General features: G+C 38.5%; 13 protein-coding genes and 1 long non-coding RNA gene across 70 annotated transcripts; 7 read left to right on the plus strand and 7 right to left on the minus strand.

The window, feature by feature from the left end:
* The first annotated feature begins 4821 nt into the window (after positions 1-4821).
* ADGRL4 (adhesion G protein-coupled receptor L4) lies at positions 4822-81599 on the plus strand. Of its 3 annotated transcripts, none has more exons than XM_052801620.1 (17): positions 4822-5318; positions 5474-5534; positions 7043-7192; positions 45190-45342; positions 51660-51815; positions 52341-52411; positions 54039-54212; positions 54305-54488; positions 56733-56849; positions 57965-58158; positions 59346-59516; positions 61033-61236; positions 62275-62495; positions 62590-62656; positions 77756-77847; positions 79419-79587; positions 80111-81599. In XM_052801620.1, exons 2-17 carry the CDS (start codon positions 5513-5515, stop codon positions 80171-80173), a joined length of 2208 nt encoding a protein of 735 aa, XP_052657580.1. In that variant the 5' UTR covers positions 4822-5318; positions 5474-5512; the 3' UTR covers positions 80174-81599. The 3 variants fall into 3 exon arrangements, with proteins under 3 accessions (XP_052657580.1, XP_052657581.1, XP_052657579.1); XM_052801619.1 differs by having other exon boundaries at positions 4851-4952; XM_052801621.1 differs by lacking the exon at positions 51660-51815 and having other exon boundaries at positions 4850-4952.
* A 46924-nt stretch (positions 81600-128523) lies between these two features.
* LOC128148046 (vitellogenin-1-like) lies at positions 128524-171866 on the plus strand. The gene is made up of 37 exons (XM_052801441.1): positions 128524-128563; positions 128874-128894; positions 129119-129270; positions 131678-131929; positions 134115-134276; positions 134965-135116; positions 137886-138036; positions 138152-138309; positions 138423-138588; positions 139675-139797; positions 141367-141585; positions 143685-143902; positions 143984-144081; positions 148203-148327; positions 148414-148515; positions 148602-148721; positions 148981-149170; positions 149260-149353; positions 149463-149648; positions 154778-154922; positions 156499-156718; positions 157607-157776; positions 158415-158673; positions 158716-158880; positions 158932-159230; positions 159313-159369; positions 160227-160469; positions 161543-161749; positions 162803-162945; positions 163458-163596; positions 164805-164940; positions 165657-165843; positions 166270-166367; positions 166970-167064; positions 167170-167329; positions 168530-168691; positions 171674-171866. The coding sequence occupies exons 1-37, from the start codon at positions 128524-128526 to the stop codon at positions 171790-171792; spliced, it is 5733 nt and encodes a 1910-aa protein (XP_052657401.1). The 3' UTR covers positions 171793-171866.
* Positions 171867-246105: 74239 nt separating this feature from the next.
* PTGFR (prostaglandin F receptor) lies at positions 246106-268317 on the minus strand. 4 transcript variants are annotated; one of them, XM_052802330.1, is made up of 4 exons: positions 267563-267933; positions 266187-267034; positions 248084-248338; positions 246106-246520 (listed from the first exon to the last, which is right to left on the minus strand). In XM_052802330.1, exons 2-4 carry the CDS (start codon positions 266973-266975, stop codon positions 246509-246511), a joined length of 1056 nt encoding a protein of 351 aa, XP_052658290.1. In that variant the 5' UTR covers positions 266976-267034; positions 267563-267933; the 3' UTR covers positions 246106-246508. The 4 variants fall into 4 exon arrangements, with proteins under 4 accessions (XP_052658290.1, XP_052658289.1, XP_052658291.1 ...); XM_052802329.1 differs by lacking the exon at positions 267563-267933 and adding an exon at positions 268234-268317 and having other exon boundaries at positions 246106-248338; XM_052802331.1 differs by having other exon boundaries at positions 246106-248338; positions 266508-267034.
* A 103191-nt stretch (positions 268318-371508) lies between these two features.
* On the minus strand, positions 371509-399735 carry GIPC2 (GIPC PDZ domain containing family member 2). Of its 3 annotated transcripts, none has more exons than XM_052801738.1 (6): positions 399382-399735; positions 391006-391191; positions 387256-387436; positions 383802-383911; positions 383003-383084; positions 371509-374585 (listed from the first exon to the last, which is right to left on the minus strand). In XM_052801738.1, exons 1-6 carry the CDS (start codon positions 399616-399618, stop codon positions 374431-374433), a joined length of 951 nt encoding a protein of 316 aa, XP_052657698.1. In that variant the 5' UTR covers positions 399619-399735; the 3' UTR covers positions 371509-374430. The 3 variants fall into 3 exon arrangements, with proteins under 3 accessions (XP_052657698.1, XP_052657700.1, XP_052657699.1); XM_052801740.1 differs by lacking the exon at positions 399382-399735 and adding an exon at positions 399151-399216; XM_052801739.1 differs by lacking the exon at positions 399382-399735 and adding an exon at positions 395857-399064.
* A 6385-nt stretch (positions 399736-406120) lies between these two features.
* On the minus strand, positions 406121-435813 carry DNAJB4 (DnaJ heat shock protein family (Hsp40) member B4). 2 transcript variants are annotated; one of them, XM_052800395.1, is made up of 4 exons: positions 435678-435813; positions 416369-416654; positions 412312-412886; positions 406121-410682 (listed from the first exon to the last, which is right to left on the minus strand). In XM_052800395.1, the coding sequence occupies exons 2-4, from the start codon at positions 416577-416579 to the stop codon at positions 410449-410451; spliced, it is 1020 nt and encodes a 339-aa protein (XP_052656355.1). In that variant the 5' UTR covers positions 416580-416654; positions 435678-435813; the 3' UTR covers positions 406121-410448. The 2 variants fall into 2 exon arrangements, with proteins under 2 accessions (XP_052656355.1, XP_052656356.1); XM_052800396.1 differs by lacking the exon at positions 435678-435813 and adding an exon at positions 416732-416749.
* A 249-nt stretch (positions 435814-436062) lies between these two features.
* Positions 436063-473083, plus strand: FUBP1 (far upstream element binding protein 1). 16 transcript variants are annotated; one of them, XR_008237068.1, is made up of 24 exons: positions 436063-436308; positions 437503-437593; positions 438580-438642; positions 439487-439525; positions 439872-439911; positions 440726-440775; positions 440868-440939; positions 441223-441280; positions 442946-443108; positions 443188-443286; positions 443370-443471; positions 444136-444238; positions 444323-444423; positions 445055-445196; positions 446361-446521; positions 447364-447518; positions 447606-447685; positions 450590-450718; positions 451401-451475; positions 456814-456959; positions 458484-458581; positions 459453-459500; positions 460437-460576; positions 461873-462090. XR_008237068.1 is itself a non-coding variant. In XM_052800471.1 (22 exons), the coding sequence occupies exons 1-21, from the start codon at positions 436195-436197 to the stop codon at positions 459462-459464; spliced, it is 1995 nt and encodes a 664-aa protein (XP_052656431.1). In that variant the 5' UTR covers positions 436063-436194; the 3' UTR covers positions 459465-459500; positions 472251-473083. The 16 variants fall into 16 exon arrangements, 6 of the variants coding, with proteins under 6 accessions (XP_052656431.1, XP_052656430.1, XP_052656428.1 ...); XR_008237069.1 differs by lacking the exon at positions 461873-462090 and adding an exon at positions 472251-473083 and having other exon boundaries at positions 459453-460576; XR_008237070.1 differs by lacking the exons at positions 460437-460576; positions 461873-462090 and adding an exon at positions 472251-473083.
* On the minus strand, positions 462934-486793 carry NEXN (nexilin F-actin binding protein). 15 transcript variants are annotated; one of them, XM_052800452.1, is made up of 14 exons: positions 486684-486792; positions 478824-478901; positions 477471-477662; positions 477248-477329; positions 477013-477161; positions 475625-475666; positions 474306-474500; positions 474054-474227; positions 471527-471712; positions 467246-467443; positions 465648-465869; positions 464346-464531; positions 463534-463894; positions 462934-463428 (listed from the first exon to the last, which is right to left on the minus strand). In XM_052800452.1, the coding sequence occupies exons 1-14, from the start codon at positions 486786-486788 to the stop codon at positions 463415-463417; spliced, it is 2184 nt and encodes a 727-aa protein (XP_052656412.1). In that variant the 5' UTR covers positions 486789-486792; the 3' UTR covers positions 462934-463414. The 15 variants fall into 15 exon arrangements, with proteins under 15 accessions (XP_052656412.1, XP_052656410.1, XP_052656418.1 ...); XM_052800450.1 differs by having other exon boundaries at positions 467246-467446; XM_052800458.1 differs by having other exon boundaries at positions 467246-467446; positions 486680-486777.
* Positions 486794-488126: 1333 nt separating this feature from the next.
* Positions 488127-532571, minus strand: MIGA1 (mitoguardin 1). 2 transcript variants are annotated; one of them, XM_052800487.1, is made up of 16 exons: positions 532459-532571; positions 530238-530408; positions 527212-527389; positions 526529-526665; positions 526154-526280; positions 525543-525679; positions 524655-524778; positions 506450-506550; positions 496611-496729; positions 496356-496428; positions 495930-496016; positions 495708-495806; positions 495254-495388; positions 493752-493805; positions 491804-491920; positions 488127-491475 (listed from the first exon to the last, which is right to left on the minus strand). In XM_052800487.1, the coding sequence occupies exons 2-16, from the start codon at positions 530334-530336 to the stop codon at positions 491257-491259; spliced, it is 1806 nt and encodes a 601-aa protein (XP_052656447.1). In that variant the 5' UTR covers positions 530337-530408; positions 532459-532571; the 3' UTR covers positions 488127-491256. The 2 variants fall into 2 exon arrangements, with proteins under 2 accessions (XP_052656447.1, XP_052656446.1); XM_052800486.1 differs by lacking the exon at positions 532459-532571 and adding an exon at positions 531406-531570.
* USP33 (ubiquitin specific peptidase 33) lies at positions 531714-575289 on the plus strand. 11 transcript variants are annotated; one of them, XM_052800481.1, is made up of 25 exons: positions 531714-532007; positions 537296-537356; positions 537892-538006; positions 539073-539126; positions 541213-541275; positions 543755-543907; positions 546214-546313; positions 548829-548898; positions 550238-550351; positions 551117-551195; positions 553298-553718; positions 554134-554274; positions 557123-557235; positions 558519-558691; positions 558803-558897; positions 559482-559515; positions 560355-560400; positions 561138-561318; positions 562585-562711; positions 564740-564909; positions 566275-566356; positions 568946-569054; positions 570965-571067; positions 571829-571897; positions 574298-575289. In XM_052800481.1, exons 3-25 carry the CDS (start codon positions 537926-537928, stop codon positions 574453-574455), a joined length of 2736 nt encoding a protein of 911 aa, XP_052656441.1. In that variant the 5' UTR covers positions 531714-532007; positions 537296-537356; positions 537892-537925; the 3' UTR covers positions 574456-575289. The 11 variants fall into 11 exon arrangements, 10 of the variants coding, with proteins under 10 accessions (XP_052656441.1, XP_052656442.1, XP_052656440.1 ...); XM_052800482.1 differs by having other exon boundaries at positions 558827-558897; XM_052800480.1 differs by having other exon boundaries at positions 558519-558690; positions 558793-558897.
* A 12855-nt stretch (positions 575290-588144) lies between these two features.
* ZZZ3 (zinc finger ZZ-type containing 3) lies at positions 588145-650475 on the plus strand. 7 transcript variants are annotated; one of them, XM_052800333.1, is made up of 13 exons: positions 588146-588352; positions 614639-614795; positions 617265-618826; positions 633838-633976; positions 635419-635566; positions 635652-635767; positions 636082-636153; positions 636322-636423; positions 637852-637947; positions 642152-642304; positions 645817-645951; positions 648656-648756; positions 649122-650475. In XM_052800333.1, exons 3-13 carry the CDS (start codon positions 617316-617318, stop codon positions 649264-649266), a joined length of 2718 nt encoding a protein of 905 aa, XP_052656293.1. In that variant the 5' UTR covers positions 588146-588352; positions 614639-614795; positions 617265-617315; the 3' UTR covers positions 649267-650475. The 7 variants fall into 7 exon arrangements, with proteins under 7 accessions (XP_052656294.1, XP_052656293.1, XP_052656287.1 ...); XM_052800327.1 differs by having other exon boundaries at positions 588147-588352; positions 635649-635767; XM_052800331.1 differs by lacking the exon at positions 588146-588352 and adding an exon at positions 588691-588708 and having other exon boundaries at positions 635649-635767.
* A 2126-nt stretch (positions 650476-652601) lies between these two features.
* AK5 (adenylate kinase 5) lies at positions 652602-751565 on the minus strand. The gene is made up of 14 exons (XM_052800335.1): positions 751091-751565; positions 749015-749201; positions 747860-748027; positions 741556-741725; positions 741335-741448; positions 727813-728004; positions 700049-700139; positions 693295-693371; positions 679183-679225; positions 678040-678084; positions 669738-669901; positions 668595-668711; positions 664384-664572; positions 652602-653993 (listed from the first exon to the last, which is right to left on the minus strand). Exons 1-14 carry the CDS (start codon positions 751148-751150, stop codon positions 653883-653885), a joined length of 1728 nt encoding a protein of 575 aa, XP_052656295.1. The 5' UTR covers positions 751151-751565; the 3' UTR covers positions 652602-653882.
* A 16240-nt stretch (positions 751566-767805) lies between these two features.
* PIGK (phosphatidylinositol glycan anchor biosynthesis class K) lies at positions 767806-841335 on the plus strand. Of its 2 annotated transcripts, XM_052800518.1 has the most exons (11): positions 767915-768091; positions 769810-769863; positions 772120-772211; positions 775853-775988; positions 778240-778351; positions 778696-778792; positions 779132-779249; positions 780008-780118; positions 785033-785205; positions 819291-819366; positions 841053-841335. In XM_052800518.1, exons 1-11 carry the CDS (start codon positions 767930-767932, stop codon positions 841167-841169), a joined length of 1248 nt encoding a protein of 415 aa, XP_052656478.1. In that variant the 5' UTR covers positions 767915-767929; the 3' UTR covers positions 841170-841335. The 2 variants fall into 2 exon arrangements, with proteins under 2 accessions (XP_052656479.1, XP_052656478.1); XM_052800519.1 differs by lacking the exon at positions 819291-819366 and having other exon boundaries at positions 767806-768091.
* Positions 841336-848796: 7461 nt separating this feature from the next.
* LOC128147685 (uncharacterized) lies at positions 848797-866924 on the plus strand. Its single transcript, XR_008237079.1, has 3 exons — positions 848797-851116; positions 860284-860427; positions 865184-866924. It is a non-coding gene; the product is annotated as an uncharacterized LOC128147685 (long non-coding RNA).
* ST6GALNAC5 (ST6 N-acetylgalactosaminide alpha-2,6-sialyltransferase 5) lies at positions 852058-927317 on the minus strand. Of its 2 annotated transcripts, XM_052800520.1 has the most exons (5): positions 927021-927314; positions 926116-926340; positions 867287-867696; positions 861842-861949; positions 852058-854424 (listed from the first exon to the last, which is right to left on the minus strand). In XM_052800520.1, exons 1-5 carry the CDS (start codon positions 927084-927086, stop codon positions 854193-854195), a joined length of 1041 nt encoding a protein of 346 aa, XP_052656480.1. In that variant the 5' UTR covers positions 927087-927314; the 3' UTR covers positions 852058-854192. The 2 variants fall into 2 exon arrangements, with proteins under 2 accessions (XP_052656480.1, XP_052656481.1); XM_052800521.1 differs by lacking the exon at positions 861842-861949 and having other exon boundaries at positions 927021-927317.
* Between the last annotated feature and the right edge of the window lie 54383 nt (positions 927318-981700).

Consider the following 981700-nt stretch of genomic DNA (forward strand, 5'->3'; position numbering starts at 1 on the left):
TAAGACTGTATGACAGACGAATGAGAAGTGTCAGAACTCTTCTCTCATGAAAGTAAAAAAAAGAAAAGGCAATTGCAGTCTTCTAGGAGCTAGTCTGGTTATCTGGTGGTTAACATGTTAGCACTGCACTGTAAGAGCCCTTCACTTCTAATGTTCTGGTATAAAATGAATGTGGATTAAAAGCAACTGGTAATCTGGCATTTCATTGGTGTAATTATTCATGGGGTTCACTCTATCCCTCCTGCAGAGATGTGACTATCATTACAACTACCGTAGCATGACCAGTCCCAGGAGAACATAAACAGACATGGAAACTGAATTACTTTATCCCTTTTAGCTGTGAGGCTCTTTATACTCAGTCTCTACATCTCTTCTGTATTATAGCAGATGTGGAAACAGAGCCCAATTTCAGGGCAGTTAATCCAGCTTTCAGAAACATTGCATTCACTTTAAATTCCCTCATTTCATTACTTCATCCAAGGTAAAGCAAAGAGCAGAAAGAAACTGGCTCTGAACACTGAAATGTGCAATTTCTTTCAGATGGACATAGCTACGCAGATTTAGTAGGATGTGTGCATGCATATGTTAATGTGTGTTTGTGTGTTTATTGCTTCAGAATTGCCTAGAGTTACATCTTCCCAAGAGATATATTCAGCCCTGTATGCTCAGATGGAATATGATGTTTGCACATAAAATGATAAGGATTCATGAGGCACTCAGACAGGAAGGTGAGGTGAGGCCGTTATAAAACAGATGCTAACACTACTTTGGGGCTGAGTCCTCTGAGGAAGGCTGCTCTATGATAGACTAGTCTGTGTTCGAAAAATGTTTTCCCTGGATTTTTTTTTTGAAAATAATTTTAACCAAGCATGGAAATTCATTATTTTGATCTGACATTTAAGTACATTTTCAATTGTATCCAGATTTTATTGACTAGGAAAAAAAGCTATAATTGCTCTAGTGACTAGGATAAATGAAACATTTCTGAAGTAGTATAAAGATCATCTAAATTCTTGAAGTGATAAGATTTGGCTTGAAACCAATAAATTAATTTGATATTTAGAAAATAAAAAAAGCCAGCAAACATCAGACAAAAAGCTTTATCCAAGGTATTTGTGCATCCTCAGTCTGTTTTACATCCCATTTTCCATTTGGCAGCAAACCTGGCAATTCAAGTGAACACTCATTTGTCAAAAAAAGCAAAGGCTGAAAGGAAAGATCATGATGATCTTTTTATTATTGGCATTAAATATTTACCAGCCCAATTCAGGAACAGATACATATATGTGCTCATGTGATAGAGATAAATGTGTGAGTATGTGCATGTACATGCATGTGGCTGTTCTGCACATACAGAGTGGATTATATTGGAGCACACTGTTGAAGGGTTAGATACCGGAGTCTGAGGGTGCTGAATATATGTGGAACTCAACAGGAAGGAAGCTGAAGATGTGTGAACCCTACCTGGAGTGTTCAGGATCTCTCAGTCTGATACACACTTTCACCATCCCCTCTCACGATGATCCACAGTGGTCTGAAAGTGGGGTCCACAACCTATGGCAGATACATTTGTAAGATGCCCATCAGATGATATCTTTTGGCTCTTACTAAGTATCTACTAGCATACTTAACTTGTAATTTGAGAAAGAAATATATATCCTGATTTACCACACTTGTTTTTCCCCACTGTAATGTAAAACTGCAAATGTGGTGAGACTCTTTGGTATATATCCAGCTAGCAGTCCAGATTTGATCACACCAAAGCAATAAATATCTTTAATACAGTAGATCATGCCTATGTTCATTTAAAAGAAACACACCTAATATCAGCTCTGTTCAGTTTTTGCTCCTTTGTTGGTACTATAAGCAGTTTCTGGAATGAAAGCAGTCCCTCTATATTTATCTGTATTTATCTTTTGAAAGCTACATAAGACTGAGCTCTAGGAAGTGTTAACTTCCCTCCTTCATCAGCTGTGGGTGTTAGTTTCATAGCATTGTCAGCACAATCAGCACCCCAATTACCTTTAAAACCACTGTGAATAAATACATTTCTTCATGATGCAAAGCTTGGAAAATATCCAGTAATTTCTAAAAGCAAGCTGATGTCTTCCTATCAGTTTACCAGCAAAAAAATCAACTTGAGAATTCTACAGTCACACATAAGATATTGTAATCACAGTGATCAGTAATCAAAAATGTGTGGTTTGAAGTCAAGCATGTTAACCTGTGTATATTCATTTACTTATGCCCTCCTAACTCAGTCTTGCAAAGATAAATGAGCCCATTTATAAAACCAACAACATATTTAAGTATAGAATTGGGGCTTTGCTTCCCATGTGTAAGAATTGAGAGGCTATCTTGTGGAGTGTTTCCACAAACCATTTATTTTTAATGCTTCTTTATTTTGAGGCAAGTAGGGATGGATTCTGCAGTACTGACATTCCACATTCTTGTACCCTTTTTATTTAGTTCAGACACATTCTCTAGTCTTCCAGGAATATGCATGTTTGTGCATGTCCCTCCTCCCTGCCTATAAAGACAGGCACCCATCAATACTTCAGTTTTATGACACCTCAGTATTTTTTTCTCAGCATATTTTGAAAATTTTGACAGCACAAATTTGAAAGTGTCTGCTTTCTCATGTGTTCACCTGCTCATCTCCACTTGTTTAACTCCTTATCCCTATATGCCAATAGATATTATCAGTAAATCCTCCTGGTTTAATCTCCAAAATGTCTCAGAAATCTCCCCTTTCCTCTTCATTCTCCCCATAAAATCTTTGTCAAGTCCATCCTTCTCCACATCCATGCCTACTGCGACCTTGCTGTCTTCAGCCTCTAAATGACACTCACATTAGCCAGTTTTTAAAGTAGTCTAATGCAAAAGTAATCCACTGCTCCCAGTATTGAGATCTCATTAAGATATTCCTAAATCCCTCTTCTTCACTGTCTCCCTATTGCCTTCTAAATCTGATCGAAGCTCCTTTTATCACCCAGAGTTCCTCTTGACCTAACCTTCCTTCTTCTGTCCTTGCTCTGTTCTTCCACATTTTTCTTCTTTATATACTCCCTCCGCACCTACTGCTGCTCACAATGTAAACCATTTGCTAATTAGACCTATGCACTGCCTTTGATGTTGTCCACTATACCTGTGAGTGGAGTAAGCAGTTCAGCAATACTATTCCAGATGGAAAGTATCCTGATGTGATTGGCATAGTCCCCTCGATAAGTTTGAACTATTGACTACTAAAAAGCAAGTCTTCATGTGCTTTTCTAGCAAAAAGGGAAAGAGGCATTAGTCTTCTTATAGTGAGATTATGGGTTTTTTCTGAGTCATCCACAATTTCTCCTGTGTCCTTAGGCCTCCAATCAGAAAAGGAACTAAAGTTTTTACTATAAATTTACTATTACTATGATTCATGAAATTGCTCTCCAAACAGTCTATCTGAACACCCCTTGCAGAAAACTGATGTCTAGAGGAAATTGAAATGTACATGTCCGGCTTTTCCAAAATATGTTTCCAGCTCTTAAGATCTGAATTTTAGGTTGTAACTTCTTGCTCTCTCCACTTGCTTATTATTAAACATCTCTTAGCTTGATTTTGGGGAGTAAAAAGACACAGAGCAATAAGATATAATTTCTGCGTTATAGGCTATCCAGACCCAGCCCTTATTAGTCCACTGAAATTTAGCAGCAGGATCTGTAAGTTAGTTCAGACAAGCCAAGTTTGCAATACAGCGCACGTCAGCATGAAGGACAGGACATGCAGATCAAAACTCCCCTCAGTTCATCTGACTTTCTGTTCCTCTGTGTCTCTGTGCATTAGATTACGGGAAAACTTAGCAAAACAAACTAACTCCTAGTCCCTTCCTCTCTTCCCCTTTAAGTCCTCCCCCCCCTCACAAAATCAAACGGGAGAAAAACAGTCTTCCTACACCTGGACCCTTTGTTCATTATTCTGCAGTTCATCGAAAATTAACATCCGGTTACTGGAGCTTCCTCTCTCTTTGCCAAGGTGCTACAGAAATATTTTATGCCAGCTAGACACCTACGTGCTATTTCTACATGCCTCACACCTCCCTGGCCTGACTAGAGTTTAACCCGTTGAACTCCAGCCAGCAGCAATCATGAAGCTGGAAAGTGATAGTGAGAAAATAGTTCCTAACAAGTTTAGAAAAAATGTTGCTACATCCACATCCACAGGTAATTCCTAAGAGCAGGCTGATGCTTTCCCATCCGTTCCCTACCAAAGTCCCAACCTCAAAACTTTCTAGTCAGACATGAGATATTCAACAGCCTCATGTCCTTTTTATTTTGTTTAGAGAGATTCTCCACTCTTGAGCAGCGTGCCTGTTTGTGCATGTCCCTCTTCTTCCATCTATAAAGACAGGCATACATCATGCTTCAGTTTTACAATGCTTCAGTATGTGAGTCGTCATCTCCAGGAAGCTGGGAAATGATGATATGCACGTCATCCATAACAAGATTAGAGAATACATTGCCATGTTGGTGCATAATACAAGTATATGCTGAAGTCTCATCAATTAGGATACTATAATGAAGATAGAACTGCTCTCATGTTTAACACAAAGACATGCCAAATCCTTTACCAAATTGCCTATATTGAATATGTCCTATTACACAACACCCTGTTTCAGTCCCATGAAATCATAGAAACTTTGGCTCCTTCAGCTCCTGAGATTCCCAACCATACAATTGCCTTCCTGCCTCTTTCCTCCCTGCCTATACGTCTTTGTTTTGCTCACAAAGCAGAGTTCAGTGGATTTCCTGTGCCCCCTCACAGGCCATTGCCCTTAAAGCAACATTGTTTGGCTGCAGTAAGGATCTATCTCAAAACCGAAGAAAGCAGTAGGAAGAACGATTGCAGTCAGCCAAGACTGTCTCCAAAAAATGGGTCTTGGGGCTCACATATACTCGGCTCACCAGGAAAAGGTGGAAGGAAGCATGTAGACTGTTACCTCTGAGCTTATAAACTCTGACCTAGTTACTAATCTCCTTCACTTCTTCCTCACCCTCTCTGATCTGCTCCACCATTCTGCAGTTGCTTCTGTACTCCTCCTGCCAGCAGGCTGCAGCTCACCCCTTCCATCTTCATCTCGCCTTGTCCCAGGCACTCTCCCAAGCAGCTCCTTTAATGCATGCTCCTCTAACCCACTCACCCCCAAATCTTCTCTGATATCCCCTGCAAAACCCAGGCTCCTGCTTCTCTTTTACTTTCTCGTTTATTCCCTTCTCATTGATTGCCTACTTGCCAGAAGACCAGGTCCTCAGCCCCTCCTGACCCTTCCTGCCCTGCCTGTGAGTCTCAAGAGCTTTTGGAAACGTGAAGCTTGGGACAAAGGGCAGTGTCAGGGCTGTGCCTGCGCCAGGACGTTGCTTTTCTGATAGGCATGTGTGCGTATTTTGCACATGGTCATACATTTTAAGGCAGGGAGTTTTTTTCTGTGACACAGGGGATCTGCACCAGGCACCACACAGCAACAGCATCACCAATGAAACTGCTTCCATTCCTAGGTAGGTGAAATCTCCTTCCCCGGGGAGCGAGTGGCAGGTGGGAAGGGAGCGGGGTCTGGCAAGGAGAAATGAGTGGGTTGGAGATGGTGGAGAGCTGCTGGGTACACGGGACTGAAAGTCCCCGTAGCTTTGATCAGTGCTGCTACCAGATTCGGTAATTGCATGGTTAAGATCATCCCAAAAACAAATCCCAAAAATGCCAGTCTTCATATCACTGTGGGTTTTGTTCTGTAAAAAACAGAAATATTGTGGATTTCCATGGGTTTGGTTTGGGTTTTTTTTTTTTTTCTCCATCTGCTTGGGAGATTTTTAGATTTCACATGTTATGAACAGTAAAATGACAACAGAATCCCACAGGTTTCTGTTTTAATCTCTGGAAGATGGTCTCCTCTCTCAAAAACAGAGGGAAAAGATTAAACTTGGTGATACCTAAATTGATTTAGATTATATATAATTGTGGAAAAATTGTGTGTAATTTTTAGTCTTTTGAATTTTTCATGAAATTTTAATTTGTCCAAGAAAACAATGCCTCGGTGAGATTTCCTGAAACAATGTAACCTGTAATTGTAACACTAGGCTAGCAAATATCCAGAATAATATTTGGGTAGGGAAAAGCAGAACTCCAGGGGAAGAGAGCATACAAAACGGTCTTCATGTTCTGTGACTTTTGTTATGTCTTGCTAACAATTTATAAAGTACAAAGTAGAAAACTTACTTTCCCTTCCAAGTTAACTGCCTCATTTCTAACCTATTACAGGGTATGTATAATTATTCAGTGAGCTGTTAGTTTTCTCAAAGGGAGAGATTCCTTTTTTCTTTGTGTTAAAAACCATATGCATTCATATAATGGGAAAGCAGTTAGACCATTTAGGAATCATCCAGTGGATGGAAAAAAGTAGACAATACTTTCCTAACATGGAAGCAGTATTTTAAGAGATTAACTTTAAATAATTTGGATAAGTTTTTAAACCCTAATGTCATAGTGTTGTAAATACTGTGACATGTAATTTTCATCTCTCATACCACGCACATGTGTTAGCTATGCAAGTATGGAAGTGCTTATAAAAATAAAAACTCTGATCAGGGGAACCCTCTTTGGTATTTTTCACTTGATATGTGTAGGGCAGTTTGGATTACACTCAATACATAATTCAGAGTGCAAATTCCAGTCTGTGCCTTACTGGAAGGTACTAGAGAGCTTTGAAAGCCTTTCAAATGTTTTCCCCAGATCACTGAGTAACTTCTATGTTGTTTACCAATTTTATACCAGTTGAGCACACATACAAGTTCTTAATCTACAGTGTGTCCTGTTTCTGGCCCCTGGGTTTACCAAAGAAGTCCCTGTAGTTGGTGGTCCTTGCCCCATCGTGCGATATAGCTGAGACTGTGATGATGTTTAGTTCACTGGGATACAGCAATTTTGTGGATACCTTTTGCCCAAATCTGGTTTTAGAGTTTGGAATGAAGTTTTTGGATAAAGAAACAAGTTTGATTTTCCTTTGTTCCAGTTCTGATTTCCAGTCTGCTGGACTATGGCTGCACTTCTGCAAGCTGCAACATAACATGCCACAAAGATGCCAGGTGTGAAGTTCGGGGTGGGACAACAGGCTGCTATTGCTCCCAAGGATATACAGGAGATGGCATAAGATTCTGTTACGGTAAACAGATTTTACCTGTATGCATTTCTGTTATGTGCTTGCTTGAAAAACTTACTCAAGAGCCCATTAACTCGGGGATTAAACTTTGTGTCACAACACCTAACACTAATGTGTTCTCAAAGCCAAAAACTTCAGCAGTTTCTGAGAAATTCTACAACTTACTCTCAGCCTAGTATTTTAATATAGCATACCGTGCAACTCAGATGAGTATGACCTGTTTTCCAGCTTTCCTTTTCCATGATTGATGCTGATGTATCTTCTCTGATTTACCGTCAGTAATTTCCCTTGTGACTCAGGACTTCCGAAGCTTGGAGTTGGCATGACTGCTGCTTTACAGCCCTCACATCTCATCCACACACATGTAGTGCTAGGCTGCTCTTCCCAGCAGCTGATCATGATCAAATAATACAGCTCCTGGGCTACTCTAGAAGACTGAGGCGGAGGGGTACTCCATAGAGACGTGCCCGTGTGTGAGGCCAATGTTAATTTTTCCACTACAGATGCTTGCAAGGCAAATATGCCAGAAATTCTACAGAGGGGTCTGCCTCTGGATACCTTTATCTTCCATCCAAAGAAAAGGATATTTTCCTTGCCTTCATTTTTGACTTGTCCTCCACTATGAATATCTCTAGTATTTATTTCCACCATTAGATAAAGCGATGCCCAGCTGCAGGCAGGCTGAAATTCATATGAATCTTGTCAGTTTTTCAGTGTCCTGAGAAGTAGTTATGAATATTAACCATCTGTTTGGTCAGTTTTTGTGTTTCATGCAACTTGGGAAATTTAGAAGTAACAGAGGCACTTCAGTTTGGTACGAGCACAGGTAAGCGGCCCACCTTTAGTTTGGATTTTTATAGCTCATTTGCCATGGTGTACTTGGAAGTGTGCTTGTTTTAGGAAAATTTAGAATGCGAAGACCTTTCTCCTAAGGAAGCTGCCTACCCTTTTATAAGCTGGCAATGCTTAGAGAGAAATATAGCTGGCTAAAATAATAAACAATAAGGAATCACAAAAATCATAGAATAATTTAGTTCGGAAGAGACCTCTGGACATCATCTGGTCCAGCTCCCCACTCGGAGAAGGTCCTACTTAGACAAGGTTGCTCAGGGCCTTGTCCAGCCAAGTTTTGAGTATCTCCAAGGATGAAGACTGCACACCTCTCTGGGCCCCTGTTCCAGTGTCTGACTACCATAATTTTGAAAACTTTTTTCTGATATCTAGTTGAGGTTTCTCTTGTTGCAGCTTGTAACTTTTGCCTCTCATGGTGCACTTACCACTGTACATTTCTAATAATAGTTTAGTTTCATCTCCTTTATAAACCCCCGTGACCCCCCATTAGGTAGCTGTAGACAACAGTGTGATTTCCCCTTTGCCTTCTCTTCTTAAGCCTGAACAAACACTGTTCTCTCAGCCTCTTCTTTGCATCGTGTGTCATGTAGTCACTAAACATATTTCTTGAATTTAATGCTAACCTTGCCCTAAATATAGGTCAATCGTTATTTGTCTATTGAGCTGGTCAAAAGAAAATAAGAAGAAATGACCTTCACCGCACTAGTATTGTATTTGCACTAATTCAATTTTACTACCATGAGTAACTGGTTGATTTGAAAGTTAAGTGCACATTACGTTTGCAGAGTCAAGAGCCTATGCTTGTGAATAATGCAGAGAAAGAAGAAAACCAAGTCAATTTTTAGCAATACTACCTGGAACAAATGAAACCGCCACTTACTTATCTACCATGACCAGGTATCCACTATATTGTCTGTACTTTTCTAGAAAGTTATGATTATGAATCATCAATTAAATTTTTGGTAAAGATACCTGTTGTTCTTCACTGACATTACTGATGTTCTTAAATCCATCCATTATATGTGTATCCATTATGGCATCATTAAATCCATTTGTTTGAGGATGGATTTTTCTTACCTTCCATGTTCTTTTTTCTCATACAGTATCTTTTTCTTACTTTCTCTTTTGCCTGTATTTTCTTAGGGAAATCTAAATTCTAAAGTCATAAAAACATTTATTGATCATTTAAAGAACATTCAATACTGTGAAATATACATTCACAAATCTTGTGAATCAATTAATTGTTTATTAAGAATTATACTAAGTGTTTGGAAACTCAATCTTTAAAATAAAATTTCCATTGTCAGTCCAAACAAACCAGCTACTAGATGTATTTGTGGTGCTTTGCAGTTAAGTGGCAATGGTTTGAAGCAAGCCTCATGTCAGGAGACCAATGTTTTCTCTGGTAAAATACCTCAACAACCACCAAAGTCACTCACCCTCCAGCTAAGCAGCAAAGCTTGTATCAGAACTATGTGCCTGTTGCCCCTGAAAGAGAGGCAACGTTTCTCTAGGGCAGCATGTTACAGGGTGCATTATTAATATTGTGTAGTAGTCCTCTAATAGCATAAACAAGTAACCTGAATTTTAGTTGGGTAGGCTCTAAAAAGGATTAGAAATATAGGCTAAACCCCATAATAAAGAGTTTAAAGCTACTAAAATGTAAAGCAAAGCCTCAGTTGTTTAAAGATGTATTAGATCTTGCTCTTCTGTGTGGTGAAAGCGGCAGGTGTTTCTGCTGTTCTGGAGATGGCTACCCATTTTTCTTCAGTTAATAATCAAGCTTTTACAATGATAGTCCAGTCACCTTCAAAGGAGATCATCAATTATGTGCTAATAGAGGCATTTTCTAAAAAGTATATATCGTACGTTTTGTTTACATATTTGCCCTTTTAGTTATTTATCCAGGTTGTGAGAGTCGTAATTACTGTCAACAACATTAGTAATTTCACATAGCGTAGAACCAACTTCTTCATTGTGCTTATCCTGGTAGACTATTAAACCAGAACAGTTGTTTTGAGGGTTTATTCTGGAACAAGAAATTCAAATTCTTTCTCCTTATAAAAATGTTGAACAACAAAAAATGCCAGTTTTCAGGGTAGTCCTCTTAAGCTTGTACAGCTGGAAAACTGTCCCTTTTATTTATAGGTACATTCTCTTTGTTTTTAAAAGGTTTACATTTGTTTCTCTACTTTCACTTGCTTGTAACACCTCTTAAATACTTGTAAAAGTTATTTCTTTGCTAGCTCTGTCTTTTCAATGTGATACACTTAGACATTTTCCCTTGAGTTTACTGTGCTGCAAAAGGCAATAATGCCCTGTTACATTTATTTCCTAGCGCCATTATTGATGAATCATGAATCACTGATGTCAGCATACCTTAGGAATGGGGTTTGTTAGTTTTTACTTTCCTCCCTTTGCCAGCTGGCTAAGTGACTGCAGAGAGCTCAAGATTATTGGATTTGCTGTGTATAGATAAAGACATATAGATATGAATTTAATTTCCTGGTGTCAAAGTCATGGCTTTTAAAATAATTATCCTCTTACAATCTTTCCCACAAGATTTCAACCACTTTAAATTAGGTCATGTTTTGGACTTTCCAAAGGCATACTTTGGCCAGTCTAACAAAAAACTAATCCTCTTCATAATCTCATTGTCTTCAGTAAGAATATGTGCAGGAATGCACATAGTCAGGAGAATAAGTGATTGTGGGATCTGGCCTCTTTTATGTATTGGAATTATAACTTACATAGCAATAAATTCCTTCTGTACAGTATCTTCCAGAAAGCCATAAATGAGTCACCTTGTCAAGCTTTGCACCTCTGAGGTACAAAATACTATCCCATTCTTCTTACTTCTTCTTTTGTATTTATATTCCTTGCTTTATGTAGTATTAGATGAGAGAGAACAGCCTCTGAAAATATAACTATTTGCCTTGTAGGACTCCGTTCTTGGGCAGATGTGTATTCTGAATGTAATGCATGAGGCTTTAGCTTCACATTATCATATACCTAATTGAAGTAGCACAGCTAGAGCTCCTGGCATAAAAATAAAAATATATCCAGATAAGACTGATTTATAGTCAAGTGAACTTCTTCTTGTACAAAATTGCCATGGATTTTTTACAGATAAATAGTGTATATTTGCCACTTTTGTAAATCTATTTCTTTATATAAAAAGAGTCAGCCATATAAATTAGATGTTGCTCATGATCTCAGCTTTCTTCCAAAAGAAAATTAAAGGAAACAAAGAAAATTTCAGATCCTTTAGAGAAGACTGTGGTGGAAGTAAAACTTCATAGAAGCCAATATTTTATTTTTAAAACAGGGAAAAATGAGTTGGCATCATTGATGCTTTCCTAAGCAGCTCTGCTGTTTCAATACTGGCTGCTTCTTGATTGCTGACTGCCAATTTGCTGCTTTGCTGGCACACTGCAGGAAATTAAAGTAAACAGTGTGATCACAGTGTTTACTTTAACTTTGTAAAATACGGAAGGAAAATGAAGCAGTGCTGTTTGTTCCAGGAGGGTAGGGAGGCAAGCAGGAAAAGTCTGAACAAAATATCCCTTCCAGATATCCCCTCACAATATTCCCTTGTAAATGTCACTTGCAAATTATACTGCAAAAATAATCAGTCTTACTTGTAAAATAGTTACAGCTCTTCCAGAAATAGTGAGCAGGGACTTAGGCTATCAGGCAAACTTTGTACTGAAGTAAGGCACTGACTCTTTCTGAAGTGCAGTGTAGGAGGATTTATCATTTTCCAGAGGCAAAAAATACATCAGTGCAAAGTGGTATTTTATATTAAAATACAGAATTCCTGTTAGAACACAAGGCAATTTGTGTAAACTCAGCTGAATCAAATTCAAAGCCTACTCAATATCTGAACATAAACATATTTTCTTGTTTTACTGAGGGTCATACGACCAACTCTCTGGCTTTTGCCAGCTGTAAAAAGGACCTTTCCTGTGAGACATCAGCTCCTTGCTCTAAAGTGATGTCACTGTGTCCCATCATCAACTTTTACTGCAGTCACTGAATTTGTTTTGATTCACTGGTGTCACCATTGCCGTTCTGCAACACCCAACTGGTGTATAGTTTTGAGGGAAATTTTACTTTTCAAATTAACATGACCCTGTAAAACCACTGTGTATAATAATTTCATTCTATCCAGAAGTGTCCTTCAATAGAAAATGATCTAATCCAAATTGCTGATTCACCAGAGGAGAATTTTTTTTTTTTTCTTACCAGCAGGCATACATCACTGGATGTCACTTCTGTGTTTACCAAATAGTCTGAAATCACTGATACGGAAGATCCAATCCACACACTTCCTAAATTCATTTCACTGCTATCAGTTACCACAAGCTATAAAAAGGCAAATTGCAGCTGCTCTAGCATAGCACAGCAGGAGAAAGATATGCCTTAGCCAAACACAAATAACAGGGCTCAACACAGTGGGTGACAGCTTGGAAAACTTGGGATGTGCTACGCAGGAGGCCAAAGCAGACCGCTGATTCTGAGCCCTTTTGACATGCTTCTCATAGCCTCTGGGCTCATCTCTCACTCTTCCTTACCCTTTTTCCTTTCCCCCCCTCCTCCTGTGTCTCCTACTCTCTGCCGCTTTGCCTTGAAATTCTTCTGGATCTTTTGCATGGTTTCAGGGTGGAGCATGGTAAAACCAGAGTGTGGGCTGTGTGAAAGGGCAGAAGTAATCTTTGAATACAGAATTCCTACTCCAAGTTTACGTGTCTGGCTTTTTGGTGATCCTAAGAAGGGTTAGGAGGCACCATCCTGTTTGTTGCATATATAGGTATTATATTTAATTAAGCCCACACCCTCAGGGTTCCTCTCCAGGGGACAGAAAGTTTTCTTCCCTTCCGTGTCTTCATCGGTCATAATATAGCTGAATGTTTTTCACCTTTTCTTGAAGTGCAGAGATGGACCCCTGAGCTGTGCGGTGTTACCCAGCTGAGGTATCTTGATGCCACTCCAAGATCAAACCTGTAGACAGGTCATGGAATTGAAAAGCCTGGACAAATTAGCCAGGAGGATTTGATATTCTGGTGCATGACAGTCCCCTTGCCTGGGAAAGCGTGGGTGTTAAGGTACAGATTAACATAGCAGGGTCCTGGCCATTTGGGGATCGACAGCTTTATGTACAGCTTTTGCTTTTTCATGTGCAAGATGTTACACTATTCTGTGAATTTGGGAAGGGTTTGATGTCTATGATGTGTGTAGACTACTGGGGACTAACCAGCTGTTGCATGGTTGCCTTCCAGTTGCAAAAGACAGAGATATGTTTATGTTCCTGAAAATAGCCATACCCTTGGCTAACATTGTTAGTCGAAACAGTTTTTGTAGAGTTGACTTCACTTTTTATAACTGAAATTGCTTATTGTAACTAGCTACTATTGGAAGTATGTTTTAGTTGAAGCCTTAAGAGTAGATGGGGAACTTGAAAGGGGAGAGTGTGTTATAACAGTGCCTGGTGATATATGAGAACATTAGTCAGATGGAAAGCAGTGCAGGATGTTTGAAGTAACAATACGATCCCGCTGAATAAGACACAGTGGAGGCTGTCTTACTCCAATTGTCTTACCTCTGTAAATGGCTGATCCATAAAATTTTGACGTTTTATGCATTCAAAGTGCCAAATCCAGTTTTCTCACTCATATGAAAAAATCCCTCCTAGTTTCTCACTTGAATGAGACAGAGAGAAATCTTCAGAGGGTTAGCTCTCCTTCCTACTGCCAGAAAATACAGTTTGCCTGGGCCAGAGATACAGCCCACTATAACCATTTGTAGGATTGACCCTGCCTTTGATAAACCTTGGACCAAGCCCATGATAGACTCATTACATTCACAGATTTAACCCCCCCCAAAAAAGCAGCTCTATCTTTTTTTCCATGGTTTTTGTTTACATTTTCTTGAAATGTTACTTTGAGCATGACTAAAATACAGTAATGCATTTTTTGAATGGGCCAGGAAGAAACAAAACTTCCTCTTGTTACATCTTTAATTGTATCCAGTCTCTTTTTTAAGTTAGTCCTGTTTGCATCTAAAAAGAGTTTTAAAAATGCGTGTAGATGATGTGGTAGAAAAGAGTTATTTGTCTCTCTCAAAAATGTACCCAAACGTTCAAGCTGATCAGCTGCACGTGGATGGTTTCTTATATGTTTAATTCAAAATGTGTTTTAACCCTAGCCAAGTAACGCTAATTTCCTTTCTTGAGAAAATACTCTTTTCATCCTGCTTTATGGTACTAAGAATCAATCAACATGTTACATGTTTAGAGGATGTGGGAAAATTTGTTTAAGTAGCTTTAAACTTATTATTTCAGAGTCTGCTTATTTTGTGTTTACTAGAGATATGATTCACTTCCTGTATCTCTAGCATCTGAAGCAGTCCCAAAAGGTCCAACAGTAACAATGCATTCTTCTCAATTGCTGGTTTAAAGTAAAAGGGTGGAACAGATTTCCAGAACAGTTATACTCATACATGTATATTAAACGTACACAATTGTGTACACAGGGACCTATATAAAGTAGGTATGTGAATAAAAAGTAACCTTTTCCATGAAAAAAATGCAAAGCAATCTCAAAATTGTCAGTTTTACTCATTCTGTGGTTGTATAGTTGAAATTAGCTTTTGCTAAGGAAAGACCGGGATTTATTGGAAAGAAATTGCTTCCATAAATTCCATTTCCTTGAGACATCTTCTGTACCTAGGTTTGCACACGCTAGAGCCCGCCATCAGATTCTGCAGCTGCCCTTGGGGCTATGAAGTTAGTGTTACCCACGTAACAAGGAAAGTATCATAAGGCATTACACACATAAGAGACCATGATGTCATTTCTGCACCGCTACATTGATTTACATATAATATCCCACCAATGTGACACATTCATTTTACTTTTGTCTCTGTTCAATAAGTCATAGAGTTGAAGAGTAGAAAAGTGTTCCCTTTAGGATTGTTTTTGCTTTTTTTTGTTTGTTTTCCTCTTCTAGAATAAACTGGCCAGGAGTGGTGAAGTTGTCTGTAACCTCATTTGAAATGTGTAATTTATCTAGGATGATATGGTGGTGCACAATTTTTCTGTGTATGACTGTGAAAAATTGCCAACTGAGCTGTTGGCAGACAGAATATCAAACCTCGCTCAGCCCTGTGTGTATGAAAGACTTTAAGAAGGTAATTGACACTTTGGGCCTCTATTTGCCAAAGAAAGAGATAATGACGTTCTCCAAGAAGATTAGAATCTAACCAAACATTGTGCTCTAAATATAGAGCACAAAGCCAGGTGATGTTTGTGAAAATGCTGCTGAGCTGCAGAAGGAGGAGGAGGGGGCTGAAGGACTGCAGTTTTGCACAGTATATTTTTTAGGTACACAGATTTAATTTAGAGATTATGGCTTGAAAATGAAATTTAGAGTATGTGTGTTTTTTGGCGATAAGAAATTGATTTTGTGACCTTGGTACACACTAATTGAAATATCTGGCACTGTGTTTTGCTGAGGTTAAAGGAAGCCATATACGCCTGGAACCGCATTCTTCTTTCACCTTGAACTGCGCAGTTAATCACAACCACAATCACTGGCAGGAAGGAAGCTGCTGTTTTGCTGTGGTACAAGGAAGCTGAATAATCTCTGTTCATTGTCTAATGGATAGGTGGTTGTGCGATTACTTCGGGCTAAGTTTAAGAGATTCGCGATAACTTCAAAATGGAGACTTCTGGTGGAATTAACGTTTAGTGAGCAGCAGGGGCCGGAGCTTCACTGGCTGCCGTGTAGCGGACAGAGCGAGCAGGCAGGTCTGCATGGCAGAGGCGCGGGGGATCCTCCTTTCATCTATCTGCCCACCGCAAGCGTGGCTGCTCATTTAGGGCTGAGACAGCTCTGTCCTGTGCTCTTTGCCGCTGTGCCAGGAGATGATACAGGGAAAAGGCTCTCTGGTTGTGCTTTCCCGCATGCTGTTCCAGTGGCGGGGAGGAGAGAGCAGCACATGGGCTGCTCTGCCCTTGGACTGTTATTCCTGTGCATCCTCCTGCTCGAAAGGCCAGTTGTAGTGTTTAGAAACAGCAGCTATGCCCCAAGGGACTCTGCTGGTGTCTTTTTGATTTAATAAGTCTGCTTTATTTAACCGGGTTTCTGTCTTAGCTTAGACTTGTACAACTGTGACAGTCTAAAGTTGTCTATAAACTAGTGTGGCAGGGTGTCCCATTATTTTGCTTATTACTTAATGTTGCACATTTGTTACGTTGGCACAGGATCATGTTTTTCAAAAAGGAAAATGAAAGCTCCTGAAAAGCCTTGACAATAAATGGTTATTTGCTCAAAAACAGCTGAGTCCAATATTTGTTTATGTTAGTAGGCTTCATGTAATGGTGTGGCAATAAAGAAAAATAGCTCTTCAGGATATGCATTGGCTTTTATGTTTTATTTGTAATGAAAGCTATGCACATAGGCAGCAATCTACATAAGTTACAGTGAGGGAGAACATAAGCATAGATGGTGACTTGCATGTTTATATATTTAATATTTATTTGTGGCAAAGCGTCTGAATCTCAATTTTAAAGAATGTGAAATTAGGCTGAGGTATTGCAGTTTTCATTCCCAGAAACTTACCAAAGGCAGACTAAGAGAAAAGGTGAATTCGTCCTGCACCTACAGGACACCGCTGCTTCTCTCCCGCCCCATCTGCGCAGAGGAGCTGCAGGTCCATTCCCACGACTGTTGCCCTGTCTTCTCATGTTCAGTCCCACGTTGGGAGAGACGCCAGTGACCCTCACTGCCCTCCTAATGTTGTAATGGCTTTTGGGTATCCCCAAAGTTCAAATGGGCTAAGGGCAACACAGCCCTGGCTCACAGCTTGCATCAGGAGTGTCATGGGGGGCAGGGAGTTATTGCAGCAGTGATCTCTGCGTCACATGAAAGTCTTCATCACTGATCTCTGTAACATCAGAGGCCCTAAAAAAATGCCAGAGAAGCTCTTCAGAATGTTGGCAAGAACTGAAAGAGAAGTTCAGCCGAGCTCTGCAGGCCTAAATAGGAGCTCTGAGCCTTGCATTAGTTCTTTGTGGTGATGGGAATGGAGTAGGTGGAAGTACAGTGGAGTCCTTGCCTTACTTCTTGTCTTGAATAAATCATTTTGGTGGGTAGCATTGATCCTGAGGAAGCTCTACCTTTTCAAAATCAGCCTGTAAGAAGTTCAGAAGGGAGATCAGTGGAAGCTGGAGGCACTCAGTTGAACAGGTTCAGGCCCTTTGTACCTATCCAAAATATTTCATTATTTAGAGCTATGATAAAGCATGCATCAATTCATAAGTATGACCCACTGTGCAATATAAAAATATCAATATTTCTGTCCCATTGTGTAAGGGATATCTGGTGCATAAGAAAGAATTTCATCTGCTTAACTACTACAGAGAAAATGGGAAAAGCAAATAGCCTTCAAAAGTGTATTGACTTGAAAGGAGAGATGGGGAGAAGTTTCTAAAACTTAACACAGCTTTTCGTCTGGGCCAACCAAAATAGAAACTATGCGGGGGAGCAGTTGTAAATGATGCAGAGCTGCGATTTGGCTGCTTTTTTAGGGTTGTCATGAAAATCTTGGTATTTTGATTCCACAAAACTTTCATCATACTCAGCTCCATGGTTAAAATCTAGGAAATTTTTAGTAAAGCTGTCTTTAGAAAATGAGGTCGCTTCAGGGGTACATCATACAGCATCACTGCTCTCACAGGAGAAGCTAGATATTCAGTCCTAGGTGTGTCGGGACACAGTGGTGGGCTACAGAAGTGTTGAGCTCCATTTGTATCATTTTGCACAGGAGGGCTGAGTCTTAGAGGGATGTCAAAGGAGAGCCTGGGATAATATTTACACAGCTGTGGGCTGCAAAGAAAAGAACTGTTAACTGAACTTTTTGTACGTCCTCTTGAATAAACAGGTAGTATGCTAATACCGCCAAATGCTTCTTGTTGGAGGGGAGGGATGTGCTAAAAGGCTTCTGGGCTGTATTCTCTGTTCTCAGAGAAAGCTATTTCAGCTTTTATTAGCTGTAAAGTGCTCTTGAATTATTACTTAAGTTTTGGCCTTAGACTGATGAACAGTCAGAAAACTTTTAACCTGACAATGGCACATTACCTTCAAGGAATGCCATGCAGACAGCAGCATTCAAGTTTGAGCTTGATACTCAAACTAGTAAGGGGTCTGTGCTGCAATAGCAGGTCTGGTTTTGAGTGCTGCAACAAAAATCCAAGTGCAGGGCTCTTGCTGCTTTCACTGGCAGCGTGGTAAAAATAGTCTCTTGATAACCTGTTGCCTCTGTTCTTGTTGCAGTAAGCAATGGCGAGAGCACAGGTGAGTATGGTAATGTATTTTATTATAGTTTCCTGCAGAAGGGGTGATGCTGATGACTTTCCTCTGACAGGGAGGTGACTTGCGATTGACTCTTGCAAGCCACAATGGCTGTAGAACACAAAGCCACAGTTAGGGGTGGATTTTCCAAAGAAATCTATGTTAAGCACTTTTGAACTGTCTGGCTCTATCCTAGGTGCCTAAAGCAGGACTACGTTGTTTCAAAAGAATAATCCCAGTTGTGGGTGCTGAGCGATTGAAAATCTGTCCCTGAAGTGCTTTTTTTTTTCCTATCATCTATTGGCAGTTTGGGCTTTTGATTGATTTATTACTTTATTTTTAACTGCAGAGACCCTCTAATTAGGGAGGGGAACTATGTGAATGAGCTGGAGCTGCTGGTGGTAGCAGCTCCTTGCCATCGGAGATTTGGTAATTAAATAAGTAGATAATATCCTCCTTATTGAGAAGATTTAGAAAATCATAAGGACTTTGCATTATTACAGTGTTTAACATCCGCAAATGGAGGAAAAAAAACCCATAATGGCAATTTTCATTAGCTGCAATGCATGCGTAGGGCTCTTTTTCTTTCTTTGAACAGCCAAACACTAAACAATTCCTAAATCCCTCCTTGTTACTTATGTTTTCTTCTTGGTGGTTAAAAACCCCATAAAGCAGAAATTGAAGACTTGCTATTAAAATACTTGCTGACAGCTCCATTCAAAACATCCTTTCAAATAGTGCTATCACATCATGATTCATCTGCTATTCTGATGTAGTTGCTTTAACAACAAGCACCTTCCTTCTTGGTTAGGGCCCATCTCTTTTCATTGGAAAATTCTTCCTTTAGACGCTTTACTGAATCTCCGCTGTAAACAAGACTTTCTGTGATGTGGTACTGTTTGTGTTACAGAACACCTGTAACCCCCCAAAAAGCACAGTAACAGGCTCACTGGGGATGAAAAACGAGAGACGGTCACAGCACGAGAAAGAAACCCTAGCCTTTTTGACCTCCTCACCTGGAGTGTACAGGTGCGAGCGCCCTGTGCAATTAGCGTAAGGAGTCGGGGTTTCTGGCTCGGTGTAATGACCCCACATCCCTCTGTACCCGCCGTGGGCTGCAGAGCTGGGATGCAGCACTGTGCTTCTGTGCGCTGACTCTGCCAGGGCCAGACCTTCGTCTGGTGTAAAGCAGCACAGCCCTGGCGATTACAGCAGAGTTATGCAGCTCCCACCAGCTGAAGACCAAACCGAGGAACGGCCTGGGGATTAAGTGGTCCCCAGTGAAGCAGGGTGAATTTCACTCTTGAAGCTTGAAGTTAGAATTATTTACAGTCACTTTAACAGGACAACAGCTGCTCTTTAGCTAGAGATGAGCCAACAGCACTGAAAGAATTTGGATCTGAATTGCAGATGGATGGATTTCAATTTGATTCAAGTAGCTGGACTGCACGATTCTGTACTGTAAGCTCTCAAAGTCAGAGCTTGAGAGAAAAATCATTAATTTGGAAGCTGATACTCTGAAAGACTTTTATGAAGCAATATATTTTCATAGCAGACACAGATCAATTTAAAAGTAGTAATCAAGGGCCATGTGCTACGTGTTCACGGACAGAAAATGTAGAGAATCCAGCCAGAGCCAGACACTTAACATTCAGAGCATTCAGACTAGCACTGAGGATATTGCCTCTATGGAAAATAGTATGGTTCAGAATTAAAGTATTGTGAGTTTGTGAGATAATCACAATGCTGTGCAGATAGAAAGATGCTGCCCGACTGCTGCCAGAAACAAGCTCAACATAACTTTTCTAGGCAAATTTGGGTTTAACTTCTGTACAAATTTTCGTGGAAGGAAAAGTCTCTGCAAATATTCCATGGAAAAGATGTGTTCAATTCTTGAGACAAAAGAGAAAATTATAATAGAATAGAACCCATTGAAATGACTTTTTATCATCTTCGAAAGGCATTCTCTAAATTCAAAGTAACTACACCAGTTTTCATCAAAGGAGATTCAGGCCCAGGAATTTTTCCCTTGCCAGTCCTAAGAATTTTATGAGATGTAACATTCCCTTAAAAAATAAAGTATCCACACACTATTGATTTATGTCATGCAAGTAATAGCATTGTACAAAAACAAATTTTATATTTACTTGGATACTACTACAACTAAACTCCTCCTAGAAATTTTTAACCTTGCTCCCTTAGTAGTCTCTTTGGGGATACTTATATGAAAAAACAGTGGCCACTGGCAATGATAGGTATTTCAAAAGGCTGAATCATTTCTTCTCTTACAGCAGTCATTGACGGACTCTGCTCTGTGCCATGCTGGTCTGAAATCAGATCCTCAAGCATTCAGGATTTGTACTTGGAGCCAGACATGGTTCTCACTCCTTTGATGAAGTTGTCCTCCGTCATAAATTGAAGCAACCTGAAGGCACCTCCATGTGCATTACTTATGCCCTCTCAGGTTGATTTTTCTCCAGTTTTCCACAACAATTTTTACCATCCAGGAAGGAAAGTAGGGAATAAAGAAGTCTTTAATGGGTGGCTTTATTTTAGCTGGTGTGTTAAGGTTTTCTGTGGGAGTGACAGTGAAGTGTGGTTAACCTGAGTACCTTTTGAACCCTGTTGTCTTCCACTAAATAAAAGACATAAGAAAAAAAAAAGGTTTTTTGAAGAGTTGAAAGTTTTGCGTAAATAACCTGATGTGAAAAGTTATACTGTAAACTCACATATACTGAAGAATCCACATGGAAGGGTAATTTTACTTTGGATTGAACCATGAAAATAATTTGACCTTGAGCTTGCATTTCCCTAGCCACCAAAGTCAAGCAAACTCAAAAAGAAAAATAATAGGAAGCCAGCTCTCAACAGTTACAGGTCTTGTGGAATGTTTTGTTTGCTGCAACTATTCAAAAGCATTTTTATGTGAGATGTTCCTATTTTGCCTGGCTTCATTTTGAGTAATATAATGCTTTCTTAAGAAGCAAAATTTTATTTGAACTGAAGAGTCTGGTTAGACCTACAGTCTATTTTGATTTTTCTACTCCTTGGGCCATAAAGTAGTAGGGAAAGATTCGTTAAAAATACACACACGTATATAGAGCATATTGTCTATGTACATTTAAAAGACATTGAAACTATCTGAATTCCTTTAAACTATACAAAAGGTCCAAAATCTTAATTCACAAAATTTAGATTCATATCCAATTCATCATACAAATGTGGTCTATAAATGCATAAGAAATAAATAAAAATACGCTGTAGTTAAGCACTCTGCACATAATTTCACTGAAATAGATTACGACAATGGAATACTTTCACAGGTTTTTCCATAGCACGCAGAGTGTAGTGCTTGAAAAAAAATCTTCTTTCTTTCATTCTGTAATGTGGTATCCATTAGGCAGTTGCTGCAGATAGCTAGAGAATTTATTTTTGCTTTTACACCTCTAAGCGGGTTCAACTGGGGGGGGGTTGAGTTGTTCATGGAGAGTTAAATTCCTGAAAGAGCTTATTACCCCTGTGTCAGTTTTTACTACTTCTGTTCTCTTCATGTTAGTAGTATAAGTAAACAAGGTATACAAAGAAAATGGAGAGATTTTTACCACTGATTTCTCCTAAGAAAAGCAACATAATATAGTGATGTGAAGACAGATGACTTTGTATTACATCGCTATATGCTACTCTATAGCATGCAACCAGACAAAATCTTAGAAAATCCCAAATGCTGAAATTTATTGAGACTAGAAAATGAGAGTGAAGCCTTTCCTGGGATCTTTTGGGGAAATGTGATAATTAATAATTATCTCCTAGCTGATATTGTTGTTATTTCTCCACTCCAGCCTTTGACAGACCAGATGTAAACTGCTTTTGGCTGGTCTGTCAGGGGGTTCCCATTATTATCAGTTGGGGCATAAAACCCTCCCTCACATATTTCTATAGGTAAATCCGGTCTCTGACTCTTCCCATTCCCACCCCCTCTGCTTTCCCTCTATATAATATCTCTGTCCTGATTGGTGTTAACAACATCTAGTAATTTAGTATCATCTGTGAATTTAATTCTCAGGCTGTTCATCTCTTTTTCCAGAGCATTAATAAATATGTAAAATAAAACTGGGCTTAACACCAACTCCTGTGGCAACCCAACTGGATACCTCTTCACAGCTCAGTGCAGTGCTGTTTGTCATGACTCATTATCCTTTGTTTACATTCCTTCAGCCAGTTTTCAATCCACATGACAGCACTCTTATCCAAGACATTATAAATTATTTTTCTAATAAGATTTTGTGAGCCACTGTATCAAATGCTATATTACAGCCCAGATATATTGCAGCCACTCTGTTCCTTCTGTATGCTAACCCAGAAAATGGTGAAGAAGAAATTACCTTTGTCTGGCATGATCTGTTGTTTGAAAATACAAACTATTTATTGGGCATCATTGCCATGTTGTTCCAGATTATCTTTACAGTCATAATATTTATTCCATTATTTTAGAAGAGATCGAGAGCAATCATACCAGAAGATAACCACAGGTTCTCTCTGCCTCTCTTCCCCTTTTTCTTGGAAGACTTTCAGCCAGCTATTGCTGAGATTCATACCTAGGGTTTTAAGGCAAAGGGTGCAGTTTATCCCAAACGTATACCCTTCAGCAATGGGGCATCACGTGAGGAGTACTGCCAGAGCACAAGGAACGGCAGAGAGACGGGACTAGCTATAATCTAGGTGATACAGTCAGAGAGAAAGGACAGAAAGGCATGGCATGGCTGTTAGGAGCTGGAGGAGGACTGCCATGATGGTCTGAACAGAAGAAAGGAACAGGGGAAGTCAAAGAGAGTGTCAAAACTGGGAGTCGATTTCATGGGGGAATTCTGGAGCTGCCAGCTCTAGAGGAGGATCCCTAAGCTGTCATTCATTCAGTGATTTTGTCTGGTGCTGTTCAAACCAGGAGCCATGCCTTGCTCTCTTTTATGGTAATTCTTGTGCTGCTTTTTGCATCACATGCCACCTGGGGCTTCGGAAAACAATTTAAAAAATAATCCAGTTGCTCTGTATGAATTCAGATGTGGGCATCAGGTTTGTGCACTGTGCAGTTTGTATCTGTAGCCCATCTCTTCTCGTGCCATCTGGGCCATGTAGATTACTGGGGACAGGAGCTTTTGCTCTCATAACCCCATGTTTGGGTCTTGTGCCTTACTCAAAACAGAAATACACGGACAGACCTCGCACTGGCTTTACCAAGAGCTATTCTTGCCTGAGAACGGCAGGATCACACCAAGGATCAAATCCTCTTTGTGGAGGGATTACATTTCCTGCCAAATATGTGACATGCTCAGTTTCAAGCACATACAGAATAAATCTGTGACAAGACAGACATTTAACAGTGGCTTAGTATCCAGGACTGTCATGGGAGACAGCTCTCAGCATCTGATCTAGCAAGATCTTCTGGTCAATGTCTGCATGACCTTGGGATCCACCTCTCCAAAATAATTTCTGGGGATGGTGTCTAATGAAGTTTTAGTACTAATTTATATATACTGCACAAGTGTGGATTCGTACAGTTAAATTATATTGGGAGGTGACCCCTGAGAAACCACTTCTAAAGAAACTAGTTTTCCTTTCTGCCAGCTCTTGTCACTGCTCTGCAAGTCTTCACTGTCTTCTTTGTGTCGCTTACCCACGCTTATCCTTGGACTTTAAAACACATTCATCAAAGAGATAACAGGTTTCATTTTGTATATCACTAAGGATTATCCTGTGAAAACAATGCTACTGGAAATATGTGATGGCTGACTTGTAAGGAATGTGTGGACGCTTTGTACATATTACAAAAATTTCAGTCCAGCTCCTGGAAAAAAACCAACATAAACTCGCTCAGGAGGTTCCTGTTTCTTGCAGTGCTGCGTGCCTGCTCTGAGAGCTCCCGAAAGCCAAACTTCCTGTGCTGGGGACAATCAGAGAGGCAGATGCTGTCACTTCCACCCTGGAAACTAACTGCCAATGCAGTTAATACCCTGCTCAGACTGCTCTCTTAGGAAAGTATGGGTAATAGTGTAATGAGATATTTCCTTATGCAACTATGCAAAAACACAAGAAGAAAGAAAAAAAAAGGGAAAAAAAATGATAAGGAAGTTTTAAACCAGATATGACAGCCTTAAAGATTTCACACCACCTTCCTCCTCTGGAATTAAAGAATGTTTAAGGCAGACCAACTTGGGGTATGTCAGCATGACTATACGATCCCGGGATCCAACCCATACTTCAAGATTGCACCGATTGGAATAACGCTTTCATGAATAACATAATGCAGGATAAAGTGTTGTTTATGATTTCTTTTCTCAGCACATCAGCTATGTACATCTTGTAACACAGGCTGGCTCTGTGGAATATCAAGCACGGTGAGAGACCTGTTAGAAAATGAATTACATTATCCAGCCAAAGCAATATCAGAAATGTCCTGGAGTCTACACTACCTTAATGTTGATTTAAAATCATATATTCATATTACCTTTTTATGTCTAGTAAAGCAATGTGATGGAGCCTTTCTTTTGCCAAAGTTGTATTATCCCATTTCTCTGAGTTAGGTAAACTGTAATGTGTCTGCTTTACAGATGGGTAAACTTAGCATAAAGAGAGAGAAGCCATTGTTTTCAGTCAAGAATGCCTAAATGTAAGCACTTTCATCTATATTGGCCATCTATAGTGGCAGTGGCTCTGAAAATGAGCCTTTTTCCATTCATTTATATGACAGATTATTTTACTTTAAACGATTCTTGGATAAAATACATTAGGCATCCCTAGGGCAGGAACTTGAAATCAAGACTCCCACATGAAGACACTACCTGCCCGGCTAGAGAGATGCGCTCATGGGCTCAGGGTGATTGAATTGCTTTTGCCAACTGGAGCAGTTCAGCAGGAGGGATGGGGTGTGTTCTGCGCAGGTACTGCCTGCAGCTGGGTCATTAGGGTGTTTTTCAGGACCAGGGGAGAGCAGGTTTGTTTAGGACTGCCTTTAAACTCCTGCATGCTAAAATACTGCTTATGAAGAGGACATTACCACCACCTCCTTCTCCTGCTCCTTTTCTTCTTCCTGTGTTTGAATAAAAGTGACTGCAGCTGCACCGAGCATAGCACAGGTTCCCATAGGTGTGTTAGGCGTATTATGTTTATAGGACCCCATCCCCCGGGCAAAGAGTTCCCAGTGGAATTGAGGCATCGCTAAAAAATAGAGACTGGGCTGATTATTGCTGCCAGGGTCAAGGCAGTCCTGAGCTTATCAAGGAGCACACACAGGCATTTGTCAAAGTCCTGCTTTTGGTGCCAAAATCCTTTTGTCAAGTTGTGACTAAAGAAATAAGTAGCCGCAGAACAAGGAATTAGAGTACCTCAGTCAGTAGCCAGTCTTTTCCAGCCGGTGTTTTGATAAATGTTTTATAAATTATAGTATAGTATAAATTATAGGCATATAAATTACAACTTGTAGCATGGAATATTGGACCTGCTGGGGATTTTAGCCTGCATGTATGGCATAGCCAACATACTGTTTCCATCATTTTAATAACCTTTATAGAGCAGGTGGCTGATGCAGTTAATGCTGCTATCATTTTTCTTTCCTTGTGTGATTTGCTGTGATGACAGTTCCATGGTTTCATTTTGAGTATTTAAGGCTATTAGGAAGCATTTTTAGGCAATCATCTAGTGTAGGTATTTTAAAGCATGCCTAAAGCATATAGGGAGTCACCACCTTTCACACTACATATTTCTAAATAAGTATATGACATGTTCTATGTTAATCTGTGGAAAAACTATGGACAAGATCACCAGCTGTGATAAACTGCCTAGCTTAATATAGTTAGATGGAGTTATGCCCTTATATTCCAGGTGGGGATCAAGCCCAACATCCTGCAACTGCAAAGATTTCAAAGACGTGAAACATTTCTAAGTTAATTGAAATGTATATTTTGCATTTCAAAGATAAAATACAGAAACCAATATGTCATCAAACCATTTAATTTTCTTCCAAGTTTGAGAGTAAATTGACAAGAGATCAGCAATTGGCAGGAGAACAAATGAAACATATTGGAAGAGCCAATTTGCTGGTATCAAGGGAGGCAGATGTGTCAGTTTTACATCTGCTCAAGCAAAGTCCTTGTTGCTGTTTTTTCTCCTCCTTCTTTTAAAAAATATTTCATTATCTAAAGGTTTAATTATTAGATAACTGAATAATCCTTTATAAGTGACCAAGGAGTACTCTGTTCGTTGAAGAGCCCCTTTCATCACCGTTCTGAGATTCTGGCAGTTGCAGTTCATTTGTGGAAGTTTCTGATTTTCTCCCAGAACTCGTCACACCTGACACGCACCAGATTTCAATTGCAGCTGAGAAGTTTCCTGGGCCCTAATACTCCAGATGCCAATTTACTACCTCTTTCTTGAGCTAGCTATTAAAAGGGAAGGAAGTGGAAACAGCACTGAGATTTCCACTGACAGTCTGCTTCAGGATATAGGCAGACATCATGGCAATGAGCAGCAGAAGGAAAAAAAAAGCAGGTGAGGGTAAGTGCTTCCATATTTTTAACTGTAGCCAGCAAGGTGGGACCCTTACATAGTTACTTTGTGAAGCAGGTAGGCAGGCAGGCATGAGCTAAGCCTGTCAATAGGTGTTAGTCAGAGCTGTAAGTCTGAAGTGTGGCAGCAGCTGTTATTTGAAGGAACATGTACAGATAACAAAATAAGTAATTCTCTGCCCTTGACTTTCCCAATAACTATCTGTTAGTCTCCATTCTCTTTATTGTTAGTTTATCATCTATCAAATTCTTGTGAGGAGGATTTTAAAAATGTGTCAGCAAAATGAGGTAGTACAATTATGTAATTCTTCATATTTTATTAATTTTTCAAGAGGTCTGATATGTCGTATACCCAGGGTGTGTATGCAAAACTGGAAAATCAAAGAATTTCATGAGAAGTGTTAGGGCCACTGGATTTGCAGAAGCTTTGTTGCCAAGCTATATATCTGTGAATCAGATCTTCTGTATGCATGTACCCTGCAAACCAGGAAACTGGAAACATGAAAATATGTGGTTTTCTTTTATTTAAAATAGATGTTTTCTGTTGCTAGGAGTTTGATAGTTTTGTTTTGTCTTGTATGAGCTTTGAGTATTGGAGTTGTTCATGTGACTTCAGGAGTTAAAGCTTTAATTAAAAAATACTGAATATTGTAAAATTATTCATTTCATATACTGAAGGCATTTCTAAAGCACTGAGCACGGTAGCCTTGAGGTGCCCACTGATGCTTAAAAATAACAAGCAATTCTGCTCAAAATAGACTATCATGACCCTCTTTTTTTGGCCACAATTTTTATTTTAAATTCCATGCTAGAAAACTTTTTCCACAGGAGAAGAAACTTTGCTTTAGGGAAGGTTTTGGTCTGCTTGAGAGAAAGTGTTGCTCAGTTACTGCAAGGAGGGCACCCGTTGACTGGGCTGGAGTACCTCCCCTCTGTGCCTCCAGACCATCTCCAGTGCTCAGCAATGGGAACAACAGCACAGGGCTTAGAAACAAATACGTGCAATATGTGACTTCTCTGCTATATCAAAAGGGTATTCAAGGTTAAATCTCCCAACTACTTGAATCCATGACAGAGCTTCCTTTTTAGTGTGGTTGTTAGTGGGGAAAAAAGGTACCTTTCTAACTATGCAACTTATTCTTGCACCATCCTTCACTCAAAGTAAAAACATTCTGGAGAGCAGAGCTCGAAAGGAAGTTTCAGTTTGTTTCATTTCTTAGGATTCATTATTTGGTTTACACTTACCCAAACAAGATGAAGGTGCCAAATGAGTTCATATTGTTATTGAAGCACATGTGACCTTTAGGAGTTTGAGTCTGTTTTGTTTAAATCAAAACAGACAAGGTAGAAGAAAGGATTTTGTAGATGGGTAACTGAGACAAAGGCAGGTTAAGTGATTCCCCTGGCTTCCACCCACAGTCTATAGCAAAGTCAATAAATGAAAATGAAACCTGTAAGTCTCTCAAGGTCACATCTTCAAGGGTGCATCAAGCTCACAACCTCCAGTTGTGGAGGTGGCTTCAGGAGTACGGATGGAGATGGAAAATCAGGAAAGGAGACTAATGTGTAAAGGAAGGAGCAGGATCTGCCTTCCAGGAGAAGGAAGAGCAACATAGACCTGGAAAAATGTGGCAAACCCACCTTTCATATCTGGGAATTACTTGGGGGGGGGGGGGGGGTGTCATTATGTCAGGGCTGTTGGATTTGGCACCAGTGAAAATGCCTTTTGACTCTCTAGAGGCATATTGTATCCATAGAACTATGAAACTCAAGAGAGATGCCTGTATTTGCCAGAACAGTTTACTCTTGCCTACTTTGCCCTTTCTTATCAGGGGCAACTTGCCGAGTAGCCACCAAAGATGAGATTTCCTCCTGGGCTGATGACTTCTGATTGTGCTGTTCCCATTATCATCCTAACAACATCCCTCAGCAGAAATTGGTGTGCTAGAGCACTGCTGATATAAAAGATGTGGACAGAATTTGTCATGCAGTCCACTGGAGAGTCCAAAGCCCTTCCCCATGCTTAGTATAGATGGGAAGTCTTCAGTAGCAGCTGGCAAATGTTGAATTATTAAATTGTGTCTGCAGCACTTAATATAATTATTGCCCAAGTGATAGTACAGTGAGATAAGCCTGGTGTCGAGAAGCAGACTTTTCCACCTTCGGAGTTTGGTTAACAGGCTTGCTGTTTTGAAATTCAGGAAAAGTCCACTCTGTCAGGAAGGATTTAAATAGAAAATTAAATGGGTTTGCATATTGCTCTGCATGACAGATTTCTTGTTAGCCTTCAAAGTCTGCATGATCTAAGCAAGTGTGTGGAAGTAAGATACATATTTGAGTGTTATAATAGTTGTAGTTATTGTGGAGAAGTGTTAAATATAAGCAGTTACCCCAAATGCTATTTTAATTCACTAAATATTCTGTGGATTAATAACACTGTATGTGGAGGCAGGAGAACAGGGATGGCTGAAATCATTTTTGGGTGGCTTCTCAATTGGCTGTCCATTCGGAGGGAATTCACTCTCCAGTGATCTTTTCTTCCTCAAGGAAACAAATGTAGACAAGAGATGACTCCACAATTATGTCTTGACTAGAAATAACTGCGGCAGAAACTCCATTTGCTCTTCCCATCCTTTTTCCAATGAAGTGCAATTGGTACACCCTTTGCCTCTTTCTGTGAGATGTTTGTAGGCAGTGTTATTGTGAAGGAACATAAACTGCCACCACAGCTGTTCTTTAAACATGCAGTTGAAAAGGACAGCTCTGCTATGGTGACAGAAAACATCAAAGCAACAAAACACACTATCTGATGGGGGTAACAATATCTCAGCTAATAAAATGGCTGTCATCCCTGCACATTGTATAGATAAGGAAGCTGAGGACGTTTCGATGCTCTTTGTTGGTACGCCAAGTTGCAATTATCCTATGACAGAGCCCTTCTGGGCTTTGATTGATGAAACATTTTGAGGGGGGACACTTCAATAAGTGAATTTCATTGGATTCAATGATGACATCGCTTGCACAATGGTTGGCAAAAATAAAAACATTTTAAGTAGAACTAGGAAAATGTGGCCTTATTTAATCTGCCTGGGATGTCCTTGCCACATTCATTTATTTGTATTGTATGTTGGATGTAAACAAGTCTAATTCTGAAGTTCTTGTGTTGACCTTCTCTGGCATTGAGATCAAAGTACTGTCTGCGGTAAAGATGAGAAAACTTTAAAGACTTCAGTGGCTTGTCAGAGTAGGGTATGTTCAAACATAAAATAACACAACAGTGCAGCCTTTGGCTAAAACAGGCACAAAATGAAGTTGTAAAGAAATTTGTTGCTCCTCAAAACCCCATCATTATCTTTCAGTTTAATGACCTAAAAGTGGACCTCCTTAGAAAACAATTTTTCCTTCTTTCCTGGGCCTTAACTCACAGGGTGAGTCTGCCACTTGCCTTTAACAGATATAACACGGATGTCACCAGTTAAGAGGAAAGGAGTGCCCTTTCCTTACTCAAATTCCTGGGTGGATTTGAGGACTGGTAAAGCCCTCCTCTGAACAACAGTCATCCCTCTGTAAAATGTCAGCCTTTCTAAAGCTTGGCATTATCCTTTCTGCAACAGTGTGTGCTGCTGTCCCACCCCCAACATGTCCTTTTCCCTGGCTCCAGATGTCCCCTATCCCAGATCTTTCACTGGGTCTCTGGAGGAGATCCTCGAGGTTGACTTTACAGTGCCTGATCTGGAGCCAAGGCAGCTGGAATAAGAATTTAACCTCTAATCCAGTATTTTCATATTTAACAGCTTGACCATTTGAAAATAATTGTCTTTTAAACGCTGCTTTTCTCTGTGCATACTCTGTATTTAGATTGGAGATGTAAACCTACTCCACTTGACTGAATAAACAAAAGAAATGTTTAATGCTTACTATAACACAAAGTTTGCAACAAATTCAAGCACAGGGAAGCTTTCCCAACAAGCTATTCTTGGATCTTCAGTATCTTGGCTGAGCTGGGACTTCTGGAGCAAAACCAAGGATATCCTACAGAACTGCCTGTGCTGGTACATCCAGAGACAGGCGCAGAGGACAAAAGGCAATGACTTCTTTTAATGAACAAAACATTTGATATATGATGTAATAGTTTTCCTGAATTAAAAATAAAGTAACAGTCTTTACTGTTGCGTTTTGCTAAATCAGTTTCTTGTCCAACACTTTCAAAAATGAAACTTGCAGCACTTTTCCACATATCTAATAAATGGCCCAATTTTCAGGGATACTTAACATGCTGTAGAAATCTACCCAATGCTGCTGCAAGTTCAGTCTATTTGATAATCAAGAGGTTATCTTGATTATGTTTGCTTGAACTTAGATTTAGTCACTTACTTTGAGAGATTTATTTCAATAAATGAAGGGAAGCTACTATTTTTTTTTTTTTGAGTGATTTGCTTGGGAAACAAGTTTTTAGCATTTCCAACTGAACTCAGCAGCTGAGTAATACTTAGAAAACTACTGGTGAAGGTTTCTGCAGTGCCTCCCTCTCTGACAGATCCCCAGCATGGCAGTCTGTGGAAATCTGTTGTTTTACATGCATTTATTCAGCACCTTATGACAATCTTCCTTTTCTGTGGCTTCTGCCTTCTTAATATGCAAGTTATACCTCTCATTTTAATCAGTGGCAGCAGTGTTTTCTCTGTGTTTTCTAATTGGGACTTTGTCTCAAAGGGTCCGCTGAGCTGACACTGTGCAGTACTGGATAAACCAAGTCAAGCAATAGCAAGCAGTGTGGCTGTGCAGCATGGTGCTATGTCCAGGCTAATAGAGACTGTTTAAAGGGCTAATTGGCCTGGCTAGAGAGCGGCACTAACGTGGTATCGCTGCTTGCAGTATGACCTGCCTCTGAGCTCTGTGCAGCCCTCCGTTGTGGCGTACAGGCATATCTCCGGTTGCTGAAAGATATACAGTGTTTATAAAACATATATACACCCTCCCGCCTGTCAGTACTCCCAGGCATAAAATGCATGTAATAACACTTCACGTGGCAGGTTATATTATGGTAGGCAAACTTGAAAGTGTTTTCAGTTCTGACTTGTGCTACGTTTCAACATTATTCCCTGTTATAAGTATTACTTCTGTCCAAACTGTAGATATGTTTCTAATGGAACTTTTATGTTTTCACGTAAGTGTGTTTCATATCTTTGGGATAATAAAGTCCTTAGCCCCTGTATCTAAGGATAAACATGGTCACTAGAAAATGGCAAAGTTATGTAGACAACAGTGATTATGAATAAGCAGAGTATTTCAACCTAGTGTGTAACAACTATTGAAGATCACAGTTGTTGGTGCAGTCAGCAAGGGAAAAGTCACTTTAGATTGAATTAGGATGCTATATACTACCCTCACATTCAAAATTCATTAAGGGACCTGAGTTGGTCTCATTCTCATTCTGCCATCTGACATGGAGCTAAAGTTTTCCAGATTGTATGCCTTAGAAAGAAAGGTCCAGAAAGAGCTATCAAGACCATTCGGCATGAGGAGACCATGGGCTCCATCACTTGACAGCTGTAGGGTTCAGGAGGGAGAGATAAAAGAGGAAATCTGGCCTTTAGAGCAGTCTGTTTTTTGGAAGAGGTTGCTCCAGAAAGGAGGAGGGCTGTATACTTTTCAAATGAGCAAATTCCACTAAGATGATATTTGGCTATTATATGGGAAAATTACTATGATTACCCAAAAAACTGCAACCCTTTGAGTCTGAGCAGTACCATAGACTTAACTTCTCCTGAGTTTTATAACCTCTAATTCCACTTGCACCATTATATTTAGCTTTAATTCCCATCGGAAAGGCGGGGGGGGGGGGGGGGGGGGCGGGGAATGGGACACCAAACACTATATGTTTTTATAGTGACTTTTGTTACCAGAAATGAACCACTGGGGTCAGTCTCTGCGAATATCACTGTCAGTAGTTAAGAAATTTTCACCATGGAGTTAAATACTTATGCCATTAACAGTAGCTGGAAATACTTCAGTGGTTATTGTTGAAGTCATTAGTCTAATTGAAGTAATGCTGGCATGTTTTCCCTCTGGGTAGAATTCCTCAGACTGATTGTCTCCTCCTTGCCAGACCATATTTGATATCTTCAGGTTTGGAGACTGGATGTTTTCCAGTAATTAATGGCTTTTCTCAGTTAAAGATTGGAATTACTTCCTTTTGTGAATTAGTCTATTATCCAGTAGTGAAGCTATTGAATTCCAGAGCATTTAAATGGGATAACTTACAAATAGAGCTAATATAAAAAAGACACTGTCACCGAGCCACAAGAAAGCTATGTGAGCCACTGTAGAAGATGCTTAGTTCACGTGTAATTTTTGACAAGAATCAAACAGCATTGACTTTAAAAATAAAAAAAAAAGAATGTATTCTTTGCTATTGGTGTTATCTTCTTCTAATAACCTAACCTTAATATTAACTTAGAGCAATATAGGTCCATGCATCTCATAGACAAGCATGAGGTCACCTCATCGAACCTCCTGAATAGTACTGGCAATCAAATTTTATCAAGCTATTCTTGAGTACTATAACTTGGGTTTGACAAAAGTACATCGTGAACTCAATGTCTCTGATGCCCAGACTAGAGTCCTTAAAGTACTTTGTCCACTTAGAGTGTAATTAGCCTGTGGTTTCAGAAATCAATGACTACTGTTCCACAATGGAAAAAAAATAGCTTCTGTAGTCACTGTTTTATGGCCTTCCATGTTATTTGAGCTATTACTTCTCTCAAAGCAATTTTACCACATCTTTTATTGTATTCTGCTTTTTAAATCCAAAATGGAACATAATATAGATCTCAAAGCTAAAAGCAAGAAATGTTTTTAATACTGTTTCAGATATGTTACAGCAGATTATTTTTCAAAGGACAAAATTTATTGAAGATAATGTAGTACAATGACACCTGCACTTCATAACATACCACCTATTTTTAAGTAGCAGGTTCAAAAGCATGAAGAGGGACTTAAACATCAGTTAAACACTGATGAGCCCAGTTGTCCTTTCTACATATGCATCTGTCTCCCTGTTGCCCAAATAAAGACTTCTTACAAAAGCTCTTAAATCATGTTATATCATGATTTAGCAAAAACCTTTTCAGTAGAGTTCAGTTTTTCTTTTCCCTTCCAAAAATGCTGCTACAGTGGTAAATGTAAACCGACAGAGTTTATCTCCCCAGGGCCAGGAAGGTAGTCTGCAAGTGTGAGACGTAGGAACTTGTGTTCATCCTGACTTCCAGCCTTGTGTTTCACTTGCCATTAGATGGGGCATTGCTGAAGAAGCCAGAGAGATCACAACATCTGAGTGATGACCCTTGTGTAACTGGCTGTAGGAGACATCCATCTACTAGCTGTTGGGGATTAGATATGGACGGAGTAATCCTGATATGTTTGTACTGCCTTTCTTTAGATGCATTTAACATCTGTTGGATGTAGTTCAGATGGATCCCAAGATTTGGTGCATGGTAGCATGCAATCTCTTTGCAGCTACTGAGGAACTATTTTCTCTACAAGAAGACAGTTTACGGAATCTGATGTAATATGCAAAAGAAAGTTTGGATTTAGACAAATAACAGAATGTGCCATACTTCAGAAAGTTCTGCAAACAGAGTTTTCAGAACTTAGTGTTGGAAATAAGAACCAGGTGCGCTGGGAATCGAACAAAACTTTGAGTCTTGTTTTCCTGAAGGCTGTTATACAGTGGCTACTGGAGTATTGGGGGGATATGTGTACACAGCATAAATAAATCATCGCATTTGTTTATATAAACTGAAAAAAGGGTTAAACAATGTAATCAAGATGTCAGCCTCACATTCTGATACATCTACTTTTATGGTGCTGATTCTATGCCAGTATTATGGTAAATGGAAAATGCAATGGGAAGTCTGCAAGAAATTACAATGCAAATATTGTCTGGCTATAGGTTGTTTGGTTTTGTGGTTTTTTGTTTTGTTTCTTAAATACAGTTCTATTTGCAGTGCTAAAACAGAACTTCTACTTGGGCTGCCCACTCAGTTCTGCAGGGGGCATAGTTATCCACTGGCAAACCCCTCTCAGTAAGGGACCACTGTGCTGCTCACTTTAAGCAGAAATATTCTGATTGTGCATGTGCTGCTTTACTTTTCAGTTAAAGGATGAGTTTCAGTGAAAACAAGCAAGTTAGCAACAAAAGTGAAAGCTGGATTGGGAATGATGTAATTTAGTAACAGGGAGGTTTCTAAAACCCTTCTGCTGATAGCATTCAGAAAAACATTGCCACCTGCATACTACTGGCAGTTTGAATCCAGCGTATTCCGATTTGGCTGCACTTCACCTTGTTTTAATTCCATGTTTTTGAAGGAGGTAAACCAAGAAACTGATGATGTGTCTTAATTACATTCTGCCTAATTCTTGAGTAGTAAGCTTCACGCAGGGTGTCTGCCAGGATGTTGAGGTTGGGCCTTGGTAATTAGGTCTGTGTGGGGTGAGGAAAGGAAGAGCAATGTGGGCTTCATTCTTGACTTCTGCTCTTGGCAGGTTTTTCCCCTTTGCTTCTATAAAAGCAAAGATGTGGGTTAATGGGAGCCACTCCTTGGACAATAGTGAGTTTGAGGTCAGGCCCTGTTGTGGAAACAGACTTTTCACACACTTAAACCAAACACGAGCATGTTCTGTTCACTTAGAAGTAAACGCAGAAACAGTCCTGCTATTTCGGAGCCTGCCACAAGAAGGAGTGACGGAGTGGGTCAGCTGGGGGAAAGCCTTCTTCAGAATTAGAGATGAACCTGACCTTGCCCTTTAGTTCAAACACACCCATCTGCCCATTCTAGGGAGGAATTCAGCAACTGGATCTTAATTTCTGCCTCCCAAATGTATAATATGAACCACCCCAAACAAAATGACAGTCAATCATTTCCATCAACTCCAATTAAAAGTACCTTTAATGTACAACCAGCTCTGTGCCTGGGTAGTTACTTTATAAATCATTACAGAGCTCCATGGACTTTCTCATTTGTGTCCACCACCACATGCCATCTGTGCAATGAACTCGCATGCCTCACAGTGTCACTGGCATTAAATATTTGAAACCGCCCGTTGTGTTCTGCAGAGGGCTCCCAGAGCAGCACAAAGACGATCCTCTGTGAGCATCTGGGTGCTTCCAGCCCCGGCTCCCCGGCATGGTGAGAACACAGTCCTACTGGTGCCACGTGGTGTTCAAGACCCCAGGACTTAGTCCCGTGTGACTGAAGGACAAGTCCGTATCCTGACAGAGAAGACCGCTATTTCTTATCACAGCCTTTGCTGCAGGCTTGCAGCGAGTTTGATAAAGCTCATCGGATAATGCTTAATGTTCCTCTGCCTCATTTAAGCTGTGTTGTCTCTCACTTACCCCCTTTTTCACATCTCGCTTACCCATACCAGGATGGTACCACAGTGGGTTTCATATATAAGCTGTAAAGTGGTGATGCGTTTCCCAGCTGCATTTTCTGAATAAATAGCTTGTTTGTTTGGCTGGTTTTGAAATTTGGGAAAGTGCTGCCTGGAAGTTTCTCTTCCCCCTTAATCAAACTGTTTGCTAAGCTGTTTTCCTTCTGTTTTATCTCTTGCTTGGGACCAAAATGTTTAGATTTGAGTGGTGACATCTCACTTGTTCACATCCTGTCAGATGGGAGCCTTGGGTTGTTTGAGTTCACACTATGGCTAACCGGGAGCTGCGTGTGACTGGAACTGAAAATGGAATTATTGTTTTAGCCCCTCCTATTTAGTGTCTATAATCCAGTTTTCCAGAGAATTCATCCGGTCGTCACTCCTCACCTCCAAATCCAGTCTGAGAACTCCAGCAGACCATCTTCATCCTGGATTTTTTCCACGTTACTGTCTCTGACATTACTCTGCAACAATCTCCCTCCTTCTTTAGCTTTGCATTTTAACAGCTCATCAGGCCAGGTGCTCAGCTGGTGAATTAATGCCATGTTCCTGGGAGGAAGGCAGAAGGGGAGCCTGGAGTGCTCCAGGTGCAAGGAGGTCATGGTCTGCTTCCCCAAAGAGTGAGCAGCAGCTCCCCGTCCCTTGTGCCTGAGCTGCAGCGTGGGTTGTGCTCTTCACCTGCACCCTGACAGGCACCCTGAGACCCTGCTCACCATATCAACAGGGGAGGCCTGACCAGCTCTGAGTTTTGCCTGTAACAGAAGGGGTGAATCTTCATAGCACTCGTAGGTCTTCCCCTCATGACCTGGTCACGGAAGGGGTGTCAGCCAGACAATAAATAACTAATTTGGGGTTTGGACACCCAAACTGAAGCTCCCCACTTGCAGCTGCACAGGTCTGCAGCTTTCTTGCTGAGTCTCTGCTGGTCAGTGCAGCTCTAAGGTCTCCTCTGGGGGAGTGGGGGGGTGTGTTGCTGCTGTCTCCAGTGCCCATAGACCCCTGCTTTCCAGAGGAGGAGGGGAGGCAGTACTGGGGAGAAGGTGGGACACGGCCACTCAACAGCTATTTATTCCCTCCTTTCCCTCTGTTTCAGTAATTTGAGCACCCTGTTCCTTTTTATTCTCAAATTCCTGCAGACGCTTGTCTGTAAATGGTTTGTTTCCAGTAAAGGACTAGCACTTTTAAGGATTTCCCCCCCCCCCCCCCCCCCCTTATTCTTCACACATGAGTGACCACAAATTATAGATTTTTCCTTTTGCGATACTTCACAAGTGTTGAAAAGGCAGGTTGTTCTGTGTGGCTAAACAAGTGACAATTTTATCACTGGCACTTACCCAATAATAAATGCTTTTCATGTTTAATTTGTAATGTCTGAAAATACCAGCAAGAGATGAGGGAAGCAGTTTAGATAATATATTAACCTCTCCGAACCTTGTCCATTCTCTGAGTGTGTTTTGAATATGTAGGAACATACCTTTCCTTTTTCTTTTAAACTGTTCTGCCCTGTTCCTTAAACTGGGACTAAGGGAATTTTTTGTTGTGAGGCCCTTTAGTGCAGCCAAACATGAAAGAACTGCTGATCTGAAATCATCTCTGCGTACACACGCAGCCTGTGAAGAATGCAAGAGAAAATATTTGTTTGCTGAACTAAGGACTTTTAGGAGTCCAGCAAGCTGCGGAGCCATCAGGTTCAAACCAGTTAAAAACACTGCCAAGCTATAAAAGCATCCTGAGAAGGCATTGTGGAAAGCTCTTGCAAGGAGGTAGAGAGTTACAAAATTTTAGCAAGACAGAGCTTGCAGTGGCAAGATTTCCTATGCAGCAACTGCATGGTCCCGTGCCCCAGTGTAGGACAGGGATGAATCGGGCCCATTATGAAAGCAATTCATATTTAAATGAGATTTCCAGCCCAGTTCTGCAGTCTCAAGTGGTTTTTCTAAGCATCTACTCTTTCATGCTGATTTAGACCAAACTTGAATGCTGAATCTTTGGAGAATCATAAACAAATTGTGTTAAATTACCATTAATGGAAACACATCACAAGGAAGGAAAGGCAAGGTTGTTAATGGTATCGCTGTTCTTAACTCAGGCTGCGATGGCTGTAGACGCACAGTCCTCCAGCACAGAAGTAATGTATGTAAGATCACCCACTGTTCTGAGACCTCCAGACAAGCTAAGCACAGCAGGGTGAGTAGCACTGGAATTTGTTTTACAGGAAGCCTTTCATTTCCTTGCTTTTGAGGGGTTAAGTGAGGCACTTCAAGTACTGTTCTCCCATGAGGGTTACACTAGGGAAGGGTAGTTTTACTTTCCCCCAGGGGCTCCATAGCAGCTTTGGCAGCAGAGGCTGCTGTCGAAAGAGAACAGCCGGATGCAATGAATCAATGTATTCCCCAGCCGCTCTGCCTGTGTTTCCTTCCTTACCCGGTGCTGTCCACTTTTCAGACTACTGTGTCCGATACTGGTCCCCAGCCCTGTGCTGCCACTGCTATTCCTGACAGATGGGTATGCCCCAGAGGCCTCCAACCTTGGTTTCAAAAGGCCTGGATTGGGGCAAAACTAATTGTTGATGTTTTAATGTCATCTGGGCAATGCACCGAATAGAATGTGAATGTGTTGCAGTATACAGTAACGGCCTCAGTATGAGCTGCTTAGGGACCTTAGTAACACTGAGTGTTCATTAAACTTCTGAAAATCACACCATCGTGCCTGTGCTTGTTCAGGTGTGGCTTTGGGAAAACTCAGGGTATCAAACTGAAGCTCTGGTCAGGAGTTCTTAATTCATTAAAATCCTTCTCCAGAATGTCAAGGTGTCAAAAGAGTTCACCTGCAACAGCCAGATTTCTGCTGCCCTGGGAAGCCTGTTGCCTCTCTGGCCAGCCTGGCTGGTTATCCAGGTCAGAGCCTGCAAAGCACCCTGGCCACAGCACAGATTACCCTGCATGGGGAGCCAGGACTGTGGCCCCTGCCAACGAAGCAGAGGAACCAGAGCCTCGAGTGCTCCGCCTGTAGCAAGGCCCCAGCAGAAAGCCTTTGGAGATGTAGGTCTAACTGGCAAGTTTTGATCCAAGACTTTGGGAATTCCAGCTCTTCTGCAGAAGAGCTGGGAGCGTGGAAGTCAAGGGCTGAGCTCACAGGCTGTGCAGCTCCAGGGCAGGCTTTCCATGCGGGGGGCTCCCTGGTGGTAAGCTCCTGCAGCCACAGGTGGCTATCACCAGTGACAAAATTCCAAGTTCACCATTGCTAGTTTTCCGATCGGGTCACTTACCAATTAGTGAAGGCCATCAGCCTGGCTGATCTCAATTTAATTCAGTGCCAGAGAGCCCAGAATATATTCTATAATACAAAGTTTCACTTCTACAAAAAAGCTCATTTTGCATGGATTGGTGAGGACTGAAAAATGCACAAATCATTCTGTTTAACATGGGCGATTTCAACCTTGTTTGTTTGTTACTTGAAGTGAAGGGAGAAACCGTTTACTTCAAAATTTACAAAAAGGAAAAAAAGAAAAAATTCTGTGTGATTGTGAATCAATATGACAAGTTTCACCCCAAAACTAACTCTTCATATTATATGTCATCATATCATTAAAAAGTCTATCATGGACATGCGCCCAGTGCAATGGAAATCCTTCAAAGCTGTTTTGATAAATCTACTGCCATAAGACTTTCCCTCATGACATATTTCATGTAAAATATGTAAACAGCATTACAAAAAACTTACACCTAAAATTGATAATTCAAAGCATTTTCTCATGCTCACAATAATAACAAATTATGTCATTTTGTAGCTGTAGTTGCCCTGGCGTTTTCCTATTGTAGCTTACGATCTTATAACCACACTGTATTAAAACAGGATATATGACAGGATAAAATTTGCACTTTAGAAAGGATATGGAATATGATAGAAGTAATTTCCTCTATTCTTTTTTCCTAAAATCTTACCAGATTCTTCTAGCTTTCAACTGCATCATGGCCCTAACATCCACAAATCATTCTTCCTTTCTGTATTCACATGTTTTAAAGTTTCTAAAAGAATTGAATGCTCTTTATACAAAAATGTATTATATCGCTACTAAACAAAATTCATACATGTTTTACTTAACAATGAACAATGTTACCTGATGTAAAAGAGTGATTGTTCGAACACTGGATTTTATTTATAGCCCTCTGTGATAGGGAAGACTTCCATCAATGCTCAAACTTCTTAGTGGGGCTACTCAATCCTAAACCAATGGTGTTCTCAATTAATGAACACAAGCAGTTTTAATACAGAATTACCATCCTCAATTCAAAATGGAGTTTGAAAGGGGTGTATTGGCTTTTCAAATTTTTTTGGTTTTGAAGATCCTTATACTTTTTCAAGAGACCAGTAGAGAGATATGATTACATGCAGCTAGTAGCTGATTCCATCTAACCATAATTACATTTATGTACAGTAAAATACATAGTAGCTGCATTTTTAAGGTGAAAATGGAGAATGGGTTTTATTTTACACCTGTACCATGTGAGCATCCTACAGATATTCAGGTACACATACATACCCATCCCTATATCCACCCATCTTTGGGTTATTTAACACAAATTTCCCAGGAAACTATTTATAACCTTCCTTATTGTCGTGGTTTAACCCCAGCCAGCAACTAAACACCACGCAGCCGCTCACTCACTCCCCCCCACCCAGTGGGATGGGGGAGAAAATCAGGAAAAGAAGCAAAACCCGTGGGTTGAGATAAGAACGGTTTAATAGAACAGAGAAAGAAGAAACTAATAATGATAATGATAACACTAATAAAATGACAACAGAAATAATGAAAGGATTGGAATGTACAAATGATGCACAGTGCAATTGCTCACCACCCGCCGACCGACACCCCGCCAGTCCCCGAGCGGCGAATCCCCGCCCCCACTTCCCCGTTCCTATACTAGATGGGACGTCCCATGGTATGGAATACACCGTTGGCCAGTTTGGGTCAGCTGCCCTGGCTGTGTTCTGTGCCAACTTCTTGTGCCCCTCCAGCTTTCTCACTGGCTGGGCATGAGAAGCTGAAAAATCCTTGACATTAGTCTAAACACTACTGAGCAACAACTGAAAACATCAGTGTTATCAACATTCTTCACATACTGAACTCAAAACACAGCACTGTACCAGCAACTAGGAAGACAGTTAACTCTATCCCAGCTGAAACCAGGACACTTATATTGTGATTTTTAATAATGAGATATTAGAGCAATCCAAATATTATAGAACTGCCATGTTAAAAAATCAAAACAAAACAACAACCAAAAAACAACCTGCTGCCCCCCGCCCCATCATTTCTCAAGACAGTTCAGCTATTCAGGAAATGTCTTGCGTATCAAACAGACTTGAATGCAGCATTACCATTTAGTCACAATAATTAACCTTTTCATTTGGCCAATCTTGTCTCTAAGAGTCTCCAAATTTTTCATCAGTTACTGGAAAAAAAGAAAAAATCTTTAAAGGGGTGTACGTTCCTGAAATACTGCCTGCAGTGTTCAGTGAGTACCTGTGTCAGCAGTGAATGCACATGCCATAATTAAATTAGGTAGCAACAAAGCAGGTGGATTATACACTTGCTGTCATTTAAAGTATCCTCTTTGTATAGACAGAAAATTTTCTTAAACAGCAACAACAAAAAAACCCAAACACTTTTCCGTCTATAAATCCTGTTGTTTTTTCTTGACTTCCTTTAAATCACAAATCCAATAACATTATAAATCATGTAAAATCTGGAAAATTACTTTAATCCCCTGGGCTTTAATTGAACTGCTGTCTGAAGAAAAAATTCAAGTTGTTTATACAGAGAACTAGAAGATATTTTTGCCATCATTGTTGATCTTGTAAAATATTTTGTGTGAAATTAGGCAGATTAAACACATCTAGTCAAACTGTAGAGGAAACTCCTTTTTTTTTCTTGAAAACTTCTTCCTCACTTGCCTTTCTCATTAACCCAGTAGTTTTCCATAGCGAGCACCACGCTGGGCCTGCTTATGTCAGTGACTTTTATGCCATTAATTTCAATGGAAGCATTACGTGGTCCAGTAAATTATCCCCCAGCATGGTCTGCTCAGTATTACATTAGACCATGGGAATAGTGAAAAGAAATCTCCTTATGAATTTAACTCTTTAAAATATTCATTCTTGTGTTTGCAATGTAAGTTACTGTTATTCTTCGATGTTCTAAAGGTTTCTCAAATTATCCCAAAGGCGCTCCCAATAGGCAAGCCTCCTAAGGCAATACAGTCACCATTAAACCCCTTACAGACATCCTAAATATTCAGGAAAAACACCAATAATCCAGTAAAGTTTATTAGGCATAATTGTAAGGAGTTAATTTATGACCATTGCATGAATCATTTTAATATTGCTTATAAACTTCTTTGACCACCTGAAAAAGGTAATATTGCTGGATTTTGAGGACTATAGTTGAGCTCCTAGAAAACAAATCCAAAACAAAAGTTCTTTCATGTAGGCTGTAGCTCTGTAGCTTTTTTCTCCTTAACTCTGTTATTCCTCTACTTTGAATGAAGTCCTGCAGTCATTGGTGTCCTACTTCTCATCTTCCGTGACTACTCTCCCATGACCTTTCCAAAGTCAACACGTACTGTTTTCTAGGATCTATAATACTTTCCTAAGAGCAAGTTTACTTGGCAGCTACAATAGGATAGTCCACTTCTTTTTGTCATGAAATGCCAGGGTCCAGGAGCAAACTGGGATTGCAAGAGCCAGACACACACAAGTAATATTCAAAGAAGTGGACCTTGTTACCAAGATTTGTAAATTGTCCTGCGGCCTGGTCTCTGCAATGCCACCTGCCAAACTAGGTTTTTCATATTCTCATGCTTTGCTTTTGAACTTGGATCAACACCACATTTTTTTCCTCCCTATCATAATTCCACTTAAACTAATTTGGTTTTGCTTTGGCATTCTTTAAGATCCAAATCATACACCTTCTCTGCTGTATTCTCATGAATACCAAAGCAGTAGAATAAATATTGTTGACGTGCGTTGGCAAAGTGCTTTTATACTTGGATTCCTTATTAAATTACATTCAATTTTAGTTATAATGAGTGTAATCCATTTGATACTGTTGACCCAAATTCCCCCGAGGAGGGCTGCAGTTCCAAATTGATATTTGCATCTCTCAGTCAACTGAGTAACATTCAGAATCATGTCAGACTTCAAATCTGAAGAAAGTCCTGTTCCAGGGTTATGCTGGGGGTTTTGACCAAGTTATATTGCAGAAAGGTATTCCTGCAACACTTTATGGCTCTTGGTGTACTTTAATATTGCCAATGCCCTAGTTTACATAACACTTTACTTATCTGTACACTATCTCTGTAAACACCTTATGAGAACACTGACCATCAGGAGAGAAGCAGCACCTTTCTGAAAGGTCCTTGGGCATGTTTTCTGAAATCATATTTCTTCTCCCTGTCACACTCCTTAATCATTCCTCTTCTGCAATAAGTTGTTACTTCTCTCCCTCTTAGAATTCTTTCCTGTCATTCATCAAGTTATGAGAACATGAGAACATTCTCATGCTTGAGAACAGGAACAAAATCCCAGTAGACTTCAGGAAGCCTTTAACTCTTTTCCTTTCTCATGATGTAGAAAATAGAGAACTCCACTCAGAGTGTCTTCTTCTTTGGAAGAGTTTCACTGATTTGTTTGTTTCAGAGGTTTGGGGTGCTTTGGGAGAAATGGGCTATTTGGAAAGATGGAATTATCAGTATTGTGAGTGTTACTCTCATTTTGATAAATAGAGCATCTGGGTAAGGAAGCTTTGGAAATTTTTCTCAAGTTTGGTCTGAAAGATATTTAACAGAGAACAGGGACCTTGGAAGATTCTGGAGAGGAAACAGTTTTATTGAGTCATTGCACTGATCAACAATACAGTTCAAAGCATGAGCTTATTATTTCGTTTGACCTTTGATCAAGCTAGCTGGATCCCCATGCTCTCAATGATAGCACATGTAGAGGCTCTGTAGAGATGAAGTAGTCTTAAAACTTGTGTATATAGTTCCTTTTTCATGTATCATTGGAGGCATGGGATTAGCCCTGTAAAATAGATCATGTAAATTTGCAGGTACAAAAATGATGACTTGCACAGCAATTGCTAAGAGGTAAAGATCAAGCCATGAATCTTGCTCATCTGTTTGTTAAGATCTTTGCGATAACTAAGAAAAAACAATATACTTGAAGACTCAGGTCAGTCAGTAGGCCAAACTTTCTAAGTTTGTTATCTGGGACTCCTGAGAAATATCACAGAAGGTCTTCAAAAACAGATTGGGGAAAAAACTGTCAGTTTAGCTATATTGATCCTACTTTGGTGTTAGGAAACAAAGCGGGTGACTTCCTGATACCCTTTTGAGCTCTGTTTTCTCTAATTCTAAATTCCCAGATGCATCCTCGGGGTGACTCTCTACCTGTAGATTTTGGGGCAGCAAAAAAATGTTGTCAAATACAACCATGGCAGAACATGTACTTGTCTCAATCCTTTATTCCAAGTGAATATCCAATTCAACCATTCACTTCAGAATCCCGCTGCTTTTCTCATTTGTTGACTCACGCAGGATGAGGGCAGAAGAGTGCTGCTGAACACCTGATTACATCCCTAGCAATGGGAAAACTATATAGACAAACATCAAGAGTGCCAGCTCAGCATTCAAAACTTATATAAATAAAATACCAGAGGCCAAATTAAGCTTTTACTTTACTGTTTTCTTCAATCGGCAAATGCAAATATATTTCTCCATAATTTATGTCTTGACAGATGATAATGAATGTGAAAATGTTACTCAGCCTTGTGGAGAGCATGCCAATTGCACAAACACTGTGGGAAGTTATTTCTGCATGTGTGTGCCTGGTTTCAAATCCAGCAATGGTCAACAAACTTTTGTACCTAATGATGGAACCTCCTGCGTGGGTAAGTTATTAATGTATGCTAGCTAGCTTTACATTGTCACTCTTCTCTTATTGCTTCTGTTAATTATAGAAACCTAGCAAAATGCTTTCAGATTTGTGAAGTTTGGAGTCAGGATATAAAATTCCCACAATTTGAACCAGTACAGACTTAATATTCCAGTTCAGGCCCACACTTCTCACTGATAACACAGCAGCTGCCATTGCTTTCAGTAACATTTCAATCTTGAATCTGCTTGCAATATTTTTAATCCACATGTCATAGTTTTAGACAATGAATATATAGTTACGGTAACACAGAAATCCCCAATCCACCTATTTATGCCACTGTTTCACTGATCTGTGAGCAAAGTGGTCATATTCTTAAGACAAAGAGAGTGACAAAGTATTCTGCATTCAGGTCGCTCCGGACCAACAAAATTCCCTATATGTTTGACCTACTATGCTCCAAATATCTTTTGTTTTGGGGCTTTGGTTGGGATATTTTTGGTAATTTTTCAGGTCTGATCAAAAGCAATGAGCAAGATCAGTAGTTATCCTACCTCCTGTGCCATCCATCAGCCTCTGTTTCTGAGGCAGTTGGATGGAACATGTTCAAGATTAGAGGGGAGGAAAAGTTCTCTGGAAAAATGTTATTTCTGAACAACTATGCAATCCTTTAGGATTTCCTTTGAATGGAAGAACTGTAACTATTTCTCTTTTTTCAAACTCCTGGTAATTTTCTCTGTATGTTGCAACAGACCTCAGGGAATGGGAAAATGAGAAATAAATCTATTGCCCTTTACACCTTTATGCTGACTGTGCCTCATTCTAGATATGTCTCCTGTGAGCTTGTGAGTGCTGACAACCTCTCTTCTTACTGCTCTTAATATCAGCGGAATGACTGCATATTAAGCCAGAAAGTGATCTAATCAACATTTCTTGCCCATTGCTCACATCCATCTAAAAGAGCTCTGCTTTATCCAGCCGCTATGAATGGTTCTTAAATTAGCTGGGATTGAGACTGTTAGCACACTGAGCTGTAAATATTCTCACCGTTTCTGGTCCAGGCTTTGATTCTTACATTATGACGTTTCCTCAGCTTCAGAAGTTTTGTCTTCAAAGTTATTTCCCTGACTGTTCTTGTGTCACTTTAGCTTTTTACCATTAGCTTGCTAATTTCTTTTTTTTTTTTTTTTGCCCTTTTTTTCTTTACTGGGCAGAGATCTTTTTTTATCCTCTACTGGGAGTTAGTTTACCACTTTTCTTCTCCTTTTTGCAAATCCATGTGGGAGGAGCTGAGAGCTTCCAAAACTCACACTGAAATAAAAAATTACCTGTAGGCACCTTTTCTCATTAAACAAGTGTACCAATTACTTTACCAAGCAGTGAGTCCTAAAGACAACCTTTTGATCCACAATTAATTTTCTACTTTATCTGTCAGGGAAACCATAATAGGATATTTTGTACCTAATGCATCTGCTGCTACAGGTAGTAGATATGACTTGCACAAAAGCAGCTGACAGTAGTGTATTGAGGGTGTACTACACACAGCTGAAGCAAACACCGAAGTTGTCACTGTAAATACAGTGCAAGTTAACCAGTACAAATTGGAGAACAGAGCTACCAAGTATCCATCCTACCCAAGTTTTTAGGGCCCCAAAATATTTTCAGGTTCTGCAAAGTCTTAAGTTTTCTCTTTAATATATGTATAATATATATGGCAGTAACTTTAAAAATACAGTGGTTGAATTTTGGAGAGTATGCCCTTATGCAACCTATTTGTTTATGCCATCAAACCTATCTGGAGTTCCCAGTGGTGCAAGTGTGGTACATCACAGTGTGTGTGCGAGTGAGTCCATTTCAAAATCCATGTGCATACGCATGTGTGTTCCTCCCCTCTTTGGATACTATACTAAACTTCCGAATACAAAGTGATTATAACTCTCGAGGTAGTGGATTAAAAGAAAACTTGCGACAACGGCCTTGGGAAATGTCAGTTCACCCTTAATCCAATCAGATTGTTGAGTTTTGAGTTGAGAGTCAGTGGTATTTCATCCATGTTATCAGGCAGGATTAGTGAAGAGATGACAATGAAAAATGCAGATAGAGGAGGAACTGGAGGTTAGGAAGGGAGAGAGAGAAAAAGAGATGGAGAAAGGAAATGGAGAAGAAAAAAAAAGAAGTGCAGAGATGTGATATTTCTGAAGATGATGTTTTTCTGCTGTCCTGAACATGAGCTATTAAAATCTATTTACTGTGTAAAAGCCATGCTTTTTCCTCAGACTTCACATTTTATTGAATGTTTGGCTTCAGATAAAAAGGTGAAATATAAACCTACTTTTTTCACCCTCGTCAACAGAGTAAAAATGTGAAAATGGCCATCTGTAAAATGGAAGTGACATCCATGCCACTCTGCCTTTTCCAGGAACATACTATTAGTTTTCTTCAGGTATTTCTGAGAGCACTGGGAAGGCACCCAGTCTCCATCACATTCTTTTCTGCGACAGGGGAGTTGTACACTGGATGGGATATGGCATTGTGCCACATTGCTAACTTTTCTTTTACCCGTGCCATTTGTAGGCTTTTTCATTTCTACTTTGTGTGCTGCTGCCTTCCACAGTATGGAGACACAGGGAGGGAACATCTAGTCCTTTGCAATTGAACTTTTCAATCACTTGCAAGCTACTAATAAGCAGAAGGTATAATGTAGACATCAAGCTGTCTTGACTGACTGGTGAAGAATCAAAGCGATGTAGGTACAATCCAGTAATTGGCAAGACCGAACATAATAACTGTTCTCAGTACTTTTAATTTAATTGGAATTTCCTTGCCTGCTGCAGTAAATGAGGAGTGACAAAGCACAGAAATAAAATAAAAGGTTATAAATCTATTTTCACACTAGCCTAAGTGGTGTTGGTGATATTATTTTTCTGATCGGAGCTATTACAAAAGCTTCAAAGTTCAGCTCCAGGATTTGTTTTGAATATTTACTAAAAGGCCAGGGCTTTTTGCAGAGCTATGTCAAATGCTCTTCTGTTTAAAAAGCTGCTGTTCTTCAACCTTTGCTCAGGAATGTTGTCTGTGAAGACTGCTCACGCAAGCCTTGGCAGCCCAGTCCCCCTCCCATAGTAGATCAAGGAGGATGGTTTGAGATCCTCACCCCAAAGCTCCAGTAAAATTGGACTGGTGAAAGCACTGACAAGCTGTTGTCCATGTGTGGTCCAACAATTGCATATTTGGTTAACTACAAAACATAAAGAAACAAAAACCTACAGCTACTGCACACAGTATTTCAAAGCAGGAACTTAAAAGTAGCATTCTTGCAACTGTCACAAATTGTTGGCTGCCCCTGACAATGTCATTGATTTAAAAGGGATATGAAGCTGATTAGTACCTTGCAAGATCAGGCATATTGCCTTTTAATTTTGTCATCCAGGAGATTTTTTTCTCCAGCAAACTGTAAATTAGATAGGCGTGATAAGGACTCATTCCATATGGACAACTCAACTGCAGAAAGTCTATTTGCATATACTCGACAGGGTGTCTCTATCAGGCTTTAAATAGCCATCCTGTTGCCAGAGATGTGCCTTGATGCTTGAGTTTCTGCTGTTGTTCTGGATATTCCTGACTTCTCATTAAAATCTCCATTACACTTAATATCTGACATAATTACAAAAGGAAGGGTAATTTGTGTGACTGCCCAATAATGACAAATAAATGACTTACCAAACTAAAGGTTCATGAAAGCAAAATATCATAATAATTTTGAAATATTTGATCAGTAAATCACATGGAAACCTGATACTTAGCAATGATAGTCTAGAAAGTATTCAAATATTTATTTATTTTTACATCATTGTAAGCTTTAACAAAGCTTGTTGTCATTTGCTGGTGTTTTAGCACCGCATTACGTGCCGAATATCTTGTTAAGATGTACACGTCCTCCTCCGTGTAGCTGACAAGGCCAAAGAAATCTTTAGTATAAGGCTGATGTGTGTTCTTGCTGTACAAACAGGTATTGTCACGGTTTTCACCCTTGCTGCTTCAATTCATTCCAAGTTTGTCTGTCTTACACAGTCACACAACAGGGCACTGACAGGCACCCACTTGTTTCAGAAAGAGCTTCATAATTTACTGATGTGAGAGGTTATTTAAATGCCAAGAGTAAGAACTTTAGCCTTATGTCTTTAAATGACAGCATTTAATTATGAGGTAGCCTGTGTGTAGCCCTATATCACGCTTTCCCCCCGCTTTTCTTCACTTGTGCCAGATTCATTGATGTATAACATGGTTAGCTCCATGAGTATGAATACTGAGGTCACAGAAACCATACAAATATGGATAATGCAAAACTTGGCTCATTAAAGAGAAACATTTGCAGTTTGGGGCATTAAATATAGAAACAAACTATTGCCCTAATGCAGATAATTATAATTTAACCTCATACTTTAAACTTCAGTGCTTGTGCCAACCCATTCAAACACGCAGCCTCCTTGGCAGCTCTCCCTGAAGAGCAGAGGTGGTTGTGCTGGGGAGGGCAAACGTGCCTCTAGCCTCACCTCTCCTTCCCGTCTGTGCCATGCGAGAGTCTGGATGGCTTTTCAGTGGGAGCTTCTGAACCTCAGGCTTAAACCACAGCATTTCAGGTACAAATCGGAGCCACTGCTCAGTGAGGAAAATAGGGATATGAAAGTGAGGTGGGACCTCAACCATCTCCTTGAACCCAAGGAAGACCTCTAGGATTACAAACAGAAGAAAGGGAGCTGGGGAATTAAGCACAAAGCAGCAAAAATTGTGTGAATGCAGAAACTGCTGGCATACTCCATTAAATGTTTAAATGCATTTTACAGTTGCCTCGTATAAAAAAAAAAAAAAAGCATTCATCTAATGATTTATGGAGGCTCTCTTGCCATTAGTAAAAAATGTTCTACGAAGTTACCAAAAATGCTGTCGAAATAGGCAGATGGCCCCCAAGTATCCTTCAGACATCTTTCTGCATTCCCTAGATATATCCACAGACAGGCAGTACATTTTTCTGGTTTTCCACAATTTCCGTTTCTCTAGCAACCTTATTTCACATACGTTATTGCTCATTTTTGTTCTACTCCTTTTTGAAAACCACCAACAATCTTGTATCAAAATAAGAGTGCAAAATTAGTTCCTATATGCTAATAGTGCATTTCCAGCCCCCTATATCTGCTTTCTGTCTGTCTGTTCTTAACACCCATCTGGCTGCACAAAGGCCTCCTATCAATTCAGGTAGCTATTCTCCTCCACTAATCAGTTAATCAGTTCCCCTTTTTCACCAATTTCTTTCCCAAATTCAGTGTCATGCCAGTTCTTAACTTAGGTTGTCTTCCTCTCTGGTTCATCTGCTCCCCACCCGCTTTACCTTTACTTTCCTTCAGTTCAGTTCTCAGGCTGTTCCTTTAAAACTGCTCACATATCACTTCTTCATTTTTCAACTCTTTTTGTCAGATATACCTGTCCCAAAGCTGTTCACTTTTTTCTCCTTTCCAGCACAGCACTTCACAGTCCATTACTTCATTCTTCAGAATTATTTGGTGTTGTTCCCAGTTTACTTTCTCCATTGAGTTATTTGATCAGCCAACCAAATAATGCAAAATAATCCCTACTCCGGCCAGAAAGTTAGTACCCAGGTCTCCTAAATTGATCAATTCATGGGTTCCCTTACCGGAATTCATCGGTTTTACTCTTGGACTGTGCCCCACCCAGTCACTGAACCTGTCTGCCTAATGGCAAATTATTTAGATGCACAAAAGCCATTTTAGGCAAATATAATTTAAATGTGGATTAAAAAAAAAGACATGCCAAGCACTTTAAAGGGCACACAGCTTAAATCTTAGATTAACGAGATGGATAGAGTGATCTTTTGTAGCATCTTTTTAAAGCTGTGACTTAAAAGAAAAGGCTGCAGTTTTCTTTCTCTTTTCTAACTGAATCATAAGGCTGAGAAAATCTATTTAGTCTAATCTCTGGAAAATGGATTTCAGATGATTTGCATCATGCCGAGCATTTTGTTATGATAGAATTAATATTTACACTCATGGTTTTAAAACATGAATGATGCAGTATTATATAGTAATAAAGGTGGTGGTATAAAAATATGATCAATTATGACTTATCCTCCTAATCCCTAAGTATTATAATTGGCAGGTGTTTTGCCATTAAGTTTGCCTTTTTAGCTTTTGCTTTTTTTTATTCCATGAAATTTTATTATGAAACTGCTTGCAGTGTGCAGGGCTATTATCAACAAAGCAGCAAGGTGTTAGTCTGTAAATACTTAATAAAAAATTCAATTTCTCACGATATTTGCAGATGTAGATGAGTGCAGCAATGAAGGAACTGTTGCCTGTGGAGATCATGCAAAATGTGAAAACGTGGATGGAGGGTTTAACTGCTCCTGTAAGGAAGGTTATCAACCATCCACAGGAAAATTGCAGTTTAAGCCAAATGATGGCACTTCCTGCCAAGGTACATGATATTATAAAGGTTTATGTGTTATTATAGAGCTACATCTTCTGAGAAACCCACCAGTGCCTCTTTATCTTCAGTTAGATTAATCAGCAAGACATGAAAAAGAGGCAAGGCAGTGGCATCTACATTTCCTGAGAATAGTATCATTTCGTAAATGTATTTTTGCTAAACAGTGTGATGAAATCCATTTGAAATGATGGTTACCTCCTCATAGTTGTCAGATCTGTACTCCTCTCTGTAAATTTAAGCTGTCTCTTAACTTCACCAGTGGAAGTCCCAAGGAAAGGGGCCAAACCTTATACCCGAGTAAAACAAAAGCTCAGAGTCCAATCCAGTGCTGTAACTTTGGCCAAGATAAAGTCTTAGTAGTTGAAGCCTGAGAATGGAGTGCTGCATCCTATATGCACACATTCAGAATGCTGGTGGTTTGGGGAATTACTTAGACAAGAGCTCTTACAATGAGTATATATTGAATATTGAATAAACTGCAATATATAATTAGTTTCTTTTTAATTTCTACAGAAAATCCGAAGGCCAAGTGTGCATTATACAAAGACTGTATAACTGAACATATTAATAGAACTTTAGCTGGAGTAAGTAGCATTGGTTTATAGATTAATTTCCAAATCCTTTAATTGTTTCTGTTTGAAACTGTTATTTCAAATATAATAGTTCTTAAGGAGCTTTTAACAAATGCTTAAAGCACACAATTGAACTTAAGCATGTTTACAGAAGTCTTTTTAATAATTTCAAATTATTTGAACTGGGTTGTATGTTCAAATCATGATAATAACTTGCTGGGAATCTGTGTGTTCTGTTTCCAGCGAAGTGAGTCATGATGCATGAAAAATTCAGAAGTGTGGTAATCACTCAACTGTTTCTGTAATTTCTGAAGTTACACACTGCTGCATTTACTGATGTGCAACTACTTGCTTGTTCAGAGTGAAAGGCAGCAAGATAGCTTACAAAAGTAATGTCAACAAGTGACAGAGTAGAAATTGGAGCAATAACATCCTGGTATACTAGTATATTTGTTCCTCAAAGCATAGTATGCAAACTGGTACAGAATTTATAGACTCAAAGTCTCTGGACTCAAGATTTTTTTTCACTAGAAGCAGAGATTCCTGAAGAAAATTTAAAAAATATTAATGAATTTGCTATTCATTAGTCTACAGCTATAGTATTGTCTAATTTAAAAGGATAAATGAAACATAAGCATAAAGAAATTAAAACCAATTGTATATGTTTGCATTTTATATTAAGCAGTTTGCCAGTTACGAGATTCAGAAAGATAATAATTTAAAGGTTTTTATTAACCTAGTGTGAGATATACATTGTATTAACATGCTTTCTATGTTAACCTGCAATGTAATACATTATATTAAATATAATACATGCTTACCACATTTACGTGCAAAGACATTCTAAATGCCACAGCAGAGTCTTAGAGTGAGATTTTTTTTTAAATATGTAGTCAAACTAAACTTAAATCAAAGTAATAAGTCAAAATACTTCAATTTTCTGTAACTACCAACATGTCAGATTTTAGCCTAGTTTTTAGCCTGTGTTCAAGTTCTGTTCAGCTGCAGTCAAAGATGAAGCAAGCCCCATAAAAGCTGTTCAGCAGTAGAGACTACGGATCTTACAAAATCAGGTGTTGGGGTTTCTTTGATGGATAAAATCTCATTAGATTTCAGTATTGTGAAGTAAGAATTCTTCTCTTGTTCAGCCATGAGACTGAAACTTGCAATCTTAATCTTCATCTCGCCCTCTCTAGCCTATTACTTTTTAAACTGATTGTTTTATGTAGGTGCATTTAGCAGTTCATAAACTGAAGCAGTGAAGGTGAAATAGGCAGTACAGTTTCACTAAACTACATGCTTTATAATCTGCATTTGAAAAAAAACAACCACAAAATGTACAAATACTGCCCATCTGCTCCCACCTCTTCAGCTAAAATTTCATAGGAAAGAATCAACGGAGTAACCATATGACTTTTTTTTTAAACATAGTTGCTTGTTAGGGTTGTACCACACATATGTAACACCATTACTTTATAGGCCAACCTGTTGATTTAAATAGCACCTCTTCTTATGCACAAGCATCTTAAGAGCCAGTATGTTAATTCACAGAAATCAGTCATTTGCACTGGGTTTACTTTCACTTGCAGAAATGTGACTTTACTTGTTTCATTAAGATGTGAGTTCTTGTATTTTTCAGATTAGTTATTTAAAAACACCCCTGGAGATGCTGCAAGACATCAATAAAAATACTTTGGGACCGCTTTTACCTGTAGATGTGATTTCATATGTTGAAGCATTATCTTACTCATCGTTGAATACCATGCATTACTCTGTTTCTGACAATGAAGCACTTTGTAATACAACCATTAACGTGAGTGGATCAAGCCTTAAAGTTGTGGAGGTTTTTCTTATTTTACATATAGCGTATGACTCTTTCGCTTAAACGTATTCTTTTATTTACAGGTTTTGATTAACACTGTGAACAATTTTTTACAAAAAGACAAAATTGCAGTCTGGGAAGCTCTTCCTGTAGATAACCAAAGACGGAGCCTGACTAAGCTGCTGCATACTGCAGAACAAGCGACGCTTCTCATGTCACAGAACTTCAAAAAGACAACACAGCTAGATGTTAACGCAAGTGACATAGGTAAGATAAAGAAAATTAATCTAAGGTATACTTTAGATGTGGATTACACTGAGGAGCTTTTCAGCACAATTATGAAGATTAGAAATGGTGTTATGTGAAACACACAGGTGTTAATTTGTATGAGTTTCATAACTAACACCTGACTTTCAGTGTAGGTATCATAATTTTCAAAGATTGAACATTTGAGCCCAGAGCCCAGAAAAAACTTGAGAGGCTGTGGGAAGTTGTCTTTTCAGATTCTCTTTCAATCTCTCATTATAGTCACACTGTCACAGTGAATCTGGATTCACCTTCCATGCACAAAATTATCCTGTGCATCTTGTATTCATAAAAACCATTAGTGGAATGAAATTTGGATTTGCTCTATACAGATTTTTTACTCTTTTTGGTTCAGTGAAGATATTGTAAATGAACTTGGAATAAGGATTGTACCTAGTGAGTCTGATCTTGAGTGGCTTTATTTTCAGAGAAATCTCTCATTTTAAGAGGAATTTCAGAGGAGGAGAATTGGTTAGTCTCAGCTGCACCATTTTGCTCTCCTACCTTCTCGCTGTGTGCTAGTGTCTTCACACCAACTCCTGCTGATTTTCCTGTGGTAATAATGGTTTTACCATTCCTTCAATGGGAGCAGAGTAAGGCTATACCAGCCACTTTTGAAAATCTTAATAAAGCATTGCTGATTCCTTTGGCAATGGCCACTCTTTCATCTTTATTTTTCTGAATGTACCCAAACCGTATGTGACCTGACTTCTTATTTTAGATTCAGTACAGTCCTTCAGTGCCTCTTACTGGTTTGCCATTTTATAAAATGACTTGACGAGAAAGATTCCTCCTTTGGTCCCGAGGCAGGTGAAACCACCTGTTCTTCCCTCACCATTCTGAACCTAAATCAGCAAGAGTGATGAAAAAATAGGGAGGGATTTGTTCCATGACATAAACTCTGTAGAAGCAGATTTATGTTAGTGCAGAGTACCTCTGGGTCTGCAGCAGATCCAGAGTGGAGCCAGGAGCTGGCCGTGAAGCCCCTGTCCCCCCAGCCACCTTGGCTGAAAGCAGAGGCTCTCGTGGCCACAGAGCTGAAGCCATGCAGGTTGAGAAGAGAGGTTTTGGGTGCAGCCTCCGGTGGCAGTGTAGATGTCAGTCAGACCAAGGTGACAAAAAAAGCTGATAAAGAGAACGGGGAGGAATTGCCATGTTGAAAGGTCGATGATTTTTTACCTTGCTTTTGTTCTAAAATGGGAAACTGTATGAGCTCTTTTCCAGATGGGCCCCAAACACTAAAATTTTTTGTTATTGTTTTTCAGCATGAGTATGTTTCCCACAGGGCTCATGTGTGCCCCACACATCTATTTCGGGACAAGACCTACAACATTACCCCTCTTTCTCCACTGTTTTTTATGGTGCAAACTCTTGAACTACAAGCTTTTCAAAACTCCAGCCACAGAAAAGTATTTCTTACATCCTGACAAACATTTTTCTGACAGCTGGTCTATTGAATAGCTCATATTATTTTTGTGTGCTGTGCTATAAACAATGCAGATGGTCTAGCTTAGTGATATTCCTCCATCAGTCAAGTTTTAGATTTGTTTGTTGTTGTTTTGTTTTGTTTTTTAAAAAAGGCCTGATTGACTTTTTTTTGTTCCCATCCTGGGTGATTGAAACTCAACACTATAATGAAGCAAGTAAAGAGCTCAATGTCCTCTAATGTAGTTTTTGTCCTGAGGGGTGATGCTTGTTTGTTTGCTTTTTGACAAGACACATCATTATTTCATGGTGCAATGTGCATTTGGTAGCATGGATAGATAACTATAAAATATATACTCTTCAAAAATTGGCTTTTATCAAATGTTACTATTCAGTAGAGAATTTTATGCTTTGCTTTTTATAATTGTGATTTGTGGTCCCTTTCAGAAATGCATTTTTAATAAAGCAATAGCTCTTCCTAAAGTAACCTACATTGTTCTTTCCAGTGCCTAATTTAATGCAAGGTAAATAAAAGACTATATTTTTCATGGAAACAGTAAAAAGTATGAGAGCAAAATGTAGGCATGAAAATAACAAAACATAGAGGATTAAGCAAACACGCTATATTAATAGCATTTTTCTTGAAATATTTGGCACAGTGATGTATTCTTAAAATTCGCGGTAATTATGCAATCCAATAGCACATTTATTAACCCAACTGTAAATTATGGTAGACCGTAATGGAACTGTGATTTGTACAGTATTTTTCTTCTTTTGCAGCACTTAAGGTTTTTGCTTTTGATTCACACCACATGAAACACATTCACCCTCATGTATACACAGGGGGAGATTACATAAAGATCTCTCCAAAGAAGAGAGAGGAATCTCATCCTAATGGTAAGAAACAAAGGTTAGAGAGTAGGTGGGCTAATAAACACCTTGGATAGACTTGTTCCCGCTAGTAAATAACTATATGTGCAGTTTACCAAGACTGAGCTTCAGCCCTGCTAACTACAGAGAAGTCAAGGTATTTTTATCACCATCTCTCCTACCCCTTTATTGTCTCAGGACTGATATTTCTAACATCTCTAGTAGCACAGTGAGTATCCGGTGAGTTTTGACACTGGATATTGGTACCAAAGACCTGAGCCTTAGCCTTTTTCTCAGCTATAGATCTGATGTGTGACTTTGGACTGGGCCCTTTAACTCTCTGTGTTGCTCCTCCTCCACAAATTGGTGCATCTTTTCTATTTAGAGAGTAGCTCACTGGGGCGAGAACATGGATTCTTCAGTACCAAAACCAGCAGGGCCCAGATCTTGGCTTGGACCTCAGAGTGCTACAGAAATGGCTTACAAGTACTGTCATCACTAAAAATAAATAAATGTGTTTAAACAGCTCTGGAATTTAACCACCTAACCTAATAAACAGAAAAGATTTTTTAAATCTTAATCTTCCAGCTAATCTGAATCTCACCACCTATCAGTACTTAAAAATGCAGTTTATCTTGGTACCAGGGAGAAAAATCATGACATTTTTTCAGATCAGCATTGCATCCTAAAATGCCTTTTGCTTTCTTTTTTCCTATGTGTCTTCCTTCCTGGCTCCACTGTAATGGAAGTCAAAGCAAGACAGGTACTTCAGAGAGGCCCAGTATTTACCTCAGGCCTGAGCCATTTTAGTTTATGAGACCTGACACCACATGTGTAGCCAAATGCAGAACAGCAGCAAGCATACATTACTCTAGAAAAAATATATATGCATATATCTAATTAGAATTTCCAATGCGAACTCACATTTTTATTTCTAATGGCAGTTCTATTGTTTTAAATAAAGCTATATTTCATTGTCTCTAAAACATTTTTATAAGTATTCCACAAAGATTCCATCTGTTTTGCATATTTTATGCAATAGCAGTAATAATGTCTATTGTTTATTGTTTCCTTAACGTCTTCAATTTTGTTCTTCTATAAGAAACCCACAAACTACTAAACATGGTCTGTTTGATTGATAGGCACCGTTGCAGTTGTCTTTCTGCGGTATAGCAATATTGGTTCTTTGTTTTCATCGCCTAAAAACCGCTCCTCGAAAGATACTTCAGAGCAGAGACAGACAGTAAGCTCATCAGTTATAGCTGTTGCAATTAGCTCAAATCCACCTACACTCTATGAGCTTGAGAAAATAGCATTTACCTTAAAGTATGCCAAGGTAAGGGGTTTTTTTATTATCAACTTCAAATAAAACAAAACAATAGATAATCATTTTATGTGATGCAACCATACCTGTAGTGTATGATATATTGAGACATAATTCTGTTGTTTGCTGATATGAGTTTGTCATCGATTTCTCTAATAAGATTAATCTTAAATGTGACAGCCTAAGTGCAAAATACTAAATATGATACAGCTGAAAATTTCTATGGCACTAAAGCAAGGGCAACAATGCCATCTTTGCTGGGTTGTAGTATGAATAAAATGTAGATGCCTGAACCAGAGAATATTACAGGATCTTGACTATTCTGTATTTGGGGGGGGGGGGGGTGTCTGAAAGCTTATCAGATGGTTAAGCATGTAAATATGAAATATGAGCACATTTATTTAAAACTGGGAGGTTTACTTCCAGTATATACAGATGTTGCTGACTTCACTTGCATGTGAAGAATCACCTTACATGGCACAAAGAATTATCAGAAACATAACAAGAAAGTGACTCTGTAGGGAGGTGGGCAGTAGGACAAGGTGTTAACCTTGGTTATGCAGCTTTTAAATTTGTTACTTGCCTTCTAATATTTGAGCTAGAGATCATCTTTATATAAATTTGCATATATTTATACAGCCTGTAGTACAGCGGGGACCTTATTTTTGACTAGTGTTAGTAAGCACTAACTGCAATAAATAATACTAATGGTCTTATTCATTGCTGTCCTCACACCTGATACAGCAGGTGTGATATGACCCTGGCTTTATCCCAGATTACTTTGTAAAATGCACAGAATAAGTCACAGTTTTTACCTGCTCATTTGGAAGGGACTATAAGCAGGACAAGCAATGTGGCTGTAACCTTGGGGTTTAGTCCATGTTCAGCAGGTGCAGGTGTATATATATCAATGTTTTCAGTAAGTAAAAATTCCAACACCTTTGCAAATGCCAGAAGGATTCAGTAATCTGATTAGCCTACGTGTTTGGTGGGGTGTTAGCTGTGTGGATAAAATACTTCCATCCCCAGCTATGTTTTAATTGCTTGGAATAGGCCATGCAGAATGTGCTTTTTGTTTCCCAACCTTCCAATGGTAACAAGCAATTTTTAATGAATTGCGCTGGCTAACGTAAGAAAGGTCTCTTGATGGGAAATATCCTGCCTTTTGCCGTCAGTAAAACATCTTGTTTCTGTTCCAGACTGCAGATAAAGATATTAAATGTGCGTTTTGGAACTACTCAGCAGACACAATGAATGGCAACTGGGCTACAGAAGGCTGTGAGCTGACACATTCCAACTCCACTCATATCTCATGCAAATGTAATCATCTGACTCATTTTGCTGTTTTGATGTCCTCAGGTGGCTCTGTTGTAAGTGCTATTTTAATTTAGTGTTTTACCTGACACCTTCTCCTGTCTTCATTCCTTATGTTTTTATTTCAGTGCAACTTACGTACTTTTCCCCCTTTAGGTTGTCTCTTGTTTTTGTTCAGCAAACACACAATTTATTGTGCACAGAGCAAACAAAATTCCTCCCATATGTGTTTGAATTTCCTTATGTCCTTTCTGCAGTATTACAGAGCAGTGATGCAGCAAAGTATCTTGTTCCAAATACACAGTCTGTTGTGCTTATTTTTGGTGCATTGCTTTTAATTTTAAATCCCACTTTAAGGCTGCTGTGGGATTTAACTGGCATTCATTGGTGGTCAGTAACCATATGGCCCTGAATTTCTCTCTCACAAAACTTTGCCACCCATTTGTCTAACCTTGGCATCTAAAAATCTGCTTTAAATTCTCTCCTGAGAGTTTGCAACAGCATAATCAATTTGATGGTTATGACTATTAAATACGGACACTCATGACCAGCACAAAAGTGAGAATGACCACTCAATTTATGTCCTTCTTATCTTAAGGAGCCCCATAGATTTCCAGGGTCTATGTGGGGATCTGCAGGAGCTCAGGTCCCGCCTCAGGAGGCAGCCTCATAAGGTATCGGAACCGACAGCAAGCAGAATATTAGCATGAATATACTGTATTGAGACAGTTCTCTCACACTGTGAATTTCATGCTGGTAGAGGCTGTTTCCTGGTTGCTAAATAGCATCCTAAGTCTTCAGTTCAAATTTAAAACCTTTGCAGGTACTTATATAGTTATTTTGAAAAGGAAGGCTGGGAGGAGAATAATCTCTTGTCCTTTATTTAGGAAAAAAAAATACTTAGATATATTTTGTGGTCAGATGAATACTATCCTTATGCTGATGCACAGTCATGTATTTCAGAGATTCTTTGTGCAAATACCAAGCAGCAAATGTAACTGTATTCCTATACAGAGAATATGCACATCCAGTATTAAAATAGCCTGTGTTTCTTTGGAGAATGTTCATGTTACATATCTGGAATAGCGTTTGTTTGAAGTGATTGTTATTTCAGAGTCTTGTTTTGATCATGTTGCAAATTCAGTAAGACGGTTATTCAATTTTGCTTATCTATGTCACTGCTGTGATAAGTCCTTTTATATTAGAAAATGTTCATATCATATTAATATATGTCCTACTGCCAGTGCATTTGTCATTTGCTAAAATGATCTGATTTTTAAAATCATATTAGGAGATACTGATGTTAATAAAAAGTTTTGTTAAGAAATATCAGAAAATGCAAAAGCAGGAATATATACAGTTCATTGCTAATTTCCCCTAGAATTATATCTGTCTCACAAAAAAACCAATACTTTTTAGATTATCCAAAGTGTACATTTGCAGTGAAATTCTACAAACAGTTTTGATTAATATTTTGTAGAAAAGAAGAAAAGAATTGTATTATAGAATGAGGTCTTTCTTGAGGAGGTACAAAGCTATTCTTTTAAATATTATATTATAATTTTCCCCCAGGGTGTTACAAACTATAACATTCTTACAAGAATCACTCAGCTAGGAATAATTATTTCGTTGATTTGCCTCTCCATGTGCATTTTTACATTCTGGTTCTTCAGTGAAATTCAAAGCACTAGAACGACAATTCACAAAAACCTCTGCTGCAGCCTTTTCCTGGCAGAACTTATTTTTCTGATTGGAATTAATATGAACAGTAATAAGGTGGGTAGTTTTCACTTATGTCTCGATTTTGTGTTGCAAAGTAAATATATAGCATAAGATATGATCTTCCATCTACTTCCAGTATTTCCTAGTATTAATATGAACATTCTAGTGATGCTGACTTCCCAGTCTAGTACCAGGAAATATAAAATGATCATTTAAAGAAGTAGGGCCTTCATCTGAGCTGGTCTATATTGACTTTGCTCCATGGGTTTCATTTAAACTTTGTCACCTTAACCAAAACCGTGGTCTCAATGTGTTTAGCATTTTCACTTTTCACTTCTGTTTGAATGTTGTACGAAGCCACATTGGTGGCTCTCTGGGTGACAATTTTCCCTAAAAGCCAGGCCAGAGCTTCAGTCCCAAGCTGGCATTTAAGATACTGTGCTGTTGGCTGGAGGACCCCTTTCCTTTCTACATGTAAGGTCTTGACCTGTCCCTGTTGCTTTTCATACAAGTTGGGCTGTTGATTTTTGCATCTCAGATTAGTTTTAGGAAATTAAATTATGCATAAACTATCAAAAAACATCTACTATAAGTAGCTGAATAAGATATAAAATTACTTCAAAAAATACGAGCTGCTATCCCTGAGGCAGCACTCCAGTATTGATTGATTGAGAAACATCGTTTTACAAACACTTTGTAGTAACAAAAGTTATTTCGGAAATAATTCCTTGTGATGCCTAATTACATCGTATCAAAATCATAAAAATGAACTTTGTCTAGATCAGAAAAGCATATAGACTACTCAGCTGTAACTATGGGATCAACCTTGTCAATTTGTTTATACCGTTTTTCTGGGAAGACGTGGACCAATTTTAAAAGTTGAATGTAGTCTCTTTATTTTACCAGCTGCTACAGAAAACACTAATGAACAAGTGTGCTCGTGGGTGCAGACCAAGTTCTTGTCAGTCAACATTACATCTGGGCTGCTGGACCACCACTTTAGAGTTACTACGTTGCTGTGCATATGCTGTTATGTTAACAGAGATGTATTAATAAAATTATGACTCTTGCTTTCTCTGATTGAATTTCTAGCTCTTCTGTTCGATTACTGCTGGATTACTCCATTATTTCCTTCTAGCTGCTTTTGCGTGGATGTGCATCGAAGGTATTCACCTCTACCTTATAGTTGTGGGAGTCATCTACAACAAGGGTTTCTTGCACAAGAATTTCTATGTCTTTGGCTATGTCAGTCCAGCCGTGGTCGTTGGAATCTCCGCTGCACTGGGATACAAGTACTATGGCACCACAGAGGTGTAAGTCGCTGTTTCTGTGTCCAAACCACTGTACATAAGGATGCAATAGTCACAATAGCACATTTCAAGGCATTTTCTGCTGTTTACTTTTCAGATGTTGGCTCAGCACGAAGAATAACTTTATATGGAGTTTTATAGGACCAGCATGTCTAATAATTCTTGTAAGTATAATTTTCATTTTTTATTGTAGTACATAAAACTGATAATAAAAGGTGTTTAATAATCACCCACCCATTGCCAGCATAGCTGTGAGTGCTAATTATAGGGCAGAATTGGCTAATTTAGATCTTTTTATAGTGTCTCTAAATTATTTATATGCTGTACTTCTAAATACTTTACTAGCCTGAAAAATGAATGTTTGACAAAAAAAGCTCAATATAAGATCAGAGCTTTTTTTCTTACTTTCTTTCTTTTATCCCAATGGTTTGAGAAATTCTGTGAAGCATTTCTGCTTTTTAAGAAGTATGTTGTTGGCATCTCAGCATGGCTCAGCAGGTGGTGTACACAGACACTATCCTAGCAGACAGATAATCTGGTTTTTCAAATGTTGTGTGACTTAATCTCTTATCAGTGATCGGTCATCTTTGTGAGATTAGACTGTCATCTTTATGGTTTTATCACTCGCGTGTACCCTGTCATCATCAAAGCCATTTTAAACTAAATTGCGACGTCAGAGAAAAGAACCCACAATTTCACATGGGCAGACAAGTCAAGTATTGATAGCCCTATTTCAGCTGTGAAGAGGGCCTTTTTAATTCTTATTGGAAGTGGTTTCAAACCTGCAAATTTGGCAGGTATTATAAGTTCAATTCTGAATCAAGACATTTTTGGTGCCTCGGGAGCCTTTCTAAGTGCTATAAAGTTTAACAAACCATTCCAACTGTAATGTAGCATTATGGGGTATGACTGGGTTGACAGTGATCTGGCAATAGCTGGAGCTAACAGGAGGAGGAGGTACAATGGTGAGGCCTTGTGACATCTGTGGTCAAGTCACTTATAACCCTTTGTTGCTTTTTAAGCTATTTGGTGATAAATGTGAGGATTTGTAGAAGAGAAGAAGCGGTAGTGCCTAACACACACGAAATGATAGTAAACCAGTTTTAATGCAATACATTAGCCATTTCAAAGCTGATTAAAGTATCAAGTATAATTCCGGTCAAATTCCACCCCAAATTGCTACTGCAGCCTTGGGAGAGGCTGGGAGCAACCTGCCAGGTGCAGCTGCAGGGTGATGCCTCCCCGTCTCACCCTCCTGGTGAGGACAGCAGACTTTAAGAGAGGCAAGGCACCATAACCTCCCTTGGCTGGTTGCTTCTGGGGTCAGATGGCCCTCATGGCCGACAGGTTACTACGGTAAAATAAAATCATGGGGAGAAACCATCCCTTACTAGGACATTCCTACAATTCTTAGGTTTAAGTTGGCAATTTCCTATTTCCTCTTCGGACCTTATCTCCTTCTTCCAAGAAGGCAGCAGGGTTGGGATTTTTTTGTTGTTGCTGTCATTCCTGTTCCTCATCTGCCTTCAGGTGAAGATTTATGGGCAGTGATGTATCACTGCACTGTTAGCACAGGAAAACCGCATTCTTAAAATACACAAAATGCCCTAAATTTATGCTTCTGTAACCTTGTTTTCAGCTCCAGCTGAGCTGTGCCTGATGCGGGATCCTAGGTACACAGTACAGAGGCAGAGCAGCTCTGCAGTGGCTTTGATATAAGTCTAGCTGGCCGCAGAGGCAAATCCTGCAAGCTGTCTCAGGCCCGTAGCCATTCTTTGAGCACTCCAGATCTTCCAGCAATCCCTGCAAATTAAAAGAAAAAGAGGAGGTGACAGAAGTTGATACAGGCCTAATGCACCAATGCAGTCCTCCTACAGATGAGGATAGCAGCCAGACAGTTTCTTTTTTTCTCCCACTCCTTTGCCTAAGTGAAGTCATACAAAGGAGCTGTAGCTGGACAGAAAATAGCCCTGTGGTTGTTTTGCTATTTTTTGTGTGTTATCGAAGTATTTTGTGACGACTTGTTTTCACAGTATTTGCATACCTCTATTATTGTCTGTTCATAATCATGCACTACTAGACCTGGGAGGAAAGGCAACCCATTTTCAGCAAGCTGCTTCATCTGCTGTGTGATTTTTTTTGAACGTTTGGACAGCTTGTTTTCATGGGGTGATAGCAAATTGAAGCCTGAACTGCAGGAGGGGTGTTTTCAAAGAGTGCAGGAGCTAGGTAATTTGCTCGCACTCTATCCAGGTTATTGTCTAAGGAAAATATGGAAAACCTTATGAAAATAGGCACTGACTCTAGAAGGTGAAGTTGGTGTTGGATGTCTGCGCTATGGAAGGCATGTTGGTGGTGGTAATTCTGCTTCCATTGTCCAGTCTTCCTGTTGAGCATACTGCACGGGCACCACCATAACAAAGATTAAACCCTTCCCAAAGTAGTGCCACTCAGGAAGTCCTTTTAATTACAGGAGCTGATCTCTTTCCAAGATTTCCATTCTACCCACAGCTAATTAAAACAAAAAAAAAAAAGAAAAAAAAAATTACTAATTAAGGACCCTGAAAAGGAAATATAATTTTTGTTCTGGGATAACCAGATAGGGCACCACAACCCTCATATAGAAAGCTGCAAAATCTGGCAGCTTCAGGCTTACCTTTAATCCTGGGCTTCGTCCACTAATAGCATTGAGTTTGCAGGCTTTCCAAGATAGCCTGGAGAGTTTGGATACCAAATCTCTTGAGATCTGCTCACTACAAATCTGATTCTTGCACAAAAACATTAAACTCATTGTCAGCACGAATGCCCATGTACGCAAATGGTGCCTTCAGTTTCTGTGAATGGGGACCCAGGATATTTGTGGTTTGGATTAACCTGTAATATGCCTTTGAGACAGCCTGTAAATGCCAAACAACAGAACTGGTTCTGTACCATTGGATTTTCTGTCTCAGGGAATGTTGTTTCAAACACATCCTTGGACTTTAAATCTGCAGTAATAGTGAAGCATAGGGAGCTCAAGTGTTTATCAGGAGTACAAACTAAGTTCTCCTCTGATTGCCTAAGCAGAAAAACTACTTCTGAAGATGTTTGCTTATTAATATTAAGGTTCTATTAGAATTCCTAGGTGCAAAGCAATGGCCTTATTGATCCCATCTAAAAATTATTATTATTATTATTAGATTGGCGACTGTACATGAAAAGGAGTGGGTCAGAAGCTCTTTAGATGGAGTTAGCAAAGAAAGGGCATTTTAAACCTTTGTAAAGCAAGCTGCAAGCTGAAGATAATTTCTACAACTTATTTCTTCCTCCTAATACTTGTAATCTTTAGAACCACAACCATTTTAGCTAAAACTATGCAGTAGATTAGATCAAAGCATACAAGTATGGAGAAATTTTTTATAACAAGTATTTAAACTTTTTAATAGAAAAGTGAGTTTATCACAAGCTTTAAGGGACAAACATTCACACACACCACAACCCATGCCTGATTGAGGCAAATACAAATATAAGCTCCAGAGATAAAAGGTATGAAAATGAAAAAAAAAAAAAAAATCCCTAGAACATTTTCTTTTCTTTTGTAATACACCCTTACAATAATAATCTCCCTGTAATAAGAAGTGTGTAGAATGGAAATACCCTTTTGTCTGCAGGGTAATGTGGCTGCGGTTTTGATGAGCATGTAATGTCAGCCAATAACAAACTCCTTCCCTTTGTGGAGGACTTCTGCATGGCTTTCCCCACCTCTGGCTTCACAGCTCACTCTGTGTTGAGTGGGAGCAGACCTATGTAAGGGCTTTATTCTGTATCACTGACGTTTTTGGAAACTTCATCTTTTAAACTCTGTGGACACAGGATAAGTCCCTCCACTTGTACCTATCGTGAGGGACAGCTATATATTAGCTGTCCAACTGGCAGTAGAAATGACGTCATTTGGAAGAGCTGGGCAAAGACCATTAACGCTGTACTTATGAAAGTCTACAAGCCATTAAAAGGAAAATTTGGAAGAGAATTGCTGCTACTCCAAGTGCAGCTATAGGCAACCCTTCTAATATACCTCTCTCCCACAACCTTCTCCCATTAAATCTGTTCAGTTGAGCTTCATGCAGCAAGTTCAGAATCACCCATGATAACATGGTTTGCCCCTTTGCAGTATTGACAGAGTCATGCAGGCTTGACTATTGTACCCACTGTCAGTGCAGCAATGAATTGGCATACCTCTGTGAGGAACCAGCACTCAGAAGTGTGACGTGTAACATTAACAGGTGCAATTTGCTGTTTAACAGTATAAATCTCTCAGTATCATTTGCTGAGATCACCTCTGTAATAACAAAATACAGACTTGCTCTTTGAGTTTGGAACATTTCCAAAATTGAACATCATCCAAATAATCCTCTCTGTGGCTTTTATCCAAACATCCTAGCAGTGTTCAGTGAGAAGGTGGCTCCTGTACGCTCTTCCGTGGTTTACTCCTCTAATGTGTGTTTTCAGGGACCTTGAAGGTGTCTGGCTTGGCTTCAAGCTCCAGTTTCTTGAAACAATTGGTAATTGTAGTGTTTGCAACTACAAAAATGGCTTATAAATGGACCCTGCAATTTTCAGAGCATCCTTGTAAACTTGACTTGGAATACATAAGCCAAGAATAGTTCTTGGGAGAGGTGTCCTCAGAAAAGCCAAGTTCTTTTTATTAAGCATTCCTGTATGTAATAAATGTAATGAATAATCAACTGTAAAGCAAATATATTCTAAGAATTGCAGTGATTGATTAACCATACTGTTTTGAACTTCCCCTGTATAAATGAATGGGTAAATGAATAAAATATACAGATTGCAGTTGCAAAATACAAAAAAAGTGACATATGAGTGATGAAAGCAAGCTAACAGTAGAGTAATGTTTTTCATTAAGGAACTGCCTGCATATTCATTAGAGCTAGTCGATTACTTAAAAAATATATTCATCAGATAATTTATTTGATGAATTTTACCATTATTTGTCAAATAATTTATTCAACAAAAAAGGTAAAATTAATGGAATAGCGCATTCATCAGATCTTATTGGACAGCTCTAATACTTGCTCAGTTCTGTACATTTAGGTTGATTCAGGATTAGTTAATACTGCTGCAATCAATGCAGAAGAATTTCCTGGCAAATCCATTACTCTGCTGTTTTCTCATACACTCACAAATTTCATGTACTTAATCTAGGCCATTCAAACTGAACATCTTTCTTGTAGAAAAGTAAATACTCAGAGTTTAAAATTTTACATTTTCCCAGACTTCAATATTGACCATGATCTGACAGTCCATTGCTCCCACTTAAAAAAAAAAAAAAAAAAGGAAAAACGAAAAAAAAAAGCATCCCCTCTGAGGTCAATCACACCACACTGGTGTAATCAAGTACACTGCCTCTTCAGGCTTCTTCACATTATTACTCCTTCAGTGAAGCAGCTCATGTTCATTACTCTTGATATTTCTTGATATTCTAAGGATTACTACCGAAAAAGTTGTCTGACTTCTGACCTCCATCACAACAAACCATACCACCATCTCACATTTTTTTAGTGAATATTTGTGCTTTGGAAATTCTGTGGGGGTTTTTGTCTTTTGTCCAAAGGGTTATTTGTGATAAATGCCTAGTTATACTTTTTATAGATGAGAAAAGTATACTCTGTACCGTTTACTGTACATTTTTCAGAAAATAGCTGTTTTAAACACTTTTTTATCTACTCTTGTTCCTCAGTCTGCCTTTTTAGTGGAAATAAATTTCCTACAGGGACTAGCAATGGCTTTATTATTCTTTATAAAAGAATATAGTCCCCTTTTCATTAGCCCCTCTGTGACTTCAGATAAAGGTGTGTCCATTGCATTTCTTATGCCATTGTGGATAAAGTGGAGATAATTAATTATATAGTGACATTAAAGACCGAGTATGCAACTTTGGTTGAAACAGATTAGTTCAAACCTCAATGTTGTTCAGCAACAACAATACTTGCTGTGCTAAATAATCACTGAGTCGGAAAGTACTTGCCCTGTTCAGTGGACAGGCCCAGCTTTAATCTCCAAGCCACAGCTTCCATAATGCCATACACAATGAGGGCAGTTTCTCAGGAAGACCAGGGCTTTCATGTGAAATTAAGGTTTTTCCTTCCTTCCCTCTGTCATTAAAGCCCCTGTTCTAAAGTCCCTGGAAAGACTTGGAAAAAGAGGCTGTGGCCATTAGTCTACAACATGAAAATTAGTTGCTTTTATGTTGTAACATAGGAACAAATTCATCACAGAAGGCTCTAAGGTCCTTGAAGGATGTTCCGTATAAAAGTTGTTTGGTTTGGTTTGGTTTTTTTGTTTTTTTTTTAATCAACTTAGCTAGTAGTGTTACAAGAAAAAGCATGTGAAGAAGTTCCCCCTCACATTCACTGAAGGACCTTAGACTTGAAAAGTCAAGCGTGTCTGCTGCCGTCAATAGTGAAGCAAGCAGAAACAGCAGGTGAGGGAGTACAGGTGCGTGCCAAAGGGGAGCAGAAGAGCACCCGCAGTTGCCAGCTGGCTGTGCAGATTTCCTGAGATGTCCCACAGCTTGGTGCAGATTAACGTCCCAAGTGTCCCAAGCATCCTTCTTTTCTAGTGAGATAAACTGTGCCCACAGTTTTAAAGGATCCATGTATATTAAGCCTCAGTGGATTTTTTTTTTTTTCAGGAAAGCCACACTGTCTGAATTGGTCTTTTTTTTTTTTCTCCAGTTGCTTAATATTCTCTTTGTGATTCTTTACATTGCCTTGCTATAAGCACAATTACTATAAACACATATGCTTACCCTAATTTGTTCATTGAAAGGACACCATAGGTTGGCTTTAGATGCTTGACATAGACTGATGATGTCTTTTGGACTTTCTTAGTAATTACGTAATGACTACATCCACGCTACATATTTTCTCACTCAAATCATATTTTCTTCCACTATTCTACTGCCCCTTTGATTCATCACTCACAGGCATTCAGAGAAGCAAATTTAAAATCACAGTAGTAATTGCAAGTGAATACTCTGTTCAGAAATCTCATTTGGTCATTGAAAGAGCTTTTTGTGGCTTTGGGTAAGATCGTAAACCACAGCATGGGATTTTGTGAACACATCCACAGCAGAATTGTGAATATTTCTAAAAAGCAAAGGGCCAAATTCTTCAGAGGATTTGGCAAGCTGTAGCAGGCATGGACAGCTTTCTGCCAACTACTGACATCTCCAAAATGGCAAATACAGCCTGTTGTCAGACTCCATCTCAGTCGTGCTCCTGATGCTGCCTCCCTCCTGGTAGCTCATCCATTCACTGAAGCTAGTTGTGCTAAAAGATAATATACAACTATTTCACTCCTCTTTGCCAGGTAAAAATACTCCTATAGGGCTCCTGCATAAGGCTCCAGATGCAGCCTAATGCAGGTTTGCATTTATGCAAAGAAACCATGGGAGGGGTGTAACAGGTAGTCTGAAGTCTTTGATGCATCCAGAATCAGTTCATTAAACAGCCTGATTTATGTCATTACCAACTCCCAAGTAAATGCACCTTCTCAAAAGCTTCTTGGAAAAGGAGAGGAGTAAATTTAGTAACTAATTACACTGCAAGCAGGATAGACCCCAGTCCTACCACTCGATCTAGTTGGGCTAACGTTTATGGCTGAGGTCAGATACAGATCTATTGGTTCATCCCTCCTGCCCTTGGCTGCAGAACTGAGGTTAAAGAAAAATATTTAGGTCAGTATGTGTTTAGCTTTGCAATCCAATAAGAAACAGCATTGAATCCAGAAGTCTGAGAAGCTGTTTACTCTGACGAAAAATATAGAAATCCCATTTATTTATTTATATATTTATTTACAGCTTGCTATAAGTGTTCTAGAAATATAAAGGAAACATTTAATTGAGTCTAAATCTACAGACTGAGGTATGTAAAAGAACCACTTTGAAGTATTCATATATAAAGAGCAACCCTATGTAAAAATTATGTATTTCCTGATACAGGGTTTGAAATAAACTCCTTTAGCTATGTTTTAATTTTTAAAACAAGTGAAATTATTAAAATCTTAGAATCATAAAATTCTAATCCTGCATGATTGAAAATATTTCCCCAAAATATAGACTAAAGGCATTTGTTAATGTTTTTGTTACATTTTCTATTCCCAGATAAGACTGCTGTTGTATACCTAAAGCATTCAAGAAGGTATATTCACTGGGGACGTGATAATGAGATAAATCAGTCAGGAGCGAAACCCAGACTGTTTGACTGCCAGCTTGTGTCCAATTTTATGCAATTAATATGGCATACATTTTCATTTTGAAGCCTAAACTGTTGTATTGTTAATAGCTTAATTCCATTCTCCCCTGACTGAAATAACGATGACCCACTGAATGTTGTCATTTTACCCAGCCATTAGCTATACAGCCAGAAAGACAGAAATGTATTGCTCTCTGTGGCAGAATTCAGACCATCACAAGCTCATTAATTCAAACACTCATAATGAGGGTCATTGTAAAGAATGATACAGATACAGCTGCTCTGAACTTCAGACATTTTTTGAAAGAGCCAAATTCAATATGATATATGTAAAAAATTCAAGTATATGCCTAAGAGAGCAGCAGGAGAAATTTTCTCATTCTTTTTTGTGAGATCTGACATCAGCATATAGATGGTTTCATCAATTATTGAGACAGAGACTAAGAAAGGAAAAGGGAATGATTTGGGGGTTTCGTTTTTGAAGTTTGAATGTAAAGTGCTCAGACTGAATCAGAACTAGTATGTCTGAATCTTTAGAATTAGCTGCCTCTTTCTTATACCTTCTCCTCTTTGTAACACTAGAGAGCCTTAAAAGGCTGGTATTTAAAGTGTTTTAATAAGTTTTGAAAGGCTGGAGTGTATCTTTTACACAAGGATATCATATATGAAATTACCAATTCCTTTTTCATTCTGTAAATACATGTGTATTGGAAATAGCCTCAAAAACTCAGTCTCATATTAAACAATTACTCCACTGTTAAAAAAACAACTGTCTTTAGATAGGCCTGCATGAGGAACTGGGGAGTGAGGGAGATCCAGGTCTCCCTGCTCCAGTGAATATTTAATTATTTATATGGCACGGAATAGACCCAGCAAGGCTGACAGAGCAATAGCAGCGAATAGCTGCTACAGGGGCTGGAGAAACTAAGGGTCATAGCCTAGCCTGAATATTAAGTACAAGAGAAAATTGTGCCCCTGTCTCCAACATCCTGGATAAATGCCCTGTCCACGGGGATTTTCATTGTTCAGGAGTGTCCTTTCTGGTTTTAATCAGAAAAGCTATCCTATTCAGGAAGCCTTTCCTGGTGAAAGTATAGTCTAAAACAGTAAATGTCTTTTAGTGCTAATGAACTGACATTTTTCAACACAAAAATGTCGGACAAAATTTTCTTGAATGCCTCTCATCCTGATCTGTTTCATTTTAGCAGATGTCCAGGTGCTAACTGAGCTGCCGCCATGAAAGATGGGCCATTTCCCTCTGAGCTTTCAAGTGCTCTTTTGCCTCCTTAAAAAGAGGGAGGAGGGGAGGAAGGAAAAAAAGATTTCTTAGTTGCCAAATTTGACAGCTGTCAGCTACCTTGATGGGGCAAAATGATGACATATCACTTCACTCAGTATCTTACAATTTAATTGTAATTAATTATGAAAGAAACTACAACTCTTCAACATGAGTGCAAATATTTTTATTTGCAGGCAGATGTTTTGCATGCTTTATTAAATTGTGTGTATTTCATACCATTCAGTGCTCAACTAAAAATAGCTATCATTCTGTACCTACACAGAGAGGGTTTCATGCAGTGTGAAGCACTAACATCATATTTACTTGAGGATAGAACATTGTGTTACTCTTCTAGTATGTAAAATACGTACATTTAACAGTGGAATTAAGGACCTATTTTAAATATAGCAGTTGCTAAGCAATATGCTATTAGCAGAACTCGAACAGCTTGGAACGTGTAGCATCTTAGGACCTACGTGCTCATTTTTATATTATTACTTAGTTTGCAAAATATGGTTAGTAATCAACAGAGAAGTTTGTAATTTGCTTAGACAATAGATGAGACTGTTTCTCAGTGCTCTTCTGGATCTTCATCTTAGGAAAAAGAACTGAGTAAATATTATTATGTCTTGATATGCATACAACTCTATTATTTTCTTCTACAAACTGCGAATGGGTGAAATTCTGCTGTGGGGGTCCCAGAGCTGCTAGGAGTAGAAGACAAAGCAGCAGTATCTTGCTCTACCCATGCCCACTGTTGGGCAGGTTTCCTTCATTACAGAAGCCTATGCCAGTTAGCCGTGGTAGTATTGAGACAGAGGGAGGGATGCAAATCTGCAAACAGATTTACCAAGCCATCCTAGCTCTAGGTGGAGGTAGGTTAACACCACACACAGTTTTTCCCATCCTATCCTAAAATACATGTGATTGATTGAACAGAGCTCCCCAGGCCAATTCCTTTGGCACAACCTCCTTATTGTTGACAAGATGATTAGGAAAGCACCAGGAAATTTCTCTGAATTTGCAATCGCTTTTTCTCTCCTGTGAATTTCTTTACAAGAGGAAATTATCCAGGCAGCTGCTGCAGCTGTGGGTCAGATCTGATCCTAGGACTTGTACCGCTCCAGACAGCTCTGAACTCTTCCTTGTGTGCCTGCTGTATCTTGCCCACCAGCGTCACAGTTGTGAACATGGGAACTGTACCACGGAGATCCCCAAAACACAGCTGCAGGAAAAATTTCACTATCCTGCTCTATTCCACAGTGTGCGTCCATGATACATGCAAGTGCTAATCTGCAGAGTGAAACCCACAGCAGTATTCACTGTTGCCTGTGAATCCCTTGAGACTGCCACTCTCTATGATGTGTAGAGGTAAAGCCTTGACAACGCTGGAGGCAATGGGAGTTTTACCATTTAACAGGAGTTCTGCCGTCAGTTTAATGGGGCCAGAAGTCACTCCAAAGTCCTAAATCCTTGTGACCCTTCACACAAGTCATCTCCCCAAGGGGGATGCACCAAACACTTACCATCCTCCCTTTAAACTAAGTCATGGGTGTACAATAAAACCTAGCTCATCCAGATTTGTGGCTCCTTGGAGACTATCCTGGGTTATGCAGATACATAAATGTGTTGCCCATATCTACAGAACCCCGATTTCATGGGATCCTAATAATTGCCCTTATTTAATATCTATTTCACATAAATGTATTTTAAGTTTCCTACCATTTGTTCGCAAATATACCACAATGTTTGTAGAATTTAAGAAAGCTAAAAATACTTTTACAAATATCTTTAAGGAGAAATGATTCCCTGAAGATGCTATGAGCAGGGGCTGTTGCTATATCAGCCCTTGTCTTTGATTAACCACTGAAAAAAAAAAAAAAAAAAAAAAAGGAATAGTTTAATTATTAAAATTAGTCTTGTAGTGTACCTGAGCTTGCTGAGTGAAACCTGATTCCCATGGATTCTTGGGGAGGGGGAGGCCTGAGGATGCTCAGCATCTCACAGAATTGGGCTTGCAGGAAGAAAGTCAGAGGTTTCCTTTGTGAAATAGTGAGGACTGAGTGCACTGTTTGCCCAACAGCAGTTTGGGGTCATTTGTTAAAAAAAAAAAAAAAATCAGTTCTGGTCTTGGAATCAATGCAATTCCCCTTTAGCCTATTAGACTTGCCGAGAATCCCCTCTCAGGACACGCAGCAGTTTCTCTGACTGCTCAGCCATGTAATAACACTGAAAACAAAGGCATAAGAACTTGCCGTGTCACACTGTAACGTCGTTATTCACTTGATAGAACTGTGGCCATGCCACAACATTTCATGCCTTGGGTTTGCCCAAAGCCGCAGAGCAGCTCTCCTCATTATACAGGTACCTTCTCCCCAAAGCTGGCACGTGGCAGCAGCAGTCCCCAGGCTGGCGCTTCCCAGGCCCGTGCAAAGCCTGTCCTGAGCTCGGTTTCACAGCTGCCTGCACATCTTGCTCTCTCTGGAGACAGCGTGCCTTATGTTTGCCATTTCATTCTCATTCACCTTGCCTATCACCTTAAGGCAGCCTTAATTATAACGTCATCGAAGGTTTGTTCAACAAGATCTGAAGATTGTGCTTTAATTACAAAAATGAAAACACGCGATTACAACCAAAGTAAGTAAAAAACACAATGTTTGGCTATAAGTAGCAGCTGAAGCAGATGTTTCAGTGTCTGTCATGCAGAAGTTCCTCAGTTTGTCCCAGCTGGAAGATTTGGGGATCCAGGATTCTGCCATTCTATATTTTGGATGACTTTTACAGCCTACTACCTCTGTTTCTGCTCATTTGAAGCTCAGTTTTGGATACAAATTCAAATGTCCTAAGTGGTTGTATCTTTGGCCAGGCATTTTGGGTGATTTGACTTCCCATCCCATTTGTTGAAATACCTATGGCTCTTTGGGGATATCAGTTATATAAAGGCCATTTCCCCTTTAGTCCTACTCAGTCCAACTTCTCAGTATTCCTACTCAGTCCAACCGTCCAACGTGAACTTTTTACTTTACATCTCCCAGAAATAGCTGAGGCTACTGGTATGTCATGGCAAAGAATATGCAGAGCATCAGGTTGAAGCAGAATATGTTAAGTTTAGGATACCTGTTGGATTACCAGTTTTCTCCAAAAGCCACACTGGAACCGTTATTAACATTGGCTAGTTTTTTCTCCTGGATTTACCCTTGAGTTCATGTTATTGTTTTCCCTCAAGTTTTACTGCATTTCTGTGTCTGTCACAGGAAAGTTACAACTATTTTGTTGTTACCTATTTTGTCCCCCAAAGGACAAAACGCAGTTCCAGAGGACTCTAACTTTGGCTGAAAAGAAAAAAAAAAAAATGCAATGCTGCCTAAAAGCTACTGTTTTGAGACACTAGACATTGTGTAAAGGCAGTCTATGTACTTTGCTATAGATATTTTTTAATAATGGAGTGCTTCAAAATGGGGCAAAAAATGACTTAAGACTTTCATAAATCTTGGAAATGACCGGGTATCTCAGAAGTTAAGCTCACCCTCATTACCCTGTAACACTACCTCCTGTGAGGCTACCTGAGACGTATTGTACAATAATTGTGTTCTGGCAGCTGACTCCGAGAAGCCAGTGTTAACCTCTCCCATTCCCCCGATATGTACAGATTATTCCCATTAGAATGGATTGATGAATGAAAAGATCATAGTTAATGGGTATTACTTTAATGCAGAGGGCCAAATCCTATTATCCTGTGCAACAGACAGTGTAAATAGTATTTGTGTAAAGAAGCCCCGCTGGGACAAAGAGAAATGGAGTCCGGTGCCGCGAGGCCCCACATCTGCCTGTTGCCTGCCCCATCCTTGCTCAGCAAAACCTCTCCAGTTCTGCAGCTGGTTTACGTGGCCAAAGGACAAGGGCGGCTGGCCCACAGAGCTTCTTACAGAGCCTATTAATGGCAAAAGGCAGGCTTTCATTGACTTTAGTGATCCTGGTGATGGGCTGGCAGAGAGGAAGGTTGGTCGCGTGGTTTGTGCTGCAATCTTGATAGTTTCTGAAGAAGTAGCGGTGCGTATTCTCCGTGCTCGTGGTACTTTGATCACATTTCACCCGACCTTTTTCAGATTAATAAGTATATTACGTGGGTTATGCAGATTACAGTGTGTGCACTAAGTTATTTGATATATTATTCACCAACAAATATAAGATAAAAAGTAAGTCTGCATATAATTACCCACAACTGCTGACTGACTTATAATTAACTTTGAAAAATTGCTGGTTTAGGAGGTATTATAGATTACAATTTTAAATATAAGGAGCTTCAGAATAGCTCTCACGATCAGTGCAAATACAAGGTATTCAGTGAAGGATTAATTCCCTAAACTGCTAATCAGCTCTATCTCCTGTCTTATCAAATTGTAAATACATTATGCTGTATTAAAGTATGAGCATGCAGCTAATTAAAGCAGAGCCTGCATTTAATATCAGATACTCCCCCCTTGACACAACAAAAATGTTCTGAGGACATACATAACAAGCGTTAACAAATGAAAGTGATTCTTTTTAAAGTGATGCTGTGCTCCTACAGCAGCCTTTTGTTTTCATTTCGGAGGATTTTTTTTTTAAAGAAAAAGAAGGAGGAAGGAAAACCACACAGCCTTTCTGGAGAAACAAGTTGGGGAAGACATTAATTCTATTCGTTCTACAGCTGGAAGCCCACAGGAACCCACCAAGGGATTCCAACCAAGAATCTACAAAGAGTATCTGGATGACATCCAGCTAAAATTTGGTTCATTTACTAACATTTTTAATAGATTCTGATGTTAAATGCTGCAAAGCAAAATAAGAATTTTTTTTAAAAGTGAGAAAGCAAACTCATCCACATTGTTAAAGGAATGCAGTATAAATTTAAATGAAAGATCAGTGAAGCCTAGCCAAGCAAACACAGGTTCAGAACCATAATTGAGCATCATTTGCTAAACTGCTTCTTTTAGTTGCTTTTTTCTGTTTCAAACTCAAAGTGATGCCATTATAAAGAAGGCAAGAAAAAAACATACTGAAATTATTCACCAATGAAACAAACATAAAATATAAGAGAGAATGCGCAGCAAGGAGCCTTTCAACCAAAGTTAGTTTTTTAAAAATTTTTTGTGTAAACCTTGAAGTTTTTTTGTGCCACTTGAAAGTTTTCACACCCCAAAGACCTCAGAACATATGATGTTATTAATGTTATTCAGCAACAAAAGACATACATTTTGTCAAGATCTACACGATACAGTACAATAGGAAATCCATGAGGGGGAGGGGCTTTTTTGGTTTTCTCCATTTCCCTTTTCTCTTCTTTTCTCTTCTTTTCTTTTCTTTTCTTTTCTTGTCGTTTGTTTTCTTTTTTCTTTTCTTCTTCTCTTCTTTTCTTAAACATCTCTACTTAGAGAAATAAAATCTCAGCAGGAAATCGAAGAGATTTACCAATAAAATCAATAAACATTTGCAGACTGTTGGTGGTGATACTGTTGAGATAAGGTAGAGTTACAGCCCTGTTTGATCAATGTTTATTACAGAGCTCATATTTTTTTAATAGAAGTGGATCAGAAAAGGGTGGGGGTTTTCCCCTCCCGGCACTGGGTTCTGTAGGTTTCAAATACACAGAAACTTTATCTGACTTGTTTCATTTAAATGTGTAACGGTTACTGAAATTCAAAAGCATCCTGGTTTGAACTAAAAGTTCCTTTCTTCACTCCCCTCAGGTTAATTTGTTGGCTTTCGGAGTGATTATTTATAAAGTATTTCGACACACTGCAATGTTAAAGCCAGAAGTTAGTTGTTATGAAAATATAAGGTAAGTTTGCCATTTAATACAAATTCTACTTTCTGTAAGTTTAAATACAGCCAGAAATGAAAGTGAGTATTCAAAAATAACAGTTAAATCTTCCGGAAGATTTGTAGAAAAAGATTTTTTTTTCTGTTATCCCATCATATAGATTTGGAGGTAGATTTTGCAGTCTTTATTCCCATTGAGCAATACCTTGTACGGTAACACGGGGGTTGTGTGGGAGGTGTATGAGGAATACAAGTGGCCCATAACGACCAGAGGGTAAAGGCTGATGGCAAGGTTAAAGAAGTAATTGTCCTTTTTTCTTAAGCACTTTCCACAGCCTCTATGCAAGCCAAACCAGATTTCAAAACTTATGCCTGAATTGGGACCAAAATATTTGCCTTGAAGTAACAAGTAATTCAGTGATAAGAAAATCAAGCCATTCATGTTATTTGTAAAAAGTCTACAGTAGGACATTGTGCTTCTGGGGTGTTGGGGGGGATGTGGAGGATTCTCTCCAGGATTTTTACTTTGCATGCTGCTATGATTTTTCCATCAACTCACTCTCTTTAAAACTGATTTATAGGGACCTTGAAAACCGTTTGTGCAGGAAAAGCTGAAGTGTACTACAGGGAACATTGAAAACAACTTACTGTTTGTGTTGCTTAGGAACACTCCTGCAGTTTCAATGCATTGCACTAGATTTATAGTTAGGGTTTAGCAATTGTTTGATTGATTACTTTCTCTTATTCCTCACCCTTCGTAGCTTCATGTGGTGCGCTGGTTTTAATGAAGTTGAAAATTATTCATTTTCAGAGGAGCGGTGCTAAAAACGTCTGTTGTTCAAAGGAAGTCCTGCAATGACTGGGCTGAGAATGAATAAGAAAGTAATCAGTGGCTTCATTTCCAAGACAACACGCTGTAATTTGCTCAAGTCTGTGAGCAGGGCTCTACAGCATGTTGGAAGAAAAAAATCATAGCCAATCAGTTCCTATAATTTTAAAGCATCAATATGCTGACCCAGGAACTATTTAAGACTATTTGTGTTCTAAAAACAATTTCTTTTTTTTTTAAAAGAGAAAGAATGAGAGAAAGAAAGTCTAGTTTTACAACTGGCACCGTCTTCTGCAGTGAACCTGAGAGGCAGCCTGGGCACCCTTTGATGTCACGCACATGTACTGACCTAAGAGCATACTGTACATTTTTCTGGGTTATTTTTAAGGAAGATAAGGGGGAGGAGGAAAAGTGGGGGAATGCTTCATAACAGACATATGTTTTTCCTTGGGAATTACACTAACAGTGGATTTAAATCAAATCATATGGTGCTGCAGTACACCAGAGAAAACATATCTGAAGATTAAAGAAGCCAGTGTTTCAAGGCCCTCCAGTTTTACTCCTTTGCTCTTCTGCAGTGATTAGGTGAGCTTATTCGTGCCACAGTGCTACAGCACACCCTAAAGAGCAGCCCATGCATTTGCACTTCTCAGGGCTTTGCAGCCGTGAAAAAATTGTCTAGGCAGCGTTCACCATCCAAAGCGGTGAAGGAAGGAAAATAGCACGTGCCCGCATGTTGTTCACGTGTCCTTCCTCTCCAGGTCCTGTGCCCGAGGTGCTCTTGCTCTCCTCTTCCTCCTTGGGGCTACCTGGATCTTCGGGGTCCTCCATGTCGTCCAGGGATCTGTGGTTACTGCATATCTTTTTACAGTCTTCAACGCATTCCAGGGGATGTTCATCTTCATATTTCTTTGCGTGTTGTCTAGGAAGGTAAGTGTTCCATTCCTCGTGGGAAGCGACTCAGGCAGCCTTGTGTACCTACACAGGCAGGTCCCCAGCCCTGAAGCAGAGTTGTGGTGCAAATGTTTTGTCAGAGCAAGGGAGGAAATCCTTGTGCCATTGATGGGGGAGAGGAGGGAAGAGGGGAAATTTTACCATTGCCTTCAGCGGAGACAGGACCTCTGTCCAATTTTTACCTTCTCACATATTTCGTCCCCGTTTGAAAACCAATGTATGAAACATGGAAACATGTTTTTTCGAAACTGGTTACAGTGCCATTAACCTGACAAAATAACGCAATGTGTGCAACAAAACTCACTTCCAGTCTTTCCAGTTAGCAGCAGGATTCACTCACACTAGCCTGACATGATACTTTCTTCAGTATTCTGTCCTAAAGTCAAAAGCAGCCCCACCTTAAAACTTCTGGTGACAGCAGCAGTACAAAATGAGTTTAAAGACATATAGACCTATTAATAAATCTATTTCATATTTTAATTCAATATTTTTATTTCAGATTCAGGAAGAGTATTATAGGTTGTTCAAAAATGTTCCTTGCTGTTTCGGCTGCTTGAGATAAATGGAAGGAGAACATGCATGAACATCTCAGTGGAAGAAGGGAGCAACCTAGATGATATTGTCATGGATATTACTTATGGTATGTGAAAGTATTGTGAAAGTATGAAATGACCCAGTGAGGTGGCATATCTCTTAACTGAATTACTGACTCGTTTTGTACATACGTGTGCATTCAAACAGAGCATTTATATTATGCTGTATACAAACAGTACACAAAACAAACCGGATTATTGCAAAACAAATATTAATGAAGACCAGGGAAAGAAGCAAATTTCTAAAGAAGCTCAAGACATTTCATGACTTAGGTTTTGTTTCTAATATTAGAAATGACTGCAGTTCTTGAAAGCAAGATACCAAAAACCAACTGGCACACTAGATTTAATGAATTGCTTTGCTAGTGGAAACATGTTCGCTGTCTTTTTGTAGTAATGAGCTTCTTAATTTAAGTTGTATGTGGCCATCTGCAGGGAATGCGTTCCATTAAAGAGTCAATAGATAAAGATCTGCTTCAGCCCAGACTTTTGAAAACATTTCTTTTAATTTAAAGTAGATTAAAAAAGGAATTTGTTTAATATTTTTCTCTTATCACTCTGAAATATATATTTGTATATTAATCAATTCTTTATTTTTATAACTTTTAAAGAACTGTTTAGAGCTAGAGAGCTGACATCAGATCTGATACAAGAATGGTGGGACAGCCATTTTATAAGTGAAAGATTATTTTGTGAATACTTTGACAAAGATCTGGTTCTTATTTTATTTAATTGCCAAAAACACTGAGATCTGCTAAACTGGCACGATGATTTTGGAGGCTGTGGGAAGAAGATGCTTTCACAAGTTTGTCACTTGGTAGAGATATTTGGAATCCAGACCTTGTAGGATCAGATTAAAAGTAAAGTGGTAGAAATCACCCATGCAGAAGAATATGGATTTAAATTCAAGGTTGTGTGCCTCCATACCACATAAAATTGTAATTACAGCAGTTTTCTCTACTCATAGTATCTTTGAGTCAAGCAGTTGTCTTCCTCTGAGGCTCCTGGTTTTGAAACACTTATCCTGCATTTAAACTTAGGAGCATACATAGATCTACTGAAATCAAAGGGAGTACTTGAGGTGCAGGTTTTGCCAGATCAGGGCATAAACACGATGCATCAGCAGTTCCACCTTTGCCATCTTACTTATTTTAAAAGCATGCTTTAATGTCACCCTTTTAGCACCTAGCTTATGTGAAGTGCTGACCAATCCTCAGCCCACACTGCCTTCTCAGGAAGTGTCTAGGATCTCAGATGAAGCCCGGTATTTTTACCAGTGAGGCACTGTAAATATGTGGTTGTTAATAAATCCCACTGTTGTGTGGTCTGTTAAAATAAAGCACTACTCTGAATTTTATTTATATTAAAGGAAAACTTCTTTTGGTAATGGTCAAATTTGTTTGTTTTTTATCTTTTTCCCATATACACAAGGCTTTCATTGTATGCATTGCAGTGGCGTGCTTCATTAAGTATATTCCATGTCTCTGTAAAAATTTTGGAAAACAGAACAGCAGTCTTTTTTTCTGGGGGAAAAAAAAAAAAATCTGTTGGTCCTTTGAATGTAAAATATGTGAATAAACTGAGGTGCCTAGCTTTCACATTTTGACATTTCCCTTCATTTAAATAAATACAGTGGTAAAAGTTCTCATAGTTATATACTATTTGCCCTGAATTATTTGCTGTATTTCCTTTGCTGTTGTATAGGTTCTTCCAGGTTTGGGAAGATGCAGATACATATTACTTAAAAGAGTATTTTTAGAAGGATATCTACTAATACATCATTTTTAAGCTCCTGCAGAAATGTAACCTGTAGTAGGTCTGTATGGACAAAGAAGCATCTCTAGTAACTATATAATGACTTCAGCATGCTCAGTGAGATTGAAGAAGTTCTTTGGAAAGAAAATATATCATAAAGTGTTTAGGTTACAATAGTCTTTTTAATGAAAGAACATCTTTTATAGGAAAACTGTGTTCTCCAGTCTCTGGGTCAGATCTTCATTGAAACTCTGTTTTCCTTACATGCAAGAATGAGTTTTCATCTTTTAATACAGCACATAAGGAGCAGAAAAAATTTGTTTAGATTCATTGCCTTAGAGCCTGAAGGATATTGAATTGTCCTCCCTAATGCATGCAGAAATACTGACGAGAAATAAAAGGGGGGTTTTTTTGCCGCAGCCCTTAGTAACACGAGCCCCAATCCAGCAGAGAGAGAGGAGGAGAGACAATGGACATAAACTGAAAAAAGAGAGGTTTCAGCAAGATATGAGGAAAAACCTTTTCACCATGAGGATAGTCAAGCATTGGAAACGGTTACCCACAGAGGTTGTGCGGTTTTGTTAAAATCTTGGGAGGTTTTAAAGACTGGATAAAGCCCCCAGCAACCTGATCTCATACCTGACCCTGCTTTGAGCAGGAAGGTGGATATGATGACCCTCTGAGGTCCCTTCCAGCCTGAACTTTTCTATGAGTCTATGATATGAAATATCAAATCAGAAAAATAAGTTGGGCATTAGTTATGATTTTGTTAAGCAAACTTGCACTCAAGTGCCGTGCATCAGCTGAGGAAACTTTTTTCCCAAAGATAAATTTGTGTGACATATTTGTCAGATCAACTGGTGTCGTGGTTTAACCCCAGCCAGCAACTAAACACCACGCAGCCGCTCACTCACTCCCCCCCACCCAGTGGGATGGGGGAGAAAATCGGGAAAAGAAGTAAAACCCGTGGGTTGAGATAAGAACGGTTTAATAGAACAGAAAAGAAAAAACTAATAATGATAATGATAACACTAATAAAATGACAACAGTAATAATGAAAGGATTGGAATGTACAAATGATGCGCAGTGCAATTGCTCACCACCCGCTGACCGACACCCAGCCAGTCCCCCGAGCAGCGATTCCCTGCCCCCCTTTCCCAGTTCCTATACTAGATGGGATGTCACATGGTATGGAATACCCCGTTGGCCAGTTTGGGTCAGCTGCCCTGGCTGTGTCCTGTGCCAACTTCTTGTGCCCCTCCAGCTTTCTCTCTGGCTGGGCATGAGAAGCTGAAAGATCCTTGACTTTAGTCTAAACACTACTGAGCAACAACTGAAAACTTCAGTGTTATCAACATTCTTCGCATACTGAACTCAAAACATAGCACTGTACCAGCAACTAGGAAGACAGTTAACTCTATCCCAGCTGAAACCAGGACAACTGGTAACTAGTTGACTGGTTTGAAAAATAAAAACTTTGTTCTGCATCTTTTCGGATTACATGCTTTTGAGAGGTATATGACATCTCCAGGTGGAGCCAACAGGAAAAAAAAATAATAAATCAATGATTGACAAGACAGATGTCGTGGTTTAACCCCAGCCAGCAACTAAACACCACGCAGCCGCTCACTCACTCCCCCCCACCCAGTGGGATGGGGGAGAAAATCGGGAGAAGAAGCAAAACCCGTGGGTTGAGATAAGAACGGTTTAATAGAACAGAAAAGAAGAAACTAATAATGATAATGATAACACTAATAAAATGACAACAGCAATAATGAAAGGATTGGAATGTACAAATGATACGCAGTGCAATTGCTCACCACCCGCCGACCGACACCCAGCCAGTCCCCCGAGCGGCGAATCCCTGCCCCCCACTTCCCCGTTTCTGTACTGGATGGGACGTCACATGGTATGGAATACACCGTTGGCCAGTTTGGGTCAGGTGCCCTGGCTGTGTCCTGTGCCAACTTCTTGTGCCCCTCCAGCTTTCTCACTGGCTGGGCATGAGAAGCTGAAAAATCCTTGACATTAGTCTAAACACTACTGAGCAACAAATGAAAACATCAGTGTTATCAACATTCTTCGCTCTGAACTCAAAACATAGCACTGTACCAGCTACTAGGAAGACAGTTAACTCTATCCCAGCTGAAACCAGGACAGTATCCACCCCTTATTCTATACCATTGACGTCATGCACAGTTCCCATACCTTTAGTTACATCCTGATCAATCATCACTTTTCCATCCCTTTAAGACATATGAGCAATGATATATATATATATGTATACACACACAGAGATATCATTCCTTTAGTTCATGGGTCATGTTCATAAAATGTTCATTGAGTTCATTTAGTTTCCGACTCTGGGCTCCATCTGTCATACCAGTCTTTCTGGGCAGGAGGGATGGTGCAAAGTCCTCTCAGTCGGTAGAGCAGAATTGGGCTTCAGTGCAGTGTGACAAGCAGGTGACATTTGGCGCAGCAGGAGGATGGTGTGCACCGTTGGATTGTTGCATGCTGGAGTCAGTTCTGGTTCCATCACTACTGCGCTTTGCTCAGTTTTATCACAGTTCTTTTCTTGCTTGATCTAAGTGATTCTTACTATAGTACTATGGATATAGCACATAATTATAGTAAGGATAATATACAGTAGCAGGGTTATATAGCAACTAATATACAGTTTAATTCTGGCTGTTCTCACCTAAAATTAAATCCCCTTGAGGCACACATCGGACTTCCCCATCTTTTCGCATCACCCACCAAGTGCACCCAGGCCCTTGAGCAAAAGCAATCCCACGAATGGGTTTACCTTTGCCTGAGGCAGGAGTAACCCAGACTGTCTTCCCTAACATATTTTTTATGTGCACTACAGGGACTTTATCCCCTTCTACAGTATGTAAAAATTCCGACTGGGCAGGGCCACCCCGATTGGCAGATCCTCTGGTGTTGACTAACCAGGTGGCTTTTGCTAAATGTGTATCCCAATGTTTGAAAGTTCCACCCCCCATTGCTCTCAATGTAGTCTTTAACAGTCCATTGTATCGCTCAATTTTCCCAGAGGCTGGTGCATGATAGGGGATATGATACACCCACTCAATGCCATGCTCTTTGGCCCAGGTGTCTATGAGGTTGTTTCGGAAATGAGTCCCGTTGTCTGACTCAATTCGTTCTGGGGTGCCATGTCGCCACAAGACTTGCTTTTCTAGGCCCAGGATAGTGTTCCGGGCGGTGGCATGGGGCACAGAATATGTTTCCAGCCATCCAGTGGTTGCTTCCACCATCGTGAGCACATAGCGCTTGCCTTGGCGAGTTTGTGGGAGTGTGATATAGTCAATCTGCCAGGCTTCTCCATATTTATATTTTAGCCATCGCCCTCCATACCACAGGGGCTTTAACCGCTTGGCTTGCTTAATTGCAGCACATGTTTCACATTCATGGATAACCTGTGCAATAGTGTCCATGGTCAAGTCCACCCCTCGGTCACGAGCCCATCTATATGTTGCATCTCTTCCCTGATGGCCTGAAGCATCATGGGCCCACCGAGCCATAAATAGCTCACCCTTATGTTGCCAGTCCAGGTCCACCTGAGCCACTTCAATCTTGGCAGCCTGATCCACCTGTTGGTTGTTTTGATGTTCTTCAGTGGCCCGACTCTTGGGTATGTGAGCATCTACGTGACGTACTTTTACAACCAGATTCTCTAGCCGGGATGCAATATCTTGCCACAGTGCGGCAGCCCAGATGGGTTTACCTCTGCGCTGCCAGTTGCTCTGCTTCCATTGCTGTAGCCAGCCCCACAGGGCATTTGCCACCATCCATGAGTCAGTATAGAGATAGAGCACTGGCCACTTTTCTCTTTCAGCAATATCTAATGCTAGCTGGATGGCTTTCACCTCTGCAAACTGACTCGATTCACCTTCTCCTTCAGCAGTTTCTGCAACTTGTCGTGTAGGACTCCATACGGCAGCTTTCCACCTCCGATGCTTTCCCACGATGCGACAGGATCCGTCAGTGAACAGGGCATATTGCCTCTCATTTTCTGGCAGTTTATTATACAGCGGGGCCTCTTCAGCACGTGCCACCTCCTCCTCTGGCGACATTCCAAAATCTTTGCCTTCTGGCCAGTCCGTGATCACTTCCAAAATTCCTGGGCGACTGGGGTTTCCTATGCGAGCCCGTTGTGTGATCAGTGCAATCCACTTACTCCACGTGGCATCAGTCGCGTGATGTGTAGAGGAGACCCTCCCTTTGAACATCCAGCCCAGCACTGGCAGTCGGGGTGCTAAGAGGAGCTGTGTTTCAGTACCAACAACTTCTGAGGCAGCTTGAACTCCTTCATATGCTGCCAATATCTCCTTTTCAGTTGGAGTATAGCGAGCCTCGGATCCTCTGTATCCCCGACTCCAAAACCCCAGGGGTCGGCCTCGGGTCTCCCCAGGTGCTTTCTGCCAGAGGCTCCAGGTAGGGCCATTCTCCCCAGCTGCAGTATAGAGCACATTTTTAACATCTTGTCCTGTCCGGACTGGTCCAAGGGCTACTGCGTGAACAATCTCCCGTTTAATTTGTTCAAAGGCTTGTTGTTGCTCAGGGCCCCATTGAAAATCATTCTTCTTTCGGGTCACTTGATAGAGAGGGCTTACAATCAGACTGTAATTTGGAATATGCATTCTCCAAAACCCCACGACACCTAAGAAGGCCTGTGTTTCCTTTTTATTAGTTGGTGGAGACATAGCTGCTATTTTGTTAATCACATCCATTGGGATCTGACGACGCCCATCTTGCCATTTTATTCCTAAAAACTGGATCTCCCGTGCAGGTCCCTTGACCTTACCTTCTTTTATGGCAAAACCGGCTTTCAGAAGGATTTGGATTATTTTCTTCCCTTTCTCAAAGACTTCTTCTGCCGTGTTGCCCCATACGATGATGTCATCAATGTATTGCAGGTGTTCCGGAGCTTCACCTTTTTCCAGTGCAGTCTGGATTAGTCCATGGCAAATGGTGGGGCTGTGTTTCCACCCCTGGGGCAGTCGATTCCAAGTGTACTGGACACCCCTCCAAGTAAAGGCAAATTGTGGACGACACTCTGCTGCCAGAGGGATTGAGAAAAACGCATTAGCAATGTCAATTGTAGCATACCACTTGGCTGCCTTTGACTCTAGTTCGTATTGAAGTTCTAGCATATCTGGAACGGCAGCACTCAGCGGTGGCGTAACTTCATTCAGGCCGCGATAGTCAACTGTTAGTCTCCACTCCCCATTAGACTTTCGCACGGGCCATATGGGACTATTAAAAGGTGAGCGAGTTTTGCTGATCACTCCTTGGCTCTCCAGTTGGCGAATCAACTTGTGGATGGGAATCAGAGAGTCTCGGTTGGTGCGATATTGCCGCCGGTGCACCGTCGTGGTAGCAATTGGTACTTGTTGTTCTTCAACCCTCAGCAACCCCACAATCGAAGGGTCTTGAGAGAGACCAGGCAGGGTAGACAGCTGTTCCGTGCCCTCCGTCTCCAAGGCAGCTATACCAAAAGCCCATCGATACCCCTTTGGGTCCTTAAAATACCCTCTCCTGAGATAGTCTATGCCAAGGATGCACGGAGCCTCTGGACCAGTCACAATGGGGTGTTTCTGCCATTCATTCCCAGTTAGGCTTACTTCAGCTTCCAATACAGTTAACTCTTGGGATCCCCCTGTCACACCAGAAATAGAAATGGGTTCTGCCCCTTCATAACTTGATGGCATTAAAGTACACTGTGCGCCGGTGTCTACTAGAGCCTTATACTCCTGTGGGTCTAACGTGCCAGGCCATCGAATCCACACAGTCCAATAGACCCGGTTATCCCTTTCCTCCACCTGGCTGGAGGCAGGGCCCCTCTAATTCTGGTCAGAGTATCCAGTATTCACTTCTCGTAAAATTGGCTCAGAAGTCCCTTCAAGAGGATCAGAAATAAGATCAGCCCTTCTACTCTGTTTGGAAACCGGAGCGGCATTTTTCCTGGTAGAATCCCCTTTTGTGGTGTTTTTTCCTCGCAGCTCACGTACCCGTGCATTTAGGACCGAGGTAGGTTTTCCATCCCATTTCCTCATGTCCTCTCCATGATCACATAAGTAAAACCACAGGGCACCTCGCGGTGTGTACCTTCTATATTCTTTCTCTTGGGCAGAGGAGCGCTCACTCCTAATAGCTGAGACATTGGTCCTTACAGGTGGGCAACAGGACATCTCCTCTTTGAATTGCTGGAAATCCTCGGACAGCTTCTCCACAGCCGAAATGCAGGCTTGTAGGGAGGAGGAGAGATTCTCTTCGTATTGACGGAGTTGGCGAGCCACTTCATCCACTGTCGGTGCCTCTTCGTCTTTCCAGGTCATTATTGCCAGTGAGTTGGCATAGGACGATGGTGCGCTCCGTACAAACTTCCGCCACATGGGTCGTGTGCATTGGACTTCGTCTGGATCTTTGGGTAATTGTGGGTTGTCCGGATCATGATGAATTGTCTCTAGCACAGCTAATTCCCTCAGATATTGGATACCTTTTTCCATGGTTGTCCACTTGCTTGATTGACATATAACATCTTCCTTAAAGGGGTACCTTTCCTTCACACTTGACAGGAGTCGCCTCCAGAGGCTGATGGCTTGTGTCCCTTTTCCAATTGCCTTGTCAATGCCACCTTCCCTGGCAAGCGATCCCAGCTGCTTGGCTTCCCTACCTTCTAATTCCAAGCTATTAGCCCCATTGTCCCAGCATCGGAGGAGCCAGGTGATAATATGCTCACCTATACGGCGGCCAAAATCTTTTCGCATATCCCGCAGCTCACTCAAGGATAGGGACCGGGTTATTACCTCTGGTTCTGCCTCTTCCTCCTGTTCCCGTGATGACCCTGGTTCGCCTTCATCCTTCGCTAAGCGAACTGATTTTTTTGTATATTTCTTTTTCTGTACGGGGGCAACTGATACTGGTGCAGGTTGGTCCACTGGTTCAGTTGCAGTACCGCTCGCCGGGTCTTGGATAACCGCAGTGTCTGTTGCCAAGGTTTGGGTAGCTGCTGTGCTCGTTGCTGGGGCTGGAGGGACCTCAGTGCCCGTTGCCGAGGTTTGGGTAGCTGCCGTGCTCATTGCCGAGGCTGGAGGGGCTGCAGTGCCTGTCACTGAGGTTTGGATAGCCACAGTGCTCATCGTTTTGTTGTTAGGTCCAGAGACCTTCTCTTCCCCTTGAGGGTACTGAGTGGTGTCGAACAGGGCTCGATAGGCATGGGCCAGGCCCCAGCACGTTGCAGTAATTTGTATCTCTCTGGAGCTGCCGGGGTGACAGCATACCTTTTCCAAATATTTTACTAGTTCTTCTGGATTCTGCACTTGTTCAGGGGTGAATTTCCAAAACACTGGAGGTGCCCACTTTTCTAGGTACTTGCCCATACTACCCCACACACCCTGCCACTCATAATTATCCAGCCTTGGGGCAGATCTCTGGGTGATTTTCTTAAATAGTTGTTTAACCTTAAATGAGAGCTGAACCACATTCAGAAGCATGCTAATTCCTAGCAGTAGGGCTAGGACCGTGCTGGTCCCAACATCCCAAGAGTATTCAAATTTTTCAAAATTCTCAAACACCATTGTAACTGGACTGAGGGAGAAAGGAGAGGGGAAGAAAGGTATCCCACCCATAGACTGGTTTTCCAAGGAGGAAAGGTAAATGGTATAATTATTAATAGTTTCCCACAGATGGCTTCCACAGTATAAAGGTGACAATGCTGGGTGCAAGTACCGGATTAATCCCACAGCCGACGACTTTATCATACCATAAACCAGTGTTATACAATACATCAAAGCGAAAACCTTAATCCACCTCCCACGGATGATAAGCAGCAGAAGAGGGACTACATACAGCAAGCGAGGTGATACATAACAGAACTTTAAAAACCAGAGCAACAACTCTAAGAACACATAAATCAACATAATGACCAGCAACTATTAGACCGATATAATGAATGCTTATAACAAATTTGTTTTAACAAGCTCTGGTCAGGTTTGTCGTTATCTCAACCCTTCGTGCCCCACGTTGGGCGCCAAAAAGGACTGTCGTGGTTTAACCCCAGCCAGCAACTAAACACCACGCAGCCGCTCACTCACTCCCCCCCACCCAGTGGGATGGGGGAGAAAATCGGGAGAAGAAGCAAAACCCGTGGGTTGAGATAAGAACGGTTTAATAGAACAGAAAAGAAGAAACTAATAATGATAATGATAACACTAATAAAATGACAACAGCAATAATGAAAGGATTGGAATGTACAAATGATACGCAGTGCAATTGCTCACCACCCGCCGACCGACACCCAGCCAGTCCCCCGAGCGGCGAATCCCTGCCCCCCACTTCCCCGTTTCTGTACTGGATGGGACGTCACATGGTATGGAATACACCGTTGGCCAGTTTGGGTCAGGTGCCCTGGCTGTGTCCTGTGCCAACTTCTTGTGCCCCTCCAGCTTTCTCACTGGCTGGGCATGAGAAGCTGAAAAATCCTTGACATTAGTCTAAACACTACTGAGCAACAACTGAAAACATCAGTGTTATCAACATTCTTCGCTCTGAACTCAAAACATAGCACTGTACCAGCTACTAGGAAGACAGTTAACTCTATCCCAGCTGAAACCAGGACAACAGATAAAAAGTAAAATGTTAAGGTTTCACTCTGAAAGCAAGTGCTTGCTGAAGAGAGAAATTGTTTCCATTAAACCAATCAAAGAGAAATTTGTGTTCAGTGTTGCATTTCAAGGTGTGCTTCAGAATATAATAAATAAGGTCTGGATTAAGAAAGACTGGTTTATTCTGAAATAATTATTTCCTCAAAGAATTGGAAGTGTATTTCAAAGAAACCACAACATTTAGGAGTTAATTATCATCACAGCCTTTGGGAGGTTCAGTGTGCCAGAGCTGTGCTGATGAACAGATCGTCTGCGCTCTTTACCTACCGGAATGAAGCAGGTAGGCATTGAAAACACCATAAATACTGTTCAAATTTATTTCAGACTTTCCTCCACTCTCCAATTCTCACAGTCCTTCAACTCAGAACATGGTGGTACCCCAAAGCCAGGCATCTGCAAACTTGTGCATCTTATTGACCAGCCTTATAAAGCAATGTTGCACATGGTGAGGTTAGGCAGAATGAACAAAGATTTGCAGGGCTGATTCTTCCTGCTGCTACATCTCCAGCATCACTTTTCTCATCAATAATACCACCTTTTGTATCTTTGTCATGATAATCCCTTAAAGCCCAGTTCAGAATCACACTCCTGCCAGATGCCAGTTAGTCACAGAAGTCCTACCTCCTTCTTTGAAACCTGTATAGATGAGAGAAAAAAGCCAAAACTTAACCCATGAAGAAAGATAAAACTTTCTTTCCTTTGGGAAAACAGCTAGTGGGAGGAGGGCTCCTGGCCAACAACTTGCTCCAGCCTGTGTTACTCTTTTCACTTTGTTCTCATACATTCAGGACATGCAGCATTACTGTGCTGTAAGATTACAGAAGTGAAGGTGCTACCTCACCGGAGTCATCCCCCAAAGCTATTTTTATATAAAATTCAGCCTTTAAGATGGATGCAGACTTGAAAACAGCTGGCCGTCAATGCACTGATACTCCATTTAACCACAACCAAAATGTCAAGTGCAAATGTGCTAAAGCATTTTCACAAGTTGCCTGGCTCCCTGCCAGCTCAGCTCTTACCGCCATTGCTGTGGGCCGCATGACCATATAGACTGCAGCCTCGTGAAAGACCATACTGCCTTTTTCAGACTCTGTATCTCCATGACAACCCTCCCAAACAAACCCTATGGAGAACCAAGAGCCCTTGCAATATGCGGACTTCGCCAGGAGGCAGATACACAGCCAAGCATGGGACCCGGAGGTCCTGGAACTGCCGCTTTGAAACAAGCTGCAAGATGTGACTAACGAAAAGTATCATAATTCCGTCAACTTTACTGTTACACAGCAAAATTGACAGCAGCAATGCTACTGGGTGAAAAGAACAGAAAGTATGGAAAAAAAACCACCACAAAGTAAAAAGTAGCAGTAAAATTGACTGCTGAGAATGTACTAATTTTTTTTCAAACTAAAAGAAAAAACTTATAAAGCACACAGAAATTATCTTGATACATAAACATGACTTTTGACTGATTCTATTTATGATAACAAGACCTTATTTTTTGCAGAGGCCTTATTTTTACATCTTCCCAATGCAGGGTTGGACTTTTCCCAGAATTCCTTTTCCAGAGCTATCCCTTTAAATTTGGCAGAAGTTTTATTTCTACAGACCTTGTTTTACAGCTCTTTGGTTTTTCTTGTCTTGCTGGTAGGTACTCAAATTTTATTGTATTTACTCTTTTGGATTCCCAAGGAAATAGCATATTTTTGTCAGGTTTCATAACATAAGGGAGCTCTTCTGTTTCCTGAAGCATTGCCGAATACTCTAATTAAAACTAGCTCTAAGACTATCCATCAGTCTTCACTGCGGCGCAATAGGCACCTCCCTCCCATGTAAGCCTTTGTATTTATTGTAACTATTTATATAAACGCTGCAGTCAGCTCTGAATCCACATAAACCTAATACCACTTAAATTAATTTTGTAAGACTTGTGTGAAACACTGCTGAATAACATAGTCAAACCCAAGTTGATTATAAACAGTTCTTCTTTACAATAACTAAGTTTGAAATCTGTGTTTTTAAGAGGCAGTCCAGTTTATCTTGTAAAATGTGATGCGAAATACTACGTCTCCAATATCCATAATCAGTTATATTTTAATCTGGGCAGGGATGTTTTCCTCCTGTGTTTGGCCCACCATTATTGGGCCTAATGGATTGAGTTAAAGGCAGCAATCTTCAAAATCCCACTCCTCTCTCTCTTTGAATGTTTCTACACTAAACAGACTTCTGGCACCACCTTGGCTTCTGATGGGTTTCAGAAATAATTGTTGATGATACAGTAAATTTGTTTTCCATCCCTTGTGTTTAAATCCCAGTCTTACAAACACTCATGCATTTGCTCAGTTTTATGCACGACTAAGTCTTTGGCGTTAATGAGACTGCTCATGTGCATAAAGTTAAGCATATGTGCAAGTGTTGGATCAGGGTCTTAGGATGCCAATTTGCAGTAATAACAGATTTGCATAAACTCATGATCCCAAGCACTGGGTTTCCTGCTCATTATCAACAGTGAAATTTGTTTAGCTGTTTTTCATTCACTGATGTTGTGAGCTTTTTTCTTTTTTTAAAGTGAACTTAAAGTTGCTTTTCTTGCCACTCCTGAGCCATTGTTGATTTCATCTCTGTCTTCCTTAACGTATGTGAGGTTTTTCCCCCCTGTTGCCACACTTACAAATGCCCACCTTAACCATGTTAGTATCAGCTCATTTATGTTAGTGATGAAAGATCAGGTCACACTTCTTAAGCTGAAAATATGTTCCTTGCTGTTTAAGAGAGCTGCAGAAATAGCATGTGCAAATACCCAGCTAGGACTCATCAAACTCCTGTGCAGGAGTCACGGCTTCTGTCATCGAGGGGTTAGGCCCTAAATGAAATTAGTAGCAGCTGTAACCCATTTAGTATAGATGCCAGCTAAGGGAGAGGCAGCTTGTACACTTCTTCAGCAGGTGGGTCGCATGGAAGCAGAGAAAAGCAAAGTATATCCTTGCTGAAATTATAGTGCACGTCCTAGTGAAGGATAATCTTCCTCCTTATGCTCAGCTCTGGTTTGTCTCTGTTACGATCGGCACTTAATGCCTATAATATAACTCCTTTCACTCCTTGTTCTCAGAAGCAGTGGTGCATACAGTCCCTCTCTAATTGGATGGGGCAGAGCCATGTATCCACCCTCCTCTGGCAGGTACTAATGAGGACATACCTATGCAGAGACCCTCCCCTCTGTGGTGTACCCAGCACCCACAGCCTACCTGCAGTTGCCGTCCAGCCCCCAGTCTAACAGCGCAAGTGAGGAGGCTGGAGTGCAACATTTGGCTTTGCAGCGAGTAAGGGATCTCAGCGCTGTAATAGGGAGGCAGAAAGAGAGAGAACTGGGATACAAAGGTAAGAACAGTGATACTTGGTGGGTAACAAAACAAAGGCGTGAGTGTCTCCTAACCCAAATATGTGAAGTTTTCAAAGAGGGGAAAAAAATAACAGATAAATTCTGGGACAAGATGAATAGTTGAGAGCTATCATCTAGAGAACCACGTGCTCCCCTGGCTGAATAACTGAACTTGACAAAAGAAAAGGGGAATAGTGGTGGCGAAGAGGAGGCAGTAGCATTTAAAGGAGGGTGGGGGGAAACGCAACCAGATTTATGGATTATTGGGAAAATGAGAGAAGCATCAAATGGTAACGGTTTGCAAGGATGTCTCCCCTAAAGCTAAACAAAAGTGGAAAAAAAAAAAATCAACTGAATCTTAAAGCAACTCCCAATGATAGCCTATATGCTACCTTTTTAATGAATGACTTGTATGCAACATTTCTAGGCTAAAAATTTTACAGGCTAGTGAATCAGACAGCACAATCCTGCAGAAACAGCAGGGAAAAGTTTACAATAAGAGAGGAAAAGGGTAAGATCCTGTGGTTCTGCTCAGCTTCTATGAAACCACGTAAGCCTATGAGATCTGCTTGTACTGTCACATGGCTTGAATGGTCTTGTTTGTTTGGCTTTTGTCCTTTAAAACTATTGCTTTCTTCAGAAAGATGTTGTGTGCATGGAATACATATGCTGTAAGCTACAAATGAGTAGCATCCTTCTGGATCTGACAACCTTAGGGTGCATACATCTCAGAGATATTCTTCTCCGCACGTGTTGTATGTCTGCGCTGACAAGGATGAACAAAAATATACTCTGTACTTACATATAGTGTACAACAGTTACATAAATGCATTTTTTAAATTAAGCTGTCCTTCCAAGTGGTCAATGTTATCTTAACTACTTGAACGACCAAAAAGTTAGATTGTCTCTGCTACATACCATCTACTTCAAGCCAATTCCGAAATGATCACGTTGCATGGCTATTTTAGGCCTCCTCCCCCAGATCAATGAGCAATACTAATGGAGGATGTTACAAGTGACGGTTGTACCGTGTCTCTTCTGCTACAAGAGCTGCTGGTGAAGGGCTGTATGTAATGACAAGCAATAGTATCTTTTCCAGGCCTTGTACAGTGCCAATGCAGGCTGACCTCAGAGGCTTTACCTGTCAGGTTCTGCAGATGAGTGTTATGGGCTGGTTGCCAAAGCAAACATCCTTTCCAGGAGCGCGGCCACATTTCAGACCTCCCCTTTCTATAGCAGGAAGAAAGGAAGGGAATTTGTAAGGAAAGCGTGCTCTGGATGTGGTTCTCAAGCATGCTGTGTGAAGGTAATGAAAAAATCTGTCTGTTTTCGCGGCAAAAGCAGTGGTTGAGATGGGTTCTGGTTCAGGTTACTTTAGGTGCCGGTTGAAATAAATGTACTGAAATAGCAGGGCCGATGCCAATATACAATTAGCGCGTGGCTCCGGCTGTATGAGGAAGCCAGCATCTGAGGCAGGAGGCATGCACCACTCAGCCCGGGAGAAAGCGCTGCCAGGCCCGTCGCCGGCGTGCCCACCGCGGTGAGCCACCAGGCTGTAGGGCTCTGGGGCTGCTGCTTCGGGGGAGCAGCAAAACGCCGAGCGGGAGGCTCCCAGGGAAGGCTGCACTGGAAGGCTGAGATAAAGCGGAGGGGGGAAAGGAAAGTGATGTTCTTTGGTAATAAAGTCTCTTGTTCAGCATTACGTGAGAGCCTGTTCTCTGTGATCTGTACCACTGGCGCATTTAAGAGTGCATCTGCGGGTTCCTGGGATTTCACAATGCTTTGCTTTAGTGAACCTAAATTTCAAATTATAACTCCCACATCTGTCACTAATGAGGGCAGCAAAACTTTAGAGATATCTGCAAGCCATCTGGAGCCACAGAGAGCAAAATCTCTGGAGGCCAGCCCAGGGGGAAGGTTTTAACCCCCTCAGTGCTGGTAGAAAAGCAGGAAAGCCACTTAAGATTACTAAATAAATGAGTCTGTGTGTATCTCAAAGCCTTACTGCGCTTATTTCCAGTACAGCACGCTTGCTTTACCAGCTTAGGGCCCTCGAAAGCATAATCATAAGGGAAGAACACAAAGAGGCTGCTTTGTCTCTTTGCAGCTGTTGCAGGCCGGAGCGACCTGAGGGTACCAAGTCCAGGTCTGGGAGGGGTGGAAATGGCCAAGGGGAGCGTCCCGCCGTGTCCTGCCTCTTGAAAGGCAGGAACTCCCCTTTCTTCAACAGCTCTCCACTGCTACCAGGGGCTGCTCTCGGAGGCCGCATCTGATTGTAGCTTCCAAGCTCTGGCTTGGCTCTTTCCGATGATATTCCTGTGACAGACAGGCCTGCTCCTCTGCCACTTATTTGTTTAAATGGGTTCAAAAGTTCTCAGCTTCCTGACAACTTTTTTTTTCCCCTTTTGTTTTATACCACTCAGTTAATTTGCTAACATCACCCTCCTTATCTTCTGATCTTAGGCAAGCTGGCTGGGTTTACTGGTGCCTTTATCGCCACATTACAGCCAGCAAAGAGGAATGCAGGTCAGAAGGGAAATAAGGAGGGACGGCTCTTTTGAAATGGGGAGGAACAAGGTCAGGGCCGTGGGGCAGATGGGAGAGGGTGGAAGTGCAGAAAAGGGATGTACTTTAAAAACAAACTCATGCTGCACCAATCCAACTGCTATTCAGCTTTATCCTGCTTTGCTTATACATTGCTAGAAATCTCTTTTTATCTTCCTTTCTTTTTTCTCTTTCTCTATCTTATTCTGCCTGTTATAAAGTCTTCAGGACACAACCCTATTTTTCTTACATGTTTTATAAAGTGCTCTGTGTATTTCACATGACATGCTTCTATTAACTTCTGATCAAGGAGTCCATTTCAAACGGAAACATGAGAACTGATCAGAAATGGGAACATTTTTCACAAAAGATGATGCTGGTTGTTTTGAGACTGCTTTACTTTTTAGTCAGAATTTCCATCCTAACCAACCACAGAGCTTTTTTAGCTCTCTTCCAGTTACTCCAGATTTACGGGAGTGTGAATGAAAGCGGACTGCAACTTTTGTCTTCATCAAAATAGGGACAGAGATTTAGAAGAAAAAGATTCATTGAGCAGTTTTATTAGAATAAAATGTTATTATTTGGCTTTGGTAGTTTTGTGCTTGTTTATATCAGTAGAATGATCAGAGATGCTCATATTTGTTTTTTCCACTGGTCTGTATGTCCTAGGTGAACAGGACAGGCCTGCTTTATCTCTCACAATGTTCTTCCAGATCATGGTTAAGCATAGAGGCATGACCATGAGGAAACTTGCCTTTACTTCTGCCAGCCATATACCAGTCGATAAAGAGAAATCCATTTTCTTTCTACCTAGTACTAAAGTGGAAGAAGAAAGGGTCTCTCTTTCTTTTTTTTTTTTTTCTTTTTGTGTGTGTGTGCATGCAGCAAAGCAAACAAAAGTTTAAAGTAAACTTTTTCAAATAACTCTTTTTCCTGGCAGAACTTTCTCTGCCTTCTGCTGGCTGAAGGGCATTGTAATTCATGCAATAAAAGGGGAAAAGATCTGCTGGTAGAGACTGTTTACTTTAAACTTCTGTTTGTTTTGCCTCTGCTCTAGGAAGGAATGCAATATTTCTATGAAGCTCTGTTAATTTTTTTTTTTTTTTTTTCCTCCCTTTGACTGACTTGAGCACTGGTGAAAGCACCCAATCAACAAACAGGAAGCCAAAGGACTTTCAATCCCTGTAGGACAGAGATAGCATGAACTGTTGTACTGCAGGCTGCTCTTAACTGATCCTCTTTGTGAGTGAATGGCTGTTACCTGGTAATAACCCATGTACTTTGGCCAAAATTTTGAAACCCGTCCCCTAAGCTCAAACACTGGCGCTGAAATCAATGGTGGAGTTACTAAACCACTTCAGACACTAATTTTAAACTAGAACAAGGTATGTAAGTGCCAAACTATGGGTTTAATCAGCTGGTCACCATTCATGGAAATACTGCCACTTTGAAGAGCTGTGTTTCAGATCCAGTTTCCAGACCGATAGATCAGACGTGCTGATCTGGGAGCTGGTCTCCACGTGGGGACGGAGGTCCCTGCGAGGTGAAAGTCCCACAGTTGTTGCAGGCCAGTAGCACCCATTTGTGGTGCCTCATCACCTTGTGGGCAGTGGCTCATGAATTGCCCACCCTAAAGCAGCTGGAAACTGAGTTTCCAATACCGGGTTTCCCTTGTCACCTGCTGTGCATTCTGTGTGTGTCTGAGTGTGTGTGTGCTTTTCTCCTTACTGAAAGAGGCTGAAGATGAGAACATGGAAAGGGTCATACGCATAAAATGCACGGTCCAGAGTGATGTTTTTCAGGGTGGTAAGGTATCTGACCTTTTGTACTGTTCTCTTATATATAAGAACAAGCTTGAAAAAGGAGCAACACGGGGATAGTCTGTCCTCTCAACACAGAGGTGATTGCTAGGAAGGCAACTGCCATCATATGTGCTGGATCCAGAGATTCTGGGAGCTGGTACCTACATCCAGTTGCTTAATAACAGAGCAAGGGTTGGTTTTTCCCCTCAATTCATAGCCAACAGCAATGGTGACGCTGATCCACTTATACCTAAGTGCCTAGTAGCTAGGAGCTGTGGATCTGGGTAGAGCATGCTCCAGCTCTTGTAAGGGATCAGATTTACATCTCTTATTTGTTGGGAGCATTTGCCAAACACCTGCCCATGAGCTGGAACTCAGCAGGGTAGGGGCATGTTTTGCTCACACATCTCAGCTACTGAAAGCAAAAAATTAAGGGGCCAAGAGGGGCCTGAATGTCTCTCCCTTTGGAACTGCACTAAGCCAGGAGGTGGAAGCCTGTGCTCTGACAGCTCCTTCCAAGACTTTTTTTACCCACCCCCATTTATATTGTCCAGCTGCTAGGGATGAGCAGGAAAAGAGCAGGAAGAGCAAGAGAACAGAAATAGCCCTGAAACTAGAGACCAGAAGTCAGGACTCCTCCCTGCCACTGATTCAACTGTCTGGTTTACTGCCAGAGTCAAGTGCTCCAGCTTTCTTATCCACAAAGATGTGTCAGGGAAGGGACAAGCAACTCTTCGCTTTTCCTCTGTCTTTATGTTAGGAGAGTAAAGTTGACACTGTGATGTTTTTGAGGCACTGTGCCCTGATGGTCACAGGTGTTCACCAGCCTCCCCCTTTGAACGATGCCACACGGAGGGCTTGGGTACCACTCGGGCACTGTATCACCGCAGATCCCCGTGTACCTGCTCCACTCTGCGCAAAGGCGCAGGCAGACATGGTGGCACCTGTGCAGCTTGGGGTCAGGCAGGGAGATATCTGGGGTTGCAACAGAGATGCTGAGAGCAGATTCAGGGGTCCTGGGTTGGGTGGCTGGCCTTTAAAGAGCTCCTTGATGTGCCTTGAGCTTCTATAAGATCTGACCCTAAATATTGATCTGGAAAGCGTTAGATTTATTTTGGCAATATGAGCTCCATTCCCAGGATGTTCAGGAACATAGATCTTCAGAGCCAGAAGGGATTAAAAACTTCACCTCTCATGTAACAAAAAACTAAGAACCTTATCCGAAAATGTCTGCCTCAAGCTCGTAGCTTGTGAGGAGATATTGCAAGACTGTTAAAATTCCAGGATCTTGAGAATTCTTGCCCATTCAGCCCCTTTCCCTTTCTCGAGTCTGCCGCAGTTCTTGAATAAAAAGCTCCTGAAAATATGTATGTAAATGCAGGGCATTTTACAACATGCTTGCAAGGCACGCAAATGGGTTAGGCCTTTGAGGAAGCATGAATAGGTTAGGATTATAATTCATTGCAATGTCATGGCATGCTGCAATTTCAAAGGTATAAGTCCTCCATTTTGTAGTCAATAAAAAATTTAAAGGGACAAAAACCTAATTTGCTTTATAATCAATAAAATGTACAACTTCTTTATCTTATTAGAAGAGGCTGTCGGTTGCAGTCAACCATTGTCAACAGGCCGTTTGATCTATCAGTGAAACAAATCATTACAAGGAACACAGCGCTGCTGCTGTGGCTTTTGCGGTGTTTTTAATGAGGACTGGCAATACTTCTATTCCACGACAAGATTCAAAAGTGAATTTGTTGGAGTCACACCCAGGCTTAAAGTAGGAGAGTGGGGTTTAGAAATAATTAACTGTGCTATTCCAAACAACTCAATAGATTAAGGAATCATTCAGAATAAAGCAACTGCCTGTCTCCATGAATGGTGTTTAAATCAGGCGTGGTGTTCTGTGCAGGTCTGCTTCAGCCTAACCTTGGGACAGCACAGGATGAAAGGGCACACATGGCTGCTCTCAAGTGGGCTAATCAAGGCGAGTGAAGAGTCTGGGCGCTGATATGAAAAGAGACAGGAAGAAGGAGAAAATATGACAGAGTAGCAGGGGGTGAGGGGCTGTTTGGGCACGTGTTTCCCACCATGGTTGTGGCAGTCCCTATACACAGTGGCCCTGAGGCTCATGCTGGCACGCAGCTCTATTGCATCCCTGTGGCATGCAAGATGGACACCCCTGGAAAGGGGACACTTCCCTGCCATGCGCGCACTGCTGGCTTAGGCCCTCCGCACCTGTCCTCCGTGCTTTCATGTCCCTTTAGGTGTTGGGCAGTATAATAAGGTGATGAAGGTGACATAGGGAGGGCAGGCTGAAGCCATGGCCTCTTTAGACATGTTTTCCCATTAGGAGCCCACCTCAACCCCATGGCATCACTCCTGCAGTGCTATGACTACTCAGCCAACGCAGCTGCTGACAGATGAGGGTCAGGACAGGGTTTCCTTCCTCCCAGCCCTGAGGGAAAATGCGCAGCCTTGAGAGGAGGGATACCCTGGGATTAAATCTGATCTGAGGTCGAGATGATAAACGTGGGACAAAAGCTCCTGTGAAAGGCATCTTCCTAATTCAAAGGTGATGCTAATGGAAGGCATAGCCTTAGGTCACATAATTCCTGAAATAAACTACAGAGTAGCCCAGTAAGTCAAGGAGAACTGATTTGCAGCTCCTCCTCCACCTCAGACTGTGTCTTAGGCACTTAGCTCATAAGAAAAAAATCTCATCCACCTGGCAAAATACAGGGGGCTGGGAACAGCAGCACCTCTGCTGAGTCTCGCCTATCGTTTGTGCTTTGGAGTGGGGGTACGTTCAGCAGAACGGGTAACTCTGCCCCTGGGACAGGGTTGTCCTGGGAAGCAGCTGTGGATAGTCAGCCTTGCCCTGGCCACGTCTCCCTGAGGAGCTGGGTTTGGGAATCCCCTCTGTGGTGGCCTTTGGAGCTGCTTCAGAAGCTGCTTGAAGCTGGATGGGACCCAGAATTGTCAACAATCTGAGTAGCCTCTTGCAGTCCTGCTGTGAACTGATTATCACATCTAACAAAATAATTTGCTGGAACAAATAACACTTCGGGCTCTGTTGTTTCAGGTGAAACTTAGTCCTAGTAAGTATAAATTTATAATAACAACCGCAGCATTATGAGTTTCCCGACAGTCAGGCTTAATTCAAATGCATATTTCAGACCCTTACGGGGACACTCTCATCTTTGTACACTGGGATTTGGGGATTTACACACATAATTCCCATTAACACTAATAGGAGTTACAGTATGCACATATATTCCCCTCTCGATGCAGAGATTTCCCCCTGAGGATAATAACCACGTTTGAAATTCTCCTTCCCCGACGCTTCGCTCTGATGTTACATATGCTCAGACACAAGCCCCGGCTGCCTCCAGGAGGGGGGCACCTTGCAGCCCCCGGCCGCGGCCGCGCACCCACCCACCTCGGGCCGTCCCCGGCAGCGCGGCGTGACTTCCCCTGCACGACACGAACGGCCTCCCCCCACCGTGCCCTCCCGACAGATGCTGCTAATCACCTAAGCACAGAAAGCGCCCCTTCGCCTCTACCCCAGGGCTGAAGGACGTGTCTGCGAACGCCCCTTCCTCGCTGCCGGCCAGCCCGGCGCCCTGCCGCCTGCCTGCCCGCCCTGCCTGCCTGCCTGCCGGGCCGGGGCGGCGGGGCCGGCGGCGGAGCCCGAGTGCCACCTGCCGGGGGACGCGACCGCAGAGCCGGCCCCGGGGGGGGACACGGGGACGGGGGGCAGCGGCTGGCACAGCTGGAAACAGCTGGACACGGCGAGTCCCGGCGGAAAGGCCCAGCCCAAGGTGAAGGGGGAGGTGGAGGGGGCAGAAGGGTTGAGCCCGGTGCAGCCGGAGGCACCGAAAGCCGTACAGGTCAATGGGGGTGGTGCAGCAGCGGGGGATGTGATGCTGAGTGGGAGAGGGAGAAGAATGTTCCCCTCTAAGTCCACGCAGAATTCATGTGTCTGAAAAAAAATGAGAGTAAGGTTTCTTAGGGTGGTTAGCTGAAACAGGGAAAGAAAATGAGAACTGACTTCATTCTGTTCCCTGACATTTTTTTCGCAGCCATTAAGAGCACTGCTGAAAAACTTCTATAAGGCACTTCACTTAAACAGGGTTTAACCTGATGTTTAAATGAGCTGCCCAATCAAGGCCTGGAGGGTACTAGAATATCCTCTCTGGAAGTGTACTCATTATACTCTGTTGCATTCGTAATGTTATACAAACGCCTGCTTGTCTAACGAGATCTGCTCACATAAAATGCATTTGTAGCATAACTGTAGTGGGGAAAAAAAGGTCATAAATACTGTACCGTGCCTGACCAAAAGCTATTCATTGCGTCCCGTTCCCTTTCTAGTGAGTGTGAAGTTGACCCTTCTTGAAATTAATGGGTTGATGCTTTTACAAAGCGTGTGTGACAGATAAATCAGATTATGTAGGGGTTGACAGGGCAGTTGCTTTTGAGAGAGATTTTTGGGGTTGGTTTTTTGATGCTGATAGCTTCGATGATATTCAATGCAGTAGTAGCTGCAGTGCTCCTCTGACAGACCCACTGTGTCGTTAGGGTTGGAGTAGGCTGGCCCCCAGCTTGCACAGCATAGAAGAGCTGAAGGCAGAGTCTCACTGATCCAGACAGTCCTCTGTTGCGCCTAGAGATGAGATGCTGACATACCCCTCGTATTTCTCTGATTGCTGAACTGGTCTTAGCCACAATTCTTCCACGAACTCAGTACTGTAATTCTGTTGCATGTATGAATTACTAATAAGAATTTGCCGTCACGCTGTATGTAAAATGCAGGACCAAAATTTATCTCACAACAGAAAGTGGAATGTCCAAATCACTTTTTTTTAATAGTTCTGGTTTAGCCTAAACTGGACTGTAAAGCCACAACCATTCTGTTAGGTTTTTCCAGCTCCTTCACAGATCTATCCTCCTAGAACTACCAAGTGGTATATGGAAACGGTGTGTCCCCATGCGTGCACACGCACACCAGAGTTCATCCCTTCTTCATACGTTAAGCTTCACTGCTTCACGCAAGCTAAGAATTTGGCCTTCTGTGTATTTCTGTATCCGCAAACAGAAAATCTTTGTTAATAAATCTCTTCTATATGCTGTGAAATGCTGGAGGATCTCCCAGCTCATTGCAATTATGTGTATTTTAGATCAGAGAGGTGATGGCTTATACTTGGAGGCTCTGCAGAGAGTGTTGCATGTTATGCTAGCGACACAGCTTTGGCTACAGGCCCTGATCCAAAGCCAGTTGCAATCAAATAGTCAAAGGTCATGTCTACACAGCATAAAGAAATTGTAATTGTAGCTTGTCCTAGAACTACCCTTGGTAGTTTAAGCCAGCTAGCATGAGAAATAATAACACAAGCAAATGTATAGTTGAGAGCTACCAGAACACAAAGGTCTCTAGTGTGGGTTGGTGGTGCCTCCTAGAACCCATCTCCATACACACGCAGAAACGGACCGAGTCCATGTCACGTTTGTGGCCAGCACTGGTCCATCGGTGCTCCCTGACACCTCCACTCCCCACGTGGCAGCCCTGGTTGGAGGGGCGGCAGGACCTCCAGCAACCACCCTGCTCCCAAGGCTCTGTGGCCAGGAACCGCCTCTTCCCTGCCCCAGCTCCCACTGCAATCCCCCATGAATCACACGAGGCCATGAGTGCCAGAGCAGGTGTCCCAACTGTCCCTTGTCCCCAGATCAGGATAAGGCTTTCCACATACGAGCTAAAAAGGGCCAGCTGGTGGAAACCGGTGATTGCAGCATGGTGCCAGCTGCCATTAGAGGGGAGAAAAGTCTAATCTTCACAGCTTGGGAGAGGACAAAAGCTTGAGAACATGAATGAATTTTCAGAAAAAGAGACAGGAGGTACTTAAAAAGAATGAAAAAATGTATTATTCATATAAAGATATATATGTAATATATTTAGATGTCTCTATAAATATTTTGCAGTATTTACATGATTTTTTTAAGCTACCCTCCATATTGTAGGGCTCTGAATTATTATTTTAAAGCATGTACCTTGTTTTAACAGCACAGGATCTCTTCTTGCAATAGAGAAGCAGAAAGAAAACTTGGTGAACTGGACTTCCATTCCAGTATCCAAACTTTTTGTCCTAGAGGAAAGTTACTTATTACCATATCTCTAAGAAGTTACTGTTCAGAGTGTAATTTATTATAATTTTTTTATACAATGGCAATGGCTTTTTATATCATTATATAAAAGCAAGAGGATCTCATACTACTACTTAAAAAATACAGAAAAGATCATATATTTCTGCAACACCTGCCTTAGAAATGAGACAGGTTCTTAGAAATGTTCTCTTTTTGCCGTGAGCAAAGACACTGATTATTTTAGCTCAATATCTGTGAATGCTCTTGGGTCATCCTGAAGTTTAGGGTGGAGGGGAAGGAAAGAAAACAAAGAGGTAGAAGAAAAGAAAGGAGAAAGAAGCTTTACATTGCTGACCTTTCTTGAAGGCAGACTTTCAGCAGATCACTTTGACCTGTCTCCTGTCCACCTGTCAAAATGATTATTTGTTCTTTCACAGTGCCTAGAACAATTGCAGGGTAAGGGTTTGTTTACTCTTTTGCATCATATTGAAATCATTTACTTCTATAATTGTGGACAGCTGGAAAAGGAGTTAGGGAATAAGATAGGAGCAAAAATTAAGAGAACTGGAGAGAAGATGAAGGATTTTAAGACAGGGCACCGACCAGTTTTAATGCCTGAGATCACGTAACAATCTCTTACTGAACACCGAAGACTACCATATAACTTCTGTAGCTGGAAAGTAAATTACTGTTTTAATCAAATGTCTTTCTCTCACTAGGACAGTAAAAAACATGAGCAGATATGTTTATCTTTTACCCACACTTTTATCAGAATCGAAAACTTGGAGGAGGGAAAGAGTTACTATAACCTGTCCCTGATGTAAGACATGTATCTATTTAGTAAACATCTGAATAGCTCATTTAAAATGCTCTGGTCTCTGCTCTTAGCCATTTTGTGTGTTCAGTCCCATGTAAACCATTGCAAAGCAAAACATAATACCCTGCCTGATTTTTTAAATTAACAAGAGATCTTTTGCAAAATCTCCTCTCCATTTCCCAGAGGTGGTTTTTTTTTTAAAGCCACTGTTTTTTTCTTCTGAGTATACTACTATTGTTTTTATCTTGTTAAATTGTTTTTTAGCAGAAGAACGTTTTAAGAACAATAGCATAACGTTTAGGAATAATAACCCTACTGCCTCACGTTGGCACTGCTATTCTCAGTCACAAAACCACACATCCTGTCTGTAAGAGTAACTAAAAGACAATACCTAAGAATAAGCTTCAGAAAATAACGAGCATATATGATATTTTCTCAGTGTTGCCACCAGGGGCATTGGGTCTTTTTTAATCCAAGTGCGATAGCTCTGTATTAGCCTGAATGGCTATTTGTTTCAGAAGCTTTCCAATTTGTCACGTAAGTTTTCAATAGCCAGGGCACTTTGTGCTTAACGACACATTTAGTAAAGAAGAATCTCCTTTTGTTTTGAAACTGCTACTTGCATTTCATTTGATTTGCCCCAGTTTTCTTATTAGAATACAAAGTGAGCAATTGTTTCCACTTGCTACCTAATCTTTCCGTAATTAAAAAGTAATTGAACTGGTTTATGGTTTTACTTTTCACAGGAAAAACAAAATTCTCCCATAATATTCTTACAAGTATTTTGCTCGGAGAGCTTTTCTCACAAGTTCCTACGCAAATATAGGTATAGCTGGGATATATACTTATATTTGAACACCTGTCTATAATGCTTCTTTAACTTAATCAGAATTACATGCTCACTAGGGTCCAGCATCAAAGAGTGCAATACTAACATATGCCAGATGAATCTTTCAAGATTTTTTTCTAAGTGTTTATTCATATGTGGGTTGATTTTCCTTTTCCTCTACCCAGAAGAGAGGACTTTGCCATTCATGTGCATGCAATGCTGCTTGTCAGTAGTCCCCTCCTTCTAGCTCCTGACACATTCCAATTTCTGGTCAGGCCCTTCAAAACGAATCACAAAAGTCTGCACAAATATTTCATTTACTTTATTCACAGAGAGGTATTTGAGAACACTAAAGCTATGTGCCCTTATTGATTGGGTTTTAGTGAAATCAGAGTAAAAATTCATGTACCAGATGATTTTCAGACAGCCGTTACCACAGAACATTTCACTGACGGATGTCACCAAACAGGAGGTCACACCACAGCATATGCACTCGATTGTGCTGTGGAGTGACTTCATTTGTATGCAGCAAGGACACAAGCATGGGGCTGCCTCTGGAGGGAACAGTCAATCCTGCAAACATTTATGACACTGCAGACTAGTCTGGGGAAGTTTACCTTGCCCTTGTCCATGTAAAACGTTTTGTCAATCAAGGTTATCTGGTCAGAGCTTTCCTGGAGTCTCAGCACTACCAGTTCATGAAGCAAAGGGGTGGAGGGACATCAGAGAGACTCTTTACAGCATGTCTTGTGGAATACATTTCAGAAAAGTCACTGAACCAGGACCTGGGATTTCTGACCTCAGTTTCCAGGGATTGCTTTGGACAAACAAGGAACCTTTAGCCTTTCTGTGTACTGCCACAGCTTAAGAACAGGATGCAGATCCCTCTCCATTATGTGGAGTAAGGTCATCTCTTTAACGGTGTCTGGTGTACATGGGACCCTGATCTCAGCTGGGGTCTATAGACATTATTTTGTAACATGTTGAATAAGGAACATGTAATCAAAATCTGATTGAATGTTTGTCTGAATAAATTACATGAGGATAGGAAAGGAGAGCTAGATTAATGTCTGTACTGCAGCTTTGGTAGAGGTGAAATATAAGCCTGGGTTTTCCACATCCCAGACCTTGTTCCTGCTCCATTTTGTGAAAGGCACCATCATTACATCTTCTCTTTCTTCCATTTTAGCAGTGCTGCTTAAGTCCCTGTGAATCAAATCCTTTGTTTTCAAGTTCTTCTTATTTTATTTTTTTAAAGTCTCAGAAAATACGTCAAATCAAAGTTAAAAAACAATTCAGATAAAATTAAACATTTTTATTTAACACCAAGCAATTTTTGTTTCAATTGTGGATAATTCTGGAAAAAAAAAAATTAGGTTCAGGTGGACATCAAATTACTTGGGGATTTTTAAGAAATGTCAGTGGTGAATCAGAAAAATCAATTGTTTCCACGGGTCTTTTCTTAGCTCTTTATTCATACAACCTGCACCTCTGTCATTGCTTTCTCTGCCTCTTTCATTTTTTCTTTTCTTGTACCTGTCCCTCTTTTCCCAAGATCATTTGTAAAAAGAGTCATCTCAGGTTTGTATTTTCAGATGTACTGCTTGTTATCTCACAGTCCGCAAACAAATAAAAATCTTTTGTATCATCTCCTCTGTCCCAAGGAGGTCAAATGCTACAGAACTGAAGCCACAGCAGCTTCTCTTAAATATAGTTTCAATGACAAGGGTGGGCTACTTATTTGTGTCTTCATTTGTTGTTTTCCTGAGAAAATAAAGTAACAGTTTGTTAAGTTTTATTGGGTTTTGGTCACCTAAAAAACGTTTTTTCTAATGAAAGACATTCAGATTTTTATTTTTTTGTAAACCAGCAGTATTTTTTTTTGCTGTGCAGACTGGTATAACCAGCCTTACCAAGTGCCATGATGAATCTGTACTAGAAATAAGTGTCTGATGAAAAGAGTTAGCAGCATATATAGGGAAATACAGAAAAATAATGAAAATTATTATAAAAAATCATAAATAGACAGCTTGTGTGTGTATACATGTGTCTCTCTTAAGACACGTGCTAATTCACAGGTTTAAATTAGTACAGATCTAGTAGAAATGAGCTGAAAATCAGCCCCACATTTTAGATGCGACCTCTTATGTGGTGACACTAGTGATGTTTTGCCGACTATGTAAATGTGCTCAGGTGTCCATAAAGTCAAAGGGGTTACTCCTGGTTGCAGCCTGCTCTAGCACAGCCTGGGGTGTGCAGACCAGCAACATTCCAGTTCAGGAGCTGTATGTGGGTGTGTGGGTATGGGTTGCAGCATACAGAGACAACAAATTTGGCTGGAGAGGAGCCACAACAGCAAAAGGGACATGCATGCACATGCATACGCATGTTTACGTGGAGACTCTGAGCCAAAAAATGCTGGTAAAGGAGAAAAACGGAGAGCGTGTAGACCTGCCAGGAGCTGCAGCTTTCACAAGACAGAGCAGCTGATGAGGCATGGGCAGGGCCAGGAGTAACGGCGGCCGCCCCCCACTCCCACCAAGGGCAGCCCACGGGAGCGCTGCGACCAGGGCGGGCAAACGGGGCCTGGCGCGGCAGTTCGCGCGGGAGGGTGCCTCTTCGAAGGAGGGACGTTCCGCTGGCCGAGTGGAGAGGCTGGAAGTCCACATAACCCAGCAGCTGGGCACCGTTCTGTGACCCTCTGCGCAGGCCAAGGGCACTCATCCGACCTGACCCTCAAGGCAGAACGGCGGGCACTCGCCTGAGAGCGAAGGCTGCAGCTCTGGCGGGGGGCCCGTGCCACCTACCCCAGCGGTGGCCGATGCCTCCTCCCAGATGCAGCCGCTGAGGGGAGAGGCTGCAGGGCAGGCCTCAGGCTGCAGGAAGGGCCTGGACCTTTCTCCTGGGGCACGGACAGGCAGCAGAGCTGCCTGCAGAAGGTGTGCCCAGGCGGAGGATCTCCTGCAGCACAGTGGCTGAGCTGCAGGAGGCGGTGAGAAGGCTGCGTAACATCAGGGAGGCTGAGAAGGGTTCAGATGGCTGGTTCCAAACGCCAAAAACTCCCTCACTGGCACACACAGAAGGGGGGGGGGGGGGCAAATAATGCAGAAGAATGGAAACTTACAATGGCAAGGACCTGCAGGAGGAAGAGACGTCCCCTGAAGCCTGAGGTGCTGTCGTGGTTTAACCCCAGCCAGCAACTAAACACCACACAGGTGATTCATCAATCCATCACACAGGACAGGTGCCCTTGCAGAACTGCTTCACCGCTCTGCAGACTGAAGAGCAAAGACCCATCACATCAGGAGAGATGCTGGAGCTGAGTAAGGCAGCCCAATCTGCTCCCTGTATAACAACCAGCGCAACTAAAAGGCGATGGGTGATAGTAGTAGGTGACTCTCTTCTGAGATGTACGGAGGCACCCATTTGCCAACCTGACGCACTCTCTTGCAGAGGTGTGCTGCTTACCGGGGGCATGTATCAGGGATGTCACCGAGAGACTACCAAGCCTCATACAGTCCTCTGACTATTATCTGCTGCTGTTGTTTCATGTGGGCACCCATGATACAGCCAGGAGCAGTCTGAGGAGTATCAAGAAGGATTACAGAGCCCTGGGAGCAGTGGTAAGGGACTCTGGAGTGCAGGTAGTTTTTTCATCAATCCTCCCGGTCAAAGGGAAGGGGCTTGAAAGGGCCAGTCAAATCTGGCGATTCAACAAATGGTTACAGGACTGGTGCCACAACCAGGGGTTTAGCTACTTAGACCAGGGGACTCACTTTGAGAAACCCAGTCTACTGGGAGCTGATGGAGTCCATCTGTTAGAGAAGGGGAAGAGCATCTTCGGTCATAGGCTTGCCAAGCTGGTGAAGAGGGCATTAAACTAATGTTGCCAGGAGAGGGGAACCTCAGTCCATCCCAATCCTACCAGTCTGATGCCATTGCCAGCTATAGATAGATGCCCAGAGCCTGGAGAGGGATCACAGGTCAGCAGGAGAGCACCTGAAGAGCAGCACAAAGGAATTCCAGCCACTCCAGCCAGTAAGTCAGCTTCATCAGGGGCCAAACTTAAATGCCTCTATGCAAATGCATGTAGCATGGTGAATAAACAAGAAGAGTTAGAGACATGCTCACGCCTGCAGGACTATGATCTGATTGGCATCACGGAGACGTGGGTGGGATGGCTCCTATGACTGGAGTGTTGGAATGGAAGGATACAGGCTCTTTAGGAAAGACAGACAGCAGAGATGAGGAGGGGGTGTTGCCCTCTATGGCAATGACCAGCTGGAGTGTATGGAGCTCCACCTGGGCCTGGATGAGGAGCTAGCCAAGAGCTTATGGGTCAGGATTAAAGGGAGGGCAGGGACAGGTGACATTATAGTGGTGGTCTGCTACAGGCTACCCAACCAGGAAGACCGAGTGGATGAGGCCCTCTATAGACAGATATGGACAGCCTCACGTTCACAAGCCCTGGTCCTCACAGGGGACTTCAACCACCCCGGTGTCTGTTGGAGGGACAACACGACACGGCATAAGCAATCCAGGAGGTTCCTGGAATGCATTGATGGTAACTTCTTTCTCCAAGTGATAGAGGAGCCAACGAGGAGAGGTGCTATGCTGGACCTTGTTCTCACCAACAAGGAGGGGCTGGTATGGAATGTGAAGCTCAAGGGCAGCCTTGACTGCAGTGACCATGAAATGGTGGAGTTCAAGATCCTTAGGGCAATGATGAGGGCACACAGCAAGCTCGCTACCCTGGACTTCAGGAAAGCAGACTTTCACCTCTTCAGGGACATGCTTGGTAGAGTACCATGGGATAAAACCCTGGAGGGAAGAGGGGCCCAAGAAAGCTGGTTAATATTCAAGGATCACCTCCTCCAAGCTCAGGAGCGATGCATCCCAGCAAAGAGGAAGTCAGGCAAAAATGCCAGGAGGCCTGCATGGATGAACAAGATGCTCCTGGACAAAGTCAAACACAAAAAGGAAGCCTACAGAGGGTGGAAGCAAGGACAGGTAGCCTGGGAGGAATACAGAGAAATTACCCGAGCAGCCAGGGATCAGGTTAAGAAAGCTAAAGCCCTGATAGAATTAAATCTGGCCAGGGACATCAAGGGCAACAAGAAAAACTTCTATAGGTACGTCACTGTTAAAAGGAAGACTAGGAAAAATGTGGGCCCTCTCTGGAAGTAAACAGGAGACCTGGTTACCCGCGACATGGAGAAGGCTGAGGTATGCAACAACTTTTTTGCCTCAGTCTTCACTGGCAAGTGCTCCAGTCAGACTGCCCAAGTCACAGAAGGCAAAGGCAGGGACCGAGAGAATGAAGAACCTCCCACTGTAGGAGAAGGTCAGGTTCAAGAACATCTAAGGAACCTGAAGGTGCAGAATTCCATGGGACGTGATGAGATGCATCCACAGGTCCTGAGAGAACTGGAGAATGAAGTGGCTAACCCACTATCCATCATATCTGAGAAGTCGTGGCAGTCCGGGGAAGTTCCCACTGACTGGAAAAGGGGAAACATAACCCCTATTTTTAAAAAGAGAAAAAAGGAACACCTGGGGAATACAGGCCAGTCAGTTTCACCTCTGTGCCAGGGAAGATCATGGAGCAGATCCTCCTGGAAACTATGCTAAGGCACACAGGAACTAAGGAAGTGATTGGTGACAGCCGACATGGCTTCACTAAAAGCAAATCGTGCCTGACAAATTTAGTAGCCTTCTATGACGGCGTTGCAATGTTGGTGGATAAGGGAAGAGCAACTGACATCATCTACCTGGACTTGTCCAAAGCATTTGACACTGTCCTGCACAACATCCATGTCACTAATTTGGAGAGATGTGGATTTGACAGATGGGCCATTCAGTGGATAAGGAACTGGCTGGATGGTCACACTCAGAGTTGTGGTCAGTGGCTCGATGTCCAAGTGGAGACCAGTGATGAGTGGCGTTCCTTGGGGGTCAGTATTGGGACTGGCACTATTTAACACCTTTGGCAGCAACATGGACGGTGGCATTGAGCGCACCCTCAGCAAGTTTGCTGATGACACCAAGCTGTGTGGTGCGGTCAACACGCTGGAGGGAAGGGACGCAATCCAGAGGGACAGGCTTGAGAGGTGGGCCCATGCGAACTTCATAAAGTTCAGCATGGCCAAGTGCAAGGTTCTGCACGTGGGTCAGGGCAACCCCAAGCACAAATAGAGGCTGGGCGGTGAGTGGATTGAGAGCAACCCCACAGAGAAGGACTTGGGGGTGTTGGCTGATGAGAGGCTCAACATGAGCTGGCAATGTATGTTTGCAGCCCAGAAAGCCAACCGTACCCTGGGCTGCATCAAAAGAAGCATAATCAGAAGGTCAAGGGAGGTGATTCTCCCCCTTCTACTCTGCTCTCATGAGACCCCACCTGGAGTACTGTGTTCACCTCTGGGGCTCCAAACATAAGAAGGACATGGACCTGTTGGAGCGAGTCAGCTTTGGGGACACCTTATAGCAGCCTTCCAGTACCTAAAGGGGGCCTACAAGAAAGCCAGAGAGGAACTTTTTACAAGGCCATGTAGTGATAGGACAAGGGGTAATGGTTTTAAACTGGAAGAGGGTAGATTTAGATGTAAAGAAGTTCTTCACTGTGAGAGTGGTGAAGCACTGGATCAGGCTGCCCAGAGAGGCTGTGGATGCCCCATCCCTGGAAGTTTTCAAGGCCAGGTTGGATGGTGCTTTGAGCAACCTGGTCTAGTGGAAGGTGTCCCTGTCCATGGCAGGGGGGTTGGAACTAGCTGATCTTTAAGGTCCCTTCCAACCCAAACCATTATATGACTCTAAAATGTGCTTAAGGACAGGTGGCTTTCAAGAGAGGAGTCAGCAGCGGCAAGGAGAGGGACATGCCAGAGATAAGTTTTACCAGTGACTCAAAGCCAGCCATTACACCACACTTTGATTAGTTTACCTCCACAACAGCTCTGGCTTCACAAGTTAGGCTGAAGTCCACATTCACAGCTTCCATTTTCTACGTATGAGTTTTGTAGGCACACAGTTACGCGAAGTCTGGGCATTTGGATGTCTGCCTGCCCAATGTTGTGTGTTTATATCTCGTTTGGGAATAGAAGCACCAGGTTTGCTCATGGAAAGAAGTGAATGAACTCATTTGCAGGTGCAACCTTAATGTATTCTTAAACTGCTGGCTTCTGCCTTTCCCACTTCAGTTTTATACTGGTTTTTTGGGGTCAGTTTTTTTGTGGGGTTTTTCTTTAATAAGTAGTCCAAAATGCCCCTTAAGTGAGATCTCTTTAATCTCCCAGAATCTTTTTAACTGGACTTTCCCAATGCTTAACAATGGCAGGGAAAGGGGGAGAGCAGAGAAGAAAGGTGCACAAGGATCATTTGACCATTGACATTTGGTTCCGAACCTCAGAGTAAATGTCTATATTCTTTGTTCTTTTTAGTAATGTAACTTTCCAATCATGTAAAGTACAGCATGCCAGGAAACTTTGTAACAGTTAATTCATTTTTGTGCAGTTCCCAACTGCCAGAAGTCAAGGGAGCAAACGAGAACATAGTGTAAGCCACAGTTCACATGGCTATGCTACAGACCACGAAGACTGTTGATTGATGCAGTGTGAGTTTACCCTCCAGGATACAGCTGAGGTTATTGGTGGGACAAGGAACTGAAGATTGTGTTGCAGCTATTGGCTTCATTCATGAATTGTTAATGTAGAAGAATAAAAGAATTCACTCAAGGCAATCAATTTCCCTTTAAAAATACAACAATTCACCCCAAAAGAGTGAAAGAAGGCTTAAGTGATAAATTGCAGGAATATTGCTTTCACATTTGACACCCATTAGCCCTGTTTTATATTGGGAAAATAGTATCATTAAGCAAAGTAGACAGTGCTTTACAACTATTAGCTTATGAAAAGATTCAGCTACTACATAAAGATAACTGTTATTAAATAGGAATATTTTGCAAAGCCTTTAAAGAATAAGAAGCAAGAAAAGTTGTCTTTGGGAGTATAGGTCTTTTTCTACACGCTTTCACAAAAAAAAAAGCACGTCTCACATCTTTAAGACAGAACAATCGGAGCTATTTGAGTTGAGAGGCACTTAATGGGAAGCTAGATTCCCTTAGCGATAAATGCATATGCCTGTATAAACTGAAGGAAGTTGCTGTCCTCCTCCAAAAGCACAGGAGTGAAGTAATTACTGTGTGCTGAATTCCTGCATTGAAATGGTAGCAACTATTGTTCTGCCCCAGGAGGAGCCAAGGAGCAGATGTACAGTTGTCAGTGTCCAGTTCTCTACGGTTAAGGGCCAAGCTAAATAGTGCCTCCTTCATCCTTGCCAGCCTTTTCAGACATAAGCTGAAACCACTTTCACCAGCAACTTTCATCTTATAGTCCTTTTCCAACACAGATCATAAACACTCACTCAATCTTATAATAAACTATCTTGTAAGCTGTTAAACAAAAAATATGCGACCAAGTTTCAAAACCCCTGCCAAACAAACCTTCCTCCTAATGTCCAGAAACTGCTGCCCTTTCTTTCTCCATGTCTAATTTGAGGCAGATAAAACCAACTTCTCACCATGCTTTACCCATCTGTAACATGTCTTCCCACCACATTATACCCCAAATGCCCGTTACAGAAGGAAAAGTATAAGGCTGATAGAGAGGGGTCAGTTCATTTTCTAACCTATGCCCTCTCTATTCTGAACAAAAAGCATATATGTCTATTAAAACCATTAGCCCTCATCCCATGTGCTAGGTTATTCCTAAAGCAAGGCGCAACAGTATTGCAGATGCAGGGATTTGTGAAAGGAAAGCATGAGAGATGTAGGATGGTGAGGACTGCATGAAGCATCAAACACAGGAACAAGGAGAAGAGAATTCAGAGCAAGGGTTAGTTTTTTGCGCTGAGTGCTGGCTAGAAAAAAAAGTCTTAGAGCCCTCATCATTGCTGTTTCTTATGCTTTGTACCTGCTTTCTGAACTGTGGATACTTGACTATATAATCAGGGTTTTTTTCCCCTTAATCATTACCCCTATATTTGGTTTATTTTTGAGGTGAAAACAACATTTTCTAGTTCCCTGAGAACTTTCTGTTCTAGCTAGTGCCAGACTATGGAGTGGAAATCGCTTGGGATAAGCACTGATCCTTACAGACACTAAGCAAAAAAGACCTGGAAAGACCTTGTTACTGGCTTGTAAACACATGGACAAAGAAATGCCTTTCATACAGCATGTGTGCCTCACATGAGCCTTTGCCTCTATTTTGCCAGCACCCTGTCTTCTGTTTCAATAGCATTAGTTCAACCATCACTCATCCAAAGGTCTTCCCTGGTCTCAACAGTGGTCTTCAGGAGCAACGGCTCTTCAGCAGCAACTGCTCTTCAGCATCTGCCCACTAGAATATCTTCACCAGCTCATTTTCTTTGATTACCTCCTCCCTCTTTCTGTTTTCCTTCACCTCTCTCGTTCATTTTCTTTTTTGCCAGCTTTCCTGATCTTCAGCAAGCAAGAGCTGTCTTCCCCCAGCATCACAACAAAGCTAAGTGCAGAAGAAAATCTGTGTACCCAATCTCACATCTGAGACAAGCTCCAGCAACCAGGGGAGGCTGGGAAGAGACAGCAATATTTGGTTTTGTTATTGGTTGGTATTTCTAGTATAGGGATACCTCAGCCTCTCAGTCAAGTTAGATATTTCTTCGAGGTAGATGCCGAGTCTTCACCTAGTGAGAGATTTTCCCTGCCTTAAAACTTTTATAGTCCAATAGGCATGACATACTATCCACATTTTGTATGAAGCGTGATTTGCTCCAAGAGCAACATGGAACCATAAATTGAAACCAGTTCTTCTCAGGCTGTATCCACTGCCTCAACCACAAAACCAAGTTTTCTGACTCCTGCAGGCTATTTAGCTATTGGAACTCAGAAATATTTCACAGTCTCTTTTTCTTAGTACCTGTAAATTGGGTCTTACTGAAGCCAAAAGGGTTGTTTCATTCTAGTGATGTTTGTAACTTTGCTGTGTTTTGTCATGTTTGAATTCAAGCTTATATACTACTACAGCTTTTCCGTGCTAGATAAGAATGCCCTTTTTCCTCACTACTAAACTATTAAATATGTTTAAAAAATCAGGTCCAGAAGTGCACTCCTCCTTAAACTGTACTGCACCAAGTAACTCCAACATACTTTGCTTTCCTCCTTTTCATACCTACATCAGAAAAGTTAGTGCATCATACGTTAGGATTACTGACAGGTATTTTGAAGCATGTCACTGTTCTGTATGAAGCTTTGTACTAGAGCTTCTTGGCAATCAGGAAAGGTGCTACTTGGACTTTCAGATGCCTGTCATATGCATATCTAAATGATCCAAATTGTATCACTGTATATTACAATTATGCTTAATGTCACCATTCTACCCCACATACTTCATTCTGGCCACTTATCAAGTGAATGAGCAGCACTTTTTCCCCAGCCAAGCATTCATACAGCTGTGCTGTAAATTCAAACTCATACCCATGTCATTTTCTCCTACACCTTGCCCAAGTTTTATTCAAGTTATCCATAGATCGTTCTATTCTTCCCAGATCAAGGGCATATATTATATTTGCAGTTGCCGTTTGATTGGCAGCAAGGATACTATTAGGTGCTAAGCAATCTGAAAAAGTAGGTCACATAAATTTGCTGAGTGTAGTTTGCTGAATACCTGTGGAGATTTACATATAGCACATCATGTGGATTTCTTCTGAGCATCCTTTGCCCATGTTGTGCTTTAGAATGATGTGGTGGATGGGAATGTTCTTCTAGCAAAACACCCTTCATACTTTCTATAGGACTATCCTAATGCCAGGGCTCATGCTTCTTGAAATTTGAGCATGAGCTGGGAAGTGACTATGAATGGAAGAAAGTGACTTGAGGGCCAAGAATATAATAAAGATCATGGAAACAAGTACCGAAAAAGTACAGAAAAATAAGTGATTTCAGACTTAATTTATGCAACTTTTTGTCAAATATAGTTAAATGGAAGCCAGGAGTAATGCTCATCTTGTCCTCTAAATACTTCCATAGTCCTCACAGCACATCGATGTGAGCAATATAGAGAGCCAAACTAAGCCCCAGCCTAACACCTGTGATGTAACTCCAAATGATCAGGTTAGATAGGGGCAACATTGTGCAAAAATCTATAGCCTATGTTAGTGAGGCCCCTAGTTTAGGTAACATAATGGTCTCTTTTGGCCTGTGAACCTTTGAAATGATCGTTCTACTTTTTAAAGAAGACTCTTAAGCATCTTGAGGTCGTTGCATTGGGATACAATTGCAGCTATAAAATGACCAGTAACAAACCAAACACATTTCTTTTCTCTTTTCTGAAGCATGCTTCTTATGTTGCAGACACTGCTTCTCTCACTCATTATAGTGAGATCCCTTATTGCCCAGTATTGTACTAACGCTGTCTGGTCTATTGTATTGTGATAACACTCCTTTGCCCATTGTATTAGGTTAGCACCTCCTTGGCCATAATAAGTATGAAAAAAAATTCAAGGTTTAACTTGTCAAATGGAACTTTTCAGTGACTTATTAAAAGAACCCCTGCGGTATTACAAAATGCAGGTTTTCTGTCATCTAACTAAAAGATCCCCTTAGAAACCTTCATTTTTTATATGTGCAAAGACAATTTCTTCTAGTGAAACTCTTTGATTCTTCCCTGAATGAAATCAAGTGTTTTAAAACTTTTTGAGGTGCCCCAAAGGCTCACTTCTATACTATGGAACGTGAAAGACTATGAACCTCTCACATAATCGTCATATAGACACTTTGCAGTGTGCTCCTGGCAGCAATCGTTCATTACATACTGCAGGCTTTCATAAAAAAAAAAAAAATAACTGAATAAAATCGGGGAAGAGAAAACTGTGAACTGTGTCTTTCTTGATCATGAGAATTTGGGGGAAGGAAAGCTGGAGAGAAAGCAGTTGTCAGAGATTGTTAATGAGGTTAAGATAAATTGTTGCTGGAGAGTTCTTACCTAATGAAATAGAGTAAGAAACAGAAATGTGGAGAGAGATGGCATCCCTGTTAACATCCTTCAAGCAGATATGCCTTAAGTGTTGTTGTCTCTTGTACTTTACAAGCAAACAGTAACATTTATTTGTACAAGTGGAGCTCATAATTCAGCATTCTTTTGTCTCCCCTTACATCCCTGCTTGGAGCACCTTCCTCCCACCACAGCACGTGAATTACTGCCAGCAAAGTAAGTTGCTGCAAGTGAATCGGGTCCTTGGACTGTCATCTTACATATTTGCTTTCTCTTTATCCCTTGTGCTGTAATACTGAGGTGAAGCTGGGCTTTTTTCCCTTTTAGCATCCCTATGGCAGCCATTAACATACATGGTAGTCAGCATAGTATACACACAAGGAAGACAGAGAACATTTTATACAAATAACTCTGCTTTGGTCTTTGGGGCATTGTCTGCTTGGGTTTGGGGGTGGGGGGTTGCTTATTTGTTTATTAGCAATGCCTATGGTCAAAACAAGACTAGTTTTGTGAGCGGTTTGGGAAGACAGTACCTCCCACATCGCTTTGTGAGTGCACAGAGGGAAGAGAAGGGGCAAGGTCAGTGTCTAACTTTCTGTCTCAGTGGCATAGTCAGGGCACCACAGGAGGAGGCAGCAGCACCTAAAGGATCTCCCCTTCCATTCTCTGGGCAGCTAAGAGGAGTAGTCATCTCCCTCTGGTTTTATTCAGTCTTCTTCGTAGCTAGTACAGTTTAAGTACAGCTGTGAAGCAATGTAAATTAGTGAGAGGTTGAGAGAACTGCAGCATGGGCTGTTTAAGAGATCAGGGAGCCATCTGAGGGGTATTGTTGCACTGTGCTTCTCATTCAGCTTTGAGTTTGGGACAGAGTCACTGTGTCTACAGTACCACAAAGCAAGAGACAGCCTGAAAATGGTGAGAGATGTTAGAATAACTTTTCTGGATAAGAAAGAAAAGCCAACTGGGAAAAATAGAATATATGAAATTCAGGGGTCTTCCAGAAGTGCAAGACTAAGAAAAAGAAAATACCTGAAGCTCTCATATTGTTCTGAAGGATCCAGGGAGGGATCAAAGAGAAAAAAAAAAGTTTATTTTTTTGTTCCTTTTTTTCTGCATTATACACTTGCTCCTGGCTTCAGATAAGAGACTGAAGTAGACACTTTTTTCCAGCCTTCTCATCTAAAGAATTTTAAATGGGCTTCAAAATGCAAAAGTAGAATTTTCTATAAATATCTATCTTTTTTATTGTGTAGCTTCAAATTATTCTCTTTTGTTTCCACAGTAGGTTTTGGTGTGTATTTATTTAAACTGTTTAAAACCTCTCTATCTTCTTTTGTTTACAAGGGCAAATCCAAATCATTTTTCCCCAAGACAGAGAGCCAAAAATAAACTACTTAATGCTGAGGTAATAAAATGGACAAAGTATCACCTGTGTGTTTCAGTTTAAATCCCTTTTTCCCTCATGTTATTTCAATCTGCCTATTGAGGAGACCTAAGAGTCTCTCTGTAAAAACAATAGCTTTCCAATTAAGTATCATTAGTGGGACAAAAACACTGGTTTTGGATCGAAGATCTTCTAAGGCTCCAGAGCAAAATGAGTGACAGTGAGGGCAAAGTGCTATGACAAGAAATTGAACTGCTTCCTCCCTGGGAAGTCCGACACCTCTTCCCTCTCTCCAGATCAATCTGAAGCTGTTGTCGGCTTCTTGTGTGCCTCATGCTCTTTAGCAAAGCACGCTCCCCTTATGTCTCAGGGTCAGGGAATACTCTCGTGACAGTTAAGAAAAAAACCTGGCTGCTTCCCTGAACCTGCCCTTTCATACAGTTGCCGAAAGTCTTCTCACCCCTTGTTCCACCTTTCACGGCAGGCAGCTCAAGACCACTCCAGTGATCGTTCTTCCCACTGTTGCTGAAGAAGCACACAGCCTCGTTTTGCCTTTGGTCGTGGTCTTTGACACCTTATTTCTCACAGCTGGAGGTCCATGGGCTCAGTCCAGGCCCATTTTGAAGATCTGTCCATACGTCTCACCCTTCCTACAAGAGGCAATTTACCCATTAAATGGCAACAAACTCCCATTTGCTATAACTTCAGGATGAAAAGGCTGTCTGTTTCAAGTCCATTGCTAAGCTGCTCTTTGGAGTTGGAGAAATGTCTCTAGAAATACCTTTCATGGTCTTCATTTCAACACACTTTGAACCTGCTGCTTCAGTAATTATCTTCTTCAGTGCTATGGCTCACATACTTGTGGTTCCACATGTAGTGGAGACAGTTCTATATTTTTAGAGCCTATTAACCACTGACTTACAAGTCTATGGTAGTTTTATTTCGTGAATGCTTTGTGAGGCTTGAGCTGATAGCCTATTTGCTTGTTTTACCTTTTTTCTTGTTTCCCAGGTGACTGGCCTGGCTTTTCAAACTGTACTGTGAGATCGGTTTCTTTTCCATGCTTCATTAAGACCAAGCATTTGTTACCCTTTCTTCAGACATTGCCTAAGTCTTGGTACATGCACTGCTGTCACTCCCTTTTATCTTTTTCTATACATTTCCCAACATGTTGGGTGAGTGGAAATTTACAGATGGAGCTGCTGATGTGCTTTCATGTAGAGCATATTTTCTTTTACAGTTGTATGTCTCATATTTTAATTTCCCTTTGTTGTTACCAGCAGTTACTTTTATGCCTGGAAGACGAGCTGTTCCCACAGTCCTCCATAGCTTCTCCTAGCAACATTTCTTTGTAGATTGGTTGGTGAGGAGAACTGAAAGGTTATAGGGCTGCTACCTTTCAGAAAGACACTGAATTATTTAGTATCAACACTTCTACCTGAAATGATAGCATCTTTTGACTCCACATTCAACAATGGCACAGCCATCATCTATTAGAACAATGACTCAAGCACACTGCTGCTACAGAAAGCCCAGGAGCTGTCTGGAGAGCCTAAACAGGGACAGACTTCAAAAAATCTTTAATGTTTATGAGTGCACCATAGCATTCATAATCTTAATGCACCAAGAAAGAGATTTGAGCTTTATAAAGAGAGAAATCTTGTGTTAAGAGTCTTGGCTGTATTAATAGGCAGTTCTGCTGTAACTCTGTGTGAGATGGCAGCCACAGGCACCTGTACTGAAGAGCAGATGCCCGTGGCGGTTAGACCAAGAACGCAAGTGGTATAGAATGTTTGTATAACTAGTTAGGAGTTAAAATAAATATATATGTTTAAATGCATATCTTTATTATACCTTATAGGGTTATATGCTGCATGTATTTATAAGTGCACAAGCACAGAATGGAGTGGTAAAGTTGATGTTCACTTCAGAAAACTCACAGATGTATGAATCCAAACAGTTTTACTGGCTGTAGGAAAGGTCTTAAATCAATCTTTAAATGAAGAAGGTGCCAAATTTCCATTTACTTTTACTTCTTCCACTCTTCATTTTAAGTGTCACAGTGTCCAGAAATTCTGGTAAAATCAATAGGAATGATTGAATTATGTACTAGATAATACTTATGTTTCTTTATGTTTTGCAGCAGAAGTACTCAATTATGGGGTTCATGCACTAATAATCTGTTCAAAGGAATTTGTTGTTAGAAAGCCTCTAGAAGAATAAGGTAGAGCCAACAAATATCTTCCTATGTTAAAAATTGTAAAATATTGGGTTAGATACACAGCTGGGGTAAACTGACTCAATTCCATGTAATTTGACTGAGCTACATCAGTTTATCCCAGAAGAAATTCAGCCTGTGAATGAATCACAACTAAATTGTCAGAGGAGAAAGGAAAGCCAACAAGACAAAACTGTGGAAAATATCCATGGAATCTCTCTGGCTTCATTCCATTGCATTCCCTGAAGAATTAAAAAAAATTATAAGTATGTGTAATTTCAGTTTTGATACCAACATTTTTTGTTGATCAGTGCAGGAATTCCTTGAAAATTAAATTCAGAAGTTGCTTTCCCAGTCATTTGCCTTTGAACACCAAGAAAATAACAATCTTCCTAGTGTTTTCTCCAGAGATGAGCAAAAGGAAACAAATTTAGATATTACTATAAAAAATAAATTAATGAACAGTTAAGAAACCGGATGGTTTCTGAAATAAAGTCTTAAAGAACTTTTTAAAATGTTCTGAGAGGTACTTACAATAATGCAGATTTTCAAGCCCTATTCATATTGAGAACTATTTTATTCCTTAAGTGTTTACACTGAAGTTACAGTGATTAGTCAAAGAGCAAATTAGTGTCAGTATATACTAGATATAGCTCCAGTTAAACTCCATGAACAGACACCATTAACTTCAGTGCAGGGTAGAGAGTGTAGTGAGCCAGAGTTTGCCTTTAACTTTTGCCTATATTCACACTCAAAAGCCTTGAAAATAGAATTTGAGCAGTTAAACATTAAGGCTGCACATACCACACTGGAGAACGTCATTTGTAGTGTTCTGGCCATGTTAAATTCTTCTTGTAGCAAAAGACAGTCTTTATCATAAGACTGTTAGAATTGTTCCCAGTCAAAGGGGTAAGAACTTTTCTGCAAGATGGGAGAAAATGCAGTTGTGTAAGACACCAGTCAGCTGAAAATTGCAGGCCTGGATCTGCATCCAGATCCCACATCTCCTGCATATACAAACTTGTTCAGCCTTCATTTTTTATATTAGGGGGAAGAAATTAATTCTTTATAGTCTTAGCCAAAGGTGTGTTCAAGAGTTAATTTGTCCTCTGACGTTTATGGGCAATGTGCAATCATAGCACTGTAGTGGGTCTACACTTCCTTGATAAACATATATGAACATCAGTGCTCCATTTAATATTTTAAACTGTAATTGTCTTATACAGAAAATGGGATTATGATTAATACATGCTGTAGTGGGAATAATCGTGTAGCAACTTTCTGTCAAAGTAATGAAACATATGGTGCTCAATTTATTACTGAACTAACTTTCACAGTAACTTAAAAATAAAATTGTGTTCTCATTTTTATATGATTAGACCTTTTAATCTTTGGAAGTCATTGCTTAAATACCAGTAGGTGATTTTGCTGCTCTTTTTTTTTTCTTTTTTTTTTTTTTGAGGCTAAAGTCAATGCCTATTGTTTGAACTGGCAGAGTATTATCTGCTCCTACCTTAGGAATAATACACTGCTTATCTTTATCTGACCCATGACCTAATGTCACAGTGACCCAGTGCTGTGAAACTAAGGTATCACACACCTCATATATTCTGTACCGAGAGTAAGTTCATACTGAGCTTCCTCAAAAAGTCAGTGCTTTCCCCTTTGTTCATAAAGAATCTTGCACATTTTGGGTGGAACGACAAAATAAGTAGCAATTCTGAGAATCTATTATATATTTGTACAACTCCACACTTAAAAAAAAAATACTAAGCCCAACTGAAGTTTTGCAGCCCTAAGACTTGGCCTGATGTTAAGAAAAAGAAAGACTTGAGAATTTCTTCTTTCTAAGATTCTACCACCAATGGCTCAGGTCTTGTTCCTCCAAAAATAGAAAAGTATCCTCACACAAGATTACAGAGGATCGTGGGTCTTTTTCTGAAGTGGCAACTTTTTTATGTGCTTACAGCATCTCCTGCAAAAGGGTTGTTGATGCTGAGTCTGCTAAACCAGGTATGCTCCCTCTTCCTGCCATCCATCCTAAGGCACATGGGATGGCCTGGGATCTCCTCACCTCCCTGCAGCAGTGCCCACATTTCATACAGTCAGAGTACATCAGAATAAACATTACACAAGTATTTTTCCCTCTGGATAAGTTTCTAGTCACGATTGCTCTAACCAAGCTTGCAATTACAAGCAGTACCTCAGCCTACAGTAGAACAGCATTTAATGCGGCCCACAGCTCTCCGTTGTCCTATATGTGCAGTCACCATTTCATCCCCAAATTGACTGAGGTAGAGACATGACAAAGCTAAATTTCAGGGCTACCTGACTTCCCATCAGTACCAATGCCACAGCAGCTAATCACTCTGTGACCATGAAGTCTAAGTTAGGGTTAAGATAAACTTGGAGAAGTTATCTTCTAGTGCAATGGAATTACATAGCAAACACCAGTCCTCAAATATGCCATGACTCAAATCTCAGATGGCAAGTTGTCTAACATTTAACCCTACTGAATGACTTGGGAAATAGTATATACTGAAAGGAGGGGAAAATCCTGAAGCCACTTAATCAGTATGCTGAGCCAATCAGTATCATTAGCTAATCATCATCAGTGTGATGAGCCAATGATGATAGCAATGACGGTGGACTGGTAGGCTTCAGAATGTGTTTTCTGTATTTGAATGAAAATAAAACCCTTTGAGCATCTTAGTAAAGCTAAGTTGTACCAAAACAATCTGTTTTCAGATTGAGAATGTCAGAGTTGGATTTCACGCTCTCCTTTTTCTTTATTTCATTCTTTTCTCTGGAAATGACAGGCAAATCCATGCTAGGCATCAGGAACAGTCCCACTGACTACATCATTGAAATGCACAAAGACATGGCTTTGGCTTAACAGCATACATTAATGAAAAACAAATTTATCAAAACAAAATTCTACAGCTATACTATAAATCTAGACCAACAGCGTCTTTCAAACCATGCATACACCAAAAGCTAGATAAAATATAAATAGCATTTCTACCTTTTTCATTTTGCAAACCTTGCAACCAGTTCTCACAGTTATCACTCCATTGGTGGTGTGCCAGCATCAAACTGGGATAACAGCAGGGAACTGGGCCTGTTGGTTTCTTTCTAGTAAAAGGAATGGAAGTCAAAAAAGCAAAAAGCACCTTTTAAAGCAAGCTAATGTAACAAAATCCCTTTGTGAATGTACTAGAATCAGCATATGGCAATTTAGCCCAACCCAGAACACATTCTTATTCATTAGACAATGTCCAGAGTCTCTGGAGAGAATATCAAACATTATCTTGGAGGCTATACTACAATAGCAAATGCTGAATATTCTGAGAAAAAAATTCAAGGAGTGAATGTTAAATATGAAATAAGTGTGAATTTTTTTTACAATTTTTTAAGTAATTTTTTTTCATCTTTAGAAATGAGGAAAACTGAAGGCTAAAAATCACTTAGCTTAGCCAACTGATTATATCTATTTTAACCTGCTATGGTTGCTTGGGAGCTGTTTTGCTAATCCCTGCTTTGTCGTTAGGCTATATATTAGCAGGATGGAAATGGCATCACTGCACCATAATTTAGCAATGTGAATACAGAACAAGGAGAGTGCAGAGCACAGCAGCAGTACAACAGCAGATAATAAGACTCTGTTACTCAAGCAGAATGTGTTATGTAAAGACAATTGCAGTGTAGAAGCAATAGCTCTAATCAGGTTAATTAGGCTGTATTCATGTTTCATTTATGGTGCAAGTGCCCTGTAAATTCAAAGCAGTCTACCTCATCTTACTGCACTCCTTATACAGACATCATGCTCTCTGTAACACTCAACACCATATATTTTCTTCCTTTAAAAAAAAAATCCCAAGATATTTCCCACTGCTTTTTAAGAATTCCTTTTCTTCATTGTTTATGGCTAAAAAAAAGGAAAAAACAGAAACGATACAGGTTGTATATAAAGCCCATGCCCACGTTAAAGTTCCTTCCTCTGTAACAAAATTAGGCACTTGGAAGTTGTTTGTGGAGGGCCTGTTTAATTGTGTTTTATTTCTTTTTCATGTATTTTCTTGCTTACTGACATGATATGTTGAATGTTTAAGAAAAATCCTATTGGCTTTAAAAAGTGTGGCTCTCACCTTTCCTCCTTTTATCCATTTCCTTAAAGTGATAGATTGCCTGTTTATTCCCTCAGAGCTAACTGGAAGGACATGTCTGCTTTGGAGAAAGGATTAGAGCCCAGTGCTGTGACCCTCAAACTCTAGCTGTGTCTCCTCTCCACTTACTGAATTTATCAAGTTGTCCCTTTAAAGTAATAATGGGTACAACAATTCTGTGATCACTTCCTCCTCACCCCCAAGAAAACAAGCCTGGGTAGAGAGGAGCTATTAAAAAGAGAGAGGACATGCTGCAGATGAAGAGAACACGGCAGCCTGCACAATCTTAATTATTTTAGCTAACTGTCTAGCTATCAGGTGTCTGTCTACATACTGATTGTGAGTTTAGACTCAGCATTCCCCATTAAAAAAAGAAATGCAGTATTTTCACTACCCAGTTAGAATAATTCTATTCATGTTACACCTTAATTATAAAGCCTTTTATTAAACCTGAAAAATGTTATAGCTCCATTTTAATGTGTGTCCCTTAGACATTATTTCAATATGCTGTTAATAACAATGCTTTAATTGATAGTCTTGCTTACATAGTTCTGCATATAATATATACATATTTTCTTATACCTTCTGTCCTGCAGAAGTGTGGCCAGTTGAGCACGCTAGCACAATAATACTGCAGAGGTCAAGCTGTGGCACTGATGAGCAGTGCCTTAAAAGCAGGGTGACTGAAGCAGGAGAGTTTTACATGTTACAACTTACAGTATTACACTGCTGTTGTGCATTTACTTCCATTCTGGCTGAAAAAAAAATGTGACTGTTTGTAAGGCATTTCTAACTACATTTGGCAGTGCATACGTGCCAGACAAGGTATGCCGCTGAATTTCACAGGATCCACAAACATGGTGCATCTTGTCATATCTCACACAAGTTAGCACCCTAGAAGAAAACATCAGGGAAAATCCATGTGCACTTAATTTTTCACCATCTGAACCCACACTGAACCAACAACCCAATTATTAATCTCTTGTAACGGTTCATATGTCTATCAGATATTTTTAAATATTTTACTAGACACACATTTCATTTCAAGGAAGGTCTGACTATTCATCCAATTCCGTATCTTTCCCTTTGTGAAAGCAAGCTGCAATATTAAAATTCTCAAGGTTTCTGGAGGTATCGGTAGCGAAGGTGCCCAAACGAGACAGCCTTCATTTGACGTCTGGCTTTCCCCTGTTTGTGGGGCCAGCACGGCTGCGGGGAGCAGCGGCAGAGCGGAGGGGCCACGCGGCTGCATCCCTGACTCCAGCTCAGGTGCACTGGCACAATAATAAACTCCATTATTCTTCAGTCGGGTGGCATCACTCCAGGTAGATGAAGTAATCGTGTAAAGGGACTGTTTGACGGAGCCTGTGGTAAATATATTCTCAGGCCCAGTGGTGGAGGCCTCAGAACCCGTGCTCAGGTTTCACCCTTCTCCTCCCTAATGAGTAGCAACAGCCGAGAAAACCTTGTTCTCCTCCTGGAGGACAGAGTCTAGCTGCCTGACTATGTGCATTACTTGCAAGTATGTTGTACCTTTCACAGCCTCAAGGAAATACCAGATATACATTCCTGAGCTCTCCTTCCTGCCCCCTCAGTAACCCTTGAACCCAGGTGGTTTTTTTACGTGATATTTAATTTACCATTTGACCAGAAGACAAGCTTAAATTCAAAGTAAATGTTAAACACTTGCAAAAAATATGTATAACTGAGGTTAGGGAGCAAACTCCCTCCTGACTTCGTTTTGCTAAGGATTGGTCTAAATGTTAGTACTACAAGTGGGAAATTCTGGATATATTTTCCCAAGAGTGGCAGCAGCCAAAGCTCCATGAGAACCCACTGATGCTCCCAACTCACTGAGGTCCTTCTTGAAAAGTAAGTTGGTTTTTATTAGGTTCTTCTCATAAACAAATAAATTAATTTCCCTCCTGTTTTCATAGTATAAACTTTGACCATTAGCCAGAAGCTAATGTGAAGGTCATGCTGACAAGATTTGTCTTCCCAGGTGTGAGTAACAAGATATGCTAGCAACAGATGGCCAGGGTAGATACCATGGAAAGACAGTTTCTCATTGCATGTCTATGACCTCTAAGGTATCTCAATCCTAAATCTATGAAATCAATCTACAAATTCTCCTCTAAAAGTAGAGTTTCAACGTAACAGAGCAAGGTGTGTCTCCAAAGCTGTGACCCTTAGCAAGAGCAAATTATCAGGAGATTGAAGACATGGAGAAAAGCTAAATAATTTCAGTTATGATTGAGGAACTATTTTTATTTAATTTTAAATTTTAGTTATTGTTTTACTGTATAACTACAATGTGGAGAAATAGGGAAAAAATAGCAAGCAAGATATTTTGAAAATGAAATCTGTATTTCACATAGAAAGTGAGTTAGTTGAAATCATGAGGTGATTTGAAATTGTCAGCATTCATGACCTCAGAAATGTTTACTTTTTGATTGATCAATACACATTCTAAAATACACTTATTTGTCAAACTAACATGCCAAAAGAAACATGTGATAGCACATGCCTTTATAAAAGAGAACCCAGCCTGTTTACCTTTACTTTATCCCCATCATGAGGGGCTTGATGTTAGCCCTGGTTTTAAACCTGGTGGGTAAGTAACTTATCTGCTTTGATGAATTTAAAATAATAGATTCAGGAAAAGGTTTCAAAATCTAAATATAGTTCACTTACAAACATGAACTTTAACATTTTATAGAAACAATTATTTTATGACAATTTTTTTGTTGTTTAGGAAAAAAAGGCTTTTGGCTATGTGCTGAACTAGAAATAAAGTTAATTAGAAAGAGTTATGCCATATGTACAAGATGAGATATAGCCTTTCATACTAAAATACATTAACATTTTGGGGGGGGTTTTTTTGCTTTGTCATTTCATTACTCTCTTTTTTCCCTCTCTTTCAGGGAGCCAGCCTCTTAATTACCGTAAGTAATTTTCCTATCAGCTAATATAATTATAATGAGTGAAATTCAAAATAGAATCTGAAAAGTATATCAATGTTTAATATAATTTTACAACAGCTAATTTTGTTCAGGTGCAATACAAAAATGAACAAATTCATCTTTTTTGTTCCATACATTCTAATACAGGTACTTTAATATGTTCTGTACAGTCTCTATAATGTTTTATGGGAACCATTTCTTTGCAGAACCTGATTTCAGTGAAAACAAGGTTTATACATTTAATTATGAAAGCATGCTTCTCAGTGGACTTCCAGAGAAAGGACTTGCAAGAGCTGGAATAAGAATAAAAAGTAAAGTGGAAATTAGTGGTATTGGGCCAAAACTTTGTCTTATTAGGGTAAGAAAATTTACTCAATTTCAAAGGTAAAATTCTCTTCATACTTGACTTCCTTTTTAAGCTTTTGGGAAGTAATTAAGTTTCATCATGTATTGTGCTTACTCAGGGAGAATGTAACTAACACTATTATTTTTTATGCAGTGCCCTAAATTCTATTTGCACTTTGCCAGGTAATTCTCAGCTCAAGCCAACCTTGGACTTGAAGGATTTCTTCTGCTTTGTGATCAGGGAGACAATGGAATATAATTTGAAATGCACAATAATTTATTACTGGATCAATCCAATTGTTCCAAACTGTACAACCTAGGATTATTTAATCAACTGATTTCGTAACCAGCAAACAAAAAGCAATAAAACATGCTACAGTAGCTGGATGTGATTCAATATTTAGCATAATTAATGTCATCTGGTGGCTCCTTTTTCTGCAGGGTCCCAAATGACATTCTTTGTCATCCTCAATTGTATATTTTTACTGCATGCTGAGTAATTACTAAGAGTTTTGATTATGTGAAAAAACACTTTTACCTTTAACAGAAGCCTATACGTGCTTCTAATGAGTGTATTGAAAAGCACCCCTCGATTGCTTGACACAGACTCCACTTAGTCTTCTGTATATGTGGAAGAAAAACGACCTTTTTAAAAGCTTTTATTTGGCAGATTGAAAACTGCAGATTAAAAAGACTGGTGACTTTCTGATAAATGCTTGTAAATGCTGTGGCCTTCCAGCCTGGATTAGCCTTCTGTTACTAGGTATTTTTGTAAATTCAAATTATAATAGATCTAGACAGGAAACATTGCTTTTCCATGACCTTTGAAAATGGCTGGATTTTTGGTGAGTAGATAGCTTCCCTGGCAGAGAGGAGGCAGAAGCAGTCTTGTCCTCACCCCACATCCTCCCCCATTCCTGCTGAAATCGTTCTTGGTGTTTCAGGATGAGTCTTCACCAAAAACTGACTCCTGTTCCCTAAAACCTTCCAACACCATTTCACCTGCCCTAGTGCATTTGGGGAAAAGTTTCCATTTCAAAAATAAATACAGAAATAATTTCAGGCAAGAAAAGGAAAGGAAAAAAACCATGAGATTTTGGGGCAAGTTCTAAGCTAGAGGTAACGATACATTTATTCCCTTCTGCTCCGGGAAAAGTTTATTTTCCTGCTGTTATATTTAAATTAGAGAGTTCGGAGGCATGGTTCAGGGAATTAATCTTTCATCTGTAGCCTACTAGTTCACATTCAGCCCCAGTAAAAAGCTATGCTCCCTGAGCAGTTTCCAGCTGACAATTTTTTCATCACAAGCCCACAAGTAAGAATTGCCAGCTGTGTTCAAAACCTAGCAGACAGCGTAAGTCCTGACTGGGCCCTGAGGGCTAGGGAAAACTACCTCGCCCTGACCCTGCAGAGCAGTCCCAAGCCTGCCCGTATGCAATATGCCAGAAGCATGTCCAAGAGGCAGCATGAGGGATTTGCTCCGTAACAGCCTTCTCTGCAAGCTTCAGTTACCGGGGTTGGCAGTGATCTCCACCAACAATAACAACAATAAATATGAAAGTGCAGTCTCCAGCGATTTGCTGTATAAGGATTTAGTTTGTGTGGCTTTTTGAGGAATTAATCCGCGTCTTGCATCACATTGCCAGCCTGAGGTGTCAGACAAAAGTCTCTTTAAATTGTCAAAATACATGGAAGGGAAGGGTCCTCTGAGAAACTAAGCTAAACATGCCCCATTCCCATGGGGTAGAAATCTTTCGAGTTATGCATAGTTTAGCACAACTTTCTACTTGCCTGGATGTGCCCCAGGTTGAGGCTGGAGTGTGAAGCGCATAGCGGGGATCGGGCCAGTGCCTGAGCCTTCGGTTCCACAGCAAAACGTGTAGGGAAGGACAATCTTTATAAACTGCTCTCCACTGCTCAAACGAATTATAACCGGCTGGCCCAGCAGCCATGTTGTTATTAGTTTCTGACTGCTGTCTGTGCTTTGTGACCCCAGCGAGGGAGGCGACAGAGTTCACAACAGGAGTTAATGATGCTTTATGCAACATTAACTTTCTCCTGCAATTTCCTGCAGATCTTCCATACTACTTTTGGGTAGCAACCTGCTTCATGCAGCTCTTCTCTGGCTCATTTCTTCATACAAGTCAACCTTTGGCAATATAGATTATCTGTGAAACAGAACAGAGTCCAGTGACTGTGGAAGTATCATCACAGTCATTTGCATTACTCTCTTTTTATATATGGAAGTATATCAATACTAGCTATGTTAAATGACAACTTTTAAGTTTTCCCTTTGAAGAGGCTTTGCGTTATTTAAAAGTGTATTTTTGACATGAGTAAAGCTCTAGATGCTTTTGTGCACTGAAAAAAGTTAACTGAAAAAAAAATGAAAAAGGAATTCTATTCCCCCTTTGTTCTAGATTCACTCAATCGAAGCAGCAGAGTACAATGGTGTCTGGCCTACAAGCTCGTTCTCTCGATCACTCAAACTGACCCAGGTACTAACTGGGCAACTTAGTAATCCCATCAAGTTTGAGTATAGCAATGGCCATGTTGGAAACCTTATGGCTCCTGATTCTGTCTCGGATGATGGTCTGAACATCTACAGAGGGATTCTGAATGTGCTGGAGCTAAGTATAAAGAAGATGCAGCATTCATACAGCTTACAGGAGGTGAGCTTTTTGTTTTGGCCATGGTGGTCGCTTTGTAAATAAATAAACCTTCTCTTCAGATTCTTCTACCGCGTTTTCTGAATTCATCCTTGACATAAACTTCACTAACAAGAAACAGCGAAGCTTTGGAAATCATGACTAAGTTGTTCCTATGGGACAACATTTGATGGAGCTGTAGCTAAACAGGACAACAGAATAACAGATTTTTAGTCTGCCTGATCAAAGTATTTCAGAAAAGGCATTTGCAGTATTAGATCCTCAGAAAATGTGGCTTGTGATTCTAGAGAAAGTAAACTCCTGTGAAAACTGAAGCCTACATAAAATTTGAATACTGTATTAAAACAAACTTAAACATGCAGCACAAGATTAAAGATAAAATATCAGTAATTTGACTTTTTTACCAATCATATATACTTTAATCTCCTCTAGCTCCTCTTTTCAGAGGAAAACAGTATACAAGCCATGACATTACTGTAATAGCTTTGACAGTTGCAGTTGATGCGCTGTTGGAATTTCCACTGTTTTTCAGGTTTTAATATTTTAGTCAAGGTAAATCATCTGATATTACTATTCACCGCGGAAATTGCAATGTGTTTAGTTTTTGTGAAACCATATTTACATTGATTAGACTACATTCAATTCAGAGATCAGCAAAAACCTTGAAATTATTATACTTTCATGTTATTTTTATTGAAAATGCAGACTGGAGTAACTTTAATTTTTTAAAAATTTATTTTTATGTAAGTAGAGTTGTTTCTGGGAAAGGAACTACATGATTTAATATTTTCACGCTGCTTGTTGCACATAAAAACCCAGGTGGTGGTGTCGCATATTCTGCAGCGCTATTTTCTCATATCTAGTTTTACATCTTCATTCTTTCTAATTCAGTTAGCAATATGTCCTACTCTCGCTGCTGAGCAATATATGTGACTTCACCTTCTAGAATCTTTCCAAGTTTTCTTTGCTTTTCTCAGACAGCAACTGATTAGTGAGCATTGGCACCCTTGCTTGACAATCTCAAGTCACTCTGTAAAGGAAGATAAGCGTTATTAGTCCCACAATCTGAGCTGCAGAGAGGTTTAAAGGACTAACCTGGAAAAATCTACATCACATCCTGCAGGGTGTAGGGTAAGGGTATCTGAGCTGGCTGTGAACTGCGCAGAGCTGGAAAGTCCAGCTAGGCAGGAGGCTACTTCATCCCACTGAGCCTGGTGGGCTGGACATTCCCATTTAAAGTCTAGATGTCTCTACCACACCCTGCAGTCTGCAGAGGAGCCCCACACCTGTATTTGCAGAGTATAAGTCTTTCAGAAAGCTTGGGCAGTTCTTATTTCTAGCCCTTACCGAACCACAGTGTCTTCAGGAATACTGTTAAGCTAAAGATGAAGTGGGTATGTCTTGCCTCCTAACCACCACGTGACCATTTTGCTGTTCTGACATAGCCCAGAGCTGCTCTCTGGAGTGGCTCTGCTATCAATAACAATAAAAAAATAATGAAAATAACCCTTCCTCCTAAAATGCAATCAAATATTTTCTTCTCCAAAAATCTCCTCACTGACTGAGGAGATATAAGAGCTCTTATAAATATATATGCTTGAAATATTACTGAAGATCTGAGCTAAAACTGCAAACTCAAGAAAACCCACAATCAAAACTCTGCTATCCTGAAATTCTTTTTAATTCTTGCCATTCGTATCGTGACAGATCATCTGATATTGCAAGGCCTGTTCCATAGGCATTTATAAGCTGTCTATAAAAGCAAATTTTAAGGGCAGAATGTCATCTCCAACCTTAAAATACTTTGCTGTTGAGATTTTATTCCGACTGATCAAATTATTTTGGCACTTTTTATTAATATTCCTCAAACAGTATTTCATAATCGGCAGCTCTGACTGGAAATTGTTACTCACCCTTTCTAAGGCTCCAAATCTCTCAGTGAAACTCTTGAGAATTTTAGTTCTCTCAGTGAAACTCTGATTTGGCTTCCTGGAAACCTGTACATGTAAAAAAGAGATGAAAGTAATGATAATCCCAATTTTGCTTCTGGATAGTACCATGAATAAAAAGGCATTCATTTCTATCAGGAGTGTTGAAAATACAGAATTAAACAGCAAAGTCCATGTGGGGAATTGATGAAGCTTTGCGTAAGAGTGAACTTCTCTGATCACATTCTCATTTTTGCCAGGCTGGGATTGGAGGTATTTGTAACACAACATATGCAATTCAGGAAAACAAGAGAGCAAACCTAGTCTATGTGACCAAATCCAAGGACCTGAACAGTTGTGAAGAGAAAGTTCAAATGGTCACAGGTTCAGCATACACTTACCCGTGCCAGACCTGCCAGCAGGTAAATTAGAGCGGTATTGCATATACGTATTTTATATTCTTATGCAGAGAGCCATTTGGCATCAATGTTATCTCTTGCTTTGTAACACTTAAAATGAGAGAAGAGTCAGATCTGCTGTATCTAGTTATCACCATTTTCTTTCTGTATGAAAATCAGATCCACAGAGCAGCAGAGGTCTGTGCTGCAGACTGTCACGTGCCGCAGACACACTTCAACTAGCTCAAACTAGCTGGCTTGGAAACCATTAATTATCAGCATGAGTTAATTCACCTACTCTGTCAAGTAAAAAAGATAGTCACGATATCCAGTTTCTGCTATTCAAGATAGCTACTGCTGCATCTTGTTATAATCCTGTCTTTGAAATAAGAAATCGTGTGGCTTACACTGCTGCTCTCCTCACAAAATGTGTCTCCTTCTCAAGGGAATAACCAATTACTTATATTTGGGAAAGGGAAAAAACAGCTAACACTTCTTAGCAGTAAAAGTAATGGAGCCAGGCAGCATGCCTGACCTCTCCCATGGAAGTGTGCATGCAGAATTCACATAAACCGCTCAGATGGCCAATGAGCAAAACAGCCCTGGAAAATAAGTGTGTTGAAGTGGGTGATGTAATAGCTTCTAGTCACAGAATTTAGAAGTTTAATGACTTTCTAGTTTCTTTGTTTCTTTGCTTTTTTATATTATAAAGAGAAACAAGAATTCCCGGGCAACTGCTACTTACAATTACAAAATTAAATATACACGTAATGAAGCTGTAATTACACAAGCTGATGTTGAGGAAATCCACCAGTTTGCACCCTTCAACGAGATAACAGGAGGAAATGCTATAGTAGAAGCAAGGTACTGTACATATGCCTTTAATTCAGCAACTAACTCAGCGTCTCAGTAATCTGGACAAACTCCTTAACTGAAATAAATCCTTTACTTCCACAGCCTATTGTTTGCCAGTATGTAATTACATAAAATCCCAAACAGTTCATAAAAACAACCTTCACTGTTAGTTGTAAATCTGAAACATGCACATCACTATCCAAATTTTGTTAGCTAAACTTGGCAGGGTTTGACTATTTTATTTCTCAGGGATATTTGATTTATGTCATAAAAGCCAAAACAAATGTAATTCCATCTGAAAAATTGTGAACTAATATATTTGCAGTAAAATACTTTGAAAGACAGTTACTCACTGAAGGAGAGTTCCCTGGAAAATAATAATGCAGTAAAAGACCCCAGAGACTAGTTCACAAGAAACCTAGATAGGACTTTCGATTCCGATATAGTTCCTAAGTACAGTGGGCTGCTTGCAAATCTCCCATCAAAACTGTTTCTTGATAGGAAATTGGGTTTTATTGCAAAAAGATTGGGCACAAGGCATGTAAAATGTATTTGCTTTTCCACAGCAAATTTTGCATATTTCTTAAACAAGTTTGGGGCAAAATGAGAATATGGTTGTCTAAGAAATTATACCCCTGCTCATTTTTAGCTCAAGCCCCCAAACTTTCAGTGTTTGAAAATTTTTTCATCTGCATCAAAATCATCTATTGAAAAAATTTTTAGTTACCTGCTTTAGTGATGGACTCTGTAGACAGGAGTGCCCTACTGAAGGGGAGGCTTTTTGTGTAAAGGTCACTGTACAGAAGATATACCTCGATCCCACTTTTCAGCTGCTGTAATCTTGCATTGCTCCATTAGCTTCTGCAAGAATCTATTGGTATAATATACAGTTTTGGAAACTGCAACATCAGAAAATTCGTGTCAATAAATCACTGATTAACTTCATTAATATGATGAAGATGTTCAGTTTAGCTAACCAAAAAAAAAGAACAGTAAAGGTGAAAGTGGCTTTACTATCTCATGCAATCAAGGTGAAGATAGATACAACTGTGGTGCTTTTATCAAATTATAGGTTGTTGTGAGTGAGCATTAGTCTGGAGCCAATGGACTCTTGCTGATTTAAACTCTCCTTCTGCAAGCCTGCATAGACTGTCTTCCTTATTGTTCTTCCTCAGGTATTGAACCCCCAGAAAGGGTAGTGCCTTTACTTTTCCCATTTTTTCTGGATCCTTTGCATTGCCCAGCAGAAGGGGCCAAATATAAGACAGCAGGGAAGATGCAGATATGTCACCCAAGTATTCAGAAGTTATTTCTACAATGCACTTTATGTGTTAAAAAAAAAAAAAAAAAAAAAAGAAAGAAAGAAAATCTAACATCAAGGACTTAAAATATTTGGAGCTGAATTTTCAGACCTGTTCAGCATAAGCCTCTTGTATCACCTTTCAAAGCCAAGAGAGGTTTTACTATTGTTTCACCATTTTAATCCTCTCTTTAGTATTCATTTGCTCTTCTCGTCAGTGTATAACATTTTCCTATGTATTCTAGGCAGATATATCTCTTCCCAAAACAATGAAGATGAAGACATAATAGATTCATCATGTTCTGGAAGGGGGAGTTAAATCTGTCCAAGTGTACCCGACGTTATACTTTCTGACCTAAATGCCCATTCAGTAACATTGTATAAAATTTCAAGAGAGAAAAAATCTCTGCTGATTCTGTAGCGATTTCTATTCAAATTCCGGTGGCTTGTCTGCAAAGCAGTTATACACTATTTTCTGCAGCAGTTCTCTGCAATCCATATGGAAGGAGTGGATAGAAATGATACAGAAGATCATCATAGAGATTCCAAAATAAACACGCCAATTTTCTACAGAGATTTTGAGATACTGTGTAGTACAGCAATATTGCTTTTGGAATGTTTTTAGTTGTTCAGTACAAATGCCTAACTTTATTATAGTGTCCTAAATGACCGATTTTAAATATAATTGGTGGGATAGGATGCATCCCTTTAGCTGAAAATGTAGCAAAGATAGCAAATGCTTACAAAGACAGTCTCTCATTGGAATTATTCTTAATAAGAAAGGATGAAGGTTTGGTGCTCCTTGAAAAATTTCCAAAAACTTGAGTAATTTTCCAAAGACTAATCCTGAATTTATCTGGCCCTTTTTGGGGGGAAATCCAATTTGAAACTTCATGAGAACCTTTTATCTTCTGCAGTCCCCAGGACATTCAGCTTGCCAGGCAAAATGGTGAAGGAATTGTAATAGTGCAGGTAAAAAGACTGTAGGATTTCATATTGTATCTAACAATTTTTGATTCTTTTTGAAGCTTCCAGGAGGCACAGACACAGAAGAGCTTTTATGAACTTCTTAAAAGCTTTAAATTAAGTGATAATTTCTGAAAAAATTTCCCATCAGTTATTTTTCTATAATCCTTAATTTACTCCTTAAGACAAAACACACATTTCCTGTGGTTTTCTTCAGGCCACAGCTTCTCACCTCCCAGTTCTTCCTTAAATTCTCAAGCCATATTATTCCCAAAGGAAGGCAAAGTCTGGCTCTGATCTGAGCTGTGCTGTGTAGTGCACACCTTCTCAGAGTACAGTTCTGAGCATCATGTCCAAATGTATCTGTTTGTAAATACCTTTGCCCCTCAGTAACAAAACCCTTTTGAAACAATTGTAGTTGCACCGCAATGCAGGGAGGCAGAATTACTGTTTTGTTTTTAGTTTGTACCCTGCATCTTGTGATGTTATCTCCCTGGGTTTCTCCATTTCAGGCAGAAACTTGCTTTGACTGACGTGGAGAAGCACATGGCAGAGGTCCCACCAAAAGAATTCCAGAATCGTGGGTCACTTCAGTACCAGTTTGGCAGTGAATTGCTTCAGCTTCCTGTCCACTTATTCAGAATAAAAAATGTAGAAAGCCAGGTAAAGTTCAGCCACTGGACAGACTCTTTGTTGGGCGTTGGAATCTGTGCGTGTGGGAAACAATGCACGTGAGCTTCCTGCATTTTAAGCTTCCTGCATTTTAATCTTCCTGCAGATAGAGGAAAGCCTGCAAGACCTAGTAGAGACCACATCTGAACAGCTTCCCAGCGATGCACCAGCAAAAGCCCTCAAGCTTATGCACCTCTTCCGTGCAGCGAATGAGGAGAATTACGAGTCAGTGTGGAAGCAGTTCTCAAGTCGGCCAGCATACAGGTACGAGCAATATAAGTGGTGATTCTTCTGCTGATAAACGCTATTGGAGACCATCTGGAATGACTATGTTCAAATGCAGATCTGGAAAATGGTCCTTGTCTTTCCCATTACAGGCGCTACATTTTGGATATAATTCCTGCAGTTGCCAGTCACCGTGCACTCAGGTTCTTGAGGCATAAAATGGAAAGGCAAGAACTCACCAACTGGGAAGCATCTCAAATGGTGCTTGTGGCTCTGCACTCAAGCACGCCAACTCAGGACGTGATGGACGAAGCAACAGTAGGATTCCCTAAACACTCTCAAATCACTTCTTACTGATTTTAGCATCTGTTGTATTTATTCCTTTGACAAGATGGCAAAGGCTTTGAAAATATAAAGGTTTTATATACTCTAGTGATGTTGAAAGGGGTTTATTTCCTGACTGTCTTAATGGGAGGAGAATGCAAATCAAAAGGGCAAAAATGAATCCAGAATGAAATAGGAAAGCAAAAGTAGAATATCCCTCAGGGACAGAGGTTATTCCTGCAAACACTGGTTTCTAGTCTCCCTTTGTCCAAATGTACTTTATAGTTACATCAGATTAGATGTCTGAGTGTCTACAAAGACTAGGGAGTAAGAAATACATATTTGTTATATCCATGTAGTTGTCCTGATTGACCTAGCAGGATGGGTATAAATCAGAGTTCTATCAAAATCAAGGGCAATATGCCAATGTGGAGCCCATGTAGGAGAAAGTCTAATAATTTTTACAATTTTTTCCTCTTCTGCAGGGTCTAATTCTAGCCTCAAATGCAGGAAGTTATCTCTGCCTACCCTAGGTAGAGACCACGAATCTCAGACTAGAGTTTTGCCCTCTGTAAAAGCCGTGACAGCCCAGCCGTTACTGTGTGGTAATGCTCTGCTTCCCACTCAAGGGAGCAGTGGGCTGGTGCCTCCTGTCAGCTCCTACATTTATAAAAAATATTCCTGTCTGCCCAGAGTACTGAGATCCATTCACAGTGTATCTCACATTTTTTGTACCTATAGCTGAGGCAATTATAAAACAATGATGAATGTTTCTTGAATAATGTGTGTTTTTCCATTCCATAACTGTGTGATTTCCTCCCTTTAGATTATATTCTATGCCAAATTTAAATCTGAAACACTATAAAAGCAACAGATCTGCCTTCCAGATGTTACTTGGAATTACTTTACGACTGCATTGTCAAGTACAGTAATATCTACTGTAAACTATAAACTATAACTATAAATCCATCGGTACAAAAATATCAAAAGCCTGGGTTTGCCTTGCATTTGGCAGAAACATATTTTTTAATATCGTTGCTCTTCATTAATGGTGGTAATGAACAACTGCTTTCTCCCCAGCTCATCACGAAAAAACATTGTCCACGCTCAAGTACTGTACTTGGAAAGGCTTGCCATCTCAGCTATGCGTCACTGTGCCACAAGCAGTGCTCTTCATCAGACTCCTGCTCTGAATGTCTCCAGGTAACCACGTTGTTATTTATCGTTTAAAAGAAAAATTAAGCCTTGAGTTCTTTCTTCGTTATTCAGAAACCTGTATTTCACTTCACTACAGTGTTTCCTTTGGGGAAAGGAACCCCAGTTGGTTAAATACAGCATTTTTATCTTCAGATTAACACACAAAAGAGAGTGAGAGGAAGAAGCACATAATTCATAGCACTTTCTATCTGAGTGTCTCTGAGTGCTTTATTGCCAATTATTAATGAAGTCCCATGGCACTGCTCTGAAATACTTTAAATATAGGTACTTATATATACTTATAAATAAACTAAGTGACACAAAAGCCCAGGTTTTTGCCCAAAGTCATGTAGTCCAGCCATTTCTCAGCCAGAAGCAGAGCCCAGTCATCCACATAGACTCTAAGCTTTTAATAATAGTAATACCCTCCCTGTTCTGCACTGCTTTTAATCAGCAGGCCTGAAAACAATTTAAATAGGCAGTAAATAGCATTTCCTAGTTCTAGAGATGCATGCCATGGTTTACAGAGGTCAGCCACTCAGCCGGTGATAGAGAGGGAAAGAGAAATCGGTGTTTTCAGTCTTTGACACTGGTCAGTCCACCATCCCCAGTAAGAGCAGGGTGTTCCCAGTACATTGTGTGCCTACCATGGTTTTTGTCGTGTAGCGCACAGGCATGGGTGACATTCCTACATGTGTCTCCTGTGTTATGATTGCCACCAATGCTCTTGAGCTAATTAAATCCGAGAAGCCCAATGCCAGGGAATGGAAATTCTTTCCCAAAGCAAATGATTGTATAGGCTTATTCAATGCATTTCAAATGTTCACTCATTTGATTAGTAATATCAAATGGACTGTTTCTGCACCATCAATGGATCTCAAATGCGATATTTTAAAGCACAGGAACTGTATTGAAATTATTCTAAAACAACTCAGTTTCTTTTTCAGAGCCATTTGTTAGCATTGAAAACAGTTATCTATTAGGATTTAGTTCTTTTCTCATATTCAGCCTTCAGACAACTACTTCTAATCTTGCCACATGAATGTAAGTGTGATCCAGTTGCTTATGACAGAGGCTGCAAAATGACCTTATGATCTCACTGCCAGCTATTAATCCACACTAAAAAGTGGCTGTCAGCTGAAGTTAAGGGCACCACCACTAGCCATATCTTCAGGAATCTTATTTAAGGGTCTGAAGGATTTAACTGTATCTGCATTTTTGCACCTGTCTTCAACCATGAGAAAGAGATACTCAGACAGCATTATTGCGGGGTTTCCAACTCTCCCTGAAAGGCAGTGGGAACTAGATCCTAGCCACTATTTTTACCTTTAAAAATCTTACTTGATAACTTTAACGCATAGTGATGAAGAAGCTGTTCATTGCAGCTTCTTTGGCTATGCTTGTTCTATGAATAAAATGTCCTATTCATGAGGACAAAAAGAATTTGAAAATATTTAAAATAAGTGAATTGAACAAACTGAAATTATCAAAGTCAAACCTCAGAACAGGCTGGGGGATGGGATATAGGTAAGAGCTGGAATTGAACTCAACAGAAGATTTGTTTTCTTTTTTCAGCTACTTCATGGCTTTGCGGGAGAGGCATTGAGCAAGTCTAACACAGAAGAAATTTCCCTGGCTTTGAAAGCCCTTGGGAATGTAGGACATCCAGCCAGCATCAAGCACATCAAGAAATTTTTGCCAGGATATGCAGCTGGTGCCTCAGATTTGCCACTCAATGTCCATGCGACTGCTGTGATGGCCCTGAGAAACATAGGCATGAAAGATCCAAAAATGGTAAGGAAACAAAGCTGCCTCCTTTGCACTTATGATAACCCAACACAAGGCTGCTAATTGGTGATGGGTGATGAGGGGATAGCAGACTTTTTTTTTCAAATATATGTGTAATATATTGGGGGTTTTTTTAAATACTTAGCCATTCCTTAGTTGGCATGTCTTATTCCTTTTGGCATTAACCTCTAGTATTTCAGACTGCAACAAAAATCCCATTAAAAGGATACATTCATTATCCTGTTGTTGAAGACAAATCAGTATTTCCATTGCAAACATTTATTTTCCAAGGACATTAGACAGAAAGCTAAATTATTGACCAAAACATGCTTAGTGCTACTTCAACTTTGGTATGTGAGAGAACCACAAAACAAGCTTTTCAGAGAATTGACATTTAATACTGAGTGTCACATCTAATCGTAATTCAAGACCAGATCTTATTGTAAATAGATACTAGAGGTTTGCATCCTAATTACAAATTTACAGACATTGTGTGGGTTTAAGCAATAAACAGAACATTTACTAAATGTGACTTTTGTCCCTGAATGAGATAATGATTAGATATCCCATACAATGGTTACACAGGCATACTGTTATCCACCACAGACATCACTTTACAATCATTTTTGCCTTAAAGCAATCTGCTTCTAAAAGGAAACCTTGCATTTTCAAGATTTTTTTCCTGATATTGAAATTTTTTTGTTTTATATAAGTCTATTCTTAATACAGAAAGTAAAATAAAAGCTTTCACTAACTATTCTCCTACTAATCTGTATCAGTTTTTTCCATTATACTCATTTTTTGCATGTGACTCCCAGTTTGAGTGCACATATTGATCCACAGACAATAGTTTGCCAGGGTATGCTTTCAAGCAAAAGAATAAAGAAACAATTTACTAGAATGCAGGAGCTAGATGGGGAAAAGCAGAGGGGAGGAGCGAATAGCAAGGGTAGGAGTTAGGGTATTTGCTGCAGAAGAAAAAAAGCCAACTTGGTGTTTGAAAACAATGCTGTGTCTCTGATTGCCCTTTGGCCTGGCTTTCCACATGTGACCCAGACCACTGTTTAGTTCCATTTTCTATGCATTTTCTTCAGAGAAAATTGATCTGGAGCAAGTTAATGACTGTGACTGGATTTTTCATTATTCAAAAACCAGTTTAATGCCTGGTTTGCAGCTAGCTGCACACCCATATATGCATTAAACAGACTTAATACATGGTCTGTCTTTTTTATTGTTTAATTTGAAAAGGTAATTACATTTAGAAAGAGGCTACTGCATCCTTGTCACTACTTTTCCCTTGGTATTTGATAATGAACATATTCAAATTAATAAAACCAATCAGGGTGTCTCCAAAGTTTGTTGAAGTTTTCTGGGTCAGACTTTTCATTAGAGAGCATGGACGTGCGCTGTCCCAAGCAGGACAGGACTGTGCAGAGGGGCTGCCAGAACAGTGTTACACCATCCGCATCCATTTTGAAGTTGGGGTCAAAGGCTTCAGCACAGCTTATGCAAAGGCTCCAGTACAAAATTAGTCTTGATACTGAATATTGCTGAGGTCAAACACATTGGTCACAAGTAGTACTGTGGAAATTACATTTGTTGCATAAACTTTCGGTTTTAAGCTGCCTACATGGCATAGAGATTTCTGGTGGTAAACAGAGTTTTATTCATTTCATTTTTATTCTATTATTTAGCAGAAAGGGCCCCAGGAGATCAAATGATTTGAAATAAGGCATACCTTTATGGGTAGGGATAAGTGATCACTGAAACCACTTCTCAGGTATGTAACGGATCCATGAAATCTCTTTTACCTAGAGTGGTTATGCTACAGATATATTTTGCTATAACTCAAAAAGGGATAATAGACTTGATGTAGAAGTTATCCAGCAAAGTTCCTTGGCTTTGATTGTGTAGGAAGCCAGACTACATTACCATAATGCCCCTTCCAGCCCGCAGACCATGAAACCAGGAACACCGTTGCCATAATAATTAAAGAATACAAATTTTTACTGTACTAGTGATGAAGAGATCATTGACCGGTGCCAAATGGTTATTGGCAAAATGCTCAAACATACTGTAAATTTGAGTGTATCTATCATTTTCAGGTCCAGGCTATTACCCTTGAGATTTTCCTGAATCACAAAATTCATCCTCGGGTCCGAATGTTAGCTGCAGTGGTTTTGCTTGAAACCAAACCGGGTCTTCCAATACTGATGACATTAGCTGATGCTGTGCTGAAGGAACCTAGCATGCAAGTAGCAAGTTTCATCTACTCTCACCTGAGGGCCCTGGGTAGAAGCACAGCTCCAGATCTTCAAGTGATGTAAGGCATATCTGGATCCCTTCCCTAGATGAAAAACTTGTTGCAAACTGAGTTGTTAATGTGCTCACCGAATTTTTTCAGGGCTTCTGCCTGCAGAATGGCTATCAGAGTATTAAGTCCCAAATTTGACAGATCTGGATATCAGTTCAGTAAGGTTTTCCGCTTCAGTATGTTTAAAGGTAAGATTCAGAAGATTTTGTAGAGAAATATGTACAGGTCAGTGTGTGAAAAAAAATCGTACAGTATGAGAACCCAGTTCTCCTAGCCAGCTGGTTAGCTGCATGTTGTTCCTCCATATTCTCCTATGTTCAGTGAAAAAAAATATAAAAATCTCAGGCTCTGCATTTGGAGAGTGTTTAGGTCCCTGTGTGTTTTGCATTGTACACTGCCAGCATGAAATTACCAGAGGGCTTGTGGGGCTCTAACCCTCCATTTTCATTAGCCAGTGAGGCACATGCTCCTGTATTAAATGCCGTAGTCTCAGCGGTGCTTAACAATTTCATACCATTGTTCAGCACCAAACAAACAGAAGGGACCTAAATTATGGCTGAAGTGGATTAATTTCTACCGGTGCTGAACACCTACAACTCTTGCTGAATTCAAATGTGATGCTAAATACTCTTCACCCCAACAGTAGTGCCCAGTGAAACAGCAAACTCTGAAAACATTCAGATATGACAATTAATTGCACCCATGAGCAGCGAACTCAGGCTTATTGTCTAAAGATTTTTCTTGCACCTTCCTACCAGGATTCTTTACTAGAATGAGCAGATCCATGTATGGGATCTCAAGGCTGACCAGTTACATCAATGGGAGTTGCACATAAAAATGTAGTCAGAATGGGGAGGGCCAGATTAGAAGACAGCTCTTGCTGGGCCAAATTGTAGCTATTTCTATTTTCCATGTATATTATTTTTCTCAGTAGAGATTTTTTAAGCAACTCCCCTATGTAAATGACCATGACAGCCTCAGTGATTTGGCATATGTGGCTGGCAGACTAGGGAGATTATATCTACAAACACAGTCTTCTTACACATGCTGTTTATCTAGGAGGACTTGGATGTTTTTAGCACTTTTGTTATTCACTGGTAGATGTAAAGATTCTTTTCAAAGTAATCAATAGAAAAAGAGACTCTGAAACGTCTGAAATCCACAAGACTTTTGTAGATCTTATTGTTGCCCTGCCCCTGTTTCATGGTTTTTACATGACCATTTAATTGCTCTACAATAAAAATAAATATAATGCATACCACAACCACCACAGTAATATATGAGACGCATGCTTGCTGCCTCAGAGATGGAGACAGAGAATGCCCAAAGAAATACAGTCACTAATATGCACTGTGTGAACTTTTGTACCATTTAAAATGCATTCAGGGAGATAGATAGAAACTTTCCAGTAATATGCAGATATGTGTTTCTAGTTTTAGGTACTCGTTTTCTTCTCTTATTTTTGCTTTTAAAACGAAGCTGCCTGAGTTTTCACATAGTGAGAAAGAAGGGTGCAGTATGCGTGAGGGTAGCTGGCAGAAGGCTATGTGAAATGGATTACTTTGTTCTGGCTGTAGCCTGGAAATGTGGCACATCAGTGAACTGCTGTAACATCTTGGTGAAGACCAGTGTCAGAAATTTGTTTACCATGCATATGTAATATTTAAACCTCTCATCCTGAAGAATAAGGAACAAGATCCTTTTCTCACACATGCTAATCTTAGACTTGGATAACTCAGTTAGCTAAATGAAGTCAATCTTCTATTACACTGGTGTGGGAGGAGGATGCATCCTCCAGCTTTCTGATTTGGTTTGTCACCACTAGCCACAGGTGAAATGTGTTTCAGCGAGTCCATTCTGGAGGAGTTTCCATAGTGACGGCTGTAACGCAGTACCTATTTCCTTGATAAAAACAAAAATGTGCCCTCAGCATCACAGATCTTTGTGGTGCTAGATGCTGAATTTTTAATGACAGGCAATAATGCCAGCTGAATCTATCTCTAATCTGGAATCCGTCACACATGGCCACCACAAATAGTGCTTCATGCTCTACACGCTGCTACTGAAATCAAAGGGAAGACCCAGGTTCTGCTCAGTGTGAGGACTGACAGAATCTGACTCTCAATAGGCACAGATTCATGTAATTAAATATGTGTCCTAACGTTCATAGGTACCAAAGACTGCTTTCTTTGATCACAGATTTTTCTTTCCCTCTTCCTTGGGGCAAGACATTTAGTCAGATATATGCAGGTGCCATCACACTCTCACAGTGAAGTGGCTAAAGTGCATCATCTGACTATGTCAGTAGGATTTTCCATTGGGAAATATTTTCTTAGAGCATTAGTGCTATGTAATGCCTGAGGTGTGGAAAATACCCCTGCTCCCTTCAAGTCAATGAATTCTGTATAATCATTTAACCATTTAAGAGCAACTCTACTTATTAAGTATCAGTAAGTACCATGGGGTTTTTTAACTAACAGTTTTTGTGGGTTAGAACACAAAAAAGAGCCTTAACAAATTCACTAGAAGTACCATGCCTCATTCTAGTTTCCAGTCCATGCAATCTCAAGTCAGCTTATTAGTAATGTCCCAGTGTGGCATCACTTTGCTTTTTATTTTCTATAGGATCAGCATTAAAATGTGAGCTTTTGTCATCTCTCCTTGCTATCTGCTGAAGGTTCTTCACTGATTCCTCTGCCATCCATTGGCTGGCATAAATACCTGTATTTTGATTGTAGGAGCTTCTACTGAACCATGTATGTTGTAGGTAGATAGTGCCTAGCACTTTGGGTAGCACAGGAGCTTCATACAGCAAAACAGTGAAGGTAATGTAGTGAAATGCCAGTTCATACAGACTTAGACTAAAAGTGGATTGCTTTTCCAACAGACTGTTTCTCAAATACATGAAAAGTTGGAATCTGTCCTGAGGAATTAGAAATCAAAATTAGTCCCAGATACAAAACAACTTAGCGTGAGGAGTAAACGAGGGTGAAGGACCATCCAGCCGTGAGGAGTAAACGAGGGTAAAGGACCATCCAGATCCCTGTCTGCACATATGGATTCAGAAGAGAATGGGAAAGTGTTGACTCGCAAGTGAGATGTTATATGAAACACAGAGTGTGGCACTAGAGAAGTAATATGGGCATGAGTATTCATAACGCCCCACATTTATGAACCAAGCAATAATCTTTTCTTTAACTTTTGGCTAAGTAATTTATGAGAATTTAGGCACTCCTTTTCTGAAAAGAGGTCAAAGACTCACTCCCTCTCATAATGTTTGAAAATATGTTTCCTACAATTCATCAATAATTTCTGTACAGGTACTGATATTATTGGTCTCAATCTTCCAGGGCTCTGCAATTATCCTGGCTGTACTGGACTTCCACAGCTGATTTCTGGTGATGCTGGGATTTAATCAGTATATGGTGCCTATGTCTAACATGAGGATAGCAGAAATTTAACATAGGGACTCCTAAAATAGTTTCCAGTCCTCCAACTGCTGTAGGAAGATAAGAGAGAGGAGGGCTGAAAGAAAGGAAGCACAACAGAGATGCCTACATATCATGTCAGCCTTGTTCCTCTTGAAACCTATGGAAACTTAGAAAAGCTTGGGATTACTTGAACTCAGAAAACAGGACTGTATAGACCTGTGCCAAGACTGGGAAGAATATTTGACTGTGCTCTGTACTGATTATCTGTATCTAAGAACATTATAGATGATAAATCTAAAGCAGAGAAAATAAATAGACACAAATTATGTTTGCTTAAAGTTCACTCAATAGTTAACAATTATTTAACAATTACTGCATTTCATGTAAGGAGTTACAACATTTGGAACTAGATGTATTAAATTGCCTCTGAGTCATTTGAGAGACAAATCTACATCTCACCATCTGTCTTTATAGGACATCTATATCACTTTCACTAAACTATTAGCAAAGGATGGCAAATCTGTTTTCATTTCTCATCCCCTTTGTCAAGTTGCCCTAAACGATGTCTCGGAAAAGCATTTCATAAGCTGACGTTACAGAATCTGACCGGATGTAAACGATATAGCAGAAGCAATTGGAAAAATAGCATAACCACAATGCAATGAGCAGGGGTCTTGTAATTTTGCCCATTAATAGTTCAAAAATGCAGAATATTCTGTTTATGACTGGTTTATAACATCAGTTTTATAGCTGGCTTTTCTGGCCTTTCTCGTATCATGCTGTATCAGTTGAATTATGCAATTAGTAAATTGATACAGTCTGCACACTGTGGCTTTAAAAACTAACTGTGTTGTGTTTTACTGACTATTTCTCTTCAGAGTTCCTTATGAGTGGACTGGCAGCTAAATATTTGGTATTGAATAATGCGGGCAGCTTAATTCCAACGGTGGCAATGTCCCAGCTGCGGACACATTTCCTTGGAAGAGTGGCCGATCCCTTGGAGGTAATTGGGTCTACCCACAGTTTGCCCTCTCATCCCTTCTTACAACCATCATCCAATTGACATTTACACTTTACTTCTTCCCACAGGTGGGAATAACAGTTGAAGGACTGCAGGAGATGTTTGCTAAAGGTTACTCTCCTGACAGGGACTGGGAGACTGACTATAACTTCAAGGAAATCCTAAAAACGGTAAATTCTCAGGGAAAAGAAAATCTCTAACATATTGCTTCCCCAAAAGTTATGAAGAATCAGACTTTCTTGCTCTTCTCACACAGCTCTCTGATTGGAAGGCATTCTCCAGTGACAAACCTTTTGCATCAGGCTACTTGAAGATGTTTGGCCAAGAGTTGTTCTTTGGTGGACTTGATAAAAACGCCATCCAAAATGCTTTGCAGGTATCATTTTGAAAACACCACCACCCAAGCATCAAAAGCTTTAAAATACTGTTTCTTTCACACATTCTCTACCTTTTTTTAACTTTTCAATTCAAGAGGGTCTTTTGTCTTTAGTATTAATCAAGGCAAATAAGGTCAAGCTTTGATCAGGATTAGCTATAATCATTGCTGGCAGACTTTTCCCTGAGGCATAGTTAATGACATAGATCATGATATTCAAGTTCTGCTTATTTAGACAAGTTGAACTCTGTAATTGCAGGCATGGTATGGACCTGACGAAAAAATCCCTTCGATAAGGAGAATAACCAGTAGCCTTCAAAGTGGTGTAGGGAGGCAGTGGACCAAGGCTTTACTGTCCTCTGAGATCCGTCGTATCGTGCCCACCTGCACAGGGTTCCCAACGGAGACCAGCTTCTATTACTCTTCTGTCACAAAAGTGGCAGGAAATGGTAATGTATTTCAAGTCTTGACCAAGACAAACATGCTTGTCGGGATTAGGGGGGGATTTTTAACACTTTTTTTGCTTTCTTTGTAATAGTTCAAGCACAGATTACACCTTCTCCAAAGTCTGATTTCAGATTGACTGAGTTACTAAATGCCAACATTAGGCTGCGATCCAAAATGAGTCTAAGGTAAATATTTACTATAAAATAAAAAAATAATATTTCCAAGTGAGAGAGGCCATAAAAATTCAACAGCTGTTTACTGTCTGAACATTTTACCCTAATTCTACATTTTCAGCATGGCTAAGGAGGTGACCTTTGTAATGGGGATCAACACACACATGATCCAGGCAGGGCTGGAAGCACACACCAAAATGAACGTTCATGTACCTGTCAATGTCGTTGCCACTGTCCTTATGAAGGAAAAAAATATCAAAATTGAAATTCCACCATGTAAAAATGAGACTAACATAATTACTGTAAGGTAAGACATGGCACTTACTATCTTTCTATGTAGCAATACAGAGTCTTTCCAAATAAAACAGAACATTTGCTTAGGGATCTTTTCTTTGACTGACAGCTTGGGTAACTGGCAATTATTGGTGTAGTTTATTTATTTTAAATGAAGTGATACGTACCAAAGCTTTGCTTGAAAATATGCATTACTTCCTGTGGTCTTCACCTGAAAATCCTCTTTAGGACCATCTTTCAGTTGTTGAGACCCATAAGCTGTTTGAAACATAAATGGCATAAAATTTCCATCCCATTACATATATTTGGACTGGAGACACTAGATAAGATATAAGCCAGCTGAATCCTATCAGTTATAACAGATAACCCATATATATTTGCATTTGGTGCCTCAAAGCATAGAGGATTTGGTGTTTCTTGTGTTTTTACCTTGTTTCGCTGTGGCTGCCATTTGTTTTTCTTACCTGTTAGGTCTACTTGATTTATTATCAGTGCATGCAATTACAATACACTCTGGAAAACTGTTGTAGCCAGATGCCAAACAAATGAAAACAGATGGAAATACAAGCACAAGAAGAGGGAGGAAACAGAAAGAGTATTTCCAAGGAATCAAAGCAGTAGACCAAAGCTTAGAAAACCTTCACACACACACATGAAAAAATACTGAGAAAGAAAAGCCGAAAATTCATCACAAAGGAAAAAGCATCACTGACAACAGAAATCAGCTATTATACAATCCACAGAAATGTTAAGTTTCTGCTGTAGGAATACAACCGTAACAAAAGAGCTCAGTTGCTTGATCCAGCTGCAATTAGCATTCATGGCTGCTGGCCCAGAGAAGCTCTGCAGGTCTCCTCAGTTTAGCCACCAGTTAAGCTAATGATTATTCTTTCTTGCCCTTCAATGGTCACAGACCATCCTAGCAGGCATTTGACATCACATCCTGCTCCCTAAGATGATTCCTCCACTCCATCAAATGTGATTGTAATCAGGTTCTCCGTGCAGAGGAGGGAGGGTTTCAGCAGTTCATAGAGTGAAAGTTAGCTACGTGTAAGCTGCTGGGGCACCACAGCCCAGAAGTTTTGTTCAGTTTCTTGTGAAGACCAGGACAGTGTGCTCCCAAGGTCATCAGGGACAGCAGGCACCTGCTCTCACTAGCTCTCACTGTTGGAGAGCGTGAGGCAGATATTAATGAACTCAATAAGGATGCTGAACAGAGAATATTGGACACTGATACAGAGTTTAGAGCCTCAAGCAGAGCTACAAATGCTAGCAGAAGGATCCTCCCTGCAAAGCAAAATAAAAAATATTTTCCTCCTTTGACTTAAGGGGAAATCAAATCAGACACAAAAAGGGTTAAATGCATTGCCAGAAAGCATAAAGCAAGTCTATGAGACGCAAAGGATTACAGCGGAGGAGTCCATGAGTTCCAGCCCAAGCCCTGCTCCAGACCCTGCAGCATTATCATCTATAAAGTGAAGTAGTCGCTCGGAAATAGCTCTATAATGCCAAGTATATGAGAAAGCTAATACTCACTAGCTAACTTTTAGCACCATCAATTTTTCTCCAAAAAGCATTCCTGTTCACTGTTACAAAACAAATGGTCAGTGGAAACCACACAGAGCAATGAAACAGCAATGAGTACAAGTGAAGGCAAAGCAATAACTAGAGAATGTAACACTGAACCACATCACTGAGGAGGTCAAAGACCAAGCAAAGTAAAATCTTAAAGGTATGAAGAGAAACTAGCAGGCATGATAGAGAGAGAAAGGACACATATATATTCTATATAGAATGAGTCAAAAATTTTAGTTTAACATAGACTTCCTCTTCCTTTTGCATAGATGCACCAAAGAATAAAGAACCTATTTATAGGTTCTTATAGAATATAAGAATATAAGAATATAGAATATAGGTTCTTATAGGTTATTATAGAATTCAATATTTTAGAGATATTCTGACACCTTCCCTTGTTAGCTTTAAATTCCCTATTTAAAGAAATGGTTTTAGAAAGCTATTGCTCTTTCATTTGTTTGTGAGCTCTGTTCAAAATATTTTAGTGTTGGGCACTTTGTCTTGATGGTCAGTGGGTTACCTTCTATAGTACCATGTCATTAAAGGTAGTCAGGATGTGATACTATTTTCCCCTTCATCTCTCACATCCAGACGCAGGAAGCAAACAGTCTTCAATAGCATTAAGTTCAGTTATATCCTACACACCACACAGGTTATAACCTGTCACAGCTGTGGGATTTATATAAATTTTCAGGAGCCGAAGAGAAACTCAGGTGAGCAATTGCAGACTGAAGAAAAAAAATAATAAAAACTTTGGTGATAGAGAGATTGCATTCCCAAGACAAATCATAACATTACAGACTCAACTTTCTTTATAGCAAAAATCAGAGCAAAATGATTAATCATACCATGGAGAGAATATATAGCATGTGTTTCAATTCAATCCTATCAAAGTTAAATTTAATTAAAAATAATAGTTATTTTTAAGGCTCTTTTAACATAATTATTTAGTATACGACAGATGGCTACTTAAACATACTTTTAAACAAAATTTACAGGAAGAAGTAAAAATCAAATAAATTTCAGGGAAAATTAGAGCCCTGTGATTAAAGTAGAAATACGGAAATCTGCCAGAGAATGCAAATATATCACATATTCATAATGACAGGCTACTGAAGTATATACATAATCTTGAATAGAGCCTGTATCATGGGGCTTTTCTGCTTGTTTTAACTGTACGATAAGCAGAAATTGCTTCACATGGGCATCTTATTTATAAGATGAATTACGAAATTACAACAGTATGTACAACATGTATACAGCACGTGTAGCAGAAAATGCAGAAGAGCCAACGTACGCTGTGAGCTCGCAAGGCAGCACAGCGTGTTTGGGGACAGAGAAAGGAAATGACTGGTGCTCCAAGTCTCTGTTTTTATAACACCTTTGCACCAAGGTCAGAAGGGCGATACATAGGAAAGGCAGAAATTTTCATTTCACCACACCAGAAAGAGAGCTAAAGATCTGGTTGGAGGATTGTCTCTTGCTTCTCATTTATTTAGATACAATGTCATGCTGTGCTTTAAAACCTGGGAAAATGGTTTTTCATTGAATTTTTTTGTTTTAAACAGACATTGAGCTCTTCTGTCCCCACGTTAGGGCTGTACGTAAGGCCACACTCACTGAAACATCAGTGGGCCCAACACAGCTGAATTGCTTGTCCCTTACCCCTGCAGTGAATTTGGCTTATACTATAGCACAGCTTCTTCTCTCATCCAAAAGTACACTAATACATATTGGAAAATCTCCTTTTTATTTTTTCTCCCTTGTGTGGGATCAGAGAGAACAGATTCTTTCATACCATAGCTTTAGGCCTTCTTTGTGACTGTTTTTCTTGTTAAAGCACCAGAGCTGGCTCTTGTAGCCTATTTTTACTGTGCCGTGTGATTCTGCAGACATTGACATGTGTCACCTGTGATGCAGCTACATTTGTCTGCTCTCTGTGCTCAACAGAGAGGAATCGATTCTCCACTTTCATTAGGTGGCAGGAGTAGACTATTGGCATAAAAAATACTAAAAAAAAATTGGAAAAGAAACCCCAGGGCTTTCTGCTTGGAGACCCAGCCTGCAGTTCAGTGGTCATTTGAATTATTGAATGGGATTAAAATAAAAGCCATTTCCCTTTTTGTCCCTTTACCCAGATGAGCCATCTGAAATGCAAGTTGATTTGTATTTTCTTTTATCCCCTCAGCTTGTTAGGGAGAATATTTTATTTCAGATTCCATTCTTCAAGGTTCTCCTATCACCCAGCGTGGAGCGTTGCTGTCATGTCCTTATCTAAAAAAAGAGAGAGATGGAAAAGAAAACAAAGCCCACAGGTGACACACGTTTTATTGAGGTGTTCCACATGAAGAGCAATTGTGTGCTTTACAGCGCACACAGCACAGTAGGAGCCTTCAAGAGGAAGAGAGGGCTATCAAATGAATACAAATTCATCTTTCAAATAGGTTAGATTGGAATTGCTCAGGCTAGTACAGTGTGGACCGTATTAAAATACAGACCATTTTGCAGACCATCTTTCCATTCACTGTCACAAAGGCCACCTCCATTGGCAGACCACAAAAGCCCTACCTAGGGCAAGCACATCAGCGTCATGCTTGAGAAACAGCACATGGAAATTTTAAGCTGGATGTTAGCACTGATAAACAGCTAATAAGGTAGAGTTAGCACAATGTTAATAGCTAAGGGAAATAGGTTTTCATCTCTCAAAAGTGTTCAGCATTCAAGATGTTTCTCTGACCCAAAACAAAACTCATACTTACCATAGCACTGTAAAAACTCCCATGAAGAACATGGGGTATGGAGCCAGGGGGTCAGGATATTTAGCCATGATAGTCTCAATCTCATGCGGCACCTTATGTGACTCATTCTGCATCCTGACTAATGCTCTTAGAGTCTGCAACACTGGAAACAATGTACTGAACACATTTACGTAAATAAGCTTTTAACCTTCCTACACATCTCTCTGTGATGTCTTGCCAAGCCATGGCCAAGCCATGAGTACCAGTGAATTCAGGTCAAGCTGGATTCACTTACTTTGATGATTTCAGGCTCCTTTCTTTAATTCTGCTTTAACAAAAGTTGCATATGAAACCATTCAGTAGCCACCAGTCCCAGGTTGTTTTCTGAAGTTATGACAGTATTTTCCCAAATCTAATGTCAAAGGAAATGAGAACTAAGTTTAGCAGTGAACACACAGAAGATGAGTTTAAAAATTTAAAACTCGAGAAGATCAAAATAGGAGACTCAAAAATTTAATAATGTAATCCACAGCCAGCCTTCTAAGTACACGGGCTGTTCTTCAAGGTGTAAGGCATTCGGAGATCCCATCAACTGCAACGCTTTTAACCTGTACATGTGATTCTAAAAGCCTAACTGAGCTATCTGCCCCTGAGATTGGTCCATGTCTTTATTCACTCTTAGCAGTCCTTGAAAATACAACTAACAGGAAAGATGCTGTAAATATCTGTAAAGCAATTTGCAAGGTATGATACTTGTTGCTGGGTACGTGCTACAAGGCGTTATTCAGTGCTTTATTGATACAGGTTTCCTCTAATGTTAATTCTGCAGGTCTAAGACATTTGCTGTTACACGAAATATTGGGGATTTGGCTGCCAGTAAGATGACTCCAGTTCTTCTACCTGAAGCAGTGCCTGACATAATGAAGATATCCTTCAATGCAGATTCTGCATCAGGCGAGACTGATAACATCAGGGTAAATTATGTAGTGTCTGACTATTCTTTGGGGTCTTTTAATCAGTGGGACACCATTTCTTTTCTCCATAGGAAAATGTACAATTCATCTCTGACCAATGCTGCTTCACTCAAAATAAGTCAGGTTCAATCTAATAACACAAATAGCCCTATAGTAACATTATTTAAAAATCTAGAGTGTAATACATCAGACTTGCACACTTTTTCAAAAGCAAAAGCATTTTCTTTGGTAATTAATTTTACACTGCCATCTACAGGGTAGGTCCACAATCTTTAAAATACTTTGCAACCATTATGCAAGCATCACATTCCTGGGGCAGCCACAAATGTTCCACGAGACACTCCATTGCTCAACTTGTAGAGTCAAATTTAATGCTTATAAGCATCCTGATTCAAGGATGGATGGCAGTTTGTGTGTCAAGTCGAACGACTTCCTGAGCTACAGTTCTCCGTAAAAGCCAGTACAGGCTTTCTCTGATGGGCAGCATTGTGAAGGCATCATCGTGACAATTCATTCAGTGAAAGACTGACAGAGGTGAGGAATACACTGTCCTGTTCTGGTTTCATTGTTGTCCTGCAACTCTGAAGGGTTTTCAGATAAAATAAGAGGCAAACAGAGGATGAGTACAGCACTTTCCTATGGAGAAGTCAATAGGCAAAAGTACTGGCAGTGAGAGCAGTTTCCAATATCCTGGAACAAGCAAAGTTCTTCTGCTTTGTGCCTCTGTGCTGCCCTTCCTGAAGATTCAGCATTCCACAGCTATTCTTAAATGAACAGCAACTGAAAAATTCCACTCACTGGAGCATTTCCCAATATCGTTAGAATTTCCTTTGGAAAGAAAATACTAGCATTAAAATTCCAGTTTTTCAGTGGGGCTCATACAAGTTTAGAACCTTGTGAGACATGATAAACTGAGTAAAAAATTAATTGCAAACCTGTATTACATGTGAAATGAAAGCTTATGATTATGTGTCTTTAGCTATTTGCTTCATTGCTCCAGGAAATCATAGTTTTCATTTCATGGATTTGATTCTAATTTTAATTAATTTTAATTTGTTCTTCTGCAAGCATTGCTTAGCACATGTAATTCACATAGTTTTGAGGGGAAATTTCTAACATCTGATATGCTTTGACCGTCTAGTTCATACAGTCTCACATTCATGTCAGACCTCAACTGAGACAGAATTTTCATAGACATAGATGAAGGTTCTGTTGTTTGACCCAATCAAAAATCAAAGGAAAGAACTCCAGTCAGTCTAGAGCACACTCAGATTTATCAAAAACCTAAACTGTCTAATACTCCAGGAAAACAAAATTAAATATTTAGTATTAATTTGTGATATAATTTTCCATTCTTATAGCCTGAAGCTCTTTTTACACTAGATAGTCTAATCAAGTCATTCAGCTGATAATTTTGTCCAATTGAAAACCAAGTTGTCCTATGTCACAGCTTTACTATCTCAAATAAACTGGTTAATTCCTCCTGCAGAATACATGTAACTCTTACCGAATCATAACATGCAAGTAATCCTCTTACTGTTGTCCAGTTTAACTTGACATGTGTATTATCTAATAGGGCAGACAGTCTGCAGAAGACGGTTCGTTGGGAAATTCCTTTTCCTTTGGACGCTCTACTTCACGAAAAGAGCCATTTGTTCAGTCCAAGTGCTCCAATGCAAGTACATTTGGGGTTCAAGTGTGCATTGAGAGGAAAAGCATACATGCAGCATTTATCAAAAACATGCCTCTTTATTACCTAGTTGGAGAGCACGCCCTTAGAATAAGCCTCAAGCCGGGTAAATACAACTGTGCACAAAAAAGAAAGTAACAGGTGGGCGGGTGGGTGGGTAGGGGGTGTGTGTATATACACATATATATTTGTATATGTACATACATATCTTTTGTAACTTAAGTACCACTAAAACTACCATTAGACCTACGAGCCCTGCCAGTATTGGCAGCAGACTATGCTTGTAACAGGAATCCCTTTCTCCCCCACTCGTCTGAACAGCAATTTCCTACCTCTCCCAGCAATGCCACTCAGCATGGCCAGCGTCAAGCAGAGCTGATCTGTGCCTGCAGAGTGTGTCTGATGCATCCTGAATCATTGGATTTGGGATGCAAGCACAGAGCGATTGGACATGGGCAACAGATCTGATGCAGTGTCCTGCAGCTACACTCTAAAAACCCAGCCTCTTAAAGTGAATTATGGATTAACCCTGCCAGGATCTAGTCCTTAATGTCTTAATCTATGATCATAAGAAGTAAAAGCACAGCAGGCCACTGAATCTAGGTCTCCTAGTATCAAACTAATGGCCTAACCATTGGGTCATTCTTTACAATTCAAGAGCTGAGCCTCAATTCCTTTCTAATGCCTAATTCGCTATCCCATAGTGTTATCTAGTTACACAATCCAATTCACTTGACTTAAATCTGCTGATCATTCTGTTTATTGGCTTGAAAAGAATCTAGTATCATGCTAATATTTTAAAATTTGGTTATTGCCAGTATGTGCTTTAGCTATTACAGAAATTTTTTAACAAAAAGTTGCTCAATACCAAAAATAATCAATGAGCATATTTTCATTTGGGGAAGAATGGCTAAACAAATTAAAGCAAAAATTGGCTTATTCTATTATTCAGTTGCTAATACTAACAGTAATACTCATTGTTGGGCAATTTCAGTTTACACAGAGGCACCTATTGAAAAAATACAAGTCACAATTCAAGCAGGAGACAAAGCTCCTACAAAAATGGTACGTTTAGTAACATTTGAAGATCCAGAGGCACAAGTATCTTCCAGAAAAGAAGCAATTAAAAGAGTGAAGAAAATCCTTGATGATACTGATGACCAGGTACTGCTGTAAAAATCCACTTCTAGATTTGTGGGAGACATTCCGCAAAGCTTAGTTATTTATATTTCTTTTACTAAGTAGCTTCCTTTGTTTAGATAGTATACAAAAATTGGAAAAGACAGGCTTTTAGGTACACAAGTCTTTCTGCAGGTCTTTTGTTTGCATTCACCTCTTCTGCAGGTGAAGGACATTAGAAAGAGCAGGTTGGTTTTGTAGGTTTTTCTGAAAATCTCTTCTAAGACATAAAATAGCTGTCGTGGGCCCAAAAGGTAGTCTGTTCTTTTCAGCTACTGCAACTGTAGCAAAAAGGTACAACACCTACTTACACAACTTGCCCTGAGATAGTCCCAGCTACAGCACCGTCACTACCAACCTTAGTTACATGTAATTGTGTGATCAACAATTTCTACACATGTTCATTAACACAAAAGGGTTTGGGGTATTGTTTTACTTATGTGTGGGTTTAACACATTATGAATTTGCCTTATTGTGATGTATGGCAAGAATGCTGTCAGGCGTACATCTTCTCTTCTAAGGCAGCAGAGAGATTCATAGCTCTCTCTATCTGATTTTACTTATAGCCTTCTGCAGGAACACAAAAAAAATAATTTTGTTTTTCCAATGGTACCATTGACTAGGAGACAAGAAAATCCAGAAGTTCATCGTCCAGTGCCAGCAGCAGCAGGAGAAGTGCCCAGAGTACCACGAGCAGCCCCTACAGCAGTGACTCTGACAACAGAGCATCACAGGGAGGCACCCAGATAAATCTGAAAACGAGACAGTCCAAAGCCAAAGGAAAGAAATTCTACCCCTTTGGGGACAGCAGTGGTAGCAGCAGCAGCAGTAGTGGTAGCAGCAGCAGTAGCAGCAGCAAAAGCAGTAGCAGTAGCAGTAGTAGTGGTAGTAGTAGCAGCAAAAGCAGCAGTAGTAGCAGCAAAGGCAGTAGTAGCAGTAGTAGTAGTAGCAGCAAAAGCAGCAGTAGTAGCAGCAGTAGTAGCAGCAAAAGCAGTAGTAGTAGCAAAAGCAGTAGCAGTAGTAGCAGCAGCAAGGGCAGCAGCAGCAGTAGCAAAAGCAAGGGCAGCAGTGGTAGTAGCAGTAGTAGCAGCAAAAGCAGGAGTAGCAGCAGCAGCAAGGGCAGCAGCAATAGCAGCGCAGGTAGCAGCAACAGCAGCAGCAGCAGTAGCAAAGCATCTGGTATAAAGCCTAAGGCTAAGAAGCAGTCCAAGACCACACCATTTCCACAAGCCGGCGCTGCTGAAGGAGAGAGGAGTGTCGGTGAACAGAAGCATAAAACACAGAGTAGCAGCAGTAGCAGCAGAAGCACCAGCAGTGGCACCAGCAGTGAAAGTACTGGTGCTTCCCATCGCCACAGCAAATATGACAGACAAGCTGAGAAGAGACGTGTCAAGTCCCAATTTAATGGTCACAGTAGTTACAACATTTCTACAGAATGGGTAAGGTTTTCTAATGCTTTACTTCTGCTAGGAGGTGATCCTTACTGAGTTGTAGTTAATAACTTCTTTTGGAATTTTGCAGGAATATCACCTTCCAAAAGTATATCGGCTCCGCTTCAGGTCTGCTCGCATCCATTGGGTAGGTCCTTTATTCAAGTGCACATTCCCATGGTGGCTATAGTTGATATGATCAAGCATATTACTGAAGGGCTTTGTTTGGTTCATTTCACTTGAGCGTTCCATACTGTCTGATAACATTGACAATGGCCAAAATAAGCAGATTTATTACTAAAATACTATTACACTACATCCTTCTGTTGTTGCAGCACTCTCAATCCTCAAATTTGGGTCAGGACACCTTTGGGCAAGATGCTGTACAATGCAGCCAAGCTAAGTTAACAAAGATGGTGGGGGAAGTATAGAACAGCAGGATCTTATAATGGGAATAGCTGTGTCCACAGTTCTTAGGCAATCATGGCAAAATCATCAGGTATGTGGATTGTATCAGAAACCAGGCTCAGTATCCATTACGGCACAGAGGTATTTAAAGTACGTATTAGAAGTACAATAAAGTAGTGGCTTTTGTAGGTGTTACCTGTAAAGTTATTATGTATCCTGCTTGTGAAAGAGGAAGATGATTTACAGTGTTTTTAATTAAATCGTAATCTCTTTTTCATTTCTAAAAAATATGGATATATTTGACCACTTACTAAGCATCAGCTTTTATTTTCCCTAACGTTAGACCTGGACAATGTGATGTTGCCATTTGCAATCATTGTCTACGCTGCCTTCCTATCAGCAGAGAGGTCCAGGTGGATCCGAGGCACATTCCTACCCAACGTGTTTCATGTCTGCATATGATAATAAAAATAACACTCTAGATATGTTTAAGTCTGTCTGTTTCCTATAGAGGGAGGCTGATAGCTCTGATACTGATGTCTACACTGTAAAACTAGAGGCCACGTCACAGCTTTTTCACCTCTTTTTGTTTCATAGCATCCAGATCGTAAGATATCAAGCAGCTCATCGTCATCTTCCTCTGAGTTGGGAAGCAGCCACAGCAACAGCAGCAGCAGCGGCAGGAGCAGCAGGAGCAGCCGCCCAGGCGGCAGCAGCAGCAGCAGCAGCAGCAGCAGCAGCCACCGCCATGGAGAAAATGCTGGCCACAGCTCAAGGAGGAGCCACCCGAGCAGAGGAGTCAGCATCCACCACAGCTGTGGGTCCAGGCTGACGCGTGAGGTACCACTGACTGCGTGGTACAAACGAGCAGCCGGGCTTTGGTGGCTGCGGAGCAGAAACTGTAGATGTGGTGGCACGCTAACCAGCTGAGGTGGTTAGGCTCAGGAAGTATGCTGCAAGTCAAGTTTGTAAACTGAAAGTTAAAGTCCGCTGAGATATTTTCCCCCCACGAAAACATTTTTTCCAAATTCTCTTGGCTTCGGGGTTTTGTTTGCTGGTTTCTTGGATATGTTTTCCTTCGTTTCTAAAGGTGTTTGCAGTATGTGAAAGCCTGGATTTGGAAATTATAAATATTGAAGGGAATGGGGTTCTAAGTTAAAGGGGAAAGAATTTTCTTCTTCCTATGAAAGCCCAAAATGCAAAATAAATTGCATTAAGGTAAAAATGAGGAGGAAATAAACAGGCTTCATTTAAAGATTTTTTTTAACTTAAGTCCACCTAATTACTTTTAGATGTAGACCTGAAGTCATGAGTGCATGCAGAGTATAACTAAAATCAGACTCTCCATGGTTACTACTGGTTGGTAAATGTAAAGTCCCATTAAGGACAGATCATCTTTATCTTTATTACACACTTACTATTCTATAATTGTACTGAGCAAAGGTATCTACATAATAGAACAAATAGCTCTGCAAATGCAGGCAATGTCTATGGGAACTCTGCTAGTAAGAAGGATTTCAAAATAATCAGTTGGCATGAAGGAGCTGTAGTAGAGTAAAATACATTGTGAATGTGTATCCTGCTATGAAGATATCTAGTACATACTGTAGGCAGCTATTTGAAATATTAAAACAATGAACAAAATCTTACTACATGCATAAAGATAGTTTGGAAGAGTCTTGGATCCCTTATCAAAACAATCATGTCTTTGAAAATTCCTGGTAGTAATGAAATAATCAAGATTCCGACCAAATTTAACCTTAAATATTGGGGATATAGAAATACATACCACAAACTAAACTGATGAAGGACGAGGGCTGCTTCCTGCTATCAGCACACATAAACTGGACTGTAGGGTCTCCAGTGAATAGACAGAAATACTTAAGCACAGATGGTTGGGGCTTGTTTTTCAGCGCAACTTCCTGGGAGACGTAATTCCACCTGGCATTACGATTGTGGCACAGGCAGTAAGGAGTGACAACAGAAATCAAGGTTATCAAGCTACAGCATATGTTCGTTCTGATGCTGCCAAAGTTGATGTGCAACTAGTTGTGGTTCAGCTGGCTGAAACCAATTGGAAAGCATGTGCTGATGCTGTAATACTGCCTCTGAAAGCACAGGTAAGCACACAGGCAGCTTTGCCCAGAAAGACGTCTAAAAAGCCCAGAACACCTGCTGATTAGGAGAACTAAACAGGAAAAACATACATATTTTGAAATGTTTCACAAAGTTCGTGAAATTTCAGAAAATGTTCCCATCTTTTGCCAGTCTTTTGAATTAAAAATAAAATTAAAAAAAATTTTAAAAAAATAAAATAAAAAAAAATCCACTCAAAATCTGCCAAAAAAAGATATTGACTTTCAAGATACATCAAAATATGACCAGTAGGAGTATAAAAAATGTTTGAAAAATTGACTGCTTCTTTACTACCTATTTATTATTTGCTCTACCATGGTTTTCTTGTCTGGAAATCTGGCTGGTTTTTTCTATATAATTAATTTCAAAAGAATCATAACTCAAATGCATTTGAAATGTTGTATTTCTTAGGATTTATATGAAAAGATGGAAAAAGTAAAGTTGGGCAATAGATTGATGCCTGAGAGAGCATCATAAATGAAGGAACAGGTCTTTCCTTTTCTTTTTTTGCATCTCCCTGTGCTGCACTTCCCATGTGCCTTTTAACACGAGATCTTTGCAGAACAATTTACAAACCTCTGCTTTTCACAGCTGCAATTAACAAATTCAGCATGATATTTCAGTATTGAAAAAAGCAGGGTGGGGTTCAAATCAAGAGGTATTGGGGAAGGTTAATAGAAATTAAAGTGCAGTCTTCTTCTAGAAAAAAATACATATTGATTATGAAGTTACCAAGTCTAATGAAATGTCAGGAAATTGTGACAAACCTGATGTTTCAGGGGCTGCTTGGAGGCAGGAACATGCACATGTAGTTCTGCACAGCCTAGCAAAAGTCTTTTTCTATTATTATGCCTCAGATTTTTCCAGACGTAGTAAAACTTTCTCTGTGAGCCTATTTAGAGCAAAAGAAAGACTTGGACACATTAAGGATCAATGTGAAGTTTCAGGAAAGAAGAAAAGCTTGCATTTTGAAATGGTCAAGGGTGATTCTGTGATTCTTTTCTGAAATTCGGGTGACTGTTTCCCTGTTCATAAAGGCCAGACTGAGATGGGGCAAGGAGTGCCGGGACTACAGGATAGCAGCCATGGCTACCACAGGCCAACTGGCAAGGAAGCCGGCCGTGCAGCTGAAGGTGCAATGGGGAAATCTTCCATCCTGGATAAAAAAAACAAGCACAGCGTATGTAATTCGTTCTTTCCTAATTTGTTAATTTGCCTTTCTTACACTAGTTGGCTTCATAAAAACACTGAAAGAATTGGATAAAATTTTTCAACCCAAACATGTCTGGGGGTATTTTTGGATGGAAAACACAAGTTCAATGGCACAAAAGTATTTTGTGAATCTGTTCTACTTTCTCCACGTTTCATATTAAAAGATATCCCCCAAATATTTAAAAACTTGACAGGCTTAATTTCATTTTCCATATTAAATGATTTGATATTTCAGTTCAAAATGCCTTTTTTTTCTGTAACGCTCTTCTATTCCGTCTCAGAAAATACCCAGTTAAAATGAGCAAAATAAAACCAATGTGTTTCCTCTGGATAAAATCAACCATTTAATTTGATCTAAAGTATTATTTCTTTGACTTTTCAGTTCCTCCTGATTTTTCAGAACTGCCACCAGTCCTCATCCTCCCATGACTGCTTTTGCTCACCTACCTGAGTTGTTTGTCACATCTTGTTTATATCTAGATTCATGCAATACGTTCCTGGTGCAGCACTCGTGTTGGGCTTCTCAGAAGCACATCAGAGAAATCCATCTCATGAATTCATAGTAAGGGTAGCTGCAACATCTCCACGAACAATTGATACAGTAATTAAAGCTCCTGGGGTACGTGTCAATTTTTATTTTCCTTTTCCTTACCTTGAATGGATTTTCAACTAATAACATTTTGATACTAAATGTAAAGGGAAAAAAAAGCAAAACATTCCCCTTTAGAGAAGGTGCTATATACCTGACTAAATTACATGGGTCTTGAAATACATACAAGAGTACTCTTGATTTTTTGCTGCTTTGGTGCAATAAGTTGAATATCAGATTGTAGTCAAATACCTTATTTCCATGCTGAGAACAGCACTTAGGCCCAAATTGTCTCAAGTACGACTGCTCTGCACTCACACCTTTATTCATTTTACCCAGTGTGACTAGTTCTGTGGCATGTATAGGGGTCTCAGAGCAGATAATGGAGCCCTTGAGAACACCTCGCCCTCCATTGCAACCATGAACGGCATCTATCTGTGTTGGGCTTCACATGTGGCTGCAAGTGGGACTCAAGTCCCACATCTGCAGCAGCCATGCTTATGAGACAGGTCCATCAGGTTATGACAGCCACAAATACAACTCTGCCTTAACCAAACTGCAGTAGTTAGTTACACTCTCAGAGCAGTTTGCACAGGCTGGATCTGAAGAATCCCACTGATTAATTGGTCCTTGTCCACCAAATCCCTATGCACTGCTTTGAAAAATTTCCCCTGTGGATCTCTGGCAAATTAATAACAGCTAGCTATTCATACACAGAGAAATTAGTGTGTCTTTAACCTTCCATGGTGCTTCAGTTTTGCGGGGTCTTTAATATATGATAATGAAGAAGTAGGCACACTAGGCATTAATTTGATTCTCTTGGTAAATGTAATTTGTGGCTACAGTGAGGCATCTTACCCCAATGTTCATCATGCCAGTTTTCAGCTTGTAATGGATGCTGTTCACTTTTCCAGACACATCCATCAACTTACTCAGTTACTTAACTTGTTACTTTATTTTTTAAGAAGTGACTTAATTATCACTTAAACTTCATCTATGTCAGTTGCTTTCCAATGTCCTTAACAATTTCTCAAAAAGTCAAGTGTGACTAGAAGAGAAGACAGTGATTCCTCACAAAAGCTTAAGGTTTGGGTGCATCCTGGGGAGACTAACACAAATGCAGTTGTATAAATACATCTTCAAGACATTTTTTTCCAAGAGTCTTTTTTTGTTTGCAGTCATATCTTGAGCAATATGGTTCAATTTATCTTAATGTATTTTCATTTCTGCTTTTTCAGGTAACACTTTACTATCAGGCACTCCGAATACCATTCACTCTGCCCTTAGGCCCATCTCCAACTTACAAGACTCGAGATATCACTGCCTGGAATTTATTTCCTGAAATAGCTTCACAAATAGCACAAGAAGATCAATGTAAATATTACTTATATGCTTGTCTCATGAATAAGCAATGCTTGCAGATCCGTCCTCTGCTATGACTGGGCCTTGCCTTTCCTTGTAGTGGTCTTATAGGGAAGTATAGCGTCTCTAACCCCGCTTCCTCAACAGCTCATTCCTTCACTTAGAAGCATGTTTGCTGGCAGGTGAAAGAAGAGACTTCAAACTGATGTAAATATTCAGAGTTCGGGAATCACTCCTATCTGCAAGGACTAGAGATTGTCTTTTGCCCCTTCTAAGAAGGTGCCATCTCTGCATTGAGATGCATCAGATGGTGGGTACGAGACAGATCATGTATTTTCTGGTCTCTATTTTCTTCAAAAAAGAGTCATGTGAGTCTTAGCTGGTTGGTGCCTAGCACTTCTGTGGGCAATGTGAACTACTTTTTATAATGGTTAGTTACTATTTTTAGTTTCTCAAGAATTTGGTACATTTTAGTCCTTGTTAGCTTGAGTTTTGTGTTTAGCGTGTAATCAAAATCAATATTAGTATAGTCTCTAGATAGAGTTATTCTGTAGTTCTAGCCTGTCCTTACAGTCTCTGGCAGCATTGAAAGCTTCTGCCAAGGAGATGATGAAGTTTCTTTCCTGTTTGCTGGGTAGTTTGATCCCATAGAGGTGGCTTTCAATACTTTGCAGCAACACGTATGCTGTTGCCACATCTGCCATTTCTTTTCTGGTTTTGTTTTGCAGCCACATGTGAAGTCAGAGAGGGAGATTTCAAAACATTTGATCACTTGAGCCGTACATATTCTTTCAATAAAAACTGCAACCTGATAGTGGTCCAAGACTGTACTGAACACCCAAAATTCATCATTACTACAAGAAAGGTTGATCCTCAGTCTTCCTCAAGAGAGGTTCACATAAATACAACCTCAGCGTAAGTGTGGTTTATCCTGAGGTTTCAGGAATTAGGTATAAAGTTTCAGGGAGTTAGTTGGGGGATGGGAGATGTCTAGCTCCTAGGTGAAACTGGTTTGCAATCAGATATGTGGGGAAACACAGGATTTCCAGAAGGAATCCTTATCTGAGACTCTTTGGTTTAGTTGCTTTTGTCTTCAAGGCACCATTGTCTGATAACATGCTCATTAAGTCCCCACTCTGTCTTTTCTTTAAATGTTGAATCTCAAAACCTAAAGTCCCAATGAATTTTGGACTTTGGAAAGAAAACAGAATATTCATTCATTCATTCAAAATTCAGATATTCAAATTGGTTCTTTCCTAGCTTTGGTCACAAATATCTCTACTTTTCACATTTTAAATTAACCACTAGTTTCTTCCTTTTTTTTTTTTTCTTTTTCTGAAGGAACATCACAATCTGTCCTGCCGCAAATTCATCTCTCCTTGTGGCATGCAATGAAGAACCAGTTCTATCACACAGTGGAGTTTCTGAGTATGAAAAAGGTAAGCTGTGATACCCACTTTTCCAGGAGTGACCTGGAAATTAAATACCTTCAAGACATTTTTATAAATTCCACAGAAAAATCTCAATGTAAAGAAAACACAAGTGGGATTAATTCAAAGAAAAACTGGAGACTTTACTTTCTCAAGATTTATATTGACTTATGTTCCTCTGTCCTATAGTATATACATTCTTACTTTCCTCCAGCATAACTGACAGGTAAATAAAGCCCTTTCTTATATATCTATGGTATGTACAGGTTGGTGATTGTTTAGAAAAATTTCTTGTTATAGTCACAGTTAGATGCTTTGGTTCAGATATTTAGCTGGAGCACCACCAATGTCCTTATCATTTTGAGACTTAGCAGACTGGATACGAAAGTCAATTCCAAAATAGGGAACAGCAGTAGGGTATTTTTACAAATGAAGAGATAATTTATTCTATTTTTGCTTTCTCTCTCCACAAAAAAAAAAAAAATATTCCAACTGTAGCAGCAAAAGGACCATTGTGAAGGAAAATGCATTATGGTGTATTTTGTGCTACTCAGTTTCTCCATTAATTTGAAATTAAGCAGATCACCTTATGATTCACTATCTTTTTACAGACAATGTTAAAATTTATAAAAATGGAAAAACAGTTAGTGTGGAAGTTCCAACACACGGACTGAAGAATGTGACTTTTGATGGTGTGATCCTTAAGGTATTGGGCTTACTTTCAAGGTTACTACTTTCTTTCTGTTTAGTACCTTGGCAGTGTAACAGACCAACACTTCAGTATTCACTACAAAGATGTGCTATTTTATAGGTTACTGTAGCTTCATGGATGAGAGGAAAGACCTGTGGAGTTTGTGGAAATAATGACAGAGAAAAGCACAATGAACTCCTAATGCCAAATCATAAGCTGGCACACAGCTGTTCTGCTTTTGTTCATTCATGGATATTGCTAGAAGAAACCTGCTCTGGTGGTGAGTAGCTCTGAAAACACTTTATGCTTGGGGAGAATGTGATTTTACTTTTCCTCTGCCAATAGTGAGAAAATATTTTTTTTAAAAGCATCAGATATCTTTTACTTAGAAAAGACAATAACGATATATGTCCATTTTAACTTCATTAACCACTGACTGTTTAAAACACTGCCTGTGAATATAGGGAATATATACTACAGCAAAAGTCTTTGTTTCATGTGCAGTTCAATGTTAAATAATTGATTCTACTATAATTTCTTACACTGAGTAGCTTTTTTCTTGGAGAGACAAAATCAGGCCTAATCTTGCTCCCACTGAAAAAAGTGTGATTTTCACCACTGAATCAAAGCCGTTTCAGCTGTTGTCTGCAGCCTTAATTTACTCAGACAAGTTGCAGACTATGAATGCAGTGTCAGATCTTAAGTTTATGTAAATTTTCAGAGTGCACAACAAAGTTTCATTTTTGTTCTGCACCATCTGAGGGTGCAATCTCAGGGAAATATTTAGAAATACTGCTAAAGTAATAGAGCTTCCTCTCACATGTAGCTGGAAAAATAATGATGGCCTCCCATAACATCAATACAGTTTTGTTTTGTAGGTCTCCATTTACCTTGGACCTGAGATAACTTTATTGAAGTTAATGGTTGTTTTCTCCTTGACTTCAGTGGCAGCAGAATTGTACTTATCTGTGTGTCAGGAAACGGAGTCATAGCTGGGATCCTGTTAAGTTACATTATACCTTTCTAGTGAGATAATTGCAGCATTATAAAAATCATCCAATACAAAAATTATCCTTGATGTTATTATATAAATGCTGCCTTTTTTTTTATCCATTCACTACAGTTGACATTTTTCCTAATGCAATGAAGTAGCCATTGTGCTTGCAGTATCTATTCTTAATAGCTTTCAGACATGAGAGGTTATTTTCTGTGTATTATGTAGTTCTAAAAAACTGGGTATACACGATTCCATTTGGGTTATATTGTGCAATTAGATTTTTAAAATAGCTCCCCTTTCAGACTCTTTCCTCTAACCCCCAACTTATTATCATCCTATCTCGATAACCTCGCTACTGTGAAAATGGTTTGTCAGGCACCTGTGTTTTAATAAAAGCTGAAGAGAAAATACAGACCTTTATTATTGCAAGGATCGATTGGGATTTATTTCTACAATTTTAACTACCTTTCCTTTTCCTCTTAGGGTGCAAGCTGCAGCGCAGTTATGTGAAGCTGAATCGAAAGCCTACTATTGATGGAGAGGAATCTACGTGCTACTCTGTTGACCCAGTACTGAAATGTATGAAAGACTGTACTCCAATCGAAAAAACTTCAGTTAAGGTTGGCTTCCACTGTTTCCCAAGAGGTATGATATTTTTCTCTCTCTGTGTCACGTACTGTAGGAGCTCTGTCAGAGCACTCAAAAGAACAAAACACAGCACAGCCACGCACAGACCTGTATTGCTCTGGCTCCTCTCTGAGCTGCTGTTTTTAATCCCATTAGTATTTGCTATAACCACTGACAGTACTGGCCAGCTAAAAGCTAGTTTAGATGATGGCAGGTAGCATCATCTGAGAAAAACATTTGAGGTGGTAAAAGGGGCAGCAGTGATCGATAAAATTTTTTTCACGTTTTCAGGATCTCCATAAAGTTGAGATAAGCAAGAGTGAGTCCTTTTATGCACATTACAGCCTGCAATTTTGTGAAGACCAGGGCAAGCCGGGCAGTTGAAAGTCAGTCAAGTAGTGTGACATGACTGCTGTGATTAGGCTGCCATGCTATGCCACTGTGCAATACATCAGCAAAAAACACATTGCTGAAATGTTCTCTAGATTGTTGCAAAAAAAGGTTTGTTTTTGAAGGTATTTTATACACACACAATCGTGCCCCAGATTTTTAAAAATACTGTGCCTTTTTCTCCTTTCACTTATACCAATTTGTCATGGATGTGGTGCATTGTCTAACACAGGTTCACACTGAAGTTATGTAAGCATGAGAGGAGAATCCAGCCTGGAACATACAGATATTTCTGGTGCATTCCTTCCTAAATCTTTTAATGAGTTACACAGTACATATATACCTTAGAGGGAAACCTACCATTAGGGAGTATCTACTGAAGTGGTCTGTTCTCCGTGTTAACCATTGTTGGCCAAATCCATTGTTAGCTGGGATAATCCAGTGTAGTTTCACTGAAGCCAATGGACCCATGTTGAATAATACTGGAGAGGAACAGAGTATTTTATGTCTGATTTTAAACAACATCCTATGTAGAACTTTGTACTTTGCTCATGTTATTAATATCTGTAATGAGTATCTGTCTATAACAGTCAACCATCTACAACAGCCTATTCAACAAGTAGCACAGAGAGAGTGCTAATAGTTTTCTGATGGCTCCCTGAGATGTGAATAGATGCATCCTTTTATGAAAAGAAAAACCCACCCTCAACAAAAAAACCTTCCAAAATCTTGTCATATCCATGTTTCACAGATTTCTTTTGTGTGTCCAAGTCTGTATCTCTGAAATGTCACCACCCCAGGCCACTCACAGCCTCAGAATATTAGGCTATAATAAAGCTGTCTCATTCTCTCACAAAAATGTGTGAGAAAAGAGGAAAATCAGAAAAAAAGATATGTTAGTTGTCACAGCCAGTGCTGCTTTTACAGCAACTGCTGGCTTCTCTGGTTCATTTACTGAACCAGAGACTAGGAAGTCTGCTAGCAGCACTCCTAATCAAGGGCTTTTTTATTTATTTTTCCTGAGGAGAAGGAGGAGGAGGGGAAAAAGGAGGAGGAGGGGGAGGAGGAGGAGGAGGAGGAGGAAGGGAAAAGATGCCATTTGTGGTTTTTTAGCAAGGCAATTGCTTTTCCTCAGGCTAAGGATCAATAGGAATACAAGGCCAGCCCTTAAAAACTGTTCTTTTTCTTTCTTTGTTCGATGACTTGGAGAAGAAGCAGAAACAAAATTCTCATCTTTCTCAAGCTGAGAACATGTATTTGCATACACTGAACAAAGAGCCTTTCTCAGCTCTTTATATGAGAAGTCAGACCTGACAGTCTGCTGTTTCAGAAGAGAGGGACCCCATCACTGTCACCAGTGGAGCAAGGATAAAATGAAGTACAAGGATGCACAATTTTCCCTGTTGTCCTCAAATCAGTGAGACTGTAGTCTTAAGATCTTGACTGAGGCAGATGTCACTCCAAGTTTAAGTCCACATATTGGTTCACATTTCAAACAGGCCACAAGCCCTACCCATAGGGGTTGTAGTTACTCAGCCATGATCCAGTTTGCCGAGGGATATACTTCCTACATGGATATGAATGTGATCAGACCCACAGTGTGTCCAAGAGTAAGAGACATAACAAGCATTAATGTATATAAAAAACAGAACTCAGACATTTTATAGCATTTCTCATTTCACAGCTTGAACATATTATATATTTTGAAAAAGCATCTCCAGCACCTTTCTGGGAAATATTTATTATCCAGTTTATTATGCAAAACCTGTGCTTCAGGTTGGACAGTAATTTAGCCAAAGAGAATGTTAGCATTTCAGGAGATAAGTGACTGATACAACCTGAACCCATACAGTGCTCTCCAGATTTCCCCGTGATGAGAGGTGGCATGTTATAAATGTATTGTCCAACTGAGGGATAAAACAAATGGAGGTAAAATTATGAAAGCTTTACCCATTCTCATTACACAAACTTAATCTGAATGGATGTCCTAATATTCTTCCAGATGCAATGATAAACCTCCAACTACCTAAGAATATTTATTGGGAGGATGAATATCATTATTCCATTTAGATTATTTCAGCATTAAGGGATATGGCTTATTCAAGCTGCTGTTGATAAAGCAGTGTGGTAAGGTTAATACTGCAACTGACAATGCTCTGCCAGATTTCACAATATATGGGAAACTTTAATTAGAAGTTTATGAACCTCTGAAAATTCTCCAAAGGGCTTATCCTTCAGAATGAACTTCGACAAATAGTCAGCTGAAATACACAGTGATATGCAGCACTAACATAAAAAGAGATTGCTGATGTGTATTGGTATGTGGTGGTCTTACATAGACAGTGGCTACCTCCAGCACTTTTACAGCTGCCTGCCTGTTGTCTTTGTGCTTCATGAAATGTTATTCATTTTGGTTTTAGGGAAGTACTATAGTAATTATATCATGGATGAAACTCCTGCTCCAAGTCAATGAGTCAGTAAGATGTCAGTTGTGGGGGCAGAATTTCATTCTTTACTTGATGAGGGAGTTGGCAGCCATCAAAACAGTGTTTCCTTGAAATGTGTTAATTTGCTTGATGCTAGTTAACAATGGCTTTGCTCTTCTGACAGATACTGCTGTAAGCCTGCTGGAATGGCAGAGAAGCAGCGACAAGAAATCTGCATCTGAGGATGTTGTGGAGTCTGTGGATGCTGACATTGATTGTACCTGCACTGGCGACTGTAGTTAAGCTAAATGCTTTAGTGTTGTGCTATAGACATACTATACAAATAATTGAATAGCTGGAAAGATAAGAAGGGAATGTAATAGCTGTAGTAAAATATTTAAAAATGTGCTTGAAGAAAATAAGCCTACTGCACTGCAACCAAAGTCAAAAGCATTAAGTACAGTCTGCACTGCTTAATAAATATGTTGTTCATTAAATAAGTATTCATGTGGTCTCTCTATTTTTCCCTATCAACAAAACAATCAGACCAACTATAATATTATCCAGAAATTCTGCTTCCTTTTATCTGAAATATAATTACAGCTGTCCTCTCTTAAAATTATGTTCAGTAGGTGATGAAAGGAAAACATCATTACAGCTACTGCTAACATTCCATTGTGCAAAGAATTTCATATTTAGCATACTAAAGACACAGTAAGCATTTGTTTTCTTTTATGTTTTCTGGTAAAGAGCAAAGTCTGTTCTTGGAACCGTTCTGCAAAAAAAATACATTTTACTCCCAGCAAGACCATTAGCCTTAGTACATTCTACAAAGGAATGAATTGGACTGCTAAACTCCCACTGTAGCTTTCTAGAGAGCTATAGTGTGTGACACAGTCCCCATTTTCATTTAAATTTCAATGGATGTGCTGTTGCTTCGTGAGCTAAAGGTATGAATAGGAACTTTTTTTTGGTTTACCATCTCCTATTGTATATCTATGAAAATGATGCCTTCAAAAACTTCAGGGAACAATAATACATCAGGTAGCATTCCAAATACTCCAAAAAAGTAGTATATAGAAAAATATGGAAGATCAATAGCATCATAAAGCTAAAATAAAGTACAAGCAGGACAGTTAGACTGTGTTTAACCAGTGAAGTGTCAATCTGCTAGCTTTCACTAGGCCTATGCAGAAAGGCAATTCACTCCTACCCCAGGGGACCAGGAATAGGTGGCACCTTCAAACCCCGAGCAACAGTACAATATCTCTTCACCTTGTACATGAATCAGCCGTGCAGTGAGCCGTGATACATTTTCCATAACAGGCAATAGCAGCCAGCATGCCCTTCCAGAGAACCCTTAAGCATGGGCAAGGTACTGCTGAACCCAAATGCTGCCAGGAAACTGTCTTTAAAGAAAATAATTTTCTTTCTAACTAAAAACCGAGCTATCAGAAAGACGATTGAAGACTAAATAGCTGAACAATTACAGAATAACATTTCTCAGTAATTTTCTTTCAAAAGCAGAAACATGAGTAATGTTTAGTACTCCTTTCACTCTCTCTCAAGTTGCAGCTTGCTACCAACTTGAAGTTAGAGAAGACCGGGTTCTTTCTCGGTGTACTGCACTTCATTACTTCCAGAAGAAAGTAAGTCATTATGAGTTTGTTCAAACCAGGGCTCAGTAGGCTGAGCCCTGACGCCTGGTGCATACCCTGTGGCAAGCATGTTTGCCTCTGCCCCTAAGCGTCTCTCCCGAGGATAACCTACAGAGGGCAAAAAGGGGTTACCTGCCTCCTTCCCTTCACCCAGCCTTAATGTAGTCCGTATGGTGTATTTGAGAACCTTCATGTGTAGTGGGTCTATATGCAGATAGCCAGAGCTCTATTCAACAGCTGTTTTTCATGCAAGTATGTTCAAACTAAGACCAGTAACATGAGTTCTTGCACTGTGTTTTTATTCGTAATAAAGCATTCACAAATTCCCTGTACAAAAGCTGTGTTTTGCTAACTCGTCAGAAGTACTACACTGCAAAAAGGGTAGCCCCAAACAAGAAGGGAGATGAAGACTATTGCATTCCATTTTCCTTTAAAAATCACACTAATATTACACCTGGAGAGCCCTTTTTTTCCTGGTATTGTTTTCACTGTGGCTTATGGGAGATTTGCCATTGACTTTTCGTAGGATCAGGCTGTCATCTTTAATCCAACACCTTTATCTTTAATCCGCTTGTTTACAAGAGAGAAACTTTTGCCAGTCAACCACTTCAGATAAGACAAAGGTAGTAGTGAGAGAAGAAAAATGAACTTTCATGCTCAACTACTAGAACAGGAATTTAGTAACAGCAAAGAGCCATTAGTAAGAGAAGTAATTCTGCTCGCAGTAAAACACAGTCATCTACACAGAAGCATGACACTAATTAACAATGATCAAGCTGGGATGTACAGTACAAAAAATACAAGCAGCTCATAAAGGCGAATGCCTTCTCCCAGAAACAATTTACAGATTGTTAAAGTCATTGGAAAAAACTTAAAGGCAGAGATTGATCAGCAGTCCTAAATTAGTTTATTCTACAATGGCGATATATAATAATAATAACAGGTACTGTACAGTGTTAAAAAACAATAAGCGTGCCAGGTCAGGCCTGAGCCTGCTGAAGCCCCGCTTTGGATCCTGCAACAACAAGAAGGCGCATCCAGCGCCCCAATTCAGGGGAGCCACCAGAACAGCTCCACGTCTCTTGCCGCTAAATTGTCATGCCTGGAAAAAGGTATCCTGCCCACGCTAAAACCACACATATATGCCTTTTCCTCAGCAGAAGCTCCTCTGTTAGCACTTTCTACCGCTGTGGTGTTCGCGGGCAATAACGCTCCCAACAGCAAGGAGCTGCATGCGACGGCCTGAGCCCAAAAGTCCTAAAGAAACTCCTAGCTCACGCACTATCCCAGACACAAGGAAAGAAAGGTGAAAATGCCCCACAGTGCGAGAGCACGGCCAGGGAATTCACTCACCATCACCCTACCAATAACACAGCCCGGGCTGGGGTGCAGGCTCAGCCAGAGGGGAAAGCAGTCGCCAGCAAAACCCAGGCACAGTCCTTCCACTACTCCGCGCAGGGCAGGGTGAGACACGGCTCTTCTTATTTCCATTTCCAAGGGGCAGCGTTCCTTTCTGTCCGGTTCCTGTTTGTTAGTGCCCTCTTGCTGAGGCAGCTGAATGCCTTTGACTGACCAAAAGACTCCACTGATGTTGCAGCTGTAGAATCTAAATATAATGAAAGTTAGTAAAGCCTGAGGTTGGCAGCGGGCACGGCAAAGCAAAACACTTAGAACCAGCTCATTTTGCCAAAGAAATTAAGAGCATTAGCAGTACAAGTGTAAAAAAGCTCTTCTGGAGTTTCTAATGCACCACATAGACATTTCCAACCCATCTGGGAGGGTATCTGCAGTCCAGATTTAAACCTCATTTGGAAACCATCCTGTCCTATCTTATAAAACAAACCAAAGTTATATAGCCTACCGAGTATTAAAATGTGTACTTCACAGTCTGAGCTTTTATGCACTCTACTTTTCATTCCTAGTGCTTCTCAATGATATGAATTAATGAACTCTGGGCTTTACTGTAGTAATCAAGGAATATGACCTTGCAATTATAGTACTCCAGTATTGTTTAAAACAATGAGTGTCAGAAAAAAGATGCAGGCCTAAGCATAGGCCAGGCTTGAGTCCTAATCTTGCCTTTGCAGCTCTGTAATGCAGTTTTGCATGAGGCTGGGGATTTCTGTGCTTCATTTTCTGCATCAGAAGGATACGACTACTTACCTACTTGATGGAGTCAGAAATGCTTATGAATTTATAGTCCCGTATGTCTTTTGCAAGTTCTTCAGTGATTCTAGAGATGAAAAGTAAATTTTTCCACTAGATCTCCTAACCACATGAGTATATTTTATTGCTAAGTTGAAGGTTTTCATTTTCAGATTCATCCAACTGTAAAATAACTATACATTTGGAAAAAATCAAAACAATGTACTTAATTTGTTCACGGTCAGCTTTGGTTAAACCTTAGTGGATTATTCATAAAAGCCTAGAATTGGATCCTGCTATTACAGTGGGATAGGCACAAGGCTGTTGGAGACACAGTCTTTTGTATCCTAGGCAAAGACAACAAACCTTTTGTCCATCAGACCTGGCTCTTTCGATTCACTAATTTTAAATGGCACAGTGACTCTCAGGAAAGCATGGTCATTCTGCTCCAAAGAAAGGAGCTGCAGCGTGATAGGAAAGGACAAAACCGTTAATATCAGACCCCTCCTGGAAATGAAATGCCTGCTCCGCAGCATGAGCATTAACAAAAAATAACGTGTACAATTCTAACCCCACTGAAGTCAATGGTTAAACTCAACAGAGATAGGCTTTTACTCAGTATGTTTGAATGAGTTATTAAACGAACTTTAGTTGTCCCTAAAAATAAATGTACTGTGTGGATCTAAGTGCAGCTGATGAATAAGAAACCTCGGGAATCTAACAAATACAGTAGTTAGGGCTAAAACCAGAGACAGCACAGGAGGCTGCAGAAGAGAGTAGCTATTAGTAGCCATCTGAGCTTTATGCTGAATCTCAAGGTCTCTCATGCCATCTACTGGCTTTTTTGTTTACTAACAATGGTTTAAATCTTTTTCCTCCAGGTTTATTTATAGGTCTGATACATTCCAGGCAGTTTTATATAAATTCTAATCAAGGTTTGGGGTGGGTTTTTTTTCCCCTCTAACCTCCACACTTGATTACTACGTGTTTTTTTCCTGTAAGTACATTACAATTCTGTACCTTTCTGAACACCATTTCACATTGTCTCTGGAGGAAAAAGACATTGCCTAAGACATTCTCATTTCTGTTATTGCTGGATAGGCAGTAATTACATTGCAAGCAGGGCTGGAAGAACAGTTTACTAAGAAAATCCAAAGCTGTCTGAAAATAGCACTTACGGTTCTTCCTCAATCAGTTTGAGAAGGTTGTTATTTTGGTACCTGAAAATGCTTTAATGTACAAAAAAATATTGGGTTTTTTCCCTCTTTTTTCCCTTGCAGTTCACTTAGCTGTAATTCACAGTGAGCACTTATATGTCCTAATATTATTAAGTTTACTTTCAGATGGGTTTTGGGAAGCAGGAATTATATAGAGATAGCTCTGATGACAGCACTTCCCTTCATTATCTGTAGCCTGTTTCTCCCTGATGCCCCAGTTTCCCTTCCCTATTTATCTGTGTCCACTGGCCTGTTCAGCTTCTCTCAGCAGGACAAACGCGGGCACCTCAGCACACCTTCACCCAGCTCCCAGGGGAAGCAGGCAGCCCTGCAGCTGTGCACCGGGCCCCATCTAGAAGCTGTTCAGGCAGCTTCAAAATTCACTTTGCACCCCACGTTAGAACATCAGCCTGCTGAAGCTTTTGGAGCTTCACAAACTTGCTCTCTCTCTTCTCACTGTGCTTTTCTTCTGCTGTATCTTTCACTCATCTATGATTATAAACAGGCTAAGGGCCATGAGTGACACAGCAGTTGTTGTAAAGGTGGGTTGTTGATGTTAGGCAAGGTTGGAGTTCAGGGCCCAGAAGGAGTTTGAACAGCCAAGACCTCTATGGATTATCCTGGACTACTCCAATTGCTATCTGGATAATAGAGGCAAAATTAAATCGAAATCTTTACAGTAGCAGCTAACTGGGATTCATCAGGCTGTGCATACTATTAGTCCAAGTAAACGTGGGTCCTCTTACTGCACAGCCACGTTCTCCATCATCTTTAATGCATTTTGCCTTTAGGTAAATTGTGAGTGCTTTGGAGAAAAATACTAATTGGAGACTTGCACCATCAAGTCCCCGAGTCCTGCACGAACTCTGCAAGGGTCACTATAACAAATATAGTGCTAAACTAGGGTGCTGAAATAACAGTCCTCAGGCTTTTGCCACATCTTTGTTTTGTATCACTAGGAAAATGGATCACAGTCTCTTTTCATTCTGAAGCTTCAGGGCACTTTCATGACTCTTGAAACCTTCTCGTAGGTAATGAAATTAATTTCAAAATATAGTAAGTGGTGACAAATGCATGAAATGTTGTGACTAGCTCCCCTCAAACCTATCTCCATTATTTTTTTACATTATTTCCTCCATGCATCGTCTTAACCTTCGCAAGTAGAAATGCAACATTCTTTATAGACATTCTATGAAACAATATTGAAGTGCCTTGTTTAATAGTGGTCATATCTGTCTCTCATGCGGTTGAGAATTTATCTAGCTAGAGCTGCTTTGATGCTTTGTTTTCTTGCCAGCTGATAAAAAGATAATTATAGCAAAAGAAATAGAGCCAAGAATTGGGGCTGAATAAGCTAACATGCTAGAATTCTACTTAGATTCCTGCTTATGATGTGGTCAAAACAAAACTATTAATATTCAAGACCTGTTCATGACCATGAGGCTTGGGGGATGATATACAGATTAGATTCACTATGGGCATAAGAGATTGACGCAGGCTCAGGCTGGGGCTAGAACTGGCAGTCAAATATTTATCTCACCATGACGCTAACTTGCCTACGTTACTTCAGACTCAATGCAGATACATTGGTATCTCTGAACGGTGTTTCACCTTTGTGAAATGTGCCTATACCACTTCCATTTGATACCAACTTGGACATCCCTTCACCCTGAGTCATAGTGCCCCCATTGTCTCTGACACTACAATTTGCTGTATTATAAGACCTGACTTTTTTGACCTCTGTCTGAAGCCAGAGTGCAATCTTCTCCCCAGAGTGATGTACTGAATTCTGTATATTAAGGAGAGTTAAGCACTTCAGGTGGGATCTAAGGCATCTTCCCCCTCCGGCCTGATAGATACCTAGACTATTCAATAGGAAATGCTGAAGAGGTCATCATACACATCCCATTTCCCAGGCCCCTGGGCTCCCTGGGAACAGGTTTCCGTACCTGAAATCATCGTCTAGATTCTGGCAGCTACATTGCCCCTTCTGAAACACAGCTGGGGGTTGGTGGGGGGAGGGAGAAGTCTCACACCTCAGGTGACTGTTCAACCCATTAAATCATTGTATGAAAAGAGGTGGGAACGACAGCTGTATCATTGAATGAACATAATCACAGATACTGTGCTTTTGTGGGGCTCACCGATAGACATTAAGGGGTGTAGAGGGAAGAACATCTTGTGTGAGGCTTTTCGTGTCTTACATGTGAGAAAAGGCTGAGCCCCATGGCTTTTCCAGCACTTCTGAGCGGAGGCAAGGCTGTTCTTCAGGATGCTGGAGAGCTGCACAGATGGTGAAAATTAGGCAACAATAGACTGCTATTTAAAGTATAGAAGGGAGTATTAAAGATTTCAGTCTTGAGTCTGAGCACCTACATTGCATCTAAGTCTGCTACTTTCCTCTGTGAAGCTAGGCATCGGTCTCTACAATGCTACAACTTCACATTGGAAAATCCCGATGCAACCAAACTGAAATGCTCCAGAGGAATTAATTGGTGACCTTGCCTGACAGACCAAAATAAATCTGGCAGGCAGGTTGCCCCGTTTGCCAAGTCCTCAGATCCCCAGCTGCAGCCATACGGATTACACAGCTTCCTGGGCCGGGTGCAGTTGCCAGCTCCGAGTCCAGCAACCAGCCAGCTCCCCGCGCTGCCTCCTGCCTTCGCCTTGGCTCTGCAGGCTCCTAAGCGTGCCCAGGGCCAGCTGGTTAGCACCAGGCAGACAGGGAACCTGGCACTTCCCCCACCTTTTGGCCAGCTGGTGGATCGACAAAATGGATTGCTCCACTCATGAGAAATGCTGGGATGCCGACGTCCCCCTCCTGCGCAGACAGAGACAGAATGTGACAGCCCAAAACTCCCCTGAAATGCAGCTCCTTTTTGCAGCACGTAGGGGCTGCTCTCTGCCCCAATTTCGCCACTCGTGCGGGGGACAGAAGAGCTTTTCAGGTGTGGTGTGATGAGGTTATTTAATTTATATTTGTGAAAGGATCTGGAGCTCAAAGCACTAATTTTTTGTACATCATTTGGCATCCAATTCCAGCTTTTTCTTGGTGGCTAGGCACAGACTACCTGAATTAAAGGTCAAGGTTTAGGTTACCGGCACAGGCAAAGTTCTGTGCTTTGTGTGCCACTCAGTCCTACCAAATCTGCAGCTTTACATGAACAAACATCAACAGAGAGAATCCGGGCCTGGCCAAGGCAGAGTCATAGCTCAGACTATAGTATTGATTTATAACATGTCAATATAAATATAAATATAAATAATGTAAATATAAATGCAAATGCAAATTCAAATGCAAATATAAATATAAATAAGAAGGATTTCTCATTTCTTTCAAAGCCTCCACCACCAATTCTAAGGCTAAATCCTTTATGGTACAAACATTTGAATGCTACCATCACTCACCTGCTGCATGTTTTCAGCATGGCACTGAAGAGTGGCTGAAATGTTTAAGTTTTTGCTCCTCTTGAACTCTTGCCTTATCATTAGCACCCTTTTGGACAACAATTCTTCCTTAAAAGTCTCACATTAAAGGGTTTTTTCAATGATTTATAGATGCAACTGACTTGTTTTGAGATTAGGTGATCAGGACTGTATGCATGAACTGCCTCATATATAATGGCAATATAAATATGTTCTGTAACTGTGTCCACCCCTTCACCATTGTTCCAGACATCAAGTCCCCTTTTAACTGCAGCTCCATATCGAGCATAAGAGACAAGTATTGCACTGCCACAACAGCTTTCAGCTGCATAACCTCTGAAAACCTCTGTGCTGTAGAAAACATTAGATTTTCACCACTGCTAGCTGTAAACGTATGTTTAGCCAAGCTGCCAAAACTCATATTTTAGCTTGGGAAGTCCTTCATCCAATAAGGCTCTCATTACACTTCCACCGTTCTACAAGCACTTCATCCTAAGACAATCAATATGGTAAAAACAGGACTTTTTTAAAATTAACAGCCTCAAGTCAGTGGGTGTTTAGAATACACATGAAGTGGGATCACCCAGGGTCAGTCCCCTCAGGAAGATGCCTGATAATTTCTGCATTACATCATCCTTGAATTTCAGTCATTTCCGCAATAGTTGCACTAACAGCACTGAAATCATTGAACCTCACCATTTTCTCCACATCAACATGCACTCCAGAAAAAAAAAAAAAAAGTTTCTTCTGCTGCAGAAATGTTGGTAGCTCTTTTAAAACAGTATATGAGAAATAAAATACATGGCATAGTCTGCCATACTATTCCAATGACTCAAGTCTGAAAACTGCAATAATTTTTCTGAATGACAGACTGAGAGGTTGCTTACTTGGTTATCACACAGCAATTTCACAGCTACTGAGTTTCATTACCCCCTTCCCTCCCCAGAAGATTTCCTTCATATGAAAAGGCCTTTCCTACTTTAAGTTCTTCTCTTTGCCTGAATTGTTCATTATGCTATTTGTAGGGCTTATTTTTCCCTCGTTAAGCAGAAAGCAGGTTTGTAATGAAGGCGCTACGAAATCAAGTGTGTCTCAACAAGCTGAACAGATTCCTACAGCAAACTCCCAGGAAACCTGACGGCAGCCCCCTCCACTCCTACCAGCTGCTGCTGCCTTTATCTTCTAGATAAGAGACTTGGTGATCTCCTCTACTTGCCTTTGGGGGAATGGAGCAGCGGGAAAGCAGGCTTACTCCAGCTTCACCCTGACCTCTAGGTGGGAAGAAGCCTTCCCTGTACAGTTATATGCTCATATATAGAGAGGCTGATAAACAGACGGAACCGTAAGTCAAACAGCAGCGTTGAATAAAATCCATTAGCTACGTTCTCTGTAGCTCTCTCGCCCTTCCTGCCTGGCTCCTGGGGGTCCGTCCTTCGCAAACTCGCTGCCACTAGAGGGCAAACGTGACCAAGGCATTTAACAAAAGAAAGCTCTCCACGTTAACATACAATCAATTTTAATTATGGCTTATTATGTGAGAAGAAGCCTCTTTGTCTAACTGTACCTTCAGAAAAGATAGGGTAACGGTATCTTTTGCCAGACACACCAAGATCAGACACACTAAAAGTATTCACAGTTCCAACTGTGCCAAAACACATTGCCACTTCATTACATGGGACTCTAAAAATTTTATAAATATGCAAGTCAAACACTCGTCACAAATATTCAGGTAAAAGTCTGGTATACACCTTGATATGATTCAAACCAATACAAGTGAAAACAAACTAGATGTAGTTCACCTTATGGAAAAGAATTATTTTGAAAAATATATTCACAGTAACCAGTCGGAACATTTCTGGAAAACTGTTGAGAGGCCGCTCTGCGAATCTACTATTAAAGGAGGAGGTGATACAATGAAACATCTAGACTGACTCCCTCTGCAAGGCACTTGCCTGGCTTTCATCTCATTCTGAATAAGCACATTGGCAGTTCAAGTCTCGTTCAATAGCTCTTTATAGCAGCTTCAGGGTATGTTTCTGGAGTTAGTCATTATCACATAATATGGGCATTTAGCTATTCAGCGTTACAGAAGGTAACATACAGAAAGGTAAGATACAGAAGGTAGTTTCTAGTGTAACAAAGTGAAAGGAGGAAAGTAAAGAACACACACAATGCTTAGGGAATAACTCAAGGTGCCATTTAATCTACGAGGAGGAAATAATATTTTTTTGATAATTCCCCGAAAGGTTTGTGCAGGTGATTTTCCTAATGGAAAGAAATGATAGGTTTGGAAAGATCCTGCAGTCATACAAGCCTGCAGACTTGGTATCAAGCCTCAGAAGCTGGTGAGTCTGTTCTCCCCTTAACATAAGCAAGGCCATGTTTTTCTTCAAAGGGAGGTCCAGCTTCATAACTGCAATGAGATGCAGTTCCACTATGTCTCTGGAGTTGCATCTGCCTCTGGTAACAGTAAGTGTGACCCCCCAGCGTCAGGATTTTATAAAGATTAGCCTAGCAAGCACATAAAATATCAAAAGCTACGGGAAATTTTCAGCATTTTCCTTCAGCTCCTCAGAAGGGAAGTTGTCAAAGTAGCTGTCTGCTAAACATATCATCTGCCTTACTATAGAAAGAAGGATGTCAACACTGCATGTCAAATCCAACCCTGAGATATATTTTTTAATGGGCAGGATCTGACTTAGACAGATCCCAAATCTCTCTGCAATTACCTGCATCTGTAGGAAAGGCACAAAAGGATTTATCTTAAAGAGCTCTCAAACTATTTTCCAGTCTTGCTTTTTGTGACAGAAGCAAAGTAAAAATCTTAGGAAAATATTTTCAAAGGCATTGTTTGGGAGATTGCAAGTTTTAGTTGTTCCCGTGCCTTCATGCAATAGTGCCACTTAGGTGTAGTTTGGCCAACGACAGTTTGCTCTCAGCCACCACCTCTCCTGTGGGCCTGGTCACCCTTCCCCCATGAGCTCCAGCCCTCTGTCAGCACCCAGACACCATGACAATGGTGGCTTTCAGGAAAGAGACTGCTCAGAAGTGGGCTAATGCCACCAGAACTATTCATCTACTACTACAGCCTATTACCTTCAGAAAAAGTGTTTGGGATGATGCAATGTGAACAGAAATGACTGTCTATCTCTACACCCTTCCTTAGCCAGGGACCCTTCAAACATAGGAAGGGAGGGCACAGAAATACAAGCACATTAAGAGAAAGGTGGACACTTTCAAGGTATTTCAGCTTAACCAGTGAAATGTATTGAGTACGCTGGTGGTCCCCTGACACGGCCATCAAGGGACATGCCATGGCAGTGGGAACAGACACCACTTCCTGGAAGGGATGCCATCCAGGGGGGCCTTGACAGGCTTGAGAGGTGGGCCTGTGCGAACCTCAGGAAGTTCAGCAAGGCCAACTGCAAGCTCCTGCACATGGGTCGGGGCAATCCCAAGCGCAAATACAGGCTGGGCAGTGAGTGGGTTGAGAGCAGCCCCACGGAGAAGGACTTGGGGGTGTTGGTTGATGAGAAGCTCAACATGACCCAGCAATGTGCGCTCGCAGCCCAGAAAGCCAACTGTATCCTGGGCTGCATCCAAAGAAGCGTGACCAGCAGGTCGAGGGAGGTGATTCTCCCCTCTGCTCCGCTCTCATGAGACCCCACCTGGAACACTGCGTTCAGGTCTGGGGGCCCCAACATAAGAAGGACATGGACCTGTTGGAGCAAATTCAGAGGAGGGCCATGAAGATGATCAGAGGACTGGAGCACCTCTCCTGTGAAGACAGGCTGAGAGACTTGGCGTTGTTCAGCCTGGAGAAGAGAAGGCTCCAGGGAGACCTCAGAGCAGCCTTCCAGTACCTAAAGGGGGCCCACAAGAAAGCCGGAGAGAGACTTTTTACAAGGGCATGTAGGGATAGGACAAGTGGTAATGGTTTTAAACTGAAAGAGCGTGGATTTAGATTAGATTTAAGGAAGACATTCTTGACTTTGAGGGTGGTGAGGCAGTGGAACAGGTTGCCCAGAGAGGTTGTGGCTGCCCAGTCCCCGGAAGTGTTCAAGGCCAGGTTGGATGGGGCTTTGAGCAACCTGGTCTAGTGGAAGGTGTCCCTGCCCATGGCAGGGGGATTGGAACTAGATGATCTTTAAGGTCCCTTCCAACCCAAACCATTCTATGATTCTATAAGTCCTGAAGCCAATGTTCACATGGGTGCAAGAGGCAAATTAATTCATTCCTGGCAACATGACTATCATCTTTTCCCTGCTAGTCTTTATTCCTGCTCAAAGCCTATTTCAAACAAAACCAGTAATGTGACCTAAAGCCTAAACTCTGCTACAAGAGCTCTAGCTCCCAGGAGCCCTTCCCACAGCTAAAGGGAAGACGTGTCAGCCAGGTGTGAGAGTCACCATGTTTCATAGCTGGCTTCTCAGGTTCATTTTTCACATCCCACTGCAGATGGTCACTTCAGAGCTGTATCCAGCCAATATAACTAATCAATTACGCTGTACTAGCCTAAGAGCAGGTCTACAGATGCAAATCACTAATGATGGCACTTTAGAATTATGACATCTGTTCCTTTACATCCTTTTTTTTTTGTGTGTCATTTTTACACCTACACAAGGTACATACAGAGCCCTAATGTGTCTTTTTTCAAAAACTTTGTGGATGTTCATAGACTGAAAAAAAAGGAGAACCAAGCCTTTATGGTTAAAGGATTTTTTTTTTTTGCCTTTATGACTAACCTTTGTTCTCTCCTTTCATTAAGCATACAAAAATGTGCTTTGGTGGGCCAGGGAAGTAAAACTCTGGACAGGTTTCACAAGTGCCCCTATGGATCCTTAGGCGACACACCAAGGAACTGTTCATAGTTAAGCCAGCAGTGTGCAAGTATTAGGGGATGAGACAGCACATTGGCTGCTTAGCCAGCACACCTCAGTTCCTTCCTTTCTCCTTCCTTCCCTACTTAGACACAAGAATTTAAACAAACAAACAAAAAAAAGTGAGTGTTGTAGATGGTGATTGTCTGAAACTGTATGAACAAGATTTCCTCCCCTCTAGGGGAATTCTCAGCTGGGTGGGTAAACTCCTGCCATTCTGGATTGGGATGGATGCAGCAAGTCATCCTAGCCCTTACTTTTCCTAAGTCTCTGGTATCTTTCTCTGCTATCATCAGCCAATTTATTCATTAAGGGCTATGTATAATTTCAGCATATCTTAAATTTTTAGAAGGGGAAAAAAGACTTTGGCTTGTCACATGAATTATGTTTTCAGAGTATGGTGGTCCCTAATGGGACAAAAGTGTGACAGAAATGGAGTATTACTGCATTCTGCTTCTCAGCTGATGTGCTTGTGTACATGGCCTGAGCACCTTCCTCAAAAGAAGGAAATGTTTTCTTCGTTCTAGAGGAAAGGATGCTCCGGTGCCAAACAAATGGGCAACCTTCTAGTAACTGCTCCCCAGGCAGCCTCTCTGCAATTGCTTCTGGTTAAAGGCAGCACAAGAATTCAGTTTTTCACAGAGGCATTAGGTAGAAAAGCTTTAATTATTAAAAGAGTGTGAATTAAGCAGATACTGTGCTGCACCTACAGTGCCTTGGTGAGAAGGCACTCTGTAAACAGAATTATTATTTCATCAACACAGTAGACTCCTCACTTAATGGCTCACTAACTGGGCCAGAGATGAGATTCGATGTGAAGAAATCAATGACTCAAAGCAAGAGATTCAGCAAATATGAAACACCTAGTGCTTAGCTCTTAGGATTGCATATTGTCTCCTGTGGAAGCAACTCATATCATGCAGGGAGAAAATAACACTCCTGCTGCTGCGTCCAGCTGTATCCATAGGAGATAAGACTGAACTGGTGCTTGCTAGCACTGGACTCCCATACTTTAGGGGTTTTTTATTTGCTTTTTGGTGTTCTCCTTCTGTGCTATAGCTGCTAAATAAATAAGCATTGCTACTTCATATTTCCAAAATGGCTTTTTTTTTTTTTTTTTTTGTAATTCCTGACATCAAAGTCAGTATTTCTTAGTAGTGGTAGCCTTATTTTGGTGTCCACCAGATGTATACATCAATCAGGATGACTCTGCTGTACCACAGAGCAGAAGCACCAAAGGGTATCCTGCAAAATTAAATGATGAGAATAATGAAGTCCTTCACAATTCCTCTCTGTTCTAACCATTATAACAACTCGAGAGAGCAGAGAAGATATTTTCAACATGTGGCTATAGGTGCATGACTCTTCTTCAGACAGCTGGCTAGAGGGTAAATGGCAAGAGCAGTAAGTATCTATCTCTCCTCCCAGGGAGTGAGCATGATTCATGGATGAAGAATACTTTATTTTCCTACTCACCAGCACACTGAGGTTTTACTGTGAAATTACTTCTTAAGTGTTCCCCTTCTCTTCAGTGCTAATTTAGGGATATAAAATTCACCACACTGGCTCACTTTTCACTGAAGCGATTTCAGCTTCTCTTCCAGATTCTCAGGGAAAATCTCAGCTTTACATTCATCAGCTCCTAATGCAAAACAGCAAATCTGACTCTGCAGAGAAAGGTTCCTGGTGTAGTGGGGAGTATCAACGCGAAGGGGGAGAGGCAAGTTAATTTGCAGAGGAAATCCTTCATTAATAGTGCCAAAGGACTGTACAAAACCTAACTAGTTCTCTGAAAGAAGGAAGGATTAATATCCCATTTTACAGGGAGGAAAGTGAGGTAACAGAGCAAACACCCAGGAAAATTAACAGCCAGGATCACTGCAGCTTCAGTTCCATATACATTCCCACGGGTGGAGAGCCAAATTTGGGCAGAATCTCTTCTACTGGTGTGGTAGTTTGTTTGTTTATTTGTTGCTATAGGAGGAACAGCCCAGCAAAATTTCTCTCAAGCAATTTTCTTCAGAATATCCTGTCACTTCTCATTTGGATTTTTTTCCTATCAACATGCATCTTTACCAAACAGGACAGTTAACAGTTAACGTGACAGAAAACAATTATAAATTACACAGAACTGTGTTGAAACCAGACTGACACCTTTCATGCGCTTTTTCAAGATGATCTGTCTTTCTGACACACCTTTCTGGCTGCTTTCTGTTGGGGGGAATAATACAACACAGAAATACACTGTTGAAAGATGGCAGCTTCCAATGCCTTCCTCAAAAAAAGCAATAACCTTTTTCTACACGTAATTGCGCTAAATTCACCAAGAGCACATAATGGACAGGAACACAAAATGAATCACAGCATTTCTATGTGAAACATCTGTTCCATGAACTGGCCATGATGATTTTTGACTATATGACTGCATCTGTAGTTTGGAAACAATTAGCCAGAAGCAATTATTTATCTTGAGTTGTCACACTTGTTTTATCAGCTCTTTAGGGGGTTCTCGTGTAATCATAGAACTTGCAGAGCTGAAAAAGCAGGATTTTCCTGCTCCAGTTGGACCAGGAAATAAAATGCAAATCAATGACAGCGTGTTTAAATAAAATCTGTACAATCTGATTTCATCCATCATTTTCTTCCTTTCCTTGTTAAGACAAAAATATTACATGCTCTCAAAGACTCAGGAGATCTCAAAATATATTTAGTAGTCACACCAGTATAGTGGAATCAGGAGAATGCAAATAAATCCCATCCTTCATTGCCTCATACTTTCCACTCCTCTAATTTGCAGTGGTAAATTTGAAATCTGAATAGTCTCATTTTTCAGAAAGCACTGAGCACTCCCCAGTGCCTTTTGCAGCCACTGGGACATGCAGCTGTGACATTCAACACCTATGCAAATCTGGGCCGAGTTGTCTGCAGTGAGACAACTAATGCAGCTGAGAAAAAGAGTTGCTTTGCCATCTCACAAGGGAATGAAATCTCTGTAGTGAGCTGCCGGCTCTGTTAGAGGTAACTCAACAACATTACAATAATGTAAGCAGCCTTAGGAATAGGCTAAAAGTCATTAGGAGGTCGGTTTTCAGAGCATATCAGGAGACGATATATGGCACCATCATGCATTCAGGAAATCATGTTCAGGTTTTATAAACCACAAATGCAAATAAGGCTTGGCAAGCTTTATACTGTGAACACATAAATAGATTTAGCATATGTAAGCCATTGTGTAGCTCAACTGGAGAATTAATGCTGTCCAGGAAAAGATATGCCAGTGTAGTAAGAAGTTTCTGAGTAGCGTGATGTGAACAGTACCCAGGACAGTCATGTCAAGCTTTCTAATTTCACATTTCTGAAATAAGAACCAAGACACAAATGTCTCACCTACGCTGTTGACATTAGACATCATTTTCCAGGACACCCTGAGCAGTTAGCCAAGTGCAGCATAGCTGCACAAACCAGCTTGCTGTTGCTTCTTATTAAGTTATCTGGCTGCTTAGGTATGGGCCACAGCCTCTGGACAGCCGCTCTGAGCACTCAGTTTGCAAGCAATACGCATTACTTTTCGGGAAACTAGTAAGGTTCAGACGTTAACTGCTCAAGTACGTATTAAAAGACTTTCCTTTCAGAGCTGAACTCAAACCACCCATTTGTGCTCATACAGGTCTTTTAAAATTAACTTCTTTATTTTATCTATACTCTTTTTTCTCCTTTTCATTCAGAAGCAGCTTTTGAACATGCAAGCAGACTGGAGATCTGTTTGCACTTTCCCTGTTGAAACATTCACCAGCCTCCTGTGCTGAATCCTGATTCACTGGGTCCTGTACGTTGCCAGGCTTGTGTCCTCAAACAGTGCTAGCGCCGCTCCTGCTCTCACTCCCCTCCTGCTTTCTGCACACAAAACCTTGTACAGAAAAGGGGTTCTGGGGTCCAGCTGCTATAGGTGCACAGGACAGGCAAAGAGCTGAAATGCACCTCATCCTGAATGCCGAACACGAATACTCTGCCTCACAGCTCAGGGAGTAATGAAAACTGAAGACACAAAGGGATTTTGCACTAGATTTCTGAAAAATCCAAGCTGAGCTGACAATCTAAGCACTTCTCTGTCAACAAAGGCTGTTTGGGATTTACAAACTAGCTGTCCCTCCTGAAGAGTCTGATTTATTTGGTATGCTTTGAGCAGTCTTAATGCATGCCAAGTTTTTGTTCACAGCCATGGCATTTTGCATAATACCCGAGTAGAGTATTTGCTTAGAAAGTGGTAGACCTGGATTCCAGGCTTTTCCCTGCAGAGGAGGGCTGAAACTATGGCTTCCACCTCCTGCGGGAAAACGCAGGAGGGACTGGGCCAGGCAGAGCCTCCAAAGAAGCACAAACCTGGATCCGAGTGGAAGACACACAGGACCCGGTTTCTGCTCCCTGGGACGTTCAAACATCTAACATTGGATGGCATCTGGATTAAAAAACAAATACAAGCCAGAAATAATCAAGGACATAGAGACTGGGACCAAGAATACATCACTCTTGGCCAAGCTCCATAATCACTAGTTTAGATAATGATGCCAGTCCTCTTGGCAGACCTGATCTGCAATGTGCTGATACAACTATATTATTTCAGTTCTGCAGCAGCTTGAATGCCACAAGGTATGTGTCTCTGTACTGCCCCTCCATGGCACAGTACAGACATACTTTCTTCTCTTTTATTGAAGCAGTTTGGTACAAACTACCTTACCATTCCCTGGGGCAGAGAGAACTTACATGTAATAGTAACATTAATGTAACTACTACTGCTTCACTATTATTATGCATTTCTAAATTGGGACTGTACATATCCTTGGTATCCATGGTACTGCCCGCACCTGGAGCAGGAATCCCTCCCATTTAATTTCAAAGATGTTCCATGATTACAGCAGTCATCCATTTAATTGGGGCATCATCCCACTGTTCCAAGTAATATTTAGTTAGGTTGCAGAAAAAGGAAAGCAAAATTGAGAATCCCCTACCCAGGAATGAATACCCTAAAGGATTTCAGGGTAAATATCCTCAAGGATTTTAGAGTAAAGATGATTTGACAAGGAATAGTAAGATGTTATGATTCATCTGCCCTCATCTTTATTAACACATTTCACCCTCCTTACAATGGGGATGAGATTTGTTGGAAGGCTGCATTTCCAGGTCAGCACCCAAAGATCAGGGAGCATGCAAGAGGCACTGCCTCATTCTTCCTCCCTGGATGGAACCTTTGGTGTACAGAGCCTTCTGCCTACAGTCCAGAGTTAAGTGCCTGTCGGATGGAAAGGACATTTCCCCCTGGCCTGTTGAAGTGGCTGTGAGGATAGCAGCTTTCACAAATCCCACCCTCGAGCCCTACTGATCCTATGGGGTATCAGGGCACCCAAGAGTTAGATACCTCGACTCCAAGAACAAATGTCTTGTATCTCCTTAGAGAATTAGCTCTCACTTTTACTCTGTGCAATTTCCTATCTAACTGAAGCAGTTTGAGCATAGATGCATTTAAACCTGCAAGGCACTTGGATTCATAGGGGTGGAGAAGTACCTAAGATTCAAGTATCAAAAAGACAACCAGATGACCTCCTAGGAGAACATGAGTCTACTTTAGCTAGTTCTCAAGATAAGCCGCTTGCCCAACAATAGTCACGAGTAGTTGTTGCAAGGGTTAACTACCACGCAATTTGTCTCAGTGGAAATGTCAGACACTTGCAAATAACCAGGAGATACAGTAGTGCAACATTAAAAGTAGGTCGCCACAGTTTCCACAATAAACACGCCTTTTTTTGACATTAACCTGCCTTTAACTCATAGTCCACAAAAGTTAGATCATTTCCAAGGAATTCTGCCACATTGAATGTGCAGGTTTTAATACCTGATGTTATGTCTGTGCTATTATTGTGCAGCATGCGTTGCTTGCACAGCAAGATTAGAGATCCACTTCCAAAATTAGGGTCAAATTTATAAACCCGCATACAGTGCATTGTCTCTTATTGTAATAGGATTTTTTCCTTCGTACTCTTTCCTGTTTAATGAAAAGTGAAATTCCATTTCATCTTTAGTAAACCTTCCCGCTGAAATATAATTTTGACTAATAAAACCTCCATAAACACAATCACTTTTATTACGTATGACTGCAACAGTCAGACCTTGATAATAACTCTTGGCATGACTGGCAGCAGCAAGGTAACCATGGACACAGCTCTTATAAAGAAGAGATAAAAAATTACATCCCAGTAATTTGGAGATAATTCTTTTCTCTTGAAAGGGAAAGTGAAAAAAAAAATATTTACAGATATATTCCCTTGTCAGGTGCCGTGCCTATTACTGGTAACATTAATATTGTTATAGTCTTAACTGTGGTGCTTGGAAACACCAGCCTGAGGTCAGGGCTACTGAGGTCAGAAAGCTGCCCAAACAGAAATGATGGTCCTTGTCATCAAGGCCCAGAGTCAGGACAAACAAGACAAACAAGAGTAGAAGAAAATTGTTTTTACCTCCATTTTTCAGATAAAGGAAAAGAAGCACAAGACGACAAATCTTTAACTAGTATAAATCAGTACAGTCTCATGGACTTTGCCATCTTTGGAGTGACTGTTTTTCTGTCTCTATTAAGCGTAGCAAAGCCCATCAAAAAGCATTGCACTAGTCAGTCCTGCACAAGCAAAACTATATCCATGTCCTCACTAATCTTTTGCATTACTTACACATTTTTATAGACATATTTTAAATAACAGTTTCTATAAAGACTGATCATAGAGCAGACTGTTTTGCTGACATTTTTATTGTCTACAAAAACCTCTCAAGTTCTGGAATTCCAGCAAATTGCATCTCTTAATAGACATATCAGTTTCATCTGTGCATTTTCCTAACCAACTTGCCTTCTCCTCTTTTTGCACAGGTGTCATAAACTGGTATTTGGGTTGACCCAACTCAAACCAGCTGTTGGTTTTCTTGTTTGAATTTTTTTTTTTTCACACCCTGCTTGTGCCCTTTGCATTTCTCCACACTGACAGCTTTGCCGGAATAAAACTTTGCTGTTCAGACAGATGCAAAAACAGCCTGCAAACAAGGTTAGTGTCCTTTTTTGGTTAGGTATGCCTAGCCCAGACTGCAAAGTCCTGACTAGTGTGTCAGATTGTTTTCACATTTCTTATTCTGTATTACCAAAAGATGTCTTTGAATCATTAGGTCACTTACCTGTAAATAAGCCAAAATTTTGATAATGATACTAAAAAATAAATCATGTGGCACAATGCGTATACTTTGCCTCAAATACATACATTATCTCCTCTACGTCCCAGATAATTTAAAAGAATCTTTCCAAGATTTCCTGGGTAATCTGAATCCCGAAGATTAAAAATGATACAAAAGATATAAAAGGCAATAAAACTGTAGTTCACCATAGCCCATGGACTGCTCCCTACCACTTGTTGTTTTGAAATTTCTGTTGCAGTGGCGAGCAAGCGTCTGCGCTTTCACTTGGAAACAAAGACTGAATTATTCTCTCTGCTATTGAGGGAATATTTTAACTTCTTGCATTACAGTCACTGGGAAGTTCGTCACCTAGCCTGCAGATGGAGAGAGAGGGCTGTGCTTAACATGTTCTCTGGCGCATAACCCCACCGAGTTATGTGCCTGAACTTTATCTGAAACTCAGCCCTGCGGTTCTCACGGGCAAAGCAGGACACAGACTAACAGCGTGGCATGTGCATAACTGAACAAGTCTTTCCAAAGGCACATTCTCGGCTCAGCCATGCAGTTGTAACTCGGGAATATGTTTTTGAACTTCTGTGTATATTGAGTGGACGAGTGTCAGACCAGGAACTTCTTACCTGGTAAGCAACTTCAGAGTGTTGATGCCACTGAAGGAAGGAATTCAGAAAACAAAGTTATTTTCTCCTGGTTAGTGGCTTATATCACCCCACTGTTTTTATAGTACTGAAAGTCTGCTCAGTATCTCTGACACTTCTGTCATTTCCAAAGCCTGAGTCAGGTGACTAAGACATGCATGTTAAAAAGAGAATCTAATTTTACTTTCCGTTTTCTGATCACTTATAATTTTGAACATAAATATTAATGTAACAAAGCTATCATCAGAAGAAAGGGAAGAGATTTTTAACACAAAATTAGAAAGGATTTATATACTAAACCTTCAAATTATTTTTTCCAAAGAATTCAGTGATAGAATGTGTATTTTATATAGGAAGAGAGATAATGAGCTATAAGTATTGGTATATGTGTGTATATATATATACACATAGAGCACTTTTATAGAGAATGATTATTCTGTAAGAAAGAGAAAAAAAGTGAACTCAATGCATTTACAGACAAATCCAATAGCTAAGTATCATGCCCTGTTTGTTGAAGTTTTCTTTATGTTACACTCAGAGAAAAAAAAAAAAATTGGAAAGCATTGCTCTGAACTGAGGACATAGGCTCCACTGAAGTTAACAGAAGTTCTCATACTGGGAGCAGAAATTCATCCTGCAGCTACCAAGATGACTGCATCTTCACTCCGCCCCTTAGTCTTGTTACCACTAACCACCCCTCAGTGCCTTTGGCATGACACTGAAATGCTCAATTAGGGATGTATGCAAATGAAGAATAAAAATATTCATATCTTAGGGATGCTTTGGCACAACCACCAGACCGTGATCACTGGTGCAGTCCAGCCCCATGCTTAACAAGAGGGACCCACAAGTTCTTTGAACACGGTACGCTATCTGAAATGAGGGGTTTATAACTGTTCCCTGAAAAGCCAAGGAAATTATTCTCAAAGATCTTTAGTCATGTTTGTCATTCAGTCCTTCTCACTAAAAAAATTTATAAAAAGTTTTAGTGATCTCACTGTAGAAGATCAACTGATCAGCAAAACAAAAAAATCATTAAGAAAAAAATTTACAGAAAACAAAAGAATTGTTCCTCGTAAAGAGTTGCAATGCAGAATGAGCAGCTTTCTGTATACTTATGTATTTGGTAGCACTGCTACAATCCTATAGAAATGGGATTTTGAATGAAGGAAAAGGCAGTAACTCTGCTTTGAATGAAATACATCAGGATCATCATAGGTGCTGTAAATACCTTCTACAAACATGATTTCATAAATACAAGCATCCAGTTCAACCACTCATTGATAGGCATCATTGTATGTTTCTTGAAAATGTTCCTTTTGAGGAGTATTTCTTTGGAAAATTATGTTTCTTCATGATATATTTGCATCTGAAGAAGTGTATTTTTCCAGTCTGAGCAGAGTGGGAAATGAAAAAAATCAGCTTAATTATGTCTCATCCCTTCTTAAAATTATCACTGGAGAAAGGATGGGATTTCAGTAAGATTTTAGCTGATCGGAGGATGGGATATAGAGGAAACCCTCCCTGAGATGGTTGAAAGGGCCTAGCAGTAATGCTAAGGATCCAATCACCAATTCTATGCATATACACGCACTCAAAAACACAAGTAGATTTTGAACCAACAGAATTCAAGGATTCAGAGCCCATTCTTGTGTATTTGTAATAGGATTTAACCAGTATGAAATTTAAACCCAACCCTTTCCACATCTATGGAGCGTCTATATAGCCACGTTTCATCCTGTCCTTTTTTAGGGATATTGAGTTTGCTGGGACTCACTTTGGCTTTCCTCTCACACATACCTGACTGTTCCTATTTCATTTAGTATATCCTCTTCAGAAAGAGGTTTGTGAAGTTTCTCTGGATGTCACTTGCTTTCTTCCACCTCTGTGTCAAAAAAAACCCGTACATGTCTAAGGATGCTTCCTTCCCAGTCTGGTCTGCAGCTTTGGACTGTGAAGCAATTGGGTTTTTATATTTCTGTCACAGAGTAGTTTTTCTACTGCAGGGGCTTAGATTTCCCTAAACCCCAAATCCACAGCTTTATAGCACTTACCTCTACCTTTGAATGAGCAGGGGTGAGCTAGCGAGTGCTGGGGTCTGGCATGGACTTCCCTATGTTCTGCAAGTTTCCTTTCAATAGAGAAATGAAACCACCAGCAGCCCTAACGGACAGAAAATAACGGAATTAATAACAGATTGCCAAAATGAGATGGCTTTCAGTGTTGCCAGTTGCAAAGAAAGAACAAAGTTGCATTAACCTGGTTCAGCAGTTTGGTAGCTGGGTGGTAATGCATTTGTTTACATACAGCCCAGTCCAGATGGGTAAAATGATAAATGTTACAGAGGGCAACATCTTGTTTCAGTAGCTCAAACCTAGTAAGAATCTACCTTCACAGTATATGTAGGCTTCACAAACATGAGAGGGTGACTGAATGTTTGTACGGATTCTTTCACTGGCACAATGCTATTGTGTAGCTTGGGTTCTTTAAATAGAGGTGAATATTATTTGTGCAGTCATTTTATAATAAACCATTGTCCTGGTTTTGACTGGGATAGAGTAAGTTGTCATCCTAGTAGCTGGTACAGTGTTATGTTTTGAGTTCTGTATGAGAAGAATGTTGGTAACACTGATGTTTTCAGTTGTTGCTAAGTAATGTTTAGTCTAAAGTCAAGGATTTTTCAGCTTCTCGCGCCCAGCCAGCAAGAAGGCTGGAGGGGCACAAGAAGCTGGGAGGGGACACAGCCAGGACAGCTGACCCAAACTGGCCAAAGGGGTATTCCATACCATGTGATGTCATGCCCAGTATATAAACTGGGGGGAGTTGGCTGGGGGGAATCACTGCTTGGGAACCATCTGGGTGTCAGTCGGCAGGTGGTGAGCAATTGCATTGTGCTTCACTTTGTATATTCCAATCCTATTATTATTATTGTTGTTGTTGTTGTCATCATTTTATTAGTGTTATTATTATTATCATTATTAGTTTCTTTTTTTCTCTTCTATTAAGCTGTTCTTTTCTCAGCCCATGAGTTTTACTTTTTTTCCCGATTCTCTCCCCATCCCACTGGGTTGGGGAGGAGTGAGTGAGCGGCTGTGTGGTGCTTAGTTGCTGGCTGGGGTTAAACCACAACAACCATGTGCCATAGCAAATCTTCTCAGGTTGTATAAGAAAACATTGAATTACATCACTAAGAACAGCCCGTACTAAGAAACATCTTGAGAAATATAACTCAATCGATACAGAATGCAGATATTTCCTTTATGTGTTAATTAACACCTCACTTCCAAGTACCTGTATAAGCATAGGTAGCAAAGTACTAACACCTCAAAAGTCAAGAGGCCCTCAGGAGGATGGCAAGAAAAGCCCCATCCATTCAGATCCCATCTCTCCCACCAAAGAGGACAGCATCTGGACAGTAGCAAATCAGCAAGTGGACAAATTCAACACTGATGTGACATGTTTAGCCTAGAGGAAAGGAGGCTGAGGGGAGACTTTATCACTCTCTACAACTACCTGAAAGGAGGTTGTAGAGATGTGGGTGTTGGTCTCTTCTCCCAAGTAACAAGCAATAGGACAAGAGGAAATGGCCTCAAGTTGTGCCAGGGGAGGTTTAGTTTGGATATTAGGAAAAATTTCTTCACTGAAAGGGTTGTCAGGCATTGGAACAGGCTGCCCAGGGAAGTGGTTGAGTCACCAACCTTGGAGGTATTTAAAAGATGTGTAGATGTGGGACTTAGGGACATAGTTTAGTGTGGACTTGGCAATGCTAGGTTAACAGTTGGACTCGATGATCTTAAAGGTCTTTTCCAACCTAAATGATTCTATGATTCTGTGATTCAAACTGCTCACAGCTCTTGATGTTTTGCTACAGTTGCATGCTCACCAACAAATACATCCTTGTCCTTGTCCTCTGCCAGTGCTTTGCTCCCATAAAACAACAACTCTTGTTGTAACAGAGCTCAGGGAACAGAGATCACTTTCTTTTTTCTTCCCAAGCTAATATTCGAAGTGAGAAATAACAGGAAAGTCAGAAGAAGAAAAAAAAAAAAGGCAACATCCCCACCCCTTCATGCAAACACAGTCTGGAATTCAATGCCACAGGATATCAACCAGTGAAATACTGCAGATAGTTCCACTGCTTACACAATGTGCAAGCAAAAGCTAATCAGAATTCATACCATGCAATGTAAAATCTCAGAGATGAGAAAATGACCTTTCTTTATTTTCTATATTGTGGTGACAGGTGCAGCACTTGGCACAAGATAACTGCTTACCCTAAAGTAAACCTTCCAAAGATGTTACCAGGTTAATGGTTTGAATAGGCACAGTAGTTCCTGCTGCTGTGATACACAGCTCTTCAAGGACACACCATTGATATAAATTGTGAGTTACAAATGTTTGTTCCTAAAAATTTGCTTTAATTTCCACTATATTCCATTCAAGCATTTTCCAGCACATTGAGGATCGTACTGCACTTCTCTAATGCTTTTTTTTTCTTTTTTGGAGTGTCTTTTACCCAAAATACACAAAAGTAACATTGCCATTAATAGATTATGAACCACTAATGCAATTATCAGTTTAAGCAGCAGTAAAAAATAGAATCTTTTTTTTTTAAGTTACAGTAATCCACTCATATGTACCATTAGAAAGAATAACATTGTTTCTTGCATCTTTTAACAAAATGACTTGGAGCTTCACTTTTCTGATTCTTACTAATTTAAAGGAAAAAAACAGATTCAAAATGGGGAAAACTACGGTTTAAAATATTTTTATTGTCTTCAATGCACTAAAATTTTAATTTAGATAATGCTATTCTCCTAGACTTTAAATTGTGCTAATTTTTCTTCTCTCTACTTCCATATTTTTTCCTCAGGTACAGATCATGCATTTCCCCCACCTTTTGCTTCTACTTCAAGATCAATTTTTCCTAGTGACAGCTTTGTTCAGCAGCAAGCAGGCAGTCATTTTAGCTTCTTTATTCCCCTTACCCCCCATTCTCAGTTATATTCAGTATTTTGTGGATATAAAGGATACACCTAAGGTGAGTTGAGACACTATTCATAAGATCTTTCTGCCCACTCCCACCCCAATAACAGTAATCAGAGACAAGGTGTCCTTGTTCTTTCCTCGCTACCAGAACATTCAGGATTGACAACTCTATACTGATTTGCTCACTTAATCGTACATGTTCTGCTGGAAATTATTACCTTTATTACAAAGCTGTGTATAGATAGAATAAATGCTCATCTTTGCAATAAGAATGTGCTCTTGTGTAAAATAATTACTCCATTATCAGGTGTGCTTTAAGTATTGTGAAGTTGCTAGTCATTTTTCCTATTTTGTGAGGATTATAAAAAAGAACTTGAATTTCCAAAGTACAGGATTTAAGACTATCAATTATTTCCTTTTTGGGTCCCTCCCTTTCCAAAAGAAAATAATCTCCTCTGAAGAAGGTGTCATTCTTATGACAACAGAGGGAGTGTGATATCACACATTCAGTGAGAATGTTAGACCTGATTCAAAGTCCAAAAATTTGAAGTACATGGAAAATATCCTATTAACATCAGCGAGCTGATCATCAGCTCCACTGAACAAAAGCTTCCCCCCACTTAAGGTCCTGCTGATAGATGTCGGGCCTTTAAAAGTTTTGACATCCTGGTTCCAGTTACATCAGCTCCCAGAGTAAGATTTATACAGCTTTTACGCTCATCTTTACTGCTTCGGTATATTCAAGTCCTCCTTCCTTGCTTCAGAAGCATGTTTTATATAGCTTAACTTTTAGATATTTACTTCAGCTTGTTAAAATGACAAGAATTGTAGGGACCATGCCTGCAGTTAGAGCCAAAGTCATATCCCTTTTAAGATACATAGATTTTGGAAACCAAAGAGTTTCCCCCATGCCTTGCAATCCATGTGATAATAAAACTTGAAAGAAATGACTGTTGTGTAATTTTCATTTCCTGCAAAAGACGACCACTAAAATAACTTACAACTCTGAATGTTAGATGTAGCTGAACTCATTTACGCCTTCAGAAACATCAGGAAGTTCTTTGATTCAATAAACACTCTTGAGAACTGATGGGCTAAACAAGGCTTCCCTGCCAGGTGTCCTCTTTTATAAAATAAAGCATCACAGAAGAATGTCAAGAAAAAACAAAATTAAGACATTTACGAGCACCAGGTGTAGACAGAAGAGAAATAAATACCCCGGGACAGGAACACAAAACAGGAAATCCAGCCAGGAAAATGACAGTTAGGTAACAGACCTTACAAGTACAGCAGATAAAGGAAAGAAAATAACATATGTACATTGTCAGGGAAGGTGTCTTACATCCAATCCCCCACAATCCAACCCAGCTACTTCCATTTTCTTGCATCCGGAGTCATCATTGTAAAGGTTTTTGATTCAGAAATGGAAGGTAAGTGGAAATCACAGCTGAAAACAGAAGTGCACTGGAAAATATCCCAGTCCAACTGAGTACTGAATATTTATACCCCGGAGCAGAAAAAAGGCCTTAATCAAGACTAGTGCCAAAACCACAAACTTTCAATCCTCTCTGCTGAAAGGCAGCAAACAACAATAATTCAACCTGCATGAACCGAAGCTGAAATATTTTCTCTGCCTGTGCCCACAAAGAAGAATCACAGCAAGAGATACCCAGAATTTTTCACTAGGGATTGATTTTTGGTTTACTACAATCTGTAAGTAATACTGCCACAAGCTTCCCCCCACAACCCTCACACCCGCAGCAGCCCTATGGAAACGCAGTCAGAGTTAGGACTAAATAGGTAATGTCAGCTGAACCCAGGAAAACCAAGCTGTAAAAGCAGCAAGAGCTGTAGCATTCATCCCCCCGTTCCCACTCCCCACACAGGCCTGTTGACCTTGCCAGTGCAATGGATTAGCCCATGCTATCACAGCCGGCCCACTTCCAGCTCTTGTGTTTCTTGTTCTTCCAGCTCTCGTTGGTGCACAGAGGGGCAATGTAATATGTCGGTATGGCATTGCAGTCAGCAGGAAACACTCCTGTGTTTTGGAGCAAGGGGTCTTTCTGGACACGTTGGCTATAGCATTTTCTGGATCGTCACCATTACTTTGAAGGACACACCGATATTTTGATCCCAGATGAATGTGTTCTGCTCCTCCAGCTCATTAATGCCAATCTCTTCTACAATAAATAAGCTCGGTAGCTGGTCTTCACTCGCCTCTCTTGGATGATTTATGTCATCAGCTTGCAATAAGTCATGCTGAAGTTTCCCTGCCCTAGATTCACTCCAACATTGTAACTAGTTTGGTGACTTCTTTCCAGTCTTTCAAATCCATTATTCAGTAAGCCAGTGCTGATGATGCACTTTCAGCCAGGTTGCTTTCATCTTTCATTTTATTAAATGCAAATTGGATTGGAAAATGAAGGCGGACACTGCTGTAATCATACTGGCAGGTAACTGTTATTCAGCTGTCAACAGAATTCAGCCTAAATAGATCATGGCACAAGAACAAAATTGTATCAATGACTTTGCTTTGCTTGTATTTAAATATTACATCAAACTTACACTGTCACAGGGGACAAAATGTGAGCAAAAGTTGCAAATATAGCATTCTTATTCTACATCCTTTCTCTTTTCCCTTTCTCTTGCTCCTTAGTAAATCCAAGGGGAGTTCTTACAGTGCAAAATTTGTGCATTGTTTGCCAAAAAGGTAGCAGGATGATAATAAACCAGACAGCAGCAGTGCCACAGGCTCCTGCTTTATATTACTGGTTTAGATAAACTAATTAATCAAAATGTTAAGAGCATGCTTTACACATGAATAGTCTTAAGTTCCAGAGAGCTAAAAGTAAATCAATAGAAAACACTATATATACACCATTGATACCAATTTGATGGTCTGTATGTTATTTGTAATAGATAACACGATGGTCTGCTTTTATCAAAGTAACTATTAATAATTAATCAATTGTATTAACCATTTCTGAAATATGTGATCATATCCTTATGTAAAATACGAGCCAGCTGTGGCACAGTCAAAAATATCGATGACTATTAACCAGATCTTAACAATTACTTTGATGAGGCCTGGTTCATGAATTGGACAGTGTTAATTTTTCCTATCTTTGCTAACATTTTAATACTAAGGAACATGTCAATGCTCAATGATGTTCTTTGTTAATAATATGAAAATATGCTGAGGCTGTTTTTAGAGACTGGAGTAGATAGATGTTTGACTGTATTTTTTTGCAAAGGGACTATTATTCCCTACAAGGCAGAAGGCAATGCAGCTACAATCCCTCCAAAGAACAGACTAAACCCTCTGAAATGTCTCAGCACAGGACACAGCATTTAGCACAGACACAGATGGAAAAATCTTGTTTTTTCTTTAAGTGGTGACATTTTATTAACAAGTGGCAATGCTGTAAGAAGATGGGAGGGTTAAACATCCAGCCTGAGGTCTGGGAAGACGCACCCAAAACTTTGGGTACAGCATCAGAATCATTCCTGACATGTCTCATTTATTCTGTTCTATGCAAGCACCAAAGTCTGTTTACAAGTATCTAATTGTCTCATTTCGATTGCAGCAAGCAGCCTTCTCACCCACCAAAGAGCTATAATTTGGTGCGCTCACCACTTACTACAAATGCTGTCAGAAATGGAAATGAACAAGTGGGAGAAATACTCAAATTCCGCCACCCTTCCAGTGAAGCGAAAAAAGCAGAAGGGAGTAAATAATCCTGTTGGCCCAGTCAGAAAGGGGACTCAGCCTCTTGCCTTGCCTCTGTCCTAGCCATGAGGAAAACTCAGCAAGCAGTGCAGCCCATTCATACCAGGGTCCCTCCATGCCCAAAGGGTTTCAGAGGTGGTCGCTGCCCTACACCGGGCCACTGATTCCTCCATTGCTCTGCACAGATTCCCTGAGAAAACTGAAATCAGGTTTCCTCCGCCTGCCGAAGAAAAGTCTGACTAGACAGACAAAAGTCAGCATGAAGCCAAGTCCTGCAAATTGACCTTGGACTCAAGTATCTTTACCCCTCCAAAAGCTGCAGAAGTATGTCAAAATGCCCCCTTAATTTCTCACCCGCACCTATGCTGACAGAGTCCCAAGCACGTTTGGACCCAGGTGTTTTGCAGTTCAAGGATCTTGATCGTTTCAGGTGGAAAGCAAGGAATTAATAGCACTTTGCATATATGCATACATATATCAGTATGTGTGTGTGCTTTTGTTTGAAAAATTTCTTCTTGATTTGAACCGATTCTAATCTGAATTTCTTAACTTTTTTTTTATTTATTTCTTACTAGACCATTCAAGATCGTAAGAAAGAGTGCTGTGTACACTAATTATATACCTATATCTGGTATTCTTTCTGCCAGGCTGTGTATTCCATCTCTAATAGGGGCGCCTCAGTGTTTCAATGTCTCAAGAAAACTCACCAATATCTCTAATAAGGATTCTAAAACTTGTATACTCTGACAGATGGCGGTAAGAAATCTTTTTGTCTTTCAAAAATACAAATTCTTAAATACACTTTAACACCACAACTCACTCAGTTCACAATCCCTTTACTGTGTCAAGGATTTCTTTGCACATAGACATATTTCAGTGTTGGGGACTGACCTATTGAGAAATACCTACTTCCCCAACTGATGTATAGCAGACGGAGAGTTCTGCTGTGATTTAAATCATGAGCCTGCAGCAGAGGGCACTGTGAAAGCACCATATGCTACAGTCTTGCAAAGAAAGAGCTGGAAAGGGAGAAGGGACATCCCCCCAGGGGACATGTGTGCCTCCTTTCTTGATGCTTCTCTCATTTCCCCTCCTGGAAAGGTGGCAATTGTTCCCCCTCTGAGCAGGCATCCAGGAGGCAGGCTGTTTTATTACACCATACTCATACCAACAAGGCCAACTGAGTCTTTACGGAATAGCTGCTGTTGATGAAACCTCCTTCCGAGTGAAACCTCTCATGAGCTGGTTCATGACTAGTGCAGAGACCCCATCTCTCAAGACCCTGCAGCTGGTAGCACTGCTGAGAAGATGGATGGAGAGCTATAAAACCGTGACTCTGGGTATCAGTACGCATACTATCAGTGAATGACGCATGCCTGTACAACCGATGGATATGCCTGGTCCATAAAGCCTGCTTGGGACTTTGCTGGCTTAACTTTCAAAAGGTCTGTGAGAGAGACAATGCCATTAAAATACGGGCTTTATAATCAGTCATTTTCATTTGGAAGCTGAAGGCAGCTCTCCTCTGCTCTGCTTTTATATTCTGCACTATCAGATATTCCCAAACACCCTACAAAGAGGCGAAGCCTGCAGAGCTGAGATAGTGAATATTTACAGCAGTGCTCAGCAGCCAGCATCTCTGAATCTATCAACAGCTCCTTCCAGGAGGAATCAACCCTGTCTTTCTCCCTCTGCACAAGTACTTTAAAGAATAATTTTAGAAAGCAAATGAACCATTGCAGAGCCATTAAAAGAATTAAATAATCCATAAGTAGCAGTAAAATGGCACAATAAGGAACACTTGATGTTATTAGAAAAGTCAGTTGTGTGTGGACAAAGGCTGGCTGACAAATGAGAAAAATATTTGTTCACTGTGACTGATCTACAGCAGACCTACAGCCAATGGTACCAGATGGTGGGGCTGGTTTTTTGTAAACACACTTCTTCTAGAACCAAAAAAGCCCGGTTAATCGACCGTGGATCACGGTCCTATAAACTAAGCAAAGCTGTGCGTGCCCAGCACTGTTGGCTGATGGTTCCCATTAGGGAAGCAGTAGAGAAAGGTTCCTGGGTTCTTCGGGAGGCATCTGGATTCACTGGGAACACACAAAAAAAAGGGGAAATGGAGTAATTCTGACTGTGGATCAGGTGATACAGAAAAGATCATATTCAACTTTCCACGTCTGTGATGGAGAATACATTTGATTTGAATGGGCAGGCTTCACTTTTAATTCAATATTTTTAGTCTTTCACCCAGAACACAGGCATATAGAGCTAAAGAGCTGTGTAGCTGAGAAACCTATCTCACACAGAGTGGGTTCATTGGATGATAACCATGAAAAGGATGTTGATTCTTGGTTTGAACTGTTATTTGACAATAGCTGATAGTCTTCTTAACTCTAGCACTGCGATGGTATTTAATCCATGGATTTCAAAGAACTTTTCTACAATATAGAGGATGAAAGAAATTTCCAAAGCAAAAAGGCATAAAATATCAATCAAGGGAAAACTCTGACTCCAGTTACTAGTCTGCAACTGCCTTCCCAACCCGTGGAACACATTATTTTGTTCATTGGCACAGCATCACAGATAACCCTGCTGTCAGTCACATGAGGATTAATGACCCGATTAATGACCAGCAGCAGAGCGGCTCAATTCTGCACAACAGATCAGAACCAATTTCTAAGAGTTACAATCTAGCTGACAGTATCTTCAGGTATAGAATAAATTTATGGGAATTTTTTTTTTTCCTGTGCTCACAGAGAATAAACTTTCTCTGACCACAAGATGGCCCTCATAGTATATTGTCTGTGCTATGGTATACAACATCCTTGCCTTGTTTACGATGCATAGCTTGTAATATTCTGACTTCAATTCTTCTTTATATATATATATATATATAAAGTCTATTTCTCCTCTGTTACTTTTTGTGAGCAGAAGACAAAGCAAAAATCCTGCATCTCTTAGACTAATTCATAGGCTGTGGGGGAGTCATGTTGCCTCAGGCTGTTTGTGGCTCTGCTGTCCCAGGGCACAGAAGCTGGCACGCTGGCCCCAGCACAGCCTCAAGCACACGCTGTCGCTGCCCACTGCAACCTCCGCACGGCCACACATCCCACAGTAGAACGTTTGCACACCTGTGACCACTGTGAAAGAGTCAGTTGCATGTATCTGGAGAAAGGTCTTTTCCTGATCGCAAGGGCTGGCTGCCCCCAGGTCGGACGCCAGGCGAGCAGATCTCCTCCTCGCTCTCCCATCGGAGTGTTTTGCATCTCCTGCCCGTCATTGTTTTTGCAAGGATTCTTGGTATTCCTTCTGCAGGCATATTCAACCTGGCATTGTTTCATTTCCTGTGTTTTCTCCCCAGGAGCCGTACAATCAGGCACAGTGACATCAAGCAAGGAAACTAAATTGTTTCTTTTAGTCTCTGGCTTACACTGGACCCTCTGCAGCCTTTAGGTGTAGTGACAGGGCTCAGGTGTCTCTCTTTTAAGGCTCATGCCAGGTTAGAAATGCAGAATTTCATAAGAGCACTTCCTGCAAGTTTAGCTCAAGATGATTCAAAGCAGACCAAGGAATTAAAGACCTATATAGTCTTCTGACTAGAAATCTTCTAGTTTCCTGCCCAAACGTGTTCAAAATTTTAAAATGGAAGTACTGCAACAAGGAGTGCCAGCAGGAGGAAGGACAACCCCATCTCAGCCCAGCTGAGAGGCTTTCTAAAATCATGAGAGCATGGGATCGTTTCATGACAATGAGATGCTGATTTGGCAAAGCATGGGGCTATCCCAGAACAGGACAGAGTACCAATCACACTTCAAATGTCTCTTGAATAAAAGACCAGCAATAATTTATACTCCAAATATTAGTCAAGTATGCCTGTTTCCCATGGACTTCCCATGTGCTCCAAAATGGTGACAACAAGCACAATTAAAAAAAAGAAAATCATTACAAATTTCAGTTGAGAATGTTTTGTTGTTTCTAATTCCACACTGTGGGGGGCAAACTTTAGGACTTCTCTGTTTCCCATGGCAAGAAAAGAAGCCGGCAGCCTTTCCATCCTTTCTGGATGTGTAGGGCTTAACAGGGGAAATGAACTTGAGTGCTGAAGTTTTGGGGATGCCAAACTTGCCAGCTTCACTCTCTCCAGCTTCAGGCTGTCACTTACCTCTGATCTGTGCTTGCAAACCAAAGAGCAGATAATTCAGCCAGCAATGCTAATCTTAAGCAATATATTTCTTAGCAACATCTGTGTAGCTGATTACTGATCATGTATCATTCAGTACAATGAAAAGCTTATGTGAGGGATTAGAAAAGGCCCAATAATAAGGCAGTTCTTTAAAGGATGAAAGATGCATCCTTGAGCAGTTCCAGAAAACTTAGCAAAAGCGTTGAAGACACACTGAAACAATTATTTCTTGATTATCACCCCAACACATAATTTGAATACAAAAGGAAAGCACTGTATTCCATTAAAGAGCAATAAATTTTGGATCTGTAAAAACAGAAATAATTCTTTGTAGATAGATAACCTGCCAAAACCAGCTGAATAGCACAGTTATCATTTAATGCAACCAGTGTACTTTTATATCCCCTTTAAACTGCTGAAGATGTTGACTGATGCCAGTACTGCAAATTAAGAGTTCTCCATAAGGAATTAAATCTAATTCCTTCCTTCCCTAAGAAAAAAAAAATAAAATTATTTGTACAGCTTTGAGGAACCAATCCATGATATTTTCATGGCATATCAGCTCTTAAATTTCTGTCCTATAAAAGAGTTTGGGGTACCAAAAGAAACACAAGAATTAAACAACAGCCATATATCAGACCAAAGTCACTTTAGCTCCATATTCTTCCCCTGAGTTAGTGACTATCCAGCAAAGGGTAGAAGAAGGGAGGAAGCATCCTCTCCTGCAGTTCTCTCCCGGCACTATTACTGCTGCTACTGGACCTACTGAACTTTTCTGGTACCGAATTCAAAACCGAAGGCTGCGTATTTCTCTTAGCATAATTAGTTAACACACACACACATCAGTAGCAGGCTCCCACAGCCCTAAGCAGAGGGCAGCCATTGATTTATAAAGTGCAAAATCTCCTAGGAAATCTGGATCTAAAAGAAATTTCCCTTGATTTCATGACAAATCTGAAAATCAGCCTTGGGTTTTTCATTGTTTTTCTTTTAAAAAAAAAGTTCTTGAAGCTCTTGCGTGGATTTGTAAGTCACAATGAGTCAAGCTGTGTGAGTGTTTGCATGAACTCAGAGTACACTGAAATGCAGCACCCTCATATGCTTACAATCAGTAACCTGGCTTCATGTCTTCAGTTTGGCAGTGTCTGAGTTTGAGCTTTTAGGTCCATCTGAATGCAAACCACAGAGGGGGCAAAACTCAAAGCAAAAAACAATCAGCAAATCCCTACAGAAGCTGTGTTTCATTCGTTCATTTCAGTGTCAGCAAAATATGTCTGGATCTAGATCTGAGCTGGGCTTATTCACTATTGCAAAGCAAATTTATTGATGACACTTTCCCACTGCTCCCTGTAATCCTCTTTTTTCTATATCCCACACACCATTCTGTTCGTCCACCCTAAATTAATTTTTCTCTAAAATTGGCTCCCCACTTACTCTTCCTTCACCCTCTTGAGGCTGCACCCTCTTGAGCAGGATGAAGTTTTCTTTACTGTGAAGTTCTATGGGCTTTATGTAAGTTGCAGTTATGGATATATAAAATAATATTTTTACCATTGCTCTCTATGTGATTTTTCTAGAACTAACCACTAAGAAAACTCTTTGGTGTTAGACTTCATGTGAGCTTGAAAACAGGTATCACAGGCAAAAAAGCTTCGGGTATGAACAGCAAGAATAGCCCTTGCACAGTAACATATCAAGGAGCTGACAGGCTATGAAGCAGCTGGGCAGAAGTGGCCCTACTGCTTCTGGCAACCCAGGTGGGATAGGAGGAGAAAGGAGGTAAAGGGTGTCCAGCAGTTTTAAGATTCATATTAATTTTTCTTTCTCCTGAGAGAAATGAATACTTAGAAGCTTTTCGAGGGAACCATCCATCATGTTGAAAAATTTGGTTGACAGCTCATTCATGAAAGAAAAAAAAAAAAAAAGAACCTTATATCAGATTGTATATCTTCTGCCCAGAATGGGACCAAAGAAATGAGACTGAAAAGCATGAAGTTCTTCATGGGAAGAGATTTCCACTCTTCAAACCATTGATACACTGGATGCAGAAATCAGTTGGGTTTTGGGGGGTTTTTTTGGTGTCAATGAAGCAACATTGCAGTCTCCCTAATGCAGAAGAGGAGCCTGGATGTCACTGAAAAAAACTTCTGCCTGCTGCACACTTCCCTGCTGCTCTTATGCACAATAAGTCACTGGGAAATATATCCAGACCAATTTATGTCACTGCACTGCCTCTGCTTCTTGGCTGCAGAGGCAGGTGTGTTAAAGACAGAACTTTGGCTTTATCTGCTCTTCATTATTTCCCAGCCACCTGCTAAGAGGCAAAATAAATGAGCTCGGTCTCTGCATGCAAAATTAAGCAATAAGGGTAGGAAGATCATTTTATGTAAAAGTACTTAACAAAAATTAATATAAGCATGAGGCTCGCTCACTATCTCTGTGAACTCTAGTGCCCAAACTGGACAATAAACAAAAGAAGGCCACAGAAAAGTGTAACATTGGCTAAAAATAAAAACTGGTGCCAAATAATTTTTACATGGCTTTAGAAAGAAAAGATGCAATTAAATCACTTCAGGCTTTTTTGAGACTAGTATCCATCAAGGTACCAGTAACAGGAAATAAACACCTGTTCTTTAAAATCCATTACTTTTTTTCTTTAAAAGAAAAAGATACTTTCAAACTTCAGTTTAATCCAAGGTGAGATTCAGTTTTCAATGGGAAAGTGGGATGACCTGAAAGAACAACTTCTTTAGGAAAACTATTATATGATTTTCAACCTAAGACATGAGTTTCAACCATAAATTAAATTCCATTCCCAGGAACTTTGATTAAAAAAAAATAGTCCTAGAAATCTGTAAGACAGCCTCTGCCATTGCCAGCAGCTTTCAGCAACCCAGCTCCCACAGCTTTCTTCTACTGCTGAAATAAGACCATGAGTTATCCAAAATGATTGTCTAATACTGACAGCTAGTGCTAACATTTCCTTGAAGCTACTGAAACTAATTCCTTTTCATGATGACTTGAATGATACAAGACACTGTGTCACACTGCACACATCAATATTTTGCAGATTATTTCTCTTAATGCTGATGTTTTTATCACAGGTCTTCTATTGACAGAAGAATATATACCAATACAGAATGTCTCTATACGAACAGAGAATCACAGTACAAGGGAGAATCAGAGAGGAAGAAGGCTGGAGAATGTCCTGAATGTACGCCCTGCACCAGAGTACAGGTCAATAGGGAGAAACCAGGTCATAGCATAGTACCTTCTCATCCTTGATCAACATTAACCGAAAACACCTCTTGACTAATCCGTTATTCTTAATACACCATCCCTCCTTACTTTTATGATAGTACAAATTGAGAGTAATGCCACTAAAATTAATAAAAGTACAAACAAAAACTAGCATAAGTTGGGTGAAAATCAGAGTGAAAATCAGAGTGAAAATTGAGTAATTTCACTGAAAGTTACTTAAACTTCAGTGAAGTTGAGCCTGTCAAAATATAACATCAATTACTATTGCCTTGTTCTGCTATGATTATTGTATTTTCCTGAGAAAAATATCGCATCTTCTCATAAACACTGAAATGTGTTAAAATTACAGTCTGCCTTTTAAAAATCCACATCATAATTTTACTTGTCCAATTGGCCAGTTTGAAACAATACTTCTTTGTGAACATCTTTAAGTTCAGATCTTGTAAAATGGCTAGCTGTTCAGGGAATTCTCCTTGAAAATTATTTGCACTGCTGTTCCCATATTCAATTCTCCAGAGAAATGGGTTTTTTATCTATATATATATAAGATACACATATACTCACATGTATGTGTATATATATTTATATACACATCCCCATACTCTAGCTTTGTGTCATGGTCCTTTGTGGCTTGTGTCCATGGAAATGAACAGTTGCATTCATTCCTGCAACATCCATGACAGAAATCCTTCTTGATGCTGTGAATAAATAAACCAGCAGCAGCTCTCGGTTACCCTGCCCCTGGCACCGTTGTAGGAAGCAGCTGACAGTAGCAGTTACACAATTTACACCCTTCCTGTACAGGGGCCACGAGAGCCTCCTCTGCACCTGTAGTGCAAGCAAGCAAAGCTTAGGCACTGCTGGGGACCTTAGACTCCCATTTCAGGCTTTTGAACAAAATTGGGGAGAGATTTTGGTGCTTGTTGAAACAATTGGCTCCGCTAAGCCCCGGAAAGGTGGTGCTCAGGGGAGGGCAGGGGGAAACACGCCATGGTAGAACGGGATGAGTCCAGAGCACACAGAGCACCCTCCAGCAGAAATGGCTTTCTCGCTCAGCAGAAACGTCCTTTTGAGACAGCCATCCCTCGGAGCCGCCAGTCGGGATCCCTTGACTATCGTATATTAACAACGATAGTGCAAAAAGCCTGCACCAAGTGTGAGCTTATGGCATGTGAAGAGTCAAAATTAAAACCTTGGAGATATCTGCATCTCTCTATGGAAAAAATCTTCTTTTTCAATATTCCTGCAGCATCTATACTTACCAGTTGTTCCCCTAATCTGTGCCTTAAAATCGTAGCCGTACAACTTCACTGTAGCCCTAACACCATTTTCTGTTTCACTGAGCATCAGCCTTTTGCTGCTCCAGCAAATCTATTATTCTGCAGTGCTATCAGAGATGCTGTCTGGTGACAGACCAGTTTTGCTCCTGCTTTGATGCTACCAGGCCACCAGAACAGATTACGTACTTTTCTGGGAGCATGATTTGACAACTTATTACTGGTAATGAAATAGAAGTAAAGAACATGATTTGACTTCCAGAGCCAAAAATGAATTTGCTAGGCTGGCAGTTACAGGAAAAAATAAATCTTTTCATTTATATACTGAAGATGTTTGTCCTTAGTTCCTGGCATACAATTTGAATAGACCCCTGAAACACATTTGAGATTGAAATTGGTCTTTAATGTAGATCAAGTATGGGAGGAAGGGAACCCTCTGGTTTCAATATATCAAAGATATCCTTCCCAAATTGCAATAAATGTCCTTACTCTCTTTCCAGACTAACCCTCAAGGTTCTCACATTAACCTATTTAGCCTCCCCTTAGACAATGATTAGATAAAAGGCACTATTTTTTTGTGAATTTTTGATTCAACAAACTTCTTGGGCGATTTCCTTTGCCAAGCACTTCAGGAAAGGTGAGAGCAAAACCCTGTAGAGCTGAGTACAAGGACAACACGCTCTACTTCATCACAGCAGGTCTTCCTAGGGCATGCCAAGCATGTCTTCATTGCAGTTGAGGGAATCAAAGTATCCCTGCATATCACCACACAATTTTGATTGCTAGTATTGAGAAGTGAGAAGATGAACCAGCCCAATTTCAGCAGTGAAGAAAACATGCCAAAAGTGGGCTTAGGGTGACTTCTTGGATACTCCGAATTGGTGCGACTAAAAGAGTGAGGCTGCAGCCATGATGCTTGAAACTCATCTCCAGTGTTACATCTGTTTGATGTGGTTGTGTGAGGTCCCAGAGACCTATCTATATAGAAGGGCACTATTTGCTCATCTCCGAAGACTGAAGGCAAAGATTAATTGACAGGAACCAGGGAAAGATTAATGGAGAAATTATTCCCCTTGCCAAACACAAGTTTCAGTCTCAGACTGCTTTTTACTCTGTCCAACAAATTCATAGTCAAGAAGACTGAAAGGAACTGAACTTCAACAAGACATCAGAGAGTCACAGCATACTAAAAATAAAAAAAAAAGGTGGGGGGGATATAGTATTATTAATCATATTAGGAAAGCTTAGTGGAAACCCCAGTACTGCCATGTTTTACTTCGCTGGGATCCAGTATTCATAGTAAAATGCACAGCACTTTACTGCATGATTCCTCCTTAGAAAGGAAGCTTCTTGCTTGTTGAGAAGTATGGCTTAATTACACCAGCAAAACAAAAAGCACTTTGAAGATCCAATAGCTTGAAACATGCAGTTGCTATTTCCAGTTCTGACTTCCTTATAGTTAGAGACCAGAGTTTTAAAGAGAAATATTTGGGGGTCAATATTTGGAGAAGCACATGCCTCTGCTCCTGGCTCACTTTTCAAGCATATTCTGTACCTTTCCTCGCAGCTAAATAGCTGCCCAAGAAGGCTCTTCATTACATCTATTTAATTGCTGCTTTCAAAGACATGTACTTTCCAGATATCTTATGGAATGAAGAATTTCAGAACGTTGTTAAGTTCTCAAAGTCTCTTGTCACTACTTTCATTTATATCACTAAATGCTAATTCCGTAGATTCCTTCCTGAACTTCCCAAACTACCTAATGGCAAACCTTTTATAAAGGGTAGCCTAGATAGACTGCAGCCTTAGACCCAGTTCCTCCTCACCTCCTCAAGGATTTGTGGATTTTCTCGTGACAGAAAACAGATGTCTTCAGAACAGAAGTAGAGGCTTTACGGCATTTCCCTACTGAGAGCTCACGGAAACTTTGGACGAGACTCATTCAACTATCTATTACCTAGAACAAGAGACAACTGTATAGACCTATTTAAACACAGAGGTCTTAAGCCTTTAAACTAAACTGTGTGACCTACACATTTACCCAGAGCAATGCTGGACACCTGAGCAATCTAGCTGGCATCTTGCTTCCAGGGCCAACATTGCTTTTACCACCTGGCACTGCAACTGCATAAGAGGTAGCAACCTGTTTTACAGAAGCTATCTGTTTTCTGGCTGCATGGGCAATTCAACAAAAATTCAAGTTTAATTTATAGCATAAAATCTCAGGGCTTAAAATGCAACTTTGTCTAATTCTGGGTGGATTGTTTTAGTTTTATTCCCTTTTTTAATTATTTCTATAAAACAGTAAGTTGAAATTTTGATGAAGCCACTTGCTTTTGCCCTAACCCCTCATGTAAGGTATCTTTTGGAAGAGTGTTCAAGTAGAGCAGCAGTTCCTCACTTGCATGGGATGTTTCAGGCATTGCTTTTCCTTTGTGCACTGAGCAGTGAGTGTTACAATGCCAGTCTCAGCAAGCTGTTTTTCCTCTTTACCTTCATTTTCCTGGTTGTACTTTTTTGTAGTGAGTTCCCTGATGTCGACCAATATGTTGACCATCACACGTGGGGGGAAATGATCCCTCCTCCCTGCTCAGTATATATTTTAGCACTATATTAAATTCTATTAGTTTCTTGCTCAGAGATAATACAAAGAACCCATTCACCCTTTCTCCTCAAGGTGCAGAGAGGAAGTCCTTCATGAGCACATCTCAGCCCCAAACATTTTCAAGATGACAGGGGAGTTTATGGTTTCTTTTTTCTTTTTTCTCATTTAAACATTTTAAGAAGGGTGATAGGTCACATTCACATTAAGGTCTTTTTCTTTGGAAAAGACTCTGGTTCCTACAGGAAGCACAATGGCTCATATGACTTAATTCTACCTCAAAAACTAACAAGTAAATGATCACAGAATACCTGAATAGCTTTTCAGTGATCAAACTGAGTCTTGTACCAGACAGGCTCTAACTTATGCAGCTTTCTTTTGTGTGTGAAAAATTCCATTTTTCTCTGTTCAGTTAACAGGGAAAGTCACCAGTGCCAGGTTGTTACTGAGGCTGTTATTACATGCTTTAGGTTTAGAGCAGTGCTCTTAATACTGTGAAACTGAACTACCTCAGAAAGCTTTCCCATTTTCCTAGGAAGGGCCAAACAAATTATGGGGGGAAAGGAGAAAAGAAAAAAAAGTACAGCTGGCCAGTGACAAGAATAACATTCACTATGGATTTATTGATATCAAATCCCTATTCCTGAAAGAGAGAGATTCCTTATAAAACAGATTTATATAATCCACCTGGTAATTTGTTCATACAGAGTGGAAGAGATCCACATTTAAGGGCCTGCTCTGCTCTTTAGGACTGGAATCTAATTCTTTCATAAACTACATGGCTGTCCCCATTAGAGGAACTTTGGCATCTCTCTCTGCTCTCTAAAAATTATGGACTATTCCTATCAAGCCTTTCCATGGAAAAATATTCTCAAATATTTTTGTGTGTACACGTAAAGTGAGGCTATATAAATACAAAAATATTCCAAATAGCAAAAACTTACTAAAAAAAGGAGGGGGGGAGCAGAGAGGAGAGGCAGGTTTCTTGGCTTGCTGAACACTTTTAATTGAAAAGTTGGCAAAAACAAGAACAACAAAAAAAAAGTACATTTCCAGATGAATCTGCTCTTCCTAAATCTTGTTTGGGAGTGAGCCAACACGAAAGAGAAATTAGGAAAGCACTATGACTACACATTTCCCACAATACAGGTCACAATAAAATTGAATGAGTTTCCTGATATTAGATGCTTGGTCCCATTCCTCACTGCACCCTCATGATGTAAAGCCCTCCCAGGAGGAAAAACATGGGGAAAGAAGAATGTTTCCACAGAACCCTGCCCACTGTTAAAAGAGCATCTAAAAACAAAAAACTCCAAAACAGATATGAGAAAACTAATTTTACGTGTTTTACCTTTGAAACTCTTATCTTTTTTTTTCCTCAGGTATATTCTGTGAGTTTGAAAGAATAGAGATATCACAAAAAATATATATTATTAACTTTTTTTTAAATTAAGTTCTGTGTCTGAAGTTGTTCTGTCGTCTTTTCCTTCAAGGCGACATAGAAGCAGCGTATGAACATTTCTAAGGTGTAATCATTTGCCTTAGTTCTTTTATAAGCTATATGCGGCTTCTATATACACTAGTACTTGTATAGCTAAAATATGTGTTAAAACAGTTTTAGATGTGTAAATTTAGCCAGCAGAAATAAGCTCTGAATAGACTGCTCAGCTGGGCTAGATTCTTTTTTTCAGGAGGTAAAATAACTGCACTGAAATCTTTACAGACATGTACACAACCAGTATACATTATACAAAAAAAAAGGGAAAAAAATTGCATCCTAGTGGATTTCACTCTTAAAGTATTATATGGCAGTGTCTTACCATTCAACCCATTTAACCTTATTTATGAGGTTAATTTCTGTCAGTGAAAAAGACAGAGACGTTAGGATGCTCTTCAATGAATCAAAGTTATAACAAGATCCCACTGAAACTGAAGTCACCAAAGTTCAAACATGAAATAGAATGTATGGTTGTATTGAGAAGTACTTCAAAACTGGCTTGTCACAATAATCCTGTATTAGCGGACTACACAGCAGCAATACTGGTGAACTATTTATTAGTGATGAATGGATTCAATACTGATTGTTCCTTTACAGGAAAACATCCCTTATTTGGATCCTGAGTACTGCTTTCTGATCCTGCCGTTTGAGGCTATACAGCTATGAAAATCCAACTCTTTTCTGAGGGCTGGCCCAAGCCACAGATTCATCACAGAAATCCCAACTTTGATGACCATCTGAATGTTGAGTATTAAAGTGTTTAGGCTAAAATACATTAGGCCCAAGTCCTGTACCACAGAAATCAAACAGCATTTTACCAGTGACATTAAAATTTCCATCCTCAAGGATAATCAGAATTTGACTGTGCAAGGCCCTGAGCAACCTGATCTAAAGTTAGACCTACTTAGACTGATGGTTTGGATCAAGTGACCTCCTGAGGTCTCTTCATATCTAAATCATTCTGTGATCCCCTGGAAAAAAAAAACAAGTAAAACGAAAAACTGCAGAAGCAGAGCATGAGAGGTTTTCACAGCAACTAGAACAGATTTGTTAAATAATATTGCTAGAAACAAGATTTTGAATTGAAGAGAGAGAAATAACAGCTGAAAAATATTTTGTTGAAGAGTTACTCAAGAGTTACTTGGTCAAGTAAACCTTTCAAGGCACATGATAGCACAGGCTTTATAGACATAAATCCCCTGCCTTCTCCAGCATTTTAAAACAGCTGTTTGAATATTCTACTTTTTTCCTTTCCACAGATATGGAGGAAAGAAATGCTCAGATTATCTGAGTGGGTTAACGTCTTTTTCTTTTTCTTTTTTTTTTGTTTTGTTTTTTTTGTTGTTGTTTTTGTTTTAATCAAACAGCAAAACATTTAAAGGGTACATCACAAACACTTTGAACTCAGGTGGAGTTGAAAGCACCAGGACACACTAAGTACCTCTCACTCTTAGCTGAGCACTAGCGTGTGTGCAACAATTCAAGGGCTGAACTGAAAATTCAAAGTTTACAAGGGAATGGTAAGGAAAGTGCATGGAAATTTCTGGTGCAAATATGTCAGACTTGGCACTTCCACTGACAAGTATACAAACAGCAATACCATAAAATGCACTTCTTCACAGGGCAACACCTGCAAGCCTCAAAGCAGAAAACATTAAAATGGTTACCAGCATGAAATATTGAGCTCTAAAGCACATAGTTAAGGATAACTTTACCTGTCAGCAGAAGAGCAAAATTTCTTCAGGAATTACCAGTGAGAATTTTTACTTAAGGAAAAAAAAAAAATCTATTTAAGACTTAGATGTGAACTGAAAGAAAACAATTGGCAGTAATTGGGAAATTAAATTGTATTGTGGAAGTTCTGATAACAGACACAGGCTGAAAATTGGATTTTTCTACAGAAATGCAGCTCTTCTGGAACAAAAAAGCTTGAACTGAGGATGCAAGACAAAAGAGAGAAGAACTTTACTTTCACCTTTCTTTTTTGGCAAGCTACTTTTGCTCTTTTGTGTCAAAGTAATTTCCTGGCCCATTAGAAGGTTTAAACTGATTTTTTCATGCTCCATTCTGTGTCACTGAGATTTGGTGTTCAGACACTGAGCCTGATGCAGAATCCTATTACCAAGGCAAGGGAAGCAAAGGCTAAAGCACTTGAGATGTATGAAAGTTGGATTCAGCCTTTAAAATTTTCTTTCATTCGCAACTATATGCACAGTTTCCTGAACACTGTGATGGATGTTTACAGTCGAGAAATATTTTCAAACTTTTGATCCCTAGCGAGACTAAGGGCAGCATATCAGTTTGCTTCTACAGTACAGTACAAGGCAAGAGGAAGTTGTGGTGAAAAAGGTGAAAAGCTGGAGATAGCACTGCACCAACTGTCTGAACCTTCTTCTCTACCATCTGACTTGTACCTGGGAAACCGCTATGGTTACACCAGTGAAAAGTATATTACAAACATCTCTCAAAGGCATGTCCGTTAAACACAGCTCTTTTACCTCTCTATTAGCTCAGTCAAAGAAGAGAACTTGAGAGTTGTAACTCCAACACCCTCGTTTTTTCTGTTTGCTGAGAAATAAGTCCTTCCCAGGGCATGTTAGTATATCCAGAGTCACAGCTCCCGATACATTTGAACTAACAGCCCTTTAGCACCACTCCTTCCTGCAAATGCTGTTGGCTCAGCAACAGTATGCAGGAATGGGATTATGAACAGGACTCATGCCCCTTGCAAGACCAAATCCTGCCATCTGTTAGACATACACCAGCAATGCTTGAGAAAGAGGAAAAAAGAATACATCGATTTTAAGAACTCACATTGAAGGACAGGCCAAAGAAAAAAGCCCAACTTGGTTTAGATGTAAACTACAGTCACTGAAAGACAATAAATATGAATGTTTCTTGACCTCTTCTCATTATTTTTCTGTGCTGTACTACATTTCTGAAGTACCAGCCTGAGCCTAAGAACAGTCACAGAATCATTGTTGGACTGGCACTTCTGGGTAAAAAGCAGTTTGGAACAGAATGAATACCAAAACATGAAATAAACCATTAAATAAGGAACTAGGGAGTTGGGAAAATATAACAACAGATGAACACACTTGAAATGTTCTTTGAGACAAATTACTATTCTGGAAAGATCCTTTCTTAACAGTGTGGTTCCAAAGTAGTACAAGCAATTAACATCAGCCATAAAAAAAAAAAAAAAAAAAAGATTGTAAATATTAGTTATAATTCATTGTAAATAAATAGGTACAGCAATAAGGATTCATAGTAACATTATTATTGCAATCAAAGAAAGCAGGTGGTTAATGGGTTCAATAACTGTTTGGAGCATCCTGTGGTTTGGAAATGCTCACAGCTATGTTTAGAAGCTAATCATATAGTGCTGCCAACACAAAATCCGGAAGAGATGTCAGCAGCACCTTGCGCTCTCAGGCTCCAACAAACCAGCACTGAAGTACCTGAGCAGCAGAACCAGAAACAGTAAAAGCCTCAGCTATATGAAGTAGAAGCAATCACAGCCAAAAGGGAGAAAGAGCAACTCCATGACTTTGGTTTTTGGTTACAGTGACAACCGTGACCAGAATGGAAAATGAAACACACAGAAACAAGGACAAGATCTGTGCCCTGGATCTTCCCCACCAGGCAGGACGGAGTCTCACAGCAGATCCATACTCAGGTGTGTGAGGGGGCTGGGTGCTCTCCACTTCTGCAGCCCCCTCGCACGCACCCCTGACTTCAGAGTCAGCCAAATAAATCCCTCTCTCCCTTCACTCCCACCCACCCCTTATTAACTGAAATTCCTGATTAACTTGGATTTGAACTTGGATGCCACATTGTTGCCCAGGGCTCAGACACATTCTCTGTTTGCTCACTTGGAGTGAGGAACTGTAACATCTCAAGTCACGCCAACTATTTGCCCATTGAATATAAAGAAGTCCTTATACCTGCCTAAATATAGCAAGTTACAGTTATCCATTATGACTTTGACATGACTCTAGAGTCCTTCAGAATGAAAAAACAGAATACTGAAGAAAAACCAAAGGGTCTTCTCTTGACCAAGGATAAAAACATCACTATGAAATCAAACGATCATCTGATACTACAATGCTGCCACTTTTAACCGTGCACTTCAAGCAGGTTTCTAAAAACATTTCCAGGTTAAAAGGGAATTCCCTACCCAAGTAACAAAAGAGACTGCACTAGCTTATGAGTTCGCTAGACATTCACCTGTTAGAAAACAGGAAAATTACATATGCCATTTCTAAAGATGAAGTTTGGCGATAATATCACCCAAAAGAGAGCATGTCCTCACCACAAATACAGATCAAACCCACTCCATCAGGATCCTAAGGTCAGAGTTCATGGCAATACATTTATTTACTCTTGGTACCTTACACCTTTTGCCACATCTTGCTATCAGCTCCTGAACACAACATATGAACTACAGCATAGCAACTTCCCTGCTTCCATTGCAGTGAGTATTCCAAACCCTTCAACAGTATAATAGGCAATCCCAGTACCATACTGGTTATTTTTTCCACCTTACTCCTAGGGGATTTTACACAGAGAGATGGAATCTGTAGGCCTTACCTATTGCTGAATCTGTATTTATAGACTGCTGCTCCATGTGAAGTACAGAGAAGAGTCAACTCACTCAAAAATATTGTGTTAGCCATTGGGCCCAGTTACTGAACAGAGGATGTAAAGAAGTCACCAAGAGAGCAGGAGAGAAGTGATCTGTGCCTGTCCATACTGTGTGACTCATAAGTGAGACTATTTTAACAGTCTTTCCTTAAAAAATTGTGCATGCATTCACATGTATTTATAAATAGCAGATTCCCACTCAAATTCATGACACAAACGTCACATACCTTGTTTGAATTAAGTAGTCATTATAAAACAACGCAATTCCTTCGTAAACAGGTTTTTTTCGGAGGACCAGTCACATCAGAGCAGGGGAGAGCTCTCACTGTGTCCTGCCTTCCACAGTGCCTCACACTGACTTCAGAAGAACTGAGAGATGTTGCAACACACAGCCTGTCCTCCAAGGAAGTTTTCCACTTCAGATCCCACGTGGACCATTAAGCCAACTACCACCAAAATTGAAGGTTTAGCGCTCTCCTCCACACTTGTGTGGAAATCCTACCATGTCGCTTGCTGAGTGTGACATGCAAGTATGCCATAGCCGGCATAGCTGGGTAAAAAAAAAAAAAAAAAAAAAATTTAAAAAGACATCTTTGCAGAAATTAAAGTTAGCATTTCCTGACTCTATTGTGTTAATTTTTGACATCATATTTTGATAAGCTGTGTTTGCAGTTGCCCTTACATGTATTTAAGAAAGGATAAGAAAAATACAAATTATCAGATTTACTCTGAGAGGTATGACAGGAGATTTAATAGCTGGTGAAGATGCAAGGGTTGTGGGGGTTATTGGTTTTCTTTTGATTCTGTCAAAATCTTCTTAAGGCTCTGCACAGATGCCTGGAAACCGTTTCCTCTCCATCTTTTTATATAAATGACAGCATAGCAGAGAACTGGGGGATGTTCTGTTATCCTCCTTCCTGAGGATGCACATCAAACAAGATAGCTTTCCTGTTGAAAATCTATTTCTCAGTTTTCAGAATTAAAAACATCTGGGTTTCCCATGTCAACATATGACATCTTGAAACTATTCTGAAATGAATGAAAGATCATTTTCCACTGCTGAATATTCTGACCGAGGCTGAAGAGTAATTTTACAGTAATTGGAAACAAAACATTATTGATTGTAAAAAAAGAATTCAAAATGGAATTTTTTATTAAGTCAAAATGTTTTTCAGCAGTAATACATGACATTAGTTTCAGTAATGTTTCCAGAAAAGGTCAACCATCTCAGTGTAATTGGGCTATTTCTGCCCAGGGCACAGGACTGGGCCCCAGTAGAACCATGTCCTGTTTCCCACTTACTATTACTGACCTTCAGCACATCGGAGTCTCTCTGTGGACCAGGGATGCCGACTTGCAAAGGGCTTTGTGATAAGCAGGTGAAAAGCACTTTATCACCTCTTACTCTAATCCTTACTAATTAATGACAGAATAATTGGTTTGGCCTTATTGCTCATTAGGTTTTGATGTGTTAAACTGGTTTATCCTAATGGCATTATTGAATAGACCACTTCCATGAAATAAATTTCCAGTCAGTGAATAATACAAAAAAGTGTTTTCTTACAGCCACTTAAAGCATGTATGTAAGGCTGTATAACACAGGCTTCATGAATACAGTCTGAAGTACCAGAAAGCCTAATTCCACCTGCATCCAGTTAGTTCTTTCAGAGATGAGATGTGTAAGCCTCGTTACCTCAGTTCATTGACAGAGTGGGTGTGTCTCCAGCCATAATAAATCTTATCTTCCATTTCTCAAGCCAGTAATAAAGCATAGAATTCAGTAAATGAGCCTAGTTTCTTTATTGCAAGTCCTTTGAATCCTTCTTGAAACTCCACTGTTTTTAAATGTTCCTCCTGCATAAATGATCTTAAATCAATGTTATGCAAAGGTATAGGAATTTGCTTCCCAACATGTTATAGAAAAAACCTGTCAGCTACAGAAACTGTTATTTTACTAATAAATTAATAGCTTGTTTTTTCCAAAATTATTTAAAACTACTAACTTTTTCTCCTGCTCTGATCCTGAGGAAGAGCATACAGAAAGTGAAAAACAGTGTCCTCCAGCTGAATGTCCCTTCTGAAACGATTCACTATTCACTAGTGCCCACTTTAAATGGGCATCAGATATGACTCATGGTGTTAAGATACACTGTTTGTCAGAGACTTTAAGGAACGAGAGATATCATTTAATTTCTATTCAGTTTGAGATTATATATACAGGGATTTGTGTATAAGAAATAAGCTGCTCCTTTGGTTCTAAGTAAGCAAGAGCTATTCAAATGATGGTATGGTAGCCAGGGCCAAGAAGAGTCATTTTTCAGTTCCAGATAAATGTTGTGCTTCCTCCTAATGCTTTTGCTTTGTCCACCTCCCCATGTCAGTCAGCACACGGCCACCGCAGAAGCCAGAGCACCAGAGCTCTCTCGATCCTTGCCCTCCCACCACAGCCTTGACACAGCTTTCTTCCCTAGTCCTTTCCCCTGCCTCAACTCATAATTGGTAAGGACGGAACTAGCTGGCAAGGCGAAAGCACACAATTATATTTATACTGGGTCCTTTGATGTCCTGTGATTCTCAGCAATTAATAGGTTTCTCCTCTTCTCACATTTTACTCTATTTTTCATTACTACAGTAGTCAGACACCAGAATGCCCAATACTGTTTTTTGTGTTTGCTCCCTACTTACCTTACTGGCAGTTCAAGTAAACTGCTAGCAGTCCTAGAAATTTTCTCCAAACAATTTTTTTATCTATGTAATTCTGAATTTCTTCCAATTCTTTTTAATTCATAGCAAAGAGAAAAGATCACTCCATGTTCTTGGAGTCGTTTTGAAGCAACTTTTACTCATTTTAGAAGTATCTACTGTAACATATTGAATCACTGCCAGGCCAGAGCATTGAAATAAAAGATTGAAAAGCAAACTAACTCATGCTTTTTTCATAATTAGAAGGAAGCAGGTGTTGCATTGTTTCAGGACGTTATTTCAGCACAGAACCATATTGCCCCATATTATCTATTACAGCATTACCATAAACACTGTAAGTATCCATCACGTCTATTAGAAATAACAAATACTAATACCCAGGGAAATGCATGAACCTGCATCAGAGCAGAGTGAGAGCAAGAACTGATCATCAAGCTCCCACCTTTACAATGAGGAAGACGGTATCTGACCAATGAGTGCGTGTATTAAACACAAACATATGGTATCAAACTACTGAAAGCCCACTCTATCTTCTGTATCTAGGTAACATGTATATTACTTTTTTTTTCCTCCTGCTCTGATCCTGGGAAGAGAATATAAAAAGTGAAAAATTAAAATTTTAATTATATATATGTATATATATATATATAAGAGTTATAGCATCTTTTTCCTCCTTCTTCTGTGGCTGTCCTTTGGTCCCGAAGCACAATACCTTCATACCTTCTACAGTAATACCTAAGAAGAAGGGGAAATGAAAATGAAGCAGGGAAGAAGTGAGAGAGAGAACAGTATGAAAGAGGAGAAAGGAGAGTATAAGAGAAGAGATAAAGTTAAACAGAGAGAAAAAAATAGCTTCTCTTGATGTTTTTGTCACTGCAGTGTCGTTTCATTCTGGTCCCTAGCATAAATGAGAGAGATGCTAGCTGTGGAGAGGAAGAGGGAGGATAGTATGCTCACAGCTGATTGGAAGAAGTAGTAACCAGTTTTAGTTTACAAAGAGGACCAAATATGCTTACAGAACCAGCCACACCGACCATGTGAAATTTGCTATTGAGAAAAGGCACACAGTGGAACTGCTGGCATAGAGAAGCTCTCAAGAGGGATCTATGAAAATACTTGCACAAAATATAAACCCTATCACCATAACAAAACAAGCAAAGGGCAATTGTTCCAAACACCTGCATTCTGCTCATCAGTTTGTTGATCACACCCTCATGATTCAATTTTTTTAGAAACCTGATGATCTCCATGACAGCTTTTCATTAAGCAGTAAAACCTCCACACCCAAATGTGTTAAAGTGTTCTACTCATGCATTAGAAAACATATGGCACAAATTTGTAATTTGAGTTTCGTGCCTTTGCCATTAGAGGCCACCTTTCTCCTCTAACCTCAGAAGGAGACAAGAAGTAAATAGAATCTTGGTAATTTCCTGTTGGGCTTGCCTTGTTATGGTTTTACTAATTTATTTTGTCATGTAAACACTTTCACAGATGTGTCTGATGACCTCCTCTAGTTCCATGATACGCCTTTTCTCAACAGCAGATTACTTGTGCTAAGGATGGCATGCTTAAGGTGAACGTTTGTTCCTTTTTGCAAGGAGCACTCACAGATGTTAAGGTTGGTATAAATTCATATCTTAAAAGCCAAGTTCTTTCCCCATCTGTCAATCCATGTCACCCCATCTCCTCTGCACGCTGAACAAAAACAAAACCAGGTAGAAAACACAGCAAAAGAAGAAAGCAGCAGAAGACTGAAAGAGCAATAATAATTGGTCATCATTCATGGAGCAGCAGAAGTGCAATGAAGTGAAAGGGAAGTTGTAAGTTCACTTCTTAGATAGAACAGTGATTTGGAAACAGATGTAGGACTAAACTCCACCTTCTGCCCCTGCTAGACCACCAGGCAATTGGATTTCATCTTGTCAAGACCTGAGCAAACATGGCAAAAGAGCATTACCTAGTTTCTTACAGTTTAAACTGCTTATTTATTCATAAAAATAAAGGACAGCTTGTGATCCATCTGAACAAGTTACCATACAGTATGCATTGGTTATCAGAGATTGCAACTAGAATGCAATATTTTCTTTAATTCTTTTACATAAAGCTTCTGTGAGAAGGGAAATTGAGAGCTAGCTTTTCCTGCAGAATGACCATTATCATTTATTTAGATAAATATTGGCAAATTAACGTGATCAAAAGACTGTCTCTACATAAGATACCATTCAATAGATTTGAGAACAGCATATGTCATCTTGCTAAAGGGGTGAGCCAGATGTTCAGCTTCTCTGTTTAGAGAACTTACTAAATAAAGATTGATAAGAGAAAGTGGCATGAGGCAGCTGGGACCAGTTATGAAGAAGACTCTGTTGCTCAAGTGACACAAGAACTTAAAGACCTTTTGAAGCAAACTTCTACCAGACCCATGCGAAACTATGGAAAAACATATCGCAGTAGGCAAAAGCAAGCTAAGACTTTTCTTTAAAAAAAAAAAAGAAGTCCCAGCATCATTAATGTACCAGGAAATATGGGGACAGCAAAAGCAGAGATTGTATCAGCAAGCAATGGGAGCAAGCAAGGAGGAAGACAAGCAGAAGATAGTTCTATTTCTGGGTATTGCTACTTCCGAAACAGTTTTCAGTAGGCCTTGGTCTGGTTAGACAGACAAGTTTAACTACAGTACTGTATACTGACATAGGACATCTACCACACTCAAAATTACAAGAGAATTTTAGACAAAGTATAAAAAGAAAATAGAGTCTGTGACTACTTTAAAAGTAAAGAGTTAATTTTGTGAAGCTGAGCTCTTTCAGACTGTATTACCACTTGTGTCTACAATAGGATGTTCAGAAGGACTAGAAAACTTAGGAATTATAGTTGGCAAGCAAAAGTTAGTCAAATTTGAAGGCTAAATGGTATCCTGACACCAAGGACAAGAAAAAAATTCAAAATAATCTGGGAGATAAAGACAGAAATGCAAACTTTGATCTTCAAGACTGTAAAACAAAACAGAAGGGTAAAATATCACTAAACGAACCCCTGTACTTGGGGAAAGATGCAAAAACTTCAAAGGATTCTATCGCTTTGCAAGAATTTGGGAATATCAACAGAGTTTTCACAGCATAAACAGAGAGGATAACAAGAGTAACAGTAATTCCAATTAATTTTTCAGAGAACTGGTGAATAATATTACAGCAGAAGATAAATGGACTACAACTGAAAGGCAGTACAACATTTAAATTTAAAGGCATACATTCTCGGCTTCACATTAAGTGGACTCAGATGCCCAAGCCAAAGGAATATTCCAAAGTGCCAAAAAGTTTCCATATCATGGCTGACCATTGCACATTTCTACCACTTCTGGTTATCTGGAATTCATAATACTGTTCCTGCACAATAAATATAAACAATTAAGTTGTCCACCGATGAATTCTAGCAAACGGTTTTTTAAACCACTTTAAAGCCTCAGTTAAAAACAGATTCAAACCTGGAAGACACTACAATGAAGCACTTGCCAGATCTGATAGCACAACATCACGTAGTGGCGTGAATTGAAGCAGTTTTCAGCAAAGTATGATCTGAGATGTGTTACTCCAGTTCTCTGGCAGAATTAGTTGAACCATCTTTATTAACGTGCTAAAGCACACAGCTTTACAAACTGCAAAAATTACAAAGCTTTGTCCTAAAGCAAACAGTGTCATTGACTAAAGTCTTGTTTAACTGAAAACTTAAAACAGGAATGCACTGTTTGAGAAATCTGGTCACATTACCGAGAAAATGCAAATAGAGAGCAAAAGGAATGCAAAACTAAAATCCAAATGATGGAGGTCCACACTTTAAGCTAATAATACTGTATTGAATATACAATAGCAAACACTGTCAACGCAGATGGTAGCATAAGGTCTAGGTAGACACAAGCAGCTCAAAATTAGTTTTATTCCCAGAACTGAGAAAGAAGGAAGGAATGGATGCTGATTTGGTGATCTCAAATGAGAACAAACATACAGATACTTAAACAACTGAAAAGAAGAATTTGTGGATTTATCTTCTCCTGACAGCTCTGAGGCTGTTTCAGGAACATCACAGTTCCTCCCATGAGGCAAGGCATCATAGACTGTAACAGTACATTAACCGGTAATTTAGGTAATGGAGTGCCTGTAAGAATTTGAAATTGTGCCTTTAACTGTTGCTAGCACTATGCATACCTAGAAAACAAAGATGTGTCAGGAATCACTCCTTTAAAGAACTGCTGGTAGGGAGCTGTGGGGCTGGCTATGGTGGGAGAACAGGCACACTAGCAAAAGCACTAAAACACAGTGCAACTGCGTACTGTTTCTGAGTTACAACTGAACACCATCCACCAGCATTACTCATTAGAAAAGGTGCAAGAGAGGAAAATAAACTAAATCTTTAAAACACTCACTTCTATGAAGAATTTTTACCCATAACATCTGCAAGAAAAATACATACCACTTGAAAAAAGAAACAGAAGTCTGGAACTATTCCTTTGAATGCTGTGGGGCTTCTTCAAATTCACGAATGGTTATGAAGGGTAAAAGTACACTCAGGAGGTCCAAGTGAAATATATTGGCATATGTTTCATATTCTTCAAACCAGAAAATTTGATGTCTCTGCTTATGGCGAACTATTGGCTTTACAAACACATATCGCACATCTTACCTACTGATGGACCTCATTATCCTTAAAAGAGGAAAAAATATTGAAAGTCAGTAACACTGCATGGTCTTTCTTAACTCCTATTGCCAATATGCAGAAATGTCAGACCCCATACCACATGAATTATACAGAAATCCACGGAGATCATCATTCTTTGCTTTGTTTCATATTTACTTTTAATTCTGGTTCTTCATTGTCATTAAGTGAATTAAAGCTACTATATGTGAAACTTGATCATTAGAAGGTATTGGGTTTAAGGTAGAAATTAATCACAGTTTTTATTGTCTTTTCTTTGCTAGTAAAAAATTCAAACTTATTCTCCCTCTTCTCCTCCCTTACAATGTTATGTTAAAAATCCATGATAAAACTGTTTCTTTTAAGAACATCAACAATTAAAGTTGCTTATGTATAGATACTTAATAAGTTAGGAAATTAAAAGCTATTTGTACAGCATTATATGTACTCTGGCAGATCAATGTAATGGACCACATTGGCCCAATATTTTCTAATACATATACTAATATATTCCTTGACCTTTAAACTCAATGCTTAAAAATGTAAACTACCTAGTTTGTGAACAAAATCAGGCAGGTATCTCCCAGATGATAAATTTTCCAGGTGCTGTTGCATGTGCAATTATTAGAGGATACCTGAATATGCTTCAGAGAGGAACCTTTTATACTTTATTTCACAAATTATTATAGAGATTACATTGAAATTCAGCTGCAGAGCATTTCCAAATGCCTAGCTTTTGGACCAACACACCTGTACCTCACACATGACGGAGAACATACACGTTCAAGAAATTAGAGATGGAGACAAAAATAAGAAAAGGCATGTGACATTTCCTGGTCAGATTTGCTCAATAATACTTGTGACTGGAATTATCTTTTAAAATGTCAAACTTGAAGAGGTACACAGTCAGCAAAGTTTTAGGTATTACATGACTACCAACACCCTACCTATTTTGTATTTGTCAGGAACATTATTATACAGATACTATACAAAGACAACATTATATTGGATACATAGCTTCCAGACTGTGCAAAAGAATCCCAAACTAAAATTAGGTCAAAGCAATTTCACATTGGATTTTCCCATTCTCTTTCAAAAAGGAACAAAAAAGTATTTCCTTACAGCTGCCCTGGTACAGCTCTGTTTACATATTATGTCAAGTTTCCAAACCTCCTTTCATTTGATTTGTTGACACAGTGTCCAGTAAAATATTCTGAATCATTAACCAGGCCCAAATATTTTTTTCTGTTTTGTTTTACATAAACATGTGATTGGTTGGTTTTATTTAATTCAGAACTTTTCAGACGTCCTAAAAATGATATGATGTGCTTAAGGCACACTCGAGGATAATTTCATGAAGAGGGATTTTCCTGTTTTACACATTAAACCTGTGGATCAGATGAAAAGTATGACCAACAGCTTGTTTTCTTGTTCTGCTCTAGACCCTTTCAGGACTTTGGAAAAAGAAGCTGATTTTCTCTTTTTAAATATCTGAGACACAGAGCACATCTCCAGCTGTTCCTGGCATCCCCCGGGCAGACTTTGGCTGCTCCTCTCCACATGAGGAATTTTACCACTGAAGCGAAACGAACAAGATGAACTGATGGCCCCACAAGACCGGCGATTCATGATTCCGTCTTTCTTCGTGGGTAACAAGTTTCCACCCCCTCTCTACAGTTATCCGCCAGGCTCTCGCTTCATAAGCCCTTGTGTCTTCCTTGCACAGAGCTGGGCTTTAAGCACCCTGTCATAATTTCAAAATCTAACAGATGTAGTGATTAGTTTGTACTGACTCCATCTGTTCAGCTATGAGTTTCTTCCTGCCGGGATTGTAAATGCAGATGGGAAAGAAAATTACACTCAATTGTTTTGGGTTTTGGGTGGGTTTTTTTTCATCTGTACAATCTCCGGGAAGCTGAAATACAACACAACAAAAAACCCAAAAGACAAAAACCCGAAGCAAAGAGACATAGCAAAATTATTGCCATCTAGGTCAAATAAATCTAAGGAAGTAATCCACTTATGATAGTCTTGTGATGCAGAATTTGAAAGGGAAAATACTGTAAGCCAGTAGCGGATGAAAGCTATAACAAATATATAGTAAGTAAAATAGATCAACCAAAAGATATCATCTCTCATAAACATATGCACTAAGTAATTTTTTCCTGTGCTTCCTCATGTCTTTAGACAAAATCCTTTAGATTTCATAAACAAAGTTCTGACATTGACAAAAGAAAACTAGTTATTAGTATGACAAGTCCATTACTAAGACAGCTCAGTTAATGTCTAGCTCATAGGAATTCCACCCCCACTTTCTCACTCAGCCAGAAGAACTTTAAAATGTGTTAATAAATCTGACTACATCCCTTAAATAACTGATCGAGTCTTATAATTTTAGAAACTTTAATAAGACTACTACTGAAAATCATTAATAATTCTATACCCTTATGAGCATAAGCCAATTTCAGTCACAACATGAAGTACATTTCAGGAATGTACTTTGTAATACATTTTTCAGTGTAACACTAATAAAACTTGCATAGCCTATCATATAAGCAAAAGTGTCTGATGCAAAGCATCCTGTCTGGTGATCTTGATTATACACCAAGCCCCAAAAGCCCCAGGTACATGCAGAGTGAAAGAAGAGCAGCAGCTTAGGTTTAAAGCTCTTCTCCAGAGGGTAAACAGTATGGGAGCAGGGATCATTTTATTGGGGCAGGACAGGAAGGGAAGCCAGCACATAGGCTCTCTGCAGAGTATTTGCATAATTTGGAGAAGCATTTTACTCTGCCCTATGGGCAGAGACTGAATACTGACCTGTGTAGCATCAGTATTGCCCATGAACTTAATGGTGCAGATAGGAAAGAGAGTGGGTTTTGCCAGTAGTTTTATACACCTCTGCTTTCTGTTGCTAGGCAGGGTGCAACCCTGGCCAAGAATTGCATCTGTCTGCTCTCAGAAACTGTCATATTTGTCTTTACAGAGAGGCAAAGACTTTCAGGAGTCTCCTGAAAGACTACATAGAGATCCAAAAATGGATTTCAGTCATACAAATCCAATGTTGCAATCCTGAAACACCCTTCACCTCACAAGCACCTCTTTACTCCAAGGACACCCAGAAGCATCTCAGCTCTGGCAGAAAGATCTCCTTGGCCTCCAGCTGATGGATGAAGCTGATCAAGTTTCAAAGCTCAGGCATTTTTCTACCCATGTCCCCCTCTGATCCCCTATGCAGTTTTATAGTATGCTCAATACAGAGGTACCGGATCAAACACCATGCAAGTATCAGTGGCTGCTTCAACTCTCTTGATAAAACTTGAAGGAAGAGCTGCTTCTTCACTTAGCCCATATTCCATTACACAAACACTTCCATAGTGCAGCCTTCACCTAAGGTGAGGGAAACCCATCTTCATTCCCTTCTCTGCCTGAGCAGACCCAAACATTTTTCCTGGTGATATGGGTAATCTTCAGGAAGGTGGAGGAATAAAGTTAGGAGCCTCTCAAACAAAGCACAGAATGAATTCTAGGTCCTCCATATCCAAAAGAAAGCGCTCTCAGCAATTTAACAGTTACAGTCTAATGCATTAAATACTACCTAGCTTGAAGGCAGCTCCATCTTTTCTCCCACTGCATTTTAGAAGAGTATCTCTGCTCAAAAGTCAGGATAAAGATCGGAAAGTTGATCTTCTAAAGAGTGGCCTGGCAGAAGAAAAGTCCTTTTTCTCTTCTTCCTGCTGTGGAAAGCACCTGTGCTTAAAGGAGAGATGGGCTGAGTACAAGCTCTGACCTTGGCAGGTGAACTCCCTTCAAGGTCCTTCAGGATCCCACAGGGAAGAGCTGGACACACCAGTGCCCTGCTAGTTGATCCTGTTGTCTGAAGCCACCTTTCACAACTGTAATGGCAAACCAGTGCCATCTGATTAGAGGTTCATAGAAATTTATCAAATTAGAAAATACGGATTCAGAAAGAAAAAAAAGCAATAATTTTAATAAAATATTTTCAGGAAAAGAACGGTTGAAATCATGATCCCTCCTATGTCAAAAACAGGCAACACACATTCAAGCACAGCTCCTAGTGCAAGTTATTTGTACATGGCCTTACCTGAAAAAGAACATTTATCTGAAGGAATTACACAATTACACACAATGATTAAAAATTAATCAAAATTCCAATAAGACAAAGGCTTGGTGTTTTCAGCTGCAGCATTTTAAGGTTCTCTTTTTTTTTTTTTTCTGATAGTAAACAGCAAAATGGAAAACAACTTCCTTTAGAAATAACAGTAACAAAATTAATAAAGAACAGAGTGCAGGGAAGAATAAATATGTTATCATGTTTTTCTGTGTTTTTAAACTGACTTGGAACACTGTCATGCCTTGCAACACTATGGGCAATGATATTAGTGCGGTAGTAACAAGTGTAAACTATCACATTTTCCCATGTGGCTTCCTGATTATAGCTGAGTAATATGACGGTCAATATTGCACACAATTAAATGATGAATTAGGTAAATTGAAATCAGTGCAGAGTTAAAACACCCTTCCAAGATGAACTTATAATATAAGTAATAAAAGTATTTCAGATGTGGATAATAATATGTCAGGCTAAAATGATGAAAATAATGATCCTTTTCACAGAGGATAGGAATGCTGCGTTGTTCCCTCTGCACCAATAAAAGTACCAGTGTGACTTTTATATTGAATAGATGTATTTTATTTACACAGATTATTTTCACATAATTAATTGTTGCACATAGAATTTGTTCCTTCTCTTGATATACAAGCCATTCCAATAATTACAAATGGAAGTACAAGGCTTGGAGCTTTTTTCAATTCTTATAAATTAAAATGTTTACACTGTGTTATACATACTTACGTGTGTGTGCACATCTGTTTATGTACAGACGTACTCCTAGCAGAAAAATAATGTTTAAATAATTTGACTCCTCCACTACTTCAATATTGCTGTTATGTTTTCATATTGCATATTCATTATTATTGTTTGGTGTATGATCCCAAACAAACATATATTTCTGTGATAAAAATATGAACAGCTAAAATAGTTAAACAGATAGGATTAGTTTATTGCTAGCAGTTACGAGACTAGGTATCTTATGTGAAAGCAGATAAAGTTACAGGGTTTTTTAGTTTCAAATAATGTTGTTTCTAAAATTAAAGGTTTCTATATATTCTTAAATTTTTCTAAATATATAATCTAACTAAACTTGAATTCTGTAGAAGTAGGAAACAGAGGGATTGGGAAAATGTGTTATTTTTTTAAGAGATAATAAATATTTTCTCTCCAACAAAAAAATGTTATGTTTTATGAGGTTTTCATAGTCTTTTGTGCTCAAAATTAAGTTTTACTTCCAAAAACCAAATTACACTCTTGACTTAAAATTTTTTTCTCCTAAAAGATAGAAACCAGCTTACCTTTTCATCATAACTGCATCAGTAGAGCAATTCAGTGATGGGGGCTCTGCTGTTAGCTACTACTGTTTTTCAGCACTGTAAGAAAAGGTATTTTTACACCACAGTCTGGAAGTTCAGGCTTCCAGCAAGCAGCCCTCCGAGGACCAGAACCTGCATGCAGGTCTTTAACCTGTGCTCCACACCACCTCATTTCCCACACACCACCTTCATGTTGTCTCCCACAGGAACTTCATAGACCGTTCCCTTCACCAAAGGCATGTATGCGTTGCAATTCCAGAGAAATTCAGAATGGATACAGCCCAAAGAAAGGCTATCTACCTCCTGGCTGGTGAACACCTTCTCAATTTATTTCTGATGGGATTTTATGTTAATCAAGGTTTTTATGAAGGCAAGCTTCTCTGTCACATATACAACTAATAAAAATCTTCATTAAAGTTATATAAGTTCCAAAGTTAAGCACTCAGAAGTTAGAAAACACCTAAATTAGTGTTCCCTTTGCAGCCAAAGTTTACACTGCATGTACAAATGCACCACAAAACAATCCTTAGCTATTTTTCCCACTGGCTGTGAGCCAAATAACCTATCATTCCCCAGTCCCATCTCCATAGGCAGCTGAACTGCTTTCAGTTGAATTTTTCCCAAAAAGACTCCCTTCGGGAAGCCATCCAACATGACTTTTTCAAGCAAAAGGTTAGTGTTTCAAACTTCAATAAATGTAATTGGTTGTACTTTGACTTCTCATAGGGTCTCACAGATGGTCTCATAGACAAGGCTGCCACCTCTTTGCAAACATGTATATAGACAATGAACATCCTTCATCAGGATTCAAGGACACAGAATTCATTAGAAGAGAAAAGGATCCAGCTGTTGCCCAACTTGCCTACCCTCCCCTGCCATACAAGGAGCAGGAAAGCGATAAGTGATTATGAACATTATATTTGGGCCACAAAGTTCTTTCAGGACTGAGATTGCATTGCATGAACCTGATCCATGCAATTGCTCATGACACCACCTTGAATGATTAGTACCCTCCCTGCCCATTTTGAGATCTGCCTCAGATGCTATGAATCACCATTCAGTTGTGCTGACCTGTCCCTCAGTGTCCTATTTGTGCCTGATCTCAAGACAGAATACATGTATCTGCTCAGCAAGCCTGGCTGCTGCTATTTTATAACCTGTATTTCTGCTTGCTCTTTCCTTCCAGGTTGAGCATTCAACATTATACTACTGTTTCATATTCATAGCAAACTAATAACCAAAGACAGGCAGGTTTCTTCAGCCATTTGAGCTAGGAACATAATCTAAATTCCTGCCCCACATAACACAGCCTAACAAGAGGTCTGTATTAGATTACATGAAAAGGACTTGCAAGCAAATCTTATCTCTCTTGCAATTATTAAATCTACTACTAAGTAATATGATTGTGTATCATTTGTATGATACAACTTTGATGTGTGATTACATATAACTCCAGCATTTTAATTCCACTAAAATATAGAACCAAACTGGCCAATTTCACTGTATACTTATTTCTTTCCTGTTCATTTGAACCATGTGCATTTATTATGAGCCAGTTTCCTGAATGAATGCAAGACCATCTCTTGAATTCCATTACAACATGTACGCGTGCCTTGCAAAGCTTCATGCTGCACTGAAACTGTTTCTGATGCTCCTGCTACATTATTTGAAGTTAGATAAGGTATCATTCCACTGCACACTGGAGCACGAAGTGTTGGCATATCCTTAAATTGTTTGGGGTGGTTTTCTTTTTCCATTAAATGCTTTTTATTTCCATCACTGTGAGAACAGAATCAAATCCAAGACTGAATCTTTCTGCAGATTTAATCATGCTTCCCTTGTTTTAATTGCAATTTAAAAGCATATTAATGCCTATCTACATACCTATCTTTATTGTACGAGCTCAAACTAAGTAGTTTCTTGCCTTCAACAAATTAATTCAAAGCAGATAAAAAAAGTATCAGTCAATGCTTTAGAAAGCACAGCTGTGGCTCAGGTGTATGTACGCTGCTGGCAGCAGTCAAACAGCATTTTGCTAGTGACATCCAGATAAGGGATTCTCTTCTAGCTCCTTACGGTTTTCACAATTTGGACTCTGAACTTTATAAACTGCTGTTACACAAACTGGGCTCTCCCTCCCAACAAACCACAATTTAAGCAATGGAGATACAGGTCTGAAATATATTCAACAGTTTTACCTTCAAAGCATGAGAAGTATTGCTTTATTCACCAAACATACTTACTGTGTAGCACACAATTGCCACAGCTTGTGATGGTAACAAGAAGGCTAGCTTACTTTGATGGAAGCTGGATGTCAAAGGAGTTATCTGGCCTTCAGAGCCTTAAAAATACAGCCCTCCATTCTCTGAGGGCTTTTGCACTTCAGCCATAAAAGCTCATAGGGCTTTTTGTGGCTGAGTTTGAATCATATTTAAAAAATGAAAACCATGTGAGCCTCTTTGTATATTTTTACTGCTGTACCATTAGACATCTGTAGATTGTCATAAGTGGGTCTACTGACATATAACTGAAAGCAAATCCATTTATCTTCTCACCAAGAATAATGACATTAAGCTGAGGTAATCATCATTAAAAAAGATCTCCATGGCTTCAGTTCCGAAATGTATTCCTGAATGTTCAAGACAATCAAAAGTCTCTGCACATCAAAAAAAAAAAAGGGGGGGGGGGGAGAAGCATGGCATCAACACAGAGGACAGCACTTGAATTTCCACACCAAATAATAAGTGGAAAGATAAAATAAACTGTATTTCAGCCATCTTTGACTTCTGAAGTGTAACAGGAAGTTGGACTTCACATAAATCTTTACCACAACTTTCAGGTTATTTCGAGAAACTTTTTTCTATTAAAAAATAATACAAATAAATGAGAACTAGGTGTTAGTAAAATGAAATAGTTCAAAAGAATTCTCACTAGTGCCTTCTGAACTCTGTGTCTCACCCTACATCTTACTGAGAATCCCAAGATCCCACAGGTTAAAAACAACGTGGATAGTTAGGGAATGTCCTGCACTTGCATTTTACCCTGAGTACTACAGCAATGCAATGAAAAGGTTATATGACTGTTAAAAACAGTAATAAATGAAACTTTTTCAGCTTCTAGTGAACACAGAAACTTATTATGTACTACTCAATTGTGACTCAATAACAATTTACGCCCATTACTAATATTTCAAAAACAACCAGAGTTAGTTTTCAATAAAAAAGTTCATTTTCATCATTTTTCAAATTCTCTTAAGACTGCCTAAAAAAATCTTCATTCTGTCTTGCTTTTTCTAACCACTCCACAATCCCAGCTTTTCCGTTCTGCTCAGAGCACCATAACACTTTTAACTAGAAAGATTGAAGTTAGTTAGTTACGTTTATCTCATAAAGAGTTTTGAATAAATTGGGAAGATGCGCAGTCTGGAGAAATGAAGCTGGCTGGAAGCTTTGGATGTTGGCATAAGAACATCTAGTTTTGACGCTGAAGAATGCATCTGCGTTTCTTTGTTGGGTGAAAGACAATAAAGATTTCTGATGGGCTAATTTATAGCCTTGGGATATTTTTAAAGAACCAAGTAGCTATTTTTACGTTTCGTCATAATGTCTCAAGAAGACATTTGTCAGGTTAGTCCTTTAATACATCAAGGATTTTGTTTACATATTAATTTAGAGCAACTGCAAAGGTTTTGATAAATATTTGTCAGGTCTTTGTGGCTATAGGGACTTTTTTAACATAAAATTCTGTTAAACATAAACTGAGTTCTATCCAGTCAAACAAACTGGGCAAAGTCAAACAAAGGAGCAGAGCTTCAAACTGCAAAGGTACATTTTTAATGGCACATGAAGAAACAGCCAGAAAAGTGTGGAGCCTGTGCACTGTGACTGCATTTTTTCCTGCAACCCCCGCATTGTTTTGGTAAATAGTTTGTTAAATAGTGGCAAGTTGCCTCACACATATTGCCTTACACATACAGAGTTATTAGCTAACAGTGAACGAGTTTTGCATAAGTTAATATATCCGGGGGTAGGGGGAAGGATCTACTTATTCATCTTCCCCAGACAAGTAGAAACTTTCCTCATAACCATAGCTGGAATGGACTCCCAACTAGTAAGGATGAGTCTCTCTCGTGCAAGTTGAAGAAGTCACCCAGACACCCCTTTCCTCTCGATGGCAGAGCTTGAACATACTGTCTTCAGCACAAGTGACACTACTGACAGTTGTTGTTTTAACCATAGTCTCATCTATTTTTACCTTAGGCAGGCCATGTGGCTGTGGACTGTCATGTTTACTTGAGGCATTAGAGTAGGACTAGCAGACACATTGCACTCATGAAAAACTGCAACATGAATCACCACTGCTTAGTAGCAGTGGAATCATTCACCACGGCTCACGGTAAGAATAACTCAACCCCAAACCAGAACAAGCCACTCTAAACTGGTAGCAGAGTTTATGGCAATTTGAAAAGACATTAGAGAATCAACTTTTAGAGAGTGACCACTATCATTTCTCATTTTCTTTACAAGCAGTAAGAAATATTTTTTAATATTGGGAGGGAAGGAAAAGAAAAAAAAAATAATTAGCAAGCACAGCTCATAGATGTCATGAAACCAGTAGCACAGTCCTCAGTTCCCCTCATGTTCTTGCTGCTGTTCCTTGCAGAGAAAACAGGTAAGACGCAGCCAAGCTGGTCTCACTCCCTTGGCCAAGCAGACCCTCCCGGTGAGAGGATGAGGGCTGCAGGTGCTGTTCACGTCCCCCCCAGCAGGGAGCTAATTCTGTTCAGCATGTGCCCTCCAATCAGAAATTTTCTCAAAAAGGTGACAGTTACAATGCCTGTCCTTATACTCATTGATTTGCACAGCAGACAGGCTGCGCGGATGGCCGGCAACTGTGAATTTGCAGCACTAAGAAAACAGTGTATTGTATTATACTCAGTCCTCTGCCTCATGCATTTGACTGATAGCAGTTCTCTGTTTATTCTGTTGGAATTCAGTATTTTTGCATCACTTCTTATTCTGAAAGACATTATACATTGATTTTGCTGCTAACTACTTATTAACAAAACAGTGGAGGAGATAAGCATTTTGTAGTCCCGAAGATAAGCAGTAGAGACGGGCAGCTGGGGGGAGGAACTGTGATATAAAAGCGTACCAGAATTGTAACAGTGTAAGAGCTCATTACTTCTACCATAAATTCCCACCACCGACACAGAAAATACAAAGCAATTAGAAAGGGGAAGAAAGAGGCAGAAAAACTAGAGGAAAGATGAAAAATAGAAATTACAGGAGAGTTGGGCAATAAAAGTGCTGATTAAAGTGCTAGGGGTAGCTTTTCCTCTCTCTATTGGTTTGTTTTCCAAATAGTTTCTTCTGTAGTAGGCTAGGATTACAGATTAAGCTACTTTTCCACGTGAGTAAAAATGATTGATTCAGTCTCAATGTGGACACCATTTTACTTTAATAAATCTGAATTTGACGGGGCACTGTTACTATATTGGGATTTATAGAACCCGAACCTGGGGTCTCCTCAGATACAACTCCCACTTTCATACCACATGAAATGAAAAACAAAGTTTCTCCCATATTAGGTAGCAGAACACAACATCAGAAATACCAGCAAAAATCACCCAGCCCTGCTTTGATTTCTCTTCTGATTCACAAAAGTAGCAATACTGCTTTCCACAGAAAATGCTAATGTCACTTGAATTTATTTAGACTTTTTACTCCTGTGCCCTCACCGCTCTCTGAGACTGCTACGCACTAGGTGAAGCCCTTGACAGGGAATTACTGACCACATCACAGGTTGATTTTATTAAGTTGCCCAGGGCAGGAAACCCAAGTGTCTCAAGCAACTGAGGGATTCCTCTTCTGCTCCTGAGAGCTGTACTTACCTTCCACACAGGCTTATTTGAGAGATTTCCTTGCTCTGACTGCACATAGTCAGTAAGGAAAGTAAGGTAAGTGGGAAAATCTATAATTAGTTATTGCTCTCAGGTGACCTCAATCTCCCTGAGGAATAAGAGTCCCAAGAAGAGTGCCTTATTGGAGCTGTCCTCTGGGTAGCATGTTTTCACAGAACTGTATTTCAGGTGACATGTTTTATTATTAAAAAAAACCATCTACTACAGGACTGATTTTTTTCTCCTTTTTCACAATGAAAAGAATCCATATTCATCTCACCATCCCGGCTTCAGACCAACCTTTCTTGTACTGGCCAGAGTATAAATACCAGATTTCACCTACCTCAGAAGTGGCGTAGTGGATCTGGTGATGCTGGAGGCTTGCAGGGCTTTTGGCCGCTCCACCCAGCCTCCCGAGGATGCCTGCACGTCACAGCAGCTGGGCTCTACAATGTTCCACGCTTCCGAAGGGCTTCCATGGGATGGTCGCTGACACTGCTGAAGCATCACATCCCGACCACAGGAGCATCACCCAGAAGAATGTGGGGAGTGCTGACAAGTGGCATTTATCTGGGGTCTTTCTGGAGTGACCCGCAGCGTAAAACAGATGGGGAAACGTTGCCGCATCCTCTTGTGTCCTGGCGAGAGCACGATCACAAAGAGTGAGTCTTCTGGCTGGGATTCTGCTGGCGTGTGTATGACATTGTCATTTAGCCCACTTTATACACTTTTCCTTGTCTCCAGCCAAGTTTTCTCCTTCTTTGGGGATATGGATTAAGCTATGGAGATGTGGACTAAGCTCATCTGTTCAGGCTATGGTAACTGGACTCTGTCAAAAGCTATTTTGAAATCCAAGAAAGCTACATTTGTAACTTTCCCCATCTGTTCTTTGCATAACTTCCCTGAAAATAAGTATACCAGACAACATCACACTTGAGATTTTTACCTTTTATGAAGTTATACTGGCTTGGTTTTGTCATCCAGGATTTTTCCAGATGTTTTCTGATCTCACATGCAATTAACATATCCAGGATCCAAGCCTTGCACTGAGCTCAGACTCAGACACATACTTACAATAGTCTAACACCATTCTGGATTTGATTTGATTTTATCTACATCTCCCAAGCCTTTTCTATGGAAGAAAATAAAAAATGCACCCAGATAACTTTAAATGTCATCAGCAACTCCTAATAATCTATTTAAAATTACTGCTTTATTATGTTTCACTGCTGAACAGTTACAATGCAAAATGATTGTCATTCTGTATTTCTGTGGAAAACATGCCGTGCACAGACACATACACCCTGGGTTGAGTCCCCTGTTATTCACTCCACAGCTCTGAAATTAAAGTGGCATTTCTAATCTTCATAGCTGAGAAAGCAAAACAATCTAAGGAAAACGTGGCAGTATGTATGACCGTACAACACTAATTACTACAGTGGCAGGAGCTACTGGCACTCACATATAACCTTAACAAGGCTTTGACTCAGAATGTTATTTTTCTACACATTACCACCCTAAACCCAGTCCATTTTCATGAACTACTGACATTTTAGCACTAGCGAACTATACACAGCACAAACTGCTGACCAAAAATGAGTGTGTAGTTTACTGACGTAGTAGGTGATATTCCATTATTGGGATATCAATATTACAGTACTTCATTTTGGCCTTTTTTTTTCCCTTTATCAAAATATCATCCTCTTAAATTAGTTACAGTGAGTTGAATAATTCTTAATAAAGAAGAGGTATGCAAGTTGAAAAAATCATCCCTGCCTAATTACAGCAAAAAGCATAGTTCCTGCTTGATGACCTGAAGTGTTTTAAAAAGGAAAGTAGCTTTTTGTATATGAATGATGCCAACTTTCACTTGACAATTGCTTTTCCTTTGTTTGAAAACAGAAATATTTGAAATAGTCTACAAAAGTTCACAGGAGAATCCCGGTTCTCTTATATATATTTGCAAATCACCTAGTGCATTCTTTTCAGATTACTGAAAGCATATAAACTATTTGTTGGGAAATAAACTACTTCCCAAGAAGACATTCATGTGAGCAGAAATACACCAGCCAAACGTGGTGAAATGCCAACATTTATTTGGGAGCGAAATGAAGCAGTGAGTGATATTTTGTGGGATCAACTTGTGTCAAGTTGCGAGTTTTTTGGTAGAAGGAAGTAATTTAAAAATATACCAGTATTTCTTCAAGCATTGAATGATTTACTATAGCTCTGTCAAATCTTCTAGAACTGAAAACTGTTACATCAAAGTCAATGTGAACTCTGCCAGTGAATTCAAGAGGAACAGGCTTGCAGTAAGCATACCAAAGAAAATGTAGTATTAAACATTGCAAACACTTTAAAAATCATTTTACTGGTTCTGTTGTACTGAATCAACACCACAGCAAGAATTATAGTCTCTCACTAAAGTGGATTAATGATTTCTTGGAAGAGAAGATTACTGAAAAGATATGTACAGACCAACATTTCTGTATAAAAATATAAACTTTTCTTACATATATGAGAACAGTTTATTCAGCTTTGAAGGCTAAATCATCCAAAGCACTATCCTTCCTTCTGGCCATCAGCTCCTACTCACGCACAATAGATGGCTCACCCAAAGAGCAGGAGCAGAGGAGATGTTGGTGTGACACACGAAGCATGCCCCTGAGCTGCAGCTATGATGCTTTGATGAGGCAGTCTTCAAACAGACAGCAGTAGAGAATGATGAGTTGTGCTTTCTCTTATGCAGTTTATTTTAGAATTATTCTTTAATTAAATAATTTTACTTTAAAAGTGATCGCATTTCTTTCTTGGGGATTTTTCTACATTTCCCAAGAATCGTTGCCATTTGCACAATGCGAGGCCTTGCATGATGATTGCGTATAAGCGGGAGGCAGAGGATCACTGTAGCAGTAAGGTGTTATTTATATCTTGTCAGATTCAGACAAAATTTTTTATGGTTATTTTCCAAAGCTGTCAGTAAGAAGAAAATGTTGGGGGGGTTTTATTCCAGCTTTTTCCCAAAAAACTTTTACCATTATCCTTCCATGTACTATTAGTCTGCAAGTTTCTGATTCTATGGACTGTAGTACAGAAATAAAAATTATTTCCTGGTTAAATGTATTTGCAGAGAATCATTAAACACGGGTGCATTTGGAGGAGATAAATCTGAAGCAGGTATTTCATTTTACGTCATGTAAAATTTTATACTGCCATCGTATTCACTTAAAAATCACTCCTCTTCTGGGACATGATGTAAAACCATAAATGAGCAATTTCAATGTGCTCTGTTAAATTTTAAGAGCCAGGATGTGCAATCAAATAGAGTATTTGGTTTAGATTGCTTAAAGCTGAAATTAAAGGGGGTGACTTCTGATCTCCCACAGTAGAAGGCAACATGGGCTGGAAGTAGGGTAACTACAAAGAACTTCAGAAGTAAGGAGTGCACCAAACATTTTGTCAGAAGGCACAAGTCTGTTGACAGAGTAAGCCCAGCAACCAGAAATCCTGTTTCATCAGCCACAAATACAGATGAGAGAATAGGCTCTACTGATGGTAAGCCTGACTTGGGACACATGGCTGGGAATTTGTGCAAGAAACATGAACTAATTTAGGTTGGAAGTGATCCTGGAGGTCATCATGTCCAATCCCCTGTTCAGAGCAAGGCAAGCTTTGAAGGTGGGTATCACCTTGTGCTTCTGAAACTTGATGGTACAGCTTCCTGGAGTTTATCACCACAGAAAGGGAAATCTTGCCTACCACAGAAGGGCTGGTAACAGCCAAGATGGAACAGCCAAGGGTCTTAGATATTGTCACCACTGCAGTAGAAAAATACAGAGAAAGAAAAGGGAAAACAACAGAGAAGGTCACATCACCCACGTACGAGATGAATGCATCAAGTTCAAGGTCTCATACTCACAGAGGGACTTGGTTGTCATGAGTTAAGCAATAATTGGACCCCGGGGCTCAGCACAGTTTTCTGTTGAGGCGTGAACACTCTGAACACGCATTGCAGAGTCATGCTCCTTCCCTGCTGGGGGGTCAGTCACACTGGTTTTTGTAAACACAGACAACAGATGTCAAATTACTGTTTTAGGAAGCGGGGCTTGAATTCCTTCAGGCAGTCATGGATTAAATTCTGCCACCTTCATCTTCTCTCATGACTGTGTTACTTAGACCAGAAGGAGCAGCAGTTAGCATGTAGCGTTTCAGGCATCTGGGGAACTTAATGGGTGAAAATTAAAGCACCCTAGAAATTACTAGAAGTCACTGCTCATCAGGGATTATAAAAATATAAAATTTGAATCCTGAAACGGAGTTTAGGCTTCATCACTTGTCCAAGTGTTATTACAAAAGTTTTGCTCTATGCTACCAGACTGCTTTGGCATGGACTACTGCTATGGCTATGGCTGTGCTGGAGCCCTCACTTCCACACAGCTCTGCTTCTGTTTGAAGCAAAAATAGGACTGAAACGTGTAATCCAATGAAAAAAAATTGTTTCAGATGATTACAAATATCTGAATTTATAACTGATAATGGAATTTAAAGTGTTTTTCTTCTGCTGGCTTCAGAAGAAAGTAAACACACACTCACACAAAGTTTTGCTGGGAATGGTAGCTACTTGGTAGCTATGTTTTACAGATAACAATTTTTTGCCTCAAGTATTTTAACTTGTCAACCTCCTACTGGCAGTAGATTTAAAAAAAAAAAGTGAAATGGATTTATCTTTTCGCAAACTTCTGTAGCAAGTATTTATTTTGCAACCATGGTGCTGAAATTAAACAGCTAGATAGATAAATGTTTATATTTCTGCAACCACAGGACTTTTTTTTAAAGACTCCATTAATGTGTTGCTAAGAAACAAAGTCCTTAGCATATCTATGTCACTCTTTAACTCATCCTAATTATAAACATTTTTTTTAAAATTGCATTTGAAATCATATTTTTAATATTTAACTGTTGTCCAATCACTTCAGACATCATCTTGTTTACAGGAGACAGTAGAAAAAAGGGGCAAGTGAGGTAAACAGATTTGTTCTCAAAGAATCATCATTTGGAGTTGCTGAAATGTTTCCAGGAAGCCTTTTTCCCCATGTAAGGATGGTCACATCTATTATGGCAAATAGCTGTGATTGACTAGATGTTTGGTATTTTTGTGTTACTAAATCTTCCTGTAACTTGCTGCAAATACTGTTTGTTTTCTTGTTTCTTATGAATAAATTGTACTGAGCAAGAGCTAATGTTTTAAGTTTTGCACAATTTTCAGGGGCTCTGATCAAATCCCTAGGTTTCCACTAATAGATATATTCCTTGATTGCACTGCCTACCCCTTCTAAACATAAATCGCCTCAGACTACTACATTTCTCCAGAGCTGGATGGGATTTTTTCCTATGGTATTTCTCTCCTAAAAAAAAAAAAATTTAAAAAAAAAAAGGAGAGAGAGAGTTAGATGGAAAAAGGAAGACCTTTCTTTTGGTACCAGAAGGAGCATGGAGAACAGAGCTGGAAATACTCACACCTATGTTCTCCGTCCTGCTAGGGTTGGATCCTTTCTGCACACTCCCTAGCTCAGATCTCAGAAAGGGAAGCCTGCTAATAAGAATTTGTACTCAGCCATTGGGTTTCAGATACTTGACCCAGCAAGGGTGGGTCACAGATGTATATTGTATCTATCTGTATAAAAGCAGAGCGCCAGCTACATAAGGGTCAGACTGCAAATCTGTTTTGATTTGCCAAACTCTACTGAAGTGAAGTGAAAACGAGAAAAAGTATGGATTACTACTTACCAAAGAAAAAATAACAGATGATGAAGAAAAACCTGCAACAGCCATTGTCTTTTTCTGCCTTCACCAAAAAAAATTGTGACCTAATTAGTTTAAGTAACCAGAAAAGCTTGGAAAAGCCTGAAGAAAGTATGAGTTAATGAATCTATGAGTAACATTTAAGAATCCTATAATGATAAGCAAGTGTAGGTCCTGCTCACCAGCCTGATCTCCTCCCACCAAGGGTTCACAAAACAGCTGAGCAAAATTAACAGCTCCCCTGCGAGGAAGGTCTCATTGCCCTTCCCTCCACTGATGCACTTCCCCCCCATGCTCCCCTTGCTTCACCCTTGCAAAATTCCTGGCACTGCAACATAGAGCAATTTGACTCATTATGCCCGTAAACAGCTACTCCCTTGTTTGCTGCGCGCTTTTTTTTTTTTTTCCATTTTTGCAAGTTCAGTCAACTCACAGTGCATTCAAATGCCAAAACCACTGCAAAGGCAGCAGCAAGAGCACATGGACAGACACCTCGTCCTCCCAGCTGTGGTTCGGGCAGCTCGCTCCAAAAACATCCCAGCAGCCCAAGAAGCTGATGTAACAGCAACCTGGCGAATGTTTTGGTGTAGAGGGGATCCTTTACTTGACAGTCTGAATTGTTGTATTTACAACAGAAAAAGGTCTCCCTCCAAAGCATCCAACGGGATGTACTAATGGTCACAGGAAAGTGAGCTGTGACAGTGGTTGTTCCATGTAGAGAATCAAATACAGTATTTTTCCCATTGTTTACCCAACTCCAGTGTCCGAGATGAGAAGCTGTGAGACACAGAATACCTGTCACTACCACTCCCCACATTGCTGAGTCCACTGGCAAGGAGCAACCCACCTTTGAAAAGCCATTTATATGAAAATAAAAAGCATGTTGTTACTGAACCAATCAACATAGCACTAATGTGCAATATTTTCCATCTGAGATAACATGTTCAATACTATCTTATGGCCAGGGGGTACTAGAACTCATAATGGGACTTTTTCCTTGCAGCTATTCCTCATCACAAAGTAGTAAATTCAGGGTTATCTCAAGAACACGCAACTACTCATCTTAAATAGCCCGTCTTTTATCTCATCTTTGGAACAGCAGTACAGTGTTAGTATTTAAGATTTCCTAGTAAGTATTAAAATTAAACTCACATTTAGCAGGAAAGCATTGTCTGTTAAAGGAGTAAATACTTTCCTCAATATAATGCAGCAAGATTGAATTGAAAGTCATTGTTTGCTGAAGTCAAAGACCAGTTTTGCCATTTTTAATGGTGGCAGATCACAGAAGTTTAAATTGAAAAGCATCTGTTTCTTTTTTAGGAAGTAACAAAAGTCAGGATAGGTGTTGTAAATTCCCTTGGGATTTGAGTGCTTTTCCCAGGAACCAAGTGTTGAGAATTAAATCTCATGCCAATAGATGCAGTCAATCAGCGGTGTGCTGTGTTACCAGTAACCTCCTGGCGGAGTGCATCGGCAGGCAAGATGCAGCTGGAAGGTCCCAACATCTTGTCCTAAAGGATCACCATGGTTACTGAACTGGTACATATTGCTGTTTCTGAAATCATTCCCAACACATCAGACTAAAGTAATAAAAACACTTACATACAAATATCTGAAAATAATCACACAAAGTGGACACTTTGCCTCAAGAATTAGATCAAAAAGACCTTGAACCTTGCTCTCCATCTTTGTATCTAGGTAACAAACTACAGGTGTTTGCCTAATCCCTGTGATGAGCAACTTGTTACTGATGCTTGCTTTGCTTCAGCAGGTTGATTCAGCCCAGGCTAGGAGCTCATTTTAGGATAACTTACTTCCTTATATAGCCTGCCATTGTTTAAGATCCCAATTAGATTAAAATATTCTCCCACCCTGAGCACTTCCTTGGTCATTAGGCAGAAATGAGATTCAGTTTCTTCCTACCAGAACACTTATTGCCCCTGCCTGCTCTGGAGACACTAATCACTGCCTAGCATTACTGCAACTCGCGACTGCTCACATCATTAGCCAGCCTCTAAAGAGATCACCGGCGCATTGCAAAGCAGACTGTCCTTTCCTCCCTGCCTGGGAAATACTTCGATCCTAGTATGAAGCTGCCCCCTTTTTTTTTCCATAATGTCATATTCCATAAAACATATAATTTGCTAATCATACAACACAGCACATTGCTGGCTCTCCTGTGAGATGAAATGCAATGATAAATCACTTTCAGTGGTAAAAGATCCTTGGGTGACTGTATCCTGAGCTACCTCTGCAGGCTACGACATCACTGGACAAGACAAAATACTAAGAGCAAACTCGTTTTTTTTTCAGGATTCATAGTGTATGTGAAAGTAACCAGAGTCTGTGCAACACGTTGGCAGATACTTGGATAAAAACACTTTCGTTCCAAACACCGAAATCCCTCAGCTTCACTTTTATTTGCATTTTCTAAGCACGGATCATCAGAACTTGACTTTGTCTGCCTTAGACCACCAACTGCACTGGGCTACTCACGTGACAATGAAGTGGACGAACGCTGGCACCTCCTATTTGAATTCTCGCTGTCCTCCTCTCCACCTTCACAACTGCTATCGCACACGTGAATGGCAGTGGCTGGCTTGAATCCAGTGTGAGGTTTTTTGTCATAAGGATTAGTTTTAACAACTTCAGATCTCTCTTGTTATGCAAAAATATCATAACTCAAGATACAGTTTGATAACTTTAATGAGGCTTTGCAATTTACATTCAATATGTATTATTACACAAAATATAAGAAATCACATATACATATAAACTTTTGTTTGTTTTACAAGTCAACCAGTATGAACTACACAAGCTACATTTATACACATAACAAAATGGAACATCGACGAGCTTCATTCACCGATCAACTACCTCAACACTTTACGGACCAACATTTTTTTGCAGCTGCTAAAACAACAATCTTCCATAAAGAACAAATAATTTATGTCAACAGATAGACTGATGTCACATTCTATGAAATGAAAAAGCCAAACTGAGCACTGACTGAACACTTCCAGATTTCAGCAGAACCCACGTGAAGCAACAGGGCGGAGCTTATACCAGCATCAAATCTGTCCACGGTTTATCAGCTCTGTGACTGAGAAAATAAATCACATACAGAAATTCTTTAGGGTAAATGAAGCCATTTCATTTTGTTACAGGGTTATTTAACCCACTTATTTTTCAACCTTTTTAAAACAAAAAGGAAATAGCTTTTAAAACAAAAAATTGAAATATTTAAACCTTTTGGGTATTTATTTTCTGCCTTAAACTATTCTCACTTACAACGTGAATTTGTAGTTTGTGAATAGATTTGGTCCCTCAGACTGTCTTCTTGGTGAGTCAGTTTTTAACTTTGTTGTCCAAATATACCAACAATTCACTGATGTAGTTATTTGAAGTTAAGTAGGTAAAAATAACATAGACATATCTATCTTAAAACACTCCCTCTGCTGCAAAGTCTCTGATACTCTCATCTTTGCTTCTGAACAGAATATAGTCACAAAAACCAAAGCTTCTTTTAGCAGTATTAAAGGTGAAGGGCCTCCTGTGTAAAGTCCTGGAAACCTTCTGGCACCTTCAGATATACTGAATGTCCTCAGCTCTTCAGACACAGACCCTGCAAAAACTGAGCATGCAGTTTGCTTTCACAAACAAAACCACACTCCCAGTGCAGCTCCCTGTAGAGGTGCTCATTTGATCACACACATTTTTCATGAGACACGTGTGACCTTTTACAAACAAAGCAGATGTACCTCATGAGCATTTCAGTATATGCATTAGGGGAACATTTCAAGAAACTTCCTTCATTTTGGGAAAAAACTCCAACCTACTCTTTTTACAGACTAACCACAGCTTTATGCCTGTTAGTTTCAACAGAATTTGTTGAAAGGACTAAAAACTCATCAATAGATCTGAAAATGTAACTGTAAGCAAGCTGAGCTGATCTGCTTCTGTGCTCCCAGAGGAAACCTCATGTTTTGTCAGTGATTTGAAAGTAGCACTTACACTGATGAAGTTTGCAGCTCTCCCAAAAAATTCATGGAACAGTAAATAATTAAGAGGTCAAGTCAATGAACCAAGCAAATTGGATCATTTAATACGCTGGGCACAAGCAAAATGTCTTTTATATATCCAATTGGAAAATTCAATGCCTAGAGGCAAAGAATACCCTTATGGAAAGGATGGTGGACCTAGGAAGCAGTGACTTTGCAGAGGATTCCAGGATATCACTGGTAGATAAAATCTACCCCTTCTACAAATCACCTTGGAGATCACTTTCACACTTGCATGTGTTCTTAAGAAGCCTGCTAAGGTAAAGAATTTGGTGGGGAATACTATGAGGAACCCTGTTCACTTTAGTACCTGGAAGGGAGAAATACAGGCTGATTTATCATTCTACTACCAGTTTTGGAAAGGATGTATTCTAAAGGGAATTAAAACATTCAAGTGCATCTTTTGGAGTAGCAATATCAAACTGGTAAGCAATAAGAGCAAACCACTCCCAATTTAAAACAAATGCCAAACCACTGAGCCTTGGAATTAATTTTAAGGTATTGCCTGTGTATGAGCGTTGCGTCCATCATCTCTTCATACACTGTGTTTAACTTTATTGCCCCATAGAGCTGAGCGGCTGTAGGTTTATTTGTTTGGAACTTACTGGTGAGTCAGATATTGCTGCAACCTTCAGAGAATTCTTGATGGAGCTGAGTTCCCACATGTGTAAGTTTATGATGTGCACGCCACAACATCCCCTTGTGATCTTGTATAGGTTTTTAAGAACAGCTTTCCGGAGAAGAATGTACACCCAGGGATCTAAAATCTGATTCCACGTTGCCATTCGGAGAGCGAAAAGTATTGTTTCACAGGTGTCCTTTGAACGACTCTCATTTATCCCAATTCTGGCCATTGTCACCTGAAAATGGAACATTTTAGAATTATACATGAAAAAAAATACACCAAGAGAGCACGTAAATGAGTGAAATCATTTCAACATTATCTCTAATCTTCACACCTTCACAGCATCAATGCATCCCAATTGCAAAGTAAATACCTTCAGGCATGTAACATTTATCATCCTAGAAATCCTCTAATGTTTTACATAGGACATACATGTGTGTCTGCTGAACTACTTCTGTTGAACCTTGAGCAGAAAATGGCCATCAGCTAGAGAATACCCTCCAAAATCAGGGATTGATTTGAGCAAGGACTAAAAACTTATCCAGAATTTGAGCTAACAAAGCATGCCAAGACTGTTCCAGGGATGGATTTTTTTCAAGGATAGAGGCCACTGGTAGATCAGAACATTTTTATGAAAGGTATTTATTTTTTCACATTTTCCAAAATAAAGTTTGCATAAGGAATACGGCACCTTGATTTCAACAAGAAGATTCACGTTTTAAGCTGCAACAGAACACAATTTATTGACACCAAAGGGTTTAGAGGTTTCTGGGAAAATTTAAGCCACGGTGACAAAGGCCACCGATACCCCTCCTCTTGCCAATGGAGACACAGAGGGTTTCATTCACCTGTGGAGGTGCTGGACATGGACAGACCTCCACCAGCAACAACACTGCTGGAGCCAGCAGTTTCACATGGGTGGAGGCATTAGTCTTCCAGCATAGCTCAGCAGGACTGCTTCTGGCAGAGGATACCCAAGAGCTACACCAGCCCCGTAAGTTGTGGCTGGCCTCCCCACTTTGCAGAGCTGCAACCTAGGCTTTGAAGCACCAGCTCTAGCGAACCACATGCCGCTGGGGCTCCTACCCTGCAGAGCCCTCCTTTACAGGCTGTCTGCCACTGAGGTTTTGTAACCTGAGTTCCTGGGTGAAGAAAGCGTGACTCTGCAAAGCCAGGAATCTGCCAGAGGATGGTAAATTATCTCTCTTTATTATTAATGTTAAAAGCACATGAAGACTTTTTTGGTAGAAGGATGAAACACTGTAAGGCTTTCAGTTCCAAAGCCTTTAAAGTGATACAGTTATTTAACTAAGAAACAGGATATTTGACAACTGATGCTATGAGTACACTGATTTATTGGGTGATGAGAGTTAGGGGCAGTCTGTCTGAGTGCAGAGGGTCATATTTTCACAAAGATACATTGTAAAAAAAACCAACCCACCACTAAAAAATAATAATGAATGAAGAGAGAAAACTACCGCTCAAGATTCCAGCAAACCTATTTTACTCCTTTTTCAATGCTTCTCTGTATTCCTAGGCCCTACCTATAGCTTGCAGGTCACCACATCCGAGTATAAACTTGAGTGGAACAGAGTGAACGCATAAAAGGAGAGTTTACTTGCTTGATTATGCATTTAATCAAGCATTTCTGTATGGACATCTATGGCAGCAATGAAAAGAGCCCCTAGGAACATTCCAAAGGAAGCTGGTAAGATTGGCAGAAGCACAGCTGGGAACCGGTGCGAGGAGGAGGAGGAATGTCTGAGCACCAAGCCAACACAAACACTTACAAGTCAGTTCCCTGAATCTGCTTTTCACCCCACAACTGTTGGGCGCATTCCTCTCTGACATCAGCAGCCCACCCAAACTTGGACAAGTCCTTTGGCTGCTGCATGGGATGTTTTCTCAGGACAGTCCTACACTTTATTTATTAGAGGTCCAATACCACAAGCCAAACTCAGACGGAATCCTCCTTACTCATGCAAGTAGGACTGGGCAGCAAATGACAGCACAACAGAGCTCATAGACCAACATCCTTATCCGATATACCGCACACTTGACTTAATACAGACATATAGCTTCCTAATCTGCTTCTTGATGTACTTCAAAATTCCATTTGTTGTTCTTCTCTCGCATTCTGCAAAGTTAATAAATGCCAAATCCAATGCAGTTTCATGCCCAGAAGAGGAAGGAGTAGACGTTGCCATCTAGGAAAAGCAGCTCCTTTCAGATTTTGTAAAACTGTATTATTTTCTCATGTTACCTAGCAAATTTGTGAAATTCCTTTCCATTTAGTAGTAATCACCTCTAAGTAAATCCATTTATTTGCTGTTCAACTTGCTGGCTCAACATAAAGTACCTCTGTTTGGATTATGGACTTACATGAAGTAAATCAGGACAGCAAGGAAATCTGATACATCATTTTATGGATTCTGATACTTGGTGAAGCTTCATCCAGAACATTTAAGTTACCTCTTCAGAATACTGGACATACAAAAAATAATGTATCTGAACTCGCAAGTAGAGCTTATGTACATAATTAAATGCTTAAGGAACTCAGCTGTGAATCCCTGTATTGGAAATAAGATGACGAAATCTACATTATCTACAAATTTTATTTCATAAAATAAGAATCTTCTAGCCATATTACTTATATTATTTGGGAGTGTTGTGCAGATATTAAAAAATGTTTCCTTTCTTGTATCACTAAAACCAACATGATATCCCAACTTTCTGAAGTTGCTGAGAGGCTGAGATTTCCATATAGGCCTGGACTAAGACAGAGAATCTCATTCCAACCCAAAGCATGAGCATTTTTATCCTAAAACACTCGTGGCAGAGCAGCGGGAGTGACAAACATGTTACCATCGCATTGTCTCCGAGTATGAAGTGAGATAGCTTTTCACTCCTCCAAAGAACCTGCGCTGGCTGTACTGGGACCTCTTCCATGTCTTCTGAGAAAACACGTAAGAAAAGTGCAAGCGACTAAAGCCAGCTGCATGCAAAGACAGGGCAAAGAGACCATGTCCTGGCTACTGGAGCCTTTCTAAAGTCATCTGATGCTTTCTAGAACAAGACCCTAAACTGCAGCTGAAGAGGGGTAGAATGGAGTGAGGCAAATATAAATTATTATTTCTGTCACGTTTTCATGGTTAATTTTTATATTTAAATTTAAATTCTTAAAATACTATTCCAAAGTCAGTTTGAAATCATAAATGATAAAAAGGCCTAATACGCTACCAGCTGTTTAATAAAGGATTGCATTGAAGCAAAACACACAGACAGTCTGTATTTGCTCCCTAGGTGCAAGAAAGTCGTGTCACTGAACTGGCACAAGTCACCGGCTCAGAAACTGCAACCAGAGCTTGCCCCAGTGTTAAGCTGACTTCCGAGAGCAGGATCTCCTCTGCAGGCACAGAAAGGACACTTCTTTTCTTCTTATTTGACTAATACTGTTCAATAATTAGTTCACACTCAAGAAACCAGTTCAAAGACTGACTTTTTTTTTCCTTCCCTGTAGGTCCATCAGGTTAGTATGACGAAGCAATTCTGTCCTCTGTAGCCAGCAGTACACAAATGGGGAAGAGGGAAGAGGCAATGCAATTGCATCATATCTAGTTGCCTTTGATCTCCACAACTGAATTTAGTATTCATGCAGATTCAGCAGTATGACTCAAAAAAATTAATCCCCAGCTGGTAAATAATAAACCTAACTCATGACATTTTCTAACATATTTAGAAATGTAAAAATCCAAGTAGCATTTTCTGAGTTATACAATGTTTATATGAATACAGCTGTACTATGTCTCCTTCGTTTGCAAAAAAAATTAAAGTATCATATGATGTAACCAATAGAATTCAAACTTTCTTTAGGAAAGTAACTATGAAAGCATAACTGTAAAAGTGACTTTTTAAACCAAGGCTGCCTGCTTGTAAGATACAAAGTTACTCTGACTCATGTTAGTCCTTGATGGTTTAAGGAAAGACCTGAGAATTCTCTGTCCCTAAAATATATACAGAGAAACCAAATTTGTGTCAAGCAAGGACTTGACACCATACATTAAACTTCTTCATCCTTTTTGTCCAATTTTAGGATTCACTGAAACCAAAACTCACTTTGCAAGATCCAGAAAGTCTGATGGAAAAGTTTTAAAAACATTTTTAAATTGTTGACTTCTACAATTTTGCATCTAGCAGATAGCATCAGAGAATTGCCATTTCCCTTAGGGACAAAGCTCAGTGCAACAAACCGAAAAAAATTGCTCCAGAGCTTCACACCACTCTCCAAATACAAACAGCATGACTTTAATTTCCCTTCCAATTGGATCTCAATTATATGAGAACAACTAATAAGCTAAATGGCAATGCTGCTTAGTCACATTCCTGTTAGTACTCAAGGACAGCCAGTCAAAACAAAAAGCAGACTTTACAGCTAGTTAGGAAATAAGACAAACTGTAATGCTACTTTGATGTATTTCAGCACAGAGGCTCTAAATCCAGGTTCTACCCTTGACTTCAGGAAACTGGATAAAAACCAGTCACCAAGAGATTGACATGGAAAGCAGAGCAGACAAATACCATCGTTTCTCTTCCTCTGTAGCTCAGCCTTCAGGCTCCACTTCCCTGTGGGAACCTTGCAGACCCTCCCAAACCTCTTCCTCTTCCTTTGGATTTCATTACAAGCCGTTCTGAGAATTTCCATTCATGGAAGAAAGTCCATGGTTTTTTCAGTAGTTGCGGAGTACTTCTATTTTATCACTGATGCCTGCATCGAATCCAGAGTTGCATACCCCCTTCTCCTAAACCACATAGGACTCAAGGCGGTATACTACTGATGATGTCCCACTCCATGGAAACAAAAACCACATAATTATTTTGAATTTCCAGAGGTTTTGGAACTTCCATGCTTCATACGTGTTACAAAGAAGCTGCAGTCTGCTATAGGCAAGACCTGATAGATGACGATACTTTGTAGTACTCTATAAACACAACCTTTAAGAAAAGAAATTGCAAAAGAGGGGAGAGAGAAATCAAAATGTATCTATCTTCACGTTTTATGTACCATTTTATATCTCCTAAGAACAGCCGTAAGAAAAGAAACACTGACAGCAAACTGCCTGTATCATTGCTATATAGATATTGCAGTATATAAACCAAGCATTTGTTGCAACAAAGCTGAGTATGCTTCATTTTATTTTTTATGTGATTCTATACAAGTCAGTTTAAAAGCAAAGGCTTCCAAGAAAAATATGTAGCACACCACTTCTGCCATCAAAATGTTAGTACACACACTGTACTACTTATGCCACATAATGCTCTTTATGTTATGGATCTGCAACACATCTTTCCCCTAATGTTTTCCTTACCCTTTTTAAAAGGAAAACACGAGCCATACCTTCAACTTTCATATAGCAGATGACCATTTGGCCTAGCAAGTAAATTTTAACTGAGCATAGTGATTTTATGAAAAAATGTGTATTTCAAAAGGAATTGGAAAAGACAAAAGGCGTTAGCAAGTTTCCCTCCACATTAAAGTCCAGAGGCTAGTTTTAAGGGGATACGTAATACTTCCATGTGTAAAGTTTTGCAGGATCAGCTCTTGACAAGTAGCAGCAAAATAAGGGAGTCCTCTTTTCTCTCATGTACATTTCTGTGAAAAAATAATTATTCCACTAAAACTTAACAATGGATCCACTGGCTCACTATTCAGTTGGGGAAAAATCTGTGTCTACCTCCCAAAATCAAGTTCTAGTCCAAATCAGGTAAATCAAGGATGGTAACTACTACCTGCCTGATATGCATCCTTAAACATGCAAGTTCACTTATTATCCTGTTAAAGGCAGGTAGTCTGAGAAAGACCTTTCCCCTATCAGGGTCGCAGTCTCTCTTGGGAAACACAGAACCCAAATGAGAAACAGACAGAAAAGATTCAGATGACCAGAGATAGCTGAGGTTGCAAAAACATTTTGTAGAAGTTTAATTAGCCTCCATCTGCTCCATATTTACCCCCCTTAAAATGGAGCTGTGTAAACCTTTTGGAGGTATTGTAAAGCTAAAGGCACTCAGAGCTCAGAGGTGTTCCCAAAGCACTACTACTGCAATAAAAGTCAAAAAAGTATAGAGAAAACAGGAAAACACAACATTTTCCACAAAGCAAATGAAAATAGTTTCTAATATTCCTTTCTCAGACACAGTTGATTCTGTGACCAGGCAATTTCTCACCAGTCGATGCTGCTGCTTCATGAACACAGGACCATTCAGGATACATGTGCCTTTTTCTCGTGTTGCCAAGATCAAAGCTTGAACGAGTATGCCCAAGCACCCCTCTGAATTGGTAGGGCAGATGTCCCATCAACTGACTGCCAGAGAAAGGACTGCAGTGTAGCAGCATATATACAACACTGCAGCCATGACATTAAATTAAGGCTCTGGGGGTGTTTGCCACCCAGCAGCTCAGCTCCGTCTGACCTCGCCATATGATCCCTCCTTGCTGACGCCGTTCAGTCCTGAGCTTTCTGCTCTCCTCACGCAGGCTCAGGTCTGCGGAGGACTCACAGTCTATTGCACTCCATTACTGTGCCATTAGAGTCAAGTGTGACTTTTTTTACCATCTGTGTTTTTACAGCTTTATGCAAAATATTTATGGATGGCAATACACTTTCTGAACAAACATTTGGAACTGTCATTTGAAATGAGATTTTTATGTATGCAAGAATTTGTCAAAATTACTGAAAAAAATGTAAAGTGCCACAACATTATACTCGCTACTTATATTTTATTAACTGCCTTTGGCATTATCATGCTCTATATAAGGCAGGAATGCAATTATGAAGTAAGCTTCATAAACAGAAGGATTTTTTTGTGTGTATAAACTCACAAACATTAACTGAAAGTGAAGCTTTTATTTTCTGCCAACTTTCCCCTTAGACACTGCCTATTTGCATCTGTTTTGCAGTAACATAAATTCAGGTTGGGCTTGAATTAAGCATTCCAGGTCCCTTCTCTTTGTTTCTCCAAAAGAATCCAGATACTTCTATCTTGGATTGACAGTCCTTTTTCCTTCTTTCCTTTCCTCCCCCTCAAAATTAGAAATACTTTCGTTCAACTAGCTGGCAATGTAATTACTCTCACAGCTTAACTGATTAACTCATTTGAAAGGAAAGCAGAATGGATATAGATAGAGGCGAATTTAGCACTGAAAACAGTAGACGACTCGCTGCATAATGAAAAGACATAGTGTCCGTACCAAAGTCAAATGAATGACCTGCTTCATGAGCTACGTTTTAAAGTTACAAGAAAGCCTGCTTCCACAGAGCAAGGAATGTATTGCTCCCTAACAACAAGGCCTATAACAAAAACCTCTTGTACAAAAAAATTAATTTGACAGATAAAATTAAAATATTCTTTACACAGCAATGCTGAGAGAAACTTTACAGGACAACTGCTAGACCTCTTGGGACCAGAAAGCAATAGAGTATTTCTAATTCTGCATAATAAGGCCCATTCTGAGAAACATAAATGAATCAAATATATAAGTATTTAGGGATGTAAGGACTATATGTATTCAGGATCCATTTATCCTTCCATTAGGGTCAGTTGGGTAAAGCTTCAAAGCCTGAAAATGGCCTATTACTTCTCTTTTATTGCTTCGCTTTTTCAGGTTTTCACACTCATTTGGAAACCAATCACATTTTTTTGGTTAAATAAATATTCTCATTGATCTAGGAGGAACTGAACTTCTCTCACTAATACCCTACAAACACCCAAAGAATCACAAGTAACACATAATACTGGGGAGAAAGAGAACTGTCTGAATACAGAAAAAAGGAGACAATATACAGAAAACCTGGAGGAAAAAGGAGCTGCAAGGTCCATAATTATAGAATTAATTCAGCATTTAATTACTGTTATGCACAGGATCAAATCTATAGCTTAGAAGTGAACTGTCTTTTCAAACATCACCATGTTCACGCTGTTTCATTACTAAAGTCATCCTCCACTGTATTTACATGGCTGAGGAGAGATATCCTATAGATTCAGCAACCAGAGGCAACTCTTCCACTTACATCTTTGAGAGCAAGAAAATGTTCTTCTATAGGGAATGCAGGATCTACCAGTTTTTACCTGGCCATTTTTTTGTTCTCTCAGATTTGTTATTTTTGTCTAAGAATCCAAGAATTAAGCTGAATTCTTTAAGGGTTCCTTGGACAAGTCACTCCCCGATTTCAGAGGAATGGCACATACATGCAGGCTTTCAGGGCAAATACCACCGAATCCAGAGATATCCATACATATTAGAAGTGTTAAAAGAAGGGAGGAGAATTTCACAGTGAGTCAGTCATGAGATATAGCGGCCTTTTCACCTCTTCTAGAATTCAGGAATGCAGATGGTTTTGATGCGTGACTGAGCCTGCAAGACCTCAAGTAACAACAGGTCTAAAAAGGTAAAGAACCTGCTCTATTGTCTACCAATGGAGTCAGACCTTCAGTTTAATTATCTGAGAAATTATGGTGTTTATTACGTGGGTGTAGGGGGGAACTAAGGAGAAAAAAAACATATTAATTTGTAATTATATTTTATGTATGTTTATGTTTACCCTGTATGCAACATACACAGTGGAGGAAAATAAAACCTTTTTAAAGATGGATTGCAGTCACAGTCACCTAATGACTTGGTGCTATCTGATTTGCAGTATTTACAAATCTGGCTGGAGGCGAAGGAAGATGTGATGTGTTCCTTTCAGGTTATTTTTTTAAAAAATCAACTTTATTAATGTGACTTATTCTATACATTATTCTGGAGAAGTATACTAAGAAGCTATGAACGGAAATATCAATATCAACGTGCAAACACGCACTCCTGGTAAAAAGTGGATTCAATTTTATTTCCAACTCACTAATGAAGTGTAAATCCTAAAACAAATTGCTACCACTTACATGGATCCTCACCTCCCTCCTGCTTCACCTTCTGTTTTAACACCATTCCATGCAGCGAGGCAGATGGGAACGCAGCTAGCCACATCCCCGCCAGCACAAGAGTCTTCCTCCCCACGTCCTCATGTCCTGATGTTGGTCATAACATGGGTGACACGGTTGCTCATGGGCAGACTCACTACATCCATTACATCGCCCCTCACTCCCGTAACTTTGGGGTGGCCATGGAGCCCACGCACAGCCAGCTTATGCCGGGTTTGAGCCACCTGGGGCAGCTGGCAGCACGCAGGCCCGGGTCAGCAAGGAGGGGGCCAGCTGGAGATCAGTCATTAACTTCCACCTCTCCAATGACAAAGTAATCTTTGGTTTCTGTGAGTTTAGTATTGAGGCCTAATTGTCTTAAAAACCTCAGTTCAGGACCTCCCTTACACACAGGCTCATCTTCAGCCTTCTTCGGGAAATCACGCAGAAACACAACTCCAATGCCATTCAAACCCGCCCTTTGGCACGCGTCTCTGAATGAGGTCTTCACATGGTTCATTAAAAAGAGGAGCTAAGAGCAAGCTAATGAGCTGCTCTCCATTCCCTGCTCTGTCTGGAGTAGATAAGAGCAATCCTTCAGCAAGAGACAGTACATTACCTACACACGGCGCAGGTTCGTTCAGGCACTCGGCTATTTCGCCTCAGCCGATAGGAGAATTAATCCAAAAGAATGAGTCGCAATTACTACAAATTTACTGTAACTCCTGGTGTAAACCCTTTCGGCAACATTCTGCTACCTGACCGTTACTATTTCTAAAAGCCGATACGCAGAACCCACGACAGGCTCGTGCTCCCGTCCTGCTGGGCACTACGCACGCACGCAGTAAACAGGCACCCTCCTTCCTCCAGGAGCTTGTAACTCAAATTGCAATTCAGCAATTCCTGAATATTTTAATGTAAAATTTAAGTCTTAAAGGCACACATAATAAGAATTATTGCTCTGTTTTAAACCTAAGCAGCATATTTCCCAGAAGAGAATCCAAATAATGCACTCTCTCAGACATGAACTGATTCTACACTACTACTGAGACAAGTAACTTCTGCCAGAATGCCTCTATAATCACCATGCAAAACTTGAGATCATGAATTAACAACATAATAAATATCTCACAGAATAGATGAATGTATATCACACCCTGATGTCTGTCATGTTAAACTTGGTGAGGATGAAGGACTTTCTGAAGTCATTCCATGTGAGTGTATTTGTCCCACAGACTTTTCAGCAACATGTTTACCATTTAAAGTCTTTAGATAGTCAGGAAAGACAGCTTTCCTAAAATAACCATCCAAAAATGGTTATGCTGTGTATGACATTTTCCAAAAATGGTTATGCAGTGTATGATATTTTCAAGCAAGAAAGGTCTGAATGAGTGTAATATCCAGGAAATAGGAAGAATTTTCCTATATCAAACAAAATTGGAATGTATGTCAAATTGACTTACTTTTTAATATCAAGCACAGAATCCAAAAACTTTACCAACTGAAGAAATAAGGGGAGGTTATGAATGGCAAATTTATTTGGCTGAAGTTTTCTGAATTTGATTTTTTGAGATGGCAACTTCAAAACTGAAAAAAGAAATTTAAAATTTTCTGTGAAAGTCACGTTTGGAATGAAATACTGTATTTCAATTTATAGATCTTTATGGTTTAATTCCATATATATAATATAAATTTAAAAATCAAGCGGCGAGTGATTTTGAAAGAAAAACAGGACCCTGTTGTTTTGAAAATGCAATGTTCTCACATGACTGGAAACCCACCTTCCCTACTTTTTCTCTCCAAAACTAATCTCATTGCATTCTGATGGCACTGCATTTTCAGAAAAAGGCTTTACATTAAGTTTTTCCAAACAGCACAAGTAAACATAAATAACAAAAACTATAATTATGCTTCTCCAAAAGCCTCTGGTAAAGGACATTCTGTCAATCTCAGCTCTTCTTCCTTCCCTGGTTCACATCATTACTGCAGGACAATATGCTGACCACCGTCCATTTCTTCTCCAGAACTTCTTTCCTGTTGAGAGACTATCTCAGCTGCTCAACTCCCTGAATTCTCTGAGAAGGAGGTAAACACCTGAATTACAAATACAGCCACAATTTAATATAGAGTTCCTAAGCACTCTGACAAATTATGCCCTGGCCCACACTGAAAAACATTTTTTTTTTTTAAATGATTCATAGTCCTTAGAAAGGCTAAGGCCCGCAAGATCTCTACAAACTGTAAAAGATGAAAATAGGAACAGACCAATTCTGAACACTGAATCAGTACCTTTGAAATTCAGTATCATTTTAGGTGGGTCTACTCTAAAATGATGCTCATTCCATTTCTCATCTAACCTGGTAGAAATTTGCCGCTGTGTCTCTTAAGAATCCAAAATAAAAGAAAGGTCTCTACAACCAATACTAAAAAAAGGCATGAACATCTTATCCAAGGGTTTCTAGTATCATAGAAACACATCTGAATAGGTGGATTGAATTTTTACATGTATTGTATTAAACTTTGTTATTCTCTCTCTGCAAACACCTAGAATATCTTTTCATGGAGTAGTTTCATGGTGACATACAAAAGCACGCTCGAATGGTCTGAGTTGCTGCTTAAACCTTATTCCACAGGAAACTAAGCTAAAAAGACACTTCTGTCTTGAGACTAACAAAAACTTCAATCAAAATGAGTGTCCTCTTTCCTCTTAACCCCTAAAATCAGCTATTTATTCCAAAATACCTTTTGAGCCATAATATTAGGAACGATGTTAACATTTCAGCGATTTAACCTTGCGTATCAGAAGCTCATTAAGAAGAACTCAAACAAGAATAGTAATTGAATTTGCACAGTGTTAATGGATATACTGAGAAACTCAGAGAGCAATTAAAAGGCCATGATATGAGGGAGAGTGAGACCTCTTTTTCTAGCGTAGCTTGAATGACAAGCAAACTCATATGAGAGAGTTTTTTCTTTCCAGAGGAACTCAGAGAGCATTTTATTCAGTCAAACAGCCACTCCTGATCCTACCTCTTCTGACACAGCAAGGCCTGGAAAAGAAATAACAACCTAGAGTCGACAATAACCATTACTGTATTGATGCTTCGGACTAGAGATAGAGAGGCATATCTAGCAGGCCTTCTGCTAGCAAAAAGCTTTTTTCCTTTCCCTATGAAACTGATTCATTTATTAAAACTATTGTGGCAGAAGGGGGTTCCTGACATGGGCTTGCACCCGGCCCAAGAGATGCAATGACAACATCCAACGGGTATTCCTGTGGAGGTCCTGCAGCAGGTCACTTCTGTGCCCGCCAGCCTGCCGCAGGCAGGGTGCGAAGCATAGCCCAGACCCAACTCGAACCACATCTTCTTTACTCTGGCAACACATCCCGTCTTTGTCTGGTGTCAACAGACAATCGTTCCAGCAAAACATGACAAACAATTCAATGCCAGCACAAACGTAGTCATTATCATTGATTATCTTCTTTAAAATCTGAATCTTGAAAAAGACAAAGTGTGGGTTTTCCCCTGTGAAAGTCACTTTTACAACAGCATTCAAAGCTGCAAGGTTGGCTAAACATGTTTAAGACTCTCTCCTTCAGTCTTCGGAAACAGATGACTGGAAATTGAAAGCCTAATTAATTCTTTTTCAAAAGAAAAGATCACTCTCCTTGTTGACAGTGCCTACGCAGGCACAACAAGCTCTACGGAGGCTGCAGCTTTGACTAGCAACGTGTTTTGCTAGTGTAAGAGAATACACTTCTGCAGAGCAGCCACCCATGAGATGTGGGGTGGCCGTACTGTACGTGGGGACAAGGCCCTCACTGGCAGAGCATGGACCGGCATCTTGGGACATCTTGTGCCTGCTTCTCCTCAGGTGCATTTTCTGATTATGAAAATCACCAGTCACGAGAGCACAAGAGAAGGGACAGATTTTTTAGTAACTATTTTGTTGTAGGGACAATACAACCAGCAATATTTGAAGGCATACAAACAGCATTAATAGAGCAACGAGCTCATATACATGATGCCCATTGCACATATAAGCATAAGGTAGTATAATAGAAATTGAAACTGCCAGCTTATCAAAGAACACAGAAAACAGGAATGGAGGGAGATGCTTCAAGGGTAACACAGGTATGAACTCCTGGCAAAGTGTCACTGTGCATGTACATACATGACTACACATAACAAAAACACTAAAATGAAATGCACAGATTGCCTTGTACAACAAAGTACCTTATACTGTATGCAACTACGTGGCTTAGCATGTAGTGTAAAACCTGCAACCCACTGGCCTCCTTCAGCACATACCGACCGTGAGCCTGCCTCAGCACCCAAAATACCTGGTGGAGCAACCAGGGTGGGGTGGGCTGGGGTAAGGGTATTCCACCAAGAGCCTCCCTGTTAGTGCACCAGTGCCCTTCTCACCTGCTCTGGCAGCATATTCACTGAAAGGACTACTCAGACCAGCTCCGGCGGCTTCTAGGTTGGAGTGATTCAGCACATTGTAAGCTAAATGCAGCCCTAGGTGCACGAAAACCATCAAACCTCGTTGCATGAGACAATCTGAGGACAAGAAGAAGTCAGAGCGAGTTCAGAGAGATGCAATTAGCACAACAAATTGGAAAGGGAAGAGATTACATGAGAAAAGACTGATAGAAATTAATCTAGGCAGTAAAAAAAGCAACTGAGTAAGAGCTGATTTAATCATATGAAATAAGCGGCTGAGATCTTTCAAAAAAAACCAGGAGTGGCTATTTTCTGCAGTAGAGGGGAGGTAAAACTGGAATGGAAGTAATCAGATAACTGCATGGAAAAAGATCTTAACAAGAATAATTGGAATGTAAAAGTATTTTTCTCAGGCTAAGACTATGTTCCACACATTAAAAAGATTAGACATTTCTCCATATCATAATTTGTTCCCAAAGATAAATATGATAAATGTCTGAAATAAACCCCTCCTGTCCATAATTACAGGGAGTTCACTTTGCTACTCCAAAAGCAAAGTTTAAAATATGTTTATCCCATGAGCCCCACAGAATTTGACATACTGAAGTCAGAACTTGCTCATATGAACACAGCTCCAAAAACAAGTTGTTCCTTGACAGGCCAGATGTCAAGTCACAGCCAAAAACCAGCTTTATATAACAATCTATTTCATCAGAGATGCTGATCACAAAATGCTCCAGCCCAACTATTTGCTTTGGGAATCCAACCCCTAGGGACCAAATTTATCCAACAAAATTCACATATCCCTAGCAAAGGGCTAAGACCCTAGCAAGGATGAAAAAAGATGACTTACTACACAGAGAAGTTGATGTTACTATCTTCGGAACATATTTTCCTGGAATTACCCATCACAAAGCAAAATTATTTGGACTGTCAAAACAAATGTGCCTCTGCAAATCATCGCCTACAAAGATTATTGGAAAATTCAGGAATTTCACTTGTTGCTTTTTTTGTTAATTCCCTCCTGCTCTCAAATCCTCAAAAGGAGATAAATGATTCCCCATAAGGGAAGAAGCGCGAGTACCCCTCATTCTGGTACTTCATTAAGGGAAGATTCCCACACAGTGGCAGAAAACTTGAAAAAGCTGCTCATTTTTGAGGAACAGATGAGATGGAGCTTCAGGAAAGAATCAGAAGGAAGAAAAAAAATCAGAAGGAAAACCCTGTCCAACAGCCCCAGGCAGAGCTCCACATGAGCCATGCCATGGGCTCTGCTTCTGAAAAATGCTCCAGATCTCCAGGAGTCTTAAAATAGAGGTGGTAATTGATTATAATATTATATATTATTATATGTAATATTAAATGTTAGATATATATCCATTTACACACATATATAAAGGCACCAAAACAAGTTCACTACCACTGAGCAGGTGCAGAAGTCAAGTTCAGTTCCACATCAGATGCCATAAAGGACGATCCAGGGTCTTGTGCCTCTAATGTCACCCACAGGTGATATTAGCACAGGACAGTGACTGAATATATAACTTCGCTTGGAAAAAAAAATAATTAAAAAAATAATTAAAATCTAATAGTGAAGTAAATCTCCAGTTGTATTACAATATTGGATAGACTTGATTTTGGTAGCCATGCACATATGACAGTTGATGTAGCTTAAAAACAGAAGATAAACAAAGCAAATCCCCCATCAGATGGAGAATCACACCAAATAAATCCAAACTCTTGTATCTGCAAACCACATGTGGCATAAACTGCATCGCCTTCCTCCACTTTCTCTTCCAAATGTTTGTTTGTTTTCTAATCGCTTTGGTTTATACCAAGGCAATTCACTTTCACATAACATTTGTTCTGTATGCTCTTTGGGATAGAGAACATGGGTAAAATTCACAATTCAAAGATTAACACTAACTTCTAGATTTAGCTTTGAAAAAAAATTAAACAAGCAAATGATTGCAAAACAAGCATGTATTTAGCTACTTTGCCAAATAATTTCACCTATGAACACCTACTCACTTTTACCTCAAGAAATACTTATTTTGGTATACGCTGATTATATTACAGAATGTAAACCATTCATTTCGCAAATTAAAAGCCCTGAGAAGTTTTAGATAAATCGGACAAGAAGATTTGGATCAGCAATTCATCGTAAATCATACGCCTTGATAAACCCTGGATCTCTTTATCGTAACACTTTAGCAGTACGCTCCTGGCAAAGCTTTATTCCACTGCATCTGTATGCTCCACTGCAGTCCAATAAAGCTTGCTAAATTAACACTGCCCTTATAATTCTGTTTGCATTCAGTGAACAAAATGCTATCAAAACAAAGATTGGGTAATTCAGAGAATTAACTTTGATGTAAACTCCATGATCCTAACAGCTAAGAAAGGTAATACCTACCAAGGACCCCGTCCCTACTGCATTTCCCAGACTATCGAACTCTCCAGCTAAAACACTAATTGTTCACTTCCTTGAAAGTTTGTTTCAAGAACTAAACCCTACCTTACACTAACTTTTTTTTAACTTCTTGTTTCTAACATAAACTTGTCCACATTGCAAAACTATTTTCCATACTGCCAGGCTAATTTTGGTGATAGTTTGGTAAATCTCATTTCAAAAGAGATCCAGAAGCAAAGCATCATGAGCCCAGAACGCACAGAGAGCACTGGCAGATTTGCCACCTGCTGAACCAGAATTGCTTGTGCATCACCTCCCTCTGCAACACAGTCCCAAAAACTACCAAGTAGAAAATTAAGCAAGAAGTCATTCACTGGTCTGTATCACCAGCTGATGAAAATGCCAAACTCTGAAAAGGCTCTGAAAAAAAATTTGCTGCTGGAATAATAACTCATCGTCGACTACAACTTAGATGAAGTTAAATACTTTCAACAAAAGTAGTGCTGTGATTTCATTAAAGATTGTCAAGATTTTAAAAATTATGTTTTTATAATTAATAAAAATTGAAAGGCATAACAAAATTACCAACACTGAAAAAACAACAACAGTAGTTGCAATTTAGTGTTCCTTCAAATGTTGAATAAATGAAGTCTCTCTTTTGAATTAAAAACCTCTACAGCTCTTTTGACATCCAAGGGCTTTTTAAAAAATCAGATTAATTCCAGCCTTTAAGGACAGTTATTTTATCTGAAAATAAATGTCACTAGAGGATAATATACTGTTTTTTCATGAAAAGTAAAGGCATTATTTGAGTTGCTTTCTTTGAAAACCATTCTGTGGCTTGCCCCAGACAAATTTCATGAGGTGTCTGGAAATAACTGGAAGTAAGTTCACTAGAAAAGCTTGCTATACTGTTCTGACAACTTTGTTTATGCTCTATACACTACATCCACGACACTGACAAAAGCCACCATGAACTTAAACTATGCTGCAGAGCAAGCCTAGAAAAATTTTGTGTGTGTTGAACAAAAGTGAGTTTTTGTGCATTTCAGTGATGCAGAGATTTATATCCAGACTCTGGCCTTAAGTCTGCGACACTGGATTAATTAAATGCTACCAGCCAGATATACCCAACTGCTGCAGCTAGGCTAATATCAGTACCTAATTTAGAACTAGTTTAGGCAATTCCATACTATGCCATAGGCAGTGAGTAGATGAGGCATAGCTGGATCTGATTCAGATCCCAGATTTAAATTTTCTATATTTGTAAGCTCAAACCAAACTTGCTCCTCATTCGTATCAGTGGAAAACTACCAGACCTTGTTTCTAGGAAATAAACTAAAATTTCATATTACTTGTGACTTAGCCTCTCTCACCCTAGTAAAAAAATAAATTTTCTTCAGTCAGGTTTACTACAGTAAAAAGAGTCACAGTTAATATCAGCTTTATAATGCCATCATACAACAGGAGCTGTCAAATTCCTTCCCATATCATAATCCCGCTTGCTTTGACCCTGCTCGCTGACAGAGCACACACGAGCATGAGCAACACTTACCGCTTTGGAAGAGTCAGAGCCGTTACCAGCAAGCGGTCCTAACTTAGAGCCGGGACAGCTGAGAAAGTGCACCAACTGCTCAGAGCAGCTTTGCTAGTCATCTGTCCAGGTTACAAACCCAGCTTAGTTACATCTAAATCAAATTTTTACTTTAACCCACTGCCAACTACTGTTTTTTAACATTACTCTAAAGCAAAGCCCTTAATACCCTGCTAATGGAGTGGAGGATTTTTACGTTCTTCACTGTTATCTTCCATAACACAGTTCACAAGTAGCAGTAAACTGTAATAACAACAACGAACAGACTACCATAAATAAAAAATGATATGAACCACAGTACAGACTAAAAAGACTTGCCACTCGAAGATTTCACTGAATTTTTGGACAAGCTCAATATTTGCTCTGATTTATCCTAGCCACCATTCTGCTACCACTGCCTGCTTCACAGCAAGGGAAAGACAGTCCTCACAGTCCCTATATATTAGCTTACTCAATGTATTTCGCTTATGATCAGAAATGGAGAATAATTACCATTTTTGTTATAGATGCATGCGTACTTACATTATGGGCAATATGCTGTAAAATTAATATATTGAAGAGTGAATGAAGCCGTTATCAGAGCTAAAGCACCTTAAAACCTGGAGATTAAATAATATAACTTTTATACAGTGGTGTGCATTAAAAATTGGCAAACACGTCAGGCTCTTACCAGGAATGGACTCCAGCAAATGCAAGAAACACACATTATAGCCAAGAGCTGTATGACCATTTCAAAATGATGAGATCTGCCTTGTCTTTGTTGACTTTTAAATTTGACTCTTAAGAGGGTAATTCCTGTGACAGCATTGCACAAGAATGAAATAGCAAGGGCCAGTAACCCAAGGCAAGAAAAAAGTAAGAGATAAAATCTGTCTTCCCAGTCCTCAACATGTTCTGTTTTATAGAAGCACCAGGTCCTCGATGCTTGAATTTGATAGGCTCTAAACCTAAGAATAGGCAGCAAAGCTATAAGAACAGCAAACAGACATACCATAGTCAACATCATTTTTACATGTTTAGAAGTCATTTTTGTAGAGTGAAATATTGGCTTAGTGACTCCAATGCACCGTTCAACAGCCATCACACTGCCCAGGAAGAGCGGGCACAAACCAAAGAAAACCATGCAGATGCCAAAAACACTGCAAAGAATGTTGGACTGGTTAAATCGAATCCAGTCTTTATCCGATGCATACACAAACACTGCAATGGCTCCATTGATGAGGTGGCCGAAGAGATCGGTGACGACCAAACCACTAGCAAGAAGCAAAAAGGAGGCTTTCGATTTCTGTCTAAATCTCTGATACGCCTTCAGGAGAATTGCAATTGCAAGGCTGTTGGACAAAATTCCCACCGTCATGAAGATTATCGAAAAGAAAACGGAAATCTTCTTCTCCGTGTGGCAGGTTGTGTTTTTCAAGATTCCAAATCCAGCCAGCCCTGGTGATTTTGAACTGTTCATGGTTAGGAGAGGAGAGGCAGCCCTCAAAACATTTCAGCGGTCTTGCAATCAAAAGGCATCTGCAATATTAAAAACAAATATACACACACTGTAAAAGGCATACCACTGTTCAAACGACATTTGAAGCAGAAATTCCATAATATTAGTCTGTGGTACAAATCTAATTTTCCAGTTTTCTGACTGGTATGATATGGCATGATATTTTAAGCCCATCAGTCGCAGGAGAAAACAATTATCTGCGTGCATTACACAACAACGTACTGCATCTCTATAGTCTCTGCCCATAGAAGATATACAAAATAATATATAAAATATATGATGCTTACGTACATATAAGCAGAGAAGCCATTCAAAACATTCTGGTGGCTAAACTACGTATATAAACAAATGTTTTTGCAACATACTCCTAGAATGAAAGTATTTATCAGACCAACCACAGTCAAAAGTGAAATACTCAAACTGGAATGTTTTGAGATGATAATCACACCCCACTGTTCTTCTCACTGCTAAGCATTTCTTTCCAAAACAACGTCCTAACAACTTCCAAGTAATTCTCCGCTCACAATTCAATGTTTTAAAGCTTTAACCTAACCAACACGGAAGCCTCCAACTCCCCGGTTCCCTCATTGAGGCACAGACTTGTATGTTCAGACGCCCCCTTATTCGGAAGCCGATTCTGCAAGTTACTTTATCTCCCATCTCTACTCCCGGGACATTCCTGCCGGCAGAAACTTCCCGTGCGGACCGGAGAGCAGGCTTCAGTAACGCGCATTACGAAGAGGCGCTGCAGTCCCTCAGTTACGGAGCCGGCTCAGGCACCGGGCGCGCCGGACCCAAACGTCCTTCTACCGTTCGGGACCGCTGAAGGGGAGCGCAGCCGGGGGGCTCCTCGGGCGGAGCGCCGTCCCCGCCGACCTCCCCCCAGCGCGGCCGCCGCCCGGAGAGCCAACCTCCGCGGCCGCGCCAGCACGTGGGCAGCACCGGCTGCACCGGGGGAGCGCGCCCGAGGCAGCGGCGCCCCGCGCGCCGCCCCGCCACCAGCAGCGCCCTTAAGTGCCCGCCGCCGCCGCCGCCGCCAGGGGCGGGGCGAGCCCAGCCCGCCACGCCGGGCACAAGTGCCACCGCCTGCGGCCGCCACCGGCGCCGACCCGCCCGGCTCCGCGGCGCGTCCCCCGTGCCTTCGCACCCCGCACGGCTCCCGCCGCCGCGCACCGCTCCTTCCCGGCCCCGGCCCCGGCCCCGACCCGCCGCCGCTCACCTCCCCTTCTGCTCCGCGGCGCCGGGGGGAGGCGCGGCGCCGCAGCGCGGTGCCCCGCCGGCCGCCGCCGCCGCCGCCGCCCCCCCTCCTCCCACCCCAGCCCGCCCGGCACCGCCCGCCTCCCGCCCTCCCTCCCGCCCCCCCCCGCCCGGGGCCCGGCCACCCGCCAGCGCCGGGGCCGTCGCGCTCGCTGCCCGGCCCCGTCTGCCGGCGAGGGCCGTGCCGTCGCGCCGCGGCGGTCGCTGCTGCCCCCCCCCCCCCGCTGCGCGCCCGGGGACGCGGCACCTGCCCCCCCCCCCCCAGCCCCAGCGTCCCCCCCTTCTGGAGGGGGTTGCGAGGCAATTCGGGCAGCCCCGGGGGCTCCCGGCTCTGTCCCGAGGAGGAGGAGACCCCGCGCCCAGGCCTGCCCGCGCCGCGGGAGCGGGGAGAGGTGCGGGGAGGGGTGCGGGGAGCTCCTTCAGCCCTCGCACAGCGGCGCGGAGCCTCCTGCCTTGCTGTGCCGGCGTGCAGAGAGGTGTCTCCGGCAAGGAGGACCAGGCTGCCTTGTCACATCCCAGCGCCAGACGACGAGGCCGCCCCAGCCAGGCCGGATGAGTTCTTGCCCACGGTGCTGCAGCCACAGCAGGAGCAACTCCTGGGGCAACCAGGAGACCGCATCTGCCCTCAGCCGCAGCCTCATCCCTTCCCTTCCCTTCCCTTCCCACGTGCTTCTGCCCAGCCACCGGCTTCCCCAGCACGCGGGGAGCCCCGGAGTACTGCCACGGGGCGCAGCCGTGCACATCACTAGGCACACGCCCCTCGCAGCTACCGGATCGCGTGGAGCTGACGGTGCTCCTCGGACCGTTTCTCCCCTGGAGCGATACGATGAGAAGGCAGCCGGGCGAGGAGTTAATGATGCTACCTACGGCTAAGGCTGGAGAGCCAAAGGTTCTTCGTCTCCCATCACGTGCGCAGGCTGGTACAACATGAAGTTATAGATAACTTTTAAGTTCTCTCATCCATCAATGTCCAGGACTACCAAGCAGGCTTGAATGGGAATTTTTGTTAAAACCTCTTACTACAGAAACAGGCCAAAAGATAAAATCAAGGTCAAAAGACAAAATCAAACTGTAAAATATCACAGAATTTGTCATGGGCAAGAATGATGGAGAACTTGTATTTGTCTCCATTGAGACACAGCCTTGAGTTGTACTACTCCTAGCTCCACAAGGCAAGTATTTAAAAATAAAAATTCTCAAGCACATTACGGTTTTTGCTTACCTTCATATCTTGAATACTGTGGATACGGTTTGCCCCTCCCAAATCTGCCAGTGAGGTAATACAGGCCAGTCAAATCCCTTCTTTCTAATAGTATCTCAAGTCACAGACATAAACGGTTAAAAGCGCCATGCGATGGCCTTCTTCCTCAAAACGCCTTTCAGATTTTGGCATCTTATCATACGACAAGCAAAAATGGTCAATTTGGTCTGGTTGGGACCTATAAATTCCCAGAAATTCTTTTATTCTTTTTTTAAGACAACAATAAAGTATAAAAACATCTCAAAATACATTACTGCCCATTAAAGTTCAGAGGCAAAGAGTTTATGTTTCCCTGCCCAGAAATAAATGGACATGGACATCTCAAACTACAAATACAGCTTGCACCGTGCCCTTTTTCCCTAGCCAGATTTCTTCACGCATCCCTCCTGAAATGGGGGGCAATTCTGTTTGAAAAGAAGCAATGAAGTTGGTACTTCAAGACCCTGCAGCCTGGGAGGTAGAAGCTAAAACGCCATTATCAGGTAGATCGAGCCAAAGAGAAGAACAGAAAAACCTTAAGACAGAGGTTTCAGTGTGCTTGTAAAAATGTGGTTAGAGTAAGGAAGGAAAACGCAGGCTTGTAGAGTGAGAAAAGCAGTGGTCTGCCAAAAGGAGGGAGAGTGACATTTCAGTTGCTGCAGAGATGGGGAAAGGAGAGCACGAAATAGTGTTAGGAAAGTAAATACGTAAACTTCCATTTCTCTTTTCAGACAACAGGCATAGAATAGTGCTCCTGCACCTGTACAGCTTGAAGAGCACAAAGTGCCACATCACAGTTTTGTACTGTTAGCAAAGCAGCGGGCGTGTTAAGCATCGACATAAGCAGGACAGATATGTCTGCAGCTCAGCCCTGTACACATTTGTGTGCTCCTGATACAAGAATAACTGAAATAATGGCTTGTCTGGAATGGCGTGATTTTGGGGGGTTATGGCTAAGTAGGATGGTGACTTCAGAAGGTGTTGGAGGAGTGAAAACTGGCAATGACACCAGCAGAACTAAGTTTTTCATACTGACTGATGGTCAGCTCTTTTCATCTCCTATTACAAATGAAAACAGAAGGAGTGACCAAAATTGTCCCATCACAGCCTCTGCTGTGGGTCCTGCCCAGGGAGGCACTGCTTTCTCAGGGGGGAGCAGTCTCTTCACAGGTCGTACACCTCAGCCAGAACTGCGGGAAGGGAGAGGAAGGGTTACTGTCCTCTTCATCAGGGCAGTGGCTCTTCCTCTCATCAACGGTTTGCCAATCAACCAATATGAAGCTGGGCTTGCTAGAGTCCCTTATATGACTGAAAACAAAAGCTATAGGTGCAGGAGTCACATGGGAGTGTTTCTTAGAGGCTGGGTTGCTCTGGCTGTTCAAAGGCTGCGACAGACTGAAGAACTGAAGTAGTGCCATTGGCTGGGCTCACTGACTTCAGCATTTCTGAATGTGTTTTGGAACCAGTGTTTGTTGTAAAACCCTGGACTCCTGGATACTCCAAGAATCAATAAGATAACTACTCTTTTTCCCCAAGTTTCAACCTGAATGAAGGTATCGGCATTCCCTGCTCACGTTCAATGGGTTTGAATTCAGAAGCATTGGTATAACATATATGCAGAGATAAAAAGACAGTCTGCATCTCCATGTGCTGTGGTAATTGCAATCCACCCATTGGTTACCGAACTGCAAACAGCAGGAGGAAAATGTAAAAAAACCCTCTTCTGGATGCGGAAGCACGTTGCTGGTTGGCAAATGAAGTGTACGGTAATCAAATCCTCAAAGCCTCCTGCTACAAATCCAGAAGCATACTCAAGTGTTGCACTAATTTTTCGCTAAAGACCAACTCCAGACAACCTTGCTGTAAATAAACAGGTAGCCATTTCGGTAGCAGCATCAAAGGTGGTAGAATGCAAATAAAACCAATATCCCTTCCTCTTTTGTCATCTTCTCTTAAATTTTTGTGCAGCCTTCAATAACAGTTACTGTATACTTTTATTACATTATTCACAGTTCTTGCTGCAAAACATTGGAAACCTTTTTTTCTTTGTACATGACAATAGTAAATGTCAGCTTTCCAACTAATCACATTTAGTGAAATATCAGTGATATAAAAGTCTTTATATTTAGGAGACAAAAGTAGTAAATCAAAATAACTATAGATGGAAATTAATAAAATAGGATCAGATTTGGGGCACCTCAGTCAAATAAAACTGTCAGTGAAAATCCTTCAGTTAAATGCCACATTGTTCAGCCCATAACTGTTTGAGACAGAAAAGACTTCTGAGGTCACAGACATTGGCAACGAGTCCTACAGCACCCATTGCCACAGAGGGTTAGACTTACTGTCTTCCACTTTTTTGACACTAGCAGTCCTTCAGGACTTCCTTCTCCTCTGGAATTAGTGTTATCCCTGCCACCCCCATGGAGCAGCTACTATCAAAGATCCAACTATACAAGATGAATGAGTTATTAAAATGAGAAAGCAGATATTCAGATGAAGTAGATGGGACTTACATCGGGCAATATGGTACAATATGGTACATTTTTTCATGCATAGACACTGTTCTAAATATTGCATGGCTGAGAAAAAAATGAAATTAATGCAAATGATGAGTTTCAAGAGGCCTATAAACAATACTGAGAGATGAGTTGGGCAGAGGCTTGCTCTGTTCTGAAGCTAGCAATAGGCAGACAGCAGAAGCATGGAGACAAAAAATTACAGTCTTGAAAGTCTGAGTCACTCCTTAACACCACCAGGATTACTAATTCTTCTTGTATTTGTATTGGTACTATTTAGTATTCTCATTATTAGAAAATGAGGAATAATTTACATGTCAGTTTGGAGGTTGTTGACTTGGTCTTACAGCAGATTTTCAAAGAGATTGTGATTTTAAATCACATATAAGTGAAGGACAATTTGCAATATCATTTCATGAAACCGTTAAAACTGAGCAAGGCTGGTTTTGCCTTAGAAATTGATTACACTTCATGTCTGGAAAATGCAGGCAGAAAATGAGCTCAGTAATATGGAAGGTGATGATGTACATAGTAAAATGGCAGTAAGTGCACAATAAAGGATGTCATGAATTCTTAAGCATTTGAAGGCTCATATAAACTTAACAAATAAAGCTTTCTTAAAAGCATTATGTGACTGTTCTGTCCCCTTTCAGAATCAGGTATAGTTTCTGATTTAGGTCCTGTCTTGACAGTGTTAAGACAAAACTGTAAGTTTCTGCCCAAGCTAGAAAATACATGTTTTATAAGAACACGTGCACTATCATATTGGTGTGCAGTTAGACAGTGTAGGTACCTGAAGCAAGTAATGGAAGTTGCAGTATGTCTCCTCAAAGATCTGGTCTCAGGGTCCTGGGTTTGCTTGATTCTTGAGGAGGGTGGATAAGATGCATACTTCCAGTATCCTGGCATATTCAAAGTACTCATTTTAAAATACTTTAAAACACTTCTCCGATTAGAAAAAGCATGGTTCAGCAGAATGCGCTGAACAGCTTGTCCATGGCTTTGTCATTCAGATAACTGCCACTCTGACCTTCATGCCTCACCATGAAATAGTTTGTAAAGCAGTTACAAATTCTGGCATAAGTACTGCTTGAATTGGGACACTGGCCACTGCAGTTAAAGTAGGAAATTACTAGGTAGTTACATATAAATTGATGGTGTTTTGTAACAAGCCCCAAATCAGTTCAGGAGGTTAAAAACACCAACATGCCAGCAGGCATTCACTATCAGAGTGGAATAAAAACAAGAAAAGTCATCAGGAATCATAACAACAAATATGCATCCTTCCACTGAGATTTCCACCTGCTGATATCTAAAATGGGACTGTTTGCTCTTACTGGAAGTACAGCTGTGGATAATGGTGCTTTATTTTCTAAATATCCCTATCAGCAAGGAAGTTCAATTCTTTGCTTCTTGATAATGAGACATGCCTCCTGGCAAATGAGGTAAGAGTTGCCATAGACAGAACAAAGGGGAAATATTCACAGTTTCCCTGGTGAAGTGTGAAGGGGGGACACACACACAACACGCAGAGTTTGCTATAATTTGTGACATTCACATTTGCATTGTAGTTCTTTTCACTAGGAAGAGCAAAGACAGATTTTCTGTTTTAATGTAGGTCTTGATCCTGTCACAAGAAGAGTCCAAGAAGTCCATTCAGAGGCACTCCTTTAGCCAAGGAATTTGGCCGTCAAATGGCTGATTGGCCTATTGGTACCAAATAAACAGATTGTTTCTGAGATACCAGCAGACCTGCAAAGCAATTCCTTGACAAGCAGACCAAAAACATCATCTAAACTTCAGAAACAGCTGAATTTGACCTATTCATTGTGGCCAAACTGCGTTAGCAGAGGAGGAGAGAGCTCAAGCATCCATCATCCAGCTATCAAACATGCAGACAAAATTTCAAGTGGAAAAAAATGACTAAACCCAGAAGTTTCCAGTCTAAGCCAGAATATTTGCAATGCACCAGGATATGCAATACAACAACAAATAAATTGATTCTTTACTGTCTTACTCACATTTGTTCTTAGCATAAATGATTGCATAAACATAAAAATGAAGATGCTGCTTATTGGTCAAATGATTCACTAACAGATCATGCCAACCAATGCTAAATATTAGAAGTGGCTACTGAAACTTTTCATTACATCAGTTTATTGATTTGCATTTGTTCCTACTTAGACATACACCTTCATCTTCATCACATACTGTCACTCTAAAATTACTTGTAGAACAGTGCCTAAGTTGGTTTTAACAGAAAGAACTGGAGGACAGTAATTCCCCTTCTTTCTTCTTCATTTGCAAACCTTGTGTATCTGGTACTTTCTTGGTACCTTTTCTTCTATTATGTCACTACAAGGCATACATGGGAGATGGTTAAGGTCCTTCTGTGTGTAGTTTGATTCTTTCTTATATAAAGTTTTATGCATTACTTTGTACAAGTATGCCCCTTAGAAATGAGGGAAGAGGAACAGAATAATAGCAAGGTGATTATACAGCAGGTGTGTCACTGAAACATCTTTTTAACTACTTTTCAAATATTGACTATGAAATAAACTGAGGATGTTCTTCCTATAAATCCACAAATTTGCAAGCATTCCCTTCAAGAATTTCTAGGAATCTTCCTGTAGTAATTCTGTACCCATTTGGCTGGCTTTAATAAACAGTAGATTTAACAGTCAGAAATATATTTTTTAAAGTTCAATGTAACGCTTCAGAATCAAGAGTTGTCTCCTTTCCAATTACATAAAGTATCCATTTTTTGTGCTACCATAGACCCAAATCTCTAAATGGCCAGAGGAGACACGTCACCACTACTGACATGAATCTTGCCTGTTCAGGCTGGGGTAATTTGTAGTGAGTGGGCTTAATCAAGACTGGAAGTACTGTTCTGCCCATAACAATAACACTATAATTTTCTTTTGTGCATTTTAAATATGTGGGACAAAATGTTCTCTCTTATGACTCACCTCTCTAATATTCTGACACAAAAGAACAAACAATCTACAAAGTGATACTAGATGCTGGGCCATATTAACTCCTTTTCTCTTCTTCCATTCTCCAGAATGGAGACACTGCAAAACCAAGTCAGAAGAAACTTTTCATCAAGTATTCTTTTCAATCATTCTGCTCAGGTCAAATTAAATAAAGAAATAATTTCCTTCAAATTGTCCTAACCTATTATATTTATGCCATAATGGCCAAAATAAGTCCATTACACAAATAAATCTCATTAAGGGTATGCCTGCTGTATGCCTTCAAGTTATGTGGTATTATTTATTTGGTTTCTTTGCTCATACATATGTTTAAGGATTTAATATGTGAAGGTTTGATAGATTAAACCCTTCTAAAGGATATTTTGAAACTAAAGGGTCATATTGTTCTATTGGTTGCAAACAGAATTTCCACAGTGACTTCAAAGAAATAATTTACTTAAAATCAATGACCCATAGTTCACTGAGTTCACTACAAGTTCTAGTAGTCATGCCACATTACCTCACCACTTAGTTTCTGGTCTAGCTGACAAGTAGAGAACTATCTCTTCAGACTTTATCAGTTTCACAAACAAAAAAAATCATATTCTCTCAATACTTCAATAAATAGTTACAGAAACAAAACACCAAACAATAAATGCACTAGTTATAATCAGTAGTTTTAAAGAGACATTCTTCATTTCTCTTTTTAATCGTGTGATTTTGAATGCCTTTGTCGGGGACGTGTGGTCTATGCATTACTTTTAATTGTGGCTCAAAAGAAGGGTGAAATGCTGTTGAATGGAACAACTTTTCATTTAAGGAATATGGTAAAGGGTGGTGTTATTGATAAAGGTAACTCATCAAATTAGTTACTAATCCAGGAGACTTCTAATTAAGAAGTTAATTAAGAAGAGAGGCAAATCATATTTAAAATACTATTTACGATTTTATGTATTTTTCTTTAAAAGGGGGAATCTAAATCAGTTTCGTGGCCCATTAACTTTGGCAGGAAGGTGGAAGAAATATCTAATGATTTATCGCTAGGCAGGTTGAGCAGCCTGCAGCACTTTCACAGAGGTTTTAGCAGCCTCAGCCCCACAGGAGGCACAGCTGAAGGTCATAAAAGGCCTGTACTATTCCTGGAGAGCTAGGAACATGCCCCACGCCTACTTGCACGTGAAGTAGTTTACATATTACAGCCTATGTAATACTCCATCTGAAGTTCATTACTCATGGCTACTGCAGAGAAGCTGAAGGGTTTGGGGAAGGAGATAGGGGAGGGATAAAGGTAGCTGGAGAAAGCTTGTCAGCCTTGCAATGATCTTATTTCACAGCCAGGGCATAGTCAGGATGGTGTGAACAGTCACAGGACTGACCCTGCTCCTGAAGGCTTTACAATCTACGTAAATAAATAGATAGAAGAGGCTGAAGCGATCTTCTCCCCAGAAACATAAAAGCAACCCTTGTCGGGTATCATCTTCCAATATGCCGTGCTGGGCCCTGACAAGCATTTTCTTCAGGCGGTTAAGAGGAAACATGATGCTTTCAGTTTCAGATGCACGTATTCCAATTCAAACAAGGATAAAAAGACATTTGAAACTGATAACTCGCCAAAGAAATGAAAAATGTGATCTGTTGTTTCTTGTGAGCAGATACTGATAGGACAATCAAAGCTGTGACCGAGTGAAATTCTTCCTTTCTGTTTAATAACCTGTAATTAATGCTGCTGTTTGCAAAAACGTGCGTGCTTTCCCATACTCCGGTTCCATTACAAAATCACAGTCAGATTAATACTAGTTGCTCATGATTATCCAAAGTATCAGGAAACAGAACACAGCTGCATTTAAGAACAAGAAAAAAAAGTATCTCTTTAACGTAGAACACTTTTGCATTTGCAAATGTGAAGGGGAACAATTGATGGAGTTCTATGGGTTAATCATTTCAACACTTATCATAAGAGCTTTCTAATGATACGTTTTGTAGTCTGGGAAGACTTTCCAACTTTTACATCTGCTATCTGTGATCCTGGAATCCTGCATCCTGTATTCAAAGACTTTACCTTTGAATTTATGCTCTAGAAATATGTTAGCATTTATTCCACATCAAAGAGAAGTCAAAGTTTTGACAGGAATTCCATTTAATCCATCAACTGTCGAAGAGAATTAAAGAATACTTGTAATCATGAATCCATGAATTAATAGGTTTTCATTTCTGAGGCATAATGGAAAGCTGACAGATGCAAATCTAATATTGCCAATTAAATACGCTTTTCATTTATAATTGTTTGGGAGGTAATATAATGAGTTAAAATAAATCGGTATGAAACAAACATTTCTGAAAATGGTCATCCAGTTGTAAAGTCATTTTCCAGATAGAGGAAATAAAACTGTGGTCATAACTGGAAAATTCCTATTAAAGTCAGTGAAAGTGATGGAAGAGATTAATTTGGAATCAGTCAGCATTGTAACCTTTACATTTTTATACCATTAGCTAAATTATTTTATCCTCTTTCTTCCAAAATTCAAATTTAACAAATAGTTGGAATAGTAGAGGAATTATTTATGTTTAAATAACAGGAAAAAAAAGTTCTATCAAAGTAATTATTACCCATCTGTTTTACAGCGCACAACATTGAGCTTTCTGGCCACACATACTTGGCAAAACCCTATAGTTTCTGCAAGCGTTAGTCAAAGAGACTTCAACAACCTTACTTTCCTTAAGAAAACAGAAAGATGTTAACAACCCAAAATATGGCTTCATAACTGATGTATGTTCTCACCAAGACAATTTTCATTGAACTATGCAGTAGTATTTTTGTGGATTTTTATCAAAGATATTAACATAATCCCTTCAATTGGAAAATAAACTCAGTAAACTCAGGATGCTGTTATTTAACGTTAGCCATGTAGTGGCATATTCAGAACCTTTTTGCTCTGTTCTAACAGTGAAGAATGCATTTCACTACAAATGACAAAATCTTTCAAAGGAGCTTCTAAGTACCAATGAAATTTCCCCAAACAAGAATAGGAAGCATTGCTTTTCCCCAAACAAGAATAGGAAGCATTTCTTTACCGAGAGGGTGGTCAACCACTGGAACAGGCTTTCTAGAGAGGTGGTCGATGCCCCAAGCCTGTCAGTGTTCAAGAGGCATTTGGACAATGTCCTTAATACCATGCTTTAACTTGGTCAGCCCTGAAGTGGTCAGGCAGTCAGACTAGATGATCATTGTAGGTCCCTTCCAACTGAAATAGTCTTCTATTCTATTCTATTCTAGCAAGTGGGCAAGTTCATTTTGACTTTCTGGTGGTTTTTTTTCTCTGATTCTCCTCAATATTTTTCATATTTTGAAGTAAAAATACTTCAGTGTTATTTTTCAGTATATCATAAAATATAAATCCAAAGTCCATTAAAAAGCAATAGGAAGATTTCAGTTAACATCAGGGGGCTTTGGGTTACAAATAATATAAATGCCAGCTGATGAGCAGAAAAGGCAGCCCTAGAATAGCCAACTATTACATTTCAGAGATACAGTTCTCCCCTGAGCCATGCGACCACAGCTAGAGATTGACAGAGATGCAGAAATACATGACTGCTGCAGATAAATCATAAAAAGTTATCTCTATATCGTATCACCTAAAAGTGAGTAGAAATTAATTTTGTTTACTATACACCAAAGCTAAATGAAATTAGAATAAGGCAACAGCTTAGGCAAGCAAACCTAATTTTAGAAAAAGCTTCATGTTTTCACAACTTTTTTTTTCCCCAGAATCGCTAGTATCTTAAAGCAAAGTGTGATCTTTAAACGCTAGACTCAACAACAAACCACAACCAGAAGCAGGAACTCAGCCTCAAGGCTTCCAACTAAGTGAAAGTGTTTGCATTTTCTGGCAGAAGGTAATTTTTGATGAAGTAATAAATTGATCTTAATGAAAAGAAAAAGCACTCATTTATGATGTGGAGAGATCTCTCTGTGGAGATATTTAATTAAGAATTATCTAATTTTTTTAATAAGTAATTCTCACAGTGTTGGCTTACCTCAAGTAATATCCGTGCTAAAGAAAGGTGGTATACAAGTTTATATCCTTAATTAGAAGAAATTTCATTTTCAGTGTGATAGGCAGCCATGTAACCATTCAGCTCTTACTAAATTAATACAATCTCTATAGATATAGCCTTAAGCCAAGCAGACAATTTACCTCTGAAGTCTCAATAAACCAGCTGCTCTTGATAAACAGTAGGATTTGATAAACAGTGGGCTAATGAAAGATAATGGTATTTCTACTAATAGCATTAGTGGAGTTTCCCTGGAGAGAAGAGAGAAGAACAAGAAGGTGTTTGGAGAGGAACTAGACCATCAAAGCCTGAGAGCATATTATGAAGGAAGAGAGCAAAGAGGAATTCACATTTAGTACACGTCAACACGCTGATTTTCTTTGGCTTTGTTTTCTGAAGGGTAGAGGGTTGGGTTTCTAGGACAAAAGAAGTGTTCAAGTTTGGTAACAGACTTCTGCATGACCGGATTGACCAAGCAAATCTCAGATGCAAGGATTTAGTAATCAGATGGGCCCATCTGTGTCTAAAGATACAGCGGCAGAGACAAAACATCTGTGAATTACAGGTTTGCAACCACACTCTTCAGGTACTGGTGCTTGATGAGAAAGTTCAGCTTTACATATTCAAAGCAGAAGCATGTCCAGAAGTGTCATAAAGGTTCTTAGTGGCCAGCCACACGCATGCGTATATAGATATTAGATCACGTATATAAGTAAGTGCAAGCACAGAAAGAGTGAGTCTGGCTTCTGATGTTTAAAGAATTGAAAACACTGGGCTTTCTTCAGCAGCTTGTAAGTCCATTAGTAATGCTACAGGTTGTAAAAACATGATAAGGATTTTTTTTTTAAATCTTTAATTAGTAACAAAACAATTAGTAGCATTTTAACATTCTGATTGCCTGAGGTCATAGCTAGTTAATAGTAAACCCAGGAATTATTTATCAATCAGACCTCTACTTTCTAGCTTGGAAAACTGGAGTAGGCACAGAGCTGTTTACTTAGTAGAAGTAAGAGAGATGAAAAATTAAAGAAATGAAAAAAAAGGTACAAAATTAATCTATAATACTAGCACTATGTAGCACTGCAGTGAAAGCAAGACAGCCTTTGAGTAGCCTGATTTGGGTTAGAAAAGTGCTAAACAGGGATGAGTCTGTAAGGCTGCTGGAGAAGTACCATTTCTGTTGAAATTTGACTAACTAATAAAATATCAGGATATTTATGAAGGGACATGTCATCTCATCCTGAGTAGCAGCTTTGATTCTTCTACTTTCATTTTTAATATTAAGTAACTGGCCAGTATGAGGTCAGATTTATTTCCTTCTGAGAATTACTTAGCCCTTAGGATGAAGGCCTAACATGGAGCTCTTACCACTTCACGTCCTTGTGCACTTGAGCTGTATTTAAGGAGTAAAAACTGCCAGTGAATTTCCATGTTTCCATTTTGAATGGCTCCTAGCCCTTTGATTTATTTTTCAAGAGGATCAGTCTTTCCTGCTATTTATTCTTAGCTTTCATAGCTAATTATCCACTCTATTCTGAGGTCCACTGAAGGTCTTTTACAATGTCTGATGAAAGCTGACTGGCAGAGGAATTATCTAGGAAAATATGTTCCTGTTTCCTCACAGCTAGAAAGATTTAGATTGCTCTACCTTGCTACCATAGATGACCAAGAGTTTGGAATGAATTAAATAAGTGGAAGGATTAAGGGGTTGGAATGACAAATGTGAGTTTTGAGGAAATACTGTAAATAAATCAACAGGCTGGCTAAAGAGAAATTAAGTGGGAGATGTGATTATCTTCTATATGAGCATAAGTATCAAAAACAAAAAAGAGGAAAAGGAACTGTTTAGGGTGAAGCCCAAGGAGGCAAAACTAGTGCTAACCGGACTAGATTGGGCAATGGAAAATACCAGAAGAATGTACTAAATGTGAGAGGTGGGTGGTTGTGAAGTGTTCTAGTAGTTGCGCTGGTATAACCCTGAACAGGATAGCCAAACCTGACAGCCTGGTTCAACTGCATAAATGTCATTCAGTGGGGGGTTTATTTATTTATTTATTTATTACATTTAAAGAGGGTTTGGGGGTTTTTTTATTTTGCTTTGTTTTGCCATTATTTAATTATTTTCATCATAAAGGCCAGAAAAAAGACATTGCAGGCAAGAATTGCATGAGTAGATTTTTTTTTCATATGAGAATGGAAAGGTAACATTTATACAAAGACAGTGTGGTTCATGGCGATAACACAGGCCACTGGCTTTTTTGGAAAGATACTGGCAAGCTAGGAAAGACAAGAAGAGAAATTTCAATGCTTGAAAAAAGAAAAGATTTTTAATTAATGTTTCCGACTTTCTAATAATAAACACTATCAGTTTTTTAAAGATCTGCATCTTAAACAGTAACAGCTACACCTTAAATGTAAGATACAGTGTGCACAAACATAGAGCTCAATCAGGAATATAGAAATCACCAATAATGATACTACACTTTTAGACTGATTACAGAACTTGTACTTTTTTCTAAGAGAGTATCGATTTAAAATTGGCTATTTATTGTTTAGTAAGTGTACTATGTGTAATATTTTTTGTTAACAGCTATAGTTTTCAGATGTATTGACTAGTCAGAATGAATGAAATTTATTTTTTTATTTTTACTGCACTATTAAGCCCCGCGTTAATCTGGGACTGTACAACCCATGATAACATCATACTTTATACAGATTAATGTTCAATAATTACTTTTAAAAATTCCATACCTGAATGAAAAAAATAAAAATGAGGAACTTGTGGCTGCATGAAATCACTGTCTCTTTCATGACACCTTCAGAGTCAGAAGGCCAGGAAAAGTTACTGTTTTCAAATCTCATGTTTCCATGTTTCACATTGAAAAATATTTTTTTCATAATGTGAATGTGAAAACAGCATATCGCAGCAACCCTGGTAACTGCAGTAAATGTCACAAGCAGAGGCATACATATCATAAGCAATATACAGTATTAAAAAAGAATAGGTCAAAGTGACTCAGAGGTTTCTAAGAGGACTGAGCACAGATTCCTTTCTTTGCCAGAATCTACTCTTTGATAAAATTCAGTGTGATCTGTATTTTTCATCAGCAGTGTACAGCAAATAATAGTTAATGTTTTGCTTAAGTTCTCTGTCCTTATATTTGCTGAGGTATATTAACAACAGAATAATAAACTGGAGATAGATTGCTGAGGCCCTAATTAGCTATGTAGCAATTCAGCTATATTTGGAGTTACCTGTGGATGGAATGCATCTGTTTCCATGAGCTGATAATATCTCTGTAAGATCCATGCTATCTTTTGGGGGAATATATAAACTGTAGCTGAATCCAAAAAGAGAGAAAAGTTTTTCTAACTGAGCCAACATTTTAGAAAAAAGAAACCCAACAATAAAAAACAAACAAACAAACAAACAAAACAACAACAAAACTAATAGTAACAGGTTATGGGACAATCTTCTTTTTAAAAATTCAGATAGAAAAAAGTTAAACTTTAGAGAAAACCAATGACCCAAAACATAATGCTTATACTATTGCTTCATCATCGTGAGCAAGCAGCAAATTAGTCTGCACTTTCTATAAACAGTGCCCACAACTGGACACAGCATTCGCACTGAGGCCTTTGGAGGACCAGATAGGGACAAGCTTGTTTTGTGCATGGCACAGCCCTCTTGTTCACAAGCTGTCGCACTGTCACGCTGCTGACTCAGGTTTTCAGGTTAACCACAGTGGTTTTAAACATGCTAATAGGAAAAAAACAAGACAAATATTAAAAATATTAAAATCTGGTAAAGAATCATTTTCTGTAGAATTAGTTGCTTTCTGATTCAGGAGGAAAATTAGTTACAGCTTGGAACACGGAATATAACCATGCAACAGCATCACTATTGGTTTAGGTTTTGCTAACTGAGCAGTTAAGTTATTTACTGTTGCACAATTCAGCCCTCACTGAAATAGAAGAAAATCATGGTACGTTTCCCCAGAATGTTTCTGGGGACAAACTGTACCTGAGGGTCTTGCTGGTGCAGAAGGTAAAAGAGAGAAACTGTAGTTAAAACTCGCTTCATTGAAACACTAACAAAGTCAGCCATGCTACTAAATTTCAGGTGCGGTTACAGACAGTAAAATGAGGCCTGCAGAAATAATTTAGTTTAACAATACACGGCATCAACAACAGCTTTCTAACACCAGATAATTTAGATTAAGCAGTAAATCAGTGAAAAAAAATAAATAAAGCTTATGGGTTATATAAAATTCATCTACATGCCCATAACTTCTCATTTAAAAGTTCTATTCCACTTTATTTTTAAAGAAAACAATTGCTTGGCATATTTCTGTGCAAGGTTTAAGAACCTAATCAGCTATCCTCTAGAAAAATCCTACCCCGAGTTAATGAATTTGGGCTAATGAGAACAATTCTGTAGCAGAGCAAATACTTTGTCACAGTTTTTCACACTTTCATGCATAAGCACAATGAGGTAGCTATATTGCAGTGGCCTGATAAATTACAGGATTGCAGCATATAATTTTTTGGCTAGATTTAGGACCAGGGTTTCCCCAAGAAAACTGTTCCAGCTGTGCAGTTCAAATGACCCTTCCCTTGGCTCACATCCAGTCTCAGCCAATACGTCACTCAGCGTCAGGTGGGTTTTACTCACTATTTCAAATGGTGTTAATGCAATACTACCGGTTCCAAAACTAGTTCTGACTCTCATTTATTAATGAGAGCATTAATACACACTCTTAAACACACTCTTTTAGGATCAGAAAAGCATACTCCTTTACCTGCTTTGCAGCATAAGAATACTTAGAAACATTCCTTAAGGCAGCAGAGTGCAGGAATAGAAAATCAGGAGCGATACAAGCATGGGAACCGCACCTTGCAGATTGATTTGACTGCCTGCAGCAAAAACAGGATTCTGTGCAGACTCAGCATATAGATCTTCTTGGTCACATTTAGCTATAAACCAGAACTACCTCTGTTCCTATAGATCTTAAAGTCATGCACTCTTACATACCACGTATATCATTGTCAAGTTCTCCTGGTGACCAGTTAGACCAAGTGGAAGGGCAAGCTACCAAGTCTGGGGACAATTATAATACTAAGAAACAGTTTGGTTTTCTTTTTGTAAGAGAGTACAGGCTTGAAGATCAGAAGGCAAAAAATAATTTAAAAAATCACTTATACCAAGCAATACACCAAAACCCCTCCCCTGGTTAGAAAATTTATCTAAAAAATAGGGGGAGAAAATATATTACCTGCTTTAGTAAACTGTAAGTGGCAATACCTCATGAAATATTATACCTAAATCAACTCATACTATTTGCAGTTGTGCTGAAATATAGTTAACTCGAACTCAAATTCATGCTACTACATATTTGTCCCACGTGTATAATGTTGACAGGAGCATATATGCATCAGAAATTGAATTTCTGGCTTTTTATTTTTTCCAGTGGGCCTGAATTTGACTAAGTAATTCGCTCAGAAAGGAAGGAATTAAAATTCTAATACGGTCTTAATTTTGCTGCAACCAGCCACTGTTACCCCTGACATTTGTATTTCATGCTCCTTGTTTTCTCGTACTTCACACAAAACCTTATCCATAGACTGCAGAGAACCTAAACATTTGAATCACATGCAGTATGTTGTGAATCAGGAGCTCAGCACAGAGTCATTAATTAATTTTGTGGTGGGTTGACCCTGACTGGACACCAGGTGCCTACCAAAGCCGCTCTATCACTCCCCCCCTCAGCTGGATAGGAGAGAGAAAATATAACAAAAGTCTTGTGGGTCGAGGTAAGGACAGGGAGAGACCACTCACCAATTACCGTCACGGGCAAAACAGACTCAACTTGGAGAAAATTAACTTAATTTATTGCCAATCAAATCAGAGTAGGATAAGGAGAAATAAAACCAAATCTTAAAACACCTTCGCCCAACCCCTCCCTTCTTCCCAGGCACAACTTCACTCCCAATTTTCTCGGCCTCCTCCCCCCTCAGCAGTGCAGGGAGACGGGAAATAGGGGTTGTGGTCAGTTCATCACACGTTATTTTCTGCCGCTTCATCATCCTCAGGGCAGGACTCATCACGCTCTTCCTCTGCTCCAGCGTGGGTCCTTTCCACGGTATGCAGTCCTTCAGGAGCACACTGCTCCAGCGTGGGTCCCCCACGGGGTCACAAGTCCTGCCAGAAAACCTGCTCCGTGGGCTCCTCTCTCCACAGATCCGCAGGTCCTGCCAGGAGCCTGCTCCAGCGCGGGGTTCCCACAGGGTCACAGCCTCCTTCGGGCACCCACCTGCTCCGGCGTGTGGTCCTCCCCGGGCTGCAGGTGGATATCTGCTCCACTGTGGACCTCCGTGGGCTGCAGGGGGACAACCTGCCTCACCATGGTCTTCCCCACGGGCTGCAGGGGAATCTCTGCTCCGGCGCCTGGAGCATCTCCTCCCCCTCCTTCTGCACTGACCTTGGGGTCTGCAGGGTTGTTTCTCTCATGCATTCTCAGTCCTCTCTCTGGCTGCAAAAATGCGCAGGTTTTTTTCCCCCTTTTTAAATCTGTTATCCCAGAGGCGCTACTACCATCACTGATGGGCTCGGCCTTAGCCAGTGGCAGGTCCATCTTGGAGCTGGCTGGCATTGGCTCTGTCAGACACAGGGGAAGCTTCAAGCAGCTTCTCACAGAAGCCACCGCTGTAGCCCCCCTGCTACCAAAACCTTGCCACACAACCCAATACAGAAAAGAGTAATTCCAACAGGTTTGAGCAGCAACAGTCTACGTCTCATCCTATTTCCCTAAATTCTGATTAAATGTCATAAAGTACATGATCTTCGGTGTTCTGCATCGATCATACAATTAACATTCATGGGGGTTCACAGCTTGGCAGGCTGTAGGTTTTGCTGTCTCAACCATTTCATCATAACACATGAAAATAGCCAGAATTATTTTTTTTAAAACTGAAGGTCTGCCACATGAGTAACTGACATTTGTGCACCACTGCATTGTAAATATTTGATTTTTCCCAAGTATGGGACAGATTTAGGTCCCCTTCACAAAAACCTAAATGCAAAAATGACTCTGTGTGTGTTCAATCTCACAGTTTTAACCAAGTGTAGTCAAAGCATAAATTTCTCCCAGAAGTGTGAAAGAGATGGTTCCTGTAAGTAGAGAAGTTACAGATGCTCGGTGCTTGCCTTTGGGCTTCTTCAAAACTGGGGTCAGCACCTTTCATCAGTAAACATAAAGAGTGCTCACGTGCTGCTTCTGAACCTTCTACCAAAGGAACTGCAGGTCCTCTGGATCAAAAACAGTTGTCTGGTTCTGTCCCTTCTGCAGGGAAAGAAGTTATGTCCAGTGCTTTGCCTTGCCTGCAGACTAATAGAGCGCAAACTGTTTCCATGGATCATCTGACTCCTGTTAGTCATTTTTTCTGTTTAAATCTCCAGATTGCCTCCTTGTGATAACTTCAGACATATTCATTGAGACAGCCACTGAATAAATACTGTACTTCCCATTCACCAAATTCCTTTACTTGGATTATTTCTTTGTTACAGTCTAGTACCAGGCACAGCATCCATCTCTACCTGATTTATTTTTCTTTCTTTAAAATTTTCTCCACTGGACAGTAGTAACAATCAAATGTTGAGGCATGAAAAGTTTCCCGATCCCGCCTCAATGATTATTTCAATGGATATTAAATGGTTCTCATCATCCCCTGCCTATTGAAGTAATCAGTGTCACCACTGGATCTAGAATGGCTGGTTGAATCTTACAGAAATTAAATTATTGCTTTAAAATAATGGGTGTCTCTTATTGATTGCCCCTCCAAATCTAAAAATGTTCTTTTTAATGAAACCTATATAGTTTCTTGGATGATCAGAGAAATGGTACAGTGTAAGAGCTACTGTAACCTTTCTTACAATTTAGTTCATTCTGCCATTAACTTTTCTGTCTCCATAAGTGGTAACCTAATTCTGCTTGAGTTAATGAGAAGTTTATCTTCTCTGAAATTATTTTCTGTGAAATTATTCCTGATCAGGAAAAGGTCTTTTAAAAAAAAAAAAAAAAAAAAGGAGGAGAGAATAAAGTCTTTAATAACAGCCTCAGTGGAACATCTTTTCCCATGAGGGTTCTTTAAAGTTCAAAAGAATGCACAACTACTGAGACATCACCTTCAAACTGACTGTCTCGTGGTGTGGATTTCTTGTGAGTTTCTTTGGCAATAATTGCAAGATTCCTGATGTATTAATGTAGTTCTTCCAGGAGGAGATAATCCAAATTGACTATTCACTATCTACCTGAAATGGTGCAACAGGAGATTCTGAAAGATTAGCCATGAGCTCGACCTAACTTTTATTATACCTGAGCAGAATCTCCATTTCTCCATCAGCATCATAGGACCAAGGAAACGACACAAAATCTTCAAACCAGTCTTACCAGAAAAATCGAAAGCAGGCTCATTTTCAAAAGTGGTCAAGTAAACCAAGGACATGACTTTCATCATAATTGATAGCAATAAAACAGTGAAATCATTTAAATGCTTGAAAAATAGCTACTATTTTACCAGCCCCATTCTAGGGAGCTCAATCATATCTATTTATCAAAACAGAGTTTGCAACATGTGCCCACAGTCTCCCTATTCCTAATTCTGAGAAGTCAAATTTCAATACATTATATGGGAACCCACTGAGCTAAAGAGCACAAGGGAGATTACTGGTGGGCAGATACTTTGCTATCCAACAAAAATTGCAGCTTTCCAATTCCAGCCCAACCTGTTTGCAGCCAGCGTTGCTTTACAGGTTTACCTGCCGTACAGTAGAACTCTTGTATGAGCTGTGGTTTCCTACCACAACTGCAAACAGAATATGCATTACAACATCAGCATCTGGGTTGATAATTAACCTTTGCAATGAGCACCAGTTTTGCCCTTATCAACAATACAGAGAAAGAGCTGATATAAGAAAAAGGATTGAGACTGGACTTAGTTTAAGTTGTGGGGGTTTTTTTCCACTGACAAAGGCATGCCATTCCCACTCAGCTATTAAAATTACCACCATTAAACACAGCAGAAGACTCATCTTGATAGATGCAGCAGCACTGTAAATTATTGGGAAGATTGATATAGAACAACATGATGGATAAAATTGAGAAATAATAGTCTGGTATTGGAGCCTATTTTAGTCTTGGAGATTGATGTTGCATGTCCAGAATTCTTATTCTTTGTTGATGGGCGCAGAGAGAGAAATTGTGCAAGTACCAAGACTGTTGATAAGGAAACAGGGAAAACAGCTAGTCTGGAATAATCACCACTTACCTGCCAGAAGACAAAACAGTGTATTCCTTGGCCCAATACATCATCCTGCCTTCCCCAAAGGATTTGTGAGAACAGCTTTAGGATACTGTTCCCCTGTGATATGTTCTGTTGAAATAAAAAAAAAAAAAAAAAGCCAAAAGCCTGGCAAAGAAAAGAAAATCATTGCCAAACAAAACAGAAGAGGGAGTTAAGAGAAGAACAAGTGGATGCACTAATAGGATAGGAGGGAAGTGTGTGGTATTTAATCGAAGAGTAACAGAGACCAAGAAGCATACAGAAACATCTTGGTGAGAAGAATGTAAAGGCAGTAACCAAACAGTACAGTCAATACATCATATGCTGTGAGGGCAAAAGTTAAGGAAAGCAAATTGCTTCTTCAGGAAATCCAGGTATCAGCCCATAGTGCTGCAAAACAAGATTGATTAGAAACAGCTGGGCTAATGAGGAGAAAACAAGAGAATTTACACATATATTTACACTAATAACCTTGTATGAGTTACTGAGCAACTGGAAGCAGATGGAAAACTTCAGATAAACTCTGAAAAACACTGCCTACAGAGCAGCTGGGAAGCCATCTACAGTCTGGTTAGTACAGGGACCAACAAGCCACTATTAGGGTGGTCCTGGCTTTGGGGGGGGGGGGGCGACAGTAAAGCAGTCTATTGTGGGGGCTTTACTACAGCTTCACTCTTCATTACTCAAGCTCTCTAGCCCTGAAGATGCTTACAAGCACCGTTCCAGTGTTGGGTAGAAAGGAGTGTGTGCATGTGTAAAAGTTTTATATCTGTATTTTCCTGATGGGCATTAAACAAACATTTAATGTTCTTTTGGGAATCAAGAGAAATTCAGACATTTATTTTACAAAAGACGTATGTTTTTGTGACTATGAGACAGCAGAAAAGGCCTAGGTGAAGTACTTTCACCCATTACTCTATACCTAGATTTTGTCTGCTAAATAATACAAAAAACTGAAGCAGAAAATTTGTAAAATGTTTAAATGAAGAGTATTACCTTCCATTGCAGTCACTTTATGAACAAATGCCATATTTGGACACATGTATATGTGACTGCCATTGGACATCCACAAGACATATTCACCTGTCTCATCACATAAGCAGAGCTGACTGTATTACCAGCGATGCCAGCTTTGCAGATACATTTAGTCAAATCCCTAGGCTTTAGCTGCTGTCACAGGGAACTTTCTGACACTCGTTTGAGGCACAGGCTGGAAGTCAAACCTCATGGAAGTCAAAGACAGAACCCTCATAAACTTCAGCAAGGCCAGGACTGCACTCAGCCAAAGAAATGAATGGCTGTTCACTCACACTCAAAATACAGACCAGACTGCATGTCTGTCACTAGAGCAAGAGCCATGGAAGGAATAATACTGGCAATATGTAGACCTAAATCTAGTGCAGCTAGAAAAACCTTTATCAAAAAATGAGGAAAAAGGCAGAAAACATTTTGAAAGGGATATGATGATAACTGGCGTATATAAGTACCTAGGAAAAAAAGAAGACAGATTGTGTCAGTTACCATACCAAAACCATAACCTGACTTATGGCTAGGAACAGTAATAGACACACAAACCCAGAGCTGTTTGTCCTGGACCCAAGGTGCAGAATGCACTTTCTCCCCAAAAATGAAGAGCATCACTACGGTATATTCAAGGTGTGAAGCGACACTTATAATCTAGTAAGGATGCATAATGCTCAGCATAAACAGTTTTCTTTCTTTGTTTTTAAAGCACAGTTTTTTTCCATTAATGACTTAAGCAACATCCGTTGTGAAGGATAGCATCTAGGCGACAGTTGGCTCTCACAACAGTATGATCTCCGTAAGTTTAAGAGCATTGCACAAAAGGTTTTTTCTTTTTCCTTTTTTTTTTTTTTCTTCTTAAGAAAGAACTGGGAAATGAGGGAAGTGAGTAAAATTTTTAACATTGGCAGATTGTCTTCCTTTATGTAAACAGCCTCAGGGGATTTGTTGAGACACAGTATTCAAACAAGCAGATTTTATTTCATAATAAATGAGCTTTTAAAGTGCTCTGGCGTATTCAATTACACAAACAAGTTTCTCCCAATTCAGAAAAAAATCTGAGTTTTTTCAATTCTTTTTCCTTGCATCTGAAAATAACCTTGCTTTTCTCCTCAAATAACTCTTACTTGCTTTTTTCCTGAATTTCGTGATCTCATTTTCATTCACATCACCAGCCAATCCTATCAGTAGGATTTAGAGATTTATTAAACCTTTCATGGTAATCTTGATAATGTATTTGTGGTGCATTGAATCCAGTCCTAATGAAGGTTTGTTTTAAAGAAATGTAAACAAGAGGGGCTTGTTCTCATCTAATGCAATTTGGCAGCAGAATCTCCCATAGAGAGGAAATGAGCTGTCCCATGGTTAGCGTACTGGTCTGGAACTCAGGAATTCCTGGTTTAGTTCCCTGTTCTGCTCTAGACTTCCTGGATGACCTTAAATAAGTGTCTCTCTGCCTCTGATCCCCATGTGTAAAATGAAATAATACCTGTTTCCTGCTTAACAGATGAAGGAAAATGAAACACAGCTGAAAAGACCTCAATGTCTGTCAGCCCAGTTGAGCCGTTCTTACTCAGGTTGTGGATTTGCTCACACTGCCACCACATTTCTATCTGCAGTTTTCTTGTATGAATAGACCATTAACCATTTAGCAAATGCCTTTCCTGTCCTTTTTTCACCCCAGCAACCTTCTCCTGTCTTTCCTCTATTTTCTATACATCCTTGACTGCCTTATCCCCACCTGTTATGTATGTCTTCTTTCACCCCTGAACCAGCACCTACCATTGACACCTGTTTTCAGATACAAAACCAGGTAATTTTATAGTCTAATCAAGGCAAATGATTCACTCTGTTCTTCATAAGCTTCTGGAAACTGAAACATATATAAGACAAAATTAAACCCTTTAAACCACTCTCATGAATTCTGCCTAACCTAACGCACGTTTCGTACCCGATGCTAGGACGAGGATGTTCTTTCAGAGACAGTCCTGGACAGAGTACTTGGAAATCTGCAGCTCAGAATGTGCCATGATAAAATGTAAACAGCAGAACTTTTGCACTTTAGAGCGATTTCTTTTAAAAACTATTAACCATATATATGCTATTAATAAATATAGGACATTTTACAATATAACATAAAAAGAATTCATATAAAGTATCAACGCCAAGAGAACACAGAAGATATATCTGGAATAATTAGCACTTTCAAAAGCATTCTTTGAGAGAAATCAAAGGAGCTTTGATAATTCAAACTACTGAAAACCAGACTGTTGATTAAAAAAAAAAAAAAAAGAATATTCACATTGTAACCAAATGTAAGGCTACCCTTCATAAATCTGGCTACTTTTATTCTGAGATTACTCAGGAAATAAAACATAGCTTCTCCAACACCTATTTTGTAAAAAACAAATGGAAATCCAGACACCAGAGACACGTATTTTGTTCTATTCTAGACTTTGATCCATGTCCATGTATGACTAGGTTTTGGGGTGTTTTTTACATTCCTAATCCCAGCTTCAAAGTCATGGTATCCATTAGATCTGTTAGCCAAGTATGTACCAAAGACTGTACATATAGTTACTGCCAATGGAGTTCAGAATTATAGTGGAAAGTGATGACTCAGACCAATGGTTAATATTTCTAACAATCCTATCAGATTAATATATTCCAACTCTTTGTCTCAGTATGATAACATTATTTTTACGATATATTCTTGATGAGAAAAATCCAGGGAAAGCTTAAGGGTAATGCCTTCCATAGTCTCAACAGTTACATTTAGAGGTGTGAATACAAATAAACATAGCTTACCAAGAGTTTGTTACAGTACTACCATTCTTATTTGCCTGCATTGTATGTAAGGGCACACTGAGTTTTCATGTTACATTTTCCACAAGAGTTGCATATGTAATAATTCTCTATTTCCATTTTGAAGTCGTAGTTACTAATCTATTGCACATCATCACTCACCCCTTTTTTGGTAAATGTGATTCAGCATGCAATGCCATCCAAAAAAACCGCCAAAGATCCTAAATCAAGATATTTCATTGAATCAATATGAAAAAGAACAATTTCAGCTGCCTTATCTGGAGTGATTAAACACACAAAAAAGTCTCCAGTTATCTCCTCTGCAAAGAGACATCAATTCTATTCTTAATCTCTCTATTTCCTGACCGAAATCCCACTGTGCATATTTTGCACAGCTCACTATAGTAGGCAGGAGGCTTATATTTGGTTCGACATTATTATACTCAAAGCAACATTTATACTCAGTTTCTACTTCTAGTATAGCATTCAAAGTTTGCTGCAGGAGGCAAAGTTTTTAAAGGAAACTATCCAAATTCAATTAAAAGTATTAGGCAATTATTTATATTGCTTGCTCCTTAAGATACTACCTGTTTTGGACAACAGGTAATTAGACAAACTATGAAGCTAGAAGTTTATTCTGTTTTCTGTTCTATGCACTAAGAATAAAACCCACTCACAAGACGGAAAAGCTATGATAGAATAGTCAAATTATTCTCTTTAATTTTTGTGAAAAATAGTATTGGAGCACTTAAAGAAAAGACACTGCAAGTATACTGAAAAAAAAAAATCTGATAATACTGAAAATTTATTCCCACTGCAACATGTTTGGCTTCCTAGTCATGATTTCACTTTTGTTTAGCAGTGAAAATAGGAAATAAAGCAGAGACTGGTAGACTCCATTGAGTTACAGTAGCATGACTGTAGGAAAAAAATATTATAAACTAATCATGTAATTTACTTTGAGGGTAGAAAGTTTGGGAATTAGGGCTGAGTAAATCATAACCAAGTAAAAGGTGATGAGTTGGTATTACCACATTGCCCTGCAAGTGTATTCTATTCCTAATCTGATCACCTGAAGAGAAGGGAACTCAGTCCAATCCTTGCTATCTTTTGTAAAAATAACAATAAGGTATTAGGTACAACTAATACTAGTGAAGATTATTGGCAGCTGAAAACCAGAGTACCATAATCAAATGGAGGCCATTCTATTGCACTCATATCCCAGCTGTTCTTGGCATTACCATTATAGAATCAATTTAACTATTGACAGGAGGGAAAAAACTCCACAACTTCACAAATGACTGACCCAAATTTTTCCCAACCATTTCTTTTCTTTAGTTCTCCTTACACAGTGATATCTCACCTACTAAGAACTAGAGAAAATAATCTATGTAGTACATGTAGAGTGAGCTATGTGACATTTGGTGAGATAGCCTTTCTTTTTTTTTTTTTTTTCTTCAATAAAACTCTTTTCACGGGAGAAGCTAACAGAAAAACTTGGAGAAAATTATCAACTCAAGCTCTTAAGACAACCTTTTCTCTGAAATAAATAGCTTGCAATATAAAGCTTAAGTGGGGATTAGCTGGCAGGCAGCTTCAGAGGAGAAAAAGAAGTTGCAGTTTCCTCTCCCTGTGCCTCCAGCATAATTGTTGCAGCACCATGTTGTAGCAGAAGTATGGGAATGGGAAGGCAGATGGAAAGTGGATAATGCTGTGTCAGGACCTCATATCTCACAGGCTAAAAAGTATATACAAAGCTGGAGTTAATGCTGTGAAACCAATGCTTGCAAAAGAGTTTCAGCTCTGTACCCAGATTAGCAAACCCATCAGCACAGCCAGTGCAGGATGTTAGGACATAGTCCAGCACTGGGAGCAAATATTGGCCACTAGCAGTACCTTCAAACATTTCAATATGATCGTCAAATCAGTACCACAAAGATCCACTCGTTTAGAGGAATTTCATTTCTCTACAGTATAAGATTCTCTTAGCTGACTGATTTCTCCTTTTTTTTTTTTATATGAAAGGTTTCCCAGAAAGCATGGCTACTTCACTCACTGTTTCCCACAGAACTTGTGCATCAGGTTTTGTTTTCTTTCAATTACATTCCAAGCCCTCCTTGCTATTAAAAAAAACCTGAATTTGATCTGACACTCTGGACTTGGAGATGGACATAAGTGGGTCTGATGGGAAGTCTATATTGTATCTTGCAGTGCTTCAAAAGTGTAATTCAGACTGCTAAATTTTTCAGTGTAGCCTTTTCAAAGATGTGCAGCATCCAGTTATGACTTTTGGCTGTAATTCCCATATACTAAAAAAAAAAAAAAAAAAAAAAAGTAAAATCTATAAAAATAATAATACTGATCATTTTGATCATTTATCAGAAGCGATCCCTGGACTGCCCCTCATGACATATCTGGCCTACTCAAAACATCACCTTTTAACTTTACTGCATATTCTTTACCGCATTCTTCATATGATCTGGTCTTGGCAGGTATGTTCCACTTAATCCAGGCTGAATTTACCAGGTAACTACTTTAACACTGTTCCTGTGACTACAGTGCAAAAATAACAGTATTTGTATGCATTTAATTCTGTTGCCAACGTATCAAGTAACAGCTTGAGACAGTGGAGGGCTTCAAGAGGAGAAAGAAGGGGGGGTGAATGCATCCATAACCAGCACTGCAGCAAACTATTTCCATCTCTCCAATGTCACAGCAGATAAAGCAAATTGCAGTAATTTAATTTGTGCTTGGACAAAGAAGAATGGATTTTTTAAATTCCTATTTTCCTTCTGAGAATCAACCACTTCAGAAGTAAACGCACCGTAAGGTGCAAAAGAAACCACAGCCTCTGCTTGGCTCTACAGGAGAGACAGCATGCGTTTTCCATCATGCATCTGACTCCTTTCTGCAACAAGATCCAGCCAAAGCTCTCATTCATCTCCCTAAATCATATTTGTATCGCATAGTTTCTAACAGCGCTATTTCCATTCCTATTCTCTACTACATTATTGTAAGACAAGCATGAAAAATTATGTTTGTCTTGCAGCCTGTCTCCTTCTCCACATTATATTTTACCTTCACTAGAGATGTACCTGATCTGGAAATCCCAGTTGAATGAACACTGAAGCTCACACTGGCTAGAAGTTGTAACTCTGATGCAGACTTGAAATATGAATCCCTGGTCCAAAAAACTGTTGACTTTTAACAAGTTTAAAACCTGTCATAATGTTCTGATCTAAACCTGCTGCTCACATTATTTAATGACAAATGAACGCTATCCTGAACCAGAATGTGTGCATCACCTAAAAACAGACTAGGTGCGATATCCAGAACTGCCCATCAAGCTTTATTTCTATGGACAATCAAAGGAAACCCTGAACTCCAAGTAATACCAACTTTTAAGAGACTCTGATATGAATTCAGATTGAATTTGAGTGTATCAGAAAGAAAGAAATACATCTAAAACAGCAAACTACCCTCTCTTCTCTATCCTGGTTGCTTCTTTGAACTTGCTTTGATTTTGATCCATAGCTTCACATTCCACACTGATTTTCAGGTTCAAACAAAGGCACAACCCTACCAAGTTCCTCTGCAGCTGATGTTAAAACAGAAACCATGTAAATAACTGATTTTTTTTTTGGTTCAGTAGCCAATAGAAAAAAAAAAGTTAGTGGTTATTTTTTGGATCCATCCCAAACTGGAATGTTTCCACATACTCAGCCAATTAAGGCAGACCATTTGAGATTAAACAAAACATTTCATTCAAGCAGAAACAAATCAGACATACTTAATAATGCCAGCAAGCCAAAGTCAGAAAGCAATCACGAAAAAAGAAAACACTTCACGTCCCTGACCCTATGTACCAAAGGTGGTGATCCTCTTGCTCTTAGATTGCAGATGACTTGCAGGTGCTCCAAGGACCGCTCTCATGCCAGGCCTGGGTACGTGAGGGAGCTGGGCTGGCTTTTGCAGGAACGTGCTGGCTGCATCCTCTGAACCCTTCTCAGAGAAGAAAGGAGCCAGCTGTGGCCAGCACTGCTTGCCTAGATCAGTGATGGGTGACACGTTCAGCCTCAGGGAACTCTTGTCAGCTCCTGCCTGTGAACTTCTTTCAGAGTTTCCTCTCCTCAGCTTTTGAGTTACAGTGTTTTGCTAGCTGACTGAGTGAAATAAGTAACATAGCTCACGATGACAAGTTTCACCTTTTTCTGTTGGAAAATCATCCAAAATACGGATTACTTGAGCTGTTAACTCCAAGAAATTTCGCTCTAGGTCTTCACTCCACAAGTAGACCAGAGCAGTAAACCAGGACATCATGAGACCGAACCCTGTTCAGCAGATTTCAGTTTTATGAATGGTATCCAAATCTCTTTGTTAATCAAATTCAGATATCAAAGTTTTTTTGGAAATATTACAATAGTTTCCTGGGACACATTTTTCTTCATCTTGTATTGTCTAAAATAGTACATTTTGAGAAGTAAATTGTTCACCAAAAAAACCCAAAGTTAGTCAAAGCTATTAAAAAAAAATCACATAGATCTTTAATTCTGCTGGGGTTTAATGTAAACTAATGTGATAGTCCAGGTTTTCTCAAATGTTTTGCAGAAGATATTTACATTTCTAAATAATTTCATGCTTTTGCCTTTTTTGAAGAAAATTTGGATGATAGTGTTGAAATTCTTCCTGAAAAAATAAAGTAAAAGAATCTTTAAGCTTAAGTATAACTATGAGACTGATCCTCTTTTTCCTCTTCCTATACAACTTTTTCTTGAAAAGAAAAGCCTTGACTTTTAACATATAAATTAATGACCACACAGACAAAAAGTAAATGCAGTCAGTAAGACCAGTAATGGAACTATCATCCACACGAAGTGTACACATCAAAAAAAGAAAAAGGTTAGTACATCTGTTTTTTCAATACAATAAAAGACACCATTCTTTATTGGTCACTCCTTTTAGAAGTACTTCTGATGGCCAAGTTTTGTCAAACTGTTGAATTTAATAAAAACAGGTGAAATTGCTTTTTCAAATTCGCTTAACGCTCAAAGTGAAATGCAGATGTTTAACTCACCACAAACATCAACATTTTGTTTATTTAACAAAGAGCTTGAGGAGTTCATGTGCCTCTTCTGGAGTCACGCTGTATACTCCTTTCTGAGACTACTCCCGCTGATGTCAAACTCTCCTGGCTTGTAAATTTGGCTTGACGCTAACTGCACTACACTAATTGAGAGGACTGTGAGGCTGCAGGCCTGTGAATAAAACAAGGTATGCCTTCACATCTGCAGATAGCAGTTGCCTAAAAAATAACAGCAGGGAGATGAAGGAAAGAACTAGAATTTCTGCAGGAGGTTAAACCTTCTTTTGCCACTACAAAGAATAAATTCATTTTTCCCTTTCTGAAATAAAATTCAGTTGCAATTCAAAGTTGTATAATTAGAATTATCCAATATCAGGGTAAGTCAGAAGGCACAAAAAAAGGTGATAGCTGTAAAAAAGGCAGGCAAATTTTTCCATCGCATTTCACCTATCAGCGTCTTTGTGACCCTTTTCTCCTGTAGCTTTTCTCTTAAAACCTTATGTAGGAAAAAACAAGTCCTACTCACTCTGCTTCCTTTGGACAAACTGCTTCTGTTCTGAAGCCAAAAGCATATGAATCGCATGTTGTACTTTTTTCTTTTATTTATTCCCCATGTCTATCTTCAGCCTGGAACCTTGAGCTACCAAAAATAAATACTAAGTCAGAGGAAAATGCTAGTGGGATTTTCATCATTTAAAATAAATGAATAAATGGTCCCTGATCAGGACAGCCTTCAGCTACCCAAAGTGTTTCTGCAGCAGTGTACTACACTGGTTGAATATCAGGCATTAGTCCTGCTGAAATATATGAAAAACATTAACAAGGTGATAATGCCACTTCACAACTATGAAGATCAGTTACTAGGATTATGTTCCTAATTCATATTCCCCCTACAAAGGACCTGAGAGTAAAGCAGACTAAGAAGAGACTCTTAGTTACAGCAGCAAGTGAATGAATGCTGGAACACTACAAGCTTTTGGTTTTGCTTTGCACATAATGGAAATGTTGCTTAAGAGTTGTTGAGCAATCTCCTGTAAGGAAATTTGTGATTATGAGAAACCTTCTCCTAAGGGATTTTCTATGTTTTGGAAGATATTATGTGCTTTGATTTGTGAGGTGTTTGAACTTGAAAATGCCTGGGGGTGGGGGCTAAAGGCTTTTTTGTTTGAGTGCTTGGTTATTTTGGTTTTGTTGTTTGGGAATTTTTCTGCACTGTAAGGCAAATAAATAGTTATCTCTCTATTTATTTTTTTTTCCCCCAAAGAGAGGTAGCTTCTCTTTTGTTACAGCCTCCTCGACTGCACTGGTAATCCAAAACCCAGCATAAGGTACATATTTGTACATTGCACAATTTCAGGCACTTTTGGGATGCCACCAGACTGCAGCTGATTTGGAAACAAATGCAATCACTGGGAACCTTTTCCCTGACCTCACAGGGCTTTGGGAAGGCATGTGAAGATCATTTCATTAATCTAGTAATCTCTCTTGTGAACATCACTAGGAAAGTTGAAGCACACAGGTATTAAGATCACACACTAGAAATAATGACAGGTTCATTGTTAAAGGGTTAAGGAAACATGTCTCAGACAGTCTTTCTGGTCCCCTCTCCAGTTCTTCAAGTTTTGGGAAACTAATTCTTTTTTGGGGGTCTGGTTGGGTCCTTTTGTCACTATTTGCTGAAGTCCTATCTGGGAATTGTCCAGCATGAAAGTGTTTAAACACACTTCTACTTGGTCTGACAAGTGCCTTCTCTCAACGTGGTTTATTCTCTGCTTGCCACATCCTACAGGCAGTGTCCAGTTAATAGCAATTTAATAGAAGTAAGTTTGCAGTTATGTTTACACAAAAACTGCAAAGCACTTTTACCTCTCAAATTGTTTTAATCACTTCCTTTCCAATAGGAAATAGCATCCATAGCATTCTTCCTTTCCAATAACACAGTAGAGCTCATAAAACAGTAAATAAACTCAGTCTCTTGTCTACTTGGACAAAAATACTGGACTGCTGCCATCTTTTGGTTACACTCTATGATAATTGCCATCAATTAGAGGTTGTTTTCTAAACCAAACACAGGAATAAAGTATTCTCAAGACATTTTTGAGTTTGTTGTAATAAAGGGAATTCTCTAAATAAATACAAATACAAGAACATTTTCTCTGTAGTCACTAAAGTTTCAGAAGCAACTTCGGTGTATTTGTACAAGGATCTATAGGAGGGCCTGCTTGAGGCAACAGAATTTCAGGACACTTGAAAACAAACAGTAGATTTTAGATTTCTTTTTAATTACAGACTCATCACTAGATAACTTGTGATCCTTGTTTTTGCATTTCATTCTTTGCTTTGTAAAACTACTGTATATTTCACTACTTCCATGAATATATAGCTGTATTTTCTGAAGTCTTTACCAATCTGTCCTAATGATGTTTGGGACTTAATATGCCCTCACAGACCTGAATTATCAGAAGCCTTGGATGCTGACTTCTCTGATCCATATAAGTTAAATGGCAACACGTGGGCAGGGTTAGAGACCAGAGAGACAGTAAGCCCGTGCTGCCCATTGGTTTTGCCTTTATGTCAGCCGATGATCAATGACTGAAACTGCAAGTTTCTATCACTGGTCCAGCTTTCTCGGACTGTAAATACGTCCACAGCTGTTTCATTTAGGAGATCAGAACACAATCGATGCAAGGAATACATTTTACAAACAATTTAGCAGCTGAATGAATATAGCTCACAAATTATCGTGCCAGCTAGAGTGTTTCAGAAAGTGTTTAGGAAGACATACACAAAACTACTTCTCTTAATTTCAGTGAGAAATCAAGATGAGAGCCTCCTACTTCTGGCAGTCCTTTGATAAACAGCAGAAGAGATGAAAAAAGAAATTATTGCAACAAAGCTGTGGTTTCTTGAGATTCTGTGATAATTCCTCTAGTCCACACTATCTGCAGCTGGAATTTCACAATATAGGGGTAGAACATGTCTTTTCATGCTCAAAGTGCAGAATATTTTCCACTTAGCCTTTAGCAATACATAGTCCACCATGCACCCAGCAGGTAGCTCTGATTCACCTAGAAAGATATGTGTATGGGGTACATATATCCTGGTTAGCTAGCTAAGATAGTATTATGTCCATGCCCAGTAGCGACAGCAGCTGCTAGAAAATAACATCTTTACCCTTTTGAACTGGGCAAAATATGTTGTATAATGATCAAGGACATAAAATAAAGATATTTGCAGTGGAGTTTTCAGTGTCACTTCTCAGGGTATAACTGTGCTTTATATAGTTGAAAAGAGTTCTACCAGCAAAAACCCAGAAGTTTGATATAGCACCTTATGACTCTACAAAGGAATAAACAGTCCACACTCGCTGTCAAGCTGTGATATGTTATTACAGTGCACCACATTCAAAGAGCAGAAAGCGGACTTGCTATTAATTTCAAACTTAAAGAAGGACAAGTTGAATTTCTCTCAATAAGGAATGAATGCTTTAATGATGATTTTTCTCTTTAATTTCAAGGTTCCGGGGAAGACTTCTATGAATTTTCATAGAAAAAAGAAGAGGCTTTTTGATATCAAAGTGGCCCTTAATTTAAAGTGTTATTTAATTTAAAGTATTACTCAGCCAGCACTGCAGAGATTACATTTGCTTTAATATAAGAGTGTATGTGAACTTACCAGATTGTGTTGTGGATTTCCTCGTAGTGCACACCTGCAAGGCTCATGCTAGCCACAACTGATGAGATGGACTATGCCTTCAGCGTGGAAATGAGCTTGATGTATGTTGAATGCTAGAAATCAGACAGCTCATAATACAATTTACACTACTTCAGACTGTTCAAGTGTTGCCTACAACATCTCTTCACCATAGGTCTATAATCAGTCACTGAGCCAACAAAAGAAAATGGCTTTGTGGTACATCTCCGAACATGGCAGGCTTAACCACTTTGTTTCAAGTAGCCACAGCTGATGTTGATGAACTGGCATTACCGCTGAGGAAAAGCCACCCAGATGCACAGCTGCAGGAAATGCTGAACACAGCTTAGGATAAAAATGGGGAAAACAAAAGAGCCATTTGCAGTGCTCAAATCTTTAATGTGGTCTGCAGCCTGATTTGAAGTAGTGGCCACATTCCTCTCCCTTACCCACAGACCCCAACCTGAGATGAGGAAAAACATGGTTTAGGGCAAATTATTCTTGTTATTGTTGTGTTAATGACCTGTTACCCCAGCTGAGCGGACCTGTCAACTTTCCAGACATCAGTGGTACAAAAGGACTGACTGGGGCTCCTAAGCACATCTCAGGACTTTATAAAACAAACAAATGAACGCAAAGAAAAACATACAAATACACAACATTATCCTTCTCAATATCTCCCATATTCATATCAGCTTGACCAAAAATAAAGACCTAGACACACGCACACTGCTGCAAGTACCGAGTGCTTTTTGGTCTACTACTACTCATGTTTTTTCCGCCAGTAATTGATCTAATACAATCTGCTTAGCTGGTACATAAGCATTAGTTCAGCTCCTTCCCCACCTACTTTCCTCCTTCTACATCTAGAATTCACAGATGCCCTTGAAAATTTTGGCTCTTTTGCCTGCATTTATAACAGAGCAAATACAAGTGTGCATCAGCTACACGTATTTCATATGAGAAGTTCTCTTACAAAGGGCATTTGAACTTGTAACGTTTGAGTTCCTGGTAGAAACTCTCTTCTTATATAAAGGAAGTTCAAAGTAAGAGCACAGTTTGACTCTTTGTAGATTGGAAGACTGGAGATGGGTTTTTTTTCAGTTTTGTTCTTCCCCACTGACCTGAGACAAATAAGAAGCAGCTTCAGAATCTAACCCAACCTTCCACAGTTCAGCAGTACAGCTGCAGAGCAAAACTGTTCATGTTGGTTGGTAGCCAAGAATAAAAAGGAAAATGGAAATTACCCCACCTATGTCCCTCACAGTACTTAGTTTTTGTGGAAACCTTTTCCTATATGAGATGCTTTCTTCTGGTGATTTACGGAGAATAAACCACAAGCATCAGCAAAGTGATTTGTGCCATGCTATGAAATCACAGTGATATACAATGGTCTAGGACAAAAAATGGTCTAGGAACAAAAAGCATTATACAAACTTCAGAGTTCTTTCTGACCACAAGTGAAAACCCACATTTCTTCCTGGTGACAGCAGTGTTATGCATCTGTACTTACAGAAATGTGTAAGAAACAACTGTCAAATTTGGTTGACATTAAAGCAAACACCTCCAAATATAGGAGGGTGGGAGGCAAGAGAGGGGAGGAACATCAAAACATCTTTAACTGTTGAAAATACAAAAAAAACTCAGTTCTACATCCTCCTGAAACATATGTCTGGTCTCGGCTAATAGAAAAATGACAGGAAATGGAGCTTGGGAGAACAATCTAGACCTTCACCCTGTGCACATCCCTAGCTCCATGGTTTCTTGGGGTGGTGTGTCTCATCTAGCAACACTTTCCTAGTACATCCTGGAACAGATAGCTGCTTCCTAAATATATCCCAGTCATGACCTAATTAGTTCTGAGCTTGCTAATTCTAAGATATTTTTGACTGAATTATTGAGCTATAAAGAGCAGAATTGCAGCTGTGAGCTGAATTATACCTACCTCTACCAAGCAATTCTCTTTTTTTCAATCCTCCATCTTTTAAAAGATGAGGGCCTGACAACCTCTGGAAACCGTTTGTGTCAGAAGAAATAGGAATGAAGCCCCAAGAGTGCTAGTGAGCACAGCATGCAGCCCTTTCACAGAGTCAGGGTTGTTTCTTGCATCAACTTGAGTGAACGAGAGGGGTTTTTAATATAATCCTGTAAAGAAACTATACTGACAAATTCAAAATATCACAGAGAATACCACTGTATCTAAAGGATGCCATTAATATGGCACTACGAGAGTAAAGGACAAGAAAGAAAATGAAGAAATAAAACTGCAAAACAAACAACAAAGGAATATGGAAGAAAATTACTGTCAGAGGATGAAGCATTTTGTATTAGTAGATCACGTTCATTCCCACTTACTTCTGAGCAAAGCAAGGTCTTCTGTGCTCTTTTCCAGTGGTGCCTGCAGAACTGCAATGCATCTGCCAGAGCTGGGCTCCATGGAGCTGTTCGGTATTTTGGGTGGGAACACAACGCAGCAGAAGGCAAAGGGGGAGATGACGGGAGCTGACCAAGCGTCCTGCACTACAGCAGTTCAAGGCCTCTGAGCAACCCCAGGCCGAGTCTTCATCTAACTCAGCCCAAAGGCTGCAGCAGCCTTCAGAGCAGAATACAGACAGTCAGAAACACCATGATTTTATTGTTATAGCGAAGGATTATCCCACATCTTCCAAAAGCACATTTGGGGCTACTGCTCCCTCGCGCGCGCTCTCTCTCAGCACTGTGTAGCAGACCTTGCTGGTAACGCACCGAGAAAGGAAACTGCTCCGAAGACAGAACGTTGCACAACAACATTCCACTTATGTGGTACTGATCAGATGCCAATTATGTATCATTAAGTATTGTGTTTGGATAGTAAATCGGGCAGACTCAGCTAAAATAACACAGCTTGTTTTACTAAGTCTTTATGTAAATAAAACTATTGTACTGTTCCTATTCCATACTTATTGCTTCTCCCTATGGGCCAGATTCTGCCTTTCCTCTACTCAGTAAAAACCAATTTCATACGTTTTTCATTAGTTTCACAATGTACATTTCACAACATACAATAGTCACAAATTTGACCTTTCTCCAGCCATTTTCTGCAAAACTTCTCTCATTTTCTGTGAGATACAACCATTTCTTCATCACTTTCCCTGAAGGCAGAATAAAAAAGACATAGATCATATGTCATTTACTTCTGGATATACAAAATGTTTCCCCAACTCCTAAATGCAATGCCATGATGCATCAAGGGTCCAGAAGGACTAGTGATGCTGTTGTGGTCTATCAAAGTGCAAATGGAGTCCAAAGTCAGTGCAAGCTGTACACACGTGATATACCAACCAATTCTGTAACTGAACTATTAGACATCAATGGAAAACAAAATCCAAATAAATTTAAATAGGAAGTCACTCACTAGTAACTATTACCAAAGCAAGAAGGTTCTCATACATTCCCAAAAAATCAACAGACATGGATATCTAATGTCTGTACTAACCACTTTCTCCAAATCTTGACTGAAAAATGAGCATAGCTAGCTTTTTGGAGGGGCTGCCTTTATTTGCACAGGTCAGTAGGCTGCATCAGCCAACCAGCACAGAACACATCTTTTGACCAGGAGACTTGCCTATACAGATTTCAGTAAGTACTGCCAAGAGCCAGTTAAGAAAGTGGGCGTTATCGTGCAGAATTATGAAAGTCTTCAAGGAACATACTGTAAAGAAATCTAATATCAACTGACTGCAAACGCCGTAACTCACATCACATAGTTTGCACACCCAACAACCATGAAGAACTTGCAAGTACAAATATTTCAAAAATATGTGTTGAAGAGACATAGGAGAAATAAACAAACATTGGAGAAACTGTTTGCATCTGTCTTATAGCATACAGAGTGTTACTGAACATGTACCTACCTAGTGACTTTGATAACTGTTCAGTTGTGTACATTTTTGTGGCAATAGACAATTATCTTCGTACTGTATGGGCATTGTTTTCCAAAGTGAAAGTTTGCTTTAAGGAGTTTGATGATGGAAATGCGGGAGACTGATCACAAAACATACAACGAAGTCCTTCAGCACAAGCCTAAACTCAAATTTGCAAACCAAATGACCACTCTAGGAAATGAATGGGACTTGGCAAGAGTGATATTTATAGCTGTGACATAAAATTAGACCTCAGGGACTCTGCTTTATATCAAGAATCATTTGTCCCCTGACAAAAATTGGGACATTGCCTTAAGCTCACTCAATCTACTCGTAAATCTCATGATATATGAAAAACTGAAACAATCACATTTGGTCAAAATACTTGCCATTTGAGAGGTACATTGAGGTGTCTCCAATGCACCCTTGAATGTACTCTTCAAGCAGAAACACAGGTATACATCCTGCATAAATATCATTAGTGAACAGTAGTGGAATCCCCCCAAAAACAGCCAATACATAAAGTTGGTCAGACTCATTGGAGATGCATGCAGAAAAGGAAGAGCTGAAGAAAATAAATGTTCATATGTTTTAAAATACCCATTTCCAGATCATCGTGCATCAGTTCAGACTGACCATTACCCAGATGAAAGTTAAAGTTACTTTAACACCTATTCATTTCTGCATGTCTCAAACACATCTTCCTTTCCTGACCACCAAATCTCCAGTTATCTCGCTTTCAAGCTCCTCCATGTAATTAATTTTCAATTCATTTTCCATGTAATTCTTTTTTTACTTCTATTCACCACTACCCAGCCTTTGATTTCTTTTTTCCATGCTCCTCCTGTGTTTTGTCTTGCATTACAAAAAAAAATTACACTATGCCACTTGCAAGACAGTAAACACTTCGTCCAAATGCAACTTGAAAAAGAAAAAAAAAATTCAGCACGTTTTAGAATTAACCTTTTGGACAAAACGATCTTTCCCGAGAATGCTTTGCATTATGAATCAGGTCTTTAGGTCTCAGTCAAAGACCTTAAATGTGTGACTCTCTTCAAGTCAAATTTATATCAAGCTAGGATATTGCATCATACTCAGGTGCACTTCGCTACATTTTTTGTATAGATAGCAATATTGACAGAGGAAGTGTAATGATTCTCAATTTCACTCGTGCTATGTCAGGTAAAGAGACTGTCTTCTGGACAGCTGCTCACAGTCCTAGAGCAATGTCCTATAATGAGCAATAATTGATGTATTTCAAACTGTTCTTAATGCCATTTGGCAGTTGGGAGATATTTCCGGGTCATTTCAGGGATTTCAGATAGACCCATTTAGTTCTTGTTTGCTGCTAGAGATTTCGGCATATCCCATGCTCAGATGTAGCATTTCTAGCAGACATGATGAAAACATTTCATTTTAAAATACAATATTTCTGCATTTTGGATATTACTGTGGTTCAGATTACCAAGTAAAGTAGAATACGTGTTTTATATAGAATTGGATTGACATGCTTCTCTCAGGAAGAGTAAATACTCACACATCTTTTGAAACCTTTTCATGGACAATGAAGAAAATGGTTGTTCCAAACTGCAGGATGAAAACTGAGAAAAAATTATTGTCGTGGTTTAACTCCAGCCAGCAACTAAGCACCATGCAGCCGCTCACTCTCTCCCCCCCCACCCAGTGGGATGGGGGAGAAAATCGGGAAAAGAAGCAAAACCCGTGGGTTGAGATAAGAACGGTTTAATAGAACAGAAAAGAAAAAACTAATAATGATAATGATAACACTAATAAAATGACAACAGTAATAATAAAAGGATTGGAATGTACAAATGATGCGCAGTGCAATTGCTCACCACCCGCCGACCGACACCCAGCTAGTCCCCGAGCGGCGATTCCCCGCCCTCACTTCCCCCAGTTTATACACTAGATGGGACATCACATGGTATGGAATACCCCGTTGGCCAGTTTGGGTCAGGTGCTCTGGCTCTGTCCTGTGCCAACTTCTTGTGCCCCTCCAGCTTTCTCGCTGGCTGGGCATGAGAAGCTGAAAAATCCTTGACATTAGTCTAAACACTACTGAGCAACAACTGAAAACATCAGTGTTATCAACATTCTTCACATACTGAACTCAAAACATAGCACCGTACCAGCTACTAGGAAGACAGTTAACTCTATCCCAGCTGAAACCAGGACAATTATGAAATACAATAACAGAAAAGTCAGATTTAAATGTATATAAGAAGTAGTCAAAAGAAACTTTTAGCAGCCTTTTAGGGCTACTGGATGTAAGTGATAAAGGTGGCAAAGCATAGGATACATTAGTAGATGCTAGAGAATAATTTTCCCTGTAAATACTCACCTGTATGCAGCTGGAATTATACTTGTTTCCTGACACAGCATCCTGAGCATCATCTTGAGTAGATATAGCAAATAGCTTCTATCTAAAGTTTAATCAAAAACATGCTATGTATTACCAAGGCTTAAACATCCAGAAATATCTGCTGTCTCCTGTATCACAAATTTTATTTCAGGAGCCTACAGAGCACTGGAGAAGTCACCTGAGAACGGAGCCAACATTTGCTGCAGGCAACTACAGTATTTCTATGGACCTTAGCGGGCACCACATCTGCTACCAAAGAAGCCAGCTGCTGCTGGCTACATTGCTCAGAAACCTGGTCGCTGAGACTTTCTGGAGGTGGGAGTGGGGGTGAAGAAATAATGTTGGTAGCTTTATCTATAAGTTGGAGCTGAGCGTACACACTGAGACTCCTTGTGAAGGATCTTGTGCAGACACATTGGCTGGTGGCAGTAAGACAGTTAACTGGAAGGCAGTAAAAAAGTACCGGGCATTACTATATTGCCCAACTTCCAGAGAGTTTTACCGAGCTTCCGCAGTGGTTAAAAACTCTTATTGTAGACCTAGACAAAGAACCCCATTAGTGTTTGGAAAGAATACCTGTCCTTTAAATATGTTTTCATTTTGTTTGACAAATGTAATCCTCCTTTACTGTTTTGTTGTAATGCACAAATGAAACTGGTGAAGCAGAAGGAGGCTCTTTTCATTAGGAAACATGGAAAAAATTTCAGCTGAAAAAAATAGTCATTCAGACAGCATAGTCAAAACTCGTATTCAAAGGACAAATAAAACCAAGAAATGGAAAAGGTTAAAATGCAGTTTAAACCTAGCAGGAAAATTCATCATCTCTACCTTTAGGACATGTATTAAATATATACGATATTCAAATGCATTTTTTTAATGGCTTTTACTGACTGTATGTGGGGAAATTTATTTTTTTTTTTTTAGAGTGAAAACATTTGTAAACAAAATCCCAGACTCAGCAAAAACATCCATCTGGATCCCACACTGCACAAAGCTGAAGCTCAGTGTTCATGGTTGTGTAGGTTTGTGCAGAACAGAAGACAGTGCCAGACGGCAATTGTATTCCTGAATTGACCTTCTCAAATTAGACATTCACTTCTAATAACAATTGTCAAGCTGTAATAAAAGGAGGAAAATAACAGCTTTTAAACAATGCAGTATAGCCGTGTAAAAATGTTCTTTTACTTATAGAACCTTGCCCTCAAATCCTCCCAGGTAAGGAAAAGGAACCAGGACACCTGGAGTTTCTAGCTGCCTCTCAGTATAACCAGTTGTGTAATTTTTCTACCAAGCAAGTCATTTTTTTAATCTGTGCCTCTGTTCCCCAAGTTGTAACATTGTCCGATAACATTTGTGACAGATCTGATGGGTTTCATTAGTTTTGTGTTTTCATGTGAGGAAAAGTTTAGAGTTAGACTTGAACAACAGAGAAAAGGCACAAGATCAACAAGCTCTATCCATACCCAGCAAGAACAGGATGCTGCAGTAAATGGAGCTCTTTCATGGCCATGAAGAAGTACAGACCAAATAAAAGGAAATTGTATCTTCAAACTGAGCTACACTTTTTCTTTGCACATCTCTTGCAATGAACAAGTGTAGCTTGGGACGTTGCCATTCTGTCACCCTCTAGGAAGAAAAGAAAAAAAAAAAAGCACAAAATTATGTACAGGTAATTCAAATATCAGGTGCAGGGCTGAGAAAGAGCATGGTGATATTTCTTCAGAAAGGCACTTGTAGCAGAGGAGAAGCCAGACTGCAGTTCATTTGCTTTGCTTTGTGCTGCTCACTTCCGTGGCTTGTAACAGTAGAATTCATTCCACCAGGCACACATCCTAGTACATGCAACTTCTCACAGTATCCTCACTGCAGCCACCTGAGGAATAAGTAACAACTTACTTGAATGCGGAACAATTGTAAATTAACATGTAGTAGCCAAGCACAGCAGTAACACACTAATAACTATCTGTTTCCCTGTCCCAGTTACTGAATTCCTGAGGGCAAGCAAAATAGCTTACAGCTGATGGAGGTCTGAAGGCTACATATGAATCACTGCCTGTCTCTTGAGCATCCTGAGTCATCTTCATTGTGAACAAAACAATGTTATTTATTTATTGCCTATCACTGTAGCATCTGGGTGCCATGCAGAGTTTAAAATCAATATGCTGGCAGGCAGAGCAGTACAGCACAGGCTCTAGACTATGTCAGATGGTTGTTAGATGTCATTGTTGTTAGTACCAGCTTTTTTTGCTTTGCTTTGTCTTTTCCTGCTGCTGCTGTCACTCTGGCAGTTGCAGTAAGTTGCTGAATTTGTCCTTGCTTTCCCATTGTTTGAGATTCTGGATGAAGTCAGTGACTATGCAGAGCTGAGAGCTCAGCCTTGCAGATAAGCAGGAAGCAAGAGCTGGGGAAAATGGTAAGGTATGGAGCTATGTTACCAACACATCCCAAATGCAGTCATGTTATCAAGCTACCATTTTTATATCATCAAAGCTAGTTTCTAGTTTCTTTTGTTTCTAGGTGTATCGTTCACAGGTATTTTAATGGGAACTGAGTTTTCAGACAGTGATTTCTCATGCATTTACCTTTTACTAGATAATCCCATTATGCATTTAGTCATTCACATGATTATGTGAGTAGTTAGAGAGCTGCTTTTTCCCTAAACAAATCTTTATGCATTTCCTTTGGTGATGCTTCTCTCCTACGTAAACAAAGAAAATCATGTAGAGAACATTTTACTTACTAAAAAAAGGCAACACATCATATCAAGAATGGATTTCAGGACTTTTTCCCAATTTGACATCTTAATAATTTTTATTTATTGGATTTAAGCTTCTCAGCCTTGAGATTTCAAGTCAGTTGAGATATATACTTCAAGGTAGAGATGTCTTTAAAAAACATGCTAAGTATCTGTAAAAAGCAGGCAGGAAAGAACAATAGGAATCATAGAATCATTTAGCTTGGAAAAGACCTTTAAAACCATCAAGTCCAACCGTTAACCTAGCACTGCCAGGTCCACCACTAAACCATGTCCCTAAGTAAGTCCCACATCTACACATCTTTTAAATACCTCTAGGGATGGTGACTCAACCACTTCCCTGGGCAGCCTGTTCCAATGCCTGACAACCCTTTCAGTAAAGAAATTTTTCCTAATATCCAACCTAAACCTCCCTTGCCACAACTTGAGGCCATTTCCTCTCATCCTGTCTCCAGCCATCTGACAGAAGAGACCAGCACCCACCTCACTACAACCCCCCCTCAGGTAGCTGTAGAGAGCGATAAGGTCTCCCCTCAGCCTCCTTTTCTCTAAACTAAACAGCCCCAGATCCCTCAGCCACTCCTCATAAGACTTGTGCTCCAGGCCCCTCACCAACTTGGTTGCCCTTCTCTGGACATGCTCCAGCACCTCCATGTCTTTCCTGTAGTGAGGGGCCCAAAACTGAACACAGGACTCGAGGTGCGGCCTCACCAGTGCCCAGTACAGGGGAACAACCACCTCCCTGCTCCTGCTGGCCACACTATTTCTGATACAGGCCAGGATGCCGTTGGCCGCCTTGGCCACCTGGGCACACTGCTGGCTCATATTCAGCCAGCTGTTGACCAGCACCCCCAGGTCTTTTTCTGCCGGGCAGCTTTCCAGCCACTCTTCCCCAAGCCTGTAGCGCTGCATGGGGTTGCTGGGACCCAAGTGCAGGACCCAGCCCTTGGCCTTGTTGAACCTCATACAATTGGCCTCGGCCCATCGATCCGGCCTGTCCAGATCCCTCTCTAGAGCCTTCCTACCCTCGAGCAGATCAACCCTCCCTCCCAATGTGGTGTCATCTGCAAACTTGCTGAGGGTGCACTCGATCCCCTCATCCAGACAGTAACCTTTACAATATTTCTAATAGTTCTTGCTTCTAGCAAGTCTGAAACTTAATAACCTCACCAACTCTCAGTAGCTCACATATTTGGGGTATGTGAATTTTGGAGTGCTCTGCATGAATATTTATGATTTGGTTCCAGAACTGCTCAATCCTGCTGAGTTTAGTGGAAATCAGTATTACATTCAAACGTGTCAACAGATATCGCGGTTAATCACACATACACACATAAAAAAAACTCAATACGCTCCAGACTGGAGGATACTCAAAAAATTTGGACGTAAAGTCATCCAGTCCTCAGAAGAGACACTGACAACCCACAAACATGAAGCCACTGGAAATGCTGTATATGCGAGTAATGATTCCCCACACAGAAAATGCAAGAAATCTTACTGACTATTCTCTGTGATTTTGAAGCCTGGAAGTCAAACAACTATTTAAAACCGTTGAGCAAAACCAAAATTTCAACAACAAAAGAAAGAATTCTCTGAGATTCACAACAGGCATTTTTTGCCTTTTTTTTTTAAATTTTTTTTCTTTTCTCCTTATTTCCTTGCTTTAAGCAGCATGGCCCCCATTCTCATATGATTTATTACAAAAACCTAAGAGCCAAAGGGTTATTCTGGTTATCTTCGTTAAGAGCTTTAAAAGGGCACCCAGAAAAATCACAGCTGGAGGAGCCCTGAAATTCTTGTGGAGAAATGGCAGCAATTTGGAAAGGGACTGCATTGGCAGATACCTCCTTTAAATCTCTAATTTCTGTTCCCCCATGAATACATCATTGTTTAATTTCTCCCACAGAGGGGAGTACAGAGCCCTTGTTGTAGGGTTCATTTCTTTTAACAATGGCTTCTGTCTGCATTTAATTATGTTAGCACACAAAAGGTACTATCACCTGAAGCAACTGTCACCCTATCTGTTGGTCCTAAAGGCGATATAAGGATAACTGGTTGGAAATAAATGTTTCTGTAACAAGATATTAGGCAAGGACATGAGAAATAGAGATTTCTCAAGAATACAGTTACGTTATACAGTCTCTTCCATCCTTTGATCAATGTGTCTCACATGAAGGTAAAACAATACATAGAGAGCACATCAAATGAATACAATTTCAGAAGAGCCTTCTGACCTATGACCGGCTGCTTCACCCTGTGGGTTCTCACTTACTGTTGGGCGTCAAAGGAAGGGATACCACTCTGACCCTGATGCCAGATGAGTAATGTTAGCAAGAAAAGCTCTGTCAGCATGTCAAAAAAATCAAGCCATTCAAGCTTCCATCAAGGGAGATGGGGGGGGGAAATTCTCTGATCTCTTTGCTTAAGATGCAACCACTCCATGTTCCTGCACTCCAAAGGTTGTCTAAGGAACTGAGGGAAATAGAACAAGTTAGAAAGCATGTTAACAGAATACGTATGAAAAGAAAGAATAAGCTACATTTTCCTTAATGATTGCCACCAACTCTATCCACGTTCCCTTTCTACACACAGCAGAGCATTGTTCCTCTGCACATCTCCATCCACCAGCTCCCTCCTTCCTATATGGATGCTTGCAGCTTGGACCAGCAGTGACCAACACAGTTCAAGGGCTTCTCTGCAGCTGGGGATCCAGTTTGCAAGGAGCTGCATGGATTGGTGCTACCCCATCATCCAGTTTCAAAGATCATTAAGGAGCTGTGCAGACACAAAATCTCTACAATGTTCTCATTTCTGCTGCTCTCTCATCCATTCTCTTTCGGGCTGAAGTGGGTCTAAACCACTCCTCCCCCAGTCCAAAAAAAAAAGGAATCAAACATGCTTAGGGTCTTTCTGCAGAATCTGACCATTTCAAAATGACCACTTCATCATCTCCTTCAGCCTCTGTAGCACTCCAAGGGAACATTATTCTCAAATCCAAGTACATTAGATGATCCCACCAGAGGACTGTGCCTAGGCTCACCATGACTATGCCTTGCTGCCAGCCATACAACACAGCTGTAGTAAGGTTTAAGGTCAGTCCTTGAAACCTACCATGAAGATAGGATCCAAAAAGAGCCAGCCATCCTGGGCAAACTTCAGCTCCTCGCATGTGGTGGATGTATCAACAGAGACAGAGGAGAAGCTCAGGATGAACACCTAGTATCTGAGCAGCAGAAAGGAATTGTTTCCTGGATGACGTCTCATCCAGACCTCTCTCTGCGAGGCCTGCCCTCCGTGCTTCTACAAAGTCAACCATCACCTCTAGCTCAAGCTAGAGGCAAGAATGTACACAGCCAATTTCTTTGCAGCCTTTCAGGTACGATTCAATGCCTCCTGAGACATATGTCCAATATATGCCTGATACTTTGGACCAAACAAAAACTGGCTAGGAAGCTTTCTGACCACCACTCACAATTCAATTTAAAGGCAATCTTGCAATGGAAGTTTAACCTATAGGTATGCTTTGCCCTTTTCAATAGGAGGAAGACTGAATTCTTTGCCATTCAAGCCACTAGCAAAATTCAGAAGAAATCTGACAGATTATATATTATTTCCTGGAGTGTCATTTTTCTTCTCTTTAATACATGTTGAATTCTTTCTTGACTATCTTTACATCATATTTTGAGTATAAAAACACCACAGTGCACAGAAAAAAATTTACAGATGCTGCAATTTAGATTTATCTATTACGTTACTAGAGTTTCAGAGCTACATCACATTCTATTATATACACAGTAGCAGACAAAAATTGAACCCAGTGATTCTGTGTAATCTTTAGCTACCTAAAAAAAGTAGTAGTTGATTTGAACCAACAGTTCAAAATTTATTTTCCATTCAGTTTCAAGTTCAGGTTAAGGAAACCTCCTATTAGGAACATCACAAAGTAAATTTTATTCTTTCTGAGAAAAGAACTTCCTGTGCATATTAAAATATGCCAAACCTCTAGTAACTCATATATCTTGTTCCCGCAGTTTGGGGAAATTTTTCCTTACTGTCATTTAGGAATGTGTTTTCTTTCAATTGTTTAATTATGTTCAGAGGAACCACATTTTGGCAATTTTAATTCCCTGGTTTCTGGAGTAATTTCTTATAGGGCATACCAAAGGAGAGGAAACAAACAAAAAAATTTAAAACAAAACACAAAACACAACATTACCTGAAGTTAATGCATAGTAAAGGGAAAGAATTGCTGCTACATGTGCGTATAAGTGAACTCAACCAAATGCACAGACAGGGAAGTTAATGCAAGGAGACATTATTAAAAAAGGCAGATGGTCCACAAAAGCTTAAAGACAGTTGGCAGCTCTTACTGATCTGAGGTGAATCTTCAAATGAAGCTTTATTGGGCAGTTTCTCTGTGAAAAATTTCCAAGGACCAGGAAAGGTAAGGCTTTTATGCCGATTTGTGAACATAAACCAACGATTGGCCAGAAAAGTAATTTTCCAATCATGTGAAACATAAAGTAATTTTCCAATCACGTGAAACATGCTAAAGCATCCTAAGAAGAGACAAAGAGACAAAACAATTGTACTATTTTGCAGAACAATATTTTAATGTTTTGGGTTGATCTAAAATTTTCAGTTTCATTTTCATCTATTTGTACTTGGTAATAAATTCTATTCCTCTTAACTGACAAAAACAAATCTAGAATTTCCATTTCAAAAATGTTAAAAAGGTGGCAAGCAGCTACATTTCAACCTGTGAGTGCCACTGGATTTTTAATTGCATGTAAATAAATGCAAAAATACCTCATCATCTGCATCTCTGAATAGAGCGTGTGGTTTCTGGGATTGCCTATGGGCAGTAACTGCACATGGAAATGATCAAAGAGCTAAACAGCTCAACGGTAGGGTGCTCAATTACTCACTGAAAAAGTGTGATGTAAATTGGGCTGCATGAGCCATATGTACCAAGAGCTTGGCTCAGACCACATCTCTGTTCAGGCACTGTTTGTACTGAAATATAATTAGTTCATTATATTGTTCATCTTCTAAACACTGTGCGTCTGTTAGAGAGTTATGCCCTCTACACTCAATGTTCTCTTCTCTGCTGTGCTCTTGTTCTTTATTACCGAGTCCTGAGCACTCTATTCCATCTGTCAACACCAAATATTTTTTGTATTATGTAAACCATAAAAGCGGGTTCAGTCCTTTCTGCATTCACTGTCTGTATTCACCTCGTGATCTATGGATCCACTCAGAAGTTAATTACTTCTGAATAGGTTAGTGGTTTGTGCTATAGCACCTATGTTATCTTTCAGGGTTTCTGTATATCTCAGTATGTAATTTGCAAACATACATTAAGACAAATCATGTAAGATAAATACTTTTTTTAAAAATGAATTTAAAGGAAGGTTATTCAAATGAAAAAAAAATTGGAATATAAACAGGCTATTTATATTTTAGCCATTAGTGAACAAATAAAAAAAAAAGCATATGGTGCTGGAAGTGTTTTATACATAGAATTTTAGTATTTTATGTAAAATATCATGATGTTATAGGATGTTACTTTAAATTGCTTAGAAAGTTTAAATATTTTTTTAAAAAAAATCACTGAGTAATTTCAAAATTATTGTCCTCTGCTTTTATATGAAAAAGACAACAAGTTTGACATAGTAACACCTTAAAAACTTGATGGACAGCTTAGTAATGTGAAGGAAAGCATGCTGAGGAGTTTGTAATTCTTCTGTATCTTTAATACCATAGATCTGAAGGTGCCAGATCACTTACTTAAAACTTCAGCAAACAAAATAGAGTAGCAGGTATAGAAAAAAAGTAACACAAGGTCACATTTCCACTTGATTTATTCAGATCATCTTTAAAGTCACTTGACTTTCAGTTAACAAGAGTAGGCAGTGTATGGTCACTTAATTGCACAGAAACTAAACAGATTAGCATTAGCAGTATTTGATTGTGAAATCAAGTCATGAAATAGCATTAGCCCTTGTTATGTGTTCTTAAAGAAGAATAGTGGAAAAACAGGTAGTTTAGCAACAAGGCAAATGCTGCCAGACAGAACACAGATTTCGATAGTGCATCATCAGCCTTTATAATACAAGGATTGTGCTATATAGGAAGAGTAGCTAGTATTAGAAAGAAACAGTAAGTAAAGGTATATACCCCTATATAAGTCTGTTCTGCAGCATCTGTTTAGACATCTGCAAATAAAAGCCAAATAGTTGTGAAAAGTTGCTGCAAGGATATTTATGAAGTTTGCCTGGAGCTGGTTCCTCAGTAACTGAGGTTACAAAGGCAACTAAGAAAGCAATGAAAAAGGCAATGAATGCATTTAGAAAGTGTATTAAAATTAAAATGATTAATTAAAAACCTGAGGCTTCTCTGTACATTTCCTAATTCAGTCAGAAGAATTTATAATAAAGGGCAATCTTCTGTATTACCATTCCCTGGCAGTTAAAGGTTGCAAATAACACTGTGATACTGTTGTCCATCCACTGCTTCATTTTTCATTATTATTTCAGTTTAAGCACACAAGTCATTACTATATGCAGTAATAATAAAAAGATGTCTCCAAATTGTAAGATAAGTTTCCCTTTAATAGAAAAATTCCATCTTCATCTCTAGCAAACCTGACTACGAAGGCCAGCTGCCCTGCGGCACCCTCTCCAGCCAGTCAGCACATCTTGCTCTTACTCATGCTTGGTGGTTATCGATTAAGCTTTTTTTTATCTGATGATAAGACTGCTCCAGCACTCAGCAGGCATCCCCCCAAACACACTTCCGTTAGAAGAAAGGGACCGAGCTTTGCTTTTTGTGCTAATCTTCTTCCACCGCTCTGTCACCGTGTCCAGGTTGCTCTAAGATCAGTGTGCACCAGTTCTCCCACTGATGGAAGCTGCTACACTGCACCACCAAGCCCTTCCTCAGGGCCAGTTCCCCAAATTCTGGCACTACCCTGGCACAGGTAAGAACAGCAAACCAGTGCTGACTACTACAGTGGCCAGAGAATTAGACACAGCCAAGCTGAGTATACCTGAGACACCTGCAAAGAGAGCTGCATGCAGAAAAAAATAAATCTACAGCTGAGGATCCAGAGGAGGACCTGTACTAACAGGATCCTGTGACTCCCAGCTATTAGGACCAGTATGGTATATCTGACAGGATGCCTCCAGCATTATACTGAACTGCCAGCCATGGTCAATCTACGAGGACTTCTCCCTCATGACTACCAACTCACAGCCAAACATTTCAATTTGGGCAGACCTTAGAAAGGAATTAAATCCAGAGACTATGCAGGATGAACAATTACAGATTTCTTGGCTATTCATACGATTCTGCATCCAGGAATTCTCTGCAGGAATAGATGATTTAAAACAGTGTTTTCATGAATAACACTGAACACAACAAGGAAAGCAAAACAAAACCACAAGATGGATAGAAATCCTTTGCTAGTTTAAAAAGGCATGTGTCCCAAATTGATTGGTTAAAGCTTCTTTTTCTTAGCTTCTGGTGTATTTTTAAATGACAAGGCATCAGTCTGTTTGTATTATAAGCAGGATTGTCAGCAGGAGAAGCCAACTTCAGATTCATTCTTTTAATCAGTTTTGGACAGAGTACATTTCTGTAGCATGTTCTAACTGCTTTGAGTACAGCTGGGTAAATGCCAGGATGCTTGCTAATGAAAAGTAATTTCATACTGTAATCTGTACTTACAGCATCATTTCACCTGGAGAAAATATTTTCAATGAAGATACCAACCTCTACCGAATCTTTTCGAACACAATTTCAGCAACTGCATTTCAGTGGTCTGTTATGGGCTTGAGTTTTTCTTTCTTGACTTGAGGAGATATGATGTCTCCTGGCTTTCAGTGCTGGACTATAGGGCCTGCAATATTTCTCTTAGCGCTCAGACCATTTTTCCCAGAAAGGCATACCTTCAACCCAAATGGGCTAAGCAAATTTTGAACATAAGTTTCTTCATTTGCACCAACTCATGCAGCACCTACTCCTAATCATGCCAGAGGAGAAAAGCAGTGCAAATGCAGAGAGCTGAGCAGCATAGTTGGTGCTGCAGCAAACCATTATTGAATCAGCCTAGTGAAGAAGCTAAAGGTGGGCTTATACTTTATTTCAGATCCAGCCAGGCCAGTGTGAGAGAGAACTACCCCAGCTGCCTGTTGGGGCAGTGGGTTCTGCAGTGGAGGAGAAGCTTGCCTCCAGGTGCTCCATGATTAGCATCAAGCAAAATCAGCAGTGGTTAGAATTATCTTGGCATGGTTGCTTTTGTAAGATAAGAGAGCAATTACGTTACCTGCTCGACTGGCAGAGAAGTCAAATCAAGAGCGAAGTTAGGGGCCAGAGAGTTCTTTCATTGGCACAGCTGGACCAAGAAAAGAAGACTGTCTTATGCAGGAGTAGAGATGCCCTTGATCCCTTCAGCGTTGTTCATTTCAAGTTAGGCAGATCATAAATCTCACTTAAACTTAACATTTACAACTTTACCACTATTCAAACTGAAGTCTGAAATCCACTGCCTGAAGTCAAATAGTAGGCTGCACATGTATCACAAGGGGAACTAGGATTCAACAAGCAGATGAGGCTGTGTCAGCCCTGGAAATTGCATTTGTTCTACCTGTGACAAATACAGAATTAGTGAAGTAGCCATGGACAACCCAAGCATATATAAATATATTTCTAATATGTGTAAATACATTACAAATATTTTTGTATGTGCAGTTATTATTTTGATAACACATTTTTTAATCTTAAAGATCCTTTTTTAAAAATGCCTTTTTGACCAACTTTCAAATACTGTTGTATGGTAAATAATTCTTCATTTCTTTTTATCAACCATATTCATTTTAATTTATTTTTATAAATAGCTCTCTAATATATTACTAATCTACTACTTAGCTGGTAATAAGAGAACATCGTGTTCTGTAGCCCTGTCCCACAGTGTAAAATGAACTTTAAATACAAAAAAATAGTTCAAAATAGTGAATGCAAGCCAAGAAAAGTATTGCTGCTAAGGAGAGAAATACAGACTTATCATTTTGCTTTTTAAAATCCTTTTTCTCAAACTTAAAATATATTGGAAAAGGGAATATGCTAAACTAATCAAGAATTCATGGTGAGAGACCAAACGAAAGAAGCAATTCTTTCTATTTCCAGAAGGTACTGGGTATGAGACAAAACTGGATGTAGAAAGAAATTTAGGCGGGACATACAGCAGGAGAATTGGCATGCATTTAAAACAAAGTTTGGGGGAAGACTGTATTTTCAAAAAGGAAGAATAATTCATCTTCTCATTTATTCTTTGATAAGAATTAGGTAAACAGAGTAATAACTACACATTTTTAGTAGAAGCAAAGAATAGGTATTATGTGCAAAAGGGACAATGTCCTGGAGAATTTTGTTCCATGAGTGACAGCATTAAAAAAAAATTGCCCCAGCCTGTGGTTGCAAAGAAACTTCCAAAATGCAAATAATAACATGGACCTGAAACAATTATTCAGGACCAGTTCCTCATATCAGTCTCAGCAAAGAAATTGTTTCTTTCTTACCAAGTAAAACATACATAAAAGGAGAGGAACGACCTCTTTGTGTTTGTCCTGCCCACTGTGACTAGAATCCCACAATGGTGTCAAGGGTGGACAGACCTCAGTTTGTTTGGAGCAGGAGAGTACAGTTTGTTTTATTATTTCAAAGTTGATCCATGGTCAGAGCAGTACAAAATTGCACTGTCCCTACCTGTCCTGTGTTTAAAGTGAGCCTAAGACTAGGGATCAGGTGGGTTTTGACCTAACACCTCAGATCACAAAAGCATAACCCTTTTAATTCAGTTGGTGACTGGTACCTTTTATCACGGCAAGTGTGTCTGTCTTTGCTTGAAACTTTAAGTGATTAACATAGTTTTAAGCATATTTTTAAATGGCAGAAATAAGATGGAGTGCTATGATGATTCTGGAAAAAAGCCACTGACTAGATCTTCAGTCACACGTTATAGCAAAAATGGGCATCAGACAATCATTCTAAAATATTAGCATAAAACCCACACAGCCATGAAATATAATTCAAGCCACGTGAAATCACAGGAACAAACCACAATAGATTATAAACCATATAAAAAAATTCAAACCATTCTATTGGCTGCATCACTACTCAGAAAAACATAGCTGACTTTCTTAGAATTGCTTAATCTGTCACATCCCTGAAGATGTAGCCACAGACATCAACATGTGCTGGCAAATCCTAGACAATATAAGCTCTCCAAGAGCATTAAATCCATAACCTTGGTACTGACACGTGGCAAAACATGGGTTACCACATCTCTGCTCTTATTTTGTAAGCCGTGCTAATTAGATGAAACTACTTTGCGTACGCAAAGCCTTTTTACCTCACACCATTGTTTTACTGGGCAGACAGCTCCTCAGACTGATTATCTGTGGTTACACTGCCTGAAACAGTCACACCATTGGGTACTCCTTCCTTTTTGCCTGTAACAGAGCCCAGGTACACTCCTGGTATTACTGACATTGTCCCTACTAACAGCCCCAAGGAGGACAGCATTTGCAGGATGAGTAAGGACAGCGGCAAATGACAAAGTTGTTTACTCTTGTATCTCAACAAGGACTTGTTGGCTCTATTTGGGTTGTAAAAAAAGAGAATTGCCTGATCCAAACATGAGATGTCACTATTTTATTTTATGCACAAGCTGTGCATGCCAGCAAATCAAAGAGGTTTGCAGACCCCAACCAGGACGACCATCTGATCAGAGCAGCTTAGTCCTTCTGGACAACTTACTTCACAACACTTGGCGCAAAGACAACGAAAGATAAAGATTTTACACGCCACATTTTGGTCATATTAACAAGTCTTTTAAGTAACAGATTCAGCTTCCACCTGCAAATGATATTCTGGAAATGTAACAGGTGTGGTTTTACCACTTTATAACGTCTCTGGGAGAAGGATGATAATAGAGACATTTGCTTTGCACAGATGCCACCTCCTGTAACAGAAGGACGATGATGGGATGGTAATCACTAGGCTAATACATGTTCCCTGAAGTCCATTAACAGCTAAACAGCTACCAGTGCAGGCATCTTTAGGAGGCACTGCACTGGTTTCTGGAACGGGCCCTAACGTCCACACATAGCTTTATTAACAAATGGAGCTACATATAAACTATGGAGTGAATTCAACAGCTGAGAACACTGGCCTCAGGGTAACATGAAATATTATATACTTCAGCTTTCTAGCAATATCATTCAGCATCTCTTATTCTTTCCTCACCTTTGCAGTTGATTCTTTTAATCTCTGGACAATTTGCCTGTCTAGGTACAAATCAGATTACGTCTCGCTTCCACATTAGGTTCCCATGCCCTATCCAAAGGAAGGTATTCATCTCTAATTCAAAAACATAAATATTTCTTTTAGCATTTAAAACTTTTAGAGAAACATCTGCTTTTGATGCCTGAAAATTCATGTCATATAACACAGTGCCCACCTTTTCCCAACAAAGACAAAGTTGTTGTCTGAAAAGAAACCCTGCAAAACTGACACTTAGAAAATACCAAATAATACTAACTTCTGCAGCTGCTGGGTCAATGAGCTGCAGAAAAATAATGCTTGCTTAAGGTCATAAACTTCAGCACAATCCCGGGAGGCACTGTGACTCAGAGATGTGCCTATGACTCAAATCACCTCCTTGGCTTCCTTTTTCTCAGGCACGTGGCCATTCACTTTTTGCCCATCACTATCCTCCTGCATTTTCTCAGCTCTTTGGTCAGTGAATTGAAAGACAGGGGTCACCTCAGCTCACATCCTTGAAAGGCAGCTGTGTTCTTTAGCTCATACATCATCACCTTATTAAAGATTTAATAGTATAAATACTAAACCTTATCAAGAGCCCACTGAATTTAATAAGACTTTAGCTATTGGTTTGTCTGGATCTTGGGTGCAACTCCGAGATCTGTGGAACTCCCCAATACAATAGCTGAGTACTGCATATGGGAGAATATAAAGTCAGTGCAATTACTGTGGGGTCCAGAAATCAATGAGTAAGACTTTTCAGGAGGGAGCAATGCTATGGGATCTGTTCCACAGCCCGGGGTGGGACTGGTTCTGTAAGGCTGAGAGAGGTTAAACGCACTAAAAACCTCACTTGCTCATTGAAATCAGCTTCTGTGACTGGGAATGCTTACAGCAAGAAGAAAAATCATGCATCCTTTCCACAAAGATACTTTTCAGAGCAGATGAAAAATTATGGAGTCCATACTCTTTCTATTTCTACTCTTACACAGCAGTACTCTACAATACTTTCCCATGTCTGGGAAAATCCATACCTACCATAGCAACAGAGGCTTATCTTGTGATTCTTGCTATCCTCATAGATTTTTTTTCTTTTGTCTCTGACAAAAGGCTTTTTTTGACCAATGTGAATGATGACTTAAATGGTCCAGTCAGCTGATTTGCCACCATTTCAAATTCTTTCCTCATACCAATGAATGAAAACTGGTGTTGCTCCTTTTCAGAGGTTCATAGAATTTTTTTGCTTCCCAGTGTGAGGCAGTAGGTTATGTGACACAAATTCACATTTCAGAAGTGCAACTTTCAATACAGTCAGAGATTTGAAATGACAAGATAAGGACACCAGATCAAACTATAAGTTACTACACAGCTTTAGTGAGCTGTACACAGTTTAGATGTATACACAGCAAACCCTAAATAATTCAAAACTGGATCCAGATTAATTTCCCTATTTCGTAGGCCTAGAAGATCTTTTCAACAATCGTGATCTGACTTTGGAAATCATAGAATCATAGATTGTTAGTGGATCACTCCTGCCATTATTTCAATGAGCATATCCTATGTGACTATTGGAAATACTGTATGCCAGGTTTCCTAAGTAATTCCTGAAGCGTCATTCTCATTTCTTCCTCAGTCATTCCCTTTTCTCCACATAGTAAAGGAAGTGCTTAGCCTCTTTTGGGTTATGATTCATATTTAAATTATTGTATATTGCAATAACTTTTTTTTTCTTTTTTTCTAAATATAAAGGCTCCTTGAAGCCATAGTCAAAATATACCTCATCACTGGTCTAAAGCATTCCCCACAAAAGCGAAGTGCAGTCTCATGGTCTCTCACAACTTCCTACTACTTCTTCATTTTGCCACCAAGTTCATTAATGATTCAACAATGATTTCTGTGACACTTCTTGAATTGCGTCCTCTCCTCAATTTTCTTCTTCAAAATGTCTTATTCTATCTAAATTTTAGAGACTCTACATTTCCCCCTCCTTGACACCTTTGATACCACAGACAATGGGAAAAATCCTTTATGAAAGGTTTGCCACCACTTGTATATCACAGCTTCATTTTCTCCCGTTTCTGCTCTTCCTTTTGTTCCATCAATTCCTCTTTCCAGAGATCTTTCTTACTTCAGACCCTTTTGATTTGAGATCTTGGCAAATCATTCAAACTCTTCTCTTCCCATTTCCTGTCCCACCCCCACCCCAATTCTGCACTAACAGTAACTGCAGAATAAAGCAACTGTGTAACATGCTAATGTTAAGAATATAATTAAAAGCCATTAAGATGTTTCGGTTGGCTTTCTTCTCAGTTTTTAACAGTAAAGCAGGACATTTTAATTATGAAAATAATATATTGCCTGTTTGTAAGAGAAGTGCTTAGCTGAAATAAAACCATAGCCACAAGGATATTAACACAACATTTTGACTATGCATGACATACTTATTATTCACAAAATTGTCATACCATAAAAAATGCAGTGGATGAATACTACGAGAAATTCTACTGTCATCTGTATGGTAACACAGGTACTAAGAATTATTTGATCTTTATGTATAACAAAAGTATAACATATTACACATTTTTATTTTTCTTTTTAAAGATTTTTTTTTCTGTGAACTGTTGGAAAACTGACTAGAAAATTAAGACCAGCATCATACTAAGATGAAAGCACCCAGTCTTCTTAGTTGTATTAATACTTACCATCTCACAACAGTGCTTTGAAACTTCAATTTTGGCAGAGCTCTCTGACTACTTCAACACCAATAAATAAAACAGGTCAGGGAAGAGGATTAAGCCCTCACCCACAAACACTCATACTTTTGAATTCCTAGCATGCCCCCTGGCAGAGTTTTGGCCTTCACAAATTAGAACCTTCCCAGACAGCGCATGAGTGCAAGACCAGCCACAGCCCACGTTGTGGACCACTCCCAATATGCAGTTTAGTTGCTGCCAACCTGTTTTGAGAAGGAATTCAAATTAAACACAACACGACTTGTGCCACTCCAGTTGGTCTCAGAGAATGGCCTAATTTTCCTTCTTGGAAAGACAGTCTGTTGCAGTAGGTAAGATATATGCGCAGACCAAGAGATCGCTAGAAGAGTTTACAACTTAAATACAGAAACCTCAGAATTAACTAGAAAGAAGAAGTGCAACCCTCCATTTTAATGATCTCCTAATTTCTGGTGCAATGTTTTAATGGCAGAATCATCTTCTTTGATTTGTCTAATACTTTCCATTGCTTGCAACTCTGCCAATGTACAAGATTTTCCAAATTCTATCTTTGACTCAGGCTTTTATGTTTTTTATGTATATTTACATGCCTATACACACACGTGCATATTATTTCCTCTATGTGTAACGTATTCGTGCTTGATCCTACCAAGCACAAATCATAAAAACAATCCATGAAATCAAGGTCATTACAAAATATCATTGAAATAAATAGAGGTACGATACCTAGAACTAAATCTCATACTAGGTGTGAAGTAGATTCAGCTGCAAGGATTTGATTTTGTTTTCTGTGCTGCAGAAATACAAATAAAACAAAGTGCTGGAAATAACTTCATCTCATTTGATTGTATCTGTCATTAATACATTATTTAACGTTTTTCAACTTTTTTCAACATTAACGAGGATATCTTAGGTAAAAAAGACAGGGAATACATAATCAGAAGGCTCAACAGCTCCCCTCATATGAGATGAGCTGTAATAAGAGAATGTTTTATATTAAATTGAACTAAATTTAAAGAGCAATATTCTGTTGCCAAGACTTTGATATACAAGGGATGGCTCTGAATTTGCAATCAGCCATTACCTTGCATATCTGCACAAGGAGAAACTCAGACATTAAGACCTATTTGATCTATTTTTGTAGGAAATTATTAAAATATGAATTTCCCTGTTTTTCAATCCACTCTGGGATATACCATTCTTTAGGTATGGGCCAGTTATTATCATGCCCACCTCACAGCATTCCTTTATATATAAATTTTTGAGGTCACCAACCTTATATTATAGAATTATTTTAACATGTGGTATTATTGTGCAAATTTTGCTAGGAAAAATAACTATAATAGGACTGCATTCCTCTATAGCAGCAGAGGGAAATACATTTAGCGGAAGCCATAACTTTTAAACAGAAATGCATAGCAATGGACATTTAACAAAACTAATCATTAATTATTTAGCAACACAGGACTACCAAACTGAGTATGTAAATTTACACTATACAGAGAATTATCAAGGTTTCAAATTTAGGAATACTATGAAAAAAAAAACCAAAGTTATGAAAATAACTGATTTTTTGGTTCACTGGCTAAAGCAAAGAGAAAAAAAAGCTATTTTTCAGAATCAGTATGATGAAAAAAACCAAATTATTTTGAGGTTAATCAAAACATTTAATACCATTCAAAGTGTGTGGGGGGGGTTCTTGTGTTTAAGCCACTATTAAGCTTTGTAATATTTCAACTAGTATGTCATTTCAAAACCAATAAATACTGAAACATTTTGATACATCTTAGCTAGGGTTTCTTCCCACACACAATCTGAAGAAAACTATTCATAGAATTCAACCCCAAATGGTAAATAACTGTGAGTCTTACAAAACTGTGACAATTCAAAGAATCCAGGAAATTCCTGATAGGGATGGAAAGTCAAATGGTGACATGGGTTTATTAACAGTGGAGAGTTTCAGAGAGAAACTTCTAAATTGAAGGAACTAGAGAAATTTTTAGCAGCAGTGACCTGTGCCCATGTCTCCCGCTACCAGGCGGTACCTTAACCACTAAACTATACCTTATGTTTCTTTGGTGCATGAACCTCAATATTTTTTCCAGAAGTAGCTCATCTTTATAGAAAAACTAACTTTCTTAGAGCTTTTTCCTGAGAAGCTGTTGATTCAATTCCCTTAAGTCAAGAGAAAGAACTAAATCTAGGCTGCTTATTTTTTTATTAGCTGTTTGGTTCTGTACTAAAGTGCATTTTCAATAGCAGGATGCACTATACATACACAGAAGAGACAAGTCAGTAATTCAAATAGCACTTGCATACTTTTTTAAAGTATCCTGGCATTACAGAACAGCACTTTGTTGCAATCCTGCACAAACTTTTCATGCAGGATATTTTCAAAGACTGTTACAAAGAAAGCCTCAGAAATTATGCTAGCTTGCATCAGTTGAGAACTTCACCTATATAGCTGGTTTATCTTGCATGCTGTAATAATAATAGCCTTAAATTAAGTCAGAAGCAGGTTAAAGTGAAGTATCAGACTGTACAGGGAATATTGACAGAATATATTTATTACCTCAGACTTGAAGTCTAGACAGCAGTAAAGATAGATTAAAATAGTACCTCTCTCAAAGAATAAAAATAACAGTGTGGTCATAAAACCTATGCAAGCAAGGAGCAAGAGTCATTGAACGAGTTACAGAAGGTAGCAACCAATTAATTTCACAGGAACTGCAAAAAAGAACAAGATTTCAAACCCCTATAGTCACTAAAAGTAACAAAATAAAGAATTGCAACTATATTCTCTTCTCAAGCAAAATTGCCACTTAAATCAGTGGAAACTTTCTCTAGGGAAAAACTTGAAGTAGTGGAACAAATTGAGTACATATTTTTTAAAAGCTCGCTGAGAAAGCAAGAAGAAATCATCTGGTATTTTCAAGGTACCAACAAAATCCAGACACAGACTTGTTTTGAAACCTTCAAATTACTTTTTTTTTTTTCCTCTTTCCACAGTTTGCATAAGGACTTAGCAAAATGAAGGCTATAATGACTAATTAAGTGAAGGTGGAAGAATAAGAACAGGCCTCAAAAACCTTTTATTCCCCTGTCTAAATAGTATTTTAAAGTAAGGACTCACATCTGAATTCAAGTGTGGTTAAGGTAAAGTGAGGGCATTCCCTTGAAGCAGAGCTTTAAAATAGATTTGGCCCTGAAAAAGGGCTGTGAAAGTAAACTGAGTATTTCTGTTGAACCCAGGCTGCTGGCACATGAGTGCAGGGACAGGAGGCAGCTGGCGCTGGACACTTCAGCTCTACGCCTAAGTCAGCCCCATGGCTCGGGAGCCTCACATAACCCATCTCATCATCACCAGGTGGAGGCAAAGCAAAAGTTTTCATCCATCTTTTGAGGAACATGACTGTTATCAAGCCATGCCAGAAGTAGGGAATTAACTATAGGCAGTTACATATTCACCCCTACTTTAAGCCGCTCCCCCAGCTAGGCCTGCAGCAGGAGATCCCATCTCATCCCCAGACTAGCCAGGTCTGCTTCTTTCAGTCTCCATGCTGGAAATTTCAAGTTTTTAAGCTGCGCAGACTATAAAAAGCAAAAAGTTTGCCGTACGTGGCTAAGGGAATCTACAGAAAGGGGCACTCTCCTCACTCCTTTTCTTTTCTTGATTCACAGGCAACTCCAGTGATGACTATTACTGTTATTTAGATCCTGTCCTAAAGAGCACAGTTATTTACATTGCTCCTTATCTGCTTGCTCCAACAACAGTCATGGTAGAATTCCCCACTTTAATACAGACAACTGGCCTGCATGTTGTCTCTCTTTTTCCTTTATGGCTTGACCTTCAAGAGAATCACTAGGGTCTTAAAACTGCAAAAGGACAGGCCAGCACAATAATTTGTTGTTAACAATTTTGTTCCAAATTCCTATTCTTGACACAAAGCAGCAAAATGAAATCTAGATGCACTAATTTTCTATTGAATACCCAGGAAACCTAACAAAGAAAAATTTAATTCTCTGATATCTTGCTGACCTCTCCATATGTCTTCTCCAAGATTGAACCATTGCCACAAACCTGGGTGAATCCAGAGCTAAATAACTGCAACCAATAAGAAATTCAAGCAATGAGAGGGGACCGCTCCCTCTCGATTCAACATGTATAGATACGAAAATAGAGGATTTACGTTTATGCTCATGTTAAAGAAAAAGCAAAAGATAAAATTCTGCAAGAGTAAAACAAGGTGGTTAGGATATGTAATGCAGAGAATCCACCTCTAACTTGCTGCTACTCATAGCCTAACCTCAAAAAGAGCTCCAACTTTTACTTTACGCATGGCACAATTATCTTGTGTAACTAACCTCTGTAAGGCATCATAAATATAAAGAGATGAGTAAGGTACACCAGTACTTTAGTAAGGTACATGAAGTGAAAGTTTCAAGAACAGCCCCTGCCGAAGAGAATAAAAAGATTTCAAAGTCATCCCTAAGATTTTATGGCATACCTTGAATGAAATGCCCAATGTGCAGCACTTGACTCTTACAGGATCTCAGTGTGATGAAACCATGATTCTTCATCTGCTTCAGTAAGTCTTTTTTTTTTATTGAAGCCTTTCCTACTTTTCCATTAAAATCCCCATGGAAAAAAACTATAAAAGTGTTTACAAACTCACTTATCTTCAAGCTATTAAAATCAGTTCCTTAGATGCCTGAGGTTAAACATGTACAAGATATTTGCAGGATTAGGGATTTAGAGAACCACTGAATAGCTATAAAAATTGTTTTAGCACTTAGTGAAAAATGAGCTTTAACAACAAGGTGAAAAGGAACATTCTAGATAATGGCTTGCTGCTTTGAAATAAGAGACAATAATTCCCACTACCATTTTATGAGGTAACGATCTGATTTTTGAGAGCGTGAGTTTGACATGCTAAATCTGCATCATAAAGCCTCACTGCTACAGCTGAGAATTTGCTTTCACTTCTTTTCCATTCCCATGTTTTTTAAAAAAGAAAAGATTCCTACTTTACTGAAATGGCTACAATATAAAACCAAAAATGTTTAGCTATTATATCATGTTACCAGCAAGTCATTTTTTATCTTTTAATTTTTCCATGGAGCTGCAGTTTGATGGATGCAGAATTTTTCTCCTGGGATATTTCAGCAGTACCAGTGGAAAGAATTACTGAATTCTTCAAGGACTTAATAAATACTTTGTGAATAGTTTTTAAATGGTGACCTATCCAAACCATCTGCTCCAGCTGAGACAAATGGCATCTTCTCGGTCTAGTTATGAACATTCAAAATTACATTTGAACTCCACTATAATCACCCAATATTTGAGCTGTAAAATTTATACTCTCATTCTCATTACTTACCATGAACAAATCTTTCATCAATCCATTACATTAAATGGATACATCTCACATGTGGAGACATTTTATTCATCAACAGTTGTGAAACAATATACAAAGTACCTAAGTCCATAAATGAATAAAAAGGTATTTGTACCAATTTTTTAAAATTTAATAACAGATAGCTTTGTATAGACACATACATTACACAAGTATAGCTACAATTAAAACATACTTCTGTAGTCAATGATTAAAACAAACAGACAAACAAACACAACAGTCAAGTATCTGTCTATGGAGCTAGTTAAAACAATTGAGGATATTGCCCCAGGCTAGTCTCCCACCTAGCGCCTCCTGACCTGCAATAGCAGGTCGGGTGAGCATTTCTTATCTGCTTCCCTGCAAAGACACCACAGCTTAAACAACTGTCAGCTGAACTTTAAAGGCTGATGAAGGGAAATTTAAACAAAGCCAACTAAATTTGCACAGTAAGAGATGAGAAGCTTTCACACGATCCCCTTGCCGAGGTCCAGTTAATAAGTGTGGTGATCTCCATCTGGCCATTTTATACAATGGCAGATGCTTCTAAGCAATTGCTTTTTGTAGTTCCCCTTTACAAATTTACACCAAAATACTGTAACTACGAGAGTTGTAATTTATACATTCTATTTTCCCAATGTGAGTCTGCAGATAAACATTTAGTTCAGATTAATCTTCTCCGGTCCTTGTCCAGTTTAGTTTAGCACATTCAAAACCTAAATTATTATAGAATCACATAGTATACAAAAACTTAGCCCAAAATAAGAAAATGTATGAATAATGACTGAATACATTAATCTAGTAAAAGTTTTTAAGGAGGACAATTACAAACTTGTAAGACAGTGATGATGTTGAGAACAGCAAAACCAGCAACTGCTTCAAGATACCACCCTGCCCCTTCTTCAGCCATTAATCTCCTCGCGGAGTTCATCATCCCCACTGAAGATCTGTCAGACAAGGAGTGCTCACACAAAATACCCTTCTTCCGCACAGCCAGTGAAATAAGATAGTTTAGGCTCATCATCTATTCTACTCTCAGCTATTGCTGCAGCAATCCTGCTTCTCCGGGTCACTTGGACACATTTTGAGCTTTGCATATCATTCTTGCAAAAAGTATTCCACACTGTAACGGTACAAAGCGGTACAAAAATAACTATATATTGACTAACGCACTGAATCCATAGCTAGCACTAACTAGATACAAAGCTAAGTATTAATAGCTATTAATATGTTCACTGTCCCAAATAAGACACATGCTAGGATCACTGCCTGGTCAGCAAACACTGCCAGGTGGGGAAGGACAGGACGCTGACTTTCCTTAGGACAGGCTGGTCCTCCCGGTTGCGGACTCATTGTTCTCATTCTCTGCTTTCTTCCTAAAAAGGAAGAAAGCAAAGAATACTTTCTTTCTTTCTTCTTAAAAATAAGTTTTATTGCATTTTCATTTCAGATCTTTTCCTCTTGAATCCTTGACCTGCTATCTGTCATACCTCCAAAATTACACTTACAGATTTTTACTTTTCTTACTTTGCTGGCTTTATCTCAAGTACTTTCTCCCTCCTTAACAAGAATTTTCCCATTGCAACTGATCTGAGTTCACACAGCTGAGATGAACTACAAAGCCTTGAATCCCTGCTGAACCCCAAGGCTAAGGGTGGAGGAGCTGGGAAGCTGACCCACAAACCTTTTTAGGAGGAAGCCTAAAAACTAGTCCAGATCTCTGAAATATATATGTGCTTTGCCAGTATCACCTGTGACTTTAGCAAGACATTTTCAGCTCCCCTAGCTTCTGTATCACAATGAATCAGAGTAATGATATTTAAGATCTCGAGCTGGAAAGCACAACTGAAGCCCTGTTACTGACACGCGCCACTCTTCACAACATGAATTCAAAGTTTCCTGGAGTAGCTCCGTCTTCAAATATTTGGTTTTATATACACCAGTGAAAAATCAATTATGTTACTGCAACTGAAAATCTTGATGAACAAAGGCATCACTAATCATCTCTGAGATTTTCAAGATCAAATGAACTTTTATTAGAAGAAAGCTCTTTCTCAGAACTGAAAAGTGCAATTACATTTGTAGGAAACTGAGTTGTTTCAGCGTCATTCCCCTCCTCCTACCTGTTTGCAATACCAGGTGGAGATTTATTGGAGGTGAAGGGATAGGGAGAGTGAGGGACAAGCTAAGGAGAAAGCAGGTAAAATTCAGTACATTTTTTAATACTGATAACATAGCTGCAGGCAGAACAGCTTATAGTAAACAATAGTATAGCAGTAAAAATAGAATACAGTAGAAAAATAGGCAACATGCTTTTCTCCACATAACAGCTTTGTTTTTGAAAAGAAACTAAATGTTTCAGAAGAGTGTTTCCCCTCAATGGAGTTGAATTCAAACTTCCAGAATACGCAGACCACAGCTGCAGGCCCAATCCAGCCAGAAGTATGCAATTAATCATTGCAGTAATAACTCCATCATTGAATCTCCTTTACAGTGTTTATTAAGTTCCAAAAACTGGGGTCTGATAATATTTTAAATAATGCTAGTAATAAAAATTCTGCTTCATTTGTATTAACCATAGGCGAACTTTTTTCCTTACTCAACCATATAGCCAAGTTTCATGTTTCCCAGTCTCTCAATTATTTCAGAAATAAAAACTAACGGCTAATACTCTCACTGATAGCAGCTGTACCTCTGACATCTTGCTGCCCATCCCAGTATTGTGGGGCTCTCATCATTTCACACTCAGCACCTGTGACACCCAAGCTGTCTTTCTGTGGCTACAGAGGCGTAGGAAGGCAGGGGATGGACGGCTTGAGGTGCATGCAGAATGTCCCTCAACACAGGGGCAGATGCAAGAAAACGGTGCCCACCCAAGCCCAGGAAATAAACAAACACGGCAGATGGGGGGACCAAACCAGGTCTACCCATAGCTAATACATGCTTTCATGGGCCCTTCCCCCTCAAAGCATCAAGTATGTATTCATTTTAAGACACAGTCAAAAGCAAGCATGATGCTTTGCTGAATTAGGTTCATAATACATAAAACAAGATTTTGGGATGCTGTCCTCCAAGTTATCTGTCAAAGCTCTTTCCCCAGTCGTGGAAAGAATTAAGCCCATCAGAGTGGATCCAAAACAACCAGCAAACTGTGAAACTGGCTTCTTGTGTAGCCAGGAGGAGTTCCAGGAAAGAGCCTCCAGAAAACCTCCCCACGCATGGGCTGGATAATAAAATCCATTCAAAGGAAAGGAATTCCTAGGAACTGATGGTATTAAGAGCTCAAAGAGTCAGACCTTTGGAAAACAGAATAAGTTGATGCAGACAGATCCGTCTCCTGTCAGAATGCCCCTCTCTCCTCCAACACTGTTGCTGAGGACAAGGCACAGGGAGGAGGGCTGTGTCAGGGCTCTGTACGGGCAGTGACCGTGAAGAATAAATTGTGTTGAGAAAGCAGAGACTGTCGCACACTGAGGAGGACAAGAGGAACAGGAGGAGGTGTAGCAGGTGAAGGCAGAGGTCACTGCTGGTCTGAGAAGAACAGCACACGAGGCGCATACTCCTTTTACACAGACTCAGTTTTCTGTCAGATATCAGCTTTGGTAAATCCTCCTCCCAGAAGCTGCCCTAAATCAAATTCCAGGACACATCAGTAATGTCCTGCCCTTGATGCAGCCAAGGTCCCTTGGAACCATGCCCTGAAGTTACTCCACATGTTATCTATCGAGTTTTGTATAACAAGTGCTACTTTATCTCTGGCTAATCAAACAAATTGGTTCCAGAAATTATGGTCACCAGAAATGGATCTAGTACAGAGTGGTCAATGCCTCCTGTCTGATCAACAAACCTGTGAAAGGAGGAAATTAAAAGATGCAGATATAAACATCTGCAGGGTTCTGAAGTAGGCACCTAGATTCCACCTCAGTCCCATTTTAGGAAGACAAACCTCTGTGCGAAATCATCTGTATCCCCTAATAGATCATAAAATATACATGATATTCCCCAGCACCAGCTGGCTCAGTATGAACATTCAGTCAAGCTTCTCCCAGACAAAAGCCAGCCATCCTCATCTGGCAGCATGAAAATGCTGAACACATTTGTGCATAGAGTCTGCCCTCCACATCAGTACACTGCAGACCCAGCTAGCAAGTGAGCCTTGTCCAGATGTGTGAAAATACTAGGTGTTTGACACAACATCACTGCATTTCTGCCTCCTAAACAGTGCTTTATAAAAACACTGGGTTTATACATTTCTTTCTTTCTTTCTTAGATATAAGCTGTACTGCAGCAGGACAACATGTATACTAACTTGGGACTGGTTTCCAATACATCATGAAATTACCAGAAATACTATCATTTATCTCTAAGAAAGTGGAATCATGATCATAAAACACTATTTTAAACTGAAAGGCTTTAGGCAAAAACTTTCCAGAAGTGCTTTACTGAACCTTAAAGTTTTCACGTGCAAACATACACAGTACTTGTAACATGGACCCGTTACAGCTTCTTGGAGCTAAACCCAGGCGCTCTCAGGCACCAGCGCACAGAAGCGCTCGCCCTTTCACCATGGCTCTTGGATCAAGTCCCAACAGCGCTGAGCTGCTCACATTACAACATGGTGGCTAAGAAAATGCATCACCATACCTCGTTCCAGGAAGTCAGGGGTTGCCCCATTTAATTACTCAACATTTTAGCTAAAGTGCTCTTCCCCAGACAACTTTAATCTTTCCCTACCATACAGATGTATTTATCACCTAAGATAGCATCTGGGTTTTACAGCAGGAATGTTGCAACATCGCTGAGGTCATGGCTGATAGAAACCCCTGCTTGCTCATTGGAGTTCTCCATGCTGGCTTCAAACAGAGTGTAAGTCCAGAAATGTATTTTAATTACAAATTTTAAATAATTTTTAAAATGCAGAGGTTGTCCTGAAAAAACTGCATCTCAAGAATAACTTGTCTACCTTCATTCAGGAACGTATTTTCGTTCCAAAGCAGACCTCGAGATTAAAGAAGCAATGCAGTAAAATCCAATTTGGGGAGGAGCAGGTTTTACTAATTTTTTTTGCTAAGATCTGGGGGGAAAAAAAAAATTAAATGGAAAAATTCTCATCACAGTAATTTTAATAATTTACCTTGCTCAGAGGTACTGACAGAGACCAGCCCCCCTCTGTTGGAACTCCCTTGTGTGAAGGTTACTACTCAGTGACATAAAAATGGTATTTAACAACTGTTCTGGTAATGCAGTGACAGAGAGCCACTACAAATATTCTTTTATTTTTCTGATTGTTAAACTTTTAGTTTTACAGTATGGTCTATTTGCTGCTGTCTTTATTAGCTTAGCTGAACTGATTTTATACTCACTTGCTAGAAATTTATTGCCACTCATCTTATACATCTGTCACTGCAAATTGTCCCCTGTGCTTTGTGAGAATTCTTCAGAGTGGCCACTCTGTCCTTTTCAATACACAGTTATGTTTTAGTCTAAGCATTCAACATGAACTTACTTTTCATATTTCGTTAGGACATTCACAAAGCCATTATCGTGCTTACCTAATCACAGCTTGATATTGAAGAAGTTGGATCAATTCTTTGGATAACACATTTTTTAACTGTACAGAGTGGGAATGACTTGGAGCAATGGGACAAAGCTCCTTAGAAAAGCACAGTATAATAACACATAGGAAGACCATCTTAAACTATCATTACAACAAATAAACCAATTTTTTCCCCCATTGGGATGGTCTAACAAGGACTTATTAACAAGGACTGCAGTAGCCAAGGCTCAGACCAGCCTACACCGAACTGCAGAGCACTGTCACTCTAGCCTGGGTTAAACAAAGCTGGAAACCCAATTACCTTTTTTACAGCACCAGTCATGGCTCCACAGGTTAATGGGTGAAGAAGCTTTGAATCTGAAACACCGACAGTCGTGGAAAAACTTTCTTGGCAAAATCCTCAACCAAGTTGCAAGAAAATAGCATAGATCTGCTATTTGTGAGCATTTGAATTTGCACATTCCTGCGGGGTAGGTATAATGTAGCTAACATTCACTGTGCTAAAGTAAAAGATAAGCACATAGACATGTTTTTGTAAGTATAGCTTGCATTTTGAATATAGAGTATTAGTTTCTCTTTAGTAATTGTACAGATGTCTGCCCTTAACCACTGGAGATGAAGGATTGGCACCATTATTTTTCAGAAGCATCATCAGATCTTTAATTAACAATCTTGTCCAAGGATTTTGCTGTTCTACATCTGAGACAAAACAACAGGATCTCAAGCAGTCCTGCACTTCCTAATATCCTTCTGCTGTAGCAACTGAACTGAATGAAATAAAGCAAGGCTGCCATTTACACCACAAGAAACATCACTTCCTGCAAGACCATTCTTCAAAGCATTTCATTTCACCTCAAGACCATTTAATTTGTGAGCTTTGGCTTAATCATAGTTCGTGGCAAAAGGATAAAAGATAAATCCTAAAAAAAGCTAAAGTCCTGAAGGATTAGTAGATGCTTTGTAGATTTGTAGATGCTCTGTTCAAAATCAGCTGATTAAGTAGATGCAGTTTCACATGGACACCAGAAGAGAAGTCTTTTAAGTGATGTACTGTTCTTTCTGCACTTTCTGAGGAAAAAAGCACCCCACCATGTTTAACAGCATCACTCCAAAGAATTTCAAACTGTTGAACCACAAAGGGCTGGCACTTACAAAACCAGATGGAAATCCAAATACGTGTTTTGCAGAGCAGCTTTGCAGCACTAACCACTCACTAAGGGGTGAGCAAGTCTTGCTTTCTTCTCCCTCTGAAATACAAGCATTCTTTTCGGTTTAAAGAGAGCCACACCAAAAAAAACCAACAAAAAACCAAACCAACCCACCCACCCCCCCATTTAAAAAAGATGTTATTTCCCTTTCTTATCAGCGGTGTGTCAGCACTAGTTAGCTTTTGCCAGCTGTCATAGGCTGCTTTTGAAATAGGTACCTCCTCTCATGATGATTTGGAAATGCCAAAACAGAATCCTAAATGTAAAACCCAACAAGAATATATAGGAAACCAGAGGGAGCAGAATACCCGCTTTTCTACTGTATTTTTCTTCAAGAAAAAATATTATTTTTCCATGACTAGGGAAATAGAAGAGCTCTATCTACCTTCCAGTGCTCACTAAACAGATAGAAAGTCTATTTCTCACAGAGATGCTGGAGAATGAAAGGAATAATCCACCCATGAAGATGCAGCACTGACTTTACCATAGCCCTTAGCTCTGCTGATCCCTTCTCCAGCTCCTGCTGGCTAACCCATAGCCACAGGGAGGACATTTCCTAAGCGCTGGGCTCTGGCACACCTGAGCATGAATACCAGAAAGCCTTTATCCCTCCTCACTCTTACCCTTCTCTGTCCTACAGGGGACTTGGTTCTCTGGATGCAGACTAGGTCCCCAGAGGATAAGAGGAAAGATTTTTTCCCTTGTGATTACACTTTCTGCAAGTAGTTATCTTGCTGAAAAATTTAAAGCTGAAAACATGGTCCTTTCTCCATTCCCAGATGCCTCATATACACAATTTAATGAAAAAAATCAACAACCTACTACATTTCACATTTCTGATCTGTTTTTTCTTAAAAGAAAGTACGAGGCACATACTGCGGCTTTCAGGAACAAAGGAAGCTGTCAGTAATAACCACGCATGGTATTATAGCCAAGGATTAGCCTATTTGAGGCTTTATCAGGAAACTACATGATAATTAATTGGCCACAACGCTGACTTTTGAAACAGAGGTTGGGTCATGTTACAAGAAGGAAAGCAGAGTTAGTTACTGCTCCAGAGAGCTCTTAAGTCAGTAGGAGACATTAGATCCTTATTCCTTTAACATAAAACTGATTTCCCACAAGTTGTATATAAAGACTGTTCTGTGAAATTAGTGGTCAGACAGTATTTATACGTCACACTGATATTTTCCAGATGTAGACTTTGATATTCCCAAGAAAAAAGAAAAAAAACCCAGCTAATTCAGGGGATCCTCAAAGTAAACCTCAGTGCTGTTTATTTTCTAATGTTGTATTCCTTTTGGCAATGCTAACTTAAACTCATAAACAATAGGGTTGTATCCCAGAGAATGCAGCATGCCCTCAACCACAACTGAAAGCAATAGGAGCAGAGCATGCTGAGCACCTGGCAGGAAAAGTCCTTAATTAGCACCAGTTGGAAAGCCATAATATGAGATCACTCACTCTTGGCTCTTAAGAAAGAATATGAGGTGGTCCAGAACAGAAAATGTACCCAAATCAAACACATGTGTTGACATATACCATTACCCTGCTGATTTAAATAAAAAGGATAAGAATTTATTCTTAAAACCATTCTAGAATTGTCCTGCATTTTAGGTGTAATTTGTGTTTACCCCTTAGCACAGATTCTGTGCAAACTACTTGTATTCGGTTGTATGGATTAGAACCATGATAAAAATTGGTAACTGGGTCTCATTAGAAAAAGCCATACTTGATTTGACAGGACTGTCCTTTTAAAGTTAATGGCACTGTTTATGCTCTTATGCAAATAAGAGCAAGAAATACAGAATCATTTGCAGAGTCACTTTTTGCATAAATGAAATGACCCTTTCTTGTTAAAAAGAGAAAAATAATTTGAGAGGAAGAAACAGTTTGAGGTAAAGCATAAACAGACAATGTCTAGAATTTCTTCCTTGTAATCAGTTTGTAATTGAAAACTTCACAAACATGACAGGCTGCCTATATTCTGAAGAAACTGCCTTCTCCTCTCTAGTGCCAGGTATGTAATTCAGTGACAGAAAATACCTTTGACAGTCTCAGACCCTCTCTTCTACCGCTTCATCTTTGGTTGTATTTTATTAGCATTGAGTAACCACTTTCCATCCTTTTGCTGAGACCGTTTATCTCTCCTTTTAGTCAGAGCTCAACTTATTCCTCAGGAATGCAGCACACCACAGTGCAGAAGTTATATGCAAGTATTCGTCATGCCAGTTTAAGTGTGCAGTATTCATTCTAGCTGGGAAATTCCTACATTTTAATTCAACTTATTAATGCATGTATGTTGTATGAAAAACAGTTACTATTTCTTCAAGGCTAAGAAAACTTACGTGATACTAAAATCACGGAACAGAAATAAAACATGCTGTGATTGCCTATGGCTTTTAAAAAAATCGATCTGTAGTAATTGTAATTAATAACACCTCTCACTGACATAGAACTGGGGTGGGTTTTTTTAGAAAAAAATTTCACATAGTTTTTTCAAATTACATTTTCTAAGAGGAAATAGAGGACAAAACAAAGCGACTCTAGCTGTAATTTTGTCTCCCTTAAACCTTCAATACAACCATTCTACTGGGCCATGTTCCTGATTTCTACTATGACCACCACCATCATGTGGATAATAAAATAATGTTACTTGAACTAATGTGGTAATTTTTTCAATATGCTGCTTATTTTGACCAACAGATTGCAGCAGAGCCAGTTTCTCTATAGGCTACGTGATGGCTGGGTTTGTGCAACAATTACATGATTCACTGGGTTTCTCTTCCTGAAGCAGTTAAATAAAAAAAAAAGAAGTTAAATTGCCAAAATAGCTTTTTCTATGCCGTATATTATGTTTCATATTACCGGCTTAAGATTATAAATCTGGCAAAGGGCATTAGCCATCTTGTCTAGATGCAGCCAAATCCTCCTGCTTAGAAATGTTCTCTTACAACTTCACACACTGCAGTGGAATCAGCAGATCCAGCCTCACACCTAAGCTTTTGTCAGCTCTTCACATTAACATTGCCCAGTGTCCATTTTGTTGCTAATACTATGAAAAGACAATCTAAATGCATACAGGGTCATCTTTTAAAATAAAGATGACAGATAAGTCAGTTCAGCAAACCATAAATTCCGAGTATAAAATGTAACAATCTTAACAAGCAGCCTGCTCCTGTAAAACCCTGAATCTATTCAACCTCCAGGACACCACCACTGAAAAATGCCATCTTAAGGACACCAGCAAGAGGTTCCACACTCATATTCAGAGGGGGTTTTTTGCTTTTGTTTTGTGTTTGGTTTGGGTTGGGTTTTTTTAAATTATCAATAATCAGATAAAGCATGATTCCAATTCTAATCAGGAATACTGTTGTCATTGAATCCAGTATGGGAATGTACTTTTCATAAAAATACTTTCAACCTTATTTATCATTGCCTTACTAATTCAGTTGACACCTACTACATCAACTACTGCAAAAGCAAGAATAAAGCAGGACTCTCTCAACATCATCATCATCATCATCTTGGAAATCTCAATACCTCTTCATTGACTTACTACCATCAGCTAGTCACAGACCTACCTTAGAGTCAGCTAAATATTGAACATCCTAGGAGACAGCATTGACAAACCAGAATTAATGCTGAAGACTACGTAAGGATGAAGAAAAGGGGGAGAATGGTACATATCAAAGGTTATGTCATGAAAGAAAACAGTTACCAGATCTATAAAGTTATTTTACTGGAGAAGCAAGGACACACTGTATTCACTTGATCTCTTCCACAGGAAGAGTATGTAGAAAACAGAGAAAATAAGTGGTTTATAAGAATTCTTCACATTACTCTTGAAGTAAAAAAAAAAAAAAATGTGGATAGTGGAAGAGCTGTGAATGGTAGAGAAGTTTCGTGTGTTAAAGTTATGCTGCTGGACAACCATGACTCATGCAGGATCCTCCAGGCTACGTACTGAGCAATTCATTAACTGCTGCTAAACTTCATCTCGCAAATAAATTCTTTTCCTATATAAAACAGGGAGGCAACTGTGCTTAGCACTGGAAAGACTAACATACATACACGCACCCCAGTTGGCTCTGTTAGTGTTTTAATTACATGACCCACATGATCCTGACATTACTGTCATGGTAGAGCTCTTATCAACCCCATATGAGGACCTCACTAGATTGTTTCCACCCTCACACTCATAGTATTCTGCTCTCAGTCATTGCAACGGGACCTTTCCCAGTATGAGAAGGGAGAATTATCGCACCATGAGATCATGGTAACACAGCCACAAAGCAATGCCAGTATTCCTCCGCTGTTATGACATCTTAGGCTAGGATGGATGTTTCAGATTTCAGAACTATGGGCACTCAAGTCAACTGGCCAGATGTTTCATGATTCCTTTTGGATAAGCTCCCAGATCAAACCTAAGCAGCCTAAAAGAAGAAAACTTTTTTTTCTTTTTTCTTTCTTAAGTGGAAAGTCCTTTACCAGTGTATCCCTTTTCCTAATTGGCTAATTATAAAAGTATTTGATTGTAGTGCATATAAACCGTGGTTTAAAACATCCCAACTATTTTAACCGAGTTAAACTTTATTAGAACTCCTTGCAAAGTTGACTTATATTTTTATTAAGTTAGTTATTGATCAGCCTTGTGTGGTAGAACATACATATTATACTAAAAATTGATGCCCTTGGAGATCTAGCAAGAATGAAAAGTTGCTGCACAACAGCATTGTTGTAAAGTAAGACAGCCCACAAAACCACAAGCAACTTGGAAGTTTGTAAGGATATGAAATGAAAAACATCAGAAATTTCAATGTCAAAATAAACCTCCAGAGCTTGTTTTTGCCGAATGCAAAGGCAAAACTGTAAAATACAACTAAAAGGGTCATATGAGAGAATACCTCAGATAGCACAGGATGGGCTTTTCTCTCAGCTGAGTGCAGACGCACTGGAACCTGTAGGTAGATGTAGATCACGCAGTTCTTGTCTCCAAAGCAAAAAACAAGCAGAAGGGAACCAAAAACCTTTGCAGAGTTTTACCCAAAAGGCAGCAGGAGCACATCTGAATTTTCTGCTTCATTTGAATGATCTTTTATTTAATTTGAGAGAAAACATATTAGAGATTTAATGTAACAAGAATAAACAGAATACTATTGCATGAAAGCTAGAGGAGAATACATTCAAAGACCAAGTTTAAATTTATTAGCAAAAATTATCATCTTCAAACCTTCTTTCACTTAGTTCTTGATTCCATAAATAAGTTTTTTCACTTGATTACAAATAAATGAAGTTGTTATAGAGGTAGAAATCAAGCAAATGCATCTCTTAGCACATTCATAACACTTTGAAAACCACTTGTTTTGAACTGAGGAAATTTTTGTCAGGAGCTGCCAGGTAAGCCAGAAGTTATAGCAAACAGCACTGGCAAAAAAAATATCCATAACCTAAGTGGAAAGTAAGATAATGCTTTTAGATGCTAAAGTGTGAAATAACTCTGTGACTTCATATTTAATTTCCATCTACTGACCTTTTCCTGTGAAGGGAATACAATCCAGTTTCTCTTTATCTCAGGAACTATCTTCAGACACTCTATTTTTAGCGTCTGTCTTGTAGAGATCTTTTCCGATTGGAATAATTTCATTAGAGAGGACATTCAGCTTATAGCCAGGAAACCAAGACGCTACGCCTTAACTTCAGTTTGGCCTTTGGCAAATAATGAAAACTTGACAGCTTCAGTTATCCAACTGTGAAAAAGAAATTTTTTTTGAGGCCTTAGAGGAGAAGTGCAAGACACTGATTGTGTATATTGATTTACATCAGCCAAAAATAGGATTAGAACCTCTCAATTGAGCAAAATAGCTTGTTTCCCCTACCTACTGAAAGGACCATTACCTTCTCTCCATCAGTTCTTTCTTTCCCTCCTTTACCTCTTCATCATCTGGAGCACTCATCCTTTCTCAGTTTTGCTCATCCTTCTGCCCTCCTTTCTGTAATAGTGAACAGTGATGATGACATTTGCCTCTTGAAATGAGTAGTACAGGAAGGTGCCTGCTGGGAATAATCTAGTCCTTGTCTGCATGCATAGTAGTTGTGCCCTCAGTTTTCATCTGAAAATTATTTTGTCTGAAAACTCAGTCATCTTCCAGAGGTGCTGCTGACATTTGTGCCTTCCTCCAGAGCAGAAATATTCATTTTCAAGATATTCAGGCAATCTCATGAAACAACTTGGAACCTGTCATATTTCATAACACAAGACAAATATATTTTCACTAACTATATGGGAATCTCTACTTAAGGTGCTTGGAGTGAGCTTTCCTAAGGCAAATAGAAAGTGTTGTGGAAAATTAACAAACTGACCTTTAAAATCATATTTAGAAAACAAGACAGCTTTTGAAATAAATTCAGTCTAGTTACACTGTGATTTATTTAGCTGTATAGCCTTGCAGTACTGCACTGTATCCACTAGAATTGTCTGTATCTTTTCAGACGTAATTGATAGGACATTTCCTTTGCTTCACTGATGAATGTCCACTTTACAGCAGCTCTGCACTAATGCCTTATTGACATAAATCAGGTGGCCTTTTTTTTTTTAAATAAAATTTTCAAATTCCAGACAACTTTTCTGTAAAAATAGTTGCAAAACAAAGCAACTTCTCTTATACAAGTCATCTAACATGACTCAGGCTCTCTTAAGTATCTTCAGGTCGCCTTCCATAATCCATTCTCCCTAAGTCTGTTTGGCCTCATCCATTGTTTTCACTGTGCCCAGAAATACACTGGATAGTCAGCGGACTGTCTATTGAAAAAATCTCACCAAAGTTCCCTTTACTCTCAAAACATTACACCACTTCTCTTTTCCTCCAGTCTCAGGCACAAAGCAATGGGAGAAAGCACAACAGCAAAGCCTCCTCAACGGCACAGTGTAAGAATTTGCACTTTGGTATTTGTTGTTCACATAGGTTTTCTGTCATTGTAAAGATGAGCAGATGTCAGTCAAGAGAGCAGGAGAAGAAAGGGTGGAGCCTCAGAGAAGTGATGTTTTTCCCTTAAACCAAAGATGCTACGGAAATCCTCAGGTTCCATTTCTTTCTACTACTTGTGAAGTAAACTGGAGATGCTGTGGCAGAAACCAGTCCTTCCAGGCTTCACCCAGCTGTAAAGTATATGGTACTTAAACACCTCTGCAAGCAGCGAAGCACAACAGGTTATACAAAGAGAGAATTAATCTCCACCACTCCTAAAAATGTCGTGTCTTTGTTGCTATGGTTTTAATGCCTCCTCACCTTCTCTAGGAACAGATTTGCCATTATGTATATTACAGCAATTTAGTTGTGAGTACAGACTACCTGATTCTTCCACAGTACAGACACGGTTTCCATGCAACAGAGTTAGAGCTGCTGTCTGACCTGTGCTGCAGCTGTGACCTGGTATGCTGTGCAAAGCAAAACTTTCTTCCTAGGCACCCAACCACCATATCAACTCTTCCAAACTCATTGCACTAAGTTCCCCACAGTTTTTGACTTGGACAGTATTGTCTATCAAACTTGTGCATATATGAACAGCAGAAAACCAACCTAATGACCTCAGTAAAATTTCCATTGCTTTTAGAGAGCAAGAGACTGTGCATGTGAGACAGAATAAGCACATTTACAATAATATGTTAAAATATAAGGTGTTTTCCAGAATAGAACTAAAAATACAGATCAGTCAATAAGCTGCAAAAACACCACAGACAGAAGAAATTCCCTAAAAGTCACGATTAATAATAATTGTAATACTTAGTATTTATAAGACTTTCCTCAAGATCTGAGAGAATTTTAAAATAAGAATTTAGTTTCATTTCATATTGTTATTCCTAAGTGGCAGAGAAATAGACACCGTATAAATTATCAAATAGGATATAATTAGCAGAGGTAGAAACCTAGTACCATGCCTCAAAATCAAGCTCAGTGGAAACAGTTCACATAAAATTAAGTTGCTTCCCATAATCAAAACCACATTTTACTTGTAACCGATAGGAAAGTTAAGTTTATTTCTGGATTATTTTCTTCAGCCCTACTGACAGAGCCTCTGTGGTACCTGCTGTAAACAGATAATCACATAACATAATCCTATTCATAAATTCAGACTCTGTCTCCACAGTTGGTCCCCATATTCCTGCTCTGGAACCTCAGTCAATGTCTCATTGATTATCCACCTCCCACCATCCCTGCACCAGGAGGAGGTTTCAGCCATCTCTTCCAGCAGGGATTTTTTTTATTTTGTTTCAGCTGTTCTCCCATCCTGGAACTGAAACTGTTCTGAAACACTTGAACAGAGCAGTCATAGCCCCGCTTCATCCTCACTTGCTATCTAAACAACTTGAAGTCTTTTAGTATAACTCATCAAATACTATCTCTTTTCCTGTAATCCAGTCCCAGTCTGAACGAATCTTTCTTAAGCAACAATTATAAAAGCAGCAGATGTCATTATTATGTATTAACGGACATGTACAACAAACTTCAATATTTCCTTGCCTTCACCAGTAATACTTGCATTGATATTTCCAAGAAAGACTTGCTTTTTCATGGCTGTATTACATTCTTGGTTGAGTAACTTCATGAGTGAGGAATAGTCAAGTTTTCCTTTTCCTCTACCATGAGTGTGTCTGGCTATTCCCACTTTATAGAGGACAATCAAGTACACAAAATTTGCTTTGCTCTATTAGATTTCTTTCTGTCTTTATTATCTCCATACTAAAGGACAACCAGTTCTTTCATAATATTAGTGCTCTCGTATACATCTTTCATCTCTTTCTGACTTCTCTTGGCTTTCAAAAACAATTTTAAAACATGCATTAAAATAACAGAAATATGGCAGTGGTTGTCTTAGGTACTTTCTATTCTTCTAGACCACAGTTCATACCTTTGCTATATTTTAGTTCTAGTTTAGCAGATTTATTTGAGAACCAGCAGATGTGCACCTTAACATGCCAGTTTTTCCTGTGTGCTGGGGAAGAGCTGGAATCACTATGCCTTTCCTATAGATGAGCCTAAGATTAGGGTTGGGAGAAAGAGAGTATATAGTTAGAAAGTACAACTCAAAGCAAGCTAAGGGATGATGCTACTATTTCCTCTGAGCAGTATTTAATCTCTCAGCAGAATGTGGTCCCTGGCCTGTAAATCAGCTTAGATTTCAGGCTGAAAAAAAAAGGAAAGTCCAGAGCTACATTTGTAATTGGGGAGGGAAATGTGCTGCAAAATGAAACTGAGCTGCAAAAGTAATACTGCAAAAAGAGACTGTCTGTTCCCTTTGAATGCATTAGCTCTGTATATCAAATTTATACCTTGCTTCCAGCTGCAACAGCATCTGTGCTCTTATTTTTGTCTTTCTCAACAACCACATTCACCCTTTCAGCAGGGCTAAAGTAACTATCCCATCTTTATGAATTATGACCATGCCTAAGTATTAAGTCCCTTAGTCACATCCTAAGTGGATTCAAACAATGCAATTTACTTGGGCATAAAGCCATCACTGTTAGCAAACTCTAGCTAGTACAGGACGCTGCAGCTGATGTCCTCAACAACTGAAGCAATAGCAATCTATTCTTCACAATCTACACTTATTTGTCATAGAACAGAGAGACAAACTCTAGACCTGAGCTCTTCTACTCCAGACACTCGGTTTCCCAAAACAGCACAATTAAAATATCACTGAATATCTTTGGAAAGATTTTTGAAAACTGTTACTCCAGCTCCTCATTTTAAGATATTCCTTAGAAATAAATGACCCTTTCCTCAGGCCAGTCCGTACCTGGAACCAAAAGCTGTCACAAACCTCATCGTTCCTTACTCCAGTGCAAAGTATACATCTCCAACTCACATTCTCTAAAAAATACTCAGCAAATTTATATTAAAAACCTATAGATATTATCCCTCAAGGGATGGTAGGAGAGAAAGAAAAAACCTACGCAACAGCTTAGCCATTTCATTTAACAAGCTACCAGAAGTATTTGGTTACAGTGGTAGACACCTAATTAGTTACACAGCTAAAGAGAGTCATTGTTCTTCCTCAAAAGGATGTAGCCAAATTTAAGTGCATATGCACAAAATTAGCTTCATCTTTTTGAACGACAATGGTCCAGTCCAAATCCTTTAAAGCCAATGGAAAGGCTCCCACTCACTTCAGTCAATTTAACTTGTCCCTGGATTTCTCTTCCAGTTTGTAAGTGAGTGGAAAAGAAAAATAGATGAATACAAATCACATGGTTGAACTAAGTAGACTTCCAAGTCTAAAAAAAAAAGCTGTCTGTAATTAAAGAAAAGCAACAGATAAACTGGAACTTTTTTGGAGTGTGGAATCTCCAAAATAGCAGGACAAAAATGCCTGGGGCATTAGAGAAAGAACAGCCTAAACAGACTTAGGGAAACTGTTCTTTCTGGACCAAGAATACTAGACAGTTTATAAACCTGTCCAAGTCATTTTCTCATAGGACTACCAGTGCAGGCTAGGAGTTTTGGTTCAGTTTGGGTTTTTTTTCAACTGCAGGCAGATTAAGAAAAAGCTTTCTCTCAGTGTATTTTATTGAAGAAAAATTAAACAATTCTTCTTAATGCACTAACTTATGGTATTTCATAAACAAATGAGTAATTTTAGAAATAAAGTGAGAAATCTTAGGTCATATTAGAAAGATTCAGAGTAATAAAACTGTGCAGAAGTTCTGGGATACGGTCTTCGTAAAGCCACCTGCTTTCAGAAGCAACTCAACCACAGTGATGTGCTGAATAGATTTTTGTCTCCGGAAACAATCTTGCACGACACAGGTTAAACCCATCCCTTGCCCTAGCCCGTTTCCCCTTCTCGTACCTCCATGTATGACATTATTAATACAGCTACCAAACAACTCGGGCAAGGCAGTGCCCAAATGTTTTGTTTGGATTAGGCAATGGTAAGGTCTGAAAGTTTCAAATATCACGCAGGTTCTCCACTGGTAATCACGTAAGACTTAACTTAAAAATGGACACACAGAACTTTATCCAACTGAGAATTCAGACTTGTTAGTTTGTATTTAATCTTCAGAACATGTTTTTTAACAGAAACCTCAAGACAGAAACCAGCCAAGAGCATTGCAAGGAAATCAGCAAACACGAAGTATAGATGTGAAAGAGGACAACATAGACACAAGTGTGTTATGCTGGATGTTACTGTAACTTACTTCTTCTTTACTTCAGCTAGATTTACTGGAAAGAACCCTGAACTTCATTCAGATAAACATCTGCTGTACCATAATTATCTTCCTTCTTAGGTGACAATAGCAGATGAGCTACACACAAAGAAAAAACATTACTGAGGTTGCAAAGCCAACTTCTCAAAAGTTAAGAAATGCCAGATTTAAGGTTGCCTAATGCAGCTTCTGTATTATGATACAAGCTTTAACTATGCAATTGCTTTTTTTTTTCCAGACTTCACGCACTGCAAAGGAAGGATAGTTCTTCTGTCAGAATTTCTTCAATATTATGTTTTATACATATTTTTTCCAACATCTTACCTCATGACTTTACTTGATTATGAGGCCTTCAAATGTTTCATGAAATAAATAGCCTTTACTGCACTCTAAAAAGAGGTCATTTTACAATGACAGACACTTTAAGAAAGGCAAGCAGAAAGGTTAAACAGCAAGAGCCAGACCTGCAAAGTGATTTCACTCATTTAAATAAACTGGAATTTAAGCAAGTAAAGTAGGCAACTCAAAATTAAATTAAGAAATTATTCATTAAAAAAAAAAAATCAGAATATTTGGGGACTTAAAAAATTAAAGTTGAAATCTGCTGTTACTTAAGGTGATTTATTCTAGCACAGTTCTGGAAGAGAAACCACATTATCTTGGTTTTGAAAGAGGCGTATAAGAGCTGCCTTCCCAGCGCAATTCAGTGCACAGGAGTAACATCATTAGTTTTGTCTGTGGCCTGTTTCTGAGGGCTACTTCCCCTCTGTTTTGTCAGAAAAGTGACAGGTCTGAAGTATCAGGCAAGTTTAACAAGTGTTTTTCAGGCAGACCAAATGGCCCTGTGATAGAATAGAAACGATGCTACTTTTTAGTTGAGATTTCGAATTTCATTTCTTTCTTTTTCCAATGGTCAAATGTAGCCATATCTTGAACAATGCTTCGTACCTTCAACATTTAAGTCTCTGTGGCCTCTAAAGACAAAGCCCAATGAGGCAGGAAGGGAGTCAATATTAGCCATTTGTTGATCTAGTGCTTCTGGCTAAGAACAGCCCAGCTGATCAAATGCTGCAGAAAGTGGAGCCAGAGTGAGTGAGGATGAAGCAGCAATACATTTGTCTCCTGAAAAAGCACATTAGACCCTGTCTCCATCCATCATTTTGAGATCCATCTTACTTTTCACTTAAAAAAGCTTATCAGAAGCAATTAAATACTATTATGTTAAGCATTTACGGTGAAAAAATAAGCCTTCAGAAAGTTATGCCCCCTGCCAAGTTCTGATCTTTTCACTGGTCATGCGAGGTGAAGCAATGAAAGAAGCTGGTGTTCTTGGGAAGGTAAACAGCTCATTTGCCTTCTGCAGTAGAGGCTCCCAAGGTAACCACATCTGAATTTTTGCTTTCAGTTCTAAAAGCTTTATATCTTATCAATAAATCAAGGGAATGGAATTAAGCAAGAAAATGTTACTGGGAAAATTCTAACTTGGAAGCATATCAGACAATAATTTGTGAGTATGCTCTGCTCTTCCAGGAATAAAATCAGAGGTAGTTCTGCCATTGCCGTACTGCATGCATGGGGAAAAAAACGAGAAAAATGCCTTCTGTTCTAAACAGTCAGCAGCTCTATTGGTTACTGATTTATATTGACTGATCCGTCCATTGACCGTAAATGAGAGCCAAGAGGGGCTAGAAGGATGCTGCAGCACTGTGCCTGCATATGGCAAGCAATGTACTTTTCAGTCAAGAGGTCACAGGGCAGGACAGCAGGCTGTTGACAGCTTTTTCCAGGGTCTGAAGTGTGGTGGGTTGTAATGACCACAGCTCCAGAGGGAAGGAGAAAGATCCACTGAGGATGGGGGATATTAAACGGCTGTTATACAAAGCATTCTCAAAGCATTCAGGTCCCACCATTTCTACCAAGCTACTAAGATTTTTGATCTGGACTATGGGCAACCTCGATGCCAGAGGTCACTCTTCTTTCTCTACTGCCATATACAGTGATAGTAAAGTAAGACCTTTTTCTTCAACCCAATATTAACCATACTACTAAGCACCACGGTGAAAAGAAAGGCTATCCCAGCCTTCGTTCTGCAGAGCTCCTCCCCACCCATGCAAGCACACTCCGCGCCTTCTCAAGTTCAGCGACAAATTCTGCAATGTCTTTCAACTGCCTTACGCTGAAGAACTGGAAGAGGGTTTCCTGAGGGTAATACATCTCCTTAGCGGTCCCACCTCAGTCCCCACCCAGCCCCCCGAAGAGGGGGAGCCGGTGCTGCCGGGGAGCTGCCAGGGCGAGCGCACTCGGTGCTGCTCCAGGACGCTGCGGGAGCGAAACGCAGATGTATCACAAACATAGCCAAACGGAGACCTTGGCTCTTCCAAGTAAGTGAGTTAATCTCATGATAATGATTTCTTACTCTATACGGGTAAAGACAGATATGAAAACAAATAGCCTGCCTTAGACAATGTTGCTTGTCAGTTCATACTGTTTAGAGGGCTAAAAGTGACAGCCATTTAGCTTGACTAATTAGCAATGAGATCTTACCTGTGTACCAAGCTGGGGATTTGCACGGCCTTGTGCTTCTTTGGAAAAGTTTCAAAACCGTACCTTCATAAAATGACATGATAACCACCAGGGCAAAGACGATGCTTTTCATCTTTTCTGGTAGCAAAAATAATTTAAAACCACTGAAGCAATGAACAAAAATAATGTGGTTTTGCCAAGTCTCAGCTAAAAAATAAGAAACCCACTGATAAAAATCCCATTGAAGTAAAGCCCATCCAGTGAGGGCAAGAGTTCCTCAAAGACCTATAAAATAAAATTTTATAACCCTCAATTTACATCCCTCCATTTAGAAATGCTCTTCCTGCCAATTGTAGTGAGTCAGCCTGTGTACCTCTCTGTGTCACTTTATATTATTTATATTATAAATAATTCTCTTCTTTGCTCTTCAGATAAGTATATTTGCACACCTGACTAAATAGGAAGGTCTGATTTATTGACTTTCTTGCAACATGAATACGTAGCACCATTAGAAGAAGGAACTAAGAAAGTTAAGAAAAAAGGAGCTATAATAAGACCAAGGAAGTTTCAGAGATATAAGCAAGGCCATTTTCTTTATACTAGCAAATTTTGTGCTGTATTTAAAGGATGTGACACTATGATTCAATACCATTGCCAAATTGGAATGATTATGCCTGTGAATCACCCATTGCAAAACATAATTCCTACTTACCTTGAAATGGAAAGAATGGAAAAGCTAAACAAATAAGGGCATGTGGTTTCCTGGTATTTTTCCATAACATGCAATGCATTGGCAATCAAAGACATGACAAAGCACAGGGACACAGAATTTAACACTGCCTAAGAGCACTAAATTTCAAACGGGTGTGGAGGGTGCAGAGTCTGCCGGCTATAACCACTTGGGAGAACACAGGTCCTTCACGCAAGGCCTCCAAGACCCTGATGTAACAGGATAACAACAAACTATAAGAAAACTCTCTTTCTCTGCAACAAAATAGGCTGTTGTTCAGAGGGAAGGAATGGCTGATCGTTGTATTACTCAGAAGAGATGGACTAAGAGCTTGTAGAGGACTACTTTAAGACAACACCTCTACAGTTGTTGTAAGAATTGTGGAAGTCACCCTGAGACTGTTTCTGCTTTTGCTCAGCAGAGCAAACAATGTTGCTCAGCCTGGTGTAAAAAAAAAAAAAATCTGCACAGCAAGAGTGGTTGGTTCATCACACATTTCCTCTGACTCTGCTTGGATGTTTTTTAATTATTACTTTATCTACTGGATGTCCAATTTGAAATTTATAAATAGTCCTAGAAGATAAGCCATGACTCCTACTTTCCCCTTGTCAACATCCCTAATCACTGCTGAGCTAGACTCTCCTTTTTTTTCCTTAAAATTTGAGAAAAAAATTAATTCAACAATTTTTTTTCATAAAACAAGTCACCTTCTAACATAAAAAAAATTTCTTCAGAAAAAAGAATCCACTCAAAAAAAAAATACATTGAGAGTAACTTTAAGAGACTTTACTTCATTTTTTAAAGACTAATTTCTGCATCTCTTTGATGCACCAGGATGAAATGTTTCATGCTTTTTCAAGTTCTTTTTCCACAGTTAACTTTCCATAAGTTACCCTTATATCCACTTGAAAATTCTTTTTCAATGCCTTCATGAAATTGAAAATCAACAAGGGGTGGGGTGGTGGTGGTTGGTTTGGGGTGTTTTTTTTAAAAGGTAACTGTAAAAAAATCATGTATCTGGTGCCAGAAGGGAAATCTGCTCAAAACTTTTATTATACCAAAATAAAAAAATTTTGCAAAAATTATTTCTGCTAAATCTAAGCACAGCTGAAGAGAGGGGCAACATGAAGACAAATGAAAGTCAATAATGGTAAATGCAAAGAGCTGTAGGTGAGGAGGAATTCTCCCAATTAGTTCTGCATGTTGTCAAGTTCCACACTGGTCATAAGTGCATAGGCAGATGAGGTAGTCACTGTGCACAGATTAAAGCATCTGCTCAGCTTGTACAGGTATAGAAGGCAAAAAAAGTGGGGTTTATAAGAAATGAGATAACAAATACTGTTTTTAATATTATAGTACTGTTATATAAACCCTCTATATTCATTATATACACCACTATGTGAAATAATAGGAGGCATTGTCATCTAGCATCTAAGCTGGGTTGCTCAGATTAGAAGATCAGGTCCTCTAAGTCAGTTCTCTGTTTGAAATAGGTCTGAATAGGGTCCAGAAAGAACAGATGTTTACCAAGAGCACAGGAACATACAGAATAATATAAGACAGGATGGAAAACAGAAAAGATAACAATCCCTCGCATCTTGTTCAAATTGCAGTGAAAGTAATGAACAAAGTTCTTTCTATTTCAGTGACATTGGAACCAAGATGCAAAGCTTAGATGACTCCCCACTAATTGACAGAGGACAGGAAGAACACCCCTGACTTGCCTCCAGCCCTGTCTAAAACCAAAGTCACCTGTTGTGTATTGTTAGTTTCTTGTACAAAAGTTATGCATAGCTTTTAAAAAAACAAATACAGGGTAAATTATGGTATTTTTCTGATCCAGTAAATCAATACTGTGTTTGACACGACTGATTCTGTCTACTAATAAATAAAAACTTCAACCCCTATTCAAGACTAACACTTTTATTTGAGCTTGTGGTTAACTAACCGTGTTGTTCAGTCTGTCTTTATGTCCTGGGTCTACCCAGAAATAATCTACAGAAATGCTGTAATAAAGGTTATTCCCATTGATTGTCTTTAAATCTAGTTGATGGAAAATGCAATGTTCTAAGGGAAAAAAAAAAAAAAACAAACCACCAACCTCTAAGGATTGCCATTTAAAGAATTTCAGTCAAATGTTGACTGCTGCTCCACGCCCCCAAAAGAAAGTATATACCCAGGACACATTCACATAGCAGAGCCTCTGCCAGTTTGGTCACGTCAGAAAGTTACCTGGGAAAGACAGAGGATACATGGCCATACCACCTCCCTTAGTGAGCCAAAAAAAAAAATCTGAATAACTGCAGCTCCAGCACAAGCAGCAATAACAAAAGATTTCAACGTGATCTTTTCAGTTCTGAACATTATCTGATTGCAGATTGAAATAATTTTTCTGTACTGTATAAATCTGCAATGAATATCATGCAATTTTCTTCAAATTTTTGTTCTATCAAAGGTATGAAGTCTGAAAAGGATCAATATTCAGAACTTAAATATTGTGACTCTGGCCTGCTCCATCTAGAAAAAACAAGCAAACCCCAAATCTCCCAAATGAAATCTCCACTCCAATTAAGAAAAAATTATAATCTGTAAGAAACATAAATGAAATCCAACATTCCTTAATAACTTGTGAACAAATTACTGAGAACAATTTTACTGAACTCTCATCTTCCCATGTTTTCTTTTGTTTGTTTTAATACCTAACACCTTCTATTAAATTCACCTCTGACTGCTGTGCTTTTCATGATAGCATTTGTTTTCACTTGGAGCTAGCTTAAATGAAATCAGCAAATATTAAGCAAAGGGCCAAGTGGCAGATCCTATAGTCTGGTGCCATTAAAACAGTGACTCAGACATGCTGATCCAGTCTAATTCCAGAACATTTTGCTTTCTAAAATTAGGGATGTTCAATCCACATTTCAGATTGCATCAGCTCACTAAGGAGGCATACAATCATTTTTATTGACTATAAAACTTTCTAAAAGAGGTCAGTAATTGCTTTTTCCTTCTTATTGCCACATAATTGCCTTAAGATGTATGTGCAACATTAAAAAACATTATTATCTGTTGGATTTATTAACTAATTCACATGAACCATGATTTCTAGAAGTCTAAGTCAGGGTTCCTTTTGCTTTTCATTATCAAAACTAGTCACAGTTTGAAGACAGTTCAAAAGATCCATATTAAAACTTATATACCTTATGTCTGCTAAATAAACTACTTCATTAGATCCACCAGATACCAGTTGCAAAGCAATCTCTATAAAGGGACAAGAAGATGTTTCTGCACTTATTCTTGTTTGACCCAGAATATTTCTTTTAAAACGTTGGTTTTAAAATCCAATCTTGATTTTAGAATGTAGAATGGAGAATCCACCAATGTTTTTTATGTCATAAGTGGTTAATTAACTTCAAAACTGCCAAGATACATTTTTCTTTGAATCTGAATTGACTTTGATTAACTATTCTTCTCCCATTAAAAATTTTTATGTATGTTTTATCAAAACTAGACCAGCAAATCTCTGTTTTCTTTGTGATCAAATTAAAGGGTCTTCACTTCCTCTTTGATCTGCAGAGTAGGAGTTCCTAAACCTTTTAAACAGAGTAATGGAAGACAGACTCTCTCTTCTCTTCTCAGATATTTGCCAATCTCTAAAGTATTGAGAAAAGTAAACATGTATTCCATGAATAATTTAACATTTCTTTTCAAAAGCTGCTAAAGAAAATAGAAATAAATTATTCAATGAAAAATTTCTTATAGCCAGCAATTGCAGATATCGCAAACCTACAGCATGTGCAGGCATTTGGTTCTCAGAAAACCTGTGAATTTATGGTAACATGAACAGTTAGATCAAAATAGGCAGCATTATACTAAACTCATGAAAAACACACCTCTTGAAGGCCCTCACACTCTGTAGCCTTTATAGGTCATGGATTTACAAGCAACTAGTATAACAATCTAAAATCTGTGTGCATTTCATATCACATAAAATGGAAACAACTAGATCAATATCATATTTTGTGTGATTCCAGTGTACACAGCAATTACTTCTGTTGCTTAATTAGGACAGACAAAATGTAAGGGGCAGGTGGGTACTCCAGCACTGAAAGAGGACATCCGGAGGAACTAGGCAGTTTCAGTGTTAGACTGGGCCTGACTTCATGGAACACCGCAGGACTGATCTCTCAACCCAGTTCAATAAAATGAAACTAAGAGACACTGGATGAAAAGTTAATGAAGAGTACGGTCACATAGTCTGCTCTAGGTATGTCAGCACCCAGGGTTAGTAGTCTGCCTCTTTATTTAGGGAGTACAGGCTCCAAGCTTTGGTGTGTACCAAAATCAGCTATGTAAAGCTGCACAATCAAACCAATGACCCCATAAGAAGCAGGTATGGAATAGCTGGACTGTTACATAGTCGCATCTGAGATTATTCCTATATTCTTTACAAGATGTTTATGTTTACATCTAAATAAATGTTACAAAAGAAAATGAGCAGGTAAGGAATGTACCTAATCAAGGATAAAGCCTGTAGTCAGGAATAAAGAAACAGAGCATCTAGTTGCAATAAAACAGAAAGTAGCAGTATTTCCAGCAGCTGCAGGAAAAAGTAATCTTCATCTGAAGGAATTCAAGGGTGCAGAGAAGACAACAGTCTTCTGATACTAAAACTGCAAAACAGTGAGCAGGAAGGAAATGGTTTTCTTGGCGGGGGGGGGGGGGGGGGGAGAATTCCCTCTAGATGTGAAATGCCTGGCAGCAACGTCTCCTGCACACTGAAACATGTCTAATTCAGAAAGTCTAAGAATAAGCAACTGAGAGTCATTAAGATTAAATATTGGTTCTTAAGGTAACACAGGATAATGCTAATCTTTAAGGATTGCACTATACTGCACTTGGAGTATCAAATGGAAGATATTTCAAGTAACTAAATTATGTGTATTTTTAACCATTAATTAACCGGTTCTAAATGACATTTCTCCAGTTAAATTGTTTTTAACATTTATTTAGCATAACCGTCTCTTTTCCAAATTTGCCATGGTTTTCTCAGTCTTGAGGAAGTTTCTCTTAATATCATCTTCATTTGAACTCTGCGATTGTATAGCTTTTTTTCTAGTAGCGATCTAGTTTTTATATTCCAATAGAGCAGAGAAATCAAGCAGAGAGGAGCAACAATGCATTAACGAACGGTGAAATACTGTGTACATTTGCATTCTGCTAGATACCCACAGCAGCGACCTATGCTTTCCCTATGACTGAGCAGTACCTGGAGGTAGTTTGTGCAGGAAGAGCTCACAGCCCAGCAGTTACCATTACTCAGAAATCAGCTGTATGAAGCTACGTTTGTATTGCCTCGAGTCAAAAAGCGCAATAATCCCACTGACGTGGATTTTTAAAATTGCAAAATTAATCTAGTTATTGCCTTTTTCATTATTGCCTCATACTTGCTCAAGATATATGAGCAACATTAAACACATTATCAGCTCTTAGCCTTATTAACCAATGCAATGCAATAAAATCAAAAGGGTTAGGGCCACCATCCCTTTTAGTACAAAAGCTAGAATCACAAAAGAGGACTTGAGAGCCCTCTGTTAAATTGATATGCTTTGGGTCTGCTAAAGAAATAATCCTTTCACATGACGAAAGTGCACAGACCAACCACTGAGCAATTTTTTGCACAACAGAAGGATAGAATGGATCGCCACAGTCTTCTAGTCTCACCTCCTGAATAAATTGGGCCATAAGACTTTTATGTATTCATCTTGTTTGAATTGGAGCATTTCCTTCAGAAAAGCATCCAGTTCAGATATTAAAATGTCCAATAAGGGGGAATTTATTACAATCTTTATTAAATCATTCCACTGGCAAATCATTCACACTGTTTAATATGTGCCTGCTTGGAATCTAAATCGCCTAGACTTATGTTTAGTTGCACGGATCTCATTATACCTCTCCCAGCCAGACAGGAGAGCTGCTGTTATCAAATCTCTGCTTCACATATGGTCAAGCTGCTCCTTTATCTTCTCCTTAATAAACTTTGCTGGATCCCACTGCAAAGAAAGGTTTCCAAATCTCAGAGTTCCTGTCCCCGATTAATAAACTTCCAGACCTGCATCTGATATTCTGGTAACCACTATACTGCGGGTAATTACAGGTTGAACAATTTCCTATTCCTCTGCTCAGACAGCAAAAAAATCACCTTTATAATGTTGCACCGGGAGTTCCCTCTCCCCCAGAGTCCTTTTCTGAGTCATTGCTTCCCAAGAGAGCCTTCCCTCGTAGAGAAAAAAACCTTCCCTGTTTTGCTTCCAGCTGCACGATTTTAGCTCTAACCGTATTAAAACACATATTGTTTGGCTACACCCAGGGCAAAATGCAACCATCATGTGGCTGTGAGGTAGCAACAGGCCCGGCTGTACGGCCACATACACATCACCCCATATCTGGGAGCACACGTCACGTTGTGCTGTGGAGAAGCTTCTTGGGGAAGCCATGCAAGGACAAAAGGCGTGTCACCAAACAGTCCTCATCATCCCAAACACCCGCCTCTTCAGTATTCACCACGCTTTCAGTCTTTGTGTAACGCCTGTTCAGTATTTGTAATGTTTTCCACCTAATCACTCCTGAAATGTTAGAACTGAGGACTACGAAGCATCTTTGGACTCAGGCAGCCGCTCGCCGGCAGTAGCCCACGACCAAGCACACGCTGAGGGCAACCAGCCAGCTCTTCGTCTCCCAGTCTGTGCTGTGCTGATTTGTCCTCTTGCTCCTACGGAAGCGTATATTACGTCAATTAGTTTTCCCTTGATCAGATTTAGAGATGTAAATCCACTGCATGAGAAAAGCAAGGAACGCACCAAAAATGACTTGAGAAGCGTGTCTTCAGTGTGCTGATCCCACCCCGGGTCAGACTCTGCACCCCGGTGCCCAGCAGCGCGCTCGGAGAAGCGGGGAGTGTAATTCGTGACTGAAAACAGTATCTTATACAACGTTTCCTAAGCAGAATTTATTGTCCTGACAAAGTTGTACTGATACAAGATGATTTGGAAACAGCTGCAAAGCATTTACTAAAGATAAAGCCAAAACAAATAACTAACTAAAGCATGAGCTTACCAAGCTTTGTCTTCACAGTTACAATCTTTAAATTGTAGCAGTCAACCGAAATACATTTGTGCAAATACGGGAAAATTTAGCGGGGGGTGAGAGGAAGGATTTGGAAAGAAATTGAGGTTTCTACAGTACATACTGGTTGGCATTTTTGTTAATTACTTACTAAATCTCAATTTAACTTAGGTATTTCAGAGTTTCAAATGTGTTCTCATTAACGAATTAGCACAAAGAACATAGTCCTGATGCATTTGTGAAATAGCTAAATACCCAGTCTTTCCATTTAATTAATGGACAGTATACCCACTGTTAAAGGTAAAGCTGCACTGCATGTTAATGTATTTATATGTAGTTTTGCCTATTAACATACCTTTAAAAAAGAAGAGAAAAAAAGATTGAAAATAGAAAATACAAGATTTGATGTCTTTAAACACAAAGGAGGTATATATAAAACGGGCTTAAGAAGTAATCAGAAATTTCTGCACATTAAAATGCTTGGAACATGAAGAGACTCTCACTCTCCACTGCCATTTAAATTAGCTTTTATATATATTCATTGTGTTGTAGATATCCACAACTTAATTTAAAAGGCCTGACAAATACTGAGACCTAAACCACTCTTCATAAGTAATGGAAATCGTTCTGTGGAACAGAAATACAGCTCTAATCGTATTTGCAATGTTCTTCAAATTCCTTAAGTGTTGATTCTGAGAGAAATATTTAAAATATTTTAAAAGATTTAAAATCTTCGATCTTTCAAATAATTTCCAGCTTTCACATATATAGTCTCGGGAAAAAAAAACAGGGATATGCATATCTGTGAGTATTTCTTGTGAAGACAGGGAGGGGGGTTCATATCCATAGTAAACAACAGCTATGGCCTTGAAAGGATCACATGAAAATGTACATCAGGACATACATCCTCCAGCAAAAGAGTCTCCGGATCACAAGGAGGCCGTGCAATAGCTAAGCAGCACTGTATTCAAGCGTGCCGCTCTCCAGCTCTCCGGACTCTCCAGGTGCGCATCCCTCAGATGCAGAGCACCATTTTGGCCCTCCTGCTTTCCTCAGCGCCAGGGGAATAAAGGGGAACATTCAGAATGAGCATCGGTCATTTTTCCCAAGTATAATCTCTCAGCCAGCACAAGAGAAGATGAGACCCATTCGCTTTAACTCTTCACAGACATAAACCCTATTTTGCCAGAGAAACGTATTGACTTACGACTATCAACAGAGAGGAGCTGAACTTACTCAAGGTAAACTGCTGTTTAGCAGCCACACCCGAGTCAAGATCTTACTCTAAAAATCACTTGGCCGGTTTCCTTCTGATTTTTTTTATTTAGATTGGGATTGTTTTGAGTCGTACATCTGATCTTGTTTTACTTAAACAAGGCCAAGAACAAAGGCATAATATAACCATCACAGATGTAGTTAGAAACGTTCACGTCACATGTTCTGTTGAACACAGTTGTAGTTATACTTCTGGGATACATGAACAGGTATACAGAAATGTAAGGCTCCAAAATAGAAGCACTATTTCCTTTAAATCATGAGACTTACACAAGCTTACGTATGAAGGTCAAGCTGGGGAAGACATTTCTCATAATACAAAGTGCCAGAAGGAAGCTTACAGTTAGGCCAAGAAAGGGCACTTTTGTTGTTTGAGGGGTTTTTTTAACTGACAAGAATTGACCCATTAAAGCACCTTACCTGGCAACATAGTATATCCTTCATCTCCTGAAGCCCTTTATATCACTATCCATACCTTTCAGAGATATGCTAAGAGCTCAGACAGAAATTATGAGAGGGATGCGAGAATTACGAGATCAGTACTAAGGTGTTACGCAAGAGGCTAGAATTGCCCAGCTTTCAAAAAATGACTGAAAGCCATTTTATTGCCCTGACTGGATCCTTGATAGTATTTCTGTTAAATTGGCACATTCAACAAACCAAACTGGAAAAATGGACTTTTTTTTCCCCATTTCTTTTTTCTTTACATTTTGGTAAGCTCTCTGCTCTACTAAAAAACACACCTTTTTACAAACATTTCTTTATCAGAGGCTAATACAGATTACTCTGTATGGCAGTTGTTCAACTTATCCAGCCCTCTTATTAAATTTGTATGTGGTTCACTTTCACACATTTGGCAGATTGTTCTCTTTCCAGATCATATTTTTCTAATCATGCGTTGTGCTTTTGATGCTTCATATCTTTCTAATCTTTCTCCTATTTTCCTTTCCCTTTGTCAATGGTTTGGGTCCAGGCCTTTGTTCCCAAAAGCTGTTTCTCGGAAGATATCCTAATATACTCCTGGGCTTTTGCCCACATAGTCTGCTCACATGGCTTTATAACAAGAGCTGAGTATGAAACCGTCCAAAAAAAGAGAAGGAAAATCAAAATTTTAATAGTATTTCTACTCTAAATTGAAACAACCCCAAGATCTTATACGGGAGACAATCACACATTCTACCAACTTGCTAGGGGGTATTTGCCAAGGATATGACCAACCTGCCTCCAGACCCTCTTTTCAACGATTATGATTAGGGAACTGAACCTCATTTTTCCACTTCGGTTAAGTGCACATCTTAAGTCATCATGCCTTCTGAGCAGATTGAGCTGTTCCACTTTTTATAAGTAATAAAATATTTATTTCACCAGCTTGACTGTGCACCTTGCAATGAAGTGATTGGCTGTTCTCTGGCTGAAGGAGTGCATAACTCCCTGTACAAACAGAATATCTTCAGCTATCAAACTGAACCAAATGTTTTTAGAAAAAGTTTCGATTCTGACAAATCAGATTTTTCAGCTCAAAAAAAAAAGAGTCCATCAGACCAGATTTATCAAAAGAATAAATCTAGGTTACCTGTAACCATCTCAACCATTATCATTTCAGATAGGGTGTACTGTAGCACTCAAGCATGTTTCAGATAACTCTCCAAATAGGCGTTGCCACTTCAGAATATGGGGAATTCCACTTACAGTACACAGTAGTTATCTACATGCATTTTAAATATTCTGCTGCCTTCACATTTATAATCCACTTATAACTCATCTTGTTTTCCTATTTCTAGCAATATATTAATAATTTGGCAGTAAAAATTCATGTTTTACGTGCATAGAGTAAAAGCGGCTTTGCCTCTTGTTCACTCTGATTGCCTCTGAGATTGTTAATAGGCCATTTACTCCATCACTGTCTCAGCTGCATGATGTGTAGAATAATTATAGTATAAACCAAGATTTTATTGTGGGCATCGTTGATGGTTGGACTCGATGATCTTGAAGGTCTTTTCCAACCTAAATGATTCTATGATTTTATAAAAGGACTTTAAGATTTAATAGAGAAAATATTTTATAGGGCAAATTGTATGGGGTATGAATTTACATAACCCAATGTTAAATGATGCATTTCTATACAGCATGTAAAATATTTGATTGATACTGCATTCATTCAATGATAAGAGGTGGGTGAGAAAGCATTCCCCACCACAGCAAAAAAATGCTTTTTTGAGCCCGAGTTGAAAAATCCTGTTCCTCTACTGCTACGCGGCACTGCGAGAGAGCGGACTGCACCAGAAAAGACTGACACGAAGAAGACAGGGAGTACCTCAGCCTTTCCTGCATCCTCCGTCAGCAGGCACTCCCCGCAGCCCTGCCCTCCCTCAGGAGCAAGTGCAAGCCGGCCACTCCAGCGGCACAAGGTACCATCTTCTGGAGCTTACCATCACGACCGCTGCGCTGAGGCCATCGGTGGGAGGCGCGCTCCCAGCGTGCCTTTTCGCATCAACTGCTGCATTAGCTGCCTAGTGCCCGTTTGCACGCCCCGTGCACGGCTCTCCGGTGCTGGCGAATTGTAAGCAGGACACAAGCCTCCTCTCTAGCGGTCGCACACCCTGATTGCCTTCCCAGCTGGCTTTCGGTTCCCAGATGCAATAGACTCACCACACGAACGGTGATTTGGCTGCACGCTCCTTCGGCCAGCGCCGTGCTGCTCCAAGCAGGAAATCTAGGCAGAGGCCCCACATGGATGCAAAAGACCTGGTTTTCACCCTGGTTTTGCCACTTTCACTTTTTCACTCAAAAACTTCAAGGAGAATCAAATACATTAAATCTTTTTATCAGAAGCCGGCCCTCCTTGCAGCTCCTCTAAGATCCTTGCAAGAGAGACTGCTTGAATTCACTGAAACAGGAGTTTCTGAAAAACTGCAGAGCGCTGCTGTACATATACCCCACCTGCACAACAGCACCTTTCCACAAGTGCTCTGGACAAGACCTTATAATGCTACCTCATGCTTCTCAGGCCATGCGAGAGCTGAAACCACATCATTTGGGAGTTTCCTTGTGAAAAAAGAAAAAAGTACTCCAAAAGATCTCCATTGTGCAGATCAACCTAGTATAGAAGAATCGACTTCTTTTTTTTTCCCCTCCAGAAAAACAGACGTCATGAAAGATGGCTTTTCAGTTTCATCGGCTATTTTTAAAATAGATTTAGGCAAAGAGGTAAAAAAGTTTTACTCTTGCGAGCATGAACTCTTAAAGAAATAAGTAAATCCACGGAGAAACTAGGAGCAGGTCTGGTCTCTAGGAAAGGCAAGTAAGTGTGAATCAGGACACTGTGGAAGACACTGATGCCTCTTGCACTGAGACTAAAGCTCAGAGGAAACACTCACACAGTGGCATATCTTATTTTAGCCATTTTTGTACTTTGTTGTACAGGCTTGCTTAAACAAGAAAGGCCCACATTTTTTATTTTTTATTTGCTTTTAATAATGTTGTTTTACTCCTTTGCTTTGCCTGCAAGCAAGACAGATATTCCACTGTGAAAAAAAGGACATTAAAAAAAAAAAAAAAAAAAGAGGTGAGATACCAGATCGAGGTTAAAATAAATGAGGCCCAGCGATGTCAGTGGAGATATTAGCCAAGTGATAACTGCAGATCAGCTCTAATGAGCTGAGATTTTTTCCTGCAGGGCATGAGTTACCTCTGTGAGTCAAAGGAATATTTTTAAGTGACAAATAAAATGCCACAGAGGAATTAATTGTTGCATTGTTAACTACTGATTACTCATACATATCACAATATGTGGCTGAGTGATGTCATCTTTTAAACTCCCATCCCACATGAACATAATGAGGAGGTAATTACAAGAAACTGGCTGGAAGTAATCTGAGGGAAGAGCCGCAAAGCAGAAACTGCTGAAAAGGTTGTTTTAATCTTGACAGAGAAGGAAATGTCATTCCACATTTTCCAGGAGAACTTATCTTACCTGCACCTCCATGAACTCTGACAAAGCAGAGCTCATTTCTTTGTTTCCAGACGTTTGTAAGCAAATATAACGCTTTTTTTCTTGTAAGTCATACTGACTAAGAGTTGATCATACAGAGCTGAGGGAAAACAGAGTCTAGGGGAAAAACCACTCAGGGTGAAGGCAGATCTGAGTTGTGCAGCTCGCTCTGTCCAACATGTTCTGTGAGACACGGGCAAAATGTTGAAAATCCTCATTCCCTGAGGCATTTGGAAAAAATCTACCATTAATCTCTAGTTTTCATTTCCCTAGTTATTTTGCATTCTGCTTTTGTCTATACATAGCTAGTCTTGGCTTAGATTATATGCTTTTCAGAACAGATGCTTGAGAGTAGATTTATGTATTTCCTCAGACAGTGGAAACCTGATATGAAAATCCAGGTTTACTACACTACAAACAATAAAGAAGAATTCTTTTGCCAGATAAAGGAAATACATTCCTGTTCCATAAATTGAAGTGTTTAAATATTTTTTCTGCTTACTTAACCCTGTCATCTATCATCACCACTTTACAAATAATTGACAGTGATGGGCTATAGCAAATAAACTTCTCAAATTCATAAAATCTGCATTGTCTGTCCACTTAAATGTATCACAGGACCTATTTTCTATCTGCACAGTGGCTGTATCAGGTATAAATAATTTCAGTTTGTTTTTTAATGCTTTTGAGCCAGTTGCCATGGATTCTAAAGTACTTTCTGTGATGATTTTCGAGGGTAATGTTTTGAGAACTATTTATGACAGACGAGGATATCTTGCAACAATTCAACACTCCAGTCTAGCTTAATTTTTTGGCAATTTTTTTTGACATGATGAGATTTAAGAAGATAACAATTTCAGAAGATGCATAAAGAAATGGTATGAAATCCTAATTAATTATAATAAACAAATTTCTGTTACCCGCCTCTGTTTCTGTGTAAACTAGCAAACACCTATTTGGTAAACAGGACAGCCAAGGGATCTTGGATGTGAGATCACGGGAGATGGAGTGGCAATGGGAAGAAAGAAGACTGCAATCCTGCTATCAAGTTCACAGTCCAAATGGTTCAAGGTTATTCATTGTTTTATTCATTCATTTATTCAAGTGTTCTCAGTAATAGAAGACTCAATTATTTCTGCAGTAAAACAATTCAATAAAAGGAGTCTAGTGCTAAGAGTAAAATGACTGAATTACGCACATAACACTATCTGCCTCATACTAACCTAGAGGGCTTTTTTGCTATTAGGCCTTATTACTTACTCTGGATATGGGAATGAAGATTTAATAAGACTTCCCAAACTCCTACTTGCCTTAGAGCTGAAGCAGTTAATATAGCAGAATGGTAATTATTTTTTAATCAGCCAACTTCCATGCTCCAATATCGAGATGACTTCTACTGTTGTGTTTGTTATGGTGGAAATATTAATAGATACCAGGCAGTCTATCGTTCACATACAAGGAATAACATCTGTAAAAATAGCGTGATAAGACCATTCTTTCAGACTCATCGGCAGGAACACTGAGGCCCCAAATGCAAGATACGGCTGGAAAGAATAGAAAAACAAGCTGTAGTGCAAAGTCTGACAAAAGCTAAGCTGGGTGGAATAAGTGACTCCCTTATTGTTCAGTGTTGTCTGGCAAGCTCAGAGGCACAAAGGAGAAGAATGAAAGCTGTAAGCAACCGAAACTGTCAAAGGCATGATTCTGACATGGAGCAGAGATGAAGAAAATAAAGCATGTTGGAGAAAGCTGTTTGGAAACAATGAGCAAAGCAATTACCTCCTGCCCTCAAACCATTGAAATAAACCAGGAATTTACACACTTCACTCATGCCATCAACGTTTCTTTTAAAAATAATGCAGCAAAGCTGTAAATACGCATTCAGGCCCTTCTGTGAACATTAACCACCTTCTTACTAAAACCATCACTGACTACAGACTTGTTCATTTAGCTTATAAAGCCATGTTTTTATGCAATTAAAATTGTCATCATTAAGAAATATTGCAAAGTGGTCAGGCTGATTATCACACATTCCACCTGCAAGTAATAAAGCAGCATGCCTGCAACTCCACTCTCACATTTCCAAATGCTATATAAGTAAGACATAATAATGATTTACAACAAATCTTGAAAAATATTCTCTTCCCTATAAATACTATTGAGACAGGCTATTTTCTTGCATATGTATTAATGCATTTAATTGAAAACCCAAGGCAGCTGTTACACTGCTATTCATTTTATTATAGCCATAAAAATAATGGATGTTCAACACAGAGCTGAATACAGATTACAGCCAAAGCTATTTACTAATTCCTTTTCCCCTGATCACTCAAGAGACTAACCACAAATTTGAAGGGCCAGAAATACAGGGGAAGAGCACACTGTAGTGAGTTTAGCAGGGTACAAATCTCAGACATTTTTGTATTTACTAGGGACTAGAAATGCAGACAATGGAGAAAACAGCATCCTGAGCAACAGCCTACAGCATAACTAATGGACACTGTGTGGTCTGCACCCTTTCTTCATTCAACCATAGCTAGAAGCTAAGCAGAACTTAGTTCTTCCCCCTCATATGTCCTGGACAATTCAGTGCCTACACCTGAATATTGCTGAAGACCAGAACTTCTCTCAGCTGTTCCTGGGGATAGGCTGAAACCTTGCAGGCCCCTTCTCTGCACTCAGAAGTTGTAGTGCTGGCTTTAAGCATAGGTCCAGGACAGCAAAATACCTGTAGTGCACCAAATCCCTACAAAAATCGGGATGCAGCTGCTAACACTGAAGGAAAAGTCAATATGACCAGTAGCTATTGGTGGAAGTGATTCATCCGGAGCCCAGCAGGTGTAGCAAGCCCAACACTCCAGAGACATCTCCTTCCCTTCCCTGACACTGCTCCCCTTCTTCTGGCACACAGTAGGAAAGCCTCGGCTTAGCCGTCTCCCTCCACACCTTCAGAGCAGCAAAATCCAAAATCACCTACCCTGCTGAGAGACCTCAAGCAGACTTTGGCATTGTACTTCTCTTAAAAAGGCAAGTTCCTTCACTCCAGTCTTGAAAGACTCTCTATAATCCTACCTGCCTTTTCTAAATCTGTCCATGTTTAAATGAGCCTGGGAAAGCTCAAAACACCTTGTATTTCAACACAGCCAAAACAATTCTTGGGACTGGAAGGAACCTACTGGGGGATCACATCTTGGTTGCTGGTACTCCAGCAACTACATCATATAACCTCTTCATATTGGTTAAAGTTGTGCCCCAAAACCAGCCTGGTTTTTGTAGCCATACTCTTCCATTGCACTGTTCCATTTGTGGTTAGAAATCGTCCTCAGTGTTTCCAGACCGAAGGCAGTTCATGGCCACGTAATACGCACCTGTATTTTTTGCAGTGCAGTTGGTTAGCTTGAAGAACTCTTCTCTCCAACATTTTTGCCACCCTAACACACTTTTCTGATGCTTTTACTGTGCCAAAGAATGCAGGTTCTTCAGTGGGATCTTTAAAGATTCTCGTGATCACCTTATTAGGCCCTTTTTCTAAATCTGCCTGACGTTTAAACAAAGAAGGGAAGCCTGCACTGAGCACATTGTGGTGGATAAAAATCTCACCATTGCCCTGGCTAACAACATTACCTCCCAGCTTCTCCTGGATTTCCTCCCTGTGATGCACACCACAGTCATTTTTTCCCCAGATGCAGCCCTCTGGTGGCTTACAGTGATTTTATGAATGACTAGTGCATCAAGGTATTTTTCATCTATCATCTCAAATGAAGAACTTCCCTCAGTTATTAGTCCCTGAAGTTATGACCTTTCATTTTAAACTATTAAAATTCTATTAGTCAAGTTTTAAAGGCCATCTTCTTGGATAATATTCCACTATTCTTTTTAGTCATGTCGTCTTTCCCAGTTTGTGTCATCAGCAATCTCGTCAACCTAAGCCTATTCTTTGTGCCAAGGTCTTTTTATTTTTTTCTTTTAAAAAAAGAAATCAGTCCCAAGATCAATTCTTGAGAAGGTCTTCAGGTAAACTCTCCAGCTTAATAGTTTGATGATTAGCACAACTCAAGAGAAGACTTGTTTCCCTCTCAGGCAATGCTTTAGCTGCCTCGGACCTTATGGACCAATGTGAGCTGAGTTTCACGAATCTTCCCTTAGTGGCAATTCACTCCAGCCAAGAACCTTGCCAAGAAAGTTGCACATTCAATAGATAGTACACGGTTCACTATATTTGAACAGGTAAGTAACAATAATGTTATATTCACTTATCTGTGATATTGAAAGGTAAGTATTACCTTATTCTTTACCAGATGAGAAAGCATTTGTACTGGTGTCGTATTTATCTAGAGCTTCACCTCAATTTGCAATGCTTCTGGTCCTGAAAAGAGGTCATACTTGTAACTTTATAACATTTGTTTTGATCACAGTTGGTTCCCTTCTTTCCTGGTTCACTTTATAGATAATGAAAACATATCAACCATGAAACAAGATGTTATTTTTTTTCTGTTAACATAGAAAGGACAAGGTCAACCTCTACTTTTGTAGTCCTACAATTAGAATTTGTTCACTACCAAGTTTGTTCATGCTAATGACAAACATTCATTGGGCATTTCAGGTATTCTTACCAACAGAGCTGAAATTTATGTCATCCTGTTGATCAGTTTCTGTATCTGATAATCAAAAATTTAGCTTACCTAGAGATACTTCAAAAAAGGCTTACTGGTTTCAAAACTTAAGCTTAGCAATTGCAACTATGTGTGTCTGAAGGGTTTTGATAGAGATTTCAGTACTATGAATGCCTGGAGAATATGACTTGAAATGGATTTACCATGCTTTCTTTCCTGTTTCAAGCCAGAAAGAGTTTATATGTATGAACTACAAATTGGTGCCTTTACTGGAAGAGTTGTCAAGTGAAAGGATTAGACAAATCGTTGTTAAATCATCTGTGTTACAAGCACAACTTGTAACTGTAAGTCTGTCACTAAAAGCTTTTTCCACTAAACTAAAAGTTTTCCTCCCTGGCTGTTCACCATTCTGTAAACTTATTTCCTTTTCAAAAGGACAAAGAAAAAGATTTGGGAATACTTAATAAAACAATCTTTTTAGTAAGCAGAAACTTGCATTCTTAGATACTGCCAAGTTTTGTGGTGCAATATGTTTCTCCAATTAGAACTCATCTGAAATTCAAATACCTTATTTCTTTTAAGTAGTTAATTAAGGCAGTTCATGCTCCAAAAAGAAACATTAATAATAAAATATTTAACTATTCATCCCAAAAGAAGACAGGAAAAAACAAGTCATTATGAAGCATATTTAGTAATCAAAAATTTGAATATTATAGTGAATCTTGTTTTCATTCTCTCTGCCTCCATGAAAAGTTCAGACATGCAATGGCTAGAGAAACACAACAGAAAAGCTTTGGGCACTGTTGTTTGTAACCTTTAGGTTCAGACAAACCTATCTGCCTCCAAAGAGAAAAAAATTACAGTTAATTTCCAAGATAAAACACCCAGGCTTACAAAACTCATTAGGCATAAATTTATATGCTACATTCATGTGCCCACATTCCTAGTAAACATTAACAGGGCAGGACAGTGGGTGCACCTTGGCAAGCAGTCAAGGAACCACAGAAGCCGGTCTGCTGACCAAAACCGTTGGGGCCACATACCGAACATCCACACAAAACCTGTGTCAGGGCTTTACTTTGAACTAGTTCTAGTCCGACCCATAGACTCAACCCCCCCTCAGCAGTTGGAAAGGTTAGAAACTGAAGTATCCAGCCAGTGCCCTCCCATCTTTACTCATTCATTTATACCCCAGCCAGTCTGGTGGGTGTGTTAGGAAACTGGGGAGAAGGAAGATAGGACCAGTTCCTCACATGTACCAACAAATGATTATCATCGTAACTGCAGTGGCATAGTACTTCATCCTGTGTGAAGAAGCTCCCTTTCCTTTTCTGATCCGCTACCCTGTCTGCCCTGCTGTGAGCTCCTGTGCTTTGCACGTACTTTTATGTATCAATTTCCAGAGACCGCACTCAGCAAACATGACTAGGATAGCAAGATTAAAGAAAGTGAGGCGAAGATTTGGGAAGAAAGGTTTGGATTTGTTTCCATGGTCAGTCATGCTCTTCATCTGAGCTTTTGGAAAACTTCTACCTTATGCCACCAGCGCGGGTTACCTGTTGAGCTTTTGAATACCAGTTACTCTTTTTCCCACAGTGATGATTTCTTAATAATTTAGAAAGCATTCTTACTACCTGGTAATTGTTTTGGCATGATTTTCAGACAAAAGATTTTACCAAGTATCATCTTCCCTGTTCCTCTTCAGCATCCCCCACATAGGTCACTGCAGCAGAAGTACTGCAGTAATGACTCTGAAAAGTGGAACTGCCAGATACCCTTTCATTTCAAAGAAAAGTAGACATTTATTTCTTCATGATTTTTTCCTCTTTCAAATACTATATAGTAAAATTAAGTTTACCACAACTTGAAAATCTGCATTAGTTCTCAGGGAACTGGAGTACCCCACAGACTAATGATTCAGCTACAAAACCAACAGCTATATTTTTCTGAAAGAGCTCTGACATAGCAATAGAGATTTAGGTAAGGACTGCCATTATTTAAAGAAAACTGAAAAAGCTGTTCACCACCTCTCTGTTTACAAGCAACAAGAGCTGAGAGACAGGGCAGCCTAAACACATCAGGAGGTTGCTTCTGTTCAATCCACAGACCTTGTGTTTTTCTATTTAAAGCCAGTGCATGTGTTTCAATTAAAAAAAAGATTTTTCTTTACATTTATGCTGTCTCAATCTTTTTCTTCTTTTTAGTTGTCATTCCCTGAATCTCACACATTGACTATACCTTTTCTGAGGACAAAGTCTGTACCGCAGGCTGCATATTTTTTAATCAGACTGTTACTATGTACAAGTATCTTCAAGAAATGCTGAGGATTTTCCCTTTGACTTCCAAGCCTGTAAATTTGTTCACATTTTCATAAACTAAATCACACATCTTTCAAAATATAACAACATCTAAAGGCAAAATGCCTTGCAAACATAGGGAGTCAGAGAATTGGAAAAGAAAACAATACCGAATATAAATTTTAGATCAAGCTCCTATTGCCAGAGTTGAGTTCTGAAGTTCATGGCAAACACGCATTTGATTTCAAAAGGGCAAACAGTCAACACCCTGACTTCTAATTGTTCTGAAATATCTCCTGGCAGAAAGAAAACTAAGAGTAATGTATCATTTTACTACAATATTCAGACTTTGGAATAAAAATTCTCAGAGCTGTTTTCATGAAAAACAATATGCAATTTGAAAAGTAGCAAAGTTCACATTAAAAAGCAGGAAAAAAAATCTACAATTTGCTCTTCTGTCATCACAGATGGCACTTTAAAAACTTTATAACCTGCTTTACATCTTGCCTGATAGCTTTTTCTTAACAAAATATTATAAATTAGCTTAACTTTAATACTTCACTCTCAAATACAAAGAACAAGATTTTCAAAGCTTTATGTTTATCTCAAAAAAAAAAGAAAAAGGAAATAGACAAATTGTGAAGAAAATCATATACAGCAGTATGAATATATGCATTATTCAAGATATATCTTCAAGATATATCAAGATATATATACAAAGATATATCTGTAATTTGCAAAATTAGTTCCTTTAAAAGTGTGAGATATTCATCGCTCATCATACTTTTAAGATTATGAGCTCAGAACCTTATGAACACCAGATTTCATTAAATCCCCTTGTTCCATCTAAAGACTATTGCTTACAGAGAAAAATAGTGGTGTATTTTCCATCATCTTGAATATAGCAGTAAGTCTGGAAGTAAAGACACAAACAATTGCATATACCTGCCAGCTCCTTTCAAACTGTGCACCAAATTATAAGAATACGGAATCAGTTACTTTTAGAATAGCATTCAGGCTGAGTTACTATCTTGTCTCATTCCACCTCAGATTTTGAGAGCACTATTCACCAACATTCACCTCCACCTGCAACACACACTAACAAGATGTTTATAGTCCTACTCTGATCAGCGCTTATATTAACTAGAACTAGTACTTCAGAGGAATTTGGGAGATTTTTGTAGTGATATTTAATGACATTTTCATCCTACAAAGCACAGAAAGGCTGTAGTGTCGTTACTGACAAGGTTTTAAAGGGATCTGCAGGCTGTATTTCATTAATAAACCAACATTAATTTACTACACAAATCATTACAAAGAGCGAGAAGTGTTTATCATACTTTATAAGGTAGTGTGATTTTCATGTGACAAATTATCCATGCATAGCTGGAAAATGCGAATAATCTACTAAATTGGGTAGTGGTACCATTATGTCTTATGTGCTGGAAATAGTGTACGCATAAATGAGAACTCAGAAAAATTATTAAGATATATCAACATACTTTATTGCAGTAAATGCTAGTAAAATTGCAAACACTATTTAAATCTTAGTTCTGAAATAAACTCCACAAAGATAGGCCACTATGACAAGAGACAGCTCTATGCAGAATTAGCTTCAGAGATTATTTTTATCTCACTATTTTATCAGTGTAATGAGACAAATTATCCTCTGAGGATAAATTGATTGAACAACATTAATTTCTCAAAATAAAATGAACAGACAAAACACATGAGGGATCATCTGCTACAGGTAACATTTCATGTAATATTTTACAATAGGACTCTTCCATTGTACTTTTTTTTTTTTTGCTGTTTAAGAAGGAATTCTTAACTTCAATTGATTTTATAATCAGTGGCTTGTTGATTACTAACATTAGTGTACATAAACACTTCCACAAAACTTGACATTTAAGTTTTATATAAAACAATGTAAACCCGACAGGGAATTCTTGACATTTCATTTTTCCTTTTCACCTAAAAGAAATTTAAAGAATAAATTATATGGCCCACAATACTTTAACTCTTCATTACCAAGAGTACATTAGTTAAAGTAGCCCTGTGCAAGACGGACAGTGTGCTCAACTGCAACAGAAGATTGCGGGCTCAGACTTGCAATTATTAAATACAGAGAAACACTATCCACCTTGTGCTCTCTGTCCTAAAATTACACTCCTTTCTCAAAATAATACATCCTCATGGCCCCAGTTGAGCAATGGGATGTATAAAATTTAACCACCTCCTTACAAAGTTTCTTTCATTTTATTCTCAAGTTTTACTAAAATTCAGATTTTCTTGTAAAATTATATATTTTTACTTCTCATAACTTGAGAATAACCTAAATTTTTGTATCTATATATATTTCTATGTAGATAAATTGATAATGATCACACCTGTTTGAAGATACATATAGATTTCATGCCACACTGGTGATATGAGGCACTAGTACAATTAAGAGAAATTTTGACACCTTTGAACTTCTTAAATACAATAAAATGTATAACCTCCATACCGCTCTGTACTACTTATTTCATAAGAAGGAATACCTATATTATGTGAAAGCTTGTCCTTAAATCAGAGATATAAGAGCAAAATATTCACAACAGCATTTATAAAATTGGAAATTATCCCCATTGAAAGACCACTGAACAGTATTTATAAGACTTCATGCAATATTTCATAAGTAGGAAAAATATTCACTTATTGTAACATGCAAAAGACTGAAGTGGAGTTTAGGAGCCTTCCTAAATAACATAGTAAAGAGAATGAGGACCTGTTCTCTCAATGATACTTCAAAGCGTCATGGTTTTAGACAAAAAAAATCATTGACATAGAATGTGTAAACTTATTGGCATAGTCATTATTTTAAAGACATCTCTGCAAGACAGTGAAAGACATTTTCATCTGAAGAAAAGTAACTAGGTAGTGATTTAGGAACAACTTTTGCAGTACCTACTATTTTATATGCATATGCAAATATAAAAATACTAAAAAGCTGTGACACCTTCCCAGGTCAGGCCCCACATTCTTGTTCAATTTCATTTTCAAGGACACTTATGACGTGTTATTTGGCTATAAAAATCACTTGAAAGTAGCTTTTTCTAAACAAATGAGCAAGTATCTGTCTCGATTAAAACCAAGCACAGTAAAACTGATAAAGAGTCTAGTTATGAGTAAAAACAAAACTTATTGCATTACTCTTCATTAAATACAGAGCAAACAGGAAGATAAATGCAGGCATAGCAGATGTAGTGAAAGAGACGGTTAATTTTTAATAATCTGAGATTTGTTAGTAAAATATTATCAGTTAAAATAAATGTTTATGTACAATATAATTAGAAATCCTAACATCTAAAATTAGTTTAATGTATTTTTCAGTGTTTAGGCATGCATTTTCATCCAAACTGCAATTGTTTGTGACTTTACAATAATATCTTCCAGGTTTGAACACCTTCAATGTCTCTCCTATGTTGCCATGTTGAGAAAAAAAAAAAAAAAAGACAAGGGGAACTCCATAGGATCTCAGCAGATCATTTAGCATATGCAAAAATCATTTAAGCACTTAGTCATAAACTATACTCTCCAGTGCCGGGTCACAGATATTATTTGAATATATGAACAGTAATCAAAATTAATATTTGTTTCTTCCTGTGCAGTTCCTATTGCAATAATATGGCACCTGAATAAAGCTGCAGCTTCGTGGTTTAAGCATTTCTACTACACTTACTCATCTCAGAAATACCCACAGTGTGTATTACGACTCAAATGAAAGCAAGTCTTTTTCATTTGAAGATCTTAGTTCTCATGTTTCAGAGGAGTACTTTTTTTCCTGAACTCAGGTTCTTCAGAAACATGGTACCTTCTTCCCAGCTCTGTCTACCGAAAAGACTACGTTCAGGCCAAACTGTAAGAAAACCTAAGGCTTTAGGTTTTCCACAGCTCTTTGTGTATGTGAATACATAAGGACAACAGAAGTCCAGGCAACTGCAGCATGTAGCTAGGTAGTTTTTTAACAAGTTTATAAACCTTTCTAAAGAAGAGATAAAATAATCCAAACTCTTTATTGCATATGTCTAACACTCTTCAGAATATTGATATCAAAGTGTATGTACAATAAAAAATACCTAATTTTCATAAAATATCTGTATAAATACATCTCCTTGACACACTCCTCACAGTGACTTCCACATGTAAATTAAATGTTTGTTTTAAATGTGCAGTTGTCAGAACTTTGGGTTTTTCTTCATATTTCTATTAGAAACCTTCCTTTGCAAAAGAAAGTCTGCAGTAAGAATACTTATACAGAGTGCCCTGGATTCATATCAATAAAAGTATTAAAATTCTGATATACGTATTTGAAAATCATTTTGTATTTTCAAATAGGGATTGATAAACTGCACAGTTCTCATTCCAGTCGTCCTTGCTTAGCATCACCTATTGCTCCCCATACATCAAAGACAAACTCATCTGGAAATGCAAAGTCCCCAAGAGTTTCATCCAATGCCACTGCAAATTCATCTGGGTTTTTCTTGTCTCTTCCAGCTTCCACCATTGTTGCAGCTAAAAAGCAACAAAACAAAATAATGTAATTACCATGAAAATGACAGCTAACATTTCAGGCCAAGATAGTCTTTGAATGTCTATTTTCAAAATGAAATAAGGTCAGCTTAGGGAGACGTAAAGCTTACCTACTGAATTTAGGATTCAATAGGAATATGCACTTAAATCCCCCCACACTAGCTACATTCTGCTCTGATAAACAGGACAGCTTCCTTGGAGTGCTTGTTATATATTCTTCTATTTGTTTGGCAGAGGTTTAATTTTTAATTCAACGAACCTTTGTTTTACTTTGATTAAATTATGTTCTGTATTCAGTACTGAAGGCAGATGAAGCGTGGGTCTAACAACAAGGTTAAGCACAACTCTTCTGCAGTAACAAGACCCATGCCAGTTCATCACCAACTTCAGTGAGTTTGATAGGAGCTCACTGATCTAAACCAGAAGATCAAAAGGCAAACCTGAATGTTTTTCTACTCTAAACAACAAAGAAAAGATCTCAGCAAGTCAGAGTTTAAAGTGGCCAAGTTCTTCACAGAAAGACAAAAGGCACAGGGTTTGAACATAGAAAACAACATACAGTCTGCATAATAGATACACACAACGAAGCTAGTATGGGTTTGCTAGCAACAACCCATGTTTTATGAGTTTAAATGTTGAGCATGACCTGCATTTTGAAGTAAGTAATGATAAACGGGCCTAGAGAAAACACTTGAATATCCTACTTCAGGAAACAAGAATTCAAATACTAGGCTCAACTAATGTGTTGTGTAAAATACAGAGAAAATTAAAATTGGGGTTGTTAAGTATCGGACACAGTGTGTTTGCAACTGCCTGAAAGAAGTCGTGTTCTCAAGAAACTACCATATGACCTCAAACAGATTTGCTTAATTTTTCAGCTTAATTTTATTCAATTTTAATTAACTTTAGCTTAATTTTTTAACCCAAAAAACACTTGCGGGTAGTAAAGGGACTGAGGCATTTATTGTAAGCCACATTATTCTTCTGCTTGGATCTACATTTTTTTCCGTACCATCCAAACTAAAGAGTAACTGATTTCAGTGCATGAGTTTGCTTCAGTTATTATTACCTCCAGCTCTGAAAAGCAAATCTTTGATTTATAGGACCCTCAAGGCTGGGAAAGTTTGTGCTTATGCCACTAGGAAGTGAAAAAGATCAAAGTTATTTCTGGAAGTCTCAGCCAGGTGGTTCAAACTGTGCAAAAGCAAAGAAAAGGCCTTGCTGCTGTGCACAAAAAACTGGACCCACCAAAGACTAGGAACATCTTGGTACCCAGGAAAGTTAAAGCAGAGAGGTCTGATACAACAGAGGTAGACTGTGATATCTTGTATACCCATGCTGTCTGGCATTTTCTCTTATTTAACACCCAAGTATCAGAATTTACCAAGTTTTAGACTTTAGTTTGGAAATGGCTACACTGGGGTCACTGCTTAGGACTCAGTCCTTAGCTGCTGTGCTCATTCCTCACCTTTAGCCACTGCACAGTTTCTCAGATTCTGGAACAAATTACAAGCCTATCCCAAACAACACTGGATGCTGGCAACCCAGGGATATTAGAGCAAATCAAAACTGCGAGGTCTCAAACCTCTCTCGGTCATGGCACCCGCACCTCTGTGAAGGATGAAAAATGTCAGCATAGGAGCTTCTTCTGGCTAAGCTAGGCCAGAAGAACTACCAGCAGCAGGCTGTCATGGTTTGAGGGATGCAGAAAACTCTGTAAAGCAGACTCAGCACAAACATCACTGCTGAATACAGTTTATTTTATGAGCTATATCTCTACTCCACAGCCTCTGTTCATATTCACAAGAAATGATGGTATTGTACAATAGATGAAACCCTCAAAGTCTGCTTCATTTTGTGATTACTTTACACACCTGCCTTAAACTGCAAGACATCCTCCATCTTTTGTTATACATCAAGTACCACCACTTTCTTCGTGAGCGTATCAAATTCAGGTGTCACACTGAAGGATTTGATAGCTTCTAGCCCTTTCTCAGAGGGATATCTGAGTGGAAAACATGTATTACAGTGCCTGAGAAAGGGATAGAAGTTCCGAAACCACAGAAGACCATCTTCACTGGGACAGTCTGCCATCTACTGCATGTACTGTGTTATATTGACATGGCAAAATCTCTCTGATAAAAAGGAAAAGAAACTTTCCCTGCTCTTAAGTTTTATTAAATGTATTTAATATTATTTTGTTGACCTGAAACTCAGCTCAAGTTTATTGACAGTTATGAACTTCTGGCAAACAGTGTTTGCTGTTATGCAAACTTGTAAGAAGCTGTGAGCAAACTTGAGCCATATTCCACATTGTGGACGTCAGCAACAGTAATTCTGAAGAAATTTGACGTTTTGGTTTTAGCTATGTTCAGACGCAAGGCTCCAAAGAGAATCGCAGTGTGCCAAACTACACAAAGCAGTCCAAGATCTTGACAAACAGACTGCTGTGATTGAGACAGTTCAAGTGTAACCCAGCTTCCCGGGCACCACTAGTGGTTCTCAAGGACTCTCAAGACCTGTTTCCCTGTCAGCAGAAACCCTATCCCTGTTGTGTTGATCCTTTCTGTGTCCCCTGTGAAGTTCCTGGGATGCTGACTCAGAGGAGTCTGGATGGGAAACAGGCATTAAATAAAGGACTCTTGTTCCTGACAAGTGGAAGACAAATATTTGTCCTATCAATGCTAGCCTATATCCCCTGACACCGTGGCATAAGAAAGTACTTACAGAGGAACAGCCCTGGAGGTAATGACGTGAAGGCTGTAATTTAAACTTCACAGATTTCTGGATATGAACCAGGATATGAAGTTTCTCTATATAGACACTGGGAGAGGGTTGGAGGGAGAAGAGCTGTGCAAGGTGACACAAGAGCAAATGTGTCTAGATATAGTTACTCAAGATATTAAGAAAAAGTTCCCATCAATGGAGTGAGGATCTAGACAAGTGTTCCAGGAGAAAGAGTAGCAGCAAGGAATTCAGCCAGTTTTAAGATAAATTGGTCAAGATACACGAGAGCCATGACACAGACAGAGTGATAAAACAACACAGCATTGTATCACAGTCCAACTGTCCTAGCTGAAGCCTCAGAATTACGCAGCAATAACCTGTCATTAACAGAAAATGCTGTGTCAAACACAATTTTCTTCAAAGATTGAGCTTCCCAAATTATGAAATAGAACCTTAAAAATAGTTTATTATAGGTTTACCAAACTTGAAAACGAAATCCACTAAACTTAGATAATCAAGAAAACCTTCAACCCAGTCAAGCAGGAGTCAGAATGTTACCACCGTGCGAAAGCAGCAGCCTCAAAAAAAAGTGTTTTCATCTGTATTGAGCAACTGTAATCAGCACTACCAGGGCGCATTTAATGTACTCTATTTATTAAAGCACATTCCCCTTCCCAGATTCACCTAAGGTAATGAAATACGCTTCGGTGGGAAGAGTGCCGGATCGTCACTGCTGGGGTGTCCCTTTTCGGTAGCTTGGTGCTGACCTCTGGTGCCCGCAGGCTGGTATTACCGTACAGCAAACCCCAAGGCACGATGCAAGCCGTCATCCTTCCTCATTTTCACAAACAACTTGTATCACCGATGTCTACGAATGCGCAAGGCTGAACCCTGCCTCCTTAGTGTCGCACTTACAGAAACGCCAAAGCTGACCAGCCTCCTCTGCCACCCAGTGTACATATTCTTATTTCTCCAAGCAGTAAACACAGACATGGGATGGCATCCCCCCGGGGCGGCACAGCTGTGCAGAACATGCATGTTTACACAATGACATTTGCAATGCGTAATTCCCAAGGCAAATAACAAACTACTGATAGCCAAGGCATTTAGCAGATACTTGCCAACTTGAAGAAAACTTTGCTGGTTCTCAGAGGGTGACAGCTCTGGGCCAAATTGCCTCCACTCCCCTCCCTTTCTCCCACTGCTTCTTGTAACAGCTGCACAATAAGTGATTACAGGAATTTTATTCCAATAGAATATTTTTCCACACTCCAGATAGCCCCAATTGTTTTCACTTTTTTTTTTTTTTTTTAAAATCTCACTTCAGGCAACGCTCATACCTGAGAAATTTTTACATAAAACATGAAAAGTTCTGCAAACTTAAAACTGATGAAAGGAATTAGAAATCTTCTCAACTTCAACTGAGAAGTTCCATGTCAGGCTTCCCAGATTATGAACAAAGAAGTTTGTTGGCTTTTAAAACCTAGTCCCTTTAAAATAACTTCAAAGATCTTTCATAAAAATCCTTATTTTCACTTTTGATAGACACGTGCGGCACAAGTCACTAAAGGTACAATCTGGCTGCCATTGTTATTATCTACCTTACATAATGGTTTTGCTACCTATATCCTACCTTGTAATGTCTAAAAAAACTTCTTCAGAAGTCTTAACAGAAGCTTCAATACTTATTTAGCTGTAATGCTATCAGAAGCTTTGCCTTCATCAAAAGGTAACAAAAATTATTATTCTGGCATGACACTTTAGACGAGCTAAAATTCGCATTCTGCTTCCTTACATCACAGAAAATGAAGCATGTCATTGCAGTTTCCAGTGTTTAACATTACTTGGTTTTAGTTTCATGTTGAATGTGGTCAGATCTAGCACTCAAGAAACCATTAGAAATATCCTTTCTTCTTGTTTCTTTTTATTAAGTACTCATTCTTCTTGAAGTGGAGAAGTTTTCTTGTTTAACCAGACTTGCTACCTTTCCCTTTTTCACAAAACTCCCATTATTCTCCCAGAGTAAATGAACAGTCATAAACAATACACCTCAGAGTGTATACAATAAAATCCTTTGGGAAAGGAAGTCTGGTGACGGAAGAGGCAGAAAACAACAGATTCAGGGAGAGTATCATTTTAGTCAAAGTGTTTCAAGATAAAAACATCTATCCAATATCGCTGGGTTGGATTAGTGAGCCAAGAGAAGAAGCTTGGGTGACAAAAAGTTTAAAACTGTTAGGACATTCTGACTAGATGGTAAGTTTGAAAAATAAAGTCAAGAGTGGAGAAGTAGATTTGAAATTCTTCTAAACAGAGATAGAGAATATGCAAAGATACGTAATGTCTGACAATATTACAGGGAACAACAAAAAGGAAATAATCATCCAAAAGCATAAACACAGAACAAAATATCAGTAGATGAAGAGGTAGCCAAAAGATACTGACAGAAAAAATTTGGACGGGAAGCCCTTTTTGCCATCATTTTTCTATCGGTACCATTCTGGGGTTGGATCCCAGAGATCCAGGCTTCCTCCCACGCAGAATCTTCGGGATCAAATACAGTCCATAACAGTTCAAGCCTCACTGATTTAAAAAATAAATGCCACCAGTATTTTTTCACTAACACTGCTTCCTGAGCCCCTCCTATTAATCAACTGTTCACGTTCCCTTACCAGAAAGCTCTGACAGGATTTAAAATAACCTGAATTATCTCTCAATGGCGCACTTATGTTTTAAAGAAGGCTGAAGTCAAGCCTTGGCCCAATTTCTAATGTGCTCATAAAACGGCTAAGGAATACATTGCCAAAGCCAAATGTCCCTTCTGCAGATTAAGTCCAGTTTTCAGTAAAATAAAGAGGTAAAAAGGTAAAAGTGCATTCAAAAGGCAGGTATGTAAATCTCAACATCATCTAGATCTCTGAAAATAAAAAACTGTGCCAAAAAAAAAAAAGCGTATGCATTTCCATTAAATGATTTCCAAGCATTTTGCTGCAACTTAGGGATTTGTGTGTAGATTTAGTCAGCCATTCTTGAAACTGTCAAGATACTTCACTATGCAGAAATTAAGGGCTTTATCTCATCTTTAATTCTGTCTGTAATTTTACATTACTTTTTCTTTCCTTTCTTTCTAACTTCTGGCTTGAAACTGGGGCACTGTTTTAGAATTCAATCACACCATGGAAGTGTCATTTTAATGGAGCTGAAAGAGCAATATTAACTGACATCCAAAGCTTCTGACAAACAGAACTGCATGGGAATGAGCAATGATTGAGATCTTAATCACTTGTCGGCTGTCGCATTGTGATGACTTGCATTTTCAACTAATCTGGCTTGAGTAATGAGTGAAATTTCTAGCTGAGTGGTGATTGGCATTCTCTGAATGAATCCTTTCCCCATATTTCATTTTCATGGGTGACTGATCACATCCAGTATATGAAAAACTGACATGTGTTAATTGAACAGATTTGTGACAGGTGATTAGCTCCCCTTTCCTAAAGAGTCCTAGAGCTGTTTAATTGTTTAAAAATGATAAAACTTTTTTTTTTGTCATTACCATTGGCTCTCAACTCTAAGATTTGAACTTTAGGAAATGGCTTCAAAGGTGCAAACTAAAGCTACATGAACCCTATAGTCTTTGATTCCTGACAGTTTCTCTTTGTTTCACTGCCTTTTTGGGAGGAAGAGAAGGAAGAGGCGAAGGGCAAAACAACAAACCAGTTGGGAAGAAGAGAGTGTCTCTGAGGACAAAGACTTCTTCCTTCTTTGAGTATTCTTTTAAGGCATTCTTTGAAACTTTCCACACTATATACTGAAAGATGAAGGATGTAAGATATCTTTTGGGGGGGGGGGGGATGTCAAGGAATTCAAGGGAAAACTCTACCAATTGCTTGGCAATCAGCTCAGCCATATGTGCTGAAAGCTGAACTCCTCAGTCTACTGTACAAGACCCATCCTGTTATGGGACTGAGAGCCAAAAAACACAGGGAACACCAGTTCCCACGGGAACTTGCTTCCCTGCCCCAAAGCATAGCACACCTCAACATCCCAAGAAACCATGCTCTAGCCTAGAATCTCAGGGTTCTGCGCTATGGACACCAAAACCAGAACACCTATAGCTGCTTATTCCTGTTGGGCCAGGAGCCTGGGGACCTTGGAGGTAACCTGCAAGGACAGCAGCCTCCAGAAGCCCAGCTTGAGCCAGGACTGCAACAGCTGCAGGACAAAAACAGCTCCCAGAGGGATGGCTGGCACGAGACTTGGAGCTTTGAAGCCTGAGCCAGAGATGGAACAAGCAGTGGAGGCTGCAGGACAGCGACAGGACATGGGATCCTCCCCAACCTAAACAGAGGGTCAGCACTAGACATGGCTCCTGGGAGCATATTACATGGCAGGGGCACCACATATCAGAGTTGCTGGGAACAGAATTTTTTATACTTTTTAGTTTTCTGGGAATTGGAAAGTTTGGATATTACCTACAAAACAGAATTCACAAATTTTGGGCAGCTCCGCTCTCTCTTCTATGCCAGGTAGCCCACCTCTACCTTAGGCTGGGGGACAAATAATACTTTACCTACAATTTTTCCTGTGATTAAACTAGTAGAAGCTGCCAATCAAATGCTTCCTGGTAGGAGCAGCCAACAAAGGACTTTTGGCTATTCAGATAATCTCCTATTGTTCTCATTCCTCCATGCTAACTGCTGCCTGTCCAACCCTTCTGCTTTGCCCTTAGCTTCATGCCAGACCTATTTTCTCTTCTGCTTTGCCTCCTCCACTTCCCTCTCATGAAAGCTTTCTTTTCAAGATTGCTTTCTGTTAAGCTTATCCTTTCCTAATTCTTGAGTGATTTTTTTAGATATTACCATAACAATAAATACCTTCCTCTTTGTCTTAGTATTAGAAGTTCCACAAGATCGTATGAGGACTACAACAGCCACAGCTGGCTACACCAGCACTTCTTACTCAGTTAGGCCACAGCTTCTTCCCATACAAACAGAAGTTCCTATTTAGTTGTTGTCAGATTAACAGAGAGAAGCAACAGCTGCAAGGACAAGTTTGGTGCAGTTTGAAGGAACTTATGACACTGGGGTTGAATAGTTTCTTTCATTAGAAACTGATGATTGTGATGGCTAGTAAACATTCTGGAAAATTTCCCCAAGTTTTTTCAGAACACAGGCTTTAGAGAACTTGATAAAGTTGTAAAATTACTTTGTCAGTTCCCTAGCTAAATAGCTGCCCTTTCACTGATGAAGATCTCAGATTCAAACTTTAGTGATCAACTTTGATGTGTCTAAGCCAAGGGGGAAAAGATCAAAAAAGCAAATAAATATGCTTACCCTTAACAATCCTTAAATGTGGTACACACAAGCTCCACCAGAAAATACATGCCAGAAAGAATACAGTGATGAAAGTTAACAGCAAACAACTAAATAATTCATGCAATAGTGTATAGATAATGTGCAGGAAGAATAGAGGATTAATTAATTACATCATAAGGCCTGTAGTGAGCAATTCTTTCTTTTATCAGACACATATTTGCAGAAATACAGGCAAGCTTTTGAGACTGCATGCTGGACAAATTTTGCTTCGCTTACAACCATAGACTAAAGTACTCAAAAAATTTTAGACTACAGAAAATGAGAAATGATTTAATCTGGTATCTGTTAAAAACTCACCTAATTCAATATCTCTTATCCCCATGTATGTTTCAAGAAGCTCATCCACTTTTTTAATTGCTTTTTCTTCAACTTCAGTTGGCTTTGTTGAAATAAAGGGAGAAAAAGAGCAAAAGTATGATTACATCCATGCAGATTTCAAAATAACCAGCAATTCACCGCCGATTATCCTTACTCCCATCCTGGCCACCTAGACTTACAAAACCTAAAAGTAAAACACATTATTCCACTCTCTTTCTCTCTTACAAACCTGAGCCTTCCTCCTAACATCAAGCCACACAGCTCTCACATTCAAACTAAACAGGGGCCTTACATCTCCTGACAATACAGATCTTCATCAAATCCTCATCAGCTTTAGATGAACCCAGAATAAATAACATTTCTTCTTCCAAACCCTAATCCTGGTTTTACACATATTCATGTCAACATATGTTATTGGCCTCTCCTAACAACCACCCTTACACCAGCCCAGTACACTTTGCAGTGTCAAAACAGAACCAACTCTTCAACCACACCCTCCCCTCTTTTCAACACTCCTTGGTCTAATCTACCTTAAATTCATCCATGTACTCCATGACATCTAAATATAGGCTCTCTGTTTCCAGATTCCTCAGCCCCATTCTATCCCTGTTAGTCTTCAACTTTATATAAGCATTTCTCCCTGCAAAAGGCAGTCGTCGTCTTAAGTCCCGCAAGCTTTGTAACATCCAGACTTTTCCTTCCTACTTTATCAGCCTTGGGCAAGAATAAATCAGGTGCTAGATGATTAAACTACTGAAGGGCCCCAAGATAACCATACCATCTCCTCCACAGTAGCAGGGCCTTTGGTTCTCAGCCGAAGTGTCTCTCTCCCTCTGGAGATTTTAGCCTCTGGCAGAGTTCCACCTTTGGACCTTGGTTCCAGTTTTTCTAAAGGCAAAACAAACAACAACAAGAAGAAAAGAATACCAAAGAGAACTAAGTATATGGCATGTCAGAATATGATGTATCTGCTTTGGCTATTACATTACCTTCACTTTTTATTCTAATCAAGATCCAGACATGTAAAAACTGAATTATAAACTAACTGTATTCTAAGTATAGCTTTGCTGACAATTTCTTGTCCTCAAACTTTAATATCTGCTTGACTGCACTGAAACTAGGACTTCCTTGACCAATATATCTACGCAGGCTTATTGCACTCAACTTCATATATGTACTTTGTATCATTTTATTCCCCTGTTCTACAGAACAGTAGAAGTATTTATTACTTAATATTAGATAATGGCTGAATTCATCAACCAAATGCTGATTTAACCTGGTCTTTACAGGCAGACTATGTAGCAGGTTTAGTATTGCAACATTTCCATCTTTCACTGATGCAATGGTGCAAACACTATTGCTAAACAGGTCACGATGAGCCACATTGAGCTAGGCTAACAATTTGATTACTAGCAGTCACACAGGTGAAATGTTTCTAAGTAGATCTGCAGGAGTTTTTCCACTGGTTTCACCGAGGTAATGATTTCACACCTGATAAATCTCTACCAAGAATATCTGGGTTTACCCAAAGTTTTCTTTACCTGAATTCAGCTTTCCTTGTTTATTCTTGGGTAAGGGCACCCCAGGATAGTAAATGGAGTACGGAATGATTTAAGATTTGGCTTTCTTGTTCTAGGACATAATTTTACATTCAAGAGTGGCAAGGCTTTAATTTACTTACATGGGAGTTACATAGTTAATCTGGAAAATACTAGAAGAAAGGAGATAATTTTGCAGAACTGTTTTTAACTGTGCTGTTTTCTCTACCATATTATTCTTCCTCTTAACAGCAGGCCTTTCTAATAAGCTCTCCTTAAAGGCAAGACTTCAACATGCTATGTTAATTTTGCCCAGGTAGATTCCAACTCATCATTCTTGCATAAATAGACAAAAATCCAGATTATTCTGCTGAACAAATATTGAAATGTAAATTTTAATTGCTTTTATTTTAACAAATAGATATGGCACAGTCTCTTACATATATACTTAGGATCAACACTTTTCCTTAAATCCTTTTATAGCTTCAAGGACAGTTTAAAACATCCTTAAGATTGTCATCATTTCTGCTAGACTTGTTTCAAAATGTCGTTCCTGGTACAACATACATCTTTTTCTAGTTCTGTCACCATTAGCAACTTAAAACTCATGATTTGACATAACCTTGATTTGCAATACTTCAGACCAAAGCTCTCTGGCCATCACAGAAACTATTTTTCATATTCACATAATTTAAATTTAGAGTTTGTGTTATGCTGCCTTTACTTTGTTTCTATTAATTTTTCACCACTTCATAGAGGGCCAGCTTGTGACTGGTAAGGACCAATCTTATTCAGACAAGTCTTTCATTCTGTGCTACAAGCCTTGCCTAGAGTAGCTGAGACAGCCTGTGTGCACATTGTAGAAAGACATCCAACCAGTAAATTATATTTCACATTCTGCTGAGAGGAAGAAAAATAAAAGTAATTTCACACAGAGGCTTGTCTCTTAGTTCTATACCCTCACAAACTTGTGTTGAAACTAACAGGAATTCAGCACCTACTTGTCCAGCAGGATCTGGAACTTGTTTGTCATCTCCTCTGGGGCTATTCTCAGCATGCTGCAGCTTAAACACTATGTTGAATAAATTTGTGCCTAAAGCCTAACTGCATGTAAAGCCTAACTGCACCTAAACTAAAGTCTAACTGCAGCTAACGCTACAGGTGGCATATTCTAACCTGTTGGACACTGCAACTTGTAGATTAATTTCTGCAGGGTAAAAAATAACGTGCATCTTCCAAAAACCTGTCCAAAAAGCTCTGGTTGTCTCTTAATTCAATGTCAGATAAAAGGTATTGCCATGGAATTAGCAGGTTTCCTTCTCTACATCACAGGCAGACTAAAAGGTATCTTAATCACCTGACTAAAGTAATTACTATTAAATAATGGCTGAAGTCATCAATCAAATGCTGATTCACCCTGGTCTTTACAAACAGACTATGTAACACATTTAGCACTGAATACAAATTATAGACCCATATTAAAATGGTATTCCTATATTACTAATTGCAATATTATACATATGTAATACTACTTTAGCGCAATGTATACATCTCAACATACACATTTACTTAACACGAGTATCAACTTATATCCAAATGCATTAGAGATTAACTCATAACCCTCCTTCTTCACAGAAGCACCAAAAGCAAAAAGAAATTTTCACATTTCTCTATTTTCAATTTCTGCTGCTATTCTGACACCAAGTGTCAAGACTGGTGTATGACAGCAGTTGTAAACTACTAGCAGGTAAAAAAAGATTTGAAAAATAAACATTTCAAACTTTTGCTGTTGTGGTAAAGATGTTGATTTTGAACTTGCTGTTAGTGCGAGTGTGCACAAGGACTCACAGGCACTTATAATTTAGCAGTATTTTGAAGTTTTTATTACAGAAGAATGCTACATAGTTCGGGGGGGAATATAAAGAAATTGAGAGAATAAAAATTAAAACTCAGTCTCTATTTTGACTCCCTGAGCTAAACTTACCTTTTTTTGTTGTTGTTTACCACATTGATGAAATTAACATACTTAAGGATTAGCAGTAGGTATGCATTCCTCCTGTATAAGTATCACTTTCTCGTAGCATGCAGGTGGTAGGTAGAGACAGAGCTTTGCCACACCGCTCTCTTCCAACTCTGAGTATACCTGCTGTATGATCGGAGAGCCACAAAAAAGTTGGGGAGAGGCAGAGCAGGCAGGCATGCAGCAAAGGAGGTGCTCTAGGGAATCCCAGACAGTGTTTTCTGCAGCATCCTTCTGCATTAGAGACCGCAGTCCCAGTAAAGGGTACAGAAATAGAAAAATCTCACACAAAGATGAACAGGGATTATGTATCAACAGAGAAAAAGAGGAGGTTCTAGGATCAGCACATTAGTGAAGTGATCCATGCTTTAAAACTGTATCTGTGAAACAATTCCTGTACTTATTTTGCATCATCATGTAGTAGCAAAGGAATTGAGCAACTGAGACTCAGGCTGAGGCAGCCCATACCAGGATGACTGCTGGAGAAAGCAAGATGGAAGAAAATCCATTCATAAATTTCCCACTTCAAAGAAAAAAAACAACAACATTTGTTCTTGTAGCAGTTACATTACCGTGGGTGAACACCTGGCTGCAGTCTGAAAAAAAACTTACAATGCAATGCAATGTGGGGATTTCGATATCCAGTGAACAAGGTGGACAGTCAGGTAACTCACCAAATGCTTTCATAGGCTCTATCAACTCCAGCTTAAACATCTGACCTTTCTCCAGATCTTTTAGCATTTTGGCAACTTCATAATGCCTACGATCTGACACATTTTTTCCATTTATAGTCTCTATGTGATCACCCACGCAGATCATTTTGGTTTGGTCCATAAGGCTACCTTCTTTGATTCGCTATTGTTTAAAAAAAAAAAAAAAAAAAAAATTCTTTAAAAGGTAAAGAGGTGACACAACAGAGTTTCAAGAATGTCAGTTAACAACATCAATACCATTGAGCTTATTATTCCAGCAGTGTGTTTTGTCTATAAGATTTTCATAAAACATATTTTAGAAAACATTATTTTTCAAACAAAGTACTTTAATAAGCATTGAATATAAAATCAACAGGAAAAAAAAAGAATGCAGTCACACTTTAGAAATCAAGGCTTCTGAATAAGCTAATTTTTTTGTGCTTTAAAACTAAGCCCAAACGTGTCAGTGATGTGAATGTTTAATTGAGTTTTGGGTTTTCATTTTGATTTAATAGCTTGACAAGCATAGGAACAGAACTTTTCTCAAGTATGGTCCAGGGACATAAAAAAATGTGTGTGATATACTAAAAAGTGACATACTATAAAGGGCTAGTCTTCATAAGACCCATCTATAGTGATAAGTCTTCTACCATTTTCCTCATCAAGCTGTACAGCTGTATATTAAAGTATTTCCTCTGAAATAACAATAAAGAATAAGACACTCTTCTAAATGCCATCTCCTGGAATACAAATGCAAACAGTCTAAAGGTCATAAAATCTAACAGAAGTTAGTATTTATAGTTTTTGTGAAGTAGAATTTAAAAAGTAAGGAAAAAAAAGAAATCTTTAAAAGAGCTCTATGATTTATCAAGTCAATTAAAGGACACTTAAAATTTCAGTGATTCTGTTTATTGTTGTTATATTCTGTCATATTTGTTTATCATGTCCCTAAGTTATATAAGCTGTTATTTTATGGCTATTTAATAGAAAAGCTATGACATAGTAAAGTATCTTGTATTTTATAGAGATATGAATTTCATTCTAACATCTTCCTGAATAACATACTTTTCAACAAAACTGATGTTGTTCAGGCTAACTTTGAGTGAGATAACAGTGAGACAAGGGAGATAAACATATTACCACCTACTACTATAGCACCTAGCCTAGCTGCATAACCTGCTTCTAGTTTATGTGCGCATGTCTGAGCCCACATATGTGCCTCCATCTGAGAGCGTCAGTGGGAAGTGTGATAGTGCTCAGTGTCCTATAATATACTGCAACAATTTTTAGCTTCAGGATGAGCTTAACTCTTTCTAGCACTTTTTTCCTTTAACCTAGAATAAAACCAAAAAGAAGCCTCATGGTGAATGAAGAGGGGGGTATCATACACACACCAGAAACCAGGTCCCAAATGCATTTCTGTTACCAGGTGCCAGGATTCAAAAGCATGCCCACCAGACTTCAGTTAATGTTTAGTCTACATGCTGAATTAATTTTCATTTAGCTTTTCTTCTTCACTTGGATCCTAACACCAAAACTGTTTAAGTAATATTCACTGCCTGTGTTATTTGTGCCATATCAAACTTTTTTTTTCATATGACTTAGTTTTTCTCACCACTCCAAGTTAACTGACCAGAGACAGTCTAGCTACATCGTCACAGTAATTAAGATGCAATTGATATGCCTGTATTTCAAGTGCTCTACAGTCCATTTAGAAGCTAGAATGTATATTTCCCATGCAATGCCTAAAATTAATTGCACTACCCCATTTTATAATGTCTCCTTATATACCAGTCAGTCATGCTTTAAGTTGTACTGTTATTCTTTTAATGGCTGATTTGATTCCATAATACATCTTCCCATCTGGCCATATATCCAAAAAAAAAAAATTTGTGAAAGTAGAATGACACCAAGTTTTGTTCTTAGTAAGATAAATAACATTAGATTTCATAGGAAAACAACCTGCAGTTCAGAGTGTAGGTTTAAAAACTGGCTGGGTTATATATCAAACCTAAAAACTGCCCTGTTATTCAAAACGCAATAAAATTAGGACAGCACATAACAGTTTTCAACAACCCAGACAGGTAAATTTAATATTGTTAATTAATAATGGAACATAGTAACAATTTTTCAAGGAAATTAAATACATAACCAGAAAGAATTCTATCAAACTTTAGAGACAATCTCTGCTTAGTCATTTACCTAGACAACCAAGTATAAAAAAAGATGCAGCTTTTACTTTTGCATATGTATTTTCTATGCTGTTTTAAAAAATCCGTCAGCTAAATATGCAACGGCAACAAAGTTAGCTCCTAGAAACTCCTTTAAACTGATGCATTCCCACGAAGACTGCACCATTTTCATTATACTGCTTATTATTAGACCAGTACAAGGACAATGATACATTTGTTCAGGCAAGTTTCATACAATTTACTGGAAATTACAGCTTGTCTTGCTAATGTGGTGAGGGTTTTCCAGTCCACTCCAATTATGCAGTAGTCTGTGTGATGGCTGTTCTCTCTCCATATTACCAACCAAGCAGAGAGAGTAACACTCTGTACAGTGCTGCACACGTAAACTTTAATCACTGAAGCGCTACTTTCAATGCCTTCTTTTAAAATGCCACATAAGCAGCACCATGACTGAATGTTATGGTGTGCATGAATGCTACCACTAGAAATTCAGAGTTCTGCATCTATAAACATAAAAATGAGGCTATGATTTTGCCAAAATGCTTACTGAAACCTCCACTGCATCTCAACTTTCTCAAGTGTTATCTCAATCACATTTTTCTACAACAAAGACAAGCAAACCTATTTGTAAACCATGTCTTGTTTTATATCCATGGTAGCTAAGGAATGAATAGAGGATTGAACCTCTCCACAAAAGAAGCTCTGTTTACAATAGCAATGAGAACAGCGATTGGGACAGCAGTAATCGAAGATAATTGCTAATGCCCCACTAATAATGGATAATTAGAGTAGATTAGAGCAAAGCATCTAAAAAAGGCAGAAAATGTGATTAAGGTTCCTAATACCTAGCCTAGCAAGAAGGGTAGCATGATTTCCTCAGCCTCTACTTGTCTTAAAACATACTGTCTGGAGGTCATATAGAAGATGAGGAGGAAAGCAATTATGATTAATATGTTGTATGTGTTACTGACCATAGTTGCTACTCAAGTTAATTGTGGTAAATTGTGTTAATCCATATCCTTAGCACTTTTTAATTCACCCTAGCTAAGGCAACAATACTGGAAAGCTGAAAAACCACTATACCTGCACCTATTCTTATACAGCACAAAAGCTTCTGCCCTGTGAACAGTCATAAAGACTAAAAGAACATGATCTCATTATCACATGAGTGACAGAAGTTCTATAAGCACCTAATCAATGACATCAGAAAATCACTTAAAGAAAGGAGGGGGCAGATGCAAGCAGTATCTAACACCTACCACCTCAGGGTAGGTCAGAAAATACAATGGTCACATTGTAAAGCTGATGCATATTACAGAAGCGATGAACAAATGAACTAATTTTGAATGACATGCAGTACAGAAATAGCTGAACTAATTTTGAATGATGTACCTCAAGAAAATCAACTTTATTTTTTATTTACCATATATAGGATAGTAAAAAATGTTGTCATTCTAAAGGATCATTAAACCAATAATTAACCTGTTATAGTAACAGAAACTTCTATAGAACAAAGTATTTCACTGGTAATTAAATTTACCTTTATAAATGCACAGCCAGTTCCATTGTCTGTAATGGTAAGCCCAAGCACATCATCAGTTTTAAGAATTTCCACTTCTTTTCGTTGTCCTTTTATGTGGGCAAATATGAAATCTTCAAGGCCAATTTGTGCACCTAAGAGCTTGTCCATATCAGCTTTATGAGTGTTCAAAGTGCAAAACATGATCTGTGCAGGAGGAAAGCAAACACATTAAGTTTAACAGTATATTAGGTTTGGTGAGCTTGATAGGAAGATAGAAGGAGAGCATAGTTCTGGCCCCTAACAGATTCATAGCTGAAATGATGATGACTCTCCTTCTCCAGCTGCCCCAGGAGAGGTGATAGTCTCCATCCACGCACATGACAGGAAGCATCAATAGCTCAAACTCTGCAGATAAGAGCTGGCAGGGAGCAAAGGAAAGAAACATATCTGTGTGAGCAGTCTCTCATGGCCTGTCTCAGAACACCAACTCTGACACAGGCATCTTGCGCTAGAGCAGAACAGCTTGTTCCAGAGGTTAGAATGAGCAAACCAAAGAGTCACGCGCTAGAGCAGAACAGCTTGTTCCAGAGGTTAGAATGAGCAAACCAAAGAGTCACCACCATCTTTTGCTTCATTGTTCACCCACCTCAAATTCCACAGGATTCAAACATCACTAGGGACTGCTTTAAAACATAACTGCTTGAAAGCAGTTTCATGGGAAAAAAGAGAGCTTATCAAAACAAAAGGGTCATGAGAGCATTGAAATGTTTTCTATTGCTCCATGTGTTCCCCCATTAGCTCAGAGCACATTGCCTCCGATGGGTTTGCTTAGTTTCCTACCCTTCCTCCAGCATAAGTGGGGGTCATCTCTGTTCCAGCTTAGTAAAAGCAAGGCTTAAGAAAAAGGGCAAATTGGTTCTCTATATATCAGCCTTTCTGAGGGACTTCCCTCCCGCACTGGGTGTTAGGCACTCCTTTTTCTCCCTACATTTATGCTAGTGGTTCTTTAACAGGGAGGTTTATTGTCCTGGGTGTAGGCAGGATGAGACTAACCCAGCTGTACTGCTCAGGGACAGAGACCATGCTTTTGCCCACCATGGTGCTGCATGGAGGAATTTGGCCAGTCCGAGCAGGCTTTGGGTTTTCTGCTCTTTGAGTACAGGCTGTACTGAACAGCCCAGCCAAAAAAAAAAAAAAAAAAAAATCCAGTGCTCCCCCTCACAGCTAGAGTAACTACACCTGCCTGACTCCTTTCCAAGCTGTATGCGGAGAGGAGTGAGGGCTGAGGGAGGGCCCCCCAGCCTCCTCCTGGGTACCACCAGAGAGCACAGGGCAGCAGCCGAAACAGAGAAACTCCACGCTCCAAGAGGAACTCGGGGAATCCCTAAAATCTACTTCAATGAGGCAAAGAGCACCCCTAAAGACCATCTTTCACATGCAGCTGGAAGCAGGGGAAGAGGAGACTTGCCACGCCATTTGGCCCTCCAGCACAGGTGGCAAAGCCACAGCTGCAAACCATCAGACAAAGGCTCTGCTGCCAGCAGTATGCATATGGCTCTGACAGGACAAGAGAGACAAATAGATACTTTTCTACCCTCTGCCTGTATCTGCTGGACATTATTTTCCTTCACAGCGCACCTTGGACCCCCTTGCAGCCCACTGCCCACACCCGCTCCAAATTAGGAAGTGGAAAAAGCAGTGCCAACACATGAAAAGACGTATGCAGTGGGAAGCCAGCCTAGCATTTGAGAAACACAGCAGCAGGGATGTCACTCTGTGTCCTCCATCTTTGTTACCCCTCTAGTAGCAGTCCCTGGGGAGCAGCGGGCCAGGCCAGCTGCCCCAAAACCCAGCACAGACCTGTGCCCGCGGCCTGCCGAACCCCCCAGTGCTTCGCTGGAAATGGAGGGTCTCCTTCTGCCTTCCCTCTCCACACTTGTAAAAGTTAAGGGGTTTTCCGCACCAGAACACTTCAAATGCCTTTTCTTTCCTTCCAGCATCACTGGATGACAGCAGAAAAATTGAAATGAAAGTCACCAACCTATTCAAATCTATTCCAGATCAAATGAGGGGTGAATACTTTTCCTAATGTAATTCATAGAGAGCATTTAAGCTTCTGAAACTTTCTAGAACTTAGATTCTACAACTATGGGGGTTTTGGTTTTAAAAACTGAAAGTTTAGTAGTGAGATGGTGTTTCTTGATGGGGTGGGTCTTGTTTAGTTGTTGTTTTTTAAAAACACCAACCAAACAAAAAACACTAACCAGCCCTACTTCAAAGCTAATTAATTGCTTATCTCATATAATCCATCAAACATCCATTGCAATCTAACACCTTACTTTAACAATGAGAGTTGTAACAGCACACACTTAAGAGACATTAGTTCTATTCTCTTGGGTAATGCAAAGTTTTTTGGTTAACCAATACTCGAGCAGTAACATCACCTAGAGAATTCAGCTGGTTTTAAATAGAAAATTAAAAATTAATTTTATAAATAATAATAATCTCTAATCATCAGCATTTTTTTTAACCAAGAAGGAAAGTTCAATTCAAACAGACTATATAAAGTTCACGTACACGTTTTCAGCTCTCCCTCAAGCTACATAATAACTTGGCCAGTTTACAACTGCAACTCAGTTCTTGTTCTTACAATGAACAACAAGAACTATGTCTTTAGATTTTAGACATTAGCATCCTTCATCTGACCTTGTCAAACAGACAATCATCCAGTAACTAGTGTCACACCTTTGAATAGATAAAATTGGCAACAGAGCAGAAATGTGATATTTAGAAACTCGATCCAGAGTTTCTCTTTTTAGACCTTCATCTGGATGGCATTCCTACTACAGCTTATAAGTCTGCAGAATTTTCTGTGAGTCAGTTCTGTGCTAACCACAAGGCTGAGAGAGCATCAGCCAGTCAAAAATAAAACTTAAATCATTCTTTATCCGCTTTAGTGAACAACTGCTTTTTCTCAGAACAGATATATGCAAAGAGTAATGTACTAAAGATGTGTCTACCCAGGATAATATACAGTTACACCACCTATCAGTTACAGCACAGCTTTATTCGTACATGACTGAGACCTGCCAAAAAATGGGGGGTTTTTGTAGATTTTACATAAGTTTAGTATGGGTACCTAATAACTGCTTATATACTTAAATACTTAAACAACAGCTACTATAGTACACCTTCCATTCAATCCAAGTTTGGTATATTTTTAATAGTAATTTTCTTACCCGGACATGAAGCAAGAAAAAAAATTCAACGTGCAATTTTCATTGTTAAGTCTTCTCTCTCCCTTCATACCCTCAACCTTCATATGCATTTGATCTTTAACTCAGCATACCAGTGCTGTGACATTTCATGCCAACTTTAGCCAGATATTATAAATCATAACTGTTACAACAGTCACGAAGTATCTCAGATACCTCCTTCACTGAGAGAGTTCTCTTGTACAGCACACAGAACAAGGAAATTCCATTCGGCTGGCAGGGACTGGGGGCTTATGCACAACCTTATAAAATAGATTTGTCAGATAAGATTACTAACAGATTATTCCCTGCCTCAATATTTTCAGCAGGAAGAGACTACATTAGCCAATAAAAACAGGGTTACACTGTGTGTTATATAAAGAAATTGTATTAGCTAAGAAAAAGAGGGTTACACTATGTGTTTTATATAACGTATATATGCAGTAACATATTGCATATCCTATATATTAATTACATTCTCATCTTCTATATTAAGCCTACACGTTGAGAACTCTTAAGCTGAATGATAGAAGACATGCTCAGAAGCTATTAAAAGTGCTTTTAAAATCAGTAGATCACAGATAACTTTACAGAGGAGATCATAATCACTTTAAGAGGTAGAGAAATGGGAATTCTACTTCTGAGCAATATGTAACACCCAACTGACATATTTCCCTATATACACAGATGACATTATATCAAGAAATCACCAATGGATTTTCTAGGTACCTTACTCACTTTATACCCCAAGGAAAACGTGGGAGATTTGACTAGCTGCAACAAGTCCTCCAAGATCTAGTGTGCTTTTGGTACTCTTATCAGGTATGCAACTTTGCCTCCCCAAATACATTCAAAGTACTATAAAATAAGCATTCAGTGGTTTATTGTTCTTTTTTTTAAACCCAGAGCACACAAGAGTTACAGTGTAAGTTCTTCCACACAGCTTAAAAGTATTTGAAAAACAAATCATTAACACAGCAAGCATCACACATAATATGGGTGTGAAATTTAAGCACTGCTTAGGAGAACAGCAAGCAAACAATTGTTGCCATAGGGTTGGGAGGAGGTGGTTTGTAGGGAGTGCTACATTTGTTCATTTAAAGTCTTCAATCTGTGGGCGAGATTGTGAACAATTTGTTTCAACAGATAAGCATATACTCTAAAACTTCAAACATTTTGGTGATGAGGATTTCACAAGCTGACCCTTTTCTCTAACCTCCTAAAATACACTCCAGGTTTTTTCTTGTTATAAGGTCACTTTTATTCAGAAACCTAAGTTTCAGCAGTGGCTTATTTTTCAGTATTCTTTCATAAAAGTTTAAATTGAACAGGTTTAAATCAAATACTTTTATGAAAGTTTAATGCGGCACAGCCTCACAGTATACTCTCTAGCATGAGGAGGCAAGGCCATGGAACAATAGCCCAGACACAAGAACAGCAGCTAAATTCTTGTTACTGGAAGAGACAGAGGGAGCTGCGTTTCTGCCCTCCGTGCTACCGGGGCAGTTCTCCCTTTTCCTGTATTCCCCTTATGAAGCAAAATTCCTTCCACCGTGAAAGAAACCCCAACCTCCATGGGCTCTTGACAGACACACCCGCTGAGCATTCAACTTACCTCAGCAGCCCCACCATACTTCACCTTCCAAAGCAAACAAAATAATCAGAAGGGCAAATTACAAGTACACAAGCCAAAAGGCCATATAGCTTCTGTGGTTTACCATTCCCTTCTTGTCTGATCAAGAAATAGCCTTGCTACAGTTGGACTTTAATATCCACATTCCCGGTGCCCGATTAGCTACTTTGAATACTCTAAAGCCCTACCATGTGCTCTCACAGGAGCACACCACCACCAAATTGCTTTACACAGACCCACATTGTCCTTTGGTCAGTGCTCATTTATTCATCATACAGGCTGCACTTAGCACTTTCACCCTTACAGGGAACACAACATTCCCTGCTACATTTCCAAATAGTCACAGCGGAGTAGTGATCCTAAATAGCCAAGACCATACACAAATACTTTTTCCAACTACTTTTCCTACTTCATCCTTTATAGAAAAAACAGGGGAGATAATTGTGTTATTTATGTAGAAACATACATGTAAGTGTGGATGGGTTGTGGTTTTAGTTAAAAATTGCATCTGTTTATATTTTTTTTTAGCTCTGTGCTTCCTTGTTGAAACTCTGTTGAAGAAATCCAGTCAAAAGTCAAGAACAATGTGTGTACCTCAAACAGCACTCATATTAATGACACAGGCAATCCATTGCTAGAAGGCATCTTCACTCCTCCTCCCTGTAGAGAACATTCACGCTGGACCAGGAAAAGAAGAAATGCTGGTCGTGGTAAAAGCCAGAGAGATAGGCAGAAATGCAGGCTGAATGTCAGGTTCAAGAAGGATAACTGAGATATATATTCACCTAGAAAGATGTATGAAGAATAAAATACCTAGACAGAAAAAGATGAGTACAGGAAAAGCCTCAGAAAGCTGCTGTTATGGCTCACTCCTTCACAGATGCCTAGCAAACATCATAGGAGTGAAGGAGTGTCCCCTTTGAAGCTAGCTACACCTGTCTTGTTCTGTCCCCATCCTACCCTACTCATGATCCAGGCCTACACAGAAGGTTTTGTCAGTGTCTGTCCAACAAACACTGTGTTTTATACAAGCTTCTCTCTGTCACTGTTGGCAGTCAATCACAGATCCTGGAAAGGATTCTCCAGCAGAAGCTAAACTCAGCTGGTCCTGCGAGATGTGATACAAAGAGGAAATGAGGTGCTGTAACCATGCAGAGCCAAAAGGAGAAGTGGCAGATTACAAGTATAGCTAGCTCATCCTGAAACGTACTAAAACACTTAAGCAGGAACTTATCCAAGAATCCAAACCCTTGCCTACACTGCAATAAACTCACATACCATATTAAATGTATTCACTTCTGCAACAGTTATCCAAACGCTCTCTACACTGAGCTCTTCCCCGCCCCCCACTATTTTCCACCTCAGTCACTACAGGGCAGAGATCTCTGTGATAGTACCTGTTTCCGAAGGCATTCAGGTATCACACTGCCCATAGGCTTCAGCATAGCTAGGTCACAGAAACCTTCCTAGACAGATAACACCTGCAAACAGCATTTGAGTACCTCGGGGTCTTTCGGTTTGATGAGGTGTAACTTCTGGCATTATTCTTTACACCAGAGTGTCTGTCCAAAAGCAGCTTTAATTAATAGATAATACCATTTAAAATGTCTAGTCTTTCCTTACTTCCAGCAAGCTCAGCAGTTGTTAATAAATTCATGTTTCATGGCACCCCTTGCTATTCACTGATCTATCCTATTTTATCTTGTCCATCCAAAATTTTGTTGCAAGACTCTCTGGTCCAGCTTCTTCACTCTGCTGTGCCACCTTTACACCAGGAAATATTTTTGATCACTATTTTCATTTCATACAGCTTAGTTTCTTAAAGCCAACTGAATTTCTTGAGTAAAAGGTTTTAAGTTTGGTGCCTCCAGCAATAATTCTCTGTCCATTTTTCCCAATAAACCACATTTAAAAAAAAACAAGCCAAAACCAAATAGGAGTAGGACAGTAGAAAGAAAAACAGAAAAGAAGAAACTTCTCTAGTTTAGCACAAGGCTGGCAAGAGATGCCCATGAAACATGTGGTGCTTCCTCTAAAACCTTTGGGAGTGTCAGATTATACATCTAGCAGGAGAAGTGGGAGCGCACCATTCATACAAAATTGAATTTCCTGGTGAACACTGCTCTTTCTCAAGTCAATGGAGCCAAAAGATCAGTAACAAAAGTTCAACAGTGAAAAGAAGGAAACTAAAATAGAAGATAATCTGGCAATTATGAGAACTTGAGAGTAAAAGGTATAACTGGAGATAGAACAGGAAAAAAAAGGGAACAGCAGCTCAGTACGGAAAGAAAACAGAAGCAGAAGGTCAGCAAGCAGCTGGGAAGGTCTGGGACATAGGTGCATTGGCTGGCAATGGTACTGGTACTTCTTAATTACTTAATGCAACAGTGACTAGTTAAACTGTATTCACTGCTACTGCCACTTTTCTTTTTACAATTTACTGGTTGAAATGCTGCTAGGTCAGGCCACAGTGAACTCTCAGAACAAAGTCTGTAGTAGCAGTAGACTTTACTACTTTAAAAGAGCCAGCTACAAATAAGAAAACAAGTAAAGTTGTATAGCCACATGCAGGCATAATGAAATGTTAGCACTTTAAATGTGCCACTCAGAGGTTAGGGTTCATAGAACCACGTAGGAAGAACTTGAAATGGCCACTACATTTTAACTGAGAGAAAACAATGCATTTACAAACACAAATGAATCATTACCCAAACAAATGTTTAAAACTTGGCTCAGAAAAAAAGATCAAAACAGCAGCAGAGTTAAAAAAATTCCTGTTATGGATTTAAACAATCTCACTTAAACAGTGGGCCCTTTAAAAGTAATTACCCAGCAAAGCAGAAAACTTTCCAAGCATCACGTTCAGTTGGAATTTTAAAATGTAGTCAGATTTAAAGCATTTATACCTTACGTTGCCTTCATTCTGGGTATTTACCCTCACGGATCCATTGGGTTTTTTGGTTTGGGTTTGTTTTTTTTTTTTGAAACTGGAGGGAATCACTACACTGGAAATAATTATTCCACTCAACTATAATACAAATGGTTTGACCCAGTGCTTAAGAGCTGTGTTAAGGAGCAGGCTGGCAGCAGGTTAACCAAGACACTAGAGATTTGGGTTAAAAGGACCACTGTTTTTCCGTGCAAAAGTTAAATATAGTTATGCTTATATCCTTTCCCGTATGGTAATGCTCACTTGGAAAGAGCAAAAGGAATTCCACACACCACCCCCCCCCCCCAAACACCCACGTCCGCAAAAATTTGCAACAAAATGCCCACCGGCAGTTACAGTGCGGAACTGCCCCCAACTCCTTTTTGCGTCTTCCGGGGCCCCTTCACGACCGGCAGAGCACCGGGCGCAGAGCACCGGGCGCAGAGCACCGGGCGCAGAGCACCGGGCGCAGAGCACCGGGCGCAGAGCACCGGGCGCAGAGCACCGGGCGCAGAGCACCGGGCGCAGAGCACCGCCGCGCCCGGGCAGTGCCCGGCGCCCGGCTCGGCGGGCCCTACCTCGGCGGGGTCGATGCGGAAAGCCTCGCCGATCTTTGCGTAGAGCTCGCGGGCGCTGCCGAAGCCCTCCACGCGGCCCGTGGGGCTGCCGTGCGCCAGCTGCGTGTGGAACTGCAGCCGCGACGCGCTCGCTGCCGGCGCCGCCGCCGCGGGGCCTGGGGCCGCCGCCTCGCTCTCCACCAGCTTGAAGGTCTCCTTGGACTTGTCCTTCTTCTTGCTCCACAGCCCCAGCGGCATCTTCCGCGCCTGTAACGGGCTCCCGCCGCCGCCGGCCACCCGCGCTGGACTCTGCCCCCGGCGCCGCCCCGGCCCCCGCGGCCATGCCGCCGCCAGGTGAGGCCCGGGCCCGGCGGCCGCCCCGCCCCGCCCCGCCTGCCCGGCCGCCCGCGGCGAGCTGCCGGCCGCCTGCGCCGGAGCCGGTGGAAGCCGGCGGAAGGCGCTCGGCGCGGGAGCGGCCCGGCTGCGGACCCTCCCCTGCCCGCTCTTTCGCCGCTCCCCTGGCAGTTCGGGAGGGTACCGGGGCTCTGCCCTGCCGCGGCCCCCACCCCTTCACCTCGGCCTCGGCGGGGTCGTGCACCGAGGACCCCCACAGCCCCATCCCCCGCGTCGCCACGACCGGCCATGACTAAAGCAGAGGAACACGGACCTGGGACAGAAGCTATTCATATAAATAAATAATCCTTCCTGTCCACGATACTGGTTAGGAAGGGTTTGAGGTTTGTTTCTGAAAGGAAACAACGGGCACTTTGAATGAGACTGCGCCAAGAATGCCGAGTTTGCCTAAGACTGGTCCAGTCCATTTTCTGGCCACTGCAAAGAGAGCTCTTCCACATTTTTCTAATTGTGTGTCATATAAAATGTATACTGTAAAGTGTATTTATATATCCTTAAAGTCTTTCCCTAAATGGTACACAAACCGAGGTCGTAAAAAGCTTACAATCTTACCACTCACTAGTTCAGGAGTTTCTGCTAACAGTCATTTACTAAATATTGATCAGAACAGGGTTATATCCAGGATATAAAAGAAAACATGAAGTATACAAGGACTTCAGCCAACTCTTGCTTATTTACCGTAATTGTACATAGTGTACCTCTAAACCTCTAAGGATTAATAAAGCAATAGCCGTAAGTTTAAGAGGCTTCCTACTGAACTGGACAACAGCTTTGAAATACTGAGATTTAACATATAAATATTTGAAAAGTGTCTTTTCTAACATTTAATAGATTTTAAATGTTTCCTCCTCCACCATGGAACAGCGAAATGTATTCTATAGAATGAGTCAGATGTTCACATTACAGAAGACCAATGTAACTACACTCACCTCAGTGGAATTGCTCCATTTTCACCAGTGTACTGAATCCACTCAAGATGTGAAGAGTGCAAATTTCATGAGGCAACATCGAGCACTTCTAAAGAAATCTGCTATAAAGCTGCAGAGAGAAGCAGCATTGCCTTACCGCGTCTTCTGACTCTCAGAATGAAAAAAGACAAACCACTGGGAAGGGGGGGGGGGGATTCTAGCACATGGAGTCAGATCAGGTAGTCAGAAGTGAATTATTAGGAGGCAGCCCAGACTCAAAAGTTCTTAGCATAGCTAATCAGAGAGTACCTAGAGCATCTCAGAAAATACATACAACTTTTAAACTGCTTATGTTGTAGGGAAAAAAAGGTTTGAAGCCAGTTGGATTTCAGTCTTTCCAGATAGCATGTGGTAGATTTAACTGAATACTCAAACACACCTAACTTTTATCCAATTCTAAGACAACTGGATTCAAGATTGTTATTAATTTCCTTGTCATTTCCACCAATAAAAAAACCACCACAGATTAAATTTACCATCACACTTTAATAGTTGACTTTCCAGTCCAGTTTGAAACCAGAAAACTTAAACTGAAGATTTCTCTGAACTTGGAGAACTGTGTGTACTTTTTCCCATATTGGAATGCAATTAAGACAGCATGTTGGCATAAATTGGGTGAGATTACAGTGAAATGAAATGAGTTAGATTAAATAACAGTACCAAACTGTTCATGTTCATTCTGGTATTTAGGGGGTTTTGCCATTTTGCAATTTTAAATGGGCAATTTCTTTTAAAACATGCCCTTTCCATTTACTAAAATGTATTACAAAGGAATTGGTGACATAGATGAGTATTTATGTCTTGTCTACACCAATCTTTATCTCTACCAACTCATTCCTTCTGAAAAGATAATTGAATCAATGTTAAAAAACAGTAAATACTGTTTATGGTCATTATTGATGTTAACAAGTTAGTTAATATAAATGAAACAGTCAAGTTTCCATATAGTGACGTATAGAGGTTGTGCAGATTTTTAAAAACTCATGGACATTGACATAGCCCTAATTTAGATATCTGTTGCAAAACTTTCTTCAATGAAAGTGTTAATGTTTCCATGTTTCATATGGAGATGGATGGAAAAAGACAGCTGAAGTTGTACAAGAACTATGCTGATCCTACTTACAGCTTGGAGCAACAGCATCAGCTTTTTACTATGGAAAGAAAAAACGATGAGACCAACAAAGCTTACCGAATAAACTGAAGATCATATCGTACTGTTTAATACAAACAGTATGGAGCATGTATATGCCATCATTATTTACATGATTTAACAGGTGAAATTAAACCTTTTTGTTGTCATTTAAATCAGAGGAAGATAACATTGCACATACGCTAAATAATTCTCAAAAGCCAGACCTGGAACAGCATCTATATGAAATTGTCATAGCAGCCCCCAGCTTTGGCAAGAAACTGTAAAGAAGTGTTCAACACTCAGTTTCACTTGTCCATTACTGCTACATGTACTTATTTTTTGCTAAGCTGTAAATGCTATTTATTAATATTGCTGTGATCATGAATTAGCAGTTTCAACCATTTAGATTTAATCAGCATAACATAGTGTTGACTGAGTGATCTGTAGAGCTAGAAATGAGTCAGACTCCTGAGAACCTCAAAGAATAAAAGCCTAAAATGGACACAAGACATTTTCTCAACTACAACCAGTCCTGCTCCCAAGGCTTGAGGGTGTACCCACTAGGGAACTACTTCCCACTAGGGAAGTATCTGCCACATTAATTAATACATAACAAAACTAAATCATGAATCCCAATAAACCTCCAGCAATTCAGGATAGTTAGGATCCAAAAATTACTTAAAGTTCACTTTTTGTAAGTGACATTGCCAGAGAGTTAACCATTTAAATAAAAATGTTAATAATCCATTATTAGCCTTGGTTTTAGAAGGAAAAATAAACCATGCACTAAAAAAAAAAAAAAAAAAAAAAAGGGAAAAATGGGTTTCAGTTTTTTTATATCCTATGAGTATATTGCACACTGCAGTTTATCACATTCTTCAGTTTCTCAGCCATATGTGAGAATCGCAGCATGCAGCAGCCGTAAAGTTTGTGGAGAAAGCATATGGAATAGAACAGTGATATTACTGGATATGAAATGCCACAGTGCTATACTGCAACCTATCAGTATATAAAATTTTTTCACTACACATTTTTATATATATATAATATATGTATTTATATGTTTTTATATATATATGTATGTATTTGTGACTTAGGCAGTTCTTACCTGCAGCATATTACATCTTTCTGGTCATCCATGTTCCAAATGAAACAACTACTTAAAAGGATTACTGCTATGACCAGAGAACGAAGAGCTTCTTTTAAGATATTTCACGACCTTATCTTGTAAGACTAAGAAGAAACATAGCTGTTGTTTGTAAGTATCTACGATAGCATTAAATTGATATAAACTATTAAACAAAAGAATGTTGATAAAAATAAACCTGAAATTTCCTACTCATAAATAATGTTAAAAACTATTTTTTAAACTATCAGAGGATACTACAAAACAAAGCCTTTCAGTAAGATTGTATTTCGTCCTCTATTTTAAGACAGGAGTTCAAACAGGACTGCCTGTGACAGAGGGGGACCAAACTCCATTACCAAAACTTACTGATCTTCTGACAATTTGTCCATACTACATTAAGTATTCATATTGTGGCTTTGACACATGAAAAACATCAACCAGTAAAACCACCCCCTGAAAGTCCATGCAGCAGCAATAAATTTTACTTTGCACACTGACTTCAATTTTGGAATTGTGACTTGATAGGGAGCAGAAGGGGATCCCAGGGATTTTTGTCCTGCTTCCTATTACCTTTAAAATCAGTTTGTTGGTATATGAGGAAAATAAAAATACGTGGTTTTCCTGGATTGCTCTCAGAAGTGATTCTAGGTCCTTATTACACTTAGCCGCAGCTTTTTTTGGCAAGGGCTGCTTCTCATTGAACCCAGTTTATCAATCTTTCTTTGGATATAAATACAAGCAGATGAGGCACTTTTTTGGAGCATGCCATTCAGGGAAATTTTGTTTTTTTAATTATGTAAGGCAGCAGGAGTTTGAAGATAATTTGTCCTCGATAAAGCAATCAGGCATGACTAACAAGATTGTTGTTGTGTAACTCCTCCCTTGGGTAAACCAGTAATTCCAAGGGAATAAAACAAGCGCAGGACAGTTATACCTTCTAGACCCAAGGGGAGCAACAGTAGACCTCTAGTTTCACTCTTTACATAATAGAACAATTAATTAGAGGAGCCTGAATGAAACAAATCATTCCATCTAATATTCCATTGCTGAGCAATTTGACAAATGAAGAGCTAAGATTCTGTACTTCATGAGGAGATTAGTACTGCCATTTGCCCAGTTTGCATGCCAAACAGTAAGTGAATATTTCGAATACCCTGGTTCTATAGGATTTGTTCAGTAAGCAGCGTAGTAAGAACTATTAATGCAAAGGAGGACTAGCATTTACTGACTGGAAAATTGTCTCTTAATGGTATTTACAGTAGCACGTCCATGTCCCGTATTTTTTAGGTCTAGCATATGAATTCAAGTGCACAGAATTTCACCCTGAATCACAGCAAATCTCACTGGTGGGGTAAAACCTATTCTACCCCCAAAAGTATGTTACCAGTGAGTCAGACTAGCACATAAGATGAGCGTGCTAGAAAGGAATAGAGTGCATTTAGTTTTTCAGTTTTCTAGTGACCTTCTAAGAAGCTTCATCAACTATATAAACACAGGGGGCCAGAAGAATCTGTCAGCACGAGAGCTGCCATAACCACTATGACTTGGAGCTCTGTAAGTGGATCCCTATGGGACTGATGCTGTTGAAGTCAGGGGAAGTGACTCTGGATCTGGCAGGGTGTGCTTTTCAAATGTGAGACCGACCAGATCTTCACAAACATACTTCTGTTCTTCTCCACAGTCATCCAAGTTTAGCGTCTTTCCCTTCCATTGTGCATTCCACTCTTTCTGCCATTGGATACTACAGATACCATTCAGTCATGCACATCATTCTCTCAAACTCCTATCCATGAAGTACTTGCTACTGGATAATCCTGTCAGCCAGACACACCGGTTGTCATCAAGTAGGCAAATGCCTAAATAACACAGCCTGGAGGCAGTGCAATAACACAGTCTGTCACAACAGGATGAGAGACATTATGATTAACCAGCCTAACACTTCTTAAAATCAGTCAATTGTCCATGAACAGAGCAAAGCCCTTACAAAGGCTACAAACTTCACTCCTTTAGCTCAGTAATACCCCAGATAGACAGTTCCTAGAATCACGTTTTAAGACTGCATCATCACATAGTGAGACCAAGTCATTGAGGAGCGGCAAAAGTGTTTTAAGGGCTTAGAGATTTGGGGTTTTTCTAGGACTAAAATATTTTGAAAGACTCAAGGGTTATACGCTAAGAATAAAAAAAAGATGTAAATATGTCTAGGAGCATACAGCCTTAACTAAAGGGCAAGGAAAATAAGGCTTGGAAACTACTATTGTTTCCCTCTCTCAACAAAAACTGGGTGCCAGCTGCACCCAGTCTGTCTCAAAAAAAAAAATTATTAACACAAAGCATGACTCATTAATAAGGGAAGTTCAGTTTATGCAAGCATAGGGCTAGTGGCACTTACCAAGATGTAGAACTGATTCTTGGCCAAATACAACTCCCTTTCCAGGCTGCTGATTTATTTTGGAACAGGCCCTCCAAAAAAAAAAAAAAAAAAAAATTCCACAACTAATAGCAGATTATCTAGTCAAGACAATGGTCTCCTCCAGTCTCTAAGCAAAACTATGCAAGGTCAAGAATTTCATGGCACACTGACACCTGTGCACAGCTCAACCAGGGTCTTTAAAACCAAACCAGCTATAGGCCTTTTCTTCATCCATGCTTTGGCTCTTTAGCATTTAAGGTACAACTAGTCCAAGACCTTGATTTATTTACTGCACTATTCATCAATCTGATGAATGCCTCCTCCCTATGCTTGGATTTCTGAGAATCACACATGGATGCTGTGTTAAGCATTTACTAAAAATACTGGAACTATCACATCTGAGAATTAGAACACTGATAATCTCATTTGACTGATTGTAACACATATTGCTCATCTTCAGCACCATTTGTGAGGTCTGGACTGAAGGTCATATTGAAAATAGGGGTGAATACTAGAAGAGGACATACAAATTAAGAGAAAGCTTCTACCCTATATGAAAGGCAAATGGAAGTGAGCACCCAGAAAGTTACAAGATGAAGGTGGTAAGAACAACAGTGGAGACCCAACCCCAGCTAAGAGAGTCTGTTACTTCCCTAACAAAGTAAACAGGTTAGGACTCAAAACCAACCCAAAAGCACAATATCTGTTCAACACACCACAAATAAGCTTCATCAACTTTTCAGCATATATAATACAAATAAGGCGCAGCGGAAGAGTGGAATACTAATATCCTCATGACATCAGAAAGCCTGCTCTGAAGCAATCACAGAGCACCACTGCATGGCAGAAAGGTGAAACAGTTGTAATGGAGCTTGCCCTACTCTTCCAACAGCTTGAGGTTATCCTAAAGCTTGATGTTGGGAAGATTAAAAAAAGGTTCTTCAGAAGTAGAGGTTTTCATAGACTTGTTGAATGAACTCCTCCAAAGTAACCAAATGACTTTTACTTTCTATGCCATGTAAGCAACCTTCAGGAGATGAAAATATCCTTCTCATCCCAACTTCATGAATGTCCATTTTATTTCCATGTATTTCAGTAGTTAGAGATATAGTAGGTGACTGAGTATTTGCCTCCTTCTCCCAAGTAGCCTTTATTAAATAATCAATTAGTTTTTAAAACATAGCTTTTAAGCACATTTTTTGATTAGAAAAATATTAATTTTTTGTGAATCCTGGATTAGGTAGATATTAATGCTCCCTCTCATATTTTGAAGTAATTCCACATGCTATCTTCTGAAACATATACTTTGTTACCTCTCCATAAGAAAAGAAATACAAGCATTTCATACCACTCCTACAGTTCTGTATTTTGAGCATGAAAACAGCTGGAAAAGTTTAGTTTGCTATACATATATATATATATATACACCTCTAAATACACAAGATACTGCAATTCCTCAATTTAACGCTATTCCTCTTACCTGAAGATGGTTACAAAAAATAGTCCTAGTTGCTGTAACTTTTCTTTTTTTTTTTTTTTTTTTTTTTTTTTTTACAAGTTGGACTATAGTTACAAGATCTTGGATTACAAAATGCTCAATTCCATTAGCTTTTAAACTGACAAACAGGTATTTTAGGATGATACGTTTTTAAAGTCATGTAGCTTATAGCATCTGCCATCATAACAAAAGATAAAAGAAAGTTAAAAACCAACTTTACACTTTTTACTTAAAAACCACATAAGAAATGTGATACGGAACATACTGAAATGGGAATTTTTTGAACAAACGATATATAGTGTTAACAATATGCATAAGCACTAAGCAGCAAATTTTTTCCCTTTGTGATACTGCTCCAGCAATTGTTTAGTTCCTTGTAGATATAGGACTACAACTAACTGACATTGTATGAAGAGATCTGCAGTTGAAAAATTAACTCAAACAGTATCTCCCAGAAGTTCTATTCCTTTCAGTAACAGAAATGGGATTCTTCTTGTGCTCATTAAAAAGTTATTGTAAATTAAATCCCAACTTTCCCGCAGAAAATCACATATATGAAGATAACACTGCTATTTCTTAAGGTACCTAACAGAGCAGGTAGCTACTAAATTTCCACAGGCAAAAGGCTGAGAGCAAATCTTACGTATTTTCTTATGAAGAAAAAAAACCCAAAAAACCCTTTGAAAATATTGTTAAAGCACTGTATTATGGTTTTAAACTCAAGTAATAAAGCACGCCCACAAGGCATTTCTTTCACCAAAATCATGCCGCAATCAAGGGAACCAGCCCTATCACTGTATTATAAAACTAGACTATTACAGAGGGCTCTCCATTTCCCTATGCACCTTTTAACTCTAAAGACAAGCAACTCATTTGTATTCAAAAAAGACTCAATTCAAGCATATGAAAGTTTATGGGCAACCCCTATCCCACCTTGTGTCTTAAACTTTCCTTTAGCTAGGACCTGGGCTTTTCCTTCTTCTTCACGAGAGTAAAGTTCAGCCTTTGAAAACAATGACTACTTGAGATCAGCATGATCTTTAAATACCTGCACTAGCCAAATGCTTTTACAGTGTTCTTTGTGCATCCTTCCACTCAAGCATAGACCTAGTCCCTAGAGATTCAAGCCGTCGCATCAGTACCACTCATTTTTGGGCTAAGCCTCATGTGCAGAACATGGCCCATAACACTGTCTAGTGGAAGGTGCTAACTCCAAGTTCACAGAATCATTTAGGTTGGAAGGAACCTCTTGGGATCATGTAATCCAACACCCCCGCTCAAGCATGGTCAGCTACAGTAGGCTGCCCAGGACCATGTCCAGTCAGGTTTTGACTATCTCCAGGCATGGCGACTCCTCAACCTCTCTGGGCAACCTGTTCTAGTATTTGACCACCCTCACAGTAAAAAGGTGCTTCCTTGTGTTCAGATGGAATCCCCTGTGTTTTAACTTGTGTCCACTGTCTCTTAGTCCTGTCACTGAGAGCTACTGAGAAGAGCCTGGCTCCCCCATCTTCATTCCCTCCCATCAGGTACTTATATGCAGTGATAAGATCTTCCCAAGCCTTTTTTCCCCAGGCCGAAGAGCTCCAGCTCTCTCAGCCTCTCATACAAGGCCCTGTGCTAAACCTGCTCCAGTAAGTTTTTATCTTTATTTTACTGGGGAGCCCTTAACTGGACAAAGTACTCCAGATGCATCCTCATCAGTGCTGACAGTAGAGAGAGGAAGGATCATCTCCCGCAGCCTGCTAGCAAAGCTTTGGCCTTTGTTGCCACAAGGGTGCATTGCTGGCTCACAGTCAGTTTGCTGTCCACCAGGACCCTAAGGTCTTTCTCAGCAAAGCTGCTTTCCAGCCAGTCAGCTACCAGGGTGTACTACTGCCTTGGGTTATTCCTCAGGGAGCAAGACTTTGCATTCCCCCTTGTTGAACTTTGTGAGAATCTTCTGTCCAGTTCTCCAGCCTGCTGAGGTCCCTTTGAAAGGTGGTACATCATCTGGTGTTAGCAGCCACTCCTCCCAGTTTTATACGATTTGCAAACTTGCTGAGAATGCACTCCATCCCATAATCCAGGTCATTAATGAAGATGTTGAATAGTACTGGCCCCAGTATTGAGCCACAGGGTACACCACTACTGACTTGCCTCCAACTGGACTCTGTGCCACTGATGACACCCCCCTGTGCCCACTCATTTGGCCAGTTTTTAATCCACCTCACTTTCCACTTATCTAACCTGTACTTTATCAGTCTGTCTACTAAAGTCAAGGTAAACAACATGGACTGTTCCCTTGTCATCGACAAAGCTAGTCACCTCACTGCAGAAGGCAGTAAGGTAAATCTCCTTTGTAAATATATGCTGACTACTGATCACCTTCTTGTCCTTCATGTGTTTGGAAATGCTTTCCAGGAGGATTTTCCTCATCACCTTCCCAAGGACTGAGGTGAAGCTGACTGGCCTATAGCTCCCCAAATCTTCCTTCTTATTTTTTCTTGAAGATAGGAGTGATACTTGCTGTTTTCCAGTCTACTGGCACATCTCCCAATCTCCATGACCATTCAAAGATAATAAAGAGTGGCCTTGCAATGGCATTAGCCAGCTCCCTCAACACTTAGGGGTGCAACCTGTCAGGCTCACAGCCTTCTAGTTTAAGTGCACCCTAATCTGGTCCTTGACCACTGAGGTTCCAGACTTTCCCTCTGGTCTCAGGGGCCTGGAATTCCTGAAGGCTTGTTTTACTGGTAGAGACTGATGCAAAGAAGGCACTGAGTACCTCAGCCTTCTCCATGTCATTGTCACTAGCTTCCCTGCCCCGTTCGACAGCAGGCCGACCATTTGCTGTTTCTGTACTTGTAGAATCCCTTCTTGCTGTTCTGCCTGAGGCTGAGGAACTGTCCCACAGCAAATGGCTACTCTTGCTCCTCAAGCCACATGCCCTTTGCTAGCCTCGCAGTGCAGTCCTCACGCATTCTGGGGCAATAAAGAAAATGCTTTCATTCCACTGGGGGACAGTTCGGGAGTCCAAGCTGATTTTCCCAGCCTATGCTTTGTGCGGTAGAAGGCAACATACCAAAATGATATCTTTCGTGTTTTGCTCTTTAAAATATTTATACATTTGTGTATTTCTACTACTATCTCCAATTTCTGTATAAATGGGTAATGTTATAGATAGGGTAGGAATATAAGAAATAAAGTACTTGGAGGCTCAAGTACTGTATCAGAAATATGCGCCGACTTTGTAAAAACCAACTACATTTTACATTAGGCAAAATAATGAATAAACTTTTCTGATTAGGTAGATGTAAATTAAAATAAGTGGTTTTCCCTGTAAATTTTACTGCAGAAGACACCTGTATGACTTGTACTTAACCCTTTTCTTCTCATGCAGCATTACAGTATTTCCCCCCCCCACCCATCCCACAAAAACAAAAAAACAAATATTCCACTAGTTGTTACAGATTGCACTTTTAAAGCACAGACTTGCCAGTCTTCTGCATTTCCAGTGTCCTATTTAAACAGTTGACATACAAAGTCTTCGTTTTATGAAACTGGAAGATTTCGCCTAAGTACTTCTTTTGATGCTGGAGAAATGTTATCTGGGAAAATTACTTCAAACTCTATAATTAAGTCTCCACGTTGGTCAGGATTTTTGGGAAACGGCAAACCATATCCTATAATTCTTCTTCTCATCCCAGGCTTTACAACTTCATTTACTGTCATGGGTATGGTTCTTCCTTCTATCGTTGGCACATTGATAGAGCTGCCACACAAAGCCTAAAGGAAGATTGTATAATGAGAAAAAGAAATTGGTCAGAACTTTATTTGTACCTACAACTGAATTTGCATTATTTAGAAGAGGCTAGCATTCTAAACAGTATTTCCACTGTGCACTACTAAGATGCCAAAATTCAAATACAGTGTTTCTCTCTTAAAAAGGGAAAGCTTCAATTTGTCATTGAATATCACAGAATTTACCGATCTTATGCAATGGCCACTGAGGGGTAATTGAGCTTATATATCCTTCAAAGACTTTATCAAATAATAAGGTAATTGAGCACAAAGTGAACACTCATATTCTCTAGAAATGTCCAGCTTCTCAGTTTCCATTGGAAATTTAGAGTCCTGTTCCATTTTTTGTTTGTTTACATTGCACAGGAGTTTAACACACTATCAACCTATATTATATCAAATTGCAGAACAACATTTAAGTGTCTATAAGCAGAGGCGTATCAAATTTCACAGCCATCTTAGGTGAACATTTGTGATTCTCAAAGAAAAGCAAACAACTATTTTGGTGCATCAAAATTAAAACATCACAGGCCTTCTGTTTATCCAATAGTTTGTTTTCATTGCTAAGATCTCTGATAATAACATTTTGATTCCTCCAACTTCACCTAACTCAGCACACTTAGTCTATACTGATAATGTCCAATTTACATAATAATGCAATGAGTCTAAATAGGCTTTTATCTATGAAGGAACTATATTACCCCACATCAACATTAAATATTGTCTTTTTTGTCCCTCCCTCATCCTATTTTAGGTGCTTTACTTCACTTCAGATGTATTTTTAGTTAAGAAGCCTTCAAGAAGGGAGCTCATAATGTACACAAAGAACTTATAATGCAAGCAAGAGTTTATTTCTCCACCTAATGCTAATTAAGAAAAAACACATCACAAACACTCAGCTACATTATCTTTTAAATCATGACCATGTCAAGGCTTCAGACCCGTAAGAACTCTGCTTAGTTGTCTTTCGGATTTTTCCTTTTGAAAGCCAACGTGCTTTGACTTGGAACGGCATTTAAAAAAGCTATACCATTTTTGTTGTTATATATAGCTCCTATAACACCTGTTCACAATAATTTATCCTCATGAAATCAATCTCTATGTACTTTGAAATCACACTGAAATAACTTATGACATAAAAAGGCTGACTTAGAATTTGTTGGCAGTGAAAATATTTAAGACATTTCTACTTTGTCCTACAGAAGTAGCAATCATATCACAGCAGTAAGAAGCATACTATATGGAATGCGTTTGTTAATTGTATTTGTGTTTGTTACTTCAGCCTAATACATATTTAGCTAGAAAGGTAAAGTATGAAGATTTAAGACATATCAACCTTTACTCCTACCCTTCCACCCTCATTCTGTTCCACCTCTATAATAAACAACTTGAAATAACACTCCATTTTTATCAAAACAGCTATTGCTTCCACTATAAAAAACTGTGCTCTGCAGCCACATGTTGACTTTACAAGACCGAAACTATTTAAAAAAAAAAACAAACAAAAAAACCAGAAGACAACTCCACTGCTGCCATACAGCTAGTGCAGTGTAGCCACTGTATCGTATTGTAACAGGTTTAAACATTTAGAGTTCTACCAAAAGAGAAACTTACCTCCCGTAAGCTGATCTTAAGAGGATAGATAATATTTGATCCATCTCTCTTGAAGTGAGAGTGAGGTTTATCTTTAATGATAAAAACAATATCAGCTGGAATTGTGTTGGGTGTTTCATCACCTTCTTTTGGAAAAGTGATTTTGGTGCCTTCTTTCCATCCTCTTTTTATCTCAATAGTAAGAATTTTGTCCTCTGTTCGGACACTTCTACCATCTGGGTTAAGCCTTTTACGTGAAATCCTCATCCTTTTTGTGCAGCCATGATAGATCTCTTCCAATGACACTTTAAGTTCATGGATCACCGGGGGATCTTGTTTACGACGTAATTGGCTACCAACTGTATTCCTTTCCCTGGGAAAACCATTCATACTAAAACTAGTGAAGGATCCAAATGGATCACCATCCACCTCCATGTCTTCAGTGTCTCTGCCACCAGGCATCCTCCTTCCAAAGAAGATCTCAAAAGGATTTGTGCCACCAAAGAAAGCTGCAAATGTAGCATGTGGGTCACCATGGAAGGAGTACCGGAAGGTACCACCCTGTCCATCAGGTCCTCCAGCTCCTCCTTTCAGACCTAAATAAGACAAATAAGCAAAGTTAAAAACAAATCAAATATTAGTATAAGTGTCCTGGTTTCGGCTGGGATGGAGTTAATTGTCTTCCTAGTAGCTGGTATAGTGTTATGTTTTGGGTTCAATGTGATAAGAATGTTGATAATACACAGATGTTTTCAGTTGTTGCTAAGTAGTGTTTAGACTAAGTCAAGGATTTTTCAGCTTCTCATGCCCAGCCAGCAAGAAGGCTGGGGAGGCACAAGAAGTTGGGAGGGGACACAGCCAGGGCAGCTGACCCAAACTGGCCAACAGGGTATTCCATACCATGTGACATCATGTCTAGTATATAAACTGGGGGGAGTGGGGCTGGGAGGGATCACCGCTCGGGAACTAACTGGGCATCAGGCGGCGGGTGGTGAGCAACTGCATTGTGCATCACTTGTATATTCCAATCCTTTTATTATTATTATTATTGTCATTTTATTATTGTTATCATTATTAGTTTCTTCCTTTCTGTTCTGTTAAACTGTTCTTAACTTAACCCATGAGTTTTACTTTTTTTCTGATTCTCTCCCCCATCCCACTGTGGGGGTGCAGGCAGTGAGTGAGCAGCTGCATGGTGCTTAGTTGCTGGCTGGGGTTAAACCACGACAATAAGCTTTCCTATTGTAGCGTGTAATGACACCAGAACTGATGAGTCAAAAAGGTCTTTGCAGTAGAGTGGAAAGTCTCTTCACTGAGGACTCACCATCAGACTATGCAGTACCAACTAGTAATTCAATAGCTTGAACAGCAACAAAGTTTCTGAAGCTCTAAAATGACTTCTACTTCAGAAGAACAAATATTCTGACACTGCCAATTTTATTTCATATGATTGAAGCCAGTTATTCAAAGAATTAGCATCTTAAAACAGAAGACAGGTCTGCTTTACTGGATCTTTTCTTGTTCTGCAAAGTCTTTTAGGAGTTGCATCCCTCTTCAAGATCACTTCTGGAGAAAATTATGCAGTATCATATGCAACATTTTCCATAGTCTCCATAGCTCAGCTTTAACTCAGTATTGATTAGCTTTACCTCTGTTTTCCTGCAATTCAGTTTGAGTAAAAGGTAACATGCCAATAGTCAAGCAGCCACATGCTTCCTTAATGTTCAATTTAGAATCCCAAACTTATCACAGCTTGTGTTCCTATGATATAAAACAGGTAAGAAACCTGGGAACTCTTCAATGCAGCCACAAATAAAAATAGCTTGGAAATTCCCAAGACCCATTTGGGTACAAAAATCTTGTATATACTGTCACTGTCTCTGTGCAAAAAATCAGAATGTTCTCAAATACCTTTGTTCCTTCTCTTCTATCTTCCACAAGGAGAAATCTACATCTCATTTATTCCTGATAAGATTTCCCTTATAATTCTCACTGGGCAGTCCCTTGTACTTCCTGCTCTCTCATTCCAAACCCAGCTAAAATCAATTTTCTTAAATGCCTCTTTCTCAATAGGTAATCTCTAAGTATTTCCTCCTAACAGTTAGTGCTCTCTTGTACTGACCATTTCAAGATACCTTCTCTAACCTTCAAGATGAAAGGCTAAAAGTCTTCTTAGGAGACATTTATTTCTAAACTTATGTTTGGTTATTTTATTTTATTTTTTTCAATCTTACAGCAGCTCAGCACTACAGCTGCTATCTTACTTCCATAGCCATAAAAATGTGAAGACTTACATTAATGAAGCATGCATTCCCTAAATTTGAAAGAGGGGGTTTTTTATTTTTTCTTGGCTCAGTATTTTAGACCTTCTATGCATAAGCTTAATACTGGTTATCAACAGTAACCAAGTAAGACATTAGAATGAGAATGCTTCCCCCATCTCAATAACAGACCATATTAAAAGTACTTAGCAACAGGTACTACATCCTTCTGTCACAGTACTGTTAATGTCAAACAAGCAGATCAGTGGATTCAATCTGTGATAGTAGAAGGACATCTCCTGGAATACCTAGCCAAAAGTTACTGAAAGTACATCAAGTTCCTGGCTGTAAAAACACTAAGGTTTCCTCCTTCCTCCCACCCCACCCCACCCCTTTCCCTCACAACTACTAGTTACACTCTCAGATGCAACTGAAGAGCTTAGAGAGCAACTGAGGCATCAGGAGGTATTTCCAGATTCACTGTTCTAAAAATTCATACTTTGGTTTAATATTATGCCCCAAATAAATAGAAATCTACATTCTGAACCTCTGCCTTCAAGTATGCAATACTAGGATGCCGAAGGCTGCATTGCTTTATATGCTTTACTTCAAGCTCTTTGGTAAAAGTGACTATAATGGTATTTTTGGGAAAGTGGTTAGAATGAGCTGCTGCACAGGAATCTAAAATGCAAATGAATCCACAGAGTAAATGGGTTTATAATGACATATAGAAAGGAGGCAGAGAGTGAGAAGGAAGAAATGCAAGAAGGCAAGAGACCCAAGAGGCAACAAAGGCCTCTGGTATCTACATAAACACTTTTTTCCTAGAATGTTTCAGTAACAGCACTGAGGCTTTGAACATGTGCAATGGAACAAAAGACCAAAAAACCTGCATCCTCTGTAGAAGCTGCAGGTCTTCTACATGAATTTATGGATGTTAACAATGGTATTAAGTCCTACGGATGACAGAGGACCAAATTTTATTATGCATTCATAAGAACCTACACTTTTCCCCAAAGTACTACTATTTAAGTGTCCTCCTTTATATTAGTAAAAAACATGGCCCTGAGTGGACCTACTTGTCACTGCGGAAGTAATTATTTCATGTGGAATTTCTGATACCATACATTTAAGGGGAGGGATATTAATGACTTCCTCTGTTCCTCAATCATAAGACTGAAAGTCATGCTGGTCAAAAATAAAAAAAAGTCATCCTCTCCAGATAACCATTTTAGGATAAATATGACATTTCTGAGGCCTCATTCTCTTGGCATGTTATCACTGTTTACAATTAAAGCTAAAAAATTGTTCTGGTATTTCATGACATCAGCCAAATTCTTTCCTCTCCAGGCAAGAAGCCAAGGACAACTACGGACTGGACACCTGGGCTTCAGCTCAGAAGGACTGCCCTGCCCAGATCAAGCAGACTGCTCTTCAGCAAAAATTTAAGAAAAGAGTAAATCTCTTTTCAACTGCACCTCAAAAAGTGCTATGGCAGGGGAAGACAGCAGTAAGAGATCCCAGAAAAATATTTATGGGTCATACGAACTTTTTCAATTCAGTAACTTTTTGCCTGTCAAGTATTTGGGATTTTTTAAAAAACACAAAAACACATTAAAATAAGAAATTAAAACTAGATCAGCATTAAAACTCTGCAATACATTTTACATTAAAAAAGCTGATGAGTCAAACTTCCAAGCAATACAAATACATTGCCTAAATATCAACACATATGTTTTCGTGCATCATCTATGCTTATTTTGCTTCATTCAACATAATGAAAGCGACCGATCAGAGTATAACAGAGCCATACATACCTTCCTCCCCAAACTGATCATAAATGTCTCTCTTTTTGGGATCACTCAGCACTTCATAAGCTTCTGCAATCTCTTTGAATTTTTCCTCTGCGTGGGGAGATTTGTTCTTATCTGGATGCCATTTAAGTGCTTGTTTTCTGTAAGCCTTTTTGATATCCTCTTCAGAAGCCCCTTTTTCAATTCCCAGGATAGAATAATAATCTTTCCCCATCCTGAGTGTTGGAGGAATTCAGATTTTCCTTGCTATAAAGAAAGCAGTGTCCAGTGTCTTAGCAACGTAGAGATGCTAGAGAAAGAAAAATAAAAATCAAATTTGGAATTGAAACAAACAGAACTGTTACAAATCAAGAAACTCTCCGATACATTAAAGAAACACTAGACAGCTTCTCCGTATTTCACTCCTTCCCCCGTTGCTCATTTATAAATAATTATACACACTGAACAAGAAACAGCCCTCTTTAGAGTCCTCCCATCTACAGTACGTGTCTCCGTTCTTTCTAGAACGACAAATAATACAGGACGTCACTTCCCCGACTGCCCCAGCTGAACAGTCTGCACAGCTTTCACTCTCTCTCCCACACGCACGCATGCGCACGCACACACACACACAGAGAAAATGCTGAACTTCTATTTCCTCCCTTCTCAAGCAACTAGAAAGTTTAAAGGTTTAATAGTATGATATAGTGTCTTTCACCACCAGGGCTGAATCCAGTCAGCTCTAAAGATATAACTGACCCAACAAAAATGCAGTAGCCCGTATAAAGTAATTATAGCATTTTACTTCGAGACAGCTGTACATACAAGTATTTTCCAAATGTATCAACATGGATTTGTACCCCTTCCAGCAAAGACTATGGAAGTATTGTACACCCAAGTTAACTACAAAGCTTCAAAAAGTGTAACCTCATTTCTTTAAAAATAAAATTAAGCCACCCTAAACCACAGTCAACTGCAGCCATGTACTATTAAGCAGTAAGAAATCAAATCTGAGCAAAAAATACCACTCAGTTTACCACAACTCAAGCCACTCAAAGCAGACAAAAACTGTTACCCCCCACCCCAGCCTCCTTCTACACAAGAGGCAATATCAAGACTATTATACACATACAGCAATACATCAAGCAAATAGCTTTCCTCTGATAAGATGTTAATAACAGAAGAATACCTGGTTCCTACAAATTTGTTTTACAATACATAGTGCAAATTCTACTACTTAAGTATTTCTCATGCTCTGCAGAGGCAATGGTATGAAGTTTCAGCCTGTAAGATTTCTTTTGAATCTTAGTTACGAGCTATAGGTCAAGAAATAACCCCTACTTATCAGTACGGCAATGAATTTCAAGACTGATTAGCATAGCTTGAAAAAGAACTCCTCCCTGGAACAAGTATTACAATACACCAGTTTTGGTCATATCTAGAAGTTACCTGTATGAAGACATTTCTAGGCTCAATTATGAAGTTACTTGTACGAAGACAATTAGGCTCAATTGCCTTCCTTCTACTGATAAAAAAGTTTAAGAAAGGCAGTGTATAGCAGCCAAGGGACTATCAGACTCAAGTGGAGAACACTAACCTTCTGATTCAGGAAGCATTATATTTGAAGCTGTTTTCCAGAACCCGTTCTAACTTAAAAGGGGGCTGATCAGAAGACAGAAAATTTCTCCTTAACCAGAGTACTACAAAAAGATTTGGGACTTCCCCCCCCCCCTTTGTTTTTATTTGAAACATGTTGTCCCCCTGTTCCTCACATTGTATCTATTCTTTTCCAATTTCTGCAATAGAATTGACTAGGTTCCCTCAATGTATCCAGGATTTGCTTAATATATATATTTTTTACATTCCCCTTGGAATAGGGGTAGAAAGATGAAGACAGAATAAAGATGAGATTTCATCACAATATTTGAAAAAGCAAGAACCTTTGCATATCTGTAGTTATTATTTCAAATGTAACAGAGCCCAAAGGGTATTGAAAGAAGGAATCAGCTCCCCTTGCCACCAAATCTCTTAGGATTTACTTGCATTTTTGGAACACTGGGAGACACAAGGTTACAGAATCGATTACTTTTACAGGTGAAGGAGGAAGTTGTTGATGAGCTCCACATGAAATAAAGCTAGTCTCTTACTAATCACCCTTTTCTTTTTACCTTTCTTTAAAAGGTGCTACTTTTGTTAATTTATGATTAGCATTTCAGATAAATTCTTGTAGACCCATATCCTAAATTCAGCATTTTCTCCACTATGGAGTTCTGAAAGCAGTAGGTACAATCGCTTGAATTAAAACAGGACTTCAATTGATTTCATGTAAGATGTAACACCACTGAGAAGCTACTTTACTTACACATTTTAGGAGGCAGTTTTAACCTTACTGTGCTCAAGAAGTGGTTGCAGATATGACAAATCACCATCCAAACCCTGCAGTTATGATCCAAACTACAACAGCAAACAAATTTCATCACTATCAACAGTGTAAGATTTAGAGTAGCCTTAAATTCTCTTGCAAAACTAGAAGTACAAGGAGTTGTTATGCTCAACTGTGCTCCCATGGTATGGTTTGAGCAACCTCTGGTGGGGTCATAACTTACATCGCTTGAAGTATTCCCACCAGTGATAGTCCAAGAAGGACTCCATGATATTTGTGTCATTGTGTTGTCATACAATAGAATTGTCAGAACAGCAACAGCTCAGTAGTTTCAGGACTATTTTTCATTATGTTTTTCAAAACCTCTGGTTGCTCTAAGAGGCAGAGGGTGCATACGCTAGTTTAAAAAACCAAGGTATAAGAAATTTTCCCCTTGGAGAATATTACATTAAACACTTATCTCTCCTTTTAAATATCAAAAGAATATTCAAGGAGCTGCAATTAGCAAGGCTTAGCACACCCCTCCTCCCCCCTCTTTTTGTAAAACACAGTAATTAATTTCCCAGGTTTCATTAAAAGACCCAATAGTCAGGATTTCTTCTTAAATCAAAAGTTTCTTCCCCTCGAATGTCAAAACTTACAGAACAAATTCTGGTAACAACAGAAGTCACACTGGGACTTTTTGCTGACAATCACAGTAAGTGTTCAGGCATCCTTTCTCTCCCTACAGAGGGGAACATGCTATTCTGGCATATGTGCCAAGTTATATCCTAATTACATAAGTTATTCCCTAAAAATGAAATTACTTAAGATTCTGAGCAAGATGTACAGCAATGACTATACTACTTCTACTTCCTGCCCTTCATGATCTTCAGATCTTCATGTCAGGATGAATTTAGGCTGGAATCTCCTATCTTTAAAGACGTGATGGGGTAACTGAAGCACCTCCCTCCAGAAAGCATGTTCCTTCTTTTTCTCCATGTTGAGACCTTCCTTTTATCATATAATCAGACATCTTTTGGAAACACAAGTAGGCTACAGTTCCTCTCACAAGCTTATCGAGTTTTTTAAACAATTTGTAATAGATTGAGAGATATGACTCTCTTGAAATCAGTGAAAACTATTATTATTATTACTATTATTACTACAAGACTAGCATGCACAAGGTGAACATCTAGTGATCATGCTAATGATCATTTGGGTACATCCGATCATACTAGCACTTCTTCAGAAAGTGAAATCCATCTGGTAAGCGTGGTAAGTTTTTACATCTTCCAATCTTCTAGTATTAGAGCAGTTTCAAGGACAGATAATAAATCACAGCTGCCAGATTTTTAGAACTCTGAATATCTGATCTTTGCAATTCTTTATTGTTCATTTTGTTATTTTATCCCACATTCCTCTTCAGAGTTATTAACAAAAGAAAAGAAAGGAAAATCCTTCATGCACTCGCCACAACAAGGACTTCTGGCATTGCAGTCCCTTCAAATAAGCACAGATAAACAGAAAACAGAACAGCTTTTTTAAAAAAAAAAAAAACAACAAAAAAACCCCAAAAACCTACATCTTTAATTTTACTGCTATAGTCCTATCTTCCCTGTTACCATATACATCTATTAGTGGAAGTATTTAAAAAACTCTTCTAGACTATGAAAAGATTCCACTTCCAATATGTTTGAATAAGATTTTGTGGTTTTGTTTAAATGTCTGAATAAGTGTCCCCTACGAAAACAGATAAGGTCATCACCTAGTGTGCAACAGATGAACTTATTTATGGGATTATTTTGTTCTTTACAAGTTTCTGCATTTCTACCTTGAGGTCTTCCTCTTTCATAGTAGAGCTTAGAAACATCACAGGGCATTTTGTCAGTAAACTCATTTCCCAGAGTCCTTGCATTTCAGTCACATCTTTCTTCAGAGATTGACACCTTGTGTCCAAGTACCATGAGGCACCTGCACTGTATGCACACCTGCTCACACACAGTTCTAACTGTAGTATACTGGGATGCGTGCTCACTCTCTATCTGGACTTTCACCTTTTACTTAAAGGAGAGGTGGTTGCTATGATTTGATTTGTTTAGGGAACATTAACAGCACACAACCCAATAGATCCTATGTAGCCGAGGCTGGCCTCAGCTGTGACAAGCCAGCAGTAGTGCATCCTGCAACCTACTCAAGCCTCCCAGAAGCAAGGCACTAAACTACCTATGTATAAAATCAGTAAGGCCATAATCTAAGACTTTGATTAAGAGTGCTCCTGAATGAGTGCTAAGCAACTTCTCAGACATACAATCCAGTAATGCACTTCACTGTGACACCACCTCAAAAACATAATAGATTAAAAAAAACCACCATCAATTAGCTACCTTTCTTCCTCATTCTACCACATCAACATTTCTCTCACTGATATATCACATGATGAATCAATTAACCAATCTTCAAATACAACAGCTGCATTCCATTTCAGGCATACAGAGAAAAAAGTTTTTATCATCACTGCAGTATCAAATGGTATATATGAAGCTTTTGCTTACAGTCAATTCTGTAAACCAATTTTCTGCCAAACTAGGTAGTCTCAGATGTGTCTTCCTGTTCTCCTAAGCTACTTCAGGGTACTCTTATTATGCACGGAAAAAGTTAGCAGCCTATATTTGTTCAGTGCTTCTTTACATCAGTGTTATTTGTTACAGTCCAAATTAAAAAACAAATACATAAAATGGAAATTTCAGTTCAAGCTTTTTAAAGTTGACTGGGGAAAAAAATTGGTGAGTCTTCAACTGTAACATATTACTAAAAAGCTGAATAAACTATTGAAAAAATTTATTAATTCTCAGGAAGACTGAATAGAATTTTGAAACCATACAGAACTTGCCTAATATAAGCCCACTCTTATCTACAGAGGATTTTCTATGTTCTTTGATCAAAAACAAGAAAGTGGCATTCACTTTTGTAATACAAGACTTCCTTTTTTAATCTAAAAATTAATCTAGAAACACTAGGAAGCTGAAAATTGTTCCTGCAACAGTTCACTTCTGAGACTGAGTTTGACTACTCATATTCAGCATTCCACTTGAGCTAGTATGTCAGTGAAATAATTGTTGCTTTAAAATATCTTTCCCATTATTCTCTCTGAACAACCATAGTTTAACTCACATACATATCGACAAGTGCTACACATCATAAGTTTGGCAGAACACTGGGAGCAAGGTTATACCACTTCCAGGTCTTAGAATAGTCACATTGATAAATACTAACTTTGAATTAGTTGCTTTCTTTAAAGAAACCTTCATAAGAACAACTGAAATAAATTAAGGAAACATTCACAGTAATAGTTACACCAAACTCAAATTCTAGATTAATCATAAATTAGCACCAGTATAAGGTTATCTTAAGGAAAAGCTTCCAAGCAGAACAGCATCATTATTCCCTGAAGTATCTTTAGTTGAATAAAAATGCTCATTATTTCCTTTACATTAAGCCATTTCTTCTGCATTCCTCACCTATTAAACCTCAGAAACAAAACTGAAAGACAGGACTAGATCACAGAACAAGTTAAAGAGCAAACAAAACCACAAAGGCAAATTCCAGACAGATCACAACTATAAATACACATGTGCACGTAAATGTCAAGGGAGAGGAGCCAAATCCTTCCCCGGAAAAAGCTCTTTCACAATTAAGTATCACAATATTTGCAAACCCACATTAATTAATGTAATAAATTGGCATTTGTCTACAATGGTTTGAAGAAAGCACATCCATATACAATAGGAAAATTTCTTATAAAATCATCCATTATTTTCCCAGAGAATAAAATTTTGACAATGCCTTTTCTCCCCACCATCTTTAACTGCATGTAGTTGTTGACTGAGCTACATTTATACTTTCAGACTATAAGACCTTGTACATGCAAACCCCACTCATGAATTCATTAAATAGTTTCAATACAGAACTATTCAGTAGCTGGTCTCATACACACAAATAAATTTTAGAGTTTACAACAGAAGCAACAAATAGTTGAATTTTTTATATATATCTAACAGAAAATGCAAATTGAAACCTGCAAAGCCTGACAGTTCTTTCTAACCAGTCAATGGCCCTAAAAGCTTAGCTTCATTTAGTCACACACTTCATACCAAAGTAACTACCCAAATTTATCAGATTTTTACTTCAGTTCTCTGCAGAAACATGCTGCTACTGTGACAGAATTAAAAAGCTCACTGTACATAAGGATTGTGGGGCTGATTTTACATCTAAATAAATAATCACAAAATACAGTGAAATCCCACATAAAAACTTTTAAAAATTAATAGAATTACAAAGTTGCAATAGACAGTGACATTAACTTTGTTAAAGAGCATACTTGAGTAACTAGGCACACTTATTTTATATTTTTATATTGCATACATTATGTCTTTGAGACACTGTAGTTGTAAAAGGTTCAAATTGAAATACACCTCGAAGTATTTACGAGTTTGTGTACTACATGCATCATAATTTCTTTCCTGAGGCACATGCAACAGTGCAATTTAATGCAATTCACTGACAATTGAAGCTTACATTAAAAAGACTTGTTGACTTTTGGTTTCCTCACAGATGTAGAAGGAAAAAATGTAGTGGGATAGGTATAGTCATGCTTTACAAAAATAACTGGCTGCAATTAGAGATATATCTAAGTCACTATGAAACAGTACTTCATAGGACACATACCTACTATACTTTCTCTATTTAAAAGTCAATAGTATTGTCCGGAAAGATCTGGTCTCATCATTTTTGGTTCAAGAAGAAATACTAAATGAAACCACAGGATACAAAGTTTTCCAAGACAATTAAATTCATTATATTTAAATTATATCAGCCCTAGCATCAACAAAAATATTTTCTATTTTATATTGGCAGTATCTGCTTCAAAATAATGTTTATAATATTACTGGAATATACATGAAGTTATGCTCCTGCCAATAGGCCAAAGGACATGTTATTAAGGTCTTCTGTGCGAAAGCTTACTTTAAATATACATTCCAGAGTTGACATGAATTTACAGCTCAAGTTCAAATGTTAAATCTCAAAACGCATACTGCTATCACCCAGAGATACACTGTTACCACTTCTGAACTTTCAAAATGAATTTTTAAGCCTATAATTTATGCAGCCTTCAATTTTATTTGGAAAATCTACATGACAAGACAGCAGGCACTGTTAGCAATTTTTTTTTTTTTAATCAGTTTTATTTTTCTTGTTACTTTTGTAACAATAGACCAAAAGCTAGAAGTGCTATGCACAACTGAAAATGTCCATCATATTTTCACATTAAAGCTTACTATCATTTACTATATATTAAGTTATAGGGTTGAATTCTTCTCTTCAGAAAATGATTACTCCCACTATATATATTATGACCCATGTTGAAGTACATACAATACTAGAAAAAGAAAAAAAACCTCATCTAAATCTCAAGTAGATTTTAATTAAACATGGTTACAACTATCTTCAAAAACATGACTAGGACACTAGTAACACATCCACACCGATTCTTCATCACAACATAGCAAACATATGTCATTAACATAAAGAATTGCTTTCTCATACCTGATTCCTGTCTACTAAGTCACAATCCCTATTATGGCTGAAGAACAAAAATACACTTGGAAGAATTTTCTAAATTTAACTTTCCACCGCTGAGAGGGAGTGAACATCTTCTTGCAAGGAGGTAAAATTCTTAGGACTCAGCTATGATGTACTGCATTGATGAAATCACAACTAACTCCCCCTTACTTCACAACGGTGTGATTAGCTACTTCAGTCAAGTAGCAGACTGCACTTAAAAAAACAAAAGGAAACATCTGAAGTATGGTCACACACAGTCACAGACTATGACATAAAGTATTTTCATCTACAGATTAAGGCTTCCCTCTTCTGAAAGAATACAGATTCCACAAGTGCATTTCAATTCCTTACTTAGACTCAGTGTCCATTTCAATTTCCACCCACATAAATTTCTGTAAAAGGACTCTTCAAAACAAGTTGATTGGTCAACCACAAAAAATGCCAATCATGCAAAACATTTAACAGGTTCCCTCACATTACTTACTACGCCTGTTTACCACACTCACTATTGCAAGCTTCAAGTAGTTAGCAACATGTTGCCATACATACTTTTGTAAACATCTATACGGAAAAGTGTACTGTGCTGGTAAGGAGAAATATCTTCTCACTGATGTTACTGAAAAAAATCAAATTCATAAGGAAGCTGAAGTTCTGTTTCCTCCAAGAAAATGTCCTGTTTTGACAAGTTCTGCACAATTTACTATTAAGTTACTGGTTTGGGGCAAAGAAAGCACAAAAATATAGTAGCAAAGTTCCTTCTTTCAATTTTACTTATCATAAGCCTGGATTTTTGTCCTAACTACTCTTGGTTCTGACTGCTATCACTCAGGAATTTATCCATGACTCAAGGAATTCCATCCTGAAACAGCCCATATGCAAATGAAAAGTTAGACTTAATCACAGATTTATCACACTGTACCAGTCAGGTTTCTGACTCCCATGCCACCAACATTCCCACGTTGGTTATATAACAAGATATTAAATACGATGAACAGTTTAAGGCTTCATAATTGTTCTCTGTTTCCCTCCAACAACACCAGTTGCTTTTTATTTGATTGTATTAAGTTTTATAGCCTTTCCAGTAATTAAGAAACAACATGCTGCTACAATGTAAGTCTTTCAGATTCTCAAGCGCTAACATACTCAGATCCTGAATATGTTTTCAATATTGTCACACAGGAGTATTTTATTGGTTATACAAATGGTTTATATGTATGCCACAGGCTTCCATGTTACACTGTTTTCTCAGCATGAAGAGTATACCACATAACAAAATGGATATTGTTTATAAAAAGTAAAAAAAGTACTGATTGTCAAAAAGAATAAAAAATTGCTTGTTAGCCAGGAAAAAAAGCAAATGAAGTGTTAGGAGGTACTAGGAAAGAAATAGAGAACAAAACAGAAAACATTATTATAGTATCATATGAACAGTACAGTACATCTACACCATAACACTGTGCAGTTCTGCTACCCTCAAGTCCCTCAAACCAAGTATAATTTTTTTTTAAAAAAATGTTCAGAGAAGGACCATAAAAGATGATCAAATATATGCAAATGTCTCCACAAGAGAAACAACTGAGGAGGCTTGAGTTCTACAGTCTGTGAAAGAGACAGGAAGAAGTCACCGAGGTCTACAAATGATGGAGAAAGGAAGAAAAGGCATGAACGGTTCATGGTCTACTCCCATCTCAGCCAGAGCCACTACATGAAACTAGCGGAAGCCAGTTTCAACAATAAAATTAAGAAGTTCTACAAGTGATAGAATTCCCTGTCAAAGTATACTGGAAACTAAAAAATAGTTTCAGTGGGACACTGAAAAAATACTATAGAAGAGATCCACTGCAAGTTTCTTGACAGAGAAGCCAGAGCAGGAATTCCCTGAACTACAAATATTTGGAAGCTAGGAAGGTAGAAAAGAGGACCAAGTGTTTGCTGTATTCTAACTTTCCCTGAAGCATCTACTCATGACCACTTTCGAATGCAAATTACTAGGCTAAACAGACCACTTAGTGGACAACCAGTTCAGCAATCTCTAGATGAGCACCTTCATTAGATTCATTAAAATCTCAATATAATGCAATTCAGCCACTACCATGTTCTAAAGAATGAACACTTTCTAACACAGAAGCTTAAAATGTGAGCATTGGCACTATGTAATCAACATCAGTGACACACAAATGCTGTCCAAATGTATGGGTTCAGCCAAGCGCTAAAGGTCTGCTCTAACGTATTAGAAGAAAAGTGTTTGAGTACTCTTTATTCTAGCACGCTTCCTTATCATATAACTGGAGTACTGTTTTGTATAATGTTTTCAAAAAAATATTCAACTCATTAGTACTGCCAAGGAAGGTTGGTGGGATCTTTTTGGTTGGTTGTTGTTTTGGGGGTTTTTTTGGGGGGGGGGGGGGAGCGTTAAACGTAACATACACTAGAGGCATGTTACTTAACTGACTTGAAATTACAATTCAGGGTACCACTTGCAACCATGCTGCCTCCTCCTTCTCTCCTGCCACCTCTCCATCTGTTACTAAGAAACAAAGCACCAGTTGCATACAGGTTCTCAGACAATTCACACACACAAAAAAAAAAATTTAAAAGATCTGTAGACGACCTGTACCCTCATTTTCCTACCTGCACATCTGTTTATTATACAAACCTTGGAAAACAAGCAATCAATATTAAGTATATCTGTATTGTTTTCCATCTAAAGTGAAATAAAGAAGGGTGTTGCTTACAATAAACAGACTTTTTTAAAACAGGTATTTAGTAACACTTGTAAAGATGTTTCTAATATTCTTGTTTTCAGTAAAAGTGAGGCTTAATTTGACATTAACATTCAATGGATTCAGCCCCACTCTTGCAGCACAGAAGGGGCAGAAATCTCCCTAAAAGTGTAAAGACAGAATAGCCAGCTCATACACTACTCCTTCTGCAGTCCAGCATTCTCCACCCCACGGACCAGGGCCAGCTGGCACAAACCAAAGTAACATTTGCTCTGGGGTAGCTGAAACTGGACACAAGGCCAGCCAGCTCAGACCTAGGAACCATGATTGGCTCCCTACCAGTTCTTCCACCAAATGAATCCTGGTATAGAAGAACTTCCGTGACCTAATAGTAGTGCTATGTACTGATTAACAGGAAAAGGACAATGGAAAAATAGTGCTAGTTTCCACAATAACCCTTGCTGACTTTCCTTCAAGAAACTGGAACAGAAAAAGATTTTTTAAAAGGCATTTTAAATGCGTTTATTTCAATACCCTACTTAAAGTTAGTTATCACCCAGGAAACATTAGGATGAGCAGACTGTTTCATTTAATATCTATTTCAATGGAAGTAGCGTACAGCAGCTCCTCTTTTAGCCTTTCACCTGTACAAAAGGGAGGGTATCTGCCATCTATAACAATTTATTGGTGTTTACCTTAACTGTAGTAGCAATTCCTTCATTCACAGCAAAGGAATCCTAAGGGGTTTCTTCCACCAAACAATATAATTAACAACCTGGTACCTCAGCAAAGAGGCAGCAGCAGAGAATTCAGGGCACCTGTAGAATAAAGATAGTCCCTACAGGTTAGCTGTTGCTAAAAATCTCTGGGAAGTTGGCACTGGCATGACTCAGATGTGACCTGATCTGAACCTGAAGTCTTTCTTTCCAATGGTTCTCAGCCTATCACTAAGTATTTGGATTCATTCTAATTTAAAAAAATAGCCCCAACGCACTGCCAGTTTGGAACATTCATTAGTGGAACATAACACATTATGGAGGTATTTTCCTAACAGTGAAGATACTCTACAGGTTTATACTGAAGACTGATAGGTTCATCTAGAGTTTTATCACTACTGCAGTCATGTTCCATAATTAAGGAACAGACAGAAGTCATGTCTTCAAGTTATTTTTTCTTCTTTCAAAAGTATTAGATTTTTTTTCTGACATAATTAGAAAGCTACTAGTAAACAGAACAGCTGAGAGGAAAAAAACCTGAATAAACATGATACTGATCATAGTTATGGGTCACATGTAAGAGGGGGAAGGGTAGGTGGAAGATGCCTGCACAGTCCCTATCCATACTCTACTTGGTTATTTTTTTCCTGTAATAATGACAGAAATTGATAGTTTCCAGTAGAAAATAAACTATTTTCTCAGTCCTGATGAAGAGAGGAACTGCAAAAGAAATAAGCCACTTGGAAAAACGACTCAGCTACATTGTATTGTTTTCAATTGTTGTTATACTCAAACAAGATGAAGGTTATTAATGCATTACCAAATAAGGAACTGCACACATTTTTGCTGTGGACATGTGATCACACTGTTCTTACATAAGCAAAAGGAGATGGTCACACTAGATGCTTTTTCCAGAGTGTGCTCGACAAAATACCACCCAGCTGCTCTGATTCACACAGCTAGTTTTACATGCAAGGCTGAAAACGCACACCCTGAACTGTTGTATAAAGACAGGAATTTGAAAAGGAGATGTCAGAACAACTCTGTTTAACCTGAAAGGAGAACATACGTCAATAAGAATGTACTACTGTTCACCTAAAGAAGACAGAAATACAGGCAGCCCTAGTTATATTTATCAGAATCTGCTGTAATAGAAGTAAAAATAGTTGCTCATTAGCCTTTCAAATGTTTCAAACACATCTCATAGCTCAAATCAGGTTTCTTAGTTGTTTTTTCCCCCTTAGTCAACCTAGAAGAGTTTGGGGAAAAGAAGATGGGGGGGGGGGAGTTTAATAGACCTATTTTGCAGTTAATCTCTTAAATTACTTTATTCCTTTAGATTAAATGGTGCATGCCTAACTAAGAGGTAAAAGAAGGTACAACAGGGAGAGATGAACAATTAAGCAGAAAAATGTCTAGGTGTTCTAAAGCGATAATGCTTTAAAGCAATAGCAAGTTTCAGCATCTATTCTACTAACAGACTACAGAAATTCTATAGTTTTGTGAAAATTTTCCCTCAAAGTCATAATAGAAGTCCAAACTTTGCATGGTAGCCAGTCCTAGAAAGGCATTTTGCTGTAGAAAGTGACATATTTTCTTTTTAACCTTTTTCCTGCCCTTCTGGAAAAAATGCAGTACAAAGAACAGTGATGAATTAAAGGACACCTGCAAATAAAATGTGTCATTTTCATGACTATTTAATGAAAACATTACACAGAATCAGTTCACTCACAGGACAATCCTAACAGACAACAACCTGTACAAAGGAAGTAAAAGATCTCCTCTTTATATTCTCTGCAGTAAATACCAATCCATAGCCAAAAAGTTTACAGGTGCATTTTTTTTGTTTAAACTAAACTTATGGAACCTCCTGTGTTCTCACTCTTCATCAAGTCGTATCATGACATCCACATCACTGATTTTTTTAAGCAGTATCAGAGATTAACCCACCAACATTCATCCCTTTCCAAGTCTATGCAGCAGTTATTGAAGGCTCATTTTTAAATACAACTGGGCTTTTGATGATTACGCCAAGATACTTTTCACCAATAGATACTGAAGGGGCAATTAGACTACAGCTTTCTCTAAGGTGCCTTTGGATATTAATTTGTTAAAGAAAAAATATCCTTACACATTCACAAACTTCACTGCAAACATTTTTTTTTCCCCAAAACATACATGTAACCCTTACAATAAAGTTTAAGGGGATTTTCAGTTTAGGTAAGCCTGTCATAATCATGGTTTTATGGACTGAAGGGATTAGTTATTTAGAGCTTCTAAACCATCTCTTCCATTTTTCCTTCCTCACCCTCAGAAGAGATTTACCTTTCTGTGCTAGTTTTTTTAATTCACACTATGATATATGCACAATTTGGTAAAAATAAGGTGCTCTGTCTCACAAATTAACAAGTACAGTTGTTAGCTGTAACTAAACAGTATCAGAAAGAATACTACTAGGGATCAGGCCTATGTAAAGGGAAGTACACCAATCTCTTTAAAGTAATCAAGCTTTTCCCACTTCAAGATGAGAATTCTGAACACTACTGCCTTAATTCAACAAAATACGTATTTACACACTTATTAACAGGACTTTAACGCACATTCTTCAGTGCTCTGCTGATACAGGGATACAGTAGACACTTCTATCCTCGACAGCTACTACTGCATTAATTATTTTTTCTCCCTTTCAAAGTCCCTCAGCCTCCATCTCTGCCTTTCTTAATCCCTATTCATATGCAACTTCCATCCCTAGCTCCATCAATCAACTCATTTCAAGCTAGGCCTTTCACACTTTTTCTCCCCCTCATCATCCCCCATCTGGGAGGAGTTTTGCAGATGTTAACAGCAAACAAATTCTCTGGGCTCTCCTTCCCATGACATCCACACAAAAACATCCAACCCCCTTGAACAAGTTGAATGCTGAAGACTGATGACCACATTATCATGCTGACTAATATTATCCAGCTGCCTTTTTGCACTACATTCTTTCTATATGGTGATGCACACTGTCTCATTGAATACTTAAGTTGTATTTAAGGAAGAAGTGCGTGGTCTCTGATTTATCATTCTGTATTTGTGACATACCTAATGCAATGGTGGCTTAATGCAATTTGATAGCCTTCCATAAGCTAGTCAAAATTTTAGAGGCTAGGTCATATTAATCTTTTACTGCTCAACTGTTGTCAAGCCCAGAATCAAATTTGCTGGTAGACCTCAACAGAAACCTTGGGGCAAAGACCCCTTCTTCCCTTTTAAGTTTTACTATTAAATTTCCTTTCAGCAGCTCCAACCTACTTCTAGCTTTAAATCAAATATGAAATAAGATTCACAAGATTAAAATGTGCAAGACAAGTGCTCTAAAGAATCTACAATTTTTACACAGCTTTTCTTCAAATACTTAATACAGTAAAACTTCTGCTAAGAAAAGCAGCATGACTAAAGGTAAGCCAAAAACCCCAAAGATTTGGGGGTTTTTGAAACTCAGGTTATAAAAGTTGGTACACAAGGGACCAGATATGGGCTTACAGAGCAAATTCACTCTTGTCCTTCCCCCAGAAGCCAAGAAGAAAGCTGCGTTATCATCACTAAGCAAAGGCAGATGTGACAGCAACTGCAGCAGAGCAGGCTGCCCTTCCTCTTCAGCACTCCCATCCTCTCCCACAAATACTTTTTCCTATCCCCTCCAATTCCTCAGTAGCAACCCATGCCTCTGCATTTGTCTGGAATGAAGCATAATAGGAATATTTGCTGACTAGGAAGACACAGCTGGTCACCACTTGGATCATCCTGGGTAGGTGAATTCTGCACAGTAATATTATTTCAGTATTAAAAACTGTTCCCCTTCACCCTCATCTCTCTCAAAAGAGAAGATAATGATGAGCATTGTATAGATTTTGTAGACAGTTTAAGTTATACTTTAATGTTACAGTTTTTCCACCAATACATTCTCATTCAGATCCAAACTGTGGATCTGAAATTTATAATTACTACTTCAGTGCACATGTAGCAAAATGAAAGCTCATGACAGATCAACAGTTGTTTGGTTATAGAGTACATGCTGAATCTTCTCTCAGTAGTTACTTAAGGGAGTTTTCTACTGATAATGTTGCAGGTCCCGGATACCCTTTGCCAGTGCAGGAGCACCAGCTGACAGGATCTTAATCAGCAGATCTAAATCTCCCAAAGTGATGAAATCATCAGAAACCAACTGCAGATTTCCCCAAACCAGCTAAGACTTGCAGAAAGCATAGCTGGCAGATGTAAAGCTATCACAATGGTTATCCTTCTCTGATAGTTAGAGACCATGATCACTTTTCCTATATAGGTGTTTAGTGTACTGAGGAAAAGCTAAACAAAACACCCTACCCAAAGAGTTGCAGAGGCAACTTTATAAGAAATGTAATCCTTTAGTTTATGACCCTGTGAGAGGTCTCCTCACCTGTACTAGTAAACCACTTCTTTCAGGACTGTCGTACCCTTTGGTCTGGTCACCACAGATCAAAGGTGAAGTCAATTGTTAAAGGGAAAAAAAACCCAACAAACCTAACAACCCAACAACAGAACAGAACTCAATACAAGCATGCAATGAAGTGTCTTAGCTTATGCAGAGGACTGGGATCAGTTCCATACTTTTACATCTATGTTTTTGCAATACTTGAACTAGCTAATTCAGAAATACCCTGAGTACCTTTTGATAGAAGTAAGGATTCCTTCATACACGCAATATTGGATTAAAAAAAAAAAAAAGCGGTTTCTTTGTGGTTTTTTTTCTTCCCAGAACTCTCCATTACTTAAGTCTGTGACAATCCACACGACACATAAAAAGTTTTCCGACTTGTCAGATTTTTCATTTAAACTAGCTACTTCTCAGTAATTACATCTACCAGAATGTTCCAGTCTGACAATTACTGAAAAAAATGACTATGGCTTGAAAACCATGAGAGATGTCATTATCTAGTAAGTTTAGTTAAGGGAGACACCTTCCTCCAATCTCCAAAAGAAATACTGAAAGACATTTTAAAACTCCATATTCTCTGTTACTTCTTATGCTGTCTACTACCTAATTACTAAAATTCTGAAAGGTAACTGGTAGATTACTATACATCCTTCTTTAGTAAGGATGAGTTACTGTAGAAGTGAGGCTTATTTTACACAGCAAAACCGAAAGTTCTCATGTGCTAGCAGCACAGTGCAAATATTCGCTTACCAATCTACTACATTTAATTTCTTAGAAGGCAGATTTGAAAAAACACGCAATGAGTAATTGTTGCAAGTGAGAAAGCAGAATAACCTAGTGTATGCTGCTTTAACAAGTCAGCAATGCACTTGAAAGAATATTGCCGTGAGCACTGTTAAAGGGTTAGATCCTCACCCTATTCCATTAAGAGATTAAAAAGAAGGAATTAATCCCACAGGGATAATTTTCTCAACAGAAGTATCATTTAATAAAGGGAAATGGATATACAGTGCTTGAGACATGGGTGTCTAGCAGACAGGTTCTAAGTGCCATCATGGGAAACAGAAGCAACTCTTCAACTGTTGATAAAGGTCATTAGATCAACCTAGGAACGGTGAAAATAACGGCATAATATTTATACAGCATATAATATTTAAGATCTTACTGCTCTGTAATTTGCTAAATTTCATGTTCTAACTATCTGAAAGGCCTAAGAAATACAGTGACTTCAAGAAATTGGAAGATTGAGGAATCATATATACTAAATATCTCAGCTTTCAAATGAAGCATCACCTCAAACAATAGTAAAAAGCTGATAAAAATTCCAAAATTAACATTCACTTATCATTAGTTGTTTATGAATGCAACTAGAACACTTACAGTACCAGACAAAAGCATTTTCATTAGCCCAAGGCATTATAACTGCTTCAAAATAACACCAGTGTTATACAGCTACTGGCTTGTCTCACAGAACTTAGCAAAGAATCATTAGCCCATTTTGTAACAATAAAAAGCAAAGTACATAGATGCTCCTCCACATTTTCTAGTAAATGAAGAGCTATAAAAGACATAGCCAGTAGCCAGTATTAGCTTCAATGCATCATAGTCAGCCACTGTTGCTCAACTTATTTGCACAGCATTGGCTAGTATACATAGCCCAATTCCCAATAACAAAGGAAATGAAAAAATAGTTCAAGGTCAAATTATTGTTTAGGAATAGCAGAGTCAAGCATAAAAATGAAGTTCCCACTTTCCAAAGCTATTTTTGCTTTCCCCTCTGCCCCCCACTAGCAACACTGTATTAATAGGAAGTATATGCTAATTCTTCAGAACAGGCTTTTTCAGCAGAAGTATTTCAACAGCAAGTTTCACCTAGCTCTAATTATACACTGTAAGCTGCCTAGAAGCATGTAGAAATTTTAATTTTGTGGAATATACTAATCTTAAATCCCTTTTGAGCTATATTCAAAAGTTTTATAGAAGGACAAAAATCTAGCCCATATTTTCAGCTTCCTTTGGTGAAGTTATCTGGACTGGAGATGCAGGATAATCTGACCTCAGCAGCCGCACTCTTGTCTTAAGGTCTACTAAAATGATCCCATTTATAAACAGCCAGAACTGAAGGGACCAATGAGAAACCAGGAACTTCTTAAGGCAGCATGGAACTACAAGACTAGCCAAAAGAGAAGACAGCAAGACGCATTTTCTTACACAACTTCAGCAGAGTGCTCCCTCCCTGCATGTAGCCCAAAACTAGGCAAAGTCCAAAACAACAGTTCCTTAATTAAAAGTACTGACAACAGAGAAACAGAGACTCATTTAGGTTAGAAGAGACCTCCCATGCTTCAGTTTAAAAGCACATACGTTTAAAAAAAAAAGGTATTTATGTAATCCAGGCGCCCATGAAGCAGCTACAGTTCAATGCATACAAATAAATTTTTAAAAAGTTGCAAAGCATCCCATCAGAACGGTACAGAAAGCAGTTGTACAGCTTAGTTCCCCTTCAGTATTATCTAGTCTCTACTGCTATGATAGCTAAGTAGATACTCTATGACCTTATCGAGATGTGAAGCCTTTGAAAGACCGTCATCCATATTCAGCATGACAGTTCATCCCCACCAGGTCACAGGACCTAAACAGGGCCCAGATTAAAGCACTACTAGCTCCAATTTTTCATTAAAGCTTGTGCTTGCGCAGACAAGAAAAAAATGCCCCCAACTGTAAAAACTGTACAGTAACAACGGCCACTTTCAACTAAAAAATAAACAATCGTAGACGCTGCAGGAGGAGACAAGTGAAGCCCCCTGAAAGGTGAAAGGAAAAAGCCTGTCCCGTTTCGCGGGGCGGTGGAACAGCCCAACAGCCGTTCAAAACAAGCGTCGGGCCGCGCCCGAAGGGACCCGACGAGCAGAGAGCCGCGAGGAGCGCGGCGGAGGGAGCAAGCCGCCTCACCGCCCCGAGCGCCGGCTCTGCCCCTCGGCTCAACGGCTCTGCCTCTCCGCGGGGCTCGGGAAGAAGCCCCACGAGGCGCCCCTCGCCTCTCCAGCTACCGTAAAGCCCGCACCACTAGACGCCAAGGTTTCTCCCCCGCAAACGGAGCTCGTATTATTTCCCCTAGCTGCCCCGCGTCACACGGCGGGCACTCCGACAGCGCCAGGCGGCCGCGCAACGCGGGGCACCGCGGCACGCCATTACGAGGAGCCCCTCCACAGGGCACCGCCGCGCTAAGGCGGCAAAAAGGCCCAGCTCCCCCCTCCGCTCAGGGCTTAGGACAGCACCGCTGCTACCCCCACTGCCCGGTCCGCAGCCAGCCCGGGCGCCAGTCGGGAAGAACAGAGCCAGCAGCGCGCCGAACGCCTCTCCAGGCGCAGTCTGACGCGGGCAAGTGGCCAAGCCGCAGCGCTACCGGCTGCCCTCGGGCCCCCTTCCATTACCGCCCTCACGCACTCACCCGACTGACACCGCCTCAGCCGCCCCCCGGGCCAACCTTGCTCCCGGCAGCCTCCGCGCCTCAGGCGCAGCTCCCACTCCGGCACCCCTGGCTCGAAACCAAATCACGCGAGATCTGCCCGCAGCGCCTCGAGCTCAGCACTGCGCTCCCCCCGCGCCACGTGACGCTCCCAGCCCTATCACCGGGCGTCTCTAACGGCTCGTGCCGCTATGGAAACATCGCGAGCTCGCCGCCCCCCTTCCGCGCGCGCGCGCCCCCTCTCCCTCCCTCCCTCCCCCCCCCCCCGCAGCCCCCGCTGGGCGGGGGAGCGGCGCCGGACAGAAACGCCGCGAGGTTTCTTCGCCGTTCTCCGGCACGCCTATGAAATCTCGCCCGAGGTCTCGCGAGGTTACGCTGCTTTCCCTCCCCCCTCCCCGAGCACGATGCCGCGCAGGAATGTGAAAGGCTCCCGCCCGCCGCCATTTTCTTTCTTTCTTGGCAGGCAGCGAGTGGGGCAGGAAGCGGTGGCCGAGCGAGTATGGCGGACTATTCCACGGTGCCCCCTCCTGCTTCGGGCGCTCCCGGGGGAGGCGGCGGTGGAGGTGGAGGAGTGAACGATGCCTTTAAAGACGCGCTGCAGAGGGCTAGGCAGGTGTGTGTGTGTAACGTGGCTCTGCCAAATCAATGGGCCCTCGGGTCCCGGGGCCTGGAGGCAGCCGCTGACCAGGCCGCGGTGCTCGAGCCGCGGGAGGAGTTAACGGGCAGCGCCTTGACGACGCTCGGCTCTGGGGAGAGCTGAGGAGGGGGCCCCTGCGCCAGTATGTGTCTGCGGGGAGGGGGGGTGGGAGCTTTGTCCCGTCCCCTCACCCCCCTCCGCGCACGCCGTGGCGAGCGCCCGCGCCGCCCGCCCGCCCGTCCTTCCTCCTCGGGCTGTGAAAGGATTTTCCAGTCGCTCCACGGCTCCATCCGCTCCGCCATTGCCCGCTGGCGGACTGGGAGCCCGCAGTGCCGCGGCTCGGCCCGAAGCGATCCACGCCATCGCGGGGCGGCGGGGGTGAGGGGAGCGGCGCTGCGGGGTCCCTGCTGCCGGCCTGCGGGGAGGCCAAATCTCGGCCGGCGACTAGCGGCGCGCCGCCTTGCCTTATCGGGAGCCCGGCGCCTCGCCGGGCCGCTCGGGCGGCGGAGGGGCAGGAGGGAGGGCGGCTCCGCCGCGCGGCCCGTATTGTGTTCCCCGAGGCGCCCTCGGTGCCCGCTAACCTGCTCAGACCGGTTGGGAAGTGCTGCGGCCTGCGGAGCGAAGGCGGCGAGGGCTGCCTTTTCGGAAGTTCCTTATCCCCGAAGTTTTATTTGTAGCTTTTGCACCACGGGCGATGTTTTTCGTTATTTCTCGGGCAAAATTTTCGTCTCGTCTGGTAATAACCGGCCGCGGGTTTGGCAGTACTTGAAGACCCGGTGTAGTCCGGACTACTAACGTTTGCAATAGTTTTAGCGGTCCGGCCTTCTGTGAGATACCGCAGGGTTTTGTGAAGAATGGGTAGAAAAGAAAAAGCCTCCTTTAGAAAAAAGTTTCTGGTGTTTGAAGGGCAGGATTATTTTTTTTTTTCAACCGATGAAGAAAATACAGGAAGCTTCGCTTTGAAGGATGAGCACAAATGTCCTTCAAGACATTAAAAAATAAAATCTCTGTGAGCAGCACTGTTTCTAGCAGCAGCCTTCTATTTACTTATTTGAGGTCATTTTAATAGGCATTGTCTAAATCGCTCAAAATCGTTTAGAAGACCTGGAATAAATGAGGGCTGACTGACTTTTTTTTTTTTTTTTTTTCTCACATCTGCCTTTTGTTTAGATTGCAGCAAAAATTGGAGGAGATGCTGGCACATCGATGAATTCAAACGACTACGGTTATGGAGGACAAAAAAGACCTCTTGAGGATGGAGGTATGCACTCGTTACTGCTGCATTTATTTTTGTTGAGTATGGCCATGGGGCCAGAAAGATAGCAGGTGGTTTTTTTGTTTGCGGGTTGTTTTTTTTTCCATAGCACAGCATTAAAACATTTTGTTCCCTTTATAGATCATGACATGCTTTTTCATTTTCAGTTTAATGGGGAAATATGTTTTAAACCATTGTGCTCTAACCCGAAGTGAACATAAGCCTGTTTTAAAGTATTTTAAATGTGGTTTCAATGCCGTAAAGAGGAAAACGTATGCCGGGGAGGGGGGCAGATAAATTCATGGTTGAGAAACGCTTACGCAGGTATGTCATTTAAGTCTTTTGTTGTTGTGTAGGACTGATTACAGTTTGTAAATTACAGTTAGAGTAGGAAGTGCTCACTCCTTAAATTTGTTTCATATACTTTATTACTGCACAGTTTCAAATAAAAGAATTAATGCATTTCATTGTAAAAGCATAGGACTTTAAAAAAAGACAGGAAAGTAAAGTTTCTACCTTGTAGACACTTTTGCTTAGTCTAATATTTTAAGTCTGTAGCATGTGTGAACCCTGATAAGATCATACTTAAATCTTCTAACTTGTTGCAGCTTTTTGGATTTGCCTTATACTGCAGTAAAGTTTTCTTCTGAAATGTGTGTGTGTCGTCTTCTGTCTCTTACTAAGCAGCCAGTTTGAACTTAACAGGGTTTGATATGTCCAATATACACAAAAAATCCTGGCTAAATTGTGGAAAGAAATCTCTGAACTTGTTGAAATGTTCTCACAGGTCTCACAAAAAAGCAATGCCTTTTTTTCCTTTAAGAGGATTGAAACTCAGTCTACAGAATGTAACTAAGGCTTTATATCAGGAGTTCTTGTGTCCTGTAATAAAGTTTTTTTTTTCTATTAACAGTGAGGTTTTTAATATACAAAAATGAGCTAATGATGCTTCAGATGATATATGTAATGTATTCTTTTTATTTTATGTGTAGATGGCTCTTGGACAAGTCCGAGCAGTACAACACACTGGGAGGGAATGCCCTCTCCTTTTAAAGGCAGGAATTTTTATTTATTACCTGTGTTTAGTATGTAAACATGACATAAACTAGTGGATCTTTCTGGATTGACACAAATATTTCTTGGAATATGTGTCTGAGTTTTTGCTGCACATAAATTATGGTGGTTCATATAACCTTTATTTTGGGGTGGGAAGGAAGCATCTGAAGTCTATCTTTTCAGATATAGGTTAATTATGCCTTTTACTCCTTTACTGTACAGAAAGGATTTGGATGGTAGTGATGTAGTTGCTTTGAATCTGCTTTTTTTTTGAAGTTTTATGCTATGAAATGCTTGATATTTGGATAGGAATTTCATATCGACATTTAGATTGAGATTGCATTGCCATGTGATACTGTTGTGTTTTCAGATGTTTGATCTAGATTTGTGGTCATTGTCAGAAATTTTTTTTCTTTAAATCATTGTTGATTTTTGTATGGATTTGATTTTTTTTTTCTTCTTTTTTTACTATAGAAGCATCATTAGCTTGAGCAACCAACAGAGCTAAACTTTGTTCCTTGTCTTGGTTAAGTTTCAGTGACTGGGTATCTATGAGCAATCTACAGTGTGTTCTGAAAACTGCCTTTTGTTAAACTACTGAATAGATATATGGAAAAACCTAACATCTTTTCAGCTATACTAACCAAGTGCTGAGTGTTCGTGAGATTCTTTCTTTTATTCAGATGATCAACTCCCTGAAATTGGAGGAAAAAAAAAAGAAAGAAAAGGAAAAAAAAGGAAAGGGGGACTAAAATACACTGGAAAGTTACAATTCACACTAAAAGGTGTAAACACTTCTTGAATTTCTTGGCAAAAAAAATTTTAAAAATCTTAATTTTGCAGATCAACCAGATGCTAAGAAAGTTGCTCCTCAGAATGACTGTAAGTAACTTTTATTTTGTTGCCAAAAAACCCTAAACAAGTGTAACATTGCCAGAACAAGAAATTGAAAGTGTTCTGGTAGGTGATGCTTGAATCAATAAGATCAAAAGAATGGCTGGGGGTTTATGTCTTATTTTCTTGAAGCAGTGTGAGTCTGCTTTATAGAACTGACAGTGATGTTAGCAACAGTTCAGAATCTTTTTAGCTGTTTAAACCTCTTGATAACACTTCTTGAAAAGTCAACTTGGACACAAGTTGTTACAATGAAGTTTTATTATCAAAGGAGAAGCTTAGTTGTAAGTTATACTACTTGTTTGAATTTAATTTTAACAATATTTGTTTATAGCTTTTGGAAATCAGCTACCACCGATGCATCAACAGCAAAGGTAAGAGTCACGCTACATCTTTTGTAGAGTTTCCTTTTTACTGAAAGAAAGCAGTTTCAAGACATTTTTCTGAAAGAGTGGTATCAATGCATAAAGCAATTACTCTGTGTGATCTGTTGAAATTTAGGTTCAGCAAGTCCCAAACCAAACACTTAAAATGCATCTACATTGCTGTCTCTTTCTTTCTCTTCGCAGCCTAGGCTGTGCATCAAGCTTAGGAAAATGCGTTGCTTGTTTTTACTACTTGAGCATAGGTAGCATAACCAGAGGTTGGAAGGAGACTTGAAGGGGGAGGGGGGTTGATGCTGTCTTGTAAACAAAAAGGAAAGCTAATGGATTTTAAAAAATAATAGCTGCTCTGTTAGTTACATTTGCTACAACTTGGTTTTCTCCACTCATTTCTTCCCTAAACAACCACATCCAACTATTATTCTTATGCTTTGGCTGGTTTTGGTAGGTGAGATGCTTAAATTTGTGTATTTTCAGCATATTTCAGTGGATATACAGATGAAACTTAAAATGCTGCACTGGCCTTTTCTGTACACCACATCCATTAATAGTAAAGAGGGTAAAGGAAAACCTAGATCGATTCATATTATTACACTTTAACTAATTACAAAGAGTTCCTTTTGTATGTTGTCATTTTAGTACTGTGCTTGCATAATAACTTTTAAAGTAAATGGGAAGCAAGTAAGTCAGGGTGATAGTGGGAGCACTAGCTTGCTTTAGTTTAATGGGAGGATATATATAAATTTAATGCCAGTTTGGTCTCTGAATGGTTGTTGTCTTCTGTTTGATTTAACATTCTCTGTAGGTCTGTAATGACAGAGGAGTACAAAGTTCCAGATGGGATGGTTGGATTTAGTAAGTAGTATGGATGTGATGATGTAGTATAGTGAGGGATGTTAGCAGATACTGTTAATACAAATGATCTTTCTATATATTCTTTCTCCAAGTAATTGGCAGAGGTGGAGAGCAGATCTCACGCATACAGCAAGAGTCTGGCTGTAAAATACAGATTGCACCAGGTAACTATTTGTGAGTTTTTTCTTTGTTTATTTTGCTGGGGTTTTTTGGTAGAAAGTTCAGAAGGCTGTGATCATTGCTTCTAATTGCCTGAACCTTCATTTAAGGTACATTTTAATGTTTTGTGATAATCGCGATTAACATAGTCCAAAGAAATGCAAAATGTTGTGATACACTGGTTATTCTACTTCAGTGAAGTTCCAGTCGTTTGTGTATTATGTTTAATTTCATAAGCTCTTTCTGAATTAACACTACTGCTAAATTGCTTTTATTTTATGACCATAGATAGTGGAGGCCTGCCCGAAAGATCATGTATGCTAACTGGAACACCAGAGTCTGTTCAGTAAGTAAAACAAATTCTGTGTGTTCATATTTAACTGTGCAATACACTTCGTTTTTTAGATCTAAATATAATATCTAGGTAGTATGTTTATAATACTATGTTTTTCTTCTACTGAAGAGGCAGTCAAGTGACAATTAAATGTATACATAAGAAAAAAAGTCTTGAACCTGCAGTCAGATCCCTCAGCATACTTGGAATTTTAAGACAAAAATATGGAACTTCAACTTTTTCAAGTCCAACTCTTGTTGTAGATAATACTTAATCTAACCATGCACTGATTTCAGCTTGAGAATGATATGTGTGAATGTATATTAAAAGAAACGTACGCTGAAAAGAAACTCTTTATTAACCATGAATTGGAAGATGACAGGGAAAATGTGGAAAATCAGTAATGTGTAAGAGTAGGAGTTACTCAAAGCCCAGCCCATCAGAGTTCTTAAATGTCTTTGGTATAAATTAATGTATACCAAAAGTTATGAAATTGATGTCTATGTAATACCTGTCAGGAAAGTTAACTTTTGCCTTCCTGGGAAGGGAAGAGGATGATAGCAATGAAAATGGTTTTGGGGGGGTTTTTTTGGTTGGTTGTTGGGGTTTTTTTTTACTGGCACAGAGGTTATATAACTGCATGAAGACCAACTTATCCTGGCTTTGCTAGGAAAGATCTTAAGTGTAGTAGTATATTTGGTATTACCTCATTTGTTAGCTGCTCACACTTTATGTTTGCAGGTAAGGCCTGCAGCTACATGTTTTCATTCAGGAAAGCAGCATGGCATTCTCCTTTTATGTTGCAGCCAAGCAGGCTGCTGTTCATGAAGTTCTTCCTTTATGGGAATTTTCTTTCTAATTATAGTTTATTCTGCTCACATATTAGAGGGAAGAGTTTTTAACTGATGTTACTACTGTAGTCATGATTTTACTCTGATGGTAACTGACTTACGTGTGTGGTGAATAGATACGTGCTTTTGTCCACCATTCTGGTAATGGTTACAAGTACAAATGTCCTTACTTTGCACGCTGAATCAAGCAGCAGCTATCATGCTACTTGATATTAAAGCTAGGTTTATTTTACAGTTTGGGGTTTTTTGCCTTTTATAAAACTTAAAATAGATCTGCCTTAAGATTGGCTGTTAGTAGATTAAAGAAGAATTATTGTCAAATGAGAGGTTACCCAAATTACTACTGAAATTAAGCAAAGTTAAAAAAGCTTTCTGTCTGGTGATTATTTTTTTTAATGCACTAAAAAAGGTAAACTGTAACAATTTCAAATCTTCTAATTAACACGGATTTTTTTTTTTTTTTAATATTTTAATGGACAAGGTTTCTATCTTCTGTTCCAAGTTAAGGGTTGATCAGTGTAACTATACTCAGGGATGATGGTCATTTTTGAGGAGGTGACTCACTTTTCGTGTGTTTGGTCAGGAACCACCTTTTGTATTCTGACATTGGGGTGGTTTTAGGTCTACCACATTATCTTGTAATTAGTTTCTTAAGTTACTGTTACAGGTTTACTGAGTTTGCCTAGTATTTCTTAGTGATGGTAATTATATTTCATCTGCAGAAACTTTTCAAATTAAAAAAAAAAAAAAATCCAAGCAGAATAGGTATGGGCAAGTGATACTTGTAGGAATAAGTGTATTTATAAATGTATATATTCCTTCACAGATCAGCAAAAAGATTACTTGATCAGATAGTTGAAAAGGGAAGACCTGCACCTGGCTTTCATCATGGTGATGGACCTGGAAATGCAGTCCAAGAAATTATGATTCCAGCAAGTAAAGCAGGATTAGTTATTGGAAAAGGTGGAGAGACAATTAAACAATTACAGGTATATATGTGTCTTCTTTTAAACATGATGATATTGAATCTGGATTTGAGTGGGTATTGACCTTGCTTTTGTCAAATAGGAGCGGGCAGGTGTCAAAATGGTCATGATTCAAGATGGTCCACAGAACACTGGTGCAGACAAGCCCCTTAGGATAACTGGAGACCCTTATAAAGTTCAAGTAAGGAGTCCTTCAGAATTCAGTGCATTTTTAAATACATTCTGATGTTGCAGTACCTAAATGAACTTTCATTCTTCTTTCAGCAAGCCAAGGAAATGGTGCTGGAGTTAATTCGTGATCAAGGTGGCTTTAGAGAGGTGCGCAACGAATATGGGTCAAGAATAGGAGGAAATGAAGGGATAGACGTAAGCATGGTTGAAAAACTTGTTCACTGTATTTTGAGATGTTAACATTAAAATGTTAAGCTGGGTGATACCACTGAAAGCTCTTAACTAAACTCCAGAAGTGGTTGTAGCATGCAAGTATGACTTGATCATTGCTGAAATTATGACTTTAAATGGTGTGCAGCATTCACTTTACATTACCAGCAGTTCTGAACAGTTTCAGCTAGCTGCAGTTTTTTATCAAATAAGCAAATAAGCTTGATGGCTAAGTATATGAAGTCATTATAGAAATTGGAATTTGGCCATTACAGAAGGAAATTTAAGTCCAGCTATTATGGAAGTCTTGAGCTTATAACTGTTCATCAGAGGTGAGACTGAAAGTTTCATCTGCTAGAATCTGCATTTTAGGCCCATTAGAACTTTGTTCCTTGATTGTGAGATGCATAATATCCCCTGGAATTGCTGCCACTATGGGAACTTTTACTGCATAGGATCTTTGTTTTTGATACTTTCATCCAGTATTTGCTAAGCTTGTGGCTTGATACTAAAAAATTCACGCTTGAGAAAGCCTGAAGTGGTGCAGGGCTGGCCCTAGTTTACCATTCTAATATGTGATCCTTTAATTGTGTGAATTTGGTAGGAATATCTGCATCACAGACATCTTGAATTTTTTTTTCTCTTTAAGGTTCCAATACCACGATTTGCTGTAGGTATTGTAATTGGAAGAAATGGAGAGATGATAAAAAAGATACAGAATGATGCTGGTGTTAGGATCCAGTTTAAGCCAGGTTGGTAGTATGTCCACAAGTTTCCGTGAATTGAGTGTAAATTTACTGGATTACATATACTGGAATAGTTCATTTTTATTCCAGATGATGGAACAACTCCAGATAGAATAGCCCAAATCACAGGGCCTCCTGACAGATGTCAGCATGCTGCAGAAATTATTACAGATCTCCTTCGAAGTGTTCAGGTTGGGTAATATGTTGTTTACCATTTAAAATCTCCTGCCAGACTTTTGGAAAGACTTAAAATTTTAAAAATGAGTGTGTAACTAAAGAAAATAATTTAATGGTGCCATTTGAATCTGCTTCAAAGTTCAGTCTGGAATATGAATGTTTGCTTCTACAGTTACAGTTTTGCAAGTGTCAGGATGATAATGGTAATACTCATTCAAAGTCATGGTAGTTCTTGATCTGGCTGGTTTTAGAGCTGCTTCTTCTGTTGTCTCGTATTAATAGCTGATATGCTGTTACTTTTGGTTGTAATCGGTGTTTAAAAGATGGTTTAAATGCTTATTGTGAGATGAGCTCCACTGCTGCATTTACAGAAGGCAGACAGAAATTAGATACTTGTTCATGTGAAACTTTCTGCTTTCTTCTATATCCTTTCCTCCTTCATCTTTCATATGCAGAGCTGTACAGAACATCTTTCAAAATGTAATTTAGGTCTTCTGTAAAAGATACTGTTTTAACTATCAAAACTACCTGAGTAGTAAATCAGGTTTTTTTCTTAACAAATGATGTGATGTAACCAGTTGGCATTAATAATTGGTTTGCGGTAATTTTTATAAAGCATGCTAATTTGTTGCGTTTTCTTTTTAGGCTGGTAACCCTGGTGGACCAGGACCTGGTGGTCGAGGAAGGGGTAGAGGCCAAGGCAACTGGAACATGGGGCCTCCTGGTGGATTACAGGAATTCAATTTTATTGTTCCCACTGGCAAAACTGGATTAATCATTGGCAAAGGCAATTTATATTATATATATGTGTATCTGTATGCGGTTAAAAAAGCTCAGCTTTTCTGTCTGTACAAATAGCCATACTAGAGAGATGTTTTAAGAGAAGCCTTTGCAAATAGTTTCATGTATGGTAGAGCAACTTAATACTGCTAAATCATAGCACTCCTAATATTCTTTTCATATCTTCCTCACCAAAACACATACTTCAGTAGTTAAAAGTCAAGAACCAATCAATTTATCTAACCTTTTTTTTTTTTTTTTAAGTAGTAAGTACTGAGTTACACTGGTAGTGTTTGGTAGATTCTTAAATGATGTATCTTATAATTAACTTGCATTTGATACTGCTTGATGAGCCTAGTGTAACTGCGTCTGTAACTCCTAAAACTAGTTTTCACATATTCCAGTGAAGATCTTTTACAGTGGAATCCTGGAGTTTCTGGGTGTATGTTTATTAAAATAATTACTTCTCAAAGAATTTTGTTTTAAAAATACTTTACTGTATGCTTCTAAATGAAACACTTGAGTTATCTTAATCTTTTGTTTGCAGTATGTTTTCCAGACACAAGAAATAGGCTGACATAGTTCAGTTCTTGAGCTGGAAGGTTGATTGATTTGATTTTTTTTTTTTTTTTTTTTAAAATGCCTGATGGCCCCTGTTTTGACAACTTTGTGCCTACTAATGATACAAGTAACTTCTCAGTATCCTAAAGAGGAGGAATTAGTTTAGGGAATTTAACTTTCTGGTTTTAGTGCACTGCAAAAAATGTGGACTTTACCATGTGGTCAGCTTCTGGGAGTTTTTTGTCATCTGTGCATGCCTACTGCTTTATAGGGAGTTTAGGCTTTAAGGTTGTAGTTACTGATAACCTTTGGTATTGGTTGTTACTCATGTCTAATCTTACATCTTTACATGAATGGAAAAACCAGACAATGTAGGAATTCTTTGCTGTTCTGAGTAACAATATTGTGGTCTTTTGCAATCAAAGCTCTATAGTACACAGAAGAGGCTTTTTGTTTTTTCAGTTGTTGTTAGAATGTTCTTGTATGGCTCAGAAGAATAGGTGTCTTTTCACTTCTCTATCTTCAGCTTCCATGCAGTAGACTTTCTCTGATGTGAATCTTAGTATTTTCGCTTTAATACATGTCATAAAAGCTGTATGTTGCATTGTAGGTGGTGAAACTATTAAAAGCATAAGCCAGCAGTCTGGTGCTAGAATAGAACTTCAAAGAAATCCTCCACCTAATGCGGATCCAAACATGAAGATGTTTACTATCCGTGGAACACCCCAGCAAATAGATTATGCACGACAACTTATAGAAGAAAAGATTGGCGTGAGTGTATAGCTATGTTTTGGTTTACTATTATAACTAAACAGAATAGGAAGCAAGTCTCCTTTGTGGAGACTTCTCTTCCGTTTCACTTCCAAATTCCTTATTCAGATAATAAATCAATAATAATGGTAATCTGGGTTTAAAGTAATATACATGTAACTTGATGCACCAAAAGAAGCAAAAACTTGAAACGGAAAGAAACAGTTACTTCCTTCAATGTAATATAGTGTATTTTAATGATGTGTTCTCAAAGATGCGCACTTTGTGCCTAATGAAAAATTCAACGACTTCAAAGATATCCTTGATACTCTTAAGCTACTAAACAGTCAGTCTCAGTATGTTTAGGTAGAGTTTTAATCCAAGTTTACACTCTTTAATTTCACTGCACTTCTGTTTGCGTGTGTATGCATGTAATCAAATTTGCTACCTGTTTTTTGTACCTGATCTTGCAAATATTTAATTAGCAAGATTAGCCAGATTTAGATATATCAGTTTATTTTAAAACACTGATAGTCTTGTTTAAGTTTGTGGGGTTTTTTTAATGCAACTTGTGGAAAAATCGTGTTTATTTGTAAAATTCTTTTATTCCCTCAAGAAAGAACCAAAATAAATGCTTCTTTTTTGGTTCCTATTACTGCGATGGCTGCTTTTAACTCTCTTCTTCAACTAGCCATAAGCCTAATTAATCTTCAAAAAGACTGTTTTCTCCAGGCAAATGTCTCTATTTAAATACAATCAAACCTTTTAAATTACATTCTTAAAGTGTTCAGATTTATCTTCTAAACTGCTGAAAAATGGAGAACTTCAAGGTTTATTTCATCTGTGTGTTACTCTTATTACAGGGTCCAGTAAATCCATTGGGTCCACCTGTTCCCCATGGACCCCATGGTGTTGTTCCTGGCCCACATGGACCTCCTGGGCCACCAGGTCCTGGTGCTCCCATGGGACCGTATAACCCAGCTCCTTATAATCCAGGGCCTCCTGGTCCTGCACCTCAGTAAGTACTGCTTCAGCTAGTTTCCTTTTTTGTAGGGTGACCCTGGGACTGGCTTTCACTGTATGTGTGTGACTTCATCTTTTATAGTGGTCCTCCAGCTCCATATGCTCCACAAGGATGGGGAAATGCTTATCCGCACTGGCAGCCACCAAATCCACCAGATCCAGGTAAGAAATGTCACAGTTGTACTGTAGTGTGAGTATACTTTGAGTGCATCTATTTTGTCCTTACAAGTATATACATTTCATAATTCATTTGTGTTACACTGGTATATCTGAAAAAGCTCCTATTCTTCAGGCTTTTCTTTACTGATCATCTGTTTACGTATGTTTTAAACTTCCTACATGTTGCTTGTGAGATGTTGAAATGCAGTTGTTACAGTTGAAATATGCTTCTTTACTAAACGTTATTGAGATTGCATCCCAATTTATGATACTTTTTGCAAGACTTCGTTAACTGATTTTGTGCAAATCAGTTCATTTTTCTTACAATGGATGTTTTTACATGAAGTTTTTTATTGAGGATGTGTTTTCTTTCGCTAATAGTCAATGACTTTTTTATTTTAAACAATGCCCTTTACAATCTCACTGATCCTGACTTTGCATGGTTTATGCTAAATTATATATTTCTAGCTTTTGTTGAACTATATGAGGATATGCTTCTCGGAGTCTGATACAAATGTATTTTGCTCAGTCCTTTTTTGAGGGATAAAACTTCTGTTGAACTGCTGTTGATACACATTCCTAACTGGTTTTACTGTATTTTGAGCTTTTGCTTATAATAGTTTTGTATTTGCTTCTGAAACACATCTTTGTAGAATCTGTTTCTTCTATTTCTGTTTATCTCTGTCAAGACCGGGAATTTTTACTTAATTACAACTTCCCAAAGTTTTAGTATCCTGCTTTTCTTTAAGTTACGTCCTTTGGTTGGACTAGAGCATATGGGGAAACGGAACTGCAGTCACAGAGGCATGGTAAGGCTAGATGCTTGAGTCATTTGTACCTCATTTGTTTGAGGTAGAGCTTCTTCAGAACTTCAGCCAAAAGATCTCAATTTTATTTTTGTTATAAATGGAATAAATATTTTCTGATAGCCATTGGTCCTGACACAAGTTCCATTAGTGAAAAAGGGGAGGGCTTTGGAGGATATTACAATTTACAGAGAGTTCTGTTCATGTTCAAGTCTTTCATATATCCTTTCTTGGCAAAGAACCATCTCTGGTTTCAGTTCCCAAACTTTTTATAAAAAGTAGCTCTGCATGCATTCAGTTTAGATTTAAAAATGCATATTGTCGTTATTTAAAAGTAGAACGATTCAAAGTGACTTGACTTGAAGTCTCAACGTACCGAAAGTGTCATTTAATCCAAAACCACTGCCAAAAGTTACAGCCTTTTTCATACCACCTTTTCTTTTTTTATAAAGTAATTTATCTACATAAAGATTGGTAAGAAAAATGGCAAATACTCACCTTGATGTCATCTTGATGATGATTTTATAACCATTTTTCGGATAAATACTCCTTAAAAGTCTCACGAAGCTTTCCTATGTGTGGTTGAAGTTGGTGTTTCTTTCGACTAGCATTTATTTGGATGAGTTTTGTACAGTTTTCCACTTAGTTGCTCATTTCATTGTAACAAATGGGTTATTTTAGTATTTTTTTCAGAGGTGCTTTCTCCAGAACCATGCTTGCCTCTTGTCATGTGAAAGTGGAGCTAGTTACTACAGTCAGATTTCTTTGGAAATTTAATGAATACCACTCTGTGTTCTTCTATTCTAGAGAAATAGCTACTAAGGGGAATGAGGGGGGGAACCGAGCAATGGCTTATTTGATATTTGCAGGTAACCTTAGAATATAGTACATGTTAGTTTAAATCCACTATTGTTGATGGAAGTGGTGTAATTTAAAAAGGAAACAGCGTGTTAACGTTTTCTGTATGCTGATACTACTGTGTGCATTTTAAGTGGTTACATCTGACTTTAATGCTAAATGAAATACTGCAAGAAATCTGTTGTGTTGTGGATTTCTTCTCCCTGAATCGCTTTTTCAGGGGATTTCTTCTTTCTCTTCCACTAGTCACTGCTTTACCTATTTTCCCTTTGCGGGGGGGAATGTACTTCCATTCCCATGTATAGTTATTCTAAAGGATCGGTTGTGTCTATGTCCTTATGTGAAGTTCTCGTCTGTTGGCCGCATTTATTTGCAGGTACTTTTATTCTTTAAGGAAGCAAGTAATGTTAAAGGATGCTGGTTGTGTTATAGAACATTATGTTCTCTAATAGTAGATTTGCAGTTTTTGTGGATTGCCAATCTGGTAATGTAATCAATCTCTGTGATTCAGCAAGAATAAGCCATACCTAAAGGCTATATGTGAAAAACAGAGAAGTAAGGTTCTAGGAAGCAGCACTGTTGGCCTACTTAAATGTAGTTAAAAATAAGGGAGGCATGGAGATAGCTGTAGAAAATGCAGATGTTGCTATTATATGTTATACTAAAAAGAGCTGTAAGTAGACAGCGGTGGTTTATAGCCATGTATGGGGATTTAGGTTCTTAAAGTACGGTGTTTCTGTATCTTTCTGTTACCTTAAAGTTTAACTGACAAGCATTGCAAATACCTAGTAAGATTTGTATTCTTCTGTTTCAGAAATATGTATTTGGCATGCCTCCTCCGCATGTGCCAGTGTCATTAGTGTGAGGTTATAACAGAAATAAAACCACTGAAATTGTTTGGTGCTAGAATGATTCATTGTTGCTACCATTTAGTAATATGACTGTTTAAATAAACTTGAAAATCTGTTTCTGTTTATCACATTTAAAAATTTTAAAATGACATTGTAGTAGTAAGGTTCTAGAATGATTTTTCTCTCATCAGTCCTATGAAAGTATACTGTGTGCAATACACTTGTCTGAAACCTGATTGGAAGTTGAAAGAAAAGATAATTACCCAATGTACGTGGTTATTTGGTTTAGATGGATTTTTCCTTGGAGGAAAATGAGTGCTTAGGACAGGGTTAATTGAGGACAGCATTCTGTTCATACTACTTCTATAAATGCTTATGGTTTATTTTCATAGGTAAGCCAGGAACAGATCCCAATTCAGCAGCGTGGGCAGCTTATTATGCTCACTACTATCAGCAGCAAGCACAGCCACCACCTGCAGCCCCTCCTGGTGGACCAGCTACAACCCAAACTAATGGACAAGGTAGCCGTTTAGTAAAACTGATAAATTTCTTATTGCTGGGGGTGTCAATGCCCCATTATTTTTTATTGTTGTCTTCATATATTTGGTTATTTTATTGTAGGGTAGCTGGTGTTCTTGGAAAACTCTTGCTTACAGCATTCAACATTTGCTTTTCTTAATTTCAGCAGTAGTAAGGGTAACATATTTATCTTGTAATATACTCCAAAGAGAATTGTGCTGCAACTTGGGCTGACTTAATTATGTCTACATAGTACAGTCAGTCTTAAGTAAAAAGGGAATAAGCCAAACTGTTGATTGTCATTTGCTTAAACAGTTGCATCACTTCCAGTAGTTTTAGGACAATTACAGTTGTAGTATTTAGTTGTATTAGTATAATTGTTGTGCCTGGATGAGGCTTACTGCTTAAATTTTGGGTAGTATTTTGTACTCCCGAGTGGTGTGCAACTCCTGAATCTTGAAAACATGCTGAACACTTTAAACAATTCTTTGTTTCTTTGTGGTGTCTTTTACTAATTTTTTAGTTTATATTTGTAGTAGCATGTACCACATAGGTTTATAGTGTCAGATTTCAGTGATGTTATTTGGGATTGTTACTGAAAAATTTAGCTGATTATTTGTAAATTGTTCTGTGTATGAAACAAAACCCAGTAGTTTTATTTTGCCTATTTTTAATGTGATGCAGGAGATCAGCCAAATCCAGCACCAGCAGGGCAGGTTGACTATACCAAGGCGTGGGAAGAGTACTACAAAAAAATGGGTACGTGTGCATGTTTTCTTCTGTTGTTGCATATTAGAATTGTTTTCAGAGACTTGCGTATCTCTTTTCATGAGATGGGGTTTTTACCCCCCAAAAATAACAATGCACACTCCATGTGTCTTCTGAACCATGTACTGCTAGAGGCCCTGAACCCTGCAGAAAAACAGACTTAAAGATTTGTGTTGTGTTAACTAGTATGAGTACAAGTAAATGCTTTAATTAGCTTTGTGAAAATACTTCATACCTAATGAGATGTCTGTATTTGATCATTGGGAAACATCTTTTAAATATTTCAATCTGAGAATTTTTTTTAAGTATATTTTTAAAGTATATTTCATAAGTTTCTGAGTTTAACTTTGATCTACTTTATGAAGCCGTTATTTCTCTTGTTTGGTAGTTGTTTCCTAATGCTCTTAAGATTACAGATTTTTTTTTTCTTGTAGCTTGCTTTCTGTTTTCCAGGTTATTAAGGCATCATGACTAGCTTTCATGTATATTATGCCCTTTTTTAAATAGTATTTGCTTTGCAGCACTTCAGAGCTGTGTTTAAACTGCAGGTTATATGTTGTTGCTAGCTTTTTAAAACTATTTTGCTTGAGCTGACTTTTGAAACTGAAATGTATTTGCTTGTTAAGTTGATGATTTCATCACTTACTGAATAAGGAAAAAATATATGGTCTTGATGCATTGGCAGAAGGTGCTGTTATCTCTTAAATCGTGGCAATGTCTTGCAGCTTTGTTTTGTCCACAGTGTCCTCCCATGGATATTGCAGTTGATGCAGATTTGTATACTGAGGACTAGTGGGCTTATGAATGCCAGTGCTTTCCCTGGTATCTCTGTTTGACCAGACATATAGCAGCATCTAGTTTGTATTGTTTGTCTGTTTGGGTGGGAGGGTTTGGTTTTTTCCCTCTTCCAACTGCACCCCATTTTCTCATGGAATATCAAAAAGCATTTGGAGTTAAGATTAATAGGATGCTTAATTCCTCTTACAAACAACCTTCTACGAGGTTGATCTCAAATAATTTGCCAAGACATAACTACCTTTATTCTTCTTTATGTTGGCACAGCATAAGTGATGAAATGAAACAGAAAATGTGTAATGATTATTTACTTCAAGAATTGTGTATCAGACTAAGAAAATTGCAACAGAACTCCCAAACGTGATTTTTAAGATGTGATGGGCCTTCCATTTTTCCTCTTCTTTTCATTTAACTACTTTTTTTTTTCAAATTACTGTCTCTGTTAGTTCAGCTCACATTTTTCGATGCAAAGTTGTGGGTTTTTTCCCACTGCCTTTTTGAGAATAATGTAATTTGTTGGCAGGGGCTCTGCCATCTTTCTAATTTGCTATCTCTGGAAAGCAAAGTCTGGGTTGCGCTAGTCTTACATTTCTTTTAATTAAATAATGGCTAGTTATAAGGTGTTGGGATAGAGTTTCTGGAAGTCCGAAGAGAAGTGTGAACCCAAAAAAGATAGACATTGGGACATGTAAAGAATTGCTCTTAAAATGCAAAATTAAAAAATCCTAAGACAACAATCAAGTAAGAGGAAAAACAGAAGGGCAGTTCTGATCTTTGTTTCTTTTTCTACGTCAAATTGAGTTCTTTGCCTGAAGGAGAACTCTTGATGTCTGGACCTGTATAACTTGACTCTGTAAATCATGAGAACTTTTTTGCTTCTTCAGCATGTTGAAAATCTTGATATGGAAGATACCATTTCTCTTGAGGTCCACTTAGAAAAGAGGAAGAACTGACCAAGTGAGATTGAAGGGCAGAGAATTCACCTAGAGTTGATTCAGTGCTAAATGGAGGTGTTTTTCCCTACCTCCTTAACAGCAATGTTAAGAAGTAGTAGAAGATCTGATGAACAGGAAGGCTGTCCATCAGCAGGTTCATGTGGTCTCCTGGCTCTCAAACACAGCTACTACTGTTTGTGCTTCCTGCAGTACTGTAATGCTTCTGTCCCCATTAACTTGTGCAGAAGGGGGAAGGTAGTAATTACAGGTCACTCACTCTTCAACCCTTTCAGATTTTTCATAGCACAGATAATTACACAAACATCTGTTTTGGAGAACTGAACTGAAACTTGGGATGTGCTGAGCCCAAGCAGTTCTATTTTTGCTGCTGAAGAAAACTACTTTGATAATCCATGTGGCAAGCTTATGAGGGTGACAGTACTGAGCTGAACAAGTGCTGAACAAGTTGCATGTGATACTGCAATTGGTGCTCTGGATTTCCTCATCTAAAGCACTCCTGAATATTCCCATCAAAACCATAATACTGTTTTCCAAAGTGGCATCCTGCTGGTGCGATATGACTCGGCTAATCACAGAGAACACTTTCCTATTTTTTTCAGTGTATAGAACGGTGACTTGAAGATAACCTGTTTTCCAACTCACAAATACAGTGGCAAAGTCCATCTCCTTTTTCAGACTCTTGTTTTGGTCAGGGAATAATTACCTTGAGTAGCAAATACAATTAAAAATAAGACTGAAAAGCTAGGAAAATACACATGCGCACTGGTAGGTTACTGTATGTGCACCTTATATGTGACCCAGACCATCTATTTGCTTGGTAACCTACTTCATAAATTCAGAAAATTTGTTTTGAATTTCCCTTTAGTGTTACCAAGTTAACAAGACATTAGTTCAGCTTTTGAAGACATAGTATTTTTATTTTTCCCTGTAAGAGCTGAAATAAAGATTTGCATAACTAGGCCCTAAAAATGTCCCAACGATAACAGTTCCCTCTCAACGTGAAGTCATATTTTAGTAATGACCTGTATGTCACCATAGGAGTTTGTAAATTTATCATTTAAAGTCATTCTAATATATTGTGGCCTTGACTTATAGTTGAGGGATTCCATAATAAAGTAGTGGAACTGTTCCGTAATGATTCCTGAGCATAGTAGCAGGAAAAAGGACAAAGAACAGTTTTCTCTTATTAGAATCACACTTGATGATTTGAGTAGTGGAAGAACTGTAGAATCATCTGGCATTTTCTTTCTTAGCCTTCCTTAATGGGGAGGTATTCTGCGTTTCTTGTATTTCCTTTGTATGTAGTTTATCAATCTTCTTTGTTAGTGTTCTGGTTGATTCTGGATATTAATGAGTACGTACTGTTTCAGTGCAGTTCTGTACACTGAAAGGAAGTTTTGACTAAACTGCTGAATTCCATGTGTAGGTTCAGAATTACTTGCAGTACTTAGGGGAATGATGCAGCCAAAATACTTTGAATTTTTACTAACCTATTTCAGGACAGAAGCCCAGTTTGACATCTTTTAGTAGATGTTAAACTTCCTATATTTGATTTATTATTTGAATTTAAACACTGCCTTGGGATAGCTGGCTGAATGTCAGAAGATTCTTGGGTCATAATGCACAAAAAATGCCTTAGCTTTGACATTCAGCTGTGCTGACAGCTATGACATAGCTAAATAATTTGTAAGTAGAATTGATATGTCATAAATTAATAGTAAACTTGCAAAAAATGTATCCTGGGATAATTTGTAACCATATTAAAGATCATTTTGGTTAAAATAATTGATCAGAAGTGTAAATTGTAAGTTTTGGTAAATTATAAATTGTAAGATGTGATTTCAGCTCTTAAGATATGAAGAAATTTAAGTAAGATTTTCTAGGAAAACAATTGCTTTACTGTATAACCCAAAAAGTGATGAAAAGGGGTTTTTTAATGTATCTACAGTGTAAGTGGAAAAACTATGTAAGTTGTATTGAGGGTTGGAAAATGGAAGGTTGTATTTTGAAGACGTTCAGGATAGTGCTTTGCCAAATGTTCAGATTCTCTGCTCACGCTCAATGTTTTTGAGAGGATTTGGGGAACACACATATATGTAAGAGCAGTGTGGATAGCTAGTATTCTTCATGTGAATTTTCTGTGTAAAAGTATTTAAAAAAACAAACAAACCCAACTTTCTATCTGACACCCTAGAAAACAGTTCAGTAGAATCTTGGATATTCATGTTCCCCAGAAGGTTGCTCGGTGGTCTTGTATACAAGTAAAAGGTGAGGTGGTTTCAGGTAGGATTGAAAACTTTCAGCCCTTGTCTTGTGGAAGCTGCCCCTTTTTCTTGATAGCTGAACAGAAGATTCGGTGTACGTGGAATTGTGCAGGGTGCAGGCTTGCAGTTTGCTTGGATTTATTTGATGTAGTGTGATTGGATGTGGTGGTTTGGGTTTGGTTGGGTTTGGGGTTTTTTTTTTTTAATCCTAGAAAAAACTTGGGGAAATGGTGGTGAGTGTAAAACTTTGATTTGAAAAAATAACCCTTTAAGAATGCAGATCACAAAAATGTCATGTTTTGGAAATGAAAGAAACTTAAAATGAAGCACTCCATACAAAACCCTTCTGTCTGGATGCATGCAACTGTGAGGACAGATGATGAATAGAGGATAGTGAGTGTTGTTCTGCTTATGGTCAGGTATGCTCTGCAGTGGTAACTGCAAAAGCACCTTTCAGATAAAAAATTGTGAAGGTGATAGTGGTAATGACTGTGTTTGATGTTTCTGAAATAAGAGGAAAAGGACGTAAAGATGTCTGCAACAAACCTTCCTTGTAAGAAGAGCATGACTTGAGGTCCTAAAAAGTTGGCTGTAATTTTTTTTTTTTTTGATACACTAAAGAGTCCTTGTGTATTAGTCTACCACCTTTATAGAATTTTTAAGCTACAAGTTGATTTTGTTGGAAGTACCAGTAGTTCTCAGCTGTAAGTCTGGGAGAGTGTGCATGTGTGTACACGCTGTTATTTCTAGACTATCTGGCCTTAAGCAAAGGTTGAAAGGAGAAGTTTCGGGACTATATTCCATGGTGGAGTAAATGTTTACAAAAATTAATGCTCTTCTTGAGAAATGTAATCTGCAGTAACCTAGCAATTGCATCAAGGAGGCCAAAATTGGGGGAGTGAATGAATTGGCATCTGGTGAACTAATTAACGCAGTCTGTACAATAAGATAAAGTCCATCTAGGTGGATTACAAAAGATATAATCTTGCCTGTTGACCTGTATTTTAATTTAAATGCTACCGGTTGTTCAGGTCAGTTTAGGTAAGCAGGCTTTAAAGACTTTTGCTCTGAAATGTGATTCAAGAGGTAGAAAAAACTGTCCTTACGGTTCCTCAATTTTGCTTTACATGGGAATCATTACATTAAAATAATAGGATGAGTGGTTAGGTAAAAAAAAAAAGGCAGCCACAAGATTATTCAAAAGCCTTGGAGGAATATTGCAAGAAGCTAGGTGATACTTGTTAGGCAGTGAGATTTTGAAATCTTCTCATTTCTGTTGCAGCAACAAAGCTATATAATTTTAATTACTTGTAGGTCAAGCAGTTCCTGCCCCTGCTGGGGCTCCGCCAGGTGGTCAGCCAGATTACAGTGCAGCATGGGCTGAGTACTACAGGCAACAGGCAGCATATTACGCTCAGACAAGTCCACAGGGAATGCCACAACATCCTCCAGCACCACAGGTATAAAGTTTAAGTGTTTTTTGACTGGCTACTGTTTCAGTGGTTGTAGATATTTTTTTGCATGTCTCCTGCTTTGTTACCTTTGGAGTATGCATCTTTTTTTCTAGCGAAATAACTATCAGAATAATTAATAGATTACTTTGTTTACCTGATAACTTGAGCTCTGTATCTATCCATATGTTTGGTGATTATGGTTTTTTTTAAAAAAAGAAAAACTTTCTCCTCCCAGGGTTTTGAAAACCATGCAAGAAGCCACCACCATTTACATTAACCAATTTTTCTTTCTTAAAGGCTTCACTCCTGAGTTAGCTCGATTTAAAGGATTTTCTTTAACTTTTTGTGTATCTCTTATGTATCTCTTCTGCACAGGGCCAATAATAAGAAGTGGACAATACAGTATTTGCTTCATTGTGTGGGGGAAAAAACCTTTGTTAAATGTATGGATGCAGACGCCTTGATGAAGATCTTAATTTTGTTTGGTTAAAAAAATAGTGTTTTTGAAAATGTACAAAATATCTATCACTACTGATAGGAGGTAATATTTCTGTGTAGAAATGAAAAATGGTTTGTTTTTAGTATTAGTGTAGATGTACACATTCCAGCAAATGTATTTGCAATTATGTGGTCAATGCTTTGTGATATAAATGTACTTTTTCAATGTATACTTTATCACTTTTAAAATGCCTGTTTTGTGCTTTACAATAAATAATATGAAACCTCCTGTGTCGGTAAGTTGGATATGTGGGTATATAAAGAATTATAGGATTGATTTGCAACGATGAATGAAGGTACCTGTACACAAATGAGCTATTTTTTTTCCCCCCATGAAACCTTGTTGAGTTTAAAAACTTGTTGTTAGCATGTTTTTCCCCTCTTGCAGAATAGTTGTAGATGGAGGATCTCTTTCATTCATTGTATTTTGCTGCCTAGCATCAGTAATCTTGATACCTTAATTTTCTTTCTATTTGATTAAAACTGCATGTGTTTAAGAAGGTGATCTTTTGGCATACTTCCATTGCATTAACAGTGAAATTTCCTTTTATACATGACCACTGTTTCAGACCTGTGCAGCTGCTATAACAGATAACTTTTGTTCTTAATTGAATACTTCAAAACTGTTCCTGCATAACTATTTTATGGATTTTTTCAGACTAGTTACAAAACTTATTTTAAGTGTAATGCTTAAGCCTTCAGTTTAAAGTAGTCCACTTCAAAATTCAGTGTAGAAAAGTCAATGTGGTATGCATAGTAGTTACAAAAAATTGCATCTGTCCTTAAAACGCTGTTTTGTTTGAGTGGTGGAGAACTTCCTGCAGAGCAGATAACTTCTGTTTTTGTAAATACTCAAGTATTTGAATCAATTGATTATTTTTTTATATATACTTGAAACTTCTTATTGCTCTAATGCTCATACTAAAAATCTGATTCTCTTGAAATCCTATGTTTGCTCTTTGCATATTTATTGGCTCTTTGCATATATTAGACTACATGCAATACAGTCTGTCTTGCCATTGTCTGTTGAAGTGCAGGTTTGATCCAGCCAGTATAGAACTAGCTCTATAGGGGTGAGGAGGACTGTGCTGTGTATCATCCTTGATTGTTCCTTCAAGGAGCATTGCACTGTAAGTACATCAGAATGACAAATTGATGAACTGCAACAGTATCTTTTTGTCAATGTTCCACATAATGAAAATGCCATACTTGTGTGACTATTATGTTGGAATACAGTGCTGGTATCTTAGGAAATCATAATTGCTTCTTAATTCAGAAACATAGGTTTGCGTATATATATACATACACATAATATGAGCTTTGTGGGTAAGTATTCCTGAAACGTTTAGCAATAGCTAAAGAAAATCATGTTTCTGTTTATCTAAGTAATAGTTTTTTTTTTTTTTTTATTAGTACTCCTGAGACAGCTGTATCATTCAGTGTTTTAAAGTATGCATATCGTAACATTGAAGTCTTTGGAACCACTTGTTAGACAGAAGTTGTCTTTGTCTTCAGATAGTTTGCAGATATGTAGTGATGTAGGTATGTTTTAAATAATTCTGTGTTACTTGCTTTATCTTTTGGAACGCCATATTGTTGCTTTGAGAATAAATTTTTTTAGGGTGGCTGCACAGAGAAGTAGAAGTTAAGGCTTGAAAATTGAAGTAGTTTATTCAGGTAATTAGCAATGTATGTATTGTGCTGTAGAAATAGAAGGAATTCTTTTTATCCCTTTTAAAATTAGGAATTATTTTGGTAGCTTAAAGGCTAGGACGGTATTTGCTATCTTTAGTGTAGGGTATGAAGTTTAATAGTTCAGATATTTTGCATGGTATTTTATAGATAACCTTATAGAATGGTGCATTTACTATGTACTAAACTGAGCAAAATTAAATTCACTGGATTCTTTATCATTCACAAAATGGAGGCTGTTGATTTTGATTCATTTAAGGTATAAAATCTTTATTAATTGCAAACAGTGCAATTATTTATACTTCACAGTGCCTTCCCTGACCTTCCACCTTAGGTTCTGCTGCAAAAAAGCAACAGGTAAGCACAACCTAAGGAAGTATATAAACTAATATATTTCAGTACATTAATGTTGTCCCTGTGAGATCTTTGTGGTTGTGTATTGAAAAGCAATCTGCTGCTTCCCCAAATGCATTGTTACTCACGGTTCCATTTCAGTGGAAAGTCTTTTAAGTTTTTAAACAACTGTTTATATTTCTAGGTAAATATGTTTTTTTTATTTTTTTTAATTTTTTATTATTTTTTAGAAAAGATGAGTAGATTGCAGTAATTAAACTTGATCAGAATACGTAATTTTTGTTATTTTTCCTCAAATAGCTAATTGTTGCAAATAAAGAATCAAAACCTTTAAAATATGCAGGAATTACTTTGGTTAGAAACGTCAACAGCCTTCACAAATGTTTTTTACAATAGGGCACTATTCCCACTCAAACCCGTAAGACTTAAATATAAAGAATATGACTTCTTGTTGTTATCACTGAACTTGATAACTTGTCTTACAGTTACAGTGTGTTAGTGGAATTTTTAGATAACTTAGTTTGCTTATTCATACTTGACATGTTAGGAAAACAGATTCTGGAGTTTCAGATTAGTATGTTTTAACTGAAAAAGCATGTGCACCAATTAAATGTTAACAGTACAGCGAATAATATTTTTTCTATATAGCAGTCAGCGTATCCTGTTTCTTGATACTTTAACTGAATTGCTGTATATTTTGATAGTTTAAAATGTTTGTATGTCTTATAGATGGTCTGGTACAGGTTTTTGTTTCTGGTTTTTGTTGTGTTTTGTTTTTCGTTTTTTGTTTTTTTTTTTAGCTTAAAGTAAAGCAGCATCTATTTGGTTTTTTGTTGATTATTCTGTTTCTGAAATGTGCTGCTCCTCTTTCAAAAGTCCTGCTTATCTGTACATCAAAGAAAAATATTCAAAAAATACTGCCTTCATTTTCACACACAGTGCTGAAGATGCTGCAAGCACCAAATCATAGCTCATAGAATCAGGTCCTGAGATAGTTACTACCAGTAAAGAGGAATCCTTTGAGTGTATGCCATTGGTGAGCCGATGAGCATGGACCATAGAAGGGCTCCATGTAGAAGGTAAAATTGGCAAAAACATAACAGATTTGAAATGTATCCCATACATAATGGTGTAGGGTATAATTTTTGTTTTGATCACTTTTCATTCTTTAAAGTATTATTTGTTTGACCATAAATGTTCCATAATCTGTTAAGTTTTTTAAACTGTGATTTAATAATATAAACCATCTATTTTAACTTCTGTTCTTCTAAACAGCCAAGCTTAGCTATATTGAATTTTTGAACTAAATTAATAGTTGTGCTTCAGTTTCTCAAGCCACTTAATATTTCCTGTAGTTTAATATGTAACTTAATTTTTGACGTGAGAAAAGGTTAGGTGGGTACCATTTGGATTTTGATACTGTGAATTTAGTGTTGGGGTGAGTCATTTGTTCACTTCCTTTTACATGATACTTTTTTTTTCAACTCTTGTTCCTAAAATATCTTGCACAGTCTTTAAATTGTAAATTCAGCCAGTGGAAGGAGATAGAGAAGAAAAAGCCAGTTTATTGGAATGTTGCTAGTGTGTGGAAGACGAGGTGTTCTTGTGTGTAGCATTTGAGGTGTATTAACTTCCAGCTTTCTCACTGCTGGGCTTACAGGCATGCTATTTTTGTGCTAAGCATAGTGTTTATTTTTCAACTCTGTCTCAAAACTCAATAGTTCTTAGGAGAACAGAAAATAGATTATTGGAGGTATCCTGATCCAAAAAGATAACTGGACTTCCTTAGAAATGTAATGAACTTGTCCAAAAGGTGTGTTAAAATGTTTCCTGCTTCCCCCTGCTCCACCCCTGCCTTAAGAGTCCCTCAAATTAAATAGAATGTGAAGAGCACAAAAAGTTTAAAAAGAAAACATAATGTTCAAAGTAGGAAAAGCATTTTCGTATCACTTTCTGCAGCCTATACTTTAATAGGACATGAAATAAAATGTCAGGTGGATAATCTTCAGTCTAGCATGATCATAAGTCATCTCTTTAAGTTGTCCAGGCAGACAGGATCATTATTCACTTGCACAGCCTATCTTGAAATATTTCATCTTTTTAGTAGTGGTATTTTATTGGATTACAGAAACTGTTTCTCCCCTGTTCTCTTCCAAAGTAATTTTTAAGTTTTCCATTGCATGTTAAAAGCTTTTTATTTTGCTTTTTTTCTGGAAGTGGGGGGTGGAAGGGAGGACTGGGCTTTTCAGAAAGCATACAGTTGACAGGATTCCCTCTTCCCTAGTAATAGCTTATAAAACTCTTATGTATGCACAAGTGTTTCTCTTGTGTGCATGTGAAATGCCTTTTCGTCCTGAGAAAAGTGTTCTCTGCAGAAACTACCCGTGTGTAAAAAGAAGATTGGCTTTAAAAGGCAACTGTGATGGGAACAGTGTCTTAGGGAGATGCAGCTTGGACTTGAGGTAAATTGAATGCTTTACAAAAATGTGGTTTTGAGCTTGCATTGACATTGTATGTAATATGGGTACACGTTAACTGTATAATGGTTTTTGTATGGTTTTTCTCAATAAATGTAAACTGATGGATAATAATAGCAATGTTTTTGTCTCTTTTTTATGTTCCTATCCCTGCCTTCGTTAGTTTGCAATAACAACTTCAGAGGAAAGATATTGCAGCAACTGGTACTTCTGTGAATGAACATCACCCACATGAAATTAAGTAAAATACATTTATATGGCTATTAGGATAAATATTCATTCAAAACATGCAGTTCATTACCATTTTTTCAAGATGCTTCTGAATTTGTAAATATTTTATTGAGGCAAAAGAGTGACTTCCAGGAGGTAACTGTACAAAGAGCAGTCAACAGATTCAACCATAGGAAAATTACTTTTTGAAATGGCTGCATAAATCTAATTTGCTGCGGCTTACCTTGTCTTTATGCTAAGGCTTATACACATGTTCTTTAATTTAAAGTGTGACTATTGTTTCTAAAATTACTCCTACAGAAGCTTAAGCTGAACAATTCAGATGGTGTTAGCACAGTGACATTAGTGTTGATATCAAGAGGTCTTAGAGAAAAATAGTACAGTAGCCTTAAGAAGACAATGTTAAATGCAGCAATAAATTTATTGCATTAAGAGAGAACAAAGATTGCGAAGTTAGGCACTTTCTGAAATTGTTTTTCTCAAAGCTTGCTTCCTGCCAACTTAGCTATGATAGGCTCATATTTTGTCACCAACTGTTCCTGTATCATTTAAGCAATGAAAAAGAAGTTTTAGAAGCGAGTGTTGGTACTAGAAAGACTACTACAAGCCTTACTGAGATTGTTTTAACTTTTGGATTATCAACTGCATAGGTGATAAGAGCATAACAGATTAAATGCAAGCCTATTTTAAAACAAAAGAACTAATGCTCTTTGGAACAACAACAAAAGTGAGCAGTTAGGTAATCTTTTATTCTTTAAAAATAGTACACTGGGGTTTTTCAAAATCATCAATAAGTATTTCCTTTTGCCAGTTTAATGCTTCTGGGATAAAGTAAAACAGCTTAAATATTCAGTGTTCATGCAAAATACACCAATAGATTTACACTACTACACAAGTTTCCAGATTGAGTATTTAGCTTTATACTATTACACAACAGTTGGCCTTCAAATGTGGGAGCACTATTATCATTCAGCTTTTTCCTTTAGTTGATCTTTCATACGCTGATTCCTTCCTTTTAGCCTTTAATACTCATTTTTTTGTATTGAGCAAGGAACCTGGACACTCTCACAATTTGAAGGTTATTCTTATCTGGTGCAGGAATGACAAATCAATGCGTATCCTTGCTTTCTTTAGTTGGCCCCATCAGAGAAAGAGATGATGCAATAAGAAAGTTTTGAGGGGAAGAAAGATTCCAGCTAAAGTAGAGCATTAGTAGTCATCAGCTAGAAAATAAAAGGGTTAAGAGAAACAGATAATTAGATTTTTGTAATAGGAGAGATGCAAGAAGAATATTTGAGAATTAAGTGAATTAAAATTCTAACTCTTACTTTCGATGGTGAGAATACAGGTGCTAGCAGATGTGCCTCTGTTATTGACTGCTTTACACATATATTCCCCTTCATCTTCTGGGAAGGTTTCTGGCAAGTAAAGGCAATAGGTTTCTCCTCTTTCAATATATTGATAGTCCTCAGAGTCCTGCAACATTTCCCCTTCAAACCACCATGTAACTTCAGGTTTTGGTTCTCCGGTAATTTTAACTGTAAATCTCACTGGCTCGCCATCAACGACTGATGTGTTTTTCAGTGACTTCTTGAACCAGGGAGCTCCAGATCGAGCTTGATCCTCCTCATCTTCACAAGTAGAACCATTAATAATGCTTCCCTCTTCTTCTTCTTCCTCTTCCCTTTTCTATTTTAAAATAAGCCCATTTAGAACATTGAAAGTGGCAATAGCACTATAGCTAGTGATACGTATTTGATTATAGAAAAGTTACCATGTTTCTGAGAAGGGAAATGCCGCACCTATCCTCACTAGATAACAATATAATGCACTGAATCTGGATATGGAACAAGGCAGTAAAACGGATTTTAATGAGGCTGGAATCTTGGGGTAAAATATAGGCATGAATGTAGATTCCATTTTCAGATTACTCAAAGGATATGATGAACTTTCTTTGCAGTATGTCGTACTCTTCAAGAATATGTGAAAACACCAAAAGCAATTTTACCTTATTGCAGCAATTCACAGCAGCTGTTAAAACAAGTATAATGTTCCTTTTATACCTCTGGCAGTGTTGCCATCAGTGGTAATCAGATGCTAAGTTAACAACACTTAGGACTGAAGAAAAGGTACTTTATACCTTCTGTAATGCCGCATCAATTTCTTTTTGTTCAAACTGCATGCGTAGTAATTTCTGTTCTTCGATTCTCCGCTGCTCCTCCTCTTCCCTTGCTCTTGCCATTTGCTCAAAACGGGCCTTCATGTTTACTTTATGAGTAAACGGAGCCTCAGATTTCTTGGCTGGTCTCACATCTACCTCATCATCCTTGGGGGAAGAAAAAACAAAATAGGACTTAACTCATTTATTACCTTTTAAATGTGTATGATAATAAAACTAGTTTTGTAGAGCAGTAGTTCCTAACTGAGCAAAGCCATCCAGAGTCCTGTTTTTCTCAGAAGTTTGTTTAATGTTGGGTTTAAGATCAAGTGTCATAATAGTTTATCTCAGGGATAGGGCAAAATACTTGCAGAAGTAATTTAAAAAATGTTAGGTAGAAAAGTACTCCTAAAGGTTTATTTTCATATAGAAGTTAAATACTGTCTTGTGGCAATGGTAAATCCTTGGTGACTTGACGTTCATGCTGTGATGTTATGGTAGCTTATGGTAACCTAACGCAGATTGACCTCACAGAAACATAATTACCCTGTCAGTCATTAATTTGAAAGCTCAAAAATAAATGATAGGCTTTGAGCTGATACTGAAGTGACTGACTGTTGTGGATAGGAACCTCAGAATGAGGCTCAGATCAGGCTTACTACTGTGAAAGGTTTCCTGCACTGCCACATGATTATGCCATGAAAGTTCACATGCGCATTTTGGGTCACAGAGCATAGTGTAGATCTGTTGGTTAGACTGACAGCTTCATTTTTTGTTTTTTCTCCTCTGAAAAAATGTGAGAGGTTCCAGTCTGAAGCTTAGATAAGTAGGCATTCTTCTCTGCTCTACCCTGAGAAATGAGTAAAGATGATGAAAAGACTTGAGCTTCAAATTCTTCGGTTTTGTTTTTTTCTTAATTCATACAGTGGAAAATTAATTAGAGTTCAGAACGAGAAGCAATTCATGTGACGATTAATAGATTAATTCTCAAGTATGAATGTTTCAAACCTCAGGCTGGCAGGTTTCAGGTTAAGATGCTGAATTGAGGACTTTAAGCAGAAAAACAGATCTCTGCTTGACCAGATGACTGATAATAAACTGGTGCTGTTTCCTTTAGGGATGTTGAGGTGAGACTTCCTCATGCATCCAAAGGAGGGAACACAAAAGAAGGGAGAAAATAATTTTTGAAATATAGCAAACTGGTGAAAGCAGCAGCATTGTCCACTGTTGGATCATTAGTGTGTTAGTTAAGTGTATCATTGACAAATAGAGAATGCAGCTTACCTCTTGAAATTTTTCGGCTTCCCTTTCCCTTATTTCTTCATCCATTGCTCTTCTCTTAGCTCGCTCTTCTTCAATCTTCTTCTGTATTTCTTCTTGAGACAATTGTCCTATTTTTTCAAACTTGCTTTTTAAGTTCTTTGCCTGAATAGAACCACTTCTTTTTAGCTTTATTAATTCTTCATATTCTTTGCTTAGCTCAAAAGTTTCAGACTCCTCTTCCAGCTGTTCAGAAATTACAGAATGTGTAAGATGGAAAATGCCCCAGTTATTTTTACTACCTGTTCTCCCCACAGATAGGTGTAACTTAATGTACTTGAACAGTTCTCTTAGTTATCTGAAATCAGCACAGACACCTTTTCCCTCTAATTTCTTTTTTTTCCTCACTATTCTCAGGATTACTGCGTTTGTATCGCATCTAAACTAAATACAGATTTTAAAATGTCTTGCTTGAATGTACCCGTTGTTCAAGGATTGCTGTCAATAAACCACCCTTCACAGACTCAGAATACCAGACACTTAGCAACACAAAAAAGTTAGTTATCTTGGATTTGTAATTTCTCTCTTTTACTTACAATATCATATGAAATAATTTTTTTAAATACAGCTACTTTGTTAAACAGAAAATTAATTACTTTTTTTTTTTTTTTTAATCCAGTAAAAAGCAAATGAGTTTTCAGGGTGCCATGGCTGGAAAAGAAATGGCAGTTCTGGATCCTGTAGTCAAACCACATCTGAAGCTGTAATTGTTGATATTTAACTCCCTCCTTTTATGACCTCTGACTGACAGTAGAGATGTGTATGCATTTTAGTTGGATGACCCTGTGTCTCCCTTCTTTCCCAGGATGTAATACAAAATTTACTTGACAAATTGGCAAGCTAGAGCCTTTATTACTCACTCCAGCTTTGCTTAACATAAATAAATAAATAAATAAATGTAGTCCTCTAACATTCATGAGGGAATAATAAAGACTTGCCACCCACGACCAAATCAAATTGAAGTGCACAGTTCATGAACGTGATGTTTTAGACATTTGGTATGCAAAGCAAATTTTGTGTGTGAATTTTAAAATCAACTGTCACAGTCTTCAAACCCTTGATACACTGATTAGAAATAAGTTAAGGCCACTGTAATTCTTTCCTAATTAGTTAACACAGCATTCTCTTGAAGAAAAGCAAGTATTTTGCTCTTTCCTACTTTCATTTTTGTATTTTCATTTGGGAACTAGATGTTTCTGTTCTCCCAATATTGTAAATATTACATAATTGTTTTAGTAATACTGTAGAATTTTCAGAAGTGACTGTAAAGTAAAACTACAAATTTGAAATTACATTTCTACTTTAAGGGTGGCAAGGGATAAAAGCATTTTTCTGGTAGATCAGTGATAAAAATATGTATCATCTTATACACAATGTTATGTTTTAAAAATATGTTTTTCGGTTTTTCATTCTTTTCACATAATGCTGAAAGTACTGATTTTAAATTCCTTTTAAAGGAATTTTCAGTTACAGTCTTAAACTTTGAGGGTTTAGTAATTAACTGAAATGATCTATTGTATTTTTATTCAGAGCATGCTTAACATATCCTTTGATATACAAACCTCTCCCATTTCTTGTCTTAACTGTTGAAATTCTTGCTTCTCCATTTCCAACTTTTGCCTACGCTCTTCTTCTGTGCGTCTCTTTTCTTCTTCCATTTTTTGTCTCAGCAACTCCTCAAAATTAATTTCCAGTTTACCAGGTATGAGAGATTCTTGAGAAACTGTTTTAAACATTTCTGGTGATTCATCATCCAGCACCTGCTGGAAATCAGAGCATTAATGATACATCCTGAAGGTACCTGTGATGAAATCACAGCGTTGCTCAGACACTTCTAGTACGTAAAGGTAACCAAGTATTTTGCCACATCAGCCACAGTACAGTAAGATACAATATGACAATGTGGGTATTCCTCTAATGTTTTGGGAGAGAGTGTGTTTGGGGGGTTTTGTATTTGACTTTAGCTCTTTATCGTTACAGTGCTAAACTTTTATAATTAAGATGAAGGCGTTTATTAAAATGTGGTCTTTTTTGCAAGATGATAGAGAGGATGTTCTCTAAATCCAGCTTGGGGACCTGAAACAATTCATTCCTGTTTACTTCACAGGCTATCATTAGACAAAGTGCTCGTGTTTAAATGTCATTGCTCTTAACACTACCTGTGATCTTTTTCTAAGCAAACTGAATTATATTCCTGCTCTTAAGCAGTATTAGTATTCCCAGTAAGGATAACTGAACAGAATCTTCTACAAGAAACTCTTCTTGTGTGCAAATTGATTATACTAAGTTACGTTGCCAATTCATTGCTTTGCACAACACAAGAGATTTCCTCCTTTCCCTGTCCTTTTCTCAGGCTTCACAGTAGGGTTGGGCTTTGATGGTCATTCATGAGCAGTTTGCTTATTTTGTAGACTAATTCATAAGAAGATGGTAGGGCCTAGGAAAGGCAATTTTCAGTACTTCCAAAAGCAGGAAGTGTAAGAACAAGTACTTTATCAGACTGAATTTGTTGAAGAAAAGCAGTACTAAAATATGAAGCTGTATGATACAAAAATGGCCAGGTAGCATGACAGTCTGAGTTATGCAGGAAGATTTTTAAAATAACTTCTTGATAAAACCTATATAAATATATGTTTGTGCATGTAACTATGTAAACTTATTAACAGAGAGTCTCAACAGGAACGTTCTGTAGATAAATGTGTGAGATGAGGTCAGATACTGATCTAGAACTGTGTGGTGATGTGACTTTTGGCACTGTTTAATCAGCGCATGTTTGAAAAGCCTTGTGGCAAACATTGAAGAGCATAATGTGCCTTAAATTGTAGGCATTCCCAACGGTAGTTATCAGTCAAATGCTAGAAAGAATTAAAGGAGCAAAACTTTCATTTGAGAAAGTGTTTTGACTAGCTTTATAAAGAAACAGATAATAAACATTTTTTTATAAGATTCTTCGGCAGTCCCTTTTCTCTTTATTGCTACTCACTGCCGTTGTAACTTACACCTTTCACTGCTGTTTGTGCCATCTTAGTACCGCTATCTTGACCTACTTTGCCCATATCCTTTTTGTCACCGCTCTTTCAATAGCCCAATCCCACTCAAATACTGCTATTCACTATAGATTTCCTTCAGATTTTCCTTCTGAGTAAGCTTACAGTTGGACTTCAGTCCCACCATTCCTTCCATTCTTCATTCGTTTTGCATAATATGAGCATATTTGTTGAAATTGTGTTATGGAGCAGTGGAGTCAAAAACAAAGCTGTAAACTATTTCCTTTAATGAAAACAATGCATAGCCACATAGTTTCCAGAGGCTAGCCACAGCTAAATTAGCAAAGAAATGTGAAAGTCTCTTGCTTGTGATGCATTAGTTCATATGCTCATCACTTCAAGAGGATGCAGAACCTAAGTGAATAGAAGCATTAATTTGAAGTTTACCAACACATGTATGTATAAACTTTAAAAAGCTGTGCATATGAGCAAACACTGGCAGCTGTCTGCTCTGTATTTTTGAATCAGTAAGTTACAAAAAGACAGTAAGCCAACTTATTTCTGATTAAAAAAACACAGGAAGAAAGTCAGCTGAATTGTGTGATGCACAAAACCCTTGTGGTTGGTTCAGTAAATATTTTAGCCATATTTTGTGAAGTGAGACTATACTTTTTTTTTTTCTGCAAAGTGGGAACAGATGGTAGTGAGAAACAGTCCCATTACAACCGTAGTTGGCAGCACAGTCAACCAATTTTCAGTGGGCAGCAACTGATGGAAAGTAGAACACTTTTTATTCATGCTAATGGAAAGAGAATGACGGGTGAAAGATGAATGCTTCAGTCTGAAAGTCATCACGTTGATGGTGGGAAGCATGGAAGTATAAAAGTAGCACAAGTAAATGTGAAATAGGGAGATCCTTCCAAAAGGAGGTGGTGTTTGTGTTTTCCAGCAACAATATTAATACCTCAGTGTGTGTATACTTTCAAAACTAAATTAAAATGAATAAACATGAAAAAGGTTCTAAAATAACTACTTAATTTAAATGCTTAAATAAAAATTGAATGTGAGGTTGTACTACTTCTGGAAGAGATGAGTAATGTGCTTTTAAACATTTAAAGAACATCTGCATTGTGGCTACGTTGTGTAGCTGTGGAAGATAGGGAAAGCACAGGCTTATATCTTCTGTTGTAACAGAAAATGTGGTGTTCCTATTCAGGATGCTAATTAACAGAAAACTTTAAAACATATATGCTGAAAATACATTTTCAGTTAATTTTTTAAATTACTGCATGTTTTCACTGTCTGCAGTTACAGCGCAATCATAGGCTCTGTGCTGCATCTAATGGATTAAACCCTGTTTAATCAGTGAGATTTTTCTGCCCGGACACTTGAGCTTAGGTTCTTGCTACACTGAGGCAGAAAAAAGAGATTCTCAAGAAAGCAGGAAAAAGCAGAAGACAGCATTTACTTTCTTTGCTTTCCTTTAGTTGTCTGCTGGCTTTTCATAAAAATTGTAATGGCAGAAGTCCAGTAGCACTCATTTTTTTTTCTAGTGGCTTTAGCTTCTATTTTCTCTCTTTGGAGGTATGGACAGACACTATTTTCCATAATTGCTTACCAGTACAATTTCAAATATAAATTTACATTGTAGTTTCTCTAAGTAGTCTTTCAGCATATAGGTCTTGTCTTTGGCCCAATTTTCAGGCAGAGCACTGCTAGCAATATTAGTAGTCATACGAAGTTTTAATTTGTCTCACAAGCATTGCTTTGAATGATGGAGAAGATTTTATTAGGCATGCAGTTGGTCTTTCCAATAAAACCACAGAGGGGAATGTAGGAAGACACTGCCAGATGAGTGGGTTATTCCACAGTTCTGTATGGCATGTCTTGCCCTTCCTTTTGAAACAGTTTTCGTTGGTATTTGTGTAATTTAATACTGTATTTCCTAACTTCCACCAATAAGTAACTGGCTTATACCCAAAAGCCTCCTGAAACTTGAAGCTGTTGGAATAAGCATGAAGAATACAGTGAAAAGTTCCACGCTAGTTATTTTTTATAAATAATATTGTTGCCACCTTCTGAAATCAGGCATCTTTCTCTGCTTTCACATAGTGTCAGTATGTCAATCCTAGGTCCCTGAAAATTTGTCTTCAATATAATCTTAACTCAAATTTCAGAAGTCATTGCATATCGGAGATCTGTGTTTGTCTAAGGAAGTTCCATATTACAAATTGTTCTAATGGTAAATGCCACAAATTACTTTTTCTGTTTCTCTGAACAAGCAATGAAATGCAACAAAACCACCAATTAGCTGAGTTCAGCCTTCTTAATATTTCCTTTCTAAAGGACCACAGATGACTATAACGTTTGTACTTGCAGTGAGCATTTTTCTAGTATGCCATTAATTATGCTTTAGCTAGTAAGAGCTGATACGTGGACACCCTGTAAAGGTAGGGAGATAAACTTGGAGAAGTAAAAGGAGTTGCTTTCCTCCGCCCCCCCCTCCCAAAAAAACCCCAAACCAACAAACCTTCCTTGTGAAAACATTTTGCTTTTCTCGTTTGTTGCATCTAGCATAATACCCATTGGGCACAAAATCTGGTTTTGACTAAATTATTTGAAATCCTTTCTAGGCTTGCTGTGAGGAGGGATTGTTCTGTGATGATTTGTGGTAAACGAACTTGATCAGTTTACTCCACCACCTTCTAATAAGTAGTGAGGTGAACTAATTAATGAAGTGAAGGAGTTGAAGCATGCATTCCTAATTCTATTTAAAGCTTTTTCCGAGAGTTGCTTTCCAGTTCATTTGAGACTTTAGGTAAAAATTAAACCATACACTCAACAAAGATGCCATACCATGTTCTTCCTTGCTTCAGCAAATGCTCTTTTCTCCTCTTCTATGCGTCGTCTTGCATCTTCTTCTGCTTTCCTCTTCTCCTCTTCTCTCCTCTGTCTTTCTATCTCCTCAAAACTGAGTCTGAGTTTACCAGGACGGAATTCTTTAACAGAATTTTCAGATTCTTCATCACCACCTTCATTTATCTTCAGAGAAGAGGGAGAGGGAAAAATAGAAAGGACTTATCCAAACATAAAAATATTCTTTAAAGTAAATAAATACTCCGTTAATTCCTTTCTGATCTTTCATAAATGGTTTTTTTCTCCTGGGGGGGGGGGAAATGTATCAAGAGTTTGGTTTCTACAAGAAACATTTTAGTCTTGGTTTTAGCCAGGGGAGGGAGAAAAGAAATGTATTCCAGTATCCTATATGTAGCTTCTATAATTTTTGAAAAGCTGTTGAGTGTGTAATTCAAAGAATGATGTGTTATCAGGAAAAGGCTGAACAATGAAGTACATATTTTATGGTCTCAGGGTTGGATCATTTACTATAAATCACTCCCTATTCACTTTCTTTACCTCACTTTCATAGACCTTTATACCATCAAGTCTTTTTGTTTGCATATAAATTGTTTTTACCAATGCACTTACCAGTTAAAAAAATGCTGTAGTTTTATAGCAAAACTAAATCAATTAACATTTTGCTACTACTCCAGACTGAGATTTTTGTTTCTTTCCTTTTTAGACTTTTAATCATAACTGAAGAAAGGGAATTGAGACACTCTGATCTCTTCACTATTGCTTGTCTCCAGTGAACACTTATCTGCTAAGAGAAGCCTGTAGTTTGCAAACTGCAGTCAAGAACAGAAGAATGAACCATCTTCAGAAGACATCTCAAAGTACTTTATTTGTTAATGGAGGAAATGGACCGGGAACTGTCAGAGTATTGATAATCCAGATTTCTGTATACTGCAAGCAGCCCTGGGACTGGTATGTGGGGTAGCCGGTTAATGGAATTACAGAAATCTTTTTTTTGGAATTCATAGGGGTAAAAGAAAGAATTGAAGGAAATTAACTGTTGAACTCTCCCTTTAAGAAAACCTTTGACTTCAAATTTTGACAACCACTGATACCAGGTAAAACTCCATGTTAGAAAATTTCTTTTGAAGTAGGGAATTTGTAAATTACTTGGTTAATAAATACGTATACATAAGGGTGGGAGATGTGAACAAAATTTCAGTTAGAACAGCTAGTGACTCCAGGAGGTTTTATCTCCTTCATTTTCTTCCCTCTTCTCCTTCACTAGTATCCCCTGCCCAACCTCAAATAAAAAGAAAAAAGTGCATTATTGACATAACATCAAGGTTATTGGTGTGGAAAGGTTAAGTGATTTATTGGAGTTGGGGGTGGAGGAGTAAACAACAATTTGGGTATCTGCCTAAACCTAGAACCCTCTCAATTTGGACCAGTTGGGAATTTCAGTGTTCTGGCTTTCTGGAGGTTCTGTGGTTCGGTTTTTTTCTGGATAACATCAATTTCTTGAATGTTTTTGAAATACAGTCAATATAGTGATCTTGAGCTGTTTGTCCAAGAATGTTCATTCATAATTATACTCTATTTAAGTTAAAGTTAGCAAACACCTAGAAATAATATTTTCAAAGATTTCATGGAAGGTTAAAATCTCATTTCTCATTAATCTTCGTATGTGAATTAACAAAGTCATAATGATCATGACTGTACAGGGGAAAGATATTTAAATACAGAACTTAAAAAATGCTTTTGGAAATGGAGTATGGTAAAGTGAGGAAATACACAACGAAACTATCTGGTGTATCTTGTGTTAATACTAAGTGTAGGATTCCTTTAGTATGATCGAAGAACAAACTATAGTGAGGTCTGTTTATAGTTGATCTAAAATAAGTCTGGCTTATGATAAAGAACACATGGAGGCAGTTTTGCAAGTAATATAAAATAAGAATTGTGAGCTACATTTCTGACTGTTTGGGGCTTAGTCTAGTAATTTCTAGTATATCGTTGTTTATGTCAATATATACAAGGGAGCTGATCTGTCTTTTTTTTCCCTTTCTTCATAAGAGGAAAGTTGTAATTGATGTATTTATCATATTTATAAATAAATATGGGAATAAGAAATAGCATCCTGTTACTACAGAATGTTTTCCTCAAAAACTGGTTACTGAAACATCTAAAGCACTATTTAAGAAGAAAACAGACAACTAATTATCTTCTTGAGGACTTGCAGCTTAAGGTACTACAAAGTGTAGATATAAAACCTGCTAAGATTGCTGGCAAATTTAAAACACATAAATTTCCTGGTTTTACTAAAAGAACGTCTAAAGCATTATGCCAGTGTGGTTACTGAGTTAGAGCTAAGGTCAAAAATACCTCTTTCAAAAATTAATTTTCAGACTCTTAACAGCTTGAAATACAGTTAAGGAATAAGAAAAAAGAAGAATCAGATACAGGAGAGAATGTAAAAGCATATCCTATGTGAAAATTCTGTAACAACATGAACAAAACACGTATTTACCATTTGCTGTCTAGCTTCTTCAAAAGCACGTTTTTCCTCTTCTAAACGCTGTCTTGCTTCTTCCTCTGCTTGCCGCCTTTGATTTTCCTGTCTCTGTCTTTCAAGTTCTTCAAATGTTACTTTCAACTTACCAGGAGACAGAGGCTCTTGTGTTTCATTGTCTTCATTTTCACCCTGCATAAGAAAAATGAAATAGTTATATCTTAAATAATAGATAATTATTCCTTAGGTATTTTTAGATGAGTGGTTTACCGTGACAAATGAAAGGCACTTGGTTTCCTTAAGGAATTGGTTTTGTTCCTCATGTTTTAGCTTTGTTTCTTCATCCTGTCTCTCTCTTTGTTCTGCTCTCTTCTTTCCTGTGTTCTCAAAGTTTGTTTTCATCTTCCCAGGTGTTTTGGTGGGTTTTACAGGCACTACTGTAACTAGCAGTGAATCATCCCCTTCCTGTCCAAAAAGATATTTATTATATTTTCATAAAGCTTGACTTCTAGATAGGCTCGTTTCTTAATGAAACTGCTGCTTTTACCTGTGTGCACCAAAGCTTCCAAAAGAATTACTTGCATTAACCACAAGAATAAACCCATCTGCCTGTGGCAGTCACTAGTTTGCTTGTAATACCTGAAAAGTGTCAAGACTGAATTATATTTTAAATATAACTGCTGGCAAACTCCTTAATTTCTTTACATATTTTCATTAACTGTTAGTTGTAAATATTCATGGTTTGGAGAAGAACAGGTGAAATTTTGAATACATGGCAATTGTAGCCACATTCTACTTCAGCCTTACATTTACTATGTAAAGGATATACTGTGGTTGGAATAAGTAGTTCTAGAGAGCAATATGTAATTTGTCAGGCAGAGTAATTTTTCTGAAGGATGTTGCTGCTTCAAAGCTATTTTCACAACTTACTTGCCGAAATACATTTTACCCAGTTTTTTTCACAAAATACCGTGATTAACAGGGATACTGTCAAATAACTTAAAACTAATGTTTCTTGGTTTATTGTTGTGGGATTTTTTCTTTCCAAAACTGTAGTAGGAATGTGATTTTTCTTGTGTTAGTGAAAGACAATAGGACCTTTGGACCTAGCTTTTTGAAATTAAACATTTATTTGCAAGACATAAAATCCAAACCCATATGGTAAATTAGTCAATTTAAAAAAAAAGTTAACTGAGTAAGGTGTTCAGACATGTGTATATTGACAGAATCCCCTTTCAATTTCAAGGTTAAGGCAAAGAGCTTTTAAGATGATACTTTCCAAAGACAGAGAACTTAGAGTATCATTGTCAGTATAACACAAATCATTCTGGTGGCTTTGAATATTTACATTTTAGATGTTTTTAACTACCCACAAAGTATTCACAGTGCAGACTCTATTTCAAACTTATATAAATTGACTTAAAGTACCGACATATAGTTCCATATACTTTAAAAATTTGTTAGCTCCTTGGTTGAATTTTAATTACGTACTTGTGTGCCGTTTTCTAAATTTTCCCAGCCCACATTACAATAATAAAACAAAGTGAATAAAAATGTAGGTGAACATTTCTTTAAAAAAATCTGATTACCTCAGCTGCTGAGTCAGTTCCCGTATTGTTAAAGTCATCAATCTATTAAATGAGAATTTCATATGATTACATTACTTTGGCTCTTTGCCTTAGATTTGCAAACATAGAACTGGAAATTCTTTTTGTATCAATGATATGTATGTAGCACTCAGATTCACAGAGATGATAATGATTGAACCTTTGTTGGAATACTTCAGATATATTAGCTTGTTGAGGAAGAGGGAACATGACATAAAACATCATACACAAAGTATGCTAAAGCATTCTTAACACTTCAGTGAAGAACTGAGTACTTTAGATGTCCATTCTTCATTTAAGCACTCCAGAATTGTTTAAAAAGAAAAAAAGCTAAGGCAAACTCATTGATTATTTCTGATTCCAGTGACATTGTCTTCCTCTCAACTCCTGCAAAAAGCCTATTGCTGTTTTTGCTTCATATGGTGTCTTTATATGTTAGTGTCTAAAACTAACATACTTTCTAAAATTCTACATCGTATGTACTTCAGAGTAGATTAGATATATGGTAGATCCAGTTAAAAGTACAGTTTTAACAATGTTAGAAGTCTTAGTAGAAAATGCCATCCAAGTCCTTGTTGAAAACAGACTCCTCCTAGAGCGCTATTTTTCTTTTCTTACAGCAAAAACAAACCTAAATTAAGTAGTACTATCTTGTGGTTAAATAAAAATTTGTTTATGGTTCTAGTCTATCATTTAGATGTTCACTCTCACTGCAGTATTTGCAGCACTGAAGAAAACTGACAAAAGGAATTAAATATGATACCCCAATGCAAAATTCTACAAAAGACAAAATTTGCTTTATTGGCATCAACTAAAGTTGGAGTCTGTTCATATATATATGCAATAAAGATTCACAAAGTGGCAAAGGAATAAAATATTATCTGGATCTTAATGATTTTTGATTTTCACTGCATTAGTCTCTTCTCATTTTTGCCTGCTGATGGCATTTTCTTCTTTTTTCTTGCTTGCCTTAGTTCGTCTATCACTGAACTGTATTCACTAATGTATAAGCAAAAATTATCTAAAGTAAGGGTTGGTAAAACATAAAAAACATTTTCACATTAGTTTAGTAAATTCTATAAACACTTGTATGCATAGGACACCAAAATTTGTGCCTTACTCACATTCCTACCAGGTTTATGCCTGCCCGGTTTCAACTCAAGTTTAATGCTTAAAAAAATTGTTACTGTAAAGAAGCGAAGATTAAGATTCTCTGAACATTATTTCCCGCTTCCATCCCATTGAGCAACTCCCATGTAAATCACTACTATCAGAAATCTTAAGGTTGAATCTTCTGATCAATACAAAACTTTTTTCTTGTGTTGATTGTTTACAATTATATCCTGACTATGGTGATCAGACGAACATACCTCCTGTGCTTTTTTTGCTAATTCTCTTTGAATTTTTCTTTTCTCAATCATATCTTGTTCAATTCTGCGCTTTCTTTCTTCTTCCATTCTTTTTCTTTCTTCTTCTTGCCTTTGCTTCTCCATTTCTGCAAACTTGCCTTTAACGGTTCCTGTGAATGTGAAATACACAGTTCAGTAGTTACATCTAATATTTAGCTAGTGAGTTATGTGGCCTTTAAAATCGGGCCTCTCTTACCTATTAGCTTTGGAACATAACCTTTTTCTATTTTAGATAATTTTGCGTCATCGTCTTCATCAGATCCAAGCAGTTCTTTCATCTAGTTGATGAAACACAGAAAGTAAACTGTCTTTATAACTTAAATAAAATTCCAAAATTATTGTCTTAAAATAATGTGAAAAGATTTTCACATATAATATTGAATATTGTAATAACACAAAATATTTGCAAAGAAAATAACCTCCTGCTTTCTCCTGTTCCATTCTCTCTCTCTAACATATTGTTCTTTTCTTCTTTGCTTTTCATCTCTAGATCTCCTTTGATTTCTTTCTTCCCTTGCTTTCTGCATAGCTTCAAATTTATCCTTTACATCACCCTTGTGAAGCTTGGGCACATAGGATTTTTGGACGGGTTTAGATGAAGAAAGCAGAATCTTGGTGAAGAAATGAAGATAAGAAAAAGAAAGTTGAAACAGATGGACAGAAATATTCGGATAGATTGGATTAGAAAGAATGTAAGAACATAAAACAGAAGTGCATTTGGGATTATGAACTTTGTGCCACTAGCCATCATCAGTTAAGCATCATTGTATTTGTTCATAAATAGTAATAAATACTAAAATATCCAAAACAACGTTTAGCATTGTATTAAACTTAGGCTATAAGTAATTGTAATTAATAGCTATGTAACTAAGTATATGAACTATGTGAATGTACATTTTCAATTACTACGGCTTTAAAAATTAGATACAAATTTACATTGTTGCTTTCAATCATAAGCAGTCACCAAAGAGCCTCTCTACCCCTAACGTTTAAAATAGATATCAAGACATAGACATATAATACAATATGTATGTTTTCTTCTGCGATGCTTCAACAGCCATATATGGTTTTTAAATAAATTGTATAGGAGTTCATTTAAAACTTCTAATATTTTATACACTTTTTTAATATTTAGAGAAACTCAGAAGTCCAGTGATTTTATGTTATAAAGAAGTGCCAAGATCACTGGGCTTGCAGGACTCTGATGCAGCTAATGGACACTTCTTTGCCAATGCTTACTCTGCGTGTGTCCAAACAGTAAGTGAAGTTCCCACTTTGAGAACTACAGTGAAGTTTTCTCTCTTTTTCCTGTAATGTCTACAACAATGCTCTCAACACAGTAATGCTGAGAAAAGTGGCTAAAAACATTCCATGTTTCGTATTTCCCACCTAAACCAATAGTTTTTGTTCCTGCTTTTGTTCCTGTTGCTCAGCGAATCTATGTAGAAGAAATACTTGAAGTAGCCTAATTTTAGGATTAGATGTGAATGTTGCCCTGAATTTCCCGCCAACCATTAAAGTTTCTTCATATTTTGTTACCTTTATTTTGCCTTCCTCCTTCATTTTTAGTAACAGTAAGAACATATTTCACAGACTCCATCACATTAGATAGTTTCCTTAAGCTACTTTAAAGTGCCCTTCCATTGTCTTAAAGTAACAGCAATACCAGCAGACTTCCAGTATAATCGTTTGTCTTTTACAATTGTTTGTAATTACTCTTTTTGCAAGCATCAGTTGTAAATTACTTTGATTACTTTAAAATTGATACATACCTCAGTTTTCTGTGCAATGTCATTCATGGCTACTGTATTGTGCTCTGCACCTGGTAGGTTTAAGATTGCTTTCAGTTTCTACCTGAAAGAAACAGTTGTAGTTATATTCCTTTCTTTTCCTTTTAAATGATGCTTTAACCATCTTCCAGTAAATAAGTTTGCATAGGCTGAAATCAATGTATCACAATTTCATTTGGTCCTTTGAGGCTTTTGAAGACATGAATAGGTTCTAAGTACGCAACAGTAATTAAAAGAACAAGCTTATGATTCACTATTCATGCTCATAACTCCTCTGTGTAGTCCTAGATACTGGTTTTTAATTTCCACTTAAAAAAACAACAAAAAAACCGAACGTGGAGCCAAGCGCTGGCTGCCCTGGCCGGTATGTTGCGAAACTGTGGTTTTTTTCTCAATACTCATGCTAGCAGAAAGGAATGCGGTTTGCACCTCCGCCGCTCCGCTCCAGTCTGACGTACGAGCCAGTGAGCTCAGGCTGCGTTAAGTTTGCAGAGTGCTCGGGCCAAAACCCCGCAGCCTCCTGGAGACTCGGCTTCGCCTTTATGCAGCTGCGAGGAGGAGAGACGGCCGGGTGGCTGGGGGGGACCTACCTGCATTTCAGAGATGGAGCTGGATCTGCGGCCTGGGTGAATGCTCTTGCTTGAGTCTCGGCCAGGCTGGCAACTCTCCCAGCTCTTTACCCAATATGGGAATACAAAATAATGCTTTCCTTTCTCCTAGGGGTATTCTAGGAAAAACTAGGGCTAAAAACTATGAAATGAGTTAGGTAAGCCACATACATAGCTTAGAGAAAGTATTTATATCATTTAATTGTGGGCTGAAAATTGCACTGCATTTTTCAAGAGAAAAGTGTTACAAATTTTAAATTACACTGTATTTGTTAGGAACCTAACAGAAAGGCACTTCAAGTTCAGGGCAAACCTTTTCCTTTTTTCTTTTTTTCCTCCCTTTTTTTTTTTTTCAAATCATCCGGTCTATCAGAGCTTGTGGGAGGAAGGAAATAATGACATGACTCCAGTGCCATTGCTGTCTGTACTGTACAGATGCCCTGGGTCCCAGGCAAGCCTAAAAACTCAGTGTGCCAACCATGGTGCAGAGAGACTCAAAGGCTCAAAGTAAAAAGGCTAGAAAAGCAGGTTACTAATGGAAGGGTCTTCTCACTTGTGGTTTAGAGGAACTGAAGTCAGGGCATTTCATGATAAGGAAAGTTAAGTTCTTAGTAGTTCTTACCCTTTAAGTTCTTGAATTCTTTATTACAGATTATAAACATGGGAGTTTTTATATGGTGTTAAAAATAATGAACATTAAGAGTTGTTTTCATATAAGCTCTTCAAAAACACACCAACATCATCAACGCTCACTGGTGCTGTTGTAGCTATACAGATTGAATGAGATTCTTTGATATTTTGGGATGTTTTTCCAAATGAAAGCAGTCACAGCATATGAAACAAGAGCATTTAGCTACCAGTCCCTGCCCTGATTTACAATTTCCCAACTTCAAATTCAGCTTCAACAGAGATGTTCTGGAGAACACTTGGGTGCTCCTTTTCAACAAATGAGTATGGAAAGTCATTCTCCCCCAAATCAGAGTTGACAAATAGCTCATTTGTAGACTGATAAGAATCCAAGGCATTTCAGTTTGTCACTTGTGAACACATGGACATAAAATTACTGTGTTCGTTCCTATTTAGACTGTTTCAGATTAGCAATAGCATGGTAAAATTCTGTTCTGTCTAGAAGGGCAGAGACCACAAGAATGCTAGTGAAGTTCTCAAGGTCCCTATACACTTCAATATGCATTTGTATATTGTGTAGTTGGGTTTGCACATCTTTGTAAGCTTTAGCTTACTTCATGCCTGTAAGTAAAATCCCTATTGTGATCAGTATAACCTTAAAACTAGTTAAAATACTTTGACTTCCTCATTTTTCTAAGCAGGTCTTAGAGAAGTTCTTCTCTGTTCTCTTTTGCTTCTCTGCTTTTTTAATTTCTTCTTCCCTACTTGTGGCTGATAGCCTTTAGCCTTGTACTTAAAATACAGAAGCTGAATAAAAAGTTTACTGCATGAACCCGTCAGAAAGCAAAGGAACGTCATGCATTGGTACAATTCATGCATCGAAGTAGCCTGGGACATAGGGACCTTCTAGCCTTCATACAGGGCTGGAGCAGAAAAGTAAGTCCCGAAGATAATCTTTCACAAGGAATTCCATTTCACCTAAACACCTCAAGTGGCGGTTACTGCTAACCTTCACTACAGCAACATACCCCATCTATATGGCTTCATCTTAAAGTCATTTGAAAACTGAGTATTCCAAAGTCTGATCTGCTTATTATGTGCAATTAATTGTAGGAAGCAGATTATGTTTACGAGGCTGAGAACACAATTTAGCTTTTGAGCTAAACCTCTGTCTTGAACCTTTCTGATAGCTCTAATTACCTGAACCTCTTGACAGTGTCACTAAGGGTGCTGACAGCAGTGAGACTAAGCCTCAAATAACAAATCTGAAGTTTTCTTTAAAAGTGCAAATGTTGGAAGAAATTTTCTTTCTTTGCAAATTCCTGCTGTCTGAACTTCCAAAAACGTGCCAGTCCAACAGGTTGTGGGCTTTCAAGATGGCAGATACGCTTCTGCCATCTGGAATACTGCCATATCTGCTATTACTTTAGGCTACTTTCCAGTTCTTTGGCATCACTAACTCTTAATATGCTTGAAGGTTAGCCAGCTGGCTCTAGGACATTTTGCATCTGCAAGTCATCCTACCTCCACCTTTGATGCTAAAAGATAGGGATATAAAGCAGTAGGGCATTACTAAACACGATACCACCCGTTTGCACTTTCATCCCTCTCCGTGGCGGTTAAACCTTGAGCAGGAGCAGCAGGAGGAACCTGCCTCAGGCACCCCTCAAGGCAGATGAGTAGTTTCCAACAAACACAATCCAGAATCTTTAAAAAGAAGCACTCCTTGAGTTTTGGCTTGGGTCTGTGAGGCAGTGACCACTGCTTCAGGAACAACAACAGCGGATTGAAGCTCCTTTGTATCTATCTGCATTATCACTAGGAAAGGATCCACACAGTCAACATATTGTTGCTGAGAAAACAGAAGTGGCTGAGTCAAGAAGTCCTGACACCTACAAACCGTGGAAGAGCAGTGCCTTCATCATCTGCTGATAGCTTTGCACAAAGTATGTGGTAATAGATTTTCCAACCCAAGAAACCTTGACCTACTAATTCCCTTTTGAGATGAACTAGTTATAGTTTTAAGTTGTGTATATATATACACACATATATATATATTCTTGGTTTGTAGTAAGAATTTTCCCACAGAGTTCATCTAATACAAGCAATGCTTATTCTTTGATGCAACAAGAGTCTACTTGTGTATGTACTTACTTCAGAAGAGATTTGTCTTCCTTATGAAGCTGCCCAATCTTAAGTCTCATCTTTTATTTCCTGAGATAAGCCTATCTCAGGAGAAGCTGTAAGAGCTCCTCATTGAAGCTTCCCACTCAAAAAAATCCCAGATTATAATGTCGAACATAACCATGATCAAAAAATTAATTCAGCTTGTTACTAGGCTTTTCTTTGCCTATACAGTCTCATCACTCTAGCATTCACCTGACACTAGTCTAATTTTTTTTTTCTTTCTCCATATTTTACCTTTCCTATGATTAAACGAAATATCTCAGGAAATGTTAGTCTGGTGTTATAATGCTTTTACTGAAAGTGCTAGACTGCAGTTCCACTTTCAAAGGAGGTCTACACTGAGATTTTTCCTAGAAGAGAAGTTTAACCTCCATCCTTCGATCAATGGTCTTACCTCTGGAATTGAATAGAAGAGAAAATGCCATTACTAGAATGACTTGACTGGCCATAATGCAGAAAGTGATCTCTAAGAAGTTTCAAGTGAAAATGTAATACAAAACCAATAATGCATAGGAAACCAGGCAATAGATTAGAAATACTCTGTAAAAAAAAAAAAATCAACTGTTTTCAAGCATCTTATTTGTTTGCTGTAAATGGGTAAGCTATCACCTCTGATATGTCTTGATTTGTTATGATCATAGCAGTTTTTCAACTTTTCACACAGAGTCCCTAAAACCTTACTTTAGGCAAAATAACCAAAGTGAACAAAGAAAACCATTAAGGGGACACAGAAGGTTTGATGGCTCACAAGTCCCCAAATCCACCTCCTTAAATTTAATTAATTTCCATTTCTGAAAGGAGGTCAGAGTCCTCAACTGATCAAAAAATGTTGTGCAGCTTTAACCAGACAAAAAAAACCCCTCCCCTAAATAATAAAACTCACCTTCATTATAAAACATAGAAGTTCTTGATTTTTGGTGGCGTGATTAACATCCTCACGAGACACAGAAAAATACCAGCCTTTTCCTGAACTGAATACTACTCCTTACAGTAGGACTACGAAGCCAGGACTTTAAAAAAAAGTTTAGTTCCTCTGTGATTTCTCCTTTCGGGAGGCCCCCCTGCTGTCCTACGGCTACTGTGAGTTATAAATAAGCCCTTCACGGCACGGTCTAAGTTACGTTTACCATCTGTCTCCTCTTTGTGATCTACTTGTGGGGAAGACTCCATTATATAAGAAAACCATATGGTGAGAGTTGGAAACTCGCTACTTGCAGCCAAAGCACTTGGGAGAGGAAAACACAGTTCACAGTGTTAAAATATTTAACAAAATATTAAATAGAACTGGAAAGAGAGAGGGAAAGAGAGCAATGTTCATCATTTATATCCTTACTGTAACTCGTCTGGAATGACACTACCAGTTGTTGTACTAAATTACAGATACTAAAGTAGATACTAAAATTATCGTGCACAGGGGAAGATCCTGAACTAGCATAAACCGTCAGCTCCACTGAAGCCAAGGAGTTATGACAATTAATACCAGCTGTCTAAACTTCATATTTTGTAAAATACAAAATACAAAACTACTTCCGCTCGCTTGTATTTCCTTCATTAAGTCTTTGTAATTAAAGGCTAGAATGCTTACTGACAATTGACCCAGATAATTCAATTTCATACACAATCTTTTCTTCAATCTTTGAATTTATTGCACTTCAACATTTATTGAGTCTCATATTATAGTAGAATAGTCCTTGCAGATACGATGTTATTTATAAAAATGTATTTATTATAAAGGATTTTGTCTATGTCTGTTTATATAACTATAAATAATGTGACAGTGCCATGCAGTCCAACTGCTGTGTTAAAAAAAAAATAAATAAATCACCCTTGTCTGTAGAAAAGGTCTGTCTGTTAATTCCTTACTCTCTTCAGGTACTATTATGGGGTACATAGGCTCCGAGGCAAACGTAGTGGGGGCTGAGAGACTGTTCCGTTATGCGGGAAGCCCTGCTGAGATTTTCTGGCCCATGATTTCATGTTCCGAGATATCTGCTGATCCTAATCATGGGTGGCAGTAAATTGTGAACCGAGGTCCCCAAGAGAAAAATCAGCGTATTCTGCCCCATGCCATAGTTCCTCCATTCCCCACTGTGTCACAGCAGCTGGAGAAACAGTACGATTGGAGCTCAACTCTTGTTGACTTCACTGGCAGGACTTCAGATATCAGGGTCCCGAAATGTGGGATAAAATGCTGGGCACGAAGCACTACCGCAGTTTGCCGCTTCCCTTCTCCGACGACAGGACACAGCCTATCTGCCTCTTCCCTGACATCCTCGTGGTCAGCTCAGACTGAACACGGAGGTGGTCACTGTGCCCGCGCTACGCCTCTGCCCCAAAGGAGAGTTCTCGGGGCTCCCTGCAGATAAGCTGCTGCTTCCACTTGACCAACCCTACTCTGCTGGTAGTGCTGATGCCATAAAAACCCGATCGTGTGCAATACCTTTGTCTGAGCGGGTATGGCTGCCGCCACGGCACAGCAAAGGGTCACTCCTAGCGCTGCCTGAACTGCTCTGCCGCCGTCATTGAGCTTCACCCCCATTTTCCCACAGCTAGCTTCCAGAGGGCTCACCATGGCACTCTTCCTTCTTGAAGGAGTTTCAAAGCTGAATATCCAAGTACGGTAAATGACAGATTGTCTGACTTCTTTCACTGAGGAAACCACTCAGTTAAACTATTCCAAAGGCGGTTAGAGAAGGTATTTCTTAGGCACGTCTTAAACCATCTACCCACTTCTTCTATTTCACCAGACTGTGCTTTCTACATATACCACGCATACTATCATACTTCCGTGTGTTCCTTAACACACTTGGCCCTCTTACAAGACTAATTATTATTTTACAATTTCATCTCATTGGGCATTTTCCTGAGAAATCTAAGGTCTCTTAAGACTGAGATGTAAGTTAAGAGTACGTTTTCTAGCACGCAGCTGCTTGCTGCTTAATTTTTGAGACACGTGTGTTAGCAGAAGCTCTTAGGTACTTAAAACAAACGTGACAATAAATAGTTTGTAAGCTGTCACGGAAGCCCATAATTTTCTTCCCAGCCCCGCCGCCTTACGGCCCCTACGTTAGGATGAAGCAGAGCCCATAAGCTTTGCACACTCGGTATGCCCTTGCTGCTGAAGACCAGACCAACGCAACCGAACTCCTCTTTATGGAGAGACATGCGGTTTACCAACATAAGGGGTTTTTAAGCAGCTGCTCTCAAACGCACCTCCCTGAGCGGCAGACCCCCCCGTCCCCGCACACCCGGAAGCTGCCCGACGGCCGCTTCGGCTCCGAGCTTGCCCCGGGCCGCCTCCGCGGGGCAAGTGGAGCGGGCTAACTCCGGCGGGGTGCCCCGCTGGGCACAAGCCCTGACCGCGGCAATTCCACGTCACCGCCCGGCCGGTGAGGGGTCCCGCCGCCCCCGGGGGAGCCCTCGCTGGCCGCCGTGCAAAGCCGCGCTCGGCACACCCCGCTACCTCGGCCCCGCCGGCCGTCACCCCAACCGCGGGGGCCTCGGCGGCGGCCCTCGCCCACCGCGCCCTCCCCGCCCACCCGTTGCTTCTCCCGGCACACCGGCCCGGCCGCCCCCGGGGCGGGGGGGACGACGACGACGACGACGACGACGACACCGGCCGCCGGGGCTGCGAGGAGCCGGCCGGCCGGCGGAGCGGGCTCCCTGGCGGCGGGAGGAGGCGCGGCAGGGAGCGGCGCGGGGCGGGGGAGCCGGCCCGAGCCCTCTCTCCCGCCCGCGGCCGGCGGAGCCGCTCTTACCTGCGAGCGCTGCCCCGCCGCTGCCGCTCGGCGTGGTCCCGGCGGGCGGGCTGGCGGCTGCGGAGCGCCCCTTGGCTGCGGCCGCCGCTCCGGCGCTGCAAGTTTCCATAAAAGTCGCGACGCGCGGCCGGCGCCCGCATTCCAGGCGAGCCCCGCTCCGCGGCAGCTGTCCCGGCCCGGCCCGGCCCCGGCCTCGGCCCCGGCCCTGCGGCGCGGCTCGGCACGCCATGCCCGGCCCCTCGCCGCGACGGGGGGCGCAGCCCGGCCGCGCCGCCAGCCTTCGCCATCCCCCCCCCACACCCCACACCCCCCACACCCCCCCGCTCCGCCGCGGACAGCCTCCCGGGCCAACAGGCTTATTTTGGGCTGGAAGCACCAGGGAGCTATAAATAACCGGGGGAGGGAGGCCGCTTCCCGGCTCGCGCCTTCCCGGCCGCGCCGTCCCTGCCGCAGGGCAGCGAGCGGCGGCAGAGGGCTCCGCGGGCCGCGCCGGCTGAGGGGACCGGGACCGGGACCGGGACCCGCCGCCCCCCCGCTATGGACCCGCCCGCGGCTGAGGCGGCGGCACCGCGGCTTTTTCACGGCCACATCCCCAGAGCTCGCTGCCGCAGGTAACGGCAGGGTTCCGCCACCCCAGCAGCTCGTTATCACCGCGTACCTACCGCCGCCGCAGCCTCAGCAAACCGCCGGTCTCGCCTCTCGGCCCCGACCCGCAGCTGGCGAGAAGCGCCGGCCACGCAGAGAGCGCTCCCCCGCCGCTGGCTCATGCCCTGCCAGCGGGGAGGTTTTATACCTACGGCGGTGAGGTCCCGGGTCGTTTTATGGCACAGGGAGAGCAATCGACTAATAATAGTAATGTGACAGTTAGCTGATGGAGCGGAGAGGAATCTTAGCCAGTGCCAGACCTGCGAACGGAGAGCGCGCTCGGTTTAAAGCGGCGCCTTTCTCTGGAAACTTTACAAAGCACAGGCAGAAACATGGTTTTATTACATCTCAATACGTTCCTTTTCCTGCTTAAAGACGACTTGTTTCCTACAAGCTCAGTTGCAAGGTCTCCAGTGGCAGGACTTTCTTTCCTATCATCTCACTTGTATTGTGTCTGCTACACTGGAGCCTAACTTTCAGCTGGATTATAAATATTAGGACGATAACCACGTGCCCTTAGGCTTTGCAAATCTGGACAATGGCCGTCAAGGTTAAAACACAAAACGTGTTTGTCTTTTGAAGGACAGCACAGGAACTTTCCCCCAGTGCCACCCTCACAAAAGCTGCACTAGTGTTTCTGAAGCAAAGGCACAAGATTTCAGTTAAGGTAGGGCTTTCGACTCTCGGTAAAACAACCGTTTTCAGCAGATGAACATATGTAATACATAAAACAAATTTGGGCAGATCAAAGCATATACAACATTGTCCTTCTACAGCAGTAAGGATTAGACAGTTTAGGTTTTACATTTCATTACTTATATTACCCCACAAAGGAAGTCTTATTCCATGACTGGAGCTCACTACAGCAGTTTGGTTTGGAAATAATCCTGAAAAAGCTCGTCCCCTAAAACCAAGAAAAGAAACAACAGCTTGGCATAGAGAGCGGGACGCAACTAAACCATTCTGGTTAGTACCATAGGCAGGGATCTCGCCAGCTGCCCAACCGCTGCCCGTGTCACACCACTTACATCTACTTTGCCTGCATCATGCCTCCAAGGCATGATAGCCATCCTTAGGTTGGGGGTTTCTTCATTTATTAAGGTGTCTGGCTGAATCGCTTTTTGCCTTCCAAGACTAGAAACACCACTGCTTGGCTTTTTGGTGGATCACTGGCCTATGTGTGGAAAATTTACCAATGCTGTGGACCATTTCATAGAAACAAAATTAAACAGGTTGACAAAATCAGTTTAAACGGGACAGCTCAAAAGCTGTTCCCATTCCATTTCTTTTCAGGTACATAACACATTTTGTAGTAGTTGTTTTTTGTTGGATTTCAGGGAGCAAATTCCAATTTCAAGATGAATAACTGGTATCAAAACTCCTGCCATATTAAATAATTTTGCATTAGATTTCAAGAACTGTGCAAATTCAAGTTTTAGATACAGTTATATGAGCAACAGTTGTTTCACTGAAATATTTTATTTAATATACACAGCTGCAGTTCATTTAGGCAATAGAAAGTTCACAAATACGCTTACTCTTGACACTTGATTTGACACATTTAGTTTGACAGAAACCGAAGACTACAAAATTGAAGTATAATAATCATTAAGAACACATTAAAAGTGAATTATTATTACAACTAAATTACAAATGATATAAATATTTGATTCTTGTATAATCCCTACACAGTCAACATTTCTGTTCTTAGGAGTACACTTATGCAGAAGAGGATGGCTTTTAAATTTAGCTTGTTCTTATTAGCATGGAAAGTGGCATTCGAAACTAAAAATTTAGAGATTATAAACTAAATTCTGACTTTGATTATGAATTCACAAAAGTAGAATTGCATCATACTATCATTGCCTTGGTGCAGATCTGGCACTTGTGTTTTCAAAGACGATGGTGGACTTTTGAAATTCTTAAGCCATACGGCTGGTTATCAACAGATATTCTTTATACACCTTCTAGCTAAGGTGTATAAACCTTGGGTTATAAGCGCACTGATTCCAGTTCTGTTTTACAAGGAGACAGCTATCTTCCATTGAAAATCATAGCTCTGTCTCTGGCGTTAGGAAGGACACAATATATGAATGCTTTTTGGGAAAAGGTCCAAAAAGACCCAGCGGAGATCAAAAGCCTACCCAGATGTACCTGCACATTTCCCTCTTCCTCGCTCTTTTTCTTTTTCTCCCTTCCTCCTCCTCTCTCTCTTTCTTTCTTCCTTTCTTAACTGTTTCTGAATCAAATATTTGTTGGTGGTATCTTACAGCAACCAGATACTGTAACTCTTAATTTGGATGGGAAATACACCCGTTCAATTTCCAACCTGATTCTATGTACTTTTGAGAGCTCTAGAAGTGCATGGAAGTGCTCCTGTTTTAAAGGGATACATTTGTTTAAGCCAGATAGTATCAGGTTCTTACCCATTTTCTGAATATTTTGCTGTTTCATTAGTCCTTTTTCACTCTTCTGTTTAAAAAAATCCTTTCAGTTTTTACAGAAGATCGACTTCTAAATTATCTGGAAACATTTATAATCTCATGTGCAACGCGGTTGCACTTTCTTCAAGAGCTTTTTATAAATAAGATGAAAATTGCTCACTTAAATACACATTTACTTCTGTGAAAAAGTACATTTCTGTTTTTCTGTGATGAATGTTAAGGTGTAATTATCTTCATATCATTTTGTTAGACCACACAAACCACAGCAGACAGTTTCCTTCGACACATTGCAACCTCCAGGTAGTGCATTTGCTGTGGAATACGCCATTTACTCTGTTAATTCTATTTCCAGCTATTCCTATTGATTCTGAACCCAATGAGACACCTTACTGTGCCATATAGTTTCACTCATAGACTTGCAAAAAGATGCCAAAATACAGATGCTTTTGAGCAGATAAGTGTGTTTAAGCTAAGTGAGATGGGTGAAAAAACTTCACATTCCAGTACCAAAGACGTACTTTGCGGAGAAAAAACTATAGCATGGAGCATGATGCCAAGTTCAGCAACTTGAATGGTGGAAATAGGCCAACAGCAGCATTTGGAGTTTCTGTTTTATTACACATAGAAGTATATATATATATATATATATATATAATTTTTTTTTAAATAAACTATAGTCAGTTGGCATTTCACACAAGTCATATGACACATTTTCATCATTTTTGTATTTATCAAATGAGTACAACAAAGGAGCAAAATGTCAGTTCCAGTAAAATCTATGGAATTACACAGACCGTCCTTTTCAAATATCATCATTTTGGGTTGTGTTTGCAACAAAAGTTGAAATGTTTCTAATCAAAGTTTGTTTCAATATGCTAGATTTTAACAACATGCTTCTCAAGTATCTGAATATTTAGAATTACTCTCTAATTACTTACTCTGTAGTAATTACTTGACACAGGATAGATTCTTGTGGGCTGGCTTCGTGTGGCAAAGCATATGTAAGTGTAGTTTAAGAGCCTAAGCTAACTATGAAACTTTGTTTCAGTTTACAGAAATCCAAGGATTATAGATCATTGGTTATTTATTACCTCTATCACAGGGAAAAACGTTACAGAAAGTTCCCTCATGCCTTCTTACTGTGCTGTGCTTTCATCTAAACTTCAGGGTTCCATAACCTGAGCTACAGTTTTGCATTGCACGTAGATAGCCACAATTGCTTAAATTTCCTTTTAGACACCTGACTTCCTACAAGGAAGGGAGGAAGACGGAAATGCTTTTAATTATAAAAAACTGCCTTTGATTCTGTTTCATGATTAACAAATCTCATCATACATCCTCATTTAAAAACATATTTTGAAATGCTATGAACTGAGAATGGTATTACTTTATTTACCACCACCATATAAAGTAGTAGCAGTTTTAGAAAAAGGAAAAGTTTTAAATTAATTGGTGAAGCTAGCATAGCTTTTTGAATATAAATAAGTGCTCTTGAACACCTTCACGATGTTTAGATATTTTAAAACAAAATAAAGTAAAAAATGCATACTGGAAGTCATTCCTGCCCAAATGGTGCCTGTATTTCCTGCATCGCTCTATTACACTGTAGTGCAAAATGACTGCTTACACCCCCACAAATGTAATTTCAGGGCAGTGGCAACACGTGCAGTTCTGTGAGTGTGATTACTTTATTGCATGTGTCACGTGAATCAGACTGCAGATACGCCAGTCAAAACACCTAGATCTAGACACACAATGATTTGGAGGCTCTGTAATGAACATTTTGTACTATAAGCCTTTAAAGGAAACAACTCCATCAGCTTCACTTACAAATTATCTGTGCAAAAGTACAGTATTTCATAAATAAACTTTACCCAAATATTACAGAAAAAAGCTTTGGGATACATTAAGTATAAATACAGTGACAGCTGAGCTGCAAATTTAATTTAGGTATAAACAATAATATGCTCACCAGTTCTTTTCGTAGATGTACATTTAACCTCCCTGAGTCCTCTTCCATGCTTAGCAACATGATACATTTTCAGATGCTTGCTCAGTAACAGCAATGATAGCTTCGGCGTTAGAGAGAAAGGTGAGAAGGAGTACGTCAAAGTGCACTACATTTCACTTGTCATGGATTTTAAGCTTACTGTACCTTTGCTTCTAAAAGCCCACTGGTCATGACATGCCCATGACCACTTACGCAAGCACTGACATGTCGTAGTGAATCTGCTCCAAGATAGGCCATTAAAAGTTCAGTGTGTCGAATTAATAATTGCATAAGATCTTCAGCCAAACTCTCCATAGTTGAATATCTCACCTTTTCAAAATCAAAAATGTCTTTGAGGAAGAAAAGCACTTGATCCTAGTGGGGGGAAAAAAAAAAAGGAAAAACTTGCATTCACTTACAAGAAGAAAAAAAAGAATGCAATGCTAGCTATTTCTTTTACACGTTTCATAAAAACATCCATTTATGTATTCTTTTGGTGCTAAGATAGAAGTGCACTAAAATAGACTTTGCAAAACAGTTCTAGGCTTAAAAAAAAGTTAATATTTTCATGGTTTCTTACTGTTAGTCTTAATCTTAGGAAAATGCAAATGTATGCCTATAAATAAGATCCTAATTTCTTATAACCTGGAAGTTTTTTTTTTTTTAATTAAGATAAGTGGTAATTAAAAAAAAAGTTTCAAACCTTGAAGAAGCAGCATAGGTCATAAAGGGAATTTCTAGGACCCAAAAAGCCCCACGCCAAAACAGGGCTGATATGTTCACATATAGCATAGAAATGTGCAAAAAATCCATCAGGCACCTAGTGATGTAAAAATTGTAGACAAAAGTTACACAGTAAATTTAGTTTAGATCTCTTATTACATAAAATTAAGTCTTCAGAAAAGCCTAGAACACCTACTACTTCAGGGCTGTGGTAACTTGAACTCCTTTAAGTTATAGGGCAACTGCACCAAACAAACGTCATGATTTTTTTAGAAAGGGTTTTTACTTCAGTGGTACTTTGTATTTTAAACATTTTAAGATTAATAGGCATAATCCCCAAAAGATCATGAACAATCTATCTGACTCCCGTAAGACAGATCAGATAATTTTATTCAGTTATTGCTGTCTGAGCCCCTATACACTGTGTAGAGCTGAAACTTGCAAAAAAGTAAGCAAACTGCACAGTTCTGAATGGAAAAAAATTACACCTTATAAGAATCCATCTTTAAGTCTAAAGAAAAAACATAAAATATCTGTGAATGTCCATCCTGTTGTTACTTTTACAACCTACAGGCACTCATAAAATATAATATAGTATAGTATGAATTTATATATCCTATATGAATGTAGTTTATTTTATATACTCATAAACATATATTTATTATTTTACAACATCAGTTAATTTATAAAATAATAAAAATAGAAATTAATCATAAATTAAAACATAGAATACCACATAAAGAACTGTCCGTAAGTAAATTTAAGTTCATCAAATTCCTTGTGGCACAGTTAGTCTTTCCCTCACAAAGACTTCCATGGTGCTTAACTTGATCCACTTTTGAATGACTCCAGCAGCACTGATGAAACCAGTCCCAAGGACTAAAGTTACTCACACATTTACAAACTTATAAATATTGAGACTTCAGTATACAAAGGAACTACAGAGTAAGGCAGTTGTGCATTGAAATAGAGATGAAAATAATAGGTTACTCTAACATCTATTTTGGAGATATAAACCCTTTATATAAAACTAGTGTAGAAAAGATCTATTTATATAAAATTCCCAACCATATTGACACAGGGATGTAACATCTCAAATCTGAAGACGTAATGGTAGCTGAGAACCTTTTACAAAATACCAACTGCCATTGGAAGCAACTTTTTTTACAATGAAATATGTCTTTAGCAGTTAGGAGTCACGCAAATAGCTATTCTTAGAATCAGAAAAAAGTGTCAGTACCAATCACTTGAGAAGAGATTCCTCACCTGCGGTATGCAAAACCACTTCTAATGGCTATGGATGTCCTGTAGCAAGCCCCAACTCTGCTTTTGGACTGGCTATTACAGAGATGGGGCCTCCTAGGTCTAATAAAATCCTCTAAAGGTGGAAGTAAGGAGCTGCTGGCGCAGAGGAGCTCTACTTCAAAATCTGTAGAGTTCCTTCACTGAGAGGTCAGGATGCAGAAGGGGGCTGAGGGAGGCTGCAACAGAGTTCCTGCCGCTGGCGAGGAAGATGGTACTTCAGGTAGGTAAAGGGACAAGACTGAATTTTATTTAGCTGTGGAGATGATGCAGGGAGATGGGGTTGAGAATCCTAGCATAAGCAGGCAAGATACAAGATTAATGGCCTTGGTCTGCAAAAAGCCAAGGTACATGTGTGGGGCCATAAGTCAGAGAAATTACTGTCACCACTGTTGACTAGACCTAAACTAGGTTGAAAATCTTTCAGCTAAGACTTTTTGCTAAAAACCTGATATTAGGGCTCCACGAGCTAAACTTCTACAGTTGGCAGCCTCTTGGCTAAACTGACATGTCTACAGGATTAAGGGTTGATCTGTAATTTATTTTGCCAAAGCTACAGAACAGAACTTCAAATTCTTCGGAGACGATCAGTAACTTTGGTCCACGTAATTTGGAAGGCAACTTACCTTCATTTGCTGTCTTTTCTGCTTCAGTACTGACCAACAGCTTGAAGCCACAGCCTAAATGTAAAAAAAAAAAAAGAAAAGCCCCAAACCCTGTGTAACTTCACTATAAAAGAAATTATTTTTCATCGCAAAAGAAGTGATCTGCAGAATACTGTATTTCTATATTTTGAGGATTTGTATTTTCTTCAGTTTCAATCTTGTGATAACACAAAGTTTAAAACTATAAAATATCAGCTGATACAAATAACTAATTTTATATGTAGTTCATATTTGTTGTTTTCAGATCTTTGCAACATTTTCTTTAGTTTAATTCAAATGTAATTTGCCATCCTTGACAGACTTTACAGTTGCAACAGTCAGCAACATTCACTGGGTTTAATTGAGGACCAGCCTCTCATATACCAAAGTGTGTGCTCAGACATAAGTAACTATTTTAGATATTAAGTAGCATGTGAACACATTGAAATGTCTTTTTTCATTTTAGCAAAAACATTTTTGCAATAGCTTCAGATTCAGCTAAGGAGTTTTGTCCAAATATGGACCTGTGAAATACAATATACCGGTATCAGTACTACACTCTTTCCTCTCATAGCTTGTAACTATCCTCATCTGATTCTCCTTCAGTACTGCAAGATACTTTACTACTCACAAAACACAATTTTACCACATAATTACAAAAATAAATATATGCATGTTACCTTTTCCTCTAGAGGGACTATTTCAATTGAAAGACAAAAATAAAAGGAAAACTGGCAGTTTATATATATAAATGGATGAAATGACAGTAGTATCTCTACCAGCTGACCATGGCAGTAGCCTGCATGTCTGTAACAGAGGGATGAGATCTATCTGATAAATAAACAGGCACATCTGAAAAAGCGTGAAATGTTATCAACATTCGAATGCCTGTATTGTATTAATTTACTTTTGTTTGCTTGCAACTTTGTGTCTTATTGCTAAATCTCTGCTGTATGAACCAAAACCTGTATCTAATATCTAAGATGTGGCTAACAGAAACTTCCTTTCTAAAATTCTACCTCCGCAGAGAAAACTAATTTTTGCAGGACAAGTTAAATTATTTTCTCCAATATATTCAATCATTCTATATATTTTGGGCCCATACTTGTAGCTTTTAAATTGCTATTATCAAAAACCTGATAATACAATCTGTTTATTTTTTCTGAGGTATATTTCAGGTACATATTCAGTCATATTGGAAGCTGAATTAGACTTTACGGTGAAGGACGGTGTAGTTTCTTTGCTTCAAAATGAATGCTATTATCAAGACAATATACACAGTCTTTATCCTGCAGTTGTTGGTTTTATTCTCATTTTTACATTGTGCTTTAAGAATACAAAGCACAGAGCACCAGAAAAACAGTTTTGGCATATAGAGAAATTTTATATCAGAATGTTCACACCAATGTTATACTGATCATACCATCTACTTACTGTAACATACTACAGAATAATGATTATGAAAATTACACATAAATACTTACTGTTTCTTTAAAAGAGGAATTTAGCCAGCGGTTATTTACTACATTCTGTATAGATATTGGTGGATTTTCTAAATCTTCAAATGAATCCATTAATATGAAGTCCAGAACAACATCATAAAAATTCAGGTTTTTCACCTATATTAAATCAGAACATGATCTAAGTTACCTAGTTTCTCTTTCAGCAGTTGAATTCAGCATGCACCGTATTCTAACTCTGTATTAACATGCAGATTTATAATTGTTTTTAATGAATATTAAAGATACTTGGCAGTAAAGGAGAAGTTAAAAAAAGTATTACGTGCTAAACTGCAGTGGGGGATGCCATTTCTCTACATCAGCAATGTAAACAAAAAAGAGTTGCCTTTCCCACAGTACTGAACTGTAAAAATTTATTTTTAGATGCTATGGTTTGCATAATTAAGGGTAAAAGCACTTTTTAGAAATTCAGACTCACTCCTCTAGCAGCAAGTTCCATTTCAGTATTATCCCAGTGATCTGTTTGTTCCAAAAAATATATCATTTCATCAAAGACATCTTCAAATTTCTTTGGATTCTGTAAAGTAAAAGCAATGAGTATCAAGCAAACGTAGTAAGAGAGGTGGTTTATTTACACTGGAAAGTGAATTCTGGTAGAAGTTACATTAACAATAAAACATTACTTAAAAAAGGCTTTTACCTTTCGTGCTCTCACAATTAAAGCAGACAAAATTTTTCTTCCACTTTCAGCAAGAAATATTCTGTTTGCTGTTTCTGAAAGAATTATCTAGAAAAGGTTTCAGAAAATATAGACATATTCATTCACAGGTTATACTAAGTGACCTTAAATACTTCAATCAAATTTAGTATAATTATAACCACTACTAGAGTAGGCAAGTACCTAATAAGCCTTTGGTGCAAAGGTTCCAAAGCTAATCACAAAACTGGGACTCCTCTGCAAATACGTCCCATTTTAGAATTATAGAAATGTAAAAGCAACAAGAAAATATTTAATTACAGAATATGTTATAAAAATGCTTGCAACAGGTAGTGCATTGATAGTTTCAATGCCACATACTTTAGGCTTAACAAGACAGACAGACAGATCACTCTCCTTACTATTTACCTGAAAAGCTTGTCGAATACAATGAAGCTTAGCAAGGAAGTCACTGTCTCCTAGACATTCAAACATTTCAGTCCTATATAAAACAGAAAAGTTTTCAAAGACCATTAAAGAAAGAAGCACAAGAAAATTCAACTTAGTCTAATTCCTAGAAAAAATACCTAGTACAAGTAACTTCTAAAAAATGAGTTCTATATAGAATATTTGACTTTAATTCTTGCTTTTCTTGCAAATAATTAAGTAGACATAAATCAATACCTTAACACTCGTGAATAAATTTTCCCTTCTTCTGCTAAGTGCATAGCTTCTTCATACAATGGGCAATGGCAAAGGGAATCTAGACCATAGGTATTACGAATCTCTCTGTGTTCTGCAAGCTGAAAAAAAAATTTTTTTGAAGTTCATTAAAGAGCTTGCTAACATAATTTTTGTAAAGATAAACAAATTAGTTTTCCTGATACTCTACTGAAAGATGTATCCTCTTCTGCATCTGCTTAAAACAAAGGGGCTACACTCAACTAGTAGACAGAAGAGAAACACCAAACTATTAACAAGACTGTTACTTTGTAAGTTTTAAAATCTGCAAGCTACAGTTTCAGGTTTCAAGTTTCAAAAGTTTAATTAACAAAATCGAGGCAGCTTAGTTTTGTTTTTAATTTACCTAGTCAAGTTGTTAATTTCCCTAGTTAAGTTTTTAATTTGCCTGGTTAAATATAATGGGTCTCAAAGCTGTTAAAAAAAAAAAATTGTCAGGACACAAAGTACAGAATGATTGCATCATGCAAATCTTTAAGAAGCTGGAAATAGTAACATCCTCCCACCCCTGTTTTTGTTTCGCTGGTAAATATGTTTGCTAGTTACTAAAGCATATTGTATGAAGCATCCAGCATTTTACTACAGGCTCCCAAAAAGGTTTTCATTATTGACAGTTTTAATTCTGTGGTTATCATATAAATTAACGTGAACTCAGACGTTTTTAGAGCAAGAAAAAACAAAAACAGATTAAGAAATCAAAGCACATAAATAATACAAAGAACTCCTGTTTACAGGATATCATATTTAAGCCACAAAACAATGGCTAGCTACAATTTCCACTACAAACATTACATCGTATTATTAATGATCCAAAATAAAAAATCAGAGGCTTACAGATCCTTCAGGTTAGTTAATGACCAGAAAATGAATTATAACCTTTTTTTAAAAAAAAATCCTCTTTTTTTTTTTTAATATCCTGTGTGTGGGAAACAAACCTGTGCTTCTAGGCTATAAAAACAGAGCCTAGAAGCATCTTTAAAAAATAATTCTCACAGTAATTGAACTATATAGTTACACTATAACTTAGAAAGATTAAAAAAAATCAGATTAAAATATAACTTTATGTTAAGCTTCCATTAAAATTTTCAAATAAATATATGCTGAAAATTTTTCCTATCAATGAGGATATACAGGCAAGTGCTGGCATGAGACTTCATAAAGACATTAAGAAGTATATCTTCTCCACAGACTTTGTTGAGCCAATTACAGCAACAAGAGTTTGGACAAGTAGGCTTGCCTGCTAAAGGGAAGAATACAAGCACGTGCCAATACCTATTTTTGTCCATATAAACATTTAAGCCCATGAATAAGTTACAAAGATTTCAGTACAGAGTTGGTGTTCTGACAAGCATTACACATTGTTAGATGGTATATATTTGCTGGAACTTACACTGATTTTTTGAATCACTCATACCAGTATCCTTTTACTGTAAGCAAATACATACTATTCCTTTCATAAAATTGTCAGGTCCCATTTTAAATTGATTTGTTTGGGTAAAAAAAGAAAATCAAATCTGTATTCCTATACAGATTTCTATAGAGTTCTCGAATTGAGACTCAAGTGATGAGACAATAGCTAGGGAATAAGTGAAGGAATAAAAGTTTTAAGGTCAACAAAATGTCATACTTAAATGAGTAATGTATACTTTCAGAATTCATCTACCTTGAAAGTATTTCCATTTTAAAAGTACATATTTGTTTATCAGTTGTTTTACTTGGAAGAACAGAGTAGAAAAAGCTGACTTCCTAAAAAAATATTTACAGCTATTAAGACCAAAGATTTTATTCCAATTTAACAATATTAATTACAGCACCAAACAGTGTTTTGGATTCAATAATTCAAAAAGCCCACCTGAAAATTTACGTTCTTAGTAAACAAAGGAAGCCACACAGCTTTTAATTGAAAATATATGTGAAACTATATAGGAAGCAATAATTTAACCAACTGGAAGAAACTGGAATATATTAATTTCTTTCAGATATAAAAATATCAATATACATACAGACACACACACACATATATACACAGTATAATAGTTAGAACAGGTATAAACAAGAAAAAGTGAAAAATCTTTACTCCAGAATTTGTGGTTCTACATTATGGTTAAGAAAGTATTAACTGTGGAAAAATACATACATGTTTTCTGAAATAAAGACCAAACCAGAACACAAAGAAGTATACTAATTTATTTCTTACCTGATCCAGCTATTACTGAAGCCATAAAACATTCCATTTACTTTATTTCATTTGCAAAGCATGAGAAGAAATAGGTTGTGAACACTTATGCACTTTGTAAACAGCTGCGCCTCTCTTGGAGGTTATAATTTCTGTGGTAAAAGGGATTATATTAGTTTTCTCTAGTGAACTTCAGGCAAATCCTGTTCTTCAGATATTTAGGCAAACTGACTGACTGTGACTGAATGAGGACTCATATGATTTCTACAGTTAGATCCAGGTAATCTCCATCTGCTGCCAGCAAGCCTGAGATGATAACATCTTTAGCACATGAAGATGCTTGATCATAGCCTTTGTGGTTAAAAATTAGCATAGAATCTGGTACCTGGGAGTTGGGTGAGGCCCTTGATTATATTTAGTTGTTTGTTTTTTTTTTTTTTTTTAAATTCCTCTCATGCTAGCAGATGAAATAAAATAGCTATGTTACTGTTGTAATGAATATTATTGAGCTCAAATGAAGAAAGCAGTTAAATCAACTGGCTACTAAGCAGGAGAGAAGGGTATAACTATTCTTCTGCTGAGAAGATGGTTTTGATTACAGATTGTAGTTAGTTCCAACCAGTAACTCTTGGAAAGGGGGTGCAAATTCCTCTGTCACTGATTTCTCTTAGCATACAAGAAGAGGAGAGGGAAAAAAACCAAAACAAACTGAAAACCAGAAACTAGAACGATCTCTAAGTTTAACTAGAAACGGTGATTTCCAGACAAGCTCTGAAGCTGCACTATAATGCTCCTGGAGTCACCATGGATTTTCTTTTGATGCTTTCCAGTACTTAAAAATATATTTATATAGAAATATTTTATATGTAGCTATATAAACAATATATAGATATGTAACATACAGTATTGTATTTTAAACAGTCTTGCAAACATTCAGTAATGGCCGTTCTTTTTGATATGAAATAAGGTGAAAGCTTGCCTATATAAACATCCTGGTTCAAAATAAAATTAGTTGAAGATGCTCTGAACACACATCCACATTTCAAACATAGCAGAGTTCAGCTGTTAGAAGAATGGACAAATCATATACAATGTTTAACAACATGCAGAGCATACAACATTTTCTAGTAAGAACTTCCCAAGCTGCAATCAAAAGAAAAATTAACCCTTTGTTGTAAAAGTCTCCAAGGACTTGTTACATTTGAGGACAAAGGTGGAGAAAATTTAGTTTTAAATGAGATGTCTCACTATAACTACCTTACATGAATTGGCATGGATTCATGATGGGTATTCAGGTACCTGCTTTTTACCCCACTATGTATCCCCATACACCGCATAACTTTCCCCAACAGTGGTTCAGTATTTATCAGAAGTTAGCAGAAATGCCCAGCATCCCACATCTTGTCATCACAGGTAAGTTGGACTCCGGAAAGCTCCTTGAGTCCTTTCTTGCCAATCTGTAGTGAACACTTCTTTGCACAGCCACTGCCATTTTGAAACTCTTAACACACCAAGGATGAAAAAGTGCTCCATGAACAGCTACCAAAAGTGCTGGTAGTTGTGAGTAACACTGAGGCTTGTGATGATGGATCTGACATGCCAGCCTCTAAATGTCTGCTATTTCCTCAGTATCATGTAGGGTTACATGAAGAAGAATATGAAAATGCAAAGAAGAGATGAAAATATGAATCACCCTATAGCAGCAATGTAATCTTGTAATGCTTTACTTCTATCCATTCGAGGCTCAAGAAAGAGATAGTAATTGTTGGTGACCGCTGCACAGGACACTTATGATGACCTGCAGTGAATACCTAACTTCATTACGTTGAAATAACACGCACATCTTCAAAACTCCAAAGCTTGTAGTGACAACTTGTGTCTCTACACACAGCGCTGTAAAGCAGCCTCTGAAGATTACAACATGGATCGTTTTTGTTCAGACACTAATCAGTTTTTGCTGTACAGTTCAACTTTATGGCTGCATCTACTAGTAAGGAGATGCTGAAACCATTGTTGTAAGCATCAAACCTCTGGAACTTGCAATAGTTTTTAAACCTGGGATTCCATGACGGCTTTGGTCTAATGAACAGACTAAGTACTCTTATTTGCTACCCACAAGTTGTTTCTTAATAAATAGAAAAAATTCTCAGCTGTGCATCAAGACCTTGTTGACTACCAAAATAACCCCCTACATGAATGTAACAAAAATATACAATGTTAGACCTTTTAGGAATTCTTGCTTCCTCCCCCTAATAAAAAGGTCAATTTACTCGCATAGTCAGCATTCATTAACGTTCTGAGAAACTATGCTTATCCTATATTAAATGATGATGATCTCTTTCTCCGGATATCTTTACCTCTTAAAAGATTTTTTTTTCAAAAAACATAAGTAGCTGCAGGATGAGTGTGAAACATGTTTTGGGAGTTGGAAGATGTGATGGTGATTACTAACTAAAACATTTGAGATGGTACTTGAATAAACTGAAATGATGAAGTGGTGCGTTCTTCTTAATATCTGGAAGAAAGCAGGAAGTTCATGTATTTTCAGGAACTCCTTCTATACTTGTATATGTTACAAGACATCTAATACATTTTCTTTGAGGAAAACACACATTCAGAACATGATTTTATCTGAATTATTGCTGTAACTTTATTAATTTCAAGCATAATGAAGAATGTGAATTCACTATGTTGTGTGCATCAGTGGTAGTACTACTCCTTGCCAGGAGGAATAAACCTAGGTTGTGCTGTGTCTGGTACATAGGCTTTTGCCTACATAATACCTACATGGAGGTATTATGGTACAAAAATTAGTTCAGTGCCAATATGGGATTTTTGTTACAAATGTTACATGTATTTTCTAAGAATTAAAAACTGTACAGTATGAGCAGTCAGTGTACTGGAACACACTGGCTATTAGATGAAACTCCTCCTTGTCCTAGAAATGAAAACATTCAATATACTATGCAAATACCATACATAGCTAAGGTGGTTTCTGTTAGAGGACAGATTTTTTTTTTTTTTTATTATTATTTTTAAAGCTTTCAGAGTACCATCTAATGACTTGTTGGACTAAGTTTTCCTGTTCATAGCCATACAGCAAGCAACCACAGTTGTCCTTGGAGGGAATCAAAGGAATATGGTTCCCATTGACCACTCTTCCTTACTACATGGAAAACTTTTCCCCACAATGGAATCTTTTTTACTGGGGCTACATCTATTAGGACGCAAAAGACAAATAATGGAAAAAAACCCCAAACCAACACAAATGAAGCACGAAGTTTGAGGAATTTGTTAAAAAGGACATAGGAACAGGAGGTGTTTCTCAAAGTGGAACATAAGTTTTCTGTTGCCTACACCACCACCAACATTTATAGGGAGGTGGAAAGCTTCTGATGATGATATGAATAGACAAGCTTTATTACTGGATATCATGCTTCACTGGACACCATGAAATCTTTTGAGTTTGCCCAAAGTAGTAGGCAGTGGTTAGTGGCATTTCAGGTACAGGTTCTTCAAAGAAATAGTATTACTGTTAGCAGAATGAAAGACTTCAGGGATTAATTCTTTCCTCTCTTTCTCCACATGTCTTAAGACTATAAATATGAGGCACCTCCACACCTCATTAAAGTTGTTAGAATAGAGAGCTCCTTACAGTTTGCTACCCAGGGCATGCTAGACTACAGGACTGCTGTACTACATTTGTTTTTGAGGTAAGACAATAACCCACATCAAACTGGCAGATGACATGAGCATGGAGGAAGCGACGGGATGAGAATAATAAGGCCTGAGAAGATCAGATTAGTGATTATGGTCACACTTCTGAAGGCAGTCAGAACACAGGAGGGCACATCTCTGATTTTTGTGATGAAACAAGAATAAAACCAAATCAAACATCTCACTTATAAATGCTGTAGGAATACACCTTACTATTACTTGCCAACATTATTCACTCTGGTATTCCCCATTTCAGGAAAGGAATAAAACATCTATCTGGAAACCATGAAAAAGGTAACCCTACCTTTCAGTGACAGGGCTCTTTTTGAGCACTTTCTGAATCTAAAATTCAATTTCAGTCACTTTGAAGATTTTGGTGCCATATACTAATAATTACAGGCATATGGAAACTGGTGTTCTTTCCTTGTTATCAAAGCCTGCTCCTTCCTGCACTCTTTTGTTTTAAAAGATTTGAACAGAGAAAAACAACCACCTTAGTAAAGGAATTACTGATAAAAAAAGAGCAGCTAAGGCTTTATTCATAAGTCTGAAAAATCTCCTAAGCTTTGGACTGAGTTAACATTTTAATAAAGAATGCAAAGTTTATTTGATAATAGAACTACAGATTCAGTTTTAGTCAAGCTACGAAAGTAAGACATGATAAATGCATGTGCACTGACAATGGAGAGGCAGCAACGAAGCTCACTGTCAGGGAGAGCAGGAAAGAGCTTCTATTGGAAAGATGGAAAAGAAGCCAGGAAAGAGAGGGTGGAGACCTTTGTCTGGCACACTCACTGTTGTATTCTTGCCAAAGGTGGTAGTTATTTTGATCACACAGTAGGTGAGATAGCAAGAAAAAAGGATACTAACCCTCATAAACACAAGCCGATGGCAGACAGTCTCAAATGGGGAAGAAAATACCATTATTTATCACAGTATATAGTATCAATAACTTAATTAGGCCAAATGGTTGTGCTAACCATCCCTTCTGCAGTGCTTCTGAGTACCTACATGTGTTTAGGAAGAGAAATCTGTCTGGGCTTGGGGATGGCAACTGCCTGTCTAAATCATCTTTATAAGGATTTGGGCACATGTGTATTGTAGGCGTCCAGACTGGCACAATTCTGTATGAGAAGTCATCAAGTGCATGATCCCCAGCATCCTCTTGATTATCAGCCATAGCCAAGATGAAGTTTTCACATACCCTACTGCTATCCTGTAGAGCTCATCAAAAGGGCATGTGATTTAAACTCTGCCAACTGTCCCAGTTTTGTACAGTTCTTTTCTTGAAGGCCATCTTCCTGTTTTCTCCTAACATAACACAGCACAACATTCTTGTTGCCTCCTAAGCCATATCCCTGTCTATTTCCATCAAAACATCTATCGATGCCTTGTTTTAGGATTCCCTGTATCTTTGCTGTTATCTCTCCTGAGGGCAGTGCACTAAATTTGACTTGATTGTGTGTCAGCACTGAAACATGAAAATAGCTTCTAGTCTCTAAAACCACAGTCACACAAAATACTTAGTCCTGCTCCTTGGGACAGGATGCAACGTAGAAGGAAGATGAATAACTGTCAACATACAGCTCGTAGCATGACCACAAAATATGCTGCTACTTTGTAATCTCCCAGAAAGTGAAATCACTAGTGATTCCTGTAGGGCAAAAATGACACAGCAGTATACACACATATATGAATTTCAGATTTTAAAACTTTGCCAAGCATTTCTATCAACACACACAGTTTAGGACAGTTACTAAAATTGCAATCAGGGAACACAGGATGAAAGAACTACCTATTTGCCCATTAGCTGAGACAAATCCAAAGCCGGAAAAGCCTCAGACTTCTTAGCTGAAACACTCCACTTCTATGCAAGTGCAAGAATAAAAAAAATGGAAGAAATATATAAGAAAGAAGCTGCTACCTGACATCATCATGTCTAGAATAAAAAAATCTGGTATGTCAATTCTAATCCAGTTACATCAAAGTGATTACCATTCTCTACTAATAGCTGAAATATACTGTGAAGTAGTTATTCTCATTGCCATAGTTGTTTGCAGTACTAATTTAAAGCATTTTTCCCCTCAGAGGATGGACAAAACTTTATCTCAAGGTAACACTATATTCATAAGAGAAGACCAATTCACAGCTTTATTTTACCTGCACCACACAATGATGTCCCAGGAGCTACTACTAGAGAGCTAACTGGCCCTGTAGTTTAAGCCTAGTGGCTCATATTTAATCCAGAATTTTGATGGTGTTCTGGTTTGAACACCAAACTGCAAGTTGTTTATGGCTTTGTTAATCTTCAGGACTCATTCCATCAGCTGAGAATTTTAATAGATTCTTCAGTAAAATCTGAGAAAGGACATCAGAGAGCTTGTTCTATTGGCAAAGGCTAGAACAGCTGGAAAGGAAGAGAAAATCTTCATAACTTCATTCTGGAAGAAAGAGTTCACAGAAGTGGCTTTGAGGTATCAAAATGTGGAGAATATTTTCAGGATATGTAAAGACAATTCCATCGCCAAGTTTGACTCAAACATTTCTTTGGCAAATACTGAGACATTTAGCTTCTGGATAGGATGGTTATTCCACTGAGGTGATACATCCCGAGGTTTGTGGGGTTTTTTTGGTTGGGTTTTTTTTTGTAGTTGTTGTTGTTTGTTGTGGTTTTTTTGGTTTGGTTGGTTTTTTTTTTTTTAAAGCCAGACAACACAAATGAGCATAATGGATTGTTCCCATCCTCACATACTTGCAAAAACACTAGGAAAGTTCATGCTGGGGGTGGGGAGATACAAAGTGTACAAACTATAATGGTTTACAGCTCCTCTCAAGAGCTGATAGAGTTGAAGCAAGCTTGAATTGTGATCTTGCCCAAATTACAGGAAAGAGTAACCAGTCTCTACAGACACAAACTTTGTTAGGAATGAATGCTAGGCATAGCATCACAATTTAATGTGAATTACTAAATCAAGGTAATTGTGTTATAGAAAAACAAACCATACAATAGACAGTCAAAATGATAATTGCAAAGAACTTGTATGCAATTCTCTCTTTTTACAACTGTCTGAGTTTAGTAGCTTAGTTGTAGTGCAAATATGATAGCAATATCTAACACAGAATGTATCTATTGAGACCAATTCTCTTTCCTGTAATTTGGAGAAGAGTGCTATTCAAAATCAATGCAGCTCCTGAGAGACTATAAAAGGACATATTCCTTATTTAAATAAGTGTGTTGCTGTATATAAAATTATTTCAAATACTTCAAGGGAGCTGTAGCAGATTTCAGCTAATAGACAATGCCCTGTTATCCAAAGATTATTTCTTTATGTATCCTTTGTGGTCTTATCCAAGAAGATTAGGGAAAGTTAGATGAAGGATATTATATTGTGCATGGAATGTACTAAAATAGGTAGCTGTCAATTTCTAGTAATTTCCTTTCCAAAAAAACCCCAACTCCAAAAAAGACAAAGCCTTCTTCATACATCTTTATATTATGGTAAGGGAATAGGGAAAAAAAAAGAGAATAGAAAAATGCAATTCATGGTGAAAGGAACTACTATAACCTCAACTGATTGTGCTTCTTCACTCATGAAAATCTGAAATATTTTTCAAAAGCAACTTCTTTTTAGAAGGAGTTGGGGAAACATTTCTTCCAGTACACAAAAAAAAAAAAAAAAAAAAAAAGAAAGATAATAAGCAAATTGATCCCCACTTCATTACTTGAACTCCTAGGAAGCTGCTTGCAACTAAGCAAGGAAAGCTTCTTTTTTTCCCCATAAGAGAAATACATTTTGCTTACAATAATTAGAAAAAAAATTAAGATTCTTCTGTTCACTGTTCAAGTAGATGAATGAATCTTTAAAGAAGAAATCTTTAAGAGTCTTACCTCAGCTGTGGAAACAAAGGAGTCCGTTGATGCAATGCTTAATGTATCTCGAAGGCAGAAATCATCTGTATTATCCTTTACAGTAACGTCTGTATTTTTATCTTTAAAATAAAAAAAATAAAAAAAAACATCAAAAACCTGAGTATTAGACTATCAGAAAACTCCATTTAAGTCTTGAAAGTGTGTTTCATACACACTTTAATGTAGTATTTCATTCAGAAGGCACAACACTGTACTACTATAAGAGCAAATTCTCCTATGACCCACTAACATATATAATAGTGACCACATTTTTCTCTTTGAAGTGGACTTAGAAACATCATCTGCAATGAACAGAGAGAAGAAAAAATATTGCCCAAGGGGTTTTGCCTTTTCTTTGATAGACTTCTGAAGATCTCTCTATCTAAAGATATTACTTTGCTATATTGATCTAAACCCTCTGTTAAGTTTTTAACTTGGCTGTGTTATATAACAAATGCTCAACATAACAAATGCTCAACGTTTTAGTAACCAAGAAATACTGTTCTAAATAAAAGTCCATTAACAAAAAACAGGTTTCGGCTTCATTTGAATTCGTTTCATTTTCTACTTCTCATGCCTTTTTTTCACTTGCTGGTTCTTCAGGAGAGTAAGTGAAGTTTTTAATCTTCACTGTATCCTCTTTCCCCAAAAAGCTTTTCCACAGAAATAACACATCCAGAAGCAATTCCTATAGTACTAGAATTCTTAAAGCCTTTAAAATAACTGATATTTTTTGCTTAAAATCATCTGCAATAGTTTCTCTCAGTTTTCCTTTATTTTTTTCTCAGATTTCAACTGTTGCATATATTACTAGCATACATGGATTTGTTTTCACTGTACAGAAACACTTTCACAGAAGGATTAAATTCATAAGTCAGTAAGTCAGACTTTGGCTTGATGTGCCCCATACTATGCTCTCAGTAGAGCACAGGCATTTATTTTGGGTTACTTTACCTTCAGACATTACACATGTTGCTAAAAGTCTGGTTTATTTCCAACAGTCAGCAGCAACCAGCTACCCAATGTCATCCAGATCTGTTGCTATGGCAATACTTCATAAAAAACACTATTACATAGCAAAGTGGCCAAGTGCCAATATACCGGAATGGTTTACTCATCAATTGAAAGGCTACAAATCCACATAACTTACCTATTATTTCGGTGGTTGTTATGGTTTTATTAGTTACGGACTTGGAATGACAGCTTAAAAATTGCACACAACAGTAAGTATCTGTCTTTGAGACTATTCACTGAGGGAAAAAATTATTAAAAGTTTGGACAAATATTTTACTAGATTGAGTTAGGCAGATTCCTACTTGTAATCACAACTTCACCAATATTCATATGAAAGTGTATGATTTTTTTCAGATCATTCTTAATAGTTTGTTCTTTATTTTGACCTCTTAAAATCAAGAGGAAAAGTACAGCAGCATCCAAGCTGGTTGAGAAACAATCACATACTGGAATCTGAAGAGCTGGAACAGAAAACCAAACTGTGGTTTGTAAAGCATTTGCTTGAGGTCTGGTAAAAGTAGGCGGGTGACATGATGTTTCCTTCTTATTTCTAGCTCATAATTTGCATTAATCACCTTCTAATATTACATTAAATGCTTTTCTAATACGACTTTTTCACATAAGCAGTTGCTGAAACTGCAATAATACTGTTAAACATAGGGTGGTACAGAGATGTATAGCCTGGTTGCAGATTTTTCCACTGAACCTCTCCTTTTGGGTAAGTTGTTTTCCATAATAAATCTGCAATTAAAGCAAAATTTTCTACTTCTCACAGTTAGAAAAGCCCTCTAGCACCTGATTCAAGTGCAATCCAAAGAAATTATTTTCCTGATTGGCCCAGTCTGTAGGCAACATGCAACACTTACTTCATGAGAAGTAAACAGCTATATTCACAAGTAGCAATACAAATTATAAACTCCTTGGAGAGTAAAGTGTGGGCCATACTTACAAAGATCTTACTGATGGCTTTAGTGAAGATGTTAAGGTAAGGACCCAAGTCTTATGTACACAAAGTGCAGCTGTCAGAGTGTCTCATATATCAACTTATTCACAATCCAAGAACATCTCTACCACCCTCACAGGAAAGTCCCAACTATACCACTGACTGAAGACTCAAAGACTTTGGATATTATTTGATAATTACTGTTGCTGTTACATGTGAGTTTATAGCTCAGTGACAACATATCCCCAAAGTGACACTGAAGTATTTAACACTGGGCTATGTGATTGATTACATATAAATGGGAATAATGCTATTTAACTAAAATTTATTCTGCATATCTGTAAAAAAATAATTGGTGTAAATGAAGGAACCACAGAGTTTCTAGCCCAGAATACCACAGAATCAGGGGTTCTTCTGTAGAGTTTGCATTCAGCCTGCTACAGATTACATGAAGCTCTAGAGATAATAAGATTTTGAATACATCTATATTTGCTGAAGAAGTCATAATTCCAAGTTTTCTAATATGGGCCTAAAATTGTCACCTAGCCAGTACGTTTTGAACATGTTAGTTGAATACAGAATATCTGTGTTTTCACTCAAAGAAAATTCTCACTACCACAAAAAAAAAGGCACAAAATTTGCACGTTATGACAAAAAAATTGATTAAAAAAAGGCTAGTAATACCGAGTGAAATAATGCCTTTGGCTAGTGGTATGTGCACAGAAAGCACAGCTTCCCCAAAGAAAACAAAACAGCCTTGACAGCTATTTTTGACTTTCTGGCCACCACCATCCTAATATCCTAAAATACCCTTAGCCAAGCAGATGCTTATCAATACCCACACTGTGCAGAGAGCACACTATTATGAAAACGTTAGGGTGAAAATTAAGTTACAGCTGGAGTACATACCATGCAAGTACCAGGAGAACATTCTTAGACACAAGAACATGAAAAAAAAAAGAGACAGCAGCACAATGAGACTCCGGGAATGAACAGCTGCACGAGGAACCCACCCACCAGCGGCTGCAACTGCTCATACAGTCATCCCTAGCTCTTATGTAGCCTAATACCTTCAGGAAAGGAATACTAGTGAGTATGTGAGCTTCAAATATACTTTACTTATTTGAGAAGCCAGGGAGTTATTTTGGGTTCATTTATATTTGTAAAGAGGATGAAGTAGAGTTTCCGATGGCAATTACTGCTGTCAGTATCACATCAAGACTCTTGGTTGTAGTGCCTTAAAATGCATATGTGGTTCTAAAGTTAGATTAAGGGTATTAAAAAAATAGAAGAATATGGAGTATTGCTAAAGCTTGCGAAACAAATCCTAGCTTAGTAAGATTTTGCTAACAACTATCTATTTGAAAATAAGCAACCAAAAAAAAAACCATAACCAGAACAAAGCTACTTTAACACCTATTCACAGATTACCAGTCTAGAATATTTATTTGTCTTTGCTCTGGTAGCTTCATGTAGTAAGACAGACCACAAAACTAACCCACTAAGCTCTCAGAGCAAAATCTGACCTTAGAGATGGAACTGCAATCAAATTAATTTTTTAGCATTCAACTGGGGAGTATTCACAGTCACATAATGTTTTAAAATTCTGAAAACTGTTTATATGTTATCTTCCCTCCAACCCTAAATGAAACAAGGCATGAGTTCGCAAGTGAGTTTGGCACTTACATGCAGCAGTTAAAAAAGGAAAGCACTTACCCACTGGCAAAGAACTCACTAGGAGTTACGGAATTTAGTTCTGAGTGTCACCGTTAAAGCCACGGTTGCCTATTCTCCCCAGCCCTCCCACTTCAGTGGAACATTAGTGCAGTAATACATCACGAGCAGGAAAGCAAGATGAGAAAGGAGAGACTTGATAAACTCTGAAGAGAAGAAAACCCTGCAAAGGAATCCACTTATGAAAAGTTAGGGTACCCCAAGAGCAGCAGGGTCCCAGTATTCTGCCAGGCTACTGCATAGCCAGCCACTGTGTTGTGTGCTAGTCAGGCCCCTTAGATGTGTGGCTTCATGCCTAGACAAAGGAATTACAATAATCAAGTTCAGAGAGCGTAGAAGCATGAATTACTACATAATTCAGTTTCAAGAGAATGTGTCAGAGTCTTCCAGCTAGTCACAAGCAGCACAGTGGTTTGTCACCACTGTTGCTGAAGCATCCAAAAGCAGCTTTATTTACGTTTATAAATAGTCGTAACTCTGAGAGTGTTGACTGAATATTCATTAAAAAGTCATCAGTCCTACCAAATAGCTACTAATATATTACATGAAGTCTTACAGGATGCACCCAGAAAGCAATGAATTTTACTTATGTCATATTTATAAAAAGAAAACAATCCCAACCTTCAGATGGCACCTTCTGATGACTAGGTCTTAGAGCCACAGGTTAAAAAAGGCAAGCCAAGAATGGAGCAGGGTGTCCACACAGACTATTCTGGATTTAACAGCTATTGTTAAATTGTGTTTACATTCTCCAATAACACAAATACCTGGGTTCAAGAAAGTGCCTATAGCTGGAGGTATGTCACCTCACTGTATATAAACAAAGTTGTTATTGACTTCAGCATAAAAATGTATTTCAGGTCAGGGTCTTTAAAAAATATCTAACCAACTCTTGTACTCTACCTGTACACCAGCATGTATCACAAGTTAAACAAGTCTCATGGTTCTTTGCTGGGATTGCTCTGATGCAAACTGAAGTGACAGATTCCTTTAAAAATAGCAAAACAAAACTCCCACCCCCACCAAACCCACAAAAAGATACTCCAGTGCTGTAGGATCATCCAGGCTGGCTGTCAGTATGTGCTTACACCTCCCACAGGCCCTTGTTGTGAACACACAGCTTCTGCTCACCAGTATTTGACTAGGAACTCGGCAACTAAAGCAGTGGTCTAATGGCAAGGAACAACTGGGGAAAACAGAGTATAGGACAGCACTGAGTACTTAGTATTTGCAATTTCACCTTCCTCCTAGCACTCTCAAACCTTTTTCAAGGTAAGCTTTGGCTGAACTAACTGCTGAGCCTCCAAATTACATCTTTAACAAATACCTTAGTAGTTTTCATGCACAGAACAATCTTCTGGTTCTGTGCAAATAGAAGGCCAAATCTTACTTCCTCAGTAAAAGTTGAAACAGAGCTTTCATAATTGTTTCCAAGTACAGCTATAATCTTCAACGGTCCACATAAAAGCCTTCCACTACAAGACTCTCGCACAGGTATAAAAAAGCCATTTTCCAAGACACTGGATGCTCACCTAATTATCACTATGCAAAAACCCCAAGATATTCTTCATTCACACTGTGTTCTGCATTTATTACTTTGATGTTATTATTAAGACAAAAGGAGTCCAGCTGCTTAAAAGCTGAATTACAAGCGTGTGTATAGATGACAGTAATAGATTCTTCATGCTTAAATATAAATAAATAGAGAATGCATATAAAAATTGAATAGTACAATCCATTAAGCTTACACACATAAGCAGTAAAATCCACCTGAAAACTGCAATGTACTGATTTGCAATATTTGTCATCTGGAAAAAGATGCAACTTGCCTAAAATAACCTTATAATCTTCAAGAGATTTTCCACATACTTTGGAAAGAAATAATAGCAATTTCTGGGATGTTTATAATAATTTGGTTATTTTAAGACCTTCAAGATACTGACTTTGTCCATGAAGTTATATTATCTGCTGAGCACCACATGTTTAATGATGTATAAAACAAAACAACATGGCTACTGCTCTTATATTCTAAAACAGTAAAATTAAGCACCTTGAATGTGCTTATCTAGCAAAGGTAAAGACAGCACAAAACGCTCGTGCATAAATAATCATTTTAGTCTTGCCAAGTAAAAAATCAAATATACTTAAGAACGGAATTTAAGTATAATTTACTTACTGTAATCTATAGACACAGGTATGTTAAATAACTCAAGAGTATTAGGAAATATTACATAGCTTTGACATTCTGTAATGGTGATAAATCAGATGATTCTTTCAAGATTTAAATCTGATAAACAACTCTTCCATAAATTTGATAACTGAATTGGAATATTTTCTGATAGTTGCAAATTTTTTTTAAGCAAAGAAATTATCAAAAGACTAGAAATATAATTTTGTTATAGAGAATGTGACCTGTGAAAGTTGTCCCTGAATCATTGTGGCACAATTTATCGTAAAACCAAAATCTCAAAATAGAAAGACCTCACCATGAGGAACTGTGCAATTCAAAACTCAAAGAGGCAGAGTAAACACACATGGTGCTAGATTGCTGAAATCTGAATTTTAAGAAAATAAAGCATCATCTAATGTGTACTTTATAACCTGAACTAACATATCATATGTGCTGACAGCTGAGAAATCAGCTTAGTAAACAGAAAATAAATGTATGCATATGTTCACTTCTCTGGTTTACTGCTCTCACTCTCTGCTTGATGCAGACATATGATCCTGAAACAGATTTGAGATGTATATCTTGTATAAACTATGTGTCACTGTTAGGTCTCTCCCTATCATACATCCCTATCTCCCTTTTTGTTTCTTTGAAAATGTAAACTTTGATTATTCGTAACTGCACATTATAAGGTTCTACATTTACACAGGGTTACAATTTTCTGCAACTTCTTTTCTTTACCCTGACGCTAAAAATCAGTGGATCTTCCCTGATTTTAAGGTTTAAATCCCTATCCTTTACAGAAGAATTTGATTTCTGTCCACCCTCCTGTTTTCAAGTCTAATAGTTTAGATGCACTTTCTGTACTTTGATTTGATTTGAAAGAGATCTGGCAATCAAGTTTGCTCAGCTGTCTAATCTGTACAGAGTCTATTGAGATGGATGCGCAACACAAAGTTGTCACTGCTTCCTCTTCATAGGGGTACTCCATTCTCCTGTAGTTCAGAAAGCATCACATCTATTTTGTCCAGAGCAAAGTCTAGTTTGAATTCCAGTGCTGCATATTTTAAAACATAGGCTGTCCACTGGGGATTTATAGCACAGCACTGTGAAGACTGCCAGATACCTTAGTCATCAGATTTGAACGTCACTGCCTTTTCTTAGTTCTTCACATCCTAAAAACAAGCGTAACCTACCGCTATTTTTGCACAGACACTTTCTAGTGACAATGGAATGGTCTGTTCAACCACATTCAATGTGATAGTACCTTAACTCATTGTGATGCAGTGCAGATTCAAAATGCAATGTCATATTTACAGGACAAGGAAGTACAAAAAGTTAACTTTGAGACTTACACATCTAGAATTAGCTCCTTTAATACCTTTCCTACGCCAGAAGCCTCCATAAGCAGGTTAGGTAGACAAGTCTTCTCACCAGACTTGAGAGAGGAGTCTCAAAAGTAAGTGAACGTATCCCTTTGGCCTCGGTTCTACTACACCCTGTGTAAATTTATTGAAGTCAGCAGGTACTTAAAGCAAGATGTTTACACAAACGCATTACTAGCAGTATCCCTTGCCTCATTCCAAGGCAGTTCACTGCCACCTTTTTGGCTTTCCCACCATGTACCTCTTCATAGAAGAGCAGATAGTAGCATATGCAGTGATGAAGGAGGACAAGAATAACCAGCAACTGTTGCTCAGCTCCTGAAACTTGTTGCTTTATAAAAGTTTCCTAATTTGTTATATAAAAAAAGGAAAGAGTAAACAGTTTAGTATGCTAGCATATAGACTATTTTGCTGGACACAGCACAAGGGTATGGGACCATCCAACATGTTCTCTTCAAAGTAAGACTTTAAACACAAGACTGCTGGAAAGGCTTTTCTTCAGCCAGTATATTATGCTTCAGGGATGCTGACATTTCAAAGCAAGTGAGACAGACTGACAAAAGGAACCCACATAATTAATTTGTTCTTCCATTGAAGAAAAATATACTGTCTAGCAGTTGGTAATTCTGCTTACATGTATAAAGAAAGTATCAGAAAAGAAAGACTGATACCTTTCTATCCCCAGAATTTAAAGATAGAAAGACTGAACCAACTATATAACTGGTAACCCTCAGTGAAATAAACATCAAAAGATACAAATATATATATTTGAATTGGACTAACATTTGAACTCTGTGTTCAGAATGGAGACTCTAGCATATCTGACACAGGCAAACTCTGTGGGAACAGCATAATAATCCTAGTCTTCATTTGAATTTCAGGGCAGAACTGTCTTACAGAATTCTGCACACTCTGGTGAAACTGCTCAGGAACGTGACTGGCTTCTGCAAACCCAGCTGTACACAGCATACAGTTTAAGAACCTAAATTAGCAAGACACATGCTTAACTTTAAACAATAAGACTTAAAGAATATCTTAAGTGCCCTACTGATTGGAGCCTGCTTGCATTCCACTTGGCACTGAAAATAGGAAAGAATGAGATAAGAATCCTTAAAAAGTTGTACTAAATGAAGAGTTCTTCCTCTGGACCTTTAGTTTACTAAATAACACCAGTTACCAAACTTAAATTAAAAAACGAATTAGTAACACTATAAGGTTGCTAAATGCATTAGTAACAACATATTAACACTTGAATTATAATGTAAGTAATGATTAGTGCAACCTGACCCTGGAAGATAGCTTGACACTCATTAGCAGCTACTCAAACAGATGTAGTTAAAGCTGCTATCTAGTCAATATATTAGTTATCTGTGGTAAATTAAAGTAAAATAAAGCAAAGCTTGAATAAGAAAGAATGTACATAATTTAGGCTATTTGGAAATATGTATATGTTTACCTTTAAATACTTGCAGCATATCTACATGTAGAACAAGGGCAGCTTTAAATAGCAGGAGAGAGAATAAAGCCTGGTGTGATCGACATGTGCTCTCGAATCAGCTACCCTACAGCACTTTGCTACAAAAAGGATTATTAGGTAAGGTGGGACATAGTGCACAGACCAGATATCCCACAAAGAATTAGAGAATTGACAGTAATTTATTAAAAAAAGAAATTACCTTGAGCAATCAAAAGGGAAATAAAACACATCTCAAACCCAGTTAATTTTTTGTAACAGTTTTAGTAATTACTGCATAAATACATGCATGAGAGAAAAATGACACATAAATAATAAATTTTACTCCCTCTGTTGTTATTGTTCACAGAACCTTTTGCTATACCTTTCCACAAAAATGGATTTACTCCCACATACAGGTTCAACTTTGAAATATTTCAAGCTGAAACAAAAGTTTAAGAAAATTATAAGATATAAAAAGGCCTTTAGGAATGAAATACTTACACAAGCTACTTCAGCCTCCCACTATAGGGTAAGCAATTAAAAAAAAAAAAACCAACCACAAACTGTATGTCTGGTAAATAAATCTGTATTGCTGTAGCGGTGGAGTATGGCTAGTGCTAAATAACAAGCCCAGTGAACAGCAATCACTGAAGACTCTGCTATGTGGATATGCTACAACCATTTATGCCAGGCTGATGGTCAGAGCCTTTGACTTAAACAGCAGCAAGATTTAAATGTAGTAGACACGTCAGTTAAGAAAAGTTGTTAGCTTTTGCATGTGTGCACAAAGACACAATGTTTTCATTTTAAGCCCTTGAAAATAAATTGCAGACAGAAGTTTATCTATTTTAGTCCTAACTGAACTATTGAATTAATAAAGGAACTACAGTGCAGAGAGCTACATTTGCTGATTTTATATGATTCTGTCAATATTCCATTTTGACATTGTGCTGAAAAGCAATCGGAAAAGCTCAAAGTGTTGTTTCTGCACTTTCAAGATTAAGCTACCAAGCTGAGAGAGCTGATTACCCCTGAAGTCTTTTCAAACTCTAAACTATCACTGTCTATATCTCCCCCACCTCATTCTGGCTCTCCTTCCTTCATTTTGCCCATGAATGTTTCAGACAAGCCTATCTTAAAAATAGACTATAATGCAAGAATAAATTGTTTTAGTAGAAGTTCTAAACCAGGAATTAGCCCTATGGGCCAAAACATGTTCTCGATCATCAGTTTATATAACCTCACACTGCGATACTCCAGCCAGAAAAATAAACACTTATCCCGCCCTCATGACTTGCCATCTGGTATGATTTCTTCCTGCCTCTGGAACGTTTATACCCACAGTGCATATAAACACATAGAAGTTAAGTGTATATACATCCATTTTAGTAAGAAAAAGAATTTGTAAATTGTAACTTGTTAAGAATATACCACAAGAACATGTGAGAGGAAGGAAAAAAAAAAAAAAAGGCAACTTCCCGCCTTTGGAAGGCTGTTTCCACTTATTCCATACACCACTTTTCAAAAGTGTTCAAAATGAAGGCAAGTGTTATTAAATCAAACCCTGATGTGTGGGGAAAATGACCACTTTTCTTTATACAAAAAGGTGGTAAATGTGTACTTTTTTTAAAAGGTTTAAAAAAAAAATGGAGAAACTATTGACTAAAACTAAGCACTAGAATGGCCAACAAAAAAAGATATGAAAGGAACGAACGCTCAAAAAATATGCCTTTAAAGTAGTGTTAAAGAGGTAGGTGATAAACACACAGATAATACAGCATGTGTTAACTAGTCCTACTTGAGTAGTACTGTGGGGCAGTAACTGCATACAAATGTAAGGATCCTTACTCTTGTAAGGAACTAGAACAGCTTCATTATATTTTTTTATCAGGGATTTAAAATTGACAGACAGAGAAGAAAGGAAAAAGAGGGAGAAAGTAATTAGAGTTTGCCTGGCTAACTACATGGAACCAGGAAGCTCATGCTAAGAAGAGATCTGGGGAAAGAGACGATTGCAGCTGCTCACATGTTGTAAGGACTGAGCAGAAACAGTTGAGAAATAGCAGACAGATTTTGCATTAGGAGGACGGAGCAGGGAAGCACAGGAACAGCTAACTGAACAAAGTCTGGGAAATTAAATCAGGTAGGTGGATTGTGGCTCAGTTATGAGCAGCCTTCATAGCTAAAAGGAGGAATAGCTTGTATTTCATTTGAAGAGAAGCTCCTGAGAGGGAGAGACAGCTTAAGGGAAAGGAATAATCTGGTCAGAAAAATGAGCAAAGGTTTTTATAAACACCAGTTAAGTCCATGTGAGAGAAGCAAGTTTTAAATGGACAAGGCAAGACAAGAACATGGCAGGAGTCAAGAAGTGAGAAAGACAAGGGCTTAAACATGAGTTTTGGTGTGGACAGAAAGAAGACAGGTTTCGGGAATGCCATTTAAGGAAAAGCAATAAGGTGTATAAATAGCCTGCATGGTTGGATCCAAGAGCAAAGCTGTTGGGCAAATGCTAACAAGGGTCCTCAAAAATCAGAAACAGACTCTCCTTCTGATCTTACTGCAAGTGGGTTTGGAAATTTCTATCCATATCTCCCCCCAAGCTAACATACAATAAGTGACCTTGAGTTCTCCAGTGTTGGTTCAGTGTACAGTAAAGTATATTATATTACCTTGAGCCACTGCTGAAAAGACTTCAGCTAATCTGTTTCACTATGCAATGAAATGGCACTTAAGTTTCAGCTTTTAAGATAAACACAAACATACACTCCAGGTTATCAAATACCAACATGAAGATACAGATTATCAAATACTAATCTTTTTCAATACCAGTAACTTCACTGCAGGTCCATGCAAAGCTATTTTGCATTTTTCATATAGTATTGCCAAAATTAAGAGTATCACTGAGAAAGCCAAGCATTATAATCTTTTGATAGACACAACATTTGCAGAAATATTTTTGTTTAGTTTTAAGTTGAATTTTTAACTACCAATCTTACTATTCAACATTGTGCTTAGGTGCTTTCTGGTAAAGAATTTTGCTGAAGGTGATTTAGAAAGGAAGTGTTATCAATATTGCACAAATATGCCTTTAAAGGAAAGTCGTAAATATTATTGATAGCAGAAGACATACTATCCAATTCAAACATCTGCCCTTTGAGTATCTATTGTGAGTCAGAAATAGGGAGTTGCAGCAGTAAGTTGCAATACAAGAGACCTCACAGTAAAACGCTGTAAGCTTCAGCAGTTACTGAACTTCCATAAACTGTAATAGCTAAATTATGTTCAAAATATGCATTCTTTTTTAAAAAAACTGGATTGGAATAACTTTTCTGGCCTTTTCCTCAGACTCAGTAATATTGTTTTCTTTCCTTTATAAAAGCATTTCTTGGGATTAATATATTTCCACACTTTAAAAAGAAAAAGCTATTGTTTTCTTTTGTTTCAATTTCAATTCTGTTTCAGCCACTAGAAAAATGTTTCGTCCTTCTCCAAGAAATGAAGGAACCATTTAATCTAAATTTATCTTCAAGGAACACAAAGCAAGCAAAAGTTTTCAAGCTATGATAAAAAGTTACACTGCTTTAAATTTGTTTTATAGTTTGTACTACTAGAGCACACCTAAGTGAATTACTACAAATTGCTTCACCTCCTCATTGGAGTCTGAGAATTATAAACAGAAACATTTCTTGTGCATAACCAAATAAATCATAATACTCTCAAACTAGAATTTTTCCATTAATATTTCAGAGGCAGGAAGGAAAACATAGGCCGTAGATACTCATCCATGAACAGTAAAACATTATAGAAGTCTGTGTTAACAAAATATATAAAAATGAGCTTTCAACCACTTCATTGATTATGCAAAGATATTTTTATTTTGTTTTGTTTTAAGAGCAGCTGGAGAAAAGGTTTCTAATATGTAAATATGTTGTCTAAAGAGTTTTGTCACTAGGTTAAAGACTGTGCTTAGTCTGTCCAAAATGCCAGTCATATCTTTGAATGAGAGAAGAAAATTAAAAAAAGATACAGACAAACCTTCCAACAAAACCATCCAACACAGACCTTTGTGAGATCTTTTACTGCAGTAGCTCAAACAACTAATTTGTTTTAAATTGTATAATTAATATAAAATATTTTTAAAATAAAAACATAATCAATGCATAGGTTTTAACATTATTATCAAAAAGTTGGAATGCCAGTGTACACAAGTCACCATTAGTTTGAGTGCCAGCATTCCTTTTTACAGTAGAAATCAGAATAATAATATGACATATTAGGAATTCAGTACTGACAAGGAGCCCTACAATTTGAGAGTTTTCCCCTCTGACCTGCAATTCTGCTCGTAAGTAAAACTATTGTTTCTCTCCTAACTCTTTGCATTCCTCCCAAGTTAGCTTGACTAACATTTCAGTCTGCTAGAAAAGATCTAAAAAGAAAAAAAAAAAAAAGAAAAAAAAAAGATAACTTTCTTCTAGGACAGACTACAGAAAGTATTAGAAGCTTTTAACCCCCTACCCCCCCACATTCACCACTCAGAAATAACAAGATGAATATTTTTCACAGTTTTCTGCCAATTGCCTCCTTCCTGATTCAGTCTAGCTTATGCCTGCCTCAAGAAAGCCTGTTTCTAGGCTTCCCACGTTGTTTCACAGTCTTAAGAGGATCAGCATAAAAACAACAGCAGTTCAGCCCTATATATTTGTTTTAATTTCATGTCCAGAAATATTTCTGCTATAGAAATCCTATTTTAGCTTGCTGGTTTATATGATAATTCTGAAAGTCCAGTAGAGAATGCAACAACAATGAACATAATTGCATTCCATTATTTCATCTATTTAAAATGCAAGTCTTTTCCAGGGCTGTATTCGTTGTTTGTAACTCCACAATAGCTTACAGAGTTGAAAATGATTATTTGCAATTATTATTATTATTGTTGCTATTAATAGAATTCTATCCACAGGCAGAAAAGGTATTTATTTACACCTGTATCTTCTGCACTGCTAAAAGTTGAATATTTGGAAATATCAGGAAGAGAAAATATTTAATTTACATATAACTAGGAAAAAAAAAAAAAGCATTTGGAAGTGCTAATTTACACAACAAGAAGCAAACAAAAGGCAATTAGACTACAGCATGCAACCACTTCAAGTGATGATTGCCTGCTCTTACAAGTCACCTTTTACCTGTCTTAGTAGACAGAAGAAAAGCACTTCAGGCCACATCATGAAAGACAGTGGTTGCAGTGACAAGCTATTGTATTCCAGCAGGGTCCCAGGTAACTCATTCCTGACTCTCCCATATAGCATGTTATCATAGTCTCCTGAAGGCATTTTCTCAAAGCTGGTTGGCAAATTGTTTATCATGTCAACAAACTTCAACTAGTAAGTGGGATCACAAAATGAAAAGCAAGTCCGTGGTATGATTGATCAACAGCAGCACTAAGATCTTAATTTGATTAGGTAGAGGGAATGATGACCGGGGAAGAATAACGTTTAAAGGTTTTGGGAAGGAGCAACATTTGTGACTAGTAGACAAGTAGGGTAGAGAGTGGTTTCAGGAGCCCCAGAAGTTTGACAGAAGATTTTACAGAGAAAGCTGAAAAACAGAAATTGATGGAAATTTTTACCTTTTTAAGTTTCCTTCCTGACCAAATTTGGAGCTTGTTACAACCCAGGGTTTCTGAATAAGAAGTGCTAGTCAGACATTCATGCAGCAAGTCTTTTGATAACACTTGATAGCATTTGTCCAACTGTCAGAGCCCTGTCTCCAGCTGTGGCTAATCACAAGTGCTTCAGATGGAGAAAACAGAAGAAATATCCACAAACTATATCTAACCATTATGTGTATCAAAGAAAAAACAAAGCAAAACATTTTCTGATTACCATTGTGGGTCAACAGTTGAAACCCTGAAGCATAAAAGCTTGTTATAAGCATTCTAACTACAAGCTGCAAGTGTTCTGAATCTATTAAGGACAGCAAAAGCTTTTTCTTGGTCACTCCAAGGCCCACGAAAGAAGAAAAAAAAGCAGTAGTAAGGGGAAACGCTTAAATGCCAGAAAGGCCACAAAGACCATTTACCCCCAAGTCCATCTCTTCCTCTCAAAGAGGAATAAAAACATCCCTCAAAAGAGCATTAAAAAAAAACCAAACAAAAATCCCCTTTGTCTAAAACACTGAAATACCCTCAACACGCTTCAGAGGCAACTTACTTCAGAACTTAACTTGTTTCACTTGAACAACCAGACATTGGATCTAGTTATGACTTTGACATCAAGGTCTACAAATCCCCCAGCACCACATACCTTTTCCATGTGTAAGGAGCTATTCAGAACAAGTAAGTCACCTCTCAGTATTTTCTTCAATAAGAAGCTGGACATACGCAACTTAACCACATATTAGCTTGTTTTTCCAAAACATGGATCATTTTTATGGCTTGTTTTGAGCTGTCTAGTATTTCCATATCTTCTGAAATATGAACAACAGAACTGGACACAGTATTCTAAAACCATACAAAACCAAGATCATATCGCTGCCTCTATGCTGATGCTGTCCTTTTCACATAGCCAAAGATTAGTAATGGTCTTTTTTCTACAGCACTGTGCTGAAAACTTACACTGACTGTGATGCAAAAGTTTCCTAATGCATTCCAAGAGTGTTTCTTTATTATTTTTCTTTTAAAATCTCTCATCTATATGTACAATCCATACTTGCCTGGATTCAAATGTAATGTTAGATTGTAACCATTTAAACAGATAATTCAGATCAGTATTACTAATCTTTCCTTTTCATTAATTCAAAGCTTTTAATGCCCTAAACGATCATTTTTTATCAACTTCCAGCTCTACAAACTATTTTATCAGCTACATAGTTGATAAAATTACAGCCTTTAACCAAACTTCTTCCCTAGAAAGCAAACCTTTCCCTTAACTGTAGACAGAAGTATAAACAAAAGTTCATGTCAGTGAACTAATTATTATCATCTAATGTATGCTATATCAATCCCCAAAATTGCAGATCTCTCAAAAACCTACACTCTAAGAAAAAACACTGACCATGAAACTGTATCAACTGGCACTAATTACACCTTTTATTATGTTGTCTGTGGTAACAGAACTGTAAATTAGTAACTCTATTATTTCACAGGCATGATGCTTAACTTGGGTGTTGGAGTTTTGGGGTAGTTTGTTTTTTAAGATTTGGAACTAAATTGGCCATTTCCCAATCATTTGGAACACTTTCCACTTTTCAAGATTAGTGAATAGTAAATGATGGATTAGGGTGTTTTCTTCATCTAGCTTCTTTAAGAAGTTTTGGGTATATATCATCCAGGACTACTGATTCTGATTTAGCAGATGCTGCCTCTCTTGCCACAAATTATATACATTCCTACAGAGCAGAGGCACCTTCATTTCCGTTTCTGAACTGTCATTTGTATTTTGCAGTAGGATATTATTCTTAGTAAAGAATGCTGTACTATATTTCTTTTGGCCACTGGGATTTCATAATTTTCTTGGACTTGCTTATTCTTGTGGCTCTTGAACACTTCCATCCCTGTTGTTGTTAATACACATACATGTGCGCACACAAACGAAAAGGAAAAAAAGTGATCAATGTTTATACCAGCAAAGAGTAATACAAAACTTTGAATAGAAGTGAAACAAAATAAGTACATGTTAACATGCACATTTTGGGATAGTAAAGGAAAGTCTGTTGACAGCAGCTTTCATTTTCTTTCACTAGATTACCAAATACAAAAAAAAAGAAAAAAATAAAAAAAAGGAGGGGGGAAATAAACCCATAAGAGAGCCTCTAGGATTCTCCCAAACATACTTTTCTGTCTCTCCCAGGAAAGCTACCAAAAACTGTCGATCTCAAAAACATCCTACTTCAAACATTCATACACTACACTCAGTGTCATATCCTACAGGAAAGTAAATTATCTAAGAAATTTTGAGCGATGAAATATTTTTATATCAAATATTGAACAAAAACATCCTCTGTATTAAATCTTCCAAGCACCAGTGCTTGGAAGCAGATGAGGTTCTTCTGGTTTTCTTCTAAAACATTCTGAAAAAGTGAAGCATTCTTTAGTATATTCCTTGCTGTTCAAGCCACAAATTCAACGTAATGATGAAAAAGCCCCAAATCCTGAACAGTGAAAACACTATTCACTAAACCACTTCATTACTTGTTTTCCTCACTCATCTGGGCCAGCATAAATAAAATTCATAATAAAGTAACAGACATCTACTCAAGAGATCACAAATGATTTCTACAAAGAACATTTGAAATGAATTCAATTCTCAGAACATTCTTGGTAAACAAGAATTCAGTTATCACATCTAAAAAAATAAAATATTGATTTAAAATACTTGCAGGGTAACCAAGCAAGACAATAACTAAACACATTGAACATTACATTGAATCCTTTGAATACCATTTTATTAATTTTGCCTGAAAACAGAAATTACAAATAAACTTCTAATTTAATAATGGATATACAAGGCAAGTTTATTTAGGGCTTACTGTTTCAGACACCAAAATAAAATATTCAAATGCTCTTCTGTTTTAAGAATTACATTAACAGGTATATGCAGGTATGTCAGAAAGCCAACTCTGACCTAAATTTAATTCCCATCTTACTCAGAGCTGTATTTAGTAGTTGCAGGATAACATGAGGGTTAAGAGATGAGAGCACTGCCACCTCGTGCCAGTCAAGCTGAAGCCTAACAAACAAGACTACTGACTAAAACTAATCCCAGAACATGTTCTGCCTTTTAAGTCTGACAGTTATTTGAGATCAGATGCTTGAATTATGAAAAGGTATAATAGTATCAGTCTTTAATAACATCTTAAACCAATTCTTTAAATAAAAATAATCAAGCTATCTGTACTTAATCAGCACATCTGGCAGCAACTGCTCATTATATTTGCCATTTTAACATCCTGGTTTTAGTCACTCATAACTGTGATAAATTTCAATCACCATGGATAAGAGCATTGGTAATGGCTATCTGTTTCAGACTAAGTCTTTCTGGTTGTTGGTTTTGGGTTTATTTTGCAAAAAATTATGACAAACAAAAAAAAAAAAAGAAAAAGTACATGCATACACAGTTTGACAGTTCAAAAGATGTATAAAACTTCTTTTGAAACGGTCTAATACACCCATGCTATAAAAAGGGTCATATATTCTTACTGCATAAATATTTAAATACCCAAGTCAACATAAACTTCAGAAAGCTGAGAAGTATTATGAAAATTCTCAAGTATACTGACAAGCCACAAAGAAAAACATTTCCTCTCAGTCCATTCTTAATCTAAAATACAAGCACTACATCAAATATTACATAATAATGTAAAGAACCTGATTTTTTTTCTGTTTATTTACAGATAAATATAATTCTGCTCAGTGGATATTTCAGTAACTTCCCCCACAAGAGTCATTATTACAAGCAATAAAAATGTAAAATAGGAGTACTCACCAATATCATTAGCTAAAGAAGCAGGATCAGAGGCCCCAAGTGTGGCTTCAAACTCCTCCTGAAGACGATAAGCTCTTTGAAGAAGGGATTCAAGCTTATGAATGAATTCAGCACTAATGATATCCTGCAAGAAGATAGACATTAGAAGATTTTTCTATTTGTTTACAGTCTGTAAGATTCCTTTGTAAGATCTAAGAATATTAAGCCTTCAAAGAGCAGACCATGCCACATTAATTTCCTACGAACTGCACAAGGACACTGTCAGATGAATACTTCAACATCCAAAATATACACACTTTTCTAAACATACATATTTTATTTAGTGTAATAAAACTAAAATGTAAATTTTAAAACACTTTAACATTATCCGTGATGTTTACTGCACTAGAAATAATGAAAGACACACAGGTAGATGTTTATTTCAAAATATTTTTAGCATTTAGCTCAAAAAAAAAAAGGAATACAAATAAAGTTCAAGCATATTATTTGTGAACATTCGTAAATTGATCATCTTTCCCAAGACCTTTATCTTTGCTAAGCAGATATCCTCTCGAATAGCCAGAAAAGAAAGGGATGACCCAAGGGATTTTGTGCAGAGAACTAGCGTGCTTGGTAGCATGATAATACCATCCAGAAGCAAACACTGATGCAACAGCAATTGCAAAAAAATAAATAACGTTAATTCCCTCCCCCTGTCCTCCTCCAAATAACCAGCCAAAAAAATCAAAAGGAACAAAGTTAGATGTCCTTTAAATGAATACCACTAAATTGGAAATTTGAATTAATTCTCAGTTTTGGTAGTTGAATTAGAAGTTGAAAAGATTCAGGTAACAAAATGCAATGAATTGTCCGGGCAGCAACAGTAGATCATACATTGAATATACTCACTTCTACACTTTCTTCTGCAATTGCGTCTCCTGCTCCCAGCTTAATGGGACCACAACTTGCTTCATCTTCAACTTGCCTGTTACGAAAAGTTAGTGCCTGCTCCCATCGACGCAGTGCTTCTTCAAAAAGCTCCATACCTAGGGGAGATCAGGAATACCTCCATTCCATCAAATGCGCAGCTTCCATATGAATTCACATTTTAGAGTTGCAGGACATTATATAGCTAATAAGCATGGTTGTAACAGAGGTGTAAGTTTTTGAAACAACAGCATTTCCCAAATGCTCAAAAGAAAGATATCTACCTTTTTAATAAGATAAAGAAGTTCACAATATTATTAAAGCAACAATTTTCAATGTATTTTTTCCTATTTACATTTTAAAATAATTTTATGGATTACTACTACAGATATAGGAATAAAAAAATATGTATTTTGAAAAGCTAACTCTAGATCAAGCAAGATTTCATTATTTTATGGAAATGTTCTTACACACATCCCAACAGGACACTGCGAAAGAACACCACAATAATATTGTGTGTCACTTTGCCATAAAAACAAGAATTTATTTACATTCATTGTTGGTAGATGCTGATTATTCTTATTATAACTTACCCATCAAATATAAATTTTCAGGTGTGGTCACTGGAATATTGACAAGCTTCATATCATCTTCATCTCCTTTATCCCAGGAATTAGAATTGGCACAAGCACAACTGTGACAAGAGGTGGCACTCTGAACCTTAAAAAAAGTAAACAAATTTTGAAGTGTTGTTATACAGAGTATCCTTAAAACTACGTTCTTGCCAGAGTACATTACATCCAAGCTTTCTGCCTAGAAACTGTTTTTACTATGTAGTTGTCCTTCCCAGCTTCTCTAGCCTTCCACACAGCTTGTTCAGGAAAGTTGTTTCAGCTCAGTGAAACCATTAGGTGCTCATTCAGTGCAAGTTAACACACATTCAAGAGCCTTAAAGCACTTTTACTTACCGAGGCCAGGCTTTGAACTGAACCAGAGTATTTACTGAAAAGTCCTCCATTTGCATAGATGCAGGACTGAGATCCTTTTTCCTTGGCAGAGCTCAGAGAAAGAGTCAAGTTTTGCCGACTACTGGAACAACTAGAACCTAAGAGATACACTGATTTTAAAGCTGCTGCAAACTCAAAACATTGTATCTTTTGTTAGCAAGATCTATCAGGAATTGGGTTTACTCTTTTCAATAAAATCCACTTTAGAAGTATACAACAAATATTCCTTTATTTACAGTTTTACATGAGAAACTACAAATTAGAACAGTCAACATCTATAACAATAACCATGCATTTGAGGATCGTTATTTTCCCATCTTATAAAAAATTAAATCTGCTTTTCTCAGTATGGAGATGTGTCCACAAGAACAGGAAACCCCATTGTTAATATACTCTTGATAAAAGAAAGTTTTAATCCAAAGTCATGATTGAAACTTCACCTTTGAGAACAAGACCAGTTTATTTATAATACATCATAATTTTCTTCCTAATTTGCACAATTTCTACTTCAACAATTCAAACCTACTCAGCATTAAAGGAAAATACTTTGTTTTACTACTACACAGTTATGCACACCCAACCCCTCACACCCATTTTCTTCTTGTCCAAGAAAACAAAAAAAACTTGGGGGTTCCTTCATGTACCTTTTTCTGATGCAGCTGCTTTGGTACACTCTAATACTAGATGACTTGGTTCCCATGGTGGCACTTTCTTGGTTTTCTTTCCACGTCTTCTTTTAAAGTGATTGGCCAGAAAAATAACAGATATTGCACTCACTGCTGTTACTGTGAAAAGCTTCTTTAACCCAGGGGAAAGCTTTATCTGAAAATAAAAGAGTGTGACTTCATTGGAAGTATACGCTCCTTAACTCCCACCTTTCCTCCTGTCCTCCTTTTGCTGTGTTCAACCTAGGCTATAGCTTGTCTGAGGGAGATAAGAGATGCTGCCCTCACATAGCCTGAGAAACAACCAACTCTGAGCAAGGACACAGACTAACTGCTTCTCAAAATTTGTGATGGCCAGTAGGTGAGAGACCTTACAAAGCGGCTGGTGCAACAAAGTGAGTGGCTGCACTAAGAGACATATTGCAGCACCAAGAACTATGAGGTATATTGCAAATCCACGAACTACGGGGATCTACGTAAATGACTTTCAGACAAACTTCTTTTTATTTTATTTCTTTTTAATGCTAGGACAATGCAGGGCTTCAATTAATTCTCTAACAGCAAAAAAATTCTGAGAAGAAACTCACCCTTCACAAATAGACTATTTCTTGCACTGTGAAAGAGTGGAGGATCCAAAAGCTAACATTTGCATCATGTTTCAGTTTGGGAAGAACATGTATTTAAACATATTTCTCTAAATAACCCCTTTTTTTTTATTGTTACATTTTATTTTGGATATAGATCAGCCATAGGTTTACAGATGTTTAAATTAGCAAATAAGAACCACATATACAAGCAACTGGAATTAAAAGCCATTAACAAAGTTTATAACATTCAAAGTGACAAGATATACAAAGAAGATAAGAGCCACTTAACTGGGAACTAGAGTCCACATTCACAAAATCTTTAGGAAATCTATGCTGCTTGAGAAACAGACTGCTGGGAGAAAACCAGATCTACAGTCCTTGGGGCTAATATGGTGTTTCTGTAACATGTTTCCTCACACAAGAGAGAGCTGGCCACACAGAGTACTGCTGCACTCTCGCAGTCCCTGGTTGCTATGTAATTGGTTAATACTATCAGAGTTGTGTAATTTAAAGAAGCACTGAAAGCTTTGCTCTGCATTGAGTTTGCAATCAACAAGTCAAACACCTTTGACTTGAGAACCATGTCCTTAGTGGTACTGTATCTTGACTGAGGCCAAAAACCTAGCACTGTACTCTGCGAGGAAAAGGAAATCCCTGAAACACAGCACAAGCACATACTTAGAAAAGACTACTGTATTTCACAGAAAAGAGTTAATAACCACATAACTGAGATAAAAACCTTGAAGCTCACAGAATTAAATGCTAGAACTAAAGTTTCAAAGAACTGTAAGTGGATTTTTTTAAATTTGTCTGTGCCTACAAACATGATCATAAATAAACTAACAGTAAAATGAAAACCTCTAGGAGAGGAAAGTTAATAGTTGCACATGATGGAGTTGCACATGGTATTTAAAAAGGATGTGAACATGCTGCAATGTAAAAAAGAAATCAGTGATCTTGCAGTGAGAATTCTAAAGTATTCTAAATACAGAAAAAATGTGAAAATAATCAGATGCAGCTAAGACTGAGACTATCTTATTCTGGTTTTATATGCAGTAAAACTTTGAAAAGCATTTACATGCAAATATGAAAAATGACATCGCTTTTGCTGACAAGCATCTAATTCAATAAAAATAAAATACTGTCATATTAAAGACATGGGTTTTAAAAGCAGAACTTTATTAGGACCTGCTAATATCTATTTTTTAAAAAACACTATTGGCATTCCTAACGATAAACAATTTTTTTTCTTCTAGTTATCCTTGTCAATGATTCAGCATACACAGAATGGAAAAAAATCTACTGGACCATATTTTGTACAGCCAACTAGAAACTCTTTTTTTTCCTCCTGTGTATTATGGCATCAGAATATGGCTCACCCTTCAAGAAATGTATTCTCTGAGGGATATGATTGAAGCCTTAATATTTTCTCAAGTAATTCTGACTTATTTCACTATTTCACTCTATCATTTATCACATATGTAGTTACAAGCAACTACCACCTGTCTTCTCTGAATCTCTACAACACAATTACAGCTCCTCCTCCCTGTCTTTGACATGAAGGTGCTCTAGGGACAAATCTTATGATTCCCTGCAGACAAGGGGTATCAGCTTCACAATACTTCCAGCTTTTGTCAACCTGAAAACTAAGATCATAATGTATTCTTTGTCCAGATTTGAGTGGCTGCTATCGATGTTGCTAGTGAAAACTAGCCTATAGTGTCAATGAAAGAAAATAAAAATAAATCACTCCAGGGCCATCTGTAAAAGGAAATACTGTGATTAATAGAGCCTTAAGATTTTGTTTGAAGATCTTTCTGCAAGTAAAACAAACAAACAAAACCAGCAAAAAGAACTGAACGGGTTTAAAAAACAGCCTGCTTTCAAAGAATCAATACCTTGTTTTAGTCATGTGCCACTTATTTAATCAAACAGAAGTGACTCCAAAACTAGAACAAGGATTTTTGATTTACATTAATGAATTATCATTCAGGTTAATTTGGAGAGTGGTACTGGCAATCTAGAAAGTATTTCAGACCACACTCAATACTACTATTCAAAATTTAATAACAGTTATGTTTAGTTTTTAAATACCTGAAAAATTCTACAAAAAAAAAAAGACAATTTGAGGGTTTTGATATTTGATGAGAATCGTTGTGCTGTTGCAAATGAAGACATATAGACATTGCAGATAAAGCAATCTCTTCAGTCAGATGTATGATGATGCACTAAGCATTTATTAGCAGAAAAAGACAAGAAAACCCTACTTATTTTAGTTCAATGTTCTAAATAAAACAAAAATCAAGGTGTTCTGTATAAATTTAATTCATACTAAGCACAGAAGAGTGAGAACAACATTGCAGTTCAACTTCTAAACATATATCAAAAGTGACAATGTTTAGATAACGTATAAATTACCTGGTTAAGAGAATAATACCAAGAAATGGGAAGATGAAATACCCGTAAAGCTACCGTCTTCAGAGAAAATCGTGCCTCAGTAGCAGCTTCTTCTGACATGGCTCCCTCTCTCCCATAACCTCATTAAGTGGAACTATCTTGAAAACAGTCACAGATGGTCTCTGGAATACTCTGTCAAATGAAGCATACGTGCTGAATTATGCAATAGAAGCCCAGGACAGCTTTCTTCTACGAGCTCAAATCTCTTATATAACAGGTACATGACTTGTTTGATTGATGTTTCTGAGTAGAGAAGACGTGCTTAATGAGAAGACAACACATTTGCTGGCTCAGCTTAGGCCCCATTCCTTCCAACTGCTCTGAGCAGAGCCCTGTGTATGTATAACCAGGATCCACAGAGGACTCGGTCTGCTTCGATTAGCTGGCAGTTCACTTATTATATCCTCTAAATCATACACGGCAACAACCCTGTTTCTAAGATCACTGCTGGAAGATCACTGGAAGAGCGTAACTGCCAGCTCAAAGAGTTAAAAGATTTGAGAGCAGCCAGAAAAAGTTCATCTCATTCAGAGCTTCAGGTTTTTTGGAGACACACGGTGAGGAATAAATAATACAGCCTGACGCAATCTCCCCTGTTAAAGGGAACATCCCCCTCACGCCCTGATGCTAAACACAAGGCGAAGCCTCTGGCACCTGACATCCAGGACCGCAACCGTGGCAGGGAGCGAGGTGACAGAAAAGGGCGGGCCCACGCGCCGAGAGAGCCGTCAGCTTTAACCGCCGGCTGTTTTCCCGCCGCCGCCGTCTCCGGCCACAGGCGGGCCGTGCCGCCCCGGAGGCGTTTCCTCAGGGCAGACGCCTCTCCCCGCCGCGGGACACAGAGCGGGGCCCGGCCGGCCTCGGAGGGGCGGCGAATCCCGTCCCCGTAGCTGGCCCCGTTGGGGGCAGAAGCCACCGCCGTCCGGCCCTGCCGAGCCCTCCCCAGGCAAGGCAGCCCCGGCGTCGCGGTCAGGGGTGCCCGAGCCTCGGGACAGAGCCGGGGTGGCGGCTCCGCGCGCCCCTCAGCCCCCGTCCCCGCAGTCGCCCAGGCAAAGGCGGGCGCGCCTCTCCCGGGCCTCAGGCCAGGTCCTCACTGTGCGGCCGCCCGACGGTTGCCGCCCTCGGTTACCTGCCGAGCACTGGGGCAGGCGCCACGGGCAGCAGCCACGGCCCCTCGCGGGCGGTTCCCTCCCCGCACCGGCGGCTGCTAGGAGACCGGCGGGGAATCCGCTTCCGGGCCAGCGAGAAGCGGCTGAGGTCGGCCGGGAGACAGCCCCTGTCGCTGCCACGTGAGGATGACCCGCTCCGTTAGGAGTCCGCGTCGGCCATCTTTATGCAGGGCAACCGCCTCCCGCGGACGGCCGGGCAAGGCGGGGTGAGAGCCTGGCGCCGCCATCTTTGTGCGGGGCAGCGCTCACGTGAGTGGCGGAGACGCTCCGCGCGGCCATCTTTGTGCGGGGCGCGTCCCGCGGCCGGTGTTGCCGCAGCCGCGGCCGGCGGGCGTCTGTCTGCGTGAGGAGGCGCCGGCGGAGCCGCGGTCTGGGCGCGCGCGCCTTCCCCGCCACGGCGGCCCTCTGCGCCGCCGCCGTCCCCGGGCGGGGGAGCGCTGCCCGCCCGCCAGGGCCGCTGTCCCCGGAGGCTGGGGTTCGCCATCGGTGGAAGCCGCGGGGCTGGCTGCGGCCCGACTTAGCTCCGGGCCCCGCCGCACGGTGCGTCCTTCCGCTTGCTCCGGTAAGAGGGGGAGAGTCCCGCCGGCGGTAGGGAGGGCGGGTCGGGTCCGGCGTCCGTGAGGGGGGTCAGGAGCGCGGTGGGCGGTGTCTCCGGCCGGTCTCAAAGTCCAGGGCGGCTCGGCCCGCCGGGCGCGTTGGCACGGTGATGGCCGCCCGCGGTGGCGGCGGGAGCCGTCTCGGCGGTCGGGGCGCCGCGCTCCCGGAGGACCGGGTGGGGGCCGGGGCCGGTGCGCGGCCTGCCTCTCCCGCCGGGCCGCTGAGCTGAGCTGCGGGGCGATGGGTTGGCGGTGCCCGGGCCGCCCGCTCCGGGTCAGTGGGTCGCCCGCCCGCCTGCCTGCCCGCTGGAAGCGGCCAAAGAGCTTTGACTCGACCTCCGCAAATACCTGCTAAATTTGAAGCCGTGCGGCGACGGTGTTGTTGGTACGATGCTATTCCTAAAAACAATAATTTACCTGTAAATTACTCTGTTCGTTCCCTGAGGTATCTACACGCTTAGGTCGCCGTGTACGAGGGATGAAATAGGCTGGAGAAAAAAGTCTAGTGTAGCACCTAGTGGAAAATCACCGTAGACTTCTACTGTGCACAGGCAAAGCCTGAGTTAGGGAAATCCTCTTAGAAACATAAAGGTCAGCTAATGGGTTTCAGAGTTAGGATTTAAAGTGGTGGAAGAAAGAAAAGAATGGACGGTCTATATACCCGAAAAGGCAACATAAAATGAAAAATGTCTAAGCCTGTAAGAGGATATACCTTCAACTTAAGCATTCTTTTTAATGTCCTTTCTCTTCGGAAACAATACTTCATGGCAGAAAAAAAAAATCTAATGAAATCTAATCTCACTTGAGTGGATAGCTCTTGGTGCCTGAAAAGAAGGACCAGGTATCTTTCATCAGTTTACTGAGCATGCTTTTGTCATTTACTGGGGAAATACTAGGTTTTATTCTAAATAGATAAAGTAAGTTTTCTACCAGAGTTAGGATTGGTGTCATCATTTTTTCAAAAAAACAGGATACTCTTGGTTTAGAGTTGATAGATTAAAAAAAGGTAGAAATAGGGAGGGATGAGAGGTGAAAATCAAAACCACCTACTGATCAACAGAATATAAAGGAACTTAATGTGTGAAATTAAGGTTAATCTTCCCTATTTATTGACCTAAGAAAACTGTTCTTAAGTTTGGTAACAATATTATTCACGTGCATTGTTATGCTGAAGTAATTTCTGTAATAAATTGTCAATGAAACCAGTAAAATTTTTGAAGAGCAGCACAGTTCTTTAGAAAACTGATAGAAAAATGTACATCTTAAAAATCTGAATATGTATGTCTAAGGCTGTAGCTTCAATGGGCATGTATTGTTTGGAGTGAATGCTGATGGTTTTTTTTTCTGAAGTGTGAAGAATATCTATATGACAAGTAATTACCGAAGTTCCAGAGCTGTTTAGTATTCTACATAATTAAATGTTCAGATACAAAATTGCCCCCCCTATGTCGCTCTTACTTTGTTGCCATAAAATGAAAATAGATGTTAAATGCGATTGTTCCAGTGCATCACTAGTAAAATAACTGTGAGTGCAAATAAGAAGCCTGAACTTAGAGCTTACTGGTTTGTCACACTGTTATTCAGAGCTGTACGGGCAAAAATAATAAAAGCCTGTAATGAAGATACAATTACTGCTTCAGGTAATTGCTGTCTTCAGAAAAATCCTTTTATTCTTAAAATCTTCTACCAGCATTCCCTTACTGAACCCTGTAAAAAGATCTGATGAAATGGCTCCATATTTAGGGACATCAAAGGAATAAAGATACATATTTGTTTATTTCAACATCTGTTGAGGTGTTAACTACTATAACTAGGCAGATGAAAACATTAACATTAATTAAAAAAAAATTTGAGATAATTTAAAATCTGTTATCTTTCTGTGGGAAATACTAGGCTCCCTCCATGGACCTAAGATAATTTTCAAGATCAGTTGAACTCTCTTAGTGTTTGATGGGATTTTTCTGTGTGTGTGGTAGGTCTTCATGGTAGGCACCACACAAGTCTGTGATGCCATGGAATTCTGCTGAATAATAGATAGGTTGCTGGTCATGATGCTTTAAATTATGGTTCTGACAGCTCACGTGAGCAAATGTTTTTTTCTTAGTCAATGCAAAGAATAAAGAGGAACACAAAAAAAAAAAGACAGCGAGTTCAAGATAAGTGTTGCAGGCTTTTTTTTTTTTCCTTTGAAGTGTGACCCTTTATGCATGCACTAAGCAAAAATGTGTTAATAAGTCCTTCTTTTGACCATTAAATGGTTCACTTAGTTGAATGATATAGTATGATGCATTGAGATAGGTGGGCTGTAACAAACCTTTCAGTGGAAACAGTGGAGAGAGCTAGCAATAGACCACAAAGTTCTCTCCCAAATATGTGGGAAGCATTTGATGAGAATCTTATTGCATGAGTATGATCATGCACAGTTAGTGTTAAAACTTGAGTTCTATTCCCAGTTAAGTTTTACTTCATTCTTAACCTCATAGTGAAAGAGACATGCTTCTTGTATCCCATATGTGTAGGTCCGTGCTTTTCAGCTTGTGATTTTTCTAAGGTTCCTGTGAGACCATGGAATACTTCTGAAGGGTCCACGAAAGGTGACAGAAATAGTCTTGTTACCACTGGACACACGATTGCTGTCTAAGAATTCCTGTCTCAGTAACAATTTTTTAGAGTTCTGCAACGTGAGGAAGGCTGAAATTACTGATATAGATCCTTTTCAGAGCCTTTCTCAGTTTTTCTAATATATAAACTTTTCATTCAGGAAGCATCAGAGCTGTAAAGGGTTCAGGGAAGCTATATATTCTTGTACAATTTTTATTCTTCTGTGGATGTCTTCTTTTGGTCAGTGGTAGGAACAGGATACTGAGCTAAACGGACCCTTTCTGACCCAGTAGAGCTGTTCATATGGGATATCTAGGTACTTTCCCAGTAGAAACTATCACATATCATTGGGCGTATGAAGTGGAGATACGCTCCAGCTTCAGAACAGGGGTATAAAATGGAATGTAAGAGAAAGTACAAAAGTAGATTTTTATTTTTTTGTAATTACTGAAAATGTGACGAAGCGACTTCTGGATGAGGTCAATGCAATGCAGAAGCTTGTGAAAAAGCAGATGTGATCATGAGATACATCAGTAGAGAAAGATAAGCAATCTTTTCAGATAGAGTAGGAAGTAGTGAAATTGAGGAAGGGCAGTGAGCGAGGGAGGGGCTGTCCTGGGCTTGCTAGGGTTTAGGGAGCTGAAGGATGAGTCATGGTTTTGAAATTAATTTTCCAGTTCTGAACTTAAACATAAAATTTTACAAAATGTGTTACTGCAGCTAAATATATTAAGCTACCAAGGTTATGGCAGTACAGTGAGTTATCACGGTTGCTACAGGATGGAAGGAGGTGCGTAAGAATTTTGTTAACAAAAGGTGAAAGAAAGGCCATTTAGCTTTGCCCATATAATAACATGTAAAGAATCTATAACATTAACTAGACTTCTACAAGGAATGCTCTCCATATAGACAGCAATAGGGACCACATCCATAGGGACATGAGTTTCAACATGCTTTGGTCTTTCTGATCTGAGAAGAGAGATGCAGACTGCACCAAGAAACAGAATCTGGTGTGAGCAAAACTCCTGGGTTTGGGTTTGTTCAGGACTGTGGGTCTGGATTTGCATGGTTCCAGGTGTGAAAAGTAGCTGTTAAATACAAATCTGGTAGCATGAGATGAAGTCTCCATTCATTGGTTTGTATTACTTGGAATAATGCATTCAGAAAGCTTCTTCCGTTAAAAAATTAAGCCTAAAGGTTTACTAATCCATTATACCAGTCTTTTTAAAGCATTTGTGTTAAATCAGCATTAATTCACGCTGAATTTTTTCTAGGTTGTCAGGGCTTTATTTGAAACTCACTTGTCCACTTTTAATGTTTTAACAGACCTTTCAAAATGTGCAAGATGAAACATACATTCATGTTTCCATTTCTGTTCTGAAAAGGAACTTTACAGTTCAAAGCAGAATTGCTAACATGGCTGAAGTTGAGGAGGTTTGGCCTGAAAAATATCATTTTCATATTTGAAGTGTCTTTGAGCAATACTGCATATAGATTACAAATAGACACTGAACTGAGGAAATACTTCTCCAGCTGCATCTTATATTTGAGAATACTGCTTTTTAAATGTCATGCCATTGGTCCAGGAAGAGAATTTAGACCTCATCTTGAAAAAAATCCCAAATTATTAGTTTACTGTAGTATTTCCAGTCTTGTGAGATAAGTTCTTAAATATTTTATTGAACAGCTGTTAACGTGACATTCAAAAAGACTGAAAGTTACACCCAGATACTTGAGTATGTATGCATGTTATATATATATAAGAAATACCTTGTGAATTATATATAAATACTTGTTGTATATATACATAAAATATACTTAAGTATATATATGCAGGTATATACATGCACATGTATAACAAATTATACAAAGTATTTTATTATTCCTATACAAATAATATAATACTTTAATAGTATTATTTGTATAGGAATGTTTATAGGAATAATACAGTCTATTTATACACATACACACACACACATATAAAAAAAACCCCTTAGATAACCAAAGGGAACTGAAATGACTCGTGGTTCAAAGGGATCTTATTGCAAGGCAATGGAAGTAAAGACCAAGTCAAAGATAACAAACTGAAAGTTTACTAGGAAGCGTGTCTGACATGCCTACTAGGCAAGGTTTGTTTCCCCCACACCATCAAAGCCCCAGGTTACTTAATATTCGAAGGAGTGATTGGTCATATAGCGGAAGGAACAAACCTAAAGCTGCCAAAGCCAACAGGCAAAGTGGAAAGAGATGTTGATAACAGTGCTAAAGGCTGCAAACAAATCAAGGAGTGTGCATTACGGAGTTAGGATGGGAGTTTAGTTGCAAGTCTTGATAAAGGAGTGCTACGTTGGACAGATAATAATTGGGCAAAGAAAGCTTAAGATTTCTTGGGCTGTAGAGAGATCGAGGCATCAATAGTAACTGTTTAAGTGACAAAACTGGAGCAAAGTTCTTGGATGGTTCTTATCTGCATGAGTCTGAGTGTTTATATAAAAAGAATGTTACTGAGTTCATTTTTTAATTTTCCTTCTGTAAAACATCATAGCTTTCTGTGCAGCCAACAAAATATATAATGACAAAGTTGTCATTGATTGTATTTAGTTGATTGTATTTAGCATTCTTTATTTCTGATAAGTTTCTGTGTCTGCATCAGAGACCTTGGATGGACAGAGAGAACTCGAAGAGGAAAGCTCACTGAGTGTTCAGTGCTACATGTAAGTTACAAGTTTCAGTTTGCTTTTGATATATAATATGCCTGAATGTAGAATGTGTCTTTGTAAATAAATAAAACCAAGATAAAGTTTCCTTCTCCTTTGACAAACAAGTCATGTGTTCCTGCATTTTAGCCTTCACAGCTTCAGCACACTTTAGCAGTGTTGCATAAGATGCCTTACTAGAATATACAGTCAAACCCACCATCAGTTCTGGGTAGGCTTGAAAACTGTAATTTTTATGTCGTTGGGGTGCCATGGTAGAGGCCAGGAAGTTAAATAATTAATTCAAACCAGCTCTGCTCCACTCAGGATTCTGTTAGTTTATGCCCTAAAAGTCAAGAGGATTTCATTTTAGAAGTCAGCTGTGTTTAATTTGGACTATTGGATTCTCTTACTGTTAATAAATTTATTTATACTAACTTACTTTAAAAAGGCACATTCTTTTAAAAGTTATGTTTATGTTGCATATTAGATATCTAATATTGCTGCCTACTGTAAGGAATTGGGTTTACTCATTCTTACTTCTGTTGACAAGTGATTCCCTGGTCTTGAAAATCCCAGCTTCTGAAATGTTGTCGCCCGGAAGCAACTGCCCACACTTGGAATCAGTTGGTGAGATAACAAAAGAGGAATTGATACAGAAATCTCATGTGAGTTGTAGCAGCTTACTTTCTTCCTATCACAGTTAACTCTGGTCACTTATTTTAGCTACATATCTTGTCATGTATTATTGGTTATAAGATGCATTTAAGTGTTAAACATGGGCAAAATCTTCTGTACTGGAATAGTAAGGTTTAAATGAAGTACGGGAAGAATTATAGGCTTGATAAAACTGAAAAACTATTTTTCAGTACTTAACACTTAAAGAGTAACTTTCCCAGCAGTGTTTTCCAAAGCAAGTGATGTTTTAATGGAATTATTAGTTAAAAGAGTTAGCATAACAGCAAGCTGAACTTTATTTTCAGACACTGCCATTGTAGCAGTTATTTGAAATGTTAATGTAATATAGTATAATTGACTTGACTTCAAGTAGAAACTGTAACAAAGACATTTATGCTTAAGTTTTTCTTGGAGAACAGTTCACTTTTTGATGGAGCAGTCACAGTTTGAGAAACTGCCCCTACCTAAAATCTTGGTTTCCAGCTAGTATTAATAAATAGAACAAAGAAAGATCTTGTAACCCATTTTAGTAGCTGGGAGGTGATGAAAAGCCAAACTTTTTCTGTCCGTGGTGCTAAATTTCTTTATCTTAAAACTCTAACAGTTAATTTGCTGCTGATGCTGGGTATAGCATTTCTCTAATGTTGCATCTATGTTTGTAAACCTTTGCGGGTAGTGTTGACTGTCTGCAAACAGGGATAAGCAGTTATTACAAGTTCTATCACTTTCATTTCTTTTTAAGTTAAATTTATAGGAAAGACCAAATTTGAGGATTTTATAATAATGTAATATGATATATGTTTATGCTCTATTTAGAAGAACAATTTTTGGTTTAAGATGAAAACTCAGAGATCTATCTAATGTTTTACTAGAAAAATATGCTGATCTTATGTGAAGCAAAGAAAAATTGGGCTGGTTATCAACACATCCTTTTTTTATCTTAAAATTATACAGCTGATACTGAGCTTTATAGTATTTTTTTCTCATTTTGTCTTGAAGTTGTTGTTTACTGGTGAAAGTAAATGAAATAATGCTTTGTGTGTTTACCTTTAATAGGGCACTTGTCAGGACTGTAAAGTCAGAGGACCCAACCTTTGGGCATGCTTAGAGGTAAGTTGTTCTGTTATTCCATAGTAGGGTCCTTTTCTAGTAATCTGTAGATAAAGTTGGTAGTGGTTTTTTTAATAAACAACTGTAATGAAGTTCTTTAAATTAGTTTCTTTAAGTTATTTAAAAGCAAAACATCTTGTGCAGTTTTCTATTTTTAAAATTATTTACCCTCTATCAGGTACGTATTTCCTGTAATTTAAGAATACTGTGTTTTAAATGAGATTTTTTGGATATAGCACATTAAGGTTTCTTCTTCAGTTATGGTATTTTTTTAGCTCTTAAAATTTTTTTTTTAATCTTTTCCCCAGGTCTGTAGATCTGAAAAATAATATATTATTCCTGAGTTAAGTTACCTTCTATAAAGCCTCTCTTAGCATTTGTAGTAATAACATCTAGCAGTAAATGCTGACTTTTTACAGCATAAAAATACATACTCTGACTTTTTTATTCTTGAGCAGAACAAAGAAAAAAATTTATTTTGAAACTTGCAGAAGCTTGTATAAACATTCTTCAAACTTTGTACGAATTTTGAACAGTCTTTACCCTGGATATAGTTATTTCTTAAATATGCTTTTGCCTTACTCTTCTTGCTGTCTACAAAAAACGTAATTTTCAGTGTATTTTTAAAAAAAAGGTTCTGAAAATGTTGCTTCTGCTTAATCTATGATACCGAGAGGAAAGTATGTAGCTAATTTAGTTTTTAAAATGTCTCGTGAGTTCTTTGGACACACAGCTGTTTCCAGAGATTGAAATTTTGCTCTATAGGCTTGACTTCATTTCTTGGCAACTTTTGTCTGAGTCCTGTCAGGAAGACACCTAGGCTGAGATGCCAACATTTAGGTGTATGTATGAGTATTTTTAAAAATCTACTTCATTAGTTACCTTTTAAGTAGATTATGGTAACAGTTAAAAGATCAGATTATTTTGTTCCTTCTATCAATAAGAGATAGAAATGAAGGGGGAAAGAAACGGTGTTTAATGTCTTTTTGTTAGATGGCTTGAAGTTTAATTACATATAAAAACCCTCTTGGGAGTTGGAAGAGGTGTTCAGGGATGAATCAACCTGGCAGGTGGGGAAATGCTGTGAAGCTTAAAACATGTTTTTTATTTTTCACTTATAGCTCTTAAACTGTTATTGAAAAACTCGATTTCATACCAACATTTCCATAGGAGAGTTTTGTAATTGCAGTAGGACACTTAGTGTCATGTTGCGATATATCTTCTCTTGGATGAATTGGCATCTTGCCTTCACCTTTTTCAGTAGAAAAGCATGGTGAGATCCCAGCATGTTAACCATCTGTAACTTAACAAATATCTGTTATTATTTAATACAGAAAATCGACTGTGTTCAGCTGCTGTTTGATTGTATAAATTAACATGGTTAGAGAGTTATACAGATAACATGCTCTTATGTGATTGTCTTGACTCACGCACATGAGGAATTAATGAAAATCGCTTGAAGATTGGCAGCTGCAAGATTCCACACTCAGCTCAGCCAAATATGCTTTGCAATTAGCACAATTAATTTCACAATTATTTTGCATGTTATAACTAGAATGTAGTAAGTACTCTAACCATATAGTGCTGGAAACTCTTATTTAAAAGTGAAAAAACCTAATTAATTGTGAAGTAATGCTTTTCAATGTAGGCACTGCAGATAGGGACATACAGGCATTTTTGTATAAATGTGTCATGTTCTGAGGCTGTTGCAATTCAGTATTTTAGACACTGGGCTAAATTCATGTTTTCTGTAAAAATCTCTACCAAATAATGAATTGTAAAAAATACTTGTCAACCTTAATCTGAATAAATATATCAAAATGGCCAAAAAATTATATTCCAAACACATTTAATGTCTAACACTGCCCACCTGTGAGAGGAGTTGAGTTAAATCTTGCAGTGTTCTTATTTGCTTTAGGTGATATTTATTTTAACACTTAACTTTGCATGTCTCTTGGTTTGTGTAGGACTCTGAAAGTTTGAAATTAGAGTAAATTTTAAAGGAACTGGCAGTATATTCCTGTTCTGTAAACCTGTTTGACACCACTTTTTAATTCTGTATACTTCTTCATATCTTGTTCAACAGAACAGATGTACATATGTTGGCTGTGGTGAATCCCATGTTGATCACAGTACCACCCATTCCCAGGTATGTGTGTTTGCTAGTAATACAGTTACTTGAAGCAGTGAAGTAGAGTTGGAGAACTTTTTTTACTCATGTTAATGAAGTCAATAACCTGTGTTAGTATAACTGTTTGGAAGTTTGATTAGCTATGATTGTTCTTCATCTATAGAAGCAGGTCTTACTAATTTAGGAGTATGTGAGTATACAGTCTTTGTGCAGCTGCATAATTATTTGTGTAATCCTTACATTATTGTGCTCCTTGAAAGAACATGGTGAAAATTACTGATGATTTTCAAGATGCATGGACAAAAGATTTCTTGAGTACTTCAGTTTATATGTAGTACTTCACTACTTCAGTCTAACTTTTTAGGATTGCGGCTGCCTGATGGATAAGAGGAGAGAAGTTGGATTAATGAAGATGAGAGCTCAACAGGTGTAAGATAGGAAGTATAAATTATCAGAAACAGGTGTTTTGTTTCTGCATTATGCTCCCTGTTCCAGTGGCTACAGATGAAGAACGTGTAGACTGAGCTGAGCATATCCTTTCCTGCTATGTCCTGATTTTGGATCCAGCTTGGTAGGAGCAGTGGAGTATGTGCACTATGTTCCCCAGCATGCCAAGTTCTGGCAAGGTTGGACAGCTTGAATGCATCTGTTTGGGTCTTAAACTCACTGTCTGTTCTGTGCACACACATGTACAAGTGAAACGCTTGCCAAAATGAAGCAAATGAGATATATCATTCTCTCTTAACAAATGTACTGGGGACAGAGGGATGGCAGTTTTATTAACATGTCATTTCAGAAGTGCTGACTTTCTGATTAAATTAAATTCTTGCCACCAATTTACAGTTTGTCTGTCAGAAAATACATCTAAGGTTCCACACTGAGCAATTTTTGGTCCCTAAAAATACTAAAAAAACCCCTGGCGAATATTAAAATGAACAAGTAGTATATACCAGGGTTTTACAAGAAGTATGCTTTATGACTGCATTTTACCACCACTCCTGATTTTTTTTTTTTTTTTTTAAGCAGGGCCTTGAGAGCAGTGCATATTTATACAAATCGATAGTGCATTAATATAAATCTATATAAATACAATTTTTTGTTGCCAGCTATTTAAGCTGAATCACAGTTCTAAAGCCTTTACAATAGATATATAAATGAGCAGATTGTAGTGCAATTGGGGAACAGATGGTCCCTGAATTTCTTGCCTACAATTTTATACCTCTTGGCTTTCTATGGTAGTTTATTCCTGCTTTACATGATGTTTTAGCAATGTTATGTACTTGCCAAGTAAGAGAAAAGGAAAGGATAGTTGCTTGCTGTCCATGACATCCTTGTCTTGATTTTCATGTTACTTAATTTCTGGATTTTAATTTTTTTTTTCAGTAAAAATCTCAATAAACTCACTAAAATGAGAGAAACAAGGTTGATGTGAATCAGTTTATTTCTGCTTACTCTAGTTTCCACCAGCAAGGGTCCCTGTACTGCAAATAATCATGTTCATTGTGTCCACTTCAAGAAAATTCATAAGCTGTTCCTCTGGAGACTTGTAATTATTTATGCAGCTGAAGCTGCAGAATCAAGCACATTCTCATGATTAAAATTGTCTGAGATATTTATGTAATCTGATGTTTTTTAGTAGGGGGAGGGCTGCTTAATGAAATTGTAGCCCACAGTTTATATTAAAAACATTGTTCTTGTACAAAGCCTTATTAAATGAGGGGAGGAGGAACCTGGGCATCCTGCAGCAGTTGTAGTATTTGCCTAATTTCTAGCAAATCTGTCATCTATAAACCTGGCTGGTGCTGACATAATAAGGAAGAAACACAGGAAGGATTGGTGGAAATATTTGGAGGATGATAGCAACTGTGTGCACAATCATACAGTAAGCAAAGAGGTTAAAAAAAGAAAGATGAAGATTAGAACGGTAAAAATATTCTCCATCTGTCAAATTTTTATATTGATTCACAGTATGAAGCTGTCAGCAAAAGAACTGAGTCTAGGATGTTTGTTTTGATATGAACACCTCTTACTGTAGCTGAACTGAAAATCTTACCTTACTCTTCTGATTGATTGTTAAATAGCTTGAATTTCCTACAGCAAACCAATAGAAATAAACACTGCCCTTACTATAGAGGAGTTAGCTGCTGTTATGACCAATAGCAGACATTCCTGGAAAATTGGTTTGTTGTGAACTGTAACACTTCTGAGAATAGGCTTTCTTCTTACTTTTGTAATTACACCAAGGCATGTCAGATATGACAGTGGCTTAGATTCTGATTGTACCTTGTTGCTAATTTGAGTGACTTGTACTAAAAATGAGTGTTGGATAGTTTGTGCTAAAATTTCAGTAATTGAATTGCTATTTTTTAATATTCTAACATATTTGTTTCATTGTTGAAAGATCTAAAATTTTAATACTTCTGTTCTAGCTTGCATGTAGCAATATTTAATTATTCCAAATTTCTGAATCACAGTTTTGGTTTTTGTTCTGTTCTAGGAGACAAAACACTGTCTAACTGTCAACCTTACTACACTCCGTGTTTGGTGTTATGCCTGTAGTAAGGAAGTATTCCTGGATAGAAAATTAGGATCTCATTCTCCACTACCAAATCCAAGACTGTCTCACCAAGCACAAGAAAATAGTGTGCAGGTATTTTTTTAACCCAGTGAAACAAAGGCAGCTGTAGCTTTGTAGTAAACATTGTGTCTTCTCTCAAGTGAGAGGCTGACTTTTCCTCCTTTCTTGTGGCTGAACTTTCTATTAATTTCTCTCTATTTTTATAAAATTTCTTGAAAAAGACAGTACCCAGCTTCTGTGTTCTGTCTCTGTGTACTGCATGCTTCCTAAGAATGCTTTTTTCATCTTATTGTCTAATTGTTTGTAATCTACAATAAGCTGTAAGATACGGACAAAGCACAGGCTTAAATTTAAGGTTACAAGATTAGAATAGTTCACCTGTGCTTCCCCATTCTGTCAGCTCTTGAAAATGTTATTTACAAAACTCATTACAGTAATTGCTGGCTAACTTTCAGGGAGCAGCAGAATGCCTTAGTATGTGTTTATGGATACTTGCCTGAGATACTGTGCTTGTATAAATGAATTTGTACTTTTAGAGAAATATATGCTAATTGTTATCCTCATTTAGCTAGTAATACAAGACACTTAAAGGGATTCCTATAACTTAGTCTCTGAGGTTTAAACATGTCTAGTTTTCAGTTTTGATAAATGACTGAAAAGATCTTGATTTTTGTGTATGTATATGTGTGGGTGAAAATTTTTCCAGTAGAGTGGTATACACACAAACACTCCTAAACAGGTAAAAATTTAACTACTGTGCAAGAATTCACTAAGAAGGCAGTAGTAACCTGTGTATATTGTATGCATATGTTTAATTTTGGGGTAGAATGACAAATATATTGTGTTAGATTAATGTGGAAAAATACATATCAAACTAGAAATCAGGGGAATGCTATTAGTGTTTTATGGCAGTTAGGATTGCCAAGGAGTATAAATATGCCAAGGAGAAAAATATGGCCAGTATCTGGGAAATTCATATTAGTCAAGTAAAACCAGGCTTAAGATTTTAGTGGTTTATATGATTATAGCATTCAAAACAAGCCTTTATAAAAGTGCTTAGCTGTTCCTAACTCTACATTTGTTAACAATTAACGTAGTAGCTGAAGAGTAAGATAATGAATAAAGCATTAGCTAGTATTGGACACAAGTTAGAGGAAAAAAATAAGCAAAGCAGACGTTATACAGAGAATGTTGAAATATGCTATTTTCTTGTTCTTCTGCAATTTCAACAAGGTTTGTTTAGATTTGTTTTGTTATATTCTGGTTACATTAGTCTTTGCTGGCATCAGTACTGTTCACTCTGATAATATCTTTTCTAGATAAGTGTTGTCTTGTAATGGAGAACATTATGCTGCAATTTCTTAAGTATAATTGTTTGGTATAATGCCTGTATCTGAAAAAAAGTTGTTATTTCTTTATTGCATATTTAATGTACTTACATAAAAATGACAGGTAACTTGGTTAAAACTGACACAAGTACAAGTACGGTATTTCTAAAATTGTTTTGCTTGAGGTGTAGAGCTATGGAAGAGATACCATGATGCACAGGTTGGACAGAAAGATGGGCAGTTTTTCAATGTATGTAGAGAGGAAATATCCTTTAATATTTTCACTTCAAAGTTTAGCATTTAATAGGAACATAATCTGATCATTTTCTCATAAAACACCAGCAGCTCAATTGGAATAGTACCATTGGAATTTTTTTTTTTTTTTTTTTAATTTTTGTCATCTAGAAATTCTGGTGACTTGATATAAAGCTGGGTTCAGACTTCTGAACTTCTGTTATACTTGACCTGTTTTAATCTTACAAGAAAACGGGTATAATATACAGAAAAATCAGTAGAACTTACAAAGTCTGTCAAACATTTTGTTTAGAATTTTTATTTATGTGCTCTTGCGCTCACAAAAAGAGCTTGTCATGCAATAAATGTCTGCCTGCCTAACACTTTGTTTTTCTGTTTGTATATTTTGCTTACAACAGTTTAATTTGTTAAATGTAGTGAGCCATCTGGTGGCATATCAAAAATATATACACTAAATTTTATGTGATGGCTACTGTGTTAGCTTTTCAGTGCTGGCTTACTGGTTATCCAAGGGAAAGAAATACTATAACTTGCTTTGTTTTGATTCTTCAGCTGTTGTCATAAAATCATGCAATGTTGTCACTGCTAATCTGAAGACAAAAATGTGAGGTTTTTCTTAGTAAACTTTATCAGGGTAGCTGTGGAATCCTATTCTCACTTTGTGCGGTGAGATTTCAAAATGCATTCACATAATTTTCAGTTTCTAGATTTGTTGGTGAAATTATATGTAAGCCTAATTAAGAGGAAAATTGATAAATACAAGTAAATATACTTTTTTATTATTCTCCTTACAAGGATTTTAAAATACCTAGTAATCCCACACTGAAGATTCCGCTGGCAGCTGTATTTGATGACTTAGACATAGAAGTGGAAGAAGATGAGTTAAAGACTAGAGGTAATAAAAGCAAAATCTAGTGCTTTATTGCCCTTTATGACATGTGTATGTCTCCAAGTCTGTTCTCCAGCTATGTACTAGTTCTCTTCTAAGTGGAACTGTTTCCTATTCTGCTCCAACTAAGACCTTTATTTTTAGTTTCACCTTTATTGCAGCAATCTTTACTTACCTTCAGAGCAGAGACTGCAGTGATAAATGTAGTGCACCCGTGCAAGCAGCAACAAAAATAAGAAAGCATGTTGGAGTAATGTTTAAAGTAACTAGTGTTCTAGCCACTCTGGTAAAAGTAGTTTTTTCTAAAATCTGTTCTAATGTTTTCTCCTGTCCTGAAAGGTTCCTGATTTGAATGCTTATCCTGCATTTTGGGTAACTTCTCTGAGCCTGTAGTATCCCAGTATGGGTTTTTGGTTTTTTTGTTTTCTCCTTTTCAGTAATGGATTTTGTGCACTGCCAAACTTCCTGCTATAAAGGGTTACCTCACCCTAATATTAAGCTGTTGTAAAGATGAAAATGAGAGTGGATGAAACCCCAAACAGTGAAGCCTCAATTTCTCATTTCATAAGAGAATATAATAATTATTATTTTTTTACAAGTCTTAAATTGGTATTGATCATTTAGAAAAGGATACGTGTATTTGTTAGTAAAGAAAGTATTTCTAACTACCATTTTCTCAGAAAAATCTGACCAGCAGATTGTTAAGCTATTGGTTTTGAGATGCCAATGCATATGTCACAGCAGTTTGTTTTCCATTAGTGATTATAAAAGAGTTATTCTAATTTATAGACCTCATTTCTCCTTTACTCATCTACTACCAGCTTTCCCTCTCCTAAGTCTGCTGGCATTGGCCAGAAATCCCGACTTTGCCCCTTCTGTTATCTGGCATGGTCTTTCTGGATATGTCACCAGCCCACTAATTTGCCATCTGCCCAGCTAGTTTGTCCTACCAATGTGTGTATTTGTGTATCTTCTTGTCCTACTAATATTTTTGGGAATGTAACTTGTATAGAAGTAATAGACAAGTAGAATTGCATTAAAGTTCCCAGTGAAGTTGATGTGACTGTGTTAATACATTTCTTAAATTTAAAGGAAAAAACTTCTTTAGCTCCATTTTAACTTTATTCTTAAAATTTCTTTTGAAATGCTTTTGATGAAGCAAATATTAGAATATATCTTTGCAAGAAAAGAAGTCTATTCAAAAACTTTACTTGCAACACTGCAGGCTGGAAAACTGCAGTGAGAGTATCTTCCTGATAGATCTTCTGCTGTTAAAAAAAAAATTAAAAAAAAAAAAAATCCTATGACTGTTCTTATTTTCCAATTTCAGTAAGAATGACTGTCCTTTTTGTAGCAGAAATTGGAAGGGCAGAATGCAGGCTTGGGTGTGGGAAGCAGGACTATATTTCCATTCAGACAGATAGGAAAACCTTTTAAAACTTGAAAATGAAGTTCTGTGTATTAAAAAATTCAACTGAAATAACCAAACTGTTTTTTAGCTGTAAAAGCATTTTCTTAGTAAGTTTTATTTTTCTGCCACAGACTGAAATAATTGGGGTAGTTCCTATACTTCAAGGATTGCATAGAGCCAATGGTGTTGATTGCTGAATATTTAAAGTTTTCCAGTCTTACTGATTCTTTTCTTATAAATGTTACTGTTTTCTCCTACAAAAGCAATTTTGTTTTGTAATTACTTACTTTATTAATTTAACACTTCCGTAGCTATGAATAGCAGGTGTTTCAGATGAATTTTTTTAAATTGAGCTCATGTGGTAATTATGAATTTTTTGAACAGCCTCTCAAATATTGGAAGAGGATTTTTCATGACTGCATAATCACTGAAAGAATATATGTTAATTGTAACTTTTCCACTATGTAGTAGAAAAACTGTATGGACATTAGTAAAGAAAGTAAACAATCTGGGCTTGAAAATAAATTCTGTGGGGAAGTCTAAACTGAGCAGTCTGTGTATAAAAATAAGGGTGTATAATTGGCATAGAAAAAAGACTGATCGTAGGTAATTATAATTCTGATTCTGAGATAATCACATGTGGAGTAGGTTTTGAATGTTTAGCATAATCTGACTGCTAGCATGAACTTGAGACAGAAGAAATCTTCCTTGAGAAGCTTTTGGTAATATGATTAATGGTTACAAACACAGCATAGCAACAATTTAACTGAACAGGTAAATCGTTAAGTTAAAGTAAAAAAAAATTGATAAATGTATTTTAAATTACAATCTGCAGCTGCCATAAAACGTCAAAAGTTAGTAAGATGCAATACAATCTACTTGTCTGAAGTGTTCTAGTCAGCCAAAATCAAAATACTTAATTATTACTTCTAGTTAGATTAGTATTCCTTTAGGAGTCCTATGTTTCATTTAGTTACAACTCTGCATTATAATTGGCATCAGAACTGTTACATGAGTATTTTAATTAGTACATATTTTTTAGGAAGTATTTTCCTTAATGTGTCTTGTTTTGGATTAGCAGACTTGCTGAATATTCATTCTGTTTTTCAGGTCTAACAGGATTAAAAAATATTGGAAACACTTGTTATATGAATGCAGCTTTACAAGCTCTTTCCAACTGGTAAGGAAAATGATTGTAAATGTAATTTTATATTTGCTTATACGTGCATTTTCTGAAGATGGACTTAAGGATTTTGAAGTGCTGCACTACCATGGAAGAAGACGTGTACTTGCTAAATCTCAGTCTTATGTATTACAAACAATTGTGTCACTGATAGGGGGGAAAAAAAGTGTTATGGTATATGGGCTACTCAGCTTTTTCCCTGTTTCGTTCTAATTCCTCACTGTCCTAAATAAAAATATATGTAGCTCTAGAAATTAGAGGAAAATCTGATAAAAGCTATTAAATTTGTGGGTTGGTTTTTTTTCTGCTACAGAAGAAATCAAAGGAAATGCATAAGAATAAACCCTAATTAAAGAAGAGACACGCTAAGATCAAAAGGTCCAAGTTCAGTCCTTACAAACAATGCATCTGGAACATTCTATGCTAAATCATCCTAGGAATGGCTAGAATACAAAATGTTGTCATCCTGTGGGGATACCAGACAAGTTCACGAAGGAGAAAGCTACAAAAGCTGAAGAGATAAAAAAACTATCCAAGTCTAAAGTTTCTTGCACTAGAAATGGTTTAGGAGGGGACAGTACTTGAGCATATGTCATATATGCTTACTGTATGCACCTGCTTTTGGCTGCAATCCAAGACATGATACAGGACTAAGTAGACCTCACTGAGATCCTTTCCTGAGGGAGAAGAGAACTGAGGCAAATCTCTCTAGAAGGTAAAGAAGTGGACAAGGCATCTAATCATGAGGAAATTATTCTGTTGAGAAATGCCAAATTTTAAAAGTATGCTGGGATATCTCCTTTCTTGGATAAAACTAGGTCCAATCTGTATGAGGGACTGTGACTTCAGAAAGGGGGTTGAAGGGAGAGAAGTGAGAGAGTATGTGAGTTGGCAACACTGCATGAAGCAAGCAGATAGTAATCATTTAAGTATAAATTATTTACCTACAAACATCATGTGGCACTATTGGATTCTAGAGAAAAGATTTAAGATGCTATTTATGGACTAAGCTTATGGTGATGGTTGCTGTAGTGGTACATGTGTACTTCTGTGATGGCTAGGAAGAATTGCCTTGAATTTGAATCCCATTAGACAATTCTGGTGCTTTAACAAATGTCAGAGTACGTTTGAGGAGCAGTGTTGCTGTACTGCTGAAGTTGTCCTACTAGGAAATGTTTGGTTGCAGCATTTAAGGATGTAGGAGATTTAATTGTTCAATTACATAATAGTATTAGTCTTTTTTTTTTTTTTTCCCCAAATAGTTTTGTATGAAATGTGGCTTTCCTCTTGTATTTTAACAACCTGAAACAAATCCTATTTTTTTCTTTTTAATCAGCCCACCTTTGACGCACTTTTTTCTTGACTGTGGAGGCTTAGCGCGAACAGATAAGAAACCGGCAATTTGTAAAAGTTACCTCAAGCTGATGACAGAACTCTGGCACAAAAGCAGGTATTGCATCATTTTGGTGATGAAATGATTATAAATAAACTCCAGAGTCATGAAGGATGCATTAATCTGTCCTAGGTTTCTGATTTTTATTCTGTCTGTATGACAGAACTACTCTTGTAAATTAAGGAAGGAAAGACTAACTTGCAGGATTTAAACACTTCTTATAAAACACTCCTTCTAACCTGATCTTTTCCATACTTACCAAAGATGGGACAAATAAGTGATGTAAATTGTAGTAAAGGAAGATCTGACAAGAAATACATGATAAACACTATACAAAGTAACATTAAGCTTTTAAAAGTAAGTTTATATCTGCCAGAAATACATCTAAAATGTTTAACTACTTTATCCCCTGTATGTCCTTCATTCTGTATCAATGTTTTATCAATTTCTTTTATTTCATTATGTGGAATTTCTGTTATCTCTGTCTAAGAAAGTACTTCAGAATATAAGTACGAAGGTAATGAAATGGTAATTGTGCATGGTACCAAGAGTATGTCTGATCTGTCCTCTGATTCTCTGACAAGCAATGTGGCATAAAAGGCCTGATACAGTCTCTATTTCTGTTAGATGACAGATTTAAAAAAAAAAGTATAGTTAATAATTCAATACCAATATTACGTTTAGTTAAGATTAATATTATTGGTGTTAGATGTGTTATAGTTCAGTTGCAGGTAAAATTATGATCCCAGTAAAGATAGAAAAGTCCACTTGAATGCTTGCTTTTTTATATATATTTATATATTAACCTTTTTTTTTCTTTAGGCCTGGTTCTGTTGTTCCTACTGGTTTATTTCAAGGAATTAAAACTGTTAATCCAACATTTCGAGGCTACTCTCAACAGGTAAAACCTTCTGATATCTTTTAAATCTGCCTAAACCATAAAGTTATGTCTTATTTTTAAATCTAATGCTTAAGATACCATGCTTCCTATATTTGTTTAAAGCAAATGCAACATAAACTTTAGTTTATATGTTTCAAATGTAGATCATCTGGAACGGAACCATCAACAGTTAAGTCGGGTATTATGTTTGTTTATACCAAATTCTCAGAAGTTGAAGGCCTTTCAAGAATAACTCCTTTTCCCTTTTTTCAGGAAAACTAAAATAACATATATCTAAACCTTTTCCTTTTGTGAAATAATGCTGCTAATATTTGAGCAGTCCCAGAAAACAAAGTAAAGGTGTTCAGAAATAAAAAAGAATATAATAAACTTTTTTATATGCATCTACCAGTTAAGTTTTTTTAAAAAATAAATACATAGTATCCAATTTTCATTTAGTGTCTTTGAAAAAAACCAAAACAAAACCACCGATGTGTGTTTTGTAAGCAGTATCGTGGGAACTGTCAGTTGGTAACTTGTTAAATAGGCATGGATTATTATATAGTAAAGGCATTCTTCAGTTGATCCTTCATACAGTATCTTGCTGAATTTATACAGTTTGCAATACTTTATTAAAAGCTTTTGGGCTAGAGGAAAAATTTAAACCCTGTAATTAGAAAAGCTTACTAATATCTTCCAGGAATCTGCTGTTATTCAAAGGAATCTTGCTGTTTGAGTTAGCATGTTTCATATTTGTGGAGTTGGAGGATTAGAACACGTTTTAATGTTCAAATGCTGCATGTAGCTATAAAGAAAATGTTTAAATAGTAATCTCAGTGTTTTTTTAATTTACTCATGAATTTCTTAAGAGCCACATGAATTTCTGGAAAAGTAGAAAATCAGTCTTGATAACTAAAAAGAAACTGTATGGAAACTTGGTTCTTGCAGCTTTTAACACTGATGGGAATGTCTTTTTCCATGCAGAGCAACACTTAATGAGAACCTTTTTAGGTTCTGCCTGGATCATGCTTCAGTTGTATGTTTAGTAGGTTTCATGGCAACAGTTAAAATAAAGGTCTTTCATGACCAACACTATCCTATTGCCCAGCCTTGCCAAGATGGGCAGCCAGTTGGGCAGCCATGTCCAATCTTCAGGGAGAAAAAGGAATTCTTTTGCTCTATGACAAATGTTTATCAGTTAATTTGAGGTTGTTTTTTTTTTTAAAGGATTACCAGCAAATAGGCATATTAGATTTTTTTCATTACCCAAAACTCAAATCTGATAGTTGTAGTTTTTAAGAGAAAGGATGTTTTCTAGTCAGCAGTTGTGAGCTTAATAAGTAATTGCTGTGATGAATGGGAATGTTGAGCAGCAAAAATTGTTATTACGAACAAACCAAATACAAGGAAACTGGAAAAAGCAGTAGTAGTTGCCAAGAAGAGGCTATTGTTTTCTCCTGTGCTTGCTTTGTTAGATATTCTCTATTGCCAGGAACCACCAACCTGCTGCCTGGATTGTTGAAATTCGGTGGCATTTAAGATATTGCCAAATATGGATTAGACGTGTAGTAATACTTGACAGCTCTTTGTGGAAACACTGATAGTTGAGGAATCCTGTTCAGGCTTGAGAAGAAGAATTAAAATCTTGTTGACAGTATGATGCAATTGGAACTTCCATACCCAGTGAAAGCAAGGCTCTGGTTGCTTTGCTGAAGATGCTGCGTAACGTTTTAGAAGACTGTCCCTGAAGCATTCCATTACCAGCATAGCTGGATTCTGGCCACAGTGTTGGTAGTTGCTTGAGTAACGTTTATCATTCGTGTAAGCTATGGCAATATTTTTGTTAAAGTTGTTGAAATAAGCTTTTTGGGAATTTAAGTGTTTTGGAAGAAACTTGTATGATAACATTACATGTGACATGCAAGAAATGGATGCAGGAAACATATGCAGTCTGGAAATGAAATTTCTTTTGAACATTAGATCTGGGACAGAGGAATTTACCTTATTCTTCTTTAACAGCCAGCTATAGCTTTTGCTTTAGTTATCTGTATCTTTTCCTGGTATAACTTTAATATCTTCCAAATATAATGGAATAATATTGTAAAATTTGTTTAAAATCCTAGGATGCCCAAGAATTTTTGCGTTGTCTAATGGATTTGCTTCATGAAGAACTTAAAGAACCAGTTGTAGAACTGGAAGATGCCCATCCGATGAGTGTTGAAGAGAGTATGGAAGAAGAAAAGAGCCAGTCAGATGTAGGCTTTCAGACCTGTGAATCCTGTGGTACCTGTGATAAAACAGAAAATGACGCTATTTTTAAACCTGTCTTAGAGGATCCTGCAGAGACAACCATGTTAATTCAGGATGATGATAACAACTCAATCGCATCCAAAGACTGGCAGAAAGAAAAAATACCAAGCAACAAGCTTAAACAAACAAATTCTATGGAAGACTTGGAAAAAGACGCAAACACTGCTTCAGCGACCTCTGAATGTTTAAATAATCAAGGAACTGTCAAAGTACAGATACACAGCAGATTCTCAGGTAATACATTATTAATGTGTTATTGAAATAGTTGAATTCTTAGCTAGAATATCTGTGTGAGTGGAAATGAGTTGTAGAATACAGTAGAGGCATAGGTCAAATAGGGTAGGTGGATTTACTTGTAAACAATGCACTTTCTTAATTTATTTTTTTTAGTTTAAGTTTTCTGAATTCAATTTGAATTCCCTTGAAAAGCTAAAGATTTGTACTGGGTAAGGTTTCAGATAACCCAGAAGAGTGGGGTTTTTTGGTTTTGTTCTTAACTTAAAAGGTATGTGAATTGAAATGGTGCTTCATTCCTAAATGTCCAGTGACCTGACAGTGTGGTTAAATAAATTACAAGACCATTGTGTCTGTTCATTCTGAAGTAAATTTTTTGGTAGAATTTATGAAATAATGCAAATATTAATTGCAGAGTACATCAGTGATGTCCACATGAATGATGTATCTGCAGCTCAAACTTCATCATCAAATGAAGGGATGAACTCACGTCTATCAAACAGTCCTCCAAAATCATTCCCATCGTGCTCTTCACTGGCACCAGTCCACAAAAAAGGTATAGGCCCTTTATTTTCTCCCTCCTGGTACTGAATTGCTCTGTATTACAGTTTTCAATTTTGTTGTTTCTTGTGTTTTGCATAGCAATACAGTATTGTTCTTAAGGGTTTTTTTTATCCCCTATCCCTTGTGAGGAGAGGGAGCATTATGTGAGCTGGACATATGATAAGACTCCCTTTACTCTGTAAAATTTTGATTCTTTTGAAGCATGAATAGTATTTGCCTCTGCTTTGGGAGGATGGAATAATATTTTTAGACAACTTTTTCAATTGCACTGGTTTGGAGAGAGGGGAAACGTGTGAGAAGTTAGTACCCCCGGAAAGTTAATGGTTTTCAGAGAACAAGTACATTGGTTCTTCAGCAGAAGTTCAGTAAGTCAACATTTTAGTCTATTAAGGTTTAAGGAGCCATGTGTATCTATACTGTAGATAGACTTGTAAATGCTAGCTGCTTTCTGGTTGTAACTGTCTCTGCTGCGTAAAGTATTTCTTTTGGCACTTTCCCTAGTATGATGCGTTTATCAGCATCCAGAATTTTTAGACTTTTACTGCCTTTAGATACAAGACAGTGCAGCTTTAGGGCACAAGGAACAATATATAATTTTTTTTCCCCCTTATTTGTCTAACAGTAGTCTGTTTTAATAAAAGCTTGTCTTTTGGAACATGCTTTTAAGGCTTGCATTAAACCAAACCAAAACAAAAAGCTCCCACAACTTTAATATTGTGATCCTGTTTCATTCAGCAGGCTGTCCAGGGTAAGTTCTGAAAATGCTCATGTTATCCTTTTAATGCTTTAGCACTGATGTTGAATGACGATTTAATGGATTTAAATCATTGACCTCCTTGGTTCATTTGTTCAGCATTTTTGACACTGCATCTGTACTACTGCCTCCAGTTTTGGCTTCACCATTACAGGAGGGTTTTAGACAAACTGAAGTGAGTCTATCAGAAGAGGTACTAGGTGGCTGGAGTTGGTCGTGTACAAGGAGAGGTTGAGAGAGCTGGGTTTGTTCAGCCTGGAGAAGGAAAGGCTAAAGGGGAACTGCTGTTGTCATCAGCATTGTGGGTGGTTATAGAAAAGGCAGAGCCGGACTTTTCTTGAAGCCATGCAGCAAATAGAAATGGAAGCAAGTTGCAGAAAGGAAAATTTCTATTAGATGGAAGGAAAAAAATCTTTCAATGAGTAGGTGAATAATGGAACAGAAGCCGGAGCCCAGAGGTGCCCAGAGGTACCCCGAGGTTCTTCGAGATGGATATTCCAAAGTTCAGCTAGAGCTGCTTTGAACACAGGCTGTACCAGATGATATCCAAAGGTCTGTTCCAATCTAGATGACTGATTTTTGTCACTTCCTAAAAATTTAACTCTTGGTCGTCTTTATTGAGTGTTGAGGGAACAGATATGTATGCAGAACTGACTAGGAGAGTAGTGTGGCAGCCATTTGCAAGCTCACAAGTTGTTGTTTTTTTAATTCTCCATAATGCTAGGGGAATTCCCTAGTGTTCTAGGACTTGTGTCAGGGGGCTAATACCTAATTACAACACATGTATTCCCTTCTTCTTTTCCATTTCTCCCTTGCTGAAAGCACATGGTGTCTGTTGGGTGCCACAATTCTAAGATGCCCCTTCTTGTCAGCATCTTCCATTTCTTCCTACTGTTTGTTAGTGTGGATGAATATAGCACATCCTCCACATCACTGATAAATAAAGACTTTAGAACCATCTTAAAGCAGTTTAGTGACAAAATGAGTGATTGAAAGGAACCTTAGAGAATTCTGGGCAAAAAGCTCTATGAGACAGTTTGTGTCTGTGATAAAATATATCTGATATATTGTGGAAAAAGAGGGTTTTTCAGATTACTTCTAGTGGCTGTTCTTTCTGCTGGAGATACTTTTGAATTCAGACTTTTTTATTATTTTAGAAATCTTTCTAGGTATGGGATGATATATAGACAATATATAATACTGCTGGACAGTAAAGAGACAAGAGTACTTGCTTATGGGCAAACACTTTATGTACAAAGGGGCCTTGGGAGCTTGTGTTCTATGTGAAAGATTTATTGGAGTAATTCAGTTTCCTTCTTACTGTAATTATTTTTATGTTTTGCTGCCTATCTTGTTACTGGCTGTCAGCATTTTGGCAAAGTTTGCCTTTGACTCCTACAAGACTTCCGAGTGGTCTCTTGGGTAATATACTGTTTCCAGAAGAGGTTTTGTGGTCTTCGTTTTAGCCCACCATTCCAGTAATCTATAGAGCCCAAGAGACTGCTCTGGTGTGTTTACCTAGTTAGTAGTGGATTTGGGTGGGGAGCGCATGTTATTGGCTTGGAGTTTTACTTTATTTTTTTTAATAAGCTGCTGTTAGGCCAGACTCTAGTAGTCCATTTAGTCTACTTCAACCCACTGTCATCAGTGTTGTGATACAGTAAGCTTGTGTAAGAGCTCTTTAGCCCAACATGGTTAAAACTTCCTGGAAAGATGTGATCAAACTAAATGTCAGATAAAATGTGCCTTTTTAAGTTTACACCTTGGGCGATTCCTGCCAAGATTAATCTTGTAGCAGCAGGCTGTAGATTTCAAGTCTGGCAGTCTGAGTTTTACTTAAACATGAGGCAAAATTTTCTGCTGTTTTTCCCCCATAAACTACTTGAGGAACCTACATGAATTGCCTGGTACTAGCAGTAATCTGGTTCTGTAATTTCTAATAAATACTTCGTAAATAGAAAACAGGGCTTGACTCAATTTAATCTTAAATATGTGTGATCTCTAATTATATTATGCAAAGTTGAAGGAAATCGGAATCCACTGTATCTTGATTTACTTTCAGCATTTTATTTTTGTCATTTTACAGTTTCAACTGTATCATCACCAAAAAGGAAGAAGCGCAAGAAGTACAGGAGTGTTATTTCTGATATATTTGATGGGACTATAATAAGCTCAGTACAGTGCTTGACTTGTGATCGGGTGAGTAAGGAGGGGAAGTTCTATCTTTTAATATGTTTTTTTTTCCCCAATACAAATACTTACGGCTTTATGAATACAGTCATTCTCTGGTAACTTTATTCTTTTGTGGCAGATTTCCTCAGAAGGTCAGATTGTTTTGTACTTTTTTACTCAAATAGTAATAGCAGCTACTACCAGCACTTTGTATTTAGACTAGCTTGCATTCATTGAGCTGGATATTTACTCAGAGCTGAAAATAACATTTTGAGAATTGGTTACAGCAAGGATGGAGAAAGAGGCGTGCTCTTCAATGTCACTTAGGTATGATTAGTTTTTAGTAATGTTCTGAATATCCTAATGCATACCTGCTACTGTCCTAAGTTCTCAGGTACGTAATGTTACAAAGAAAAGTAAAAGACGGTAGTCTAATCATACTGCTATAGCAGTCTTATTAGGTAGACTGGGGCTAAGAAAATTCATGTCTTTCAAAAAATCCAAGTAAAGACACTTACTTTTAAAGGTGATATGAATCATTAATTGCTTTCTGAAGTTACCCTCATAGAATTACTTAGAACAGCACATGTGATCTTTTAAAAAAAGTCAATTATCTAAATATATCTAGTGGACCACTTCAGTTTCAAGGCAATAGTATAAAAAATTGGATATCCAAATCTTTGCATTGGGGACAAGTTTCTCAACATAAGGTTTAAACCTAACCCTGATGCAGTTGCATGCCCTTACTGCTCCCATTGTTTTACATCTAAGAATACCGAGACCTCAGGGTAATCTTGTGAGCAAGTTCAAAAAACAAATAAGAATTTTTAAAGTTTACTTGATTTTATACTCTGTGACTATGTGATCACTCAATCCAGCATGAGAGAAAGGAAATGCACAGCTGGGTCTCTTTTGCAGCAAGTCCAGTTACATCAGGTCAAGATAATGTCAAAGTAAAATACCGTCAGAACAATGGGCTGAAGCTTTCTGAGACTAGCTTGTATAACAGGAGCCTGAGGCAAAAATGGTAGTGCTTTGTATGACTAGTAAGAAGACAAATAATTAATAACAACTTAAAAAAAGTTTCAGTGATAACAATGTGCAAGATTGCTCTAAAATGTTATTTTTTTTCTTCCTCTTTTTTAGAAAATGAATTCTTACATCTCCTTATTTATGATTAATTTGCTACCTAGTGGAATTTTCAACTATACAGTGACTTAGTAGTTACGAGTGAACTTTACAGAACTCAATTTAATTGCTGTTTCCCTTCAAGCTTAACTCTATTTTGTTTCACTTGTTTTCTTCTTTAGCTGTCTGTAACCCTGGAGACCTTTCAGGATCTGTCCTTACCTATTCCAGGTAAGGAGGATCTTGCTAAACTTCATTCTGCGAGTCATCAGACATCTCTAGTCAAGGCAGGGTCATGTGGAGAGGCGTACGCTCCCCAGGGATGGATAGCTTTTTTTATGGAATATTTCAAAAGGTAAATAATATTTACCTTGTTTTATTTATTTATCTCTTCTGAAATTCCAGTTTCTGCTCTTCTGGCAGAACATTTGTTGGTTTTCTTTCTTTTCTGTCAATGATGTTTCAGGTTTGTTGTCTCATGTGTTCCTAGCTGGTTTTGGGGTCCAGTTGTAACCTTACAAGATTGTCTTGCTGCCTTTTTCGCCAGAGATGAGCTCAAGGGTAAGAGGTTAATTACATGAACATGTTTCTTCTGGGGTCTTTTCCTCCTGTCACAATAAGATGATTAATATCTTCTTAGCTTCACACAATTAAGCAAAGGCCACCTGTTAGACTGTACTACAGTCATTCCTTGCTCTTATGGGATCATTCATTTCAAAAAGGTAAGCTTCTCACTCAACTGAATATTTGAGGCAAGAAATGCCCATAAAAGCTGCTTTAGAAATGTCAGGTAAATCTGAATTTGGTTTAATGAAATTTTATCCACTGAAGGTTCATAAAAATTTCAGAAACCACTATATTAATACTCATTCTCCTAACCTCAATTTGGATTTAGTAAATTATTTCCCTTTTAAATTATATAGCATTGTCTCTTCAGATTATGTTGTACTTTTTCATAGTTGAAAATGTAAAACCTAAGAACCTTTCTATTTAGTTGCTATAGCAACACTTTTACGACTGTTAGATATTGAATGCAACCTAAAGATAAATTCCCTTGAAACTTACATATCAAATATATGTGCTTGAAGGATAACTATTTGGATTTAGGGAATGATGGTTGTTTTTCTTCTCCCTGATATTTGCAGGTGATAACATGTACAGCTGTGGAAGGTGTAAGAAGTAAGCTGGCTTTTACCTTTGTTTGTTTTAACTTGTCTTGAGTGCTTTAATGCTTCTGTTAGTCAAGAGGAGGCATTTATTTCTGTTGGATATGTCATAGTACTATTAATCTTTTGATACTACCTTGTGTTCTGGCTGTCAGAAATTCAGTATTATAAAGGTGCAGGAGTCAGGAAGCACTGATTCACTGTACCATATTGCAAACCAAATGTGCTTAATTCTTTTTCATGTTCCCTACAATTTTAGATCTTTCTAAATTGTTTTTAATTGATAAAATAAAAGCTTTTAGCCCTCTATATTACTAGCAGGTTTTCACTGATATGCTGTAGGTCACCTCAGTGTGTTAAAAATAAATAAATACACTATGGCTTTAAATACTACAGAACCAAGAAACAGAAGTGGTCTGAAGACTGCTCAAAGCCCTTTATGGAAAAGGAGTGTTATTCCTTGCTATATAACTGGTGATCTGCTGTGGGTAATTTCTTAAGAAACCAACTGAGTTTATTTTTGTTTCTCTTTGCTGAATAATCAGCTTTTACGAAGCTTAAAGTTCTTTCCTTTATGCTAAGAGAAACTGTTAGCTAGATGGAACTTGATTATCTGTACTTGCTGCTTTGAATTTTTCAGCAGTACAGATTGTCTTTTCTTCTGAAGCGTCATTGTTTGTATCATTTTGGCTACTCCGTGTCTAGTCTACATTCCAGAAATATTTTGGGTTTAGTAATGTAATGTTCAGCTTAAGACTTTTGCTGATCTAGCACAATAAAATAAAACCTTTTCAGAACTAAGTATTGGTTGTTTTGATTTGTTTTGGTTTGGGTTTTTTTTTCTTTGCTTAGGTTAAGAAATGGAGTGAAATTCTGCAAAGTGCAAAAATTTCCCGAGGTACTGTTACTGCATGCACTTTAAAGCACTTTTTTTGCATGATTAGGAATGTGGTAAGACTAATGAGTTGCATGGAGTAAATTGTTTTTATAATGTTATATGGTGAAAGCATATCTTCATACTGACATTTGTTTTAAGAATGTGAGCAATGTTTGATTATTCACCCTGTAAGAAAACGAATGTTGTACATGAAAACTAAAGTTAGAAGAATGGGGTTTTTCTATGTTGTTACTGTCAGCCTGCAGAACTTACTTATACTGTAGATCATAGAATTAAATACCACACCAGACTGGAAATCTTTTGTATAAGTAATGCTTGTAACTTCACATTTTAAAAGTAATCCAATCTTATACTTCAAAACATGAGTTGATAGCTGCAGTAATCAGGAAGAATTAATGTCCCTCGTAACAAGATTGTGCAATAGGTGCATTTAGGAAGAGAAAAGGTATGTTCGTTGCTGCATCAGTGTTAGTAACTGTTCAGGACTGGGGTTTTTATACTGTCAGTAAGATAAGTCTTTGATAATTACAAATTCATTTCTAACTCCTTGAGCTGCAATTGATTTAAAAAAGAAAAAAATCTGTGGAACACAGCGCTTGTGATAGTTGCCTCAGGCCATAGAGAAAAGTGATCCTTTTGGGACAATAAAAGGAAAAGATGGCATGCACAGTGCAGTTATTAAATATCGAATAGTAGCATGTATAGTTCTTGCGTGAATCTGTCGATCCTTCTTACAGATATTGTGCATTCATCTCAAAAGATTTAGACATGAACTTATGTTTTCCACAAAAATTGGGACCCATGTGTCCTTTCCCTTGGAAGGCCTTGATCTTCAGCCTTTCCTTGCAAAGGACAGTCCAGCTCAAATAGTGACTTATGATCTCCTATCTGTCATCTGCCATCATGGAACTGCCAGCAGTAAGTATGATGTTTGTTTTGTCTTTGCAGTTGATATTCACATCAGCACTTCTGTTTAAGGGTGATATCCATATACTGAAGGGTAAATAGAATAGCATTGGTAATTATAATGTGAAAGATAAATGCTGTGATTTTTACCTGAACCATAAGATGGCTTGCTCTTAAAGAGTTGACACATCTTTGAAATTGTATGGCATACTTAAATAAAATTGTAGGTCAAAAAAATTAACAGATCCTCAAATATTAAGTAAAAAACCTATATGCACTATTGAAAGTGAGCAGTATAAATGTACACATAATGTTACGTGCCAGTAGATGACCAGTTGATTGGCTGTTCTACACAGCTGCTGTTTGTCTAGAGTTTTGATGCTTTTTATGCCTTGCTTTTTAGTTCACAAAGCACCACAAAGATGCCAGTAATTTTTTAAAAATACGTTCTCTTGGATGATTGCTGCCAATTAACCCCCAAAAAGGCAGTAACTGCTATTTATGGTTAGTGATGAGTAGCTGAATAAAGGTCTTATTGCTATATGTCAAGCTCATTTCTGCCTAGGTGCTTCCAGTATTTGTAACATTTGGAAAATAAGAGAAAGAAAAGTTTGAAGCCAGAAACTTAATACATTTTTATAGAAGCTACCCACACCCTCATACTCCCCAGACTTGAGGTATCCATTGTTTAGATGAAGTTGTTTCCATTTTTTCTGGATGCTTTTTCATCTTCCATTTAGTGCTTGCTGAATGATGTTTCTCATAATCAGTTTAGTAGATATTTGATTATTTAAGTATTGGCAGTTGAATATGTATTTTAAAATAGTAATAATTTAAAATACATTATGAATAGTCTTCAAAACGCAGTTAAGTATGGTCTTGATATCATGTAGCTGTTACACATCTATGCTAATTTCTATTATAAAGCATACAAAGATTTGAAGAGTTCATTGTGGAAACTGATTAGGGTAAATTGTTCAGACAGTCTTACTCTGGTTTGACTATCATGGTTCAGGAGTGCATTAGTCAACAAGCTGCTTGAAGAGTTCAAGAGTATGCTGAAAGCGGTGTGCAACTTTCCACTAGCTGATAGAAATTCAGAAAAAAAAGCTGATCCTGAGCTTGAGAGAAGTTAATATCCAGATCGTGTCTGCTAGTGATTTAATATTTCTCCCATTTAAGACTTGCTTTTTTGGGACTTACTTCCTTATCATGTATTGCAGAGTAAAATGGGCAGCTCTGGACACTTTTTAATAACTCTTGCTTCTAACACTCTAGGTGGACATTATATAGCTTATTGTCGCAACAATTTAAATAATTTGTGGTATGAATTTGATGACCAGAGTGTCACGGAAGTATCGGAATCAACAGTGCAAAACGCAGAAGCCTATGTTCTCTTCTATCGGTAAGAAATAAAAAGTACGATCATACTCATATAAGTCAGGTACATAAATAACTTTTTAAGCAGTTGGGCAGCTTCCAGAAATTAGCTGCCCCACAAGAATTATAATGGAAGAATTGGACCAACCAGAAAAGCCTATGCTGGAGAGAGACTTAATCCTTCAGTTATGTCCTTAACACTTGCTCTGTCACTGCTAAAACACGTATGGATCTTAAAATTAAAATTAAATCTGCATAAATAAAGCATAGTAAGATGACTAGAAAGAGAACTTTAAGCAACTGTTAGAACTAGCCACCAATTACCTCATTTTCAATTAGAGGAAAGTAATTCTGCACAAGGGGAGGTTTTACACACAGACTCTTAACTGTTAGAGCTCTAAAGGGAATTGTGGAAAGTCTTTAGCAGATGGGATGTGTAACAGCAGAGGTTTTACTGTGTTGTAATCTAATTTCAGGGAATTTATAGGCTGGTCTTGTCCTGAAAGTTGAAATGAAAGGCGAGAAGTCATGTTATTATCATCTTCAGTCTAAGGAATTTTTGTACTTGAAATAATAAAAGTAACTTAACTCAATTTTCAAATTCTAAATTTCTGGTACTAAGATCAAATTTCCACTAGAAGTTGACTGCAAGATAGTTTGTGTCAGAGTTGCACAAGAAATAAGATGTGTTCTGAGAATGTTTTAACTTCCATTAGGAGCACTTGTACCTGCCACTGAGCTAAGCCTGAGTCTGACTCAGTAGGTCTTTTAAAAGGAGTGTGGAAGTCATATTGTATTGCCAAGAAAGAGCACTGTAGTCGATTGTGGGCAAACATATTAAAATAAATTATAAAATAATAGCATTCATAAAATTTGGTTTTAAAAAAGAATATACCCACAAAACACTACCACACACACAACATAGATGTTCTTTCAGCATTTTAGGAAGCTTAGAGGAGGTGTATGCATTTTTAAATTACAGCTGGAAAGTGAACTTACCTACTTGAATTTCATTTTCAGACCTTAAGGTTTTTGTTAAATAATTTTGATCTGAATTTAAACAGGTAATGTATTTTAATTGGGTTCATAGCATTTGTTTTTTCTTACTCTTTCAGTCTTGTTTTGCTATACTATAAATAGCCTTGTTGCTATAGCCATTAGGTCTACCTGAAACTTTTCTATCAGCTATTTGAGTCAACTTTGAGCCCATAAATTAACTGAGGTGGCCCAGCTTTTGCGTGATGCTGAGTCAAGTTTCAGGTCAGAGTTTTGGAGGATGGAATGAATGGTTCAAACCTGCTTTTGGAGAAGAGAGATTCTATTCAATCTAAAAACAGGAGAGCAGAGATACTTCCAGCTGGATGGCAACAACAGGCTCAATGAGAAAAGTAGGGGGATACAGGAAATGTAGGGGAATTACCCAATCTACTTACTGTTCAGCCTTACTTCTGAAGGTAAGTAAGGAACATCTGCCCAAGGAGTACTGCTTGCAAAACTTTAGCTCAAAAGACGCATAGAGGAAATGGGCAGATGGGCAGACCCTTATCTCCTTCTCCTGTGGTAGTAATCACCTCTGCAGTATAGTCTGCTGTCTCTGTTGCAGTCCAACTATTTGCTTTCTCAGGCTGGTGGGTTGAATGGGAACTGTCAGGGATCTTTTGAGTTGTTGAACAAAGCAGGCAAAAGTTTTCTTGTGAGCATGATAACACCTGTGCCATGGCTTGTCAGAACTAGGGACAAGCATAGGTTTAACAGAGCAAGTAGTCTCTGCTGCCCTTCCCTCTCTGTACTAACTGTGCTGACTCTTGTGACACATGGTTCTGTAAGGAGATAGTCTAGGTTCCTGCCACTTGTTTAGATGGTGGCTCTGGCTGTGTGTAAAAGGTGCAAGTTTTTCACATGTTAAGTCAACTGCTTTGTGCTAGTAGAACTTTGAAATATAGACATGGCCCAGGTAATTTACTTGAAAGTACTGCTTTCTTTTCACAAAGTAAATTATCTGCACTGTACACAAGGATATATATTTGTTTAATGATTTCTATTTCGGTAATAGAAAGAGCAGTGAAGAAGCACAGAGAGAGAGACGGAGGATCTCAGGTCTACTGAATATGATGGAACCAAGTCTTCTGCAGTTCTATGTTTCCAGACAGTGGTTAAATAAATTCAAGACTTTTGCAGAGCCAGGACCAATTTCAAATAATGACTTTCTCTGTATGCATGGAGGTGAGACTGTAACTGAGTATCATTTAAAAAGGATTTGTCTGTCGACTAGTAGCTATACAGGGATGTACACTTGTTTTAATTAAAAAGGGATTTGAATATAGTAAGTTCATATTATAAGTTCTATAACTTCTTCGGTAAATTAGAACTGTAACTTCTAAGTAAATTATTTCTGTCATTTTAGTAGCTAACTAGTTGGAAATGATGCTGTGTGAAGTTCTCCTAATTTTTTTTTTCTTTTCTTTGCACATTTGATTTTGTTTATAAGCTTTCTTGATTCTTAGCAAGGAACAGTTTGGCTTATCTGCCTGCTTCCTAAACATGTATATTCCATTTTTAAAAATCCTGTCACTTTATCATCATCCTTAATACTTTGGTCTGCCAATCTAAATCTTTTTCTCAGCTACATGCTAGAAGCAACAAGAAGGTTTGAAAGCTGCGGAACAAGAAATTGGTCTGATACAGAGTATCTAGTGCATAGCAGTGTGAAAATAGAGTAGTAATTCTGTATATTTTGTACAGGAGCATAAAAATTTTGCATTGTGCTAGATGTTAATAAGAATGAGAGAATTACATTAAGCAAAACATATTTGGGGAAATATCCATATTTGAGTGCTAACATTCCAATAAATCATTACTATGTGGTGGTGTTATACCTATTTTCTAATAAAAAATACAGCTGTATTAGATTAGCAGTTAGAGGTGCTGCCCCTGTTGCTGAACCAAACTTTTAATGTGGGAATATTGTGCCCCTGTAGCAATTTGCAAAGTGTGTACATGTGAGCCGTTGTGGCTGTGGCTTTCCTTTTGCGCAGGGTTACAGCAGATGACTCTCGTACAAGTGCCCAAACTCTTAGATTTTCCCTATTCAAAAGAATTCCTGCATAGCACATTGCTGCTTACCATGTGCTTCAACTCAACGCTTCTAATTCTGCAAGCCCCTCTATTTCTGCCTTGCTCAAAATGTCACTACTTTCAAGCGTTTGTGTTTGAAGCAATTAAAAAAGGTCTATAGCAAATAAGTGAATATTGAATAGACGGTTTGCTAATATGTTTACATGCATAAACAAATTATTTAATCACTCTTTAACATTCTAATTGAATAGCTTAAGCATTTTGCGATCAGTATCTAAAAAGGATTCTAGCCCTTTAATTTTAATCTTTCATGTAGTTGGCTTCTACTTTTAATGAACTTTTCAGCCTCATAGAAGACCAGAATTAGAGTGGTCTCTTTAAATATAGTAATAGATTATACTGTGGTAAAACTTGTTTCACACAATTTCTCTGAGTTCATTGAAAGGTTCTGGGTTTTATTTTTTTATTTAGAGACCTCTAACTATTTTGTTGTTGTTGTTGTTGCTTCTGCAGGTGTTCCTCCACACAAAGCTAACTTCATAGAGGACCTAGTTGTAATGCTACCTCAAAATATATGGGATAATCTGTATAGCAGGTAAGTTTTGTACTGTAACTGGAAAAAAATCCAGTGATTCAGTTTGAGAGCAAATGTGCCAAGCAGCACAGGCTTTAGAATTAGTGGCTCAGAAAAAAAAATAAATACTCTAGGCACAAAGCTAAGTGAAGGGATTGCAAACGGCCAATTTATGTAATTTGCTTGTGCAAAGTAATGCTAAAAGCCTACAGAAAGTAGTGTGTTACTGGGATAATACTTGAGTATTAAACCAATAAACATGTATGGTATGTACAAAATGACACAAAGTAGGTCAGCAAAAGTACGCTTTGCAAGAGGTATTTTGAAAGACCTCTCTGTAGCAGCTTCCTGTTCTCTTGTTGGCTTGAGACAGCTTTTCTTTTATGTTGGCTTTGAATCCATAGCCTCAGCTGCCAGTACTGCTTCAAAATAACTTATATCTAAGCATTCCTTATAACTACTCCACACTTTTTAATGTAGATCAGGTTTAAGTGCTCACTTATAAAGGAGGGATTCTTACAAGTTTCTCCTTTTAAAGTAACAAAGAGCTGCATAAGAGCTTTGTTGATGACCTTAAGGACTCTGTATGGCACTTGCATTAAATGTTTTTAGCTGTTGATTTTCTGCCACCTAAGCACTATAGCTAAAGGGTTGGGATTTTTTTCTTTTAAAGTTTCAATGGACACAAATGAAAAATAGAAACAATTTCCAGCTTATTTCCACTTTCCTAGATGTACTGAATTTTTCTTCCAACCAACAAAGACATTATCCGTTTTCTGTATGCAGAGTTTTTTGTTACATCTGAAGGAAAATGTTTTTAAACCTCTCATTAATTTCCCTTCTCTATTAACTTTTTTAACAAGATGTCAAACTTCAATCATTTGTTAGAAAAGTATAAGTCCCAGAGATGATGGGGTCCTCCAGATTTTTAGAGTAATCTACTAGGTAGAAAAGAGGTATGAATTGTTACTGCTAAACATTTGTCTGTTCTGTCTGGCTTCCTCTGGCACATGCACCCTTCAATATAGAGTAGTTCTGAAGCAACCATGTTTTGCTTTTTGTCTTGCTGTTATCTGGGAATTATGGGAGAGTACCGTGGCTGCAGTGGTTAAGAATTTAGGGTGAGGAAGCCAAATATGGTGGAAGCTGACTTTTAATGAGATAGCATTAAGGAAAAGGAGATACTCGTCTGGAACGCCAGTTGCCAGTCCATGTCCCAATTATTTTGCTGCTCATGTGGCACTACTCCTTTTCAATTCCAAATTCAGAGTTGCTTCACAATAATATAGTATAATCCATACTTGACCTATTTTAGTTAAAAACTTGTGAACTGATCAGTGCAGTCTAAAGACAAAGTGTCATCTTCAGAGGTGCAATTTAAGTGGTAGGTGACCATTTTATGAAACATATGTCTTTGTTAAGTTGGGATGATTGAGTATATACCAAAAAACTTGTATATCCAAGTGCTGTTGGACTGAAATAATGCTTTAATTTTCAGTTAAAATACAACACTTCTGTATTTGGGGGGGGGAGCACCCCAAATTATTTTTATGGACTGACAAACATACAAGTCTAAAAGCGGAAAAAAAAGCAAGTGCCTTCAATGGCAGAATTTTGTTTAATTTTTTTCACTAAGTAAACAATTATTTTTAACTCTTGCTTAAGTACTTTCATATTTTGAACTTTAATTCATGTTGCTATACTTAGGAGAACTCTCTTTTATCTCATTTAATGTAAGATTTTTTGAATAAAATCTGAAGTTCTAGAAGAGAAACAAAATTGGAAGAGAACACAGCTCTGACAAAAATAATTATTAAACTAGGAAGTAGAACCTGGAATATCCTTATCTTGATGTATATTTTAACCTGACCTTTCTGTTGTAGTAAATGCATCTCTTAAGGCTGCTAGTCATTCAAGAATATATTCTTTATCCGGCTTCTAGTTTCCAGGCTAGCAAATGGTGCCCATGTTTATAGTGATACATATATACACACACACATGCACACCACACACATATATACACACAGACATACATCTCTCTCTATATATATATCTATCTCCTGTACTTCTCAGTAACAGTGCCCCTGAAGACTTCCATGTATGCTGTTCCACAGAAGGAAAATACGGAGGGGAGGGTCATGGAGAATAACTTTTTAAGAGCAAAACAATAAACAAGTTTGGAGGCTGATGTCAGGGAGGTTGCAAACTGATGAAGAGCCTGCAATGGAATCGAGGAACATGTTTAAGAGAACTGTCTGGAACATTTCCATATTCTGTTTCTTAGAGTTCCTTAATAAAATCACACATGGTGTGTATATAACAGAATACTTGCTCACTGACATGTTCTTCCCGTAGTAACACCTTTTCAAGTATGTGATACAGCAGAGTTTGAGATAGCTTTAGTCAGAACTTGGAAGATGGTTGTGTCTTAGGACAGAGTACAAAATATTGCTAGGAAAACACATGATGGCATTTGTGGATCAGTGAGACTAGTATGTATCAAACTTCTGTTACATATTATAAGAAGCTGACACTTGTGATGTCTACAGGTGGATGATCTTTTTACATGGTATTTTCCCCAAGGTTAATGGTTTTTTACTTTTACTGCAGGTATGGAGGAGGACCAGCTGTTAACCATCTGTATGTTTGTCATACCTGCCAAATAGAGTCTGAAAGAATTGAAAAAAGAAGGAAAAATGAATTGGAAATGTTTATTCGGGTAAAAAAGTAAACACTTATTCATTCTGCTTTTTGACATCACCTGATATTCATGACTTGACTGAAGGGGTTACCAGAAGTGCATGAGTGATACCTGTAACAAATGGACTTTATTAAATGTCTGTATACCTATATAGAATCCCTTCTTTCCTGTTGGCAACAGTAATGTTCTTGTGATATCCCAGATAACTGTTTATATGGAAATGTACTTGGAGAAAATATTTAATGTGTTTCTTAAATTGCTTTTTTATAGTATGGAAATAGAGTGCAGCCACATGAGCAGTTGTTCTTTCTACACTGCCAGTGATCTGGTTATGTGCAATCTGATAAGGTTTAAGTGCAATAATATTGTGCCAGCAAAAGGTTAATCATAATCTTTATCTCTAGTTCTAACTTTAAAGATATCATTAGAGACATAAACAAACATAAATAATTCAGTGTGAAGTAGATACCTTAGTATTGTAATGGATCTGTAAAATTAGTATCAAGCAGCTACTATATTTTCCATGAGTTAGAGATTTATGTGCATGAGTCTGGTAAAATAACTAGTAGTAATGATTTTGTAATTCTTAAACCAAAAATGTGCTTTGAAGTTTTCAGTGAAAATAAATGCAGAGATATTGGAGTCCCAATTCTGCTATCTTAATCCCTCATGAGAGGGAGGAAAATAGAATTGCAGATGTTCTTTCAGTTCTATCTGTGCCTTAATCACACTTCAGAGATTGTGTCAGCTTTTCCGTGTTTTAACTGCTATTTAAACTTCTTAGTAATTTATTTTTCTTTAGTCTGGGTTACCACTGGATAGTAATTATTATTAACAACATTGAGTGAACCTCATTTGCTTTTGTGATCAGTATTTTTCTAGCATAAACAATGATTATATGTGCACCATTGTGCAAGTATTGTTACTGGTTATCAGACAGAAAATTCTGTTGTCCTCTATAATGATTGCTTTAGGGAATGATTGCAAAACTTTCTCTTTCTGAAACCTTAGGAAGTTGCGTTGATGCTTTAGGTTCATGGCTTCAAGGTGGAAATATAACTATATTATTACACAGCTAAAAGATAAAGGTTTTAAAGGTTTAAGTGACTTTTTGCATGTTCTTAATAACATTGTGAAAAGATCTGCACTCTCTGAAAAAGAATAAAATGTTAAACTTCCAAAAATTTTAATTATAAAAAAAATCTTTTTTACAATGATAGAAACAAATTTATTTAAAGATTCTTTACTTAGCTGGTTTTTGTAATTTATAGTCACTTACATTGCCTTGCAACAGAAACTCAGAAAACCATGATGTGGTGGTTTTTTGTTTTGTTTTGTTTTAATTCTAAAATAGTAGGAACAAAAAACATTTCATGTTTTTTAAACTGAAGCAAAGAAAAGTCATGAAAAGTCCCAGTGCATTAGTTCACCATGCCTTGCTTGGAATTGTCCTGGCATCTGTTCAAAGTATTAGGGCAAAAACCAAACATAGATGAAGATATAGTTCATCACACAAAGAACCTTCCATAAAATTATGGAGCAAATCTTTCAAAACACAGTTTTGTTTTACTTTACAAAAACAAGTTTTCTGCTTGCTTTTGCTACTTGAAAGTTCAGCCTTCACAGTAATTATCCAGTGGTGTCTGATGGGTAAGCACTTGTGCTTAAGAAGAACTTGTTGCTGTTTTCAGGAAAAAATAAGTAAATTCTCAAGTAAAGAATAAATCATCTTTTAATACGAAGACTACCACTACATCAAAATCTCACCTTGGGAATTCACCAGGTGTTTACTGTTCTGATGGTCAGTAGTTCTTTAAAATGTTCTGTAGCAGTGTAATATTATGCTGTTAATAATTGCAGTGGTTAAAAGAATTCAGTAGTTTAAAGAAAAAAGACAACAGAAAAACACGGCTTCTTTTTCCTTTCAGCTTAATAGAGCATTCCAAGAAGAAGAATCTCCATCAACATTTTACTGCATCAGTATGCAATGGTTCAGAGAATGGGAAGGGTTTGTGAAGGCTAAAGACAGTGGTAAGTTGTGCTCCATTTCAAATTATGGGTAATCTTTTCTTTTTTTGTTGTCAGGTAGTGGTACTGTTTCTGCTTTGGTAGAAGGCTGTAGGAAAAACAGATAGAGAAGGCAACAAAAGCTCTTAAAATAAACATGTAAGACACGGGTTTTATAGGTTACTAATATATCCAGGAACCAAATGACAGAATATAGTCAAATAATTCACACGAATGGATAATGGCATAGTTGTGGAAAGTATGTTGCTTGTTTGCAGAGGGTTTGCTGTTAGCAGCAGCAGGAAATTTGGATCTAAGTACAAGGGGGGATAGATTTTGCTGTGCAAACTGATAGATAATGTTATGGCTTCTGGAGGAAAGGTGACCTCACTGTCACAACCTAAACTCATAGATAACTGAGTAACAACTATAATAATATTACTGTAGCCTACTTTAGGTGCCTCTAAAGTTTTGTAATGGAAACACTGATAAAATGTTTTACAGTCTTGTCAGAGTCTGCACTAGGACAATTTTGCTAGGGGTAAGAATTAGGATTAATTTGTGTCTTATGTTGCTTGAAGACTTGCTGTAATCATGAATGCTTTGAAAAACTTTCTCTTAATTAAAATTCTGATTATCTTTTAAAAACTTAGAATGTACTGTTAAGCAGTACAATAACAAGCAGTAAACAAACGAACTACTTCTCCTTCCATTTGAAAATAGAACCTCCAACCTGCCACTTGTTTTCAGCTCTCCCAATTTTAATCATATTTCTGTTACACTAGATCCTCCTGGTCCTATTGATAATGCTAAGATTGCAGTAACAAAATGTGGAAATGCTGTTCTAAAACAAGGTAGGTGTCCAATGTTGATGCAGCTTTGGGCTCATGTATTTGCTGAAGTTTGGAAAATTTATTATGAATTCTTTTTTTAACTGTTATTGTAAAATGGCAATTCCTCGTGAATCTGTGTTGTGTGCATTTAGGGGGGACCAGCTTATTCTTAAAATAAGAATTAGTATCTGCAATAGACTAATCCAAGTGCAGATGAGAGTGTAGAAGGAGGTGCAGAGTAACTTTAAAATGGTGAAAGTGTGCTTTGGCTGTGTATCACTTGGATTGATTTGGGTTTTCTTAATGTAAATTGGGAGATGCTTGGCTTTTAGACTGTGTCATATAACTGTATGTAGTCATTTGAATCCTGAAACCTAATTTGAATTGAGAGCTACTTCTGACAGAGGGAAAGAAACCACAGTAAGTAAAACCTGTTGCTCATTTTTCTGCAAGTTGCTTGCCACTGTACATTGCAAAAACTACTCTAGCATGCAAAGATACAGGGTTTTTTATTATTCTTCACAGTCAGATGCTTAATACCATTTATCTGAAATTGGTAGGTACAGAGAAAAATATTCTAATATGGCCTCCTTTATGAAGACTTTAGACTTCCTATGAATATTTAAATTCATTGTAGCTTAGCTTAAAAAAAAAAATTGAAGATTAAGATTAACATTTATTTAACTGGATTTTTTCCCAGTTTAACTTAATGCCTCAGCTACAGTGGACCTACCAATGGCAGTTCACTGGAGGCCACTAGGCCCTGCGTAAACCTCACCAATTGTAAAATGTGAAGAGTATATTTAAAAAAGAATGAGTTCTTGCACTCATGAGTTTTGCAGTACATTTTAATGATTTAAGCGCTAATGTAGAATTGAAATACAAGGTATAAAGCATCTGACTGATGTGTAGCAAAAAAAAATGAATCCTTTTAGAATCAATAATTGATAGCAAATTAGCCAGTTGTTGACTTACCTTCAGCTACACTGATTCAAATTAGAACTTGGGTAGAAATGATGATGAATAGGCTGTGGAAACTTTGTCTCATAAGTCATGAGAGAAGAGGTGGGAGTGCCACTAAATAGTGTACATTATTACATATTTCTGTGATCCTGATCCTAGTGCATTAGTTCACAGTGCCTGTTTGGTTAAACCTGACCGTTAGAAGAGCCGGAATCTGGATAAGGGGGTGAAGATCTACTCCTGTGCCTAGAGAGATGGGAGTTGTTTTTTGAGAACCTGAACTTAAATGAGTAGAACTGAGGCATAACATCACTAGTACTGGCACAGGATCTGCATCGTGACTTCCAGATGAAGCTTTGCATGGTTGAGTTAGTGTAGGTAAACAAACATGCAGCTCTTTGTACCCTTCCTCTTTGGAAACTTTTTATACATAAAGTACAGTAATAGGCCCACTGGAGCAGGTGGTGAGGACAGAAAAGTACAGGAGGTAGGGGGAGAAGTCCCCTTGTTATGGTGCTGCGGTTTGTTTGTTTGTTTGTTTGTTTGTTTGTTTTTAAGCAGGAAGGTGCTGAAATTAGGCTTAACAAGACAAATTAATAGTATCTAATAAGGATGTTGGTCAAAACTTGCTGCAGGGCAGGTTTTTAATGAGTTGCTTAAAGAAGAGGGAGTTTATTTTGGTAGAACAAAAGTTTGTTCTCTCTGCCTAGGTTACTGTGAAGAAATCACTTCAAATGTATCAGGCAGGATCCTTGTGTTAAAACCTGGAGGGGCAATGTGCTGATGCTCCCTTGCCCTTTGCCACTATAAAAGGTTATGGAAAATCGGAAATGATTGTTGGATGCTGACTTGAGACAGGAGAGGGTCCTCTAGTCAAAGGAATGGAATGATAAGCAAAGACTTTAATCGGTGAATGAAAAGAAATCAGGCTGACATACAGGGAGCATTAGTGGGGCTGTTAATGTCCTAACAGTGGTTTCAATCTGGGGTTCTGAGAATTTCACCGTGGTTCTCACACTTCTATTCTTTACTATCAGTATTAATTTCTTTGATGAAACAAGAATCTTGAGTCCTTGAACTTTACTGTGTAATTGATGGGACTGCATGTCCTTATATTAATGAGAATCATTGTTTCCGGTGGACCAAGAGCTACCAGTTGTCATCTTTATTAATAAATATCAGATAAGATGTTTATCATAGAACTTTCATGTGTTTTATGCTTGAGGTATGTTAACTACTGGAAAATTTAGAGCAGGTAGTTGTAAGAATCAAGAAGTATAAAATTAACACAAAATATGTCATTGGGTTTGGCAGTTGGTGCAATACAAAGCACAAATTCAGCTTAAGGTTTTAAATTTGAGTCTATATTCTTTTTTCTTTTTGTATCTGTTATGGATTTCAAAGAAATCGTGAAAGAATTATTCTAAATAGTAATTAAAATTTTAAAAATGTTTTCAGGTGCAGATTCTGGACAAATATCTGAAGAAACATGGAATTTTCTTCAGTCAATCTATGGTGGAGGTCCAGAGATTATACTCAGACCACCTGTTCCTCCAGTAGAACCTGATATCTTGCAAACAGAGGAGAAGATTGAATTAGAAACTCATGGTCTGTAGCTCTTGAGAAAAATATGAACTTGTAAGGAGTCCAGCTTCCTTACAAAATGCCCAAAATACATTCCTAAAAGTTTTATTCTCCTATGTCTGGAGGCACAGCTCACTGGGCATTACATTAACTACAGAATAGTAAGTTGAAATATGTATTACAATTTGTTTAAATAGAGGCTGTTTCTCTGTTTTGGAAGGCATGTGGTTTGTACATTTTGGAGTGTTTGGTCAATGGAAAAAAATGTAATTCCTGAACTTTCTGGTATGAGTCAAAATCCTGTTATATCCTTAGACTTGAAAAATGGGGACAAATTTTAGAGATGTTCAATAACCCTTCTGATTCCTGATTGGGCTTCTGATATCTACAAACTTTTGCCTGTCTTAATTGTACAGTCTTGACAAGCCTAGGTATATGGGGAGTATATTTTAAATGGATTGCAATCAATGATAAAGAAAAAGGATTTTAATTTCCTAAATGCTCAGGAAAAAAATTCTCACTTATTTTGCACTGTAAGTATATGAAATGTGTAGTATATAACATCCAAATACTTATTGTATTTGAATGGATCAAACATAAGTGTAGACTGAATATTGTTTTAGTTAGCAAATGTCATAACTTATTACCTACTGAATTTTACATCTTATTATAGTCTTCTGTAACTCTCTATAAACCTGGCTAGTGTCTTTAATAGTATATGTGACAAAAAGATTTAGTCTTCTCTAGGGTAATGTTCGAGAGCATGAAGTGTGAAATGTAAAATGATTATGGACATGAGTGATATAAATTTCAGAAATTAAATTGTCTGGTCTCTTGAATTACATTCATAAAGAGTTCCATTTGAAGGATTTTATTGTATTGTTAAAAATTTTCATTGGCATGATGACCTATAATGTCAGAAGCTGGATAAAGTGTATATATTGCAAAACTTTACTGAATGATTCATATTGGAATGCAGAATGGCACTTGCTCTTGTTTTTGCCTGATATTGTTACCAAATAAGCAGCATTATTCAAGGCTGGATCAATAAAAAAAAAAAAAAATTAAACTGGAAGAGGCGGGGGGGAAAGCTTTCTTAAACGTTTTTCATTTATTACATCAATACAAAAACTTTTGAAGTAATGCTGTGGTACTGCTGTTACACCCACATAACTATATTTCTTGACCACTTTATGTTTAGGCAATGATGTTGACAGTTCTAGCTCCAAAGTAAGAAAATGCTGACATAACATTCTTCTGGATAATTTTGTATCTAGTATAAAATCAAACTGGTTTTGAACTTTGTAAACCACTTAAAGCCATTATGGTTAAAAAGCCACCTAAAAGAGTCCTAGAGAAAGTGTCCTCTAACCTTAAGTACTTGCTAATGTGCCATGTAGGAGTCAGTTCTGTCTGAATGTAAATCCCAGTATTTTCCTCAGCCTACCTGAGAAAAACTAGAGCTAAAACACAGCAGTGCAATGATTATATGTCTGGTACATAAGGAAAACATTTTTCAATTTTAAACTGTATTGCAGGTAACTCTTGGCCACCCTGTTAAGTTTCTGAGCTTTTATGTAAGTGTTCTTCTTTAAATTCCAGAGGAGATCATGGGACATTGGCAGCTGAGAAGCCTTGCATGTACATCGGTGTATATGTAAAAAAACACTGAGCAGAGACTTTTAATGTCTTGACAAGGCATTTGGACAATTTTATATTAGTAGATAAGGCAACTTGAAGTTAATATCAAGTTACCCCTGTATCTACAAGGTAAACACATCAGTTACTACTACAGGCTTGTCTTACTTATTAAGGTAAAGTTAACTTGCTTATGAACAGTCAATAGTTACTTGCTGACTTTGGCCTGTGTAAGGCTGTTCTAACTTTCCACCTCCAGTTTTGTCCTTTTTTCATATTAGGGTGATGAAACTAAACTTGGATTTATACTGTCTTATTTTAACTTTTTTTTTTTTTTTGCTAAGGTTTTATCTCATTTAAGCTATTCTTAAGGTTCTCTAACATACTAAAGCTAAATAGCAATGAATAGGTCTGCATACTTTAGGAAGAATTTTTCCTACATGATGTTCTTAATTGGAAACCTGGGAAATATTTTTTTTTGGTTAAAGCACTGTATGGTGGTCAGGTTTACCAATTTATTCAATGTTTTCATTAATAATCTGGATGGTGAAACAGACTGCCCCTGTAAAACTTGCAAGAGAAAAATGGATTGAGTGTTAGGGACACCAGCTTGTTGGGGAAATGAAGCAGTTCTGTGCTAAGTATTCTGGGTATTACAGCAGATCAGACTAAGAGTTAAAATCCAGTGATACCAAAACAAAACCTGTTCCGGGTAATAGTAACAAAAGCATCAGATGTGAGGCACAGGAGGTAATTATTCTGCTCTACTTGGTGCTGTGCTGCTTGTGAGAACTCATCTGTACTGTTCCCAATTTTGGATGCTACATGATGATAAATACAAGTTGAGGTTATTTCAGAGAAGAGCAACAAGACTCAGTGTTGAAAATGAAGTTGTTCTCTCACTTAAAAGGATGCTGAAGGTGCAACACTTCCAATGTGGAGATAATTGGTGGATAACAGTGAACAATTTTTCCTAGATGAGTAGGGATATTTGCCTCAGCTTTAGCAATGGTGACTTGTGCTGGGTTTAGGTAGCCTATTAGAAATCTAGAAATCTTCTAGCAGTTTTGCCAGTCTTTTCCACTGGGTTTCTGGGAATCCATAGTCAAACATAGTCTTAAACTTTGATGCACATAGATCAGTAACAAGACACTTAAAACTAGCAGAGTTTGTGAAATGCCTCTGTCACTGCAGTAAAAGGCATCTTCACACTACAACTGTTTGTCATGCTTTAAAAAAAAAAAAAAAGAAATCTGGAGTTTGCAGAGATGAAATAGATGTGTTTGTGTTTAAGACAGTTCCAAAGGGATGACTGTCTTGCTTTTAGCCCTTTGAGAGCTCTACAAGAGATTTTATGCCACAGAAATGGAAGTAGCCTTTTAAAGTAAGACAGTGTGGGAGAACTCCCGATGGATGGCTTGTGTATGCTGGAGGGAAGGCAACAATTCAGAGAACAGGTAAAGGAGAAGCCTTTACTGTGAAGAGCTGTCTGATTTGCAGCAGAGAAAGAATGCATCTCGGCAAGGGGCTGTGGAAATTATTTTTTTCCATAAGCCTTTCACCAGACTATTTGGATTCTTTATTCGTTTGTTTCCAGTTGAGGAAACACAGCAATGTGTTTGGGTGCCAGGGAAGCTGTCATTTCAAGAAGGGAAAAATCCAGTGGAGTCCTTGTTTTAGGCCTGGGAATCTAGATTTGAGCTGTTAAAAGCCTGCTGTTCAGTCTGGTAACTTTAATCCTCTCTTCTGGAGAAAACTGCATGGGGGATGTGGGAGACTTACCAGTTCAAAGCTTGATTTCTCTAAATTTGTGAATTTTTTTTTGCAAGTAGTATAGCTAATTGTTCATCTGAACCCCCAACATCGAGGAGAGTGCTGCAGATACTGTGTGATGTAGCTAAACAGTGTAATTGGAGGGAAGAGATTAGTGGAAGAGCTATTGAGTTAGTAGTAAAATAAGGCACTTCTATAATATGCTTCAGAGGTGACAGCTAAGTAGTCCGTCTGCTTAATAAAGTAAATAAAAATGACCTGCTTGTTAGCTATAAAATTATCCCATGTTATACTTTTACTGACTTAAAGGACAGTCTCTTTCTTTCCTGTGGCTGGAACATTAGGAAATTAAGGAAGTTCTGAAGACAATTCTGTGATGCAAATTCATTGTTTAACTTGGGTAGTCCAGAAAGCTGTTTCTGCAAGTATAATCTAAATTAGTCCTGTGTCTAGGGATAGATATATAGAGAGATATATATAAATGCACATAATCTATTTCTCCAGTCTCTTAATTGAACTGTGGCTGGAGGCACTACAGTAATTATTTTTGGTTCTATGTTGGAATAGTGATCTTGAGTAGATACATCCAATAAAGGTTGTTTTCTGTTTTCAAATAGATAAATGACACTCAACTGACTGCTGTAATGAGTGTCAGCCTTCCCATCAGTAATGGCCTGAAAGTTTGCTAGGTAAGTTAGAGACTTCATACACTGTTCAAAAGCTGTATGAAGATAAGATGAAAAAGGGTAAAAGCTATTTTTTTTTAATTCATATCAGGCAGACTCAGAACCATTTTGATAACTCTATTTTATTTGAATACTATTGTCATTGTCAGCTGTTGAGCTGCCTGAATGCAGCAAAAACATGTTTTAAGGTATCTTCTAATATCTATTTGACAAAAACTGCTGTAGGGTAAGCCCTCTGTGGTGAGACATTACAGACCTGCCAAATCTGAATTCAAGGGAGAACAGCCACACCCGTTTTTGCTACCCATCCCTGACAGTGGTAAAGAGATCTTGCGTTTGAATCTGCTTTGTCTAGATATTGTGCTATGACTTACAAACCTACTGTATGCAGCTGGGTCAATGGAAGCTAATTTATTTAGGGTTTTTTATGTAATTAATCTATTTCTTCTCCCTGGCAATATCATATTTGATGTGGAAGTTCTCGTCTGTTTGGCTTTGCTCAGGAATCACAGTCATGTGGGAATGCTTACCATTCTATCAACAGAGCTGTGCTGATAGGAATTAACTTCTGACTAAGCTATCCAAGTAGAGATGTCAAGATTGGAGCTAACAAGTAGTAGTGCATTAGTCCCTACTCTGGAGGCTAGATGATGATGTACTCTTAGAAATCTGTCCTTCCAGCAGAGTGCAGCACTCGGTGACATCTGAAAGAATTTATATTTAGAGCCTTTTGTAAATTCCTATGGTCCCATATTTTGGTAAAGAGCCCCAAAGCAGGGTAATTTCATGTCAGTATCTGTTGAGTTAGTGGTATGTCCCACTGGCAGTGGGATATCAGCATAAAGTGTTAGAAGTATGTTTGGCTATAAAAATATATTATGTGGATGAAGCAGTTTTCATTGGTGGAGCAAAAGTTAAATATGCCCATTTAGGCCTGAATTTTTGCTATGAAATCTGGTGTAATTTGATGTGCTATGCTAATGCATTATGTAAGAATCCTGTTTCTCAGATTCAAAACTTATATAGTGATTGGCTTTTTCTAACACAACATATCCTAGGTTTTCTTAAAAGGACTAAAGCCAAGATGCTTCTTTCAAGTTAGTATTATAGGCATTTATTTATAATGATACTGCTAACATTTGATTTTTTTTTTTTGATTGATAGATTATCTTGTTATTCATCATGTAAGGTCATTTGGAAAAGCAAACCTGAGATGTGGAAAATTTACAGGAAAACTTACAGACTATCTGCTTAAAGGGGCAAGTGGTTGCTTCATATTTGCCATACAACTTTTTTATACTGAAATAAGAAAATTCTGTTCCATTTATTCCTTTTGAATTCCCTACATGCATCTGGCTTAGTGCAGTCTAAGCAGTTTTCTCACTGAAAACCTTTCAGCTCTTCATTTTGCCCAGGAAATGAGTAAAACAACTAGGCTTTTTCATTCTTCCAAACAGATGGCTTTCCTGGCTTCCCTCTCTACTTAAGCCATCCAGAGCTGACAATTAGTAGCAGGAAGCAAAATAAGAGTTCTAGATTTCTGAAGTGTCACAAAGACAGACAAATCACTTTCAGCATTATTTCACAGAAATTACCTGGTTGCAAACAAACTTGGCTTATATTAGCTTTCAAAATCTAAGCAGATTAGAAAACAGCCTTGTTCAGTAAGAAATTTGAAAGCGCTATTCTCATTAATGGTGAAAAGTATAACTTGGTTTCTTGAATATATTCTATAATATATATATCTGTTTAAAACATGTGACTTGTCTTAAGAATAGCTTCAGCCTAGCTTTCAGCCATTCAACAAAGTGACAAGGCTATTTCTCCATAAAAAGCAGCGTGAACACTGCCACACAGTAAGATAAAATGTCATCTGTTTATAATACATTTAATATTACAGATGTTTGCTTACAATAGCAGTCATGTTTTTCATAGAAAAGCTGGTATTATTTACTCTATCACGAAAGTTTTCTCTCTTCTAAATGTGTGTCAGCTGAGACATGCAGCTAGAAAAAGAAGGTCCATTTGTGAGATACATATCACTGATGTGTGTGATAGGTTTTATGGGTTGTTAGCGATACTACATGCCAAATCACTTGATGACAAGTTTCCTTATAAGGGTTGTAGATGGGTATATGTTTGGACTTAAGAAAACACAATAGGAACTTGATCACTCAAGTGGGACGTTTATAAGATGAATAAGCAAGAAATTTCATTTTCTGACTTGTTCAAAATTGAGTTGATTAGCTAAAAGGTACAAGTTTTGGTTGTTGAGTGGACATGAGGAAATAGAGTTGACTCTTACTGATTATATACTATTATAAAATGAACTGTCAGTGAAAAAGTAAAGTTGGAGTAATAGGAATACACTGGTTGTTTATGCAGTTTTGATATGCCTTTATGCAATGCTAGTGAATCTCAAATCACTTCTGTTTCTCACTAGTCATTTGTTCAGCAGCATAGGAGGTGCAAAAATAAAGCAGTCACCATCCACAAAATGCTTCCATAATATAAATGAAGTTGAGAAGATTTCATTTCCAGATATGTTCCTTTTTCTCACTTGGAACTCACAAAGAACTTACTATACATTAAGAGCTTTAGTAAGATCCATTTTTGGAATAACTTACCACATGAGAAAGTAAATCTTAAAGTACTTTGTTGAGAAGAATAAGGAGGGCAGAGGAGAGGAAGCATTTGATTCTTACAAGTAAGAAAAAACTTAGCTCAAAATAAATTGTCAGCTGTCAAAAATAGCAATTTTTGTCTCATCTCATAGGACAATGCCAAGACCTTTTCATTTTCATTGTTCTTGAATAGTTTTGCCCAGAAATGAATATTTTTCTAGGTGACTAATTTTGTTCTGTCCAGTGTGGTTTTTAATGTACACGCTAAAACAAGATGTCCTGGTTACCATGGTGATACATTGCTTCCCCCCCTCCCCACTTCCCCCGGCTGTCTGTTAAAATGCCAAACCCAAAGGAACAGAGATGCAGCACTTGCTCATGCTGTGAATGCATGTTTGTTTCCACCAATGCGCACACCTTCTCTTTAGGACCAGAAGTAAGACTACTTTGAGATTTTCAGCTATAACAAAAGAAATGCACTTGTACATGCCAAATTGCTAATCGATTGGCAGCTATTAATTCAGTTAGACAATATTTTCAATTAAATTTCTAGTCCAGTACTGAGATTTTTATATTTAGACTGACTTTACAGTTTAACTGTAGAAGCAAGAAATATGACATTTATTTAGCTATGAACACTTCTTTGGTGTCCCATCTTCTGAATAATTTTTGGTAAGGGAAATGTATTCTTTCCTACCTTGTTTGTTTGTAGTATAATTAATTGGCTTTCCAACCAAGCAGGGTAGTGGAGGTAATTTATCTCAAAGTAGATCAGTAACAATCTGAACTTCATGTGTGACCTTGACTTCACATGCTCAAGTGCGGAGGCTAGTCTTCCTGGGCTCTTTCTGTAGATACTGAAAAACATACAGGTAATGGAGGCACTTTCCGGGCTTCTGGTCTGCAAGCTGCCTCCAGAAGGTGTAAGTTTCCTGACCACACTGTCAACCTAAATCTGAAAAGTGCCTACCCTCCATTCTGGATTTGAGCCCTGAACAGGGATCTCTCCTTCTTAAACTGTTAGTGGTGCTGGTGTCCACTCCTGTGTGATGGCAATTAGGTTTAAATAAAAATTCAACCTTTCACATCCTGTATGAGAGGGCCCTAATCACAAGCTAGGTTTGTCTTTAAAAAACTTTTCTGTTTGGAAAAAAACCATGCCTAAAGGCTAGGCAGAAATGTGCCAGGTCTCTTTTTTTTCTTTTTATTTTTTCTAGATCTTACTTGAAAACTTCTAATCTGTATTTTTCTGGTTTACATTGACATACTACATGCTGTTCAGTTTGAGTAACAATAGAGCCCTTTACTGTGGTCTAGGACCTGAAGGAATATGCAAGGTAGTCAAAACAGTAACAGGGATATTCCATGACCTGACACATCTTTATATAGGTTGTACGTAATTCAAAGTATTAGTGCAGAACCACTAATACCTGAGAGTGCTCCAAACATGAAACAAAGGGAAGTTTCTAAAGGAGAGGGGAGAGATAAAAGTGATTGTTTGGATAGGCTGTAAGGGGTAAAACTCCTAGAGTAAGCTAACTAACTCTAAAAGTCAGTGCTGATGTGAACACTCCAGTAAGGTAACTATTAATATGGACTCCAATTTTTCAGTAGCCTTAGGCAGAAACATCTGTGCCCATATAGGTCCAGCTCCCATTCTAATCTGATTTAGTCAAAACTTCCCTGTCTCATATATGTGAAATCTTCCAGAACCTGGAAGTCTCTGGACTGTTGTTTTTTCGAAGCCTGAGTCAAAGTTTATACACTAGAATAACAACATGCTCAAAGTAACTGAAATAAAGCAAATAAGAGAATAGAGTTGATTTAAAATATTTTAGACACCAATATTTCAGTTTTGAAATATAAAACCTCACTCATGAGCATTAAAAACTAAGAAGTAGAATACATTCTGAAAAACAAGAAGCTTCCTTCTTGGTATACTGCTTTTATGTTTAATGAGTTCCAATCTGGAATCCTTTTTTTAATAATGCACTACAGTCTAGCTATCATTTCATATCTACCTGACTTTGAAACCCCTACTGAAATTAGAAAAAGCCATTTAAATGGGAATATCTCATGTGTGAGGAGTGGTTATACATTGTACTAAATATAGTCTAATTAATTTAATTATTAAAAATAAGTATCATCTACTTAACTGCAACTTTTTAGACCAATTTGGATTAGATTGCCCCTAATTTAAATATACAGGCATAAAATGGAAATAAACTAATAACTTCCTAAATGCGTTTAACTTTTGTAATTGGCAACTTGCTTTTTCAACATGGACTATGACATCTTTCAGTAATGGAAGTCAACCCTGCAGTAGCCTGTGTGGGTTGTAAGACTCTTAAATTGCCTAATGTACATATCCTTTATCAATGACTGGAGATTGTTCTGTATAATAAAGAGTTAAAACTTTGATTTCCCCCTGCCTTGTTTGCACAAAAAACCCAAGTGTCATAAAAACAGGCATTCTAAATTTATGGCTGGAGTGGATTTATTTTGAGTAGTTATTAGACCAGATGACCACTTACAATTGTGTGCAATTTACCACAATTGCATTTTTTTCAATTATGATTTTAATAATTTTTTTATTATTACTTTTGGCATGCTGACTCCCATAACTACTGTAAAGTCTTTGTCCAAGTAGTATTTGAAGTAGTGAAAATATTAAAGACATGCATTTTGTTACTATGTTACTGAATTGATAATATTGTAAATTTTAATAAAAGTTGTGGTAAAAAGCCTGTACAGTCTCTGATGAAAACTGGCTACTGAAGCCACACCAAAATGAGTCAGTAGATTTTTTTTTTTTTTTTAAGTTTAGACACAAAACAATTTTGTTTATCTAAAGCATTTTGCTTCAGGTAAAACCACTGAAAATGGTTTGTTGTTGATGATGATATTAAGAGAAATGTAGCCTTTCTCATATTTGTTCTTTACATATGGTAGCATGAATGAAAAAAAAAATTTAGAATTTAGGGCTCTCCAGGGAATACAGCAGGCAGAACTGAGCAGCAGAGCAGAGGACCTGTAACAAAACATGAAGTGATTCCATGTAAGGATGCATATTAAAGCAGAAAATGATCTTAACACTGTTAAAAATGTAGGGTTTTTTTCCTTTTAGCTCAATAAAAACTTCCCTTTTATAATTCTAAGTTATTTTCTGTAACTATTGTTGGCATTTTCTTCTCAAGAATGTAAATGCTTTTTCTTTTTTTCTTTCAGAAATATGTAAATACAAATCCAAAATGCCACCTGTGAAGTAGCTACAAACAAAATGACTGAGGTGGTAAAGTTATTAGTGCAGAGACTTCTGAGTGTTGTGCTGAGCCAATTCGCATCCAGTCCAGGATGGCTTATTAGGTTTGGGCGGTACTGTGGAAGTTGACCCTACTGAACGTAAGCTGGCTTTAGGAAAATTCTCTCTGCTCTTCTCCAGGGCTTACTGTGCAGCCACCGGAGTAATTCCACACAACCAGCCAGTCCAGTACGGCTTCCCTTGAGTCAGAACAAATAAGCCTGAGCTGAACTCTGGAGATGAATTCAGCTATAATCTTCCTTGTCCTGCATGCCCTTTTTAAGAGCCAGTGTAGATCTAGAGCTGTATCCAAGATCATAAGCCCTGTTTTGACTGCAGTGTTGGGTAGCAAGCAGTAATAGCTTGCTAATGCTGTTCTTGGGGCATGGTGTAAAGATACCAGAGTAGCTGTCACAGAGCTACCTAGGTGTCTTTAGGATCAACTTCTCAGTTGTGCTGAGTTGTAAAGAGTGAACTTTGTTAATCTTTTGTCAGAAAAAGAATCACATTTAATTTGCTCTAATAATAGGAGAAACAATTAAGCCATTTCATGGATTGAGATAGGCAGAAACAGAGATGCTGCTGCTGAAAGCATGAGCCATGTAACAGCTTCATCAAAGCTGGACCTTGTGGTCTTGGGCAGTTCTCTATGCACAAACATGAGCTGAAGTTTCAGTGATGTGGAGGGATATAAAGCATCTCAGCTCCTGATTTTGTAGAAAGTACTAGCCTGGGGGGAGGGTGGCTGATATAGTATTTTTTAGCTTGTCCCATTGTAATGTGCTGAAAAGCTGTCATTAACACCATTTTTCCTTGATCGGAATAGTGGGTGGTTTTGTGGTTTTGGTTTTTTTTTACTACCACCATTGATGAGGCCAGAGAAATTGTTATCACCCTATAAATGAGTAATACTGAAGGCTGCCCATAATAAATACAACTACCAATTATTGGTACAAGATAGATGCTGTAGCACAAATGAAACTGTAGCCACGAGACTTTGGAATGTGATATAGTTTGGGTAGGGTATATGAGGAGCAAGGGAGACTGACTGGAAGTGCAAATGTACTGGAGAAAGCAATGTGGTGCTGCTAGACAGGAGCATATTCCTTTATACTTAGTTAGGAATTATTTAAAAGCTGCTGTAGGATATTGTGGGGAAGGGGCTGCAGGATACCAGGAGTGGATAAAAAAAGAAGTTTTGAACTGTGGGGACAACAGAGTGGACGTAGAGCCGCAGCCAGCTTCAAACAAAGCAGGTTTCTCCAGAATTAAATGTAAACTCTCTTGGGCAGAGTTCTTAGTAAACCTGCTTGATCTCAGTCCTTACTACACAGGGACTGCTTTTTTCTTCTTTGCATATTGTTAATTTTCCTCTGGAAGGTTAGCTGAGCCAAACTACCCTGTAGATACACAATGGCTGGATTCAATCCAGGGAAAAGCAGGGGGCATGTAGAGGTGGGGCAAGAGCCTCAGGAGTATCCCTTTCATTAGCAGGAACCATTACCTGAAACATCACACCATTAACAACAGTTGTTCTTTGTTATCATCCCATCACTAGACATTATTGCTTCTTAGACAAGATGGCAGAATATAATATTTAAGTCTTCCTCGGTGAATTCAAGGCAAATCCTGGTGCAGGGTGTGGTTAGACAATATAGTTCGACTGGTTTAATCCTGTTGCCAAAAAGTTACTGCTGCCAAAAGAGGATTGTCTTGTTCCTCCCCTCTACTGGCAACACTCCCCTACCTCCACCTCCCATGCTGGCTCTCTTGTCAGTCTCCACAGTGAGCCAATGCAGCTTATTTTCTAGCTGAAAACTAACACACCAGAAACAGTTTCTTGGCGGTTTAGGAGGTCTGGCTGGTTTACCATGTGTGTAGATGAGCACCAGAGTGGGCAGTGGGAAAGACTGAGGGCAGGGAAGATGGGGGAAACAGAGCTGCCTTGTGTGTCAGCAGGCCATCCGATTAGGTCGGCTCTGTTGCTCAACTGCACCCTTAAACGGCCATGGGAATTTGAAAAAAAAAAATCAAAAAAACCCCAATCAGTTTTGCACTGACGCAGCTGAGAAGAACCCTCAGTTCTACTGTGAAAGTACTAACACTTGTCTGAAATGTAATATCTTCAGCCACTGCAGCTGTTTAGCTAAGTGAACATATTTTTAAATGGATTGCAATTCACAACATTTTTGTGCTTACACGTGCTCCTGCAATAACGCAAAAAGCACCATTCCTCTTTCAGATTCAGGCACACAGACACAAGACTGCATGAGAACAGTGGTACAGATCCAAGAAAAAAAATTTCCTTCCCTCTCTTGTGGGATTTCAGTTGTTTTGAATCCGATCACAGGAGAAGACTTCCAAGTCAGCAAGATGCAAGGAAAAGTGAGAACTGCTTGGGAAAGTGGAAAAGCTAGTGAGGTTTTTCTGCAGACTCTGGCATCGCAGAATGAGTGTGTCTGTATGACTAGACTTGCAATTTTAGCAATTAGGATTTTATTAAATCTGCTTTCTTTACAGAAGTATCAATCAGTTGAATTACCATGCAGTCAGTAACTACTTTTAAAAGCAATTGAAAATATTTTTCAGCACTTAGTCTTCTGTTAACAGAAAACTGTTTTAGTGTAGGATTTTCTAGCAATTTGGAAAGTTGTTAATTGTTCTTAATGAAAGGTTCTTGAATTTCATAAGCATTTAACAGGAAACCGGAGTCTTTTGTGTTTCTTGGCTACAAGAAGCTAGCTCTTCCAGATGCATTGTAACTGTGGTATATCAGGTAAAACAACGAGAGGTTACAAGGATAGTTAGAGATACACAGTAATTCCTCTCCCTCTGTAGGAGTACAGAGGTAAATAATCTCCTATTAGAGCAGGCGGCGTGCGTTAAATAGTAACTCTTGGTGATCACATACACGTTAGCCGAGAACCAGGCAGCACCAAAAATAAGAAATTTGGAAGCGCGATGGGTTAATTTTTAGTCACAGTCCAGAGAGCTGGAGTACCCCGCGGTGCCTGTTCCCGAGGCACGGCTTGAAGTGAGAAAGTCAGGAGAGCGCGCTGGAAAGCGGTCGGGAGCTGCGAGCAAAACAGCCCCGCTTCTGCGGCACAAAACTGGCTGTGGAGGCAGGCGCGGGGACTTCCAGAAGCGGGAACTGCCTCCGGCGACCTGGGAAGCAGCGCTTCCAGCCAGCAGAACGCCGCCCCTGAGCCGTGCTCCCCATTCCCCTTCCTAGCCCCAGCAAACCTGCAAGTCACCAGGCGCCGGCCGGCTGCTGGCGCTGGCCGGCTGCTGGCGCTGGCCGGCTGCTACCGCTGCCGGCGGCGGCGCGGCGCCAGAGCGGCCCGCCGGAGGGGGCGGCAGGCGGGACGGCCGCGGCGCTACCCGGCACGGCGGGAGCACCCGCAGCCGCCGGGAGCCGCTTCGGGCCGCGCCGCCCTCTTCCTCCTCCCGCCCTGGCCGGGCACGGGGAGCTCCATCGCCGTCCCTCAGGGCGCCCCGCCGGACACCTGCCCCAGCGCGCAGGGACACACGTCCCGACACCCCCCCCCCCCGACACCCCCCCGCAGGGCCGGTCCTCCCCTCGGGGCATGCCGGAGCGCTGCGCCGCTCGGCCCCCCACCCCCGGGCGGGGGTGGGGGGCAGCGGGCCGCCCCCCCGCCCCGGCCGTGGCCCAGCCGGGCCGGCCGCCTCCGCCCTCTGCCAGCAGGCGGAGCTGCAGGGAGCGGGTCCCCGCCGCAGCGGCTGGAGGGGGAGGGGAAGGAAGCGGAAGGAGCCGCCGCCGCGCTGAGGGGAGCAGGCGCTGTGCGGAGCCGCCGCCGCTGCCTGGTGCGGGCAGCACGGAGGGAGCGAGCCGCGCACGGGGCTGCGCGGGCCGGCCGCGCCCGCCGCGCCGAGGAACGGGCGCCAGGTGAGGGCGCGGGCGCGGGCCCGGCCCCGGGGGAAGGGGGACCCGGATGGTGCCGAGTTCGGAACCCGCGAGGGGAGGGGGAAGGAGAAGGAGGAGGAGGAGGAGGAGGAGGAGGGAATGAGAGGGGGGAAGCCCCCACGTGACCAGCGCGTGCGGGGAGGAGGTGGCGGCTCGCGCGCCCTGTTCGAATCAGCTGGCCCGCAGCGGCGCCTCGTGCGCGTGCGCGGCGGCCCCGCCCCCCGCCCGCTCCCCCCCTCCCCCCGAGCGTTACGTGTGCGTATGTGTGTCCGTGCGCGCGCCCGGCCTGACACGGCGGGGCCGGGGACACGTGCGCGGCGCCGCGGCCGCCATGTTGGGTCTGAGCTGAGTGCGGGCGGTGCGCGTGCGCGCGCGCGGGGCCGGGCCGGGTCGCGTCGCGTCGCGGGGCGGGGGGGGGGGTTGGGGGGGAAGGAAGGAAATCTCGCGAGGTCGCGCTGTCCCTGCGGGAGCGGGCCGGCTGCGGGATGGCGGCGCAGCGCTGGGCGTGCTGGGTAATGGTAACGGGGGCCCGGGGGGCGGGGACCCTTGGACCAGCCTCCTCCCCGCCATCGTGCCCCGGGCCACACGGGGAGCGGGGCGGGGTTGGGCGCCCCGGGGAAGCGCGACTGGCTCCGCTCCGCTCCCTCCTCCCCCCTGCCCCGGCCCTGCCCCGCCTCACCTCAGATCACCTCACGCCTGCCCCTCGCAGTGCCCGGGCCGCGCCGCGGCAGCCCCCCTCCTCGCCTCGGGCTCTCCAGAGGAGCGCAGGCTGCAGCGCCGGGGCCCATGCCATGTCCCGTTCCTCGCTCCGCGCTTCTCCCCCACGCCCCCCCCCCCCCCCCCCCTCCCGCCGCACCGCCTCTGCCCTTGTGTCCGGGGCCCTCCAGCCCCGGGTGCCGCGCTCGCGGGCGGTGCTGCTGGCGCCGTCCCGGGGTGGGCGGCGTGCCCCGCAGAGCCCGTTGGTGTGCCCCTTGATTGTCCCCCGCCGTCCTGCCGTATCACCTGCTGGACGGGGTGCCCAACTTCACAGCGCGAACTTGGCTGTGCCTCTGACTGCTCCAGTGCTGCTCTCGCAGCTTCCCGTCTGCGCTAACATCCGCGGGTCCTTCGGCCTTTCTTCCACCAACGAGCAGCCTTGGGCCGTGCCCTTGACACCCACCCCCCCCCCCCCCAAGCACTTCGTGGTGGTTTTGCTGTCTCGGCTTGCTTTTCACACCTGTCCCGTGCTGCTGCTTCTGTACTCGTTCCGGTTTCTGCTGTTGAACCCAAACTGCTCCTGCCCTGTAGGAACGCTGATGTTTAAGGATGCAGGGGTCTAAAAATTGATACTTAACGTCACAAATCTGGTCTCTCTTGAGGCTGTGATATATGTCCCATTATATCCCAAACTTGTAAAATACATTTCTCTTTTCTTTTGTATTTGGAAGAATAATTCCAGTAGTATCCAAGCGTCCCAGCTCAGCAACATCCCCTTTGTCTCCTAGTCCTGATCTCTCTTAAGGGAGAGCATATGGTTCTGCTTCTTCCTTATGGTGTCTTGTATTCCGTCCCTGATTATCCAGGAATGCTGGCAGTTTTTGTAGTCTTGAAATATAACTCTGCATTTTACTAATCTGGTTTTAGGCTGCCACATAACCGATACAAAATTTTTATAACAGAATATGTTCTTTAGGCTTTGGAGTTCTAAGCTTTACTTTGGAAATATGTTTGCAGTTATTACTAAACAAATTGTAGTAGTTATTCGGTGGTTGTGTATATATTTGCATGTTTTCAATTGATACTGTCGTTATTGCTGTACTAGTAACATAGTGATCATTTATTTACTGAGGCTTTTAAGGTGAAGCTCTAAGTGTACTCTTTGTCTCATATTAGTTACTAACTTGTGCAACCTTTTGAGAATATACTTTTTGGATGTATATTAAGGTTCCCCCCCCCTCCCTCCCCATGCTGCTACAAGGGCTGGTGATCCAGTAGGGACTGGTAGGTTTGTGGCTGGCAAAAGTTCATTCTTTTCATAAGCAAGTATAACTTTTCAGAAAATTAAGTTGACAAGTTACTGTTGTGGGTTTTTTTCAAGCATCCTTTAATCTTACGGTACTGTCAGATTAATAATATTAGTATTTGCTTAATCAGAAGTGGAAATAAGTTTGTTTAAGGAAAAAAAAGATGATGTGTGTTAAACAGTAGGGGAGAAAAACACAGTTCTTTTAAAGTAAAGAGTGTGTGGTAAAATGTTCAAAAAATAGCTGTCAGGTGAAATTTTCACCCAATTGAAGTCACTCATGAAACTCCCATTGCCTTAGAAGGGGTTAGCAGTCAGTAATTTACTTTAACATGTGACTTCCAGCAAGCTATTCAGAACCTGATCAACTTTGGTTGCAGGCTTTCTCCAGCACTGTCATGCTCATTTCATAAAAACATTCTATGTCTTGAATTTACAGAAGGGCTTTTTGTGAAGGACTGTTACACGGTACAACCATGTGTGTCAGTAAGGACACAGTTATGACCTTAAATTGAAATATTGTTCATAATTTCTGTGTCTAGTTATTTAGTCCAATATAGGTAGTTGCTGCAATTCTCAGTTGTACCACTATTAACTGAAATTATTTTTCCTTTGCATTGCATACTCCAAATGTATAATTACTAAGAGATAGGCTGTATTAAATAACTTAGTTACTAAGCTATTTATTCTTGAAGTTCAGTCATATGTTTTGTCTCATAATTTTTAACATTTCTGGAAAAAGAGAAATAGCAAATAGGATTTTTGAGCTCAGTGTTATTACAGATTTAATGTGCAAAAATAACTAGATCTCTATTTTACAAAATTTGGGAATGTATCCTAGTATGGGCTTCTGTTCTACAGCTGAACATCATGTGACTGCTCTGATATTTATCATTGTTTCTAACATACTTTTGTAGTGAGATTCCAGTCTGCTGTCCATAGTCTTATACAGAATGAAGGCTTTACTCTCCCAGTATTTCCAAGAGACCTAGAGATTTTTTTTGTTTCTGGTTCTTTCAGATCATTCTAGGTACTTTGATTAGGTTGACTTCTGGTCAGTAAGAGCTGTCTGGTTGATACAAGGTGGAAGGACTTTTACTCTGCTCTTTTACCACCTTGTTGGATAAGGGAAATAAGAAATGTTTTCTTAATGTTTCTGAAAGTACTCGGGAAGTTGAACAGAAGTCTTTGCAGTCTGCCTTTCTTCCAATTCTGTGTTTTTTCTTATTTTTTTAAATTTGTCTTTCACGTTTGAAAAGCTGTCTTTAAAGTCTTCAGGGCTAATCTATTGGGGTTTGCTTTGTTTTGGTTTTCCCAAAAATGGAAGTCTGCAGATTTGCAAGAGAGAACTTATTTTTCAAGTGTTCAGCACTTGCTTATATCCATAGATTTACATTGTACTCACAGTTCTAGAAATGCAGTATGGTAAGACCTGTTGTCCCCTTTCTTTGGGGTTGCTTTGAACTTACTTAGATTATTCCAGACAGATATTTGTAGAACTTGTCCTTAAAAACCTTAAACAAGAAAAATTCTGCCACCTCTGTAGGCGGGAGTGAAGTTGCAGAAAGTGAGAAACTTTCTCGCTTCTGTAGGGAGGAAGTTTTTGGGTTGGTGGTGGTTTGTTGTTTTTTGGGTTGTTTTTTTTTTTTAGTTTCCAAATTAAGTGTTCTTTGCTGGAAATGAAGCTGCCGATTATAAGAACTTGCTTCTGGTAAACTTTACACTAACACTTAAGTGTATATTGTTCTAGTTTTGAGAACATTGTAAATATGGTTTCTGCTTCAAAAACTGCCTTAGTTGTAGAAGAACCATCATGAGAGTTTATTCTAGTTTTGTGAAAATCTTCTTTCTGTTTGAGTAACTCGTAAAACACACTTAAGAAGTGCAGAGCTGAACATTAAATAGTGTGTTCTCTTTCTTATTGGATGCTGTTCTTAAAACAAAAAGACTTTTAAAAAAATTCTGTGATTAAGTGCAGCTTTGTAATCAAAATAGTCTGTTTTGGTTTTGTAGCATAGTAGGCTGATAGTTTGTGCCATTTGTGTTAAAAATTTGTGTATTAGTTAACAGTTTGCATTTAACTGCTTGCCTTTGTACAGATAATTTGTCATACAAGAGGTTTTTTGTATCCTCAGACAAAAAGCTTAGCTTAACTTACAGTAACTGTTCTTTAAAGTTACTTTAATGTTTTGATGCTTATAATGAATTCAGTTAAACATAGAAACACAGAAAGGTCAGCTTGTCCAATCCTCTGCGCTTTGGAAGTATACCAAGATCATTCCCTCTGATGAGGTTCCTCTTTGGGTTGCTTGTTTCAGCAGCTCATCACCCCATGGTTAAAGTTCTACCTGATACTCAATTTAAATATTTTTGCTTTGCATTAAGCTGATTGCTTTGTGTCTTGTTGGTTCAGAAAACAGTTGATTCTCCTTGTAGTGATGTTTTATGTATTAGATTGCCATTAGCTGCTCTCCATGTTTTCTGGTCTATTGAACTTCATTGTAGGACATAGGAATATGAATGTTGGCAAGATAGGCAATTTGATTGTCCAAGATTTTAAAGATGTTTTCACTAGTTCAGATTTAAATACAAACATTTGTTTTAATTACTGGGTGCATATGTGCCAGACAAGCAGTAAGAAGGGTAAAAGCTTACCTTTAGAGAATACGCCAGTAGTAGAGCAGTGGGATTTTGTCAGTCTCTTACAAATTTGTCATGAGAACTACCTGATTTTTGTCCTTAAAATACAGTGATTTGAACTTTGTTTAAAACACTTAGTTAGAAAATTTAAAAGTCAAAGAGGAAATTAATGTTCTTGAGAGTTTGCCTGTTAGTACATAAATGGTAACATCCTGCTTTTTGTTGTTGTTTTTGTTTTATTGTGGTGTGTGTATATATATATGTAATTGGGGGGGGGTGTCTGTATATATCTATATATATACACAAAAGATCTGAGTTTTTCAGAGCTAGTGGTTTTTTTTGTGAATTGAAGTGTCTCTGTAGTATCTCTAGTATAGGAAAGAAAAACAGGGATATAGCCCAAATTCAAAATTGGAGGAGCTCTGCAACTGGGTTACTGTGCCACATACAAATACATTAAAGTGGGAGGAGAGTGGTAGAGCCTCCCCTGTATATTTGTGTTTGAAAGATACTCTGCCTGTACAGTAGTGTTGAAATTAGGAATTTTATCTCTACAGCTAAAGAATCTAGAAACACCAAAAATAGAAACTGTCAGAGAAGATTTGCCATGCTGGTTAGTTACTTAATAATTAAACGCTTTAAGGACATTTCAAATTGAAGGCATGCATTGAGTGGAATTGTGCAGGTGTATTTTCTGAATTTAATCCTGTTTAGTCTTTCAATTTGTGACCTGGATGATAGAACAAAGCAGATTTACTAACTGCCTGGACAGTACAAATCTAGGAGGGAATACAAGCATTAGAGTGTGAAATGGTCTTGACAAATTGGATGAATGACCTGAACTATGTGGGATGCAGTTCAGTAAAGAGAAACACAAAATAATACGTTTGGGTAGCAACAATAAACTTAAATATGAGAAACAACTGGCTGGGCTGGGTGACAGTTCTGCAAATAAGCAGCTGTATCACAAAATGAACACAAAGGAGTCATGACAGTTCTATAAAAAACTAAGAGTCATACTGGGATACATGAATAGGATTGTTGTTGCGTGTAAGATATGAAATTCTTCTGCAGTACTCGGTGTAAGGCCTCAGATGATGTACTGTCTCCATTTTGGTTATTCTACTTCAAACAGATCTGGACCAATTGAAGAGTATTTAGAGAAGAGTTGCAATAATGACCTTTAAGGAAAGACTGAAAGAATTGCACTTGTTTAGTCTATAGCAGAGATGGGGAGACAATAATAAGCTTCAAATGTGGTAAAGATTGCTACAGAGAAGAATGTAATAAACTGTTCTCTCTAGGTAAGATAAGCAATAATGGTCCTAAAGAGCACAAAAGGAGATTTTGATGTTAGGAAAAACTTTCTAGCCCTATGGATAGATAATCACAGGGTTAAATATCTGAGGGAGGTAATGGGATATCTGTTGCTGGAAGTGCTCTACAAAAGGTTAAATAACCTCCTTCTGTAGGTGATTTAGGTATAGTTGGTCTGTCCTTGGCACCAGAGGTAGGATGACTTGTCAGCATTAGATCTCTCCACATTTTTATGATTTTTGTAATTTTGCTGGCCATGATTTAAAAAACCCCAAAACTTTGTGGTGGAGAAAAAAATATTTGTGATGTAACGGTTTGTAAGATTTAGTTAAAAAAAATAAATCATCAAATATATTCATTAAAGTTTTTTTATAAAGCATTTATTAAGGACTTCTGTAATGTAATATTGAAAATAACTTTAATAGAGTCTTCATTGTAGATTTTATATCTTTGACTTACCTTTATGTGGTTTTTATGATCCAACAGAAATAAACTGAGCTAGAGTCAAAGTCTTTCAGAAGACTTCATTGAAGAGAAGCAAAGTTCGAAAGATTAAGTCTAGGGAGCCAGGGAATCAGGTGCATTCCAGGCTCTGAAACAGAGCAAATCATGCAACTTCACCTTCTTTCTGTAAAATAGAGAGAATAGTTATTATCTGAGAGATGTGTTTTGAGGGATAATCATCACTTATAAAGTATCTTCAGGTTCCTGAAGAGTTTGTTATATAAATGTGATGTTATTTAAAATTGGTTTGTGTTCCATGAATTAGCCATAGATTTCAGTCTTTCATGCTCATTGCTGTGTAATAGTCACAATAGGGAAAAGCCCGAATAGAAATGTATCCTTTCTACTACATATACTACTTTTAAACAAAATTTCTCCTTTGAGTTTTTTTAGGTGATTTAAAAATATTTGATTAAATTGGAAGAACTAACCTTGACACAAATGAGTTGTTAAAGCTTTTTAGGGTTAAAAGTATGGGACGATTTGATAAAACTGTGTTTTGAACCAAATTCAGTTTAATGAATTATTCTGCACTTTATCAATTCAAAATCAACTGCCTACATTCCATGTGACCTTGTTCAAGCTTTTCCGATTTTTGAAATTTGACAAAGCTGCCTTGGGCTTAATGACAAATGAAGGGTAGGTTCTGTGTCACATACGTATGTACCCTGTAATTAGGAAAAGGGTTAAAGTGAAACAAATTTTACCATATTCTCAACGTTTAAAAAGAGTATAGAGGATTTAGATAAAACAATGCTTTCAATCTATTACTGCCTAATTGTAATTAGGCTTTTAGGGCATTATTTCATCTCACCAATGATGTGGATAAAACTTTATATATACTTCAACTTCACAGGGTATCGTCATTCTGTTTGTTGTAATTGATGGGGAATTGGTCACTAAACCATTGAGTAACAAAGTGTTGGTAACTGACATGGCAGTGGTTTTTCATCCTGATGCAATGTTTGCTTACATATAGTTGCAAATGCAGCAGGACCTGGTGGAAGTTAATTCTAGTGGTTTCATATACTTTATTTCAGTTAAATGTGATCTCAGAGCTGTTAATGAGAATCCTATTTCTAAAAATCAGTAATAGAAGAATGCAGACACTGTTCACTATATTAGAATGATGTCAGAAAAGGAATTTGTTCCTGTCCTCAAATACTTCAAGTCTTCCAGTGATTTTCCTTATACCTATCACTGCAGTACAGAGGCTTTTTTGTAGAGTATTATAAAGGGGTCACAGTATCTCATGCAGTAAGGGCACAAAGGCTTAAGTCTTAGGCAGAGACAGATGCACCTATTCCCTAAGCTCCACCTGAAGAACTGTAACTAAGAAGAAATTGTCAGACAGAACTGTCTGAAAAAGGCTGTTTTAACCTGGAGTTTGGAGAAGCATTTCTTGCAGAGTGGACTAGGGGAGTGTATAGGCAGTGACTGACTAAAAGACTTGGAGTGGGAATCCATTAACATTACCGACAGATGCTGGGGTTTGTTTGCTTGTTTTTTTTCTGTTTCCAAGTATATAAAATTTCTGTGGCAACTTTAAAAATGGTATTTTATTAATCATTCTGAAGTTAGAATGTATTGGTACATGTTTTCTCTTCCACCCACTACTTTCTTTTCATTTACTTGCACTGTCTCTGTACATGTCTCTGAAAGAGTGTAACTAGCAGCAAGTTTTACTGGTTAGGTATACAGGATTCTATTGCTTTTGTTAGTAACCACTCCATCTAAATTGTCACTTGAAAAGATTTGACAATGTTTCTGTGCTTTGCTATGCTGCCAGCAGTGTTCTTTGGGTATTTCCTCAGAAGCTAGGCTTCAGGAAAAAGGAAGTTATAACCAGATGTTCTCAATTCTTTTCAATCCTCAGTCTTCAACTTCTCTGTATTTTCTTTAATTTATTTATTTATTTTCCCTTGGAAAAATAGGCAAAATAGAAAGCCACTACAGATTATGATTTTTTTTTTAAACTAGTTTTCTATTTTCAGCAGAATCATGGTGTTTATTGTGTCAATTTTCTGAAAATTCTGTATTCAGTGCATTGCAAAAAATGCAGAAAGGCTGAAAAAATTATTATTCACAGTATCATTGTGGAAGCTACAGTAATGCAATTACTTTTCATATATACTTGCATAGTTTTAAATCCATCTGTGAGGAAGTGGTTTCTAACAGAACAAAGTGTAGTTATCTCATTTCTCTTCAGTGAGGTCAGCTGAGAATTTCTCTGGATCATATAATGGGGAATCCACTGATCCTTTAAGAGGATTGCTAAGATACTTCAGATCGAAAAGGTTCTTCACATAGCTGCTGTCTCACAGCTAGTGCTGAAAAGGACAATGAGAAACACTTACTCTTTGTATGATGTCCTAGTGCAAATAAAGGTTCCCGCCCCAAGTGAAATCTCTTTTTCAGATTTCTTTTCCTACTTTACAGTTCATTTCAAGACTTTTTAGATGCTAAGTCTTATCTCAGTGTGGTTCTTGACATGTAGTTTGAAGGTCTTAGTTGTTGTTGAACCGAAGAGAATTTTGCAAATACTCAAGAATCCTCTATTTCATTCTCATAAATGGATTGCTTTGTGGAGTACAGTTTGCTGTCAGTACCATTCAAATTATCCAAGTGTGTAAGTGTAAAGGAACAGATTTCCTGATGTTAAGATCTTAGTCTTTTGTTGTTGTTGTTTTATGACTACCCTTCAAAAAAGCCTCACACCAACAATATAGGTAGTTAATTTCTTGTTAATATTTGTGAATTTCAGTTATGTCACTCATGATCTGAAATATCCCTAGTTAATTACAGCCCAGGAGTGGTTTTATTGAAACTTCCTATATTGCATGAAGGGTTATTTTTTTTCTCCTATCGAAATTCTGAATGGAGAGAGGGAGTCTTTTGCAGGGATATGGAGGTAAAGGCAGGCCAGTTAATGTCATTTTATCCAGTGTGACTCATGTCTCATTGATTTTCCACTTGAGAAGTAACTCTAGTGATCAGACCTTTGTGTCCTGCTTTTAGGGTATAGCTCATAATTGAATTTAGTTGCAGTTAGATGAACTGCCTTTCTAAAAAACTCTTGTTATATTGTTGTATGTCTATTTACTTGGCCCAAGAAATTCTCCCAAAGAAACCATCCCAAAAGGTCAGGAGATTCTCCATGAGAAACAGGAGAGCACTGGAGAGGCTTACAGTGTAATATCCTTGGTATCATTTTCAGTTTTGATTCATGTGTCACTATAGCTTTGTTGGACGACTTGTAACAAATAATCATGTGGACGTTTCTTCTCATCCTGTCTGTTCTGTCAGTAGCCCTGGTTTGCAGAAGTGGCATGAGCTAGAATTTAAGTTCTGTTTTCTTATCCTCCCTTAAATGTGTCCTTTACTACACATGGGCTATAGTTACAGCTTCCCTAGTTGGTTAGCTCTTGCTACTGCTTTGAAACGAAAGTTTGTTTTTCTTTTACTTACAAATTAACTTCTGTTGAAGTCTGGACTACTGTTTCTTTTTGACCTTTGATGACTGTATTTTCCATAATGAGAAGATGTCAGAAAGAGCCCAAGGGTTTGAATCAGTAACAAATCAAAATATAGAAGGTCTAATTTTTTTTTTTCCTTTGATGCCTTTTTTGTGCTTCAGGTTCCGTCAGCAAAGACTTGCATCAACTGGATTTCAGTGAAATTTTCAATAGAATTTGAACAGTTTTATATTCAAGTGACGAGAGTAAAACAGAATGAAAATAAAGTAAAACAGATGTGCTATCCTGCTTTGCAGGAGCAGACATGAAGAATGTTTCACCCAAGGTGTTCACAAGTCTGGTATAATATGGGTTGTAGCTGGGCAATATAGATAGATGGAAACAATAAGATGGTTGAATTATTTCCTGTGTATCAGTTGTAAAATATTTTTATCCTCATCATGGAAGATTAAGAGTTCCAAGTTAAAAGAAGTAACTGCTTCTTATGCTTAACAAAGCATAAGGGAGAGCCTGAGAGTAAGGCTTCATGTTACAGCTAACCTGATCCAATGCTATCTGTCACCAAAATACATAGTTGTGACCCCTGCTTTCCACTGGCACCTGTGCTCATTTGACCATTACAGTAAGCCTGTTTGGGGAGCTAAACCAGCAGAAAAATAATGGCTCTTTTGTAGGGGGTTGTATTTTCTAAATCAGCTTATTGTGAGATGGGATTGAATACTAAAGCAAATGCATGGGGAAAATCGGGATGATGCGCCTGAGAGTTACAGGGGAGCGGGATTGCTCCTTTTTGTAGATTAAATCACTTAACAGTAAAATGAAACCTCACCTGGGAAGTCTTGTTGCAAAATTAAAGAGAGAATGATTGAAGGCTCACCAGAGTGTGAATCAACCCTGTTGGTAAGGAGTGAGATGATAGATGGGTGAGGCTTTGTTTGCTGTGTTAGGAAGATATAGGGGAAGTGGTGCCTTGGACAAAGCAATAAACTAAGGAAATGCTCTTTGGAGAAGTATCTAAATGGATGTAAGTGGAGCAGGAGTAGAGAAAAGAACATTGCAGTCATGAGGATGCAAAATGATGAGATCCTCATGGGAGTTACCTGCTTGGGGTAGCAGTGGAAACCTTTCTACATCAAGCCAACTGCTGAAAGAGGGTTCAAACACTAAAAAAGGTGTTTGCCATTGGATCTTTGAACCTTTGTTGTGAATGAATGTGTAACCTTCAACCTAGGCTCCTGGACTGGCACAACATACTTTTAATTATGATTCTGTTAACTCACACATGTATTTATGGTTTTATTTCCTTAGTGGCTGTTTAAATACACAGACATTGTAGAGTTGCTCTTTCTCACCACTAAGAGTGAAGAAAAAATGTTTTTAATGTTTTCCTCAGCTGAGCAAGGATAATCCAAACTGTATGCATGCAGAACTCCAGAAAGGAAGTAGTGCCCACTTTAGCTGGCACATGATTTAAGATGGGGATTTTCAGTCAAAATAAGCAGTTGTTTTAAATGTTACAAGATGGTCAGAGTTGTCAATTTCAATGAAACACAGAGTAATGATATTTTAATAAAATTATTTCAGTGATTACAGAAAAAAAAACCTCTACTCTGGTAATAGTCTAGAGATGATACAGAATTGATGACTCTTGATTTCACCACTGTCTTGAGTCAGAGTTGAAGGATCTCACAAAACTGAGTGAACGAGTGATAAAATAGAAGCAGAAACTTGTTTTCAGAAATGTGAAGTTATGCATGAGAGTAAAATAACTTCATGCAAAAAAACCCAACCCTGACTTTAAATCAGCTATTACTGCTCAGGAAAGTGTTCTGGTAGATGTTTCTGTGAAAACATCAACTCAGTTTTCACTAGCTGTCAAAAAAAAGTAAATAGTGTTGAGTATTATTAGAAAGGAGCCATACCACAAAACATTACTATTCTGTGGTAAAAATCCATGACATACATAGGCCATGCTTTGAATATGATTATCCTGCACTGATCTGTCTGCTAGACTTAGTACAGAAAAAGGCAACAGGAATAATCAAAGGTTTGGGATAGCTTCTCTATGCAGAACACCAAGGAGATAGGCCAAATAAAATAACTGTTAATTCTGGGAGTGTACAGCAAAGGTATGTCCTCAGGTCTGCCGTGCTGTACGTGGTCACTGTATTTCAGTACTTTCTTTGTTTCTAGATACAGATGAAACTAATTTTTAAAGGTATGGGGGTTTTATGTATTTTTTCTCCTCGCGTTATCAAGAAAGGAATATGTTTAATTGCTTAGTGCCCTAGGAGAGATAATATAACATTGAGTTATGAGGGCTTTGTATATTCAAGATACAGTGAAGGCTGCTTAGGGGCTATATTCTTAATGTATTTATTTTTCTTCTTTTATGGCTACAGAATTGTGCTGTGGGTAATACACTTGTTTATAGCTGAATAATTTCATATTTTTATACAGAAATTTTATATGTTCTCTAAGAGAACTGACAGTTATTTTTTGATAATATTTTTAAAAAGGTTAAGCAGTCTTAGGGATAGCATGTAAATTACATTTGTCAGGTTAATCCTTACTTAATATTTGATGTCAGCTCTTCAGAGGTACTAAGTAAGGAGTAAGCATAACACTTCATTTAATATAGCACTGTTAAATTTCTTAGAATAGTTTGAAAAAACTGTGCCTTAGAAAGGGTCAGTAAGGCGTTTTTAGGACATCACTGGCAAACTGTAAATGATTTATAATTAAATAAAGCTATGTAGAGTCTTCTGCTTGATATCTTTATAAATGCTAATGTGCATATGACTATCAAAGTGAATGTGATTTCTAACTTTGTAACTGCTTTTACTGATTATTTTCAAATTCGTACTATAAACATTTGAAACTATGGCAAACTAAGAAAGCTAATGGTCAAGTTGTTTTTGGTCTTGTAAGAAATAAGTATTTGGAGTAATCAGATCTCTATAACTGAATGTTTCAGAGATAAAAATCTGAAAAAAATCCATTTTATATTGTATTTGTGTAAATCAATATGTAGGTCCATAGTAAATAACTTAGCCGTTTAGTCTAAGCGTTATCTAATTTCTTCAAATTAGAAGTTTTTAAATGTGTTGTCACTTGATAGAGCGTGTGGGCAATCTGGTGTGCATTTCAGAGGTAAAGCCCACGCCTGTGGAGAGCGAGAACTTAACTGGAAGTGCAGATTTTGTACTGCTGTGATGGGTTAGCCATTTAGGAAACTGTCTGGCAATCTGCTCATGTTTGCTTAGGATAGGTATGGAAACTATATAATTCACATTCTCTGACCCAGCTTCTGGCAGCTCCTTCCTGTTGCCTGAATCTGTGATAAAATATGCTGAAGGTAGACGGTGGCTTTCTTTTTCTTTGTTCTTGTGCTTTGAGAAGTTCTCTAGTGGCTGAACCTGGAACTTGAATAGCCTTTTAATGTTTCTTCAGTCTTTTTACCTGCTGTTACAGGGTAATTCCGAGGAATGGCAGGAAGAGCATCTCCTTTTTATTTTTGGCAGTAGATATTATTAAGAATTTTAGGTACCATAGCCAGACATATATTTTTATATAAAAGGTTAAATGCTCTAATTGTTATTTTATTAAAATGTGTTCATAGTTTGCACTGTATTATTGAATTACTAACTGATGAAGTATAAAATCAGTGAAATATTACTGTAGTCATGAGTCCTATCATCTTGGGACAAAGAGTGAAAGTCAAAACTGTCAGAAATTACTTCAGTTTCAGAAAACTAAAATGAGAAAAGGCAAGATGCTATTTAAAACCTTGAAGTCTCACATGTTCTGTTAGGGTAGATAAAACTGCAAACATATACCTAGGTTACTAGTACTGAGTGTATACATTTGAAACATCTATGACATTGTAGTTGAAAAGGCATACTTCGTTTATGCAGTAGCGTTCCATCATTGATGATACCATGGATCTTTTTTTCTTTTTTATTTATTCCTGGAAAAATGTATATAGGCAAAGTCATAAAAAGTGAAGCAGAAGAGGGAGCTCCAAGTAAAACACAAAAATTTTCTGTGCCAATAAAAAAAATACAATTGAAAGCAGTAAGGAGGACGAGTTAAAACTGAAGTTGCTGTGAGAATTGCATTGGGTGTCTAACCTTGCAGCCTTTCCTTTTAGCCAGGTTATGGGTCTTTATATCCATTTGTAAAAATGAAAAATTAGAATTCTCTTCTACAAACACATCAGTGGGATAGCTTGAATGCTAAAAAATTATGGGAGCTCAAGGGAAGACAGAGAAAATCCATTGAAGTTCAGTAAATAGGTAGAAATCACATATGACTTAAGAGGACCTTGAGCTAAAAATAGTTGGAAGCTGGGAAAGTATTGTATACAGCAGCTCTTCCCTAGCCATCTGCTTACGGCTGCTGTTGCAGACAAAGTACTGACTGGGTAGACCTTTGGTCTGACTCAATGTGAGAAAAGAGGTTTGAAGTTAATAAAGTTTAAAATAATTTATTTGCTTTTGAAGTTAATGAGGAAGAGGTTTTGAAAATGGATAGTCAGTTAACATACAAAGGGAATTGAGTATATACGTGCATAGGTGAGAGATATGTTCATGTGCTTAGGCGGTAATAGGTAAGTCCCTTTTGCTCTGTAAGTGTAGTACAACATCTCAATATCTGGAGTATGGAACATATTTAGAAAGTGCTTGATAAAGTATTCAGCGAGTGGGAAGGGATAATAGAATTGGAATGAATTTTTCACTTTGTAGGCATTCTTTCATTTTATGCTTGAACAGTGAGCATAGTTTTGAAAGTAAATTGTCTCATGTAGGTGCAGGAAATCGTAAACTGAGTGTTGCAAAACAAAAGAACCCTGAAGAACAATAATAGTCAAAGCAGAATACCTGGGTATTCCTGATATCACTAAGTTGAGTAAAGGAAGTAAAAAGAAAAGCATACAGAGGGTAAACTGTAATTGTATTTCAGCAATGTGTTGACAGGTTAATGGTAGGTTTAGAGTAACAGTGTAAAATCTGAGAAATGCTTCAAAATGCATTTTAAATCTATAAAACACATATATTCAACAAGTTAATAAGATACCTGGAGAAGAAACAGCTGATGCACAGTTGTACTGTGTGGAAAGTTTTACTGTTCTGGCTGAATCTTTCAAGATAATTAATTTGTGACTGAAAGATTAAGAAAGCATGAATCGGACTGCTCTGAGTTTTTACTGTTCCAAGGGCTGTAGAAACTGCAAAACTGATGAGCAAGCCTGCATCTAGATGAAAAATGTAAGTGGAGCAAGCCTAAAGATTATTTATCAGTGGTTACGAGAAAAGCAAAGACCTGTAGTTATGGTAGAAAAAAAAATACTTTTCGTCTGGGTTTTTTACGTGGTACTAATGGCATTTTATGCCAAAGTGTTCAAACGAAAATAATGTTCATATTGAGAAAGTAAGCAGTAACTAAAATGCTGAGATTTTAAATGTAAATGCAGGCCAAACAGAACTTTCTTTGTATTTCCAGTTAGTAGCATAAGCATAGGCAAGGTAGAACACAGAAAACCCAGGAAATTAAATGCAACGTATTGTTTATCAGTGAGTGTACTGGCCTACAAAGACTTTCTGAGCAGAGTAAAGAAGAAAGCAAAATAGCAATCAAGCAAAACAAAATTACACATTATGCAATCGTAGTCCTATTTGAATTACATATGTTAGAATAAAAAAGGAAAATAGACCACTGTTGTACTGTTGATCGAGGATATTCTGGCCAGCTATTCTATCTGGAAGTAGTTGGATGTAGACAGAAGCAGCTAGAAGAAGTAATGTACTAGTTGAACTGGGACCACTCTTACAATAAAGTTTGGGTTTTTTAAATCAAGGCCTCTATTACCACTAGGTATGCTCTAATTAAAAGGAAAAGTTATTCAGTATTGTTCATATTGCAAGTTTTGTTTTCTGTGCCTGGAGACAGGACAGCAATCAAACAGAAAGTGGCTGGTCACTGTTAGTTTAGAGGTTTTTAAAAATGCAGTTGCTAATGCACTTAAAACACCTTCAATACTTGCCAGTTGAAACTTCAAGAATCCAAGTAGACTGAAATATGCATAATGGTCTTCTTATTCAGAACACTTAAATGCAGACTAAACTAAGAGTGAGAACATCAAACTATAGAGGGGTATGAAACCTCTCTGCTTAACAAGCTCAGTGTCAGCTGCAAAGCAGAATTTGGAAAGAATCTAAGAATAAATTGTAAGGTGTTGTTTGTAAGTGTTGATATCTGCGGTTCTGTTAGGATGCCCAAGGACTGGGAGAAAATTTCTGTCTGCCTTCAAGTACTCCTGGGGAGACAGGCTTATTCTCAGTGTAGGTGGTGCTGACATCCAGCTCACAGACCAGGAATGTGCTCAAAACTGCTTTGAAAGACTATCTGCAATGACAAAGCTATCATGTGTGGCTAAATGTAGCTAGCAGTTGTGCCGTGTATTAGACCAAACAGCAAAGAGGCAATGAAAATAAACCAGACCCTGTACAGAAGGCTGGAAGAAAAAGTAGGGATGGGTCTTTTTGCCACAAATCACTGTTCTGAGAACTGCAACAATGTTGAGGTTCTAGCATAGAGGTGTATCAGTGAAACATTTCAACAGCTGTAGTATCTCAGACTGTTTCTGCAAAAAATAGATGTTTCTCTGCTGCTGAGCACCAGAGACTTGACTCTGTATAACAAAGTCAGTAGCCCTATACAATTTTATTAATATATCAAAGTCAGTTGTAACACAGCCACAAGCATTTGAAAGAGCTAGGGCTCTTAAAAATAACTGCCATCAAAAAGCAACATAGGGAAGTCATTTACAGTTGGACTTGATGATCTTAAGGGTCTTTCCCAACCTAAATGATTCTGTGGTAGCAGGCTACTATAGTATTTAAATTCAAGGTTAAAGCATAATTTGTCTTATGAGCTAGTCCATTACTTTCCAAGACCCTAGCATGTGAGAACGCATCTGTTTGGTTACATGGTGAGTGGTGCTACAATTACACCTGCAGTATCAGTTCATGTGGCAAGAGATGCCTGTAATTCTGGGAGCATGAAAATGCATCTGGACAGAAGACAATGTAGGGCCATAGCGTAGCTGTGACAAGTTTAATTTCTTTTGTTCATAGATGCCAAGGTAGTTCTGGATTCCCTCCCCGCCCCCAGTCTGTCCAGAATGTGTTTTAAGCATTTAGAGCCATAATTTAGATCAACCGTTTAGCTTAAGCAAGAAGGTGTCCCTCTATTTGTTTACCATTATCACTAAGTAACATTTGAACCCCTTGGCCAACTTAGCAACCCCCCTAAATTTAGCTGGGAGTGAATATCTCAGAATTGTAAAGAGTTTGCAGCTTTCATGAAAGTTGGAGTCCCCTTTTTAAGGAGGATTGCAGTTTGAGCCTAGCAGTTACCTGCTATACATGGTTTGCTAGCAATCTAGTCAGTGCGTGTACAGATTGGAGTTGGCCACACCACCCTTGAGTTTTGGAGATGGCCAGAGGGAGGAACATGAAGTTTTTCAAAATGTTGGATGTGAGGTGGGATGTCTGGCAGAACTGGGTTGCATTTAGGGTTACAAAGAACCAGCCATTGGATAGCAGTTTTGCTGGTCTGCTTATAGAATAACATGTTTATCTCCTAGATTGAGTCAAAAGTATTACCAGATGGAAAATAAGTGGTTAAAGCATTTTTCATGAATACAGATAACTGGAAAAACATCCTTCTCACCTTTTTTTTTCCCGCCCTCCTTGGGGACAGAGAGGATATTTTAAATTTTGATGAAAAATTGAGAACAAAACAATTTTAATTCTGATACAACACTAAAAATATTTTGTAGGAACCATTGCATGCCTCATGCTCCCATTTTCCAAACTCTCTGGTTTGGTACTTGCCTTAGTAACCATGCAACAGCACTTCTAAGCACAACCCATGCAGAATACCTGATTGTATGTATGTAGTACTGCCGTATCTTGTACATCAGTGTTTGTCATTATGATAGCCTTCTGATGCTTATGTAGCTGATGCTGTAATTTTGCATATTAAAAAGTATATTAATTGGTGTATTTCAAATGCATGCCCTTGACTGAAAATCATCTGGATAAAAATATATTCTATACAGTATTTCATACAGTATGCCCATTACAGTGTACTTCATAGGGTAGCATGTTTTCAGTCACTGTTCCAAAAGTTAATCAGACAGAGTAGATATTTCCAGTGTAGTATTCTACAAAAATGAACAGACTGGTTTATCTTGGGGCCTTTAAGAAAGTAAAGGAACACTGTTTTTCTTCATCAACTTCCTTTTCATCTGTAAGCTGTTAGTAGGATTATTAAGTGCTTGGTGACCCCTTACAATTGCAGCCTACCTGTAGGAAAAAAGAAATGTCTTTTTATGCTTGACATTTTGTGCATATTGCAATAATAACTTCATTAGGAAATAAATAATATTTTTCCAATTTATTGGTGTAAAACTATGTTCTAGCTGTGGTTAAGAGATTAAATGCTGTTGGAGTCTATTCTGCTAGAATAACATTTTGAGAAATGGTTACTGCAATCAAGTTAGTGTAATTAATTTTAGAATGAGCTTTTCAAGAACCTGTGTAATTTAATGTATCTCAAAGATGTTAGTCACATGTTTTGGTAATCCTGCACAGTAGATGTTTTTTGGATAAGAGCAAAGCTATTTAGCAGCTGAATGGTTTCACATGAAAAAAGCACATTATAATTTAGAGTGGGACTTTTACCTAGGTTGATATAGTGGAGTGGGTAGGCGGGTGTGAGAAGGATATATAGAGTGATGGCCAATAAGTGAGGTTAAGCGTGATTCTTTTGAAATGGGGCATGGAAGTTACTTGCGTAGTCTGTTTTTAGTTTTCTTGGTAAGTTAATTGTATCAGACAACAGTTGCTTTATTGACTGATTAGTAAGTTCAGTAAGGGTGTTTAGTTAAGGCTACTGTCTTTATTCATGCTAAATGCAATTTGTATTAAATGATGTCACAGTAATTGATCCTTTTTTGCATTTTTTCTAATAAGTTAAGATGAAGCAGTACTAGGTAGTGTGTTGAAGTGTGGAGTGTATTTTATTGTTCCTAGGGCTGTGGTACCACCTTACAAAGTTCACATCTTCACCTTTGGTTCTGGATGCGTGATCCCACTCTTGTACTGCAGCACATTGTCCTTTAATATGACCCACAGAAAAAATTGGTCCATCTGGACCCATCTAAAAAGAAAAAAAGATAAGGTGATATTTTCACCTCAGACCTATCTGTAGACTAATTTCTTAGTACAGTTCCACAGATATTTGTGTTGACAGAGTTGTCTGTGACAGATAATTGGGATGGGTGCTGCAGTGATGTGTATAGATTAGTTGTGACTAGGTGAGATCCCAGATTCTGCCTGTCTGCTTCTTCCAATTATTCCCAGTTCCAGTTTCCCTCTTTCACAGTTGTGATCTTTCTGTCTTCTAGTAGTTCTTCAGGATTTCCAGTCTGTCTCTTTCACCAGTCAGCATCCACTCATTTTGCTAATGTAGCTGCTCTCCTTACCTATCCATTCACGTTTAGCATTCCCCTTACCTGCCTTCATCACAGCTCCACCAGGGGTTTTGTTCTCTGGCAAATGCTTCTCTATGCCAAATTCCAATTTCTTACTCCAAATCATGGAGGTAGAAAAACTTAAGAGAAGTCAGATATGTCTTAAGCAGTAAGATGGTTTAAAAAAATTTCCATGTTTGCGCACAGAAATGACTAATTATTTTGACTGAGAATTGAGGGGAGAGGCAGCAGGGTGGGAATGTCAGTCTGAAGCAGATGCTGCAATGTATGATTTCAGCACAAACTCTTAATTTGGCCAAGATATAAGAAACTGAAAGCAGTTTAGCGTTTGTCTGCAAGGAGAAGAAATTTGATAGGGTGGATACTTTTCTAGAGTTCTGCTTACAGTTACACTTGTATAATTCATATTTAGTTTTATATGAAGTAACTTTGCAACCTTATCTTGGAATGTTTGGCTGGAAAAGGGGTGATGCCTCTATCATACCTGTCCTCCCAATACATTTCCTAATGTAGGTAGCCCAGAAAAGTGAGAAATTCAGTGCAATCAGCTGTTTTGATAACCCGCTGCTGACTGGAAGGGATACAAAGGAACAGATGCGCATTGCTAGTCATTGTCATGTAACTTGCTGTTTTGACCTTTTTCTTTATTTTGTGGCTTTAGAGAAAGTGGAGTCAGTGTAAGACAATGATGCAGAGGAGGAGGTTAAGCTTTTGTTTGTTTTCACACATCCTATTAAAGTACCTGATTCAACATACTTGCTTATTTGTCCATTGCTTACCCCCCTGCTCTCAGAAAGAGCTAGGAACAATTTTTTCCATAAGACAACTCTTTCTAAAGATTTTTTTTTCTCTTACGTAAGAATAGGTTTGTCTGGCCTGGTGAACCCATCCATTTTAAAGAAGAAAATGAGCATATTGAACTACCTGTTCCAGTTCTTTGCCAGTTTTATTTTTTGGTAAAGCGTGTCCCTTGCTAGTTTGCTAGCTTTTAAAACCTTTTAATTTTTCCTACTATTCTAAATTTTTCTTTTTTCTTTATTTTCTTTATTTCATCTTGCTATCCTTATATATAAGATAAAGTAAATATAAGTAGTCCCATTCTGACAAACTGTATTTTGACCATGCGTAATATAATCTTACTGTGTCAGAGATGGCTGAAATCTCAGAGTAATTACAGACCATTTATTTATTTTTACTTTTATTGCATTTAAACTTTCATTATAGCTTTAAGCTGCTTATTTTTATATATTATTTCAAGTAAGATTTGTAATGTCTTTTGGTGGAGGTTATTTCTATCATTTGAAAGTATTGCTTATTCTGATGTAATGTGAAATCAGAAGAATGTAGTTCCTTCTCCAGAAAACTAATTTCTTGCTAATGTAGTTATGCTAAGCCCAGTATGTGTGGGAAGAGATGCTGGCGTACTCTAGATGTGATAGACTGGTGAATATAATTTGTTAAATGGAATTCATCCCTAATTTAGTAATACCACTTTGCTAGGAAGTGGTATGCTTTATATGTGGAGATAAACCAAAGTCCTGATAATCTGATGTCTGTGCAGGTTCTCTTCTGTTCAAAGATGCTAATTTTTTTGTATTGGGCAAATACGTCTGTAAGGAATTGGATTCTGTTTACATAAATAGCTTCTGCAGTCTTCATTTTATACAATAAACTTCCCATTTTAAAAAATGTACTGTTTTAAATAACATACTACTGCTCTGCAGAGAATTTAAGAATTGCTGTGTTATACCACAGGGGTACACCAGTTTTAATTATTAGTTTGACCTCTATGAATATTCTTTTATTTTGAGGTACATACTTAAGCAGTACTGTGCATGCTTAAAATGTATGAAGTCTAATTGTGTTTTTCTGTGTCACTGAAATAATGTGGTCTGGAGTGTAGAGATTATAAGAAGAAAGATAATGGTGTAATGATCAGGATGTCTCTAGGCAATCTGAACACAACAGCTTATTTAAGATACCTTCGGTGTAATTCTCTGTGGAAAATGCAAAACCAGAAGATGTAATTTCGCAACCCCCCCCGCCCCCAAGGGCCATAAATGAAGTACATACGGGGTCCTGCTGATGATTAAATATTGTGTGCATACATGCTTAGTGCATGGCTGCAGTAATTGGTTAAAAATTTATGACATGCTCGTAATAGAAGGTAACGACAAATGGGAGATTCATGATAAGTGTTACGCTTTTTCTTTGTTAAACCACTTTAATGTAGAAGACTGAGTTACAGATACAGGGTCGGGTCAGACTCAGGGTTTGTCAAATCTGATTGAGTCTTGGGAAAAGTGGAATTTAGAAAGAGGCTTGAGAAAAGCTGATTTTGGCTATTGGGTTTGTATCTGCACTAAGATAGACCAGTAGCAAGTTTGTAGTGAACTGCTGTTTCATAAAATGTAAATAGTGGCCAGTGTCTCAGAGTGGTTTCTGAGAGATTCTGAAAGAACCAGACAATGATTATAGGTTCAGAAATATGGCAGACTTTGCTATATTCTTATGTAAAAGTCACAGTTATTTTAATTGAGTTCTGTTAAGTGCACTGTAATAGCAGTCTAGAAAATCATTCGGTCAATGGAAGCAGGTTTTCAAAATTAAATAGTTTGGGATGAGATACAGAATAATTGAGTGTACATTGTCTCAAACTAGATAAATCATGCACAGTCTTATAGTCTCAAATCACACCATATTATTGTCATTGATACAGATTTGTTTTGATTTGTTTTCTTTTCCAGAAAATGTTGTGCTTTTTGGTATTAGAAAGATGTGTGTAAAAGTGATGTTTCTTCTGAAGTGTTACAATTTGAAAAAGATAATGTAAAATCTGACACAGATTTTTAAAAGAATAAAATACAATGTTTTAAAAAAGGAATATGCATTAAGGACTCCCAAGTTCTGATGACAGAAATAAGTATCGTCAAAGAGTCTTATGACTGAAATAAAAAATTCTGCAATATTCCTTTCAGCCAGAGGCAGGCAAAGTCCCACAGATCTAGAGCAGAATGAAAATGAAACAGAAGAGGGCAATTATATACGTGTCACATTGGCTCTTGTAAATGGTAACTACACCAATAACAGATATTGTTTCTGAAGTAATTTTTGAATTTACTGCGGTATGGGACTAGAGAGTGCTACTGCTATCAGGTATCCACAGTTGCAATACCTGAACACTGGAAAAAGTTTTAATCTTTATCACCATGCAGTGTTATCATTGAGCATGAATGGAAACTGATTGTTAGATGAGACTCAGAAGAACAGGAAGAGAACAGATTATTTCTCTTCAATAAGATGATGATTCATTATACTCTAGATGAGATGAGTAAACTATTGTGTTTTCTAGGGTTGAATTGTGAAAGGCTGTAGCTATTGTCCATTTTCATAAAATAGTGACATCAAATAACTATTGGAGGCTTTTTTCTGTTGCAAGGGTCTGTTCTTCCCCCCAAATACACAATTTTGTTTGTTTGTTTAATGTTGTACGTAATGTTAATACATCCATCATAAGTACCACATATATATAAAAAGCACCACCACACAATTACAGTAGAAGCTTCCGTTGCTTTGCTGCTTTCAGGTCCTGTATGCTGATACACCCAGTATGTTCATATATTGACCTCTTTTCTTTACTATTTCTTTTCTAGCTTGGGGCCACATTGAACATAATTTTTAACTATGTAGATGTTTCTTAATTCTTGGGTTTCCTTTAAACAATCAACTTGTACTTGGTTCCCAGATAGCCAGTACTGGCTTAACCCAGTGAAGAAATTGGTTATTCTGCATATTTAGGAAGGAGTTTCCTTCTTCAAGTGTTGGTTCCCATCTCTATGTAAATTTTTTTCCTCTGTTGCTAGAAGTTTTCACACACACAATTCAACATTCACTAACTTTGCTAAACAGGCTTCTGGTTAAGTTAAATAAAAATTCTAGTGTAATTATATGACTATGGTGTGTATCAGTAGAGTCTGCCTAAAGCTATGTAACACTTTAAGGGTTCTGAAATGCTAAAATACATACCCTGAAACTCCGTCCTATGCTGTCATCAAATTCTTGATTGTATGTAAGATGTATGGACAATTTCTGTAAGCAGTCGAACTTCAGTCTCACTCTGAAGAACTTCCATACTGATTAATGTATGACCATTCCCTATAAAGTTTCAGCATCAACACTCGCTTGCTGACTTCTTACGCACGTCCTTCCCCACGAGACAAATTCAAAGTCCCTTTCTTACTTTTAAAGCTTTGTCTCTGTCTGCATTATGTTCTACTTTCACCTGTAACAACTTCATTTTTAGTGGGCTTTGCAAACCAGACACTGTTGTTTCTTAGCTGATTCTTTCTTTTTAGACTTTGAGTCTTTATTGCAATATTCTTTTTCTTAAATGTTGATGTGGTTCCCTGAAGAATGGCTTAAACCTAAAAGCATATTTAGTTTCCCTTGCACTCATTATTCCAACTCATAAATATCTTCTAAAATGAGTGGTGTCCAAAACATTAAATTACTCTTCCATTTAATTTCTCTGCCATGGAAGATGTGGTTGTTCTAGGTGAAAAAAAGTCATTCTAATTGGTTATGAAATGTAAAGAAATAACAGTTTCTTTTCAAGACAATTTTTTCTAGGAAACTTCTGGGAGAAGTTATTTATTTGTTACCTTAGTAAGCTCTTGTGAATGTTGTTTTCTACTTTTTAAGAGTTACTAAGGTGCAGTCATTTCAGTGTATCCTGATTAAAGTTTTCTTTTTTTTTTTAACACACACACACCCCCCCCCCCCCAACTGCTACTAAACAAAAAATCCTGACTAGGTAAAACTGTTTTTTCCCCACTTTAGTTTCTTCTCTTGTAATATTTACACGTTCTTTTTGCTGTTTCTAAAATGCTCTTAACTCTCCCCAAAGGCAACTAGGCACAGCAGGCATTATGTCTTCCCTGCTGTGAGTAAAATAGGGTTGTCTGGGGGGAAAGAAAATTGGGGGAGATAAAGTGTACAAACCTGAGGAAAGACTGACATTACTATTTCAGCTGTTCCTGAAACAACTTATGCAAATGTTCTTTACTTATGCACTGGTAAAGTAATTAAAAATTTTGAGATTATGCCTCCTTCTGATTGACTCACTGTTATATTTTGTTTCAGGCTTTTTTCTGTATTTTGTATTTTACCAGAGTTAGTGAGCTATGGGATTTTTGTTGGGGTATGTTGTTTGGGTTTTGCAAAAACCTGTCAAAACCTCTCTTTACTTCTGGTATCTACATATGTGTCTTTCCTGTCAGTTAGAGATCTATAGGAAAGGCAACAATATAGGTTTAAGTAACTGAGAGCGTACCAGAATATTAGAAGAAACTTGTTGGCGGGGGACACAGGCTGAAGACACTTGATATTGAAGCTCTTTATGGAGTTCATCTCTCACTGTTTCTGGTTCCATTCGTGATACGGCTAAATAGCAACTGTTCCTTTTTGCTCATTCCTTTCAGTCATTTAGCTCTTGCATTTTCAAGTGTTTTTCCTTGCCTTCTTGTTTTTCCATTCTTTGTCTTTCATTATGACAGTTCTCTGCTGTTTGTTAAATTAAGAAATTCCACTGAACAATTGAAATCTAATTTGATTTAGTTACCCATATAATAGAATTTATGATACTTCATGTAGCATCATTGTAGAAATATCTTTCATTATTGAATTTCACTGTAACTAGACATAATTAATCTCTTCTACTCTTATTTGGCTCAGTTTATATTTTGAATTGTCAACTTAATGGGGAATTCGTTTTCTGCTATTACCAGTATGAAATCATAAGTAGGTTGAAAGTAAAGACAACAATTTCCAAAGGCTTTGGACTTATATAATCCAAATATAATAACTGTGTAGAAAGAAAAATGTGAGAAACCTGTCAGCTTGTGTTTTCCATCATGAAGTTTCTAAATTGTCAATATGAAAATAAGTTCACTTTCATAAAGTCAACAGAATATGAAGAAAGACTCAGTAATCACTATTCTATAGTGATTTATGGTGCGTCCATAGTACTAGATGTTCTTAAATTAAATGCTGTTCCTGGTATATTTTTTCAAGTAATAGCTGTTGGGCATTGGCACAGATGCCCAAACTCTGGAGACAACTGAAAGCATTGTGTGGCTTTTGGATCCACAGATTTATTTCTGTCTTTCAGTATCAAAATTGGTTTACTTCCACTATAAACAAAGTAGTATACATTGTTTTCCTTGGGTGAAGAATAGGTTTAATGTGAACTCTGGAAAGCATTTCACTCCTATTTGGTAGGTGAAGGTTATTCAGGGATTTAGAGCCAATGAAAGTTTTGAGTTCTGCTCAGTTGATTAAAATTAAATAGCAGAAATAATTGTTTTTCGCTACGTATCTAATTATAAAATGTATTTGACAATGCCTTTCATAATTCATTAGTTGTAGTAATATCTTTCACTACTTGTTTTCTTGTGTCCCTTCAAATATCTTCTGAGGTTTGAGCACCCTAACACATGACACTCTGTTGTGAATTCATTTGATTGCACATCTTTAGTGTGATACAGTGAATCACTTTAAAATATCTGTCTTGGTTATTTTTCATTTGAAACCTATATTAGCATTTCACATTCTTAATTACTTTATAGCATACTGTTCTTTATGTAGGACACTTGTAAAATTGATAATTGCTTCTTAAAAAAGCTGTTGCTCTTTGTATGGCCTGTTGCATTCTTCTTAATTTTTAATGAAATAATTTAAATGTTTTATTGTCTTTTTCTCAACAGTTTTCAAGATCTTGTTAATGTGATGGCATAAACTAGTAAAAAGGCATTTGGATCACATCATGGATATCAGCAATGGTGATTGATATTAAACAAGTGGCACAGTAAGAGTCTGCTGTATGAAATGTCAGAAGTTTATATTTCTTCTAGTTTTACAATGGTAAGTTTATTACATTTTGTACTAAGTAAATAATAACTTTTTAACTTATGTAAGGTGTATTTCTTTAGAAAGCAACATACCAGCAAATTAGTAAAGATTTCTGCCTTCTGTATTACTTCTAATGTTTGTCAAGTTCAGCAGTAATTACTCACCAAAGTGTACATTGGAATTTGGTTTAATTTGTTTTATTGGTATCCATTTGAAATGTCAGTTACTTATCCTTAACATGTGCTAGCCTTAATTAGAACAACCTAGGTGAAATGGAGTATCTGAATGACCCTGTTTTTCATGTTTGGGTTCAACCCTGAATGAGGTTACTCTTCAGAAGATAACTGAGCTTGTGTGTAAAAGGGGAGAATATACAGGCAAGTTTATCCAGGTGTAAAATAGCTATGAACAACCATTATAGACAACACATAGTAATATGGGGTTTTTTTCTCTCTTCAACTCAAACTACTGATGTTTTGCCCATTTGCTGTTTGTTGTATTATTTATATTTTCTTGTAAGACTGAGTTCATTGGACATCTCACACTTTGTCCTGCATTGCTACTTTTAAATGGACAGAAAGGAAGTTGGTACAATAGCAGTTCTTTATCTGTATCTCCAGGAATACAGACAGTGCACCTTTCCAGGCATTCATGTAAGGCAGCAGGAATAGCTAACAAGCAGGAGGCTTGTAGCAGCACAAATACAATGCAGTTTTGAGAACACTAGAAACTTCCACTTTGTAATTGTCTTTTCTTCATTACACAAAATGATGTGCTGTCTTACACAGTTGTATCTAGAACTATACCAGGCAATACTTTTAGGATACATTACTTTCACTAAGAAATACTACTTGCATTATGAATACCTAAACAGACAATATAGTAATTACTGTTAATTGACAAACAGAATTGTGTTGCTTAAAGAGGTGTACTGGTCTTGTCCCATTCTCTCTGTTCTGCTCTAGGACCATCTGACACCTAAGTAGTAGATTTATGAGAATTTATGCTTCCCCCCCCCCCACCTTGCTGAAGATGAAAAACACCTATGTAAACAATTTTCCTCCATTTGTCATTTTCAGCCTTTCTAAATAACATGTAAAAGGTTTGATTCCATATTTAAAATTTGAAGTCTTCACATCATATGTCAGTTGAATCAGTTTGTATAATCTGGAATTTGGGAAGATGGAAAGGGGAAGGTATGCCATTATGTACAAATGTGAATCTATTCATTATCATAGGTATTATGACAGGCTTGTGGTGATAGGCAGTTTGACACATTGAATTTTTAAAGATGAAATGAATAGAAGAGTAAGACTGAACTGATTTCTATTAAAAATGTTATTTTGAGATTGGGAAAGTTGAGTACTCCTACATTTCACCCTGAAATCTGAAATACAGATACTCTCAAACAGGATCTTTTAAACTTAGCTTTGAGTCTGAATTTACTTAAATCCAGTGTGGGTGATGATTCATCTCACCAACTGTATGAAATGTTTAAAAATGGAGAAGGTTTGGGAAACAGCCTTCTAGTACCTCAGAGGAGATTACTGAGAAGATAGAGCAAGGCTTTTTGTTGACATAAATGATGCAAAAATAGGGGATGCCCCACCTGGGTATAAGAAAAATTATTTTCACTATAAGGTCAATGAAACACTGGAACAACTTGCCCAGAGAAGTTGTGGAATATCTGTACTTGGATGTTTTCAAGACCCAGCTGGACAATGTCCTGTGTAACTAAATCTGAATTTAGTCTTGATGTCCATTCGAGCAGGAGGTTGGACTAGATTGCCTCCCAAAGTCCTTTCCAACTTGAATGATTTTGTGATTCTGATTCAGGCATTTTGTTTTATTTCATTTTTACTATTAATGACTGTAACTGTTTTTTTACTGGTGTGATTTATTTTTTTTTTAACCCCCTGTTAAATTAGAATCGCAATTCTGTTTTGTTGTTTATGATTTGTTTTTGTTTTAAGCAACAAGTGAGCAAGCAAATACGACTTTAATGGTTTCCTTCTTAGTATGTGAAACCATGTAACTGGAAACTGTGGGATATTAAGAATGTGATTTCATACCTCTCATTTGACCAGACAAACTTAAATAGTAATACCAATACATTATATCATATGTACAATACATAAAAATAGTGTATTTTAGTAACTGGAGCCTAACTGGAACATTCCAGCCGTACATTTATGTACATTTATGCCGTACATTCCGGCATAAATATGAACAACATTCACACACAAGTACTAAAGCCAGAACAACCACAAATACCCAAGTCAGCTACTTTGTAGCTTAGATGGAAAACTTTTTTAATGCCCTAAAGAAATACCACAGAAAGAAGTGGTATTAATACATTGCATAGACATATTCAGTTTTACATTAGGTACATTTGTGACAATATATTCTTCAGATTTGCTATGTCTGTAAGTGATTTTTAAATATTTTTTCTGACTGTTTTGTTTACATTTTTTTTTAAAGGTTTCCCAATGAGTGGATCATGATGAACATACTTTAGGGACTTGCCATAGTATGGCTGCTTCTCGATCTACTCGTGTTACAAGATCTACAGTGGGTTTAAATGGTTTGGATGAAAACTTTTGTGGTAGAACATTAAGAAACCGTAGTATTGCTCATCCAGAGGAAGTTTCACCCCATCCTCAAATACGATCAAGGTCACCAAAGAAGAGGCCAGAGTCTGTGCAAACTCAGAAGGGAAGTAACGGTGGAAGAACTGCTGATTTGAAACAACAGAGTGCTCGGGAATCATGGGTGAGCCCTAGAAAGAGAGGGCTGTCTACTTCAGAAAAAGATAATGTCGATAAACAAACTGTGGAAAATTGTGAAAAAAAACAAGCAGAACCTGTTTCACCAGTTTTGAAAAGAATTAAGCGCTGTCTACGTTCAGAGGCACCCAACAGTTCAGAAGAAGACTTGCCTACTAAAACAGAGAAGGAATCATTGGAGCATAAAAGCTTAGTGTCGGACAATGATGCAGTCTCCACAGGGACTAAGCGAGCTTGTCGATGTCTTATATTGGATGATTGTGACAAAAGGGAAGTTAAAAAGGTGAATGTCTGTGCAGAAGGATTTAATAGTTCTGCAATAGTTGATGAGATTGCAGGCTATCAGACTGTCAATGGAGTTGGTGAGAGAGACTCAAATTCTCTTAACTGTGATGACTGTCAGCTTGATGGGAACACTAAGCAAAACAGTGCTGGTTCCTGTATGTCCAAGGACAAAACAGTAGCAGAAAACGGAAACTCATTTGCCCATTCTTCATTGTTGCTTAATAGCAGCAAGGAGGACAGTGTTGTAGACCATTATGTGCCTTGCACAAACTCTCAAGAACAGGTAAAATTAGAGGACCACAAAATAATAAATGACTGCTTGCCTGAGGAACATGCTAATCAGGCATATGAGCCAGCTACAGGGTCCTTTTCTGAAATCCAGTCATCTTTGTTAAGGGATTCGGAGGAGGAGGTAGATGTTGTAGGAGATAGTAGTGCCTCTAAGGAACAGTGTGCTGAAAACACCAATAGCAACCCGAATATTCGTCATGACAGTGCATCAATCTCAGGTGAACCTGAACCACATTCTTCAGTGCTGGACTGTGTTTCAGCTCAAATGACATCTATGTCAGAACTTCAAGAACACAGATACACATTGAGAACTTCACCACGAAGGGCTGCCCCTGCCAGAAGTAGCCCTACTAAAAATATCTCTCCTTGTAGAGAAAACGGACAGGTTGAGGAAAATAATCTTAGTCCCACTGAAAAGAATGTACCTGTAGGTATTAATAATATCAATGGATCTCCCAAAAAGTCTGAAGAAATTAAACAGAATGAAAAAGAGAAAAATTGTAATACGGGAGATCATGGGAGTGATGGACTAAGAAAGCCACTTTCTGAGGCTAGGCTTGTTGCTGGATATGTACCATCTGCCAAAGAGAGTGCCAACATCCACACTGCAGAGGATGATGAGGAAGAGCCTGATGTGTATTACTTTGAATCAGATCATGTGGCATTGAAACACAACAAAGAGTATGTGTAACTATGGTAACCATGAATTCTGCTTTTGTTTCTTACCAAAAACATATAAATTAATACGTATTTAAAGTACTTTCACAAAAATTTAAGTGCTTTATAATTTTCATACTCTTCAGTCTTCATTTTTCTTCCTTGTTTCTACCTCAAACAAAATGAAACTCTATTTTATATGTAGTATGGTACAGCAATGTGGTTTATACATTTCTAGCAATATGAATTCTTTAGCCAGAACTTTTTTTTTTTTAAAAACAACCCACATCCGTTATCTCTTTTCTCTAAAAAGCTAGCTGGAAACAAAACCAAAGGAATTATAACTCTTAATTAGAGTTCAGTTATTTATCAGCATGTCCAGTAGCCACAGTACATACAGCTTACAAAATTATCCTTCTGTTGTACATAGAATTTAAAGTCAGGTACCTGTTTTCAGAGTGTCATGGGAAAGACTTACCATGATTGTGTTAAGGAAGATAAATTGATCAAATGCAGCAATTTGAGAACTTTCTCCAGAGTAAAGTATGTCTGCATTGCTGTTTATATTCGTTAAATGTAAATATATACACGTTCTAATTACTATTGGAAAAGAGCACTAACTTGTTTTTATATTTATCATCTGAATGTAAGTAGAACTGTGGTAATCATATATTTGTAGTAACTGCAAACAGATTCTTGAAACAGAAGGGCAGTTTTCTCAGTGACGAAAGTTTACATGGAGAAAATTTGTCTTCAGATGATAGATCAGGCCAGTTTTTATTGCACAGTCTTTGTAATGCTGTTTTGACTTCTGTGTTTTGCTGCTTAGTAGATGTTCTACATTTTGTTGTGAGTACTGAAAGGCCAAATGCAGATCATCTTCAGTTTGCTTCATATGAAGAGTTAAACAACTGCTAGCAGTTTCTGTAAATGATCACAATACAATTATTATGAATATGGGGCACAAGGCACAGATGATTGTTTAATCCAGCAGAAGTTTGACTGGGTTTTTTGTTATTAGAGTTGCATTATTTTTATAATGAAATTTTGTTCAATATTGAATGTGAATAAATTATTTTAATCAGAGAAAATTGTGAATTAGAGCATGGTTCAGACAAACTTCTGATTTCAAAATAACGATAAATATCTGCAGCTTCAGTCATCAGCCCAAAGTGTATGGACACTTTTCCTGGTAGATAGAGGGAAGATTGCTGTTTCCTAAATTATAAATGGGAAAAATGGACTGTTGTCTTTTGACATTTTTTGCATGTTTTTGTGTTTGTATGTAGGATGACTTTACTAGTTATGTTAGTACAAAGATAGATTAGTAATGTATCTTTTTTTTATTATTATTTATTAGGAAAAGAATGATAAAGATCGTACCACATTTTTAGATGTAGTCTCAATTTTTACTTCTTTCAAGTTAAACGTGTCCAAAATGCATAGTTTTTAAAAATAAAAATCTGCTATTGAATGTTACTGCTGTAAAAAGAACAGTAATTTTTTTTATTCTTACAATTAAACGCAGATCTAAATTGTTCTTGAAAAATTTCAGGAACGTGCCCTAGTGTTAGCTTTTGAATATACACAATTGCTCTCAAGATATGACTAGTTGTTCAGATTGGCAGCCTGTTTGTGAGAGCTTGTTGGAGAGCTTTTGAAATTGCGACTAGGACTTGGTAGCTTGCTACTAACTTGCTGCCTGAATGCAGAATTCCAAAAGAAATTGCTGTTATTTTTATCCTATCTTATATTTTACTGATCTTTGGTGGCAAAAAAAGTCAAAGCTAGAATTCTCTTCTAGATCAAGAAAGAACAATTTCTACTTTTCAGAAGGGAAGCATGCTACTGAAGGTAGTGTTAGCTGGATTTTTTTTTTCCCTTTTAAAAAATGTTGATATAATTGGAAAATTATGGGCAGTCTTTTGTTGTTGTTGTTTGCAAGAAAATAAATCTAGTATTCTGATGGTTCCTCATGGTAATAGGATCCTTCTAAAGAAGTCTATATTTTGATATTTGAGCCCAGTTGTCCTTTATCTGGAACTTCGTAGTTCAAGAGTTAATCAAATACAGTGCACTACATCCTTTTTCAAATTTTAAAAATACCAAAGTTCATTAGAAGATACTCCTAATTAATGTGTTACAGTTCTTCAATAGTGTCTTAATTATACCCTTGTTTAATCTCATTTTGTGCTTATTTTCTAAAATGTTAAACTAAAAAAAAAAAAGGTTTTAGCAGAAATGTTTTCCCCGATTAGTCAGATGCAAAGAATTCCAGGGTTCCCATGCTGTCAGGTAAAGGCTATTCACTTGCCTGTGACATTTCTGGCTGAACAAAGTGTGCTGGTCTTCTGCTTATCAGATCTTCAAATGGTACACAGCTTTGTTTTTCTGTCCGTCATCAGTTTGTGATTAAACTTGTCTTTATGGATGATTTTTTTCTCTGGTTTATATTTCTGTTCTCTTTTAAAAGCAAATTCAGAGAGACATTAGCATCTCGGCTAGGTTGAGGAGGCAGATTCTCCAAGAAGGAATTAATATCATTCTTTGGATGTTTCACAGCAGAAAAAAAAGCTATATTGCTCTGTGCTGCAGAAGCAATTTGATATGTCTGTAAACTTACACTATTTCTTGTTACATTGCATAGCTTGATGACATACACATTCGTACAGCTGATTTTCACTTTGCGAGAAATTATTGTAACATTGATAAAATATGAATATACTGAAACCTTCAACAGCTGTTGATAAGACTTGCTATAAGAAAAACAACTAAATGTGTATTGTAGTATTTTTGTATGAATTTTGTTGCTTTTTGAATGTTGTCATGTTTAAACAACATTCATATATTAATATTTCTGGGAAAACTGGATGATAGAATAAGAAAATAATCATCACAGAAAGTGAGTTATGGAATACTATTATTCAGAGAAAAGGCTGAAATAATGGATGTTCCACAACCTCTTTAATAAAACAGATCTCTCCTACGAAGATCTGAGATCTCTAAACAGAAATTTTATCACAACATAGACATTCATGTAGATAATAACAGACTGATCTAGGGGATGTATAATTGTAAAGTATTGTTAATGTTGATTTTTCTGTTATTACACACACAATTTGAATTTTTGTGTATTATGATTCTTCTCAGAAAAATATGGTTTGGTGCACATTTGAGAAATTCGCTTGTATGTTCTAGCTTAGAAACCTTTGCATTTTCTTTTGATATTTTCATCAAAACTGAACTTGTTGATTTAAATCTTTTTACACTGCTTAATTTTATATGCTGTGCTTAGTGTTTTGCATATGTCTTTCCTCAGAAGTTTCTCATATCTATTTGCTGTATCTTTTTATAGTTTAATTCTTTCTTATAGTGCAGTAGCTTAATTTTCTATCTTACGCAATATTTTATCCTCAGTACATTTTCCCCTTTGCCCAGGGCTTCGTTTAGTGCCCTTTTTTCTTTTTTCTTCTTCCTCTCTACTTACTCTCTGGAGTTTTGCAATGTTTGGCAGGTGTTAGGTTGCATGAGGGAAAATTTTTGTTTAACACTTAGCTCTGAGTTCTAGATGAAAATGTAATTGAAGAGTTGAGTTGTCACGTGCATGTAATGCATTATACATTATACAGATCCTATATATAGGATCCTGTAAACTGTGGTTAGCTTTATAGGAACCACCTAGGCCTGTAGGTAAGCTCACTGAAATGTAAGAACTATGCATGAGCACTTGCCTACAGGCATTCCGTTGCAAGAGTTAGGACCTTGTGTTTGTTCAGTAAATAGATATTTTTATATATCTTTGGTTTCATTTATTACTTTAAAATCATAATAGCTGTACTGACATTTAAACTGAAGACAGATTAGAATGAAACACTTCAGTACATCTCTTAAAACCCAGTCTTGTGAATTCTTGCCTAGTATGGGTTGTATTGTTGCAGAGGCCTTGGAAAGACAAGAGGACCATGTAGGATCGTACAACCAGATTTAATATACAATTGACAATTCATAGTAATACTGTTAATGTTGTCTTTGGATGGTCTTTTAATATTGTATGAATGTGAGAAAGAAAAGACATCTGTAGCATTTCCTGTGGTACAGGTTTTGTATTTTATTCAGTCACAAATGTTTCTGCCTAATGAATCAGATTGAAACAGTTCTCTATAAAAGTTCATCTTACTGCACTTGACTTGTTAGAATAGGCTCTGGTGCACTTTGCCATACCAATTATTTGAGAACTGCCTTAAACAGAATCTTCTTAAAATGTAACTCTAACATAATCCTGTAGTGGTCTTTTTCACTAAGGTGAACTTGTAATTTTACCTGCACCATGTTTCTTCCTTAACTGGATGACAATTAGTATTAAAAATTAAAGTACTTTTCATTAATATATTTTAAGATAAAAATCTCCATGTCTATCTTTGCATATATTGGGTAAGAACAAAAATACTACATCACTTTTGTAATTTATCCCCATATATTCAGATATATGTCTCAGAATTAAGGTCAAATTTATCACAGTGTGGATTTATTTTAATGTACAGATAAGTCAGATAATCTAACATTCCTTTGTAGTGATGTCATGTAGCTAATACTATAGTATAAATTGTCCTCCTATATTATTTTTAAGGACACCTTTGTCTCATTTTCCGTTGAGACATACAGTTTTAGTCTGAGGAGACTTTGGTTGTTATGTTGTTTCATGTTAAGGAATAAAGGGAATTGGTATAAATCAAGTAAATCATGTTACTTTTTCTAGTAGCAGTTTTAATCCATACTGGGGTTAAGAATATTATGAGACAGCAACTATTTTGTAAACATGTAACCTCTGAGTACTTTATAGAATATATCATCAACATAGAAGAATTTAAGTATACATTTTTAGTGTTGAAGAACAATAGAAGTTAATAATTTTTTTAAAAATGCATATGTGCCATATATATTAGAATACAATGTGTTTTAATTCATCCTTTGTTCCACACAAGAGTGATGTGGCATACAGTGTTATTTTTCTTAAACTACCTATTAACGTAAAACTTAAACATATGGAAGATCGGTTCTCTTCTCAGAGAGTAGTTCCTACTGTCTGGTAGATTGGTCTGTGTTTTTAGTAAGTAACAAAAAATTAAATTGGATTTAAGTAAAAATCTCATTTCATGTAGCAGTTGAATGCTGCAACCTACTTCATCTGCAAAATAGAAATATGACGGAAATCAATTAGAAACTTCTAATATGAGTTTCTGATCAACTGCAGTTTGGTATTGCAGATAATTGTGTTATTAAAGCGTTGTGATAGTGTAAAGGGCATACAATCACATTTATTAGTGAAATACTTGTTATATTTTACACCAGCTTAAAATATAAAGTATTTTGAGAATTTTTTACTGCCAGCATTATTATTTATCATATTTTATAAGGTCATTTCTATCTATAAATACTTATCAATGGAACAGTTAGAAGTGACACAAAATCATTGCAGGACTAAAGATCAAGGTTTAGTTAAGAGTATTTTTGTAATCATAGAATCATGTTTTATAATTACATAAACTATTCAAGAAACACAAAATAATAGAGTTCTTAATTTGCAAGAGATAATGCCTTGGGCATGTGCTGCATCTGTTTTTCTCTCTCTAATAATAGGCTTACTCTAGGAGCCATTAAATGTCAAGTACATTTGTCAAATTCGTTTTTATTTCTCTGAACACAGTTATCTTGCTGTCAACCACAGCACAATCCTAGTGAACGGCACTATCAAACACAGTGCAATCCTCATTTAAATAATGCATCCTGTGGAAAGCAAAGCTTGATTTCTTTTGGATTTGTGTCCTTTGCTCCTTGAATTCTCTTCTCTCCTGATTTGCATGATACCTGCTTTTCTTTTTCTGCCTATGTTCTCACCTCCAAGAGTCCTCTGTCACGGCATCTTGTCCTGGAAGAGACAGCGTGAGCTCTTCAACGCAGAGCTGCTTCCCTGCTGGCTGGCTTGGTAGTGTGTGTGGATGTGTGTGCTGATGGATTGACCAGAGAATGTGAAGAGTAACGGTTGGATTCAGCTTGCCTTTCTCTTGCAGAGATAGTAGTTATGGTCTCTCCCCCCTTCCAAACTGCCAGTTTTTAGAGAACATACAGGAACTCAGCTTGTCTTTCCAACTTCTTTGATCAACATGGATCAAAAATCATGGGGGAAAATCAACAATTTTTTAAAAAATAATAAACACAAACATACTATTTTAATACACAAAAAGATAGAAACTTATTTTCCCACCTGTTCATTTGGAAATGCTTACCATTTCTAAGGATCCTCATTAGTAAATTCATCTAAACTGGAAAATTAAGTATTAGTAAATACTAAAAATGGTTTTGAGGGGTAGGAAATATCAGTTGAAAAAAAAAATATCAAATGCCGTAGGAGATTCATGGTCCTGACTTTAAAAAAATAGAGAGAAAACCAAGAAAAGATGGGGTAGTAATATACTCACCCAGTGCAGCTGTGTGGAGAGTAAGGCTCTGGCTGTGGTTTTGGCTATGCACACAAGGGGCACTTAACAAAAGCAAAGTGGTAAAGTGTGGTTACACCAGTTATACCAATGTAAAGTATGTCTGGTGGGACAAGGAATAAATTATATTACCATAATTGCCTACTTGGTAGGGATGTACAAGTATTTCACTAAAATGCTAGTAAACATAATGATGCCACCAAGAAAACAAGAACACAGTGACTGGCATATGCTGTGAGAATACAGGTATCTTTACTCTTCAGTTTTAACTAACCTAGCTTGACATAACTCTATTACCAGTCTTTAAGTATTTGTTCTGGTCTTACATGACGTTTTGACAGCATCTCCATCATGAACTACAAAACTGACTGGCAGTATCTTTTAGAAGGGAATTGTATGAGCAGTGCTTATTAATGCTTGTTTTAGTCTCAGCAATAAGTTCTAATCAAGATAGGTGTTTCTTTGGTACTAGAAAGTACTTACATGCTATTTTGAGAGGAAGAAAGATCCTACTTTTTGCTTTCCTTTAAATTTTGTTCTTGGTAGGAATAGCCAGGGGATTTTTAATTTTTCACTATTGCACATCTTGGTTTTTCTTTGCACAGTTCCAAGTGAAGGTGTGCTATTTTGTATAACAACCTTTGAAAGTTTTATGCTTCCTAAGCCAAGGACCAACTGTGTTTGTCCATGGTTTATTATCATAGTGAGTACTAATAAAAATATACATTTTACTAATTTTCTTCCTTATTTCTAACTTCCATTCCCCTTCTTTAGGCAAAAAAGATTGAGTGAATAATTCTTTGTATTGCTGTTAGAACATTCAGCTTCTCGTGATTGCATATCATGTTCTTGTAATCCAGTTATAGTGTTCAGATATTACTGTAACAGAATACTTGAGGGAATATGGTCATTTCTTCCATCAGCAAGAATATACACCTGAATAATTGGGAAACCTGCATAAACATAGAGTGAGTTGAAGGAGTGCAGTAATCAAGGCCAGGTTGGATGGTGCTTTCAGCAACCTGGTCTACTGGAAAGTGTCCCTGCTGTTAAAGGAAGATCAAAAGGCTATATTAAAATGGGTTAATGGCGGGAGGACTGATGGATGGTGTTTTAACCTTTCATGTTGACAAGACCGAAATAAGTTACATGTTTGTTTGAGGCACAGAGACCTAATTGCTACTAAAAATTTTGAAAACTTGCTGGAAATGTGGATATTTGATAAAGGTGCTTTTGTACAGCTAATATTAAGTCCTGCTGAGTGTGGTGGACAGCTCTTCACAAGAATGAAGCCTATAGCAATATTTGAGTGGGTGTTCTGTTTCTGGGGCAGAGTTAAGGATTTAAGAAAGAAAGGGACATCACAAGTTCATAACCGATAAAATACTGTTCAGATGCTTGAAATACAAAGTCTGGAGTGGTGAAAGTTGGAAGGTGAAATTAGAGTTGAAAATAGCTCTTTTGCACCCAGGTGGAAGACTGCAGTAGGGTTTTCTGTTTTGGTTTAGGGTTTGTTGTTTTTTTTTTAAAATGTCCTTTAAAAAAAAAAAAAGTGCTTTTTGGCTTAGTTCTGTTTTGTTTTAAATAGGTGTGTATTATAGCCTGAGGCTGGCATTCAGAAATAGTGATTATTGTTCCATTACTGGCACGGTAGACTTGGAGAAGCCACTTAATGTATACTTTAGTTGTTTCATGTATAAAATGGAGAGGCAGTTTAATTATTTACTTATCTTGGAAGTCTTTTAAAAGGTCTGAAGTATGAATATTAAATATGGATAAAGTACAGTAAATTACAGTATGTGTAAAGAGGTTAAGCTAGAGTGGAAAACAATTTCATAACGAGTTGCAGAATTGGCTGTGAGTAGATTACCTCGGTCATAGTATCTAAGCATTAGGTAAGTAAAAACCTACCATATGCTGCTTTCTTCAGGCAAAGGTGCTTTTGTAAGTCCTGACAGGAGTTGATATATGCCCATATTGATTATGCCCTTAAACTCTTTTGTGTTTCTGAAGGGAGATCAAAGAAAGGCCACTCTTCATCAGTCTCTTCTGCTTCCTTGTTGCCGTCATGTGTGTTCTACAAGTCTAGCATTGAATCCCAGCACTCTTTCCTAGTGCAGTAATAGGTTTTTTTTAAATCTCAGATGCACATCAGAGTAATTTGCAAGAAACTCTGTCAAAATTACTGTATCATGGCACTGGGAAAGATTTCAGGCCAAGCTTAAAAGCTGGGAGCATTATCTGATATTTCTGAATGGAAACAAACAAACAAAACCCCCAAACAAAACAAAACACTCACTTCTTTGAAATGAGAAGATTGGGTTTAATCTGCCTTAAAGATTTCTCCAGGAGGCCAATCTGTTACTACAACTGCCTTGGGTTAACTTGGAAATTCTGAGTGCAATTAATGTTTACTTTTTGCTACAGTTATTTGCAGTCTTATAATATGACATGTTTAATATCCAATACTTTCTTAGTTTAGCGTCTAATAAGGAATTTATTTCTGAATCGCTGTTAAGTAGACCAAAATCCGGAGTGATAAATGACTTAACAAAAGTTTAGGAGAGCAGGTTTTAGTCTGTACTTTGCTAGAGTTGCCAGTAGATGGCAATAAAACAAAGACTTGCTCAAATCCTCCCGGTTACTGATACGTACCGATTTTGTGTCACAGCTCTTGGAAATTCAAAATACAAGTTTGCTTTAAAGTAGATATTTTTTCTACATATCTTTTAGCCATGTTTTGCTATGAGAAGTGTAAACTCCTTCACTTAAAACAAATCCTACCTGCACAAGAAATAATCAGTATTTCTGATATAAAATTTAAATGATGGTATACACGTTTTTACTTTCTAATCCCCAAAATTGTTGTTACTGTACTTTTTATCATATTGTGAACTATAGAACTGTAGAAGTGCAGTTAGCTTGGGGATTGGGAAGTGATGACCACCACCTGCACAGCATTTTATCAGTCCAGGGTAAGTCACTTCTTTTTAATTAGGCATCAAAGTACACAGCTTTGCAAGATACTAAATGATCATTGTAAGGCAAGTATAGTTGACAAGGTAACTTTTTTTCATTTCAAGTAATTTCTGTGAGCTTCCAGGAAATAAATTACAGGGAAATCTGTATACTGATTTTATTACATAAATTACAATAATTTCTTGCTACAGTTTTCCATTGTTAATAAGTGTCCCCTGCTGGCTTTATAAAACTATTCTATATATTGTCAACTTTAAAAAATACTGAATGGAGTTGCATTAGCGATCTAACAATGATAAATATTTAAATAAGGGAAAAAAATCATTGTGATAGCAATGCAAGTGTTTTAAATCTATATGTGGTTCATGCTAAAAGCAAGTAATAAACATTTAGCTATGCGTCTCTAAGATTGTCTGAATACTATGTGAAAATTTGAGGCAAGTCAAAGTTGGGTGAGTTTATATAAGTAAACGTGAGAATGTTCATTATATCATTGCTTCAGAGGTGATTATGTAAGGTTGAAAAAGATGAAATAAGGACTAACTTTGGACTGGCAAGGACCTCCTTCCATTTATTTTCATTTGGGAGGAGAGTAGAAGTAATACTGTTTCCAAGTCTCTAGCTTAAAAGTTGAGAAAATGCATTATAATTATGTTGGAATACTAGATAAGGAAAGTCCAACAAATAGTGCACAGTAGCATTTTGAGAGACCTCTTGCTAATTTTGAGTTTTTGTGTAAGTTTGCTTTGGATAAAGTCACTTAAGATGAAAATTCTTCTTTTATGGGTAAGACCAGTGGCAGAAAATTTTCTTGTGTGTTCGTAAATGTTTGAGCATTAAGACTTTGTGTAGGGGGCTTGTTTTTGGATGAGGCTTGGCATTTTTGTGGTGTTTGGTGAATGTTACCAACAGCCACTTTTGTGTCTGCCCCTTACGTTGTTGAACAGGACAAAACTGATGCTTCACATTTATTTACTGCAATTTAACTGAAAAGCTTCACTTACTTATTTTATTCCATCCACTAGTTTGAATTAGCTACCTAAAAGTTAGAATCTTCATTTTGTAGTATCAGTTTCTCACATCACTCATTCACTTAAGGTTTAAAGTACAGTATGTTCTTCTCTTGAAGGGAGAAGAAACCTTCAAAAACCACAGAGGGACTAGCCTCTGTGACTGAATGACTCTTATTGGAATACTGAAATGAATTTATTTAAAAATGCTGAATGACATGGCCTCTTGTACAGGCTAGTGTTAAGTCATTTAGTATAAAAAATAAGAGTAAACTTAAGAAACATGCTATTCTTAAGGCAGATTGACTCCAAATTTTTATATATATATATATATAGTGTTTTCTAAAGCTCGTTGTTAGTTCCTGCTACAAAGAAAATCTGTGATGTAACTCTGGGTACTTAGATCTGGAAATGTAAATACGTTATCACAGGATGGAAAGAATGGGGGGGAAAAAAGCATCTTGAAAGTAGATCTCAGAAAATTGGATCAAAATGGAAACGGGTCTCATTAAGGTACTAGCTATGTTATTTTCAAGCATTATCACAGACAAGAGAGGAGGTTGCTGTGTCCCTAATCTCTATTAGAACAAAGTTCATGGAAATGAATAGTGTAATAACTAATGGCTTATGGCAGAACTTCCATAAATATGGCTCTGCTATGTGATAATTATTTCATGGAGCAATCCAAAAGAGTGGAGTAGTTATTAACTGCAGTAGAACAACTGAATCAGCAGGAGTCCCTGCTCATCAGTATCAATCTTTAAGAAGTGGTTTTCCTTTTTTAAATATTGGTCCCTCAAAAACCTATGTTAATCAAGGTTTTCCACCATAGAGATACTGAAACTGTTTCTGTACTGTACTGAATTATTCAAGTGTTCATCTGGAAGATTCCTGGCAGTTAACATGATTTAAGAAATTACAAGAGTGTTTCAATACTGAGATTGTGGAAATATGGAATTACATTCTGTAGAATGAAAGTTTTCCTGCAAAAAAAACTGCTTAGGGTTTTGTACGGGCTAACAATTTAGTAATTAGAACTGAGAAAAGCGTAACTTCAGTCAGTTTAGGGGGTATGACTGACTCTGAGTTTACTCATATTACACATTTTTAGTTGTATGAGTTTGTTTTGTTTTGGCAGAGGATGTGAGATAATTTTCCTTGGTAATTCCTTCGAGATCTTTCAGTGAAAATGATGTAACTGTAGCTGGATAATTTAGAGGTGGTTGCTCTTTGATTGCCTCATTGAAGGATGGAGCCAGTTTTGCAGCAGAAGAGTGAGCAAGGTTCCAGTTACTTTCTCTTTACCTTCATTAGGCCTTTTCAATTTTGGAGAATGTTAGTGCAACTGCAGGAGGTAGTTTAAATCATAATTGTTGTGCTTATTTACAAAGAACCTTGGAAGATGGATAGTAAAATTGTTCGCCACTTTTTTTCTTTTCTTTTAAATAGTCTTGGAAATTATGCACACAGTGTCTTTTGCTTAATGCAGCAGAAGTATTATGTTACTGTTTGAGAATAAGAAGCCAGAACGGACAGAGACTTCAAGAAAGTGCTCACCATGTGCGTTGTGATTTGGCTTACTGATTTTTCAGAGAAATACTTGGCTTTATTACAGTCATGTAGGGCTGAAGAACTAAAAGCCTGCACAAACCCATGAAAACAGTAGAGGTTCAAAACTTAAAAGAACCTATGCAGACATATTATAATACAGTCGGTTAAACAGTCATGTTGGAATTTAAAAGGACGTGCAATGGTTTGGAGAGAATGCAGTACTGCAGCAAATCTAAAGTACCTGAATATGGACTATGCAAACTATTTATTTCAGGGTTAGTATTTTCAATTTTTTCTTGGCAATGTAAGACCCCAAAATGAACACTTTCATGCATTTCAATACTTCTGATATTCACATGATAAAATTGCAGTCTTACTCCTGGGCTTTAGAATATTCATTCATAAAAACTGAATATGGAAGTTAAAGTAATACCTCCAAGTTAATACATTTCTTTAGTGGAGGTACAAAAAAGTGCCAGGAAATCTTTTTGTCTGAACAGTTTCCTCAAAACCCCCTTTTTCTCTCTTGAATTATTTCATGATAATAGTGCTATGTAGCCACAGATGAACATCACATGACCTGTTTTCAAATGATCCTGACATTTTTGTAATACTTGCGAATGTTTTAACGAGGGAAGTAAATGGAGTTCAGTATTCTTGTTTTGTTTGTTATTTCTCCCAAACTGTAATTTCTTCTCTTTCCTTTCAGACTTAATTATTTAAGGCCACCTCATTAAGATAATTTCTTCCCCTACTTTACACATGTGAATCATCATTAAATTAGCACTTCATCTAAATCACCAACATTTGGTTGCTTTTTCTTCTATGTTTGTAAAGGTTTTAAATGAAATTATTATTTTCTTTCAATTTCATTTGGAAAAGCGATCACTTAAATACAATTTGAATAAGTGACGTAAAATGGCTCAAGAAAAGAAAGGCAGGTATTTATTTAACATCTTAGATGCAAATTTTTGTGCACACTACTGAGCCTCTGTTACTGTGATTAGAGCTAACTCCAGAGTCTTGTATAGAAGTTTTGGCACCTGCTGATAGGAAAAGGCTTTCTGTTGTCCAGGTTAAATCATCTCCCCAAATATCATGAAGCTCTTCTGTGTTGTTACAGCTGCATCTACATCAAACATGTTAGCAGCCTGCCTATGTTTCATTTATCTGGAGCATGCAGGGCAGGCTTCTGCATAAGAAGTGCTGTCAGTCCACCTAAGCATGGACAGAGGTTGCCCAGCGCAAAGCTAGGCAATGATCAGGTGCTATTTGTAAAAACTAAGTAAAGATTTTGATTTCACATATGATGATTCCTGTAAGCCTGAACAGCGGTATTGTCTCAGGCCAATTTTGATGTACCGTCACTACTTTTGTAAGTTATTTCTGAAGTTTGTTTTTCACCTGTTCAAGAGTAGCCCCAGTAATTACCTTGCTTTATGGAAAGTTTTTTTGTTTAGAGGAAACTGGAGCACTTTTCCAGTAGTGAAAATAGTCCACTATTGTTCCAGTATTAATAGCCTATTTAATAAGCATTTTAGGTCTTAGTTGCATATAAACCTGAATATGTGCAGACAAATTTAAATCATAATAAATTCATAACAGAATTGTATCCTACTGTTTTTAAACAAGCTCAGTATTTTAGTTTCAAACTTCAGAACGTATGGCTATATTTTATGTTTTCAAATATTACATTTGAGTGGAAAGAAAATTACCCTTTTTCATGGGGAGGCAGCAGTTTAATGTCTAGGTAGAAACTTAAATATTTGATGGTACGAAGCCTGTATTTTGCCTTGAGGCTATTTACTTCCCTCCGCTTAAAGTCTTTCCCAATTACCAGTGCAGTCAATTGAAAAACTTGGCATTAGCTCAGTAACCTCTGGATCTTTTCTGTAATACATGTGGAATTCATTGTGTTAGGCTTGTCTTTGTTTTACCAATAATGGAATAGAATGAAAATTTACTGAAATACTGTAGTAGTGAATAGATCTTACCTGATTTCTGTATACTTTAGATGGCATTTTGTGCTGAACTAAAATACAGTTGTAATATTAAATGTCAGAAAACATTTTCATGAAAAAAATTAAGTTGATACATAATAATTTGCAACAACAGGGGCCATTAGAAACTACATGACTTAGAAACTGAAGTGAAAAACTGTAACTTTAAAGCTAATAAAAGGTATTAAATGTAGTAACCTATTTTTTAAAGGCTGTGCAATATTGTATGATGTTCTGACTCGAGTTAGATTTATAGAAAACAGTTCAGGAAGTATACATTATTGGGTACAGGTATGATAGTCACATCAGTGATTTTCAAATGTATCTGTTAAATAGACAATCAAAACTAGGTGTGAATCTGGGATGGCAGGTTTGAGGGAACACTGACATTTTCATTCAACTTCTGTATTCTTAGAGGAATCTGGTTTGTATGCATTTATTTTGCAAATTACTTATTCCTTGGTTTATTACTTTTCATAAATGATTCTGGTATTCTCCTCTAAGGTGAGGCTTCCATGAAATGTTTAGATACAGTTTCTAAGCCATTCCTGTCCACGCTGTGAGTGATTGAGCAAAATGTTAAAAGTGGTAGAGGCATTTGTGTTGGGGTAGAAGGAAGCTGATTTTGAAGTGGAAGAGAAATTAGGTCATTTTGTTTGTGGTGTTTCTAACTTTGTAAGCAAAGCTTGTTGGTCATAGCTATTGAGAATATGAATAGGTTGTCCCTGACACCATATTGGTTTAGCTAGTACAAAATTTACATTTAAAGGAAATCACTGGGGGGGGGTGTTACATTTTTTTATGTGTTTATATAAATTAATCTACTACTTTAAATAGATTTGATATAATTTTTTATATAATTCAGTAAAAATGTCTATGAACTGTTTCAGATAAGCTATGAAATCTGGTAGAAACTAGTAGATAATCATGGCTAGTATTTAGATGGGGGGATGTCACTTTTAAAGACAAATTTAGTGAGATGTTTTCCTTTGTCTCTGTAGTTATCAGAGACTATTACAGACGATTGCTGTACTCGAGGCTCAACGTACTCAAGCAGTTCAAGACCTTGAAAGTTTAGGCAGACACCAGAGAGAAGCACTGAAAGATCCTATTGGATTTGTGGAAAGACTCCAGAAGAAGGTATTTCGATGGGCTTTTCTTAAGTCTTACTTGGAATTTTTTTTTTTTAATAACCAGTAATTCATCATCTGTAGAAATCAGAGAATTCCATATATACTTACGTTAAGATTACGAGTTTAAAATCCTTTATCTGCTGAGCAAAAATGGCCCTTTGTTTTCTTATTAAATCTGTAAGACGTAGGTCTTCAATGTTTTTATTAGATATGCTTTCTTCCTTTTTTTTTTTTTGGTATGCAGAAATGTAATCTTTAAATTTCTAATTGTAATGTAGGTATTTTAAGACAACCCGAAATCTACAGGTGACTAGAAGTAATTCATAGTAAGGCATCAGATCAAGAATTCGTAACTTTTCTCATTAGAGAAATTAAATGTTGTGCTGCGAGTGAATTTGGTAGGGTACTTTTTAAAGAGCAGGAAATGTAGTTCCTAACCTAAAACCAAAATGAACGCTAGAAAACATACGTGAGTTCTGGATAACATAATAGAATATTGTCTGATGGAGGAGAATTAATTCTGATAAGGAAACATTTTCTTTTCAAGCTTTAAAAAAAAAAAATTGTTCTAACAGGGATACTGAAAAAATGTTTAAAGCTTGAATACTTTCTTGCTGCCACGTCTACCAGTGACAAAGATGATTGACCTTCTAGTCTGCTGGCAATATATTGTATTTCAGTGAAGAATGAAGTAGGTATTTTATGGTGCTCTTTTCCTAGGTTTGTAGAGACCTAGGTTTACAGAGAGGTCTGATGTAAGCCCATTGGTTTTAGTAGTTGTCTTTCCATTAAATTTTGAGATGAGTTAATAGCATGCATGATGTAATAGTGTTGCATTTGATAATCATTGTATGGGGAAATACTAATCATAGTTGAAAGTATCTGGTGTATTTTTGTCTCCGAACCAAGGGAATGATACTCTTAAGGTCAACCTTTAAATAAAGTGGTGAGCTTTGCAACAGTTGTGTTTTAGACAGAAGACAGCAAAATCAGTGTAAAATATACATTGATTTCTTTGATGGGAGGAGTTTAGGTTTATCAGATGATAAAATTCCAAATCTTACAGTTTCCTGTGTTACGAAAGGTACAGATCCTGGGCAAACAGTATGTTTAAACAAATAAGAGGTAGACAGTAACAGGATATTGAAGTCAGAAACACCTGATTTCAGCTGTGAAATACATGCTTTAAAGATTTATGTTCAATAAGCCATCATTGACCATGCCACTGCATATTTTATATGCACTGTTGTGTATTATTCTTGAATGATATCTTCTCCTTAAAAATACTGTGCGCTGCATGGGACTTCAAAAATTCTGATTTTGAATTCTGCTTTTAGCTAAAAAGCAGCATCAGGTTCTCATAACTTTTCAGGATTTGTAGTTTTTTTGTTTGGATATACAGCAGTTGTGTTAAATATTGTTTTTCACTTTTCATTCTTGTTTTTTCAGGTTGATATGGGTCTTCCATATCCTCAGAGAGTCGTTCAGCTCCCTGAGATTGCCTGGGACCAATACACCACTAGCCTTGGAAACTTTGAGAGAGAATTCAAAAACCGAAAACGTAACAGTAGGAGGGTGAAGCTGATTTTTGACAAAGGTAAAAGGAAAGTGGGCATACATTACAAGAAAGAAATGACCAGTGCGGAGGTTTAATAATTCCTTTTTTGTGTTGCTTACAGTAGGTATACCTGCAAGACCAAAAAGTCCTTTGGATCCCAAGAAGGATGGAGAGTCTATTTCATACTCTGTCTTGCCTTTAAGTGATGGTCCAGAAGGTTCTACAAACAGTCGTCCACAGGTAGTTGTTATGAAAGGAAAGATAAAATTTTACAGAATAGTAATTTATGAATCTTTTTTTTCTTTTTCTTTTTAATTACGGGTATGTGGATAATATTAACTGTTACTTCAAGTGTTAATGTTGGTGATGACACATCATTCATGTACTCAAATCAGAGCACTTATTTTTGGTTTAGGCAAATTTTATTTCAAATTTTCGTGCACTTATTTGGTTTGGTTTTGGTTTTACTTAGATAGGAAAAAGGTTAAAATCAAGTTATCCTAACTGTACTTTTTCTAAACACATATACCATTTTATATACTGTATTTGAGCAGATGATAAGAGGGCGACTTTGTGATGAGACCAAACCTGAAACTTTTAACCAGCTGTGGACTGTAGAGGAACAGGTAATGGGAAACTCTTCCATTTTGTAGCTGTGGTAACATACATGAGAATAAAAGCAAATTGTGTTTAAAGCACTTAGAAGTTCAGTCACATGTATGTAGATCTCATCTTTTGACAACTTATACCTCTACTAGGAAAGATGTATTTATTTTTTTCCCGTGTTGGTTTAGAAAAAACTTGAGCAATTGCTTCTGAAGTATCCACCAGAGGAAGTAGAGTCCCGACGGTGGCAGAAGATAGCTGATGAACTGGGAAACAGAACAGCAAAGCAGGTAACAAGTAAAACAGTTTGAGAAGTAATCCCTTTCCTTGACTTTTCTTTTTTTCTTCCTTTTTTTTTCTTTCTTTTTAAAAATTTTTTCTCTTTTATTTTTCTTTTTTCATTTTTTTCTTTTTAAGCTTTTTAAGGAAGCACTGAGAAGAGATTGTATCCAGGTTTCTCTCCAACACTTAAGTCATTTATTTCTAATTTTAGGTTTTTTTCTGTCAAAAAAACCACAATTCATAAACTGAGGGATTTAAAAAGAGGGTATATTTTTTGTAATGTTCATAACTAAAGGAATAAAACTTATTTTGCTAGAAAAAAGATTTGCTTGGGCATTGTTTGAGTGCTTGTGCTGTGCTAATAGTGATGTCAGTCACTGCATTCTAGCAGTTGATACAGATTCACAGAAGATTTATTTGTAGATGTCTTTTTCCTTTGAAATAGCAATCAATAAAATCCACATCTTTTCAGTAATCACTTACTTTTTCTTAAAAATGTAACAGCAGGGCCTGCATTTCACTAATCACAATGCGACTCTTAATCTCAAATATACAACTTTTGAAAGTGCACCAAAGCCCATGATAAAGCTGCCGGACCTAGTTGTTCGTTAGATTTTGACAGCATGCATTTAATTCCATATAGCAAGTGTAGTGACACCAGCTGTTCTCAGACTGAGTTAATTTGGAGTGCTGAATCTCCTGCACCTCAATACTGTAGAATGGGCAGACGTGAATACTCACAGACAGAAGAATTAGTTCTCTACTGGGGCTGAGATCCACAGAAGGACACAGATGTGGAGACGCCAAGTATTTCTGCACCTAACTTGTTGGGATTTTTCCCCTAAAATGGCATAATTTCTTCATTTTGACCAGAAGTAAAAAATGCTGGTGTTCTGTGTTTACAGTATTTTAATTTCTCCTATTTCAGTTGTGTGCTTTCAGGTAAAAGTATACTCAAGTATTTCCATGTACAAGATTACCTCATCTCTGATCATATCTTATATACTTATAGGTATATTTCTCCATACCTGAAAAAAGTAAAATATGTGCTTACTTATTTCAAAAATAAAATGTAGACATACTTTCTCTATGCTAACTATGCATAATTTATCTGTCACTGTTAAGGAAGAGTAAGTTTAGCTTCAGCAGGCAACAAACTACTAAAATTCTTTCCTTTCTATCACAATTTTTGCTGCATTTTCTCTGTACTTTGAAACAATGGCAGTTTTTTTCCTTGAAAGCCTTCAAAGTGTCTGGAAATATTACAAATGCAGCATTGGAAGATAGGTAATGGTTACAGTAGTTGTTGTAAAGTAGAAAATGAAGATTTCTTGTCCTTATAGTCTGAATCAATGTAGCAATGCTGGCAAGACTTTGAAGTGAAGGCCTGTTACATTTCATTTGACATTTAATTGTTGCGTGTTGTTTTTTTCTAGGTTGCCAGTAGAGTGCAAAAATATTTTATTAAACTGACTAAAGCTGGTATTCCAGTTCCAGGAAGAACTCCAAACTTGTATTTATATTCCAAAAAGGTGAGACAATATTACAGCAGAAATTCTGTATTTCTGTTTGCATTTACATGCAAATTGAATCTAAATCATTAATCTTTTCAATAGATTTAAGTCTTGATTAGTGCTTTCTTACTAACTAGTTCCACCTTGCATGTACTTCTTACTTAATAATCTTTTTCTTTTGCCATTAGCACTGTAGAGAGAGTTGGGTGTTATTCTAGTTTCACATCAACATCTGTTAATTACATCTCTATCGGATAATCTTGGGGACATGAAGTGTCAGAAAAGAGAACATAGATTGCAGGCTGAACTAACAGGGTTGAATGATTGGTCTTGTGGTACTTTTTCCTCATTTGTAAGTTTACTGTAATTGATCTAGAAGAGGATAATGAGAACCCTGTTGGAAGAGGATAAGGAGCCCTATAATTCATATTGTACAGTCATCTTCTAATTAACAAAAACACAGAAAATTATGTATAAGTGAGCGTACTGAACTAGCACAAGCATAGGCTTAAGACTGTAATGTCATGTTTTATTTTGAATTGCAATATATATGAAGATTAAAAGAGAATGGTCATATAAATGACCATTAAAATTCGGTGCTTTTCCTGATCCTGGAATGGATGAAAAAAGAATACGGTCCTGACAAATCTTCTTAATTTGCAAAAGAAAAGACTAGATTTGTGCAGACCGCTCATATATCTTGATATACATAATGTGATACTCTTGGGTACTAATGAGGAACCTAGACATTTGAAGAGGGCAGTCTCAGGTTTTGTGGGGGTTTTCTTTGTTGTGTTTGGGCTTTTTTGCTACTGTTGTGTTTACAAGAGTTCTTTAAAACCCGTTACAATGACATTTTGTAGAGTAACATAACTTTTTTTGCATCCAGGTGTCCATGATGTTTTCTGATTAAGAATAGAGTAAGCCTTACATTGATTCCGCAAAAAGGCAATTTTGCAGATTTAGTCTCTTGAAAGGTGGGGAACAAAAGTTACTGCCAGAGGGACCCAATAGAAAGATCTACCACAGCTCATCTCTAATGATTTAAAATGTTACACACCCCCAGTTGTCTCCTACTATTCTCTGAAGTTACTGCAAACAATAAGTGCTCATATCAGAGGCTTTCCGGTTTGCCATCCATCATGGTAGTGCCATTTTACTTTCACCAGGATTTTAATCTACTATTTTGCTGTATAAACAGAGGCAGGGAAGGTGCAGACATGACTCTGCCACCTTGTCTATTGGAAAAGCACTTTCTGGCAGAAGAACCAAAAAAACAGCTGGAAACATTGACAGTTTACAATACTAAGGGGCTAATTTCAAAAGGGTTTTAAAATTTAGTTCTGAAAATTATAATCCTTTGAGTTCTTTATGTCCCCTTACCATTTTAAATTACCTTAGTCACATGTCTTTTCTTCCTTCCTCTTAGTTTTATTTGGAAAGACTGTTACTACAGAATGTGAGCAATGCTGCCAGGCAGCAGATCACTGTATTTGATAAATAGTGGGAATACTTAATCAGTACATGTGTGACATTTTAACCATATTTTTCACTAATTTGAACAGTGATCCATAAAGTTCTTTAACACCACTGCTCTGCATACAAACACAGTATAACCAAGAAGTGAAACATTATTTTTTATAAAATTCTTAACATTCTCATGCTACAATGGTAATGCTACCATCCTACAGATTTTTCTTAAGCTTATGTGTAGAACAAATCTAATACTTAGGTCTGTTTTCACAGTATGATCCATATCCTTATTACCAGGTTGTAAGAGTAAGGTCATTGTGCCCTAGTTTGTATTGAAGTAGTGTCTCCATTTTATATTTGTATCCCACATAAGATGTACAGCAGATGAAAAAATCAAACAAATAGCATATGTGGGGGAATTGAGCTCTCAGTCTGCTAATATAGCTGTCTACGTAGAGCACAGATTGACAGCACTGTACCAGGCTGTAGTTATTCCCAAGTCTCCATTGGAGATAACAATGTGGCAGAAAGGAAATGCAAGGGGTATTGGAAGCCTGGGTCATGCTTGTGCTGTGCTCATCCTTATTTTGATATTGAGTATGCACATACGCTATAAACCACAGTATCTGCTTTATTGCCAGTAACAGAAGTATGAAATTTGGATGCTGATACTTAAAGCACATATCTATGGGAATCAAAAACATAGATATATTTAATGTAAATAATTGTGTCAAAGGGATGCTTCACAAGAAGGTACTTGCATTTCTCCATGGGGATTGCCCAGGATGCTTTTTTAAAGTGGTTACTGGGGAGTTGAGAAGCCTATTCGGTTGTTGAACATCTTGTTGAAGTTACTGTATATATTGCCTCATATGACATAATGTCTTTTCTGATAAGTGATACAGGAAATTAAACAGGATGATCAGTTTATTTTCCTGTATAACCATTATCTGCTACTGGTGAAAATAAAACTGAATCAGAGATTAGGACTCTAGCATTCAGTTCTTCAATTATGGCTTATCATTTTCAATTTAATGCTTACATAATATCATTAGTGCACCTGCTTTTAAGGTTAATCCAGAAGATACATTTCCCACAGGAAAAATTATTTTTTAACTGTCTGCTTTTATGTAGTATTTTAGTTCATTCTTCACCAGAAGTAGAATCATGTTAAAAAGAGAATTCAAATCCTCAGTTAAATTCCTAGGTCATAACGGCATGCATGACAGCACTACTACTTAAGCATAGACACAGTTTTCCTTTCTTGATTTCCAGATCTAGTATTGAATGCAGATCTGTTTTCTATTAACAGAGAACTTAAATCACCATGTCACCTCAAGCTGAAATACCATCTAACCTTACAAATGGAAGTTTGGGGGGGGTTGAAACCTTAAAGGAAATTAGAAAAGCAGCAAAACACAGGAAGTCAGTGATCATAAGGCAGAAAGTGGAAAAATTCAACACAATGGATAGTACATTAGTGTTAGAATAAAATGTTCATTTTTATTTTGTGCACTGTAGTTCTTCTGCAGATCTGAGATACCAGCTTCCAATTGTTAACTACAGACTTCATATCTTCCCTTAAGAGTGAACGGAGCTAATCTCAATTCCTTGTTATACTTTTGTCTGCATAGCTACATTCCATCTAAGATAATGTGTGTGATATTTGCCTTTACTTTTTAAACTGTGCACACCTGTAAAATAATGCTAGATCTCTCTTTAGAGATTGGATCCCTCTATGCTTTATCTGTATGACGGAAGCTAGACACAGTGTAAGACAATTCTCTCTTATGATTATTAAAAAAACCCTGCTTTTCATACTTCTGGGTTTTGATTCACACTGTTTTCTTTAAATTGAGGAGTGTAAGATTTGACATTTAAGGTGTCAAAATGCTGGTCTGCAAAGTAGCTAAGTAAAAAGTTGAGTCAGTTTCATTCACCCTAAATTTTTCTTCTTTGATATTTAATATTATTCCATGGGGAATAAGTAGTAGGGGCTGAGTGCCTTCAAGTAATCTATTATAAAACTGCCATGCATTCTATAGCTTCAGACAGCATTAAAGTTGAATGGTTTTAGATATATACTAATGGAGTAATTTATCTCATCTAACATTTTTTAGGTTCCTTTTCCAGTCAGTGACAATGAAAAAGAACCTTCAGAGAGCAATTCGTTCTAACTCTTAGAAACCTCTTTTATGATGGAATGAATTGCCTTTTCTCTCCCTGGGCTAGGAAAGAAATCTGGACAATTAGCCTAGACTTGCACTAATTTGTGCCTTAGAAAATCTAAGAAGTTGATGATAAGTGTCAAGTATGGACTGGTCTCTTGAATCTTGGACCTGTGCAAAACTACTTCTTTGTTTAGTCTCACACTCACACCATTCATGACTCTTCTTTTAATATCTTTGCACCTTGGTTCTCAGTCTTCAAAATTGTAACAGCTTTATTTTCTGTTTTTCTGTTGTTACCAGTCTCATCTATTTAGATGGTAGGGGTTTTATGGTAAGGGCTCACCCTTACTGTGTTCTTACCAAAGAAGTGTCGCACTGTCCATCTGATTTCACTTGTTATGGGGGAGAAAAACTCTAGCTGTATGAGGCTCTGATGTAGAGGTTTAAGTAAAAATAATTGGAGAGACGATAGACTGTTTAGTGCAAAAGGGCAAATTTCTGGCAAGGTTTTATCAATGAGGATTACTTAAATAATAGCCAAGGAATGTTTTTAAAAATATATCATTTTTTCACTGTAGTCATCAAGTAGACGGCAGCATCCTTTAAATAAACATCTTTTCAAACCTTCAACTTTCATGACATCTCATGAACCTCCAGTTTATATGGATGAAGATGATGACAGATCCAGTTTTCACAGCCATATGGATACTGCAGCAGAAGAGGAAGTATCGGTATGTCATTTAAATCAATCAGAGAATGTCTTGCTTTCTGCCTTTTTAACCTTGTTTAATGAATAATATGAGGATTAAGCGTCTTTGCCATAAAATAAACATCATCAAGTAAGTATTACATTGTGGTAAGATTCATGAGCCATTTTGTATTACAAATATATTTATATTATAAATATAAAGGTCTCCAGTTGCACAAAATTTAGATCAAATCAAAAAGGAAGTATGTAAAAGAAGTAATAAACAGTTTTGTCTTGGAACAGCTCTAAAAAGTTTTAGTTGCATGGTTTCAAAAAGTGATCTGACATGAGTTTGAAAATCATATAAACTGTGTAGTTATGATTCTGGTTGAAGATGTTAGAAAAGTTACATAGAGCTCTGGTAAAATTTGAATGCTATTGGCATAATTGCTTTTTGTCTTCCTCCACTGGCTGAATTAATTATTGATTTCTTTTAAAATCTGCTTCAAAGCGTGAACAGACCCAGTTGTCAATCAACAAGCAAATTTATGTGTTTTTAGAGGCAAATTCTAGTAGATATCCTAACCCAATGTATTATTACATCAGGTAGTGTTCCACTTTCCTAATTTCTCACATGCAATAACACTACAAGAATTTAGACATATGTCTTTCCCACTTCCATATAGAATCAGAGGGACTATATCCTACCGCTAGGATGCTAGACAAGTTTCACAGCTGGTTTGACTCACTGTGGCTTTACTGTGCTTAGACTGAAGAACCTGACTTGTTAATTTTTTTTTTTTTTTGTGTGTGTGAGCTTAGTGACATCTTGTGTGTGAAGAGCTTGTTGCATAACAGAAGTATTAAGGCCACCCAGTATAAGTCCATTCATTTTCTTTATCGACTTTTTTACATGCACTGCATAATCTTCCTTAAATTATGAAATTTGCTCATCTGTTACTCAGTCTTAAATCCCATCTTCACTCATGTTCTGTATTCTCTCGCTGATGGTCTTTTGGTTCATCTACAGACATTCCTGATAACTTTGCATATTCCAATAAGAACCTTAAAAGGCCTGGAAAGAAAAATGCATATTGGAAGAGATGCAGATTACTATTACTTATCTCAAAGGAACTGGTTTTGAGCAAACATTCTTTTGTTCTGTATTGTTTTTAAATACATATTTTCTAACTGTTCTGAATGTTTTCCTAAAACATTTTGGTTTTGCTGTGGTGTCCTAACTCTAATAAATATGGGCACCATAAATCAACTGGGATTTATTTTAATTTGGATAGGAGTTGCTGTTTTACGTTTTTGCAGTGATAATGGTGGACTTGTGCTCCCCCTCCCCCTTTTTTTTTAATTTGGCTTAATCTTTTCTTTCTTCACTAGTGCAGCATTTCCAGATGGATATATTTCTGGCTTGCAGTAATGTAGAAAGACACAGGTGAGCTCAGTTACCAAAAAGATCCCCATTATCAGTGCAAAATAGAAGCAATTTGGAAGAAAAAAGAGATCATGAACTATAATCAAAATGAATGTGCAGGGTTCTGTTCTAATGTTAAAAGTCAGGTCTCTTAGTGACAGTCACTGTCTTGTACAAAAATAGTTTGCATCAGCATGGTGGAGAAGAGATGCAGCGTAGCAAGAAAATTATAGGAAAGGTTTTCTTTGACTTCTTTACAATGGAAGTACCAGGTGCTGTTCCCTTGTAAAGGCAGAAGATTTTGCCTGGATATTACCAGTCAACTTCACTGGCATAACCATTCCTGAAAAATTGTTTTAGTATAAATGAGTTATTCCCAAGTGAATACCCTCTATTCCCAACAGAGTGAATTTACATTTCAGTTATGGCTACTTCACCTTGTGAGTAGTCTAATTATTCTAGAATACAACTACTTACTATTCCAGAATGAGGTGTCCACACAGGGAGCTATCATGGCATAATTTGTTCAATATTCAGTTATTTAGTGCCAGGCAGGTTTTCTCAGAAAAACTTTTGAGATTTGCATGGAAGGTGAACGCCTGTTTTATATTAAGAGAATGTAGCTTATCACCACACAATTTAATCATGTCATTTAATCTTGATTTTTCTGAACATTTTCAGTCTAGTCCTTTATATAGGCACATAATTGCTATTAAATAATTGATAAGGCCTTTAGAAATTTAACACTAAGGAGCAAACCTCTTTCTCTCACTTCCTTTAATAAACTTACTAAATAATACAGATTCTTTAATCCTCACAGATTCAAAAAAAAAATTTCGAAATTATATGTGTAGGCTACATTAGAAGCATTTTGATTACTATCTTGTAGTTGTTTTTCATAACTGAACATTCTTATCAGTATAGGATCTGAAAACTGCTCTACATCAATAAAGACTTGTCATCTTTGAAAACAGCTGATATATACCAAGTACAGCTGCTACAATTAAATAGCCATCTTGAAACGGGCATCCGAATTAGAATGAGAGCTTCTGTCCTCTCGTAACATAGAGGTCCTCAACCTTTGTTGAAGAAAATTAGATGAGAAAAAACACAAATGATGTGTTTCTTTAAAGGGAGAGAACCATTTGTTGTAAATCTCTGGCAAAGTTGTATGCACCAACCTGTAGGGAGATTACTTTCATGATTCAGGAAAAATAGAAATCTATTTTCTTAAACTATTAAGAGACAGCATGAAGTAAAGGGATGAAGGAGTTGGATAACTCTGAAACTTCTACTCTTCCAGTCATGGAATGATGCTTCTCATCACTTTTTATTCTTACAGCTAAAGGTGAGAAGTTAATACTGTTAAGATTGACTGTCTTCAAATAAAGAATACGTATAATGGAAGCTTGGTACTGTCTTGATTTATGGGTCTTTTAAAAATCTGAGTTTGTGCAAAAGTTCTTAAAAATGTAAAAAGTTTTTGGGTGTCATTTGCTTTTAATATTTTCACAGCTTTGGAAGTACTTCAGGACAATGATCGTAACTACCCTTAGAATAGTATTATTCCATACCATTCCACAGAATAATAAAGAGAAAGATCAATTAACTTGACAAAACTGTCCTGAAATTTCAGTTCTTAAGTATAATATCTGTTGCCAAGTATTTAAAACTAAAATAAACTAGCTTTGTCTTAAACAAAAGCTAAGTCTTCTACTGCAGCTGCCATTTTGCCCGCAATGTACAGACAAGTGGATTATATGCAAATTGCAGTTAGGCATCTAAGATGAGAAAAAAACTAGGAATTAAAGTTAGGCACTGCTCTCTCCTTTATACTACAGCTAAGCTCTTCACCAGAAGAACCTTTTTTGTAGGATAATGTGTTTTTTGTTTTAATGCAAATAATAAAGTATAAATAATACAAAATAAAATGTAACTTAGCTGTATGCGCTGGTTTGTGCTATGTTTTTAAAAATAATTTCCCAGTATGTTTTTTAGTTTGAGAAAATGCTGGCAATATATTCTAAGATTATTAATCATACATAGTGATTTATGGAATATATGTCTTACTAGTTATTATATTCCTAAAGTAAAGAATGTTTCTCATTTTTATTTTAAACCATGAACAGGACGAAGAGAGTATTCCAATGACATATCGAGAGTTACCTGAATACAAAGAACTGTTAGAGTTTAAAAAATTGAAGAAACAGAAACTCCAGCAGATGCATGCAGAAAGTGGATTTGTGCAGCATGTGGGATTCAAGGTGAGTTTAAGAGATGTTCTTCTGTTACCCAGTGGATTGTAGAAGTTTTCAAAGATAACATGGTTTGGATTTCCTAAAAAGGCTTTGTTTAATATAGCAAGTTTGGTTCCTTAGTTCTTGTTCACTGTGTCTGCTTTCCCTCATCTTCTTTAATAAAAACAATCCATGCAATTCACTCTTTCCGATAGCTAAGGTTTCACTGAATACTGATAATGTATGAAAATTAATAAGCATACTATCTTTTCCTCATTCGTGTTATGAAAATACAGCTCTAGAGCCTTGTTAAATCATTATAGAATTCCATTTGACACTATGTTCTGTTTTGACAATGATTAATTGATGGTAATTCTCTGATTATGAATCTGGAGTCATTTTGCTTCCACCTGAGGCCAAAGAAGGGAGAAAGATTTTGAATGAGAACAGTAATAGATTCATAATTTTTTTTGTTTGTAGCAACTTCCCAATCCTATCAAGTAATAACTTGCAGAAGTTAAAGCAAGGACACGAAACAATGGTTATGTGAAATTAAGAAAACAAACATTAAGTTAAACTAATGTGTTGTCCCAGTATCAACCATTAATAGGCGACATGAAAGAAAGGGCATTCTGTAAATTATATTTTCTGGTTTGCCAGGGATTTTCTGTGTAACTGGTTGCTATGTTGGAACAGTTTCTTCGCCTTGTTTAGTGTTATGCAGCTAGATTTATTTTCTAATACCCATTTATATAAGAATACAAAGTTACTCAGTTTAAAGTTCAGTTCAAAATGACTGGAAAATTAAGATAGCCTCATCAGTTGACATTGACAGACTTAATCATGTTGTCAGACCACCAAAGCACTTTTTACTTTTGCTATTTTTGTTTTTGAAGTTAGCATGGTGTGTTTGGTTTTTTGTTTTGTTTTGGGGGTTTTTTTGGTGGTTTGTTGGTTTGGGTTGTTTGGTTTTTTTTTTTTTTTAGTTAGCGTTTACTTCTCCAAAAAATCAAAACTTTGATCAGGCAGACCAGACTTCTAGGTAACAAACTAGTTGCTTTTTCTACATAAAATTACTCTGAAAAATAAATTGGCATTATGCAGTGTCAAGCATTCGAAGTTTGAAAGTTTCTTTGCAATCTGAATTTGATTTTATTACGCATTATAGTAAGCTATGAAATTACATGATTATGTACTATTTCCCCTCAGGAGTGCTGCCTAGCTCAGTGCATGGGCTGGATGGAGCTCACCTAATAAGCAACCATTCAGAATACTTCTGGTTCTGCATGGCCTTCAGACTCATTTACTACACATTATTCAAACTCAACTTTGAATATTGAATTATTGAATCCCTTGTGGGATTTTTATGGCTTTCGTTGCTATAATATCAGAGCACTTTGCAAATACTTTCTTCTTTTTTTTCTTAGGAAATGAAAGGCATGGTATTATTTCTGTTTCACAGGGGAGAGGGAAGCTGGAGCACAGAAATTAAGGTCAAGGGTTTCCACTATCTTGCTTCTCAAATTGAGATAACTGGAACCAATTTTTATTTTTTATTTTTTTAAAGTATTTAGCAGTATTCTGAACTGGATAGTTTCACAGAACAGGTCTGAGTATGCTTAGTCCCTCCTCATTATCAACCCTCAAACTCTGAAATCCATCTGTGGAAGGAAGGGATGCAGCTGTGACAAATCTGTTCATAAGGTGTTTGTAACCTTGAGTGGATTAGTTGTGGCCAGGAATGAGCTGCTGTGCAAGTGGGTTTCACAGATGCTGTGAGAGAACTTCAGGTTCTGAAGGAAGATAAGCTATGGGAGAACAGGCTTGTTTCCCACATTTCTTCTTCCTTTTCAATCCTGTCTCTGCAGCACTCTTCAGAGTTTAGATTTTTGAAAAGTTCTCCTTGCCTCCACAAGTCCCATTCTCAGGTTTCCTTTTTTTATCAAATATTTTTGCATTTCTGCCCCTCTACCATTGCGAATTTTCATCCAGTCTTGGTGTTTGATTTGTACTTTGTTTTATTCTCTTCGTGCCACGCTCTTCTTGCGCTTAGCGGCTGTTGTGTTGTCCCTGATTCTTCTCAGGGGATTGGTTCTTGTCATCTTGCTGAGCTTTAGTTTTAGACATGTTCCCTTCCCTGAACATGTTGTCCCACTTTCTTCCCAGCCACCTTGCTTTTAGTTCCAGCCCACCTATAATGTGTTATTATATTTCCTGAGTTTGAAAATGCATCAATCTGACCTGTTGTGTCCTGATCTGCAGCTCATCAACAGCCTCACAACAAGCTCTACTGGTCTAGTCTTACTGCTTTCTTCTGCCATGGGAAGTGGATCTATATTTAGGCATTGCATACGGTTGAACTTGAGCTGTAGAAACATCACATTCATGTATTGTGTCACAGCAGTTCTTACAGCCACGTGAGGATGAGCAGTGACTGCAGGCAGTACTAGGTTTGATTTTGTTGATCAGGAAGATAATGTCAACATGGAGCATTTGGGGAGTGGGAAGCAACATGAGAGAAAGATTGATCAATCCTCAGGGCTCTGGAGGGCCTCTCCTAGAGTATGAGGACTTCTTTATCTTTTATGGTCTGTGGTGAGAATAATTCAGCTGTGTGGGCTAGCAGTAATAGACCTACATACCTATATTTTTATGTGGTGTATTGCTGTATACTGTTAACATAAGTGGTTACAGTTGCTGTTTTATCGATGCTCTTCCATCTGCTTCGCAGTGTGATAATTGCGGAATTGAACCTATCCAGGGTGTTCGGTGGCACTGCCAAGACTGCCCTCAAGAAATGTCCTTGGATTTCTGTGATTCTTGTTCTGACTGGTAAGCAGCATACACTTCTACTTGTTACTTGTAATTCGCTTGAATCTCTCTATGTGGCTTAATTGCTGTGTATGTTGGAAATCTTTGCTTCAGCATAGGATACATACCCTGTGTTGGGTAAAGTGGAAGATACTTTAGCATGTATTTGTGGGAGATCTATTTTGTAAGTGTGTTCTGGATGTATAAAACTTTTTTTCTCAATACAGTGGACAGATAGGTTTGGCACTGTTAAATAGTGGGGGTAATTGTACTTTATTAATAAATTGTTATCAAATTTGGTATGAATCTGTTAATAAGGTTGCTGTTTCTGAAAGTTAAAGAAAATATTTGACTTTTAAACTGTTATCTTTTTCTTTCCCTTGCAGTCTGCATGAAACAGAGATTCATAAGGAAGATCATCAGTTAGAACCTATTTACAGAGCAGAGACATTTTTAGACAGAGACTACTGCATGTCCCAGGGCACCAGTTACAATTATCTTGACCCAAACTACTTTCCAGCAAATAGATGACATGGGAAGCAGATCTACCATCTTGGGCTTACTATCCTCTTTGAAAAATAACAATGGCACCATTGTTAATTCTGTGCACATTTTGGAAAGACTCTGCTTTCCCTGAAATGTCGCTCACAGCATGACAGCTTCCTGGGTGTACTTGTCAAACTACAGCTTTGAGCTGTCATGGTTCTAGATCACTGAACAGCAGCTGAACATTCCTAGTGTGCAGAAGGTTTCACTGGGAGACTTTTCTTTCACCACATTAGTCATTTTTAGGTGGTGAATCTAAACGCAAAAGAAAAACATACAAAAGGGTGAGCCAGAAATGAGAGCACACATTAAAGGTAGAGTAAATTCCAAAGGCTTTGAAGAACTTGGTTATAATGAGATCCAGAGGAGATGAAGTATTTATATAAAAACAGTTTAGTAGCTTGCAGTTTTGTTGTGAAATAGTTTTCAGCACAGTAACTGACTTCTTTAGGCAAGGTTTTAACCAATGACAGTGTTTGCTTCTAGGATGTACTCTAAAAAATACTCACTGTCTCAGCAATGGTTGGTTACAGGCCTTTATTAAATCGGAGCTGCTTAATCACATTGACTTCAATTTTTTTAATTTTTTTAATTTTTTTTTTTTTTTTTTAAAAACCACGATGAACTCTATTTACCAACAGTGAAGCACTACAGGGAGCAACTGTGGCATTGCTTCCTTAACCAGCTCATGGTGTGTGAATGTTATAAAATTGTCACTCAGATATATTTTTTAAATGTAATGTTATATAAGATGATCATGTGATGTGTACAAAATATGGTGAAAAGTGCCAGTGGTAGTAACTGTGTAAAGTCTCTAATACTCAACATTAACTCCTTTAAAATAAAATACACAGCCTTCTGCCTCTGTATTTGGAGTTGTTAGTGCAACTCATCAAAGAAAACTGCCTAATATAAATCATATATATGGTAATAATTTTTCCTCTTTTGTAGTCTGCACAAGATCCATGAAAGATTGTATTTTTATTACTATTTAAACAGTGATTAAATTTAGCCTGAGCAGTGAGCAAGGGTTCACATGCATTCTTTTATACTGCTGGATTTTGTTGTGCATCATTTAAAACATTTTGTATGTTTCTTCTTATCTGTGTATACAGTATGTTCTTAAATAATGTTCAATTGTCAGGAGAACTGTGAGAAATAAACTATGTGGATACAGTCTGTTTATATATAGAATGCTTGCTGTGACTTCCTTTCTGTGTAGTTCTGACTTTTTAATCAAGATGGAAAACATTAAAAGGACATTTTAATACATCATACAAATACTCACTATGCAGACCTGCAAGATGCCCAGCGCCTTCCTCTGCTGTTCGTTTCAATGGGAACTGATGGTGCTCTGCACCTACTAAAATCTGCTTTGCCTTTTGCAGGATTAGCATTTTAGTTTTCTCATATCTTACTTACAGACTGTTCTTTTTCAGATCGCAGAAAAAATGTAATTATTGTGACATATTTTAGTTAATATATTTTTTATTGAAATGTACAGCTTGTGATTCAGAAACACTTGATTATTTTATAACTGTAATAGACTTCCAGTTGCTTTGATACTTGAATACTCAGAGTAATTAGCGAGAAAAGAAACTAATTTGACTTAAAAAGATGGCAATAAGAAAGGTAATTGGCTGACTGCACCTAATAACTAAGCTATAAACTGATCAGTATTAAGTTTTGCAATAACTTCAGGTGTAGTTATTTTTTGCTTCAGAAGAAAAAAATTTTTAAGCATTTAATCTGTTTGGAAGGTAATACAGTACAGTTACTAAAACACTGAGCAAGTATCATATGTAAACATATCTCACGTATCTAGTGTACTTAAATAAATTCAATGAACCTTAAAAAAATACAACACAAAAATTCACATTATGTATTTTAGTTTTTAATTGGAAAAGACGCTGCTCTGAAAGGCTCTCTAATACCATAAAAATACGCTTTCCACATCATTCATGCTGTTTATAGGAAGCTAGAGTTGGTGAAGGTCTATTATCAGGGAGAAAATCTGTGGTCATATTTGTTTTCTGTTGATATCCTGAAAAAATTATTGGAAGAAAATAACGAAAGTACATTAGTGAAAATATTCAGTCATCAATTTAGGATAGCTTGGGAAGAACAAAAAGCCATGGTATATTTTGATAGGACGAGAGGAAATGGCCTCAAGTTGCGGCAAGGGAGATTTAGGTTAGATATTAGGAAAAATTTCTTTACTGAAAGGGTTGTCAGGTATTGGAACAGGCTGCCCAGGGAAGTGGTTGAGTCGCCATCCCTGGAAGTATTCAAAAAGCGAGTAGACGGGGTACTTCAGGATATGGTTTAGTGGGCATGGTTGATGGTTGGACTTGATGATTGTGAAGGTCTTTTCCAACCTAAATGATTCTATGATTCTATTCTATGATTTGAATGGGATTGGAAGCAGAAGGAGAATTTCAAGTCTGAATCACCCAAGAAAGAAGTGTCTTGGCTAAGTCCTCTTTTTATTGAATATGTATAAATATTTATATTTCCATATGCATGCATATACAGCTATTTCTCTTGCATACATTATGAACGTATGCAAATAGATATCTAATGCACATACACCCAATCAAGCATGGGAATTTTTTTGTTTTGTTCCACAGAAAAGACCGGAAGAAGCAGAAAGAAAAATTAAACTGAAACTGTATGTTAAATAATTTTTGTAATTTGATTTAAAGAAAAAAAGAAAAAAAGAGCAGATGATTGTTGCCTTTGTTCCCATCCCGCACAAGTATGATACTCCACACTTTTTAACTTATATTGTAATTAGAAGTAATAAAAAATACTCCAGAAAACCTACCCAGATGATTTGCAACTTCATGGTAACTCCAGAATATTTTACTTTTTTTTGGAAAAATACTACACCAGACAGCGGCTAGTGCTTCAAGGCTCGGTTTAGAAAAACCTGCCTTTTCAAGCTGATGCATTCTGAAAATCTCTTGCTTAAAGCTGTTGTACTGCAGACGTTACTGGTCACTTAATGGCACTTGTCTGGAGCTGGAGAAGCGCTTCCTAGAGCATCAGAGGTAAAATGTAGGCTATAAAAGGACCCAGGAGAGAAGGAACATCCAGGATATGAAGGATAAGAACATACCTAAAACAGTCCCTTAAAAATAATTGAATTAGCATTTACGGGGCAAATGCCAAGGAAGAAAAAGAGAACAGAAGAATCTGCCCTGAAGGGAAGAAGGACATATTCTGTAAGCATGCTGATTTGAGCTATATTTTCAAGTCATGTACTGTGCTTTAAAAAGGATTAAACCCACATATACTGTAACAGAAATCATTACTCCTCATTTTTGTACATGTTTTATTTGTGTTATGTCTTGATTACAAGAAAGGTAACTTTAAAAATACAAATTTGCCGCATAAAGTACAACTTGACAGTAAGAGCAATCATGCAACCCACTTCAGCTGTGAATTCATCCAGTAGTTCCAGTAAGAGGATGCAATTACTTTACAGGCATGTCAAACAAGCTTTTATTTAGCTATCAGAATACCAAAGAAACTCCACAATATTTTGGTTAACTTAACAGAAATACAATATGATTTTTACAGACTTTTTTGCAGATATTACGGATAAATGGCTTACTAAAGATGCAAGCAATATGAATCAAATAATCCCTGACATTTTCCTCCCCCCCCCCCCCCCCCCGCCAAAGTTTTGGCAATGCCAGTACAAGACACCAGATGATGACCTGGATTTTACATTTGAAATACTTCCGAAGTATGATTTAAAGACATCTTCATACACTCTGGCTCATAGTCAATGTTATGTGTAGACTTTAATATAGTAAAAATTCTGTTAATATGGATAATTACTGGATAGCATGTTTGACTATACAATACAATCATTATTTTCACTTCAGCTCACAAAACTGGGAGGTCATCATTTATAAGGTCCTACAATTCCCAGCAGAAGACAAGGCTGTCTCAGTGGTGTCTGTTCCATGATAATGGATTGACAGACTTCCACAATATTCAGCTGTATCTTCACCTTCAATTAATTTTTCTTCTTGTTGTAATACTGTTCTGGGGATGTGTGAAAAGTTTATTTAAACTTCTGGCTTGACTAATTCCAGCTGTCTTGCAGCTGCGTGTAACTGAGAACAGATTTTAGTCACTAAAGCCCAAGAACAAGCTAAGTGACATCACAAAAATTAATACTGTTAATTAAAAGAAAATAATAACCAATAGGAAACTTGTATGCAGTAATCTTAAAGTTAATATGCTAAATGGTGAATGATGGTTGAAGAGCTCACTGCTGGCCAGGCACTGTCTGATTTCCAATCAAATAAATGTATGAGATCATGAAATACAAACCAGAGCTCCTTTTCACCATGCTGCTTTTAACCCATGAAGAGCAAACAACCAATAAAACAATATACAGTTCATAGTGTAGAGTTAGCATACAGACCACTTTCTATTGAGTGTATTGTCAGAACAAAGATTTCATCTAAAATAACATACCACATGCACAAAGTCCAGATACCTCTCAAGAAAGCAGTATTGCTTTGAACAGCATTTTAATCATGACTGTCAAGTGCACGTGAGGTGAGGCTGTGTATACACCGTTACTGCGTTTCTGTTGAAAAAGAAAATGCTGCCTCTTCCTTTTTCAGAAAAGAGTCGATTGTCTTGCAGACTTCCAGAAAAACATCCTCCTGTGTTCCTTCTGCATCAACCTGTGAAGCAGACAAAAAACATTCGTTTTGACTAAGTTACAAAAAATGATCTCAGAATCTAAACATTGGCACAAAAATATGGTCCAATATAAAATAAAAGTTGTTCTGTTTCATGTTATAAGCATTCTGATGTAGAGGAGCAGCTTCCATAAACCAAACTATTCACTGTGTTTCCACAGATTTATGTGAGAAGGTTCTGTAGGCTCCATCATCTGGAGCAAAGTACATTAATCAAATGAGGGAGCTTAAGCTCTTTCTCCTAAGTACTTATGTTTTAAAGTAAAATTACACCTTTGATATACAGAACAGTTTCCAAAGATTTTTAGAAACTATTTTAACATTTAATACCCTCCAAAAGAGTAACTTCAATATCATACCGTTAATGAGATGAATAGCACTGACTTGTTAATTTGTTTCTTGTCATCTGAAGTGTCAGTATGTAATGCTGTGACTGACCTAAAAGCTTTCAAACAGCAGTAACTTCGCAAGGTTGTGTGTTTCTGTGCATTTGTATTTGCAAGCTTGGTGAATTGGTTCTGGTTTTATGATGACCTTTGGGCAATGCCTGTTTTACAGCGGCACTGGTTTTGTTGTACAAGAACTCACTTTCATTGAAGAAATTTTTTTCTTTAACACCCCAAAGGTTGTTTTGGCCAGAGATTGTCCAGGCTGTTCCAGTTATTTTTCATGACTGGACTTCAATAAAAACAAGACCAATTTATTCTCCTATGCTGAGGAAGAGAGCGCCGCATTTTAGCAAAGAGGAGTGATGTTTGTAGCCAGTAATACTTCTGTGTGTTCCCTAGGAAATGTAATTTAGCACTGAGCTTTTCTGAGCGATGAGGCTCATGTCCATCCCATGCAGTGAGTGTCATGCAGGTCGTTACTCGAAGAAAGGGAGCTGTCTTTTCCCTTCACTGTAGTGACAGAAGAAGCTTTCATGCTGGCTGTGTACACCACGCAGATTGCATCTGCTGATTATTCAGCTCCTCTCAAATGCCTGGTGAAAGCCTTGATTCTCTACTCAGAAGTGAGCTTCCTCTCTGCTTCTCCATGCTTAGTCTTTCATGCATGTGTGCCATGGAGTTTGCACACATTTAAATGGACCTATGACAGCTTTGCTAAAGCCTGTTTTTCTGAGCTATTGCTGCATTTTCATCTCCAAGTTGCTGACTAGGATGCCAGACAATTGTAATGTTTGAAGAGGACATTCCTGACCATCATACTTTCTGCCACCTCTTTGTTCTGCAGGAGAATAAAAGGAGTTTCAAACTCCAAAATGTATTTTTGAAATAGGCCATGAAATTCTTCTCAGATGCGGTGTTGGCTTGCAGCCAGCTCCTGTACAATCTGACTGCACTCAATGTACGTTTAAGTCGCTCAGTGCTAAGTCTTGCGTGGGTGTCAGCAGCTGCTCTTCGCAGAGATCCAGCAAGGGATTGCATTCACGCTTCGTAGCTTGGTTTCGCTCTTGGTGGCATCCGCAGATGCTGAGAAGTTTGGTCCCTTGTTGAATCCTGTCGGAAGTGCTGGCACATCCAGCCAGTCTACCTCCACACACAGCAGTGCCAGCACTGGAAATGACCAGCCTGGCCAACCTTTAAGGAGCCATGCCTGACTGGGGCCAGTCCCCTTGGACTCACTGCAAGGCTATCTTACAGTCCGAGTTGAACTACCCTCTCCTCTCCCCTCGCAAGCTTTCAGAAGCACAGTTCTCTTGCTTCCCTTGCTCTCTCTCTATCATGTCGGTGTTTGCTGACATTGCTGCTTTATGTAATGCTGAAGTACGGACATGCTGGAAGAGTTTGTGAAGCAGCAGGTGGTGCCTTAGAAAGGTCAGTTCTCAAACAAGGCCTGCATGTCTTTCAGAAGCTTTCTATGCCACAGAAACAAAGGGGTTAGGAGGGGGTTACTTTCTTGTAGCAAAGAGAAAAGGGGAACAGTGAACCATTCTGGACCAGATGCCTACCTTCTCCACTTGCAATAAAACTAGCAATTCCAATCTCAGCTGCTATAAAGCAGCTTGTTTCGTCTGCCTCAACTGCCGAGACACCTATTTTCATATGGCTATCCCACAGGAAATACACTTCACAAAGGGTGAAGGCCACAGCCATTTCAAAGCTCTCTTGTCTTAATATGTATTTTTATTATCTCTTTATTCCATAAATACATCTGCACTGGCTAACTGATCTAATCTAATCAGCACAGATGATTGCCATTGGCTTTCTGGTGACCTCTTCTAGAACTGGGACTGACACTCATGTCTAGATCTAGGCGGTTGTGATGAAGAAATTGCCGCCCTTTATGACTAGCTGGAATGCTGACTTCCTAACACTCACAGTAAAATATGGATGAGCGTGACTAATGACAGCCCCAGTGCTTCCCATTCTGGCCTGCTAAATAACAAACGTCCAATTCATAAAACTAACCTAAAGTTGTGGCACAAAACTAACTTAATGTGACAATAATTCACAGCTAGTACTACAGAAATTCAATGGCACTCTGCAGCTCCAGGAAAGAAAACTTTGTATTTCTCTTTCTCGGTTTATAATAAACCTTATAAATTAGGACTGTTTTCAAGGTTATTCAAGGCTACTGGCTTCTCATAAAAGCAAGATCCAGATACAGTTTTACATAGTGCTTCCAGTTTTGAAATGCTACTATGGCTTTAGGTAACTTCAAATACAGAGAAATTTAATGAGCTCATATGAAAAATTACTAGAGTAATCATCTCCATAGTACAATATTGCTCCTTTTGGCATTAAATTCAGCCAATTAAATTTTCTGTCATCAAATCTCCATTCGTTGTAGATTTGGGGATTTAGAACCCTAAATACATACTGCCGCTGAGAAAAACCCAACTGTCTGTAGAAAGGATGGGTGAGGACCACCGTTTTCAAAAAGACAGACTGCGACTCTGGAATAAACTCACTAGTTAGAAGCTTCTTACTGAAGGTCAGTCAAGTTCAGCTGTGTTGTCACTAACATTTATTTCTTTGTCATTAAAAAGAGTGTTAAAAACCTCTCTGAGGCAGTGCAGTACCTGGTTCCCAGAGCAATGGATCAAGCTGTCTGGAGATCCAGTGGAAACATGCTGCCCCGATACCTATTTGCATTTGGCACGAAGTTACCGCTGTGTTTTATCTATAATCCCCTGTTAGTGTTTCTGATGTATCTTTCTAGACTGGTGTCTCATCTAATGGGTCACAAGCCACCAAGGGGAGTGACATAGAAACACTTGTTCCTTTGTTCCCCACCTACTTACCTACCAGGGTTAATGATTCTCTGACAACCTTTCAAAAGACGGAAATAAATTACATACCTGCTATCACTATTACCATTTATTATCCCTTCCCTAAAGGGAAAAGTACACATTTGCCCCTCCCCAGAGACACTTCTAACAAAGGATCAGCATGAGAAGGCTTAGAAGTGGAAGATCTTGAGAGGGTGGATGGTCACTTGTTCTCTCATAATGGTTATGAAAAATGTTTGTGGTAAGAATCTAATAACTACTGCTTACCTAGCATGTGACTTCAACTGATTTTAGAAAGAAACAGTAGAACAACACTGTGAAAAAAGAAGAAAGAAAAAGGCAAAAAAAAGAAAAATGCATTTTGGTTGAACTTTGTAGTCTAAGCTTCCATAGCATGTGATCTGAAATAGTGAAGGTGTTTGGACATCCTTGAAAATCCTCTGCTCTGGACTGCCTACTTTATTATACTCATGCCCCTTTTCCTCAGATGACTTTGAATAGGGAACTTGCATTTAAGACACCTGCTAGGCGTCTTACGTTACCTAGGTAGGATCAGTTTTGTCTTGCTTGACTACCAATGCATTGCTCTTCTCTATTACTTATTACCCTCCTACATACTGTCACTTGAAAAAAGCTTTAAAGGATGAGTCAGATATTAAAAACAATCAGGGTTTTTTTTCTCCCTTTCTTCTTCATTGACAGAGGGCCATATATTCAAAGGTATTTACATTTAGCCACATTAAGACACAAGTAGGTGCCTACTGAAATTTCAGATGCACTTTTCTGTCCATCTGCCTTGGAAATCACTGAGAAATAAATTTAAAAACAAAAGTATCTACCTGCTTACTACAGCTACCATAGTGCATTTTGTTTCATTTCATTCATCTGAAACATCTGATTCCCACAGAATCAGGCAGCTTGCAACTGTTGTCTTTGTGAGTAGCGCTTGCAATCCTTGCATTTCCAGTATGAGGTCTTTGTTAAAAAGCACCTGTTTGCTGTCCTTAGCGGCAGGTGGGTGTTCTGTAAACGACTATGAAAGAAATTATGGAATATTAAACTATATCCCCAAAACATGATCTTTTAAAAACTAATTGGAAAATTTCTAACTTATTGTTACAACTACTTTACCTTCCAGAACACGATTTAGAAACTTAATGCTTTAGCAGAAAAGTGAGCAGAGGACACTAATTCTTTGCCCTTCATTCTTCAGTCAGTTTATCTTCCCTTGTAAATACATCCCCATGAGTTACATCACAATTCTTCATCTCTGCTGGGTGGCTGGAAGGATCACTATTATTTATTCCTGTCAGGTTCACAGATGTTTCATCTGCACCCAAAGTCTCCACCCTTTGTGCATGCCTCACACTTCCACTGCTGAGCAGAAACACTAACAGGTAATCTTGGTCAAAGGGAAATTTCCGACGGAGTCCTGATCTTTGGCAGCTTCATCGGGTCACTGTTCTTGTTCAGAAGTCAGGGGAATGGAAAAATGTTCCATTTCCAAATATCATAATAGTTATTTATGAATGCATCAATACACAATTGTGGTGAGTTGACCCTGGCTGGATGTCAAGTGCCCACCAAAGCTGCTCTATCACTCCCCTCCTCAACTGGACAGGGGAGAGAAAATATAAGAAAAGGCTCATGGGTTGAGATAAGGACGGTTTAATAAAGCAAAAGCAAAGGTCACACGTGAAAGCAAAGAAAAACAAAAGATTGTATTCTCTACTTCCCTTCAACAGGTGATGTCTGGCCACTTCCTGGGAAGCAGGGCTTCAGTACCCATAGCGGTTGCTCCAGAAGACAAATGTAAATAACAAAAGCCCCCCCCCCCCCTTTACTTAGCTTTTATTGCTGAGCTGACGTCATATGGTATGGAATATCTGTTTGGTCAGTTTGAGTCAGCTGTCCTGGCTATGTTCCCTCCCAAGATCTTGCCCACCCACAGCCTACTGGTGAGGGGGGAATGTTGGAGAGAGAACCTTGATGCTGTGCAAGCACTGCTCAGCAGTAGCCAAAACACTGGTGTGTTACCAACACCTTTCTAGCTACCAATACAGAGCACAGCACTGTGAGGGCTGCTATGGGGAGAATTAACTCCATCTCAGCCAGACCCAATACTCTAGGTTTACAGAAGGTCATAAAATTTTCATTGATTAAAATGGGAATGCTGTTACAACAATATACCCTTGTCTCTTCTGTGCAAGTAAAGCAAAGTGAGACTTTCTAATGACTGCAGAGGAAGCTAGGTCAGACTTGAGTTTTTCTGTCTCTACTGTGTTTATTGGGCTCCTTCCATCCACGCATAACACCCATTCCAACGCAGAGAATAAGGAAGCTAATTTGATAATGTAGTCTCAAGCACACGTTGATATGGCATGACAGATCAGTTCCTCCTCCACTGAGTGCTCATTTAACATCTAATTCCCACACCAGACCTTTTGCTGGCCTTATGGCCAGGACTGAATTTTACATTTGCATATTTAATCTGCCTGTTTCAGGACTGAAAACTTTTAGGCTGGATAGGACAAGTTAAATACTGTCCTGGTTTCAGCTGGAATAAAGTTAATCTTCTTCCTAGTACCTGGTATAGTGCTGTGTTTTGGATTTAGGATGAGAATAACGTTGATAACGCACTGATGTTTTAGTTGTTGCTAAGCAGTGTTTATACTAAGTCAAGGATTTCTCAGCTTCTCATACTGCCCTGCCAGTGGAGGCTGGGAGTGCACAAGAAGTTGGGAGGGGACACAGCCAGGACCGCTAACCCAAATGAGCCAAAGGGGTATTCCATACCATATGACATCATGCCCAGTATATAAACTGGAGAAGTTGGCCGGGGGACACTGCGGCTCGGGGATTGGCTGGGTATCGGTCAGCGGGTGGTGAGCAATTGTATTGTGCATCACCTGTTTTTTATATTCTATTATTATTATTATTATTATTAATATCCCTTCCTTTTCTGTCCTATTAAACTGTCTTTATCTCAACCCACAAGTTTTCACTTTTTTTGTTTTATTCTCCCCCCATCCCACTGTAGGGGGGGAGTGAGTGAGTGGCTGTGTGGTGCTTAGTTGCCAGCTGGGGTTAAACCACGACAAACACGTACCACCATTGCCATGTGCTATTCCCAATCTGTGGAAAACTTTGCCCAGTCCTAAATACACTTAAAATGGAGAAATCAAATAATACCGATATGCCAACCCTAATTTCTTGTTAAACAGGTCTATTTAACAATTCTGATTTTCTTTTCTGTGGCAAAGCAGGGACTGGGTACTACAGTTAAGCCCTACAAGACAAGATCACTTACACAATTAAACACTATTTCATCTACAATTATTAGTGGTGCTTAGTCATACATTGAGGTAAGCTGGCTAGAAAAGGTTAATGCTGAATCTTCATGGCAGTTAGGTCAGATTTAGACTCTAATATTCCTCTTAAAATCTCAAAATCCACTCCTCTGAATTCTTAAGAAAGCACATGGCTGGAATCTCAAGGGACATAAAGCTCACATGGGCTTTCCACTGAACAGCTGCTTCTGGTGAAAAAACAAGCCTGGGCAGGAATAACTTTGCAGAAGGCAGCGACTAAAGATTCTTTTAGACCCTTCTTCTCTTTCTCTCTTAAATAGCTTCTCTTCAGATGCTTTGGCCATCGCTTATCCTGGGATCACAGACTGATCTGGATCTGCATACAGCACTTTCAGGTAAGACATCACTTCCCTGAAGCTATTGGATCCCACTAGCTTTGCCTGAGAAAGAGTGCACAAGCCTCTGGTCTGTAGTTACATGAAGATCCATGCATTATTTTAAAAAAAACCATGAATGTAGATGAGATATAATTTATTTTAAGGGGTCTTTAAATCAACACTTCTAAATTAACTTTGGTGGCTTTGCTTGAAACAGATCAGGAAACATATACACAGTTCTTTCAGTGAGCAGAATTATAGAGGCAGCATCATCTTAATGGCTGCATTGCAACCAGCACTGGTCAATGTTGCAGAGTAATAAAACCCACTTAGGAATGAATGAATTCCCAAAGCTGAAAACATGTGGTGTTATAATTAAAATCAGGAAGAAAAATATTAAACATGTTAGACTGCCTCTAGGTAAAGTTTCAGTCTTCTATGTATGTATATGATATAACAAATAACAAAAACCAAGGACTATTTTAGCCTAGCCCACACAAAAAAAAATTGCAGTCAGAAGTATTACTGAGGCAGTTTTTCTGCTTTCCACCTGAATTCCCTTTCTTCATTCAGAGAACATCAGAGTGGCTGCTAATGTCAATGCTTAGCAGTCTGTAAAATATGTTGCTATAAATAAGAAACTAACCCCGTGTCCCAGGTATTGCAAACTTCCCCTTCACTCTCTGCTTTCTTCAACACATGTAGCTTAAACATATCCACCACTAAAATAGTTTAAAAACTGTAAACCTAAATGTCTGTTCTCTCTTAATTTCCCATATAGCTAACAGTTACACATTTTGTGTTATCTAGTTCTCTTTGTTTCAAAACAGCTGTTGACCAAGACTTAACTGTCTTTTCTTTGTCTTTATTCTTTAAATTGTTGAGCCAAATAACATATAGGTTTGTAAGATGTGCATTTACAGAATAATAATACAGGTTGGAAAGAACGTCAGTGGGTCATCTAGTCCAACCTCCTGCCCAAAGCACGACTGGGCACTGGAAGGATGCCACTATGCTAGGGACTATGTTTGAGTTGAGTCATTGACAAGTCAGACTGTATGATTAAACTCTTTTGAGTTCACTTATCCAGGAAAATTGGCCAGAAAAATTTCCTAAACAAGCATTGCTTCCAGAAAAATTACTTTGTTTCACAGTATTTAATGTATTTCCAAAACTGAATGGTTTTTTTTTTATCTGAGCACTGTCCACTGCAGAACTGATAGGGAATATTTGGATCAGAATAGCTATTGCAGTCAATTGCCCTGTGCAAAAAAGTGCTCAGACCTACTTTTCCACTTTCACTGTAGGTGCAAAGTAAACTTTAAAATAGGTACCCACAACTGTTCAACAACACTTGGTTAAAAAAATCCCTTCTCTCACCCATGAACAATAAAACATTAACATTCTTCTTGTATGAAAACTACATTTGCTTCCGCTCCTTGCTGTACAGGCACCAGGGCTGCAGGCTTGTACCCCAGGCTGGCTGAGGGTGACAAGCATAGCCTTGGGAGGATTAATTTTAAAAGCCTACCTCTGCTGAGTATTTCGGCAGTGTTCTCTAAATGCTGGTAAATAACTGAACATCATAAGGGTTGGGGGTAATCTCCCTACTTTACTTAAATCTATAATGGAATCACATCTTTGATAGCAGATGTGTATTTCATTAGTTTAGTAAAAAGTGGATGAGGTAGATATTTCAATACAGAGTACCTGTGTTCAATAAAAATAGAACACATTTTTCAACCTTAAAAAGACATTTTACATGATAATGTTTAAAAAGCTGATTTTACAGAGCTTTCAGACCCAACAGGTCTACCCAGAAGATGGAAGTACATTGAACACTTACATTCATCAGAAGCAAGTACCATGTACAGACATTGTAAGAAAAACAGTGTAAGCATTGTTCAAGCAATGCACAAATATTTTCTAACATGCAAACACACAATGTCAACTCCCCGCAAAACTAATGATAAAAGTGTACAAAGCACATAAGGGACCAGGCAAGTCCCTTAAGGAACTAATGAGCTATAAGCTTTCAAGAAAAGACTGCATGTTTTGCCATTGCACAGATTGCATAGGAGTTGGAGAAGAAACTTGCAGCGGAAGTATTAAGGAAGGGCAAGGAGAGTCTACATCAAGTGAAATAAGGCAGACCATGAATGCAAAATCTGTGTGAAAGTATTTAGTGTAGTTTCATTCTCTCAGAGGCTGTCAGTTCCCTGATGCTTCAAAAAGGGAAACACTGTGGTAGGCACAGCTCACTGGAATAAAATCTTAGAGATAGAGAGCTCCATTTTCCTTTGCATTGCACTGTGTTGGTGTACTGCATACTGTACTGAATTCCTAATTAGATGCATCCTTGCAATGGTAGCTCGTCAAAGAAAATACAAATAAAACCAGATAATCGTTCTTAAGCTTAAAAAAGAAAAGTAATTGGGGATTTTTTTTCTGTCACTCTAGAGTTTGCCTTCTGTGCACTTATTGTGGGATTAGCAAAGGACACAAATCAGGACTCTCCCTTTGAGTATCATTTTTCTCAGGACTATGTCATTTACTCTGTTCTCAGGTCGGGATATGGGTGCATAAATTAACTGCGTGTTTCTCTTTTGGGAACTCTGCAGAGGAGAAAGGTTTGGGATATGTGATTTGCATGTTTGCTACAGCCTCTAGAAAAAAGCTCCCATAATATTTCCAGAAACTATTGGATTCTATCCCTTTTAGGACAAGGAGGATCAGTAGGACTAGATCTTTCTGTAGCTGAACATGAAGGACAGTTTGCCATAACAGAGCAGAGAAATATATAAAAAGAAATATAAACATCCCATGTAAATGAGTTTACAGATGTGCTGTGCCAGCATATACATCACTTAATTGCACTGATGGAATTTTTCTTGCTTCTCTGTAAAGTATTGATTAGAGAATAAAAAGAATGCTTTAAATATCACATCCTGAGCACATGTAAACTGAGGTAATTCACTGAAATTAATACAACTATGTCATTTATTCCAGCAGAAAGATCTTTCTTGTGTGCAGGTCTGTTTTATTTCAGGATATACACTGTCAGTTTTGTAAATTTAACTAAAGGGCTTTGGATTAACATAATCTTTCATCCTAGTTCTGAAAGCCCTTATAGAGAAATAAATCCTAATACTTAAAGAAAAGCTTTCAAGCATTAATGTTTAATAAGAGATTCTATACAGATGAGGTAGTGATTCAGGATATGTTCTCAGACTCGGGATAAATCTGTGTTTTTATTCTTTCAAATTGTACTGTGGAACTCAGAGGTTTGTAGAAGTTGCAAACAAACCAGGGAAGCGTAAGCTGAGAACAAACTGGGAAGTGCAGAAACTAATACAGTTCATAAATGCTGTCGTGTCAGTATTTTCTGAATATTGCTCATATAATGGAAGTAAAAAGCAATATTTAATTAAAAGGGTCAAGCAATTTACCTTGCATAACTGTGTCTTCCTTTCATAGTATGCAATCACAGGTTTTGATGCTTGGAAATAGCTTTCGATTGCTTCCTTGATGGTTTCGGCGTTATCAGAGTGCTGACTGCTCTGATTTCTCATCAGAAGGCGACTGTTCATGGTTTCTGCAGAGCAGTCTAGGCAGAAAACAAGTTTTGGCTCCCCAAACTAGAGACAAAGAAAAACAATAAGTATTCAAATCACTGGGCTGGTAGAACTGATTTTGTTTGGATAATTTTGAAAAGAAATGCTACCAGAAGAGTCATCAAGGAATTTATTAGCAAATTACTTTCATATTTGTCTATGCAGAAATTATGCTTATTAAAAAAAAACACCTCTTATTATAGCAGCACTTAGAGATCCCAGTATTCAGGACCAAGGCTGTGCTTGACTGGGCTCTACACATACAGAGAAAAAGAGAGATAATCTGAAAAATTCTGGCTACTTGGACTGAAGATCATCAGTTTGTTCATTATTTGTAATTGTTTGATAAAAGCTTGATGCAAGCAGCACTGGACCTATGGAATTCTTGACACAGTTGTTTTTCTAGCATTTGCTTTGTTCAATCTGTGAAAAGTATATTTTCATTCAGGAAGTGGTAAACTATAGCTTAGAATTTCAAGAGGCAATAGAAGGAAATGTCCAAATTAAAGTGTGCCCACTTGAAACAGAAATGAGTAGCAACAGACAGGCTCAGGGACACCATCAAATGCTTGTTACTGGACATATTCACAGGAATACATCCTGTGTATTGCTTTATGTCACACACTATTTTATGTCAATTTTCACTGTGTAACTCTACATCATTACTATCCATGGCATCAAGGAACGATGTGATATATTTCTTTGCTTTTTCAAATCGGTGAGTAATTTCCAAATTTTGTGAGAAGCCCACCATTTAGTGCTTTTTGGCTAGTGCCAAACTAGTCATAAGGGAGAGTCTGCCCTTTTCTATAAAGAAAATAAATACAGATTTATTTATTTTTATTTCCAGGCCTTGGCAAAGATAGTAAATAATTGTCTCTATCTACATTTGATCATAGATATTGCAGTAATTTATGGGTGAAAAAGAACTGGCAAGAAAGAGCAAAATGTTCTTTATAATATTTTAGGAGAGAGCCAAAAGTTCTAAACGCAAATCCCCATCGTTCTTTCCCCGAGATGCTGAAAAATATGCATGTCATTTAGCATAAACCTTGCAATACACTCTGTCATGCACCCTGCTCAGGCACAGCTCTCTCTGACACAAGGTTTTGTCTGAGCAGCAACTGTTGGGCTGAGTCTAAAGGGATAAACTCCACTCTATCAAGTAAAATAAAGGTGTTACAGGATCAGAGAAAAGTAATGTGATAATTTTTCCATGCAGTTATGTATTAAATCCTTCAGAGATGCTCTCAGGCTTTTTCTCATTCCTTCCCTTTCTAGCAGGGATTTGGAGAACACCTTTTAGGACAGAGTGAGAAGTCTTGAGAAAAGAGGACTGTTCTTCACACTAGTGACCATTAGAAATTCATGACCATTAGAAATCCATGCTTTTACCATGGCTACAGCAAAGATAGTCTAGATGACTGATATATGGAAATTGCCATTGCTACCTTTGTTGACAGCCCTTAAAGGAAGAAATATTCTAAAGGCAAATATTTCATGTTAGGCCCTCTGCATTTGACTGAGGATGTCTGGATTATGTTGACCTTTCTACTTCCTTGATGACTTTCTAAGAGACAGCTGAAGCCAAGGGATTATGTCAGACAGTTCAATGACAGGCTCTTATCCATCCATTTTTTCCACACAGCTCAGAAAACATGAATGCTATTAGCAGCAGCAGTATTGGGTTTGGGGATTAAAAAAGCCAACAAGGCAGTTTTAACAGTTCAAGAGGCTCGCACTGTTTGAGAAGTTAAAAAAGATGTGGGCTTAATCAATGATTTAAACAAATGTCTTTTTTGTATAATTGGACTAAGATGGTGAGAAGTTATTTCCTCACAGCTCCGCATGAGGAATTCCATGGTCTGTTCTAAATTATAATAGAATAAATGAGGAATCATGGCTTTCATCAGTTATAGTCATATCATCACCTTACAATAAGGATAAGAAGGAGTCTACTGACTGGTAGGATCAGATAATAGCATCTTTTTGATAGACCGGGTCTGATTTGCTTTTGAAAAATCTATATGGTTCTCTTACAAGTTTCAATGTTGCTATTCTCTGGAATTCAAAACATTACAGAAATGTCATTCTTCTGAGTTAAAAATTGCAAAAAGTAAAAGTAATGCCCCTATCAGATATAACAGCAATTTTTACTACTGTTTTTTTTTTTAAATTACTTTTTTACTTTTGACATAATTTAGCTTAAATAATGCATGCTGTGGGGACATCTGCAGGAAGCCAAACAAGTCTAATGTATTGGGTCTTTACTCTGTCTTACTGAGTATCTTCCACCTGGTGATGTGGAATTTTAATATTGTTTTCTACTTCTCACCTAGCAGAAAGACCAAGGAGGGATCAGAGACATGTGCTTCTCTAGAATTATTGCTAGGTGAAAGTACAATTATATCATAGAAAGGAATTGGGCAAAACTGGCTGGAGAATAAGCTGTTTCTACATAGCTAATTCTATTTAGGTCTGTCAAGCTTTTAAGTATAAGTACTATTCCCAATGTCTTCTAATGAAAACAGCTGTTTGTTAAAATTTATAATGCTTTCTACACATCATGTATATACATAGCATTATTCATTTGCACTTTGCTGCCATTAATTAATAAAGCCTGATGTCCACCTCTTTTCACTCAATTATAATGTAGGAAGAAGTTCTCATCGCCCTTTAGAAAGAACTGCAAAGCATTATCTTAGTAATGACTCATTTAAAAAAACTTCACAGACTTACTGAGCAGCTTACAGCCAGCCAAGTTCACCCTGTGAAAACTCAAGTGGATATATATGGATACAACAGGGATGACTTAGCACATTCAAAATTATCACTTGGGGTCCTTGTATTTTACTCCAAATGTGAAAGGCAGCTCAGGCTACAGGATCTTTTGCTGCTACAGTGTCTATGGGAACTGAAAGGGTCTCTGCTTTTGCACTGGATGCATCAAGACTTGTTTGCCTGGCAATGCCTCAGTCCAGGACACTCCAGTCTCTTAAGTTGTACTTTATAGCATACACCAGTGTTCACAGGACATGACACATAAGCCTGCCAGAAAAGCAGTGCTGCTGAAATAGTTCCTCCTTCTACACAAAATGAAAGAAATCTCCAATGTCTTTTTAATAGTCTGTGGCATTTTAGTAAAGGTACTAATAGATCAACATTTCCATGAATGGCTTCTATAGCAAATCCTATCACCCATTATTTTGTTCAGCTTCTGATGCCTAAATCTTGCTAGGCTCTTTTGGTAATCATCAACTAAATAAAACAGCTAAAGGTTCAGGGAGAAAACAGATGATTCATTAAAGTTTTATTACCTTTCAAACTTGTATAGGACATTTGTGGAGTGTAATATTATAGAACATAAACTGTTTCCCCTAGTTCACCACTTCTTTTCTCCTAAGCCCTGGCAAATTCATTCATAGGGCTTATATAGAGTATTTTCTGCAGATTGAGGAACGTACAGCTGAGACTTCTCAGTAGGTCTTAGCACATACTGAGGAAATCGATAACTCTCTGAACTGCCAACAGTCACTTGCAAAACACTCTTTTTATGGCTATGCCACCTGTTACTCATCACAAAAATTAAATCTGTGTTTTGCTGTTTCAAAGTGGCAGCAAGCTTTAGCAGAGTTGGCTCAATGGTAAGAGATATTAACTGTGAAGATACAGGCTTTTATGAACCTACATCAAATAATGCTTGATGAGATTTTTGTAAGAAGTATAGCAGCCATCCACTAGAATTAGAAAACTGATTCTAAAAATGGTGCTTTCCACTAAATGTGAATTGTTCCTGGTTTATATTAAATTTGGGTAAAATCAGCCTTTACTTCTCCTGGTGTTACAGAGTCTGTGTAGGTGAGGGCAAAAGCTGGAGTTGCTGTATTGATGGGGTACCAAAGTTTCAGTGATCAGCAGCACAACGCTGCTGGATTGGCTCTTTACATGTCCCTGTTGCAATCAGCTAAAGATGGGGACCCAAGCAGCATCAGAAGTACAGTCATATCTTAATAGGAGTTCTAACAGCATTACGATTATATGGTCACCTTGCTCTCAAACTCTTCTGCTTCTTTCAGCTCCCGGGGATACCCATTGATCAGGAATCCTTTTGTGTCCCCTAACTTGGAAACCATGGCTTCCTTCAGTAGCTCTAGAACAATACCCTGCATTGGAAAGAAAAGGATTTTGGTTAAATAATAAGAAAGATTGATACTTTTGTTTGTTACACTGACTTTAGTCCTACGCCCTTGAGAACTGCCTTGGTTTGCTAAAAGCAGGTCCTGTGAATGCAGATGTTTTTCTTGTCCTGCATGTAGCAGGGCACCCTACTTTTTCTTCTCTCAGGATCAGCTATGCTACACAAATCTAGTGTTCAACCCATCCAAGAGTTCCCAAAGTGTTCTCTAGATAGCTGGGAATATTTCATAGTTTCAAAATTAATGTTAATACCCATGAAACTTTGGAGTACTGCTGCAGCATTTTCCAATCTGATTGCATTTTGCGATGTCACTGATATATTACATGGAAAGTGATAAAAGAATCCATCTGACCAAACACACTGAAGAGCAAAGCAATCAAAATCAAGCCTCAGCACAGCTTTTAGTTTCCCCTGAGCAGCACTTCCTGGTATCTTTCATTAACAAACACATCCTATGATCTAGCTGCACTTGCTGAAGACCCACCAAGAGCTGGGGCTGCAGACCTGCCATGTAAAAGTCAAGTCCAGCTGAGAATAACACACTCTGTCTTCACAGTCTCCACTGAACTGCAGTCCAGCTACTCTGGGATGTCAGCCAGCTCTGCAGGGAACTGCTGCAGGTATTGTAAATTAGAATAGCTGCCAGGAGGACTAGCTCTGAATCTGAAATGTGAAGCTATAAAATGGACATAAAGTTTCTGTTTCCTGTACTTATTCTTACATTTTGCATTGCATAGCGCAGCATCTGTCTCACTGTATTTCATGACTTATTTGTTGCCTATGTGAGCCTGAAATGTAAAGAAATACTGGCATAGAAAGGGAGAAGAAGTTCCACAGATCTGGCAATGAGGAAACTTCTCCCTCAAGTTGCAGATTAATTTTACTTAAATGGGAATCATCAGCTCTAGTCTCTTATTTCCACCCTTTTAGACAATCTACCTACCACTGCCTTTGTTTACCCCTTAAGACCCCAAATAAAACTGTTGCTTACGCCAGGCACAGGTTCACCACATTCCATGATGTCTTTGATCAATTTACTTCTCTCTGATAATGATGATAACTCATTTTGTAGAAGGTCACCAGCAGACAGGTAAGTAAATCCATATTTCTTGGCTAACTGTTTGCATTGGCTACCTTTGCCAGAGCCAGGCCCACCTTTGTGAGGGAAAAATATCTAGAATTAGAAAAGAATATATATCTGCCTTTTCTCAAACTATAGCAAACAAGAAAATGGGAGGAAATTGATGAGACTGCCTATTTTGCGATATTTTTTTTTTTTTTTGCAAAGACACTCTATACAGCAGAACAAGTCATATACTTCCCTTCTGATGCACTACACTGCTGACTCAAAAATGTGTACCGAAGTCAAAGGAGTCACAACAGTGTGAAATCTCTTGCAGAAGAGAACCTGTTCCTAAAACACCATTACTATGTAAAGGAAAAACATGAAACAGCCAGCGTGGAAGGGTTTTTGACTGAGTATCTATGTTCAGCTTGAAAGCTGCAACAAATATTAGCAAACTAACGTTCACTGCATCCTTGCCAGGGAAATATTTTGCCCTCATTTATGGAATGGAAAGGTATAGGCAAAGAGATGGTGAAACTTGCCTCTGTTATGTGGGATGCACGTAGGTCTACAGCAACTAAACCCTTTTGCACTGCAGTAAATGTAAGAGCACAATTTCATTGTGTTTGCGCCCTTTCCCTTTGAGCTGGAAAGCTCTCACGTGCTGGTAGGTCTGCCGATAACTGAGCGCCAGGTACTGAAGCTGCTAAAAGCTGACAAAGGCTTGGTCATGCCGCTCCCCGCAGCTGTGGTACTGGCTTGCTCTTCACGCATGCTACAGGGAAGCGTAAGAGTCAATTGCTCAGCAACAGAGGGCACATGGAGACCTTGTCACCACCCGCTCTCCTACACCCACAACTGTACTCAGCTGGAAAACCAGCTCTGAACCAGGCCCAGAGTGGAACAACTGGAGGGGTGAAGGGCAGTCTCGGCCGACAGGGCGCTCAAGTGAAGCTGCTCAAGTGATTTTTCCACAGGCTGAAGGGAAGGCACCTGTGGCCGGCCCTCCGGCTCACCAGGGCCTGTGGGGAGACAGAGAGGGTGGGAGTGGAAGGGCAGTGACTCAGGCAAATGCTGCAGGTGTCCTCCTGTCAGAAACCGAGCCTCCCTGCTTCCTTCAGTAGGAGAACTGCTGCCACCTTGAGAGTCCCCAAACTCTGTCTCGCTTGGATATCTCTCTGGCAAGGGCCCTTTTCTGGGGCTGTCTCACAGGCTCTGGACACCTCCTTGCTCTGCAGGTGCCGGCATTGCCCTGTCCCACCTCCTCAGTGGAGGTGGCTGCTTTTCCTTCCTCACCGTGAAGGCCGACCCTGTGAAACGCCAAATGCCTTTTCAGCTGCTCACGGAGTGGCAGCAGCCACCCCAACCCAGCTGGAGAGACGGGCAGTCCATGGAAATTGCTGGAAGCTACTTCTCAGGGATCGCCCTGCTGTGGCTGTGACCTCCAGAGCTGCTGGCAGAGCTGAGGTGAGCACCCCATGAGGGCCGAACAGGGTGGGGAGGGCTGAGGGGCCATGTTGGTGCTGGGGGAGGCCAGGAAAGCAAATTTCCGTTGTGACAATATCAGGATTTGGGGAGAAATTTCAAGGTGTGTAGCAGCATTTTTACAATCTCTGATGGATCTGTTCAGAAGATCTACTGCAGTAGGAGGTAGTTATACCATTGTAGGGAGACAGTGCTCAAAAATCAAGAGAGGCAATGCCAAGATTAAAAAAAAAAAACCAAACCCAAACTCTTTTCAATGAAGTTTTTTAAGCATGTGACTTGTGTATTTATCAACTGTTGGGACTTGCGAATATGACTACACAGCTCTATTACGTGGATTTAAGATGCTAGAAAATACATGATTTTCCTTCTTGTTTATCTCTCCATGAGAAAATATAGGACTAACATGTTCACAATAGAGTGAATTTGGCACCATCTCCTCCTGACTTCAACTTCCCTCTAACTTTTGCATTCAGTTTAAGAAATAATTGCTCCAAGCATATAATTTTCAAAGAAGTTGCAGTACTGTAGCTGAGAGTAAAAATTGGGTCATAAGGCAGTAGCATTAAAGGAACGGTTTTGTCTACTGTAACCTGGAGTCTTTTACTTCAGCTTCACAAAGACAATTATCAGTCCATGGTGTGAGAATCACACTTGTGCTACGATTTTAGCTAGAAATATCTTTGTCACAGTCTCATTTTCTTGCTAATGTGGATTGCATGTTGTTTTTCTATTGCCTTAATAAGAAGAACATTATTCTTTTGTAAAAGCACTGATTGAAAAATAACAAGGAATAAACAAGAGTGGCTACAGAGAAATAGATGCAGAGAAATTATAGGCAAATTATCTGTAATAAGACTGTTAAATATCTGCAGTGGCAATTAATTTTATTTCTGGTTTGGTTTGGCTTTTTAGATTAGTAAGTTTGTGTGTGCATGTGCTTGTTTACACATTCTGTCTCCTGGCCTTGAATATACTAGCAGTGCAGTGATTTCATCCTATTTATTTGGTGTACATACACAGTATTAAAAAAACAGCTATAAAGATTATTTTATTCTGTTTCTTATATAACTGTTTCTCTTCTGAATATAGAGCCGAAACAGAAATTTCATAATGTCCCTTCATATACTAAATAAACCAGATCTCTTTTTAGAAATAACAATACAAGGACAATTTTTGGTTGTTTAGCAGGTAAATATTCAGAAAAGTTGATGTGTTTCTCTAATACCTTTACCTGTTAGTATTTTAAAAAAGAACACTGTCAGAATGACACAATATGCAGGACATACACCATAATGAGAATTATTGTGCCTCCAAAACATGTTTATTTTTTTATAGAAGAGTTCCAACAAAGCTGAGATTAAAATGCTGTGCTCTTTAAAGAGGAAAAGACATAATTAAATAACAGTTATGTGCTGGAAATGGTAATTTTTATGGCCACTGCTATTAATTTAGTATCATTTGATGAGCAGCAAAGCATCCTACTGCTTGACAAATGTATATGACCCACTTTGCAAAGTCTTGTGCTTTCTTATCAGCGAATGAGATGGCAGTTCTTGCTTGGCCTGATCTGAGAAGAGGCTGAATGCCCCCAGGAAATTCAGCATTGAGGTCTGAACATATACTCAGCGTTTATGCCACTATTAATTTACATGCCTGAAGTTAAAGTATTAGTTAATGTCTTGCCTCTCTCTGAAGGCCAGTATTTAATGTGACTGAAAAAGAGCTATTTAGGTGGGAAAAAATGCGAAAGTGCATTTCCTTATTAATTAGATACTTCCTTCCTGCTCAGGATAGGACTGCTACTCAAGTAGCTTTAACAGCAAATTAACCCTGCAGTCATGAGGCTTACTATCAATTTGTAGTGTTGCAAAAATTGTATTTTGTTCTTTTAGAGGGTCTCTTTATTAAATCTATGCATTTAAAAAAAAAAGAGAGAGAGAGAAATCTAATAATTTACTTGAAGAAAGTTTATAAGGAACAACAGCTGAATATAAAATATAACAAAAGCTATCACAAAGATATTTTCAGTTAAGAAGGCTTCACTGCAACTTGTTATGCTGTTTTTAGAACAGAAAAAACTTGAGGCATTGAAAAAGGTAGTGAAGTTTTCCCAATGGCTCAGTTGTTAGGAGGAGGAAAATATGTCCCCGCTTTTGTTTTTTCTGTATGCTGTTATCTTTTACTCTGCCTATGTATATTTTGGAAAAAAAAAAAAATAAGAATTGTGTTAACTGACAGACTGAGTCACAGTAACTTGCTATTCAGATTAATCATGTTGTCTTCCAATTTTCATATATGACATGAAGATAAAGAGTTAAAGCCTAGAAAATGGCCAGAGGAATTATGAGTGTGCTGTGACCTGTAGGAGAACGTACAACTACCAGCAGTTCCTTGATGTTAGCATGCTTTTGTGTTACACTTTAGATCAGCAAAAGATGTCTGTTTAAGAAATCAAGTCTCTTACACCTGCTCTCCCTCATGCCCCAGTCCCCCCCAAGACTATGAAAGACTGCAAGCCTAGGCATGTGATTCAAATATACCGGTCTGGCCTAGAGCACAACATCACAAGCAGATGAATTAATGATAGTAGAGGGAGCTGGGACTGCTGCTGCGAGTAAGCAGGGACAGGAACAAGCAATATGAGCAGTTCATGAACCAGCTTTGCTGCCAGAAATATTAATAAAGCAGAAGTGTCATACAGACAGACTGGGATGTCTCTATTTTAAGCTTGCCAAATCTTATGAGTTTATCGTATACCAAAATACCATGAACATTTACATAAAATGCCAGCAGCAGGATTTACAAGAGAGTCCCACCATTCATTTTAAAATGTTTCAATTTCTAGGTCTTATTTTCATAATGAGTATCATCCTTGTATCATGGAAAAGTGCTTGCAGGGGAAACCTAGCTGCACAATAGAGCCTCAGAAGCGAAATCAAAATAACCCCAGTCAAGCTATCCTTATATTCAAGCTATCATTTTGGAGGACTTGATCAGTTTGGCAATTCTATCAATGCTACTTGGATTATTTATACAAATAAAAATAAGCCTTAGCTTCAGAATATGGCATGTGAAGGCTTCTCAATAGCATGTCATCTGTTGTTCACGTGTGATTTTAGTCTGAGTGAAACCATATAGGAACGATGCTGTTATTTAAAACCAGCAACAACCAAAACCCCACCATTTTTTTATTTTTTATTTTTATGAAAGATTATTTTAATCAGAAAACAACCTGGAGCACATGTTGGCAGAGTGATGTGATGACCTGGGACATCACCAAGTTTTCATCCCTCTTAAAGAAAACATGGATTTCATTTCACAGAAAGTCAGAGAAACGAGCCTTCATCAGCTTGTACAGTTAGTGCTTGGACTGACGGGTTTAAATTATCAGCACCGCTCATCCTATGCCTATCTGATTGTAGAAGGAGCTGCAGTAAAAGTACTGTAGCATAATTTAGGTAATCTGCAAAAACCCTCTGCTCAAAGCAGGGTGAATTTCAAAGTTGTTGAAGGTCTGACATGCCTTGGACAAATAAAGAATTTTGGATTTTGTGATACTTTTGGTTGGTTGGTTGGTTTTGTGTGCACAACAAGCTAGTGTCTGCAGCTGATAATGTTTTACCTCTAAATGTAGGTCATGATAGTATCTTCAGAGTGTCTGCTGAAAAGCTGGTCTTACATTGAGCTTAAACCATTGTCAGCTTTGGTTCACCAGGAAGAATATGACAAGGATTCTGCAGAGGAAATTGGTTACACTGGCTAAGTTTTAAACACCACATTTAAAGTAAGCGGGGAGTTTGTCTCTGATCCAAAGGGCAGAAAGATTCCTGAAAACTTGCTGCTTTGGTTTCAGTCTCAATCAAAGCCAAATGTGGCTATGTTTTATGAAACTCCTGTAGAGGATAAGGAGGATTAATGCTCCCAGTAACTTTGTTATCTATGACAATTTTCTGGATGTGATATAGATTATCACATTAGTTAAGAATGATAAAATCATACATTATTCATTGCGGTTAAGATTTTACTTTTCATGTTGCTCTGATGAAAAAAGTTTTTTTGGTTGGGGGGGTTGTTTGTGGGTTTGGTTTTGGTGGGGTTTTTTTTTAGTGACTGGCAGTAATTACATAAGTTTTGAATATTAGAGCATCCCCCAAATTTATCTTTTCACCTGTTGATTTTTTATTTTTCTCTTGAATTTTACAGGCCAAATTTAACTTGTTTTTTGCCTCTTTTATTACCCTGCTATTATCTCCCATATTTTTGACTTGCTGGTTCTATGTCTCTGCTTTGCTGTCTGGATAAAACATTGACGTTGTTGCTTAATTAATCTGAGTTGACTGTTATTACAATTAATTCCTACATTAGCTCTAATGTAAATCTTTGCTAATTAGATTTTTTTTTTCTTTCCCTTTTTGGACAATTTTCAAGGGAAATTAGTGGGGGAGGGAATTGTCTGCTTTTTCCCTTTTGTCTTATAAACAGTATCTCGTCAGCTATGGCAGATGGTGTATTTATTTCAATTAGTTTGTAAAGTACTTCAAATGCATGTCTTTAGAACTCTAGTTTTAAAACACTTTATAAGCATCTTATTATTTCCTCATGAATACATCTATGTAATGAATAAACATTTCTAATGACACCTGAGACCGAGAGTTTTTCCCATTCAAGTATCTACAGCAGCATGTTCCAACCCATCTTCCCTGCTTTCTTTCTAGTCAAGATATCATGGACTGAACATTTCTAGTGCTGTCCACTGCAGTGGAGTACTTAGCCACTGAGAATATGTGGTGCTTTTTTCCCCCTCTTTTCTCGCCCCCCCCCCCCCCCCCCCCCCCCAGTTTTGTTCTGCTCCTGCGAGGCTTCTTCAAAGTTTTCTTTCATCCTTGTACAACTCACAGTGATCAGACTTCAGCTCTTGACTGACATGGAAGACAACTTCACTGCCTAGGCAAATGGTATGCATTCGGCTAGTGTGTATAATGTTAAACCTGGAGTGCATGTGGGTCAGCAAGTGATTCAGGCAGATTTACTTGCCTGAAAAGGCCATAAGGAAAAAGAGCTTGTGGCCACTCCAACCTAGCACCAGCAAGAAATCTGTTTCTGGGAAATATCATTTGGATGGAATAAAATCATGGGTTTGCAGCCAAATAGCCAAATGAGCAACCACGAAGATTTCATGTTGGTCACAAAAAAAAAAAAAAAAAATCCAGAAAAAATATACCCTCGCTCTTCGCATCAGACGTCAAGAAGCTTTTTCAGGGGTGGGAGGATAGAGCTGGGGATGGGGGTATTTGGGAAAAAGTATAAATCATTCTCCATAATTTGTTGAAAAGTAACCCATGTTTGGACTTTGTCAAACTTTTCATTGTAACATTTTCAACAAAGAAAACTTTGACTTTTGATAAAGCAGAATTTTCCTCTGTTCCTGGAGAGCATTTACTAGAAAGCCCGAGATGGATTTAAGAGCAGGGAAAAGTTGTGTTTTCAGTTTTTTCAGTTTTAAGCTGGAAGACGGCTAGTAGATGGCCTATAAAAAATTACAAATGAAAACTAAAAACCACTCTTTGAAAAAGAAAAAGCAGTCCAGAGGTAAATGAAAAATATGCCTTACCATGGACAATTTCAGAGGCAAAATTCTTTGAGCATCTTCACTTTTTTTTTTAAATCTGTGTTTATACAAACCCAAACATAATTTTCCAGTAAGATATTTGAGGCAGAGAGAATGAAAATTTGTCACTGTAGTGAACAGCAGGAAGATGGCCAGCGCTGAATAGGAAGGAAGGAACACCTCCCTCAACCTGCTGGTATTGGAATGTTTTTTGATGCCTCCTGAATTCTGAATGAAATTTCCATTATTTATAACTAATTTCAGAAGTCACTTTTTTTTTCCTTAGGAAAAAGAATGCACAAAGTGACTGAGTTTCATGTAAAATTACCCATGTTTGGATATCTATCCTTAGGTCCTTAGAAATTGTTGTTCCTGCTCTGTATTGTAAAGCAGTTCTGAAAAACTCTGCTTGATATAAAAGCAATTATTCTTTCCAAGTAATTAGTACCAAGCTTTAAGCTGAAACTTGTAAATCTTCTGATTATAATTTGTTTTAAAAGGCTGTTCAAAGTTTATGCTAATTACATTGGTCACATTTATATAATAATGGGCATTAACATGGTGCTTTTCCTCTGTGGACTTCCAGAAAGCAAATATAAAGTAAACCTTGAACCTGCAAAGCCTCAGTGCATGCTAAGCATCATGCATGGTGACTAGCCCACTGACTTTTTAACAGCATGTTGAGCACATGCAGAATTGAAACCTGTATTTACAAAAGTTGTTTCACAAATGAAAAGGTGAAGAGACCTGATTTTTTTCACCTAAACCTTGAAGTTCTGAGTTATAAATTCAATCTAGTAACACTTTAACTAATGCTGGTGAGGCAGCTTTGCTGTGGGAGATCACACAATACTGTAACTGCACAAGAACTAAGGTTATTTTGAGTATGTTCACACTTAAACATACCCTCTGCTCTGAGCTTTACACAACTGTTGTTAGCATGGTCAGACGCAGGTTAATAACACAATATTAAATCCTAACTCCCTTTCAAAAGACTAAACCACCATTGTAGTGTAAATACTCTTAACCAAACTGTTCTGCTAAACTTTAAAAGAAATCATATACTTATAATCAAAACTTACTAACATGGGGATTTTCAAATGTAGCAGTTAAATTAGGAATCCTACTTACCGACAACAAAAATTATGTCTGATTTCCTCAGATCTTCTGAAAAGTCTGAAATGAAAATAAAAATTCTTTAGTTGGCAAGAGCTACTAATTTTAATCTTAACTACTTTCCACACTGAATTGTGTAACACTCACGCAAGGTGATCTGATTTCACTTGATTTACATTCTGCTATAATGCTCTGCATTCCAAAAGGAGCTATTATCTACAAGCCTATTTATCTCCCAGTTTTGTAGTTCTCGCTGCAGATATGATAAAAATATTTTACCTGAAAATTAGACCTTGCACATACACATCAGTTCTTTAAAAGGGGGGGGGGGGGGAGAGAGAAGCAGATGCATCTTGATGTAATAATGTGCCTCCTGAGCCACTGCATTTTTCTCTGAATATGGTATTACATTATAATTGCTATAGAATTTTGTCCACAACCCATTCAGATTTTATGTTCGGTATGCTACATCTGAGATGTAGTCTTAAATACCCCTGAGCCTCAAATTCAGCCAAATAATAATCTTAACTGAAATCCAGGTATTACTGTCCTTTTAGCACCAAACTACTGTATGTACTACAGCTTTGCCTTTTACCAAAATTGTATTTTTAAAAAAGCAGTTCCTTCTAGTCTGAGTCCCAGTCATTAGCCTGATTATACCAGCACAGAAGGCGATCTTGCCCCATCTGAGCCTGCTGGAATTTTATTATGTCTTTGACTCAATCACTTACAAGTCACATTAATTTACCACATACAATTTTGTTTTTTATTATGTGGCATGTACATCTCATTACATAATATCATTAGCCATAAAAGGCTTTGGCTAATCCCTTCATTCCTCTTAGATTCTTAGCAGCTCATACTTTCCAGCAAGCTTTTCATAACTGCCAATTTCTGAAAACATTTTTGAGAGCTGATGCTGAATAACAGTAATATTTTCTCATAATTTGGGATCCACTGGCCTAAAGAGTGTAGAAATATCTTTTACAAGCTTTAATTTGCATTCAAAGAGAATTCATATGATAAAATCCTTTGAGACATAACTTTCACAATATAAATAATCTGAATTCACTTTATCTTCTAAGTAACTATTTAAATACAAGGGGAAATCAAAAGTTTCAAAATTAAATCGCAAATGACACTGCAAAAGAAACTCACCTCCTGTGGTCTCATAGCCAGAAAAACTTGACTGATCCTCCTCCTGTTAATTAAGCAATTGACAAACTGAAATGGATATTCTGCATACTTTGCATTTCTTCTTATCTGTATATCTTTATCTTCTCCGTATTCTAACATCTCAGTTTTAATCTAAGTTGAGATATGGTTAACAATGTCACAGAAATGCTGTTAGTACTGTTTCAGTTGGTAGAACATGGAGAACCCAAGATAACTTGAGATGATTAACTGACCCATACTGGTTTTGTGAGGAACAGCTTTTTTAGTGTCCAACTGCACAGTTCCAGCACAATATATAAGCAACCAGTGTGCATGCTGAATTACTTCCAAAGTAAATATGGTATGATAAGCTGTTAGTAGTGGAAAGGCAATATTGGAGTAAGTTCTAGAAGTGAGCTACAATATAAAGGTGAAATAAGTCTTTGGTCTAAAACAACTTGATTGTGTTTACCTTCGGTATGCAACACAAGCTCCAAGTTGTTACAAAGGCTGCTGAACTACAAAGAGGGATTATACCAGAGAAATGGAGAATGTGGCATTTTTTTTTCCTGATAGTTGGCCACTTAGAATTATTTTGTCACGTACTGTGTAGTACAACCAACAAGGTATTACAAATACTGGCCAGCAAGTGTCAGAGTGGGAATTCTTTGTTGTTATAAATTAGAATTATATATATGCTGGACATAGTCAAGGTTCTGTAGTGTCAATATACTCACACCATCAGTGCTTTAATCTAGTCTATAAAATATCAATAATAGCATTGACAGTAACATGCTTGTATTACATCATCAGTGTGTAATATCAGCACAGAATACGTTATGCTAGTCCTTTCAAAATGGGATAGGGTTACCAAGCTGTAGTTTCTTACAGTTCTGCTTCAGTGTGCTGTCAAAAATAGCCACTGTTAGAAATTTGTATAGCTGCATGAACAGATGAAGTGAAATGAACAGCATGGTGAATAGAATGGGTAAACTGCTGGCCGCTGTAATTTGCAAGGCTCTTGCAGGTTTCTCCTTGTGCTCCCATTATCAGTGAAACAGAAGTACTCTTCATTAGGCTGAAGTATCATTACACTCGATACATAGAACACTTTCATTTTTTGATTCACAGTAATTCTCAGCCTATTACACTGCAGCAAGAGAAATGCCATCTTAAAAAAAAAGGCGGGAAGGGGGGCAAAATTAAAAAAGCAACTGGATCCACTGCAAATTTGCAGGAGAGTATTTCAGGGGAAAAAAAACCATTTTCAAATAAGAGATTAATCTCTTTCCTACCATTCAAGCAACAGTATTAACCCTACATGCTCTTTCTTTGTAATAATACAATAAAATATTTGACCCTGCAAAGGATGTATTACGTACAAAAGATCTGGGTTTAGATTCAGCTTCTTACCATGCCTTTGAGGGTTTATGGATCAAAATCATTTTAGGCACAAAGTTTAGAGTAGTTTCTTTAAAAATCAAGATTACAGTCTCTAGTTTACAGTCAAATGAAAGAGGCATTACTTCTTTCAGCTACTGCTTTGTTTCCCCCTATAATTGCAGAATGAAACTGCCTCCATAACCCTGGGGGGCTGCTAAGAGCAGCAGGTGATAATAAAGGTCAGTTACAGCTCTAACTTTTTAGAGCTGAAATACGTAAAAACTAGAGGCAGAACTGAAGCTAAATAAGCTATCAACTGCTTTTATTTGACCAACCATATCTGCTTTAATAGAACAACAGGTTAACTAACCAACAAGCCATGTTCACATAAGGAACAAGTGCTATGAAAAGCCATTAAAGTGAATTCTAATTAAGACTCAAAAGCAGGTAAACAGGAAGTGTGACAGTGACATTGATCAGAACCCAGAATATCAAAATAATGAATTCTGTTTATATCTGTAACTGCTCACTTTTCAGGTGCAGAAATATTGTTTTCAAAAGAATTGGTTTTTTTTCTCTACACTTTTTTTTTCAGAGGGCATCTGTTTCATAATTCTGTGAGACAACTCAGTACACAGCTTGATGTGAGTGGGACAACCAGCCCTGCTGAACTTCCATGACAAAATAAGGTTCCCCACATTTCAGAGAATAAGTTATTCCATAAAAACATTTTTTCAGACAGAATCGAACAGCACCCAGCTGGGGTGGAAAGAGGTCCTGAAAGCCTAGTCTCTAGGGGAGCTGTAAGAAAAGTCAGGAGGAACAAATTAGACCAGTTGGGCTACAATTAATTTGGCTTTCATGACAAGGTGTTCCTACACAGTTTCACTGTTCTATACTTAAATGTGACTTAGAACCATTTCTTTTCACCCCTTCCCTCCCAGTCTCCTCAAAAGTAGAACCAGTTTTTCTGCTGATCTGGGTGAGGAGCTAGATGTGCTGTTTGGTTTGCAGTTCCTTGTAGAGAGTGGCAGAGACTGGCATCCTGGTTAATGCTAGTCCCCTCATATTTACATTTGACAACACCTGTTTCTGATTGTGTCTTTCTAGCAAGCAGGTCTCTAAACTGCAAATAGGTTAACCTATATGGGCCTGAAAGCACTGTTCTGCCTGGTTACCAAAATGCTCTGGAAAATAACTGTTGGATTTACCAAGTGATCGCATTAAGGAAAAGTCCCACCAATTACTAGATTGCTAATAGTATTTTATACCACATTGCCATCAGGAATACAGTGATTTAGCAGCAGAACAGTTTCTGTATTCTCGGTATAGCTGTTTCCATTTAGTTGAAAGCAAGGTGAGGAAGATTATAATCTTATATGGAATAAGCTCTGAAGAAAGGTGGGTAGTCTATAATTTCAGATGCCTTTAGAGACAGGTTATATCTACAAATATTATCTGGAAACATATCAATTAGTGGGGCATAGCTGACCATGTAACTACTTAAATAATCTCAACAGTACATTAAAATGATTGATAAATAGAGAAGTTTGCTACCTGTAAGGAATCTCTTATCTGACACTTGCCTTTAGAGCTGGAAAATGCACGCTTCTGACTGTATTCTGACTTCTTGTCATTTAACTCATTATTAGTAAATATCTGACTAGTAGTAGGTACTTCATAGGTTAATGAGTTTAAGTTACTGCCTGTCATTGCTAGGTTGTGAAGTAATTTCCATAATAAAAAAACCCCTGACAGTATGTCACAGCAAATTATAAGGAAATGATACAGAATTCTCCAGATCTTTGAGTTTTGTTACTAATGAATTAGGACTCTTAAGTCATATCACTTTAAAGAAAGCAATAAAATATATTTAATTTTTTTCATCTAATGATGGGACATTTTCTTCGTTAGGATTTAGCGACAACTGTTGTGAATATTTGTTACCTGATGAAACGAGTTTTTCTGTTACCCATTAATAACCTCTGCTCCAGTCCTTTTTTTTTTCCCCATACCATGGAAAAGAAAAAAAGTTCTCTCATCACCTTTTTGTTGCTTGAATGCTTCTTGAAAATAGTGGTGAAAAGTGCCTGATACATTTTATTCAGATTTCTAACAGACAGAACAAGTTCCTCCTAGAAATTTACTGAAGAGGATAAATAATCATGGATTAAGGAGAAAAGAGGCAGTGGAGTGAGACTGAATTTAAAATACAATGTGATTGTTGCCTAAAATTATGCTCAATTTTCAAGATTGAATTTGAGAATGTAAATATTCAAAGGAACATGTCAGGTACAAATTATTTAAACAAATAAAAACTACATGTTTCTCCATGTTTCTCTGCCTAAAAATATTTGTTGAGAATTGAGCTTAATGTGTAAGCAGGAAAAAAAAACCAAAGCTGCATAGACAAAGAACTTTAATACAGAATGACATAATGTATTCAGTAGAAAGTACAGGCAAGAACTGACTATGTAGTTTTATCATGGTGATCCCATCAGCATCCCTTTGATGGGTATGTAGGTATATAACCATCAATTTCTCAGCACGCTGTAGTTTTATGTTTCTCCCTTTGCTGCTGTTAGGTATTCAAAACACTTGTACTCCTGTAGCATTTTATTTCTTCAAAGAACGCTACAGTCCTCCATAAATCATCCCTGTATTTCCTTTGGGAATAGAGGCAAGGACGTTATTTCCATTTTAGCAGAGATATCAGGTGACTTGTCAATGTAAACACAGTTACATATGGCAGCAGAACTAGGTTTAGGACTTAGATTTCCACTTTCACCTGTAGTATATTTACTTTGAATTCTTAGTCCTTAATAAAGTAATATTAAATGAAATCTCAAATGTTTACAGATGATGCTTCTACATCTAGTACCCTTAAAATCAACTTTAGCTCTCAAATAAACTCTCACTGATTAAGAATAGTTCAGGGAATCAGAAAGCAGTATGAGATGTCTGTTGAGCACTGTCTGGATATACAATTTGTCTGCTTCAGCACAGTCCAGTCTGTCACAATCTGTGTGGTTTTAGAGTTTGACATGTGTTTGGAAGTGGATTTAATAGGCATATACCTAATCACAGTGGATGGTCTTTCAGATTAGATGTATGCAGACTCTATTTCTAAAAATGTAGTGATCACTGCATGGTGCCCTTACATACACTGCAAAATGTAAAGACCTTGAGCAAGCTTTAGCTAGGCAAAGTTAAGCACTGGAAGAAATTGGGGCTAGTCAGAGCTCAGCTGTGGAATTTGTCTTCTAAATTCCTGTTCTCTTCCTGTAAGAGTGAATGTTTGGTTTTTATGAGATATGCTGGGTTAGCTGCAGGTTTCATGTATGGGCAACAGTCCCTGGGAATGGATTTTATGAGCCATCCACTTGCTTGCCATTAAATTTGATTTATGATTCAAATCACTTTGAGGCTGAGCTGCTTTCTGCAAGCTGAGTGTTAAAGTATGCCTCTGGAAAGCAGGAGTGACTGTGCTCTGATGTCCTCTGGTCCAGAACTAATGAATATGTGTAAATAAGATACAGTATGAATGCATTCAGACTGCAAGGCTTTTTTTTCCCTGAAAGGCATACCTTCTTATACAGCTCATACTGCTCAGCAGAGTGGAGTTATTTGTATCAAAAGGGACTAATAGTAATTAAGATGAGAGAACAGTGCTAATGTTACTTGAGGTGATTTTTGTTTGTTTGGAATGCGTACAACAAGAAAGTGCAAAAAAAAAAATCAGTGTTTGCAACAGCATCTACAAAATGCTGAAAGATTATTAGATCACTATGATTCTCTTTTCCTTTTGGGTTTCTAGCAAATAAAAGAATCTCTATGCCATTACTCTCTTAAAATAAACCTTATCATCAGTTCTGAAAATAAAACAAATTTATACCTACAGAGAGGTAGAGATTAACTTGTTTTTAACACTTGTAAACCAAGATTGAGTTATCTGGCTTTTAAAGATATGCAAGACTTTTTCAGATTTTTCATTCTCGTTCTTTGATAGCATAAAGAAGGATACCTATCAGTAGTTTAGAGGGAAAAAAATCACATCTGTTTGCTATAGTGTGTGGGGGTTGGGTTTTTGTTAACTTCTGTAGGTTTTTTTAATGACAAAAAATACATGTGATTACTCAGCATGAAAATGAAAGCAAAATTTATTTAGTTTCATATTGATTTCCAGACACTGGAAAACAGGAAAAAATTTCCAAGAAACTAACTTTTAAGGGCAAACTTACCAACCAAGGTATGCAATAAGAACACTCCTTCCAGCAGGGCAGTAGCATTTTGGATGACCAGAGCAGCATAACAGTGTTCTGGTAAATGAAACACTTCATTTGCAATTTTTATATTAGGTTTAAAAGGCTGAACTAGAGGGGACAGCATTATATCTAACTTGAAGAAAAACTAGGGCTTGATTTTTAATTACCTTTGTGTTTTGAAGACGCTTGAGACACTCGACACCCATATTATCTGTGCATAGTTATTATCTATCGCTCATTTTAAAATACTTCTGTCACATATGGTATTCAGTTACTTTACAGTATATTTATAGAAAGTTCCCAGTGCCTACAAAATTCTTCACAGAAGTTATCACTATTTTTCCTTTAGCATTCTTCTTTCTGTAAATTGCCATCACTTCTTAAATGATTCTTCTCTATGTGGAGTATTTATGCTGCTTGGTATAAATTCTCCCAGGGGCTTTTTGTTACACCAAGCAACTGTAGCAGAGAAGTGCAGCAGGGGACCTTCCAGTGCATTTGAACTGCAAACTTGGTGCTGCTTAGCTCCTTTTCTTAGACTGCTAACAACAATCCTAATGAATGGATCCCTCAAATCATACACCATTGGCACTATATGAGAGTGTCTCTGCCCTGAACTGTTCCATTGCCTCCTGAGAGCTGGAATTCAGTGTTTGGGTTTTTCTGGGGTTTTTTGTTTGTAGGTTTTGGTTGTTTGTTTTTTTTTTTAACTGTAGATGAAAAAGGGTTTTCTGCAGGCCAGTCTCAATTCAATTTCCAAGAAGAAAAAAGATCTTGGCACAGAGAAGGGCAATAGGGTGTTGTAAAATTAAGACCAGTGTGTGGCCTCAGATCCTATGATTTGCTGCTATTAAGATAAAAGTTGACAGCTGTGCTCAAATTTTACCTCTCAAAGACCTTCTCTGCTTAACATTCAACCAAGCATATTCTAGGTTTACTAAAACACCTATTTATGTTTTATTAGGTAGTTTTATAACTTTCAATAAGGAACTTCTACAGTATTCATAAAGAACTTCTCTGTTAAGAAGGAATTTAACTATGGGAAGAAAAAGTCCACTGATCTGAGATATTACTGTGAAGGAATTCTAAAACTAGGCCACTTCTCACTCCTTATGACTGGTATTTAAGCCCAAATTGACTAAAGTTGACTGCACAATCATGGGATACATAAGGAGTAAAAAGACACCAAATAGGAAACATATGGCTTCCTGAAAATACATAGAGGGGTTTTTTTAAGTGTTTCCAATATACCCAGAGAAGCCACTCTTCTGCGTCAATACAAGTAAGTTATTTAAAGAGCAGTTTTGTATCCCATATAGTAAAACAGCAATCCTTGAAATCACTGCAGTTTAATATGTAAATGTAAAAATGTATACTATGTACTTTGACAGCAATTAAGAAATATTAATATGTTTTATAAAAAGCTGTTTCTTCTTCAGCTTTAAAATACAGGAATTGTTGCTACAAATATTTTTAAGGGCGGGCTTTGGTAGCTGTCTTTAGGGATGCTGGGCTATGTGAACAGAACCCATCCACAGCCCTGAGTAGGGTGTCTAAATCTAGGAAGTGGGAAGGAGGGGATTTAAAAGACACCTTTGCATTTCTTTATCAGCTTTAGGTACAATATGAAATGTTCTGATGTGGGTCCTATTTGCGTCAACTGTGTGGGATGCCTGATATTCCCCAAGAACTATGCAGGTTCTCTGGGCTGTAAAGGTAGACATGTGAAATGCAGAACTCAAACTTAGATGTAAAGTTATATTTTGTGCATGAAAGGATAAGGCCTCAGTTTGCCAGCGGAGGGGCAATCTGGTGTGAGGAAAGGAGGTACACTCTCCTAGTGCTATTGCCTAGAAAAATGAGGGTGAGATACTGTAAATTGTAATGCTTTTTTCTACAGACACCTTCCACAAGCCACAGAGGAGAGCTTCCTAAGTTACTGCAAAAGTATTCAGTGGAGCATAAATGCAGCACATCCTGAAGAATGATGCTGTCACTGTTGTTTAAATCTCCAGTAACTCACATGAGCTCACCATCCTTGTAACAGAGTCCTCATGCCCTGTACTGCCCACCAGAGCTGCAGGCAGTAACTTTTGGTTCAAAATCAGAAAAGAAATGGAGATGCAAAGACTTCAACTATCCTTAGCAGTTCAGTCCCCCCCAATATAGTATCACCAGAAAGTAACTCCAGATAACGTCTGTGAAAGGAGGAGCAAACAACTGTTTCTGGCATTCCAAAGAAAAAGTGCAGATTGAGTCTACAGAAATTTTTCTTGCCCATTTTGCCATGGAGGAAAAAAGAGCAGTAGGCTTTCTTTCACATGCCTTTACTACAGTGTACAATGGTGATTTTGAAGAGAAAAATAATTCTTCACGCTTCCAAAATGATATACAAGCACAAAAATACACTTGGTTTGAGCTTATTAAGGGAGCACTTTGTAACAGGCAAACTGTAGTACTTTGTTTCTAGAACTGATTTTTTTTTTAAGCATTTAATAGGATAGTTCCCATGGCAACTTGAATTGAACAGATTGTTCATTGACTTCAGTACATTTCTATTAAACATCTTTTCTCTGTAGCTAGGCCTGCCTCTCCAGCTCTTTCATGCCTTTGGATGCTTATTCATTATCTCTTTTTGCAGATATCCTTAAACTAGATTGGACTCCACCTTTCTGTGCTCTTTAACAAAAACAAATGTTGAGGGAACAGAGTTTCACAATCATTCTCTGAGTTTCCTAGAGTCCATTTTCTTTTCTGTCACGTACTTCTGTTTTAATCAGTTTTCCTGTAGAACCAGAATCTGTAATTCAAACCGATACTGCTGCCTATCAGCAAAAGAGAAATGGACACCACAGTAGTGTTCAGCATTAAAAGCCCAAATGGCTTCTGGATACTTTTGGTTGTTTTACTAAGACCTGTAATAATTAATGCTGCACAGTATATATGAATAAAACTGCTGTTATACCAGAAGTTTCATATGTTCTCAAGTAGAGAGAAAGCATGTGATTAACATAGTACATTCTAGATCTGACCCCTTAAATAATTTAATCAATGTTTATCTGATTTTGAAAGGTAGCTTTAGAAGTCCCAATGAAAATTTCTCCTGTTAATGGAGATGTGCAGTTTGCTCTTTGTCATATTGTAATGTCAATCTGTGCAGTACTGTGTCTGAAGGGTTAAATAAATTACTTGGATTAAATCTTTGATGTAGAGAAAATGGAGTAAAAACACAGTGACAACTGATATGAAACATAGTAAATGGAGGAAAATGGTCTTTGGTTTAATCCACAGAGCTTTAGTTAAATGAGGCTTTCAATTTGCTGTTGCCCATCAGTTTTAGGAATATTTGTGTTCTGCTTCTGCATTGAAAAGCCTTTCAGGGCCTTTTCATTATTTCTCTTGAATATATAAGTTTCAAGCTATGATAATCAGTCAGGCCAGAAATGTTGTTATAGTCTTAGTGGCAATGGAGTCTGTTTTTCATCTGTTCACTTAAAGCTTTCCTCCTGCTCCCCTAAAGCCTAGATTTGTATGGGCTCTGGGTGGGAGATGACAGCAAGCTGTAAGAAGAATTGTCACTACATGGCAACAACTTTTAATCAAGAGCTTGTTTCCTCTCGTTAGAATGAAAGTAAGTCTCTTTGAGGGTTTTTTCCTCCACTTCATTTTGGTTTTGCTTGTTGCTTTTCAAGTGAGCTGTCACATTTTCTAATTATAAAACATTCTGCACTTGCAGCAAAGATTGGGTTATGCAATTTTCTTAATTCAATAGATTGCTTGTCACTGCTGAACACAAAACCTTTTTTTATCTTTCAGTCTGTTTTACATCTACTTTTCCTAGGTTTTTGACACACTTGGTGAGGAAAAAAAAAAAAAAGGCAATCTCCCCTTTGCATGTGCCATTGCATTTACCTAATTGCATAAGTAAACGCAGTCTGACACTGGAAGGACATGGAAATGCCTCAGTTAGGAACTGGTAACTTCCTTTGAGGCATAAAAATGCGTTTCAATGTTTTGTAGATGTGAAATATATTCCCCCCCCCAGCCCCAAATATTAGAGGAGGCTAAGTGTATTTTTAAGGTTTTACTTGAATTTTACCTGATTTTCATGTTTCCCAAATTTTAAAGTTATCAATTCTATAAGCTATCAATTCTATAAGTTTAGGAGTGTATTCACTCTACAGTTGTCTGACTGTATGTTTTAACTTTTTCTCTCCTTAGTCTAAATATTCCTCAGACTAGCTATGGTTGTCTTGAAAGCCTTGTTTTCACAAGAAAATAATTGGATGCTCTTTTCTTCTGGAACTCTGATGAGATTCACTGATGCCAATGTTTCAATATTCCCTTTTGGCCTGAATGCACTTGAAATAAGCCGAATGGTAGGATTCTAATTAAAAATCCAATTCTTAAAGATAAAACTTGTCTGATCTCTGGAAACAAGTGGCATTATATTGACAGCCTCTCTGGCAAAGTTGAGAAATTGAATGGCAAGCATAAATGAACACAGTGAGCAGTGAAAACCTGTATCACACTTGAGAACATTCCAGCAGTAAAAGACAATCCTTATTAAACCAGACACTAGTCATGACAGCAATTTCTGCAAATTGAGAATATTCTATAAAGCACAGGTCTTCACTCATTAGAAGCTATGCTGTTGCACCCAAAAACGAGTGGCCCAAAACATACTCCTGATGTCTTAATATAGGTGAAAATAGCTGAAACTTATCAGTTTAATTTGCTTTTATGTTTTTCAATCAAGTCATGAGTAGCGTAATCATTACTCCAGAAAAGGCTATATAGGGATTGCTACCACATGAAACTTCAGCTGGTTCTTCCACAAGGCATTCTCAATGAGAGGTACTGTCTGATTTTATTTTTTGGTTTATTTGAAGATTATATTTTGGGCAGTCATTCCAAAAACCTAGATTATTCCTTCTGTTATATAGGATCTGACAGCTACAGATCTGAGAAAGAACAGAAAAATAGTTATTACTGATTTGGAGAAAAAAATTGTTTGGGGGTTGTTTGTGGTTTTTTGTTTGTTTGTTTGTTTGTTTTTTAAAGTGAGTATTTCCCTCCTCCTTTCAATGCTGTAGGGACTTAGTGATTAAGTGTTCTAGTTCTTGAAGCATTCATGCATAGCTGGTAGAAAACAATCAGCTTGCTTTTAATTTAGTTACATGAATTTAATTGAACATTCATTTATAAAATGTACAATACAAAGCTCAAGCTTTTTCTGAGTTATTTTTAATTCTATTTCCCCTGCATACTCCTCCAGAAAAGCCAGCTCTCAGCCTGTGTTAGTGTTGCTTTGCACTGTTCCAACAACAGGTACCAACTGTTTCTCAAAGAACTTTGCTGTATTTTGGAGCACTCCTAGATGAGCTGACGGCTGCATCGGTAGTTGGAACCACACCACTCATTCTCCTTGTTCCTGCCTGCCAGTATGAGAGAGGTTATTCTGGAAGAAGTAGCATACATCTGAAGAAATTGGATACTTCTTTGTTGGCTTAGTTTACACTGGAGATTTTCCTGGCTCATTCCAAGAATGAGAAAATGCAAAGGTATCTGTACGTCCATTTCAGCTGTGCCAAGTGATACTCATTCCCAGCTGTGGCTTTGTCTTCAGTACATGTTGTGTACTGCTCTAACCCCCAACTCCTCTTGTTCAGTGACTACCAAGATGTTCTGCTAAAATTCAGCCATTTTTAGCAGCTCAGCTGTGTAAGGTTGCTTAGAAACACCACTTCTTATCCCCCACATTCACATGACAGATTTCCTATGCAATAACATCACTGCATGACACATTTGTATCCAGACGTGCATTCCTTTTCCACTTGAGACTCTTGGAGTTAAGGTTGTTGGTGCTTCATGCAATTCGTAAACAGCATGTGGTAAATCACTGGAGTATTAAATCACTGCCATAGTCAAAATGAGCTCAAGTTTTGAATGCAAGCAGTTTCTCACTCCTGAATTTAGTTATCGATCTTTTCTACCTAGAGTTATTTCTTATTTTGTTTTTCAGACTAGGTAGCTAGATGATATTATGACTTTATGGTAATCTCCACTCACTTCTTTGCTTCTGTATATAATAGGTGCTTGCACTATTTCAAAATTTAGATGGTAAGGGATTTTAGTTGCAGTTGCTTTCTCCTTTATATTTTCTTCATATTTGAACAAGGCATCTCATATGAACTGGGTATAAAAATATTTATTAGTAATAGAAAAATTTATATTTATTTAAATGTCACAAAAGTATCAAAGATATCAACTTACAGTTGAAGAGAGTCATTGTCAGCCACTTCATATTTATATATCTTTCTTTGACTGAAGGGCTTTTAGCACTGTTTTTACTTCACTTCTCCTTTTCTATTTGATAACAGTATTGCACTCTTGCCAGAATGGTAATGTGTTGGTCTGGCAAAATAATGAGAAAAGCTAACCGCCACATCTGGCAGAAAGAATATTTGCTATTGACAAAGACAATAAGGTCCCATCATAGTCTTCTTGTTTAGTCTCACGTAAGAACCACATGCAGCTTCATTCAAAACTACACTCACTGCTTTTATGGACTGTGCAATATATCATCAGTGAACCATCTAGTTTGAAATTATAAACTAGTATAATTTTCATATATTTCTTTCTGTTAATTTTATTTTGTAACTATAAAACTTGTGCTTATTATTTGAACAGCATTTCAAACATTATGAACCAAGAGTATAATTTCTTTAGTCTTCATACTCTGCCAAAAGAATGTATTTAGAATGTCAATAAAATGCAAAATTTAACATCAACATAATCCAAACATGATTTAAATATACATTCTGCTTTATAGGGCATAAATGCCTAAACCCTACAATAAAGAAGTAGTACAATCAAGACAAAGATGATGAGAAACTTAAGAGAGTTTCCTGGGGTAGAGAATGTTTTAAGAAGGATTTATGAAATAATGGGATTTAAAATGGGATTTGGAGACAGAGGCGAGCTGTCTGCTTGAAAAAAGCCAAACTGAAATAACTGAGCGAAAAAGAACAGTAAAAGGATCATAAATTAACAGAAATGAATAGGGCTAGAACATATAACATGTTGCAGGTGAGGATAAAGTGTTGAATTGAATACTGTGAAAGAAAACCAATGAATGAACGGATGATACTGAATGAAAATTCAGTTTTGTTGGTCCTGATTTTGTCACTAGCTTTAAAATTTCACGAGAAAAGAAATCTTTTGCAAATAATGAGGAAAGAGGTGAGAACATTTGCAACTGCATTTAGTTGAGTGATAACAGAAACACAGAATAACATTCTTTGCCAAGCTGCTCACAAATCTACGGAAGTGTTTATGGCATTTGTGAAGAAAATGCAAGCAGAGTCGTGCAAAAGTGAAAGGCAGAAAGCAAAACATACAAAACCACCACGCTTAAGTATGGTGGTGTGATAGGCAGATGGCTCTAACAATATTTTCTTTAATTATAAGTCATTCTTTTAATGCTTATCCACAGCACAGTAACAAGAATAATAACACTTATCCTTAGCACAGTATCCAAGCCACAGGAACCTTCCTTGTTTCAGTTTGTGCCCATTGCTGCTTTTCCTGTCACTGGGCACCACTGAAAAGAGCCTGGCTCCATCTTCTTTGCACCCTCCCTTCAGATTTCTGTACACATTGATGAGATCCCCCCTAAGCCTTCTCATTTCCAGGCTGAACGCTCCCAGCTCTCTTGGCCTTTCTCCATAGGAGAGATGGCCCCGTCCCTTAATCATCTTAGCGGCCCTTCACTGGACTCTCTTAAGTAGCTCCATATGTTGTAGCAGTGAGCCCAGAACCGGACATGGACACAGTACTCCAGATGTGGCCTTACCAGTGCTGAGGTGAAGATTAGAGGGGAAAGATGCATACAACCTTTTTTCCCCTCTCTAGCCTTCTTTCTTCCTATGTACAAGGAAAACACTATCAAAATTTAGTTTTTAGATGTGGATAGAATGGGATCAGTAGAAAGGCTGGTTTCAACACAATGTAAGCATTTGTTGTTTTTTTATTCTTAAAAACGCTTTTATTTTTCAAGGGGAGAATGTTTGATTTGGTTTTAGTTCCATTTCACACTTTTCATACTTTCATGCCTCTCTCTTGAAAAATGTTTTGCTCCCTCTTCTTAAATATACAGTAGAGTCACAGTGCATTCCAACAATTCTATTTGCCACGTCTGCCAACATTTTAAAATTTGTGGATGAAATTCAGCAACGTACAGTAATGGAAGATATGGGCTCTTAATAGCACAATAATATTCATTCTTTTCTCATAACTAGAAAGCAACCTCTGTGTATCATAAATTTACTTATATTGCACTTAAAAAGCCCTTTAGCTTAGGTACCCTTAAAGTTGCACCACCTTGTTCAGAGAAACGGTATAGCACAGTATGTACATAAACTAGAAAACTGTCTAGAGAGAGGCCATATGTATATAAAGTTACCTGGTCTTCAAAGTCAAATTCTGTATAAACAGTATCTCCAGAATCCATAATCAGACTGCAATCAAGTTCATTTGGCCCTAAAATAGGAAAGAAAATTAGACTTCAGAAATGGATTGGAAATTTTCACTTTGTGTGATGGAACACTGTAATATTTCCAATTGTCTGCATGTATGCAAAAACTGTGATCCAAGGAACCATTCAGATGTGCTAGAGTACCCAGGTGAATGGTATTCCATTAGCAGAGCACTTCAAAGCATCCATAAAATCTACCATGAATCTTAATAAGGAATGGTTATACTAGATGGTGAATCGTTTCAGTTAGATTGCAAATTTATTGGGCAGGGTGTTCTGCATGCTATGACTTGCAATTGTAAAATTGCCACAGGGATCTTGGCTCAGGGGAGAATACAAACCATGTTTAGGAAAGAGAAAGGAAATACTAATTGGTGATTAGCAGATAAGGATCCTGGAGTGATTCTGACAGGGGACCAAAGCAGTATGCTTCCAGCAGCAAGTCCCCATTTCTGTCCTATCCCACCCCTTTCCAAGGCAACAGAGTGGCTCCGTTCCTTCTCCCTGTCATTTTCCTGTGGCACAATCAGGAAGTCATGCAGCCTCTTGCACTTGGGATGACAAAATTCAGTTGCTGAGAAGCCTTGACCTGGCTGAGCTTTACAGTTTAGCTTCAGCTGAACTGCTGAAGGTGCACGATAACAGAAATTGGGCTTGGTATTTCAAGAAGTCATGTAGGGGGGTAGTCATTGCTAAACCAGAACAGGAGGATAAACCACTAATCATCTTTCTATATAAACATAGGAAGGGTGTAGCATGGACATCATATATTCTGACACTATCACCGCATTCAGATTATTTCACTCCAGGGCAATGCAGAAGGAAACAGTCTCCTGTGCCTTCCAGATGGTGCAGCCCTAAACCAAATCGTGCACATATTCAACACACATTAAAATGTCAATAGGCGTGTGACTACAGGAGAAATTTTTCACAGCACTATTAAAATGAGAATAACAAAAATACTGCAATGACACACAGAGATCTAAAAATTGTAACCAGACAATAGCCACAGGTGAGTCCAATCGCTATCTTCATGTGGGGAGCAACAGGTAACACCAGGGGAAGTATAAGATGTGCTTTGGTTTTGCCCTCATGTCCCCAGTCAGACAAGATCACTGATGAGGAAGAGAATACAACTCCCCCACTTCCTGGGTTACAGGTGTCTATACCTGGTATGATGTTCCTGCAAGCACTGGCAATGAGGATACATAGTTTTAAGACTATTGCTGACCTGGAGTTGTTTTCTCACCATTAGAGATGTTTGTATGGGTGGCTGTCTGTAACAAGCACTATGAATAGTAGATTTTGCAGTTCAATTTGTGCCAGATGCATTTACGTATTATCTGCTTTTGTTTGCTTTTAAAGTTTACATAGTAATGATCTATGTAGGTGGTGAACTAAACATTATTAAGAGAGAGAACAGAGGAGAGGAACTAGATGTCGTGATGACTAGAACCAAAACTGCTTGGTAGAGATGATGATTCCAGGGTGTCTTAGTTTGCAATCCATACTACAATTGCTGCCAAATTAATCTTTGATGCAACTCTTTGGACTACATAAGAGATACCAGGGAAAGACTTCAGTCTACCATCTGCTGGTGTTTTTGTTCCCCCCTCCTCCCCCACAATGATGTTCATGTATACTTTATCAGATTGCTATAAAAAAAATAACAGAAAGGGATTATACTCTTGCTACCGTAGAATGTCACATGTGTACATGCAGCATGTTCTCTGGCATATACGCTTTATGGTCTTTTGAAAATACCTGTCTGTACAAGATATATGCAACCAAATAGATTTACAACTGCTGAGAGAACTTTAATTTTTTGATTTATTTTACGCAGCTGACATCTCATTCTTAACATTGTGTCATTGTTGATAATATAATTTAACTAAGCCTCAGTTGTCACCAGCGCTGGCCTACCTTGACACATCAATTACTTTTACAGGCACTTCTGTGCAAGTGTTGGATTAACTGTCACTTAACTACCAAGAGCAGTATGTATCCTTAGCTAGAAACATTAATATGAAATATGGTGCTGCAAACTTAAATGTAAAGGTAAGGCTGAAAATGAATATTCATGCATAATGTATCTTAAGTGATAAAAGCCATAATGGTTATACAATTTCAATATGGTCAAGCATCTTAAGGCCTTTTTTCTTGAACTAGGAAACCAGTTTCCTTGCGGAAGCATATCTCCTTTCAGGGTACATTCAAGGAAGGTCAGGAAAATCAAAAATACGTGTCTTTTCTTTCTTGGTCCAATGAAAACTAACAAAACCCATAACCATCTATCACTGAACAGTATACAGACTTCTCTATCCTTCTCAAATTGCCTAAAGACAAACCTACCAGAAATGAATTGAAGCAAATGGCTACTCCCAGGACAAGATAAAGTAATGAGGGGACATATAAGAGTACTTGTGATATCCCTGGTGCAGTATGAATAAGCATAAGTAGTTTGCTATCCTCTAGCTCAGTGTGTTATTGGAGGGAGCATATTTGTCTGAGTTTGGACTAGATCTTGCTAAAGCAGGTCTTCTAGGGGAGGATGACAGGGTCGCTAACTAATTGCTAGTACACGTGGCAGCAGAAGCATACCAGATAGCCACTTTGCAAGGGACTGGGAGTCAGTAATCCTGGTGGTAGGCAAAGCTACTGACAAGGCTAAAGCCAAGGGGAGAGTGTTAGAGTGGGTAATTCAAAACTCAGCTCAGGTTTCCTAATCTCAAGTTTCAATCAGCAACATTTTATGTAAAACTTGTGGCAATGTTCAGCTATCAAAGGAGAAACACAAAATGTTGGCTTAAGGAAAAGAGGAAGATTGGTTAAAGCATTTGGAAGCAAACATGCCCTGCTGCTTTCAATGAGTCTGCAGGCTGCACATCTTGTGCTCTGACAACAAAACAGCTGATCATAAGTGAGTTTCATTGCCTTTTCTGAGTAAGTTGCATTGTTTTTCCTTTGATAAGCTGGTACACTGAGAACTAGGCTATGAAAAAAATTAATACTTGTTTACCATTAGGAGGAAGGTCTTACAGGCTGAATTGTCCTACTTCCTTTTGAAGGGATGCCCCATTCCACCAGATTAATCTCAGCTCTTGGCTAACTTAGAGCCTTCGTGTGCTTGTATGAACCTATTGCAAATGATCTGAGTAACTGTACCAATTTCAGAAGGGGAAACTCAGCAGTTAAAAAATAATTAAGAAAGTGCATGAAAGCTCTACTGCCATGGAGAAATAGCTTGCAAGCACCTGATCTGAAAAGGTACTCCTATGACTTAAAATATGCCTCCTCAAGTTCAGTGCATGCATAAAGTTGAGCTAAGGGAAACCTGGTCATTTTCATGTGCCCTGTGTTTTCCCTAGGGAAAAAACAGAGAGGATTTTATTAGGTACAGTACTGCACAATTAAAAAAATAAATCAGTTGGAAGTTTTTATTAAATCCCTGTTAACTGAGTAATCAGCTCTCCAGGGAGGAGCAGGCTGCTGAAAAAGGAAACAGCAGATCAGCTAGAATGCACTCCTTTTTTTTACTAGGCTTTGTATCATAACACTGAAGGAACCCAAGAGGATCCAATGACACAGCACTGAGGGATGAGTTGAATTAATGGTGGGCTGCAGTTGTACGAGGGTGTGCTGACAGGAGCTACCCCTGCCAGGTCTGATAGTCAGGGAGAATGACTCCCCTGCCCCCAGAGGGGTGCGGGGCTGTGCTCAGTTGCTTCCTTCACTGCGAGGCTGTACTTTTAAATTTTATGCTGTATTTTATGTATTGTTTGTTGCTCCTAAGCTGAATTGCACAGGATTGGTTGTGGAAAGCTGAGAGGGTATGGCTGTTACAGGCAGGTGTGTGATTCCTACCACAGAAATGCACCCCAGAACCCAGGGTCATCATGGCCGTAAATGTCTCTGGTCCTACAAAACATTTCAGTGTTCTGAGCCTGTGTGCATGTCACTTCCTCTAGGACTTTCATCCACTAAGGATGAAAGCATGTTCATCCTTAAGTTTTCATGAATGCAAATGTCAAGCATTGCTTTTTCACAGTTCTCTAAATTCATTTATACAATGAAACTAAATTGTACTGATCTGTCTAAATTTATCCGCAATTGATTTAACTTCCCATTACAAGGTAGCTATGCCCCCTCGTGTGAGTTAATTAAGCCTGCTTCATGGACCATTTCTGTTTTGGCAAATCAGTTATTATATTTCCAATCCTTGCTTAAATCCATTACTTATTTCAAATCCTGGTAGAAAATCTATTCAGTATGGTTCATTGGCTCAAATATGCCCATACTCGTATTTTAACAACTATAGTATCTGCGCTGTTCAACGCTGACTGTCATAAAAGTCATCTAAGACTATCCTGTGAAACATGTTACTTCTCTTAATAGCATGTTTAAGCTTAATAAAATAAAAATGTCTTTTTATGTTATGGAACATGCTCTGAAGCACCCTCTAATAACTCAGTTAATACATGTTGCATATAAGCACTTGGGTAAGATAAATGCTTAGAAGATAAATTTCAAGTGGAATATAATAGAAATAATTTACCGAAGGACTGATTAGCATTAGAATGATTACATTTTAATTTTGTTCTCAGTAAGATGCTTCTAATACAAATTTTATTGCAACCTAAACTATTGAGTTTCATGACAGGTTGTTGCTCTTAGCAACAGTCTTAATATGTCATAGAAGGCAACAATGAGAAAATTGTATTTTAATCTATAAAAATATTCAGTTGTTTTCTTTCAGCATATACTGTTACACAGTTGATTACAACTGCATTTTACAGGTATAACATATGAATTAGATTGATGTGGAGGCATGAAAATATTAGAAATACTATGTTTACATTAGCCACCAGGAACCAAAATATATTGCAATATCACTAATAAGATTAAAAGACAAAAAGTGAGATCAAGGCAATGCTGGAATTGCGACCCTTAGAAATTAAATATCTCATCTCATAGGATCTCTAGAAATCCTACTTCGAATCTCCTTACTATTACTGGTGCTCAGGTTAGGCACCAATTAGATGATTGTGGCATGGCTTCTGATAAAGCTCATAGCTCTCCAATTATTTTGGTGAGGAATTTATTAAGTAGATCAGACTTTCAAGAAACTGACTGGAATTCATGCAGAATCACAACCAATTTGTGCAAACTGTTTAGCTTTTGTCAATCTGTTTGTCAGAGCTAGCACCTTTATGCCACTTCTTTCCTCTTCTTGCTATTCAGTACTTAGCTCATTTAATTAGGGAATCCACAGGTAATTATCAGTACAATGCTATACAGTGGGAATGCCATTTTAGGTTTGGAATCAATCTCTTGCCTCTAGGAATTAGGTTAAGCACAAAAGAGGTAAGCCTGCCACTTAATGGAGAAAGCTAGTCTATTCTTGTGTGCATCTTACCTCAAAGGTGACCACTAGAAACCTGGTTTTTTTTTAGCTAATCCACTTTTTATCATTCTCTCCCCTTATCCCTACCCTGCCCCCTCCCTCCCCGCCCCAGCCCCAATAATTCATCTTTATCTAATTTTGAACATTATGAAAAATAGCCTTATGGGTGGGTTTTACAGACTAGCTAGCTTGGGAACCCCCTTTCGAATCTTCAAAATATGACCTAATCTTTCTGTCTGAAGCACCGCTCTTTCCAAATGTCTTGCTAGTAGAAAAAAAATAATCCTCCTTTGTCAAAAAGAGATAATAGATGTATTGCTACTACTAGACTTCATTGTGCTTCATCAATTCCTTCTTCCTTGGCAGTCCCCAGATGATTGTTCACAATTACAAATAACTGAAGCTACCCGGACTGCCAATTTATCGCAGATGAGTTTTCCCTTAAACGGAGGAGAGATCAAATACACAATTTTCTCTACTATACATACCTAATCTTTGTTTTAATAAAGCTAGTAAATTTTACAGGAAAATATTTCACCTAGAATTTTCTTTTTCTTTTTCTTTTTGTGTGCTGTTTCACAAGATGTTTATGACCTCATCTACCTATATAACCCTCACGGTCTACTGGGAAGGCAGCCAGGGATGCCATCTGTAAAAAGAAAAAGTTATGAAGTTTCCAAGGAACGTTTTCCTGTTCCCCTCAAGCAAAATATTTCTGACACATTATGGATTTTCAGTGCTTTGATTTTAAGCTTCAATTCTTTTGCAGTCCTTTGTCCCTCAAAGGCTTCTTCTTTGAAGACATTCAGACCTCAGTAAGCACAAATGAAAAATAAATAAATACCCCCCTCCAGACACCTGACTTCTTATATTCGCACACAGTTTCAGAATTAGTACCAATTATTAGGGAGGAAGTATGATCATTAATCTCATAGGACTGGTTTTCTGGTCAACACTGAGGTATCATCTGGAACTGAAACAGACAGCTGACAACTGGCATTGATCAACTTATAAAGTTTTTGTATTAATAATATAGTTCTTTAGTGGACTATCCATAGTATTTTAAGCTGAGTTTGTAGATAAACAAGATGTTAGGGGGGTTGTATGAAGTTCCCAAGTGTAAAGAGATTTTTTTGCCCTTGGTTGTGCAAATGTTTGAGGTCAGTCAAGATTTTGCTACAGTACATACATCCATACTTGAGGAATATGAAAAAGGCATCCCACCAATGTCAAAAGCGGTATAAAAAATGTGGTTCTTTAAATCTTACATTAACTCACCTGCTGCAGCCTCTTTGTTTGCAAATAGTTTATTGTCAACTGCCGAACTTATGTCAAAGAATACCTCTTCCTCATCTCTGTCTGCGTCAAACTATTTAAAAAAAAAAAAAAAGTTAGCAATCAGACACTGCTTATTCTGTGGCTGAACTTCAACATGTAACATGACTTTTCACCCCAAGCCTTCTTGATAGGAACCTTGCTACTTTTTCTGTGTGCTGTCCATTGCTTTAAGGTATGAATCATTTTGACTTAAAACTAAACGAATTTTGTAAACCATTTTGCCTATTTTTAATAGCTTGTCAGAAACAGAAGCTACAGTAAAATTGACTTGCTCTCAGAGAATGAAGTTTCAAAGCAGAATGTAAAATTAGTAATGTGTATTACTTTTTCCACCACTGGATGGTTGAAAAAAATGACAGCATAGAGACCAGAAATGTGATTACTTTATTGTCACTTCTTTTCAGAGATTAGCATAATTAACTATTTAATTTGCAAGTGAAAATTTTTCAGCAACTTCTGAATTGTCTGAAACCAATCTTTGTGACATGTATGATTTCTTCAGGTAGTTGAGCAAAATTCTTAGGAAAAAGTAAAGTATTTTTGAAAGTCCCCTACTATATGGGAAAGAAAGCTTTCTTTGCTTTTGCACTAGCAGATAGTGTATTGTCTCAGTGATAAATTAATAAAATCAGGAAAGCAAAGCTCCTTCAAAATGGCAAATAATTAATTTCTTACCATTTTAAACTTTTTTCATTTATTCTATCTTTTGCCTGAATTCTGATACTGATTCTCCCAAGTTTTTTCTCAGCTCTGTCTGACAGGTTCTTTTTATGGCCAGGTGACATGCTTGACAGGGGGTTTGTGTTTTTTCTTATCATATTTATCAAGCTTCATTCATTAAGATCATCACTTATTGAGGCTTTGTTTGGAAAAAAAAATTGACATTTTATTACTGTTGCTGTGGATTTTTTTTTATTTCTTGAATCGAGGCCAGGTACATTACTATGGGAAAAGGGAATACTGTAACCCCAAGTTACAGGAGCAAGCAAATAACGGTCACATCAGATGGCTGTCATTCAGTGCATGCCCCCGTCTAAGAGTCGCTATCTTCAATCATTCTGTATCTTCAGTGTAGTATGTTTTAGGATGCAGAATGAAGCCCAGGGCAAAAAGAATTACATTAGTGATTGCAAGCTCATGAACTTCAGTGGGCTCTTTCTTCCAAGTCTAAGGCTGTTGAGCACCTTTTCAGATGTCTCAATACCTGCCTGTCTCATGGTAAAAATAACAGGCAGGGAAAAGCCATGGAGAGAGAGAAGTTCAAACCCTGCTAGGAACTTCGCTGCAGAAGCTAACGTTTACAGAGATGAAGTTGTTCTCCAAATATCTATCTCAGAATATAGCATGATACTTATCGAGTTAGAGAGACACTGAATTGCTTGTCTAACACCCACCATTGCAAAATCAGTATCACTTTTTTCATTATGCCTTATGATGACTTATGTATTATCTGTATTACTTAAGCTGTTCTGTCACTGGTAATGAAATTTGCTTTCTCATGGAATTTTCCATCAGCACCTCAAGATAAACTCAGAGGCAAATATCAGCCCAAGAATAATTATTTAGGGTGGCAGATGTCAGAAATAGTTCAAAAATAGGGAAAGAACATCAAAGGGACAAAGAATGATTCTACAAACTGGGTCCGTGTGAACAAAAGAAAATGGAAGCTTGTGGGAGGCCAGAGTAAACTAGAGAGGCAACCATTGTAGAAAGTTTGCTGCCAACAAGCTTAACTCTCAACACCTGTCTGAGTGCTCAAATCATAATTGGTATTAGTCCCAATTTAAATCTCTAAGGTCTTAAATATTTAGCTTTATGCTTACATCAGCCCTAGAGCTGAAGCTTCATTTCCATCATAGATGAGCCTACTATAATTATCAATACATGGAGTTTTCTGACTGGTTCTTGAAACGGAGTTTCTGGCTCTGACCCTGAGGACCACTCAGAAGTTCATCCTGTGATGCAGCACAGTTGTCCATCTGTCTGGGCAGACATTTATCTATTCTTGAGGAATTCTTTTGCCATTCAGTGTTAATCGATACTCAAAGCATTATTTTTTATTTATAAAGCAGAAATTTGTTTGTGTTTGCCTATTAGAAGGATTACATCTTAACTTGTGTCAAAACTGAGGCTTGTGGAAGAACAGGTCTTAAAGGAAGTTGTTGGGCAATTTATTATCCATGCACAAAGAGCACCTTTGGAATCTCCTTGTTGATGAGAAAGGAGTATTGATCTCTGTGAATTCTTCTGCACTGGTTTGTCTCCGAGCAAGTGTGGGGATATGATTTTCTTCCATCGCTTCTCAGCAAAAAATGTACGTGTTTCATTAGATATGCTAGCATATTGGGTTTGCGTGTCAAGGTTTTGGTAGCAGGAGGGCTACAGGGGTGGCTTCTGTGAGAAGCTGCTAGAAGCTTCCCCTGTGTCTGACAGAGCCAATACCAGCCGGCTCCAAGACGGACCCACCGCTGGCCAAGGCCGAGCCCATCAGCAACAGTGGTAGCGCCTCAGGGATAACAGATTTAAGAAGGGAAAAAAAAGTTGCTGGGGCTCAAACGGCAGCTGGAGAGAGGAGTGAGGACATGTAAGACAAACAACCCTGCAGACCCCAAGGTCCATGAAGAAGGAGGGGGAGGAGATGCTCCAGGCGCCAGAGCAGAGATTCCCCTGCAGCCCGTGGGGAAGACCATGGTGAGGCAGGTTGTCTCCCTGCAGCCGAGGGAGGTCCACAGTGGAGCAGATATCCACCTGCAGCCCATGGAGGATCCCACGCCGGAGCAGGTGGGTGCCTGAAGGAGGCTGTGACCCTGTGGGAAGCCTGCACTGGAGCAGGCTCCTGGCAGGACCTGCGGACCCGTGGAGAGAGGAGCCCACGGAGCAGGTTTTCTGGCAGGACTTGTGCCCCTGCAGGGGACCCACGCTGGAGCAGTCTGTGCCTGAAGGACTGTGCTCCATGGAAGGGACCCATGCTGGAGCAGTTCATGAAGAACTGCAGCCTGTGGGAAGGATCCACATTGGAGAAGTTTGTGGAGAACTGTCTCCCGTGGGAGGGACTCCATGCTGGGGCAGGGGAAGGGTGTTGAGGAGTCCTGCCCCTGAGGAGGAAGGAGCAGCAGAGACAACCTGTGATGAACTGACTGTAACCCCCATTCCCTGTCCCCCTGCGCTGCTGAGGCGGGGGTGTAGGTAGAGAATTTGGGAGTGAAGCTGTGCCTGGGAAGAAGGGAGGGGTGGGGGGAAGGTGTTTTGAGATTTGGTTTTATTTCTCATTACCCTACTCTGGTTTGATTGGCAATAAATTAAGTTAATTTTCCCCAAGTCAAGTCTGTTTTGCCCGTGACAGTAATTGGTTGAGTGATCTCTCCCTGTCCTTACCTCGACCCATGAGCCCTTTGTTATATTTTCTCTCCCCTGTCCAGCTGAGGGGGGGAGTGATAGAGTGGCTATGTGGTGCTTAGTTGCTGGCTGGGGTTAAACCATGACAGCTAGGGAAGACATATCATATAATGTGATGTTTGTGGGTGTGTGTACGAATAAAACCCAGTAAACTGTAATCAGGTTGTGTCTGATTATTACTGTGTAGGTCACGCCACACTTGGAGAGATGACAGGCTTGCTTTCTCATTAGTAGCATTCCTCTGAATAATCCAGTTTACCACAGAAAAAAACATATGATCAATCTCAAAACATTCTAAAGGTTCCAAGAATTTGAAACATCAACTTCCCCCATTCAAAGAACACCAGCTGTGCTTCAATACTCTGAAATATCTGGGCTTTGTAATGAAAGCCTATATTGTCACCCAAAGAAAACCAATTATTTGAAGCTTGCACATAGACTCAGTTTTTCCCTCACAAAATGAGAATTGTAATACACTGAGCCACAGGAAGGCAAGGTAGCTTTCACAGAGAAATTATTTTTGAAAGAAACTAAGTAACCGTGTGAGTTCTGTACTTCATTGAATTGCTAAACATTTTAAAATTAAATCCTTTGATAATTATTTGAGGCTTGAATAAAACATAAAAGGTACTCAAACAACCCTATTCACAAACAGCAGTAAAAATCGTATTTTTAGCAGAACGTGTCTAAATCAATAGGTTGCTTTTCCTACTGAAAACAAATCCCTACTTGCTTCAAAACATAGCTCTTTGCAACTAAATTATCTACTGGTATCTTTATGGATGGCTCAGCTTAATTATAGTCAAGGCCTATGTTTTATAGAAATATAATTTTATTAAACATGCCACTGAAAGCATTTGCAATACGCAAGACGCATTAACTGTATTGTTATCTGAATTGATATAATCTCTACCAGTGATGCAGGAAGAAGCAAAGTACTCTTCCCTGTGAGATCAATGGAGTTTGAGGTCTGAACTCACTCTACAGTGTTTCCCTCAATGAGGCACTAATGGCGTTTTTTTGTACTTTGCTGTCTCTGTTTTGCTGGGGCAGGAAAATCTCTGAGCCAAGAAAGGTTTCACAAACCTTTCTGAAGTACATTTTGGGGGCTATGCTTGGTAAGAAACTAGTAAAGTCCTTCCCCTGCCCAACACATACATGTGGAAGCTGCAAGGCAGCAATCTCCACGTCACTTCTGAGTGGTCCTGCTTCCATGATTTACCTCTCTGTGATGAAGGAAAGTACGAGAGGCTTTTTCTACCTCCTCTCTCCTCAGTCAGTTCAATAATGGTGTTTCCGTGGGAGGAAGAGGTAATACAGCATCATTTGGGAGGATGCGAATTTACTGCACCCACACACTGTGGTTACACCACACCACACACTGTTCTGCTCCCACCTGGTTTGGGGGAACACATCCCAAGGATTAAAGCAGGGACAAGAACAGATCTCTGAAGCCTTCAAGGTTTCTTTGTAGTTGAGTTTCAGATACTTTTGCTTTGCTCTGACATCATGATTTAGTAAAGAAATTACTAGTAGAAGTCATGTACCTCAGTATATATTGATTTTATTTTATTTTTAATAAATGATGACTGGCATAATGATGAATTTTCTGGAAAGTTTATCCCTGTTTCACGTGAGCATTGTTGAATTGGGGGATTTGATGCTGGCACAGTATTATACATAAAAATAATGAAAAATATTTTCTAGATCTTCTGCATTGTAAATAATTGTTCCAGGGAAAGCAGGTTGTACTTGCTGCTCTCAGAGAGAAAATGATTAGTGTTTCTAAATAAGCACCCAACAAATCCTAGCCAACAGATGTAGCTTCACAGAAAAATTGTCCAAGTTGTTGAATATGGCAAATCTCACTGGTCAATGATGATAAATGGAGGTTTGGTAATACCATGAATTGAGTTAAAGAAAAAAGTGCACAGCTCTTTCTTGACGTCTATCAAGGGGCAAGCATCAAGGAAACTGCAGTTAACTAGAATTTTGGGTGAGGGTGAAGTCATTCAGCCTGGCACTGCCTGCTACAGACTGATTCATCCCCAGTGACACTGCTGGTCTTTGCAGGTGGTTTATCCAAAATAACAGCCCTAAAATAGGGGGAGATCATAACAGCCTTTCAAATTGGAGTACAGGAAAACTAGAAACAAATCTGGTTACAGCAGACACACGGGGAATTCTTGTTGGTGCACTCTGCAGTAAAGTTAGAAATGGAGAAAGCATAAAAAAACCCCAAGCGAATGGGTGTAGTTAAATAGCATTTGCAACAGTAGATGAAAATGTCCTCTGTTTTAGAACACGATGGATGTCAATGAAAAGAAAATAACACATAAAATTAAAATAACAAAATTGGGCCGCAAAATCAAACAAGATTACAGAATTGGATGATGAATTCTCTATTTGTTCTCTTTGCAGGCAAAAACTCCAAAAATAACTGCAACTCATAGATGTCTGAGTGTTTTCTCAGTCATTGAAACATATGTTACTTGAAGAAATGCCCCAAATACCATCTATTTAAAGGCACACAGGTGATCTGATTATCAGACCCATTTACTGCAAGGAAGATGGTATTCATATGTCCTCTTTTGACCTCTTGGTCTTGCCTCAGTAGGAAGTTATTTGTCGCTGGTCTTCAAGCACAGGAGTGAGTACAGAGTGCTAAGCCTCTGACCATTGCAGTCAATGCTGATCAGGAAAAGAAAAAAAGAGTTGCTTTTAGTTGTTCTTTTAAGTCATATCCTCAGGTATGGACCTTTCTGTGGTGTTTGACTGATCTTTGGCTGTGGAAAATAGGCCATCAGACCTCCAGTCATATAAATAGGATAGGCGATTTTTTTTCTCAGACAAAGCAACTTCTGAAGGGAGATTTATACTGAACAATTAAGTGAATAGGAGTTGGGTTGTGCTGCTTAGTCAGAGGGTCTAATTAGATGTATGAACAAGAATGCTGAATGTAAGCCAAGTAATAACATAACATCGTGGTGTTTGGTGCAGGGGTGATAGCTTCTGGATGCTCAGTGCAGTGATAGTATCCACAGCTGATAAACTGGAGGGATTTCCAGATGAGCTATGAGAACGATTACTTGACTACCATGTCTAATAAGGGAAGAATTAGGGCTGAGATCAGAGAAGGCTGAAAAATGTATCTGTTTCCTGTACCTTTCCAAGGGAAAGAGGAATTTTAGAAGTCATTATATCCAGCAGACAAAACTTTAAGATGCAAGGATGAAGAGCAAGTGAGACAAATTCAGAATGGAAGCAAGTCGCAAAATTTATTCTGATGCCAGTTTCATTACTGCTTAATTAATCATAATTGGCAATGGATTCCCTATGGTTTGAAAATTTTAAAGATTGTTCCTAAAAAGAAAAATAGTAATACATTCAAATTCAAATAGGAATTAATTCAGGAAAGTCTGCAGTCTAAAAATTGCTCTACGTAGCCATAGCTGTCATTTCTAGCTTTATAATCCATTAACCAGCTATACGCGGAAGTGAAACACAATCATTTTTTAGGAAGTGGACAAATCATCCATATATTATCACCTGCAATGGAAGAATAATTTCTTTTTAAACAAAAAAAAAGAGGGTAAAGCCACAAAAAAGTGAACATGGCTTCTTGTGTCACAGTTATCCCATGCTTTTAAAAGAGATACCTAGTTTAGAAGTCAGATTGTACCACTGTCCATGAAGTGTTGCTATTTTTTGGTTGAAAAGTTGACAATCCTTTAGCTAGTAACATGAAGAGACTCATAAGATTGAGCAAGTTATAATGATTTTCAGGTGGCAGTGGCTACAACTGTAACAAGAAGAACTCGCTATTTTTATTCAGACTGATTTAGGAAGGGGTTTACTCCTGAAGGAGTGAAAACAAATAAGAACCAGTTTTATTTTATCCTTGGTAATACTAGAAGGTAAAGTGTGACACACACTCAAGTGTATGGGTGCTGCTTTACAGTTTGCAGACACCCACACAGAAATCCCTTTATTACTGTTGTTCCATCCCTAGTTTGCTTCTCTTAATAATTACAAGCTAATTGACTTAGTTACTTCTAGAGAACTGTGGAAAAAGTTAAAGAAAAAAAATCAGCAACATGGGAAAACAGTATAGAAATATGTGAGGAAAAATAAATAAGGTAGGATAATAACCATTGGGAAGGGAGGACAGGAAAAAAAGAGTTGAAGCCTTGTATAGGAAAAATAATGAGCAGAGGAACTGAGGAAGGAAGCTGGAATGTGCAGACCGGGAGCTCAGGGAACATTTCCCTATTATAAAGTACTTTTAATGATACTCTTTTAAAAAACCCCACAAACAAAAAAACCTCCAAAACACCACAAAATTGGGGGAGGGGACATAGGGGAGAGATATTTCTCTGTAATCCATTCTCTAGTTCTAAGACTTTCTATCTTTTACATCAAATACTCTGAAAACTCAGTTTAATTTTGTATATGATATTGTATGACGTACAGAAGAAAAACTACAACTGAAATTACACTAGAGCTTACCAGTGATTTATAAAAACTTATGCAATTAGAAGAGGTCAGAAATTGGTATCACACAGAAATTTAGAAAAGAAACTGAATTGGAGATTTTATCACCATTATTAAAATCCTAAGGAATACTCTGGGTTATCTAAAATAAACCACTTAACACCTTATTTTTTACCACAGGAGTTCCACAGAGAATTAATAAATCATTGCAGAGTCTCGATACTTCTATCATTGGAGTTTCTCGAGTTCCACTTGTCATCTGAGTGTCTATTGCCATGAGTGCTACTTGTAAACAAGCATGAGGCTGAACGTTCACCAGCCCTGAGTGGAGCTGACAATTCCATAGGGGCTGCTGCTAGCTTTTGTATATCCCAAACTCATTTACTCAAAATAGGTGCAATTTGAAGCCACTAACTGTGTAATTTTTGAACACATTAGGTGCATAGACAGAATCTAGTATGGTAAGAAAAAATTAAAATTAAAACAATAAATTCAAATAACATTTTCCAGTAACATTAGTGAGAACTGAAATGACCCTCAAAAAGAGTAAATACACAGTTATAACAAAAACTATCAGCTAATTTAAGTGCCTTATACCACAGAATGTGAAAACACAAACATGCACACCCATGCACACAGATAAATCAAACCTGCTCTGCTCCTCTAGAAACAAAGAGATGGACCCTGAATAGATTTAGGTGTTTTGTTATAGCTGATATGAAATACAAAAATTGTGTCAGATTCTGGCCCGTTCCCACATTAGTACAAAAGAGGATATCTTGGGACACTTGTTCGATTGCTAATCATCTCCCTTTTCTATTAATTTGGCAGTATATAAACAATGCAATTACCACAAAAGAGAGGCTTTGGGTGTTTTAGTTCTTAAAGTGATTTTCCGTTATTTCATGCTAAACTCAAGAATTTAGTGCCATGGCACACAAGTGTGAAGATGTTCTGACAGTTTAATTTCCTTCACAGTAAAACTCTGTTAAGCCAGCACCCATACTTGTAATATGGAACAGTATGACACCAAGTAAATGGTATGTCTTATCTGAAGAAACAATTAACAGTAAGTAGGAGTAATAGCCTGTCTTTGTAGGTTTATGTGGAGCAATAGCTTTTGATAGGCAGAAAGATGGAGAAGTTCTATCTTTATGCTGTGATCATGTTGAGCAACACCCTGACTTATAGCAGTTTTCAGCTGTTAAAAATGAGCGCCTCAGGCAATGTGGTGGCAAGAGCTGATGGGAAAGACACCATGCAATTACAGGCCTTTGTAGAGCAGAAAATGGGCAAATTGAAGGAGAGCTAGATTTGATTGGGGGTGAGAGGAGAAATCAATAATTTGGTGGCATGGTAGGTAGAAAATCAATGAACTGGAGGGAAAGCAATTACTTGTTTGGTAGGGAAGCTGATGGAGGCAGAGAGTGATGTCACAGAGTGGTTTAGGAACATACATACTTTTCATAACACTAAGATGCAAAGCCTTTCTGTCTGAGCAGATATTTAAGAGCACTGGCTTGTTAATTTTTTCCCCAATAAGGATATTCATCTGGATAGCTGGTGACTGTTATGTGGAAAGCAAATATATTGCTGTTTTATTTCTGAAATCATTTTTGCATCATGTTTTCCATTTCCTCAGAGGGGCTCTGAGCTTCGAATAGGCATTGTCCTCCACTATATTTGTATCTCTAATTTTTTTAAGCTGAAGTCAATTTAACATAGTCAGTAATAAACAATTCAAAATGTTTCAGCCATTTCTCTACACTACTATAACCCCCACAATAAATATTCTATTTCTCTCTGAAGCTGCCATCATGAATCAGAACTGAATTAGGCAGCATATGCATTAGTTCACATAGTATTTAAGGGACAGAATTTGCATGTGTTTGTTCTGGGTTATCTGACTTCTTGACTTCTAGAAGTAACTTTTCAAGCCATAAATACAGCCAACACCTCTACATATAAACTCTCTATGCATATTCTCTTTGCAAATGATTGGAAAGTGCACCTTAACATGCACCTTGACATGTATTACATCTATCCACCAACTTCTATAGCAAAGTCAACTATATTAATTGTTTTTGAAGATTAATTAAAAACAAAGACATGCTTTAGCATATGCACATACAGAGACCTTTTCTACCTTGAAAGCACAAACATTTACTTTTTCTTATTTTAAAAAATATGCATTCTACTGTTTGAGTAATTTTCACTATGTGTTTACTTTTTAAAGGAAATTGCCTTTAAAGAGGCAAATGGTATTACAAAGAACCAGAACAGTGGTGTCAACATCAAGACAGATCACTACTGAGAGCTTGAATGGAAAACTGAATTACAATCTGAGTTAGGAGATGCTCCATGATTTATTTGTTACTCTGTTCCTGTAGAACCCAGGAAAACATTCAGCCTGAGGGAGAGATCATCTTACTATCACCTCCCCTGGGTCTAGAATAAATTGTTTTTTACTTTAATGCACCTAACTCTAAAGGAAGGGGAAAGACATTACTGATTACAGAGAGTCAGGTATGATTGGATGCTATCCAAATCCTCATACAGCTTTAACAGCCCTCTGTGTCTTAGCTTGCAGTATCCTTTCTTTTCTCCTGCATTACTGGAGCTCACAGTGATGCTGCAAATTATGAAGCTTAAGTGTAAAATTCAGTATTTTGAAACCTAGACAAAAGGCAGAGCAGTGCAAACAAGTTGCATGAAGCTCAGTCAATAGCAGCTGTAGTTGTCCGTTTGCTATATACAGCTCAGTGATGTTACAGGAAGATCTAGAATTACCCAACTCTTCCCCAAATGCTTTTGTTCTTTCATTCCACAGCAGTAATGCTTGTCCTCCAGTAGTTTTTCTTCCATCTTTACCTAGGAAGACTTCTGATGGGGCTTGGATGTGTCCTCGTTCTTCAGAAGTTCCTGGGAGCTCACAATATTTCATATAAACCGAGGGACTTTTTGGGAATAAACCAGTTAAGGATGAGTTGCTACAGCGTAATTCCCCTATTTCCTCCAGTACGACATGAGACCAATACTGGAATGTTCCCATTCCCAGAGCACCCAGTTCAGTGAAACAGCTCTGATTACTAATATATATTTGTGTGTAGAGAGGTTTTTCCTGAATGACATTTTAAAAATATATGTTTTCCCCTGCCTGTAGTGCTCCTGGAGCTCCTGCGCCATTGTCCCTTTTGCTTAAAACAAAAACCAAATCATTTTCTAGCATCAGCTCCCACAGCATGTACAGATTGCAGACATGCAGCCCAAATAAATATACAGCAATATTGGTTTCCCAGAAAAGGTCCATACAAGCAACAAGTGTAATTCAAATAAGGCAACAAAAACAAATTTTAGAAAAACTCAGAAATAAAAGACATTTCTTCCTATAAATACTATTTTCTTCCAGTGATAGTTTGCACTTTGCTTCAATGAAAAGCATTGATACTGCTGCCAAATACTTCCCTTTCAAGATCAATAGCATTTCTCCTGCTGGCTTTTGTGGCAGACATTCTGAATGAAAAATACTAAAATATTGTAGGCTGGTCTTTTACCATTAGATGATGTCATAACAACTATTGCCAAAAATACGATTTTTGCCTATGTATCATCACAGTTTTCTAAGGAAGAATGCTACCAACTGAAAGCTAACAAGAGAAGTCCTGAATTAATTTCAACTGCAAATTTAACTAGATAATAAAGCACAAGAACTAATGACTCAGATGCAAGACCAAACATAGGGTATACCATAGGCTTAAACATGAGCTGCTGTGGGGGTTTTACATGCAAAATCTTCATTGAATTCAGGAAATAATTTGACATTTGTAGGTGTCTAAGACCTTAGCAATATAGATAATTTCATCTTCAACAGTTGTTATTTGAAGTGGAATTTCAGACTGTAAGAACTAGAACATTTGAAAATTATTAGCTTTTCTATTTTCCTTGGAAGACAAAAATAAATTTTATTTCCCAGCTAAAAAGTTTCTGTGTATTTAAATGAATTCTGACCTAGGATAAGTAGTATTTCCAGTGGTGGTCTCTATATTAATAAACTTCATAAATGGCATGAAATCCTTGATAATAAGGCCTCCCTTAGTCATCTTGAGCTGAAGAGTGCTAAATTTCAACGAAATAAATTATTTATCTCTAGAAGCATGACTCATATCAAACTTAGGGTAATATTCAGCAAAAGTCAGTTTGAGGCTAGGATGGGCTCATAAAACCAACTGCCAATTGCACTGCCTCAGGAAGGACATGAATTTGTTTCCTGCAGCAAGAAGTGAGTGCACTGCTATTTTAATTTCTGTACCATAAAGTTCTGTTTAGCTGTCTAAATTATTGGAGCATATTGTTTCAGAGCACAAAAGAGACTATTTGATTTATAAATGAAAGCTGGCAAGCTAAGGAGATACTGACAGAAACTATTGCTTTAGTCATCATGGAATATGACATTCTTGCATCTAGCATGTATTTTTTGGAAACAAATGTAGGACAAAATCCCACGTGATTACGTAGGCTGAAAGCATTTTTTGAATATAACACAAAAGTGGATGAAGTGGAACTGATTGACATAATTTATTTAACTTTTCAAAAGCTTTTGACAATATTTCTACCCAGAGGCTATTAAATGAAACATAATTTTAGGGAAGCACTAAATAATATAATGGGTTTATTAAAAAAAAAAAGCATGAGAAATGTCCAAGGGATGTGTTGTCAACGAGTAGTATGGAGAATGGCCACTATATTGATCAAGGAAATAGAAAGTACAAATCAGAGAACTAGAGCAGCTCACTTACCCTGACTAGGGAAATGAAGTCTGAGAAGGGATAGGGATATTGTCAAGAAATGCATATTATGCAACAATAGTGTGTGTTGCAGGAGAAAGGTGAAAAAAAAAACAACCAAAAAAGATCAAAATGAAGCCTCCACAATCTTTCTTTTTATATAATTCTATAACTTTACCTTTGGCTGTCCACTACCTGTTCGTTTGAGCTAAGTGAATTACAGAATATTGAAACTTTAACACTTGAGGTCTAATACCATAGTATTAATACACTGTTGAGATATCAAGAATTTATTGCAAAAGCAAGCCAAACAAATATATATATTGAGTATTTATACATTATCTATAAAAACTGCTATAACTCACCACTGCTTCAATTTACACAGAAAATTAGAACTTTTGATATACTAAAGGAGAATCCACTACTTTACACTTACTAAACTAATCATTTTATAAACTGGGGGTTTTCTCTGTATTAAAGCAGCTTCTGGCTAGTATTCTCCATCACCGCAGCTCCTTCACAATTCCTGTATTGTTCTGTTGGATGAGACTACATCATGGCATTTCTCACACTATGGTTTTTTTCAATGTCACCTTGTGAAATGGCAGACAAATAAATATCTGTGAAGCTTCCACCTTTCCATTTTCTGCCCATTGCTAGTATGGGTTTTTTTCTGACTTGATTAGTTTAGCAGAATAATCTCAATCTTACAGCTGTAATTTCTACTGGGATTCTGGCAAAACATGGGCAGCGAATTACAAAATTAAGTGTTTTCAGAGTGTCTGCTTTTTGTAATATGTCAGCTCAAAGTGTATGGAAGGTGTACCTCTTTCAACCTTCATCAGTGTTGTAGTACTGACTAGAACTCAAATGGTGACTAGATATAACAGCTATTTAGAACATTTAACAATTATACATTGTTTTTAATTTACCTTAATATAGTGAATGTTTGATTTATGTTTGCCTTTCTTTTATTATTAAAATTTTACTATTGGTAAAATTATTATTAAAAAGACATTCATGTTATCCAGACAGAGTGAATGGCATGGGCTCTGACACACTCAGGGACCCTGGAAAACAAGTTTGGTTTGGTTTCAGGATAGGCTTTAGGAGAAAACATTGATTTGATTGTATTTTCTGCTTCTAAACAGTTAAAAAACTGCTATACAATTGTGACTAAGAATTAATGCATGTTTATGTTAGCAATTGAAAATTACTTCAGTATAAGCTTATGGAAGCACTGTTAAAAGCAACTCAAAGTGTGAACGGGTATTCTTGCATGCTTCTAAGAGACAAAAATACAAGAAATGAGATATATATGACAAATTCTAAAATTATTTAATAGTTCATATTGGTCAAGATACTCTGAAAAGTTGCAATGCGAATGGGTATAAGTAATTTTGTCTTTATTTTTAATAGATTCAGTAAATGAAGGAAGTGTTAAGATGCAATTTATAAGGGTAGAACAAGTTTATTATTAAGTTTTGTGATGTTTAGTTTCAATTAATTTGATACTAGACTTAAAGATTGCTTTTACTGCATTTTTTTCTGTTTAAGATTCCAAATGAACAAAAGACATTCAAGAAACTGAAGATTTCTTTACCTTTGCAGTAAAATTACTTAAAGTGGAAAAAAAGACAGTGTGAATACATCCCAATTTTTTTTTCTTACAAAAGAATTGGGATTGGGGGGGATTTTAGGTTCCCACACTCCTTTCATGTAGTTTAAGCTGTAATGAGATAGAAAACAAAGTATTTTAAATATTCCTTTCTCTTTCTATAACTTTTTTGTTCTAATTCTGAATAAGATGACTTGGATAACCTGACAGTAAAAATCTTTTTAAAAAAAAAATAATTTCAGATTATTTTAAGCCTGAACCTGTTACGTTAACTCAGTTTTCTGGCATTCTTTGGCTACCTGTCCCGTTTTGAAGTAATACAATATATGGCATTGCACTGTGCAGATAGTAAAATTCAGTTGGTGGGTCTCACCAAGCATATCCTAATTAATAATCATTAATACAATTCCAATTCCCTCCTTTTGCATATCATAAATCTTATTAGATCTTCTAACTCTTATGGAGTATTATATCAACGGTAAATTTTTTTTTTCTAAGGGACATAGTCTTCTCTAATGGGCATGATAAATGTTAAGCAGAAAGTATCAATACTCAGACTCACTCTAAAAGTGGACTTGTGATAATTTATAGAACAAAGACAAGATTTGCAGAGTTTTCAAAACAGTTTGGATATGCTAGTTCTTAAAACTAGTTTTCAAAATCTCACGTTGAAACAATGACTGCATTCCATACAGTCATTATTGCTAAGGAGGAAAGGAAAATTTCCTTTAGCTTGGACTATAGTGTTCTAGCTCCCAGAAACTTTTGGAAGTCACTGTCCGAACTTCCAGGGAACTGTAATCTCTTATTTGACTCTGTTAGTTTTGAGAGTAGTCTATACTGTAAAAGAAGAAAAATAATTTGGAGGCAGATTGTAATTATTTGTAAAGCTTACTCTGTATTAAAATTATGGCAAGGGAGTAGGGGACCTGACTAAATACAAATACCCTATCAAACAAAAATTCAAGTGGACCAGTCTACACTGAACAAACTAGATCCCATTTCCATTAAAAGCCCTCCATTGGGTCTTAGGATGTTGTTGACTTCCTCCTTCCTCCAGTGTGGAAAGTGAGAATCTACAGAGAGCCCACTTATATATGCTGGCTCTGCAAGCAATTGATTTTGCACACCAGCTAATTTTTAACTGATTCCCTGATGTGAACGCAATACTCATTTACCTCATGTAATGAAGACCCTGGGCACATGCCTGTGATTTAATTTGCAAAAGGTTTCCCACATACCCTTCTCTCAGAGCTGTACAACTTTTGTAAATACATAAATAATCACTGAGGTAGAGAGTGACTCCCTCTACCTACTTATGTCCCATCCTTACTCCAGTGAATAAATAATCACAAGCTTCTATCCCTGCTTAAGACTTTTTTATTTGTCCTTTTTCATCCTCAAGCCAAATCATGCATTCGAAAAAGGTTAGATTTAGGTCTTGTTTCATGCCTCAAGTGTCAGTCATTTTCTAGTAAATCTTTTTTCATGGCACTTTTTTTTTTTGTAATCAGCTAAGTTCACCATGCTTGTGCAGTTCATGGGGAAAAAAGGAATTTTGCAATTTTGTTTGAATTTTGCTCAATGTAAAAAGAGCACCTGTAACCTTTAACTTAAAGAATAATTAATATTTATAAGGTATGTTACCAGAATGGGGTTATAGCAAATTGCTGTGCAGCCTTAACAAGAAGCTATCAAATAAATTCTTTTCAAAGTTCTCTCTAACATAACTGGTTGTTAAGCTAAGGGGTTTAGTAGAGATTACTTTCCAAGAAACACTGACATGGTTTCTTTTACCAAGTCCTAACGTAGCCTACGAGAGAATATCCAGATATGTTTAACTTATTCTGTATTACGCTCACCCTGCTAGATTTAGTGATTTTTCTGAGGAGTGGTCTCCTGGCTGTAGTTCAAGGATATAATGCATAGTTCTTAAAACCAAACTCACTTCAGAATTCACATGGCTCTTGACCCTCTTTCTAAAGTTCAAGAGATGTGAGAGAACATGAATTGCATAAATGAAGAAAAGCCTCTGTTCACACTACTGGAATTGAGCTCATTTGTGTCTTGCACCCTATGAACGGGGTCAGAGATGAAAGCTAAAGTACCCACAAAACCTTTAATGGCCATTACAGCAACCTGAGGTGACATACATAGCCTGAAGGACAGCAGAGATAATGTTCTTGTAAAAGAAACAGAAATGAGCTGCCTTGGGTTTTTGTGGATCTGTATTGTGTAGAATCTATATAGTGAAATTCTTGCAATAATGTTCAGATAAAAGAGGACTGGGGGGGGTGTGTTTCAGTGTATTAAGGACCAATAAATTTAATAAGTGACTTGACTAAAGACTGTATTGCCTGCATTCTAGCTTCCCTTTTAGTAAGGACTCTGCATTTATACAGAAGTCTGTTCTTTTCAGTAGAGCAGACCAAAAAAGCACAGAAGGCAGGACACAGTAGGAAACTAGTGAAAAGTATATTTTTAAATTGCCTAATTGGCATCTTGCAGTGGTAGGAGAGGGAGATGACCTTGGCATTACAAAAACTGTATTATTACCAAAACACCATGGATGGTAGAATACAAGAAAAGACAAGACCTGACATGCGAGACAGAGCAGAGAATTTTGAGGTACTGGTATTGAAAACATGAATGCGAAGCTTCAATTTGACATTCTGGTTAAAGATGGGAGGAGAAATCCAGTGGAGGACATACTGAAAAATGTTAAGCTTTACCTAAAACCAACGTAATTTTAGCAATTATATTTTTAACAAAATTGATCAAGGGGTAACATATGTATGAACAATCCTAGATATATAAATAACTGATCATAGCCACATTTTAAACATTAAGTCCTCTATTTGCTATACCACAACTGGTATGAATGACCATGTTTTTGGCATAAAAAGAGATTAACCATTGAGAATGAAGACAACAGTTCTTCCTTCACAGAAAATTACAATGATAATTGTGATTGCAGTGTTATAGTCATGTCTTGTGAGGCTTCTTTTCCCATTTTATTATTTAAGTAGACTACTGAATTGCAGAACGTAATACAGTGACAACAAAGTGAACAGATAGTTGTATTTGCTGGCCATTAATGGAACAAACTGCAGTCCTGTTTCAGATGGAAAGGTATGAATGTTAACCGTGGGAGTAGGAAGGATGGTAACTGTGCAAAAGGATAAAGGAAACATGCTTAGTTATAGCAAAGACAAACTGCAGAGGATTCACAAGAGAATCTTTGCCAAGAATTTTAGGATATGTCTACATGATGCAAGGTAACACTGTGCAGAGATGTTTGTGCTAACACTAAAATGATGTACCGCAGTTACAAGGAACAAAACAGCCATATTAGTGGCTACCTGATGTGTTAAGTATCAGTGAATTTAAGAAGCAAGGGTATATTACCTCAGTGAAGTGCTGTGTTAACATAATAGCAGTGTGTCCTAATTCTGAAGTATTTCATACCGTTCTTCAAAGCACTGTTCGGTAGATATTCTTTAGTTTTATTAGAAAAAAAAAATCCTCCAAAGAGCTATCAGAAACATTCAAAAGGATATTCTGCAAAGGGGAAGATGTACTAGGGCAAGGCTATAGTTCTCACTTTAGCACTGTCTACTGTGGTACGTTCTGAGTCACACAATGGATGAGTACCTTTTCAGCTTTCTCAGTTCTCCATCAACACTATAGCTGCATCGAACCCTGTCTTGTTGAGCTTAAATGCTGCAATAAGACTCCAGAACACTAGAGAAAAATGCCAGAAGAGGTCCAGAAGATTAACTGCATCAGACTTTCTGCTGACAGTCTCAGCATCTCTTCTCCATTTTCACACTTAAATGGCTTCCGTCATTACAATACCTGAGCATTCACAAATGTGAATAAATTTATCTTTACGATGCATTATAAAATAAAAAAGTGTAATCCTTTATGTCTCCCCTCTCTTTCATGCAGTACATCTACAGAAAATGAGCAACAGGAGCAAATGCTCGAATAATTACAGGATGGTACTAGATTGCACGGCTACAGCCCAGTCCACTCAGTCTCATTTCACCCATTTGAATCAAAGTTGAGTACAGTTGATATCAGAGCAAACATTCAGTTGCCATGTGCATAAGGAAATAGAAATATTTAACAATAGCTAATGATACCAACTTAAGATTCAGGAAATAAGGATGTTAAAAACTGGAATTGTAGGGCACGAGCCACCAAATGTAGTAACATTTTAATGGGACTGTCAGAGTGACAGCTAAAAGACCATCCTGATTCTACTGATGTAGCAACTTGCATGAGTTGATATCCAAAATTTTTCCATCAACCGGCAGCAAAATAATTTTGCCACGAAATTGGGAAGTCGCTGACTGTAACCTTTTCATAGGGAAGATCCATAGGAGGTAATCAGAGCTGGAAACCACTCATGGAACGTTTAGTAAGAAAGTAACATTGACAGCAAAGCATGGCTGAAATGCAGCTTTGGTTTTCTGCTGGATGTTCACAAAATCGGGTGTGGTTTAGCATAGGAAAGTTTGCTTATGGATGCCAAGTATTCCTGATTCAAAACAAAAGGACTTCCCAGAGATGAGGTATTTTTTCCAGACTGGTTTCTTAATATAAATCTCCTCTAAATAAGAAAAATTAATCTTCATTAAGCCTCACTTTAACTACAGAATGGAAATTAGAAGCTAATATTCACCCAAAGGACACAGCTTAATTACCTTAAGATGAACTATTTAAAATAACTTGAAGAATATGTAGGGCATGTTATTTTAAATATCTCTTACAGCTCATTTCTCTGCATGGTAACTTGGCTTAATTACTTATCGCAGCTTTAGCTTCAGATCTGTAAAAAAACCTCTATTAATTTTAAACATGTATCAGTTTTCACAGTGCCAGAAATTGGATAAAATCTGGGATAGTATGGCTGTCAGAAACAGCATTCCCTCTCTCTTTCTGGAGTTCCTAAATCAGCTTGGTCCATGCACTCATCAATGGCCAATTCTACAGCCAGACTTGTCGAAGTTTATTTCTTTTTTCAAAGTCTACTTCTTCATTCAAGCTACTGGGTGTACAGGGGGCAGGGCAGAATTCAAAAAGCTGTTATTTATTTAAATCATCATGTTTCCAAAGTTAGTAAAGAAAATAGGGTTGCACCAATGCTATTCACCTCAGCAAAGATCTTCTACCCTCAAGGTTTCTCTGCATGCATGCATGTACACAGATGGCAAGTTTCCAAGCTTGGTCATTCTCTAGCAGACATTAGTAATTCTGATATACTTAACTTGTTGACATAAATCATATAATCAAAGGCTGGAAATATTTTGAAGCTTGGGAAGTGTATATGGTGCACATGCTTCCGCATATGCACAAATTACTTACCTATCTTTTCCACATAGAATGTGCGTATATTTGCAAACTGTTTAGATGCATTTCTACATAAATTTCATTTATATACCTTCTTTTGTATGTTCTTCAAAATACCTCACAAAGCAGTAACACATAAGTAGTGTTGAGACACAGCATAAAACCTAGCAGTGACGACAGCATGCATAAACTTTCTCTAGTTCAGCAGTTCCACAGGAAACAGTTCCAAGTTCTCTTTCATATCCCAGTTTTTCTGCAAAAGAGCTATCAAACATAGGAGAGACATAGAGACCCCTTAATTTGCAATAACAGCTAGCTGACTTTCTGTGTCTGCAGAGATCTAGTTACCTGTTCTAGGCTTCAACTTACCTTTCATTGCTTTGAATCACCAAAAAGTGAAAAAATGATAGTAATTATTTCCCATCCCACATCTCATTTTCCCAGTATAGAAATTTTTTTTGTCACTACATAAGCATATACATTCATGGAGCCAGATAAAGATTTAGGAACCATGCAGCAAAACAGAGGAAGACTCCTGAATCTCAAACAAAAACTCTGGTCTCGAGGTTCCCACAAATAATTGCCCACACTCCTTGCTTGATTTGAAGGGTTCCTAAAACATTGAAGTTTTGCTACAGCTGACGTTCAAAGCTATCTGGGTTCCTCTTCACACCCCCACTTGGTCATGGCCAAGAAACCAGAAGTACCCTGAAGAGCCAGTGTAGTAGTCATGTTAAAAGCACATCTAACATGTTCCTACAAGACTGTGCACGTGACTGCTGTATTTTTAAACTGAGAGGCATTTGAAAATGTGGCATTGGGCCAATCAATGGGAAATCTCAGTTCAGTACCCTCTACAAAGCAAAGCAAGTTCAAACCCACATCTATGACTTGTGGGGAGAAAGGCTATGCTCATATACAGATGAGGCTAAGTTCGAGTGAAACCATTCCTGCCAAGACTGTATCACTTTGTAGCCAAAAATGCAAGATCCAAGGCATCAGATGGCATGTAAATGAGATCCTGAGACTGCACAGGAGAAATGAGAGCACGTGGGGGAGGTGGTGGCTAACAGTCTCTATTCCTAGCATTACTTCAAGCAAGGGGGTGTGGGATTTTTTTTATTTTCTTTTTAAGGATTGTTTAATGCAAAACTGTACGGATGAAAGCAAGTATCACTACCATAAAAACAGAGCATCTAGTCATTCTGCGTTCTGCCAAATCAGATGCATGTTCCTCTACCGAGGAGAAGATTCTTGGAGCTGGATTCTGGTTTGGGAGAGGTGCCTGGCAGTGGCTGCCATTGGGACCTGGAAGCAGAGTGGAGGTTCAGATCATGCCTTTTCATAACAGCTATCAATAATACCTGGATTGACCTTGAGAGTTGCTGAAAGCACTGCAGGACCCCCATTTGTCTGGGGAGGGGCCCAGAATTAAAGGAGGAACGAGTAATTGAAAGTCCTTTGGTATCAGCATTCACAGCTCAATAAATAAATAAAAAGCCCAACCCAAAACCTCAAGTTGGACAGCTATATGATAGCACAGAAACTTCAGAAATTGATTATAACTGATGTTTTTGCCAGCATATTGGTAAGCCACAGCCTGTAGCTAAAGTTCATGTCAGTGTGCAATGCTATAGCAAAACCCCTTTTTTAACCAAATCAAGAGAAAAATTTATATAACAGTTCCGTGGGGAATTTTTTCTGTGACAGTTGACAGCCATTAGGCTTGTTTGATGCTAATGAGGGCAGACAGCTACGTAAGCTATTTCCCTCACCCGCAACTATTTAACTTCTAAATTTGTGCTCAAAATCCATTTCCAGCTTCAGCTGCTTTTTCTGGGTTCTCTTTACTTCTCTGACTAATCTGAATGTCATTTTAATGTTTTGCATAGGCATGGTAAATTCCCTAAAACGACAAATGAGACAATGAAGATATTAGTGAAATCAGCACTTCATGCCAGAGGATGCTGTCCCATTCTGGCTGTTTAAATAAGGACCAGAGCCTTCTTTTAATGTTTAGCATTTTTGTCTCACTAAAGGCAGTCTTTTTTTTTTAAATACACACAGGCTTATTAACATAACAAGGTTGACACTGAAGCACTATGCTTACATAGAATTATTATAAATAAGGCAGACTGGGCCTAATCCTGTCTCCAGAAAGAGAAACTTCGCTGCTACGGCAATGAGGTCTGTAAATTTTTTTTTTTCTGTCTAGACCAACAGATATGTTCTACAAAGAACAGCTACGCTCTCTGAGAACAGCTTTAGTAACTGTGACTGAAAGATTTTTGTAACCCAATGATCTCTCCAATGACTGTACCAATATCTATACCAGATTAGAGTCCAGACAAAGTGGAGATTTAGAGATCCTTTTCAAAATAACCAATAGCTGGGTGATGGGTATCACTGGGGTGGGAATAGCAGAGATTTAAAATCCATCTGAACAAGGCAGAGTAAAGACTTGACGTTTAATTGCCTTTTCCTTTCTACCCAACTTCTGCTATATTCTACCGTCTCCCCACAATTAGTTTTGGTTTGATACAAATAACTAGGTTCTGAAATACAGATTATCTGGAGATACAAATCCTGCATATTATCTTGCCCTCCTCACCTCTGATAATTTTTTCCTCTGATAAAAACATAACAGCAATAACCACAGCATGGTCAAAATTTTTACTTTACTGAATATGGCTGATTGTTACCAGTGGCTTCATTTTATAAAAATAAGTAGCCATAATTTTTTCTTGCATATTCCTCAGTGAATTAGCAGTAAAAAAAGTACAACTCTAGTATTTTTCACTGTGTGGGCACCACCTACTATCCTCTGAATTCTCCTTCCTTTCTCTCCAGAATATAGCTTGTCCCTATGACTGAGAACAACTTAACCAAGTCAGCTGAGCAGAAAAAAAACCATTTCTTGTGGGGAGAGGCTGCTTTCTGTGGGAGATTTTGTTTATGACTTAGAGTTAGGGACATTATGATACAAGTGCTACAACAGTTTGTTCATTGTGGTCTACCATGCTGTATTGTTGTGTTCTCTAAACTTCCCTTCAGTAGGATGAATGACATCTGATGGGACATAAATGAAAAGGCTTCCTAGTTAGAATAATTGTACATCGTAGTAATTTATTCAAAGGTCAGTGAATGTGGTTTCCTTGAGCTCTATCCTACAAAGGCTAGGTAGTTCATAGCAGCAGGTCTAATAATGATGAAACGCACAAAGAGAAACGTATCTTGAGATTAACAAAACAATAAAACTGTTTTCAGTTTAACTTTCCAGCTGATTCTTAAGGAACTCTTTTAATAGTAATCTCCTTTAACAGCAAGTTCTCACCAGACAACAAAGATGTGCTGGACTAGACCTTCAGCTAACACAAACCAGTTTTCTCCCAAAACACAGTTTATCTAGGCTGAGGTGTCAGGGGTGGGCGTAGGGAGAAGGATTAACTTTTTATTATTTGTAACTCACAGCACATTTTTTCAGACCAAGCTAGCTCTCTCTCAGGACAGCAACCACATTAAAAGCATTAAAGCATATTAGTTACATAGGGATTCGGGGGTTTTTTTCTTTCTTTGCCTTATGTTTTCATTATTATCTAATAAAAAAAAAAATAAAAAAAGAGGGAAACCCTTATAAATCAGTCTTAGAAAGTTAAATGATACCATACTGCATCTCTAGGAGTAGTGCAGCCAAAATAACAAAGTACCTAACAATGATTCTCATAGGTGAATGATTTGAACCACCTAAGTATTTTTAATTGAACAGCAAGCACTGTCTAGAAGTTTGCATACACAAACCCTTTTATTTTAAAGTTCTCTACTGATGACCACACCTCAATAGTAGCCTCGGCTTATTGGGCATGGCTGGGTACACATACCAATTGTCATGTCAGCACCTGAGACCAAATATAATAATATTCTAATATATTCATCTAAATAATTGCTAGATGGCAGGAAGGATATGGGAATGGATTAAACTGTGTTCAGGACTAAGTCCTCTGCTAAAAATCAGAGTACTTGCAGATCATCTAGGCACTTACATTTTCTCCCTTTTATAATTTAATCGAACTAACATCTTCCCCCCCCAGTAATTTGTGGCTTAGTTATTGTCTAGATAAACAATAGATAATATTCTAAAGTTACCGATACAATAAATGCCAGCATATACATCTATTTATATACTCCATGTCCAATATTGTCATATCTATTACTATTGTCTTGATACCTTCTGAAATCAAATTTGACTTAAGTAAAGTCAGGTTTTGACTTGTTAGACCTACTGACAGGTTGCTAAAAAGAATTTGAAACACAGACTGTGTGTTCATGAAAATATCAGATATTTACTTCTCTTTCTTAATTATAATGAAGTTTACAGATCTGTTCAATTTGAACAAAAATAAAAAATCTTGGATATTCCAACTTCATTATTCCAAAGAAGGAGTTTTTCAGAAAGGACAGAGTTATATCTTCCCGTTTCTTAGAAGTGCTGTAGGTTGGGCCCTCACTTCTTTCCTTCAAAATAGAAACCAGGATCAGACTCTGAGAGCAGGGATACCATGCACAGACTGAAAACATAAGGCATAAGAGCGGCAAACAAGTACAAGCTAGGTACTGTATAAAATTATCGGAGATCAAGAGGAAAAAAGAAAGATGAAAGAATTACACCTAAGCAATGTAACCAACAAGATCTGAAATGAAGAACATGTTTTTTAATTCTATTAACTTCACCAAAATATGTTAAAAACAGTATAGAATAACTGCTGGAGCAGGAAAATTAATATTCTTTGGGAATTTTGATTTTTATGTTCTTGCTCATGCAGTGTCTAACAGTAGACTATAATTATATCAAATGTCTACTCATTAATCTTATTTAGTTAGATTTCAGGGAATTTTTCTTTTCTCTTTTGGTCTGTGTATTGATGAAGAAAAACATATTTAAGTAGATGTTTAAAATTTCAGTTGTGGTTCTAAAATTATAACTCTCCGTAAGACAAATGGTTCTGTTTCTTCCCCCTGAGTAGAATCATGATGCTGGGTAGAAGAAATGTCTGAGATTTAGAACTTTGAATAGCAGTGACAAGGTGCAGGCAAGGATTTAAGAAAAATGTAAATCTTTTTTTTTTCCTCCTGGTCAACATTGACCTTGCCTGACCTTGCCTCAAGGATTCACACCTCTAGGAATTAGGCTAGTGTAATTCTATTTTATGCTGTTCTAGTTCTTACACTGCTCTCATCCACATAGTATTTCAGTGCCTTCCAGGTTCAATGTTATAATCAGCAGAATGAATGCAGTTTTCTTCCTTGCTTCCTCCTTCTGTAGGGAAATAGCATGCACAAGTGCATCAAATGTATGTAGAAGTGTTAATATTACATGTGTATTATACAGATACATACTAGGAAAGGCAAGTTGAAGATACAAGGCTTCCACCAGGAGAAGGTGGTGATGAGGACTGCCATGGTTCTTGGATCCTATGGCTTTCTAAGAAAACTCTGTCTTTTCCACTGATGGAAGGCTATGAAAAATTATATAATTTTTTTTTTCCCAAAACCAAAAGAAAGCTCAAGTTCATCAATGAAGAAGACAATGGGATCAAAGCCATTTGGAGTAAGAAAACATCTGTTATCTCCATTGATGTTTGCTTACAGGACTAGGACAGAAAGTTGGCAGAAACATACTTAGATTTCCCATTGGACAAATGAATTTCTAACACAATGAACTTATGAAAAGAAATTATGTTGTCAGAAGAATGTCAAAACTCTATAGATAAAGCTGATCTATAAACTGAGCGCTAAGAAAAAGAACAAATGGTGACAAAATATTTTTTAAAAACACTTTTTAAATTTACAACTTGCTCTAGTAGTATGTAGTCTTCTATGTGGACTTAGCATATGTTTCCTCTCTTTCAAGGTCATGTGGTTTTAAAAAATGCCCTTTTGTAGAAATTTTCAGTTGCTTGCTTGCTCTGGAGTATGCATGCTTAATCTCTATTTATTACTTCTTTCCCAGCTACTCCTTTTTCTCATTTATCCCCCACCAACTTAGTTGCCTTAGATAACTGCAAAATGTATCTTCCATATGCAATGAAATCCTATGGAAATGAGGTCTGCCATATATATTCTTTATCATCTACAGAAAGGTATCCTTTTATCTACTGGCCATGAAATTACTCATGCATCTAACTAACTCTCAGGGCTTGGCTTTACTCACGCATCCTGTTTTTGCAACAAGGGAAACACAACTGCACTATAGCAGCTCTAATGACAGGTGAACAACAGAGTCTCCCTTCCAAAGTCTAATTCTCTTCACTTCTGCACCAATGTAAATCTAGAGTAATTTCTAGATCTCTATGAAATTATATTAACATACTTTGAGTAGATACCATATAGTTAAGGAGTAAATTCAAATCTTACAGATTTTTTTCATATTAAGGACTTTTTTGACATGTTGCCAAGTCAGTATTTTCTGCATAGGCTGTTTCCTTGTCCTGTAGTCGACAGTAATATAAAGTTCACATGTCATGTTACCATTTCCAAACCCATCACAAACATCTAATTTCTTCAAGAAGGAAAGAGATATCTAAGGTGAATACTGCAATAAAAATTACCTTTAGAACTCTCAAGAAACAGAGCTAAAAAGCAGAAAATGAAACCTCAATAGGAAAAACATCTTCTGTTTTAAAGGTCTCATCACAGAAAAGGAGTTCTATCCAGATGTCTCACATGCTTTATCCACAAAGGCACATTTTCCCTGAAGAGCTAAGTATGCTTTCTATAGGAGGAGCACTTGCAAAGGCTATAGAAATGTCACAAAATACACACTCCCTCAATAACAAAGAGCAACTTCCAAGAATTCCAGTCCTCTCATCTTTCCAAACAGAGTTAATCAAAATCCTCAAACAGAACAGATACTCTCTGGAGAAAACAGTGTAATAATTTCCTGGGATTTTCATTCTGAAATTCAGACAGATGTTGAAGTGCATTATTAAGGCTACCAACATCATTAGATGACTTTGCAATTAAGGACGCTTTGGCCCATCATGAATCTGACCAGCACATAGAATTAGTCATACTTGCCGTGAGGAGAACATACCAATGTGAACTACCTAAGTTATTTAGGCTATCAAAAGAAACAAAATAGGCCATCTGTGCTCTCATGGTACCGTATGTGGTACCAAGTTTTGTGTGCTATTACAACCAGACACAGTCCGCAATTTAGAACATGTCAATAATTCAACTGTTGTCAACTGCTCATTGAATTTGTCATCATTAAGCACTTAAATACTTCAGCAGTATTTGCTAGCCCTACCTCCATAAAGTACTTCTGGCTTTATTTATGAATGCAGATTTTGGTGTGTTCTGTGTTTAGAGATAGTTTCTCTTGCCCCAGATATTGCAGAAATCAGTATTCTTACTGATATCCAAGTGGTCTATTTACATTGCAATTTTCTTGTCATCAAAATTTTTATCTGAAACATTCAAGCTTGTAGGTGACCACATAATAAGGCATATTTAAACGATGATAAGATAATCTAAGGACTTTTTATTTACTGGAGTCAGTAAACAGCCAGATATATTTATTCCTTGAAGAACCTGTATTGATTTAATCCAACTCAAGATATGCTTTCTGTTAGAATGTAGTTTTTTTCTGCTTTCCTCCCCTCTCAAGACAACCATCCAAAAAGTACATGACTATTTGCAAGGGATGAAATTGCTGGCACTGGAATAGCAACAAGTGTTTCAAAGCAAGCTCTTCTTTCATGCAAGTAATTTCTGAGCAAAGGATTTGCAACTAGCTGGCGAAGCAATTTATGCTTGCAGCAAAGAATTGACATGGGGCTTACCATGTCATCTACATGCACATCGATTTTGCTCTGTGTTACTGCATTTTGCAGAAAATACTCTCTCAGCAAACTGAAAGTTTGTTTTCAGTAACCATGGTGTATACCTAAAACATAATGTGACTCATCTAGCCTATCGTAAAACAAAAGGTCTAAGAAGCCAAGTATAACCACAACAACAATTAAGGTTTCAGAGGTATATACTAAAGGACTTACTGTGATGATTAGCCCTTTTTCCTGGAAATATTTAACCAATGGGATGGCATTCTGCTTGAAATTCATTAGTCTTCTTTGAGTGGCTTTCAGGTTATCATCAGGTCTCCCTTGCTGTTCAGCACGCTTCAGTAACCTTTCTTTCAGCCTTTGACTGGAACATGCCAGAAACACCACCAAATCTGGGGTACAGATCTGTGGAAAGAGCAATTCAAGAAGTCTGTGATTGAGTTGACTATCCAGCACTATAGGACTCAGCAATTCCATTATTAGGTGAGGCTCAGATATGCTACATTTGCAGAAGTTGGAAGTTGATGAAGTCATTCATTTTCTGTTGTCTTTTTAAGGAAAATTTGTAGACTTAAGGAGAGGCTTGTTTGTCTTATGTGAAGGCTAGTGAATTTGTTTCACCTGAAACGTTAAGGAGAAAGTTTAATGAAAAATTTTTACCTCACCCCCAAAACCTTCTGTAGACTGTGTTCATCATTTGAATTACCAAAAGGTTCCCCTAGCTAAAATTAAAAATCTTCTAAAAGAGCAAAATATAAATATCTCATATTCTGCAGGAAGATGGTTGTATGTTTTCCATCTAAAAAGTCTTTAAGCAAAGTGGTATTTAAAATCCAGCAGCCACTATGAAGCTAACTGATGCCTACGACCAGATGAAAACAGACCTGTTCCAAGATCCACAGTTTCTTACAACACTTTCTCTGTTTCTCTAATCTCACCCAAGCTTCAGTGCACTTTTCAGGAGATCAGGTGTGGCAGCTAAGAGGATTTTAATTTCTGCTATCCTTTTTGGTCTGTGTTGTGAGCACTGTTTTCTGTCACACCCATCCCCGCACTAAAGTTCAGGAAGTACAACCTTACAGCAATGAGAAAAAAATTTTGGGGAACTTTAGCTCTTTCCCAGTTATATTCAAGTTGCCCTTATGGCTTTCAGTGTTCCTCATAATTTTTGGTTACTCAAGCTATCAAACAGTTACAGAACTGATACCTCTGGTGCTTGAGGTGGGGAAAGCAATCACAGTCCCACTTTCTTAGGAATGCTGCTAAATGTTCACAGGCAATCTTCAGAGGTCACCACTATTTAGTACATGTGGTAGAAAAAACAGAAGTCACAGAATCATAGTATCATTTAGGTTGGAAAAGAACTTTAAGATCATCGAGTCCAACCGCAAACCTAGCACTGCCAAGTCCACCACTAAACCATGTCCCTAAGTCCCACATCTACACATCTTTTAAATACCTCCAGGGATGGTGACTTAACCACTTCCCTGGGCAGCTTGTTCCAATGCTTGACAACCCTTTCAGTGAAGAAATTTTTCCTAATATCCAATCTAAACCTCCCCTGGTGCAACTCGAGGCTATTTCCTCTTGTCCTAAAGTCGCTCAAACACCTGAATTCACAGGATTTAAAAAATGGGGCTACAAGCCAACTGTATCCTGGGCTGCATTAAAATAAGTGTGACCAGCAGGTTGAGGGAGGTGATTCTGCCCCTCTGCTCTCGTAAGACCCCACCTGGAGTACTGCATTCAGCTCTGGGGCCCCCAGCGTAAGAATGACATGGACCTGTGGGAGCAGGTCTAGAGGAGGGCCACGAACATCATCAGGGGGCTGGAGCACCTCTCCTATGAAGACAGGCTGAGAGAGTTGGTGTTGTTCAGCCTGGAGAAGAGAAGGCTCTGGGGAGACCTTAGAGCAGCCTCCCAGTACCTAAAGGGGGCCCACAAGAAAACCGGAGGGACTTTTTACAAGGGCATGTGGTGACAGGACAAGGTGTAATGGCTTTAAACTGGAAGAGGGTAGATTTCAATTAGATGTAAGGAAGACATTCTTGACTATGAGGGTGGTGAGGCACTGGACCAGGTTGCCCAGAGAGGTTGTGGATGCCCCATCCTTGGAAGTCTTCAAGGCCAGGTTGGATGGGGCTTTGAGCAACCTGTCTAGTGGAAGGTATCCCTGCCCATGGCAGGGGTGTTGGAACTAGCTGATCTTTAAGGTCCCTTCCAACCCAAACCATTCTATGATTCTATGATTCTATGATATGATAAGTGTATATTAACTGTATTCATAAGATCTGATTTTGTTCTTTCCTCCACCTTGTTGTTACAAAGAAAACTACGTCTCTTTAAAGACTCACCTAAAAATCTTTTTCTCACTAGCTTAGTGTTGCCTTTTAAAACATATTAGAATCCTCTGTAAGAAGCATTTGAGATAAAAACAAACCCTATTGTACTGTGCAAGTTTTTATCCGATTACAGATTAGAAAGGGTTTATTTGTTCTCACATACAAGCACAAAGTCATTTCTGCTGTCTTTACTTACCCAAACAAAAAAGCTCATACTTTAATTTTAACTAACATTAGTAAAAAAATTAGCTTACTATTCTAGAAATGACATAATCTAGTTACATTTCAAATGATGGTGGATGCTCAAGAATGCTAAAGAGACATTTTTCTCATGATGTTTCCTATCTAAGGAGTAATTTTGTCTTTGTTCACCTTGATACTATGTAAATTTGATAGTCAAATTTGAGCTATACAAAAGTATCACCAAAACATCTACATGTATTCTAACTATTACTGTGTTAAGAAGGAACTGGTTTATATCTTTATGTTCATTACACAGTTGTTATTAATACATTGCTACTGAGGGCCAGAACAAACCAATTATGCTTCTGAATACTCTCTATATCTGGGTCCCTCTACCCAAGGATGTTAAATTGCCTAAAGACAACCACTAGACTGAATAGTCAAGACTTCACAGGTGGACAATCTGGAAAATTAATAACCATGTTTAAAAAAAAAAAAAAATCCCTTCTAGCTAGGTTTCTGTCATTTGAGGAAATATAACCTGAAGTACAGTCTGGCCTTTTCTCCTGGCAGTCTGAGCACAAAAAGGTTCTTCTGAAGTCAAAAGAAACAAATACAGCTTTTCAAAATTGGGGTGATGGTCATTAGCCTTTACAAAGGAGGTCACTGACAGAGTAGGATATGGAGATGAGGAAGTGAAATAGAAAGTGGCTAAAAAGCAGAGCCATTTTCAAACAATAAAGGACAGTCTGATAAGCAGCACTAGCAAGCAGGGTGGTGGCCTATCATTACAGAAAATTAAATAGGGTTTTAAAGAAAATCAAATTATTTTTACGCACATTGTAGATGATTGGAGACATGAGGACACAAACTACAAACCAAACCCCCAAAATACTAATTCTGGTAATTTTTAATGAATATCTATTAGATTTTGAAGCAGTTAACCTTGTAATCTATTTTTTTTTAAATAACTGCCAGTGGGAGAGAAGCGCTCTCCTACCTCTAACACATGTACCTCAATGTCAACAAAACCAGAGTACCTTTCCTCCCCTTTTCAGACTATTCTAAACACATAATTGACAGTTATTCTGTCCTTTCATGAATGAATTAATTATGACAGTTAATTTTACTACCAGATAATAGCTTTAAGGCACATAATTATTCACATGAAAGACTATGAAAGTACGTTTCTGTGTTAGACTTTCATGCAATATGGACATTATTAAAAGTAGCTCTGTTAAATTAAGGTTGCTTCATTAGTAGTAGAAGCATAATGAGGAATTTGGGAATTTAAAGAGCATACAGTAGTAAAGAAATCCAAATTATGACACAGATTCTGAAAGAAAATGCTACAGATTTCAAAGCCTTTTAGGTCATGGAACACTAACTCACAAAAGGGAATGACTGATGCACATTGCAGTGGACTGAGCACAGAGACATCTCAAGTCCCAGTGTGAATATCCAGCTGATTGGAGCTCCCTAACATACATTACACAGGGACTCAGAAATTATAACTGCAAATCAGGGATCTAGTAACGCGAGGACAAAAGCAGTTTATACAAGTGAGTAGCTTTATTTAGTATTTCCACTTTGTGGATCCTAATAATAGTGAAGAAAGATGGTAAGAAATCGTTAGATGCTCCAAGCTGTAGCTGGCCTTCTCCTCACTTTCAACGCTCACTCCCAAACATCTTCAGGACTAGCATCTACCACGTACTCAGGTCTGTGACATCATACCAGACCTCCTCAAGTGTAGGACTTAAGCTTTTGCATATCACGTAACTTCACATATAGCATCACACCTTACAGAGAGTACTTAGAATAAATAGATTGCTCATCAAATTATTAGCCCTAAAGGAAAAAGAGGAAGGAGGCAAAGGGAAGGTCTTCTTCTGTTTCACACAAGCATGAAAGTGCAGCTTTCCACAGTCAATCTCAGTTCTTTAAAGAAACTGTGGCTGAGTCAGTGCAGCCCCACAGCAAGGGAAGAATCTGAATGCCACCACGACACCATCAGCTGTGCAGGTTCTCATCTGCTTAGTTCCCACAAACTGCACTGGCTTCAGGGGTCAGTTCCTTTTTAAGAAAATGGGAAAGCACACCCTGGGCCTAATTTTCTTTTTTTCTAATTGTAAAATGAGGATAATAACGAGGTACAACACAGTAATTACTGTGGAAAATTAAGTAATGAGGTTTTAATTATTGCCTATTGCTTTTTAAAATGGACAGTTCTCTACAGGAATTGAGTACTGTTGTTCTTAATTTTTTGACTAGTAACAGCAACAATACAAAAGACTGTATCTTTAGGAACTAAAACTATTTTTTTCTGACACTCTGGCTTTTATAATTTGGGATACATTTCACTCACAGAAATAAAATGTCAATGAAAACAATGGTTTCAAATTCTCAGTTCAAGAAGCCTAGTTTCAAATGAAGTATTGTCTAAAAGGTTTTCTGTAGTACAAAAAAAAAGGAATTCAAGCATATTTGAGGTAGGAATACAAAGCAGATTCTGATTATGTGATGTCCCTATGAATTCATCTTTTACCTGCAGAATATGCATCTTTATCATCAGAAAGTAGCTGAAAACCATTTAATAAACATAAACCTTTGCTTGGTTTTAGATGCACAAAAGAGTAACATCTCTTCTCTATCCATAGGTATACAGACCTAATAGCACTTAATATATTTCTCCTACATGCATTTACAACCTGCAGGGTAAACCCTTGAAATGCTATTGAAATTTCACTCCTGTTTTCATGAACCACTCTGCTTCCACTTACCTCAGCTGCACCTGCCCGCAAGACATGCTTATAAATAGTTTAAGTTGGAGTGTAACAGGCTAGTGTGAACATACGGACATCTGGGATTATTTCTCTAAAAACATATCTAGTTCTCCTACATAAATATGAGTACAAATTGCTTTTTTCTAACAAAGGAAAAGGTTTTTTTATGACTCATTTGAAAACAAACCTATTTTTTAAACTCAGAACTAACTGTTGTTGAGTTTTATGACTAGGGAAGAAGTTTTATTCTGAGACTCAGCTTGCACAAAAGGTGTACAGAACCAGCACAGACTGAAGAACTGGATTCCTTCATGCTGATTTCCCATAGCATGCTCATCTTGTGCTGAAGGCAGAGGGTCTTATCCATATACAGAAATGCATGTGAGGAAGGACTGTGGGGCTCAGGGAAGTGAATTTGACTACTTACTAACTGGAACTCAGCAGAAGGGAGAATCTTTGCCTATGGGAAATGACAGGTTTCTGGTTATTCACAACCTTCTGAATTTTAAATGAGACAAACAGCATATGGCATCAACTCAGAATAAAACTGGTGGGTACATTCTCTCATTTTTTAGAATAATATTTACTAGTAAGTAAATCCTACTCTCTTTGGGTCTGAATCTCCTTCCTAAACTGGAACAAGGAGTAAATTGAAAGTAATTCCATGCAAGTCAGTGGTGTTATTGACATAAAGTAGTATTAAGTGGAAAGATGCTCTCTTCTCCCTGGGGATATTTTCTACATCTCCTCTTGTTAGTGAGAGTAGTGTAGTTGTTTGCTAGAAATTAGATGATTACACTCTCTCTCATTATTCCTCATTAGGCAAAAGACAAAAATGCTCTGTTTCTTAATTCCTGGTATGTTCTACTAGATACTCCTGAGAAAACTTAACTGACAGCTCATGAACAATTGTCATTAATTTAACAGTGCATTTTACTGTAATTGGTAAAGGTTACTAGCAAGCTAGTTTATGTCCATTGTATGGGTGCTCTCCCTTGTAATTACTGGTTTGCTTTTCATAGTTCCATCTCTGCTGGTTACTAGACTGCATATTTTTTTCTTGTTTTATAAAAGCTAAATCATGAATTGTGTTGTCAAAGAATGAATCCTGCTGATAGAATTTTTTCTGGTAACTGCTTTTGAACCATCTTGACACTGCCCAAAAAATAAGCTTCCAGCAAATTGCCCGGACTACATAATTAGGCCCCCTAATAATTGATTGAGAGAGGCAGGTGTCTTTAGGGAGAACTGATTCAGATTTTCACCTGTGTAGGGCAGCTAGTAGACCAGAATCGCTATCTGTAAACACTAATGCTAATGCTACAAAGAAAGGTCTAAGCAGACCTCTGGTTCAGAACTGCTCAGCAGACACCTCCATCTGCTCTGAATTCAGAACATCAGGTCCTCTCCTGAGGGTTAAGGACCAGCAAAGGATGAGCTCTCCTTTGGCTAGTTTGGCTAGCAGAGAAGAGCTCTTGCCCAGAAAAATAGGAAACCTGAGGTCTAGGGTCTCTTACCCGGCAGAAAATTGAACCACTGCTTGCCTTTGCCCGGAGAGTGCTCTAGCTTCCAGGAGAGCAGACAGACAATGATAAGACTATTCCACAGGCTTCCTGCTTAGGCTTGGCTTTAAGAAAGCAATGTAAAACTCACAGGGCCAAAGAGAATGAATGAGAGGAACCACAGCAATGCAGACTGCTGATGTGCTAGCCCTCCCACTCCTCATACAGATGACTGGGTACATATATCCAGTAGGGGACTGTACATGAGGCTTATCAGCTGGGAACAATGAAGTGGAGATTTGGGAAAAGGGAGATAGAAATTGAGGAGGGAATGAAATGAAGAAGACACATAGACCATGACACAGAAAAAACACCTTTACCAGAACAAAAACCTATTGCAAAGAACAGATCCTTTCCCCTTAAGAAGATTCACAGAAAGGTTGCATTCATTTTCCTAGTTGTTCTGGAGCCCACACTCTTGACCAGTGACACATCAGGTTTTCTATGAGATGCTCTTTGCAGAGCATGAGCTTGGCAGTCAGACTGCCATAGGTCAGCTGGCCACAAATACCTATGGGAAACTTTGAAGGGACTGTAGACATCATTTCTGCTTGGAGGTTTAAGTAATGGACTTGGAGGAATAGTACTGCTGTCCTTAGCCTGTGAGGCTGTGGACATCCCAGCATCCTATATTGTGCCATCTACATAGCTTGTTCTACTTTAGCACAATTAATTCCCATAATAATTTTTGTAAGATATATATTTGGGAGTTAAAAAGTTAAGCCAAATAGCAGCCAAGATGAACTAGTTATTCTTTGTAGGTGTAGTGCATTTATGAATATTCTTAAGGATACTTTGAACAAAGAATCAGATATAAGTTACTGCCTTTGTTTATTATTTAAATTAAGATTTTACTTCTACAAATATCGTCTTGTCACCCAGGCCATATAACACAAAAATATTTTTAAGATAATTTCTACAAAAATAGTCTTTCTCTTTTATCAAGGAATTAAATTATGTTCATTAATGAATATTCCTTAGTTCTAATACCTGTTCCACATTTCATTTCACTATTAACAAAACTTACAATTAATATATTTTAAGCAAACTTCACCTGTACTTACTCCATTGAAACTCACAAGGTTAATGTTGGTGAAGGAATTACTGAAATCAGAAGGGAAGTTATGCATGAATGACTGAAAGTGGGGGAAAAAACCCAAACCCAAACCAAAGCAGTAATTGAAATTAACTGGAAAATACTGAAGTGAAAAATTGTTTCTCCTGGGAAGGGTAAAAACCTATTGCCATGTGAGAGATTACACAGAAAGTCAAACTGCAGTTTCTTCTTCACAAGTCATTTGAGTTCAATACACCAGTCAGAGGCATTTCATTACAGTGTTACTGGAGAGGAAGATATTTCGCATGCTTGAGCATGCTGGTACTGTAGATGACTTGCTGAATTTCAAGCTGACAGGTTAATGGTAAATAAACCATTTTCTCCTTGGCATTTTCAAATGTGTGCTTGGAATCTAAACACCTTTCTACTATTTGCACTCAGCAGAGATCATGAATACCTTAGAAATTTGTGGTTTAGGATAGCTTTACGCCTAGGGTCAAACTGAAAGGCTAAATAAATCAGTATTAAAGATGTGCTACTATGCAGAAGGATTTCAAAATGATCAGAATGCAGAAATTATAATATATTTAAAACAAATATATAAAGTGGAAGTTCTATTTGCTTTTAAGACATTAAAATTCATGTTTTCATTTTTTCTCCACAGCCATGACTTCTTGGAACTTTGTTTTAAAGTGAGAGCTGAGATTCTCATAGTCACATGACTTCAGGGTTTTATTAAAAGTACCCCTATGTATTGACTCTGCTTTCTGGAATTAAGAAATAAGAATCAGGATTTGGCAACAATCCAAGACTTCCAATGAGAGAAGTTGTATGTCATGTATTCAGTTTTCAAAGAGAAAAATACAAGCCTTATTTCAACTCAGATAAGAAGTTCAAAGAAAACTGAGAGAAACACAGAGAAAACTGCAGTGCTCATGGCTGTGAGTTCTCACAGGCTGCAATGAGTCTGCAAGGAGTAGCTGACCATTAAGAAATGAAGCTGGTGTAAGTGACCAGAATGGCAGAGTTGCTGCTAGTTGGCAAGCACTGCTGAAAATCTGAAAACATCACTGATGCCATCTTAAAGACTTCTTTCCACCCAAGATATGGATGATAGGAACAGTGATATTAACAAAAAGCAGTAAAAGAGAGGGGAAAAAAGCTTTAATTCAAATGTGAAATTCCTCAGATGTGTAAAGTGCTTTTTAATCCACTTATTCCAGATTGACATTATTGCTTGGAAGCAGTGTTTGTTACTTCTGGTTTCCAGAACTGAGCAGAAAGAGAAATACTGTGAGTGCTGCAAATGATATATTGCTTTATCTTAGGCACTTTAGTCACTGAGATGCAATGTGTTTTAATACAATTCTGCCTAGCAACACATCAAGAACTTGCTGTCCACACAAGAGTCTGGCAACATAATAAGGAAGAAATTGTCATCTTTTAGCTATACCTATGTTTGGGAATGTTAGCACAAGTTGGTTTGCTTTGACTCGTTTACTAAAAATAACGTTTTTTCCCAGAGAAAAGTTCAGCTTCTGGATTAGTCAAAGGGATAAAAATGTGCTGGTAGTACCAAGAGCAATTACAAGTGAAGTTCAACAAGAATTCATTATCATTGTGTATTTCTATACTACAACATTATGCAGGACAGGTACTGTAACTAGAGTTCAGACATGTGTATCCATTTGATTTTTTCAAAAAATGAAGAGATTACGAAAGCTCAAATAGTGTCAAGTCTCAGTAACAGCTATGTGAGCCATAAAACTGAAGGAATTATTTTAGCATGAATAATTTGTTACATTAAAGATATCTACAAACATGGCACAGCTAGATTTTACATGTGCTTGCAAAAGAAACCAGGCATCTTAGCTGACCTCTTCCTTTTCTGCTACTAATATGGTGAACCATTTCCAATATAAATTAGTTTATCTTTACAATAACTCAGCACAGTTCTTACTGGTGAAAGCCATGTAATAATATATACAAAAAGGTTCAGTAAGCAGCATTTGGGGAACTATAGTGTTAGTGTTTGGGAGCAAGACAGATTTTATGCCCTTTGTGTCTTGCCTTTCAGTTGTTCATCATCTACTGTCCACAACATGCGCTGGTGGAGAGAGGGGAGATGACATGGCTCAGACCAAAAACCATACAGGCTCTCTCCTGGTCTACCTTTCACTGACCACTATGGCCAGCTCACATCTAGTCCAAGTTTTGACTTCCTGGTCCTTTATGTGACATTGGGTCCAGAAACTTTCTTGACGCCACTGCATCGCGCACCACAAAGAGGAATAACATATGGGTAACAAAACAATATAGACTTCTTACGATCAATGAAGACTAGACATGCTTTCCTGAACTAAAATTATGTTAGGTTTTTGTAGCCTGTTTTGCTTATAGACCTCCTATTTTCCTCACATTTGTTCAGTCCCTGTTCCAGCCTTACCTACTCTCTCAATATCTTGTATTACTCATCTCTGTTTCCATTCAGTTTAATAACTTGTCCTTCACATTCTACTCCCACAATTTATTTTTGGTATTACTACATATATTCCTGGAGTTCATTTCTGTCTGTGTAAACAATGGCAAAGGCGATGGCTATATAGTGGAACATGCCACTTTTAAAATTAATGCTTCTTTGCTTATTTCAAGCTTCCAATACGCATCCCAACATACTCAAATGACTAAGGATAAATGAACAGTCACCCTTGTCCCTGCTGCTCATTCCTCCCACTGGCATCTACTCTATATCCTATACGGCTGAAAGAACTGAGAAAGCCAGCATATTCTATTTACCCTTATACAAACTTACCATCATTATTTTAATTTACATCATAAAATCCAAAAGTGTTCTAGCTGCTTTATGGAACAAATAACAATATAAAGTCACTGTTCAAAAGCACACAATTGTATTTTAGAACCCTTGTAATCAAAACAATTAACAGCTGCGAAGGGATGATGAATGAGGGAAAATTATTAAATAAATAGTAACTCCTACTTCATGCATTTTTTGGCAGTTTCCCTAAATGTAACCTTTAAAATGGCTTGTGACATACAATCTTTTCTACTGTTTCAGGTACATAAGCATTAAAGGGACCATCTGAAAGAATAAGTATTCACCCATGACAAAATTAGTGATAACAATAAGAATTAATTCTTTATTCAGAACTTTTTATCAACAGATCTCAGTGTTCTACAGAGGATGTCTTTGTAAGAAAAAGACATATGTATTACAGAATAATGTGATTTGACTATTTGCATTTTGTGGGATTTCACCATTTCCTTCAGAAGGATATTCCATTGCTTTATAGATCTTCTAACTATAAAGTGTCTTACTATTTAGTCAAAACTTTCTTTGCCGAAATGTCAACTAATTATTTCTCATCTTGTCACTTTTGGCTAATGAGAACAATTCTGTTCTGTCCTTCTACACACTGCTAGCAAGAAAGCTATAACATTTCTAAGCTGTGGAAAACACCCATAGCATCTTTAATTGCAGACCTACACAAATTATCACAGCAGTTAATTACTGAATTCTCCACAACTCAGTTGCACTTCCCATTGAGGGATCTCTGAGTGCCTTAAAAATGTTAGCATGTTTAATGTAAATAACCTGACATGCCATGGATTACTGTCAGTCTCATCCTGTGAAAGAAGATGGGTACCACATCTGCTGATAGTCCCCCTTCCTTACCACAAGACCTTCCTACTTATGTATGTAGCATTATGGCTTACTAAACAGAGAATTTTAAAGAAACAACAAACATATTTTATTTCTTTAAAATATAAATCCAAGATAAAACACTGAATATATCTCACTGGATTAAATAGATGTTGAAATATATACATCCATTGTACATTTATTTCCATGGCCTTAGATATGCTCATATAAGAGGTCAACTGTGAAGAAAGGTGAAAAAGGGGGAGCCTAAACAGACCAAATTTTCTTTCCTATGCTCCTATAAAAGCTCTATGATTCCTTCTTTCCTTTCCCATATTTATTTTAGAACAGATAAGATTGAAGGGAGGCCCTACGTGAAGTGCTCTGGGATTTTTTCAGAGACTCAGATAGTCATCTGTCTTTCAGGCAGAATCAGGCCTTGAGGAGTATGATTTAGCAAATCTCATTAGACTGAAAATGAAGGAACTCTCTGAGAATATAGTCAGGTCTAAAACGACTAAATCCATCCTCGCTTTTCTCTAACAAAAAAAAAAAAAAAAAAGACCAATCTACAGCATCCTTGAAGCAAGAGCACATACTCAAAAGGAGCCAGAGTTAGTCAACAGGAACTAACCAGGCTGGCAGAGGGGAATATTTCAGGTTAAATGAGGAAACGCTGTGAAAGTGTATTAGAATGGTGGAAAGGGAGGGTTCAAACATATCTGAAATATAGTGTCCATCTTTCTCCCCTTCTACCGCTCAGTACTGCCTGAGCTTTTTCTATTACCTCCTGGACTCCACTTCTTAGTGGTATTACTAATGGACCCTATGATAGGTACTCAAGTGTTGTTTAACTGGTTTTCCTTTCTAGAAGGAGAATCTGACCCTAGGATAACTCAAAGCACTTAATTTAACTCCTATCAGTTCTTCCAGATTCACATCCGCCATTCTTTCATGAAACACATCAGCACAAAATTATAGCACCAAGAAATGCACTTAAGTCACACTATCACACAATATACTGGACAAAAAAAATAAGGCAAGGAAATGACCATTAAGCCTAAATTTCTGCTGTTTCATTTATAAAATAGTCAATCTTCTCTTTTGCTAATTACAAGGAGATAGAGCTGGCAGTCATTGGCTATTTTCTGTAATAAAATATTTTGTCTGTTTTCTTTAATTTCCTCAATTCAGTCTTCTAAATTTTGCCCGGAATAATACCTTATAAAAGCACACTAATGAAATGCCTCATTAGCTGCTTTCTTTTGTTACTTCTGTCTTGGCAATGCCACTTAGAATTCAAAGTACAGAAACGGTAGTACACCAGCAATTGTGAAGGACTTTGAAACACTCTGCATGAAGGGTGCTCTAAAAATTCAGCACTGAAACTGCAACCTTTACTTGTGACCATAACTGTTACATTAACAGCGCTTGATTACAAAATGACATAAACTGTTTGTTTTTCCACTGAATTTAAGTATTTTTAGATTAGTTTAAAATACACACATGAAAACAACATGTGAATAGAACTTGGGAATACAGTGTTAGCTGACTAAACCTTAGAATTGTAGTTTAGAATAACCAAAATTATCTAAATTTCTAAAAAAAGAGCATAATTTCTGGTTTACAAAAACTTGCAAAACATGGGCAGTTTTAACCCTTATTTTATTCTAGTCTTTTCAATGCACTGTAATAAACTTGAGATTAAAAGTGTTGCGAAGATACACATTGATTTAAGTATGTTTCTCTTACTGTAGATTAAATTGAACCAATAGATATGGAAATATAATGTCTTCCCCCTTTCTAAATCACTAAGATACAAACAATATTAATTGTTAGAATTGATGTTATTTTCTTCTTCATCTTGAGAGGATTTTCATTACAGAGACAAGAGGCTTGGATTATTGGTTATATTACCACATTGCCTTTTTACATCATATTCTGTCTTCAGACAGGTTGTAATATAACGTAAACCGAAAGAATAACCTTTTGTCAATCTGTAATTACATACTTGCAAAGATTTAAAGAGCAATGCTCAGTTAGAAATAACAACTAGTCTTTCTTGGAATCTGACTGATGATTTCAAGAAGCTTAACTGTTGTAGAGATATGTAAGTTATTTTAAGAATAAAAACAATCTCTTACTTGGTCCTCAAAGGAGATCGCCTGGGCAACATCTCTGGGAAATCCATCAATCACTATACCCTCTTCATCAGGGATCTGCATTAATCTCTGCTTTATCTCAGTTATGGTTGTTTCCTTTCACAGAGAAAAGAAGTTATTTAATATTGTAAAGGAGGTTTTCTTGATGATGCACATAAATACAGCATGTACAAAAGTAAACATTAACACAGGATACGCTGTACCTGAGGGGCCAGTTCTCCAGTAGTAATTATTTTAGCAATTAGACTCCATTTTCTATTGCTGCTTGTGCTGTGGATCTTCTTCCTTAACAATTCACCAACTGATATGTAGTTAAATCCATAACGTTCTGCTATTTTCAAACTCTGTGTTCCTTTACCACTTCCTGGGCCACCTATTGGTAATTATAAGCAAAACATTAAATTAACCTTTGATGTGAAGTACCCAATCACATGTGAAATCTTTGCTATTGGCACCAATTTTCCAACCATTATTACAGCAAATCTTGTAGTTGCATGACTTGAGAACCATTTCTAATGGCTGGTAACATCTACCTGATCATAAAGGTAACAGTTTGTAAAATGAAGTAAAAAAAGAAAACAAAACCAAAAAACTACTTGTGAATTAAAAATAAACACAGTCTTTCAGGCTTGACCTCATTCTAAAGCTGTTCCTGGAAAGGAATTTTTCTTGATTTGTAATAGAGGAACAGACAAATGAACTGGTCCCTTCCTGAACTCTGTGAATCCAAAGATAGAGCCAGATAGTCTGAAGCGTATTCATGTTAGAAAGAATCGTACTTGGTTAAATAAGCCAATTAAATCAATGGACTAGTCATGAAATGGAACTAATAAAATCTGCTCCTAAATATGCTTACATGAGTTTCTGAGGTTTTCTAATTTTAAAATACAGAAAAATATTAAATAATCAGCTGAGATGTTTCCATAGTGATTTGGTACAAGGACTTTTATTGAACCACGCATACTTCTGGTATTGATGCTTGAAGCATCTGATAGAAATGCAATTTGTTAGGTTCAGCTTGCTAGACAACTTAAAAAATAAAGAGACCCTTCAATATACCAGGCAGTATACATATCAAAATCACAGAAAACAGTTACATTACATAGCAGGGAATGCTGAAGTGAAGGTCAGCTGGACAGAGGAAGCAAGAATGCATGTAAAAAAAAATCAGACTATGTCTGAACTAAAAGGAGACTTTATGATGTGAAGAACAGAGAAACTGGAATCCACTAGGTAAAAACAGGGAATTGTTTTGATAAAAATAAATGTTTATATAGAGAAAAGTGTAAGTTACTGAATAGCATAACAAAGCAAAACCAAACCAAGTGGTTTTATATTAATTCCCAACACTAAGTAGCTATATTTGGGGGAATTGTGTGTGAGAACACTGAATTTTATTTCAACAGACAAAGAATTAAGATTTGTTAAAAATATATGTTTTCTATGAACTTTAAAAAATACAGCAATGCAATGAAAGTAAATATGAATATGAGCTACTTCTTAGCAATCGTCTAACTCTTTCTTATATTACCATATTATGACCATATTATTATGCTTATATTACCGTATTATTATTCTTATATTACCGTATTATTCCCATAAATAGCTTTTAGGCATTTATATAATTAATACATATTTGACTGCAGGATAAGCTTTGCAGTATTTCTTCATATATGGCTATGACACTCTCTGTGTAACCAGGTTCAAACCTGTGCCCCAATATTACATGTCAGAGAGATTTCAGTGTCACCAGTAGTCACTAGGAACTCTTCTGTACCCCTGACGCTGTGATGGTAACTCTCCACCTGGCCTTTGTAACTCAGATTGGGACACATTTGAAGAGAATGCACAGGGAAGCTTGCATATTGTTAAGGTGTTCCCATACCCTGCCCACAGTTTAGTTATACCCTTGGGAAAAAAAAGGTTTTAATCATTATCCAATTAGTTTAAATTATGCTTAAATCAAGCCAGGTTAAGACAAATGCAAATACAAGCATTTATCTGTAACATCCAACCAGTCAATACAGCTACAGATGTTCATAGAACATACAAGCAAAGAAATGAAAGAAAAAATATGTCTTATCTCAGTACAGTAAGGTTACAACTGAAAAATATTTTCCCCTCATTCAGTTCACTTGCTGTTTCTCTCCTAAAAAGGCACATGCTTTCTCTCTATCTTTTGGCAGATTATGTTAGATTTTACAGCTATTCCTCCATTTCTGTTCTCCTAGGTGATCTAGATGGGCTTAGTTTTTTCAGCTTGAACTCCTTCTTTCATAGACAGTTTAGCTATCCTCTTTGTTAGAATAAAGGATGTTTCCCTTTTGTAGATACGCAAGCATCTGATATACTAGGAATCATCTCCTCCACTAAAATGGCTACAAAGCAATTCTGCTTCGGCTCTCCCCACTCCCTTTGATGGCACGCTCAGCCTTCCCCCATGACAAATGCATTTCACCAAGCCTTATGTTGTGTTTCACTCCTGTATCAAAAACGTACCTGATACAAATGTTCAAACAAAATAGTTTACAGTTTATTACAGGCTCTTGGTAATTTGGAATGATAGTAGGTTTGGAGTAACTGATTCCCAGTGTCTTTTCTCTTACGTAGATGAAAACAACAGCACAAAGAAGTGCAGCTAATTGTTCAATGATTGCTGCCAGTTTGTATGGAGCAGATTTTGCCAGGTGAATGGATTACTACTCGTTACTGGAATGTCTGTTCACTCTGTAAAGATTTCCATAAGCAACACTCTCTCTATATATAAGGCCATATACTGCAATCCAATGAGCATAACATAAATAATGTATCTTATATATGTGTGTGTTTATACATACGTGTAACATTTATTACTATGAATTATGTGGCTTTATTTACTGGCAATAATCCTAGCTACTGGAAAAAAGGGGTGGTAGGTTGTGACTGTGCTTTGGAGCAAAGGGTTTATAAAACATACTGGAGCCAATGCTGTGCTTAATTCCTGCATATAGAAAACTTCAAAAGAAAGGAAATTCAGTTTATTTCCCTGGAGACTCAATACAAGTTTGAAACAGACTATGTTGCACCCCAGAAACAATAAAGATGCAAAACATATATAAGTAACATGTAGAAAATTAGAAACAGAAAATTTAACAAGGAAAATAGTATCCGCATTCCAGCAGAGATACAAAAGATGCTAGAAAAACAGAACTGCTACTTGAAAAAACATCAGTCTTTGTAAAACCATAAAATAGCTGAAAAAAACTTTTTGAAACTAAGTAGATGATAGACTTTACACTCCTGTTAGGAGTGCCATTAAAGAGAATCAGAAAAAAAAAATGTGTAGTTTGGCACTTCTTTCAATTTGAATTGCAAGCAGAAAAAAACTAATCAAGTCTTTGCTTTAATGTTCATAAACTTCTCATACATTTTGTTTTTCTCAATCCAAAAATATCCCTTTATAGCAAACTGGGATTATCTATTTACAATCTGAGGGGAAACATTCAGGTAATAAAATAAGAGAAAAGTGACAGGACAAAATTACTTCCCAGAGAAAATTATTATAATTTATTGAACTATGTATCCATTCCTGACTCTCTGATAAATCATACTGACAAACTGTTCAGAAGAAAGGAAAATCAAATCACTTTTGATTTTCATTCTTTTCACTTATTCTGAGATTATACATTATTCAAGAAAAGCTTGATTATCTTACATATTTCTTAGAAGATGTCTAGACTAAGGAACATTTGTTGCATCTAAAATTATAATTGCTAACTGGTTTCAAGTGAAGATTTGTATGCCCCAAAAAGTTTTCCTAAAGCAGTTGTTTTAATCTAGTTTTGTCAATGGAAGTTAAAAATTTCAATTTTGCTTATATTGTTGCAGATTCAAAATAAATTAATGTAATAATAAGATTTCTGAAAAGACTTATGATTTTAAAATCTAGCTGTGGACTGGATTTAACAAATCAACAGGCCAGCTGCCTGCTGACAGCACTATCTTTGATCTATCCTTTAAACTTTGATTATAAAAGGAAAACATACTCTTTTAATATTAACTAATATTTTTAATCAAGCGCAGTTTAAAAACATACTGAACTATGGGGCTAATGACACCAGGTAATTAATTTGTTAAGATCTTTGTATTTAGGCTGTATCAATAGTAAAAATGTGTTTGTCAAAATACGTTAGGAAGCACATTTTTAAACACAATCTAGTTTCCTAGTGTTATAATGCCTTAGAAACTTAATTTTCCAGTGATTCATGTGTGTGCCATCCTGGCTGGTTCCATCTGATTTTTCTAAAATCCAGTCACATACTCACTTTGCAGCTTTATAGCTTTACATTTCACCAGAAGACTTTTCTGCAAACACGGGAAAAGAACAAAACCCCCACCTTTATTAGTGAGTTCTCTTTTGCCTTGCAGCTGCCTGGTTCATTATAAGGATGATAGATTTCATAAAGCAAAGAAGTTGTAAAAACCTTTATGGAAGCACTAAAAAGATCTTGGGCTTATGCATTATTAAAGAAAAGTTCACCTAATACGTGAGCAGAAGACAGGTCTTTAACTTCTATTCATTTCAGTCCTCAACAATGAATGGGACCAGTACTATATGAGCTTGGCAGTATGGTTAGTTATCACTAGTTAGACATAAATACCTTGCTTAACTGAAGTTCTCACCAGCATTTTATGCAAAATGAAAAATATGCAACATATTTGTGTAATATTTGTATCTTGAAATTAATAGTACACTTTTTTTCATTTTCTCTCTTTCATTCAGTATATTAGTTATTCTTTTGTTCTTTCCAGTGTGTGTTTTTATGTGCTTTCTCAACAGAAAGTTGAATTTGGGAGAAATTTTTGTGATACTGTACAAAATTGGTCAATAGCTGCTAAGCTACATATAGTATTGTGTTTCTACCAGACCACACTATAATAGATAGATTCAGAGAAACTCAGTTGGAAATTAACCCTAAATAGCCTTTGTAGAATGTTTACAATGTTTCCTATATCTATGGGAGAAAAGAAGAGCTCTGTAAAATCCCTGGTCTGTTCACTGGATGCTGGCATTCAAAGATTTCACTTCAAATACCCCTGCGCTCAGTTCCAGAGGTGAAAGCCAACCTTTCTTTATCTCACCTAGATCAAACCTTCATTCATCACTCTACTGCAACAGAGCTACATGGATTTCAATGCATTAAGAGCCTTCTATGGTCACTGAAAAGGAGCCAGTTTTTCTCCTTCATGAAAAGGAAGGCTAGCTAATTAACGAAGATGAAAGAAAGGCATGTGTTATTTCTCCATCTAATGCAAGCTTTATAGTTCAACAGTGCATGGAGAAAGCTGCATGTTGAGATTTGTAATTCTGAAACAAAAGATTAAGAAAATTCAGATACCTAAGCAATTCTTTTGGCATACCACAAATATCTAGAAAAATGCCTGTTTTTCTGTTTTCAGTATATTCCAATATCACATTTCCGAGAACTGCTGGATGCAGAGCCTAGGGGACATGCTGTTCTTAGAGATCCCACTCTATAATACAGAGAAGACACTTCTATTCTCTTCTACTATACTACATACTATTCTCTGTTATGGAAGCAATATCTCTCTTTAATATGAATAAGGCTTTATAGATTAAAAATGTGATTCTCCATCACCTGGCACCTGTGCTGTAACTATTTAAACAGTCCAAAGAATCAGAGAATTAGGCCTGGCAGTAAAATTTCAAAAGACAACCATCCCAGATGACACGGAAACTAACCCAAAGAACTTAGAATAAAATGCTGATTTAGATTTAAACTGTAGCTATTTCTTAATAAACAGTATGCTTGTCTGAGGCTAGAAAGTATGAGTTGTTTAGAAAGGACACTAAACAGCACACAAGGGAGAACCTGGGGAGAAAGCACAATTAACTAATGCTAACTGATCACTCACTCTCCCTGGCATTGGGAGAGGATTCATACGCCAAATAGATCTAGGGATTAATTTATCAATGCAATGGACTAGTGACCATGTACGCTCACTCCAGCTGGACATACCAATCAGTTTTCAAGGTTCTAAATATAGAGGACAACAGTTCCCTATCACCTTTTTGAGCTGGCTTATCCAATATTTTTAAATAACCTTTTCTGTGAGCAGCTTTGAATACTTCTACGATAGTGTTTTAGTTCAGATCCAGAGCACACTTTGGAAGAGCACTTTGGTTCACATGGTGGAGCTGTCTTGAAATGCATGAACCGGGTTTTTTTTAGATTAAATCAAACTGGCAGATGTGCTCCATAAGCAAACCATAAGCTCTCCAGCTGCTAACAGGCATCCAGTCTACAGAACATGGCCACACATGCTCACTGTAACCCAGCACTAACAATTTCACTTTCTGATACACTCTAATTGGGCTGCACCACTTGCTACAGCAGATGGAAAAATTGTATTTAAATACATATAGGCATTCAATGTATTTGCAGAACAAATAAAAAGGCAAAGTAACAAAGATAAAATCTTGTCAAAATGACTCTGCTTTCATACCTATGACAAGGATAATTTTTGGTCGAGGTCTTGCAGGATCAAATACATCATACTCCTCAATTAGCTCAGCAGTTTCAGAGAGGTCAGTGTCACTTTCTATTGAAAACTGTTGGATTGGAGGGAGTCGGTCATACCGTCGGTATGGGAAGTTAGAATTATCAGGCATCACTGTAAAATAGTAAGATAAACTGGGAATTGTGGAAATACACAGAAAACTCAAAATCTATTGTGTACACAGATTTAAATAAGTATAATACATAAACATAAAGTATAAATATCTCCTAATTTTACAATGTGCTTGCTGTTAGTATATTAAATATTCCTTGCTTCTATTTAGCTGATTTATTAAATTGGAACCACTAGGACCCAGTTTTCTTTGGTGTTTTTTTACAAGCACGTCAGCTTTTCTGTGAAAATCTGCCCATAGCACCCAGAGTTCAGCAGTGGCCTCAGCAGAAAAGCCTTGTATTGCGCAGATAACCTGTGCTACTAAACAGAACTCTTGGTGATACATGTTGTACACAGCGATAGAGATAGTATTCTTGCTAATTAGTTTAATGAAATGCTGGATGGCAAGGAAGAATAACTATGGCAACTGAAAGATGAGCTAATTACTCTTTGTTAGCATTACAAATAAAATAATTACAGGTATTGGTATGACATTTGCTTAGATTTTATAAGATGCACCTTTTTCTAAGAGTTTATAATTTACACTGTATTTAGTAAATGAGCATATAGCTCCAATATAAACTAGAAAAACAACCTAGTGTAACTGCATTGAAGTTAGTATGTACGTCACCCATAAGGACCAACTAAAAATATAAGCCAACTGCACTGAGTCAACTTTGCCCCTGTCTTTGCAAATGTTTTAGGTAAGATAGGAGAAATCTCTCCACTAATGTGTTAAACATTTACACACCAAACATCCATCATTGGGCTGCAAAATGATCACAATTTCTCCTCCTGCATAGCATCCGTTATGGGAGAAGAAAAACAAATGCCAAAACACAAAGAAACAATCCTTGAGTCCTTTGCCTAAGGAAAATCAGAATGAGACATGATCTGCTATAGAAGTACATACAAAATAATTCAGTAGTGGATGTAAACCCACCCACAGTACAAGAAATATAATCATTTTTATACTTAATACATTACCATTCCTGAAAAAAGACCTCCTGGATTGTCCTCCATTGAGTGGAGGCAGGGTCTTCTTTTCTGGGCTGACAAAAGTGTCCCATTTCACTTTTTCTGACCCTCCAAGCTCTTTCACCTTCTGCAAACAGCTTTCCAAATATTCAACTGGGTCATCGGGTTTGTAACACATTAATCCATTCAACAAACTCTGCAATGTAAGATCAGAAATACACACTATAATGATAGATGTCAGGAATAAACAAGCACTTTTACTTTGAATTTTACTTTACACAGAGAAACCCCATATTCCTTGTATATTCAGACTACCCATTTCAAGCCAATGCGTGAGAGTGAGGCCTGCAAAAATCGTACGATTGTGGTTTGCCAATGTCACAAAAATGATTCAGAACAAGAAGCTCGTGGCTATGTCTTTATATTTGTCTGTTTGCACGGTAATAAAACCTGAAAATAGTAAAAAAGTTCCCTACATTTTTCTTAGAACAACTACTGGCACATATACGCAGAGCAACGCACAACCTAGGTAGCCCCCAAAGTTACATATTCTGCATAGCCTATTAGATCACTAAAACGTATCTTTTCCTTAAAGACCAGTGCACCCACAAATACCTTATCCATATTCTTGAGTCAACACTTACACAAATAATGAAAAAAAGACTTTTAACAATCACGAGAAATACTCAAATACTGTCTTGATCAGTATTGGGAAAAAAACCCAAACCCAAAGTTCATAGGTGCTTCCAGATTTAATTGGCCAGAAATTCCCAGCCATTAGAAAACCCCTGCCTACCGTACTAATTCTGCTCCCATCGCACCTATAAGCATTATGGGGAGTGTGGAAGAAGGAATGTCAGGCTCTCCTCTGATGCATGGTAATTGATTTTCCTTGACAAAGTGATACGTAAGTCACCATCTCACCTCTCCGCAAGACAACTGCATCCAACCTTCTCTTTAACAGTAAATGTCTTCCAGGATGATTTCTGTTGCTTTGTGCTTTTCCTAATTTTTGTGCAAATAAACTTGAGGGTCACAGTTGGTGTTAGTAATACAAATGAATAGCTCCAATTCAGGATTTGCTCAGTTATTTGTTATCTACAGTTCATACAATAATTGTTACTTACACACATTTGAATTTATAAAATAGGCTATAATTTCTATGCATCTATGCCCTTATTATACTACTTAACCAATCACAGCAATTAGCCATATATTTTTGTAGAAGATATGCACCATTTTTTTAAAATTGCTGGCTCAAGCTTTGAGTCTCTACAGAAAAACAGTTTTGTCTGCATCTCTTGCTAAACCATTCACATTCTAAACGTGTTAGTAAAACGTTAGCATGGTCTCTGTCCTGTAATTTTCAAATTCATAAAAAAAGGTCTAGCTTGAGGACAGAGCAGGGAAAATACCTACGTGTCTCTGTGTGTGCGTGTTTTATATATATGGCAGGATGTCTGTCTGATTCGGGCGGAAAAAAAAAATCCCCATTGCACCGAGAAGTAATTATCGACCATTAGCGGCAGGTAACTTGGGAGGAAGCTAAACAAAACCTCACTGAACAGTTGTGGGTTTTTTCTTCTCCCAGACCGACGAAAACCCGGAGAAAACCTGAAGGACACCCCCCGCCTGAATTCCTCGGCAGCGCGGCCCCGGGGGTCCTTTGCCCTGCGGGCGCCCAAGTTCGCTCCCTCCCCAGGCGGCTGAAGAAGGGCAGGCGCGGCCGCCCGGCCGCCTGCGCGCCCGCGGAGGCTCGCGGCAGTCGGGCAGCGGGCAGCCGGCAGCCGCTCCCCCGCCGGCTCCGCGGCCGGCAGCCCCCACCCCGGCCCGCGGGGCGCCGCCGGGCGGCCCCGGGAGCCGCGATGGCCCGGCAGCGCCCCCCGGCGCGGGGCGGGGGCCAGCCCTCCGCGGCGCGGCTCCCCGCGCAAGGTACGCGCGCCGCAGCCTCTGGCTGCTCCGTCCTTCCAGCCACCTTCGGCCCGCTGCCCGCCGCGGGGTCCCAGCGCGGAGCACCCCCGCGACGGGGCGAAAACGCTCCTCTCCACCACCCCCCCCGCCCCCGCCCCGCTCCGCCTCGCCTACCTCGAAAAGCTGCGGGATCTCCCTGCGGGCCAGATACTCCTTCGCCTCGCCGGCGCTCATACCGCCAGCCGGGGACGGGGGCGCGGGTGGGCAGCGCCGAGCCCCGCGCACGGCACGGCGTGGCGCGGCGCGGCGGTGCAATGCGGGAGCCTCGGCGAGGCTTCCGCGGGCGGGCGAGCCGGGGCGGGGGGGGAGGAGGGAGGCAGGCTGCCCGCCTCCCCGTCCCCGCTGCACGGAGGGAGCGAGAGCACGTTTTCCCCCGGCGGGGAGGAAGAGCGTGCGCAGGCTGCCGGGGAAGTTTCGGGGGTGCCTGCGGTGAGGCACCCGAGCGGAGGCGGTGAGGGGCTGTGCCTGGCTGCCAGCCGCGGGCAGGGTGCCCCGGGAGAGATCGGACCCGGCTCCCCGGGAGGCACCGTCTGCTCCTGCCGTCCTCAGGCGCGCCCCGCACGCTGGGAGGGCTGTGGCAGCGACTGCGGGGAGGGCTGTGCACGGGGGTAGCGCAGAGGCAGCGGAGGCTTCCCGGTGTAGCGGGCTCTCTGCCCTTGGCATCGGGTTTTGGCGTTTTGAAGAGCGAGGCGTTTCATACGCTTCGGGCTGGTAAAAGGCCACAAACTAGGATCACTCGTGAGCATCTATGATCTGTGGTCGTCAGGTCTCAGGAGGAGACCTGAAGACGTCTCTGGTCCAGCCTCCTGCTCAGAGCAAGGGCAGCTCTTGAGGTCAAACCAGGTCGCTCAGGGCTTTATCTAGTCACATCTTGCAAAACCACCAAGGATGGAGACTGCATAGCCTCTCGGGCAACCTGTGCTTGGCTGGCCTCGTGGTGAAAAAGGGTTTTCTATTCAGTTAGCCCCTCCCTTGTCTCAATTTGTCTCTTGCCCACCATTGCACCGTTGTGAAGAGCCTGGCTCCATCTTCATGGTAACCTCCTCACAAGCATTGGAGAGCTGCTCTTATGTCCCCTCTGAGCCTGCCACAGGCTGAACAAGCCCAGTTCCCTCAACCTCTCCCCAAGGGCAAGTACTCTCATCCCTGACCACCTTTGGGGCTGTCCATTCAGCTCACTCCAGCTTACGAACATCCCTCTTTTACTTGGGAACCCAAAACAGGATGCATCGCTCTGGATGTGCTCTGAGGTGTGCGAAGTAGGGATTAGCTTCTGTGACATTCTGTAGCATACTGGAAGTCAGAGTAGATTATTTCAGTTGCTTAATTGTCCTATATCAAGTCCGATGTTCCAATTAGATTTTAATTTTGTTGATGATCTTTTCTAACACAACATCCATGTAGTTTCACACCCTAACAGAAATAGGTTACAGAAGTGCAAGGTTACGAACAACAGTGAGCAACTGCTTTCTGTATCTCAGTATTTCTCAGACACAGGATAGGTCTTCTCAGGAGTCTTTTAAGAAACTTCTCCCCCTTGTGTGTGATTTGTGGATCAGAATCAGTTTGACAAGCTTCTCCCTCTCAGCTGCAGCCATGTTCTTTGTTCTGCTGCTTCTGTAGTTAAACTGCCCTCTTTTTCCTCTGCCCTGCCTCCAGCTTTTTATGTAGACACTTTCCTTTCTCCTGGAGAGGCTTCCAGTCCTTGTTCATTCCCCAAACTGCTAAATGCTGCCCCAGGGGCAGTCCCATGATCCTCTGACAAACTGGACTGGAAAGTTTTCTAAGTCATCCAGTTACTCCCAGCAGCTTCCACTTAAGGGCAGCCACTAACGTCCCTTTGCAGCAGTTGACTGATGGATGGCCTATTCTCCACTTCAGCTGAAGTATCTCTGGGAAAAAGTTTGGATTAGACAGTTTAAAATCCTTTCCAGCTCCATTTTCTATGAATCCAGTAGTGTCCACTTAGGGAAGCTGCAGTAATGTCACTGAATTGGCACTTCTCATGTGTTTAAGGAAGATGTTAGTCTTTGCTGGAGAGTTTAATCAGCATTCATCTGCAGTCTTTCTCATCCTCCCCTGAACTCTGGATGTGGTTTAACCCTACTTTCTCTTGCTAAGATTTTAATACATCTAAATGTAAATTCATTGAAAAGCACAGTATCTTAATTTTGATTGAGTAAAAAATAGAGTAGGGTCCAATGTCCTAATCAAAAGATAGGAGATATAATTGCTTTTAAAAGACCTTAAATGAAGCTTGACAAGAGGAAGACTGAATTAAATTAAATAGATATTTTCTTAAAATAAGATCTTTCCTAAGGAGGGCAAATGGAAGATGCCATTCTATTTAGGAAGAAACAGCTGTGCTTTTGGCATTTTGCGGTTTTAATTTTATTGGTTTTTTTAGTTTATACAAAAAAATTCAGCTGTATTGTCCTAGTCTCAGACAAATCCATTTATAGGCTTTCAGCATATATATTGTTATATATTCAACATTTCTGGGTAAATCAGTAATTCATCCAATGTCCTGGATTGATAGAGAAAAATATTTCCTTTCATATGCTTGCCATGGCACCTTCCTCAGGAATGTGAAAAATTTTTGTGTAAAGTCTTGTCTGGGATGTTTGGTTTTTACTGTAGGCTCCCAGGCATTTTGCTTAGTTAGATAATCCTAACAGAAAATAAAAATTCTGACTATTCTGCCATAAAACTATTATTGTTATGCACTTCTAAATTATTGTTCAAAAAAAGAGTGATTTTGAGCTAACCTGATTTTTGTTGCACAAAATCAAATTCTACGTTGCAGAAATTACCACCTCAGCAAAAATACGGCCATTTAGGAAATCTGTCAGACTGAATGTGTGAAATGTATCTGGAAAGGGTATTTTTGGATCTAATAATATGGTACCTCCTTCTAGAAGTAATTTGTTATGTGTTTGCCTTTGGCAAAATCCCCATATTGAAACAGGGTCACAGGTGGATGCTTCTCAAAGGCTCTGAAGAACATCGGCAGCAACAGATTAAGAATATGTTAACTAAATGGGCATACAAAGCTGGGTTATTTGTCATTTCGGGTATGTAGGTAACGTAAAGGCAGCTGTTAGAAGGTTAGCTGTTTGTCATTTAACAGTATCTGGTCAAGAGTGTGGATGGAAATGAAGTGGTCTTACTGCCTTAGAAAACACAGGATGCAAAAAAAGTTCACAGAAATGGGAACATGGATCTGAACTCCCGAGCACTGCCCATTCCTGAAGGTACGGACAGCTCTTCATGGTACTGGGGTGAGGCTGGAGGATCACTTTGGTTATACTTCTGCCACTTCCTACCTCTTCTGGAGGGGGAGAAGCTACAGTAGAAAGAACAAAATTTTGCTATAAAAATTATAACACTTCTGGAAATTCATCTTGAAAACTTCTTATGGATTCTGTACCGTTGGATTGATTCCATTCTCATTCTTGTTGGTTCCTCCAGTAACTGGAGCTGAACTAATATGAAATTACTATGGGATCAGCTGGAATATGCTGTCTGGGCCTTCTCTTCTTCTTGGTTAAACCAATTACCTAACATCCATAGCCTTCAGTCAAAGCTTAATTAGGTTCTGTGTTTTCAAAAATCACTTCAGAATCCCCCAGTGTTTTATAAGAGTCTTCTAGTTTTTTGTCTAGTGCCTGTTCAAAGTGCTAGTGGCTGGCATTTTTCACATAAGTTGCTGCTTTGCTAGATGTCTTTATTAAATCAGAACTGATGTCCTTGGATTGATGCGCTTATACGGGCTGGTGCAAGATATGTGGACAGTTTGAATTTGTAGATTCTGTAAGTAAAACAATTATGTGTGGCCTTTTAAATAGAATATGCTGAATTATATGCTTCTGATCCAGAAATAATATGCATTTTAATGTAAATGCAGAACTTACTGCAGCCCCATATTGTGCCTAGTGTGGTGTAAATCAATCCAAGATTGCTAAAACAATCTTTTCATTTTAATGAGAAACCTGTTTCTGAACTCTTTTGCTACAGTGTTGTTAACATTTTTTTAAAACCTGCTGTTTTCCCTCCTCTTTCTTTTCCACTATGTTAAACCTTTTTTTCTTTTCTACTGATATCTAAACAGGTTACTTAAGTGAATGAAATCACTAATTGAAAGGTAGTGAAAAATCTACCTAGAAAAATCTAATCTCTGGATCTAATTTTCACTGAGTCCCAGAAATGCCATTTTATGTAACTTTTGAGGACACCAACATGAATAAAACCTGGGAGGGAAGAAAGAAGATCGTGCCGCTTAAAAGTTTGAGGATGCATATTTCAATCTGCTGAGGAAAAAAAAAAAAAAGCTATGATCAAGTCACTCTTTAACCTTTGTTTTGATAAACTAAATAGCTGTAGCTTTTATTTTCCAATTACAATGTAATCATTCTTGTGACCCTTCTCTGAACTCTTTCCAATTTATCAACAGGCATCTTCAGCAAAGGCATCAAACAGGACACACTGTTCCAGAAATGGTCACACCAGTGCCAGGTACTGATGTGATTCAGCCTGCCTATAACATCCTCACAGTCCTCATTCTGTTGTTTTCACGCTGATGGACTGAATTTGGCTACTGGTCTTGGTGTTGCAATGGGGTTCACCTTTAGCTGGTTATCTAGCAGACTCCCAGCAGCTCTGCTTTCAACTCTGTTTTCTCACATAGATGCCTCCACTCTAAGATCAACACTTGCTCTTTATTCTTTGATGTATAACTTCATGTATTTGCTTGCAGCCAATTTACCAAGAAATCGGCATGCTCAGTACCAATGAGCTGTCCCCTTTGTGAGTTACCACTTCCCTGGTCTTTGTTATCTGCCAGTGGTACCAGTGATTTTCTTTTTCTTTTTTTTTTTTTTTTGGTAATCAATAAAACTGTTATACAGCATATGGCCAAAACACGGTTCCCATGGGACCAAACCAGAAACTCACTTAATATATTCCATTTACACTTCACTTTTGAGACCAGTCAATTAGTCATTAAATATATGTGCATTAATTTTGTTTCTTTCAGGTTTCCTAAACAAAATATCCTGCAGCACTAAATAAATGCCATCAGATCAGCACTTTTTTCTTCATCAGCCAAAACAAACCTTCTTGAACAAGTATCTGTGGATAGATCTGAGAGGAACTATTTTTCAAAAACTAGCATTGACTAGCATTAATTACATTCCATATAAACTACATTCCAGTATGTTCTTATCAGTTTTGTTTTTCCACTAAGTTCCGTGTTAGACAGACAGGCCTATAATTCCCTACGCCACCAGCCTTTTAAAGTACTGGTCTAACATATTCCCAGCATGTAAATATTTCAAGGGTTCTTAGAGGCCCAAAATGTCCTTTCCAGCTGTTTTAAAACTCTGATACAACTTATCCAAATATGCAGATTTATTCAGTTGTTTTTAGTGGCTACTATTTATAAAACTTTCCCAACTACAGTTGTAATGGAGAATGTTTCATCATCATCCTATGGTATAATTACATCATCTGATTATTTCTCTATATACAGAACAGAAATATTTAATGAAGTCTTCCAATTGGTTTTGTTATATCTATGCAAGCATATTCCAATAATATTGTTAGCATCCTTTTCTTTCTTCTGTTCAGAAAAACAGCTCTTTTAAATGCTGTTCCACCAGTCTGACCATTGGGTTTTACATAATTTTATTTCCCTTCTCATTTTTTTACATTTCTTAAATCTGCCGCATATATTTCTTGCAGCTTCTAGTATTTATTATAGATGTTTTTCTTATTCTTACGTATCTTTATTTTCAGGCCAAATTGCTTTTTAATCTGTGCTGTCTTCTTTTTTTTTCAGTCATAGTTTGTTGGTGTTTTGACTGGTTTTTTAGCATTTCTTAAATAATTCCCAGTTATCATGCATATTTTTCTATTTAAGTCCTTATCCTTGATCTGGGTCATAATAATTAGATAGTATGAGGATATTGTACAGGCATTATATAACTTAATAAATTCAAGGTTACGACCTCAGGAACTCCTTAAGCCTCTGCGAGATGGAAGGCAGGAGATCCTGTTGAGGTTTTCCTTGTTCTTAACTCAGTCCCTAAGATGGCTGGTCAATACTGGTGAGAACAGAGACTGGCGGCTTACACAGACTTGCAGTCTGATCCATTACAGCTTCTTGATGCTTTTTGCTTTTATTTTATGTCACTTAAACTGAAATTCCGACCCCCCGCCCCAGTGTTATAGAAATTGCTTTTGGGGAGGATTATTTTATTTTCCTCAGTTACCTTTCTTCAGTAACTGATTAATAAATACTCCAAATCATTTGATACTGAATTTTCAATGACTTAGAAATGCTGTACTATTTTTTTCCAGTAAAGTCTTAATTTCCTTGCCTTTTCATCCTAAGGGTCCAGCCACAGATTTTAAGGTTCTAATCTATGAATTGTCCCCAAATAGATACTGACAGAAAGCAATTTCAGTTTATCTCATTTACTCTTTATGAACTAAGGAAATTCAGGTAGCTGTAGGAAAAAAAAAAACCAACACAAAGAAACACAGCAAAATTCAGTTAATAAAATAGGCTTGAACTGAATAATTACTTGTGGGCAGTGGTGGGGGGAATAGAAAAGAATTCAAGCACAGCTATTAGACTTCGTCTTGGGAATGCTATGGAGCATAAGATTGTCAGAAAGTATGAGTCCCTGCTACTTATCAGTTGAGTTTTATTTCAGTGGTATAATGGACCAGTGCCTTACGACATTATTTCTATAACCTGTTATTCAGCCATACAGTGAAAATCTTCCCTACTTGAAAATCACCTTGATACAAAGTACAGCTCTTGAAAAGATAAGCCTCTTATTTTTTTTTAATAGAAAGCTAAATGAATTGAAAGTAATACCAACTTCCTATATGAAGAGCTTAGAAGAGTCATATCATGATTTCAGGGATTGCTCACACTGAGAAACCTTCAACACTTTTTGATACTTGTATCTTTACAGTGGCACAACACATTGTGATGTCAAGTCATAGGGAAAAAGGTGCAAGTTAGTTTGATATATTGTTTTTTTTACCTAGGGTCAAGAAGGATTCCCAACTGGGCTTTTTTTCAAGTAGGAGAGGGCCCACAGGAAATTTACAAATACAGATTTTTGTTTCACTGTAGTCAAACAAAAGTACTATTAATTTTGGTCAGGCTGTACATGTATGCCAAAGAATAAAATAAATGTTAAGAAAAAAATCTTGTTCTGTGACGTGGCAATTTTTTTATAATTAGGATTCACAATGGAATAACGTTGGCATGTGCTCTTGTTGAGAGTGATCATGGCAATAACTAGTGTTCTGGTAAAAAGAGTCACCTATTTCCATATTCAGTGTGTATTCAGTATTCGCGACAAAGCAGTAGCTGTCAAAATGTTGGTTAGCCACTGGTGTTTGTTGTTTCATTGTTAAAGAACTTAGTTTCTTTAGAGCTAAAGCTCTGTTTGTTTTTTCATATTTCATAATAAAGTGGGAAATGACTGTCCAAACCCTCTTTTCTAAACACAGGAAGGCTGTAACTTAGGCAGGTATTGACTCACAACTCTGAATTCTATAGTAAGGAACAAATATTTTTGTGGGGGGAATTTTAGTTTTGATTGACATAAGTCATTTTTCAATGATCTAAGGTTCCTGAACTCATCCTTTTGTTCTTGCATCGCAATGAATAGAACACAATATAGAGAGATTAAAATATGCATATTAATAATAATTAGATAGAATATAGAACAAGGGCAAGTACAGAAATTGCATCTTAAGATACAATGAGATGAGTTGAGAGACATGAGAGAAATTGGCAAATGTTTTAACCATGGAAATGTTTAAATGTTAATTCGAAATTCATCCTGACTTTCTGCTGATGTACAGGAACATTGCCTGAATTTAGTCACCAACTTCAATGAATGCCTTCTTGACAGTATAACAAATGAGAATTGGAACAAACACCTGTTTTCAGTAGAAGATGACACCCTGCCAGATGGCTTATTAGCAAAGATAACAGAACAGTTGATGAAACTGTCATATGATGGTTGAACTTGAACTCGGATTCAACAAAGCATGGGTTGAAAACTTTTGGCTAAATGGAAGAAAAGAGTTTAGCCTGATATTGGGTAGAGCCTGATGCTGAATAGTTTTTAACATTTGAAATTACTAATAATCATCAGCACTTCTTGAATCACTAAGACTTTTTTTTTCCTGTTATGCTATCCAATAAAACTGAGTAGTTGTTCAACTGCAGTGCTGAACAGGACCCTTGGCCCTGTCTTACTAATATCTCTTAAGAGATGAGGCAATTGTGTTCTGGAAAGCAAATAAGCCCTGGCTGGGTGTTGGAGTCACGACACAAGGCAGGGTTCAGGAGAAGCTTGTTAAGGACAGCTGTTTTCAGGAGAAGTCCTTACAAAGTTCTGGTCCTATGTGAGCTTGTCTCAAGAGGCAGATTACTATAAAATGACACAGCTGTACAAGTGACAAACTCTGTGGCTTTCATATTTATTCATAGATGTTCAGGAAAAAAAAATTAAATATTATTTTGACTCTTGTGTATTTGAAAAAGTGATCCCTTACTTCTTCAAATGTTTTTCCTTGTATATTCTGGATCTTAGTGGATTCATGAAGCAAGCCTTGCCAGTATCTTTTATTTCCTTTTATTCAAGTTATCTCATAAAACTGGAATCACTCATATGTTCCTTGTCCTGATTTACTAAAAAATTTGAAAGTATGGCTGTCTCGAAGTTTGCAGTCTTAAAAATACCTTTCACAGCTCTCAGACTACACTGGGACAGTGAGAAACTAAGATGTTATTAACTTTACCATGTGTTTGAATACTTTGTATCTGATAAATCAGAAATGAATTTACTAGCAATAACGCCAAGCAAGTAATTTTTTTTTTTTTTCCCCTGTAGTGGGTATATTCTGTATAACAAATGGATCGGATTCAGGCATTTTGCTGTAGTCTTTACTGTTTCTTTTGTTGCTGGCTTACAGCTGAGTTGGTACTATTTGGAAAAGATTTGAATATTCAAAGATCTCTTAAATTACTTCTTTCTCTACATTATACAGCTAAATCACCTCCACATCAGTTTTGGACAGAATTTTTTAAATTACCCTGTAGTGTAGCTGCCATTTTATTGTTCTGTATAAGTTGATTGACAATTAATGATATTCTGCTACATTTTCCTGGCTTTCTGCTGAAACTTTTTATTCCCTCAGCCTCTGGGCTAAGGAAAAGAGAATCATGACTTGTAGAGGTAGACCGTACAGCTTTCCTAGCTGACTTCTTTTATGGAAACAGCGTTATGAGCAATTTCTGGGAAAAAGACTGATTTTATCATTCAATATTACTAATGCACATACAGACATACTCCCCTTCCAAAACAAAATTCTCATTTATGAACCTATGAAGATCTCCTCTGAGAGAGAAAATACATTTGGTTTCTAGAATTCTGAGCAGATAAATAGCCTAATGGATGAATTTATTTCACAAAAGGATTTGAAAACCAATATGACAAATTTAGATCATCATAACTAGATATAGAATTACTGGAGGAAATGGAAAAGATGGTTTATACTGTTCAGGTTCCTAGATGAGGATAGAAGGCAGGCAAAATATGTTCAGCCTCCTTAATTTTAAATACTCTTTTAGAATCTTGTGATAAAAATCCATCCATGGAATAGAATCTGTATTAAAAATGCTTCTCATAATATGATAATATATAACAATCAAAAAAATTGAAATTGTTTTCCTTATCTTGTGGAAATATGCAGGCAAACAGAATCAGATGAAAAAGCAAAAATGAATATACATATACATGTAGCAACACCCAAAATTTCTGAATAGGGTTTGAAGTATCCCGGTTTCAAGATGACATTAAATTAACACAGAATGCTTTGAGATGCTTCAGTAAGAGGTGCTTTACAGATGCAAAGCATTTATTGTTTTTATATTTAACAAAGTAAAATGATTATCATCTTTATTCCAAAGCTAAGTAGCAAGTACAGTTAGGTACTCTTGACCTTGTAAAATGATTTTGATGTCATTATTCTGAAAAGGATAATCTTAATTTGTTCTTTTTAAGGTACTGTGTGTGAAACTTCAATCTGGAATTCTTGCAGTCCATAAAAATAGAGCATACATTTCTGTACCTGGTAAATACATATATATTATTTTCTTGAGATATATATTTAATATGAACATGCAGCCAAAGTGCAAGATTTTTTTTTCCCAGCATTTACATAATGTTATAATGAGAGAGATTTTGTTTAAGGAAATCCTTGAGAACTATTAAAGTGCAGGAAGGTGATTTTCACTGAGATAATACTTTTACAAATGCATCCATTAAGGCACTGATTAGTTGAAACTGATTGAGTGATTGGTGTCTTTTCTCCATATAAAAATCAATCACCTCGAATGAACATGTAAATTTGAATGCCTATCTTAAAAATGTAAAAGGTCATTAACTGCAGTAAATATAGCTTTTACATTTTCATGTAATATATATTTAGCAGTTAAAACAATTAGTTCAGGTCATAGAACAGCACAGATACATAGAAACAACAGGCACATATTCATCTATTAATAATTCCTGTTATCACTAGGACTTTTTCTTGATGGTCTCTTTCAGTTAGAAAAATCTCATCAGGATACACCCCTTAACACAAAGATAAAGACAGGTAAAAAGAAAGCGTTTGGATTTTTTTTATTCATGAGAGAGTTGCAGAACAATATAGAAAAACTTCCATTGATTTCATAACTGAATGCATTCTCATGTGGACAGTTGTCCTCAGTTTGCACAATATCCTGGTCAATTTAGGCCACACCGTTTGGCTTTTAAGAAAGAAAGTATTTGGGGGATTGCCTAGTCACCAGTTTACTTTCTTGCTGAATGTGTTATTTGGTTTCATCTAGACTTTCTGCTTAGTAATAGCCCATTTAATTTTTTAAGTAAAATTCCACCTTGCACTGAGTGCCAGCACTGTAATGGTGAAAAGGCCTTTTACTGACCTTCTGCACAGAAGGAAATTTCAACAAGACTGCATTTTTATAAATCATAGCAAAATCTGGCTCCCAAGCATTACGATTTCAATTTATGAAGTCATTCTGGCATTTCTACTTGGGAACAGTTTCCAGTAAATATGCTCAAAGTAATACGTACTTTTAATTTCACAGAGCATGGAGTTAGAATTTATAGTATGTTGAAGGATACTCCATGCGTAGTTCAGCATGAGTACTTTCCACCTGATACACAGCAGCTTTTACAGTATCCTGCTAACTGAAACTGAACAGGGAACCCAACACTCTGGTTTACACAGTCTGAGTAGTCAGGGAAATTATTAAGGTTTGCTGATCCACTGCCACTTTCATTCACAGCCTAGCAGCTACTCGAAAAAGTACAAGCCAGCTTTTGTCTAAAAATTTTTGGGGGTGTTTTGATCTACTCTATCCCATAACTCCTGGAAAAACAGAAATAATCATGCATATTTACATTTTTAAAAATTAAATTATTCCTTTGGTTGAAAATATTTCTTTAAATTTCTTAATGACCTATTTTTGTATTTGTCTTAAATTTTGCTTCTCAAGTGCAATCTTCCACTAATCAGTTCTAACAACATTTCAGTACTCATCACAGAGTGATCTACATAACCTCTCCTGGCAATTTACTGCATTCAGTTTTAGTCACTGTTCAAATATGTAATGTTAATCAATGTTATTGTACTTGGTGTATGAGTAACCTTTTTTAAAGTTGACTCAGTGCTCACTGTAGATCTTATTTCTAATACAATTTTCATAATATTAAATCTAATATTTTTGCAGGTAAAGCTGATGTGCATTCAGCGTTTAATTTTCAAAACTTTTGTGTTTGTTTTCTCATACAGCTGATAAGTAGTCCTCAGCGGAGTAAAAAAACCCTTGCTTGCAAATGAAGAAAATTACTTGGAAGACAAAAGGATATACTTAGATTGCAGGCTGTAGAGTAGTCTAAGAATACACACAAAAGCTTTAGTGGTTTGGGAGCTAAAATTAGTCCATCAGCAATATGGCCCTTTACTTTAGTTAATTTAACCAGCAGAGCTGAGACTACTTCAGCTCAATCATTACAGGGAGGACTTTCCCGAGTCACTCAAATACTTGGTGCGTTTGTGACACATGACAGATTTATCATAGAGATGTCAGAAGTATTAGGGGAATAAAAATGATGACTTATTAATGATTCTAAGACACAATGTGTTATATCCACTGCTTGAAATCAAGACTGAAAACTATGGTTATAAACTGAGCTTTATTTAGGGCAATTTAATTAAGATTCTTACCTTGTTCCTAATTAAGAAGCCCATGAATTTTCTATCTGAGAATGAACCCTTTCGAAATATTAATGGAAAAATACAATGGAAAAGGTAATTTTAAAAAGATAACTTTTTTTTTACTGCTGTATTTTTCACATACTTTGTAATTTTAATAAGAATGTTTTGACAAGTTTTCAGCATTGTTTTCTATTGAGAAAAATATTGATGCACTGAGACCAAATGTGATGTGCATTCATATTTCATGACTGCCATTACACCTAACGAACTATGTAAACAGGCTGCCACTGTTTTTTCATATTTTTTTTTCTCATATTTTACTTACTTTACCAACAGGATAAGCTGTTGGAATGCTTTGTAACCTCATGTCTTCTGAAGATGAAATACTGGATTATTACACAATTCAACGTTATGGAAACTCCATTCCTGGTGATATTTGCGTCATTAATGACAGAACTGATACAAGGTAGATTATTAATTCATTAAGAACAAATGTCAACTGAATTTCATTGTAGGTTTCAAGGTTTTTGCCTGTGTTCTATTCTGACCTCAAAAAGCACTGTAAAAAATTATGTCTATAATCTCACTTTGTAAATAACAGTAAAAAATATTGTCTAGTTTGATTCTGATGTACAGGTAAGCAACTTGATACTATGGATGAACAGAAGTGTAGGTTCTAATGTATTTAGCCAGTGTTCAAAAAGAATCTATTGATAAACACAGTTCAGTACAATTGTTTCAGCTCGATAATATTAGAAGCAAGACTTTTTTCAAGTTATTTTCCTTTGGAAGTTCTGTATCTATTACTCTCATCATATTCTTTTTGCATATTTTTTTAGCAGTATTACTTTGCTATTGTAAATCTTTTCAAAGTACAAAAATTCTGTAGTCAAGCCAGTTTTCCACTAACAGAAATGGAAAAAACCCCAAATGAATAAGATCAATCATTAACTTGATTACTGTTGTTTCATTCATGTTCCATATTTGAAGATAGCCATTTTATCAGCTCAGATACCAAACTGTAGTAGACTTGGTCAGTCTGTAAAAATTTTTTAATCTATTGTATTGACAGTCAAAATGAAGAAAGTAATAAATCTGAATTTTTTTAGTGAGCTAATACAGTTGAGCTATTATTGATGATTCCCTAAGAATCAGTCTTGTTGACTTACTTCATTGCAAGAGTTCCTTTTCATTTTTCTTTTGGAAGCATCGTAAATACAGCCGAAGTATACAGTATAAAATTATCTACTATATATCTACAGTATAAAATTATCAGTCAGGACATGCAAGTCTGATAAAAACAGGAAAAGAAACACAGAACAAGGATCAAGAGTATAGAAGAAGGAAGAGATACACTATGATACATATAGGTAATATAATCAAGGTTCATACCAACAAAATTAAAGATATTTAATTGGTATTTTTGGTATAGAAAAAAAAAAGGTTGTGGTCAAAAAGTGTCAGGTAGACTCTAGCAGGCACAAATGCCTGTCTTCGGAGCTTATGGGGTTACACTTGGGATTGCTGCTCCTCCTCAGAGGAAGGCTAGGTTTGTTTTCTCCATGCTGGACAGGAGCGAGCTGACAGATGGCTCTTGGAGGGCAATTTCTAGAGGGTATAGATTACAGGATTAGGGCCTGAGCAACCTGCTGGAGGAGGAAAGAATCTGGAAGGGCACCAAGATGTGCACCAATGAGAGTACCAGCTGCAGTTACAGCAGCTTTTTAAAGAGTTGTTTTAATTACAAATCATTTTGGGATACACATTTGGTGTCCTTTCTAATTACTCAGCATGAGGTACAAGAAACATTGTGGCAAAGGTCAAGCTAAAGAGACTCAGAGCATGAAAAATACTGTGATTAGCATGAAAACAAAGCAGAACAAAGAAACACAAGCAGACAGCATAGAGCTTAATTTCTAGACAAAAAAATCCTCTACAGGCACAGAAGCAAACACCAAGTCTGTATTGAGAGCTGCCTAAGGGAATAAAGATGAAAAAAACAAAGGCAAAGATTTTGGTACTGTCTTACTGGGGAGAAAAAAAGGAAGTGATACCACCTCCAGGAATAATGCCTGAAGCACTGGCACGCTCATGCGTGTCTGATGAATACTAAAGCCCATGAAAGACTGAGACTGTAAAGAAATAAAAGCCAGAAATAGAAGAAGAAATAGATCCATTACAAAATACACTCCAGCAGGCTAAGGGAATCCAGAAGGCAAACCAGAGACAGACCTAAAAAAGTGAACTATGCGCTGTATTACGCAGCATAGAAATCAGAGGGAATTATGACCATTCTTTTGGAATATTCCAATGAGCTTGTGAAACTGAGTTTGCCCTAACTCAGTGCTGTCTCTGCCCTGGGATGGAAAGGCAGCAATATGACCTGAACACCTACAATCAAAGAGTAGCATCTGCAGTGTGACTGTAGTTGATCCAAGCATTGCTCACGCTGCAGCAGACAGCATGTGACACAAGACTGAAGAGTTTGCAGCTATGCTTTTACATCAAGAGCCAGCTAAACCTTCCTGTAGATTGCAGAACCATCTACATATAACCCATGAGAAATAGCAGCAATATTGACTGGACAAGTGTGCTTAAACTATTCTGACTATTGGTGAAGCCTAGTATTTTAAATGTCTCATCCCCTACAAGTGATCTTTCATGTAAGGAAAATTTGCTACAGTTCTTAATTGCTCAGCACAAGTAGCAGATGTCTGCTTCTACAGTCCATAGGTCATAATCCATGTTTACATCATTCCAATGCTACATAACAGAAATTTGGGGATTTTTATTCTATTTCCTTTTTTCTTATGTAGCAAATCATACACAGTGACCTTAAAAGAATGTTATTAAAACTACAAAGTCAAGTATTCTGGAGAATGACAAAATCAAGGTCACCTGTGATACAAATCTCAGAAGATTCAGGAGTTTTTAAGTGAATAGGATGTTTTTAATTTTTTTTCACAGAAAAGATGTTCATTATTTCTCATGTTAGGAATGTTTCTTGGTAAGCTGAAGTTACCTTTCGGTAATATTTGACCTAACTTTTCATTTGGTAGGAACATCAGCATGAGGTACATCATTATGCCTGGTTCAAAGACGCATCATCAGGATACAGCTGATGACATTTCTATGGGAAAGCTGTTGACCAAAACACATGATACCGAAGGATGAATATTTGTAATAAATGCAAAGAGCAAAGAACTAAGCTTAACAGAAAAAAGTTCAAAGGTTGAGACCTTCTGTCACATGTTATCTGACGAACTCCACATGGGAACTGAAAGGTAATGAGGAGCTGTCCAAGTCAAAGTGCATGAAATCAACTCACCAGTTTATAAAACTGCATGAGTACATGCTCTGAAAGCTGCCTATCCTTTAGAATTACTGACACATCTTGAACGCATCAGAGACCTAAGTGGAAGCATTTGAAATGGCAAGGAAAAAGCTTAAGCTTGGCCCTAGTCTTAAATTCATTTAGTGTTCTGGAGCAAGAAGAAAACCAGCGCAGCTTACAAGCAGGCACCAAGGGACACACACACCCATAGCACTTCTCAGCAGGTTCATAAAAGGCTCACACAGGAGACGTATTCAGGCACAATAGGAGCTGGTGACTATAGTCTTCAAAAGGGAGTAAGTTCATTAGCTTTAGGCATAAAAAGAAAAGGCAACCTAATTACAGGTGATTATTTTTATTGAGGAAACCAGTTATGCTTGCAAACAGCAAACCAACATCAATACATGGAAATATGCTCCTGTCTGAGACAGTCATCACTGATGACAAGTACACAGAGCAGGAAATAGCTTCCATGGTTCAGGGCAGATTCTGAATCTTCACTAATCGAAGCCATCAGGCAGCTGGACAAAGGTGGTGACAGGATGAGTTAGTGGAAATAAAAGAATCATACCAAGCAGTTCAATAGATTGAAATAAAAATCTGACGATTCATCGACTGAGGGATGTATGTGCCACAAGTGAGGCTATAGCAAGGCATCTTGACAACAGATCTACTTTCAGATCGCCCTCTCCTCCCCACCAAGGGTGGTCCCTCTCCCCAGCTCTCCCCTTTGCTCTCCATGACAGCTCTGTCCTGCAGCCACCAAGGCCTGAGGCCACCCTCAGCCCACAGCTCGGCATGGCCCCCACCCTGCCCTCCTGGTAAATTCAACAAAGCCCAGGGATTCAAGTGTGTTTTTGGCAGGCGGCTGAGAGAAACGGCTGATGTTACACCCCCAAGAGCCTCCCAAGCTGAAAGCGAGATGCGAGGCCAGTGTTTTCTCCTGCCAGCCGGGTCTGTCTGAGGGATGGACGAGGTCAGGGTAGGGCTGCCTTACACCTCTCGAAGAGCCACGACAAACACTTATGCTCAAGGCCATGGTTAGATCTGCTACCATTGCTGCCTCAGCTCTGTAAAAATCGAATTTAAAGCAAGTTCTCCAGCGTCTGGCAAGGCCGAGGGAACTCCGATACGTGACTAGGCACCTGGCGTGGCTCAGAGCAGGGGCACTACCCCTCCAAGCGCCGAGAGGCCCCTACGAGCCACCGCGCCGGCAGCGAACGAAAGGCGACGGGCACGACGGAACACCGGCAGGCGACGGCCCCGCTCCCCGCCCTGAGGCGGCGGCGCGGAGCATGCGCAGAGGCCAATTCCCCCCTTCCGGCAGTGCGGCGGCCGGAGCCTTGCGGAGGAGGCGGGGTAAGATGGCGGACGCGGTGCCCGCCGCCCGCTGGGTCCGCGCCGCCGCAGCCCTGCTCCTAGGGTGCTGCGGCGCAGCGCTCGCCAGCGGCATCCAGGTACGGAGAGTGGCGGGAACGGCCGGCGGGGAGAGAGGGCGGGCGGCGCTGGGCAGCGCCAGCGTTCCCCCCCATCTCCTCCCCTCCGCCCGCGCCCGCCGCCCCTGGGCTGTCCGCCCCGCCGCCGCTCTGGGGGTCGCGCCGCTGGAGCTGCCCCGTGGCGCTCTGGGAGGGGTTGTGTTGGCTTCGGCGGGCGCAGTCCGTGAGCGGCTCTCCCGAGCGGAGGAGCGGACGGTGCGCCGCGCCGCGCCGTCTTCCCCGGGCGGGCGGACCCTTGCCCGGCCCCGCCTCGCTCCGCTCGGCCCCATGGGCGTAACGCGTGGGGCGGCTGGCGGCTGCCCGCCCGGCCTCGGGCGTTTGGCGTTCTGTGAGGTGTAATGCAGTACGTCCCAGAGACGGCGGGGCTCGTCAGGTGCATATAACTTGTTTAAACTGTTTTAAGTTAAAAAAACCAAAAGCCAAACAAACCTGTCTTTTAATACATTTGTAGATTTCTGAACCTTGGTTGCTCTTTGGCTACGCAATGTAACTTTCAGGAGTCGGCGTTTTATGTTTCTTTTCCAGACGTTTGCTGGCCAAGTTATGTGTGAGGAGAGTTTCTTCGGTTAAAAACCGGGGTGGGGTGCTGGGCGGTTTCGCGGGCGGTCGAGCTGCCCGGGCTCACCTGGGCCTGATTGCCATCTGCCCTTCTCACAGGTGTGAGGCATTTACACACGGAAGGAGCGAGTATTTTTTTTCAAGTGGGACTAATTTAATATCTCAGTAATTACGGTTTTTGCACAGTGCCCACACTACATCTGGAGTCTTGTTTGCATTTGAATTCTGCTTTATTAACAAATTGTTATACTTGAAATTAGTTACAAATAGGACAAAAAGTAGCCAATAGAAATACTTTAGAGTCTTTGGATTTCTAATTAAACTGCAAATTGTTTGCTACTTGAAGTACAGTATGCTATACATATATTTTAACAAACGCTTTTTATGTTACTGTGTGTTTTGTGTGAGACCACAGGCATCAGCCCAGTACCCCTCAGAGAGTTAACAGAGTCTGATTAAGAATCAGTGAGCGTGGATTCTTGTTGTGTGACAGACTCATTCCCTTACCTCTGGGAAGTCTTATCCCCTTTCTGTGTCCTGATTTATGCTATCTTTTAAAGAAGAAGGGCCCTCTCCTCTGCAAAGCACAGTGGGAACTATGGATAACACAGATTATAGAGAAGGTTGTTGTTGTCGTCATAGCTCCTGATTTTGGAAGATAAATGTAACCACCTTGGATTTAAAATGGGTTAAAATTGAGGATTCACTTAACCTGCTTTTGAAAAGAAGAGAGGAGCAATGAAAACGGAAATTAATCCAAGCCCTTTTTCTCTTTAAGGAAGAAACTGTAGGTCAATAAATCATTTTATTTTGTTCTTGGAGTGTCCTTTGGAATAGAGATATGTGAGCTTTTTGTTTTAACTAAGCTGCAAGTGACTAATAGTTCTTTCTCCTTTGTTATTTAGCAAGTTTCAGGGAAAGATTTGGAGCAATTAACTTGCATGAAATGTGCAAGACAGAATAAGAAAAACTACCTCTCTTGAAGATTTTGTAAGGTTTATTCAGTGTTAAGGTGTGGTGAACAGATGCATTAAACACTTGTTTTGTGGAAACAACAAAACTACAAGTGGTCATCTCTTTCTTATTGCTGAAAAACATCTAATATCTTCTCCATCTTTCAGGATCAAGCAGAACAGTTCTTTAGAAGTGGACATACAAATAACTGGGCAGTTTTGGTAAGTGTCGTCCAGGTTGTTTTCTTCCAATAAAGTTGACAGTTTTTCATCAGGAGCTGTAATTGCAACAGTCACTCAAGAATTCTGTTCATTTGAAGGAAATGGAAAGATAAAGACTTGGAAATGAATAAATTTGAAATTGTGCCTGCAAATTTGTTACATGATAACAAAATCGTCTTTTCAGTATGACTGCATTTCAAGCACTTAAAAGTGTCTAGCTACGTGGCAGGATTCATAAAACAAAAGTTCTGACAGCATTAAAACAGTTAAATCACCATACTGCATATTGAACAAAAGTGTAATTCTGGTATCAGAGAAGTATATCTCTTTGACCAGTAAGGTACAATTTATTTCTGATTTTTGTTCTTACTCAATCTGTTAACTTGTGATAACAGGCTTAGAACAAAATAAATTCAGGCAACATAATGTTTAGATCAACTGTTCTTATTCTAATTTTTTTTTTCTTTCCCGTGAATCTTTTATTAGCTTTGAATCATGCTGCACAATTGGTTCTTAATCACAATTCAGGTCTTAATGACTAATTTGTTTCAGAACACTGTTGTAATTACTCAGTAGCAGCTGTTTGTTTTCCAGATACTAAAATTGAGCAATATAAAAGGAAATTTAACAGTAATTAAAATTAAAAGGAATAATTTTTATATTCTACAATGTACAAACTTGAAACTATTAAAACATCAAGTACTACTTTAATACTATTAACAAATAGGTGCTTTTATTAGTACCCATAAAAACACACAAAGAAGGTGCAAAATTAGGTCCAAGGAGCTATACTTTCTGTCCTCATCAGATTCTCTGCTGGTTATATTTTTTCAGTCGTTCGTGATTAAGCTTTACAACAATTGCTACTAATTTTTTGAGCAGTAAAATAGGGAGGGATTTACTGCTGTCAGGCACTTCAGGCCTGGGATCGTACTGCAGTCCCACCTCGTCAGTACTTTGAATTAATATGCTGCGGTGTGAATAGCTATATTTAAAACATAGACACATTTTCCACTGTGTTGTAAGGGAGGTAGTGGGGGAAAGGGGCAGATGATAATACCTTGAAATGTCACAGCTAGATTGGCCGCAGTTAGTTTTCTGAGATTTAAGTCTCGCTGAAAAGCAAATGATCTCATGGACTGATTCCCATGGGCATTTTTGAAATTCCTAACTGACAGGATGATCGAGACACAAGGGGGTCTTTTCAGGCTGAATTTTTGTTATTATTTAAGCTACTACTCATTTCTTTTTATGAAAAGTCTAGAGAAAAAGATGCTACATAATGTAACTTAAAGATGTTTGTATTTAAATTAGAGCTGTACATGTAAAGCTGAAAAATTAAAAAACTGTCTTAAATGCTTGTTCCTGCTTCTCTATTTTTGTGGTTTTAAAGTAATGTCTTCTAAAATGCTTCTTCCTTTGTCTGTATGAAAGACTTGTAAAAGCCAAGGAAATTTGTCTCCAAAGGAGAATTACTGTCCTTGGTGTGGAACAAACAAAAAATAGTGAACTGAAGTTAAACACAAGGACAACAATAAGGCTAGTAAGAAACTACAGCAGATTGCCTCTGAAGGTTTTTGAAATCTCATTGGTTTGAGGTTTTTGAGGACAGATTAAATAATATCTGACCTAGGGAATAGTTTAAGTACAGGAATGGATGATCCCCAACCCTTCGCCTGTTAGAACAGTAGAGCCTGAACTCCTTTGAGATTTTTGAGAATCTGTGTTCAGATTTTGGTTAGAGCTCACTTAACTCTTACTTTATTATATTTGACTCCTTAAATGCAAACATCCTCAGTGTATTTTCCCCTGTGTCACTTCTGCATGAATTCACGTATGCCTTTGTGCAAGAATGCTCCCAGAATGGGTTTGGTGTTTAGATAAGAACTCTTCCTTTGATTTTTCTTCCATTTGATAGGAAGAAAGCAAATGAAAAAAGTTAGCTTATCCACTTACTATTGCTGAATTATTCCCTAAAGTGCCACTTTCTATACTTAGTTGGGTTTCCTGACAATTTTTTCATGAGTCAGTATGTTAAGATTTTTTTTTTTTTTTAACATTTTCAGCATTTGTTGCTTTGGTACAACGAAGACTTACATAGCTTATATCATGAGTTTCTTGGTGTTGCTATGTTCTTTCTGATTTGTTATTATTTTGTTGATATTCCTGTAATCACAGTCTTCTGATGCAATGTGCCAGGTCAATTTTTATCTTTTACACTATTTAATTTGCTTTTTTTTTTTTTCTCCCCCCAAGGTGTGTACATCTCGATTCTGGTTTAATTATCGTCATGTGGCAAATACTCTTTCAGTATATAGAAGCGTCAAGAGGCTGGGCATCCCTGATAGGTGAGGGAATCTTGGTGAATACAGTTCCGTGCAAATGTGCTATGAAAGTTCTCTTGTTGTCTGAAGCAGTATAAAAAGACATTTCTGTTCCCAGTTTAACTGGATAAAAGTAAAAATGAAGGATGTGATCACATCAGTGTATTGAAAAGTGTGGCAATATTGTTCAGAAGGAAAAGCAGCAAGTTATATAATAAAACTTTCAGCTGGAATAGGCTAATTAGATTAAAAACATGAGGAGCTATCTGGCCACTAAAATGTACCACTTAGTAAATTGGTGAAAGCATAATGTGAAAATTGATAAATGGGTTCAGCAATGACAATACTACTCTGAGAGACAGCTTTTGCTGTAATTTCCTTTTCAGTGTGGAGATGTTAGTAACCCTAACTGTACTAAAATGCGAGACTTCCAAGTCTGCAACTAGTTTAGAGTCTCTAAACTAAAGGCCCTGAACAAAGCAGCTCCTACCTATTGAAAGTAGCCTTGAAAAATCCATTTTGCATGATGTTTTTAGAGAAACCAGAAGCTTTGTCCATGCAAATTATCCTTCTCTAGTGATAGCACGATGGTTAAAATAGTATCCCTTCTTTGACAACAGGATTGGGAAGGTGAACAAACTGTTCTGAAGTGTCTTTTAGTTGTGTTCCTAGTGGAAGTTCTAGAGGTATTAGCACAGTTCCATCCAGCTGTTTTGGAATGCAATTTACTTGTACCAGAACTGTGGAAGTGAATTTTAGGCACCAGCATCCACTGAATAATGGGCTATATGTATCCATAGGCTCCTATGGAAATCCTGGTGGTCCTGGCTTTTAATGTTAGTTTAGAGGACTGGGAGTTTCTGCAGCATGTCTGCCTAAAGAAGTATGGCCTGCTTCATCACTGCAAAATGCATATTCTGCTGGATTAAAGTTGTATGGCATTTTTTTGTCCAAGTCCAAAACTGTAGTATCTGGAGTCCCACTTAGCTTCCACTCAGCTGTGACTCAATGGCAGTATCATGCTGTTTCCTGTATTTATTTTTAAAAAGAAAAGAATGACTTCTCAGTTTTTGAAAGAGGGGATGTTGAAACCTAATTTTTGGAAGCATTTGGGGGCTGAAATCTAGGGGAACGTACTGCCTAAGCACTGTGGGCTGAAAGCCACAGAAATGTGGCAGTTTTTGGCACATCTCATTCAGAAGCATGTCTTCTCTCCTGTATAGCCTTTGAAGCATAGGTGCCCTAGGCACTACCTTAGAAATTCTTTCACTAGTTCTGCCCTTACCTGAGAACTTTCTTCTCTGCATCCATCCGTCTTCACCATTAAGGTCAAAATAGGTGGCAGTTTTAGAAATACTGCAAAAACTATAGCATGGCTGGAGATTTCTGTTGTTCTGATTATAGCCTAATCCATTTCTTGCCCATACCCAAGGGTCTGGAAATTAATCTCAAAAAGCCAGCAATGCTTTAGACTAAGTTCAAAAGTAAGACATCGGAGGAGACCTGAAGAGACAGAGCATGCCTATGTTTTTCAAATTTGCAGCAATTTTTACATGGATTTGAGTGCGTTTCTCCCTTAGACAAACTTCTTCCTCTGTTTTTCTTTCTTTGCTGCAAAACTTCATTCAAAATATTGATAAGACTGAACCCCCTCCCGCCCCAAATCACATCTTAAAAAGAAACATTTACCTTGATTCTTGGGGTTGGTTTTTTTGGAGGGGTTTGTGCATAGCCTCATTTTGAATGGAACTGTGTCAATTTAGTGATTTAAATAGATTTGTCCTCCAACAGCAGAACTCACTAGGAAAATGATTTGTGGTTTTATAACTGTAAGTTGCTCTGGTTTGTTGACATGTGGGCACAATGCTCCAATTCGTAAAAGAAAAGTTTTGCTAAAATGAAACAAAGCCAAAATGAATCCAGAAATTCTTTTTGATTCCTGGAATCATTATGCAGTCTAAGTTTTACATCGCGAAAATAGCATTAATAAAACGTATGGTTAGATTACTTTGGTTTAACAGTTAAGCTGCAAGTTAACACCTAGATTGTTTTGCTGCGTGTATGAACCACTTGTACACAGCAGTTCTGTTTAACCGAAGGATATTTCATATGCTTTTAAGAATGCCATACAGTATACAAACTTTGCATATTTGTGCTACTACTATGCAGAACCTTTTAATGAGTGTGCGTGATTATTAATTCTTTTTTTTAATAGATGCATTCCTAGCAAAAATACAGTGCTAAACTGTAGGCCTAGTGATGGCTTAGTGTGGTATATTCTAAGTATAATACAAAAAGTCGATGTACACCTGACTATCTCAGTAAATCCACAAAGCACATGTTCAACACTTGCTTCCAACTGATTCCCTTTTAATGATACTCTTTTATAAACATAGTTTTGTACTGCTGTGCATGTGTGGAGAAAAAAACCCCTTGATTTCTCTTCTGTAGTTGTCCTCCCCTGCTTCTGTCATTACAGCTTCATATTTATGGCAGCATTTTATTCCCATTGAAATAACTAACTCTGATTATTTTTGAGGATTTATGCTCATGTTATTTTGGACAGCATTTCTCTCTCTTAACCCCCCCCCCCCCGCCTTGTGCAATGTGGAGCATATCAGCACTTAATAAAGAATAACTTTACTCTTAAAGTGCTCATGCAGACATGTAGGTGAACTATGACAAGCATGGGAATGGTGTTTAAATAACAGGACATAGTTTAATTTATAACTGTGTGCCTGAGAGTCTGAATTAGTAGCATTCTTTGCAGGATACAGAGCTTTCCTTTTGTAAGCGTTGTTTGGGAGAACACAAAGATCACAGTCCAGGAGAAACTATATCCAAGACAAGGTTATCCGAGGGAAGGACTGACTTCACCTTGTTCCAGACATCTCTGGCACATTCTTCCTAGTGCTAACAGTCTTCAGTGACTACTTGTTATTTCATATTTTGACCCAAGCCTGACCCTGCCAGGTGAAATACAGATCTTTGGCTGCGTGCAAGTTGGAAGAGCTTTATAATGTGCTGTTTTTTTTTTTTTTTTCTTGGTACTGTGAAATGCTGGGTTGGTTTTTTTTTTTCTTGGTACTACGAAGAAGACAAAATGTCTGGTGCCAGTGCACTTGTGTTCTTCAGGAAAATTCCATTAACACAGATAATCACACAGCAGTGTATCAGATGTAGTATAATGGTTAGAGAAATGTTCAGGAGCTCCTCAAATTTAATTAAAAATTGTCATAATGTTTTCATGTGATCTGTCTGAGAAGGTGCAAACAGGCTGGGATTTCTTCTGTGGAGCTGCATGAAATGATTTAGTGCCCCATAAAAATCTTCAGATTCTTTTATAAAGAGTTCTGCCAGCCTAGGTCTAGGCAAGTCTGTACCATAAAGTTGCTAATGTCAACTACTCTTGTGCTCATCTTTGGCCTAACTTAATCCTGTAGATGAATAACAGCTAGCTGCATTTCCATGTGTGGTATCTTTATAATAGTGACGATGTTCATAAGTAAATAGGGTATAACTAAGAAAAGTTTCACTTACAATTCCAGGAATCTTCTTAATGTTATAAGCTGTTGTTGTAATCGTGGGGCAGTGTTGTTATAATTTCTGTTTGACTGTTATGTGAAAGTAGAATGCCTGAAATGTTTTTGTCTTATTTTCCATAGTCACATTGTCCTGATGCTGGCAGATGATATGGCGTGTAATCCCAGAAATCCCAAACCAGCTACTGTGTTTAGTCATAAAAACATGGAGCTAAATGTCTATGGAGATGATGTGGAAGTGGATTACAGAAGCTATGAGGTGACTGCACTTTAATTAAGTCACTGGGTCTTTGTTTTTAGTGTTGGTCTTAAGATTTAAACAACATCTGTGAAGTCTGAGGAAGTCTTTCTATTCACATTACTGGTTTTGGGGTGGGCTTTTATTATGAACTCATAGGTTTAAAACACAAATCCCTCCCCACCTTGATACTTGGTTTTGTATTTGAAGTTTATTATACTAGAAACATGTTGTGTATTGGTTATTTTAAAGAATGGAATCTCCACAGTGAAAAGACTATGTGGAACTCCTTTTATGTATTAGGAATACACACATATTACTGAAATTTCTCTTCTTTGGAAATGGCTGTTCAGTGTCTCATCTTGCAAACACTTAACACCACTGTGAAACTTTTGGCATGCAAGTGAAATGTTTTTTAGGGAGACCTACTTAAATTTCTAATTTTAAGCATATGCTTCTATCAAAATAAAACAAAAGCCATAACCTAATCATTACTGTAAAGTAATTACTATATAGAAATCTGCATTCTATCACCTTTTCATTTTGGGGTAATATTCCTTCAAACAGACAGCGTCTTCACCAGTTGATCTTAAATTGGACATCAATTGCATAGTTTCATAGTGCTATATAATCATTACTGAAGTTTTATAGGAGCATATTTAAGTATATAGTAGACGATTTATTTCTCTGAAGCTTTGTATAAAGTGAAGATACAACACTGAAATAGAGATATGTTCTTTTTATCACGTAACATCTTTAACATATATCATCTTTAACATCTTTGTCGGCGACATGGACAGTGGGATTCAGTGCACCCTCAGCAAGTTGGCTGATGACACCAAGCTGTGTGGTGCAGTTGACACACTGGAGGGAAGGGATGCCATTCAGAGGGACCTTGAGAGGTGGGCCTGTGTGAGCCTCATGAAGTTCAACAAGGCCAAGTGCAAGCTCTTGCACGTGGGTCGGGGCAATCCCAAGCACAAATACAGGCTGGGCAGTGAGTGGATTGAGAGCAGCCTCACGGAGAAGCACTTGGGGGTATTAGTGGATGAAAAACTGAGTATGAACCAGCAATGTGCACTCACAGCCCGGAAAGCCAACCGTATCCTTGGTTGCATCAAAAGAAGCGTGACCAGCAGGTTGAGGGAGGAGATTCCCCCCACTCTGCTCCATTCTGGTAAGACCCCACCTGGAGTACTACGTTCAGTATTGTGGGGGAGTGTAAGAATGACAAGGACCTGCTCAAGCGGGTCCAGAGGAGGGCCACGAACATCATCAGGGGGCTGGAGCACCTCTCCTACGAAGACAGGCTGAGAGAGTTGGTCGTGTTCAGCCTGGAGAAGAGAAGGCTCTGGGGAGACCTTAGAGCAGCCTCCCAGTACCTAAAGGGGGCCTACAGGAAAGATGGGGAGGGACTCTTTAACAGGGAGTATAGTGTCAGGACAAGGAGTAACGGTTTTAAACTGAAAGAGGGTAGATTTAGATTAGATGTAAGGAAGACATTCTTGACTTTGAGGGTGGTGAGGCAGTGGAACAGGCTGCCCAGAGAGGTTGTGGCTGCCCCATCCCTGGAAGTGTTCAAGGCCAGGTTGGATGGGGCTTTGAGCAACCTGGTCTAGTGGAAGGTATCCCTGCCCATAGCAGGGGTGTTGGAACTAGATGATCTTTAAGGTCCCTTCTAACCTAAACCATTCTATGATTTTATGATATTTTTTCCTGAGTATGGATTTGTTGCTAGCATTTGAGCTGTGTACATCTGCATGAAGAGGAAGTGGTGTTTAATAGGATGTTTTGCAATCACCATCCAGATGGGTCTTACCTGATTACTCAAAGACGTACAGAACTGAAATTGATCTTGTTTTTCCTTTCCTGAGTTGCAGAGGAAATTTAAACTTTTATTTTTCCATGTTAACACACATTAATGTTGGAGCGTTTTGTGAGTACATGGGCAGCTTTGGCAGAATAAAGCTATACACTGACAGCTTTTATATCAGTGAAAGTGTGTTTAGAGATTATAATGGTAGTAGACTTACTGGATATAATAAAGCAACAGGCTGATGTTAGTGGAATAAAGTAAAAGGTACTGTACGATTGTGAACCTGCAGTAAAACCTTAAATGGAAAATGTCTGTTTATGCAGTTTATACCATGCAATATTACATCTGCTTAGATACACTACATATTTTAGTGTTCCATTATTGAATTTATGTAACCCAGCCTAGAGTTGTTAATATTTTTCTCTTTAGAAGATTACTTTATCCTTCTATTCATAGGTTACTGTCGAAAATTTCTTGCGTGTATTAACGGGAAGAATCCCACCAAGCACACCGCGATCTAAACGTCTTCTTTCTGATGACAGAAGCAATATTCTAATATATATGACAGGTAATAACAGGTTTCTGTATAGTTTATTGATGTTTGTCATTCAGTTGGATGGGCCTGTTCGAAAGCATGAAATCCCATCAGGAGTCCAAACACATAAAATGATTTTTTTTCTTTTTTTAGCATGTCATACTAATCAAGAAAAAAAACCTGGAAGGCAGTACTTAGCAAGTACAGTGTTCAGTTTAAATGATGTATGTGTACTGTTCTTACTGTACTAATATTTTCTTTTGCTGGAGTCTGTTTGGAGAAAGAATTGTGTTTGCCTTTTTTTAGAAAAATGGTCCACTGGGCTGAATATCTTCCTTTAACTTACATACCTGCCTAACTTCTGATTTTTCTGTCAGGCCATGGTGGAAATGGTTTCCTAAAATTTCAAGATTCTGAAGAAATCACAAATGTAGAACTTGCTGATGCCTTTGAACAAATGTGGCAGAAAAGAAGGTAAGAAAAAAGCGTTATTTAGAGGTTAAATACCATCTTTCACAAACACGTCTGAAGTCTTAGTGGTAGACCTTGCTTACCTTCAGCAGTGATACTATCCTTGTCCATAAAATTGCATGAAAGTTTGCATTCAGAAAGAAGAGTTTTAATTTTTGTTTTCAGCTTCCTGCAGTTACAGCTGCTTAAATGTATTGCTTTAACTAAATTCACATATTACAATCAATCAGTGTGAACTCTTCTGTTCCTTAGGTTCCTAGCAGCTATCCTGGTAACTAAAAAGCAAAGTATGTATATGTTGTTTAAAGAGAGATGGGTAAGGAGGCTGTTTATTTCTTTCAGGTACAATGAATTGTTGTTTATTATTGATACTTGTCAAGGAGCATCCATGTATGAACGATTTTATTCACCTAATATAATGGCCTTGGCTAGCAGCCAAGTAGGAGAAGATTCTTTATCAGTAAGTAGATTTTTGTGATCCTGAAGACAATTTTCAAAGTACCTGAGCTAAAAGCATAGGTCCCATTGACTTTTAACTAAAAATTTCCCTTCTAATTGCTGAGTGTGTAAGGTATTTAGTTACAAAGTGTGGTTTTGAAAAAACTTTTAAGTGTGCTTTTCCTGCTTGTTTTTGTGCACTGTCCCAAAGAACCAGGCTAACAATGGATTTCTGTGCTTGCTGGCCAATTTATGCATTGCCTAGGATAGGAAGAAATTTTATGGGAAGACTGCTGGGAGATTTGTGGGGAATATTCAGTCTAGGACTTCTTACACGTGATGCACAAAAAAAGTACCCACTACCTTTCATGTTTCGTAATTATATCCCAGCTGAGTTGCAGAAGGAGTGATAGGAGAGAGATCCTAGCCAGATCAAAACCAGCAGGTCAGGATTACCTGAACCTGTCTCTCTCAGCCCTGTTTTCCAAGTCCAAAGAAGTTTCGGACAGCCCACAAATCTGTACTGGACCATTAAGAAGAAGGGCTTCCCTGCTTTTTTGCAAACACAGAGATTACCAGGATATATAGTCCAGAAAAATGAAGATAAACTGTATTATTCAGCCTGTCAACAATACGTTTCTTCATGGCTAGTCATTTTCTTTGCCTAAGAACAAAAAAACATGCTTAACTTTTGTAACATGCTATTACATTCTGTTCCCTCTCCTAAATACTGAGTTCTCTCCTGCAAATGCTCAATAACTGCTGTGTGTTGTTTTTAAGCATCAGCCTGATCTTGGGATTGGCGTTCATCTTATGGACAGATACACATTCTATGTGCTAGAGTTCTTGGAAGAAATTCATCCGGCCAGTCAGACAAATATGAATGACTTAGTAAGTAGAATATTCAACATTCATGAATATGCTAATGACGTTAACAGTTTCAAAACTAATTTATTTTGTCTGTAGGGTTCTCCAAATGCTTTTTGTTCTCCTGCTGTTTCTCTGGGAAGCAGCTTTGAGGGGAGGGTCTTTTTGCCATTATTAAATGTAGTTGAGTAACGCTTCAAGGATTGTCCTCTGTGGAAGTGGTTTGCTGGCTACAGAAAACATTAACCAAAATTAGCCAGATTTTTTTTTTAATGATTGAAAAATGAATAAAGTATTCATTTAATATTTGTTTCAATAGAATGAAGTATTTGCACATGAAAAATGATAGTAGGAAGCTTCTAAAATGACCTTAATGAATAGGAGACACTTTGCAGATGGGGAAAGGCAGCCATTGATGTTATTTTGCAAAGGTGATTAAACAGTTAAAATTCTATCCGTGCACTCACAAACACTGCAGAGACTAATTTCTCTGTATATCTGCTTAGATTCCAGAGTAATACATGTCCAAATACATCAGGTTTTGGAGTTAATTATATCTTAGGTAAATATTAATTGTAGCTTTCAGGTATGAGGCAGGAGGAAAAAGAAGAAAAACCAACCAGATAACCTATGACAAATTCTATGAAAATGCCTCTGTAACAGTTAGATGTATACACTGGTGAGACTACATAAAAAGTAACCATATTTTATTTACTCTATTAACCCTTTATACATGTTCCCATACTAGTTTCATTGTAATAATACATTATGCTTTGGTGCCTTGTAGCTGTAAATCCTGACATGCTGTGTCAGTGATCGAAGAGCCACCACTTACAGAACACGTTGTCTTTGATTCATTTCTGTAAAAGGAGCAGCTGCTCAAAAGTTTTATGCCACCCTCTGTCTACAGAGGATGGTGTTAGCCTGGCTGCTAGATGTGTAGTAGAATTCACTCTAAACAGCCCACACTTGACAGATTTTGTGTTGTTAACAGAATTGATTCAGTGACTAAGATTCAAGATTCATTTACTACCATGGGAATGAAATTCTGTCCTGTAATTTAATACCTTCTGATCATGGGATACAGATAACTTGCATATTCTTCTATAACAAGATTTATTTTTAAGTTCTCTATTGATTAAGTATCTTCTTCTAGCCAGTTCATTCAAACAGCACTTTAGAACTCTATTCTGTAAAGCAGAAAATGAATTGATGTTAAAAAGAAGTCATAAAAAATTAACAGTGGTTTCTACTGTATAAGACACCATCTGGGAAATGGTGTAACTGGTCTAGCCAGCTGGATATTAATCCAGTTGTTGTGAAAAGTGTAGGAAACTTGTTAGCTGGCCAAGTAGTTTACCTTTTGAGCTCTTTGGAGAAGATACCTAAACATTCTCCCTTGCGTTTTTGTTTTTACTTATATGCCAAACGCTCAGGAAGAGCTGTGGGAAGTTAGCCCATACTGGTAAATTCCTTACATCGTGTTTAAGTCATCTTATCGTACGTCGATGGGCTTATTGTTCCTCAGGGAAGGGAAGAGAATGGACCCAAATATATCATGATTTGTGATGATCATGTACTGAGTCATAATGTGCACGTATTTCAGCAAACGTGACCTCTTGATTTTGAGTTCATGCTTTTCAGGGCTTCATCTAAGAGTTCCAAAATGACATGTGGTTAGTCCATGGTAAGGATATAAGTCCATTTATTTGCCAACAGTTACAGGAGATACTTTGGCACTGGAATGCACTGTTAGTGTTGTGCTGGTTTAAGAACAAAGACCTACTGCTTATCCAAGCCTGATTTTTTTTAAAAATAATACCATCCAAACTCAGGATAACATATGAAGTGGCTCACTAACTAGCCTTAAAATTATTAGCTAATGTTTAGTTGTTTGATCTTATGATATATCTAATGTCTGCTGTTTTAGAAGTACTGTGTATTTGTTACACTGCTTCTATCCCATCACCTCTTTACTTCTCTCCAGCTACTCTTAAAACAGCTTCTCTTCACATCCACCTAAGATTTGGATATTGCATTCCTGCAAAGAATGAGACATCTTTTTTCATAATCCGCTCCACCTACTCCCCACCTGCTCCATCTGTGTTGCTAAGGGATAGCATAAAGCTGTGCGAATGACTGAGTTTCGGTTTGATCAGAATTCCAAAAAAGTAAAGACTAAATTGAAATGTCACACATTTGAACTTTTAAAATGAGATTCAAATGAATTTCTAAATGAGATATCATTTGTCATAAAATACCTAAAAATGTTGTTAAGAAAAGTCAAGATAACAAAGTTCCCATTTGGGGGAATTGTTTAGCTTTATTTGAATAGTATCATATTTTAAAAAAATTGGAAGAATCTACACATGAACAAATGTATTTCATTTAGCCAGTGTTTGCCCCCCCCCCCTTTTTTTTTTTGTCAGAAGATGTCAGTTATTAGTGTTAATCTGCTGTGGTGTAATTGCTTTGCAGGTCTTTTCTCACACAGGTACTGTATAGGTAGATTTTTCATACTGAAGCCGCCTTCTCAGTGCCATTGCATTTTTGTTCAAGATTCATCTCAGCATCTTATGGTAGTAAATTGTTGTGGGACAGGTTAGAAATAGTTGGGTGCAGTATCAGTTTCCCACTTTCAGTGCTGATGCAGTTGTTTTGGGACATTTATACTCTCCTGAGAGCTTGGAAGAGAGGCTCAATGGTATAACCGCAGCATAGATTTATGCATCAAATAGCGGGATTAAAACAAATACTTAGCTTTTATTGCTTACTTCAGAGACTTAGTTTTTATGTTTGAGCCCTTAGTTGGAGCGGAGTTGAAAAAAATATATTGCATTTTGGTGAAACTGAAACTTAAGAGGGTTTGTGTGCATTGACAAGTGGCTTTGTATGGGAAGTGTGATGCTGATGAGTCTAGTTCATTTTCACTTCACAGGGAGGATAACAGAAAGATTTGATCTGCCCCTATCATTTCTTCAGCAGCTGTGTGATACTCTGCCAACAAGTTGGGAGTCATTAAAAAAGACCTCAGTGGATATGTGTGCTTGTATGCTTCAGTTAAGGTAAAGGTGAAAGTGAGCCGAAGTCTCCCTGGACCAGCAACCTAATGCCATATGCTTACAGGCTTAGACAAAAAAGACAAGGTATGAAAGAGAAACTGTAATGAGGCAGAAGAGAGGAATGGGGAGATAGAATCTGTCCTCTATGAAGAAAAGCCAGGTACCTTGTTTCCTCTCTGGGAAACTTTTTAAATGTAGGGCTTCTGTTGTCCTAAGAGAAGGAGCCACAGAAGCCCATGCATTTTGCCTCAGGCTGAGCACAGAATTTCTGCTAGGAGATATGGACTGAAACTCACAGGTTTTGTCAGTCATAATCTGGGATACTTGAGGTTGCATCTGCATTGAGCTAATTAGGAGCTATGATTTTGTCCTAAGAATGCAACCTTCTAAGAGCTGACCCATGACTAATGTAATTAGGTATATGAGCTCTAGACCCAGTGCCTGATGGACCTGTTTGTGAAAATCACTTGGAGAATTTAAGATTAAGGAAGATGAGCACCCATGTGGAGAGTGTCCTTCATAGTCCTGTGCGTTCCTCTGTTCTGTTAAATATTCTATGTTGCTGGAGTATACAAGGACTCAATACAACCCATGTTGTTACCAGGATGTCTGCGGGCAGCCCATGAGACAGTTGAATGGACAGCAACATTTACTCACGGAACTGTCCAGAGCCCTGTAGAGCTAGCGCCTCTGTCTAGCAGGGCTGTGTGTCTAGCTCCTGTGTCTAGTAGGGTTGTATGTTTGGTTGTGAAGTGCCTTCTAATGACTGAGACATGAACTCAACTTTCCAAGCTCATCAAGGAGGCTAGAGAGGGTGAGGCCTTAGACTGCATTTCATGGCACTTTAAGCTATGTAGCATTATTAATAAAAATACAAACCAGTTATTATTTATTATATTACATTACGTGCATTACAAGATGCCTTGAAATAAGGAATCTCTTCAGGTGGGAAGTATTAGAGACTTTTCTGGTGAGTGCAGTAGGACTTGTGTAAAATGGCATTGTGTCCAAAATGCATTGGTTTTGCCTTGAATATCTGCTGGGTGGATAACAATCTTGTTATTTAATAGGCATGCTGTCTTGTCAGATATTCTAAATGCTACAACAAATTTGTCACTGTTACGTCTTCTGATTTTCTGCAAATGTTCCTTTATACAGAATTGAGTCCACTGAAAACAGTTTGTTAGTCCTGGTTTTGTCTTCCAGGTGTTGCAGTGTGTGCTGGATATAGGGGATCTGATATGTAGACAAAATACGTGGGTAAAATAAATAATAAGGTATACAGCTAATATGTAGGTTTGGCAGGATGTCTTTGTGAACTCAATGTACATAAATCACTTGATATTTGAAGATCCTAATTCTTCATTAATTTGCAGGCCATAAACTAGAAATAAGACCAAGAGATTTTTTTTCTTTTCGATCAAAATGTAAATTCTTGCTTCTTGATGAAGCCTTTACTATTAGCTACTTATCAAGGCTTGTTTAACCTTGCATGCCTCCCTTTGGTAAATACGAAGAATTTACACCCACTTGTGCTTTTTGGAAGGTTATGGCAGCATTGCTGCATCTGTATTCAGAAATACATTTGTGCACTTTATCAGTTAGATGTAATTGATGGTTGGCTTTCACAGAAGCATTTCTAAACTCAAATGGCATAATTGTGAGGATAAAGGTTTTCTGAAATGCGTAATCAAGATGTTTATGCCTTTTAATGTTTTTGTTCAACCATTTTTTTTAACTGTGGAGCTTGTACTGAAAATAATGCAAGTTATGTGTGGCATTTATCTTTCTTTTCATAGCAATTTCTTTGTGGAAGGTATTTGTAGAGACTGTTATGAATGAGGAACAGGATATGATTCTCCATCTTGGTTTCCAGTTTCAGGTCTGTCCAAAAAGTTTGTGCGTTTCCACACCTGGGCACCGAACTGATCTCTTTCAGCGAGACCCTCAAAATGTTCTGATAACAGACTTCTTTGGCAGTGTGAGAAAGGTGGAAATTACGACAGAGACAATTTCTTTGGACCGTGACTTAGCTGGTTTTGAAAGCAAGTAAGTAGTCATTATTTAGACTTGATTTGTATAGGTCTGTGCGACTGAAACGAAATAGTCATGTAACTGTCAAGGAAGGAAGAACTCTGATTTCCTGGCATTTCTTACAAAGAATCAGGGAGTTAGTATGGACCTGCTACTGTGATAAAGTTGGGGTTTGTCAGCTGAAAACTTTGTTTAAAAATGCTCACCCCTTCATTCAGGCTTGTAAATAAATACTGCTAAAGACCAAGGTATGAATGTCAAAACCAAAAAAATTGTCTAAAATTTTCTTTCTTCCTTAACATTTCTTCTTTAATGTGCAGAAATATTTTGTTACTGTAAATTCCTGCTTGTAATAGTTTACTCCCTCAGATAACCTCTGAGTATAAGCCATCAGTTAGTTGTTTCATAACAACTAGCTTTTTAATAAATGCTCTGTTTCTGTTCTGTGAATTCTCTGGCTTTTGACATTAACTGTCCTGGGAATTTCTGTTGCTGAGATGCAACAATTCATTTGAATAAAATTGCTGATGCAAGATCATTGATAGAAGTTGTAACAGGGCTTCCATTATTTTGTGGGTGAAGAAAGAATTACAAACTACTTTGTATTTTTGGTATTCTGTTGCCACCTACTGGGAACATGTAAAGGAAGATGTGCTTGTTCTGTAGAGTTTATTTAGCATTGCCCTTCCATTTCTGTTGCATCTTTTATGTTTCATGATACTGTCCTCTAGGAGGGGAAAAAAAAGGATTGAAATAGTCTGCTATGCCAGGGATGAAATATTTTTCAACTCGTAAATTTATGTAAATTGTTGTCCAGCTTGTTGTTTACTGTTGCTCAAATCAAAGAACAAGTTAGTGGATAGCAGTTTTATTAATTTTAAATATAACAGTAGCTCTCGTCCTCATAATTAAAAATATCCTACATGGTTTAGTGTATTTCATATTTTATTTTCGTACTGTATTTTTATCTGTATCATGCACGTTAGTACTAACCATATATATATCTTAAGCTAATTCTGTGACGCCTTAGTTTATAACAGTATTTAGTGACACTACATTTGTTTTTTCTCTGAAGAATAAAAAAAGCTTTTGGCAAATAACAGACATTTTGCCAGTCAAAAACCATGATGAAAACTTATCTATGTGTGTTTCAAATTTGTGGAAGATTAAATGGAGAAATAGGTTTTGGACAACTTTACTGTTCTGAAACAAGAAATGACTGGTTGGGATTTTCAGCTTTTTTTTTTTGTTTGTTTTGTTTTGAGTTTGGTGCTGATACATGAGGGCTTTTTAGGTATGTTGACACACCAGTGAATTGGACACATGGAAGCAATGTTCAGAAGTGGGCACTCATGCACAGAGAGGAATATTATCGTTGTGAAATGTTCTGATACTTAATGAAAGCTGTATTACATTATCATGGCAATTCCAGTTAACTTAAATCTGTGAAATTGGAAGGGATGGGAACATGCTGGTTTAATAGCTAAATAGTTCTCCTTTAGCTTGGGAGAGTCTTTGAGGACATGTACACCTAGGAATGGAAGCACACAGCAGCAGCAGCTTATGGAATACTGCCTCAAGTCTGTAACATGTATGACCATTTTTAAGTGGTCTCATGTAAAACATCAAGTTATTCATTGCACTATATTCAGATACAATTTTCCAAAAAAGTACTTCAGTTCTCAGTTTCTTGTTACCACTTTGGAAGACTTTATAGAGAATGTGTTTTTAATGGAGAAGAAAGTATGGTCTTTGTAGAAGAGTGCTGGAAAATTGCAGTATAATTGTATAGATAGTGATGTGGAGTGCTTAATAAATTTCTTAAACAGAATTCTGAGGTCAGCACCTCTTGGTATGGCAGATCTGTTTTGCTACAACAAATTTAAGAATTATGGGTTGAAGTGAATTTATTGATGTAAAATGTTAATGCTTTTTAAAAATGCAGTTTTGGAGGATCTGCTCTGCAAGAACTCGTTACTCTGGTTTTATTTAAAGAATATTATAAACATTACACACATCTATTTCTGAGGGTGTTAAGAAGTCAGAACACTTCACAAATTATGTGATCTTGGAATAGATACTACCCAGATTGTCCCAAATTAATGTAAGAATGACCCTTGAATGAGAGAATGTGAGTGCATATTCTTAACCTCTGCAGTGTTAGTTAAACCATTCTGTGTGTTTGGGAATGTGATGGCTGTTGATGCCCGAGATTGCACGTTTATGTAAAATAGCTAGGGAAAGACGGGGCTAGCACAGCCTGGTTTATTCTTTTTGGTATCACTGGGAGAGATCTAAACCAAGCTTATTAAAAATGAATAATCCTTCCAAATTAGTCATAAATAATCTTGTTCATGTCTAACACTGTTTTAAAAGCCTTTGTGAAGAGGAAAAAGGTCATGTAGACTTGAAATTGTGCCCCTTAAAGGTTTGCAAGAAGTATTTACCAGGAAGTATCTGATAGATCACAAATATATACCACTACTACATCAAAATTCGTATTACGTTGGTTACTGAATGTGCAGATCTTTTTTATTCTGACAAAATCTATGCAGAATCTTAAGTCTTTTTTCTGTATTGCATTCCAGTTACTTTTTTTTTTTCCCCAAAAAGATAATTTGCAGAGGTTTTATTGGTTTAATATTTGATACAGTCTCTTGGCTTCATTCCTTTATGAATCATTTCCTCTTTGTTTTATTCTTCCCACAGTGTTAGCTTGATACCTTTTTCCTTTTCCTTTTACACACTGGTGGCAGTAGAATGCTACAGAATATTTGTGTTACGGAGCATAACCAGAAAATGAAATGCAGACCTCGACTCTAACGCAGTCTTAAGTAGTCCACATTAGATCTGGTTTGTTTGTTTTAAAGTTGCAAGTGTCCTATGTGCAGATAAGGCATTAAAAACCAAACTAACAAAAGATATAAACCATGGATTACACAGATAATGGGTAAAGAAGATGCCGTCACGTGAGGCGTGAACATGTATTTGGATTGTACTTGCTGGCAGACTGAGTTTTCGACTAACCGACTGCTGTGACTTTGCCAAATCTTTTCAACAGAAGTTTGTTCTTTTGTTACACAATTGCTTAGCAATTAATTAGTAATAGGGATCCACTCCCAAGCTCAGCGTGATGTATAGCTGTGCAACCAGATCAGAACTGGCAGTTTCAAGTTGAGCACAAGCTGTGACATTTGACGAGGGAGGCCTTTGAAGTTTCCTTTGGCTTTGGCTGAGACTCGTACAGAGAACAACTGCTAATTAACCAAAAGAGGCTTGCTTTCTATCCACGTAGTAGTAGGTGAATATTTGTGAGTAAAAGCTTTAAAAAATAAGAAGAAGAATCCTCTGCTGTTTCCTTTCCTCATAGCAGTTTCAATCTAAGCTCTGTTCACTTCAAAGGGCTTGTTCTGCAGCTGCCGCAGTCCTGACTGGGTTTGTAGCTGCCGATTTTAGCAGAAGACCTGGCAGTCTGGGCGTTCTGGGGCTTCAGCTGATTATATTTTTGTCTAAATCTCCATAAAAGACAAAAAAGTAAGCATTAAGGAGTAGAAAAAATGCTGCATCTTTGGAGAAGGAGCCTTGCAGAGTTCAGTACATCTAATAATTAGGAGTGTTTTCTCTTAAACTTGGATTGCAATGCTACAGCCAGTTGGAACACTTTCTCCTTTTCAGCTGCTATCAAGAGGAAAAGATGTGTATCAGCAGAAAGTGTTGGTAAAAATTGGGATGTATATTTCTCCTGAGGGTAGTAAGAAGTGAATTAAAGACAGCGTCATATAAAACCATCCTAGTTTCATTGCTTTTGAGAATTGGGCTTCATATTTAATACTTCTGTTAAGAATTGTGGTACTACTGGCAGTGACTGTTTTCCTAAAAATAAATAAATTGGCCACTTGTGTTAGGAAGGATGCTTTTGTAACAGAATAATTGTAATTGGTTCATTTGCAGGATGTTAATAGCTAATGTTCTCTGAATCTATTTTTTTGTGTGTGTTATTGTCTCTTTTCTGTCTCTTTCCTGTCCTTTCTTTTCCACCAGTTATTTTCAGTTTGATGTGCTTAATAAGTAAAGTTGCTGTTGTGTGTTCCTGAATCCATGGGGATCCAGTTTGTGAATGAATAGGTAATATTTTTGGCTAGTAGATGCTGTTCAGCTCAGTGGGCTTTTCTTAAATTAAAAAAAGCTGGGTTTGTTCTGAGATCACCGTTCTTTTTTTTTTTAACCAGGTGCCTCAGATTTGTAATTCTTTTAAGTTTTGTAGGTCATTTTTAGGACTAATTCTGAAAGCTCTTGTTCTCCGAGAAATTCCCAGTTCTCGTTCGCATCCTGACTTGCTGTTACGCCAGTGATAAATTCATATGGGCTCCCCCTCCCCGCCGTTTGTGTTTTCCACCTATTCTTTATGCGAAGGGTTTGAAAGATAAAAGTTGCCGGCTTTGTTCTGGTGACGTGCTCTGCGTTGCAGAAACAGGTTTGGGCAGCCCTCCCCGCCGTGTGGGAGGCGGCTCCGGCTGAGCCGCAGCCGGTGCTGCGCAACGCAGACGCGAAGGTGTTTGATCGCGGGGCTGCCGCCGGAGGCCTCGGGGCTGGGGGCGGCCCCGCTCCGGGCGGGGTGCGTGGGGGGGGCGGCGGTGCCCGGCCGGCGCCGGCAGGGGGCAGCATTGGAACGGGCGAGCTCCCGCCACTGGCTCCAGCCCCGCGGAGCGGGGTCCGGGGCTTGGAGTGATGGTCGACGAGGAAAGGGAGGCTCGGTTGTGGGGGCGGGTTGTGGTTCTCGGCCCCCCCCCCCCCCCCAGTGTGATCAGTTTGAAATTACTTCAGATGGGGGAGGAAGGGAGGAGTTGAACTTCTTTTGTTGTTTGGTGTAAATTTGAGGGGATAACCTAAGATTTTTATTTTATTTTCCACTTTTCCCGCTAGACAGCAACCTTGTGGAGATGTAACGTGTTTCAGTTTCAAAGTAATGTATAAAAAGAAAAAGTACTTGGAAATTAGCTGGCCTCTACTAATCTGGATTGAATTGACAGTGGGATTATGAAGCTGTTAATTCCAGGTAGCATTGTTTTTCTGGAAACATCTTCAGATAGATTTCATAATTTTTTTTCATGAAACACGCTAATCAGTTACACAGGTAGTATTTCTTTAATATCTTACCATTACAACAGAATAAACTTGTAAGCGTGGATTTTTTGATCCATGTGTGTTTTAATAGCCTACAAGTAGCTAAAAAAGATGGGTGAACTAATACTTGCTGTTAAATGTTATATTTCTTAAAGTATTTTGTAAATACATGTACTTTTTTCTTTGCTTGCCTAAAGGTAGATAAATATATACATATGCACATCTACATACACTTCTATACCTGTTAGTGTAAAAGAACTTTTTAAGGTAATGCAACTAAAATTAATATGAAGGCTATAGTAGGAAAAATTATATAGGAGGATACAATTTCACTAGTATTAACATCACTGTAAAATAAATAAGGATGACTGACAATATCAAAAGGAACTGCAGGTATAAATTGTTTTGGGAAGACTTTAAATACACTAAAGTGCTGTGCTTGGTGATTATAGTCCCTATTTAGCAAGATATTTTAAAAAGGAGCTTTGAGCAATATATTACTTGTTCATTTGAAAGTATTTTTTTGACCATCCTTTTTGCCAGAGTTTGGGGGTTTTTGGGTAAAAAAAAAAAAAAGTTTTGTTGCAAAACTATAGCTCTTGGGTCAGGCTTTCTTTGGTCTTGGATGATTTTTTTTTTCCCTCTTCCTCCTCCTCCAACTTTTAGTAGGGTTCTGTGTGGCAGCCTGCATTTTTTCTATGACAAACCTTCAATTATTAGTAGCAGCTTGTGCTTCTATCATTTCACATTGTTTTCAGTGGAACACTACTTTGCTGAATCTACAGATAGTTATTCCTATGTATAATTTTAGTAGGCTTTGACATCAAAACAAACCTCTTGGTCTGTAGAGGTGCTGTGAAGCACGTGCAAATCAATGGCAATATTTTTATTAACTTCAGCTTTTGAATTGAGTCCAGAAGCTACATGTCCTTCATATGTGGCTTGCATATGCCAATTGACGTATGCATGTCATAGTGTTAGGTAATGGACAGGTAATTTCTAAAGCTGTTGTATGGCAGATTTAGAGGGAGGTCTTAAGTAAATCTGGTAAATTTTAATGTCATTTAGATAGCTGAGAATATCCAGAAACCATAGGATGTTCAGTCTAGGTTTTTTATTTCTTTTTCCTTTACCCATTCCTTTTTACACCTTTCCTATGTAGCATTCTTATTTCGTCTCGTTTTTTCTTCTTTGTCTCTTCTCCCTAGTATGATCTTTACCTGCTATTATTTTTGCAGTTGAGTGGGCTGCTCTGTAATTCTACTCTTCTGAAGTGCTCGTTAGTCTTTCTAGTGCTCTTTATATGGAGGTCCTGGCTTGACCTTCTTGCTTTGCTGTTCAGGTGCTAAATACAAATTAATGTCTGTTCTTAGAGGTACTTCTGTAGTTGTGTACTGTATGTTGCCACTCAAGAAGACCATGCAAACAGCTGTAGCATTTGGCATAAGTCTGACCAGGAAATATTTTCATGTAATTTTGGCATGTTTTCAGCACTTTGAGAAAGTAATAGAATTTTATTGAAATTATCATGCTATTATTTACTTCCTGTCCAAAGTACCAGAGCTGCTATTGATGTTTGTTAGGATACCCTTTTTGTATGACTAAGAAGAAAATTTCTAGGTGGTAGAAAAATGGAGGGCAAAGAGCAAACAGGCAGCTTGAAGCTGTGATTATGGGGCTGTTAAGTCTCTGGAATTTTGTGGCCAAGCATACGTTAGTATTCCTTATGCCCCAGAAATGAATCTGGGCACATAACTATTAAGTCTCCGGGGCTCAAGCAACATTGCTGATCTCTTTGATATGGTATTAAGGCATATGCAAATGCTCTTAGTCTTTCCCTGTTTCGATATTGTGAAAAAGCTTACACTTGTTTTTTGAGTGCCTGAGGGATTACCTTCCAGATGGTCAGAGATTTCTGCCACTGAAAATTCATGTCTTGTCCAAAGCTGTGGGGGAGAAAGGGGCATTCTGCCTTCACAACACATTTATTTAACTGCTGGCTAAAAGACTATAAAATGATCTCTATCTGCATCTCCCAGCCCTCCCAATAGGAGAGACTTTTCTCAAGTCAGGTGTTTGGTGGACCAAAGCTCTTGTCATAGAGCTATTAAATTTATTGCTTAAATACAAGTCCTTGAAGCCCTATTGTTGATTTTGGTAAGCTGCATGATGGTCTGGAAGATAGTAAGATGTTTCCCTGCACTGCTTATTTCTGGAGGCTCTACTACACTCAGAGAAGTTATGCTTCATGGTGAGCATACTAAGGGCCCTGGTTCTTTAGTAAAAAAGTGAAATGTGAGTTGTGAGAGAAGAAGAGCTGAACTCCAAAAACAACAAAAAGGCATTGCATTATTGCTAGGCATCTCTTTTCTATCCAGTTAACTGTTCGAATAGACTAGTGTGAATTTCTGGCAAGAGGAGAGCAAGGAAGCTACAATTGCATCAAAGGATGGAAAGAAAACTAGAGGTAGTTACAAAAGGCAATTCTGATCACATAAAGAAGTGGATTTACAGATGGCTTGCTGAACACTGTTTAATATTACTTTACAAAATGAGATTGTCTTACGTGCTTGGTCAAGGGTGTCAGAAATCTATAGAAACTGCGGGGAGGAAATAACAGATGCTGAATACGTCTACCAAAGTGCCCAAGCTACTGCTAAGATTATTATATGAAATTTGTAGGACAGCAGAATATTATCTATGTGGTAAGATTGATCTTGCAGGAAAAGAAAGCAATTCTGTAGACAAAGAACTTACTGCAAAATGGGATTTATTCAGCATTTTTGCAGGCAGGAGACCATGATTGCACGAAAGGTTGGTATTGGTAAATACCAGGAGATACGAACAAAAAGTAATGAAACACATAGAGTGTTTTGCATCCCCTGAAGGGGAAAAAGTAAAAAAAGAGGAAAATGGGATACAAAGGGAATTGGAGGAATAGTTGTTCAGGGGTGGATATGTTGTAGTGTCTTTTGAATCCTGGTAAACTTAATTCAGTTGGCTCCAGTCACTATTTAGAGGTTCCTGGGGCTGCAAGGGAATATAGTGGCAACTGTGGATGTTGAACTTTGATAGAATGGTGACAGCACATCTCCATTATGCCTGTTACTGTTAAAAAAACAAGACTAAATTGGCTACAATTTTACATAATATTGAAAAAGAACTAAAAAGCATGTAAACTCCTTAGTCATCTGCCTAGAGGTCAGATCTAACTTGGAACATAAAGACAGGCAGGATTTGTCTTTCACAAAATGAACTGGAAGTTCCTACTTCCAGTGTATACTGTGTGTATATGTGTAGAGGTGTGTTCTTATTTTGTAATACAGCAGCAGAATTTATGACCACTGAAAGCAGTATATTCTCATGTTGTAAGTGGAACAAATATATTTTCATTGCAAACTGAAATTACTACGTTTTTATATAACCAGACTGTGTTTATGTTTCTTATAGATCCTGGGAATGGTTCAAATCATTGGACTTCCAAAAAATATAAATTGAAATGACCAGTGTTGTTTAGGGAATTCTACTTTCACTTTGTTCATACTATACAGAATTAGTGAGAGCACAGCATTACCTGAATAGCATTCTGTTGACTGGCAGGAATGAGGATTTAGAAGCAAATTTGGAGAGGGAGAGTGTGTCTGCCTCCCACCCATGCTGAGTGTTCAGGCATGAATAGGTCAATCCAGTAGTTCCCAAGAGAAGGCAAGGCCACAGTGGAGGGTAGGATTTCCTTTCCTGTGAGGAAGAATAAATGTTGAGTATTGGTATTCACAGTTGCTTTAGTGTAAGTTCCTTGAATTATATGATAGCTATTTTAAGTTTCTGTTCCTACTGGTTAAAAAAATTTGTTGCTGAAGTCTAGCTGACATACAAATTTGTTCCAATACTAAGGGAATGGCTGATCAGAAACTGAAACAATTAACAATGTTGCACCTTTCTCCTGCCTTCTCTTGCTGGATTTTTAATTTTACAGTGGTATTTTCTGTGTAATTCTCTATGTAATTGCTATGTAAAAAATAAAAAAAAAAGCAGGGACCAGATGCAGAGGAAAAGACTGAATTATACTGGCCATGTATTGGTACATTTTTAGACACTGATTGAAGGATAAGGAAAAACTCTGCTAACCTTTCAGAATATCTTCAACAGATTATATTGATGGTATGTTTTCACTCTTTTTATGGTTCTTATCTCAATATTTTAAAAATGTTTATTAGTTATTCATTTTTCAGTGATGAATGATAAATGACAGATGTTTGGATTCATACAGCTTCAGAAGGTGTGTGGAGGGGTATTTTGTAGAAGCAGGCTACCTCTTGTACTTATGCTGCAAAACGTTCGAATTCACACTTAACATTAGGAATCTGAGTACCCTCATCAAGTTAACCATTAACTGAAAGTGGTTTTGCTGACCTGGGACATTGCATGTTCTTAAGCCAAAGCTGGGCTCATTTATTCTGCTTAGAAAAGCCAAACCGGCTGTCAGAGTGAGCCACTAAAACGTGTATCCCACCGTAGGTATCCATACCATAGCTGGTCCCGGGTAGTTTGTTAGTCTGTTTAACTTGTACTCCACTGGCATAGCGGAGCCTGCTGCCCTCAGTGGGAGGGAGATTAACTGCAAGGAGAAAACAGATGGTCTTTCTGCTCCTCGCTGAGGGCACTGGATCATGGAGGGGGCAGAGTTAATCTGTGGCTAGGATGTGCTAGCCAGAGTGGCTGAAGGCGTCCTGCTCGACGGCACGACTTGCTTTTCAGTTTGCACAGACCCCATATGGGCTCTTAGAAGGACAGGAGGGCTGAGCCTGCTTGGTGCCAGTATGTTTTCCCCATGGCTGCTTTCCTGGAACTGCAGTCCAGGGCGACGGTTCTGCTGGCAGAAGGTTTCCTAAACTAGGGACAAATCTGGCTTGCAGATCATACATCTGAATTTCCTCCTGAGCAGCACGGTGCTCTGAAAGATAGGAATGGTTAGATTTTCTATGCAGTCGGAAAGATTACTTGAGCAGCACGGTGCTCTGAAGGATAGGAATGGTTAGATTTTCTATGCAATCGGAAAGATCACTTAAGTGTGAACTGTGTGAAAGAAGCAGATAAGAATATGTTTTTCCTGTAGTTCCACAGCAGCTATTTAAATTTGACAGGTGGGGTAGTGCATATAATATAATTGTATTAAATAATTCAAATGAGAGAAAAATCAGAAAGAGTTACTTGTATTCCTGGATGATTCCTGGTCCTGTGTTACCTGCAAGTGAGACGTGTTGCCATAGGCGTGTTTCAGCTGCTCTAAAATTTCAGTAATATTTTTCTGTTTGAAATATAGGACAAAAGTTACATCTCTACATATTTAGCAATTTATGACTCATTTTAGTTTGTGACAATATAATGAACCTTGTATTTACTGTAAGGTTTATCTCAATTTAACTGTAGCATAATATTTAAGCTTCATAGTTCCCCACTGACTAGGTTTCGTTGTGGTGGTTTTTTTTTTTTTTTTCCCTATTGGTTACTTAAGAGTCTGAACCGTGACTTCCCGCTAGAATAAAATAGGAATGAAGACTTCTTGCTGTAGGTCTAAATTTTATCTGGGGAATTGGAGCAGAACAGCCACTAAGTGAAACTGCTCTAAATCTTAGCCATAGAGGACGTAACCTCTGTTTCTTTTTTAGCTGTCAAATAGAGTGCCCTAGTTCCTTTTCCCTTCATGTGTGGTTTTCCTCTGATACAGTTTTTACTAATAGGTACTTTATTACAACATATTCTGTGCTGACTTCTATCTTATTAGATGCTTAGGAGCTTTTACAAACGTCTCCGTAAAAGTATATGGCGTATCTGTAAAATGGATAAATCTGCACTCTGCTGTAATGTTTTAAAACTGGAAACTGTGTATGTGCACAAAAAATGTGGTCAGATGGAAAATTGTCCTTAAAACAGAATATTTCTGCGTGGTTTATGAATCTAATGGCACTTGAAAAATATTAGACTGCAAATTAATTTTGGGGTTTCTAAAGTAATTTAGGAAGGATAGGAGAGAAAGTATTATGCTAGCTGTGTCAGGAAGACTTTTAATGTTGTAGAGTCAAAGATGGTTTACGTCAGTGGTTGCTCTAAATATTTTATAGTAGTAATTGTTGTATTTTAAGTGATGTGTGTTTGTCTGTTCAGTTACTAATGAGCAAACATCTAAGAAGCACCATGAAAACAGCTTCCCCAGTTGCCATTCTTGGCGATGCTTCCAGCAGCACTGGTGGCTGTTGAAAGGTTATGGGGAAGGACATGCTTCCAGTTTGGTCATGGAGGGGGGGGGGGGGGGGGGGGGGGGGGAAGTACTGGTGGTGTACATATTCTGCAAACAGAGGACTTCCATTACTGGTCACAAAATTCTTATTATATTGCACAATCAGGGTTTTATGCAAACATAATTATTTCTTTAACACCATAAGAGAGTATACATGAGTCATTTGGTAATTATGTGCCAAATTATGACTGTTCTTAAATTCAGCTAACACTAAATATAAAGCATTTAAAATTACAGTGCAGTTCTTAAAGATTATCATTGTCACTGTATTGAATTTTGTGTACATATATTTGAGGTTTATAGCTGGTAATAATAGATGCAAGAGGTGCCTTAGAATAATAGTGATTAGTAGTGTGACATGGAATTTATTTATGGTAGTACATCACCCAAGAGGTACTTAGTTTAGATATCCTAGGTAATTGCTTCTTACTGGTTTGTAACTGTTTCTTTCCACTTTCTCTGGATGTAAAATGAAGTCCTTTACAAGATGCATTGAGACTGGAAAAAAAGGGGGGGGGGGGAACTGATTTTACATGTTGGTGATTATATCATAAAATGCAGCTGTGGAACACACCCAATTGCTATGTGACTGTTGCCTATATCTGGCTGTGAGCATAAGAGAAAGCTGTAGAAACTATGGCTGATAGAGATATCATGAGAAAGGAGATCCCACCTACTGAGGAAATTCCACCATCTTTTAATGTGCCAAATGAATATGCAACCTGCACATGGTAACAAACTGAAGTCTTAGTAAAGCTAGTGTAATTTAAATTGAAACAGGGAATAATTAATGTATTAATGCATTTTGTGCTTATTGTGCTCATCTAGTAATCAGATTATTTTGCTAAATGTAATCAGAATTGTACAAAAGAATAATTATGTAATAAAGCTAACTTCACCAGAAATTTGAAAAGAAACAAAATTGCTGAAATGAAGTGAAGCAAATTATAGATTATGTATTCTCACTGCTAATTGTCCTTGTAAAATGAAAGTAATTTTTAGGTATACTTCTTTTCAAACTGAATTGGAAAAAAAAAAATGTTAATAGGAGAGGAGGGAATCAGGAAATCAATATAATCAGATATAACAGCAATATATCTATGTTAGTCACCTACTCAAGTCAAAAAACATAATGTGTTTCTGGTTATAAAACCTGAAATTAAGGAAAATTTCCATATCCATAATATATGACAAAAAAATGAATTATTATTGTTGAGGCAAATGGATATTGAATGCAATCCATCCCCAAACAAACTAATGCAAAATCATTCTCAGGATTTAATTCCGTGAAATAGTAATTTTCTTAGTTTGTAAAGCCTTTCTATTTTTTGCTCATATTATTGATATTGCTTAAGAGGGTGACGGTATTAAAGGTGAATTAATTTTACCACAGGTTGTTTCAATAGCTTACTCTACTGAACTGGACCAAACTGTCTCCAGCATGGCCCTGCCTGTATACATAGTAAAGTTAGGGGCTAGATTCAGGTAACCATATTCAAGTAAAACTTTAGTCTGGGAATGCTACTTGTGGACCTTATTTACTGGGTGAAGTAGTTAATCTGTTTGTTGCTAATAGCTTGGTGTGGATTTATGTTTTTAATGCTCAGTCTTGTATGTTGGATAAATTTTGTGTAATGGTTTAATCAGCCCGGTCTGACTGAATCCCTGTGTTTGAGTTGCTTTTTGTGAGTAAGGTGATAAGTACTCATGAGAGGTGCTTCCTATCTGGAGCAGAAAAAGATGACATTGCCCTGTAGAAAATGCCAACAGAGCATCTCCTTTGCATTACTTCAAGGAAAAGCAAAACTTCAAGAACAAATCTGCATTGAAGAATTTAACTCTAAACTTAAATATTCTTGGAAAAATAGATTTAAAATAGAATCTTAGTGAAGAGTGTTTGGAAGTGGCTCAAGCCTTTGCACATACTTTATCTGCTTGTTGGCATATGCAGTTTGTTTCCTGTAGGTTATAGACCAACTTGATAACAGACTATGTACTAATCTTAAGAAATATTTTATTAAAGTGACCAGAAGTGTTTTTTTTCTGACAGGGAGATTTGAACTGATATTAATCTGCAGTGGTAGTGCAGAAAATAACTCAGTTCTCGTTTTGTTTAGTTGTGTCATGCTTAGTCTATGTGAAACAACAGTGATTAATTTTCTTTCATAAGAAGTTACCACACAAGGTTTTTTGTTCCTTAAGCATTTTTAAAAATTGCTTTATCTTATATTTACTGGTGTGTTAATTAGTATATTACCTGAGTAATATTCAGATTAAAAGAAAGAAATGTACTCCGACATTTAAAAAACAAACAAACAAAACCCCTAAGAAACCCCACTTCAATTGCTAGTTTTCAGAATTTAGCAAAATTTATCATTTTTTCCAGTTACTACTGTGAAGTACCAGGATTCTCATCTGGTACAGTATACAGCACCTTAGTCAAGGAACTATTGTTACAGAGCAGATAAGATTAAAAAAAGTCATTGGGTTTGATGAAAACCTGCATGAACAGTGGGGAAAAAAGCCAAAGTTACCATAGCAACCACCAGTGCTTTAGACAGAAGCTAAGTAAAAAGAGGAGAAATGTAACAGAAAATATGAGGGCCATTTCATAAAGCATTAAAAACTAAAAATGAAATTTTAAGGCAAATATGATTAATACTCAGCTTTTGTCACTTAGAAATCCCTGATAAGCAGCAGATTGTCTTTAAAATAAAAATGAGGACCACTATTAATAAAGAAGTTTCAGTGTTGGAATCTGTTAGACCCTATTAAGGAGATACTTTCATGAATTTGGTGAAAAATGGGTGAAAGTTTTAGGAGTTGTTCTTGTGCTTGTTTGGGTTTTTTTCTTATTTTCTCTGCAGGCCATTTTCTGAGTAACTGCAGTCTTAACCTGTGTGGTAGAATAGGCTCTGAAAATGTCTTTCATGGCATAAACATGAACAAAAGTCTTCCTAATAAATGTGGTCCCACAGTGGGAATGATGCAAGTTCTTCATGGGGTGGTTCGTTGGGTCAACTGACTGCGTAGCACTCCCTTCAGTACAGGAATGGCAAAGGCAGCTTTAAAATTCTTGGACATCAAAATTCCAAGAAAGAGCAGTGTTGGTAAGTTTAGGGGTGCAAGTTGCCCATACATAACAGGTTTACGTAAAATAATGTGTACAGTCAGTTGCTTATGCCTTTGTGTCTGAACGTATGTTCTGATATCAGTGATTAATTTAAAGGCTGAACTTTGATACTTTTTGTCTTTTTGAATGGAGTCAGCATTCTGCAGTGATTTGGTATTGGGTATGAAGTCTAGTGTTTTGCCTATATATTGCTTCACAGTTGTGCAGAATTAGGGGTAATGTGGGTAAACATCAAATGTACATGGGATAAAATTGTAAGCATCATTTCTTTTCTACTTCCTATGCAGCTATTAAGTCTTAAATTTGATCTTAGTCCTCATAGAGCAAAATGGCCCATGTTGGAACCTTAAGCAAATAAGAAAACTATGAAAAATGCACTTTAATGTTCTGTCCTGAAAGAGTGCTTTGTGTGAGTATTGAAACAATCTAAAAATTTGAGTATGAGAAGGGAAGCAAAAACCACTTTATCCTTTCTTTAAAATACAGTCTGACTCACTTCTTGCCTTCTCTTCAAAGGACTCTGCTGGTGTCTGGTTGCGGCACAGTTATCCTGTGGTATTGTTAGAATATGATTCTATCATATATTAGTAAATAATACTTAACTGTCCTAGACAGTGCTATAGCCTGGGGCTTTGCATACATGTCACTGCAGTTGTTACTAGTGTGTGTTTCTTCTGGGGAAAAAAGGCATCATTTCTGAATAAACAGATTTTGGTTATTTTATAAACCACTGTGAAATGAAAATGTTTTCCTCTCCTCTTCTCACATACGGAAGTTTATAGAAGGGTAAAAAGTTTTGCATTATTCCCCAAAGTCTTCCTGTGAATCCAAACGAAACATCAGTGATGAGTTCCTTATTGTAAAGTGGGCACAGTATTTTTTTCTCCTCTGATACTGTACGAGTTACAAATATATGTCTATATTGGAAGTGAGAACTGAAACTGATTAAGCTGAAATCGTGAAATAATGAATGTTGTAAAAAAGAAAGGTGGTGTGAATTTCTGTAAATGCTTAAGGGCCCTGCTCTGGAAACTTCAGGTGAGAGATCTAGAAGCACTTTGTCACTGATCTCTTGTTTGTTTAATTGCCCCATCTAAAAAACATTCTGTAGTGCCTCTCTAGCATGATTAAATGCTTCTTACTACAGCATGTGAATTTTTCCTTAGGAATAACTATGAGAAAAATGTATTCTGGATCAGTTCAGTGTTTAAATACAAGTCCTAAGTGGCATATTTAATGAATTCTTGTCTATTATCAGGTTGGGATTTGACCTGAGAAAAGAACTGTGTGTCTGGACTTCACGTAGCGAAGTTTTGTGCTAGGGCCGTGGATTATAAAGCAGCCATCTTGTAAGCACAAACTGGAGTGGAACAACCAGGAACCGTTGTGACAGAAGCAATGTAGGTGCTTGTTCCTGCTGCAGTTGCACTTTATCACAGGTGCTTGCTGCTCCCTGATGAGCCCTCTTTCCTGCAGACAGCCCTTTGCGCTGTGTGCCTGCTTCTGCCAGAGGTTTGATCCAAAAGTCCTGTAGAAATCTTCCAAATCTCAGTGTGCAGCCTCATTATCACATAACACAATCTGTTAAGACTTGAGATTATATATGGTATGCTCTGAAAAGGTACTGTTGACATGTACTTCAAATTAGAAACTCATAAACATTACATTGTGAAACAGCTTCCTATGGCATCTGTTAGTTCCTGCAGAACTTAATACAAGCAAAATAGGTATTGTTTTCTAGCATTGTTTTTGTGCTGTTTTTATAGATGTGTGGAAACTTAGAAGTGTAGCGCAGTTTGTGGTTCGTGCAGGCTTGAAATATTAAACAAGTTGTGAGAAAATGCGATCTGTCACTAATGTCATGAGGTAGGAACATGACTGAGCTCTGACTATTTTGGTAGATTAAACTAAACCCCACTAGGTGGTGCAAGCAAATAAATCGCCTTGAAAAATATTTCTCTCCAGATGAATAAATTTGGGGAAAGGGTGTCTTTCACTAAATTAAAATACAGTCTTTGGTTTTTCATTTGTGATTATTTGCAATAGTTATTAAATTTAACATTTAACTCTGTCCTAGACTGCTCTTTCCACATACAAGAAAAAAGTGCATTCTGGTTTTGGCTTAGATTTGCATATCTGCCTCTCTTGTAGTATAGGCTGGTGTCATGATGCTGTATTCATAGCTGGGGTGGTGGCTCACAGAGGAAGTAGCAGAGGACTTCCACTGTGTTTCGCTGTGCTATCAGAAGTGGCTGCTGTGAAATAATATGCTTCCTAGGGGCTTACTGAGGCATTTTCAGACTTATCTGCTTGGAGAATTCCCTCTCAGGATCTCTTTCGTTGCTATTTATCCTCTGCCAGTTTCACTTTGGATTGCTTACCTTTACAGCAGTATTGTGTACATACAATTAAAACTATTTGTTTCTGAGAAAAACAGATTTCAAACAGTCAGTTACAATAGTGTACTGTCAGTTTACTGTCCTGATAGAAGTAGAGTGGTAAGGTTCCAGTAGAAAATAATTTTTGAAATACAATGTATGCAGTTGGTCTGTAAAGGTTAATGTAGTATGTCTGATAGATCAGTGCTTCTATTATGTTTTGTTTAAAAAAAATCCAAACCAGAAAACCACAAAACAAACCCCCAAACCTGGAAACGCCCCTTCTATGTGCTCCTGGAGGTGATTATAATATAACATTATAAGTTTGTGTTGCACTGGCTATACCGTTGTCTCGAATTCAGACTATATAATCTCTCAATAGCTCATTTTGTAACTGCTTTTTTCTTTTCCTCCTCTTCCTCCTTTCCCATTGAAAAGAACTCTTGCATAATGGTGGTTTTACTAAAGATGCACTGGCCGATAGTTGGTCAACATCTTTTTACAGCCACAAAATCAGTAGCAAAAGTATTTGAATAATGAAACCCCCCACATTCTTGAGATAAGTCGAAATTCCTGGAGTCTTCCACCTCTGGAGAGCCATCAGCAATGTCATTTTCTTTTCATAAATCATATTTTACTGGAGTTTGTATGGCTTCCCAGTGGACTCCGGGCTACCAACTCTTCTGAGAAGGCAATGGCACTGTGGTTCTACCTTGATACTGAGGAAACCCCGCCTGTGCTAAAGGGCAATTGGTGCAGTGAAAATGTTGTCAGCTGCTTAGCAGTCAGCTTGAGATAGCAGGTGTTTTTCTTATTGCTGTTTTCCCCATTATATTTGTCTTTCAGGCCTTTCTCTCCCAATGAATACAGTGCATCAGTAAATACTATACTATCACGTTTCAGTCAGGACTCTGTAATAAGACAGTAACTGCAGCCACTAAGCAGCTCTCTAGTGAGAGTTCAGTACTTCACCGTGCAGTATATTTACTGAAATGGAAATTTTTCATTTCAAAGTGACTTATATATTCATCGGTGGGGATGGGTGTGTTTGCTGCATTCATCCTGGTCTTGATAAATGCAGCAGAAGGAGGGTTTTGGTTTGGCTTTTTTGTTGTTGTTTTGGTGGTTTGTTTTTTTTTTTTTTTAGGAAATAAGGCAGGGAGACATTAAAGTATAAAAAGCCTGTGCCCATGAAATCTCAGTTGACCAGCAGCCATAAAGAATACATATACTAGCCACAAACAGTCAGCACATACTCTTGAGTTTTACAAGTTTTTGTTAGAATGTATAGCCTCTACAGGGTAGACATAGAAGAATTGTTGTGGAGGTGTTAGACTTAAAATGCAAAAAGAAAATACTTTTTTTCTTAGTTTCCTTGGGTAGAGGACCAGCATACTCGATTGCCATCATACACTTTTGGTTATCATTGACTCCAAAACCAAACTAGAATTGTATGATGATGCAAGCAGAAGGGCTTAATAGTATGTATATTAAAATACTTTGGTATTCCTGCTGAAAAAAATCGGTGCCTATTGTTTTGGTTGCTTATATTGTAATAGTGTGTGGGAGTCCCACTCATGAATGAGGATCCACTGCAACTGAGAAATGAACATATACAAGAAAGATACACACCTGCCACCATGGTGCTTACATTCAATTTTGGTGACGGATATGTTGAACATTCATGAAGACATGAGAGAAAATGGATGATTTAGAAACCAAGTTTGTTTTCCACAAAACATTTAAAATATGAAGTTAAAAGGTGCAGGACCAAATGTAAACTTTTTACTAGACTTCATGTATTTGATAATATGTAGCATGCAAAATTTTGTAGAAAGAAATGTTCTCCCAGCTATTGCATGTCTTTGTGCTTCCCTCACTTTGGATTTTTTTCTTGAGCATATTACGGTGCAATTGGAGTTGTTCCATTGTTTCTGGAGTGCTGCAATGGATGGCTATAAGCTCTTCAGAAGAGATAGGCAAGGTAGAAGTGGTGGTGGGGTGGCTCTCTATGTTAGGGAGTGTTTTGACTGTACAGAGCTACATGATTCTGATGACAAGGTGGAGTGCTTAGGGGTGAGGATGAGAGGGAAAGCCAATAAGGCAGATATTGTGCTGGGAGTCTGTTATAGACCACCCAACCAGGTTGAAGAGACGGATGAATTATTCTACAAGCGGCTGGTAGTAGTCTCAGAATCATGTGCCCTTGTTCTCATGGGGGACTTCAACTTTCCAGATGTCTGCTGGAAATACAACACAGCAGAGAGTAAGCAGTCTAGGAGGTTCCTGGAGTGTGTGGAAGATAACTTCCTGACACAGCTGGTGGGTGAGCCAACCAGGGCAGGAGCCTTGCTAGATCTACTGTTTACAAACAGGGAAGGACTGGTGGGAGGTGTGATGGTCGGAGGCCATCTCAGGCTTAGCGACCATGAAATGATAGAATTCTCAATGTTTGGTGAGGCAAGGAAGGTGATCAGCAAAACCACCACTGTGGACTTCCGGAAGGCAAACTTTGGCCTTTTCGGGACACTGGTTGAGAGAGTCCCTTGGGAGACGGTCCTGAAGGGCAAAGGGGTCCAGGAGGGATGGACATTCTTTAAGAAGGAAATCTTAATGGCTCAGGACCAGGCTATTCCCATGTGCCGCAAGTTGAACCGCCGAGGAAGACGACCGGCCTGGCTGAACAGGGAGGTTTTGCTAGGAGTCAAGAAAAAAAGGAGAGTTTATCATCTCTGGAAGAAAGGGCGGGCAACTTGGGAGGAGTACAGGGATCTTGTTAGATCATACAGAGAGAAAATTAGAAAGGCAAAAGCTCAGCTAGAACTAAATCTGGCCACTATTGTAAGAGACAACAAAAAACGTTTTTACAAATATGTTAACAGTAAAAAGCAACCCACTGAGAATATCTATCCTTTAATGCATACAGAAGGGAATGTACCCACCAGAGATGAGGAAAAGGCCGAGGTACTCAATGCCTTCTTTGCCTCAGTCTTTAATAGAGAGACCAGTTATCCTCAGGGTACTCTGCCCCCTGAGCTGGAAGGTGAGGATGAAGAGCAGAATATACCCCCCTTAATCCAGGAGGAAATAGTTAGTGACCTACTACGCCATCTGGATACTCACAAATCTATGGGACCAGATGGGATCCATCCAAGAGTACTGAGGGAACTGGCAGAGGTGCTTGCCAAGCCACTCTCCATCATCTATCAGCAATCCTGGTCAACGGGGGAGGTCCCAGAGGACTGGAGGCTTGCCAATGTGACGCCCATTTACAAGAAGGGTCGGAGGGAGGATCCGGGGAACTACAGGCCTGTCAGCTTGATCTCAGTACCAGGGAAGATTATGGAACAGTTCGTCTTGAGAGCACTCACATGGCATGTGCAGGACAAATAGGAGATGAGGCCCAGCCAGCATGGGTTTATGAAAGGCCGGTCCTGCTTGACCAACCTGATCTCCTTCTATGACCAGGTGACCCGCCTAGTGGATGAGGGAAAGGCTGTCGGTGTTGTCTACGTCGACTTCAGCAAGACCTTTGACACTGTCTCTCATGGCATACTCCTTGAGAAGCTGGAGTCTCATGGCTTGGACAAGTGTACTCTTCGCTGGGTGAAAAACTGGCTGGCTGGATGAGTCCAGAGGGTTGTGGTGAATGGGGTTAAATCCAGTTGGTGGCGGGTCACAAGTGGTGTTCCCCAGGGCTCAGTATTGTGGCTGGTTCTGTTTAATATCTTTATCAATGATCTGGATGACGGGATCGAGTGCACCCTCGGCAAGTTTGCAGACAACACCAAGCTGGGAGGCAGGGTCGATCTGCTTGAGGGTAGGAAGGCTCTACAGAGGGATCTGGACAGGCTGGATCGATGGGCCGAGGCCAATTGTATGAAGTTCAACAAGGCCAAGTGCCGGGTCCTGCACTTGGGTCACAGCAACCCCATGCAGCGCTACAGGCTTGGGGAAGAGTGGTTGGAAAGCTGCCTGGCAGAAAAGGACCTGGGGGTGCTGGTCGACAGCCGGCTGAATATGAGCCAGCAGTGTGCCCAGGTGGCCAAGGCGGCCAACGGCATCCTGGCCTGTATCAGAAATAGTGTGGCCAGCAGGAGCAGGGAGGTGGTTGTTCCCCTGTACTGGGCACTGGTGAGGCTGCACCTCGAGTCCTGTGTTCAGTTTTGGGCCCCTCACAACGGGAAAGACATTGAGGTGCTGGAGCGTGTCCAGAGAAGGGCAACCAAGCTGGTGAGGGGCCTGGAGCACAAGTCTTCTGAGGAGTGGCTGAGGGAACTGGGGCTGTTTAGTTTAGAGAAGTGGAGGCTGAGGGGAGACCTTATCGCTCTCTACAACTACGTGAAGGGGGGGTTGTAGTGAGGTGGGTGCTGGTCTCTTCTGTCAGGTGGCTGGAGATAGGACGAGAGGAAATGGCCTCAAGTTGTGGCAAGGGAGATTTAGGTTAGATATTAGGAAAAACTTCTTTACTGAGAGGGTTGTCAGACATTGGAATAGGCTTCCCAGGGAAGTAGTTGAGTCACCATCCCTGGAGGTATTAAAAAAGCCCGTAGACGGGGTACTCCATAACATGGTTTAGTGGGCATGGATGATGGTTGGACTCAATGATCTTGAAGGTCTTTTCCAACCTAAATGATTCTATGATTCTATGATTCTGTAACTGTTAGTTATTCCTTATGCAGGCAGCAAAAGAGAAATCTGGCCTCAATATCTGTACTAAATGAACCAAGAAACTTTTAATTCTTGCCTTAGTTTCATAGTTGCCTTTGTGTGTGTGTGTACACATATACATAAGAGACATGTATATATTTATATATAGGATTGTGAAGGACCTTAGCAGCATTGGAGATTTTTTTTCTTCTACATAAGGTGTATTGAGAGCCTGAAGTTCTAAAAGCTTGAGTGACAGGTTGCCATTGTGATGTTTTCTGCTTTACACAGTCTCTTGCTGATAGTATCTACTGATAATGTGTACTTAACATTCAGATTTACTGATTCAATGTTCTGTAGATTGTAAACATTTGCAGAAAATGACTTAAATAATGGAAGAATCTACTGCTGGAATGAGATAAAGGCTGAGATTAGGTTAATAATACTAGGGCTTCAATCTTAGTTAAAATTGCAAATCATTTTTATGTAAACCCTTACATTTGTTTAAAAAAAACCAAACAACATGATCAATCCTCTGACAAAAGAGTGAAGTGGATTTTTTTTCCTGTTTTTTGTTTTGGAAAGTAAAACCAGATCAACCCATTTAATGTATATACTCTGTGCCATAAGACAGTTTTAGAAAGTCATGGTCAACTTAAGTTTGGGCATGTTCTGACTGAATAATGAAGGTTTAATTTTAAAAGTTTAAGTCCCATTTTCAAAAATAACTATTTAATACTAGTCTTTGTTAGACATTTTTGCTAGCATAATAATTCTGCTAACTCATAAATTATTTTTACTGTGGCCAAGGTCCATCCCATATAGGTGTTCTTGAAAAATGTACTACTTAAGTTTTTAGGAACTTAACATTTCATAGAAGTAGCTTTTGCTTTATTACATTATAAAGATGATCTTTGATGATTGCTTAAACATTGCTTAGCATTTACAATGTTGATGATTAAGATGTTGCAGAATTCCTATCAACATAAGGATGGATATAAACTGAAACTTCTGTAAAAAAGCTTTTTCGTATTAAATGGTTTTATCTCTTTACTCTTGCAGTAAGACAGGTAAAACACTACAGAGAATTTAAGGTAAGTGAGAAAGAAGGATTGGGAGGGACAATGCCTGCAGCCCTCAGAGCTGCTTCTGTTCCTGCTTTAGCCTTGTCCCTTGGAGACTGCAGACAGAAAGGGAGCTGATAGCTTGTGGCACGCTCCGAGCTACTGCATCTGTCCCTTCCCAGCAAGAAGAGGGTGAGGTAATCGGAAATCTGGACTTGGCAGGTGTCTGAGATGCCGGATTTCGTGTCAACTATTTGGATTAGAAGTCACCTTGGAACATTAGAAATCTGGCTTGTCCAGGCTACTGTTTGGCTTCTGCAACCAGGAATAACTAGCAAATCCAGGCATATATCCTGTGCAGGTATAGCTGGCAGATGCTGGAACTATTACAGCATTGAATTGAGTGGAAGAGATAGTGTCCCTCTCTCTGTCCCACAGACGTTAGACCTAATGGCTTGCCTGGATACGCAGGGGAATTCCCAAGTTTGTATGCTAGTTGGGAGGTTGGCAAGTGGTGTGCCATGTACTTCACCCAGGAAAAGTAGGACTTGCTGCTGCTGCTTTTGTTCCTGGGAGCAGACCACTAAAATTGTTTGGGCTTAAAGGCTGTAAAGTTTGTAAAGTTACTGAATTTCATATAGGGCGCTCTGGTTAATACTCAGTGGTCTGTGGTAGACAGGAGATGAGTCCTTTCTGGTCCTAATACTATGCAATAAGTGAGGACAGAAAGGCAGACCATAAAATACCAATATGAAGAAAAAGGATGACTGCTTTACAGGGTCAAACATTAATAGATTCATTGTTCAACATCAGCAGACTCAGTAACCTCCAGTACCTTGGCCTCAGAGAATATAATCTAGCTAAGTGTTTGTATTTGAACTTGAGGTTTCATCTGCCATTAACAAGAACAAACAAAACCAGAATCTAGACAGAAAAGTGCATGTCATCTATAAATAACAGAAAATCACGGTCCAGAAGGTAAGGCTCATAAAAAGCTTAAGAGCTGCATACATTCTGTGCAGCTTTCTGTGAAGAAAAGCCCTCTTAATGGGCCTAGCAATATAATGTTACCTAGGTACATGCGTCAACAGGAGATCTAAAGCACTTACTGTTAGCTGATTGGAATGCTAATCAGTTCTGTCTGCCATGGCCACTCTTAGGACTCTTAGAGTTGGCTACAGAGAGGAACAGTACTGGTGAAAGAAGGGAAAGTAGTTGGTTAAGTTTTGTGGTATAGTGTTTTGTAGTTCTTGGTGTATCTTGGTTGTCTGCATTATGGAAATGTGTTACTGATCGTGTTGTATCCAGAAAGATCAAATGCAGTGTCTAGTGTTCAGGGGAGACTTGATTGCACAGTAAACCACTTCTCAAAAGCCCAGAACTGTAATTTTTATGATTAATTTTCTGAGTGCCCAGTGTATAGCATGTTTCTTTCAAGAAAACCTGGGCCTATTATTGGTACCAATATATGCTCTTTTATACATTTGTAGAAAGAAGTTCAATTAGTGTCTTTTCTTGTTATTTCGTATCAGTAGGGGCTGGAAGCTGACAGGCTGATCAGCAGTCCTGCTGTAAAGGATCTGGAGGCGGTGGTGAACACCAGGTTGAATAAGAATCAATAGAGTGCCATCATCATCAATAAGGCAAGCTACCTACTGAGCTCCTTGAGGAGGAATACGATCAGCAGATTGAGCAATATTGTTGTTATTTCTCTTTGATGCTGGTGAAGCCCCACCTGAAATACTGTGTCTGGCTTTTGGCCTTCCCTTCAAGAAAGATGCTGAGACAGTGGAGAGGGGTTGCCAAGATGGTGAGGGTCTAGAGCACGCAACCCGTGAGAGGTGGTTAAGAGATCTGGGCTTGCTTAGCCTTGAAAAGATGGGAAATGTAGTAGCAGACTGCAACTGTTTGAAATGCAGTAACAGAGATGGTTAAGGTAAAACTCTTCTTCTGGTAACAAGGGGCTTTGGCTGTAGGTTGTGGCTTGGGAGGTTCAGGTTGTACATTATGTGAAATGTTTTTGCGAAGAGGGTGAAGTAGTACTAGAGCATGTTATACAGAGAGGTTGTGGAGGTTGCGAAGACTCAGCTAGACAAAGCCATGGGTGACCTGATCTCTGGTGTTGGGAGGTTGAACCGCATGATCTCCAAAAGTCCCTTAGAAACAACATTTCTGTAATTTTGTGTAGTTATCTACATTATTAATTGGAGTAAAGGGGCAAAAAAGTAAAGTAGGAAGCTTGAAATGGAGGAGGTAAGGTAGAAGATCTGAGGATGGTGTTGGGCAGAGAACAGGTGTTGCCGCTACTACTTTGACAGATTCTTGTAGTGAACTAAGCAGTCTCACGAGAAATTATAGCTGGATGGTACATTACGTGACTTATGAACTGAAAAAATAGAAATATGTACCGTACATGTAGAGATATTGGGACTTAAGATGTGTATATTACAGGGTTTTTAGAAGGTGCTTGTTGAAAAGTGTAACAATAGAAACAAATGCAGATGCATTGTTTAACTTCAGCATATGCAGGAAGGAACAGTGGTATTAAAAAACAAACTTTGCTATAAAGACTAATTGTGGCCACTAAATAATGGAATTGCTATCCTGGCACATTCCCATGTTAATTCTTTGTTTTAAAAATTTCTTCCTGCCGATTTTTCTAACTTTCTGTGCACTGGCAGGTGGTGAATTGGTCTACGTAAAGATTAGGCACTGCTGATAAACTTTCAGTTATTAAAAATGAAAAAGCTTGCTTTATCCAGCTGAAAGTATAATCCTAACATGCACTGATAGTAGTATTTAAACTGAATGTGTGATGTAGTGGCAGGGGAGGGTTTGGTCTTTTTTCTTTGAGATTTCTGTGAAATTCAGTCACGAGTTTCCAAACTACTAGTCATAGAGCAATAATAACCTGTGGGGTTTTTTAACCACTCTTTTAAACATTTTCCCATGCAATTAGGAAGTACCAGGTCCAAGGGGGAAATTTGCAGCCTCGGTTACTAGATACAGCACATACACCCTTCAAACTAGATTGAACATTTGCTCAGCTAGGTCGGCGATGTTCTTTTCTGACTGGTTTGGACCATCAGTAGAAGCTCCTCTGATATTGCTGGACTTGTTTGTATAAACATGCCCCCAGTTTGGGAAATTTGACACTTTTCTCTCCCCCCTGCCTCCCCCAACCCTATCTGCTGTGAGAATGAATTAACATTAAGCAATGAGTACCTACTTTTAGCTGTGGACTCATATGGTGATTTTCATTGATAGGAGAGACTTAGCTGGTCTTTTTATCTCCAATTTTTGATTAGCATTCTGTGCTTCAGCATCATCATCATGTTGAAGTTTAAATTAATTCAAAAGAGATTTTCTAATTTACCTAAAATGTGGAATATTTGAGATAACAAAATGAAGCCCTACAGGTCATGTGTTTTCCTGTAGCAGCAAAGCCAGTTCTGCTTACTTAAGCTAATACTCTTTTTAATTCCTTCCCTGTGTCTTGCCTAGGTATAAAAATAGGAGCAGGAAGAACAGAGAGTCCCTTCAGCAACTAAACATATTTTGACAAAAGTCATTGGCTAGAAAAGAGCAGAAAGACAATATTCGTCAACCTGTGTTAAAACATGCTATAGACTTTTATTACCTCTTTTGAGGATCTTGGGGTGGTTAAGAATATGTGGCTTGACAGAGGTTAATCACCTGAAATTCTTTACATAAGAAATTATGTGTGGATCACAGAAAGGCAGAGGAAACATTTGTTACAGTCTAGTTTTATCCAGCTTGTGAAGCAACAGATGATAACTCAATGTGTCTGGCAGACTCTGGGAACACCAACAGACCCGTTTATGATCAGGTTCAACAGAAATCACTGTACATTCACAGACTTAAGGTATTTTTTAAACTCCAGGAATAAGTCTGTACAATTTGGGTCAAAATCTTTCTCATTTATTGAAAAGCAATGAACAGATTATAGAAAGTGTTTTGCATTTCTAAACCATAAGATGCTTTGCTGCTTTACTCTACAGGAATATCTCTCTGTAAAGGCCAGCACACTGAAGTAAAACATTTTTTCTTTTCAATGCAAGTCAGTAGCTTTGTTCTTCAGATAATTATGAATCTGATTGCGCCTAACATTGCTTTAGTTTTTGATTGTATCAAGGATCATTTTTGCCTTCCATTTATTTTTTTTTCCTTTATCTCCATATTGTATTATTCATTTTTGTGCAATCTTCTTTTTAAGCCATCTTTGATAGTGTGCCACCTGCTGCATTAAGTTCTGCAAGCATCAGGAAGTGGAAGTCGCAGCATTCATGGACCAAAGAATCTTGGTGTGCTTGGCTGTACTTATGAAACACCTGCATATTTCCACTGTAGACACAGCTCCCTCCTCTCCTCAGCTTTGAATATGCACTAATCACTTACCCATTCAAAGACATGACTTTCAGATGCCACAGCAATGAACTGCAAAAGATGCACATTAGCATTCTGGTAGACAGTCCTGCAAGGTCTCCCAAGGTAAGCTGCCACAGCTGTCCAGTTTACCAAAGCTCAGTACTATGGTGGTGAATGAAGTTGTTTGCATTATTAGGTATATCATGTTTTTAGAGGGGGACATCCATACTTACCTGAGCAAAGGTTGCAGCAACAAAGCATACACTAAATGCTTTCTTAAGTAGCCGAAACACTTGTTGTGACCCTTTAACTGAAGAAACTAATGCCCTGAAATGGTAATGCTCTCGAGTGTTTGCTTCTCTTCTTTGTGACTATCCACGTGGTAAACATACTTAATAGGCAAATCTTGCATTCCCTTAAAAAGGTAGGAAAAGGATTGATTAGCACACTTTTTGGGGAAGAGCAGAGTTAACCATGATCTCATCTTTTCAAGCACTGGCATTTTCCATGTACATTAGTGCTTCTGTTGTTTAAACATACCCTATTCTTACATATGTGTGAAGTTAGGATTTAGCAGATAGATCAAGTACCTGGCGTTAATCCAAGGTCTAATTCTTAATCTTCTGTAGTATGGATATGGTAGATAAATTTCTCAATGGCCAATTTTAAAAACTATTCACTCAAACCCGACATAGCCCATTTCAGCCTCTCTTTAATAGGAAACCTAATAACTTTCTCTGATGTGGTGCATAAAGCTCTGGTATTTTGTTTTCTTTTTATTGCTAGATGCAAGCGTGTTCATGTATTTACAGTCAATAAAGCTATCAGTGCTATACACAGGTTTAGATTAATAATTTCAACCTTTCAGTCTGGGGTGCCTGATTTAGGCCACTGCTGTTATTTGCATCCTTTGGTCACATACTGACTGACTGATCAGCTGCAGTATTTCTGCTTTCAAGCCACTTCTAGAAGTGGGACAATTCATTCTAGTATTTTCAGTCATACTATTCAGAAGTTACGTGTCAGACAAACCAGGCTGCACTTCAGGAGCAGTGCGAGTTGTATACATCTACAGCAAACAAAGGTGGTAATCCCCAAACCCCTTTTTCCGTAATGCATTTTTGTCTCTGATATCCTCTTCTTTACACTCTTCACACTCTGACTTTGATTTTGTGTAGTTTCCAAGAGAGGTGGTTATATATTAGGACTTACCATCAAGGAACAATAGTTTCAAAGAGGTGCAATATTACCCATGCATGGATCATAAGCATGAAAGAATGTGTGAGCTGTCCAAACCATCAAATCTAGAGACTGTATATGAAGGAAGTAATATTGGTCTTAGTCCTATTGCCTGATATAATTACTGAATGTTTATATTTGCCCAGAGAGCCAGGTTTTATGGCTTGTCCTGTTATCTAGACTTCCCGCTCTCCTGAAGTGTCTTAACAGCCCATTTCTGCTATGAGCAAAATAGTTAGTGATCCAATGTTGCTCTTTTTTCCCTGTATTTTTGTAATACTTGCATGAGATAAAATATATCTCTGTCCTAAAGCCACTGCAGCTATTCTGTGTAGCAGACCGTAGGCTGGATTAGCACTTGTGGCAAAATGTGCCACCTCTTGATGCTAAGGATTTATTTTTCTTTAGCACACGTTGACTCTCTCAGGATTTTTCCCATAAGAGCAAGCATGCAAATATAAATAACAAATAAGATTTTTCACTAAATATCTTGACACATTTTACTGGATTTAGATTCACTTTCCACAGTTTCTGTTTCATGCTTACTTTCCTTCATCTAAGAGCAGTCACAGTGGCAGCATAAAAATAACTTTTAAATTGAATTTTTCGAGATCCTTCTCTTCTGCTATCTCTTACTGCTTCCCAATTCTCTTCTGATTTTATGTTTCTTTCTAGTCTTCTCCCTGAAAATCAAGATCTCCTTATGCTTTGCATTACCAGCTGTCAGGCGTGATGCCATATATGCTGATATGCCACTGTGTTAGCTTGCTTTGGCACTGTTGGCCGCACTCGGCTGTCATGCTCAATTAAGACAGGAAGGACAATTTCTTACTGGAAAATTAATTCATGAAAAATGACTTTTGTTTTTGTAATAGAATTGTTTTGAAAGAGATTAAACATACAAAGGCATTTGTATTACAACAAATTAGCCCTTAATTTTGTAAAGGTTTAAGTGTCAAATATAAATGAACTAAACAGTGAGGCCAGCTAATTTTGTGAAATTACAGCCTCAAATTACCACATGTGTTTTGAGCAAAAATCCCATCAACTGAGATTTTTTTTTTATTATTTGTTTTTGGTTTTTTTTCCTGACATAGCTAGTTTTGAGCAAAAGTGAATGCCACCGCAGGCATCTGGAAATTCTCTCTGGAAGGAGAGTAGTAACCAATTGACTTGCATCCCTCTGTGAAAGGGAGAAGCAAGGTCAGGATGGTTGTAATTGAGATGATCTTTCTCCTGACCTGTTCTCTTCCTCCAACCTGCAAAAGAGGAGGAAGTACAACATCCTCTGCTGTGTTGACCTTTTTCTCCTCTCTAGTCATGGCCTTCATATCCCTTAGACTTTTTAGAAGAGGATTGCCTTTTACAGCTAATTCTGCCAGTCTAGGACACCCTATGTTGGTGGGCCACTAATCTTAGGGATAGTGTAAAATGAAGTAGCAGTTTTGCAGCAAGTTTCTTTCTCCTTGGTACTAACTGCCCTGATTGTGGCTTTTCTTGGATCCACTTGCAAAACTGACCAAGCTAACCAATGTAATTTTCTTAAAGACAGAATATGAGGCTGCTTCTGTGCTTCTAAGTTAGGCAGACTGATGTACTGTCTGCAGTCATATGTGATGTTTAATTGTTAGCACGGTCCCTGATACTATTTTGGCTCATGCCAGCTAGTTCTTTCCTGGACAATGTTTGCATGTAGTTCAGGTCATAAGACGTGCCTAGAGTAGCCAGGTTTGGATGCAGCCCCCGCTTTGGGGGAGAGAATTCAGCCATGTAGGTGTGAGCTACGCCACGTTGCCTGATCTTACTGGTAGCGAGCTGTCTCTTCTTTTTTTAAAAGACTATTTAAAATATAGTCTCTGTGCCCACTTGGGGATTTTAGGCTCCAGTAGCCGTTTCTGGCCTTTTCTCAGGACAGACAAGTCTTGACTTTACTCCTGTTCTTGGAGCTTTTCAGGATGGATGCTGTTTCGTGGAAGCCTTTTTTATGCAGTGTTTCATCCTCCGTGCTGCTTATAGGGTAGCAATTTTTTGTTGCATCATCCAGTTTTCACCTTTGGTAAAAGGAATGACTGTACAACAGGTTTTGTTGGTAAGATAAAAGAAGCAAAAAGAAATTTAGAGGAAGTTGCCTTATACCTGTTATACAAATGTTTAGACCAGTAAACTGGTGCTTGCTCTGAGAAATGAAAACGAGATCTGTGGAGCCTTCATAGTAATATAATTCTCTTCAAAGGAGTTTATATTGCTTATATCTGTTAAAATGAGTGCTGAAAGTGGTGTATGGCTAACTGACATAGTTACACTGGTAGAACTTAGCACGCTGGACATTTTGAAGCACTTCAAAGCATTTTCCAAACTGACTGTATATAAGAACTTGAAAATTGGGGCCTGGAAGGTACTTCTGTCATGAAGTTCAATTTCTGTCACAGGTATCATCACTGGATAAGAAAATTAGCAAGATAAAGCAGCAAAAAATGTGGTTTTCTCACAAAATTTTATGTTTATTTGCTTAAAATACAACATAACTTTTAGGGGTAATTCCCTTTTTTAGCTAAAAAGAATGTCACTAGTATTAGATGCTTTTAATTTTCCAATGTGTAAATAGCCATGAACAGTGAATATAATAACAGTTCAGATCTGACTCTTGGTCAGAACCATGAGTAGAAGTGGATGAGAATAACCCTAGAAAAATGTGTTGAAATATTCTGATAGTTGATCAAAAAGGAGAAAAGTGCTGGGAACAAAGGATTCAAGAAAACCTTTGTGAAGCCATACATACACTCATGAATTTAGGCAAAAAAAAAAAAATCAGTTATGGTCAGTAAGAACTTGTTGATAATTTAGGTTGGCTCAATAATCTGTGTATCCTTCTCACAGTTAATTTTTGTTAGACGATTCTGACCATATGGTACTAGGTGGAGGTGCTATGTTCTTTCCCTTGACAAAATACCATGCAGTGGCTTTAGATGATAGTACTGCAGTATCATCATAATGAAGACTACATTATTATTGTCAAATTTGCAAAGATAATTTTCTGTGAGTTATTCTTGCACTTTATTTAGTAACCTCAAATGCCCAAAAGTTTTTAGGGATACACTGCTTTATCATACCTACTAGCTCAACTTAATGATTTGCTCCCGGTAGAGGATATAGTTGGGCAATATTTCATACAGCTTTTCTGTCAAGAGTCTTGAGCTTCCATGCTTTAATTTATGCAGTTTCATATAAAAGATTGAGATACATGCTCCTCCAGTTGCGGAGGTTTATCTGCAAGAGAGAAGAATCAAAACTCTCTTTTGTAGACTTGATAGCTAGTACATCACTGAGTACATATACAAGAAGTTTATGGCATTTAAGCAAAAATTTTGAGAGAATGGTTCTGAACTTTTCTTCCAAAATACCTGTGTGCATGTGTGTATACGTATTATAGTGTGGCTATGTATATGTAGACACATGTATGTATATATATTATAACATGTACCTATCTGTATCTTATATTTTATATATATAAAATGTAGTATAGTTCAATTGACTTGATTTTTTTTCAGAAAGTAAATTAGAAAAAACTAAAAAATAGTCTTTCTTGATGTTGAAAGCCTATCAGACTAATTTCAATTTATATCTAATTACTTTAAAATACATGTTTATACTATTCTCCCCTCCCTGTTTTTTTCATAAAGCTTCCTAAGGCTCAGAATTATCTTGATAATTTTTCTCTATCTTTTTTAATCCTTTGACATTTGAAGAGAGATCTTTTTTTCTGCAATCGTCAAGGATTGTTTGACTATGCAAGGGAATGCTGACTCTGTCTAGACAGAAAACATTGCCAAATGTACAAAGTCCTTGATACAACAGATAAGCCTTTTTTCTTTTTTTTTCTTTTTTTTCCTGCTTATATTCAGTTTATAGTTACTTGCAGCTTCAAGTAGTTAGTTTGGGGATTTGAGATACTGGGTTTTTAGGTTTTGTTTTTTTTTTCCCAGATTTGCGGTGTCCCTGTAAAGGCTGTAGAGATAAGTGTTCAAGATATTGATGAATATTTTGTTCTGTGTACAGTGTTTTCATATCTAGAACTATGGCTTAGAAATGCGTTTATGTAGCTGGTATCCATAAATCAAGGTATTATGTCAGCTAACAGGCTCCCAGTAGAACAGAAGTCATCTCAAATTCACACCGACTGCGGGTAGCTAAATAGTGCTATGTTTGCCAGTCAGGACTTCACAAATGATAGAAGATAAAAAGGAAATGAGTGGTAAGGTTCCTTCTGCATACTGCAGTGGAGTTGCTGAGCCCACTCTGAGCTCTGATAGTTGTGTTGGACTATAACAGCAGTATATTTCATGTTGCAAGTACAAATTCATCATTGCCGTAATAGTCCAAAAAACTCTAAAAACCATGTAAGTAAATGAGCTCTTTCAGTAGACCAGCTTCAGTAGTAGTTCAGAGCTTGCTTACTTAATTTTTCTTAAGCACATTAAATGGTTTTAGATAGGCTGATCTTTGGAATATTGCCATGTTTCTTTCATTCTCTGCTTTTAAATTTCTTATAGAGTAAGACTTTCATAGTTCCTCATACTCTGTTCATTACAGATTTCTGGGTATTCAGGCTCTTATTTGGAGCTTAATAGCATTTCAAACCACAACAGAAATTCAGAAATGGAAAAGGGAAGAGATGTGCATTTATTGTCCTCTCTTTTACCACAGCCTGTTGATTCCCAGTCCAGGGACTAAGCCTGTAGTTTCTGGCTCTTACCTGGCAGCCTGTCTGCAGGTAAATTAACACAGCAAGCGTGTATCATTTTTGACTAGAATTGGTATAAGGTAGTAATTTGAACCTGGAAAATAATGTCTTGGCCACAGTTTTTGCCTGAAAGTAATTCTGCTTTAACTTCAGAGAAAGGCCTTGTTTTCATAGGGATCTCCCCCCCCCCCCCCCCCATTTCTTGTAATATTACTCAAATTCCTGTATTCAGAACTCTTCAGAAAGATTGAGGAATGGCTGATGAAAACGTTGAATGATACTTTGAAAATGTAGCATGTGCTGTGCAGTTCCAGTAGGTGAAAGCAGTATGGTTGAAGGGTTTAAAACATGCTTTCATATTAATTTACTATCATTTAAATATTCTTTTAAGAGACTGCTTATGGATTCTGAATTTTCAGTTGCAACTACAGTTTATTTGAAGTGTAAAGGGATATGATGCATTTTCTTTGTGAAGTATTCTACTCTTTTTGTTCGTGCTAGTTCTTTGGCTTTTTTGAAACCAGTAGTACACACTACTGTGCTGGCAAATGCACAAATGTTTCTGGTGTTGAACTTCTACCACAGCTGAACACTGAAATGCACTTGCAGCAAAAATGGGAAAAGCTGAATAATCCCTCTTGCCTTTTGAGATGGTCATATTTGAATTACGTTGGCAGGATTGAGTGAAGAAGCTTGTATTGTTAACAGTGCTGAATATGCTCTGTAAATGCATAAGACTTTTTTTCTGTGGGGCTTTCAATCCAGCTTTCACCAGCACTTTGTTCACCTAAAACTAAATGTAAAGGTTTTCTTAGGTTTCTGCTGCTAAATTTATGTTGTATGTGCTTTGGTCAGGGAAAAAATCCACACATTTCTGTTTACTATAAAATTATTATTTCACTCAACTTCATAAGAAATATCTTCAATTAAGATCTTAAAATACACTTTTTCTTCATCTTAAGCAAAATAATCTCCCAGATACCACACTTTTAAAAGTAATGTACCTGAAACTCTTAAATTTCAGTAGTTTAACTTGGTAAACATTGTACTAACTTTGATAAATGTTAACTTCATTTCTTCCCAGGCTTCCAAAGGATGAATTGGCAACAGAACCACTAAAATATGCTGAACAACTTCCTGTAGCTCAGATAATACACCAGGTATGTCTTTCTATTTTACATATTTTCTTTGAGAACGAACAACATCTGTTAATACTTAAACCGCTTTTCTAGGTCACACAGAATCAATGTCCTCATGCTGGAAGTATGTAAAAACAACATACTCTTGTTCAGATGACAACTATTAAATTATAGAAGTCTTATTCTGAATATGGCAATGAAAAGATGCTTGCTATATGACACAGTTAACACTTCAGAGGTTGCTGTTAAAATTGTGTGTCTACTGATATAAAAGAAAAAAAAAATCCATTAATTTCTTCAAATTTGCATCTTGACCTAAATCATATTCCCCTTCCTGAAAAAGCAGCCAAAGTATAGAATCATTGTTGTGGAATAATTGTAATGACGAGTTGAGTAGGGAAAACAATCTCCCCTCCTAATACAGTTCTGAATTAGCACTATTTCTAACTATAGCAGTGTCATCCTACTTTCTGCTTTGCACAGGGTTTTTTGTTTGATTTTTGTTTTGCACAATAAAAAAACCCAGGGATTGAGATTTTGCCTAGATTGTGCCTTCTAACTGTGTCTTTATTTAAAATAATACCCTTCTATTGATTTAGGTAAACAAATGAGGGATGATGTGGACATCGGAGTTAGGATTGAATAGAAGGCTACAGTTTTTAGTATAGCAAGTCGGGGGTTTTTTTGGTTTTTTTTTTTTTTTCTTTTTCTTTCCTCCCCAGTTTATGGCAAGGAGGTGGAAGAGATCTTTTCTGTGCAGAAGATTCTATACTCCCTTCTTGCTGTTTTCTCAAAGTTCAAGGTTTGAGTCTCAATCCATCCTGGTGGTAGATTAGTTGTCCAGTGTGCATTCACATGTCGTCTTATTCTTTGCTGTTAGCCACAGTGGGCTCTGCCTATTTTGTGGAAACACTCATGGCCAAATAGCAACATAAAACTTGTGATACACTGTAAAACATGAGTATTGAGACTTAGCATCTCCCTTCTTGGTGATGCTTTAAAGAAAGCAAAAAGACCTGTTCTGTTGCAGTCATTTGGAATTTTTGCCCCCCAAAAAATTATTTTAAACTTTGTAGATGTGAGTCCTGCTTCAGGGACAGGTAACTATAGTTTTCCAAAGGCAGGACTGCATAGGTCAGATTACTGTTTTCCTAATGGTACCTTAGCAGTATGGAATCTTTCAGGTAATCAGGTATACTCTGAAAAATTGACTTGAAAGTTGGGGAAGATAATGATAGTTCATCATGGGAGACAAAATGGTACAGTCCATTCACTGCCTTGAGATAAGGAAGACTTCCAACCTGAAAACTGGGACGTGGTGTTGGTCAGGATAGCAGTAAGCCAGATAGACGTTAGATAAAGCTGTGGTTTCAGACTGAGCCGTTTTTGAATGCTTAAAGATCAACAGGAACAAATAAAAGTCCACTAAATGTCAAAGTTGCTTACAAAATCCTATTAGTATTAATTATTATTGTAGATCTTTCCAAATACCTTTGTCAATCAGTGTTTTTAAGCAGTTGAGTTGCATGCTGCAGGCAGTGCTGGTTTTACCTTAAAGGAAACATAAGCTTTATTTTAAAACTTTAAAGTGTACAAGTCTTTTCTGCAAGATGTAAACATGAGGGATTTTAAAACTTTTGGCTGAAATTTGCACCTCCGGGAAGAATCTCTGATGTGTTCAGAAGATGGAAGATTGGAAATCAGGACCAGTTTGTATGTCAGGAGCTCCCTGGTGTTGTCAGAGCTTCAAATGACCCAACAGCCTGCAAATGTCACATTTAAAATTCTGTCTTCATGCCTGACTCTCAGCATAAATGAATTAAACAGCAGAGCAGGCAGCCAGTCAATATGCTCTTAACAGTGAGAGTGAGCAATGAAACAGTTTGGGGGTTGTTTGGAATCAGTAAATAGAAAGTGCACGGAATGGCTCACCTAGAGGAAAATCTCAAATAGGAAACAGAATTAACCTTTAAGATGGTCGACCAGATGAAATGTCATAGTAATATTTTTACAACATTAGGTGGGTAAAAACCACGGAGGGTTCATTTGGCTGCTGTGTGTTATACTGCAATAGAATATTGCACTGTGGAAAGGCAAAAATCTGTTTTTTATGTACTCTTATCTGTTTGCTGTAACAAATTTACCAGTAGTATAGAGCTGTGGTCTGCGCAAGGCAGCAAAGCAGACCCAACAGAACTACAAATGTCTTTGATGTAGAGAAACAGAATAAAATGACCATTGTTTAGCTATTGTGTCAGGGAGTCAGGCATCATGCCCTGATTTTGTATTATGGTGATGCCCTTTTTGAGACCCTAGGAGCTGTAATCAGCTAAGCATACTCTGCACCAGTGTCCTGGTGAATTAGCACTGCAAAGATGATAATGTATTGTTTCTGAGGGACCTGTGACAATTGGGACACATAGTGCAAGGGCCATGTTAAGTTTATATGAATAAATACCTTTAAGAAAAAAAGAAAGAAATTGTAAGAAATAAAAAAATGAGTAAAAACATGAATAAAAAAAAATGAATAGTGTTTGTGGTGTTATCATGCTTTATCCAAATGGGTAATCGCTGTGTTTTAGTATGGGCCTTCGTTGTTGGTTCCGTATCACAAGTAAGATTACTTTCATGCTAACCCATGTTTTGTTTACCTCTAGGCAGAAATAAAGGCATCAGTAATGTATCTGTATAGCATAAATATACATTAAAATTTCACAATGGTAGACAGGTATCCTAAATCAGTATAATGCCAAAGTACATTTTAATTACAGTTAGTAGCCAAAATGGCTGCTAATTCTGTCCAAATTTCGCTGTCAATTTATTCTCCTGAACACTACTAAAAGTCTACATGCTTTCATTGGGTATTTACATGTGATTTCTAACATTCTCTTCAGTACTTCATCCCTGGTATTTTAAAAAATAATATACTAATGAACAGAAATTACTTTTTGATTTCTAATCTGATTATTCCACAAGAAAATTTCAGACTTGGTACATCCTGAACTATTTAACAAAAGGAGACCCAGAATCTGATTTTGGGATTGATCTTAAACTTTATGGCACTAGTAATAATTTATTATTATAGCAGTATAAAACCAGAAGAATAACAACCCTATAAAGTTCACAGTTCCAATTCTCAGAAATGTGTTATATTTAACACATTAGACCACGGTTAATTAAAAAGACAAATGTGAAGAAATGAAAATAAATAACAGAATGGAAACAAATACTAACATTTAAGCCACTAGTTTTTAGACATGAACCAAAACCAGACGTTTCTAAATAAAGGAGCTTTCTCCATTTTCAAAAACGAAAAGGAAAAATGTGTGCTTTTAACTGAAATAAAAGAACACTAGTGCTTGGTAAAGGAATGCGGTCATTAATATAAACTTCTAAAATGGCAAAAGTTAAGCTTTCAGAGGAATACCCACATAAGACAGCTTTTTTAATGAGGTTCTTTATGTACAGCTGTGCATACAATGCTGCTACCTAGAATAAGTTTAGAAATAGTAAGGCCAAAAAAAAAGGGGGGGTGGGGAGAAAAAGGAGAGACTACTTTAATTCTGCACTTGTCTTTAGTTGAAACAGGTCTGGTGAAAGAACGTGCAGAAACTGCATTTGATATTGTTTTCATTTATCATAAAGGATATTCACTGCTGGCCTTCCAATTCAGCAATGTATTTTAATAATTATTAAAAGTACCTAACTTCAGTGCCAGTGCTCATGCTCTGAATGTCCCTGTGTGTTAACATATTTTACCTAACTGGGATTTAGGATATTGAAGAGACTTAAATTGTTACAGGTGTGTTACTGATGGAAGAATGTTTTATTGATGTAAGGCACATTTCAGTGGATAAATGCCAGATCTCCTGATGTTGTTATAATTGAAAACAAAATGAAACAGCAAATTCAGATCACTATCAACTTGCATACTTATTTTAGTCCATTGTAAAATATTAAGCAGATAAATTAACATGCTGTTAAAACAGGATGGTATTTCAGGAAACTAACTTCCAGCCCATAGTGGCAATTGCAGAATTTACTTAAAATTTGACATGGCTTACCGTTGCACATTTGCTTAAAAATAGAGTTCCTAGGTATTTTCTCATGTAGGGGAATGCATGGGGGAATGTTAGATATAATTTCTAATTAAACTAGATTGAGTTTCCTTTTAGAGGTATGTGTTTGTAGGGTTTTTAACCAGTGTGTTTCTGTAGCCTCTCTGTAGAAGCCTCAGTGGAAAATGCCTTCTGTAATCTCAGGAGATTACTGGGAGATCATGCTAACCCTGTTGAGTAAGTATGTCTCTCTACTCCAGACTACAGTTGAGCAACTTGCGTGAGCACCATTAGCTTTGCTGAGTTTAAACTTGGAGGACGTTAGGGAGTTGCCACATCCAGTCTAGTTCGAGGGTATTGACTGTAGCCCACAGTAAGGGAAATAAGAAATTTAAGAAAGAAGATGGGAGGGGGATCTCCAGAGTTATAAATGCACAGGCTGATGGATATCAAAGATGACTGTAGAGTTGCAGTTCTGTATTAAGTCTTGCAAGAAGGTCTTTGTTTCCATAATTTCTGTGCTTCTGTAATAAGTTTGCCCCCCTCCTTCTCCCTCTTCCCCCCATCCCTTTTGCTTTGAAGATTAGTTTTTACTGGTTCTGGGGACCTCATTCTCACATAGTAGGGGGGTGTTATTTTGTTGCATTTGTCGATGTTATTCCTGTTTCACGCTGATTTAATTGAGGGAGGTTTTCTTTAGCAGCATTTGGCAGAAATTGTTGAAACTATTTCTGTTGAAACTATTAAAAAATAGAACACACTATGTTGTACAGATTTTTTTTAAGTATTTTTTGATTATCTATAACATAATTTTAGCTCTCAGACTTAAATGTTTTCACAAACATTACATTAAAGTGGTTTTATGTGGCTTACAATCTTTGTGAAATGCTCGATGTGAAAATTAACCCATCACATGCTGATACAGTCTTGAAACCATAACTTTAAAATTCAGGATCACACTGGTACCTTGCCCATTGCCTTGTAGCTGCCCTTTGGCAGTTGTTACATTTCAAGAGGTCCTTTTGCACTCGGTCTTCATCTGTTTTGATGGTAGAGTCTTGGTTCCTATTTATGGTTTATAAAAACCATTAGTGGTGTTCAGAACTTTGGTCAAGTATGCAAGGTGTTTAATAGCACAGCAGTAGCCCAGATTCTGATTTTTTTGATGCAGACAGTAATTTTGGTTTATGGATAATAATTTATTAAAAGTTTTAAAGTACTTTGATAATTGATACTTGCATTTTATCGTGTCTTTACATGCTAAAAGGTTCAAAAGCAACTTGTGATACTTAGATATGTCAGGTTGGATTTGTAAAGTTTTAGACACAGCTATCTATACGTTCTCTGAAAATCCATTCCTGCAGTTGTGCTTGAAAATAACTTTAAAGCATCGCTTGCTTTTTAAAACTCTGGGCATGCTATTCAGCTAGATGGTGTCAGAGAGAAAACAGGGCCTTTCACCAAAAGGTCCAAATTTTGCTGCACCTGTTAGCACAGACACAGGTCTTTTCAGGAATGCTTTTCTTTGTCAGAACTGATTTTTTTCAGGATGATTGAAAACATATCAAAGATTAGAAAGTACTCTCACTTTAGAATTCAGTTTTATTTTAACAAAATACATTATGTGGCTACCCAACAAAAAGCCTTGTGTCATGTCACCTTGCACTAGGACACCTGCATGGTCAGGCTTTACTTTTGCAGTTCTGAGCAACTTACTGAAGATGGTGGCGTTCCCTTACCCCTGCCACTTCTTGTGGCCGCTTTGGAGTATATGGAGAACAGCAGCCTGTTCTGGTAGTGTTCATGTCTGTCTGTTCCAGACTAGAGGTCAGAAAATCTACTTCTGATGAATGTCATGGAAATCTCTCAAGATCTTCTTCCTCACCAGCTGACCTAAAGTCCTTTTTGGGGCTCAGGCATTCTGACTATATTCATGTGCAGAACTAAACCCAGGTGTGCTGTACACCTTTTGCTGAACCAGCACTTCAGATATATAGGAGTTAGAAATTAACATGTTTTACTAAGTTGGGGGTTTTTTTGCAATTTCTTTTCTTTTCTGTATTGAACATATGTTTGTGAATTGTGTAACCTAGAGGAGGTTTGCCTGCATTTTATAACTCTAATGGAAGCAGTCTCAAGTGGAATCATGACTGGATGTTATCCAGTAAATAAGAACTTGCTTCTTTCCCTAAATTATATCCAGGATGTCGATTTAATTTCTCTCACTGTTGCATAAGTTAGAGATTATTTAAATTTTTTTGGCTTCCTTTAAATTGAATGTTACCTGGTAGAAAACTCAGTGCTCAAAAGGAGCAAAACAAAACTTTCTGTGAAAAGCTATTAGTGCATGGTTTTGCCAACTAGCAAACCAAATATGTCATAGAGCAGCAAAGTTATTCCTGCCAACACTGTGTGCTACTTGGCACGTATGGGTGGTTTGAAATTCACTCTCTAATATTTCTTCTAATATTAAGGTTGATTAAAAACACTGTGAGTAGCAGAGTCTTCCTGTGTGTATGAGTCATGTAATGTATACAATGTGTACCTTTAAATCTAGAGAATGAGTGCTTAATTATTTTGATAGTACTGTTTTGTGTAAATAATAAATTAAGAATGGAATAATCCCCTGTTTCTCTGACTCACTCCAAGAAATCGCCAAACACATTCTTGACTTGGTTGTAGATGGTACAGATCTTTACTGGCAAAACATTAAACAAGAAACATTTTCAGGCATTTTTTCATCTAGTGAACTACTGTAGAGTCAGTGATGGTATTCAGGACCTTCATATGTAAGCCAGTAGTCCACACAAACAGTAAGGTTGTCTCTCCTTTTTTTTCTTACTCAGAAATTAAGTAGCACATTAGCCTAATGAAATTTCATAAGCAAAGTCATAACATTCCTGAAATAGAGCATATTTCTGAGTGTAGCATAAAGTATTTTTGTAAAAGATTTAAACTGTAATTTTTTTGATTTGCTGTTGTTTTTTTTTCATCAGTTCTTTCCAATCACAGAATATAATAATGTGGAGTTAGCGTAAATTCCTGATGATCTGTTTTTACAGAAAAGGCACAGCTGCTTTTCTTTTGTTATGTTTTTCATCTGAGCATGAGGGAAACCCTCTGGAAGCATAGATCTAGTAAAGCAGTCTCTTTTCTTCTGTCTTCCCATTAAAGGACTGTTGTGGGTGATGACTCTCTGCCTATCCAGCATCATTATTTTACTATTTCTTAACCACAGGGAAAGTTCTGCTTCTTTATCCCTTTGTTAAGCTGAAATATTAGATGGAAGCTCTTCTCTTAGTCTTCAAGACACATTAAAGATAAGCATCTTAGAATTATTTTTCTTTCAAATGCTGCCTCCCATATCTTAAAATTTAGCAGTAATTATGAGGAACTTAATTTCTGTAAGGATAGACTACTGAAATATTCAGTCATGAGGAACTCTTCTTTTGTCTGCACACAACACTGCTTGGCAGTGCCAGAAAAGAAGCATGAGTGTTTTTTGTTGCTGACCAAGCATTACAGGGGAACCGAATGTAGTATTAAATTCTTCCAATTATAGCGGAATACAATGGATTGAATAACTAAATGCGTTGAAAGGTATCTTGCATTAGGAACCTGAACAGTCAGTTGTGGGCTTCTTGTTTTTAACCATTTCCTACTAGAAATACCACACTGAACATTTTCTGTAAGCTAAGAAAGGGAAACTTTGCCATGGCCTGTTCCAGCTGCCCAGAGACATTGGAGTTGGAGGATGGTATCTTTTTCTTGCCAGAAATGTTGCATGCATGGTCCAGCCTTTCTTCCCTGTCTGTGCATTAAAACATATAACTTTACCTCCTTCGTTGCATTGTTTTAAAAATGAAAGCAAAGTATATTTTAAAAGCAATAAAACAATTATCTCTTTTTTTCCATTACACAGCTCTGTTAAGAACAGTTAGTTGAGCAGTTATCAAAACGTTCTGTTTGATGTGCATGTACATTATTAGCTTGTCTGGGCATCAGTAGGGTCCAGTCTCTGCTGTCATGTGTTGGAATGTGAATTTGTCATTTCTTCACAGAAGTGGTACCCAGCAAGGTGACGGTAACCCCTAGACCATGCTCTCCCTCAAATAGTCACTTCTTCAGGGAGATGCAACTGATGCAGTGTTTTCAAAATGACCATTTTAGGCTGTGCAGATCTTGCAGTTTGGACGAAGAAGTATAGCACCGAACTGCTCAGTATTCTGAGGTCACCTCTCCTTTCTTCTTTCCCTGACCTATGAAAACCTTTACATTTAAAGGTTGGCATTGTATCTTCATTCTTCTTTGGCACAGGATGGGAGATCAGTTTGACAGGCAGCTTGGAATAATTTAACTAGGGGCTGCCCCTCAAGTGGCCACACTCCACTCTCCCCCATTCCTGTTAGAGTCCTCTGCTCATTAAGCACAGCAGTGAGCTGAAAACGACTGCTTTAAAAAAAAAAAAAAAAAAAAAAAGGCATTTTTCAGCCTTGCTGGGTATGTGACTACAGAACTTCTAAAGCCAACTAGAATGAGTAGTATCAGCCAAAACTGATAAAGTGTATGTATATTTGATAAAGTGTATGTATATTCCCTGAAAATTTTTGTTTATATTTATATTTCTCATGAGCAGCTGAGAGAGTGTGAAAATAATTGTTACTCTGGAAAGTTGAAATAAATTTAAGGCTTTTGTGCATATCATGGGAGTGCTCAGTTTGCCCTTGAAAATACTGGTAATATGAGGCATTATATGTGAACATAGCATCATCCATTTCATGGATTATGAGACATCAGTTTCATACCCACCAGCATACAGAATTGTCAGGCATACTATTAAAAAATATATGAAAAGATACCCTGGCTCTGTAGTAGCTGTAATTGTTAGAGGTGCCATGTTGGATTTGCAGCTTCTTTAAGAGGTAATTCCTGTAATCGTTTCTTTTTAATAAGCACTATCTAAGATGTAAAATGAAGGCAGAGGTTCAGGAAGGGACTGTAATGTGCCAGGCTTTATACAGTGCTGTAGATCTTTGTGGTTTACTCATCTGGACTTCAAATAACTGCATGTGAAGGGTCAGTAGCAGCTGTATGACCATGAACTCTAAAACTTTTATTTTTTATGTTCAAAAAAATTATTTGTGCTTTTTTGCAGCTGAATCAGCCATGTGTTTGAAGATCCTGTATGCACAAACCTTTCAATATGCACTATTGTTCTTTCTATGTCTTTGTTTTGGCTTTGGACTGATTGTGCCATGATCCCCTTTTGTTGTGCTTTACAACCTGCTCACAACTGTGATTTTAAGACTGTAGTTACTGTTTCTTGTGCTGTAGCTATGCTCAGAGCTTTACAGAAAGAGACAGGTTCAAAAATGCTTAGAGCTTAAAGTAAACTTCACATAACATGTTGGCAAAAAGCAAAACAAGGTTAACAGTGAGAGATTCTGATTTGTAGACTAAGGCCGTAAAGGACCGTTATGTTAATCTCCTCTGACTTCCTGCACAAAGTACATAGATACGTTATTTATATTCTCCCTTCTTTGTGGCTATATTGAAATCAGGAAGGATAACTAGAAAAAGGGAGTGAGTAGAAGTTGGTAGATGTTTAATCAAAATATTGTAATTATGGGGGGAATATAAATGAAGAGGACAATTACAGCATGTTAGTACATGTACGTGATTACAGAAAGTATGCACAATATTACAGCTGTTATTGAAGAAGCGGTATGTATGCGTCCCATGGGTCTCAATTGCTAACGTCATGTGAATTGTTGCACAGTGCTATAGATAAAATATCAATAGCTATCTTGCTTTCTTTTGGGCAGCTGATATTAGAACTGCTGCTGTTGCTGCAAATGTAAGGAGGTTATTTTTAAGTGAGTTCTGTGGTTTGAGACTCTTTGCTCTCCTTTGTGGTCATAATAAGCTTGGCTAATGTCAGAGCTTTTTTGCTAAAATTCTCTCTCCAACCATTTTCACTTTCAACATTGTAGTCCTCTATTAAGCATATAATTCACTTTTTTCATCATTCTCTGCTTCTGTGAGATTTTTTGTGATACACTGGTCTGCATTCATTTGCATTTGTCGTTTATAAGCCTGGATTCTTAGATGTTCTGAGTCTTTTTGGATTTGTCTGCACTGGGTCCCATTTATTTGCTGTTTCTTCAAATATTGGAAAAGTGAATAATATTTAGGTCACTGTGGTGAGTTGTCTCCAGTGGGGATAACTGAACAGGTTTTCAGTGCATAATGGTATGCAAATAATATACCTCTGCCTCACATGGGAATAGACTAAATATATGCACAAGCTTTCTGTGACCTTAATAGGTGTGTAGGCACCATAATACACCATGTACTGCTGTAGTATAGTATCTGAGGTACAAATAACTTCAACTGTGGTTCAGGGCAAAGAAATGTATGAAAAAACTCTGTGAATTTAGTATGTGATCCACACACCTTACGGTGTATGGAAGTGTATACCAGTGATATAGCTGATTCACTTTTGTAACATAAGCAGTAGGTTTTAATAATAATCACCATTAATTAATAAAACAGAAGATGTTTAATGTCTTATGCCTAGAACATGCCTATTCATTACATTGGTAGAGTGTGTTCACGCACGATGCAAGATGAAACTGAAAAACATACAGTAAAATGATAAATAAGTTATTCCATTAGACTGTTTTTATGTTTATGATGTTTCACATGTAAAAGTACCTTTTAAAAATTTTGTTTCTTTTTAGTCTTATTTTTATTACAGGTTCTAGAGCAATTCCGGAAGCAGATGCTGCATTTAAACAAGCTTTGCTTCAGTGAAGCTCTCTGTGCAAGAGAATGCATTCTTCCTAGAACTTAATTTTACTTAAATTAACTTGTATTTCCACTGAGGGTGGCTTATATTAAGCACAAAGGGAGGCTTAGCGGTTTAGAGTTCCATCAAATAAACTGCATGACTAAAAAGAGAAGATGCCAAGCCTCACACTCTTGTACTTGAAAGTATTGTGTTCTCTCTCATGGGAACTCGAGATTAGAGAAATTATAAAGGCTTTGCATAAAAACGGGGAGTTAGAATTAATTTTTGCTTAAGCAGGAAAGTGTCAAAAGCCTATTATGGTAATTTTTCAATTTTGTCTTAACTGTTCACATATTTTAAAATAGTTGTACAATTGAGTGGAGGCATAATTGATGTGTTGTGGTTTCTTTTTTTTTCCTTGGGCCATCATAAAACATAGCTTAGGTGCACTTAGGCTTGGAAGAAGTAGGTGTGCTAATTAAGTAGATGAAAATTTTCATATAATAGTGAGAAAATTTGCCTAATGGGTTGGAATAGTATTCTAAGAATGGTTCCCCTATTTTTAATTACATCCAAGTACCAAATATCAATATTACATGAAGACAATTAAACCACAAAAACCTTAGTGAGAAAGTGTAATTCCTACCAGTAGAATTTTGGGGTTGTAGAGACTATCATGTTCATTATTATTATAGTGAACAGTAGCAGTAGAAGTCTACATGAAAAAAAAAATGTTACTTAATAACTTTATTCATTGTCTTTTAATGTAAATTAAAAGCTGAAAATATCATGGAAAGAAGAGCTACTGCTACATTTATTTTGTTAATCTTTATTGAATTAAAAAATTATAAATCTTGTCTGTATCGTAACAGCCTATACAGTGCTAGGGTACTAATTTAAAATTTATGCTTGACCTAAAATAAATTTTAGGACTTCCCTAATTACAGGAAAACTGATTTAGCAAAACCTTTTAATGGCAAGTTAAATCACTTTTTCTTTTAGTAAATACAGTATTTAACAGAAGAAATACTGTTCCAGAGTTGCTTTCAGTTTGGTGATCAGTTTTGCTTGTTCCGTAGGAGGAGTCTTTGGTGGAACAAGCTTTGCATTTGGAATGAGACTTACTGGCAAATATGAAAGTAAGCAAAACTCCTAGGTGGTCATTGATTAGTAAGACTTTTGTTTTTATACGCAGGGAAAGGGCTTCTTCCTAGCTTTCAGCTAATTTTTCTGCAGAAGCCTCTTCGGGCTATGAAAGAGCTGCCTTTGGCATCCCCAAATTATGCCCCACTTCCTAGAATTTTTGTGGCTTTGTCTGCAGTAGAAACTGGTGAAAAGACAGAGATTTGCTGTATTATGGGGATGCGGCATATTCTGCTTTTATCACTTTTCCTGACGGTGCTGAATGACTTCCATCAAGACCCGCTTTCAGTTTCTCTTAACGTGTACCTTTGAATGGTCAGAGTCTTCCTTAGCTCTTCTCTCTCCAAAAGCTGTGAATGGGAACTACCCGACTAGAAGTACAATATGGCCATGCAGTTTTTGTGAAATGAGGCCTGGATAGGAGGGTCAGCATCCATTCTGGCTGTTAAATTAGTTCTCCAGTTTACAGGTTTCTGGTGTTTTGTATTTGTGTCCCTGGAATAATAATGCCAGGAATAAGAAAGCCAAGTGCATGCATGGTTGTGTGTGGAGTGGAGGGAAAGGAGGGGATGCTGTTAGATCCTTAGACAAAGGGCATAAGTATTTGTTAGTCTTTGTTCTTTATTTTATTGCTTAATACTGATTGTACCAGGCATAGAAACAACATTAGTGTGTGCGTAAGCACATGTGTGATTTGAGTGCAAGACTAAATTCTTGACTTAGTTTGTGTTGTCACTAAATATATGCAGGATCAGGACCTTTCTATATAAAGCAGATTACTGAAGTATGTTATAGTAGGTTGTCCAAGATGCAAGATTTAATTCCATTTTCTGGTATCAGTTCAGTGTTCTGTAACGTTTTCATTTCTCACATGTCCTTGTACAGTTTTTATTAATCATTACTTTTTTATTGTTTACACATGAAAGCTTCTCTGATAGACAGTGTTTATTTAAATGGTATTTCAGTGAGTAGTAAAATTAGCAGTAATGGTTTTGCTAGTTTTTTTCTTCTATCTACTATATTTATTCTGAGCTTATGCAGCATAAAAAGTAGCTGTTACCAATAAGCTCACATTGATAAGCAAAAATATAAATGCTATCAATCTTAGCTTGACATATTTTGCAATGCTGTGATGGCAGATACCTTTCTGAACACTTTTCCACAGGTGAAGGCACTGTTAGCTCCAAATATATTCACACATTTATCCCACTTAACCATGTAAACTTTGAGGTGTTATTGGTGATTTTTTTTGTGTTAATTATATTTTGTTTACCCTTCAACAGCATGCTGTGAGGAGCACGGCAATGTAACTCTCAAGCTCTTGACAGGACTGATGAATGGCCAGAGATAGAGATATTGGCAGGCTGCTCTCTAGTGCTCTGTCTAGAATTGTTTTCCTAAATAATTCAGAGGGTTGAAATTTGATGAAATCATTTCCATTTGAAGATGAATGGAAGGGGTAAATGAATGAAGACTCCAGTAATGGAGCAGTTGTGTTCATGCTGTTGGACAGACAAGACAGCATCCTGCATTGTTGTTCCTGCACAGATTCTTTGCATGACGTTGTGATTCAGCTTTGTGCGAGTGATTACTTCTGTAGTGACTGGCTTTCTTGCTCGGTTTGTGGCACCCTGCCATAGCCAGCTCTCTCCTCCCCTCAGCCTTTCCCCGGGGTGAGAGGCCCTGCACGTTGACAGCTGTCTCCTCTGGCTCGGTGTTCCTGGAGAAGCCCAGCTCCAGTGGTAAGGCTCAGTGAATTAGTGAGTGATCGCATATTTTCAGGAGGGAGTACTTAGCACGAAAGACCATCTACAAATACGTGGCTGACAAACAGATGATGGGTAGTAGTACTTATAGGGGACTGAGTGACAACATGACATCAGTATGGCAGTAACCTGTGGTTAGTTTAGATGGGAGGCAGGAAATGTACAACTGGTTTGCTGCTAGACAAGATCATCTGTGGTTTTATCTTTTTTTAAAGACTTACCCTTTCGGAAAGATGTTGATACTGTACATACTACATGTGGTAGTCTGGGAGGGTGCATGTATACTCAGCTACAGTCATTCATTCTTCCAGAAGGATGGTCTTTGTTGACCTCCATGTAGCATTCAACTGATGAACCTAGTGTCATGCAAATGTCACGTGGGAACAGTGAATATTTATGATACCATAAATCTGCCATTCTTTCTTAATGGCAGCTGCAAGCAAAAACTCTGCAGGAATGGATCTGCTCTCTGGGACTCCTTGTTCTTTGACACACGAAGCGTAACAGAAATGGCTTTCTGGTGTAGGAGTAATTATGTGCAACCACTAAGTAACTGTCTGTATTAGTGCTGTGTCCACGTTTTGTGATTCGTTTTTGAGGTTGTATAGCAGCTAGAGTAGCCAAAATATTAGGTTGATCTTTCAGAATAGTTCCTTTTTCCTTTTACTTTTTTTCTGCTCACAGACAGAGTACGTACAATACAAACTTGGGTCAGAATACTTGTCTGGCATATGAGCGCAAAGCTACTGAATACTACAATCGCCTTTAAAAGCTGCGTGGTGGGGGGGAACAAACTGATCTATCACCAGCTGTAATTCACTAGTTTCTCACTGAAAATGAAAATGTTTTGCTATAAAAACACAGCCATATTTGATCTTCCTTATATAAATGTGCAGGCACCTTTTGCCTCAGCCCTGCTTCTCCCTCCATCCAGTGTTTCATGCCTGCCTCCTAAATGTAATGCTGTTTTGAGTTGTGCAAGCTGGAGCTAGAAAATGCGGAGCTCTACTACACACATGTATAATGTAGCACACGGCTCAGGGCAAAGGAGAACTTCTAAATTATAGTTGTAGAGATTTAAAAAATGAGCAGTAAAAACTATGTGAATAAGGAATATTTATTTGGATTCCAGTTTCTTAAAATGTAGATGTTCAGATATTTGATTAGATCTTGTACTCAATATGGCATATTGAGTATAAGATCTAATGTTGTCTAACATCTGTTGTTAATACAGCCTGTCACCTGGAAATGAATAGATACTCATGGGATATCCAGAAGAAAACATGTGGTTAGAAGCGTCACTACTACTTTGAAAGGAATAGCATAATAATTTATAAACATCATGATTTCTCCATATAAACAGAAACAACTTCATTTGAATTTGAATGATCAAAATTATACTTCATAATGGAAGTTCTAAGGCATACAGTTAATTTTACGAGATTAAGAAAAAAACCTGCCTCGGAGCATATGGATTTAAAAGCACTTGAATGGACTCACTTGTGGTCCAGAGATGCTATGGGAAATCCAAGTTAGATGTCCAAGGAGGAAGCGGGAGTGCTGTGCTCCTTAGAAAGGTTGGGCTGGGTCAGTCTGTCGAAGATAAGTATGAATGGTTGCTGCTGCCAGTAGAGAGATGTGTTTGTTAGCTTTGAATGTAGCAAATCACACGCCTTGGTTTGCAGGCCCCCTAGTACAATCCCTATTGTGTTTGCCAGGTGGGCATCATTCATCTGAGTGCTGGCTTGTCTGGGAATTAAACTGCACTGTGTCCCAGGTGCTGGGAAAGCTCCCTTTGATTAGAAGAAGTATATTATGTATTGTGTCACAGGTTGGAAGATTAATGAATAAATGTTAAACCACTAAAAGCACTTCAAAGTGCTGTGTAATGCTGAGAGATAACACTGAACATAGAGAATAATAAGTAGAAGTTCATTTCTAAAAAGCCCTTATAGATTACGTATTTTAGAAGGAAATGAAAAACTAATGCTATCATAACAGTATTGTAGTTTACATTATGGTGATTATACAGTTTTCAAAGTAAATATTTAAAATGCAGTTGTTGGCATTGATATGTTAATTTACTTTAACTGCTGTTCTTTTTCCCCTATCCTTCATGAGTTTTTGTTGTTGATGAGTGAACTTTCTTCGTTATTTTATCAATATTAGAGATATCAGTAATCATGGCACTGTGGTTAATAAATACAAACTGGGAGATTAGACAAAAGTGCTTTAAATTGTTTTGCAGATTAACAGGCACTGTTTATGTTGGAGTTCTCTTATGACTTTAATCTTGCTGTGGGCACAAAAGAGGATTAAACTATTACTAGATGGCTGGAGTTATTTGATTTCCCCACCCCCCTGTGAGGACCCCAAATCCAAACCATAACTGACAAATTAGAAGTGCATACTTCCACTAAAAGCTTTGAGGACATACTTTATGCTGTGATTTGCTTGTGATACATATAAATTCATTCTGAAATTAAACTTTGTTGTGTCCTTTTGTCATAAGAATTGAGAGGATTACCCAGTTTGAAACTTAAAATTGCAAGTAAACCTGAATTGATATGGAATGCCTCTAGGAAATATATAGTGTGCTATTGGCACAATGCACTGCATAGCAGAATTTGGTTTTTCCAAGGAGTTTCCTCGTCCTTCAGTTTGAGATCAGTGGTTTCTTTTTGAGATGAGAAGCAGGCGGGTTGTTTCAGTTTTGCATCTGAGGTTGGCCTTGGATTTCAAAGACCTGTTTTCAAATGTGGACCAATCTTTTTTCAGATTTCAATACTGGTCGTTAACACAGACCCTAACATAAAATTAGGTATCTTGAGAAACAAAAAAGAAAACCTTTAGTATTGCAATGGAAGAAATAGAAATGTTCATTTAAATGGAGAATGACCAAGAAGAAAACTTGGAATTTTATAGCCCCAAATACATAAAATTGACCCCAATGATCTAATGATGATGGCGAGCACTGCGCAGACAAGCAGCAGCAAGCATGCTTCACTTCCCTGCAAATGCTTGCTGACCCCCAAGAGTAGTGGACGTGGAGAACTCTACAGAGGGGGGTGCACAGGACTTCCCCCCAGTGCTGTAGCTGCTGCTGTCTGCCAGGCAGCCCCAGAATCCTGGGTGATAATTTATACCACATGTGCTGCAATAAATAGGCCAAAACTGGGTCTAGGGTACTCTGCATTGAAACTCCAGAGAGAATTAAGCAGGGGTTAATTTGAAATACGATAGCTGCCACTTTAATGGACTTGTTGGAACACACAGCGCTTCTAATGTTTTATTTTCATGCAGTTACATACGGATATTTTGCACTCGTGGTACAAACACACACCATCTGCCTCAGGTTGGGGAGAACATCCCCCATAACAAGGATGATGTGCACGTTCATTTTTAAGGTTTTGCCCACTTTCTTAAAGCCCTGTTTGGAATAAGATGCTGGAGGAGACTGAAGAATTTGCATATCCCTTTTCCATTTCGGAATTACTATGTTCCTGACTATATGCACTGCTTTCTCTACTGCTACCATCCAAACATGGGTTCTGAGTTTAACCCAAAGCTTTCTGTACCAGTATTTTTGTCCTTATTGATGACACTAATGCAAAGGGGGTTCGTTTGGAAGAGAACTGTAGGGTTGGATTATAATGACATTTAACACAGTGTTTTCCACGTGAAATGTTAATACATGATGTTTTAAATCTTATTTCTGTTCTGATGTAACATTTTAAAATTAAACCATTCTTAATCTAATTACCACTTCAGCTTTAATACTTTATTATTTTTTACATAAAACTCATTTTAATTGCAGTAATAAGTATTGCATGTTTTATGACCTTCATTGAAAGTCTTGGATACTTTCCATTCAGGTCCCTACAGACCCATCCAGTTTGAAAATACACTGTTTTATCCTCTCCTTAATTACAGTACTTGGAGCAACTCTCTGTTAACTGTTTTTAAGTTCCACAGGATAATGAGTCTACCAGAACTAGAAAGCATACAACAGAAAACTGTTCACAGGAGGAAGCTTGCTGTTGCTTAGCTACCTATCTTTTTAATTTGGAATCTCCAGCAATTTGCTAATGACTAGCCCTTAAGCTGCTAAATGTATTTGTTCATGACACATTGTACTGTTTTGTATGTGCATTTCACCTATGTGTTACTGCTATTATTGTAGAGATAAAGAGGGCGTTTATAATGGGGTTGTATTGTGGCGTAAATCACAAACCTAGATATGTCAGTTACATAAGCACTACTTGGTATACTAAGTTCTTAGGTGGGTACTACAACAGTGAAATTCAGAATAACTTGAGCCTAACGACCTATTGCCTCTGCTCTCCAGATCAGTCCCAAATATGAGAAAGTTATGCATATTTTGTAAGTACTGCAGCCAATCTGTAGTCTTTTAATAGTACACATTCTCAAATCAATTTAGGCATAGTAAAGATACATAATTAATTGCAAATTAAAATACTGCAACACTTAACATTTTGTTTTTATCCATTTAGCATTTTCTTGCAAGTGAGAAAATGCCTGGCTTTCAAAAATTGCCTGACTTTCACAGACATTTGCTAGAATAAGACCCTGAACTAGGCAATGTTCATAGCATAAATACCGATTTTTTTTTTTTTTTTTTTTTTTAATCTGGGAAAAACTATATTCACTAATGCTTTCTGTTCAATCCTGAAATTGATATAAAGGGACAGTTTATTTAGGGATTGCTTATGGCCACAGAACTCATATAAGCATAGAAAAAAACTCTGTATTTTCTAAACCTTTTTCCAGCATGTGGATCTAAAAAGGAAGCTTTTTCATATGCTGTTAAAGTGATTCTTTCTTACTTTAATAGTTTTTCCCATTAGGAGAGATCTTGGTGATTCTTCCTCGCCTGCCTGCACAAAATAGTCAAAGCAGCTTCTGCAGCAATACAGTTGAGGCTCATGTATGTTTATAGAAGGGCATCCTGCCTGGGCCTCTGACTTCATTATGCAACACTGCTGGTGTAGCTGTGACAGCTTGGAGTGATGCCGCGCTTCCTCACTGACACAGGTACACTGGCAGTGCTTTTGGTAGTGACACAACTGTGCCAAGAGGAGAGAATTGTTGGGTCTGCTGTTAAAACGGTGCCAGCTGAAAGCTTGCTGCCAGCCTATGTTGGAAGTATGATTTGCTGACTATTTTATGGAAGCAGTGACTCCATCTTACATGTAGATGGGTGTGATTCACAGGCGCAAAGTGCAGCTTTTTGTAAAGGAACTTCAGAGCTGTTTGCTGCTCAGCTGACGTGCCCCGCTGGATGAAGATTTGTTACTGAAGTTTTCTATGGCATAGTTATTAAGGATTTTAGAAGGATGAACTTGTCAATTCGACAGCTGATTACATTGTTAATTCAGTGATGAACTTTCTTGGGAATCTATGATCAAGTTAAAGAAAATTATGTATTTCAGCTCTTACAGGTGTACTTTGTAGCTTTAAACATGAATCTGTGTAACCCTGTTTTAGGTATTCATAAGGTTTTGATGTCTGTATGCCCCTAGTGGAAAATACTGGCAGATTTCAATATAATTTTGTGCTCAATTAACCTCACTATTGACTTACAGATATACAACAGAGTTGCATCTCTTTGCTCTTTTGTTGTGGTTTATGTGTAGATTCCAGTTTCTGGGTCTGTAAATCCTTCTCATGAAGATAATCTATTTTTAAGATTACTAAGTATGTAGCTCTTGTATAGCCTCATATGTATTTTTGTCATGCCTTCTTGTTTTTAATCCTTCACATTTTAACATTGCATCCCATGGCTTTAAACCGACTATGTATGTCCTTGATTTCCCAGCGCGGAGCCGCTGCTGCACTGGCCGCTGTTTCCTTGCGGAATTCCACGGAGGCTTCAGTACGTGGCATGGCAAAATGTAAAACCATACTCATAGATCACCTTATAAATATTTATTCATATAAATTCTTTAAAGAAATTAAATTATGTGTTCTATACAAAATAGGAGAGAGAGCCTTTTAGTGTCACTGACTGCAAATTGAAGTCATTTGTCTAGAAAGGGTCAGGTGCCACTTTGTGGTAAGGAATTTGTCTCAGATCCAAGAAAGGAAAGATTGATAGTACAAAGAGATTGATGAAACAGGCACTGCAATATGCATACAAAGTTACGGGTTAATTAGGAGGATTTAAACAAGAAAGTTCCTTTGTGTGGAGAAGTGCCACGTGCTGTTACTTTCAGAAGCAAGGTGTGCTGGCAGCCTTTTTGAACATGCAGAGCTGATTTTCTGAGATGTTTATATGGAGATGTGTGGTTGTGAATATCAGCGAGGTGGCAGATTACCACCAGCACGTACACTGCAGCTGATGAGTGCTTCTTAGGAAGTTGAGCGGTTTGCCTATATAGACACCATCTCTGCTTATATCTTTGGTTTTGTTGTTGTTGATGTAAATTATAATGCTGATTCTGTGATTCCTGTATCAGAGGAAAATCATTAATATTTTAGAGTGCCGCGTTCTTTGGGTGTCTCAGGTGACATGGCTATTTGTTATACTTGTTAATTACAAGCATGGTACTTAAAGAAAAATCCTAAAGCTAAAATTATGTAGCTTAGAAAATGGGAGCTGAGCAATCAACAAACATTGTTTTCTTGTTGATAGGAAAGCTGTTTTGAAAGAACAGACCCTGCAAACTGTTCCTTATTGCATTAAAGTTCACCAGCCACCTGGTACATTTAGTGGAGAACGACAAGCTTCCGTACGCAGATTCATGCAGAAATTGAAACAGTACCGTCTTTGGTAATAGTTATTCACATGGCAGAAAGAGAATTTTAAATTTGACTTAAATGCAACAAAACCAAAATACTCTCTGTGCCCCTTGTGTCTCATTCTATACAAGGACAAAATAGTGCAAATCTTTTTGCAAGGCAGGAATAAAAAGCTCAGCAAGCACTTCAGTATTTATTATTGTAATAGTAAATCATCTCCGTCTGTGAAGGAAGATCTGTAAAACATACCTGCTGAGGGCAAGAGTAGGCACAGGTATGAGGGACCGAGTTATACTTCTAAATACTGTAATTCTGATATTTTTGTCATGATATTCTTAACTAAAATTTTGTATTCGTGTAGCTTCACCTTATTCTTAGCCCCAGAGACAGATCTTGGGGTACATAACAGCTTACCTTCTGCAATCTATTTCTCACTGAATATGAAATATCTGAAATTTTGTCTTGTCTTACTGCTAAGTGTAAGACAGAAAAGACCTTAACAAATTGAAGCTTTTTAGTGAAGATGAAAAAATTGTTGAAGGGACAGGTATTTGAATTGCAGAATATAGTTCTACATTAAGGAAAGGTAGTTAGATTCAATGAGGCCCCTGGGAAATGTGATTGACATTAAAAACAATTCTATTTTGTTTTATAATATTCCTGTAATAATGAATCTTAGCTTCTTACGTGGTTAGGTATCTGTTTATTCACATAATTCTGAGTACAAAAGGAGCTGTAGAAAACATTCTAAGTAGTGGAAAAACAACACTGTCTTTTCTCTTTCACATTTTCACTTGTAGGAAAGCATTTTTCGTTTGTATTAACATAAGACCAGATACCAGAAATTCTGTCCAAACAAATGAGTTTGAACATGTCCCACAACGCTGATATGCACCATCAAAGTGGTGTCTCAGGCACAGTTCTAGTGGCCTTTTTGTGGTACTTAACCTCTCTGCTTGAGTGGCAGCTCACCTCCCATCAGCCTTTCCACCACATGAAGAAGAAAGATGCTTCTACTTTATGAAGAAATACAGCTTATTGGTATTTTTCTCTACTGCAAGGATTTTTTTTTTTTTGCATTTGATAAACATAGTGCCTGTTTCATGTGAAAAATAAGTATAAATTCTTTGGTTTTCTCTTTCTGTTTGTTTTTTGTTTTGGTTTGTTTGTTTGTTTGTTTTCCAGAAACCAAAACAAAAGGACTGGCATCCTCCTGGAGGATTCATTTTAGGACTCTGGGCATTGATCATCATGGTTTTCTTCAAAACATACGGAATCAAGCACATGAAACACATCTTTTGAATTTGAGCAAGCAAGATGATTGCATTGACTGCTACTTTGGATTCACTGGTGTCACCTGAGTTCTGTATGTGTGTTAAGATTGTAGTGAAAAACAATATTGAGATCTTGCTTCTAAAGGTTCTTCTGAAGTCATCTCTTCTGCCCCTTTTTCTGAAGAGAGTCTAACATGGTTAGACTCTTTTTCTGAAGAGAGTCTAACATGGTTAGACTCTTTTTCTGAAGAGAGTCTAACATGGTTTTAATGTTAGACTTTTTTTTTTAACTTTGTCTTGTTTTAAACGTATGTTAATGGTTTTCTGAACAATTTTTCCTTCTGGTTAAACTTAAAGAGGAGGGACCTAAACACAATAACAGAATTTCTGAGGTTGATTGTGAATTGTAAATGGGCAAATTCTTTTCCCTGTACTTCAAAGTACATCTTAGATGTAGTCAACTTATCACTAAAGAACTAGACGTTGTGCAGAACGTTATTTAAGATGTCATTTTATCAATAAAAACTTAAGCCACTTTGCAGACTTTGGTGTGACGTATTGAAAGCTTTCTTCACAAAAATAAAAATACTCTAGAATATATTGATTTTTATTTTCTTGTTCTTTTTTCTTCCCTGTTAAATACAACCCTTAGATCAGTCCTTTCACCTTAGGCAGTTTTGAGTCTAGGATTCTATGAGTTGGTGAAAGTGAAACAAAAATATATGATGACCTCACTGAATCTACTTCAGAAAATGCCAAAAAAAGTGAAACTACAACTTCACCATGTCCATTAGGAACCCTTCATAGGTGTTGTATTTTCACTCCAGCCAATATGGAGTCGAATGCTTTCAGTATTTTCAGTGCACTGAATTTTTGCACAGAAGAAAACAGACTCTGGCATCAGGATGAAAAATGTTATAAATTGTACTATTGTATTCTGTAGTTTCTGAGCTCTTGGAAAATGAGCTTTATCACCTAGGTTTTGTAAATTCTCTTTTGGCATATTGATTTGTTCTTCTTGGACATTTACTGATGAATGTATGCTAAAAGGGTTTTGTCTGTATAATATGCTAATACTAGTGAAGAGAGGAGCAAATTTGTGCATGTATAGAAACAAGTCTGTCAGCAAGGAGAAGCTTTTGCAGTATGCTTTTGGAACCTGTTCTCTAGCTTAATCATAATAAAGCTTACATGAGGCATAAATGGTGTAAATGCTAGATATGTATATCTAAAAGTTATTAGGAATTATTTGTAATCACACATAATATCAGAGGCAATATATTTTTCTTAGAATATGGTATTGAGCATTTTCATATTGCACACAACATACAAATCTGAGTGCATAAATATTTTTGTTGTCCTTTTTTCTTCTCTTTCAGATTGATTGTGGCATCATGGCCTCGGGTTAGGGGTAGCGAATTTGTCAGAGAGCTGTGTGTATACACTGACTGGGAGGGCTACAGAGAAGGCAGCCATTGAGGCTTCCAGCTGTTTCGAAGGGCCAATGCCAGAGAACAATAAAAACAGCAGTGTAGTACCTCTCTTGAGTATTAAAACCGTATTTTTTTTTTCCTCCATACATCTGCTAGGCTTGGAGAGGATGAAGGTACAAAATGATCCGTTATCAGGAGGTAAACACTTGCCTGCTATACCTCTTCGTTGCGCTTTTGGTGAACAGCAGGAATTGTTTTCAGTAGCATGTGCTAAGCACCAGGAACAGGAATTAATCTGTATTTAAAATAAAAGTATTCCTACACCACTGTCCTTATAGTTCTGTAAACTGATATTCTGTGATAAATAATACTAGAGATTTCTTCCCAGTTTGCTGATGAGACATTTTTGTGTAACTGATACACAGGTATCCCCTGCCAACAGCAATGCAACTTAATGTGAAAGATGAAAGCTCTGTTTGCTGCAGGTGCTTCCCTCAGAGAGGGAGGAGGTGAATGGGTCTGAGCAGCATTCCTAGTGCTGCATCTCTGGATCCCTTCACAATGTGTTGGCTTTTGGGGTTGTTTTTTTGGATAGCACCCTTCATAAACAATGACTTCATAGCTGAAATCTGATACAATGTGACTTCTTAAAATCAGAAAACCTCCCCCCGCCCAGCTATTTCTAATGCAACAATCAGCTAACATCTGCTGTAGAGAGACACTATAGGAATGTGTAGACATGGTATAGAAATGAATCCTGCAGAATATCTTAGAGGATTTGCTTAGCTTTCGTTTTTTAATCCAGCCTTTGATACTCTTTTTCAATGAATATTTTAATCAAATATTTGTTTTATAGGCAAGTTTTGTCACATTTTAAAAAGTGACTAAAGTGAAGTTGATAGAGCTTTGTGCCTTGCTTCAATTGCAATTACACTTACTCAGACTCCTCAGGCCTTATTCAATTTTTCCTCTTTCCCTCTTGCAGCCACCTTTTGCAGGAAGCGATAGATAGAAACATCTACAGAACTCAGCTGAATTTTGCAAGTAGCAGAAGATACCAAAGATGCTGGTTTTTTTAAAAGCTTATCAGCTTGGGGAACAGGAGGCAATTAGGTGGGTTATTAAAATGCAATTTATGAATAGAAGCACTTGGTAAGTGTGCCAGTGAAGGTGATTAAATTGAAGTGAGAACAACAATTTGACTGGAATGCAGCAAACTATGCTTCAGGCATTTCTAACGTTTTTATATGCACAAAGTGAGGAGTTGAAATAGATCATTCTCGGAGTCACCATAAAGTTGCCTGTGCTACACTAATGAGACAGTATTTTCTATAATGTGATAACTTTTATTCCTTGAGTAGTTATAGTCTGAAAGCAAGTATAGAAGTGTCACAGAATTGTCTGTAAATGTGTTTTGTATATTTATTTATTTAGTCATCTTTTCATTTTCCCTGAAAGCCCTTCAAACTCGATCTGGGCTCTGGGAACCAGACAAGTCATTCTCACTCACAAACCATTTGTGTTTTGCAGGCCAAACAATGTGCTTGTGCAGTATAGATGCTTCCTCCGTTGTGCACAGATGACTTTTTTAATGGAATCCAGAAAACAAGCCAGATGGCAGTTTCCTGATGTTTCTTTGCATAGAAACTTCTAGAGCAGAATTAAATTTCAGCATTTTGTGAGTCTACATAGGTCTGTGAACCAAGCATGCCTGTGCTTGCAAAATTTTGTACATTCATGTCTGTACCCTGTACTATGTAACTGCATTGACAGGTCTTGCAGTGGGTTGCCAGATGTTGTTTAGAATACTCATGGATGATAAAAATACAAGTAAGTTACCTTATTTCAGTTTTTCAGCTCTTTCAGGATCACATATTGAAATGCATTACTATTATTGAACTGAAAAAATGGTAAGTTAACAGTAGGGTTATACTCACGTACACATTCTCTCATGTCTCTGCACTTCATTTGATTTCTGAACTGTCTATGAGAATGCTGTTTTGTATGACCATGCCCAAATGTTTACACAAATGTATGACTCTTCAGTTTGTTACAAGAAAGTGTAGCTTAAAAGTGAGATTCCCACAAACATCAGTGGAGAAGGAAGCCTGAGCAGTGATGAGACAATCAGCGTTTCATTGGTCTATGCCAGCTGAATCTTTTTATATTTATGTGACTATCACCATGAAATGCTGTCATCTTAGCATTAGCAGAGATCATAGACTCTTCAAAAGTATCTTTACAAATGTCATTATCAATAGTGTGTCTCTTCTAGAGAGGGGACTTTTGGGGGGGGTTCTTTTTCCCCCCTAAAAGCTGGTCTCCATTATTGATTACAGAAAAGCAAATGTAATCCGGTTCCAATTCTGTGGCTGAGTGTCTGCAAATTGAGCCCATTTCCATCTCCTGTTTCAGCAGTCAGGGATTTACATTCTCTGGTACCACATCCACAAAATGTACTTGAAGTGAATGGATCTCATGGTCTAATGTACCTTCAGATGGGCATCATTGTGTGCTAAAGCAGGGCTGTGTTGCACATAGTACTCAATCAGTGATTTGCAAAGGAGCAAAGACCAGATTCAACTGTGAATTTATCATGGGTGGAGAGCATTTGCAAAGTGATAAGGAGAGGGAGTTGTTGTACTGTATTCCTGTAAGAGAGATCTGAAGAACTGTCCCACGGAGGCAGACAAGCGTCTGCAGCCTTGGCAATCCTGATACTAACAGCATGTCGTTCAAGTTTTTTTTGAAGCTTGAGAGCTGCTGCTTTCTCTTTGCTGATGGATGCTTAGAGGGAAGGAATAAAAAGAAGTTTCTGGTCTGAAGACTTCCAAAAACTGAGCTAATTACCCCTTCAATATAGACGGGGAAATGAGATGCTGCCAGTTGCTGATAAATAGTTAGATTTGATCCACTACTTTGTTGTGTTGTGAACTGAAAAGCTTCTACAAATTCAGAATTATTTGGACTTGATAAAAATAGAGGAAGTGGAAGGCAATTCACAAAGTGGGAATGGTGTGTTTCATGGAGTCTGGGGCATTTGGAGAGAAGGCAACCTTTGCATGTGGTACAATTAGGAGAGAAAAATTGGGGGCGGCAGAAAACTCAGTGTCCCTGTGTACAGATCTTCCAGCTCTGTCTGTGTCACAGAGCTGTGTGTGACCTGGTAGAATTTTGTCATGCTTCTAGGCTAATTCACCTTTGGACTGAGAACAAACATAAAATATTTCACCCAAGAGATTAATCTATCCATAAAGTTAAGAACTACAGACAGTAGCAGCGTATATAATGAAAGTGTCTTCTCAACCATCTAGCTGTATTCCCCTGGAATGTGAAGATCAAAGTCAGGCTGGAGCTGACAGAGTGGGAAGTTGCGGCTCAGTAGCAATGGCTGTCCTGCCGAAGTTTCTTTTCAATATTCTACAAATCGATCGTATGTGCCACAAAAACTCCTCTCAAACGTCCCTTCAGCACTTCTGTACGATAATGTGCATAATAGTTTTTGCGTTTTTTAAGTGGTGAAAGGCAAATTAAAAAAAAAAATACAATGGAGAAATGTGTTTCTCATGGAAGATAATATTCTCTGCTGTGTGCACTCTACTATTATTTCTGCCTTCCTTCTTTCCGTGAACTTTTAAAAATAATATGCTGTAGGGAAATGCATCTTGAAAGCGTTGGTGTTTCATGATGGAAACTTGTATAGACTGCATAACATGCTCTGAAATGAGCATTTCATAATTCACTAATTTCACTTGCAAGTTCTTTGAAATGAGTTACTTCTCCCTTAATGAGGATTTCTGCCTGATTTAGTGATTAAATTGATAGCGTTTAAGGTTTCAGTTCAAAGTTTATGAAGATGTACATGTATTAATGTTTGATTGTGCCATGTCTTCTTCCCCATGCAAATTTTAGATTTAAGCTTTTTTTTCTTTCTTTCTTTCTTTTAATGTATCTGCGCAAAGAACACTGAAGCCTTGTCCAAAACTGAGCCAGTTTTGCTGCTGTGGCCAACAGGCTTAATAGACATGCAAACTGTATCAGCAGAGGTTATTTTGGTGACATTGTTTACAGCGATCCGTTGTACAAAACAAGCTATACCAGAAGCAGACTGTTTCGATAGTATAGCAGCAGTGCTGGCAAAGCTCTAGCATAGATGCTGTTTCTGAAGTGATTTTTTTCACACTGCTGACCGCTACATAGCTTTGGTGACACAGCTCTTTAGAGACCAGGCCACTGGGCTGTGGTTTATTTGGGAGATTCATGGCATGTCATACTAGTCTCTATGACAAAGTTGGCTAATTCAAAATAGCAAATACATTTCCTTTCTTGCCTGCAACAGGACTTACTGGAATAACGCTGTCATATATTAAACGCTTGACTAGGTCCACTGGTTTTGCATGTAGTGGGCATTTTAAGCTTAGGCTCTGTCCTTTCTTTATATCCAGTTCCAGTATAATGGTACTTACTTCCTTTGTCAAATGCTTCGATATTTACCAATGTAGAGCATCACTAAGCATTAGATACTGCTGTTTGTTTTTTAAGTTACTTTCTCTGTAGTGGTTTTTTGTAGCTCAAAATATTATGGCTCAAATTGTGATGATTTTAGGGTCCCCTTACCTCCCTTGGTCTTTATAATGCAAGTGGAATGGCAAATAGGGCCATCAGTGTATCACTGCAATGTACGTTTGTATTTTGTACAGTTGTTTTAAGTACCCTTCTCTGCAGTAGTCCCTATCTTTGAATTGTTTCTGGTATAGGTTTTCTGCACTTGCTGCTGTTGCTCCTTTCTGTATAGCTGCTCCTTCTCTGCAATATCATTTGCAATGGAGTGACGAAGAATAGCTTTTTAGTGTTTTCTGTAATGCTTGTCTACAGATGTATAGCCATACTTTTTAAAAAAAAGATGCTGTAGTGGGAAATGTTCCAATTTTGTCCACCACAAATGAACAGTCCCACTGAATACCAGTAACCTCCTTCAATTCTGGCTTTGTGTGCAGCTTGGTTACAGCAAGGATGCAATGGGGGAAGCATATCCTCGCAGGTTATAAATCTGTTCACTTCTTTTGCCTTTTTTTGTTAAAACATAAACCTAACCTAAACTCTTGCCTTCAACTCAGCCACACTAAATGGTTCCTTTCAGAGTTTCCTTCATTTTGCTATTAACAGCCTCGCATCATGCTGTATGTTTGGATCCTAACTAGTAAGATCCAACTGATCTGATAGCCGTCCTAAAACCTTATAACTTGCTAAGTATGCATTATTCCTTTTATCTTCCCTGTACTTCAGGAAGTATCTAGTATCCTAAAAGCTACCAATGTTATCTTAACAGTTGTCTGGGTTGTGTAAAGAAGCTGGCAGATTTAAATATCACTAGGCATCTCCTAAAGGAGATAAACCTGTTCTGAGAAACCAAATTATTAAGAGGACTTTCCTTGGCTGTTAAAAAGGTTCCAGTCTTGCTCTCCATCTGAGCTAGATGCTTTGACATTGCTTTCAGTAAAATGAGAATGCAGTTACTATTGTTAGATCTCGTGGCTGCCTCGCACATTTTAAGTATGGCAGGACTGTAACTGGGTTTTAGTGTACAAGTTGGTGTTTGCTGGATACAATTTTTTTTCATATTTTTTATTTATCTATTTATTTAGACAAGAGTCTAACTCCCATATCCTGTGTGTATGAGTGACCTATGGTAGATGCCAAGAGAAGAGTACAGAAAAGCAGAGAAAATATATTGTGATATTTTCCTGGGGAATTCTGCTTGTAATCTTAAGCTGATGATGTATCCTCTTAGCCTCAGGTGAGGATCTTCTCTTTTATCCTGTGGTATCATAACTTCTTTGGAAGTCTTTTAAGAGACACCTTGCAAAACTAGGTGTGGAACTCCAAGTGGATGCATCACCTGGATCTTCTTGTTCACTTGCTTCAGAGAACTTTGAAGAACTTTAAATAGATTTGCAAGGCGTGACTTTTCTTACAAAAGCTGCATTACAACTTAGCCAGTATATCTTCTTTATGACTGCTAATTCTGTTCTCTGTTACAGTTTTCCATCCATTTGTCTGGGTTGCTGGGGTTGCTTGTCTGTAGTTTCCTGTCTTTTGTGTCTCCTGATGACTCCCGGTCAAAGGTCAAAGTTCCGCAGTGAACAAAGGACACTGGATGTTGATCATCTGCTGAGTAGTTTCTTTGGCTTGGTCTGGTGTTCAACAGTAGACAACACAAAGAAAGGTCTCCCTCTTCTGCTGGCGGTGCAAGAGTGTGCCCTGTGACAGCTGGGTGCTCTCTTGCTGGCACCCCTGGGAGGCTGCCACAGAAGGGAAGGAGATGCTGGTTCACGGTCTGTTTCCGCACATCTGCATTTGCCATGCAGCCTGTTCTACAGTCAGCCGTGATAAAAGTCACCATCTTTGTTTCCAGTGGTACTGAAACTCTGTCCACACGGTGGTCAAAGGGTAGGTATCATTTGACATTTCATGTTTTGTAGTTTTCAGTGTAGAAAACATTTAACAATCTAGGGGTTTTAATGGTATTTAGCATAAGCAGAGCCACTTTACAGCCATTTTACAAAACATCCTTTAAGTTCTATACTTTTCTGCTTCAATACAGAGAAATTTCTCACCACCTTAGACTCTTGCCCTTTCATATTTCCTAGGTTTTTTTAAAGGAGATTGTCCTTAACAATTTTTTTGCTTCTCTTCCTTGCTCCTTATAAAATCTTGTGATATGCAAGGTACGGTTTTGCAGTAGGCAGCTGGAAACATAAAGCGATCAGTATTAACTGATGCATGAGGAAAGGTGAAGTATTGATAGCTCTAAGGTTTCTGTACTTTCTTCTCTTTTGAAGTATGTTTTGCCATCTTAAAAGTACTTTCACTGTTTAACTGTTTCTTTTTTTATCCCTAAGCTATGTTTTAAATTGAACTAGAAATTGCATCTCCTTGCATCAAATAGAGTACTTAACTTTCATTAGTCAGAGGTGATTATCAGAATTTTTCAGAGTTTTTGTGGCACATGTGATTGATATGTGGAATATTGAAAAGAAACTTCTGCTGGACAGCCATTGCTACTGAGCCACAACTTTCCATTCTGTCAGCTCCAGCCTGACTTTGATCTTCACATTCCAGGGGAATACAGCAAGATAGCACAAACCATGTTTTATTCCTTACTCTTTAGATTCCCCTCACCGCATCCCTCTATGTTTTTCCAGCTATTTTTAGATTCTTGTGTCCTTGCCTCCCTAGAGCTATTTTGGGTAAAAATCACTTAGTTTCCTATGAAATTTGCCTGAGAAATACTGCAGGACAAGACCCAGGTAAGCACCTCCTGCAGAATACTAATTTATACTCCTGTTCATGTGTATGTATATATAATATATGAAATTGCCATTATGTGTTCTACTGGCTAGAGCCAGGGGTAGCTGTCAGCAGACCTGAATCTCTAAAATCTCGTTCCAAGGCTGTAGCTTGGTCTTAGTAAGTTTCTTAACCTCCCCCATCCTCAGTTTCCTTACTCAGGAATAAACAGTATTAACTTGTCTTTCTAAGGTGCTTTAACACTTTGGATGGAAGGTTTTCTCAAAGTGCATCGTGGTTTTGCTTTGTATGGTGATGCTGTTAGCTGGGCATCTTGCAACCATTGTGCCAAAATAACAGAAAGCAATGCTTGTATTTTTCTGTTCTTAGTTGGAGATTTTCTTTATCATTCTGAATTCCAGTTGCACGTATCGCGGCATAAGAGCTGTTGTGGAAGGTGGCAAAGCTGAGCTACAGGAGTGTGTGGACCACACCTGAACGAGACATAAACAGTGTGTGGCAATAATGGGGTAAGATTGTGTGGCTATAATAGTGGAGAAATGTATATAAATTACAGAGGCTGTTAATATGTTTTGGAGAGCTTTAAGGACTTTGTTTAGCTGGTTGAAAGTAGTCGTTCATGATAAAGCAGAACTCATAGCTTCCTTAATGGTTCTCTTGACCTGTTCTCTGGAGCAGTAAGATTTGGAAAGCCCCAGAACCAGTTTGAGCCAGAAAAAGGAGACATAGTAACCACTAGCCTAAAAAAAAGGAAGGAGAAAGAACCCGCCTAGAGAAGAGAAAAAGGAGCCAGCGAGAGAGAGAAGACCCCAGAGCCAAACATTACTATTGGACCAGACTCTGGTGTGAGGGGCAGGAACTTAAGATTGCAAGGGTGGAACTGCCCACGGAATTTAGTGTTTGGGGTCCTGCTCTGGAGGCACACAGCTCAAGCTGTCTAAATTTGTGCTTTTTATTTTGAAGGCCTTGATTAGAGATTCTACGTCGGGGAACCTAGGGTCGAGCCTGAGGGAAGACCCAGCACCCGAGGGCGAGCGTGTGTGAGGAGTCGGAAGGGGCACCTGCTGGCTCGCTGGGGTCGCAGCCTGGGCAGTTCAAGCCTCGGGTGGCTCGTGTGTGACTCCTTGACTGGGGTGGGAATGCTCAGGCAGCGGCTTCTCCCTTAACAAGAGCTATGGTTCTTCGAGATGACAAATAGCTACTCTGACGAAGCCAAGCATAAAAGCATAAGGTATGCAAGGAGTTCAGAACTAAAGTAACATAGATCTTAAAATTGCTGATGTCTGTAAACACTGCTTTGCAACAGTTTTTAATATGTGAAATGATGCACGCTGAAGATCATGAATCGATCAAATTGTAGTGATGGGTGTAACATGACAGCATAAACTAGAGAATGGAAGCAGTGCCTAGTTCGTACTACTTATCTCTGGTCTGACAGCATTTTCCGTCATAAATCTGTTTGGTTTATAACTAGGCCATAAAACCTTACTTCAGGTTGAAATGTCGCAGGATATGCTGCAGTTCAAAAATTGTGCTTTTATAGAAAAATACATCAGTAATTTGTAAATTAAAATTGCAGCACTTTAAAAATTACTTGTATTTCTTTTGCACTCTTATAACTTGTGCTTTTTGGACTGGATTTATATGCTATATAAATCTGTGTGATCAATCCCATTTAAAACTTGCTGTCTCCTTGCCTTCATCAAATTCCTTTTGCAGTGAGTTTTATATATACAGGTGTGACTTGGAAAATACTCCTTCATACTTTTTGTAATCAGATGGGGGAACTTGCTGAAACTTCCACAGGAGGTCGATGAGACTAAAGTTTGGGTTTGTTTTGTTTAAAAGAGTGGATGTGTATAAGGGTAACTAGAACACATAGTTGTTAGAAACTGAAGGAGTATTTACAATCCTTAGCTTCACTCTGTTAGGAGATTTAGTGTCAGTTTATCCCATCTTTCTTCTTCACATTCTTAACGCTTCATCTGATCTACTTGGAATTGACCAGTCTTGCAGACAGGAAACAAGCATGTGGAGCACAACGGAGCCTCGCAAGTCCCTGTGTTTCTCCTGAACACTAAAAGTAGATCGGTGTAGTCTATTTTAAAATGATCTAAACATTGAGCATACACATCCTGCAGCCCTCGATTAATGGAAAAACTAAGAGCTCTATTTTAGAATGACAAGATCTTTTTATTATCATACCACTAATAACAAAAGGATGGTGGCATCAGAGGACCTACTGTGATCTGTACCATCTCTTGCAGTCACATTAGAAATAATCTGTAAATCAGTTTGACAGAGTTCATCAATTTGAGCAATATATGCTGGATACACGCCCCAGTACACATGCTGAGAGGGTCAAATTACCATTAGTTCAAAATCCAGTGTGTTTTTTGTAGAATGTTGTGAAATCAAGTGGAAGGAATAAAACACAATCAGTGACAGAGGGAGAGTTAAACACCGGCTGACAAGAGACAGGTTACAAGCATTTGGCAATAGTAGAGCTTTGCATTCAGTTTGTATGCCGAGTGTGTGTGCCAGGAAGAACACCAAAAGAAAGCTTTTAAGGCAAAATGGGTTATAGTTTCTTGCTCTTCGATAGTGGGGAGGGCTGCAGCAAGGAGCGTGGCTCTTGGAGGCCTGCTCTTCAGGTCCAGGCAGTGTTACAGGGGTAACACTGTTTTGCCCCTGACAGGGCAGTTCGCTTTGTCCCCAGAGAATCAGGGTATCTGTAGGGCAGCTGCAGCTATTGCTATCCAGTTTGGGAAAGAGGAAGACTGTGGGTCATACGTGGGTTTAAATGATAGTAAGTTTGGTCCCAGTTCTACGTATCGCCTCTGAGGTTCAGCTTCTTTGATTTAAGATGTTTTAAGGTAATATCTTTGTTATAGCTTTAGTATTTGTCTAATGAGAGACACCTTTCGTCACCTGAGGTATAATGTTTCATGCAATAGTTATTCTTACTGTTTACTTTGAAGAAATTGGAGATTTAGTATTTGTGAGGCAAAAGGAAAAATAATACCGTAACTGAAATCTTCTTTATTCACAAGCCAAATGTAACGCAGTAATTCACACTGTGAGGTTCCATATATGGCACTAGCATTGTACATCCCCTTTGTTCACAGGGACTCGCCGTGCACGTGTACTTCACGAAAAAAAATGCCAAGTGTAACTCTGCTTTTTTCAAGGGGACAATTTTGTACTGGTGGAACTCTTTTCCCATCCCAACTTCAATGTGATCCAGGATCTCTGAGCTCAGTGATGATCTTGGAACAGTGGAAGGCAGAGATTTTTGCAGGTGCAGTGTTGTAATCTTTTTGGCTAGTATGGCTGGTATTGTAGTACCTGGTAGTTTAACTTTTTGATTTCAGAAATTTGGTCATGTTATTTGAAGCAGTTGTTGCCTGGTTTGTAGTCTGTTGCCTCAGGAGGGCTGCTCCTTCAGCCTCTTGCAGGACTGCAAGAGGCAAACCAAAACACAACCCCTCCAGCCTGAGCCTGGTCTCTTCACTGAAAAGCATGCTGCTATAGCCAGTGATTTTTTTTGATAAACTTTGCCCTCCTTCCTTCCACCCCTAATTAAAAAACAGCAGCTTGAGAGCACAGCAGCAAATGCACATTAATATCAAACAGAATTTTCACTACCATTTTCATATTAACGTGAGATGTCAGAATGTAAAGTTAGCTAGATCTGCACATGGGACCATTCCTGCTGTTAAAGGCTTTATACTGGAATGGAGCCCACAATTTTTAGAAGAAATGCAACATTTTCAGATCAAATATTAATTACATGCTATATAGAATCATATTTTTCAAACAAATTTTATAAATAAAAAGCTAGGCCTTCCAAACCATCAGCAATATTAATTTTGGATTTGAAAGATTATGAAAGATAAACAGCCACGTAACTGTGAATTAGAAAAATACTGGCCTAGGTTGCATAAAAACCTCCATTAAATAAATACTGTAAGTTTTCACTATGAAAATTCAGTGGCATTGTACTTTAAAAAACCATAATGAATTAACCATCCATTAATGATACTCAAGTTGTTATTCACAAATCACATACACATACAGGAAGTCAGATGGCCAAAAAAGGCTATATACTGGATTAATGCACAGTTCGACAGAAAGTACTCTTGATATGCTCTGCTCCTTCATCATAACTTCCTGACTGTTGCTGCAGTTATCAGCTGCAAATCCTGTTACCCTCCTCCTCTAGGTTGTCTTGCTGTCCCAGGAGGTCCAACACCCGAAGGCTGATACAGTAGGTGACTGTGATTGCGGTCTTGTGCATTCATCCCTCAGACCACCGGTTTAATCTCAGGGTGATTTACAGTGAGTGGTTCTGGTTTCCAGTCTGGTTGGAAAAAGTGAATATTGAATGTCCGTGCCCAGTTCTCAAACACTCGTTTCTCTGTGATGAAACGATGATGACTGCCCTTTCGTCCCCGCTCGTGTGAAATGTACATTGTGCATTCATCAGGTCCCAAAGGTTCATAATAATGATAAGGTACTGAAAGATGATTAGGATCCCTGTGGAAGAAAGAAAATAGATGGAAGCCCGAGATGTTCTTTTTTTCCTGATTGAAAAGATGCTATCTTTAATAAACTGATGGGCTCAAATCCACTTTTTCTCCCAGTTAAACCAAATTTCTAGATAGCTGTATTTTTCTTGCATATTTAATACATCAGAATGGGGCAAAGGTGTTTTCTTTGCTCTTTCTGTTGCTCTCCTTTAATACCCTCCTCCCAGTTAAATAAAGGACAGCAGTAGCTCAAAAACAAGGGAGAGTGCTGCAGGGTTGTGTTACTACTATGAAATTTGAAGCAAGCTGCTTAGAAGAGATTTATATCTAGATTGTGACTTGTAAAAAGCCTTGCAGAGGTATTTACTGAACTGGGGGAAGAAAGGGAAGGGGAAGATAGAGGGGAGGTTGTTATCTGTGTCACATCAGCTCTGTTGAACATTCCCAGCACGGTGCACGAGGTTCTGAGTGCACAACTTCAATGAGAGTATCTGCATGCCGGGTCAGTGATACAGTCTGCTGTTGCTGGGTTTATAATCAAACGTCTGATGCACAAATGAGTTCTTTTTGATTTTACAATGGCAACTTTCATGTATCTAAGCTAAAAATTAAAACTGTTCACCCATAGTATTCTTCTGACCCTGTGAGCCCATTGGCATTAACCAGCAGGAGATGAGCACTCGTGGTGACACGTAGGATATGCCAAAGACCGATTAGATATTTAGGATAAAGTTCATTTTAGCAGTTCTAATCTCAATGTTTTGATGTTACATTCTGTAAAAGGCACATTTGTCTTGTAATAAGCCAGAGTGATTCATTCTCCTTTTGTTTTATTCTCTACATTAAACTGTACCCATTATGTTTTTACTTTGGGCCACAGGCATTTTGGGCTGACAAGAACTCATACAACCCTCTCTGTCATAAATTCAAAGACAGATCGCTGTCCGAGACAGAATAACCCAATGGTACTGATCTCCACAGTTGCTACTAACTATTCTGTAGTGGCAGAAAAGTTAATCCAAATATTACCATTTAGTGAAGCCGTGGAACTGCTCTATATTTAAAGCCTGAGCTGAACAGGACCCTAGTACAAAGCAAGAAATCTTGTGCAGATTCAGGGCTGTCAGCTCTAATACAGAGTTGATTATTTTCATCTTGAAGAGCTAATATTTAAGCTCACTTTCAATTGAATGCATCCACTATCTGTCAGTATCCTGTCCTGGTCATTATTTTTACTGTGTAATTCTGTCACCTACGCAATTCTCTAATTTTTCTTATTTTACCATTAACCATATTGTATATGCAGTGGTAACGTATGATATTGCTGCTGCTTTCCATTTGTACCTTAGATTAACGTTTTAATTCAATCAATCTAGCTTCCTGGTAACACAACACAGTGATCAATCTTACAAGACCAGAATAACAATAAAATTACATTTCTAGAATAAGATGGATTCTAAATCTACTGTATATATTCTCACCGGAATACATAAGAGTGAAAAGAAATTCTTCAATACCTCACCTACAGAAAAAATTTGTAATGTAAAAAATAGCCGTCATATAGAAATCTAATAACTTTTTTTAGCTACAACTATTAGACCTTGATCTTCAATTAATTTTTCACAACTTTTTTGATACATTGGACCTCTCATTATAATCTCTTAAATGAATCATTTGTATGGTTACTGTAAATCTAACAGGATACATTTTAATGGGATTTATTTTTTCTTAAGAACTACTGAAGAAATAGGCCTCTGCCTCTCATTCAGACTGCTCTTCCTTTCTGCACTGAAGCTGGATTTTACTTTTGTGTTCTCGAGGGTAAACCTTTGTTGCTCAGTGTAAATTTACTGCTTTAGAATTAGGATTATTAAAGTTGGAATCATATCTCCAACAGACTGAACAAATGCAGTCACAGTGGAAATAAGTTGACTGCTGAGGGCCCAGTACTGCAAAGTGAGCCTACAAGGCTGCTGGCCCCGATACCTCTGGGTAGATTTGGCTGGGATCCTCCCTCTGCTGCCCCACCCCACCCCCCTTTTTTTTTTTATGAAGGCCTGAGTTGGGTTTGCAGAACATGAACTGGAAGAGCAAAAAGCAGGAAATGAATCACTGTATGGCTCTTCCCTATTCCTTTGCTGTATGGTGAAACTAGCAATGGATGATGGTGATAACTGGAATCAGATTTCTCACGGAGGACTTACAGGAACGCTGGTCATTTTTTTTTCTCTCTGCACAAACCCCAAAGTATACAGGTACAAAGGATAGGTGGATCAGACAGAGAGAGGAAGGTGAGAAGGCTTGATAGTGGTCTTCCTTCTTCTCTCTCACTCTGGTAACTTAGTACTTACCTAGGGTTACACTCTTCTGTTGCCTCTGAAGCAACATTCTGAAGCCCATACCTCCCAGTAAGTCCTTTATCTCTTATGTTATCAGTATTCTACCAGTGGCTTTCTCTTTTGAAGACAGAGATTCCGTATTACATCAAAGGCTCTGAAGCTAACACCAGAGTATCCTAAGTGGATGCCCTTAGCTCCGGGCTGTAACAGGCCACTATATTTCATGCAATGTCCCGTCAGAAACAGTGCAGAAACACCTGCTGCACAGGGCCTGGCAGGGGAGAGAGGCAGAGGAGCACAGTCTGGGCACCCTGTTGGGTTCAGGCATCCCCTGATGAGTGCTCTCAAGGCTTGTATGCACATCTACTGGCTGAATTGGAGGTGAATTCAATGCAAAAATGAAAATGCTGGTAGCTTTAGACCTCTCCAAGACTACTCTGCAGCTGATGGGCTTTGAGGCTAAATTCCAAATGTATTTTGGATTTAGGAACACTGAAAGGCAGTTAGATACCTAGGACATTTTGTCTGAAGTCTCGCCTTTCATGGGAGTTCTGGATTCCCCTAGACTGCATGCTAATAAGGTTTGGATTTGAACTCTGGCTTGAGTAACTACACCATAACCCAAATTAACTGTACTGTGTTATCTTCTAACTCTGCAATTAGCTTGTGTCACCAGCAAATGAAATGCATGAGTAATTTCTATTCGGAAATTGCTTGCCACCTCATTTATTAACATTAAAACAGATGCTGTTTTATCACTGACTGATACTGGACATTAATCAGTATTTTGTCAGACTTTGCATGCATATTAATATCACAGCTGGGAGGAATCTAGGAAAGTTCCTCTGTAAAATATACTATACTTCCTGCCTAATAGCCTGCCAGCACAGCAACTGTGTAAGTGCTTGTACCCAATGTCAGTCATCTACCGTTTGCCACTTCAGTGCACATTTTCCCACAGATGGTATCCACCCACAGTGAAAGCTGAAAATACAGCAAACAGTGTTTGCCTCAAAAGAAACAAGGCAGAAAAACAAGACCAACCTATACCACGTTCTGGTCAACCTTTACAAATGAAGAGCCATTATAAATCAACCCACTAAAACCATATGGACTCACACGCTTTGTAAAATAATTTGCATTTTGAAATTTTGAAGGGTGACTAAAGTGTCATTAATATGTTGAGTGATGGGCAAGGTGCTGTGCCAGGACTATGAAGAAAGATTTCTGGATCATTTTTTGCCTTCTATGCTCAGGATCCCATTTCCTTGACCTCCATACTAGCCCTGTTTTCCAAACCATTTATGCACTTTGTCATTAAGTTATTATGGTAATGAGGTGAGATTCAGGTATATGGACCAAAGGGCATGACTATCTCCCATACAGTTTACAATCCTGTGAGCACCCTTCTTCCATCAAGCCCCTGATAAGCCCCAGGAAATGTAACTAGCACAACTGCTTCTTTGCACTTGATTTAAAGCAACTGAAAGTGGAGAGAGGGAGGTAAGAAAACACTAGATTTAAAAGCTGTACCCAAAGGAACAAATTAAAGGATTTCAAATGCCAATTTTCAGGCAAATTATCACAGATGGGAAATGGCCTGGCAGTCAAATGAGGATTCTTACAGGAAAATGATCTGGCTGCATAATTGGAGCAAAAATTATTCATATTAGTTAAAATCAGGCTCAGAATTAAGTTTGTAAGTTTCTGTGAGTTCCAGAAGGCCCATGAAGAGGAGGGGCTGTTAAAGACGGCTCTTCTCACTAACACCTTGAGTTTCCCTTGTGTGCCTGAGTACCCAGAGATACCTGCAAGGAACCAACCTCTCACTGCTGCTGACACTCCAGTGGACAGGAATTGGGAGTTACTACAAGCCGCATTAAGGCTTGTCTGTGTCCTTCCCGCCGATGCTGCTGAGCAGCCACTAAGAAAAGCAGCAGCATTGCAATGCCTTCAGGAATTGTGGTGCTATCTGTGCACCACATTCTGACTGCTGATGTAGGGAGGCAAGGGGAAAATCCTTGATGTCCCAGTTCAGGAGTGAGTCCTGTGCATACAGCAGGCTGCCAAAGGGAGCTCAGAGAGGGAAATGCTTCCCATCTGGGGTGCTAGTTTGCTCATCCCTGGGCACTGAAAAAAAAAATACAGCAAGATGGCTTGTCTTTCTTGCAACAAAAGAGTGAGAGGTGCACACACTCTCCAAAATCTTTGCACTGTGCATGGAAGCATAAGCTTTCATCTTATTCTAGAATGTGCAAGTCAGATGTATTTAACAGCATGAGAGCAATATCAAAGCCCTTAACCCTTACTACAGCATAAATCTGTGGCAAAGTAAAGGGATTTGATATTGCATATAGCTTTGCTGTAAAGTACTAGAAATTTATAATAATCAGGTTACCAATTCCGGTTCAGCTATAAAAATCAATGTCCAGTGAAAGTAAATAGAAATGAATCTAAAAGATGTTTGTTGCAATTAATAGTGACAAATCTTTTAGTCTGTACTCCAGACTCCTTCACTAGACTATTTTTCCTGCACGGGTGGGAAGCAATTTGGTTAATGATCTTAAGCTAATAATTTGTAGTAGAATCAACAGTATGATATTCACAATACCTTTGAGATGTCCTTCATGTTACAGATGTGATACTAATTTAGTTCCATGACAGTGATCACCCACACCCATTACTTACTCCACAAATTAACACTTAAAAAATAATGGGTATCTGCTGAAGTTGTAAATTTGGTGATACTAACTCTGAATAGAAATAAGAGTATTTTTTTTTTTAATCTTAATGATTCTTCAGTTGCATAGCAACTAAAGTACCTATACCGTTTTGCACACGGATGAGAGAGGTAGGGTGGGGGTTTTTTTGTTGTTGTTGTTTTGGTTTGGGGTTTTTTTTTGAATGGTAGATTTGTATTTTGTCTGACTGAAAACCAGGAAATATGGCTTAAAATCACAGAATCTTTCTTTCTGCTATTCTATTTTGCTGTCTTATTTCTTTGAAAGGAAGCACTGTTTAACTTCTTAATGAGTGGCTGAAGAGCAAACTAAAAACGTTAACTGTATTTGTGGCAAGGTGTTCCTTTCATACATCTTCATGTATAGCTTCTTCCAGGCATGGCAACTACAATTTTCCCCTTCATCATCTGGGGAATAAACCCGAAGTAAAGACACTTTATATTATTTTGATTAAGAAATGACCTTTTACCTTTTTATGACCAGGTGAGTATACCTTTATGTTAAGATTTTTTTATGCAAGCTGTAAGCATTATTGCTTCTCTCAATGGTAGGCTTGATTAAAACCTTTCTTGTGTTATAATTTAATATTATGTCTGTCTGATTTCAGTGTATCAATTCTATGAAAGCCTTTCATATGGTCTCAGTGACAATTTTAACCTCTCTTAAAAACAGTTTTGTTTTGTTTTTTTTTAAATTATGTATATGTATCTAAACTAATCTGACTTTGCCTGAAAAGTTAGGATTGAGCATTGCTATGCAGTGAATTGCTGTCTTCTGCATTTTTAGATCATCAGTTTATTTAAGAATTACTTCTATGTGCCACTGAAATACAGCCACTTCTGAAGACAGACAGACCAGCCACTTACAGAAACTGAAGTGTGTCTCGGCCAACTGAAATGACAGGGGAACTGAAATGCTGTGCTGTGGAAGGTATTTATGTTGTCTGGAGTATCTGATCTAGTTTGTTATTTTCCTTGGAGAATTCATGATGAAATCTGGCAGTACATCACAGCATTTATCATCAGTGTTTTGTTATAATTTGTAGAAATTCTCATGAAGTGGAATTTAGTGTTGACATTTTATACTGTAATTTCTTCAGGGATTTCTACTGTTGGCCCAGGACAAATGCAGATTCCTGAATGATCCTTTTCAGTGCTCAGAAGAAAGTCAAAGCAGTCCTGCTCTTTGATAGATGAGCTAACCTATCACTGCAGCCTTTCTCCCCTTGCCCCTGAAAGGCATCTTGAATTAGTCCATGAACCAGACTTCAGTGAGATCACTAAATTTGCAACAGAAAACTCAAGCGAGTACTTCTTGGTGAAGGGGATTCGTGAGCAGGTGATGAAACGTTACACTGATGCCTGCCATCAGTACAGACTGCCATTACTAGCTCTGTGCATTACTGGGTCTCCTAACAGTGCAAATGGGATCAGGACTAGGTGTGGGCGCATAACCATGTTTTTCTGAAAGGCCGGAGTGCTAGGCCTAGTAATGGATGGACAGGTGATATTTAAGTCAGCATAAAGATTGCTGATGTAAAACAAATTTGTGTGAATTTATAGTGGATCAGTACTTTGCATCCTGTGGCCAATGTGATCTTGGTCCAGTACCAGAAGTCCTGAAGACTTTCCCTATATCCCTGATCCATAGTGGGAAAACTTAACCAGGGCCTTGGGTCCCAGTCCTGAATATGGCTGGAGGCACAAAGTAGCTGTAAAATGTACACAAGCTGTTACTTTATAAAACAGCGTGAAGGGGTCACATGGCTTCCACTGACAGAATTTGTGTGCTGCTTCTACTGCTTGTGGCCCACACCCTGCATGCCCAAATGCATGATTAAAGGACTGGGGGATTTTTTTTGGTGGGGATTATTTAGGAAGCTAGTTTACTGGAAGATTGGGATTCATGTGACAGAGATAAAACAATCTTAATCTGAGTTGCATAGAAAGTTCAGTTTAGAAACTAGTCACTGTGAGAACTCTGTTCCTCTATTAACTGGGGGGAAACTTTAAAAACAAATCGAAAGTAACGTTTTCTAGTACTCCTTTTTTCAGATTAATTTCATGCCAATTATTGCATTACTTTTAGCTGATAAATATTCAGAGACTAAAAGAAACCAACAAGATGGATTAATTCTCCCACACTACAAACAAAATTTTTAAATATTTTATATAACATAATTAAATGCTGTTTGTTGTTTTCACAATCAGATCTTGGGACATGTTAATTAATTGCTTTAAGAGGACTGAAGACATGTTGCAGAGAAAAAAACCTAAAAGATTCAGATATTTATCTGTAATGTTCAACCTTGTTGGCTAATAATGGTTGCAAAAATAAATCCTACCTGCAGAAATCCGGTGGCACCATGCCATAAACATTTATCCTGTCACAGAGCTCTAATGCGATAGTCATTGTGAACCAGCCCGTGCTAAGCCAAGTGTTGGATATCTTCCTGAAAGCAAAAACATAATTAAGTTTCTAGGCTGACAAATAATTCTTGAGATATCTGAAGCAATTTCTGGGCATTTTTTTCATTCTTGTGAAAGGTTATGAAAATTGGGCAACCAAGACTACTTTGATCGTTCATCTTTTAATGGTTTTGCTAGTGTCTTCTGTCAGTAGACCAATCTATGAGAAACTGCCCTTGCTGTAATTAATTTTGGGCACAGCAATGTTAATATTTAGCTGACCTTTTGGCAGGTTTACTTTAAGTGACTGAAACTTCATGTCCTATATTTACATTCTTCTGCTAGTAATCTATATACATCTATAATCACTTAATGAAGCTTACACACTAAGTGCTCAGGAAGACGCATCATGGGGGATGAAGACGGCTGCTTAAAATGCAGCCTCCCACAGCATACAGAGGAGCCTGTCTGTTGGAGCAAGATCTGGCCTCAAGTGCTTGGTCTAACCATCTTTCCTCCCACCCCGTCCATGATTCGGTTTCTAGAAGCTCCCACCCACTCACTGTGACTGCTGGCAGGAAACTCGTAGTTAGCTGCATCTATGCCTGTCCCTTACCCAGCCTGGGAGACCTTCATCCTAGGTGCTACCCCTCTGCCTGCCCGAGTCCCATCCCTGCCTGGTGGGACCTCTGAACGTGAATGACAGTGCTGCAAGGGAGCCCTCTAAGGCAGCTCCTTTCCTGGCATTCTCTGCAGGCTGGGAGAAATCTTCAAAAGAAGCACAACTGATATCAGCATTATTTATGCAAAATAGGAGATATCTCCATGTAACTGCTCACAGATGTAAGACGTTTACAAGACATGCTTAAATTTTGCACAGGTTCTTATCTGCAAAATGGCAACAGTAACATTTCCTAGCATTTGCTTGTCATTGCTGTTTAGGGTGTAAGAGCTGGGCACTATAATGGTTACTGGTTGTCTGGCACATGCACTGGAAGTCCCAGTCCTGTGTTAAGTTCTTGCACTGTCCCTACACCAGCAGAGAGCTGGCAGTTTTGGGACAGGAGGGTCAAGAAAATGCCAGTGAGGAGCATGTCTTAAAGATGTCATAAAGGCATATTTAGGGGCAGCCGTACGGGACCAAGTCAGGCACCTCTCTTAGAAATGGAGGCACATAAAGTCAGGTATTTGCTCCAAAGAAAACAAGTTCACTCAAAGGTCTCCTTTCAAATACTGTTAAAGGAGACAGCAAGTCTCCCTAATGGCTCCTCAGCTAGAAAAGTCCTGCAGGAAGAAGTTCAAGCTTGTGTCATTTGCGACCCAAAAAGGCCTCAGATTCCTGATGACAGCCTGTCACAGTGACTGGCTCTCCTTACATCTCTTACTAAAGCTGAGGCACTGTGAGAGCAAGTGCAGGCGCTTGGATGGCTTATGCGCTGTGTCAGATTGTACTAATATGGAACACACATTAACCCCATTCCACCACACCTATATCTGCCTGACACCTCAAAATTTTGTGACACCCCCCCCCCCCCCAAAAGCAGCACAGCAGAGAACATGAGGTTCTCATCAAAGCAGTCACCTGGGAATCCCAGGTCCTGAGCCCAGTTCTTTTACAGTTTACCCAGTGATAGCAGAATGCACAACAGTCCTGGAAGCGGGGACCTGAAGTCAGAACAGCCACTGCAAGCAAGGGCCAGCAGGCAACAGCCCACCATACAGCTTCCCAAGCTAATGCTAAACAAGCTGGTTCCAAGTAGGTCACCTACAGGGCGGTAGGAGGGGGATGTTTTGAGCACGTCAGATTGAGGAATGCCTTGTACCAAGGTTTCCGATTTCCTCAGTGAATTAGACTATTGCAAAGCAAAAAAACAAGTAGTGGTATCAGTGCTGGTTGCTTAAAAGGCACTTCTAAACATAAGGGAATTCTTTAACCAAAAATGCCTGAAGGATGCCGGGTAATTTGTCCTGTCCTTTGTGGGTTACCTGGTAATGTATGAACTCGTGAAACGTACGTTTTTACTGCTCCTGACATATAGACTTTCAGGCTAAGCTAGCATTTGGAGAATAACATGATTTAAGCATCTCATTAGTTCCAATTATGGGGCCTTATTTATTTTCTGAATTTGCACTTAAGCTTGGGGGTGGTGGTGCAATTTGTCACAATGTCATAGCTGGGTCATAAGCTCAGCAGAGGCCTTCAGGCACTGCAACAATACAAAACAGTAAATAATAATTTTTGGCTCAAAATTATTAGGAAAGGGAAAGGTAGGGAAAAGCCTAAAAAATTTGCTTTCCTGCCACTTGAGAGTTTCTGAGCCTATGAACCGCTAGGTAATTCAGGAACATGTTCAGGCTAAGAGTACTTTGGAGCTTGCACAAGGCCACTGTTTTAGGTTCCTAAGACCTCATATTCCAAAACCAAGGGAGCAATTATATCTAGACCATGACCGAAGTGGCTGGGCTTTGCACAGGTCAGGCAACCCAGCTAGGCTGTCTGCTGAGTTAGTTTTCTTTTTGCTTACACACACTTACGCTGTAATTTAGTGTTTTCAATAAACAGGAGAATAACTGAATTTAAATAAACTAGTTTAAAAGCTAAACAATGAAATAATGATTTAAGAACTTACTCAAGTACCACTTTGGCCTCTTTAAATACCATGTCTGTAGGACAGCAATATAGAAACAGGGTTACAGTGTCTTGCCTTTTCATAAAAGATCTGAACAAGAGTCCAACAAAAGAATACTGTTTTTATACCTAATCAGCTGTAATGAAAGAATATGAAGAACTGTCATGTGCTTATTAGGGGAAATTATCAGATATTCTTTTACATGATGAACTAACACACTGTGCTGATAATTCTGTAGTGCACACTAAATTACAATTAAAGGCCTTTCTGCTCCACCAAAATCTCATTTATAATCTCTATGGAAATACTCTTCCTGCAGTTATTTCATTTATGCTTCCTTTATCTAATTACTATAATATTGGTTCTGAATCGTATTTTCTTAATGTACCCTTATTCAATTATAAAGTTATTTTCAAGTACAGTTACTTTATAATACCAAGTATATTACTCTGCATCCTTTGTCATTCGCCATACTATTTAACTGGCAGTGTTTTCTGAAGGTTTCCCTTCATTTCAAAATCAGCTTTTTTTCAAAAAGCACGATACATCCAATTACCTTTTTTCTCATCATTTTCAAGACAGAAATGAATGGTTTGATTATTGCAACCTTTCAATCACGCTTCTCTCTCCCTCCTTTGTTTTTTGCAGGCACTAATGTCAAGAGCTCAGCAGAAACATCCCAGGGAACAGCAACATTCTGGGCTGTACAATGTTCTGCTCCTGTCCCCACAGCTACATAAATTTTTCTCCATTACAAATTCCTTCCTACCCATGTTTCTTTTCATCTTTCCTCTGTTTTTCTGTGCTGCCTATTCATTTATTTTCATCTCCCGTTTTAATCTTCTTAGTCCTTCAAATATGCTGTATGTGCCCTCTAAAGGAGCGGTTCATACACAGCAGAGCCTGCAATTTCTTAAAAGCAACAGGACCTGTTCATGAGGCTGAATTTTGCTAGCATCCAAGTGCCCTTGATTCACACTGGGAGTTCAGGGTGCCCATGACTGAGTCCACTATAAACTTGTTACAATGTCATTAATGTCTCAAATGCCTTGAGAATATTTCAGGAGCCAAGACTGAGCCTGGTGCCTGTGCAGAAAAAGAAATGCTTTCATCACATGCACAGCTATATGCCTCTTGCTCCAGATGGGTGATGCAGAACCAGAAAGAGCAGCTTGCCTGAAACTGCACAGCAAGTGTCAGGAAAGGAATGGGACCCTGGCTCCCCATGGCAGAACTGGCCAGACTGAAGCAGAGGAGGTAAACTGTTCCTCAAAACTAGGGACTGCATGTGGCCTAACACTGAAAGAGTAATCCAGGAAAGGAGATGGCAGTGTGCATTCCTTGTGCACAGGGTCTGACTCTTAGGGCTGATGGTGGCCCGTGCTACAGTGCAACTACAGCTTTGTTAATTTTCATGCCTTTGAAAATACTGGGCATACAGATAATCCTTTGCACTTTTCTTGAAGGGTTCAAATGCTTAATTCACCTTCTCACTTTGCTCTACTCTGGGTGAACAGACTGTAACACATCAGAACTGGCAGGGTATCCCCCCTTGTTATCCTTCCTTCTTGTTCTGGCAGAGGCAGAGTCTCTGGCAGAGACTTTGAGGATGAAGAGAAAAGGACCTTTAATGGTAAGAAACTGACCAAGTTACTGTGTGCTCTAGTGCTAGCGTGCATCAATCAAGATCTCAGATACGTAGTTTGACCCACTATAGCTGAACAGGGTTCTGCAAGCAACCATGTGGTGTATGACAAAGGCAGCAAATGCCAAGCAAAGATACAGTCACCGTCAGCGAAGAGGATACAACAGTTTCCTCTAACACCGGTTCTGCCTTTGTTGTGCAGCCCAGAAAAGAAAAGTCCATGCTCTTGAGTCCTACCTGTCCACAACAGGATCGAGCCCAGCTCCAAGCTTTGGTGTGTATGTATAGTATTTGTGAAGCTAGAAAAAATCTCATCATGAGTTACTGCACAATAAACCTACCTCTTCATTTGTACCTAAGTGGATACCCTGTTCCATTTTTACAGCAGCATATTTTGTAAGTAAAAAATAGGAGTTCATTAAAAATAGATGTATTTCTTGCTAGGAAGTCTTTGGTTTAAATGCCCATTTTCAAACATTATATATGAAAATGCTCAAGTCCTGCAGTGGGTCACTTACTAAAAATTTGATTTGAAGATCAGCCTACAAGTCATAAACAGTCTCATAAAGATATAACTATCATAATAACTTTCCTTTTCCCAGTTGGAAATACAAGATGAACTGTTCTGAAGCACCTAATGTATGACTAATGTTTATTTGTTTTACAAGAAGCTTTACAGCTGCAGTGTTCCAAGAATGCTTAAATTCAATAAACAGCTATTATAATTCACTGAATGGTGGCATTTCCTCTATAAGAAAACATAACCTATCCATTCTGATTTTTCAGAATCAGTAAAAAAACTTTCAGGTATATTACCCCAAAGTGAGATTTAAACAGCTCCTGCCTCCTTGGCTGTATAAACAGTACATCCAGATTCTGGTATTCTAAGTTGATAAGGCAATACTGCATACAAATTATTTTGATGCCTATTTTTTACTTAAGTTACAAGTGATGTTATTTGGTATGTCATACCATACTGCAAGTCATGAGGCAGACGATTTAATGGGTGTGATGGTCCCTCTGAGCAGATCTGAAATTGGTATATATAAACTACATTATTTTACTACTGTATGACAACCCCCAAATGTATCCACATAAGTTCTCACCTGTCTTTCCCAGTTTCCCGTTTAAAAAGGTCATCAAATTGAAGCATCTTGTGGCGAGAAATCATATACGCTTTTAATTGAGGCAGTATCTGATTCATCAGCTGCAGGTTATTATACACCAAGCCTTTACCATCTCTCCTCATGTAGCTGCTAGGACCCCAGAAGATAAACACAGCACCGCGGCTCATATTTAAGAGTTCGTTGCGATTTCGCAAAATCCTCTGAATACTGGAGTGTGCAATGACTCGAAGGCTTGTTTTGTTTCCAACATCTTTTCCATAACCTCGAGTAGGTGCATCATTCATTCGTATTACACACTCTGTCTCGTCGATTCTGTCACCTTGTTTACTTCCCAGAAGGTGTCCAGAGCTGGTTACCAACGCACAACTCTTGCAGTGCATTTTTAAAGGCTGCAAAGACATACATACTTCAAAATTAGCTGTAGACTTCTTCCCATTCACTACATGATAACTATATTTTTACATGTACATAGCATATTTTACAGCAAAAATCTCAGAGGATTTTACATAAATCTCTCCCAGCAGTCTTCCCAAATAACTGGGGACACATTACCTGTACATTTTGTAGGTGGGGAAAATGTGGTATAGGTATAGCCCTTAAAGTTCCTCTGTGGGGTTAAGTCTACTGTTTAAATCCTCCTTTCCACTGCTGGTTCATATACAGTAATCGCAACAGCTTCTATACTGTTCCCAGCTGCTTAGGATTGTACTTCTTCCACTTGCCATAAATGAGCTATAATTGTAGTATTTTTGATTCTTCCTCTTCCAATTTTTTTGGAAGTCCTCATAAGCACAGATGTGAATAGCTTTTCAACCTTGGGGTCAGGACATTTTGCTAAGGGAAGAAAGTTATACCTTGGTCCGATCCTTCCATGCTGTTTCCAAGTTGGTGCCATAACCACTGCAGTGCTCTCGTACCTCCTTTGTGGTTCAACAGTCAGAGCTGGTCATTAATGTCTGATGGTGAGTTGGTGCACTGAACTTTTTCTAGCCTGTCAGGTCATGTTTAAATGTTACACAGTAAAATGGAACAGGAGGTGCCTTAAGTGGCTGACCTAATGGAGTCGGGAGAGTAAACCAAGCTTTCATGAAAATGAAAATGCATGATAGATTGTATTACTGAAGTATGCCACCAATATAGAAATCAATAAGAGTATGTAAGTGTATCTGCTGCTCAGCATGAGAACTAAAAAGGGGCAAAGGGTTAACAGTATCCCCACAGTGCTACTTTCTAACAAGAATACAATAAACTGGGAGGTAAAGACTGCAGGTGTGCCTGGGTGGCCCTCCATGAAACAGTATCTTGCAGCATTTAAGACCCATAACATCAGATTACAGAACATACGTGGTGTGTATCTTACTGTTTCTTTGGGGGCGGGGGGGCAAACAGACTGAACTGTGGTTGCTCACCGGTCTGAGGTTCCTTGGAAGGCCATTTTGGTTCATGATCATCTTGATCTACTGATCTTCCTCCCTATGTATGTCCACCAGAATTTTATTTTCATCGTTAACCATACAGAATGGCATTCCAATACTTTCCTGGTGAGTAACAAACAGGCTTGTTTAATTCCAGAGGCTCCAAATTGGACACACAACATGCTGAGAGCAGTTGTCTCCTGCACTGTGGCAGTGGCCTCATCCTGTAGTATACCAAGGAGGTGACAGTATTCATTGGCTCTGAAGAGCGCTAGCAACCTAAACCCATCTTTGACAATAAGGGCCTCGGCACCTCAAGATCAAACCCTGTGGCTCTGCATGGCAGCTCGTAGTTGACACCATTACAAACATAGCATGTCTCCAGGTGTAAACTTGGTGGGTTTATTAGCAATGAGGAGAAGTTACGGTGACGTGTAATTACACTTAGTATCAAACACGTGTATATAGCAATCAAACGAGTAAATCAGTGTGCAGTAAGGCACACCTTAAAACTCTAAAGCTGAAAAGAAGACATCACCTAGGTTTGAGATAATCTCAGTCCCATGTTTGAAAATGCTTTGGCTCCTAGTATTTGAAGAGGGTATTTTACTTAAGTAACTTCTTTTTAATTTTGAAGGTAGTAAGTGGTTGCAGTCTGAGCTTTTTTTCTATGAGAATAGCTAGTGAATGATGAAGTGCTTTTTAATTAAAGACAAAATAACTAAACTATACAATTTGCATAATGATATAACCAGTAAGCTTTGTATCTCCATCTTCCCTAAACAACAAAGTCTCTTTTCTTTCACATATATGGTTTGTAATCCAGAGCTAATGATATGGGTAGAAATGTTCATGCCTTTGTGAGCCAAGGTTCCTAATGCAGTATTTACATGCATTTTCCTTTAAGCTTTCATCTGCCACTTTGATGAATTACCTAGCAAAATGCTCTAAGGTGAACTAGCTGCTCCACCATCATGCTTGGGAAAGCAAGATGAAGTGCTAATGAGGTTAAAGGAAATGTAGTCAGCACCATTGTTAACTTACATGGGTTTGAATATCCACACAGCAAGACATTTTCACCTAAACAATCTCTGCTGGTTTCTGGCCTACTGATCTACAACTTACTTGTTTCTTTTAAAAGTCTGTCAAAGAGTCCATCCTTAGGAAACAAGGGCAACCATCAGTGGAGCTGTGGAAACTTCGGGAGGGAGGGGATGTCAACATTTGCTAGATGATAAACATTAACACCCCCCAAAACATCTGTCCCAGATCTTGTTTGAAAACTGTTCCTTCTGGGAAAAAGTCTTTAGACTGAAACATTCAGGTATTGCCTAGCTACTTCTTGAATGATGCATGGGGGCTGAGCCAGTGTAGCTGCTCCAGGCAAGTCATTTTCAGTCACCTCACTCAGATTCTTTCAGTTGAAGTCTACAAAACTCGCACCTAAAAATTGTCAGAGGAATTCACAGCCAACAGCCACAACATTCTCATACCAGCTGTTTATAATGCTTTGGCAATATTGAAAGCAAGGGGGGGAAAAAAGCTATCGGCTGTAATATCATCTCATTGGGAGGCAGTGGTTGCACCAGAAATGTCATCTACTTAAGCAATAATGATGGAGGCACAAGGCAGTTCTTTGGGATTGATGACCAGCTGGGAAAAGTTGATGGCCTGAGAATAACCAGGGGCCATTAAGCCAGAAGAACATTAACTCCACAGAAAGCTCTGTGTTACAGTAATTATTACAGTGGTAGTTGGAAAAAAAGGCAAACCAAAAAAAAAAAAGCAAACTTATGACATCTGAGTTATATTTTAGGTAGGCGATGCAACCCTTCCTTCGCGAGCCTCGCTTCAAAATGCCCAGAAAAGGGATACGGTGAGAGGTAGGTCTGAGTTTTATGGCATCTGTATTAATTACCTTGAAACGTAACATATCATCCATGCAAAAGCTGCTGACATTTAATCATGCCCATTGCCAATAAGCAGCCACAGTTTCATGTGTACCTGAACTACACGTACAGCACCTTGCACAGCATAGCAGAACATGTGGCTACTTCTACAAGTCAGACATATCAATACTTAGGGCACTAAGAGAGTGAACAAGCCAAGTATCAGCCAAATAAATTGCCCAAATTACCTCTCAGTTCCAGTCACCTAAAAATATTTATGGGGAGAAGGAGAATAGACATTACAAGACAGCAAGCTCACAGTGCTAGAACCCCAGAAGACGGCAAAATCAGCTGGTGGTTTTCTGGGATAGACGGGCTATCCCAAGGGAATGAAGGCAGCAGGTGAACCTTGCTAGGTTCTGGTAAACCCTGTAACAGCAGCTTAGTGGCCATAACAAATGAGTGCAACCTTGCACTGCTCTAAGTATCATAGGCCAAACTGACTCGTGGCAACTTTCACTTAGATATATAGCCCAGTAAGTGCTGCTGCTGTATCATATACGTCTGATTTGTATAATACCAACAGACAAACAGAAACAAAAAACAATGTCACAGTTGTTTCTGTATTTTCCAATTTGAGGCAATCTAATCTACTCTGTTACTGACTTTAAAATCTGTGTTGTCCAATGACAGAAAAATGTTATTTTCACACACTTTATTGCTCAAAAAAAATCAATGGAAAAATGTTATTCCTGATTCAGAATATGTTACTCTTAGATATAATTATTTTCTTTGTGATGAAATAAAATGATCGATTTTTTTTTTCTTACAGAAGTCTTTTGATTTCAAAGCCAAGCTTTAGAAAACAAGACAATTCCCTCCAGTAAAATCACGAACACTGGAAAACACACTTTTTTCCTATACTGAGTACTTAATGACCTACTTTCAAGACCCCTGGGTTCAGATCATTCCATTATCAGTAGTATAAAAGTTTCCTTTCTATAAATAAAAAAAAAATAGAGTATTATATCTTGGCAATGATGATGGGGGGGGGTGGGGGGTGGAAAGACCGAAGGTCTTCTGGAGTGAAGAACAGGTCATTACTGAGTTCAGCAGAAAAAGACCACGTGTCAGTTCATGAACACCAGCGTTCCTCATAGATACATCTGGAAATATTACAGCTGACTTCAAAGTGTATTGGGAGAGAGCAAAAGAGACCAAGAAAGGTTAAAGAATATCCAAATTCCTTTTGGATGAATGACCTTTAACTAAGCATTTGAGACTGAAAGTGCAAAATATCAATAAGGTACTTGACAGCTATGTTTTTCTCTTGCACTGCAACACCTCTACAGCATTTTGTTAGCCAGCGCTAGCATGCTTGTCTTCTGTCTGATCTGGAATGAAAAGCTATAGGGCTGCTTCACTCTGTATTAACTACCTGAACTGTATTACTGAACCAACAACCTCCTCTGCAAGAGCTCCCAAACTGACTGCTAAAGTGAAAGCAGTGGTAGAAATAAGAAGACTGATGTACAGGAAAGCAAAACTGTTTCCATTTTCAGTTGAATTAATTCAGTATATTAATTGTTGAAAAAGCATACATAAACACTACAAGAGACAGTCTTACTGGTTCAGGAGAAAGTGAGCTTATTCCAGAGCAGTCTAGCTTTCTCTTTTTGTTATAAAGCAGATAATTTCATTGGTAGGAGTTTCACGTCTCCCCTATCTAGTGCCCTTTGTGCCTGGCCTGAGCACAACAGCTAGCCTGTGACGCTCACTGTATGTTACCTCAGCATTTGCTTTTTATGTTCCTTGCCTTGCACACAGGGCAACTTAATCAGCGTTTCATACATATATGATGTTAATGAACCCTGTGTTCACCCCACATTCAATGTAATTTATTACTTATGGCTTGTTCTTGATTGCTGGGTCATCAGCCACTGGCAACAACACTAATTAACACACTGCCAGTAATACAGTATTTTGTTCTGACACCTTCAGTTCTTTTTACTTTCTTGTAGCTTTGAGCAGCTTTGAGGTTTCTCACAAGCTGCTGGATCAGGACCACTGCTCCACTAGCCTGGCTGCCTCTTCCCAGCTGTCCTCTCCCAGAGGCTTCGAGGACAATCCCCCTGTCACAATGCGCACCTCAACCTCTGCAGGAGATCCAGGCATCCCCAGCCCACTGCTGGCGCATCACAAATGGATGCTCCAGCTCTTGTGAGCCCCTGTCACTCAGCACTGCTCCAGGTATAAAGCTTCTCTTGCCATTACATCCATCCCTTGCGAGCAAGCTATACACGTTGTTTCTACCGGTGTGCCTCTTTCCTTAATATTTCCCTTGAAGACTGACGATTGTAAGGCCAAATCTGCTTTTCTTTGAGAAATTCCCAACAATCACCTTGAAGTAGAATAGAAACCCTGAAGCTTCACATTTGCTAAGTAACTTCTGTTCTGTAAGTCAATGCAGCAAGCTGTGGGGTCCAAGCTGTCTCATTAGTGAAGTACAGCTGTGCACTTCAGAAGTGATTTCCACAATGCCAGTACTCTGGGACACATGATCCTGTGAAAATAATGCAAGTTCCTTGATTATTTTTGCTTTGTAGTATATTGATTTTGGAACAGTGCTTTCATAATAATATGGAAAGAACCAAAAATGAAAAAACATACAAGCACAAAGAGTTTGCTTTGGTATTTTTCAAGTCCCGTCTACCTGACACACCATGAAATGATGCTCTCAAACTGGTCTTCTCTGAACAGTAAAAATCATCCAGATGCATATTGGGATATTTTAGGTAACACTTCTGTGTATAAAAAGCTGGAACAAAAAACCAGACTGAAACACTTAAAGCATGAAGAGAGTTTTGAACTTCAACCAACTTCAACTTGCTGTGGTACACGCCCTTTTCAAGTCTCTGGGAGTTTTGATTTTGCGGTGCCAAGTTCTGATCCAAGAGATGATTTTGCTTTGACCATGACATATTCACACGTATGTTCAGACAGGGAGTGTAGCTTAATTTCTACACTCTGCATGCCAGCTCAGACTTTCCCCTCAGGTTTCATTAATTTTCATTCTTTAACCCTTACCCTAGCAGGTACAAAGAGCTCTTGAAGAGGGGGAAAACAATTCCTCTGAGCAAATATGTTTATAATTTTTGTCAAACTAGATTTTTGGAACGCTAAAGAATCTGCCATGAAAACAAACTGCATCATCCACTGAACTAAAAGCACTGATTGCCTTGAAAAGTATATCCATGTGACGGATATCACACAAGTAAACAGAAAGGGTTAGGAGATACCACTTGCCCAACACTGTTAATCCTTATGCAAATCCAAATAACAAGCATTTGAAGTAAAACTTTGCAATTCAAAAAAGGTCTGGCAAGTCTGTTCATAAAGATAAATGCATGTCTGTTTACAAAGATAAAAGATAAAACAAATTAATTTCTTATTACTTCTCTTTGTTTCTTGGGCTGTGGAGCCTGAATACGCAAATGTTGTGGAAAACATTAGCATCTTCATTTCCCATTGATTCTTCAGAATTAATTATATAACTGGACTCTGCCTTCAGATATTTGATAAGTAGAAACAGTGAAATAGCCACACTTCAGCAAATGCATTCATCACACTAGTGATCACAGTGCCCTAGGTTTTATTCCTCCAAGGAATGGAATATTTTTGTTTTTCATGATACTATACTGATGGGCATCTGCAAAACCTGTAGTAAAAATATAGTAATTCTATTTTCAAAAGGTCCTTAGACATATCTAATTCAATTTAAAAACATGAGGCTATATTATGAAAAGAAAAATAGAAAAACAAATGCACTCCATAAAGCTTTCAGAGGGATAATTTCCTTAGAAAAAGTACCGTTAAGCACATTAGTCAATGAAGAGTCTTCTGCTTGTGTGAAGTGTTTTCCGGCACATTAACTCTTTTTCAGGGGACTGCCTGCTAGTCAAAGCTTCCATTAGATTAATTAAAATATGGCTCCTTTCACTGGAAAGAAAAGGCATGAGTTTGGTTACAGGACATTGACCACCTATAGAAACTGAGCCCTTTCTAGTTACATAAAATACAAGCAGAAGCAGTACAGGAGACTGAACAACAAGATAACTTTTACTATATGGAGCACATTTCTCTTCTTATTTGGAAGCATGATTACCAGGTGCTGATGTTTTCCCCTAAGCCACCTGAAGTGAATATAAGGTGCAACCTTGCAAATTGTCAGCACATATAAAGCTAAGATTTAGAGAGTAGTTTCCATCCTGCATCCTATAAATGTGTCCCATGAGGAAGATTAGTATCAATCATAGGCTTATTGGAGAGCGAGATAGGATACAATGATAACCTGAAGCTATCAACTAGAGTAATGGTCTAAGAAGAAAAAGCAATCAGAGAAAGAAAAGAATATCCTCAGTGAAAGACAGAACTGGAAAATCAGGCAGGAATGTATCATGTTGATGAACATGAGCTGTTATACAAGAGAGAGAATCATATGAACAATATACAGGCTCTAAAGAAATGGTTATTGCCTAATGTTTATCTTAAAAGGAGTGCAAATAGACATCCATATTACATCAAACTGCTTTACTTTTGTTCTGCAGCTAAAGTACTTGCACTAAAATGCAATAAAGCCACAAGCATGGTGTCTTAACTATGCAAATTGTTATCACTGAAGTGTCAGAAACACAGGACTTATTTCAATGGTCTACCGAAAAGGTATTGGACAGTTTGGATTTTTGTTTCAGAAAGTTTTCACATCAACTTGTCATCTGCTTTGGTAAGTTTTGGCAATTCTTTCCAGTTTAAATGCTTCATTGAAATATGCCCTCAGCTGCTCTCTCTGTACCTGTCATGGCTGTGCAAGATTTTTTTTGAGCTTCAAGTTTTACAGGGTCACTTTTTTTATCCAACCCAGCCTTAAGCTAAGCTTCACTGATCCTTAAAGTTTGTGCCTAAGTTTTCAAATTCAAGCACTTGTTTCTTTCTGTGACACTATTTGGCTCATCCAAATGCATCTAAACTCTTACTACTACTATTATCGCCACAAGGCAATGTGATGATAACAATTGCAAGGACACAGGCAAGCCTTTCCAATGGCATCCAGTTTCAACATAACTTCAACATAGCATGCAGAGTCCCTAGAACAGGCCAGATAAAATTTAAGACCAAATATCTGATTAGAAAGTTACTAACCCCATAAAGAATTTTCTCTAAAATATGTTTTGTCTTGTATTTCTCTATCTTGTTGAAGTAGACTGAAAGAAAAAATAAGGCTCCTCCTTCCTTTTTAATATCTTTGTTCAAAAATTTTATTCAAAGGTCTTTGTTTCAAAAACTGTCAAAAATGTTCAGCCTCACTGTGCTCTCTAGGGCGTTTTGATTTTCATGTGGCTAGCTCCATGTAATCTTTATCAGGTTATTTGATATTAACCCAGACTGCTCTATGTGCTCTTACTGCTGTCCCTCTGAGTTAACAGCACATCACAAATTAGGGAATGAAAGCAGATTAAAAAAATTTTCTGGTTTTTTTTGGCCAGAATATACTGCATCTGAGTTTAAAATATTTTTCTGAGGATGTATCAGGTTCAACAATACAGAGTTGTACCACCTCCACAGGAGGATCCCAAGGTAGCCTCCATAATCACTGGCATATTGACACTGAAGACAGATGCTGGAAACAGGTACTGGCAGCAAAACTGGTCAAACCACCCACTTCATTCAATAGCTAGAGGATGCAGAAAGTCACCGGGAATTTCTCCCATGCACATATGTAGAGAAGAAAAAGTGTGTTTTGGGCTAAAATATTTGTATATTCACTTTTAGACTAAAACCAGATGAAAAGAAAACATCTTGAAGACAGATGTTTAAAGATCTGTATATCTGCAACCATGTATCACTGTAATTTTAACTGTTTTGGACAACAACTAAATTTGAAAAATAATCGTTTGAATTCAGGGCTCAGCTCTTTGAGGTTTTGGGGTTTTTTTAAAGGGTCTCAAACATGTATCTCCAATTGTTTACTATTATCACAGTCCTGATCAGGAGGCAAAAATAAACAAATAAACACATTTATCCGATCAGGATGTTTGTATTGAGTCTATTTATCAAAGTGCAGGTTAATATGAAATTAAACACTTAGTGGATGGAAACATTTAGCACTGAAATGCACCTACCACCAAGGGTTAATTAGACAATCAAGTACAAGAGATGGCACTCTGTCTTCCAACGTGGCATTGCTTCTCCAAAGAGATGCTCTTCAACTTACAGCAGACCATCAAAACTATCTTCTGAGTAAGTTAGGCGTAAATAAATTTGGGTGAAAAGGATGAAGTTAACTAGAATCTCTGGAAGACCCACAGAAGAAGACTGGCTGGAAAGAAAGGAAGGTCTGTCTTGGAGGAAGGTACCCTAAGCTGCAGGGCAAATGAGAAGAGGGAGTCCTCGAAAAACTGAGCCAGGAAAGAACTGATAGCAAGTCAGCTAATTACAGGGAGAGAGGGGGTTTGACCTTGCTAGAAGTAGAGTTAAGTCTATTTCCGTATCTATGGATTTCACAGACATTTATAACTGTGCCATCTCTTGTGGCTGTGGCACATAAATGCTTTTATTTATGTTTTACCATCAGCTGATTTGACTGAAATATGATTCCCAGGCACTTGGCTAACACTCTTCAGTAATATTCCTTGTTTAAAGACGTAGCTTATCTATAACTGCGGAAATGATGTAACTTAAATCCACAGTTACCCAATGCATTTGGTCAAGGAATTTGAAGTGTAGAAGGGTGTGCCACAGACAGACTGCAAGAGGTAGGTTTAAGAACAGATACCACAGAAATCAGGAAAAAAGGAATCATCTTTTAGTGAGCAGCAGTGGAGACGAAACCTTCCTGCAAAGAGGTGAAATGCAGAGTATCGGTCCCAGGGGATTTGTGGGTGCTTTATACACTTTATCTGCTTTTTATTTTACGTTACTAGTCCTAAATTGTACTCCTTGGATGTGATGTATGTGTCATGTGAAGTGCATTTTACCTGGTAGTGACATTAAACAATTCCTGCTCACTTCTTCCTGGGTTGGGGGGTGGGGGGAGTATATTTCACTGGATCACTCCTTGGATCCATTTCACAATGGGAACAGGAGGCAAAGAGCAGTAAAAGCAAGACAGAAAAAAACCCCAAGACAGGTGGATGGCATTGCTTTCTTTAGTGATACTGAATGTACATAAAATTCTGCCCAAAATGCTACGATAAGGTGGGTGATGGTGGTGGTGGTCATGGAAGAATGAAAAGAACATGGCAGCACAACCAGGAAGTGCTAGGCTGCAGAGGTTTTTCAGAGTATCTTTTAATCTTTCATTGTTTCAAATCACCATTACTGAATGCCTTGACATCTAACTGATATCTGTCAGCAGGAAATTTTAAATTCTGTAACCAGCACTTGCTTTTCAGGTCTCTGTACCACGCCTGGCTGCAGCCCAGGATCCTTGTTTCATGTGAATGAACTTCTGTCAGTTTCTTCAGAGCAATAGGCATATTCTAAAGTCGTTTTTCTGCACTGGGCATGTAGGTCATCTTTCCAGCTTTACTGCCCCAAATAATGCCCACCCACCTCAACAGCATTTTTGACAAACCGAGACCTCTCTAGAGCCACAATTTCAACTCTCAGGAGACACGGCAGGGCATTTTCTTCTTGTAGGGGAGAAACACTGAAGTGTTGACAGTTTTTTGTATGGGACTCTTTCGGCAAAGAATGAAAAAGAGGAAGACCAGCTACTCATCAGGTGTAACTGCTTCACTCTGCTTAACAAATATGTGACCAGGTGGTTCATCCTGTCTTTACTGCATGGCCCTTGGGTAGCCCTCAGGGGCTGCTTCACCCTGCAGCAGAATGGCCCAGGAGACTGCCTGCAGCTGCCCAAACCCCACTGCCTTGCTGGCAGGGCAAGGGGGTACCGGCCTTTCTGCTGCCCACACGCCCACGTATATCAGGTGGTTCTCGGGAGCTGCCTCACGATTCACACTCTTGGCACACCCTCAGAGCCCAGCAGTCATGCCCACCTTACTGCATGCGCCCTGCGCAGGTTTTAACATCTGACCCCCGGAGCCTGCAGCATCCTCACAGCAGGGCTCTGCGCTGTGACCCCGTACCTGCGCTGTCCTCTCCGGTCCCCCACCGTGCCCACTCAAGACCACCTGCAGCCCCACTGGCTTTCACGCGGATCTCACAGGGCTGGCATGCTGTGACAAATACATCTGCAGAGGACAGGGCAGAGCAGAAGGGACACAGACAGTGCAGGAGAGGCAAACACGGTGACAATCTGCCAGGAGATGGCATGAGAGCATAATCCTGACTCGGCCTGCCCAGTCGCAGGCACGGTGAGACCATCGCAGGCACGGTGAGACCACGAGTGTCCAAACCACTCACAAGGGAGAGCCCTTGAGGACAGCTGACACCCTGAAAACCAGTGTGAATGAAGTGGGAATTTCACCCCGAGGATGGCAGTGTCTGCACTGTGTCAGGACTGCCTGTTTCTCCGATTTGCACATCCGAGGAGAAAACACCACATCCTCCCAGGAGAAACCATTGCTCCCATTAGCACAGTACAGCTGGGAGGAGCCTCTGTCCTGGAACTCCACATGTGAAGAAACGAGCAGCCAAACTCCACTGACATGTCAGCATTTAATTACAGCTGGAGTGTGGTTCAAATCTTTTGCTTTCTATCCTGTATTCTCCTTCCCAAAACACAAAAACCAGCAACAGTGCAGGATTTCTACCCCTCGAAAATAATAATCACTCTACAGCCCTACTATTATAATTAAACAAATTAATTACATTCCATTGAAGGGGACAGGTTCTGAAGGCTTAGCTGGTTTCCTTTTTAATTATTATATAACATTGTGAACACAGCAAAAATCTTCTTTTTAACATGCTAAATGTGCTGGGGGTTTTGTTTGCTTTAACAGACTGCAGTGGATGCTACATTTGCATTTAATTAAAAAGTAAGTTATTAAAATAGTTTGTTTTGGTTCAATATGTATTTGTTTAGCATGTGGATGCTTTCACATCAGAAATGAGATACTTTTTTCAATCAGTATTGAGCAATAGACATCTGGGAAAGCAAATAAAAAGAACAGATCAATGTCTTTTCAAAAGAAAGCTTGTTAATGCGCAAACATTTGGTCCTGTCACAACTAGATTGTTTTTGAATATTCACTATTTCCAAAGGAATCAATCACTATCCCCAAAGCTAAACAATATGCTACCTTTTTGACAGGAACAAAATAACACAACCCCAGAAACTGGAATGCATGCAAAAACCTCACACCAAGTATGAACTACCCTCTAGCCAACAGTGATATGAAGAAACAGCTCCTATGGCTAGATGGCACCATCCCTTCCAGCTGCGTTTCTAGGGGCATGGCTGGCTGTATGAATGTAGGGTGGGTCTGCTGAACCAGGCAGAGCATTTGGGAGAAAGAAATTCTGATTTCCAGCTCCTGAGCAGCTTTATACAGGAATCGGGCAAAGATTTTGGCAGATGCAGAAAAACAAGTGTAGGCATCCAGTTCACTTGAAATTCAAACGAGGAAACAGCAAGTCGGTTTATGTGCTTTAAGGGTTAGGCAGCAGCTAAGCAAAGATTTTTTTAAACTGCAATTTTACATTTAGGTTTAGGAGTAGAGCTTTAATTGGGTGAAGTCCTGCTTTACACACCAAAGCTCTTCACAGGATCTGACTCTGTGTTCTTGTATTAAATAGAAGTCCTAGGGAACCACTTCTTTGTAGCCACATACCTGATTCATCACTCTTTAGAAAGCTACAATAAATCTGTCATGGAAGCCTACTAATTGCTAGTAAATCACCAAAGTTGGAAGTGTCACAAGCATATCCAAAAAGAGTAAAAGTGAAGAGCTGAACATTCAAAGAGCTCTGGGGCGAAATTCTGTCACTTTACAGATGAACCTGTAATCTATGTGAAAATAAATGATGTATAATGATTACTAAATTTGAAATCAAATCTTCACATGGGGACAATTCAATGAGGTTAGGTGATTATAGGACTATGCAGCAGCATCAATTATGGAGCCAGAAATAGTCTCATGTCCCTCAGAGGCTACAAAAACTCTGCATTGCTTTATTCACCAACATCAGAGGACATTCACTTTCATCAAATAGTCTGGGGGTTCTCGTTTGGAAGAAAAAAAAGAAAGAAAAAATGGAAGGCATGAGCCCAAAAATTACTGGCAATGATCCTAACTTATCATCTGAACTGCCGTTTGCTCTGCCAATTGATGGGAAATGAAGTGTGATCAATTCTAGTCCATTGTACATTGTGCCCATTGACTGACCTGCCAAATCCTTGATTGAATAATTAGTTAAGATATCAATACCTGCCATTTTGCACAATGCTCACAAGACAAAGCCCTAGAGTTTTCATAAAAAGGCCAATTACCGTGTTATCTGTAACTTTACATTTTCTTTCACATATATGACGAAGCCTTGGTATTGCCAAAATATGGAATAAAAATATAACGGTACATAAGAAGTAGTAAAATCTAGAAGCATGAAATCTAGAGGTCAGTGCAACCCCTGAAGTAATACAACATAAATTTTTAATCTTACAGATGGATAATAAGCTATATCAGAAAGGATTAAATCTGTGCTCCTCATTTACAACAGTTCACTTTAAGTAGCAACCTGCCTATTTTCCATTGTCAATATCAGGGGAAACAGCGCTAGCTCAGGTACTTGGTGGTGACTGACAGCTATGCTGACGTTTTAATAGCAGCTACTGTTTAAGAGCACTATCACCATCCTGTGATTCTTAGATAAAGATTTAATCTACTTTTGATGCAGCAGAACTCTGCAGACCAGGCAATTTGCTGTAAGGGTACATGAAAAGGTGGGGGTTTCTTTACTCCCATCACCCAGTTCCACACCAGGTGTGTAACAAGCTGTTCCAAAGCCATAAATTAGACTAGGCAAGGCACTGCCCGACATTATACTTTACATTACAGTCCCAAGTCTGAACTGATAGCAAACAGGGACACTACATTTACTTTTCTATCTCGGACACAAATGGTGTTAACTGCAAATACAAATCAGTTATTCAGTGCAAAAATGACACATGATTTGTGAATTGGGCCCTTCATAAGTACTCTGGTGTTTCTATCTTTAGTTCACACACATGAACGTAGTTCCCATGTATCCAGATGCCATTAGCAGTATCTAAAGACACCACTTCTCCCCAGACCTATCTGCTGCGGCTTTGGGCATGCTCACCACCCTTCCCCTTAATTCTCATATCTATTCCCCTCTTATCTGCCAATGAAGAGCAAAACCAGAAACGGAAATGTACAAACTGAAAATGCAAATGCATGATTGAAAATGCAGGGAAGTGCTAGTTAGTGGCTTACAAGGCAGAAACAGAAAAACCATGTGAAAGAGAAAATACCCTACTCCGCATCATGGATGACTAATTTCTTCCCACACTACGCTGTAATAAATCCTAGCCTTTGCTAACACAAGAATAGGAAAGCTCTTTCCCAGAGCTAATAAAGACATGCCCTGCTTAGTGCTCACTTTAGTGTGCTAAATGGAAGACATTTCTGGTTTGCCAGGTAGTGGCACCTCAGATAATCCAAAGAAAACAGATTCATCTTTCCTTCTGGGCTGACAGCAGGTTAAAAGCATAATGCTTGGTATCCACAAAAGGCTTCCTTTGGACATTACACCAACCCTATTCGAGGTCTTTATTTTTCAATTGGCAGAAAATATCATATCAGTGCTACCCTAGCGCTTGCTGGCTGATTGTTTTTTCAATCCCTGCGCTCGACAGGTGTGTGTAATAGCTGGGACATGCTGCAGTATATTTCTATGGCTGCTGCTGTAGTGCAGTAGTTTGCAAAACACTTTGAAGTGAATGTTTCTTAAGAGGAAATCTGCATTACAGAGGCAGTACTTGAATATATAGTTTGTCTGTGATACAAGTTCAATGCATACCTTTTTATGTCAAACCAGCTTTCCTGTGCAACTCTCCATCAACAGGATTTTCAAATTAGGGAAGTGACACAAGTTGGACTGATTGCCACCCTGAATTGCTTCAACAGTATTTGCCTACGAAGTTTAGGCTATGCAACCTCTGTGCAGTGTGCAAACTCTTGCTATGGAAATGTGAATTACATATATATTTACTATTTGCAGATTAATATAGTCTGAAGCAAGCTGGTTCTGTGCATTTTGCATGTTGAAAGAGCTTTCTCTCGTATGTTCTGAATGATGCCTTTTAATCCTATTTGAAGACCAGTTATCCAACACAATCTCACAATATTTACAATGTGTTTGTCCCTCCTGAGTAAAAGACTGGAATGACCAACTCATGCCCACAAGCAGACAAAACATTAACACACCATTTTCATCAGAAATAACTGCATACTTCCTGTGTTACCCATGGCAATTTGGGTCTTAGTAGTTGGTCAGCCAACCTCTCTTTTCCAGAACAAAAAACCTTATCTGTGGTTTTCTACAGGGCTTAGCTCTGGTGAGTATTAGTTAAGCACTGTGAGTATCATGGTAGAAAAATGCCTCCTTTCTCCCTGCTAGCAAGACTAGTAGCAGGGGGTATATAAAATACGAAATAAAATATTCTACCCTTTCCAGATTAGCCCAAAGCACAAATACTAGCATTCTCTTTGTTCTTCTTACCCAGGGCAAATGCTACATCAAGTTCGAGAAAGACAGTTGCATCTTGAGCAAATTGGCTCGAGGAATCAATCAACTTATCTCATCCAAGAAGAGGTAGGATGTTTAGACTTTTACATCTGTGGAAATGGTTACTAGGCATTCAGTAATAATGACAACATGATGGGCTGACAAGACTTTATTTTCCTCTGAGATTGGAAAATTCTGATTATGCTTGGCAATAAATGTAAACTATTTACAGTGTGAAGATTTGGTAGATACCATGCAGTCTACTGCACATGGGTGTACGTAATTCTTATATACCATAATTGTGCACTATATATGCATTGATAAAATTAATAGAACTGCAGGCAGAATATTTCTATCTTGAATAATTTTCCACATATTAACCATCCATCTTAATACCATGCCTTCTCTTATCTGATTATTTTATTAAGAATTGGTAGGGGTTTTTATTCAGTTAAAGCCTACCGAATGAAGGAAAACTTGCAGTTGTTTAGCAGGTCAGGTAAAAAGTGGATAAAGAAGCCCTAGTACTGCGCAAGATACCAACACCCTCCAAAACAACATTTACTAAATGGATTTTCACAAGCAGCAATTTCTATTTACTAAAGCGGTAAATGTAGTCTTGCAATATCTGAAAGAATTAAACATTCTCTGTGAAAATTAGCCATAGAGCATCACAGGAGGTTCCCCTTTATCCAGCATGAGTTAAATTTTGCTGTCTTCTAAGGAGATTAAATTTCCCCTTTACAACTCTGTTTCCAACTGTCTAATGCACTTCAGCAAGCTTTCAAAGGCAGGCTGGCATCACTGAATTCTCTCTCAAATCCAGGCTGCTTCCTTTGCACCAAGCTTCTCCACTCACTATTTTTTCAGTGTTTTTTCCTTTCTTTCATGGTTGCTCGCTCCCCAGTAGATCTTTATTTTCTAGGCTAAAATCTCTATGCCACATATATGCCATTGCAGTGATACAACATAAATGCAGCACACATGGTAAATTAAGAATGCATTTGAAACATCCCTGAAATTCATTTTGAAGGATGAAGGGGGCGCATCAAAAATTGAGGATGTGAATGTATATTTTAGGATGTTACAGAAATCAGCTGGGCATGCTATAGATTTCAATCTTTTTTCTATTTCTTTTGTATTTGCTATCAGCATAGGGTTACCAAAGACTTCGTATAGACAAACTGCAGCCTATGGACAGTTTATAAAATATGTGTTCTGTATGTATTTGGCACTTGTTAAAAATATACAGCTGTTACTTTAATAAAACATATTTCTGTAACTTCAATATATTTACAAGTTCAGGGTCTACATTCTGTTTTGTTTTTTTTTTCCTCTCAGGAATACTGCGACAGTTGCTTATGACTTAAACCTGCAAATTAACAGCATTTTTGAACCTTAGTAGACAACCTTCCTTCTAGCAACAGTGTAAGGGTTTTCTTGACTCAGGCATCACCAACTGAGAAGGATGAATTACTGCACATAGTAGTCTTATACTCATGATCTGTTTACTCTTCTTACCATATTGCAAATTGTTACAATTTCATTGTAGACTTCATAATTCCAGCTCCTGGAATGATGGGATTAGAGGAGAACAAGTTTCTCAGGGTGGCTGAGAAACTGGAAAATGTAACGTTAAGTACACAATGAAACTTCAAAAGCAAAGGAAAAAATAAACTTCAAATATAATATTAGTATTTATAGCTTATGATTTTTAAACCAATATATTAGTTGGACACAAGTTCTGATTGTTTGACTCACGATTGTCCAGAGCTGTGATATCTACTGGAATGTGTGAAGAATGGTCATATATGCTCACGTCAGGCTTCTGTGGTTAATCACAACTGAGATACTGCTGCTTAATCTGTATCTACTCTCTACCCAGAAGTTTTGAGTAGTCCTAACTGGCAAGTGTTGCATCATACTCTCCTCTTTAACCCTGTTAGTGTCAGGATTCCCACCAGGGGTTTGGAGAACAGTGCTTCAGGTGCTCTGCCTCCAACTAACTAAGCCCAGCATTTTCTCTGCCTCAGTTTAATATGTCCTCCTCCCCAAAATCAGTTCTGCAGTAACACCTGAGAATTTCCTGTATACACAAAGCTTCTGCCTTCAGCATCACAGCAACTCCTCTCTGCTTGGCCACCCTGCTGCTGGCTCCACCCCTGTACTCCAGGACATGCCACATACGTTTCAGCGAGTCTATTCCTATTCCCTCCCTCTCAAATAGATGTACTGGAGCCTCTGTTTGCTTTACTCTTCCCACTTTAGCAAAAGACTCTGTTGTGCTGCTTGCCTTCCACTTCTCCTTCTAAGAAAAAAAACACTAAGGAGTCACCCATTATATGTCCTGGTAAAAATAGTAAGGTCATTTAGACCACCCTTGTTCTCTCCACTCTTGCCTTCCTCCCAAGAAAAACCCAGCGACTGTTCAACTCATTCTTGTAGGCAAAATTTCTGCTCACCCTGGGAGAGCCAATTTGTTGCATTTCAGTCTCTCTGTCCAGTTCTTGGCACTCACGTACAACTCTGACTGACAATGTGAATGAAAGGAAATTTAAAAAAAAAAAATTTTGAGTGAGATTGTAACTGTCTCACTGAAATGCTCGGCAAAATCCTTCATGCCGAATGAGAGAGATGCTACAAGCTGCCTTAAAAAATGATCCCAAATGAATGAGTCACCTTCTTAGTAAGACTTGGCAGGACTGATTTGCATCAGAAAGCCACCACTGCCTTCTGGCATCCTGAAGGCATTGTCAGTGAAAAAGCCAAGGACAGAACTGATATAGATGCAGATGAGAACCACTTACTCCTAGGGCAGGCTTTAGCTGCAGAGCTAGCCTGAACTTTTAACTACAGCGCCCTACCACTTTCCTACCCACACAGGAAAGCTTAAGATCTGTCTCAGAGGATGCTTTCAGCTTGTGTTAACACAGTGAGGAAAGTACAGGCTTGAGCCCTGACATTGGCTCTCTCCAGACTGGCAAGCTACCTACTTACACGCAACACGGGCACATCAATCATACGTGCTATTATTTCCCAAGTATTACTGGACAGTTCAACTAGGATGAGATGCTGCTGTTATCCAGAACAAATCCTAAATTTTCTACAGTGAACTATGATCATCAAGAGTTGCTGGAGCAAAGATATGCCATGAGAGGACACCATAACTTTCATCCACATAACTTCACTTTGGCATAAAAAAGAGCATCTTAAAGCTCTTCCTTGGTTAGCAGTAAATACGTAATATTGTAATTTATCACCAACAATCCCATTATTACACTGAAACTAACTCCATTTAAAGAACTTTCAATCTCTAAAGGGTTTCAAGCAATTCCCAGTAAATTTCCATGTCTAGATATGTCAATAAATTCAGTCTCTTAAGCAGCTAGAATAATCTACCATGGGAGTAATACTGCATTTGCGAAATGTATGCAAATAAATTTGACTAACAAAAAATATCAGTTTAAAAACAAAAAGACAAATACTATTTGTATTTATCAGTAATAAGCACAATTTTGCCCTATTTCCTTTGTTTTGTACCAGACAAACTGCAAAAGTGTGATTCCTTCACAGACAATAATCCTGCTGAGCTTCACCTTCTACCCCAGACTCTTCATGAAATTCGTTCCAGCTGCCGAGTGTGACAGGTATGCAGCAATATACACTTGGTGACAAGCATCTGTGACAGCATTTAAGTTGACCCAGTTTTCAAGGTAGTTCATATATCTTAGTGGAAAAAAAGTCATATCAATGAATAGGATAGGAATGCTATTATTACGTTATTGTCTCTACTGACCCCTCCCAAAGAGAGAGAGAGACACTCTTCCTCTGTATTCAGCCTTTCCCATTCTTAGGCCATATTTATTCTAGAGGCATGTTATTGTTATAGCAAAACAAGTATATTATGCCAAAAAAGCAGTCCTAGCAGAGATACAGCTATATAGTAAATAAGTACTTTGTACTAGGCAAGTTGCATCACTGCTTCACAGTTAAGCCAAATTCTACCAGATTTATGGGTACAAATGCTTCTACATTACAGTCTCTTCCAAAACAACTGTGCCAGTCCATGATCACACCTTTTCTCCTCTCTGAACACCTACAGGGCCCCCTAGCATAGGTCTAGAGTCCAATTTCCTCACTTCGCCATCAAGAGTAGCACAGAAAAAGTTATTCCCATTATCCACATCCTAAAGAAGCCAACAACCTCCACTGCCATTTCAATAAGGCATTCCCCTCAAAAGCTCTAGAAATTCCTATTTCTTTAGCCTTTCTTTTTGGCAAGCAAACAACTACACCTGGTCCTCCCACTGACCAACTAAAAAATCAGACTGACCAGTAATGCTTTGAAAGCTTCCTTTGTTCACTTCTCTGCTTAGCTGTCACATGGGCACAGCCTTGCTTGCTTACTATTAAATAGGAATTTCATATTCCTATTTGCAGTCCTGCTTCTTAAGTGCTTTTTACAAGCAAGAATAATGGTAGTTTATTGCTCTTGAGCCAAGTATTCTCTGGTCAAAACCAGAAAAGCAAATATAAAACCCCTCCCTCCTCTCTTCCACACCAGATTTGTTTAATAAAAAGGCCATTTTGCTTTTCTCCCATGTACCTCTCAGCACCTGGGATCCAAATGTTGAGCGAGGTTCTTTCTCTTTCCTGTATCATAGAGAGTAATTAGGATTCTGCACTCTCTGCCAGTTGGCAACTTGGCTGATGAGGAGTAAGGCAGAAAAAGAATTCAAAGTTCCATACTCCTTTCCATCACTTAATGCAGAAATCAGCCAAAGAGAAAGAAAATCTAATGTGGATAATGAGAAGAAGTGGTAAACAGAGACTGTAAAACATACTTGCCTGAAGGCTAAAGAAGCTAGTCGATGCTCCAAGGACTTTCATGAGTTCTATGTAAAATGGTCATTGGATAACATGCAGAAAGAGGAGCAGGGGTTGAACCAAGGTCTTCCCTGCATTTGGCTTGCACTCCCACTTGCTCAGTTCTTTGTGCCTAGAGGCACAGCTCCAACAAGAAGTACAAAGTACTCTGACCCCCCCACTAGTTTGTAGTTTAGACATTAGGGTTGTATCCTTAGAGAAAGAATTGTGCATCACCTCCGACCAAGGAAGACATGAAGGTTTTGTCTTCTGCATTCTAGATAAGTATTCTAACCACCAGGCTACTCTTCAGGGCAAAGCAGAGGACCTTCTAATTTAATCGAGGATTAGATGTTTTTTTGCAAAGGTGACCTTGATCTCTGATTTTTGAGAAAAGGGAGGAGGAACTTATTTCAGGATCAGCATTTAGGACAGCGTGAAGGAAGGTGTTTCTTCAGAGCCATGAATAAGCATGAAGATAGGATATTTAAGACATAACCCCCCACCCATTGTTTTCTATTATCTTTTGGTTTGTATTTTTGAGGTTTTTTTCCCAGGTAATTGTATACTGTCTTAAACATATGTTAATGGGTATATATTTACTAAATACTACATAAACCAAGGAGATTTGGCATTTTATGTGCATACACAGTTATACCTCCAAGGCTTAAACAGTATCTATTGAAATACTTAGGAACTTTATATTATTGTGTTTTACCCATTTGATTCACAGACATTTCTGAATGTAATACAAACTCTTCTTTTCAATAAAGATATGTTATTTCCTCCAATACAAGTCCAGTGCAAAGCATGGCTGTGGTTATGTAACCCGTTTTTGTGTTTCTTCCATGCATCTTTGTCTCAATCACTAATTTTGTAATTTCAGTTAAATCCCAATGTATATCTCCTGTGAGAATATGACACACTGTATTCCCTTCACATTTACGGAAGCATAGATACTGCACTGTTTTTCTTGAACATAGATTTGAACATGTTCTTGACAGAGAGTGCCCACCTTATTGATTCAAACAATATTTGAGAGGCATCAAACCTGCAGCAATAGTTTAGCTGCTAACATGAATCACAAACTCTTTTTCAGCACATTTGAACTGGGATCTTACTGCCCTGAACACTGATACATAAATACAGTTATCCAACATAATGTAATTTCAGAGCAGAATCACATCAGTGCCTTGTCTTAATATACCAGGTTCTATGTGAGAGTCTCATATTCTTGGCTGACTACTTAGAAAGTGCAGCCTAAACAGCCATGCACAAGGAAAAAATATCTAATCTATAGAAAATAAGATGAATAACCTTATTGGACAGAAGCACTCTGAGATTTTAATTCTGCTTCAACTCCTGTTTAGCAGAAGTTCATTAAACTCCTACATCATGAGTCTGACCTAGAAAAGTAAATAAGTACTCTGTTACTCCCTTTAGAGCCCTGAGTTACTAATAAGGAATTATAAATCTTCAGTCACTTTGTCAAGCAGCCAAATACATCCCAAGTGAAACACAACTGTAAAGTTCATAAAAATGAGACCGACTGAAATGCAAGACTAAAAATGTGATTTTGTTTTATAGACCATGAATTAATACCACATTGTTTCCGCTTTTGTGAACTACAAATACGGACAAGTAGGAATGCAGAGAATACAGCTACCTACAGCCACCTAAGTCAGCTCTTTCACTGGCCGCTGTTTGTCTCCTCCTTGGAAACATCAACTTACTGCACTTACATAGCACTATTCATCATAGATGTTTAAGCTTTTTATGAAGACAGATAGGTAGTTTAGATGTGGAGAGACTCAGGGGCAAATAATCATAAACATTCACACATGCCTTAGCCACAGTCACCACACAAGCCAGCGATGGATTTGGTTTAATGGGACCATAGTACCCCAGATCAACTTCCAGCTCTAAAACCCACAGCATATCATGGGCACTGCTCCAGCAAAATGATAAGCATGTACATTACTAGAAATTTATGAATAATCACATTGCAGATGTTATCTGAAACAAAGCCACAGTCCTTCTATGCATAGGGTGAAATCTGGGCTCTGCTGGACAACTTGACTCACTGATAAAAGTCCTCTTGGCTTCAGCGGGTCTAAGACTTTCCATTCCTTTCTAAACGTTTCTTGAAAATCTGCTTTGGATTTGTTGATTCATTTGTTGGATGACCTCAGTTATACTATCCAGGCTATGTTAAATATAGTAGCTTGAATTGTCATTACCTACAGCGATTAAGCCTATAATTAGATCCCCTTCAGTGTCCTCTTGTGACTTGCAAATGCATCCCTCTAACCTTCCCCGATGCTGTTTTACCATTTGACCCTGGAATATCTCTGGTTGCTTTCCTGGTGCAATAGCTCCAAAGTCTTCTTTGAAGTAATATGGCCAAAAAGCTGAACGCTAGTTTTAATAGTATAGTGAGAATTATTTCTAATCAAGTTTCCTCTGTCTAACTACAAAAGACCTAAGGCTCATTTACAAATCATCCTACTGCAGTTTATCCCACTGCTTTTGCGGCTGTCCGTCAGAGCACAGCTTTACCTGTAGAGCGTTCTGAATGCTGCTGAAACTTCAAAATATGCAACTGTACCCATAAACATTGGTTTTGGTAAGAATTTGGCTACATTAGTAAGACTGGTGAGCTCAACCCTCCACCTTACAAGGCTCACTCAGTTCACCACGAGGAAACCTTCTTAATGAAGCCATAAAAGCCCTGCCTGCTCCCAGTAATTAAGATGGCATGTCTTATTCACAAGCGTCATGTTCTGGCCATGATTAAACCTTCCCAAGTCAGATACTGTCCACTTGGCTGCTGCCTTCCGAGGACAGAATGGTCTGTGCTGTGTATATTCTGCATATACTCTGTGAAGCAGTTTGGGACTCTGCAGTATGAGAATAATTTAAGATAAGTTACAACATGGCTTCACAATTTGAATTATACCTGATGTATTTGTCATGCTGATTTTTAATTCCCTATCCACCTCTAAAGCTGAGATGGCACCATTAATTACATAGCTGGAACACTGTACCTGTATAAAAATGTGAATGAAATTGCTAAATTAAGATTGCCTCCAAGAAACTGTTGCTTAGTCTCATTAGCAATACAAAAGTGCAGTAATTGAAATGCATGCAAGAAGCTGTCTATTCAACTGGCCAAGAAACCTGACAGTTACTAAAGGCAATCTTAATCTACACAAACAGAAGGTTAATTAAAGATATGCAAATAATTTGTTTTCTTGTGTTTCAAGCTAGGAAGTATCTGTTGTCCCATTTAAATAGGTGATGAGAAGACAACGGATCCTCTGGACGATCACAATGAGATGTGAAATACATTTTACGAAAGGTGTTAAAGAATCACGTGCTAAAATACAATGTACTAGGAAAACAGAAATTAAAATCTTGTATACTTGGTCCAATTTGCATGTATTTTAGCATCCCACTGGGAAAATAAACATGTTTTTAACTACTGACACTTTCACATCAACTTCAGAGACCAAGTCACAGTGTTTCAAAGACAGCATGTCACAGTCTTTCCAGCTCTGACAGAAAAAGACAGACATGGCTTTGGGCTGTGGGAGAGCCAATGTTTTACTCTTATATGGTTAAAACCAGCTAAAAATCCACCAATTATTCTGTAAACTGAAGACTAATGCTAGCAACTGGACAGTCTGTGTCTCCACTTCAGGCAATTTAGTATCTCCTATCTTTTATTTTCTTTTTCTCTCTATTCCATAAAATGCCAATAAATCCTCCTTTTCTTTAATCTAAGCTTAATTGGGTTTTTGGCTGTTATCTGGGGAAATTACTTTTTCACATTCCTGAGGGAACCAGCACAGTGTCCTCAGGAGAGCTGAACACAACAGTCAGCCTACTGGTCAAGGGCAGGGCAAAAACTGTTATCTTCTTTCAAGGAATTGCCTCAGAGGGGTCACTGGTATCATTATGAACAGAGAAAGGGCTAAATGACTTGAGGATACAGTGCACCATCAGGGACTTAGAGACACATAATAGACTACTGGTAGTGAGAGGTAGCATTATACACAAACACACTAGGAATAAGATGGATATCTTCAAAAATATTTCAAAAGCAATGTGTTCACTGAAATATAGTGCATATGGGGAGGTCTTATCATTTTAATTATAAAAGTATAATTAAAGCAGTACAATTGTCTTAATGCAGATGCAGACTTAGAGGTATAAAGGTGTTTGTTCCATGATAAGCTAGTCTTGGAAAACAAGAATTAAAGGCATTTCTGGGATAAGGCATCTTGACACTATACATCTATGCCCATGGCAGAAGACAACTATTTCCATTAGGGATGTGAACATAATAGAATAAAAACTGCACGTAGACCAGTCCCAACAAAAGAGGGCACATTTTAACAGAAATGGGGAAAACAGGTTCTTGATTAAAAAAAAGCATTAAAACACAGTTATCTTTTGTTTGTACATCAAAGGCACACAATTATCAACACAAAGGAAACTTCGCTTCTCATTGATGCCCTCCTCAGGGTTTGCACATACAGACTTTCCACTAATAGTTCTCTGCATTGTGTAATCATAGAAGATGGAAATAGACTCACAGTTATGAGGTGCTTTCAATGGAGTTATCACTTTGCAAGTCTGAGCCTAGCATTTTTATTATTTTTGCTGCTTTGTATCACTGTGCTGCTTGGAATATTTATTCAGAGCATTTGTGTTCCAAATATTTCCATTTTCAGAATACAATTTAATGTATAGACAGAGCAGCAAACTGTCTGCTTCCTGACAGGGCTGATAAGAACCAAAATGTTTACAATGTAGAACTGTCTGAGAAGCAAAGGAACAGACCTCTGCAGGACAGGTGCTCAGACAAGAATATCTACTAGTAAATCTGAAATGTCTCACACTGACAGAACCATCCTACCTGCTACCCAGAAATGCTCCTCTGAAATACCAAGGTAACTCATGAGTACAACCCAAACTATTTTTAATGTAAAAATACTACATCTTCCCCTACTGTGGCCAGATATATTCCGGACACCAACGTATCTGAAACACTTTGCTGTGACACCAACATACTCGAAACATTTTGCAGTGACACCAACATACATATAGTTTTTTTCCTCCTAGCTGAAACAGTATGCTTCTGAACAGTCTGTGATGTGCTAGGACCAACATACATACAGTCTTGCTCTGCTTGGATTTCTTCAACAACTCTACAGAGCATGGAAACTTATGTTAACCTTTGTGTTGTCCCTAGCATTGAACATTGTTATCTCCAGCTGCGTTCTTAGGCAATGCCTCCTGCAATCCTAACTTGTACCCACAATCTACTAAACCATTGTCCAGCATCAAGTTGCCCTCCTGGGGCAATGGTACAAGTAATTCACAAAGGATCACAATATGCATAATTCTACTACAGCTACTTTGTGAGAGGAGTTGGGAGGAAATAAATAGCCCTGAAACAAACTCTGCTTTATGAATTATTCTGATGCAAATTCATACTCTAAAGCATTCCTCTTGTGCTAGAAGAAAGGAATATGAACAACTGGGAATATATTTTTATATTTGGATTTACAGGGGCCATTATGAAAAATCGATTAACTGTAAACAAACCTCCAAACAAATACTAATTTAAAGAGTTAGGTGAGAACCACAGTAGCAATGAACAGCTAACCAATACATACACCTAAGACTGAGTCACAGTCAAAAGATGTTAGTTTCCATTATTCATTCCTATTTAATGTTGTAGATTTTAAAATATTTTGGCCTAGATCTGTGAAACACAGACACTTGTATTTGTTTGAAACGAATGAGAATTTTCATCAAACTACTTTTGAAGAACTGGCCCTCTGGATTTCTCAGGGTATTAATCATCACAGTTAATGTATTCACATAGGAAAGAAATTGGCTTAGTCACACAGTTCATCAGCTGAGGTTTGCAGTACCCTCCTTGCTGAAGAAAATAATCTCAATATTAAAATTTTGAACATTTTCAAACTGTTGAAACGCTAATATTGTTCTGTGCAGCCTGATCCCTTCCTGCCACGATGGCTAATATGCTGAGATCACTGTAAAATCAGGGTTCTAAATCCACAAAATACTGAATTATACTAAAACTACTAGGTGCTGATCCTACCATGCTATAGTGGCATCTGTGTGTCAGTGAGGTCCAGCAGCTCCCTGGGGTGCAGGAGTAGTGGGGTCTCCCCAGGGAGCCGGCAGAGCAGAGCCTCACCATCCCAGCCAGGGAATAGGACAGCCGAGGGGCAGCCCCAGCCCTGGGCATCAGGCACCTCCGCGAGGATGGAGACGTGCTGAGGCCAGGCCAGGATGTCAGCCTGCGGGTTGGTTCTGGCTTGGCAGGGCCAGGCTGGGGCAGGGCTGGAGGCTGGCACCCCTACAGTGTCGGTGTCGGTGTCGCTGGGGCAGGGACTGATGGCCTCAGGCTGGGCTGAAATGGAGCTCCTTGGCCCACAGGAGCAGTGGGTAGAGCTGTTCACATTCTTCTCCAAAGCAAAAGCAGAGCTGCTATGCAACTCATGCAAAAAGTATCTGTAGGTTTTGCAGAGAACACAGATGAAGATGACAGCTGTGGAGGGAAAGGGCCCTGTCATAAAGGAAAGGTTGGGCAGGAAGGTCCCAGCATCCATTTGTGCTGCAGTATCCAGTCCACAGCCACATCAGTTTCAGATCTAATGATCTGAAATTAGGCATCAGAGAAAGGATAGATAGGTCAAACAGTATTTATGGCATTTATAATATTTATGGGTACCAGGCAAAACATTTAGATGGCACTGCCCATCACTCCTAGGTACAATCATTCCATGAAGGCATGCCTAAACCAAGCCACACTAACTGACATAATTTACAATTTTACTGGTCTAAGGCATGTCAGGATAAGACACCAGGCTATGATCTTTCTCCCATATGTATCATTCTGATGAATTTTACAAAATGCCAAATTATAAACGTGGTGTCATTATTTTATAATAAGAGATGAGATCTTTCCATTTAAGAGTCCTAAATGTGAGATACCAAGTTCAACACCAGAAGTAGTCAATGAGTATCAATTTAGGGCAGCTTGCATCCATCCAACCAACATACAGTTAATTGCAAACAGCCCTCTCCTTTTAACTTCTAAAACCAACTCGTGACCAGTCTTTCAAAAAAGTCACTATGAAATTCACTTTGGAGAATCTTTTTTTTTTTTTTCATCCCCTCCTAATGCAACTTTAAATTAACATGTTCAATAAAGGAAGCAACACTCCAACTCTAATAGCCAGAATCAGTCTTGACCCTCATTTTATCTTAGCTGGAGATAATTACTTGATACTAATGCAGACTGCCAAAGACATTCCTGAATTTCCCTGAATTATTGTTAGACTGATTTTGGTTCAAATCACTCAGTATAACACTACATAGGTATATGTATCAGTTTATTTTGTAGTATTCTTGCTTGTTTGCAGACGAAGGTCACAAACCTTGACAGTACTTTCAAGTAAATGCACACACTTCAGGACCAATCCCATAATCTGATACATGCGAGTAATCACATCAATTGGTTTGTACAAATCCTTCTCAAATAGAAAAGTGCATACTTGTTTCCCTGAACCATGTTAAGTGCATTTACTACAGGCATAATGCATGGAGTATTATATTGCGAATAGGATATTGTATGTGTCATACATCAGCTATGTAGCAAGTAGTCGTTGCTTTTTGTGGAGGTGTCTCACATGAGCTGTCAATAGAGTTTGTCAAGCAGTACCTTGAAATTCAGTTATATCTCAGTGGATGACTGGTTAATTTTACGGAGTCTAGACAGAAAGTCTGAAAATTAACATGCATAAATTTGAATCAATCATGCCTGTGCATTTAGCAGTCACTGCACTATTGATATCTATGGAAAAATGACCAGAGCTGTCTGGAATATCAATAAGAAACTCCACAATAGGTGGTTACCTGTCAACAAATACTGAAGTATCTACATAATTACATTTCTACCATGTTTGAAAGGATATACGATCTCTCTAAATGAGGCGATCATGCCCTTAGCAGCTATTAGCATTAAGTAATGGTCAGTCACAGTGGAAAATCCTGATGATTCAGCCTTAGTATATACAGGGCAGTGTTATGTGTCACATGAGCAAAGACAGGCTAGATTTTCACTAATCAGTTCTGAGAATGCCAAAGGCTCACTGATTGTTTCATCAACTCAGGTTTATTCCAAGTATAGCTCATCAGATTACAAGTCTGACAGATGCTGAAGTACCTTACAGTGTTACACAGCTGATGAGCGCAGTGTCACAACAGCAAACCGAAATGAGGCAGAATCTTTCTTTCAAAATATATTCTACTAAATAGTAAGCTTTCTCCTTCAGAATATACTTCAAAAATTAACTGTATCATGCCATAATTCTTTAATATTCAGATGCCACTACTTAACTGCATACTCCCAAAATATCTTACTTTCACTGTGCATCTGCAGTGATGGTTCTACACGTTGGAATAATATGAAAAAGGTGGCCTTTTGTATTCTTAATGGATCAGAACCAATACAAGGACACAAGATGGTTGATCTGAGAAGGCAACAGGCACACAGACATTAATTGAACAATGTACCTGATATATGAGGTAATCCCCACAGTGGATGTTTCACACGCATCAGATATGTTGCTTTAATATGAGTGCTCTAAAGAAATGTTTCAACCTTCCTCTGCAGCCTAGTAAGTAGTTAATAATCTTAATCTCATCTAGTATATTTTTAAACACTGTAAAACATTTTGTTCTGTTTTATCTACCATATACATTCAGCCTAAACAAGAGTGACACACACAAGCATATATCCTCACACTTGTATTGAGAATCTCATTTTTACTAACAGACAGATCACTTTGGATCACAGGAGTTTAGAGCCTTCAAAACATTTTGCACTACCATAGGAACTTTCCCCTGCAGCGGCACTTACAAGCAGCACAGAAATTTGCAGGTAATTTGGTTACTTATTTTATCCTGTGATGCTTCATCTTTCTTCTCGACTTTTTTCTGGTGTTTGATACAGTTACATTATTTATTTAATTACTATATAACTGTACCAGTATGAGATAAACAGTACCTATCACACTTCTAGCACTTACAAAAACTTCTCATAGTTCAGATGCAAGCGTACTGTAACAGTCACCTAACTTACTTTATGCTTTACCTTGCAATGTCTTGCCTTACCTACTGCTTTTCATCTTACTTAGCCCTCAAATTCTTTAGGTCTGGGAACTGATCTATTTATTACACATTTGTAGAGTTCGTGACACATTTAGGCTTGGTTCCCTACCTGTGCCTTAAAATAAATACACAGTAACAGAAAAGGTTCTCTACTGCAATTCCCTAGGGACACTACTCACTAACAAAGCCTCAGTACTCATTTCTTTCTAGTTCTCTGACCAAAGCAATGCAAATTCATATGTTTCCACTCACAGCAAACCCCTGCATCTAAGAAAGGGCAATTCAGCACAGCTTGAGCCATACAGCCAAATGTAATAAGCAGAATTTAACCATCCTTAAAAAAAACCACCTCTATAATCCATACTTTGCAGGATTCATGGAGTGTATGCTGATTTACACAGAGTAACAATTGATCTCTCTGGTAGAACTAACAGATACTGTCCTGTATTCTGATCTTTTTCAAACAGACTCTGACCATAAATGCACAAAAATACATGCAATTTCATATCGTTAAGGTACAACATCAAACTGAAAGTTGGGGAGAAGGAACCCTTTTTATGCCAAGGGCTTCAGTTCTGGATACAAAAGCACTAACACCACTTTTATGGATTACATCATGTTGATAGTAACTAATCAAAAGCCACACACATGCAGATTTAATTAGCCACACATTCCTAAAGATATCAGACCACTTCATGAGAGGCCACCACTTCCTGAACCCACTGAAGACATTTACATGCACCCGGGGAAGCCGATCCCATTTTGGATCAGGCTAGGATAAGCGGGGAGTCCAGCACTGATTACTAGAGCCTTCACTAGCACCATAGTTAAGCATGTGCTTAAATGTTTAATTATTCTCACTGAAGTAACAGATGAACTCACATGGTTAAGTACCTCACTGAAATATAGCTGTAATTATGGTCTACTCCTCCTGCCAATGTCTTTCAATATCACTAAATAAAGACATTTCTGGAGTAAGACTTAGAACAGCAGCTGAGAGGAGCAGGCCTCAATAGCAGAGTCACTGAATAGTTTCTCAGCACCATCTGAGTTAGTACTCACATGCTGCTCTACCCCACACATGAGATATCCCTAAGGATTCAGACAGCCAAGGCAGTGATGCTTCTAAAATACAGTAGCATGCATTATTTGACTAAACATTATGTCTCCCCAAGGGCCTGTGAAGCAATAGAAAGCCAAAGTGAGTTAGGCATTAAGTAGGCATTAAAACTGACTCTGAAGTCCCCTTTCCTAACATCTTCTTACCGAACAAAAAAATTGAATAAAATCTTCATCCTAGTGAATAATCCATGATAAACACAATCTTTGGAATGTGAACACATAATTAAATGCTGCCATCATTAAACATTTATAAAGTTTGAAAAGTATGGTACAGTTGAAAATACCAAATTTGTTAGTTACACAGAAATGTGACTTGCCCTGATTATTCACTGAACCCCTGACATGCTATAACACACAGCACTGATGTTGGAACTTGAAACTTGAATTACTGCATTAGATGACTGTTCATAACAAAACGTTACAGACTATAAAGCAAGTTTTAGGGTTTTGGCGGTTTGTTTTCTTTTAAGAATCTGAAGTTGTACAGTGAACGCACTAACTGAGAGGGCAAGGAGAACTGCTTGGAGGGAACTAGATGAGTCCTGGCCTGAAAAATTTACAGATGTAGGTAAATATTTCAGTTATATATTTAATGGTCAAACTTACAACCTTGTAACAGCACTGTGAAAGGCAATGAATGATTCAGCAGGATAAATACAAGTTCTTAATGGCACATCTTTACCTCTGAAACTAATTGCCCATCATAACCATTACTAACTGATTCTTTTAGATGAAAAGCAAAATACTGATAATACTGTGTTCACAATTTGAACACAGATTCTCTTCACAGAAAACCTTTCAAAACACTTCTGTTTTGAAAATTGTTTGGGTTTTTTTTTTCCAAGCCCCCACCCCCAAGCTTCCTGAAAAGTGTTTTTACCTCAGTGTTAGGTTTACTTGGTTTTACTAAAATGCAATTTTTCATTTTTAAATGCAACGTAGTTTCTAAAAAATATAGTTTTCCAGATATCAAAATATGTTAATATAAAATATGAAAATCTGTTTTTGAAATATCTAAAATGAAAAAAAAAACCCACCTTAATATATTTTTTAAAAACGCTTTTGTTTTCTGATACGTTCTCCCTAAGAAAGAAGACAGATATACTGATATCAAAGTATGTTTTCTTTAAGGTTGGTCCCTTTATATACAGCACAATATGGGAGAATGGCGAAAGAAACTTACTCTGTCATTACTATTATAATATGGCTCACTGGTAAATATATAAAGTACATGAACTATATGCAACACTTTCAGATCCATTCCATTCACTTAAAAAAACCTGAAGAAACACTATTACCATGCAAATTATTTTATATTAAATCAGTAATTAAAATAAATTTAATTTCACTTGGGATTCCTTTTTATCTTAGAGCAAAATAAGTAAATAGATCCTATTTGTTTTCATGTTTATGCTTTCTTTGATCTTCAAAACACAGGGAAATATACTGCATATTAAAGTAATTTTGTATACTCAATATCATCAATTCCTCCACAAACCACAGTCACCAAACCACAGCCTCATTTTAGGACAGCATATAGCAATGCTCAGAAGGATTACCTCTCTCCCATAGGTTATTTATGAATGCCCATTAAAAAATGCAAAGGTGCAGGCTATTAATTTAGCCAATAAATAGCTAAAATAACATTTGTTATATCCTGCAATATTCCTGACACTCAATATCATTAGGTTTTTAGAAGGCAAGTTTTGCTCTCCATGCAATCACCTACACAGGAAAAACCGATGTTCACAGCTGTCAGAACATAGCTACAACTGTTTTCAAACAAACAAACTATCAATAAAAACACCTGATACATAGTAACAAAGAATATTTACAGCTGCAAATAACTGACCATATAGGATAGCTTTTATTTAGTAACTAATAAGATTTGGGTGCCTAGCATCAAATTTAACCTCACTTTTATTACAGTGTAGTTTAGGGAGGTAATTAACCATAAATTTGTTCAATGCTTAAATTCAAACACCTTTTTTTAGGGTTAAGGCTTTCTATGATGAAATGCACCCACAGAAACACAATTTAAAGATAGACCTGTGTAATTAAATATGACTGAGAAATCCTGCGCAGCTCCAGGCTGCCTGACTGGATTTACTCCAAAGAGGCATGACTTTTTTGAGCTCTGAGTATCAGGAAATTGGACAGTGGTCATGAAGGAGCTGTGGTCCTCCAAATCCCCATCTGCTTCCGGACAGGTAAGCTGTCTGCAGTAGTTTGACTATGAACATGATTCTAGCATTAGCTACAGTTATGCGGCTCAAACCTAATTCCTGTTTAAAGACATGGAAGTCTGAGGTGGAATCAAGCTGAGGTATTGATCCTTATTATATGTAATAGCCAAAACAAGCATCGTAAGCCCTGATTAGTACCATAAGCCTCCAAGATGTACTTAGCGCAAAGATACAACTGAAGTCTGGGAAAATTGAAAGGCAGAAGTAAAACAAAACATGCAACAGGATTAACTAAGCAAGCAGGAAGTAGAAAGCAGAGAAGAAGAAAGGGCTAAAGGCAAGAAAATGTGAGATTTCATAAAAAGCATTACACTGTAATATGAAAGAAGAAAACTACACTTATGGAGCAGGCAAAAGTCAAAAGTCTCAAAGAGACTACTAGAAAATACAATGGATAATGACATGGGACAATTTTTAAAGAAAATTTCTTCACTAAGTGGGAACGCAACTCATGGTCCTTCAAACACATCTCACAATTCTAATTGGTATTCAGAGAGGATCAGAAAAAATAACACTCATCAACTTTCTTCCTGACATCAAAACCTGGTTAAGAAAGGAAGGTGATCAAAAGCACACTCCACCTACCAGCCAACCAGATAATACAGTGCCAGGTGCTTATGGGAGAGAAAGCACCTGAGGGCGGGGGGTCTGGGTCACACTAACCCCACACAGGATGACTCCACGGTGAACTGCAAGCACAACAGTCCCCAGTGTGATCATTAACACAGAGGTCTTCTTAAGGGGCTGACCTGCTGCACTGACTTTCAACCTACAGCTATAGGGAGGAAAATTTCAATCCCTATCTTCTACAATACAAAAACATCAGTGGCTAAAGGAGCTATTAGAGGTAATGAAACTACACTTGTTGATTAAAAACTGTTTGGATTATATTCTTATTCTTCAAATCTGTGCATAAAAACAGACCCTGTATCACACTTCTGTATGGAGAGTCAAAATATCAAGAACTAAGTTAGTATAAGGGCACACCACCTCGCCAGAGACACACTTGCATAACAACAATGAAATCTTGCAGAGAATACATAAGAACACTGAAAATAACTTTTCTTATACCCGAAGTGAAAGACCTAACTTACAGAGGAAAGAATGGGAACTGTGTTAGTTCCAGCTGCATGCAGACAGTAGGAATCATTTGACCAATATTGCAGAAGTGTTCAAAAGACTGAATGATACTAGACTGTGTTCAGACCAGCTGAGAACTTAAACTGAAATCTTGGGGTGCGGGGGGAATCATAGAGTTTTATTCCAAAAGGAAGGAAAACTACAAAATCAGAAAAATATTCTGGTTTCAAAAAGCCAGAGGTTATGCTAATGAATGTACAGGACGGGAGACAGGCAATGCACTTTGAGTTTAATCAATTCACTTAAAGCTGTGAGTAGATGGTATATGAACAAGTCAAGTTTCTAATTCAAGAATCCCTACGCTAGAGCATTAAGATTCATGACACAAGTTCCTCCATATTTCAGGTTTTCTCATATTCTAGGAACCAAAACAGTTTTCAGTATGCAAATTACAATAATGTATTATATGATCACATATAATATGTATATCCCCATGTAGCTCTCCAGCAAAAATACATTCTACCATAGATATCAGTCTGTTGCAGCTCAAGCTAGAGCAACTCAGTCCTTTAGCTCCTACTACAGCATCCTTTGGTTTTAAATCTGCGGGTCTGCAGTACAAACTCTGATGTCTGTCACATACATTACTAAATAAAATACTGACACAACTATTAGAACAGCTCAACATCTGAACTTATGCATATATGCTGGCAGGACTGTGGCTTTCAATTCTACATAACTGAAGTTCTTTGGAAACGAAGCAAAAGGAAATGTATCTCCTAGCTTTCTTGAGACAAGAAATTGCCTGTCCCAAAGTAAAGAACGAATTTTTTTTTTTTGTCAATAACAAAAAGAATAGAAAACTATCACAGAATTTATTTTAGTATTTATTACTATCCCTTAAGAAGCCCCATAGAATTCACTGATGAATTTGGTATTGACTCCAGGACATCAGAATCCAATGCAAGACATTTTTATTTAATAAATTCTAACCAAGTACAAGATGAAAGTGCTGTCTACATTCCTGGAATGCCTAACGTGTTCACCACATCAGGCTACCTGACATTCAGGATGAAAACCAAGATAACCCTAAGGACGAACTAGTCGTTAACATTCCAGAAGACAGAACCACTACCTAAGGATGCACTACTGAAGGACGCGTTTGACTAGATGGTTTGGAAAAGCATTGAATTTTAGAGAACCATCTCACAGGAGGTGGAGCAAGGGGCGGGAATATGGTGCCATATGCATTCCTATCAAAAGAGGTGAATAACTAAGGTACCTACAGGCCAACAGTTTTTCAGATAATGACAAGATAAAGCTTTGCAAAAGGTCAAGGTGGAAGAGCAGGTTTAAGACTGTAACTCTCCAAGTAATAAGATAGTTCTCTATAACCCAACGGACATGTTAAATAAGCGTCTGTCCTTCTGGAGAGGAGTGTACAGCCAATAACTATTTAAATTTAAGGTGATGATACTATAACCCTAGGATTACTGATTGTTCTTCCTCTCGTTTCTTAATATGGCTCATCTTCTACCATAAATTTCTTAGATGACATATATATAGTAAGTCTTCATGCTGGCTGCCATGGACGTCTAAAGATTGTTGCTTCACTACCTACAGAACAACTGAGTTCTCCACAGCAAGACTTAAAGTGAGTAAATCAAACTTACGTTAATACACATGTGCAACCCCCTCATCATCACCACCACTCTTTAAATGCATATGTATGATATATATATGTGACAGGACAAAACAAGGGACAGGAAGGGGAGGAAAGACAAGACATGACATGCCATGATATACCCATCAGAAATGATGCTACAGCAAATTATTCCATTCTGAGTGCTAATTTACCTGGTAAGTTTTAAGGGTAACTGCAATGCACAAAAAAATACACTTTTGGTAATAAACCCTTAGCAGCTCTAAATAACCAAAACATTACAATAAATGAGCATGGTGAATAGTCACATATCCATTTCTCATTGATTTCAACGGGATTCAATGTACCGTATCTGATAAATTATACTGCGCAGCTGATAAAACACATACAGCATTACATGAATAATAATGAGTATTTATCTTTTTTTAACTCATAATTCTATAAATAGTACTTTGTATTTTATATTGGTTTTAGGGCACATATAATACATTATGTCCCATTAGAATCAATGAGGAGTGAAAATACAATTACTGAAAATAATTTGGATTAAGATAAATATGATTGATCTTTTAGCCTTTTTCCATGTTTTCAACAAAAAAGGCTGAGAAACAAATTTAAGATGACATTTACATTTAAGAGTAGCACAAAGTAATAAGAGGCTTGTGACATCCAGAAGCATGGGATGGACCTACAAACCAGACAGTAAAATTGCTCAGGTGAATAATAAATACATGAAGAGTTGATCTGACATTTATTTTGTTACCACTTGCTTCTTGTCTGTCCCCTATGAAGCTTAATTTTCTATCTAAATCAAACACTGAAATCATCAGCACTTTTCTTTCAAAAACTGGAATTTAGATTCTATAGCATATGCTTAATCTTCTGGAAAACAGCATAAACACAAGCACAGGCAATTATATCAGAATATCAAATAAATGGATTTAACAGACTTTTGCAAAAACCATACAGATGAACTCATCAGTCAAATTTAAATGCTTGAATAAAACAATAATGCTACTTACTAAACATATCTATGAAGAGCTGATAAGATTCTGTAGTTGCCAAAAGTAGCAACACACACCTGAGAACAATCACAAACACTGTAGCTAAAACCGAAAATGGAGCTGCCAACTCCTCTCACTGAGGGTGGGAAGATAAACAGCATAAAGAATATTGACAGAAAGGCAAATTACAAATAGTAAAAAATAATCAACATGCCATTTTGTAGTTGTATCACAAACATACTAATGCAAAATACTAAGTTTTCTCACGCAGGACACAGGCAAATTAACTTCAGAATCAAAGACTCTTCCATTGTCTTCCAGAACATTAATACTGAACTAGCGTAAGTGTATTGTTACCTCAAAAGAAACATTTTCCTTCCAATTTCTATAAACTTAATCATGTCTCTTCCACTTCTTGCTTTTTTAAAGCACCCAAGTGCTATGGGGTGGTTCTTTTGAACTAATGAGATTAGAGACTTACATTATCACTATCTACTAGTAAAAGGGAAAATGTGTCTCACTGGACTTCAGAGCAGAGGCTTTCAGTATTATATATCTTAATGGTATATTTCATTTGAATGCACAGCAACAGACTGCACTGATATGCAATGAGATGAGGAAATAACACACAGGAAAAAGAACTTTTAAAAAAAACCTCACACCGAGATGATACATGAAGTACCATTGGCATTTTTGAGACTACTGTTCTTCCAATACAGGATTTAACCTTTACTGAAAGACAACCAAAGAGCTAGTTTCTCTGACTTGAACACAAATGTTTCACTATATTCCACTTCAGCACTGGCATCTCAAAATAATTTGAGGTAAACATAGCTATGACATAACTAAAAGCTGATTTGTATTGTCAACATTGGGCTTCAAAGCACAAACCTTTTCTTTTTTCAAACCAAATCCACCATGTATCACAAATTCACTACAGGTGAATTACATATCCCATCTGTATCCTATCCCATACCCCAACACTACATATCCCATCCCTATCCTCACTTTTACTGCAAATAAGAAGATGAACCATTCTGAAATGCAAATGTGAACTGGCACAACTGAGCCATTTCAAAAGCTGGAAGAATCTTTCCAAAATCTTTATCAGTGAGAAAATGCTGAATCTGGTGTCCCCTCCCTCATATCTTCAAAACTGCTCATTTCACATACACCGCTGGATTAGATGGCAAAGGCAGCAAAGAATGCCTGCTACTTCTGCAGTTAGATATGCTACACAGGGTAAAATAAAAATTAACATCATTGAATCATTCCACAAAAAAAAGAACATGACAATCACATGCAAAATACAGACACTTGGTTGTGATGCTCTCTGTATAGTTTTCCAAGGATAACGATGTTTCACCTGGATTCAGCACCTAACACTTGAGTTATGCAACTTTGTAGGACAACACAGAAGTGAAAATATCTGTGGTGGGTTGACCCTGACTGAACGTCAGATGCCCACCAAAGCCACTCTATCCCTCCTCCTCCTCAACTGGACAGGTGAGAGAAAATATAACAAAAGACTCATGGGTCGAGATAGGACAGGGAGAGATCACTCACCAATTACAGTCATGGGCAAAACAGACTTGACTTGGGGAAATTAGTTTCATTTATTACCAATCAAATCAGAGTAGGATAATGAGAAAACCAAATCTTAAAACACCTTCCCCCAACCCTTGCCTTCTTCCCAGGCACAACTTCACTCCCAATTTTCTCTGCCTCCTCCCCCCTCAGCAGCACAGGGGGACTGGGAATGGGGGTTACAGTCAGTTCATCACATGTTGTTTCTCACGCTCCTTCCTCCTCAGAGGCAGGACTCCTCACACTCTTCCCTTGCCCCAGCATGGGGTCCCTCCCACAGGAGACAGCTCTGCACAAACTTCTCCAATGTGAGTCCTTCCCACAGGCTGCAGGTCTTCACAAACTGCTCCAGTGTGGGTCCCTTCCACGGGGTGCAGTCCTTCAGGAGCACACTGCTCCAGCGTGGGTCCCCTGCAGGGTCACAAATCCTGCCAGAAAACCCACTCCAGCGTGGGCTCCTCTCTCTATGGGTCCACAGATCCTGCCAGGAGCCTGCTCCAGTGCAGGCTTCCCACAGGGTCACAGCCTCCATCAGGCATCCACCTGCTCCAGCGTGTGGTCCTCCCCGGGCAGCAGGTGGGTATCTGCTCCACCATGGACCTCCGTGGGCTGCAGAGGGACAGCCTGCCTCACCATGGTCTTCACCAGGCGCTGCAGGGGAATCTCTGCTCCGGTGCCTGGAGCACCTCCTCCCCCTCCTTCTTCACTGACCTTGGAGTCCACAGGGTTGTTTCTCTCACATATTCTCACTCCTCTCTCCAGCTGCAAGTTGTTGCCCAGTTTTTTTCGCCCCTTCTTAAATCTGTTATCCTAGACATGCTACCACCATTGCTGATGGGCTTGGCCTTGGCCAGCGGCAGGTCCTTCTTGGAGCTGGCTGGCATTGGCTCTGTCGGACACAGGGGAAGCTTCTAGCAGCTTCTCACAGAAGCCACCCCTGTAGCCCCCCTGCTACCAAAACCTTGCCACTCAAACCCAATACAACATCTAATTTCACTCTCTATCCCATTTCATGGCTGCAAGTCAGCCCCCTTAAACAAGTAAGAATTTGAGGCTTTTCATCAACCAACCACAGCAGATATGCAGCAGGTCCAGCAAGTGTGGGTACAGATGTGAACTGAGTAAGTCTTACTCTCGCTAGCCAGGCTGTACCCCTCAATCAGCTGTCAGGATCCTCCTGGTCAGCCACTGGCCAAGAAACAGAGAATCCCCAAGCAAACAGTGCAGGCTGCCTTTCAGTCTAAGCAGCAGCCTTGTGGATCACTTCGAACTCGTAGGTTGCCTAGTTTATAGTGAAATTACCACTTTGAATTTCATCTTTCATCTTTAAAATGAGAGTCATAACACTGATCCATTCTTTACCCTAAGGGCTCAAAGCACTTTAGGAAGAGCTATGCAAGTGCTACGTATATCATGTTAAAAGAACAATCAATAGAATGGGACTGTCTCCTTGCCCTGTGTTTGAAAACACCTGGCACCTCAGAGCCTGCTCTGCAAGAAAGCTTAAAGGAATAATGTAACATAAATAAATACGTTATTCTCTAACTGTGACCTGTTTGCATTGCCCTCAGAGCCAATTAGTCCATTGCCAGGAACAACAGCAAGGTCTGTTCGTAGCAGTCTACCTCTTGTACAGCCTTGAATAAACAATTTCTCACATACTGTCATACTATTTTCCTTTCTGTATTAAGAAAGCAAATGAACTGCCAAACACCACTCGCTAAAGCCAAATTATACTTTGCCTTCTTTAAATGCTGATCTCAAAACAAAGCATTAGGTAAGCACCATTTCATGGGATGTAGAAAACATCACTCTAGACGAATAAGTCCACAGTGAGTGTTTAGAGAAATGTTTGAAGAATTTGCTTAACACAGGAAAATCCACTTCCTGGGGTTCTTGAATTTGTGGTCAGATGAGGGTGCTGATAGCATTTGTTCTGTATCTTCACTATTTCTCAACAGCCTCTGTAGGTATGAGAGTTAAGTGTTTAAAAGTGGGAGCTACACCAAAGATTAGGAAACATGGAGCTTTCACCACCACTGTTTCAGCCCTCACCTAAAATATACTGCTAATGCTGCTAATGCCTTCTACGAAGTTATCAACCGTATGCCCTACTGATGGAGAGACTGTAACATCTCAGGATGTGGAGCCTTAATTTTCCTGGGAGGGCACACTCTCTGAAACCTGGGGCACATCCAGACACAGATTCATCTTGAAATGCTGGGGTTTTAATATCAAAGATTTCAAATTAAGATTAGTTAGCCTGGTTCTATTTTACACTAAGCCCATTTCATACTTTTAAGTTATATAGGAGTGTTCAAGTGGGCAGACATTGTGAAGTGTCCAAGAATGGCTTCACACCAACCTTTCCCTTAGCCATTAGGATAGGCTGCAGCAAATGGTACAGAATTTAACTATTCTGTTTACTATAACAAAGGATAACACCAAAAGGAGAGAATAAATTCAGAGGTAGCATGGAACTGCTCTAACTTTCACCAGGGGCCAAGAGTGATATAGTCCAGTTCCAGAAATATTTTGCTGTTTGAATTTCTCTTTCAGTCTCAACTACAGGACTAAACCAGAAGTCAGTTGCAGTGTAGTAATATTTACAAACAGGATTTATATTTAAAATAGTAAATCTCTCAAAAAAGCATACAAAAGTATAAAAAGGAATTGTATTTTTGCATTCATAAAGGGCTTCTGTACCTGTACCTGCATTTTCAAGTTGTGTGACACATCCTTCAATCTCATCAGACAAATGGGTTTTTTTGTTTGCTTTCCTAGCCTTTTTAATACATACAAGTGCTCTTCTCCATTTCCTCAGATTTAGAATAACATATTTAAAAGGCATTCAGGACTCACATTAACATCTAACCAGCAGCAAAACCCGTCACTTCTATTTTATCCCTCTTAGCTTCCTGATTATTAAGTTCTGTTAACTGAAAGACAACACCAGTTCACAAAGATAATCAAGAAGAAAGGTCAGTGGTTTATGAAAGGAAGTTCTGGCCTTTCAGGGCACCACTGGGACTTGAGCTCAGTGCTAGTTTCAAGAATGAAAGACAAAGATTCAGTGTCCGTCAATAGTATAATCCTGGCACTGCTCATAAAACCATACAGATTTCCTCAGATCTGAGGATGACCACTGAAACATCAACCCTCAAATGGGAATTCCTTACAAACGGTCATTGCACAGACACTATCAGAATAACATGTGACAATGAGCATTGCCAAAGTCTGTACTTTATTAAAACCTAGAGCTGTTGATAGAAAAAAAAAGTGTCACTTTCTATAACTGTCACCCTTTAACACAGAGAATCCTAAAAAATGTTTTAAAATAATATAATTATTTCCCCAATCCCAATTCTGTATTAACACTATGGCTCCAATTTCTTCTGCGGCATTCCAAATTCTCGTGCTCCTTTAACAACGAGACCCATATACAAAGATTTTTAGAAACATTCTGTGTAGGAAGGATTTGGGACCTAACAATTATTAGCCCTAGACTGCAGCCTCCCACTCTTTTCCCTAATCTGTATGAATCTGACAGACAGGGCCTGACCCTGCATGCCACTTGCCCTTTCTGTCTTCAAATTTTATTGATCTACAGATTTCAACACTTCAAAGCAGAACCAGGAAATAGTCTATGCACCAACGTAAGAGAGGTGCTCTATTAGATGATCAGCAGCTGATGCTTAGCATCTTGCAGGCCTGCACCCGCAGCACAGGCAGCCTCTGCTAATAACAATTGATTGGGCTGCAGACCTGGGTACTAATCCTGCTTCCACTGATTTCCAGGGGAGAATTCCACAGAGTTTTAGTAGAGGCAAGATTGGGGTCTTTGAGTAACGATATTTCATTCATAGCATTTCCTGACCTTGTATGCCCCTTCCTAGCTCTGCAAAGCTGCATGTGGGAATGGCCTCAGTCAATGCTGTGTTTTTGTTCTCCCAAGAAATACAAAGAGAGAGAAAGTTACAAGAATGTCTGCAAATGTAAGACTGTTAGGTGATGCACAACAAGAAGTGATGGATTATAATAAAGAAAAAAAGAAAGTTGTTTGAGGCTGCCTTCCCTGACAAGAGTCTCCACATCACTTGATGGATTATTTGTCAGGGTTCACCATTTGTGAGTCATGTATCTAGCTTAAGCTACAATGATGTGGCAGGAATATGTGTATTTCAGTGTCTAATCAGAATGGTATGGTCTGTACACCTTCACTCTGAAAGCTGTGCAGTGCAGCTTTTATTGCAATTTAATTATCCATGATAACAGGATTCACTACTTGCAGTTCTCTTCTCCAACTTCCCTAATTTAAATGAGAAGAGCAGAATTGTCTTATCTTTATTTTTACCCTTTGAAAGGGAAGAGAAAAATATTTACTCCTAATCCATAGAAAGCAAAGAAAACTGAGGTCATTCAGACTTCAGCTGCATAATGTTAAGCCAGAAAGAAGACCTTCATTTTTTTCAAAGATGATACTCCATAAACACTATATTTCTGTACCCAGTTGCTCACATCTCACTACTGCTACACAGAAAATAATTGAAACTTTTTATATCTGTATTCTTGTATTCATAATTTTTGTACTTCCTCTTTAGCCTTTGCAAATTTTAGGCAAAGAAAACCAAGGGCTATCTAAACACTAAGCACACAGTGGATGCCCTTACAGTCTACAGAATTTCAGGAGACCTAACTGTTTTCATCTACTAGATCAAAGACAGTCACACCACAAGTGATTTTGCCACAACTCAAGGAAACTCTGGATCAGCATTCATAGAGATGTTAAGGACTGAGCTCACAGTCTAAAGACTACTTCTACCTCTGCTTTTAAAAATGATCTTTCTGGATATATGGCAAGATTTTTCCTGCTCTTCCCAAACTGTTCTTGTTTCACAGGCTTGTGATAGGCTTCATACTCCAAAACTATCAGTCAGGTACTCTATAAAAGAACAACATTTATATTCAAATACATCTTAAATCATCCTATTTGTTGGTGGTCTTCTGCAGTGAGGCAAGGATTTTATTTTTCTTCACACTAAAATATAACAGGATTACATGAACATCCGAAGAGAAATCTGAGATGTGCTATCATGATTCTTCTCCCCATGAATGAAATTCACATATTTGATTTTTAAACAGAGTATATTTTAGTATGTCATATAATACATACCAAATGCACAATATAATACAATATAAAGTATATACCAAATATTTTTAAGGCATAATAAATCAATGAACTTTGTATAAGTAGTTGATGCCAGTATGATGAATACACTGTTTCCCTAAGGACCCAAGGGTGTCTATTTAACGCTGTTCAGTGCCTGTATTTGCACACCCCATTAAAGTTTATTAGAGCCCAAAATACTGTGCAGCCCTGCTGCGCACATCAAATACCAAAATACCATGCTTAGAGAGTTAACCTGCCCCAAGTCACCAGAGCTGCTGCAAAATGCATGTGGTTCAACACACTCTGAAAATCAGTTATTTAAGTGCCTGTGTACTAATTTAGAGTGAGATCTTACTGTCTCAGACATAGTCAATGACACTTTGACAGAACCTGAAAGCCAAAACCAGAAGTGTGGTCTTCAAAAGCCTTGTTCAGCCACCCTCTAAATCTGCACTTAAGGACTGCTCTTTCTGTGCAACTATGATCTGACAGGAGCTAAATCTGGCAGCCTCGTAGGACATCTAACATTGCTACCTATGATGAAATTGGGGGAGTTACACAGTTCGGTAAAACAGATTAGAAAGCTCTTTGGAAAGTTAAAAGGGAATGCTGTAATCTCCAATTTATGTGCTTCTCAAAATATGTGCTTTAACAGCTTCTGGAGCAGGAACTCAAATGCTTTACACACCATTTCCATGTAAGATCCCAAACTCAAGACCACAAACTGTATTCTCTTTTGTTACCTTTTATCTGGGCTAAACCATCCTCCACCATGATCCTGTCCAAGCAGAAGTGCTGGACTGAAAGTGCACTTTAGTATTTTAATGTTGGGCAGCTCTACACCACAGAATAGGTATCTCGAATCCATTTCAGGTGCATAACTCTCCCAATCCACTGTATATAACTTCAGTGTTATATAGAACAAGGTCTGAAATGTCACTTCCAAGCCATGCATGAAAGTCAGGTATCTCAAGTGATTGCTTGTGCACCTATCCAGAGGTTGAGTCCCCCTCGGTTTTCAACACTTCAGCACTTTTCAAACTTCTACCTGAAATTCCTCGTTGGACACCCAAGGTCAAAACTATGGTTTGAACTTTTTTGCTTCACTATCCCCCTATGTCATAAGGAATTAATACTCCAGTCCTTTAAGGCAGGAGTCTCCATTTAATGCTTCTATGGCACTTGGAGATCCTCAGAAGCAAGGTTATATCTAAGTACAAAATATTATTATTTAATGAGTTGAGGGAAAGAACCTCTTGTTTCAGAAAATGGGAAGGTTATATGTGTGTAAAATACAAAAACAGCCACTTGAAACTATATTTGAAGGAGAATGCAAAAGAAAATTGTTACTTGTTGAGGGTTTCTTTTCCTATTATTTCAAAAAATATAGCCTGATTAGAAAAGTACGATTTAGGCATCTACCACACTCGAAAGCTTCTTTGTAGTACATTTTACCTACTGCTTCAACATACAACCCATATCACTTCATTGGATGACTATGTTACCACATTGAATGAGTATTTGCACAAATTGCACTATTTGGCTATTATCAGATAATTATTTAAAAATTCCTCATCCCAAGTTTTAGCTAGGACAACATTAATGAAATGGTACAGACATCCACAGTGAAATGCAAACCTTTGCCACCTATAGCACAATACAGTGGCTCCTTACTACCAGTTTTATACCCTGCTGGGGCTAAAATACTAGCTTTAATCTTTCACAATGAAGCTAACTTTGCCTCCCAGCTTCACCATTCTTTTCATACAGTTTTGTTTCAAGTCTTGCCTTGTCTAAATATGCTGCAACTATAGCACATTTCTTCTTTTGTGACTTAATGTTGTGATTTGAAACAAAAATGTAAGAGCAATTACTGATGTAATAAAACATGAACATACTGTAGGCAACTCTATGGAATTTTAATTAGGAAATGTAGGTTCACAAAATTTCCCGTCCTCCTTTCAGTGAGCTGTCACCCACTGCACATCTTATTTTCATGCATTTAGTATTTTCAACACTTTCTGTCAACTTTGTCTTCATATTTCACAAGCATAAACGTAAAGCAAATTATGATGCTGCTAAATAAGAGCTTGAAATGCAATCTTCTTATAGAAATATGTATGTCTAACAGCTTCTCTTTTTATTGATTGCTCTGTGCAAAAATATGAAGGCGTAAATACTAGGAGAGTTGACTTGGTTTAATTTCTTTGCACTTAGACATGGCCTCAGTCTAAAGAAGGATCTAACCAGACTCTGACAGTTAAAGATTAACAGTCCTGCCATACCAACAGGCTTGACAAAGGAGCTTAACTTAATCCTTAAGGCAGTATAAGATGTCTTATGTGTATTACTGCATAGGAGCACAACTTTAATAAACACAGTGTAACATAATTTTCAGTAGTTTTACTGATGTAAAGTATGGGATATGAAACAACAACAAAAAATTGAAAGATCTATTTGTTTTCCACGGGAAACAAAAAGGAACTAGAAAACTTACTGTTTTTTTAAAGATTACTTTCATTTTTAATTTCAAAGTCTTGGTGCTTTGCACAGACTGGTACACAAAAAAGCAATTTAAATAAAAAAAAGACCAGCAGATGCAACCTCATCATTCACAATCAAGAGGCGATGGGACTACAGCTAAACTGGCTTACACACTGCTCTCTCACAGCTGGTTTTACCTCTGATCTCAGTCACAAGGTTTGTGAGCAATGCACTCAATTTTAAAGTCTTGAGAACTTAACTGTTGGTCCTCGGACTTGGTATGACATGGCTGAGATCATCTCTTGCACCTTCAAGTGGAATTAATCTTCTTCTTTTATTTGCTATAGACTGTGAAAATTAACCACCATACCTGAAAGTTCAAATGTCAGGACACTAATTGTCATGTTAAAATGATTTTTTTCACATTATGCACTACAAATAGAATATGTCATCTTCATAGCACACTGAAAAATACCCCTAGGAAGCGGCATAATTATAAAAAATAATTTCTGAGAAACGTTAAGAAAGCTGATGCATCTTATCATTAATCAATTTATTCTATATGTGTCTGAGAGCACTGATAGAAGCATAATGGCGCTCTCTATTTTTAGCATAAACTCTATTTCTAAGGTGCTCCTAACGCAGCCATTTCACTGTATTCTGTATCAATATGAAACCTCAAAGACAGGTTTTCAGGTCCTCTGATTTGTCTTAAATCTAGATTTGATTTGAAGATACATGCTGTTACAGGTTATATGTATATGTATGCATAGGATATGTTGCTATTCCATCTTGACAGCAGTGAGAGCTCTGATGGAAAGACTGAGAGCCAGCCGCACCTTCTACTGAAGCCCAGGATGCTGCACATTCAGTGTCTTTCATGAGAGTAGAAACATGATCCCTACACTTACAGGTGGGTAACAAGCTGTGCAAAGTCTCAAATCAGCACAGCCGGGAATGAAAGGTGATTCTAAAGCTTCATTTCACTTTCCAGGCCAAAATGTCCACAGGCATAATTAAAGATACCCTGAAAGCTGTTCTGTATTGCACAAATTGCTGCAGATCAAAAGGAATCACTGTGCTGGAAGAAATCAGACACATTAATACCAGAGGTACCCTCCTGGCCCTGATATCCCTCCTCCACATCTACCAGCTGCACAAAGTACCTCATTTATGCCCTTAAACCATCAGTGATACAGTAACACTACTCCTGAGAAAGAATATTCAGCATATCTATAACTAGGTTCATTGCTTCTTTGTGTTGCTACTGAGACATAAAGCAGATAGAGTGAAAGTGAAGAAGTTTTGATTCTACTTGTAAAAAACCAGAGCTTTTGGCTATTCATAAAAATTAAAATGTAAATCAAAATTAAATCTATGAATATGATAATTACATACAGAGAGAGTAACATTAAGGCTCAGCAGTCTTATGTTAGTGAAGATATTACTAAATATCCTATCAGCAAAAATTCTTCATTGACTGAAATTAAGATAGTCATCAACATTTCCAGAGAAACATACATGTTAAGAATACCAGAAAACACAAATGAAAACACAAACATTACAAATTAAATAACCTATGTATATAGAAATAGCCATGTTACAAGCAAGAAAACTCTTAGCTTCATTCTCAAACATGATTTTCTAAAGCAAAGCAATTAAAATATTTTCTTTGATAAGTATGTGCCCAGTGAAAACAGCAGATTTTGTCATAAATGTTGACTTAGATAACTAACTCGTGCTCTGTGAACTTAATTTAGGGTCTCATTTCAAACTTTGAAAACCTGATCCACAACATCATCTATCCTATTAGGCTGCTGTACAAGAGAGAAATGCTGAAAAATAGTCTTTTTTGTTAATTGTAGTAAACATGTGTCAATCTAATGACCAAAATTTAAGTACCAAGAGTACTGTGAGGTAAGTAAGACTTCTGACTGAGCACTGAGAAATGTGCAATTGTACAATAAATCTGAAGGTTGCAGTTATATTCTCCAACTGTATTAGGTAGGGAATTCTTGGTGGTGTGGCAGAAGACTGAAAACACTCCTCTGGAGCAGGGTTAGGAAACCATTAGGGTATGGACTAGCAGGTTTTTGTAGGGAGATGCAATCAAATACTGACCATGCTCCGTACAACTGACCACAAGCAAGCTCTGCCCACGTGTCAAGATTGTAGGACACAGAAAAGCTCTATGATGTAAGCTACATAACCAAACTAAATATGCTGCTTGAGCCCAAGATAATAAACCCTGCCTCTCAGTCAAGCTTATTAGTTCTGGCTTAGCAACATGCTAACTGCAGCTACTCAGCTGCCAGAGCAGAGCCGGTGCATCTCCAACCAGCTCAAAGGGAGGACAGAGCATGCTCTTGTCTGCTGGCAAAATCCCATATAGACATATGCTTAGACATCATGTCAGCTGGCACTCGGCAAGAGGGGGGAAACCCTTACTGAAGTGCTGGTTATTATGTATAGTCCCATTCATGTCCGAGGTAGTTCTCATGGATAACGTGAGCAATATTATAACAAACTGTCTCAGTCTTTCTAAGGCCCATGAATCACTATTAAAAACAGAAAGAAATCCAGAGCAGTGTTACAAAGAGAATACATAACTAGATGAACAAATGGAAATAGCAGCAACTTTGCCATAGGTTTTTAATTTGTAAAATGTATTTTGGATAGTCATCAATAATATCAATAATGACCATTTTATGGAATATAAGAAATATAAGAATATAAGAAAGAAATCATCTAAATAAAACACAAAGTGTTTTGTTATGTTTTGTTTTTAAAAAAGAGGAGTTTACCTACAATCTTCCAGGCACAGGCAGATGAGCTGAGGAAGGACGGGCAGTATTAACTCTGCACCACTCTGGCAGCTGCAGTCAGACCACTGGCTGTATTTTGAGGTTTTATGATCCTATTTTAGAGTCAACCAATATGCTGAGATGTGTAAAACTAATCCTTTTACAGTAGCATTAGGAATAAAATGGACAGCAACAAAATTTAGGAGCACGTTTGTCATTATTCTAATATCCAAGCATGAAATTTAACCAGTCTGAAGGACTGACCCAAAGATGCCATACTGAAAGCTAAAGCAGAGCAGGGAAGGGACAACATAGGTTGTGCAACAGCACATACTCCCTGTCAGTCTCTGTGCTCTCCATAAAGACTGAGGGCAAGGTTGGGAGAGCACCACTTCCATACATTTGGCCAAAAGCTTTCTCATAAGAACTGTGGACAAGTCTTGGAAATCATGATGTTTTCTAAACGTATCTTCGCTGTGGCCAAATGTTTAATCTCTTCAAACACAAGGTGTATATAATTTGGAAGGCTAGAGTTAAAGAACAGCTAGCATTTCAAATGCAGCTTCAGTCCCTGGCACTGCACTTGAGAATTGTCCAGAAATGTTTTGGGCATGTCTGTACCGCCATGCCTTAGACATGCCATGTAGCTTCAGCCTATCCCGACCCTGAATGCCACAGAAAGCACAGTGCGGAGCCAGCCCAGCTCCGGAAGAAATGTAGGTGCCAAAGGTCAGGATTTACTTGCTCAGATACAGTGTGACTATTCTGCTTTCAAACTCGAGCTAACAAGGCTGTCTCGAACTACACTAGGTAGACTTATTGACCCAGCCTCCACTAGCTTTGGGATCTCTGCATCACACTTTATTAGCCCGTAACCATGTGCTACCTCCCTGTCAGTTGCCTCGATTATGTGCTTCCTCAGATGCTTATGTTTCGCACAAGTCACAAGGGTGAATTTCAGTGAAACAGAATAAAACTGTCTATCCACAGAGAATGCAGTGCAGGCGAGAAAGTTTAGAAGGTAATGAGCCTGAATGTAACTCATGTCACTATCTACAAAACACAGACTGGTGTCTCAAACTGGGAGAAAAGGTTTTAACCTCATGCAGGCAAACTAGTAAGTAGCATGTACTTGGTGATGAATGCAGTCTCTAGAAGCCTATTTCTCAGCCAGCCATTTCTTAAGCATAACAATAGTCCTTTAACTTCCTGTGCACAAAGCTTGATACAGATGTATATTTGCACAAACTCGCACTGTTGAATTTTTCTTTGCCTTAGAGATAACTTTTAGACTGATGCTCTGCTGAGCGTTAATACATCTACTTTTATGACCTGCTATAGCTGAGGGCAAGATATATTCTAATTTAATACTGTCCAACAGTACAAAATTTACAGAGTATTTTGTTTCTGCAATATTAACATCATGCCAATACCTGACGAAGCTAATAACATACTAAAATCAAAATACAGTATTTGCTAAACAAAAATGCTTATTCCAAATGTAGTGACTGTTTACTGAGAAACATTCTCCTCCTCTTTTCCACGTTATTTCTTACTAAGCCATCCATTCTGTAATGGAAATTTTTCTAGAGCTGCAATGAATTCTTAACGTGTTGTATTTGACAATGAAGTACACATTTACATATTCTTGTTCTGTGTTACTTACAACAGTCCAGATTATTAAATCTGAATTAAGACAACCTGATCTATGCTGCCTGTATACCATATAAACCCATTGTTGCTCCCTTTTCTTGGACAATGAACATTTTGCGCTAGTTCACTGTCATTGTGAAAAAATACTCTAGTAATCTACTAAATACATCAGTTTGCCCCCTCCATATTTTATAATAACCCAATCTTATTCTGAAGTTTTCTTACAAGGTCTTCAGTAAGAATCTAGTATTTATTATTGCACTTAATACACATTGTGCTTCTCTTACATTGTATGTTTCTCTGAATACAGTCCAGGCACTAACAGTGTTACCAGATTTGCCTAACTTCAGTTCAAATGTGGTATATTGTCTATAGGAATGCGTACGTGTTTCTCAGCGCCCAACTCTGTCTTTCATGTAACACCATCAAGGGGCACCTCAGAACTCCACTTCTCCATTTGTTTTTCGCACTTCTGTTGCAAACAGACTCTCTGAAGGCAGAAGGTTTCAGCTTTGACTTGTCCCCTCACTTCCTATGTGACTCTTAACTGTATTTGGATATTTTCAGAATGACAATGGAGAACAATTAATAGCAGTTTCTGAACTGAAAATATTTGCTTTTCCAGCTGATAGCAAACTTCAGTAATTAACCTGGTCTTAACACTTTAAGCTTTAACTATTAGAGCAAAAGAGTGATGACTAATGGAGATTGCTTAGGGATGAGGTGAAACAGAGTGAAGTGAAACATCATGATGCTTCACCTCACCTTCAAAGTAGCTTTTGTGCTGTCACATCTGCTTATATCAGCACCAAACGACTGCTGATTTGATCATAATTGCCCTAATTAGAAGTTCAATTAATACACTGAGTTCTTTGTATCAATGCCACCTCAGCATCAAGGATGTGCATACGGAGCATTACTGAGCAATACAGGTTAAACTAATAAGGAAGGTCACCGGGAAAAGGAAACTACCTGCAGTCTATTGTTCTGAGGATATCACATAGTTAGGATGACACTCAATATCCACTTATGCCCCAGGACAAGCAGAAAGGGAGAACTTAAGGAACTCTATTGAGAGATATCCATCAGCTGTGAACAAAAATTACATTTCCTGTCATTGAAAATCTCATTTAGTTCAGACTTGCTTCCACTAAGGATTAAAACCCTTCAAAAGAACACTTTGTCTTCACAGGAAGATGAAAATAGCCTAAAATGCTCATAGTGAAAGACTGAGTGAAAAAAGTGCACAGTATGGTAACTTTAAATGGTTATCAAATATAATATACTTCAGCACATACTAGAAATATAAATGTGGTCATTGAAACTAATGATGAAAATGAAAAGAAAAAAAAAAATTAAGGGGTTTTGCATGAGAGAGGCAAATCTCACTAGCAGACAAAGTGTCACCAATTCCCTGCCTGGAAGTATTTTGCATATCCATCGAAGTAAGAATTTTGCATGTTCACAAAAGAAGATAGGGAAGCAGACAAGGGAAACAGACAGGAGCCACTTATTAAAATATGATGCATAGGATATTCATAAAACAGAAAAGAGCATATTTACTGATTCTTCACTTTTCACAATTCAGGATAAAGGCTATAATCCAGAATCAATCAAAAAACAGAAGCGCAAAATAAATAACAACATCTTCATGCTTCTGCAATTTTTCTTCTACAAAGAAAGAAAAAAAGAACTTTGTCTTAGTTGTAAAAACAAGATAACATATTATGACCAATTTCACGGTATCAGATATTGCTATGAGATGTGACTTTTTCAAAATGTGAGAAAATTAAAACACAATTCTGCATTAACTGTCATGACCTAACCATCTACCTACTATTTATGTTTGTACTGAAATCAATCATCAAGATTTTGTGATACAGTCTCTGAAATAATCTTTTTGCTTCAGTTTCTAGGAAAGAATAAAGCTACATCACAAAATGTCACAAATTACACGGGACAAGATCTTCACCTGGTACAAACTCCAATACTTTCTCAGTTTTCGGTATAACAACAATGATTTACTCTCCTTTATCTTCTCAATAACCAGGAAATTATCAGAACACAGCTAGCTTGTGGCTGGGTAGTTTTTTATGCATCACGTTACATGAATGAATGTAATAACACCACCAAACATCTTTCAATTTTCAGGGACATCTGAATATTTAATAGTACCTGTACTCTTTTTAGACAATTCTTTTAAGCAACAGGTCCTGACTTCTGCCTGGAGTCACTACCTCTACTAGTTAGATTTCACCTTTAATGGCACTTATTTTAGAAAGAATTAGGTAACAGTGATAACTGTAAAATATTACTTGTTTTTATTATCCTGACAGCTAACATTTGCATTCTCTCTCAAGCAGACGTTGGAGTCAGAATTCTATAAAAAATTTGTCCAACTACTGAATATGGCCTTTTTCATAAAATAAATGCATAAACTGCACAGCTAACTGATACCTATATGTAAACATTTGAAAATATTTCAAGGTATTCTGTGTAGGAACAGTAACAGGCTAGCACTACTGGTTCTTTGCAGAGGTGTCAAGCAACCTGGGAAACAGGAAAATGTACCATCATTTCATATCATTGTTGTGTGCTCTGTATTGCACACTAGGTATTATCATCTAGTGCACACAGAAACTGCTAAAAATTTTAGACAAGGGTCATCACAATGAATGAATCCAGCATTATGATTTGTTAGGCTGAAAAAGCATACTACTGCAGTAGCTCAAAAGCAAGAGAATATAAATGACAAGATAGTCATTATTCAAATGTTGGGTAAATCTGGTAAAACAATTGTCTCTGCTCTGTGCATGTGGATATTCAGTTACATTCTCCAACTGTCATGGTCCTAATTTTTTTTTTTTTAGCTCTTATCAACTTTATGAGTGTTTTAATGAACCTACAGCTCACCAGTGTAAAAGGTAACTACAGTACCTCAAAATAAAAAAAAAAAGCCAAGACACCAACAAAACACTGAACAGGGGGCTTTTTGGACTCACATCTTGCCTGGATCTCTGACAGATGGAAGTGTCCCCCAGCAAGGTTATTCTAGAATAAAGTCTCCCCCTTGTGGATCTCTCACATAATAAAAGCTCCATCAAATACTCAATTGCATAATAAAGTCTGTGCTCCTTCCTTTGCAGGTAAGAATTTCAGAGGCAAATAGGAACATATAATGAAATCACGGTACATGGCTTACTTCAACTCAGTGGGCTCAATCCCACCTCAGGCAAGACAAGCTGTTTTGTTGTAAGATACCTTATGATTCTGTGATAAATTCATTTGAAAGACACTAAAACCCTCAAAATAATTTAATTCCTTCCCATCTCGACATCAGTTAGTTATGAAGGTTGGTTTAGTGACCCCCCACAAACTATTCAGCCCCAAACCATCGACGGTTTAACTATTTAGGTAAAAATTCAAATTCCAAACTCTTTCTCACTAATACTTATTAAAAAGAACATAAAATATGGCAAGATTTCCCCCCCTATTTTATTTGCACAAAGTTTACTATCCTGGAAAAAATAGTTTCATCCCAGAACAACTTAGCGTGCCTCAGAGATTAAGGAGCTATAGCACTATTTGCAGAATGACTCTTCCTCAAACACTTCATTAACTACACTATTCTCTGATCTCCATTAATTTAAAGGGATCACAAAGATTTCTTTGCATATGATAATTCACATTATCATAAATTAAGAAATCATTGTGATCACTTAAATTATCATGTTGATCTCAACGCTCTCTTAAGGTATTTAAACATAGTTCTAATAAATCATATACTTTGTCTGCAAGATCGATTTATTTCTTTATTTATTTTCTAAGAAACAAAATCCTTGATGGCTTGAAATATTATTCAAATACACACGTGACAAACTCATATTTTATTCGCAGTACCAACTGTTGAGTCAATACTGGGTAAAAAGCTTTTTAACTATCCAGAGACATGTTCTCACATTCATTTCAGAATAGTAATATAATGGTTAAATATTTATTTCTTGCAAGTTCTGGAACAGTGCTAGGTTTCCTGCTTTCATTAACAGTCTCTTATTTGTATGCAGTAATTGCTTTAAAAATATTAGCATTGTCATTTCTTGCTAGCACTATGATAAATCAACAGAAAGTCTTATCCCCATGCCTCCCCACAGAAGAGCATAATTCTGCTTCCCTCGATGCCAGTGACAAAACCTCTTTAATTTCAGGATTACACTCAAAGAATTCATGAGAGATGTTAGTTTGACAGTCTGGGAATCTTGTCCTTTCTAATTGCAGAACAGATGCAATAGCTAAGAAGTGCTACACTCTGCCAATGTTCCTCTGTAGGAATCAACAGCTCCTTGAACTAGAAGGGTAGCTGCTACTTCTCCACCTCGTTTCAGTCCTTGACCTCTCAATAGCAACTATCAGCAAACCACGTTTTCTGTTCCAAATATGGGAGTTTTAAGGATATAAACATCTGGCTATTAAGAACAAAAAAAGATACCATTCATTCATTTCAAACATCCATCAACAATGACTGTCAACTGCTGTTGACCTGGGACACGCAGAGGCAAAATGCCAAGAACCAACCTCTGAATCCACTGCATTTCTGAATTTTCTTGTTTTAAGAGTTCAGTTCAAAAAACCTGAAGTTCACACTGCTAAACTGCAAAAGGCTGCTAAAGCTAAGAACATGAGTTCTGATCTCTGCTGCTTGATTCAGGGAAAAATGGGCTTGCAGAAACCATGAAGGCAAAGCACTAAGAAACAAAACATCGCAAATCTGACAAAGTGACAAGAGACTCCTGCAAAAAGACTCTTCAACACAGTAAAAAGAATATTATGTATTTTAGCCGTATTCTCAGAGACTGCCTGCTTATCTTGCCAGGATGGATGAGGAACTACAATTCTTAGTGAATATAAAATAAAAGAAGGAAAATAATTGGTAATGACAATATTGCAAGCTATATTTCAAAATCATTGGCACTTGACTAAGTACCTTGATTTTCTGGCAAATAGCCTCCATACATGATCACCCAGTACTACTAAATGAGCTGTATTATTGCTAGTAGTGACAGACATTTTTAACACATGATATTTCCCAATGTGGACAATTGTTAAATTTCATCCCTGAAGAGAAATGTCTATACTACCATACAACACAACTTCTGTATGTGTCAATACTCATATTGTAATTATGGATTAATAATAACTTCAGTACTTATCATATAGCTTCTACATATGTGTGCATACTTACTCTAATTAAATGCATCAGAATGGGTACAACACCACAAACATGAAACTAGATTTTCCTGTTAAAGCAAACTAAGGGATCCAGAAACGAAGTCTTTCTAGAGTTAAGACCATGTTTCAGCTCCTAGATCTGAATGATCCAGACATTTAGTCTACTGCTAACTGTCATTCATGCATGAACACATACCAAGGATGAATTTTGTATAACGGTCATTCAGCTTCAGGTCATTCAACCTGACAGATAATCCCAAGATTCTATATAAGAAATTAAGAAAGCTGTATTGTGAAAAATCTACCATCCATTGTCATTTCACACCATGAACTCTTTGCCATCAAAATAACGCGTACCATTGCTGAAGTCATTCCTCCCTTACCTTTCCAAGCCTGTTGTCCTCATACAACAGGTACTTTTAATCTCCTTCCAGACCTCCCTGTCTCTTCAAATATCATGTCCTTCTCACAGCTGCAGAATTTTATCTTGCTCCCCTCTTGCAGCTCTCCCAATACTCCTTAAACTTCACCAATTCCTTCATTTTCTCTCACTTTGGGCTGGACTTTTATGCTGCTTGCTATTCAAGCTGTCTTCTCTGCAGTCTCCAGTGTCCCACCCAAAAAACCACATTCTCTGAAAATTTTTCACCATTTCTCAGTTCTTGCAATCTCTCTCCCTATTCTCATCATCACCGATCCTGCATCCTTCTTTTTCCAAACCATTAATACCTGCCATCTTTTGCATTCTCCATTTTTTATTCTGCAGGAAACCTATATATTCTAGGATTGTAAGTCCATGTTAAATATATGGGTCTGTTAAATTACTAAAACAAACACACTATTAAGAGTCAAAGCCCTTCTCTTCCCCATCATCTCCTTATGATAATACAGTGTGCTCACTGCTCTGTATACCACAGTGGCACAGCTCTCTGCATGATCTCATGTGCATTAAAATAAGACAAAGCAAGCTGGGAACACAGCAGGGACTGCACAATCTTCTTTTGACCCACAGAAGTTATGTGAAAAAGTTATTAAACCTTCAGCAGATTATTACTGTGAGGCATGAGCTATGTGAAATGAAATTCAGAAATGGAGTATCTGTGGGTTTGGGGCCATATTACAATATATTAAAAAGCCAGAGGATCAGCTTTCTCCAAAACACAGGAAAACATTAAAGTTACCCTATAAAATAATAAACACAGAAGAGTGATTTTAAGTATGTTCTCTTAATGAGGGGTGTTTGGGAGACCTGAGAAACCAACATAAGGGGTTACCAGTGTCAGAAGGCTACTCACATATACACCCTAAAAAACCCACAGATGCCTTTTCAAGTATTACTGCTTACAAAAATAGTGTGCATGTATATCTACACCTCATCACAACAGCCATGTTCAAGAAGAACGAAAGAATTACAAGAGAATACCTCACACAGTAGGAAGCCCCATGGCCAAACCTGCTTTTTCTATACAGACATTACATTTGAGAATTTCCAGAAGAACCATGTAAGAAAGCAAATAAAGCCTGCAAGGGACCATCATGAGCTATTTTTCTGTGTTAAGAGCCCTACAGATAACTCTTGCATAGAAAGTGAAGCCAGAAGAAACAATAAAAATCTCTGTATATCAAAGTCACTAGTCTTCACACAGTACCTCTAAACTGAGCCCAGTAACTTGTTTGACAACATATCTTTCAGAAAGATGTCAGTCTGAATGTGAAAACATGAGAAAGTTGAGAATCCTCACTTCCCTTGCTTATTTTTTACAATAAATTTTTACTGCAAGAAGTGTGCGTACTGAACATTATCTGGGGTTTTGGCAGAGAGGGTCCTTGGAGTTTCCAGGTAAATGCAACAAATTGAACACTACACAAGGAGTAGAGGAATCTGCCTTCTGAGAAAACTACTGAAGCTCGAGTATCTCTTCAGCATCGATGTGCCACCTTGCTCACTTTATGTCATTACGTCTGTCCTGTGAGATATCAAAGCTTAGTCTGCCTATCTCTGGTAAACAGGTATTACAGTCTGACAATCCAGCCTGGTAATTCCCGTGTCAAGGGGAGGGACATCATTTTATTCACCATTAAAGAGGTGCCCCCAATTTCTAGAATGGAGACTATGGTAGACAACTTCTGCTTCCCAGAAGAAGGATGAAAAGGTCATTTGTGCAGGAGATGCAGTTCTCTTTGGCTTCCCAAGACAGAATGAGCTAAGAATAAACACCTACCTATTGACTTTTCCTTCCAGTAACTGAACTTCCTTCCTTAACCCTTCCTGATACCCTCATAAACATACATTTGTAGTGTACCTCTAGCATCCAACACCAGGAACAAAACACTTCACCCTCCATCTTCTCCTGGGCAAGGAAGGAGCTAACCGACACTCCACAAAGGCCTAACTGCAGGCTGGACACCGGGTCCTGACCCCGTTAATCCATGCACTCGGGGCCAAGTGCAACGGCACCCGAAGGCTGCAGAAGCCAGCCCCGACAGCGAGGCAGCCAGGGCACCGCGATCCCGCCGAGGGGGACCGGCCATCTCACGGAGGGCAGGAAGGAGAGCTTTGCAGGTACAGGGTCAGGTGTCCCCTTGGGAGGACGGGGCAGCGCGGTGCCCGCGGCTGCCCCGAGCGACGGGCGAGAGGCGCGGCCCCGCGACCGGAGGAGGCTCACCTTGTGCTCCAGGACGCTGATGTAGCCCTCCAGTAGGCCAGCCCCGACGGGGAGCGCCGGGTGGTGCTGGCCGTGTCCCGGCGGGCGGCTGGGCACCGCCGCCACCTGCTGCTGCTGCCGCCGCCGCGGCTCCGGGTGGCCCCCGCCGCCGCCGATGCCGCCGTACATGAGCAACAAGCTGGTGCACATGGTGGTGAGCGCCAAGCAGACGGCCAGCCCGTGGCGCTGCGGGGGGCAGAGAGAGAGGCGGCTCAGCGCCGCGGGGCAGCGAGCTCCCCCCGCCGCGGGGCCCAGCGGGGCGCACCGCTCCCCGCCGGCGCACTCGCGGCGCCCGCAAGTTTCACGCCGCCAGAGACCCGGCGAAAGTGCGAGGAGGGAGCTGGGGAACCCCCTCCTTCCTCCGCCTGCCCCCTCGACAGCCCGCTCCCCTGCGTGCCTCCCTTCCTCCCTCCCTCGCTCTCCCCCAGCCCTGCTTCCTGCCTCTTCTCCCCTCTGCGTTGCCTGCTCCTCCGCGCCTCTCATTTCCCATGCAGGCGTCCCCTTTTGGGCATCTCATCCGTGCATTTTAGCGAGTGTTGGGGATTATAGCGCTCCCCCCTCCCCGCGCAGCTACCTCCAGCCTCGTCCTTAAGGCAGATCGGATTTCTATGCGCTCCTTAAAACGCACACACGCACAAAACCCCCAAACCACGAGCAACACGAATAAAAGAAAGCAGGCGGAAAGTTCTTCGCCGCCGCCGGCGGCGTTTTGTTAGCCTTCGCGCGATCCCGAAGAGCCGCGGGGTTGCAGCCCGGGGAAGGCTGGAGCGTGTGCAGGGTGCCCGGGGCAGCCCCGCTCCGCTCCGCGCCGCTTCTCTCCTCCCCGCCGCCGGAGCCGGGATGAGCAGTGCCAACAATGCACTTACCATCAGGGTCTTCATTTTGTGCGCCTCCCGGCCGCCAGTCCTCCCGCTCCCCGCTAGGCTCGGCATGGCGGGGAAGCCGCAGACATGGCTCGGCCAGGGAAGCGCCGCCGTGGCGGGGATTAGGGGGAAATTACACCCGGCCGGACCCTCGGAGCCTGCCAGAGCCGGGTCCTCGGCTGCCCCGCCTGCCTCCGCCCCCGCCTCCGCCTCCTCCTGCCGGCGCAGCGGCGGCTTCAGGGCAGGTGGAAGTTAACTTCTGCCTCCCCCTCGGCCGCGCCGCTCCGCCGGCGAGCCCGCGCCTCGGCGGCGCCGGGGGAGGGGGCGGCGAGCGGCGGGGATCGCCGCGGCGAGCACCGCGCCCCCGGCGGGCACCGGGCGGGCGGCGCCTCTCCGGCCCCCGGCGGGCACCGGGCGGGCGGCGCCCCTCCGGCCCGCGGTGGGCACCGGGCGAGCGGGCACCGGGCGGACGGCGCCCCTCCGGCCCGCGGTGGGCGCCGGGCGAGCGGGCAGGGGCTCCCTCCCCCGGCCCAGGCTTCTGTCCTGCTTGCAGCACCGGGGCACGACCCTCACATTACACTGTTTGTATTTTTCCCTAGCGGAAAATTCGTCATTTTCCCACCGCTAGCCGGGTTTCTTGAAGCTGGTAGCATTCAGGCAACACTTCAAATTCACGGTAGTAAAAAAATCCACGCCCTCAACTCCTCGTGCGGCGCTAGCAGCACCCTCTCTCGCACGATCTTTCCGAAGCCCTAAAAACCGGTTTCAAAACCTTCTGACAGAAGCTTTCTTCATTTTTTCGAGTAAATCTCACAGGCTTGCTCCCCATGCCCTCTTCTTGGTTTCTGAAGATGGACATTTTCCCACTCCCCTTTCATAAGCAGCCTTCTAAAGTTTTTTATCATTTCTTTCTTTGTGTTAATGGTGTACAGTTCAGTTGTGAAAACTTTACCAACAGACCTCAAATTACATAGATTTCTTGCTCTGGGAATTCCACATTTATAAATGTGCCCCTTCAAAACAAGCTATTTTAAGGTTGATTTCTTACGAAGTTATTAAACTGACAGCATAGCATTTTAAAAAAAATCTATTTCCTAATCATGAAGATATTTCTCCTGAAACTACTCATGGAAATAATAGTTCTAATATAGGGCTTCACATCTAACCTATAGCTATATAACATTAAAGATTACATTAAGGAGAAAACGATCAGCAGGCTAACTCAACCATGGTCACAATAGCAGCTTTCTCAAGGCTGGAATTGTCATTGAAATCCATTTTTTATCTTTACTAATTCACTGGAGGACTAACAGTGAAACAAATGCCATCTCTAGCATTGGCACAGCATGCAGCATTTAGTGCCTTTTAAGAAAGTAAAAAGAAACAAGAATGTATGGTACATCAGCGGATAGCGCAGTAAACATGCTTTATCATTTCAAAGAAGAATGCCATATTGCATGCATGCTTGCTATTTATTCAGTTTGTGGGTTTGGTTTCAATAGTACCAGTTGTTAAGACAAACGAAGCAATATAAGAAGAATCTTATCAGGTCTTGGTAATTCTTTATTATGTGGTTGCACTTGACACTCAAATTAGTGAAACAAAGGGCCAACTTGATGAATCATTGAAAGCAAATTATCTGTAGTTCTCCAAGGCTTCCTGCAAGAGACTACAAAAGGCAGCTCATGCATTTCTCACTGCTGTTTCTCAACTATCAGCAAGCAGGTTGCTGGTGACTGACCTTTCTAAGCCTTTCTAATGTATTTTGCTATGCCAAAGTGAAGCATCATTTTTATGATTTAGGCTCATGGCTGTATGTTAGACTTCTGTTATACAGTATGTCTGACCAAATTCATTAAACTTCTGGGTTTTGGTAGAATAGGCTGATTTAAAAATCTACTGGTAAAGGAGACAAACTAAGTTTTCTAATTTAATGCTTGACTTGAATAATGTCCAGCTTTCTGCTCATCAAATATTTAATTAGATTGCCATGATGGTCATAGACAGTATTCTTGGCAGTCAAATGCTCACTGAAACAAATACAGTAGTATAATGTAAATCCTACGGAGGTTTTTATGTGTAAGCATGGGAACTTTAGAAATCATCTGGAAAACAGCCCAGCCATTTAATTTAATTTTAAATTCCTATGAATTAATAGTTCTAGCTATCTGGAGGTTTGTTTTTTAACACTATCGGAATCTACATACCTGTAGATACGCATCTGTATACCAAATAGTTAGACTTGCAAAGAGGAGAAGAGCACAGGCTGAATTCATAAGCATTTAATCAACTTGGAAACGAGTCAATACAGAGAACAGCTTAAAGTCCATCTGACTTCCTGCTTCAACCAATTTATTTTCAATATGCAAGGGATACTGAACTGTCCATGCATTTCCATTCCTCCTTAGAGCTAGGGGTAAAGACAGATTAAAACATCAACACCTGCTTTCCCTATCCCAGGAGAAAAAGTGGCAGAGCCTGGTTAGGTTTTTCAACAAAGTTTGACTGAGGAGAGGTTTTCATCTGCATGGAAGGGTCTGGGTTGTCCCCTCTTCCAATTTACCCTTTTCACTTTCACCTTTCTGGTAGCTACAGGCTGACAAAACAGTCACATGAAATAAAAATCTGCTTGTGGCAGCTTCAGGAGGACATAAGACACAAATGACAATGTAAAAATCCATATAGAGTGAGAAATCCATGTAAGAAGTAGTGAGGCAGATAGAGACAAACTTCTCAAAACTGACAATGGACTTGGAGCGACAGAGGTCTTTCACTGATTCCTAAATAAAACTGCTCAAACTGCAACCTTCCCTGAGCTGGCTGGATGAATGAAATAACTATCTTTGTGTAATGCATTTTAACCCAGAGATTTCCTTGTATAGATATAAAACACCCTTTCAAACTATGGTTGATTTCTCATGAAGTTCATATAGAGGCAACATAGCATAATCTACACCTTAATATAATGAACAATTATAAACATACTTTCCACATTATGGTTGGTCTGGAATGAGTACTCAAGTGGAGGAGCCTCTTACTCTTCATCTATGTCAGTGCATCTCAGCAACTGGTAGGCAAAATATTCAGTGCAAGTTAGAATGAGGGCAATGGCTAGCATTTCTGCTGATGACCCAGATGTTGTTTGCCAGGACCTTTTCCCTGAGCACACTGTGTGATTCCAGCAAGCCCTGCTCTGGACCTGCTGTCCCTCTCTCCTTTCCACCATAACAAAAGGTAGGGTGTTTAGGCATACCCTCAGTAGACAGAATGCCTCCAAACTGGAAGCTGCAGCTAGTCTTCAGCCCTGTCACCTTCTCAGAATGAAAGCCCAGACAGTCTTAAATGTTTAATTATTTTGTGACTCATTGATGGCAGTGTGGCTCCTTTGCTGCATAAAGAGAATATTTTAGAGAACTGATTTAGATCTGTGCCCAGTTTTAAAGAGAGTAAGAAAATGAAGTTTTTGTTTACCTACTACTCTTCACAAGAAAGTGAGAAGAAAGGGGATCTGGTGTGATACAAGTAGTTAAACTCTAGGTGAGTTCTGCATGTTACTCTGCAGGAGTGCTGAAAACACATTCCCATCATGCTATGTGTATGAAGATGTTTTTCAGAAAAATATTGGTGATAGAGGTGCTTAAAATAGATTGGAGGGGGGAGGTTAATTGTATCAGGTCCACTTTAATATCCTTATGCCTTGGAAATGAAGAATCTGAGTTACTAAGATTCTATAGTGGCTAAGCATGAGAAAATATTTGTTAAAAATATAAAATTAATCTAAAAGTGACTCCTGTTAGAGTTGCATCATTTTGTCATTTCCATTATATTCTGTGGTCTGTGAAGCCTTGGATCTGTCTCCTCAAGAGTAAAATCCTGGCCCCACTGAAATTAACTCCTATACATCTTTTATCCCTCTTTGCTTGCTGGGGCCAGAAGCTCACTAGCAAATATCAAGCTCCCACTTCTAGCTCTGCAGCCTCATGAGGTACGAGCTTAAACCATGATCACTAGCGTAGAACAGAATATTGCTTGTCCTGGGCCTCTAGCCAGTGACATTTGGGAGGATGGCTGGGAGTGCCACTTTTCAGGGGGGAGAAGTAAGTATTTTTTGACTGACTAGCTAGAAAAATGAGACTAAAGGTGCTAAAGAGGTTGGAATATGATAAAAGCTTGTGTGGATTAACGGACAGAGGGGCAGTCAAAGGTATATAGGAAATTAAATACATCACACTGGTATCACCTCCACGTGCTGTTTTATTATTTATGTATACATGAAATTTTAACCTCTTTTTCCTGAGAGAAAGGGCTGCATTCTTGCATCGCAAACACAACCAGTGGAAAACATTCAGCAGCCAGCAAAGTAATGAGCTTACACTATAGATTTTTCAAACTGCCCAGTGATTCATGAAATGCTTTTCAAAACTGGAAATATGCATTGAGGATTGGTCAAAAAAGGTAGAAACAATATTATAGATCAGTCAATACTGTCTCTCCTTTATGAAAGCAGGCTGCCTTTGAACTTCTGACAGAAGCAAACAGTGATAAGATGCATAAAAAAAATGAAATATTGCATAGATATAGAAGTGCAAATGAAAACAGGAGGGGAAAATAGTGAGATGAGATCTGCTGAATCTGCTGGTTTTTTCTTTTCTGTTTCTCAGTTTTCTCCCCAATCTAGGAAGCATAAATAAAGGCATTCGCTGTTTCAGAAACAATGTGTCTAGCTCAACTGAATGGACTAATCTGGTTTAAGACCACATGTGAAACACTCTAATTCATTCTAATCAGTTTTTTGCGCAGGAAAGTTACACAAAGCGTATCCTGGAATATACAGTGTACTCAAAATTCCACATCTAAAGTCAGAAACTTCAAAGGTTAAGAAATTGCCATAGCAGGCTGCACATGGAGGGTACGCAGCACCACCTGTGGAAGCCAGCAGGCATGACCAGAAGCTGTTCTTCATGGCCTTTTGTTTTACTGTCCACCACCAAAACAAAAGAAGGAAGACATACGTAATCTCTATAAACAGAGCACAGATTTAACATATGAACTAAAGCAACTGAAGACATAATTACTACAATTTGGTAAGAGATTGGATACATTTGAATATTCTGGGGGTACCTTTGCTGTAATATAAGTGATCTCAACAGGATCATGAATATCTCAGCTTTCAATGTACATGTATGTCTGTTCCTTTGCAGAGAAAAACTACGCCAACAGGAAGCCAAAGTGTTAAATGGAACAGCATTTCTAAACTTTAAAAAAAATTACCAAGCAAATACCAGAAATGAAGCATTAGAGCAAAAAAGGAAGCAAAGAAGGATAAGTGCTCATTATGGATTGGTTTGCAGTTCTTTATGTATTATTAGAGAGTCGATAGAAAACTCTCCTGCTATTACTAACACAAACACAAACATCACTTATGATGACAGGCTGAACAACAACTATGGCAACAAGGGGATCCATTACCATCTAACTGAAAAGGCATAGTCACAGAATCAAGTCAAGTCCTTCAGTGGCCAAGCTATATATATCTTATTTTGGTAATAGCTACCGTTCTTATCTCTTATAGAATCCATCTTTACTATTCACATAGTATATCACTATATAAGCACATATGCAAATTCAGAGCAATAAATCAGTTAATGTACAGTGTGAGAATAGCTGCCAGTGACCCCTGTTATAGCTCAGCAATTTCATGCTCATGTCCCGTGTGCTCCTGAAATCATGTAGTGGCCGCCTTTGTTATGTACAAATTTCTTCCATTTACCCAGCATACTCCAGACACAGCTACCTAAATGAAGTCTTGGGGATTTGAGCTTACTGCTGAGAGGTCCTGAGTACTCATTTCCTGGGGAAGTCAACAGGAATTGAAGGAGGGTCTCTGCATTCAAGTGAGCTGCCTGTTAAAGACAGTGTTGGTTCTAGCCATTTGCAGATTCAGATGGGGACAGATTTCTACTAGGAGATATTAGAGCTCACGGGCCCATGGTGCAGTCATTTTAAAGGTATGGAGATAGTGACCATGTTTATGTAGCTTGCTTAGTTAATTGCAATTGAACATGGAATCTCAACCTACAAGAGAGTACAGAATGGCTATAAAATTATTTCCTATGTCCAAATCTGTTACTGCAAACCACCCTAGACAACTGTTCTAGCCAGGATGAGTAAGTGTTGTAGGAGCTACCCTGAAATAGTGGGAGAGTTTCTTCATTGCAATAGATACCTAACTGAATGCTTCAAACCAGCTGCTAAAACAGATGGATTGTCTTCCTTTGCGATGTGCTGTGTCCTTGTTTAAACAGTTCTGCCATATTATTAATATTTGTCACTATTAAACAAATACAGAAAACAAGTCTTCTCTGTTTCATACAGGATAGGTATCTTGGGTGTCTACTGGCATCCTCAAATCATGGATTAGAGCAAATCTATGGCTATATACACACATTTTTCTTTCCTACACTTCAGGGCAGAGGACCAAGTTCAGCTCAGCTGCAGAGCTGGATCCAACATTTCCTGCAGCAGCTGTACCCTCCTTTCTTTGAACTGCTATTAATACTTGTTATCACATTCCCTAGCCTTTGTCACCACCACCTGTCTCATGCTTTTGATTCAAGTGACAGAACTTTAAAAAAATCCTGTACTTTTCCCAATCACAGTAAATATTTTATTCAAGGTGATGATTATATATCTATTCTCTCCCATAAACCACAGTGCCAGGAACATACTGACTCAAGTTTTGCCGCAGTACTTTTACTGCCTTCTCATGGTTTCCTTGGTGGGAATTGTATTTGGCCTTTTGTTTTGCTGAATTTCCCCAGAGACCAAAGCATTCTAATCAAACACTCATATTTATATAATTGCTTTATTTTTCCTTTTTCTTTATGATTTATTTCAGTTTAGAAGGGATTATTTTGATGCCTTCTTTCTCTACAATAGTTTTTGCTTGTATGGTAAGTATCTAATTTTACCTGTTACCAAAAGCCCCCAAATTCGGTAAGGTTTGTTCAGTTTTTCTTGTTATCAGTACTTGAAATGTGAAGCTAAGCTCTGTAGGGCATGTGCTGTTTCTGTCCCAAGTTCAAATAAATGAGGCCTTAGGCCATTTATGGTTTAGACCATAAATTCAGATGTCAAAGGAACAGGTGGTAACGTGACACAAGCTGTTCTTGCTCATTGTATGAGTTTCCTCTGCTCAGTCTCCTACTGCTTCATCTCTGTCACAGTCCCGAATCACTCTCCAACAATGGTTACTCCATTTTGGCGGGTTCAGCTTCTGTCCCTTGATAAATGAGAGCTTCTCTGCTTCTAAGCAATATCAGTCTGGAAAATGTGGAGCTTGGAATCCAAAAGCATGTCTATACTGGCACATTAACTCAGGCACAGAACCGCATTACTGTGACTAAAGCCTTCTGGGATAAAGCTGGCTCACATTGCCCAGCTTGGAGCCTGGGCAGAGGAGCTCAGGTCCATCTGCACATCAGCTCCAACTCACTAGCAGTCTGCTAGGTTGGAGCACTGTGGGTTGTGGTTCAAGAACTTGCAAATAGTAAAGAACAACAAAAGCTTACTGGAGAAATGAGAACAATGGGCCTGATGCATTAGTATAAAATAATGTAATAGTTGCTCAATGTTTGTTCAGTCACTGATTTTGGAGATATTTTTGTATGTAATTTGATATCCTGCTGGTGAGCAAGTGTGGACAGTGTTGGACTTTCTTCCTAAGTGAGGAGAGAAGGAATTATCTGCCAGTCTTGTTTGTGTAGCTGGCTCAATCGTTTTAATCCAGGAAACTACTGACTTGTCAATTTCTTTAGGAACCTCAAAAAAATTTATCCTAAGCACTATTCATCTTCAAGCACTGTCTACGCGCTAACTAGTCCTCACAAAATCCATGTGGCTTCATCCCTATTTACAGAAGATAGTTGTGCAGTGAAGGTAAGGAACGCTGCTTACTCAACTCCAGCTGTCACCTTATAGCTATGAATATTTAGTACCTTGGGTATCGAAGCCCACAAAGCCTAAAGATGTGCACTGAAAATTTGAAGACTCTTTTGGAAATCTGAAACTTCTTGACTTCTCAAAAGCAAGAGTTCTTATTTCTCAGCATCACTTGAGGATTGCTGATAGCAACATCTCCCATCTCAGCTTGTAGTTTAAAAAGTTTCAAACAGAACTGGGCAGAAAGTGACCTCATACAAATGCTGGCTTGGAACATTACTTGACTCTCTGATTCTGCACATTTCTAGCTACCATAAGTTAAGAAACCTCACAGTCTCTCTTGACTTACCATCAGCAGTTATCAAAAGCTGATGAAACAACATTGGAGACTAATGGGTCACTGGAAAAAAAAAAGTGTTTTCTTCACTCTTCCCCGAAAGGCAAAGATGGACTATGCACAGGCTCATTTCATGAGAAACTGGGCCAGCCTCTATTAGCATATGTGCTAGGCATATGGCCCAACTCTGGTTTTTAATTGCCTGTTCTCAGCTTCTGCAGGGGCTTTGCTCAGCCCTTTTTGCTTTGCATCACCTCTCCAGCCAGAAAGGCACAAGGACCTACAAGAAACTACACAGAGCTGAACCAGAAAAGTCCAGAAGCCCATGATCACTGCAATACTTTCAAATTACCCTGAACTGATTGTCCCAACACATTATACCTGCAACTAACACCTGACACAAACCTTTCTCAAAACCCCCTACCCTCACCTTCAACTAGAACCACCTGTACTCATTTTCTTTCTTTTTTTTTTTTTTTTAAACTGTCCCTTGTCCGGTCATTGAGTGGCTGGACTGGGTCCTCCCCGGCTACTCTTTGCTACCACCTACTCCACCATGTGCTTACCCAATACATGCAGAGCTCCTTGATGTAACTGGCTAACGATGGGTCTGCTTGGCAAGTTGCTTTTCAACAGAGCACTAGGTGATTGCTAGCACAGCTACTTATCTGTAGCTATATTATTACAGCATGTCTTTTTGATTAATTAGAAATGCAGTGCTGTAAATGTTAGTTTCACAGTCTGGGTATTATTAACTAACATGCAGAAGAAAGAGTGCACTATTCACAGCTTTACATATTTGAAGGTGAGAGAGGAAGGGGAAGGGATTACAGTGGGGCAGAAAGCGTATATGCAGCAAGTATGGATACTGTGCAGGGTGGGAAGCACTTTGAGGCTTATGCCAGGGATAAACAAGGTCTTAGACATCATCACAGACAGTCAAGAAGTCAAAAGAGATATTAAGAAAAGTATTAAGTTTGATCTGCACAGTTTCACTGACACAAACAGAAAAGAAAGCTTTGGGGCCTAAAGGCTGCCCTGGGCTGCTGACATTTCAAGCAAGCTAATTAGGATTTAGCAAAGGAACTAGAAGACGGTACACAAAGAAAGCATGGTTGGTATGCAATGGCTGCTCTCTGACCACACCAAATATAACAGAAATATCATTTCTAAATCTTAATAAAGAAGTGGTGTAAAGGGAAATAACATCTCTGTCTCACCCTGCTTGGAGCTCAAGATCCATGAAGAGGGAGACTATGTATTCAAATCTGGGTCATTAAAGTATATTCCTAAACTCAAACCTAAATATTTCTGCATAAGGATGTTACTTCTCAGCATGCTGTGCTGTCTTGAAAATACAGCTCTGGATCTAAGCTGGATCTTCATCTTATCTTTCCTCTCACACAAAGCCGCTTAGTCTCTGTGTACACGTGGACTGACCTTTCACTTTTCTAGTCTATTGCTATTGAATTGTTCATAAATCTTGTAATCATTAGACAAGGTTAGCCTTCACATTTCAAAAAGGGAACTTTTTTTAAATTTTTTTTGCAAGCTGATGTTGGCTCTTCTTTGCGTCTGTGCAACACCAGATTATGCAAACCAGGTGCTGACCAGCAGATACTTCGCAGACTGCAGGGCGCTGATTTTGGCAACATTGAAACAGACTAAAACATACAGCAATATGGGTTACATAGATCCATTTTATTCCTAAATACAGGTATTAACAAATTGGCAAAGTTATTGGCCAATTGACTCAAAGTATAGGCATTAAAATAATTCATCCTGAACAATGCGTGGGTTTATTTTATGTTTAGTACAGTAGGCTCACCTGCACGAATTTGCTGTGCTTATTTAATACCCTCTTTAAGATGAAAAATGATGCCAGTCCTGTGGTAATAGCATCTTTTGACGCTGAGAAAGCATTTCACTGGATTGAATGGCAGTTTCTCTTTACTATGATGGAAATTGTAAAATTTGCTGTAAATGTATTGCATCAGTTACACTGTTCTGAGCAAGGATGCATATTAATGTCACAATACTATCTCAATTTTGACTTTCGAGGGAGACTAGTCAAGGGTGCCCACTTTCAGTGCTATTTTTGCTAATGGAAGCAAACCAGTCTTTAAAAGACTAGGGAGATTGGGTGGAGACTCTAAAATAGAATGCATTAGAGTTGAGAGCTTGTATTTGCAGAACTGCCCTTAAAATGGTGTCCCATTTTGTTATATATTAGTAACCCTTTGGAGACTCTAAAACAGATTCTGCAGGGAGCTACAGTTCCTAAACAACTTCCTAGATATGCAGTGGATTAGGATTCAGCCAAAGATTTTGGAGGTGAAGTGACGATAGCTGTGGAACCGCTTTGAGTCCCTTGCTAAACTGAAAACTCACAAGTCTAAGGACCTTCACAGTGGCCTGTATGGGGTACGGTGGGGCTTCAAATGAAAAAATACTTTACTCCAGCCTTGGATTTTCACATGATTTTATGAAGGAAGAATTCTTTAGAAGCATTATGGACTGTTCTCTCAAGCTGTGATCACTGGGGTGATGTAAGAAAGAAGTGTCTCTTTCCCTTGCAGTAAAGCATATCTCCAAAAAAGGAAAAATCCTTAGGAATTCTCAAAAGGCTATACAATTTCTTTATTACTTTTCCTCAGCGTTCTAAAAGAGTCAAACAGAAGTATGCCAGCAGTATTAGAATGAATAAGCCTTTGCCTCTACAAACAGAAAGAAAATACATTCAGTCAAACCAGGCCTCATGCGAGCAACTGCGGTACAAGCTCTTCCTCCATTTCCTGGCTTCCTGCTTCCCCCATGTTAAATGTCAGAACCCTCTTCTATGATATTTTAGACTTTTCTTGTACTGCTTTCCTGCATTATGTTCACATTTATAATACTGAAAGAACATCCACCCACACTGGTGCTCTCCAGTACACATCAACCCTTACCTGAGTCTTTCCCATCCCTAGTTTCTGTTACCTTTCTCTCATGCACCAGATGAGCTTGGAGCTTTTTGCAGATAGGTGTTGGCAAAGATCCTTTCACTGCCAGCTCACTTAGAGCTGTAACCTGTAACTTCCACGCCAGTCTCAATGCTACAGATTTGGGAACCTAGAATTAGTCCCTATGGCAACAGAGAAATCAGCAAAGTACAGGTAAAATGCTGAGAGGTACCTGATGAAACTAACTAAACAGCTAGTTCCAATTTATCACAGGCTTCTGCAATTAAGCATAATCAGATCATCATTCCCACTATGAAAAAGACTGCAGATAACAATGCATGGCCAAGGAAATATATTTCTTGGGTGGAATGTGGTCTTTATGGTAGGACACAGGAGAACTGGAGGTGATGGGACATTTAGCTGATCCTGAAACCAGCAATGTCTAACTGTCACTAGTTCTTGGCAACCCTTGCCTTTCAGTAACATGGTAAAATGGGGTATCTACAGAGGGAAAATTAATCTAAAAAATCCTTAAATACTAATTTTTCCATTCTCACACCAGAAAGAATGTCGCAACTGAAGGAACTTTTTTGAAAATTCATTGCTCTTATTCTCTTAAGTTATTTGTATTATTGGACTTGTAACAGGTTTAAATATATGATGATATAAGTTAAATACACATCAAATCACACATTTATGAATAAAGCCCTCTAGTTTAAAAAAATGAGATTTCACTAAGTGCTTAGAAGTTAAATACAAAATCAGTAAATAAAGTTTAACAAAGGTAAATTGAAAGGCAAAATGAACTCACTCCGATGAGTTAATGCAATTCCCTTATGGAATGCTAGTTTCCCTACTATAATTAATTTTAAACACTAAACCAGTATGTCTATTTTTTTATAATTATAAAAATGCATTCATCCATGTCCCTGCAAATTATTAATATTTATCATAAGGAATATCCTGTAGACATTAAGAATCAAGGGAGACAGAGTTTTCAGCAAATTCTTACACAGCTTTACTAAAACAATAATGGAGTTTTAAATACCTATGAGTTCAAACCAAAGAGACATATAGGGCTAAATCCTCAAGCCTCCTTCCTAGCATCTATCTCACAAATCACTCAGGCAAAACTGCACTGAACCTCAAAATCAGAGATTTCAGGGCTGCAAGTGTGTGATACTGCCAAGTATCCTACGTGCTCACTTCATTCGCGTTCCACTCCTGGGAGCCAAGAGTATCAAGTGTTCTAAAGGGATGAGGCCATAATGATGTTATAAAAAGATTATGAAAGCCCTTGTAGTTCTCTTCCATTTCAGGGATAACTTCAGTGATAAGGAAACTGCATCATGACACTTTTGAGTTACTTCTCTGACATTTCAGCAACACTGATTATCAGTAGTTCTGTTCCTGGATATTTTTAAGCCTCTCAGCACATTTGGACCTAAGGCTTCACACTTGTAGGAACTCAAACTCATGATCAGTAGCAGTAAGAAGCTTCCCTTAAGTCAGCGGGAGTCAATGGGGGTTTTGCTTGCATAGAAGCTGCTGGATCAGATGCAAGTGATCCAGTTACATGTTGGCTTACTGGTTATGATTAACCTGAAAAGCAGAAACTGGAACCAAATATAAGGCATAGCATTTTGCAGTTTCAAAAACTTAGGTTCCATCTAACTTTCTTTTCCATTAAAAAAACCCAAACCCCACATATCTCACTAATTTCACTAATTAAATTTGACCAGAATGTGCTTTCCTTCAAAATACATCCCAATCCAAAGGCAGAAACAGAGCAATTTCATAGCATAGCTGATTCTAACATACACACTAACATGTGTGTGTGTATATAAATGTATACATATGTGAGTATACACATTAAAACTTCCTTGGTTGATAGTTTAGCTCTTAAACTTTGATAATTTGTTTGAGTGAGGAAGCAGAAACTCACCCACAGTAGCAGCAAGGACTACAATAGCAATGATCAATAAAACCCATTGACCCCTTCCAAAATTATAGGCAAACATCAGTTTTTCATGTTCATGAGTTAGTGGGCAACAAGTGTCATCTCCACAGATTAGGAAAAGGCAGCTCAACATTGGTGGGAATATCAGGAAATCTTTGCAACCTTTTTGTGGCTAGTTCCTGCTACAGACTGAAGGAGCTGCGTTTTCAGAAGATACCCTGAGTTTTTCTTTTTTCATTTTGCTGAAGCAGAGCAGCTCAGCTCTGTTTGTGATGGAGGCTGTGAAAACACAAAGGACTAGATGAGACAGAGCTAGATAAGAAAAGACATGTATTCCTTGTCCTATCTCTACTCAATAACTAAAGGAGGCAGGAGCCACAGCAATGTCAGTACAGGCAGATGTGCATTACTCCTGCGCAGAGTGATGATGCAGCAACCTGCACTCCTACAACGCAAATTAACTTACTGCTGTTTCATGTACCAATGAAAAGACTTAAACCAGCAAGTTAGATAACATGCTAAATACACCTATAGGCTGACAAAAGAAACTATTAGGTTTAGACTAATCCAAAAGTATCAGAGGTATACAGGACAACCATCGTGGTGTAAGACAAATGGAACAGCTAATGATGTTTTAAGGATGAATAGTTCTTGCCTCTGAAAGTGAAGAGTTTTAACTCATTTGTGCTCTCTCACTTTGATCTGACATTCTGAATTTTGTTCACCTTTGTTCACCACCAAGAGAAGAGTAAAAAAGACTTAGAGTGTGTGATTGTAGGGTGCTATTTTTTTATGTCAGCATTCTTCATTATTGAGTTGGCTGTTTATGCTGCTGATGTGTAATGTTGTGAAGCAGATGAGCTGGTAAAGTATGAAGGGTATTCTATAACCTTTGCTGTACTTTCAATTACCTTACAGTAACTTAGAATTCAGAAAGGCTGCTCTGAGCAAAATCAAAATACAATAAGATAAACTCCATTAGGAACTGAAGCACTAGGGCTGTTGTTGAAGGAGGGCAAAATGGTCTAATTAATAGTTATTGCATCAAACTCACGCAGCAGTTGCAGTAATGACACTGATGATATTGATGGCATTGAAGATGGAGTTTAGTTCAGAATGGAAATGAGCAGAGTATTCATCTTCAACTGCATATTGCTGTAGGCAGTGGAAGGCCTCAGAGCTTCTTTGTTTTGTTGTTCTGTTGTTCAGCCGGTTTTCTTTGATAGTGCACCTCCAAGTGATTAATATATATATGTATTTACACAAGACGGACCACGTTCATTTCACTGGAGCCCCATAGCTGATGCTTGGCCATACTGAAGAATAAGCATTTATTGGTTTTTATTCCTGCTGTTTGGTTTTTCAGTGATGGCTACATGTAGGTGGATAGTTATCTAATGGGGTCTCCCAACCTCTTTATAATTTTTATAAAACATTTCTCTCTCTTCTTTGGTTTGTGAAAGCTGTGGGCAGCAGGGAATGCCAACTCCTGCATCCTGAGATAAGGTTTCATTCTCATCAGTATTTGGTTTCCATTCAGACTTCCAGTAACCAAGCTGATTTTTGTAGGTAGATGAGGTCTTCATCAAATGTCAGGGTCAGTAAAGCTCCTACCCATTCTGATATTAATGCCCACTGTCTCACAAACACCATTTATTAATATGAAATGTCAAATCCCAGAACTGGAACAAAAATCACTGAATAGGACCAACAGCTAACAAGGGAATCCAGAGCTTGGAATATACCTGGGGAATTCATCACAGTAATTGACACCCATAACAGCAACACTTTGATTCTGAATGGGTCGCGCCATACAACGAAGCTCAAGAGAACCCTGTGATCAAAAGAAAAGAGTCGGAGTTACACATACTGGCTAAAATCCTTTTCCTGTACCACTGAATTTGATGGCAAAATTATTTCTGACTTCAGCAGAGAGAAAGATTTATTTCCTTGCCTCTATCCAGACTTCACTCACCTGCCATGTAAACTTCAAGGTTGCAAGTGCAATCCCAGGTGGGACAGAGGTGCAACCAAGCATTCTAGGAGTTTACTCAGGTAAGCAATTCTCAGATACCCAGATGGACAAAAGTTTACCACACACAGAGTGTGCCAGGCCTCCAGATACACTGTACAAAACAGCTATAGCACCTGTTTAGCTAGCACCTGCAGATTCTGCTAATTATAGTCCTCTGGTGAAGATCTGGTGTAACAGCTCTGAACTACCCACTTCAGAAGGACCTGTTAAGAAAATGGTATCTACTCTAAATACCTCCCTGGCTTCAGGAATGGCCACTTGTGACAGACACCAGCCTTTGGCTGTGTACCTTACTTTCTGCCTCCCTCAGCAGCAGTAAAATTCTGGGTCACTTGGTGTTGAAACTCCTCCAAGCGAGTCTTATCTGTTGCCTCAGAAGCACACTTACTACTTGCTTTCTTTATGTTTTAATTTACTTTCCCTTAAGATAACACTTCAAAGCAGCAGCTAATGTTCTGTAACCTCTTTACCGGTCCATGTTAACACCTCTTCATCCATTTACAAAGAGAAACTCTCTGTCTGTGCAGGAAGAAGAACGTAAATATAGGAAGTATTGTAGAGGCCTAGACATATTCCCAGGCTTTACCATTAATTTATATGTTTAGTATTAGGAACAATTGTAGGTTTCAGTCATTCTAAGTTGTGAATTTGTACAATGCCTTAAACAAGTTATACAACTTGGTTTTGATGCTGCACATCATAAAACTCCACAACCTTTTAGTCCAGAGCTGCTGATAGTACAGCTAACTGCTCCATTTCACTAGGTATACATGCCACAGAGCCTGAAAATTCACCTTTCCCAGGAACTTCCTCTGCCATTTTCTGGTTTTTGTCATGAAAACTTTTTCATGCATTTGCAAGGCTTGTCCAACCATTGGCACAGAACAAAAGCAGTTATGACTGTTGCTGAGAACATAACACAGAAGTAGAAGCAGAGATGCTGAAAACTTCATTTCCAAATAGCCATGATTTCCATGGTTGTCTTGGTTTTGCTTGCAACCTCCAGTCCCAAATTACTGAATACAGGAGAACCTCTATCCCAGATCCTCAGCAAATGTCAATCCACATAAGGCCATCAACTCCAGAGCAGCTACCAAAGCAAATCATAGACACGATTCTGCTCTTTGCTTTCCCCAGAATAGACAAGGCTTGATTTTCATCAGCGTTTCTGTCAGTACCTCATCTCACCATATATAGTCTTACACTGATATATTAGTATGTGGTCATTTGATCATGATTTGGATTAGGAGTGGCTGTCAGTGGTTCAGTCTGGACTCCCCCATTCCTACTGAGAAAAAGTTATCAGCTTTGTTGTTCCACTAGATTTATAGGATTACAGCTGAAATCAGTCCTGGAACCAGGGAGTTTTATTGTCTCTGATCAATAAGTAATGAACGGGGCTAATATTGTTCATGTAATATGGGCACAATATGTCCACAGGATATGGGAACACTATTCAAACAAGGGGTCCCAAACCTAGTTTGCTGGGAAATATCATTTGCTAAGGGAACACTGAACTGGAACTCAAGAGATTTCTGTTCAGTTCTTCAGCTCAGCTAAACATCCAGTATCTGAGTAGGGACAAATCCTCTCACCTGCCCTGTATAAACAGGAATGATATTTTGCTTGGTACACGATTTACAGAAAAATAATACTTTATACTGGCTAAGACAAAGTTTATGAAAGCCAAAGAAGTATTTAATAGATAATGTTAGACCTTTAAAGATCTATGTTCTCCCTCAAGACCTGCGCAAAAGAGGTGCTGAAATTTGGCCTCCTGCCCTGACATGCTATGACTGAAGTAACCTTCAAACTCTCCGAAGCTTCCTCTTATGTGGGACTCAGCAGAAGGGAAATATTCTTCCCTTTTTAACAGAAAGCTTCATTGCACTAATTTGTTAAATGGTTACTAAATAGCTTGCCCTAACTCTTTCTTTCAAGTCTACATCTGCTCTCATTTATCACCACGTTTTAGTAGTTTATACAGTATTTCTATTATTTTTTTAGAGGGTATCCAATGCACCTAAGGCTATTTTGCTGTACATGCTCCTGCTTCACTGTTTTTTACCTTTCTGTGAACTACAGAACATTTGTTTGCAGAATAAGCTTCATGGGTGAGTTGCTGTATTCAACAATATTTTTCCCGTCTCTTCTGCTACCACATGCAGGGTGGCCATTCTGTCTGGCCAAAGTAAATGCAGCAAAGCCAAGGCTGCCAGCTAGCAATTTGTGTTTTGTTTGGCATTGCTGGAGCAAGTGGTGATGTGTGTTATCCACATATTAAGAGCATCCTTCAGGGTCAAAAACTGGCCATTAGAAAGCAAGGATGCTAAGAATGCACAAAAGTTATCCCAAAGTCAAATGCTTTCTAAAACTGCATCAGCTTTAATAAGAGATGGCAGCTCCAGGCACCACACACATCTTTTTGTACTGTCAAACATAAATGCACAGGAATGTATAGTACATGATAGTGGAACCACCAGATCTGCCCAGAAATTTGTGCACCTTACCAAATAAATGCCTGTCAGGCTAGGCAGTACAGACTCTGACTCTGGCCTTGGCACCTCTGAGCAGTAAACATTTGTCCTGCTAATAAATGGTAAAGCACATGGGCATTTGGAGTTACCAACATATGGTCAGGAACAGCAATATCTCAGTCCTTGAAAAGAAGACTCACTCTTCTTTTTACTTCTCCATTCTTCTTCAATATTTCCCTTAGTTTTTAGAAAAATATTTTCATGTTCTCCTCCCTATCCAGCTAGTAGTACGCTCCTCTGTTACCAGTCATGAGCAATATTCCGTGCATTGGAGTGCACAACCCGTTTTAATGAGCTTTGGCAGAACATCAGATTCATTTCCCCTCCCCCTGTCTAATTACAGTGTGCCATTTGTGTCATTCTGGTTCAGGATCTATCAGCAGATCTATTAGAAACACCTATTTCTAGGGAATTATAAATAAGCAATAATAATGAGCTTAAAAATGACTGAAGAATGGCATCCAGCTGCAATATTTTTGGATCCTTTTTACACTGTTTACCCAGTTGGTTTAAGATGTTTTTGAGGTCTTACAGCCCTGTATAAAGAGCAGTTTCCTGCAATTAACATATGCTGTAAATTAATTCATTTTGGTACTTGCAGGTGTTTCATAAACTCTTGTAAAACAATTCAGTGACAAAAAAATTTGTGAAGTTTTACCCACGATTCAAAGCCCTCATCCTGCAAGGACAAATACACATATTTTACTTTCTGTAATTTAGCAGTCGTGTTTTTATCTAAAGGATGACTGATGTGCTTAGAGAAAAGCCTGGTGAAAGTCTTCAGCAGTAAGAGGCTGAAGCTACTTTTGGCCCCTAAATATTGATAAATTACTTTAAAACAAAGCATTTGGAAATTACCTTTAGTTTTACTCATTTGTCAACCTTGGTTTTCTCAGGACTTGGATCCTGGCAGCAAGATAAAGGATATATATAAGAGTTTTGCACATGGACCAGCCAGGAACAGTGCAAATGTATGCTATTCTGGTGATTAAGGACAGGACTTTGCCATCCTTCACCAGTTTTTCTGAACCAAACAGGAATTTTGCTTAAATAAAATCTGCATACAAGCTGATCAACATGGTGCTCAAGTTGCTTTTGAATTTTCTTAAGTTTTATGGATTGACATACATACACAGACACACATATGTGTGTACAAAAAAATTGCTGGTTTGATTTTCTAAGCTGTCAGTCATTCTCTAGTAACTGTAGACTGTAATCCAGGACAAAGTCAAAACATACCCTTCCTGTCTAGAGAGATGGGTCCTAAAGTTTTTTAGGGTTATAAAGCCATCAGCTTACACACTAATCAGATCTTACAATATTTACTGTCTGCTTAGTAAAGTTGATTTAGGGTCTACTCAAGAGATTTGGAAAATAAAGGTACCTATCTTCACAGTTGTTATCTTGCTTTAATACAAGATTGAGTCCTCTACTTTGCTCATTCCTGTAGTAGGACAAATGTTCAACTTTCCTATAAATCACAGTCTCAACTTCACCTAGTGACTAAGCAGTCAACTGCAGTATCTTTTTTATTAGTCCACTTCCCTGGCTATTCCGCAATCTCGAGCCCCAGTCTGGAGCTCTCATCAGACCCCAGGAAGGAAATCCAGCTGTGAAATATGACATCTAGCCTGGCTCCTTAGAAGCAAGTCACTGGGTCATCTACAGAGTTCACAAGCTGTAGATCTGGAAAGCACAGGTCAAAGATAGCTGTGAGGACAGACAGAGAATAGTTCCTCCCCAATCAGCTCTTCACCCAATTTCACGACCCAGCTAAATTTAAGTTCATGTTTTCACAAATAATTTTTTTCTGCCTGGGATCTCCCTCCAGTGTGCTGAACAACTTCAGAGTTGAGAGTACAAAAAAATGTAATGGCTAAAATGAATGGCCAAGACAGAGAGCTATAATAGAGACAGAGGCCTAAGGCTTGGGGAGCAGTAAGACAGGAATAGGGAAAAGGGAGCTCCTTAAACCCAGATGTATAGGATTCCCTGTGACTGTACTGAAACAAGCCACATGTTATGTGATTCCGTGTTTCATCATTCCTGTGTGGCAGCCTGACCATCTGAAAGACTCCATGGAAGATGGCTCTATATACCTTTATTCTTCCAATGCAAAACTCAGAGTCATCTCTGCACTAGCTCCCCATGTCAACATGAAATCATTTTAATTTAAAAATAACAGGAACCCATGGGCTCTATGTTTAGCCTTAGATGATTCTGAATTTGTAATATACCAAGAATCAATTCTCATCTGCAGGCACCTGATATTTCAGTCACATGTATGACTGAGCAGATAAAACATGTAAGAGCTAATCCAGATCTGCAATTCCCACCACCCACTCATGTCTGGCTTGACTGGGTGGTCTAAGTGTCATCACAATGCAAAGAAAAATAAATACAGTAGTTTAAACATACCTGTTATTTGCTTCCTGTTACACCAAGAACATACAATAAGGACAGCAGTTTCTCTTTTTTTCTTTCTACAAACAGAATTATCAATACAGCAAAGTTGATAATCTGAAGAAAGAGGTGCTTTATAGGTCATAAATGCACAGCAATTTTTATTACTGCAAGTCCACCTCACTCTGTACAACTATTTAACATGCTTTTTGCTTTGTCTCTGTATTGCATTTTCCAGTCTCAGCTTTGTTCTCTGAATGCCATGGCTCAAGAGCTGACTTTGTCAGCCTTTGCCCACTATCTCCTGCTTTCATCTACATAGCTCTTTCTCTAACATTATCTCTAACATGTTTCTCAAGAGCTAGTTTAAAAGTGGATGATGGGGTGTTACATCCCTTATCCAACACACATGGATCTTCCCATAAGACAACGCACAGGCACCGTCTGTCCTGTTTGCCAGTTTTCTTTGCTTTTGTAAACCGAGACTGTAATACAGCTCATAGTTTTCCCCTTGTATGCCTATTTACATTTCTACAGATTAATAACTTCCACAAATCAAAAGGTTCAAGGGGCATTTTCAAGGCTGACAAGTTCAAAATGTGGCTACTGTCCTACAAGTGAAGGCTGCAACAGCTGTAAAATCCCGATTTCCAGAAGTACTACAAGTGTTAAGTTTGCAGACACCGGTATAATGGTAAACACAAATGTGGCAAGAAGTGCGTAAAAAGCTCTTTTATTAAATTATTCTAAATTAGAAGTAGAGCAGCTCCATTTACCTGTATCTATCCATGACTGCATCAGTACCTGATGACATATACCTCTGCATCTTGTGGTTTCACTTTTCTTGCTGCCTGTCTTTTCATGGATCCCTAGGGCAAGTAAAAACTTTACTCTCTAAACCACTCAGTCATGAATTTCTATATCTACAGTCCCAACAAATTCCAGGTTTTATTAGCTGGGACTGCTATGTACTGTTTTTGACATTGTTTCATTAAAGGGACTGCAAGTGCTAAAAAGGTGGTGTTTCAAAACAAAATTGTGGAGGACATTCAGAATCTGTTGATTTTGTTGACATTCATTTTTTCAGTTTCATTACAATTATCAGTAGAAGTCATCTGCTGCTTCTTGTGGGGACAGAAGTAGGCCACATCCAATTAAAATGTTTTGTTGTATTTAAAAGTGATTTAATTCCAAATTCAGGTATTTCAACTCTCAATAATCTGAAGTAACGTAAGCCATATTGGATATGTCATCACTTTGTGACTGTCAGTTAGGGCTCCTATAGACCCGGGATTTGCTGCAAACCTTTATGACTTTAAGCATGACATTTACCTGGCACTCAGTTTTCCTATTTAGAAAGCAATAACAGTGGCTTCATGGGAATGGTGTGTGGATAGACAAATTTAATGGCTCTGAGACACTCCAGTACTGTTGAGAGATGGCCACAGAAGAATTAAGGTAAAGTCTGTAATACTAATGGGAGTGATCCAGTGAGGGTTATAGTAACCATACACATAAACACTTCAAGCTGGCCAAACACTTCTGGATGACTAGTACAAATTAATGACCAGCCTTGGTTCTCCATTTGGTTCTCTGATTTCTGTTCATTTGAGAAACAGAGTGTGAAAAATGCAAAGAAGGGTTCACAATTTCCACATTTGGTAGCTGGCTGAGGACTATTTCTTCATACTATTACCCATGTCAACAAAAGTGTGACGGCTAAAATAAGCTGCAGTGTGGTTTTGGAATATCTCTCTCCTGACCTTCTCTATATACAGGTAACATTTTCTAGGGCTTGGTTATAGTTCATGAATATATGTATAGAAGGCTATAGAGGGGCTGGATATAGCTCCTATGTATCTGCAAGGTGGCAAAAATAATTAAAAAACTGGCCTCATGGAGTTTAACTCTAAATCTGAAAATTAAATTATACAAAAGACTATTTCATGAGTCATAAAAGTAAAGATTCTAGACAAAGAATGTTCATCATGGATCTAACTTTCATTACTACAATTTTTCATACTATGAACTGCTTTTAAATAATAGGGATGCTCCCTGGTAGTGCCCATTAGTCCTTTGGTGCATGCTAAAGAATGGATTCACAGAGCAGTAGATACTGAAGTTCAAGGATGCTTTCTGACACAAAAATGCAAGAAGCCCTCAGACTCCTGAAAGATATCAGAATACAACATAATCCTGCTGATAAAGAAAGGAAAATGCCAAGCAGCCAGTACAGCTTCCCAAATGTCTACTCAAAGAATGGAGGGCAGCAAGAATGTTCTGGAAATGGAGAGAATTATATATAAATGAGCAGAGCTGGACAAAGATAAGAGCAACCAAATGTGCACTGAGGTAATTTTAGTCAAAGAAGAAACAGTGAATAAAAGAATATTTGAAGACATCAAGAAGAAAAAATACACTAATGAGAAATTAGACCAGGTAATAAATGATCAGCAGGATTACCTTACTAATGATTCAAAAAATGACTGAGCTGCCTGCACTGTGGTTTGTTTTGGTTTTTTTTTAAGTTTGGTCTGTAAAAAAGAGAAATAAGAAAAGGTGGTATGAACAGTTAAGTAGCAAAGAAAACTGTTACGACCGTATGGCTGGCTCAGGAGCCCAAAGCTTTTATCACCCTTCCCTAGGGCAGACTCACCTGGAGGCAGGCATGTTTTCCCCAGATCTCTACCTTCACTTCAGGGGAAGTTTGCTGAACTGAAAAAGTTTCAATGAACAGTTGTTATCAATGAAATTTGACTTCACTATATTTCTACAACAAGCTACACTAACATTTGCAAGACAGGTCCTGAGCCTGGCTGGGGTGTGCAATAAGGAGTTTGTACCAAGTCTGACCTCTCTGACAGTTTGTATTGCTTTAATTCTGGGAGGTGGAAACAGCACTGTGCATAGAGAAATATGAAGACAGGGAGCTAGACAAGGCCTTAGGAGGAGTTTTTGCTCTGAGATAGAAATGGGAATAGTTAGCCTATTTTCCTTTTCCCCAAATCCTCTGGGAAAAGCTTGCAAAACTTCCACAGGTAGCCTGCTCCCAAGCTTTCATCCTATAAAACAAGAGGGTTTCCTAACATCAGAACAACACTATGTGTTTCAAACAGACCTGTTTCTTCCTTTTTATTTTAAGTAGACACAGGGAAATTAAAAACCCATATCACTGTCCTCTTCATTACAACATCTCTTGCAGGTGATTATTACCTTCAGCTGCCTTCTTTAGCAATCAATTCTACCTTTCATTTCTAAACCTCGAATTGTTCTTGCTGGCATTCTCTCAGCTTTCTCAGAATTGTCTACATGTTTAAGTGTGACGTTGCAAATGGAGCACAGTGGTCCTGGAGAGCCCCAGCAGTACTAAAAATCATGGCATAATTAGATCACATTCCTGTTCCACACTTCAGAATGGCATTTGCTTTTTTCATCCGGCATCACATTTGTGCAGTGACTCCTATTCAGTTTATGGCCAGATAATTATCGGCAGTGATTTTGCATAGCTAATCACTTCACAGTGTGCTGGTGTTTCCATCTAGAGATCTGTCTGTATCAGATATCACCTTACTGATTTCAGAATGTTTTTCCAATTTATCATCACCATTTTCAGTTCTAATCTTCCCCTTGCAGACCCTCCCAACCTTTTGGTCTCATCTACATTTTTTTTTTAACCCTCTGTTTCACAATCTCAGTCAATAGTGAAATGCTTATACAACTGGACATAGGAAAGATCCTTGTGGGATTCCACTTGTTATGTCTTCAGAGTTTGAGGTACCAACAGACTTAGCAAAATACCTCTCACAAAATCTTATTAAAAATGTATTGAAATTATCTTGGATATGAATACTGTCTTAGCAACAGGATGCAAGCAAAAATTGCTATGAACAGGAGGCTAGCATGCTTTATCTACAACGGTGACAATTTAAAGGAACTTGAAAATACATATTTCATATATCAGCATATAATTTCATAATAAATTTGACACTTTTATATTCTAGTCAAAGACAGAGAAATCATACAAAAAACTCTTAAACATTAGAAACAAGAGTAAAAATAATAAGAATTAATTTCTTCCTCCAAAAATCAAAGTTATGCTTTGTTATGCTTTGAAGCACTGCAATTCTATAGAAAGGACATACTGGAAAGTGCAAAGAGACAGCCAAGCATGGCAAATTAAAGCTTACAGTGAAGAGCTGAAGCAGCCAAAACAGCAGCTGACTCTGGGTTGTAGAAATATTGTACCACAGCCCAATGAGGTGATCATTTTTCTCCTTGCAGCTTTGGTGAGACTGCACACAAAATTCTGTACATAGCTTTTGGCACTTTAATACTGGAAAGGTGTCAGTGAACTAAACATAATTCAGAAAAAAACCTGAGAGATTACATGTAGATTAGAGAGGATGCTTTTGAAGAAGGATTAAAATAACTAAGTTAAGATTTGCTAAGGAATGACTATAGGGAATATTATAACATCTACAAATATTTGCCAAGGAAGAAGTGAAATTTTTCAGATTTATACAATGGATCATAATAATGAGTTATAAAATAAAGGCAAAAAAGCAAACATAACCAGAATACTAGGAGAAGCTTCCTAACTCCATGGCCAAGGTACACGTCTGCCGGGAGTTAATGAAACCCCCTTTGTCAGCAGCAGAACTTGCTTGAGAAACTTGCAAAAGCCAGGAAATGGATGTCATCATAATGAACTTCTGAGCATATGACAGTGTTATCTAACTTTCTATCTCACTTAACCTTATCAGAAACTAGATTCTGGATTCAATTTGGAGTATGGAGTTTGTAAAATAGGATCTCTTAGTAAACCTTTCCAGAAGGCAGTGAAAGATGATCAAGTCAGGCAAAACTGCTATTAAAGATATCTCTCAGACTTAATGAATAATCATTGCTTGCTACCCTTAAGGGACAAATGGAATGTTTAGTTCTGTTCTTGTCTAAGCAGCTGACCAGCAAGGGGAGGAAGTTACTGACAGAAAAAAGGAGTGTCCTGGTCATATGGATGACAAAATTAGATTAGATTCGGTTAGATTACTGGGAATCATAAAAAGATCAGGGCCGCTCTCTTAGATGACTCCCACAGCTGCATTCATAGTAATGATCCTGCTTTTTAGACTTCACTGAGAATTGCTCTGAACTCCATCCTTCTTTAGGAGATTTCCTATTTCCAAAATATCTTATTTATCTGGATCTACAACTCATAATGTTAACAAGCATCCTGTGCCAGAGGTACTAAAACCTGCTGAATTTCTACATACAGAGTTATACGTTTAACTTGTGAAATATTTCGCTCATTTGAGGCAAAAGCTGCAAATGGTACTTTCACTGGAACCAAGTTCATACTCATATCAGGTGAGCTCACCTACTTCAACTTGAAATGAAGAACATCCTACCAAATAAATGAGAAACAGAATTTTAAATCTATGCATTATACCCCTTTCCTTCCTCCATAAGTGATCCTGCCTTCTAAGTGCATGCCATGAATTTTGATACTCATTGTATCTTTATTTATTGCACCCTAAGAGTGTCAGGTGCTTTGTAAACAAATAAGGGGACAAGGCCTGAGGAACTGACAATCTAAATGGGTTACAAGTGTTACCATGATCCCTAGCAAAGCAGCCCAAGGTGCTAAGTAGAGAGATTGGCCACAGCTGATAACAACACAACAGAGCCCAGTTTCTGCCACAGTGATTTTCAGAAGAGAAAGAATGGACTCTACATGAGTATGCAAATATTTGGTACCACCGTCATTTTTGTCTGTGTAACAGGGTGCAGCCTGCTGGGCTACTCTCACTGAGAGAATTCCTTGCCTTCAAGATTTGGCCTTTTGTAAAAGCAGCAATGACTTAAGTAACCAACGCAGGACTTAAACAGAGGCTCAGAGAATTTATATAAAATAGTTAAACAAGAGAAAAGTACTACCCTTAATGCACATTAATCCTTTTTTCTATGAAAGAAATCACTTCCCAGTATTTCCATTGTTTCTACCACAACATGTTGTTTCAAAAATACTGCTGAATCTGTTTTTAAAACCTAAATCAGACTATGAAAATGTGTATGTTTAAGTACTTTGCTGAACTGCAGTCCATATATATTTGCTGATTTTTTAAAAAACTATCATCTGCTGAATTATTTTTAAATAACCAGCTTCAATCAAAGTTCTGTAGAAGCTGAACAACTTATTGGTGGACATTTTCCTGAAAAACCTCAACGCAGAGAAAATTAGGTACATGTCTATTTCTGTACTTCAACAACCACTGTTGATAGAGAAAACAAGTGGAAACAAAACAGAGATAAAGAATGGAAATTGTGTGTTTTGGCAGATAGATCTGCATTACCTTATACATTATTATTAATATTCATATTGTGCCCTGGAGTAGTCACACAATACATCAAGAAAAATTTAAAAGGCTTAACTTATCAGAGTCTTTTAATCTGTTTCAGAGATTTCATTGAGTTATATTAAATTGGCAATGTCAAAATCCAGAGACTGTTACCCGTCTCTGACGAAGTTATCAAAATCAGATGAAAGCAAACTGTGCTACAATTGTTAGGCAGGAAGCCTGGCCAGGTTTTCTGCCATACTTGCTGATGAAACAAAAGCTATAGCTTGTAGAGAACAATTGAATATTTCCATGTGTTATGCCAGTAATAGCTTTCCCTGTAGGGAGGTGTCTCCTGCTTCCAGCTAGCAGCAATGCTAGCTACCTAAAATCTGACAAATGGACTGTGTTCAAAGTTGGCTAATTGGAATCTCAGTAGCGTGGACATGACTTTTGTCGCTTAAAGCTATGACAGTTCATCTGTTCTCAATGGTAACTTAAACAGAAAGCACAGACTATTCTTTTGTCATCCATTGCTATGTAGTCACAAGTGCTTGCTGTCACAACTATCAATACACTCAAAACAGAATTACTGTGCAAATAGTTTCTATGCATTCTTCAAGAATTTGAGCTGATTCAAAAAAGCCTCTCAAACATGAAGATAAAATAGTATGCCAAAGCAGCTTCTATAATATGGCTCTTGGAGCCTAAAAAGAAGAAAAAATTGAATCCAATTTTGGAAAGGTTTAGGATTTGGGATTGTCAGAAATATGCAGTAATTTCAATTTATTTTTGATTCTTAAAATAAATACCTTTCTGGAAAGGTTCAAGTTGTAAGATACAGAGGAGCCACACTTAATTACTCCATTTGATACTATATTTTCTCCTAAAATATGTAATAAATGTTGTCAATAACTGATTGTTTACATTGACTTTAGACTAGGCTGAATGTTCACTCCCCTGACTGCTTTCAGATGGGGATGTATAATGGCAAATTAGCAGACAGCACACTCATCTGGATTATGCCTGTTGCACATGACAAGGAATCCTCATTAACATTTGGGAAAAGCATATTCATAGTCTTTACAGCCTAATAAACACTGAAAAAATGCCCCAGTAAGCTTGATTCTGTTCTCATGATTACTTTAATTAAGCAGTGTACTTAGATAGTACACAGTTTAAACAGGTAAGTGAGCAATGTCTTTGACTTAAGGGCTCCATTTGAATGCCTGCAGTTTGTTATTTGCTTGCATCAGACTTAAAGCAAGAATATGTAGGAAACAGCTGTAGAAATCATACAGACAACATTTGGACTTCAGTTAATCTGATTAGTAATAAACTAATGATATGAGATCATGGGTATGTATGTTTTCAGGATCAGCATCTTTCTGTTGGTTAACTCCATTGAAGCCAACAGAGTTGAAACAACCAAAGTGAAAATGTGAACTGGTATTTTCTTCTTGTAGTTTAAATGCATTTCTTTAGTAAATCTCAGATGCCAGTCTGTTAAATTCGGAGTGTTCAGAAAATGGAAAAAACCCTCAAACCTTTTTTTAAATGTAATTTTTACAACCATTTTAAGTGTTCTACAAATTAGTTATAACAGACTTCCCAAAACTTTGGAAGAAACAATGGGATAAACATGGCAAGAGACTCCTTACTGTCTATTCAAACTGAGCTCCCTCTCAGAGACCTTATGAATCTTTTCCATAAATACATTTTTATCCAATGCTGTGGCAAATCATTGCTGAATGTATTAACAATTCCAGTAACCACTTACATATGCGACTTCTTTTTCATATGACTCATCACTATCAATATATCTCAAAAATGAAAGAGAATAAAAAAGATTGAGTTGATTTGTAATTCATAAGTCAGTCAGAAATAACTTTTTAAAAAACAGTGTGAAACAGTAGAATTTGCCATAGCATCAAACCAAAAAGACTTCACCTCGTTCTAAAAAGCATAAGTGAAATAAAAATTAAAATTTTGCATTTTAAAGGAGTATCTTGGCAAGCAGTGACTGAATAAAATAACCTTGTTTTATTAAGTCTTCACTATTTCAAAGCAGTAATTTCCACTCTATATGTTCAGCCACCTCTGATTGCAGGACTAGTCAAAACCAAAATCAATCCAGGGATTTGACAAAAAGGGTACTGCAGTATTTCCTCCAGTTTCTCTGAGCTGGCTTGCAGTAGCCTGAACTACTATTAGGTCTGAACATGACCAAATACATGGCAAGGCAGATCTCTTTTTTATCATATCTCCTTACTCTGCTTGCACAGCCAGATGAAACTAAGACTTAAGACTAGATTCACTTCTAGAATAGTCCAACTTCCCTCAGCATCTCTCAAGAAGCCAAACCACCGGTGATAAAAAGGCCATGTGAGGCAAAGCACTGTATCTAGGCTGTTTGTGAGTGTGTTTGAGTCACATGCTTAAGGAGTATTGCAAAAGTGAGCGGGCAAAGCTGCTGAGGATTATCATAACCCTTGTGCATCTATGCTGATTAAGTTCTGAAAGGCGCTCATGTTTGCAGAAAGCTCAGTCCTGTTTGTATGTATGTACGTGTGTGTACCTATGTAGGGATTCATTCCAGGGATCACTGGCATATAAAATACAAGTTTATATTAATTGTCCATTCTCTTATAACATGCGTATGCATTTACACCTGCAATGCCAGGATCTAAAATAAAGGTACATGAAAGTATTAGGTCTGATCCTAATTTGCACTAATGTAACTGTACCTGCTTTTGACCATGTTATGGGGCTGTAAATGGGGGGTAAATCTCAGCTAAGCAGAACTTTTTGAAGACTCCTTTTCATTGCTCAACAGGTGTCCAAGACTTCATGTAAATTAGAATCAGGCCCCACCAAAAAACAGGACAGTACATATGACTAATAACCACAGTTTCAATGCATGTCAATATCCATATGGAGATAAATTCATAACGTCATTAAAACAGTTCAGAATTCAGAAAGTGAAACACTGTATTTGCAGTCTGATTCACAGTAAGCCAGATTAAATAGTGTTATTTTTCTCATCTCATAGAAAACCTTGTTTATATTTTTTTTTTGAGAAGTGTCTACAAAAGCATCTTTTTTGTATAGTTTGCATAGTTGTATAGTTTGTATAGAAAATAGCAGAGGAGTAAGGCCATTTATTAACTGGAACCTGACAGCATGTACACATGTGGTCTTATTTGCATAACAATTCAATTTAACTTCTGTGGAACTACAGACATGAGCAAGCAGCTCATGTCTTTAAAAGTTCATAAGATCAACCTGTATCTGTTTTCCTCCTTCAGTATTGTTAAATTGGCCCAGTGTAACTACACGAGTACTGAGCTGCATAAGTATAAATGAAGGGCTGATGCTCCTTCACATACTGGTTTATACTGTAAAATAATCTTTACTAATTTATAAAGATTCAAGAAAGAATGACCCTAGGCATGATATCTTCATTACATTAAAAATCTAACAAAAAACCCCAAATCCATTTTAAAAAGAAAGTAAGAATATGTACACTCAGTTAAATGCCACCATAGTGGTTTGGTAAGGTAATGGAAAAAACAGTGCTTCTGTTTGTAGAAGTTACTATTCTGCAAGTAATTTTTGCTATTACTTTGCTATTTATTTTCTAGAATTTAGATTAGAAAATTTGCATTTCTATTCTTTTACACTGTCCTAAAGAAAATCAGACATATGTGTCTCCTGCAATGTAGATATACAAAATATACAGGATTTCCATTTTGCTTTTTTTATGTAGCTAATACTATCACAGAAACTTTTTAGCTTTGGATGAAAAATCACATCTCAATGACTTTACAGAATGTCAAGAACTGTTAGGTTAATACGAGAAATTTTTAGCTGCTTGCTTTTATTCTCCTGTGTATAGCTCTCACTACCCCTATTTTCCTTCATTTGATCATAACACTAGTAATAAAACTTCACTTCACCTTAATAAAATGGAGTCAAAGCATCTCATTTCATATATTTCTATTTTATTTTAAATAGACACTGATTACTGATCTGAAAACATACCATCCTATACTGTTGTACCTTTCTGCCTCATTTTTCCATATCCATTGTTGACTGTGATGGAATTATACTAGCAAAACAGTATGATCCCAGCCTTGAGAAGATGTCTCTCTGCTAGGTCAAACAATTTGCCATAATGAAAATTTCAAAAAGAAAATAAGTGCATTCACTAAACAGTCAAGAACACTGGCCTTTCTTTTCCATGCCTCCTGATAACAGATTGGCCTTGCCAACTTCCATCACAAAAACATTTTCATCTGTAGAAGATCTTATAATTCTTGTTTTGAGTGATTGCTTTTAGATGACACATAGCAATAAATATGAACTTTATTTTATTTAGTGACCAGTGCTTCTGAAAGACGGCAAGCCAACTAGAGCAGCAGAATATTGAATACATAAAACTGCTATTAAAGAAGGTTAAGACTGTGTCATAAACTATCTAAAATGTTATTATTATTTCAAGGTCAAGCTGATATGTTGGTGTACTGTTGGGAGAAAAGGATACAATAGCAGGAGTGAAAGCACAGTCACAGTCAGAAAAAGTCACTGTAATAATGACTTTGGGGTGACTTCAATACAAACAAGAGCAGATCCACTGTGGATTAGACAGTCTACACCAATGATACCATATCAGTAAGTCATTCAACTCCCAAGCCACAGGACATTATGGTTTTTTTCCAACTAACAGTCTAGAAGATGCAAGGATTGGCCTCATTTGCAATGATTACAATGTGAACAAGACCCATAATTCGGAAACTGAAAGTTAAACTACATTTCCTCTGTCTTTTCTGTCTCCATTACTAACAATTTTACAGCTGGAATGTAGTTGATGGTGTTCATGCAGAATAGAAAGCAGAAAGGTCCTATTAAGTCCACAGATACACAATTCAGTTGTATTAACAAGTACAAGTTGTATTAACAAATACAACTTGTTATACAACTTTGCTGTTCAACTAACGTAATACCTATGTACACATGCACTCCTCTCCCACTCCCCAGCAGCATGCTAAAGCACAGCCTCTTCAGGGTTGTCTCTTAAAGCCTTAAAAATGGTGTTGGGCAACTGTCAGTGTCATAGAAGCATGTTCCCAGACCACAGCTGTGCGTATCTTCATTTGTCCCCATGAAAGTAGGCTCACCTCTGCCTTTCTATACTGACTTCAACACTAGCTAGTAGGAAAAATATGCATTATTTACCTCTTCCACAAAGTCAAGGAGAAGACTTTTCCACAGACAGAAGCCTTCATACTTTCACAGAGCTTGGCCATAATAAAGCCTACCCTAGACAATTTTTCTAGCGCATTTTAAAGGTCGAGATATTCCAAATCCCCATCCAGGACTCAAACCCCCAAGACAGCACTCTGGTCCTCACCTTAGGTAGCACTTTGCCTTCACATTTGGCTTGTGAATGGTCCTACTCTTTCAGTGAAATTTGACCTATGAACTGTACACTCAAGCCTTAAACAACAAGAACTTTTTAATTCATGTGTGAAAAAACAGTGCAAAAGCCTTGCCATACTTTTCAGATTATGCTACAAACTAATTCCCCCATCTCATAAGCCTAGCTACCACTTCTATAGGTACTAGGAAGAGCCTAAAGAGCATAGGTAGATTTATGGGCTGCACAGCCATCCAGGAGGAGTTTCAGGGTATGCAGCCTCTTCTTGATAGCACTACTGAGTTCAGCATACATCTGACTGTTGAGAGTTAAAAAAACCAAAGTAGGTAATTCCACACAGGATTGGGAAAGTGCTGTCCCTTTTTTGGAGCATTCATAGCCATTACCTGATGGATAACATGGGAAATTTGCTATTCTCAAAGGACATCAACAAGAGTTAAAACTTTTAACAGCAAGACAGATTTCTGGGCTTTCAGTGACGAGGAGGCACCATTCTGGGATGGATATTTGGAGGAAAGAAGCCTCAAATTTTGACCTTTAAGTAGAGTCAGATGTGGCTGCACCCAGCTTTCTTGATCAGGAACTATATTCTCAGCTTGTTTATTTTTCTGCTTTGCTCCAGATTTTGATTTCAATTCCATTCCCTGTCATTTGTGAGGATGTCTGATGGTGAAACATAGCAAGAGAAAAGCCAATATTCAAATGCTGGGTTTTCCAGAATGGATTACACTTGCAAAAAATCCAAAGACATTGATCAGGTGACTGCAGTTAATATTACACAATTAATGAACACAGCAATGAAGGCCTTCTGTACCAAGTTATTTAATCTATATCCATTTTACGAAACTTTATGCTCACAGGGAGAAAAAAATGTCTCCTTTACCTTAGATGGCTTTGGTCATTAATGTAACTTAAAAAATTCTCATGGGCTTTATTTAGTCACTTCGTCAACCTCTGGCATGCAAGCAGAGTGAAGGCGTTGCACTCAGAATTCCCAGATACACCCTGGTAAGGTAGGTACTATTTTTAGAAACCTCTCCAGACAGCCAGAATCATAGCTGAACTCCTTGTCCACTGAACTTGGTAATGACCCTTCAGGAACTTTGTGATTTAATCAGCCTTTTCCAGAAATCTCCACTGGAAGATGTCCACTCATCCAGTTTACAGAAAATTTACATGGTTAATATAACTCACAAAAATTTTGTAAAACACTTCTGAAATGACTGTCTCTTTAATTTAACAGCATAAGACATGTTCAGATTTGTGCTCAAAGATAATGTATGCACTTCACTGTCTTCATTTTCTCACCGCTGGCTGGGATAAAGCCCAATGGAGTAACCCATGGTCTTTCTATGACCATGGAGCTTTTTCAGCCTCTGGTCCTGCAGCTAAATCAGATCCTACTGTGGCATATCTGTTCTTCATCTCTCCAGACATAATTTCTTGGATCTTCTTCTTTTTAGATGAGTCTCCAAATTAGTAATTTATCCAAATTTTCTCTTTGGCAAATTTCCATTGCTCCAAACTCAAAATGCTTCTTTGCAATCTATCCCTAGCAAACAGCTTTGTCAGCTATCTTATTCCCAACATCTTTCCACCTTAATAAGCTTCTCATTGTTAACTAACATCAGCTACCTGTGTTAAGGGAAAAATATGCTAAAACCTATTTTAGCAATTTGGTTTACTCATTCATGCTGCCAAATAAAAAATAGCAATTTTATACCCTCACTATATCTTTGAAACTACATAATTCTCCAACCAGTCATAGATACAAATTTCCCAGTTAATGTTGATGGGCATTGGCTCAAACATTGAAAGATCACTGAAAGAATCAATCAAACTACTGAACAGATGATTTCTGCACAATAATGCTGTTGTAGCCATGATGGTTTGTGGGTATAAGAGAGAAGATGATGATACTTCTAACTACTGTAATGAAAAATGTAAATGGGAATTATTTCTAGCCTGTGTGAAATACAAACTATATTTATTAACTAAGTTATATGGCTTGCAGAATGACTTATGATTTATATGTGAATCATACATCTGGTTGAAATATCTGAAATCCACAATCTGATAATCTGCTGACTGTGAAACTCTGTTTTGGCTTGGACTGTGAATAAAGAATATGTTTAATTTTTCTTCTACCCAATGCCCCAAAGAGCTAATAACAGGGTAAAATTAATTAAATAAATATTTTCTCATATCTATTTGCTTATGTTAACACTAATCACATTGTAAAATATTTTTTTTTCTTCCAGTTTACTAGCTGGTGGATTTTTTTCTCTCTGCTTTTGTATCTCCTTGAGTTTTACAATCCAGGGATTCTGGAAAGCAAAGCCTGTTCTGTAGCTGTAAAACTGACATTTACAGTAGAAATTTGCTACATCTACTTTGCTCAAAAAGAACTCCCCCACAAGAGAACAGAACATCTGAATGGCATCTTCAACACCTTGGCATATATACTATAACTGTAATCTAATGCCAGACACTGAAAGAATTAATTACCCAGTACCTCAGTACTGAAAACATGATTATAACAAGCAGATAAATGTCATGTACACAGACATGATGTGGTAACAACTTTCTACTTTGATAATGATGTAGATTTGAACCACAGCTCAGAAGTAGGGTTTTTCTTTGCCTTCCTCTGTGGAAAGTCTAGCTCCATACAGAAAAAAAAAAAGCTGATTTTTTTTTGTGTGTGTGACCTCTTTTCTTTCTGTTTCTATCTTCAGTATATGTTCTACAATACGGGAAGGAATTTGGATAAGAAAAATGTTTCTCTTTAAAAGTACTTAAATAAAAATCTCTATTTTCTGTAAATCAAATATCTTTATCACCATACCATATTATTTTTGTTATAATGTATGAGGTAGAAGATATGAAATACTGCATATACTGATATGAAATGCTGAAATTTTAGGTTAATCACTGAAAAAAAATTATAGCTTGATAATGAGGTTAAGAATGAAAATGTGGCATATAAAAAAAACCTTATGTGATATACATTTCAAATGCAGTTTTAATCAACTCCTTATGGAGGAGTGTGAAATCTAAGTAATAAAAATGACATACTGCCTATGAGAGTTTTAAAGTGACATGAAGTTACATCCTAAAAAGAGGCTGGATAACCTCACGAACAGGGTTATTGGGCATGGGGTATCAACTTTCCCAGGAAATTGGTTGCGGCTGACAATTGTTGGTACCAGCAGTTTCCAAAACAGCTCCTCCATGATTGTCAGCAATGTAAGCTAATGCAAGAGTTAGTATATGTGTCTCAAAACCATTTTTCAGTGTTATTATAAAAAGACTAATTGAGACTATTACTAATGATTATAGACAGAGTGATAACTGTAAGGGCTTTTACTTATTTTTAATAAAGCTTGCAAATCAGGTCCAAATGTAACATTTGAAATCAACAAGTCCCTCTCACACAAACAAGAAGTAAAACCTAGCATACTTATTAACTTATCTAGAAATGTCAAGTAATGAAGCAAGGGGCATTAAATAGAACGTTTTATTACCACGACTGTAGGTAACACCAGGAGCTAGGCTTCTTTTACAACAAAGAAAAAGCCCAACAAATTTAACATGACAAAAGATAAATCAGTGCTCTCGAAAAGCTATTAAGCCATAAGTGTTAATTTCCCTTAGTTAAATCTTTGCTCCATCACCTGGTTATATATGAATCATTTCATAAAAGTGAAAAAATGGTGTTTTAGAAATATTAAAGTCACAGCTTTATGTCTTCTTGAATAGGTCAGGTTCTTAAACTTTCAGTAAAGGGTACCTAAATGCAGCTATCTTTGAAAAAGCTAAAAAAAGATGACACACATAGTGCAGTGGAGGGAATCTGTGAAAAATCAAGAATACAGACATATCTCAAATAGATCTCATTGACTTTTAGAAACACTTTGAACAACAGCTGTAGCCACTGGGGTGCTGTAATGACATACCCCATTATAAAATGTAACACTAAGTAAATGTAGGAGTGGAAATTTAACAATTGGACGTTTAATGGCTGCAATTACGGCAAAAGAATAATGAACCTATTAGACAGAAGAACTGGCAATTACTCTAAGGCTTATTGCAATACAGCTGTGAAAAAAGTAATACAGAAGCATGCTTAAAAATGGTTATTAAAGGGGGAAAATGCATTCTGTTTACCTTGACAGAAGCAATTTTTCTTCTGAAATGAAACGGAGCTTTTTGGCTATCAGACATGGGAGCTCAGATGTGATGGATCCTGCTATTTAAAGGTAATGTATTTTCAGATATGCTTTTCTAGGTATAAATGATGTCTACACTAAGACTATAACAGCTAGATTTATCAGCCAACAAACAGACAGAGGAAGATGTTTAAGAACACACATAAATGAAAAATAAATAGCATGCAAAAATTTAAGGTACCCTCTAAGCAGTCTAAGTGGCTACTCTTCATGAATGGAAATGTTAAATGTTAGTTGTCTCCTATCAAGACAGATTAGGTGCCAGACCCATTAGGCAGCTTACAAAATTCCCATGCTGGGATTCAGATATAATTTATTTGGCTTGCTTAATTTTCAGCTGTACACATCCCAGTGAGGGTATAAATGAATGGAAAGAAGTGTCGTACAAATGAAATGGGGAAGACTGTAGAAGAAAGGCTTGATTGTCTTGTATAGAAGTGTAATATTTGATTAAAGCAGTATGTAATTTTTAAGATTTCAGTTTCCTTTAAATAGCCAGAGTCAACAAAAGTAGAAAGTCCATCAAAGTTAGTAAATGATACAGGATGTGCTGCTTGTCCACATAATTAGCAATAGACAGAAATTCAGAGGATAGCCATGTCCACCTTGCCCAGGTCAATGATTTAACTGGTGACTCTACGTTAAGCATTGTAGAAAGTTAAACGTTCCACACCAAGTCATGGCCATGTTCCTAAAACATATGTCTCAAAATACTTCATTCAGTGTTTCATAAGGGATTTATTAAATACCCTGCAGCTCTCAGCCATACGTTCCCATGAAAGAGCTCAAAACTTAAATATGGATCTAAATTTGGATGGCAGTGAGTGCAACTAAAGAAAGGACCTCAGGGCCCATATCTTACCATTCGGTGCAGACAGTTAGAAAGAAATGAAGACGTGCCCTTAAAAGGCAATGAAAATAGGATCAACTAATTGAGAAACAGAGTCTTAGAAGAGACAAAACACAGTGGCTTATGAATGGCTTCGTAAGGCCAGGAACCAAAGTAATCAAAAAGTTATGCACTAGCAAAATTCTCATCAAGAGCTTTGCCCTAAGCTTGCTTACATCACAGAAATGAATATGTACAAAAATAGGTTTACTCTTGGCTTAAACAGCACAACTAGCAATCTGTGTGCATTTGGTTCAGGTTTTGGGACTGGCTTTGGTGGCTTTATGCAGCTGTGGCTGCTCAAAGCAGCTGGAAAACTGCTATAAGGGGCGATAAAAATGTTCCAGTTTGCTCTAAATTATGCAATAGGTCATTTAGGCCCAAGGCCAGTACATGAACATGAGTATGGAAAAGTGGCTTTGAGCTATGGCTATCAGTTTCCTAGTATGGGAATTAATTTTGAGAATGAAAGGGACGATGTTGAAATTTGACCTACTGACTTAAAAAGGTTTCCGTTTAAGAGCAACATGAAATGAAAATCAAGCTATTCATAATGTGTATCAAATACCCACCTTGCACTGTGGTACTTTTTTGTTACATACTTCAGCTACTCTATGGAACTAACTCATTAGTATACATATTCCCTGCATACTTTCCTCAGAAAGTGTCAGTGCCTGAAAATAAGTCCCCAGATCAATGTGAAAGCAGGAGTGCTACCAGTCTAGAAGAAACAGGCTTTTGAAGCTTAGGAGTGGGGACCTATAGGCTATGGAGAAGCACATTACAGAAGCAGAGAAGACCACCAAGGAGTTCTGAGGTAAACATAACCTTGTATTACTTGTCCAGAGTCAGAACTCTATTACTTCTGAAATGCAGGCTGTTTATTTATTCTTAAAATATATAAATATATATATATTTACAGATGACTTGTGGGTGCTATAGTGTGAAAATACAGTATAATAATTCCCCTGAAAAAGATACTCTTTTTACTTTAAAGTATACCCCGAAGTTAAGTGACACTTACACCATCACTCCTTAAGCATGCCTGCCAGACAAAATGTCATGATACTATAAATGATGTCTCTTTTCCCACATATACTTCCTCCTTGCTTCCCTCATCTTTGCTCAACACAGCTGTAGAGGTTTTAGACCATACTTACACTAGCAGCATATTGCATCACCATGCAAATTATATCTTTCGATGTGCAAGTGGCTGTTTTACCAGTGTCTAAATTATTAGACTTCTCTTTAGACTGCAATGTATCAGTGATATCTCTGGCTGGAAAGGTAGTGTTTTCACACATTCAACCCAAGCCTGACTAAGAATGTAGCTTTAAAAGCATAGCCTGTTTGATTAGTGTTGATGCATGCATCAGAAGCTAGTAACAAACAGAAAATCCAAGAAGGTGAGTCTGAAGGAAAGTGGAAAAAAACATGCCATCAAAAACCGTCATTAAAGCAGGATGTTATCCTTAGTTGTCATCTGCTGAGAATATATTTGTTCACCAAGTAATAAATAAACATATCCTCAGGTTCTCTGCTTTGAAACGATGGTACAGAAAAGCACATTGCTACTATAATCAAGTTTAGGCTATCATTTGGTTTATGGCAAATAGATGGTATTAGTTAACTCTCTCTGGAAGGAATGATTCATTGCAGAAGGAGGAGCAGTATTTCGAAGACCTCCCTTCAAATTTCTCAGCTCCCCAGAGATGAAGCATATTACATGAGACTGGAGAAGAATAGAGACTGTCTTTGAAGAAGCATTAACATGCAGTGCCACCTTTTAAATGGTTTAATTGCTGGTATTCAGCAGTTGTATGAGTAAGACAGTCTGTTTGTATCAAATTTCTCTTTCTTGTTAACTTCCTTGTTCCTCAGAAATTGCTGAGAGGAGTTTGTGCTTTTTCTCTAGAAGCTGTACATATTCATCTGGGTGCCCCTGCGCTCATTCTCCTCCAGAGAGAAAGCCCTTGCTCTTAATACTTTCTGAAAGTTCTTCCAATATGTATGCTTTCTGCAGCATGGTTATCTTGCAAATATTACAGAAAGTCACTATTAAAAAAAATACAGGTAACATACAGAAGGATAAAGCCAGACTGGTTAATTTTGAATCTTCTTGAATGGGGTGATATAATTGATTTCCTGAATTCTGAAAATTGCCATTCAGATAGTCAATACACTAGGGACAGACACTCAGGATAATGATTATCCTATAAAGCTTCCCTTTTATTTTTCCTTTTTTTCTTTTCGATTTGTTTTGTTTCATTCTTATGCTACATCAGACCTTTTTAAATGAGCTGTAGGTTTTCCTGGTTCATTTAGCTCCATCTGCCTGCTTCAAATATGGTTTTATTATGTGGTAGACTGTCTGCAAGTGTCTTCTTTCTACAGTAACCTTTTAAATTAAATATGTTAGCAGGGTGTGAAAGCTTGCTAAGCAAGGATTTACCCTGTTTTCCCGAGAGGTTCCTCTCAAAGAAAAATTCTCTTTTCACAAAATATTGCAGAAATTCTGCTTACTGTGTTGGGGCATGTCAACTCTGTGCAGTGAAATACAGGACAGGTCTCCATATTATTGGCAATCCAAGGCTGGTAGCAGCACCATCTACACATAGTAGCTTGGATCTGAAAGCATAATAGTGTTGATCAAGTGGCCCTGTGACCAAGCTAAGAATCCCTGCTGCGATACTGAGGGGATGAGATGTTTTGGACCCAAGCTGCTTTGTGTACACCTAAGTAGGTGTTTCCAAGTTGTAAGATAGAAACTCTACAATGTAAGATACATCTGTCAACATGGATAAAAATGCATCCAAAGTTGTGTCTGTGAAGACCACAGTGCATAGTGAAAAAATGCTTTAAATGGGCTAAGTGGAATATCCACAGCATTCTTGCCATTAACTACTCAGTAAGATGAGTGGGAAACATCAGCTCAAACAGCACTGACTGTGTGACAGACACTCTCAGGTCTGGTTCATAAGAAGTTAAACATTCCCTGACACCAGACTATGGCATCAAATTCCTAAATGGAATAATTTATAAACCCCTGAATTCTGACTACTTGGGGGAAATAAATATGAATAATTAGCTCACATATTTTTAATGATTTTTTTTGCAGACAGTAAGAGGTAACCCTTTATGCACTGTTACATTTCTTGAAAGTGCAACTAGGCTGTATTAAGACAAGGACTTTACTTGCTTAGCTTTTGGAAATCTTCTGTGCTTTAGAACTGGACTGGCATCTTCCTAGTTAGCACCAAGATGATGTTGTTTAAAAGAAAAAACAAATCATGCCTCCCAAAGACTCACAAGCTTGAAGTACATCTGCAAACATCAGAAAATGTTTAGAAAGTTTAGGTAAACTCAAATTTCATGAGAATTGTTCATCCCTAATTTGCATGCATGAGTCATGTAATTGTCAATGAGTGATGAAATAGGGAAGCAGGTGGTAATGTCTGCACACTGGGTTATGAGTGCAGCGTTCTGAGGCAGGATGTGTTTCAGTCTATAGGAGAGTCACTGGGAAATGTGACAGACTGAGTTCTTTTGGTTACTGGACAAACGGAATAGATCTGGAAAAGCAGTTTAACAGGCCAGGAAGATAAATGCTCTGGCTACGTTAGAAAGTCTGTTGTAAGAAAAAAAGATGATTTCTCAGATGACAGATGTGAAAATATTGCAGGCTCAAAAAATACAAAGCACTCTGAGGGCTGCTATTATAACTAGCTCATTCAAAGATAAGAGAATAAGGAAGATCAGAGAGATACATTTGCACTGAGGGAAAAAAAAGTCACACCCTTTTTATTCTTCCCAATGGCCTCAAAAATTCCCAAACCACCTTGTTATAAAATTGAGATCCACTGTCTGTGTTCTTCCACTCTAGCACTGGCTGTCATATTGCATGACATTTGCGTATTCCCATCAAATGTATACTGCTTGTAGATCTTCCTAAGCAGCACTATACCACTAAAAGTAATGTACTAAATATCCAGTAATACAACATCCTTTGGACTAAAGACAAGAAAGGGAAAGAAAAACAGGTATATATTCCTCCAAAATATTGTTTTGGAAACTGTTAGACTACATAACTATGTTGTACTTCTGGAATGTTTCTAACCACTAGTTTTTACATGCTGCTAATTTAGCTGCTAAAAGAACAAAAAAAGCCAAGACAAATGAGGTGGAAGTTCCAGTTCTCCAGTTCAGCTCAGGATTGGTTCAGAAATTAACAGCAGCATGATAACTGGACACGGAAGTAGTTGTAAATCCTTGGAAAGCACTGTACAGTATTTACTGTGTGAAACTCTCCACCTGTCATAAACTAAGCAATCCCATAGGCTTGTTGACAGCCACAACACGTTTCAGATTAAAGTGGACAGAATTAAAGTTCTCTTAATTGCTGTGTCACTAAAGCAGAATAATGAAATTTAGTAGAAGCATTGCTAACTGCAAAAACCATTCAGAAGTACTCTGACATTGAGATCAGCATTTCTGACTTGTCCATTTTGAAAGATGATAGCTCTGTACTGAAAGCTAAAGGCAAATGGTTTGTCATTGACTTGTTGCATTACAAGCTCCATTTAGGACTAAACCATCCATACTGTGCCAGGAGATAGAAACCATGTAAACCACTACAAACTTGAGAGTCATTGTGGGATCTCAACTGTGTATGTCTCTTCCTCACTGAAATACAGCTTCCTAGTAGTAAAGTCTTTGAATGGACTCTGGAAAGAAACCTGCATGGGAAAGAAGTGAAACTCCCCAGTGGTTTGCTCTGAAAGCTGCAGTTTGTCTACTTGAACACGTAGCTTGAGGAGCTGTCTGAGAAGCGAAAGCCATTTTATTGCAACTAGTAAGCAGAACTAGCTGGAAGAAGAAAAGGCAGGAGGTATCTATTTGGACCAAAGGTGCTAAGCAGAATGAGAATCAAAGGTGAAGCAAGATCTAACAAAGAGAATTTTCTTGTTTTCAGATTTTCAGTGCTCTAAGCTCTTTGAGAGAGAATGTTCCTAGGATTAAGAAATGCTTTGCCAGGCATGTTTTTGTCATTATTGTCCCAGTACCAACTCAGAACGTACTGAAGTTGCCAGGGTCTCTGCTTTTGTCATGTCTTCCGGTGTATTAGCAGATCAGTGCAAAGCAAATTAATGAAGTCCTGTTCTTTGCTTTATATGTTCTTATGTCTACTAGTGAACAGGTTAACAAAGACAATTCGTATCCAGCAAAGAACAGCCTAACAAATTCTAGCATTTGTGAAATGTCAAGTAAATTTGTGTGCTCACAGAATCCAGAGCATAGTTCTACACACTGTAATTCCTCCAGGCTTGGAAAATAAGTAGGATCACAACAGCATTAGGCTTTAGGCAAACAGACAGAAAACCCACACTCCCGTGGTGGTTATAAATCTCCAGTACCACACCTGCCAACCTAAGTAGCATTCTTCTGCCACTGTTTGCTTAATTTATGCATACATTCATCTAGGAAATATGAGCCTGACCTACAAAATAATCTGGATGGAATGAGAATTCATACAAAACACCAAACTACTAACCATCAATGTTCAATCATCTGCTTTGATCCTTTATTTCTGATTTCTTCATGGATAGACTTCTGTGACCAACATGCATAAATAAAAGCTATTGTAACTGTGTCTGCAGGAAGAGCAGCACTTGGCAAATAAAACATTCCTTGAGACAAGATGGTTCTAAAGTTGCATACAGGTCTATAGCTTTCTGCTCTTCACTACTGCTTAGAAATAGTTCTCTTTGGCTAAATTAATTTCTTAATGACAATCAATTATGATATTTGTTGTTGCTGGTTTATATTACATTTTGCAGATTTCCAGTTTAGTGCCACTGGGAATGTCCTGACCTTCAATACATTAAGCTAATGTACTACCACATTAATGTAACCAGATGATCATAGCACTTCCCACCATCTGCTATTTACTTTTACAGTGATCGGTGCAGAAGTCATCATGTTTCAGTTGTGTTGTCCACTATAATAACAATCTCCTTGCTATGTAGTTTTTAGTTCGTTATTATAGTGCAGTCACACTTTCCACAAAAAAAAGCTGGTGGCTATAAGAAAATGTAACTTGCCGAATACAAAAGGAATGTAAATTTGACACATAGAGAGAGGTGATATCTTTTATTATACAAGCAAATACAGTAAGGACAAACAGACTAGCTTTGGGTGTGCAAGGCCTTCTTCAGGTGAGGGCTTTTCTTCCCCTCAACAATTGTAACAGCTGTTGTAATAATGTATATAACTTTTTCTTGAAAACCTTGCCTTATCTGTATTCTTAGACCATCATAGCAACAACAATTTTTTTGCTATATGTGTATACAAAACTGAAACCCTAGGGATCTCAAAGTTATTTGTATTTTTTCTGTATGTTGTAGTGTTTATGCACTATAAACAGTTCCTGCATGGATGTGCAACATTGCAATTGCATCACAAAGATTTGATACAGGAAATTAAGAAGTTTCCCTTGTTAGAACTAGCAGAAGGAATTAGGAAAGAATGCAATGATTACAAGAATTGAAAACTTCATACTTTTCCAAAACTATGCATGAGGTCACACAGGAGAGGAAATCCTAAAGAGGGCTCGCTGCATGTCAGCAGCTTGTTCAGTAGTGTAATAGAACCAAGTACTAGCCCCAAGAGCTTTTAGGCATCTAGGCTTGGTTTGGAGGCATGTGCTCTATCCAGTAATGGAGGTGACAGAGCAATGCAAACAGGAAACGCATAATAAATCTGCATACTTTGTAAAACTCATAAGCTTATCTTACAAGCTGGTTACATGATATATTCTCTTTGAAAATGTTACAGATAAACTTGTGCCAGCCACAGTCCATCAATTTTATGAAATTATATTTAATGAATGCAGCAGATTCCCATAGCATAGGAATAACTACAGAACCATCATGAATAATGAACATAATGAACGAAATATACCTCCAAGCACAGAACAAACCGACTGCATCATCAGATTAAAAAAAAAAAAAAAAAGAGGGCAACTTAAATAGTTATTTGCAAATACCATTCTGTAAACAAATTTGAATATAAAAGCCACACGGAGTTTGTTATTCTTCAAATTTGTATAAAGGATTTGTCATCTCTGAAATGACAATCCATTCAAAGTACAAAGGCAAACGTGCTGAAGGTGCCAGTTTGATTTACCAGAAATACCAGGAAATAGGGCAGAATACAGCTGAGCATAAATTCCTACTAAAAGTTATCCTCAAGTGAGTGATCACCAGGAACTAAAATGCTTGTGCCTCCACTGCACCGAGATATCAAGGAACAATAGTGCACTTATCACTAATCAGTACCATTGCCACTGTACTCCAGAAAATTGTGTTTACAGAGGTTTATTACGTCCTTTAGTTTACTGTCCCCAAACATAAGACAGACTTGGATCAAAAATGGCCCTCGCCTTTCCCCAAGCAGAAATAAAAATACACAAAAAAATCCCCAGATCACTTGCCTCCCTATTCAGACAACAGTTTGAAAATAAAAAGAAATGGATTTTCCTTGTTTTCCAGTGTACTGCATACCGTATTCAGGCCAGTATCACATATTGAAAGATTAGATAGCTGATAGTGTGATCACCTGACAGAGTTGGCTCAAAGATAACTCTAAAGCCTGCATTTGCTACCCAGCTCAGGTTGTCCTCCTTTAGCTGTGTTCAATCTGAGCCTAAGAAAGGGAGGGTCTGAGATTGAACCTGCCAGTTTTAAGCCTTGGCAAAATGTAGATTCCTCTATCATCTTGCTGCATTTAGCATCTGTCCACCTGCCTGCATGGCTCCTCATTAAAGGGGAAAGTGAACTCACAGCAAGGAGGAGGGAGAAACAACATCCCAAATGGGATGACAGCTTTCAAAATACTTTGCAGATAGAGGAGCAGCAGCTCCCACAGCAGAGACTGGGTGAGAGTAACCCTTAAACTCCATTCTGAAAGTTAGCTGTGTAGCCCCACCTTAGTGTCAATGTAAATAACCACCAGGGTAGGGCAGGTGAAAGGAATCTGAGTTTATCCCCTCCATCTTCTGAACTAAACAGGAACTGTGCTTTAGTGGGAATCTGGGATTGGGAAGCTCCTCCCTGCTGCATTATAGCACCATAAACAGCAATTTTTGTTATGTAAAAACGGGTAAACAGAACAGTAAAGACTTACCCTAAAGATGCTGGATCTAACTGTACTGCTATTCTCAAAGGTAATTAGTAAAAACTTGGAAAAAGCAAAAAACGCACACGTATGGTCCTGTGTCTGGTATGAAGTTTAGACATCCAGAATCCAGAATTTTATAGAGGGTGGTTACATCTCAGTTAATGAGTCTCTTGACTAAACTGACGCATGTGTGCTCCTTAGTGCCAAAAGTACACATACTCTGCATAGTGTAGTGTTACCTCCACTACAGACAGAAATGTTGTCAATTGGTTATAGACAAAGAAAGGGAAAAAACCCTGACTTTATTTGTTTGGAAGCTATTGTCCCCTGTGCACATGAATTATCAAGGAGAAGGTATGAACTTATGAGTGACACCAAGATAGAATGGAAGAATTGGCAGAGAAGTTGAAGGAACATAAAGAGGAAAGTAGGAGGCAAAGTACTACTAAATGAGTGATGCGGACGTTAATTTGAATATAGAAATGTTTACATTTTTAGGGGAACTAAGATGTGTTTTAAGGGATCTCAGAATTAATCAGAGGCTTATTCATGCAAAGCAGGGGTATGCATGGGGCCTAGTATCAGCAACTCTGCTTCTCACTGGCTTTTTTTTTTTAATGTTTCAGGAAGCCAATTAAAAAAACACAATTATAAGCAATCTGGTTATGTCATTGCATTTCCCGGATTGTAAGTCTGTAAAATGATGCTTGGACTTTGTATAATTGGGCCCACAGATGTCTCCTGGAGGAATTGAAATGTACGTAGAAAAGATACATGGGTTTTTGTTTGGGTTCATTTGGAATGAAAAGGCACAGCCCTACTGCAAAGCATATTTGTGAAGCTGGGAAAAAAAAGAATGTGGTTGTTGCCATCTGGCTCTTTCAAAATGATCCCTACAGAGATCTGTCTCTGTCTATTTATACCATATCCATTGTCATCATATCTGACTGTCCTGTGAGACAGCACTCTGGGCAAGAAACATATAGAATGATACTCTGAAAATTATGGACATGATTCTCAGTGAAAATCAGCATAGCAAGATTAATGAATGAAGTACATAGTTTACATCAAATGAGAATCTGCCCTTATGAATGAATTGTCTGGTAAAAGATTTTAGAAATACACTTGTCATGGCTGTTCTTAGTGTGCTCATCCTGCCTCAGAAATAAAATGGCTTTTTGCTTTCCTCTTCTGATGAGCATTTCTATGTATGTACAAATGTAGTCTAATTCACACTAGTATTCATGGACCCTCTCTAAGTGTATTCACACACAAATACATATTATGTCAGAAAAGCTAATATATCCACCTATGACATTCTCTGTAAGAAGCAAGGCTAAGAGGAGCTTGGAGGGGCACTGAAGAGAGAACAATTAAAGACAAATATCTGTAAATTAAATACAACTACTATATAGCTAACAATGAGGGTAGGTAAGCAGTGTTTGCTATTTCATATCCAATATTCAGGAATACAAACACAATATTGTGCTGTATTGGCTTCGCGTGGCAAGGTTTTTGTAGCGGCAGGGGTTACAGGGGTGGCTGCTGTGAGAAGCTGCTTGAAGCTTCCCCTATGTCCGACAGAGCCAATACCAGCTGGCTCTAAGATGGACCCGCCACCGGCCAAGGCCGAGCCCATCAGCGATAGTGGTAATGCCTCTGTGATAACATTTTTAAGAAGGAAAAAAGTTGCCGGGATGGACAGAAACAGCAGCTGGAGAGAGAGTGAGAACATGTAAGAGAAACAACCCTGCAGACACCAAGGTCAGTGCAGAAAGAGGGGGAGGAGATGCTCCAGGCGCCGGAGCAGAGATTCCCCTGCAGCCTGTGGGGAAGACCATGGTGAGGCAGGTTGTCCCCCTGCAGCCCAGGGAGGTCCATAGTGGAGCAGATATCCACCTGCAGCCCGGGGAGGACCACACGCCGGAGCAGGTGGGTGCCCGAAGGAGGCTGTGACCCTGTGGGAAGCCTGCGCTGGAGCAGGCTCCTGGCAGGACCTGCGGATCTGTGGAGAGAGGAGCCCATGGAGCAGGTTTTCTGGCAGGACTTGTGACCTCGTAGGGGACCCACGCTGGAGCAGTGTGCTTCTGAAGGGCTGCACCCCGTGGAAGGGACCCATGCTGGAGCAGTTCATGAAGAACTGCAGCCTGCGGGAAGGACCCACGTTGGAGAATTTCGTGGAGGACTGTCTCCCGTGGGAGGGTCCCCATGCTGGAGCAGGGGAAGAGTGTGATGAGTCCTGCCCCTGAGGATGATGAAGCGGCAGAAAATAACATGTGATGAACTGACCGTAAACCCCATTCCCCATCCCCCTGTGCCACTGGGGGTGGTTGGTAGAGAATCCGGGAGTGAAGTTGTGCCCGGGAAGAAGGGAGGGGTGGAGGGAAGGTGTTCTGAGACTTGGTTTTATTTCTCATTACCCTACTCTGGTTGATTTGTAATAAATTGAGTTAATTTTCCCCAAGCTGAGTCTGTTTTGCCCGTGACAGTAATTGGTGAGTGATCTCTCCTGTCCTTATCTTGACCCACAAGCCCTTTGTTGTATTTTCTCTCACCTGTCCAGCTGAGGAGGGGGAGTGATAGAACGGCTTTGGTAGGCACCTGGCATCCAGCCAGGGTCAACCCACCACATGTGCTCCTCTGAATGCTCTTCTATTTGTAGCTTTTGCCTGTGTATCTCCAGCTGCCCTTCCCCTTTATACAGCTGGCTCTCCTTTTTTAAGGCAATAAACCCCCTAACAGGTCCTACCAAGGCTCACTTTCTGATTAAAAGCGTTGTGGGCATCCACTCAAAACCAGGGACAATACCATGTGATTTAGGCATCCATTCACATCATTCAAAGTTTAATTATTCAAAGTGAAAAGTCCATGAGGAAGCCCCAGGAAAATGTGTTAACAATATCTTAACAACAAAGGTACTAACAAAAGATACTTGCATGATTTGCAGGAGAGCGCTGGTTTCAACAATTAAAAGGGGTCACTTTCAGCCAATCAGTTTCTCCTTTCCTAATTTCGTATCCCAACCAAATGATAAAACTGTTTGAAATATTTGACCAGCCAAGGGGAAAAACCCACATGAACTCCACTGAGTTTCTTGGTACAGCAGAAGAAATGCTGTGAACATAAAGTGCTTATAAATACTGTTCTATCAGTCTTTGTAAACTGTACCGCTAAGACTCTCAAAAAACAAACCAACCAGCCCAAACTCAAAAACCCCCGACATAATCTTTAAAACTAAAAAAGGGTTCTGAAATTTTGTTCTTTTTTATCAAATCCAGTCTAACCCAAGGCAGGGGGCACAGACAGTTGCATTACTCACATACAGCATACTTCTCCAGATCCTACCCCCCCAAAAAAGGGTGTCTCAGCTTCTAACTGTTTACTGATTTCTGAAAGCTTTCAAAATGGTTTTCCATCTAATATCACAGATCTAGCATTACTGCTGCTTAGGCGTGTGAAGACAGCATAAAAATTGCTAGGTGTTCTATAGCAATACAACACGGAATGGCTTAATTCTGCTCCTATTTAACTCAACTGAGAGCAATAAGGGGTAGTTCAGTGCTGGTTTAGGTTTCCCCAACACGCCCTCAATCCCTGCTCACTGCTGGCCCAGCTCCACTGCTAGTTGTTTCGGCAAAACACTGCTATGGAAATCCTTGCTAAAATACAGGAACTTGCATTGGGGTGAAGGGTGGGAATGCGAACACCCTAATGTAGTATTCTCACTGAACCCTTCCTGGGCTCCACCTCACAGCAAATGGTCTGATTCTGATGCACTACTTTTAGTGTAAAAGTGCATGAAATTTAAGTCAAAATCAGTCATAAGTTTTTCTGCTAGTGGCAAATCCACTCAACTGCATTTGAAGTAGGAGGTATTCCTAATTCATCCACCAGGATTTTCACCCTAACCACAGCTGCCAATTTAAAAAACAAACAAACAAACAACCTAGTTCAGCGAGTATGAAATAAGATAACAGTGATAGCTGATGCAGGTGAACACCAGGTTAGTGTTAAAATCTTCACAGGACCTACTCTTGGAAAGGCTGTGAAATGTGAATATTTATCTGAGCCTGAATACATTCTACACAGCAAGTCTCTAGTATACTCATTTTTCTTCAGCATTTTGCTATGAATAACTCATCTACGGAAGCCTGGTAGCTGATTCTTTCCCTACCTTTCAGCCACCTTTTAGAAGAGCTTCTTCTACTTTGCACTCTTTAGGGATCACTTTTCTATCATTTCTTCTAATCACATCTAGCTCCTTTGCTGGAGGTTGATTTTTCTTTCACATTTTTTTTCATCAAGAGAAATATAATTTTTCCAACTACAACCTATCGTTCCTTTCTCTTCAAGTCACACAACTATCATTCTGCACCTCTGTCTAAAACCCCTTCTATTTTATATAATTACTCATAGATCAAAATAGCAGAGAATGTCTTTCCTACTGTAGTTTTTTAGAGTGTTTTTGAAAACTATATAATGAGAAAAATCTTTGCACTATACTACTCTTGTGTCCTAGCTGGATATTACCTGTATTTAGATTTTGACATAACAAGAGCTTGAAATTAATTTTCATGAAAATTTGTTGCAAAAAGAGGACACATTTGAAATGATAATATTTAGATTCTATTAAGGTGCAGTCAACCAGCTTGCAGACAGCAGAACACAGGCTCAGGAAGAAATTACCTAAGATCCCTCTAGGACTCAACATTCAGGGCCAGATCCTCTGTTTGGCTTCAATGGAGCAATGCTGATGTACTCCCACACACAATCTGGCCTTGTTCTCTGCAGCGCTATTGAACCCAATACTTTTTTAACAGGTTTGCCTTTGTATGATTCAAAGATTTTTTTTTTTTATATTCAAGCAACTTTTCTTTATTAAAAAAAAAAAAATCTTCTATGTTTAAAAGCTCTAAAATGCAACCAATGAACTCTGTGTCAGCCTCTTGGCTTGATAAGTTTTGATTCAGTCTCCATGTGCAAACTCAAAGACCTTCAATACCCATTTCCTTTCTGATGCATCTCCCACAGATGCACAATATTCCCTGGAAACTCTTCCAGAGATGAATGTTCTGAAATTTCACTCTGTAGGGGTAAAATATTACATTATGTAATATTGAATTTTAGTCTCATATCAGAGATTTTCATCTGGAGATATTACAGCATCCAAAATGTAATATTCCAACTTCTGTATTCAAGCACCATGTATTTAACTGCCAAATAAATGCTCTGTCAGCTGGACCCCTCGGGAGCTCCAGTGATATCTGGAGTTCATCAGACAATTCTCAGAATTTTTTTTTCCGGGATTTTCTTGGGGAAGTATCTCAAGCTAGACTGCACCTATGTAAAAGCAGCAGTCCAAAAGTAAAACAGTGCTTGCATCCCACATGCTTAGATAAAACATCTTCACGGGTTTCTTGTCGAACGTTCTGCAGTAACAGATATGAATGGCAGGCAAACCCCAGAAATTAATAAAATCCTTTCATGTGTGTGTCTACAGGGAGTCTTCATTAACATTAAAGTTGAACCTCTAAAGAGATAGCTAGACATTTTGCATGGCACTCCTCCTGGCCTTCTACTTACGGTATTTTATTAGCATCGACACTGAGATATTACTTATGTAATAAGAGTTTATGACAGCACAAGTGCTTGTATGAGAGGCCTGCACTTCATTAGAACATATTTTCTGACATCGTGTATTCTTCATTAACTTTTAAACATTTTACTAATTAGATTTCACTTTGTGAAATGGACGCTAAGTAGGATGGCTTTTATTCTGGCTCCTACTCAGTGAAAAATTATGGGATTGTGGGCAGCAAATGTTAATTGAACATACAGCAGTTGCTGAGTTCTGCTGCTGCCCTTCTCTTCCTCCTGCCCTTTTCAAGACTGAAGGCTGCCATTATTGTTTCAATCCTTTGACCTCTTATAAGGGCAGCACAGAAAGGTCAGGCTGTTCTTTTCTTTCCTCTCCTCCAGATCAGCTGGCAGTCCAGACCTCTCCAAATCTCTTCCCATAGTTTTCTATTACACAGCATCTCCCTGCACACTTTATTTCTATTCTTACCTCTGATTTATTGTTCTAGTACTAATACATCAAAAATTAGGCACCTCCAGCTCTCCAGGCACCTAGACAACCTCTTAAAAAACAATGACTAACACTTGCCATATGATCAGATAGGAGCAAGAAAGACACCTAAAGCAAAATGTGATACAACCCTCCAATAGTTTCACCAAAATTCTCTTGCTGCTTCCTCTCAGCCACCTAGCTCTGTGACCAAAGGGGAAACAAACAATCTGCCTTGCAACTAGTGCTGAAAGTTATCAAAGATGTCCATAGGAACAGTGAGTCACTGCCTCCGTCTTCCCACTTATTTTTGTTTAACACTAACGTCTCAATGCAATCAAAGCTTATGTGATCACAGACACTCTGTTTGCAAGTCTGTCTGCCTCCACCTAGTAACTTTGGATTTAACTGGATTATTTAAAACTAATTTCGCAGACAAACAAAAGCCTCAAATATAGACATGAGTTTCATGAAGCTCAGCAGCCAGCTAATAGGAGAGAGCCCCTATTAGCACTTTGAATGAAGGAAAGGCAGGAGCAGTTTAAATTGTCTCTCTTTTCTTCAGTTTGCCCGGAGTCTGGGAGGAAGTGACACACAGGTGAGTCAGTACACATTTATTAACTGGACCAGAAGTCTACGCATAACTTTAAGCCAGCTAAAGTATGTTTTCTTTTGACCACCAGACAGGGCAGAGGTTGGTAGAGAATATGGGAAGGAGCTCTGAAGCCGCCTTAACTTCAGAAGTTACTGCAGTAGAAAGTGCATCTGGGGACACAAGAAAGGGATAGGGTAGTGTGGAAAAAGACAGAGGACATAGAGATATCACAGAGTATGAGGATTTTTAAGGGACATGGGGGAATCTGGAGCTAAATGAATGGAGAAATGCAGACTATTAAGGACAAATCCATTTCTAACCAGACTTCATTACTCCCAGAACTAGTAATATGGCTATGGCTGATGTCCTTTCACTGGCAATAAGTACAGCAAGCACATCAGACAGAGCTTCTTCTAAGGATTCACTCAGATTATTTAGCCTTCTAGATCAAAGTCAACAGCTTCAAATGAATCTGGAAGACAATGGTGTGAATGGTCTTATGGGGTAACAAGAAACTTCAGCTTTTATTGATATGAGTGAAATGAGATCAATAAATGCAGTCACATAACCTTCAAAAGCTCAGGCAAGTCTAGTTAATTCATAATAAATGAGTGTATCAGCACTTGCTCTGTTCAGGTGTCAACATTTTTTAGGTTGAGATAATATACAGAAATTACTGGTAAAATTTTTACTGTGTTATCTTTCCAAATAGCCTGACTGCAGTATTCGTGCTGTTCCCTGAAAGTGTAGGGCTTCCAAAGGACCCTTGCCCAGGTCTAATAAAGGCATTTGTAAAGCTGTCCATAGAAATCTCTGCATATGGAATCAGGCTGATCCTGGACAGCAATGGCAATGTCCTTATTAATTCAAACATTTTCTTATTAAGAGATTTTAGTACTCTCATTAACATTAATAGCACGAGAGCAATATCTTGTTAAGAGGAAATACAGTAGCAGAAGGAATTATGCTCCAGAGAGGAAGATTTCCATGGGGCTTAAAGATCCTTGGCACACGATACAAATGAGAGAGGCTTCTGCGTCTCAGAAAAGTTACCTTGCTTTGCCCATAGAAGGAACATGGCTGACTCCGAGTTCAATTAAATATTGCCTCCAGGCTTGATTCCTATAGCCAACGAGTTTAACGTTAACTATTCCTTATGTACTACAAGTTATGAATGTACTAATTTTGTATAACTTGGATGTGAGTACCACTGCTTTGGAAAAACCAAAGTAAAGATATTGTATGGATTTCTCAAGTATCTGAATACAATTTGCAAACTTGTTCAATGGAAACAAATAAAACTGGAATAAAATTCAGGAAAAGTTACACACTCCTCACTTGTTCAACTCCCAGTTCACATGCATTTTTCAGGCAAATTATTATTGAATTAAATTATGCAAGTAAATTTGGATCACCAAAGTAAGAAGACAGGCTTAATTATACTGAATCATCTTTTTGTTTCCAGAGGTTTTAAACCTTTAATATTGGAAAAAATAGTATATCCTGCAACAGGCATACTGGGGCCTGATGCCATCTAATCTAGTGCGTGTTGTGCCCATATCAAACAGGACTCGGCATACTCAAACGTGTGGCATGGGAGGAATTAAACTGATTCTTTCACGTCTTCATAGCTAATATCTTTTATCTAGTTAGTATGTAGACTGATCATAGGAAGAGAGTTTAAATACTTGGTGACTTGTCACACTGGGGCCTTCAACTGTTTGAAATAGTAGATTATTTTCAGACAGTTGCTGCTATTCAATTATGCATTTTTGTTTTGTGATGCATATAATCAGTCACCATATTCACAAATTCAAAATTTCCCAGTGGGAAAAGTTTTAAAGACGGACTTCTAATACTTTCATGCCTTATCGAAATGGAGGCAAGCAACACATGTTTTCAGCAACAAGTATCTTGGGAAATATACTAAGGACTCAATCGTGCCATTCTCAGAATTTTAGGATTTACTGCTACTGACAGAATGGTTAAGGCAGTACGCTAAGCCCAGATCTATTCTGCGTTCCAGAGAGAAAACTGTTTTGAGGGAAAAAACAGGGAGACTATCAAATTCAGACCAAAAGGGTAATACACGTGTCAAAAAAATTCACTCGAAAGAATGAATGTTAGTTTGATTTACACATTATCAACATTATCAACCATTTTTGTGACCAAAACAGGAACAAAAACCTGTAACTAGGGCTAAAAACTCTCTTCCCAAGCACTAAAAGAACCTCTTCCCAATCAGGAGGAACGGACAGTTTTGCAGCTGTCCTTTGCAGCATCTGCATATCCCAGCCTGTGACATAGCCCATCAGCATTAACTGCAGACACAAAATGATTGCACGCTTTCTCTGGGAAACAACTGACCTTGGTGCCTGCACACACCTTCTTTTGCCCCTGCCAAATCTTTTGCATTTTATACGAAGTAAAAAGGAGACCATATGCAGGAAATCCACCTAGATTTGCCCCATGCATTCCACCAGGAGCTTAGATTCTTTTGATATATTAAAACCAGAAACACATTAAGCCACTGACAGACTGAAACATAATTCTCGATATGGAGATGTACAGTGATGTAACATCACTGAGGCCCAGACAATTTTGAAATGTGAGTGCAAATCATAGGCCTCTTAGCTCACTGGATGCAGTCAAAACAGCATCTAAGATTTCAAGCCTTACAAAATTTAAGGGAGAAGAATACTGAAATACAGATCCAAGCTTTGTCAAAGATAGACCAGCTTTGCTTATGCATCATTGCCCAGACAAGTAGGATTAACACAGTTTTTACA

This window comes from Harpia harpyja, chromosome 11, assembly GCF_026419915.1.
Source record: "Harpia harpyja isolate bHarHar1 chromosome 11, bHarHar1 primary haplotype, whole genome shotgun sequence".
NCBI lineage: Eukaryota > Metazoa > Chordata > Aves > Accipitriformes > Accipitridae > Harpia > Harpia harpyja.

What these genes read in the sequence shown, in the direction of transcription:
- ST6GALNAC5 (XM_052800520.1), bottom strand. Translation starts at nt 927,086, where the DNA reads ATGCCGAGCCTAGCGGGGAGCGGGAGGACTGGCGGCCGGGAGGCGCAC. An exon ending in ACAAAATGAAGACCCTGATG is followed by an intron (nt 926,341 to 927,020) that starts GTAAGTGCATTG and finishes TGCCCCCCGCAG; the next exon opens with CGCCACGGGCTGGCCGTCTG. An exon ending in GTGCCACCGGATTTCTGCAG is followed by an intron (nt 854,425 to 861,841) that starts GTAGGATTTATT and finishes TTTCTTCCACAG; the next exon opens with GGATCCTAATCATCTTTCAG.
- GIPC2 (XM_052801738.1), bottom strand. Translation starts at nt 399,618, where the DNA reads ATGCCGCTGGGGCTGTGGAGCAAGAAGAAGGACAAGTCCAAGGAGACC. An exon ending in AGAGCCTATGAAAGCATTTG is followed by an intron (nt 383,912 to 387,255) that starts GTGAGTTACCTG and finishes TTTTGCCTTTAG; the next exon opens with AAAAACTGGAACCAAGGTCC. An exon ending in CTGCTACTGTGGAGGAGATG is followed by an intron (nt 383,085 to 383,801) that starts GTATGGTTATCT and finishes ATTTCAACAAAG; the next exon opens with CCAACTGAAGTTGAAGAAAA.
- PTGFR (XM_052802329.1), bottom strand. Translation starts at nt 266,975, where the DNA reads ATGAACAGTTCAAAATCACCAGGGCTGGCTGGATTTGGAATCTTGAAA. An exon ending in TTTGCTGGAGTCCATTCCTG is followed by an intron (nt 248,339 to 266,186) that starts GTAAGAGCCTGA and finishes TTCCATTTTCAG; the next exon opens with GTGACAATGGCCAGAATTGG.
- AK5 (XM_052800335.1), bottom strand. Translation starts at nt 751,150, where the DNA reads ATGAGCGCCGGCGAGGCGAAGGAGTATCTGGCCCGCAGGGAGATCCCG. An exon ending in AATTTGACTTTGAAGACCAG is followed by an intron (nt 679,226 to 693,294) that starts GTAACTTTATAT and finishes CTTAATTAACAG; the next exon opens with GAGGAGGATCAGTCAAGTTT. An exon ending in TGGCTATGAGACCACAGGAG is followed by an intron (nt 678,085 to 679,182) that starts GTGAGTTTCTTT and finishes TTTTCATTTCAG; the next exon opens with ACTTTTCAGAAGATCTGAGG.
- NEXN (XM_052800450.1), bottom strand. Translation starts at nt 486,788, where the DNA reads ATGAGCCAGCGGCGGGGGAGCGCTCTCTGCGTGGCCGGCGCTTCTCGC. An exon ending in GGAACAGGAGAAAGCAGGAG is followed by an intron (nt 477,330 to 477,470) that starts GTTATTTTCTTT and finishes TTCATCAACTAG; the next exon opens with ATGAAAGAACTGCTTGGATC. An exon ending in TAGCAAAAAAAGCACAGGAG is followed by an intron (nt 475,667 to 477,012) that starts GTATGTTCGTCT and finishes CTCATTTAATAG; the next exon opens with ATTGATGACTTTAACAATAC.
- FUBP1 (XM_052800468.1), top strand. Translation starts at nt 436,195, where the DNA reads ATGGCGGACTATTCCACGGTGCCCCCTCCTGCTTCGGGCGCTCCCGGG. An exon ending in AGACAATTAAACAATTACAG is followed by an intron (nt 443,109 to 443,187) that starts GTATATATGTGT and finishes TTTGTCAAATAG; the next exon opens with GAGCGGGCAGGTGTCAAAAT. An exon ending in TAGGATCCAGTTTAAGCCAG is followed by an intron (nt 444,239 to 444,322) that starts GTTGGTAGTATG and finishes TTTTTATTCCAG; the next exon opens with ATGATGGAACAACTCCAGAT.
- PIGK (XM_052800518.1), top strand. Translation starts at nt 767,930, where the DNA reads ATGCGCAGAGGCCAATTCCCCCCTTCCGGCAGTGCGGCGGCCGGAGCC. An exon ending in TTAGCTGGTTTTGAAAGCAA is followed by an intron (nt 785,206 to 819,290) that starts GTAAGTAGTCAT and finishes ATTTCTTCCCAG; the next exon opens with GCTTCCAAAGGATGAATTGG. An exon ending in TAGCTCAGATAATACACCAG is followed by an intron (nt 819,367 to 841,052) that starts GTATGTCTTTCT and finishes TTTGTTTTCCAG; the next exon opens with AAACCAAAACAAAAGGACTG.
- LOC128148046 (XM_052801441.1), top strand. Translation starts at nt 128,524, where the DNA reads ATGAGGGGCTTGATGTTAGCCCTGGTTTTAAACCTGGTGG. An exon ending in CCTGCTCTGAATGTCTCCAG is followed by an intron (nt 139,798 to 141,366) that starts GTAACCACGTTG and finishes TTCTTTTTTCAG; the next exon opens with CTACTTCATGGCTTTGCGGG. An exon ending in CTTCCACTGTTTCCCAAGAG is followed by an intron (nt 168,692 to 171,673) that starts GTATGATATTTT and finishes CTCTTCTGACAG; the next exon opens with ATACTGCTGTAAGCCTGCTG.
- MIGA1 (XM_052800487.1), bottom strand. Translation starts at nt 530,336, where the DNA reads ATGTCAGAAGAAGCTGCTACTGAGGCACGATTTTCTCTGAAGACGGTA. An exon ending in ATTTATTCACGAGTGTTAAG is followed by an intron (nt 496,429 to 496,610) that starts GTATTGATTTAT and finishes TGTTTTATATAG; the next exon opens with GACTGAAATGTTTGAATGTC. An exon ending in ATTCCTCTTTTAAAGAAACA is followed by an intron (nt 493,806 to 495,253) that starts GTAAGTATTTAT and finishes TTTTACATTTAG; the next exon opens with GCTGTGGCTTCAAGCTGTTG.
- ADGRL4 (XM_052801619.1), top strand. Translation starts at nt 4,911, where the DNA reads ATGGGTCTTGGGGCTCACATATACTCGGCTCACCAGGAAAAG. An exon ending in TGATGGAACCTCCTGCGTGG is followed by an intron (nt 45,343 to 51,659) that starts GTAAGTTATTAA and finishes CGATATTTGCAG; the next exon opens with ATGTAGATGAGTGCAGCAAT. An exon ending in AGAGGAATCTCATCCTAATG is followed by an intron (nt 56,850 to 57,964) that starts GTAAGAAACAAA and finishes TTTGATTGATAG; the next exon opens with GCACCGTTGCAGTTGTCTTT.
- DNAJB4 (XM_052800395.1), bottom strand. Translation starts at nt 416,579, where the DNA reads ATGGGGAAAGATTATTATTCTATCCTGGGAATTGAAAAAGGGGCTTCT. An exon ending in TGATCAGTTTGGGGAGGAAG is followed by an intron (nt 412,887 to 416,368) that starts GTATGTATGGCT and finishes TGTCTTATTTAG; the next exon opens with GTCTGAAAGGAGGAGCTGGA. An exon ending in TTAAGATCAGCTTACGGGAG is followed by an intron (nt 410,683 to 412,311) that starts GTAAGTTTCTCT and finishes ATCTTCCTTTAG; the next exon opens with GCTTTGTGTGGCAGCTCTAT.
- ZZZ3 (XM_052800327.1), top strand. Translation starts at nt 617,316, where the DNA reads ATGGCTGCTTCTCGATCTACTCGTGTTACAAGATCTACAGTGGGTTTA. An exon ending in CTACAAACAGTCGTCCACAG is followed by an intron (nt 635,768 to 636,081) that starts GTAGTTGTTATG and finishes GTATTTGAGCAG; the next exon opens with ATGATAAGAGGGCGACTTTG. An exon ending in TGTGATTCTTGTTCTGACTG is followed by an intron (nt 648,757 to 649,121) that starts GTAAGCAGCATA and finishes TTTCCCTTGCAG; the next exon opens with TCTGCATGAAACAGAGATTC.
- USP33 (XM_052800480.1), top strand. Translation starts at nt 537,926, where the DNA reads ATGTTGTCGCCCGGAAGCAACTGCCCACACTTGGAATCAGTTGGTGAG. An exon ending in GAACTCTGGCACAAAAGCAG is followed by an intron (nt 550,352 to 551,116) that starts GTATTGCATCAT and finishes TTTTTTCTTTAG; the next exon opens with GCCTGGTTCTGTTGTTCCTA. An exon ending in GCCTATGTTCTCTTCTATCG is followed by an intron (nt 562,712 to 564,739) that starts GTAAGAAATAAA and finishes TTTCGGTAATAG; the next exon opens with AAAGAGCAGTGAAGAAGCAC.